Here is a 1,153,433-nt window from a genome sequence, read left to right on the forward strand (position 1 = left end):
TCCTGAGTATTAACGAACTTTTCATTGAAAAAATCACGTGTCATCGCTTTGAATTCTGATTTAGAGACAAATTGAGCCTGAAAAATTATGGTTTTGCATTTTTCATGTGGTTTTGTGGAAAATATTTAAATTTCAAATAATCAGATATTTATTATTTTTCCCTCAAATATCGAATCCTAAACACAACGAACATTTTTTATAGTAAAAATCACAGTTCACTGCTTCGAGTTTTGATTTAGAGGCAAATTCAGCATAAAAGTCATGATTTCGCATGTTTCACGTAGTTTTGTGAATAATATCTCGAGTTTTAGTAATTAGATACCTATTATTGTTTCTCTAATGTCTTTCTTAAACATTAACGAACATTTTAATGAAAAAAGAATCACATGTCATCGCTTTGAATTTTGATTTGAAGACGAATTAAGTATAAAAAGTCATAATTTTGTATGTTTTACGTAGTTTTGTGAATAATATCTCAAGTTTTTTGATCAAATACTAATTATTTTCCCTCAAATGTCTTTCCTGAACATTAACAAACATTTTAGTGAAAAAAGAATCATATGTCATCGCTTTGAATTTCGATTTAGAGGCAAATTTAGCACAAAAAGTCATAACTTTGCATGTTTTATGTAGTTTTCTGAATAATATCTCAAGTTTTAGTAATTGGATACCTATTATTTTTTCTCAAATGTCTTTCCTGAACATCAGCGAACATTTTCATGTTAAAAAACCTACATGTCACCGCTTATTATTTTTGATTTAGAACGATTCAAAGTGATGATGATTATTGTACACCTCCGAGAGACTGAGGGAATAATATCAATATTATCAAGCGTTACGGAATTCCATTTTTATATAGTAGAAGATCATCCTTCGTTCCAAGTATTTCGTTATCGCAATCACGGACGAGGAAATGTGCCATTTCACAAAAAATAGGTTCCGACATGGTCATTAAAAAGAAGAGCAAATGAAAATTTCGAAATTGAATAATAACATGTGGAAAGAGACTTTTTAACTAATGTTTGATTAACAACAAAGAACTCAGCCACAAGCAAGTATCAGTACTCAACCAAAAGTCTGAATGACATTTGGGCCTAGTTGCGAATGAATGTTTGTTTCATTCACACTTTTCCCCCGTTCTCGCTCTCTCTTTCTCCTTTTTCAGATCCCATAGAGAAATTCATCGGTGAATGCCAGTGAGACAGAGCTATACCTCCGTCTCATTGAGTGGATGCGCCACCGGTCCGGTGTGTTAGTGTTCGTTGCAGAACTTTGCCGTTCATTGTTTGAAAAGGCGTGCATCTGGCAGGACGCGTACACAGAGCCACTCCGGTTTGCAGTCTGCAGTTCCATGTAGCGTTCTGTGTGTATATCTAGCAACGGAACTGTAAACTAGCAACAGCAAAAATAACTAGTTTTATGTAATCGGGACTCCCTCCGGGTGTACATAGGGTTGGTTAAATCGCCCTTAGAAAATAATAGAGCAATAAATAGTACGGTTGAGTTGTGTATGCGTTGTCCGATTGACATATCGATAAAATAAAACTGAATTCAATTTTGGTTTCTAATGTCCTCAAACGTTGAGTACTAGCAGTGTCAGTTTGCGGTGGTGAAAGAGAATAGTGAAGTGCTTTATTTAACAGTGTGGTGGACCCTGAGGAGATTCTATTCATATTGATCAAAAGGCATCATTGGTAGCAGACAGCTGTCATTAGGCAACTGGAGGACGAGCAATGAGTGCAGTCAATAACAGCAGACACCAGAAGCTGGAGCAGCAAGTAAATATTCAAGTGTACAATTCTATATACCTACCAAGCTTGTCTATGACTGCATTTGTTTTGGCATTTAATAATGGTCCATAGTTACGCTATCGCTAACTGTGCAACTCGCAATCCAACGTTCTGAATAGCCATCTTCGTACCATTGGAAGCAATTGTATGAAGCGGTCTCTAAATAACACTTCGAATAGAAAATGCAAATGAGTCGCAACCGCTTGCGGCTCCGCAGTGAGCAGCTTTTTTTTACGTTTCAATAATTATATCGCAGTATACGAAACTCATCCTCACGGCAACTGACTGATCGTCTGTCAGCGGAATGTAATAATTGCAGCATAACTGACTCACAAATGGGTCATTTAAATCGATTTTTGCTTCGTAGTTCAACTTTAGATCTGTCTTGACTACAACACCAGCATAAAGTACCGGTTAATATGTTAGCGGCGGGAAACCACGTTGTGTGTTATTTGCTTTAACAGATGGAATAAAAACAAGTCTGCGTGCAAAGTGGAAGAAGCGATATGCTGAAAGTACCGTTATGAGTTTTCAGTAGTCTTACTTATTGTTTGGATATCAGCCGACATTGTAAATAGTGAAATTTACGAAGATCGGCCTGTATGTTGTAAGTAAATAAGCGGTTTTTAATTATTAGTACAACTGGGCGCGAAAGCTCCGACCGCAGTTTACTCCATCTGTTGTGGTGCGAACGGCCAGCCACCGTGCTGGTATAAATAATCAAGGTCAACCAGTCTCAATAGTAATAAAATATGAGTTACGGAGCGCGGTGGTAGAAAGTGAAGGTAATAGAGGCCTTATTTGCTGAAATCTTCCGGAGGTATTGGTTACTTGCGAATTAGAAAATGTTGAATTTTGGGTGCTTTGGTAAGCGCACAGTTTGGTTTGACCGATTTTGAGATAAACTCTGATAATATCGGCAGAATAACGTTTGATTTTTGTGCTGGTCCTGGTGATAGTAAAGTTAACATTGATAAACTGCCTTAGCATTCGTATGTCTAAGTATAAATTCCTTTGTCAGAGTCAGTTTAAGAAGATATTGGATTTGCTTTTTATATATAATTTGGAATATGAAAACATAAAATTTGAATTGCAGAAAAATTGGGAGGATTTTTTCTGACAAACCACAAATATTTTACTGACGTAACCCTGCAAGAGAAGCCACACGTGTCTCATTTCACATTTTAATCGAAGGAACAGTGATTTCGACCAGATTGTCCAATGGAACGTTCCGAATCTTGATTTATTTTCTGAATTGTTACTATAACACTTAAACTTAATTAGTTTTCTTTTGAAACGCTTCTGACTAGATATTGAAATCAACTTATTATAAATCCGATAAAAATTGAAGACCCCTGAAACGCTGCATTATTCACAAAAAATACTCCAAGATCATTACTCCAATTGAAAAAAACATTAAAGTTTGAATCATTTTGAACTAGAGTTTATTCAAATTTATAGAAATTAAGGAAATATGCTATCGTCATGATTAAATTGAGATGGTTGAGATTCGAAGGAAAAAGCGCAGTCTCGAAGAATAGCAAATGCAAAAAGTAAAAGTTATTTTGGACCTAGTCTGCGTAAAAAAATGGTATTGGTGGTATTCAAGACACGACCGCATGACGTTGGACTACGGTATTCTTATTTTCCATTAAAACAAATAATAGAGAGAATTGCAACTCTAGTATTTGCTGCAATTTTATCTAGTGCATTTCTGAATGCTGAGACGTTAAAACGTTATAAATAATAATATATAGGGTAGGGAACGGCTTAAGCAGTAGCACCTATTTTAATCAGTCGAAGAAAACAGGCCTCAAACTCCTGCATTTCGACCACTATCGACAATTTCAATGATGGAAACGAAAACTTTGATTGTCTAGCTGTCTTACGAATATAAGAAATACCGTTAATCACAAAGAAATCTGTGAACAATTGCAATTGAAACAAATCGACCTATATTGCAGCCATTCAGGAGCCACTTCAGGTGCTGAAAAAAAAACGCCTGCAAAACAGATGGAAACTGCTTAAAATAAGTTCGGGGTGATTGGAATAGTGTCCCTCGATTGGTAACCTTGATTGATGATTGTCAAAGTTTGCTTACTTAGTTTTACAATCCGAAAACAAGTTCTGACAGAGGAAACGATAGAGAGCAGATTGATATACTACTGTTTGAGTTTCACCCAGCACATTTCGAGTATTTCGTCTGAATACACAGGCGGTTCCTAAAGCTGCTTAGAATATGTTTCCTACCCTACTAAAAGAATGGATATCTTTTATTTAATCGCTGTCATTTCATACATATTCGAATCAAACCTTTGTGCGTAGCTGCACCAGCAAGACAATCATTTAATTGAGCGAATTGGTAAAATTTTCCTATCTAAGCAAAAAGCAAACTTAACGAAACTATCTGAAATTGGAGCCCAGAACGATTCAAACGAAAATTTTAAATTTAAAAATTGTTTGACATTAAATTGATAAAACTCATGCTCGGTTAGCTCCAGCCCAGCATATAACTTCATGTATTTAAACAAAAAATACGTTTATTTCAATAACTTAATACAGCAAGAGCTCAATTACACGTTTTTCGGTAGTTGTTATCAAGGTTTTGGCGAGTGACAGGAAAATATCTTAACTTCTTCAATTGTGATTTAGAGCATTTCTAATTGTTTTGTTATTTTTCACGATAGCGACAAGTTTGTTTCTTTCTCTGTGTGCGAGAAACAAAATCAAAACCGCGCACCGAGAAACGAATACGAAAATTTAATGAATGTTCATTGAAAAAACTTGCAACTCTTTTTACCAATAATTTATGATACTCAAATGAACCTTTTTTGATCTAAATGAAATTTCTAGTGAAAAAGTGTTGATCATTCATAGGCAGTAATTTTTTCTCGATGACTAAAGACTGGCAGAAGAAGTTAAAATCGCTGCTGTAAAATCAAATTCACAACTGTGTTCGTTAAGACGTTTTAATATTTTTAATGACATTAATAATCTTCGATAAACACCCGCTATAGTTATCCACACACATGCTATAACTATCTATACACGCGTTAAAACTATTCATACACACGCTGTAGCTATAGTTTTTTATACAAACATGCTAAAGTTATCCATACACACGCTATTCCTATCCATACATCCGATACAACTATCTATAAACACGCATAAGCTATCCAACCATGTGCTATTACTATCCATACATACGCCATAAGTAATTATTACACACGCAGCAGCTATCCACACACACGCTATAACTATCCGCACACACGCTGAAGATATACACGCTATAGCCATAATATGCTACACATGCTATATCTTACACACGCTATAGCTAGCCATACACACGCAACAGCTCTAGCTATCGAACAGAATGAAGAAATGCAGCTGCCCACTACCTCCTCCGCTGCTGCCTGATACCACCGCTCTGGTTCTGCTGCAGCTCAGTTTCGCCACTGGAATCAGCCACCGCTGCTGATTATTCAAGACCGTTCTAGTGGCCTTCCACTTGTTGACTGATGACTACTATGAGACGACGCAGGTTATTATATAGCCCAAAGCAAAAATCCATTCGCGAGCAAAGGGGAAGCGAGCTTGTGATTGGTTGAATGTGCACGACTTTTAACACAACTTTTAGCTAGTTTAGTATCGAAAACATATTTAAATTAGTATATGACAATCTTGCGCAATATTTCCCCTATCAATCAAGCCATTCCTGTTCAGAATCTGTTCAGTGGTAATGATAAAAGAAGCATTTTAAAATGGTGTTGAAACACCTGTTGCAGCTACCGAAAGCGAGCTCGTTATTGGTTGAAAGCTGCGAGACTGTTTACAAAGTCAGATCGGTTGTATCCGTTAGTGTCGACTGTGCTTGTGAAGAGAGGTGGTGATTGGTTGCTCGGTATGATTTAGACAATCGATGTGATTTATAAATTTTTCAACAGTGTATCTCGAACAATAGGTTATTTTTGTTACATAAATTCAACCGCAAAAGAATTTCTAATCAGTTGATGCCAAAACCTCGAAATTCTGAAAAGAAATGACTGATATATAAGCGCTCAAAACCTGACCACTTTTTCCTGGTTTTCCCTGGTTGAATTACTAGATTTTCAAATTCAGGTGCCTAACTTCGATATAGACGTTAGTCCAACGTCAAAAGGTTTTATGATTGATTAACACTAGCCAGTAGCAAGCATTCGAAAAAGTCACATCTCAGGAATTTAAAATAAGAAAATCCAACTATCTTTTTGTTTAATCCTTTTTATTTTGTCAGATTTCTTTTTTAATTACACTTGTTCGGCAACAAAAGTGCTAAAGTAGGAATTGAAAGCGGAAAGTTAGGATGACAGGAAAACTTTTCTGAGTCATAATTCTCGTCGTCCTCGAGGAGGGTTCCGTTTCCCAACCGAACGGCCATTGAATTGCAGAACAGCATTGTTCCGGATTTATTCACCCGTGTCTGTGAACGACGGAAGAGGAAAATTGTGGGGTATCATGAAATGCTGCTCCATGACAACATGTTATGTTTATTTTTTATGTTTTCGAAAGAACGAGTTTCGTGGTTCGCTCGGCGTCTCGAACATTGTGGATTGGAGGTTGTTAAAGGGGCCATTTAAAAAGGATAGCACTAGAATATGAAATAACCCATTATTAGGAATGAATACGACCCAGTTGCAATACAAGTGGCCATAGAAAAAATAATTCTCGCTAGTTTTGTTTACACTAACAAATGAACCGTATTAATTTATTCATACAGTGCTTATTTGTAGCTGTAGTTTACAACTTCCAATGGCAACATTTTCATGTCGGCAAAACATATGACTGCATGTATAATAATAACCTGAATGGACAATAAAACTAAATGGTTCCCGGTTCCGAACGGGGGGCTGGCGGGGTGGAAAATGCTTAGCAGCGACAACAACAAACAGCTCGACAGCGCTAGGTACTTACTTTGCCCTGATGATGACACTGCATCTCCTTCCCGACTGTTAGCAGTCGACTTGACACTAAAAGAAAGGAGGGCACGCTTACGTGAGAATGAATATTTCATGAACTGGGATGGTCATTACGAAACTATTAGCATTTCTGTGCATTAGATGAACCGTTTTTTGCTTGTGCTGGTTTATCAATCAAAAGGTTTCAGCAATAATTATTTGTTTATTTGGTACTCTGTGCCAGGTTTTTTTTTGTGCGGTTCCCTATATTTTAATGGGTGTTTTAAATGAATTGTTGAATGCAAATGGCAGCTTTAGTTCATCAAAAGACCATAAACACAAAGATCGTAGAAACATTCGAGTTCAAAGGAGTGCATTCAGGCTGTTATCATCGGTACTGCATTTCCGCCGAGCTGGTTTTGGCCTGTTAGTGGAAAAAACATGGCATGAAAATGCTGCTCACATACATACATACATTCCACTGGGCGCCAGAGTACATGATGGTGTCATCAAACGGGCGACTGCAAGCCGCAAGTCACAAAGGCGGCCGGAAGGACATCTCGAACGAATGTACACGAATGTTTATCGCAGGATGCTCTTTTACGATGACAGCTATTTTTTAAGGCACTGAATTGAATGTTTTAACGTGAAGGACTAGGCCAAACATGTGTTTTGCGGATTATGGCGTTGTGACATTCGTAGTGACATAAAGAAAGGATTAGCAACCAGGTTTAGTAATGTTTATTTTCTTATCTCCTGTCGGTTTTGCATACATATTTTAATCTTGTTTAAGGCGTTCGGCTTTGCTTTACAGGCCGCAGTTTTCCTAGAAATATTTTGCGGTTTTACAGTGATATTTATTCAGCTCAGGCTAACCCATTGCTAAATAGAAACTAGGCAATCTATCATGATAGAACCCCAGCTGCAGTTTGTGTAGTAGCTATTTTTGTGCCTATTCGATGACGAAACGATATCTTTCAGCTTGAGTTATTTCACCAGCAAAACGCAGGTTGTAAAGTAACTAAATTAACTTCTCTAAACTAATTTGTGGTAACTGTACAGTCGTTTTCCTCTGATTGATTTGATTTATATTTCATTTATTTCTGATTATGTATATAATTTAGCTACTATTCTACGCAGGATGTAGAGTTGTTCATTTTCCCGCTTGTTACGCTGCAATTCAGTACTTGTACAACCAGTCTTCAATCGGCAGCCAGGCGTGGAGGCTCTATATGGTATATGGGCAAACATGGCGAAAAGTATGCACTATGTTTGGTGACTGAGATTTCAACTGATATAACACATAATGATATCAGATATCAACAGCGGACCATACACATATTAACATAAAAAAGCTATCTATTTATATATCTTTACAAGCTGGATAAGCTGAAAAGATGCGTTTCCATTTCGAAAATGGAACAGCGAAAAGACCAACGAATAGGCAAAAGGCAAACATTTTTTAATGAGACGGAATCCAAGTGATTAAGAGCTTGATAAATGCCATAACCCGACATTGAGGGCTTGAAATAAGATTCTAGAAATTTTTCACAACCAAAACATTGCAGTCTAAATAGATCACTGTCATAAAGCACAGTTCACACGCATCTATCTTGTCGTCGTGATACATGACAGAACTCCACATGTTTCGTTCTGTCAACAGCCGCGTGTATTTGTAGGGTCCTACAGAAAAGAGTAAACAGTCGTCCTGTCTGGTTCAACGCCGTCTAACATTAATGATGATATGACGAAAGAGCTTATGTACATAATGTTTGCAGAATATCACCGGCATTCTCCTTTCACGTTCTAAGCGTGCGACAAGGATTATGTGTTGTTGTTGTCGGCTCGGCTTGTATCTGTTATGATGAATGGAGATCCAAGAAGTGGCACTCAAGTGTGCCACCGAGAGGAGCAGCTCAGTAGGTATAGCGTTTCAATCGAAGTACCACATGCTCAGCAGTGCTGGCGAATTATTGATGAAATGTTGCTTTTATTATTGTGGGTTCTTCCACCCAGAACTGCCACACATAGGCTTGAGACCTCTCATGTTAGTTTATACTTGGCAGTTATAAACAGTGACGACGGACGTGATGAAATTGTGTGTTTTTCTCGCTGCAGTAGTTTCTTACCGACTTCATATGACCTAGTTCAGGTGAGTGATGATCTTTCGGTATGTGTTTGAAATGTTTTCATTTCAATACCAAGCTTTCAGAGTACCGGAAACTGCGTACTGAAAGGTGACCTGAAAGCAAATGCAATATTCTCATAAAAGAACATAAAAACTAGAAAAATTAGCACTTTAGTTCGAACGAATTACGCCTGCAGTAACAGCAGCTTGTTGCTCGGTCCCATTACAACTGCAACTTCATCATCTTACCTACATCTGCATCTGGGACGATTGTAGTTTTACAACTGTACGGGCATTGAATTTACTTGAATGAAAAATGCTGACGGCGTTGATCGTGAAATCTTCATCCCGCCTTCTAGGTTACGATCCATAAAACGATAGGAATACAAAGTTTTTCATTTGTGTGTTTTAGTTTTTTCACAATCAATTCATCCACTATCCAATTTAACCTCTATTTAAACTCTGTGTGCATATGAAGTGATTTGGAAATTAATTCCTACTTAGAAAGTTCATGGATACCAAAAGATTAATAATTGGAAAACACAGGTTATATTGCTGGACCGAAGCAGAAAGAAAAATGCAGATAGGTTGTGGTTAAAATATGAATTCGAATAGTGCCAAGCCGGCATTTTTCAACTTTTCTGTGAAATTTGGCTTTCCCAGGAAAGTTAAGCCAAATTGCAATCTTACCCCCAGAGAATTTGATCCGGGATGTGGAGCCTCAAGACGGTCGACAAGACGGTGCGGAGAAAAATGACGGCCGTCCGTCTTCAAATCTGTCACAGTTTGTTTTTATTAAACAAATTCTACTTGAACCTAACCAGAAATCCCGGAAAGAATAAATTCTCTTTCCCGATTTTCCGCTGTCCTTTTCTAGCTATAGTTACCAAGAAAAGAAAACTTTATCGTTAATTTTTTTGTTTTTTTTTGTTACCTACTTATGTCGCTTCCATGCTGCCGACGTTGTTTCTTCCACGGGAAACAAGGTGTTTAGTATTAACACTTTAGTCCGACGAACTCATGCCGGAGAAACACACTGTGTCGAATGTTTTTCTGTCTGTGGGAATGGATTTTTGTGACTATTCTGTGACTATTATATATTCTATTTTGTGACTATTATATATTCTGGGAAAGAGACTGCTGCACGGTTAAGCTGGAGTTTAGCATGGGGATTTAATTCGAGAAAACGAAACCTTCGAGACCTACCGTTAAACGGAATTCGAAAAATTGATTTCTATGGAATCCGTTTATAGTATGCGATAAACAACATTCGAAGTGACCAATGATTGGACTACACAACGATTTGTTCGAACAGAACGAGCGACGCACGGTAGGCGGCATAGCTAATGATAGCAGGAAAACAACTAACTTTTTACATTGTTCCCTTCTATTCTCTCTACTACGAAGCAACCCGTATTGGGAGTGAGTGCTGTGAGTGTATAAAACAACAGTTTTTATATTCTTGGTTTGCTACATGATAGTTAGGGACAGTAGCTACGAAATGCCGCAAAATTAATGAAAACAGCAACATTCTATGTTAATCATTTGATGTTGTCAGCCTGGATTGAAATTTCTTCGAGCAGTTCGGCTACTTTATCCACTTGAGGCGTTAGTTTTGGCTATTGATGACCTGCATGATGGAATTCCAGAGTATGCAGCTATATAACCGATGTTGCAAGAAGAACTGAGGGTGTACGAGCAAGCAATTATAGAAATACCCGACTGTGTGAAGCCAGAAATTTGATACTCAAATGTTGATTTTACAATCGCGGACATTTTCCTGAACTGATTCAAATATCAGGGATAACTAAAAAACAATTAGGAAATTTTTTTTTACTAAAACGTGATTCGTTTTTTAACGGCTCTTTAGTGCTGAAACGGATTTTTTAGCGTGAAAGGCTAATGCGGTACCTACCTTTACTGTTTGGTTTCATAACCGATCGAACTCTTTTTTCACTGGGATTCCAGAACTGCGTTCATCTACGTTGCACTTTTTTGTGCTGAATATTTAAAGGAATATCAGAGAAACTCAGGTAATTTAATTGTGAAAACGTTTTCTCCACCCTGACAAGGTTCTGCAGGCGACGCCCTTGAAGTGGTAAAACATTTTCAAACAGTAATGATGGGGATTGTTTTCTGATCAGTTTGCGCATGACTATATGAGCGATACCCGAAAAAATCCTCCAGCGGAGATCCAATCTGGTTTTTTTTGAAACTTGCCTATGTGTGCGCAACGGTTCAACCCGTAAACGTAGCGTACACAAGAATTCAGCGTGACTCGTAGCCTATCAATGGAGTCTACTCTTGGTGGCAGCGGAGGCAGAGCCGTAAGCCTGTATCAGACTAACCGTTGCAGCGGTCAACCGCTACCGTTCCGTTCTTTTTCGACCAATCAGAACACAGCGGTCGACCGTCGCTTGTTGTTGTTGCAAAAAATAGAAAAGATTCTATTTTTTGCAACAACAACAAGCGACGGTCGACGGCTGTGTTCTGATTGGTAGAAAAAGAACGGAACGGTAGCGGTTGACCGCTGCAACGGTTAGTCTGATACAGGCTGTAGAGTGATCGTAGGCTAGCGTAGATTGTTCCATGATGTATAGAGACATGGTGTAACGGTATGTCAAATGCGGAATCGGCCATATTGGAAACAGATTTGATTGCTAAGGAGTTTGTTTATCATTTAGATGCATTTATATTGTGAATCTAACAATGCTACATACCTTGCTGTCAATATTTGTGCTACTCGAAAGCAACTCACAAGTTATACACTGAAAACTGGGACGTTCCTTTTTCAAGTGAGCAAGGAAACATAAATGAATAAGGAAATACACTGGGGTCTTTTTTACGCGGGTTATTTTTATGCGGTTTTTTTATACGCGACTTTTTTACGCGATTTTTTACAATAACGCGGATTATTTTTACACGGCTTTTTCAAATAACGTGGATTATTTTTACGTAATTTGGAAGATTTTTTACGCGGTGTTGGATAAGTTTAGTATGAGTAAATACAATAAAGTAAAAATCTATCGTATGGTTCATGACAATAAGATATTTTGTTTTATTAATCTAAATAATGCATATTTTACTGCAAATATACTGTTATTATTGCAAATAGGCAATTTCCGTTGATTCGGGAAGAAGAAACAAAAATACATCAATAATTGTACAACGATACGAGTCAGGGTCGTTGCGATCTACTTCCTATAAGGAACGAAAGCTTAAACATGTGTCAAAAATATTATAGAACAGTTATTGTCATGTTCTTCAATGAATTTTCATTTTAGCAGCACCATAAACTCATTTTGTGTGTTTTATTACCATTTTTATATCATTTTTCAAGTTTATATTATAATACGTGCCATTATTTTTAATCAGATCTTATTATTGAACGATTTTTTTCACGCAATTTTTTTTAAATTACGCGGTTTTTTTATACGCGGATTTTTCATCGCGGTACAACCAACCGCGTAAAAAAAGACCCCAGTGTACATTAAGGTCGCTTTTTACGCTGTTTTTTTACGCAGATTCCGGAATTTACGCGGTTTTTTTACGAGGATTCCGGAATTTACGCGGTATTTTTTTTTACACGGATTTCGATTTCTCTTCAATCGGATCGCAAAAATAACGCAGGTTTTTTTACGCAAATTCCGGAATTTACACGGAATCCGGAAATTACGCGGTTTGTTTTTACGCGGATTCCGGAATTTACGCGGTTTTTTACGCGGTTTTTTTACGCGGTTTTTTTTACGCGGCATGTATCCCCCGCGTAAAAAGCGACTTTGGTGTATTTCTTCCTGTTGCATAGTGATACTTCGTCTCCACCCACCCTAAGCAAAAAACACTACCGCAGCCCGCGCCTACATTTTGATCAAACCGTTACACCATGTTCCACTCATCATGGATTAGTCCATATTTTTGTTTTATCAGACCTGTCTGGAAACTGAATCCAAGATTTTTCGCAACCTTCGTCCAGCATTTCAACGGCCAAACTTCAGAAGCGTTGCGTTGCTCTTTGATTGGTTAACGAATAGCTGGTTTCGTTGAGACCATTCTAAAATTCTTGCGAGATCACTACTCATCATCCTAATAAGTTCGCTGGAACAGGGACCAAGGTCACGGGCATACAGCTGAACGTCATTTGCGTGCATCTGTATGGAGCAGTAATTGAGTACGGAAGGTAAAACGGAAGGTGACACAAAAAAAGCAGGGCTCCAAGCACCGAACCTTGAGGAACACCGGAGATTGGAAGGCCTACTCCGCTCACTGTAATTATCGCTCGGAATGTAGCTTGACAACAACGTGCGATTCACTTCATCAGGATGGAACTCACACACAGTTGACCATTTATGTCTACCCACTCCAACACTTTTCAGTCGCTTCCAAAGGACGTCTGATGGGATTTTTGCTGCGAATTGCCACTGTGTTTAATGATAGTCATTGATTTAGGCTACTCTCTCTCAACCAGCCTCTCTCCCCAGCAAGCAATTTTGTTGATTTACAGCTTATTAAGCTATTAACCAGCGGGTTTCGGCTGAACCAAAGCTTAAGAAGCCGTTATTCGAAAAAATTGTTTGTTGGGTCTTCAATATTTTCAAAATTCAAAATTGTGTTGTTAACCCTAATGAAGAAATTCTGGTTACACCGGCCATTATAATTGCCTAAAGAGGTGTACTTGTACAGGGTACTCAATATATAAGTTCGAATATAACCTTTCATTGTTGTGTAGATGCGCACCAAGCGCATTCTATGTATTGGTATTGGTATCAGCTTTAGCCTCGTATGTAGGCTAACCAACGAGCATGGTGACTAGCTAAAATTTGTTGTTTGTCCACCGCGTTGTACCGCGACGTCGAAGTAAAGTTGTTTGCGATGCGCAGGTCAGGAGTTCGTGTTTTCTGATGAGAAACTCATTGTCTTGCAAGTGCCCCGCACAACTTCCAAAATAATAAGCTGCAGGCGCTCACGTTGGCCAGCTTCCCCCTCCCCCCTCCCACATAAATATCCCTCGGTTCTAGAGGGCCGCGTCAGTGATGGTTTGGGGTCGTATCCAGGCGTATCCCACTGGTGTTACGTGAAAAAACCGTGAAAATCAACGCCACGTGCTATAAGACCGATGTTCTGGATAAGGTTGTGGCCCCGACTTTTCGGGACCTCCACGCAAAGGATCATTACGTCCTTCAACACCAGGCGCATGCCACGTGCGATTTTTTTAAAAACGTTTAAAAACGTCTCAAGCTCGCTTTACAGTACAAAGGGGAAGTGCTCCCAGCTAATATGTCGTAAAGGTTCTCAATATACACTGCTTCAAAATAAAAATCGATCGAGGAAGGAATATCTTATAGTTTTATTATGTAACACATTTTTGAAGTGTAATCGAACTTATCGAATACCTTGTATTCATTCAACTGTGTTGCTAGGTCTGCCTTCTTTTTTGTTGTATATATCGTGAGGGAAGAGTCAAAGTTTGAACCTGAGAATACACCCATGCGTAGAGGCTGACACAGAACGGCCTGAATCTGCTAAGATGCGAACTCATCATGCTAATACGTTTGTCAAAGCGAACTTTGTCACCTTGAGGTTATGAGCTCTCCTTCAAATTCGAATCAAACTTCTCCTTTTCAAAAAATATTTGAATGACTTTTAATTAACTTTTATCCAACTCTAATGATGTAACTATTCCGGAATAATTCTTAAATGATAAGAAATAACATCTGTGGTCGGCTTCTGGATATCATTTCGGTTCCGGAAATACTCATATTAGACGATATTCGGTGGCATATGATCATTTGGGTTGGTTTCCGGAAACCGGAGGTCACCATCTCGAATTTCCAAATGGCATCTGGAGTCGATCATCCCATTTCCAACAATACCCATATTGGTATTTAGCTCTACATTTAGATAGTTCATTAGTTTGCATCATAAATTTAAAATTTTCCGCATGCGTAGCTTATTTTTAATCCATTACTTCAAAAATGAAAGGAATCCGTTAACGACTGACCGAGTACCACTCAGTAACTGAGTAACAATTGAAGTTGGACAATATTCGTGAGGCTCTCGTTGTTTTCGGTATTTCTGGTTCCTATCGCAGAGTGTTGCCGTAGGGCGTAATTCTACGTCAAAAGATTTGAGAGTAATGCTGACTCCATTTTTGAATCAAGAACAAAATCACGAAAAAAAAAAACAAAAAGATCAGGTAAAATCAGTGAATATTTCGGATTCGGATCTTGGAAATTCTACTTACACTCTGATTTTTCGGTTTGAAAAACTACATTTCACGTGAACCGACTTTTATCTGGAAAATCATAGAAAGAAAATGCGCGATCTCTGGAATCCATGTAAAATCGCCGCTTTGGAAGTAATTTTAGTGTAGTCATTAGAAACAAGACCTCCTTCAATAAATCGAGATAATATATAGAACGTGTTGCGTGATCTCATATCTTCTCAAGCATATTGGATAATAAGTTTGATCTTGTATACGAAACGTGGATGCAGGATGATGACACTTTCCTGAAAATCACGGTATTAAAATCAAACAATTCCCAAGCTTTTTCTAAAAAATTGACGAACGTTGAGAAACACTGATACGAGGGAGATTCCTATTCGTGATATATTGTTTTCATCCTGGTGTGCTGATTTTTAATGCTTTCAATATCAATTTTCGAAAGTTTTGATCAACCCTAATTGTTGAATGTTTTACGAGTCCGATTGACCAATAGAAACGAGCCTAAAATCAAATTGAAGCACATGTTATTTCATATCTTTCGGTGAACTTAAAGGATTTGTAGACAATTTTTAGATATGTAAGCCAACATGTTACTTATAGTACTTTCAAGATGAATTGATAAAACTTAGGGCAAACCACAGCCCTCCCAACTGGTCTCGAGGTACGATGCTAGCCTATCAAGCCAGTCGTCGTAGGTTCGAGTCTCGACTCGGGAGGGACTGTTAGTGTCAGTAGGATCTTAGCGCTAGCCCCGCAATTGTCCTTTGTACACTTAACAGTTGGCTGCGAAGTCTGTGTATAATAAACAGAAGGTCGAGTTCTGAATCGGAATGTAGCACCCAAAGGCTAGGGCAAACCATACACAGTTATCCAACTTTGAAAAGAAGCCATCAATTTTTGATTTAGAATTATGGTTTTAGGGTAAATCACCAATTGTTACCATTAGGTATTGCTGTTTCATAATAAACCAATGAAAACGGAAAATTGTAGTAATACGACCAAAGGTGATATTTTTTTACAAAGGGCAAATTAAGTTTGCTCTGGTAAAATTCTCAAGTTACAAGAGAGATGCGATGCTGTGTGATAATTATGCAATTTTTCACCACATTCATCGCTTTCTGTAAAGTATAATCCCCAGCTAGATGCATTACGCGCTTGGTTATTGTGGCATCACTCGGATGCCCTTCTGGTGTCTAACAAAGCATCTCTGTTCCATCCAGTATAAACTGCCACCGCCTAGGGAATTTGCATGGCACTATACCTAGTCGCCTGCAGTCATAGGTCTTCGGTCTTGCGATGAGCCCCCAAATGCCATTTACGCGTCCAAGCAGCGCTAGCTGTTAGCCAGTTTACCGTACACGAAGTAATTGCCTGTCTGCGCTGTTAGCACGAGTCATGCCGAGTTTCACACGTACCTGGGTAGCAGCATAAATGTGTGCCGCAGAACATTACCGGTCCGGACTGATGCTAGTGTGTTTGTGCAAAGCACCTTTAATCTTATAAACATAATCGCGTTGAGCTGGCCGTAATTTCGTTCGTTTTCTTTTCCACCTAATACGCAACCCATTCCGTCCTCCAGCCGAGATTATCGGGCGGGTTTATCCGATTACACGTTCCCATACCAGGTCGGGTGAGATTTGAATTATTGGTACACTGACCCTTTGAAAATACGTGACGCATTTCAGTGCAAATTACGCTATCATCGAACTGTCCGATTTGTGATGTGTGAATAAATCACACAGGATGTAAACAAGCGTCTTCTATCAGACATTGATTTTAATTGAAAACACGCAATCTTAAAGCGGATAAAGGATACTAACATACGCGACACTCCCAACGCATGGCAATAACGGGTATTGATGGCTGCTACCTTCATGTGTTCCGGCTCTTTTTCGATGCGAGCAGTATCGATCTCTAATGGCGCTCCGTTCTTCTCGTCGTCCTCCGTATGTTGTGCGCCCATAGCATGTTTATTCCTGCTGAATAAATCATTTCAATTTATTCCTTCTAATTTCTAACGCTACCTGATACTCGTGCTGCTCTTTTTTTTTTTTGTTGTTCGGAAAGTTGAAACCAAAAGGATGAAGTTTTCTTCCCATTTTGTTTGCAATTGTTTCTGTTTCGTTTAAGTCGCACGTGTAGGTAGGGTGGGAAGGTTGTTCGGTGGGTGGATTCCACTTCAAACGATTGCCCGAGTGAAAGTATGGCATGTCGGTTCACCGAATTCCAGAATCATAATCATTTTCGGTGGTGTATTACCAGCCAGCCGGTTCACCGTTGTTCGTGACGGTGGATGTCGGTCAGTCATGGAACACACAGGCTATCCTGCGGGCTTTTATTGTTGCCAGACTAACCGTTGAAAGGTTATTTATTAATGGTAGACCTCATCTGGCTTTGATTTGTCTCTTGCTTTATTTATGGTCTGGGGTTATTTGCTCAACATTATCGGTGCAGGGCGTCTGGGGTTTGAAAAAACCTGTAGTTATTAGGTATTTGATTCGATATTGTTTTTGACACATTTTGTATGTTGTAAGATAAGTACAACGATACACCGTGCCACAGTGCTGGGTCGAGACAATTTCCAGATCGAAAAGATCCCCGACCTGATCGGGAATCGAACCCGATATCACAACCGTCTGGGAGCCGATCGACATCGCTAAACACAGAACCACGGGGACTACTTAAATTATACCTAATATCTATAAATGAAGAGTGATCGATGTGAACTGCGATCATGAACAGGCGATTTTTTTCGCAAACCAATTTTTTTTTTCAAATTGATTATTATTAGCTCAGTGAGAGTCATACGTAAACAGTATATGAAGATTCGTTCATACGTTGTAGCTCCAGTTGTTCACACGTTGTAGCTTAGAGTCCGGGTCTTCACACATTTTGTGAACTCTGGACTAGCCTCTGGCCCACTTACTACCTTCATGTCTTCATAATCCACACACTCGGGACAAATGGGGGTCTGGGGGACCCCGTGTGCCCGAACCTATGTAGATACTGCCTGATGGCTTGACAGGACCTGTGTCAGGTGGAAGTTCATTTCTCCATAGCCCTTCGACCCATCCGGATACCTTCGGAATAAGTCATCCAAATGAAACAGATTTTTTTACAAAGGTTTCTTCTAGAGCTTTCCACATGAAAATTGACTTGGCCTTTCTGTCGGTTTGGTGACAGCATGCTTGAGCTTGGAAATACCGATTTTCGAAATTCGATCCGGTCAGTTGCGGGGTGTGTTTCGTTGCCTATAACTTCTAGGATAACTTCGGACCGTGACTTGGACAGGCAAAGACGAACGCAGACAAACGTTTACGAACAAGAAACATTTAATTCAAAAACGTATTTACGTCCTATCCATGAGCGCCCCCGTGGTCCCCGTGGTTCTGTGGTTAGCGATGTGGGTCGGCTAGCTCTCCCACACGGTTGTGATATCGGGTTCGATTCCCGATCGAGTCGAGGATCTTTTCGAGCTGGAAATTTTCTCGATTCAGCACTGGGGCACGGTGTATCGTTGTACTTATCCTACACATGCAAAATGTGCCAAAAGCAATATTGATAACGAATTCTCTCAACTAATCTAGTTGATCGAGACCGCTATTAGCCAAGGCTAAACGTGCGATATTGTTGTTCCATGAGCGCCTATTAAAAATGCTTGTAATATAAACTTAAAAATGATGATGGGGTGAAATCTGTCTTCGCCTGCAACTCAAATCATCCTTCGTCCGCCCCTGCCCGCAGGAAACTTCAGCTTCAACACTCCGTCGTACATGACATTCCAATCGAGCGTGACGATAGCGCATTAGCGGATGACCCTTTTCTTACACTGGAGGGTTGCCTCTGCCGTTTTGGTGACAGAAAGAATAGCATCCAGAGTTGACTAACCCTTCCGGAAACCGAACTGGCTACTTGCCAGACCGTTTACACCCTCCGTGTACTTAACAAGTCGTTTGAGGATAATCTTTCAAGCATCTTGCCCGCAATGTGCAGCAGACAGAGAGTCCTATATGCCGATGGTTCCCAAGCCTTCGGCAGTAAGACCAATCTCTGTCGCTTCCTGTTTTCCGGGAAGAGGCAGTCAACCAGGCACCTCTGCTCGGTGGTCACTTTTATTGCCATCCTGATTACCAGGTTAGGGACTCCATCCGGTCCCGGTGTCTCCACGTTGGAAACCCTTACTTTCTCCTCAACTTCGACTCGGCTGTCGTCGCTCATGGATCGGATATTCGACAGGTGGCCCGACCATCCCTGGTCTATGTTTGAGATACTGGAACGTCGAACGTGAGACCAGTGCTTTGTAAAGGATCGCAAGTTGACTGTTAAAACATTAATGCGATCGCTTTCCGCAGTCAACTTGTCTGCTCGGCATAGTACAGCGATCGCCCGGAGAAAGAGCAGTCAAAGTGGAATTGAACATTTTTTTAGTTCCTAGGCGGCGGTCATTCGCTATGGCTGCGCTCGTTTATTTCGTTCAATCTTTCATTATGTATACGTTCAAGGCACAAAGTGAATAGGGTAGTTGGTACCATTTCTACAGCTTCGCTGAGTTGCGGGCCAGCGAAGACGACACCGAAGGCGGGAAGTTAAGAATGAAATAACTTTCGGTCGCTTGCGCGGCAATTAACACATGTGATTTGCTATTATCTAATTGTGTGCTTTGCATCTGAGGTGGATGGCCTTTAGATTTTTTTTGTGACTCGACTGTGGTTGTAGCGTATCCTGCGCTGCGAAAGCGGCTCGCCCTACCGCAGTTTAATGTACAGGTATACTTAAGGCTGTACATAACCCACGGTAAGGCGAACCGCCTACGCAGCGCAGGCCGCGCCAGTATGTTTTTAGCCTCACAGTCTTTCGTGAAGGTGTAAAAGAAATCACATTTTCTAATCAATATTTTGTACCGTAAAACGGGGTATCCTTGATCAGCGGGGTAACATTGATCAGTTTTACCCTTTCTCATGAATAGTTGAAATAAAACTGCCCCGTGATTACTTTTGCTAAATTTGAGTAAAACATCTTAGTCTTGTGTCATTCGAGATCTGAACAATATTGCATTGTTTGAAATTTTTTATTGTTTTGATAATCAAATTTTAAAATCAATTAGATCGTTATATTTCTTACTCTCAGTAAGTGCCAAGAAAGCACTTTATACTAGTCGAATATTAAACATTTCGTATTTATTGATATGTTCTCCAAATTCTCAATCAACTAGAAAAAAATTTTGCAAATTTATTACATTTATAATTAATGAATTTATACATGTTGAGAAAGTCCAGTTTTATGCTCTAACCAGACATCATCCTGGTCTACGCCAGGATGTTGTCTTGGCTAGAGCATAGAACGTAAGAGGCTAGAGCTGGCCCATTGATACTTCCGTTGTTGGAAAGGCCTTGCATATATGATCAACATACGTTTTCTGAACACAAACATTTTACAACGATTGCTGACTTACAAAATACTTCTGGCACATTCGCAACATTTACGTTTTTCATCATCGAAAGGTGAAATTACATATGGCATAAAAATGACTCGCAGTAAGCCGCGGCTAGGTGCAAGGACAGGACTATCCTCCGCAATGAGAGCAGTCAAGGAGAACGTGATGTCAATCCGGAAAGCGTCTCTAAACATGTTATCAAAGCAATATCTAACATTTTTAGTTCAAAAAAGTTTCAAAACAATTCAAAATTGACACCGATCAAAGTTACCCCAAATAAAGAAACAAGGACGAAAAACAAATGTTTTAATGTTCAAGATTTTCGAAGGGCTTTAAAAACTAACTTTTCAAGTTCTAAGGATGCCAGTACTGGTACTAAAAATATGAAAACTGTAATTTCAGTTGTAAAATATATAAATACACAGGGGTCTTTTTTTACGCGGTTGGTTGTACCGCGTTGAAAAAATCCGCGTATAAAAAACCGCGTAATTTTAAAAAGTTGCTTAAAAAACTAAAATGAAAATTCATTGAAGAACATGACAATAACTTTTTTATAATAATTTTGCTACATGTTTAAGCTTTCGTTTCTTAAACGGAAGTAAATCGCAATGACCCTGACTCGTATCGTTGTAAAATTATCAATGTATTTTTGTTTCTTCTTCCCGAATCAACGGAAATTGCCTATTTTTTTATGATAACAGCAAATATATTAAAAATATGCATTATTTAGATTAATAAAACAGAATATCTTATTGTCATGAACCATACGATTGATTTTTACTTTATTGGATTTACTTATACTAAACTTATTTCGCGTAAAAACAATCGTCACTGTGCCACAGCGATTTAGAACTTCTGAAGTGACCTAGTGTAGGTTGTAGGTCTTGTTGAGTATAACATTCGCTTATACTAGAAATTTTTACAAACATCCTCAAAATTTGAAGTTTGGGTCAAAATACGGTTTTTTGGACCTCAGCGCATATAATATTTTTTAACTCAGTCATTTATCAACCGATTTTTAATATTTAAGCAGTTTTAGAAAGGGGATAAATGAATCTTTCAAAATATATACAGGTTTTTACTAATATCAATAAAACATGTTGAGTTATTTGAGTTTAAATATAAATTTTTAGAATTTTTCACGCAGTTTATCGACTTAGTTTGAAATTTGCCGTTTTTTAAGAAACTTACGACAAATATAATATAATTTTGAAAGTATATTCAATTCCGAATCAAATGAAAGTATTTTGGTGAAAATCGGTTGATATTTGGCTAAGTTATATTTTCTTTAGAAAACCAGTATTTTTGGCTTCTATCGCACAACTATTTCACGGAGCTACAAATGATAAAAAAATGCAAGAACTTTTGATGTGACTTAGTGTGGGTTATATTAGATCAATGATCTAATTAATCAGCCAATATAGGGTTTTACTTAGTATAAGTCGGGTCTTCTTCAATCAGTTATTAAAAGCTATCGTTAGATTTAATCTTCTTAATTGTCTCCGTACGTACTCGTTCACGGCTCAAATCAGAAAGCTCTCATATTCGGTCTTTTCATGCTATCATTCATCGAGAGCGAGAAGTCTCTCGCATCGATTGGTTTTAGTACAATTTGTTATTTTTTCATGCTTAATTCAAATAACTAAACTATCAGTATATAACGGGTTATAGTTTAAGTCATGTGTTACTTGCGCGTTTACTTTAAGTTTTTCAAAAAAACCCCAAAAATTATAAGTTAAGGTCAAATCCCTGCTTTTTACCTTAGCTTACATTTTTATGTTTAATTCGGTTATTTTCCAACCAATTTTCTATATTTTGGCTGATTTGGAAGGGCTAAAAATAGAAACTTTGAAATATATAAATATGTTTAAAGAGTTTACCTATATGTGATGTATAGTTTTAATATAAATAAGATGATTCATAATTAATAAAATAAGATGATTTATATACTTTTTCAAATTTTACCAATATGCGATAAATAGTATGTTACACTCAACAAGACCTATAACCTACACTAGGTCACTTCAGAAGTTCTTGCATTTTTTTTTGAAGTAGAATACTTCTCTCAGGAAGTTCGGCTACATAGGGATGTGACATGAAAATCTAAAATCGAAAAAAGTGAAAAATATGTCCAATTTCAAATGCTAATAAATCGGTTAGTATTCGATGGATTTCCTTCGTTCTTGCAGCAATAGATTGCAAAATCTTCTAAGATTCTTCCCAAAATAAGATATTTGTAATTTTATTATTCACAATATTGTACTATTGAAAATAGTCAAGCCTTGTCAAAACGAAAAATTCGACCTCTGATTGGTCGTTATATGCTTGCTTCCCAAGCACGGTCGACAGGATCATATACCTTGCAATTGCAATTTTGCAATTTTTCAAGGCAAATAAAAAAATAATTGAAGGTTAATAATTTTCTGGCATCAACACAAGCAGACATTCTGTGCGGGATGCAATCAAATTCTGTTGTAGTTGTCTAATTTTTACTTTCACTTTATTTAGTAAACCCCCCACTGTAGGGGCAGCGCAAAGGCTGCGATCAGCATAACCGACATTGAATAATTAACTGCTCTTTTAGTACGCATTAACAAAAGCAGTTAGTTCGACTATGCAGAGCTAATATGAAGTCGATTCAATCAATCAGCATAAACAGAATTTCGTCGCCTCCAAGCTGCCAAGTTGCAACATGATGCAACACGCAACAGCGAGCAAACGAAATCGCTTGATGATACAAACCGCAATAAGATACGGGTTAAAACCGTTGCGTGTGTGAGAGCACCATCGGTGTTTATTCGCTGGATACACTATCTACTGTCTTCTGAACGCAATAATCTGCTTACATGCGACACGGGGACGGGAACATTTTCTTCAACCAAGCTGCACAACACGACACAAAACATGTTATTTTGTTGCTTCAATAAGAGTGCTATCGGTCCGGCTCGACAAGAAATCATTTTTGTGCATCCGTGCTACGAAACTGAGGAAAAACTTTAGAAACTGAAAAAAGAGGTGGAGCTTATCAAATGATCGCTCTGAGCCGGAATGAAGTCACACATATTTTTCAAGTTATATCATTCCACCACGTACGTAAAATAATTCATTCCTATTTTCATCCCTATATAAGAGCCTGTTTTAGTCGAAGCCACTCATAATAGTTCTGAACAGTGACGACAGCAGTCCTCCCTTAGCAGCAGCGGGAGCGAGCAGTGGGTACCATCGATAGCAGATAGCGGCCACAACTGTGGCATGGCTGCGGATAAGCGTAGCAGTTTCAGCGGATCCACCATCGATAGCAGCAGGGCCAGCAGAAGCAGGTACAGCGGGTACCAATGGCGGCCACAACTGTGGCATGGCTACGGATAGCGTTGCAGCTGCTCAGCAGTTGGGCCAGCGTATAGCGGCCACAACTGTGGCATGGCTATGCATAGCGTAGCTGTTGCAGCGGGTATATCAGCATCGATAGTAGCAGAGTCAGCTGATGCAGCGACACTCCCTTCACTAAAATGCTGTTTAAGCGTGGTAGCGGGAAGCATCAGCAGCAGGCTTGCACGCGGTTCTTGATATTCCCCACATGAAACGACGCGCTTTCGTATGATAGCGGTGGTATTAGCGGTAGATGCATTTGCCAACACTTCCTCCAGTTAAGCCGTGTCTAGTTTTCAATGTGAAAACACCTTTCTCATTGTGTTGACCGTGCGCCTTAGTTCTTACTATCGAGGTAACACATAGATGTAAGATAAACACTACATCCTATGATAAATTGAACAATTGTCCTTATAAGGACAACAAATGAATTAATGAAGATTTAATTTTGAATTAGAATACTTCTCTCAGGAAGTTCGGCTACATAGGGATGTGAAATGAATATCTAAAACTGAAAAAAGTGAGAAAAATTTCAAATTCTAATAAATCGGTTAGTTTTCGATGGATTTCCTTCGTTTTTGCAGCAATTGATTAGAAAATCTTCTAAGATTCCTACCAAATGCATGAAATTGCAATTTTATCATTCGAACTATTGTACTATTGAAAAACTCTTAAGCCTTGTCAAAACACAAAATTCGACCTCTGATTGGTCGTTATACCGCGCTTTCCCAAGCACGGTCGGCAGAGTTATGGACCTTGTAAATTGGGAATGCATCATTTGGCCTTTATAAGAGCTTCATCAGATAATAAACAAACATTTCATCGGATATTAAATTGAACAACTGAAATTTGAAGAACACAAATGATTATTTGAAGAGTTAATATTTTCTCGTTTGGCGCTATAATCCAAAGTTAATTATCTTCATCTACATGCATACTCTGATTATTATTACGTGTTTGCGTCGCTTAGTGTTTGGCTACGGTCATGCAGAACGCAAATAACGGCGCGATGCGATTCGGCAAGACGAAATCTGTTGAAATGTATAGCTCTACTTCGCCTTAAAAAGAGCTGTACATTTCACCACGGTAAGGCGAATCGCATCGCGCCGGCATTCGCGTTCTGCATAACCGTAGCCTTTGTTCCGTTCCCGTCTAATGCTGTCGTATTAAATGTGAATATTACAATTCGGCAGCACCTCAACTTCTCATTTGCAAAAAATTTAAAAATATTCAATGAACTTCATTCAAAATATCAGACAAAAATAAATTACAATACTGCCAATGAACGGTCAACGTTTATTTACTAGAAAAAATGACTGACACGCAAGCAGCCGGGTTATCTTTCTTGTAAAAGTATTCTACTTCAACCTTGCGGTCGTGGCTTTGCATACAACCTTCTTGTGATTTTTTCATTTGTAGCACAGTGTAATCCGCGTTATGTCAAAAAGCCACGTTAAAAATAATCCGCGTTATTGTAAAAATCGCGTAAAAAAAGTCGCGTATAAAAAAACCGCATAAAAAAACCCACGTAAAAAAGACCCCAGTGTACTCACGAAAAAGTGAAAAAACTGATCATGATCAATCAACTGAACTGATTGTGTTGTTGCGAGCACGAGTGGTTGATTTTTCTTTAAATGCCGTTAATCAATTTACTCCGATAACTTATTTTGATTATTGAATTTCATAGATTCAACTGCACTAATGCAGTGCAGAGCATGCAACAAAACGAGCCGATCAAAAGAATTGGAATTTTGTATTAAAACGTAATTGTATTTGGATACGACGGCCATGTAGCATGTACCACTTTCATTCTATGAAAAAACAACGGATACAAACGTTGCGAGCTATTTATTTATTCAAAATATATATATTTAAAACTTATTCCAACCACAAATCGTAATTTCGACAACAATGCAAATGTTAAGCATCATTTCGGAATGCTCTCGCTACGCCTCAAACGTAAGAATGCTTTAGACTGATTGACTGTTTTTTCGGTCGATCATGAACGCAAACGAAAAGTGGTATGTGAATGCCGGCAGACGATTTTGTGACGGACATGAAAGACAAAGCGGCGGTCCTTTTGCGGAAGCATACGTTGCCCGCAGCTCGTTCCACATTCGCTCTGCTTTGAGCCGTTCTTTGAAATTGAACATGCTGCAGATACAAGTTGAAAATGAGCGAAGGATCGCACGAAAAGGAAAGCATGTAGGTAACTGAACGAGAAAACGTTCAAGCGTCTTTTTAGAAAGGATTTTTCAAAGCTCTGCGTGAGACTCGACTGCGGGAGGTCACGACTTGGCTCGTGGTGGCTTATGGTCCGAATGCCGCGCGGCGCTCTATCCTCTGTTAATCTTCTCAAGCACGCTGCATCCTCCGTCATGCTGGAGGCATTATCATGTCAGTCCACCAATGAACCGGGGACTTACCATTCCTAGGTGGGCAAATCCTTGGCGTGGTGGCGTCACACGCCCGCGATAGTATGGCAACTAATTGCTCAGCAGTCTTCTTTCTCATTACCTCTTCCAAAATCTCGGCTCCGAAATGCGAAGTCTTTCACTCGCGGACTGTCGAACTGTTGGCTCTACCCGTCACTTGCCGCTTTACGTTGTTGTCTACAACATGATATGGTGGAGATATGGTGTAACGGTATGTCAAAGGCAGAATCCATATTGGAAACAGATTTAATTGCGAAGAAGTTTGTTTATAAACAGTCACTGAAAAATCGTTGAATATATCAATCAGATGCATTGAGGTTGTAAATATAACAGTGCTACATACCTTACTATCAATATTTGTGCTTCTCAAAAGCGCCTCACGAGTTAAATATTAATACTTGGGACGCTTCCAAGTGAGCAAGGGAATATAAATAAACAAGAAAAATTTTCTTCTTGTTGCATAGTGGCACTTCGTCTCCAACCTTACTGGGCAAAAAACGTTACCTAACCCCGCGCTTACTTTTTTACCAAACCGTTACACCATATTTTACTCATCATGGTAGAACATGGTGTAACGGTTCGATAAAAAATGTCACATTGATGATCGACTCAGCACCATTTCTGCTATATGTACATTTGACCCCAACGTTGACCAGATCTAGGTTGAGCTTTGCCAGAGCTTTCAACAAGATATAACCGCGCTGGTTTGTAGAAAGACTTCCCCACTCAACAGCCCAAACGTTAGGCCAGTTACCTCCATAGGTAACAGGTCGATCATCTGGATAAACTTTTCGGTAGACCAACGCGGCGAACCGTGACAACTGCAGTAGAACACTAAATTCACCCTGACAACCGCGTACCCTTCTCTTGAGGTTAACTTAAATCTTCTGAACCGGGAACCTGTTTGTCGTCTATATGGCCGCCGTACTGGATTTATCCGCAACCCAGTTCCCGTTTCCGGGAGGGATGCAGTAGGGGTCCACTAGGAAGGCGATGTCTGACAGCGACTCAGAGGCTGCTGGGTTATGCAGCTGCTGGGCCGCATAACAGTGGTTCAGGTTCAGACCTTGTAAAAGCACCGCTCCGAGCCGCTCGGTGACGGCTCAACGAGCGTATTGTCGTTTCATGTGACATTCGATGCAAGCACCAGCTCGGTACAAGAGCTAAAAATGCTACATATGCAGTGCGGTAACCTTCGGTTTGTCACCGGCAAGCACCTTGAGTTTATATTTTTGTTTTGACTTGTCTGCGCACGTCCCATCTCGCTTACTTTGATTGAACTTTATCGCATCCTGAGCAGGAGAGCATAACAAACTCATAACTCATCAATAACATATTTAGCTAGCTGTATAGTCTTGGAGGGACAATATTTTGGTATTATTTTTTGTTATTTTACCAACTTTGTAATCTGGTTGTGATATATTAAAGATATTTTCTCCTGCGGGGGGTTTGATGTTTGCTGTGCCACGTGTGGATTGATGAATAGAGTTCTCCAAGCGAAAACACATGCACACTACGACACGGCCCGCTTTGCACTGTTTATTCACCCTTATACCTAGCGAACCTATACATTAGAGAAATGACAAGACACTCACCGTTAAGGCAACTGTCAACATCAAAACGGGCGAGTTGTATCATTTTGCATTGCCGTTATCCGTTTTGATGTTGACAGTTGCCTTAACGGTGAGTGTCTTGTCATTTCTCTAATGTATAGGTTCGCTACTTATACCCGAGGTTTCGCAGCCGACTTGCCAGTCGAGCACCTGGGAGCTCTCATAAAGTTTTAGGCGTTCCGTTTTCCAGAACATACCAGGACCTTGGGAGACTCCTCGCAATCAAGGATAAAAATAATTCGTATCGCATAACAATCATTCAGGTATCATTTCTGAACGTGCTATTTATAAGCTTTCAATCCTAGTAAACCATCGCTATTGAAAGTTACACATTCTCAAGCTTGCAAGAGACAACTTAGAGCAAAGAAATATATGGTAGCTTTCTTTGATGATTTTTTTTCAGTATTGCATGCTTTAGGCGGAGCAAGCAACATATAGCGAGTGTTTCACGAAAGAATCGTAAACGATTGCACTCAAGCGATCGCAATGATTCTTCCAAATGTTGGTTGCTTGTAGGCGGAATTCGGCTACTCCACGTCGTGCTTTCACCGTGATATACCACGATGATTCTTGGTGATTTCAAGTATCACATGCTAACGCACCATGCTACAATTTCCGTTAGCATTGATGATACCTGCTTGCTCCGGTATGCAAACAATTGAACGCAATCTAACGTTCATTTGGATTCATAATTTTGTATCACTGGCGATAATATCTCAAAGATTCTCGCGATAATTTTGAATGCGAGTGAACTTGGATACAACAAATACTATCGTGTTTGAATCATTCAGTCTCCTTCTCTGGTATTCGGAACTCTTAAAAGCAAAAAACAATCAGCAGCGTTTCTATGGAAAACTTGTACGCGAGTGGAAATAGCTGAACGATAACTGATGAATCAAAGAACACATTTGCATGAAATATTGCTAGTGAGTGAACTTTTCCATGCTTGCTCGCAATCCTTCACTTAATGACCTGAACTTTACAACGCCAGCATAAGTGGCTCCTATCGAGTCCTTTGCAGGTCCAGGAGTTATGTCCTCCCTCAAAGCACCTGAGGCAAACATCCGGTTGCTGAGGTATGACATACTGACCAGCCGACCATCAATTTTCCTTCTGAATTGAATTGAATATTATTGTAATCGCTAGGTTTCCCTGTAAAAAAGAAATGAATTGTATGTACAAACATCATGATTTTTTAAATATCAGACTCAATTTTACTTCTACAGTTATTGAAAAGCTTGCGTCTCCCTATTTTTAATCCTGGCAACCCTAATGAATCGAGAACGATAACGATACACAGTTGCATGACTAAAAAAAGACTAATAGGGGTCTTCACATCGAGCTCGTATACCCATATACCCGTATTAACCCCCCCCCCCCCGTAAACTGTGTATCATCCATTACTCGTCAATGGAGGTTAGTATTTTTACGGCTGGGTATTTGTTTACGAGCTCGACATGAATACTAGAGTGGCCATATTTTATATGGCCGTTTTTGAAACTATCGATCTTAATGAGTGCCGGGCTGAAAAAGTTTCCTTTTGACCTGTACAATAAGCCACGAAAATTTGAAATTGATCGGAGTTTATTTAATTGTCCCACAAAGCGCTTATATTTTAGAAATCGATTTACATGAAAGTTGTACGGAGTTTTTTCTTGTTTCAACATACATCTCTCGATAAACGTATTCAAATACATTTATATTTTTATAAAACCGGTATATTATTATCCTTATTTAAGTATAAAATAATGTAAAGCTTTTGGTGCTTGTTAAAAAGTTCGGATTTTGAATGAGGTGGATATTTTTACGGTATGAATCAACAACATGCAATATAAACTAAAGTTCGTCTTCATAATGTGTTTCCAACACGGTTAGAGTTTTTCATGAATCAAACACCATATTCTGTGGTGTCGTTTATAGCGAATAATTTTTGACAGAAGTTTGCTATTCCTCATTATTTTCCTATTCGGCTAGGTCACGGTCGAAAAAATCAATATTAAGTTCAAAACTCGAAAAGAAAGCATTGCTTTTGTATAAAAGATGGGATAAATTATAAACTAGTAACCATGCTTGTTTTTTCTCCTCAGAAAACCTCTAAAGTGCAGGAGAACATCTTGCACTGCGAAAACAACTGCTCTCACACTAAAGAGCAAATAAACGCTCATGCTAGAAGAGAGCGACAAACGAATTTTATCTGCTGAGCTTTCTGAAATCACTGCGGTGAAATTTGGAATCTCTCTCTTGCGAGACAATGAACTATGGTGTACTTTCTCACACGTGTGGACATCACGCACAATAATTACACCGCAGAGCTATCTGCGGTGTGTTTCACAGTTGGTTTCTTGAGCATGGCAGAAGAGGAAAAGAGAATGGGAGAAAAAAAAATAGACTGCGTTGCTCGTGCCGCTCGTTCTGGTCGAATTTACTCTGGTGGAATTCGTTTTCGCAGTGTAGCTTCACGAGGACTACAATTTTGCCAGGTAGGTTTTTTTTTCACTTTCCGGACTACTCGCCAGTGGACACTGTTGTGTACTTCTGCGTTTTCTCTGTAAAGTGATTCACCCCTCTCGTTTCTATCAGATGTGGGGTGAGCTGGAAGTGTGTTTGTCTCTCAAGCTGGTTGAGACACTTTGGAGTGGAGAAAGAAGCAGTGTGGTGAAAGCATTTGCTACACGCAGGCACATACTGGAAGGGAAGTGCGCGGTGAATTTTTTCTCCTCTCCTTTCAAATACTGAGGAGAATGACAAACATGCTAGTAACTGTTCAGGAATTTAATGCTTGCGACATTTGACAGCAGCTATTCAAGGCCAAACGGTATTGAAACCAAAAATGGCCGACTTCGAGCCACCACTTTGAATTTTCAAAGGCACAAGATTCGGTAACAGGTTATGCGTCATCTGTGAAAACGCTGTTTTATGTTTGCTGCGATGAAGCGTTTTCACAAGGAAGCGTTATCTTTTTCCGGGTCTTGTGCTTCTGAAAATTCGAAGTGGTGGCTCGAAATTGGCTGTTTGTGGCTTCAATGCCGTTTCACCTTAAGGACCATTCGCTTTTAATCGCCTGATCATTTTTTGTTTTAATTTCAAGCGGGATATCAAGCCAATCCAACTTATTCTGCGCTTAAATATCACAAGCGATTCTTCATCTTTTCAGTTAGACCGTCTGAAACGACTTTCAATTTCGATATATGCGAAAGAATCACGTAGATAATTCTTTACTTGAATCATACATTGGATTTGGAGCATTCGTACACCCGAAAAACACCTGAATGAGAAGTTTGACTATAAAAAGGGACATTTCTCGAATGCAATTTATGGTTAATGATCAGAGCAAATATTTCCTCAGGCAATAAATGTTTTTTTTTACCATGAATCTTGCGTGTGATAAGTGAAAAAGGATCGCTGTACAACCAAGAAATGTGAATGCTAACTCCAAGAGCACTTCATAATCGCCACGAACTTGATTGCATAAAATTTCTTGATTTGATTGCAATCTTCATCGAACCATTTTGAGCGTACTTTTGGATCATTGAAGCTGTGTGTGATTTCCTTTGATGCTCTTGTAAAATGGTTGAAGAAATGCGTTTAAGGTCCGATGCTTTTGCCATGTAATATATTTTGCATAATAGTTCATAGATATGAAGAGGACAAGTTAGATTGGTTAGTTCTCCAAACTTTTCCGAAATATTCCAATCCACTAGCGTATTATAAACTTCTTAGGCGATATTTTTGCCGGATCTTGAATCAATTTTAAGCGCGCCTAAGAACTTTGCTGTTCCATCATAACTCATAAAAATTGTAATTCGATCAACATGAGATCTACCGACTATATTTAAAAAAATCACCGTCCTAGTGAATTTAGATAACTAGTGCTGAACTGTTTCATAGAAAAAAAAAATAATAATAACAATAATAATATTACTAAAACTAACATTAAATCCATACAAAAAGCTCTTAATAACTTTAATAATTTTCTTTCACCAATCCGATTGTGACGGTTCACTAGTGATATAATTACTGAATGGCAGCTTCAAATCTTCTAACGAATACAAGAGGTCATTCATTTAATTTATTACGTAACGTACTCAGAAGAAGGGAATATTCAATAAAGAGTTCCATTGTGCGAGGCTCCCATGCAAAATTGTGTTATTCAGGGATGGAAGGTATTCAAAATTGCTTAAATTCAGCGTTACGTAACATGTGATGTCCCCAATGGTATGGTTTATGATTAAAGAGTATTTCGACACAAAATATACAAATATTTCAAGAAACTAAGACGAAAAACTTCATAAAGAGATAAACAAAACATCAATTCTTATGAGAATCTATTTTTTAAAATATAAGCGTTTTGTGGGTCCATTAAATGAATTCTGATCAACTTCAAATTTTTATGGCTTATTTTTGGAGTAAAAAGGAAACTTTTTCGCCTGGCGCTCATCGACATCGCATGATGTTACAAAAATGGCCACTCTAATGAATACCCATAATGAACTCCGGCGTATGTTGATTTTGAGAAATAAGCGCTGGGATAAGAAATTCACTTTGTTTATGAATTAAGTTGTGTTATGGAAATTTTTGATATTTGGTTAAAATATACTAACGTATAAGTTCTCAGCAATAACTAACAAACTGACGGTGTGATGGAATGGTGTAACAAAGTTTTGTTCTGCCTCTACGTGGATTTAATTTAAGGTTATTAGTACAAAAGATTTCGCTAGGAGTGAGCTTCGGGTTTATCTCTTGATAGCCGGTAGCCGTGAGATTCCCCGCGCGTAGTTTTTGTGCTGATGTCATCCAGTAGTATTTGGTTCAGGCTGCTCAGCTTATTTTTACTAACACATTTATTGCTTCAAACTTAAATTCCACATATTCGTTTCACATGTCGTTTTACGTGACAACTCAGGAACCATTTCATAGCATGTTCTGAAACATTGATGTTGAGATTGAAGATTGCATTACAGTAATGAACGGTTTTTGTGCCCCGAAATTTGAGTTCTATGACCCAGAAAATTATATAATATTCTCTAGATCAGCTAGTGAGTTTCTGAGAAAACTCACAATTGACCCTGAAGGTTTATATATAGAATAAACCGTGACTGAAAAAAACAAAGTTCCACTGGAACCAGATTCGGTGCTGCTAGTCGATTTGAAACCCATCAAAAGCCATTTTTTTAAACAAGGAGCGATTTAAAGTGGTGACCTAGCAAGACCGGAACGACATGGTTGATAAGAGAGAATGAGCACGTGAATGTTTTGCCAAATTAAAGACGGTCGTGTCGGATTTGCTCAATCGTGTGGAGTGCCTTTAAAAAGAAATAGCTATAACACCCCACTTTTTTCGTAGCTTTTTTTGTTTCCTCAATACTGCTCGGACTGCTGTTATCTGCCACTTTTCACTATTGTTATTCCCGAAAATACAAGAAAAATTCAAGTCATGTTATAATGAATAACGAATTTACGCCGTTAGCATAAAAAAGTGTCACCTTTTTGGAAACTATACTGTATGCACGGGTAGACAGCTGTCCATTTCCCCTACATAAACCATATTTCACTATTAGGGTTTTGTCTTCTGAATGTGTTCAAGGTTGGTTGCTCCACTGGTGCTGTTCGTTGTTACGGTCCCTCTGAATCCTTGACCTTCTTGGGAATTGGATTACGGTGCTCCGTCCTAAATGCCACAGCATGATATGCAGAAGAGTGCCACCTGAGTTGAGACAAAATTGATACATATTATCCACAGTAACCAAAATAATCGCATCATGGGTGGTGTAAAAACAAGGTTGTACTTAGCTTTCTATTATCCTCGGACATCGCGGCCGTTTCAGGCCGATGCCACTTTATTTTGGTGTGGCATACTCGCATGTTACCGGTGTCCTTGCGACGGTCATATACTCGGTATCGATTTTTTTCTGCCCCGTTGGTTGAGATGGATAGGAGCAAAGCCGTATTCGATTGCGTGAGACGCGAAGTGTTTGTTCTCGTTTTATTGATAGCGAGATAATACCGATCCGTTGTTCACATGCGGTGATAATCACTCCATTCTCACACGATATTCGGTAACCCACATTATAGCAAGCACTTATACAATCTCGATTTTGCATCAACCCCAATAACCTATTAGAATGCAAACTGTATGGTGCTCGTGACGAGCAAATTGACCAACGATGAAGTGCTAACCGTTTCCACTTGCGCTGGATTTGTAAACTGTTGAGGTTCATGAACTGATAGTGGCTAAAATCGCACCGGGCAAACTGTGACTACCCAGAGATTACTTAAATTTCATATTGACGTCTGCGCTCTTATTGGTCTTAATTAGCAGATGAGAAATGTACCGAACAACAAACAACCGCTAGCATGACGACCATCAGGCACTGCTGGAAGTGCTAATAGCGCGAACAAATATTGTCTTGAAAGAAGAAGAATAAAATCCCTATTAAGTCTGTAAACATGTCATCTTCTATTTCCGATTACCAGCGACAATTGATGGAGGCTTACATCAGACAGAAACGAGCAACGCCTGGGATGGTACAAGCTAGTGATCTGCAGCTGATTCGGCCTATGTCCGCCGTGAATCGAAACGGCCGCGAAGTGCACGCCTACGATGGACCGATGCAATTCATGATGTCACCGAGCAATCCGGACCAAATTATCAGTTCACCGGTGGCGTTGACCAGTAATAACATCACCACCACCAGTGCCACAACGACCGGAAGTACGTCCATCACAACGACACCGACTTCACCGTACAGCGATGGTAAGTAGCAGCAGTGCCAAATATTGCTTGTGTAACGGTGTTCTCTTTAATAGCCATCCGCCCCCATCAAATCGGTTTCACTTTTCTGTTTTCAGCAGCACTGGAAAAGCTTACACCATCATCCCAGGACAGTGAAGACGAAGAGAGCACACCGGTGGACATACTTCCGAGTTCGAACAGTTTCGACCGCCACAGCTCGGACCACTTGGCCCACTCGGCACCGATTTCCCCCGCCTTGAACAATAACAGCCACCACGACGGCAGTTGCGGTAATCTGAAAAGTATAGAACATTCCTCACCACAGGCTAGCGGTCATAACGACACCGAGGGGGACGTAAACGGACCGGTGGAACAGTGGGTCACGCAGCCCGCACCTCAGGGAGTATTGTACAAATGTCGAATCACGCGGGACCGGAAGGGCATGGATCGGGGCCTGTTTCCGATTTACTATCTGCATCTGGAGCGGGACTATGGGAAAAAGTTATTCTGCTTAGCGGGTTTGTAAATGGTGTTCATTTTTCTCTCTTTATTTTATCAATTGGCTCATTTTCTGTGCAGGACGAAAACGTAAAAAGAGCAAAACCTCAAATTACATCATCAGTTGTGATCCGACCGACTTGTCGCGTCAAGCGGATGGCTTTGTGGGGAAGCTTCGGTCCAACGTGTTCGGTACCACATTCTTCGTGTACGACAACGGCAAGAAGGAGAACCTCGCCAACCCGCGCCTGGACCTTGCGGTAGTTATTTACGTGGGTTACAGATTTATCATTCCAGCTCTGGTTCTGTGATCGTAATAGGCATTCCTATTTTAGGACACAAATATTCTAGGCTTCAAAGGACCCCGCAACATGACTGTTCTCCTGCCCGGTATGACAGAAGACGACCAGCGAGTGAAAATAAGCTCAGCGGATAATCACCAAGGTCTGCTGGACAGTTGGAAGTCGAAGGTGAGGAATAATTCTTTTTATTATCACACTTTCTCCCGTTCTCGTCTTGGCATCGTTGTGTTGGGAGGCGGACGGCTTTTCCCGTGCCACGTGGTTTTCCCGCATTTGGTGGCACCCAGTCACATCATGCTCTAGGCTCGTTAAAAGAATGGCGTAGGGCCATAAATTTATACTTATGCGTGCTTGCTCAATTCGGATTTGTTGAGCGCCATAATAGTTCAAAGGTTGTTTGACTTTGCGAAGAGCTTTTTTGGGGGCTCGGAGTAGGGGCAGTGATTTTTTGTCTTTCTCTCTCTCTCTCTCTCTCTTGTTGAGGGGTGTAACTTTATGACATAGCGCTTCCACACGCTAAATGGAATGAAGTTATTTAATTGTTATTATTATTCAAGATATGGAAGATGTTGCACGTTGCGTTGTGGGTAGTTTTATTGCTTTCGTTCATGCACAATACATGGCTAAGCACCTTTCCATAAACTAGATGTAAGCTGTCATCAATTTCGACGGCGAAGTAATACAACGATTAGGCTTAAATCGTTGTTCATTAACACATTCCCGGCGGAGAGAAAGTCGTTTTTACCTCAAAAAATGATCTTTAACTCTTATTACTAATTAACTATATGTACAATTGACACAAACTGTATTGCATATCTGTATCAATCAATGGATCAATCTGTACTCCAACAATACTGAATAGTATCATCGTGCAATTTTTCAAGTATATGTGTTAAACTCAAATCAAAGTTTGAATGTCAGGTATTCCATATGGCATCACCCGCCGGGAACGGGGTTAAGATGGCGAATCTGCAATTGTTTTGTTGAAATATAGCTAATTCAATTGTGTTTGCAAAAGATCGCTTTCAACGGAGAATCGAGCTTTAACTAAAATTATGTTAAGTAAATAGGTACTTATTCATATAGAGTTGGTATAGGGTACAAATTTATTTCATTAATCAACCGGGTCTCGATATTGGCTATTGAAATCAAGGTTAGTAGACTCAACAGCCTTCTTAATAGTATAAGTATAGCACTGTTTCAGCGGTTTTTATTACCTATATTCGACCTAAACAAGCAAAGCCCCGGTTATACAACATCTTACTTCGCAGCCAACGCGTTTTTTTTTCGTGCGGATATATAAATGTATAAATCTAAACATTGTTTTTGTTGCAAACTGTCATGAAAATGTAAAATTGTCGAGATCAGGTGTTATTAAAAAAAATATTTTTTGCCAAAAAATTACTTTCTAAGATTAATCATTGAATCATGGTCTCAGTTTTTTCACTATATTAGGAAAATAAAATTCGATATCTCCGAATAACTAAAAAGCTAAAATACTACAAGGTATACAGCCCTAGGGGTTGTATGAAATGGTGACGTAGGACTAAATGTATATATTATATGCTGCGCTAAACTGTTCATAGGCAACACTACTGTTTATTTTTGATGGTCGTTATTGTAAAACTAACGATGCATGAATACATGAAAAATTCTCATAACTCTTATCTTCAAGTATTTATAGTTCTGAAAAGAACCGATTCCATAATCTTCAGCTCGAAATGTGTGCTACAGAATGCTAATGATCGCACCACCACCGGTAGCATTGAATATTTTGTTGGCCGCGTATGAAATTTACTCTCCGCTGTTCCCCTCAAAATATCATGCAGTGTACGATGGTGCCTGTTGCTGCCATATGCAAAATAATACCGACCCGATTCCATAATCTTCACGTGTGCTACAGAACGCTAATGATCGCACCAACGTTAGCTTTGAATATTTTTCTTGGCCGCGCATAATAAAATTTGCTCTCCGCTGTGCCCTCCAGTAGCTGTGCCAAAGGTAACTTGCTCCGCAGTGCCTGGAAGTTGACTCGTATGCAGCTCTCGTTTCTCAATGTCGCGTACCTTTAACAGCTGTACTGTACTCGCTATTGTGTAACAAACTAAACTGCAGCTGAATTTTCTACACGCAGTCTTTTGTATCGAGTTCAGAGTAGATTAGGGCGTGGCCACGCAGCTTAGAGAAAGACAAACAAATCAAAACACTTTGTTGAGTCAAAATATGTAGGCAGTGGAATTTATTTCGTCCATGTTATTGTTATCTATGCTCGGAAAGCAATCCAATAACGAGGGAAATGCATGGAAAAGCTTGACCTTGCAACTTTTCACCTTTCTCCACCATTAAGCAGTAAAGCAACAATGATGAACATTATATCAAACAATTGTCACACATTTTATCTATCCACCGACATATAAATGACAAAGATGCATTAGGTCGTTCGCTTGTTATAATCGTTTGAAATCTGACGCAACATTTGCCAGTTTCATTTTCAATTTCACAAAGTGTAATCTAGTATAGAAAACAAAGAAGTAGTCCTACGTCAAAACCGTCGTAGCTGCAAATGTCAGCTCTAAAAATGATTTTATAACGTATAATCAACAGTTGAGCTATCTTTTTTACACATTTTTATCCAGTCTTTCTTCAAATCCTGGTCGATTTCGAAGACCTTCTCTGTTTTTCGAACCTTGCCCTTCATAATCACCCAGAGACTCCATCACAGGAGGAAGGGCAGGAGGCGCTTCTGGAGACATTTTTCTTCAAGTATTTGGGCCGTTGATGGTGCCGAACGTTATGTGCGGTTTGCTAAATTTGCCGCTTACACAAATCGCCGCATTAAGTTTTGACAAATAAGTTGACTTTCTTCTCTCGGAACTATTCTGAACCATCCAGGAGAGACTTTTCGACAAAAAACTTCAGGCCGGAGTCTGCTTCAATGTACGGCTCATCGTCCGATGCATTTCGGCTGCACCAAAAGATGTACCTTTCTAGCACGGGATTTGGCCACCGTATTCTGTTTGTCGGTTCAGTTAGCTTGTTAGCTTTGGGGACAGCTTTTGTAAAATGTCCACGATCCATTCAAAGTTTTCAGAATTAACCTGGGTGGTTAACCACGGAGTGTAGGGCGATCCAAAAACGTCAAAAACTGTTCTCGGGGAATGTTGACGACCTCTAGGCAATGGAAGGCTCGTTGTTTCACAATTTTAAACAGCATTGTTGGCTGTCACGACGGAGTTCTGTTCTTTGGAGGGCTCCATGAAGCCCTTTTATCATTTAGGACAGCGGTTCTCAACCTTTTTTGGTCCGCGTACCCCTTGGTAATATTTTTCAAATCAATTGTACCACCTGGGTTGATTTGTTCACGCAGGGTGATGGATGTTTTGTGAGACTATTAGGGTGGGGAATCGTTTTATGAAAAAAACGAAACTTGATAGCAGAAAGCCAGAACCAAGGTTTTTGCCTTCTAGGTATAGCAATCACTGGAAAAACCAAAGGTATAAAAGTGGTCCCAATGGCCGAATGTCAACCACTCGACCCCTTTCGACAAACTGAGCATTTTCTGTATGTATGTATGTATGTGTGTATGTGTGTGTGTGTATGTATGTGCAATTTTTTTTTCTCACTCACTTTTCTCAGAGATGGCTGGACCGATTTTCATAAAATTAATTGCAAATGAAAGGTCTAGTTGCGCCATAGGTTGCTATTGAATTTCATTGTAATCGGATTTTTAGTTTAGAGGTTATGTATCAAAATGTAAAAACCACGAAACATCAATATCTCAGAAACCACACAACAAATTTAAGAAAATTGGTTTCAAATGATCGAGCTGTCTCCAGAACCCTTAACTTTTGAATTTCGTAATGATTGAACATATGGTTCAAAAGTTATGTAAAGAAAAGTTATCCTGAGGTTGTTTAAACTCACTCATTTTTCTCAGAGATGGCTGAACCGATTTTCACAAAATTAGTGTCAAATGAAAGGTCTAGTTGCCCCTTAGGTTGCTATTGAGTTTCATTGCAATCGGATTGTAACTTTGTCCGTTGTTCATGAAAATGTGAAATCACATAATGAAAGTAAACATATTGACTTCCTCCTAACGATCACTGGCTAATAAAAAGGTAGAAAAGTGATCCAAATGGCCGAATGTCATATACTACTCGACTCAGTTAGACGAATCGAGCATTTTCTGCATATAAGCATGTATAGGTCTATCTGTTTGTGTGTGGGTGTGTACGTGTGTATGTGCACCTTTTTTTCGCACTCACTATTCTCAGAGATGGTCTGACCGAACAGATTTCAATAAAATTAATTGCAAATGAAAGGTCTAGTTGCCCTATAAGACCCTATTGAATTTTATTGTAATCTGATTTCTAGTTTAGAGGTTATGTATCAAAGTGTAAAAATCACGAAACATCAATATCTCAGAAACCACACATCTGATTTGATTTAAATAAGTTTCAAATGAACGGGCTACCTTAAAAACCCTTAACTTTTGAATTTTATGAAGATTGAACATGTGGTTCAGAAGTTATGGAAAGAAACGTGTTCTGGAGACTATTTAATCTCACTCATGTTTCTCAGAGATGGCTGGCCCGATTTTTATAAAATTATTGTCATATTTTTACAAACGGATTATTACTTTGCCTGTTATGTTTAAAAATGTGAAATCCAGCTATGAAAAGAAACATATTCCAAGACAACTTACTTGGACTCACTCATATTTCTCAGAGATGGTTGACCCGATTTCCACAGAATTAGTATCAAATAAAAGGTCTACCTACCTCATAACACCCTATTGAATTTTGCAGTAATCGGACTGTAACTTCGTCTGTAATGTATCGAAATGTGAAAATCACGAAACTTCATTATCTTAGAAACTACACAACCGATTTAAACACTATTGATATCAGTTGAACGGGCTAGTTAAGGGTTAACTGATGAATTATGATTGAACACGTGGTTTCAAAGTTTGGCTGCCCCATACGTTACCTTTTCATTTGATTGTAATCAAACTTAAGCAAGCGTTATGTTTTAATTTGTAAAACAACGAAAGTCTATTATCTCAAGTATTACACGATTTATTTGAACATAACTAGTGTCATACAAATGAGTCATCTCTCAAACTTACAAATAACAAACTTCATAACAATTTGATATGCTGTTTAAAAGTTTTAGAAAGAAAAGAAATTCAAAGACTATTCAACACTTTACCTGCTTCGATCAATATATATGGCCTCAACATGATTTAAATGTGGTATCGTACTATCTGAACGTTCCCGGCATCGCTCGTGATTAAATTGTTCGAAATTAAGAGTCATTGCTTTTATTTCGCTATTTCTTAAGTACTAACATTACGTCAAATTTCATATCTTATACTTTAATTACAACATCAATATTTTAGAACCCAAAGAGTGGATAAACATTTATTGGATTTAAGCATTCATGTAAATCTATTTTTACAAATAATAAGTCTGACCGCTAGGTGGATTAATTTAGGTTTTTATTGCATGGTAATACATGTTTGAAATTATGGTACATTCCAGAAATACATAATTGTCGTTACAAACTAAGGGGCGCAGCAACGCGGGCTGGGTATCATCTATTTTATAGATATAGAAAAAGAAGAAGAAGATTTATCGCAAGAATTTCGCAAATCAACGTTAAGCGATGAAACATTTACATTGGTCATGGTAATGATCTATCGTAGTAGTTTGTGCGAGGTAACCAGTGCAGTTATTAGCTAACGGGTGACAACTGAAATTTTGTTGCTCTCCAGTTGTTTTTGCACACCAAGGAACATGAAATCATACAGAAATCTTCGACAGGACTGTTCTGAATCAGATTCGTTGGATTGGGTAAAGAGTGTCCGGGACCAAATTGCATCACAAAAAAATTCGTATTTTCCACTCATTAAACCAATCGCCTTCTAAGGTAGTAAAATAAAACAGAATATTTTATATATTTTTTGCCTTTCTCCTAGTAAAATAAAACAGGACATTTTATATATTTTTTGCCTTTCTCCTAGAAAGGTATAGCAATCACTTGCAAAACCGAAAGTAAAAAAGAGCTTCAAAGGGCCGAATGGCATATATCACTCGACTCAGCTCGACGAGCTGAGCATTTTCTGTATGTGTGTGTGTGTGTGTAAGTGTGTGTGTGTATGTGCAGATTTTTATTCTCACTCACTTTTCTCAGAGATGGCTGGACCGATTTTCATGAAATTAATTGCAAATGAGAGGTCTCGTTGTCCCATAAGACCTTATTGAATTTCATTGTAATCGGATTTTTGGTTCAGAGGTTAGGTATCAAATAGTAAAAATCATGAAACATCATTATCTCAAAAACTACACAACTGATTTGAACAAAATTGATTTCAAGTGAACGGGCTACCTAAAATACCCTTAACTTTTGAATTTCATGAAGATTGAACTTGTAGTTCAAAAGTTATGACAAGAAACGTGACTACTTAATCTCACTCATGTTTCTCAGAGATGGCTGAACCGATTTTCATAAAATCAATGTCAAATGGAAGCTCTAGTTGCCCCATAAGACCCTATTGATTTGTTTTGCAATCAGACTATTACTTTGCCTATTATGTTTAAAAATGTGAAATCCAGCTATGAAAAGAAACATATTCCGAAGACTACTTAAACTCACTCACTTTTCTCAGAGATGGCTGACCCGATTTCCACAAAATTAGTGTCAAATGAAAGGTCTAGCTGCCTCATGACACCCTATTGAATTTTGCTGTAATCGAACTGTAACTTCGTCTGTAATGTACCGGAATGTGAAAATCACGAAACTTCATTATATCAGAAACTACACAACGGATTTGATCAATATTATTATCAGATAAGCGGGCTAGTTTAAGGTTAACGGATGAATTATGGTTGAACATGTGGTTTCAAAGTTAGGCTGCCCTATTTTCATTTGATTATAATCGAACTTAAGCAACAGTTATGTATTAAATTGTGAATAAAACAACGAAAGTCTATTATCTCAAAGATTACATGACCTATTTGAGCACAACTACGAACGAGTCGAACGAGTCATCTCTCGAATTACAGATAACAAGCTTCATTACAATTTGATGTGGCTCAAAAGTTATGGAAAGAAAAGAAATTAAAATATTTAAAACTACACCTGCTTTGATCGATATATGTGGCCTCAACATATTTTAAATGTGGTATAGTACTATTTGAACGTTCCAAATTCATTGATTCCTTGCGATGTGTTTAAAATCTGAAAATGCACGACGAATCGGTCATATGATATGATCAAAGTCGAATAACAAATCGTTTGAAATGATTGGTTTTATCGAAATGACAACATCCTCGACTTTTGGCTTCTGTACATCGCCTTAATTCTATATATATACTAGAATCACATGTTCCTGGGAAACAGCCGAAAATGATCGAATAACACCCAATACCGGAAGTCGCCATCTTAGAATTCAAAATGGTATCTGTGGTCGATTTCAGCTCCTGTGTATCATGCTAGATCCGGATGTTATATTGGGTGGAAATCGACCATTTTTGGCTGATTTCCAGAAACCGGAAGTTGCCATCCTACAATCTAAAATGTTGCCTAAGGTCGATTATGGAACATATTTGTTACCTCTTAAAACATCCACATGCTAAATTTGGTTCCATTTACTCGGTTAGTTCTCGAGATGTGCAGAAATTTGTGTTTCATTTGTATGGAACCCCTCCCTTCCAGAAAAGGGAGTGGCGTCCAACTATTATGGACATATTTGTAACCCCTTAAAACATCCACATGCCAATTTCGGTTTAAATTGCTTGGTTTGTTCTTAAGTTGTGCAGAAATTTATGTTTCGTTTGTATGGGACCCCTCCCTTCCAGAAGAGGGAGGGGTCTCAAACTATCATAGGAATCTTTATTGGCACCAAAAATCCCTAAACAAATTTTCACGTCGATCGACTCGGTAATTTTCGAGCCTATTTGGATCAGACAGACAGGCAGACAGACCGGACTGCATTTTTATATGTATAGATTACAACATCAATATTTTAGAACCTTTTATATGCATAGATTACAACATCAATATTCAAGAACCTAAAGAGTGAATATATATTCTATTTTTACAAATAAAAGTTTAAATGAGAAAGGCTGGGTCTGACCGCTAGGTGGATTAATTTAGGTTTTGTTCTATTTGTAGCCCCAAACAATCCTAAATTTATTGGAATTCAATTAATTTAGTCTCCGCTTGGCGCATTGCATTTCAAATTTATATGGAGGTTTGTATGGAAAAACCAACGTTTTTGCATTTTCCATTCTAAAGAGCTCAAAGTGGCTCAAACCATCGGTTTCATGGCTTCAAATGGTAGGGTTTTTGAAGCCTAACAACTTGGCCGAAGACATCAAAGAGCTAGGGTGTCCCAAAAAAATACTGGAGCTGTTCGAAGTTGAGTATGTCGAAATTTATGTAGCAAATCATTTTTTCTGCCAACACTGATAGTGTACCGGCGTTAGTCAGATTTCCATCAGAAGTAACCTCTGAAACACGTTGTAGATTCTACCTACGCCTAGAATATTGACCTGAATTTGTTTGTTTGATCCAGCTGAGTGTTTTACCTCGTTACGACAGGTTATTTCTGATGGAAATGCTACTGGCGTCGGTACATTGATAATGTTGGCAGAAAACAAGATTTTCTGCATTTAAATCGACATACCCAACTTTGAACAGCTGTAGCTCTTCTTGGGGACATCCTAGCTCTTCAGCGCCTTCTGCAAAGTTGTTAGGCATCTAAAATACTATACTTTTACATAATGAAGTGCATTATTGGATCATTATTGAGGTCTGTAGAAAGGTAAATGCAAAAAAGTAGGTTTTCCCATATAAATTTTCATACAAATTTGAAATGCAATGCGCCAAGCGGAGACAAAACTAATCGACTTCCGATAAGTTCAGGGTTGTTAGGGGCCCCAAAAAGAACCAAAAAAACTTGGTTCTGGGAAATCGATCATTTTTCCCCACCCTATTAGTTATAGTTTCAAATCAAACTGTAGTTTGTTTGATTGCTATAAACATGTTTAAAGAGCAAGTTTGAAAAACAAATTATTATAAAAAATAACTTCTTCCGCCATTACTGATTTTTTTCGCGTACCCCCTGAAGGCCTTGGCGTACCCCTGGGGGTATGCGTACCCCAGGTTGAGAACCGCTGCTATAAACCATCAAGAAGTTATCCTGCCATGGTTTACTTAAGACATCTTACAAAGTCTCATTGAACATGAGGCCAAACCTGTGCTTACTTGTATTATTGATCCAGTGACGCTTCCAGAATACGTCACCATGTCACTCGGTCGTGGGCTGCTTCCTCCAGTCGCTTCTAACATTTATAACGCGGGTGTCCTTGTCGACAGCGGGGTTAGCTCCGAAGTTGGTGGTCTCTATCGGGAATCCTGATAAATATAGTTTTTGCTGGTCGTTCCTCCGGCATTCTAGCTATAAGTCTATAGAAGCCCTGTTTGCAGTCACTGTCCGGCTATTTATTTCACGGCTGACCTCATTGTCGCTTGTCACCAATGTACCCAGGTGGCTTGACTTTTCGACTTTTTCTAACGTCACCGCAGCATCGACGGGCTTGATACTTCGTTTTGGTGGTTTTAGTAGAGTTATAAGCCTTATTCTCGATTCCCTTCTGAATGGTTCAGAGGCCTAATACCAATGATGTCAATATCATCCACAAAACCTAAGAGCATTTGAGACTTCGTAATGATGCTGCCACTTCTCTGCGTTGTTGAATAATAGGCTTGACAGCTCATTACCCTGCTTTAAACCATCTAACGTCACGAAGGCGTCCGATGACTCACTGGCTGTTTTGTTGGAAAACCATGAGTTTGATAATAATCCGCCATAACTCGTTTCTCTTTACTGAGTTGACTATGAACTGAAGTCTATAAACCGATGGTGAGTCTGCAAGTTGAATTCTCTGAATTTATCGAGAATTTGGAGAACATTTGAGCTGCGAGATAATGGATGCCAGTCAGAATTTTATGTGCAGTTCTTACAATGATGTCCTTCCGTCGCCGTTCTAATGGTGCTATACCAACCAACGAACAGAGATCCTCATAGGATGGCAGCAAATCGGGGTTTCTCCATGGTAAGGTGCAGCAAATCCTTCGGACAAAAAGCTTCTGCATACGTTCGGCACGTTGGGTCCAGAACTCGTAATATGGGTTCCACACGGCGGAGGCAGACTCCAGTATGGAACGTATCAGTGAACAATAGAGGATTCCTTGCCAATTCTCATAACTAGGCGAAGTTGTCGGTTTGCTCTATCAGTATTCGAGACCTAAACGTGAGTTCAGTGTCAAGTATAACACCAAAATCAGTGACAACGTTGCAGTGCGTGAAGTTCCTTCCAGCAATGTGGTAATTATGAACCAGAAGATGTTTTTTCGGTTGGAGCTGATTACGGAACACTTAGGGATACTAATCGACATATGATTAAGGCGGCATTAATCGGCGAAAAGGTCTATTAGCGTCCGATGCAGTCGTTATTAATTTTAATGAGCGGCTAGATTTTAGTATTTTCAACGTACAATAGTCTCGTGCCTGGAGGTGCCTGGTTACATCGTTGATGAATAAGGAACAATATTAGAGGTTCTAAAATACTGCCTTGGGGTACTCCGGAGTTGCCACAGATCCAACTGAATTGCGACGTACTCAGTTTAATGGCAGTTTTGCGACCATGAAGATACGAAACAATTTATGCAACCATCACAGATGAAGCACCTAGTTGATCGCATTTAGCGCTTAATATTCCGTGATCGACGCGATCGAATGCAGCTTTTAAGTCCGTATAGACCGCATCAACTCGAAAATTTTGATCCATACCTCGCAAAATGAGTTGAATTCCAGGAAGTTCGTCATCACGAATCTGCCGGGGTGGAAACTATGCTGAGCAGTGGAGATGTTGTTTTTCACGAGAACATTATCGTTTTTGGAAATATAGACCCTTTCCCGTTCCCTGTCCAAAATGAAACCATCGCCAATCAATTTTTTAACCAATTTTACATAAGAAATGCTATATTTAAGGTATCCAGCCCAGCGGCTTTTAATTAGTGGGAAATTTGGATTTATTTTTGCCAGTGTGCGTTTGTCGAAAATTGACATCGCCAACCAACGTTGCCGGTGCTATCAATGTTCTGACTGGCTGTCGTGTGTGCCAAAAAGAGAAGCACACATTTTCATTTGTCAAGTCTCTATATGTGATCTTGTGTAGGTGTGAAAAGATTCGGTTGCCTTCGCCATGTCAATGACAGCAGCCGGCAACCGTTGGGAACGGTCGGCGACAAAAATAGAAAAGATTCTATTTTTTGCAACAACAACAAGCGACGGTCGACCGCTGTGTTCTGATTGGTCGAAAAAGAACGGAACGGTAGCGGTTGACCGCTGCAACGGTTAGTCTGATACAGGCTTCCACCGCACAGTGGTTCGAATTGTATGGCAAGGGCGGACATAAATCATTTTTTTACATTATTACTCTTGATATCTACTGAAATCGACAGAAATAGGTGTTTTTTGACTATAAAAAACTTTTCTGGGACTGTCATCATCCAACTTGGTAAAAATTTTATGGCATTTCCATTATTATACATGCATAATAGGGTGCCAATCGAATATAGGGAAAAGTTTGACCATTGAATTTCAAAATACGGCAGCTTTCAAAAAAGTTTGCCTTCTCGAAAAAAGTCCCTATGCAAAATTTAAGCACAACCTGGTTTCGTTAAGTGAACCCTCAAAGCGATCAAAGTTTGATTTTTCTTCTTTTACGTTATTCTTCTGAGATAACTTCAAAAATATGATGTTTTCGGAGGAAACTCCCGTATTTCAACACCAAATATCAATATTCGAATATAGACAATTGTTTAAGAACAATTTTGTAAATTTGAGCTGAATGTACCACAACCCTTCTAAGAAACAATGTAAAAAGTATGATATTCACTCGAAAAAGTAACCATCTTAAGCCGCTTGTCATCGACTAAGATGCAACTATATGCAGCTGAAACCTTCAACAAATCTTTTTCATGTCCTAAATCTTTCGTTTGGTGGCAATTGGGTGATAGTATCTCACGCGGAACACATTTAAAAGTTTACATGAATTTAAGTATGAGTGGTGCTCTCTGACTTTATTACTACGCTCCCTCTTACGACTAATTATGATTAGAGTTTAGCACATACCTATCCAAACACCACCGCAATAGCAAAACAAGCCTATTTTCTGAAGGTTCATGATGAAAATGAACAGATGAAGCAATTGAATTTGTTCTACAGCGGATATGTACACAATGTAAAAAAAAAGACGTGTTTAAGTTGATTTTCCAAGTGTCAAACACCTTCCCTTGTGTCGTGCTCAAAAGTAAACTGTTCATGAAATAGGCCAACAAAAACAACTTTCCTGCATTCTCAGGTCTATAACCGATCAATTTAATCAATAATAACCAAAAAACAAATAAAACTTTTTTTTCTTTTTTTGGCCTACGGGCGAACCGGGGGCTGGTTTCTCGATCCCCGTTAAGGCTACTCGTATTACGGTCGGCATCTCCTGGAGGTCCCAACCTAGAAGATGCTAATAATACTAAATTTTATTGTAGCTCTTCAAATATTTCAGCTTCTGGGTGGTTTGAGAGCTCACGGAAAATCTTGATTATGTATACAGTCATACCTCGATATAAGGCAACCTCGATATAACGTAACTCGATATAACGTACCTTTTACCTCGATATAACGTAACTTTTTAAAATGTATTGAAATTGAAAAAAAGATGATACAGCAACTGTTTTTGGGGTATAAATTGCTTCAAAAAATGTTTTCAGTAAGTTTTTAAATTAATGAAACTAATGCGAAAACTGTCCTATATGGGCATAAAAAGGTTTAAAAATACTTATAGGTGATGGAAAATAGGTTTTCACGCATCCTCCAGTAACAATTCACAGTCTTGCATCAATAAGAAAAAAATTTTTTTTTGCTTGTTGAAATTTTCACTAAATGGGCATAAGAAAGGTGATGGGAAACAGGTTTTCGCGCATCTTTGAGTAACCGTCAACAGTCTTGCATCAATTAAAACAATTTTTTTTTGCTTGTTGAAAATTGTTCTAAATGGGCATAAGAATGGTTTAAAATTACTGATAGGTGATGGAAATTGGTTTTCACGCATCTTTGAGTAACCTGTGTATTGTAAGTTGCCAGTAGACTCAACCGTGAGCGTTGGTGAGACTCCCTGAACAATGCCTCAGGGTCGGCACGCTTATCCTTATTTTCGCGGGTCAACTGGGAAATGCTTTGCCGATGTAAAGACGTATTTTGCAATTAACAATTTTTATTCTCTTCTCTCTTTTGGGGCCCCTTTCTTCCACTGCTTCCTCCACCTTTCACCTCCAATCAGCAACCGGCTGACGCGATATCTTCCACTTTTGCCGCCAACAACCGCGACAATTCCGCGACCTTTGCCGCCCTCGCTGGTGAACACTGCTGCCGGAACTTGCGGTGTGTTGGAATCCGGCCCAATCCTGGACGATGAGCTTTCCGACGTTTTTCCAAAGCACTGTCTACGTGGTTTTCCAAATTCAACTTCGGGGTTCTGGGGAAGCGAAAATTAGAATTTCATCAGCTTTCTGGCGAGGGCCCTCTTCGGCTAAACGGCGTAGGGCGGCTTGGCTTACCTGTTGTCCACAAATTCCACTCTTGACCACTACTATTAATTACACATTTAACTAGCTTCCTTTTTTTTTCACGGTCTGCTTCGATCTATCGACTTTTTACGAGTGATCAAGACTCGATTCTCGATAGGATCAACAGGTTATTGCCCTACGCCAACGGTCATTGCCCTCGCCAAGTAAATAAGCAGCTCTCTCCCGCCAGATCCTACTTAGTCCTCTCTCCATTGCGGCTCCATTTCGCCCATCTCCTGGTGGCGGGATGCACTAACCTCATGGGTGGGTGGCTGCGTTCATACGTCAATCGTTGGGTGGCATGGGCGTCGGGAGGGTAACATCCACATAAACAAACACTTCCCAATTGAAACAAACAAAATAAAACGAATATATATATATATATATATATATATATATATATATATATATATATATATATATATATATGTATATATATATATATATATATATATATATATATATATATATATATATATATATATATATATATATATATATATATATATATATATATATATATATATATATATATATATATATATATATATATATATATATATATATATATATATATATATATATATACAAAAAATCTCAATAACCTTCTAAGCGGAGGCTACCAACGCTTACAGTATGAATTGAAAAAAAAATTTTTTTGCTTCTGAAAATATTTCTAAATGGGCATAAGAAAGGTTTAAAAATACTGATAGGTTATGGAAAATGGGTTTTCGCGCATATTTGAGTAACCCTTAACATTCTTGCATAAATAAAAAAAATTTTTTTTTGCTTCGATATAACGTAACTCGATATAACGTAACGAAAATAAAAATAAAGTTGCCTTATATCGAGGTATGACTGTATTTTTATTTATGTGACTCTACAAGTGGTAAAATTTAATCGAGTCTCAAAAAAAGGTTTCAGTATCTGGGCTTCAGGATTTAAGATTTCTGCATAAACTGTTTGTTCGGATATTTATTCAGCTTCGAAAACAAACCTTTGAGATAAAAACTTCGGTCAATGTGAATGGACGTGCTCGCTTTCTTGCTTTGTTCACAACTTTTACCAGATATTCGCCATTTTAGTGCCTTACTATCAGATACAAATAGCACCATCGTCTCCTATCATCTGGCTGTGGATTTGCGAGATAATTATTTTCTTCGAAATTTGTAGCTTCAAGGCTGATTCTAAACAGCATGTGATAAGAAAAAATTAAAGAAATTGGATTCTCGAGGAAACCCGTATTTGAACTTTGCATGTAATGAGTGGATTTAGCCTTACTAAAAAATCTAGAGTGGTAGGAGAGACTGGGCAGACTTGATCACTTCATTGTACCTCAGAGACAAAATAAAATAAGTTGGTCAAATATTCTAGAGATATGTGTCATTTTGTATAAAATAGTATTCCTGTTATGGAAAATCCGGATAGAAAACATAAGACAGGCTCCTCAATATGTAGAAAGAGCAGGGTGAGTATTTACCGTCCACTTCTTGCTCAGCATGAGCACTGCGTGTAGCAATTTTTTGCATCATACTTCTTCCTTCCGCTTTGTGCTGTGTTTCTGCCGTTTGCAGTGGGCTCTGTTGTTTAGTTATTTTGCGTGATGTCCCGTGATAGAAAGCTCATACCAGTTCATTATCTTTTTGGAGAGATATTTTAGATTTCACCGCGGTGTTTTTTGCAAGCTCCTTAGATACAAATGATTCGCTGCTCTCTTCAAACAAGTGCACCCACCAGTGTGAGAGCAGTTATTTTTGCTGTAAAAGATACGCTCCTACACGCTAGTAATTCTCTTAGGAGAAATGACAAGCCTGAAATAGGATCTAAAATATACTAGATTAAAAAAAATCGAATCCAAGCACCTCCGAAAGGGGGGAAGGCTTTAGTTCGATCAAATCTCTGAAGCTTTGTACCCGATACGACTCGATTCGGAAGCATTAACATGTCGGTGCCCTTTACCATTTTAATCTATTGAGGCAATTCGATTTAAAGTACACGAAAAAGCAATTTGTAAGCTGTTAACAGGGATAAAAATACACATTGTCTACATTTTGTAATTTGCGAAATTATGCCAATGTAGTTTGACCTTTCTACCCTTAACTCTCAAATTATTGAATAATTTTACCATACCATTCATGTCTTTCTAAAATACTAAAGCTTGATAGGCATGACCCTTGATGCTGCAACTTGCTTCTGTTTAGCTGTGTTGTTGTGAGATTTCAATTTCAATTTTCGAATTTATTCTTGTTATTTTTCAGACTTTATTTTTACTTTCTTCCGAGCAGTACCTTGCATGGGGAGCGTGTAACATAAATGCACACTTCCCGTATCCGTTACAAATGTTTAATCTTAATCAATCTTCCAATTTGAAATAATTTATTCAAATCAGCTCTTACATTAGGCATGCGATCGTCTGCTGTACCACTCAAACGCAATTACATCGCGTCAAACTTGCGTGCAAATATGTAACAAATTGGGGTCGCCCGCCCTCCCGTCTCTAGGTCAGACATACCACCACTAATGATTCCATTCCGTACGTCTTTTTCCAGAACATGGACAATGTCGTTGAACTGCACAACAAGACACCGATCTGGAACGACGAAACGCAGTCGTACGTGCTCAACTTTCATGGTCGGGTCACGCAAGCCTCGGTCAAGAACTTTCAGCTGGTGCACGATTCCGATCCGGAGTATATCGTGATGCAGTTCGGGCGGACCTCGGATGACATTTTCACGATGGACTTTCGCTATCCGCTGTGTGCATTCCAGGCGTTCGCGATCGCGCTCAGTAGTTTCGATGGGAAACTGGCATGCGAATAAGCGAATGAGGGAAAACGCTTTTGTCCGAGCGCGCAATTGGAAGAGATTTTCTCGATGAAGCAATGAATTTTTTCAGGTGTATTTTGGTTCAAGTGTAACTCACCATTTTCGCGTAAACGAGGAATAGCGAGGGCGAGAATACGCCTTACTAGCTTTAACAGATGGCACAGGTCAAGTAGGGATGTTAGTGTCGAAAGAAAACTTCGACACACAGGAGATGCATAGATTTCTGTTCTTTGAAGGAAGAAAACAAACTCGCGTGGGATGCGTCAAATCCAATTTTGAGTAGGTTACATTGGTAGGCAACGTGAAGAGCTTTTAAGTAGATTTGTAGGTTCGAAATAAACGCTATTTATATGTAAATTATAACCAATTGATGAAATAAGATGAAGCTATCAGTAGGGAGTAGATCGAAGAGAAGTGTCATGTTAATTTAATGTTAGGTAAACAACTGCTTGCTGAACTTTTTCGCCAACCGTACAATAATTGAAAAATCGTGAAATTTCGATCTGGACAATATCATTTTTGTATCAACTGTCAATTTTTCCACGGTATAGAAATTTGATGCAAATCCAAAAAAATTGATGAAACTATTAGAAGTTTAGACAAATAAAAAATACCTTTTTGGTTTCGTATTACTTGTTCAGTATTAAAGATTTGAAACCAAAACAAAAAGACAAATTAGAAATATATTTGCTCACTTTTAACAAAAATGACCTAGTACTTATGCGAATATAATAATTGTGACTCGACCTCTCGCCGTGGTCGAGCGTCCTATTAGGAAAGACAAGCAAAGCTGAAAAGACAAATAAGAGACAACTTGTAGCAACTTTAACTAACGTCGGTGATCGAACAAAACCGTGGACATAATTATTCCACGGCTGAAGCGAATTACTTGCTGTCATTCCATTTAACAATTAACACTATGAAAAAGATCTAAGCTAAAGCTAGTTTAGCCGAGTCTTGAAACAATGAAGACAAGGTTGTGTCATAATCAAAAGCAACTAGTGCGTACATACAGTAGGTTATCAGCGGACGAAATCATCACGTGTAAATAGCATATATAGCACACTTAAGCAGTTAACAAACACTGAAATGCTGATTAGGATGAGTTCTAGGATTTATTTTGCGAAACGTACTGCTGTTTGCATTGAGCGAATGCGTTCAGGTTTTAAAGACTAACGCAAGTCATGTGTGCGTGTGTGATAAATGATTTTTGATTGAAAATTAGTTGTTGTTTTTAATACTCTTGTGGAATATCTGAAAGTCTGCTAATCCTGTTGCTGTCAATATTCAACTAGTTGGTTTCATCTTCGCTCTGAAATCTCTCGGATAATTGTTCAGTGCCGTAAATTAGTTTTACTAACTTAATCGGTGCAAAACAATAAGTTACAGCTACTTGTTGTGATTAAGAGGGGATCAAACACTTGCTGAGGGAAATTAGATTGAGAATTGTGCTTGAGATTTTATACCACATATACCTGCAAATATCCCAGATGGTCTCGACGTACGGTGCTGGCCTAACAAGCCAGTCGTCGTAGGTTTGAGTCTCGGCTCGGGGAGAGACTGTGAGTGTCAATAGGATTATAGAGCTACACTAAACAGTTGGTTGCGAAGTCTGTGTATAAATAGACAGAAGGTCAAATCCCGGATCGGAATAATAATGTAATAATGATAATGTTCAAGAAATCAATAAAAACTTATGACCCTCTCGCTGGTTGTCAGCCACAACAGCACTTTCTTGGGAAACTTAGTGTGTGAAATAAACTCCACCTCGGTGTTCAGTTCCTTTGTTGGAAGAGTAAAATACGAGGTGCCCTGCCAGTCGTTGCCATTTAGGGTTAGACAGGTCTAGTCGTCTATCACCATCGTGATTTGTATATTTGCCATGATTTGCCGGGAAGTTTGCCGGTAGGCGGCTGGGCAGCGCGTACCAGCAGTACCCGTACTAGTTGGAATAGAATAGACTCCAGTGTAGTCCAAAGCAGAATGCCCAGCAAGTCTTACCTCCACGTGATACTGGGATACGAGTAACCAAGGGAAGATCGGTGATCCGGTGTGAACTTGGTCGTATGCGGACAGGGAAGGGGACTGTTCTCCTAGGAGGGCAGCTCACCTGAGCGTCTGTTCTTCATGTTAGGAGCGGCTCAAACAGCGTCTGATCCGGAGCAGACGATTCGCCAGTTACATTCTGGACGACAGCCCGTCGCGAGACTATGCAGCCGCAGTCTTAGTAAGGCAGCACGCCGAAAAATTAAAATACTACGAACAATCAAAAATTGAAAACGACCGAAATAATCGGCAACGATAAAATAAGGACGACGATTGGAAGTTCGCTACATGATCGCACTGTTGATCGCTGAACGCCCCGGGTGGCGACCGGACTCTGCTGAATCAGCACTCGAAAAATATCCCTGTGTGTACTTACCCACACAAAACTATTGGACAAAACCAAAAAAAACCTAAATTAATCCACCTAGCGGTTAGACCCGGCCTTTCTCATTTAAACTTATTATTTGTAAAAATAGATTTACATGAACGCTTCAATTCAGTAAATATATATTCACTCTTTAGGTTCTAAAAAATTGATGCTGTAATCTATACATATAAAAATGCAGTCCGGTCTGTCTGTCTGTCTGATCCATATTGGCTCAAAAACTACCGAACCGATCGACGTGAAAATTTGTATGTAGGGGTTTTTGGTGCCGATAAAGGTTCTTATGATAGTTTGAGACCCCTCCCTCTTCTGGAAGGGAGGAGTCCCATACAAATGAAACATAAATTTCTGCACAACTCAAGAACAAACCAAGCAAGTGAAACCGAATTTGGCATGTGGATGTTTTAATGGGTGGTCCCCGTGGTTCTGTGGTTAGCGATGTCGGTCGGCTAGCTCTCCCACACGGTTGTGATATCGGGTTCGATTCCCGATCAGGTCGAGGAACTTTTCGAGCTGGAAATTTTCTCGACTCGGCACTGGGGCACGGTGTATCGTTGTACTTATCCTACAACATGCAAAATGTGTCGAAACCAATATCGATAACGAATTCTCTCAACTAATCTAGTTGATCGAGACCGCAATAGCCCCCAGGCTAGCGTGCGATATTGTTTTATGTTTTAAGGGGTAAAAAATATGTTGGAATAGTTGGACGCCCCTTCCTTTTCTGGAAGGGATGGGTTCCATACAAGTAAAACACAAATTTCTGCATATCTCGAAAACTAACCGAGAAAATGGAACCAAATTTAGCATGTGAATGTTTTTGGAGGTAACAAATATGTGCATAATGGTTTAATACCCCTCCATTTTCTGGAAGGGAGGGGTTGCATACAAATGCAACACAAATTGCTGCACATCTCGAGAGTTAACCAACTCAATGAAACCAAATTTGGCAGGTAAATGTTTTTAGAAGTAACAAATATTTTTATTTTTTTTTTTAAAGGTGGCGGGGAAATCTGCAAACAGACACCTGAGAAGAGAACTCAGGGTGTGGGGATGAGACTAGGGGAGAGATGCTGGGGTAGTTACACTCGCCCAGACACCTACTGATCCCTGTCCCGACCCACTAAAACCCCTCCAGTCTCCAGCCCTGGTCTTCCCGGAACGACGGTTAAGTATTACGTCGGGGAGTGGCTTTTGTGCGTGATGCACCCTCTTTACTCTTATAACCTCCTAGCTAACTACCTGGAGACTGGTAATTAGCTACCACTGGCGTGTTGGTGGTTGACCCGCCACACACGTTGCAGCTCCAGAACAATCTGAGAGGCGGCCGCACAGACCGCGTTCCAGATGTCCGGGTCGTCGCACATCCTCCGGACTAGATTGTCCGGAGTAGTGCCAGGCCCGCTCACAGCCATCATGTTGCTCCTCGCTCTTGCGAAACGGGGGCATACGAAGAAGACATGCTCAGCAGTCTCCTCCTCCTCCACGCACTCGGGACACATGGGGGACACCGCGTGTCCGAACCTGTGCAGATATTGCCTGAAACAACCATGGCCTGACAGGATTTGTGTCAGGTGGAAGTTCACTTCACCATGTCGTCTCCCGACCCAGCCGGATATCTCCGGTATGAGTCGGTGCGTCCATCTGCCCTTTGTGGAGTTGGACCATTCCCGCTGCCAGCGGAGCATCGAGAATGACCTTCTGGTACCTCGTATGCCCCTTGTGTCACGTTGGTCGAAACACTCTCTGTCCTCCTTGATGGCGATGCTGATAGGCATCATGCCGGACAAGACACAGATTGCATCGTATGACACCGTACGATACGCACTCGCAACTCTCAGGCACATGAGCCTGTAGGTACTTTCCAGTTTACCACGGTAACTGTTAGTACCTAGCGCTCTGGACCACACTGGCCCACCATACCTAAGTATGGACGAAACCACGCTGGCAAGAAGTCTTCGCTTGCTGCCATAAACCGCTGAGCTATTGGACATCATACGAGATAGTGCTGCAATAGCCGATGAGGCCCTCTTACAGGCATAGTCGACGTGACTCCCGAACGTGAGCTTGTCGTCCACCATAACCCCCAAGAGCTTCAGGGATCGCTTCGAGGTGATGGTGCAGTCTCCGACTCTGACCACCGCCTGTTGCTCCGATTTAGGTTGTTCACAACCGTGACCTCCGTCTTATGATGCGCGAGCTCCAGTTTCCTGGAGCGCATCCAGTCCTCGACCTTGCGTATACAGTGCGCGGCCGTCAACTCGACCTCCTCGATAGACTCGCCGTAAACCTCCAGCGTTATGTCGTCTGCAAAGCCGACGATCACAACCCCTACAGGGAACTTGAGTTTCAACACTCCGTCATACATGACATTCCACAACACCGGGCCCAGGATAGAACCTTGCGGAACTCCTGCGGTAATTGGGACGCACTTCTGACCCTCCTCCGTGTCGTAAACAAGTACTCGATTCTGGAAATAATTTTCCAGAATCTTGTACAGCGACACCGGTACATGGATGCTCCTGAGCGCGAGCGCCATGGAGTCCCAACTGGCACTATTGAACGCATTCTTCACGTCGAGCGTGACGATTGCGCAGTAGCGTATTCCCCTTCTCTTGCGCTGGATTGCTACCTCCGCCGTCTTGATGACGGAAGAGATTGCGTCCAGCGTGGACCTGCCCTTCCGGAAGCCGAACTGGTTACTTGCCAGACCGTGTACACCCTCCGTGTACCTCACCAGTCTGTTGAGGATGATCCTCTCAAGCACCTTGCCCGCGGTGTCCAGCAGGCAGATAGGCCTATATGCCGATGGGTCTCCTGGACTTGGCTCGTGGCGTGGAAAGAGTCCCTCGATGATACGCTCCAGCATCGCTGGTGATCGCTCTGCAGGCGCCAGCGCGCCTTTAGTCTTGGCCATTACGATCCTGTAGGCGTCACCCCACGGATTTGTATTGGCACTCGCACATAGCCTATCGAAGCAGGCCCTCTTGCTGGCCTTTATCGCACTCTTTAGCATCGATCTTGCCGAACTGAATGCTGCGCGGCGCTCTGTCCTCTCTTCTTCGTTTCGCGCACGCTGCATCCTCCGTCTTGCACGGAGGCACGCACTGCGAAGGTCGGCTATCGCGTCCGTCCACCAGTAAACCGGTGGCTTTCCATTCCTAGGTTGGCGAGTCCTAGGCATGGTGGCGTCGCACGCCCGCGATAGCATAGCAACTAGTTGGTCAGCAGTCGGGCGGATCCAACTGCCCCCCTCGCGCTCCCTTCTCATTGCCTCTTCGAATACCTCGGCATCAAAGTGCGATGTCTTCCACCCGCGAACGGTCGGAGTGTTGGCTCTACCCGTCGCTTGCCGCCTCTCGTTGTTGTCTACACTATAACAGACCGCCTGGTGGTCGCTATTAGTGTAGCCATCGTCTACCCTCCAGTTCTTGATCAGTCCTGGGCTGGAGAACGTCACGTCGATGATCGACTCCGCACCATTTCTGCTAAATGTACTTTTGTTCCCAACGTTGGCCAGATCTAGGTTGAGCTTTGCAAAAGCCCCCAACAGGATCTGGCCCCTCTGGTTCGTGAAGCGACTTCCCCACTCAACAGCCCAAGCGTTGAAGTCGCCCGCCACCACCAACGGCGTTAGGCCCGTTAGCTCCATGGATAGGAGGTCGACCATCTGGGTGAACCTTTCGGTAGACCAACGTGGCGGAGCATAGCAACTGCAGTAGAACACTCCGTTCACCTTAGCAACTACGTACCCTTCTTTTGAGGTTGAGACAACCTCCTGAACCGGGAACTTGCTCGTCGTACATATGGCCGCCAAACTGGACCTATCCGCAACCCAATTACCGTTTCCGGGAGGGATGCGGTAGGGATCCGATATGACGGCGATGTCCGACAACGACTCAGTGGCTGCTTGGTGTAGCAGCTGCTGAGCCGCGAAGCAATGGTTCAGGTTCAGTTGCGTCACCCTTACGCCCGTGGTTTCGCAGCCGGCTTACCGGCTGGGCACCTGGGGCCTCCCATAAAGTGTTTGGCGTCCCGTTTCCCGGAACATACCATGCCCTTGGGAGACTCCACACAGTCCTTTGCTTTATGGCCTGCATCTCCACAACGCCTGCACAGCTGGCTCCTATCGGGCCCCTTGCAGGTCCAGGACTTATGTCCGCCCTCAAAGCACCGGAAGCAAATGTCTGGTTGCTGTAGTATGCCCAGAGGACATACAGACCAGCCGACCTTCAACTTGCCCTCTTTCAGGGCCAGGTTAGCGTCCGCCGACGGTAGTCGGAAGGTAGCTATCTGGGTCCCCGCCGGACCTTTGCGGAGGCGGATTGACTCCTTAGCCACCTTCACCCCGCACTTCGCTTTTAGGGCTTGTGCAATGTCGCACCCCTCAGTGATTTTGTCCAGGTTTTTAAGCTGGAGAGTCACTTCTGAGGTGAGTGCCCGCACTTGCACCTCCTTCCCTAGGACCTTTTCAGCTACCGTTTTGTAGGTAGCCCCCTTGTTCTTGGCGTCCTTCCGGAGCTCAAGTATCATCTCGCCAGTGCGAGATCGGCGGATACTCCGCACATCCGCCCCCAGATCCTTGAGCTGGGTTTCCCCCCTCATCTTCTTCAAGACTTCTGAGTACTTCGACCCATCCGTCTTGAGTATGAGGGCATCACCCCTACTCCGCGCCTTTTTGACCTTTTTTGGTCCTCTGGCCGCTCCGCCATCATGTCGCGTCGCACCTTCCCGACGCTTCCTACCGTCTACGGTAGTCCAAGGGTTGCCCGTAGCCTCCACCTGTGCCTTTTCCGCGGTGGACCTTGAACCGGTTGGCGTGTGTTCCCGTGGGAGTAGCACGACCAATCGTTTCTTGGTGTTCCCGGGGGCCGTTTCCCCCGGGGACTGCCTCGTTCGCTTAGCGACCTGCCCCGTGGAGCAGACCGACGCGAACGAGGGGGCGTCTGTCTGCACCTCTTTAGATGCAGTCGCCCTCCCGGTCCTGGCCGCTTTCTCGGCCGCCTTCACCCGAGCTACGAGTTCTTCGTGCTCCTTTCTGGCTTCATCAATGGTGCTCCGAAGCAGGAGGAGGCTCTGCTTCAGGTCGCCAGCGATGTTTCGCCTGTTCGCCAAGAACTCGATTATGGCATCGAGTTGTTCAGACAGCGCCGCCACTCTTGGCCGCGTGTCCATACACCTTTCGACGGCCTTGACTAGCAAGGGACCGTCTACCGAGATGTCTGGTGTGGACACCGACGGATTCGCCGTTTTTCCACCTCCAGACTTCGCCGCATCCGTCTCCGCCTTCTTCTGCGGAGACCGCTGGATGCCACCTCGTGCGAAGGGATTTGGTAACCCCTCCGCACCCGTCTCTTTTGTTTTTGAGTTCAACATTTTTGTTTATTGGGTCCCCCTACCAGCCGCTATCCTTATCCATAATGGAGTAGTCGCCTAAATGGTCCCAAGGTAGTCTATGCCGGAGCAGTGAGGCCATGGCTAGGGGCGGCTGCCATAGCGCCTTATGGGCAACTATGACACCCCCGACCGGCGCAAGTCAGGAAAAGACATCTGATCCTACTCCTGCCGGGTTCCCACCCGGCAATGGACTCGGAACGTACTGGAAGGCCTGCCAGGTTTTACGGGACGGAGACCCCTGCACCGGTTGTAATCTCGCCGTTTCAAGCCGTTATCACACGACATTACTAAGGGAGCTCGGCGCAGGTGCCAGCCCAAAATCATGGTACGAAAACGAAATCCGACTCTTATCCTATAGTGATGCGACCAGTTGCCGTAATTGGGAACCTTACTGGCATCAGTCCCAATGGCCGGTATAGTGCATTTGGGTGGTGGGAGCGGCACTACTCGCTCCGTCGGAGCTGCTTCCGGCCAGTGTGGCTTTTGCGAGAATTCAGCGGCCCAGTGCCTGAATCTCGCCACGACCTAGGCTAGCTCCCGCTGATGGTCCGGGACTGCTTGCTAGCAGTGAGCACTTCCGTGGCCTTCAGTAATCGCCAATTACCGACCCGTGGTGGCATTCAGCTCTGCCATAGAAGTAACAAATATGTGCATAATGGTTTGACACCCCTCCCTCTTCTATAAGTGAGGGGTCTCATACAAATGAAACACAAATTTCGCACAGCTCAATAACCAAACAAGAAAATACAAATCTGTCCATAATGGTGCACAAACTTCTGCACATCTCGCGAACTAATCAACTAAATGGAACCATTATTGGCAGGTGAATGTTTTAGTGGTAGCAAATATGTTCCATAATCGACCTCAGGCAACATTTTTTTCTGAAAAACAGCTGAAAATGACCAAATACCACCCAATATGAGTGTTTTTTTAACCCGTATGACGTTCAATCCAGAAATTGTCTCCAAATGCCATTATGTAATTCAAAATGGCAACTTCCGGTTTCGGAAAAACAGCGGAAAACGGCCAAATACCACCCAATATGGGTGTTTCCGAAATCGGAATGATGCACTGGAACCACAAATCGACTTCAGACAACATTTTGAATTGTAAGATTGCAACTTCCAGTTTCTGAAAAACAGCCTGAAATGGACGATTCCCATTAAATATGAGTATCTGCGGTACCAGAAAGAGGCACAGAAGCTAAAAATTGATCACAGATACAATCGTGAATTTTAAGATGGTGGCTTTCGATGTCTGGCAAACATCCGGAAATGACCAAATAGCATTCAATATGAATGTTTTCGGAACCAGAATAACTCCCAGATGATAGAAATTGATTTCACAGGCAATTTTAAAGTCCAAAATCACGACTTTCGGTTTCTGAAAAACAGCCCAAAGTGACCAAATACCACCCAACATGAGTATCTCCGGAGCCAGAATGTTGCAAGAAGCTAAAAATTGACCTCAGACACCATCATAAGTTGCAGGATGGCAACTTCTGGTTTCTGGTTGGAGAAACACCCATATTGGGCGGAGGTCGCCAACCTAGAATCCAAAATTGGGTCTGTGGTCGATTTCAGCTGCTGTGTATCATTCTAGATACGGAGATACTCATGTTAGACGGAAATCGGCCATTTTTGGCAGAAAAAACAGCCAAAAATGGCCGAGTTTAAGTAGTCTTCGGAATATGTTCCTTTTCATAGCTGAATTTCACATTTTTAAACATAACAGGCAAAGTAACAGTCCGATTGTAAAACAAATCAATAGGGTCTCATGGGGCAACTAGACCTTCCATTTGACACTGATTTTATGAAGATCGGTCCAGCCATCTCTGAGAAACATGAGTGAGATTGAACAGTCTTCAGAACACGTTTCTTTTCATAATTTTTGAACCATATGTCCAATCTTTATGAAATTCAAAAGTTGAGGGTTCTACAGGTAGCCCGTTTATTTGAAACCAATTTGTTCAAATTGGTTGTGTAGTTTTCGAGATAATGATGTTTCATGATTTTTGCATCTTGATACATAACCTCTAAACTAAAAATTCGAATATAATGAAATTTAATAGGGTCTTATGGGGCAACTAGGCCTTTCATTTGCAATTAATTTCAGCCATCTCTGGGAAAAGTGAGTGAGAATAAAAATCTGCACATACACATACACATACACACACCCACATACACACACACACATACATACAGAAAATGCTCAGCTCGTCGAGCTGATATATGCCATTCGGCCCTTTGGAGCACTTTCATACTTTCGGTTGTGCAAGTGATTGCTATACCTTTCTAGGAGAAAGGCAAAAATGTAATGTTGCCAGCAACAGATTTTTTGATGGACATCGTTGAGCGAGAGCAAAGATGACTAGAACAAGATACCTGACTCTCGCTGCTTTACTGAACAAAAGTCGAACTAATTTGCATACTGGTGATTTGATAATGATGGCTAGGTTGCGAAAAGTGAAGCAATTTTTTCAATATCCTTGTATGGTCCTACCATCTAATTTTCAATTCCTTATATGGTGCTGCCAGCTAGTTTTCATTTTCATCTAGTGGATTAAGAACAATAAATCGATTTTGCTAATAACCAGTGTTATACGCATTTAAGTCATCAGATGGCAGCACTTACCGTTGTGAAGGTGTCGTGGGCGAAATGTGTGAAAAAACTGTAAGTCAGGTATCTTGTTCTAGTCATATTTGGTTAGAGGTTACAGATATATGTAGTTGTAAAGTTTCTCAGGGAAAAGGAATATTTTTCATTGTTCAATTGTTCAAATCAATACTAGGCTTGTTGTAACGAAAGAGTTGTTCTTCTGCAATTGTTTGGAATCGGCTCAATTACGTGGAGATTTTATATTCATAGTTTTATATTCATAGTAGCCGCAAAATTGAAATTAATATTAAAAAAACAACAAATATCAGCGTTCATTTTGAAATCCACCTGAACATATTTTTTACTTAAAATTTTCAATCCCTGCTAAATACCTTTATAAAAGACTCCCTTTTTAATCTTAAATTCTTCTTCTTCATATAAGATTTTTTTAAACGATAAATGTTTTTAAATGTTGGCTCCTAGATAAAAAATAATATAGTTACCGCTTGTTAACAATTTTTTAGTCTTAGATTTAACATATTTTGTATTTGGCACGAACCTAAATAATTTTTATTTTCACCTATTTTTGATAGTTGATTAGGGTTCCAATGGAAATCAAGTTTTCGAATTTCATTTACGATAGAGTTCTAAAGTTTTGTTTTCTCGTAAAAATTTCCCATGCCAAATTTGAGCTCAATCGGACTTCGCGAAGTAGAGCCTCAAAGCGGTCAAAGTTTCAGTTTTTTGATCGATGAAAATGTTCCAGCTGGAAGTGTCTCTTGTGTGTTCTGGTGTAGATCGAGTCTCCCAGCGCAGAAGTTTCCATGTCCTTGAATGTTATTTTTTTATACATTTTTCTATGAAATAAAATCAGATCTCGACATTTCATGCATTTTCAAGAAATTGCTATAAAAAAAATCGATATCGAAAACTTCAAGTCTCTTGCGCATTTTTTCGTTGGTCAAAAATGTTAGACTTTCACGACTGTAAGAGAAACCTTATCAGAAGTCCGATTGAGCTCAAATTTTGGATGGAGATTTTTTTTGAGAAGACAAAATTGTTGTGCCCTAACGTTTGCATTAAAAAAAAATGCTCAAAAGTTGCCGATTTTTTTATGGGCTTCCCTTTACACGCACTGGCGAAACTACCCATTAGACTGGGACACGGTTATATGGGAAAAATGGTGTTATTTCTTCGCTCCCATGCACTTTTCGTGTTCCTTATGGGTTCTATAACAACCGTGTAACTTTTCAGATCGATCGGTGTAACTATATATATTATATATTCCATAGGATTTTATATGAAAAAATCCACTTTTTCAAAACTTACTCCAGTTGGCTCCTAAAATATATTGATACATGATATTTATAGGAAATTTCCTGGGAAAAACTCTTCTGAAGACCGTAAGACGCTTCGATGCTTGTAGAAAAAGTTATTCACCCCAAACTGATTGAATGTCTGACCAACGGCTCACCATTGAATTTTTCCAGCAAAACTGCTACAGCATGCGTCTAACTTATTTTTTGTCCCACCCTACTACTCATGCAGCATCAATCATAGTAACTCATGAGTCAGCAGGAAAAAATTGACTAGACCTTTAACCGTGATGCCGAGAACAGTGAAGCTACTCCGTTCAAAAGTGTGTGCGCTCAAAGAACGTTACCTTGCCGCGTCAAAAACGGACATCGTACGGAAAAGGGACACCGGTTATTCTTATTCCGGTATCTCAGCGGCTGAATAAGATGGTTAAGTGGATTTTCCGGCGAACCACGATGTGGTAGTTTTTGCCGAGATCTATCTCACTCTGGATGGCAACGACTGGCAGGGCACTTCGTACTTTACTTCCTTAATGAAGGAAGTGAGCTTTGAGGTGAAGTTCATTTCACACAACAAGTTGTCAAAGAAGGTGCTGCTTTGGCTGACAATCAGTGTGAAGCTCCGTACTGGCCGTGAACGGGGAAATGTATAGTACAGAGGGCCTGCCGGAAGTTATGTCGTTCATCAAGAAATACCATAAGGGTGAAGACGCGGTGCTCTGGTCGGACCTGGTGTCGGCCCATAATTCGAAGCAATCAATGGAGGAGATGGAGCGGCTGAAAATCGATGAGGTACCCAGGTCGGCCAACCCACCCAACGTTCACCAGCTGCGTTCCATCCAGAGTTTCTGGGCAAAACAGAAGTGTAAGACCTACCCCAACAATTTTGTGGCGAAATTTGAGGAGGAATCGATGAATAAAACGAAGAAAGAACTCAAATATATGCCTACACGCATATTTTCGTCCACCATGGTGAATGTTCCGGTAAACTCCCGGAAGGCCACTCGCAAGGGTGTTGAATTGCTTTTACATGTAAGCTTCTATAATAACCTTCCATGGGAAATCCATTTAAATTAATTATCTGTCTTGGGTTTTTTCTATCACCATCTGAAAAAAGTCCATTTGTTTAATGAGAATATTACTACTAGAATTCGAAAATCTAATTTCTCTTATTCATCGATTCGATGGACACCTTAGTGACCTAGTAGCACCAGCAACAGATAGCAGAGTAGCAGTTCAGCAAGTTCTTTGTGAGATTGGGAAGCTGAAGAGCAACAAAGCCGCAGGGGAAGACGGACTACCGAGCAAGCTCTTTAAACAAGGGAGAGAGGCGCTGACTAGAGCGCTGCAATGAGTCATTTCCAGGATTTGGAAGGAGGAATATTTTCCAGATGAGTGGATGGAGCGAGTCGTCTGCTCCGTCTACAAGAATGGCTACAGGCTGGAGTGTCGCAACTACCGCAATATCTCGCTTATTAATGCCACCTACAAAATACTCTCTCAGATCCTGTTCAGTCGTCTATCACATTTAACCAGGATGTTCGTGGGCCAGTACCAAGCGGGTTTCATGAGAGCCCGTGCCACCACGGACCAGATCTTCCTAGTCTGTCATGCCCACACATCACATCTTTATCGACTTCACAGCGGCCTATAATACAGTCGATCGAGAACAGCTATACCATATCATAAACGACAACGGATTTTCGGATGAACTGACTCGATTGATCAAGGCCACCATGGCGTAGGTGATGTGCTACATGCGTGTTTCGGGGATACTCTCGAGCTCCTTTGAATCGCGCAAAGGGTTAAGACAAGGTGATGGACTTTACTGTTTGCTGTTTAACATCGCGATATTAACGATTTTCACAAAGTCTGTTCAGCTTCTGGGCTTCGCGGATGACTTTGACATCATAACACGTAACCTTACGACGGCGAACGAAACTTACGCCCGACTGAAAGCCGGACGAATCGGATTGCGAATAAATGCGTCGAAAACGACATACATGCGAGCGAGAGGTTCCAAGGAGAACAACATCAGTCTCCCAACTCAAGTCTCTGTAGACGGCGATGAGCTTGAGTTGGTCCGCCGACAATAACGCTAGCAAAGAGATCCAGAGTCGCATCCAGGCTGGAAATCGTGTCCTTTTTCACGTCGGAAGACACTTTGAAGGGGTCGGGTGTGGCGACGCCCGAAGTTGACGCTGTACAAAACCCTGATAAGAACGGTAGTCCTCTACGGAATCGAGACAACAACGCTTCTCGCGGAGGACCTTAACGCTCTTGGCATTTTTGAACGGACTGTGCTGAATGATGCTGCGGATTATCTACGGTGGAGTACAGACGGACGACGGAGAATGGCTACGGCGCATGAACCCCATTGCACCGAAGTTCTACGAGCGTCTTGAGAAAACATATGGAGAGTGCCTACAACACAACATAAGGACCGTCGTCGGGGATATGAATGCACAGTTCGGACGGGAGGAGTTCTCGTTATTGGAAGGGAATGCCTCCACTCTATCACCAACGACAACTGCTTGAGGCTAGTAAACTTTGCTGCGGCATATGTAGTTCCTATTTTGCACGTCAGAACATGCGGAAGCACACCTGGAGACATCCCAGTTGGAAGGCCTACTCTCAGATCGACCACATGCTAATCGATAGTCAGTACTTTTCAGATGTCATCGATGTCCCCACGTCCAGCTGCCCAACGTATTCAATTTAACCTCCTTGGGATACTTTCGTATTGCTTGCTTCATAATAGCCCAATATTTTTCGATAGGCCTAGGTAATATTTTTCGATAGGTTCCGGTACGTTGGATGGGCTCAGGTTCTTGGCTTCGTACAACACCAGGACATAATTTGAATATTGGCACGAAGCTAGATCCGGCCAAAAGATCGTGGGTCACTCTAGTTACTTCAACAGAGAAAGCAGACGCTTCTGAGACAGTCCTTGAGGTGGATCTCCCCGTTTACAGTCCCAGTAGTTACGAACGGCTCACTCGTTTTGCAACATGAGCAGATCACTTGCCAAATCAGGTATTTATTGGTAAACTTTTAAAGTTTCTTCTTCCTTACTCCCTCCGGAACATTAAACTTGTGTTGGGCAGTGAAGAACAGTAGCCCCGGAAGCTGCCGAACGTCCGCCTTGACGAAGGTCTCATCATTTATGATCAGACAATGAGGCTTCGTCAGCATCTGCGTGTACAATTTACGGACCCGGACATTCCCACCGGTTTTTGCCGTTCGTCACGATTTGTACTTTGTACGTATGCAGTCTCTTCCGGTCCTTGGCTCTCTGAACGAAAGACTTTTTTTTTCCTGTATGGACTTCCTCACTGCGACCAGAATCGTTGATCTATCGTGAGATATGCCCGGGTGTCTGCTGTATCCCGCACTTCTATTTTTAGCAATACCGCTATTGAGGAACGGAAGACTTGGACAGCTTCAACTTTTTTTGCTACATCCCTGACCGAAACAATGGGATTCCGTGTAAATTCTTTTACAACACACTTGAGATCCTGATCACTAATAGAACATCCATTTCCACCGCATTTCTCCTTCTGTTAGATGTTCAGAGTTACATAGTAACGCTTAATCACACGCCTCGCCATTGACTGCAAAATTCCGAGTTGTTTTCCGAAGCTACAATGAGAGCCTCGACGATTTTCCCGGTACTTGCGCAAAATTAATGTTTCTTTCCGGGCAACGGCATGTTTTCCAATTTTCGAAAAACTGACAGCGATAAAAGTGCAGTGTAAAGAATACACTCTAAACTACGCCTACCGATTTTCAAGACAAACAAACAATTCCAGACCTAATGGGTAATTTTATACAGCGTTTTTCCCGTGATGGAATTTGATGTGGGACACCTTTTAGATAATTTTCAAATTTTCGGCAAATCGGAAAATTTACCGAGTATGTACAATAATTTTTATTGGCAATCTACTTGTTGATGACAAGCCAAAATAGAAAAATAAAAATAAAAATGATAAACGGTTCAATGCTCTACTATAGATCATTGCAAGGTAAATTTTGCGGACTTAAATTCATTCCCAATGGAGCTGAACTCAAATCGAGATGTGTTAACCATTTTCTCATGCTTTTTATGATGGAACAGGTCACAATAATCGTGAAAACAAAAAAAAAAATCGAATAGTCGCTCCAAATTCTAACACCTTGTAAACAAACCTTCCATAGCTGTTACAAAAAGTGAGGTTAGGCCGTTCCATGGAATGATCTATACCAAATCTCGTGCCTCCTGCCTCTACCATCAATTACAACTCCATGAAGAGAACCAAAAATGGAAAAACCGCTTCCGACAAAACTAAACAAATACTACTGAGAAAGATAGCCACAACAAAAAATCAAACAATGCACGACATCAAGACAATGTCACACTTTATTAATTTTTTCTCTGGAATCACGCCAACATTCCGTCTCTTTGCAGTACCTAACCAAAAGATCGTCTGTTTTCCGCTTAAACTCGTCACCGTTCTCCAGCGGCAGCAGCTTGATAATGGCATCCAGAATGCCTTCGGCATGGGAAGCTCGAAACTCGAGCTCATTTGCTTTCATAATTACCGCCCGAAGTTGCACTTTGCCGCTTCGAACCTTCTCCTGCAGATTACGAATGGAGCGCTCAGTTCGCGGTACTATAACAGGTGCTTGCTGCAGTTTCTCCAGCGTAGAACGAAGTGTCTGATTCTCACATCGTAGCCGTTCGACCTCCTCCCGGCAGCTCGATTCACTTTCATTGATGGTCGGTTTGTTGCGTATTTTCAGCGCTCGATCTGCGTACCGCAGAGTGCTAAGAGTTTCCTCCAAGTTGTAGTCCGACGGTGAGACGCAAGCCATCATTAGGGTTATGGAGTTTCCACCGAGGGAATTCCGCAAGAGCCGTGTCAACTTGGAGTCCCTGTAAGAAATGTAGCTTTTCGTGCTTTTCGCTGAAGCCAGTGCAGCTATAACATTCCCCAAAGCCAGCAGCCCTTTATTGATGTAAACACTTTCCCGGAATCGATCGCCCATGGTGTTGGTCTTTTTGGATCGTTCTGATCCGGCTAAATCGACCAGATGTAACTTTGAGTTTGTCACCAGTTTTCCATCTCTCAACTTTTTTACAGTCAACGTAAATATCGTGTGACTTCGATTAGATTCCTTGTTCATCGGGGTTGCGGCGATTGTTCTGGCACTGATGCCTTGCACTAGCCAACGTAAGGTATCATCTGCGCTTTTCACTGGAACTTCCGTCAACCCAGGAATAACTATTCCATTGGCATCTTCCCGGATTCCAACCATCTTTTCATAGCGATTACTATACGATAACAAATCGTACACATTTTCCTGATACAACTCAATAAACGTACAGGAGACCTCACACTGAAACTCCGAGCAGGCCGATATCTTATCGAACAGATCAACCATCGCTCGCGGAATGATACCGGTCGTGTTATCAAACCTCCCCTCGAAGGAAGTACCCATTGTATAGGACTTTCCGGATCCAGTCTGGCCGTAGGCCAGAATAGTGACGTTAAACCCTTCGAATATCTTGTTCACCATGGCTTTGACACTGGTTTCGTAAATTTCTTTCTGACCGCTGCTCGTATCGAACACATGATTAAAGGTGAAGAGTTCACTGCCTCTGACACAAATTTGCGGCTCGCCGGCACCTGTTTGCTCCGCAATTGGCTGGCTGCCCATTCGGCTTTCCGACGCCGAAAGCGGTCGTATACGGACGGCAACCTGAACGGTCTCCGGCACAGACGACATCCCAGTAACATTCACAACAGAAGTTTGGAATTTGGAAGTTTATCATCCATAGAGAACCAAAGTAAAGATAATAAATTCGAAGCACTATCAATTGGTATTTAGACTGCGAGAAATTAAAATTTGTGTATCGAAGATTTTGACAGTTGGCAAACAGCGTTTGCATCTTCTTGGGATAAGTAGGCGCGCACGTTTCAGGAATGAATTTAAAACAGATCTTGCCGTGCGCACAGATCGCTATATCCCGCCACCCACCAAAGCCGAAGAAGCAACAACCGCTCCTGCTCCCCTTTTCCCCAAGCCAGTAGGTATTTGCATAGCAAAAAGCGGCATTAATCACAGTAGCGTGAAAAACAAAGGAGTAAAAGCTGTACTTGGGTGACCACAACCATTCATTCAATTAAATTCTTCACTGTGCAATCTTGTTCAAAAACTCGCAGAGCATCATTTAAATCAATAGCACCTGTCAGTCTTCAATTGATGTTAATCGAGTGGAAAATATTAAAATTACCTTCTGATTGAATCTCATTACCGAGCCCCACCAGATAATGGTGATTATTGTCGGAATCAATCATTTCCGCTCCAACCGCAGCATTTTCACGAGACAATAAATTCCAATAATAGCTTACCAGATGTCACTTAACTATGAATCAATTGCGCGCTCCGTTACACCGTGAATATACGCACTGATTATCCTTTCATTAGACCGAGCGACAAACAATAAGCGATTTTGAGGCTTACCAAAGTGCCTCTCAAATTGACATCCATCATCAATCCATCATAACACAGGGCGCGCTTTCATCCCAGAATCATTATGTCTATCGGTTGCGGGCGCAGACGAACCTCATTGCGCCACGTTTAATTAATCTCCATTACCCACCCACTGTTCAATTGAATGATGAGCAATGCTTTCCAGGACCACCGATCAAATAAAATCAGATGGAGGAAGCATTTTTCTCTCGTCGCCGAAAGAAACAATGTTCTTTACAAGAACATTGTTAAAACAGAAATGAATAATTATGTAAATTGGTGCGTCGTTAGTCGTCACTGTCGGTAATATACATTTATACCCGCATATACCACAATCAGCAATGCTAAGCCAAAAATGAGATTTACACTGATCGGGAAAATTCATGAGCATCGTAAAACGACGAGCATAAATCGGTTTGATTGAATGACTGCTGTGATTGCTGGAAATACTGCATGAATATCGGGGAAAATTAATCCATCTTTGGCAATTGGATTTGCATAAATCATTAATTCAGAAGCGCAGCAGTATGATTGCTTTCGCTGGATTTGTAGGTTTCGAAGCATTACCCCAAATGCTCAACAGTAATCGTTTGTGACAACTACGAGGAGTTAATAGCATTAAAAGGGCCGTGAAAAGCTATTTTTGAGTTTAGTTCTGTGTACGCTGCTATTAAATTTTTGCTGTCGAATATCACTTGTTTACTTCAATACATTACACGATAATGTGTACCATGTCACCGAAAACATTAAGCATATTGGCATTACAAAATGGATTTTGGACTGGAGTCTGTCATATTTATCTGGCCGCACCTCATTTGTTGATGCCGCTCATTTTGTATCACGTCTGGTTTGCTCCAAGGAAGTGCTCTTGGACCGCTCTTATTCAACATATATGCAAATATTCTGTACCTACTTGCTCATATCATCTTTCAAACTCTCGTTCACCGATGATCCAAAAGAATCTCGTGTAGTTGTGTCTACGGATGACCACACTGACCTTCAGGAAGACATCAATATGCTACTGATTTGGTGTAATGATAATGGTATGCGTGTCGATAGTTCAAGATAAAAAACGTTGAACGCGTACAGAAGAAATTTTTACGGTTTGCGTTACGGTCACTTTCCTCTTGAAATGACCTGGTTGAACTTCTCCCTTACCGTGATTGATGTCAACTTATTTTAACTTGTTTTCAATGTGCTTCAAGGAGTAATTGACTGCCCTGCATTACTCGAGCAAATGTCAATAAATCTAACTTCTCGTCCTTTTACGGAACTATACTCTACTGGCTACCCGCCACCACAGAACAAACGACGGATACGAAAATCTCTTGGACAAATGTATTCGCTTGTTCAACGATGTTTACGACGAGTTCGAAGATGGCTAGAAGTGTTTTTAAAACTTGTACAAATAGAATACTTTAGTTGTTAGATGATTGTAGAATAAGGGTACAGCCTGTACCAAATATTTGTCGAAAACGGTGATCCCAAAATATAAAAATGCAGTTCTTTCTGTCTGTCTGATCCATATAGACTTGGAAACTACTGAACCAATCGATGTACGATTTTGTATGGAGAACTTTTTGGGTCCGGGAAAGGTTCCTATGATGGTTTGAGACCCCTTCCTCCTCTTGTTGGGAAGGGTCCCATACAAATGAAACACGATTTTCTGCATAACTCAAGAATTTATCAAGCAAACGAAAACAAATTTGGCTTGCAGGGGTTTTGTTTTAAATTAGTTTATTTGACACGGCACGATACATTTTCTGTTTTACTGAGCCAAGTACAATTCGTTTTAATTCTACGTTAGCAGGGAAAAGAGGGAGGCCTTTTCTTTATTCTCGCGGCCGACTACGAGCTAGTGGGGATTTAAGGTGAGAGGAGGGGAGATACAATTTTGACTTAAAACTATTTTGGAACTTTGTTTTTCAACTGGTAGAGCAATTGTATTCTTGTTTGTTGTGGGTTCAAAATATTTGTGTAAGCATGGTTGCGGGCTCTTCGTTTCCGTGTCTTCAGCATAGCATATTTGTATCCTTAATCTGACAAATAGACAAAGAAAATTTTAAATTTTAATGTCAGCGTTTTTCAGAAAGCAGTATAACTGTGTCATGTACTGGAGATCACCGCTTCCCAGAATGTCTCTAACGGGTACGTTCGGTTGTTTTCCTCGGGCCCGAAGGGAATCTATAAGCTCGGACCTAACACCACAGTATTCGGTACACGACCAAACAACATGCTCGATGTCATGGTAGCCATCGCCACAAACGCAGTGATTACTGTCTACAAGCCCTATACGAAAGAGATGCGTGTTTAACGTGTAGTGATTGGACATAAGTCTAGACATCACGCGAATGAAGTCCCGACCTACATCCAACCCCTTGAACCATGCTTTCGTCGATACCTTAGGAAAAATGGAATGTAGCCACCGTCCCAGTTCATCTGAGTTCCATGATGATTGCCAACTGTTGAGTGTTCTCTGACGCAAAATGCTATAAAATTCATCATAAGCAATTGGTCTTTCATAAATATCGCCATCAATAGCACCCACCTTAGCTAAAGAGTCAGCCTTTTCGTTACCCGGAATCGAGCAATGAGAAGGGACCCACGCTAAGGTAACCCGGTAATTTTTATCTGTTAAAGCACTTAAAAACCACCGTATTTTCCCCAGGAAATACGGGGTGTGCTTCACAGGCTTCATCGATCGCAGAGCCTCAATGGCACTGAGACTGTCTGTGAAGATGAAGTAGTGGTCTGTGGGTAGGGTTTCGATGATTCCAAGAGAGTACTGAATAGCAGCAAGTTCTGCGACGTACACGGAAGCAGGAGCATCGAGTTTGTAGGAGGCGGTAAAATTTTCGTGGAAAACACCGAAGCCAGTGGACTCATCTAGATTAGATCCGTCAGTGTAAAACCTTTTATCATAACTAACATGTTTGAACTTATTCGAAAAAATCTTAGGGATCTCTTGGGGTCGCAATTGATCCGGGATACCAGAAATGTCTTGTTTCATGGTGGTGTCGAAAAATATAGCATTATTAGAAGTATCTAAAAGTGCGACATTGGAGGAATCGTATGAAGAAGGATTAATATCTTGAGCCATATAGTCAAAATATAAAGTCATAAATCTGGATTGAAATTGAAGGTCGACCAAGCTCTCGAAATTTTCAATTACTAATGGGTTCCTAACTGTGCATCGAATTAGCAACCGGTAAGAGAGATTCCAAAAACGATGTTTCAACGGAAGAATACCCGCTAACACTTCAAGACTCATCGTATGGGTCGACTGCATGCAACCCGAGGCAATACGCAAACAACGATATTGTATTCTCTCTAATTTTATAATGTGCGTGTTCGCGGCGGAGCGGAAGCAGAAACAGCCGTACTCAAGAACTGACAATATCGTTGTTTGGTAAAGCCTTAGAAGGTCTCCTGGGTGGGCCCCCCACCAGGTTCCGGTAATCGTACGAAGAAAATTAATCCTCTGTTGGCATTTTCGTGTCAGATACCTAATATGACAAGCCCAGGTGCATTTAGAGTCGAACCAGACCCCGAGATATTTAGCGACTAAAACCTGAGAGATCGTTTTACCCGTTAGTAGGAGCTGCAGCTGAGCTGGGTTATGCTTCCTAGAAAAAACGACCAACTCAGTTTTCTCCGGAGAGAATTCGATACCCAGCTTAAGAGCCCATTCAGACAAATTGTCTAAGGTATCTTGCAATGGTCCTTGCAGATCGCTAGCCTCGCTACCAGTAATGGATACAACGCTATCGTCTGCAAGTTGCCTTAGCGTGCATGAATTTGCAAGACATTCATCGATGTCATTGACGTAAAAATTATATAAGAGAGGACTTAAACATGAGCCCTGGGGAAGGCCCATGTAACTAATTCGGGAAGTTGTCGAATCGCCATGTGAGAAATACATATGCTTTTCTGACAACAGATTGAGCAAAAAGTTATTCAATTTTAGTGAAAGTCCCTGCGAATGAAGTTTCGCGCTTAAAACTTCTACAGAGACAGAGTCAAAAGCCCCCTTAATATCCAAGAACGCAGAAGCCATTTGCTCTTTTCGAGCAAATGCGAGTTGAATTTCAGTAGAAAGCAACGCTAGGCAATCGTTCGTCCCTTTGCCCCGGCGAAAGCCAAATTGAGTATCTGAAAGTAAACCGTTTGTTTCGACCCATTTGTCTAACCGTAAGAGGATCATTTTCTCCATTAATTTCCGGAGGCAAGAGAGCATTGCAATCGGCCTATATGAATTGTGATCAGAGGCAGGTTTCCCGGGTTTCCGAATAGCAATGACTTTTAACTCCCTCCAGTCATGCGGAACAATATTTAGCTCAAGAAACTTGTTGAACAAGTCCAACAAGCGTCTTTTTGCAGAGTCGGGTAGATTCTTCAACAGGTTGAATTTTATTCTATCTAACCCTGGAGCCTTATTGTTGCACGACAGGAGAGCCATTGAAAATTCCAACATCGAAAATGGAGGCTCTTCCGTAGTTACTATAAACGCGTCGCGAAAGGTTTTCTGTTCCGGTACAGAGTCCGGACAGACCTTTTTGGCAAAATCGAGTATCCAGCGATCTGAATACTCCTCACTCTCATTCGAAACGTCACGGTTCCGCATGCGCCTGGCGGTATCCCAAAGAGTGCTCATCGCTGTTTCCCTCGACAACGCGTTTACGAACCGCCGCCAGTACCCGCGTTTTTTCGCCTTTACTAAGCTCTTCATCTGCCTGCCCAGTGCCTCGTACTTTCGTAGTAGGTTGACAGTGCCGTACTCCCGGTAGTCCTTATACGCCGCGGACCTTCGCGCGTACAGCTCAGAGCACTCTTTGTCCCACCATTTGTTGGGAGGGCGTTGTCTAATCGTTACCCCGGGTATCGGTTTCGTCTGAGCTTGCGTCGCGGCGTCGATTATCAAGCCAGCTAAGAACGCGTATTCTTCCTCCGGAGGAAGTTCCTCGTGAGTCTCGATAGATTCCGCTATAATAGACTCATAACGCTTCCAATCAATATTACGTGTAAGGTCGTAGGAAATATTGATTGGGTTCGGGGGAGTTGAACCATTAGCAATTGATATAACGATTGGAAGATGATCACTACCGTGGGGATCGTTGATTACTTTCCACTGGCAATCTAACGCTAGTGATGTCGAGCAGAGGGATAGGTCAAGCACGCTTTCACGTGCCGGAGGATTAGGTACGCGTGTCGCTTCCCCAGTATTCAAAACTGTCATATTGAAGTCGTCGATCAAGTTACAGATTAAAGAAGATCGGTTGTCGTCGTACAGCGACCCCCATAGCGAACAGTGAGAGTTAAAATCTCCCAAAATCAAAAAAGGTGCGGGAAGCAATTCTGCTATATCAAGGAGTTGCTTCTGTTCAATCCGCGCGGATGGGGGAATATATAACGAAACAAGGCAAAGGTCTTTTCCATTCATATTCGTTTGAATGGCAACAACTTCAATATTCGAGATCGAGGGGAGGTCAATTCTGAAAAAAGAATAGCACTTTTTGATCCCTAAAAGTACCCCTCCACCGTGTGAGTCTCGATCTCGACGAATGATGTTAAAATCGTGGAAATTAAGTTGGTCATTTGAATTGAGAAAAGTTTCACAAAGCGCGAACGCATCACAATTGTATGTGTTTATCAAATGTGAAAATAAATCAAATTTGGGGATGATACTTCTGCAGTTCCACTGTAACACAGTGACAAAATTCCTAACCTCTTTCAACGAATTAGTCATCGAAAGATACGATAGCTGAAATGAGGGGCCAAGTTGCTGTGAGTTGCTTCAAAAAGGTTTTCACTGTTGGGAGAAGGGCAAGAAGAATGTTTTGAAGGGGATCTGGTATGTTGAATGTTTTAAATATCCAGTCCACAATATCAGAGAATTTTATGAACCCTGTTTCTTTTATGTCTTCTGATCGAGAAATGGGTGCCCGAGGGGTTTTTGGTGCCCCAGGAAGCGGTGGGTACTCCTGGTTTGATTTGAAATTAAAACCGGGGGGTACTTGCTTCGGTTTTTCTTCACCACTTCCTTTTTGTGTTGTCTTATTGGTCATTCCGCTAGGGGTTATCTTACGACCTTTACGAGAAAGATTAGGAGAGTTGAGCATTCTCCTCTTCCTAGATCCCTCTGGCAAGGCATAGGAACACCCTTCGACGGGATCGTCAGATGTACCCTCATCGGTTGGCAAAAAGGAAAAGATGTTTCCTGTCGAGGGTGGCTCAGCCCTCTTAAGCATTTCTGCAAAAGAGCGCTTTGATCGTTCCTTAAGGGAACGCTTAATTTTTTCCTCGCGCTGTTTGTACGCGGGACATGCCGGAAGGTCATGCCGAGTTCCCTCGCAATAAAGACACTTTTCAGTATCCCCACTGCAAGCGTTCTCAGCATGATTGCCTCCGCACTTGCTACAGCGTGCCTTGTTGCAGCAGTAGGTGGCTGTGTGACCTAACTGCTTACAGTTTTGGCAATGCATGACCCGCGGTACGAACAGGCGTACAGGTCCAAGCGGACGTAGTTCGGCAGCGCGGATCCGGCGAATGTTACTCGGAAGGAATCCGAAGGGAGGAATTTCTTCTTCCCTTCTTCGATGGATACTGAATGCAATTGCTTGCAATCCAGTATCTTTACACTTTGCATCAAGGGGTTTTTAAAGCAGCCAACTCCATGACGCAAAATGTCATCGACAGTGAGATTCCCCTCGGTAACCACACCGTCGATTTCTACATCCTTGGCAGGGATGTACACGCGATACTCTCTCGTGAAGAGCTCGTAGCCAGCAATTTCGTTTGCTTGCTTCAAGCTACTCACGACAACTCGCAGTTTGTTCGGCCTCACCTTCGTAATCTCGGTTACGGCCGAAAAATGTTTTGCCAGGTCTTTGCCAATTTGGATAATATTCAATGGCTTCTTTATGGGCCGGAAAAAAACAACGTAGGGACCGCCAGCGGCATCTGGGTAAGCTTTTACCCGTACTTCCGGTACTCTTGGTACAGGACTTGGCAAAGGGGAGGGCACAGGGGAAGGTAGGGGTGTGCTGATGGGAGAAATTTCAATTTCTTCCCCGTTTGTTTCCACCTCCAGGAAAAGTTGCACCTGCATGTCGTCCATTTTGCGGGAGCGTTACGCTCTACCGCACACAAACGATAAATATTCGAATATGGGGGGGGGTTCAAGTAGTTGATGTTAAATTTTAAAAACAATTTTTCAATCTACAATGGATCAAATAAAAAAAAAGACAGTAATACTAATACTAATAACAATAGTAATAATAATAATAATAATAATAATTATAGTAATAGTATTAATAATAACAATAATAATATCAATAATAATATTAATAATAATATTATAACATAGTAATAATATTGATAATAATAGTAAAAATTCTAAAGGTAATACTTCACCGAACGTCTAAGTCACGACCTCACGGCTGATAGTAGGATTAATCGAGCGTCTCCGCAGAACAAACAATGACGATCCAGCTTCGTGTTGAGACACAGTGGCCGTGTCCTACACGCGACCTTGTAGATGCCACTTGTAGTTGACTTCCACTCGCTCGATCGTATGATGGTCCGTGCTGCTAGCGGGGTAACAGCGGTGCGGGAGAATTATTCTTGCTGATATATCAGCTGCGTATCGAATCACTGGCGGGGTAGCCTGCCCCTACCAGTGTGCAGATGTTTCTGCCGATATATAACAGTCTATTGTTATTGCGCAGCACGAGAACTAATCGACAAAAAAACACCCGTACGATAACTCGTGTATTGTTATTTTGCGAACTCAAACGGAGATAAACAATTTGCGTCTAATCGAGACGAAAGCAAAACAACGAATGGCTTGCAGGGGTTTTAAGAGCAAGAAATACGACACCTTTCTCTCTTCTGGAAGGAAGGGTTCCTTGAGTAGTTCGGAAATTAATCTGGTTTTTAAAAAATAGCCGAATCCGCCCGATATCGGTATTTCCCACCTCCCTGACACGTTCGTAGCCTGTGCTTTTGTATACGCGGGAATGAAATGGCATGTTACACTGCTGTGCTTCACAGCCGAAAATCTCCAAATAGCACCCGATGTGGATATTTCCGGAAACGTAATTATGCACAGAAGCAGCAAGTAACCTCCGACATCAGTTTGAGTTCGGTTTTGACCGATTTTCACGTCACTGTGGTACTTTTGGAACCGAAATGATACACAGAAGTAAACAGTCGACCACAGGCACTATTTTGAATTCTAGAACGGCGACTTCCGGTTTCTAGAAAACAGCTGAGTACTACTCAATATGAGTATTTCCAGAATCAAGTTGATACACGGAAGCCAACAGGCGAGGATGGTCTCATTTCGATAATTTCAATCATTTCAAATGACTTGACTTTTGAGTTCGAATGTATCCAATATCCGATTCGTCATTCATTTGCAGACTATGAACAAATCGTAAGGTCAATCTTTGGATGCATGTAGAATCAATTAAGTATGAATAATATTATTCCAAAAAAAGTTGGCGTAACGAAGTTTGCCAGGTTACCCAGTGTTAAATAAATATAACGATGAAGAAGCAAAACCTATTGGAAAGAAGATATAAAATCGTGAAAAATCATAATCTAAACGTATAAAAATGGATTTCTGTCTGTCTATTTGATCTCTATAGACTTGGAAATTACTTAACCGATCGGCGTGAAATTTGTATGTAGGATTTTTTGGAGCCGGCAAGGATTATTTGTTGATTTGAGACCCCTGTCAGTCTGTTCCCTATTGATTCAAAGAGCTACAGAACCGATTATCGTGAAAACTTGCCCATGGAAGTTTTCGCGCACGAGGAGTCTCACAGAAATATTAGTTTTGATCTTTCTACAAGTGTTGGTAAGAGGAAACCCGCATGATCAATAATCATAAACGGATAATAATTCATATAGTTTAACAATACCTCATACAGTCAAGACTAGATCCCGAACTAGTTGTTAGGCACGTTTTACGGTTATTGATTATGCGGGGAGTCCGGTGCGAGTATTCGACCTGTGCTGTTCGCTTTTTCAAATACTTCGAACCGATTTATTAAGCGATATTGTTCTCGATTGCTGTATGGCGAAGCACCAGCAAAGTCATGTAGGGTTGAAAAGAGTTCAATATGTCGCGTAATCGTAATTTTTTTAAGTGCAAAGGGTGAAGGAAAAGGTGATACGGAACTAGGCGGTTTCGTACTACCGGTGAAAGTGACACCAATGTGAAAATTAGAAGCTACGAGCAACTTTGGTTGACATTAATAATCATATCCGGCAACGGAGCTGTGCTGGCAAACAAAGTGATGTTTCATGGAAATAGCGATTTTTTTCGGTGGCGGAGTGCTTTTTCCTCGAGCGCTTGCCATGAATCTGTGTTAGTGAGCGCAACGTAAACTTAAAAAAGCAAGAGAAGCGCGAGTGCAGGAAGAGCGTTGTTCTCCCGTGCACACTCCTCCCTCCTAACACAATGGTTCCGATAAGAGATAGGGATCAAAAGATAAGTACTGGTGTTGATGACATTTTGCTTGTGAGTTTTACGTATGATTTGAATAAAGATAAACCAAAGAAGCTTTTTTTTTCTCTGCTAATTTCAAAAATCTTGTAGACCGGAGTGACAGTTACTATAGTTATTATAGTCCATGACAACTAAATTTCGATTTTGTTTTGGCATTTTGCAACTAAACTTCGAACTCTGTTTTGTTTCATATGGATATTTGCATTTTTTTAATTGGCTTTGGATGTATGAAACTTTGCGAATTTTTCTATTCAAGGTTTTTTTCATTTAGAATTTGGCCGAATACAATTTTCGATTTCTCCATGAGGAAATAACGTACAAAATTGGTGAAAATATGTTTATATGTTTTTGCAGGGTTTCAATTTCAAGAAAAATCCAAGAAAAATTATTTCCCTTACTAACACGAAGAGTAAGAATCCCTAGGATACATTAAACTCGGTGACGGAATCGTGAAAGGAATCTCAAACACGATCCGGAGGATTCCCACTCACGATTCTTATTTAAGAATCCTAGAGCCATATACAGGGCATTCCTGAGGATTCTTTTTTCAGGATTCCTTTTCAAGGACGCTCAAGAATCCAATGTGGGGAATCCTAGAGAATCTATGCGGATCGTATGTGTTCGTCCGGGTTGTCTGCTAGTCTGATGAATTCTCGAACATTTCGTTGAATACCTCCCATCAATTTCTCGGGCCAGAACTTCACGGAGCCTTCATGTGACTGGTTGAACGGCTAAACTATCTCCTGAAGACACTTCTCCTTGTAAACTTGTCCATTCATGGTTGCTCCAGTGATGAAAAACTTTTGTCTTCTTTTCACAACTACTGGCTTGCGAATCATTAATTTGCGGGCGAATTTATCTGCGAAAACACATTTGAGCCTGTCTAGAGCATTCCCCTTACGGTTAGCAAAACACAGCCGTTGAACTCTGTCAGCATATATATATATATATATATATATATATATATATATATATATATATATATATATATATATATATATATATATATATATATATATATATATATATATATATTTATATATATATATATATATATATATATATATATATATATTCGACGAACTGTACTGCATTGAACCTTCTCCGGTCCAATGTTTCTACGTTTGGTTTGTTTAGCGCGAACCACCATCAATGTGTCCCGATAACGGTATTCACGGTATTCACAGTCGATTTCGGTAGTTTTAGAGCCTTGGCGATCATTCCTCCTGACCATGTTGGGTTTTCAACGTAGGTCTTGCACAATTTTTTCTCGTTAAAACGGCCAAATACTAAGTGAAACAAACCTTACCAGGCAAACGTTTTTGGTAAGAAAAGTATTCATCGTTGGTTTTAGTAATAAGCGAACTTCGCGCGCAACATTGCTCGATTCCGTCAATTACGACGGTGACATCACAACACAAACCTTCCTTTCTATCGCAGCCGCGCAACGCAGAGATAAACGCGGTCAGAGCATTTGGCCGACGATCGCCCCCGTTGTTTCTATAATAGCGCGTATACCTGCAAAAATTCGCAAATGCCGAATTGCGTTTGCTTTCTTGAGGGTACTCGGGAATAGTAATAAACAAATATTCAAACACTTGGATGCTTCTGGTGGTGAATTGTATTCGCGCGCGCTGCTCGTATAGGCCCGCGGGGTCTGACGAAAAAGATACTCATTGTTCGTCTTCACAATAAGTTTATTTTGCGCGTAACACTGTCACTTAGTTACCACGGTGACACAACTCTTCCTCTCCGTCACAGTCGTGGAGATGCAGAGGTAAACTTGGTCTCCGACAACAACGACTGTTCTGACTGACCTCCTTCCTTACAACTTCCTTTCTTACTCTAACGATCGTAAGGACGTGGCCGGCGCCGTTATCGATCCATATGAAGCGGCAGCTGTTGAAGTGTACAACACTGAAGATGGCTAACTAATCCCAAGTAGCCATATACATGGTGTCTTGTGCAACTTCACTAGCTCAGATCGATCACGAAGGAGCAACTACAAAATGTGCGGTCGTCAAGCTCAAGCTTAAGCTTAAACTCTACAAGTGTTGGCATGAGGAGGAGGTAAACTTGTACTCTGGCAACTTGAAAACTTCGCACCAGATCCAAACTAGCCCGTTCCAATTTATATATAACAAAACTCGGGTACGACTATTTGAGTAAAAAAAAAAATCGGGTATGAGGTGGAGTTTTCTGACAATACTATGTCGTTTGAGACTGGTATATTTTAGGGACGTAGTATTGAAGGGGGATGGATGAGTGATGTAAGCCTTTATAAATTTTAAAATTATCATTTAATTCGGAGTTACTATATTAGCGTTTTTTTATATCTTATGAGCGTGGTTAGGAGGGGGTGGGGAGAGGGGGGGGGGTTGCAACAGTGGATCTCTTCTTCTCAAATTCCTAAATTCCAAAGTCGATCACCGTACCAATTTGTATACGTGGGTCCTCAAATACGAAGTATTTTCCTATCATACGGATTTTTTTTGTATGCCATTTATATGCTATATGGGACAGATGTATGGTGAAACCCTTCTTGATTTGGTTATTTGCCACGGTACACTCGACGTAGCTCCACCTAAACGAGCGACATTTATCAAGATTTACTACCAAAATGCTCGAGGCTTATGAACGAAGTTTGACGACTTTTTCTGACTGCGGGTAAGCCGTCATCATCTTGACGGAGATTTGACTGAAGGATGATATAAATAAACAAATTCTATCAGTACTGTGTATTCAGGGAGGATCGCATTCTTGAAGCGACTGGTATAGAGCGAAAAGGAGGTGTTCTTATAGATGTCAAGAATTCTATTAGTTCCACCCTCTGTTCGGTTCGTATCGATGATAGGCTAGAGCATCTTTGGGTTAAGATTGACTGCATTGAACAAGCTGTTAGCTTGGACGTGGTTTGCTTCCCCCCGAGATTATCGAGAAACCGCTCTGTCATAGCTGTGCGGTGATTTTAATCTTTCAGGTGGTTTCGCCCAAATTATATTTACTGAATCATCACTGTAACACTTTTAATGATTATATGACGATTCTCCAAACAGCTTAATTGAAGAAGAAAGCACTTGAACCGAATGTTTGACTTCCTATTTGTGAATGAGGAGTCTGTATCGATGTGCAACCTTACAGAGCCTCCTGAAGCGCTGATTTCCGTCGGCGTTTCGTATCTCCATGTCCACACCTGCCCTGTACGGGTCCCATAAGCTCCAGTGAACCACTAGGCGATCAACTTCTTGACTTCACAACCATCAATTTTTAAGCCCTGAAAGAAGATCTTTTGTCTGTAGATTGATCACCAGTTTAAAACGATTACGGTGTCAACAGGGCAGTTCAATTCTTCAACGCAGCTTTCACACAGCTATTACCGAGATTCGCACTACCTCTTCGCCCGATAATGTCACCTCCGTACACCAAATAAACGCCTTCGCTATCTGAAGCAACATCGTTCTACAGCTTTGAGATAGTACTCAAATAATCGTAATTCCCCCTCAAATCAGAGGTCTATCGAAACGAGCACCAAATAAGAACTCTACAATCGGACCTCTATGGACGTTACGTGCTACAAATGCAAAGTACCCTAAAAACTCAGCTAAAGCGGTTTCGGGACTTCATTGATGAGAAGCGGAAGGATTCTACCATGGTCTTCCCTCAAGTATGTTTTTGGACTCAACTCGGTAACAGAATTGACGTGTCTAAGTGTATTTTGAGATATTGATTCCGGGCAGCAAAGTCATATATTTTGCATGAGAAACATGGGTTCTTTTCTAGCAGATCCATTGTAACGAATCTACTACAATTTACATCGTTGTCCTTCAAATCCATAGCACAAGGGTATCAAGTTGACACAGTCTACGCCTACAACCTGCGACAAAGTTAGTCAGTTGGATCATCACGATGGCGGTGGGTCCTCGAACCTTGTCCGCTGATTCGAATCGTGCCTAAGCAATCGGCGAATATCTGTTAAACTAGGTCCCATAGAGTCAAATGTAACCGATCAGGTGTTCCGCATGGTAGCAAACTAGGGTCACTACTAGTCACCATATTTTTCAACAACGTCTGTCTAGTCGACGACTTGAAAATTTACTTGCTAATCAAAATTTCTGTCGACTGTCAGATTTGACGAAATATAACTGATAGATTTAACGTTCTAGGAGTTATGCTCGACACAAAGGTAAACTTGCGAGAATACTACAGCCACGTAATCAGTCAGTATATGTACTACAGCCTAGCGCGATCCGTTAATAAAACAGCTGCCGTCGTGTGGATTACTTTTCACAGTACCTGGATTATGAGGATTGGAAAAAAAATATCAGTCAAAATTCATTACATAGATACGCTTTGAGACTGCTTCCTTGGAGCAATCCAGACTCCTGGGAATTGGCACTCTTGAAAAACGACGAAAAAATAAAATTCCGGCATGTGGCGAATCGATTGATTGTCATCGTTAAATATTCATGACAGCAAAGCCAGACGGCCGGAAGACACTTAAGGTTCCGCCATTGAAAGATTTATTTTCGTTTCGCATAATTGCTTAGTGTAATCCCAGCAGAATGATACTGTTTGGTCCGTTAAATTGCCGAAAGTACCATCAAATTGAGCTTTCGTTCGAACGTGATTCGCAGGATTTTATTGAATGAATGGCGATCGATATTATATTTCTGTACTGACAGAGACAAAAAAAATTCACGCATTGTTGGCTTGATGTGGATTCGATTGCCTTTATTTTACCGGTAGAGTCAAGCACATGGATAAAACTTGTCTTCTATAGTCTATGAGTTGAGTTTGAGTAAAAAAAAAAACAGGTCCTCAGCGGTCCGTTACCGGTCGACCGGGTCAGGTCAGGTTCAAGGAAGCCATTCAGCGTCCGGATTCGGTTTCATGGTCAAGCGCTCGGCTCGATTGCCGGTTGAGGAAGAACCGCTGCCTTGCTCTGTGCTGGAATCCGCATACTGGTGATAAATCTGCCATGAAACCGGGGAGAAAGAGAGAGGCAAATATGAAATCATTTTTACTCTTATTACAAGATGAAGAAATACGATTAACCCTCTCAAGAGCTTCCTGTGCTTTTCACTGGCGAATTCGCTGATGTAAACGAGTTTTTGAAAGGGTTAGTCAATTTGGAGATACTCAATAAACCGTAAAAAGCGCAACGAAGTAAATCGCACAGAGCGTAGAAGCCAACTACAAGAAGCATGAAACTAACTGAAAGCTGATGACGTGTACTACAGTTGGATGAGGACGACTAGAACAAATTAACCTTTTTGCCTGCGTTCACGGCGTACTCGAACCCGTCGCCGATCTTTTCACCGGCCTTGCGAAACATGTTGGCAATGTTCTTGGCCGAAAAGGTATCCGGATCGATGTGGATGTTCCAGCCGGCCTCTCCCTCCTTCGGGCAGCCAGTTTGGTTGATTATGCTCAGGTCGAACGGATCCACCGAGAAGCCGGCCAGTCGGTTGCGGATCTGCAATAAAATAAAATAAAATAAAATAAAGTAAAATACGATATGGTTGAGTGGCGATTCCACGTGCCGGTGCTTTCCATAATACTTTCGAACGTTGGGTTGGGATTTTTTTTTCAGCTGCGTCTGGTTAGATTTTTGCGAATTTTTATCACGTAATTCCTGAGAGGATTTGGACATTACTTTACGGCGTTTCCGAAAGTTACGGTTTTAACGCTCTTCTGGTGAGTGTTATTTTTACGCCGGTAAGCATGCTTGAGTTGGTTGAAAGAAATGTGATTAGGAAATAATAAATATAATTGAAGTGTTTTTTGGGCATTTCTTAAATCTAAGACTCACAAAAAATGATTTGAATATGCAGACTACCGAGCATTTAATTGTTTGGCAACCTTTCTACAGGGCGAATGTGACCGAGTAATCGTTCACCAAGGGTACAGGAAGCATTTTGCGAAACAAACAACCGCGAGCATTTGGGTGCTGTCTTGAAGGTAGATAGTGAATAAAATATGCATGTTCCGTTTGATGTTGCACAACTGTATGCCTAACAGTTCCGACGGGGAGGTAACCTGAGAAAAAAATGAGCCATAACGATGATGGTTTTTCTCTGGGAAAGTTTTGTCTCTGTTTGTGTGCTTGGTTCGTTTATTTTATTGGGTGACTTTCTGGTCTGGTGCACTTGGGTCTTGTTTGCATGAGATAAACTCAACGTGGACCGGGATGGTATTTGAGGTGAACCCAATATGGGTTTGAAGTGAAAATTTTTAACCATTTTAATTGTTTCATGGGTAAAAGTCGCCGTTGATTAAGTGCAGTTAATACAATTACTGAAAATAGATTGAAATGTTTTTTTGCTAACCTAGCCGTTTTCATCAAAAAGTTCACGTAAATGTGTCTTTTCTTCACACATTTATAAAAAATACTGCATAAATTGTCTTTATTAGCAAATTTAATTAAACAATCCTTACTACCATGCAAAATAAAACAAATGATGGTGTTTTTTGCCAGTAAATTTGTCTCAAAAAAGGGAAACTTATTATACACAACTTTGTCGAACTTGGTGTTAGACAGAATTCAGTTGGGCTAAGACACTCGGTGAAGCGGTTTCAATTACACTGTATTGAAAGCCATAGCACGGAAAGTAAGTCCACGTAATATGTGCATGCATATTTAACAACGAAAAAGCTTTCCTAGCGGAGCGCGTGCATGCAAGCAGACATCAACTCGTACGTATTCCAGCCGTATTTTCTCGACGAGGATATGAAAAGCTGAGCGGAGGCTACACCGTATGATAGCAAGTTTACGTCGAAATTACGATACCACCCGTTCCCTTGTGACGGGAAAATGTACATAATCCTGAGGGGATTACCTTCGCAAAGCTATAAATATTTCACTACCGGGCTAGAAATGATGAAAAGCATTGTCCGGTGCGAGAAAAACTGATGCGTGCTGGTGATGTTATAACATTTTGCCTAGGATAGACGAGCGCATAGGTGCTATAGTTCTCCAATGTGAGTGCAACATGACCGACAACTTCTTTATGAATAAGCTTTTTTTCGTGTATTCACTGCAAAAATGTATAAAAATGTTTTCTCCTAGTTTTATATTTTTTTTCAAAAACTCGGATTCTTTAGTAAACATTATTGCAAAGCTAACCCGATCAGATGAACAAAACCAAAATGTAACATAAGCTGTTACTAAAATTCTCTCAGGTTGTGTTTTAAATTTGATCCCGTTAGTGGTTAAAATAACAGAAGTTATAACAAAAATGATTCTACTTGTATCAAACCCATATCAAACTTTGTTAATAAAGTAACAGATTCCTAACAAAATAAGATAGTATATAGAACAGTATAATAACAACTATTGTTAGAAATAACATGTTTTGCCTTTCTCCTAGAAAGGTATAGCAATCACTTGCAAAACCGAAAGTATAAAAGTGCTCCAAAGGGCCGAATGGCATATATCACTCGACTCAGCTCAACGAGCTGAGCATTTTCTGTATGTGTGTGTGTGTGTGTGTATGTGCAGATTTTTATTCTCACTCACTTTTCTCAGAGATGGCTGGACCGATTTTCATGAAATTAATTGCAAATGAAAGGTCTTGTTGCCCCATATGACCCTATTTAATTTCATTGTAATCGGATTTTTAGTTTAGAGGTTATGTTTAAAAATGTGAAAATCATGGAACATCAATATCTCAGAAACTACACAACCGATTTGGTCTCAAAATCAATTTAGAAAGTTGGTCTCAAATTGGTCTAGCTGCCTCAGAAGACCCTATTGAATTTTATGAACTGTAACTTCATTTGTAATGTGCCGACTTGTGAAAATCACGAAACTTCATTATCTCAGAAACTACACAACCGATTTGATTATTATTATCAGATGAGCGGGCTAGTTAAGGGTTAACTGATGAATTATGATTGAACACGTGGTTTCAAAGTTTGGCTGCCCTACACGTTCCCATTTCATTTGATTATAATCGAACTAAAGCAACCGTTATGTATTAAATTGTTAATAAAACAACGAAAGTCTATTATCTCAAAGATTACATGACTTATTTGAACATAACTAGTGTCATACGAACGAGTCATCTCTCAAACTTACAAATAACAAACTTCATAACAATTTGATATGTGGCTCAAAAGTTATGGAAAGAAGAGAAATTCAAAGACTATTTAAAACTATACCTGCTTTGATCGATATATGTGGCCTCAACATAATTTGAATGTGGTGTCGTACTATTTGAACGTTCCAAGTTCATTGATTCCTTGCGGTTTGTTTGAAGTCTGCAAATGCACGACGAATCGGCCATAGGATATGATCAAAGTCAAATAACAAATCGTTTGAAATGATTGGTTTCATCGAAATGACAACATCCTCGTCTTTTGGCTTCTGTACATCGCCTTAATTCTGAATATATTCATATTGGGTGGTATTCTGTCATTATCAGCAGACTTTCTGGCATCAATCTGACACCGGAAATACCCATAATGGGAGGTATTTTTGGTTGTTTTCCAGAAACTAAAAGTGGTCGTCTTTTAATTCAAAATAGTGTCCAGGGTCAATGTTTGGTTTCTATGCATCGTCACGTTTACGGAAATATCCATATTGAGTATTATTCGGTCATCACCGACTGTTGCCTAAAAGTTGCCATTTAGAAATTCAAATTGGTGCCTGAGGTCAATTGTTAGCTCCTTGCATCATTCTGGTTCCAGAGATACTCATATTGGATAGTATTTGTTTATTTTAGGCTGTTTTTCACAAACCGGTAGTCGCCATCTTGGATTTCAAAATGGTATTTAGGATACTGGTTAAAGAAAAACTCATATTGGGTGATATTTGGTCACTTTGGACTGTTTTTCAGAAGCCGAAAGTCGTCATTTTGGACTTTAAAATTGCCTGTGAAATCAATTTCTGTCAACTGGGCGTAATTCTGGTTCCGAAGACATTCATATTGAATGGTATTTGGTCGTTTCCGGCTGTTTGCCAGACACCGGAAGTCACCATCTTAAAATTCAAGATTGTGTCTGTGATCAATTTTTAGCTTCTGTGCATCTTTCTGGTTCCAGAAATACTAATATTTAATGGGAATCGTCCATTTCAGGCTGTTTTCCAGAAACCGGAAGTTGCCATCTTACAATTCAAAATGTTGTCTGAAGTCGATTTGTGGCTCCAGTGCATCATTACGGTTCCGGAAATACCCATATTGGGTGGTATTTGGTCATTTGCCGCTGTTTTTCCGACACCGGAAGTTGCCATTTTGGAATTCATAATGGCATTTGGAGACAATTTCTGCATTTTGAACAGCATACTGGTTAAAGAAAAACTCATATTGGGTGGTATTTGGTCATTTTCTGCTGTTTTCAGAAACCGGAATTCGCAATCTTAGAATTTAAAATGCTATCTGTGGTCGATTTCAGCTCCTGTGTATTATTCTAGATCCGGATATTATTATATTGGGTGGAAATCGGCCATTTTCGGCTGTTTTTCAGAAACCGGAAGTTGCCATCTTACAATCCAAAATGTTGTCTGAGCTCGATTATGGAACATATTTGTTACCACTAAAAACATTCACCTGCCAATATGGTTCCATTTAGTTGATTAGTTCGCGAGATGTGCAAAAATTTGTGAAGAAACATGTACTTCCAGAAGAGGGAGGGGCGTCAAACCATTATGGACATATTTGTAACCTCTAAAAACATTTACATACCAAATTTGGTTGTATTTTCTTGATTGGTTCTTGAGCTGTGCGAAATTTGTGTTTCATTCTCATGGGATCCCTCCCTTATAGAAGAGGAAGTCGGGTTTCAAACCATTATGCATTTGTTACCACTAAAAACATTTACCTGCCAAATTTGTTCCATTTGGTTGATTAGTTCTCGAGATGTGCACAAATTTGTGTTTCATCCAACTATTATGGACATATTAGTTACCCCTAAAAACATCCACATGCCAAATTCGGTTTCATTTGCTTGGTTTGTTCTTGAGTTGTGCAGAAATTTATGTTTCATTTGTATGGGACCCCTCCCTTCCAGAAGAAGGAGGGGTCTCAAACTATCATAGGAACCTTTATCGGAATCAAAAACCCCTACATACAAATTTTCACGTCGATCGGTTCGGTAGTTTTCGGGCCTATATGGATCAGACAGACAGACAGACTTGACTGCATTTTTATATGTAAAGATTACAACATCAATATTTTAGAACCTAAAGAGTGAATATACATTTATTGGATTGAAGCGTTCATGTAAATCTATTTTTACAAATAAAAAATTGAATGAGAAAGGCTGGGTCTGACCGCTAGGTGGATTAATTTAGGTTTTTTTATTTATTCTCGTATGTTTTTCCGTCGGTCTAGCTCCACCACTATTGTTTTTGTGCCAATCACCGACGCCCGGGGAGGCGACTCCACCCAGGACCCTAACTTACGACCCGTTGATTAACGGATCGGCGCCAACGGCTTTACTTTCTCATGCGATGGAAGGGGTGATCCCAGAGATTTTTCGCCTCAGAAAATCTCCCGGTGTCGGCTAGAATTGAATCTAGACTAGTTGGCTTGGTTGTGAGTGGATCAGGCCACCCCACAACCAACTCCTTCTTCTTTGTGCTACACTGGGGTACTAACCCTCTCAGAATCTTTGTTATCGGCTTAATTGTGATCGTCTCACCATTTTCGTGTCGCCTATTATTTTCAAACCCTTAGCAAGCAATATAATTTTAGAACAACCACGAATTAGCTACTTAACTTTTTAGACCTCTACTTACATATCTATGCCTGCTGGCGTTGATAGTTTGTGTTAGATAGTTGAAATTTTTACCTCCGTAATGCCCAACGGGATACCCGTGTAGGTACCCACAAATTGAAATTCCTGTAACTTTGACAATTTTTATCCCATTTCAATAGTTAAAGCACAAAAAGATTTAGTAACTTTTCCATTTTAAAATCAGTGTCAGCGGTGCCCCAAAAGAATTTCCTCAATCCCGGAAATCCGGTTTTCTAGGAAACTGTTCCGAAACTGAGGAATTTTATGATTATTTGAACAGATTTTTACAATTATAAGTTCAAAGATAATAAAACTGCTTCCACAGACCATTTTTAAGGTGGAAATAATAAATAATACAATGTCACATACTATCCAATATGGATATTTTTAGAACCGGGTTCATATCGAGAAACTAGGAAGCGACTCACGAAGCCATTTTGGATTCCAAAATGGCGACTTCCGCTACCCGGAAGTACCCATCGGGTATATCTGAAATCGGAATGAAGCCCAGAGACTGAAAATTAACTTCAGACGTCATTTTTAAATTTAAGATGGTGACTTCCGGTTTCAGATAAACGCTGAAATTGTCCAAAAACCATCATATGAGTACACGGCGCTCCCACAGACCATTATTTAAAAAAAAAATGCACCAAAGAATCTGAGTACACCATTCGATTCGTTATGACGTCCAGAATCTCTGGTCAAAATTTTAAAAATCATCGTACAGTACATTTTTGACTAATGCTCTTTTGATGGTCGTAAAGTACAAACAAGTGATATAAAAACGACGAAATACTTATTGTAAAGCACTTTTTTCAACCACCGTTTTATGAAATAACTTTCAAAATAGTTTATACACATTCCAAAGGTTATATTTCAAGATATTAACCATTGGTGGAAAGATTTAATTGAAAATCCCACAGTGCACAGTGGTCTAAACTGGAAAACTCGTGATCGTTCTAGATTTGACTGTGTAAAAACTGATTTTGTGTACTAAATGTCTTCAGCAAAATTGTTTCATAGAACAAGGCCTTACTTTTGGCGTTTTTAGTTTTTCGATCAATCCACCTAACACTCAAATAAAAAAAAAATATTTTTTCTAATTTTCAATATATCAGATAGATTCCTTCAGCAAAATTGTGGAAAATTTTAAAAGAAAACCAATTGCTGAATACTGCGATGCCCTATCTGTACGTTGGACACGACAAAATAGAGTTTTTTTGTGGAACACCCCTCCTTAAAATCAGTTTTTGCCTTTCTCCTAGAAAGGTATAGCAATCACTGGAAAAACCAAAGGTATAAAAGTGGGTCGAATCTCGTATATCAATCGACTTAGTTTGACGAGCTGAGCATTTTCTGTATGTGTGTGTGTGTATGTGTGTGTGTATGTAACGCTCTCCCAATCTCACTCGATTTTCTCAGAGATGGCTGGGCCGATCTTCATGAAATTAATTGCAAATGAGAGGTCTAGTTGCCCAATAAGACCCTATTGAATTTTATTGCAATCGGATTTTTAGTTTTGAGGTTATGTTTAAAAATGTAAAAACCACGAAACATCATTATCTCAGAAACTACTCAACCGATTTTAACAAAGTTGGTTTAAAATGAGCGAGCTACTTATAAAAACCTTAACTTTTGAGTTTCATGAAGATTTAACGTGTGGTTCAGAAGTTATTTAAAGAAACGTGTTATGGAGAGTGTTTAATCTCACTCATGTTTCTCAGAGATGGCTGAACCGATTTCCACGAAATCAGTGTCAAATGAAAGGTCTAGCTGCCTCATAACACTCTATTGAATTTCAATGTAATCGGTCTGTTACTGTTACTGTAATGTATCAAAATATGAAAATCACGAAACTTCATTATCTCAGAAAGTACATACCGATTTGAACAATATTGGTATCAAATGAACGGGCTAGTTAAAGGTTAATCGATGAATTTTATAGTGATTTAACACGTGGTTCAAAAATTGTGAAAAGAAACATGTTCTGGTGACTTTTCAAATTTACTCGTTTTCCCAAAAATGGCTGGACTAAATTCAACAATCTCAGTGTCAAATAAAAAGTTTTGCTTTCCTATAGGTTCCCATTTTATTTGACTATAATCGTATTTTTATTCCAACCGTTATGTATTAAATTAGAAAAACAACGAAAGTCTATTATCTCAAAGATCACACGACTTATTTGAACATATCTAGTGTCATTTGAACGGGTTGTCTCTCAAACTCACAAGTAAGAAATTTCTTAGCAATTTGATACGTGATTCAAAAGTTATGAAAAGAAACGAAATTCAAAGACTATTTAAAACTGTAACTGCTTTGATCAAAACATATGGCCTCAACAAAATTTAAATTTGGTATTGTGCTATTCGTACGTTCCTGGTATTGCTCGTGATTGAAGTGTACGAAATTCAAAGTCATTTCTTTTATTTCGCTATTTCTTCAGCACGAATATTTTACTCCTAATTAATATTTTTTTTAACTTTTTGCCTTCCTCCTAGAAAGGTATAGCAATCACTTGCAAAACCGAAGATATGAAAGTGCTCCAAAGGGCCGAATGGCATATATCACTCGACTCAGTTCGACGAGCTGAGCATTTTCTGTATGTATGTATGTATGTGTGTGTGTGTATGTACAGATTTTTATTTTCACTCACTTTTCTCAGAGATGGCTGGACCGATTTTTACGAAATTAGTGTCAAATGAAAGGTCTAGCTGACTCATAACATCCTATTGAATTTTACTGTAATCGAACTGTAACTTCGTCTGTAATGTACCGAATTGTGAAAATCACGAAACTTCATTATCTCAGAAAGTACACAACCAATTTGATCAATAGTATTATCAGATGAACGGGCTAGTTAAGGGTTAACTGATGAATTATAATTTAACACGTGGTTTCAAAGTTTGGCTGCCCTATACGTTCCCATTTCATTTGATTATAATCAAACTAAGCAACCGTTATATATTAAATTGTTAATAAAACAACGAAAGTCTATTATCTCAAAGATTACACGACTTATTTGAACATTACTTGTGTCATACGAACGAGTCATCTCTCAAACTTACAAATAACAAACTTCATAACAATTTGATATGTGGTTCAAAAGTTATGGAAAGAAGAGAAATTCAATAACTATTTAAAACTATACCTGCTTTGATCAATATATGTGGCCTCAATATAGTTTAAATGTGGTATCGTACCATTTGAATGTTCCAGGTATCGCGCGTGAGTGAATTGTTCGAAATTAAGAGTCATTTCTTTTATTTCGCTATTTCTTGAGCATTTACATTACGTCAAATTTCATATTTTATACTCCAATTACAACATCATTATTTTAGAACCCAAAAAGTGAATACACATTTATTGGATTGAAGCGTTCATGTAAATCTATTTTTACAAATAATAAGTTTGAATGAGAAAGGCTGGGTCTGACCGCTAGGTGGATTAATTTAGGTTTTTTTCTATAATTTTGTCTGTAAAGGTTAAAACAATGCGAAATGTTCTAAGATATTATTCATTTAACTAAGATTCTCTCAAGACTTTATAAAATTTATTGTTCTGATAATCATAGGAAAAGTTATAGACAAAAAACTGATTTTAAAGAGGAGTGTTCTACAAAAAAAAATCTATTTTGTCGTGCCCAACGTACAGATTGGACATTGCCCAATGGTCCAGAAACCAAATTTAGGGGGAAATTTGGGTCTAGAGCTCTATAGCAACATTTTAGAGAGAAACTTTTTTCTAAAAAGTTGTTACATATTATAAAGCGCTTACTGGAAAATTACCCAAAATTAGGGTGACCAACATTTTCGATGCAATCAAGTATCCAACTATTTTATCTTTGAAGATAGAAGAACAATTCGTTCTACAATGTTATAGCTCCATTAATTTCAAGTAACTTTGTAAAAAAAAGTTTTTCTCTATCTTTGAAAATAAACGATTTATATTGAAAAAACACATTTTACCCTCTAACTTTTTTATTTCAAGTTTCATCTCAAAACTGTCTTTGAACGACTTTCAGAGCTTTCTAATAGAAACAATTTGCAATTCTGACATCGTAAATATCTCAATTTTTCTCAAAGTTATTAATATTTTTCATCAAAAAATATGCGTTTTTCATCTGTATTTCATTTTTTTTGGGGCAAACATAAAAAATATCTCTTGGTTTCATTTTGAAGAACATACTTGATTCTATAAATTGAGAAATTTTAAAAATTTGTTATATTTTAAATTCGAGTAAACTCAACTTAAAAACAAGACAAAAATTTCAATAATTTTATACATTATGCATATGAAAACACCCAGATTTATTTTTTGGTATTTTTTCTCATAACTAGGAATAATTACCTTTAATTTGATCCAAAAAGATTGGAAATCGATCAACTGGTTCAAAAGTTATGAATTTTTTAAAATTAAATATATTGAACACAGTCGTTTTTTATGGTCACCCTATTTCGAAGTTTGTCACGCAAAGTGCTTCAATTGTGTTCGAAATCGCAGGGATAGGGTGACCATAAAAAACGGCTATATTCGATGTATTTTATTTAAAAAAAATCATAACTTTTGAACCAGTTGATCAATTTTCGATCTTTTTGGTTCAAATTAAAGGTAATTACGTCTAGTTATGAGAAAAAATACCAAAAAATAAATCTGGGTGCATGTATATGCAATTTATTGAAATTTTTGTCTTGTTTTTAAATTGAATTTACTCAAATTTAAAAAATAACATATTTTTAAAACCTCCTCAATTTATAGAGTCAAGTATGCCCTTCAAAATGAGACCAAGAGATATTTTTTATGTTTGCCCCAAAAAAAAATGACATACAAATGAAAAACGCATATTTTTTGATGAAAAATATTAATAACTGTGAGATATTTACGATGTCAGCATTGCAAATTGTTTCTCTTAAAAAGCTCTAAAAGTCGTCCAAAGACAGTTTTGAGATGAATCTTGAAATAAAAAAGTTAGAGCGTAAAATGTGTTTTTTCAATATAAATCGATTGTTCGTAAAGATAGAGAAAACTTTTTTTTACAAAGTTACTTAAAATTAATGGAGCTATAATATTGTAGAACAAATTTTTCTTCCATCTACAAAGGTAATAAAGTTAGATACATTTTTGCGTTGAAAATGTTGGTCACCCTAATTTTTGATCATTTTTAAATAAGCGCTTTATAATATGTAACAACTTTGTAAAAGAAAGTTTTTCTCTAAAATGTTGCTATAGAGCTCTAGACCCAAATTTCCCCCTAAATTTGGTTTCTGGACCATTGCGCATTGCAGTATTCAGCAATTGGTTTGCGATTTCCGGTTACTGGAAGAAAACCAAAATTGGCCGAGTACCACGGAATATGAGTATTTCTGGAAAAAAGTATGATACCTTGACAGCGGAAATTACCTCCAGATGTCATTTTGAAATTTAATTTCAAAATTGACCAAAAACCACCTCATATGAATATATTCGGATTCGGGATACTGCTAAACGACACCAGACAAATCGGAACTCATCACCTTAAAGTTCAAAATGGCATGTGAAATTGATTTCCGATCCCTATGCATTATTCTGATTCTGAAAATACCCATATTAGGTGGTATGCAGTCATTTTTCTTTTTTTTTTCCAGAAACCGGAAGTCGCCATTTTGATTAAACTATGCAAAATTTTTGTAATTGTTCATTATTTCAATAATGCATAGTTACAATTATGTAAAGCGATTTTAATATGAAAAGTACAAATATAAGGTGAATTGGAGTGAAGTAAGCTTTTTCCGGAAACATGGATGAAATATGTGTTTCCTTAGTGTGGAACCCCTCCCCTTCCAGAGTGGGAAGGGGTGTCAAATCATCATAAAAAACATTCCTTGTACTCTAAAATCCTCACATTTCCATTTGCTTGATTAGTTCTAGAGTTAGGTAGGAATTTGTGTTTCATTTGCATGGGAGCCCTTTCTTCAAAGAAGACCACCGTAAAAATATGTCTTGCTATTTCAATCCTCCTCATAGCAAATTTGGTTCTAATTGGTTGATTTTTTCTTGAGCAATATAGAGGAGGGAAGGATTTCGAACTACCACATAAATATTTCCTGCTCTCAAAAACTTGGAACGGCAGACTACCCAACACTATTAGCGTGCCAAATTTGGTTCCATTTGCTTGATTAGTTCTAGAGTTATGTAGAAATTTGTGTTTAATTTGTAAAGGATTCTTCCCTTCTGGAGAGGGGATGTTTCTTGCTTCCGGAAAACCTTCATGCCATTCGGTTTCATTTGCGTGATTAGTTCTTTCTTCATTTCTTCAAAACAAGAAGAGTTAGAAGAAAAGAGTCTACGGATTTTTTTTGTGATAACATTATCTATAACTTTTTTAATGACACCATTTCACTGAAGTACATGACTGTTCCGATCAAAAACATATTGGGACTTTTGGTATATTTAATATCTTCTGAAGATAGTATGTCAATTAAATATTTGGAGTATTTGGAGAGTAAATTAGAAAAGTTTTGAGCTCATCTTTCGACAATAACTCGATCTATGTAGAAGCTATCTGTTTTGTGTCTTCTTTCAAGTTATGTGTTTTGATGATATTAAAATATTTGCACAAAATTGTTCTAAGTACTACAGTTTTCTAGATATTTAAAAATCTAATTTTAGGGACTAGCCTGATATAAAACGTTATATCGCCGAAATAAGAAGAGTTAGAACAAAAGTATTTTCAGCAAAGTTTTTTAGACAACATTATCTACAACTTTGCTGAAGACACCATTTGGGTTTGCAATATTCCCGGAAATCGATTTCCCGGGAAACGGGAATGAAAAATCGCATTTCCCGGGAATTCCCGGGAACCGGGAACGGACCATTTTTTTAGCAAAATTAGATTTTAAATGAAGTTTATCAGTAAAAGGTAACAAAAAATTGTTTAAAATTTCATTCTCAATTCGCATGAATAACAAAAATATAAATGAAATACAAAACATATTCAAGTTAACATCAAAAATTCGTGATCGATGTTTGTAGCATATATTTGCAGAAGAGGAGAACTAGGGGCTTCATGTCTCAACCAATCACTTCAGATTCGCTGATAATTTTCCGTTTAGCTTCAAAATGTTATTTTTTTCTGTGAAACTTTGCTCAAGTCTGCTGAATCACCGCTGTTCGATTTCTAGAATATTTTCAAATCACCGATTACAGCTTTTGCTACACTTAATTGAAAGCTAGAGTTCAATTCTTTCAGTTTGTTGAAGAGAAAACTAAGTGTTAGGCAGGCACAATATTTTTTACACTACAGTTAATATTTACTGTTTACTTGAGCGGTAGCAAACCTATTCGTTATTTTTTTTCATTTAAATATATTTGCTATGCCATTGTAATTTTTTTAAAATAAACTGCGTCTCAAATCTAGATTTCATTGACAGAACAACATTTTAAACCCTTTTGGAGTATATATCATTATTAATTAGAACGTAAGATTCCAAGGAAAAATTTTGGTTAATCAACTACGTTATTTCGTTATTTCGCCGTTGGGTGGTTTTCTGTGACCGAGACAAACCAGAAGGAAACGATAGAATACTAAATAATCAGTTGAATACGACTCGAAATAAGTCAGTCTTAGAACATTTGAATGCTTACTAATTAACATGCAAAGATGATTTTTACGTTGAAATACTATACTGACTTTGAGTTTTATTAAATAATTTATTTCAGGTCGCACCAGTTTGACGTATTTAATTTTATTGCAATATTGCATAAGAAACTATAGTGAATCTGACAAAATTTTTCGCGGAACTCGGGAATCCCGGGAAAAGTCATTTCCCGGGAAATCGTTCCCGGGATTGCAAACCCTAGACACCATTTCTCTAAAGTGCAAGACTGGAAAGTTAGACTTTGCAGTGTAACCAGCGATAGAGTTTAGAACTAAAACTCATTGTTATTCTTTGAGGTTTTTTATATGGGTCATTCCATACGAAGTGTACATGCCACTTTGACACGACCATCACAGATTTTGCTCAAAGTTGGGGGAATTATTCATCTACTGTCTCTTTGGAAAAATCCCAATTTTGGTATCGATTGGAATACTCCCCCTCTCTTTTGGAATGTCACGCAATTTTTGTCAAAAATCTCTTTTTCCTTTTTTCTTACAATTCATAGACGTTAGATGTCCGAAAAGTACTGATAGATGATTTTAGAAGAAAATAAACCAAGGAATCCAGAAAAAATATAAGTTTTGACCGGAAGTGTTGCCAGATAAATTATTTTTGTGTTTGAAAACTAAATTCACATTTTTCGGCAAATGCACCCATTTTTATTTTAAATTTGATAATTTCATCGTGTTCCTTGGAAAATTTTACATAAGAAACAACTACCATCCCGAGGTAATATGAGCCAATCTCGAGATATAACATTTTTACGAAAAAAGTTGTAAACTTCGTAATTATTTTGTTTCATAATTTATAGATGTACAACACCCGAAAAATAGTGATAGTTGAATTTTGAAGAAAATGAACCAAGGAATCCAGAAAAAATATTGTTTTTGACCGGAAGTGTTGCCAATAGATTATTTTCGTATTTTAAAATTAAATTTGCATTTTTCGGCCGATGCAGCTAATTTTATTTTGAATTTGATGGTTTTACGTATTTCTCGGAAAATTTTACGTAAGAAGAACTTACCACCTCGTGGTAATATGAACCAATCTTAAGATATAACATTTTTACGAAAAATTAATTACGAAATTCAGAACTATTTTCGTAAAAATGCTATATCTCGAGGTTGGCTCATATTACCTCGGGATGATAGTTGTTTCTTATGTGAAATTTTCCAAGGAATACGATGAAATTATCAAATTTAAAATAAAAATGGCTTCATTTGCCGAAAAATGTAAATTTAAATTTAAAATACAAAAATAATTCATCTGACAGTACTGCCGGTCAAAAATAATATTTTTTTCTGGATTCCGTGGTTCATTTTCTTCAAAACTCATCTATCATTATTTTTCGGGTGTCTTACGTCTATAAATTGTAAAAAAATGAATTACGAAGTTTACAACTTTTTTCGTAAAAATGTTATATCTCGAGATTGGCTCATATTACCTCGGGATGGTAGTTGTTTCTTATGTGAAATATTCCAAGGAACACGATGAAATTATCAAATTTAAAATAAAAATGGCTGCATTTGTCGAAAGATGTAAATTTAGTGTTCATATACAAAAATAATTTATCTGGCAACACTTCCGGACAAAACTCATATTTTTTCTGAATTCCTTGATTCATTTTCTTCAAAAATCATCTATCAGTATTTTTCGGATATCTTACGTCTATGAATTGTAAGAAAAAGGAAAAAGAGATTCTGAACAAAAAATGCGTGACTTTGCAATAAACAGGGGGGTCCCACAGAGCGGGGGGTATTCCAATCGACACCAAATTTGGGATTTTTCCAAAGTGACGGTAGATGAATAATTCTGCTAACTTTGAGCAAAATCTGTGATGGTCGTGTCCAAGTTTGTGCTTTTTCGTGGTCACTTCGTATGGAATGACCCATGTACTATTTTCTGAAGACAGTATAAGACTAGTAACTAACTAGCCGTCCACATTCCACGTGGATACAAAAATCGTCATTTTAGACCCCCCGTCCCACTTCGTGAACAAGCGTGGACATTTAGCAAGCCCCCTCCCCCCTCCACTTTGTCCACGTGGACATTTTTCTACAAAGAAAAGTCGAAAAATGTTTTTTTCTGTGGTTTTAGTTAGTGATTAAACGAAAAAATGTTAACAGAAGAATAGTAAAAATAATGTTAAAATCAGCCCAAAACCACCCAGACCATTAAAGCTATAAATGAAAAAAATCCCATCAGAATTTAGCTTAAGAGAGCCGAAAAATGCACTAAATAAACAGAGAAGGAGAAACGAAACGCCTTCATAATTCAAAGGAAACCGGAAGAAATATAGTCTCAAGTTATCGCCTCTATTATAGAAGACGAGGCGAGCGACGAGCTACTCGTCTGACCAATTTTGGTATTGTAGATGGTGAGTCGACTGGATTTTGGACGAGTAGCTCGTCTGTCACTCAGCTCTTACCAGCCCAAAAAAAGTTTCACTCGCGTTCCCCAATACAACATTTTGCTCGCCTCACTTTCTGTAATAGGTGACTATGTTTTGAATGAATAAAAACACTAAACAACGCCAGAAAAAAAAAACAATAGAATATAAAAATCCACTCTAAAACGATTTTGATTTTCGGAATAGTTGTTAACTGTTCTAAAAACAACAAATAAGTGACCAAAAACAAAGCGGATTCAATATCGCTTATGTCGAAGCTGAAAAAATAAAATCTTTTCTACAAGATAGAAAAGTTAAAAAAAACGCAGTATACTGATTGAAAACCTTTCAACCAGAAAATAAATAATATATTATTTAAATTTCAGGAAAACAGGTAAATCTTAAAAGAAAAACAGGAAAACCCAACCAAATTGAGCCTAAATTTATCTCACGTCAGGAAAAGACCGAAAACCACTATTAAAAATTTATTCAGAAATTAACGCCAAAAAACTCTGAAACGTCTCTAAAACTAGTAAGAAAACATACACAAGTTTATATTGGAAAAACATCCCTGATACCCAGAATAAATCGAGAAGAAAACAATCCTAAATAACTTCAAGTGACTAAAAAGACGTTAAAGAAAACAATAAAAATCTAAAGAATCTAAAATGTTTGTGATGGTAAGAAAAAATGAAAATGAAAGCCATTATTATTTTTAAACTTTTTCTGAACAAAAAAAAATATTTCAATGTAGTCCAACAAACGAAAATTATTTTTCGAAACACATGAGACCAACAACGAAAATAATAATGAATAAAATTTATATGTAATTAACAAAGTCATACATATTAAAGCACGCATAGGAACAAACTAAAAAATGTGGCTGCAAACGCGGCCTAAAAAGTATGGAAATAAAATCATCTCGAACATATTTCCAACTTTTAGAAGCCAGAACGATCAGAAATGATCAATATTCAGCCAAGATGCCTAGAAAAGTAAAATAGCGAAAAAATCCAACAGAAATGAATTCTAATTTAAGAGAGAGAAACACATCTAAAACAGAAAAAAAAACAGCTAAAAAATTAATCTCAAATTAGTACTCAAGAAAAAACTATATCAAGTTTAATTTTAAATGCACAAAAACTCTAGTAAATGTAGCTTGAAACATTTGAAAACACTTAATTCAAATAGAAAATTGATTACTGAACTTAGTTCAAAATGATTTAAAAACCTCACTAACGTGTAGAAATTGTCAATAATGGAAATAATGGTTTATGACGCTTTAATTTGACAAAAAAGATTAAAATAAAATATGATCATATTTTAATCAAAGAGGGCTGTAAAATGTTTTGCAGGTAAAATAGAAACAGAAGAAAAAATCGTCTAAAATGTTAAAAAAAACCTTTACAAAACGGATAAAGCTAATTAGGTATTTCGAACTATCTTAAAATGCTTAGAAATGCTCCTGAAATTGAAAAAAAAATAAAAACTAAGAAAATGATCTGAAATTTGGTTCAAGCTATTTTAATTGATTGCATGGAGAGGAAAAGGTCAAAAAGAAAATGATTTAAATTCTGCCAAATGACTGGAGAATAGAGGCGTTTTGAAAGAAAAGGACTAAGCAGAAATTGATTCCAAATTTAGCGTAAAGGGGATTGATAGATGCATGAGATTAAAGACAAAACTTTTTCCAAATTGAGCTTAGGTGAAAGTGTGGTGAAAGACCTTTGCTATCGAAAAAAAATGATTAAAAAAGAAATATGTCTCAGAAGCCAAATTTATCACAAATACAACGGACAACGACTCTAAAATGCTGTTCCCCCCCCCTCCTTCAGTTGTCCACGTGGAATGTCCCTAACCGGAGAAGTAATAAAACTAGTGATTGGAGAGTAAAAGAGAAATGTTCACGATTTTGAGCTCTCGTACCACAGTGCGACACACGAGCCTAATCCTTGCAGTTTTCTCATGGAAGTGTAAGAAAACTCGACAGAACAAACTAATTCCCATGCTGGGGTACATAACACAACATTCTTTATGGTGCGCTATGTTGCGGTGGTCATATATTTAGGAGGATATATTTATTAGTACATTTATTAAAACCCGCACGATTGCGAGACTCATGAGCAATGAGAAAAACAGAATAATTATGAATTTTGCTGAAGGGATGGATCCGTCGGAAAGTTTGTTGCCCCAAAAACATTTAATTGGTGTAAAAAAAAAAATTAAAACTTTCGAGCTTACCTTATCCACATAAATCTTGTCGAGATCCCGGGTCCTCGAGAGAATGGTAGCGCTCTGACGATGTCCGAACGGAATCTTCTGGCAGGAGAATACGGCCCCGAACGTGTCGTAATCGGTCATGAAAACAATAAACTTAGCCGATCCAGCAACACCTGCAAAAATGTTCCAGTCACCGATGGAATATATAGTTGTCCGCAGCGGGCAGTTGACTTACTCAGCGGAAACCGTACCGTCATCCGGGCGGGAATATCCTTATCGGTCGCAGTCAGCGTTCCGGTATAGCTATACTCGTGCTTTATGGGAGCAACCGAGAGGGGGGCCTTTTGGGACACTTGTTCGATGTTGTACTCGCCCGGTTCGTCGCTTTTGGTGATGTTGTACAGGACACAGGTCGACGCGGTTCCCGTTTTTTGGATCACGTACCAAACACCGAGGAACTGTGGGAAAACCGTGAAAGGAAAGATGATGTTATTAGATGATTCAAAAAAGGAGGTGTGATATAAAAAAATCTTTTAATAATATAAATAAAATATGTTACCGTCGGCTGAAGTTACTAGTACATAGTACAACACTTGCTGGTAATTGTTATGGCCCTAGTTTCATGAATAATTTATTGTTATTGTTGCGAAAGTTCGATGCAAAAAATCACGTAAATTATGATTTTATTTTTCGTTTGTTCAGAGCATTCGTTTGGTAACGGACACAGCACCGTAATCCAGAGCGGACAGAAAAGGGCAATTTCGAGAGACTGCACGACATGGCAGCAAGGTGTCCTGGTTTCGATGACAGAATCTGACCCCCATCCTGTTTTTATCTTGCTCGGCTTGTGAAGAGAACACAACTGGAAGGATGGTACATAAATACGCTATTACTAGACTGCAGCAGCAACATGCCGGACAATTCAACATGGACAAGCAATGTGGGTAACATCATGAAGTGGAGCTGAACCATGAAACAAATTGAGTTGAAAGCAATAATAAAGTCGGTATTTAACTTTCCATTTTCATTTTCTATTCTTACACTTGCCTGGATGATTGACTTGCGCTGGTTTACGTTTAAGTCAAAATCAATAAAAATGGACTAGTGAAAATATTTTGTTTTGTTTGTGGTTTGTACCAAAAAAAATCAAAATTGGCAAATGTGTCGAAATTAAAAAATGACAAAAATGTGAAATAATTTAAATGTATTAATGTTTAAATTGCATTTCGGTTTCAAGTTTCTGTATTCTTTCCTAAATTAGACTTGTAGCATTCTTCATGCTTTCCTAGCGTGTTTTTGTGTTTTTTTATTTGTTTTATTCATATTACTGCAAGGTTGCTCCTTCCTGGGTACGTCAGTTTGTATGAGCCTGGCTTTCGTGACCAATATTTCCGCTTTATTGTTTGGATATGCTCCGAAGTCGAATCTTTCAGCGGCTGTCAGCAACAGATGATAGCCTGGTGAGAGTTTTGCTGCATGTTTTTTCCAGATTGGCGTGGAAAGGTTTCACACTGTTAAAACCGACTGGATGATTTTTTTTTCTGGCGGAAAACTACCGAAGACATGCAACGATTGGCGGGGCCGTAAACGATTGTTTACCCGTGGTTCGTGGTTAGCACGCGGTAATGTTATTTCTCCTCGGTGCAGGTTAGAAACATACCCTGAAACGTCGCTCTTCAGAGCGCATCTCTGAAATATATTGTGGATTCATCGGAGCTAAAATTCAACAGCGACATTTATTCCCTAAGCGAAGCTATTTATGTAAGCGATACTTTGGGAAAGTTTGAAAATTTATAGCTCACTGAGTAAGCTGCACGCATCCTTCTGAGAATAAGTCGAACTTCCAATGATCCAATTTTCCGTACCATTTGTCGCTTAATTCACCGCAATTGATGATGACATTAGAAAGATCGCTGTAAGGAGCGGTTGAAATTTGTATTTTGAATGCACATCAGTCAGCTGCTTCAAACTCTCGCCAGACCATCTTCAGATCTTCGCCAGACAGTTTTCCCATGCGGAAACGCTAGTCCCTAATGGCGCGGTATTCTTCTCATTGCTCTATTTTCTTTTCAGTGCTACGTAACGGATTTGTACTGAAACATTTCAACTGTACGAGAAACGAATCCATCCAAAAGGTGAAAACCCAGTAAACAACATAATTACTGCCTCTTTGCGACATTAAAATTGAGTTATGAGCTGTAAATTTTTAAAAACGCGATTGGTAAAGGCAACACCTAAGACACTCATAAATAAAAAATGAGAAAAATGGCCCATAATAACATATGTTTGCGAGACATAACATTTATTCAAATAATTGTATTCGATAAAATTTATAGCGGTGTCTTTCGAACGGTAGGATCGCGAAAAGTTGTATCCTTTGTCATAAGGAATGTGCATATTTAGTTAGCATATCTGCGCTGCGCTGGCGATACAGATGTTCATAGGTTGTTAGTCCCATTAATTTTTATTTAAGACTTAAATGGTTTATCATTTTTACCGAAATCAACCTTTTAGGAAGCATGTTTATGGTTCAGCGCTTTTTATTGCTTTTGAAGGATAATGAATGTGAATTGCCTCAGCATAAAAAGCTGTATTGAAGCGATCTCGCTCTAGACGGTTTTCGATCAGAAATAATCGCTTGAAATAGGTCGTGTATTACGTCATTCCGTGGTTGAAGGATTACAGACGTCCCTCCATTTTCCGTACCTATTATTCAAAAACTTCCATTATTCATTCTTGACCCTCAACTGTTAAACTGTTACAGTTTGAAGTCGTTTCCTTGTACGACAAAGCTTTTTAGTTTAATCAGGAGGATTCAACCGCATTGAAAATTCAAATATTAAAACCAAACTTCGCCGCCTGTCAAAGGATGATAAAAAAGGAAAATGGAGTCTTCAGTGCCAAAAAGTTTCCAGTGTCTTGTGTGTGGGTACCGAAACGAAAACGGAAACACTTGTGTATTAATCTTTTTTTTCTGAAGCTGTCAAAAAGATAAATTTTTCCTGACCGATGATTAATGTATGTAACGCCAAGCAGTATAATTGCATATGCTACATCCGTTAACAATGACTTGTCATAAGTTGTTTCTCAAAAAACTCACCGCAATCGGTTCCAGAGTAGCAACGATGACTGTCCTTTTTTTCTCTCTGTTCAGACCAAATCGAACCATTCGAGGGAAATTGGCCCGAATTTGCAAACCATTCTTGTGGCGGGGGTGACTATCTCGAGTGATTTCGTAAGCGCAGCCGGCGAACGCGAGTCTCGAACGGAAAGTCGTTTGTTAGGCGGAATTCTCTATCATCAAACCCCGGGCTGGCTGTGCCTGACTGTGATTGATGGCACTTTTGATTCCGGCTGTTGGGCAAACATAAACATTGAAGTGGTTCATTGCAATTTTTCGGCTGTTGCGCCAGAGTGTTGAAAATTCGGTTCGGTTTGCGAGTGGTACACACTTCGTGAACCGCCGAAAGCTGGAGGACAAAGATTGGGGAAAGATTCCAAAGGCTGTGAACTTCATAGGATTTTGGAGAGAGAAAAAAAACTTGTTGGTTTCGAAATTTTTTTCCGAGAATTGGATTCGAATGGGAAGTCATCGCAGCTATCAGCTCGCAGGATTGCTATGCGAAGTGATAAAGGTGAAGGTTAGCAAAAACATCCGCTGGCGTTGAGAAATGATGATAATCCCGGTTTAGTTACCTAATCATGCCTGAAGTTATGCCCTCGCAAACCATTCTCCTAAAATGCTTCATAAAATGGGATCAAATTGAAATTTGAGTTATACACACTATCGACATAATACTTATAAAAATTCAACAAACTTTTTTACAACTTCTTTTTGTCTCTATGAAAAGATAAATTTTGACGTAGAATTACGTCTAACATTCTGGGATGGGGCTGCAAATTGGAATACGGAAAACATCGAGAGCGTCACGAAAATTGTGCAATTTCAAATGCTAATGAATTAGTCAGTTTTCAACGGGTTTCCTTCATACTTGTAGCAATCGATTGGAAAATTAGGTAAGCATTGTTCATGTTGTTCATTTTGTGCGTTTATCAAAATCGTAAACTGCTGTACTGTTGAAAAATGTATCCATTTGAACGTAGATTTTGACCAGTCAGAGCTGAAAACAAGGTCAAATGTTATTCAATATGAATATTTGCCAAACCGAAATGCTCGGTCCCAGAGGCTGTTTTGAAGATTAAGATGATGATTCTGGTTTCTGGAAAACATCTCAAAATGGGCGAGTACCACCTAATATAAACGTTTCCGGAAATGGGATGATATGCAGAGGCCACAAACAGGCTTTGTTTTGCTCATCTTCATCTTAAAGAGAAAACAGTTTTCTTCCCTCTTAACAACTGCGAGCTTACATTCAAAGTGCATCACACCATCTGCTGTAGAGAGAGCGCAGAGTAATAGTTTCGCTGACGAAAAAACGCTCCTAACTTACCAGAGCAAAAATCCAGTGAAACTCTTGTAAATTGCTCATCCGCGCACGCAAGAAAAGTGAAAAAAATTGCTCGGTGATCAACTGAGCATTGCGTTACCGTTCTCATCACTCTGGGATGCGGCAAAAACAGTATAAAATCGAACTTTCTGCAGAATACGCACCTATGGTGAGTTGTGAATCTTCCTATAATATAAAATTCGAAAACGGTTAGGATGTGGCTTCAATGTGAATCTAAATGTTTTGATATTTGGCCAACTTCTCTTCTAGTAAAGAAGAAGCTAACGAAAACTACTCCCTCTTAAACTGAGAGAGCAAACAAATGTTTATCCCTCACACGCGATGATTAAGAGTGGAAAAGAACTTTGCGACTGAAATACTCTACGCCAAAATGTGGATAATTACTCACTCTGTGCGAGAGAAAGTCTAGTTTTCCAAGGGGTTTGGCAGGTAGAAAAGGAAATTTGAGCAAAAATCAAGAGAACGGAAGAAGCCTGGCCACAAACCGACCCAGTTAGCATTTTGAATCCGTTTAGGAACGCCACATTGTTTTCAAAGCGTTATTGTATTAGTGTTGGATTAAAGTTACTGACATAAATATACCTATTTATTTTCAGCTTTTGAGAAGTTGTTGGAAAGCTTTAGAGGAGTTGGTAAAGAATTATTGTTGAGATCTACCGCTTTAGACCGTCAAGTTGAATAGTTCCAACCGAAAACTTTCTCAAACCTATTGCAAGAATTCTACGTTAATCTGCGGACGTGTTTCATAGACAACTTCATTAACTTTTTTGCGTATGCCCATTGTCGTGACGCTTTGTTGCCATCGTTGCCGGTTTCTAAATTACGTGCTACACCTTCAAATTTCGCTAACAGAATCACGATTCAAATTTCATCTCTCGCATGGCTGTAAAATCGCACTGTCGTTCGCGAACCGAATATCTGCTCTTCTACATTCTCTGCGCATTCTCTCGAAGCTAGTCGGGTTTTACCGAAAAACCAATCATCGCATTTCTGTCGTGCTCCGTTGCCATTTTTATTTTCTTTCATTTGCCGCATATAATTTTGCGTTAGCTATATCCTAACACGAATGAAGTCGCGTGTGAATCACTGGAAAATATCTTTCTCCAATTTCCAATAAAAAAAATACTCTAAGACTCGTATCTACTACACCCATATTGTAACGTAAACACAGGCGTTTCTTTTCTAAACATTCAATAACGAATGTTTCATCAAAAATTGGTATATATTTTTGGAATGAAATGCTGCTGTCAGCACAATTATTGATAAATCTTTACAAAAAGAAAGATTAATTTGAAACTATTACAAACTATCGAGGCCCCGGATGTAGGCTGTTTAACAATAAGTTTCACGGTTAAAATTTGGAATGGTAAAAATGGAGCTGGTATCAGAAATAATCTGATTTTGCCAGACTACATTTCAAAAAGTCTTGTAAAGTATATTTTTTTTCCTTTTTATTTTTTTTTAAGTCTTAACTGTGGATTATAACGCTACTATATTCTATGTTCGACGTTTCGGCCTTTGAAGTTGGCCTTCCTCAAGGGATATAAGTTGTATCGTTTTTCGTTCAGCGTACAAAGCTTTACTATCGCTTGTCATAGTTTTTAACAAGTTATTCGTCAAGATACCACACCAAAAAACAGCATGCGTTGGTGGATATTTGACTCATTTTTTCGGATTTTTTATCGAAGTTACCATTTACACAATATTAATTGGTTTGTGCCAACGTAAGAACCCCGATAACACTCACGGAACGCGACGAGAGACAGGACACAACACTTATTGTTCTTACAAAACATAAAAAAGGAATTTAATTTACCTTTTTAGTCAGACATCGTCCAGCTGATGGGCAAGATCGTTGCCCGAAACCGGTCGACTAAAAAGGTAAATTAAATTCCTTTTTTATGTTTTGTAAGAACAATAAGTATTGTGTCCTGTCTCTCGTCGCGTTCCGTGAGTGTTATCATTTACAATGACAGTGGTTACAACTTGATAACTATCCCAAAAAAAAAAAAAACGGAGCATGAATTCCCAGGAAATAATCGTTGCAGAACTGGCAACCAGAAACATAGTATTTCTCACGTAAAATTGGTCAACAAATCGATTGGTGAGGGTTTCGTTCTGTGCAGAGCACGGGAAAGGGTCTGTATACCCAAAAATCACACAAATATAGGGTGAAGAGAGCTAAAAAGACCCTCTCCCGTACCATGCACAAGATTAAACTATTACCAATCAATTTATTGACCAATTTTATAAAAGGAATGCTATATTTCAGGTTGCCAACCCAGCGGCGATTTATTGATGGGAATTCGGTTTTTGTTCCACAGTGTCGAAAGCTATAACAACCGATCGTAAAGCCTTGTACGTTAATCGAAAAACGGTGAATCTTTGTATACCCTGAGGAAGGTCAAGTCCAAAGGCCGAAACGTCGAACATAAATCCTATGAGCGTTCTGATCCACAGTTAAGATTGAGAAGCCGTTATTCCCTGAAGAAAAGTCACGTTACAATCGTTTTTTAAATTTGTTTATTCAAATTTTAATGAGAACTTACTACCATATTCTCAATATGCCGAGAAAAATATAATTTTCAAATATTCATTGTACATTACAACGCAAAAAAATACTATTGTGCAGATACCTAAGCTATTTAGTTTCAATAACCAGATAGAGGATGGTATCCAAGACATGACTGCATGGTTGACGTAGGATTATGCAATAAATACATTGAATTCTTCATTTATATATGTGATGGTCCTGATAAGATTCGTTTTAATCGTTCTTGTAGTCGGCAATAGTAATAGCCACTTCCAAAAGTGATGGCAACAATATGAACTGTAAAAATGCTGGTTTCGTTTTTGAGAAATCTTTACACAAGAAGGTCTGTTATAGTTCGACTTTCCAATAGCATTTTGAGCTTAGCACAGAATTTTTTTATCTCCCAGCCGCAGCCGTCCCACACGGCCTATTTCCAAAGCTGCAAAAACATAATTGAAATTCCAATGATTATTCCCCATGTTACATAAGTTACAATTTTGTGGTTAATCTACCTAAAAGTAAAAACGAACTTTACTTTTTTTAGTTTAGTATATAAAAATTCACCTAGTTCGGTAAAGTTGTGGCATAGTTTTTGAGAAACGAATTGGGCGGAGACAGCATACTTCTATTCGCTCATTTTAATGGGCTTTTGTGAAGGTTTCTAAATAGTGTCCAGTAAAAACTTTTTTTTTCAATATAACTTTTTAGAGGAATTTTCTACAATTTTTCAATAATCTACAATGTTGTTGACTATAACAGAACATACAATTTTGCCAAAGAAAGTTTTTTTTATCTGTTATATTTGTTGAGTTATTGAAGATTTTCATGAAAATAATGCACTAAGTAATTAATAGCACAAACAAACAGACGCACCACTCCATACAAAATTCTAAGAAAATTGGGGTTCGGACTAACATGTTCGACTTGGCAGCATGGCGCGCAGAAACTGTCAACTAAATTCAACAGAAAAAAGCACACCAGCGCCACCACCGCTGCGAAGGGAATATTCCGCATAACTGTAACTCATTTGAATTGACCGTTATTTTGATCCATGAAAATAAATTTCGTGGTACTTCTGTTTGTCTGTGCTAACCGGTAACTACAAAAACCGCAAATATTCGCAAACAAAATTATTTCTATGACAAAGTATGAGTCAAATATAATTTATTCCAAATATATATTATATTATATTCCAAATATAATATAATTTTTCTCTCTTCGTTGATGTGGTTCAGTGTCTTCGACAAAGTTGTCTGTTATAAAAGATAGCACTGCTTTGCCGAACAAAGTGGATTTTTATATGCAAAAATGAAAAAAAAGTAAAATTTGTTCCACACTCACAAATGAATTAATCACAAAAATGCAACTTTTATGAAATGGAGAATATTGAATGGAACAACTTTTCTGAAGATACTATGGCTCATCTCATCACTATGGCTATCTTGCATAGATAAGTCGACCAGCTCAAACCGATGTAGGGGTATGAGGTGGGCACCATCATCATCATCGTGAATCTGACCATTTAGAAAGTTGCCGTCTCCATTAAAGTTGTTTAGAAATTTGTTGTTTAGAAAAAAGTTGTTTAGGACTTTGTTGTGACAGTTGTGAATTTCAGTATAGTTGTTCAGGAGAACAAGGGCATCTGTTTAATATACAGTTTAGTATGGAATTGAGCCGTAACGTGTTAGGAGAATTGTTCAGAAGATTAGGGGCTTTTGGTTGGCTAAACTGTTAGCCATGTGTTCGTGCATGTATGCGTAAAGTTCTGCAGTATTTTTACTCACCCTATAACTCGTGAATTCAGCCGCCTTTAAAGTTGCGGTCTTCAAGAAAGTTGTTGAGAAGTTCAAGGGCTACTGATTAATCGACAGTTTGGTTCGAAATATGATCACTACATGATGCTGGTGTGCGTTTGAGTGGTATGAATTAAGTTTATCTCAAGAATTTAGAAACTAAGAAAGTGAATAAGGCAGCTCGGCTATCGTCAGGACGTGTGAATGTCTGCTTAGAAAAAGTTAACATTTCAAGTGTTTTTAATTTTTTTGCTGAAACTAGTGTGTTTGTTGTGAGTGGTTGCTGCAGGCTGTAGAGGCGCACTGTGGTCCAGAAATGAAAAAAGGTGGTCAAAAGTCATTTTCTCGTAAACGTTACATTTTAGAGCAATACTGTCTTCGGGAAACTTTTAGATTACCACCAATTGAATTGTCCATGTGCTCTGCACACACGGCCATGTGCTCTGCACACACTAAATCTATCCAAATTTCTTGCAGAAATTTGCAGAAACTTATAAAATCATGGAACAAAATAACTTTAACGTAAGTTCATTTATGTCATGTTGATCAATAGCGGATCTTTGTTGCGAAAAACATAGCAAGCTTTGCATTTTCACGTTTTGATGCATCTTTTGAAGTATAATCGTTGTATGTAAACACGTGGTTTTTGAAAATTCAAATTTCAGCCCAAATATTACCGAATAGGTGCACCGCTCATATAATTCATCTTCAGTAGGCAACAGTAATAATTAGTTATTGTTAACATAGAATCGATCATACTTCAAAAGATGCATCAAACGTAAAAATGCAAAGCTTGCTATGTTTTTCTCACCAAAGATCCGCTATTGATCAACATGACATAAATGAACTTACGTTGAAGTTGTTTTGTTCTATGATTTTATAAGTTTCTGCAAATTTCTGCAAGAAATTTTGACTGCCGTGTGTGCAGAGAACATGGACAATTCAATTGGTGATAATTTTGCAGTGGGATGTGTTGGGAAACGGCAGAAAAACGAAAATTACTTGTCAAAAGAAATTTTTTTGGCAGGAAAAATTGATAGAAACCTAATTATCATAAAATAAAGTCTGCTGTAACATATAAAAAAAAGGTCTGATGTTGTTTTAAAAGTTCGGTGAGAATATCAGAGGTATAGTAGTATAAAATATGGATTTTAACGGCAAAAACTTTTTTTTCAAACATCATTGAACATAATCAGATAGCTTAGTAAGATTGAGAAATAGCTACCTAGTGTCTTCAGCAAAGTTTTTTGTTATGTTATTTTTAAAAACTTTGCCAAAGACGACGATAGAAAATATAGATTTTTAGAGAAAATATTCTTTTTATCTCACTTGTAGGGGGATTAATCACGGATCTGTTAATGTCCAAAAAAAGATTTTTTTTTTACTCTAAAACTTTCCCGAAGACAGTATTGCTCTAAAATGTAACGTTTATGAGAATATGACTCTTGACCACCTTTTTTCATTTCTGGACCACAGTGAGGCGCTCGAATATGCAACGATTCTAATGGTACAAATTATTGTTTCAATTTTGTAATGTGTTGATATTCGAGTGCATACCCAATAAAAAATATATAATATAATATCGGGATTTTTGCTACTGTTATTCATAATCTCTGCGTTTGCTTATAGAGATAAGTGACATTTTCCGTACATACACTGGCAAACGTGTATAGACCATTTTACGAACTTTTAGGAGACAAGGCATTTGCTGATGTTGATGTTGTTCTCACGAGCGTTATATCAGCGGTTCCTTGTTTTCTGTCAAAATCTTATTCATGAATTGAGTTCTGAAACGCCTCGTAAAATGGTCTATAGCCGTGTATAGTTGTTTTTGTTTCGGTCGACCTGGGAACCGTCGCATTTCTTCGGTACTCCAATTTTTCCACTTTTTAGCGATAACGTTTGTGGTAGTGGTAGATACGTGAACGTGTCGGATAGTCTGTTTGGATGACTTTATGCGGTGAATAGCTGTATAAAGGAGCGACACGTCTGTGTAAGCATTGCAATGTTGTAATAACTTATTTCATTTCATGTTTTCAGCCGCAGGAAGCAGCACAACAACTTTTGATATGTTGTGAATTAGACTCATAGGGTACTGGGGGTATTTTGGCCCATCTACATAATTTAGCCCACTTGGTAACATTTAACGCGTTTAATCTAAAAATTCATTGAATATCGCTATGTATGCACAAATAAAATAAGATACATAAGAAACATACTGCATTATTGTTTTCAGCAAAATATTGGCACTAGGTAGTTATAATTTTGAAATTAGTTCACACATGTCCAAAATCTTGCCTGAGTCAATTCAATGCCAAAAGGAAGTGGTAATTTTGAACTCAATTTTCAATACGTGTGCTCCTGAAATAAATCAATGTTGTAGTTACATCAATTAGATACTATGGAAACAGTTTTTATACTCTTACAAGTGAAACAAAGCTAAAATAGTAATTAGAGGCATGGCAGAAAAATGTTCGTCTTTATACAGAGCAAACATATTTTGCACATGCCACCTAACCAAGCTTTGATAACTCTTTGTTTACTATTCGGTCGCTGCGCACTGCACAGTGGGGCGACTCCATACAAAGGCTGGCCAAGCAGAAAAAGTGTCGATAAATGCGACAAAAACAACATAAGTAATACAAACTAATTACAAATTGAAAGAGTCATCATCATCATCATCATTTTCCGCTGCGATCGCTTAAATCTTGTGTTGAATTGTTACCAGAAAACTTGAAGTACATTATATTTCTCAGCAGGAAAAATGTCTTTCGCTGCAAATTTCATTTCTTCTAGTGATATTCGATGTTTCATTGTTTCAATATATATATATATATATATATATATATATATATATATATATATATATATATATATATATATATATATATATATATATATATATATATATATATATATATATATATATATATATATATATATATATATATATATATATATATATATATATATGTTTTCTTCCTAATCTGGTTTCTATGGTTGAAAGAGGACATTTAAATACATGTATAACACCATAAATTGACAACTTACTAGACATTGAATTAGGTGGTGCCGCTGAAGTTGAAGGCTCCATGATAAAATTCAACGAATTTATGAATTTGAATACCAAGACACTGGAATGACACAACGTTCTAAATGAATACAAAAAGATGCGGAGGACGACGACTGTTCTTTGTTTTTTTTTCTCATAAAGCAAAATGTGTGCTTTACTTTTGTATGCAAACGAGTGCGAAGCAAAAGCAATCTTCAAACGGGCTATTGTTAGCCGGAGTTTGATGGTATGAATTTGCTGCTAGTATTTGACACTTCAATCAGTTTAGCGAATTTCATGATCATAAATTGAAAAGAGCTGAATGTTTTTAATATTGTTTAAAATTTGCAGAAAGTGATAAAGTTTGACATAATTAAAATTTCAAAAAGATTTGTTTACTGTTCTCTTGTTTAACACTTATTTTATAACTTTTCATTGATAAATTTTGTGATTTTTGCCCAAATTTATATGTTACCCTTACGGGTTGAGTACGATATCATAAATTTTCATTATTGGGGTATCATGGTTATGATTGTAATTGATCCTGGATGAAATTTCAACTTCAAAAATAAAAACTAAAAAAATCTGCTATCGTTTTTTTCACTAAAGTGACAATTTGCGCAGTTTTGCGCTACAGCGGACAGTATGCATTTGAAAGCTTACGTTTTTACCTAAATTTTGAATGTAGTCACAACCGTGGCAAACTGCGGCAACTAAACTTTTCAGCTACGTTTCTACAAAAAAACACGTTTTTTTATTAATTTTTTTAGTGTCAGGCCTACTATAACCAAATTTTACAATATCTAACAAAAAGGGTTTGTTTTGCACAATATTTACAACAACTTTTCCTTTGACGTCAAAAAAATCCAAGCTATCATTGAAGCTACAGAGCGTTTTAAAGTAATGTACTTTTTTTTAAAAAAGACAAAAAACGTCAGTTCGCCAAGATTTGAAAAATCATAAAAAATTCAAATTTCATGATATTGCGTCCAAATTTTGGATTAAGACACTTGAATGTTATAGCAATAAAGGAAAAATATTATGAAACAGCTAACGGAAAAAAAAATTTTTTTTTGGCTGATGGCCAGCGATTCCCCACTGTGCACTGGGCGGAGAAGCAGCTTGTAGTGATTAACAAATAATTATTTTTCAATTTATTACATTTAACTATTTGAAACTGGCTGTAAATTTCTGCAAAACCGCTATTAGCCCGATCTTTTCATTTTCAGATGCCTGATATAACGTAAATTTAATGACAGAAGAATGTCCTCTTCCAATCCACTATTATTACTTTAAAAAGATCGATGATGATCTACACAGTACCAAAATATGAAATTTACTACTAATACAAATGAAAGCACATAACGATTTCTAGCACATAAAGTGAAAAACATATACAATTTCACATCGTAAATAATGTACAATACAGAATCGCTTTAAGACATGTAAATTTGTACGTTAATTGATATAAACTTAAAGCTTCGAATATAAATATGCATGCAAATTCACAATATATTCATTTACTTTGCATGTGAATATAATGCCACACGAAATATTACGTGGTTTCCAATGCTCCATCTATGTGCATTTAAAGTAATGTAAATTTTCTTTACTGTGTAGAATAAAATAAGTCCAAAATATTTCCACACACGGTTCTAAATATATAGAGGTGGGCCAAATTATAGACTGGGTGGTTCAAAATACGTTTTCATTACTTCGTTGAAATTTTGATATTTCTGCCATGTTCTCCAATAGTTTGCATTATTGAACGATGTCTTCCAAAATAAACATTTGGCTCTTTAGAATTGTATGATAGAACAGTTATTTAAGTCGAAAAAATCGAGTTGTTTTCAATGAATTGTACAAAAACTTCATGAAGCAGGCCCCCCGTTACCATAAAAGATAATCTATTTTATTTCAGCACAACATAACGAACACGTGTCATATGTTTTTCGATTCTATTTGATTCATTTTTTGGCATTCTCTACGTTAAATATTTGAAAATTTCAGCTATGGAAAGCAGTGAACCGAGAGCTTCTTTACATGCTCTAAAACTTCTTATTGTATTTTAAAATTCATGTTTCTTTATCTTACATTATAGGTAAATGATCATATCTGTATTGTTACATTATTCCAATTCCCATTCTCATCAAATCTGTTTGAGTTTATTATGCACATAGCAAGTTGAATGAGTTAATACCTCTTTTTTGTTTTTGATTTAAATTCCAAAGACAAATCCATTTATAACTCAGGGCCCGTGTCGTTATTGGTCCATAAAAATTTGATTTTTTGAATGATGTCCAGTGAGAAGGAATTACCTTTCTCAGTCGTTCTTTCAGTTGATTCATTGTGCATCTTGACTAGCTCGGGCCCATTACGGAGTAGTCAGAACTAAGCTGAAAATTCTAATTCCACAAAATACCATCCATTTTCTTAACCCAAGCCACATATATAAGTATTTTTGCGGTGTTTCCTCAATTCTTTGCAAGTATGGTAGTTGCACCTTCTTCATCTAACGGTCTGGTTCATCCTAAAGTAACCTAAAGAAAGGATTCAAGTCTGCGAGCTTAGCTGGCCACTGCATGTTTATCAGTTTATTGCATGCACACTAGCGTCACGTAGAGGAAAAATTCTGTCTGATCTTCTGAATAAGTTTGCTGTAGACCGTTTGTTTTCTAGAAGGTCGGAATAGTGAGATATCTTAAGGTCTAAATACGAAAAATTTCGTGCCCATATAGCAGTAGAACTCCACACTGATTTGTCTTCCTCCTAAACAAGTCACACTTTCCACAACATGCTACTCTACTAAAATAAGGCGTAGTCCTACATGAAAAAAAAAACAAGTGTTACGAAATGTATGCAAAACCGCCAGAGTGCATACTTGCAATGTTAAAATTCTAAAAGCTTATGAAATTTTTGGATAAAGAACTTGTAGAGCTAGCAGAAACTAAAGTGATTCTCGGAATCACCGAGATGAAAAGAGCTAAAAGAGCATACTGCGAACCCAGTGTATTGCTATGACTCACAGTTCAGTAGTAACTGGATTTGTTATTAATAGATAACGATTCTTCGTAATCTACATCCCGGGAAGACTGAGCCTGTTGCAGTTGGAATTTAATTGAGCTTTCTACAACGCTCAAATTTAAAGATGATTAGTTCTTCGCGCAGGGCTGCAGTGCAGGTCGTCTGACGTCTGACGGAAATGGTCTGTTATGTACTTACAATCAACAAGCTAATCAAGCGACCAATGAGGAGACCTATCGACGAACCGCTCTCGTGGTTTTGTTGTGTGAAAGTTCCGTCCGACTGATGACGGTATGCAACAACAATGAACACGGAAAAACCTTCGCGTAAGAGAGATTCACATCAATCGACTGCAGTGGGTGCACTTAGCCATAATTGTATTGTACTAACGAAATATAATTGAAGTTTTTGTTCAGTATAAAACGCTCCAACTATCGTTTAAAAAGTTTTCTGACAAATTTCAACTCAAAACAAACGTCCTTACCTGCTGCATATTGAATCCACTCATGGGTTCCACCGTTGGGCATTCTCCCGTTTTGTATGTGTGTGCAAGCGAAAGGCCAATGGAGCCCCACAGGACGGCACTTATCGCTAGGATTGTGGCAAACTTTGCCATTTTTCCTCTGCTTGCAGGGCTTTTTCAATCTGTTTTTATAACTTTGACACTTTGGCGTTTCACTAACCCCGGAGAAGCTTCCCGAACTTCTTTTTTTTGTCTTAAGGAGGAAAAACTTTTGCGCTTCACTCTTTATCCAACACACAACTTTTTACAAGCCGTTCCGATTCTGCTTTGGGGCGGACTGAGTTTACTACGGCGACGGCGATGGCGATCCGGTCGAGTTCAACGTAAAACTTGAATTGAATTCTCTTCTAGAACTGTTAACGATGAGAGACAACGTCAGAGAGGTCACTGGAATCGGCGATCGTTGTACGAGTGGGGGCTCTCACTGTGTGTGCTCGATCGAAGTTGTTAATCAGTAGAGTAGGCCATGAGTGTTTGTGCTCTTGCGGTTGTTCTTTGTGAGTGAAGCAGTGAAAAGGTAAGTGGATTCTTGGTAAATAGTTAGTGTTTGTAGCTTACCCGAACGGGGCTACCTATCCCACTAAGCCATCTTGACGTTGATTAGTTGATCGTAAACAAATGATTAACTCGGTTTCTTGAGTATTTCTCACCACCTAACGGATTAACGTTGTGTTCAGAAGATGGGGTAGTTTTGGGGACGGTGTTTAGTTGAAACGGTATTTATTGTCCCACTTATTCATCAGTCGATCATAGTAATTTATATCCAAAGTTATTTAATTAATTCTAAAGTTTTCCCAAAGAGACATTAATTGATCATCAAGATGGACTCTCCATATTATTACGTAACTTGCTCTCTTCTTCGCTGTCATCTTATCAGCTCGAAGACAGACGGCAGCTCGGCTTCTTGGAATTCTAATCAGAGTTGTTTTACGCATACCCTTAAACATACAGTTTCTTGATTTCGCCTGCTAGCAATTAACACGGCACGAGCTTTGGAATGTTCTAATGCATGCATGAAGTCATACAATGATTAGCCGAATCGAAAGTGATTATTTCTTAGGTAGCGCCGTTGAGCTGACGGAAATGGCAGACAGCTCGATTAGTCATTCTGTCGGTTTCATGTTTGTGCTTCGTTTTGTTATTCCGGTTTGACATGAGGCTCATATTTTTTACTATTTTTATCATGTTAAGGTGACTAATCAGCATTTTATTGGAATTATTTACGCTGAATTGTTTTAACTCAGTGTTGAAAATAAATTAAAAGAAAAAAAAATGAAAGTAAACTTTTAATCAACTGATAATGAACAGATGTGCATTTTTGATAGAAAATCTGTTCAAACGCAGTTGAATTTTACTTAGCGCTGACTTATGTAAAATTATAGTACACCAAATAAATTTTGAGAAACAAATTTGAATAATGGTCAGATTTCGATGTTTATTTTTCGTTCCACGAACGGGATAAATTGAATTAATAAATTGAATTTTTAATCTATTCCCTGAATCCTACAAATGTTAAAATTGGTATCGAAGTGTCATAAACACTGGATAAAGAAAGCAAGGGTTTTTAACAAGAAAGCAACCTCCAATCTTTGAAGAAATAAGAAGCACTACCAGTGGCAGTGGCTTTGGACCGTAATCCAAATACTAACGATGTTTGCTACCACTTCGGATTTTCCGAGTATTATGATTCACTGGACAAAATTAAATCATATAAATTGACCGTAACCGGCTTAAGGTAAAGCCCACTTAAACCTGCTCTCATAAACCCAACATATCGCGTTGCTTTGCTGATTCAGTTCCACGGGCACCGTGAAAGAGAGTTAATTTGATCAACTGTCGTCGTTATAATCCACGGTATAAAAAAATTGATTGATAATAAATTCCCACATCAAAACCTCAAAAGATCGAAGGATGGTCAATTGAACCCCGCTTTACGGTACTTTCGTTCGCCGCGAAACATTCTTCTCTGCTGGCGGAAAGCAGAGGTCGTCGTCGCTGTTTCGCGTACCGAAGACGACGACTACGAGGACGCGACAGTTTACGGCGTTCGTTGTTCTCGCGGTAATAATCTGTTTAGCGGGCATTATTCAGCAAATTGTTGGTTTTATTTTGCAGCACCATAACTTCCACTACCGTTACTGCATGGGACCCACTAGTAGAGCAGGCTTCGCTGTCGATGATGCGACGGAAGACCGTCCGTCGTCGTTATTTACCAGACAGCTCTACGACAAGTGCGCGTGAAATGACACTCTCCCACAGTGTCTGAACAAAGTCGGTGAGCAAAAGTTGCTTGTTTCTTCTTTGTTTACGATGTTTTGCATTTATGTTTACAATAACCATGGGTAATCTAATATTTTCTTATTTAGTTGTGAGTCATAACAGGTAAGTGGAGTTGGTAGGAGTTTTTTCCCGTATTTGTTGTGAAACAAACTCTATTGTAGTTAAAGGACTATGAGTTTATGCATTTTTGACATCAGTACTTTATGGTGAATGGAACTGCATCGTAGTAAAAAGACATATTCAGTTTTTGTAATCGTTCGATAATCAGGCATATGTTCTCTGTCTGGAAAAAATTATTCCCCTGTCTGGAAACGTATCAAATATGTATTAAATTAAAACTTCTCTCCAGCCGTGGAATTCCAATTTTTACAAAACCCTTACAGCTCGACATTTTCACCGCACCGTAAATCTTACCCGGTTGAATTTTTTTGCACTTACTTTGAACTCGTCGCCCAGAAAAAAGCCAGCAACCGAGCGAGCGCGAGCATCGTGTATAATTCATATTACTGTGGCACGTTTTCCTAAATGACTTGTCGAAATATAATTTATTACAAACTGTGCATCTTCAGCATGTAAGCGCGCGAATGAAAATTACGATCCACTCCGGAAGGCTGCCGAAAGTAAAAGGCTGTTTTCTTCCCGGCTTATCGACATTGCCACCCAACCAACGCTGTCTAGTGGCGGAAAATGGTTTCTTTTCCTCCGTTTTATTGCACTCCTTCGAGCGAGCTTCGATTCGCTAACTTTTCCGGCAGCCTGTCTGTGCATCAGAATGGAATTTTTATATGTGCAAGCTTGCTTTTCGAGCTTCGTCTGTGTTGTTATTGTTGTTTGGGAAACCACACTTGTACACTAACAAAAGCAGCTTAACAGCTTGCTAGGAGGGAAGCAATTCTATCGAGAATTTCATCATGGGTAGCATATTTTTTCCTTTGCTGGGAGCTCCATTTTCGGAATGCTATTGTACGTACGGAAAAGCCTTGAGCATTGAGTGGTGCACGATGATATCTAGTGTCAAAAGGATGACGGGTTGTACTGTGGGTTGTTGCCATATTGGACTGTAAAATAACATTTGTTTTTAATCGCATTTGAGATTACATTATTTTAAAAGGACGTCTTTTAGAAGGACGTCTGAATTGCAATTTCTTTTTCTAATTTTAGGATGCTTAAATAAACTCTATGTGAACACTTTTAGGAAAAAAGGTTTTATTCCTATATCACTTAAGAGCACTTTCACGAAAAATTAGACAACCATTTCAATGGACCATTTTTGATCTGGCTAAAATTTTGCGCAGATATTCCTGTCAATTAAGGATGACATTTTGTGCTATTAGTATTTTTTTAAATCACAACTAATTTTGAAAAGGGCTTTTGTAAAATTGTTACTGATCGTTAGGCCTCGTACACAAATTACGTAACGCATGAAGGGGGGGGGGGGAAGGGGGGTTAAGTCTGCGTTACTTATTGTTACATAGGAGAGGGGGGGGGGGGTGTTGAGCCCGTTACGTAACTGTGGTGTTTGCTCGAAATTGCAAATTTGGAGGGAGGGACAGGTTGTCCAGCGTTACGTGATGGTAGGGAGGGGAGAGTCATATATAACGTTACTTATCGTAACATAGTTTTTAGCGTTACGTAATTTGTGTACGACGCCTTACAAATATTTGTAAAGCCAGAACGGTTTTTTGACTGGTGTTAGAAACCATTCAAATATTACATAACACGGAATTTAGCAATTTCCAATACCCACCCACCCCTACGTGACGCAATTTTACATGTTTACCACACGCAGTGTAACGCTTCGCTCAATACCCCCAACCCCTGAGCGCGTTATCTATTATATGAATGATCCCTTACGGCCTCGGCGGAGTACTAGATAATAACATCGTAAATATTTTTTTGAGAAAACTATCAAAGAGAAATAAAAGTTTATTAGGTCAAAAGGTTCATTTTTTAAAAATCTTATTTTTTTAATGAATACTCTGTATGGTTACCTGAACACTAAACAGTGATTGTTGTTCGATCATGGAAAATACAACCGCATTATTGACGTACGGACAACGAGGAGCTAACATTTATTAATACACAACACAATAAGCAAGAGGGTAGAAAACTAAAACTACCACATCCTTAATCGTTACTTGCCAAACTCATTGGTTGCAATTTCATAACCGCTTCAATACTATTTGATCTCATTGTAATGGCATATTAGAGGACAGCTATTACCACCATAAAAGAAAAAATATTTCTTCAACCTCGTGTCAATTTGGTCTATACCTACCACTATGTGTATAACCAAAACAGAGAATTTATTTACTTTTTAATTGTAGATTAGTTTGTCATGAGAAGGACAGTGTTTGTATGAAAATAACTGCCCCCCAATCATCAAACAAAACCCGAATTTTGTTTTGGTTAGTCCGCTTCGTCTATTCTTCAATCAGAAACTGACTTCTGCCGTGCCGCGATCGACAGCAGAAGATGGTTGCTCAATCTCGAATTGATGTCCGTTTAAGACATCTTTATCTCGGAATGATGTTTCTCAAAAAAAATCTTTACCATGTTTACGATCACTTTAAATGTTCGCTATAAAATTCCCCGGTCGTTGAACGATCATTTTTGATACACGAAGTTTAACTATGCCGAAAACAAATTTTGAATGCAATTTTCAATGCACAAAATATGTTTTTTTCGGGACAAACGTTTCCCTTTGCACTAAAAAAACAAAAAGCTCATGAAGATGATCGTTCAGATACCCGGCACATTTCTAAAATATTAATGAATTTTAGTTGATCTTATGGGTCTGCATCGTAAACACTGCAAATCTCTGCCAAAAAAGCGGTTCGGGGAAACGGCCGTTACTTCAGATATAATTGATAATTCTTATAAACAAACGTATTTTTTGTTGGTGATTACCTGACAACTCTCATTCAAAAAGAGGTGCTAAAGGCTTAAAAAATCCTATACTTTCCTCTTTTTTCTCGAGTGAAAAGGTATATAACTTCTCAAGAAAAAAATCAATTTAACCGTTACTTGGTTGCTCCTGCTGGCTGATGTTGCTTCTTTTCCATCCGATTGATGAATGATGAGAATGTACGTGGCAGAACATAGCGAAGCTGGTCGATTTCATTTGTTTTAGTGAGAAAACGACCAGCTTCGTAAACGTAGAAGCGAGAATGATGGAACTTGAAAAAGTTGTATAGTTGTATGTGTCTCATATGCATCATCTCTCGGAAGATATTTAAGAACTGCTGCTAGTGCTTCTGTTTCAGAAGCCAGATTGGAAATGAACGCGAGCCGCATGACTGTGCTGCTTTTGTGCATGGAAATGAGACCATCTTTTCCACGGGAACAGTTGAATGATTGAAGAACCATGTGGTGGTAATGAAGATGCGAGGTGTAAAGGCTGTACATTTTTGCGATATCTGTGTGTGGAAAGCGTGCACCCAATTGGTCGAGTGATATGAATGATATTGATTTTGAATTAAGTGTGGACTTGTTGATTGTTCCCCCTTCGCTATACAGTCAGGTTTTTTTTTACGCGAGGGATACGTACCTCGTAAAAAAACCGCGTAAAAAACCGCGTTAATTCAAAAATCCGCGTAAAAAAAACCGCGCTAATTCAAAAATCCGCGTAAAAAAACTGCGTTAATTCAAAAATCCGCGTAAAAAAAACACGTTTTTTTTAAATTCGCGTAAAGTAGTCCAGCAAGAAGGGCTTTAGAAAAAACCCGAGACGCTCTAGAACCAGTATTTAAAATTGTCCTCTTTGACGGTCATTCCGGATCTTTCGGTGAGCGGAGAGTATTTTTTGGACTAAGTCTTTTACTAGATAAACACTTAAACGTTTCTGGTTCCAAACCCACGTTAATTCGGAAATCCTTGAAATTTTTTTTGAATTAGCGCGGTATCGCGTAAAAAAAAATCGCGTTAATTCAAAAATCCCAAATATTTTGGCAAAGTTTAAGACAGCAATTTTGTCCTTCCAGAAAAATATATAACGTAAGGCAAACATTTTTTTCCTAAGCTTGAGCTTAAACGACCGCACATTTCGAAGTGGCTCCTCCCTGATGGATCCGAGCTAGAAGGGAAGCTATTCTATCGAGAATTTCATCATGGATAGCATATTTTTCCTTTGCTGGGAGCTCCATTTCGGAATGCTATTGTACATACGGAAAAACCTTGAGCATTGAGTGGTGCACGATGATATCTAGTGGCAAAAGGATGACGGGTTGTACTGTCGGTTGTTGCTATGTTGGGCTGTAAAATAACCTATATTTTTGAATGCGTTTGAGGTTTTTATTACATAATTTTGGAAGAACGCACTTGGATCTGAATTGCAAGTTTTTATTTTTAATATTAGGATATTTAAATAAACTCTATGTGAAGACTTTTGAGAAAATATATTATAGATATTTCCATCGATTATTGAGTTTTATCCTGCAGGGCAAATGACAGACATTGTCTCGAACTCACCACTATATTAGAGCTCATTCCTTAGAGCTTATCAGCATTTTTGCATTTTGGCTATAACGGCATGTATTATAGTAAAGAAAAAATCAACACTTCAATTTTCAATCCTATTTGTCCTGTACATGAGAGTGTGCTTGAGCTATTACCACCATAAAATAAAGAATATTTGTTCAACTTTCGTGTCAATTTGGTCTATACGTACCACTATGTGTATAACCAAGAAAGGAAATTCATTTACCTTTTAATTGTGGATTTACTTTTGTCCTTCCAGAAAAATTTGCAACGTAAGACGAAAAAAAGTATTTTCTTGAGCTTTAGCTTAAACAACCGCACATTTCGTAGCGGATCCTTCCTGATGGATCTGAGCTAGTTGTGCTAAGAACCATTATAATATGGCTAATTTGGCATAAATCTACTAATGTTTGTGTAGATCGATAACGGCGCCGGCTTCGTACTTTGGGTTGGTTAGGGAAGAAAAGAAGGAAATGTTACAATCGCTGTTGACAGAGATCGAGTTCACCTCTGCATCTCTAATGACAATAACGCAAAGGAAGATTACTTTGTCACCGTGATCAGTAGCGGATCTTTATACACTAAGGTCGCTTTTTACGCGGTTTTTTTTGCGCGGGTTTTTTACGCGGATTCCGGAATTTACGCGGTTTTTTTTCACGCGGATTCCGGAATTTACGCGTTTTTTTACGCGGATTCCGGAATTTACGCGGTTTTTTTACGCGGCACGTATCCCCCGCGTAAACAGCGGCTTTAGTGTACTGTTCTCCTTCTCTACTGACTTTACTGCTCTTTTTTACCGAGCCTCGTTAGGTACCCTGCCAAGAATCGGCAATTAGAGTGAGGGCATGGTCAAGTAGAAGGATGGAAAGGAGCCTGAGAATAAAATCATGCGTGGAAGTCCCGCTGAACGGTCTGATTCTACTAAGATTCGAACTCATGACCGATCGCAAATCGAAGCGGACTCTGTAACCTAAAGACTACGAGCTCTTCTCGTAAGATGAAAAATGTGTTTCCAAGAAAAAACACAGAAACATTGTTATGAAACAACACTAAAAAAACAGTTTTATAAACATATTCCAACGAAAACCACATTAAGTTAGTGGTTTAAACTAGAAGAAATAAAAAAAAATACGCTGTGAAAAAAGTTTGAAATCAAGTTTTTTGCTGTAATATTCAACCTTTTTTATCTCTTTTAGTGTGAGCAAATGGAGATCTTTAGCTAACATTGTGTAGTTTTTAAAATCATGTTTTTAAAAAGTGGGTGTTCAGAGGTATTCAATTTATGATGCAAGTATTCCTTGTTATAACGTAATGGCTTACATATAACCTCTTTATAAAGTAAATTGATATAACGTACATTTTTTTTACCTTATAACGTGATTTTTTATATACTAAAGACCATTTCAAAACGTTAAAAACGCCTAATGGTATAATTTATGTTACTACAAATAAATTAATAATTATTATAATAAAAATAAATTGTGTATAAAGATACAAACAAAAGTTGCTTTTTGTTGAATTTATTATAAGAAAACCTGATTCGAGTATCGTGTTAAAAACAGTTACGTTATATCGAAAAATATCTGTGTTTTGGTGTTTATCTTAAATTTATTCGCTTTACGGTGTATATTTTTCTTAAAAGACTATGTCTATAGCTTTGCCGAAGACATCATACCTGTCAAATAAACCATTCTGGTTCTAATTTTTGGTTTTTTTCAGAAAATTATTAGTTTTAATTGTCTCATTACTCAAAGGTAAGACAAACATAAATGCTCAGCTAACATCCCGTAGTTATTAGGATTTGGATTCGGTTTGAATTTTCATTGGATTAAATTTGGGTTGAATTTAGATTAGATTTGGATTGGATTTGGGTTGGATTTGGATTGGATTTGGATTGGATTTGGATTGGATTTGGATTGGATTTGGATTGGATTTGGATTGGATTTGGATTGGATTTGGATTGGATTTGGATTGGATTTGGATTGGATTGGATTTGGATTGGATTTGGATTGGATATGGATTGGATCTGGATTGAATTTGGATTTGATTTGGATTTGATTTGGATTTGATATGGATTGGATTTGGATTGGATTTAGATTGGATTTGGATTGGATTTGGATTGGATTTAGATTGGATTTGGATTGGATTTAGATTGGATTTGGATTGGATTTGGATTGGATTTAGATCAGATTTGGATTGGATTTGGTTTGGACTGGATTGAGACTGGATTTGAATTAGGTGTGAATCTGTATTGAATTCGAAAATAATTCAGATTGGATTTGAATTGGATTTGCAATGGTTTTGGATTAGTTTTGGATTAAACTCGGATTACATTCAAATTGGATTTGGGTTGGGTTTGGATTGCGATTGGTTTCGGATTGGATTCGGATTTGATTTGGTTTGATCTTGTAAAAAGCAAAGCCTTGGTGCTACATTATGTATCAGAACCCGACCTTCTGTTTATTATTATTATTATTATTATTATTATTATTATTATTATTATTATTATTATTTATTTCCATCTGACCCGCAGTGGTCTTAATGAAATGTTGATACACCAACAATAACAAACAAAGAACAAAGAGCGACATTAACAAACAGATTTCCAGCAATACAAGCTATCTAACAAGCACGTAAAACATTTTTAAACTATCTTATGCACTACATGAGTCGTCTTAACCTATTCTTGAAAACGTCTATGGTTACATTAAAGTCAAAATAGTCAAAAAATCTATTAAATACGTCACACATCGCCCTTATAGGTTCGTTCTGGCCGTAGTTAGTACCTTGGTAGTCAAGTCGTAGAAAGTTCCATGATCTCAGGCTTCTCGTAGGCACATAGATGTTGAGTTGAGAGAGAATGGCCGGGGCATCAATTTCTCCAGCGAAAAGTTTCCCCACAAAAACAGCTCTCGATATATTTCTCCGTTTTGCTAAAGTGTCCATATCCAGTAAACGGCAGCGATCAATGTATGGAGGAAGCTCACTCGGGCTTTGCACTGCCTCAATTCTGTTCTTCCAAATCTCCGCATTGGGGCACCAAACAACAGCAGATGTTTCTAGCACCGACCGCACCAGGGAAAAATATAATGAACGCAGGCAATATGGGTCTGAAAATTCTTTGGCGGTTCGAATTATAAACCCTAGGTTCCTATTCACTTGTGCAATTATGCTCGTGTAGTGATCTCTAAAGGACATTTGATAATCTAAGAACACACCAAGATCCTTAACTACAGTGACTCTTTCAAGCGGCTGACCAGAGATTGTGTAACTCCACAGGATTGGTTTTTTTCTACGGGTGAATGAAATCGCAGAGCATTTGGAGATACTAACTGTCAGGCAATTGCGTATGCACCAGTTATAGAAAGCATCAATATACTGCTGTAGATCCAACGACGAGGAAAATCTTCAAATCATCGGCGTAGATTAATTTACATCCTGGCGGAATGACAAAACAAACATCGTTGAAGAACAAGGAAAATAGCAGCGGTCCAAGGTTGCTTCCTTGAGGTACGCCCGACAAATTTACGAAACTGTATGACTCGCTGTTTCCTAGTTTCACAGACAGAGTACGACCAACTAAGTAAGATTGAAGCCAGCCGACCAGATTCGATGTTGCACCCAGCCGCTTAACTTTCGCCAACAAGATGTTGTGATCCACGCGATCAAATGCTGCTTTGAGATCCGTGTAAATAGAGTCTACTTGAGCACCATCTTCCAAATGTTTGATACAATGAGAATAGAACTGTAGCAGATTCGTTGTTGTAGATCTTCCAGGAAAGAAACCATGTTGGTCTACCGAGATGTACGCTTTGCTTTCGCGAAGCAGGACGCCTCCTACCAATACTTCAAAAAGTTCAAAAGGACCCAGCGCATAATGAAGTAATCCCGCGATAGTTAGCTGTATTTTGTTTATCCCCTTTTTGAAAACTGGGAACATTGCGGTTTTTTCCAGCGCTCTGGAAACACTCCTTGAGCCAGCGACTGGTTAAATATTAATTTTAATGGAGCACAAAGGGCAGTAGCACTTTTTTTAAATACACTGGCAGGAATTCCGTCTGGACCAGGTATCACAAACGGCTTTAATTTCTTTATTGCAAGCATGATATCATCGTCGATGAATCGAACATTGTCTAGATTCATTACATTGTTTGGAACGTTTTGAAGAGCATTTTCTACCTTATACACAGACTTCGCCGCCAACTGTTAAGTGTCAGGATAATTGCGGGGCTAGCGCTACGATCCTACTGACTCTAACAGTCTCTCCCGAGCCGAGATTCGAATCTACGACGATTGGCTTGTTAGGCCAGCATCGTACCTCGAGACCAGCTGGAAGAACTTGTGGGTTTGAACTTGTATATGGGTTGAATTTGGATCGGATTGGATTTGGATTAGATTTGGATTAGATTTTCGTCTGTTTATATGTTTCCCAAAGACACAAAATCAATATTTACAATATAAATTTCAAAGGAAATACGGCTTTTTCAGTTTCAAGGGTGAATCAAAACTTGGTGGTATCATGAACGCGGGTCACACGTACAATGACCAAGACTATTAGCATCAAGACTAATTTTGTTTTCAATAATTGGCCCTATGCTTGGTCCCTAACGAAGCGTTCGGTTAAAAACTGCTGATGTCTGGACGATTGCTAGGGTACTCGAAAAGCTGATGAGGTGATATGCTGTTGGTTCGATTGATCGATCGGCGGACTCCCACCCGGGCGATATGCTGAGCTTGTGGGATGAGTATCGAACGATGGTTTGGTTCGATCGCGTTGATGTTCTGATGAATCGATGGTGTTATCCCTGTTATATATACTATAAGTTAGAATCCATCTTGGTGCCGTCGAAGAGGCGATAGAATGTGGTAAAACAATCACAATGCTTTTTGATGTGGTAAAACAATGACAACCTATCGTAAGGAAAAAAAATCATTCATATTAATATTCAGTATATAAAATGTTTTTAGAAAATTGTAGATTCCCTGAGGAAGGCCAAGTCCAAAGGCCGAAAAGTCGGACAGAAAAGATAGTAGCGTTTTGATTCAATATTTACAACGTTGCCCAACACGTCACACCGATCAAACAAACCGTTCTATCTCTAAATAATTTGTTGTCATGAATACAGTTATTACATAAACCCCTTTTCGCAAATTAGTTGTGGTTCAAAAAAAAAAAAAAAATAAACACTGAACGCACAAAATTATATCTTTAACTCATAGGAACATCTGTGCAACATATCAGCCAGACCACAAATGAAAATTAAAAAAATAAAATTGAAGCAGAACAACTTTGCCTTATATGACGGTTATTCTAATATACAGCAGATGGATTGAGTGAAACACAGCTCGAGACAAGTATGGCATCGATTTATTTGTCTTAGCAGTTGACGAGAATTAGGAGACTCACAGTTCCGATTACTTGCTTGATATCTTTCAATTTTCCTCTCCCCCATGCTTGAACATATGCTGTAAGTGCATTATTCAAATTTCACAGGGCTTTCTTTTATTGGAAAAATGTGCGTCTCGTTAGTCACTTGCTCAATATTGTTTTTTTATCGTTCCTTCAAAGCTATCTGCTGCTTATAAATAATGTTGAACGTTTGCATTGATTCTAGCTTATTTATGGACTACATTTTGGTGATTGGAATTGACATGATCACATTCGGCGTACATAATTTATCTACTAGCGAAATACTGCTGCTGATTTTTGCACTCATATCTGGAGGTCGTCACTCATTTTGAGTCCTTCGACGAAGTACCGCTGCTGGAGGGAATGTAGTATCGGACCCAGTGTGTGGTCTAGGTATGCTTTGAAGTTTGTACACTTTTGCCTGTGGAAAAGATATATTTCGTCTTTACTTGATTTTTTTACAGATATTTGTTTTCGCAAACCTTGAATTGAGATCATACGAACTGCCCCACAGAATTACTCCGTCGGATCCGTACTGCTTCATTGCGTTAAGGGCATTGATCCAGTCCGACTGCGAAAAGAAAGCAGGATTATAAAGTTTTTTTTTAATGTTTTATTTTTTGGGAGAAATAGCACTTCAATTTTGATTAATGAGCAACAGCTAAGTGACACATGCAAAGCTGAAGTTTAGCCATTAACTGGAATGCAGCCCAGCCAGCCGTTCGTAATTCGATAGCAGAAAAGGGTTGTCGGGAACGTTCAACCGAAATAGACGTGGGTTGCAGAACATCGCAACCCCACATCATGCCGTGCAACCTTTTCCTTCCGCTAGCTGTCACTGTTTCACCTTGGAAAAGACACTTAAACATTCGTTGAATTGTTCTCTTCGCGATATTGGCTTGACGCTGAACTTGGCCATAATCTTAATCTCATTTTAGGTAATGCAATTTTATATCGTCTATCCGCTTGGATTTCTCCTAACAGATAAAAAGTTTTCATGAACAAGAATCAGAAGCAAGATAGCTTTTGTTGCAAAAGTTATCTCTCCGAAATGTTGTCAAAGTTTCGTTGGAAGCGAACACTGCAGCAGAGAACTTCCAAACCATTGACGAAGGACACGACTGTTTTGTGTTGCACTACCGGCACTGGCACCGAACGGGAAACATAAAGTAAAGTTTGTTCTTTATTGTTTATTTGTGAGTAGAGCCAAGCAAGGAACAACATCCCTCCTCCATTGTTGATGTGAGAATGCATGCAAGTTGCGATACTAATTATGACGATTTACTGTAACAGCATATTTTGATATCATCAACCCAGGCATGGTCTTCACAACAAGCTGAAAATTCATAAGATGGTGATGCCTGGGAGCAAAATCGTAGAGGAAAAAATCTATTCAGTTAGGTTGTGCTTTAAAAAATTAAAAAAATTAAAAACCTACTAAATGAAACTTGAGACAGGCTTTTGTGCTTCCTGTAGGCACCGCAGGCATTGTTAGAATTTTCCAGGAGAGTCTACTCTTAATTATGTTATTTTTGCATGCTAAACTTTTTCCTGTGCCTTGTACTGCTGCGAACTTGGCATATAAATTTGCAGAGCTGCATAGAAACTATAATTTATTGCGAACAACATTTTTAATTCAGTTTGCTATCTCATCTGTGAATGCTCGCGAGAGTTGTCGTTTATGATCTTTAGTAATAATAATAATAATAATTGTTTATTTTTTGCATCGACTAACGAATATTTCAACTTAAAAATATAACCAACGTAAAGTGTCCTTCGCTGTCTTCCGCCAATCACGAGTGAACAGTGAAAACGACATTGAGCGTTGGTAAAAGTCATGCCTGTTAGCAGAAATTTCACCACAATAATGTTTCTGTTTTTTATTCGTCTGTTACGAACAGAATCTCCAGGGTTCGAAGTGGGAAGCTGTGTCAGGTAAAAAAAATGCGTCAGGCTAAAATGGGAAATGTCAAGCACGTGGCAGCCAAAACATAAACCTTGAAAGATGACATTATTCTTATTTCGCAAATTGTCGTTTTTCGCTTTCCCAGTGCGATTATTCAACAGTGATGTTTGGTTAAATGAGTTTAAACGCTGCTATATTAATTTTAAAAATTGAATTTGATTACAGTTGCGACTGAAACATTATATTAGGTAGAAAACTTATCGAACGATAGTTGCTCTTTGAGGGGGTGTTACTAAGCCACACAGGGATAGTTAGTCTTTCGTCAGTTTTTCGAACGAATCGTATTAGATTACACTGAATTCTTATTAAAACGTTTTATCTCAACAAGATGAAGTTGAAAGTCGCCCACCTTGGGTAATCAAAAGAACCTATTCCAGTGAAGCAAAATGAAAAACATTTTGTTTTATTTTATCCACGCTAGAATTCCCCTGCAATTATTAAACTTCATCGAATTCTAGGCAGACCGTCATTACGACGTTCCTGCGGCTGAACGGAACTGTTAAGTCTGATAACTTTTAATTATGTCTACCCCCAGTAACCTCGATGATCCTTTTTCGGGTTTCGATTGCCAAAGAGCCGAACTGCCAGGCCAAGATGAAACAACAATGTCTTCCAGACGGTTTATTTCGATTGGCAGAGAAAGTAATTTTTTTTTGGTCCAGAAACTTTTTCTGTTTCCCAACAGAAAAAACGCCGAATAATACAAACGGGATAATTGAATTCTTTTATTCGCCTAAACTTCTTTCCAGTTTTTTGACTGTCATTTCAAAGTAGAAAAATGAAAACAAAAAGGTTCCTGTCAAAGTACAAGTACAGTTGGAATGGGTCTATTTATGAATATTATCTGATGCGTAAGCTTTCCTTTTCGGTGTAGACCATAATGATACAAATTTTGAAATATTATTGAAAAAAGTTCCGTGACTGAATACTGATGGTATTGTATTTTTTTTTTTTCATTCATGTGGCGTCACCCGGAAGCAAATTTCCACACTCCTGAACGCTCATAAATGCCAACAGAGTTTTTCGATGTGATAAAATAAAAATAAATGAATATAAACGAGAATTGCTTACCTCCGTCAAGTAGTTTGTACTATCCGTGTAGACGTACCGAATGTACGTCAGCACTCGAGGCTTGGGTTGCGCTTTCGCTCTGCGGGCCACCCTGAGCGCTTCCTTCACCCGGCCGCGTACCAGCTTTTGCCGATCGCCGGGGCTGAGCTTTTCCCGAAGATACACCGACGGGAAGATTACGTCCGAATCGTCGAACAGCCACTGAATTCTGGAAAGGTTGTGGATGGGCAGATTGGAAGGAGGAAAAAGCACGTGAATGAATAACGCATTTACTGGTTTCTACTTTTTGCTATGGATTCATTTTTTTTTCAACCCGGGATGGGATAGAGTTTTCGACACTGAACTGAAGAACATAAGCGTAAAGTGCATTCCGCTGTTCCAGAGCAGCACTGCAACGGTTTGGATCGAAAGGATAAAAGTATTTATCGGATGAACTGAGCCTGGCTGGAAATTTGCTGTTTCGTAATTATTCACTTCGGATATACGAGCTTTTGGACTTAAGCTTTTTGCATCTGACGGAATACCTATTAAAGTTAGACTAGAACTTCTTTTTATTTTTATTTTTTTTTTAGAGCTACAGAATCCGCTTTGATAAGCGGGTGGTCGTGGGTTAGAATCTTAGTAGAATCAGGCCATTTGGTTGTCAAAGGACTTTAACATGGGTTCATTCTCAGGCTCTTTACTATATACCCTTCCTTAAAGCTGAATTCTATAGTACCCTTGCTGACTTTCATCCTAACAAAAAAGTCTCTCTTATAATAAAACTGTTTTGAGTAACGTATTATAGTTCTCTTCAGGGAATTGTAATTATGACGCGGTCTTGGCTGGAGGAACGAGGTTTCGATAGGACTCCTTCCTCTTGACAAATATATAAGTCCTACTTATAATAAACCTGACCAGAGGTGAAGCATTGAGTGCCTCTTCAGGGAATTGTGATTGTGACGCGGTATTGGTAGGAGGTACGAGGTTCGATAAGACTCCTTCCTCTTGACAAAATAAGTCCTTCTTATAATAAAACTGATTTCAGAAATATCTACAAGGAATTGTAATTGGCGATATTGGCACGAGGAACGAGGTTTCGATAAGACTCCTTCCTCTTGACATAATAAGTCCCTCTTAGAATAAACCTGGCCAGAGAGGAACGTTAGGTGTAGCCTCAGTTCAGGCAATTGTAATTAGGCGATATTGGTAGGATAGAAAAGAGGCTCGGTATAGTAGAGCAGTAAGCTTGAAATGTAAGGGTAAACTCTCACACACAAGCACGGACATAAATAAAAAAAAAGCGTATCATTCACTTCAATAGTGATACTGCCAATAATATGAAGTGCGGAGTACAGAAAACACCTGGGCAATATCACAATAGATCATAATGTCTCTGGTCGCAGTGATGAGTCCACATAGAGAAAAAAAAAAGACTAGAATTTACCAATATTTCAATGATAGTAGGGCAATAAATATCTTCTATTGAAGTTTTAGTGGCATTATTCATTCTCCATTGAATCCTTCTATCGTCCAAACGTTGATAGAATTTCAATACTTCTCTATATATTTTGCAGAGAAAAAAGCATATTATGCCTAGAGTCTTAATTTCCCGACGGCTTCCAGCTTCACGGATTCTGGGAAATTAAAAAAAAAAGATTTCTAGGCAAGTAAAAGTAAAATTCAATTCGGACATATAAAAATAATAAGAACAAAAAAAAAAATAACAGAGATGAATAAAAGTGATTTAGAGGTGCAACACAATACAATCCAACTCAACATTGCACAGAAGTGCACACAATTTTACAAGGGCTCCTGAGGAAGATGTTTCGATCTTCCCGGATTTAGACAGAACTTGGATGACCTGTTTGCTACTACACAAGACGTTCTTTGAGCGAAACTTTTCATTGATTTTGACTTTGACGTAGAAAAATGACTGTTTTGAAAACCGCAAACCCTACTGACCTTGCTTTCATGTGTCCTCGATTCCGAAACTTTCCAACAACATTTCAAAGTCGTCGCCTTCTTCAATCTTTGCTTATTTGTGTACAGTACAACCCTAATCAGTGCAGTAACTTGCATTTCGACGTTGACTAACGTCTATATCGAAGTTAGGCGCCTGAATTTGAAAATCTAGTAATTTAACCAGGGAAAAGTGGTCAAGTTTTGAGCGCTTATTTTTCAGTCATTTATAATCAGGTTTTCGAGGTTTTGACATCAATCGATCAGCAATTCTTTACGGTTAAATTTATGTAACAAAAACAAACTATTGTTTGAGATACACTATTGAAAAATTGGTGATTAATATCGATTGACTTAATCATACCGCGCAGCCAGTCACTATCTCTCTTCCCAAGCACAGTCGACACTAACGGATACAATCGATCTGACTTTGTTGTTATTGTTGTTGTCACTTTCTATTTCCGATGCTTATTTACGTTCCTGGTCATTCCATTTTCTACTTAGCCCCTTCTTCTTTCTAACTAACTGACGAAGCCTTGATATAAAAGGTACCGTTCGAACATTTCACCCCATCAGTTTCATTACTAAAACGTACCGGTTACATACGGACGCTAGGTTAGGTGCTAGCAGCTGAAAGGAGGAAAGACAAAATAGTACCGGTCATCTCGTGCCGGTTTCACCCGTAATGCTGGTGGCTGTTAGCAGTACATGGCTACTGCAAAATACTACAATGGCTGGAATTCTGGACGGACTAACCAGTAAACAAGAATAATCAGCAACTGGCACCTTTTGGCGCCTCAAAGTTTTGTAAAAGAAGCGTTGCAATTCCCTCTAATATTTGTTTTAATGAAATATAAGAATACGGTAGTCAACGTCATGCGGTCGTGTCTTGAATACCACCCTCCTACTATTATAACTCATACGTGACATGTACGAGGTCTTTGACAGTAGACAACGTGACGTATTTTAAAATCTTCAACAGCCCTTAAAAAGAAGTTCAAACGTGGTTTCATTTTCCCAACTTAAGTCTCAATTATTTTTCTAGAAAGAATTAATTTATGATTAACCATTTTCAGTAGATCTTTTACTATTAGCTTTTGAAACAGGCTCCGGAAGTGTTGATAGTAAAAAAAGGATAGGTGAAGATTTTCATCAATTTTTGGTGAATTGAATTTTACTTGAATAGAATAATTTCTGACAACAATAATTGCACATTCCAATGCTACCAAAGCAGCATTAACTCATTTTGCAAATTCAACTCTTTATTGAAAAATAAAAAAAAAACAGAAGAGTTGTGTGCAAAGCCATGACCGCAAAATTGACGTAGAACTACATAAAACTAGGCTAAGCTTAGGCTGGTATTTGACCTTTTTTGGCCTTTTTTTCCAGGAACCAGCGGTCAACACCTTGAACTTCACCTTGAATGACAATTTGAATCTTTTAAGTGTCATCACATTATATAATTAGTGTTGGATAAAAGTTATTGTTGTTGATTACTCTCAAATGAAACAATACAAGAGATGTAAACAACCTAGTAGTAGAGCTTCGTAGTCGCAAGGTTTTAAAGTCCGCTCGACAAGCGGGTGGTGATAGGTACGAATCTTAGTAGAACCAAGGGTGACATTGCGCATTTCGTTTCGAACAAAACTTAATGATCGCTGGTGGGCGTTATGTTTAGTTTTTCGTATTTGTTTCGATTTTGCGGGTTAGATGACCCGCAGGACAAGTGACAATGACAGCTCTTTTTAAGCTTAAAGCATAACTGGCATTATGTGATCTACTCGAAAATAGCGAAAATCGTTCGAATCGAGCTGCGCAATGCCACCCCAAGCCATTCGTTGGCAAATGGACTTTTAAGTAGGGGTTTATTCTCAGGCTCTTCCACGCAATGCTTCCCTCCAGACTCAATAACCACTGGTGTAAAGCTTCGATTATATCATAGACTAAAGCACGTTATACGCTGTGATGTGATAGCTTGCAGGATGATATGATAAGGTCGATAAGGAAGGAAGCAGGTTACTAAGTAGAGTAAATAATTATATATTTTCAATTCATTGTTTTGTTGTTCTGAGAAGGATAGTAGCACAAAGGAAGCTTTTTATCAAAGGATTCCCGTTGCCACTACTGCTATCCGTAGAGGCTACTATAACTACTTAGTTAAGATCACCCTTGTCGCCACCCACTAGTAAAGTGAATGATTTAAACAAAAGCAATTTGTTGTTTAATTTAATTCGGATACGATGCTGATCGCTAGCACTGCTACTGCAGCTGGCACTGCCGCTGCTGCTGCTGATACTTGCGCTGTAGGTTCTGCTCCCACTTAGTTTGGACCGTCCTAATTGCCATCCACTAGTAAGATAGTTGATTCCAGCAGAGATAGGCTCTAATATACTTGGAAGAGTGCATTCCCGGTTAACTAGATTTCATATTCTGTCGACTGTGTTATGGAAAGCAAACAATAAGCGACCAATCAGAGGTTGAAATCTGTGTTTCTTCAAGGCTTGACAAGTTTCAATATATTGCACTATTCGAATGATCAGATTACATATTCCTGTACTTGGGCGAATGCATAGAATGTTTCCCAATCGATTGTTGCAAAGACGAAGACAATCTTTTGAAAACGAAACGAGTTATTAGTATTTGAAAGTGGACATATTTTTACCCTTTTCCGTTTTAAGCTTTTCATTTTACACCTCTATGTTGCCGAACTTTATGAGAAACGTAGTTCTATGTCAAAATTTTCAATATGAGTTTTATATATTTCCCAATTTCGATTTAAATAGCGGTTAAAATGAATCAAATAGTTCAAAATTTTTAAAATTTATATGAGCAGTTGTCCACGGGGGAGAGTAGGGGGGGGGGTCAAAATCGTTTAAAATCTGTCCACGTGGTATGTGGATGGCCCCCAAGTAGTTCTGACAATATAATTTTCATCTTAATAACTGCTTGATTATTAGTAAAATTTTCTAAAACAACCTTTAATGCCTTAGCGTCTTTGGTGTCGCAGTTAAAAAATGTTTCGGTCAATAAGCGACACTCTCCTATGCGACCATTTTTGTAGCTAACTTTAAGGTCAAAAACAAACGTTAAAAGTTTCTTCTTAACAGTACTAAGCTCGGAAGAAATAGTTACAATAAATGGAACTATTTCCTTTTTTAAAGCACTTTTTTCTTAACTGTTTTATTATCAATAATTGTTTCATCAGCTTCTTGCTCAAGTAGAAATCCAATAAACTTCCACTGCCAACACTAGACTCAGACAAAGATATCACCACAGAACAGATATGCAACTCTTCTTTTTTTTTGCTTCAATTACCACACAAAAAGATGATCTTGAATCTATCAAAATCAAGATAATACAGGACCGCGGAAATACAGTAACAGTTCACAATCAACGTGGAAATAAAAAATGAACCTAAAAATCTATCAACCATTCAAACATTTCTTAGCAAATTTTGCTGGATCGTGCAGGTACACCCCTGACTGTTGAAACCATTTCAACCAGTTAGTAGAATTACCTAAAAATTTTCGTTGAAGTTATAAGTTATATGAATCGGCAAGATATTCGGTTTGCAACTCGGGCAACAATGAAATTCATTAAAAATTATGTACATAAAAAACGTCGCACGTATGCGGGTGGTACTGTACGACTATTATCATGAAGAGAAGATAGAATTCTCTCAACTAAAGAGCAGTGAGAAGTCGCACAGACTTTTTACTTTTTGTTTTTTTATGAGTACAAATAATTCTTCCCCACGGGCAGGTATGAATGGTATAAGTGTAATAAAATTTTGAGTGTAAAAAGCGTACTTTCCACCGCTAGATGTGGATACTTAAAATAAAGAGATTCGGTCTCGTTTTCGGTTCTTCAGTTACATATATATTCTGTGATATCACCCCCTTTGCTCCTTGCAGCGAAGCGTTGTTACTTTTTTCGCTCTGGAGCGAAATAGGGGAACTGCTCCATTATTCATCTCATTAAGCCGATATTCACGAAGAATGCAAGAATTAAACACCAAATTTTCACGAAATCATTAAACAAATAAATCAAATACGCTTACGTGCTCTTATGGAATCGTTTAGCATTGTATATTTAGTAAACTTAGCTTTATCCTGAATTTTGTAGAACAAACCATTTTTCACAACGCTTCCATATCCATCTCAAAACTTGAATCACTGCTTAATTATTCATCACACTGTTAATCATGAATGAATCACATTATCATGAATCAACGTAGCCACAGCCCGTCGTAGTAGGTTACCTAGATATCCGATGTAGTTTTTAACGTGCAAAATTGGAACCCTAGGTAACCATCACAGTGCTGTCAATTTATGTCAATTTAACATTTTCAGTATGATTTTTTCGTATTAACGGAAACTGATTTGGCAACTTTTGATTTCTCAACGCAGTGAAAACAGATGAAAATACATACAGTTGAAATTTAGGAACTGTAGGAATTCATCTCATATATTTCTGCTAATTCAAGCTTGTTTTTGGAAATTTGAAGTGAACATTTCAAAGATTAAAGTATTCTTAGTGTAGTGAGTGATTTTGTTCAGTGATAAAAACAAAAAGCGGCCCGCTAGTGATGAAAAAAACTTTGGTTGGCTGCTGAACGAGTGCCGTTGTAGCCGTATAGAACAATGCGTAGGTGATTGAATTAAATGAGTTTTCGAGTGCAGATGCCCGACTATAATATCAAATTTAGAGATTTTAAGTGAGTTTCCGAGGATTCTACTTTGTGAGAAATCTAGAGTGAACTAAGAAAAATCCATTCCATGGATTAGCAGATTGGTTTAGTTAGAAAACATGCGTTTTTTCCTGTTTTCAAGTGTGTTTTCATGTTGTATGAGATGAATATATGGGCTGAGATGAATAATGGAGCAGATCCTTTATATTTTCTGTCATCTTCGATTCACCTGAAACTTTGCACAGATGTTCTCATGGGCTAAAGATGTCATTTTGTGCTAATGAGTTTGAGCTAATGAGAAAAAGGTTTGTGAAAAAAAGGTGTTGATGACTACATATAGGTTCAGAGTTTGTTTGATCGGCGTGACGTCTTCGGCAAAATTGTAGATAATAATTTTGTATGTCTAAAAAAATATACACCGTGGAATTTTTTTTAACAGCAGAAAAATATAGAAAAGTTAAAATAATTATCTCAAAAAACTTATTGTTAAACTTTTTTTCTATGAAAAACTGCATAAGGTCTGCTAAACATTGATGGTTGTCGTATCATGAAGAAATTGTAAACAAAAAAATTAAATATTGGTTTGTTTGATTGGTATAACGTCTTTGGCAAAGTTGTTGAACAGTAAAGGGTGTCTCGGTGAAAAATTGGTCAAGCAAAAATGTGTGTAAATCGGTAACTTTTTATTGAATCATGTTTTTTTGTCAAGTTCAATTCGTACAGAATAAAGGAAACATATTGACTCCTTCCATCAAGATTCGTACAGCCTTCATGATCACTTTGTTCGCCACAGAACGTCAGTTAGCCTTGTACTAATTTATTTTTTTTATAGGGTAGAGCTCTGGTGTGTTGGGAGGGTTCATGTCCTGGACGTTGTTCGTGGCATACCACTCCATGGCTTTTTTCCGTAATAGCAAGATGACAAAGCCGGCTAAAACAGAATGGAACAACTGTGTTGCGTTTTTTCAGGCACTCCTGTACATAAATTTCCTGGTTGACGGAACAATTCGCGATGAAAATGTTGTTCTTTAAACCACAGGTCTGCCACACGAGATATTTCTTTGCAAACTTCAACTTCTGCCACCTTTTCTCTTCCAGTTGCCGTATCATATTCCTGTCCAGAAAGCTATTTAAAGTATGCCTTGACGGAAGTTTCATCCTTCTGTACAACGCAATTAAACTTCGTCAGCTACAGCTACACAGCTTTCACGATCGTTGTTTGCTCACCTTGTTTTGCTCTTCGTCACGATATGGAGTTTGACTCGTTTTCAGTTCGATTCAGATGTAGACGACACTCCCAGCTTGCTTGTGACATTTCGGAAGGAAAGGTAGGGACTCCGCGTGGAACTGCTGGACACTCTTTTGGTCGTTTTTGCGGCCTTCGAGTTTCGTTTTCCCCTCGATTCTGTCTTCCTGGCAGCCGACAAACGTTTCTCGAAATATATTTATTACATTAGTAACGGTTGATTTGGCCACATTCAACAATTTTGCCAACTTAGTGTTCGAGTAGGAAGGATTTTCGCGATGCGCGAGCAAAATTTTGATGCGTTGCATCTCTTGCTTCACCATTTTCACAACTGAAGAGCAAATGTCAATATGAAAGTTGAGGCATGTTACTATAACTTTGGAATGAGTGGTACTCGGGTTTTTTTTTTTGAAACACGATGAAAATAATACGGCAAATTAAAGTTGATCAATTTTTGACCATTACAGCTTTTAATTTTGTCTGTTCAGAAAAAAATACAACGTGAGACGAAAAAATGTTAAGAAAAATACACAAGTATATTTTATAAATTGAATATCTTGAAAAATTTCATTTTGTATGAATTAGAACTTTTTCCTCGAGAACTACACTCTGTGAGCTAACCAATAACAATGAACTGAGCTTGAAAAAATTAAAATCAAGAAGATCAGAACTTGCCTTGAAGAAAATTTTTTTCTGCAGTGCATTTTTTTTGGAAGAACAAAGCCATTATCTTCAACTTCGCCGAAGACACTATACCAATCAAATAAACCACTCATATGTTAGAAATATTTTCACCCCTCGGTGCAGGAAACAGTTCCGAAGATTGATTTATACAACAACAATATCGCAAGCTAGCCTGGAGGGCTAATAGCAGTCTCGATCAACTAGTTTAGTTGAGAGAATTCGTCATCGCTATTGTTTTTGGCACATTTTGCATGTTGTAGGATAAGTACAAAAATGCATTATGCCCCAGTGCGAAAAGATCCTCGACCTGATCGGGAATCAAACCCGACATCACAACAGAACCACTGGGTTTACAAGAAGGTTGATTTATACCAGCACAAAATCCAAGAAATTAAGTTTTGTATCATGGTCCGACCAGCTTTCTTCTGAGACATCATCGCTTTACTTTGCCTGTTCTTGGTACAACGATGGATTTACCGTAAGGATCATGATCGGAACAATTTTTTAGATGCGAAATTTCTCTACTATTTAATGAAAAATTATATCAAACATTCAGAAAAAAACATTAAATAACTTCTCCTAATGCTGTTCAGAAAGTTTCATTAAGATCGTTGTTGTATTACTATTAGCAAAATACTTTAAAAAATGATCCAGTTTCGAACACAATTTGCTTTTACAATCGAGACATGATTGTAGCAGTGATAACGGAATCAAGTATTTAAGGTTTGCAGTACATTCCACATGTAGAATCAATTTTAGTGCATTGGTGAAATGCGAAGGCCTGTTTTATATCATGATTGGAACAGCATTGAATCATAACCGGAACAGCTTACTTCGGAGACTCCACCGCTTGATTTTGCCTGTGCTTGATAGATCGATGGATTTGGAATTGGATCAAAGTCGGTTGACATCTTACGGAATGACAGGAACAATTTTTTTTAATTTTTCTGTTTTCAGAACTGTAAGTGTTACGAGACCTTACTTGAAATGGAAATAGAAACAAAGAAACAAAATCAGCACTAACTCTCTTGAGAATAAACATGTAAGTCATTTATTTTCTGAGAGTTACTTGCAGTATTATCACATTTGGGCAAACACAATCAAGAAGCATTTCATCAAATATTTCACTAATCGATCAGGAAATGGTGAAAATTTGAAAATTACACCATGTTGCATAATGTTTTTCTGAAAAAAAAACACGGTAATAAATTTAAAATAAAATATATCGTCTAAATAACTCATCATTTCTGTACTTCATGGCCCTTCCGATTATTCATTTCACATTTCTTAGCACAAAAATCAACGGACTAAAAATCCTGCCAAATCTGATAACAACTATCCACCGGATTGCGTAACAGTCGGATGGACTAATTATTAGAATTGAAGCACACTTACACAAAAACCAAACGGCTTCGGTTAGGCAGACAACACCAAATAACCCATTCTTTGGCAGGGTGTACAGAGACACACACATACACACAAAAAATCCTTTTTCATTCCCGCTCCAGTGTACAACCCTATCCCGAACTACTACACTACAGTTTCCGTTTGCAATTTATTACCGGTCATTTTCCCGTTGCACTTCCGGGGAGCAGTCCTCTCGCTGCTGGTTGCTGCCCGCTCCGTTCATGTTGAAACAAAACGGAAAGGCGTAATAGCCCCAAGCCGCTCGGGGTCGTAGCTGCTTCGCCAGCATCAAGGTACGGGCCATGAAGTCCTGGCCTGTTGCTTCGAATCGTCTGGTGGCCTGTGTGGAAAGAAGCGAAACGGTCAGACAGTCAGACAGACAGACATACAGACAGATAGAGAAAAAAGAGCAACTGGAAACGGTTACTGGGTTTCCAGCGGAGCTGACGGTTTGTGGTCTCGTTTAATGGTAAAATTAGATGTTAGTCTACACTTGTGATTGTAATGCACGGGGATGATGGTAGCTGCCCTCGAAAAATGAATTTCTGAAACTGAGTTTAGACGAACAAAAAGATCATTGGAACTCGAACCAAAAGCAGACTTATACACAATGTTTACACTGCCAGCAGCTAAAGTCATTCAGCATTTCGACGTTTGCTCAAAATTATCTACAAATTTGATCTCTGACTGCAAACTACCCATGATGAGCTGGCAGGGTTCACCCGAAAGAAAGTAAATTAATTTCCTGCTGAGAAAGCAATAAAAACAAAATTGGTTCTTGCCTCCTTTGACAGCACAGTACACAGCGCACACACATGCAGGTAGGTAGCTACATTGCGAAAACCCCGGAGGACTCTGTTGATTGGAGAAAATCTCCGGAAAGTTTTTTGGCAGCAGTCCAACGAAAGTGCAAACCATTTGTTGACCAATACCAACACCAGCAGAGCCAGAGCCTTCGGATGGTTCGGGTTTAATTGGCGAAATTGCTTCACCAGTAGATAAGTTTGATTAATGTTTGGCAAATTGACCAGGACTTTCATTAGAGTGAAAGAGAAACAGATAGAGATCCGCACTGCAAGGGGTAAATTTGAAAATGAAATCAGCAGTAAAGCTCGCACCTTATTGATTCCAGCGAAGCAGCTGGGGGGGGCCAGGGGGTAATTGCTTTGCCGTTTGCCGACAGCAAAATGGATCAGAAAATGTGCGTGCGATTTGTTTGAGCAATTTCATTTTGTGAGGACTATCAAAGAGAAGCCACAAAAACAATATTACCCACCCCCATCTCTTCTTACGCCAAAAAAGGTGTTGATGATTTTACGATTGGTTTTATTAGTGGAAAATATATTGGTGAAGTGTTTACTTGAGCAGGTAATATTTCGTAGCTGAGTGAATTTGGGAAGCTGAATGACTTTATTATATTCCGTTCATCTTTTGAATTGATGAATGTTATTAAGGGATACCACGAAAACTCACCTTGGGAATTTGCAACATCTCAGTTTTTTCTAACTTTTTTAAAAATATTTCTGCTCAAATGAATAAGTGTTTGAATTTACTTTAAATATTTTTTTGACGTAGGACTACGTCTAACCGCACTATATCGAGATACATTCTGCGGAAACTAAAACCAAGGTGTAACGTTGGAATGAAAAATTTCAAACGGTAATACCGATGTAACCACATGATGGATTACAATAATCAATATGTCGTTGGATTGATAAAATGATGGACAATTTTGTGATTCCCCAGTTATCATTATCATTTCATTGTTTAACAGTGAAAATTTCACAAAAGTTTCAAGGTCGAATTTGCGAGCACGCCTGGCACAGACTTCATGTGTAGACACTAACTGCCTGCTGTGATATTCTGTATGGCAGTGGCAAAAAAAAATTGACAGAATCACCCCATCCCAATAGGTCAACTAATGCTCGCTTCCATGAGCCTAGACTATTTTGATGTCTTGAAGGTGAAGCTTTTTCGGAAAGTTCGTAACCACCTCCAATATCAGACAGTTTTACGTTCTGCGGTTAGAATGTCATTAAAACTGATGTCTTGAAGGAAAACATGCAACAGTACGGCACCGAGCAATGTATGAATAGAGCGCTGGTCACTCGTCGTCTATCAGTGCAGTAGAACTCGATATTCATTTGTGTGCAGCCAAGCCAAGTGAAGACTACATTGTCGCTGTCGACGCACAGTGGGGCGTGTTTTATTCAAATAATAAAGAAAACTAAGAAATGTGATTAGACATAATCGCTCGTTTTTGGCATATGTGTGCCAAAATCGAACCGTGCCAAAAGTAAAACGAGCTCAAATCAAACAGAGCCTCAAAGGGAAATATAAAACTATTGTAGTCCTACCTCAACTATGCGGTCGTGTCTTGGCTACCACCCTCCTACTATTTTGAATTATTACTTTGGCAAATTTGATAAAATGGTTTGCACTTTTCTCTAACACAGACTTTTTTTTAATATTAAATTTTGATGTTAAATTCTATCGAAAGCTGTCTAAACCACTTAACTACGCAAATAGACCTCATGCTTTAATATGAATGGAATTTATAATGTAAATCTCGTATGTTTACCAAGAGTTTTGAACCCTCACTGTAAAAATTGAAAGTCCTCCGTAATCGAAGTGTAAACAAAACACAATTCTCACAGCAACAATGGTGCTGTAGGTGTAAGGGGATAAACAAAACTTATTTTGAGTTTTTGCCTTGTTTCAATCCTCTGTACTCACCTCCGCCTCCAGCCATTTTTCCGGCCAGTTGGGATGCCTTTCCTTTTCGATCTTTATCGATAGGTCCTTGTAGGGTTGTAACGAGCCGAAGTTTTGCCGGAAAATGGGACGCCACGATTCGAAATCAATGCAGCCCACTCCTGAAAGTTTTGTTGGAAAACAGGGATGGAAACGAGTGAACAACGTCGTTCGCTCCTTGTGTTCAGGTGGGATCACTGCGAATCACTTACCGGAGAAGTTGGCATCTGTTACCAGCTCGCTGACATGGGTTCGGAAAATTTCCAAATGCTCGGTCAGATTGCCCTCCTGGGGGACGCCCCCGTTTCGCTTGTACAGCACCCGGGTGGAACTTTTCTCCAGCAGGGCCGGAAACTTTCCCGGATCGTACAGGATGGAGATGACGTTGCCCCGGAACGAATCGTTGCCGTTTTGATTCACACCGTAGGCTGACCCCACACCGGAGAAGTCCATCTGATATTGGTTGCACATGAAGGTTGGAATGTTCCAGTAGACGTCGAAGGCTCTGTAAAGAGGTCAGTAGTGCGAAATATTTCAGAATTTGGTACGAAATAATGAGCATAAAAGTATTCCAGTTAGTTTATTGCCCCTGGTTGCATTATTTCTGGACGTTTTGCGTTTTCCCAAAGATAAACTTTTTTTCTGTACTATGCTGAATATACTAATAATACCATGTCCTTCGTGTAGGAATAATCCTACATGGCTACAAACTGTGTTGAAACAAATAAATGGCATCCTAATGAGCTTTCCAATGTAGCCGGAAAAGTTTCCTTATCATTGTAATATATAATTAAAATATCTGTTGTACCTTGAACCGTCCGATAAACCGAGCTCGCAGGGAGATTGGGATTTACCACATAACGATTTCAGCACAGAACTGCTCCTTGCTCGAGGTAGCCTTCTACTAATGTGCAGTGCTGAGAAAAGAAAGGCGGATGCGATGGGGAAGTTTTCGACTCGTTTATGCACCGTAAGAGTTGTGCTTTAATTAAATCTATTCATCGCCATCGTCGCTGCCGTCATCGCTTGCGTCGATTTTCGCCCGAAAGGTACTTTGTCTGTGTATCGGATAACTTTTGCCGTTGCATTTAGTGTCGTCTTGTTTCTTGTTACTCCCCAAACCCGCCGTTAGAGTTTGTGCAGCTGCTTTCCGGAGTGAACTGGTGTAATGAACACATCGTCAGTTTTCTGCTGCAGTAGCACAGCTAGGAATCAAATCATGGTCTGAATGAGAGAAGTTTTCCGAAGACTCTTATAATCAATCAGGTGATTAATGATATCTAATAATCAATGGAATGCATTCAGAAGCCAAGCCAATACATACTTTCGCATTCAACATTTTCGTTTCAAGAATCAATAGCTTTGATTTTATCTTGAAGCGTCTGATGAACTTGAAACCTATTCCATTGACTTGTTTCATATGTTAACTGTAGGTTAGAAGATGGCTCACATTCTCATGATGCATCCTGAGTACGATCAAATAAACTAGGAAACTCTGTTTGTCAGTCCTAATCAACACATTCTCACCGAAAAACCACAAGACCAGCCACGTAAAGGATGAGTTTTTTGATGTCATGATGATCTCTTTTTGCTCCCAAACGTATTTTGACATTTTTTTAGATATGAGAATTGCGCACGTTGTATGCGGAGATTTTGGAAATTACTTGGGGTATCGGTTCTATTATCATCAGGTTTTACCTATTATCGTCCGGGGTAAATGAAGTCCTAGAGCGTTACTTTCTTGCATGATGGTTTTTCATAGTGCAGAGCACCTTCCTGCAAAAGATAAGTTCTCTATGACTTCATTAACCCTCGGACGATAATAGGTAAAACCTGACGATGATAGAGCCGATACCCTATATCATTGATCTTGTAACATTATTTCTCCTCGAATGAAAGTGTTGACCGTTGACAAGCCTGATTTTGCATGTAAAGTAAAAACTTCGAAACAATGGTACCTTCATCATAACCTTCAGAGGAATCTTTAGTCAGCGCATACGGCTGAATCATGAAACACGGTGCCTCGCCAGCTATATCAAAGACAGCAGCCCCGTCGTGAGACTAGGTATCGCAGCCCTATATTAAATAATATAAATAATTAAATAATACGAACAATCCAGATATAAATACGGAACGGAATAAGCGGCATGGACCTAGGCGAACGAAAAAGGACAACGATTATTGGAAACTCGGTACTTGGAATGTACGGACTCTACTCGAACCGGCACCCGCAAGTATCCTGGCTAGAGAGCTGCGGAAGGTGAATGTGGAGGTTGCAGCTATGCAAGAGGTGCGGTGGCCGAAATCGGGAGAACGCGAATTCCGGGCAGTAGATCCTATTGCGGACACTTCATTTAAGCACCACATCTACTATAGCGGCGGCGTGAAAGCAGAAAGAGGAGTCGGTTTCGTGCTAATTGGAAAACAAATGAAGCGTGTCATTAGATGGAGGCCGCTCAGTGACCGTATATGCGTGTTGAGAATTAAGGGCAAATTCTTCAACTACAGCCTAATGAATATGTACGCACCGACCAACGAGAAACCCGATGAGGAAAAGAAGGATTTCTATGAGTTCCTGGAAAAGACATACAATGAGTGCGCAGGACACGATATAAAGATTGTGATCGAAGATGCAAATGCACAGGTCGGGCAGGAAGACTTCTTCCGCCCCGTAACTGGTAGGGTAAACTTCCACTCTACCATGAACGACAATAGCCTGAGGCTTGTTAATTTCGCTGCAGCTAGGGGGATGGCTTCCTGTAGCACTTATTTTGCACGCCGGAACATACGTAAGCACACCTTGATGCACCCGAATGGAGAGCTTTGCTCTCAAATTGACCACGCTTTGATTGATGGACGGCACTTTTCAGACATTACAGACGTGAGGTCGTTCAGAGGATCGAACGTTGACTCGGATCACTATCTCGTAGTAGCCAAAATCCACGTCCGGCTGTCCAACGTGTTGAAATCCAAGGCAACGAGGAGGATGCAGTTGAACATCCAGCGGCTATCAACTGAAGGAGTGGCTGCAGAGTACTTGCAGAAGGTTGATGAACGGATTGAGGAAAGAGCTGAAGGGAACCTGAATGAACAGTGGAGACACATCAAAAGTTCGATCAGCACTACAGCGCGAGAAGTATTGGGTACAACTGCGGCAGTTGCGTCCAATGAGTTGTTTAACGCTGAGTGCCAGCGAGTGACGGAGGAGAAGAACCGCGCCAGGGGTCACATATTGGTTACGGCTGTGACTCGTCAGAGCATGGGTAAATATCAAGATGCTAGAGCCGCTGAAAAAAGACCCCATCGCCGGAAGAAACAACAGCATTGGGAGTGTATTCTTGCGGAGGCGTAAGGTTGCTTCTCCAGGCACGATGCGAGGAGCTTCTACAAGAAGGTCAACGGAATCAGGAATCGAAACGTGTCAGCCCCTGTCATGTGCAACGATAGGGAGGGGAACCTGATGACCGATAAAACAGAGGTGGCCAGGCATTGGAAGGAACACTTCAGTGTGCTGTTGAACGGTGAGGGAAACGGTGGAGTCGAAAGGAGCAGGATGACTATTGAGAATGATGGTCAAGCTGTGGATCCACCATCCATGGACGAGGTGAAGAAAGCAGTGAAAAAGCTGAGAAACTGCAAGGCAGCCGGAAAGGACGGCATTCCCGCCGAACTCTTCAAAGTCGGGAGCGAATAGCTGTATCGTGCCATCCATCGGATCATGCTGAGAGTCTGATGAAGAATTGCCCTCGGACTGGTTGGAGGGTCTCATATGCCCGATCTACAAAAAAGGTCATCGCCTGGACTGTAGCAATTATCGGGGCATAACTCTTCTCAATACCGTGTACAAAAGTCTCTCCCGCATCCTGTTCCACAGACTGAGGCCGTTGCAGGAGACCTTTGTTGGCGAGTACCAATGCGGTTTCCGAGGGGGACGCTCCACGACGGACCAAATGTTTACCTTGCTACAAATCCTCGATAAATTTCGAGAATTCAACTTGCAGTCGCACCATCTGTTCATAGATTTCAGGGCAGCGTACGATTCAGTTAAGAGAAATGAGTTATGGCAGATTATGCTCGAACATGGCTTCCCAACAAAGCTGATTAGGCTGATACGTGCCACCCTTGAAGGTTCTACATCAAACGTCAGGATAGCCGGTGAGATATCGGATTCTTTCGTGACGTTAGATGGTTTGAAGCAGGGTGACGAGCTGTCGAACTTATTGTTCAACATCGCATTGGAAGGTGCTATACGGAGGGCTGGGGTGCACAGAAGCGGCACCATCATTACGAAGTCGCACATGCTTCTCGGTTTTGCGGACGATATCGACATCATTGATATCAACCGTAGAGCTGTGGAAGAGGCCTTCGGACCTTTCAGGAGGGAAGCTGCGGGATTAGGGCTTGTCATAAACTCTGCCATAACGAAATACATGGTGGCTGGCAGAGTGCGTGGTAGTCTGTCGGTTGGTGCTGCGGTGGTGCTAGATGGGGAAACTCTATAAAACACTGATTCTTCCGGTGGCTCTCTACGGCCATGAATCATTGACGCTGAAAGAGGCTGATCGGCGAGCTCTTGGTGTTTTTGAGCGTAGGATTTTGCGTTCAATTCTCGGCGGCAAACTAGGAAATGGTGTTTGGCGCAGACGTTTGAACCATGAAGTGTACCAGGCATGCAAATCGGCGGATATAGTCAAGCGGATAAAGCACGGCAGGCTTCAGTGGGCTGGGCATGTAGCAAGAATTCCGGATGAGCGTCAAGCGAAGGCTATATTTAGCAGGAATCCCGATAGAGGTCGTCGACTTCGGGGTAGACCCCGCACTCGTTGGATGTGTGCTGTCGACGAGGATGCACGCGAAGTACGAGTTAGGGGCGATTGAAAGATAGCAGCCCAAGACCGAGGGACATGGCGACGTATTTTGGATTCGGCACTGGATTGTAATCGGTCTGTCGCCTTAAAAGTAAAGTAAGTACAAATAGCGGCTGAGGACACAACTGCTATCTTAATGTTTAATGAATTGAAACATTTTTATTATTATCGTTTCATTATATTCTTCTATAAATTTGCTGTGATTTTTTCTCCAAGTGCAAATATTACACTGAGATAATATATTACGAGGAATACAGCTTAAAAATTTATGTTGAATCGCATACGAAGAATTGCCTTCATCGGTTATGATAGCAAATTCCATAATATTCCATGTAAATTTAATAATATTGCACATAATTTTCAATCGAAATCATGGTTAACGTCAGAAGTAACTGAAATTTAAATGAGAAAATAATGTACATACGTGACGTGTAATATTCAGATTTTTTCACTGTGCATGAATTGGACTAAACAACGAGCTTCTTGGTTACAAGATTATAGGTCCACTTTGACAAGTGCGTAGTCGTTAGGTTCGAATCTCGACTAACCATTTGACTTACGCATGTTTGTTCTCAGCACCACGTGTTTGGTGCTGTATTGTATTAAAAATCATCAAAAACAGAATTAATTCTATTCCGTCGAAAGCTTCATTTCTCTGAACTTCCAATAATAACGTTTGAAAGAGGAATGGTGTGATCCTATAATAGTTCGATCAAGTGAAACACTTATAGATGAACAAAAAAAAAAGTGAAACACTTAGCTTTTGACAAAATTAAAAACAAAATTTTACGAAAACCGTAACAACAATTACAATAATTAGCTCATTTTGCTGACTTTCTTCAAGTTTAAGAAGTTTTATTTATAAGTTGAAAACAAATAACTTGACAAATCAGTTTTTTTTCAAAAATCTTCTAATAGTATCGAAATGTATTTATTAATGAAGAAACAAACAATGAAAGTCTCTAAAAAATCTCAGTAAATTAACAAATGGTTGGTAAGCCATTTGTTTTTTTATTTATTTGTTTATTTACAACTTTCTAGAATACAACTTGCAGACACATCATCTGTTTATTGACTTCAAAGCGGCGTACGGTTGAGTGATACGCAACGAGTTGTGGCAAATTATGGTTTCCCAATTTGAATATGGTTTTCCAACAAAACTGGTTGAGTTGACTCGTGTGACTCTTAACGGTTTCACATCCAGCGCCAAGACAGTGGGCGAAGTTTCGGACGTATTCTGAAGTTGGATGGTCTAGAGTAGAGGTTCCCAGACGTTTTGCTCAGAGGCTAAAATATTTGGCGGAGCACCTACATTTATGAATCTATGAGGAAAAATTTCGTGCTGTCTTTTCGTTTACGTAGATGTGGTATAAGTATCAGTAACTAATATCTACTCTTTGATAATTTTCGGTTTTGTTTTGGAAGTATTTATCAATAGAAACGACTCATTTGATTGAACAAGTAAGCTATCTTTATAGACATCTAACTGTTCCTCTTCTCATAGCAAGAGCAAGACCATGAGATTATTTCAACATTAGAATATGTGCGGGAGGCTGCAAACATATGCTCAAAAGGCATCATCGTCAAGGCAATTGAGCAATCCCACAAAAAAACGGGCAACCAATATAATCGACCATTTTTTACTTGGCTGAAACTTTGCATAGACGTTTCTATAGGCAAAAATGCCATTTTGTGCTATTGGTTGAATTTTTTGGAACACGACTCATTTTCGAGAAGCTATTGAAAAATGCTATTTTGGGAAGATATTGATTATCACAAATATTTTTCCAACAGATATATGGGGAATCAAAATTATTAATACAGTTAAAACGGTTTTAATGATTGGCATAGTGTTTTCGGCAAAGTTGTAGATATCAATTTTGTACTTCCAGAAAAAAAATATGTCCCTCGAAAAAAAATAAAAATTTTTTTTTTTTCAAAACATCATGACTTTTTTCCTTGTTTTCTCCATGATCGGACCTATTGCATTGTTTAGGTAATCTTTTATAGTTTTGATTTAAAAAAAGATTTCAAATATGAACCTTTTTTTATAACAATTTTTTGATTTTTCTTTCGATTTTTTTTTCAAAAAATAAATAATTGGATTCTAGAATGTATGTTTTTCTCGGAGAGACGAAGTTATTATCTACAACTTCGTTGAAGACGTCACTCCGGTCAAACAAACCGTTTTGGCCCTGCAAATATTTGTAATCATCAATACCTTCCCAAAATAGCATTTTTCAATAGCTACTCAAAAATGAACTCAACTAATAGAACAAAATGGCATATTTTGCCTAAAGAAACGTTAATGCAAAGTTTCAGCCAAATCAAAAATAACAATTTAAAAAAAATATTGAAACTGGGACACTTTTTGTGGAACTGCTCAATTGTTAAGTAAACAAAAATGTGATTATGAAGGAGGTTTTTGCGTGGCTTTTTATTATTTCTTGGAACTTCTTATGTGTAGTTTGGTTGGTTGAACTGCATTCCTGACGTTCTTTCTAATGTACAGGGTGCGGCAGGAAAAAATGCGAAACTATTTAAACTTTAATATAGGGGTTATTTTGTGTAACTGACGACTAACTTTTGTCTACAGTTTATTTGGTTTCGTTTACTTTCAAGTGATGCTTCATAACATCTGAGTTATTTCATTGCAAATTGAAGTTAGTTGCTCACGTTCCATAAGGAAGCTTGTCAAGGAAGTCAATATTTCTGTAATATCGATGCGAAAATCATCATAACAGACTTCACGCTTTATGGAGAGCTAGATCGAAACACTACTCAATTACGGCGCGGATAAAGGAGCTAGGAGTGACTCTTCCGAAGATTGCTTTTCTTGGGAAAAATAATAATCCTGGTATGCGACGAAAAATTTTCCAGCAACGATGCTGTATCCTAGAACCGAACAGACCGGTTCACGGAAGAAATTTGTGGATATTCTGGAAAAAGTAATATTTAGAATTCAGATCAAACATCCGGCGGGTTCCATGATTTTTGGCTTGGTGGTGTCTAACAGTTTGGAAATGCCACATGTATTCATTGAAGTTAGTCCCAAAATCAAAACCGTAGTGTATATCGTTATTTTAAAGACCCAAGTGCTTCTCTGGTTGACAACCATCTTCCCTGATGATGAATACATTGTTCTACAATAGGATGGAGTGCCATATCACTGGTGGAAAAAATATAGTTCTGGTTGAATGATTTGTAGCCAGGGAGGTCTAAACTGTAACCCGTTGGATTGTTCGATTTGGGCGTACTTTGTAGTACAGGTTTGCAAAACATCTAATCCTAGTGTGGAAACATTGAAGTCTGTCATAACGCGCAGATGGTTGTCCATACCGGAGGACTACCTACGTTCGAAAGGCATGCCCTGCTAAAATGAAGGAAACATAGAATACATTTGTTTGAAAGAACCTAATACAGAAAAACTAAACCCAAAAATTTTGATACTATTGCTTACAGTAGATGAAAATGGGATTTGAAGAAGTATCATACATTTTCGCCTTTTTCCCTGCCGCACCCGCACCCTGTAGGTATCGAAATCGGCAGGTTTTGGAATAGAAGTTTAAACCTACATGAATTTCAACTGAATGATTTCTAGCATTTCTCGCATTACTTCCAGTTGTTTACGATGAATCTCTTTTGCGGTCAAAGTAGGTTTAATTAACCTATTGTAGACCCCTTTCCTTTATTAACTAATAGTGGACATCCCGTCAGATTAACTTCATTTCTTTTAAAATAAATCTGAATGTTTGTGGTGCAGACTGGCTGGACAAGATGTTTCCCGATGGAAGTTTTTTTGAAAATCGCATTAATTGAGGTAATCTGGTCGGCGGTCCACTATAGATAAATTTACCCTAATTTCTTTCAGAAAGTGTTGCAGTAAGCGGTTGGCTCGAAGACTTTTTTTTAACATTTCCTACCGTTTTTTTGACTGTTAGCCGCATCCAAGGCTGAACTCATCAAAAAGGTGTTCTCGAATTGCGCGTAAAATTAAAAGAACCATCTCTGGTTACGCCAACGAGTGATTTTGGCTGCCACAAATATGCTGATGCCGATGAATTGAATTTCATAATCCAAGGAGAAATAGTATTCGTACAAATTGCAGGATTTTATCAGGGTCCCAGACAATGTTGTTAACCATCCTATTGAATTTGCTAAAATTGACCTCACAATTTGCGGTTTTAGTTAGGATCGGAAATTATAAAGCAATGCCTTGGTGCTACGTTCCGACTCGGAACTAGACCTTTTGTCTAGTTTACAGGACAATTGTGGGGTTAGCGCTACGATCCCACTGACACTAACTGACACTAATAGTCTTCTCACGAGCCGCGACTCGGCAGTGAAACATATTTATATATATATACCTCATCAAAATATATATATACCTCATCAAAATAAACGGGCTTGAACTTCCTGCGGTTAATATATTATTTTTCATATGTTTTAATTTTATATACAACTATACTACTGCTATTCGCATAATAGTCCTACGTAAAATTTTATGTTTTCTTTTTTTTTGCAGGAATGGGTTCTTCTTAGTATGCTCTTCAAAACAGTCATTAAAAAAGAGCTAGTGGGAATCAAACCTTACTATTTTGATAGCTATTCTTGAAAAGCATGGCAAAATGGACCAATTTCCGCACAAAAAAACATGAAAAAACCCACATTTAAAAAGGACTGTTACGCGAAAAGCGGCAGTATATTGGTGCGTGTACTCGTTAAAGACCACCCAACACTGCGAAACCAAACAAAAATTGCTGGGAGAAGAATCAAGAATCCATAATAATTAATAATTAAGTTCACCACTGGACCCACTCTTAGCAATATAATCATCATCTTTACTCATTCCCGATGCCTGCCATTCAATGGTATTATCACTAACAGCAGTAGTAGTGACAGCACTGGCAGCAGTCACATTTCGTTAGACTATGCTGTAGACGGCGAGTAATTGCGAGCGTCTTTTCAATCAGCCAGTCAGTCACTGATGGTCGCGATCGTGTTGTTATTCTGTTCCATAAACTTGGTATTTGGGTTGCAATTCAAATTTTGTCAAAATCAAAACTTAGACCAGAGACTTATTTCGAAAAGGAATTAATATATTGCGGCATTGCACTGTAATTAAACAATTGTTCAGTGTCAATCGAAGATAGGAATTGAGTAAGACGTGGCAATCGTGACGGAACCGTAGCGAATTTTCCCCCGATAAGGGTGAGTTCCTTTAGTTTATGGAGTAAGGATGCATAGACTGCTATTGTACTGGTTGTTCACATTTTAGTTGGTTAGATTGGGCAACGATTTCATTACTTTCATAGAAGAAACAACATAAATGAGTGTGTTTTTAAAGTATTGTATCAAGGTTTCAGTGACTAAAAAATTAATAAATGTAGCGATATTTGTAATGATGGATTTCCCACGAAAATACGGAGATTGGAAATGAGAATTTTGTTTCAATTAGATCTCGCTATTCTTTGATGAATTATAGCAAAAAAGATCATTTCTCCATACTTATTGGGGAGAATGGTTAGAGAAGTTTTGATAATTAATTGACCAATTAAATTAGCAATTTCGGTTGAAAAAATGACATCGTTTATAACAGTCGCTTAAACTTATTCATAGCCATGCGCAGGGTTATCATCCGGGATCGGTTTCAACCAAATTACTATTTCCAAACCTAAAACTGCATTATTGATGTATAAATTTAGATAAAATACTGTTCGGTCTGATTACTGTTACTCCTGTCTCTTTGAGGTCAGTCAGTTACTGCTGATCATGATTGAGTTGTTATTCTATCAACTCAGGTTGCAGAATATTATGTGGAAAATATCAAAAAAAACTGAGATCAGCAAATTAAATCAAAAAAGAATTACCACATTGTAGTAATTAGATCTATTACGTGGCAATCGGGGACTGGGTAAACGTGGCAAATTCACTACGGAACCATAGCGAATTTGCTATGATAACGTTGAGTTCTTCAGTTTATTCAGTAACGTTGCATAGAGACAAACATGGATGTTTTACACAACGGTTTCATCATTTTGTGTTTTTTGTGTATAATTCATCATTATTTTGTGTTTTTAGTGTATAATTACCTAAAAATTTGAATAAATTTTTTTAGCGATACCTGAATTTATGGATTTCTCATGGTTGGAAGGCAATTGAAGATTAGGATTTCTTACTAATCGGATCGCGTCATTCTTACAAGGATTGTATTTTTTATAATTGTTAGTATTTTCACATAAACCGCTATAAGACCAGTGAAACAGAAAATTATCCTTCCACTTTTTGGAAAAGGGGTTACGTCACTTGACAACAGCTTGCTTGTCGTATCCATAGCTTGAAGAAGCTGAGTATAACGTGGCGATCGTGACGGAACCGTAGCTAATTTCTCACGATAACGTTCTTTTAGTTGTTATAAGCAACGATGGTTGTTTCCAGAAGTAAGAACATATTTCTAGTTTTCAGACACGCATGGGTGTGCTTTTGTTGTTTAAATGGAAATATGTGTACAAGTCTTGTTGACCTAAAATTTAATAAAGTTTACTAACGATGTTCATGGTGATGGTCACGCCGTGAATGTGATTCAAAATTAGGTTAATTTCCTTTCGGATCTTGTTATTCTTCGAGGGAATGTATCTCACTATTCATGTTCAATTGGCATACATTTCACACAAATCGCTTTGGGGCTAGTAAAAATGAAAAATAATCTCTACTCTAGTGGAAAATACGTTAACATCAGGTTTAACAGCAGTTTACTTGTCGCAGTTTGAAAGCTATCATAAATTTCTGGCCAGATTTCATAATTTATGCATTGAAAATTATATATGAAGAATGTCTGTAACATTTTTGCTATGATTTTTATTGTAGTGGTCAACACAGGTTTTACCCTCTAGAGCTCAAACCGGAAAAAATGAAAGATGATAGCTGTATAGCCGTTCCTGTGAATTTTGATGGTCCTCCTTTAACTAAAAAATAATAAAAAAAAGCAAAAAATAAAAAGAAAATAAAAAAAAATAAAAAAAGTTAATAAAAAACAAAAATAAATAAAAACTATGAGCGCATTCAAATTTCCCACCCTTTATCACCAGAAACTTAATCGTGGGCCCACCTTCGCTTTATAATCGAGCCGCTTTTTTCTACAAAGTTGTTACATATGATGATGCGATTATTTTCTTGTTATCTCAAATTATGGTGACCTAAGGTTGTGATGAAATCAAAAATCTAACTTTCGTGTTTTTATAGAAAAAAAAAACTGTTTTAAAATGCTTTAACCCAGTTAAAAAAGAGGTGGGAGACGGCCAACAGAATTCACAGGAACGGTTAGAAGCCTATTACCTAACTTTCATTTTTTTCCAGTTTATTAATTTTCTTCATGTTGCTTAATTATTTCAAAGGTCTCAAAAGCATAACCAAAATTACCAAGAGATTCAAACTTCTACAATTCATCTTCTACACACGGCTACGATCTGTTTTTCCAAACACATCCGTGCAAAATGTATCAGAATAGGCATCATCGTACGCAACACTGTGTATGTGAACAGTGCTAATTGTTATGTTGATGTTGAATAAACAAAATTTGACGTTTAATAGATTAGTTCACTAGTCACTCGTGAACAGGAATGAGCAACCACGTGTTTAATCAGTGAAGCTCTGTTGACGGCAGTGATAATAGAGAGAACGTAGAAGCGAAATCATTGAGAGCATTCAAATTTTGATGTTTTTTTGAGCGAATGTAAATAAACTAAGGTTTTTTGGAAGATAGTGAGTAGATTAAAGTCGAAAATGGATATTTGATTGGTTTGAACTCCACAAAGGTCATTTGTGTTTGATTAAAATCTCCGGAAAACATCAATTTTGGAATACTTTAATTTGAAAAAAGTTGAATAAATTATACTACTCTTATTGTATCGTTGCTAAAAACTCTCAGAGAAATACATGATTGGTTCAAGCTCAGTACATAATTAGCATCGGTTATTCAACATGACCGTTTCGTGAAGAACACTAAGGGATACATTACTGCAAGACGAGATAAATCTCAAGTGCGCTACAGTTTACCCTATTTTACCACTAATAGTCGTACTTCAGTTGCGTGAGTGGCGGCTCTTCACCACACAACAACACACAGCCAATGGCGGCAACACAATGTCGCAAAGTGAGCTGAACTGAGAATGTTTTTGTGCATATGTTTGAGAGCTTTATCGTACGCGATAGTAAGTAACGTTTGCCTAATCAAGCCCGGGAGAATTAGACGTTTAGACGAGTACGGAACCAGAACGTGCGGAGTGTCTTGATATAAGACTTAATTAGAATGAAACTGAATCACGTGCAGATTTCCTTGAACCGAAAATGTCAAATGCGAAAGTTTTTCTTGAATTAATTGTGTTACTAACTTATGCTTCCCTGCTGCGGATATGCAGCTTGTGGTGGATGGTGATAACGCTCACGTTGGAATTGTATATTTATAGGGTTCATTACGCAAACGGGTGCAACAAACATATGCAATTTTGGTGCGGTGGGACGTCAAGTTGAAGTTAAGTTGGCATTCTGAGTTTTCTCTGACAATGAAATAACGAAAATGTGCATTATTTTGTTTTAAAATTATTATTCTTCTTTTCAGGTCATTGAATCTTAGTGATACACCATGATATTTCTTATACTAACCCTACTGTTAGTGACGTCAGCCCATTGCGGTCCGGAAGAAAACGAAGGTGTCAGGTATGCAAGTAACTGTGAGGCTTGTAAGATTCTCGCTACCGAATTGGAAGCACGACTCTCGGAAACCGGTCGATCTCATGATGTGATACAGACTGGCTACTCACTGGATGATGAGAAATCGAAGAAACGCACCGAGTACCGCCGCAGTGAACTGCGACTTTTGGAGTCGATGGAAAATGTTTGCGACCGCATTCTGGAGTACAACATCCACAAAGAGCGAAAGGATAGTACGAGATTTGCGAAAGGCATGTCACAGACCTTTCAAACCTTGCATGCTTTGGTAGATAAAGGGGTTAAGGTGGATCTTGGCATTCCTCACGAGCTGTGGGACAAACCATCGGCCGAGATTACCCGAATGAAAACGCAATGCGAAACGATGGTCGAAAGATATGAAGGTGTAATTGAAAAGTGGTATTTCCACGAGCAGAATCAGATTCCGCTAATAAAATATCTGTGCGAAAACGAAGTGTTAAAAGGTCGGAATAGCGAATGTCTTTATGAAACTTTTAAAGACCCGAAAATAGACAACGAAGCCAAAAATAAACCAATGAGAACTGAGGAGTTATAAAAAATAAAATAATAAAACCAACTTTTCGATTCAAAATTGGTGTCAATTACTAAGTTTTGGTCTCTGAGTTGAATTTCGAAATGTTCAACGATTTATTTATTTTTATTCATCCTGATTCCGAAAATACCAATAAGGTATGATATTATTATTATGGGAGGTTTGAACATTTTTCACAGTTTTATACAGCAACCCAGTAACTGAACGTGGCCATCTTGGATTTATAAATAGCATCCCTGGTCTATGGATACCAACTTTCTGTCTTCAGACATGATCGAGAGCTCCTCTATAAAGAGTTGCTCCACTTCCGTTTTTGAGTTTTGCACTGAAATTCGATAACCAATTAACAATAAATAAATAATTTCAGAACTCCTCCTCTAGTAAAATGTATATTGATTGGGTTTTTGGTCCACAAGCTAGAGTTGTTCAGATTCAAATAGGGTGAAAAAAATATATTTATAAAATGCTAGAAATGCTGGGTACCAGAGAAACTTGAAAGGACTTTATTTTGTAAAACTCAACACCTCCTGCTGAGTTTAAGTGTTAAAGAAAAATGGTCTTCCCTCCAGCTCAGAACACATGTCAAAATATGTTCGGTTCCAAGGTGAAAAACATTACGAAATTGATACGAAGATTGCTGTACGATAGCACTCAAGAGTACAAGTATCGCATAAAGAAAAATGTTTCGAGTCTGCGTTACATATTTTTTCCAGCTCGTCTTGTTTGTCACCAAGTAGGAAAACATAGTCAGCACTTGGAAAGTCATTTTTTTATCGCCACCCCGCGTCAGGTTGAAAACAGTACAGCTAAAGCTCTATCGAGAGTGTTCCCACGAAGAGCTCGCCGAGAATACTGAACAGGACTGAATGTCAGATGAAAATGCATAAGCCATCAATTCTTCTCAACAGCGTCTGTTTTCCCTTTCAATATTTCAATTGATTTTATGTACTCAACTGTGCGCGAAAAACACATGCAGCACGTGAAAAATGGTACACAGCATGGAAACTGCTGCCAAAACAAGTTCAGCGCTAACTAAATTATTCATTCTGGCGCTGGCAAAATGCAGATGAATATTACAGCCGTGTTTTCATTCATAATCAAATTACATCCGAAGCGGGTAAACTCTGCTCTGCTGCAACCACTCTGGAGTGCAGTTGGAAGACCATCATCACTTAATTGGGATTCTAGTCCACATACATGTGCCGAACATTGGCACAATAAATTTTCATCCTGCAACGGATGAATATCGAGTACGTATAGATGAGGTCTGAAGCCGGGTTCATTGTTTCGATATGAACGCTCGAATACAAACGCTGCTCCATCAGTAATGCTTCTGTACTCAAATTGATTAGAACAATTACTTGCAGTTTTCTGTGTACAGAGACTGACTGTGGCAGTGGATCAATATCTTCTATTTGTTGTGGGCTAGCTTTCACCCCAATAATACCGAAATCAAACTCGACTAAACCCGATACTCACAACTTCCCTATCAGTGCGCCTGCCGATCAATCATTTCTGGTGCGAAGCAGTAACAACTTGGTTCCTGGCAGTTTATCAAATAGGGCACTTACAGGGATTTGCATCGGTTTCATCATCATCGGCAGTCGTACCTAATGGAGCAATTTCCAGTAGAATCTAATCGTAAAAAGGGTAAATTTGTGCGGAATGTAGGCCAACTGGAAGAACGCCGGCTGTCGGTTCTCAGGCTTACAGGGAAAATCGAAAGCGAAACATTTGGATCGGACTCATGGTGCATTTCACAAGCCTATCATTAGCCTATCATTATCATAGGGTATTGGCTGGTGGAGGGATTTTCTTTCTGTGGTTTATAGCAACTCAAGAAACTTTTTTCATTCAAATGAATTTCAAATTTTTTAACCAAATCAATAGATGCATACAAATGATTTCTCTGCGATACTATTTCTTTTACGCGGAGCAAATAATCTTTATCGCATACTTTACCGGTAGATTATATATAAAAAAAAACAGTTCGCTCATTTCACCATGATGACAGATTTCTTATATCAACTGTTACTGTTGCCCCTAGTCATTAACAAAACGCGTCAACTTACATAACTGCTCACCGGGTTCGTCGGTTCAACGTTATGTTTACGAAAAAACTCATTAGAGTCTCTGAAAAAGCGTTAGTGGCAGGGGGTACCAAAATTCACAGGAATGATCAAAAACCTATAATCTTTTATTTTTTTTTTCCTAGTTTGAGCTTTAGGGCCACACCAGTGTTGACCAGTGTTATTATTCATCAAACGCTTCAGTTATGCAATTATGTCAGTGCAGATATCGTACGCGGTCTAAGCATGATACATTCATGCGATAACTGAATGAAATTTGCATTAATCGATCTTTTTCGAGGCTAACTGGTGACGACTATAATTTTGGACTGTTTTTTTTCTGCTGTCAAAAAAAGATATATGTACTTAAAAACCCGATTTAATTTTTCATAAAGATACAATGATTACACTGGTCGACGAAAGAGAAAACTATGCGGCCCCAAACTGCCGGTATCCGGATAACTGTTCCATTATGAAAAACAACATGTTGAGAAAACGGCGATTTAATATTATCCGTGAATTTCCGGATTTCCAGCAATTACATCCAGAACCATTGACCATAACAGTTTCATGACAGCACAAGTTTATCTTTGAGAACATAAAACCATAGATTGAATTGGTTTTATGTTATATAACTTGAAAAAAATAAAAGACAAAATGGGACAAAATATGCGGGTACATTTCAAAAGTACTCGCATATTTTGTCCCATCACATATAAATTCAACCAGCAACCGGCAGTATCATTGGCAACGTAGACTGTACTACAAAAAAAACTACATTAGCCTAGTTAATTGAATGACATACTTCTATATGCCTAAATAATCCGATATACACTGATCTGGAGCAAAATTAAATGTTTGCAGTTTGTACCACTATGCAGTGGGACTGTTATGCGGGTACTTTCAATATGGGACAAAAACAACTTAGTATTTTTTTCATGTTTTTCCACACAAAAGTATCAATTTTAATTTTCTTCCAGAAAATATGATAACAATAAGTCGATTCCCGATGATAACTCAAAAGTGACCAAAATCAATATGGGACAGTTATGCGGGTACCGGCAGCAAAGCTCAAAATAGTTTTCTTAGAAAGGTTATAGCGTTTTAATCATTTCTGTGGGTTTAGTAGCCCTTAGTGTTTGACGACATCCATAAACTACGTAACGTAAAAACACCAAATTTTTAGAACCCCCCCTATGTAACAAACCATAACGCCACCACCTATACCCTCATAAAAAATACGTAGCTCAGTAGCTCAGGTTAATATTAATGCTACCCCACCCTCCTCCCCTATGTAATAATTCGTAACGGTCAAGGGTATTCCCCCTTCCTCCTATGAGTGTTATGTAACTCATGGAAAAATGTATATTGATTGGGTTCGCCTATGCAGAATTGCGTCAGAGTGGCGCAAAGTAATTACTCGCTGGTAGGGACGTTGCAATACCTCTGATACTAACTTGGAATCGATTCTTTTTCCTCCGAAACCCGATTTTTGGTATCGTAGCTTAACAAGCGATCCTTCGCCAGTATCGATACACTACTCTCAGTATCGAAAAAAACCCAAACAACGTTGCTGTAAGCAAGAAAGAACACGGTAAAAAAAACATACTGTTTCTCCCGTGCTTTCCTACCTCTACACTGTCTGTAGACATGCATGTTGACATAGAACAACGCCATATTTTAGCAGGGGCGCATGCCAAAAATCGTGAATGAAGTGAAACGGTAGAATGAAATATATCAAATGCTTAAAAATTTATTAAATACAATCGACCGGATTTTGGTCATCTCGACGTATAGAGATAAATTTACTCTGATTGTGAGATCATATTATTTTTTTAAACATTTTTTTTAGTAAAGTGGTTAAAGTGCGTTGAGTGAATTTTCGTGTGTGTCTCAAAGAAGTAGAACAACTTATTTTATATTACCTGACGTTTCGTCACTGATAGGTGACATCTTCAGGGGAAACTGTGAGAATTTAATAATGGTTAGCGGCTTGAAAAATATAAAATTGGTTACAAAATCTGTGACTCAAAAATATGTTCGTTCATTGTCAAGATAACTTTTTACCCGTTATAGTAGATTTTGGTTACCCCACAGAAATGCAATAGAGCTCAAACTGAAATAAAAAGAGAGCATTTTACCCGTTCCTGCGGAATTTGGCCCTTGGCTAGCTAAAAGTCTTCAAAAGCTTAAATGAAGTATTCCAAAAAGCAAACTTTAAAACGACGAACTCGGTGGCCTTTTAACAAACATGCGAGCTGGCAAGGAGCACCAAAAGTCACAGGAACGGTTAAAAAGCTATAATTTGTCATATTTTTCCAGTTTAAGCGAAACCAAGAAGATTACTAATCATTTGGTAGAAAAGATAGTTGACAAAGAATTATGACTGGAATTTACCTTTCCACACATCAAATTGATTAACTTCAATCGAACATATCTCCAAACTAATTGCAAGAAATACATTGCGGAAGTTAATCGATAAGCACCAAAATTTCAACTCATCACAGGTATAATAGAGGAAACAGTTTTTTTTTCAATTCGTATTTAAGTCTTTTATTTCACTTGATATATTACGCGACGCGACTGTTATTGTGAGATACGTGTTATGATAATAGCTCCATGGATCAGAAAAATTTGGATGTTTTTGAAGAGCATTATCGGCGAAACATTTACAAAGGCTATTTGTTTTTAGTTCATTAGGAAAAAAAGAAAGGTTCAACTAAATTAAACAATCCTATTATTTATATCGCAGGCAATAAATATGCAAAAAACAGCAACTTCAAATGAGCCTGATATCGAACAAAGATTCTTTGCAGTATCGATACATTTTTCGCGATAATATGGGACTATCAGCACTCGCTTCCGATACCAGTATCGAATCCAAGTATCGATGCTTAATGGTATCGCAACGTCCCTAGCAAGAAGTTCCACAAAATTTCCCAGGTTTTTTATTTTTTTTTTAAAATTATCATTTCTGAGTTGACTGAAACTTTGCATAGGCGTTTCTATAGGCAAAAGATGCTATTTTGTGCTATTGGTTGAATTTTGTGGAACACGACTCATTTTTGAGAAGCTATTGAAAAATGCTGTTTTGGGAAGGCATTGATGATTACAAATATTTTTAGGGCCAAAACGGTTTGTTCGATCGGTGTAACGTCTTCGACAAAGTTTTAGATAAAAATTTTGTCTTTCCGAAAAAAATATACATTCTAAAAAGAATTGTTCATTTTTTGCAAATAAGTTAAAAGAAAAATTAAAAATAAATTATCTAAAAGAGCTCTTTTTTTAAATTAATTTTTTTTTCATAAAAACAACAAAAGATCATTCAAACAATTCAACCAGTTCGATCATGAAGTAATCAAGAAAAAAAAGGTTGAGAATTTTTGAAAAAAAAATAATATTTTTCACAGGTTATATTTTTTATGGAAGGAAAAAAATATTATCTGCAACTTTGCCAAAGAGACTATGCCAATCAAACAAACCGTTTTGACTGTAGAAATATTTGTAATTTCCATCAGAGAGCTCCTTGAGCGTTACGGATTTTTACATAGGAGGGGGGCGGGGTAGGATCAGCGTTGCGTAACGGAATATCTCTGGAAAGGTTAAAATTTTACTTCAAAATCGAGCATTTGCTTGCTAAATTTTGCTACTGCGTTACATAATATTTATGAGTGGTTAGGTGGGGGCGTTACGTTTTGTTACATAGAGGGGTGGGGATAAAAAATTAAGGTTTTTGCGTTACATAGTTTATCGATGTCACCATACACTTGGGGCTACAAAATTCTCAGGAATAATCTTTCCAGGAAAACTATTTTGAGTTTTGGAGCCTCATATGTTTTTATCTTTTGTCGTCCAGTACAATAAATGTATGTTTATGAAAAATAAATCGGGTTTTTCAAGTACATATATCTTATTTTGACAGCCGGAAAAAAATATCCAAAATTTTAGCTGTCGACCGTTAGCCTTGAGAAAGAACGATTGATTCAAGATGAATGGGGTTATTTTAAGTTGGTCCGACAAGGTTAAGTACTTGGGACTAATTTATGATAAAAAACTTATTTTTAAAGAGCACATTGAGAGTATTTTTTTCCTGTAGGAGCCTATGACCACTGCTACCATTAGTTAGATATATTGTGGTATTGACATTGAGAGTATACAAGCCAAGTGCACCAAATATACGAGATGTTTATATCCTCTCATTAACAGGAATTCTAAACTTTGTTTAAAGAACAAACTTTTGATTTACAAACAAATTTTTAGACCAGCAATGCTTTATGCTGTACCGATCTGGTCAAATTGCTGTTCAACAAGGAAGAAAACGCTCCAAAGGATTCAGAATAAAATTCTGAATATGATTTTGAAGCGTCCTCCATGGTTTGGTACACTCGAATTACATAGACTTACTGGTGTTGAACCATTAGTAGCTAATAATAAAATTATTAACATTAATAAAATTATTAACAATTTTCGACAAAAATCGTTGCAATCCTCAATTGCTACGATTAGCTCTCTTTATAGCCAATAAGTTAGCAATTAAGTTAGTTGTAAGTTTACTTCCCCTTTTCTGACAAGTAGGTTTAAATCCCTACGAATGATAAATCCTAATTGCGAAAGCAAACAAATCCTAACAATTAAAATTACAAATTTCTAACAGAGTTGAGAAGTCACCATTTGTGATTGGACACACATACTCATTATTTACTAATATTTATCATAAATACTTAAGCTACTAACAAATCCCCCCTTCAAAAAAAAAAAAGAACGATTGATAAAAATGCAAATTTTATTCAATTATCGCATAAATGTATCATGCTTAGATCGCGTACGATATCCGCACTGACATAATTATATAACTGAAAAGTAGAGTGGCCATTTTTGCAACATCATGCGATTTCGATGAGCGCCGGGCGGAAAAAATTTCCATTTTACTCCAAAAATAAGCCATGAAAATTTTAAGTTGATCCGAGTTCATTAAATAGACTCACAAAACGCTTATAGGTTAAAAAAAAAAACAGATTCTCATAAGAAATGTTGTTTTTTGTCTCTTTTTGAAGTTTTTTGCCTTAGTTTCTTAAAATAGTTGTATATTTTGCGTCAAAATACTCTTTAATTATAAAATCCTATCATTAGGGACATTCACATATTACGCATTTTTATGGAAGGAAAAAATTATCATCTGCAACTTTGCCAAAGAGGCTATGCCAATCAAACAAACCGTTTTGACTGTAGAAATGATAAATATTTTAAAATATTAAAAATATTTCTACAGCTAGCTAGATAACAATTTTGTCCTATCAAAAAAAAAAAAAAAAAAAAAACCTCAAAAACAAGATTGAAAAAAAATTTGTTTTTAAGAAATCATAATTTTTTTCTTGATTTCTTCACTGGATTTTAATCATGATTTAGACGAGAATAACGAAGTCCTTTTTTGTCCATTAATTTGACTGGTCTCCCATAACCTTCCTGATACTAAAACAAGGCTTCTTGTTTCGATGCCATTTTGAACAGAATTGAGCATGCATAAACCAAACAACAAAAATGGCATAAAAAGGAGGGATAGAGAGCTTGCATTTACATACTCGAATTTCTCTTTAAGCATGTTTGTTATTGAGTTAAACAGTCTCAAGAAAGTTCTAAAATTCTCACCCGGTATTACCTGTATTTGGAAAGGTATAACGAGCAGTGTTTAGCAGCCGCTGTAAATACACAGCATTGTTATGTTCATCACAAACCGATGATACTTTGCATAACCAGCGCTACATTTGAAACTGATCTATTTCGTACAGAAAAGCTTGGCACGTTCTGCTTACAATGCTGATTCCTTTCCGAGAAATTCACTACACTCCATTCAATAGGATGTAACGTTCCAAAAAAACGGTTAGACTTTTATATTACAGCCGAATATCGAACTACAGAACAGTATTTTCCTCCAGTCGCACATTTGCAATATGCAACACGCAACAGTTGTACTCTTGATATCTGCTTCCATCCGACACGAAAGCTAGGCATGCAGAGGCAGAGCTATTAAGAAGACATATTAAACTCCAAAATAAACATCAGGAACAAAAAGCGAGCTCTTTGTAAGATAGCCATTAGTTTTTTTAATTGGTTTTTAGTTAATTTTTTCACGAGTTTACTGTTGGAAAGATATACCAATTGTCACGCCAAGAGTGTGGGAGAAACTTCACCTGTCGATTAAGACTTAAGTGTTCAGGATCTGTTTAGTGGAAGTGAATATGCATGCATTCAAAACGGCACCTGACGAAAAATTATGAGATCCTACACCGATTTTTTTAAACAATAAGTGATGTTCAAAAATTGGTTATTTCAGATTTCTTTTAAAATAAGTTTTTTATATAGACAATTTTGCTGCCCAAAACTCTTCTGAACAAAGCAATGTGAGCACTCTCAAAGAAAAAAAGTATTTTTTAAGCGGCTCCATACATGGTCGTTTTGATGCCATAAAATAATTTTTGCAAGAATTTTTTTTTCTTCAAGATTGCCTACTTTGATTCGTTCAGAAGTATCTTAGGACCCTGAATTATCTGATCAAACAACTTTTTGACGTAGGACTACGTCTTTGTTTTCTATACACAAAGTGTAATCTACTTTGTGAAATTGAAAATGAAACTGGCAAATGTTGCGTCAGATTACAAACGATTATAGCAAGCGAACGACTTGATGCTTCTTAGTCATTTATATGTCGGTGGATAGATAAAATGTGTAACAGATGTTTGATATAATGTTAAACATTGTTGCTATACTGCCTAATGGTGAAAAAAAGGTGAAAAGTTCCGAGGTCAAGCTTTCTCATGCATTTTCCTTGCTATTCTCTTGTTTCCCGAGCACGGTTAACAATAATGGCAAAAATCTACGCTGAACTCGATACAAAAGAATGCGTGTTGAAAATTCAGCTTCAGTCTCGTTTGTCACACAATAGCGAGTGGAGTAGAGCTGTTAGAGGTACGCGACATTAGGAAACTAGAGCGTCATACGAGTCATCTTCCAGGCACTGCGGAACATGTTATCTTTATTTTGCATATGGCAGCAACAGTTACCATCGTACGCTGCAGAATATTTTGCTGGCACAGCTACTGGAGGGCACAGCGGAGACCGTATTTTAATATGCGCGGCCAAGCAAATTATTGAATGCTACCGGTGGTGGTGCGATCATCAAAGTTCTGTAGCACACATTTCGAGCTGAAGATTATGGAAACAGTTCTTTTCAGAAATAAAAAATGCTTGAAAATAAGAGTTATGAAAATTTCCACAACTACTACTAGTGTAAAATGTTCATCTATTTCTCAATAATCATTTTACAATTACGACCAGGGCGCCCCAAAGATAAACGGTAGTGTTGCCTATGAATAGTTTATCACAGCAAGATTTAACCCTCATTTCCAGAATTTTCACTGCTAAATTGAGTGATTTTCCGGTTCAATTGTTTCTTTGTGCCCACTCGTACACCGTTATCAGTCAAATATTATTAACGCAAATTAGTTAATCTAAGAACCAGAGTGATTTTGGCATCGGGAAAGCAAAAACTTCTTTTGGTGCTTATGATAATCACTCAGTAGTATCGAAGGTGTTTTGTTTTGTTTGTCTTTCTCTAAGCTGCGTGGCCACGCCCTCATGGCAAAAATCTACGCTGAACTCGATACAAAAGACTGCGTGTAGAAAATACAGCTTCATCATTCTCTACTAGTGTGTTGAGCAGTACAGTTGTTTTATTTTCGCTCCGTTCCCTTTGTACGTTCGTTCGTAAGTTTTTATTTTCCCGTTGGAAACCGATGCTACGGTGAACCCTGACATGGGTAAATCGAAAACCGGTTCTAGTACGGGTAAACGGCCTCGACCTGGAAATGCCCCCGAATCGGCGGCTAAGAAGCTTTTGGCCAACAACAGATTTGCTGACTTGGAAAACTCCACGGACTCCGAAATAGTGAAAAAAGAAAAAACTCCACCCTTCTATGTGAAAGGATTTCCAGAAGGTCTTCGTGAAGCAATTGTCTTTTACATCGAGAAAGGACTGAAATGCACTATCCGTATGTGCACTGACGGCTACAAACTGATGGTTCCGGCATTGAATCACTACAAGGCGGTACAAGTAATACTGCAGCAGCGTAAGGTGGAATATTTCTCCCATGACATTGGAGCAGAAAAACCGCTCAAGGTTGTTCTCCGTGGTCTTCCAGACATGGAAATTGACACTCAGTTAGAGGAACTGAAGGCAAATGGACTCAAGCCAATACAGATCCATAAGATGTCACGCCACAACAAGAGTCGGAAGTACCGTGACCAATTGTACCTTGTCAACCTGGAGAAAAATTTAACATGTTTGGCGGATTTGCAGTCCATTCGTGCCCTTTTCCATATCATTGTAGCCTGAGAGCGCTACAAACCAGTTCATCGAGATGTGACCCAATGTTCCAATTGCCTGTTGTTTGGACATGGGACATCAAATGCGGACAAACGCATGCACCCGACGCCTGCCAATTGATGGAAATTGCCGATCCTGTCTGCGCGAATTGTGGTGCTGATCATAAGGCCACCAGTCGTACCTGCCCGAAGCGAGCGGAATTCATTGAGATCCGCAAAAGAGCCTCAACCAACAACCAACCCGGTAGAAGAAAAGTCCCAGTTCCAGTGAATAACGAACAAAATTTTCCAGTCATCGCATCGCGACGTGCAATCCCAGTGCTTCCACCTCTTCCACTGAATAATCGGCTAACAACTTCGTTTGCTGATGTCGCGGCATCGAACCGTTCCTCGCCTCCCCCGGGATTCCCGGGGCTTTCAACTCCTGCCACAGGAATAAAGTTTACCCGCACAGACTCCGAAGAAAACAACGCCGATTCCCTTCTCACTACAGAAGAGTTCGTGCATCTCCCGGCCAAAGCATTCGTAGCCCTTCGCACCTGTAAAACCAGAGCTGAACAGCTGCAAGCAGCAGTTTCTATTCTCACCAAATATGGCCCGTGAATGCATCTACATCGCTAACTGGAACGCTTGCTCGTTAAAGAGCAAAGCCATCGAATTCGCTGATTTTCTCAACAAGCGGAATATCGACGTAGCAATCATCACCGAGACACATCTAAAACCTGGCGTCAACATCTACCTCCCCGACTTTCGAGTTGTTCGGCTCGATCGTACCCACTCAGCGGGTGGAGGCGTAGCCATCGCGTTGAGGAAGAACATCTGCTGTAAGCTGCTGCCCAGTTTCAACTTAAAAGTCATCGAAGCGGTTGGGGTCGAGGTTTGTACCCCCGTCGGCCCTATTATTATCATAGCCGCCTACTGTCCGTCGCAAGTCAGCTCAAGGAACGATTCATCCTCTAATCTGGAACAAGATCTCGTCAAGCTAACCAGACATCGGCAAAACTTCATCTTGGCTGGTGACCTCAATGCCAAACATCAAGCCTGGGGCAACACACTTAGCAATCCAAATGGCAAAGTCGTCCACAACGACGCATCTTCGTACATCATCCTGAGCCCAGACTCCCACACCCGGTTGAGCCGCTCTGGTGTCCACTCGACCATCGATTTCTTCATCACCAACATGGCGACCATTTCGTATCCGATCGTCTACCAGGAACCAGTGGTGGCCGAAGTGGGCTACTCCGCCAATCGATTTCGTGCTCGTCGTCGCAACTACCATCGTGCTGATTGGCCACGGTTCCAGCAGTTCATCGACGCCAACATCCGCTACAACATGGAGCTTGAATCGACGGACGACATTGATCAGTGCTTGCAGATCATCGACGAGGTACTTTCCTTAGCCCGTGACCAACACGTCCCTGCTTCTGACCTGGTGAGTAACACTCTGATCCTAGACAGTTTAACTAAATCTTATATAAGACTTCGTAACACAACTACACGCAAAAGTTCAAGCTTTAATCATCCAATGTGTCCTTTCAATTCGCACAGAATTTGCTCTGACTTCGCACAACCAATGCGTGATACGCATAACGCAAAAGTTGTACAAGGAATACATTGACAGAGATCAAAATCAGAATGTGTAGTATACACAAAAATCGTAATGTCTCGGTAAACTTCGGCTTCGGGCGAACGATCAGTTTCGAGGCGCTCAAAAAACCGTTCTATACCTTCGCGAGCCGGTGCGTATCAACGGCTCGTGCATCCCTAAAAATCGTCAGCAATCGAAACAGCCAATGGCGAGCCTTGTTGCCGCGGAAGTTATTGACGCTGGTGCCAGTAACGCAGAACCGAATGCATGTGAATGAAACCAGAGTCATAATTAAATACACAATGTTTTGGACTATTCTCATGTTTTTGTTTATTGTTAATGATTGAATGATGTTTTCGAATGACCTGATTCATGAAAGTGAATTGATCAGACAATAATTTCTTCAATGGAGTCAGTAACCAACTTATCAATATTGATTGCTGGTTGCACTGTTTCAACGATGCCAACCTTCTGAACATCGGCTGATGCTTTATAAGTGTAGTGGTTTAGAGCTGCGCAATACATTCAAAATACGCTAGAGCATATAATGCGTTATGCCTAACGTACATGCGTTGTGCTGGTTCCAATTTTAATCAGTAAATGCGCTAATTTCGCTCATAAATGATCTGGTTACGTACACTCCAACTTTTGCGTGTAGGCGCCATCACCAACGTACTGGCCTGCCTCACCTAAAGTCCTATTGCAATCGTCTTAATAAAATCATCAAGGCCCGGTTGGTGGATCTCAGAAACAAAAGCTTTGAGAGTCATATTCGCGCTCTCCCAGATTGTGCAAACCCCTTCTGTAAATTAACTAAACTTTTGAAAAACAAGCCGAGGCCTGTCCCTCCTCTCTCCCATTTTGATCAAGTTCAGCTAATAACACCAGCTGAAAAAGCTAATGCTCTTGGTCAGCATTTCGTAAACTCCCACAATCTCGGTCGTTCCCTGGTGAGCCCCTTTGAGGCCGATGTGGCAGCTACAATGTCCAGAATCGCTGTGACCCCTCTAGTTGTCCCAGAGGCCGCGGGTGTCAATGGGGTTGTCAATCTCGAGTTGAAAAATTTGAGCATTGACTTCTTTCATCACCTCGCAAAGATCTTCAATAAGTGCAAAACTTAGCTACTTCCCGTTGGAAGCTCGCCAAAGTTATCCCCATCCATAAACCTGGGAAGGATCCCACTGACGCTAAAAGCTACCGGCCCATTAGCCGCCTCCTTTCATCTATTTCGAAATTATTCGGAAAACTGATGCTTAGACGCATACTAGAGTTTGTTGACGAGAGCAACATCTTCCTTAGGGAGCAATTTGGGTTCTGGAAGGGGCACTCCACTGTGCACCAACTCACCCGGGTAACGAACATTATCAGGCGGAACAAGTTGTTGGACGTTGAAAAAGCGTTCGACAACGTCTGGCACGATGGCCTTGTTTATAAGCTGCATCGGTGCAACTTCCCGATCTTCCTTGTGAGAATCATCAAAAATTATCTGTCGGGTAGATCATTTAGTGTCTGCTTGAACAACTCCCAGTCTGCTACATTTAATGTTGATGCTGGGGTTCCCCAGGGTAGCCTCTTGGGTCCTATCCTCTTTAACATTTTTACGTCAGACGTTCCTCCCCTACCGGATGGTGGTGTTCTGTCCATGTTCGCGGACGACACTGTCATCATGTACAAAGGGCGAGTGATCCGTTCGTTGACTAGAAAACTTCAAGCAGGCCTGGATGTTCTATCCGACTACTTCAACAACTGGAAGATTTGCATCAATGCGGCTAAAACACAGGCCATCTTATTCCCCCACTCAAACTCACGTCGAATTGTTCCGCCTGATGACGTCAGGCTCAAAATCAACAACTCACCCATCGAATGGTCGAGCGAGGTGGGATACCTCGGTCTTGTTCTGGACAGCAAGCTTATATTCAGATCACATGTGGACAAAATGTCTAATAAATGTAATATCCTGATTAAACATCTATATCCACTCATAAACAGAAGATCAAAACTCTCACTTAAGAACAAGCCTGCTGTCCATAAAATGATCATCCTACCAGTGATTGAATACGGCTTGCCAATCTGGGAGAGCTGCGCTAAATGTCATCATGACAAGCTTCAGGTCACCCAAAACAAGATCCTTCGGATGATCCTTAACAGTCCCCCAAGAACGCGCAACTCTGAGATTCACCAACTAGCCGGCCTGAATACACTAGCCGAACGCAAACAATCAATACTGTCTAGGTTCAGAGAAGCTTGCCAGAGTTCAGCACACGAGGCAATTCGTACCTTGCCGACTTAGTTTAAGTTAGTCTAAGTTAGTTTTAGTTAGGTAGGCTTTTTCAATTTAACCCAATTTATTGAAACTACCATGCCTCTAAGGCAGTCATGTACATTAACCCACCTAGATAAACCTAAAAACAACACCAAAAACAATTCACATCAAAGATGATGAGCCGCTAAGGCTAAACAATTGTCCTGTAATATTATACCTCTGTAAACAAATCCAAAAATAAAAGATAATTCAACAACAAAGTCAGCTTCAGTCTAGTTTGTCACACAATAGCGAGTGGAGTATAGCTGTTAGAGGTACGCGACATTGAGAAACGAGAGCTGCATACGAGTCATTTTCCAGGCACTGTGGACCATGTTACCTTTATTTTGCATACGGCAGCAACAGTTACCATCGTACGCTGCAGAATATTTTGCTGGCACAGCTACTGAAGGGCACAGCGGAGAGCAAACTTAAGGGGGGACCCTACTCTGTAAAGTATAAGAAAAATAATAAATTTTCGTATTTTTTTTCGGATGCTTAGAGTAGAGTGATGTGTTCGGATATTGTGGCTATTGATTAAGGTATATTTGAAGATATATTTTGCACGTTCTGGATACAAATATAGTGAGGATTACGCTGTAAGCAGCGTTTCTCTCGAAACCATGTTCTTTCAACTGGTGGTAAATTTTTCTCAGCATCTACTGAACCGATTTTGCTGAATTTGTTTTTAACATGTAAAAATGGATTATCTAACTTGTTACGTAGCCGTTTTTTGATATCTGAGTTTTTCAATGTTTAATGATTTTTTAAATAGTGATTTTTCATGAAAAAAAAAAAACAATTTTTTTTACTAAAATGGCCGCAATTTTGGCAATTTTTGGGATTTTCAAAAACGGCTACGTAACTAGATAGATAATATGTTTCTATATACTGAAAAAAAATTTCAGCCCGATCGGTCTACTAGAAGCTGAGAAAAGCTTACCACCAGTTAGGTACTGGTTTAGAGAGAGCATCCACGTTCCCAGCTGCCAACAGTGTAATACTCACTATATTTACATTCACGACATGGAAAATACATCTTCAAATATACCTTAATCAATAGCCAAAATAGCCAAACACTTTACTTTACTCTAGACAGCCAAAAAAAATATGAAAATTCATGATTTTTCGACCTTCTAGAGTAGGGTCCCCCCTTAATTATTCGTGGTCAAGCAAAATATTCAATGCTACCGATGGTGCGATCATTAGCGTTCTGTAGCACGAATTTCCAACTGAAGATTAGGGAATCGGTTCTTTTCAGAACTATAGATGCTTGAAGATAAGAGTAATGAGAATTTTCGCAACTACTAGTAGTGTAAAATTTTCATGTATTCATGCATCGTTAGTTTTACAATAACGACCATCAAAAATAAACGGTAGTGTTGCCTATGAACAGTTTATCGCAGCATATAATATATAAAATAAAACTTAAAAAAAGTCATTTATGGATGTTTCCTATAAAGTTTTCACTATCCTGAACAAAACATGTTTTGTGAATCCAACCAGTTAAAAAGTTGTGGATTTCAGCAAAGTTGTTCAGGAGGATGAGGGCATCTGGTTATTGTATAGTTTGGAATTCAGCTGCTTCGTGTTACTAGTGTGCAAGTAGTTTTGAGTATTTTGAACTTAATTTATCTCGTGAACCTTGGACACTTAGAAGGTTGCATTATTCAGCAACTAAGCGAATTTCTCAGAAGAAATAAATTGAATTATTTGATTTTTAACTGTGGTCCCCGTGGTTCTGTGGTTAGCGATATCGGTCGGCTAGTTCTTCTGAAAATTTTCTCGACTCAGCACTGTGGAACGGTGTATCGTTGTTCTTATCCTACAACATGCGAAATGTGCCAAAAAACAATATCGATAACGAATTCTCTCAACTAATCTAGTTGATCGAGACCGCTATAAGCCCTCCAGGCTAGCGAGCGATATTGTTGTTTGATTTTCAATTCCTTTTTGATGATTGATATACAATTTTTTGTGTTCAGTCTGATTTACATAAGACGCTTTCATTTGAGCAGGAGGATACAATATATAGCATCCTGTACTAGTGAGTGTCTAGGTTGATGCGAAATGATTCAAAGATTTTGTAGCCATGTGAAAAGCATCGTCACTCGTCGTTCAGCAATACTCATAATGTTTTATCCAGCTACTATTGCCCGAGGGCTGCAACTTTTCAGAAAATAAGAACCGTGTGGATGAGTTAAGGTCAAAATACGAAGAATTACGTGCACACTGACCTTCCAAACAACTTTGCTGAAGGCTGCAATTCACTAGGTAATTTCTTAGGAACTGTAAGATAAGCAAAGGTCAAAATATGAAAAATTTCAAATACGAAGCGCCACGTAGCGGCAGCGTTCTGCGTTGAACTATCCACCAACCAAAAGCCCTTGACTGTTTGAGCAAATTTGCAGAAGACCGCATTATTCTAGGTCGTCGGAAACACGAGATACCGATCTATTCCAGGTGGTGCTTAGCTTTTTGGAAGGATTTTGCAATATTCAAAATGGGTGTTGCAATACTCAGCGAAGTGATTCCCCGCTTATGGCGGGTATTGTAGCTTTGGTTTTACTGGGATTAATTGGTAGAATGTTTCTTTGTGACAAATGCATCATTTCGTGATGGTCATAATTTAGCTTATTTCCTATAATGAGTAAGTCACAGAGCACGGTTTCAAATCTAGACATTGTCTGCTAAAACATGTTTAGAATAGAAATCGAGTACATTTGAAAGATCATTATTGAAAAGTGAGAAAGTCAAGGGTCCAAGAAGAGGCGCTGATAGAAAAAATAGAAATGTTGACAGAACACTGCTTGACTCTGATTACTTATATAGCTATTGATAATATTTGCATCAAATTTAATTCGTTGTCAAAGGATGATATGTGACTTTGGAGGTGACAGCAAACTACTGGGCTTACGATTAGAAATTTACTCAACACCCAGTTTTTGTTAGCCATAAACCATTTTTCAGAGCTCTGATTCTTTTGGATTCTGACTATTAGAATTTTGATATTTGTGTTTGGCTGCCGGCAGACTAGCATTTTTATTTTAAATATCTATCGGTTTTTTCATATTCATCAAATTTTTTGTTGTTCGTTCACTAACAATAGTTTTTTTTTTAAAGTGTCTTGACAGAGTTTCTAAGTGTCTGTTCAGTATAATTTTTTAAAAATATTTTTCTAGCCGATGTTTTCACTGATAAATTTTTGGTCTAAGTTATGTGCCTAATTTTTTTTTTCATTTTCACTTCTCTGAAATATATTTTCAGTTTCAGGCTTTAGAAGATTGAAAAGAAATTAAATTTTTTTTTCTTTCCCCTTTGGATAAGGTTCAATCTCCAAAAACCATTTGCGTGCGTCCGGATATGCTCATTTACTAACTTACTTGGCATCCTTCGACTAGTGGCCATGAAAACTACCTTCACTTTTCGCATCAATGTGTCATAACCCGGTATAATTGGCACTTCTCATGTTTTATTTTAGTACGTATCTGCTCGCAGCTCACTCACCTGGATCCCGTGAAGTTGATACACACGACTGCCAGCGCGGACAGGATCGCACCACTGCACTTATCGAACATTTTCCCACATCTGCCAACAGCTGTTCTCAGCCCGTACTGCATCCGAATGGACGATTGGCTATTGGCACACTTCTCACACGCTTCACGCGATTTAGATTAATGATCGCTAGGTTTTACACTCGCACTTTAATAATGTCCAACCGCGGTCGCATGCTTTCACGTTGGTCCACTCTGAAAGTTAACTTCTCCACTTGAGCAGCTTCGATACACGGTCAGGGCCAGCCAAACACTTCAGCGTCGAGTTCAAGAACCCTCTACGAACAGTCATGTTACGTAACGCTACGTGAATTCCAGCTAACTGAAAATAAAAACAAATCAACACGTTCAAATTGTGATTAATTGCACGAGCCCTTGTGTCACTGACCGAACGAACCACCGGACAAATTTGGGAGCCGAATCTGGAGTACAAACCCCCAACCAAATCCACTTCCCTCGAACGACTATCGTTTACTGTCACCGAGGAGCATCACTGCGAATTTGAACTGTGTCAATCGCGAAACAACAACCGCGGGAACATATTTAAAATCCATTAAAAGAGTTTTGTCGCCTCCGGAGGGGAGACGAGATGAAACAGTGGCCTTGCGCAGGGCGACGACGACGACGACGGCCGTCCACCCAACAAAGCGAGACGATCTCGACGCGGAGAATGGCCATCGTCATCATCAAACGATCTTACCCCTCTGCACGATGAGGCGCACTCTCATCAATGGAATCGAATTTTTTTAATAATTCCCATACTCACAGATCTTGATTTTGCTTGCTTTTCTCGGGCGGCGCTCGAGACACTTTGGCATAGCGCAATGCTGTCTGATTCTTGGTCGAGGGGGTGTAAAATGCGCTCGGAAGCCGAGTCGAGTGGGCACTCGACTCGACTTGAGGGTTGTTATTGTTTCTATTTGCAGTTAGTATTTTGAGAATGATTTAGTAATGTTTTTTTTAATGGAATATCTCATCCTGGTTAAGAGTTGAGCACACAATTGTGATAAGTGTCATATAATTGATACACACAAATGTTGGATGGTGTTGAGTTGACGCAATTTTTGACTAGAGTTGTACCGTGGAAATGATAAATGATAAATGATAAATAAAAATGATAAATGATAAATGATAAATGATAAATGACAAATGACAAATGATAAATGATAAATGATAAAAGATAAATGATAAATGATAAATGATAAATGATAAATGATAAATGATAAATGATAAATGATAAATGATAAATGATAAATGATAAATGATAAATGATAAATGATAAATGATAAATGATAAATGATAAATGCTAAATGATAAATGATAAATGATAAATGATAAATGATAAATGATAAATGATAAATGATAAATGATAAATGATAAATGATAAATGATAAATGATAAATGATAAATGATAAATGATAAATGATAAATGATAAATGATAAATGATAAATGATAAATGATAAATGATAAATGATAAATGATAAATGATAAATGATAAATGATAAATGATAAATGATAAATGATAAATGATAAATGATAAATAAGTGTTATGATACATTATAAATGATAAATGATAAATGATAAATGATAAATGATAAATGATAAATGATAAATGATGAATGATAAATGATAAATGATAGATGATAAATGATAAATGATAAATGATAAATGATAAATGATAAATGATAAATGATAAATGATAAATGATACATGATAAATGATAAATGATAAATGATAAATGATAAATGATAAATGATAAATGATAAATGATCAATGATTCATGATAAATGATAAATGATGAATGATAAATGATAAATGATAAATGATAAATGATTAATGATTAATGATAAATGATAAAGGATAAATGATAAATGATTAATGATAAATGATAAATGATAAATGATAAATGATAAATGATAAGTGATAAATGATAAATGATTAATGATTAATGATAAATGATAAATGATAAATGATAAATGATAAATGATGAATGATAAATGATAAATGATAAATGATAAATGATAAATGATAAATGATAAATGATAAATGATAAATGATAAATGATAAATGATAAATGATAAATGATAAATGATAAATGATAAATGATAAATGATAAATGATAAATGATAAATGATAAATGATAAATGATAAATGATAAATGATAAATGATAAATGATAAATGATAAATGATAAATGATAAATGATAAATGATAAATGATAAATGATAGATGATAAATGCTAAATGATAAATGATAAATGATAAATGATAAATGATAAATGATAAATGATAAATGATAAATGATAAATGATAAATGATAAATGATAAATGATAAATGATAAATGATAAATGATAAATGATAAATGATAAATGATAAATGATAAATGATAAATGATAAATGATAAATGATAAATGATAAATGATAAATGATAAATGATAAATGATAAATGATAAATGATAAATGATAAATGATAAATGATAAATGATAAATGATAAATGATAAATGATAAATGATAAATGATAAATGATAAATGATAAATGATAAATGATAAATGATAAATGATAAATGATAAATGATAAATGATAAATGATAAATGATAAATGATAAATGATAAATGATAAATGATAAATGATAAATGATAAATGATAAATGATAAATGATAAATGATAAATGATGAATGATAAAAGATAAATCAATATTTACATAGCTCAAGATTGTTCGGAGACGCATTTTGCACCGTTCCCTTCTTACAAACCAATGCGGAAACCTAGTAATAACTGTTAGTGCCCACACGACTGACATAATGCAGCTCCGTCAGTGGCGCACTTTTCTGCGAACGTTCATCACAATGCACTACGTGCTGTGACGTGCAGCATGGAGAGAGCCAGTAGGTCTACTTGAAATTGTTTTATCTTTATGCAAATTGCATCGCCGAGCATGCTGCAGTGGCCAAACCGGTACACGTGGCGCCCTGGGGTCATACCATGAATGTACTACTAATCACGGTGAAGCAGCAGCGGGTGCGTAATTTCTGCTGCCGCATTGTTTTGTACCCTTCCTCAATCCTCCTGGCCGGTTTTTGCAGCAGATAAGGTATGATGCGAAGAATGTTGCTTTGTGTTGCTGCGGTTGCTGTGTTGTGGCGACAATGTCGTACGCACAACATGTACGGATTGCCTACTTGGATTGTTTGCTAGGGGGTCTTCATAACAAGACAGCGTGCGTCAGCTTGACAAGTTTTTATGACAATTTTAATCGAAATTTTTAAATGTTAACAAAATATTAAATTCGACAGTCATGTCTTAAATCTATCACATTATTCTTTTCGGGAACAGTTCTAGTTCCTTGTGAAATAAATATATTGAATGGGGTTGGTGAAGCGCATATTCACCTGGTATGAGGTCTAAAGTAGCTTCACAGATTCGTAAGCAAAATAAACAAACCACACTGCATTGTGGGAAAGGCATTGCCGAGACTTAGAAGGAGAAACTTTTGCGCAAGAGTGTAGCATCGTCGTCAGTTTTATTTTCCGCATTTGGAAACGATGCCGTGTCGCCTGTCTTGTTGATGTTAGTAGGACTTGCCGGTAATTCGCCCCGATTAGGAACTTTTGCCTTTCTTCGAAAGAGTAAACAAGGGCTAAAGTCTGCTTAAACATGTTGGCAAAGCCTCTTTGTTCGGAGTTCGTTTTATTTGCACCTTAGAACGTGCTTTCGGCTTAAATCAGTTTTAATTTTCTGCAATTTTCCCCTGCTTGGGACCAATGTCGTTTGATCGAAGTGTGCAGTGTTCTGTTCACTTGATGTTTTCACCCATAAAATGGTATGAAACACAATAGAGTGCTGTACTGTTGTTATGGTGCCGTAAATAATGTGTTTTTGATGAGAAACTGCTGAGTGATGAAATTATTACTCTTTCGAGCTCATAAAACATTAGTTTAATTCCCTAAGAGTTGAAACTTGGTTCAAGGCTATTAGTGAAAAGTAACATTATATTTTATTATTCTGTAATTAGAACTTTTCAATTCAATTCACGCGCAAGGCCGGATGACAAATAGTCACAGAACGCAAGAATTTCATCTGATAACACTCACGTGCTCTACTTCTAGTGTAATTAATCAATTGCCACCACCACCCAACTGCACACAGCTGAACGACCACTCAACCGACCGACCTGGCGTCCAATCTGGCACGCGGTCACGGTTAAGTTCCAATCAAACACACATTGCACTCATTGGCGGCTCCAGAAAAAAAACGAGCTTGACTAATGATAGCGAAAAAAGCTAGGCCGCCCTTGCTAATGAACTGTTAATTTGCGACAATGGTAATCGGAAGGAAAACATTTGTCGTTTTTTTCCTCTGTTACTTCATGAATGCACGCGTGTAAAATTGTATGAAAAAAAAGCCTGTCGGCTGATAGGTTAAGGTCGTTTGTTTCAGAATGAAACTTGTTTTGTTAGGTTTAATTATATCCAAACACAGTTTTTTTTTGCACATCGTAACATAATTAAGGTTGATGGGTAGCTGACCTGGTAACTTCACAATGTCGGCCTCAAATTAATTGTTTCAATGATTAATAAAGTGGCTCGAAGTCGACCATTTGTTGCTTCAACACAGTTTCATCTTAAGTAAAATTTTAGTTCCTTTGGGCGGGTTCAAAATTTGGTCAAATTAACGTAGTCTTGGAAGAAAATTTTAATTGTTTTTTGATTTTGCCTAATTGATTTTAATTATATAATTCATCTGGAAAATAAAAATAAAGGTTCAAAACCTCGGCATTTTTATTACAATATCGGCGAAATCAGTGACACAATAAAAATCCCATACATGTTACAAGTTTACTAACTTACCTGAGATGACTTAATAACTTCAACCATTGAACAACTTTGCTTTTTTTTAACACAGTTATTATTTTTTTCAATTTTATAATATTAGAAGATTTATATTAAGTTTTAACTCTAAATAGCACACATACACGACGATAAACACTCACTTCACACATATAAACGATAAGGCACTTTTCCTGTCTTACATTATCTCTTGCTTTATTTGCAGGCTTCAGCAGCTTCGAAGCGGTATTTCACAGTACTCTTTCTACTGTAGGAACTTCACTAATGGTTCCGTTTCCTCCTGCCACGTTCACTTTTGGACCAGTAAAAAAAAAAAACAGAAGAACATTAAGCAGCACTTTCACCTGTTGTTGTGCATGTGCTGCCACCAAACCCTACCCGGCGAAGTCCACTCTACCGACTGAACTGGGCGGACAGTTCTAGTTGGATATTTATACGATACACTTTGCCGGTATGCCATTCCGCACCCGCAGACTGGAAAGTAACCTGCGATGAGCCCCATGCGTTTGTCATTCCGACCTGTCTAGGCTGCGATAGCAATTATACCGATTTTCGGAAGTTTCTATTAACGATAACCCCGGTAAAAGGGAGAGTAATGTCACACACAAAAAAACGGCCGAGGATAGTTGCTGATAAAAAAACGCTACTAGTTTTGGGGGCGAGGGTGCAATTAAAATGTAAATGTTTGCTCTCTTCCAGTTTATTTTGGATTGCCCCGAGCAAATACGGAAAGCTGTTTTCGGGCGATGAAACATTTCACGTGCTTCGCTTGTTTGTTGGGGCTTGTTTGATGAACGGCGGCTCGGGGTTTTCTGCACGATATAGGGGTCTGAAGAATGGTTGTGACCTTCGTGGGAATGTGCGATATGACGCTGTGCTATCGAACATACATACAGCCTTCCGAGAAGAAAAGCAACGTTACACTGTGTGACGTAAATTCCCGTGAGGGTGGCTGCTATGGAATGTAGTGTGTTGAACCTCGTTAATATTCATGCAACGTTTACTATCGATAACCCTCTAAGCGTATAGAGGTCAATCTGTAAAGTTTGGTATAGATGCAATATTTGGTACTAAAATATCTCCATGTTCAACATACATTTTAACAACCACTAAATACTTCATCAACAGCGAAAGCATTTTTAACGTGCGATTTACATTACCACCAGCTGACACAAAGTTTAGCATAGTGACAAAAAGTGACAAACAGTGGAGTGTAACCTACCATGATGTTTGCTTTTCGTTCATAATAGCCCCCCCCCCCCCCCCCCCTTGAGTTCAGCTGTACACGAAAATATTTACCCATCGTCTGCGTCGATCTATCCAGTGGTGACCTCAGGAGTTTACACTTGAGACGGTTGCAGTGAAATTACGGTGGTAAGCTGGAAACTTGACATTGAAAACGGTTGATACCGAGGGTTAAGTAAGATTGATACATTTCTGGTGTGTTGACCTAATGCGTCCGGATGGTTTGCCGTTGTACCGCATTAGATTGTTCTATTTCAAACAAATGGAAATTCCAGAATGTCAACTGGTTGTAATGACGGTCGCTGCTTACGCACGATGTGATTTTTTTTAGCTAGAAATTACTCTGCGTGTGAAGTGTGAGGCTTTATTTCTTGTTTTTTAATTACTAAATGTGACAAATCAGAATCCCTTCACTCTGAGCGCTGCGTGTAGTCATTTTTTCAACCACACTTCTTTACTTTTGCTTTGTGCTGTGTTTCTGCTACTCGCTGCTTACACAATAGCTGAACGAAACAAGAGCAGTAATGGAAATATGACGAATATAACGCAGTCATCGTGTTTAACAACTCATAATGTGTAACAGATTACGAATGAACCTGAATCCTCTCAACCCATAATGAAATGGTTGTTGGTGCATGCCCATAATGAAATGATTGTTGGTGCATTGGTTTCTGGGAGAAAACAGACACATAATTAGACTACATCAGCTCTTATAACGTTTTCGTTTTCGCGGTGTAGCTACACTCAAACTACACTTTTGACACCGTAAATTTTTTATTCTACTTTTCGGACTACCCTTTTTCTGTCTCTGACTACACTTTTCCTGTCCCTGACGATACCCGAAAAAGCAGAGTGTACTGTAGGAAGTCACCAACACATTCACACGCATGTGTCAAAACTGGTTTGTTTTGGTTTTCGTCCCACGTGGTAGAGTGCCAGGTAAATTTTTTTCAGCACATTTGCGAGATGGACATATGAAATGGAAACGAGACAAAATGACAAATGCGATAATGACCAAAACAAAACGAATTGACAGCTAGGGTTATGGATCTATTTTTTATTATTATTTAAAGGGGGGATTTGTTAGTAGCTTAAGTATTTATGATAAATATTAGTAAATGATGAGTATGTGTGTCCAATCACAAATGGTGACTTCTCAACACTGTTAGAAATTTGTAATTTTAATTGTTAGGATTTGTTTGCTTTCGCAATAAGGTCTTATCATTTGTAGGGATTTAAACCTACTTGTCAGAAAAGGGGAAGTAAACTTACAACTAACTTAATTGCTAACTTATTGGCTATAAAGAGAGCTTATCGTAGCAATTGAGGATTGCAACGATTTTTGTCGAAAATTGTTAATAATTTTATTTGACATAGCTTCTAATGGTTCAACACCAGTAAGTCTATGTAATTCGAGTGTACCAAACCAAGGAGGACGCTTCAAAATCATTTTCAGAATTTTATTCTGAATCCTTTGGAGCGTTTTCTTCCTTGTTGAACAGCAACTTGACCAGATCGGTACAGCATAAAGCATTGCTGGTCTAAAAATTTGTTTGTAAATCAAAAGTTTGTTCTTTAAACAAAGTTTAGAATTCCTGTTAATGAGAGGATATAAACATCTCGTATATTTGATGCACTTGGCTTGTATACTCTCAATGTGCTCTTTGAAAATAAGTTTTTTATCATAAATTAGTCCCAAGTACTTAACCTTGTCGGACCAACTTAAAATAACCCCATTCATCTTGACAACGTGATTATTGTTTGGCTTGAGGATAGAAGCCCTAGGCTTATGCGGAAAAATTATCATTTGAGTTTTAGAAGCATTGGGAGAGATTTTCCACTTTTGCAAGTAGGAAGAAAAAATATCTAAACTTTTCTGCAATCGACTGCATATGACACGAAGACTTTTTCCTTTTACGGAAATGCTTATGTCATCGCAGAACAATGACTTTGTGCATCCTGGAGGCAAATCAGGAAGATCTGAAGTGAATATGTTGAACAGAACTGGACCCAAGACTGAACCTTGAGGTACACCTGCCCTGACAGGAAATCTATCAGATTTTGAATTCTGATAGACAACCTGCAGAGTTCGATCAGTAAGATAATTTTTTAAAATTTTGATTAGGAAAATTTGAAAATTAAAAGTTTGCAATTTCGCAATCAAACCTTTATGCCAAACACTGTCGAATGCTTTTTCTATGTCTAAAAAAGCAGCTCCAGTGGAATAACCTTCAGATTTGTTAGCTCGTATCATATTAGTAACTCTGAGCAATTGATGAGTTGTGGAATGCCCATGGCGAAATCCAAACTGTTCATTTGCAAAAATTGAATTTTCGTTGATGTGTGACATCATTCGGTTAAGAATAATTCTCTCAAACAGTTTACTTATTGAAGAAAGCAAACTGATTGGTCGATAACTTGAAACTTCAGCTGGGTTCTTATCCGGTTTTAAAATGGGAGTGATTTTTGCATTTTTCCATAATTTGGGAAAATATGCAATTTTGAAGCAGCAATTGAAAATTTTCACTAAAAATTCCATTGTGCTCTCAGGGAGATGTTTGATTAGTATATTAAAGATTCCATCGTCACCAGGTGCTTTCATATTTTTGAAATTTTTAATAATTGATTTAATCTCATTCAAGTTAGTTTCAATTATTTCTGCAGGTAAAAAATTCTGGGAAGAAATTAAATCAAATTGACGTGTGACTTCATTCTCAATTGGACTCACAAAATTCAAATTTGAGTTATGAACACTCTCAAACTGCTGAGCAAGTCTTTGAGCCTTTTGTTCATTGGATACAAGAAAACGTTCACCATCTTCTAAAACTGGAATAGGCTTTGAAGGTTTTTTAAGAATCTTCGACAGCTTCCAAAATGGTTTTGAATATGGTTTCAATTTTTCAACTTTAGTCTCAAAATTTTGATTTCTCAGAAGAGTAAATCTATGCTTAATCTCTTTCTGTAAATCTTTATGAATAGTTTTAAAAACAGGGTCACGAGAACGTTGATATTGACGTCTGCGGACATTTTTCAAACGAATTAGAAGTTGAAGATTTTCGTCAATTATTGGTGAATCAAATTTCACTTGAGCCTTTGGAACAGAATAATTCCTGGCATCAACAATTGCACATTTTAATGCTTCCAAAGCGGAATCAATATTCACTTCGTTTTGCAAATCAAGCTCATTATTGAAATTTCTCTCAATATGAGTTTTGTATCTTTCCCAATTAGCCTTGTTATAATTAAAAACAGAGCTCATAGGGTTTAAAACTGATTCATGTGATGAAGAAAAAGTTATTGGAAGATGGTCAGAATCAAAGTCAGCATGTGTGATCAAATCACTACATACATGACTTTGATCTGTTAGCACCAAATCAATTGTTGAAGGGTTTCTTACAGAAGAAAAGCATGTAGGACTATTCGGAGACGAAATAGAATAGTATCCCGAAGAACAATCATTGAATGAAATTTTTCCATTGGAATTACTTTGAGAATTATTCCATGAACGATGTTTAGCGTTAAAATCGCCGATTATGAAAAATTTCGATTTCTGGTGAGTTTTTGTAAATCACCTTTAAAATAATTTTTGAGCTCGCGTGTGCATTGAAATGGTAAATATGCTGCGGCAATAAATAAATTTCCAAGTTCAGTTTGAACTTCAATTCCCAAAGTTTCAATAACTTTCGTCTCAAGATGGGGAAGAGCACGATGTTTGATTCGGCGATGAATAACAATTGCAACTCCACCGCCGGAACCCTGAATCCTATCATATCTATGAACCACGTAATTGGGATCATATTTTAATTTTATGTTAGGTTTCAAAAATGTTTCAGTAATAATTGCAATATGCACATTATTTACTGTTAAAAAATTAAAAAGCTCATTCTCATTGGGCTTCAATGAGCGAGCATTCCAATTTAATATTTTAATTGTTTTATTTAAAATCATTGCTAAATTTTAAATTAGAAACAATTTTAATAGTAAAATTTGTGCCTATTTGAATGGCTTCAAACATTGATTTTGCCTGCAACATGGCGTTCATAAGATCGAACATTGCCTGTTGCAAAAAAGAAAGTTTACCTGCCGTAATAGGCCCCAGGCAGTTGACATTAGAAAAAATATTTTCGGCAGCAATATTAGCTGGAGTAATAGGTGTACAATTATTTTCTAGCGTGTTTTGCTTACCCATATTAACGGTCATTTTCGAACTACCAACACTAGGCGGTATAATGTTCGAACTACCTGTAACCTGTGCATAAGTTAAACGGGTATGCAAAGGAGTAGGTAAACTATGCGTCACTGGTACGCTTGGAGAATTTTGTTTTGAAGTTGGTTTTAATTGAGAAATTGAATTTTGTTTACCTTGCCTTGCCTTAACAATTGCTAAACGGACTGGGCATTGAAAAAAATTTGACATATGGTTGCCGTTACAATTCGCACAGCGAAAATTTTTACTCTCTTTCACAGGACATGTGTCCTTTTTGTGAGAAGAGTCTCCGCAATTATGACATTTTTGGTCCATGTTACAGAATTTGGAACCATGGCCATAACGTTGGCAAGTACGGCATTGGGTGATATGCTTTTCACCTCCGCCATACTTCCTATAAATTTCCCACTTTACACGCACATTATACAAAGCATGTGCTTTTTCAAAAAAATTTAAGTTGTTAACTCCGTTGCGGTTAAAATGAATTAAATAATTAACAAGGGAAATTCCAGTTCTCTGACTGTTTTCGCCTCGTGATTTTTGTTTCATTAGAATTACTTGGGTAGGGGCTATGCCAAGTAATTCTGTTAAAGTAAGTTTGATCTCATCAACGGTTTGATCGTTGGTGAGACCTTTCAAGACAACCTTGAACGGCTTGGCGTTCTTGGTGTCATATGTAAAAAATTTGTACATCTTGTCAGTTAAATACTGAACAAGACGATCACGACCCTTTACTGAGTCGGCTAATAAGCGACATTCACCTCTACGGCCAATTTGATAGGTAACTTTAACGTCAGAAACAAACGTTGAAAGTTCCTTCTTGAATATATTAAATTCAGAAGAAATAGTTACCACAATAGGTGGAACTTTCTCCTTTTTTAAAGATTTTATATTTTGTATAGTTTCATTATTAATAACTTCCATTTCACCAGCTTCTTGCTCAGGCAAAATATCAAAAGGATTGTCACTACAGACACTCGATGTGTCAGAAAGAGATGCCTCTCTTTTCCTCCCCGCAGCGATGCGAGGTTTCTTTTTCCGTCCAGCCATTTCAGGCGATACGAAAAAAGTTAAAACAAATTTAAATTCAAAAGTAGGTAGTCTTGAGAAAGACTGATGGGAAACAACTTCCAGGTAGTCTTTAGAAGACACACTGACAAAACACAAACTTTGAAGCTATAGGCAGTCAAAGACCAGTCCACAAGCAACCGAAAAAACGTCTGATCTGTAGGACAGTTCAAGACGCACTCTAGGGTTATGGATCTAATTTTCGTCGTACTAAGGACATCATGCTCAATATGTCTTTATTGTGGTCTCATTGGTACGAACAACTGGACTGTCTCATTTCGATCAATACAATTTGATTTGGTTAAAAATGCAATAATGTCCATATTTTCTCAGAATAACTTCAATGCCTTTTTCTTCCATTTTCGTCGTAGCAGTTTTAATTTCGTCCTACGGAGATTTTCTTCGTTCACATCGAAAATCGCATCAATGTTTATGAAATAAGCATATTAGTATTAGTGTGACATGGAATGACAATTTCCATCAGCACGAGTTTTTTTCAAGCGAGAAACTTTTTTTCAAAGGGTCAAACTGATTATTCATGTTCTTTCAAACTACAGCCGAACTTGAACAAAACATAAACCGTTATTTTATGTATTTTAAATTGAGCTATAGTTTTGTATATCACATTCAATATTAATGCAAGAAACCGGTAATTTAAGATGGAAATTTCTTCACGGTTTCTGAATTATGCAATTTGAATTGTATAAAACTCATAACGTGACTATGATTTGTGACTACTCGCCAAAATATAGTCATATCTGAAAATCCGATCGACACAGTTTGTAGAAGTCATATCTACTCTAATTAGACAACTAACAACAAGTAAATATATCTTATCTGATTAAAAGATGATTATGCGATTTTCCTTTACGTACATTTTTGCTAACAAGTTATTTTATGTAAACGTACAAAAAGCATAACTTCTCATTTTATTCTAGCAGTAGCACGGATTGCTTTTGCATGGTCCTTCAAAGCAACAAGAACGATTATTTGTAAAAAAAATACTAACAGTAATATTGAGAGTATTCTAAATCGAAAAAATATTGACAATGTATTGCAGAAAGAAATAAAATCAAAACACAACACAACTTGTTTGAAATTTTTCATGAATTTGATTATTTGGTTGATATTGACATTGGTAAGTTAGAGTGAATGAAACTCACCAGAACTACTTTATAAGATGCTGTGTTATAATTATTGCTTTTTCGAGTGCTTCTCTCACATTTATGTCATTTTGTATTTCGCTCAAGGTTTCATTTCGCTGTTTGCATGTTTTTTCTTCTCTTCTAATTTAGTTTTTTTTTTGCCTTCTCCTTTAGACGTTTGGTTTCCTCTCTAGCTGTCTTTTCCTGTAGTGCGAGTTCTTCAATCTGCATGTTTTTTTCCTGTTTCGCATCTCTGTTTTTTTTAATCCGTTGCCTCGCTGATTCTTTTTTTATATTTGCAGCTAATTCTAATTCGCCCAGTCGTTCCACGGCTGTCGAAACAGCAAAGGTTTTCCGTTTATAGTTACGGTGAACTGTTGAGCTTGATGGAGGTTTAGGAAATTGTAAGAAATTCTTTAGTGCCTCTGTCGTAGTATTGCTCCATCTCGGCATATCGTCTGTGGATAAAAAAAAATGAAACTAGAACAAAGCACTTTTGTTTAAATTTTCGAAAGAGTCATTAAACTTACCATCTAACATGGATGTTAACATCTGCAAAAATAATTTGGGATAAAAACAATTTCTTCTTGCTAGACCATTTTTGAAATCGCGTACTTTTGATTTCCGAACCAGTGATACTTTCAGTGGCTGTGTTGGCAACGGTTTGCTCAATAAAAACGATATCCAGCGTACTCAATGCTTTATGCGTAATCGAAGACAATTTCGGTTTATCTAACTCAGTCCCAGGCGATGTACCGAAGTGTTAATTGGATGACTCAGTGAACCTGTTAGATAGGATTGTGTGGGAAATTTATAATTGTCAATCTCAAACAGATAAAAGAAACACTATTTTACAAACCTGGGCGTTGTAACGATAAGTCCAGTGGGACATCCCGCCGAACCGGCGATGACGGCTGAAGTTTTTCATTTCGCATTTCGTGTTCCTCGATATACCTACATCAGATCTACGTTGGTACCCTATAAAGGTGGTATTGTTTACCTGGTTAAATTGATAAAATGCAATTCCTCACCATGATAAACTCATCAAATCTTCAGCGACAAGATTGTTACAGTTCAGCACACTTTTCTTAGTTTTATCACGAATAAAAATATGAGCTACAAAGCAAACAAAAATGTTAGCAATAAACTCCCTGCAACGAGACTAACAATCGACCGAATGACAGATAAGTTCTATGTGCAAAGGAGACAGTGTGGCAGAACATACTTTAGGATTGTGACGGTGTATGAATAAGATTTTAAACTTTGAAAAAGAGTACTATATACAAATAATGTAATAAGAAAAAACTCTTTTCTTGAATAACAAGTACAATTCAAAACAATGCAGTGGAGCAATAAGCGTTTTTGTATTTGTTTTTGGACACCGCAGAAACAGACGACTACGCGCTTTTCTGCCAGGCCTGTTTATATATGACTTTTTCTGGGCTGATCAGAACCTTTTAGATTGAGACGTCACTAGGCTTCACTCACACAACAAATGTGTGTACGCATACGAGAAAGTGTTGCCATATTTTATAAGTTTAATATTTGAAGTTATTTTTAATTTCAAATTATTATGTCAAATATTACACGTTTTAAATGTATTTTTTATAAACAAAGTACAAGCGCGTGTTTTATAATTGAAAAATAGTCAAAATAGTTATATTTTGGCAATAATTTTATAAAAAAACGTGCGAAAAATTTAACAGTTAAAGATACTAATTTTACCAATTACCAATCTGGCACCACGATTACCGACACAGTTGTTTTGACCGAAGAAAATTTCAGAAGCAATTTTGCAACATCGATTACAAAGATTTTGTTAGTTATATACAATAATTTAAGTCACGACATACAATATAAACATATTTTTATTACACAGTGAAAATTATGTGTTCATTTGTACTGTTTCGAGGAAATAATTCGCATTTGCAAATCGGAAAAAATAATTTCAGCTCTAAGGTGAGTTTAAAGATTTTCTTCGTCGTACGAAAGAAGGAAAGAAAACTGGTTGTTAGTGTGGTGTCTCATAAACTTACTCAAAAACGAGTTTTAAATTAGACCTTGAAGATTTCTACCGATTACGCATTGTAGCTTACAAACTATAGTATCGAAATAATTGCCTGTATGAATTTTTTTTTTGTTCATCTATAATTTATTTGACACGGCACAAATACAATTTAATGTTTAACGGCGCCAATTATATCTGGTAGCTTACTTTCTAAAGTATCTTAATAACTAAAAGCAAATTTTTTATCCTCGCTGCCGACTACGAGCTGAAACTAAATGTAACTTAAAGCTATAATATTTTGCATTAAAGCACTGGTTTACTGTATGATGGTTTTCATTGCCATAGGTAAGCACATGTTCCGCTGCTGGGCCAAGATATTACGGACTGGCATATTGGGTTGTCTCCCTCGGGCCTTGAGAGTATCGTGCGGGTCTGATTGCTGTTTCCGGATCCGGGGTCTTAACGTGTTCTTGTCGTTAGGCTGGATGCAGGCGGAAGGGGGTAGGACTAAACTGGGGCGTGGATGGATTTCAGGAAAACGTATATAAGGGACATGTAGGATAGGTCACGGCTCGCCAAGACATCACGAACAGGAACAGCCGGCTGCCTGGATTCGGCCTGCAGGGAAGCAATTGATTTAGACCTAGCGTCACGGTGTACAGGGCATGACCATACCACATGCTCTATGTCGTGATAACCCTTACCACAGGCACAGATACCACTTTCCCCGAGCCCAACACGACGGAGATGCGCGTCAAATCTATAGTGATTGGACATAAGCCGGGACATCACGCAAATGAAATCCCGACCTACATCCAACCCCTTGAACCACGGGTTCGTCGACACCTTGGGGATTATGGAATGTAACCACCTTCCCAGTTCCCCTCTGGTCCAAGCATTTTGCCAACTGATGATCGTATTCTGACGTACAAATGAGAAAAATTCATTAAAGGCAATTGGTCTTTCATAAATTCCACCGTTTGTTGCGCCCACCTTAGCCAAAGAGTCCGCTTTCTCATTGCCCGGTATCGAGCAGTGAGAAGGGACCCACGCTGAGGTAATCTGAGTAGATTTTTCGGATAAAGCACTCAGATGTTCCCGTATTTTCCCCAGGAAATACGGAGAGTGCTTAACATCTTTCATCGATCGGAGAGCCTCAATGGAACTGAGACTGTCCGTAAAGATGAAATAATGGTCCGTGGGCATTTTTTCGATAATCCCTAGGGTGTACTGAATTGCAGCCAATTCTGCGACGTAAACAGAAGCAGGATTATCAAGCTTATGGGAGACGGTTAAATTGTTATTGAAAATACCGAAGCCAGTGGACCCATCAAGAAGTGATCCGTCAGTGTAGTACATATTGTCGCAGTTGATGTTTCGATATTTATTGGGAAAAATTTTGGGGATCTGCTGCACGCGTAAATGATCCGGGATTCCACGAGTTTCTTCTATCATGGATGTATCGAAAAACACAGTAGAATCAGAAGTATTTGATAAGTCGATACGATTTGGAATATTCGAAGAAGGGTTAATATTATGGGACATGTGATTGAAATACAATGTCATAAAACGGGTTTGAGAATTAAGTTCAATTAACCTTTCAAAAGTTTCAATCACAGGACGGTTCAAGACCTCACATTTGATAAGAATGCGAGAAGACAGGCTCTAGAAACGGTTTTTCAATGGTAGTACTCCAGCTAAGACCTCCAAACTCATCGTATGGGTCGACTGCATGCAACCCAAGGCGATACGCAAACAACGATATTGTATTCGCTCCAGTTTGATCAAATGTGTGTTTGCTGCGGAGCGGAAGCAGAAACACCCGTACTCAATGACAGACAATGTCGTTGTTTGGTAAAGCCTTATAAGGTCTCCTGGGTGGGCTCCCCACCATTGTCCGGTTATTGTACGAAGAAAATTCACTCTTTGTTGACATCTTTTCATCAGATACCTAACGTGACAACCCCAGGTGCCTTTAGAGTCGAACCAGACACCAAAATATTTGTGTACCAAAACCTGAGAAATCGTTTTACCCATTAATTGTGTTTGAAGCTGAGCAGGTTCATGCTTCCTAAAAAAACTACTATCTCAGTCTTCTCCGGAGAGAATTCGATACCTAGCTGTAAAGCCCAAGAAAAATTGTCCAAGGTATCTTGCAATGGTCCTTGCAAATCGGCAGCTTTGGCTCCTGTAACAGAGATTACACTGTCATCTGCAAGTTGTCTTATCGTGCATGAATTTGCCAGACATTCGTCAATGTCATTTAAATAAAAATTGTAAAGAAGGGGGCTTAAACATGAGCCCTGGGGAAGACCCATGTAGCTAATGCGAAAAGTTTCCAAATCACCGTGCGTAAAATGCATGTGCTTTTCGGACAGCAAATTGTGCAAAAAATTGTTCAAAATTGGAGAAAATCCTTGTCGGTGAAGTTTACCCGAAAGAATGTCAATAGAAACGGAATCAAAAGCCACCTTAATGTCCAAGAACGCAGACGCCATTTGTTTTTTGCGAGCATACGCCAGCTGAATATCTGTTGAAAGCAACGCAAGACAATCATTCGTCCCTTTGGCACGGCGGAAGCCAAATTGAGTATCCGATAGTAGACCACTTGATTCGACCCAATGGTCTAAACGACGGAGTATCATTTTTTCCATCAACTTCCGGATACAGGATAGCATTGCAAACGGCCTATAAGAGTTGTGATCAGAAGCTGGTTTCCCTGGTTTTTGGATGGCGATCACCTTCACTTGCCTCCAATCCTGCGGTACAATGTTTTGCTCCAGTTACTTATTGAACAAGTTCAACAAGCGCCTCTTGGCATTGCCGGGTAGATTCTTCAACAAGTTGAATTTGATTCTATCTAACCCAGGTGCGTTATTGTTACAGGACATGAGGGCAACTGAAAATTCTGCCATCGTAAAAGGTGATTCTATCGCGTCGTGACCCGGAGACGTATCGCGAACAAAGTTTTGCGCAGGAACAGAGTCCGGACATACTTTCCTGGCAAAATCAAATATCCACCGACTTGAAGACTCCTCGCTTTCGTTGACCGTTACGCGATTCCGCATTCTTCGGGCTGTGTTCCAAAGTGTGCTCATCGATGTCTCCCTCGACGTCTCGTTCACGAACCGACGCCAATATCCGCGTTTCTTTGCTTTAGCCAGGCTTTTAAGCTTGGTATTAAGCTCCGAATACCGTATATAGTCGTCGGGTATACCTCCCTTCTGGAAGGCCAAAAACGCGTCGGGTCTTTGCGTGTAGACATCGGAGCACTCTTTGTCCCACCATGGAGTTGGAGGCCGCTCTTTGATCGTTACGCCGGGATATTTCTTCGTTTGGGCTTGCAACGCTGCGTCGAGGATTAAGCCCGCGAGGAGGTTGTATTCTTCAAGTGGTGGGTGATGTTGAATCGACTCGACCGCTTTTGAAATCATTTCCTCGTATAACTTCCAATCGACATTCCGTGTGACGTCATACGGAATGTCAATTGATCGCATGCGAGTTGAACCGTTAGTAATTGAAATAAGAATAGGCAGATGGTCGCTACCGTGAGGATCGAGGATTACCTTCCATGTGCAATCCAACCGTAGCGACGTCGAACATAAGGATAGATCCAAAGCGCTTGGGCGCGCTGGAGGTTCCGGATACGTGTCATTTCACCGTTGTTCAAAATAGTCATGTCGAAGTCATCGCAAAGGTTATAGATTAAAGAGGAGCGGTTATCATTGTATGGGGAACCCCAAGCCACGCCATGAGAGTTGAAGTCTCCCAAAATCAAACGTGGCGAGGGAAGAAGTTCTATTAAATCAAAGAGCAACCGTTGCCCAACCTGTGCTCTGGGAGGAATATATATTGAGGCAATACCTTGTATTGTCATTTGACATGCGACAACTTCGATGCCTGGAATCGAGGGGAGGTTAATACGATAGAAAGAATAGCACTTTTTAATCCCTAAAAGTACTCCTCCATAAGGGGTGTCTCGATCAAGGCGAATAATATTAAAATCATGGAAGTTGAGATCAATATTTGAAGTAAGCCAAGTTTCACAAAGGGAAAATGCATCGCATTTGTTTCTATTTATTAAAACTTTTAATGAATCCATTTTTGGTAAAATACTTCTACAATTCCACTGTAAGACAGAGATAGAATCCTTCGTATACGCAAATGAATTAGGCATCGAAGGATACAATCGCTGCAAGGAGGGGCCATTGGGCAGTCAACTGCTTCAAAAATGATCTAACTGTTGGGAGGAATGCTGTAGGAAAAATTTTAATTGGATCGGGTACATTGAAAGTTTCAAAAATCCAGTCCACAATGTCAGAAAATTTCACTAATCCAGAGTTTGTTTCATCAACTGGATGTGCAAAAGAAACAACTGGGGTTTTAGATGTTCCTGGCAGTGCTGGGAACTCCTGGGACTTTAAATTTGCAAGCCCAGGAGGAGTTTGCTTCGGTTTTTCCGCAGCACTGTTTGGTTTGTTTGTAACTTTCATTTCACTTTGGGAAATCTTAGGACCTTTTCGGGGAAGTTTAGGAGAGGAAATATTTTTCCTCTTTCTAGACGCCCCAGGATTGGCATAAGTTGTTCCCGCTGGTGAATCGTCAGAATCGGTTTCATCAGAGGACAACAGATCAAAGGGGTTCAATGTTATGGTAGAAGTGGTCACGGTCTTCTTCAGCATCTCAGCGTAAGATCGCTTTGAACGCTCCTTAAGTGACCGCTTGATTTTATCTCTGCGCTGCATGTACACCGGGCATGTGGAGAGCTCATGCTGATTTTCCCCGCAGTGAATACATTTTTCAGCATTTACACTTCAAGAATCGTCCGCATGAGTTTCTCCACACTTGCTACATCGTGCCTTATTGCAGCAGTAGGCGGCTGTGTGGCCTAGCTGCTTGCAATTGGTGCAATTCATAACACGGGGTACATACAATCGCACAGGCAGACGAACCCGATCGATCGAGACGTGGCTAGGGAGAGCAGATCCAGCAAACGTAACACGAAACGAGTCTGACGGAGTGTACACTTTTGTGCCGTTGACAAGAGACACAGACCGCAATTGCTTGCAATCTACGATCTTTACTTTTACGTCGTGACACAAAGCATTTTTGAAGCAGCCAAAACCGCTTGCCAAGATACACTCGACCGACAGACTCGAATCGGTTATGACACCGTCGATCTCCACGTCTCGTGCGGGTATGTAAACGCGATACTCGCGTGTGAAAAGCTCGGAGCGAGCAATAGCGTTGGCCTGTTCCAGGTCGCTGACCACGACACGGAGCTTGTTGGGTCTGACCTTGGAGATTTCGGTCACGGCCTTGTACCCCTCCGTCAGGTCTTTCGAAATCTGCAGGATGTTTAACGGTTTCGATTTCGATCCTGCTTTTGGCCGAAAGAAAACAGTAAAGCTGCCCTGAGATCCGTCCGGGTAAAGCCTGGGGCGAGGGGGGACTGGAGAATTAACAGAGGAAGGGTTGGCAGGAGGGACAGGGTCGGAGGGGTTCGGGGATGGTGGCACGGGAGGCGAGGGATCTACATCCATCGCGCTAAATCTAGCGCACTAGAGCCGACAGAACACGTACCTATTTACTTCTCCTTTCAGCAGGGTTGGTTGCCCGAACGGTCGAAGCTGCAGCCGTTACAGCCAGCAGCACCGATACAGCAGCTCCAAACAGCCACCAGCAGCGAGCCGGGTGTGTGATCACTCAGCACAGCGACACAACTCGCTGTCAACTGTTGGCTTCTCCTTTTTCCATCTTTGTGTTGAGATTCTCGTCCACTGCTGTAGCACAAATCACTTAGCAGCCAAATCGGCTTACGCACCAGCAAACAGCCACGATGCGAAACAGTTGCACAAAGGCGGGCGACCTTGAACCTTCACTCGACCAGGCAAACAATGCCAACACTTGCTCGCGCGTCTTTTGTTTTATATTCTATCGGAGCGATCACCAAACACATCCGATACTGATACGTGTTCGGCACAGAATGAGCCTGTATGAATTGGGAAACGTGAAAACTTAATTATTCTCTATATTTTCTGTTGTATAAGACGAAAATTGGCGACTAAGACCAAGTGGCAATCTACCCTACTGTCATTTACTCTCTTTTTTGACAAAAAAATCACGTTCATCAATCAAATGAGTACAAATGATGAAAACTATTCGCTTTGTGTACATCGGACGAATAACTTCATATACCGAGTTGTGCACATTGACAATCACGTGTTGTGGTGTACACTAATACAAGAAATATATCGTGAGAAAAAAAAACAAAGAGAGTGCACCAACACCGATACTTTGTTGTTCACATACTGATGACGATGTCAACGCAGCTTAGGCTTGCTTTATATGTATTTAAAATCGCTAGAGGTTAATTTTTTTCTATCGCTGAACAAGAGTGGTGAATCACTCTAGTGAAAAAATACAGAAGTACACCGCAGTGCGCACTACAGATAAACTCGAAAGCATTTGAAGAACAAACATGCGTAACGGGTGACTGGATTTATTTTTTTCAGTTTCGAGATGTAAAGCAAACAACGTAATTTACTTGCCTACCTAAATGCTCCCCTCATTTGATATGTGCTTGAGAGACATATAGTAAAAGCACTGCATTGAGCTCTATTGTGTAGTGAGAGAGCTCGTACTAGTTTATCATATCTTTGGAGAGATATTTCAGATTTTACTGAAGTGTTTTTTTTGCAAGCTCCTTAGGTATCAGCGATTCGCTGCTCTCTTCAAGCAACTGCGTAGCCCTGCCCACCAGTGTGAGAACAGTTGTTTTCGCAGTGAACGATATTTTTCTTAACACTAGTAATTTTCTGAGAATTAACGACAAGCCAAAAAAAAAAAACAAAAACATTGCAAATAAAGAAAAGAAATGGTTTTTTTGGAAGGAAATAAATGATAAATGATAAATGATAAGTTAATATTTTGTAGTTTTCATTTGTTTTTTTTTTATTTTTATCGAAAGAAGTTTTGGATTTTGAGATAGATGTTCAATAACAATATTTTTATTTTTTCTTATTTTTTTTTGTTTTCTCAGGAAGGACAAAATCACTGTCAACAACTTTGCCGAAGACATCATACCAATCAAACAAACGGTACTAATTTAATTTTTGTTGAACATTTTTATTTTTCTATTCTAATTTCTTCATGAGTAGACAACCATCTTCTGAACAGTTATAATGTTTAATTTTTTTCCGGTTTGAGCTTTTGGAGTGCACCTGTGTTGACCAGTGATTAACTTTTTACGCACATTCAAATATGATTACATTGCTTAACACAGGTTTTGCCCTAGAGCTCTAACTAAAAAAAATTAAAGATGATATTCTTTTAATCACTCCTGAGAATTATGGTGCCCCTAACAAAGTTAATTTCTTCAGAGGCTTATGAAAGTTTTCCCGTAAGTGAACGTATGAGCGACGAACCCGGCGAGCAATGACGCTGCGGCTGTTTGACGCACTTTTACATTTGCTAGGTGTAACAAAATGCACAGCAACGGCTGAAGAGCTATAATGTTTCTTTTTTCAGTTTGAGCTTTATGTCATTTTTTTCTATTTTGTCGACCAGTGCTTTCTTTCCACGATGAAACAATTTTTTGCGGTGTTTGTTATTACCAGAATGACAAAATTATTACACACTTCGCTTTGCCGAAGACGTCACATTGATCAATCAAACCGTTCAGGTTCTAAAAATAATTATAATTATCAACATTACTTTTACATAAATCCTTTTCAAAAATAAGTCGTGACTCATAATTGACATCGTTAGCTTAAAGAAACATTTGTGTAAAACTTCAGCCAGATCAGGAATGGTGGATTTTTTCTGTATGAACTTTCTCACTTTGGCTAAAATTATTGATCTATTGTGAGATATGCCCGGGTGTCTGCTGTATCCCACACTTCTTTTATTAGCAATACCACTATTGAGAAGTTACATGCTTATTACTTATCCGTGTTTGTGTGTAATGTGATCTTACCCTTCCTTTTGACACATTCAATGCTCTACTATACCGAGCCTTGTTCCACCTACCAAAAAATTCGCCAGCTTGTAGCAGTTTTGGGTTGATCTTGTGCTTTTTTGTAATACAAAATGCCCCAACCGTTGCCAATGTATTGTGCTTTTTGTTTCATGCTTACTCTTTTCGCGAGTCGCTGGAATTTTCAAACTATTTTTGAATGTGACTGTTATATATTTGTTTTCAAAATGTTATTCGAAATTTATATGGAGAAAGCTGGTAGCACGGCTGATTGATGGTAGGTGCTATGAAACTTCTCGGTTTTTTAAGTGATTTTTGTGTTCTGTGTCTGTTCAGTTACGTGGTATGTAGAAGTTCAGTGAATATAAGAGTGATCCTTGCGTAGAAGTGGTCAAATCATCCCCCTTTTCGAATTGTAGGAATGTAAAATTTTGTAAGTGTGATTGTACTCTGTGCACGAACTATGAACGAACAATGACGCGCAGCTTTAGCTTTAGTAACTGACACGTATACTTTTGTGGTAATAAGTTTAAATTTTAGGTTAATTCATGCTTCAGCCGCAGAAAACAACACAACAGAAGAAATGTCAACAAATGTTCTGATATTTCAGATGGCTTTTCATAGGGAGTTCGATAGCATTTAGGGTTTTTTTTTTTGGCCAAGCCGGGTATCGCATAACCCATCGCTAGTTTCCTAAACCAATTCTCCTGATGCGAAGTTTATAACTCGATGAATGTGAATCATTTTTAATTGATTACCGAACTAATACCGATTATGCCAATAAATAACCGGATGAGTTTATTTTATTATGCCCTTTTATCATAACTCTAGTATCTAAAAAATGCGTGTTTTAAGGCTTGTTGTAGGTTAAGGACAAACCATAATTTATTACTGTCGTTTTTCTCATATATTTCACAATTCTCAGGTTTCGTACAGCATCATGCGGTAAATGATTGTAGAAATGAATGGCTCCATTTGGAGTACAATTTTGTTTCTCATTAGCACCGAATACATTGGATGTTTCAGGCGTAGCGCGCATTTAGCTTCAGTAAACCTAACGTATATACTGCGGTAACATTTTCTATAAATTTATGTTTTCAGCCGCAGAAAGCAGCTCCGCTGCCATTATTAACATTTATTTATTCATTTATTTATTTATTTCGTCAAACAAAAGTAGACTACATATGTTTAAAAACTAACTTACATGCTATATGCTATTTATACTAGTGAGAGCAAAAAAAAGAGTTTATACATAATTGAATAATAATTTCTTCCTTTGACGGATTATTACAATGAATGTTTTCTATCGTTTCAAATTGCGCGTTGAGTTGAAATATTGTTTTAATTTAGTTCTCGACATAGAAAAGTCAATTGCTTCACAGTGTTGGTTATACACTAACATCATTTGATTAATTGGCCCGTATTTAGCATAATTGTTTCGTTGATGATTTAAAAAAAATAAAGTCCGAGTTCGTAAATTTCTAGAAGGTACATAAAGATTGAGTTTTGATAATATTTCGGGTGAATCGACACGTTGAGATACGATATCGTTAACAAATGACATCATTGCGAATTCACGACGGGCTTTTAATGATTGGATGTCAATAAGTCTGCAGCGTTCGTCATATGATGGTAGGGGAAATGACGTCCATCGTAGATTACGAAGTGCAGATAACAGGAATTGTTTTTGCACTGATTCTATTCTGTTTACATGTGTTGCAGAAAACGGAGACCATACAATGCTACAGTATTCTAAAAGTGACCTGACATAGGAATTATAAAGTGTTTTTATTGTGTATGGATCTTGGAAATTATAGCAGAAACGTTTTATAAAACTGAGCATGTTACTAGCCTTATTAATAATTGTATTGTAGTGATCAGTGAATGTTAATTTTGAGTCGAGTATGACTCCTAGGTCCCTAACTCGTTCACTTTTCTCTACTACCTGATCTCCTAAGGAAATCATATTGCTTGGCATGTTTCTTTTTCTGCCAAAAGCCATCGAACTACATTTTTTAACGTTTAGCTGAAGAAGGCTTTTTTTACACCAAATGTAAAAATATTTTATCTCGTTACGAAAAATATTTACATCATCAGCGTTTTTAATTTCAATGAAAAGTTTAATATCGTCGGCATAAATAAGAATTTTTACATGTTTTAGAATAAAGGAAATGTCGTTTACAAATAATATAAATAGTAGAGGGTCCAAGTGAGAGCCTTGAGGAACTCCTGAGGTTACCTGAATAGGTTTCGATATTCTACCTTTAAATTTGACTGTTTGTTGACGATCTGTCAAATACGATTCAATCCATTTGAGTAATTTTGGATGAATTCCAATTTTTCGTAACTTGAAGAGAAGCAGGGGTATATCAATGCGATCGAAAGCTTCACTGAAGTCAGTATATAAGGTTTCAACATAATTACCTTTATCCATTGCGTTCAAAGAGAAGTTATTAAACTCGAGTAAGTTAGTTGTTGTTGAGCGCCCTTTGAAAAAACCGTGTTGCGTTGGGGTAATTCTATTTTTTATTTGGTGGAATAACTTTTTGTTTATTATTGCTTCAAAAAGCTTAGGTATACAGGAAAGAATGGCTATGCCTCGATAGTTGCTAATGTCGGTTTTTTTTACCAGATTTGAACACAGGCACTAGATATGAGTTTTTCCAGAATTTCGGGAAGCAACCGGATTCCAGCGACATATTGAAAATCAAGAACAGTGGGGAAGTTAACTCTTTAGCTAAATGTTTCATGAATGCTGGCGGAATTCCGTCTGGTCCCGGACCTTTAGACGCATCCAGAGCTTTTAAAGTATCTTCAATTTCGCGTGCGCTGACATTGAAATAGTTGGGAAACTCAGGAAAGTTGGTGAAGAATGTATAGTCACGATCAGATTCGGAGAAAGTTGTATAATTTTGTTGAAAAAAATCAGCAAATAGATCAGAGATGTATGCCGGGTTCTCTTCAACTTTGTCATGCAGTTGCATTTTTGAAGGTAAATTTTCAGATTTTAACTTTGGTTTAACATATTTGAAAAAATTTTTTGGACAGGATTTGATTTCAAGCTCAGTCTTTAATGTGAACTCTTTAAACGCGTTACTAATGGCATCGTTTAATTCGCCGCAATTGTTAAGATAAGTTGTTAAGGCATCACGATTTTTATGAGTTTTGTATTTTTTATGTGCTTTTTGTTTTTTGTTTTTTAAGTTTTTAATTTGTCTATTGTACCAGACTGGGTATTTGGAATTGCCATGACGTCTTATTCTTTTCAATGGTATTTCGCTAATAAATAAATCAGATAATATGTTATAAAAATTTTCTAGAGCCGAATCGACGTTTCCGTCTTCAAACAATACATCTTGCCAGTTGATACTATTTAGTTTATGTTTTAATTCATCATAGTTTGCTGACTGAAAGTCAAAAACATCTTCGAATTCATATTCGTCAGGTCTTTTATTCACATGCACAAATAAAGAAAACTCTATTGCTGTATGATAAACTTTGTTCTTCCATAATGGTTGTAATGAATTCGTCACACAAAAGTCTTCACTAATGTTGGACATTAACAGATCTAGATAACAATTTTGTCCATTTTTCACATGAATTATTTGATTAAGACCAAGACTAGAGGTTTTATCAAAAAGAAGTTGCAGCGTTTCATTTTCGCCAATAATAGGAAGTAAAATGCTATGGTTATCGATGTCCGGAATAAAATCAATGTTGCGTTGGTTGAAATCACCGTATATGTGGAGTTTTACTTCAGGTAACAGCTTAGATGCAATATTTTCAACAACATGAAGAAACTTTTCAAAGATTTCATTCCGCGCATTATTTGGAGGGAAATAGACAGAGACAAATACGTGTGTCTCTCCTGCTAATTCTGCTTTCACCAAAACATGTTCGAACTCTTTAAACTGAATGGTGTCGATAAGCGCTGAATTAAAGTCTACTGACACCGCAATCAACATGTCATATATATATTGAGAAAACCGTATCCGAATACTAGTGTTTGAAGTTACCTTTCTCATTTCCACTGAAACTTTAAATTTTGTACTTCCCGTTAGTGTCTAAGGTTTTCTGATTACCAATCACATAGTTTCTCCTTTATTTTTATTTTTTTTTGTTTCTAATATCCAAATAGTAAATTTAGTTTATTTTGTATAACAATAACCTAGAAACTTTTCGTCGTTATATTTTTTTGGCAGATTGAGATTTAAATTTGTTCGGGAAAATTGTTCTTCAATCAAATGTATTAACTATATGAAATTTTAATCTGGTTGGTTCTTAACCGTGGTTTCAATCTTGGAAAATTTCCTTCGTCCCTTTTCCGTGATAAACAATATATGTTTTATTTTCATCAAATGAGTTCAACATGATACATGATATTTTTAATTATATCGGAAAGGACATTATTATGTCATGCACTTCACCCTTCAATTCCAGTGCACCAGAAAGGTCATCTTCCAAAATTATTTCTTAGCAGCTGACTTTGCAAATTAATCTCTGGTAATTTAATTGCAACCGCACTCGTAAATTTCCTACCTGCCTAAACCAATAACATCCTACTTTGCCACTAGACGCATAGTTTACCAGCTCGGAAATGGTTAGCAAACTACACTTTCGGGACTTGCTCTGACCTGGTCCCTGAAACGGACTTATGACTTCTGATGCCGCTGCCGCTAAGAAACCAGCACTAAGAAAATGGTCTTTTCAGCCCAAGCTAGTCGCCTTAGTGCTCGCTCTAACCGAGAACGATGGGGCAATAAGCAAGAAATGAGATATTACGAAATGGTAATTTGTCCCAGAGGATGCACGAATAACTTTACATTTGCCAAAATATAGATGAAGTTGTTCACTCCTTGGTTAAAACGTAAACCAGAGTTTACGTCTAACCCTTGGTTAGGTTTATAAAAGTTAAACGATAGATTTTATTTCAGTTGGTAACGTGTTTTAAAATCCCATCTGAATGTCAATGCAATCTACCAAATAAACTGGCAAACGTTTACGAATTCAACACAGATTTATTTCATTTATTAATTCGGTAAAATGCTGCCGCATTTTTTTCGCAGACATGAGCATCGAACTGAATTATGAATATTGCTGTGCAAATCCGATCATGTCATATTCAATTGAATGCATCTTCCCACCGTTCGTTACTGCGAATTCAAAACGCGCTTCAGAGGGGCTTTCGGTGGCATACGATATTAAATCGTGCATACATTATCCTAGCTCCAGCCGGTTGCTATATTCTGTATCACGTAACGAAACCAAGTTTATCCTGTGCAAATTGTGATCAAAAACCCGGAAAAACCAAATACTACGTGATTGTGGATATTCCATTCGGGTAGAATCCTTTTTTTTCGGGACGTATACTAACACAGACACAGACACATATGCGATTTACATTGCAAACTTTTGGAAAACAGCAAACGGCAAGACAAACAATTCACCACCGTAAGGAGAAAGGTACGCAGGTCCATGCCGGCTCGAGGTTGTTCTTCTTTTCGATGAGGGTTTGGATAATTCGATTTAAACCGAAGGCTGTCATTTGTTGAACTTTGCTGAAGTGCGCTACGCTATTTATGGGCAGAACGGAAATCGATTGGTTAACTTTCCCTGACATTGGTTCCAGATTTTTTGAAAAGTTTTCCGTAGACCCGGAAATTCCAGAAAGGACATACAAATGTAAAAGACGACAATAAATTTAGGGAGTTCGTTCACTTTTGACATGCACGGGGCGGTGGGTTCAATTTCTTCGGTAAACAAACCAAAAATATTGAAAAGTTCACGTTCATGTCTTTTCGTCAAATAAGTTGATGCTTCAAGTGTAAAGCAATGAAGTGCTCTAAGATAGTCACTTATCATAAATTAAATGGAAACAATGTGATATTAATTAATATCGAACCAAGTCAGGAGTATTTTGTGGTGAAGGACCAATTCGGAAAATTCAACTTTGATGCTCTACTAAGACGAACTAAACCGCAAAAACAATTGAGCCCACTAATTGATATAATATTCCGATCACTTGACAACTACTTAATTCATTCATCTAAGAACCGTCATTGCGACTGTGTGCTTGAAAACTTAATTACAAGACGATAACGTCTCGTTACGAAGGCTTGAAGAAGTGGGGAGAGAGTAACTTCAGCAAAGTGCGGCCATTGTTTTCTGCAACCTTCACCGTTTCACCCGACTGCGTTTCTCTAGCAGCTGCACAAACAAACAGGACAGGTACAACAAACCGGAAATGCAGCTTTTTTAAATGTTTGCTGCTAATAGTTATCATTAAATTAAATGCAAACCGTGCTGCCCCACATTTCTGGTCGGATTTTCCACACTAGCACCAACATCCGTGCGCTCTTCCGGACGGGTCTTTACTCTTGCTTCCAGTCAAGCACTTATTGCTGTATTGCATCTGGTAGCTCTTAAGTACATAGCTGACAGGACTCTTCTGAACCGTGGCTAGAGGAGAAAATAAGTTGTTTAATAGAAAAGGGTCGAATGACGATTGCAAAATGCAAAATGAAAGTGGGAGACGAGAAGCAAATTAACTTTGAAAAGGTTTAATTACGGCGCTGTTGTTTTTATTTTTTGTTTCTACCAAATTCCAACTGTAGTTGGAGTGACAGAAATTGTGAGGTGTACTTGCAAATTTCAAGTTGCTTCAAGTCACAGGGAAATAGTACGCCTGAGATGGTTTACAATTCGTGAAAATAGCATAGCCACAGCTGAGTTGTGGAAACATTTGCTGAACGAAATGAAGTTGGGTTCTTAGCAATCGTATTCTAGTTTTTAATAATAATAATAAGCAAAAGTACGATAAAAATCTAATAGCAATACAATAGTGTAAGCAATGCTTCTCACTTTGGTTCAAATCAGATACAACTTTCGCATTTGTTCTTGTTCGAAATCGTTCATTATACGTTCATTCAAACAAAGGATGGCGTTTATCTAAACGAGTTACTGTAACTTCCTGATGAGGTACAATATTTATACGTTTTCTGGCGACAAATATTTTGGAAAGAGTGTGCTGAGACTGAGAGTCAAAAGTATGCAACAGGGCCCAACCTAATAGATTAGTCAAATATACATGATTGTAAAACTGCAGCGGTTTCTGATTAGGTCCATACTTTCTGAGGCAGTCTTTATGTTATTGTGAGAAATTATCGCCCGTAGTGTACTATAAAATAATTATGGTCCAGCAAAAAATTCGTTTCATACAATAAAATTATTTCATTACAAACTTTTAACTCGTTTACCTAAAATAAACTTTGCGTTTGCTAAAAGATATTTTTTTCAATGTCGCTTTCATAAAGACAGCTCAAATTTTGCTAGTAAATATAATGCATAAAAAATATAATGAACTTGCTGACCCGGCAGACGTTGTTTTGCCTAGATTGAATTAACTTACTCAAAATAGCCTTTAAGCCGAAAACATTTATGAGCATTTATATTTGCTTAGCATACTGCTTTATACAAGCAAAATCTTTTGAAATTGACAGACGAAATCCGTAACGTATTCTCTTGTTAATAACTTAAGATACCTGTGCCTGAAGATTCCGTATTTTCAACCTCTGGCGATCAATGATGGATCGTAGGTCTTAATGTTTTCTACTTACTTTTTGACAATTGATCTGTGGATGAATATCGTCGTAAGTAGAGCCACCGCCACCGCCGACCCCAATCGAAAAAAGGTTCTACCCGGTGCTTTGAGCCTGTTCGGCCGAAGAAGCGCATTCTTCAGCTGGTGCATCTGCTTCGTGTTGCCTCAAAAACTCTGTTAACAGCGCGGATCTGGCCTTCCTCTCGGTTCGCACCGTCCGTGATGGATTCACTGGTTGAATTGTAAAAATTGTTGGAGTGACTGAAACGTGAACAATTATATTTGGACAGCCACGAACGGTAGATTGATACATTACCATTACCCTCCGATGCTAAAATGCGCTGGGAATAGGGTGGTCGGTATTACCGACTTTTCGAAAAACTGGTATTTCGGTATTCATAAAAATAAAAACCGGTAAAACCGGTATTTTTTATTTTTTCGGAATAATACAAACCAAAGGCCACTCGTGGTTTCTGAACCTACTTGTTGAACTACATAATTCTGAAAATCATGATTTGGGGAACTAGCGCTAAACAAGTCCACGAAAAAAACGCCATGATCTCTCTGTACTATTTAAAAATGAAACTGAAAAATAATTAAATGTGTAGAGTGTCTCAGGTTGCATGTATGGACGTGTCGCTGCATAGTTATGTTTTTTACAATAATGAGTACCTACCTATGCTTAATTACGATCCAGTTTTTTTTTTTGTAAGATTTGGACCACTGCGACCATTGGTTTGATCTCTTGTGGTATACGATCCAGATACAACACTGGATGGATTTTAAAGTGTTTGGAAAACTTCAAAGAACAAATCCGAAGAATAATTTCGAAACATGCAGATTTTTATTTCAATTTTCTTTCACATCGCATAACTTGGTTTTAAATTAGTGAATTACTTTGTGTAGTAGAGATCGACTACAGGGGGTACCAATAATAGGGGCTCGGCTTAGCAGTCTTTAAACTCTAGATTTAGAACGAATTTGTTGAGACGAATACAACGTTTAGCACTTGTTGGTGCCTTAATCAGGGGAAACTGTTGAGAGGTAATAAATAACACCTTCCAACAGTTTCCCATGATGAAGGCACCAACAAATGCTGAAACGTTGGGACGAATAACAACGAATTCATTCTAAATCTAGAGTTTTAAGACTACTAAGCCGAAACCCTATTATTAGTGAATAACTTTAAAATTCTTAGAGAAACTATATATGAACCTGTTGAGAAGAGTAAATGAATGAAGAAGAAAATGAAATGACGATCAGACCAGAATTTATATTTTACGAATCTGAAGGAATCGAAGGTAAACACTTCTCTATTCTGTTCGATATTCTTTAACCAGTTCGTCCAAATTCATTTGAACCTGAAAAAAACATTTTTCTCAGTTAGAATTATTGCTAATTAAATTCACTGCGGTTTGGGCGGCAAAGCTTTGACCTGAGGACCTGGAGATGCCAAACAAAAAATAAATTCCTAATCCAAATTTATATTTAAATATTTTTTCAAGTTTACTTTTAAATAGCATAAAACGAATGATGAATTGCGTTTTTTCGCGGAAATGATTGTGATTACTGCCCCAAACTATGATTTTCAGAATTTGTAGTTGAACTGGTAGGTTCAAAACCCACGAGTTGTCTCTGTAAGTATGAGTGTGAGAAGAGATTAGCAGTTCTACTTAAAGAATAAATGTTTTGCTTTTTTTCTGTGTGGACTTATCACTGCGACCAGAGCTTAGATCTATTGTGATATTGCCCAGGTGTTTTTTGTATCCTGCACTTCATATTATTGGCAGTATTACTATTGAAGCGAGTGATACGCTTATCACTCAACATCCGTGCTTGTGTGTAAGTTTTTTTACCTTTCCGTTTCAAGTTTACTGCTCTACAATACCGAGCCTCTGTCCATTCTAACAATATCTACAATTTCGTGTAGAGAACTTTCTTACGTTACTCATACCAGTTTTATTATAACAGGGACTGATATTTGTTAGGAGAGTCAAAAGAGTACTGTAGATTTTATATGGAAGGGTACGTGATGGGGAGCCTAAGAATAAAACTCCCGTTGACATCCAAATGGCCTGATTCTATTAAGATTCGAGCCCACGACCACCTGCTTACCAAAGCGGATTATGAAACCTTGCGGCTACGGAGCTCCCCATAAATGTTTTGTTTCATTGATATGAGGTTTTTTTGACATATTATCGATACATAGAAACACATCGTCTGAATCCAAGCAGAGCAAACAAGAAGGAAATAAAAATTGATAGATAGGTAAGAGTAAATTATTATCCAATGTTGCTTCTGTCTAAATGTATTTAATGTATACACCGTCATGTATTTGTTACGCCTACCTAAGTGGAAGGCATTTATTAGCCTTACAATGCTTTATGAATATTGTGACAGTTTTTTTAATTTTCAGAAAAATACCGAAAATACCGGTTTTTTCGCCTCTACAATACCGGTATTTCGGTATTGAAAAAAATACCGGTTCTACCGGTTTTACCGGTTTTTGTTTTACCGGTAAACCACCCTAGCTGAGAACCGGCCTGGAACCTATGCTCAAAACCCTTCGCGCTGAAATGTTGTGAACAAGTATAAAACTTTGCAGGAAGATCTGATACCCGACAGAACAAACGCCAGCGTTTCTCAACATCGGGATTTTTGGGAGAAGCATGCATGCTTATACCTAACTTTTGGGCTTGATGAAACGAAATATGATTTAACTCCACACGATGGTATTCGTGTTTTTTGGTAACCGTTAAACAAACTCGAAAAAAGAACATCTTGTCGAAAATGTGACGTCACAACTTTATACTCCCCACCTCTGATCGCATATTGAAAACTTATTTGCCACTCCTTTATAATAGGTACACTTTATTAGTAGAATGGTTGGCAAATGGCTGGACACGTATAACTTGAGACCCTAATGTGGCCATTCACCTCTGTCCAGCAACTCCTATCCCAACCTCCACGTGGTGCCGACCGGAATACGAGTAACCTTAGCGGAGATCGGGTAACCAACCCCGGTGGAAACTATGGTCGTATGCTGACTGGGAAGGGGGTCGTACGCGGCTGTTTCCCCATAGGGGCGGCGTACAACAGCGTCTGACCCGGAGCGGGCGGCTGAATTATGGAATGCTGTATCCCGCCAGCTACACCTAAGATGGCAGCCCCATCAGCAGGATGTAGGTATCGCGACCCAGGTAAGGTAGCATACCGAAACCTTTCATCAACCACGAACACCGAATTTAGAAATACGGAACGGATCAATCGGCAAAGACCTAGGCTACGAACATGGAAAAAGATTAAGGTAAACGATTGGAAATTGGGTACTTGGAACGTCCGATCTCTCAATGAACCGGCGCGGGCTGGCTTGCTTGCTCGAGAACTACAGCGGCAGGGAGTCGAAATCGCAGCGATTCAGGAGGTTCGGTGGCCAAATTCCGGAGAAAGGGAATTCCGTGCAGTAGGCCCTATTGCACGCACTTCTTTCAAGTACCACATCTACTACAGTGGCGGCAAAGCAGCGGTTTCGTAGTGCTGGGAAATCAGAAAACAAGAGTCATCCGGTGGAGGCCCGTAGATGACCGTATATGCGTGTTGAGGATTAAGTGCAAATTCTTCAACTACAGTTTAATCAACACCTACGCACCGACAAACGACAAATCCGATGAAGTCAAAGATGAGTTCTATGACAAGCTTGAGCGAATCTATGACGAGTGCCCAAAACACGACGTAAAAGTCGTCATCGGAGACGCAAACGCACAGGTTGGGAGGGAGGAATTCTTCCGTCCGGTCATTGGAAGGCATAGCCTCCACTCGTCAACCAATGAAAACGGCCTGAGGCTGATAAACTTTGCCGCGGCCAGAGGAATGGCCATATGTAGCTCCTATTTTCCACGTTTGAATATTCGGAAACACACCTGGAGGCATCCAAATGGAGAAGCCTGCTCCCAGATCGATCACGTACTGATTGACGGTCGGCACTTTTCGGATGTTACTTATGTTAGGTCTTTTCGGGGACCAAACATTGACTCTGACCATTATCTCGTCGTTTGTAAGATCCGCGCACGGTTGTCGAACGTGCTGAAATCTCGCACAGAGAGGACGACGCGTTTCAGCATTCAGCGGTTGAAAGCTGATAGCGTGGCAGCAGAATACGCCAGAGAGCTGGATCAACGGATCGCAGAACAGCAGGAGGAAGGAGTGGAAGACATAAACGGGCTGTGGAGCAGTATTCACGGCGCCATCGAAACGACTGCGAGAGAGGTGGTAGGTACGACGCGTGGAAGACAGCCTAACGGTTGGTTCGATGCCGAGTGCCAGATTGACAGATGAGATCACTGCGGCTACGCGTCAGAACAGAGAGAGATACAGGGTGGCAAGAGCTGCCGAAAATAAAACCCACCGTCGGAAGAAGCGCGAGTACGAGGAGCAGGTGCTCGCCAGCGCAGAGGACAGCTATGCTGAAAACGACGTGCGGAGATTCTATAGAACTGTCAACAGAGTCAGAAGCAGGAATTTTCCTGTGCCGGTCATGTGTAATGACAAGAACGGCAACCTGCTTACTGATAAACCGACGGTTGCAGCCAGGTGGAAGGAGCATTTTCAGGCGCTATTGAACGGTGAGGAGCCGGATGAGCAGAGCAGGAACAGGATGACGGCTATAAGTGACGAACAAGCTGTGGAGCCACCGACACAGGAGGAGGTGAAAAAGGCGATTAGTGAGCTGAAAAACGGCAAGGCCGCTGGGAAGGACGGTATCCCGGCCGAACTTCTAAAAGCGGGAAGCGAGCGGTTGTACTATGCGATCCACCAGATAATACTAAGAATCTGGGCGGACGAACAAATGCCGAACGACTGGTTGGAAGGCCTCATATGCCCTATCTATAAGAAGGGCCTACGATTGGATTGTGGCTACTATCGAGGGATAACGTTGCTCAACACCGCATATAAAGTGCTCTCCCGTATCCTGTTCTGCAGATTGAGACCGCTAACGGAATCCTTTGTTGGCGAATACCAGCCTGGTTTCCGACAAGGGCGTTCCACGACGGATCAAATTTTCACCCTGCGACATATCCTCGATAAGTTCCGGGAGTACAATTTATCGACTCACCATCTGTTTGTGGACTTCAGGGCGGCATACGACTCAGTGAAAAGAAACGAGCTTTGGCAGATCATGCTGGAACACGGTTTCCCTACGAAACTAATAAAGCTGAGTCGTATGACACTGGTAGGATCAAAATCGTGCGTGCGGATAGCTGGCGAGACATCAGCCGCGTTCGTAACGTTGGATGGACTGAAGCAGGGGGATGCGCTCTCCAACCTACTGTTTAACATCGCTCTTGAGGGTGCAGTACGAAGTGCAAACGTCGAAAGAAACGGTACGGTCATCACGAAATCTCACATGCTTCTTGGTTTTCTGGACGACGTCGATATCATCGGTATCAACCGTAAGGCCGTGGAGGAGGCTTTCGTTCCTTTTAAGAGAGAAGCAGCGAGTTTGGGACTTGTCATTAACTCTGCCAAAACGAAATACATGGTAGCTGGCAGAGAGCGTGGGAGTCCCCGTGGTGTTGGTGCTGAGGTGGAGATGGATGGGGAACGATTTGAAGTGATTGACGAATTCGTTTATCTTGGTACGCTTGTGACATGTGACAACGATATGAGCCGTGAAGTAAAACGACGAGTTGCAGCTGCGAACAGGGCTTTCTACGGACTGCGTAACCAGCTAAGGTCCCGTAGTTTGCAAACTCGCACAAAACTAGCGCTGTATAGGACGCTGATACTGCCGGTGGCCCTTTACGGACATGAAGCATGGACGCTGAAGGAAGCTGATCGACGAGTGCTTGGAGTTTTTGAGCGTAAAGTTCTGCGATCGATACTTGGCGGTAAATTGGAAGATGGAGTGTGGCGCAGACGCATGAATCCCGAGTTGTACCAGGTATACAAACATGCTGATATAGTGAAGGTAATACAGCGGGGCAGGCTTCAGTGGGCTGGACACGTAGCCAGGATGCCTGACGAGAGAGCCGCCAAAACTATCTTCAGTAGAGAACCAGGAAGAGGCCGTCGACTCCGTGGTAGGCCTCGCACGCGGTGGAAGAAGATGCACGATCTGCTGGTGTACGGGGAGACTGGAGAATGGCTGCCCAGGACAGAAGAAGCTGGACATCTCTAATTCGTTCGGCCCTAGACCGGTGAACGGTCCGTTAGCCATAAAAGTAAAGTAAGTAAGTATTAGTAAAATGCAATACGCTGAAGATTTCGCGAAACGTTGACTGGTCTGTGTAGTCGATTGATGAAACTATGTTGTGCTTCATTGTGTCCTGATCTTTCTGCTATTTCCCTATTACGTTTCTTTCGTATTCTATCGTCTCTATTATGTGTTTCTCGCTCTTTTTCCGTCAGCATCATCCGTGCTTGTGATATTTTCTGTCGATTCAATTCATTTTGTTCATGGCGCTGATTTTCGCTTCGATTTATTCGGAAATTTGCTGATGTCGTTTTCGTTTTCGCGGTGTAGCTACCCTTTTTCCGTGCTATACTTTGTAGCTTCAAATAAAACATTTTCAGTGTCATTGCATTGGTATGCGTAATAATGGGATAGCTGTCAATTCGTTTTGTTTTGGTCATTATCGAATTCGTCATTTTGTCTCGTTTCTATTTCATATGTCCATCTCGCAAATGTGCTGATAAAAAAATTACCTGCACTTTACCACGTGGAACGAAAACCAAAACAAACCAGTTTTGACACATACGTGTGAATGTGTTGGTAACTTCCTACAGTACACTCTGCTTTTTTCGGGAGTCATCAGTGACAGAAAAAGTGTAGGGAGAGACAGAAAAAGGGTAGCACGGAAAATCAAATAAAACATATTCGGTGTCAAAAGTGTCGTTTGAGTGTAACTACACCGCGAAAACGGCAGAGCTGAATGCCACCACGGGTCGGTAATTGGCGATTACCGAAGGCCACGGAAGTGCTCACTGCTAGCAAGCAGTCCCGGACCATCAGCGGGAGCTAGCCTAGGTCGTGGCGAGATTCAGGCACTGGGCCGCTGAATTCTCGCAAAAGCCACACTGGCCGGAAGCAGCTCCGACGGAGCGAGTAGTGCCGCTCCCACCACCCAAATGCACTATACCGCCCATTGGGACTGATGCCAGTAATGTTCCCAATTACGGCAACTGGTCGCATCACTATAGGATAAGAGTCGGATTTCGTTTTCGTACCATGATTTTGGGCTGGCACCTGCGCCGAGCTCCCTTAGTAATGTCGTGTGATAACGGCTTGAAACGGCGAGATTACAACCGGTGCAGGGGTCTCCGTCCCGTAAAACCTGGCAGGCCTTCCAGTACGTTCCGAGTCCATTGCCGGGTGGGAACCCGGCAGGAGTAGGATCAGATGTCTTTTCCTGACTTGCGCCGGTCGGGGGTGTCATAGTTGCCCATAAGGCGCTATGGCAGCCGCCCCTAGCCATGGCCTCACTGCTCCGGCATAGACTACCTTGGGACCATTTAGGCGACTACTCCATTATGGATAAGGATAGCGGCTGGTAGGGGGACCCAATAAACAAAAATGTTCAACTCGAAAACAAAAGAGACGGGTGCGGAGGGGTTACCAAATCCCTTCGCACGAGGTGGCATCCAGCGGTCTCCGCAGAAGAAGGAGGAGACGGATGCGGCGAAGTCTGGAGGTGGAAAAACGGTGAATCCGTCGGTGTCCACACCAGACATCTCGGTAGACGGTCCCTTGCTAGTCAAGGCCGTCGAAAGGTGTATGGACACGCGGCCAAGAGTGGCGGCGCTGTCTGAACAACTCGATGCCATAATCGAGTTCTTGGCGAACAGGCGAAACATCGCTGGCGACCTGAAGCAGAGCCTCCTCCTGCTTCGGAGCACCATTGATGAAGCCAGAAAGGAGCACGAAGAACTCGTAGCTCGGGTGAAGGCGGCCGAGAAAGCGGCCAGGACCGGGAGGGCGACTGCATCTAAAGAGGTGCAGACAGACGCCCCCTCGTTCGCGTCGGTCTGCTCCACGGGGCAGGTCGCTAAGCGAACGAGGCAGTCCCCGGGGGAAACGGCCCCCGGGAACACCAAGAAACGATTGGTCGTGCTACTCCCACGGGAACACACGCAAACCGGTTCAAGGTCCACCGCGGAAAAGGCACAGGTGGAGGCTACGGGCAACCCTTGGACTACCGTAGAGGGTAGGAAGCGTCGGGAAGGTGCGACGCGACATGATGGCGGAGCGGCCAGAGGACCAAAAAAGGTCAAAAAGGCGCGGAGTAGGGGTGATGCCCTCATACTCAAGACGGATGGGTCGAAGTACTCAGAAGTCTTGAAGAAGATGAGGGGGGAAACCCAGCTCAAGGATCTGGGGGCGGATGTGCGGAGTATCCGCCGATCTCGCACTGGCGAGATGATACTTGAGCTCCGGAAGGACGCCAAGAACAAAGGGGCTACCTACAAAACGGTAGCTGAAAAGGTCCTAGGGAAGGAGGTGCAAGTGCGGGCACTCACCTCAGAAGTGACTCTCCAGCTTAAAAACCTGGACGAAATCACTGAGGGGTGCGACATTGCACAAGCCCTAAAAGCGAAGTGCGGGGTGGAGGTGGCTAAGGAGTCAATCCGCCTCCGCAAAGGTCCGGCGGGGACCCAGATAGCTACCTTCCGACTACCGTCGGCGGACGCTAACCTGGCCCTGAAAGAGGGCAAGTTGAAGGTCGGCTGGTCTGTATGTCCTCTGGGCATACTACAGCAACCAGACATTTGCTTCCGGTGCTTTGAGGGCGGACATAAGTCCTGGACCTGCAAGGGGCCCGATAGGAGCCAGCTGTGCAGGCGATGTGGAGGTGCAGGCCATAAAGCAAAGGACTGTGTGGAGTCTCCCAAGTGCATGGTATGTTCCGGGAAACGGGACGCCAAACACTTTATGGGAGGCCCCAGGTGCCCAGCCGGTAAGCCGGCTGCGAAACCACGGGCGTAAGGGTGACGCAACTGAACCTGAACCATTGCTTCGCGGCTCAGCAGCTGCTACACCAAGCAGCCACTGAGTCGTTGTCGGACATCGCCGTCATATCGGATCCCTACCGCATCCCTCCCGGAAACGGTAACTGGGTTGCGGATAAGTCCAGTTTGGCGGCCATATGTACGACGAGCAAGTTCCCGGTTCAGGAGGTTGTCTCAACCTCAGAAGAAGGGTACGTAGTTGCTAAGGTAAACGGAGTGTTCTACTGCAGTTGCTATGCTCCGCCACGTTGGTCTACCGAAAGGTTCACCCAGATGGTCGACCTCCTATCCATGGAGCTAACGGGCCTAACGCCGTTGGTGGTGGCGGGCGACTTCAACGCTTGGGCTGTTGAGTGGGGAAGTCGCTTCACGAACCAGAGGGGCCAGATCCTGTTGGGGGCTTTTGCAAAGCTCAACCTAGATCTGGCCAACGTTGGGAACAAAAGTACATTTAGCAGAAATGGTGCGGAGTCGATCATCGACGTGACGTTCTCCAGCCCAGGACTGATCAAGAACTGGAGGGTAGACGATGGCTACACTAATAGCGACCACCAGGCGGTCTGTTATAGTGTAGACAACAACGAGAGGTGGCAAGCGACGGGTAGAGCCAACACTCCGACCGTTCGCGGGTGGAAGACATCGCACGTTGATGCCGAGGTATTCGAAGAGGCAATGAGAAGGGAGCGCGAGGGGGGCAGTTGGATCCGCCCGACTGCTGACCAACTAGTTGCTATGCTATCGCGGGCGTGCGACGCCACCATGCCTAGGACTCGCCAACCTAGGAATGGAAAGCCACCGGTTTACTGGTGGACGGACGCGATAGCCGACCTTCGCAGTGCGTGCCTCCGTGCAAGACGGAGGATGCAGCGTGCGCGAAACGATGAAGAGAGGACAGAGCGCTGCGCAGCATTCAGTTCGGCAAGATCGATGCTAAAGAGTGCGATAAAGGCCAGCAAGAGGGCCTGCTTCGATAGGCTATGTGCGAGTGCCAATACAAATCCGTGGGGTGACGCCTACAGGATCGTAATGGCCAAGACTAAAGGCGCGCTGGCGCCTGCAGAGCGATCACCAGCGATGCTGGAGCGTATCATCGAGGGACTCTTTCCACGCCACGAGCCAAGTCCTTGGCCTCCGGCAGTCGAGTCTCACGTCCGACGTTCCAGTATCTCAGACATAGACCAGAGATGGTCGGCCAACCTGCCGAGCATCCAATCCGTGAGCGACGACAGCCGTGTCGAGGCAGGGGAGGAGGCAAGGGTTACGAATGAGGAACTCATCGTGATCGCCAAATCCCTAAAGGTGAGCAAGGCACCGGGACCGGATGGTATCCCTAACCTGGCGATCAGGCTGGCGATAAAAACGGCCCCCGGGCTGTTCAGGGCAGTCATGCAGAGGTGCCTGGATGACTGTCTCTTTCCGGACAGGTGGAAGCGGCAGAGACTGGTCTTATTGCCGAAGGCTGGGAAACCGCCAGGGGACCCATCGGCATATAGGCCTATCTGCCTGCTGGACACCGCGGGCAAGGTGCTTGAGAGGATCATCCTCAACAGACTGGTGAGGTACACGGAGGGTGTACACGGTCTGGCAAGTAACCAGTTCGGCTTCCGGAAGGGCAGGTCCACGCTGGACGCAATCTCTTCCGTCATCAAGACGGCGGAGGTAGCAATCCAGCGCAAGAGAAGGGGAATACGCTACTGCGCAATCGTCACGCTCGACGTGAAGAATGCGTTCAATAGTGCCAGTTGGGACTCCATAGCGCTCGCGCTCAGGAGCATCCATGTACCGGTGTCGCTGTACAAGATTCTGGAAAATTATTTCCAGAATCGAGTACTTGTTTACGACACGGAGGAGGGTCAGAAGTGCGTCCCAATTACCGCAGGAGTTCCGCAAGGTTCTATCCTTGGCCCGGTGTTGTGGAATGTCATGTATGACGGAGTGTTGAAACTCAAGTTCCCTGTAGGGGTTGTGATCGTCGGCTTTGCAGACGACATAACGCTGGAGGTTTACGGCGAGTCTATCGAGGAGGTCGAGTTGACGGCCGCGCACTGTATACGCAAGGTCGAGGACTGGATGCGCTCCAGGAAACTGGAGCTCGCGCATCATAAGACGGAGGTCACGGTTGTGAACAACCGTAAATCGGAGCAACAGGCGGTGGTCAGAGTCGGAGACTGCACCATCACCTCGAAGCGATCCCTGAAGCTCTTGGGGGTTATGGTGGACGACAAGCTCACGTTCGGGAGTCACGTCGACTATACCTGTAAGAGGGCCTCATCGGCTATTGCAGCACTATCTCGTATGATGTCCAATAGCTCAGCGGTTTATGGCAGCAAGCGAAGACTTCTTGCTAGCGTGGTTTCGTCCATACTTAGGTATGGTGGGCCAGTGTGGTCCAGAGCGCTAGGTACTAACAGTTACCGTGGTAAACTGGAAAGTACCTACAGGCTCATGTGCCTGAGAGTTGCGAGTGCGTATCGTACGGTGTCATACGATGCAATCTGTGTCTTGTCTGGCATGATGCCTATCAGCATCGCCATCAAGGAGGACAGAGAGTGTTTCGACCAACGTGACACAAGGGGCATACGAGGTACCAGAAGGTCATTCTCGATGCTCCGCTGGCAGCGGGAATGGTCCAACTCCACAAAGGGCAGATGGACGCACCGACTCATACCGGAGATATCCGGCTGGGTCGGGAGACGACATGGTGAAGTGAACTTCCACCTGACACAAATCCTGTCAGGCCATGGTTGTTTCAGGCAATATCTGCACAGGTTCGGACACGCGGTGTCCCCCATGTGTCCCAAGTGCGTGGAGGAGGAGGAGACTGCTGAGCATGTCTTCTTCGTATGCCCCCGTTTCGCAAGAGCGAGGAGCAACATGATGGCTGTGAGCGGGCCTGGCACTACTCCGGACAATCTAGTCCGGAGGATGTGCGACGACCCGGACATCTGGAACGCGGTCTGTGCGGCCGCCTCTCAGATTGTTCTGGAGCTGCAACGTGTGTGGCGGGTCAACCACCAACACGCCAGTGGTAGCTAATTACCAGTCTCCAGGTAGTTAGCTAGGAGGTTATAAGAGTAAAGAGGGTGCATCACGCACAAAAGCCACTCCCCGACGTAATACTTAACCGTCGTTCCGGGAAGACCAGGGCTGGAGACTGGAGGGGTTTTAGTGGGTCGGGACAGGGATCAGTAGGTGTCTGGGCGAGTGTAACTACCCCAGCATCTCTCCCCTAGTCTCATCCCCACACCCTGAGTTCTCTTCTCAGGTGTCTGTTTGCAGATTTCCCCGCCACCTTTAAAAAAAAAAAAAAAAAAAAAAAAAAAAACACCGCGAAAACGAAAACGACATGAGTTAATAGCCGTACGGCTTCGACGACCTATATTTCTCCGTCTAATTGATGGCATTGTATAACAAATTTAACTGGAATCGATAGCATTATTATTTTTCACTTATTTGGTTGGTTTAATATTCATTTTGAACCTTTCGATGCACAATCTATCAATTGGCGTCAAAACACGAAAGAAAGGGACACCGAAATAGAACTTTAACGCTGAAGTTTTCATTTTGGCCCTCGAAATGCAACGGAACTATAGGTACTTTTTTGTACCGCTTTCGAAAGTTTGGTTTAGTTAACAACTGCCTTGACAACGACGCTACAACAGCTTGAATGTGTTGGCTGTTGCACGTATTATGGAATCATAGTAATCTGAAAGCGTTGTTCTAGCAGTAAAAAGCGGGAATAGATGGAGGTTGATTTGTTAGGATTTTAGATCTTTTTCGGTTAATTTTGATTATTTTTATGGCAAAGTGACCTGCTACAGAACCATACAAATCAAACAAAACAAAAATCATGCAAATACGTCAAGCCGTTTCCGACGTATGCGATCGTACACGCCCGGACGAACATATACGATTCGCATAGATTCTCTAGGATTCCTTACATTGGATTCGTGAGCGTCCTTGAAAAGGATTCCTGAAAATGTGTTTCCAATCATTGATTTTACTCACTGAACAGCACAAGGGGCGCTTGATGTATAAAAAAGTTCGCGAGCCTGGTTTCTTATATAATCTCTAAAAGTTCGCCAGTTTCCTCCAATAGATTTGCGCTTAATTTGAATCTTCAATTTTGAAGCAGTTTACGCCATGTTGAAGCCAGCGCTAGCTTCATCGACCAAACAGCGATTAAAATGGTTGCAGCGGCACTTGTCCCTAACTAAGCTGCTAATGTTCTGTATTGGAGAGAAATGTGAAGGCTCGAAACACACGAATAAATAATGACATCGAATAAAAACTAAGAATTGTAGCCAACGGTTACAAATCAGAAGGTAGCTCTCAAGAACCTCCAACATCTTCGACCCGGCACACAAAGATGTTGCAGCAAATTCACGGTTTTTAAATTTTTGATCGTGATAAAATTAAAAATTCTTTATACATTTTGTGGGTATGCTAGTAATTTACGAAAACAAAAGTGTGTAAACCAGGCTCAAATTCATTTGTATTCTTCCGATTCTCATTTCTTTCGGTTATGATTAATGCATAATTATTTTTCCTATTCTTGCTTTGAGAACCACAATAACAATGAATATTTGAATACATTTCGCTTGTGGGCTTTCCCTTCTTGTTGTACTAGAAACGCTAGGAATGTTCTCAATTATTTTTTTGTTTAGCTGGTTCAGATTATGGTGGTCCCTATTTGTAAACGTTTTTTATGAACGCAAGACTATGTAAGTTAGAGAAAAAAATATAAAAAGCAAGCTACACAACATGTCGTCTATCACCATCCGGTAGAGACTAGAGATGCACCGAATATTCGGGCCGAATATCAGCAAAAATTGGATTTTACCGAATATTCGGCTCGCCGAATAGTAAGTTTATTATTCGGCCGAATATGCCAAATAAGCCGAATAGTGGCCAATGATTATCAGAGAATAATATAAAAGTATAGTGCAAAGTTTTATGAACGGAGGTAAACGAAAACTGAAGATGTAACTTGGGCTTAGAAAGGAATATATCTCATTAAAACGGAACACGAACCGCAATCTCCACACAATAGTTCATGTCTTGTCTGGATGAGGTATATTTTTTCTGAGCCAAAGTCACATTCTCAGTTCTCGTTCATTTCTCGCATTTTATTTTAAAATGTAGTTGTAACACAAACTTTTAAATTGTGTTAACCAAATCCCCAAAAACATTATTTTTAAACGGCAACTCAAATAAGAACAAAAGTAGGTGCGCCACGGATTAGCGTGCCTTATTCCATAGACGCAAAATTAATTATTTCTTGTGCAATAGTTCGGACCATTTTCAATCGTTTTCGTACAGGAATAATTGGAAAGCGAAAGAAACAATTTAAAGTTCAAATAACACCCATTTGGTTATTTTGTTATCATACGATCAACGTTGTGTTCAGCCGAATATACGGCCGAATATTCGTCCCAAAGGCCGAATAGTGCTATTCGGTGCATCTCTAGTAGAGACTTCAACAGGAAAAAACTGTTACTAAAGCTCAAATCAATAGATGATGTATCGTCCTTTCCATCCCATCACGCAACCTTCTATTTGGTTCCCCAGCATCTGAATCGAACGTTTCTCTTGATTATGCCTGTCGGTGCCATACATGCTGCGGCTGCCTTTCGCATTATATATAGGGCACACACTTCTCCCTAACCGCGGGGTACGGGGTAGGGGCTTTCTCAGTTGTTCGTGACATTGAAGATCGATATCGGTTGCAGTAACGAAACCGCAAATTCTACAACAAGGCCGCCGGGACTCTGCTGACTGACTGACTGCATTGGGTGTTCTTGTTTCACCCGCCGTAGGTCCTAAAACGCAAACGTGGCACTTGCACGATTCTGCCAAAGGTTTTCCAATGCACAATGGTCCAGAAACCAAATTTAGGAGGAAATTTGGGTCTAGAGCTCTATAGCAATGTTTTAGAGAAAAACTTTCTTCTACAAAGTTGTTACATATGATAATGCACTTATTGAAAAATTATCAAAAATTAGGGTGACCAAAATTTTCAAAGCAATCAACTATCTAACTTTTTTGTTTTTGAAGATAGAAGAAAAACTTGTTCTACAATGTTATAGCTCCAATAATTTTAAGTAACTTTGAAAAAAACTTTTTTTTCTATCTTTGAAAACAACCGATTTATATTGAAAAAACACATTTTGCGCTCTAACTTCTTTATTTCAATTTTCACCTTTAAACTGCCTTTGAACGACTTTTTAAGCTTTTTAAGAGAAGCAATTTGCAATTCTGATATCGCCAATATCTCTATTCTACTCAAAGTTATTGATGTTTTTCATCAAAAAAATAGCGTTTTTCATTTGTATGTCATTCATTTTGGGGCAAACATAAAAAATATCTCTTGGTCTCATTTTGAAGGGCATACTTGACTCTATTAATGGAGGAACTTTTAGAGACATGTTATTTTTTAAATTTGAGTAAATTCAATTTAAAAACAAGACGAAAATTCCAATAATTTTATACGTTATGCATATAAAAGCACCCAGATTTATGTTTTGGTATTTTTTTCTTATAACTAAACGTAATTACCTTTAATTTGACCCAAAAAAATCGAAAATCGATCAACTGGTTCAAAAGTTATGATTTTTTTTAAAATTAAATACATCGAACACAGTCAATTTTTATGGTCACCCTATTTCGAAGTTGGTCACGCAAAGTGCTTTAATTGTGCTCAAAATCGCATGGATGCATCTATGTTGAAAATAATCAAACCCGTATTGTTTCGTTGGGTTGTTAAGGGGACCAGCTCCGAAATAGGGTGACCATAAAAAACGGCTATATTCGATGTATTTTATTTAAAAAAAATCATAACTTTTGAACCAGTTGATCGATTTTTTCTTTTTGGGTCAAATTAAAGGTAATTACGTCTAGTTATAAGAAAAAATACCAAAACATAAATCTGGGTGCTTTTATATGCATAATGTATAAAATTATTGAAATTTTCGTCTTGTTTTTAAATTGAATTTACTCAAATTAAAACAATAACATATCTCTAAAAGTTCCTTCATTTATAGAGTCAAGTATGCCCTTCAAAAAGAGACCAAGAGATATTTTTTATGTTTACCCCAAAATGAATGACATACAAATGAAAACATGTTTTTTTATGAAAAACATCAATAACTTTGAGTAGAAAAGAGATATTGGCGATATCAGAATTGCAAATTGCTTCTCTTAAAAAGCTTTAAAAGTCGTTCAAAGGCAGTTTAAAGGTGAAACTTGAAATAAAGAAACTAGAGCGCAAAATGTGTTTTTTCAATATAAATCGGTTGTTTTCAAAGATAGAAAAAACATTTTTTTACAAAGTTACTTAAAATTATTGGAGCTATAATATTGTAGATCAAGTTTTTCTTCTATCTTCAAAGACAAAAAAGTTAGATAGTTGATTGCTTTGAAAATTTTGGTCACCCTAATTTTTGATAATTTTTTAATAAGCGCATTATCATATGTAACAACTTTGTAGAAGAAAGTTTTTCTCTAAAACATTGTTGTAGAGCTCTAGACCCAAATTTCCGCCTAAATTTGGTTTCTGGACCATTGTGCAATGGAACAATCAATTCAGCACATAAGTCATCACTGCATTAACGAGGTGAGAAACATTTTGATTGACCTCGGTTTTGCTCGTTTCGCGCGGGGTGCGCTGTGTGAAAATTGTGAAACGAGACGTTAATGGATGAAGCATGAGTCATCAAATTGAAATTTGTGCGGTAAACTCTAAACTACCATTACCGCGTGATTAAGTGAGACACCAGCGGTCGATGTTTCGCTTTGAATGGGCCATTAGGTGATGTTTCACCTGGTGGTTTTATCTCGACTAACGGCTGTCTTGGTTCAAGGGATTCTAGTGAAATTGTTGCTACTCTGCTTACCACACCCCAGTTTGGTAGCTACACGAGTAATTAAAACTCGCTATTGTATCTGTGGCCTACCTAATTATGCAATTTTCAATTAATTTCAATACTATTTTGAATTTTACTTTGCGTGGATTTGAAAAATCTTATTTAAAGCTGAAATCATTATTGAAATTCCGAGAAAAATCGGGAAAAGCAAAATTCTAAATCCAAAAGAAAGTTGGTCTTGCATCAAAAAAGATATGCTCAAAACCGGTCTTCCTTTTTTTCTGCAATAACCGTAAACTGCAAACCAGATTAAACTCCAACTTTCGAACGAATTGATTGGAAGGGAGCTAATATTTGCTTTGCTTTTTCCCCGTACTATGCACGGACTGCGCTGACAAAACTCCAAGGTATAGTTATCTATCTCCACACGAGCTTTGATACGTCATTCCTCCTGACTCGATTGTGGAAGATTTTTCTTTCTGTTGCTGCTGCTGCAGTCAATATCCTCCTTTCCGGAACGCTCCTTACCGGGTTAAGCCACGATTCGATTCACTTCATATGTGGACCCGTCATCGTCGATGATTATATAACTGTTACGTACATGCTCATCCTGACGGGCGGAAGCTGGCGTAATAAAGTTTCGGAATTGGATTGCAATCATGCAATCTGGCAGCGAAACTCGGCTGCAGCACAAACAGTTGCGGTATTTTTCCTTTATTTAATGTTTACCTGTTTCGCTGCGATTCTTTTGTTACTTTTTCCGATTGTTATTTTACATTGTTCAAAGCATTGATAAATGGTGTTTTGAGTTGGGATTCTTAAATTTCATGTAGGGAAACTAAACTGCCTTTGCAACTAGTTGAATTGATCTCGGAAACTGTTCCATTCAGTTATCTGTACAAAGGGAAAGAAATTTTCCGGCACTGACAGGATAGTTTTCCTTTACCGTTGTACCCGGATGCCGATGGGAAGGATCTTTTTACCACGAACTGGAATGTAATAACAGTGATTGCACCGACGAAGATGACGAAGGCGGTTAGATTCGCTGCTACTTCCTGTAAAAGTGCATTTAATATTTCTATACAAATGAGTGATATATTTAAGAAAATTTAAAATTTTCTTCTTTTCATTTTTTAAACAAAATTTAGTTGTTCCTGTACATGTATATTTAACACAATGTTGCTTAAATTACTGATCTAACCTAATTCGCAAAGTTTCACTGGTAGCCGAGAGGGTATTACGAACTCTATAGATGAGTTTGTGTTAAATTTGTCTTAATCATGTAGGCGGTTTCTCAGCGTTTAACCGCGAATGCTGCACACGTCCGCTGGCTTGAGATGTGATGCAACAACTTGCGGGAAGCCTGTATTCGAGGGGCAATTCATTCAAGCTTCTCGAAGTCAGTTCGCTTATAGAAACCGGGGAAATGTTCACTGCTACACATAACGCTCGCTTCCGTCACGTCGCTCGCAGAAAGTAAACACGGGACTAAATTCAACAGAAATGAGGTCACAACAAAAAACCTTCTCACAAAAAAAAGGTTGACAAATGACAGACAAACGAAAATCAATTATCTCTCTAAATCTTGAAACTTCGATGGAAGTCATTATTCACTGTGTCCAGTAGCACTTCCGTCGGTGTTGCTATGCTCGCTCAAAATATGTTTTATTTCGGAAGCTGGGACATTAGTTGCCAATAAATCGATATGGCCCGGATGCTGGAAGACAGGCGGTGCCAAAACTGGCAGATGTTGTATGTTTATACACGGGCTTTCAACTGCAACACGTTTCCCGGATATGAACGATGTCTGTTCGGTTGTCCCGCTTGCCGGGTGGAGATGACAGTTTGTGGTTTGAGGGCACGTAGCTTAGCTGATGCTGGTATTGAATGTCACTGTTGAATGCTGACTGGATCGAAAGTGGACATAATCGTGCAGAAAATGGTTGAGCGTTGAAATGTCATGCTGAAAGCGGAACCCTCGAGAATACGCACCGTTTCGGAATGTTAGCAGAACCCATTAGAGAAGTGTTGAGTGCCCGAAACGCTTCTCTATTGGCTGTGACAGGTTCAATCAGATGGAATTTACGACTATTGATTTCAACCATAAATTGATCGCAATAATTAACCACATGCCTATGAAGCCGATGACGTCTGTACCTAGTGACTTTCTGTCGTCGACCCCCGCTGAATGTCTCGTGTCACACATCCCAGTGCGGTCGTTTCTCAGTGCCCAAACGCGTTACCAGCAATCGTTTCTCGTTTTGTTCGTCGTCACACAGCACAGAGCACAGAAAAACCATTTTCCAACAGAAGCTAGTGCAAACGGCGCCGGTGGCTACCAGCAGTAAGCTCAAATTACTCCCATTACTAGCTTCACTTTCTGTCAGTTTTCTGCCTTTCGACACCAGGAGACTCCGTCAGCTGGTCCCGACGGACGGACGATACACACCGGCATCCGATAGCTGATCGTTGTCACACTCTTGCCTTTGGCGTTCTCATAAAAGCACTGATTCTTTGTCCGATGGCCGGGTGTTGTCTTACTGTGGCGGACCGAAAGCTGTGCGAAAGTTTTTTTTGTACCTTACCGATGTTGTTTGTGGTGGTGTTTTTCCTACTCAAGTAGGCCCTTTTATTGGGTGGGCAACATATTGATGGTGATGCTTATTCCCCTCCCCTTCCCCCACTAACTGGTATTCGAGCCGTTCTCACCACTTGGTTTGGTAATTTTGGTAGAGTGCGACATCGGTAAGGCACGTGAACGACACCGAAACTTGTAAAAAAGCTTATATAACTGACAAATGAACCGTCGCAATTTTGCGATGAACCAAGACGAAAAACAATTTGCTTTGCCGAAGCAACAATATGGCTTTACTTGCCATCGTGTGATTTGTACGATTTATGGCAGTTATTAATACTGTGTGCTGAGGTTCTTTGACAGCGGAATGCAACTAGATTTTTCGTTTCATTAATTATAGGAAATGGTGCCTACTTAATAGTGCTTTGAGACTTGAGATTAGTTTGCGAAAGCTTTTCTTACGGGAAATTAAGTTTATTGAATTGTTAGTTATAATGAACGATTGAAGTTTTATTATATGGGTCATTCCAATTCAAAAAAAATCACAAGAAGGTTGTATGCAAAGCCACGACCGCAAGGTTGAAGTAGAATACTTTTACAAGAAAGATAACCCGGCTGCTTGCGTGTCAGTCATTTTTTCTAGTAAATAAACGTTGACCGTTCATTGGCAGTATTGTAATTTCTTTTTGTCTGATATTTTGAATGAAGTTCATAGAATATTTTTAAATTTTTGTGATACGTTGAAGTGCTGCCGAATTGTAATATGCACATTTAATACGACATCATTAAACGGGAACGGAACAAAGGCTACGGTTATGCATAACGCGAATGCCGGCGCGATGCGATTCGCGTTACCGTGGTGAAATGTACAGCTCTTTTTAATGCGAAGTAGAGCTATACATTTCAACAGATTTCGTCTTGCCGAATCGCATCGCGCCGTTATTTGCGTTCTGCATGACCGTAGCCAAACACTAAGCGACGCAAACACGTAATAATAGTCAGAGTATGCATGTAGATGAAGATAATTAACTTTGGATTATAGCGCAAAACGAGAAAATATTAACTCTTCAAATATTCATTTGTGTTCTTCAAATTTCAGTTATTCAATTTAATATCCGTTGAAATGTTTGTTTATTATCTGATGAAACTCTTAAATAGGCCAAATGATGCATTCCCAATTTACTAGGTCCATAACTCTGCCGACCGTGCTTGGGAAAGTACGGTATAACGACCAATCAGAGGTCAAATTTTGTGTTTTGACAAGGCTTAAGAGCTTTCAATAGTACAATAGTTCGAATGATAAAATTGCAATTTCATGCATTTGGTAGGAATCTTAGAAGATTTTTTAATCGATTGCTGCAAAAACGAAGGAAATCCATCGAAAACTAACCGATTTATTGGCATTTGAAAATTTTCTCACTTTTTTCAGTTTTAGATTTTCATTTCACATCCCTATGTAACCGAACTTACTGAGAGAAGTATTCTAATTCAAAATTAAATCTTCGTTAATTCATTTGTTGTCCTTATAAGGACAATTGTTCAATTTATCATGGGATGTAGTGTTTATCTTACATCTCTGTGTTACCTTGATAGTGAGGACTAAGGCGCACGGTCAACACAATGAGAAAGGTGTTTTCACATTGAAAACTAGACACGGCTTTACTGGAGGAAGTGTTGGCAAATGCATCTACCGCTAACATACGAAAGCGCGTCGTTTCATGTGGGGAATATTGTTGATTGCGGGAGAATTTATCTCGCAAGGTGCATGAAAAACGCCGTAGAAGTGCTATTGGTACCAAAAGCTATTAACTCTTCAAATAAGTGTTTTATTTGTTCTCAAGAGAACAATTGTTCAATTCAAAATCGGATTTACGCAATCGCATCTCTGTAATATTACCGACAATAATATTCTTCTGAACAAACTGATACAACTTTCCCATTAGGCCTCTGCCATAATAGACGCGAAAAGCGACGCGAACCGATTCGCTCGGCTGTAGGTTAATGTACAGCCATCAGTAGAGCTGTGCATTAACCTACGGCCGAGCGAATCGGTTCGCGCCGCTTTTCGCGTCTACTATGGCAGAGGCCTTAGAGAAAGTTGCTGGCTGATGTATTCACTTCATGCAAGCCTGCTGCCGATGCTTCCCGCTACCACGCTGAAACAGCATTTTAGTGAAGGGAGTGTCGTTGCATCAGCTGACCCTGCTACTATCGATGCTGATATACCCGCTGCAACAGCTACGCAATGCATAGCCATGCCACAGTTGTGGCCAGAGATGCCACATATACAGATTTTTCTGTAATTTTCAGATTTTTGAACTAAAAAAGCAATACAGAATCTGTATTACAGAATTACAGAATATTGTCAAAAATATAGAGTTTACAGAATTTTTTACTGTTCGAACTGAAATCAATTTCTTGAAATGTTAAATTCGATTCAACGACTTTCAAACTTTTGTGAAAAAACCTGGTGCTATTTGTTTTGGTATTGTTGCAGAAGAAGAGGGATGAGGTTTGGACGAAGGCGAAAAATGACGTTTCGAAATATTTGACAGGATTTTTATTTAAAATTCATGAAACAAATTGCAAAGCTGTTCGATTCCATCGATCCTGTTGTAAAAACGGTAGCTTTATTTAAGTCTAAAACAATCGTGTAATTGGAAAATTTAAATGATTTGATTCCCCAAATTCGTAACAGTAACTGATCGACAAGACTTGGATAACGAATTTTGCTCGCTAAGAGCAAACTTGATCTGAGTAGTTGAACGTCACAGCGCCGAATGGTAAATTCATGTTTTCGTTACTAAGATCATTTGTGCGATTTTTTTCAATAATTCCACATTCTTCGGTTTGTGTAGAATGCATATTTTCAATATATAATTACAGCAAGTTTAAAGCCAGAAATCTCATGGCCCCTAAGCTTATGAGCTCAATTTTAAAAGCTAAAAGCTACGTTGCTAACCAAGCAGGAGCTACTAAATGAATTAACGAAAACATGCATGAACATCATGTAAAGAAAAATAAGTAATTTTCTTGTTCAGTTACTACATTTGATTATCGCCTGAATATAAGTTTAAAACCGATAAAAAATTAAGCTAACACAAAAAATAATGATTTGTTTCAATATATTCTTTAAGGAAGAAGTTTTTTATCCAACATTCTTAGTTTGCTCGATACAGATTTTTTATACGGATTTTTTAGCCCGTGAAACAGATATACAGATATTTTCGAGCAAAAATACAGAAATAAATGTGGCAACCCTGGTTGTGGCCGCTATACGCTGGCCCAACTGCTGAGCAACTGCAACGCTATCCGTAGCCATGCCACAGTTGTGGCCGCCATTGGTATCCGCTGTACCAGCATCTGCTGGCCCTGCTGCTATCGATGGTGAGATCTGCTGAAACTGCTACGCTTATCCGCAGCCATGCCACAGTTGTGGCCGCTAGGGATGGGCGATACTTGTATCGATATCGCTGCTGCTAAGGGAGGACTGCTGTCGTCGCTGTTCAGTACTATTATGAGCGGCTTCGACTAAAACAGGCTCTTATATAGGGATGAAAATAGGAATGAATTATTTTACGTACGTGGTGGAATGATATAACTTGAAAAATATGTGTGACTTCATTCCGGCTCAGAGCGATCATTTGATAAGCTCTACCTCTTTTTTCAGTTTCTAAAGTTTTTCCTCAGTTTCGTAGCACGGATGCACAAAAATGATTTCTTGTCGAGCCGGACCGATAGCACTCTCATTGAAGCAACAAAATAACATGTTTTGTGTCGTGTTGTGCAGCTTGGTTGAAGAAAATGTTCCCGTCCCCGTGTCGCATGTAAGCAGTTTATTGCGTTCAGTAGACAGTAGGTAGTGTATCCAGCGAATAAACACCGATGGTGCTCTCACACACGCAACGGTTTTAACCCGTATCTTATTGCGGTTTGTAACATCAAGCGATTTCGTTTGCTCGCTGTTGCGTGTTGCATCCTGTTGCAACTTGGCAGCTGGCAGACGACGAAATTCTGTTTATGCTGATTAATTGAATCTTCATATTAGCTCTGCATAGTCGAACTGACTGCTTTTGTGAATGCGTACTAACAGGGCAGTTAATTATTCAATGTCGGTTATGCTGATCGCAGCCTTTGCGTTGCCCCTACAGTGGGGAGTTTACTAAATAAAGTGAAAGTAAAAATTAGACAACTACAACAGAATTTAATTGCATCCCGCACAGAATGTCTGCTTGTGTTGATGCCAGAAAATTATTAACCTTCAATTATTTTTTTATTTGCCTTGAAAAAAGCATGTTGCGGTTCAAAATCGGTTGCTAATTACAACCTTTGAGCTGCCCTAACATTGGTGGAATTAAGTTACACGGACAACATGCACTGTGGAAGCTATTTCACATTCGGTAAATTAGACGGGTGCGACAAATTTGAATTGCTAGGATGCAACACAGAATGCTCGCTTGCGTTGACAAAAATTATTAACTTTCAATTACTTGTTTATTTGCCTTAAAAAAGGCATTTTGATTTCCGAAATTGGATTTCCTGATGGCAATCATCATGCTGCCCCAACACGGGGGGAATAATGGCTGTCTGGCGACACACGCTGAGAAAAACCGCGCTGCTCCTGAGACGTGGTGACCAACCACAGGGCTAGTGCTGCTGCTAAGGAAGAACGACTGCTGTTGTCGCTGTCTAGAACTATTATGAGCGGCTCCGGCTGAAACAGGCTTTTATATAGGCCAAATAGCATGTTTTCAATTGCAAGGTATATGATCCTGTCGACCGTGCTTGGGAAGCAAGCATATAACGACCAATCAGAGGTCGAATTTTTCGTTTTGACAAGGCTTGACTGTTTTCAATAGTACAATAGCGTGAATAATAAAATTACAATTATCTTATTTTGGGAAGAGTCTTAGAAGATTTTCCAATCCATTGCTGCAAGAACTAAGGAAATCCATCGAATACTAACCGATTTATTAGCATTTGAAATTGGACATATTTTTCACTTTTTTCGGTTTTAGATATTCATTTCACATCCCTATGTAGCCGAACTTCCTGAGAGAAGTATTCTACTTCAAAAAAAAAAAAATAATAATAATGATAATAAACAAACGTGCCAACGACCTTCTCAGATTTGGCTCAAAATTTGTAGCATTGTTCACATAAGGTCACTATAGGAAAAATCCCAACTTTGGTCTACTCTCCGTTCCTTGGGACTCTCCCTTTTTATGAAATTGCCATTTTTCGTCAAAACCCTTAGGGGCCATCCATATTTCACGTGGACAGATTTTTAACGACTTTGATCCCCCCCTCCCCCTCCATGGACAACTGCCCATATAATTTCTAAAAATTTTATATGGACCGTGGACATTACGCAGCCCCTACCTCAAGGCTGTCCTCGTGAAATGTGGATGGCCCCTTATTTACTTCTAATTATGGCTACCTCTGTCCAGCAACTCCTATCCCAACCTTCACGAGGTGCCTTTGATTGTGTACTGATTGGGAAGGGGGTTCGTACGCAACTGTTTTCCCATATTAGGGACGGCGTACAACAGCGTCTGACCCGGAGCGGTTGGCTGAATCATGAAATGCTGTATCCCGCCAGCTACACCTAAGGTAGCAGCCACATCAGCAGGATGTAGGTATCGTGACGCTGATCTGGTCGCATACCGAAACCGCTCCTAACCATGAACAATGAAATTAGAAACAGCGGGGCAGGGCATCTGTGGGCCGGACAAGTAGCCAGAATGCCTGACGAATGAGCCGCCAAATCAGAAGATGCACGATCTGCTGGTGTACGAAGTGACTGGAGAACGGCTGCCCAAAACAGAAGAAGCTGGAAGTCTCTCATTCGTTCGACCCAAGACTGTTAAACGCTCCTTCGGCCAACAAATTAAAGAAGGCTACAAGAGTATGGTGTTTAAAAAAATTGATTTTAAAGAAAACATTATATTTAAAGAAATGATAATGTTAATGAATCAAAATGTTAATGATTAGCGACAGTGTTGCTAAAAGTGGGGCAACTGGCAACACTTTCGATCCAAATTAATATATTTTCTTAATTGTTCTGAAGGTTACATAGTCCGCCCTTCCAAGCGGGTGGTAATGGATTAGAATCTTAATAAAAACCAGGCCATTTAATGTCAAAGGACTTAAGCATGGGCTAATCTCAGGTTTCCCCTCACAAACACTTCCCTCCAGACTAGAAGTCTCTTATCTAAACCTTCGGAAAGTTCATCCATCGATAGCGTGTTATATGCTTTGGAAACATTCACGAAGCAATGGTTTTTTTCATGGTAGGGGAAATTTGCTTGCCAGACAAATGAAAGACCCACCTCAAACAGTGTGGGGTTCGACTCATTAAAGTAGCGGCCTTTATGCTCCTCCTAACTCTTTTAAATTTCATGCTAACTGCCTGGAGACTGGCAGTTAGCTAACGCCGGCGTTTTGGTGGTCAACCTGACGCCTGTTTTGCAGCTCTAATACTATTTGGGAGGCGGCCGCACTTACAGCCCTCCATGTGCTCGGATCTTCGCACATCCTCCGCACTAGGTTGTCCGGAGTAGTGTTCTTCCCGCTCACTGTCGTCATGTCGCTTCTCGCGTGCGCTTGCATACGAAGAAGACGTGCTAAACGGTCTCCTCCGTGTCTACACACTCGGGGCACATAGGGGATTCCATGAGCCCGAGCCTATGCAGATACTGTCTAAAGCAGCCATGGTCTGACAGAATCTTGGTCAGGTGGAAGCTGATAATGGTGTCTTCCGATCCATTCGGATAGTACCGGGATCATTCGGAGCGGCCATTCTGCCATCGAGGATGGTCTTATTCTACGTCGTATACCTCTCATTCAGTGTAAGCCGAAGCAATCTACGTTCTCGATAATGATGCTGATAGGTATCATGCATTACCTCGTACGACACTGTGACTCAGACACATGAGTCTGTGAGTACTTGGGAGCTTTGTAGCCGCAAGGTTACAGAGTCCGCTCTGGTAAGCGGGTGGTTGTGGGTTCGAATCTTAGTAGAATCAGGCCATTTGGTTTTCAAAGGACTTTAACATGGGTTTATTCTCAGGCTCTCCATGACATACCCTTTCTTCAAGCTGAATTCTGTAGTATCCCTGCTGACATTCATCCCAACAAAAATAAGTCCCTCTTAGAATAAACCTGGCTAGAGAGGAACGTTAGATGTAGTCTCACTCCAGGAAATTATAATTTGGCGATATTGGTAGGAAAGAAAGAGACTCGGTATTGTAGAGCAGTGAGCTTGCAACGGAAGGGTAAAGTCTCACACACAAACACGAATATAAATGAAAAAAAAAACGTATCATTCATTTCAATAGTGATACTGGCCAGTAATATGAAGTGCGGAATACAGAAAACACCTGGGAAATATCATAATAGATCCAATGTCTCTGGTCGCAGTGATGAGTCTAAACAGAGAAAAAAAAAGAAAGTACTTTCCAACTTATTTCGGTATTCACTAGTAACTAGTGTTTTGGACCACGCTGGCCCACCGTACCTTAGTATGGACGAAGCCACGCTAGCTAGAATTTACACTTGCTGCCATACACCGCTATTGGACATCATACGAGATAATGCTGCAATAGCCATTGAAGCCCTCTCACAGGCATATTCGACATGGCTCTTGAAGGTTAGCTTGTCCATCACACCTAGCAGCTCAGGGAGCGCTTGGAGGCGATGGTGCAGTTCTCGACGCTGATCAACGCTTGTTGCTTCGACTTGCGGTTATTAACATCTATGACCTCCGTCTTATAATGCGCCAGCTCCAGTTTCTTGGAGCACATCCAGTCCTCGACGACGCCTATAGAGTGCGAAGCCGTCAACCCACCCTCCTCGATCGATCCGTCGTCGACCTCAAGTGTGATCTCGTCCGAAAAACCAACGATCACAACCCCTGAAGTGAACTTCAGTTTCAGCACCTCGTGGTACATGACATTCCTTAGTACCGGGTTCAGGATGGAACCTTGCGGAATCCCTGCGATAATTGGGACGCATTTTTGACCCTCGTCTGTGCAGTAAACTAGCTCTCGATTCTAGAAATATTTTTCCAGAATCTTGTCTCTCAGGGAATGTACAGTTGTAACCCTTGGTTCCAAATCCAAAGTGTTGACTCTGCCAACAATAATAAAAGCTAACGCTGCTCAGATATACCTTTCACTCCCTTAGTACGACTCTGCAAAAAGCCCCCTAAGTGAGTGATATCACTTCAAGTCTGGCGCTTTGCGTCTTGAACGGAGGGGTCACTCACGGAGGTAAGCTTTTCTTCACAACCACGACTACTCTACTCTGTATGGGTGATATTCCTCCAAGTCTGACGCTTCGCGTCTGGGACGGAGGGGTCGCTCATACCGGTTTGCGAGCAGATGCACTTTGGCATATTTTGCCACAAGGGTTTCGGGCCATCCTAAGCAACGACCGGGAAGTGTTGCCAAGAGAGAGAAAGACGTCAAAATGCGGGAAACCTGAGAGGGTTTATAAGGCTCAGCTAAAGCTGTGAACGCTCTTTTTACGTTGAACAAGTAGCGAAGTTAGAAGTGCGCGCAAGTTCAGTTTTATTCTAAAAGACGAAACGAAAAGCAAGGGTATAAATCCGTGTAAATTAAGAAGAAAAGTACAAAAGGAAAAGTCAGGACATAAAAGCTAATTGAGTGAAAAAACAAAAGACACGATTTAAAAGTTTATTGTGTGAAAACCTAAAGAAAAAGTCATTTCAGTAAAAAGTTATTGTATGTAAAAGTTGATTGTGTAAAACAAAGCGATGTCTAAATCTAATCTAAATTCTATTTAAAATGAATATAGTGTACTAGCAACGAATACAAAGAAGAGAGAAGCGCTGAAGAGAGTGTTTTAAAAGTTAAAGAAAAGTCATTTATGTACAAGAAAAAGGTAAAATTTCATATTTATATACTAGAACACCTGTGTAACGTAGTTTTAAGAGAGCCTGAAATCATTGCTAATTGTCCCCGAACAGGTCCTTGGAGGGGCCTTTTTGTGTTTTGTTCTGGTTTTACCCCAGATATTCTTCCCGACAGTTGCTCGTCGCCAGGTCGCCATTCGATTTGGCCCAATATTCCCCACCCCGCAGGAGCGGTGCTATACAATACGCCACAGTCGTGCGGAGTGCACGCGAACGTGATCCCGCCCAGGTTAATCGGCAGAGATACCCTGATACGAGTAGCTGCCAACGCCGGTGTACCCAACCGGTGGTCCGAAGCCGGTGAGCCAAAACAGGGTAATAGCAAGCAGAAAAAACCGTACAGCGAGGTCGACCCGCGGAAAATTGGGAAGAGTACAATGAAAGTTACACAGGCAGAAAAGCGCAAGTAAACCTAGGTTAAGAGCAATATTGTATCGAATCGGGATGAATATTTTATAAGTTAAATGTATGTACGCAAGTTTTATAATCCACACTAATTTACACCCGCCACTTAGTCCGGTATTCGTAACTCGAAAGGAGTTCCCCCCCCCCTTGTCGCTACTGATTTACCGAGAAGGTGCTCTGAACAGAAGCTTTTGAGCAAGTTATAGTTACCAAGTACATGTTTGGCAAAGCTTTCCACCATGGTCGAGGTCCGCTAGGTGGTTCACTTTCCCTTAGTTCCTGATCGCAAGAATAAGAGTTGCGTGGTTGGTATAGAAGCAGCTTGAGGCTTACATTCACTCCCCCCATCCGTCATATTTCCTCCCAACCCCTGAGCAGCAAGGCTAACACAGTCATCCAGGCACTTCTGCATGACTTCACGAAATAGTCCGGGGGCCTCTTTGATGGCCTTCTTCATAACCAGATTCGGAATCCCTTCCAAGCCCGGTGAAGCGATGATAAGGTCAATGAAGATGATAAGGTCGATAATGAAGATAATAGTAAGTCTAAGTTAATACAAAACTGGTTATATAAAAGTTTTATAGCGCCTTTTGTAATGTCTGTAAGCACTGTAAAACTTTGATAAAACCACTGCAAAAAGGAAAAGAAAAAATGCAGAAAGAAACATTGGAACAAAGCCACAAAAGATCAAAGTTACTGGTCGCTGCGGAGTCCATACAAAAAAATGGGCTAAATTATAACTTGAAATCTAAATTTTACTCCGTTTCATACACTGAGGTGTACATTTGGCTGGACTATGAACTAAAAAGAACTGTGAATTAGATTTTAAACTAGCCTCTAACCTCTACTCTTGGTTTCGGATTGGACACTGGACTCGAGGTTTTTAACCCTGGATTCTCGATTCTGGTTTCTGAATTTGAATCTGAACTATAATCTCATTCATGGCTGATCTTGACTTTAGAGTTTAGTTTGAATTCGGCTCTATACTGAAATTTAGACTAATCTGGACTTGGCACTGCATTTTTGGTTGGACTCAGGACTTTCGGGTCTGGATTCTCGTCTGTGAACTAAGCTCGGGACTTAATTGGACTTTGGGCAAGGCTCTTAATTGGATTTTGGATGTTGGACTCAGCAATTTGGAGGATTGGAATCTGAACTAAACTATTGATTGTATTCCGAATTCTGGTCTTAGAATATTCGACGTTGGATTCAGGATTTTTGTTTCTTGAGCTAGGCACCAGACCGAAATCCGAATCGGATCTCATCCAGGATTAAGATCTGGGTTCGGGTCAAGAATGTAAGTAAAAAAAAAAACTCGGAACTAGACTCTGAAACGCATTCTGAATTGAATTTTAGATTTTTTGTATACCTAAAAGGCATTGGGCAAAAGTACCACTGCGACAGGAATGATTGTCTTTGGTAGCTGGCCCCGATTGCTTGACACATATCACAAGACGCTCGAACTCATTGATGGAGTTTAACTAGTTGGTTGTAAGTCTTTGCCCCAATTCGGAACAACAAGGTTGATGAATTCAGTGACCGTTTTGGAATTCGTGCTCCATACCCGGTATGGAGTTGAGAGGTAAGTTCCGAAGAGGTTGAATTCTAGTATAGATTGTGTACTAGACTTCAGGCACTGGGATTCTGAACTGGGGATTCCGGAGCTAGCTGGAGTATGTTTCGAAGATTGAACTCTGAATCGAACTCAAACTCAAATTGGTTTCCAAATAGGATTATTTATTGAATTTTGTCATTTGGCTGGAATCTAGACTCAGGACTTTGGGCTCTGGATTCTCGTGTATGGGCCAAAAACTGGACAACGTTGGACTCTTGATTGAATTCTGGTTTCTGGACTCAGGATTTCAGAGGATTGGAATCTGAAGTGGAGTCTTGATTGCGCTCTGAATTCTAGTCTAAGAATATTTGACACTGGATTCGGATTTTTTGTTTCTTGATTAGATTCCGAACCTGAAACAGAATTGGATGGAAGGATTGGACTATGAATCGAACGAGATCATGAATTAGATTCTAAACACTGGATTCAAGATTATTAATCAAGAACTCGGCACTGGACTTGAATTTCGGGTGTACAGGACTCTGACTGGAATCTGGACTATACTCTGGACTGGACTCTAGATTAAATTCTGGACACTGAACACAGGATTTTAGAGGACTGGCACTTTGAATTCTGGTCAAAGAATGTTTTTGTGTTTTTTTTTTTTGGTTGAACTCTAATCTAGATTCCAGGCCTGAATCAGGATTGGACTACATATTGCGCTAAGAATCAGGCTCTGAGATACTAAAGCAAGACATTTGAATTTTTGCTGCGGACTATGCACTGAACTTTGGATTGGACTCTGAATTATGAGTTTTGAAGACTGAATTTATGAGTAGACTCAGAATTCAGAATTTTAGATTATATTCTTTAATTTGAACTCTGGACTGAAATGTATTGTAAACACAAGTCTATTGCGCATAATACCTCAGGGTGATAAGCTTTTTCATGTATAATTTCCTCGGAAATACGATTAAATTGTCAATTTGGAACAGGAAACATATTCATTCGCCGAAAAATGTAATTAAATTTTTCAAATGTAAAATGAACTTTTAACATATTTGGCAACACAAGCGCTCTAAATTGTTGTTACCACAAAAGATCAAAATAATGGTCGCAGTGGTCCGAATCTAACAAAAAATATTGTTATATATTTTTGATTCCTTAACTAATTTTGTTCACAATTATTGAGTCATTTTTTTCAAACATTAATGAATATGCTTTACAGTTTTCTCACAGAGTTTGAAAGAACTGGAGTTCATATGGCATCTGATCTGAATGAAAATGGTATAAAAACAGGCGAAAATTATATGACTAAAACTCACTTTCAATTTTGTATACTATTTTGTTATAGTTGTTAGAGATGTGCAACAAATAGTGCCAGTAATCCAGATATTTCTTGATTATAAAGATTTTAATGCATTAAGAATTGAGTTGTTTTCCGGCTCCCGGCATCTTTACGGTTCCGCTCGTTCCGATTTTGGATGGTATTGGGTCATTCTGGGCGTACCCCATGAATTCCGAAAGGGATTTTCCCCTTCGTAAGTATTTGTTAGAAATACCAGCCCTCGCTCCGTTAATCCTTACATAACTTGTGTATGACCCCCTAGGTTTTTCAGAAAATATAAACTACCATCTTGAATTTCGAAAGGCCTCTGGGGTGTACATTCGGTTACTGGCTATATATCATTCCTGTTATGACAGCATCCAAATTAGAAGGTATTTGTTTATTTTAGGCTGGTTTCCAGAACCCAGTAGTTGCCATCGTGGATTTCAAAATACCTTCTGGACACCATCCTGGTTCTGGGAATTGGGTAGTGTTTGGCCCGTTTTGGCTGTTTTCCAGAAACCGTAAGTTGTCATTCCGATTCCGAAAATAACTTGGATATTCCAAGATGATCTTTAGAAACCGGAAGCCACCTCTTGGATGGAAGGGCGTTCGTCTGGAGTTTATTTCTTGTCTTTGAGAAGTCCACTAAGATTCGTTGAAATTTGTGTTTCAACATGGTTTGACATTTTCGAGTAGTACAAAATAAAAATTCAATTTTTCGCATTTGAACGGGCACGTAGCTGATTTTACAACCAGTTGTTGCAAGAATGAAAGAGTTTCGTTGAGAACTGATGAAGTACTAAGCATTTAAAATTCGGCAAATTTCGTTGCTGGTTCCGAATTTGAATTCATACTTAACACCACTACAGAAAATCTTTCGTGAAGACGTAGCTTTACGTCAGAAAATGAAACAGGGCAACAATCTAAAATTGTATGAATATTTGAACATGATACTATAGGGCATACCTTTACAAATTTATACCAGAAATTGTGGTTCCTACTTACGCACTAGTTCTGACTCTAAATTTCAGAATTAGGGACTCATAAACATGGAGAAAAGAAAATATGAACTAGGAGTCCTAGTTTAGCAACTAGGGAGGAAAATCTAAAAAATTACGAGTTTGACCTCAAGGATTAGGTTGCAAGTATTGAGAATACATATTTCAGGCTCCACGATGCACATTCGGGATCAAAATTCAAGAATCCAGCCGAAGAACGTAGAATTAGTTTATTAATTTCACAATCCAATAACCACAATGAATTAGGAATCTTGAATCCGAAACTTGAAGTCCTGAAGCAAATCAGACACCAGAATGCAAAAGTTATAACTTGCTAAAAATATATGGGTCGTTCCATACGAAGTGTCCATACCGCTTGGACACGACCATCACGGATTTGACTCGAAGATAGGGGAAATTTTGGTGCCGATCGGAATACCACTCGCTCTGTGGGGGACACCCCTCATTGTTGCAAAGTCACGCATTTTCTGTCCAAAATCTCTCTTTTTCTTACAATTCATACGAGATGTCCGAAAAGTACTGATAGATGTTTTGAAAAAAAAAAACAGGGAATCCAGAAAAAAAGTTTTGATTGGAAGTGTTGCCAGATAGATTATTTTTGTATTTGAAACTTAAATTTACATTTTGTAGCAAATGTAGCCATTTTTGTTTTGAATTTGATCATTTCGTTGTTTTACTTTACGAACTAATTTCATTTTTGTCATATGACTTATATTTTAAGTTTTAGTAAAGCGGGCAATGTATGCAGTTTGCGAGGATGCGAAAATGAACAAGAATAGAAGGTGTGACTTTTAGGCTTAGAAAAAATTTTCCCTCGTCCAGACGGGTCGTTGTGTTCCTTGGAAAACATTCAACATATAATAATTATTTTCTTTTGCAATTTGTAGTCGTAAGACGTCCGAAAAATACTGGTAGGTGACTTTTGATGAAAAGAAACCAAGTAATCCAGAAAAGTATTATTTTAGACCGGAAGTGTCGCCATCATACTACTTCGTTGTTTATCATACTACTTCGAGGTAATGAGTTTGTCACGTAAAACTTTTCAAGGAACACGATGAAACTATCCAATTTAAAATTGAATTTGCCGGAAAATGCAAATTCAGTGTGCAAATACAAGAATAATCAATCTGGGAACACTTTCTCAACAATAATGTTTTTTGGATTCCTTGGTTTATTTGCTTCAAAAGTCACCTACCAGTATTTTTCGGCCGTTTTGTGTCTATAAATTGTAAAAAAAAATTAATTAAGTAATATTGAACGATTTTCGTAAAAATATTATAACTCGAGATTAGTTTATATTACCTCGGGGTGATAAGTGTTTCTTACATAAAAATTTTTCGAGGAATACGATGAAACCATCGAATTTAAGATAAGAGTGGCTACATTTGCCGAAATTACCAACTTAATTTTCAAATACAAAAATAATATATCTGGCAACACTTCCGATTCCCTGGTTTATTTTCTTTAAAAAACATTTATCAGTTTTTTTCGGGCATCTTAAAATAAAAGAGAGAGTTTTGACTTTGCAAAATTGGGATTTTTTCAAAGTGAACCTAGATGAACAATTCCCCCAACTTTGAGTCAAATCCGTGATGATCGATGCCAAGTTTGTGCTTTTCGTGGTCACTTCGTATGTAATGACCCATATAATGTTAGATTTGCAACTTTGAAATGCAAAATCGATAATCCAAAACTTAGAAATCTAAATCCAGAATGGCAAATCGAATTCCAGATCCCACACTAGCAGTCAGAAACTCAGCTATGTAATTCAACAAACGGGCTTAGAAACAAAAGGAACGTTGAATTCCCAATCCGGATCTTAAAACATAATTCAAAGATGTTAATCTTTTCACCCTATGAAAATAACCATCATCTTTGGAGTAGAAACAGCCGGCGACACATAATGTATGGAAACAAAAATTTATATCAGGGATCTGAAAGCAGTGAACTACAACTCAAGAACTGATTACTAAACTTGATTTTGAAATTAAGATGGAAAATACAATTCCACCATGTATTTACCATCCAAATTCCTGCTTTCTGAATTCAAATTCCCCGATCTTGGATCCAGGATTCCAAATCACAAGGGTTTGTAGGATTTTCAATACTTTTAGAAATCTAAGATAGCGAATTAAAATTGTGCATAATTTATTTGCAGATCCACGCCCTCTGGGAAGAATAAATGGGAATGTTCGCTTCGCCCTTCGTTTGAACTCTGCGATGACTCCAAATTTTGGTTTTCGTCTGTTCCCCCATCTTTAGAATTATTTTAGGCCCAATATCTTTTGCTTATCTCACTTTTATGGGTCCTTTGAAAATTTTCCTCTATGTTGTCCGTCCTCTGAACGATTTTGGAGTAGAATAATTTTATTGTGTAATAAGTAATTTAATATTTTTGGCAATAGTTTTACCTAAACAAGGCTCAAATTCTGAACACTTCTTTTCCTTTTCTTTATTTTTCTGTAGCATTATTCCAGATTTGTAAGTGATTCTAAACATCTTGGGTCTTTGGCTATTTTTGGGTTTCGAGCTTAAACTTTCCGTTTTTGTTGCTGTAAGAATGTTTTTCGCCGAGACTTCAAGAAATGATTTTTATCGATTTTAGCCTTAATTTTTATTTCAACTTGCCAATCGTTTCGACGTTTTTGATGATAATAATTTATTATCATTATTTTTATCTTCGTTCGATATTCTGGGGGCGTAAAATTCCAAAGTTTAGATTTTTTGCTCAATTAAAATTCCTTTTGCTTATATATATTATGTTGTGCCTTATTAAATTTTATTATTTTCATAGCTGTCTACCTCCTTCGCACAAAGAAAACATGATCTAATTTCGTACATTTTAATGTAAATTTGTAAGAATACTCAATCTAGTTTTTCGGTTTTTTTCATGAACCTTAACCAAATTAATTTTCATTCAAAATGATATTGCTCAATTCGATGTACTGAGGTAAATTTTGTGCGCTTCGATCCATTGTTTCATGATTGTAATACAGTAATATAACGACAAAAACTTAAATCCTTCAAATGAACAATGTTTTCGAGTTATATTAGGTTTCCAACCCAGTTGTGCACAACCCTGCTACTAGAAGAGCCAACATATCGTTTCACCTGACACAAACGTACCGTTTGCAATCAGTACCAAAACTCTCCCACGGAGCAACCGATTCCCAGCATGGTGCTCCCAGAGCCGAGAGCAATCAACCGACTTCCATTCATTTTTCTCGCGGGAAATTTCAGCCTATCCATGCGCACATGTTTTCCCGGGAAAATGGCAAGAGCTTTCACCACGCTCTTACTAGTCAGGTGGACTGATAACACAAAGATTCTCCGACTCTCCTGCGAGCGAAACCTCAACAAGTCGCCACCATTCGCTGCTCACACCGGAACTCCACTGTCCTGTGTAGGCGCGCGGCTAGTCGTCGCTCAGACGGCGGTATGGCGGGTGCCGCAGCTTCCAACAAGTTGTTATCAGCTGGTGCACTATTCTGCTCCGTGGGAGCACCGGGTTTCAATTCTCAGACTGCCGTCGCTGTCGTCTCGGCAAAAGAATCATTTGGAAGGTGAAGTAAGTGCGACGATATCGTGTCTTCGGATTCTCAGTCGTCGCCGCACCTCGAAGCAGAACGGTTGTACAAAACTCCGTGATGTTGTTTTAGAAACAGGACGATACGTGTAGAGTTAAAATATGACAAATAGATCAAATATTGTCTTTAATTTTAAGTTTTAAGCCAACACCGGATGTGTTGGTGTGAGTGCATCTATTCAAGTGCTTCTTTAAGGGTTTGGTTTTAGCATGGATCGGAGTGATCTGTAAAACAAGGAATGTAAATATTCGCTAGACTTCCTCCTAAAGTGACAAACGCGAAGGCCTTACGATAGGCTGCCGAAGTGAAAAAGGTTGGGACGGAGTAGACGGGTGGACTGTGAGGTATACCGGCGGCGGGACGAAAGAGAGTAAGCTTTGCGTTATCCTTAAACGTGAACTCGACGACCGTGTCGGAATCAATCGCTAGCTGAACGCCGTGAAGGTCGCACACGAACGCGTCGTCTTCCGTAAGGGGCGGCACTCGGGTCGAAAATTGTGCGTGCTTTAGAGTGTTACTGGGCTAACGTTAACCAAATTGTGTGCGCGTCAAATCAACTCGCAACTGTCGCCCGTATTCCCGCCGGGCATGTGGGTGGTGGGTGGCGAAGTGTCTCATTTAGGATAGCTTTAATTATTTATTGCCACCATTTGACCTGGGGCTGGCAGGGTGTAAAATTTTCATCAAAATTAGCAGTGGTTGCGCGGGTGGCCGTGGGCACCTGTACGAGCGAGGACACGCTTGTTTGCCTGTTGGCGGTGGGCGATGGCGTGCGAGTTTCGAATTGGTTCGATAAGTGATCATCTATTTTTACCGGTGCCCGATTCGCGATGATTTGTCGGTGAAGCCACGTGCGGCATGCTAAACGGGGAGTGAAGAAAAAAATTAATTATAAATAAACAATGATGGTAGGATTTTTAATGAGCCACTCAAACACTTCAGGACGAGTGAATTTGTGAATGTGAAAAAAAATCTAAATCGAACGATCGAACTGAGCAAATATACAGTGAATTTACAAGTGTCTGAATCTGAATCAACAGTTGCATAGGAAATGTTTACGTGATGTGTTGTAGCAAAGCAATAGAAGATAAACTGCTTCTCATAAAAATAAATGTTCCAAGAGGTGAGTAATGGGCATCCGAGTGGAAAACAGACTGGTGCCAATGCGGAAAGCAGTGGTCACGAAAAGTGTGTCGCAATAAAATATCCAATTAGTTGCTCTTTCATGCAAGTGCAGTTGGCAGGGGTTCACTTGAGGTTGGCATCTGATTCAATTGCGGAATACTTTTGGCTAGCGATGTCAACGGGGTTGTTGTTTACTGACATTTTCAAGCGAACTTCCATGTTGACTCGCTCGCTGGTACTTTGATCTTCTGGATGTTTTAAAAAGTTGATGGATAATTAGTTTTCGTGAGTGGCGGCTGGCTGTTACAACGGTTATATTCCAGTGATGACATTGATGAATGGTTGGAACGACTTTCGTTAAGCTATTGTATTTACTATACCATTTAAGGCTACACAAAATTTGCGGTGATAGAGATTTTACATCACTTTTGTTTCTTTTTATCATCATGACTTGATAGGCTCCTAACTTGTTAGATCGAAAGAAAGGAATTAAACAATGCTTTAATTAAATTTAGAACTCAAAATACTAAATGAAGATTTTTTAACGATATAAAATTAAATGAGATAGCTACAAGATTTGAATAACGATACGATTTCCATCGAGCAACTCCTATAGACAAAATTATTTTTAAAATGAAACACCAACGAAATATGACAAACAACTTTTAGTCACAAGTTATCTAGCATATGTTTTGGAAAAAGTTTTAGATAGATGCATTTTTTTTTTCAAAAAACACGAAAAACTAATTTCAATTAGTAGTCTCTCGACACAAGATTGAGTTTTTACTATCAAAAATCTCATCCTAGCAGGCTGACATGTTTAAACAACAGTCAGAAATAACGGATTTCATCCCAAATCGTCTCAAGGATTGGCAGCACCTTCTCCGAATTGGTTGAAACTTTTTGGGTGTGAAGACATCATCTTATTAAGCATCTCTGCATACTTACTTTTTCCAAAATTAGTCTAGACTGTCTTCTGAAAAGGGCGAAATTTTTTTTGCCGATTTTTTTTATAAAATGGTAAATTCTACAAAAGAGTGTTCTATAGGTAATTTTTAGGAAATTGTCTGAATTTTTATAAAAAATATGGAAAAAACTATATATCAAGTCCTACACTGAAAAAAATGCAATTTAAACACAAAACATCGATGGTCAAAATTGTCATCTCCGAATTGGATAAAATTTTTTTTGGTGAAAGACAACTGTTGCCTATGCAACGAAAGGAAACACTTTCCAAATTTGTTACCTTCTATATTTCCGACGGAAGATTAAAAATTTCCTACAATTAATATTTTGTAATTAATTCTAATATTTTAATGTTTAGTGTACACTCACGTTTGTAGGTTTCCTGCGTTTAAATTGGGTTCTAACTGCTAGTAATTGGCAACGTTTCTGCACACGCGGAATCTCGTGAATCTATTGTAGGTTAAGCATTGTTAGGTATAAGTTTTAACAATAGTATTAGGCAACAGGCTTCAGCCGTCGATTTCGTACTCACAGTTTTAACTATTACAGTAACTACCCGTACTAATTATTACAGCAACTACCCGTACTAATTATAATAAGCCGAACTTTTAGAGCCATACTATTTTAACTGTTAATTTTAATCTAATTTTTCAGCTTCTGACCACTATGTCCTTTCACTGCGATGAGCTTTTGAGGAATGCTGACATATTGTGTGTAGCTTGTCAGTTCGCCCTTGCAGAGATACTTCACTCCGTCAGGACAATGTAGGTGAGGTTAGTTCAGCTGCCAATGTGTTTAAAGTAGGTGCGGTGTCACTCAGAGTGTGCGCAACAGTCCCCCCGGGTGGTTGGACCCTGATCCAATCCAATCTCGTTTGCACCTACGTCCAATACCGCCAGTTTAACGGCAGGTCGTTCATATATGCCGGAATTAGTTTGTACTGTCGCTGATCTGACCTGACCGTCCATTGATAACTTCGTATCGATTACTCAACCTCTAGGCCAGCAGTTTCTCGGGAGACTTGGGTCCACGATGATTATCTCGTCACCTATCTGAATAGGGCGCACCGGTTTAAACCACTTAGACCGGCGAGTAATTTCTGGTAGATATTCGTTTAGCCATTTTCGCCAAAAGATGTTGGATATTATCTGAGATGATCTCCACGCTGCTCGAAGGGCTGCTCCACTATCGTCGAAAGGTACCAAGGGCTTGATTCCGTTTGCCGAACCAACCAAGAAGTCATTAGGCGTTAATGCAGGGGAACCCTCATCGTCAACAGCCACGTATGTTAACGGGCGCGAATTTATGATGTTCTCTATTTCGACAAGGCTGTTCCGGAGAACCTCATCTGTTGGAAAGTGTGACGTTGGTAAAATTTGAGATAAGATTTTTTTTACGGACTGAATCAATCGTTCCCAACTTCCTCCCATATGGGGAGAGCGAGGGGGTTGAATGACCACTTCGTTTCCTCAGTCGTGAACTCGAGCATCAAACGATTTTCGTCAACCGCTTCCAGCGCATTTTTCAGTTCCTTACTCGCACCAACCAAATTAGTTCCACGATCGCTGATAATCTCGACAGGAACTCCACGGCGCGACATAATATTTCGCGACGATAGACGTCGTCAGACTGTGTGCAAGCTCGATATGTACACCGCGAGTTGTAAGGCACGTTGCCAGAACGCCCCAGCGCTTTTCGACGCGACGTCCGACTGTAACTTGCATCGGACCAAAATAGTCGATTCCCATATACGAAAATGGACGAACAAACGCTGCTAAACGAGCCTTCGGGTGATCGGCCATTGTTGGGGGTTCCGGTTTGGCCAAGAGTATTTTGCATTCCTGGCAGATTCGCCGCACTTTGTTGTATACCACGCGCAGCCGTGGAATATAGAACTTGTTTCTAATTTTGTTGAGGACAGTTTGATGGCATTGATGATAGAATTCTTCGTGCGTCTTTTGGATTATCAACTCTGTTACCGTATGTTGCCGTGGCAATATGATGGGATGCTTTTGGGATTCGTCTAAAAATTCACATGCACCAAGGCGACCTTTTAAGCGCATTACACCTTCATCGTCGATAAACGGTTCTAGCTTGAACAGTGGACTTTTCTTTGGGAGAATCTTACCACGGTTGTGCTGTTGACTTGTGAGTAGCTTCCGTTCTTCTGGATAGACGTCTTCCTGCGCTTGTCGATACAGATAGTTTGCTGCTTCTTGTAGTTCGTTTTGCGTCATCGGACCATTCTCCGGTATTTGTGCTGTTTTTGAAGGTTTGGACGATCGTAACGCACGAGCTGTAGCGTGAAGTAACGTTTACCATTGATCGAAATCTGCTAGTGTCACTATACATTTTCTGGTTTCCGCATGATGTAGCAGCGTCGGACGAAGTTCTGCTTGAGTGATTCCCAGTGGTTGTGATTCTGGCCATTTTTCCTCGGGTTGCCACAAAAACTCTGGAGCTTTGAACCAGTGGCTCTTGAAGTCCAAATTTGGCCCACGTTTCCACTTCGTGGCCTCATCCGCGACATTTAGTCGAGTAGGGACTCACAGCCATTCTGAGAGCTCTGTTGTCTCCAGCAGCTCGCTGACGCGAAAGGCAACGTAGGGACTATACCGTCGATGATCAGAATTGAGCCAACATAGAATATCGCGGGCATCCGTCCAGAAATAACGTTTGCTGATTTTGTACGTGTGTCCTAGCTGAATGCTGTGTGCAAGTCGAGCGCCTACTACGGCTGCTTGAAGCTCCAGGCGCGGAATCGACACAAATTTGAGGGGGGCAACACGGCTTTTCGCTCCAATCAAAGCACATTCGATCTGGTTGTGCTCTTCAAATCGGAAGTAGCACACTGCAGCGTAGCCTTCTTCGCTGGCATCCACGAAGGTGTGGAGTTGAATACGGGTGGAAGGCCCCATTGAAATAGACAGCCGGTAGCAACGTGGAATTTGCAACGTCTCGAGTTTTGGAAGGAAGCCCAACCAGGTTTTCCACTTTTTCCATTCCCTGTCTGCTATGCATTCATCCCATGATACACCAGATCTCCATACGTCCTGTAAAAGCACTTTCAAAAACATGAGATAGTGAGCAATCATTCCCAAAGGATCATAAATGGACATAATGGTTCGCAACAATTCACGCTTTGTTGGACGCTTCCCCTTCAGAAGAACATCTTCGTTGCGTCGCGTAAACATCTTGTAGGTGAAGTTGTCCGTGCTGGTTGACCACCACATTCCCAGAACTTTTTCGTAAGCCATTTCGGAGGCAATATCCATACTCTTTTCTGGTACTTGCTCCTCACCCATAGCTGAAAGTACTTTGCGGGAGTTGGAGGCCCAGTTCCTTATTTCGAACCCTCCGCGTGAGTGGATTCGTTTAACTTGTTTGGCAAGTTCGATCGCATCGTCTTCGTTCTCCACACTGGTAAGCATGTCATCCACGTAGTGGGCCTTCTGTATTGCATCAACGGCTGCGGGGAATTTCTGTCAAAAGCGCTCAGCGTTCTTATTTTTAACGAATTGGGCGCAGTTTGGAGAACATGTAGCCCCAAACGACATCACGGTCAAAACGTACACGTCAGGCTCCTTCTGTGTACGGTCGGTGCGCCAAAGAAAGCGTTGGCAGTGTTGATCAGCTTCTCTCATCCGTACCTGGTGAAACATCTCACGAATATCGCCACTGATGGCCACCAGGTATTCGCGGAATTTGTACAGAACCGAGGGTAGTCCGATTAGTTGATCTGGTCCTTTTAGCAGCAGCGCATTTAGCGACACGCCGTTCACTTCCGCGGCAGCATTCCAAACTATCCGCAACTTGCCTGGTTTGTTTGGGTTAAATACAGGAAACACCGGTAGGTACCAAATCCGGTCGTGCGACTGCTCCAATTCTTTAGTTGTCAGTTTTCTGGCGTACCCCTTTTCCATATAGTCTTTCATCTTGAGTCGCAGCGCATTTGCCAAATCTGGTTCTCGTGCCATCCTTCGTTCTAAGCAAAGTATTAGTTTCTTCGCCATACTCTTATTATTCGGTAACATGACACAGTCATACTTCCAAAGCAAACCCGTCTGATAATAGTTTCCTTGTAGCGTAGCTAACGAACGCATCATGACCAAAGCCCTCTCATCGTCACAGCCGATGATCGGTTTTTCCATTTTAACAATACCTAAACTGTCCAACGAGAAAAATTCCTTGACCGATTTATGCAATTGCTCATCAGATTCGCAGGAGTTGCAACTGATATGGTAACTATAATGTGCAGAAACTGGATATCTATCGATAGAACACGTCCCAAACACCATCCAACCTAAGCGCGTTTTCGCTGCAATAGGTTCATTTTCCTTTCCTTCTTTGCTCTCGAGCACATGCCCAACTCGCCAGTTGTTGATGCCAATGAGAATCCTCGGTCGTACATTCGTATAGGATTCTACTGGGAGCCCTCTGAGATAGCGATATTTATTAGCCAACTCGTCGAAAGATAGCGTTTGCGATAGAAGTTTTAGCTGTTTTACTGTGTGAACGTCTGAAAGAGAAAACCTTGCAGCTTTGTTTCGAGTACTCGAGATCTCAATAGAAACTCGGCACGATGAATCCTCATAGCGGCAAGTATCGCCCGTCCATTGTAGACAGATCGGATGCGGACTACCTTCGAGCTTCAATTCGTTTGCTAAATCGTCCTCAATGTCCATCAATGTCAGAGACGAGCCGTCATCTAGAAAGGCATATGTATTGACCTTGATTCCTCGACCATACAAAACAACAGGTACATAGCGAAATAACACGGATTGGCAACTGCTGCGATGAGTGTTACAATTATGCCCACCGGACGGTTCAACGTTCGATTCATTCTGTTCACAGGTTTGCTCACAAAGGTTTGGTTGATTTGATAGCCTCACAGGAAATGCGACAGAAGAACATTTGATATTGGTTTTATAATCATTAAATTTTGCTAACGGATTATGCAATAAACGATGATGCTTGAAGGAGCATCCATTTACTCCACACGACAATGAAGATCTGCAGGATCCACGATGAGTTCCCAGGCAGCGTCGACAAAGTTTGTAGTCTCTCAAAGCCGCCCATCGCCCGGAATGGTCCAATTTGAGGAATTTCTGGCATTTGTCCACCTTGTCACATGATCCTTCACATACACAGCAAGCGTCGCGGCTAGGGTTAACGGTGTCGAGAATACTTTCCGGGATTGGAGACGATTCGCGGTGGGCATTTAGGTACCCATCATCTTTTCTTCCTCGTTGTTTGTGTTCGTCCGAATAGGCGGGTGGGATAGTCACAGAGCTTGCAGCCTCTGCCATGGAGTACAGCCAATCGCTAAATGTCCTCAGGGTAATACGAGTATTGGCTGCTGTCTGGCGGTACATGGCCCAGTTCAGTTTTATCATTGGTGGTAACGATCGACGAGTTCCTGTAGCAGTGATACATTGTAGAGGTAATCATCCATCTCGCAAGCTTGAACGGTTGCTACCATATTTCGGACCGCAACGGCAAAGTCAATCAAAGATCCTAGTTTGTCTACTTTTGGTGCTGGCAGCGCTTGAATTTTCCGAATAAGGGAGTGAATAACAAACTCCGGTCGTCCAAAAAGCATTTTGAGAGTGGCGATCACGTTATCGACATTCCCGGGGTACAGCAGCTGACTTCGAACAGCATACTTTGCTTTTCCTCGCAAACATTTTTGTAATCTAGCCGCATTCTCTTCGGGGGTGTAACCACACATATTGGTAGTGTTCTCAAAAGTTGCAAAGAATAGCGGCCATTCTTCGGGGTCTCCGTCAAAAACAGGTAACTCCCTAGAAACTGCCTGCCTCGCTGCTATTTGGCTTCTGTTCAGCAACATTTGATCGAGACCACTGTGTTCAAAGTCATTAATAATCTGGCTCGGTCGCGGTAGAAATTCTGGCGCGTCTGAACGAAGGGGCACTCTGTGTGGTGACGAGTGAAAGGGGGGAAACGCGGATGAGATTATACCACCTTCCGGAGGGATGTTAGCGCAGGTCTCTAAAAGAATCTGACGTTTTTTTTTTCGATATATCTCAACTCGAGCGCGTGTTCTTCTTCTAGAAGTTTGAGCTTCATCTCTTGCAGTTGGAGAAAATTGTTACCGAAAGATGGTCCTGGTGCATTTGGTGCTTGATTGTTTGAAGCACCTTCTTGCATTTTCACTGCTGCTGGATTTGCTGGTGCGGTCGGTTTGGAAGATTTAAGATTGGATTTGGCTGCCCTGGCAATTACACACTTCTCGCAGCTCCAGTCCTCATCCTTCACTGCCTGTGACACACCTACACAATCGTAGTGATACCAGGCGTCACATTCATCGCATGCAACCATGCGGCTGTTGTCCTCGGTACAACAAAGGGCACAATTTGATTGTGACGGCGGGCTTGATTCCCCTTCATTCGCCTTTTGCGACATTATTCCGATTGGGCTCAGTTCGGCAAAACGAAATTTTTAAAATGTTGCCTATGCAACGAAAGGAAACACTTTCCAAATTTGTAACCTTCTATATTTCCGACGGAAGACTAAAAATTTCCTACAATTAATATTTTGTAATTAATTCTAATATTTTAATGTTTAGTGTACGTTTGTAGGTTTCCTGCGTTTAAATTGGGTTCTAACTGCTAGTAATTGGCAACGTTTCTGCACACGCGGAATCTCGTGAATCTATTGTAGGTTAAGCATTGTTAGGTATAAGTTTTAACAATAGTATTAGGCAACGGTCTAAGCCGTCGATTTCGTACTCACAGTTTTAACTATTACAGTAACTACCCGTACTAATTATTACAGCAACTACCCGTACTAATTATAATAAGCCGAACTTTTAGAGCCGTACTATTTTAACTGTTAATTTTAATCTAATTTTTCAGCTTCTGACCACTATGTCCTTTCACTGCGATGAGCTTTTGAGGAATGATGACATATTGTGTGTAGCTTGTCAGTTCGCCCTTGCAGAGATACTTCACTCCGTCAGAACAATGTAGGTGAGGGTAGTTCAGCTGCCAATGTGTTTAAAGTAGGTGCGGGGTCACTCAGAGTGTGCGCAACAACAACATTGTTGGCTATATTTCGTTCATACATCGCAACTTGAGCATATTTAAGGAAAAAAGTTTTTCTCAAAAATAAAAAAATTAAAATGCAAACTAAGACTAAGGTATATTATTTTTTCAGTGTAAAACAACCTGATAGAATGAAATACTTTTTATGTTTTGATTATTTTAGTTTAAAAGTATTTGAAACAAGTAAAACTCAATCCATAATTTCAATATATTATGTGTATGCATGTACCTAAAGTTCATTGTATTACAGATGTGAATGCTTCTCACATCTTATGAACCTACCTGATAAATTTACCTATGAAAATGGTGTTAATGTGGAAGAAAAAATCGATTTTTTTTTACTTTATAAGTCAAATGTTTTATTTTCAAGATTGATGGTACGTGCTCTGAAACCTCTCCGTTAAATTATTGAATTTCAAGTAATTTATGCAAGCAAATTTGCTGAAAAGTGAAGAAAAGTTATCAGTGATGTTTTTATAACGCGGTAATAATGAAGTATCAGTGAAAATGCGAGTGTTTCTAGTGTGAGAATGGCCAATTTATCCACTCTCAAAAATTGCCAAATTGCAAAGCCAGGAAAGTTGTGCAAGTGTTAGTGCTAACTCGGTGTTTCGCTCTGGCTAGCGGTGTGTTATGCACGTACAAAAGATTGCGTGGTGCTGTGAGCGAAGAAGATGGCAGTTGGATAGCATTGTTCTCTGGTGTCGCTTGGTGCTGCTCAGTGTGCATACCATCACCGACAAAGCACCATCATCAGAATGATCTAGATGAGTATAAGTTTTGTGTCTCATATTTTTTTTTTTTTTTTGAGAATGCTTAGGCACTCGGTTTTGTGTGGTAGCTGATAGCGGGTTTCGGCTTGCCCTTTTGGCAAGAGTATGAATGTGAGAATGTGTGAATGATCTGTTTGGCGTACGAAGTTTTTTAGGCATGTAGAACATTTTTTTTATTGCCGTTTTTTTGTTTTCAATTATGCGCTGCGCGTTTGTTTCCAGTAATCGACAAGTGCGTTTTTCGATAATGTGTTGAAATTTTGTTTCAATTCGTGTTTGAGGCGCAGGACGCAACACAAAATTACACTTTTGACACTTTTTTGTTTTGAACTGTTTAACCGCGCATGGCGGGTCGGTCCCGTTAGTATTTTGAGCAAACCGAGAAAAATTTGACTTGATATATAATTTTATACCATTGCTCATTACGATATGGGACAGTGTGTTTGGATGCTTTCCCGAAATTTTTCAGAACAAAGTTTCTGTGAGCTTTTGTTTTTCAATTTTTCAAGCTTTTGGTTAAATGTTGCAGCTGAATAGTTTTTCGTTAATAATCGTTGTAGCAGCGTGACATGAATACACGACAACTGTACTATGATAAGTTTGGCGGTTTGAAATCGAATTTAGGATACTTACGAGAGTGTCACTGAGTCGGTGGCCTCTCATTGAGTAAGTATTACATCATCAATATCCTTTCTAATATCCCCAAGCTACGGTGAAGATGGGCGTGGCCAGCAATGATGACTATCGGGCCTACTGCAACTCAGATTGGTTTAAATGTTACACCCAAACATTGTACCTCATATCCGAGTGGAAGCGTTAGTCATCAGTCTGCAATCTACGAAATATACCGTGCTTACGCGACGCTTTATAAGTCAAATGTTTTATTTTCATACATAATCACTTAGCATCTATTTCTTACCACTACTAAATACAATAAATATTTTTGGGTCATCTTCTGAACTAGAATATCTTTTAACTGCTATTTGATTATTACTTAAAGCTACAAAACTTTCTGTGTTCCAGGTATAGGTTGTACTTGACTGAATAGTTCTTCTTGTTCCTCTGACATTTTTGTGTACTGTTCTTTGCATATGTAGCAGAAATTTAATTTAGTTATACATTTGTCTGTTTGTTGAACTGCCCAGTCGTAAAGTTCTCTTGGAGTTTTAATAGTATTTCCGTAATCTCGGGTAAGACTTGCTCTCTTTGCCATTCATTTGAGAGTACCTCCGATTGCGTCACAGGGACCTCTCCCATGTGATGTTGCGGAAAAAAAATTCCACATTTTACGAACCCTGCAGCTGATCCACTGACGCGATTGACTGTAATGATGGAACTGACGGTACTGCTTCTGAAAATAATAAGTTTAAAAAATATTTATATAATAATACGTAAATATTATGTACGTTAAAAATTAACTTATTGCATTTGTTATTACTTCTTTAAAAGTAATAACGTTCTTACCTAGCATGTCATTAATCTCTTCACAACTTGTTAATGGCTGCTCAATTGTTGGTGGTTGCGGATTTTCACATGTTGATTCTTGCGGACTTTTACTTGTTGATGGTTGTGGATCTTCGAAATCTTGCGTTGCTTCGTATTCATCCGTTCGTCGCTTTTTTTGTGGAACACTTTTGGTATGCGATATTACAGCTTGACAAGAAACACAAATGTGTATCGATTCATCCAGTTGGTGGTCATAACCCATGGACCGTATTTTTTCTATTATCGTTGAAGATAAACTGCGTGAACTCTCACGGCTGCACTTCTTATTGCCAACAGCTGCACAGCTTTTCGAATATTTCAGCCGTGATATATCCTTTTGATCCATGATAACAAAACTTAGTCGAACTTCTCTTCACAATTGCTATAAGTTGATTGAGTAGCGTTGTTATTTTATCAAGCTTTTAAACAGGTTCGTAACGTGCATACATATCACAACAGATACAATAGATAAAAGTTGCGTACGTAGAATAAACATATATTCTGCAGGTAGAATAAACATGTATTGTAGCAGTCAAAACACCAGCAGCAGCACTCCTCTCGGGAGAAAATTTCCTACCGCGTTTGGGTTACCTATGTTCTACAGCGGCCACGTGCTTCACGCAGGATTTTGCTTACAGAGTCAAAAACAATACTCAAACACTGGTTCTACTATTACCTAATTTATTGAAATTACACACTTACACAACATAACAAGTATTTTATTCTATCAAGGTGTTTTACACTAAAAAAATAATATGCATTGGTTTTAGTTTGCATTTTCATTTTTTATTTTAGAGAATAACTTTTTTTTTCTTAGATATGCTCAAGTTGCGATGTATGAACGAAATGTAGCCAACAATGTTTTCTTTCACCAAAAAAAAATTTAGCCAATTCGGAGATGCCCATTTTTTTTAAATCGATGTTTTGTATTTAAATTGCATTTTTTTTCAGTGTAGGACTTGATATATAATTTTTTCCATATTTTTTCATGAAAATTCAGACAATTTCCTAAAAGTTACTTATAAAACACTTTTTTGTAGAATTTACCGTTTTTGCATTATATTGATTTACAAAAAAATCGGCAAAAAAAGTTTCGCCCTTTTCAGAAGACAGTCTAGACTAATTTTGGAAAAAGTAAGTATGCAGAGATGCTTAATTAGGTGATGTCCTCACACCCAAAAAGTTTCAACCAATTCGGAGAGGGTGCTGCCAACCGCGGGTTCATTTGGCGCGAAATCCGTCTGTTATGAAATATGGAAAATATAACATAGTTATTAATCAAAGAGAGTCTCTCAATGTTAGGTAGGTCCTTTTGAAAAATTACGTGAGAAATGTCTTAGAATTGCATGAAACGTCGAGATTTGGTGTTATCTAAAAAAAATATTTTTTCAAAAAAATCGAGTTTCCAGGACTTAGAAAATTTTGAGACTGGGAGACTGGAAACTTTGACCACTTTGAGGCATGTGTTCCCGATGTTCGATCGACCTCTTTCCATCGAAATTTTTCGTGAAACTTTGACCGCTTTGAGGCACGTTTTGAGCCCTACCATCTCACTCTAACATACAAGTTGTTTGTATAACGCAACTTTCACGAAGGTATCTTGCAAAGAACAAAAGTAGGTTAGGCCGAATCTGTGAATATTCATTAATTGGATTAAGCCAACTAATCTGACACTCTAAATAAACGTCTTGAAAATAAAAACCAATTGAAACATACGGCGTAAAAACGACTTTAAGGAAAAAACGCGTAGCGTAGCTTTGAGTTTTGCACTGAACAGCCACCAACCAGAAGCACTTGACCATCTGAACAACTTTGCTGAAGACCGCAGTTTTCTAGGAGGTTAGAATCGTGAGATAAGTCAAGGTCAAAATACAAAGAAATGCATGCACACTAACGGCCAGAGCGGTGGAAAGGTCGTCGAAAACACGAGATGCTTATTCCAGACAGGGCTCAACATTTTCGAAGCCTAAAAGTTAAAATTAATGTTTAGTGCAGTTACTTCGATTTGAACCATTTCATTTTCATTTGATTCTTTTCGGGTTTTGTCATCGAATCACGACGCATACTTTCACTGTTAAATGGGCTTGATTTCGAGTTTCGTTCCCGTCAGGTGTTCATCGGTTCATTTCGAATGAAACTGATCACTGTTTCAATTGATGGAGAGACTGACGCAAAGTTTTCTTTTCCTTCAGCGTGTCATTTGAAATTAGCATCGAATCGATCGATTTGATGAGTTTTTCACGCGTAACCAGTGTTGAATCGAAACCAATTCTATTATATCGTGCATGGAGTGGGAGGGCAAGTGCATGCTATTCGATTTACTGCAAGCAGCAGTTAGGACGGCAATGACATCCAATGTTTCGTCAGGCAAACTATGACCAAAGTGATTCAGATGAGTATCAGTTTTCGTATCAAACATTTAAAGAATGCGCAAGCTATACAGTGCCTCCACAGTTATGGATCAGCTACAATTATGGGTCATTTTAACGCAAATTCGTCTATTCTCACGGAACTGAACAATTTTCATTAGCAGTGGAATTTTTTATAACTCGCTTGTAACCTCATTTATACGATTAAAATGATTTAAAGTTGAAAATATCTCTAAATCCATAATTTAGCTCGGTGAAATAAGTGGAGTGACCCATAATTGTGGTAATGTTACATTTTGCGGTGCACAATTATGGGTCAGTCCATATTTTGGCTATTATGAAATAACTTATTATCAAGGTTTTACAACAATAAAATTACTTGCTTTACGTATTTTGGCGATTTTATAGACTAAATGATTTTGAATGCCAAAAGTGACCCATAATTGTGTTTTTTGCTATGTAAGTGATATTTTTCTTCCCAACCGATTTACACGCATCAACTGCAGTGAAACTAATTGTCGATTGTCGAAAGTACACATCAGAACACAGAGATAGATAGTGAAACATTCGTAGTTGATTTTTTTTTTTTTTATTCTCGCTTATTTTCCGTCGGTCTAGTTCCGCCACTGTTGTGGCCAATCACCGACGCCCAGGGAGGCGACTCCACACCCAGGACCCTAACTCACGACCCGTTTATTAACGGACCGGCGCCAACGGCTTTACTTCCTCATGCGATGGAAGGCGTGATTCCAGAGATTTTTAGCCTCAGAAAATCTCCCGGTGTCGGCTAGGATTGAATCTAGACCAGTTGGGTTGGTTGTGAGTGGATCACGCCACCTCACAACCATCGACACCTATGTCGGCGGTGGGATTCGAACCCAGGCGTCGAGCGTGGTTGGCGGAGACGTTACCAACCACACTAGGCCCCCGCTCTTTTCGTAGTTGATAATTTTTCCGATTTTATATCCATTTTTGAACATTCAGAAAATACGTTGACTGACCCATAATTCTAGAGGGACTGTATGTTGTAGTGATGAAGAGTGTGAATGTATTGATGTGTGCACCGTCAAGTACAAGCAGCAGCGAATATTTAGGTTATGTAAATCCTAGAGTGCGCTGTGTAGTTTTGGAGCAGCATTTCGAGTGGCGTTTTGGATCAAATGAATTTTAGTTATTTTGGAGGTGTAATTGGTAGGAGAGGTTATGTAGGCTTTAATAAATAAATGCTGAAGCCTGGATGATCATTCCAATGAATTGTTTTTCTGGGAAGCTGAAGTGATTTTGTTTTGAATCATTATTCGCGGTGTTGTTCTAGAACAGCATTGCGCATTGAGAAGTTGATGTACATTGAACTTTTATGCACCCATTCGACAACTTCGACACCGTAGTTTATTTGCTCTTAACCATCATCGTACGGAATACGCAAAAAATGGACCTATAAATAGTATGATGAATTCTTATAATCAACACTGCGAAGCCATTGACTTTACGATGTCCCGGTATAAACTAAAACAGTATTTCAAGTCCTTGAGGCTGAGGACACAAAATTAATTTGTTTTATGTTCGTGTATAGTTTAGAAATTATTGTAACCAGTCTACATATATGATTGACGAAATAAATAAATAAACTTCTGATGGAAATCTGACTGACGCCGGTCCACTGGCAGTGTTGGCAGAAAAAATGATTTGCAACATAAATTTCGATATACTCAACTTTGAACAGCTCTAGTATTTTTTTGGCACACCCTAGCTCTTTAGTGTCTTCGACCAAGTTGTTAGGCATCAAAAAACCCACCATTTAAAGTTATGAAACCTATGATTTGACCCTTTTGAGCTTTTTATAATTGAAAATGCAAAAAAGTTGGTTTTTCCATACAAATCTCCATATAAATTTAAATGTACTGCGTACTTGATGCGAAATGACCCGCGTTTAAAGGTTTTTTTATAGTGTGCGTTCGACTATGATTCACTTGTGATGAAGGCTAAACAGCCGAGTGCCGCGTAGTCCCCGGTTTAAACAACTCTTTTGTATTTTGATTATGCCAATTATGATTGTACTGTTTGTCCAAGTGGGAAAAGAAGAGATAATTTTTGTTTGCGGTACAATGGCCATTCATTCATATTTGACTGGCATTCTTTAAATTTAGAAAATCTATAACGAGCGTCTTAGCAGAGTGATTGAGATCAATCAAAGAAATAGTTATCGGTTTCCGTTACACTCTACTAAATTTTTTGGAAATAAGTATTGAAATTCAGTCCGCAAATATATATTTCGACTGTGACATACAGTCTTCCTCAGTGCTCATGTGGACTGGTAAAGAGCAAAGCGTAAATCCTGATTTTTTATTTGTAGTAGGTAAAAATGAAAATTTAGCACCCTTAATTGGAGTTAGGTAGGGAATTATGCGGTCGATTGTTTACCGTACCATGTCTGGGGTTTTTGAAAAGCTGATTGAATAGCCATGAGGGGTGATTAACTGCGTCTTTATTGAGAAGCGTGCATGAGTGTTGTTTATAAATTCCTAAACTTTCAGCTACGTCTAATTTCCATAAATTATTAACGGGGCGGAGGAGGTGAATGTTATCCGAAGTTAGTGGATGTTCCTCTTTAAAAATATGTTCAGCCACTTTTGATTTGAAAAGGTGTGGTGGGGCATTTGTTGAAACTTTACTTGCTTTTGTCACTTCTGCGAAATGTTCTTTGAAACGTATCCCTAGGTTACGTTTAGTTTGTCCAATGTAAACCATGTCACAGTGACTGCATGCAATTTTATAAATTCCAGCTTTGTTCAGGGTATCAATAGGGTCTTTGGTAGACCCTAGTTTTGTTTTGAGTTGGGTATTTCTACTAGTGTAGACAATATCCATCCCAAATTTTCTAAATTTTGAACGAAGTGGGCGTGTCAAGTTAACGTCATATTCAACGGCTACCCTTTTCAGATCTTCTGTTATTGGGGTGAGTGTTGCAAAAGATTTCCGAATTTGAGCACGCTTCTTTTTATCAACAATGGCTTGAATGATACTTTCATTGTAGGCATTCTTTGTTTGTCTGGAGACTTTGCTTTTGTATCATTACGATACTAAATAGCAGATGCCATGCTATGCTAATGAAAATTGTAGATAAAATTTTATGATCTTACCAGCTTTTGGACAAATATTGCTATACATGGGTAATTTTGTATTTTGTGTGTCTTGGTGGTCGGCGTTACACGAGTCCATGGCGACTTTATTCTAGTTGTAACTATTTTGGCAAATTTTGTAAATAAACTTGGGGTTTTATTTTATATGAGATAGTTCTCTTAGCTTAATTATAATATCAGCTAACTCGTTAAGGCGTATTCTAGTTTACTCGGGGCATTTTATCGGAGATTTCGCGCGCGCTATCACAGCTGGGCCCAGTTTAACCATTTCAACATATTTGGTACACGGTGGCCGCACACAAAATTGTATATTTTATGATACGAACCACGCACACGTATGCCTGGTCTCACAGTACCTCTTAATAATGATTTTAACCGGATTTGAATCAGTTGTGTGTGATCCCAACAACAAATTAAATGTTTGTTGGTTAAACTCGATTTCAAAATAAAAATATGGTAACTTGTATACCTCTCAAGTAAACCCCACAAATTTGTGAGTGATTTCAACAGTCTTACAATGGCATGTCGAAAGAAATCAGATCCACATCATGTGGTATAGTATTTGGCAATTCATGAAAATATACCACTTATTGGTCGTGGCCCCAACAGTATACCATTGTCTGTTAGTTTTAATCGGACTGAAATCAGAAAACTGAACAATTTTGTGTTCTACTGAAATAAATCAATTGAAAAATAGTAAAAATAAATGCGTGGCCCCTACAGTATTTTTAAGCTCTGTTAGTTTGAACCAGTACCAAACATAAATAAGTTAAGTATGCATCTCGAATCAGCCGACTGAACGGAGAATAACCCGGAAATAACTCACTTCTGTCGGGTGTAAAATATTTGTATGATCGCGTCATTTACCAAAGTGAAGCCTGATCTAACATACCCCTCCCTACTAACAAAAACCTCCTCCCTGTGACCTTTGTGGAGATGCAGAGGTTAACATGGTCTCCAAACAGAAAAGGTCACACTAACATCCCTTACCTCTTCCCATCTGATTGCAAGGACATGACCGGCGTCGTTATTGACCGTTCAAAGTATTGAGTCACTTAAACTTGTACGATGAGAATAGTTAGTCAGCTCTATTCAGTCGAATCACTGTGCAATTTCACTTATTCGGCTCAATCACGGAATAGAAACCATTGATATGTGCAATCAGTCAAGCCAAGTTGCAGTTAGCTCTGTTGTGTAGTTATTGAGCGTAATATCATTTCGTGTGAGAAAGCTCACACCAGTTTAGTATCTCTCTGGAGAAATATTTAAATTTCCACCCCGGGTTCTCCCTCAGACCCACACGAGTCGGTGCTCTCTTCAAGCAAGGGCGTCACTTTGACCACCAGTGTGAGATAATATTTTGATTTTTTTTTGCTGTTGCTGATGTTTCATAGCCACTCATGGTTGTTTAACTGGTATTGACGTTGGTAAAAATCTATTCCGTGGGAAAGTAGCTGATGAAAAAGATTGGCAACAAAATACCAAATCTATTTTTCATTTCTAAACTTATTTCATGTGACGTAACACAATTTAAACAAGATTATCTTCTACGTAACACATCATCACGATTTTCTTAATTTTCTTTCTCCTCTAAATGGGTGAAGTATTGTATGAAATTATCAGCAGATAGTGGCGCAGTTAATCTTCCTCTCAATTGAAAATCATTCCTTCCTTTCTCGTGCCCTTTAACTGTCAAACTCAATCCAAGGGCATTCGGGCAGATTTCATGTGATTTATAAAGCACTTTAAATGCGAATTTCTTATCATGAACTCTCAACAGCAACTTCCAGTAATCCTTATTTTGTTCGTTCTAAAGAGTAGAACAAACGTGCCAATTTTCAGGAAAATCGATTCAGTTTACTCGAAATTATAGCAATTTTTCAATTTATTTTTGACGGGCTGTTTTACCACACTCCCCCCTTTGGGGTCATCCACAAATTACAGGGGGGGGGGTATCCAAATTTCTTACGAGTGCTTAGGAAGGGGTGGGGGCGAGTGGGCTTCGAGAAAACACTACGTAAGATTGAAAAATTTAAAATACAGTGATCACCCGATTATTTCAGTACCCGATTTTATCGGCCCCCGATTTTATCACCTTTTTCACCCGATTTTATCACCATATAACATTTCATCAAAAAACATGTCAGTATGAACTGATTTTCTATTTAGATTTAATGCAAAAATTAGATAGTGTTGGGACAGCCCAGAAAAGCTTACTTGGTCAAAACGACGTACTTTAGATCTGATATTTGTAACGAAGAGATCCAGCTGAGAGCAGCCCGTATTATAGGTAGGCTCATCTCCTGAACATGCCAGAAAGAACGATTCGAACACCTAGGTAGATTGTTGTGTTTTCTGCTAGGCTGTAAAAGATCAGTATTCAAGTCGCCGATTACAACAATATTTTCATAAGAATCTGACAGCTCACACATTCTATCAGCTAAGAAGCGAGAGCAGTCGTTATCTATAGACACTATATATATATAGACCTGCGGACTGAATCGCAGCGAGCCAAAATGAACATAACGAAAAATTTGTATCAAACAAAAAACAAGAATATAAAAAACCAGCGATTCCAGTGCTGCTGTCATTCACTACGCAGGTCTATATATAGTGTCTATATCGTTATCGGAAGGGTTATAAATCACTAATAGCAAGACCTTCTATTATTCACGTTGATATCGAGAGCGAGGGATTTGCTTGATTAATTTCAAGTTAGGCAGAAGTTTGTGTTATATTTGTGTGGGAGCCAGGGTTGATATTTGTTGACACTCTTGAGTGAAAGTGAAAAAAAGCATCCATGAACGTTATTTTTTTACAATCCTTTCAGAGTTCTCCCTTCCCGCTTTTTGCATGGAAGTGAACTGTCGAAACACCTCATTATATTTCATGCGATGAAAGCAAGACAACAAAATCAGTTTATCAGTTAACGAAGATTGTCAAGGCATCGGTCAGTGTTAGTGAAAAAGTGTTTCGGTGAGGTTTATTTTGGTTGAGTAGACTGTTTGTTTTTCTTTTTCGCTTTGAAGTGAAGATCATTTGGTTGGATTTGTCGTCAAATTTTATTCCGTAACCATGAACGATGCGCGCGATCTCTTTCATCTGAGTATAACAGCACGTTACTAGGACGAAAATCTAGTGTATCTGAAAGAGTGCTGCGATCATTGGAAGTGAAAATTGAAAATGATTGGCTGTAATTTTCGAAAAATTTTGCTGGGGAAAATGACTTTTATCAGCACTGGTGGGAGCCCTCCCTTTAAGAAGAGGGAGGGGTCTCGAGCTACTCTTATAACCTTTTCCGGCCTCAAAAACCGTTACATAAAAATTTTCCCGCCGATTGATACAGTAGTTTCCATCATCATAGAGATCAGAGAGACAGACAGACAGATAGAACTGCTTTTTCATATGATTAAATTTCTTGTAGTAATTTGAATCGCTGATTTAACGTATTAAATTTTTGGTTTACCATCTTTTATAACAAAATATTAATAAAAAAAAAATCCCGATTTTATCATTTTCCGTGATTTATCACTCCAAACATCATCGAGGGGGTGAAATAATCGGGTGATCACTGTATTTATATTTTTTTAAACTCACAAAACTAAAAAGGAATATAATTTTTCAATTCATTTCTCGCTAAGATCTTGACAGCTAAACCTTGAGGAAGTAGTGAATTCATCAAACTGAATGATCCTTAACTTATTTTCAGTTCTATATACATAATACCGTACTGGATCAAAACCCGTACAGTATCGAAATCCGTACACCTTGATGTTTTTCTTCAGTTTTAAGCATCATAAAAGTGAAAATTCATATGATAGTTACATGTACATATCCGTTGAGTTGTTGGCCTTCTGTTAAATTAAACTATGCGCCAGTAGGCCATGAAATAAAAATATTAAAAATGAAAAATCAATCGTGTATCGGTTTCAGTTGTCATTTCGTTGTATCGTTAGAGAATTTACTAAGGAAACGTTCTTCAGATAAAAACGATTTTCAAGTGGGATATAAGTGTTTTACTTTGTGAATCTTTTTAAAATTGATGGGAAAGGTAAGCCTTAGTCATTTTCGAGCTGTATATTGTCTAATAAATAGTGTAAGTTGTATTTATTCAACAAAACCTAAATTAATCCACCTAGCGGTCAGACTCAGCTTTTCTCATTCAAACTTATTATTTGTAAAAATTGATTTACATGAATGCTTAAGGTATAATCACTCTTTGGGTTCTAAAATATTGATGTTGTAATTGAAGTATAAAATATGATATTTGACGTAATTTTAGTGCTTAAGAAATTGCGAAATAAAAAAAAACTCTTAATTTCGAACAATTTGATCACGATCGATACCGGGAACGTTCAAATAGTACGATACCACACTTAAATCATGTTGAGGTTATATATATTGATCCAAGCAGGTATAGTGTTGAATAGTCTTTGAATTTCTTTTCTTTCCAAAACTTTTGAACAGCATATCAAATTGTTATGAAGTTTGTTGTTTGTAATTGTGAGAGATGACTCGTTTGTATGACACTAGTTATGTTCAAATAAGTCGTTTAATTCTTGAGATAATAGACTTTCGTTGTTTTACAAATTAAAACATAACGGTTGCTAAAGTTTGATTACAATCAAATGAAAAGGGAACGTATAGGGCAGCCAAACTTTGAAACCACGTATTCAATCATAATTCATCAGTTAACCCTTAAATAGCCCGTTCATCTGATATCAATATTGTTCAAATCGGTTGTGTAGTTTCTAAGATAATGAAGTTTCGTGATTTTCACATTTCGATACATTACAGACGAAGTTACTGTCCGATTACAGCAAAATTCAATAGGGTGTTATGAGGCAGCTAGACCTTCATTTGATACTAATTCTGTGGAAATCGGGTCAACCATCCCCGAGAAAAGTGAGTGAGTCCAAGTAGTCTTCGGAAGATGTTTCGTTTCATAGCTGGATTTCACATTTTTAAACATAACAGGCAAAGTAATAATCCGTTTGCAAAAAAAATCATTTGGGTCTAAACTAGAAATCAGATTACAATAAAATTCAATAGTGTCTTATAGGGCAACTAGACCTTTTATTTGCAATTAATTTCATTGAAATCGGTTCAGACATCTCTGAGAAAATCGAGTGAGATTGGGAGAGCGTTACTCACACAGAAATACACACACACATACACACACACATATATACAGAAAATGCTCAGCTCGTCGAACTGAGTCGAGTGATATACGACATTTGGCCCTTATGAGCACTTTTATATTTTTAGCTTTTGCAGTGTTTGCTATACCCTTTTTAGGAGGAAGGCAATAGGAGAAAGGCAAAAAGTGAAATGATAGAAATGACTTTAACTTTCAACTTCAATCCCGAGCAATGCCGCAAACATTGAATAGTACAATATCAAATTTAAATGATGTTGAGGCCACATATTTTGATTGTAGCTATAGTTATTAACAGTCTACGTTTCTTTCTATAACTTTCAAACCACATGTTTTAACATTATGTAATTTATTGTTTAAGAGTTTAAAAGCCCATTAATTTGAATTCAACTATGTTCATAGCTTCTGAGATATAACAGCGATTTTCACACTCTGACGCAGCGCCGAAACTAAAAGTTTGATTACAATGAAATTCAATAGCAACCTAAACGGCAAATAGACCCTTCATTTGACACCAAGATAGAAAGAATCGGTCAGACCATTTCTGAGAAAAGTAAGTGCGAAAAAATAGGTGCACATACACACGTACACTCCCACACACAAACATATACACCTATACATGCATACATGCAGAAAATGCTCGATTCGTCGAACTGAGTCGAGTAGTATATGACATTAGGCCATTTGGATCACTTTTCTACCTTTTAATTAGCCAGTGATCGTTGGGAGAAAGTCAATATTTTTGTTTTCATTATGTGATTTCAATTTTTTTATGAACAACGGGCAAAGTTACAATCCGATTACAATGAAATTCAATAGCAACCTATGGGGCAACTAGACCTTTCATTTGACACTAATTTTGTGAAAATCGGATCAGCAATCTCTGAGAAAAATGAGTGAGTTTAAACAACCTCAGGATAACTTTTCTTTACATAACTTTTGAACCATACGTTCAATTATAACGAAATTTAAAAGTTAAGGGTTCTGGAGACAGCCCGATCATTTGAAACCAGTTTTATTGAAATCGGTTGTGTGGTTTCTGAGATATTGATGTTTCGTGATTTTTACATTCTGAAACATAACCTCTAAACTAAAAATCCGATTACAATGAAATTCAATAGCAACCTATGGCGCAACTAGACCTTTCATTTGCAAATAATATCATGAGAAAATGAGTTAATTTCATGAGAAAAGTGAGTGAGAAAAAAAAGTTGCACACACACACACACACACATACACACATACATACATACATACAGAAAATGCTCAGTTCGTCGAAAGGGGTCGAGTGGTATATGACATTCGGCCATTGGGACCACTTTTATACCTTTGGTTTTTCCAGTGATTGCTATACCTTTCTAGGAGAAAGGCAAAACTGTGCCGTACGGATTTTGATTCTTTTTATTTGCTTGAATCGAAATCCGTACAGCGTGTGTAGCATGCATATATTGTTGTTCTTCTTATTTTCAGCATATAATGGAAGGAAACAAGTATAAATATACGGCAAACAGATTATCATGTGCTTAGGTGTACAAATTTCGATCTAGCACGGTATTACCTGAATAACATAATTTGTTTTGTTTTTATTCTATACGAATACGCTATAGGTTGAAAATATGTTTCTTCTTCAAGACAAATTTTTCCTCAAAAAAATCTTACATAAGATTTGTAGGAGAGGGGGGTAATACAAAATCTTACTAAGCCTTATCAAGGGGGGAGAGAGGGTCAAAAATATCGAAAAAAATCCTTACGTAATTTGTTAATGACGCCTTTTCAAAAAAAAATTGGATTATGCAAAACATTGTTCTGTTTATCTATCTGAACAAACCCTAAAAGTAGCCAAGTATCGATTGTTAATAGTGTTCTTTTGCAAAAACTTAAAGTTTGATATGTCGCAAGCAAGGTTTCGCTACCGTTTTTAATCTAGCCTGCGTCTCTGGAAGGGTACTTACCCCACGGTTCCCCTCGATAAACCCGGTACAATGGAAAATTTCGAAATGTCCCCTACTGTTCCAAAAACTATTATAAATTTATGATCTTTTGAAAAAGGTTCGATCAAAATCGGTTCAGATCTTGCGGAATGGCAGGTAAAAGAATTTTCATTTTTTCGACTCCGGAGGGGTCGGGTACGCAAGTGTTAACCACTATCATATTCAAACGAGGTTCAAACATTTTCAACTCCAAAAATTCTTTTCTACGCGGGCCTATACAATATTGGAACGCACCTCCCGCGTAAAAAAAGACCTCAGTGTATATCAATAGTGGTTGTTATATTGCTTTTTGCGGCTGAGAACATTAATTGAATGAAGTTATTACAACGTTGCAGCGCAGACGGGTCGCTCCCCTCTACAACCGTTCACCGCATAAAGTCATCCAAACAGATCATCCACACGTTCACACATCTACTCTGTTACGAAATCCCGCTGACTACCGTAAACGTTATCGGTAAAACAAGGCAAAAAAGGTCGAGGGAAAAAAACAAGGCTACACACGTTTACCAGTGCACGTAGGGCAAATTTCACTTACCTCTATAAATAAACGCATAAGGAATGTATGAAGATCAATAAAAAAATCTCTGGGAAAAATCCTGATTCTGCAATGTTTGAACACTGTGACATCTACACCTACGCTGTCCGTGCGACGTTCAGAATCGTGGCAACGATTTATTTTTTACTGGGTATGTGCTCGAATACCAACACATCACAAATTCGAAACGATGATGTGTCTGTATCCTATTGAATCCAATTAAATCGTTGCTTACTCGAGAACTCCATAGCCCGCACACACTAGCGAAAGAACTGGCGAAAAACACTTAAAATGCTAACTTTCACTAACACAGACATTTTACACGAGCCGTGCTGCCAGAGCCTCTTTTAGATTTTTTTTATCAAAATGAAGTTTTCGAAGAACCTATTATTTTTGATTGGATAATTTTTGTGTGTTCGAGCGCCTTGACAGTCTTCAACATTTTTGATTTTTTGTCTTGATTTTTTAATCTCTTTGTGTAAATTTTACTTGTTATTTTAACTTCTAACCATTTTTGTGTTCACTGTTGACGTACAGCCATCCCTGATCGCAGGCATTTTCAATTTTTGAATGATCAATTCAATGTTCAATTCTAAAAATCCGAACCCGTGAGTATAAAAATCGCAAGAACGGATTTTGCGATATATTAGAAATATTAAGTACTCTTGTACACACAGTCAATGCCACCCCCGTAAAACTAGCGGCGAAACAACCTGACCAAGTAAATCTATTGCTGAGAATCGATGAAACTTCATTTCAGATAAAATCCTTCGAATTCAAAAAACCTTATGCTCAACTGAGCTAAGGGTGTTTGGAAAGGCAACAAACCTTGCAATTGATTCAGATGAATGGTTAAAATCGTACAACAGAACAAATATCAATACAGCATTGTTATTATTGACACTAGAAATCATATTTTCCAAAGAGCTGAACTAGAGAAACTTCTTCGAGCAATAAGTAATCGAAGCTATGTCCTAAACTTTCATATAAATAATCAGCTGATTCTTCGGAAGCCATCGATACCATCAGTAACTGACTGTGGTAATGTATATTTTGAATTTTACTTCGTGGTTTCTCTCGAAATCGTTTTACAACCATTTGATCGAGGAGCAAGTATTCTCGAGCTATTGTACGTGATGTTAAATAAAGCAGATCTTGATTGTTGAGTAGAAAGAGAAACCAAGTTGTATATTGCTTTGTAATCCATCATCGTAATATGGGAGTTTTTATTCGAAGCAAAGATAGTTGAATTCTATTCAGAAATTTCCGAGAAAATTCTGTTTAATTTAGTTATTTTTCGTCCCCGTCATTTCCAAGATTTTTCTTTCATTTGATCCGTCTGTTAGAAAATACAAGTATAATCCGCGAAACATGGAAAAAACTAATCAAGTCTACCGTATGCTTCTCTGTCATTCCAGACCCCAGTTGAAAATCAACATCAAAGGACGGCGAAAACTCAGCACGCTAATGTAAAAATCTGGTCGCTAAAAGCAAAAACTCAATCACGAAGACAAATCAATTTCCTCGCCAGATTGGCAAACCGAGAATCACCAGAACAGAACTGCTGCCTAATGAGGCCAGGTAAATCAGCTTTTTAATGAAGCAAAACGACGTGACTGTTGTGTTGGTAGTGCTACTGTTTCATCTAAATTTATCAAAAAATAACTAAGAGGAAAATCGAATTCGTGAAACCACCTTCCTTCCGTATCGTTCTCTCCGGCTCCCGCCTTGGCCATCCCGCCCGGGATAGGCAATTCGGTAGAGTGAAAGTGAACGTCAGAATGGCGAACCGAATACGCAAGCGGTCAATCAAATGATTTTACCTTTTTCCTCTCGCGCTTCCAGCCATAGTGCCGATGCGGCTAGACGTTTTTCGCCGAAAGGCAAACGAGCTGAGCGCTAATATCGTATAGAGTGTTAGACATTCGAGAAGAAGTAAACGTGCAACGAACGGGCGGCGGTGCGGGTGGAAGCAATCGAAACGTTAGGCATCGTTCGATATCAAGTATTAATAGCGAATCCTCTGAATAAGTAACGTTGCGGGTGGGAATATTAAAGCGCGATTCGAGCGCGTAAGAAGTGGGCAAAATAGATAAATGAAATATTGAAGAAGAAAAATAATAATTTACGAATCCCAAACGGGAGTGCGGTGTGAAGCTGGACGGTTATATGAGAAAAAAACAAACACGGAAAAGTACATGAAACCGCAGCTAATGCTCCGGTGTTGGCAGATTTGTTGTGTAAACGGTTTAATTAGAGTGTTAATATTTAAGCCTGTCAGCTTGAACTTCAAAGTGATACCTCAAGGGGGCAGAAATTCTCTCTCAAGTGTAAAGTTTGTTTGATAATAGAATGACTGCTAGGCGAGTACGTGTCTAACTGAGGAAAACGGAAGAGATCGAACGAAGTACTCACATGTTGCATTGCATAAGTGAGCTCATAGGAAAGTACAGAATTTGACAACTTTACGCCTACGAGCGTGAAATGCCGACAGCACATCTGGCACAGTCACACGAGGTAAGTCGGAAAAAAGGATTTAAAATGCATTAAACATGTTTAATGGATTCACGATTCGTTGATTTTTTTTTGTGCGATTTCACGATTTCTTTCCCATCCTACAGAAAAAATAAATAAATAATAAAAACTTTTTATACGACGTATAAAAGAATCACATATGGTTGGCACTAGACACGCCACATATTTACATTACTCTAGAAGAAACGGATTACATTTGCTATAAACAAAAAAAAAAGAAGTAAATTCATTCGTCCGCAATTAACAACCATGTGCTCCGAAACTGGAAACAGTTGCATGAACATTTGCAACAGATTTTTGCCGGCAAAATCTTCGGTGGCATTTGCCCCAAATCTTGTGGCAACATTCCATGCTTCCGAGAATATCTTCACTTTTTAAATCTTCCCGAGACAGAGTGCAAGCTACGGAACGGAACAGCCCGGCGCATCGTCGTCCCGCCTCGCCTGTTTGTCGGGGTGGTCTGTCCTCTTTGCTGGCTGACCTGTTCTCCGTCTTTCCAATGGCCTTCCAAGTTCCAAGACTGGCGAAAAACAATTTTCTTCTCAGCAGAGTTTTTTTTCTCTTTATTTTCTTGTCGAGAAGTGGAGGCAAACTGGTGCAAAGTCGAGAATAATATCCACTTGGACTCGGAGTAAAATGGTGGGTGCACCAAGAGAAATTACTGTGAAGGTACATTTTTATATGCTTTTTCATAAAAATAGTACGGATCGTACAAAACGTCCGAGTACATTTAACTGATGGTAGAAATAAAAAAATCACAGGAAGGTTGTATGCAAAGCCACGACCGCAAGGTTGAAGTAGAATACTTTACAAGAAAGATAACCCGGCTGCTTGCGTGTCAGTCATTTTTCCTAGCAAATAACTGCTGACCGCTCATTGGCAGTATTGAAAATTCTGTGCAAATGAAGTTGAAGTATTACCACAGAGAACAGACGTTCATCTTCTTTTCAAAAGATGTGTAAAAACTTGCAACCGTCATTTACCACTAAGTGGTAATGCTCCCGCTATGTGGCGCTTTTGTTACTTACAAACCAAGCACTGATATCGATAAAATATCGATACAGTAATATTTATGCAGTGTAACTGGGGCACCATAAGACAGATGTCGTTAGTGTATTAACGTATTTTGACTCAAATTTTTACACACGATTTTCAAATTTCTTTATATGAACATGAATGTCAATTTCAGTTTGCACATATAAATACGACCTCACTGAACAGGAAAAGAACAAACTCTTTGCAGCGCAAACAAGTTTCAACAGTTAGAGTATATGTACGTACATGCAAATTCAAATTAAGATAATTAACTTTTGGTTAAAGCTCAGAACGTGAAAATATTAAATCTTCAATTCATTTGTTTGGTTGTCCTAAAAATGACAGTTTGTTGTTGAATTTAAAATCGGATATGACGCTGATTGCATCTCTGTGTTACGCCGATAGCGGGAGTTATGGTGAACTTAAAATCGGTTGCTGATCGCAACCTTTGAGCTGCCCTAACAGTGCGGGGATCAAGATACACGGACAACATGCACTGTGGAAGCTATTTCATATTCAGTAAATAAGACGGGTGCGAAAGATTTAAATTGCTAGGATCCAACACAGAATGCTTGCTTGCGTTGTAAAAAATTATTAACTTTCAATGACTTGTTTAATTGCCTTGAAAAAGGCATTTTGATTTCCAAAATTGGATTTCCTGATGGCAATCTTCATGCTGCCCCAACACGGGGGGAATAATGGCAGTCTGGCGACACACGCTGAGAAGAACCGCGCTGCTCCTGAGACGTGATGACCAACCACAGGGCAAGTGGTTTGTTTAATTTGAAGGCAACCACAGGCGCAACCCGCTGCTATGGTCTGTTACTGCTGAGTGCCGGTATCTGCTGTTACTGCTGTCAACGTTGTGGACGGTCCATCCAGTTCACCTTCCGACTAATGAATGTAGCTAGTTTTCCCAGAAACACTCTTTCATAGCCAAAGGGTGCTACGTAATAGGCCACGCCTTTCAGTTCAGGTTTACCATTTCCTTATGTTCTTTAGGCGAATTATTCCACAATTCGCATTTGATTTTTGTATCCAGCGAATAAACACCGATGGGGCTCTCACACACGCAACGGTTTTAACCCGTATCTTATTGCGGTTTGTAACATCAAGCGATTTAGTTTGCTCGCTGTTGCGTGTTGCTTCATGTTGCAACTTGGCAGCTTGGAGACGACGAAATTCTGTTTATGCTGATTGATTGAATCAACTTCATATTAGCTCTGCATAGTCGAACTAACTGCTTTTGTGAATGCGTTCTAACAGGGCAGTTTATTATTCAATGTCGGTTGTGCTGATCGCAGCCTTTGCGCTGCCCCTAAAGTGGGGGGTTTTCTAAATAAAGTACTAAATTCCTTCGATTTTTAAATGAAGAGTAAAAAAACTGCTCGAAAGGTCTAAGTTGACGTTTCCCCCATGTACGGTATATGAGAGAATTGTCATTTAAGGCATTTCGAGCAGTTTATAATTTTTCATTTAAAAATCGAAGAAAAACGATAAACATTTTTTAAAAATCACGTTTTGCTCAGAAAATTGCACTCTTTCAGCAGATATATAAAAATCAGAAAACCGTTTTAAACTTTAGGACCCAATTGCTAGGATGCAACACAGAATGCTTGCTTGCGTTGACAAAAATTATTAACTTCCAATGTCTTGTTTATTTGCCTTGAAAAAGGCGTTTTGATTTCCAAAATTGGATTTCCTGATAGCAATCTTCATGCTGCCCCAACACGGGGGGAATAATGGCTGTCTGGCGACACACGCTGAGAAGAACCGCGCTGTTCCTGAGACGTGGTGACCAACCACAGGGCTAGTGCTGCTGCTAAGGAAGGACGACTGCTGTTGTCGCTGTCTAGAACTATTATGAGCGGCTCCGGCTGAAACAGGCTCTTATATAGGCCAAATAGCATGTTTTCAATTGCAAGGTATATGATCCAGTCGACCGTGCTTGGGAAGCAAGCATATAACGACCAATCAGAGGTTGGATTTTACGTTTTGACAAGGCTTGACTATTTTCAATAGTACAATAGTGTTAATAATAAAATAACAATTATCTTATTTTGAGAAGAATCTTAGAAGATTTTCCAATCTATTGCTGCAAGAACGAAGGAAATCCATCGAGTACTAACCGATTTATTAGCATTTGAAATTGGACATATTTTTCACTTTTTTCGGTTTTAGATTTTCATTTCACATCCCTATGTAGCCGAACTTCCTGAGAGAAGTATTCTACTTCAAAAACATTTTTCATATCTCGCTTTTCCTCCGGTGTAAGATGCATTGAATACGTCATCGTTGTCGTACGGGGTTCGAGTCGGTGAAGCACCTGCCACCCGCGTGGTGGCTGTTGATGGATGCGGTCATTCCGGCGGGAGAGAACACTCTCCCCTTCGGGCCACTATAATCGAGATCATTCATGGCACTATAAAAGTGAGCGAATTGGGTGAAACGTGAATATTGAAAAAAAAAAAATCTACTTGAAATGAAGATGTATAGCAGTTCGCTCGAAAGTGGTTCGTGGGGTGTGAGAGTAGTTGAAAATTGTTTTAGAATTGAATTTTATAACCGATAGGGGAGGTACTTTCGTGAACGTAATGGTAATGTGTTGAAGAGACCGCAGAAAATAAGAATTTATTGGGAAGATGCTTCTATTGAGAAGTTTGTCATAGTTTTGTCTGAAGGAAATGGAATTTTCCTAAATCAAGTATTATGCAGCGGAGCGGGGGCCTAGTGTGGTTGGTAACGTCTCCGCCAACCACGCTCGACGCCTGGGCTCGAATCCCACCGACGACATAGGTGTCGATGGTTGTGAGGTGGCGTGATCCACTCACAACCAACCCAACTGGTCTAGATTCAATCCTAGCCGACACCGGGAGATTTTCTGAGGCGAAAAATCTCTGGGATCACGCCTTCCATCGCATGAGGAAGTGAAGCCGTTGGCGCCGGTCCGTTAATAAACGGGTCGTGAGTTAGGGTCCTGGGTGTGGAGTCGCCTCCCTGGGCGTCGGTGATTGGCCACAACAGTGGCGGAACTAAACCGACGGAAAACAAGCGAGAAAAAAAAAGTATAATGCAGTTCATACTTTCTGCTCTAATAGGTATTCAGTCTTTCCTACAATCCGATAAATGACTTGAGGAACCTAATTGATAATACTGTTTTAGAGTATTGCCAGCTCAAACTGCAAAAAAATAACAGTATAACAGATTTCAGAGAGTATGCAGATTAAACTTACATTTCACTTTCAATTCTAGCGCGAAACTAGAAAATAATAATTCTTCAGGCATTTTTTTTTTATCTAAAAAGGACAATTCGTTTTTCAATTTATTAGGCCACTGTGACAACACAGTGGCAAACCGTTTTCACACTGAAAATTAGTTGATCAGATCCAGAAAGCTTGTCAACAAACAAGTCAAAGGTGAAGCTTTGAGAAAGTGGCCATCAGCCATGTTTAAACCACGGTCCGTACTGAGTGACATATTCGAAACACGACACGACGTGTATTGCAACTACCACTCAGTGTTAGTGTCAAATTGACGGCACGCAGAGCGACGATTGAAACATCGGCACCAGTGTCAGTTTTATATTGTGCCGCCAGCACTAAATTGGAGATCGGAAGTCAGACTTACGACTTTCGAATTTTCTTCCGACTTTACAAACACATAGAACAACTGCGTGTTCACACAACATGGACTGCGGGACAGCGCAGTGCGGCTGAGATGGTTGCAGTGTTGCGAGAACAACAAAAATAAACATCGGAAGTGAGCCTGACTGCCAGTTTATGAGCGACGTTTTGATAATTTTTATTTAAATGCACAATATTTTCTGCCCTGGTGTTTCAAACTTCGACATACACCAAGCCAAGGGCTTTAGTTTCGTCATTGTTTCACGTGAAGCAACTGTCACTACTATACAAGTGGCTTTACTAATCGCAAAGAAAGGTGTATTTGACTCGATCAATTAGAGTTACAAAAAATGCTTGAGAATCGAAATAAACTGGTTTAATTTAATGGTTTCTTTGCAACAAAAAAGGCCATTCCCTTGATTCTTCATTTTTTTTTGCAAGAATTGATTTTCAAAATAAGGTAAGCGTTTCCATGCCAAATGATTCAAAATTGCTCATAAATTTAATCGACCAATCTTGGTTTTAACGAAACTTTGCACAACTTTGCACACGTATCAATTTAGTGAACTGAGTATTTTCCGCAGGTGAACAATTTTTTTACACCGAGAAAAAATAAAGAAATATCTTTAATAAAAATTTGTATGCAAGTTAAGAGGTTTGTGATTTGCATGCAAATGAATGTTGAAACATAATGCAATATTATTGAACCATATGGTTTCCCTTTTAACGACACTCTTATTGTTATTGGACTTGCTTGTTACTAGAGTTAGCGCTATCTATCAATGCTCCTAATACTGAGAATAGGTTATGTTTCCATTTAATTTTACTACAAAAACTTTCTTTGTATTAGAATTAAATGGAAACATAACCTATTCTCAATATTCAATATAATTCTACTAAGACGCTCAATGAGAAAAATACTCAATACACCTAATTTTTGGTCTTTTTGAACATTATTTTTGGTCTTTTCGTCATTATTTAGAAGATGTTGTAATCGGATCAGGGCTGATGAAACTCATTTTTACTACTGGAATTTTGTGAAAATTACAGCCAATCTTTTTCAATTTTCACTTCCAATGAACGCAGCGCCTTTTCAGTCACACTATAATTTCATTCTTGAAACGAGCTGTCATACACCGAAGAAATAATTCACGCGCATAGTTCACGGTCACGAAATAATATCTTTTGAAAATCCAACCAAGTTGCACTCACCGTTTTTTTTGATGAAACGAAAATAACGTTATCAACGTGACGCTGTCGTTATCACGTAACACTAATGTACAGCACACAAACCAAGTTTATAACATTACAGTTGACCCAACAAAACTCAGAGAAAAAATATTTCTGAAAATTTCAAACAGTGAATATCAAACGAACACGTTTTCACTGCGCCTAACGGGCATTTTAGGATGATGAAAAACGTAGGTAGAGAGAATGAACATAGCATGTAAGCGAAATATTTCCATGTGATGGTAGAAAAAAGCACTGACGTTTATAGTGGTTATTTCAGCACTTTAACGCAAAAGCGCTGAAATTCAAGACGTCCGATTTCAGCGTTTCTAGATACGTTTTGAAGACGTTACACGGTGCTCCCACAGACCGTTAATATAAACAAATGCACCAAAGAATCTGAGTACACCATTCGATTCGTTATGACGTCCAGAATGTCTGGTCAAAATTTCAAAATCATCGTACGGTACATTTTTAAGTAATGCCCTTTTGAATGTCGTAAAGTACAAAAAAGTGATATGAAAACGACGAAATACTTATTGTAAAGCACGTTTTTTAAGCACCATTTTATAAAATAACTTGCAAAATAGTTTCTACACATTCCAAGGGTTATATTTCAAGACATTTCAACAATTGGTGGAAAGATTTAGAAAAAATCCCACAGTGCACAGTGGTCTAAACCCGAAAAATCATGATCGTCCTAGTTTTGACTGTGAAAAATTGCTTTTATGTACTCAAAGTCTTCAGCAAAATTGTTCCATAGAACAAGGCACTACTTTTGGCGTTTTTGGTTTTTCGATCAATCCTCCTAACAGTTAGATAAAAAAAATATTTTTTCTAATTTTCAATATACCAGATTGCTTCCTTCAGCAAAGTTGTGGAAAATTTAAAAAAAATAGAGATTTTTGTGGAACACCCCTCATTAAAATCAGTTTTTTGTCTATAACTTTTTCTATGATTGTCAAAACAATAAACTTTATAAAGTCATGAGAGAATCTTAGTGGAATAAATAAAATCTTAGAACATTTTGCATTGTTTTGACCATTACAGACAAAATTATAGACAAAAAACTGACTTTAAGGCGGGGTGTTCCACAAAAAAACTCTATTACTCAAAAATGTACCGTACGATGATTTTGAAATTTTGACCAGACATTCTGGACGTCGTAACGTGTCGAATGGTGTACTCAGGTTCTTTGGTGCACTTTTTTTTTATAATAACGGTCTGTGGGAGCACCGTGCGTTAGCGATATGTGGTCAAGCGTAGTCGTGCACATGCTTGTCTTTTCTCCTCAGAAAACCTCTAGAGTGCAGGAAAACATCTTGCACTGCGAAAACAACTGCTCTCACACTAAAGAGCAAATCAACGCACATACTCGAAGAGTATGAACTATGAAATATAATGAACTATGGTGTACTTTCTCACACGTATGGACATCACGCACAATAATTACACAGCAGAGCTATCTGCGGTGCGTTTTACAGTTTATTTCTTGGGCATGACAGAAGAGGAAAAGAGATTGGGAGAAAAAAAATAGACTGCGTTGCTCGTGCCGGTCGAGTTTACTCTGGTCGAACTATTTTTCGCGGTGTAGCTACACGAGAACTACTTTTTTGTCCGGTAGTTTTTTTTTTAACTTTCCGGACTACTCGCCAGTCAACACTGTGGTGTACTTTTGCGTTTTCTCTGTAGAGTGATTCACCCCTCTTGTTTCTATCAAATGTGGGGAGAGCTGAAAGTGTGTTCGTCTCTCTGGAAGCGGGTTGAGACACCAAGGAGTGAAAAAAGAAGCAGTGTGGTGAAAGCATTTGCTACACGCAGGCACATACTGAAAGAGAAGTGCGCGGTGAATTTTTTGTTCGCTCTTTTCACATACTGAGGAGAATGACAAGCATGGTCGTGCAAATGAATCATTTTTCGTGTCTTTTCTTGTAATGTAACCGTCTGTCTTGTCCTTTCTCCTCAGCGAATCACTAGCGCGTAGGAGCATGTCTTTCATTGCGAAAACAACTGCTCTAACACTGGTGAGCAAAGCGACGCACTTGGTTGGAGAGAGCAGCGAATCGTGTATATCTTAGTAGCTTGCAAAAACAGCTGAGCAATGCCAAAAAAAAGGGGAACCAATTCAATCGACTATTTTTAATTTGGCTGCAACTTCACATAGACGTTCCTATAGGCAAAAGATGCCATTTTTTGTTATTGCAATTGGTTTAATTTTTTGGAACACGATTCATTTTTGAGAAGCTATTGATAAATGCTATTTCAGGAAGGTTTTGATGATAACAAATATTTTTCGGGCCGAATCGGGTTGTTTGATCGGTGTGAAAAAATGAGCTTTTTTAGATAGGGTATCGAACGTCTTCGTCAGTGGTTTTCTTCGGCCCCCTTTTGCATAAAATTGCTGCAGAAAAACTGCCGAAGAAAACCACTGACGAAGACGTTCGATACCCGAATTGATTTTTTCGAACTGAATTTCTATTTTTAACAACGGCTTTTTCCGTTAACACGCAAGTTCATTGAGCAGACAGTATGTGAGTAGAGAAAGAACGAAAAATAAGCGAACTGGAAATATGATACAGATTTGGAAAAATATACCGCATCCCGACGGGACTTGAACCCGCAATCTCCCTGTCTCCGGCATGGTGTTTTGACCAATTAAACTACAGGGGACGGTGGTACTGTTCCACAATCTATATCGTATCACATTCCGCTGTCGACTTATTCTATTGCTCATCCCTAACTACACACACTGCTGTGCAAGCGTTATTTATAGACTGAAAGGAATGGCTCATCACACACAGAAGAGTCAGCTGATGCTGATAACTCTTATAGACCAGTGTGATCGAGACCAAAGTCAGTCTGCGTCGTGCTTGCAAGGGCGACACAACTACGGAAGGGGCTCCGTTCGGCTAAATTTTTTCGAACTGAATTTCTATTTTTAACAACGGCTTTTTCTGTTAACACGCAAGTTCATTAAGCAGACAGTATGTGAGTAGAGAAAGAACGAACGTCCCGTCGGGATGCGGTATATTTTTCCAAATCTGTATCATATTTCCAGTTCGCTTATTTATCGTTCTTTCTCTACTCACATACTGTCTGCTTAATGAACCCGAATTGATGTTTAATTTTTCTTTTCATTTCTTTTTCAAAAAAAAAAAAAAAACAATAATTTTTTTAGAGTGTATTTTTTTTGGAAAGACAAAATATTTATCTACAACTTCGCAGAAGACGTCGCACCGATTAAACAAACCGTTTCTGCCCTGAAAATATTTTTCATCATCAAAACCTTCCTAAAATAGCATTTTTCAATAGCTTCTCAAAAATAAGTCGTGTTTCAAAAAATTAAATTAATAGCACAAAATGGCATCTTTTGCCTACAGAAACGTCTATGTGAAGTTTCAGCAAAATCAAAAATAGTTCTTTTCGGAAAGACAAAATTACTATCTACTTCTTTGTCGAAGACGTCACACCTAAAAAAAATTGTAATCGTCAATACCTTCCCAAAATGGCATTTTCAATAGCTTCTCAAAAATAAGTCGTGTTCCAAAAAATAAGGCCAATAGCACAAAATGGCATCTTTGCCTATAGAAACGTCTATGCAATGTTTCAGCCAAATCAAAAATGACAATTTAAAAAATATATTAAAACTGGGACATTTTTTGTGGAACTGCTCAGCTCTTGCGGTGGAACCTGAAATATCTCTCTAGAGAGATAATAAACTGATGTGATCTTTCTCACACAAACGAACATTACGCTCAATAACTACGCAACAGGCCTCAGTGCTTTTACTGTGTGCCTCTTAACCATAGGAAAGCAGACTGCGATGTTTGATTCGTGAATATCCCGAAACTGAAAATAATAGATCTTGCTACCCGTCACGTATGTTTACTTTTCAAATGCTATCGAATTTATCTTGGCAGTGATCACTGCGGTGCAGGCCCGAATTTAAGGGGGGTGACAAAGAGGGCAAATGCCCTAAACGTTCCGACACGAGAGGCCCCCTAGTCCTGGGTCCGGCATGAAAAGACAGAGTGGAGACCTTTTTTTCTGCTCGTCACCTTCCAGCAACAGTGAAGTAATTATAAAATTAAAAATTTTCTTACCTCTTGCAAAAGGGGTCTCCACGAAAATATCTGCACGGGCCCCCCATCACCTAAATCCGGCCCTGCTGCAGTGTACTTCTGTGTATTCTTATAAGAGCGATTCACCACTCTTGTTTCGCTCAGGTGTGAAGTTTGGTGCAAAGAAATTGTTATACGCAGTGGTCATGCTGGGCAAAAAGGAAGCGGTGAATATTCACTCTGCTCTTTCCTTATATTGAGGAGAATAACAAGCAAGGTGACCGTTTTTCTATAACACTTGACTCAAATGCATTATATGTCGTCAGTAAAGATCTCATATTATGGTTTTACCTCCAATTCGGGGACGCCCCCGATTTTTTTCATAGCTCAATTTTAGTGGCGTCAAAACATTTGCAACAAGATTTTCCACTTATGCAGTCTTTACCATAAGTTCCAATAATCATTCACCGTGCTTCGGCTGCAGAATTTAATCAACAGCGGAAATCAAAGCTTCCCGACGCTCATGTGACTTGAACCGATTTTTTCATAGAACAAAAAAACCCCTATAGAAAATTGACAAGCGTGTTAATCAATGCCTCAACTGACGACAAGTTTTTTTTTCGGGGGATGTTTTGTGATGAATTAATTATTTGCTTATATCTATTCAGAATTTTTATTGTGTGTTCTGCCACAAAGGGTGACATATCAACACTATTACATATATTTCAAATTTTATTTCATTAAAAGATTGTAATTGCTTCCGCAGTTAAGTGAATATAATTGTAGGAAAATTGTAAACCTATTTGTCAAAAAAAAAAAATTTAAAATTAAACCTTAATCTAACCTTACACCTATCTTACTGACTATTAAGTGAGCTAATCGTTGTAATTGAGGATTGCAACGATTTTTGTCGGAACTTATTGATAATTTGGTTTGACATAAACTCTTGGTTTATGAGGAAAAATAATTAATTGTGTTTTTTATGCATTAGGAGAAATCTTCCATTTCTGCAAATATGAAGAAAATATATCTAGACTTTTTTGCAGCCTACTGCATATGACACGAAGGCTTTTTCCTTTTGCTGTTTAAGTTTTAATATATACTTGAATCTTGGTGAGCAATAAAATAAAAATATGTCAACAAAACATACCACACTAACAAAGAATACAAGTGTGTATATATGCAAAAGAATGTCCTTTTGATTCTCCTTTTAATGATGGGTCGGTTGGAGATGTTCTAAAGAGAATATCATGTATTACAGTAATTCCAGTGAGGTAGGATCAACAAAAAAAAACTAGTCGAGTCGAACATGCTTTGGCAATTTATCTATCTTCTTCGTCTATCTATGTATGAACATCTATAAAGTATATGAACTATCTATAAATGAAACGACTTGACTCAAGAAAAGATCAGCGGATCAGTGTGAAAATTTGTATGTAGCTATTTTTGGGGCCTGGGAAGGTATTTGTGCTGGTTTGAGACCTCTTCCTCGTCTGAAAGGAGGGCTCGTATACAAATGATACACACATTTGCATAACTCAAGGACTAATCAAGTTGTTTCAGACAACATACATCTCTGATTTGAACACATTTTCCAGTAAAATGTATGGCACAGGAATTTTTGAGGTTCAAAAATCAATATTTAAATAAAAATTAAAACAGTGGCCAAAAGCAATATGGCGACCATCAACTTCAATGTTTGCAAAAGAAGGCCCTACATTTGCCCTGTCTTACGATATATTGGTTGAAGTAACTCTTTTTAGGAATTAGAGCGTTAGAGCTTTTGGGTGAGCCGAGTTTTGACCACCAACGAAGGGTTTGAAAATATTAATTTCAAATTAACGAGGAGTTCAATTTGATTAACCAAATGCAGTTTCTTTACGGGGCTTCCCAATAAAAAAAATTTGGATCGTTTTCAACACCATCCTGTAAATAGTAGGCCGGTCTCAACGGAAATTGCTCAAGTAAATTTTTCAGTTAGGACGTTTAAAACCGCGTCACATATGGGCAATTCTCGCTGAAACCAGGCCACTAATGTCACGGAGTCTTTAAAATTTGATTTTTGTGTTAGTTCGATTAAACTCAGTGTTATGTAGTAAAAAAGGATGGCAAACTTTACATCTACTTAATACATATATTTCTAATATTAATTACATGACGTGACCGTATCAGTGGTGGACCTGATTGCGAATGTTCTATTGTTTCCTTAGATGGTCTGATAGAGCAATAATCCTCTCTGGCAGATGAGTAACTCAGAGAATATTTAGCATTGAGAGATGAGTGATAGTGGAAAGGTTTCACCATAATGGTTACTATATAACACTCAGTAAAAAATGAATGAATTGTTCAAAATTTTGGCCGCCATCTTGAATTCGCCGTCATCTTGAGTTTAATCAGTGAAACGAGTATTTAAATAAGTTGGCAACCACCGATTTTTTTTTGTTTATTATGCTGCCTGTAATCACATAATTATAACATTCGACATTTTATGGATTTCGTGCTTTTTATTGATAAATTCTTAGAATAGTATGTACTTTTTACGTCTGGAAAAATATGATTATGTTTGTTTTAAAAAAGCCGTAAAAAATACCAACTTGTTTTGTCACATAGCATAAATAACCGCCTAATTGTCACACTACTTAACTTTTTCAACTTTTTTGTCAAAAAAGTTTCCATCCAAATCCACATCTGCATCCTTTGGAACTCGGAAGTTATTGGGGTCAGGTAACCAACCAACGGTGATCCGTTTCTGATGTTCAGCTCATGCTTGTTGAATATATGAAAAACTTCATTTTCCCTGTGATATATTTCAAAAGTAGCTTGAAAGTGACGGCATAAATGTATCATTGCAAATATTTCAACCAATTTGACTTCAAAAGTAATATTCAATGTATACATAGTGTAAAGTAGTGCTTTCTTCATGATACTAAGTTTAGTTGAAGTGTCTTTTTGCAAGAATATATTAGAAACAATGCATTTAAGGTCAAAATATAAAAGTGCGATTTGCTCGAACAACCAATTCTGCAAATGTTACAAATATGCGATTATGGGCAGTATGCGACACACCAAATTTTTTCAATGTATCTTATAGGATTTTGCTCAGCTTTCAAATTTCGACCTTAAAATTGAAATCGGGGGTTGACAACTTGTTCAAAACTGTTTAAATTTAACTTTAACTGTTTAACTGATTAAATTTAGGAAGGAAGGAAGAAGGAGTTTGGTACTTACTGCTGCTATAGACCAGGGAATCTTCTGTGTTTACCACAATTATTTTGAGAAACAGCTAATCACAGTGGGAAGTAACTGATCTGAATCTGTCGAGGTTGAGAATACTGTCTTTATTATATGAATTCGCCCACGATACAGGTATACATATATATATATATAATATATATATATATATATATATATATATATATATATATATATATATATATATATATATATATATATATATATATATATATATATATATATATATATATATATATATATATATAATTTCACAAAAATCTACACGTTTCAACTCGTATACGTTTTTATTTGACTGTTCCAGAATTGTGAAATAGCTAGATTCCGTAAACGGCAATCTAAACATTTTGCAACAACTGTGAGCCGAACGTGAATAGTCATCAATCGCAACGAAAATAATAATTACCGTGAAACGGGGCGAATAGAAACAGTCTGCGATATATCTTGCAGTGTACAAAAAATACTATAATGTATAGAATAAATATAAAAGTTTTAAAACATGGGTCTTGCCTCCCTTTATTTAGGGTGTAACGTCCATTTTGATAAAATAAGTAATTCATTGTTTTATTAATTAAAATGTCGCATGTTTCTATTCACTCCGCAATGGGACGAATAGAAACACTCGCAAATAAAATACGTTTTCCTTGTTCTGATAGAAAATTTTAGTTTTAATTTGAAGAAAACAGAACAATTGCATCATATTTATTGATATAAGAGACAAGAAAACGATATAAAATATCAAAATAGTGGAAATGTTCGGTTTATTACTTTGTGTTTGTTATCTTATGAATGAATATGTTCTATTAGAGTCCTTATTAAGAACAGAAGGACTCGGGGTTGGGTCAAGCATTTCCACCGGTCTGGCATCTTCCGGTGTTTCATCTAGGACACGACATCCGGGAACATTTTGTCTTGATGGAACTGAAACCTTGATTCATATCTCTCGGGTCAGTCCATGTCGAGCATTATGCAGCAGATAAATCCGACTTTCATCACGTTTTTGGAAACTAGCGTGGTTGTCTACTAGATTGAAGTCTAAAGGTAACATCCGATTTATAACAGAGTAGTTGATTCTATATTTCGTAACCGCTTGACAAGGAAACAGTTTTTTTGCGTAAAATCTCAACAGCAACAGGTGGAGCGAATACGTTTTTGGACTTTTTTGTTGGTAAGTCCTGACCATGATGGGCTGAAAATGCATAAAACATGTTCCAGGCATCATTTTACATATAAAACATTATAGCATTTCTTAAATCCACATGTTTTGATACAAAAAAATAGCCGCTACGGCGTTGTTTCTATCCGCCCCGTTAATCTGAGAACCACGAGTTTTCCATGAAACATAGGTAACGTGGTGATGAATACCTTACGGCAATCTTTTAATTCACCGTAACAACTTGAAATGCTGTGTTGAAAAGTGGAGCAGAATGGCTTCCACAGGCAAAGTTTTGTGGTACTCGGAAACGTTCAAAATTTGAGCCCCCGCTTTGCATTTTTTTAAGCAAACTGACAAACCCAAAAATGGGTTTGCAGGACTTGTTTACTATTGAACTATCCAAGAAAATATTCTTTGCTTGCTTTTAAATGTAACCGAAGACTTAAAATCGCATTTTTCAAGTTCGGAAGTTTTGTTTCTATTCGCCCCACTGCCCCGTTTCACGGTAGAAGGCGTGTTTTTGTGATGGATTAGTCGCTAACCTAAAACTCACATGAAGTCACTCATCAAAATGCACACGAGAGAACACCCGTTGAAAATTGCTTTTGTAGCTCGTAACATTTAAAAAAAAATCCAGCAGCTCATGAAATAATCATAGCTATACTGAATACCTCATTCAACATAAGCATAACAAAATGTATAATAAAAACAGAAGAAAAATAATTTGATTCGCAACCTACAATGAGACAAACATGTTTACATCATCGCTGCTTTTAGCTCCGGTGATCCTATAGTTTTTAATAGGACATGAATGTCAACATGGTATTTAAAACAATACTTGTATTTATTTTCCCGAATTCACGGAATCTGTCTCGTACTCAAGCGTTCCAACAACCTACAGTCACTGTCCACACGAAACACATTTAGTAAACTTTCATTGTGTAGGCGACTCGAACATGTATAACGTTAGCAGTGCTTCCAGACCTAGTACGCAAAAACCAAGACAACTTCACTAAGCTAAAGCTGGACCAATGTGACCGGTTGTGGTTCGTTTGAGCTGCTCACTTTATAATATTTGCAGATCGAACGCTTGAAGTTCAAAAGCTATGCTCAGAAATTTGCTTTCTTGTGTTAGAAAGTGTACAATTGAATTACTCGCGGTTTTGAGTGAGATTCCACGAATATTGTTCAAAGGCTCAACTGCGACGTATGCTTCTTTTCTTTTAACTAGTAAAACGTGTAAATTTGCGACTACACTCACTACTCATGCATGTGTAATCATTATCCATTTTCACGTCCAATAAAATTTCTTTCATTCGGAAAATTGCTCAAGGCTTATGCCAGAGCAAAACACAAAGAACATTTTGGATAGAGCTCGGATACAGTACAGCATAAGGCTTGCCGCTCCAACCCACCGTCTGTCGTTGTCAAATTATCATCAAAATAAGGCACTTATTGCGATAGTGAACCCGAAATTTTCCTTCTCTAGACGGGCACGCAAATACAGAGGAAAAAAGCAATAGAATAGACATATTACTTGTTTTGCCACATGCTCTGTAAGTGGATGGTGGCTATAAATAGCGGGAAAAACTGGTGATTCGCAAAATTCTGACAAGATCTTCCGCTTCGCTTGCTGATAAGTATTTGCATTTAGTAACGGAGTACGTCAGCTAAATTCAACATTTGAAATGAACCAGCAATGAGATTCAAAACGGTGAACGCTACTGGCACTAAAACTAGAACAATTTCATCCATCTACGCGTGTTATTCAGATTGAAATACAATAGCTAGAGTGTCATTTCCATCTGGCGTCGTAATCTTGCCATCGACGTGTCGCTCGTTTGGTATAAATCAGACGGTTTCGGGGAATTTGAGTTGGATTTGTCACTCTCGCTGCCAATTAACGTTATCTTGCAAGGTACACGGGATATCACGGTGTACCTTTTCTGCCTCGACTCGATTCGACTCAATACATAAATTTTATTCCTGCCAGAGCCGCCAGAGTTAATCTCGGCCTACTCAGACATGTAAAGTTCACATCACCCAAAGAAGTCGTTAGAAGCCAACACGATTCCCATTAAGCACACTATTTTTCCTAAGCTAAAGGGGGAGGGGATGAGATTTGTATCAGCCACGTGGCATAGACGAAACATAAAACCGGTTTTCCGCTGCCAGCCAGTCATCAGCAATTCTAATTAGCGCCATCCCATTTTCGAAAGGTTTCAAACACGCAGTAAAACCATTGTTTACTGCACTGTAGGTGTGTGTATAAGTGCGTACGTGTGGGTGAAAAATCAAAGTGGTATGAAAAAGGCTGCTACACTGTGTACTTACAGGCCCCAGGTTTACGAAGGATCAATATCGAATATTAAATACATACTTCACTTTGATGATAATGAGTCGGAGCGTCGGTCGTCGTCGCGCCTCATGATTATGGATGGGTGCTTAATTGTTTGCAGCGGCGCAGCCGGCGTTATTTGTCACGCATACATATACAGGGAAGGGTGTGCCTTGTAGTGTGCACATTAATGTAAATATTTTCCCGATAAATTTAATTTCAATTGACGTTCGCGGTATGAAACGTCATTCTGTGAAATTGTTTGAAATCGTAAATCATGAATAAATTTAACTTTTCGGATAAACAATTATAAGATACATTAATAAGCTCCAATCGATCTTCGTTGTTGCTCGGGTGGATAAAATGGAATCACCGATTATGGCGTGCACGAAATTACCAATTTAAATGTTATTGTGTTTCATGAGCGGTTTCTATGACCGAATTTCTTGAATTTCCCAAAACCAAGAACTGTCGCACAACCTCCTGATTATAGGTTATAGTGAAACTGAACTCAAACCAAATAACGGAGAGGTTGTAAACCTTTTTAGTATGTTCTAATTATAATTTATCTGACGGATATTTGGAATTTATAGCTTTATGTTAATAATCTATATATATAGTAACATTCTGAAACGAACTCACCAGTTTTAGAGCTGTATAATACTTGATTTCGAAAGAGAAAAATCCCGTAAGCGATTTGTGAATAATATCTCTATTTTCAGTAATCAAAAATCCATTATTTTTACTCAAAAGTCTTTCCTGAACATAAACAATCATTTCAATGAAAAAAATCATATATCATAGCTTTGAATTAAGATTTAGAGCAAATTGAGGCAAAATATTCATGATATTGCATGTTTTACTTAGTTTTGTGAATGATATCTCTATTTTCAGTGATCAGATAACTATTATTTTTTCTCGAATGTCATTCCTGAATATCAACGAACATTTTATTGAAAAAATCACGTGTCATCGCTTTAAATCAGAATTTTAGAGACAAATTGAGCCTAAAAAGTTATGGTTTTGCAATTTTCATGTGGTTTTGTGGAAAATATTTAAATTTCGAACAATCAGATATCTATTATTTTTCCCTAAAATATTTTTCCTAAACACAACGAACATTTTATTATAGTATAAAAATCACAGATCACTGCTTCGAGTTTTGATTTAGAGGCAAATTCAGCATAAAAGTCATGATTTTACATGTTTCACATAGTTTTGTGAATAATATCTCGAGTTTTAGTAATCAGATACCTGTTATTTTTTCTCAAATGTCTTTCTTAAACATCAACGAAAATTTTAATTTTGATTTGGAGACGAATTAAGTGTAAAAAGTCATAATTTTGCATGTTTTACGTAGTTTTGTGAATAATATCTCAAGTCTTAGTAATTAGATACCTATTATTTTGAAGTGGAATACTTCTCTCAGGAAGCTCGGCTACATAGGAATGTGAAATGAAAATCTAAAACTGATAAAAGTGAAAAATATGTCCAATTTCAATTGCTAATATATCGGTTAGTATTCGATGGATTTCCTTCGTTCTTGCGGCAATGGATTGAAAAATCTTCTAAGATTCTTCCCAAATGAAGATAATTGTAATTTTATTATTTAAACTATTGTACCATTGAAAACAGTCAAGCCTTGTCAAAACGAAAAATTCGAGCTCTGATTGGTCGTTATATGATTGCTTTCCAAGCACGGTCGACAGAATCATATACCTTGCAGTTTGAAATATGCTATTTGGCCTATATAAGAGTCTGTTTCAGCTAAAGCCGCTCATTCCCGATCTTCCTCGTGAAGATCATCAAGAATTATCTGTCGAATAGATCATTTCAGGTCTTCCTTAACAACATTCCCTCTGATACGTTTAACGCAGATGCTGGGGTTCCACAGGGTAGCCTTCTTGGTCCCATTCTGTTCAACATATTTACCTCAGATGCTCTTTCCCTTCCGGGTCGTGGCATCCTGCCTATGATTGCAGACGACACTGCCATTATCTACAAAGGTCGAGTGATTAGAGCTTTGACGCGTAGACTACAAGAGGATCTGGATGTTTTGTCAACTATTTCAACAGCTGGAAGATCAGCGTCAATGCAGCTAAGACCCAGGCTATTATATTCCCGCATTCAAAATCAATTCGACTTGTTCCGCCTGCCAATGTGAGAATTCATCTCAATAACACTCTCATCGAATGGTCGAGTGAGGTTGTCTATCTTGGTCTCTCCCTGGACCAAAAGCTTCTATTTCGTTCACACGTAGAGAAAACTGTCACCAAGTGCAACATACTAACCAAATCCCTCTATCCTCTCATTAATAGGAAATCCACTCTTTTACTCACCAACAAGCTTGCCGTTCACAAGCAAATAATTTTACCGGTCATAGAGTACGCTTAGCCTGTCTGGGAGGGCTGCGCTATAACCCACCATCTTAAACTTCAGATTGTTCAGAATAAAATATTACGTATGATCCTAAACACCCCTCCGAGGACACGAAACTTTGAGATCCATCACCTGGCTGGTCTTCAAGTGCTGGAGGAACGGAGAACATCATCGTTGACTAGGTTCAGAGAGTCCTGCACCAGGTCATCTCACCAGATCATTCGTGAGCTGGTACCTTAGTTTTAAGTTAATTATTCGTAGTTATTTGGGTTATCAAAATTTATGTTTCAACTAAAAACAAGTCCTATAAAGGATGAACTGTAAAATTCTACACTAATAATGTAAATCTATAGAATTAAGTAATCAGCATCAAAACAAAGATGCAGAGCTTAAAAGGCTAAACAGTTATTATGTAAACCATATGTAACCATAGAAAAATATAAATAAATGTAATTTAAGCCCAAAAAAAGAAGCCGCTCATAATAGTTCTAGACAGCTACAACAGCAGTCATCCCTTAGCAGTAGCAGTAGCAGTGCAGTGGATACCAGCGATAGCGGATAGCGGCCACAGCTATGGTATAGCAATGGATAGCGAACTAGTTGCAGCGGATCTCAGCATCGATAGCAGCTGGGCCAGCTGATGCAAGGGCAGCGTTACCAATGGCAGCGTAGAACGGCCACAACTGTGGCATGGCTACGAATAGCCCAGCAGTTGCAGCGGGTATATCTGACCATGAAGCATTTATGCAATAATTGAATGAAAATTGCAGTTGCAGCAATCGGCCTTTTTCAAGGCTACTAAATGTATTTGGAAGAGCATAATGAATGGTTATTCATAAACTGCAACTGAGTTTTGATGCTGATGCAAATGCACAGCAGTGTGATGTTTATTACGATTTGTTGTGACTGTGCTTAACAAGCGGTAAATACGAAACAAATCCGATTTCAAACAGAAAAGTTCGGCACGTTCTGCTCAGAATGGTATAACTGTAAATAATTAAGTCTCACCTATTTTTCCAGTTATATCATTCCACAACGTTCAAAAAATTTACGTTCGTTTATTTACTAGAAAAAATGACTGACATGCAAGCTGCCGGGTTATCCTTCTTGTAAAAGTATTCTACTTCAATCTTGCGGTCGTGGCTTTGCACACAACCCTCCTGTGATTTTTTCTCGAATGTCTTTCCTGAACATCAGCGAACATTTTCATGTTAAAAAACCTACATGTCACCGCTAATTATTTTTGATTCAGAACGATTCAAAATGATGATGATTACTGTACGCCTCAGAGACTGAGTGAATAATATCAATAAGATCAAGCGTTACGGAATTCGGAATTTTTTATATAGTAGACATTAATAAGTTCCAATCGATCTTCGTTGTTGCTCGGGTGGATAAAATGCAATCACCAATTATGGCGTGCACAAAATTACCAATTTAAATGTTATTGTGTTTCATGAGCGGTTTCTATGACCGAATTTCTTGTAGCTCCCAAAACCAAAAACTGTCGCACAACCTCCTGATTATAGGTTATAGTGAAACTGAGCTCAAACCAAATAACGGAGAGGTTGTAAACTTTTTCAGTATGTTCTAATTATAATTTTTCTGACGGATATTTGGAATTTATAGCTTTATGTTAATAATTTATATATAGTAACATTCTGGAACGAAATCACCAGTTTTAGAGCTGTATAATACCTGATTTCGAAAAAGAAAAATCCCACGAGCGACCCTCGTACACGAATTGAGGAATATCCAACTGCTGCCGTTGCTCTATGTCTCCAGCCATCAGTCAGAAGACAGATGTCAGATGTCGATGTTTTTCAAGACTCGATCAGAATCTCGACCAAAGCTCTTCATTTTCCTGGATCGTTGAAGATATTGCATCAACAATTGAAACATTTGTTTGCGAATATTTTTGTGTAAAAACCTGCCTCGAGCTGGAGACTTCAGAATTCTAAAAAGAAGTACTAAATATCCAAAACAAGGATGATGCTTAAAAGTTGAATATCAGATGACTGCTTGAATGTCTAGAGCAATTTTCCTTGCGACTCACCTGCACTTGTTTGACACTGGAGACACACACATCGGGAGAAGAAAACAACTAGTAGTGACATATCTGTGGCTCATGTGGCTGAGAACCATTCCGTCTCTACATGAAATAACCCTCCGGTAATGTCCCCCTCGGGATACATTTGTCATCGGACAAACGGTACTTAATGACCAGCCACTGGTATGAAACAAGAAACCTTACGGTTCATCCGGTTGGAGTAATTTTCATAAACTAGACTAGTTGCTGCTGTATGCTACACTGCGGATAATTACTTGTGCGAGTTAGAACCAACTTTGAATAGCGACAAGGGAATACAAGGGGATATTATTGTCGATAAAGTTCGCGTGACTGAAACTATCACACCAGCAAATTCTAACTAATTATCAACAAACGATCCATGTAGCAGAATAGTTTCAGTATTCTATTTTCCGGTTTGAGATGATTTGTGTTTATCTAACCATTTATTACCGTTTATTGCCAACATTCTACTGGTACAAAATATACAAAATTTATGACTCTAAATATTCAAAATATGAAAGCTATTTCCAAAAATCACAATTAGCGAAACAATTCACTAAACACAAATTACCCTTGCTTCAGTGTTTAAAATAGAATAGATAACATAAATCAAAATGAAATATTATTTGATCGATCAGAGGTGACCAAATTCAAAACAGTAACTAGACTAGCAGTAAAAATTATCATAGAAACTAGATAAATTATCAATATTTTGCTTTCATTCAAACTTTACTAGTGTTCCAAATGCGAAGCCCACACCAACGTCAAATAGATTTTTATTGTTCATGCTGTTGTGTAGCAAATTTATTACTGGTCACACATCCTCGAGCACAAAAAAGGGTTAATCGACGTACATGTTGTATGTCATTTCAACTGATTGGCCATTCCCTCGGGACACCCCGGCAACAGTTGGACGCTGGTTTCGGTTATCAAGCGAGGCCATACTAAACCTCTTTTCTGCAGTCTGCAGAGCAGAAAGTCATAAATCATCAATTTCCATTAGATTATGATAATTTTTACTCCTACTCTCGCTCTGTTTCAAACTGTTGCTGGCCTTGAAACTGTGTCGGGTTCACTTACTAACGGGGCAGTAACCGAATTTCCTCGGAAAAGCGCATAAACCCGTTGAACCGAAATCTTAACATGGCCAGTCTCTCCCTATCCCATGGTTGCCCATTATTCCACTTTGTTTTTATCACATCCAACACAGGAGGCGGACCCGATTGAACCCGAAGCTATTTATGTAAATGTGGTGTGTGGTACACCGTTTTTACGGCTGGCCATGGTTGTCCTTGACCGCCGCAGTAACCAGGCAGACTAGGTCGATGTTCCTTGGTTACCTGAGCTGAGCGAATGTTGACCAGCAGAAACCCGTAGCGTATCTATTATTGGATGTCGTCGTCATCCAACGACGCGATTGACAGTTTATTGTTGTACACGAAATTTATGGCATTGTGATAATCTTTATTCGTTGCCACCCTTCCGAGGTTCGATTTGCGCTCTCTTTTCTGTATTTTTATTTTCGGTGGTTTTGTGATTGCAGCCCCAACTCGGTCGTAGCTGAATTGATGGTCTCCACGCGCTATCGCTGCCATATTTCTGCCTCATTATCACAATCGATGGGGGATTTTCTGTTAGCCAACTTGGCGTGCGTTGCTGAATGGCGCAATTTCGATTGATGAGCTTTGCGGTCTCGGGGTGGGGCGGGGAAAGAAAATCATGTAAAATTCCTCTATGTTCATCGAAATGCTAGCAACTGATTGACGTCAATGAACTGCCCTGGTTTGTGGTCGGTTTTATTTCCGCTCCGGTTACCGAGGGCCTCCATCGTGTCGCTGGCAGCTGGCGTCCAAGCTGTGTGCGTTACACCGCAATGTGAGCGAAAGTACATCGGTTGGAGCCCGACCGACAGAATGGGATTCCATTTACGGGAGACTTTTCGATTAGCTGGTTGAGTGGTTGACAATCGAACACGCGTCTGAGAGTGCGGTTAGTGATGAAGTGATTGTCGCTAGTTATTGTTGTTGATTTGATGATTACAATCGGGTTAGGTTCCTTTATGATGCTTCACAAGGAAATGATGTGTTTAACTGGACAAATGGCATTTTTGAGAGAGTTGACTGAAACTAGAATTAATTTGGAGTGTTTTTTCCAATGCAAGCGTTTCTTAGAATATGTGATTGCACTGGAATTATTATGGTTTCGGTTGCTTAAAAAATTTCACATCTCTTACAACATGAGGTGAAACGCATCATTGAGAAAAACGTCCTCAAATTTCGGATATCATATACCTTCAATGTCGAAATTATCGCCTTTATTCGCGCAAGCCACCTCCTGTACTTTTACTCAAATAGAGCATATTCACCGTAAACGTCAACTTGTAAGGGTGCACAGAGAACCACACAGATAGTTTTTCGTACGTTACACCATCTTCAGATAAACGTTGAAAAAGAAAACCATCTTCAGATCAGAAATTTTCCTCTTATGAATCCAAAACTGTTAAGGCAGAAAAAGCTTGCTTCATTTTGAATACGGAAATGTTGTTAGTTGTAGTGTAGCGCCCCTAGTGGTCGGATTTGAAATGTTTTGAGAGTCATTTGAAAAATATTCGCTAGAACCCGAAAGAACACTGAAATTCGCCAAATCAACTGTGCGATGTGCTCAAGCGTTTCCGAGAACAGATGACCGGGAGGATCAGAGTAAACGTCGCAGTGGTCGTACGACCGGCAGCTGAACTGGAAGGTAATAAGGGTGGTCAGTGTAAGCCCAAGACTCTCGGATCGGGATATCGCTGAAAATAATGTGCTAACAATAGTGTTGTCCGCAGGGATGGTCTACGATGAGGCTACCGTTCTTCCCTGCCTGTGAGCAACGAAACAGGACACTTAGAAAGTTTTACGAGAAGGTTCTGAGGATAGAAAGAATTCTTGATTGTGAAGAGTAACGCCACATATTCGTTTGATTGTGAAGAGTAAGTATTTGCTAGCTGTTATGGATAAAGTTCTAAAAATGGTAGAACATGCTAGCGAGATAACAATAGTAGGAGGGGTGTGCTCAAGACACGACTGCGTGATTTAGTACAATAGTATTTTCCTTCCCACGAAATTTTAGACAAAAAATCTCAGCTTCTTCAATTATATAATTCATGGGTGCTAAACATCGCCATTGGTGTTTCACAATAGTGATACCGGCTAGTTTGCTAAATTTATCGTTATTTCGGATTACCATTTGTTGATGTTTCTAGTTATTTTGTTATGTCTGGCAAAATTTCCTGCCATTTTCGGCACTTTTGCAGCTCCTAACCACTCCTTAATATCCGCCAGATATATGGATACCCAAGCACCAACACGACCAGTGCGATCCGCCAGGAATTGTAACCCGGCTCGAGCTGAACGGTACTTTGCCTTTCCTTTCTTCGCTACGATCAGAATCTAGTGGTGTATGGCACCGGTACGGTCTTGGTATGACTGGTAATAGTAAAATTTCTGCATGCTATATGCAGTCGAGAAATGAATACAAAGAATAAAAACAAGAACTAAATTATACGTTTATTGGGTAGTTTTCATTACTATCATCAAGGTTTTAGCGAGTTACAGAAGAAAGAATAATTTTTGACGTAGGACTACGTCTAACCGCACTATATCGAGATACATTCTGTGAAAACTAAAACCAAGGTGTAACATCGGAATGAAAGATTTCAAACGTTAATACTGATGTAACCATACGATGGTTCACAATAATCAATATGTCGTTGGATTGATAAAATGATGGACAGTTTTGTGATTCTTCAGTTATCATTATCATTTCATTGTTAAACAGTGAAAATTTCATAAAAGTTTCAAGGTTGAATTTTCACGAACAATGTACCAATCACATGCAAGCACGCCTGACACTGACTTCATACGTAGACACCAACTGCCTGCTATGGTATACTGTATAGCAGTGACAAGAAAAAAATTGACAAAATCTCCCCGTCCCAATAGATCCACTAACGTTTGCTTCTAAGAGCCTAGACTTTTTTGATGTCTTGAAGGTGAAGCTTTTTCGGAAAGTTCGTAACCACCTCCACTATCAGGCAGTTTTACGTTCTGCTGTAAGAATGTTATTAAAACTGATGTCTTGAAGGGAAACATGCTGGCACAGGACAGCACAAGCGCTGGTCACTCGTCGTCTATCAGTGCAGAAGAACTCGATATTCATTTGTGTGCAGCGAAGCCAAGAGAAGACTACATTGCCGCTATCGACGCACAGTGAGGCGTGTTGGGTTAATGCGTAGGTATCGTTTTGCGATCTGAAACATAATCAAGTTTCCGTTTGAATTGTCACGTCACGTTTGTCCTACGTCAACTATGCGGTCGTGTCTTGGATACCACCCTCCTACTATTTCAATCATATGATTTAGGGCATTAAAATGTGCCTTTAATATTTCACAATAGTGACAACTTTGTTTGATTTATCGTCATTTTAAAGTGCCATTTGCCGATGATACAGGACGATTCTACACAGTGAAAATTCTGAATATTACACATCACGTAAAATATTTCCTCATTTATATTGCAGTTGCTTTTGACGTAAACTACGATTTCGTTTGGAAATTCTGTGCAATATCATTCAAACTTGCGTGGAATAGTATGGAATATTCTATCATAAGCGATGGAGGCAATTCTTTATATGCGATTCGGTATAAAGTTTAGTTACTGTGTAGTTCTCTCATGAATTCTTTGCACACACTGCAAGCACAACTAACTACTAGCAGTGGCCAAACGGATGAAAGCGAACGCGACAAGTCCAGATCACTCTTATGCCCGGACATGTTCAACAATGCTGTGTAGTGCGATCCACTGATTTCCTCGGTTAGTCCGTCAATTGGAAATGCTGCGATGGAATGAAATGCCGAGCCGTGGTGGCTCGTGCCGTATAAAGAATGTTCCTCCATTCTACTCGGTCCTTGGCTACTCGTCGCCGATTTCCTAGACGACTCGATACTCGCAAATCCGCTTCAACCTGGTCAAGTCATCTAGCACGTTGGGCCCCTCTATCCCTGGTGCCGGTGGGGTTCTTGAAGAGAACCGATTTTACCGCACTGTCGTCCGGCATCCTCGCGACATGCCCGGCTCATCGTAGCCTCCCGACCCTTGTCAGGTGCACAATGGGAATCTCTCCAAGTAGTGCCTGCAACTCGTGGTTCATACGCCTATGCCATTCTCCGCTTTCGGTTTGTACTCCACCAAATTTTGTCCGCTACACTTTCCGTTCAAATACGGCCAGTGCGCGTATGTCCTCCGTGAGCAGCGTCATGGTTTCGAGAACTACGGGTCTAATTAGGGCTCCTGGATCGAAGCGTCCTGCGAAGGGCAAAGTGGGCTCGATTTCCAGCTTGAATAGGACGTTGGATCTCCTTACTTGTGTTATTGTCGCCGGTTACCAGAGATTCCAAGTATGCGAACTCCTCTACCACTTCGAGTTCGTCGCCGTCCATGATCACCGTCCGCGCGAATGTTGGTTTTCTTCCGAGACTCTTCCTTTCATATACTTGGTTTTCTACGCATTTATTTCTAGTTCAACTCTTCTAGCTTCCACTTTTAGTATGGCGTAGATTGCCTCCACCGTCGCGGAGTTTCTCGTAATAATTTCCAGGTCGCCTGCGAAGTAAGGCTGTGCGAAACTTCGCGAAATTTCGAGGTTTCCGAAACTGAACAAAATTTTTCTTAAAATTCTTCATAAAATAACTAAAATTTTTTCGTTGATTCATATTTAATAAAGAGGTTTAGATATAGGATTTAGAGTTTACTTAAGTGAAAATTGTTTAAGAAAATTGTGGAAATTAGGAAAAATAAAGTAAACTCTCTCTCTTTTTATTTTGTAAAGCTTTAAACTTTCAAGCAACTACAGACCTAAATTAGAGTTTGTAACAGCAAAAAATTTGGTGGAGAAATCATAATTTGTTACTATTTTATCAAAAACTGTGTGCTCAGTTTCGATAAATTTCGATAAATTTTATAGTGCGAAGCCTATGACTATGAGTTGACTACCTTTGCTGAAAACCGTGCCTCTCGTTTCGATGCGCGCTCATCGGAATACACCCTCAAGGGCAATGTTGAACAATGTGCTGGATAATTCATCTCCTTGTCTCAACCCTCTGCGCGCTTCGAGTTCAACGCGGATTCGAGAGTGTCTTCGACACGCACACGTAACACATCACTCGGTACAAGGTAGCTTTGATTAATCGTGTCAGTTTATCCGGAAAACCGTAGTCGTGCATTATATGCCATAGCTGGTCTCGAACGACTGTATCATAAGCTGCCTTGAAATCCACGAAAACATGATGTGTGGGCACGTTGTACTCCCGGCATTTCTAAAGGATCTGCAAGAGTGAAAATTTGATCTCTAGTAGCGCGTGCCCGCTTGGTGCTGTCCTACGAGTTCTGTCGCTAAAGGAGATAGACGGTGGAGTAGAACCTGGGAGAGAACTTTGTAGGCAGCGTTGATAAGCGTTATGCCGCGGTAGTTGCTGCATTCTAGCCGATCGCCTTTTTATAGATCTCTTCCTCCCAAATCCTAAAGATTACCTAGTGGAGTGCCGTTGCTAGTGCCTCTTTTCCATGTTTATAGAGCTCTGCCGGTAGCCTGTGCTTGCCGGAAGCTCGGTTGTCTTTGAGTGACCCAATTTCCCGTTTGATCTCCAGAATATCGAGAAATGGGATACTACTGTCGTTTGTAGGCACTCCAAAGATAACTTCCCTTCCGCCACCTTCCGTTGCTTCGCTATTGAGGTGTACATCGAAGAACTGCATGGAATGGAATAAACGGGTACAAACACCATGCAAAAAGTGTTTTCAATCGTCGCCTGCTCAGCTCTGCTGCGCCGAAATTCACTGCTCTGCACCGTTGCTCTGTGAAATTTTGCTCTCTTCAAGCGGGTCGAACCAGTTTCTAGTAAACCATCCTTGTACTGCAGTAATTGGTTATACAGTAAACACTAAATTTCTGCATGCTGGGCTTTTATTGAGAGTTATGTTTTCGGTAGGCAACAAATCAATGAGAAAGTCAAATCGTTTGTATACTTTGGTGACGGCTGCGTTGGGGAAGAAAGGTAAGTGATTGATTGTTTAGTTTGATTTAGACTGACACTGAGAGTTTCGTTTGGCATTTGGTCTTGTTTGTAGCTCTGATTGCGAAATATGCGTTTAATTAGGCTCCACCTAATCACAATTTTCCGCAATTTGATGGCAACATAGCTAATTTTCCTGTAAGAATGGAGGAAATCCGTTAGAAACTGATTGAGTTTTAGGCATTTCAAAGTGGACAATTTCTTGACGTTCTCGATGTTTTCGGTTTTCCAATTTGAACCCTTATGTTGCCGCAAGACGTAGTTCTACGTCAAAAATGACTCTTCTTTCAACAATTAACATTTACATAATACTTATTTACTGATACAGTCAACAGATAGAAACAGCCCCAATGACTAAAACTAAGGTTAACAAGTAAGTACTAAATTTAACAAAAAGGCGTCGTATACAAATTACGTTACATAGGAGGAGGGGGGGGTGCATTGTGGTTGAGACTGCGTTACTTATTTTAACATTACTGAAATTGAGGCCGGGAGCGGGTTGTTTGGCGTTACGTAATTTTAGGGGCAGAGTTATATCGAACGATACCTCTTGTTACATAAGGAAGGGGGAGGGTTCTGAAATCCATTTATTTAGCGTTACGTAATTCGTGTAAGCAAAGCCTTGGGTGCTATATTCCGATTCGGAACTCGACCTTCTCTTTATTATACACAGATTTCACAGCCAACTGTTTAGTGTATAGGACAATTGCGGGGCTAGCGCTACGATCCCACCGACAACAACAGTCTCTTCCGAGTCGAGACTCGAACCTACGATGACTGGCTTGTTAGGCCAGCATCGTACAGCGTAATTTGTGAACGACGCCTAAAACTTTCTTATTTCTAATTACACGTCTAGAATAATTGAAATAAAAACATTCAAAACAATTGCCGAATACGCAACACGTAGGTTCGAGCATTTCATAGTTTATTTTTGACTGTGCTGAGAAACGTATGAGACCAAGCGAACGTCTGCGTGTATTCACGTCCAAATGATTGAGAAGCTCGGAGCAATCTATATTGGATGTTTGCAAGTCGCTGATAAAGCAGGCTTTTGCGACATCTCTTCTAGCCTGGAGTGCGTCCAGATTTATTAACATGCAGCGGTCAGGATATCTTTCGGTTACGCCACTGCAAAACGTACGAACTTTCGTTGAACCGTCTTGATTTTATTGATTCCGCTTTGGTAAGCGCGATATGGAGCCTTCTACGTTAGCGAGAAATCGAAAAATACTACTGATCTTTCTGAGCGCTCTCGCATTTTTAAAAGTGTCGTCCAAGACGTAACCGTTTAAGGCTAGTTGTCGTTTACGTACAAAGGATAACAGAGAGCATTTAGGAGCATTGAAAACCATGCGATTTGTCTTGCATCGAGCTACAAAAACGTTCATTTTAGGATAGAGGGCATCCCTTTTTGTATAACATCTAAGCTTCAAATTTCTTTTGGCATTTCAGAACGTCGATTACATCGTTCATGCACAACCGAAACAGGAATGGTCCAAGACGATTACCTTGTGGAACGCCAGATTTCACTTGTAACGGGGACGAATCATGGTCACAAGGGTGGGGAAAAGTAATCGATTTTCCAGAACCAGGCGCATTGCATTTCAAATTTTATGAAAATTTATATGGGAAAACCCACTTTTTTGTATTTACCTTCCTAGAGAGCTCAATAATGCTCTAATAATGCACTTCATTATGTGAAAGCCTAGTAGTTTAGATGCGTAACAACTTTGCAGAAGGCACTGAAGAGCTAGGATGTCCTTAAGAAGAGCTATAGCTGTTCAAAGTTGAGTATGTCGATTTAAATGCAAAAAATCTTGTTTTCTGCCAACATTACCAATGTATCGGTGTCAGCAGAATTCCCATCAGAAGTAACCTGTCGTAACGAGTTTTTTTGGGACACCCTAGCTCTTTGGTGTCTTCGGCCAAGTTGTTAGGCATCAAAAAACCTATCATTTGACGACATGAAACCTATGGTTTAGGCCATTTTGAGCTCTTTAGAATGTGAAATTTGTATGGTTTCTCCATACAAATCTCCATATAAATTTGAAATGCAATGCGCCAAGCGAAGACAAAACCAATCGACTTCCGATAAATTTAGGATTTTTCGGGGCACCAAATATAACAAAAAGAGCTTGGTTCTGGTTTTCTGCTATCAAGTTTCGTTGTTTTCATATAACGATTCCCCACCCTAATGGTCACATGGTATTCATTTGACTATAATTATATTAAAAAGAGAGTTTACCCCAGCTGAGGCCCTAATTCATTTATAAATTTCAACCCCACTTCAATTTTGAGTTTTCTCAATATTCTTTTCAGAGTTCTCATATTTTATAAAATATGGGCTAAGTTGGGCTTTGAGTCATTTGAGTACCGCACGCTAAAATGGATTATTTCGAAACCGTATTAACGAAATGAAAATATTAGGTCCTCAAAAAGAAGGGGATTGGACAAACAGCAACAAAACTATTAAGATTTCGTGTTGATAAAACTTCAAAATTTTCATATCATGTTTTGGACACGCTATTGGCTATCCTGTGCAACTATGTCCTTATCTCATCTTTCGACTCTTCTCCAATTTTTGCTTGACATTTGCCGATTAGTTGGGTGGATCCTTTCCGAAGAAATACAGTTCGCTATTTGGAAACCGTTGTAGAAGCTCTTTGCAGTTTGTACAATGTCAGGGTGAGTATTTTGGCCACTAGATTCTTTTTTAGTGTTCACTGGCCCGAAAAGATCGAAATCCTCTCGTACACGCAAAAGTTCAAGTCTTAATCAACCAGTGTGTCTCCTCATTGCGCACAATTTATGCTCTTATTTCGCACAACGAATGTGTAAAACAAGTACATTGACAAAGATTGCAATCGGATTGTATATCATATACTCAAATATCGCAATGTTTCGGTAAGCTTCTGCATCGGGTGAGTAATCTGTTTTGGGGCGTACAAAAAAGTTCATTTTCGTGAGCCGGTTCATATGAACGGCTCACCCATCTCCAACACTGTTTCAACGGTACCAGCCTTCTGAAAAACATTACCAATATAGGTATCAGTCATAGGCTTCATCCATTTTAATTCACTAGACTTTCTCTCACACAGAGTGAGTATCTAATCACGTTCAGACGTAGAGCATTCCAGTCGCAGAGTTTATTTTCTCTCACAAAAATCGCGTGCGAGGGGTAGACAATTATATCCTCTCTCAGTTTAAGATGGGGCAATTTTCAAAAGCGTCTCAGTTATTAAGTGCGAAGTTACTCGAACAACAAAAAAGTAGGTTCACATTCAAGCCACATTCTAACAGATTTGGAATTTATTATTATCAGAACTCACCATGGGTGCATATTTTGCGAATCGTTCGATTTCACAGTGTTTTTATCGCTCCTCAGAGCGATGAGGATACACGCAAAAGTTGAATGATGCGAAACCACATCAATATTGAGCAGAATTAGTACAGCCGATGATTAAAATTGGAACCTGTATAAAGAATGTGTGTTGGACATGACACATTTGATGCTCTAGCGTACATTAAATGTATTACGCTCCTCCAACCCACTACACTTATAAAGTATCTGGTAGTGGTGATCAGAAACCCAATTCCTACTAATTAATCGCCACTGGGCTGGCAACCTGAAATATGTAACATTTCTTGTGTAACAAATCGATTGGTGACGGTTTCATCTGTGCAGGGTCTATATACTCGAAACACGCAAATATAGGGCTAAAAAGAACCCTGTAGTTTGTATCGCTTGCCCTGTACAGGTTAAAACCTTCGTCAATCGATTGTTGACAATTTTGACACAAGAAATGCTATATTTAAGCGATCAATTAGCGGGAACTCGGATTTCGTTTTTCCCACTGTGCGAAAATTTTCAAAGCAATGCCTAGGTACCACATTCCTTCTGGAATTTGACCTACTGTTTATTCGACACAATTTTCGCAGCCAACCGTTAGTGTACAGGACGATTGCGGGGCTAGCGGGGCTTACCTCAACATCTTCGAATGCAACTTCCGCTTCTTAGTTCCACTAGAACGCTTGCTATGACCCTATCAATTGAAAGTGTGTCAAACTGTCAACCCCGAATATGTTTTAGAGCACTGCCCACGCTAGATTTAGCCTATTTCCGAAAGCGTATAACACCTTTGAAACAAAATGAATCGTAACGAAGCATTGAAAAAGAAAACATTTCAAATCAAACTACTGTCAAAACATTCCAGAATCGACCACTTGAAGCGCTGCAGTGAAAGTGCGCCCAGATTTTAAATGACTCGAGCATCAAACCTCAAAGAATGTTGATGTTTTCGAGTTGCTATCTGTGTTAAGTATATTGTTTAAGTATCTTTCTAAATCTTTTATTTCTAAGCTGTGACAGATATTGTAATTTTTCTGATTTATGAACATCAAGAAAAATTACTGAGCAAACATTATCAATTGTCTCAATGAAAATGCAATGATGAATTATTTTTCTTAGTCAGAACATAACGACAAAACGTGAGATGTTATTTTAGATGTCGAATTTCACAACAATCATTTTAAATTTGAATCTATCATCACTTAATAACCAGTCACAAACGATATCTGGGCTACATATTTGAGCACCTCTAACAGCTTTATAATCGTCACTAAAATCTGTATCGTTTTGTCTACATCGATTTTCCGACAATTTTATCCATGTCAAGAGGGTTTTCGTTCGGCATACTGAACACACAGGCAGTGTTTCATCAAGTGTTGTGTAATCCGCTTTGCAGCTGCAACTCGCTGACATGGCATCCAGTAGCGAAACGAGAGAGCAAAAGCATGACAAAACTGGTGCATAGGCCGCGTTAATGTGACTTCGTCGTCCTCCCACGTTCCTTATAGTGTGTGGATGGGGGATTAATTTCTCGTTCAGCTTCTTTTTATATTTGTGTCTTTGATTGCAGATTAAATTTTCATCACACAGCCTTAGTAAATGATTGTTAAAATGGTGTGTAACAGCAATTTTTAGTTCCAAGCATCAACCTCAAGCCTCAACTATGAATATGAAATTTTGCAAAAACCTCGAAATTGTGAATATAACAACACAGCATCATCTTTTAGGTCGGTGGAATATGGCATCGCTACCGACGTTGGTCCACAAGCATTTGATAAAGTGTTATTCATGAGACCACTATCAGTCAACGTACCAAATTACTGTCGAGTTTCCTCGCAAAGTGGCTGACGTTAGCACAGGCGTCGGCAGCAAACGAGATGCCGGGCTGCTGTGGGAAGGACAGGGAAGAACGCCGTCGGTAACTAGGAGATAATTTCGAAAGCAAATCGGCAACACGGTTACGGTCTAGGTGTTTTTATTTTACCTCTCCGTTAAATGTTTGTAAAATAGTAAAATTTTGACTATTTTTAAAGTATTTTTGACTGGCCATCGGCTTAGTGTGTTTGTTCTGGAGTTATCGCATTGGATTGACCTGAAGTAATTTCGTATACGGCATTCTCGAGTTGAATTGTGTTGTGTGAAATTCTCGTTAGAAGTGCACAATAGGCTGGTCTGAGCCATGGCTGCTGCTTGCAATAAATGTTCATCACCAGTCAACGGGATTGAAAAAGTTGCCTGTCGCGGTGCGTGCGGATCAGTATTTCACCGTACTTGTATCCCTGGCCTACAAAGAACAGCTTTAGATGTGATAGCGGCCTTCGCCAATAATCTGTTTTGGTTGTGCGACGATTGTGCGAGCCGCTTCAACGAGTGGCTGTTCCCCCCCGCTCCGGCCGTCCCCGCTGTGGACAACAGCAATTTGTGCGCAGCTGTTGATAAGTTAAATGCTGTTGTTTCTGATCTCTCAGATCGGATTGAAAAACACTTTCCGTGCGGTCCATTAACATCTGTTCAGAGACCACTATTTTCGCAAATGCTGTCTGTGGAACAGCCTACACCAAAACGTCGTCGTGAAGGCAGTTTAAAAGCGCGCACTCCTGCGGCGGCTGTCTGCGGTACCAGATGCATTCAACGTGAAATCAAAACAGTCCCCGACGAGAGGCAACAGTTCTGGATCTATCCCAGCCACACCGTTGATGACATCGTCACAATGGCTCAAGAATGTATGGGAATGAACGATAAACCGAAAGCTTTCATGTTGGTAAAGAAGGATGCTGATGTTTCGAAACTAAATTTTGTTTCGTTTCGTGTGGAAGTGCCTAATGGGCTGAAGGACCTGGCTTCAACTGCATCTACCTGGCCCGTCGGTGTTATGGTTCGTGAATTTAATTTTGAACAGTCTCGGCCCGATAGATTTCGGCAATATTTTTAAAACTACATCTAATGCTCGGTTACTGGACAGCGAGAGTCATCGGATTCTCGCTCAAGTTAAGTACCATCCATATAATGTACCTGATCACAAACAACGGCTCATCACACGTTTCAGCATACCTGACGCTACTCCTGTCGCTTGTGAATGCTTATACGCCGCACCTTCCACTATTCTTCCTGTCTCATCACCGCCGGAACGCACCATGTATGGCCTTACGGAAGCCCCTTCCACCCCCGCGTCAGTCCAGTTTCGTCAACAGGGTCACGACCTTCAACATGTTTCCTGCCATCAGAGTCGTTCCGGTCCTGATTACGGGGTGCTGGAAGAGGGTTTCCAAACCGTGCCCGCAGGCAAGTATCGCTGCTTAACTCAGTCTGCTAGCGCTGATAAAAAGCTTCCTTCTAGCAAATTTCGATCCTCTGAACTCCACATTTATTACCAAAACGTGGGCGGCATGAACACTTCCATCGAAGAATATTTGCTTGCTTGCTCGGACGAAAGCTATGATGTAATTGTTTTCACCGAAACATGGCTGAACGACCGTACACTATCGAGTCAAATTTTCGGCGACAACTATGATGTTTTTCGGACAGATCGTTGCCCCCTCAACAGCACAAAATCTATTGGAGGAGGAGTGCTTATTGCTGTTAATCATCTATTCAAGGCAGTATTAATCGAAAATAAGTCTTGGGCGAGTATTGAACAAGTTTGGATTCGACTGAAGCTTTCTGGTTACTCGCTTTTTCTATGCTCCATCTACATCCCACCTGACAGAACACGTGACGCGACGCTTATCAACACCCATTGTAATTCGATAAATGCGATCTGTGAGCAAGCTCTTCCCAATGACGAGGTAGTTGTGTTTGGAGGTTTTAATTTTTCCGGTGTGAAGTGGCGCTCTAGTCCGGATGGTTTTCTATTTGCTGATCCAATGGTGTCGTCTTTTCACGACGGGATCAATAACTTGCTTGACTGCTATAGCTCTAATCTGTCGAGGCAGATCAATCACATAAATAACGAGAATGGCAGAGTTTTGGATCTATGTTTCGTCAGCAATGTTGACTGCGCACCGGGGATAAACATTGCTGCATCTCCCCTAGTAAAAACCGTGACGCATCATCCCGCACTACATCTTACGACCAGGACTACTCTTTCGGATTTTTGCTGCACGGTTGATACTGTCTGCTATGATTTTAATATAGCGGACTATGATAGTATCCTCAACATTCTGTTGAAAACCAATTGGAATGAGGAACTTGACAACGACAATATCGACACAGCAGTTCAAGTATTTTCGAACATCATGAGCTATGTTATCGATCGCCACGTAGCCAAGCGAGTTGTACCTAAATCTAAACGTCTACCTTGGCAGACTAGTGAATTGCAGCGCCTAAAACGCTTAAAGCGAGCAGCTTTGAGAAGATACTATAAGTTTGGAGGATTATCGCTGCGCGACGAGTACTTAAAGGTTAACCACACCTACAAACGGATGAGCCGAGAATGTCATTACAACCATCTAAGCAGCGTACAGAGTAAACTGAAATCGGATCCAGAGGGTTTTTGGAAATATGTCAACGAGCAGCGTAAAGAGCGGGGACTACCTTCAACGATGTTTTACGATGAACGTACGGAATCGGACTTTCAGAACATATGTGACCTATTTGCTCAAAAATTTTCCAGCGTTTTTTGCAATGAATCACTATCGTTGAGTGAAGTTTCTTCTGCCGCAAGCAACGTATCGCTGTATGGACAGTCTTTGAATGATTTCGACATCGACGTTTCGATGATCCAGTCGGCACTATCTAAACTGAAGCCTTCTTCCTCGGCCGGCCCTGACGGCATACCCGCCGTTCTACTAAAGCGATGTGCTACTGGCGTAATAACCCCGCTTCGTCATTTATTCCGCCTTTCACTCTCGACTGGTGACTTTCTATCTTCTTATGGAAGTTCGCGTTCATGTTACCGGTTCACAAGAGAGGGGACAAGAGGAACATCGACAATTACCGGGGCATCTCCGCTATGTGTGCAGTCTCGAAACTATTTGAGTTGGTCGTGATGGAACCGATTTTCAGCTACTGTAAGCCTCTCATCTCTGACACGCAACATGGATTTATGCCGAAGCGCTTAACGACGACAAATCTTTTAACGTTCACTTCATATGCTATGGAAGTTATGTCGAAAGGGTTTCAAACAGACGCTGTATACACTGATTTGTCAGCAGCCTTCGATAAAATCAACCACGACATCGCTATTGCAAAACTTGACCGAATGCGTTTTGGAGGCAATATTTTACGTTGGCTTCAGTCATATCTTGCGGACCGCCGCATCGCTGTTAAAATCGGAGAAAACCGATCGAAAAAATTTCATGCTGCTTCCGGAATTCCACAAGGTAGTCATCTTGGGCCGTTAATTTTCCTTTTGTACTTTAATGATGTCAATTGCGTCCTTAACGGTCCCAGGTTATCTTTTGCTGACGACGATGCTCAGAAGATGCTCTCAATTTACAACATGAATTTGAAAATTTTGCTAAATGGTGTGATATAAATAGGATGACTTTGAACTCTGATAAATGTTCTGTGATATCGCTGACCAGGAAAAAGCGGCCTATAATGTTCACCTATCACTTGGGTGCAGTACCAATTAAACGAGTAGGATGCGTGAAGGATTTGGGAGTCTGGATCGATGGTCAACTCACATTCAAGGAGCATATATGCTACACTGTTGCTAAAGCTTCTCGAAATTCAGGACTGATTATGAGAATGGCCAAGAATTTTAAAGACGTGTCCTGTTTAAAAAGCTCATATTGCTCATTAGTCCGCTCGACGCTAGAATACTGTTCGGCAGTGTGGAACCCTCATTACCTCAATGGTGTTAATAGAATCGAGGCAATTCAACGAAGATTTGTTCGTTTCGCTCTTCGTCATCTACCATGGAGTGATCCTCACCAGTTGCCAAGTTACGAAAATCGGGCGCAGCTTATCGGTCTCGACACTGTCTCGGCAAGTAAGACGGGATCTTTCGCGCGCTATGGTAATTGCCGACACCCTCATGGCGCGATCTGACTGTGCTGTACTTCTGGGTAATATCGACATAAACGTGAATTCCCGAATTGTTCGAAACATCCCTTCCTTTTCGTCGCACAAACTATGGGGCGAACGGAGCTCTCATCGGACTACAACGTGTTTTCAACAGTGTCTCCACCGGGTTTGACTATCACCTTCCTCGCACTAGGATTAGAAGTAATTTTTTAAGTATATTAAGACACAATCATTAGGGCCAGATAGAGTCTGCTGATTTTTTGTGTAAATAAATAAATAAATAAATGAATAAATAAATAAATAAACGGTAAAATGTTTTGGTTTGATGTACGTCTGCGAGCCAGCGGTGTATTCATAATTTTAAACTTATTTACTGGTTGTGATGTAAAATGTTTACACGAATTAAGGAATCGTTCATTAGTGGTACATAATTAATCAGCAAGCGTTTTTCGTTGGTATTACCAACGAACATTAACGACAAATGCAATAACTTTTTCATACCGTTGCGCCAGCTATAAGAATTTATGAAAGTTTGAAATATTATGTCATCAATCTTATATAAAAATAGTGACAATCAAACGGTAATTACCAATCATTAACACCCACAAAAAAGGAAATGAATGAAATAACATTAATACGAATGTTTCTGCTTCCATTTCTAAGCGTTTTATATTCAGTAGAAACAGTAGCAAAAACTTGCACTGAAAGCAGCGCTACCATCATCACGTTGTGGCTCATTACTATTCCGAGAAAATTCCACCACATTCCGTGACTTTCCTCGGTCGCCGCTATCCGCCCCGGTCCGGAATTCCTCTCCGCTGGTTGTCATACTTATTACGATCATCGTCATCGTCATTGTCGTTACGAGGACTAACGAACCGAACCGCCGGAAGCAGCAGAGGTGACATCCGAAACGACAGAGCGAAAGAGAGATGGTGTTATTACGCAAGCTCAAGCCCCCCGCCGCACTGGTCTAGTGTGACCAAGTTGAACAATTCCGAAAACAAAAGCCAAATAAGCTAAATCAGATTGACGCAGCTTACTGACGAGTTTCCAGGCGGGTGCCCCTCGCGGGCGTCCCTCGTGAGGATCTTTCCGCCGGGCGTCTCCGGGCAAGCAGCTGTCAGTAGTGATTTCGAGCATTTGCGTGCGCGAAACTCAATCAACTGGCCGTGGAGTCGCTCGCTGTTTCCCCCGAGGCGTACCACATTTACTCGGAATTATTCCCCCAGGTTTGCCAAACTAGGCGTACAGAATTTGATCAAGACCGGCTGCCCTACCACGCCGCCAGTTCCAAATTAACATATTTTCCGCCTATCGAGAAATCTCCGGAATCCAGCCGAGCCTGATGATTGACAGTTCGAGGCAGTACGAATCTGATATACCGTGCTGTGCAAAAAAATAGATGTAGATTCCGTAGTAGAGCTAGCTAAGAGGACTTTCGACGCTTCGTTGTTTGGTTGTTCCTGGAAGTCTGCTACTGGTACTGCTGATAGTGCACAGAAAGAAGAACCTAACTTGAATTCGTCTAAATCTAGATGATTTCACTTAACGGTTAGCAAACTTTTTAAAAGCCAGTAGTCAATGTTACCCCGGTAACAGATGAATAGCCTGCTCTGAAAAGTATGACAATGGAAACCAAAAAACTAATAACGACCCGGTCACGTTTCCCAAACGGTAGCTGACAGAGTAAAAGTTTTTCCATAATGTAAACAAATGAAAAGTCTCGTACCATCGCCTTGGGTTTCCGCACCAAATGACTTGGCTACAAGTCATTCGTAGCGGTAACCCGGAACGAACCACAATGAGATGCGAGCGATAATAAATGGAACTTTTTTCCGTGTAAAAGCCCGAAAAGTCGTCGTGCACATTAGCGAAACACACCGTCAAGTCACAAAGGCAAGAAAGCTCTGAAACAATGTTGAAGATGATGACGACGACGTCGTCGACAGACGAAACGCAAAAAATAAACAACTGCGCTCGATTTGCCTCGAGTCCCGAAGTGGAAAGTTTTCCCCTTTTTCCGGAACTTTCCACTCCGACTGTTTAACATGCTGCCGAAGAGATGACAAGAAGGCGAATTTTGGGGTTTTGTAAGTGAAATTGATGCTAGCATCCGCCGTCTTTTGCAGTCCCACCAGGCCACCACAAGCGAGCTTTTTTTGTGTGGGCAGCCATCAACAATGATAAATTATGTATTGTTGCTACATCAGTTATGCATAGAAAGACTAAAAAAGTGAGCCAATGAGTTACGGACGATGAATGACACTCGAAGAATGTTGATGAGTGAATCGTTTGTAGGGGCGAGCTTTAGGGTTGCAAAAACTTATCCTTGCTCATGAGCGTCCTACCAAATTTCGTATCAACGTTACACTATTTTCAACAAAAATATATCCAAATCCTCCGTGAAAAGTAATGTAATTTTTTTGCAAATGTTCATGGTTTCAAATTCGATTATTCCCAGTTGAGTCGGTTTCGAGAAAATCGACTGAATTGATTGATTTCCCTACCTAAAACACTGCTAGGTTTTCAGCAATTTCACTAATGAATAAATTTCCTCAGAGTAGATTATTTTAAAGTCAAAACGCCTTGGGCTACGTTCGCATTCACGAGGAAAACTTCTAAATTATTCATCCAATCATCTTGCTGTCAAAAAGTGAAATGTGTAATATCGATCACGCATTTCTTTGAATCTATGATTGCTGCCGGAGAATTACAAACAGCTGAAGGAGAAGGCATATTTTCAATATTGTTCACTGAGTGTTTATTTTCAACTTTTTGACGTAGAATTACGTCTTACGGCAGCATAAAGGTACACATTGGAAACCTGAAAACACATAGAAGGTCACGAAGTTTCAAATGCTTAAAACTTAAACAAGTCGGTTTCTAACGGATTTCTTTCATTCTTCAAATAGTCGATTGGAAAATAAGCTATGCGACCAGCAGAATGCGAAAACTTGTAATTATGTGACGCTAACTCTTGTACTTTCAAAAAAATGTAGAGCCTTGTTAAACGCATATTTCGATCAATCAGAGCTGAAAACAAGGTCAAATATCAGGCGAATCTTTCAGTGTCAGTTTAAATCTAACTTAGCATCCAACTACAGCCGTTCTTTCTAGCACAGCCTACACTAAAGTATACATACGATTGAGTTTTCATAACGATTTGTTGTTGTTGTTGTTTTGTTTGCAAGAGTGCCCAGCGATACGCCCACCGGAAGTATAACTCTCAGTAGTAACAAACTAAAGTAAATATACAGAATTTTAGTCCTCATCGTCTATTCGATCAATGTTGCATGATGACGTTTCACTGAAAACTGGATCGACAAGAAGTGAACAGAGCGGAGGTGATTTTAAATATCTCGTAGCCTTCCTTAGCGGGTGGACCAATAGAAGAAACCGACGGATCACGCACTGCCCAATTAACACACAAAACGTGTTAGAAAAGAATTTACAATGACAGTAGTTATATAAGAGTACTATAAGCGCAATTGAAAACTTGTGTTGTTATATTCTTATTCTCGAGATGTTCTTTCATAGCATAGCTGTATTATATAGATTATTGCATATAAACTGCCACTGCTCGTCTGTAACTTGTGTTTATGATGTTATCAAAAAACTGCACAGAAAACAACTTAAAATACATCATTTGCGAGAAGTTGTTTTTCATCAGTGATTCAAAAACATTTCGAAAACAAGCTCGGTTTTTCCTGGTTTTGCAGATGTTTTTCAATAGCATGGGTTAAGCGAACGATAACTATTACATGAATGGCACTGGTTTTCAAGTTGTCTTCCAGATGTTTACACTACTAGAAAAACTCTTAGTATTCATCAGCCAACGCTAATTTACTTGATCGAATTGTTATTAAAATTATTTGAACGGTTTTAATAAAACTATTCGAGGTGAGTCAAAATGTGCCATGAAAAGATAAACGAAACGCTTGCAATGCAACCAGTATCATTTCAATTTATGTTACCGTATATCTAACAATGTTTTCTAGCTTTGTTATATTTTAAGTCTAGATAACGTTGAAACTATGCGAAAACAACTTTAATATTCAAGCTACAGAAACAATCCATCTTGAAAGGTTGTACATTGCTTTTTATAATCAATTTATAATTAATTGAAACTGTCACTGACGAGACGATTGTCGATCTAGTTGCACTGCGCGTAACAATACATTTGCGCATGCGCTGGGTAAATGTTGTCATAGCAACGCATTTGCGCATGCGCTTTGTTATGGCGTATTCTGACCCACGAATGCGCGAATTTCTTTATTGCACTGGGTCAGTGCAAATCTACCCAAGAAAAAAATAAACGACATTGCGATTTACTACGCATGTAAGAAAGTGATGCCAGCTAGTTTTTTACGAACCAAGCCCATGCGGTGGTGGGATAAATTGACTCTTCGCAATGAAATAAATCAGCGAACATTCTGTAATGCATGATCTGTTTTCCACTTACTGACAAATAGACAGTGGTGGGCACCGCTAACCGAAAATTTAGTGACGCTAATTGCTAACTCGCTAACCGGAAAATTTAGCTCGATAATCGCTAAACGCTAAACGCTAAACCCACATTAGCGGAACTTTCGCTAATCGCTAATCGCTAACTTTTTAATATGTAAATAGTCATATCGCTATATTTATTGCTCGTGTTTTGTAAGATTTGGACCACTTTGATCTCTTTTGGTTAAACAAACGAAAACAATTACTTTTTCAATTTTTGCGCTTTTCTGGTGATAGAGATGTCATTGAAAAGGTAATGTCAACTGAAATCTATAACTGAAGGTTGTATTAGAGGAGTTATCCCAACTGTTCTATAACAACGTGTGTTACTTGGGTGGTGATTGTAGATCACCTTCCTCAGTACCAGACTTTGGATCTCCCTTCTGTGTGGGAAGCACCGTTATACAAACATGTTCCCAGCTTCATGAAAACTAAAACCAATCGACTTTTTGAAAACGATAATATATTTTCAGGTGGAGTAGTAACAATGTGCTTTCCACATCTCTTAGCAGGGAAATGCAGCACCCGTGATCAGTTCACAGTCCCTTTATGAAACGAAATCGAAAAATAAATAGTGTGAAGGGAAGCTAGAGTACAAAGCACGAGTTGCAGAATAAGAATTTCGAACTTTACACTCATGTCTGCCACCAGTCAACGTTAGCACGAGCAATATTTTGCTGTCCCATAGTCGTATAGCGGCATTATGCAACACGCAACAGTTGTATTTTTGGCATCCGCTTCCAGCTGATTCAAAACAATTTGATACGTGTTATATTGTTGCGTGTATGAGAGCTCTATCGGTCCGGCTCCACTGGATGCAAACTCGGAAGATTCATTTGCCGTATACGTTTTTGATTTTTAGTTGATTTTTTCACTGTTTTGCAAAGATATACCTAGTATACTAAATGTTTATGGAGCTTCGTAGCCGCAAGGTTACAGAGTCTACTTTGATAAGCGGGTGGTCGTGGGTTCGAATCTTAGTAGAATCAGGCCATTTAGTTGTCAAAGGACTTTAACATGGGTTTATTATCATGCTCCCCACTACATACTTTTCCTTCAAGCTGAATTCTGTAGTATCCCTGCTGACTTTCATCCTAACAAAAATAAGTCCCTCTTATAATAAAACTGGTCTGAGCAACGTTTAATAGTTCTCTTCAGGGAATTGTGATAATGGCACGATCTTGGCTGGAGGAACGAGGCTCGATAAGACTCCTTCCTCTTGACAAAAAAAAAAGTTCTACTTATAATAAAACTGACCAGAGGTAAATCACTAAATGCCTCTTCAGGGAATTGTAATTGTGACGCGGTGTTGGTAGGAGGAACAAGGTTTCGATAAGACTTCTTCCTCTTGACAAAATATGTCCTTCTTATAATAAAACTGATCATAGAAATATTTATCCTCTCCAGGGAATTGTAATTGGCGATATTGGCACGGGCAACGAGGTTTCGATAAGACTCCTTCCTCTTGACATAATAAGTCCCTCTTAGAATAAACCTGGCCAGAGAGGAACGTTAGATGAAGTCTCACTCCAGGGAATTATAATTTGGCGATATTGGTAGGATAGAAAGAGGCTCGGTATTGTTAAGCAGTAAGTTGGAAACGGAAGGGTAAACTTTCACACACAAGCACGGATATAAATGAAAAATGCGTATCATTCACTTCAATAGTGATACTGGCCAATAATATGAAGTGCGGAATACAGAAAACACCTTGGCAATATCACAATAGATCAAGTGTCTCTGGTCGCAATGATGAGTCCAAACAGAGAAAAAAAATACTAAAGGTTTGAGGAAAACTTCATCAATCGATAAAGACATTAGTGTTCAAGATCTGTTTACATAGCATGCGTTCAAAACGGTGAATCCGTTCAGGGGTAGTAAAATAATTTTTCGTTACACTTTCCACAGCATGCCACCACTTAGGTTAGACGTACTCTCACATCAAAAGAAACGACCATTCAGTGAGCATAATAAGCGAAGAAGTGAGAATGACAGAATTTGGAAAAGTTGTACATGTACATCATGCAGCAGCGCTCAGAAAAGATAGGTGCCCTCCGGATCAGAATAATTCTCGTTCTGTTGTTATCTCGGCGGCATTTCCTACTTATTCAGCTACTAAGTTGTTCAGAACTTTTAGCAGATAGACAACAGTATATAACGATTCGTACGAGAGGCAGGAAGATTTCAATTGCTTTCGTAATAACGTATGGTTCGTAGGACTGTGCAGTAGGTATCTCAGCACTACAGTACTTGCGAGTTTACTATCAACAAACGGGGTGCTATTTACTGTTAGGAACTATTAGCGCCATAGCGTCAAACAGTAAAAGGAGAACGTGCTGGAGTTTTCTCTTTCCCAGTCGTACAATGGCAATATGCAACACGCAACATTTACATTCTTGGTATCTGCTTCCATCCGACATGAGAAGAATTCGATTGTCTACCTCCCAAGTCGCAACACGAGACGATACGTGGTATATAGTTGCATCTGTGATAGCTCTATCGGTCCAACTTCGCTGGATATCAACACAAAATGAGAATCATTTTGTGCATACATTTATCGTATGGCGAAACTGGGGTAAACTGGTAGAAGTTGTAAAAAGGCGAAGCCTCTTGAAACATAGCTCTAAAAAACATCATAAAAAGAAACTAGTAACAAAATATGAATTTTAAGGGGCCACATTTTCACAGCACGTCACTTTACTAAAGTGAAATGAATTAACCTATAGTGGACAACCCGCCAAATTAATTCGATTTATGCAAAAATTCGAAGGTTTTTTAGGAAAAATCTGCCGGGGAATAACCTATAGTGTACCGTTTTCGAATAGTGGGTAAATTAACCTAAAGTCCTATAGTGGACCATTTATCAGTTCAACTCAAAATCTCTTAACATTTCTCGGACTTTATAAATGATTATAAATAAAATGATAAAATGTTTCCAGATGGAAAAAAAAGCTAGGCTTTCTGACAATCCCCGAATTTTCGAATAAATTAATCGGGCAGGTGTTCCACCATAGAAAAAGGATTCAAGGGGGGAAAAGGGTTTAAGGGGGAAAATTCGAGGGATTTTTAGGAAAAATCTACCACGGAACATCACAAACATTTTCAAATTCCGATTTATTTTAAGAGCAATTGAGGTGGTCCACTATAGGTCAATTTACCCCAGTCTCACCTCAAAAGAAATGATCAAACAATTAGCATAGGAAGCAAAGAAGCTTTTCGCTTGACGGAACTTGAAAAAATTATAAGGTTTATAACCTATAGTGGACCATTTTCGAATAGTGGACCACTCGCCAGATCAACTCGAATTATGCGAAAATTCGAGAGATTACCAAAAAACTTTTATCGGGAAACATCTTATCCAACCAACCTAGGGTAAACTAACCTATAGTGGACCCCTTTACTTTTGTACCCTGTAGTGGACCAACCGTCAGATTACCTCAATCTTGGACAAGATATCCCTCGAGTCTTTGCATAAAATGAGTTAATCTGGCGGGTGGTCCACTGTAGGAAAGAGGTCCACTATAGGTTAATTTACCCTACATCATGAACATTTATAAATTCCGATTGACGTTAAGAAATATTGAGTTAATTGGACGGGTGGTCCACTATAGGTTATTGAAGCAAAGGGTCCACTAGAGGGTAATTTACCCCATAAGTACATATGCTTCATCTGCAGCAACTCTCAGAAGAGATTGAAGAATCACGAGGAAGGGTAGATATAGGGTAAATTAACCCCTTTCTTAAAGAGGACCACTCGTCTGAATAACTCAATTTATGTGAAAACTCGAAGGATTTTCAGAGAATTTTCATCGAGAAACATCTTATTCAGCAAATTTAGGGTAAATTAACCTAAAGCCCTATAGTGAACCAATCATCAATTCAACTCAAATTCTCTTAACATTTCTCGGACTTTATAAATGATTATAAATAAAATGATAAAATGTTTCCAGATGGAAAAAAGCTGGAAGCTTTCTGACAATCCCCGAGTTTTCGCATAAATTAAACGGGCAGGTGGTCCACTAAAGGAAAAGGGTCCACTATAGGTCAATTAACCCTACTTTAAATTCTGCAATCAGCAGAGAAGTATAAACGTCAAAATGTTGTCAACCGATCATGAATTCATCATAGTGTCGAAGTTTTATTTAAAATGCTTACACAAAATATCTTATTCATTGGAAGTGCACATTGTATTGAAAACAAACGTTGAGTCTTGATTTTTCACATCTATAAACGTATTTTTTCGAAAACAAGTTAATGAACAATCATGAGATGTTAACTCTATTTCAACTGTTTTAGGGCAAACCAACCAAAAAGTGGGTACAAGAGTCGCTGGTACCAGAATCAATGAGTGGTAGATGAAAAATGTATGGAGTCTAACAGCCACAAGAGCCCCCTGACAATCAGTGACCCGTTGGCGACTGATAGACTACTAATGGACAACGTTAGGATAAAATCTACCCCCCACCCTCCCCCGACACAACATGATACGCACGAACGCTAAAACAATTTTAACTACCTCACTTCCACTTTGGGGCTAGAAGCTAGGGTAAATTAACCTTTAGTGGTTTCCTTTTCTATAGTGGACCATCCGCCAAATTAACTCGATTTATGTAAAAATTCGAGGGATTTCTTCACAAACATTTATCAGTTCCGATTTTTGTTAAGAGAAATTGAGTTAATCTGTAAGCGGTCCAATATTGATCAATTTACCCTTTTTTTCTTCAAATTTTCAACAAAATATGTAACTTTTGAGCCGTTCGACCTATTTAAAATGTTCTGGATTCAAGATAATGAATGAGCCTTTCAAGAAAAAGTATTAAACTGTTCTTTCAATAACAATTACTAGCGAAAATGAAAGACGTCGCACAGTAGTGGGAGGCCGGAAAAAAACTCGATTTTTCATGTCAATTTTTTTGATGTTTTGCATTTCTCCGAAGATTCTAAAACTGTAAATGATTTTTTCCCAAAGTTTTATGACAATCAGTTGAGATATCGATTTTTAATCTTTAGATAGAATGTTTAGAATCACAATTTTTAGCTTAACTTCAAACACCTGTAACTCCCTCAGTTTTGGTCCGATTTTGATTAAACAAGTTTCATTTTGAAGGGAAATTTATGTACTTTTTTGTTGATTTTCAAGACTCAAAATACAACCAATTTCTCAATCGAGGTAAAACATATTGCAGGGAAACCAAAAAAACATGTATTTTTAATTTCATTGCTACCGTACAATCTTGTGAAACAGTTCGGAACGATCGGATAACCAACAATCAATGGGAAATTTCTTGTACTTTCCAGATTTTTGGGTCCCGTTTTGCACATTGTTGCTCATAGGGAGATATTTCGAGAATAAAACTATGGAGACGTATGCTGGTCAGTTGTAAAATATTCAGTTTCGTACATTAAAACAAAATGATTGACTGGGTAGTATACAAAAAGTTTTTTTCCAGTAGTCTCAAGCATTTTTATATAAATTAATAAACCGCTTTTAGTACTACAAGATGGATAAAGAGAGGAAAAATTGAATTGATGAGAAAAAAATACATAATCTTTTTTATTTCCAATGACGTTAAAATAACGGTAATGTCTCATAATTTTCCTTAAAAGACCTCTAACTTGTTGTAGAAGGATCTTGAATTGGTCAAACGGCATAAAAGCTAAAAAAATTTTCAAAATAAAATAAATTGAATTATGACGATTTTTGCTCCGCCCTAATACCCCTCAGAAGTACCCTAAGAACCAAACAAAAATATACGATTCTAAAGTTTTTCGATGAAGAACAAGTAAGGGAACCACCTCAATATTCATCTTAGCACCTATATTCTTCTCATCGCTTTAATTTCGTTCCTCTCATCGCTCTTAACTTCCGACTACTCGGCTGAATCGAGAGGTAAAATAAAATTACTTTTATTTAAAAAAAAAAGGTCAATTTTACAGTAAATTGTACAAATAAGAGCAATGAGATGAATATAGTCGTTGAGATGAATATAAAAGGTGTTGAGATGAATGTAAGAGGTTCCCCTATTAAAATTTCTAACATGATTGGAGCAAAGAAAATATCTAATCATGAGAAAGGCCTAACGGCACTTTAGGCGCATAAATTGCTATTTTCAACATTTTTTGATAATGAGTTCACCACCCAAAAATTGTAATAATAGGGTAACCGCTCCTATATTCATCTCAGTACCTATATTCATCTCATCACGCCTTTTGGATCAATTTATCGTAAAAATTTACCATATTTTCAACGTACAACTTTCAACCGCTTGACAAAATTGAGAAGCAAATAGATTTACTTTCAAACATTTGTAGAAATTTGACGATAAATTGGACAAATGAGAGAAATAAGATGAATATAGGTGCAGCTGGCTGTTGAGATGAATAATGGGGCAGTTCCCCTATGTAATTTCCAATGATTTGGAAAAGATTTCTAGGTTTTTTCCGACTTTTGCTCAGAGACCTGCCACTGTGCGTCGGTCTGTTGTAGTTTGAAATGTCTCCGGATTTGAATCCCAACGATGACATAGATGTCGATGATTATGGGGTGGCGTGATCCACTCCAAATTCCAATTCTAGCCGACACCGGGAGATTTTCTCAGGCGAAAAATCTCTGGGTGAAGTCGCTTCCTGGAGCGACAGTAACTGGCACAACAGCACCGGAACGAGACCGATGGGAAATGAGCGAAAATATAAAAAAAACTGTGCAAAAATCATGATACACACTGTGTTTTTGAGTGTTTTGACTTCAATTTTACATCGAATATAAAATATCATCACGAAGATACATTTTATAATCTTGAAAATAAACCTTGAATATTATATGTGTAAAATTTTCTATTTTCCTTGAAGGGACCTTGACCTTCAATTTGACGCAAAATGTTTTAAAGTTGTAAATTAAAAAAAAAAAAGTTGATTTTTGGGTCACTTTTTTTTTTTTTTAAAGGTGGCGGGGAAATCTGCAAACAGACACCTGAGAAGAGAACTCAGGGTGTGGGGATGAGACTAGGGGAGAGATGCTGGGGTAGTTACACTCGCCCAGACACCTACTGATCCCTGTCCCGACCCACTAAAACCCCTCCAGTCTCCAGCCCTGGTCTTCCCGGAACGACGGTTAAGTATTACGTCGGGGAGTGGCTTTTGTGCGTGATGCACCCTCTTTACTCTTATAACCTCCTAGCTAACTACCTGGAGACTGGTAATTAGCTACCACTGGCGTGTTGGTGGTTGAACCGCCACACACGTTGCAGCTCCAGAACAATCTGAGAGGCGGCCGCACAGACCGCGTTCCAGATGTCCGGGTCGTCGCACATCCTCCGGACTAGATTGTCCGGATTAGTGCCAGGCCCGCTCACAGCCATCATGTTGCTCCTCGCTCTTGCGAAACGGGGGCATACGAAGAAGACATGCTCAGCAGTCTCCTCCTCCTCCACGCACTCGGGACACATGGGGGACACCGCGTGTCCGAACCTGTGCAGATATTGCCTGAAACAACCATGGCCTGACAGGATTTGTGTCAGGTGGAAGTTCACTTCACCATGTCGTCTCCCGACCCAGCCGGATATCTCCGGTATGAGTCGGTGCGTCCATCTGCCCTTTGTGGAGTTGGACCATTCCCGCTGCCAGCGGAGCATCGAGAATGACCTTCTGGTACCTCGTATGCCCCTTGTGTCACGTTGGTCGAAACACTCTCTGTCCTCCTTGATGGCGATGCTGATAGGCATCATGCCGGACAAGACACAGATTGCATCGTATGACACCGTACGATACGCACTCGCAACTCTCAGGCACATGAGCCTGTAGGTACTTTCCAGTTTACCACGGTAACTGTTAGTACCTAGCGCTCTGGACCACACTGGCCCACCATACCTAAGTATGGACGAAACCACGCTGGCAAGAAGTCTTCGCTTGCTGCCATAAACCGCTGAGCTATTGGACATCATACGAGATAGTGCTGCAATAGCCGATGAGGCCCTCTTACAGGCATAGTCGACGTGACTCCCGAACGTGAGCTTGTCGTCCACCATAACCCCCAAGAGCTTCAGGGATCGCTTCGAGGTGATGGTGCAGTCTCCGACTCTGACCACCGCCTGTTGCTCCGATTTACGGTTGTTCACAACCGTGACCTCCGTCTTATGATGCGCGAGCTCCAGATTCCTGGAGCGCGTCCAGTCCTCGACCTTGCGTATACAGTGCGCGGCCGTCAACTCGACCTCCTCGATAGACTCGCCGTAAACCTCCAGCGTTATGTCGTCTGCAAAGCCGACGATCACAACCCCTACAGGGAACTTGAGTTTCAACACTCCGTCATACATGACATTCCACAACACCGGGCCCAGGATAGAACCTTGCGGAACTCCTGCGGTGATTGGGACGCACTTCTGACCCTCCTCCGTGTCGTAAACAAGTACTCGATTCTGGAAATAATTTTCCAGAATCTTGTACAGCGACACCGGTACATGGATGCTCCTGAGCGCGAGCGCTATGGAGTCCCAACTGGCACTATTGAACGCATTCTTCACGTCGAGCGTGACGATTGCGCAGTAGCGTATTCCCCTTCTCTTGCGCTGGATTGCTACCTCCGCCGTCTTGATGACGGAAGAGATTGCGTCCAGCGTGGACCTGCCCTTCCGGGAGCCGAACTGGTTACTTGCCAGACCGTGTACACCCTCCGTGTACCTCACCAGTCTGTTGAGGATGATCCTCTCAAGCACCTTGCCCGCGGTGTCCAGCAGGCAGATAGGCCTATATGCCGATGGGTCCCCTGGCGGTTTCCCAGCCTTCGGCAATAAGACCAGTCTCTGCCGCTTCCACCTGTCCGGAAAGAGACAGTCATCCAGGCACCTCTGCATGACTGCCCTGAACAGCCCGGGGGCCGTTTTTATCGCCAGCCTGATCGCCAGGTTAGGGATACCATCCGGTCCCGGTGCATTGCTCACCTTTAGGGATTTGGCGATCACGATGAGTTCCTCATTCGTAACCCTTGCCTCCTCCCCTGCCTCGACACGGCTGTCGTCGCTCACGGATTGGATGCTCGGCAGGTTGGCCGACCATCTCTGGTCTATGTCTGAGATACTGGAACGTCGGACGTGAGACTCGACTGCCGGAGGCCAAGGACTTGGCTCGTGGCGTGGAAAGAGTCCCTCGATGATACGCTCCAGCATCGCTGGTGATCGCTCTGCAGGCGCCAGCGCGCCTTTAGTCTTGGCCATTACGATCCTGTAGGCGTCACCCCACGGATTTGTATTGGCACTCGCACATAGCCTATCGAAGCAGGCCCTCTTGCTGGCCTTTATCGCACTCTTTAGCATCGATCTTGCCGAACTGAATGCTGCGCGGCGCTCTGTCCTCTCTTCTTCGTTTCGCGCACGCTGCATCCTCCGTCTTGCACGGAGGCACGCACTGCGAAGGTCGGCTATCGCGTCCGTCCACCAGTAAACCGGTGGCTTTCCATTCCTAGGTTGGCGAGTCCTAGGCATGGTGGCGTCGCACGCCCGCGATAGCATAGCAACTAGTTGGTCAGCAGTCGGGCGGAGCCAACTGCCCCCCTCGTGCTCCCTTCTCATTGCCTCTTCGAATACCTCGGCATCAAAGTGCGATGTCTTCCACCCGCGAACGGTCGGAGTGTTGGCTCTACCCGTCGCTTGCCGCCTCTCGTTGTTGTCTACACTATAACAGACCGCCTGGTGGTCGCTATTAGTGTAGCCATCGTCTACCCTCCAGTTCTTGATCAGTCCTGGGCTGGAGAACGTCACGTCGATGATCGACTCCGCACCATTTCTGCTAAATGTACTTTTGTTCCCAACGTTGGCCAGATCTAGGTTGAGCTTTGCAAAAGCCCCCAACAGGATCTGGCCCCTCTGGTTCGTGAAGCGACTTCCCCACTCAACAGCCCAAGCGTTGAAGTCGCCCGCCACCACCAACGGCGTTAGGCCCGTTAGCTCCATGGATAGGAGGTCGACCATCTGGGTGAACCTTTCGGTAGACCAACGTGGCGGAGCATAGCAACTGCAGTAGAACACTCCGTTTACCTTAGCAACTACGTACCCTTCTTCTGAGGTTGAGACAACCTCCTGAACCGGGAACTTGCTCGTCGTACATATGGCCGCAAAACTGGACTTATTCGCAACCCAATTACCGTTTCCGGGAGGGATGCGGTAGGGATCCGATATGACAGCGATGTCCGACAACGACTCAGTGGCTGCTTGGTATAGCAGCTGCTGAGCCGCGAAGCAATGATTCAGGTTCAGTTGCGTCACCCTTACGCCCGTGGTTTCGCAGCCGGCTTACCGGCTGGGCACCTGGGGCCTCCCATAAAGTGTTTGGCGTCCCGTTTCCCGGAACATACCATGCACTTGGGAGACTCCACACAGTCCTTTGCTTTATGGCCTGCATCTCCACAACGCCTGCACAGTTTAGTTTAAAATAGTTTATTTGACACGGCACGATACACTGTTTGAGGAAGCTTTTAGCAATTTTTAGTATGATTTTGAGTATGAGTAAGAATTGAACTTTCATTGTAAGTCGCGCACAAATTAAAAACAAATTACTCGCTAAATGCGACACAATACTTCCCTGATACTAGAAATGTTTTTGTTTGTGTTTAAAAAGATTCTTAGTTCATTTAAATCCATTCTCATTGCCTTTTGGTAGAAATAAATATAAATTCAATAATTATATGACGATACATCCAAGATAAAGAGTATTTTTTTTTTAAATTATTGATCCATGCGATCCAATTCTGGGATCACCGTAGTGCGATAAACAGATAATCCGCAACGCAACCGCATTTTAAATTTGCCATCGCACCACAAACCACATCCGCAAAAGTGCAAATACCGCTCTGCAGCCACGTGGCAACTTTTTTCCATGTCACAGAGAAAATGCCGTAACAGGAATACTTATTCGAACTATGTAGTAAGAAATATCACCGGACGTTTGTGCTGATATTTTTCAGCGCTTCTGCATGAAAGTGAAATATAGTGTTACCATTCTAAGGAAATATTTCACTATCATGAAATGGTTCCTTATCATGAAACCATCAGCAATTGAAAAATATTAAAATTCATCACATTTATAATGAGTGAAAAATGATTCCTTAATAAATTAAAAGCCAACAAGTTTGGTGGTTTCATGCAAAACTTTTTTTTATGCGTTTTTTTTTTGAGTATTACACACGAGCAAGAAAAACCAAATGAATTTTGCCACAAAACTCTGAATATGTCAGAACAAAATAATAAAAGATTTTCAGGAAACTTTCGAGACATCAAGTTTCCAGGTAATATTGTCTATATATTCTTTCACATTTTGCTTTTGATTGTACGATACGCACTAATAATCTCATAAATGTATGGAAAAGTATCTGAGAATAACGAAAAACATCTTTAAATTATTTGATATACTAATATCATAAGGTATTTAGGAAATAACATTATTTAAGGTTTCTTCAATGCCTAGTTTTTGAACCAAAATAGGTAACTTGGAAGGCTTCAAACAGGCCAGATAGCCAGAGAGCAGATACTATAAAATGAAAGGATTTGAAAGGCGCCAATTCATAATCAGATAAACCTTTAGAGACTTCATACAAAAAGTTCATCGATACTTAAATAAAACTGGAATTGGATCTAATTCGGTAGAACATCAATAGTTTGTTGAATCCATTAGGATGCAATCAGAATATTTTACAACCCCGGAGAGCTTGGTTCTGCGCTAATCCCATATGTGACTGACATAAAACATATATGCGCTTGTTCTACATCTTTTTTTTGGTATGAAGCATGTGACGTTACCTACATAAATGGGTCACCATCCTCCTTAACCGTGTCGTTTCCGGCGAAAATTGCAACGTTAGAATAAACTCCGCCGGGTCATGTCGGTTTCCCGACCTACATTGAGACTGAAAGAAGCGGATGACACCAAGTCGCTCTGGACTGGATTTCCCGGTTATGTCAATAAAATCGGTCTACTCATTGAAGGGGCGAGAGTACGGCAGGAGGGGCGGGTTTTGTGCTGTAAAAATATAATCTTTCCCGTCCTACCCGAGCTGACGTCTGCGAGCTGGCACGGGATGTCCATTCTTTTGTTAGCTTCGACAATGATATATTCTCGGTAACAGATCTGTGACACCAAGATGAACAATGTGAATGGAACACACGGAAAGACAGTGCATCTCTTTCAACACAATGGATTTTTTTACTGTTGCTCAAAATGCAGGATATCCTCCCTCCTGCACAAATGGCAGAACAATGTTCGCTGGAAAAAAGAATGTTAAGACCATATTGACACACTTCATTGTTAATTAAAGCTGTATATCAGTTGAGTGAAACTCGTAGTTTTTTTTTGTACTAGCACTTCCACAGTTTGATAGAGTAAACGTTGGTGGTTATGCTTCGAAAAAAAAAGTGTTTTTGCTGATGCCAATAAGCTAGCAGTCAGCCGTAATTTATTTCAATTATCGTAAGATGGATTTTAAAATGTATATGTTTTGCATTACGTGGGTTACTCTTGCTGAGGTTCCATTTAACAAATACCCGCTAGAGCAGTGAATTTTTGGGAAATCTTTTTCCTACAAAGTCTTTTCGCCCATTCATGTTCCAACGGTGGGCTGATGAATCGTCCCACGGAACACAACTTCAGGTCGCTATAGAGGAACATAAATCTCGTCATATGCACGCGTTTTCAGAGCTTGAAGCGGCTCTCCAAAGGCAGTTGAACGTTCTTGAATGAACTTGGCGTTTTTTTTCTCTGAATAGAAAGCTTGTGCGTATCCGCGCGGTGCCCTGAGTCCTCACGAGCGCGGATGAAAAAAATATAACGCATTCACTCTGGTGGTAACCTTGAAGCGTGATGCTTGCTGAAAAGTCATCATTACAAGACGAGAATAAAACCGGCTTACATTTAGTATTTCGAACGCAAGGTTCAGCAGTATTATATACTTATTTATACCGTGAGCCCACCCTAAGACCTTCTCATGAATGCGATCCTTATCGAAGAGCAAACGATTTTTTTTCCAGTTGCTATATACTGATTTGACCACTATAGGTTTTTAGTGTAGATAGACGGTTTTTAGTATCGACGAATCCTTCCGGCAGATTAAACGTATTGTAAGCTTTTTCATTCATCCGCCAAATTGGATTTCAGCATGCTCATTTTTTACTTGACGCGTTCTCCTACACTGGTAGACATAAGCGAAAAAAATGCTGCCTCAAGCTTAAAATAGTCGTTATAGAAAGATTAGATTCCTGTGACTTACGTCAAAGTGTCGCATTAAAATTGTTCGTAAAATTGTAAATATATGCCGTGCGCCTTATTCGGGAAATTATTTCAAATAGACTTATCAAGTTTAACCCTACAATATAACATTCTCGTTTGAGTGGATACAACGCGTTTCTGAAATGGCTAGGGGCGCCAAAATTAGTAAAAGTCAAATAATTATAATCTTTCATTTTTTCCAGTCCAGAGCTTTAGGAACGCATCTATAGTTTTCTTCTTGTGAATAAGCTCTTAATCGCTTATTTTAAAAGATAGAAGAAACTTTTTTTTTCTAAGGCTACAACGTTGTCGAACATCGTTTCACTCTATCTGCAAAGATAAGTCAGTTTAGCGGGGGCCTAGCGTGGTTGGTAACGTCTCCGCCTACCACGCTCGACGCCTGGGTTCGAATCCCACCGCCGACATAGGTGTCGATGGTTGTGAGGTGGCGTGATCCACTCACAACCAACCCAACCGGTCTAGATTCAATCCTAGCCGACACCGGGAGATTTTATGAGGCGAAAAAATCTCTGGGATCACGCCTTCCATCGCATGAGGAAGTAAAGCCGTTGGCGCCGGTCCGTTAATTAACAGGTCGTGAGTTAGGGTCCTGGGTGGAGTCGCCTCCCCGGGCGTCGGTGATTGGCACAACAACAGTGGCGGAACTAGACCGACGGTAAATAAGCGAGAATAAAAAAAAAATAAATAAGTCAGTTAGATGCTGGATTTTATCCAATATTTAGGTCACCCTAATTTGTGATTACAGGATAATGTGCACTCTATCATATTGCAAAATTTTGTAGAAGAAAGTTTTTCGTTAGAATATTACCATCGAGATAAAGATTCAAATTTTCTCATAAATTCGTTCCTAGAACACTGTCGACTGGTTAACCTAGCGTCTCCACCGATTCAGTAGTGAAAGGATGCGCACGGTTATCATTCTTATCGCATGCGTAGCTTTTGACGCGTTTTCAAAATGGCTAGGGACACCAACATTCACAGGCATGGTTAAATAGCTATATTCTTTAACTTTTTCCAGTTTAAGCATTAGTATAGCATTTTTTTTTTGTCTGTCGACCAGTGTTATCCAACTCAATAATTCATGAAAATTCATGACTTATTCATCAATTAAGACAACGGTTGTCCTCCCCCGAACTTTCTCAATATGTCTATGACCAATTTTGTTGTAAAAGAAACTCGTAGGTTAGGTAAAAATCGTTTCAGACATTCGAGAGTTATGCTGGAATATATAGACAAACATACACACATAACTTTTCATTTATATAAATAGATAAGATATTTTACTTTCTGTCTTTCTATGTACACCCCCCCCCAGAAAACGAACGACCCAAGACCGGTTTCTAAAGAAAAAACAAAACCATATTGGTATTTTTGGAATCGGGATGATGCTCGGAGACCGGAAATCAACTCCGCCAGCCTATTTGAAATTCAAGATGGTGACTTCCGGTTCTCAGGAAACTGTCAAAACTGCCAAGTACCACTCCACATGAGTACTTTCTGGATCGGGATGATATGCAGAGACCTGAAAACGACCTAAGAGGCCATTTTAAAGTGCTAAATGATAGCTTTCGGTTTCTGCAAAAGAACCAAAAATGGCCGAATATCATCCAATATGTAGGAATTTCCGGAAACGGGATGGTGACCAGAGACCGAAAATCAACTTTACACGCTATTTCAAAATTCAAGGTAGTAACTTCCGGTTCCCCGTGGTTCTGTGATTAGCGGTCTGCTAGCTCTCCCACACGGTTGTGATATCGGGTTCGATACCCGATCAGGTCGAGGATCTTTTCGAGCTGAAAATTTTCTCGACTCAGCACTGGGGCACGGTTTATCGTTGTACATATTCTACTACATGCAAAATGTGCCAAAAACAATATCGATAACGAGTTCTCTCAACTAAACTGGTCGGTCGAGATCGCTATCAGTCCCGCAGCTAGCCTGCGATATTGTTGTTGTTGTTGTGACTTCCGGTTCGTCTGGTGTCGTTTTGAGGTCTATAGACATTATCTCGATTCCGAAAGTGTTAACCGGAATTCACCATTTTGAATTTAAAATCATCACAAGTTGATAACGTACCAACTGCTTGATTAATTAATGATTACCCGATCAGGAAGGGCAAAACAAAATTGTAACAGAAGCTGTTAGTGTGTTATGAGAAAAACCTTTCAGGTTGTGTTTTCAGTTTGATCCCGTTAGGTGTTAAAATAACAGAAATTGTAACAAAAATGATTCCACTAGTATCAAACCCATAACAAGCTTTGCTACTAACGTATCAGCTTTCTAACAAAATAAGATAGCATATAGAACAGTATAATAACAACCATTGTTAGAAATAACAGGTTTTGATAGAGATTAAAAATCTGTTAGACTTGTTTCAGAGCAACTTCATTTCAGAATTTGTTATCATTACTCATTCAGACTAAATTTCGTTATCAAAAGCATATGGGTACATACAAAATCGTATCAAAATTTGTTATTAGTATCTCGTGTTGATAGAATTTTTTAATTTTTTAGTTATGCACTTCTGATCGGGTAGGAATAGAAAACCCCAAAAACATACTACATTATTTTATTCATTCATTTTCAAATTGTCAATTATCATAGCTAAACTCACTTATAGTACTAGGTATAAGCTTAAAAAAAGTATTTGATGATGTAACTCGGTTCGCCTCTTACTCCTCTTTATGCATGTTGACGAGAAATTTAACCAAAAAAACGATTGTAGCAACATGCTGTCTTCGTAAGAAAACTGTATTTTCATGTGGGTCATATTTATCTAGAACATTATGTTCTTAAGAAATATTGGGTTGATAGAGAAATAGCTTTGTATCTCATTAAATAGATGTCCTAGAGATTCAAATTCTACTGCAAAGTTTCATATTTTGAAAAGTTCATGTATATTCATGTATCTTCGCTGTATCAAAAGTAAGTTTTCTTATTATTTTTATGCTAGTAAGCCATGAAAAAAAAATTAAGTTCGTCAATTTACCTTTTCCGACCACTAAGAGACCTATTATTATATATTAGAATTAGAAGCGTGATCGAGCAATCCCCATGACTTTCTTTGCTTTGGGTTGCTGTTATGAATGCATTTTTCGTCACCCTTCATGATGCAATGAAGAAAACCTTTCCTTTTTTGCCGCTGAAACAGTTGTTCACAGGCGAAAAAACCCCAACGTCCCGTGGCTACAAATCACAAGTAACTCAAGTTTATTGTTTTTGAATCTTTTTCAAAGCATGCAATCACTTGTAAATGGCTGTTCGGGTAACTCCTAATATTGAAGCAAACTGTTCCTGCGTCTTCGAAGGTTATTGGCTTTCCTTTGTGCGAGCAGTCGTCAACATAGAAATCAACATTGTCCGCTTACGAATGATTAGAACTCACTCAGTTTCCAACCGATTTTCTCCATCCTTATAGCAATCGAATGGAAAACCATCTATGCACCCGCTCAAATGCAGAAAATAATTGTTTGATTAATCCAACTATTGTACTATTGAACATTGTCACACCTTGTTCAAACGCCGATTTCGACCTCTGATTGGTCGCCTAATACTTGCTTTTCCTACCAAGGTCGACAGAGTATTATACCTTTTCAACCATGAATACACTATTTAGGCTATATAAGTGCCTGCTTCTTCTCATAACAGTCAGTTTACTAGTGGATGGCCATTAGGACGATCCTAACGAAGTAGCAGCGGCTAGCAACAGTGGCTGCAGTAAATAGCAGCAACGGCAGCGAATACCAGCAGCGGTGGCTGCAGCGGGTTCCGGCAGCGATAGAGGTGGTAGCATCAGCGGTAGGTGCAGCGGCACTACTTACTCTAGTGGAAAGCTACCTTTGTGCGGTAGCGGCAGCATCACCGGCGGCTATATTGGCCGGTACATCCTGCAGAGAGAAGCTACTGTATGCTGGAAACACGCAAACGGGGGTGTTGGCAATCAAAATCTGTCAACCGTCAAAACATCAGTGTGCTAACATCTTTTCACTGTGTTATCAGAAGTTTGCCTTATTGTCACTGTCGGGGATTACTTACCTACTTCTACTTACTTTACTTTTAGGGCGACAGACCGATTATCGATCCAGTGCCGAATCCAGAATACGTCGCCATGTTCCTCGGTCTTGGGTTGCTATCCTCCAATCGCCCCTAACACCTATTTCGCGTGCATCCTCGTCGACTGCACACATCCAACGAGTGCGGGGTCTCCCCCGAAGTTGACGACCTCTTTCGGGATTCCTGCTAAATATAGCCTTCGCTTGACGCTCATCCGGCATTCTCGCTACATGCCCAGCCCATTAAAGCCTGCCGTGTTTTATCCGCTTGACTATATCCGCCGTTTTGTATGCCTGGTACACTTCATGGTTCATGCGTCTGCGCCAAACACCATTTTCTAGTTTGCCGCCAAGGATTGAACGCAAAATCCTACGCTCAAAAACACCAAGAGCTCGCCGATCAGCCTCTTTCAGCGTCCATGATTCATGGCCGTAGAGAGCCACCGGAAGAATCAGAGTTTTATAGAGTGTAAGTTTAGTACGGATTTGCAGACTGCGGGACCTTAGTTGGTTCTGTAATCCGTAAAAGGTCCTGTTTGCGGCTGCTATCCGCCTCTTTATCTCACGGCTAACCTCGCTGTCACATGTCACTAATGTTCCGAAGTAAATCACGTATCAGCCTAATCAGCTTTGTTGGGAGGCCATGTTCGAGCATAATCTGCCATACTCATTTCTCTTAACTGAATCATACGCTGCCCTGAAGTCTTTGAACAGATGGTGCGTATGCAAGTTGAATTCTCGAAATTTATCGAGGATTTGTCGCAAGGTAAACATATGTCGTAGAGAGTCCCTCTCGAAACCCGCATTGGTACTCGCCAACAAAGGTCTCCTGCAACGGCCTCAGTCTGTGGAACAGGATGCGGGAGAGAATTTGTACACGGTATTGAGAAGAGTTATGCCCCGATAATTGCTACAGTCTAGGCGATGACCTTTTTTGTAGATCGGGCATATGCGTCCCTCCAACCAGTCCGAGGGCAATTCTTCATCAGACCACACTCTCAGCATGATCCGATGGATGGCACGATACCGCTGTTCACTCCCGACTTTGAAGAGTTCGGTGGGAATGCCGTCCTTCCGTGGTTCCACAGCTTGACCATCATTCTCAATAGTCATCTTTCTATCGACTCCACTGTTTCCCTCACCGTTCAACAGCACACTGAAGTGTTCCTTCCAACGCCTGGCCACCTCTGTTTTATCGACTATCAGGTTCCCCTCCCTATCGTGGCACGTGACAGAGGCTGACACGTTTCGATTCCTGATTCCGACCTTCTTGTAGAAGCTCCTCGCATCGTGCCTGAAGAAGCAACCTTTCGCCTCCGCAAGAATACGCTCCGAATGCTGTCGTTTCTTTCGGCGATGGAGTCTCTTTTCAGCGGCTCTAGCATCTCGATATCTACCCACGCTCTGACGAGTGGCCAACATGTGACTGTCGGGGAAACACTTCATCTAAAATGTTAGAACGCATTGACAAAGACTGTATATCAGCACTAACTAAATTTTCTTTTCCTTCTGCACTATTTAACACCCAACACCTGCGTAAGCCCCATACGGCACTAGAATGCATAATAGAGCCTGGCCACTTGGATGGTTTTAACTAAGTAGTAGCGGGTAGCAGCAGCAGATAGCAGCAGTGGTATATCTGATCAGTGTTGCAGTAAATCACTGCAAACTGGATCAACCAGCAGCAAGAAGAGCTGCAGCAGGCGGCCATTTCAAATATCTTGCTGCCTTCCATAGCGGACGGACCAACAGAGTGAACAGCACCCTCAACGGAGCTAGGTTTGGGATCGCACTTCTGTGTGTAGTAAAAATGAGTTTTCTACATCTGTAATTGGTTCTCAGTATCTTTACAAAACGAATAACGAACAAACTGCACAAAATTGGCATATCATCGTTTTCGTTTAAAACTTTCAAACTCATAATTTATAGTTTCAAGCAAAACGGCTTTGAAATATAATATAATATTTGTAATATAAGGTATAAAATGTGAAGGTAATATAGGTAATAATATAAGGCAGGAAACATATTCTAAGCAGCTTCAGGAACCGCCTGTGTATTCATGAGCATGAGCATGAGCATGATTGACCGCCCGCGGTTGCTACTCCGTTATTGCCAGATCAGCTGTAATTACACAAAGAACCAACAGATGATGTTTGGGACCAACATGCATCCTCAATGTGTAAAAACAGGTGACCTAAATCTTTATATTAGGCAATACCAGCGCCGGCCGCATCCGAATGCAAGTCAAAGAAGGAGTTTGTATAGGAATATGTTGACGTGATACTCGCTTTATTGGAAGCCGAGAACACCTCTGCACTTCCACGAGAAATCACTGGGATGTTGGATAAAGGGGAAGGTATACAGCAGGGTTCGTTTTGATAAACGATGCGCTAATGTCGGGTTCTTCAGAACAAGTGCCGCGTCTACAAGTTTATTACATCCGCCACGATATTCATAATGTGATTCGAACTTATTCAGTTTGACAATGTAACACCGCAACAATAAAACGTACGCGAGGATACAGGATTTTTGACTAAACCGAGACAACTTAAAATTACCGTATATCTCCTCGTAAGGTGATGCTCTTTATACCTAAAACAATTGCGCGTTGTTGATCCATCTGAAGATAATACGACCTCATGGAAGGTACCGACGCGGGGGTTGAAATGATATATATCGACTCAACGAAATCTACTTCGATTTCCGATGTAATAATTTAGATGCAACGCGCGAGCAGTCTTCGCGAGCGAGCAGGTTCACTTCGCGAAATCACCACACGCCGGAAGTCCATATATCAGCAAAACTCGCCCGGGCTGAATACGCGTTTACACCGAAGCGTTACGAACAACCGCTTGAACCCCCCACGCCGACACATACGCGCAGGAACTCGGCGTTTACGTCGATTATCTCTTAACAATGTACGCCTAATACGCCAAATAAATATGAAAATTGGCAATGTTCCATGCATCCAAAGCCTCAACAATTTAATAAAAGCAAATATACATATAAGCCTGAATATATTTTTAAATTTATTGACAAAGTGCCGAACTAGTCATAAATATAACAAATTATGTAAAACAACTGGTCAAAAGCTAGAACAATCAGAAAATCAAAGCATATGATTCCTGAGAAGCACATACTCCAAACTCCACAAACCACACTAACACTTTGTGGACAAAAATAAAACTTGTTACTGAAACCCTGCGGAAAAAAAATACCGCGCACACAATTTCAACGATGAAATCAAAATCTCTCTGTATCTATTTTCTCACATAAAGTAAAACTAGAAACAAGCATCAAAATATCATTTTACAATACAGACAAGACAAAACGTATACTTAGCTTTCAGTTGCCAGAGAAAGTTTTTGAAGCCAAAAAAAAACTGATTCCAAATTGGGCTCAGGATCGCCGGACACCGTTTCTGAAGTCCAGAATTGTCTTAAATTTAGTTCAGAATAGCTGCAAAACGTTTCTGAAGTCCAAAACGTTCTTCAGGAACCGCCTGTGTATTCAGACGAAAAACTCGAAATGTGTTGGTTGAAACTCAAACAGTAGTATATCAATCTGTGCTCTATCGTTTTCTCTGTCAGATTGTAAAACTAAGTTAGCAAACTTTAACAATCATCAATCAAAGTTACCAATCGTGGGATACTATTCCAATCACCCCGAACCTATTTTAAGCAGTTTCCATCTGTTTTGCAGGCGTTTTTTTCAGCACCCGAAGTGGCTCCTGAATGGCTGCAATATAGGTCGATTTGTTTCAATTGCAATTGTTCACAGATTTCTCTGTGATTAACGGTATTTCTTATATTCGTTAGACAGCTAGACAATCAAAGTTTTCGTTTCCATCATTGAAATTGTCGATATTGATCAAAATGCAGGAGTTTGAGCCTGTTTTCTTCGACTGATTAAAATAGGCGCTACTGCTTAAGCCGTTCCCTACCCTATTATACGAAAATATTTACCACTATTCGCAATGCTTTGGCGATTGGCAGGAAAATTTTACCTACAGCACGCGCAATCGAATAATTTCGGGGCGCTAAGAAACTATTTTTAGAAATTTGTCAGCTACTAAGTTGTCCATAACTACTACCTAACAATATATAACATACACTTTTTTATCCTTCTTACAACAGGGTGAACATAAGAACATATCGTATCCCCAAAACGTGTTGCAAAATTACATTGACGTAAGACAGACTGTTGTAATTCTACGTTAACTACGGTCTTGTCTTATAAACAACCACATTGACTGTATTTTCTTCTTCTTAATTTGCCTCTTTCTTTATTTTTTTCCTCTTCGTCCTCTGTTTCTTCCTTTCCCCTCTCTCTATTTTTATCCACCTCTCTTTCTTTATCTCCATCTTTTGCTTCTGTTTCTTACTTATTAGATTTCTGTATTAATTTTTTCTTGTTGTTCTATTTTCTTTTGTTCTGTTTCGGTTTATTTGATGTTTTCTTCTTTCATTTAACTATTGTTGAACAATTTTTTTCTTATTATGTTTATTCGAACTAATTTCTATTTTTACAACGACTTTTTTCTCGTCAACATGCAAGCTCGTTAAAGGCAGACAGTGTGTGCAGCTGAAAAATATAATACAGACTTTGAAAAATATTTCACATCTAGACGGGATGCGGTATATATTTCCAAGTCTGTATCATAACTTCAGTTCGCTTATTTGTCGCTTTCCCAGCTGCACACTCTGTCTGCCTTTAATGATTTTGTTATGTTTATTTCTAGTTAATGATTTAGTGATATTTCAGCCTTCCGCAGATAACCATATAATTCATTGACATCTTTTATCCAACTACAATATTTTGCACCGCTAATAATATTTTCCCGTATTTTTTACTTTTAAAAAAATATCAGTATAAATAATTTTGCAATGCTCTTAGAACAGTATAAATCAGTATAAATAATTTTGCAATGCTCTAAGAACTTACGATCCAAAAAAGTTGTTTAGCAGCTTCCCACCTAAACAAAAATGTTTCGAACATAAATTGTATGGAAATATTATCAAGCTCTGTTGTATTCAATTTGATTAAAAAATGCAATTTTCAACATCAAAGCCTTGGACATATGAAAGATTAAGCCACTTGCTTTCCCCTAGGCAACAAGAACGTTGCGTTCAGCACACAAGAACATTTTTCACCAATAATGGTGCAATGAGAAGAAAGAAGGTTTTCCATTTATCCTCCTGCCGAGATGATAAATAATATTTTTCATTGATGCGAAATTCTCGAGTTTTGTTATTTTTTGCTACCACGTGAAATGTGAGTTTTCCTCGTTTGTGTGAGTTGAGAGTTTCATTTACCAGCATTGCATAGCACAAAATGTACTGCTTCGTAGTTGGTACCAGCAAAAATGATCTGTTTGCGAGATTAAACAGGGGGAAACGTGCTTTCTGCGAGTTTATACGGGGGAACAGTGACATAAAAATTGGGATAAAATTACACATTACTAAACAATAATCAGATATCTCCATAGATTCGTTACCATGCCGGCCACATTTTTGCATCTGTTGGGAACGAAAAATTAGCTGTTAAGTCGAAAAAATTCAGGTGTGAACCTGCTGTTTTCAACCTAAAGATAAGAATCAAAAAATAATTCCTGTATAGCTCTTTTCAATGTCCCGAAGTAATAATCTGGTTCGTAAAATTCAAACCTCCCTCAGCGGTGCACGATACATCGTTTTATGGTGCTTTCATGGCAAGCCATAATATTTATGTTTTCATGTTATTTTTAGCCTGCCCCTACTGATATTAAAAAAAAAACCGATCGTAGCGCGACGCAGCTTCTTCACTCACGAGCTTGAGAGTTTTTTCTTTTTTATTGTCGCAACCTCTTGAAACCGGCGTTGTCCACTCCAAACAGTGTGCCAGGGTGGACGAGTACCTATTAGGTACACAACCTCTATGTAGCTCAGTTTAATGTTAATCCCACGAGGCTCCTGAGGTAAAACCATTCTCCGTGAGCGGGGGAGGAAAAGCGCAAACCCGTATTAAAAAGATATCATAGCTCGCGTCGTACGAGGGGTCCGGGAATGCCGGTAATATTCTCGCAGTGCGAGTATGGGGATATTGCCTGAATTTCGAAACGTGATGAGTGTTGCTGTGACCTGGTTTCGCATAGAAAGAGTCACTTGTTTCATTGCCCGAGGATTCTGGCCTGAAACCGAAGTTGATGCGGTGAACGCTGTGAGATGCCTGGGGTGGATTTTACCTGTACTTATGAGAGGGGGTGTGAATACCACGGCAGCGGAGGATCAGACACGACCTCGGGGCTTTCCGGTTTTTTTTTCTGGGCCAATGGTAATGTTCCGAGAGCTGACGATTATTGCTTAACCGGGACGACATCATATTTATTCACTCTATTGATTTTCACGTTTATTGTGGGGTAATAGAAAATCGATTCATGCTTTTACCATGCTCGTAAAAGCAGGAGGATTGCGCCATGAATAACTTTCATGGCGAGCGGAGCCCAGAAATGGATTGTTTGCTCAATACGAACTAAATCTAGACAACGTTTGAAAAATAAGTGCTGCATAATCTCATTTTTCTTGGAAGGTTAGAGACACCGTATGTGCAAGGTTTCTGTTTTGTTTGAAATGCTGCATGTTTTTGTCATCGTAAAGAAAATAATCTGCTCTGGGCGAATTCATTGAAGCCTTTTGATCACAAAATATTTTTCTTCAGAAGTAGATGTAGAAAAGTGAAAAAAAAATTTATCCTCCTACTCGGGTATCGCGCGTGAAGCTCAACGAATTGACTCCGAGCACGGGTCGCCAGTTCGTGTCTGAACTTGAACTTTTCCTTTGATGCCACCAATTACTGAGCTTATCAAAGTAAAAGTTTTCTATGAGTTTTTTTCCTTCACTCTAACCGTGAGTTCCGTGTTAGTTCCTAGTATTTTGATATAATTGAAAAATGGCGTGCTGTGCTTGAAAACCGATCGGTGGAAAAGTTTACGGATAGGTAGTTCAGAGTTTTCAGCGGAAAAGGTCAAACGTTGTTGGTTCGGCGATGGCTCTGAGCCGTACCAAACCTGTCTGTTATTGTTGATATCGTTGATGGAATCGTTTGTAACGAATCCAACATACGTACACGTAATGATGGCGCTAGGTGGTCTGCAGCGGTAAAATCTGTCGGATACAAAAGTATCAACCGTGCTTTATCCTCGTCAGCAGCGGTATTGTTGGTGAAATCTTTATCGCAGAGAGTCGAAATGGAATGGAACCTCCTATGAAAGGAAATATTTTACCCTTCGTCAGCAGCAGGATTCATCGGGGTTATGTTTCTGTCAGGATGCTGGTTGTTCGCCGACTGTTTAATGGGCATCACCAGTAGAATGCGTGCTCGTGTGCCAGGGTTTTCGCTGTGGGGTTGACTAACTTCTCAATTTATAACTGTTAATACCTTCTCAACGAAGGTCGTGAAATTTTTAATTCTATGATTTTTTTAAAACTGATTTTATGAATTGTACAATGTTCTGGTAGTAGAATTTGCTGGTTTCATCATGCATTTTTTGCTCTCTAAAACTTGTAACTTGTGTTTGACTGTTAGCATTCTGTCGAATTACATCGTTTTTAGGAATTGTAAGTAATTTAGAATGTTATTCGCAGTGGATTTTTTTATTCAAGTCGCTCATATTTTTGAAGTATTTTGCAATTGTATGGCTTTTTGTGCCTCCTCGATTCGAAACTAATTGTTTGACTCTGGAAAACGGACGATTTTCTTTATTCTCTTTTAAATTTTATCTGTTTGAAGATGTTCTTTCGCTGTCATAAAATTCAACTAGCTCCGGATGAAATACTCTACTTCAAAGTTTTATTCACCTTTCGGGCTTGAACTCTCGTAAAAATAACATGATCCCAAGTCATACCTGCACTTTTCGCAGTCATAAATAAGGCAAAAAATGGCGCTCTTGTGACATCTAATCCAGCATCGTATCATACTTCACCGTAGAAGTAGAGAAAAAAGAAAACACCAAACCGCACAAATCCCGCCTGTCACAGACTGCTTTCGGCTTCCATTAAGCTGTGCGCATCTGAATCGTAAAACCAATTTCTCAACAAGCAAAACACTCACCAGAACTAGACCGACACACAGCCATTGGCTAGAAAACCCTACCAGGCATCCAACCATCCATCCATCCATCCTCATCCTCCCGATCTGGAGAATCGTGCCAATCCCAGTGGACATGTAGAAAGTCTGGTGTGCCGTTCGTGCTCGGAATCAACAAGCGGAACTTTCACGTGTATCGTACTTACGGTACGGGCATCATCCTCCCTCCTTCCCACCACATCACCACCGCTGGGGTGGCACGCACTGTTGCATCTTCCGAGCGGGGGGAAATTGTCATGTGAGCTGCCCGTTCCGAACGTGAGCCAATCATTATGTCATTGAATTGTGACAGCGGTTTTCCCTGTCGAAGGTCAATGTCGTCTGGTGCTGCCGTTTGTAATTCCGGAACCGTGTCGAAGTGGATCAGATGGAAGATTTACGAGTTGGCCAGTGGAATTCCGGAAACCGAAAGAAGAAGAAAAACAACATTGAAGATGTGTAAAATTCCCGCAGGGATAAAGGTTGGTTTTATGCCTGCTCACTGCTAATGGCCTACTAGGGTGAATCGTGTTCAACCACAGACCATGCGTCTCCACTAGACTTGAACTGATGGAGAAATTACGATTCATTATTCATTTCGTTTCGTATTAAAAATTCATTGAAAAAAGAAGGAAAATAAATCACACCAGCAAAAGAAGCCTTATGGTGAATAATTTTTCACTTTGTCTGTTACGGTGACACAAACAACATTATTTCCACTGCAGCGAAATATGTACACAAAAATCTGTACCCCCCGAATGACAAACGTTGATTACATTCCGCGGTACAAGGGTGAAGCACATTATTCATTGCCGTACAGCAAAGGGTGGGGCAGGTGTGTAGTAGGGGTCACACGGACTGAGCCGGTTTTCATAGCCAGCAGTGATAAATCCTCTGGATCGCCATACAGAGGCTCGTAAAAGCAAAACGGAACTGTTTCGCGCGTTCCCTTTCCTGGGCACTGCCAACGGGAAAGCTTCGAATGCTAAATGGCGATTTGTTTGAGTTTTACCGTTATTACAAAGGAATGATATTGCAGTGGTGCTATCGGTAGTGTGCTAGTCGGGCACTGGCGCATAGCACTTACTAAGGGAAGGCCGGAAATAGTTGCAGTTACTCACAGAGTGAAGTTGACGGTGGGCATGTTGGATTGTTGTCGGGGGAAAAATCGCAAAAAATGCAAAAAACTAAAAATAGCTGCACCCCTGTGGGAATTAAGCACAGAGAAGGATGAGCAGAGAAACTAGAACAAAATTTGAAGGGAATTAAATAAATATTTTTATGTCATGGTTTACCCTTTTTAATTCATTGGGCAGCAAAAACTGGTTTCAAAATCGGTAATGTCTGAAAAATCCCATTGAATTTGTAACTTTTGTAAAGGTATAAACCTGCAAACTCGGTACAATCTGCAAAATCTATAAAATCTGCAAATAATGTAGAACGAATTTAAAAAATTCACTTAGTCTACAAAATATATAAAAATGGCAGGATCTGTAATTTAATGTGAAGGCTATTGAATGTTGCATTTCCATTTGAAGTATTCTTATTGCATTTTATCTATGCTATCATCGGGGTTTTTTTCTTCGTTCATCTTTGACGTCAGCTACCTAGCTAGTAATATAAAATTTTCTTCCGGAATCTTCGTACTTTCATTCTACTTTTCCAGGAAACAAAATGCAGCAAAATTGTTCTAGCAGTATGAGCATTGACGACCGCACATGTCGTAGTTGCATCTCCGTGACTAACCTAAGCTAGTGAAGTTGCTGCACACGAAGGAATTTAAGATTGTTTTTCGGGTTTTCGTTCTGCGCGTTCTGCGCTAATCTGTAGACCAGTGATGCTGATCCTCGATGGCGAATCTGTTACGGACGGAGGCGCGTTCGAATATTGCGTATTATTATATTTTGCAATTTCTTTGTTCCGGTTGTTTAACTTTCATCCCATGTGAAACGCATATTTGAACGCGCGTTGTAAAATCTAATAATTATCTTGAACTTGAGTCGTTTCGTTTCGAACCCGCTTCTTTTCAACATATTAGAATATTTGTAGTTCTAATCGAATGTCCACGCCAACTTAATGCGAAAACTGTGATAGTTTTTAATGCATCCGAAGCCTTATGAATTAGAAATAAAAATGTAGATGTATATATGAACCAAAACAGCCCTAAATTTATTGTTAATTTAATGAACCAAATCTGTTATAAGCTAGCGAGAATACATGTTGTACCACTGATTAAAAATTTGGGCATAACCTTTCAAAACGGCCACAAATATAGGAAAAGTGATTAAAATGAAAAAAAAAAAAAAATTAAAAAAAGTATCTGAGATCTTTCATCCAATTTCATCATTCCGACGGGAAAATTGGACTAGATTTTACGCTTTCTCATACAACACTACACAAAATACTGAACATGGTTACACTCCCTGTTGGAGCCGCAACGTCGAACCACCCTACAATCTTCGATCGAGAGTGGTATAAATGGTTTCTCGCGCGACGAAACTGCATCAATTACATACATAATTGGCGTAGAGCTACCAGCTCTCTCCCTCTCTTCACTACATTGCTTTGTAATAAATCCTATAAAAACCCAATCCCCGCCAATATTAGAATAGACAAAGTTAAATTGTTAAAGATAACAGCCGATTATTATATCTTCCAAAATCTTTTAAAACCGTTGGCTGTTCGTTCGTTCGATTGCGAAAGTTACCCGCGTAGCAACCAAAGTTCTCACATATTCACTCCCTACGAACTTGTTTTTGGACAAAAAGGTAATATAGCATAGCACAGGTTTTTCAAAAGAAAAAAAAACTTCATTTTCTGAATAAATCTATGATCAAAATCAATATTGTCAAGAATTAAAATGCAGGATGCAATACTCAAACATAAATGTTAGAAACAATTTACCTCTACAGGAAAGAAAAAAAAAGACTAGTTTGAAAATAGGTGACATCATATATCTCACAAATGAAAACCGAAGAAGTCAGATCCATTCTACGTAAGTTTGTTGTAACTGAAATTGATGAACTAAATTGAAAGATCATACACAGAGACACCTTAAGGAAAACAAGGGTTCACAAAAATAGGAGGATTAAAATTTATGAAAAGAAATCTGTTTGAAGTATAATTTTCTTTTTTTTTTAATTTTTACCAATTTTAAGTCTTGATTTTTAATTTTTTTTTGATTTTCGGATTTGTACTTTTGATGTTTGAATTCTTTTTTTTTAATTTTAATTTTTGCTTTTGATTTTCGATTTTTCGCTTTTGATTTTTTTAATATTTTTCTATCGATTTTTGAATTTTTACTTCTGATTTTCTTTGAGTTTCTTCTTTTCTTCTTTCTTTACTTATGATTTTCAAACTTCAACTTTAAATTCAAAAATTTTCAAATATTTTTTCTTTTGGTTTTTAATTTTTTCTTTTTGATTTTCAAATATTTACGTTTCGTTTTTTAATGTTAACTTTTGGTTTTTGGAATTTTGAATATTTGCTGTTGCTATGAGTGTTAACCTTTTATTTATCAAGTTTTTTCATTTGATTTTTGATCGCTTTTTTAATTTTTACATATAATCTTTAGGTTTTTTTCTTTCGATTTTTTTTTATTTTTGACTTTTACTCTTGACTATTGTCTTTCCACTTTAAACTCTCAACTGTCAAATTTATTTATTTTTACTTTTGAATTGATATTTCTTGTTTTATCATTCGATTTTTGAGTTTTTACTTTTGATGCTCGAATCTTAACTTCTGTTTTTTGAATTTTTCTTTTTGATTCAATGTTTTTCCATGGATTTTTGAGTTTTCACTTTTGCTTTTTGAGTTTCTTCTTTTGGTTTATAAATTTTCAAATCTCTCCTTTTGTTTTTTATTCATTTTTTGTACTGGTTTTTGAATTTTCACTTTTTGATATTTAATTTTTTACATTTGATTTTATAGTGTTTTCTTTTGATTTTTGGAATTTTCACGTTTGATTTTTAAATATTTACTTTTGATGTTTGAGTATTAACCTTTTATTTTTCAGGTTTTTTCATTTGATTTTTGAATTTTGATTTATAATTAATCAATAGTTTTTAAAACTTTTACTTATAATATTTAAATTTTTTCTTTTGATTCTTTTTATTTTGACTGTGTCTCTTGACTACAGTCATACTTCGGTATAAGGTAACTTTATTTTTGTTTCGTTACGTTAACCTATTTCCCATTACCTATCAGCATTTTAAAACCTTCCTTATGCCCATTTAGGACTATTTTCGCATTGGTTTCATTGGTTTCAAAGCTTACTACAAAGATTTTTTTGAAGCAATTTATAGTCCAAAAACAGTTGCTGTATCATTCATCTTCAATTACAATACATTTTAAAAAGTTACGTTATATCGAGGTAAAAGTTACATTATATCAAGGTTGCCTTATATCAAGGTTGCCTTGAATCGAGGTATGACTGTATTTACTTTTGATGTTTGAGTTTTTTCAGGTTTTTTCATTTGATTTTTGGATTTTGATTTATGATTTTCAACTTAAAAGTTGTTTTTTACTTATAGTAGTAAATTTTTTTCTTTTGTTTTTTTTTTATTATTTTTTACTTTAAGTCTTGACTGTTGACTTTTCATTTTAAGCTCTCGACTTTCAATTTTTTTTATTTTTGAATTTATATTTCTTGTTTTTTCTTTCGATTCTCGGGTTCTTACTTTTGATTTTTGAATCTTTACATTTGAATTTTGAATTTTCCTTCTTGTTTTTTTTTTTTATTTTTACTTTTAATTTTCGATTTTTTTTTTGTGTTTGAATGGTTTTTTAACGATTGCTATATTTTTATTTTTCTTTTGATTTTAACATTTTTAACTGTGATTTTTAAATCTTGGTGATTTTTTTGTTTCGGTTTTTTTATTCCTACTTTTTGATTTTTAAATTCTACATTTGATTTTTAATGTTTACTTTTGATTTTTGGAATTTTTACGTTTGATTTTCGAATATTGATTTTTGATTTTCAGTTGATTTTTTAATTTTTACTTGAAATATTTAAATTTCTTCTTTTGACTTTTTTTTATTTTTGACTTTGACTCTTTATTATTAACTTTTCACTTTAAGCTCTCAACTTTCAACTTCTCTTTTTTATTTTTTTATTTATATTTCTTGTTTTTTTTTTCGATTCTAGGATTTTTTCTTTTGATTTTTCAATCTTTACCTTTGATTTTTGAACTTTTCTTTTTCTTTTTTTATTTTTGCTTCCAAATTTCGATATTTTATTTTTGATATTTATTATGGTTTCTATCGATTTTTGAATTTTTACTGATGATATTCAATTTTTTTCTTATGATTTTTTTTCATTTTGACTTCGACTCTAGACTATTGACTTTTCACTTTACACTTTTAACTTTAAACTTAATTTTTTTTAATTTTTGGTTTTATATTTCTTGTTTTTTTTGTGATTTTCGAAATTTTACTTTTCATTTCTGAATCTTCACTTTTGATTTTTGAATTTTCCTTTCTGTTTTTTTATTTTTACTTTTGATTTTTGAGTGCTAAAATATAGTTTAAAACTTTTTGATTTTTTCTTTCGGTTTTTCAATTTTTACTTTTTGATTTTTTATTGCTCACTTTTGATTTTTGTAATTCCAACGTTTGATTTTCGAATATTGATTTTTAATTTCTGATTTTCAGTTGTTTTTATAATTTTAACTTAAAATATTTGAATATCTTCTTTTGATTTTTTTTATTTTCTTATTATTGACTTTGACTCTTTACTATTAACTTTTCGCCTTGAGAAAGTTGAGAGTTTAAGGCGAAAAGTTAATAGTAAAGAGTCAAAGTTAAAAATAAAAAAATAAAAATAAATCGAAAGAATAAATTCAAATATTCTAAGTAAAAATTATGAAAAAAAATCATTTTTTTTTAAATTTTTGAGTTTATATTTCTTGTTTTTTTTTCGATTCTCGGATTTTTACTTTTAATTTTTTAATCTCTATCTTCGATTTTCGAATTTTTATTAATTTTTTAATATTTACTTTCATTTTTCGATTTTTTTTTTTATAATGGTTTTCTATCGATTTTTGAATTTTTACTATTGAGTTTTGAGTTTCTATATTTCGTTTTAAAATTTTTGAATCTTTACTTTTCATTTTTTAATTTTTTTTTTGGTTTTTGAATTTTCGCCTATTGATTTTTCAATTTATTCATATGAATTTAAATGTTTACTTCTGATTTTTGGAATTTTTACGTTTGATTAATGAATATTTATTTTTGATCTCTAATTTTTTGGTTTTCTTATTTGATTTTTGATTTTTGATTTTCAATTGCTTTATAAATTTTTACTTGTAATGTTCAATTTATTTCTTTTGATTTGTTTATTTTTGACTTTGACTCTTGTCTGTTGACTTTTCACTTTACACTCTTAACTCTAATCTTTAATTCTTTATTTATTTTTGAATTTATATGTCTTGTTTTTTTCATTTTCGAAATTTAACTTTTTATTTTTGAATCTTTACGTTTAGTTTTTGAACTTTTCTTTCTGTTTTTTTTTAATTTTACTTTTGATTTTTAATTTTTACTTTTGATTTTTTGAATACTTTTCTATCGATTTTTGAAATTTTACTTTTGATTTTCGAGTTTCTTCTTTTGATTTAAAAATTTTTAATTGTGATTTTTAAATATTTAGTTTTGATTTTTTTCTTTCGGTTTTTAAATTTTTACTTTTTGATTTTTATATTTTACATTTGATTTTTTAATGTTTACTTTTGATTTTTGGAATTTTTACGTTTGATTCTCGAATATTGACTTTTGATTTTCAGTTGCTTTTTGAATTTTTACTCATAGTATTTAAATTTTTTCTTTTGATTTTTTTTATTTTTGACTTTGACTCTTGACTATTTGCTTTCCGCTTGAACTTCTCAACTTTCAACTCTCAACTTAATATTTTTTATTTTTGAATTTTTAAATTTTTTTTTGTTTTTTAAATTTATTCTTCTTACTTTGCACTTTTGATTGTGGTATTTTCATTTTAGATTTCTTAATTTTCAACTTTAATTTTTGAATTTTTACTTCTAATTTATTAATTTTTATTTTCACTCCTAATTTTTCAATATTTACTTTCGATTTTTCATTTTTCTTTTGATTTTTTTCCACTTTTGATTTTTTTTATTTGATTTTTAATTTTTTACATATGATTTTCAAACTTTTCCATTGGTTTTTGAATTTTAACTTTTGACTTTTAAATATTTCCTTTTGATTTTTTTTTTCAAATTTTACTCTGATATTTGAATTTTTTTGTTTTGATTCTTAAATTTTTCCTTTGATGCTTGAATTTTTTCTTATGATTTTTACAAATTTTCACTTTTGACTTTTGAATTTTAACCGTTGAATCGTTTGATTTTGAAATTTTGACTTTTAATTGTTATTTTTGATTTTAGTGACTTTTGATACTTTTGACTTTTACTTTTGAAGATTAACTTTTGACTTTCAACATTTGATTTTGTCTTTAAATTTTTGAAATTTTATGTTTAGTTTTTGAATGGGTTTTTTTAAATTTTTCAATTTTGATTTTTGAATTTTTAACTTTCGAGTTTTGAATTTCAGCTTATGATTTTTAAATATTTACTTATGATTTTTGAATTTTAACTTTTGATTTTAGAATTCTTACTCTTAACTTCTAATTTTAGAATTTTTACTTTTGATTCTTGGAATTCGATTTTTGGATTATTACTTTTAATTTTTATTTTTTATTTTTGAGTTTTGAATTTTTACATCGGATTTTGTATTTTTCAGTTTTTACTATTGATATTTGGATTTTTTGGATTTTGTATTTTTACTTTTGATCTTTGAAAATTTACCTAAGTTTTTTGAATCTTCTCTTTTAATTTTTTTTTGATTTTGGCTTTTGAAATTTAATTTTCTACTTTCAAACATTTCCTTTGATTTTTTTCCAATTTTTATATTGATTTTTGAACTTTTTGTTTTAATTCTTAAATTTTTACTTTGGAATTTTGAGTTTTTACTTTTGATTTCTGTCTTTTGATTGTGACTCTTGACTATTCACTTTTGACTTTTACCTTGTATTTTTTTCTCTTGATTTTTGAATTTTTTAATTTGGTTTGCAGTCTTTGGTGTTATTTTTTTTTTCTTTAAATTTGGATTTCGGAATATCGGGTGAAAAAATCTTAATCAAAGCCGGATGCTGTAAAGTTCTTCAATTGTCTCTCAAAAAAAAAAAAAAAAAAAACAATGAAATCTTTTAAAATATGGGTTCGCCACAGAAGGCAGAATCACGAAAGGCAGAATCATGAAAGGCAGAACTCTATGACCGTACACACAAGGCAGAATATTTCAAAAGGCAGAATTTCGTAGGGCACGAAAGGCAGAATCACTGATAGCAAAACCTGACTCACGATAGCCAAGTGCGTGATGGAAAATTGGTGCGAATCCTGGTCACGGTATCAAAGCTGCTACTTTTCATTTATTATTTAATATTATGTGGTAACCAGACATAAGCATGAGCCTAATTATTAGATCCGAAACGCGCAAGCTGGTTTGGCTCAGGTTCTAAAGACTCTCACGGCATCGCGGATAGTAATTTTTCGATGTTAGGTATAACTTACACTAGTCTCAACGGTTTGTTGGTTATAATTAACATAAAACAACTCATGCGGCGAAGACGCATAATCGAGGGCAAGGAACTGAGGCGGCACAAAGCCGCCGTGGTTTCCGCGGTCCGAGACGGCCACCGACCCGCCGTCGGAAGCGGCGGCCTCTCGCATACAAACAACTGATCTACTGGTTTTCTAGGATTATTCAAACAGGTTTTCTTTCCCTTAGCTAAGTCCGAACGAGCGGTAGCGAGTAAGGACAGCATACACTTGGACAATAGAGTCGGCAAAAGGCCGCGAGTGTGTGTTGTTAAAAAGAAAATAGACCATTTTTTGATTCTGCCATTCGTGCTCTTTGTGATTCTGCCATTGGTTTTTCTGCCTTATGAAATATTCTGCCTTTCGTGATTCTGCCTTTTGATTTTCTACCTTTCGTAGGAGACCCTTAAATATAACGGCAACCGATTACACTGGTCGACAATAGCAAAAAGAAATGCCCTAGAGCTCAAACTGATAAAAAATTTAAAGATGTATAGCAGAATTTTGGTGCCCCTAGCGAGCTCAGAAGTGCGTTAATTTACATTGTTTATGACATTTTTTTATTCAAGTCTCTGAATTCTTTACGCAGTTTAGAGCTGGCTAAGGGCATCAAAATTCACAGGAATGGTTAGCTATAGTCTTTCTTTTTTGCCAGTTTATGCTTAATTTGACCATTTGTCAACACAGGTTTGACCTAGAGCTCAAACTGGGAACAAATAGAAGATTATGGTTCCTGTGAATTTGATGCCCTCGGTCAGTCCGGAAATGCATAAAATCTTCAAAGACTGAAATGAAATTTTCCAGCAGCCAAACGTAAAAGCGACGAAACTGGCGAGCAATAACTCTGCGGCTCTTTGACGCAATTTTGAGCTCGCTAGGGACACCAAAATTTACAAAAATAAGTGAAAAGCTATAATCATTCCATTTTTCCAGTTGCGTTATGGAAGCGATCAGCACTTACAAGCTCTTGCAGTTTACATTCGATAAGCCAAAACTCATTCGACGGCGGCGGTAAACTTTTGAAATACACTTTTATACAGCTTTCTCGATTACTTACCATGTTATGCAACCATTTGCCGTCGCCCGACCGAAACAACACACTCGTACATTCTTGGACAAAGTATAATAATGAGATAATGCACAACACTAAATCCTGCATGCAAATGAACGTTATCCGGATTATGATAATAACTTCCAGAATAACGATGAATATTGCGACCTCATCACACCGCTAATAGCGTCCACAAGAGGGGAGGGGCAACAAAAAAAACTTTCCCAGCGCTGCAAAAGCCAAAGCGGGCGGGATAAATAAAGCAGTCATTTTAACGAAACTTTTCCCTGAATTCCAGTCGTTTAAACTACTATAAAATAAAAACAAAAAAATTGAAATTTTAGGTACGACACCCGCAGCTATTTGCCGTTCCAGTGTTGCGTGAAAGTTGCGCCCTGGTCGCTGGTGTGCGATAATCAAGGCCAATACATTTTCGCCACACAGCCCCGTCAGCTGCGGAAAAGTTTTCCCATTCCCTTTCCGCTCTCTGCATCATCAATCTTGCTCCCGGCCCACAACAGGAAACAGGCTGGGCTTCGCCTGCTAGAGTCCATCGACAGGATTTGCATTGGGAAGGCTCACGTTCAGCTAGGAAAAATCCACCCTGTGCGGTATAACTTTTTTTCGAAAATAGTGTCGAACAAAAAACGCGCAAAAAAAGCGAAGCTATATTTTATTTAAAGATTTGAAACTTTTCACTGCCACTCGTTTTCCGCAACGCGGTGAAAAATGAAAATGACTTTTTGTTCGAGCGGCGATTAGGATAAAATACTACAAGGTATACAGCCCTAGGGTTGTATGAAATGGTGACGTGGGACTGAACACTGTAATAAGGGGATTTTTTGTTACAAAATATACAGAGTCTGCAGACAGAATCAATGTGTTTGCTCAGCGACTGTACGTATTTTTATTTTCAGCCTCCCCCGGAAATCTACTTTTGAAATATATTCTACAACACTCGAAAGAATAACCTTTATATTTGGCGATATTGTGCCTGTAGTATTTTTTTGTGCAAACAACATGTATATGACAATGCACAAGCATATCGTGCTTGTTGAAGAAGCACCAAGAATTTCTCGTAATGCGTCAAAGTGAGAATTAACTCTCTATCCTCAAAAACCAAATCCAATAATACGTTATAATAATGAATGGTTTTGTCTTATTTAACTCTAACTAAATCAAAGTCATAGTATGGATCTTACTTTCAAAATAATATGGAAGCTCTACAAAGGTTCATCAATTGGCAAACATAAGAAAATATTTTAAACGAAATTATTAACAAGTTCCAGTAAAAAATCGTAGCAATCCACAATTACATTTTTATTTTTGCTTGACAATTTTTTCATTTGCCTACAACTACATTCGCTGTATTACGAAGACAGGAAATATACGTTTATTATGGTAAAGCTTAGAATAATAATATATCATCTAACAATTTTGAAATGTAAAAAGAGATTCTGTACGAATCTTACTAAATAAACAAAAAAATCACAAGCATTCGCAGGCTCTTACTCTTCTATAAATGTATATATTTAGGAATTTACTCTTTCGATACTATCCGGTCACGATTATTTAGTGAATATCGAGGATAAAATTAAATAAATATCCGTTGCAAAAATTTTCAATTATTGTTAAGTAATTTATGGTAATCATATTTATGAGATAAATCAACAGCAGCATTGCAGTTTTTCCTCAATTGCATACGAATAGAAATGTACGAACAAAAGTGTACCACTGCAATACGAAAAGTACCGCTGCAGTACGAATAGAAGTGTACCGCTGAAATGTACGAATAGAAGAGTACCACTGCAATCATAGACGACGAGAGACCTGCGGTTCTGTACTCCACTGGTACTGTTGCTTTTACTGGCATGTTTTCTTTCAAGACATCAGTTTTTATTAGGTTCTACAGTACCTCACACGCAGGTTTAGAGATTGTTCAAGGATGGGTATTGTTTCAAACTTTTAGGAAAACTTTTACCTTCGAGACATCATATTAGTCTAAGCTCATGGAAGCAAAAATAAATTGACCTATTGGGACGGGGAAACTCTGTCAATTTTTTTTTCGAAATTGATACAGGGAATATCACAGGGAACGGATGGTGTCCATTCACGTCGTCTGTGCTAGGAATGCTCGCATGTAATTGGTTCATTATTCGCGTAAATTTGTTATTGAAATTATTATCAATTTTACCGCTTAGCAATGAAATTAGAGTGATAATTAACATATTACAAAATTGTTATACATTTTATCTATCCAACAACATATTGGTTATTATTATCCATCATGTGGTTATGCTGTTATTAACGTTTGAAATCTGACGCAACATTTGCCCGTTTCATTTCCAATTTTACAGAATGCATCCCAGTATAGTAAACAAAGACGTGTCCCACGTCAAAATGCAAGTGTTAAAGTAGCAATGATGAATATCTTCACTAATTGAAGAAGATTTTCGCTGTGCACGACAATTAGCTGTCGTAGATGTTCTTCTATAACTCAAATAAAAACGTTTAAAACTCTTGACAATATCATTTAATGTGGGAACCCCCCCTCGCTCAACGATGATGAATTTCTGACCGTACCATTTTATCTGCAAACAGTGCGCCATCGGGTGACGTTCGACGTGATTTATCTACATCTCTAACAGCAACCGACAGCAGCAGTAGCAGTAGAGTTGCGAAGGAACCACATACTTTTCATCCCGACTTGCTCTTCATGACAGATTCTTTATACAGTTACCACTAAGCAGTGTAGACACAAACCCAGATCTGGGCTAAACTGATTGTTTTTCTGCTTCTCGTGCACTTTTCCCGCATTTTTTTCACGCTTATGTTCTCGCAAACTTGTCGCGATGGTACGATATGTAGTCCTTCGCGTGTAAATGGCAAGGTTCGCTGCGAAAGGAGTGAGAAAATAACGAACGCAAAATAAATGTTCCGCGCTCGACTTTGATATTCACTTCACGAGTGTCATATTTCATCTTTTGGTCGCTGTTTTTCCCCCTTCGGCGGGAACTTTATGATGCAGTCAGTGGAGCAGACTTCTGGGTTACATACTTGCTGTGCGGTAATGACGGGCAATGTATTTTTACTTGCATTTTGACGCATACCACGACGGTGACAATGGTAGCTCCCGCCGCCGTTTCTTTTGCAATCTGGTAAATTGGATATTTTAATGTGATTTTATGTTACGAGTTACCACTGGGCTGGTGGCAAACGAGGCCCAATATATTTGAAAAAGGCTGAGAGGAAAAATTTATTATTACAAAAATTTAATTACAGTGAATTACAAACATACACACACACACGAAATCGAACTAGTTTGGCAGGTATCAGAGAATGAAAAGGCAGCTAAACAAAATGAAATTAATTCAAGAAAAACAAATATAAAATTATTAAAATCAGTAATGAATCAATGTAAGAAAAAGTAGGAGAGTTGTATCCAAAACACGACCGCTGACTTAAAACTAAGACAGTTTTATATTTCATTTTGAGACTACGGGCTATAATTGAACTCGTTTAACTTTTGGCTCACATGTGCCAAAAACGAGCGATTATGTTTAATCATATTTTTTAATTTACTTGTGTTTCTATTCAATTTAAGCTCTACATCCTCTAATTGAAAAGTGTTTTGATTCTTAATTTTTAATTATAAGATGGATGGTCTGGAAAACAACCGAAAGTGAAATAATTCTACCCAATATTGGTATTTCCGTAATCGTGATAATGTACAGAATCCAACAATTCCGGTTGCTGGAAAACAGCCCAAAATGACTTACTACCATCAAATATGAATGTTTCCGGTATGAGAAAATACCCGTATCATTAATCAAAAGGCGAGGATGTTATAATTTCGATTAACGTTTGAACGTATCCGTAACTGATTCGGCATGCATTTGCAGACTATAAACAAATCGCAAGGTTTAATTTTACGGATGTATTTAGAATCAATTAAAAATGTATTAAATAAAAATAAAGGAAAAAATGGGCGGGACGAAGTTTTCCGGGGCAGCTAGTCAAAAAAAAAAAAAATAGAGAAAAACAGCAAAAGTCAAAACTAGTAATTCAAAACTCAAAAGGTAATACCCAAAAATCAGGAGTAAAAATGGAAAAAATTAGAAGTAAAAATCCGAAAGGCAAAAGTAAAATTTCAAAAGACAAAAATTTAAAGTTAAAAACCCAATAACCAAAAATCTAAAATGAAAATACAAATATCAGAACTAAAAGTTCCAAAATCAAAAGTTGAAATCAGAAAACTAAAGTAAATTTTCAAAAACTAAAATAGAAGGTTTAAATATGAATCGAATATGAAATCTGAAATCGAAAAACAAAATTTCAAAAATCAAAAGTAAATATTAAAAAATCAAATGTAAAAAAATGAACGTTATTAAAAGTAAAAATAAAAAACAGGTCAAGTTCAAAAGTAAAAAGTAATAGTTTAAAAGTCAAAGGAAAAAATTCAAAAATCAAAATCTTAAAGTTAAAAGTTAAAAGTTAAAAGTTAAAAGTTAAAAGTTAAAAGCTAAAAGTTAAAAGTTAAAAGTTAAAAGCTAAAAGTTAAAAGTTAAAAGTTAGAAGTTAAAAGTTAAAAGTTAAAAGTTAAAAGTTAAAAGTTAAAAGTTAAAAGTTAAAAGTTAAAAGTTAAAAGTTAAAAGTTAAAAGTTAAAAGTTAAAATTTAAAAGTTAAAAGTTAAAAGTTAAAAGTTAAAAGTTAAAAGTTAAAAGTTAAAAGTTAAAAGTTAAAAGTTAAAAGTTAAAAGTTAAAAGTTAAAAGTTAAAAGTTAAAAGTTAAAAGTTAAAAGTTAAAAGTTAAAAGTTAAAAAATAAAAGTTAAAAGTTAAAAGTTAAAAGTTAAAAGTTAAAAGTTAAAAGTTAAAAGTTAAAAGTTAAAAGTTAAAAGTTAAAAGTTAAAAGTTAAAAGTTAAAAGTTAAAAGTTAAAAGTTAAAAGTTAAAAGTTAAGAGTTAAAAGTTAAAAGTTAAAAGTTAAAAGTTAAAAGTTAAAAGTTAGAAGTTAAAAGTTAAAAGTTAAAAGTTAAAGGTTAAAAGTTAAAGGTTAAAAGTTAAAAGTTAAAAGTTAAAAGTTAAAAGTTAAAAGTTAAAAGTTAAAAGTTAAAAGTTAAAAGTTAAAAGTTAAAAGTTAAAAGTTAAAAGTTAAAAGTTTAAAGTTAAAAGTTAAAAGTTTAAAGTTTAAAGTTAAAAGTTAAAAGTTAAAAGTTAAAAGTTAGAAGTTAAAAGTTACAAGTTAAAAGTTAAAAGTTAAAAGTTAAAAGTTAGAAGTTAGAAGTTAAAAGTTAAAAGTTAAAAGTTAAAAGTTAAAAGTTAAAAGTTAAAAGTTAAAAGTTAAAAGTTAAAAGTTAAAAGTTAAAAGTTAAAAGTTAAAAGTTAAAAGTTAAAAGTTAAAAGTTAAAAGTTAAAAGTTAAAAGTTAAAAGTTAAAAGTTGAAAGTTAAAAGTTGAAAGTTAAAAGTTAAAAGTTAAAAGTTAAAAGTTAAAAGTTAAAAGTTAAAAGTTAAAAGTTAAAAGTTAAAAGTTAAAAGTTAAAAGTTAAAAGTTAAAAGTTAAAAGTTAAAAGTTAAAAGTTAAAAGTTAAAAGTTAAAAGTTAAAAGTTAAAAGTTAAAAGTTAAAAGTTAAAAGTTAAAAGTTAAAAGTTGAGTAAAGTAAAGAGTTAAGAGTAAAGAGTAAAGAGTAAAGAGTAAAGAGTAAAGAGTAAAGAGTAAAGTGTAAAGAGTAAAGAGTAAAGAGTAAAGAGTAAAGAGTAAAGAGTAAAGAGTAAAGAGTAAAGAGTAAAAAGTAAAGAGTAAAGAGTAAAGAGTAAAGAGTAAAGAGTAAAGAGTAAAGAGTAAAGAGTAAAGAGTAAAGAATAAAGAGTGAAGAGTAGAGAGTAAAGAGTAAGAAGTAAAGATTAAAAAGTAAGGTGTATAGTGCGAAAAGTCTAAGAGTCCAAGAGTCCAAGGGTCGAAGAGTCCAAGAGTCCAAGATTCGAAGAGTCCAAGAGTCCAAGAGTCCTCAAGACTCAAAAGTCATGAATCAAGTATCTAGTACGAAGAGCAAAAAGTCAATAATAAAAAAAAAAAAACAAATTCATAAACGTTACGTAACGAAAATATTAATGTCTTTTAACAACAATTAGACTTTCTGAAGTATTGCATAGCGTAACAGTAGGAGAAACGACGATATTCCAAGATAAAAAAAAACAAAACGTCGAGAAGAAAGATCCAACCAACATCGCGCGTCAGCTTGGCACGTGCCAACTAAGTTTGATACCCTGGAGCACCCTCCAGAAGGTGCCAATCGAACGAAAAAAAAGTTGCACTTCGGGCGAAATCTCAAGTGCAATCAAAACTTAATATCCGACAAAAGCGGAGAAATTCCAAGAAAGGAAGGAAAAAAACAAATACAATTGCGTTATTCCAACTTTTTCTTATTTCGACCGCCTTCGGAAACAGGGATGACAAGTTTTGTTACATGACTAGCAGCAAACGGTGTATCCGATCCGCGGAATAGTTTCAAGATGCAGCTGCAGTGCTGCTGCTAAGGAGGAAATATAGGACTTTAGCATTCTTTTCATTATTTGTCCCTCCCGGTTCCTGTCACGCAAGCCAAGCGGAAGCGACGGAAATGTTTCATCAGGTGCATTGTCTGGGAACCGTGTATCATGTTGTTGTTGCTCGCTGTGAAGGAAGCCATCAGAGAGATGAGTTTGTGCTGCTCTTTGTGTGACAAATATGGAACGCCGGCTTTCACGGTGAGCACAGCAAAGATAGACACATGTACCGTAGAAGGCACGTTCCACAACCTTGACTTTCTTGTTCCATTGTGAGAAGCACTTCAGCTGCATGTATGAATATATCTTTATGCGCCAATAACCGAGACCGTAATCTATAACATATTGCAACGATAAGTACGGTGTGAATACTTCGACACTAGTTCCTGTATACTACGTATTTCATATCGTTAGTTGAATATAATGGAGACAGTTTCACTAATGAAGTTTTCTCTTTCTCTTACTCCTTAGGTAACTATCTGGATTATTAAGATGAGAACGACGAAGCATTCGTGAGTAGAAATGGGCCAATGGTTTCAATAATATATAACGCACTGAAATACTATTGAAATAATATTATTAAGATTTCCATGCTTCGAACTCCACTGAATCATTAGTAAAAAGTGAATATTCATTCGCTTTTGTTTGAGTTTGTTCTGATTGTAGAACTACTCAAATTCTGCAAACAGAAAAAGTAAATCTTACGAGCGGGTTACATTGATGATGTTGAGTTGATAGTTGAGCCAGTTATTGTGGCTAACCAAAACAAACTTCTGATAGTGTTTTACTCCAAAGAACATAACCTAGCGCAAACAGCAAATCAATACTTAAGTGCACGTCGCTGTAGAGGATAAACTCAGAAAGCTGAAGCTCCAATAATGGTGACGAATCATGCATTATTTATATTGATTTATTGCCCAGAAAGCAAGGACAAAGCGGACGACCCGTATTTCTTTACAGTCATCAATACCTTCAGCGGATTGAAAGAATAGCCTTTGTGGGATTTCGCTTTTCTCTGAACCGTCGGAGCAAGAGAGTGATTGCCGGATTGCATGGTGAGTAAGCCAATTGCTTTCAGTCTTAGCCGATTTAGCTTTTCCATTCAGAATACATTATTCTGACTGCCTGAGATAAATCGAATAAGAATAAAAGCACTACAAAGCAAACTCTACCATTCAATTTCGATCAAAAAGCTTGCGCTGTGAAATGTTTTGTTAGAGCAACAGTTGCCTGGTAAACGCTATAAAGATTACCGCTTTCGACATGAAATCGTTTTCATGCAGCTTTCCGTGCTTACACAGGCATCAACGGCTAGCTTCTTGTAATCTGTAGTTATTTTCCAACGAAGTTTCCATTTTGCTCTGACAGTCAAGGTGTTACGTACATCATAACAACAACAACCAGTTCAAGTTTCTGTACCCTCTCCTTTTCCGTATGCCTGCCAAAACGACCAGATAAAAGAAATAAGAGAATTTCCAGGAAACAGGGTTAGTCGCTTTTTCGATCCCAGTGCAACAGTACGCGGGCATTCGTGGTAAAATATTCTCCTTTCACCACTACGACAAAGGACATTTTGCCCCGACTCCCCCTCTACGCTTGCTATGGTAGCTATCGTGTGAGGTAAATGGGACGGAATTTAATACGCGCTTGGTTGTTAGATTTGGCGTGAAAAAATGTTCACAAACTGCTCCGAGTAGACAACACTGTTTGGCATCACGTAGCTTATTGAAATTTCCGTTTCCGTTTGCCATGGAAACCAGTGCTGCAGCAGTGTTGGTGGAAGGTTGGCGGTTTGCTGTCAGAGCAAACTGCATGCAAGCTTGAAATTATGCTGGCGCGCCTCATGCATATTTGGTATTGTGTGGAGCACCAACTTAAGCCTCGCATGTTCAAAGTTTGCAATCTGCTAAAGAATGCATTTTCATAAATGGCTAGTGAGGTAACATCTGTTGCTACTGATTTGCCACAGAGTGAAAACAGTTTTCCCCGGGGGAAGTGTTCTCCAGGATTGCATGATTTGCATGCAGATGAGCTTAGTATTCTGATGGCACCGGCCGCTTGTAGGGATGATTTAGACGGTCGTCTGGTGGTCAATTGCTGGGTTACTCTTTTAGTGGAGGAAAGAAAACGACAGTTAGTTATTTCACGTAATGTCCAGTTTTATCTTCTTTTTATTAGGTGCGCTGCAACTGCTGCAATTTTGTTTTGAAAAATATTACCAGATTCAAAGTATAGCTACAACTTTGTCTCATCTTTTCGGCAGAGTTCGGATATTGTACCGATAAAAATGTGTACGTCTATTGAGGTCAACCACGAATCAAGTCATTTTTCGATATCTTCATATGAGACCACGTGTCATCGAATGGAACAAGTAGTATTCGGAAAGTGCAATAAAGCGAGTGGGGTAGGACTTTCTATTTGTGCGTTTCAATAACTTTGGTAATATGAAGCCGAGTCTTGCCATTCAGTAGAATCACTTTTTCGTGCCTCTGCTTGTATTGTGACCGTTTATTTGTGCAGTACTCGGCTTAACCGCATCAGATGAAGTTCATTCCCCTGTGGCGGTTTAGTTCGGTTTCGACAGCTCTCATTAAATAACTCCGTCCTGGTCCCACCAAATATACAACATAACCTTTGCCAGGTGTGTATTCGGTCGATTCGGTAGCAGCATGACAAAGCAGTCCTCATGATCTCCTTTTTGAGCGTTGCTGTAATAAATGTCTTTTTCATTCATTCATTCATTTCACAATGAGATGATGAAAACCGCTCCTTTTTTGCCGCTAGAGCAGTTGCTCAGAGGCGAAAAACGACTCTCAACGTCCCTTGCTTTCAAATCATAAGAAATCTATGTTCCTTGATTGAGAATCATTTCCAAAGCATGTAATTATTACTTATGCTGGCTTGGCGGATATCTCCTGATACCGAAGCCAGCTGCCTTTATTTTGGAGAAATTCTTCTAATTCAGCGCCTTCGAAGATTTTTGGCCTTCCTATAAGTGGACAGTCGTCAACATTGAAATTACTGTTTGTAAAGTGACAGAACCAATCGGGACACGTTTTTCATTTAGAGCAGCGTTTCGGTAATTCTTTTAACTCTCGATGTGCTTCAGCCACCGTTTTATTTGAATGAAATGAGAAAAGTAATATTTTCCGCAAAAGACGATTATTTGTTACGAAACTCGACTTAGGTTGTACAAACTAACCCAATAATAAAGCTAGAACATTCTCGCATTTTTTTTTAGCCACACCATGTATTTAAAACAATAACCAAAAACTGCGGAGAAAACCTCAACTGTTAATAGAAATAAAAATTAAAAAGTGAGATGCATTGAATTTTGTACAGGTCGACCTTTACTTTCATTTTTTATTGATATGGAAATTGCATGTATTTTGAATGAAATTAAGGATGAATCAAATTGTGTGACCTTTCACAAATATGTTTGTTTAGAAAGTGAAAACTCAAATATTTTTGAACAGAGAAGGACAGTTAGGAGTCAATTGAAACATGCAGATAAGATCTTTTTTCGTTGCTTCTTCGAGGCTTTGGTGTTTTTTTCTGAAGTCGTTTCAGTAAAAAAAACCTTGAGTTAAAGAAACATAGGGTAGAGAACATACTTTAAGCAGCTTTAGGAACTGCCTGTGTATTGAAACGAAATACTCTAAATGTGATGGGTGAAATTCAAACAGAGTATATCGATCTGTTCTCTATCTTTTTCTCTGTCAGAACTTGTTTTCACATTGTAAAACTAAATTAGCAAACTTTAACAATAATCGGTTGAAGTTTCCAATCGAGGGACACTATTCCAATCACCCCGAACCTATTTTAAGCAGTTTCCATCTGTTTTGCAGGAATTTTTTTCCCAGAACCCGAAGTGGCTCCTGAATAGCTGCAATATAGGTCGATTTGTTTCAATCGTAATTATTCATAGATTTTTTTGTGATTTACGGTATTTCTTATATTCGTAAGACAGCTAGACAACCAAAGTTCACGTTTCCATCATTCAAATTGTCGATATTGATCAAAATTCAGGAGTTTGAGGCGTGTTTTCTTTGACTGATTAAAATTTGCGCCACTGCAGCCGTTCCTTACCCTATCTCAAATAAATCGAATTAAGAGAAATAAAAAAAACTTGAAAAAATGTGTAAAATTGAAAACTTTGGTAATCCAATTTTATTTCGCGAGTAGTCTCTTTTTCGTATTCCGTGATGGTAATTAAAAAAAATTTCTGCATTTAAAGAAATTGTTGCGGATATTTTTGATAGTTGAACCTAATAATTTAAAGGCCAAAAATTTCGAGGTGTTCATTTAATAGTAGAATTTTTATTTGAATGAAAAAGTTTTCTGGGTTATTTATTTCTCATGAAAAATCAGAATAAGAAATTAAATAGTTTTTGAAGAAAAGTTTTCAATTCTAAGGTGCGCAACTATTTTTTTTGTTTTTAAATTAAATCTGCAGCTTAATGATAAAAAGTGTGCCAATTCTTGACGGATATTTCCTAATACCGAAGCAAGCTGTTCCTGCGTTTAACATGGATCCTCACCAAAAAATTCCTCTAATTTAGCGTCTCCGAAGGTTTTTGGCCTTTTTTCACGAGGGCAGTTGTCAGCATCGAAATTACCGTCTTTGAAATTACTGGATTAATCATGACAAGTTGTGCCATTTCGAGCAGTATTTCCTACAATTTTTTTAACTCTCGATGCGCATCTGCCAAAAAAAACAAATGATAATCAAACGTGGTATGGAAAACACAGGGCAACACATTTTCGACCCAATCCGAATAACACGATTGAACAATCCTCTCCCTGTCGTTTCGTATGATGTCATAATCAACAACGTTATTCTTGTTCATTTCTGACTGACTGACTGATTGACTGACTGACTGATTGACTGACTAAGACTTAATTAAAATTCAGTGCTTTGTACTAAACTTTTCTTATTTCTATTTTACACGAAAAAAGTTGTTAGGAGAAATTGTTAGAGCTCACAAAATACACATTCTTGCAAAAGACCATACATTTCCAGGACTTTTTCTTGAAAAGTTATATAATATTTTAGTTTACTTTTTCTATAACTTTAAAAACGTATAAGTTAAATATGAGCAAGAGGAATAATGATGTCAATACTTTTCCTTGAAGTAAAGCTGAAGTACTATAAGTTCTTGTAGGTCCCATTTGTGCCCATCCACCCAAATTAGAATACGGCGAACATATGTTACAGCAGCTTTTCATTTATTATAAGTACTAACATTTTTGTGTAAAGAGATACAGGAATGGTTTGTTTGGCAAAGGTTTAGAACGTGCAAAAATATTTAACTTTTCTGAACAAATAAAATTCCTATCTTCATTTGGTATAGAGTCACAGAGTATTTTATTTAAAAGTTACTTAAAAGTTAGTTTTTTGTATTTAACTTTAGTAAGTTACATTTTGAAAGTAAACGTAGTTCTGAAGAAGCCTTTGGGCATACAAAACACCCGTTTTTATGGAAGACCACACATCTCCAGGACTTTTCATTACAAAGTTATAGCATGAAAAGCATTATGGAATTAAGATGCGTAGCCGCAAAGCTACAGAGTCCGCTTTGTCAAGCGGATGGTCGTGGGTTCGAGTCTTAGTAGAATCAGGCCATTCAATGTCGAAAAGAACTTTTCAGCATGGGTTTATTCTCAGGCTCCCCACCAGTTACCCTTCCTTTACGCTGAAATCTACAATACATTTGCGTGACTTCCTCTTAACAAAAATAAATCCCTCTTATCAATAAAACTGGCCAGAAGGACGCACGACGAAACTCCTCCAGGGAATTGTAATTGGCGATATTTGGCAGGAGAAAGGAGGCTTGGTATAGAAGAACAGTAAGCGTGTAAAAGGAAGGGTAGTTATTACACACAAGCACTGATAAAAAAATAATAATAAGCATGCCATTTCTCAATAGTGGTATTGCTAATAATAGAAGTGCGGGATACAGCAAACACCCAGGGATATCTCACAATAGATCAGAGATTCTGGTCGCAGTGAGGAAGTCCATACAGGAGAAAAAAAAACTTCATTTTTTCCCGTTCTGGACCACTGTGAAATAAGAACTTTAAAAAGTGGCGCTCGTAAAACAACGAAATAAATACAGTACTGTATCAAATTTCAAATACTTAAGCTATTATTTAACTCCTTGCACTAAAAAATCAACGAAAAATTAGTTTTCTCGTCGATATCAAAGGGTCTGGTCAATGTTCTGCTACCTTCCTGGCGAATTATAATTGAGGTTTGCAGGAAATCATACACAATAGATACCGGAAGATTTTCACTTTCAAAACGGTTTACCGTGAACTTGTTGCCAAAGTTGTGCAGTTCATAGCCAACTGTACAATGCGCTTGCGGACCCGATCAGAAAGACAAAACAAAAATGTAACAGATGCTGTTATTTTGTTATGCGAAAAAACTTCCAGGTTGTGTTTTCAGGTTGATCCCGTAAGGTGTTAATAACAGATATTATAACAAAAAATTTTCTACTTATATGAAATCTATATTAAATCCTGTTACTAACGTTTCAGCTTTCTAAAGTAATAAGATAGCATACAGAACATTATAATAACAGACATTTTTGTAACCAACAGGTTTTGATAGAGACAAAAAACTAGTTAGATTTGTTGCAGAACAACTCCAGGATTTTTTATTATAACTCATCCAGGTACAATTTTGTTATCAAAAGCCTATGGGAAAATACAACATCGTATCAAAATATATTATTTGTATCTCGTGTTAAAAGAATTTTTGTAACTTTTTTAGTTATGTTCTTCTGAACGGGGTATGCTCCATATTTCGACACCATTTTGAACAGAACAGGGCATGCATAAACAAAACAAAAATTCTGGCATAAAGAAGAAAGAGAGAGCTACTCACATTTTTCTATGAGCGTGTTTGTTGTGGAGTAAGAGAGCCTCTAAAAATTCCAAATTTTTAGTTGAAACCCGTGATTTCAACGCTTGCTGATTTCCTGAAAGTGGTCCCACAATATAGAACAATACACCATTGGGTAATGGACATTCCAAGAATCATAGTGGTACATAATAATCATGCTTGTTATTGCACTGATGAAGTTTCAGATTGTTCGATGTTTGAATCAAAACGGTATATTAGTTTACGTTGGTTATAAGTCATATTTATCTGGACCATCGTTAAATGAATTTTCTTCACTGCCATCAACGATAGCGCAACTCGCTTCGAGTCACTTACATACATAACCAGTGATAGAAAGCAAAACGAAAACAGCTGTAGGTGACGGTGGCGTGATACAATTCTATATGCTATTGCAACCATTTTGTCGATTGATGTTCATGGCATTACTACACACATTTGGTTATTTTTCGCAGTACAACTATCCACAAATTTTCCCAAAAAACACTGCGACAACTAGGAAACCTGTATATTAGAGAAATGACAAGACACTCACCGTAAAGGCAACTGTCAACATCAAAACGGATAACGGCAATGCAAAATTATACAGATCGCCCGTTTTGATGTTGACAGTTGCCTTAACGGTGAGTGTCTCGGCGTCTCTCTGGTGTATAGGCTGACTAGCGACAACACTTGTAACTCACATGCACTACCATATTGAACAATTTTTGACGTCCGGTTTCGGCCATGGCCTGCTTCGATCCTTCCACAAACAAAAACAAAGTATACAGCATGATGTATAGATACATGGTGTAACGATATGTCAAAACGCATAGTCAGCCATGTTGAAAAATTAGTTGACATGGCATCGGATTGTTTATAAACAATAATGTAAACTAGAACTGCAGTGGATGGACCAAAATTAGCTTTGGTCTCCTTTCATCGATAGCGACCACCGTAAAAAATCAACATTTCTGACCATTCCTAGTCATCACAAATGTCCTGCAGTTGAATGGCTTTTTCGACCTTTGTCTATTTCAAAGGAATTTGCTCCGCAAAGGAATTTCCAGCTCTTGCAGCATTTATACAGGTTTCTGGAGCCAAATTCTTTTCTCCAACATCTTCAAAGTTGTTCCGAACACTTTTTCTTGATCCAGAGCGCCTTGTGTATTTATTACCCGGTTTATCTAATCAACGGCTGTTTTGCTGTGCTGATCAGCCAGATTTGCGATATATTACGGACGACTGTTCTGGTGGTAAATTCTGTAAATTGCAAAATCAGTTATGGTTATCAAATTGGTAGTATTGATCTAGTTACGCACCTATTTTATCCTTAAAGTAAAAGATCGGACAGTGGCACATCCGGAACAAAACTATTTTAGTGAGACTCTTTCTTAGGTAGAAACGCAACCACCAAGTCAAGCGTTGTTATTCGAAAATTTGCTAGCTGTCACTTAGCAACGTCTCGTCTCCATCCCTCCAGTGCAAAAATGCTACCTTACCGCGCGCCTGCTTTTCGATCAAACCGTTGCGCCATGTATCTATACGTCATAGTATACAGCTGCGAAACTTCGAAAAAGTGATAACTGAGGAAAAAGCTAATATAGTAAACTGAGAAAGCCTGAAATATTGATAAAATAGTCTATTTGAAAAACTAAAGAAACTCAAAGCAAAAGAAATCGTAAAATTTGGCTGTGGAAATACTAAAACAAAGAATCTAACTAAGAAATTGAAAAAAAAAAACAAGAAACATAAGAACTAAAAGATGGTGAACATTTTCTTGTATCCAATGAACAAAAGGCTCAAAAACTTGCTCAGCAGTTTGAGAGTGTTCATAACTCAAATTTGAATTTTGTGAGTCCAATTGAAAATGAAGTCACACGTCAATTTGATTTAATTTCTTCCCAGAATTTTTTACCTGCAGAAATAATTGAAACTAATTTGAATGAGATTAAATCAATTATTAAAAATTTCAAAAATATGAAAGCACCTGGTGACGATGGAATCTTTAATATACTAATCAAACATCTCCCTGAGAGCACAATGGAATTTTTAGTGAAAATTTTCAATTGCTGCTTCAAAATTGCAAATTTTCCCAAATTATGGAAAAATGCAAAAATGACTCCAATTTTAAAACCGGATAAGAACCCAGCTGAAGTTTCAAGTTATCGACCAATCAGTTTGCTTTCTTCAATAAGTAAACTGTTTGAGAGAATTATTCTTAACAGAATGATGTCACACATCAACGAAAATTCAATTTTTGCAAATGAACAGTTTGGATTGCGCCATGGGCATTCCACAACTCATCAATTGCTCAGAGTTACTAATATGATACGAGCTAACAAATCTGAAGGTTATTCCACTGGAGCTGCTCTTTTAGACATAGAAAAAGCATTCGACAGTGTTTGGAATAAAGGTTTGATTGCGAAATTGCAAACTTTTAATTTTCCAATTTTCCTAATCAAAATTTTCAAAAATTATCTTACTGATTGAACTCTGCAGGTTGTCTATCAGAATTCAAAATCTGATAGATTTCCTGTCAGAGCAGTTGTACCTCAAGGTTCAGTCTTGGGTCCAGTCCTGTACAACATATTCACTTCAGATCTTACTGATTTGCCTCCAGGATGCACAAAGTCATTATTCTGCGATGACACAAGCATTTCCGTAAAAGGAAAAAGTCTTCGTGTCATATGCAGTCGATTGCAGAAAAGTTTAGATATTTTTTCTTCCTACTTGCAAAAGTGGAAAATCTCTCCCAATGCTTCTAAAACTCAAATGATAATTTTCCCGCATAAGCCTAGGGCTTCTTTACTCAAGTCAAACAATAATCACGTTGTCAAGATGAATGGGGTTATTTTAAGTTGGTCCGACAAGGTTAAGTACTTGGGACTAATTTATGATAAAAAACTTATTTTCAAAGAGCACATTGAGAGTATACAAGCCAAGTGCATCAAATATACGAGATGTTTATATCCTCTCATTAACAGGAATTCTAAACTTTGTTTAAAGAACAAACTTTTGATTTACAAACAAATTTTTAGACCAGCAATGCTTTATGCTGTACCGATCTGGTCAAGTTGCTGTTCAACAAGGAAGAAAACGCTCCAAAGGATTCAGAATAAAATTCTGAAAATGATTTTGAAGCGTCCTCCTTGGTTTGGTACACTCGAATTACATAGACTTACTGGTGTTGAACCATTAGAAGCTATGTCAAATAAAATTATTAACAATTTTCGACAAAAATCGTTGCAATCCTCAATTGCTACGATAAGCTCTCTTTATAGCCAATAAGTTAGCAATTAAGTTAGTTGTAAGTTTACTTCCCCTTTTCTGACAAGTAGGTTTAAATCCCTACGAATGATAAGTCCTAATTCGAAAGCAAACAAATCCTAACAATTAAAATTACAAATTTCTAACAGTGTTGAGAAGTCACCATTTGTGATTGGACACACATACTCATTATTTACTAATATTTATCATAAATACTTAAGCTACTAACAAATCCCCCCTTAAAAAAAAGAAACATAAGAAAGGGGTCAATGGAAGCCTCAAAAAGACCAGAGTGAGAAAGCGTTTGAAATAAGAGAAAACCTAACAAAACTAAATTTTAAAAGATATATTTTTTTTAAACAAACTTTTCTTTTTTTTTTCAAAACAAAAACAGCAAACCAAGCGAACAGAAGTTTCAAGATTTTGTAAAAGCTAAGATTTCCAACCCACAATTTTTATTCAACTCTTAAGAGGCTCGTAAAACATGAACAGCAAACTTGCCTGATCAAATTATTTACGTCATTCAACTCGAAGTACCAAGTGATGACAGCAAACTATTTCTTCATGTCATCGTGAACAAAGAAGCACGTTTTTGGCATAGTCAGCCCTCACTCTGTCGCTTTCTATAATAGGTACCTATGTTAGAGTTATAAAACTTTGATAGCACAATTTGCTCCGCAAGAATAAAAATGCATTGCAACTTTCGACCGATGTTATGTCCTCTGCTATCTCTTGAATAAAATGCATAATTCATATGTTTCAGAAATGCTGTAACACTACTATACAGTGTTGAAAAAATATCCCTGTCCTGTGATACGAAGCAGATGCAGTAGCCATCGTGTAGCAGAGAAGGACAGATCCTAGACCACCAATACGTATGTAACACAATTGAATTTAAAAGTATACACAGAAACGAAATCAAAACACTTGATTGATCCTCAACCTTGGCGAAACTGTCGAAAATTTTGTCAGTTTTGAAAGCCCCAAATTGGATTCCTTTCAGCTGTTTTCCATAAAATTCAAATCAACCCGTTGGCATTCATCCGGCAGGCACTGTTCCGTTGGTTACCGGCATTGTGGAACGATAATGCAAAACCGTGCCGTGCTGTTGGCTGTCTGTTGCACGGTCAGATAAGAAAAACCCCTAGAAAACAGAGTCCCGTGTCTTGTGTGGTACTTTCGAGCTTGGTGCCAGCTATCTATACGATTGGCATTGTGTGCTGCCTTCCGGGACTAATAGGTTGTAGTGGAATACACACTCACACACACCTACCAAACGCAACGTTCCGTCCTAGCAGAAGCAATAGTAAACAATCACCAAACCGCATGCGATGTCTATTGATGCTTGACGAACGGATGTACCGGCCAGAGAGCCGGCTGTGCAGCTATTGGATTTTCATTTGCATGCCAGTGCCAATGGAAAGACATTCTCTGGTGCGAGCACATAGCCCAGTCAGTCTAGTTTCCCTGAACGGCTGGCTGGTCTATCTGTTCTCATCATCCGCCTGGACATTGCAGGTCCAAATGGGGCTTGAAAGTCTCAAAGGTTGGACAGCATCAAAATTTGACTTGCAAATTATGCTTTTGCACTCTTTTCCCCATCGCTGTTTGTATGCCATTAGAAGCAAATCTTGGGCAGAAGTGATGGTGGACCACTGCTGTGAGGGCAGTGTTGATGGAATCGGTTGTAGAACTAAACAAGCAGTCAGTAGCTAGTTTATGTGTTGTTGAGTGGGAGCGCCGGCCGTTGACGAACCACAACTAATCTAGTAAAAGGGCTCAACTGCAGGATGCACCATCACAGGGGGCTTGCATTATGTTGACAAAACGCCAATTGTGCACTATTCTCTTGCGCCGTCACCGAGATAATTGGCGAAAATGTGAGACGTACTTATCGTGGCAGTTTGTTGCGTCAGCCCGAAGATTGATGGGCAGGATAACGGCCAAGACATACCGCAAACCGATGTAGGTTGTAATGTAGGCTGCTGGAGTTGGAGTTGGAGTTGGAGTTGGAGATTGACACATAACTGGAAAATAGCCTGTCGTTTTATGTACCTACGTGCGTGACATTATCAATGATACGAGTTATAAGAAACGAAGGAATCAACATATGCATCCCCCCGAAATTGAATCTGAATGAGTTATAATAACAATTATGAAGTTGTTTTGAAATTTTTGGTCTTCATCAAAAGCTTTCGTCTCTAATAAACAGGCTAAATATTTGCCATAACCCTGAGAGCCTGTGTCTAAGCGGTGCCAGTTTGTATACTTTTCCCTATCACAAATAACGTCAATGAGAATTCGTAACGCACAACTTTGCCCACCCTTGGAACAGTAGTCGATGCGCACCATTATATAGTATTATAATTATCCCCATTTGTTTTGCCCCACTTTAAAGAGATGCACACTCGGCCATAAATCATGCACACTCCAGAGCGGCTCTCAGCGGCTGGTAATTTGTTCGTTTGTTTATTTATTGATATAACGTCACGAGCAGAACGATCGCTTTATGGCGGGAATAGTTCGTATTTACGCGGCGGCGGCACAGCAAAGTCAGCACTTTCTGTAGCCAATAATGTTGAGTGAAGAGCGCCAACCGAGTTGCGAGAAAAATATACCCCCCCCCCCCGCCACGCGGAAATACGGCTGGATAAACAACCGTTATGAGTTTCTTATTGTTGATTCGAGTCGCTCTTTATGTATAAGTAACAATTTCGATCAATAACAAGATTGAAAATTAAACTAAGGGCTGTCACTTAAACAGTGCAATATAACGTTTTGATACGGCGAAACTTTTTAATGAACGACAATTCATTAATCCAAGTTTAATTTATATATGCTGTCACCATCGTCGTCACACCTGGTGTCACGAAAGTGACGAAGGTACGATATGATAGGAGTAGGTACCTACCTGAATGCCTTGCAAGAGGGAACGAGGTTTTATATGTTCTTCCAGTGTTCTCGTTTTCCAAACTAGTTACTAACTTGACTGGATAGTAAGTAATTGGATACTGAGTACGCTTCGAAAGCACACCAATCCACCTCCCTCCACAAGTGTCAGTCGTAAACGAGACTGGAAAAGGTCACATGCAAACGATCGTAAAGTTTTTCGAAACGGATTTGCCTCCTGGCGTGAGGTTCTAGCGCTGGGGATAGATTGCTAATATGTTGCTTGCAATGGGGGGTTCTCTTTTCGCTGGCACGTAAGTGAGTGTGATCGTTTCGAAGACAGTTTTAATTATGCATGGCAGGAAACCCCATAACGAGGTTAAATACACTTTTCCTTTGCGTTTGTTCAGTGCACATGAACATCAGCAGAATGGTAGGTAATGGAAAACGGGATGCAAATAAGACGCTTGTTGAATAATGAAACACCGTTTTATGCTTCGGCCTGTACGCAAAACGGTCAGTCCATTAACGGATAATCAAAAAAGAATAGTAAAACTTCTCGTATCGTAACCTAACTTTACGAAGGTTAAGCTTGACTGACGCGATAGGCAGAACAATCATTCCCCATTTTAGATAATTCATTTAATTAAATTTCTCAACTGTATTACGTGACTGGAGGACAAAAAAAAGATGTTGAATGACCCAACCTTCCTTCGCTGCCGTGTCACACAGAAGGCAAAAAAACTTTCACCGAAACAACTGTCCCCTATACCTTTTTTTGGCTTGTTGTTTTCCGTGGCTTTCACCTATCTATCAACCGATAGCGCAAAAATCAGAAACAACAACTAACGAACTTCGAAAAGTTATGTAAAGAAAAGTTATCCTGAGGTTGTTTAAACTCACTCATTTTCCTCAGTGATGGCTGAACCGATTTTCACAAAATTAGTGTCAAATGAAAGGTCTAGTTGCCCCATAGGTTGCTATTGAATTTCATTGCAATCAGATTGTAACTTTGTCCGTTGTTCATGAAAATGTGAAATCACATAATGAAAATAAACACGCAAAACTTTTCCTTATTACTTTAGAAGCAATAGCGCAAAATTACCTTTTAGGTAACAAATCCATTACTAAAATAGCAATAAAATTCTTCCCCAGTCAAGTTACAACACATACTGTCATATATTTAACACGTGTTATGAGAGTACGACTATCTAATAATGGTCGAAGACAGTTTTAATTATGCATGGCAGGAAACCCCATAACGAGGTTAAATACACTTTTCCTTTGCGTTTGTTCAGTGCACATCAGCAGAATGGTAGGTAATGGAAAACGGGATGCAAATAAGACGCTTGTTGAATAATGAAACTCCGTTTTATGCTTCGGCTTCTACGCAAAACGGTCAGTCCATTAACGGATAATCAAAAACGAATAGTAAAACTTCTCGTATCGTAACCTAACTTTACGAAGGTTAAGCTTGACTGACGCGATAGGAAGAACAATTATTCCCCATTCTAGATAATTCATTCAATTCAATTTCTCAACTGTATTACGTGACTGGAGGACAAAAAAAAGATGTTTAATGACCCAACCTTCCTTCGCTGCCGTGTCACCCAGAAGGCAAACAAACTTTCACCGAAATAACTGTCCCCTATACCTTTTTTTGGCTTGTTGTTTTCCGTGGCTTCACCTATCTATCAACCGATAGCGCAAAAATCAGAAACAACAACTAACGAACTTCTAATCAGAAGCCGTAAGTTAATTTCCGGTACCCACAAAATCGTGCTTCGTGTAGCGAGCGATACGCTCGAGTGGCAGGGCCGGCTCACCCCGCTGAATTTTGTTATTGTTGAACGGTTTTTCCTGTCCTGCGAGGGGATGATTATTTATGGAATATCAACTGGGGAAGGGCACACTGGTAAACATACCAACCAGTGATAGTAAACTCAAATATTTACGTTTCTGTTCGATTTAGATTGGTAGCATGTAGTACAAGGTCCATTTATTAGGTTTGATTTTGCAGTTTAATGAAGGTCGGTCCGATTTTACGACGGTTGAGAAAAAAAAACTCATAGAATGTTCAACAAAGCTTTGCAAAAAGCACACACATTTTGTTGGTTATCGAGTAAACCAAATCTGATAGGACGTGTAAATCTGGTGAGATTTTTTTTTCGTAACATTTTGTTTTTCTGTTCTGCTCCCTCGCATTTTACGCGCGCATTTTTTGTTCTTGTTCACCATTGTATAAAAATACATGTATGGGGGAGAAGCTTCTTGCTGGTATATGAAAACAACTGAACAACAAACATTACCGTTACTTAGCACTCCATTAGGCGAGTTGGCGTCCGAGAACTTTCACTGACTGTGAAACTTCAAATTGCTAGTGAGCTAAAAAATCAATTTCATTTGGGTTGACAATCATTACCTTTTTGCCTTTCTCCTAGAAAGGTATAGCAATCACTGGAAAAACCGAAGGTATAAAAGTGGTCCCAATGGCCAAATGTCATATACCACTCGTCTTCTTTCGACGAACTGAGCATCTGTATGTATGTATGTATGTGTGTATGTGTGTATGTGTGTGTGTGTATGTGCAACTTTTTTTTCTCACTCACTTTCCTCAGAAATGGCTGGACCGATTTTCATTGCAAATGAAAGGAATAGTTGCGCCATAGGTTGCTATTGAATTTCATTGTAATCGGATTTTTAGTTTAGAGGTTATGTATTAAAATGTAATAATCACGAAACATCAATATCTCAGAAACCACACAACCGATTTCAATAAAACTGGTTTCAAATGATTGGGCTGTCTCCAGAACCCTTAACTTTTGAATTTCGTTATGATTGACCATATGGTTCAAAAGTTATGTAAAGAAAAGTCATCCTGAGGTTGTTTAAACTCACTCATTTTTCTCAGTGATGGCTGAACCGATTTTCACAAAATTAGTGTCAAATGAAAGGTCTAGTTGCCCCATAGGTTGCTATTGAATTTCATTGCAATCGAATTGTAACTTTGTCCGTTGTTCATTGTCGTTGTGAAATCACAAAATAAAAATAAACACGCAAAACTTTTCCTTATTACTTTAGAAGCAATAGCGCAAAATTACCTTTTAGGTAACAAATCCATTACTAAAATAGCAATAAAATTCTTCCCCAGTCAAGTTACAACACATACTGTCATATATTTAGCACGTGTTATGAGAGTACGACTATCTAATAATGGTCGTTTCAACCACATGCAACGTTTTTTCTGCCGAAAAATGCTCCCTTTCCACCTCAAGTCAAAAAAAAATCACACACCGTCGCATAAGTTGCACATGTTACAAGTTTTTTCAATCTCCAATTCATCCGGTGGGCGTGTATTAGTTCGCTCGTTGTATGCATACGGAGTAGCGAAAAAATATGACAAGAGCTGCCAAGCAACATTTTCCCCGTCATAGAGTATGCAAACGTTGATAACTTCAAAGACTTGAAATGCGCCTTAAAATGACATCACGATCTGTAAACTGCGTCAGAGAAAAATAAAAACATTCGCTTTCTTGCAAGCTATTTACAGCACATAATCATTGGTTCATTGAAACTCATTTGGACCTGTTTGAATATACAAAACTCGTGCCCATCCAGAACAATATTCGCAACTTCGGCAACTCTGGTCAGACAGTATTACATATTTCCATTTCTAGTAAACACTGGGGGACGAAACGAAAGTGTTTCTAATTGGACATTTGAGGTTGACGGTTGAGATTCTGATTATGTGTGGATGAAGGGAGACAAAAATGAACCAGATCGTTGCATCAATACAAATGCAGCGAGTGAAGTCTTGCCAACACATGCATTGCGGTGCTTGGCTGTATGTTCTCCTGCAGAAACACATACAAGCGTGTGGCCGTCATAATTTTTATTACTTTTTGTTTGTTACTTTTTGTGTATAATGCGCATTCATAAGACACAAAAAGTAATAAAAAATTGCCCAAAAATAAAAAAAAAATCCCCGTTTGCGTTGGGTGAACATATTGACTTTCTCCTAACGATCACTGGCTAATTAAAAGGTAGAAAAATGATTGAAATGGCCGAATGTCATATACTACTCAACTCAGTTCGACGAATCGAGCATTTCCTGCATATATGCATGCATAGGTGTATATGTTTGTGTGTGGGTGTGTACGTGTGTATGTGCACCTTTCTTTCGCACTCACTTTTCTCAGAGATGGTCTGATCGATTCTTTCTATCTTGGTGTCAAATGAAGGGTCTGTTTGCCACTTAGGTTGCTATTGAATTTCATTGTAATCAAACTTTTAGTTTTGGCGCTGCGTCAGAATGTGAAAAACGCTCTTATATCTCAGAAGCTATGAACATAGTTGAATTCAAATAAATGGGCTTTCAAACCCTTAAACAATGAATTTCATAATGTTTAAACATGTGGTTTGAAAGTTATAGAAAGAAACGAAACCCGCAGACTGTTTAAAACCATAGCTACGATCAAAATATGTGGCCTCAACATCATTTAAATTTAATACTGTACTATTTCAATGTTTGCGGCCTTGCTCGGGATTAAGGCTGAAATTAAAAGTCATTTCTATCATTTCACTTTTTGCCTTTCTCCTAGAAAGGTATAGCAATCACTGCAAAAAGTATGAAAGTGCTCAAAAGGGCCGGATGTCGTATACCACTCGACTCAGTTCGACGAGCTGAGCATTTTCTGCATGTGTGTGTGTGTAACGCTCTCCCTATCTCACTCGATTTTCTTAAAGATGGCTGAATCGATTTCAATGAAATCAATTGCAAATAAAAGGTCTAGTTACCCTTTAAGATCCTATTGAATTTTATTGTTATCTGATTCCTAGTTTAGAGGTTATGTATCAAAATGTAAAAATCACGAAACATCAATATCTCAGAAACTACACAACCGATTTGAACAAAATTGGTTTCAAATGAACGGGCTACCTAAAAACCCTCAACTTTTGAATTTTATGAAGATTGAAAATATGGTTCAGAAGTTACAGAAAGAAACGTGTTCTGGAGACTGTTTAATCTCACTCATGTTTCTCAGAGATGGCTGGACCGATTGTCATAAAATCAGTGTCATATGGAAAGTCTTGTTGCCCCATAAGACCCTAATGATTTTTTTTGCGAACGGATTATTACTTTTCCTGTTATGTTTAAAAATGTGAAATCCAGTTATGAAAAGAAACATATTCTGATGACTACTTGGGCTCACTCACTTTTCTCAGAGATGGTTGACCCGATTTCCACAGAATTAGTATCAAATGAAAGGTTTAGCTGCCTCATAACACCCTATTGAATTTTGCTGTAATCGGAATGTATGTTCGTCTGTAATGTATCGAAATGTGAAAATCACTAAACTTCATTATCTTAGAAACTACACAACCGATTTGAACAATATTGATATCGAATGAACGGGATAGTTAAGGGTTAACTGATGAATTATGATTGAATACGTGGTTTCAAAGTTTGGCTCCCCCATACGTTCCGTTTTCATTTGATTGTAATCAAACTTAAGCAACCGTTATGTTTCAATTTGTAAAACAACGAAAGTCTATTATCTCAAGTATTACACGACTTATTTGAACATAGTTAATGTCTTACAAACGAGTCATCTCTCAAACTTACAAATAACCAGTGGTGGGCACCGCTAACCGAAAATTTAGCGACGCTAATCGCTAAGTCGCTAACCGGAAAATTTAGCTCGATAATCGCTAAACGCTAAACGCTAAACCCACATTAGCGGAACTTTCGCTAATCGCTAATCGCTAACTTATTAATATGTAAATAGTCATATCGCTATATTTATTGCTCGTGTTTTGTAAGATTTGGACCACTTTGATCTGTTTTGGTTAAACAAACGAAAACAATTACTTTTTAAAGCTATTTACAGTAAGAGATTCACGAAACGGTATTCATATTTGATTTTGTAAAAACAAGAATAACAAAAGTTATTTAGCTTGCATTGAAAATAGATACTCTTAGGAATGTTTTCATAAAAATTCAATTATTCAATCTGAATGGAAAAAGTAGAAAAAAGGTTGTCATAATTTCAAGCGCATTGCAATTTACCAAAGTTCTTGGTGTGCCGAAAATTTAATCTAGACCTTGTGCTTGTTCTTCAAAATTCTCCTGTGGCTTGTACGATAACTGGAACTCCATTCTATGGTAAAAAAAAACTGACCAAAGTAACTTTCGCAGTAAAGTATATTCATCTTTCGAAGCAGTTTACGTACGCCATCAGCAATTCACAGTTTTTCTAAATATTTCTATTGTCGCTTCTCTGCAAAATTTAGCGAATTAGCGATTAGCGTTTCGAAGGCCAAAATTTTAGCGACGCTAACAGTTTCGCTAATCAGCTCAAAAATTAGCGAAATCGCTAAATCGCTAATTGAATTTTAGCGTCGCTAATTAGCGAATTAGCGAATTAGCGAAATGATGCCCACCACTGCAAATAACAAACTTCATAAAAATTGGATATACTGTTCAAAAGTTTTGTAAAGAAAAGAAATTCAAAGACTATTCAACACTATAGCTGCTTTGATCAATATATATGGCCTCAACATGATTTAAATGTGGTATCGTACTATTTGAACGTTCCCGGTATCGCTCGTGATTAAATTGTTAGAAATTAAGAGTCATTTCTTATATTTCGCTATTTCTGAAGCACTAACATTACGTCAAATTTCATATTTTATACTTTAATTACAACATCAATATTTTAGAACCCAAAGAGTGAATATACCTTTTTGGATTTAAGCATTCATGTAAATCTATTTTAACAAATAATAAGTTTGAATGAGAAAGGCTGAGTCTGACCGCTAGGTGGATTAATTTAGGTTTTCTAATTTATTGAAGTTTTTAAATTTTAGGTTTAAAAGGTATTAGCAAAAAATGTTCGATCCATTTTAGGAGTGCCGTTTTGTGTTTGAACTGTACTCGAATATTTAGTAATGATTGCTTGAAGCAAATTTCTAAAACCCAATGTTTAAACTTAGAAGAGTGATTTTACGCTTTCCAGTCAATTTGGGCAGCTAAACAATTTTTCGCTTCAAACAATCCGACACTTCAATGATTTACTTCACATTTTTCAAGGATTCTAGAAGGTTGTACAGCACGACACACACAGGGACTGAATTCCATATAAGCAGGTGTTATTCACATACTAAAGAACACAGTAAAATGAAATTGATATAAATTCACTCACAAACGTCAAAACGCCAATTAACAAGCAACAATGGTAGCATAGCAGTATCATCTGTATCAAAACGTAAAAAGAGAGCTAAAGTCAAAATTTGAACCTTATAGAACCGATTTAACACCCGCATATAGTTTGTAGGGTTGAACGACCAAAAAGTGCTAAGACAAAGTAACGTTTAGAGTATGTATATTCTTAATTTTCAAATTCAATTTTTTTTAAGTTTTTACATTACCAAAAACGAATTCTCGAGCCTTTCTTTTCACATGCTGCAGCAAATTTTCGATTGATACATTCGATCGACCTTCTCAGCTGCTACATGCCAGTTCTCCTTGAATTGCTGCTCGCTCCCAACCACTTTTTTTTGCCTTCCCTAAGTTTCGCTCAACGATGGCCCAGTATTATACGATCGGTTGAAGCTCTGAGGTGTTGGCCGGATTCTTATTCTTAGGCACGAATTGGACGTTGTTGGCCTCATACACCTCCATGGTCTTTTTTGCCGTAGTAGCATGAGGCCGAATGCGGCCAAAACAGTACGGAACCCGTGTACTGCTGCAGGAACGGCAGGAGTCGTTTTTGAAGGCACTCGTTGGTTGGCTGCTATTCTCTCCATACGAGAATATCGCCTGCTAAACGAGATGTTTCTTTGCGAATTTCGACAGTTTTTAATGTTTTGACAAATGTTTTTAAATATCTCTACCATCTTGCCCCTTCACTTGGAGCCGTCGTTTGAGGCAAATCGAGCTTTTTCGCTAACTGAATATGCTACAAAAGCGGAAATTCTTGGTGCGCGTGCAGAATTTTCAAACGCCGTTCCTCTCGCGTGTAGTTCATTTTGACAACTGAAGAGCGCCGAAAACAAAGCAGGCGCAGCATTTTACACACCTGTGCAAACAAAAATAGGGGTTTCCATTTTTTTTGGAATAATCGATTAATGTACGTTGAAGTAATGTACGTTGAAGCACTTTTTAGTCACAGACAATAGTGACAAAAAACTTCTATGAATAAATTTGAATTGGTCTATTCTCAAAAAAACAAAATTTAGTTATGTATAAGTTAGGTGGACCTCATTTTATGACGATACGTAATTAGGAAATGTATGTGTCAAACATTTGACATTTGACAACAAACAATATAGCTTCTGTAAGTGAAACACAGTACAGTACAGACAGACAGACAGACAGACAGACAGACAGACAGACAGACAGACAGACAGACAGACAGACAGACAGACAGACAGACAGACAGACAGACAGACAGACAGACAGACAGACAGACAGACAGACAGACAGACAGACAGATTTTTTAACAGTTCGGGTACGAGTGGTAAAGAGAGTAATTGTCTATCGGTGTGTGATATTCTTGCGCGTCGATTGTCGTATATGATTGCAATAAAACATTTTTTGTATTTCGGTGTTATGCGTTTGGGCTGATGGCTCTTTTGTGTTGTATCAACTGTATTAAGTAAGGGTGCTCAAGTTGTCACATTTTTGCATGAAGTCTTTTTTCAAGACGACGAAGCTTTTGATCACTATTCCTAAGTGAAATTCGAAAGTCATTTTTTTCAACATAAGTCATAACCGCCTTAGTGCACACCTCATGTCAACGACCTTCTTAGATTTTACTCAAAATTTGGAATTTTTTACTATAAAACGTTCTCAATTTTGGTTTGTTTGTGCGTTCGTTTGTGCGTCTCTTCTTTTTTATTGTTTTGTGATGAAAAAGGTGTTAATTTTGAGAATATGCAAAGTTGTTGGAGTCAGAGAGTAACCCAAATAAATTTCCATCATGTAACAAAATGGGATTAGAAAAACAATGGTTTGGCACGTTCACGTCACTCACTCTAAATACGGGTTGCGTTGAAATAGAGATGAGAGTACGGGAGAATGTTGAAGAGAGAGAATAGGAGAGAACAACGTAAAAGCAGAAGTGTTTTTCAGTTATCATCAACGATACCACTTACCGTGCAACGTATGGATAATATAATTTAATATAATATATATAATTTATAATATATAATTTATATATAATTAATAATAATTTTCCAACATTGCTTCATCACAATAAAGTGCTGATGCTAGACACCTTATTTCCTGTGCGAGAAACAATGACTACCACAGGGCAGCGATATAAGTAGGCAAGGAAAAAGATGAGCGATATAGTTTTCATAGCCACCCCTTACTAACACGCAGAGAACCCTGAGTAAGAATCCCCAGGATATCGATTAACACGGTGACGGAATCGTGAAAGGAATCGCAAACACGATCCGGAGGATTGCCACTCACGATTCTTATTCAAGAATCCTAGAGCTATATACAGGGCATTCCTGAGGTTTCTGTTTTCAGGAACCCTTTTCAAGGACGCTCACGAATCCAATATGAGGTAACCTAGGGAATCTATGCGAATCGTATGTGTTCATCCGGGACGACCAAAAACTAGAAAAGGACAGGGAGAAAAATCGTAAACAAAAAAATGTATCTCTCCGGGGTTCCAGCAGTTTCGATTTCAGTAGAATTTTCTTAATAAAATCAATCTAGCAAAAGACTTGAATCCTGGCGAGACAGCAAAAGCATAAATCTTCTTAGTGTTTTTTTTTAAATATTTTCAAATTAGTTTTTCGGAAATCAAAAAGTTTTCGAACTGGCGAGTTTTTTGTTAAAAGAAATTGTTTCGATGTAACTCGATTTTGGCCATTACATTTTGTATTTTGCCAGTTGCTAAAATATTCATAGAAAATAGTTTCTATACATAAGGAGTTTTTAGGTGCTCGAGTTTTGCTCATGATACCTCTGCTTGATAAGTGTTTTTCATGCAAAGAGACCCAAAAATAACATATTTGGCGAATCTGAGAAGGACATTGAAACTTTTTTGCACAGTTGAGATGGGAATATCCATATGCTACTAGCAAACGCAAACTCAAAAAACTACACAAAATCGTGAAATAAAATAAGACATAGTTATAACGGAAATCCTTAAATTATGTAAAAAAGGTGTTAGCATAATTAGATCGATCCATGGAAAAACAACAAAAAACCGTGAAAATGGGGAGCAATAATCACAAAGAAATAAAATTCTTTCCCAACATTTTTAAATGATTTTAACACTTTTCATAATTTCTATTTTTTATGAAGGACTAATCAAGGGTAAATACGTTGAACTGGATAAACGAAAGGTAATCGACCGTCCACGGAGGGGTTACTAAAATACCACGTAAATTACGCTGGAGGAAAAGGGAATAAAGTGTTAAAATGTGTACCACGTGGTCTGTAGGTTGTTTGATTCTTACATTTCATTAATGCCAAATATCGTTCCAACAAGACGATTTATGTTATTTTTCATTACTGGAAAGCTGTCCCATTTATCGTTAAAGGAATGTATTAACAGATCTTGAGTATAATTTTAACAACTGTTGCGAAAAAAAATCAACAATGTTCGAAATAGTTGACCGAAATGTAGAAAATTATATTTACTTTAAATAACAATGCGAAGTGAATCGACTGTTTTTTCGAGTTTCACTATTTTGAAGTCACTTGTTTGAAAATAACCATGCGTTCCCACTAACGGTGAACTCAATGGAAGCGTTTGGTTCATAATGCTCTAGTAGTGATAAAATGATTAATTATAAGGTGAGCAGATATTACTCGCCGTAGGCTTTTATGATGATAGTATAAAATTTATCACTCGTTCTAACTCTTGCGGTCACCGTTGAATGTATATACAGCGAAATTAACCTTCATCTGATACTGCAAAATAAATTAAATTTTATCACCCATAATGTAAAATAAAGTTCGGGGTAAAAACTTTATAGACCAAGTGGCACCTTCCATGAGTGTATGTTTGTGGATTGACGGGCCCAACACTTCATAATGTGGTTTTGCACCTATCGTCGGTCCCAGTTCGGGTTACTACCCCAATATAGTAGCCGCATTTCCACACTGCGAAAACTACCAGAGCCCAATTAGAAGCCCATTGCCTTTTGTTGGCGGTTTTCGAAAGAGTGAAATGCACTATAGGTGACAAATTCAGGACTTCTTGAACGGTTGGGTATTCATGTGAATCGCTCTAGAACATGTTGTCCCCATTCTTTCGACTATGAATTCTTTTCATACTCACTTACTCTTTGATATAGGTTTATGCCGTACTTTCGCCTCATTCGCCGCCGCCATCCTCGACGGCATAAATTCTATGGGTAAAAAGTACTGCCCTAACGTAGTCAGATTTTGAAGCACAAATGCAAACATGCCAGCTGTGAATAGTTGAAATAGTTCCATAGAACAGTTTCATGAACTGCTTGCGGATTTTTTCATCATGCACATAAAGATTATTGCTCACCAAGATCGAGAGTCTGAACAAAATATTTTTAACTTTCTGCATCAGCATTACACTAGTAGGGAAAATGCTGTCGACGCATTTTCACATACTTGGCGAAAAACACCAACCAGAGCATAATAGACCTTATAAAATAGAAGCACTTTAGGCTGTAGTAGTGTGCTCAAACTGAAAAGAAACCCCCCGGCTTGATAAGATTGATGTTTGCACCGAACCTTCAATAGGGCAATTCGAAACAGTACTTGATTTGCCTGCTGTAAATTACACCATTCTGATCAGTGAGTGAGACTACATATTCAGCCTGTGTCCACTTGGTACACAGGATGTCTCTTGGAAATATGATTTACTGGACACTGGCAGCGCGGTAATGAATGTTTACGACCATCGATAACAAACAGACTGAAATGCTTTCGATAGGAGTGCCTCTGGCCGCACTCGTAAGCTTGCCTATCTGATCTGTTTTGTTGGTCGGTTTCTACCCCGGTAAATCTACCCCGGTGATCGTAAAAATGTGGCTGATGGTCAGTACTATGCCGAGGTCGAAAGCGGCAAGAATTATGACAAAGTTATGCTCAGCCCCAGCTCCAGTTACACCGTGAATGGCGGAGGAAGAAAACCGGTTACAGCCAGTGACGGCACTAAAACACTAATGGTGCTTCCTTTTATACACTTTATGTGCTAGTTTGCTGAACCATTGGACCGGTATTGATGCCATCTTCTAATTGAATTTTACGAGTTGCAGTTGACAAATTTCTTTATTTTGCTTCAGTTTAGTTGTTTTTGACAAACCAACTTTGTGCTACATTCTAGAGAGTTTCCAACTCAAATTCGCCAGTCAGTCGATTGAACCGATTTTTATGACTTATACGTCTCCGGAACGTGACCTATCGTCCCACTACTCTAGATGATCTGAAATGTTCGTACACAGCAGTATACTTTTCGTGTCTTTGGGAAATAAACTTCCTCCGCGCTGCTAACGACCTGACGACTTATGGGCGAGCTGTTATCTAATCTTATTTATTCTCAGCTTATGTTTTCCCCCTGTGGACTGCAAACAATTTTGCACTGTTGCTGGCTGGCTGGCTGCTAGGTGTAATGATAAAACCCTACGAGCCGAGGTTGGGCACAGCTTGAACATATGCGCAAAAAAGCCGGCTCGAGCATTGTTCCGGCAACAAGTGCAAACTCACTCCAAGCCGACGGCGGACCAACGACTCACAAGTAATAGGAAGTAACAAAGAGCTGTTCCGGCAGGGGAAAAATAATTCCAAGCTGGCAAGCTTCTTCATCGAAATAAGTAAGCCTTACCTTCTGTGTAGCTGGTCGAGATAAATATGATCAATGTGGAAAACATTCATGGTGATCCTGACCTGATGTTGTAGTGCTTCCCAGCTTCTGGTCTAGATGAGCACGAAAAAAAAAAGACTCAGTGTATGCATAAAAAGTGCAACCGGTTCAGGGCACTTGGAGGGAAGATAAAATGATCGACCACGCTACGTGAGCTCTCATACAAATCGAATTACCAACCGGTTGCTTCCATCTCACCGAAGCACATGGATGTTGATAATAATGCCACGGGAAGTTGTTTACCTGAAAATAGAAGAAAAAAGAGATGATTGAGTTTATAAGCTTACAAGTAAAGTGCTGCGTGTGCGCAGCATGGAGCCCCGGTGTAATTTGATTTTGCTTGCACGAATAAATTGTAAACACTTGAAATTTTCATACTCTCTGGTTTCTGGACTCGATGCTGACGCTCTGAGCCTTTTTTTGGCTGTCTTGCGTAGTAGTCGGAGCCTTCTTCTAAATGTTGTTGGGGATTTAATTTTGCCGCTTATTTATAGGACGCATAACGTTATTCATCATTGAACAGCAATCAATGGAAGTGAAGTGCGGGCACTTTTCTTTTTCTATTCTAAGCATCATCATGTTGATAGATGGTGATGACTATCTTATCACTGTCATTTCCAATAACATTGCTATTGTCATTAAATGTGGAACAACAATGGAAAAATGGTAAGGATGACGCAAAAAATAATGAAACCTGCCAGGACGAAAAATATGCAAAACGATATCGGGGAACAACCTGTTTATCATAATGCTATCGACATGGAAAGAACCGGATTCGGTGCCATCCGGTCCTTGTGCTTCTTGACTTGCAGGAAACGAAGCAACAAAACCGCACAGATTTTAATGATTTTCTCAGCTACATTCCAGCCGGAGCAGCCAAGTAAGAAACTGTATACCACAAGAAAATCCAGACGCAGGGAAAAATGTTAATTTTAAAATTATTTCTACTTGTTAATATACATTCCTTGTTTTCCATTTAATCATATTCAAATGCATGATTGATGTGGGACGCTGTCTAGCCGCAGCGTGGCGGTTCAGGATCTAGACGTACCAAATAAAAAAAAATGGTCGTTATCACGCAATTTCTGTCTGGATCTGCGACGATTTGGGTGGACTTTTGTGGATAAGATGTTTACCGCACAAGGTTGTACCTTTCATTATTCATGATTTTTTTACCCTAGAAACAGCTTTCTAAAAAGGTTGGTTCCATTGTGCACGAATTATTCGCTGATTCACTTGAGTTCTTCTAATCAGATCGTAATGATAAAAATAATGAACTAAATAATGACTTAGCATAAACCGCGTAGTGATAAAATTCAAATGTATTTTGTTAGAATATCTAAATGAAAACACAAGAAGAATATTTACTGAAAATTTTTATTAAAAACGCATGAACGCGTCTGTCTTGAGCAACAACAGTCTTTGTTGTCAATCTCTGAATCGTTATCAAATAGCAAAAAAAAATATCAAATATAGATGTTACGTTTTGTTTTGGCGTTTATTATGAAAAAACCTAAATTAATCCACCTAGCGGTCAGACCCAGCCTTTCTCATTCAGCTTTTATTTGTAAAAATAGATTCACATGAACGCTACAATCCAATAAATGTATATTCACTCTAAAGGTTCTAAAATATTGATGTTGTAATCTATACATATAAAAATGCAGTCAAGTCTGTCTGTCTGTCTGATCTATATAGGCTCGAAAACTACCGAACCGATCGACGTGAAAATTTGTGTGTAGGTGCCGATAAAGGTGCCGATAAAGGTTTCTATGATAGTTTGAAACCCCTCCCTCTTCTGGAAGAGAGGGGTCCCATACAAATGAAACATAAATTTCTGCACAACTCAAGAACGAACCAAGCAAATAAAACCGAATTTAGCATGTGGATGTTTCAAGGGGTAACAAATATGTACATAATGGTTCGACACCCCTACCATTACTGGAAGGGAGGGGTTCCATACAAATGAAACACAAATTTCTGCACATCTCGAGAACTAACCAACTAAATGGAACCATATTTGGCAAGTGATTGTTTTTAGTGGTAACAAATTTGTTCCATAATCGACCTTAGGCAACATTTTGGATTTTAAGATGGCAACTTCCGGTTTCTGGAAAACAGCCAGAAATGGCCGATTTACACCCAATATAATAATATCCGGATCTAGAATGATACTCAGGAGCTAAACTCGTTCGGAATGTCATTATGAAATTCAAAATGGCGACTTCCGGTTTATGAAAAACAGCGGCAAACGAGCAAATACCACCCAATATGGGTATTTCCGGAACCGTAATGATGCACTGGAGCCACAAATCGACTTCAGACAACATTTTGATTTTGAAGATGGCAACTTCCGGTTTCTGGAAAACGGTCTGAAATGGACGATTCCCATTGAATATGAGTATCTCCGGAACCAGAAAGAAGGACAGAAGCTAAGAATTGATCACAGACACAATCTTGAGCCGGAAATGAACAAATACCATTCAATATGAGTGTTTTCGGAACCAGAATTACGCCCAGATAACAGAAAATTATTTTACAGGCAATTTAAAAGTCCAAAATGACGACTTTCGGTTTCTGACAAACAGCCCAAAGTGACCAAATACCACCGAATATGAGTATCTCTGGTACCAGAATGATGCATGTAGCTAATAATTGACCTCAGGCACCATTTTAAATTGCTAAATGGCAACTTCTAGGAAACAGTCGAAAATGACCGAATAATGTTCAATATAGATATTTCCGTAATCAAGATGATTCATAGAAACCAAACATTGACCTTGGACACCATTTTGAATTTAAAAACGACCACTTTTAGTTTATGGAAAACAACCAAAATAACTAAATACCTCCCAATATGGGTATTTCCGGTGTCAGATTGATGCCCGAAAATCTACTGAAAATGACCGAATACCACCCAATATGAATATATTCAGAATTAAGGCGATGTACAGAAGCCAAAAGTTGAGGATGTTGTCATTTCGATAGAACCGATCATTTGAACGATTTGTTATTTGACTTTGATCATATCTTATGGCCGATTCGTCATGCATTTGCAGACTTGGAACACATCGCAAGGAATCAATGAATTTGGAACGTTCCAATAGTACGATACCACATTTAAATTATGTTGAGGCCACATATATCGATTAAAGCAGGTATCGTTTTGAATAGTCTTTGAATTTCTTTTCTTTCCATAACTTCTGAGCCACATATCAAATTGTTATGAAGTTTGTTATTTGTAAGTTCGAGAGATGACTCGTTCGTATGACACTAGTTATGTTCAAATAAGTTATGTAATCTTTGAGATTATAGACTTTCGTTATTTTATTAACAATATAATAAATAACGGTTGCTTAAGTGCGATTATAATCAAATGAAATGGAAACGTATAGGGCAGCAAAACTTTGAAACCACGTGTTCAATCATAATTCATCACTTAACCCTTAACTAGCACGCTCATCTGATAATAATATTGATCAAATCGGTTGTGTAGTTCCTGAGATAATGAAGTTTCGTGATTTTCACATTTCGGTACATTACAGACGGAGTTACAGTTCGATTACAGTAAAATTCAATAGAGTGAGACAGCTAGACTTATTATTTGACACTAATTTTGTGGAACTCGGGTCAGCCATCTCTGAGAAAAGTGAGTGAGTCCAAGTAGTCTTCGGAATATGTTCCTTTTCATAGCTGGATTTCACATTTTTGAACATAACAGGAAAAGTAATAACCCGATTGCAAAACAAATCAATAGGGTCTTATGGGGCAACTAGACCTTCCATTTGACACTGATTTTATGAAAATCGGTCCAGCCATCTCTGAGAAACATGAGTAGGATTAAACAGTCTTCAGAACACGTTTCTTTTCATAACTTTTGAACCACAAGTTCAATCTTTATAAAACTCAAAAGTTAAGGGGTTTTCAGGTAGTCCGTTCATTTGAAACCAATTTTGTTCAAATCGGTTGTGTAGTTTTCGAGATATTGATGTTTCATGATTTTTACATTTTGATACATAACCTCGAAACTAAGAATCCGATTACAATGAAATTTAATAGGGTCTTATGAGGCAACTAGACCTTTCATTTTCAATTAATTACATTAAAATCGGTCCAGCCATCTCTGAGAAAAGTGATTGAGAATAAAAATCTGCACATACACACACACATACACACACACATACACACACAGACATACAGAAAATGCTCAGCTCGTCGAGCTGAGTCGAGTGATATATGCCATTCGACCCTTTGGAGCACTTTTATACTTTCGGTTTTGCAAGTGATTGCTATACCTTTCTAGGAGAAATGCAAAACATTCACCTAGTTATTGCTAGTGATCACAGAAACACGTGTACATTCGAGGTGGTGATATTATTTTTGAGCTACAAAAAATAACGTTTTTTAGAGTAATACAGTTTTCTGCTATAAAGTTTTTCTGCAAAAATTTGTATTCAGACTACTAACCAGCATAAATCAACAAAGGTTAGTAATTGTTTGAATAATTTTCTCGATATAATTAAGGATTTATAACATATGTACTGTGGTGGTGGTAAAAAAATAATTCAAATTCTAGATGCTTTCGTGTTTATATCAGAAAAACGCAAATGTAAATTTGGACCAATGGACAGATGGCCGCGGCTCAATGTGTTGTTGAACGCGGAATGTCCGTAAAACAAGCTTCCGCCATTTCCCAATTTCTTACGGATAAGGTCATATATTTTTATTAATACTATGATAAACGTTGTTATTTAAACTTTTGGTAAATGCGTAATTATGTCACATGCTATGGAACAACATTTTACTATCAGTGAAGCGATAGGTAATTTTTCACGCCCAAGGTGTTCATATTACCACCTCCCTAAATTCTTTTTAGCCATACGTGTCCATTTTACCCCTAACAAATTGTTTTTAAAAAAGTTCAAGCATATTTCGAAAAACACTATATTGGAGTACTTCCACTTATTTTTATGTGTCAACCATTAGAGGCTTATAGACCGTTCCGATAATTATAAATACCGTCAACCGTCATTTCAAATAACGTGCAGTATTCAACCAAACGTTGGCTGCGTCCTGTTGTTTACATCCAAAAGAAACAGATGCTGTCATTTTTTCTAACATTTAGTGCGAAATTTTGAAAATGTGTGGCCTTTCTCCCGAGCAAAGAAAGCGAATTGTGCACAAATGGGGCACCGTGAGTGGTCTTTCTATAAGAAAATTAGCCACAGAAGAAGGTATAGGTGTCGGAGCAGTTCAAACCGCATTGCGGAAGTATTGTGAAGAGTGCACATTTACTGATGCCCCAAGACGTGGTAGAAAACCCACAATGGACAAAAAGGTTAAGGAATACTACAAGCGGCATCCTTCAGTATCAGTACGAGATGTGGCGAGAAAGCTTGGAACCTCGGCGAGTAACGTTATGCGTGCCAAGGGAAGAATGGGTCTGCAGACCCGTCGTAAGCAGAAGCAGCCAAAACAAAATCCAAACAAGAAAGGATGTCCCTGGACCAGTGGAAGCCATTTACACCGAAAAATTCGCCAAGAAGGTAATGGTTTGGCAGGCCATTTGTGAATGTATGAAACTATCTCGTCCATTCATTACGAATGACACAATGAATGGTAAAATTTACGTGAAAGAGTGTTTGCAGAAAAGGTTGTTACCCATGGTTAAGCAGCATAACAATCCTCCAATCTTTTGGCCCGATCTTGCTTCCTGCCCTTACTCTAAGGATGCACTAGGGTGGTATAAAACAAAAAATGTCACATGTGTCCCAAAGGAGATGAATCCTCCAAACTGCCCTGAAAATCGCCCTATTGAAACTTTTTGGGCTTTGACCAAGGCAAAGCTGAGGAAATATGTCAAACCAGCGGACAACGTTAAAAATTAAAAAAAAATTGGCTTAAAGTGGTAAAAATGGTCGGAGAACACACTGTGCAAAAGCTCATGAGTAGTGCTAAGAGAAAAGTTAGAGAACTCGCGTATCCTACGAAAAATAATCCCAACTTGAATTGAAACTGGAAAGAAAACACTTATCTATCTATCTATCTATCTTCTTCTATCTATTTATATAAAAGAGAAGTTTTGTATGTATGTATGTATGTATGTTCCAGCATAACTCTCGAAGGCCTGAACCGATTTCAACCAAACTTGGCATACGTGTTCTTTGTATAAAGGAAGTGGTCTTAGAAATATTGGATAGGGGGAGGGTCACCCTTAAAGAAGGAGGGGGTCAAAAGTAATAAATTTTCATACATAATGGAAACCTTTCATTGAAATTTGATGATTTTCGGGTTCTTGGTCATATTCGGAGGCCGGAAGTTGATGTCCAGAGACCGGAACATGATATCCGATGCCATTTTCAATCCAAGATGGCGATTTCCGGTTTCTGGGAAGCCATTTAAAGCTGTGGAAAACACTCACAAACCCCCCAATGTTGCAGTTTTCGGAGCAAAAATGACTCTTAAGAACCGGTTATCCTTATCTGACGATACTCTGAAACTTGGGTTGCCGACTTCCGGTTTCTGGAAATCTGCGAATATTAATAATTGAATTATATGCTTGGCAATATGGGTATTTTCAGAATCGGAATGACGTCGTCATACGAAAATCGATCATAAATTTCCAAATAATGGCCTTTTTTGAAACGTAGTGACGTCTGTTTGCAGCCGAAAATCGGCTTTCGTGCAAATGTTTCTAGAGAAGTATTTCAAAACATCCAACCTGCTTTGATCCGTTTTTGGAACGATTTCTTGACATATTTCTTGCATAATTTGATAACGGAGAGTCCAATTTAGCGTTTTGGATAAAAAATATGTTTGGAAAAGTTGCTGAAGCTCAACTATTACCGAATAAAAATTTAGTTAAGAGCATCGATCAAATAAGATAAGAGCTCCCACAATCCAGCTATTTATTTAAAAAAAAGTTTTGTATGTATGTATGTATGTTCCAGCATAACTCTCGAATGATTGTACCGATTTTAACCAAACTTGACATACGTGTTCTTTGTACAGAGAAAGTGGTCATAGAAATAGTGTGAAGAAGGAGGTGCAACCCCCAAAGGAGGAGAGGGTCTTAATTGATCAAATAATCTATTTTCATGCATAATGGGAACTTTCTGAATGAATACGATAGTTTATAGGCCTTTGGTCATGTCTGGAGACCGGAAACTGATTTCCAGAGACCGGAACATGATGTCGAAAATGAGAAAGGGGCAGCTATCAAAGAGGGAGGGGGTCTTAATTTATAAGAAAATCAGGTCTTTTAGTGCCCTATGGAAACTTTTTGAAAAGGTACGATAACTTCCATGGCCTCGGTCGGTCATGGCCAGAAGTTGATGGAATATGATTCCCGATGATTTGGTTGCTGGGAAGCTGTATATAACTGTAGAAAACGTTTACAAACCTCCAAACATTGGATTTCCGGAACCAGGATGACCTTTAGAAAGCAGAACTAAAACTCCCATGACATTTTTTAAATTCAATATGGCGACTTCCGGTTTTAGAGTTTTATGAAAAACGAATATATGCTCTGCAATATGTATATTTTCGAATTCAAGATGACGTCCAGAATCCAAATATTCATCTCCGGCCTAAATTTTTAAATCGTGCATGGCGGATTACATTTTCTGGAAAGGTTACTAGAATACAGAAGAAGGCTTGGACGTAATATTGAAACGTTGTTTAGAAATCAATTCCGCGATTTCTGCTTTTTGTCAAGCTGTGTAAAACTAAGTAAAATGGTTAACTAATGTCAATACACTAAAGCAACTAAAGCGGGGGATACATACTGCGTAAAAAAAACGCGTAAAAAACCGCGTAAATTCCGGAATCCGTGTAAAATAAAACCGCCTAAACTCCGGAATCCGCATGAAAAACAGCGTTAATTCTGCATTTCGAGTGAAGGGAAACCGAAATCCGCGCAAAAAACAAATACCGCGTAAATTCCGGAATCCGCGTAAATTCCGGACTCCGCGTAAATTTCGGAATCCGCGTAAAAAAACCGTGTAAATTCCGGAATCCGCGTAAAAAAACCGCGCAAAAAACCGCGTAAAAAGCGACCTATTTCTAGAAAGAGAATTATGTTCAGAAAATGACAACGGGCGTCCAACGCTATTTTCAGATTCCGGAAGAAAAATTTTCAAATACTCCCTGATATTAGGTTCATAAGTCAGAGCTGATTCCCCAAAACCGAAAATTGGTGTCCGAACGTTTGGTATAGCGTAGGTTTTTTTCTGCACTGGAAGTTATTCAAAACTTGAGAAAAATCTGGAGATAGTTCCCGTATCTCCAAATTATTAATTAATTCATGAAGACTGATGTTCAACTATAAGGATGATATTGATATGGTTTACACAAAAAAAAGTAAAACGAGAAGACATAGCAAGCAATAATTTTAACTATTAGAGATGAGCCTAGGCTATTGATTATGTAATTTGAGTGTAATTTGAGTTTATTGTAAGTTAATCGATACCGTCGAAGATGCTGATGAGGCAATCCATTTTTCAACGGAATTTTTGAACTCACTCGACCCAATTGGAATGCCTCCGCATCGATTGTGAATCAACGGAAAAGGTGGCATATAAGTAAGTTTATTACTAAAATATTAATATTATTTGAAATGCTCGGGCTGGATAAAATATATGGAAATATAGAAAATTATATAAAAGCAGAAATTTTTACACGAGCAAGGCCGGGTACATTCAGCTAGTTATCTATATTTCAGAATAAAATGACCCGAAAAATCCTGTATTTTTTGTTCTATTCAAGAAAGAAGATGTATTTATAATTTTCGGGACAGTCTATAATAGCTGGAAAACACTTCAGCATTTACGTTGTTCACTTTTATTCTCTCTCTTTAACATTCTACCGAACTCATATCTCTACTACAACGCAACCCATATTTAGAGTGAGCGACGCACAGAGGAGTACCTAGAACAAAAAGCTGGCCAAAATAAGAAAAAAGTTTTTTGTCGCTTTTTGGTGCCGCTATATTTTTTTCTGCAGCTTAAATAAATGCTTCACAAAATGCCATCACTTGATGAACGTTAAACGGTATTATCATACGCTAGGAGCGCTGTAAACATTGACAAATTTTCAAGCATTTTTTTGGGAATTGAACCATTTATAGTAACAAGTTGTGCCAGGCAACAAAAAATGACAATTGATCAATATTTTGCAACAAATGAGTTCTTTATGTTCAATACTAATGAACCGGTTGATAGGAATTCCGAAATTAAAAACTATAGCTACTCTTAGGCAGTTTTCGAAATTAGTGTTTTTTACGTATTTTTGAGCGTTTTCAATATTGAAAAAGTTATCAAATCTCGCGGAATCCGATCATATAATCATCGGGGGAATGAAAGTTCATAACATCACGAACACATCCTCGCACATATCTCATCCGGTAACGTCCGGATTGACAATTGCGACCCGTTTGAAAAATGTTGTTTATGATGAATTTTGACGTTAAGTATTCACGCGTGCACGGGAAATTAAAAAAAAATACCTGATAGGTGCCTGCCTCACGCTTAAAACAGTGTTTCAGCTCAACAAAGATGAAATGAGATTAGCTTAGTAAATAAATTTCAACTAATTTAACTTAAAAATAAATCGATGCACAGAATCAATAATCCGGGTAAATAACACTCCGTACAAAAGGCTTTTTCCAACCTACGTAGGTTCCATGAGGCATCAGATAATCTGTGAGCATCAAAATGATATTTCTAAATCAAGATATTTTGCGTACATCATTCTTCTAGTAAATTTTTCGATTTGTTTCGCTGCCCGTTTTGCGAAAACAAATCATACGAGCGTATTACTTCATCTGATCACAAACATTAATACATTAATGAAGATACATAGGTTATGTAAATGTAAACATTAAGTTGTGTGTGTCATATTTGGAGTTACTCTTTGATACAATACTTGAACCAGCCACTTCCGCTTCTCCCTTAAATATTTCCCAAAATATTGCTTAAATAACAGCGAAAATAGTTTTGGCCAGGTTTTCACTCGAGTTACTCCTCTGTGCGACGTGAGCGCGCCTAACCATTGATTTTTTTATCCCGCTTTGTTATATGATCCTTTATTTTGGTTACTCTCTCTCTCTCTCTCTCTCTCTCTCTCTCTCTCTCTCTCTCTCTCTCTCTCTCTCTCTCTCTCTCTCTCTCTCTCTCTCTCTCTCTCTCTCTCTCTCTCTCTCTGTCTCTCTCTCTCTCCACCTACCTTGAACGTTTTACAGTAAACAATAATTCAAATTTTGAGGCAAATCTAGGAAGGTTGTTGACATGAGCCCAAGTAACACACAAAACATGTTAGAAAATAGATTACAACGAAAGTAGTCATATAAGTGTACTACAAGCGCAATTAAAAACTTGTGTTATTATATTGTGTTTGAAGTTGTTTTTCATCAGTAATACAACCGCATTTCGGAAACAAGCTTATTTTTTCTGGTTTTGGAGATGTTTTTTAATAACATGAGTTCAATAATAATAATCACTATCACTTGGTCTTTTCGTAAGACATTACACCATCTAACAACAACATTACGTACCTGTAAAATGCTTTTCCTTAGTACAACAGTCGTAGCATTCAACACTCAACTTAAAAATACTTGATCAAATTAATATTAAATTATATGAACGGTTTCTATATCTATTCGAAGCGGGTTAAAACGTGCCATCAAAAGATAAACAAAACGCTTGCAGTGTAACCAATATTAATTCAGTTTTTTGTTATTGTTTATCTAACGTTTTCTAGTTTTGTTAGATTTTATATCCAGATAACGTTGAAACTATGCGAAAACAATTTCAATATTCAAGCAAAAGAAACAACTCTCTTTGAAAGGTTGAAAATTATTTTTTGTCATCAATTTATAATCAATTAAAACTGCCACTGATAAAAGCTACTGTCGATCTAGTTGCACTGCGCCGACACAACACATTTGCGCATGCGCTGGTTAACAGTTGTCATAGCAACAGATTTGCGCATTGCCGTATTAGTACTCGAGATGTATTTTGCCACTTAATTCTATCAAGTTGGCTTGCTTTGATGCTGTTATCGGTACTTGTTCTATTAGCCTTAATTTTTTTCGCTTTTCTGGTGATAGAGATGTCATGGAATAGATAACGTCAACTATTCTATACCAACGTGTGTTACTTGGGAGGTGTGCACTAATGCGGAAATGAATAATATGAGAAAATTAACCTTCAAATTTTGCTAAAACATAGTGCTCAAAAGCTTCGTCGTCTTTAAAAATGACTCCATGCAAAAGTGTGGCAACTTGAGCAACCCTAGTTAATACAGTTGCTACAACCTAAAATAGCCATCAGCCAAAACGCATAACTCCGAAATACTACAACGCGCAAGAATAAAACACACCGATAGACAATAACGTAATTGCCTTTTTCTCTAACACTCGTACCAGAAATATGGCATGCGCAGCATACCCTTTGCAACAGGCTCTTCGAGACTTCATAAAAATTCGAACTGTTAAAAATTTTAATTTTGTTGTCTGCCTGTCTGTCTGTCTGTCCCTCTGTCTGTCTGTCTGTCTGTTTGCTCGTCTGTTCCAACCCTTCAAATGGTAGCCGTAGCTGCACTGGTTGAGCGCTTTGAATAAGGGGTTCATCGCTTGGTAAACCCATAGCGGTGTAAAAGTATCACCTTGGAAAATTCCCCTTCTTATGCCAAGAGTTGTAGAACCGCAACACCGTTGTTCCGTTGGTAATATGGAGTGACGTACTCCATTTCGCCATTGTGAAATGCGTGAACCTGAGGACGGCCTCTCGCAAACAAACGACTGATCTACTGGTTTGCTAGGTCTACTCAAACAGAGTTCCTTTGCCATAGTTAAGTGTCTCGCGTCTATATGCTTAACGGGGTGTCTTTCCCTTGAGTAGGTACGAATGTGGTAGGGGAGGATTGTACAAAACGCACCAGTTAAGCATTTGCGCGTTTTACAGCGCTTCAAATCATTTCAAAGCGACATTGAACGTGTAGGATGATTGTAGGATCTATTTATTATATGTTTATGACGAAGTTTATTATAAAACATTCGATTTCAATGTCTTTTTTGGTAAAAATTACCATTGCCGCCAAACAAGCCCGTGACCAAAACGCACCACAACCAAGGTCAGTATGCTCCAAAGCAGTAGGCTAATATGCCACTAGCAGAAATCAGCATGTGAAGTGAGAAGCGCTTGAAGTCTCGAAAGTAAAATAAAAAATAATGGAACATACTTTAAGTTGCCAAGCAATCTCCTGCAAGCTCTTCGTATTGAATTCCGCCCCAATTTAAATTTTGATTGTTTTTAGGTAAAAGTTGCCGTAAGTTAGGGAAAGAGTTAGTAGAAATACTCATAGTATTATAAACTTCAAAAGTGTAAAGGTTAGGGGAACCATAGTTTTTTGTATTATTTATAAGTCAGTTAATCATAAAAGCTTAAATGAAATTCATGAATAATTACATGTTGGACAGAGCCACAGCCAATTGCACAGTTATTTGAGTATTTTAGTCATTATGGCATACTTTTTTATATGAGAACTGTAGAGAAGCTGGGTTTTTATGAGAAAAGCGAAGAATTTCGTCATAAAAAGCTACGTGTGTGAGTATTTTTGGGAATTAATAGCATGGGCCATCTTACCCAACTGGTGCGTCGTGTACGATTCTCCCCTACTGAGTCATACGCCTTCTTGTAGTCGATGCACCTTTTCTGTTCCTCAGTCAACACAAGGTTTTCATCGCAATGACTTTGCACTCTCCGTGGAATTACCGACGTGAACACCTTATACAGGTTTGACAAGCACGTTATTGGCCTGTACTTGGCCGGGTTAGTCGTGTTGCGGTCTTTGGACGGAAGATAGGTCACCCCTTTTGTAATGAACTCCGGTAGCTGCCGGCGGTTATATAGCACCATATAGAGACATGCCGCCTTTCGCCCTTGCTGATTTATGCTTTATTCATAGATTTTAAGGCAGCGTACGATTCAGTTAAGCACATCGAATTGTGGCAAATTATACTCATCGTTTGCCAATAAACTGTTTGAGCGGACTCATGTCATCTGTGACAGTTTAAAATCATGCATCCTCAATTTCAGACTCGTGCGTGAAGTGAACAGAACTTGTCAAGAACAAATGATGTGGAAACGTCACATAACCTGGGATACGAGAGCCGTGTTTCTGTGCACTCTACAATTTCCAAAACATATCTATTTTCGGTCTATTTAACCGAGAAAAATGAAACCGAATCAACTAAGCATGAAGTCGATTGCCTTCACGCAGTGGATTAAATCGATATTTATTTTCATTAACTTCTGCTGCCTGTGACGTAGAAACGAAGTTTTCCCACTGTTAAAATTAACGGATCTGGGGCTCACCCTCCAGATGATAGAAAATGGTGTTACGAACAAACTTTTGTTCGGCGGTAGCTCTAGAAAATGATGTTTTCAACTGGCCCCGATGATTTTTTTGAAAAAATCGGATTTTCTTATGTTAAATCCAAAAAACATGTCCAGTTATTCAATTTTCCATGGAACCTAATCCTTTTATATTTTTTACAGGTTCCTTCGGGTCCAAACTGTAAGGGAAAAATTTGTTTCGGATTGATTATCGTCAATTTATTTTCCTAAAAAAATTTCTATCGTTTGGAAAAGAAATTTTTTAAGTATACTTTGACATTCAATCAATAAAAGTGGGTATTAAACCTAATGCTCTCACCAACTAAATACCATTAAAAGTTGGGAAATTTTATGGGGAAGATCATTGCCAAAGACTACATGGCACTAAAATTACTTGATCTTGAGTTATTCGTGATTTTCTGTGAAATAAAAAGTTGAATTTTATGGGTTTCCTACAATAATCAAGGTCGAGTGAAAAAATCGAATTAATATTATCAAGTTAACTAAAGGGGAGGCAATGTATGTAATTAAACGAGGATGCGAAAAAGAACAAGGACAAGGACATTAGAAAAAAAACTTATTCAGATGGGACTCGAATCCGCAATCTCCGCAACTTCGGTTTGGTGCCGGGTCTGCAGACTGCACTTGTGGTATCTTCCGGAAGTCAATGTTAGCCTGGTAGTTTTCGATAAAAATGTTAATGATGATTCGAAGAGAAAACTTGAAAAAGGTGAGCAGTGAAAACGACAATTCAGAGTGAAAAAATTTTCGTCTGTGAAAAACTTAGTGGACTCACAAAAAAGTCACTAAAGTTTTTCTGATAGACTGCGGCTTGATGTGAAGTTTTTTTATTCAGGAAGATCCCAAGGCCTGGATAGAAAGAAATTATTATCATGATGCCAAATCGAAATGTTGAAGCTTAACAGTTATCAATGACCCTGCAGAACAGGCCTTTTGAGTAGCAGGAGCTTTAGTTGAAATTATAATACTATATGATACGGCAAATGAACATTTTAGTATTGGAAAACATCAAATTGTAACTTTTTATTCCACAGTAAATCACGAATAACTCAAAATCAAGTTATTTCAATGCCATGTAGTCTTTGGCAATGTTCTTACCCATAAAATTACCCTACTTTTAATGATATGCAGTTGGTGAGAGCATTAGGATTAATACCCACTTTTATTGATTAAATGTCAAAGTATACTTTAAAAATCTCTTTTCCAAACGATAGAAATTTTTTTTAGGAAAATAAATTGACGATAATCAATCCGAAGCGAATTTTTCCCTTACAGTTTGGACCCTAAGGAACCATTAAAAAACATAAAAGGATTAAGTTTCATGGAAAATTGAACAATTGGACATGTTTTTTGGATTTAACATAAGAAAAACCCTTTTTTTTTCAAAAAAGTCATCGGGGCCAGTTGAAAACACCATTTTATAGAGCTGCTGCCGAACAAAAGTTTGTTCGTAACACCATTTTCTATCATCTGGAGGGTGAGCCCCAGATTTGTGCAATTTTGGGACACCCTAATATACACCCGAAAGTGTGTTCCCAGAAGCGCTAATTTTAGACGTCGAGACGTTAATTATCGCCAACATTCCGCGAATAAAAGTTATTAACAATAAAGTTTTGTGAAACCGAAAGCTGGCTAGTTATTTGGATCAATAGCACAATTATCGACTGCAATATACTAGAACACCGATGACGCACAAACATCCAATGCTCGAGCAATAAAGTTTTCTCCGATAGTGTTTTTTTTTTCAATATTCACAGCTCTTTGAGCTGTTTTATATAATGCTCAATCAACTATAAAAGCCAATTCCATTTTATTACAAGCTGGAAGGGAAATGCAACGAATAAAAGTGAACAATACATTGCAGCTGCAGCGGTGAATACCTAGAAGCCAACCATAACGTAATTGAAGGTCGCCATCAAAGCGAACATTTTTCCTGCATTCTTCCTGTAACCGAACAAACACCGTCCCAATCCAATTTAGCCAGGTGCAAAACAAAGCAGAAGAATCACCAGAGTCTTAAATAAGCTTGGCATACAAGCGTAAAAGCTTTCAACACATTTTCTAGCTGCCAATCACATATCCTAGAGCTGAGGTGGGCCTCTGGGATGCAGGTGCAGCAGCAGCAGCAGCAGCCGTCATCACTTCCGGTTACCGACGAGGGATTGAAGCACAACAGAGCTCCCCGTTTCGTTCGCTTTAGAAACCGATCACGGTGAAGGCCCCGGAGTTGAACTGGAATCAATATATGTATACACATACACATTTATATGTGACCATCGATGGCGTCGTCGTTTCTTGTCAGGAAAGTTGACGCACCCATGAAATAAATCAATGTTCATAAAAGTTGATGCCGCCGCCGCAGCCGTCGGCGGCTTTCTGAAAGGAACGTCAATCAATGAGCGGCTCTCGATTCCGTGGGAAGGCGTCAAACCGCACTAAGCTGCCTCTGGTCGAGTCACGGTATGCAATTGTGCACCGGTTTAAGTTGCTTTCAGAATAATTTAATACAATTGCCTTTTGGTTGGGTGATTTGTTTTGTTTTGGCTCCAGCTGGGTGCGTTCACAGAATATTCATTCGATTCACGTTTTTCTCTATTACCAATTTTTGACTAAGGTTGGCTTCATCCTTTGTTCGACCCTGCCACGTGGTGAGTGTTTTATTGTGCGTTCAGATTGCCTCCATTCGTCGTTCCATGGATGCCCCCAGCCCGGTACGGTGTAACTCAACTAAGTATAAATAAATCAATTAAATTAAATCTGGTTTGAGTGCAGCTCTCCATTGAAGCGTAAACAAACGCATTATTTGTTTCAGTGCTTCTCAGGGGGGGAAATCTTCCACATTCACCTGAAACCGAAAAGCCATACCATGATTATACGCATCATTGTGACCATGTGCCGTGGCTAAACTGAAACCTGAACCGGGTTAGTTCTGTCCCGCTCGCTCGCTAGGAATTGCGGTCGACTCGGTTATCGGATGCGCTGATGAGGCCGCCACGAACCGAACGACGACGATGCAACCGGGTGTGGAGGGGACCCGGCATCAATCGCAACAGAAAAAGAATCGCTTTCAATCAGGTTATGCTTGATTGGCTGTGAAACCGCAGAAGGATGGAAATCTAATCCTCGACGATCCGACGAATCCCAACGGCTTCTGTCGGCGGGCGACGCTTGAGGACGGCAGTCCCAAACCAGGGCGAGCGAGACGCTTTCATGGAAAGCGTGGTGGATTGTGGGTGGGAGGTTAGTATAACAATGGAGAAAGCGGTTAAGGTCAATTTGCATTCTTCAACCCTGCCTAGGGCATAGGTATGATAAATGGCGGCTCGCTGGTTAAGGTGAGCAAGGGGCAGGGAGCAGATCGAGCGATGCGTGAAATTGGAAGGTAAAGATAACTCAATAAACACAACTCGAACCGGTAGGCGGAAGGATTTGCCGATCGAAGCAAATCATCAACGGGCGTTTTATTCCTCGTTTGCATTTGCTTTGGGTCGAAAAACAAAAGAAGGATCGCAAATAATTAATACCGACGATGCCTGTCTAATCATTAGCGATTCATTTCAGAGGCTCAAATTAAATTGAATTTCATTTGATTCAATCTCACTAGGACCCTTTTTTGTTTACTGTTAATGGTTTCCGATTTGTTTTCGGGAGACTGCTGAACGAGCCAGATTGAAAGCAAACGTTTCCATTAATTACAGAAATGCAATCGCTTACAACCTTGACATTTACCGCTCACTTCAAAGTCACTGAACAGGTTCGTACTGCAACAGATACAAAGGATGCTCGTGTGCACGTCAATCATCCGAATGATGGGTTTACAAGTGGTTTCAAGCAGAAGCACGGGGATGCGTACGTGAAGTGAACCGGAAAGTCGATGACAAAGTATCTTTCTCGTAGCACAAGCAGCTGCTGTGACATTCGAAGCTTCTCGTTTTTTTTTCCGCACTCGACTGGTGCAGCTAACATATAAGCATTGTTCGAATAATATTAAATGAAAAAAATATTAAATTTTTTACTACTCTCCCGCCGCGCCAGTCGCAGCGTAATTAATTCACATCAGCCAACAATAAAGCAGCTTCCATTAACGACACCTAAAGCGAGCTTTTACAAAAATTATCATTAAATTCAATTGACTAATAAATTTATTACGACCGAGTCTTATTGAATTTTTAATCGCTAGCAGTACTGCCGTGCAAAAGCGACCGCACTTTTTCCTCCCAATCTATCGTTGCGACATTGCCGGCAGCAAATCGGCCACACTTCGGAAGGACCTACCTTCGCCCGCTCATGATGGAAACCCACTGGCACACTTAGACTGCTTTTTCCCTGTTCGGTTCACTTGTGCCAGTGTTTGCGGATGCCACCCCCCATTGCCATCGTTTCTTCCGATAGAATTTGTTATTTATTCATTGAATAATTTTTGTGTGGTGTTCTTTCGCTAGCTTGGACCACCATCGGACGAATTGGGGCCGCAAGGAAATGCTCACCACTTAAATCGTAATGAATAATTCCGTTCTCGATTCTGTAGCCAGGGTTGTTGGAGTCTGCAAGAAGCCGAAGGCGTGAAGGTTTTTGGCACGAGATCGGTGCTGGGAAAATAATCAGGTTCGCTTTTTCCGCACGAGCCCGTAACTTCCAATTCTCCCGCGGAAGAGAGTTATGTGATTGGCTTTCTGTTAGAAAATAGTGCAGGTAAGTTTAGGAATTTACGTTTAACAATTTAATGTGTGATTTGTTGACGACAATTTAGAATATACCGAAATATTTTCTAAGTGTATCTTATGACGCAAGTTAAACAACATACATAAAATAAAATGTGTATTTTTAGGGTTGGTGATTAACTGGCAAACAAACACTTTTTTGCAAAGTTTTGAGAATGTTTTTCTTAAAAATTGCGGTTCACTGATCAGGAATGTTTTTGCACTGAAGTCTTATTGTGACATTTTAGACATTTTGGACTTATAAGACATATTCGACATTTTAGACATTTTAGATATTTTGCACATTTTGTACATTTTGCACATTTTAGACATTTTAGACATTTTAGACATTTTAGACATTTTAAACATTTTAGACATTTTTGACATTTTAGACATTTTTGACATTTTAAACATTTTAGACATTTCAGACATTTTAGGCATTTTAGACATTTTAGACATTTTAGACATTTTAGACATTTGAGATATTTTAGATATTTCAGACAAAATTAACATACTTGCCACTCACACCACACCTGAGCAAACAGAAGTACACCGTGGTGCTTTTGAAATTTTATGACAGTTTAGACATTTAAGATATTTTAGATATTTCAGACACATTAGACATTTTAGACATTTTAGATATTTTAGACATTTTAGACATTTTAAACATATTAGACATTTTAGACATTTTAGACATTTTAGACATTTTGGACATTTTGGACATTTTAAAACATTTTTAAACATTGATTATATTCACTTCATTCGAACAAGTTCCAAATATGCCGGAAGTGACTCCAATGGTAACAAATATGCCAGAAAGGCAAAAATTCAGAAAAAAAATAAAAACGGACACCAAAAAAAAGTCCGGATAATCGAGTCTAAAATTGCGGATAATCGAATTCCGGATAATAGAGTTTCCGGATAATCGAGTCTCCGGATAATCGAGTCCGACCTGTATTAGACATATTAGACATTTTAGCCAACTTTAGACATTTTAGACATTCCAGACATTTTAGACATCTTAGACATTTTAGACATTTCAGACAATTCAGATATTTCAGACATATCAGACATATCACATTTTATACATTTCAGACATTTTAGACATTTGAGACGTTTCAGATATTCTAGACATTTTAGACATGTTAGACATTTTAGACAATTTAGACATATTAGACATTTTAGACATTCTGGATATTTTAGATATTTTAGACATTTTAGATATTTTAGACATTTTAGACATTCTAGAAATTTTAGACATTTGACATTTTAGAAATTTTAGACATTTTAGACATTTTAAAAATTTTAGACATTTCATTTTTTCAACATATTTAACCATTTTGACATTTTCTACATTTTTACACTTTAGAAAATTCTAGACAAACATTTCAAAAGGTCCTATCTGCTTTTCTCGTTTTTTCGGAGCGTCTTTTCATTTTGGTAATGATTCAGCTTTAGTATCTCTCCCAACTGTAGTTTTCGTTCAAAAGGCTAAAGTGAACCCTCCGCTATCAACTTGTACAAATAACTTGTCATAAAAGGTGTTGAATAAGTTGTGATGATTGAATAGAAGTGATCGATCAAAAAATCGATCGAAGCAGATAGGACCTTTTGAAATGTTTCTCTAGAATTAACACACTAGTGCACAAGTTATTTTTCAGACGGACTTCGAAAAAATCACTATGAAACTTTTTAAACATTTTTTAAGTTTTTACACTTTAGACAATTAACACACTAGTGCTCAAGTTATTTTTCAGACGGACTTCGAAAAAATCACTATGAAACTTTATAAACATTTTTTAAGTACAGTCATACCTCGATATAAGGCAACCTCGATATAATGTAACTCTATATAACGTAACTTTTACCTCGATATAACGTAACTTTTTTAAATATCTTAAAACTAAAGCACAATAATTATTTCGGGGGTGCATAATGTTCCGAATAAATGTTTTTAGTAAGTTTTGAAACCAATAAGTACCGTAAAATGGGTTAAAATTGACAATTTTTATTTTCAATGTTTTGTTGTTATGTTTGCCTATTAAAATTGTATTAAAGAGCCATTAAACAGTTTTATATATGCTGCTAGGTGAAGGCAAATAAGTTTTTGCGCACTTTTGAGTACTTTTGAGAATTTTGCATCAATTAAAAAAAAATTTTTTCGTGCTTCGATATAACATCACTCGATATAACGTAACGAAAATAAAATTAAAGTTGCCTTATATCGAGGTATGACTGTATTGATTGAAGCTTTTTAGAGGTTTCACTGAAGACCGTCTTAAGGGGCACTGGGCAAGACTTTTTGAACATTTTAGACATATTAGACAATTTAATTTTAGACATATTAAGACAATTTAATTCAGACACCTTAGACATTTTTGACAATTTTACGCTTAAGACATTTTGGACATCTTTGGTATTTTAGACATTTCTGACATTTCTGACATTTTAGACATTTTAGACATTTTAGACATTATAATTTTGAACATTTTGGACATTTTAGACATTTTAGACTTTTTTAACATTTTAGTCATTTTAAACATTTTAGACATCTTAGACGTTTTTGACATTTTATACATTTTTTACATTTTTAGCATATATGTATGACATTTTCGACCCTTTGAAAAATTGACATACTTCAACATTTTCGTTTTTTTTTTTTGAGATTGTTTAAATTTGATTTTTTTGACATCTTTTTGTGGATCAATTTTCGTCGTTCTACGGACATACCTTTACATTTGTGTCTGTTGTGGTCACATTGTTACGAGAAACTAGAATATTTTAAATGAATATACTCTAAAATTTACTTGCATTTCGATCAAATACATTTGACTCCATAAAAAATTTGCGCACCTTTGAGTAACTATCAACAATTTTACACCAATATGTTTTTTTAAAGTCGGTAATTGCGACCACGCCAAGACAGAGTGAACCTCGCACCTCGCGGAGTAGTAGACTAGTTCGGTTTCCTGTGCTCACTGGTGACTGCGGACAACGACACCAACAGAGAGATTCGTGTACACCCTATGGCAGAAAACAGTGTCTTTTTCGTTCGAAGAGAATTCGCTGCCGCACAAGGTCACTGATCAGACCGGTAGTCCTCTACGGCCAGGAAACTTAAACCATGCTCGTGAAGCACTAACATTACTTTTGTGTTTTTGGACGAAAAGCGCTGTGTACCATCTGCGGTGGAGTGTAGAAGAAAGATAGATCATGGCGGATACTGGTGAGCCACGACTCCCATCAGCTGCTGGGAGTACCACCAATCGTGCAAACGGCCAAAACGAAAAAAGGGTTTCTGTTTCGTGTTTTTCTCTGCTGCATCATATTGGTGATTACATTTGGGTTTCACGTTTTTCGCTAACGTGCTCAGCAAGGACGACAATGGTGGCTCAACCGCTCACTTCCCCGTCTTCTATTTCTGGTTACAAGGCTCACAGAATATGTAAAGAACCACTCATAAGCTGATCAATCGAATGAAGTTTTATCCGGAAGTATTGTCGGGGCCATGGGTTGTGTTTGTTCGGCCCAATGCGAGGATAGTTTTTTTTAATAACTTCACTGCTTTGTTCTCCTATTTTCGTCGCAACGGTTCCAATTTGGTTCTTAGTAAATTGTATTCGGCCGCTCGAACGCTAAAAATAGTTAGGGACCATTCACATACCCCGTGGACAGCTTGAGGGGGGGTGGATTGTGTAATGTCCACGGTCCAAGGGGGAAAGGGGCGGGTGTCAAAATCGCAAAAAATCTGTCCACATGGTATGTGGATGGCCCCTTATTTACTCGATTTTCGTAAAATTTAATAATGTGTTTTACTGAGAAGAAATGTGATTTCATGATAGCGACTAGTAAAGTAAAGCCTTGGTGCTACATTCCGATTCGAAACTTGACCTTATGATTTTTAAACACAGACTTAGCAGCCGACTGTTCAGTGTACAGGACAATTACGGGGCTTAGCGCTTAGTTTCATTAGCGCTACGATCCTACTGACACTTACAATCTCTCCCGATCCAATACTCGAATCTACGAAGGCTGGCTTGTTAGGCCAGCATTGTACCTCGAAACCATCTGGGAGGCGACAGCGACTAGTATTTATGGTGATTTGCGTTTTTCATAGGTGCAATAAATGCGTTCCGACGCAGGTAGAGAACGTAAAATTTTTAGCGATACTTCAACAATAACGTTTGCGGTAAAAAATGGACAAAAATTACCGATTTTCCATGGGTTTACCTTTAATCGCACTGACGCTACTACTCATGCATCATCAATCATAGTAACCCATGAGTAAAAAAATTGACAGCTCTATCAGTAAAACTCAAACTGTGATGGCGAAAAAAGTGAAGCTACTCCGTTCAGAGGTGTGCGCGTTCAAAGAACGGTACCCCGCCGCGTCAGAAACGGACATCGTGCGGCATTTTGTGGACGTCGGGTATGCCCGTCTCGGCATCTACAACATCTTGACACTATTGGACAATGATCGGAGCACCGAAAGAAAGCCCGGCAGGCAATGACGCAGCGACAGCGGTTGAATAAGATGGTCAAGTCGGTTTTCCCGGCGAATCGCGACGTGGCAGTGGTGATGGACGTCGAGACCCATCTCACCCTGGAGGGCAACGACTTGCAGGGTACTTCGTATTTCACTTATCCCACGAAGAGAGTGAGCTCCGAGGTGAAATTTATTTCACACACCAAGTTCCCCAAGAAAGTGCTGCTGAGGCTGACAATCAGCAAGTTTGTCTCACATCATATTTCAAGATTGCACTTGTGAAGCGAATTATCGACATGCTGCCAATTGAGTGGAATTGACACCCCAAAATTGAATATGCAACCTTGATGATAAGTCCTAACTGCGAAAGCAAACAAATCTTAACAATTAAAATTACAATTTTTTTAACAGTGTTGAGAATTCACCATTTGTGATTGGACACACATACTCATTACTTACTCATATTTACCATAAATACTTAAGCTACTGAAAACCACCCATTTATAAAGAAAAAGGCCTTTTTTGCAAACATCAAAGTTCACGGTCGCAGTATTAAATTTGGCCGCCATGTTGATTTTTTCTATGACATTGATTTTTTAACAGATGACATCTCACATATGGTGGAACTTTTCTTTCTTCAAATTGGCAGCTCTACAGTAGAGATGGTCGGGTATGGGAAATTTGTTACCCGTACCCGACTCATCGAGAATTTTCAAACCCGTACCCGACCCGAACCCAAAGTCAGGTTTGTTTAAAATACCCGTACCCGACCCGAACCCGAAAAAAAAATTTTCCAGCTACCCGTACCCGACCCGTACCCGAAACAAAAATGCCCTGAAATTGCCGATACCCGACCCGTACCCGACCCGTTTTGGATATTTTTTTATTTTATTTTTTTAAATTTTTTTTAAATACCTGGTTACCTCGCACATTTTATGCACTGATTATCAGATGTGGTTTCTCGAGATGATGGCCGGAGTTAGGCTAGAACCGATCACAAGACTAAAATTTCTTAAGTAAGTTTCCTCGAATACTTAACCAAAAAAGACTTGTCCTGTGACCCGGAAAAGATGGCTGACATATCTTACGGTGCATAAAACAGTTTTTGTTTTTATTCATCTTCCTCTTGGAAGCTAACTTGACCAAGGTAAGCTCCCCGGAAGTAGCATTCAAATGGCTCGAATTTTGCCTAGAGCAAATGGTTCACAACGATAATCTCGCGGGAACTGTAGCTGATAGATGCAGCCAAGAATACTCACAACTATTGAGTATGCATTCGACGAAGGCGTTGCTGACTTCCTTGATACTTTTTGTAGAGCGCTGCTTCAGGCAAGAAACTTCCTAACTTTACTGTGTTTATTAAGAATATTCTGACTCTATCGCATGGCAATGCCACGTTGGAGCGAGGTTTCTCCGTGAATAAGGAGTGCGTAGTCATGAATTTGGAAAAAGACAGACTTGTAGCGCAGCGCTTGATGTACGATACAGTACAGGTTGCCGGAGGAGGACACGATATTGATGAGGAGATGCGTGAGCTGCTGAAGTCACGTGTTTTAAGTGTTATGAAAAGACTCTTTTATATATTACTCTTTTATATATTACTCTTTTATATATTGAATCTTATCTGGTTGAGGTAAAAACGATTCCTTCAAACTTAATTTGGCCTAGAATTTCTCGGTTATGAGTATAATATGCGTTGTTTATAAGATAAATGTAGACATCTCCTCTCGGAAAGGTGACAACCGTCGCATTTTTCGATTTTTTGCGACTATATCTCTTGATTTCAATAAGGCTGAACACGTCAAGAAGTGACTTAGAGCATTTTGAGATGTAAATCGAAAGTCACGCTTTTTTATTCCTCAACTGCATGCAAAACTACAGAATTCAAAAGTACAATTAACCAGGAAAAATATTTGAACAAACCGGGAAAAACCGGGAGAAAACCGGGAATTTAATTTCGGGTTTTGAGTGGCCACCCTGGTATTGGTTCACCTAGAATCCAGCGTAGCATCTGTCACTGAGTACGTCCGCTCGTCTGTTATAGAAAAAATTGACCATTTTATCACGCAGCAAAATATCTATTCGTAACTGTGTACGGAGAATTTGGGCTCCATTTTTCCTGTTAGTTACCTCATAATAAAATTGATCTGGGATTTCAATTATTTATGTTGTACGCATACGTATGATTCATATAAACTGCTGAAATTTTTATTTTGTTTTCGAGAGATTAATAAAAATTTTAATAGAATTTTTTTGAAAGATTTATTCAGCATTCAACCGTGATGAAGTTGTTACCAAAAGATATTTTTTTTGATTTCTTTTGATACCCGAGTAATAATTAAAAAACTGTCGCTACATAAAACAAAAGTTGGTTAGGAAATTTCTCAAATTTCAAAAGAAAGCCGGCTTTGACCGTGAATCCAGAAAGCTCAAGTTTAATAACCGAAATACGCTGGCAGGATTATCACTGAAAGTTTATGAAATTCATTATTTCACGAAAAAATAAACCAAAATATTTTGTATAACCATACTAAATACAATAAGTGCTTGCGTTGAATATTTTTTCAAGTAATACTTTCAAGTTATTACTTTCAAGTTATTACAATACCTGCTACAAAAAGATGCTTTTTTTCTACTGGTTCAAATTGACAGCTCATTCTGGTTCATTTGACACTCCCACAGCTTCGTATCCGTTTCTCCCTCCGAAAAAAACACCGAGGCTTGGCAAGTTAATAATTAAATTCTCATTATTCACGGAAATCGAGTTACCCGTACCCGACGAGTTGAGAATTTTTCAAACCCGTACCCGACCCGAACCCGAAGCCTTGGTTTTTAAATTACCCGTACCCGACCCGAACCCGAAAAATATTTTTTGGCGTTACCCGAAACCCGACCCGAACCCGTCGGGTACGGGTCGGGTACGGGTTTCGGGTAAAAATACCCGTACCCGACCATCTCTACTCTACAGTGATCAAACCGGCTCGTAATAGTACTGAAGCAGAGTACCGGATAGAGTATCGTTGAATAATGCATTTTTCACTAGGTTACTATCACACAGTCGGCGACAATGCAGAGAAGATTCGTGCATAACACACAAAATTGTCCTACACATCGGTTCGTCTGTGCAACAGAAACTGCCACTAGTACAACTACTGCATTCGTAATTGCGGAACCACCGCCCGTCCTAGAATTGAGAAATCACGAACGAGAACTCAAGTCTCCCTATCGCTGAAGCTTCACCTTGCAACCGAAACTCCCTAGAAAAGTCAAATAGTCAGACAGAGCACGTTCACCAAACACGGAATCACCAGATTTGAATTTCCGACATCTAAATAAATGAGCAAACAGTCACTTGCCAAGCGAGTGCAACAGCTCCGGGCTGACTATGCATTCGTGCAAATGTAGCCTTTTCCTGTACTTTGGGGGTGATTTTATACACTACTTCTTTTTTTAAAGCAAAAGCTAACGAGCAGCATCGAAACTGGTGTAGAAATGTCGAAAAAACCCCGAATCAGAGACTGTGTACTGCTACCGATTGATCAAAATTAGCTGCATCATCAGTTCAAATAAACTCATCGCAAAATTTACCTGAAACGAAGAAAAAAAAAAGAATCTAAGACGCGACTTACAAATCTAAAACATTCTACATGTTGTCATTCTGTATGTCGTGTGAATACAAGAGATAACCTTCACGCTAAGCGCCTTACACGAGGTGACGAAAATTGAATTTGCCAGAAGCCATTAATCCTTACCGTTGTGTAAAAATTTAATGCCATTCCCGAAAAGGGAAGTTGAATCGATTTTTTTTCCAGAAAATAAAACCCTGTCGATCCCGCATCATGGAACGACGAAATGCGGTCCCCGTTCCCGAATAGCAAAAAAAAAAATGGAATCTCTTCCGCTGTCGGTATTTTACGCTCCGTTCAGCTTCCATTTCCGTCAAACGGCTCGGGAGTCGGGAGGGAGGCTGAACCATTGTTTTGTCGGCCCGTCAAATCGATGTGGTTCGGGATTCGCCACATTCAGGTCAAACGTCCGTCCGGAAGCACACTGCACAAGTGGTCCTTTAATGTTCAATTTGAATACCAACGACCTAGTCGTTGTGCATCTGGTCGTCCAGGCGGCTCTCATTCGGGAAAGTAACGGTCGCCGTTCGGCGGGATAATAACGGCGCAGGCACGTAGTGTAGTCCCAGCGGAATAAGTGGTGCAGAATTGAAATAAAATGACAATGAAGCGGATGAATATGGCGGTGGTAGAACATGTTTTGATATTAGTACGTATCGTTTTGTAGAATACTTCTTTTATCGGATTTTTAAGAGATAATCTGCTTCTATTTCCGTCGGAAGGGATGTTTTCAATTATGTATTGGCTTTTATACAGGCGTTTTTTTACGGCTAGGGACAATTTTATCCACGTCATTACATTTTATTGTGCGTTTAAGTTGGGACGAATGAGGCTCTTGTTACTCGAATGTTAACTTTAAACGTTCGAGTTATTGTGATATCATTGGAGTGGGAGGAGCATGGAGTAAAAGATGTCTTTTTATTGATGTTTTAAAGCATTTGTGCTTTGTGGCATTAGGTTGAGGTGCACTTCTCTTTTTCTGTCCACGTTGCTGCGAAAAAAGTTAATTCAAAAACAGGAACTGCAGTCGGAGATTGACTGAAACTAACAGCGTAAGAATACGCGTTGAATCCAAAACATGCATTTGCTTGAAAGGACCATTATTTTGCATAACAGTTTCAAGGTTATATTGGAGTTTAAATCAACTTTTTTGGCTCTGGGAAGACCAAATCAAACTAGTGAACAAACATTTTTACACAAATATTAAGTCATCAGCTAAAATCTTGCTTGTTTGGTTAAAATACGAAATATTTTACCTCATCTAATAAAACCAGTCTCTCCATAACTTTCCAGTCAACATTCAATCAGAACAGCAACCTTCTCATTAGATTGTTCGATTCGATACCTTCATCAACCCTCCACACTGCCTTTTGTAGCGTAGATAAATTTGATTTCCAACTCACTCGATTAGCTCTCGAGACAAACTGACCGATGGATGATGATGGGTGATGTGCGATAATCAGATTTTCTGTCAGTAAATTTGGTTTCAGTATAAACAGAAGCAGCCATCGTCGTAACGGTAGGAGTTGCCTGCCCTCACCAGTACCAGGGTTGAGAGTTATTAATACACCGGACGGGAAGCTGAGAGCTAAGAAAATGAAAACAGATCGTAGTTAGGACTTTGTGAAAACGTTTTGAAAAGATTAAATTTTAACTTCAATGTTGCTCTATGAAGAGCCATCGTCGTATGGTTTTCTAGCTGAGCAATAACAGAGTAACTTCTCTGGTAACTTATTTTTCATCTTACCATTCGACACTGGTGGATGGATCAGTGTCCGGTATTAGTTCGAGATTAATTACTTTGGCTCGGATGTGTTCCACCGGGGTGACTGTCCAGCTCAAGGTTCCATGTTGTCTGCCGGGCGCCGGAAAAGACACCAAAGGTTTTTCCGGGTACCGAAAATGAGTAAATTAATTAACTGCCCGGAGGCATGACCTATATGTTGATGGGGACGCCTAATCCTAGGTATTAGTTCCCGGTATCCTTGCCTGCAGCAGCAAATGGCACGCTAAGCTCCATCTGGAATCAACGGAACAGAGCTGTAAAGTGTAAGTCTCTTCGGGTAAATTAATCCAGTGTAATAACAGAAGCAATCAAACCGGTGTGGTAAATGTGCGGCGACTCTTGCCAAACACGTTTTATCCTAAAACTATAAGCCCTTCCAATATGTTGTTGAATGTGAGTGATGGAATGAATAACCAGCCTCGCCGAGTTTGCTCTCACACACAAACACACGTGAGGTTGGATTGTGTATTTATCTGTGCCATCGACAATTTCAATCAACACATCGTCCCTTAACACGTTCCCGTCGGTAAACCTCAATTCCCCCAAGCACGACCAGATTATCAGCAGTTGATTTTATTCGAAAGTATTTTATCGATTCGTCACATATCGTCATCATCATCGTCATCAGTGAGACCCATCATCGAACATCATGAAGCATTTTCAGGTGGAAAATATCTACCTTCCCGTAGGTACTGCGATGTTGAGGTCGAGATTCAGTTTCTGTGTTTGAGTTGAGTAACGGAAATATAACATGTGCGGCAGTCTACGTTTACAGCAGGGGTTAGCATTGTTTGATTTGGAATAAACTTTGTATCTGTGGCAAACTTTGCTACATCTATCTCAAGAAAATAGGATTGCAATCGTAAATCAGCCAATTTCATAGTTCTAACAGCCTTGGAAGATCGCAACAAACTATAAATATAATAAATAAATATAATTATTAATAGATAGATACGTTATAAATTACCAAAATAACAAAAAAAAAACACAAGAAGGTTGTATGCAAAGCCACGACCGCAAGGTTGAAGTAGAATACTTTTACAAGAAAGATAACCTGGCTGCTTCCATGTCAGTCATTTTTTCTAGTAAATAAATGTTGACCGTTCATTGGCAGTATTGTAATTTCTTTTTGTCTGATATATTGAATGCAGTTCATTGGATATTTTTAAATTTTGTGCAAATGAGAAGTTTAAGTGCTGCCGAATTGTAGCATTTAATACATCATTAAACGGGAACGGAACAAAGGCTACGGTTATGCAGAACGCGAATGCCGGCGCGATGCGACTCGCCTTACCGTGGTGAAATGTACAGCTCTTTTTAAGGCGAAGTAGAGCTATACATTTCAACAGATTTTGTCTTGCCGAATCGCATCGCGCCGTTATTTGCGTTCTGCATGACCGTAGCCAAACACTAAGCGACGCAAACACGTAATAATAGTCAGAGTATGCATGTAGATGAAGATAATTAACTTTGGATTATAGCGCAAAACGAGAAAATATTAACTCTTCAAATAATCATTTGTGTTCTTCAAATTTCAGTTGTTCAATTTAATATCCAATGAAATGTTTGTTTATTATCTGATGAAACTCTTATATAGGCAAAATGATGCATTCCCAATTTACTAGGTCCATAACTCTGCCGACCGTGCTTGGGAAAGCGCGGTATAACGACCAATCAGAGGTCGAATTTTGTGTTTTGACAAGGCTTAAGAGTTTTCAATAGTACAATAGTTCAAATGATAAAATTGCAATTTCATGCATTTGGTAGGAATCTTAGAAGATTTTCTAATCGATTGCTGCAAAAACAAAGGAAATCCATCGAAAACTAACCGATTTATTAGCATTTGAAAATTTTCTCACTTTTTTCAGTTTTAGATTTTCATTTTACATCCCTATGTAGCCGAACTTCCTGAGAGAAGTATTCTAATTCAAAATTAAATCTTCATTAATTCATTTGTTGTCCTTATAAGGACAATTGTTCAATTTATCATAGGATGTAGTGTTTATCTTACATCTCTGTGTTACCTTGATAGTGAGGACTAAGGCGCACGGTCAACACAATGAGAAAGGTGTTTTCACATTGAAAACTAGACACGGCGTTACTGGAGGAAGTGTTGGCAAATGCATCTACCGCTAATACCACCGCTATCATACGAAAGCGCGTCGTTTCATGTGGGGAATATCAACAACGAAAAATGACGCGCGTCTAAGCATAACCCGAACTGTTTCGCCGTGTTGCTCCCATTTACCTTTACATCGGCCTCAGGGAAGTACCGGCTGCATCTGCATCTACCGCTGAGGCTGTCACTATACTGCTGTTGGTACCAAAAGCTATTAACTCTTCAAATAAGTGTGTTATTTGTTCTCAAAAGAACAACTGTTCAATTCAAAATCGGATTTACGCAATCGCATCTCTGTAATATTACCGACAATAATATTCTTCTGAACAAACTGCTACAACTTTCCCATTAGGCCTCTGCCATAATAGACGCGAAAAGCGACGCGAACCGATTCGCTCAGCTGTAGGTTAATGTACAGCCATCAGTAGAGCTGTACATCAACCTACGGCCGAGCGAATCGGTTCGCGCCGCTTTTCGCGTCTACTATGGCAGAGGCCTTAGAGAAAGTTGCTGGCTGATGTATTCACTTCATGCAAGCCTGCTGCTGATGCTTCCCGCTACCACACTGAAACAGCATTTTAGTGAAGGGAGTGTCGTTGCATCAGCTGACCCTGCTACTATCGATGCTGATATACCCGCTGCAACAGCTACGCTATGCATAGCCATGCCACAGTTGTGGCCGCTATACGCTGGCCCAACTGCTGAGCACCTGCAACGCTATCCGTAGCCATGCCACAGTTGTGGCCGCCATTGGTATCCGCTGTACCTGCATCTGCTGGCCCTGCTACTATCGATGGTGAGATCCGCTGAAACTGCTACGCTTATCCGCAGCCATGCCACAGTTGTGGCCGCTATCCGCTATCGATGGTACCCACTGCTCGCTCCCGCTGCTGCTAAGGGAGGACTGCTGTCGTCGCTGTTCAGAACTACTATGAGCGGCTTCGACTAAAACAGGCTCTTATATAGGGATGAAAATAGGAATGAATTATTTTACGTACGTGGTGGAATGATATAACCTGAAAAATATGTGTGACTTCATTCTGGTTCAGAGCGATCATTTGATAAGCTCCACCTCTTTTTTCAGTTTCTAAAGTTTTTCCTCAGTTTCGTAGCTCGGATGCACAAAAATGATTTCTTGTGAACATTCTGTCAAGCCGGACCGATAGCACTCTCATTGAAGCAACAAACTAACATGTTTTGTGTCGTGTTGTGCAGCTTGGTTGAAGAAAATGTTCCCGTCCCCATGTCGCATGTAAGCAAATTATTGCGATCAGTAGACAGTAGATAGTGTATCCAGCGAATAAACACCGATGGTGCTCTCACACACGCAACGGTTTTAACCCGTATCTTATTGCGGTTTGTAACATCAAGCGATTTCGTTTGCTCGCTGTTGCGTGTTGCATCATGTTGCAACTTGGCAGCTGGGAGACGATGAAATTCTGTTTATACTGATTGATTGAATCGACTTCATATTAGCTCTGCATAGTCGAACTAACTGCTTTTGTGAATGCGTACTAATAGGGCAGTTTATTGTTCAATGTCGGTTATGCTGATCGCAGCCTTTGCGCTGCCCCTACAGTGGGGAGTTTACTAAATAAAGTAAAAATTAGACAACTACAACAGAATTTGGTTGCATCCCGCACAGAATGTCTGCTTGTGTTGATGCCAGAAAATTATTAACCTTCAATTATTTTTTTATTCGCCTTCAAAAAAGCATTTTGCTGTTCAAAATCGGTTGCTAATTACAACCTTTGAGCTGCCCTAACATTGGGGGAATTAAGATACACGGACAACATGCACTGTGGAAGCTATTTCACATTCAGTAAATTAGACGGGTGCGACAAATTTAAATTGCTAGGATGCAACACAGAATACTTGCTTGCGTTGACAAAAATTATTAACTTTCAATGACTTGTTTATTTGCCTTCAAAAAGGCATTTTGATTCCCAAAATTGGATTTCCTGATGGCAATCTTCATGCTGCCCCAACACGGGGGGAATAATGGCAGTCTGGCGACACACGCAGAGAAGAACCGCGCTGCTCCTGAGACGTGGTGACCAACCACAGAGCTAGTGCTGCTGCTAAGGAAGGACGACTGCTGTTGTCGCTGTCTAGAATTATGAGCGGCTCCGGCTTTTTTTTTTTTAAGGGGGGATTTGTTAGTAGCTTAAGTATTTATGATAAATATTAGTAAATAATGAGTATGTGTGTCCAATCACAAATGGTGACTTCTCAACACTGTTAGAAATTTGTAATTTTAATTGTTAGGATTTGTTTGCTTTCGCAATTAGGACTTATCATTCGTAGGGATTTAAACCTACTTGTCAGAAAAGGGGAAGTAAACTTACAACTAACTTAATTGCTAACTTATTGGCTATAAAGAGAGCTTATCGTAGCAATTGAGGATTGCAACGATTTTTGTCGAAAATTGTTAATAATTTTATTTGACATAGCTTCTAATGGTTCAACACCAGTAAGTCTATGTAATTCGAGTGTACCAAACCAAGGAGGACGCTTCAGAATCATTTTCAGAATTTTATTCTGAATCCTTTGGAGCGTTTTCTTTCTTGTTGAACAGCAACTTGACCAGATCGGTACAGCATAAAGCATTGCTGGTCTAAAAATTTGTTTGTAAATCAAAAGTTTGTTCTTTAAACAAAGTTTAGAATTCCTGTTAATGAGAGGATATAAACATCTCGTATATTTGATGCACTTGGCTTGTATACTCTCAATGTGCTCTTTGAAAATAAGTTTTTCATCATAAATTAGTCCCAAGTACTTAACCTTGTCGGACCAACCTAAAATAACCCCATTCATCTTGACAACGTGATTATTGTTTGGCTTGAGGAAAGAAGCCCTAGGCTTATGCGGAAAAATTATCATTTGAGTTTTAGAAGCATTGGGAGAGATTTTCCACTTTTGCAAGTAGGAAGAAAAAATATCTAAACTTTTCTGCAATCGACTGCATATGACACGAAGACTTTTTCCTTTTACGGAAATGCTTGTGTCATCGCAGAACAATGACTTTGTGCATCCTGGAGGCAAAGCAGGAAGATCTGAAGTGAATATGTTGTACAGGACTGGACCCAAGACTGAACCTTGAGGTACACCTGCTCTGACAGGAAATCTATCAGATTTTGAATTCTGATAGACAACCTGCAGAGTTCGATCAGTGAGATAATTTTTTAAAATTTTGATTAGGAAAATTGGAAAATTAAAAGTTTGCAATTTCGCAATCAAACCTTTATGCCAAACACTGTCGAATGCTTTTTCTATGTCTAAAAGAGCAGCTCCAGTGGAATAACCTTCAGATTTGTTAGCTCGTATCATATTAGTAACTCTGAGCAATTTATGAGTTGTGGAATGCCCATGGCGAAATCCAAACTGTTCATTTGCAAAAATTGAATTTTCGTTGATGTGTGACATCATTCTGTTAAGAATAATTCTCTCAAACAGTTTACTTATTGAAGAAAGCAAACTGATTGGTCGATAACTTGAAACTTCAGCTGGGTTCTTATCCGGTTTTAAAATGGGAGTAATTTTTGCATTTTTCCATAATTTGGGAAAATATGCAATTTTGAAGCAGCAATTGAAAATTTTCACTAAAAATTCCATTGTGCTCTCAGGGAGATGTTTGATTAGTATATTAAAGATTCCATCGTCACCAGGTGCTTTCATATTTTTGAAATTTTTAATAATTGATTTACTCTCATTCAAGTTAGTTTCAGTTATTTCTGCAGGTAAAAAATTCTGGGAAGAAATTAAATCAAATTGACGTGTGACTTCATTTTCAATTGGACTCACAAAATTCAAATTTGAGTTATGAAAACTCTCAAACTGCTGAGCAAGTCTTTGAGCCTTTTGTTCATTGGATACAAGAAAACGTTCACCATCTTTTAAAACTGGAATAGGCTTTGAAGGTTTCTTAAGAATCTTCAACAGCTTCCAAAATGGTTTTGAATATGGTTTCAATTTTTCAACTTTAGTCTCAAAATTTTGATTTCTCAGAAGAGTAAATCTATGTTTAATCTCTTTCTGTGAATCTTTATAAAAAGTTTTAAAAACAGGGTCACGAGAACGTTGATATTGACGTCTGCGGACATTTTTCAAACGAATTAGAAGTTGAAGATTTTCGTCAATTATTGATGAATCAAATTTTACTTGAGCCTTTGGAACAGAATAATTCCTGGCATCAACAATGGCACATTTTAATGCTTCCAAAGCGGAATCAATATTCACTTCGTTTTGCAAATCAAGCTCATTATTGAAATTTCTCTCAATATGAGTTTTGTATCTTTCCCAATTAGCCTTGTTATAATTAAAAACAGAGCTCATAGGGTTTAAAACTGATTCATGTGATAAAGAAAAAGTTATTGGAAGATGGTCAGAATCAAAGTCAGCATGTGTGATCAAATCACTACATACATGACTTTGATCTGTTAGCACCAAATCAATTGTTGAAGGGTTTCTTACAGAAGAAAAGCATGTAGGACTATTCGGAGACAAAATAGAATAGTATCCTGAAGAACAATCATTGAATAAAATTTTGCCATTGGAATTACTTTGAGAATTATTCCATGAACGATGTTTAGCGTTAAAATCGCCGATTATGAAAAATTTCGAACGATTTCTGGTGATTTTTTGTAAATCACCTTTAAAATAATTTTTGAGCTCGCGTGTGCATTGAAATGGTAAATATGCTGCGGCAATAAATAAAATCCCAAGTTCAGTTTGAACTTCAATTCCCAAAGTTTCAATAACTTTCGTCTCAAGATGGGGAAGAGCACGATGTTTGATTCGGCGATGAATAACAATTGCAACTCCACCGCCGGAACCCTGAATCCTATCATATCTATGAACCACGTAATTGGGATCATATTTTAATTTAATGTTAGGTTTCAAAAATGTTTCAGTAATAATTGCAATATGCACATTATTTACTGGTAAAAAATTAAAAAGCTCATTCTCATTGGCCTTCAATGAGCGAGCATTCCAATTTATTATTTTAATTGTTTTATTTAAAATCATTGCTAAATTTTAAATTAGAAACAATTTTAATAGTAAAATTTGTGCCTATTTGAATGGCTTCAAACATTGATTTTGCCTGCAACATGGCGTTCATAAGATCGAACATTGCCTGTTGCAAAAAAGAAAGTTTACCTGCCGTAATAGGCCCCAGGCAGTTGACATTAGAAAAAATATTTTCGGCAGCAAAATTAGCTGGAGTAATAGGTGTACAATTATTTTCTAGCGTGTTTTGCTTACCCATATTAACGGTCATTTTCGAACTACCAACACTAGGCGGTATAATGTTCGAACTACCTGTAACCTGTGCATAAGTTAAACGGGTATGCAAAGGAGTAGGTAAACTATGCGTCACTGGTACGCTTGGAGAATTTTGTTTTGAAGTTGGTTTTAATTGAGAAATTGAATTTTGTTTACCTTGCCTTGCCTTAACAATTGCTAAACGGACTGGGCATTGATAAAAATTTGACATATGGTTGCCGTTACAATTCGCACAGCGAAAATTTTTACTCTCTTTCACAGGACATGTGTCCTTTTTGTGAGAAGAGTCTCCACAATTAAGACATTTTTGGTCCATGTTACAGAATTTGGAACCATGGCCATAACGTTGGCAAGTACGGCATTGGGTGATATGCTTTTCACCTCCGCCATACTTCCTATAAATTTCCCACTTTACACGCACATAATACAAAGCATGTGCTTTTTCAAAAAATTTTAAGTTGTTAACCTCATTGCGGTTAAAATGAATTAAATAATTAACAAGGGAAATTCCAGTTCTCTGACTATTTTCGCCTCGTGATTTTTGTTTCATTAGAATTACTTGGGGCTATGCCAAGTAATTCTGTTAAAGTAAGTTTGATCTCATCAACGGTTTGATCGTTGGTGAGACCTTTCAAGACAAGCTTGGCGTTCTTGGTGTCGTATGTAAAAAATTTGTACATCTTGTCAGTTAAATACTGAACAAGACGATCACGACCCTTTACTGAGTCGGCTAATAAGCGGCATTCACCTCTACGGCCAATCTGATAGGTAACTTTAACGTCAGAAACAAACGTTGAAAGTTCCTTTTTGAATATATTAAATTCAGAAGAAATAGTTACCACAATAGGTGGAACTTTCTCCTTTTTTAAAGATTTTATATTTTGTATAGTTTCATTATTAATAACTTCCATTTCACCAGCTTTTCTTGCTCAGGCAAAATATCAAAAGGATTGTCACTACAGACACTCGATGATGCCTCTCTTTTCCTCCCCGCAGCGATGCGAAAAAAGTTAAAACAAATGTTAAATTCAAAAGAAGGTAGTCTTGAGAAAGACTGATGGGAAATAACTTTCAGGTAGTCTTTAAAAGACACACTGACAAAACACAAACTTTGAAGCTATAGGCAGTCAAAGACCAGTCCACAAGCAACCGAAAAAACGTCTGATCTGTAGGACAGTTCAAGACGCACTGAGCGGCTCCGGCTGAAACAGGCTCTTATATAGGCCAAATAGCATGTTTTCAATTGCAAGGTATATGATCCTGTCAACCGTGCTTGGGAAGCAAGCATATAACGACCAATCAGAGGTCGAATTTTTCGTTTTGACAAGGCTTGACTATTTTCAATAGTACAATAGTGTGAATAATAAAATTACAATTATCTTATTTTGGGAATAATCTTAGAAGATTTTCCAATCTATTGCTGCAAGAACGAAGGAAATCCATCGAATACTAACCGATTTATTAGCATTTGAAATTGGACATATTTTTCACTTTTTTCGGTTTTATATTTTCATTTCACATCCCTATGTAGCCGAACTTCCTGAGAGAAGTATTCTACTTCAAAAATTTAGTTATTTACAATACTCATGATAATAAAATGCCAAAACTGCGATAAAATTTTCCAGAAACATCATCACCGCCACTGTTTCCAAAACTTAGCCTACTGCTGCTCCCGAAAACTCACAGCCAACTTGTAATGTAGGGTAAATATGTATTATACGCCCCCCCCCTCCCCCCCGGGGCATAACGCCCCAGTCCATTTATTTGGAAACACACAAAACATAAAACATGAGACTATTGGGAATCCGTAGCAGGTCACAGGACCAATCTTCTGTGCAAGTTTGATAATTGTCACTAGCAGCAAAAAATAAACAAAAATCAATTTTGATTTGAGCTGCTTCAGATCTAATTTCTTGCAGCGTTTCCGTAACGTTTTCTCACTAATGTATAAAGTTCATCACCTGGTTTTTGTACTTTTATATCTCAAATGAACCTTTAAGCAGCTGTATCTAGTGAAGAAACGATAAAAATTGTGTAATTTGCTTAAGTATTCAATGCTTTCTGCTACACTACAGCTCCCGGCCAATATGCCCCACCGCTAGCCCGGCTGATTTGTTCATTGCTTTAGCGTTTGCTTCTGAGACTTCAAGTGCTGTTTCACTTCGTATGCTGAGCTGGCATATGAAGCTACTGCATGGGGCATATTATACTGCATCTGGGGCGTTTTGCCCCGGCAGTTGGAAAGCTTACAATTTAGTCAAATTTTTAATAAAATTATGGCGTTTTTGGGTAACAGTAATTACAAAACAAAATAATAGCAGTGCATTACCAACTAAATAGTGTATCCAACTGCATGAAAGATTTGTTGTTTGTGATAAACATAGCTACAATATTGACGATGTTCCTTAGGGGGGGGGGGGCGTATTATACCTGTTTACCCTACAGTTTAATTTGCGGGGGTGCTAAAATCGTTCTAATTTTAATGTCACCACGTACATCACGCTTTATATAAGCCTTGCCCTACAGCTGACGTCAGTCAGCTTGACCTAGAAATCAAGCCGCATCCATAAAACAGTGCTCTCCCACACGGACACCAGGTTAACATCCGGTGCCGAACGTCCGTCCAAACGCAGCCCAATAAAGCTTACCACCAGCCGAGAGACGAGTGAATTAATCAAACACCAGCGGCGGAAAATTGCGTCCGCTGCTGTCGGGGACCGGTTGTCACAAATACAATCGTATCAAATTTATGTTTGATTGAATTCTAAACGCTGCCACTCCTCGGAAGCACAATCTATGTTCACCAGGCCACAAAACGTCAATTCACCGTAGGGCGATCGTTAACCGGCTGAAGAACTGACCATATCAACGAGTCATCCCAAATTTAGGTGTCCCACAAAAACCGACGTTGTACACCGACAGTTGTGGTGTGTCCACACTATGACGTCTGGTAAGCAACATCGACCACAGAACCGTGGTTCGACATGCGTGCGGATCTACTTTTGGGTCATTTCGCTTCGTGTGGCATTAACTGTCGTCACATAGTAACATTAACATTGTACAAGGTACCATGGTTTAAATAAAAAAACAATTATTTAATAGAGTAATATGAATTAGGATATAATTTCAAGTTTCGAGTTACCCAAATTATAAACCACTTGAGACAACTACGTTATCATTTGCGTACAAGTGGAAAGCCGTTGGCTTTCCTCAACGGAACCCCTTAATAACCGACAAGCCGTATTGCGGTTTATTGCGAATGTTTCTCCCTGCAAAGAACAAACGTTGCACGCTTCATTTGCGCTAGAAAATTAGTTTTAGCCGGATGTTTGATGAGATTCGGGCGGAGGTGCCGAAAATTTCTATTAGATACTCGGAATTTAATTTCAGCGGACGCGCTGCAGACAGCCGCCGCCACCAGCCGACAAGGACGATGTCGACGCGACGATGAGAGCAAATTACCGTCGTATGATGCATCACACTGCCAAGCGTAAGCTAATTGCCGGCCCTGTTTCACATGACGGCAAGCACGGGCCAGGATTCACACACAGCACAGAGAGCTCGCAAGTGGACACGAATGACGACGGCGATGACGACAATAATAAAGGATGCGATGAGGGTTGGGTGCTGAATTTAATTAAACCACAAAATTTGCCTTTCATTGTTTTCGTGTAACGTGGTTTGGAATCATGGCTGGCGCAGGACACGGGTGCAGCCGCCGCCACCGCCGCCACGCCGGTTCGCATCCGAGTGTCAATTTGAGCAGATGTTTTGGTTGTTTTCTGATCAGATTTTCGCCTTCGCTAAATTTCGGAGTACAAACGGTTCCAAACAAAGGTATAATTGAATTTCGGGAGAATGTTGTTCTGGTTGTTTGACGATTTGTCCAATGAATTGGCACTAAGCTGCCGATTGTCGAATAATGAGATTGGAACGGAGGAAGCAATGTTTACGAATGTGCTGATTTCAACGAACTTGGACAGTATTACACAATATACATATTGAATTTCGCATGTAACAGTATACTCGTCCGTAGTTTTCAAATGATAACGGTAATCCCGTTCCTCTCGTTAACTTACAGGATTTCGCCAGCTTTTGTAAATCGAATTGAATAATTGTATATCCGATAAAAGTTGCAGTAGGAAAAAATATAATTGAATGGAAAAAATGTCAACACAACAGGTCTTAATAATCTTTGAATAAAAAACAAAAAATATGTTTTAATAGGTACCGCATTCATAACGGAAGTATGAATTTGAATTTGAAAATCTAGTAATTCAACCATGGAAAAAGTGGTCAGTGTTTGAGCGCTTATATATCAGTCATTTCTTATCAGATTATCGATTGATGGAATATAAAAATACCAAAGTCCAACGTCATGCGGTCGTATCTTGAATACCATCCTCCTCTTTTTCGTTAATCAGATCGAACTAATGTATAATAGAATAAAAAAAAACAACTGTGAAGTGAATTTATTGAGAAATTGATTAATAGAAATGCTAGTTGATCAATAGAATTTAGAAAAATTATCTGAGAAAAAACAGGGATGCCCGTTTAAGTTACAAGCCAAGGAGAAATAATGAAATTTAAGCATCCTCTTCGCGAGTGCTCTAGAATTATACCTGAAGGTGAGTAAGGCTATGTTAAGAAGTCCAAATCTACAATGAGACGATAATGATGAAGCTGACCAGAAGAAGGCTAAAAGGGTTACACAATAAACCCCAGTGTATTCCAAAGAAGGAGGTGTCAATTGGAGGAAGTAGGACGATCAAAAGAGGTTGAGAGCAGTACTAAAGAGAGGGATGATCAGATCTTAACGTAAATTAAGAGGAAAACGAATTGACGCAGTTCAAGGTCTAGCTAGACCCGTGACTTCCGCCATAACTTTAACGCAAGAGTGAGTTCCGCGAAGCGACAAATAATATAGCTAAATTAAGCCTCGGAGACGAAACTTAACGCACAAAATGAATGGAATTTACGCGATTATAAACACTAGTTATTGGAAACCATGCACAGCCGCTGCAGGGCATCCAGTCAACCGACTCTATTATCTAACGGATCCTTTGGCAATCATGCAACTGTCTGCTCATGTGGTCTCTAAAGACGAGAAGTAATTAACCAGGTGCGCAGCAGAGTATGTGCCAAGACTTACTTACTTAAATGGCTGTACGTCCTAATACATGGCCTGCACAACATAATTCCGCCAACTTGATCGGTCCATGGCCGTTCGCCTGCAATCACGCGGGCACTCCGTATTTGCCAGATTATGCTCCACCTGGTCTAAACACTAGCTCTTTGTGCTCCTCTTCATCTCGTACCAACCGGATTCGAGGTGAGAACCAATTTTGCAGAGCAATTGTCCGTTGTTCTCGCCACGTGCCCTGCTCAACGTATCCGTCCAGATTCGGCCACTTTCTGGATGCTGGGTTCACCGTAGAGTTGCGCGAGCTCATGGTTCATTCTTCGTCTCCACACTCCGTTCTCCTGCACACCGCTAAAGATGGTTCTTAGCACCCGTCGTTCGAAAACTCCGAGCGCTCGCAGGTCCTCTTCAAGCATTGTCAACGTCTCATGCCCGTAGAGAACAACCGGACTAATAAGCGTTTTGTACAAAGTGCATTTTGCGCGGGAACTTAGACGCTTCGACCGTCATTTTTTGTAGAGTTCATAGTAGGCACGATTCCCGATGATGATTCCCCTCCTAATCTCACGGTTGGTATCGTTATTCTTAGTTACTATTAAGCCAAGGTACACGAACTCGTTGACTACCTCAAACTCATCAGCCCTGTCGCGCTCAGCACCACCCGTTAGCATGTAGGGGTAAACAGGGTAAGACCGCCCAGCGGGGTAAAACCGCCCACCGTAGTTTCACTGCCAAGTTACATAATAATTGAAAAATTTCCTTAATAGACATGTTACATGTTATAACATTTTGCACTTGCATCTGCTTTGATAGTGCGCGAACGGTCACAGAAATAATAAAAAACAACATTTCAGCTGGCAACCGGTCAATGCGCTAGTGTTTTGAGGCAACGGGACTTAAGGCTTTTCTGTCTAAAAATCTATTGTTTTGTTTGTGAATATACGTTTAATCGGTTGCCTGAATCTGTTTTCTTTCGAAATATTTTGAAAGCCGTGAGTAATCTTGTAATTTTGACTGCTTTTTCGGTGAAATATGAAAATGTTCCACTGGGGGTAAGGCCGCCTACTATATATGGGGTAGAACCGCCACGTATACAACTGTTTGTTGTTTTACTTCAAGACCCAAATGCCGCGATACTACAAAGGGAATATTGACAGGATCAGTAAAGCGATTTCAAGCCATATGAGACAACAATGTTAATCGACTTTTCTAGTAATATTTTTTTAACAAGATTTTTTTTTAAAAGAAGTAAACTTGTGTAAAAATTGTATTAATGAGCAAAAATAATTTTATCGCCAGGACGGTTTCTTTGATCAGAATAATGTCTTTGGCAAAGTTGAAAATAGTATTTTTGCCCTTCCGAAAAAAGTATACACTGTAGAAAAATTTTTAAAGAAAAGATAAAAAAATTGAATAAAAAATATAATTTTTCAAAATTCAATTCTAATCATATTTTTGCCTGAAAATCTACAAAAGGTTAGCTAAACTTTGATGGTTGATGGATCGTGGAGTAAACATAAATTAATAATTCATATTTTGTAAAGATTTTATTTGGCCGATTTGTTTGATTAGTATAGAGTCGTTTGTAAAGTTTCAGATAGCAATTATGTTCTACAAAAAAAACATCAAAAAAATTCCAAATATGAGTAAAAAAATTCATAATTATCATTATTACTCTATATATAATAGTTCTTCGAAAAAATCCCAGACAGGTTTAATGAGTATTTATTTTTAGGTTAAAGGCAGATATATTATAAATATCTTGAAAAACCACATTTCTGAAAAATCTGTTTATTGTGAAAACCACAGAAAGGTATCTAAACACTGATTTGAACTTGAGTAGTTAAAAAATAAAAAAAGTTCTAATTTAGAAAAAAAAATTCAGATTTTTTACAGTGTATATTATTTTTTTAAAAAGAAAAAAAAACCATCTACAACTCTTCCAAAGACACTATACCGATAAAATCAACCGTTTTGGCTCTAAAAATATTTGTTATCCTCAAAAAATTGTGGGCGATTTTACCCCGCTGGTGTGCGGGCTTACCCCGCTTGAAACAGATCTGTAAATTTTCTGCTGGAAAATAAACGAAAATATTTCAGTTCTAATTTTTCAGATGCGGGTATTGAATAGGAGAGCCTCTTAGCGATGAAAAAATGAAATTATAGCCGTAACTTTTTTTCTGTAAACAGAATTGCTTAAGGGGGCGGCCTTACCCCGCTTACCCCTACTTCGTTTTAGACGTATTTATCTTCAGTCAATTTTCTCTTCTTCACATTTTTGTCCGGTGTTCTGATCTGTCACCGCATCAAATGTTCTGCCGACAGTGTCCACGTCGTCCGCAAAGCAGATTAATTGACCGGATATAACGAAAATTGTGCCCCGCGTGTCTGTTCCCGCTTGTCTCACAACACCTTCTAGCGCAATATTGAACAGCAGGCAGGAAAGACTATCACCTTGTCGAAGTCCCCTGCAGGATCCGAATGGGTCGGATAGACCACCCGAAATCCTCACTGTTTTGGTCTCCTGCCTGTACGCCATACAGATGTTCTTCGAAGTGCTGTCTCCACCTTTCCATCACCTCACGATTATCCGTCAAGTTATCCCCCTCCTTAGCCCTGCACATTTCGGCTCGCGGACCAAAGGCGCAATATAGTTCCCACATGCGAACCATTAGCCTTTCAGCTACCGAACTCCTACCTTCTCGTTGGTGCCAACCGGGATACGAGTAACTAGTAAGAATATCGGGTAACCAATCCCGGTGGGACTACCGGTCGTATGCTGACAGGGGAAGTGGGCTTCCTTCCTCGAAAGGAAGTTTCCTGAACAGGTAACGCCACCACAAGCGTTATGTCCAAGTCCTGGTTGTGTTCGGGACTAAAAAAGTAGCACTTCGTCGGTCTTCCTGCGAGAAAGTAGGGTTGGTCGTGGACCTTGCAAGCCCGCACCGCGAAAAACAAAGGCAACGAACGCTATAACAGAAAATTCGAACCATAATAATCAACAAAGACCCAGGCGACGAAAACGGACTAACGATTGGATACTCGGAACGTGGAACTGCCGTTCTCTCAATTTCCTAGGAAGTACCCGTATACTTTCCGAAGAATTGAAAAACCGCAAGTTCAACATCGTAGCGCTGCAGGAGGTTTGCTGGAAAGGGACGACGACGCGGCTGAAGTAACCCGAACTGCCAGAAGAGGACGAGCTGGCAGAAGCCCCTCTAGAGATCCACTGGAGTATTATCAAGTCAGCCATCAGCAGTGTAGCGGGGAACGTCTTAGGTCACGAAGTACCGAGTCGACGTAACGAATCGTTTGACAAGTAATGTCGGCAGATATTGGATGAAAATAACGCAGAGCGGGCAGTAATGGTGCGGAGAGCCACCTGTCAGAACGAGGAGCAGTACAAATAGAAACGCAGACAGCAAACCCAACTCTTTCTGAAAAAAAAAGCGCCGCCAGGAGGAGGAGGAGTGCGATGAACTACAACAGCTGTACCGCTTCCATGAAACACGAAAGTTCTATCAGAGATTCAACACATCCCGCAAAGGCTCTGTTCCGCGATCCGAAATGTATGCACCAAGAACCAATACTGTAATGCGTTCCACATCAACTGATGAGAGCCTTTCACGGCCGGACATGTCCTCCCAGTTCCTTTTTCGTCGCTTGACTCACAACGTTTGAAGCATATGAACTCACCGATGACAACAAGCAGGGATTTCACGTATCGTAAACTGGGGTGACTTTGATCAGCGGGGTGACTTTGACCACTCTACCTCTTTTTTGAATTTGTGATGAAAAACGCTCGTAGAGCTTGAGATTTGTCATAATCTTCCCTGATTGTGTTTAGATATGTCTACAATGCTGCTATTTATGCATTTCCTACTATTTGACGAGTATTTTGCATGCTGAAATATTAATTGAAATTAAGGTGGTTTTAAGCGCCTTTCAATGCATACAAACAATCGGCTCAAGCAGGTACAAAACAACAAGCTGCGATACGTAAAGTTTGTTTATTATGTTCCCAGATTAGTTCTTTAGTTAATAAAATATTGATGCAACGATTTTAATTACTATTTTTGCAATTTTTTTCTCAAAGGCAATGTTGAGTCTGGATCTTGCTCAATGCATGGCAGTACTCATTTTAAAAATTTCACTCAATTTTGTATTCAGTATATTCTTACCTAGAGGCCGGCATGACAGGCCGATGTAAGTCTTTCTCTTAAAGAAGACTCATGTCATTTAGAACGGGGGGAGAATGTAATGGTAACCCCGTTCTTGCGTTAACCTACAGGATTGCTTCTCTGTGATAGATCCGAGCTAGTGAAGTTGCACAAAGAACCACGTGTATGGCTACTTGGGATTAGTTTACCATCTTCAATATACAACTTTTCAGTAGTTTCCGCCTTGTATAGATGGATATAAGCGCCGGCTACGCCCTAACGGTCGTTAGGGTAAGGGAGGAGGTGTAGCAGTTCTTGTTGTTGGTGACCGAGTTTACCTCTGCATCTTCACGACTGCAATGAAATAGAAGGTTTGTGTCACCAAGTCGATCAATGTTGCGCGCGAAGTTAACTCATGACAAGGGAGAACGATGAGTATTTTTCTTGTCAAATATCGCGACTCTATGCGAGCAGCACAACTGAAAACCATCCACCACCTGAAGCATCCAAGTAATTAAATCCTTGTATATTACTAATCTCGAGCACCCTCGAGAATCCAAAAGCACTTTGGTGAACGCAGTTCTTCGAAAGGTGTACGCGCTTATATAAACGCCCCGTGCGAGCAATCTCCGGCTAAACGATCAAACCGAGGCCGAATTTATCTATGCATCTCCCTGACAGCAGCGGAAAGGTAGATTTGTGTTATGTCACTGTGATAAGCGACGGAATCGAACAATTTTGCGCGCGAATTACGAAAACGAATGATGGGTACCTGATTTATCGACTACCGTGATTCTATACGAACGGCGCGCCCTAGAATCATCCACGACCCGAAGCATCCCAAGTATTTAAATATTTGTCTATACGGAATCCCGAGTAGCTTCGAGAAGCACGCGTTTACACCAGATCATCGTGTCGACCGTTCTATTCGACGATGCGGCGCGAACTGCGTCGAAACAGAAGTCCGACTTCCGAACTTTAGTGCTGGCGCCATAATACAAGTATACGGAGAATTTGGTAGAAATCAAGGGTAAATCAACGAAATGACTCGAAACAGCTTGGTATTTCCGCCTAGGGGCGTTCAGATATTGAGAGTTTTAAAAAGTCGCCGCTCTTAGCTCTTCTAGATACTAGAGCTGTAAAATGGCTTAAAAATAAGCTAGATAGGAGATGGAAACAAGGCTAGTGGAAAGCCTAAAAGCATTAATAAATGAATCACATGCTACAAGTCAAACTGCACAGTCGAATGACCATACGTATACAGGATACTTGTGATTCTTTCTTTTGACATAAATTATATCACAAGTTCCGATAGCGGGTACTATAACCCTTACATAATGGGACACCCAAAAATATGTTCAATGCTAAGAGATAACGCTGTAGTGGTGGTAAAATCGTAATTTTCACGAGCATTTTGCTTAATGACCGGAAAAACTGCCATTAGTTACCCTGTTTTTATATTATTCTAATTTTCTAATACTGCTCGATGAAATTTCGATCGGTTGCGGCCATCGAAGAGGCCGCAACCGCGGCACTAGGTGAAGTAACGCCGAGTCGACAAAATTACTGGCTCTCCGGCAGATCTTTCAAAAATGCTGAGAGTATAACGTGCCCACACATCACGTCTTCGCGGACTTCAAGGCAGCGTATGATACAGTCTGTCGAGACTATGGCAAATAATGCCCGACTACGGTTTTCTGGATAAAATGGCATGAATTATCAAAACAACCTAGAATTGAGAGATGTGTTATGTGTGCGTATCAGGGACACGAATCCCTTCGAAGCGTGCTAAGGGTTAAGACAAGGAGGTGGACTATCCTACTCGTTGTTCAGCATTGCTCTTCAGAGTTTAATCCGACGAGCGTACATCGGAGCGAGAAGCACGATTTTCAGCAAAGGTAGTCAACTCATATGATTCGTAAATAATCTCAACGTTTTTACTAGAAACTTTAGCACGGCGGAGGCAACCTACGCCAGACTAATAGTGGAAGCTAGGAGAGTTGGACTAGAAATAAACGCGTTGAAACCAAGGCTCGAGAGAAACCAACAGCTCGAAGTGGTAGATGACTTCGTATACTTGGGTTCTGAGGTAACCAATGCCAACAATGACACAGGTAAGGATGTATTCAAGCTACAAATCGGGCCTAATTTGGCCTTCGCAAACCGCTTTGATTCACGAACACACGGCACCGCATGAAACTGACGATGTACAAAACCTATAGATTTGAAACCGTGACGCTGCTCACGGAGAACATACGCGCACTGGCCGTATTGGAACGGAAAGTGTTGCGGACAATATTTGGTGGAGTACAAACCGAAAGTGAGTGTATGAATCACGAGCTTCAGGTACTACTTAGAGAGATTCCCATTGTGCACCTGACGAAAGTCGGGAAGCTGCTATGGCCTGGACATGTCACGAGGATGCCGGACGACAGTGCGGTGAAATCGATTCTCCTCAACCCTACTGGCACCAGAAACAGAGGGACCCAACGTGCTAGGTGTCTTAATCAGGTTGAAGCGACTCTACGAGTGTCAAGACGCCTAGGAAATTGTTGACCAGTAGCCCTGGAACGAAGAGAGTGGAGGAAAGTTCTTGATACGGCACGAGTCACCACGGTTTTAGGATGCTGTAGTAAATAAGTATCAATCTTGAGTTGTACCAGCCTGCATGTCGTCCGTGCTCTCCATGCGGCATGATCAACACAGCATTTACAACGTATAAAAAAGGAACTCGAATAGAAACTAGAAAACAAGAAACCTGTTCGCGGGAATTCGACCTTGAAATTTTTCTTTTTTTTCTGCAGCTGTTAAAGGAAGTAACTATGACAACGACTCTGTATGTTATTGGAATTCAGCGAGGGGATAGACAGTATTCATCGTTTGAAATCTACCGTTCCGACGTCACACTTCCGTGACAAAATGCTAAAAATGAACTTATGCGTATTTGCTTAGCGTTACAAAAAGGGAGCCCGAAGGAAATGTTATATATTGTCAAATTTGTCAAATTTAGCAGTTTTGTGTTAACCCATCGGCTTATCTTATCGGTGTTTCGGTAAGTTTCTGGTTTCTGGAGGACAAACAGATGTGATTATAATTCTCTTCGTTTTGGTTTGTCTCTGTGTCAACAACATTGTTTTTATGCGTAAAACTTGTCGGAATTCATACCAGGAAAAGATGTTTTGCAAGGAAGCTTGGTAACATTTTTGTATTTAAAGGAAATGGCTGCTGAGAGTTATCGATTATTGATTGAAGCTTATGGTGAACATGCTCAAACCCAAAAAATTTGAGAGCGATGGTTTTGGTGCTTTAGATATGACAGACATGGATCCTCCAGATTAGCCAAAAATATTAAAGATGCACGTTGGATAACATTATTGGATGAAGACGAAACTGAAACTATTAAGCAGTTGGCAGGAACATCAAATGTTACCCAATCGAATAATTTCAAACGTCTATACGCTTTGGGTAAGGTTTACGATCAATGCAGCACAGATTTTCTGAACAATATTTTTAATCTTTCGAAGAGGTGTAAGTTAGGGTTGGTCTACAAAAACGAACGTTTGAAAGATGGGTAAAGATCATATCTAACGATGGCCAATACTTTAATAACTAAGGCGTTCTGTTTCAGTACGATAATCAATGCTTAAATAAGACAACAAAATCGACATTAATGATCGAAACACCTATTTATTTTAAGGTAATGGGTAAAAAAGTAAAATCACATTTAAAATGAGAAAACTGAGAAATGGTGACATTCAACGGTAATAGACTAGACCGGATTTTGTTAATTTTTATTAGTTAAGATAATCACAACAACGATCAATAATACAAGAATTTTGTCAAGATACAAAAAAAAATCCGCGTTTCTGGTTTCTACAGTAGCCATATTGAATGCCTGATGCGGAACAAGATGCCGTTGTCAAATACACTATTTAAAACAAACACACCAGCTTTTCAACTTATTTTCATATTTTATTTCTGGATAGTCCCCTTTGGAGAAGCAATCGTGATCATAAATGGTAAACCAAAATCGGATGGTTCCACTGTACTATTTTTCCATATTTCATGAGGAAAAATCTCATCCAAAATTAATCTATTTTGGGGAAACCGAGGTAACATGTTGTTTCCGACTCAATCAGAAAACAGACATAAATAATTCCCAGTTTGATAACACCAAACCATGTTACGTGCCAGTAATCAAGCCGATATTTTTACCCGCTCAAACCAATCTCCTATCCAAAAAAACAACACGACAAACAAGTTCCCCATTCCGCAGTTTAGTGCTCGGCTCGCTTCACTGAGAGTAATTTCCAATTTGTTTACCTTTCCAGATCAATCGTCAGCAATGGACTAGCGGCCAGTAGGAGGGTTCGCTCGCTAGCAGGAGGACGCTCGCATCAAATTCAATTAGAAACCATCCCCTAGCGACGGAAGTGGACCGAAACGGACCGAAAAACAAATCAAATTTGAATATAAAGGAAAAACAACATTAACACCTTTTTTTTTTGTTGAGAGAAGGTGTCGGACGAACGGTGAATTCAGTGTTTAGTGCTTCGACTGTCAGCGTGCGTCATCGTCATTTTGGCAGTCCGAAATGGAAAACGGTTGAAAACCGTGGCGGAGCTCGTCCCCGGTCCAGGTGCGAACCCCGTGACAGTGTGCTAAGCGCTGAGTGAAACGAGGGCTTAAATTTATTTGCCACCACCTCTTCGAAATGCACACGTGTGCACTATGTGGCAGCTGTGGAGCTATAATTCGCCAATGCGACGATAGTTGAAAGGGAAGAAATATAAAATGTGCAAAAGGTTCTCGAAATCTAAGAAGTAGAATAGTGCGAACGTGCGCGATTTACGGCCCCGGCAATGGGCCGGTTGACAGAGAGAGCTTTCTCATGGCCGGCGCGGCCTTGGCCGTCGTCGGTCAGGACGGTGACAGAAAAAATACATCGCTTTTCGAGTCGTCGAGGAACCACTACCACCACCAGCAGCAGCAGCAGCACGGTGCCAACGACGACCTGGAAACCGTTTGCGGCCGGCAGCGATGTCGGTGGATTCATCGGTAGAGAATTGGGAAGCGGCCCGAATCTCTCCGGTGGTGGTGACAACAGTCAGAGTAAAGAGGATTATGGTGGCACTAGCAGCAGCAGCAGTAGCTCTTTGGATGACTACATCTACGAGAACAATAGCAGTGCTAGTGCTAGTTCTAGTAGCAGCGAGTTGTTCAGTGAAATACTCTCCAACTTCAATAGTACCCCCGTAGGACCTAGCAGTCAGTCCGTGTTCTCTAACTATACAAACGAGTTCGGCATTAATGCGAACGTTTCGAGTGGCAGCAGTAGCAGTGACGATGGGAGTTTCGGGGCGACTAGCAGCTCTCGACTGTCTTTCGGTTCCCTCCCAAACCTGCTCGAAGAGGACGAGTTGATGGCTCTGTGGAATTGCACCAACTGCTTTTTGCTCAATTATAGTGGTAGTAGTAGTAGTAGCAGTAGTTCAGCACTGATCAATGCCACCGTCAGCAGTAGGTACGTCAATGGGTCGGAACGGGATCCACTGCTGTCTGCGACAGATGACGGTGGCGTGGATGAGGATGCCGAAACCACCATCTATCTGATACGGGTGATAGCGACCGCCATTGTTTTGGGAATTGTTATTTTAGCTACGGTTATAGGTGAGTACAAATATAGTGAATCTTTTATTTCTTCCATTTCTGTTTTTTGTTTCTTGCCAACGGTGAAATTGCTCTCTGCTTCGACCGATGTCACGTTCCTGGGAAAACACCGACCAAAAAGCTCGAGCTCGAGGTTCAATTGTACGGAACGCGAAATTTGCTGAGAATGCAAATTGCGCGACACTCGTCATTTGCTAGCAGAAATTGAAAACTAGAGAGCACTCGCGGCGAAAAAAAGCAACTCTCTAACAAACGCCGGTGCAGTTGAATCGAAACTTTGTGGTTTGGTACACTTGAAATTGCAACTTATCGCAGTCATAGTGTAGCATTTAAATTTGATAATTGCCACTGTGATAATATTTTTCTCAGTTGAGAATACTTCAGTCAAAAGTGAAGAACTCCAAAAAATTTTTGCGCATCAATAAATTAACTTCCAATTCACCGGATACAACCGGTAGAAGATCTTATTTTCACGTTGCAGGAAATCCATTTGATCTTGATTGAAACCCAAGAAAGTGATACTTTACCGCAGCACGCTTCGAGCAGCCGGAAATTGACTTCTGCTTTTATCGCTTTCTTATCCAATTGAAATCACTCTCACTTCCGTTCGATTATCCAAGTGAGGCCACGTGGCAAGGTGTCTGTTTTCTATACCTTGGCTGAGAGGGGATGGAGCACCTTTTCTCTGGGTGTCGAGCGATACCCTCGCGGAAAATATTTTCCACTCTGGAGACTCTTGGAGACCATCAGTCAGTAGGCAAGCAATTGTGTGATTTATAAGGATGAGACTTGAATTTTAATTCGTTCGACATCTTACTTACTGCGCAGTTAGGGGCGGTCTTGGCGACTGCCCCCAGCCACGGGTTTGTATAGGTTATTGACCGCATTATCATTTTCTTGTTGACAAGGTTTCGGTTTTTGTAAAGCGCTCTTCCATGAATAATTTATAAAGCCTTCAAAACTGGTGGTAGTATAGGTAGTATTTTATGAAAAATATGCAAATGGCAGAATTGAAATTCTTAACAAACTTTGAATTAAAAATTGCCAAATCAATGTTATTTTAATATTGAATAGTGTGATAATTCTATATAGAAAGGTGAAATATTTTGAATAGAATAATATAAATACATAAAATTGGTGAAGTTAGTAACATTTGCAACTTGACGAAAAATTATCGCATTAAGAAATAAATTTTTACCAATTTAGTAATGTTTAAAAATAAATTTAAATGCATCATCATATGACGGTCTATATAAAAATTAGAACCTATAAAAATTGGGCATTTTTCTGAAATTTATAAATTCTGTAGAGTTTACGCATCTGTAATATATAAAATATCTATAAAATTTATTTATTATCCCTAAAATGTATAAATTCTAAGAACTTTTCCAAATCCATGATTGCAATAAAATCTATAAAACAAAAAAATAAAATCTATAAAAACTATAAATTCTATGAAATCTTTTTTTTTTCTTCATCTATAGTTTATTTGACACGGCACAAATACAATTCAATGTTTAACGGCCCAATTATATCTGGTAGCTTACTTTCTAAAGTATCTTAATAACTAAAAGCAAATTTTTTATCCTCGCTGTCGACTACGAGCTGAAACTAAATCTAACTTAAAGCTAGAATATTTTGCATTTCTATAAAATCTTTGTACCTATAAAATCCCACTTCTGACACCACAATGCAGAGCCCCTTTCTAAGGACTTTGCCGAGATATGTGATATATTTTCCAGAAAAACGCAACACAAATCCCGTACGTGTGGTCAATGGTACCACACGGAATCACTTATAATTAACTCATTCAGTATGAAACAGCTTACCCCCCAGCCCTTGAGTGTATTCCATGAGGTACAATTTCCCTCGCGACACTAGTATCTATCTTTGTTATCCTAATGGCCTTTCTCGGCCTATCTCTACTTTAACACAGTACACAACCAGACGAGTGGCTATTTTTTGACGCCTTGTAACAACCGCAAACAACCCGGTAAATAACCCTCGCGCACGCGGCGACGAGTTACCGGCGCATCAAGTATGGTGTTTATTCTATCTGTGCTTACGGGTGACTTTTTTGCCGTTCTCGTCACCCCAGCCAAGCAGAAGACTTGCGAGTGCGGCGTTCCGGGTTCCAAAATGCGTCAGCTAATGTGACGGAACCCTGTAGGAATCTTTCAAGCACCGCGGGGGCCGTTACACTACAAAATCAATAATATCTATCAAATCTGTCAATAAAATCTATAGCACCTTTAAAGTCTATAAAATCTTCAAAATCTACAAGCTTTTTAAAATCTTTAAAATTTATAAAATTTTTGAAATCTATAAAATCTATAGAATCCAAAAAATCCATAAAAATAAAAAAAAATTACAAAATCTATAAAATCAATAAAAGCTATAAAATCTAAAAAAGCTATAAAACCTATAAAACCGATAGAATTTATAAAATCTATAAAATAAAATCTATAAATTCTTTAAAGTCCATAAAATCTATAAAATCTTTAAAATTTATAAAATCTATAAAATTTATAAAATGTAATCTCGGGTCGTTGCGGGTAACTCCTATTACCAAACTAAGTTGTTCCTGCGTTTGGGATATTTATAGAGCTGGCAATCGTCAACACTGGAATCACCGTCTTCAAGGCGACGTAACTCCATGGGACAGCACATTGTTTCGCTGAGAGTAGCATAAACCTTCTCTTAACTCTCGATGCACTTCAGCCGTCGAATTCAAATTAAACAAAATTTGTGGAATCTCAAGTGAAAATTTTTTAAAGGAGCTGTCCTCATTCCACGTGTAGAATTTATGGGGAAGTTGTTGGCTAATGTTCACTCTTGTCCGCAGATCTTCCGCGCCTAGTGTCAAGTAATGATAAAAACACTTATAGCATCTAAACGGTTTGTTTTATCGGTATAGTGTCCTCTGCAAAGTTGTGTATAAATCATTTAATCCTTCTATGAAAGATATACGCTGTAAAAAAAATAATATGTTTTGCTCTGACAAATTTTAATACTTTTATTTCTCCTAGTTCGGTTAATTTATAGGGTGTGAAATCGTTATTTATAAAAAGCTAGTTTTTTGAGATATTAAATTAATTGGGCTGATACAAATTTCGAATTCTTTTTATGTCCAAGGTTATCAAAGTTAGCAGAGGGGGTGGCGAAAAATAAATAACACCGAGACGAAAAAAAAAGAAATATCTTTGATCAAAGTTTGTGTGCAAGTTATGACGTTTGTAACTCAAAAACACGTTGAAAGATAACACTTTATTATTATTATTTATTTATTTCGCTTGCCTTTCGACGACACTCTCGCTGTCACCCGACTTATTTGTTGCTAAATTAAGCATTAATGCTGTCGGAAAACCAATGAAATGAACAAAACGGTCTGAGCTTTTTTTTCTTCCCCTTCCAATATTCAGGATTTTTGAAGGGGGAGTGACATAAAATGAAAATAAAGTTTGTAACGGCGTATTTTTTTTTTTTTTTTGAATGGACAAAAATACCCTCTACAACATGGGTGAAGTTTTTATACCAATCAAACAAATTATTTTGGATTTATTAGGCAGTCCATCAGTGACAGATTTAAAATAAGTTCAATTACAGGCTTAAAAATTTGTTCAAAGCTGTTGAAGTATTCGGACAAAGTATCCAGGTATTGCTGAATTTTTTTGTAAGATCTAATCACCCTTGCATATGAGTGTGGTATCATCGGCAAACAGAGATAGTTTACCTCCAACGGGAAGATCGGGGATGTCTGATGCAAAGATATTGAAGAGAATTGGGGCAAGGATACATTCCTGAGGAGCCCCGGAACCAATGCTAAAAGTGTCAGAGCTGATGTCACTTTTAGCAGTAGTTTGGACTGACCTGGAATGTTTTGGCTGATTAAAGGCCAAAAAAGAAAATGATCCCAAATTAAGCTCAGAATGGCCGAAATCGCCTTCTAAAGGCCAGAAAAGGCCAAAAAAGAAAATGATCCCAAATTAAGCTCAGAATGGCCGGAATCGCCTTCTAAAGGCAAGAAAAGGCCAAAAAAGAAAATGATCCCAAATTAAGCTCAGAATGGCCGGAATCGCCTTCTAAAGGCAAGAAAAGGCCAAAAAAGAAAATGATCCCAAATTAAGCTCAGAATGGCGAAAATCGTTTTCTAAAGGCCAGAAAAGGCCAAAAAAGAAAATGATCACAAATTAAGCTCAGAATGGCCAAAATCGCCTTCTAAAAGCCAGAAAAAGCCAAAAAAGAAAATGATCCCAAATTGAGCTCAGAATGGCCAAAATCGCCTTTTAAAGGCCAAAAAAGAAAATTATCCCAAATTAAGCTCAGAATGGCCGGAGTCGCCTTCTAAAGGCCAGAAAAGGCCAAACAAGAAAATGATCCCAAATTAAGCTCAGAATGGCCGGAATCGCCTTCTAAAGGCCAGAAAAGGCCAAACAAGAAAATGATCACAAATTAAGCTCAGAATGGCCAAAATCGCCTTCTAAAGGCCAAAAAAGAAAATTATCCCAAATTAAGCTCAGAATGGCCGGAGTCGCCTTCTAAAGGCCAGAAAAGGCCAAAAAAGAAAATGATCCCAAATTAAGCTCAGAATGGCCGGAATCGCCTTCTAAAGGCAAGAAAAGGCCAAAAAAGAAAATGATCCCAAATTAAGCTCAGAATGGCCAAAATCGTTTTCTAAAGGCCAGAAAAGGCCAAAAAAGAAAATGATCCCAAATTAAGCTCAGAATGGCCGGAGTCGCCTTCTAAAGGCCAGAAAAGGCCAAACAAGAAAATGATCCCAAATTAAGCTCAGAATGGCCGGAATCGCCTTCTAAAGGCCAGAAAAGGCCAAACAAGAAAATGACACAAATTAAGCTCAGAATGGCCAAAATCGCCTTCTAAAGGCCAAAAAAGAAAATTATCCCAAATTAAGCTCAGAATGGCCGGAGTCGCCTTCTAAAGGCCAGAAAAGGCCAAAAAAGAAAATGATCCCAAATTAAGCTCAGAATGGCCGGAATCGCCTTCTAAAGGCAAGAAAAGGCCAAAAAAGAAAATGATCCCAAATTAAGCTCAGAATGGCCAAAATCGTTTTCTAAAGGCCAGAAAAGGCCAAAAAAGAAAATGATCCCAAATTAAGCTCAGAATGGCCGGAGTCGCCTTCTAAAGGCCAGAAAAGGCCAAAAAAGAAAATGATCCCAAATTAAGCTCAGAATGGCCGGAATCGCCTTCTAAAGGCAAGAAAAGGCCAAAAAAGAAAATGATCCCAAATTAAGCTCAGAATGGCCAAAATCGTTTTCTAAAGGCCAGAAAAGGCCAAAAAAGAAAATGATCCCAAATTAAGCTCAGAATGGCCGGAATCGCCATCTAAAGGCCAGAAAAGGCCAAACAAGAAAATGATCACAAATTAAGCTCAGAATGGCCAAAATCGCCTTCTAAAGGCCAAAAAAGAAAATTATCCCAAATTAAGCTCAGAATGGCCGGAGTCGCCTTCTAAAGGCCAGAAAAGGCCAAAAAAGAAAATGATCCCAAATTAAGCTCAGAATGGCCGGAATCGCCTTCTAAAGGCAAGAAAAGGCCAAAAAAGAAAATGATCCCAAATTAAGCTCAGAATGGCCAAAATCGTTTTCTAAAGGCCAGAAAAGGCCAAAAAAGAAAATGATCCCAAATTAAGCTCAGAATGGCCGGAATCGCCTTCTAAAGGCTAGAAAAGGCCAAAAAAGAAAATGATCCCAAATTAAGCTCAGAATGGCGAAAATCGTTTTCTAAAGGCCAGAAAAGGCCAAAAAAGAAAATGATCACAAATTAAGCTCAGAATGGCCAAAATCGCCTTCTAAAAGCCAGAAAAAGCCAAAAAAGAAAATGATCCCAAATTGAGCTCAGAATGGCCAAAATCGCCTTTTAAAGGCCAAAAAAGAAAATTATCCCAAATTAAGCTCAGAATGGCCGGAGTCGCCTTCTAAAGGCCAGAAAAGGCCAAACAAGAAAATGATCCCAAATTAAGCCAGGATGGCCGGAATCGCCTTCTAAAGGCCAAAAAAGTCAAAAAAGAAAATGATCACAAATCAAGCTCAGAATGGCCAAAATCGCCTTTTAAAAGCCAGAAAAAGTCAAAAAAGAAAATGATCCCAAATTAAGCTCAGAATGGCCAAAATCGTTTTCTAAAGGTCAGAAAAGGCCAAAAAAGAAAATGATCCCAAATTAAGCTCAGAATGGCCGGAATCGCCTTCTAAAAGCCAGAAAAGGCCAAAAAAAAAAATGATCCCAAATTGAGCTCAGAATGGCCGGAATCGCCTTCTAAAGGCCAGAAAAGGCCAAACAAGAAAATGATCCCAAATTAAGCTCAGAATGGCCAAAATCGCCTTCTAAAGGCCAGAAAAGGCCATAGAAGAAAATGATCCCAAATTAAGCTCAGAATTGCCAAAATCGCCTTCTAAAGGCCAGAAAAGGCCAAAAAAAGAAAATGATCCCAAATTAAGCTCAGAATGGCCGAAATCGCCTTCTTAAAGCCAGATAAAGTCAAAAGAGAAAATGATCACAAATTAAGCTCAGAATGGCCAAAATCGTTTTCTAAAGGCCAGAAAAGGCCAAAAAAGAAAATGATCCCAAATTAAGCTCAGGATGGCCGGAATCGCCTTCTAAAGGCCAAAAAAAGTCAAAAAAAGAAAATGATCCCAAATCAAGCTCAGAATGGCCGAATTCGCCTTCTAAAGGCCAGAAAAGGCCAAAAAAGAAAATGATTCCAAATTAAGCTCAGAATGGCCGAAATCGCCTTCTAAAGGCCAGAAAAGGCCAAAAAAGAAAATGATCCCAAATTGAGCTCAGAATGGCCAAAAACGCCTTCTAAAGGCCAAAAAGAAAATTATCCCAAATTAAGCTCAGAATGGCCGGAATCGCCTTCTAAAGGCCAAAAAAGAAAATGATCCCAAATTAAGCCAGGATGGCCAGAATCGCTTCCTAAAGGCCAAAAAAAGTCAAAAAAGAAAATGATCTCGAATTAAGCTCAGAATGGCCAAAATCGCCTTCTAAAAGCCAGAAAAAGTCAAAAAAGAAAATGATCCCAAATTAAGCTCAGAATGGCCGGAATCGCCTTCTAAAGGCCAGAAAAGGCCAAAAAAGAAAATGATCCCAAATTAAGCCAGGATGGCCAGAATCGCCTTCTAAAGGCCAAAAAAAGTCAAAAAAGAAAATGATCTCGAATTAAGCTCAGAATGGCCAAAATCGCCTTTTAAAAGCCAGAAAAAGTCAAAAAAGAAAATGATCCCAAATTAAGCTCAGAATGGCCGGAATCGCCTTCTAAAGGCCAGAAAAGGCCAAAAAAGAAAATGATCCCAAATCAAGCTCAGAATGGCCAAAATCGCCTTCTTAAAGCCAGAAAAAGTCAAAAAAGAAAATGATCCCAAATTAAGCTCAGAATGGCCAAATTCGCCTTCTAAAGGCCAAAAAAGAAAATGATCCCAAATTAAGCTCAGAATGGCGAAAATCGTTTTCTAAAGGCCAGAAAAGGCCAAAAAAGAAAATGATCCCAAATTAAGCTCAGAATGGCCAAAATCGCCTTCTAAAGGCCAGAAAAGGCCATAGAAGAAAATGATCCCAAATTAAGCTCAGAATTGCCAAAATCGCCTTCTAAAGGCCAGAAAAGGCCAAAAAAAAAAAAATGATCCCACATTAAGCTCAGAATGGCCGAAATCGCCTTCTTAAAGCCAGATAAAGTCAAAAAAGAAAATGATCACAAATTAAGCTCAGAATGGCCAAAATCGTTTTCTAAAGGCCAGAAAAGGCCAAAAAAGAAAATGATCCCAAATTAAGCTCAGGATGGCCGGAATCGCCTTCTAAAGGCCAAAAAAAGTCAAAAAAAGAAAATGATCCCAAATAAAGCTCAGAATGGCCGAAATCGCCTTCTAAAGGCCAGAAAAGGCCAAAAAAGAAAATGATCCCAAATTAAGCTCAGAATGGCCGGAATCGCCTTCTAAAGGCAAGAAAAGGCCAAAAAAGAAAATGATCCCAAATTAAGCTCAGAATGGCCAAAATCGTTTTCTAAAGGCCAGAAAAGGCCAAAGAAGAAAATGATCCCAAATTAAGCTCAGAATGGCCGGAATCGCCTTCTAAAGGCAAGAAAAGGCCAAAAAAGAAAATGATCCCAAATTAAGCTCAGAATGGCGAAAATCGTTTTCTAAAGGCCAGAAAAGGCCAAAAAAGAAAATGATCACAAATTAAGCTCAGAATGGCCAAAATCGCCTTCTAAAAGCCAGAAAAAGCCAAAAAAGAAAATGATCCCAAATTGAGCTCAGAATGGCCAAAATCGCCTTCTAAAGGCCAAAAAAGAAAATTATCCCAAATTAAGCTCAGAATGGCCGGAGTCGCCTTCTAAAGGCCAGAAAAGGCCAAACAAGAAAATGATCCCAAATTAAGCTCAGAATGGCCGGAATCGCCTTCTAAAGGCCAGAAAAGGCCAAAAAAGAAAATGATCCCAAATTAAGCTCAGAATGGCCGGAATCGCCTTCTAAAGGCAAGAAAAGGCCAAAAAAGAAAATGATCCCAAATTAAGCTCAGAATGGCGAAAATCGTTTTCTAAAGGCCAGAAAAGGCCAAAAATGAAAATGATCACAAATTAAGCTCAGAATGGCCAAAATCGCCTTCTAAAAGCCAGAAAAAGCCAAAAAAGAAAATGATCCCAAATTGAGCTCAGAATGGCCAAAATCGCCTTCTAAAGGCCAAAAAAGAAAATGATCCCAAATTAAGCTCAGAATGGCCGGAGTCGCCTTCTAAAGGCCAGAAAAGGCCAAACAAGAAAATGATCCCAAATTAAGCCAGGATGGCCGGAATCGCCTTCTAAAAGCCAAAAAAGTCAAAAAAGAAAATGATCACAAATTAAGCTCAGAATGGCCAAAATCGCCTTTTAAAAGCCAGAAAAAGTCAAAAAAGAAAATGATCCCAAATTAAGCTCAGAATGGCCAAAATCGTTTTCTAAAGGTCAGAAAAGGCCAAAAAAGAAAATGATCCCAAATTAAGCTCAGAATGGCCGGAATCGCCTTCTAAAAGCCAGAAAAGGCCAAAAAAAATGATCCCAAATTGAGCTCAGAATGGCCGGAATCGCCTTCTAAAGGCCAGAAAAGGCCAAACAAGAAAATGATCCCAATTTAAGCTCAGAATGGCCAAAATCGCCTTCTAAAGGCCAGAAAAGGCCATAGAAGAAAATGATCCCAAATTAAGCTCAGAATTGCCAAAATCGCCTTCTAAAGGCCAGGAAAGGCCAAAAAAAGAAAATGATCCCAAATTAAGCTCAGAATGGCCGAAATCGCCTTCTTAAAGCCAGATAAAGTCAAAAAAGAAAATGATCCCAAATTAAGCTCAGAATGGCGAAAATCGTTTTCTAAAGGCCAGAAAAGGCCAAAAAAGAAAATGATCACAAATTAAGCTCAGAATGGCCAAAATCGCCTTCTAAAAGCCAGAAAAAGCCAAAAAAGAAAATGATCCCAAATTGAGCTCAGAATGGCCAAAATCGCCTTCTAAAGGCCAAAAAAGAAAATTATCCCAAATTAAGCTCAGAATGGCCGGAGTCGCCTTCTAAAGGCCAGAAAAGGCCAAACAAGAAAATGATCCCAAATTAAGCCAGGATGGCCGGAATCGCCTTCTAAAGGCCAAAAAAGTCAAAAAAGAAAATGATCACAAATTGAGCTCAGAATGGCCAAAATCGCCTTCTAAAGGCCAAAAAAGAAAATTATCCCAAATTAAGCTCAGAATGGCCGGAATCGCCTTCTAAAGGCCAGAAAAGGCCAAACAAGAAAATGATCCCAAATTAAGCTCAGAATGGCCAAAATCGCCTTCTAAAGGCCAGAAAAGGCCATAGAAGAAAATGATCCCAAATTAAGCTCAGGATGGCCGGAATCGCCTTCTAAAGGCCAAAAAAAGTCAAGAAAAGAAAATGATCCCAAATCAAGCTCAGAATGGCCGAATTCGCCTTCTAAAGGCCAGAAAAGGCCAAAAAAGAAAATGATTCCAAATTAAGCTCAGAATGGCCGAAATCGCCTTCTAAAGGCCAGAAAAGGCCAAAAAAGAAAATGATCCCAAATTAAGCTCAGGATGGCCGGAATCGCCTTCTAAAGGCCAAAAAAAGTCAAAAAAAGAAAATGATCCCAAATCAAGCTCAGAATGGCCGAATTCGCCTTCTAAAGGCCAGAAAAGGCCAAAAAAGAAAATGATTCCAAATTAAGCTCAGAATGGCCGAAATCGCCTTCTAAAGGCCAGAAAAGGCCAAAAAAGAAAATGATCCCAAATTAAGCTCAGAATGGCCGAAATCGCCTTCTAAAGGCCAAAAAAGAAAATGATCCCAAATTGAGCTCAGAATGGCCAAAATCGTTTTCTAAAGGCCAGAAAAGGCCAAAAAAGAAAATGATCCCAAATTAAGCTCAGAATGGCCGAAATCGCCTTCTAAAGGCCAGAAAAGGCCAAAAAAGAAAATGATCCCAAATTGAGCTCAGAATGGCCAAATTCGCCTTCTAAAGGCCAGAAAAGGCCAAAAAAGAAAATGATCCCAAATTAAGCTCAGAATGGCCAAAATCGTTTTCTAAAGGCCAGAAAAGGCCAAAAAAGAAAATGATCCCAAATTAAGCTCAGAATGGCCGGAATCGCCTTCTAAAGGCCAGAAAAGGCCAAAAAAGAAAATGATCCCAAATTAAGCTCAGAATGGCGAAAATCGTTTTCTAAAGGCCAGAAAAGGCCAAACAAGAAAATGATCACAAATTAAGCTCAGAATGGCCAAAATCGCCTTCTAAAAGCCAGAAAAAGTCAAAAAAGAAAATGATCCCAAATTAAGCTCAGAATGGCCGAAATCGCCTTCTAAAGGCCAAAAAAGAAAATGATCCCAAATTGAGCTCAGAATGGCCAAAATCGCCTTCTAAAGGCCAAAAAAGAAAATGATCCCAAATTAAGCTCAGAATGGCCGGAATCGCCTTCTAAAGGCCAGAAAAGGCCAAACAAGAAAATGATCCCAAATTAAGCTCAGAATGGCCGGAATCGCCTTCTAAAGGCCAGAAAAGGCCAAAGAAGAAAATGATCCCAAATTAAGCCAGGATGGCCGGAATCGCCTTCTAAAGGCCAAAAAAGTCAAAAAAGAAAATGATCACAAATTAAGCTCAGAATGGCCAAAATCGCCTTTTAAAAGCCAGAAAAAGTCAAAAAAGAAAATGATCCCAAATTAAGCTCAGAATGGCCAAATTCGCCTTCTAAAGGCCATAAAAGAAAATGATCCCAAATTAAGCTCAGAATGGCCAAAATCGCCTTCTAAAGGCCAGAAAAGGCCAAAAAAGAAAATGATCCCAAATTAAGCTCAGAATGGCCAAAATCGCCTTCTTAAGGCCAGAAAAGGCCATAAAAGAAAATGATCCCAAATTAAGCTCAGAATGGCCAAAATCCCCTTCTAAAGGCCAGAAAAGGCCATAAAAGAAAATTATCCCAAATTAAGCTCAGAATGGCCAAAATCGCCTTCTCAAAGCCAGAAAAAGCCAAAAAAGAAAATAATCCCAAATCAAGCTCAGAATGGCCAAAATACCCTTCTAAACGCCAGAAAAGGCCAAAAAAGAAAATGATCCCAAATTAAGCTCAGAATGGCCAAAATCGCCTTCTAAAGGCCAGAAAAGGCCAAAAAAGAAAATGATCCCAAATTAAGCTCAGAATGGCCAAAATCGCCTTCTTAAGGCCAGAAAAGGCCAAAAAAGAAAATGATCCCAAATTTAGCTCAGAATGGCCAAAATCGCCTTCTTAAGGCCAGAAAAAGCCATAAAAGAAAATTATCCCAAATTAAGCTCAGAATGACCAAAATCCCCTTCTAAAGGCCAAAAAAGAAAATGCTCCCAAATTAAGATCAGAATGGCCAAAATCGCCTTCTCAAGGCCAGAAAAGGCCAAAAAAGAAAATGATCCCAAATTAAGCTCAGAATGGCCAAAATCGCCTTCTAAAGGCCAGAAAAGGCCAAAAAAGAAAATGATCCCAAATTAAGCTCAGAATGGCCAAAATCGCCTTCTTAAGGCCAAAAAAGAAAATGATCCCAAATTAAGCTCAGAATGGCCAAAATCGCCTTCTAAAGGCCAGAAAAGGCCAAAAAAGAAAATGATCCCAAATTAAGCTCAGAATGGCCGAAATCGCCTTCTAAAGGCCAAAAAAGAAAATGATCCCAAATTAAGCTCAGAATGGCCAAAATCCCCTTCTTAAGGCCAGAAAAGGCCAAAAAAGAAAATGATCCCAAATTAAGCTCCGAATGGCCAAAATCGCCTTCTAAAGGCCAGAAAAGGCCATAAAAGAAAATGATCCCAAATTAAGCTCAGAATGGCCGAAATCGCCTTCTCAAGGCCAGAAAAGGCCAAAAAAGAAAATGATCCCAAATTAAGCTCAGAATGGCCAAAATCGCCTTCTCAAAGCCAGAAAAGGCCAAAAAAGAAAATGATCCCAAATTAAGCTCAGAATGGCCAAAATCGCCTTCTAAAGGCCAGAAAAGGTCAAAAAAGAAAATGATCCAAAATTAAGCTCAGAATGGCCAAAATCGCCTTCTAAAGGCCAGAAAAGGCCATAAAAGAAAATGATCCCAAATTAAGCTCAGAATGGCCGAAATCGTCTTCTAAAGGCCAAAAAAGAAAATGATCCCAAATTAAGCTCAGAATGGCCAAAATCGCCTTCTAAAGGCCAGAAAAGGCCATAAAAGAAAATGATCCCAAATTAAGCTCAGAATGGCCAAAATCCCCTTCTAAAGGCCAGAAAAGGCCATAAAAGAAAATTATCCCAAATTAAGCTCAGAATGGCCAAAATCGCCTTCTCAAGGCCAGAAAAAGCCAAAAAAGAAAATGATCCCAAATTAAGCTCAGAATGGCAAAAATCCCCTTCTAAAGGCCAGAAAAGGCCAAAAAAGAAAATGATCCCAAATTAAGCTCAGAATGGCCAAAATCGCCTTTTAAAGGCCAAAAAAGAAAATGATCCCAAATTAAGCTCAGAATGGCCAAAATCGCCTTCTTAAGGCCAGAAAAGGCCAAAAAAGAAAATGATCCCAAATTTAGCTCAGAATGGCCAAAATCCCCTTCTAAAGGCCAGAAAAGGCCATAAAAGAAAATGATCCCAAATTAAGCTCAGAATGGCCGAAATCGCCTTCTAAAGGCCAAAAAAGAAAATGATCCCAAATTAAGCTCAGAATGGCCAAAATCGCCTTCTAAAGGCCAGAAAAGGCCATAAAAGAAAATGATCCCAAATTAAGCTCAGAATGGCCAAAATCCCCTTCTAAAGGCCAGAAAAGGCCATAAAAGAAAATTATCCCAAATTAAGCTCAGAATGGCCAAAATCGCCTTATCAAGGCCAGAAAAGGCCAAAAAAGAAAATGATCCCAAATTAAGCTCAGAATGGCCAAAATCGCCTTCTAAAGGCCAGAAAAGGCCAAAAAAAAAATGATCCCAAATTAAGCTCAGAATGGCCAAAATCGCCTTCTTAAGGCCAGGAAAGGCCGTAAAAGAAAATGATCCCAAATTAAGCTCAGAATGGCCAAAATCCCCTTCTAAAGGCCAGAAAAGGCCATAAAAGAAAATTATCCCAAATTAAGCTCAGAATGGCCAAAATCGCCTTCTCAAGGCCAGAAAAAGCCAAAAAAGAAAATGATCCCAAATTAAGCTCAGAATGGTCAAAATCCCCTTCTAAAGGCCAGAAAAGGCCAAAAAAAAAATGATCCCAAATTAAGCTCAGAATGGCCAAAATCGCCTATAAAAGGCCAAAAAAGAAAATGATCCCAAATTAAGCTCAGAATGGCCAAAATCGCCTTCTTAAGGCCAAAAAAGAAAATGATCCCAAATTAAGCTCAGAATGGCCAAAATCCCCTTCTAAAGGCCAGAAAAGGCCATAAAAGAAAATGATCCCAAATTAAGCTCAGAATGGCCAAAATCGCCTTCTCAAGGCCAGAAAAGGCCAAAAAAGAAAATGATCCCAAATTAAGCTCAGAATGGCCAAAATCACCTTCTAAAGGCCAGAAAAGGTCGTAAAAGAAAATGATCCCAAATTAAGCTCAGAATGGCCGAAATCGCCTTCTTAAGGCCAGAAAAGGTCAAAAAAGAAAATGATCCCAAATTAAGCTCAGAATGGCCAAAATCGCCTTCTAAAGGCCAGAAAAGGCCAAAAAAGAAAATGATCCCAAATTAAGCTCAGAATGGCCAAAATCGCCTTCTTAAGGCCAGAAAAGGCCATAAAAGAAAATGATCCCAAATTAAGCTCAGAATGGCCAAAATCCTCTTCTAAAGGCCAGAAAAGGCCATAAAAGAAAATTATCCCAAATTAAGCTCAGAATGGCCAAAATCGCCTTCTCAAGGCCAGAAAAAGCCAAAAAAGAAAATAATCCCAAATCAAGCTCAGAATGGCCAAAATCCCCTTCTAAACGCCAGAAAAGGCCAAAAAAGAAAATGATCCCAAATTAAGCTCAGAATGGCCAAAATCGCCTTCTAAAGGCCAAAAAAGAAAATGATCCCAAATTAAGCTCAGAATGGCCAAAATCGCCTTCTTAAGGCCAGAAAAGGCCAAAAAAGAAAATGATCCCAAATTTAGCTCAGAATGGCCAAAATCGCCTTCTTAAGGCCAGAAAAGGCCATAAAAGAAAATTATCCCAAATTAAGCTCAGAATGACCAAAATCCCCTTCTAAAGGCCAAAAAAGAAAATGCTCCCAAATTAAGCTCAGAATGGCCAAAATCGCCTTCTCAAGGCCAGAAAAGGCCAAAAAAGAAAATGATCCCAAATTAAGCTCAGAATGGCCAAAATCGCCTTCTAAAGGCCAGAAAAGGCCAAAAAAGAAAATGATCCCAAATTAAGCTCAAAATGGCCAAAATCGCCTTCTTAAGGCCAAAAAAGAAAATGATCCCAAATTAAGCTCAGAATGGCCAAAATCGCCTTCTAAAGGCCAGAAAAGGCCAAAAAAGAAAATGATCCCAAATTAAGCTCAGAATGGCCGAAATCGCCTTCTAAAGGCCAAAAAAGAAAATGATCCCAAATTAAGCTCAGAATGGCCAAAATCCCCTTCTTAAGGCCAGAAAAGGCCAAAAAAGAAAATGATCCCAAATTTAGCTCCGAATGGCCAAAATCGCCTTCTAAAGGCCAGAAAAGGCCATAAAAGAAAATGATCCCAAATTAAGCTCAGAATGGCCGAAATCGCCTTTTCAAGGCCAGAAAAGGCCAAAAAAGAAAATGATCCCAAATTAAGCTCAGAATGGCCAAAATCGCCTTCTCAAGGCCAGAAAAGGCCAAGAAAGAAAATGATCCCAAATTAAGCTCAGAATGGCCAAAATCGCCTTCTAAAGGCCAGAAAAGGTCAAAAAAGAAAATGATCCAAAATTAAGCTCAGAATGGCCAAAATCGCCTTCTAAAGGCCAGAAAAGGCCATAAAAGAAAATGATCCCAAATTAAGCTCAGAATGGCCGAAATCGTCTTCTAAAGGCCAAAAAAGAAAATGATCCCAAATTAAGCTCAGAATGGCCAAAATCGCCTTCTAAAGGCCAGAAAAGGCCATAAAAGAAAATGATCCCAAATTAAGCTCAGAATGGCCAAAATCCCCTTCTAAAGGCCAGAAAAGGCCATAAAAGAAAATTATCCCAAATTAAGCTCAGAATGGCCAAAATCGCCTTCTCAAGGCCAGAAAAAGCCAAAAAAGAAAATGATCCCAAATTAAGCTCAGAATGGCCAAAATCCCCTTCTAAAGGCCAGAAAAGGCCAAAAAAGAAAATGATCCCAAATTAAGCTCAGAATGGCCAAAATCGCCTTTTAAAGGCCAAAAAAGAAAATGATCCCAAATTAAGCTCAGAATGGCCAAGATCGCCTTCTTAAGGCCAGAAAAGGCCAAAAAAGAAAATGATCCCAAATTTAGCTCAGAATGGCCAAAATCCCCTTCTAAAGGCCAGAAAAGGCCATAAAAGAAAATTATCCCAAATTAAGCTCAGAATGGCCGAAATCGCCTTCTAAAGGCCAAAAAAGAAAATGATCCCAAATTAAGCTCAGAATGGCCAAAATCCCCTTCTAAAGGCCAGAAAAGGCCATAAAAGAAAATTATCCCAAATTAAGCTCAGAATGGCCAAAATCGCCTTCTCAAGGCCAGAAAAAGCCAAAAAAGAAAATGATCCCAAATTAAGCTCAGAATGGCCAAAATCCCCTTCTAAAGGCCAGAAAAGGCCAAAAAAGAAAATGATCCCAAATTAAGCTCAGAATGGCCAAAATCGCCTATAAAAGGCCAAAAAAGAAAATGATCCCAAATTAAGCTCAGAATGGCCAAAATCGCCTTCTTAAGGCCAGAAAAGGCCAAAAAAGAAAATGATCCCAAATTTAGCTCAGAATGGCCAAAATCCCCTTCTAAAGGCCAGAAAAGGCCATAAAAGAAAATGATCCCAAATTAAGCTCAGAATGGCCGAAATCGCCTTCTAAAGGCCATAAAAGAAAATGATCCCAAATTAAGCTCAGAATGGCCAAAATCGCCTTCTAAAGGCCAGAAAAGGCCGTAAAAGAAAATGATCCCAAATTAAGCTCAGAATGGCCAAAATCCCCTTCTAAAGGCCAGAAAAGGCCATAAAAGAAAATTATCCCAAATTAAGCTCAGAATGGCCAAAATCGCCTTCTCAAGGCCAGAAAAGGCCAAAAAAGAAAATGATCCCAAATCAAGCTCAGAATGGCCAAAATCGCCTTCTAAAGGCCAGAAAAGGCCAAAAAAAATGATCCCAAATTAAGCTCAGAATGGCCAAAATCGCCTTCTTAAGGCCAGAAAAGGCCGTAAAAGAAAATGATCCCAAATTAAGCTCAGAATGGCCAAAATCGCCTTCTCAAGGCCAGAAAAGGCCAAAAAAGAAAATGATCCCAAATTAAGCTCAGAATGGCCAAAATCGCCTTCTTAAGGCCAGAAAAGGCCAAAAAAAAATGATCCCAAATTAAGCTCAGAATGGCCAAAATCGCCTTCTTAAGGCCAGGAAAGGCCGTAAAAGAAAATGATCCCAAATTAAGCTCAGAATGGCCAAAATCGCCTTCTAAAGGCCAAAAAAGAAAATGATCACAAATTAAGCTCAGAATGGCCAAAATCGCCTTCTAAAGGCCAGAAAAGGCCAAAAAAAATGATCCCAAATTAAGCTCAGAATGGCCAAAATCGCCTTCTTAAGGCCAGAAAAGGCCGTAAAAGAAAATGATCCCAAATTAAGCTCAGAATGGCCAAAATCGCCTTCTAAAGGCCAGAAAAGAAAATGATCACAAATTAAGCTCAGAATGGCCAAAATCGCCTTCTTAAGGCCAAAAAAGAAAATGATCCCAAATTAAGCTCAGTATGGCCGAAATCGCCTTCTAAAGGCCATAAAAGAAAATGATCCCAAATTAAGCTCAGAATGGCCAAAATCGCCTTCTTAAGGCCAGAAAAGGTCAAAAAAGAAAATGATCCCAAATTAAGCTCAGAATGGCCGAAATCGGTCATGAGCTGACGATATGCCAGACAGTGGTTTGTTGTTTAGCGGGAGCGGTGTGAAATTTGGAAACATATGGTGCAGCCTAGCAAAATTTTGCTCGTTATAAGCAGGAGCCCTGTTCCTACCAGTTTGTTTCCTTTTGGCGGCATCCTTTCAGATCTTGATGGAACTCCGCTAACTAACACCGATCGCTACCCTGTTATTGTTGCCCACAGCTTGCATGTCCAAACGCAAGGCACAAAGTGCCGCCCAAGTAATGGAACTCTTCGCAAAATGTACCATGTGCAGCTGATCGCGGTAAGCACCAGTATGGATCCTTTCTCACAGTAATAAAGATTTGCTGGGGCTGATGGTGGAAGCGTTCTAGTTTCTTCCTGATCTTAAATAGCTACGGAGAGGACTAACGTGACAAGTGGGCGGGGCCACGCACTCGGTATAATGGAAGAAAGTGAAAAAAGGGGGGGTGGCTCTGTGCGCTTTTTTTTTTCACTATAAAGATGAATGTTGCGCGCGGAGTGTATTAGTTTTTCGTCAACTGTTAAACCGCCTACAAACTCGTCATTAAGATGGCATCAAGAACACGAGCGGGCCATGGACTAACGGCAGAGCAGCTAAAGTTTACCTCACGTGCTATTGCTGTTATCAGAGCGCTAGTCAAGTACGCTGAGTCCGAAGCTAAAGCTTTTACGAAATACACTAGCTCAAAGTGAATTGTTTCGTTCCTCCTGCCAAGCACAAATACAATTGGCCTTTCTCTGAATTCTCTTACCTTGCAAATTATGAAATATGCAGTTTTATCTTTATTGCAAACGATTAAAATTGTTTGTTTTTCACTAAATGCGATCATATTTTAACTTTCGAGCCAGTTGGAATTATGTTTGAAATTTGTTTGTTGTTGTTATTAAGCCGTTTAGTATGTGTAATACAAATTAAAATATACTAGAGTGAAGGCTGCGCTTGGATTGCTCCATTGCGAGCACGCGATTGGTTGAACTATATCCAAAATGGTTTTGAATTTTAACCTCTTCACTATGAAAAAATGGTTCACAAATTGATTTCATAAACAAAAGAAGTTTGTTCTATATCCAACGAGATATTGATGACTAAAATCCGTTCAGCGGTGACAAGGTTGTCAGCATTTGAAGTCTTTCATTCTGCCGTTTCACTCTATTTTTGAGATTTCGGAATAGTACCCTATTCCAAATGAGACGTATTCTACGTCAAAAATTGTAACCAACAACATCTTTTTTACATGGGATTTTAACTTGACTACTTTAACCGTTTTGCAGGCAATTATGCATGAAAATATTTATTTCCAAGATGCAACAGTCGTCTATTTTGAATCCATTTTAGACCATGATAGTCTACATTGCTTTTCAGCTTCCAAAATGTGTTTATGCTGCTTGGAAACATCGACGTTATTATTATACAGTCAATAACACTTCACAATTTTGTAGTCGTGACAAAGTCTGCTAGCGAATTTTCCTTGAAATAAATGAATGTATTTTGAATAATTTCACGCTTGTGTATACGTTATCTTCACTTTCTTCGGTGCCGATTTCCTCAAGCCGCGAGTGGCTTAACAAGTTCACGAATTAGGCCTTACTAAGTAAAACACAAAGCGCACGTCATTTCAATTACCGTTGCGTTAATGGTGCTCTCATCTTTTGAAATAATAATCTCGAGGACTCGTATTACTAACAAACTCAAGCGAAAGCTTATTTTTGTAGCATGCTTCAAAACGGCTGCATTCCACTGGGATCTATCTGTTAATTAATTTGTACTCTAAAGTGCTTCCTTCCTCTCGAACGTAAAGAAATTGGTCTTTTTCCAGCGACGGAGCTCTTAGTCTGGCCTATCATTGAACAGTGAAATGAAAAACTCAGTATATAAGCATCTTCGTTATTTTTTCGCCATAATTGAATCGAGTATTGAACTAATATTTTTTCTCCATTTATATAATCGAACTTAAAAATAAATCAATTATTGCCTCCCAACGAAGCCAATGTCACTGCTTTGGTACGTTTAGGAATGAAGGAATGCTTCCAGCGCTGGTCATCAATCTTCCCCCGCTTGGACTGAGGGTTCTTATCGGAAGTGGAAGCTCCAGATGTTTACTTTTTCGTTGGTGATCGAAGTACGTGCGAGTATTTGTGCCTTATCGAAAAATGACTCTAACTATTCTCCCGTTCGGCAGTTGGAAAATCCTGCTTTGTATTTTCTTTTGAGTAATGAGCCTGGAATGTATACTTCTCTGGTAAGCATTACACCCCAAATCGATCATCTTCTCATTCCCGGTTGAATAGTCAAACGCACTTATCATGATAGGTAACTCTTGTAGACACACTTTCCCGGCTGAAAAACTAACAAACGGCATCCATTTTCGTTTCACTCTGCGAAGTACGTCACACCTCCCCCCTTGGAGGATAACAAGAAAAAAGCGACGCTTTCTTAAAAGCAGCTTGCGTAGCAATATATTTCTCAATCCCGCAGGCTGTTGTGGTTGTTTATGATTATTAGTACCATTTGTCAAATACTCGCTACGAAAGCTGGGTTTTTCTCACATTTGTTATCGTCGCGAAAATGACAAACACATGGGACGTTTACCTACATGTGGAATGCATAAAGTTATCGCCCTTTACTCGGGTCTAGATGGTAAATTTTTGTAGAGAAGAGGAAAAAGGATACAACCGGAGCTACGCGTCGAGACAAATAGGCTATAATATGTATGCTCATCAGCAATTTGGTTAACGTTCGATACTGTTAGTCCGATGGTCTGACGATAACGGGACCTGGTGGCTGGTCCATCAGAAAAAAGGCGTCACACGAAACGTGTCTCTTCTGCGGCACGTTTCTACCGACCGCTTTTTTCTCACGCTCGGACCGAAACGCCAGAAGTTACGTTCGTTCGTGACAATTCCAAGTCTGTACCCAAAAAAAAGCGGAACGGTCACAAGATGTTCAGTCATGTTCGGTTCCGTACGTGTGTGCGGTGCGTGTGTCATTTTCCTTATGACAGCTTCTGATGGCAGCAGTAGGGAAAAAATTTTCAAGTCGCCTGATTGCCTGTCCCGAAAATGATTTGCCTTCAAAGGATATGACTACGTGTCACGTAAGACGAACTACGGATATTGATGGCTCCATTTGCCTATTGCGCTTGAAATGGGAAGAAGCTGTCGCTGTACTGATGTGATGGGTGGAAGTTACTTCGCTTCCTGGAAAAACTAGAAGGCAATAATCGAGATTGCTGGCGCAGATGACTGTAGGAAAGAGATTCTTAAAAATCAAGAAGATTGTTTGAGTCTTAATAATTCACAGCTTGAAATACTACTGAATGTTCGATTTTCGAATAAAATTGAACATTATCGAATAATTTAACAGTAATCAAGCGACAACATTATTTTCCAGCGCTTAATTTTTGATTAGCAGTGCCAGTAATTTATTAATCAGGTTCAGCATCTTCTGACAGGTATTAGCATGCAAGACAAAAGCCATGCGTCACTCTAGCAACAGTAAACATAACAAAAACAGAAGTTTCCGACAATCAATTTCTTCCCCAATTGTTACACCGATTCGAGTAGTCACTCAACGCTCGGATGAGTGATCGAGAAACAGAACGAACAATTCAGACGAAACTTCAAGTTCAGCACTCTCTCACGTTACCGGACAATTCATCACCAGCCAAACGGCTTTACTCAGCCGGGCATTCAACATCATCCATCTGATGGCCGGTCTTCCGTTGGTGAAGCTGCTGTTGCTTTCGGTGATAACAAAGTCATCAAATAAACTGTCCCCTCGGCACCGCACTTTGTTACTCGTCTGACAGCTCCCTCCCTCTCTCTCTGTCTCTCGTTCACTTAACAGCAGATAAATTACTGCCAGTCTGGTTAATGTTTTGATTAATTTTGGCTCTATCCCCTGTGTCCAGCTCACACACTCACACTCACATTAGGTCAACACCGTCATCAACGGCACGGCACTACTGGGCTGCGAGGCTAGAATACGGCCGGCAGTCTGCCGCATGGGAAAACCAAAACGACAAAGATGGATCGGTTCTGGCCAAAATCGAAACGGCAGACTTTTGGGAATTTAAATTGGACGGTAATCAATCAAAGTAGGCGCGAAAACCGTAGCGAATGTTGACAATGGCTGCTGGAACGTGGTTGTTCACTTGCTAAGTGAAAGTGGTTTAATCATTTTTAGGAACGGATAAACGTAATCTGTATAAACATAATTTAATCGAAGCAGGGAGCTTAGGATATCCATTTATTTTCTTCTTTTTAGGGTAATTGAGTTTGTTCTTTAAAAAAATCTTTACTTTTTTCTCTTACTTTTAGGAAACGTTTTTGTTATAGCGGCGATTCTGCTGGAACGGAACCTGCAAAGCGTTGCCAACCATTTGATATTATCGCTAGCCGTGGCGGATTTGCTGGTCGCCTGCCTGGTGATGCCACTCGGAGCCGTGTACGAGGTGTCCAACGAGTGGCGACTCGGAGCAGATCTGTGCGACATGTGGACCTCCAGCGATGTGCTGTGCTGTACGGCATCCATACTGCACCTGGTGGCAATCGCGCTGGACAGGTAGGCTTTGCTTTTATTGATAGTAGGGTTTTTGATCCTGGTTCGAACCATGCCAAAATTGATCCTGGTTCGAACTATTACGAAAAGTTCTGAATAATCATATTAAATTCAATTATTTTAGATTAGAACGATTGCAATCTATGCTTTCGATATCTGTCTTAACATAGGATTTTTTTTTACATATTAAAAATTACAGCCTTAAGTTAAATTATTTTCAATTAAAAAAGCGTTGATTTTGGCTTTGGTTGTTCATATACGACCTGGTTCGTCGTCATTATTATATAGTATCCAAACCAATTATATTCGAGCAAGAACAGTTTTGAAACATTTAGACAAGAATATTATTCCATTCCTGTAACATTTTTTCAATTGAAAGGTTTGTTAAAATAAATTTTAAAAAAAAATATGACAGTATATTTTTGATCCTGCTTCGAACTACCGATGATCGTGGTTCGAACTAGCAAGCTTCCTTATATCACCGCTAGAGTCTCTAAGCATTTTTTATATTTCAGTCAAAGCAGTCCAAATATTTAAAAACTTTTTGGTAAATTAGTATGCTATAAGGGGTTATCCATATCCGTTCAGAATTTGTTTGAGTCATTGAAAGAATATTGCATATTTGGAGCAGTAAAAAAAACTTTTGCACGATTCAATCAATAGTTCGAACCAGGATCATATAAATGGTTCAAACCACAATCAGCATAGTTCGAACCTGGATCATTATTTCTCTGTCATTAAATATCGAAAAGTGAAACATTCAGGCATTGAAATACAGTTTTGAGTACTACAATATATTCGTTATAAGTGTGTTTTCACAGAAGTCAATTTTGATACATAACTGCCATCATTTATTAGAAACGATGAGATCAACCCAAGTGTATCATGAAAAACGCTGAAACTAGTTCGAACCAGGATCAAACACCCTACTTGTCGAAAAGAGTTCAATAGGATTTGCTACACGAGGGTTCTGTTATCTAGGTAAATTGCTTTGCTGAGGTATTTGTTGTAATTATTCAGGAGTTTCGTATCCATTTTTAGGGCCAAGAGCAACCCACTCTTAGGGAGAATATCTTTATAAACTGAATAAGAAGATAGCAGAAAATTATGTGTGCATTTCAAACATCTCCTCTTTGTGCCAGTATTTTTTGTTTTGTTTATGCATACTCAGTTTTGTTTAAAATGGTGTAGAAATCTCCCAGATGGTCTCGAGGTACGATACTGGCCTAACAAGCCAGTCGTCGTAGGTTCGAGTCTTGTCTCGGGAGAGACTGTTAGTGTCAGTAGGATCGTAGCGCTAGCCCCGCAATTGTCCTGTACACTAATAGTCGGCTGCGAAGTCTGTGTATAAATAAACAGAAGGTCAAGTTCCGAATCGGAATGTAGCACCACGGCTTTGTTTTTTTTTGTGTAGAAACAAGAAGCATTGCACAAGCGCATTGTACAACTCTAACTGAACTGTACATAAATTTCGGCATAAAGTTCATGATAAACCATTTCACAATTGAAACTTAAATAGGAAGTGGACAAAACAACACTTCATTCTCATTGTCTGAATCATGGTTCAAGTCCAGTGGTTTGGTTTCCAATCAAAATTTGTATCAAAATGAACGTTTGATGAAAATTTCGATAAACCCTCTAGTGCCCAAGTTGATTTTCAGAGGGGCTTAGGTAAAATCATTATTAATCATTATAAACACATTTTAAGCATTTATTGAAGCTTTTTAGAGGTTTGACTGAAGCCCGCCAGAAGGCGGCATTGGGCACTAGAGCGTTTGTTTACTTTAAAAACACCATGCCGATACGAGGGATGTGCTACCCAAAAATTGCAACCCAACGAATATGCCTCATTGTCGCCCATTCGAAGATTTTATTGAGGTTTTGAGTTTCTTGGTGTACAAAAATAACTGGAGAGCAACGAACCGCAAAAAGTTTATTGTTACTATTGAGATATGGGTCATTCCATCGAAGTGACCACGAAAAGGCACAAACTTGGACACGACCATCACAGATTTTGCTCAAAGTTGGGAGAATTATTCATCTACCGTCACTTTGGAAAAATCCCAAATTTGGTGTCGATTGGAATACCCCCCGCTCTGTGGGACCCCCCTGTTTATTGCAAAGTTCCGCATTTTTTGTTCAAAATCTTTTTTTTTCTTACAGTTCATAGACGTAAGATGTCCGAAAAATACTGATAGATGATTTCTGAAGAAAATAAACCAAGGAATCCAGAAAAAAAAAGTTTTGACCAGAAGTGTTGCCAGATAATTTTTTTGTATTTGGAAACTAAATTTACATTTTTCGGCAGATGCAGCCATCTTTATTTTAAATTTGATAATTTCATCGTGTTCCGTGGAAAATTTCACATAAGAAACAACTATCATCCCGAGGTAATATGAGCCAATCTCGAGATATAACATTTTTACGAAAATAGTTCTGAATTACGTAATTAATTTTTCGTGAAAATGTTATATCTTAAGATTGGCTCATATTACCCCGGGGTGGTAAGTGCTTCTAAAATTTTCCGAAAAATACGATGAAACCATCAAATTCAAAATAAAATTTGCTGCATTGGCCGAAAAATGCAAATTCAATTTTAAAATACAAAAATAATCTATCTGGCAACACTTCCGACCGAAAACAATATTTTTTCTGGATTCCTTGGTTCATTTTCTTCAAAATTCAACTAACACTATTTTTCGAGTGTCTTACGTCTATAAATTATAAAACAAAATAATCACGAAGTTTACAACTTTTTTTGTAAAAATGTTATATCTCGAGATTGGCTCATATTACCTCTTATGTGAAATTTTCCAAGGAACACGATGAAATTATCAAATTCAAAATAAAAATGGCTGCATTTGCCGAAAAATGTAAATTTAGTTTTAGTAAAGCGGGCAATGTATGCAGTTTGCGAGGATGCGAAAATGAACGGGAATAGAAGGTGTGACTTTAGGCTTAGAAAAATTTTTCCCTCGTCCAGACGGGACTCGAACCCGCAATCAACGGAGATTCCGGGTTCGAGTCCCGTCTGGACGAGGGGAAATTTTTTCTAAGCCTAAAAAGTCACACCTTCTATTCCCGTTCATTTTCGCATCCTCGCAAACTGCATACATTGCCCGCTTTACTAAAACTTAAAATGTAAGTCATATGACAAAAAAGGAATTAGTTCGTAAAGGTAAATTTAGTTTTCAAATACAAAAAATATTTATCTGGCAAAACTTCCGGTCAAAACTTATATTTTTTCCGGATTCCTTGGTTTATTTTCTTTAAAAATCATCTATCAGTATTTTTCGGACATCTTACGTCTATGAATTGTAAGAAAAAGACTTTGCAATAAACAGGGGGTCCCAAAGAGCGGGGGGTATTCCAATCGACACCAAATTTGGGAATTTTCCAAAGTGACGGTAGATGAATAATTCTCCCAAATTTGAGCAAAATCTGTGATGGTCGTGTCCAAGTGGCATTCGAAAAATCGACGTGAAGAAAGAGAAAAAAGGGGTGACATAAAATACAAATAATACTTGTAACGGACTAATTCCCAATAAAAGTTGCAGTTGCAGTACTAACATACTGCGAATTTTGGTAGGGCGCAGTGACAGGAGTCAAAATAAATCGTTCACATGCTTATTTTTATCGATTTCCGATTGAAGCGACTGTGATAGCCCGATTGACAAAACGTTAAGATGTGAGATGGATGAACACTTGAATCAGGGAATGCAATGTATGTTAAGGTTATGAAATGTGCTTGATTTTACAGCGATGGGCATCGTAAATCTATACCTATAATAATGCAGTCCAGTCTGTCTGTCGGTCTGTCTGTCTGTCTGATCCATATAGGCTCGGAAACTACCGAACCGATCGACGTTAAAATTTGTATGCAGGGATTTTGGGGTCCGAGAAAGGTTTTCATGATAGTTTGAGACCCCTCCCTCTTCTGGAAGGGAGGGCCCCCATACAAATAAAACACAAATTCCTGCACATCTCAAAAACTAACTTTTGGGGACAAAAATCACAAGAAGGTTGTATGCAAAGCCACGACCGCAAGGTTGAAGTAGAATACTTTTACAAGAAAGATAACCTGGCTGCTTGCGTGTCAGTCATTTTTTCTAGTAAATAAACGTTGACCGTTCATTGGCAGTATTGTAATTTCTTTTTGTCTGATATTTTGAATAAAGCTCATTGAATATTTTTAAATTTTGTGCAAATGAGAAGTTGAAGTGCTGCCGAATTGTAATATGCACATTTAATACGACATCATTAAACGGGAACGGAACAAAGGTTACGGTTATGCAGAACGCGAATGCCGGCGCGATGCGATTCGCCTTGCCGTGGTGAAATGTACAGCTCTTTTTAAGGCGAAGTAGAGCTATACATTTCAACAGATTTCGTCTTGCCGAATCGCATCGCGCCGTTATTTGCGTTCTGCATGACCGTAGCCAAACACTAAGCGACGCAAACACGTAATAATAGTCAGAGTATGCATGTAGATGAAGATAATTAACTTTGGAATAAAGCGCAAAACGATAAAATATTAACTCTTCAAATAATCTTTCGTGTTCTTCAAATTTCAGTTGTTGAATTTAATATCCAATGAAATGTTTGTTTTTTATCTGATGAAGCTCTTATATAGGCCAAATGATGCATTCCCAATTTACTAGGTCCATAACTCTGCCGACCGTGCTTGGGAAAGCGCGGTATAACGACCAATCAGAGGTCGAATTTTGTTTTGACAAGGCTTAAGAGTTTTCAATAGCACAATAGTTGATGAATGATAAAATTGCAATTTCATGCATTTGGTAGGAATCTTAGAAGATTTTCTAATCGATTGCTGCAAAAACTAAGGAAATCCATCGAAAACTAACCGATTTATTAGCATTTGAAAATTTTCTCACTTTTTTCAGTTTTAGATTTTCATTTTACATCCCTATGTAGCCGAACTTCCTGAGAGAAGTATTCTAATTCAAAATTAAATCTTCATTTATTCATTTGTTGTCCTTATAAGGACAATTGTTCAATTTATCATAGGATGTAGTGCTTATCTTACATCTCTGTGTTACCTTGATAGTGAGGACTAAGGCGCACGGTCAACACAATGAGAAAGGTGTTTTCACATTGAAAACTAGACACGGCTTTACTGGAGGAAGTGTTGGCAAATGCATCTACCGCTAATACCACCGCTATCATACGAAAGCGCGTCGTTTCATGTGGGGAACATCAACAACGAAAAATGACGCGTGTCTCAGCATAACCCGAACTGTTTCGCCGTGCTGCTCCCATTTACCTTTACATCGGCCTCAGGGAAGTACCGGCTGCATCTGCATCTACCGCTGAGGCTGTCACTATACTGCTATTGATACCAAATGCTATTAACTCTTCAAATAAGTGTTTTATTTGTTCTCAAAAGAACAATTGTTCAATTCAAAATCGGGTTTACGCAATCGCATCTATGCAATATTACCGACAATAATATTCTTCTGAACAAACTGATACAACTTTCCCATTAGGCCTCTGCCATAATAGACGCGAAAAGTGACGCGAACCGATTCGCTCGGCTGTAGGTTAATGTACAGCCATCAGTAGAGCTGTACATTAACCTGCGGCCGAGCGAATCGGTTCGCGCCGCTTTTCGCGTCTACTATGGCAGAGGCCTTAGAGAAAGTTGCTGGCTGATGTATTCACTTCATGCAAGCCTGCTGCTTCCGCTACCACACTGAAACAGCATTTTAGTGAAGGGAGTGTCGTTGCATCAGCTGACCCTGCTAATATCGATGCTAATATACCCGCTGCAACAGCTACGCTATGCATAGCCATGCCACAGTTGTGGCCGCTATACGCTGGCCCAACTGCTGAGCACCTGCAACGCTAACCGTAGCCATGCCACAGTTGTGGCCGCCATTGGTATCCGCTGTACCTGCATCTGCTGGCCCTGCTGCTATCGATGGTGAGATCCGCTGAAACTGCTACGCTTATTCACAGCCATGCCACAGTTGTGGCCGCTATCCGCTATCGATGGTACCCACTGCTCGCTGCCGCTGCTGCTACGGGAGGACTGCCGTCGTCGCTGTTCAGAACTACTATGAGCGGCTTCGACTAAAACAGGCTCTTATACAGGGATGAAAATAGGAATGAATTATTTTACGTACGTGGTGGAATGATATAACTTGAAAAATATGTGTGACTTCATTCTGGTTCAGAGCGATCATTTGATAAGCTCCACCTCTTTTTTCAGTTTCTAAAGTTTTTCCTCAGTTTCGTAGCACGGATGCACAAAAATGATTTCTTGTGAACATTCTGTCGAGCCGGACCGATAGCACTCTCATTGAAGCAACAAAATAACATGTTTTGTGTCGTGTTGTGCAGCTTGGTTGAAGAAAATGTTCCCGTCCCCATGTCGCATGTAAGCAGATTATTGCGTTCAGTAGACAGTAGATAGTGTATCCAGTGAATAAACACCGATGGTGCTCTCACACACGCAACGGTTTTAACCCGTATCTTATTGCGGTTTGTAACATCAAGCGATTTCGTTTGCTTGATGTTGCGTGTTGCATCATGTTGCAACTTGGCAGCTGGGAAACGACGAAATTCTGTTTACGCTGATTGATTGAATCGTCTTCATATTAGCTCTGCATAGTCGAACTAACTGCTTTTGTGAATGCGTACTAACAGGGCAGTTTATTATTCAATGTCGGTTATGCTGATCGCAGCCTTTGCGCTGCCCCTTCAGTTGGGAGTTAACTAAATAAAGTAAAAATTAGACAACTACAACAGAATTTGATTGCATCCCGCACAGAATGTCTGCTTGTGTTGATGCCAGAAAATTATTAACCTTCAATTATTTTTTTATTTGCCTTCAAAAAAGCATTTTGCTGTTCAAAATCGGTTGCTAATTACAACCTTCGAGCTGCCCTAACATTGGGGGAGTTAAGATACACGGACTACATGCACTGTGGAAGCTTTTTCACATTCAGTAAATTAGACGGGTGCGACAAATTTAAATTGTTAGGATGCAACACAGAATGCTTGCTTGCGTTGACAAAAATTACTAACTTTCAATGACTTGTTTATTTGCCTTCAAAAAGGCATTTTGATTTCCAAAATTGGATTTCCTGATGGCAATCTTCATGCTGCCCCAACACGGGGGGAATAATGGCTGTCTGGCGACACACGCCTAGAAAAACCGCGCTGCTCCTGAGACGTGGTGACCAACCTCAGAGCTAGTGCTGCTGCTGAGAAGGACGACTGCTGTTGTCGCTGTCTAGAACTATTATGAGCGGCTCCGGCTGAAACAGGCTCTTACATAGGCCAAATAGCATGTTTTCAATTGCAAGGTGTATGATCCTGTCGACCGTGCTTGGGAAGCAAGCATATAACGACCAATCAGAGGTCGAATTTTTCGTTTTGACAAGGCTTGACTATTTTCAATAGTACAATAGTGTGAATAATAAAATTACAATTATCTTACTTTGGGAAGAATCTTAGAAGATTTTCCAATCTATTGCTGCAAGAACGAAGGAAATCCATCGAATACTAACCGATTTATTAGCATTTGAAATTGGACATATTTTTCACTTTTTTCGGTTTTAGATTTTCATTTCACATCCCTATGTAGCCGAACTTCCTGAGAGAAGTATTTTACTTCAAAAAAACATTTTCATGGCAGACACTCCTCCCTCTCCTAGAAGGAAAAGCTCCCCGGGATCTAATGAAGCAAATGGAACTAAATTTGGTAGGTGGAGGTTTTTGGGGGCAAGTGTTTCTATGATGGTTTGATACCCCTCCCTACTCTAGAAGGGAGGGAGGATTCCATACAAATGAAACAGATATTTCAACCATTTTTTCCGAAAAATAGCATAAAATGATTGGGGAATGATAAACAGAACCCAAAAACCGGTACACTATTTTTCAATCCAAGATGAGAACTTCTGGTTGCTGGAAAACAGCCAGAGTTGGCTGAATACCACGCAATATCGGTATTTCTGATAAAATTAATCATTTCAAATGACTTTTGAGTTTGAACGTATTCAATATTCGATTCGTCATGCGTTTGCAGACTATTAATAAATCGCAAGGTCAATTATTGTATGTATGTGGGATCAATTTAGATGTTTTTAATTATTTAAATAATGAAAAATAAAATGAGCGGGGCAAAGTTTGCCGGGTTACAAATAATAAAGCAAACATATTGCTTAAAATATTGTATGCAAGCTTTTGTAGAAGCACGACCTTTCATAAAAATTTGAAGCAATGAAATACTTCTGTTATTCCATTTCTCAGGAATCCTGGTTCAAAGTGACATTTCTGTAAGGTAATGTAATGTAATGCCATTGATTATAATTGTCGTTATTTCCCTGAGAGAAGCAGCATTCCCGTAGACTTCTCTCAACTCTCGATGCACTTCAGCCGATGTTTTCTTTGAATGAAATGAGATTCGTAACACTTCTCGCAAATGGCGATTACTTGGGACAAAATCAATTATTTCCAAACAACTTAAAATATAACGTTTGCGGTAAAAAATGGACTTTTTTGTATGGTGGTAAAATAAAACTAAGACAAATATTCGAGTTTGATAAATTTCCCATAGAAAGTAACTATACTTGCACAAGAAAAATTGTGGCAGTTAACCGGACATTCGCCATGGCGGACGAAAACATGCGTGTAATTGTGGGTGGGGGTTGGTGGGTTCACCAACTTTGGTACCACATCAATATTTAGTCGCTCCATCTCCTCCAACGATCGCTTCGAGTAATGAGCCAACGCCAGATCCAGCCAGAACACGGCGTCTTCGGCCTTAACGATGCAACTTTCGGCAGGCACTTTATACTATAAATTTCCCCCGTTCACGGCCAGTCCGGATCGAAAGAACAGTGGCTTTGACATCTCCTTCTCGCTGATTGTCAGTCACAACAGCACCTTCTAAAGGAACTTGGTGTGTGGAATGAATCGGAGCTCACTTCCTTCGTGAGGTAAATAAAATATGAAGTGCCCTGCCAGTTGTTGCCAGCCAGAGTGAGGTCTCGTCGTCCATCCCACCGCACAGTGGTCCAATACGGCAAAAAGTGGAACTTAATTCCATAGCGCCTTTCACCTTTATCCTATCTTAATAAAGTCTTCGGAAGAATTGTTTGTATGAATGACCCGCAATATCGCAAATTGTCAAAATGTATGAAAAGTTTACTATACTAAAAATAAAAAAATCCTTTTTTGTGTTGAGAGATAGCAGAATAGTTTATTTAGCAAAGTTGTAGAAGATTCAAAAATATGGAACTTTGTTGAACAAATGAAACCTTTATCTTTTTTTGGTACAAAGTTATGAAGTATACTACAAGGAACTTACATAAAAGTTAGTTTTTTGTACTTAACTTTTGTTAGTTGCATTTTACACGAAAGTATTGTTCGGAAGAATTGTTAGGGCACACAAAACACACATTTAGTTCCACTTTTTGCCTTATTGGACCACTGTGCACCGCCACATCGCGATTCGCCGGGGAAATCGACTCGACCATCTTATTCAGGCGCTGTCGCTGCGTCATTGCCTGTAGCTTCGAGACCAGTGTACGGGACTACCGCTTCCTGATATGTATGTCCATGCTCGGCAGGTACTTTCACTGTTTAGCCGGCTGCACCGACCAGTAGTCACTTTTCGCTCGCTCTTCCTCGTCAGCATCCTTTGGAGCTTCTTGTCGCTCAGGGTCGTTGGCCGTCCGAAACCGGGCGTTTTTTCGATGCTTCTATGCGTATCCGGTGTCCACGAGCTGCCGCACGATGTCCTTTTTCGACGCAATAGGGTACCGTTATTAGATCGCGCACACTTCTGAACGGAGGAGCTTCACTGTTTTCGCCACCACGGTTAGAGTTCAACTGATAGAGTTATCAAATATTTTCTGCTGACTCGGTGGTTATATGATTGATGCTGCATTTCGTCAGTGCGTGTAAAGGTAAACCTATGAAAAATTGGCATGTATTGTCCATTTTCTTTAGCGCAAACGTTAAAACACTAGACTGAAAAGGTCAAAATAAAATATGGTCAAGATTTAATTAAAAAGGGCCTAAAAAGGCTTCTTAGCTACAGAAGAAATGGGAGAAAATAAAAATTCGTTCGAAAATATATGAACTGAACAGCTTAGCTGAATGTGTCTCAAAGAGTTAAAACAAAGTTTAGGAAAAACTTCCTCCGTCCTCCGGTGGACAAGCGTAGCCCTGCTAACCCCTCCTTCCCTCTAGTTTTGCCCTAAGCATAGTGCCAAAGCATCAATTTTTCTTTCTAATAATTTAAGTTCCATAACTCAAAAATACATGCATGAATGAGTCAAAGTTTCATTTTTATGACTACAGCACGCTTGCTAAATATAGCTCGCGTTTTGCAACAAGAACTCTCTGTTTGCCAGGAACAGCGCGTTGTTCAGTTTGGTTGTCGTGTCGCACGAACTAGACTAACTGAATAGCGTAACAAAAAATCAACATCCGGAAAATGGAAACATTGTGCGTGTCTCCGCTAGGTATGGCATCCCACGACAGTACCCAGCTAGCATCTAAGAAGTACACTGTTGACGTTTAGGCTCCCAGTAGCAATCGTGCAGCATCATTTGGTGACAGTTCTCCTGCACACTGAATGTGAGAAATAATTTCTGAAGAAGAGCAAAAACGCTCACTATTACACAACATTTACCTTCGCAGGAATCAGCACTACACTGAATAGCAACATGATTCCTTTTCAAGGTACAGTGAGTACGCCTGGAAAATTATTCTGACATATTCTTGCTCGAAAGCATTCAAGGATTATAAATTACCACAATTAATACGGTCGGCTAGTTGTCGCTATTTGCGAGTACACACAACAAGCAACGACACGACAAGCTTTGGAAATTACATGAATAGAGTACGGTTTCATACAATGTTATATTAATGCATTCTACGCTGCCTAATGACATATGCTATTAAGCTTGAGATATACAAATGAAGAATACAAATGAACAAAGGAACTTTGCTTTCAAATTAAAACCTAATCCCATTTTATTACAGCTTTTATCACATCAGTTTCTTTCACACCACTTCCCAACGATGCGATTAAAGCTGATTATTTCACGAAAAAAAAATCGTTTAGTTCAGTAATGCACGGAACAAGCGGAAAGTATACCGCAGTTGGTGCAACTGTATTAGCCCCTGCCGGAACAATTTCCAATCAAGCTTAACTATGCAAAATCGGTTAACTTTGTTCCGGAAGTAATCCCGGGAAGCTGATTCCGCCGCAGGGACTGTCATCGCTATGGGGCTGCCACAAGTGGAGCCAATCTCCAGAAGAAAGTTCGTTTTCGCTCCAAAGTCCGAAGTGATGCGAAGTGTGGCCTGTACGGCAACGGCGGGTGTCCGGATGCTAGAACTATAATAACGCTAGCAAACAGGAAAACTTTGCACATTCTTCTGTCGATAGTTGTACCGTACTGTTCGATTTCGCTTCTCCGCCCCGAAGCGGGAAGTCGGTTTGGCGCTCGGCTGCTGCTGGGTGCTGAAATGCAGAGGGTCTTTATGGGAGGATCTTGCTTCGAATTTAATTATTCCTTCGGACCATTTAGACCGCTCTAGATGTTGACAATAGCACTTCCTGTATCAACGTAATTAGGTTTGTATTGGAGAAAACTTTTTCTTTATCAGAAAAATCTGTCAAATTCAGACGAATGAAGCGGGATCACACAAAATGCTTGGAATTATCTGTTCTGTCCTAGACCATAAAACGTTATTTACTGTCGGACGAGGCCTGCAATTCACCGGTAAACGACAACCGGCAAACAAACTGTGAAGCAACTAACCAAGCTGGGGAAATAAAAAAGTCGTTTCGTGTTTCCTGATGAAAGGTGTCCCAGCTGCTCCTTCTAGAAAACTAAGCATCCGTGTTCAGGTTTACAGCTTAAGCTCTTGTAGTGGAATTTAATTAATCATTTCTAAAAGCTTTCCGTGTCAGAAAGAACTAACTCAATTTATTGTACTGCTGTTGCCACTCTCCGGCGCACTTGCGGAAGGGGTCACCACCAGACAACCAAGCGACAGCTCAGGTGATGCCCGCTAAAAGATGAAAATGTATTTTCCCGGCCTCGATAGCAGCTGCTACAAAATGGCAGCCAAATAGAAGCTGAAAACTTTACGCTCAATGTGGCTGAGTGATTTTGCACTAACGAGTTTTGTGGTTGGCAAAGAGGGGCAAATTGGAAATTGTAATAAAAATCGTTCACGATAGATGACTTTGGAAAGTTTGCACGTCGCAATGGCAAGTCCGATTAGGGTTGTTACGGTGCGCGTAAGTTCAGTAAACGATAATCACCGCTGATAATCTCTGTGAAAAAATATATTCACCTCAGCTTTTTTGTTTTTCAACGTTAATAAAATGAATGTTGTTGACATTGCACGATACAATTCATTTGTTGGTACTAACTATTTCCATCATTTGTTCTTGAAATAATCTTGTATTTGGAAAAGTATTTCATCCTTCTTGTCGTCTTGGTCTTCTGCCGCGGCGTTTTTCAGGTGTTAATTATAGTGCTGCTTCCGCCTGTCGATCTCCTAACGTTCATCCGTCAACACTCCTCCATCCTTATCCCGACTCGCGGCACTAAGCCTGTACGGGATGCGAAGAGTTTCTTGGAGAATTTATGTGATTCTTGAGAACAACACAGCCGGTCCATTTCCTCACATTCGAGCTTTTCCAGGCAACGTCTGTTGTCTTCGTTTCTGTTTTTATCGTATCACGTTCTGAGGGCTCCTTTGCTGCAACATCAATGCCCGCTCTGCATTATATAGATACAGTATACTAGTCTAAACCGTCTGACACTCTTCGTAGCACCACCCGTTACTTCGATTACTTCCAACGAACCCAATAGCATCTTTCGCTGCACTGTTTATGGCTGGTTTTACTCCAGCAGTTCTATAGAGGTGCTTCGATGGGCTCTCCTTCATTAGGCAGCGCAGACTCAAAGCTATGCACGTGCTCAGTAACGATTGCGGGGAGTTGGGGTTGCTCCAGCTCATACTGTGGTGGACGACGATAGTGGAAGCTGTTGACAACGGAAACTCTTTGGCGCATTTTGATCATCAAGAGATAAAGCACATAATCGACGTTTGCACCATGATAGGTTGGGACGTCGATAATATCCGAAAAGTGTCTTCCGTTAATTAAAACGTGATCGATTTGTGATCCGGTTGGTTTGGGGATATCCAGGTGTACTGATTTGGACAGGGTATACTGGAAGTTGGTACTACGTATGGCCATGTTCTTGGAGGCGGTGAAGTCAATAAGACTAAGGTCGTTTTCGTTTGTGAGCCGATGTGCTCTTAATTTTGAATTCATCCTTCTGGCCAACCTGAACGTTGAGATCTCCGAGGACAAATTTGGCATCATGTTTTGGGCAGCTATAATATGCATGCATAATTGTAATTCTCAGAACTAATAAAATTAGATCGAAACAGCTCAAAACACAACTCACCTCTTAACTACCGCATCGTTCGAACGGAATCTATGTGTTTACATGTGTTGTTATTCGCGTTACGCGGCCTCCCCGGGCGAAGGTACGGGTTAACAAGGCTTTGTCGCCGAACGACAGTTAAATACGCGAGCGGAACCGATAATCGAGGCGGACCAAGACTCCTGTTAGCAACGACTACCCGGCCTCTCCCGTTTCCTGCTAGTTGCCTTACTACAGCGAAGGCCTATGCGTCTGGAAGGGGGAAATAGGTTACGTTCTAAAGGATTTTCTGTATACCATTAAGGATCACTCTGGCCTGATTAAGTCTTCTAGCTAGTGTCCTCGCTAATGTGGAGGTCTATGCTTCTTGAAGAGAAATCAAAGAGTAATCACTTATTAATATAGGAAGGTTCGGTCCGTCCAATGAAACGACCAAATTCAGACTAACCATAAACTTCGATTTTATTCAATCAAAATTTCCTTATATACTAATTTTACGCTTACAATTCAATATTTACAAATCAATGTATAATACAGTCTTTAAAGTACGGCAGCGTGAGCCACCTGCCTCAAAACGCTGACCCTACGTAATTACTATTTTGTTGCCAATCGTTCTACCTGTGAGTGCATGGCTACTACATGCTACCTGCGGGAGCATTCGATTGAAATTTGATCTTCTGTTTATTTACGTTTTGAGTTTATTGGCGCTGCTCGCGCGGGTTATGGAATTTAATTTTATCACGGCAGTAACATGTGTGATCAGCTGACGTCATAATGCTGCAAATTGATATAATGTTGCCAGCCTATTTTGCTCCTCACTATTCGACACATCCCAAATTTACAAAAGCTTTAAATAATTGTTTTTTTTTTTTTGTTTTTGATTCCAACGGAATGTATTACCGTTTTTTCTGTGTTGTAGATAATCGAAAATTTGCTCAGTTTTTATCAGAATAAATTGACATAAAATACTCGCTATAAGTTTGAAATCCCTTCACTAAGTATTGCAACATCGAGTTTGAATATTGCAGCACGCTGAAAAGTTTGGTAGATTTATGTAACTCTATCTCGTGATTCCGACAACGTAACGTGTTGCGATCTTCAGCAAAGTGTTTCTGCAGGTAAAGAGCACTTTTATTTTGAAGTAGAATACTTCTCTCAGGAAGTTGGGCTACATAGGGATGTAAAATGAAAATCTAAAACCGAAAAAAGTGAAAAATATGTCCAATTTCAAATGCTAATAAATCGGTTAGTATTCGATGGATTTCTTTCGTTCTTGCAGCAATAGATTGGAAAATCTTCTAAGATTCTTCCCAAGTGCAGATAATTGTAATTTTATTATTCAAACTATTGTACTATTGAAAATAGTCAAGCCTTATCAAAACGAAAAACTCGACAGAATCATAGACCTTGCCATTTGAAATGTGCAATTTGGCCTATATAAGAGCCTGTTTCACTCGAAGCCGCTCATTATAATTCTAGGCTGCAACAGGAGCAGTCCTCCCTTAGCAGCAGCAATAGCAGTGCAGCGGATAACGGCCACAGCTGTGGTATGGCAACGAATAGCGGAGCGCGACTCAGCATCGACAGCAGGACCAGCTGATGCGGGGCAGCGGATACCAATGGCAACGGAAGCGTCCACTACTGGAAGCGTCCACTACGGAAATAGCGCAGCGGTTGACGTTGGTCTCAGCGTCTATATAAGCAGAGCCAGCTGATACAGTGTGGCATTTTAATGCTGTCTCTGAGCGATAGCAGGCACACTATCAAATGCATCCAATGAAAAGAACGTTCTGGAAAGCTTTCAGTGTTTATTTCCCCCAAGGGATACTTTTTTCGCACTGCCAGCGATAACGCAAAGATGTGATCGGCATCTTATCAAACATTGAGTTAAACAACAAATTGTCCTTTTCAGGATGAAATAAAAACCTAATTGAAGAGTTAATATTTTCTCTTAAATCAATTAACACTTTCAAGAAATTTGGAACAGATATATATTTGGCTTCATCTCCGTGTTTCAGAACATACTGAATTATCTTTCCCTTCAGTCATGAGCACAACATCCGAAAAGCTTTCATTACCGCATAAAAATTAATTTTTCGCATAGTCAAATGTCAAAAATTATCAAGTCCAAATCATGACAAGCAACATTATTATTGAGAATGGTCAATCCTTGTTAAAGCGCGAAATTTGACTGATCTGATTCGTCTTTAATATGATTGCTTCCCAAGCACGGTCGACAGAATCATAGACCTTGCCATTTTAAATTTGCTATTTGTCTGTATAAGGGCATCTTCAGCGGTGATCTATTTTTGAAACAACTTTATACTAGATTTACACCAGCGAAACCTGAATAGAACCAGCTAATATAGACCAACTTTTCGTTCTCCGCACCGGTGTTGTATATCTTGTTGTTTTAAACCGCTGACATCTGTCACACTGTCAACAATTCAATACCCCATGCTATTAGTTAATGAGACTTGTTATAATAAAAAACACTCAATATTTAACAAACGGAAATTCAATAATTTTTACGCACATTAAACGATTACTTTGGCAAGACACTTTATATCCACAAGACTTTATGGATTTGACGGTTTGACCCGAGCGTCAATGACATTTCTCAGGATGGATTGGTATGATCTAAAATTTCTGCTCCGAAACCCTACTTGGTTTCGGGGGATAGCGAAAAATATTTGATCGCGTAGATGTTCATCTTTCGTTTTCGTCTCATCAATCTTTTAAAATCTTGCAGTTCTTCAAACTTGGTTTGGGGTTTGAGGATATTGGGTGGCATTGTGCAGCTCGATTCGAACGATTTTAGCTATTTTCGAGTAGGTCACACACTGCCAGTTATGCTTCAAGCTTAAAAGGAGCTGTCATTGTCATTTGTCCTGCGGCTCATCTAACCCGCAAAGTCGAAAAATACGAAAAACGAAACATAACGCCCCCCAGCGATCATTCAGTTTTGTTCGAGTTGCTCGAAACGAAATGCGCAATGTCACCCCTGCATTTCGAACGTTTTCAGTTCAGTGTCTTCGAGGAACATTGTTCTGGCCTCTTAAGTTCTCCTCTATTCCCAATACAATTAAGGCGACGGTTATGGTCTTTCAGAATTCCCCCTTTTGCTGGTCCTTGATGCCAAAAACGACAAACCTGTTCATATTCTGCTTCAGAAAAGCCACAAAAATGAATTGTGAGTTGTCATAAAAAATTTTTGTTTTGTTTATTCCCCAACACTCGCAAAACGCTTATATGGAAATAGCCAAAAATAAGGTGTTCAATTGAAATATGTCATTTTACCTACCTATTGGCAGCGTACAAAGGGTTTTAGAACGATCTATTTCTTGTTCCAAAAAGTGACAAAAATAGACCAAAACGTATACCAGTTTCAAATTTTTTCAATTTAGATCTGGTATAAAACAAAATTTACTCCACCGGTGCAGCAGTGAATTTGAGTTTGTTCCAAAAAAATAGAACAGAACAACGATTTGGACCACCGCTGAAGATGCCTTAAGAGTAAGGATGGGAATTATCGACTGGAATGGCTATCGATAGTTATCGATGATTTCCTACTACTATCGATAGGGTTTTCATCCCTATATAAGAGCCTGTTTCAGTCGAAGCCGCTCAGAATAGTTCTAAACAGCGAAAACAGCAGTCTTCCCTTAGCAGCAGCAGTAGCAGTGCAGTGGATACCAGGCGGATAGCGGCCACAGCTGTGGCATAGCAATGGATAGTGCACTAGTTGCAGCGGATCTCAGCATCGATAGCAGCTGGGCCAGCTGATGCAGGGACAGCGGATACCAATAGCAGCGTATAGCGGCCAAAACATTGGCATGGCTACGGATAGCGTAGCAGTTGCAGCGGGTTTAGCATCGATAGCAGCTGATGCAGTGAGGCACTTTAGTGAAATGCAGTCTCTGTGCGATAGCGGGCACTAGTAAATGCATTCAATGAAAAGTTGACTCATTTTGACAACACATGAGTCGTCTAGTTTTGAGTGTTAAATCAGCTTTTCACTGTTTATTTTATCACAAGGAATACTTTACTCTCACTGTCAGTGATAACGCCAAGATGTGATCGGTATCTTATCCGATATTGAATTGTACAACAAATTAAAAAATGACTGACACGCAAGCAGCCGGGTTTTCTTTCTTGTAAAAGTATTCTACTTCATCTTTGCGGTCGTGGCTTTGAACACAACCCTCCTAAGATTTTTTTTTTTATTTTTATTCTCGCTCGTTTTCCGTCGGTCTAGTTCCGCCACTGTTGTGGCCAATCACCGACGCCCAGGGAGGTAACTCCACACCCAGGACCCTAACTCACGACCCGTTTATCAACGGACCGGCGCCAACGGCTTCACTTCCTCATGCGATGGAAGGCGTGATCCCAGAGATTTTTCGCCTCAAAAAATCTCCCGGTGTAGGCTAGGATTGAATCTGGACCAGTTGGGTTGGTTGTGAGTGGATCACGCCACCTCACAACCATCGACACCTATGTCAGCGGTGGGATTCGAACCCAGGCGTCGAGCGTGGCTGGCGGAGACGTTACCAACCACACTAGGCCCTCGCTAAGAGCACTTTTAGTTGCTGCAAGATTTGATACAAAAATCGATCGTACATGCAGTTTTAAAAATTTCTAACTCAGTTTATCTCGTGAATTCGACAAATTCAATTCATCAAAGTTGTTTAGGAAGCCAGGTCAAGGACTGTTATTTGTTGCCCAGCTTGTTTCGAGATTCAGCCGCTAGGCGCTTATAGTTTTGAGTATTTTGGACATATTTTATCTCGTGAATAAACAACTTAGAAAGTTGTGGATTTCAGCAAGGTTGTTCAGGAGAACTAGAAGTTCTGGGTTGTATACACTTCAGTATTTAATTTAGTCGCAACATGGTGCTTGTAAGCATGTAGTTGAGTATTTTGTACTTGTTTTATCTCGTTGATTCAACCTCTAAGAAAACTACGGTTTATAGGAGAGTTGTTCAGAAAATTAAAGGATTATGGTAAATGAATTTTTGCAGTATTTCTGCTTACTATATCTCGTGAATTCAACCGCTTATAAAATTGCAGTCTTCAGGAAAGTTGTTCAGGAGGCCAAGGGCTACTGATTAATGGATAGTTTGGTTGGAAATTGGATAGTTCTCATTCCGACAGATCTTACAGAAATGTCGCGAGTACAACGTGCCCACACACCACATCTTCATTGACATCACGGCGGCCTATGATACAGTCAGTCGAGAACAGCTATGGCAGATCATGCACGACAACGGATTTCCGGATAAACTGACTCGATTGATCAGAGCCACCATGGCGCAAGTGATGTGCTACGTGCGTGTTTCGGGGATACTCTCGAGTCTGTTTGAATCGCGCAGAGGGTTGAGACAAGGTTATGGACCTTTCTGTTTGCTGTTTAACATCGCCCTTGAGGGTGTGATCCGGAGGGCGGGCATACGAGGGGCACAATTTTCACAAGGTCTGTTCAGCTTTTGAGCTTCACGGATGACTTCGACATCATGTCACGTAACTTTGCGACGGCGGAGGAAACTTACGCCCGACTGAAAGCCGAAGCTGGATGGATCGGACTGCGGATAAATGCGTCGAAAACAAAATACATGCGAGCGAGAGGCTCCAAGGAGAACAACATCAGCCTCCCAACCCAAGTCTCTGTAGACGGTGATGAGCTTGAGGTGGTCGATGAGTTCATGTGTTTGGGGTCACTGGTGACCGCCGACAATAACACCAGCAAAGAGATCCAGAGACGCATCCAGGCGGAAAATCGTGCCTACTTTTCACTTCGGAAGTCACTTCGTTCGAATCGAGTGCACGAAGTTGACGCTGTACAAAACCCTGATAAGACCGGTAGTCCTCTACGGGATCGAGACAACAACGCTTCTCGCGGAGGACCCTAACGCTCTTGGAGTTTTCGAACGGAAGGTACTGCGGACTATCTACGGTGGAGTACAGGCGGACGACGGAGAATGGCGAAGGCGCATGAACCACGAACTGCACGCACTGCTTGGAAAGAATCCTGTTGCACACCTGGTGAAAGTCAATAGGTTTAGTACGATGGTAACAAAATGATATGTTAGCAAGATAACATAAGTTGACATATGTGATGGTTTAAATATTTTCAGAGTGGGTTTAACACTTAGGGTCGTTCGCCATTTTGTTGGTTTAGTTGAGTGATCCACACGCAAAAGTTCAAGTCTTGTACAATCACTGTACTTCCCGATTTGCACAAATTTTGCACTAAAATCGCACAATAAATATGTGAAAACGATAACGCAACAGTTGTACTGCGAATACATTGACATAGATTAAAATCAGAATATGTATCAAATATCGACACTTTATTTCCCACATCGAGTGTATTAGTGACTGCTACTCATGGAGCAGTGCAAGCAGTGAACAACAACTTATGAACTCACTAGATTTATATAGCTATAATACTCGATCGATTCTTCTCGATGGATTTGATCATTTTAAAGTATCATTTTAAAAACAAAATTCTGTTCACAACATTTTGTAATCAACGTTAGCTGCACCGAAAGCCCTCCATTCCACAAAGCCACAAAAGCGTTGCTGATTTTTTATGGCAACACTTGTAACTTGTGAATAATTAGTATTTGTCATCCTGTGCATGCGCTTTTTTCTCAAGCGACGAAAGAAATTTCCCTCTCGCTCGTAGAATGTCCATGTACGTGCGACGAGACTAGGCACGTCACATACAATTTGCAGGCTGCTCTTTCGCTTTTTTTGGTTCGGATTGCGACGCGCAAGGCGATGTTTCGTCGCTTAACGAAATGAGCGAGACACCCGTGCTGTACATACTTGATCTAGTGATGGGAAATATCGAGCAAAATCGTTAACAATAACATCAATAGTTTCCGGGCTTTTATCGATATTATCGACAAATCGATAAACTGTCGATGAATTATCGATAAATTTTGCAGGGGTGCGAGGTTGCAAAAGCAAGGATAATATTTGTTCACTTGTGGATTCAACCGAACTCTATTCGGCCAGAAGAGAAATGGTAACAATAATTGGCTATTTTGGATAACTACTATATGGTATTTAGCAAGTGCAGGAAATAATTCGCATAGCAATTATTATATATGAAGCAATTATCGATATTAACGATAAATATCGATAACTTCTCCATCACTAACTTGATCTTGATACCAGTGCTATTAGTCTCACTCATACTGTCGGTGCGTGCTTGCTGCTACTCAGGGGAATGCATAAAGAAGAAACAGTATCTCGAAGGGTGTGTGTGCAAAAGACTTGAGAAGCGTAGCATATGTCTCGTTCTCAAGCAAAAAAGAGGAGAGAAAGGTTTTGCTTCTCGCACGCTTTGCAATGCTGCTTGATTAGACTGACCAGACGTACCGTTTTGAACGGGACAGTACCGTTTTTCAACTAATTTTAACCGTTCCGTCTTTTTGTTATTTTGTACCGTTTTCGGATGCTCCTTGAAAAATTCTGAAAATTCTCAAATAGAGCATTGCATTGGAATTTTCCTAAACGGAAAATAAGTTTCCAAGCAGCCCAGTTTTTTTAATATTACTGAGTACGTTTTGTGCCTTTCTGACAGTACCGGACATCCCCCATCGTGAACTGACGAAGAAGTCGCTATTGAAAGTTGAGACCATGATAATTGTTGTCAAAATCTCGATTATCTATGTGACAAATCTCAGGAACTCATTGCAAAAAATCACACTCTTCTACGCTAAATTTCATCAAACGCTAAGTATCGTACAGAATCGGATAGCAATGAATAATTGTTTGCATCATATGGTTGGTAAAACTTTTCAACAATCAATTTTATCATGTGTCCCGTTTTTCGAACCCATTTGCCCGTTTTTATTCCGAGAAAATCTGGTCAGCCTATGCTTGATACCAGTTGAAACTGTTTAACAGCGGATTTCTTTATTCAACTGCGTCAGGGCAAATCTACCGAGCGAAAAAACGGCATCGCCATTTACGAAGCAAGTAAAAAAGAGATTCCAGATAATTGTTTACGAACTAAGCACGTGCGGTGGTGGGTTGAAGCTGACAAATTTTATAGTGCTCTTCGGGCAGCACGCCAGGTGCGAAACTGGGTCAAAATCGAGCGAATAAAGAAGGGTTTTGACAGCAGTTAGTGCGCGGAATAAAGGTGGAATAAAGAAATTCAATATAAGTGTAGTAGTTTGCAGCTGCCAAAAATATTGAAAAAACGCTAGAGAATTAATTGCGATATGCCCAACACGCAATCATTGTACTGGTTCCAAATTACATTAACAATTGCGCTTAAAACGCAGAATTTTGTACTGGTTCAGCACCATCCAACTTTTGCGTGAAGTTAGCTGAAGACCGCAACTTTCTAGATCATTGAAAAGACGAGATATCCGCCTTTTATGTGATGGTAAACTTTTTGGGGACTGCTGCAATATTCAAACTGGGTGTTTCATAATTCGATGAATGCCTTTTCCTGTTTCCTATTTACTGTATGCAAAAAGCAAAGCAAAGCCTTGATGCTACATTCCGATTCGAAACTCGACCTTTTGTTTATTATACTTAGACTTCGCTGCCAACTATTAAGTGTACAGGACAATTGGACAGCGCTACGATCCTACTGACACTAACAGTCTCTCCCGAGCCGAGACTCGAACCTACGACGACTGGCTTGTTGCTGTGCGTCTACTAACTCTATGTAAAATTTTAGCTATCCGGGTTGTTTTCCGCAAAATAAAATTGTGTAATTATTGAAATCGCAAAGTTCGGGCTCTCCTGTTATCTAGAATTAAAAAAAGTGAATCATCGCACCGCTTTGGGCAGAAAAGGGCCGTTATAGTTTCGAAGTCTTTTGTTTATTTTGAGATCAGCTATACCAGACACAAAAAAACCATCGATTCAGAAGTAAAATTAGGCACACCGCTTTCACAGGAATGGTTATAAACTATAATCTTCCTAGGGCAACTGTTTTGAGCTTTGGGGCAAGCAAGCACCTTTTTTTTGAAAAATTTATATCATAATTTAGAATCCTACAATTCTGAAGCTTGAAGCATGTTCTCTTTGTTAAGAATTTTAGACATTCCACACTGGAACACCCAGTAGGCTCTACGTAGTATCCTCATTTTCCTGTGTAAATAAAAATATATTTTCCGAACGCTTTGTGCCATTCTGAAGCACCGGTGAATAAATAAAACCCCGCTTCCAGGTTCTCAAACTTCATGAAAGGAATATAAAAGACATGAGAGCCAATAGGAAATGAGATTCGGTCAACTAATTTCGGACCTTTTGAGTTGACATCTATATGTAGATACGTACATGCAGCACTTCTGCTGGCCGAACTGATATTGCGCGCAATATTGGCCTGATGCAAATCGTTGTCCATCTACTGGGGCTGCATTGGCGAGTGTGCTGCTGCTGCAATTGACACTCGGCAAACTCGAACGAATTTGCATTTATATTGAATTCAATGTACGATTTTTGAACGAGTTTCCCAGCTAAAATGAGAAAGCACATGCAAATCATCAGTGATAGCGTTCGTGTATGTTTTTACTTCGTTAGTACTGAAGTATGCTTTTTATCCTGTCCGAAGTGGGGCACACTTTTGCATCTGATTGGGAACCGGCAATTCGTTGGAAGTTCAGGCAGAGTTGTCTTTTCATCTGGACGTGCAACAATTATTGGAAAAATCGTGGTTTTGAATAATTGCTCTACAGTAGATGCTCTTGTGTGCATCTCTACCGTCTGGTCAGAATATTTCTTGGAAATTACATGAGTTTGTCTGCTTTTTTTTACAGGTACTGGGCCGTGACGGACATCGACTACGCCCACCAGCGAACGGCACGACGGATTGGTTACATGATCATCGTCATCTGGACCCTGTCGGTGCTGGTGTCCATCGCACCGCTTCTCGGCTGGAAAGATCCCGAGTGGGAATCCCGAGTCTACCAGGATCTGCAGTGCATCGTGTCACAGGACGTCGGTTATCAGATATTTGCCACCGCATCCAGCTTCTACGTGCCACTGCTGGTGATACTGTTCCTGTACTGGCGGATATTTCTAGCGGCCCGGAAAAGGATACGGCGAAGGCAGCAGGTAGCTATTCCTACCACCCCCCGTTCCCTGTATCGTGATCCGTCTGTTCGCATTTCCCCCCGAAATCCAGTCAAATTGTCGCCTGCTAGCAGAGCGCATTACAGTCAAAGTCCGACGTTTTTCTTCCACTTTTCTTTTTTGCTCTCTACAATTTTGCTTCTGGATGTCGTGCTTATTGTCGAGTTTCATTGTACTTCTCTCCAAACTTATCCTTTTCTGTCGATAAAAGTAGCGTTTTTGTGTCATTTAACTTCCAACTAAATGCATCTTTTTCCCGTTGCGGCACGGAAACTAATTCCAACAATCAAGCGAGTTAAATTTCTGTTTCAGCGGAAAACTTACCACCTCGTTTTTCCAATTTAACGACCATTTGAGCGGGGCCAGTTTTTTTACTCTGTCTGCTATTCTAGCAAAACTCCGGGAGTAATGTAGTTTCATCCATATCTAGGAGGGAAAATTGAAGGAAAAATATACTTTGAATTGGCGGAAAAGTTTTCCGCTGCAACTGGTTTTTCTTTGAATTTCTTTTTCTGCTCGAGCATTATCTCATTTCAAATTAAAACTTTTAACGTAATCATACTTAACCGTGTCAATGTATCATTTTTTAGTTTCTTTTTCGCATGTTTTGTATTCCAACTATTCACCTATCAATATCGTGTAGACTTTCTTTGTGTGTAAATATTCTAATCTCTTAACTACGCCATTGGCTACTGCCAATGGCGTTCTAGGTTAAATATTTCTCTTTTCTTACGCAGCTTTTAATAGTCTCATCTGCGTTCGACTGTTTCGAAACTATATCTTTCTTATCTACTTTTTTATCATTTCGTACACAAAACAGGGTAAAACAATTGTGCAATTGATACCAAAACCTTTAGTAAGTATTTTCGGTTACATATAAGTGCTCCTCCGTTCCCCATTTTTTTGTTAGCAGACCCCTTACATTTGTGTTCGTTCCCCAGCAGCAGCTCTCACTCTCATGTGTTTCAAAGCAAAGTAGATTGTCACCTAACATCGGATTGTTATACGATTGATTGCAGTCCGAAACACAAACATAATCAAACCTGTGTGTGTATGTGTAAATAGTGCTGGAAATCCCGTAAGGTGGACGTCGTTCTACTCGTGGTTTGCGGAATTCAAAGGTTGATCGCAGTGTAACACTCAGCACCCATTCATCCACAACAACAACAACAAAAACAAAACTGTTCGAATGTAGACGTAGAGTTTGTTTGAATCACTTTTTACGTGGCACTGTCTATACTGTAGTGACACTCGACCACAAACACTGCACTCTAGACAAATGTTTACCCCTCAGAATAGGCAGTCTTGGTCTTTATTTTTTTAACTAAATGAGATTTGATAAAAGCTTTCAACTTCTACCAAAAATCCATACATTGCATCACAACTCGTTCTCCTCCCGTTGTCATACGAAATTCGAACAATACATCCTGAATTTCAACTCGAACTGTGAATTCAAATTGGAATAAAACCAGATAACCAGAGTGTTGATTTGGTCCCCGATGCCGGAAGAGAAATGTGCACACTACTGACGTAAACTCCGGGCAGACATCGCTGTCGAAATTGTCATCTGCTCCCGCCCGGTATCCCCATTTGCACCGAACTGCGCTGATGACGGCAGTGTTCGTCATCTGTCACTAACGAGAAAGCATTGTGTGTCTTCCGTGTGGAACAAGTGCTGACCTTCCTTCTTTCGCCCCCCGCCCCGAAAAACTATGTAACGTGAGGGCGGCCAGATTCCGGACCACTCCTTCCGACTTGCGTCGCAGTTCAACACAAACTGAAACTGAAAAGTTCCGATTGAAATGTGTCGCGTAATGTTCATTTGAATGTTGGCTTCAAAAAATACTAATTTAACTTTGTTATTGTCATGATATGGGTTCAGAAAACTCAATTTGAATTGAATGTGATGTTTGATTGTAATGGAAAACCCCGTTTTATAGAAACCAGTACCAGAACATAACGGGTGCCAAATTTGTCTGAAATAATGCCGAAAACGACAATATCAAGTAGATGTAGAAACAGTTTTGAACTAGCATTGCGCAAGAAAAGAATAACTTCTAAATTTATTAAACAAAAAACGCATGTTAACCCTTAAATCATTTTTTTTTTCTTTTCAACGTCCTCGCAGATTGTTGAATTTCTTTGTGGATAAAAATACTCGTAGAGAACTATGTTTGAGTTAGAAGCTCGTAGCAATCAGCAGAGATGATTCATCATTTTGAGCACCCTTCTATGGTGCGAAAATGAAAAACCTATCTACCGTTAATTTTCTCAGTCAAAACTGGAAGCTTTTCAGAATTTATTTCCAGAACAACATACGAACGAGAGAAACTGCTTTCCTCTTAGTTCTTTTCAACAAACTAAACCATGTGCGATTAAAGATCCGCTCATCGCTAGTGAATGTTTTTGTTAGCAAAGAATTGTGTTAGGTTGGAACAAATGATGGTAATCGGATGATACATCTGAACGTTCGTTCAGTTACACAACGGTTCGTTTGTTTTTGATGCGTTGAAAGTTCGTTTTTCCGCGGTGAATAATTATTGTTTTCGGTTTAAAAGTTTTTGAAACGTACAGTTAGCTCAGTAGCTATCCGATTTTAGTGGAATATAAACATTTCGTGGATTAATTTGAGTTTATACAGTGTTTTTCGGTAGCGCCAGCTGATTGTTTTTGCATACTGTTGAATTTTCGGCGCGCTCGATCACCGTTAGCACCAGCTTCATCGTCAAGTTTAGTTGCTTGCCTGTGTCTCTTCGACAGCAACGAAATACCACACAAAGCGCAATGGAGAAAAAACAATGCTGCGAGTGCAAAGGTGATATAAACGACCTCGAGCCACTACGCTGCGGATTCTGCGAAGCTTACTTGCATATTAACCAGCAGTGTTGTGGCATTAATGCTCGCGGGCTGAAAGACGCATTTGCCTCTGGGAAAATTTTATTGGTTTGCTCCACCTGCAGGAATGAGTTAAAAGGCCGCAGCATTAGCTCCTATATAACCGAAACTATGCAAACACAATCACAGCCACTCGCTCAGCCTGATCTGTCCGCGCAGTTTCAACAGCTGTGCGGTGTTGTTGAAGCATTGAGCAATAAAATTGATAATTTTGCTACTAGGCCAAAACCGCCCCCCGCTACTCCGTCTCTATGCGACACGCCGGATTGGCCAACAAGACGAAGTGCAAAACGTCGACGAGATGAGCGCGAGCCATCCATCCCGGCTGCTCCAGACTGTGGAACAAAAGAAATAAATTTGAGTGATCTTTCTGTTCCTTCTATTCTCCCGGCTGCCGTTTCGAATAAATTTTGGCTGTATCTTTCGGGTTTAAATCCGCTTGCCTCGAATAATGACATTCAGAAAATTGTTTCTCGCTGCTTGGATGTTCCCGATTCTGTAGAAGTTATACGGCTTGTACCCAAGGACAAAGATGTCACCACACTGTCCTTCGTTTCTTTCAAAGTTAGCTTGGATCCCGAATTGAAGGATCGAGCTCTGAATGCAGCTTCGTGGCCCGCAGGCTTACTATTCCGCGAGTTTATTGACCAACCAAAAAACTCGTACCGACGACTCAGGACGGATGTGATATAGATTTAATGCGTACTTTTGTGGACGGTGGGAACCTTCGGGTTTCCACCAGAGGCGAGTATCTGTCTGTTAGTTCTAACTCTTTTGCACTGAATAATGCTGTGTTGCAGCGTGACGTCATTAATGAAAGCGAAATCCAAATCGCCTACCAGAATGTGCGCGGACTGCGTACAAAAATTGATGGATCATCATTCAACGTGTTTCGTTGTGACCGCAGCTCCCAGAACAGTAACAAATCTAGCTTTGGTGGAGTATTAATTGCGGTGGCACATTGTCATGCTAGCTCATTGATCGAGACGGTGAATGGTAACTGTTTAGAGCAAGTATGTGTTAGCACCACAATAAGAGGAACGAAGCTGCTACTGTGCGGTGTATATATTCCGCCTGACAGAAGTCACAAAGTTGACGTCATCGAGAAGCACATCGCTTCTGTGGGTGAGCTGTACGATAAAAGAGGTGATAACAGTATCGTACTGATCTGTGGCGATTTCAATCAACCGCGACTAGAATGGACTGTCGACTCTGCCGTTATTTCTGCTCATCTCCCTGCAGCTAGTGCTACATTGGTAGACGGCATGGATTTCTACAATTTATGCCAAACAAATCTCCAGCGAAACCATCTAGGGCGCATACTCGACTTAGTGTTTTGTCCATCTGATTGCAGAGTATCGACTGAACGCAGCGTTGTGCCACTGCTTCCTGTCGATCTACACCATCCGCCCCTCACTATTACTTTGCCTGTCACTTGCAGTAGCGATATAGCTCGTGCACGTGTTGAGGTAGGAAATAGATCGCTAAATTATCGTAGGATAGATTTTGCTGCGCTGTCTGATTATTTATTAAACTTCGATTGGGAGAGTCTGCTAACCTGCACCGATATTGACGAATTGACTCACCGTTTTTGTGATGTAATTGTTCAGTGGTTACATTCTAATCTGCCTTTTGTGAAGCGCCCTAATTCACCTGCTTTGGGAACTCTTTGGTTACGTGAATTGAAACGGCTAAAGAATAGCTCTCAGCGCAAATATCGCCGATTGAAAACTGCGCTTACGAAGTCTGATTTTAAACGTCATAGTGATGAATATCGTCGTTTGAATCGCACACTGTACAGGTCATATGTGCTACGGGTGCAGACCGACCTTCGAAGGAATCCGCGAAACTTTTGGAACTTCGTTAACACCAAAAGGAAATGTTCTTCCGTACCTGTGAATGTACGTTTCGACAATGATGAATCAACATCGGAATCCGAGTCATGTGAGCTGTTTGCAAAGTTCTTCGCTTCCGTTTTTGCTGATGAAGCTGCCTCTGACTCCGAGGCTGAATCAGCGGCATCTGGTGTTCCCCCCGGTTTAGTCGACCTAAGTACCTTTACGATTACGACCGATATGGTATTGGCTGCAGCAAAAAAATTGAAACGGTCATATTCGGCAGGTCCTGATGGAACTCCTGCTGTTGTTTTTAGTCGTTGTGCTACCACTCTTGCTGTTCCGTTATGCCACATTTTTAACAAGTCTTTTACGCAAGGAAAGTTTCCTGCAGTTTGGAAGCAGTCGCTGATGTTTCCCGTTTTAAAATCCGGCGACCGGCAAAACGTTAGAAATTATCGTGGCATCACTAGCCTTTCTGCTGGGTCTAAGCTATTCGAGATCATAGTAAGCGGTTATATGCTCTCCTGCACTAAGCACTATATTTCAACCACTCAGCATGGATTTATGCCGGGCCGCTCAGTCTGTACCAATTTGTTGGAGTTCACTTCGTCTTGCATCTCACAGATGGAACAAAAAGCTCAAGTTGATGCGATATACACCGACCTCAAAGCGGCTTTCGATCGTTTGGACCACTCAATACTCCTGCGTAAAATCTCACGCCTAGGTGCCTCCCACCAGCTCGTTGCATGGTTGAGCTCGTATTTACGAGGAAGAGTTCTACGCGTAAAACTGGGTTCTAGTATTTCATCGCAGTTTACTAACAAGTCAGGAGTTCCCCAAGGAAGTAATATGGGGCCCTTGCTATTTGCACTTTTTTTCAATGACGTGACACTGCTGCTGGGTGATGGCTGCAAGCTGGTGTATGCAGATGATTTGAAGTTGTTTCTGGAAGTTCGAACTATCGAAGACTGCCGTCGTCTACAAAATTTCTTGAATGTATTTACCAGCTGGTGTCGAAAAAACTGGCTTGTGGTTAGTATAACCAAATGCGAAGTTATAACCTTCCATCGTATTTTAAACCCTGTTATCTTCGACTATCGCATCGACGGATTGGAACTAAGGAGGGTTGATCATGTAAGGGATCTAGGTGTTCTTCTTGACACTAAACTTACATTCCACCTACATCACGCAACGATAATTTCGAAAGCTACACGCCAGCTTGGTTTCATATCTAAACTCGCCCGTGATTTTAATGATCCGCACTGCCTAAGAGCGCTTTACTGTTCATTAGTACGCCCACTAGTCGAGAACTGCAATCTGGTTTGGTTTCCTCACCAACTTACTTGGAACTTGCGGATTGAGCGTATCCAAAAACGCTTCGCCCGTATTGCATTACGTGAGCTCCCCTGGCGTGATCCTGCTAACTTATCTCCGTATCCAGATCGCTGCCGCTTGATCGGAATTGATACACTTGAGCACCGTCGCCGATTGCATCAAGCTGTGTTTATAGCTAAATTACTCCATGGAGAAATCGACTCACCGAAGCTTTTGTCTCTCGTGAACTTTCGTGCATCACAACGCGCTCTGCGTTCAACTGGATTTCTGCAGACCCCTTTTCATCGCACATCGTTCGGTTATAATGAGCCCGTCACCGCCTGTGTAAGAGCATTTGCTTGTGTTGAGCACTTGTTTGACTTCAACGAATCCGTGAATAAATTCGTGCAGAAGATTAAAAGAACGAACATTTTATGAACTTAACTCTAATATTGTAATATTTATTAAGACATTGGTCAGATAAATGGTAGAAATAAATAATAATAATAATAATAATAATAATAATAATAATAATAATAATGATGTCAGGTCAGGAATGCGCACCACATCGCTGCTAAACTCGACGCTGAAATGGTCTTTTTTTAGTCCAATAAATACAGTTGAAAGTACAAGCTGTCGCACTTCTCGGAGCTATTAATTTTACTTTCAACCATATCAGCTTAAAGCACGAGCTAAGCTACTCGATGCTCGTTGTGCTCTAGAACTTTAAAGTCGGAAGGAATTATCATTTTTCATCTCTTCGCCAGGATAGAAACTTGTCGGGGGTATATTTTCGAAGAATGGACCGGATTATAATTTCTCCCTAACAGAAGCTGAAAGGCATTATACTAGAGAGCATCTTTCTTTTTCTTTTTTTTTCATCCGAGTACGCAGCTTACAGCTAACGAGAGAAAAACTGCACCCTTTTCGTTCGCCGTAGTCCTCTCTAATACGTTTGTGATGATGACCCGCTTTCGAGTGAATCGGTTTAATTTTCTACTCCGGATTTCGTTCTTCGCCTGCAGAATAATAGGCAGCGCTGTGGACGTAATCTAAAGTAAACGTTTTTCGAAGCTCCGTCCGCGCTGGCTGGATGATGGTAGAGCAAGATGGATGAAGGTCTATTGGGAGCAGTGCCGAACCGGATAGAATCGTTTGCTGAAAGGTTACAAAGTTCAAACCCCGAACGGAAAGGAGGTCGTTTTTTTGTTTTTGCTAACCGGAATTGACTTTTATAGAGGGAAACTATCTACTAGCAGCGTGGTGTTTCAAAATGAGTCGGTAATGGTAACATATGAACCCAAACAGCAATTAAAGCGTCAAAATGGCTGACAGAACAAAGAAAAACTAAATGGGAGTATTTAAAAGAAAAAAAATGTTCTGCAATGCAATAAGTAAATATTTCTTCAACAAAATGTTATTTCTTTTTTTTTAAGGGGGGATTTGTTAGTAGCTTAAGTATTTATGATAAATATGAGTAAATAATGAGTATGTGTGTCCAATCACAAATGGTGACTTCTCAACACTGTTAGAAATTTGTAATTTTAATTGTTAGGATTTGTTTGCTTTCGCAATTAGGACTTATCATTCGTAGAGATTTAAACCTACTTGTCAGAAAAGGGGAAGTAAACTTACAACTAACTTAATTGCTAACTTATTGGCTATAAAGAGAGCTTATCGTAGCAATTGAGGACTGCAACGATTTTCGTCGAAAATTGTTAATAATTTTATTTGATATAGCTTCTAATGGTTCAACACCAGTAAGTCTATGTAATTCGAGTGTACCAAACCAAGGAGGACGCTCCAAAATCATTTTCAGAATTTTATTCTGAATCCTTTGGAGCGTTTTCTTCCTTGTTGACATGCAACTTGACCAGATCGGTACAGCATAAAGCATTGCTGGTCTAAAAATTTGTTTGTAAATCAAAAGTTTGTTCTTTAAACAAAGTTTAGAATTCCTGTTAATGAGAGGATATAAACATCTCGTATATTTGATGCACTTGGCTTGTATACTCTCAATGTGCTCTTTGAAAATAAGTTTTTTATCATAAATTAGTCCCAAGTACTTAACCTTGTCGGACCAACTTAAAATAACCCCATTCATCTTGACAACGTGATTATTGTTTGGCTTGAGGAAAGAAGCCCTAGGCTTATGCGGAAAAATTATCATTTGAGTTTTAGAAGCATTGGGAGAGATTTTCCACTTTTGCAAGTAGGAAGAAAAAATATCTAAACTTTTCTGCAATCGACTGCATATGACACGAAGACTTTTTCCTTTTACGGAAATGCTTGTGTCATCGCAGAACAATGACTTTGTGCATCCTGGAGGCAAATCAGGAAGATCTGAAGTGAATATGTTGTACAGGACTGGACCCAAGACTGAACCTTGAGGCACACCTGCTCTGACAGGAAATCTATCAGATTTTGAATTCTGATAGACAACCTGCAGAGTTCGATCAGTAAGATAATTTTTTAAAATTTTGATTAGGAAAATTGGAAAATTAAAAGTTTGCAATTTCGCAATCAAACCTTTATGCCAAACACTGTCGAATGCTTTTTCTTTGTCTAAAAGAGCAGCTCCAGTGGAATAACCTTCAGATTTGTTAGCTCGTATCATATTAGTAACTCTGAGCAATTGATGAGTTGTGGAATGCCCATGGCGAAATCCAAACTGTTCATTTGCAAAAATTGAATTTTCGTTGATGTGTGACATCATTCTGTTAAGAATAATTCTCTCAAACAGTTTACTTATTGAAGAAAGCAAACTGATTGGTCGATAACTTGAAACTTCAGCTGGGTTCTTATCCGGTTTTAAAATGGGAGTAATTTTTGCATTTTTCCATAATTTGGGAAAATATGCAATTTTGAAGCAGCAATTGAAAATTTTCACTAAAAATTCCATTGTGCTCTCAGGGAGATGTTTGATTAGTATATTAAAGATTCCATCGTCACCAGGTGCTTTCATATTTTTGAAATTTTTAATAATTGATTTAATCTCATTCAAGTTAGTTTCAATTATTTCTGCAGGTAAAATCATAAATTAGTCCCAAGTACTTAACCTTGTCGGACCAACTTAAAATAACCCCATTCATCTTGACAACGTGATTATTGTTTGGCTTGAGGAAAGAAGCCCTAGGCTTATGCGGAAAAATTATCATTTGAGTTTTAGAAGCATTGGGAGAGATTTTCCACTTTTGCAAGTAGAAAGAAAAAATATCTAAACTTTTCTGCAATCGACTGCATATGACACGAAGACTTTTTCCTTTTACGGAAATGCAAACAATTCTGGGAAGAAATTAAATCAAATTGACGTGTGACTTCATTTTCAATTGGACTCACAAAATTCAAATTTGAGTTATGAACACTCTCAAACTGCTGAGCAAGTCTTTGAGCCTTTTGTTCATTGGATACAAGAAAACGTTCACCATCTTTTAAAACTGGAATAGGCTTTGAAGGTTTCTTAAGAATCTTCGACAGCTTCCAAAATGGTTTTGAATATGGTTTCAATTTTTCAACTTTAGTCTCATAATTTTGATTTCTCAGAAGAGTAAATCTATGTTTAATCTCTTTCTGTAAATCTTTATAAATAGTTTTAAAAAAAGGGTCACGAGAACGTTGATATTGACGTCTGCGGACATTTTTCAAACGAATTAGAAGTTGAAGATTTTCGTCAATTATTGATGAATCAAATTTCACTTGAGCCTTCGTTTTGCAAATCAAGCTCATTATTGAAATTTCTCTCAATATGAGTTTTGTATCTTTCCCAATTAGCCTTGTTATAATTGAAAACAGAGCTCATAGGGTTTAAAACTGACTCATGTGATAAAGAAAAAGTTATTGGAAGATGGTCAGAATCAAAGTCAGCATGTGTGATCAAATCACTACATACATGACTTTGATCTGTCAGCACCAAATCAATTGTTGAAGGGTTTCTTACAGAAGAAAAGCATGTAGGACTATTCGGAGACAAAATAGAATAGTATCCTGAAGAACAATCATTGATACAATTTTTCCATTGGAATTACTTTGAGAATTATTCCATGAACGATGTTTAGCGTTAAAATCGCCGATTATGAAAAATTTCGAACGATTTCTGGTGAGTTTTTGTAAATCACCTTTAAAATAATTTTTGAGCTCGCGTGTGCATTGAAATGGTAAATATGCTGCGGCAATAAATAAAATCCCAAGTTCAGTTTGAACTTCAATTCCCAAAGTTTCAATAACTTTCGTCTCAAGATGGGGAAGAGCACGATGTTTGATTCGGCGATGAATAACAATTGCAACTCCACCGCCGGAACCCTGAATCCTATCATATCTATGAACCACATAATTGGGATCATATTTTAATTTTATGTTAGGTTTCAAAAATGTTTCAGTAATAATTGCAATATGCACATTATTTACTGTTAAAAAATTAAAAAGCTCATTGTCATTGGCCTTCAATGAGCGAGCATTCCAATTTAATATTTTAATTGTTTTATTTAAAATCATTGCGAAATTTTAAAATAGAAACAATTTTAATAGTAAAATTTGTGCCTATTTGAATGGCTTTAAACATTGATTTTGCCTGCAACATGGCGTTCATAAGATCGAACATTGCCTGTTGCAAAAAAGAAAGTTTACCTGCCGTAATAGGCCCCAGGCAGTTGACATTAGAAAAAATATTTTCGGCAGCAATATTAGCTGGAGTAATAGGTGTACAATTATTTTCTAGCATGTTTTGCTTACCCATATTAACGGTCATTTTCGAACTACCAACACTAGGCGGTATAATGTTCGAACTACCTGTAACCTGTGCATATGTTAAACGGGTATGCAAAGGAGTAGGTAAACTATGCGTCACTGGTACGCTTGGAGAATTTTGTTTTGAAGTTGGTTTTAATTGAGAAATTGAATTTTGTTTACCTTGCCTTGCCTTAACAATTGCTAAGCGGACAGGGCATTGATAAAAATTTGACATATGGTTGCCGTTACAATTCGCACAGCGAAAATTTTTACTCTCTTTCACAGGACATGTGTCCTTTTTGTGAAAAGAGTCTCCACAATTAAGACATTTTTGGTCCATGTTACAGAATTTGGAACCATGGCCATAACGTTGGCAAGTACGGCATTGGGTGATATGCTTTTCACCTCCGCCATACTTCCTATAAATTTCCCACTTTACACGCACATTATACAAAGCATGTGCTTTTTCAAAAAATTGTAAGTTGTTAACCTCATTGCGGTTAGAATGAATTAAATAATTAACAAGGAAAATTCCAGTTCTCTGACTGTTTTCGCCTCGTGATTTTTGTTTCATTAGAATTACTTGGGTAGGGGCTATGCCAAGTAATTCTGTTAAAGTAAGTTTGATCTCATCAACGGTTTGATCGTTGGTGAGACCTTTCAAGACAACCTTGAACGGCTTGGCGTTCTTGGTGTCATATGTAAAAAATTTGTACATCTTGTCAGTTAAATACTGAACAAGACGATCACGACCCTTTACTGAGTCGGCTAATAAGCGGCATTCACCTCTACGGCCAATTTGATAGGTAACTTTAACGTCAGAAACAAACGTTGAAAGTTCCTTTTTGAATATATTAAATTCAGAAGAAATAGTTACCACAATAGGTGAAACTTTCTCCTTTTTTAAAGATTTTATATTTTGTATAGTTTCATTATTGGTAACTTCCATTTCACCAGCTTCTTGCTCAGGCAAAATATCAAAAGGATTGTCACTACAGACACTCGAAGTGTCAGAAAGAGATGCCTCTCTTTTCCTCCCCGCAGCGATGCGAGGTTTCTTTTTCCGTCCAGCCATTTCAGGTGATACGAAAAAAGTTAAAACAAATGTTAAATTCAAAAGTAGGTAGTCTTGAGAAAGACTGATGGGAAATAACTTTCAGGTAGTCTTTAAAAGACACACTGACAAAACACAAACTTTGAAGCTATAGGCAGTCAAAGACCAGTCCACAAGCAACCGAAAAAACGTCTGATCTGTAGGACAGTTCAAGACGCACTGAAATGTTATTTCTTCGTTTCTCGGGTTTGTGAGCATATATTTACCGAGACGGTTCTAAATTGACATCATTAGTTACCGAACAACCTATTTATTGTATTGGCGAAAAGGGTTCATATGGAGGTGTCACATAAACTTGAAATAACACATCCCGAAATAACACTACCCGAAATTTCAAAACCGAAACAGTTTATACAAGAGCTTCGAAATGAATTAAGCCATAGCTCATAAAATATTCTATTCACTCTTACCCATTTGGAAATTCTATGTTCCTGATAATGTGTTACCCAATGATTCGACAACGCTCGTAGGAACACCGACTAAAGTAGAAATGTTCATAAAAAATAGCAACACTGCATATCGGCGACGATATATTTCAATTTTTTAAAGCAAATTGCAGCAACCCGGTTCATCGAGCAAATCAGCCACGTATTGTGTTTTGACGTTCGTGTTTGTTGTTGAGGCAAACAAAGGGGCATGTAATGTAAAGTAAATAGTTAATTTTTAGTGAAAATACTATCCATATATGATTTTCGCCTAGAAAAATTAAACAAGCAGTAGTGTGTACTACTTGCGGCCGCTGCTCAAATTTTCTGCATCTGTTGCAACGTGACTCTGGTTAGTTCCAGGAAAAACTCCACCGGCAAGCATTTGAAGTCACACTCGTATGTAGGTACTTTTGATTAATAATGCAAAGAAGCCATAACTCGTACGGTTGAATAACCTTGAATAAAACAGCTGTTGCTTGTTTTTCTCGAAGAAGAACACTTTATTTAAAAACAAAATTGATGGTCCAAACGTGCCTTCAACGTAAACAAACAATATCGCACGCTAATCTGGAGCGCTAATAGCGGTCTCGAACAACTAAAGTAGTTATCGATGTTGTTTTTGGCACATTTTGCAAGTTGTAGGATACAACGAATCACCGTGCCTTAGTGCTGAGTCGAGAAAATGTATAACGACTTTCGGCTCTTGCACAAAGAACAGATGTTCGAATAACATTCGCGCATCGAAGACCTGTAGCAGGCTTCTGAAAATGACTGTCTGTTTGTGACAGCAAATTTTAAACAAATTCAGCTCTCATTGTATTGCACAGCTCTCCCTGCTCCCCGCGCGTTCGGTACATAGCCCGACAGGCACTGACAACAGCACACACATGCAATGCCAAGCGGGCTATTATTTTCAATCTTTTCATGCCTGTTGATCCTTCCAAGCTGTCGCTAATGACCCCCTTAATCTCCGACATCCTTCGGCACGAATCCGAGTGGAATGTCAGGTGATTATGATTCACTAAAGTAAGGCCAATGCTGTAATGAAATCGAAACACATTTTTTCTTACGTGGGGAATAATATTAACAATGGAAACACATATGACACTTGGTTTACTTCATATTTATTATGGCACCGGCCTAAGAAAAAGGAGGATCGAAAGGGTGCGAGTTGATGACACCCACAGCCAATCTGCAGGCTGTCAACAGCGCAAGCCAAGCCAAAGGACATCCTCAAAATTAACAAACTAGACTGTCATGTCCGAACGAACAAAATACATGCGCAAAAATGAGCTGTCGTGTGCAACACAAGACAGTTTCGTTGCCTTGTGTGAGCTATAGCTGTATGTGAGCTCTCATGAATAGCTTATTCGTAAGATTGTCAGAGTAAAAACTAAGAACAGTCGTCATTATAGTGTCGTACCACAGTCTTTTTCCGAAGCCTGACCTGTACACTGTCATTCGTTTGGCGATGTTATTTTATTTTATTTCTCTCTGAATAATTCTATTTCTGTTGAGAAATATTCTTACAAGATCAATGATATAGTTATTTTCTCCGCACACAACGTGCGTAATTCTCATTTGTTGGATAAAAGGTCAAAATATATTTAGAAAAAAAAACTAAAGGAGGGTTGTGTGCAAAGCCATGACCGCAGGTTGAAGTGGAATACTTTAACAAGAAAGATAACCCGGCTGCTTGCGTGTCAGTCATTTTTAATAACCATTCTTTATGCTCTTCCAAATACATTTAGTAGCCTTGAAAAAGGCCGATTGCTGGAATTGAATTTTCATTCGATTATTGCATAAATAATAAATTTTTCGAACGTTGGGGAATGATATAACTGTAAAATTATTTTACATTTAATTATTTTTAGTTATACCATTCTACAACGTTCGAAATTTTTTATTTCGCATGTCGTCGTTCTGGCTCAGAGCGATCGTTTGATAAGCCCCGTTTAAGTTCCTACAGTTTATCCTCAGTTTCGTAACACGGATGTACAAAAATGATTTCTTGTGGACATTCTGTCGAGTCGGACCGATAGAGCTCTCATTGAGGCAACAAAATAACATGCATTGTGTCGTGTTGTGCGGCTTGCAAGAAGAAAATGTTCCCGTCCCTGTGTCGCATGAAAGCAGATTGTTGTGTGTTTGATATTGCCGATGGTAGACATGAGTATGAAGGTCGAAATTCTGCTATGATGTCAAACTTTAACCGTCTTCTTCAAGACGTTACATCCTTGTTAATGAAGTGTTGTGAATTTTCTAAAACAGACTCATCATCATGAGAAGAACAGAGCAGTATCAACAAATCGTAAAAAACATCACACTGCTGTGTATTTGCAGCAGCATCAAACCTCAGTTGCAGTTTAAACAGATCTGCTTATTATCATACCAAAAGTTTAAAAAAAACTTTACCTTTTTTTTGTTTATTTTACTTCAATTTATCTGACAGAAGTCTTAATAAATAACAAGAATCAGGGTCAAGTCTACAAAATGTTTGCTTGCTTCAACTTATTCAAGATCTGTTTAATAAAAGAGACAATATATTCTGTCCTCAGCTATAGAAGCGAACTAGTAATTGCTTGAATGCGAAACTAAACCAAAAATGATTGATTTTCAACTCAACTTTTTAGTAGTTTACTTATAAAAAGACTATTATATCACAAGTTTGGGGTAACCTTTACCTTTCGATCAAAGCATTGGGGTTAAAACTCCGTTCAGTGGTAGCAACATAAAAAGCATTTAAACAGGCCACATTTTCGTTACACTTCCCACAATCGCAGTCCTACGTCAAAAAAAGAGTTGAAGTTTTTCTATTGTTTTTTTTTTATAAAAAAAATTTGGTTAAAAGTCCAGGATGGTAACACGTATAAATGTTTCGATCGTTAAGGTAACCTAATCATATTCTTTTTGGTTGTAAATAACTACTAATACCGTTTAACATTTGAAATTTACCATTCAAATAATAATCTAAACATATAAAAATATAGCTCTGTCTGTCTGTCTGTCTGTTTTATTCATATCGGCTTGGAAACTACTGAACCGATCGGTGTGAAATTTTGTATATAGGGGTTTTAAGGGCCAAGAAAGGTGACTAAGATAGTTTGAGACCCCTCCCTCATCTGGAAGGGAGGGGTCCCATACAAATGAAACACAACTTTCTACATATCTCAAGAACTAACCAAGTAAATGGAACCAAATTTGGCGGGTGGATGTTTCTAGGGGTAACAAATATATCTATAATGGTTTGACACCCCTCCCTCTTTTATAAGGGAGGGGTCCCATACAAATGAAACACAAATTTCGCACAGCTCGAGAACTAACCAACTAAATGAAACCAAATTTGGCGGGTGAATGTTTTTAAGTGTAACAAACATGTCCATAATGGTTCGACATCCTTCCTTCTTCTGGCATGTCTCCAAATACATATTTAACTTACTTTACTTTACTTTACTTTACTTTTAAGGCGACAGACCGATTATCGATCCAGTGCCGAATCCAGAATAAGTCGCCATGTCCTTCGGTCTTGGGCTGCTATCCTCCTATTGCCCCTAACACCTATTTCGCGTGAATCCTCGTCGACAGCACACATCCAACGAGTGCGGGGTCTACCCCGAAGTGACGCTCATTCGGCATTCTCGCTGCAGCCTGCCGTGTTTTATCCGCTTGACTATATCCGCCGATTTGTATGCCTGGTACACTTCATGGTTCATGCGTCTGCGCCAAACACCATTTTCTAGTTTGCCGCCAAGGATTGAACGCAAAATCCTACGCTCTAAAACACCAAGAGCTCGCCGATCAGCCTCTTTCAGCGTCCATGATTCATGGCCGTAGAGAACCACCGGAAGAATCAGTGTTTTATAGAGTGCAAGTTTAATACGGATTTGCAGACTGCGGCACCTTAGCTTTACGTAATCCGTAAACGGCCCTGTTTGCGGCTGCTATCCGCTTCTTTATCTCACGGCTAACCTCGTTATCACATGTCACTAATGTTCCCAGGTAAATAAATTCGTCGACTACTTCAAATGTTTCCCCATCTAGCACCACCGCAGCACCAACCTCCGACGGACTACCACGCACTCTGCCAGCCACCATGTATTTCGTTTTGGCAGAGTTTATGACAAGCCCTTATCTCGCCCTTATCTTCCTCCTGAGAGGTCGAAGGCCTCTTCCACAGCTCTACGGTTGATACAAATGATGTCGATATCGTCCGCAAAACCGAGAAACATGTGCGACTTCGTAATGATGGTGCCGCTTCTCTGCACACCAGCACCTTCCAATGCGATGTTGAACAATAAGTTCGACAGCCCGTCACCCTGCTTCAAACCATCTAACGTCACGAACGAGTCCGATATCTCACCGGCTATCCTGACGCTTGATGTAGAACCTTCAAGGGTGGCACGTATCAGCCTAACAGCTTTGTTGGGAAGCCATGTTCAATCATAATCTGCCATAACTCATTTCTCTTGACTGAGTCGTACGCTGCCCTGAAGTCTATGAACAGATGGTGCGTCTGCAAGTTGAATTCTCGAAATTTATCGAGGAGTTGTCGCAAGGTAAACATTTGGTCCGTCGTGGTGCGTCCCTCTCGAAAACCGCATTGGTACTCGCCAACAAAGGTCTCCTGCAACGGCCTCAGTCTGTGGAACAGGATGCGGGAGAGAATTTTGTACACAGTATTGAGAAGAGTTATGCCCCGATAATTGCTGCAGTCCAGGCGATGGCCTTTTTTGTAGATCGGGCATATGAGACCCTCCAACCAGTCCGAGGGCAATTCTTCATCAGACCACACTCTCAGCATGGTCCGATGGGTGGCACGATACAGCTGTTCGCTCCCGACTTTGAAGAGTTCGGCGGGAATGCCGTCCTTCCCGGCTGCTTTGCAGTTTCTCAGCTCTTTCACTGCTTTCTTCACCTCGTCCATGGATGGTGGATCCACAGCTTGACCATTCTCAATAGTCATCCTGCTCCTTTCAACTCCACTGTTTGCCTGTCTCCAAATACATACTATTTTGAAATCCAAGATGGCGACTTCCGGTTTCTGAAAATACAGCGGCTAATGACCCAATACCACCCAACATGAGTATTTCCGGAAATGTTATGATGCACTGAAGCCACAAAGCAACCTAAGACAACATATTGAATTGTAAGATGGCGACTTCCGGTGTCTGGAAAACAGCCGAAAATGACCAAATACCACCCAATATGAGTGTTTCTTGAACCAGAATGACGCTCAGAGGTCAGATATCGTCTTCTAATGCCATTTTGAAATCCAAGTTGGCGACTTCCGGTTTCTGAAAAACAGCGGCAAATGACCAAATACCACCCAATATGGGTATTTCCGGAATTGTTATGATGCACTGAAACCACGAATCGAACTCAGACAATATTTTGAATTGTTAGATGGTGACTTCCGGTGACTGGAAAACAGCCGAAAATGTCCGATTCCCATCCAATATGAGATTCTTCGGAAACAGAATGATACAAAGGAGCTAGAATCGACCACAGACACCATTTTGAATTCTAAGATGGTGACTTCCAGTTTCTGGAAAACAGCCGAAAAAGACCAAATAACACCCATTATGGGTGTTTCTTAAACCAGAATGACGCTCAGGGGCCAGAAATTGACTCCAAATGTCATTTTAAAATCCAGGATGGCGAATTCCGGTTTCTGAAAAGTAGCCTGAAGTGACCAAACACCACCCAATATGAGTGTTTCTTTAACCAGAATGATGCAAGGAAAATTGACCTCAGACACCATTTTGAATTGTAAGATGGCAACTTCTGGGAAACAGCCGAATACTACTGCATATGGATATTTCCGTAATCGAAATAATGTATAGAACCCAAGCATTGACCCTGGACATCATTTTGAATTCGAAGATGACCTCTTTCAGTTTCTGGAAAACAACGAAAATAACTGAATACCACCCAATATGAGTGTTTCCGGAATAGAGGTGATGTACTAACGGCTAAATTCGAGGATATTGAAATTCATATAAAACCAATCATTTCAAACAATATAAACATGGATTTGGAATGTTTAAAATTATTAAAGTAAACACAAAAATAGGCGGGACGAAGTTTGCCGGGTCAGCTAGTACAGAATAAAGAACGATAACTATTCCTGAAAACTTCGAATTTCAAAAAGCCTCTGAAATCTAACCTTCGAACAAAAATGTGTCCCACATTTTCCCATTCTCTACCCAGAGGCAGTTTGTATGACAACCAAAAGTTTTTGTGCTACAATGCTTTGAATAAAGTCTATGGGAAAAAGGCATAGGTCCGTTTCGAAAACTACTCTCGTTTTTCCATCCACCAAAAATACTCAGTTTGATAGTTTGAAAGTTTCACTCGAATCAAAAATGATCGATATTGGACGATAGGTCGTTTGACATAGATCTGCTTTGTTGGAAAATCATTTGCAGGGTGTTCAATAAGTTCGAATACACTTGAAAATGTGTTAAAAGTGAAAATTCTTTCCTGAATCAAGTTTAATTGAAGCAGTGTTTATGGAGAACTTTTACGACATATTAGCTACGAACACACCGCCTTTCTGCTGTTTGACGAGTTTGAGACGTTTTTCAAAAAAAAAAAAATCACACGCGGCACGGACCTGGTCTATCGAGGTTTTACTCCAGATCTTGGAAAAAAAGTTTTTAAGTTGGTTCATAGTACTAACTTTATGTTCGTTCCGCTAGGCCAGCGTGTACAACTATACATGAAAATCCAGAGGATTTTAATCCGGGGAACTGAGAGTCTTATCGAGAAAATCAGTCAAATTCCCACGACATCACTCTTGGACGATATTCGCCTTGTGGACCGGTGTACCATCCTATTGAAGGACGTACTAATCCTTTTCGTAGAAGTCCCGAAGTGCCTCAATCTTCTCTAGAACATCGGCCCAATAGCACGCGGTATTGATTTTACTATTTTTCTCGATTAACACCGCATTCTTAGATGATCATTTTGGACATTGTACGACTGCTGCACCCTCCCAGCTGGTCTCGAGGTACGATGCTGGCCTCACAAGCCAGTTGTCGTAGGTTCGAGTCTCGGCTCGGGAGAGACTGTTAGTGTTAGTAGGATCGTAGCGCTGGCCCCGCAATTGTCCTGTACACTTAACAGTTGGCTGCGAAGTCTGTGTATAATAAACAGAAGGTCGAGTTCCGAATCGGAATGTAGCACCAAGGCTTTGCTTTGCTTTGCTTTGCGACTGCTGCAAGACAAAGTGTTTCTCATCAGAAAACACGAACTTCTGACTTGCGTGCCGCAAAAAACTTTACTACGATGTCGTGGTACTTTTTCATCGTGCGCGGTCAACAAACAACAAATTAGGGTGACACTTTCTTATATAGAATTGCCAAAACCCAACTTTTTCAACATTTTGAATTTTCAGAAATTTGCAACTTCCGAGCCGTTTGAGCGATTTTAAATCTCTTGACATGTGATGAAAGGTAATTAATAGGCTTCTCAGGGAAAACTATCAAACTGTGCTTCAAATCGATTAAGAAATGCGAATATTATGAAAAAAGTATTTTTTGCCTTTAATATTTTAGCACTGCACTAGCTTTTATCAATGGAGACGCATGGTGGTTATGTCAGACATTGAAAATCACTGAAATTTTATTTTCAGAATAAAAAAAATTCTTTTGGAAACTTGACTTTCAATACAAAATTACCTGAGCAATCCAAAAATACTTTTCAATATTTTTCTTTAAATACGGGTCTACAATTTTTTGATAAGGAACAACTATAGCGATTTTAAGTATAATCGGAGCAAAAAAATTTTGGATAGGACTTTTTTGCATGGAATTGCTGTATGAAAATATTGGCAGCAATTTTTTTTCATATATTTGGCAGCAATTTCTTTACCTTATTTTCAACCCGCTCCACATCGTGTAAAGTGCACCGAAATAAGCATGGCTTGAAAGCTCTATTAGTTCAAAAATAGTATTCGATTTGCAAATAATTGACTGATTGAGTAAATCGACCATACCTTATATGAAACGAACATAGTTAAGGAAATATACATAGCTTTTAAAGGATTTATTACTTTCTGGGATGATCCGGCTATCGGCGTCAACTTTGTTCAGTGCAGTAGCTTGTAATTGCAATTTGCAATCACTGCACTCAGCAAAAAAATCCAAGCGCATTTCCTGACTTTTAATTTTAATTTTTTTACATTTTTTGTACTATGCCAGTCGTGGCTCTTCAACGAAGTCAGAGGACTTCGTCCTTGTAACATCTCAGTCCTTCATGTCATTTCACTGGAAATAGAAGGTCAGAGCAAGTATTTGTTTGCGTTTGAATTTGTTGAAATATAAATACGCCTGGACTATTGAATGTATGCACATTCTGTGCAGTGCATACAAAAGAGGTAGCGTTAACAACGTTGCACCAAGTTTACACTGGCACCGCGTCAAACGTAATAAAATGAAGTACCTCAGGACTTGCTCGTGCACACTCTCTCTCTCTCTCTCTTTCTCTACTCTAATGCCACGAGAAAAAACTACCAGCAACATCGCGAAGCGAGCGGCAAAGAGGATGGCAAATAGTAAAGCTTTCTAATTGAAAGCCCTGTTGATGATGATGAATGAGCAGCGAATTTCATGAATACCTGAGATTTCACCGTGCGATGCTCCAGGTAGGGGGTGTCTTCTTTCGGACAAAGCCAAATTTTTCATGAAATGAAAATTTTTTTTAGGCTGACGTTAAATTGTTACCGGAAAAGATTCACGAACCGTGATAGGGTTATAAAATGGTTGAGAGTTTTTCTTCTGTTTTTTTTTTCCTATCTTTACTTGGGCGTTCCAATACCATCTGAGCATGAATGGCGTAACCGCTGCCGCACCGCTCCGTATTAGAGACAATCGGGAAGTAGGCATTAATTGGACGGAAGCTACTTTGCTTTTGTTTCCCTTCCGGGATGAAGTAGCTGATTGCAATCAGGCCACGGCAACCGAAGAGCTATCGAAATCCAACAAAAAAGAGGAGAACTCTGCTATTTTGGAATCGTGAAGCTTTTTGCTTAGTACAGCAGGGCTGTTGAGTGCGGTAGTTCCCATCCATGGTTGTTGGGTTTGAGCGTTTTGGTTCAGTTACAAAATAACAAACTCAATATTCATATCTCCCACGAATCACGCAACCTCGGCGTATGCCAGCGCTGTACTATTTGTTCGTAAATGCCGACATGCGCTTGGACTGGGCATGTCTAGGGGCGGCAGTTGTTGTAACTGACACTCGGTGCACCGTTCTCATCACCAGAGTGGCACACCCGGATCCTGGCTGCTGCTTCATCAATCAAGCTGTCTCCCCACCTTGACGCATATTTGTTTTGACACCTCACCCAGTGTTGATTTATCTTGCTCCAAAGGTTAAGCTCTCGCGTATCAGCATAAATGAGTAAGAGTATCATCATGCACTAATATGTACGTGCTGTAGCACTATGAGATCCTCCTTTTGCTACTGGTGCGGAAATGAATTTATCGGTCTGGTGGGTTGGAAAATTCCTATTCAACCATCCTCGAAGCATCGAAGCTTTGTGAGACCGTGGGCATTATTACTTAATCGAAGGTGCGGTTGGAGAATTGATAGCGATCGTAATGGTGCCAATGCTCGAATTAGATCCTTTGTGGGTTAATGAATATAAATGGCAGCAAAAGCGTGCCAGTATGTAACTGGTTAACAGTCAAATAAACCATCGATAATTACGAACTGAATCGAAGGATATTTACGGAGCTGTTTATTATAATTGAGGATGTCGTCATCCTTTAGAACAGCCATCGGCTTATCACATAAACACGTAATACTCTGCAGTGACCAACGTAGATAAACTAATAACTCCAATTAATTCAATGCTGTCAGCTTGTCGCACTAACTGTGTGCGCTGTACACAAAGTATATACAAAAGAAACATAAGTTTCAACAGCTGGGAACACAGTGTGACCTTTCGACTCTTCAGCACACATCGGTCGACAACATACTACAAGTGCGCACCATTTGCCCCCATCGTACGAACATAATGTTCCATTCAGATCGCAAATTGAAAGTCAAACCCCAACTAATTGCTAATTGAATGGATAGAAGATACCGATCTGCAGATAGCTAACAACAGATAGTATCCTACGTGCTGTAATCTGCATTCTATTCGTATTTAACGAACGAATCGGCTAGAATGCGCAGTGAGAATAAATTTTGCTAACGTTTACTAGGCGGCTGCTGGCTGGTTGTTTGTTTGGTTAGTTGGTCAGTTGGTTAGGCCGCATTGGTTTGCTACTGACAACGGCCAGTTTCGGTTCGCTTGCAAAACGCTTCAATGTTCGTAAGAGGATTAGGCAATCGAGGCGATAAAGCATGAAATTGATGCATTCGGAATTCATTCAGAATGCAATCTGCTACTGTGCGAGCGAGTGAGAATGAATTGTTGTTGCACCAACGAAGCATAGCAACGCCTAAATGTTACATTTCGTAGTCGGAACTTGACCTTCTGTTTATTTTACGTAGGCCTCAGCCGGACGACAACCTTATTGGACCAACCTCGTATCCTGAGGCCATTCTGGGTAGAACCAGATATGCATATCGAATTTGTAACAGAAGTAGACCTCATCATCCTTGTGTTGTAAGTTCACAGCGGCGTGAACTTGATGACTTCATTTTCTGGTGATGTAGACCTTTCCTGTTTACTTGTTTGCGTTGACCAAACCGACACCACTGTGACACTCTCTACGCATGGGTCGTTCAGAGGCTTTCAAAGAGTTTTATAGCAAACGTAGTCTCAAGTAACAAGACATGTAACCACATTCGAAATCTTTCAAACCAAATACGAATTCTCAACTTGTTTTAGAATGTGAGCTTACGGCCTTGTTCGTTTCATGTATGATTTCATTATCTTACCATTGCGGTGTCATGGCATGAGAATCTGTGGTAATTTGCAAGATGACACTTTAATTAATTAGGCAGAATGGGCACTTTAACGAATGGGAAGCACTAACGAAACAGGTGTTTACACGATTGTCTTTAATTTTGTCGACGATCAAAAGAGTTGTATCTAAGATAAACAACATGTTGAATTGCTTTAACGTTCTGCCCTGTTGAATGTAATTCCCAGGACACAATTGTGGAATAGATTTGTTGTGATCGATATCGAAACGAAAAGTTGAAAAAAGTGAACGTCCTCAAAGCTTGTCCCAGTCTAATCTGACTCCGTTCCGGAATCTGGTCAAATTAATAAAAAATACTCTCCTAGAGAAGAGAAGAATCAATGACAATTTCTAAACAATTTTTGCTACTAAGTTTTGTTAAATTACATGCTTTCTCTTATTGAAAAAACTGCGTGACACGTAAGACTCACTGGGATTTAATGATTGAGAAAAGTCGTACGTAGGGTCTCGGAATTTCATTTATATTCCGCGTGTAGAGTCATTCGAGTAACTAATTAAATGAAAAAATCATAAAATAACCGAAAAAGGTAAGAGTCTGCTAAATAAATCATCCCGATCTCCTCCTCTACTTTAAAACTGAATAATTCGCACAAAACAACACTCGCTAAGTCAAGTTTACTCCTCACTAGTGCTTTAACTAGTGATAACTCTGATTTATGCAAATTGTTACGAGCATTAATCAGAGTTATAGCATTAGGTAATTTGTCTGAAAGTTTGTTCATCACAATTACGAATAACAGCGGTCCTAAGTGGCTTTCTTGAGGTACACCAAAATTTACAGTGATAATCGGACACCAGTGCAGTTATTCGAAAAGCTTTGTGATGGCGGATTACTTTTCTAAAAATTCGTGTTGCACAGAATAAATGTGTTATGAATATGGGCATGAGGTAGCGGATTGAATTGTTATACCACGATAATGTTCTATATCAGAGCGAGATCCTTTTTTTAAGAATAGGTGTGACGTGAGAAATTTTTCAAATTGAGGAAAGTAACCGGAAGCCAGTGACGCGTTGAACAAACTGGTGAGAAGGCCTAAAAGCTTACTCAGGAACTGTTTTAGGGGGCTGTTTTAAAGAGTGTCTGGGCTAGGCAACGAGTTTGTGCCTAGTTTGTGGATTCCATTTTTGACATCAATTTTAGATAGTTGAAATACTTCCAAACCATTGTCGGAGGAAGTTATGCGGACAGTTGAAGCTAAAGGCTGCTCTACAAGACACTACTGAAATGTTCGGTGAAGTAGGTTCAATCAGGCAAACTGAGCTAAGCTAAACTAAATCAAGCCAAGCATTGTCATGCAGTAGAATTACTTTTTCGTCATATTGAGATCGTTTTTCGCGACTCAATCGCATCAATTGAAGTCTATATCATTCCTCAGTGACGGCTTTAATCAGTTTCAACAGCTCATATTAAATGATACCAAGCTGGCTCCACCAAATACACAGCACGATTGAGCAGTCTCCATGACTTGTTTTTTCTTTGGGTTGCTGGAATGAACTCATTTTGTCAGCATCCGTCAAGATGCGTAAATCAAATTTTTCGTTTTATGCCATTGAAGCAATCGTTCATAAATGAAAAACGACGCTCAACGCAAATCCTCCAATTCAGCGCCTTCCTTCACGCGAACAATCGTTTACATCGAAATTACCGTTTTGAAAGCAACGGAATCAATCTGAGCACGTTATTTCACTAAGAACAGCATTTCCGTAAACTTTTTTAAACTCTCGATGCGCTTTAGCTAGGGTTTTCTTTGAATAAAAAAAAAATTAACACTTTTCGTAATTAACGATTATTTGGCACAGATTAGATAAATCAAGTTTTAGATAAGTTTAGATATTAACCCACACTTACTTCTGGCGCCATCGTTGACAGATAGCAAGAACTTAGTTGCACACCTATTGCTTTAATATGATATGAACCGAATGAGTTAACGTTTTTGTTTTGACGTAGAATTACGTCTCTCAGGAAGTTCGACTACATATATAAAAATCTAAAAACGAAAAAAGGACGAAGTTTGTCTTTTTCAATTGCTTGTTAGTCGGTTAGTTCTTGTGACAATCGATTGAAAAGCAATCTGTGCATCCGACCTAATGCAGAGATGTATAATTTAATCATCCGAACTATTGTACTATAGAAAATGGTCAACCGGTGTTGAAACGCGGATTTTGACCTCTGATTGGTCGCCTGATGACAGCAAAGGGCTTGAGTACTAATAGCAGTAATGGTAGCACTAGCTTATAAATTGAATAACAAAATGTCCTTTTTAAGGACATATTCAAAACCTAATTAAAGAGTTAATATTTTCGAGTACCAGCAGCAGTAGCTGTAACCAGCGGGTACCAGCAGCGGTAGTGGTGGTAGCAGCGTCACCGGTTTGTGCAGCGACACTTCCTTTGGTAAAAAATCTTCCCGTATTTTGGCATCACACAAACGTTTTTAGAATGTCGGCAATCAAAACTATACTAACCGTACTGTTGGAAATGGACAAGCTTTGTTGAAATGCAGACTTCGATCAATTTATTTGGTCATTCAACGATTACTTTCTCTAACATGGTCGACAGAATTACATATCAAGTCAACCGGGAATGTAATTTTTGGGTTATATAAGAGCTTTCTTCTGTTCACCAATCATTTTTTTAGTGGATGGTGACTGGGATCGTCTTAACTAAAAAAACAGTGGATAGCAGCGGATAGCAGCGGCAGCAGCAGCGGACACTTCCTTAGTGGAATACTGCCAAAGTGAAAAGTTGCCGTATTTTGGCAACTTACAAACGTTTTTGGGATGTCGGCAATCAAAATTTGGTGGCCGTTTAATTTTCAGTGTGAAAACAGTTTTCCATCAGACAAGTGCCTTTTTTTAAAAAATCAAGATGTTGACCTCCGGTTTCTGGAAAATAGCCAAATACCAGCTTTTATAAGTATACAACAAAAACCGACTTCAGTTACCATTTTAAAAATCTTTATGGCCACCACTTTTTTCCAGATATTTACTCTAATAAATAGTATTGTAATAGAACCATCAATACACTCCCCTATTCATTAACATTGAGATAAGATAGTCAATCGTAATCTCAGCGTTTATCATTCAACAAATGTGCGATCATTCCTGAATACAACAACGCAAGTGTTGCAACGAACCTTACGGTCGTGGCTTTGCATACAACTCTCCAATTTTTTTTCCTCAAGAGTGCCCACTTTGATTCACTTTGTTCAGAATAATTTTATGTAATTTTATTGTCTATCTAAAAAAATTCTTTTGAAAAAACTCTAAGATGACCGACTTTTCAAAACCACTTTTGTTTTTAAAATAAATTCGTTTGAGTACATGATTTCAAATTTTATTTTATCAATAATTTTCCTTGAAAGGTCATATTTTTCCAACTTCTTGTCAACTTTTTCTATTGCTTATCATTATTCAAATAATCGATTCCTAAAATTAGACTTTGGCTCTTTTTGAATGTGACGACGTTAATCAACGTTATGCCATGGTAGTTGCGATCGCCAGTAGTCTCTCTCCCTCCCAAACCCTTGAAGTTAACCAGTGGAGTGCAGTTGCTAGGGCCTCTTTACCGTTTTTATAGTGTTCTGTCGGTAGCCCGCTGCTCTATTGTTCATTAGTGACCAAATTTTCCGTTTGATGTACAGGATTTCGGGAACTGGAACACTACTATCGTTTATGATTGTTGTATGAGAGTTCGACTGTTGGGAATTGTACGATGTTTGGTTATAATTTCGGCTGAGCAGTCTTGAATAAGTAGAACGATCTGGTTTTTTACTGTCCGACGTTTCGACTGATCAGTGACGAAACGTCGGACAGTAAAAAACCAGATCGTTCTACTTATTCAAGACTGCTCAGCCGAAATTATAACCAAACATCGTACTATCGTTTATAAGCATTTCAAAGTTTTCCGCTTTATTCCGTTGCTCCACTATTGAGGTGCTCATTAGAGGTGGGTAATCCGCTGATCTGAAGAGCTAGTTCTTCAATGTGAGTGAGTGATCTGCCGCTTACTTATAAAGAGCGGTAACTCACTCTTTATTCCAGGCAAAACAGCTAATAGGAGATTTTGTTAATCAGACATCGCAAGCGAGTCCCATGTGAAAGCTTTACACCCTTCTTGCTTGGTAATAAGGGTGCAAAGACGCGCGCAAAACTGCAATAGAACTCCCAGCAACCAGCTGCCACCGGCTGTCTACTCTGCAATGCTTAACCATCTACCAGCAGTGTGAGCAAGCAAAATATAACATTTACGGACACGGGACTGACTAACTTCGAGTAAACACAGGAAAAAGTAGCAAAAGTGGAATGAAAAGAGCGAAAAAAATGGTTCACTGTTCTTCTGAATCTATACCAATGCAGATAATCAGCTCGCTAGCTAATCAGCTGATCAGAAGAGTCAGCTCTTTGATAGAACGAAATCTGTTGATCGCGACCGGATTGCCTGCAAGCTGATCAGAAGAGTCAGTTCATCGGAAAAACCAGTTCCTCTGAGAGCGATGAATAGATTTCGTTTTTTTTTTTTTTCAAAGAACTGACTCTTCTAATTAGCTCGCGATGGATTGCATCTATAGATTCAGAAGATCAGTGAACCAGTACATTCGCTCTTTTCGTTATACTTTTTCTATCCATTCGTGTGCGTACTGAACTGTTTCAAGTTATTTTTAGCTTGCTCGCGCGGCTGGTGAATGGTTATGCATAACAGTGCATACTGCCAGTGAATACTGGGAGTTTTATTGCAGTTTCCCGCGCGGCTTTACGCTCGATAGTAGAGGAGTAAAACTCACATGGCTTTCGCTTGCGGTGACTGATAATAAACTATACTGATCAAAATATATTATGTAGAACGAAAAGGGCGAGTGAGCTGTTAGAAAGAACTAGTTCACTTTTGTGAGCAGAACCGCTCTGACCCGCTCACTGTAGTGAACCATTTTTCCCATCTCTTGCTTATCGAAGATGTACTGTTACTAGGTGGTAGTTTGAATTGATATCCGCACCCTGGAGGGAGCACAAGTTTGTGATGTCTCAGAAGAATCGGCCATCAATGAGAACGTGATCAACTTGATTTGTTGTTCGGTGGTCAGGTGATCACCAAGCGGCTTTGGCGACATCTTTGGGTGAGAAAAAGGTTCCAATCACCAGGCCTCGGAATGCTGCGAAGTTGATGCATCGTTATCCGTTGTTGTTCGTGTCGGTATGTAGGCTGTGAGGCACCATCACCGGTCTGTGCATCACTCCCCTACCAACCCGGGCGTTCATATCCCTGGTAACGATTGATGTTCCGTGGCGAGAAGCTATCGTATGTTCCCTCCAACTGCACCTAACGTTTGCGGTAAAAAATGGACAAAAATTGTCGATTTTTAAATGAGTTTACATTTAATCGCACTGACGAAACTCAACATCATCAATCATATGTCGTTTTCGTTTTTGAGGTGTAGCTACCCCGCGAACCACACTTTGTCCTATAGCTGTTTTTTTTTTCATTTTCCGGACTATCCCGGACTACCCTTTTTCTGTCCCGGACAGTCCGAGAAAGAGACAGAGTGCAGTTTTGAAGACACCAACACATTCACAAGTATGTGTCAAAATCAAAAAAAAAATGTGTTAAAATCGGTTTACTTTGATTATCATTCTTCGCGTGTCAAACATCAGGTTGAACTTTATTTTGTCAAAACATTTGCGAAATGGAGGAAATTTTGAGGCTTTTGAAATCATCATCGTCCGAATCAATACAGTAGCACAAACGCGACAAAAAGACAATGGCGATAATTATCAAAACAAAACAAAGTGACAGCTACCTCTGGTATTACGCACACCATTGCAATTGCTCGGAAAATGTTTTTTTTCTGCTGCAAAGTGTAGTCCGGAACGATATAGTCCTGCCGTAAAAACGAATTCGACAATAGTAACCCATGAGTTAGCAAAAAAAAAATTTGACAGCTCTATCAGTTTCACTCTAACTGTGATGGTGAGAAAAGTGAAGCTACTCCGTTCGCCGCGTCAAAAACGGACATCGTGCGGCACTTTGTGGAAACCGGGTATGCCCGTTCCGGCATCTACAATATCTTGACGCTATTGGACAACGATCAGAGCGTCGAAAGTAAGCCCGGTTCCGCACGGCCTGTGTGCACTTGGCCGGGAGGTTGGTGCATGCGGTAAAACAGTGAATAAGTATCTGGAGATCATGGACATACATGTCAGGAAGCGGCAGTCCCGTCCACTGGTCAACGATTAGTAGGGCACTTCGTATTTTACTTCCCCTACGAAGGAAGTGAACAGGTGAAAGGTGAAGTTTATTTCACAGACCAAGTTCCCCAAGAAGGTGCGGCCGTGGCTGACAATCAGCGAGAAAGGGATGTCAAAGTTGCTCTTCTTTTGCTCCAGGCTGGCCGTGAACGGGGAAATTTATAGTACGAAGTGCCTGCCTCAACAAACACATCCTCTGGTTGATCGCTGTCCAGTTGATAACGCGATCCTGCATTCTGCCCATCACATAGAAATCCGTTCTCAGGTCGTTCGTTGCTCCACAGCTTTGGCAAAACTGGACCTTGTCCCCACGGACTTCTCACCCTTGCACTCCTGCAAAGCCACGATGTCTAACTAGCAACCAGGCTTGTAAACGGTCACCATTTTCATTTGATCTCTTTTCCTTAGCGTGCGTCACAGTCGGCTTTCGCTCGTAAATGTAAAATAACCAAACCATCGCCGCTCAGCTCACAGGAAGAAAAAGATAGTCAAACGACACTCGCGTATCAAGAGATGCACACTGTCAATCGTTGAGCGATGTTATTTCGGCCTATTTCGGTCTACTTCGTTCATTTATGTTGAGAAATGTTATTACAAGATCAATAATATAAATAATTTCCAGAATACACGCACTCAACGTGCGTAATTCTCATTTCTAGGTAAAATGTCAAAATACGTTTGAGGAAAATAACGTCGTGATGGCGATACTCATTTGACATGTTTGTTCAAGAATGTATTCAGACAGCGAGCCTTGGTAGCGTCAGAGGAAGAAGAAGACGATTATCGCAGTGAAAACTGGTTCTACCGTGACCATTTTGAAACACTCTGGCTGCTCAATCAGCGCCTTCTATTTTCGCCAACAGCAACTTGCAGTTCCAAGCGAGCTTCCACTTGGTATTGCTAGTTTGAACAGTATTGCTTGTTTATTATAGTTCCATTACTTCACAGTGATAAATGCTGTGAATAATATTAGTTTTATAGTTCTAGATTTATAGAACTATGAGATAGTGCTGTTTTAAAAAGTGCGTGTAAATGATTTTCCATTTATGATTTTCATCGGGATCAATTTTACGGTCAAAATTGAATTGGATTGAACAGACACTGCGCGCTGGAATGTGGTTATAAGACATAATTATGAGGAGAAATTAAGGAAACTATACAACTGAAAAGTATATTTTAACAAGGTATTATTAATATTTATTATTATTTATTTATTATTTATTTGTAAAGTCATCTGACACATGTATGGTCTTAATGATGAAATAAATCTAAGTTACAAACATAATTACACTAAACATCTTAAAATAGTTGTCGTCTACAAGAGAGTCGTCGTTTAAAGGCATCAATCGAAATCCCAAAGTCGAAAAGTTCGAAAAGTTCAGCATTGAATTGTGCGGCCATAAATCGAACTGGGTTAAACAGCCCATAGTTCAATCTGCTTGGCTCGAGGTACAGGAAGTCTCTTGTGCGGAGTGGTCTCTCGGATGCGTAAAGGTTCATCTGTTGTAGTATTGCCGGGCAGTCAATTTGTCCGGAAAGGATTTTAGCAACAAAAACGGCTTGAGCAGTAGTTCGTCGCTGCTCGAGTGTTCCAAGTCCTAGTAACTTACATCGAGCTTCATACGAGGGTAAGTCTAACGGGTTGTTCCAGGGTAGCATGCGAAGTGCGTATCGAAGAAATTTTTTCTGGACAGACTCGATTCTAGCGATCCAGTTTGCTTGTGATGGGCACCAGACTACCGAGCAAGACTCGAGGATAGAGCGCACTAGCGAACAGTAGAGCGATCGAAGGCAGTAAGGATCCAGAAACTCATTAGCTATCTCGAAAATAAATCCCAGCTGACGATTAGCCTTTGAGATCATTTCATCAAAGTGTGGACGAAATGTTAGCGCACAATCAAGTTTTACACCTAGATCACGAATGTGAGCTACCCGTTGCAATGTATGATTAAGTATGGTGTAATCGAATAAGACTGTATTCAGCTTGCGGTGAAATGTTATTACGTTGCACTTCTGAACACTTAGTGTCAACAGATTCTTCGTGCACCATGCCTCAAATTCGTTGATCAAACGTTGTAGTTCCAGACAGTCGGATAAGGCTTTGATTACCGCGAATATTTTTACATCATCTGCGTAAAATAGGCGACACCCAGGTGGCAGTAAAGAGGAAACTTCGTTAATGAACAGAGTGAAAAGCAGGGGACCTAAATTGCTTCCTTGTGGGACGCCAGAAAGATTCGTGAAATATTCTGACTCTTCCGAACCAATTTTCACGCAGAGATCTCGGTCCGTCAGGTATGATTTAATCCATTTTACGAGATCACCAGAAACCCCGAGTTTCTCTATCCTACTCAGTAGAATTCCGTGGTCGACTCGATCGAAAGCAGCTTTCAGGTCTGTGTAAACAGCGTCTACTTGTTCCCCGTCACCCAGACGGCTCGAACAAAAAGAGACAAATTGAGTCAAATTCGTTGCTACAGATCTTTTGGGAAAGAAGCCGCGCTGATCCACGGAAATGTATTGAGAGCTACAAACAAACAACGCTTCATGGACGATGATTTCAAACACCTTCGAACAAGCACAAAGTGACGTGATTCCGCGATAGTTTTCGATATTTCGTTTGTCTCCTTTTTTGTGTACTGGAAACATTATCGATTTCTTCCACATCGTTGGAAATGTTTTCTGCTGAAGGGAAAGATTCAGTATAATAACTAGAGGTCGAATAAGCGCTGCCATGCATTTTTTGAGAACGCAAGAGGAAATCCCGTCAGGTCCAGCAGAACACGAATATTTCAGTTTTTTTATAGCTTTTTCAACTAGATGATTGGTCACGTGGAAGATATTCAACTGAAGGAGATCACGTGGAGTGTTTTCGATAGCAGCGTTTATCTGTGCGTCTGAAGCAATGACCGAATTAAACGTATCCTTGAAATGCGCAGCAAAAAGTTCGCATTTTTCGCACGATGTGCTGGCCTTTTCGTCTTTTAAGAACATGCATACTGGTAAACCTTCCTCTTTTTTCTTAGAAGTCACAAATGACCAGAACAGTTTCGGGTTTTTACGAAGTCTTGCTTGCTTGTGCAAGGTATATCGTCGGTACAAGAAACGATTGTATATTTTAATTCCATTTTGCTTATGATTTTTCGTCTCCTGTACACTAAAAGATTAAAAATTTAAATATTAATTTCTATCCTATGTCTTTTGTATCTGAGGTGTACGTCAATAATCCCAATTCTAAAGGTCCCATAACATCCCATAACCTAAAATTCAAGATACGATTCTTATGTACCATCTAATATCAAATATCCACTTTTGAAAAATAACTTCTGAACATGACAAAAGACTTACAACGTTTAACTCACTTCCCGTAAACAGATATCCGTTTTTACCCTGAAAAATTATCTCTAATATCCAAAGCATAATGACCTTGTACTCCCAAATGCTAAGTTTCTTCAACTAGTTTCCAAGACTATAGTTTTAAACTTAAGATGAACAGTCCCAAGGCGATACAGTGCAGTGGTTATACGCACGTAATTTTGTCACAATTAGTTCATGTATACCGACAAGAAAAACATACAAGCAAGGTACCTACTTGTTACAAGCTTCATCCGCTACAACGCTTGCAAAAACGCGTGACAACTAAATCGCAGTAGCATTAGCGCGTGATTTGATACTGAGCTGATTTTACGCAAGAGGAATTTTCGCGAACAACAGCAGATAATGGTGACTTGCCTGAAGCGTGTCGCGTTGTTGCGGTACGGGCTCAAATAGGGAAATTAATTGGAATCGGCCGGAATTTCCATTCGCTCGCTCGTTACAGGGTTTTTGATTTTCGTTCGTGTAGGTTCTTTTTCCCCTGAATTTGTCGTTCAATTCGACAGCTGACTGTGCAGCTCTTTTGTGCCTGCCAGATAACCTTCTCCGCGCAAAGCACCCCTAGGCTTCTCATTTAAATCTAATTTGGGCTGCTGCTCCGAAAAACCTTCAATGCTTTATACTTTATGCCACATTAAATCCCAATTGTAGTCTATCGTCACCGTCACAACGGTGGTCTCAAAATGTCCGTAATATTTTCCGCCATTTTCGGCCCTTCGCAATTCCAGCCAAGGATCGGTGACGGTGGAGTGATCCAATTTAGTGCGGAAAAAAAGTGGCGTCACTCACTTTCAATTTCAACAAAATGCCTCTAGCGGAAAATTTCGCTTCCATTGCCGCCGGCACAAAGCATAAAGGGGCTAACCTGTCAAACCGTAGATTATTACACAACGGGCAGGGATATTATGATGTTAGGTGGAGTGAAAGAAAATTTAATAACTTTGTGTTGGTATTGTTTGACAAATAAATCCGCTGGAAGCTTCTGAATTGGAAAACAACGACAATTATTCGTCCAATCGCAGCCACGTTCTACCTGTCGGACGATGGCGGAGGTATTATGATTGTCATATTTTTCATAACTGCAAACAATTTTCGCCACAAAGCACTTTATTGAACGCTTCATAATAACTGCCTATCCAGCATATTATGTTGCGATTATCTTTGTTACTCCCCAAGGAGGACGACATCTGGTGCTTCCGTTCGTACATTGTGCATGCCAGGCCAGGACATCTTCCGCCGCCGAAACAAACCGGGTGTCATTCAAACCGACGACAATGGCGCAATGTGTTACTTGTGAATTTCTGTCTAAGAACTCTAAGCCGAATCAGGCAATCTTTAACAAAAGATAAAATAAAATAACCAATAGAATGTCTTTAACCCGGGGGGGGGAATTTGTTTTATTGCCAATGGCGCACAGCTCGAATTATGACGCAATTTGAGTGTCTCTTCTATGTGCCCATTATCATCCAAAAGCGGATGCCTTCAAAATTGACAAAGACAGAGGATTTTGCTTAATTTTTATTTGATCAACGATGATTAGGTTTATTACAAGCTGAAATAAATGTGATTAATCGATTGAAAATACACACAAAAAAACATACAATTTATTTTCGTTCAAGTTGAACCTCTTGTTGGTCAAGGACTAGAGTTCGCGATTTATGATTCCGAATTGCAATCTTAAAACATGAGATGTGTGACATGAAACACAAAACCACAACTTGGAACTTAGCATTCAAGACTTGACTTGTAACAACCGGTTAAGCTGTGTTTATGCCCGGCCGACACTGGCTTTGAGGGCGGCGAGATTCTTTCATGGGGCTTTCGGATCTTTGCTAAAAAAGCAAAGAAAAACCAGCAATATAAATTCAGATTTATCCGTGTTTATTGTCTTTTCCCCTTCGTGCTGTCGTTCCCCGGTGGAAGCTTTCCCTGCAGCTTGCGGTCCCTGTAGCGGGTTTCGACGGAGTAAGTGTTGTTTTCCTGTCGCTCCTTTACCATTAGCCGGGGGTAGCGAGCAGCTTTGCTTATTTTACCGGTGAACCAACACCACAACGGTCGCGCTCGATTCAAGGGCTAGCGGAACGAATTTTGCGGCACGTGACACGAACTGTGAAATACAACAGTTAAAACGCGCACTTTAATGAAACGTAAACAAACCCACGGAGATGCCTAATTCTGTACCGATTTTTAAGAGCTAGATGAAAATTGTGGCCTATCTTTTGCTCTGTTTTTATATACAAACATGACCGAAGAATAACTATACCTTTTTAACAAGAATGAATCATTCGCGAGTGGAGAAACATACAAGAGTAAACCAATTCAGCATAGATTTGTGAGTGCTTGTGCTGAGTGCTGAAATTGAAATCGGAGATGAGGTACATGAAAGTAAGAGGTTCTCGAGAAGACAGTGCTAACCTCCCACCTCAAGTTCAAGTTGATGGTGATGAAATCGAGATGGTCGACAAGTTCGTGTACCTGGGCTCACTGGTAACTGCCGACAACAATACCAGCATGGACATTCATCGGCGCATTATGGTAGGAAATCGTACTTACTTCGGTCTCCGGAGGACGCTCTAATCAAATAGAGTTCGCCGCCGCACTAAAATTCACAGGAATCGTTGAATAGCTATAATCTTTAATTTTTTTCGGTTTGAGCTTTTGGATTGCACTTATGTTGACCAGTGTAATCAACGAGCACTAAAATAGCTATGAAGGTAGCACTATAAGCGCTATCAAAGCTGCTGGGTCAAATCTAATTGGAATACTTGGTTTGGTCCCATATACGGCAAATTCTTGAGAAAAGTTTGGAAGAAAATGCAAGAAAAACTTAACTTTTTCTCAGCATATTGATTACTTTTTCTCTTTTTTCTACCCAAAGTTGATGTTATGATTACGTAACGTAAGCCTGATACACATCAATGAAATTTCTTCATTCTTGTTACACACGTTTTTTCATGGCTTTACCTTTAATCGCACTGACGAAACTACTCATGCATCATCAATTATAGAGCAAAATCATCTCAAATGACCTGAAAAAACGCGAAAATTTAATCGACCATTTTTGATTTGAATGAAATTTTGCACACGTATTTGGCTTAGCAAACTGAGCTTTTTTCACATATGAAGAGATTTTTTACACCCATGAGTTACATTTTAAAAGGGCGTATGCCTTTTCCTCTTCTTTCTTCTTTTCTTCTTCTTTTTTTAGGTTTTATTCGAAGCATTGTAGCCCAGAAACCGTTGGTTGTATAGAAAAACTGTCTGAGAATGAGTTGTAGGGAATTAAAAATGCATCATGACAAAAATATACAATGTACAAAAAAATGTTTTTGACCAAATTAATTTTTTAAACTTGACGTTAGTACGGAACTTTGAAAAAAAAGTTCAGGATGGAGAAATGAAAAATTATTTTTATGGTAGATTAATTCTTTTATGAAAATGCTAATTCAAACATTGTTCAAAATATTTGTATTTTGATGATTTTCAAAGATGCAGAGAGTCATTTTGAATCAAAAACATTTAACGGTTAACATTCTAACGGTATCGATTTTCGAGTTATTTTTAATCTAAGCTGGAAAATGTACGTTTTTCTTAATTTGTCCGTGGTTGAATAGCTATAATCCCAGCAAAAACCATACGTTCATTGGAATCTTTTTCTGCATCTTTTAAAATCATCAGAATATAAATATTTTGAAAAATGTTTAAATTAGAATTTTTATAAAAAAATTAATCTACCATAAAAAAAATATTTTTCATTTCTCCATCCTGGACTTATTTTAATGTTGCATATTAACGTTAAGTTTCTTTGAAAAAACATTAAAAAAAATCAACTCTTTTTTTAAATTGAAATTTAATGTTTTTTGAAGTAGAATACTTCTCTCAGGAAGTTCGGCTACATAGGGATGTGAAATGAAAATCTAAAACCGAAAAAAGTGAAATATATGTCCAATTTCAAATGCTAATAAATCGGTTAGTATTCGATGGATTCCCTTCGTTCTTGCAGCAATAGATTGTAAAATCTTCTAAGATTCTTGCCAAAAGAAGATAATTGTAATTTTATTATTCATACTATTGTACTATTAAAAATAGTAAAGCCTTGTCAAAATGAAAAATTCGACCTCTGATTGGTCGTTATATGATTGCTTCCCAAGCACGGTCGACAGAATCATATACCTTGCAATTTTAAACATGCTATTTGGCCTATATAAGAGCTTGTTTCAGCCGCGTAGCAATGGATAGCGCACTAGTTGCAGCGGATCTCGACATCGATAGCGGCTGATGCAGTGAGGCACTTTAGTGAAATGCAGTCTCTGTGCGATAGTGGGCACTATTGAATGCATTCAATGGAAAGTTGACTCATTTTGACAACACGTGAGCCGTCTAGATTAGAGTGTTATATCAGCATTTCACAGTTTACTTTATCACAACGAATATTTTATTCGCACTGTCAGTGATAACGCAAAGATGTAATCGGCATCTTATCCGATACTAAATTGAACAACATATTGTCCTTTTCAGGATGAAATAAAAACCTGATGATTAAAGCGTTAATGTTTTCTCTTGAGTTAATTTGCATTTTTAAATTTGTAAAAGTTATAAATTTTACTTTATTTCCGTGTCTCAGAACGTACTGAATTATCTTTTCCTTCAGTCATGAGCACGACATCCGAAAAACATTTCATCTCAAAATTTAAAAATTGTCAAGCCATGACAAGTAACTTACTATATTATTGAAAATGGTCAATCCTTGTTGAAGCGCAAAATTCGATTGATCTGATTAGCCAACGTTTGTTTACTAGAAAAAATGTCTGACACGCAAGCAGCCGAGTTATCTTTCTTGTAAAAGTATTCTACTTCAACCTTGCGGTCATGGCTTTGCACACAACCCTCCTGTTATTTTAAATTTTTTTCGGTCAAAAAAATTTTTTTTGTACAGTATATATTTTTGTCATGATGCATTTTTAATTTTCAGACAGTTTTTCTATACAACCACGGTTTCTGGGCTACAATGCTTCAAATAAAACCTATGCCAAAAGGCATACGCCCATTTAGAATATAACTCATGGGTGCAAAAAATCTCTTCATCTGTAAAAAATGCTCAGTTTGCTGAGCCAAATACGTGTACAAAGTTTCATTCAAATCAAAAATGGTCGATATTCAATCATTTGGCGTATCTTGCTCTATAGTAACGCATGAGTTAGCAAAGAAAATTTGACAGCTCTATCAGTCAAATTCTAACCGTGCTGGCGAAAACATTGAAGCTACTCCGTTCAAAAGTGTACGCGTTCAAGAACGGTGCCCCGTTACGTCGCGGACATCGTGCGGTACTTTGTGGATGCTTAATACGCTCGTTCCGGCATCTGCAAAATCTTGGGACTACTGGACAATAATTAGAGCATCGAAAGATAGCCCGGCTTTGGACGGCCGGCGACCTTGAGGGACAAGAAGCTTCAAAGGATGCTAAAGAGGAAAACCGAGGGAAAAGTGACTACATCGCTGCGTGCGCTTGGCCAGGAGGTTGTTGCAACCGGTCAAACAGTGTGTTCGTCCGTCATGGTTAATGTTCCGGTCAACTGCCGGAAGGCCGCTCACAAGGGCGTAGAATTTGAAGTAAAATCCTTCTCTCAGGAAGTTCGCCTACATAGGGATGTGAAATGAAAATCTAAAACCGAAAAAAGTGAAAAATATGTCCAATTTAAAATGCTAATAAATCGGTTAGTATTCGATGGATTTCCTTCGTTCTTGCAGCAATAGATTGAAAAATCTTTCAAGATTCTTCCCAAAAAAAGATAATTGTAATTTTATTATTCACACTATTGTACTATTGAAAATAGTGAAGTCTTGCCAAAACGAAAAATTCGACCTCTGATTGGTCGTTATATGATTGCTTCCCAAGCACAGCCGACAGGATCATATACCTTGCATTTGAAAACATGCTATTTGGCCTATATAAGAGCCTGTTTCAGCCGGAGCCGCTCATAATAGTTCTAGACAGCGACAACAGCAGCACTAGCCCTGTGGTTGGTCGCCACGTCGCAGGAGCAGCGCGGTTCTTCTCAGCGTGTGTTGCCAGACAGCCATTATTCCCCCCGTGTCGGGGCAGCATGAAGATTGCCATCAGGAAATCCAATTTTGGAAATCAAAATGCCTTTTTCAAGGCAAATAAACAAGTCATTGAAAGTTAATAATTTTTGTCAACACAAGCAAGCATTCTGTGTTGCATCCTAGCAATTTAAACTTGTCGCACCCGTCTAATTTACTGAATGTGAAATAGCTTCCACAGTGCATGTTGTCCGTGTATCTTAATTCCCCCAATGTTAGGGCAGCTCAAAGGTTGTAATCAGTAACCGATTTTGTACCGCAAAATTCTTTTTTCAAGGCAAATAAAAAAATAATTGAAGGTTAATAATTTTCTGTCATCAACACAAGCAGACATTCTGTGCGGGATGCAATCAAATTCTGTTGTAGTTGTCTAATTTTCACTTTATTTAGTGAACCCTCCACTCCGCGCAAAGGCTGCGATCAGCATAACCGACATTGAATAATAAACTGCCCTGTTAGAACGCATTCACAAAAGCGATTAGTTCGACTATGCAGAGCTAATATGAAGTCGATTCAATCAATCAACATAAACAGAATTTCGTCGTCTCCCAGCTGCCAAGTTGCAACATGATGCAACACGCAACAGCGAGTAAACGAATTCGCTTGATGTTACAAACCGCAATAAGATACGGGTATAAACTGTTGCGTGTGTGAGAGCACCATCGGTGTTTATTCGCTGAATAAAATAATCAAATGCGAATTGTGGAATAATTCGTCTAAAGAACATAAGGAAATGGTAAACCTGAACTGAAAGGCGTGGCCTATTACGTAGCACCCTTCGGCTATAAAAGAGTGTTACTGGTGAAATCAGCTACATTCATTAGTCGGAAGGTGAGCTGGATGGACCGTCCACAACGTTGACAGCAGTAACAGCAGATATCGGCACTCAGCAGTAACAGACCATTGCAGCGGGTTGCGCCTGTGTTTGCCTTCAAATTGAACAAATCACTTGCCCTGTGGTTGGTCATCACGTCTCAGGAGCAGCGCGGTTCTTCTCAGCGTGTGTCGCCAGACTGCCATTATTCCCCCAGTTTTGGGGCAGCATGAAGATTGCCATCAGGAAATCCAATTTTGAACATCAAAATCTGCCTAGTCATGAATCCTTAACTACGATGCCGTTCCTGAATGTGAAACCACTATTTACCTGCTATCGGAGCATCTTTGCCGATTGAGGGTTTCGGCCTTCCTCCAGTGAAGCTCTGCCTTGTTTTGGCAACTACACAAGCATTCTGGATTTTGGCAATCAAAACTTCTGCTGGCTGTCTGATTTTCAGTGTGAAAACAGCCTTCAACTTTGTTATCAGAGTGCCTGACTACGATTTGGTAATATTGTTTGAGTTAAATGTTTACAAAATTTTACAATATTCCTCTTTTTCCCATTCAAAAAAACAGGTAATACGGTGCCTTCGTCATACGCGAGTTCACCATAACTCCCGCTATCGGCGTAGCACAGAGATGCAATCAGCGTCATATCCGATTTTAAATTCAACAACAAACTGTCCTTTTTAGGACAACCAAACAAATGAATTGAAGATTTAATATTTTCTTGTTCTGAGCTTTAACCAAAAGTTAATTATCTTAATTTGAATTCACATGTACATATACTCTGACTGTTGAAACTTGTTCGCGCCGCAAAAAGTTTGTCGTATTTATATGTGCAAACTGAAATTGAGTAGTACTTCAACTTCGTTTGCACAGAATTTTCAATACTGCCAATGAGCGGTCAACATTTATTTACTAGGAAAAATGACTGACACGCAAGCAGCCGGGTTATCTTTCTTTTAAAAGTATTCTACTTCAACCTTGCGGTCGTGGCTTTGCACACAACCTTCCTGTGATTTTTTTGCAAGTAAGCTAATATAAGTGGCAGTGGAGAATTCCCCATTCAAGCTATTTCTCGTTCTTTTTCGCTTTCTTTTTCGCTTTCTTTCTTGCTCGTATTCGCTCTCGAGATCATATGCAAATACTCCCGTCTACTCTCTTCGTGTGTACCTACTCCCTTACTCACGAGAACAACCAGCAAAAGACAATTTTTTCTAGATGCTTTGCGATGGTTGCAGAGAAACAAAAATAATAGAGTATCGGAGTATTTCGGCAGTGGTTTGTTTCGGCTGATTTTGTATAAGACTGCTTTAGAAAACTTACCAAAGCAGTCAAAACCCTACACGTGCCAGCATGCGACACTTTACATATTCTTCGCCCCACTGTCGGCTGTCGGTGCATGGAGCAAAACCGGGTAGATGAAGAAAGCACTTTCGTTTTCGAGCACAGTTTTTCAAGCACTCCTCCTAGTTGAGCAATTTTAGTCGAGTACTCCTACTCGCTAGCAAGAACTCGAGTACTTTTTTTCAGTCACTGAGTAGCAATACAAAAGAGTTTTTGCGTGTCGGTGCGCGCTTCTGCTACTCAGAGAAATGCATGAAGAATATCTGAGTCTGCGTCTGATCTCTGAGTATACTATCGCATTTAAGGCTGCAGTATGAAGCCTACGTCGAAACAATGCTGACAATGTTCAAAATGGTAAACTGCAAATTAATGAAGGTGCCGTTAACTGACATACCTGAAAGGGACATGTCGCCGAACGACGAGCAAGAAGCTGGACAGAAAACCAAAATTCCTTTCCAGGCAGTCGTTGTAAGTATGATGTATCTCGCTCAGTACACTCAATCGAACATTTTTATCCACAAGGCTGCATTAGAGATTTAAAAGCGATCTTTTGAAAATGTCCTGTATAACTTTCGATCAAGTATTGAAAGCAACACCACTTGATGAAAATATATTGTAACTCATTGCATACAAGCTTGGGAAGTATGCACTGCATGTAAAGATGCATGGCATTCGTATCGTATATGAATGTTAACGACATTGCTTTGCTCTTAGAGAATATGTTCGCTTGTTGATCCATGGTACTGTTAGGTTCCATTTCTACGATACTTGCTGCTACGTTGTCTCGAACAAGCTGATGTTCAATGTTGATATACTTGGCACGTTTTGACTCTGAGTTTTGTGTTATCGCAATACATTTTCTGTTGTCCTGTAGGTAGGAAACGGCGCTTCAGCTTGAGGATTGAGGTGCTCCGGTAACTTCTTTAGAATTATAGCCTTCGAAACTCCCACTCTCCGCACTCAAAACGACATGTTCCACCTCGCTGGAAGACATCGATAGTGTGGTTTGCTTTCGGTTGACCGAGGAAACAGTTGATTCGAATACCTTGATGATGAAGCCAGTAATGGATTACCTATCTTCAAGGCCGGATACCCTGTCGGATTCCACGTAACCAACCGTGGTTTGGATTTCTTTTCATGTGTATAGACCAGACCCATGCTGCTGGTAGCCTTCAAGTAACGATCTGGCCGCTTCTGAATCTTTCAGTGATCCAGAGTGGAACCTACTCGACTCAGTTGCGGACCCTTCTTCGTGGGAGTCTTTACGGGACTACATTCCGACATACCAAACTTGATCAGAATTTTTAATGAGCTGGTTTTCTGTGATAACATCAGTTTTCCAGCCTGTCAATGGTAATCTGACTTGATACCTAGGAAATGTTTCACGGTACTGCAGTCGAACATCTCGAATTCAGCCGACAGCTTCTTGATTGTGGACATCTCTCGGCCGACTATAAGAACGTCATCCACGTAGATCGCCATGAAAATCTCATCCCTCTCAATAGTAGATCGCCGTGAAAATCCTGTTCCTAAAGCAGCAGTCTCGTCTAGATGATATGAATCCTAGATTTAGCAGCACCGAATTTAGCCACTCGTTGCAGCAACGTGGTGATTGTTACTGTCCATATATCGACTTCTACAGTTTGCAAACGGAATTAAATCCAGCAACCACACTTTCAGGAACTTCGGAATAAAGATCCTCCTTCAGGTCACCGTAGCCTAAAGACGTTTATACATCTATTTGGTGGAAATGGAAGACGTAGTGCCACCAAAGTAAACGTCTCGTCGTAATGGACCCCGAGTGGCTACAGGAAGCAGCAAGAGATTCCAACGTTCTCGCACGCCAAGTTGACAAAATTGGCAGGATGTGACCAAGTCGACCATGACAAACGTTTTAAGAATGTTCGGAGGGTGTCTGTCGACCGCCAAGGAGCCTGGAAGCGGTGGCATTTGTAATTCGAACATGGTAGTGACGACGAAGAAAGTGGCGTCGAAATATAACGACGAAGAAAGTGGCGTAATCCTAACCATCCAGGACTTCGCTGGCGAGCTCAATGTCTTCCAATCTGCTTGCAGCGGGTTAAGAAACGAGCCGGGTTGTCGACATTTAATAAGGTGAAGGTGGCTAACCAAGATTACAAACAAAACACTTCGGCAAATCAGCAGTCCCAAAAGCCTTATACGAATCTGTTCACCATGTTCGACTATGGTAGACGAAACTTATGAATTTCAAGCAGCTAACATAAGGAAAAAAAAGGTGGCCGAAATTTTCAATACCATCAAACTATCGAAGTTTCAAAAAATACCTCGTCTAGCCATTATCACGTGTGGTCTTAAGAGCAACGTTATGTCGACCAATTTAGGCGCGTGCTAGTCTTTAGCTCCTTTGGCAAGGCAGAAATGTAGGGCTACGATTCATGAGAAAAACACCGATTAGAGCAACTTTTCCCCACATGGACTTTGGTAAAATCGCGTCTATCAGCATCGTCCGCACCTTTTCAACCATGGTCCGGATGAACATTCCGCAACTTTTGGTACGATATTCCCGGTTTTGATCGACCATCAGCTTAGATATACGTATGCTCAACACTGCAATTGCCATCGCCTCGTGTTTCTGGAACTTTGAAAATACCTTCGAATTCCGTTTGAGCAGAAACACAATCGCAATGCGAGAATAATCGTCGATGTAGGATCCTAGGGCTCAGGTATGTGGCTCGATTGGTCCATATACGTCTGAAAGGATTTGTGTGGGCTTTCCGCATGTGCCCTTAAATGGATCCCAACACAGCTATCCCTGGGTTGTAAGCATCACAGGAGTCAAGTTTTTTTTCATTCACATCCATTCCAAGTCGGCGATGGGGTTGAATCCAACTTGCGAAAATTTGACTTTGATATTTTGGAACTAAATTTCTAATTTTTGACAACCGTCAACATTCAAGTTCATCAAGCAGACAATATGTGCCGTAGTCCAAATCTGTATCATGTTTCCAGTTCGCTTATTTTTCGCTTTCCCTACTGCACATATTGTCTGCTTAATGAACTTGACGTTGATACCTTTACTTCTAACTCATACAGATTACCACACAGGGAGCAATGCAAATTACAGTTCCGTTCTTCTTTATCGTGGTTATTTTGCTTTTAAACACGACACTATTAGTGAGTTCAGTAAGAGAATCAGAGATCGGAAAAAGTGACAGAACTGTGTGAAGGCGAATAATAAGAGCATTCAGAGTACAATATATTCACCTGTTAGATTCTATTCTATCCCTCATACAACATGCTCTGACAAAACTTTTTACCGTGCCCATAGCGGTGTAAATCTCTCGTTCGTTCGAATATCAACTAGTTTGCGCTTACTTGACTGAAGTCTCTGTTCAAAATTCTATCAATTCGCTAGATTGATAGTTATTTTCAAATTTCTGGAGCTGAAAAAACTATTGGTCTTTGGATTCTTGTAAAAAGGTTCTATGGTAACACTAATTTAAAGAATCATGCTTCAACCTATACAGCTCCCAAATGTTTACTGTAGCCTAACAAAACTAAATAAGTGCTATAAGTCTGATAACATTCATTACTTTCGTCAACGAATGAATGGCAAAGCGTGACAAAAAGTAACACCAGCTGAATCAGTAAAACGTTCAATTTGGGATAAGGGTAACTAGATTCAATTCAGTATCACTGCAAAGGAAGAAAGTGAATGCACACTTAGCTTCAATTCAGGTGTATTCCAAGCATTGAATGTGAGATTTTGGAGCTCTAAAGAGAATGCAACTCGATCACGATCACGATCATTTCCGAAATGATGCTTTTTTGTAATCTTCGTAACTCGACTCCCACATAGATCTGTTTGCAAATGTGCGAAGAGAGAGTGGCTATCGCTCAGTGACAACGATTTCAATACAGGAATCTCTTGACATTAAGCCTGTCTGATTTCTCGTTCTGTAAGGCAATCAGATTCTAAAGCATTCAATGCAGTACTCGTAATTTAAAAGCGTGTGATTGTTGAACACCAATATGGGTCCATAAATTGTTCCAAGTGCACGTTTCAGATACAAAAACAACAGAAACTATTGTGTATTTGTTTTGTTATTCCGTGTTTCCATTTCATCAGTACTAAATTCACACGATTGACCTTCCCAGTAGGTAACCAGATTGTTCCGGGCTTAACAACGAACTTCTATTTTTATATTCTATCCTTTAAAAAGCCTTTTCTAATCCCTCCTCTAATGGGAACAATATGTTGATGGAACGAAACACGTTGGCCTTAATCGTTCCAGCGAAATAATGAGTCGAACCGTTAAAACTACGTGGATGATACAACAAAATTTCCATGTTTCGTTCAGCTTTAATTTCGATTCTCATTACCATACTGATGCTCTATAAAACAGTTAATAATATTACCCTTACCTAGTTGAAAAAAGTATAAACAAGGTTACCCATGACCCGCATAGTAGAAGTACAGACCGGTGAAACTCTCTTATTTGTTTGCATAATACAAACAAAACCCTTCAATTTTAATTCCACATCTACCTTTCGACCATCAATAACTAAATCCAATTCACATAATTTCCAACCGGCTGAGCATTAATCAGGCAAAAGCATTGGAGCACATATTCTACCCTAACGCGCGCCCCACTGAAAGCGTGAAAATGTTTTCCACACATCCATCACTCCTTCACGGATGAATACTACATGAGTACACCGTGTGAATAAGTCGCTCCCGCCCCCGCTTCCAGCCTCTTCCGGGGTGGCCTTCGTTAAATGTATCCAGTTTCCACGACTGGCGCTGCGAATGTTTCACACAGCGCAGCCTCGGGAGACCATTAAAGTCCGATCATTGAATATAAATTACACATAAATCATTTTTCACCGGCAGCCGCGTTACCGCGGTGATGATGCACATAAATTGGTCCAGGAGTTTCTGGCTGTGTACGGAATGAGCGAAAATATGGCGCTGCGCTGCGACTTATGTCGGATGGCATCCTTATACGTGTTGCAATTGTTTATTTATGTGGAAACAGTTTACGCTGCATGGTGGGGCTTATGAGTGTACTTCGAATGAAATCAAGAGGGATTGTTTTACCTCACAGCTAGTGTAGTTCGTGTTTTATTGTCTGCATGCAATGTTATTTTTTTGTTTGTGAGCTTAGTTGCATGAAGCTTCCATTCCATTCCATCCACCGAAATACACGTTCTCATACTGGCTGAACTTTATATATTCACTAACCCATGTATCACACTGTGTCTCACTAACTGTCCTCACACTCACTGTCTATACGTGAATCATTCACTCGTCCATTCACTGACTCGCCAACTTCACGCTCACTTTGCAAAAAAAAAAAAACAAAACAAATCAAACAAACAAGCTCCTGTGACATCCCACTTTAAGTGCGTATATATTGTATACGTGCCCCATTAGGCTGCTCAGACCCATCCTGAACCCTTGGCAAAAGCTTCATGTATGGCACTAACATCGATTGGTTTCCGCTGGAAGGTAACTGCATCGCAAGCGAACACGATCGGTGGCCCAACGGCGAACGTGGTCGGCGGTTCGGGTGGTATAGCGGCCGCAGTGGTAGCCGTCATCGGTCGTCCCCTGCCGACGATCAGCGAAACTACGACGGCCTTCACGAACGTTTCATCGGCCAACACCAGCCCGGAGAAGGCCAGCTTCGGCAATGGGATCGAGCGGGATCGCATCGAGGCCGATCTACCGACGGCGGACATGTCAACGGCCTACCCGTCGCACGGGGCATCCTGTTCGTCCGTGAAACCGTCGATCATGAAGAAAAAATCCCAGGCAGCAACGGACTCCAAGCGGGAACGGAAAGCGGCCAAAACGTTGGCCATCATTACCGGGGCCTTCGTGTGCTGCTGGCTGCCGTTCTTCATTATCGCCATCCTTCTACCGACGTGCACCGGTTGCGACATCAGCCCGATCGTGACCAGCGTGTGCCTTTGGTTGGGTTACTTCAATTCCACCCTCAATCCGATCATCTACACCATCTTTAGTCCGGAGTTTCGGCACGCGTTCAAGCGGATTCTGTGCGGCCGGCGGCACAGCCTCCGACGGACGCGCCACCTCGGCGTACGGCACATGCGGTAAGGTCCGATCCGATATCGGGTAAGTGATTTGTGATGTCCTGTACTATAGCTAGGGAAATTTTGTACATATAATACTTTAAATGAAGCAAACAGACAGAGCCCCCGAAAATAGACTTATTAGGATAAGAGAAAAAAAAAATATTATAAAATCGAGGTGGTTTGAGTAGCTGCCGGGTTTAGGGAGCGTGAGACGGTCGATGGTTGAAAATATTTTTTTTTTTTCATTTCGAGCATAGCTTTGGGCAGATATTTCGCTTAAGGAGCATATTAGTCGAGTTCAGTTTTTGAAGCATGTCAATTCAAAATAATCACAACGTTTCGAATCTAATGCCCAGTATTAGCCACGATTTTTGAACACAATAATGTGGAAGTCCCATTTAGAAGGACTTTATAAATTTGGACACTTATTTTGATAAGAAACTGTTCATTGTTGAGCAAATTCATAACTTTGGTTACATTAAAATAAATCGAGCTTTTCATACGATGCCCTTTTTGAGGTTTTGCATCACTTTCACTGAAACTTTTCAGACTTCCGCTGAACACATGCGCTTGAAACTGTCACTGGATTTAGCATCGCTACCATTCTTCCTGAGAAGCTTTCTGACTTTAGAGACACTTTAAAATGAGCCGCAGTCCTGGGTAATTTGGTCGGTTTTGCTATTTTGGAACAAGATCAATTTTTTCACATTTCATCGATGTTATGGTGGCAGTAGAAAAAGGAGCAGGCGATGATTTCAAAACAATGGAATAATAATCAAAGCGGTCAAATTTGATTTTTTTGAACCATGAAAAAAAATTGCCCTACGATGATTTTGGACCTAATTTCATACTATTGACTTCAAAACCTTTTTCAAATCTTCATTTTTTTGAACATAAGATAGTCACACTACAAATAAGTCACTCTAAAAAAATCAAATGTCTACGACCACTTTTATTGTGTTTTAAGTTGTTTTTTTTTTTTTTTTTGACAAAATGAAACACCCGAATGAAAAATGAGTGAACTACACAAATGAAATATCACATATAATATGCTAACAGAAGCTTACGATGATAGAGGATATGTTTCAATACTATTCGTATTTAAAATCCTTGTTCGCTTGACAGTCGTCACTGCAATAAAAATGATGTTAATGAATTTCAAGCAGCATTCTACACATCAAGATTCTATTCAAAGGGTAAAAATTTAACAAGCCATATACATACCAGCTCATGTAAAACAAATTGAAAACATGACCGGATCTTGAATACAGTCAGGTTTTTTGAGTAAGTAGCTTTTTTCAATAACTCAAATACGATACAAGATATCGACCTCATTACAATCACGTTTTTCGTTTTAGGATACAAATAATCATATATCAGTTTTTAAGAAAAATCACAATTTTGAGTGTAAATACTGGAAATTCATAACATTGTAAATTGTATTTTGGACTTTAGAATGATCATATACCCTAGTAACAATATTGGTTTTATCAAAGTTTTATAGCGCTTAATACAGCCAAAATAGTGCTATAAAATTTTGATAAAACCTGTTTTGTTACTTGGGATAGAATATCATATTCAGTCAAAGTTCAAACGTTTTGGGATGGTTTTCTACGTTATTTTTTTTTTAACTCAGTTTAGTCTTGTTTTACGCAGTTCCTTACAAATTCGGAACATATCCCCGCGTAAAAAACCTGACTCTGTTTCGCATTTCATATACATTTTCTTAACAGCAATAAATCTATTAAAAGCCCAGTTGGATTGTTATTGACACCGAGAACATTTATTTTACACAATAATCGCAAAAAACAGTCTTCTTGTGTAAACCAGCCTTTTTTTAATTTAATCTATCATCATTTTTCTAGATCCAAAGTTCAAATACAGAAGTCGCACAGTCTTCATTAGTCATTCATTAAATCGCCAATTGTTATAATAATTACGAAGTTAAATTTAATTTCTTCTTGTCAATCTCACTAAACCCCAGTTTGAAAAGACAAATTTAAATTCAGAAAAAAAAAATCGATTTTAGAAACTTCATGTGTGTATCTTCATGGAGATTTTTAATGGGTAAAATATATGAAATTTTCATCGCTTAATGGATCTACTTAACGAATTCTTATTGAGCTCTAATTTTGGGGATTTTTTTCGAGATGACAAAACTTTTGAACACAACTTCTTTTCGAAATTCGATGGTCAAATTTTCCCCATACCCTGGTTCAAATCCCTTCGTCATTCCCGAATCACGTCAAATCATAGCAAAAGCGTTAGTACTTCTGTATGAATGCAATGCACTCAAAGAAGCGATCGTATGTTGAAAAGTTGCATGCATACATGTATAATAATTTCCTTCTTGCATCCAATCAATTCGTTCGCCTAATGATTTGGCTTGAGCCTTCCTATGCGAAGCATTAGGAAACGAATCTTCACTTCGAATCACATGAATATTCACGAAGCGAACCGATCGAAGCAAATTTTTCACACACTGACAAATCACCCGCACATAGCCATATTTCTGTGTAGTAATAGAGCACACAGCGCTATTGAATACGGAAACAGAGCAAATATGTTATTCAGCACATCTTTTCGCGATCGCCAACGAATCGTTTGGCTTCGAAGCGTTCTCTGAAGAGTAGTTGCTGAGTGATTTCAAACGTAAAAGTGAAATAACCCTAAGTCGTTTATTCCGTTCCGTTTTGTGCTTTTCCCTTCTTCGATGAAGAGATTGCTTGCCTAACGAAGACGCAATTTGCGATGAGAGTTTCATATAGCGAGGAAAGATTCAATGTTCACTGTACTTACTCTAATTTACCTACTTTCGCGGCAGCTATCAATCCAGTGATGAATCCGGCAAACTAGCTACATGCCCAGCTCACTGCAACCTGCCGTGCTTCATCCGCTTGATTATTCCTGCCGATAAGTAAGCCTAGTACTCTTCGTGGTTCATGGTTAATGAATCCCCAACATCCGAACGGATGGGCTACCACGCCACAAGTTTTTGACAAGCCCTATTCTCGGGGTCTTGAAAAGGCCTCTTTCACCGCTCTTACGATTAATACCAATGTTGTCGACATTATCCGCCAAACCTAAAAGCATCCAACCCTTTATATAGCACCTTCCAATGTGATGTTGAACAATAAGTTTAATAAGCACGCTGCTCTAAACCATCTAACGTCCCGTGTCAGGGTAGAACACATGATGGAAAACTGTCAAGAGTGGCACGAATCAGTGCAATTTGCTTTGTTGGAAAACTATGTTTGAGTCTAATCCACCATAACTCATTTCTCTCAACTGAGTCGTACGCTGCCCTGAAGTTTATGATAATATGGTGAGTCTGCAAGCTAAATTTTCGACATTTATCGAGGATTCGTCGCAAAATGAAAATTTGGTCTTTAGAGGTCCGTTCCCCTCGAAAACCACATTGATATTTACCATCAGGCTTTCCGCAATGACCTTAGTCTGTAAAACGTGATGCGGTAGAGAAGTTAGCACACGGTGTTGGGAAGAGTCATGCATTCCAGCTGGTTGCAATTTTTCATCAGATCATACTTTCCGCATGATCCGATGGATGGCACGATACAGCTGCTTTGAAAAAAATAAGGAATACCGTCCTTGCCAGCTGCCTTACAGTTCACCAGCTGTTTAACTGCTTTCTCCACCTCGTCCATGGATGGTGGGTCCGCAGCTTGTTCATCATTCTCGCGCTGCTTATCTTCTGTTCGTTCAGGTTCCCTCCCACTTACTCTCCAATTTTGTGAGTACTGTGCTGCCACTTCTCCAGTTGATAACCGCTGGATGGTCCACCATATCTTTCTCGTTGGCCTCGGCTTCAATACTTTGAACAACCGGGTGCGGATCTTGCGTACCTCTGTACAGCGTTAAAAGAACTGCGGACCCGGAAGTTCACTTATATTCAATTTGACGAATGTCTCGTTATTTTTTCCAGAAGAGGACTAAATAGTTTTTGGGTTCATTTAGAATTCTAATACCACTTATACTTCGGAATTGGTTGAAGATACAAAGTTTTTGTATCAGAATCCAAATCATTTATTATTCTTTTTAAAATAAAATATTAAAAGAAAATTATTTCATAACAGTTTAGTCGATTTTTCATTCTTTTTCTTGAATATCCTACATCAAAGTTTGGACTTTAACTTCAGTAGCCATTTTATTCCACGATATCTTCATGCCTACAGCAATCCGAGTTACTTTTCTTCCATGCCGCTTTTTTTTAGGTTTAAATTAGTTTATTTGACACGGCACGATACATTTTCTGTTTTACTGAGCCAAGTACAATTCGTATTAATTCTACGTTAGCAGGGAAAAGAGGGAGGCCTTTTCTTTATTCTCGCGGCCGACTACGAGCTAGTGGGGATTTAAGGTGAGAGGAGGGGAGATACAATTTTGACTTAAAACTATTATGGAACTTTGTTTTTCAACTGGTAGAGCAATTGTATTCTTGTTTGTTGTGGGTTCAACCATTGCCGCTTGATATCGCCCAATTTTTTTTTTTTTTTTTTGATTAGGTGGAGATGGGGTAGTTTGAAGGATTGAGGGTTCGACCCCACTGTCACGGTACCGTAAAACCACCTCTAGATTGTAATGGAAACAAGTCAAATCTGGCAAAAACTTCACCGGGCCTATGTTACCTATACACTTTCGAGTCGATTGTCTTGTTTGTGACGAGAGCCTTGGCTGCATGTCCCTTGCAAAACCATGAATTTTCTGGCCAATTCTTCGGCAAAATATAATTGTTGGCTGACAATATTTCGTCTAGCAGTGGATTCAGAGTGTTCAAGGCCTGGAATCCCCGTTCCAGGCTTAATCCACGCTCGATTTTTCTCTATATCATGCGTAAAGCTCGTTCTCTGTACAGCGTGTCCAATTCGACATACGTTGCGACTTTTCCTGGAGAGGATTACACTAGACAACACAGATTTTGTGACGAATCCAGCGAGCAATTACTCTGCGGCTTTTTAACGAACTTACGAGCCTTCTGGTGGCACCTAAATTCAAAAAAATATTTTGAAAGCTAAACTTTCATATTTTCTCAGTTCGTATTTTTTTTCGCATTTATCAACCAGTATTATTATCACAATACCTCTGGAGCACCTCTCGACTCTAGTTGCAGCTTTCCAAATGTAACCAAAATTTCGCTGGACCTTTGTGAGCCTTAATAAGAACAAAACTGCTACAAATCTTTAGCCAAATCAAGGACTTTCTGACAAATTTATCCGTAAATAAATTGCAACTTACTGGAAACATCTCCTCTGGCAGTGGTCTTGTAGAATTTTCAGTCCTGGGAACTGCTCAAAATCCATCCTACGTCAACACTTTGTTGCAATGGCTGTGTCATACTTTTTTTCTTTAAGTTCGATTACTTAATGCGTTCTCATGCCCGTACAATTTGCGTTTGAGGTGTGAAACAATTAGACAGATAGTGGCCCATTATTTTTAATCTTGCTCGAGATTTCCGGAACCCTCACCTTCATGATTTGGACAAGAGGCTCCCAAACCTTTTGCGCGGCGGAGTACTTTTTCAAGTCTAAACATTTGGCGGAGTACCTGTAGTTTTTAATCGATGAGCACATTGATGCACAAATCCAGGTTGATTAGAAAGCATACATAAATTACGTAGCTTTTTTGGCTTGACTCCCCCCCCCCCCCCCTCGTTACAATTCGTCACAAAACTGCGAGACTAGGTATCGCAGCCCTAGTAAGGCAATATGTCGAAAGTATCCTACTGTTAACAATTGAGAAGTTTAATCACCAAGGTACTGAAACAAGCGAACGAAACTAGGTAGGTACCTGAAATTCCAGAGCCTCACTCGAACTATAATAACGCTTTGGGGCGAGCTATAATAACGACCATGAATAGTGCGGGTAAAAGTCAGTGCCATCCAGGAAGTGCGGTCACCGAAGACGGGTAAGCGTGTATTCCGAGCGGTAGATCCTATCGCAGACTTTCAAATACCATGTACCAGTAATGAGAAGGTTCTGAGAATGGTGAATTTCACCGCAGCCAAAGGACTGGCAATCTGTAAAACGTTTTTGTAAGATTTGCACCTCTGCGACCATTATTTTGAGCTTTAGTGGTCTGTACCTAGTACAAAACCACACATAGCTGTTTTTCTCTTTCTTGCACGAGTGACAAAAACCGGGACATGAATTCAGTCCAGCTACTTATGACTCGGCCGTTACAACTGTCACTCCACTTTTTGGCCACTCCATTTTGCTCCAGAATCCTTGCAAACACGGAAATTACGATAACCTCCTCGCATACGGATTGGCTAGAGTTGTTTTCTATTTTTTGGCAACAAAACGAATCTACCGGAATTTTTTTTTACGGTCAAAAGATAACGGTTTTCCAAACAATTTACCATCCAAAGATTTGGTCTACTGTGACCGCTGATATAAAATAAAACCTCACGAGATCCATGCCCTTTTTTCGAGAAAATTTGTTAGAGATAAGTCCTTTTAGGTGCTCGATGTTTCTTGTGGGTTCGGAGTATTTTTCATGGTGAACATCTGCAGCCGATGTTTTGGAATAACCAACCCCTTAATTAGCTTCACCAACTTCAAACGATTTCCGAAGCAGTCGTAGACGATAGGCATTGATTCCATGGGTATTTCATACCAGATTTTCTGGATATCCGCCTTAAATTGTTCCAAAATGAAGACCTGGTTATCGACATCATGTAGGATAGACAAAAAAGTCCATTTAGCTCAGAGCTGGAGAGTTTGGCGGTTATTCGTTCTGATCTAGAAAACTACCCAGATCCAGAAAACACCATTGAGTGTGACTTCTTTGTCGATGAAAACTAGTTTCCTAAGTTGCACTCTGGAATCGAAGAGCAATTCCTTGGGACTCCAACTATTGTCTCTTGCTGCTGTCCACAATCGATCTTTTGCATTATTTGGCTGCTCCATGACGCACAGTTTCTCATCAAAAAAACTGAATTCGTGATCAGCCTGCGTGCCGTGAAAGTATTATTTTCGCTTTTTAGATCCTCTTTTTAAAAGAGGACGAAATCTCGCTTAAACCCATTCGATTTCAGATGTTCAAATATTGTGCGAGTGCGGTCACCGGTCCAAGGTCGCTTTAGTATGACTTCCTCGAATTGTTTTATCGGGCATCAAAAACAAAACACAACTGACGAATAACCAACACACCATGGGTATTTATTAGTGCATGAATAGAGTAAGAATTTCCACAAGTAACGGGAAAAACAAACACTCGAAAACTTGTATTCGTATATGTTAAAGGCGAGGTACGCGCAAGATTAACCTGCGAGTTTACTTTATTATTTATTAACAGTGCACTATCGAATTTCAGGCGGATAAAAATCAGAAAAGTGACCGTTGCTTATCTATTTTTTTATATATTTCCATAGAAAGTACTGAAAAAAACTGAAACTGAAAAAATCGAAGTTTCAGAACAGTAGCCGGTACGTTTTAAAAATGCTCTAGGAAATACACAAAACGTTCATGAATCGCTATATTTAGGGTAGTTTGGGGTAATTTGGACCCCCTAAGAAAAACTCCTGTTAGCAAACATTTACTATTTTTGGTACGAATTTTATTTGCACAAAATAAAATCCGTACCAAAAATAGCAAATATTTGCTTCGTCTAATACCTGCTTTAGGCATTGCACAGTGGTTCCACAGTAGGCCAAAAAAAACTCCCTTCTCCAATTATTTATACTAGAAACTGAGTATGCGATCGTGTGTCGCACACGCGCATTTGTGTGTGCGTGTGTGCATGTGTGTGTGTGTGTGAGTGTGTGTGTGCGTGTGTGCGTGTGTGCGCGTGAGTGTGTGTGACTGTGTGCGTGTGTATGTGTGTGTGATTGTGTGTGTCTGTCTATGTGTGTGTCAGTGTATGTGTGATGTAAGTTTCATGAGAATCGGATGATATACTAATTTTTGGCAGCACTTTGAATGTTGCTGTGTCAGGAAATTTCAATGATTTTTATGTTCGAAAATCACAATTTTGAGCTTAACTTCGATTACCTAATTCCCTCAATTTTGATCTGATTTTGGATCAACGAGTTTCGTTTTGAGAGGAAATTCATGTTATTTTTCAGAACTCTTGTGTACCGTACAGTTTCGTGAAACAGCTCGGAATGATCGGATAATCAACAGCCTATATGAAATTAACCGTATTTTTCGAATTTTTGGGTCCCGGTTTGCATATCGTCGTTCCAAATCCGTTAATCCCAAATTCGCGAAACGGGAAAAAAAATATAACGAATGTACGTTGACGTACGATTTTTTATTTTTCCTTGAAAGGCCTATCAAATTCCTTAAATTTTCCATTAAATCTTTGAATCGGTCAAACGGCTCAAAAGTTACAATTTTTTGAAAAATGATTGCCGGTTTTTGGCAACTTTATTTCAAAATTGATCACACTAAGCACCAACCAAAAAAATACGGGTATAAAGTTTTTCGATGAATAACAAGTATACCAATGTTGAACATGATCTGAACAAAAAATTAATTTTGATAATAAGAAAGGTTTAAAGGCATTTTGGGGGAACAACATTTTCGGACATCAAAAATGAGTTCAGCACCCAAAAATTTGCATTATACGTCATTTTCAAGCATTTTAGAAAAAAAAATAGTGTTTTCCAACTTTTGTTCAGAAACCCGCCATTCTGCGGGGCATTGAAAACACTTTTTGTACAGATAAATCATCCCAGATTGCCTGCAACACTTTTTACAGTTCATTGTTTGTACACCGCCGTCTATCCGTTCGTTTTCATATGCCCGCGGCATCAGTCCGACAAAAGAATTTACTTCAAACTCGCCTGACCATATCACTCCAAAAAAACTGTCCATTTCACCCCAAACCGGACGCCTTTCTAAAAACTCAATTCCTTCCACTATTTTCGATCAAACTTATCGCAATCTTTCATTAAAATGTACTCTTTTACTAGACAAACACGGCTGCAAAGCTCATTAGACTGAAAACATCAAAGAAGTTCTCAAAAAACCTTAAATACACGAGCGTAAAACTTACAGCAAAATCATCTTTTGATGTTACATTGGCACTGCGGTGCACCTGTCACAGCAAACCATGAAATTTTTATATTAGTTAGGGTTTAGTAGTTCAAGGAAAGGATGAGTAGTACATGTAACCCAAAAATGTAATACTTTTCAATATAAAGCACCTGTCCATTTCACCCCAGGGGTCCAAATTACCCCAAACTACCCTACATTTTCCACTATATCTCCGGAACGCCAGTAATCGTTTTTGTAGACACTCCTTCTGGTAAATTTTCTTGTTGATTGTGCCTGTGATGATAAAAGATGAGGTTTTTCTGCCACAGCTACAAACTGCTGGCCAAACGAGATACTTCTTGGGGAATTTAGCCATCTTTTTTGATCTAACATACTCTTCGGTAACATTTCTGACCATTGGAATGTAATGAGCCAATCCTAGAAGTTGTTTGAAGTCGCAATACAATTTTCGAGCACATGTTTTTGTTGTAAAGTTCTGCTTATCACCGAGCTTGGGAACTGACTTCGTAGGACTTCAAACCGGTAAGCTACCTTGATTTCTGGATGAATCCAGGTGATATTCCTACTTTTCGAGTCACTGTTCGGACTCCTCTTCAAAATCTTTTCAGCCGCTCTGTGTCTATAACTATCCGCACCACAAATATTTTTGTCACTTTTTGGTTTCTTTTCGACACTCGAACGTTCAAAAAACCTTTTAATTACATCTTGAATTGTGGTTTTTGGGCAACTTAAGCTTTTTTGTGAGTTCACGAATCGAGAATTTTCGCTACGGTTGTAAAAGATCCGTTGTGAGCACTGTTTACGAAATGTCAAATCAAATCCAAGTAGGCAAAAGTATATTCCTCCAGCTATGTTCGAGTGTAAAGAGTCGCTCATAGCCTAAATAGCCTAAATATGGTTTGAAGGAGTCCGAATTATTGCATATACAAACCTTAAATTGAAATACTGGCGATTCATAGCTTCAAAAGTTATCAACCGGTTATGAAGGCCCAAAGATTTTAAGTTTTATTTTGTATAATCAGCACGGAAACTAAAACGTACACATCCTTTTCCTATTTTATTTAACTTACATGTTAGAAAATATTAGAATATTATCCAGCCGAGTTTTATAATATAAAACATTCGAACCCCTAATAAACGCTGCTGTTAAATTTTTTTTTTTTGCGCGGTTGGTACGATGATAACAAATTGATATACAGAGTTTTGAAAAGGTTTAAAACCAGAATTCGTATGACGCTCCCAAGCCCCTGGCACTCAAACTGCTCGCAGTTGAAAAGTAGGCTGAGCCTCCAAAGTAAATAGCGTTAAGCGTAGAAACTCAAACCCACTCATCGTCCACTGTATTTTTATATATCTAGAAATTGCTAAGGCTCGCAAGAGCAAAATAAAATAAAGATAACATTACAAAACTGCGTCATTTACTATCACCTATTACAGCAAACAGTGAACAGTCGAATGATCAACACGGACAATGCGGGTTACATTGTAAAAACGATTAGTTTGCTATAACAAAAAGTAAACAAAAACACATTACGAAAATGCTTAAATCCAAATCCGACATTTTGTTTGAACGTTTCTCGTTTCTAATCCGAATGCAAAGGCTCGTGGAATCCGGTATAGTAAGTCCAATAAAAGGTCAAAGACGGCAACCAAACCGGAAGCAAAAACCAATTCAGATGGTAATGTAAAATCAAAATTGTACAATCATTAACGTTTCAATCTGTCTAACTTGCAAACAATAAAGAGGAAGACCTAAAAAAGTTAAGCAAAATGAAAACATTCACATACTCGTTAGGTAGATAATGAGTGAGCTGAGTCAAACATCAATTAAAACCAAACAAAAAAATATATAACCTACTGAAAATACTGCAGTGATCTGGGCACTCGAAACCCAATTTAAGAAAGTTCCACACACACACACACACCAAACCAATGAAGAGCAATCCAATGTAAACTAAAAACGCTACTAGAAATAGCCGAGTATCAGTTACGATCAAAAAATGGATGTATGTTCGTGTATTTTATGTAGGATACCCCTCCCTACCTTTCTCAACAAGAAAAACTACCAAACACTATCCGAAACCTTCCATACTTTTTGCGCCACTGTGGCGTCAATTTAAGCGAGAAAAGCTCTTTGAAAAGCGGATACAATCTGGGGAGGAGTTTTTTTGTTTTGTGTTTCGAAAGCCCTTTTATTTCCTTCGTCGGAATCCACGATGCAAGCGAACGAAAAGTCATTAAAGTGTATATGTGTTAGTGTGTGTGTGTGCACCCACCATTCGCGATATCGCGTGGTAAAACATTGGCGTTAAAACCCCGTCCCGATCGATAGCTACGAATTGCCCCCTTCCCTCTAGTGAAGGGCAATCGAACCGAATTGGTTTCCGCATAGTTCTTGTCGTAGTGAGCCCTTCAAAGGCTCCGGGTTCACCGATCGAAAAGTATCCAGCTGAAGCCGGAGCATTTGAACACACGAAACGTTGCGGTTACCCCCGGGGGCAGGCAGTTTGGTAATGGCGGCTAACTTATTTCGAATGTTTAAAAAGTTTCAATGAGCAAACTTGCTACAAATAAAGCGAGGAATCTATTTGTTAATTTTGTCAGTTGAGTTCAATGAATTTACAAAAAAATATGTTTCTGCCATCTTAAAAAAAAATCAAACACATCGAATTTGTTTAAATCATTTCTAATATTCCAACGTCTTTTTCTTTTCTCAACTGAAAATAAAAATATCATTTTCAAACCTAGCTTATCATTTTTAAAGCTGCCGATCTTTTCGTACCAATGTTGGTTTGCGGCCATAAATTTTACGTAAACTGCTTGCAAAGCCGTTATCGCGCGGGGTTTTCGCCAATCGAACCCGAAGTTTTCCTTGAACGCAACGGGAAAGTTCAACACCTAATTTACAATTTCAGTTCAACTGCACACACACATACACTCAGACACAGTGGTACACGGGCGCCAGCTCTCTGCAACATTGTAACTCAGAACAAAAGAAAAGAAAAGAAACTGTGGACAGAAATCAAAATGAAACTTCCACAAAACTATATTTAAAAGAAAAACACGCTTGTTGAATTTTTCATATCTCTAGGAGCCAACAAATCGGTTGTTTTATTTTACCCCACTGAAACCAGCCAGCTACCTTCTGACACTGTTGGTGTTGTTATCGAGATTCGTAGGATGAGCAAACCGACTCTAGAAAACCACAATGAAAGTGCACTGACAATGAGCAAACTTTGCCAACATTCATATATAAATATCTATACATAGCAAGGAAGAGAGAGAGAAAGAGATCTATGTAAAACGATTACCCTATTGGAAAGCAATCAAAAGCAGTTTATATTCGTGTGCATGAATAGTGGTGATATCGTTCTGTTTGTTATGTGAATTATGGAAAAGAGTAAAGCCGGGTTTACAACTCTCGTTGAGCTAACGGTAACGTTAACGATATAGTCGTGCATAAGAATGATAAAAACAAAACAAAAACTAGTACCATTTAAGCAGACACATCCGTATATTTATAGTTGTACCCATCTCGCAGCATTATTGTACAAACTAACTTTAACAGGCGCATTTTACGAGAAAATAAACGAAGGACACAACTGGTCAATATTCACACTGATTACGGTTCGTTACGTTCGGGTTCATTGATTTTATGATAACAGCCATGCCTTTACTCTGCTTTGTCTCTAGCTTCCCGGGGTATCAAAATTACAAAGTGATGAACCGTTTCCTGTTTTTCGTTAGTTTCCGAAACTCCGGATGGTGACAGTAAAATGGAATGACCATCCATAAAATATTCCGATTCTAAAAATTTTATTGCTCCAGCAGAGTGGGAGGACCCCTGCTTGGTATTCCGGTGAGATTCAAGCGCAATCGAGAAGCAATCAAGTAAAAACAGACCCTCCCAGAGCCGTGCGGTAAGAGCTTTGTGAATGGTTCTGGGGTGGTAAAGGAGAGTCAACGCCCAATAAAAAGAAATCCCAAATTGCCTTCTGGTGGTGCTAAATACTGCCCATAGTTAAAAAATTGGCTAATATGCCATAGGCATCAAATCGAGAAAAACGCATTTGAAAGTTTTTTGTCGGTACAACATATTTTGACTGTTCATGACAACTTTTTTATTGAGTATATCACCCTTCATATATGCTGGAACCTTGCCGTTCAGTTGAAACAGAGAAATCTGCAGGAAAAATTCCATCCGCCACGTATTTTTAACACAGTAGCCGTTTTTTCAATTATAAACGAAAGGTCAGTTGACAAAACGGTGTGCAATTTGGCTAATATCCATACGATGTGAATTATATCGTACTCGTTAGTGATGAAAATGGTTTTAAATTCAATAAAACAACACGGAAGCACAAGTGAGGATGAAAAGGACGACGAGACAATGCAGCAATATAATAATATAACGAAAATATTATTATTCATGGTAATTTCACAATCCACTTTCCTATTTTTTCTCATCAAATCCAAAATGAAATCTGAATCTTCTCTTTATTAATGTTACTCCTAATCAAAGAGCTAAATATCATTTTTTTTAAATATAAAGATTTATGACAGAAGGAAACAGTCACACGTTTTGATCATTGGGTTTCGCAGTACAACACATAAATTCTTGTAGCATCAAATATTCTTCGTGAAAAGTCAAATTTGATGCAAGGGCCTTACGATCGCTCACCTGTCGCCAGTGGCCACCAAGCTACAGAAGAAACACAGTTCAGTAATAATACACTGGTTCGTGAACATGCCACAGGTTCATATTGGATGTTGGATATTAGCCAACTTCTCAATTATTTTGGATATTAGCCAAAATTGTTTCACGTTTGCTGCCTTCCCAAATGCATTTTTCGACAATCGGCATCCGTAGGGACCTTGTTTAGGGTGTGTACCATCACGACAAAATCATTCCGCGTCGAACACTCGACAGAAACGGACGTGCAAAGTGGTCGTACTATTACAATCCGGTCCGTGTGTACGAATAGCCAAACAAAAGAGTGTATTATTCAAGGCCATCAGTTGACAGTCGAGTCCGTGTCGCTGTGCTGAGTGATCTCACACCCGGCTCACTGCTGGTGGCTGTATTGGTGCTGCTGTACTGGTGCTGCTGGCTGCTTTGGGTGCAGCTTCGAACGATCGGACAACCACTGCTGGAAGGAAGAAGTAAAGAGGTACGTGTTCTTGTCGGCGCTAGTTCGCTAGTGCGCTACATTTAGCGCGATGGATATAGATCCCTCGCCTCCCGTGCCACCATCCCCGAACCCCTCTGACCCTGACCCCTCTGTTACCCCCTCCCCTGTTCATTCTCCAGTCCCCCCTCGCCCCAGGCTTTACCCGGACGGATCTCAACAGGGCAGCTATACTGTTTATTTTCGTCCAAAGGCAGGAGTGAATTCAAAGCGTTTAAACATACTGCAAATTGCTAAAGACCTGACGAAGGGGTACACGGCCGTGACCGAAATTTCCAAGGTCCGACCTAACAAGCTCCGTGTCGTGGTCAGTGATCTGGCACAGGCCAATGCTATCGCTTGCTCTGAGCTCTTCACACGCGAGTATCGCGTTTACATACCCGCGCGAGACGTGGAGATCGACGGTGTCATAACCGATTCGAGTCTGTCTGTCGAGTGTATCCTAAAAAGCGCAACCGGTTGCTTCAAAAATACCGAAACACAGGCGAAGATTTTGGATTGTAAGCAATTGCGGTCCATGTCTCTCGTCGGCGGTAAAAAAGTTTACACTCCGTCAGACTCGTTTCGCGTTACGTTTGCCGGATCTGCACTCCCTAGCCACGTCTCGATCGACCGGGTTCGTCTGCCTGTGCGATTGTATGTACCCCGTGTTATGAATTGCACCAATTGCAAGCAGTTAGGCCACACAGCCGCCTACTGCTGCAATAAGGCACGATGTAGCAAGTGTGGAGAGACTCATGCGGAAGATTCTTGCAGTGTTTATGCTGAAAAAAGGTATTCACTGTGGGGAAAACCAGCATGAGCTCTCCAATTGCCCGGTGTACATGCAGCGCAGAGATAAAATCAAGCGGTCACTTAAGGAGCGTTCAAAGCGTTCTTACGCTGAGATGCTGAAGAAGACCGTGACCACTTCTTCCATAACATCGAACCCCTTTGATCTGTTGCCCTCTGATGAAACCGATTCTGACGATTCATCAGCGGGAACATCTTATGCCAATCCTGGGGAGTCTAGGAAGAGGAAAAATGTTTCTTCTCCTAAACTTCCCCGTAAAGGTCCTAAGATTTCCCAAAGTGTAATGAAAAGTACGAACAAACCAAACAGTGCTGCGGAAAAACCGAAACAAACTCCTCCTGGGCTTGCAAATTTAAAGTCCCAGAAGGAGTTCCCAGCACTGCCAGGAACATCTAAAACCCCAGTTGTTCCTTTTGCACATCCAGTTGATGAAACAAACTCTGGATTAGTGAAATTTTCTGACATTGTGGACTGGATTTTTGAAAATTTCAATGTACCCGATCCAATTAAAATTTTTCTAACACCATTCCTCCCAACAGTTAGATCATTTTTGAAGCAGTTGACTGCCCAATTGCCCCTCCTTGCAGCGATTGTATCCTTCGATGCCTAATTCAACTGCGTATATGAAGGATTCTATCTCTGTCTTACAGTGGAATTGTAGAAGTATTTTACCAAAAATTGATTCGTTTAAAGTTTTGATAAATAAAAACAAATGCGATGCATTTTCCCTTTGTGAAACTTGGCTTACTTCAAATATTGATCTCAACTTCCATGATTTTAATATTATTCGCCTTGATCGAGACACCCCATATGGAGGAGTACTTTTAGGGATTAAAAAGTGCTATTCTTTCTATCGTATCAACCTCCCCTCGATTCCAGGCATCGAAGTTGTCGCATGTCAAATGACAATACAAGGTAAAGAGCTTTGTATTGCCTCAATATATATTCCTCCCAGAGCACAGGTTGGGCAACGGCTGCTCTTTGATTTAATAGAACTTCTTCCCTCGCCACGTTTGATTTTGGGAGACTTCAACTCTCATGGTGTGGCTTGGGGTTCCCCTTACAATGATAACCGCTCCTCTTTAATCTATAACCTTTGCGATGACTTCGACATGACTATTTTAAACAACGGTGAAATGACACGTATCCCGAAACCTCCAGCGCGCCCAAGCGCTTTGGATTTATTCTTATGTTCGACGTCGCTACGGTTGGATTGCACATGGAAGGTAATCCTCGATCCTCACGGTAGCGACCATTTGCCTATTCTTATTTCAATTAATAACGGGTCGACTCGCATGCGACCAATTGACATTCCGTATGACCTCACACGGAATGTCGATTGGAAGTTATACGAGGAAATGATTTCAAAAGCGGTCGAGTCGATTCAACATCATCCACCACTTGAAGAATACAACCTCCTCGCGGGCTTGATTCTCGACGCCGCGTTGCAAGCCCAAACGAAGAAATATCCCGGCGAAACGATCAAAGAACGGCCTCCCACTCCGTGGTGGGGCCAAGAGTGCTCCGATGTCTACACGCAAAGATCCGACGCGTTTAAGGCCTACCAGAAGGGAGGTATACCTGGCGACTATTTACGGTATTCGGAGCTTAATACCAAGCTTAAAAGTTTGGCTACAGCAAAGAAACGCGGATATTGGCGTCGGTTCGTGAACGAGACGTCGAGGGAGACATCGATGAGCACTCTTTGGAACACAGCCCGAAGAATGCGGAATCGCGTAACGGTCAACGAAAGCGAGGAGTCTTCAAGTAGGTGGATATTTGATTTTGCCAGAAAGGTATGTCCGGACTCTGTTCCTGAGCAAAATATTGTTCGTGATGCGTCTCCGGGCCACGACGCGATAGAATCACCTTTTACGATGGCAGAATTTTCAGTTGCCCTCCTGTCCTGTAACAATAACGCGCCTGGGTTAGATAGAATCAAATTCAACTTGTTGAAGAATCTACCCGGCAATGCCAAGAGGCGCTTGTTGAACTGTTCAATAAGTTCCTGGAGCAAAACATTGTACCGCAGGATTGGAGGCAAGTGAAGGTGATCGCCATCCAAAAACCAGGGAAACCAGCTTCTGATCACAACTCTTATAGGCCGATTGCAATGCTATCCTGTATCCGGAAATTGATGGAAAAAATGATACTTCGTCGCTTAGACCACTGGGTCGAATCAAATGGTCTGCTATCAGATACTCAGTTTGGCTTCCGCCGTGCCAAAGGGACGAATGATTGTCTTGCGTTGCTTTCAACAGATATTCAGCTGGCGTATGCTCGCAAAGAACAAATGGCGTCTGCGTTCTTGGACATTAAGGGGGCTTTTGATTCCGTTTCTATTGACATTCTTTCGGGTAAACTTCACCGACAAGGATTTTCTCCAATTTTGAACAATTTTTTGCACAATTTGTTGTCCGAAAAGCACATGCATTTTACGCACGGCGATTTGGCAACTTTTCGCATTAGCTACATGGGTCTTCCCCAGGGCTCATGTTTAAGCCCCTTCTTTACAACTTTTATGTAAATGACATCGACGAATGTCTGGCAAATTCATGCACGATAAGACAACTTGCAGACGACAGTGTAATCTCTGTTACAGGAGCCAAAGCTGCCGATTTGCAAGGACCATTGCAAGATACCTTGGACAATTTGTCTGCTTGGGCTTTACAGCTAGGTATCGAATTCTCTCCGGAGAAGACTGAGATAGTAGTTTTTTCTAGGAAGCATGAACCTGCTCAGCTTCAAACACAATTAATGGGTAAAACGATTTCTCAGGTTTTGGTACACAAATATCTCGGTGTCTGGCTCGACTCTAAAAGCACCTGGGGTTGTCACGTGAGGTATCTGATGAAAAAATGTCACCAAAGAGTGAATTTTCTTCGTACAATAACCGGACAATGGTGGGGAGCCCACCCAGGAGACCTTATAAGGCTTTACCAAACAACGATACTGTCTGTTATTGAGTACGGGTGTTTCTGCTTCCGCTCCGCAGCAAACACACATTTGATCAAACTGGAGCGAATACAATATCGTTGTTTGCGTATCGCCTTGGGTTGCATGCAGTCGACCCATACGATGAGTTTGGAGATCTTAGCTGGAGTACTACCATTGAAAAACCGCTTCTGGAGTCTGTCTTCTCGTATTCTTATCAAATGTGAGGTCATGAACCGTCCCGTGATTGAAAATTTTGAAAGGTTAATCGAACTTAATTCTCAAACCCGTTTTATGACATTGTATTTCAATCACATGTCCCAAAATATTAACCCTTCTTCGAATATTCCAAATCGTGTCGACTTATCAAATACTTCTGATTCTACTGTGTTTTTCGATACATCCATGATAGAAGAAACTCGTGGAATCCCGGATCATTTACGCGTGCAGCAGATCCCTAAAATTTTTTCCAATAAATATCGAAACATCAACTGCGACAATATGTACTACACTGACGGATCACTTCTTGATGGGTCCACTGGCTTCGGTATCTTCAATAACAATTTAACCGTCTCCCATAAGCTCGATAATCCTGCTTCTGTTTACGTCGCAGAATTAGCTGCAATTCAGTACACCCTAGGGATTATCGAAAAAATGCCCACGGATCATTATTTCATCTTTACGGACAGTCTCAGTTCCATTGAGGCTCTCCGATCGATGAAAGATGTTAAGCACTCTCCGTATTTCCTGGGGAAAATACGGGAACATCTGAGTGCTTTATCCGAAAAATCTACTCAGATTACCTTAGCGTGGGTCCCTTCTCACTGCTCGATACCGGGTAATGAGAAGGCGGACTCTTTGGCTAAGGTGGGCGCAACAAACGGTGATATTTATGAAAGACCAATTGCCTTTAATGAATTTTTCGCATTTGTACGTCAGAATACGATCATCAGTTGGCAAAATTCTTGGACCAAGGGGGAACTGGGAAGATGGTTACATTCCATAATCCCCAAGGTATCGACGAACCCGTGGTTCAAGGGGTTGGATGTAGGTCGGGATTTCATTTGCGTGATGTCCCGGCTTATGTCCAATCACTATAGATTTGACGCGCATCTCCGTCGTGTTGGGCTCGGGGAGAGTGGTATCTGTGCCTGTGGTGAAGGTTATCACGACATAGAGCACGTTGTTTGGTCATGCCCTGTACACCGTGACGCCAGGTCTAGATTAGTAGCTTCCCTGCAGGCCGAAGGTAGGCAGCCGGCTGTTCCTGTTCGTGATGTCTTGGCAAGCCGTGACCTATCCTACATGTCCCTTATATACGTTTTCCTGAAATCCATCCACGCCCCAGTTTAGTCCTATCCCCTTCCGCCTACATCCAACCAAACGACAAGAACACGTTAAGACCCCGGATCCGGAAACAGCAACTAGACCCGCACGATACTCTCAGGCCCCGAGGGAGACAACCCAATATGCCAGTCCGTAATATCTTGGCCCAGCAGCGGAATATATTCAATATGCTGCTTACCTATGGCGATGGAAAACCATCAAACAACAAATCAGTGCTTTTCATGCAAAACATTCTAGCTTAAGTTAGATTTAGTTTCAGCTCGTAGTCGGCAGCGAGGATAAAAAATTTGCTTTTAGTTATTAAGATACTTTAGAAAGTAAGCTACCAGATATAATTGGCGCCGTTAAACATTGAATTGTATTTGTGCCGTGTCAAATAAACTATAGATGAAGAAAAAAAATAATCACGACAAAATGTTTTCTCGTCTTTGGTAAAAATGGCATATTAGCCAATTTTTGAATTATGGGCAGAATAGCTCCGGTGGTATTCCATTCCGAAGCTGACGACGTAATAACGAAGCTCTTTTTAGCAAGTTTGTGATTTGGGTGTCTGAGCTGTGGCCGCTAAACTTTGTTCGTTGGGTCTGTTGTGAATCTTTTACAGCAATTGTTTGGTTTTAACAGGAGACAGCTGATAGGACTCTTTAGTGCTGGTAAGTAATTTGTCGAAAAATGCATATTAAATCATTTATTATTATTGTTTATAACAGGCTTTAATAGTGTTTCAAGGTTTTATTGATGAAATGCGAAGGGCTGTTTAGTATCATAAGCAAATCGGATTACTTCCAAGACTTCAAATGTGTGCTGCTATTGATGATAGGTTTGATGGCTAAAGTGTCCGAGGAATTCTTTCGCTGATTTATCGTTGTGACGTGAGAATTCTATAGCCTGCTTAAGATTTTTCAGCGCGTTCATTCGTAGAATACTCAAGTATGAGTTGTATTAGCTCTATTTTTTATTTTTCATCAGAGTTATCGCTCCTGATACTACTAGTGCTATTTTAATGAACATACCTAATTCTAGAATTATGACACTTTTATCGTTGCGTTACAAAATGGCAACGAATACTTTTGAATGAATGCTAAGGAATCCAGTTCAGTAGCTGTGAACATTTTAACCTAAACCTGGTAAGTCGAGAGAAATTTTTATTTCACATTTGAAAAAAGTTGACACATTAAATACGTGAGGTTTCACCTTGTGGAAACGCGTACGTTTCTTCTCAGATACTCCCGATTCAAACTGCATTTTACTAACTTTATAGCTCATATGTGAGAAAGTAACAATAGCTTTTACCCTTTTTATTAAATTCGGTATACCGAGCACGTTTGCAATACGCTATTCACTTACAAGCTGGTAATCTACAGCAGCTGATGGTACGAAATTTAAAGTGTGATTGAAGCACGCTAAATGTTTCGAAGTGGTGAAACCTTCTGATGCAGCTCTGGAACCATATTTTGTGCATTATTATCAGTGATAACGTTTGAAATTTGTGCGGTTGTCAAACCCCACAACTCGTTAAAGTTTAGCACTACGGTTGCTGCCGTTGATAACATGAGACAATAAGACATTTTATCAAAATAGTTCGTCAGAGTTCGTCTATGCGTTATACTATTTTATGATGAAAATCATGTAAAACCTTTGTTTCTCATTTTAAGAAACGGAGACTATTCCTAATAATCATAAAAAACAAAGCATTCGTTAGCGTTACTGCACGAACCACATGTAGTAAATAGTAGATTTGCGAGATTAAGGAACCTACCTACTGATAATGAACCTTGTAACAGTTAAAATCAATCGAGTTGTCAGAACTTCACAATAACAACAGTGGACGATATTTGCACTGCCCATCAGAAAATAATCGATCTCGGTTTATGACACGAATCGGTTCTTTTACGTTACAAAATTGTATTTTGGATCATATAATCTTAGGTTGGAGATAGTTCTGAGCACAACGTTGATTTTGTGATGAAATATGGAATAGTTATCGCCAGTTTTATGTGTCGTAATGCATTTTTCTATTGTATACAATTGTACGAACGGTCTCAAGTGTCTGAAGTCTCTTTTTTCACCAAACTGGGGTACATTCTGTGAAAACTGTGATAAATACGTAACGTTTTTGGTTGACGGAATAAAAGTTTTGGAATGCTAACAACTTCTAATAACTGCACCGAGTTTAATAGTTAATACACCGTTGGATAGTTAAAATATAAAAATATTATCCCCAACATTTTTCTAATACAAGGTTGAAAATTACCTTCGTTTATCCAGATTTTTTAACATATGCCTAGATCAGTGCTGATAAAAGTCATTTTTCCCAGCAAAATTCTTCGAAAATAACAGCCAATCATTTTCATTTTTCACTTCCAATGATCGCAGCACTCTTTCAGATACACTAGATTTTCGTCCTAGTAACGTGCTGTTATACTCAGATGAAATAGATCGCGCGCATCGTTCACGGTTACGGAATAAAATTTGACGACAAATCCAACCAAATGATCTTCACTTCAAAGCGAAAAAGAAAAACAAACAGTCCACTCAACCAAAATGAACCTCATCGAAACACTTTTCACTGACACTGTCCGATGCCTCGTTAACTGATAAACTGATTTTGTTGTCTTGCTTCCATCACATGAAATATAATGAGGTGTTTTGACAGTTCACTTCCATGCAAAAAGCGGGAAGGGAGAACTCTAAAAGGATTGTAAAAAAAATAACGTCCATGGATGCTTTTTTTCACTTTCACGCAAGAGTGTCAACAAATATCAACCTTGTCGAGGACACAAGTTTGTCAAGCGTTTCGTTTCTCGAGAGTTGCTCAGGTCGCACAGAAGTGCAAGTTGAACCCAGTCGGACAGATGGGATCCTTGCACGAAAAGGACTGTTAGCTGGAGAAGGTTTTGGTTGCAGCGAGGGATCGTTTGCAGCAGTTTCTTAGAGTGACGGCACCGGCAAACGACGTGGCGTGGGGTGGTTGTCGTTCGCGAGCTGATAAAACAGAAATCCGACGAGGCCATTATGAACCATCCAATGTATGCCTGAAGGGCACTGGGTACTGAAATGCCACTGCGACAGTCTTACTGATTGTCTTTTGTGGCTGGTCCCGATTGCTGTGCACAGGTTAATGCTCTGAACCCTCTGGTTCAGATTTACAGAATCGACAGGTGTCGTTCAACACTACACCAATTTTCTTTAAAAGATTAAAAGCTGGACAGTGTCCGGTAAGGAGTCCCGTAATCCGTAGTTTACTACGATTTAGACTAAATTACTTTCTGGCGGTTACGAGGTTCGGATAGATTAACTTTTTAGCTTGTCTACAACCCTTTTGCCATTGGGATGCTATTCCTAGCCTTTCCCAAATTAGTAGCTCGCTTTTGATAGCGGAATTGAACGTACCCAGAAACGGCTCGGGGTCAATAAACCGCTGAGCTGATCCCTGTCTTGCTAGGTAGTCAGCGTGTTCATTACCCTCGACTCCGCAATGTCCGGGCACCCAAAACAGAAAAACTGAGTTCTGTCGGGAAAGTTCCTGTAGAGTTTCAAAGCATTTTCAAACAAGTTAGGAAGCGTATTTGACGAACTTAAGTGCTAGTAGTGCTGCTTGACTGTCCGAGAATATACCGATTTTCGCATGTCTGTAGTTGCGTTTCAGACAAATTTTTGCGCAGATATAGCAGAGCCTTCCGTATAAAAACTAACGATACCAAGTGGAGGATTAGGCCCTCTGTTGTTCCACATAGAGCGGTTTGTTTACATCACTCTATACGGAATATCCATGTTGGTCCTAACGTCCATCCAGTCGGAGACTGTAGTTAATAGCGGAGTTAGTTTGAACTCCCTAAGTCTGCGAAGGTGGCCGATTTGGTCCCCTTCGAGTATAGTTTTCCACCTTTGCAACCAAGCTCTGCTTCTTTTTTCACATGAAGATGTAGAGGCAGTAGGCAGTGCATAGCTTCCATGGCTGCAGTTGGAGTTGTTCGCATAAAGCTGGTAACCGAAAAACATGCAAGTCGTTGAACTTTTTTTAGGTCGGCTCGGACAGTCACTTCGTTCACCTTAGGCCACCACACAAGGGCAGCATAGGTGATGCTTGGTCGGGCAATGGTCTTGTAAGACCAGAGTGCCAAGTCTGGTTTCAGTCCCCAGGTCTTACTCCCCAGAAGAGAACTCCTCCTTACGGGCATCCCTTGATCACCGACATTGTTACAGACGAATCTCCCAAGGTTGCTGTGATCACTCTAATAAAGTGCCTTGCGTGTATCCAGCTCCTTGAAGTGTGGTCGATTCCCTCATTGAAAAGAGCCGTGTTAATTGATGCAAAGGACGTGTTATCTAAGGCCCCTTCAACATCAAGAGAGGCGCATAGCGCCGTCTCCTGATATTCCAGGGACTTTTTAGTCAACGTCACTAAGCTGTGAGAGCAGTTTCTGTGGACTTGCCGCTTTGATAGGCATGTTGGTTCCTATGCAGCGGGGAGTCTTCAAAAAACTTATCACGGATATATTTATCCATTATTTTCTCCATCAACTTGAGAAGTGATGAAGTCAGACTTATGGGTCTGAAAGTCTGAGGTAGGGTTTTTCCTTTCTTCCAAGGGTAAACACTACTTCACCTTCAGCCAGTTATCCGAAATATGGCCCAGTATAAAGTTGGCTCTGAGGAGGTTGATGAGTTCGGACATTATAGCTGCATCCGATTTTTGTAGAAAGATGAGTAGTATGCCGTCTGGACCTGGAGACTTCATAGGGTCGAATCAGCCCAACCTATTGAAGCTTCCGTGAACAGTCGATGGGCCAGCAGGATGGACTCCCGAGACGCCATATGTCTCGAATTGTCCCGCCGCGACCAATCACTATTTGGTTCTTCGGTCTCTGTCGATCCAGGGTGTTCATTAGAACCTCCAACGTTTCCTTGGTAGTGGCAGTGAGGCATCCATCCTCTTTTTTCTTACTTGTCCTAAATCGTTGGTAAGGTCTTTGGACAGGTCGCCTTTTGGAGCCGCCGAGCTTCCGGCAGAGTTTGGATTCTTTCACAGCAACTAATTCTTTCCGTTTAGCCTTGCGTAGCTCGGCGTTGTACTTAGTGAAGGACGCTCTGTAGTCGTCCCAGTCCCGCCTAGTTTCCCGACGAAGGTCACTGAGTTGATCATTCCACCAGGGTACGTCACGGCATACTGACCGCTGTGTTAGTGGACACTGACTATAATAATACAGGTGTTGGAATGTTGTTAGAACTAAGGTTCTTAAAAAGTAATGGGGGTTCCATATCTAATTTCTGGCTTTTCCCTATCATCTTATATTTCGTGTGGAACCAAATAAATAAATATAAAAGTCAGGTTATTGGTATTTGCAAACAGCTTCTCCAACAACGGCAAAAACGGAAAACTTTTTGCATTTTATGGTGACCGGTGATGAAAAATGAAGTCTTTATGACAATCCAAAGCGGAAAAAATTATGGGGGTTTTCGTACCGTGTAAAAAACGTGAAAAAACCGCGTAATTTGGTAAATCGTCGTAAAAAAACGTGTATGTAAAATGAAACCGTGTAAAAAGAGACTTTACTGTACAAGGCAAGACACGACAAAGCGTCTATTTTCCACGACAACCGTTGGCCGCATATCGTCAAAAACGCCGAAATGAGATATCCTACCTCGCCCGCCGTATTCTACTGAAATTGTTGTATTCGGTTAGCTCCTCCTCTGACCATCTTGCTGCTTTTACTGATTATTATCATGTTTACCAGAACAAGTTTTCTGTCAAAAACTTTTATACACTAAAACGATGTCTTCGAAAAAAATCTAAACATATTTGACATGAAACTTCGTCTTTTGACAAATTTCTAAGAGTGGGTGTAAAACCAATGTTTGAATTCAGACCATGAATTTTTGTTCAATTTTGAATGCTTAGAGTAGTGAGGGGCAAAAGTACGCACGGAGTAAAAGTACGCATTGGCCTTTTCGAAACATACGAGCGAAATAAACTGGTAACATTGTATGAATTTGCAGTATTATAACGTCAGGTAATCACACATGTAAACACATATCATTCCGTTTACATGGTGCAAAGCTATGAGGAAAATTGTGTTTTGAGCTGTTTTGATCTAATTTTCTTAGTTTTGGAAACTATGATTGACCTATTGGAAAACTACAGAAACTCGAAATCAACAGAACCCAAAATACTCTTGTATAAATGTGGTTTGTAGTGTGAATTTGTTTTGCCGAAAATATTTTGAAGTTTGTCATAAAACTCAAACCAGCTGGAAAACTCATTGTGGGGCAAAAGTACGCACTAAGTGCCATTAACCGCAAGGAAAAAATGTGTACCCCCCAATATGTGAATTGCTGAAAATAAAATGGTGCCCTGAGACTGGAAATCGACTTCAGACGCCATTTTAAAACTCTAGATGGCGACTTTCGGTTCGTCTGGTTTCGTGTTCAGGTCTCTTGGCATCATTCCGATTCCAAAAGTGTTCATACGAGATGGTATTTGGTCAATTTTGCATATTTTTCAGTAACTGGAAGTAACCATCTTGAGTTTAAAAATCTGTGGAATACACACATCGGTATTCGGCCGTTTTGGGTTGTGTTCCGGGAACCGGAAGTCACCATCTTGTAATTCAAGATGGCGTCTAGAATCGTTTTCAGGTCTCTTGACATCATTCCGAATCCGAAATAACTCATATGGGGTGGTATTTGGTCATTTTTTACTGTTAACCGCAAACCGGAAGTCACCATCTTTAATTAAAAAATAGCGTCTGAAATTGATTCTTGACCTCAGAGTATCAATTCGATTCCAGAAGTACATATATCGGATGGTATTCAATCATTTATAGTTGTTTTGCGGAAACCGTAAGTCGCTATTTTGGAATCTAGTATGGCATCTGGTGTCGTATTCGGGTCTCTAGAAGCCCCAGTGGAATCTATTCCGGATGGTCCATTTTCGGGACATATCACCAAAACACCCACAACCCGGCCTGTGGAAGTAATTTTATGACCTTTGAACCAATAATTGTAAAATTCTGTTCAAATATTCATAAAGTTTCTAAGGTTCAGAACATATTCCCAGCAAACCAGATTTCCGGATATAAGAAAATTGTTTCGGGGCACCGCTCTAACTTAGCATAAAAGAATCAGTGCAAAACTAGCAAAAAACAATAAACTTTATTGAGGATAGTGAAGTAAATACACTGTTCATGCAGTGCGAACTTTTGCCCCGTAAACTGCGTACTTTTGCCCCGCATGCTGGGTAAAAGTTCGCAATTGAGTATTTTTTCTAAAAAGTGAAATTATCATGCTACAAACAAAATTCGAAAAACTCTGGTAATACATTTTAAAGACAACAAGTTCATGTACCGCTTGGAAAGAAAACCGAATTTTATAATAATTGTTTGCAATAGTTCTGTTGCAAAAACAATTAAGTGCGTACTTTTGCCCCTCACTACTCTATAGCTTGGTTAGTTTTCAACGGATTTCCTTCGTTTTCGCAGTAATCGATTGAAAATTTACACAGGTTTATCATAGATCTCAAACTGTGAAAAAAAAAGATTTTGGCTTTTTAACGATTTTGGTGCCCCTAGCAGAGATAATCTTTTCAGAGATTCACCAAAAAAAAATTCTTTTGTCATTTTTTTATAGGCTTGAATCATGCTTAAACTATCCTAGAATCAAAATCTACATAGTCCAAGTACTGATTTAAACTCAAAATTCGTTTAAATCAATTTTTACCGAACAACTTTGATGCTCCTAAATATAATTTTTCGTTTATTTTGGCGATGCTCGTTTTCTTTTTTTAATTTCTAGGCTTTGTGAACTAGTAGAAGTTACCTATGATCGATATTGTTTTTCAAATTTGAAGTATAGTGGTCGCTGCATCAAGTTCCGACCGTGACAGCGTCTCTACAGCACGTGTTTACTCACAATTTCCCTTTGTTTAGTCGATCAGCCGTTCTTATTGTAAACGTTCTTTGTTTGATTTTTTCTACACTTTTTAACTGTAAGTTATATTCAAAAGTACTAAGAAATATGAGTGACAAGTTTGAGTTTTGCGTGAGGTCGAACGCCAACCGTGTCAAAGTCGCTGAGCATCGCATGTCTGATATCGCGAAAGAGGGTAGGCGCAGCCCTACATCAGATAAAAAGAAGGAAGAAGAGGAAAATAAAGCCAGGGACGTACTGGAGATGTGTGGTCATCAACACAAAGGTGTGTTTAGTAAGCGCAAATGCTTCTTCAGAACAACGTTTTCTTGTAAAATGTAACTAACGAGAAGTTAAGTACAAAAAAACAAACTTTTGAGTAACTTTTACATGAAATATTCTTTAACTCTGTACCCGATGAAGATAAGAATTTTGTTTGTTCAGCAAAGTTTCATATTTTTGCACGTTCTGAAACGTTGCCAAATATATCATTCTTCTATCTCTTAATACAAAAACGTTAGTAATTTTGATATATGAAAACCTACTTTAACATATGCTCTCAGTACTCTAACATGGGTGGATTGAGACAAATGGAACCTACAAGGCTTTACTTCAGCTTTACTTCAAGGAAAAGTATTTACATCATGATTCCACTTACCCCTTTTTAACCTATACGTTCTTGAAGTTATCGAAAAAATAAGCTAGAATACAATATAACATTGTAAGGGAAAGCGCTGGACTTGTATGATCTTTGGCAAAAATATGTGTTTTGCGTGTCTTAACAATTCCTTCGAACAATACTTTCGTGAAAAATGCAACTGACAATAGTCGAGTACAAAAAACTAAATTTTAAGTAAGTTCCATATAATATACTTTATAACTTTGTACCGAATGAAGATCGGATTTTCATTTGTTCAACGAAGTTTCATATTTTTCAACAAAATTTCATATTTTTTGATTTTCTACAACTTTTCTGAATAACTTATTCCTTCATCTCTTGACGCAAGAAGTTAGTTTTTTTTTATTTGAGTAAACTTTTCATAATTTTTGTCAATTTGCGATTATGCGGGTCATTCGTACAAACAATTGTTCCGAACACACTACTAAGCTCTAAACTAGGGTCTTTTTTACGTGGTTTATTTTTATGCGTTTTATTAAACGCGATTTTTTTTACAATAACACGTGTTGAATTTTGATTCGAATGGCCAGGAATCTAGCATACCGAACTTCTTTGAGCGCAAATATGTTAGCCGCTGAGTAGCTAGCTTTGCTCACAGGAGAAATGAACTTTCTTACGCAGGGGAGTTTGTCCCGGATGAGCCGCTTATCGAGCGAAATTGCCGAGATGAAATTTCATTAACGCGCGTACAGATTTCCAGAAAGCGTGAACTGCTTGCAATAAAAGTCACCATTTGCGATCGAAAACTTATTTATTTTACCGAGGGAGTACACAATTAACACATGCTCTTTACTTGACCATCTAGACGCTACTATTTTATTGAACAATTTCAGATTTCGATCAGCGAGATCGCGCCTACAGATTATCCGTTGCGGCCTAATATCTGTGTGCGTGAATCAGTAGAGATGATCAGTTTAACCGATATCGTTTGCCTATCATTCACGTTTAGGGTTCTAATCCTTTATAGCATGATAAAATTTGTTATACAAATTCCAATCTTAACATTACCGGCCCCCTTGAACTGGCTTCAATCTAAGCATACATAAACTAAAAAATACATTAAACATTTACAAACTTAATTTATGTCAGTCATTCCTTCTGCGGGCTCGAGAGATTTATCTGCGTTGCAATTTTGTCATCTGGCAAAGGACAAACTCGGCATACAGGTCGCTTGTAAATACCATTAGCAGTTTTCACGGTTACTACTCGAATCACTCCATCGCTGCCAGGATGCACATCGGTGATACGAGCCAAAGGTCAGCATAATGGTGGCATGTTGTCTTCTCGCAATACAACTATGTTGCCGATTCGAATTGGAATTGGCTGGATCCCTTTGCTGGTTGCTTGAAGTTCAGATAAATATTCGTTGCTCCACCGCTGCCAATATTGTTGAAACATTTGTTCTCGCTGCTGGTAGTGGATCAGGCGGTTTTTGGGCGTACTTAGCAGGTTTCGGTCAGGCAGTGCCTTCATAGGGGCTCCGATAAAGAAGTGTCCAGGAGTGAGAACATTGAGGTCTGAAGGGTCATCAGATAACGGAACTAATGGGCGAGAATTCAGTGCGGCGGCTATTTGAACGAGAAGTGTGGAGAGGTTTTCGTGAGTGAGCTGATGGGTGCCTATTTCTCTCTTCAACGCACTCTTAACAGAGCGTACTGCTGCCTCCCACAATCCACCTTGGGGGAATAAAATGCCAATTGATGGCTTGCTCAGAAAATTCGTTTCCAATTTGCCTTTTGCTTATTTCGTCGTTGAATATCTGGTATAGCTCGTTAAGCTCGTGCTTGGCTCCAGCAAAGTTTTTGGCATTGTCAGTGTGAACATCAGATGGAATTCCGTGGTGACCAGAAAAACGCCGAAACGCCGAAAGAAACCCAGCTGTCGATAGATCACCTACCAGTTCGAGATGCATTGCTTTCGTGGCAAAACAGACAAAGACTGCAATATACACTTTGGGAGCAGCGGCGCGACGATGCGGGGGCTTCGTGTAAAACGGGCCACAGTAATCAATACCAGTAACAGAAAAGGGCCGACTTGGGCTTACACGGGCCGAGGGAAGCTGCCCCGTAGGTTGGTCAATGGGAGACGGATTGCATCGGAAGCAACGAATACAGCTTCGCAGTACAGAGTTTACCGCACGTTTACCATGAATAGGCCAATATTCCTGTCTCATAGTCGATAGCGTAAGTTGCCGTACGCCATGAAATGTTTTGCGATGAAAATAATCTACAATCATTTTGGTAAATGGGTGTGCGCTTGGAAGTATAGCTGGATGCTTATGGTGGTATTGCTCGTTTGAAAGGCGTAAACGGCCTCCGACTCTTATGACATCATCTTCATCAAGAAATGGGTTAAGGAGCCTTAGTGGTGATTTTCGTTCTACACATCCCTGCTTTCGTAAATACTTGATGTCCTCCTCAAAACACTCAGTATGTAACAACTTTATTAGGCTGAGCTTGGCTGCATCGTACTCAACAACAGTTAAAAACGGGGTGCGATTTGCCTGCATCGGAGAGCGACAATTGCGAGCAAAGCGTGCGCAATAAGCTACAATCCGTAAAAGCGGTTCTAATGTTGATCGGAACGTGAAGAGTGCATTAGGCGTAGGAGTAGCAGCTGTAATATGAACTACTTTTCTAAGTTCCAAATCTTCTTCCTCAAAGCCAGAATTTTCCATTTGAATAGGCCAAGTATTTTGGGGTTTGCGTAACCAAAGTGGTCCCAACCTCCATAGTTGACTCTGCGCAAAATCATTTGCACCCATGCCTCGGGAAACTAAATCGGCTGGATTCTCCTTTCCAGCAACATGGCGCCATGTATGCTCGCGAGAGAGAGTTTGAATTGTAGAAACACGGTTCGCGATGTAGGTTTGCCAGGTATTGGGAGGTGCTTTCAGCCAATGAAGCACTATTGTTGAATCGGACCAAAAAAAACGACCGGGTATCGGTCAGCTCTAAGGACTTTATCACATTGGAATGTAAACAAGCAGCTTCCTTGGCAGCGCATAATTCCAGACGCGGTAGGGTCACTCTTTTCAGGGGAGCGACACGAGATTTCGACGATAACAACTCTATGCGAATATTACCCGCTGCATCGATCGATCTGGCGTACAAACACGCACCATAGGCCAACTCAGATGCGTCCGCAAAACAATGCAACTGAACTTCTATCCAATCAGCAATGAATGCAAAGCGGCTAATTCGTACTTCGGCTAATTCAGTGAGAGGTTCATGGAAATCCTTCCATCTTTTTTCTAACTCTTCCGGGACTGGGAAGTCCCATCCAGTTTGCAACAGGGCTAGCCTTTGCATAATCAATTTGGCCGTGACCACAACCGGAGCCATTAACCCGAGTGGATCAAAAAGCCTAGCGATGGAGGAAAGAATGCTTCTTCTTGTCCAAATTTTCGTGTTATTTGTGAAATCAAATGAAAAGCGAAATTCATCTGAGTTTGGATCCCAAGTAATTTCCAATGTCCTAATCCTTTCGTCGGAATTTATTCCGAACGCGACCGAAATATTTGTGGCCAATTGGTCTTCAGGAATTTCAGCAAGTACTTCTGGGCGATTTGAGCACCATTTTCGCAGAGTGAGACCAGCTTTAGACATTAGTTCTGTTAATTCGCGCCGTAACCGAATAGCTTTGTTTATATCAGAAGATCCTCCTATAAAATCATCAACATAGATGTCGTGCATTAGGGCTGCCTGAGCACTAGGATAAGCAGATCCCTCATCTTTAGCCAATTGCTGCAGAGTTCTAATAGCCAAGAAGGAAGAAGGCGTCAATCCATAGGTAACAGTTAATAGCTCATAAACGCCAACTTCTTCCTCAGGTGAAAACCTCCAAAATATTCTCTGCAGGGAAGTGTCGTCCGAATGCAAACGAATTTGCCTATACATTTTCGCGATGTCTCCAACTATGGCAACTTCGTGTTTGCGAAATCTTAAAAGAATTCCGAGAAGCGAATCTTGAATGGTGGGTCCCTTTAAAAGTGCGTCGTTAAGAGCATATCCAGAGTTAGTGCGAGCTGACCCGTCAAATACCACACGCACTTTTGTGGTCGTACTAGATTCCTTCACTACCGCGTGATGTGGCAAATAGTGAATTTTCCGAGGTTGCATATCCACTGCAGCATCCTCAGACACCTTACACATATGACCCAGATCCAAATACTCCTGAATAAAAGCGTGATACTGTTGCTTCATTTCAGCATCTCTTTCCAACCGTTTTCCCAGGTTTAAAAAACGATTCATCGCTACGTCCTTTGATTCACCTACCATTCTAGTAAAGTTGACATGCTTGGGCATGCGCACTTCGTATCGGCCATCTTCTAACCGCTTATGGGTTCCAATGTAGTGAGTTTCACAGTCTTGCTCTTCTTTGGACCAAATTTGTTGCTCATCAAGACTTTCGGCCTGCCAAAACCTTTCCAGTGCTTCCATCAAATTCTCCGAAGTAGCTAAGCAGCAATTCACGGGTTCATCATTTACATCCGAACATTTACCTGAGACGACCCATCCAAACACTGTGTCGACTAGTACGGGAAGTCCACGTCCAAGCGATATGCGACCCATTTCTCGTTCATATAAAAATTGGTAAAAATACTCCGCTCCGATTATCATATCAATCCTGTTGCACACGTTAAATTGTGGATCGGCTAATTGAAGTTTTCCAGGAATCTTCCAATGAGACGTAGGAATAGTCACCGAAGGAAGTTGTGAGGTTATCCGTGGGAGCACAAGAAAATCGATCGAAACCGAGAATTTGGTGACTCTTGAGCTTATTATCGTATTGACTGCATATCTGGACCTACTCTCTGATTGCCCAACTCCGCATATTGGTATATTGACCGATCGCCTGTTCAATTTTAGCATCTGACACAATCTTTCACTGATGATATTTGCTTGTGACCCGTTGTCGAGTAGCGCTCTAGCCAGCAACTTATTTCCGTTCTGATTTGTTATCTGCAGCACAACAGTAGATAAGAAAACATTACATATTCCGAGCTTTCTTCCAGTTTCAACACTATATGACCCTACAGCCTCTTGCTCCGGTGCCTCGAATTGTTCATCTTCAGTTCCACTCGCCGCAACATTCGTAGCAGCTCTTGGATTGGATTCCATCGAAGGTGTCGGTATCGCAGTGCTTACTGTGTTAGTTGGGAAGCCCGGATGAATGAGCGAGTGATGCTTCCGTCCACATGTTCTGCACGTAAAATTTGAGTTGCAATCCAGCACCCAGTGTCCAGTTCGAAAACAATTACTGCACAAACGCTTAGCATTTATTAGCTCTAGCCTCTCTTTATTATTTAAGTTCAAAAACGCAGCACAACGAGCCATATAGTGGTCACCACTGCAGCATGGGCAAATCGTAGGTCGCTCACCCGTTCTAGTAGCATTTATTGCTATCCTTGGACGCTTGCTCATTGACTTATGAGAACTTTCCTCTACTGAATTAGTTGATACAGCATCCAGCACCCTTGTGCGCTTTTCCAAAAAGGCTACCAAAACTTCGAAGGTTGGCTCACTTACTGAAGCTGCATGATCCTTCCACATCTGCAGTGAACGCGAGTCTAACTTTGAGCACATCCAGTGTAGCAACAATGCACCCCAACATTCGGTTTTTTCACCCAATTGCTTTAAAACCTTTAATCGTTGCTCAAACTCGTCCACTAATCCGTGGATACTAGCAGCTATCTCCCGCTCAATTTTAGGGTATTCCATCAAGGCCTGTAAGTGCCTCTTTTTTAACAAGTATTCATTCGAGTATCGCTTAGTAATAGTTTCCCATGCAATCGCGTAGTTTCCACTGGTGATCGTCAACGATTCTATAAGTTTAGCTGCTTCACCCTTCAGAGCGGACTTCAAATAGTGAAATCTTTGCACATCATTGAGATCAGTTGACTCATGAATAAGTGATTCGTATGTTGACTTAAAAGAAAGCCACCCTGTGTAATCGCCGTCAAAATCAGGCAATGAAATTTGTGGTAAACGAACCCCACTGTAAGTATTGTGGCTTCTACCAATTGTTGTATCTAAATTTGCTATGGGTTGAATGCTAGGTGCTATCTTAGCCAACAACGCCGCTCGTATCTCATAGTATTCATGCTCAAACTTGCCGGAGACCCTGTTAGTTTCTTCTTCATATTCCCCATGTTCATCTAACTCTGCTATTTCCTCTTGGATTGCCTCAAACTCTTCCAACTTTTTCTCTAATTTGTCCAACCTGCTCTGAACCTGCCCGTAATGCGCTTCTACCTCGTATGCGTCTAGAAATTGCACATGCCGCTTAAGCGCCTGAAACATTCTTTCTCGCCTTTCGACCTTCTCTTTCATAAATTTGTCCGCCATGCCAACTACCAATATCAGCTAAGTAAAACGTAGACTCAGCAAAGCAGTAGACCGGAAATGAAAGCACAAAGGACCAGGAAGCACCTCTGACGAACGCGTAAATTTATTGGACAGAAACTCACCTGAAGCCTGTCTAATAAAGGCCTTGTATTAGTTATAAAAAAAAGTCCAGCCAAAGCAAAGTAAGATGCCAATCCTGTTCAATGCCGATGTTGTGTATTGTCGTGTTCTCCAAACAAAGCAGGAAGGACCAGTCCAGGAATGCGTACCGAAAACGAAATAACCACACGGACCAGGAAGTACCGCCAATGATGATTTAGAAAAGTTGGACAGGTACTCACCTGAGCCCTGTTCAATTTAGGCCTTGTATATAATCAAATGAATCTCTCTCCCACGCGCGGTCCAGCATTTGTGACAGCAACCGTATTTAATCGTTCCAATTCCTCTATGCCAAAAATGCGAGTCCAAATGTAACCAACCGATAAATTTTTTATGCACTCATTCCCCAGACGTTCAATTGTTTCTCCTAGTGTACTGGTTGCCCCGCAGACGTGATTGATTTCGTTGCGCCTCTTTCGCTTCCAATACAGCGATACAGAATAATGATCGGCAACAGTGTTAAAATATCATTCTAATTACGTGAGTACCCAACTGAGTGCATTTGATCGATGAAATATTTCACAAAGATGTTGGTTTTCGCTTGTAGATGTATCAGCACTAATTCAGCAGAATAATTGTACCAGTATTATAATAAGTACAAGATGGCTAATTTCCCAGCCATACATCCTGGTCACGGCACCAAAAATGTTGAATTTTGATTCGAATGGCCAGGAATCTAGCATACCGAACTTCTTTGAGCGCAAATATGTTAGCCGCTGAGTAGCTAGCTTTGCTCACAGGAGAAATGAACTTTCTTACGCAGGGGAGTTTGTCCCGGATGAGCCGGTTATCGAGCGAAATTGCCGAGATGAAATTTCATTAACGCGCGTACAGATTTCCAGAAAGCGTGAACTGCTTGCAATAAAAGTCACCATTTGCGATCGAAAACTTATTTATTTTACCGAGGGAGTACACAATTAACACATGCTCTTTACTTGACCATCTAGACGCTACTATTTTATTGAACAATTTCAGATTTCGATCAGCGAGATCGCGCCTACAGATTATCCGTTGCGGCCTAATATCTGTGTGCGTGAATCAGTAGAGATGATCAGTTTAACCGATATCGTTTGCCTATCATTCACGTTTAAGGTTCTAATCCTTTATAGCATGATAAAATTTGTTATACAAATTCCAATCTTAACAACACGGATTATTTTTATGTGATTCGTAAGACTATTTGTACGCGGTATCAAATAAGTTCAGTATAAGTACATCTAATCCCACCCTTAAAAAGCGGTTCAATCATCCGCGTAAAAAAAGACCCCAGTGTAAACTTTAAACTGACGATTAAAAATGTTGAAACATGATGACAGAAGCGAATTCAAAACAAATGAGTTACTATGTGATTGAATTTTGTGCAAACAAAGTGTTGAAGTGCTATCGAATTTTATGTTGTACATTTAAATACGGCATCAGTACAGAACAGGAATGAAAGGATCATTATGCGGCAAAATAAGATAACATTAACCTTCAATTGTAGCGCTAAACCTGATGAATAAAATGTTCAATCTTCAATCATTTATGTGTTGTCCTGAAAAGGACAGTTTGTTGTTCGTTTTCCTGATAGACGTAATTTTACGTCAAATATTCTAATGATCAAAACAAAACTAACGGGAAAATAGTTTATTTTAGCGCAGGAATGTTGTCTAGAGTTGTCTTATTTAAAGCATGTAAATTCGTTTGTGATACATGCAATCTCATTCTTATTGCTACTGCATTTAATCACTCAACCCCCAACATATCATTGGAAACAGTAGCGAATGCGATGTGCGACTATGAAATTCTATGTTTAGCGTAATATGTTTAAATAAAATTACTAAAACACGAGACCCCCTCTAGCATCTAACGAACTGAAATTTCAAGATTCATTTGGAAATTGTAGATTTTTTTAATTTTATCATTTATTAATAATTTGTTTGGTAGAAAAATTGACTGGTCCTACAAGTTTTATAATCATAGAAATCGCGTCATTTATGCCATTATTTCTGTAAACTAGAAAGAACTGCCGTTTCGATAGACGTAAATTTATTATGACTACATGCGACGCTAATAATGAAAGTGGAATATGAAAATCGATACTCGTTCACTCTACGAATTCGACCGTGAAAGTTGTAACTCTCCGCAAATTACACTTTCTAACGGTCTGTAACCACAGTTTCTCACACCCAACGGCTGTTTGTAAACAGCTGCGAGGTGCTCCAATTGAGTGTGAAATAATTAGCCCGAAATAAGTCCCTGCAGCGTATAACTAAACAGCTGATGCCTGACGACTGGTCTGACTAGCAAGCTCTAGGCTCTTAGCTCGAGCCGGCACTTGTCACCATCATCGAACATTAATTTGTCCCTGCAGGATGTCGTGTACTGCTGTAAACCTGCTACTTTCGTCATTGGTTGATACCGAATGGCGAAGATATTTACTCACACCATCGCCGAAGCTAGGATTCGTAAATATTTAACGACGCTCAACACAACCCACAAATTATACACGACTTTATTGAGCCAAATGGAAGGTGTAAATCCGAGGCAGAAGTTCCTATAGAAACTTTCTCCGCAAGTGTAGCTATAATTGCCGTAAATGAGGGAACTTTCGCGGGTGATGAAATTAGAAATCAAGTTTGATTCTAATTACAACCGTAATCGATGCTGTCTCCTTTTTTGACAGCCAGCTGTGAGGCGAATAAAAACCGTTCCAACTCGTCACGTGACAGGATAATCCGATTTTTGAGTGAATTTGCGAGACATCAAAAGTTGCTACAATGCAATAGCAAAATTTATAAGCTCCATTTCTTCGTATAATAGCCCCATTTTAATCAACACAAAACACCCCCTAACGGGGTAACAAAAGTTTTTTCTTGGCGTGTTCGCAACTTTCGACATCATCAGCGCGAAACCGCTCGGTTTTATCGTGGAAAGTTTTGTGCCAGCAACAAAAAGCCGAACATCACTTGCTTTTTCACTGTACGCCTGGCTTCAAGTGACTTTCACACCTAACGAGCAGCGATAGCGCCGCGCAATAACAGACGTTGTGTATAATTTGTAAATTTTGTCTCGATAAGAAACAATTTAACAACCTAGCAAGAGCAAACCAGTTATGCGGAGACAGGAGCAACTTTCGAGTGCATCTTAGGACAGTTTATAACACACGAGAAAAATCACACTTCAGAAAGTAGTCCGGTGTGAAACTTTCACGAGGATGTCAGTTTTGTTTCAGCTGCTCGGGGCACTGCTGTACTCATAGTCTGCTTAGAAGGAGTGCATGCATGCATACGTGCATATTTTATTGGTAAGCTTTATGAGCATAGTTTTGTGGAAAAAAGAACCGTCGTAGGTGGGACTTTTCACCCGTCCTGTGGACTAGAAATGAGCTGCAAAGTGTGACTTCCCTTAATCAACGAGTTCGGAGTTGGGGTTTGATATTTCATCAGAAGTTTCGTGTATAATACTATGAATTTTTAATCAAAAAACAGGATTTTTTCGTCTATTTGTAGCTTGTACAACATAGATTCAACAAACCTCTATATAGATCACATTTTGGTGGCAGAATTAACAAAAAGTTTGTTTAGAATGAAAAACTAAAATATATCCGCAAATTCGAAATTGAATCAGAAATAACTTATTGAGAGCGATAAGTTCGAATTAATGCTATCGATGCAATGCTAGACGCCTCCTTCGAATGTCATCATAATGGAGACGCATTATCATTGATGATATACCAATGTTATTTCTAACCTAAACTTATTGCCATATGTTGAAATGCTCAAAAATGGCTCCAAAAGATTTACCAACATCATTTCACAGAAAATTTTTGCATCTATTTCCCCTTTTGCATTTCATCCTAATAGATATACTTTTCTAGTGAAAACAAAACGATGAAACGCAAGCATTCCTGGTGTTTGCCAACGGAAATACTATTTAACCGAAGTTTGACTATAACAAGCGCCGACAAGAACACTGATAGCTCTAGACATTTCGGCTTCGCACTTGCTCAGTAGTCAGAACGTCGTCCGCTTGAGTGCTAATAAAACTTTAATTTGCGTGTGTAGCATAATCGCATAACTTCTGGTACTCTTTGACTCAAACAAACAAAGCCGCTCGCTCATCCTGCCTCGTGCACATTCATACATTAATGATTTCCTGTCACTCCCGACAGAAGCTCGCAAACACGGAAGTGGAATAATAACTGGTAGGATATGAGCACTCGCACACACGCACATTTGGCATCTTCCCCATATCATTTCTCGTGGATGTCAGTCCGAGGGCGATAGAGCTCGGTAGTTGAATGTTGTGTCTAACTCCCCTACAACCCACAATTCATCTTCATCTAGTTCTCGCTATCGCTGCCACTAGCACTAGCAGAGCATTTCTAGCCTGAAACTGAAAATCATGATTTTTTTAATTAAATTGCCATACCTTTAAAGTGCTGTCGCTGGCAAAACTTAATGACTGTCAGTTGGTGTTGTACAGTAATTGTACGCTTTCTTCCTTTCTTTTTCGCTTTATTTGACTGCACAAAACTGCAGCCATTTCTAATTGCAGAGTGAATGCGCTCACCATTCCCATCAAACCTTAACAGTATCACCGTTCCGAGTTAGTGTCCACCACCCTAGCAACTACTTTTCCGGACGGCCAACTGAAAGACGCTTCTTTTCATTCCCTGGCAAATCGTCGTCTCGTAGCAGAATGATGTCTAGTAGACAAGAGAGCCCGGACAAAAAAAGGCAGATAACATTTATCAGCAACAAACGAACAATAGATAGCAAAAAGAGGTCGAAGAAACAGGTCCACTCGAAGCCGCATTGTTGTGACTTTGCAACAGACGGCCACAAAATCGACATTCGGTCTTCAATGTAATTTCTTTCATCTGAAGATATCGGCCGTGGGAATCGGAAACCTTTCAATCTGGAAAAAGACGGTAGGAATTGTTCCTGTTCTAAATTCATGTCAAAGCTTTATTTGGAGCAAATCTTGCCATTGAGCTTTGTTCCGTGAATATAATTTTAGAACAATTGTTATATTTGTTTGTTACCTCATCAATGTGCCTCGAAAATAAAAGAAACCAGCAACTTTATAATGGCTATTCGATGATTTTTAACATTTCTGTTGTTGCTTTTTTCCGTCTCTATTTATGCTTGCAATATTACACCACCGCCGTTTCGAGTTTGTCCCCATTCAAAAACAATTCACCGTGAATTTGGCGAAATGATAAAAACCGGTTTTATTTTTGTTGGATTTATTTAAGGTTTGCAATCCCGGGAACGATTTCCCGGAATATTGATTCCCGGGATCCCGGGATTCCCGAGCTCCTCGGAAAATTTTCCATAGAATATTGCAATAAAACTAAATATCGTATCAAAACACGAAACTTACGTCGTAGAAGTAAAGAGCAGCTTCATAGTGTGCATTATCAAGCAAATATTTGCTTGAAACGACGATCAATATTTGCTTGCCATGTAATATCAAATTATTTGCTTAATTTATTTGTCAAAAATTTATGCTGTCTTATTCAGTGAACGAAGAAATATTTTCTTCGTCTCATGTCTTTTTTTGCTAGTGACTTCACTACTTAGCGGATAGGTGCTTGATTTTTTCTTTGTTTATTAACAAAAAAAGTTGAAACCTGTAAATTTATAAAAAAAATTTAAACCCGTAAATCAATGCGACCAGAAATACATAAATAAATAAAACTCAGTCAGTGTAACTTGGGTCGTGGCCGCGATTTCACATTAATTACTAAGGCATTCAAATGCTCAAAAATCTGACTGCCAAACACTCAGCTTTATCTTCAACAGACTAAAAGTATTGGACTCTTCAGTTTCTAATGAAATGTAGCAAGAGCTGGAATCGGTGATTTAGAAGTATTTTAGAAATCAGACACCAGTGGTGATTCAGCGATCTTAAGGGGTTATATCTACCAAATGCTCAAAAGCCTTGCTTTTTTCATGATTTTTTTTTACAGGACATTTGAGATGTAAGGTATATAAATAATATAACATTGGATTGAGCAACTCTTGCAGAATAGAAAAAATATTTTTATTGTTATTTTTGTTACAAAATGGCGGCTGTGCAGCGATTGCCGTGAACCGCTTTTTTCGTGAAAGTTGTTCCGCGGCGAGCAGTAGAAGTCGTGCCCAACTCCACCTATAACCAAAACAAAATTTTTTTTCATTATCTACATAAGGGACGATCCATTAATGATGTCACGCAAAATTTGGAAAAAATTAACTCCCCCCCTCCCCCTTGTCACAAGCTGTCACAACTTCCTCGACCCCCCCCCCCCTTAATTACGTCACGTTTTTAACCCCCCCCCCTCCTCCTCCCCTTTTTTGGTAGTTTTTTGGTATTGATTGAAAATCGAGAAATTTGTTAGGAATGCATTTTTTCTTAATAAGAACGATTTTACTGAAAGAAAAACTGAAACTAAAAGAAAGGAAAGATTGATGAAGATAACTAGAAAGCGTTTAGTTCTAAGTCCAAGGATGCTGTTGATGGAGTCGCATCTCGACGACATAGAAAGCCGGGACAGTAGCTGCAGCATCATTGCTGATTTTTGAAAGACTATCAATATTTAGTTCCTCTTCTTCAATCAATTCGCAATCCAAATCTTCTCCACATGTTACAATAGCAAAGCATTTTTGTTTCTGTTTTGTCACAAGTTTTGTATTTATTGATTGAATTGAGAGACACTAAAAATTAATGAAATTACGCTGTCATCCATAAACGAACATGCACGGTAAAACATAATTAACGAACATTATGCTTTTTAACGTGAAGAAAAAATTGTCATTTATTTTATCTAAAGCAAATCTTGAGCAAAAAAGGGATCGTAGAACTATGAATGAATAATGCAAATATCTTAAATAGTTCTGAGTTGAACTCTGTAGTTAGGTATGTGACTTTTTTTTTTTGAGTTTAAATGTGATGTAACACTCAGGCTGACCCCCCCCCTCCCCCACATGTCACAAAATGTCACAATAATTGAAACCCCCTCCCCTCCCTGAACGCGTGACATCATCAATGGATGGTCCCTAAGTGTCGCTCGTGAAGTGCACATGATTATATTTTTAGAATTTTTCTTCGCAAAATGGCAACGGTTTGAAAAAAAAAAGTTCTGTTTCGACAAAACAAATCGACTTTGATTGTTTATAACTTTAGTTGATGTTAATCAATCGCTAAAATCGTGTGTACTTCACTAGATAATCTAATGAAGAAGGAACAGTTAAAATTTCATGTCAATCGGATGTAAACTTTTTCAGTTCTACTGCTCGCCGATTTTGAAAACATGGTTTTGAGAAAAACGCGTTTAGTTTCAAAACGCTATAAATCTTAATAATCGCAACAACAAAGCCCCTAATAATTTTTTTACCTTCAGTCAGCTATCCCTGCGTCGTAAAATTAAAATTGTCATTCCTGGGTTTTATTTTCCACTTCTTCCTCTTTGTCATCTGATTTACGGCTGCACCTACCCTCTTTCGCGATGTCGGACATGCGATGCTTAGCGACTTTGACACAGTTGGCGCCCGATTCCACGCAAAACTCAAACTTGTCACTCATTTTTAAGTACTTTTGAATATAACTCACAGTTTTGTTTTTTTTTTGTGTTAGGGAATTAGAATTACGTTGTCCATTGATGTGAACTTTTGCAATATATATCCCAGTCAATTGCTATACGTGTCCCCTTGCAAAATACAATGACCACTATTGTTGAGTGAGCAGGTACCTGCACCGACACGCTCCCAGTCAGGTGAAATATGGTTTATGAAGCCAATCACCTTCCCAGGATTCAAAGACCAAATCTCTTCGGGCTGTAAACAGCCACTGCCAAGAAACCTTGATCTGCGTTTAAATAATGCACCAAAACTGCACAGCAGATGTTCCGATGTCTCGCTTTCCATATTACAAAAGCGACAGATATCATCCTGAACCCGGCCAATGTTCTTTAAATGATATCTACTCGGACAGTGCCCCGTTACTAGGCCGACGTATGTACAAAAAGCTCTTTTGTTGAGCTCTAGGAGCTTTTTCGAATGATTCTCGTTTGGTGTGATAAATCTTTCAGATTGGGAACACTTTTTGACATCAAACCAATTGGTTATCACCTTTTGTTCCTCCCAGCGATTAAGCTCCATTTTCACTGCACAGTTTGATATACCGCATAAAGGCTCTGGGCCGATAAACTGTGAGTTAGATCCTTGTTTTGCAAGTTCGTCTGCCTTTTCATTCCCACCAATGCCACAATGTCCTGGAACCCAATACAAATTTACTGAGTTTGTTTGGCATAGCTGTCGCAATGTAAGAATACATTCCCAGACAATCTTGGATGTACATTTATAAGCATCAAGTGCTTTCAGTGCTGCTTGACTGTCAGAGAAAATACAAATATTTGCATGTATGTATTTCCTAGTCAGACATACATTCGCACATTCAAGGATTGTGAAAATCTCTGCTTGAAACACTGTTGGCCAGTGTCCCATTGCCACTGAAATATTAATTCCAGGGCCGAAGATTCCTGCACCAGTTTTGGTACCTATTTTTGAGCCATCTGTGAAAAATATCGTTGAGCCGGGACGGACACCAGGAACTCCGACTTCCCAGTCTGCACGCGACGTTTCGCATACCTTGTTGAGAATATCATGGTTATCCTGAGGTGCCATCCAGTCTCCATTCATACTCATCACTGGCCCTCTTTTGAAAAAGTCCAGTATTGTCAGGTGACCCACAAGATCACCTGACAAGATAGTTTTTGTTCGTTTTTAGCTTCACGGCACTCTTTTCTGCTTCTAGTTGCACGTATTCAACGGCAGCAGATGAAGAATTGCATCAAGAGCTTTTGACGGGGTGCTTTTCATTGCTCCTGTTATAGCAATGCACGCAAGTCGTTGAACTTTATCTAGCTTTGTTCTAGCGGTGGACTCTTTGGTTTTTGGCCACCACACTAACGCAGCGTAGGTCAGTTTTGGACGTATAATAGATGTGAATATCCACATCACCATTTTCGGTCTCAAGCCCCACTTTCTCCCAACGGTTTTGGAGCACAACCATAATGCACTGACCGCCCTGTTGATTGCATAGTCAAGATGTGCATTCCAGTTTAGCTTGGCATCAAGGATAACTCCTAAGTATTTAACCTGTTCACTGAATGGAATTCATACTCCTCCAAGCTTGAGAGTTTTTAGATTGAATTTCCTCTTTCTAGTGAAAGGTACGATTACAGCTTTTGTCGGATTAATGCTGAGACCCTCCTTTATACACCAAGACTGGGTATACTCCAGAGCCTCCTGCATTCTTTCCGAAACTATGTTGTCGAACTTTCCTCTTACCAAGATGACTATGTCATCTGCAAAGCCCATAACTTCGAAACCTTTTGCTTCTAAGGTTTTGAGAAGATCGTCCACCACCAAAGACCTTTGTTCTTCATTGCACTAGGCATTGAAGAATAGGACGCATTATCAAAAGCACCTCCAATATCCAAGAAAGAGCACAGAGCAATTTCTTTAGCTGAAAGTGACTTTTCAATTTTCATGACCAGCGTATGAAGCGCTGTTATAGTGGATTTTCCAGTCTGATAGGCAAACTGGAACTTTGAAAGCGGTTTTGTTTGCATGTAAAATGTATGAATGAAATCATTCAGCACTTTTTCCATCGTCTTCAACAAAACCGAAGAAAGACTAATGGGTCTGAACGATTTAGGATGCGTCTTATCACGCTTCCCAGTTTTAGGTATAAAGAATACTCTTACTACCCTCCATTTTGATGGAATATGATTCAACCTTAAACTGGCCTTGAAAATCTCAATGAGAGAAGGAATTAGTATTGCTTCACCTTTTTGAAGCAATGCTGGAAATATTCCATCTACACTTGCAGACTTAAAAGGCTCAAAGGATCTCATAGCACTTTCCACCCTGGTTCTCGTAAAAATATCATCCGCCACATCTGATACAGTATTTTCCGTTCTAGCAGACCAAGAGCTAGTCTGCGTAGAACAAATTACAACTAAATCAGAGATGGCCGAATCCGTCTTTTCAATAGAACCGGGAAATGCGTTTCCATCATTAGATTTAAGGTATCACGAGGACCACTAGTAGAGATTCCGTCGTGACGCTTTAGATTGCCAAGCTCAACGGTATAATCTTTGGCAAGAGTCTTTTGTTATCTAGAAACAACTGGAGTTTTTTCTATAGATTCACACATTTGAACCCAAAACCTCCTTTTAGATTTCCGGATTTCATTGTTATATTCAGTTAAGGCTCTTCTATATTGAGCCCAGTCTGAAGTACGTTTTGCTTTATTAAAAAGTTTCCGACTATTTTTTCGAAGACTTTCAAGCTTCTTGTTCCACCATGGCACGTCCCTACTTGAGGACGATTGTTTGGCGGGACAACTTTTATTGTATGCATTTATCACCATTTCATTTAGCTGAATTGTCATAGATTCCAATTCTGAAACTGTTTCAATTCTGCTACAATTTAAAGGTGAATCTTTTCGCAAATATTGTTCATATTGATCCCAGTCTGTTTTTTTAGGATCTCTGTAAGTAACAGATGATGGTTTCCCACCAATCCATTCAAACAAAATGTGCTTGTGATCAGATAGTGAGGTTTTATCCGATACATGCCAGTTAGCAATTTCTTCAGAAATTGCTGGACTGCATAGCGTCAGAGCCAAAACTTCACCTCTGATAGCGTTTGTAAATGTTGGTTTGTTACCTTTAACTCACAGTTAAAAAGTATAGAAAAACTCAAACCAAGAATGTACACAACGAGAACGACTGATCGACTAAACAAAGGAAATTGTGAGTAAACACGTTCTGTAGAGACGCTATAACGGTCGAAATTTGATGCAGAGACCTCTATACTTCAAATTTGAAACACGATAACGATCGTAGGTAACTTCTGCTAGTTTACAAAGCCTCGAAAAAAAAAGAAAAACGAGCATCGCCAAATTAAACGAAAAATTTGATTTTGGAGTAGAAAAGTTGTTCGGTAAAAATTGATTTAAACGAACTTTGAGTTTAGATCCGTACTTGGGCGATGTAGATTTTGTTTCTTGGATAGTTTTAGCATGATTTAGGCCAATAAAAATAAATGGCGAAAAAAAATTTTTTTTGGGAGAAATAACCCCTTAAGCAAAGTTTTACAGAGGGGAACTACATTATTTGAGCCTAACGAAAAATTGTCAGCGGAACTGAGGGGATTGATAGACGATTGTACTTTATTTGAAATCTCATTTTTGCTAAGGATTTTTTCCTTTCATGGTTTCCAGGAATTTCCGGGGAATGAGTTTTTTCATTCCCGTTTCCCAGGGAATCTATTCTCGGGAACATTGCAAATCCTAAAATTATTCAGCTTCTACAGCTTTTCCAAAATCAGAAGATCCCATCTTGGATATCAAAATGACATCGGACACCGATTTTTAGTAGCCTTTTCATCAACAGGTAATCTCTCTCTCTCTCTTTCTTTCTCTCCATCCATCACTCTATTTATTTTTCTTCCATTTTCTCTCTCTCTCTCTCCTCTCTATCCATGTATATCTCCTTCTCTCTCTATATCGCTGACTGTATTTCTCTCCCTGTATAATTTTCTCTATCCCTTTCTATTTATAATTATTTCTATATGTTTCTCTCTCCTGTTTTTGTCTGCCTCTTCCACTGTATCTTTCTTTTTATGTTTCGCCTTTTCTTGTCTTTTTGTTCTCTCTTTTTTATTAATCATAATTTCAAAGCAAATCATACGATTTCTACGAACTCAAAAATAATTATAATAGTAATTATAATAATTATAATTCCGAATACTCTTGGAATTTTCGCAAATAATGAGTGTTAACACAATATTTTAGTTACAAGAGTGTATGAACACCATAAATTCCAGATTTCGACGTATGTTGGTTTTGAAATTTAACTATAGAGTACAGAAGTTCTCATTGTTATTGAATTATAATTATTTTCATTTTTATTTCAAGCAGTAAATGTGTGGTTGACGAATGAAAAATATACTAACTGGGGAAATATTTAATTGGAAATTTTCGAATAATTTTCGAATTGGAAAATATAGTCCAGCAGGTGGGACTCGAATCCACAACTTCTAATCTCCGGTCAGATGCGTTTCCGTTACACTTCCGCAGGACGGTTCCAGTTTTACACAGCTTTAGCTCAAATTTAACGCCAAATTCCAAATTTTAAACTTCAATTAATACTTCGAATACAACATCAATATTCTAGGACCCAAAGAGTGGCCTTTATTGGATTGAATTTGGCAATTTAAGGTTGTTTTCCAGAAAACATAATTCGCAAAAACGGATTTCAAAATGAAGTATGGAGTTGACTCCCGGCCTTTAAGCATTATTTGGGTTCCTGAAAAACTCACATTGGGTAATGAAACAGGAAGTCACTATCCAAAAATTTAGAATGGCGTCTGAAGTTTATTTTTGGCCTCTTGGAATCATACTATTCCACAAATTCTTATATTGAATGATATTTGAGGCTGTTGTTCATCAGGGAAAATTTTCCTGCTTTAAAAAGTTAAATCTAAAATGATATATAATCGAGTCCGGCCTATACGTGAGTACAGTGACATTTTGATTATACCAGGAACAAAAAAAATCGCATCATATATTTGAAACATATTTATTCTATGTTACTTCCAAAACCCTCGGTATAGTTATGCTTTTGGCTACCAGAAACTCGTTATTTAGAGTGAAAAATAAATCCAGCAGAAATTATCAAGGTGTATTTTTTCTATTTATTGAAGGTTTCATGCAACAAATAAAAAGTTCGAAAGAGAAAGGCTGGGTCTCACCGCCAAGTGGATTAATTTTGGGTTTTTTGTATGGACTCTACTGCGACCAGTAATTTTTGACATAGAACTACGTCTAACCGCACTATATCGAGATACATTCTGCGGAAACTAATACCAAGGTGTAACGTCGAAATGAAAGATTTCAAACGGTTATGATGATGTAACCACATGATGGATCACAATACTCAATATATCGTTAGATTGATAAAATGATGGACAATTTTGTGATTTTTCAGTACTCATTATCACTTCATTGTTAAACAGTGAAAATAAAAGTTTCAAGGTCGAGTTTCCACGAACAATGTACCAATCACATGCGAGCACGCCTAGCACAGAATTCATGACACCAACTGCCTGCTGTGATATCCTGTATAGTATTGGCAAAAATGGTAGGAGGGTGGTATCAAAGACACAACCGCATGACGTAGGACTACGGTATTTTTCTATATTTTTTATCTAACAGTTCATTTTTATTCGCTGAGACATTATAGTGCTTTGAACAATAATTAATATAAATAAAATATATCGCAAATATTTGAATTATAAAAGCAATTGTCCATACCTTGTAATGACAAGACAAACATTTGAATTGTCGAATTCGGTGTATTCTTCCTTTCACAGTAGACAGCAAATACAAACCTATTTGGTGTTTGAGACCAGAACGATTCTAGTACTTTTCCAGTAACCGTTTACTACTAACAGCCGCCAGCATTACGGGCGAAACCTGGCACGATATGACCGGTACTAATTTGCCTTTCCTCCTTTCAACGGCTAGCACCTAGCGTTCGTATGTCACTGTTGTTGTTTTGGAATGAAAATGATGGGGCGAAATGTTCTAATGGTACCTTTTATAACGAGGTTTCATTAGTTATTTTGAAAGAGGGAGGAGTTAGGAAGAATATAGAATGGTAAGGAAAGTAAAAAAAGCATCGGAACAGAAAGTGATCTCGAGTAAAACAACAACAACAACAAATCGTTTACAAAGTCAGATCGGTTGTATCCGTTAGTGTCGGCTGTGCTTCCCAAGTAACACACAAAACATGTTAGAAAATAAGTAACGATGAAAGTAGTCATATAAGTGCAATTGAAAACTTGTGTTATTATATTGTGTTCGAAGTTGTTTTTTATCAGTAATACAACCGCATTTCGAAAACAAGCTCGTTTTTTCTGGTTTTGGAGATGTTTTTGATAACATGAGTTCAAGAATGACAATCACTATCACTTGGTCTTTCCGTAAGACATTAAACCAACTAATAACAACACTACGTACCTGTAAAATGCTTTTCCTTAGTACAATAGTCGTAGGATGCAACACCCCACTTAAAATTACTTGATCAAATTAATATTTAAATTATATGAACGATTTCTTTATTCGAAGCGGGTCAAAACGCGCCATCAAAAGATAAACAAAACGCTTGCAGTGTAACCAATATCACTTCAGTTTTTTGTTATTGTATATCTAACAACGTTTTCTAGTTTTGTTTGATTTTATATCCAGATAACGTTGAAACTATGCGAAAACAATTTCAATATTCAAGCGAAAGAAACAACTCTTTTTGAATGGTTGAATATTAATTTTTGTCATCATTTTATTATCAATTAAAACTGCCACTGATAAAAGAAATTGCCGATCTAGTTGCACTGCGCAGACACAACACATTTGCGCATGCGCTGGTTAACAGTTGTCATAGCAACAGATTTGCGCATTGCCGTATTAGTAATCGAGATGTATTTTGCCACTTAATTATATCAAGTTGGCTTGCTTTCATGCAGTTATCGGTACTTGTTCTACTAGCCTTCATGTTTTGCGTTTTTCTGGTGATATTCATATCATGGAATAGGTAACGTCAACTTTTCTATACCAACGTGTGTTACTTGGGTTGGGAAGAGAGGTAGTGATTGGCTGCTCGGTATGATTTAAACTATCGATGTTATTTACCAAATTTTCAATAGTGTCTCTGAAACAATAATTTGCTTTTGTTACATAAATTTAACCGTAACAGAATTTCGAATGAGTATAAATGACTGATATATAAACGCTCAAAACCTGACCACTTTTCCCTGGTTGAAATACTAGATTTCCAAATTCAGGTACCCAACTTCCAGATAGACGTAGTCCTACGTCAAAAAATTTGACAGAACCCCCCCGTCCCAGTAGGTCAACTGATGTTTGTTTCCATGAGCCTAGACTATTTTGATGTCTTGAAGCTGAAACTTTTTAGGAAAGTTCGTTACCACTTCCACTATCAGACTGTTTCACGTTCTACTGTTAGAACGTTGTTCAAACTGATGTCTTGAAGGAAAAAATGCTGGCACAGACAACAGTACTGCACCGAGCAATGTATGAAAAGAGCGCTGGTTACTCGTCGTCCATCAGTGCCAGGGTTGATGTTTGTTAACACCCTCGAGTGGAAGTGAAAAAAAGCAACCATAAACGTTATTTTTTCACAATCCTTCCAGAGTTCTCCCCTCCCGCTTTTTGCATGGAAGTTAACTGTCAAAACACTTCGTTATATGGGATATAGTCAAAATAAGTAGGATACGTAAAACTTTGATGATATTTGAAATGCTGTAGCTTTGCCAAATATTTTTCGATTTTAATAATTTGAACACCATTAAGCTGGAGAACTTTTAAAGTTTAATTTTCTGATTACAAATGTGGCCTAGGTCATCAGATGTAGGCATGTCAAACCTGATAATTTTTGGATTGATTTGGTAACGAGTTACTTGATAAAAATGCTTTTTTGCATCATTGGCATAGATTTTCGACTAAAAACTGTAATTCTTCATCGTTATTTTTTCCACGAACTTGTAACTGCATGGAAAAAAAAATGTGGCATCTTTGCCACTTTGTGATCGATGAGTAAACTAACTTTCACAAGACTAATAAATATAGAAGTAAGTTTAATTTCTACTAAATCGTACTCAATTTAGATCTGTATACAAGGTTGCCTTTTCGCGTATTGAAGAAAATTGACTGTGTTAGAGTGAAGGGTATACATCAATGTTAAAAAGAATATTCTTTTCTTCTAAACGAGAGTGCTCCAAATAAATAATCAAGATACAGACCTCGTTCGATTTTGCCAAAATCGAACCATACCAAAAAAGACGGTTTTTTTTCATAACTTTTTTAGATTTTGTATATTTTCTATGAAAACCTAAAATTTTCAGTTAGGTTTTAAACGCTTGGTCGCAGGTAATCGCAGTTTGACTTATTTGAAACTGTTAGTAAACACCTGAAACTCAGAAAAAAAACAGGGACCCAGCCACTCCTGAGACTGAAAAGATGCTGATCAACAAAATTCAAAATTATGATTTTTTCTCGTTTTCCTTTTTTTGCCACATAGTCACACGTGCTTTTGAAATCCTAATCAATAACAATTATAAGAATATAATACATCTTATAGTAACTCTGTTGGCTGCGAAGTCTGTGTATAGTAAACAGAAGGTCAAGTTTCGAATCGGAATGTAGCACCAAGGCTTTGCGTTGCTATAGTAACTCTGTTATCATGATCAAAAAAAATTCTTTTTTTCAGATTTTGCATATTTCTAATGAAAACCAAAATTTTTTAAAACGGCTTTAAAAGCTTGGTCACAGTTGATCGCAGTTTATTTCTTTTGAATTTGTGAGTAGTCACCTGAAACTTGAAAAACAGCAAGGACCCAGCCCGGGAGCTCCCGGGAGTCAAAAGATGCCAACCAACAAAGTTAAAAATAATGATTTTTTCTCATTTTCTTCTTTTTGTTATTCTTTAACTTCCTTTTTCCTCCCATAATACCACAAACCCAAACGTTTACTTTAAAGCTCAACCAATTACGTTTATAAAAAATATAATGCCCTTAATAGTTTTTCTGTTATCATGATTAATTTTTTTGTTTTACTTTTTCTCAGAAAAAATGTATTTTCTACCATTTTTCATTTTCAAATCTCGATATCTTTGGTATGGTACCTGCTAGGGTCCTGCAAATTGGAACTTCTCTTAGTTGAAGTGTCTACATTCGTTTAAAAATGAGAAGAAAAATAGATCGACGACAGTCATTTTTCCGATTTTTGTCCATCTGCAATCCTATAGAGCAATGTACAATGTTCTGATTGTGTATGGATCTTTGAAGTGCAAACTAAATCTTTTTATAAATCCGAGCATATTACTTGCCTTAATTTGGGGTCGAGTGTAACTCCTAAATTTTTAACTTGACTGCTCTTTTCAACTCCTTTCATGTCTATAGTTATTGCCTTATGTATTATTCTTCAGGGTGACATAAAAGTCCGGTCACACAGGAAAATCTCAATATTTCAAAGAATAAGAAGAAAATCTGAATCTGGATTTCATAGCTTTATTCAGTAACTCATAAAGATACTTCACAGACGATATCTCGGAATTACACCACCTTTCTCTGATCGAACCAGCTTCAGACGTCTCGGAAAGTCGTCGCAAGCGGCGCGCACGTGCTCCATCGGCATCTCGTCCCAGATTTTCGTGATAACTCGCTTGAATTGCTCCAAATTTGTTATTTTATAGTCGTTCAGCTTCGACATCATGTATCCCCACACAAAATAATCCTGTGGATTCAGATCCAGAGACGACACCTCACACCACACCTGAACAACCTTTGCGATGTGGGATGGGAGTAGTAATCGTCTTTAAAAAATAGTTCAGCTTGAGGCAGAACATTTTTATTCAAAACCGTGTCCAGGTAGTACGCTGCGTTGATTTTGACCCCTTTATCGATAAAAATAAGAGGCAGTTTACCTCTCTTGCAAATGGCTCCCCAAACCATCACTGACGTCTTATTTTGGAACCAGGAAACGTTCAGATTGCCCGCAGGAGCTTGCTGGAGGCTCACACTCCAAACTCGATCATTTTGGCGATGGACTGTTTGCTCCAAAACGAACAGCTTCTCGTCCAAAAAAATAATCTCGTCATCTGCGCGCCAGCCGAGCAACTCCCGCGACCGTTGGTACCTCTTGTCCTTTGTATTCCCATGAACCACTTGTTTTTTGTACGGTGTAAGTTTTAAATCCTTGCGCAGAAGCAGGCGGATTGATTCTCGGTTCGTTTCAAGGTTCCTGGCCAGCTTCCGTGCAGATTGGGCGGGATTCCGGTGAATCCGGTCTCGTATAATCTTTTTCAGCCTTGGAGTTCTCACAGACCTCGGTCGTCCAGATCGTTCCTTGTCATCGGTGCCTCCGGTCTCTAGGTACCGATTTATGGTCCGGTACACGAATTTCCGGTTGATTCTGAGCGGTTTTAGGTGTTTGAACACATAGGGACACATAGGGTTTGTACCCGTTCACATATTCAGCGATAACAGCTGCTCCTAACTCTGCCATGGCTCACAACTCAATGTAAACAAACTGCACAGAGTCTTTACCTATTTCAAGAAAAAAGTTCATGTCGTTTGCGTATATTAAAACATTCAATTTGCTTAAAATATGTTCTACATCATTTACAAATAAGATAAATAACAGTGGACCTAGATGAGAGCCTTGTGGCACGCCACATGTTACATTAACTACTGATGAAAAGCTACTTTTGACCCTTACTTTTTGTGTTCTATCAGTCAGGTATGACTGAACCCATTTCAAAAGTTTCGGATTAAACCCTATCTTAGATAATTTGAAGAGTAGGAGAAGAATGTCAACTGTATCGAATGCATTACTAAAATCAGTATACAATGCTTCAACTTAGTTCCCTTTATCCATTGCGTTAATAGTAAACTTTGCAAAATTTAACGAATTTGTGGCCGTTGGCCAACCTCTAACGAAACCGTGTTGATTATAGGAAACCAAATTTTTGGCTTGTCAAAAGATACGTTGGTTGAATATAGCTTGAAATAATTTAGGATTGCACGAAAATATAGCAACTCCGCGATAACTTTCAAAATCTTATTTTTTACCACTTTTGAAAATAGGAATCAAAAATGACTCTTTCCAGACTGGTGGGATCGACGCATTCTACAGAAGAGTTGAACAACCACAACAGAGGTTGTGCTAGTTCCTTAGAAACTGATTTGAGAGGTAGTGTCGGTAACCCGTCTGGTCCCGCACCTTTCGATACATCCTATCCATTTAAGGAAGCCAAAACTTCGTCAAGAGTTACATAATCGACTGTGCATCTCTTAAAGGCTCAGAAGATATAGATGAGGAAAAAAAATAAAGGCTCAGAAGGATATTAAAAGTATTGATAATCACGATCCTTTTCATCATGAGTGGTATAAACATCCTGAAAAACTTCTGCAAATAAATTACTGATTCCACTGTTAGCTTGACCAATCTTATTTTCAATGAGCATTTTTGAAGGAAAGATGTTAGATTTTTGTTTATCTTTGGCAAAATTAAAAAAAAAAAAGAAATAATTACCTTGGATTATCTTGGACACTTTAGTGGATTTTCTAGTGAACCACACTGCCGGTACTCGGATAACAGTCCCATAATGAAAAACAACATGTTGAGGAAACGGCGATTTAATATTATCCGTGAATTTTCGGATTTCCAGCAATTACATCCAGAACCAATGACCATAACAGTTTCAAGGCACCACAAGTTTATCGTTGAGAACAAAAAACCATGGATGGAATTGGTTTAAAGTTATATAACTTGAAGAAAGACAAAATGGGACAAAATATGCGGGTACTTTCCAAAAGTACTCGCATATTTTGTCCCATCACATATAAATTCAACCAGCAACCGGCAGTATCATTGGCAACGTAGATTGTACTACAGAAAAACAACATTAGTCTAGTTAATTAAATGACATACTTCTATAAGCCTAAAATAATCCGATATACACTAATCTGGAGCAAAATTATATGTTTGCAGTTTGCACCACTATGGAAAATATTTGTAAATTCCGATTCATGTTGAGAGAAACTGAGTAAATCTGATAAGTGGTCCACTTTAGGATAAGAGTCCACTATAAGTTGATTTACCTCACACTAAGAGAATAAACAGTTTTTCGTCTGGGTGGTGCACTGCAAAAAGTGGTCCATCCAAGGAGGTTCTACCCGAAACCAAATTAAGGGGAGCATCTTGGTAGGAAAGTAGAGTAGAAATACTTTTAATGGACAACTTCCTTCAGTGGACCATTCTGTTTATTCTCTTGAGATAAACTGGAATTTACAAATGTTTCTCATAATCCTGATGCAAATTAGCTGGATGAGATGTTTTCCGATAGAAGCTTCCTAGCATTCTCACTAAAGTAAGTGTAAGCAGCAAGTGAGTTAATTTTTCTGCGAGCGGCAGAAGCGCACCACAAAGCAGAAGAAAGAAGTGTAGGGCAAAAAAGTATGTACTACATGCGAGGCTCATACCGGAGAAGGAGTGCGCGTTAAATTCTGATTCCGCACTTTCCACATATTGAGGAGAACAACAAGGCTAACTCTACGATTTAACTACTCTAATGCAGCATTTCAACGAAGACTCCTGAACAGAGGGCGAGAACTTTATTGACAAGAACCTTAGGAAGTAAACTGTCATCCATGATTTTTGATATCATCTTAGCATTAGTAATAGTTTTATACAGATTGACCTATGTAAATGTAACTTGTTTATATTTTTTGTATCACTCTATGTGGTTTTCATGCCTTTTTGTGTAACAAACTAAGCGACTCAAAAGGGCTTCCACTCCCCACCAAATATTCATGAAGGCATATTCAGCCAGATAAAAAAATAGATAAATATCCAAGCATGGAAAAGTTCACTCACTAGCAATATTTCATGCAAATGTGTTTTTTGATTTATCAGTTATCGTTCAACTATTTCCACTCGCGTACAAGTTTCCCATAAAAACGCTGCTGATTGTTTTTCGCTTCTAAGAGTTCCGAATACCATAGAATGAGACTGAATGATTCAAACACGATAGTATTTATTGTATCCAAGTTCACTTGCATTCAACATTATCGCGAGAAGCTTTGTGGTATTATCGCCAGTGATACAAAATTATGAATCCACATGAACGTTAGATTGCGTTCAATTGTTTGCTTGCCGAAGCAAATAGGTATCATTAATGCTTACGGAAATTGTAGCATGGTGCATTAGCATCTGATACTTGAAATCACCAAGAATCATCGTGGTATATCACGGTGAAAGCACGACGTGGAGTAGCCGAATTACGCCTACAAGCAACCAACATTCGAGAGAATCATTGCGATCGCTTGAGTGCAATCGTTTACGATTCTTTCGTGAAACACTCGCTATATGTTGCTCGCTCCGCCTAAAGCAGGCAATACTGAAACAAAATCATCAAAGAAAGCTACCATATATTACTTTGCTCTAAGTTGTCTCTTGCAAGCTTGAGAATGTGTAACTTTTAATAGCGATGGTTTGCTAGGATTGAAAGCTTATAAATAGCACGTTCAGAAATGATACCCGAATGATTGTTATGCGATACGAGTTTTTCCATCCTTGTAAATATCTACAGGCCGATATCGTCAAGCTGACAAAAAACGGTTGGCCCCGTCTCACGAATGTCAGAAATGCGACCAGCGAAAATAACACTGGTAAACACAAGTTTTGCCCTATAGTTCAAACTGGAAAAATGAAAATGATGCCCATAGCAAATATAACTTTTTCAATGACTTAAATGAGTAGAAGCGACGATCCCGGCAAGTAATGACTCCGCGGCCTTTTGACGCACTATTTGCAGGAATGGTTAAAAAGCTATAATCTTTTTAGGGCAACTTGTTTGAGCTTCAGGCTAACTTTTTTCATTTTTTTCGACCAGTGTAATATTTAGTTGAGAGGCCGCCAGGGGTCAACGACTTCGTGGTAGAGCCCGTACTCGCTGGATGTGTGGTATCAGACTTCCCGTGCACGCGCTTTTTTTTCAAGCGACGAGAGAAATCTTTCTCTCGCTCGTAGAATTTCCATGCATGTGCGACGAGACAGGACACGTCACATGCAATTTGCAGGTTGCTCTTTCGCTTCTCTTTCGGTTCGGATTGCGATGCGCAAGGCGATGTTTCATCGCACTACGAACTGAGCGAGACGCCCGTACTGTACATACTTGATACAGCTCGTGCGCTACAGCTCGTGAGACTTTCTCGTGTACACAGACTTCCTGTACACGCGCTGAAACGACGAGAAGTTTCTTTTCTTTTTTTCTTCGGTAAGAGACTGCGGCGCACCACACGTTGTCTTATCGCTTTACGAACTGAGCGAGACGCCCGTACTGTACCTTAGTGAAACTGTATATTAGAGAAATGACAAAGCACTCACCGTTGAGGACACTGTCAACATCAAAACGGGCGAGCTGTATAATTTTGCATTGCCGTTATCCGTTTTGATGTTGACAGTTGCCTTAACGGTGAGTGTCTCTGCGTCTCTCTTAGCGAACCTATACATTAGAGAAATGACAAGACACTCACCGTTAAGGCAACTGTCAACATCAAAACGGATAACGGCAATGCAAAATGATACAACTCGCCCGTTTTGACAGTTGCCTTAACGGTGAGTGTCTTGTCATTTCTCTAATGTATAGGTTCGCTAGTCTCTCTGGTGTATAGGCTGCCTACCGTACCTACATACGATATATGCCGTCAGACCCTTCTGAAGGTGTATTAATCGGAAGAATTCACAAAACTATATTACTACGATCAGATTATCACGAACCTTCAGAACCTGATTTGCAATATCTATACACTAAGGTCGCTTTTACGCGTTTTTTTTTACGTGGATTCCGGAATTTACGCGGTATTTTTTTTCTTGCGGATTTCGGTTTTCTTCACTCGGATTGCAGAATTTACGCGGTTTTTTTTTACGCGGATTCCGGAATTTACGCGGTTTTTTACGCGGCATGTATCCCCGCATAAAAAGCGACTTTAGTGTAATCAATTCGAAAATTCTATCCAACATTAACATGTACTAGAAAATATAAACAATTTCAATGGTTTTACTATTTTTAACTCCCGAAAAACTTATGTTGTAATTTCAAACCACATTTTTTATCCTTAGAACTACAAAACAGAGTTCTATCATAAGATAGTCAATGACATCTAAGCCGACGAAAGGAACACTTCTGTTAACCAACGTAACACTCTGCATCCGGTGCATTTTCGTACCGTGTTTTGATGCATGCTGCTATAACACCGTAAATAAAAAAAAAACATAAAATCCCCTGCCTGTTTCCTTCTGCGCAAAATCAATTTCCTTTTCGCATTGTTAGCGCAAAGCAACATGCGAGGCAAGCTCGCGAGACGAGCTCACGAGAATTTGCACGCAAGCTGTCTCAAGTACGCGACGCCCATGCACCGCACTCGTTAAGTTGAGAGACGAGATATCTTCGTGTACGTCGCAATAAAAATTCCCATGCGACGAGACATGGCTCGTACGAATGGTAAGTTTTCTCGCTCGCACGCTGCACACAGCACGAAGCGACTGAATGAGAAACGAGACTTGTAGCGCAAAGCACACTGTCTCTTCTTTGTGCGAGCGAGATTTCAGGAAGTCTCCGTATATATGAGGACACCCGTTCGGCGGGTGTTGGGGGCGATTGGAGAAGACTAGCCACAGATCGAGTGACGTGGAGACGTATTCTGGATTCGGCAGTGGGTCGTTAACAACCTGTAACCATAAAAGTAAAGTAAAGTAAGTAAGCAACCAAACAGGACACTAAAGAAGAATCTAGTGACCAAAAGACGTGCCTGAAAATTGTACGATTTTTTTTTAAGGACGAAAGAAGGTTTGGCCGAAGTGATGTTCCTTACAAGTTCAAATTCATTTTTGTCTATTGTCTATAGTATTTCCAGCCGAAGACAAAAAAAAAGTGATCTACCGTACATTAAAGCTAAAAATAGACCTGTAAAGGTTTGACCTTTACTACATTGGTATCGACACAACGAGGTAAATTTCTTCGAAGAGAACATCAATCCATCCAACTGTCCTTAATTCCGCCTAATTTAGAAATATTGAGCTATTGTCAAACAGAACTTGAAGAAAGGTGGAATGGTGACTCGAGATGTGGCAAAGATGAATGAAGTAAAACTCCGCTCATGATGAGTGGAATTCGGAAAAAAGGTCGAGATTTTATTTATCAAACCCAAATCGGAATATTTTTATCGGTATTTTATATTTACTAGATTTTTTTTTTTTTTATTCTAATTAAATGTAATAAGATAAAGGCCCAATCGCAGAGAGCATAACGGGGCCGAAATAATTATTGGAGTAGGGAAAAGCCTGCTTGAGTAAAATTAATAAATATTTCTCCTCAAACAGGCATAAAAACCCTCTCATCTTTTCATATACAATAATACAATTATAAATAAGTTACAAATCATAAAACACAATCTTGATAAGTATGGTTCCTGCAGCTTCAAGAGCCAAATATATTTTCGGGAACGTCTTATTCCTGGTTAAGCGCGTAAATAGAATCTGAAATGAAAACAAAAGTGTACTAAATAGGAACATCAATTGATTTAAGGAAGGAATATAGAAGACGCATATATGGGAAATCTAAAATTGCTAAGACATCACGAACAGGGACATTTGGTTGTTTATTCCGAGCTTTAAGAGAATTTTCTAAATTGGATCTAGCTTCACGATATAACGGACATGACCAAACAACATGTTCAATATCGTGGTAACCCTCGCCACAGGTGCAAAGGTGATCCTCTGTGAGTCCTATACGACGAAGGTGAGTATTGAACCAGTAATGATTGGACATAAGCTGGGACATCATACAAATGAAATCACGACTTACGTCCAATTTGTGGAACCAAGGTTTTAAAGAAACTTTAGGAATAATTGAATGACACCATCTTCCTAGATCTCCATTGTCCCAAGAGTTTTGCCAGTTCATGAGCGACTCTCGACGTATAGAACTAAAAAATTCATTGAATTCAATAGGTCTTTCATAAATGTCACCATGTACTGTACCGATCTTAGCTAATGAATCTGCCGTCTCATTGCCCTCAATTAAAGAATGAGAAGGGATCCATACTAATGTAACCTGTGATGCGATTTCGGATAAAGTACTCAAATGGTCGCGTATTTTATTCAAAAAATACGAAGAACTCTTTATATTTTTTATCGATTGGAGAGCTTCAATAGCACTGAGGTTGTCCGTAAAGATGAAGTAATTGTCTTTAGGCAAATTTTCAACAAAACTTAATGTGTACTGAATAGCAGCCAGCTCTGCGACATAAACAGAAGCAGGGCTTTCGAGTTTGTAAGCGACGGATAAATTATTGTTATAAACACCGAAACCAGTAGATCCGTTGAGAAAAGAACCATCGGTATAAAATGAATTATTGCAGTTTATATTTTGATATTTTTCACGAAATAGATTTGGAATCTGTTGTATACGTAGTTGATCAGGCATACTACGAATTTCATTTAACATTGATGTATCAAAAAATAGGGTAGAATCAAAGGTATCTAATGAGTAAATATTATTTGAAGGAAATGAAGAAGGGTTGATATTTTGAGACATGTAATTGAAATAAACAGTCATAAAACGAGTCTGAGATTGAAGTTCAACAAGTCTTTCAAAGTTATTTATTATCATAGGATTCAAAATTTCACTTTTCACAAGAATGCGAGTAGTGATAATCCAAAAACGATCTTTTAAGGGGAGAACGCCCGCTAACACTTCTAAACTCATCGTATGAGTTGAATGCATACAACCTAAAGCAATGCGTAAACAGCGATACTGTATTCGTTCAAGTTTTATGATATGAGTTTTTGCGGCAGAACGGAAACAAAAACATTCGTATTCGAGCACTGATAGAATTGTAGTTTGATAAAGTTTAATAAGGTCCCAAGGATGTGCTCCCCACCATGATCCAGTTACTGTGCGCAAAAAATTAACTCTTTGTTGACATTTCTGTATTAAATATCGAATATGACTTTTCCAAGTGCATTTTGAGTCGAACCATACGCCAAGATATTTATGAACTAAAACTTGAGTAATGGGTTCACCCACTAACATAAGTTGAAGCTGAGCTGGCTCATGTTTTCTAGAAAAAACTACATATTCAGTTTTTTCAACTGAAAAGTCTATACCTAGTTGTATTGTCCAATTGGATAAGTTGTTCAAGGTATCTTGTAAAGATCTTTGTAAATCGGATGCCCTGGGACCTGTGGCAGAAATCACACTATCATCTGCAAATTGTCTGATAGTGCAATTTACCAAACAGTCATCAATATTACTCACATAAAAAATTTAGAGCAGTGGACTTAAACATGAGCCTTGTGGAAGACCCATGTAGCTAAGTCTAAACGCTGACAAACTACCATGAGAGAAATGCATATGTTTTTCTGATAGTAGATTGTATAAAAAAATATTAAATTTAGGAGGAAGTCCTTTTTGATGAGGTTTATCAGAAAGAACATCTATAGAAACAGAATCAAAGGCTCCCTTAATGTCTAAGAATGCAGAAGCCATTTGTTCTTTTTGAGCAAATGCAATCTGGATTTCTGTTGAAAGTAATGCGAGACAATCATTTGTTCCTTTAGTTCTACGAAAGCCAAACTGGGTATGTGATAATAAATTATTACTTTCAACCCAATGGTCTAAACGATATAAAATCATTTTTTCAAACAATTTACGAATACAAGAAAGCATCGCAATTGGACGATATGAGTTATGATTAGAAGCAGGTTTTCCAGGTTTTTGGATAGCAATCACCTTTACTTGTCTCCAATCATGTGGAATGATGTTTAGTTCAAAAAAATTATTGTATAAATCTAACAACATTTTTTTAGCAATGTCAGGTAAATTTTTCAGTAAATAAAATTTTATTTTATCCAGACCAGGGGCATTATTATTGGAAGAGAGAAGAGCGATAGACAGTTCAGTAATAGAAAATGGTAGTTCCATCACCGATTGTTCAGAAAAATTGTCACGATTAATTTTTTGAGCAGGAACAGTGTCTGGACATACTTTTTTTGCAAAATTTAATATCCATTGATTTGAATATTCTTCATTTTCATTAGCCACTACTCGATTTCTCATTCTTCTAGCAGTGTTCCAAAGAGTATTCGTAGATGTTTCTCTGGAAAGCTCATTAACGAATCGTCGCCAATAACCACGTTTTTTAGCTTTGATCAAGTTTTTAAACATGGATTCTAACTTCATGTATCGTACAAAGTCTTCGATTTTTCCTTTTTTCCGGAAAATCTTATACGCGTTTGATTTTTTAACATAAATTTTTGAGCACTCTTTGTCCCACCAAGGAGTAGGAGGTCGTCTTTTAGTTGAAACACCAAGATATTCTTTCCTTTGGACTAGTATTGCAGAATTTAAAATTAAACCCGCAAATGAATCATATTTTTCAAGAAGTGGAAGGTGTTGTAATGCCCCTAAAGCTTCTGTAATTTTTAATTTATAAATTTCCCAATCAATATTTAATGTAAGGTCATACGGAATGTCAATTGGTCGAGTACTATTTGACCCATTATTAATTGAAATTAAAATTGGTAAATGATCACTACCATGGGGATCATAGACAACCTTCCAGCTACAATCTAACCGTAATAACGTTGAACATAATGATAAATCCAATGCGCTTGGACGAGCCGGTGGTTTCGGAACACGTGTCATATCTCCATTGTTCAAAACAGTCATATTAAAATTGTCACAAAGATTATAAATCAAAGTGGAGCGGTTATCGTTGTAAGATGAACCCCAAGCTACACCATGAGAGTTAAAATCTCCCAATATTAAACGGGGTGAGGGTAGAAGTTCGACAATATCAGAAAGCATTTGTTGTCTAATTAGTGCTTTAGGAGGGATATATACAGAAGCAATGCAGAGATCTTTGTCTTGTATGTTAATTTGACAAGCTACACATTCGATGCCTTGAATTGAAGGTAAATTAATTTTATAAAAAGAATAACACTTTTTAATCCCTAAAAGTACACCTCCATAGGGAATATCTCGATATAATCGTACGATATTGTAATTATTGAAATTGAGATTGATATCTGAAGTGAGCCATGTTTCACAAATAGAAAACACATCACATTTCAAATTATTAATCATAGCTTGGAATGAATCAAGTTTTGGTATGATACTTCTGCAATTCCATTGTAAAATATGTATAAAATCATTAGTCTTAGACGATAAGTTAGTCATCGAAGGATATTAAAGTAGAAATGAGGGGCCATTGAGAGGTAAGCTGCTTTAAAAATGTTTTGAAAACAGGGAGTAATGAATGAATAAATTTGCTGATAGGGTCCGGTATGTTTAATGATTCAAGAATCCAGTTTATTACATGAGAAAATTTCAGAATTCCTGATTTTGTTTGTTTATTTGAAGGTGTGAATGAGCTATCACAGTTTTTGGGTGATAGTGGTGGAAACTCTTGTGTTGACTTTAAATTTAAAATTCTAGAGGAAGTTTGATTTGATTTTTCAGTATCGTGATTAGATTTGGGAACATTACCATTTCTATTAAGTGATATTTTAGGGCCCTTGTTGGGAAGTTTTGGGGAAGAAAGATTTTTCCTTTTTCTAGACCAACCAGGGTTTGAAAAAGAAGGACCAGCAAGAGGAACATCGCAGTCCGTCTCATCAGAGGACAATAAATCATAAATATTAGAAGAAATAAGAGAATTTGTTTCCGATTGCTTAAGGAGATCAGAATAACTGTGTTTAGCGCGGTCTTTAAGAGATCGTTTCATTTTAATTTATGTTGAATGAATAAGGAACAATTCGAGAGTTCATGTTTAGTTTCACCACAGTAATAACAATTATTATTTTCTTGATTGCAAGAGTCATCAAGATGGTTACCCCCACATTTACCGCATTGACTTTTATTGCAACAGTAGGCAGAAGTATGGCCTAACTGTTTGCAATTGGTGCAGTTCATGACTCGTGGAATATACAGGCGAACGGGTACAAGGACATTGTGAATCGAGATGTGAGATGGTAAAGCAGATCCAGCGAATGTGACACGAAATGAATCTGAGGGGGAATATATTTTCTTCCCTTCTACAAAGGACACGGATCTCAATTGTTGACAATCGAGAATTTTAACCGTTGGAATGGAAGTGCTCTTGAAATATCCAACACCGTCTTCTAAAAGAAATTCACTGGATAAGCTGGAATCGGTAACAACACCCTCAATTTCTACATCTCGAGCGGGAACATAAACATGATATTCCCGGGTGAAAAACTCCGAAGTAGCAATTTTATTAGCTTGAGTAAGGTCTTTAACCACAACTCTCAATTTGTTAGGTCTGACCTTAGAAATTTCAATGATAGACTTGAAATGAGACTCTAAATCTTTAGATATCTGAATGATGTTTTAGGGCTTTGATTTGGGCCCTATTTTTGGTCGGAAATAAACAACAAATGAACCAGTCGATCCGTCTGGATACAGTTTAACGCGTGAGGGAATTGAGGAAACAGTGGAAAAAGGGTCAGGAGGTTTAGGTGTAATAGAAACAGGATCGGCCAAATTTTTTTCATCCACTTCCATTGTGTGTAAAAGAGCACACTATGGTAGGGCAACAAAAAATGCAAATGGATACAAATATAATAAATTAAGTTCTATACTTAGCTGTTATAATAAAAGAAATCTTGATCTTTAAATTTCTTGGTGTACTTGAATTGTCGTTGATCTTTCGAAACCTTCGAACCCCTTGAAAACTCTGATTCCTGTATCCTGTAGAGCAGCAAATCTTGAATAGCTCTGGATCTCTTGGAATCTTTAAATCTCTTGAATACTGATGGCGGTATCCTGTAGAGTTGCAAATCCTGGTATTTCCAATATTGAATCAATACTTCAGATCTGCAATTATAAAGAAAATTAATGACGGTAGCAGCTGTAAATAAATGCGACACTTCCCAAGCGAAGGTTGCTGAGCAATTAAATTTACTAGATAGATCTATTTATTTCGTTCAGATATTAAATAATGAAATAATGACTCATCTCATACCGAAATCTTGTAAAATATTGTACTTTGTAACACAAGTAACGTAATTATTTCCAACGTCTATTTTGATTGATTCCCTGTCGAGCTGGAAGAAAAATTACAAAACCGGTTGAAACTGTTCGCTGTCACTATCATTCTATTAAGTGAACGATTTTACTTTTGCCTTTCAGGATTGATGACTGCAATTCATCTTGTTCTAGAGATCTTTCATTCTTCACGCCTGCCATCGCATCGGTCAGACACTTCGTCGCGCTGTGTCGCAGTGGTTTTTCTTTGTTGAAATAAGCCGATTTAATTTAGATCGTGTCGTCTCTGCAGATAATGTTGAATCCCTCAGAGTGATAATAGTTTATAACGTTCCGTATTTGTCGTGTTTTATCTGATGTTCCCTTCCATCTAGGCTATTCTTTAGCCATAAATTTGATTTTTCACAGAATGCTACGCCAGGATTTCAGAGCCATAAACACGTTCCGAGAACCTTGTGGATGCAGGCGGAAAACTAATATCGCCCTGCTGGATTCTCGTGTGTGTATGGCAAGAAAACACGGACTGAGCAAGTTTCCGGCCGTCTACGGAGGAAGCATTCTGCTTTATGTCGTTTCGGTGACGTATTGCGAACCGATTGACTCAACGTTTTGTAGAACGTACGCGCAGTTAGTCCACAAACACACGCGGTATGGCACTTTGCATCGACATTCGCTGGCCATCGCCGTCGCCGCCGCCGCCACGATGCTGCTCGTAAAATATAAGATTTATCTTCCCGGAAAATTTTACCCGCAGTCCACCACAAAGCGACGCCAGTTCCCGAAACTGACTGCGAATCGTTTGTTTGGGTTTATGAATGGTTTCGGCTTCGTGCGGGAAACAATAACGTAATGGAAGCTGAACGTGTGAACAAACTGCAGAATTATTATGATATAAATTTTGTGGTCCTTTTTGCGCATGGTTTTTCGCAAGCAAATGGTGAGTATTAAAACGTGTTGCAGTCATAGAAAAGAAAGAAAATATGTTGGATGGATAAATAATTCCATCGAATGAAAATAAAATATGTTTAGAACGCTACAAATAATCATGACGAAAAACTCCCCAAGAAAAATAAATGTCGTCTCATTCGTTATGCTACTTGAGAACGAAAATTGAATTTTGGTTGTTGAATTTTGCAGCGGAAATGTATTAAGATTGACGTAGATTGGCCTAACTTGTTTACCAGAATTGAGTTATTTCTCAACTTTTATCGTGATATTAAACCATCAGCATCCGACCTGTGGCGCTGACCGCAACTCTGTGGCACTGTGGCAGCGCGAGGTTATGCCAACCGTCGCAGTTTCATTTTCTGTAATTTCCAGCTAGCCACGGGAAACCATGAAGCGGTAGTAAACAAAATCACCCACCGGCATTCCAGTGGAAAACTTTCAGCTCTGTCACTATTCCTGCTGCTGAGATTCATTTTCCGTTCTGACGCTGCAGGGTTATGCCAGCGTTGGTTAATGAGAAAGATTAATCTCGTTGCATTTTCGTAGCGACCGTGTGTCATCTCGAAGCAGTGTTGTAGATCAGTTTAAAAATTGTTGTAAACGGGTGCTGACGCTGACTTTTCTAGATAAATTAAAACCTAAATAATATAAGAAAAACTCAATAAGCTGTTGCTAGAAACAAGAAGTATTGAACTAATTGAAAAAAAAAATAACCCTTTTATTATAATTAATACAAATATTTATATAAATAATACAGATGAAGGAAATATAATTTTCCCATTACCCCACACCCACCTGCTTCCAAGGTCTGAACGCGCCAACAGTGGCCATAACCAATTTCACTAGTCCGATTACGCCCGAAGCGGTGCTTCTGTCGGTATGACAATTAAGTATTTAACATCATTATTGTCAATATAGCCGGAATCGGCGGTCGATGCAGAGTGCAGAATGCCGTAGCACGTTGCTGTAGTTCACTACCCACAGGCACATGGCACACGATAATCGTTCCGGGAAAGGGTTCAGTTGAGATTAAATTTGCACTCACAAATATAGGTTCGTTCAATGATATACGAGTCGATATAGGATATAGGTCTGATAATTTAAGCCCTCGACGGGATAATATTAAACGGGCTGGCGTGTGGACAAACATGGAACGAAGATGTCTGCATCCGTTGGCCCGATGAAAGGTTAATTGATTTTAAACAGAATATTAAATTTTAAAGACAAGTCTGGAGCTGAAGCTGATTGATACGAGTTGATAAGCGATAGTGAGATTGATTTGGGTGTGGGAAATATTCGGTTTGTCGATGAGATAAATTTTGCTCTGTCTGCTTTGCGCTAACTTTGATGTCGATGATAAAATATGCCACAGATTTTGCTAGACATTAAATGCTAATGCTTTTGTGGTATGCTCTATTATTCGTTGAGGCGTAGGAAATTGTGGATGGAGTCGGTAAAGCTGGCTGCTGTGGTTTACTTGAAGTGTAGTAACTTAGTTATACTGATGGAAATGATTCACTAAGATTTCTGGATTTCATCCTGGCACTATGAGTGTGATAACCACAGCCACTACGAAGTGACTGAATAAGTGATGGTGTCTCTATTGAAAGTAGTCCTGAGCTGCTCACACATTGAAACAGTAATCCAATGAATTGAATAATATTTTACCCCGACCAAACCAGTTAACTTACGAGCTGGGTTTTCACGGTAGTTCTTCTCGCGAAGCAACCTAATTGTACCCGAGGTTGAATGTCGCGTGGTAAAATCCATTAGCAGATTAATCTGGAAGGTGAAAGTTATTACTAAGAACATTAGAAACGTAGTTACCGAGGAGTGCGTAAATTTAGTTTCAACGAATTGCCTGAACTTTTTTGTCATAACCTAGATTAGCACCAGCAGGGAAGCAGTTTATTCGCATAAAAAGAAGAACGAAATCGTTGTGGCTTTGCTGAGATCCCAAGCATTTTTCCACTTACTTTATTCACTCCAAACAACAGTTCATTCCTCCTGTCAATACAGTACTGTTGGGCCAGGGGAAATGAGTTGTTGCGTGACATTTACAAATGAGATAATTTTATCACCCACAAATGACTGCGGAGGAAGTAGATTATAACGGAATCTAGACGGCTTAATCTTGTTTAATGAACTTATGAAAATATTTTCCTCGCACTGTTTCGGCTGAGACTTTATTCATAGAATTTAACAAAGATAGTAGAACTCAGAAGCAGAGCGGCAGAAAGTCAATATCTTCATGCACGGTTCATCACGAATGAATTGCGATGTTTCAATGATTTCCTAATCATCAATTCTTACTGCCATTTTTGTATGCTTTCTTTCACGCTCATTCGTGAACTGCCATACTGGAAGTGAACCATCAAAAATATCAACTTCATTTTGACAGCCAGAAGCTCAGGTAAGGAAAATAAATCTAGCAATCCATGATGATGTACTATACTATTTCTGCTTACAATTCGATGCTGTGCGTAAGATTATGATTTTTAATTTTATTAAAAATATGTAAAGAGCACCGGAGATTTCGTTGAAAATTTAAGATCCTCGGGTAACATCCAATCTGATGAGATAATGGTTCATTTGACGTTACGGCCTTATTTCCTAGCGTTCCAGTGAATGAAACCTTAAACCTTTTAGAGGACTGGCTTCTTTCCCAATATTTTGATAATACTTGGAAAAAGAAAGTTGACAGTTTGTTGAAACTTTCACGCCTTTGCATGAAAGAAAACTACTTCACATTTCGTGGTAAATTTTACAAACAGACTAAAGGGGCACCAATGGGGAATCCTCTCTCTCCCTTTCTATGTGAGCTCTTCATGGCAAATATAGAAAGTACGTTAGAGAAGAGGAACATCTTACCAATTCGATGGTGGAGGTATGTGGATGATATTTTTTGTATTTTGAAAAGGGCGGATCTTGAAACTTTTTTCATATCCCTTAATAATACCCAAAAAAATATAAACTTCACAATTGAAAAAGAACTTAACAACGGACTCCCTTTCTTGGACGTCGTTGTAGTCAGAAAGTCTACGGACTTGGAATTTGAAATTTATCGGAAGCCCACGAATACAAAACGGGTAATACCTAACACTTCAAACCATCCATTCCAGCATAAAATGGCATCCTTCCATCATATGATCCACCGCATGGAAACTTTACCTCTAAGTGAAATAGCCAAGCAAAAGGAACTGGAATATATTTTCGAAATTGCTAAACTTAATGGCTACAATGAAAGTATCATTCAAGCCATTGTTGATAAAAAGAAGCGTGCTCAAATTCGGAAATCTTTTACAACACTCAGCCCAATAACAGAAGTTCTGAAAAGGGTAGCCGTCGAATATGACGTTAACTTGACACGCCCACTTCGTTCAAAATTTAGAAAATTTGGGATGGATATTGTCTACAGTAGAAATACCCAACTCAAAACAAAATTGGGGTCTACCAAAGACCCTATTGATACCCTGAACAAAGCTGGAATTCAAAAATTGCATGCAGTCACTGTGACATGGTTTACATTGGACAAACTAAACGTAACCTAGGGATACGTTTCAAAGAACATTTCGCAGAAGTGACAAAAGCAAGTAAAGTTTCAAAAAATGCCCCACCATACCTTTTCAAATCAAAAGTTGCTGAACATATTTTTAACGAGGAACATCCACTTACTTCGGATAACATTCACCTCCTCCGCCCCGTTAATAATTTATGGAAATTAGACGTAGCTGAAAGTTTAGAAATTTATAAACAACACTCATGCACGCCTCTCAACAAAGACGCAGGTAATCACCCCTCATGACTATTTAATCTGCTTCCCAAAAACCCCAGACATGTTACGGTAAACAATCGACGGCATAATTCCCTACCTAACTCCAATTAAGAGTGCTAAATTTTCATTTTTACCTACTACAAATAAAAAACAGGATTTACGCTTTGCTCTTTACCAGTCCACATAAGCACTGAGGAAGACTGTATGTCACAGTCGAAATATATATTTGCGCGGACTGAATTTCAATATTTATTTCAAAAAAAATTTCTAGTAGAGTATAACGGAAACCGATAACTATTTCTTTGATTTCTCAATCACTCTGCTAAGACGCTCGTTATAGATTTTCTAAATATGAGATGAATTTCTACAATTCCTAAATTTCAACTGTACGTATTTTCATCTGTTTTCACTACGTAGAAGAAAATTAAAAGTTGCCAAATCAGTTTCTGTTAATACGAAAAAATCATACTGAAAATCTTGAATTATTCCGACATAATTGACATAAATCTACAGCACTGTAGTGGTTACCTAGGTTACCAAATTTGCACGTAAACAACTACAGCGGATATCTAGGTAACCTACTACGACGGGCTGCGGTTACGTTCATTCATGATAATGTGATTCATTTATGGTTAACAGTGTGATGAATATTGGGACATCGTGAGATGAATAATTGAGCAGTGATTCAAGTTTTGAGGTGAATATGGAAGCGTTGTGAAAAATGGTTTGTTTTACAAATTTCAGGATAAATCTAGCTAATTTTACTAAATATACAATGCTAAACTATTCCATAAGAGCACGTAAGGACATTTAGTTTGTTTGTTCAATGATTTCGTGAACATTTAATCGATGCATTTTTCGTGAATATCGGCCTAATGAGATGAATAATGGAGCAGTTCCCCTACATCTTCAAATACAGTAAGATCTTTTTATACGCAATTTTTTTACGCGGGCAGCTTTCCTCCAGTACTCAAAAACAATGCAAGATATCGACCTCATTTCAATCACGTTTTCCGTTTTAGTTTTCAAAAAAAATCACAATTTTTGGTGTGAATACTGAAAATTTGAAATATTGCATTTTGGTCTCTAGATTGACTATTGTCATATACAAACGAGGTTCAAACATTAAAGGTTTTCTTCGTTAAATTTGCAACTCAAAAAAGTTTTTTTCACGCGGGCCAAGTTTGTAACGCATCCCCTGCGTAAAAAATGACATCAGTGTACAAACAAACAACATATATCGCACGCTTAGCCTTGGGGCTAATAGCGGTCTCGATCAACTAGATTATTTGAGAGAATTCGTTATCGATATTGTTTTTGGCACATTTTGTATGTGTAGGATAAGTACAACGATACACCGTGCCCCAGTGCTGAGTCGAGAAAATTTCCGGCTTGAAAAAATCCTCGACTCGATCGGGAATCGATGACATCAGTGTAACGTATGCCTTAAAAAATGAACCTTTTATGGATGGTGGTAAAAAGATAACTAAGACAGATAATTGAGTTTGATAAATTTTACATGGAAGGTAATTATTTGAAAAAAAATTCTACGCCCTTGAGTGCGGCCTTACGGCAAAAACCGGAACACTCTCAGCCACTTCACCTCTTTCAAAGAACGAGTAGTGGGCTGACATCAGATCTGGCCAGAACACCGCTTCTTCGCTTTTATGGTATTTACGACGCAACTTCCGGCAAGCTTCGTACTATAAATTTCCCCGTTTACAGCCAGTCAAGAGCGGAAGAAGAGCAACTTTGACATCCCCTTCTCGCTTGTTGTCAGCCACAGCAGCACCTTCTTAGGGAACTTGGATTGTGAAATAAACTTTACCTCGGAGCTCACTTCCTTCGTGGGGGAACAAAATACGAAGTACCCTGCCAGTCGTTGCCATCTAGGGTGCGGTTCATCACCATCACCATCACCACTTCGTGATTTGCCGGGAAAATCAACTTGACCATATTAATCAGGCGCTATCTCTGCGTCATTGCCTGCAGTCCTGAGACTAGTGGACGAGACGGTTGCTTTCTGATTCGCCAGGTGCTTTTTCACTGTTTGGCCGGTTGCACCGACCTCTCGGCCAAGCGCACCCAACGATGTAGCCACTTTTCCCTCGGTCTTCCCCTCAGCATCCTTTGGAGCTTCTTTTCACTCAGGGTCGTCGGCCGTCCGGAATCGGGCTTTCTTTTAATGCTCTGATTGTTGTTTAATAGTGCCAAGATGTTGTAGATGCCGAAACGGGCGTATCCGGTGTCCACAAACTGCCACACGACGTCCATTTTCGACGCGACAGTGTACCGTTCTTTGAACGCGCACACTTCTGAATGGAGTAGCGTGAGCGTCCCTGTTTTCGCCGTCACGGTTAGAGTTCGACTGATAGAACTGTCAAATTTTTTCTGCTGACTCATGGGTCAATATGATTGATGTTGCATGCGTCGTTTTGTCAGTGCGTGTGATAGTAAACTCATGAAAAATCAGCAATTTTTATCCATTTTAACGCAAACGTTATACCAAATACCCCAAGGTACCCGAACGCTTCACTTCCGAAAGCGCTCTAAACATCCTAAAAAAAATCACGAACATTCAATATTTTTCGAACTTCCAGAGTAGGGTTCCTCCTTAAGCAGTGACGAAAAGTCGATAGATTTATGTGAATATAAATAATCATACAATAGTTGTTTTGCTTTCGTCTCGATTAGACGCAAATTGTTTATCTCCGTTTGAGTTCGCAAAATAACAATACACGAGTTATCGTACGGGTGTTTTTTTGTCGATTAGTTCTTGTGCTGCGCGATAACAATAGCCTGTTATATATCGGCAGAAACATCTGCACACTGGTAGGGGCAGGCTACCCCGCCAGTGATTCGATACGCAGCTGATATATCAGCAAGAATAATTCTCCCGCACCGCTGTTACCCCGCTAGCAGCACGGACCATCATACGATCGAGCGAGTGGAAGTCAACTACAAGTGGCATCTACAAGGTCGCGTGTAGGACACGGCCACTCAACACGAAGCTGGAGCGTCATTGTTTGTTCTGCGGAGACGCTCGATTAATTCTACTATCAGCCGTGAGGTCGTGACTTAGACGTTCGGTGACGTATTACCTTTAGAATTTTTACTATTATTATCAATATTATTACTATGTTATAATATTATTATTAATATTATTATTGATATTATTATTGTTATTATTAATATTATTACTATAATTATTATTATTATTATTATTATTATTACTATTGTTATTAGAATTAGTATTACTGTCTTTTTTTTATTTGATCCATTGTAGATTGAAAAATTGTTTTTAAAATTTAACACCAACTACTTGAACCCCCCCCCCCCCATATTCGAATATTTATCGTTTGTGTGCGGTAGAGCGTAACGCTCCCGCAAAATGGACGACATGCAGGTGCAACTTTTCCTGGAGGTGGAAACAAACGGGGAAGAAATTGAAATTTCTCCCATCAGCTCACCCCTACCTTCCCCTGTGCCCTCCCCTTTGCCAAGTCCTGTACCAAGAGTACCGGAAGTACGGGTAAAAGCTTACCCAGATGCCGCTGGCGGTCCCTACGTTGTTTTTTTCCGGCCCATAAAGAAGCCATTGAATATTATTCAAATTGGCAAAGACCTGGCAAAACATTTTTCGGCCGTAACCGAGATTACGAAGGTGAGGCCGAACAAACTGCGAGTTGTCGTGAGTAGCTTGAAGCAAGCAAACGAAATTGCTGGCTACGAGCTCTTCACGAGAGAGTATCGCGTGTACATCCCTGCCAAGGATGTAGAAATCGACGGTGTGGTTACCGAGGGGAATCTCACTGTCGATGACATTTTGCGTCATGGAGTTGGCTGTTTTAAAAACCCCTTGATGCAAAGTGTAAAGATACTGGATTGCAAGCAATTGCATTCAGTATCCATCGAAGAAGGGAAGAAGAAATTCCTCCCTTCGGATTCCTTCCGAGTAACATTCGCCGGATCCGCGCTGCCGAACTACGTCCGCTTGGACAGGGTTCGTCTACCTGTACGCATGTTCGTACCGCGGGTCATGCATTGCCAAAACTGTAAGCAGTTAGGTCACACAGCCACCTACTGCTGCAACAAGGCACGCTGTAGCAAGTGCGGAGGCAATCATGCTGAGAACGCTTGCAGTGGGGATACTGAAAAGTGTCTTTATTGCGAGGGAACTCGGCATGACCTTCCGGCATGTCCCGCGTACAAACAGCGCGAGGAAAAAATTAAGCGTTCCCTTAAGGAACGATCAAAGCGCTCTTTTGCAGAAATGCTTAAGAGGGCTGAGCCACCCTCGACAGGAAACATCTTTTCCTTTTTGCCAACCGATGAGGGTACATCTGACGATCCCGTCGAAGGGTGTTCCTATGCCTTGCCAGAGGGATCTAGGAAGAGGAGAATGCTCAACTCTCCTAATCTTTCTCGTAAAGGTCGTAAGATAACCCCTAGCGGAATGACCAATAAGACAACACAAAAAGGAAGCGGTGAAGAAAAACCGAAGCAAGTACCCCCCGGTTTTAATTTCAAATCAAACCAGGAGTACCCACCGCTTCCTGGGGCACCAAAAACCCCTCGTGCACCCATTTCTCGATTAGAAGACATACAAGAAACAGGGTTCATAAAATTCTCTGATATTGTGGACTGGATATTTAAAACATTCAACATACCAGATCCCCTTCAAAACATTCTTCTTGCCCTTCTCCCAACAGTGAAAACCTTTTTGAAGCAACTCACAGCAACTTGGCCCCTCATTTCAGCTATCGTATCTTTCGATGACTAATACGTTGAAAGAGGTTAGGAATTTTGTCACTGTGTTACAGTGGAACTGCAGAAGTATCATCCCCAAATTTGATTTATTTTCACATTTGATAAACACATACAATTGTGATGCGTTCGCGCTTTGTGAAACTTTTCTCAATTCAAATGACCAACTTAATTTCCACGATTTTAACATCATTCGTCGAGATCGAGACTCACACGGTGGAGGGGTACTCTTAGGGATCAAAAAGTGCTATTCTTTTTTCAGAATCGACCTCCCCTCGATCTCGAATATTGAAGTTGTTGCCATTCAAACGAATATGAATGGAAAAGACCTTTGCCTTGTTTCGTTATATATTCCCCCATCCGCGCGGATTGAACAGAAGCAACTCCTTGATATAGCAGAATTGCTTCCCGCACCTTTTTTGATTTTGGGAGATTTTAACTCTCACTGTTCGCTATGGGGGTCGCTGTACGACGACAACCGATCTTCTTTAATTTGTAACTTGATCGACGACTTCAATATGACACTTTTGAATACTGGGGAAGCGACACGTGTACCTAATCCTCCAGCACGTGAAAGCGTGCTTGACCTATCCCTCTGCTCGACATCACTTGCGTTAGATTGCCAGTGGAAAGTAATCAACGATCCCCACGGTAGTGATCATCTTCCAATCGTTATATCAATCGCTAATGGTTCAACTCCCCCGAACCCAATCAATATTTCCTACGACCTTACACGAAATATTGATTGGAAGTGTTATGAGTCTATTATAGCGCAATCTATCGAGACTCACGAGGAACTTCCTCCGGAGGAAGAATACGCGTTCTTAGCTGGCTTGATAATCGACGCCGCGACTCAAGCTCAGACGAAACCGATACCCGGGGTAACGATTAGACAGCGCCCTCCCAACAAATGGTGGGACAAAGAGTGCTCTGAGCTGTACGCGCGAAGGTCCGCGGCGTATAAGGACTACCGGGAGTACGGCACTGTCAACCTGCTTCGAAAGTACGAGGCACTGGGCAGCCAGATGAAGAGCTTAGTAAAGGCGAAAAAACGCGGGTACTGGCGGCGGTTCGTAAACGCGTTGTCGAGGGAAACAGCAATGAGCACTCTTTGGGATACCGCCAGGCGCATGCGGAACCGTGACGTTTCGAATGAGAGTGAGGAGTTTTCAGATCGCTGGATACTTGATTTTGCCAAAAAGGTCTGTCCGGGCTCTGTACCGGAACAGAAAACCTTTCGCGACGCGTTTATAGTAACTACGGAAGAGCCTCCATTTTCGATGTTGGAATTTTCAATGGCTCTCCTGTCGTGCAACAATAAGGCTCCAGGGTTAGATAGAATAAAATTCAACCTGTTGAAGAATCTACCCGACTCTGCAAAAAGACGCTTGTTGGACTTGTTCAACAAGTTTCTTGAGCTAAATATTGTTCCGCATGACTGGAGGGAGGTAAAAGTCATTGCTATTCGGAAACCCGGGAAACCTGCCTCTGATCACAATTCATATAGGCCGATTGCGATGCTCTCTTGCCTCCGGAAATTAATGGAGAAAATGATCCTCTTACGGTTAGACAAATGGGTCGAAACAAACGGTTTACTTTCAGATACTCAATTTGGCTTTCGCCGGGGCAAAGGGACGAACGATTGCCTAGCGTTGATTTCTACTGAAATTCAACTCGCATTTGCTCGAAAAGAGCAAATGGCTTCTGCGTTCTTGGATATTAAGGGGGCTTTTGACTCTTTCTCTGTAGAAGTTTTAAGCGCGAAACTTCATTCGCAGGGACTTTCACTAAATCTGAATAACTTTTTGCTCAATTTGTTGTCAGAAAAGCATATGTATTTCTCACATGGCGATTCGACAACTTCCCGAATTAGTTACATGGGCCTTCCCCAGGGCTCATGTTTAAGTCCTCTCTTATATAATTTTTACGTCAATGACATCGATGAATGTCTTGCAAATTCATGCACGCTAAGGCAACTTGCAGACGATAGCGTTGTATCCATTACTGGTAGCGAGGCTAGCGATCTGCAAGGACCATTGCAAGATACCTTAGACAATTTGTCTGAATGGGCTCTTAAGCTGGGTATCGAATTCTCTCCGGAGAAAACTGAGTTGGTCGTTTTTTCTAGGAAGCTCAGCTGCAGCTCCTACTAACGGGTAAAACGATCTCTCAGGTTTTAGTCGCTAAATATCTCGGGGTCTGGTTCGACTCTAAATGCACCTGGGCTTGTCATATAAGGTATCTGACACGAAAATGCCAACAGAGGATTAATTTTCTTCGTACGATTACCGGAACCTGGTGGGGAGCCCACCCAGGAGACCTTCTAAGGCTTTACCAAACAACGATATTGTCAGTTCTTGAGTACGGCTGTTTCTGCTTTCGCTCCGCCGCGAACACGCACATTATAAAATTAGAGAGAATACAATATCGTTGTTTGCGTATTGCCTTGGGTTGCATGCAGTCGACCCATACGATGAGTCTTGAAGTGTTAGCGGGTATTCTTCCGTTGAAACATCGTTTTTGGAATCTCTCTTACCGGTTGCTAATTCGATGCACAGTTATGAACCCATTAGTAATTGAAAATTTCGAGAGGTTGGTCGACCTTCAATCTCAATCCAGATTTATGACTTTATATTTTGACTATATGGCTCAAGATATTAATCCTTCTTCATACGATTCCTCCAATGTCGCACTTTTAGATACTTCTAATAATGCTATATTCTTCGACACCACCATGAAACAAGACATTTCTGGTATCCCGGATCAATTGCGACCCCAAGAGATCCCTAAGATTTTTTCCAATAAGTTTAAACATGTTAGTTATGATAAAAGGTTTTACACTGACGGATCTAATCGAGATGAGTCCACTGGCTTCGGTGTTTTCACGAAAATTTTACCGCCTCCTACAAACTCGATGCTCCTGCTTCCGTGTACGTCGCAGAACTTGCTGCTATTCAGTACTCTCTTGGAATCATCGAAACCCTACCCACAGACCACTACTTCATCTTCACAGATAGTCTCAGTGCCATTCAGGCTCTACGATCGATGAAGCCTGTGAAGCACACCCCGTATTTCCTGGGGAAAATACGGCGGTTTTTAAGTGCTTCAACAGATAAAAATTGCCGGGTTACCTTAGCGTGGGTCCCTTCTCATTGCTCGATTCCGGGTAATGAAAAGGCTGACTCTTTAGCTAAGGTGGGTGCTATTGATGGCGATATTTATGAAAGACCAATTGCTTATGATGAATTTTATAGCATTTTGCGTCAGAGAACACTCAACAGTTGGCAATCATCATGGAACTCAGATGAACTGGGACGGTGGCTACATTCCATTTTTCCTAAGGTATCGACGAAAGCATGGTTCAAGGGGTTGGATGTCGGTCGGGACTTCATTCGCGTGATGTCCAGACTTATGTCCAATCACTACTCGTTAAACACGCATCTCTTTCGTATAGGGCTTGTAGACAGTAATCACTGCGTTTGTGGCGATGGCTACCATGACATCGAGCATGTTGTTTGGTCGTGTACCGAATACTGTGGTGTTAGGTCCGAGCTTATAGATTCCCTTCGGGCCCGAGGAAAACAACCGAACGTACCCGTTAGAGACATTCTGGGAAGCGGTGATCTCCAGTACATGACACAACTATACTGCTTTCTGAAAAACGCTGACATTAAAATTTAAAATTTTCTTTGTCTATTTGTCAGATTAAGGATACAAATATGCTATGCTGAAGACACGGAAACGAAGAGCCCGCATCTATGCTTACACAAATATTTTGAACCCACAACAAACAAGAATACAATTGCTCTACCAGTTGAAAAACAAAGTTCCATAATAGTTTTAAGTCAAAATTGTATCTCCCCTCCTCTCACCTTAAATCCCCACTAGCTCGTAGTCGGCCGCGAGAATAAAGAAAAGGCCTCCCTCTTTTCCCTGCTAACGTAGAATTAATACGAATTGTACTTGGCTCAGTAAAACAGAAAATGTATCGTGCCGTGTCAAATAAACTAATTTAAACCCAAATAAATAATCATTCATTAAGTAAATAAATACAAACAAATTCTCGGTTCCGCAAATTAATAACAGAGGTAACGTGCGTGGAAAAAAAAATCCGAACAACTTTTAAATTGGTCTATGATTTCGAAGTGCTGCATCTTTTTCCACAAAATGAAAATCCACTTTTATATAACTGGTAACACGACCAGTCGATTCTGTCAAGTGACGCTTAGTTGTCCGAAAAAGACCATCGTAATTTGATTTTCAATTTTTGTGAGCGAAATAAAGAAAAATCTAAGTGAAGTGTTCCACTATATTGAAGATCTTGGATATAAAAACAAAAATGCACCTACCCTAGAACTCAAACTGGAAAATAATGAGAGATTATAGCCTTCTTCTTCTTAAATGAAGCCTTCTTCCCAAAAGTCAATGTAGAAGCGACGAACCCGGCGAAGATTTACTCTGCCGCACTCTGCATACACTAGGGGGGCACCAAAATGCAACGGAATGATTGAAAAGCTATAATCTTTTTAAAGAAACTATTTTTAGCCTTGGGGCATCCTTTTTTGATTTTCGTCGAACAATGTTATGCTTCTGATCTCAAGAACAGATTTCATGGAGTTGTTTTTTCATTTCGGTATTTTCGATTATACTGGTCAACAAAAGCGAAAATAAATGCTGCCCTAAAGCTCGAAACAGCTGCCCTAGAAAGATTACAGATTTTGAACCATTTCTGAGAATTTTGGTGTCTCTAGCCATTACCAAAACGCGTCAACTTACGTGAGAGCTCGCATAGTAATCGTTCGCCGGGTTCCTCGCAACATAAAACAAGATCTAAATTTGTAACGGCTTGAATATGTAGTATAAATCGACAAAGAAGATATGGTTCGCTCGCCATTTCTATACGCTCTCCTTTTTTACCAAGCAAACTGTAGTGTCTGTGTAGAGAGAGTGGAACAATGAGAGTTGCTTCATTAGGCTGATGACATACTGAAGCCTGAAACGAAGCAAAGCGGAAAGCGCTGCAATCGCGTCAGAGCACGTATTTTTTTATTTTTCTGAGCTTTAGCGCAACAGAAAGCCCCTTTTGCATCAGCTGTTCCACTTGTTGCCCGTGCGACGCTTCTCGCAATAATACCATGCTCCACGGAAGAGACGGGAATCAGAAGATAATTTGTGTTGGTGTTGATGATATTTTACATATCGTGCGAGGTGGGGCTTGAAATGGAATTGAAGTACGATTGTGACGCACACACCTTTTCTTTCGTTCGATTTGAACGGCAGCGGTTGAGCGACAAGCTTGTATGCACAGTGGAATGACATTGGCAGGAGAATGTGTGTTTGGCAAATAGATTGTTGTCAGTTGACTGTTTTGACACCAACTATTTTTTTTTTTTTGTAGATTGTTGTATATTGGAGTCTATACCCAAATAGATAGAATTGATTTGTACTGTTTGCCCCAATAAGTGAAGCGCTGTTAATCTTTAAACACGCTTGACAGACAGAACTGGCAGTTTTACAATATAGTTAAAAAATTATCATTAGTGTGCGACAAGTATCTGATCATCATGATGAGTCCTGACCGGGCGGTTACGGACTGTTTACCCAGCTATATGCTTTTACCCAGTTATATGCTCAATTTTTATTCAATCATGATGAAACCTTGTCGATCGGCGTAACAACAGACCATGACAACTAAATTTTGATTGCGATTATCTTGTCATTTTGTAAATAATCTCAGAATTCTGTTTTGTTTGATATGTATATTTGCATTTTTCGAAGTTTTCTAGCTATGAATGCATGGAACTTTGTCAGTTCTTGTGCTTAGTAGATGTTTTAGTTTTTTTCATCTGCACGGTATGAGATTATAGGCGCGAAACACCGTGTCCCTGCGCGTCTTCGTTCGTTTGACTTTGTAATTAGTCAGCTTCGTGCGCAACTTTGTTCGACGGTGATCAAACCATACCTTTCAGTCGCAGTCAAGGCTTACTATCTGTTTATAGACTTCAGGGCCGTCTCAGGTAAGAGAAATGAGCTATAGCGGATTATATTTAAGCATGGTTTCCCAACAATGCTAATAGACTGATTCGTGTCACCATTGACAGTTACACACCATGCGTCAGGGTAGCTCAGGGTAGGTGAGATATCGAACGCTTTCGTGACGTTAGAAGATTTGTGGCAGAGCTATGGCCTGTCTAACTTATTGTTCAACATCGCATTAAAAGATGCATTAAAAAGAGAGCGTGGTAATCCGTCGGACGTAGGTGCTGCGGTGGTGATAGATGAGGAATCATTTGGAGTAGTCAACGAATTCATTTACCTGGGTATATTAGTGACTTGCGACAATGCGGTTGGCCGTGAGAGAAAGGGGCGGATACCCGATCAGAAAGAAAAAAACAAAAATGTAACAGAAGTTGTTATTTTGCTACGGGAAAAACGTTACAGGCTGTGTTTTCAATTTGGTCCCGTTAGGTGTTAAAATAACAGAAATTATAACAGAAATGAGTCTACTAGTATCGAACACATATCAAAATTTGTTACTAATATATCAGGTTTCCAAAAAAATAAGATAGTATATATTAAACAAACATTGTTAGAAACAACAGGTTTTGATAAAAACGAAAAATGAGTTAGACTTGTTTCAGAACTACTTCATGTCACGTTTTGTTATCATAACTCATTCAGATTTAATTTTGTTATCAAAATTATATGGAAAAATACAAAAGTGTATCAAAATATGTTATTTGTATCTCACGTTGATAGAATTTTGAAATTTTTTAGTTATGCTCTTCTGATCGGGTAGCGACCGCAACAGGGCCTTCTACGGATTGCGTAACCAGCTGAGGTCTTGCACCCTGCAAACCCGTACAAAACTAGTACCCTATAAAACACTGATTCTCTCAGTGGCCCTCTATGACCATGAAGCACGAGATAGATTGGCGAGCTCTGGGTGTTTTTGAGCGCAGAATCTAGCATTCTATGATCTTTGGCCTCAAACTGGAAAATAATGTTTGACGCAGACGCATGAACCATGAAGTGCTTACAAATCGGCGGATGAAAGACGGCAGGCTCCTGTAAACTGGCATGTAGCTAGAATGCCGGAAAAACGACCAGCAGGAAACTATATTGCTTTATTTAATAAAAGTCATTTCCTACGCGCTATGTTCATAACGAATTCGGTACAGTGGTTAATGTTTCAAAGCGTTGCAGGCCAAACGTATTCAAATATCAAAACTCAGAACCTCACATACGGAGAGGTCTAATCGTACTTGCTTTATGAAACAGCACCAATTTTGATTTTCGGCAAAGCATTTCTGATAACTTTATTTGGCTTCTATTGGAATAATTTAGAAACTAGTTTTAAGTGCCGCCGTATGGAGTTTATTTAAAATCTAAAAATGATTCCTTCCCGGAGATAGTCGCAGCATGTCTCGTACATGAACATGAGAGCAAACACCACACTGAACCGAAATCAGGTTTTGGTTCAATTCGCCAACAGATGAATAACGGTTTTTTGTAGTTTAGTTCGAAGGTTTGAAGCTTAAGGTAGGATTTCGTAGATTGATCAAAGTAACATTGGTAAGCTTTTCTTACGAGACATCACTACGCACAGGTCAATTACGAAGGTTTAGCTTGAGTTGTATATCTTGCAAGCTTTAATTGTAAAGCTCAATAGGCATGATTCGGTTTTCGAATTGAGGAAACCCATTTTTACGGCATGTTCACAATATTTTTTTTTGCGAGATGTATCCGGGTTCGGAGCATAGCCTCGGCGCTGGTGTCGACTGCATGGTCCTGTCCTTCGCTATTGGAACTATCCTGACGATGAAAAACGCAAGCCTCCGATCGGAAACATCGATTTGCAGAGTGCTGCACTCCGAAAGTAACTATTGCAAAAACACACAGATTTAAAAAAAAAGTTTTTTGGATAGACGATTTAGGTGCTTAAAACTCTTCTGAGTAAACCAAAGTGGGCAGGAAATATTTTTTTCCTACGAAAACTTTTTTGCGTTCAACACTGTTTCACGTTGAAAATGATATATGGAAATAACAATTTGTCTATAATTTTTTTCCCAATGTAAGTTCTAAAATTTAATTTTTCAGTATTTTTCAATGAAAGTTCAGATAGTTCTCTAGAAGTCAATCATTGGCAATTTTTCTCTATCTCTCATCATGTGTGATTTTTCATCTCGGAATTAAATTGACTTTCGGTTGATAAAAACTCACCAAAAGCCAATTTACTTTCTAAATAGGACTTTTTCAAATGTTAGTCCAGATTATTTTTGAAAAAAATGCAAAATTGTTTGGGGTAATAAAGCACCGCATGATGGTGGGGTATATATGGGGGACGCGTGGTGTACTTGAGACAGTTACGTTACTGTGATATTTTCTCAAAATTGAGTTATTATACGTTACGTAACTTTAGGGGGAGTCATACTAAAAGTTATTTATTAATAAATCTACAGCGTGTACGTGTACGGCGCCCAAGGCGAACACACCTGCAGAGTTTCATTGAATTCTGATAGGGCGCTGCCTTTTTTGAAACATTTTTCCATTTTTGACATATTTCACATTCAATATTGGGCGCCTTTTTTCGGGATCTTCCATATTGTATATTATTTTCGTAAATTCCGTCTTATAATCGTTCCTGCTTCGAAAACATTTCTTGTTTAAGTTTCCCCTATACTGTCCATACTAAGTATAGCTGTGATTAGATTTCGTCTGATAATAATAATTATATTGTGTCTTGAGTTTACATGTTTATTCGGCATGCGGTCCAGCTCTGATGAAGCAGACATTGTAGTGCATAGCACCAATGATGTTGGTTTTCGGCCAAAAATAATTATTTTGTAGTCAGGTAATCAGATAACAGCGCTCGCGCGGTGGTTTAAAGCGATGCCAAATAACCGCATACTAATTACTAAATTTGAATTGTAATCTTTTTTGAAAAGGTAATGCTGTTATGATTAGGATTAATATTTATGATGGGCCTCAAATCAAATTTTTAAGGCAATGGAGTTAAAAATACAAACACGTGCTGTAAACTTTGGCAATGTTAACATCCAGTATCGGTTCTGGTATGAAACCAATTGTTTGTAGCTTTCAAATGTAACACGTACTAGTGATTGAGATTTGGAGAGAAAAATGCTACCAACGATGAATTAAATGATTACCTGCAAGGTTGAAGTGGCCAACGATGACTGCAGTCCCCGAGGACCAAGGACACTCAAACAGCAATGGAACGAACATAAGAGAATCGACCACCGAAGCAATCACTGAGGCTCGTTGACCGTCCGCTGACCAGAAGAGAGATACAACACGTATCAACATCAGCTTGATCAGCCCCCGAAGGGGTAAAATATAAAATTAATTACCATTCTGGTGTGACATTTTGAACAGAAATCGACACCGCCGGGGTCGGCAGTTTCCGATACTGTCAGTTTAAGCTTACCATTCCATTAGGGACTTCTGTCGGTGGGAGATTTCAAGAGGATTTTACACCGGGACAGGTTGATGCCGTTTATAGCTAATATAGTTCAAAACAAAAATCTTACTTCTCCCAATCCTAATAGACAACCACTCATTTCTAAACAAAAATTTAAGATAAAATGTAGCCGCTGTTGGATTGTCAACATCGGATTAATTTAGTTTCCTTTTTCAGATAGGCTGGATTGAACCAACTACAGCTATAACGAACCTTCGGCGAGAGACAGTACGAATGTCCTTTAAAAGGCAATCCGAACATGTTTACAATACAACCTACTCGTAAATATAAGCCGATTATGAGATGAACGGTTTCTTTCTACTATTTTTGGTAATATCTTTTTCGTAGGAGGGTGGACAGTTCCGACTGAAAGTATACACGCGCCGTGAACAGAGATCGATAATGGCTTTCGGTTCAATATAATTTCCTAAGAGCAGAGCCTGTGCACGTGTGTGCTGTGATAGGAAGGATGCTGCGGAAGGCTGCTACGCAGGTGTATTGAATCACTTATCAGGTGTATTGAATCACAGCCGCCGTAACACCGTATGTGAGAAAGGACTTCATCTTCGGCGATGACAGCTGCTGGGAATGATTTTTCTTTTTATGACTATTATTTTGATGAGGTTTTATCGCATAACGACAAAGCACAACGGGCGAAAAGTTTTCCTCCACCAACGTCATCATTCATGGTGCTTTTTTGTTTTTATGCTTAATTTAGTACGTGTGTGTGGGCTTGCGAGGCAGAAGAAGCCAAGAGGAAATTTGTTTTGCTTCTGTACTTCTTTCATTTGAAAGTATTTTTTTGATAAAATCGAGATAAATCAAGATTTATTTCACGTTATGAAGTCGAAGCGGGGCGGGTTCCCACTTTTTGCTTTATGGGAACGAATGGCCGGACTATAAATTGGGCTAAAAATCCGTTCTCTCATTTCGTTTTCCACTGCTTCATTTTTGCATCAGACTTTATTGTTATGGTTTCGGGTAAAATAAAACGAAAAGGGGTTCATAAACTGCCTGCCTTCTCTTCTGTAGATTGCACAGCGCGGACAAATGAAGTTGCCTGCCGACGACTGTTTTGGCTTGGACATTTTTTATTAAGTTTTATTTGTTTTTAGTGAGCCACCATTAGCGGAATGATGAAGAATGGGAAGCTCTGGAGCCATTTGTTGGAAAAAAAATTGGAAAAAGTTCAAGCAGTAAAATTGAATTTTATTCTATTCAAGTGAACGATAATGAAGTATTCTTTAAATGTTTTGTATTTAAATTGTTTTGGATTTTTATTGAAGAAATTACTATAATCCCGGTACTTTTTGCGCCCTTGTGCTTATCTAGATCTCTAAAATGTTCGCAATAAATCACATATCTGATTTCATATCTGATATTTGGGATGTGATGAACCAGATGGGGTAAGGCATCTATTATTCGACTTTGCTTATGTTGTAAGTTAGTTTACGTTCTAATATAGAACTAACCAGGTTATATCTCATTATCAAATAATAACATTGAATAATCGTTTTAAAAGACCTTTTTTCGTAAGATTTGGACCACTGCGAACAATATATTCTTTTGTGATATTGAAAGACCATAACAGGCCACAAAAGAAAATGATCCCAAATTCATTTCGAAATAATGCTTCCGAAGAGCATGAGAACATACGTAATGAACGAAAAAAGATTTCAAAGATATTGTCCTTGAAAATGATTCCCGGTCAAAGCATTCTTTCGAGCTTAGAACAGCTTAAAAATGCTTTGAAACACCATAAAAGGGCAACAAAAGACAATGATCCTAAGCCGAGCTCAAAATGGCAAAAAGTACTTCTAATCAGCAAAAGAAAAACCAAGACAGACCATTGTCTCTTCTAAATAATCAAATTGAACTCAGAATTGCGAAAAAACTAAAGGCCAAAAAATGCTTCCACACTGAACTCAGAATGACGAAAAAGACCAGAAAACTATCCCAATTTGAATTTGGGTTATTGAAGTAAAAAAGGGATCCCAAATTGAGCTCGGAACAACTAAAAAGCATCTCAAGGCCAGAAAAGACCAAAAATGTCTTAAACTACGATCAGGTTGCCGGAAAAATGATTCTTGAAGTCAACAAATATCAAATTGAACTCAAAATGGTGAAAGAAAGCTTTTGAAAAGGCCAAAAATCCATCTCGAGTTGAGCTTAGAATAACAAAACAACGCTACCGGGGGCCACAAAAGTAATATTCCCGAAAAAAGTATGAGCAAGAAAAGGCCAACGAATGATTCCAAATTGAGCTCAGAATGGCGAAAAGCCGTTTTCTAGGCCAAAAAATGTCCTAATGTACTTTCAAAGGCCACAGAAAAGAATAATTTCAAGCTAAACTCAGAATAGCAAAAAAAAAACGATTTTGAAAACCAAAAAAGTCACATATCCCAAATCGAACTTAGATTCAGACCCGGATTTAGAAGGCGGGACAAGCGGGACAAAAGCCTCGGTTAGAAGGGCCTCCCAAGTTCTGGTTATGGAAGGTAGACATTGAACATGGCAGTAGTACAGATGGTACGGGTTCGGTTTCAGGCAGAATCACGAAAGGCAGAATCACAAAAAGCAGAATTACGAAAGGCAGAATATTTCATAAGGCAGAAAAACGAATGGCAGAATAAAAAAAAATGGTCTTTTTTCTTTTAAACAATACACACTCGCGGCCTTTGGCCGACTCGATTGTCCAAGTGTATGCTGTCCTTACTCGCTACCGCTCGTTCAGACTTAACTAAGGGAAAGAAAACCTGTTTGTATAATCCTAGAAAACCAGTAGATCAGTTGTTTGTATGCGAGAGGCCGCCGCTTCCGACGGCGGGTCGGCGGCCGGCTAGGACCACGGAAACCAAGGCGTCTTTGTGCCGCCTCGGTTCCTTGCCCTCGATTATGCGTCTTCGCCGCATGAATTGTTTTATGTTAATTATAATCAACTAGTGTAAGTTATACCTACCATCGAAAAATTACTCTCCGCGATGCCGCGAGACTCTTTAGGACCTGAGCCAAACCAGTTTGCGCGTTTCTGATCTAATTATTAGGCTTGATTTGCACCTCCCATCAAAACTGGTCATTGCCTGTGACCAGTTATCATGTCTGGTTACCAAATAATATTAAATACTGAAGGTAGAGTAGCAGCTTTGGTACCGTGACCAGGATTCGCACCTTTTTGTCATCACGCACTTGGCTATCGTGAGTCAGGTTTTGCTACCAGTGATTCTGCCTTTCGTGCCCTTCGAAATTCTGCCTTTTGAAATATTCTGCCTTGTGTGTACGGTCATAGAGTTCTGTCTTTCATGATTCTACCTTTCGTGCTTCTGCCTTTCGTGATTCTGCCTTCTGTGGCGAACCCGCCTTCAGAATAGGACAACTGTCACGCGCCACGTGGAGAATGCGTTCCATAGCGCCAGCGGAGACTCCAAGCGCTTGCGCTCAGGAGTATCCATGTACGGGTATCGTTGTACAGGATAATGGAAAACAATTTCCAGAATTGAGTACTAGTTTACAACACCCAGAAGTGCGTCCCAATCACCGCAGGGATTCCGCATGGTTCTATCTTTTGGATGGCAACCAACCAATGATGTATGGCAACCTAAACTAACGAGTCTAGGTAATCCTAGATGAAGTGTAAATAAAATTCTCATAACTTCTATTTTAAACCTTAACCAGCCTAGACGTGTTTTTCATTCCACTGTGCATTAAGTATATAAAACTGTGCATTAAGTATAGGTTGACCTACTTTTCAAAAAAATCAGATTTTAATTTCAAGAGCGCCGAAGATTTTAAATTTCAATTCTGAAGAAAAGCTCTGGCTGCTCGACGGCAATAATGTCGGAAATTGTAAATTTCGGATTATAGTTCTAATGGAAGAGCGGAACCTGCCTGGCTGTTTAACGAAAGCAATCAACGAGGAAAAGAATGCGGAGAAACTGGCAACTGATACCGAGATAATCATCGCCCGGAAGAATAAGCAATTCGAAGAACGAGTGGCCTTGGACATAAAATGCAAGAACCCCCTGATTCACCGGATTTCTGAGGACCAGCTGGAGAGTAAGATAAAAAGACGGCTAAAGATGTCTGGGACGCTCTGAAAAATGCTTTCGAGTGCGTTGAAATTGCAGGTAAGTTTATTCTGAAAAAGCAGTTTCAAGAGCTGAACCTGGCAGAATGCGGAGAAGTGAAGGAATTTTTACTTCGTTTCGAGAAGGTTCTGTGGGAGCTCAGACCGGCGGAAGTCAAAGTGCAGGAGGTAGTTGTGGTGTGTAAGCTTCTGCTGGTGCTTCCAAAATCTTATGAAGTGCTCATTACGAGGGCCGTACGATGCAGCCCAATCATTTGACCCTGAAATATGTGAAGAATCGGCCCCAGTACGAGCAGGTGAAGCGCGCGTGTTGCGGAATATTCTGGAGAATCAGTGTTCGGTGAAAACGAGGGTTCCGGCAGTCGTGAAGAATGTCCTTGGGTGACATTGTGTAGCTCGGTTCGAACGATTTCCGCTATTTCCGAGGAAAGGCATCAGATGGATGTCAAAACCGCTTTCTTGAATGGATAACTAAAGAAAAAGATTTTTATGCGGCAACCAGAGAAATTAGAGCGTGATCCGTGTCTCATCTGTCGTCTGGAAAAATCTCATTTTGGACTGAAGCAGGCTCCACGAAGCTAGAACTCGGAGTTTCATACCTTTGTTCTCGAGCTAGGCTCCTTCCTGGATAGCTGTCTTTACTCATGAAGAGAAGGGGAGAATGTTACCTACCTCTTGTTGTACACTGGCGACATTATTTTGACCGACACTGGACCGTTTGGAGAACTGATAGAATGCCTGACGTTCCTGGGACTATCTTTGAGGCTGTTAACTGTTAATTTCTTCAGCAAGTATCAATCCGCACCCACGAGAGATCACTGAAGTCACCTGAAGCGCATTCTACGTTACTTGAAGGGAACCATAGATCACGGTTTTGCCTCCGGAAGAACGAAATATCAGCACCACTGTAAGGATATGCTGAAGCTAATTAGGGCAACGATACGAAAGACCTGTGATCCCTTTCGGGTGATGTGTTTTAGGTATTCGCAGGAACAGTGTCCTGGATGACCAGCAAACAGAATACTGTCGCACTATCTTCAACTATAGTGTAGACACTCACCGTTAAGGCAACTGTCAACATCAAAACGGGCGAGTTGTATCATTTTGCATTGCCGTTATCCGTTTTGATGTTGACAGTTGCCTTAACGGTGAGTGTCTTGTCATTTCTCTAATGTATAGGTTCGCTAGTCTGTTGCTCTGTTTTTCGAGAGTACTGTAATGTAATGAAATTCATACGAACAATTCCAGTTTTAATCTTCTTTGATGATGTAAATGTACATATTTTTCTGCTCTCACGAATCCAGTTCGTTCTCAGCAATACGTTAGCTGTTTTAATATTTCTTCTAAAAATCCAATATTCAAAAAGTTTACAGGGTGTCACCATGAAAGTGATACATTTTATTTATGTCATAAAACCAAAACAGATAAATATTTCTTATCTGGTTGTTCGATATTATCATGGTAGAGTAGTAAAGTTACACATACTTCTCGGTTGAAAAAAAAAGACAGCTGTCACATTTTCCTGTAAGTCTTGGTTCAGCCTAACTGAAAGTCTGATACAATATATCCATAATCTTGGCTAACCTTACCTAGCAGGCTAGAGCCGGGGTGGCTCGTGCTGTATCAAGAAGTCGTCTCCATTCAACTCGGTTCTGGGCTGTATGGCGCCATGCTCCCAGGCGTCTTATCACTCGTAGGTCACTTTCAATCTGATCAAGCCATCATGTACGCTGTGCTCCTCTGTTTCTGGTGCCGGAGGGGTTACTGAAAAGGGTCGTTTTTTCCGGGTTGTCGTCCGGCATCCTTGCGACGTGTCCGGCCCATCGCAATCTGTTAACTTTGATCAGATGTGCAATGGGGATCTCTCCTAGCAGCGCGTGCAGCTCATGGTTCATGCGTCTACGCCATTCTCCGTCTTCAGTCTGTACTCCACCGTAGATGGTTCGCAGCACCTTCCGTTCGAAAACTCCAAGGGCGTTGAGGTCCTCTGAGAGCAGTGTTGTCGTCTCTAGCCCATAGAGGACTACCGGTCAACTAGTGTTTTGTACAGTTTCAACTTTGTACGGCGGCGCACTCGATTTGATCTCATTGTCTTACGAAGTGCAAAGTGGGCACGATTTCCCGCTTGAATGCGTCTCCGGATCTCCTTGCTGGTGTTGTTGTCAGCGGTCACCAGCGATCCTAAGTACACGAACTCGTCTACCACCTTAAGCTCATTGCCGTCTACGGTGATCCGGGGTGGGAGGCTGACATTGTTCTCCTTGGAGCCTCTTCCCTTCATATACTTAGTTTTCGACGCATTGATCAGCAGTCCAATGCGCTTAGCTTCCGCTTTCAGTCTGGTGTAGATTTCCTCCACCGTCGCAAAGTTTCGTGCTATTATGTCGAAGTCATCAGCGAAGCCGTTAAGCTGAACCCGTTTCGTAAAAATCGTACCACTCGTGTCGATGCCCGCTCTTCGTATAACACCTTCGAGGGCGATGTTAAAAAGCAAACAAGAGAGTCCATTACCTTGTCTCAATCCTCGGCATGACTCGAAGAGACTCGAGAGCATCCCCGAGACACGCACGTAACACATCACACGGTTCATGGTAGCCTTGATCAGCCGCGTCAGTTTATCCGGGAAGATATCCTCGTTCTCGTGCATGATCTGCCATAGCTGTTCTCGATCAACTGTATCATAGGCTGCCTTGAAGTCGATAAAAATGTGATGCGTGGACACGTTGTACTCACGACATTTTTGCAAAATCTGTCGGATTGAAAAAAATTTGGTCCGTGGTTGCGCGGGCTCCCATGAAACCCGCCTGGTACTGCCCCACGAACCTCCTTGTTAATGGTGTTAGACGTTGGAATAGAACTTGGGAGAGTATTTTATATGCAGCGTTGACAAGCGTAATGCCACGATAATTGCAGCACTCCAGCTTGTCGCCCTTCTTATAGATGGGGCAGAGGACTCCCTCCATCCACTCTTCCGGCAGTTTTTCCTCTTCCCAGATCTTGGAAATGACCCAGTGTTACTTTACCATGTTTGTAGAGCTCGCCCGGCAGGCCGTCTTTGCCGGTGGCTTTGATGTTCTTCAGCCTCCCAATCTCCCGCTGAATTTCGTGGAGATCGGGGGCTAACACCCGGTCATCTACTGCTGGCACTCCCAGGTCCGTTCCAGTTCCGCTTCCGTTTGTTGCATCTCCATTCAGATGTTCATCGAAGTGCTGCTTCCACCTGTCGACCACCTCGCTGTCGTTCGTGATGAGGTTACCTTCCATATCCTTGCAAAAGTCGGCTCGCGGCACATAGCCTTTACGGGATTGGTTAACCTTTTCGTAGAACTTTCGCGTCTCATTAGCAGTGAACAGCTCTTCTAGCTCTTCATGGTCACGATCCTCTTGCTGGCGCTTTTTACGTCTCAGGATCGTGGTCATGTCGTTCCTTGCCCGTCTGTATTTGACCAGGTTCTCTCTCGTCCTTACTCTCAGGTAATTTACCAAAGTCCGGTTTTTCTCTGACACCGCTGCCTGGCATTCCCCATCATACCAGTCGTTTCTGCCACTCGGCGCCTCTGTTCCTAGTGTCGTTGTCGCGGATTCCCTAATGGCCGTGCGGATCATGGTCCAGCCATCCTCGAGAGAAGCTGCGCCGAGCTCTTTGCCGTGGGTAGTGCCGCTCCAAGCTGTTGTGCGTAGACTTCGGCAGCTTGCGGATCCCGTAGCTGCTTGATGTTGAGCCGCGGAGATCGGCTCTGTCGTGACTGGTAGACAGTCGACAGTTTTGAGCGCATGAAACCGCCACTAAGTAGTGGTCCGAGTCAATGTCCGCACCTCGGTAGGTGCGTATGTTGGTGATGTCCGAGAAAAATCGTCCTTCGATGAGCACATGGTCAATTTGGTTCGTTGTTTGTTGGTCAGGTGATTTCCAAGTGGCTTTGTGGATGTCCTTGCGGGGGAAAAATGTACTTCGGACTACCATTCCTCGGGAAGCTGCAAAGTTGACACATCTTTGGCCGTTGTTGTTCGTTTCGGTGTGCAGACGGTTTATACAAGTCTTCCCTTCCGATTTGAGCGTTCATATCCCCGATGACGATCTTGATGTCCCGCTTCGAGCAGCCGTCGTAGACGTCCTCCAGTTGCGCGTAGAAGGCTTCCTTTTCGCCATCGGATCTTCCTTCATGCGGGCAGTGCACATTGATGATGGAGTAATTGTAGAACCGGCCTTTAATTCTCAATACACACATCCTGTCGCTGGTCGCCTGCCACTTGATCACACGACTTTGCATCTTGCCCAACACAATAAGCCATCATCATTTGTTGTGCCGCCACTCTGGTAGTACTGGGCCCTGCGGCCACACATCCTCCGTACAGTTTCTCCTTTCCGACAAAGTTCCTGCAGCGCCACGATGCCGAAGTGACGGGGTTCCAACTGGTCCAGTAGGATCCTGTCGCCACCCGGGATGTTTAGCGATCTACAGTTTCATGTTCCGAGTTTCCAATCAGTGTCCTTTTTTCGTCGCCTAGGTCGTTGCCGATTGATCCGATCCGTTTCTTCTTCTTGATTATTCGTAGTAAAGTGTTGCCATGCTACCTTACTAGGGTGGCGATGGCTAGTCTCGCGACGGGGTTGCCGTCTTAGATTTAGCTGGCGAGACACCGCGTTTCATGATTCAGCCGCCCGCTCCGAGTCAGACGCTGTTGTACGCCGCCCCTAACATGGGGAAGGGGAATCAGTTAAATTCAAATGTTTCGCTTTTACATTCAATTATGGCCAACAAACGCTTCTCAAAATTAACACAAGCCTTAATGTTGTTGAAACCAGAAACTTTCTTCTCCAAATAATTCCTTGGCACAAGGCAGAAAATGGTCTTTAATAACATGTTGTAGATAGAGTACTATGTATTAGTTTGCATACCCTGCCGATGAATAGCAGTGGCAACTTTCCTCTGTTGGATATTGTTTCCCAAACTATCACAGCTGAAGCATTCTGGAATCATCCCAGGAAACAATTTTATTGATTGACAAAGGTGTCAATTTCCTTTTTATTTTTATTTTGTTGAGCACTTATTCTTTTTATTCTATTTATTCTGCTGAATCGGAACTCGTTGCCGGAGAATAAAGAATGAAAGAAGAATAAAATTAGTTTTCAATTAGTTATCATATTGCACTGTTCTGTTTTGTGCATCTTTAGTGACCATACCTTATTTCATCCCTTATTCTAAAGATCTTCTTCATGTCATTAACTAGTGCAGCTTTTAGCTAGAAAGGTCAAATCCCTTTCCCTCCAACCCATGAGTCATGTAAGGAATAACACATATAGCGAATTTCTTTGCTCCACCAGGGCAGTGCAAATCTATTAAGAAATAAAAAACAGAATCGCGATTTACGACGCAAGTAAGAAAAAAATGCCAGATAATTTTTACGAACTAAGCACGAGCGGTAGTGGGTTGAAACTGACATATTTAAAGGTGCACTCCGGAGATCAACACTAGGTCAAATACAAGCGAATGTAGAAGGTTTTTTGACTGCAGTTAGGTTGACTCCAGGTCAAAACTAGGCTGGTGGAATAAAGAAACTCGCTAATGAAATAAGGAAATCCGCCAGCTGTTTAACCAAATCGCAAAGTTTAAGGCAAAAAACTTATTCTATTTTGAGAGAATATGAGTAATTTTCTGATATGAGTATTTTGAAAAATAAATCTAATACCGATTTCGTTTTGTTTTGTATTTTACTAATCTATTATGAATTTATCGTTACAATCTTATGAACTGAACAATGATCGGTATGTTAACAAAATAAAATTTTGTTCATTTCAATCCAATTATCGCGAAAGAAAGCAAAAAAGCAACGGAGAATGTTCATCCCCAAGCAGCAACATCAAATTCACTCAAGTTGATATCATCAGAATTCGAATACATAATGTTGCAAAACAAGAAGTCCGTTCAGTGCGACGAAGGAAACAATGTATACCAAGTCAGACGACGATGCGATGACTCCATCGTCTTCGTCACTGATTCGCCGATAAGAGGAATGATACCTGGAGCACAATTTTGATCACCACCAAGATGGGATAGATTTTGATTGACTATGGCTGTGCTCTGGATCCGCCCATTTGGGATGAACAATCCATGAAAGCTTAAGATTGAAGGCAGCTGATTATACAAAATTGCAGATCCGATCCAGCTGCTCCTCTGGCTTTAGTGCTGATAAGAAAACTGCAAAACTTCCACAATCAAAACGTGAAGTTGATTCTGAAAAGAGCTCAGTTGTAGAACTTGGACAAACTACAGCAGAGAAAGTTTCTCGTCAGTATGGAGAAAGCAGTTGACCCCAAATCAATTTCACTAATTGAAGATGAGATCGGTTATTATTGAGCACTCTCTAAGCTTAAGTAAAGAACACTCGCTTTTCTACTAATGAAACTTTTCCGATATGTTGGCTGCTCCCTTTGAATATGTTCATTCTATATGTAGGTTTGTTCAAATTTTTCTCCAAACCAAAAATCATCCAAATTCACCTGATGGACTTTTAAATAGAAAAAAATCTATTAAATAGAAGTAGTTTATTAAATGTTGGTCAAATTTCCTAAACCTTTCCACTCACAAAGTTTTTTTCGATTGCAAACAGGGGCTCCTAATCAGTAACAGACGCACTAGCCTGAAACTCATCATGAACAGCAAAATTGTTTCCTCTGCTTGGAAATAATATAATCAACGTGGTAAATAAATAGGAACGGCACTATCGTGGAACGCAGTAAAACTGTTTGAGTGAGTAAATATATCCATGAGTTTTGTGAAACAGAAATAATAAAATGCAATCGTAATTATTCCCGCAAGGATAAACACTGTTCAATAGTGTAAGCTACTATGCGTCCACATTATCTGAAGGCACTCCAAACTTTTGAGTAAAAAAAAGCTTTTAGCTCCTCTTATGCTATGCTTTTATAGCATCAAACGCCCACCCTAAAAGCTTGTACAGTGAATGCTTATTTTCTATCTCAGATAATTATCTTATAATATGAAGCACAAGTCACTAACTAAGAAAAAAACGATTCACTTTTCCCAAGGGTTTTTTATTCATAACGACAAGTTTCTAGTTTAATCCTTTACGTTGAAATCAAACAATCTTTTTATCAAATCAGGTTATAAAACCTATTTTTTTTTAAATTGAGCCAACATTTTCGGACGTCACCTCGAAGTGGCTGCGTTCACACCCTGTCCGACCAAACGCGCATGTCATCTTCTCCGACTCCGACACCGGCCGGATGCCACGCACACATTCACATCTCTCGCTCTCGTTCGCTCACTGCACTCTGTAATCAAAACATTCTCGCGCTCGTTTGATTGCTGCTCTTATCGCACTTGTTGTTTATGGCTATTTTTCATCTTCAACGCCTCTGACGTTCGCTGGCTGCCTTTTGGTATGACCGACCAATGGAGCAATTGCATTTTTGCAGTAACTAAACACTACTCTGTTTTGCACGTCGCATTGTATTGGTAACGGAACCCCGGTTGGCCGTCGTCGTAATAGAGAAACCATTTCAGTGCGTCCGATGACAGAAGATTGGATCCCGCAGCGCGCGGATCGAAAGGTCACTTTTCGTCGTTTCTACTTGTTAGATTCTTGCCACAAAGTTGCCTCTGGTGCATTGCAAATTGCCAATCTAGCCGGGAGAGTGCCGCGTTCGTTCGATGCGTGATTGGGCAGTAATTGGTGGTACTCATCTCTGTTGTGTTTTGTGCCAAATGTGGGGCTTTCACTTTCAAATCATTTTCACGGCGTAGTAGTTTTGTGTGGGATAGTTATAATACAGGAAAAAAGTGTTTATTATAAGAAGAAATTGTGTGTTTGTAGTTTGATAAAAATAATCGTTCGGTTATGAGTTTTGCTGTGAAAATTCGCAGAATATTGCTGCCAATAGGAAGCGTCTTCGAAGCAGGCTCTGGCCGACGTCGACGTGGGACCTTCAACGAGGATGGTCTGTTACTGGACGAAAGTGAAGAACGTAAGTAAACTTTCATTCTCAAAAAACCATGACCTACATTTAGCAGTAAGCGAAAATCCACCCCGTTCTGTAACTCATCCCATAGAACATCATAATGTGAAGCAAAGTTGATTAAACCAATTATCAGGGTAGCGAAAATCACAATGTTTATTGACTCATACTATCATAAATCCAGTGAACCGCAAAGAAATATAAAATTTATTTTCTTTTTTGTGCTCTCTTATCTTGTGCATGCATACCACCGGTACTTTATTTTTTTTTTTTTTTTTTCCTTTGTGTCGTTTGACAGTGGCTGAGACCATGGTTGGTCCATCTCGCCCACCGGTACTTTATAGCTGCGAGGCGAACATGTAAGCCTATCACTATCGTTTTTTTTTTTTTTCAATTTCAATACTTCAATACTGTGTGTGTGCGTGAATTCGAATCAGCTGATGGCAAATTGCAATAAAAAAGCAGCACAAGCTGCTTGCCTACATGCCGGGGTACACAATGCTATAATTTTAGAGTTATGTCGGCGTTACCATCAGGGGATATTCGTATATAACGTAATGCGCTCTGGAGAGAGAATAGGAATAATCTGCAAAGTATCACACGGCACGAGATCACCATGCGAAATAGAGTTATGGGGAGGCAGGATATTGAAAACTGCTAAATACCGCGTTACGTTATTGAGAAATGTTCCCTCAGAGGCTGAGTTATTCAAAACGAACCGTTTAACTGTCTCGCCGACTTTTTGGAATAGCTCCATTATACAGAAGAAAGACTTGCCTATCAACACGTGTGCGGAAGTCGATTTCTATCGATTTTAATTGTTTTAAGATTCATAACAATAGGATGAAAATGCTGTTCTATCTGTTGATCAAAGAACATTCAGGGTAAATTCTTATTAAATCTTCAGTCAGGAGGAAAGGAAAAAAACATTTCACTTCTCCTCCGAGGTTCCATACTTTATTATTATTGCCTATTTTCTTTCATCATTCACATTTTCATTTCGATAGTCTGTTTCCGTTATTTAGCTCTATTCTTTTTTAGTTTCTATTTGCTGGTACTATTTAGTTCAGATTTCGAATTGAAATTTTCCATTTTCAGTTGCTTCGAAATTTTGCGTATTCTTTGTTCCTATTTCCATACCGTCTTCCTATTTGTTTTCCACCTCTCCGTGACTTTCTTTTTTCTTCTTTTTCCTTCGCTATTTTTTATCGGTTCCACATGATATTTGTAGTATCTTTCTTCTCCTTAAATTATCTCTACTCTTTCTTCCCTATTAATATCTTTAATCGTCGTTTGGCATTTTATTTTTATTTAACATTTTATTTCAATTTTTTTTTTAAATTCAATGTATCCTAGTTTTATTTATTTGTTTTTATGTTTTCAATTCTGCTTTTTGCCCGGGTTTTTTATTTTTGCAACTATGTAATTTTCTACTCCATTTTCTGTTGTACATTTTTTTTGTTTTTCTCCACATGTTTTTTTTCTCACATATTTTACCTTTCCGTATTTTTTCTTCTATTTTTCTTATTCCATTTCTTTTTTTTTTTCAATTTCACTTTATTTTTCATTTATGGAGTATATTATCTTTTACTGAGCCTATTTCCTATCTCTCTTTCTCAGTTTTATTTACCATTCTCAATACTCATTATCATATATATGTTTTACTAGGTTTCCCTTTTGTACTTCTATTTTCTTAATTTTTGGTTTCTATATTTCTAAACCAACAATAATACTCTATCTATTTGAATTTTCCCTATTTGTGCTTTTTCTTTTTGTTTTTTCTTCTATTCATTATGTTTTTCATTTCCCTCGTATTTCTCTTATCCTTTTTAATTCGCTGTTAGATTTTCATTTTGATTTTATATTTTTGTATCCAATTTACGCAGTTATCTCATCAATTCTATTTTTCGTCCTCCATTTATTTCCGTATCTAGAATTCGTTTACCTGTTTTAATATTCGTTTTTGTTTTCCGTTATCATTCCTGTTACGCATATATCTTTTCTATTTTACTTTGCAGTTTATCTTTCCCATTACACTTCAAAGTTTCCCTTTCCTTTCAGGTTTCCAATTTTCATTTTTCTTTCCCATTTCCTATTTGTTAAAAGGAAAAAATCACTTTTTCATCTTTGTTCATTGTTTTGTTTTTTTTTTTTTTTCAATTAACATTTTCGATTTTTTTCATTTCATTCATTTTCTTTTCTCTAAATCACTTTATCATTAACTCTTATTAATTCCTTGACGTATTAACGTTCCTTATTTTCCTAACTATTATTCTTTCTATTCAATTTTTCATTTCCCTAAGTTCGCTTTTTCATATCATCTTTATATCCCATTTTCATTTCCATTCCGCATATTTCTTTTCCATTTTTTCTTTCAAAAACGAGCAGACATGTGAAAGTGCAAAGAAAAAAGATGAGTAAAATAAATAACAAAGCGAAGTTGGATTTTCCTGTTTTCGGTGAAAGAAAACAGCAAAAAGCATGAAAAAGTGGGAATGAGGAATAAGAAATGAGTAGGGAAGTATAATCAGTAAGTGAGAATCGAAAAGAAAAATAGAAAGGAACAGGTAAATGAAAAATCAACGGAAAAATGAACTATGATAATGAAATTCAATAATGAGAAACACATAAAAAAAAGTTTTGGAAAGAAAAATAAAACCAGGGGAACATGGATATAAAATAAAAAGAGAAAAAATAGGGAAAATAGAACAAAACAACAAGAAAATAGTGAGAAAAAGAAATGAAAAAAGGGATATGCAGAGACAATTTTGTAAGGCATTTATAACAGAAAAACGAAAAAGAATAAAAAGTATATTGATTGAGAAATGTGGAAGAGAACTACAGAGAAACTAGAATGAAAACAAACCAAAAACAGGGTAAAAGGAAATAAAAAAAGGAAGATGGAAATGAGAATTAAGTTAGAAAGACACCTAGCCTAGAAAAAGAATTAGAAAATCAATGAAAAACAATGGGATATCAAACAAAAAAAAGAAATAAGAAAAGCAAATAGAAAAGAGGATCATTCCCCTTTCCAAAACTTTAGAAAATGGGAGAATGGAATGGGAAAATCAGTAAACTAAAGAGGAAATGAGTAAGAGAAGAGAGTAGAGAAAGAAAAGAAAATGAACAATGAAAATATGGGCTATTGGAAAAAAATGGGACAAGAAAATCAAAAAGGAATATAGGAAGAGAAATGTAAAGAAAATGACAAAGGACGTTTTCTAAGGAATATAGCAGAAGAATAAAAAAGATAAATTAGAATGAGAAATGCAAAAGGAAAATGAAAAAGGAAAGTGAGAAATTAAAATAAGAAAAGTAAATAGATTAGAAAAGGCCACGGCAAAGCAAAATAGAGAATTTAAAAAAACATGAAAAAATAATGAGGAACTGAACAAGACAAAAAAATGTAAATTAAAAAAGGGAATCTTTACAAAATCTTAAAAATGAGAATTAATTGGATACCTAAAGGGGGAATCAGTAGATGAATTTGTGAACAGTAGTAGCAAAAGGAAAAAGGGAAACTGAAATGAAAAAGATTTATGCTGAAGGCGAAACAAAAAGGGAAATAAGAAAGGCGATTAAAACTGGGAACGTGTAGTTGTGAACAAAGCAAGTTGTGAATGAATTGAAACAGAGCAGATTTATTGAATTTAAAAAAAAATCCTGGAAAGAATCAGAAAAGAGTAAAATGATTATATAATGATTCAGAATGGGGAAATGGAACGAAAATTAGAAAACTAAGGAAGGAATATGTGGGAAATTCTAAAGAGTGATGACAAAGGAAAACAGGAAATTCAAATAGGAAACAAATATAGAAAAGAGAAACGATAACGCTATAATGATCTATATGAGCTAAGATTAGAAAATTAGAAATGTAGAAAGAAACAGAGAAATAGATGGATGAGATCACCGCTTAAACGAAAACAAAAGTAAAATTTAAAAAAAATGGATGAAGACAAATAACATAGGAAACAAAAGATCAAGTGAGATTTGAAGGACAATAAAATTAGATAAGTAAAAGGAATAGAGAGGCGAAATGATGTGAAATAAAAAAAAAGAAAAAAAAATCTTGTGATGTTATGTCTTGTAATGTAATAAATGAATAAATAAATGAATTATTAAGGTGTGAAATTGTGTATGTTTTTCACTTTATGTGCTAGAAATCGTTATGTGCTTTCATTTGTATTAGTTGTAAATTTCATTTTTTGGTACTGTGTGTGAATATAAATAGCAAAAACAAGAACAACTACACGAACATGAAATAAGAAGGAAAGTCAAATCGATAAAAGTTAGAAGGGAATCAGACAAATATGAGGGAGTAGAAAAAAAAACAAAAATGAGAAACGAAAATCCGAAAGGGAAATGGACAGAATTGGAATGAAAAAAAGGGATGATAACAGGGGATGAAAATGAAAATGAGAAATAGAAGTGGGAAGTGAAAATGGAAAAGCTAGAAAATATAACACAATGGGAAGAAGGAGGGAAGAATTAAAAAAGGCCAATGCGAAAGAATTGACAAAGGTCTTAATGTAAGGAAAATGGCAAAGGAACAAAAAAAAAATAAATAAGAATGAGAAATGCGAAATGTGAAAAGGAACTACAAACAAACAATATATACAATATGGAGGCTAATAGCGGTCTCGATCAACTAGATTAGTTGAGAGAATTCGTTATCGATATTGTTTTTGGCACATTTTGCATGTGTAGGATAAGTACAACGATACACCGTGCTTCAGTGCTGAGTCGAGAAAATTTCCAGCTCGAAAAGATCCTCGACTCGATCGGGAATCGAACCCGATATCACAACCGTGTGGGAGAGCTAGCCGACCGACATCGCTAACCACAGAGCCACGGGGACCACCTACAAACAAACAAGGGAGAAAATTAAAAGGAAAAGTGACATGGAAATAAGTGCAGTAAATAGAACAAGTAAAAAAAGAGATCAGAAATTAAATTAGCAAAGAACACAGCGAAGGAAAATAGAAAACGGAAATTGACAAAATGATTGCAAAAAAGTGAATAAGAAATTAAACAAAAAAAAAACGAAAAAGAATGCAAATGATAAAAAAGCTAAGAATAAATGAATAAAAAAACTTGTGAATAGAAATGGAAATAGGAAACTAGAACAGAAAAGATATGCAAAGAAAAAAGGAAAGAGCTAAAAAGAAAACAAAATAAACACTCAAATTAAAATAGAACATAATTTAATTAATAGAAAAAATCTCAGAAATAAACGGAAAAATAACTATCAAGTGTAAATGGAACAAATGTTCTGTAAAAAGTTTGTGATAAAAATAAAAGATTAAAAGAAAAAAGAAAAAATTGAGGGGGATAGAGAAACGAGAATTAGAAAACTAAGAACAAATAAACAAAAGATTTCTAAAGAGTAACGGCAAAGGAAAACGAAAATGTACAGTAGGAAAGAAATATAAAGACGGAAAATGACAAACAAAATACGAGAGTTAATTTTTAGGCAATTAGAAATGTAAAAAGAATTATAAATAGATGAGATTACTGCTTAAACAAAAACAAAAGTGAAATTGAAAATATAAATGAAGGAAGGAGGGAGAGAAACAACATCAAAAACAAAAGTTAGAATGAAGATAAAAGGGTAAATAAGTTAGAAGAGGAAAGAAAACAAAGACGAAAAGAGTCTTGAAGAGAAGCAAGAATTAAAAGTTAAAGGGTATGTGCTTGAGTGCACAAACGTAGGCTTGACGTGGGACTATTGTGGGTGTAAATATTTAATTCTGCAATAGCCAAAGTATATAACACACACCAGACGTACAAATACCATACACAACAATCCATGAACAAAAAAGAACACATACACCTGTCATAAACCATAGCATATCAACTAATAGAAAAATGGCCAATACGATCAACTGCTGCATCAACTTGCGCCTTTTGCTCCATGTGAGAGATGCACTGCCCATAATCGCATATTTGTAACATTTGCAAAATTGGTTGTTCGAGCAATTCGCACTTTTATATTTTGACCTTAAATGCATTGTTACTAATATATTCTCGCAAATAGACACTTTAACTAAACTTAGTATCATGAAGAAAGCACTACTTTACACTATGTATACATTGAATATTACTTTTGAAGTCAAATTGGTTGAAATTTTTGCAATGATACATTTATGCCGTCACTTTCAAGCTACTTTTGGAATATATCACATGGAAAAAGAAGTTTTTCATGTATTCAACAAGCATGAGCTGAACATCAGAAACGGATCACCGGTGGTTGGTTACCGGACCAGAATAACTTCCGAGTTCCAAAGGATGCAGATGTGGATTTGGATGGAAACTTTTTCGACAAAAAAGTTGAAAAAGTTAAGTAGTGTGACAATTATGCGGTTATTTACGCTATGTGACAAAACAACTTGGTATTTTTTACGACTTTTTTCACACAAACATAAGCAGATTTTTCCAGATGTAAAAAGTACATACTATTCTAAGCATTTCCCAATGAAAAGCACGAAATCCATAAAATGTCGAATGTTACAATTATGCGATCACAGGCAGTGCAGGTTGACGTGAATTCCAGCAGATTTGTACAGACGGATCGGCCAGGCATCAAACCATGTTGATCTGGGGAAATGTAGCACTTTGTCCGTTCAAGAATAAAGTTGCTTACAATTATCTCAAATAACTTCGATGCAGCAGAAAGGCTCGTAATTCCACGATAATTCCTTACGGTCTTACGGTCTCCATTTTTGAAAACAGGAAACATTAACGACTGCTTCCATATCACCGCAAATTAAGCTTGCTCAAACGAGCAAAAACTGTAGCTGGTAGACAATCTGGACCAGGGCAGCACGATCGCCTCAATTTTTTACTTGCGACTATCATTTCGAATGCACATAGATCCACCAAATCGACAGGAACGTCTACTGAGGCGATATCAGCTTCTGGATCGGAAGCAAAATTATCAGCGAAAACGGAAACGAAAAATTTTGCAAACATCTCGCATGATTCCATAGTAGATTTGAACTCAGTTTCGTCAAGAAGAACACTCGAGGGGATGACAGAATGTTTTTGTTTCGAATTCACGAAACTCCAAAAAAAGGTTTAGGATCAAAAAAACAAAAGAGGAAATGCGAAAAAAGTAAAGATAAAAGGGAAAGTGAATCAGGAAATGTCAAAAAAAAAATAGGAATAGCCAATAAAACTAGAAGATAGTTTAAAAGAAGAAATCGGAAATAGAGAAATAAAAACGAAATGGATTTGATTAATGCGTGAAAGGAATAAAAAGGTGAAATTAAAAGCGGAATTGTATTTGAAGAAAGACAAATGACATACGAAAACAAAGTTGGAATGAGGCAACCAGGATATAGAAATTGGACAAGAAAAGAATAATATTTATAAAAATAAGAGTACTAAGTAACGAAATAAGAGTAGCAATTCAGAACCAGAAATTATTTCGATGGATGTTGAAAATATTGCATTGCATGTTAAAAATATTGAAACGATAGAAAAAGAATTTTAGAAAGAAAAAATAGTCAAATAACTAAAAACTAAAGAAATCATGGAAACAAGCAAATGCGTAGGAAATATGAAGGATTTAACCGAAAAACAACAAATGAAAAACGAAGGAATGAGTAAATTTCGTTAATGGGAAGAAATAAAAATAAAAAAGGAAACAAACGTTGACAAATAATATGTAGAAAAAGTAAATTTAAAATCGACAGAAAATGTAAAACTGAAACAAAAACGAGTATAGTAAACAGTAATACAAAGGGTAAAAAAGTAAATAAAAGGTAACAGAAAATAGTAATGATGAATGGAAAATTGAACAAAAATGCAAAAGTAAGAGAAAAGCAAGCGTAGAAACTAAATGGTAAAATGAAAAAAAATGGATAAAATTCACGAAAGCTATCTATAAGGGTGAAACAAAAATGTAACAAATTGATTGCGGAAGTAGAATAGGAACGCAGTAAATGAAAAAAAAAATATAAGAAAATAATTGCAGAATGTGAAGAGAAAAAACGTATGGAAAAGGAAGATTTTACAAACAAAAATGAATAGGGTAATCGCTCCTATACTCATCTCAATGCCTATATCCATCTCATCGCTCTCATTTGTCGCTCTTGTTTTTCAAAGTAGAAGTAATTTTAATTGTACCTTTCGATTGAGTCATATGGTCGGAAGTTTTACTTCAGAAAAAAATTGAAAAGTTCGAAGCTTGATTTTAACCCTGATAAAATAATCTCATTTTGGCATTAAATTGATTAATGAATTTTAAATCATTTCATATGCAAATTTCGTTTAAAATCTAATAATAAGTGATCTTTACAATCGAAAACATCGATACATAACAAATACCAGAATTTAGTTTTTTGAATAACGAAAATAGATTCACACTATTTGAAAAAGAAGAGGATTATGTCACCAAAAGCGAGGAGTCAAATTGACGCAGACTATCGTTCTAGGGTTAAAAAGTGATATCCTCTTTTAAGCACCATGCTGTTTGTTTAATGACAAATTCAAAAGAAAATGCTCGAAATACAACTTTTTTTCAAAACCGTTTGACCCTATTTGTGTCCGAAGCAAAGTGGTTTTCTTATTTTTCACTACTTTCAATCTTTTAGACACAAACATATCCTTTTTGAAAGACCTTGTGTCACCAGTGCGACAGTAATTTGTGAAGAAAAAAAAACAGTGCGACCGTTTCAGCGAGAATTGCTCAATACAAAAATTCTGATCAAGCAGCTATGAATAAAATACGTTTATTTCTCGAAACTCCACAGTTCAGTAAAAATATCACAGATTGACTAACCCTGTTGTGAAGTTTGAGTTGTTTCTTACGAGAGTAAAACAAGGTTTTATTCAAAGTCACAGCATTTGACAACCTACCTCGACAATAGGGAAACAAAATTTATTGCTGCTGATTACTAGTTTCCCCAAGAGCTTTCCTGTCAGCACGCGGGGCTCTTAGTAACGTTTGAATCCGTTACAATGCACACCAATAACAAGAAAGTATAGTCGGGAGCTAAATTGAATTGCGAAAGTCTAATTCTTTCAGCACTTCTTATTTCTCTGCTAAAAAATATTTTATGCTCAACTTAAGTAAACATAACTGAAATTACAATTCATCCTCCGGCTGCTCCTAGGAAAGCACTGGAGTGTGGGCGGACTCAGCTATGGCATATCATGTGACACATTGTTTGCTCTTCTGAGTAGTACTAGTGAGAAAGTAAATATGGTACCTAAAGATACGAAAATGTAACGGTTCAGACTTAAGAAATGCATATTAATAAAACATTTCACTCAACAAGTCTGCGACGGATTCGATGGAAAAAAAAATTTCTAGTACTCGAGCCTGAATTTATTTATGTTCATAGTTTATGAGAAATTCAATAGAGTAGAAAACTCGTCTCAAGGAACGCAACTACATAAAACAACAGTAAAATTATTACATACTTTGTAATTTCTAACATCATACTGTGAAGAATGACGGTCAAATTAAAACACAACAGGGCATTTAAATCGTTTTACGGTGCAGTTTAATAGTCAGTTACGTACGCCCGGAAAAGCTCATAAAACTTGGCTCAACAATGTTATCCTCGCTGGTGGCATCGTCGTAAAGCGCTTCTCGCTAGCAGTCCGTGCGACCTTGGATATGTTGCCAAGCCACCGGAACGCGTCATTCTACTTCGTACTGACATTCGCAGGAAGCGAAATCGTTTTGCTTTCGTACAACGGAAATACATTAACCATAGCAAATAGATAGGAACTCGATTCTGACTGGATAAACATTCTCACCGGCACAGAGAAGGCTCAGCAGATGTCTGCAGGCAGGCGAAAAGGTGTGCCTTTTGGACGGTCCGTTGTTCGCCTGGAAAAAGGTGTGCCGATTTGATGCCAATCCAACGCCCCCAAGCTTTTGCTTTGTTTCCCCGAAAACACGCACGATAACACCATTGTTGATTACACCTGCCCGGTGCTGTGGGTTCCTTTCCAGACAGATGAGCAAATATTTGCTCACGTGTAGCAAGCTGACTTTGGTTGTGCAAACGATGGCCAATCAGTTTTCTTCTGCTAAGGTCATTTAATTATCGGTCGAAATGAATCCCTCCGGATACTCGTTATCACGTTGCTATCGTGGCAATACCTCAGTAGATTCATTATTCGAATGTGCTAATTTGGTAGTCGCTCGAAAGGCTACAAGCGACGCTTTTCCCAGAAGCCTCCGAGCTTTGAGGTAGATTGTGTTAACTTGACTTTGGTCACTTGGTACTTTGGGATTTCAACCTCTGATATCTTTTGTGAAAGGGTGAAACGCGCGTTCGTATTTTTTTTAACCTAAAAAACATGAAAAATGGCATTTAAGTTGAAATATATATTTTACCAAAGGCATTATGACAGAATAGTGGACTCTCCTATACCATGCAACAAGTATGAATGGAACTCAGGCGAGTAATTTGGTCGCCACGCTCTCGACTATTTTTGGATTCCCTAAATCACGGCGACATGCCGGCATCGGTTTGGCTATTAAAGATGCACATTAATTTGTTTATTATTTTGAGTTTACAGCGGCTACCGGCCGCCTGTCCAAAATTAAGTGCTGGTGCATTCAATGTCTATCAACACAGAAACCTCGAAAAAACTATCCCTACATTCTAATTTCACAAAAAAAAAACAAATTGATAGTAAAAATACTACGCCAACTTCGCGAGTTCATTTTTCACACGAAGGCTGCGGGTGGCCTTCCAATACGAAGACCATAAATACAGCAAAACCGAGACCCTCCGAGGCATCCTTACCACTGACCTTGATACACTGGAAGGTGCTTTGGCAAAGTTGAGTACGGCTTATATGTTGATGCTTTTAAATACGATTATTGTGCCGGCCCCCCCCACGTTGGCTGCCATAGCAGTCCAATTCTGGGCCACCCACTGACCCGAACTCAGCCCATCGTTTGTCAAAACCCACCCCGCGCCCGGTGACTGTCGAGCGAATTTTCGGTTTTCCACGAATTGTTCACGCGCGCCTTGAATTCGGCTTTGTTTCATTCTGTAGATTTCTCCAAGCATTCTATGTCAGGCAGATGGGCAAATTTTGCGTTTGAATTACAGCGTCATCTGTAAATATGGTATAGAGCAACGACTGTGTTGTATTTTATAACTAAGCTGACAAACGGCAACAAGGATCGTGTGGGAATTCTTTCGGAAACGTACATCTTTGGTGAAATTTGGGTAGCAGACAGTACACAAGTACGCAAACGATTCAATTTATTTCGCCTATTTGAATGTTTCGGCTTGGGAAACCTGGCCAAACACATAAATTTTATTATTAAAGTTACAAGGGGCTGGCTGTATTTCTAGCAGCATTTCTGTTTCGTACCGTCCTAGCGCTAAGCATTTAGTCAAATCACGAGCTTGGCAATCATACCAAACAATTTTATCAAGAGTTTTTTCGCAGTGGTTTAAGTAAAATATATCTGGATATGGTGCTCTTCAAACTTGTCTTTGCTTCTAACATCATTCGTGCCAGCGACAATTACCAAATTTCGAACACGTTACCAGACACCCCAAAAATGCTGAAAGTGTTATCGCCTTCAATCCAATTCACTTCTCGAGTAAGTCTGAGTTTTTTGTCGTTCCAGGAGACATGACAAAAGGCAATCTTGTGGGTGAAGTTACAATCAGCAACGATAAATTTTGTTCTCTCCCTTAGTTGCGTGAACATTCGGTGTCCATGTCAAGCGACGATACTTCCTGTCCTAGCGTTTGGCTTTCTCGCCGAAGGAAAGGCTCTTCTTTCGTATCAAAGTACGAAGGCTTGCATATACCTTTGCGAAAAGTGGGTAAAACTACTAAAATGTTATGAACGAATTTCGAAAAATTGATTTATTCTTTTGTACCTATATGCGATATTCCCATACTAGCAATGTTCTTTTCTAATGACGAATTCATTGTTTAAACATTATTTTTGGTTGGCTCTCATTTCTCACTGAGCGTCTTTTTTGTTGAGGGAACCAAATAAAAATCCAAAGTTTTAGTTGTTACCCGTTAGTATTCTGTTGTATAAAACTCTATTATTATTATATCTTCTACTTTGAAACGCGCAGTTGAATCGCAAAGAAGTTTTGGGATGAGTTGTTGGAAATCAAATACTGTTTTCAAATAATTGGTAAATACAATAAGGAGTGTTGTTAAACTGGCTCAAAGTCATTCAAAAAAATAGATGATATTCGGCACCTGAGGTTTTAAAATTGCGTCTGGGATTGCTTTCGGGACTCTGGAGATTCAATCTCATTTTGTATACGACCATTTTAGGCTGCTTTCCAGTAACCAGAGGTTACCATTTTGGATTTCAGAATGGCATCTAGGGTTAATTTTGACCTCTGTACATCATCTCGATTACGGAAATACTCATATTAGTTTGTATATGGCCATTTTATACTGAATACCTGAAACCGCAAGTTGCAACCATGGGTTTCAAAATGATATCTGGGCCGATTTCAGCTCTCTGAGCAATTCTAATTCGAGAAGTACTTATATTGACTAGTACTTAGTAATTTTAGGTTGTTTCCCGAAAACCAGAGGTCACCATCTAGGTCTCTGGACATCATCTCAACTCCGGAAATATCCATATTGGGACAATTCTGGTTGCCAATCGAAAATCACTAACTGGAACTTTAAAATGGCACCTGGAGACGAATTCCGGTTTCTGGTTCCAAAAATACTCACATCGGGTGTTATGCGGCCATTTTAAGCTATTTCCCAGAAACTAAAAGTCACCATCTTGGAAGATAAAATGGCGTCTTGGGTCGATTTCTGGCCTCTGGTCTTTCGTTTACAACTCTACATTTTGCCATCATAGAACCACATAACATTTAACCATAATAAAACCATTGGACGCGTAGCTGATTTTCCAATCGATTGCTGCTAGAATGCAGAAAATCCGTTCAAAACTGAAGGAGTTATTAGCCATTGAATTTAAACAATTTTCTTAACGCTCTCGATGTTTTATTTCAATTTGCACCCCTATACCAGAATAAATTCGTAAGACGTAACTCTATGCAAAAAATTAATCACTGTTGAAAAGGATTTTTTTCCAGTGTTTTTTATTTTCAAATCAAGTTTATTACAACTCATCCATAGTCAAAGTAGTTAGTGGAGATGACAAATTTTATGTTTTCATATTTATGTTTCCTTGATTGTTGCTGAGAGTTCAACTGCTGGAGTTATTCAGCTGAGCAGTGTCAAAAAAGTAGAACGACTTTTGTTTTTTACTGTCCGACACTTTGTCACTGTTCGGTCGAATGGCATATATCACTCGACTCAGTTCGACGAGCTGAGCATTTTTTGTATGTGTATATAAGCAACTTTTTAATCTCACTCGATTTTCTCAGAGATGGCTGAACCGATTTTCATGAAATTATTCTCAAATGAAAGGACTAGTTGCCCCAAAGATAGCTGGACCGATATTCATAAAATCAGTGTCACATGGAAAGTCTAGTTGCCCCATAAGACAATATTGATTTGTTTTGCACTATTGGACTATTACTTTGCATGTTATGTTTAAAATGTGAAATCCAGCTATGAAAAGAAACATATTCTGAAGACTACTTAAACTTAAAGTTGTGAAAAGAAAGTCTTATTTGATAAGCGAGAGAAAGCGGAAATAAATATAATTTCATTTAATCATTGTAGAGCTGAAACTTTGTTTGGAGCATGTGGCAGGGACCCATCAGGTTTTTTTTTTTTCTATATCCCGCATGTACGCGTAAGCACTAACGTCGGAATTTGTCAAAAACAACATTTTTCAAACGGGTCGCAATTGTCAATTCGGACGTTTCCGGATGAGATATTAACAAACATGTGTTCGTGATGCTATGAAATTTCATTCCTTTGAAGATTATATGATCGGATTCCGCGGAATTTTATACCTTTTTTATATTGAAAACGCCTGAAAACACATAAAAATCACTAATTTTGAAAAGTTCTCAAGAGTAGTTATAATTTTCAATTTCGGAGTTTTTATCAGTCGGTTTACTAGAATTGAACATAAAGAACTCACTTGCTGCAAATATTGCTCAATTGTAATTTTTTTTTGACGCCTGGCACAAGTTGTTAGTGTAAATGATTCGATTCCCAAAAAAAATCTTGAAAATGTATCAATGTTTACAGCACTCTTAGCATATGTCAATACCGTTTAAAGTTATTCAGGTGATGGCATTTCGTGGGATCTCCCAGCTAGTCTCGAGGTACGATGCTGGCCTAACAAGCCAGTCCTCGTATGTTCGAGTCCCGTCTCGGGAGAGACTGTTAGTGTTAGTAGGAACGTAGCGCTAGCCCCGCAATTGTCCTGTACACTTAACAGTCGGCTGCGAAGTCTGTGTATAGTAGAACAGAAGGTCGAATTCCGATACGAAATGTAGCACCAAGGCTTTGCTTTGCTTTTTTTGCATTTCGTGGAGCATTTTTTTAGGCCTAAAAAAACTTTTTACTTATTTTGGCTAGCTTTTTGTTCTAGATACTCCTCTGTGCAACGCCACAAAAGATTACAACTACTGTTCGCAGTCAATACAAAAAAAAACATTTCCCTACAGTTCGTGACATTCCATCGAATTGCGAAGCCTGCTCTATTTGACTATAAGATTGATGGTCAGGTAATCAAAAGAGTTGATCATGTCAACGTCCTCGGTACCGTGTCAAATAAACGATATGTGAAAAAAACGACCTCGGTGTTTTGCTCGATGCTAAAACTTATTTTACATTAACCCGCTCATCTATTATTTCTAAGGCAACTCGACAACTTGGCTTCATTGCTAAAATAAGTCGTGAATTTAATGATCCTTACTGTTCAAAGGCTTTATATACTGTTCACTTGTGATACCAATATTGGAAAATGCGAAAATTTGGTCTCCTTGTCAGCTTACGTGGACTTTGAGGATCGAACAAGTACAAAAAAGATTTATCCGCTAAGCATTAAGAAATCTTCCCTGGCGTGATCCTGCTAACGTAACACCGCATTCCGAGCCTTGACACGCTTGAACGACGCAGGAGAATCCAGCAAACCGGGTTTATGGCCAAGTTATTGAATGGCAAAATTGACTCACAGAGAATCCTATCTATGCTGAACTAAAAAAAATATTCCAATTGACTACATCTCGAACAGTGCGTTAGAGTAGCAGGTCGTGTTGTTTGGTGGAATTATAGGGTTTTGAAGATGGTGTCCCTGGAGCGGCAGTATTTCCTGGAACAGTATTTGCGGAGAACGTGTTCAGAGCAGCTTGCGTAGGAACATGCATGCATGCATGGTAAGCGTAGAAGGTGGTCAAAGGACATCCAATTAAGCCTTCTTGCAGGTGTGTCGCATGATCGTAGTTTTTCAGGCCATATACGAAACGTACACAATAGAAGCAACCAAAGTGCAGCAGTAGACTGCCGTAATCTCGCAGACTGACGTATGCGACAGGGAGTAAAATTTTCAGTACGAAGCTTTTTCCGAAAAACATTTGTATATTGAGTGTTAGGACGAATTTCAACAATCTGATCTGTATATAATGCATTAATATAATCACAAAACATTGCCGAACGTATGATTTGTGGAGAAAGGTTTATCAACTGAAGTTATGTTACCAACGTCACTTTGTTGTAGAAACAGCGATTTTTATTTCACTGTTTCTACAACCGATTAACGTACATCCATCGTATTATGCGACAAGTCGCTCAACCTTTTTTTTTTTCATAATCAAGCAAGTAGTCACGAGTCGAGAATAATTTTTTGGAAATGAATTTGGTTTGGAATATGATAGCATTCGTGGCCTCTGCCATCTTCCATCTGCACTTCTTCCGTACAAAAAGCAAGCGTGCTTTAGTTGTCCACGATCATGGGCCAAGTTCCGTGGCCTTAGAGGGCTACAGTATAATCAAAATTTTGAAGATAATCAACTTCAATTTTGTTCGAGCAGTGCGTCCTCCGGGGTCCAAAAAAGGCACGATTTTCCGCCATAGGACCTCGAAGAATTTGTCTGCTAATGTCGTTCTCGGTAATCACCAGTTAGCCTAGGTGCACGCAATTGCCAACTACCTCGATTTCATCCTCGCTAGGCTGAATCCGTGGTCGGAGATTGATTTTTTTTTTTTCACTCTTATCGGAAAATAATTTTTTTTTTTTTTTTTTAAGGGGGGATTTGTTAGTAGCTTAAGTATTTATGATAAATATTAGTAAATAATGAGTATGTGTGTCCAATCACAAATGGTGATTTCTCAACACTGTTAGAAATTTGAAATTTTAATTGTTAGGATTTGTTTGCTTTCGCAATAAGGACTTATCATTCGTAGGGATTTAAACCTACTTGTCAGAAAAGGGGAAGTAAACTTACAACTAACTTAATTGCTAACTTATTGGCTATAAAGAGAGCTTATCGTAGCAATTGAGGATTGCAACGATTTTTGTCGAAAATTGTTAATAATTTTATTTGACATAGCTTCTAATGGTTCAACACCAGTAAGTCTATGTAATTCGAGTGTACCAAACCAAGGAGGACGCTTCAAAACCATTTTCAGAATTTTATTCTGAATCCTTTGGAGCGTTTTCTTCCTTGTTGAACAGCAACTTGACCAGATCGGTACAGCATAAAGCATTGCTGGTCTAAAAATTTGTTTGTAAATCAAAAGTTTGTTCTTTAAACAAAGTTTAGAATTCCTGTTAATGAGAGGATATAAACATCTCGTATATTTGATGCACTTGGCTTGTATACTCTCAATGTGCTCTTTGAAAATAAGTTTTTTATCATAAATTAGTCCCAAGTACTTAACCTTGTCGGACCAACTTAAAATAACCCCATTCATCTTGACAACGTGATTATTGTTTGGCTTGAGGAAAGACGCCCTAGGCTTATGCGGAAAAATTATCATTTGAGTTTTAGAAGCATTGGGAGAGATTTTCCACTTTTGCAAGTAGGAAGAAAAAATATCTAAACTTTTCTGCAATCGACTGCATATGACACGAAGGCTTTTTCCTTTTACGGAAATGCTTGTGTCATCGCAGAACAATGACTTTGTGCATCCTGGAGGCAAATCAGGAAGATCTGAAGTGAATATGTTGTACAGGACTGGCCCCAAGACTGAACCTTGAGGTACACCTGCTCTGACAGGAAATCTATCAGATTTTGAATTCTGATAGACAACCTGCAGAGTTCGATCAGTAAGATAATTTTTTAAAATTTTGATAAGGAAAATCGGAAAATTAAAAGTTTGCAATTTCGCAATCAAACCTTTATGCCAAACACTGTCGAATGCTTTTTCTATGTCTAAAAGAGCAGCTCCAGTGGAATAACCTTCAGATTTGTTAGTTCGTATCATATTAGTAACTCTGAGCAATTGATGAGTTGTGGAATGCCCATGGCGAAATCCAAACTGTTCATTTGCAAAAATTGAATTTTCGTTGATGTGTGACATCATTCTGTTAAGAATAATTCTCTCAAACAGTTTACTTATTGAAGAAAGCAAACTTATTGGTCGGTAACTTGAAACTTCAGCTGGATTCTTATCCGGCTTTAAAATTGGAGTAATTTTTGCATTTTTCCATAATTTGGGAAAATATGCAATTTTGAAGCAGCAATTGAAAATTTTCACTAAAAATTCCATTGTGCTCTCAGGGAGATGTTTGATTAGTATATTAAAGATTCCATCGTCACCAGGTGCTTTCATATTTTTGAAATTTTTAATAATTGATTTAATCTCATTCAAGTTAGTTTCAATTATTTCTGCAGGTAAAGAATTCTGGGAAGAAATTAAATCAAATTGACGTGTGACTTCATTTTCAATTGGACTCACAAAATTCAAATTTGAGTTATGAACACTCTCAAACTGCTGAGCAAGTCTTTGAGCCTTTTGTTCATTGGATACAAGAAAACGTTCACCATCTTTTAAAACTGGAATAGGCTTTGAAGGTTTCTTAAGAATCTTCGACAGCTTCCAAAATGGTTTTGAATATGGTTTCAATTTTTCAACTTTAGTCTCAAAATTTTGATTTCTCAGGAGAGTAAATCTATGTTTAATCTCTTTCTGTAAATCTTTATAAATAGTTTTAAAAACAGGGTCACGAGAACGTTGATATTGACGTCTGCGGACATTTTTCAAACGAATTAGAAGTTGAAGATTTTCGTCAATTATTGATGAATCAAATTTCACTTGAGCCTTTGGAACAGAATAATTCCTGGCATCAACAATTGCACATTTTAATGCTTCCAAAGCGGAATCAATATTCACTTCGTTTTGCAAATCAAGCTCATTATTGAAATTTCTCTCAATATGAGTTTTGTATCTTTCCCAATTAGCCTTGTTATAATTAAAAACAGAGCTCATAGGGTTTAAAACTGATTCATGTGATAAAGAAAAAGTTATTGGAAGATGGTCAGAATCAAAGTCAGCATGTGTGATCAAATCACTACACACATGACTTTGATCTGTTAGCACCAAATCAATTGTTGAAGGGTTTCTTACAGAAGAAAAGCATGTAGGACTATTCAGAGACAAAATAGAATAGTATCCTGAAGAACAATCATTGAATAAAATTTTTCCATTGGAATTACTTTGAGAATTATTCCATGAACGATGTTTAGCGTTAAAATCGCCGATTATGAAAAATTTCGAACGATTTCTGGTGAGTTTTTGTAAATCACCTTTAAAATAATTTTTGAGCTCGCGTGTGCATTGAAATGGTAAATATGCTGCGGCAATAAATAAAATCCCAAGTTCAGTTTGAACTTCAATTCCCAAAGTTTCAATAACTTTCGTCTCAAGATGGGGAAGAGCACGATGTTTGATTCGGCGATGAATAACAATTGCAACTCCACCGCCGGAACCCTGAATCCTATCATATCTATGAACCACATAATTGGGATCATATTTTAATTTTATGTTAGGTTTCAAAAATGTTTCAGTAATAATTGCAATATGCACATTATTTACTGTTAAAAAATTAAAAAGCTCATTCTCATTGGCCTTCAATGAGCGAGCATTCCAATTTAATATTTTAATTGTTTTATTTAAAATCATTGCTAAATTTTAAATTAGAAACAATTTTAATAGTAAAATTTGTGCCTATTTGAATGGCTTCAAACATTGATTTTGCCTGCAACATGGCGTTCATAAGATCGAACATTGCCTGTTGCAAAAAAGAAAGTTTACCTGCCGTAATAGGCCCCAGGCAGTTGACATTAGAAAAAATATTTTCGGTAGCAATATTAGCTGGAGTGATAGGTGTACAATTATTTTCTAGCGTGTTTTGCTTACCCATATTAACGGTCATTTTCGAACTACCAACACTAGGCGGTATAATGTTCGAACTACCTGTAACCTGTGCATAAGTTAAACGGGTATGCAAAGGAGTAGGTAAACTATGCGTCACTGGTACGCTTGGAGAATTTTGTTTTGAAGTTGGTTTTAATTGAGAAATTGAATTTTGTTTACCTTGCCTTGCCTTAACAATTGCTAACCGGACTGGGCATTGATAAAAATTTGACATATGGTTGCCGTTACAATTCGCACAGCGAAAATTTTTACTCTCTTTCACAGGACATGTGTCCTTTTTGTGAGAAGAGTCTCCACAATTAAGACATTTTTGGTCCATGTTACAGAATTTGGAACCATGGCCATAACGTTGGCAAGTACGGCATTGGTGATATGCTTTTCACCTCCGCCATACTTCCTATAAATTTCCCACTTTACACGCACATTATACAAAGCATGTGCTTTTTCAAAAAATTTTAAGTTGTTAACCTCATTACGGTTAAAATGAATTAAATAATTAACAAGGGAAATTCCAGTTCTCTGACTGTTTTCGCCTCGTGATTTTTGTTTCATTAGAATTACTTGGGTAGGGGCTATGCCAAGTAATTCTGTTAAAGTAAGTTTGATCTCATCAACGGTTTGATCGTTGGTGAGACCTTTCAAGACAACCTTGAACGGCTTGGCGTTCTTGGTGTCATATGTAAAAAATTTGTACATCTTGTCAGTTAAATACTGGACAAGTCGATCACGACCCTTTACTGAGTCGGCTAATAAGCGGCATTCACCTCTACGGCCAATTTGATAGGTAACTTTAACGTCAGAAACAAACGTTGAAAGTTCCTTTTTGAATATATTAAATTCAGAAGAAATAGTTACCACAATAGGTGGAACTTTCTCCTTTTTTAAAGATTTTATATTTTGTATAGTTTCATTATTAACAACTTCCATTTCACCAGCTTCTTGCTCAGGCAAAATATCAAAAGGATTGTCACTACAGACACTCGAAGTGTCAGAAAGAGATGCCTCTCTTTTTCTCCCCGCAGCGATGCGAGGTTTCTTTTTCCGTCCAGCCATTTCAGGTGATACGAAAAAAGTTAAAACAAATGTTAAATTCAAAAGTAGGTAGTCTTGAGAAAGACTGATGGGAAATAACTTTCAGGTAGTCTTTAAAAGACACACTGACAAAACACAAACTTTGAAGCTATAGGCAGTCAAAGACCAGTCCACAAGCAACCGAAAAAACGTCTGACCTGTAGGACAGTTCAAGACGCACTGAGTGGTCGGAGATTAACACGGTCTTCTCTGGGGTCAATTGTAAGCTTCTGTTCCCGTTTAAGAAAACATCCATATTGAGTGGTATTCGATAATTTTGGGATGTTTCCAGAGAGCAGTAGTCGTCATCTTAGATTTCAAAAAGGCTTAATTTCTGGCCTCTGGGTATCATTCTGATTCCGAAAATTCTCATATTGGGTGGTATTTGGCCATTTTGGCTTGTTATTAAGAAACCATAAGTTGCCATCTTAGAATTCAATTCTCTGGGGGCAATTCTTGGCTCTTGGACATCATTTCGATCATTTTAAGCTATTTTACGGAAAAATTGTTTCAAATATGTGTTTTACTTGGACAGAACCCTTCTTTTTTTTTCTTCCCTTGTAGAAGACTGAACCACTGCGACCATTGTTTGATCTATTGTGGTATGCTTCACCTTACTCTGAGTGCGTACGAGCAGGTACATCACTATTTGGCGAGTTGATGTCCTTGCTACATTGCACATTTATCCCAGTTGGGCAACGCACTCCGTATGAAGTTTATTACCTCACCAGGACTTTCCCTCCAAATTTCGGTAGGTTCTATGTGTCCCTTACCGAAGATACGCAATCTGCGTTGTATTAATACTCGCCATTCGCAGAGTAGATGTTCTGAAGTTTCGCTTTCGATGCCACACAGGCGACATTTATCATCATCAAGTTTGCCTACTTCCCGAGATGATACTTACTCGGACAGTGCCCTGTAATAAGACCTGTGAATGTCTCAAGTCTTTCTTATTTAATCTGAGCAGCACGAGGCTCTTCTCGCGATTTGGCTCTATGAATCTTTTCGATTGTCGTAATCCACTTATGACATCCCAGTTTGCTTTGATGGTCGCTTTTTCCCATTCACCGAGTTCAGCTTTCAGAGCGCTCAGGGAGATTCCACAGAAAGGTTCTGGGCCCACAAAGTAAGTAGATGACCCTTGTCTGGCTAGTAAGTCGGCCTTCTCCTTTCCTTCGATTCCACAATGACCAGGAACCCAGTATAAGTTCACCTGGTTTTTCATAGCTAACTTTCGGAGCGACAGGATGCATTCCCACACTAGTTTAGAGTGGCAGAAAGGAGAATTCAGGGCTTTAAGTGCTGCCTGACTATCACAGAAAATGCATATATTTGCGTGTCGATAATTTCTTTCCAGACACGTATTCGTGCATTCTATTATCGCGTATATTTCCGCCTGGAATACTGTTGGCCAGTGTCCCATGGGGAAAAATTTATTAATTCCTGGTCCTGTGAATCCCGCACCTGCAGAACCATTCATTTTAGAACCGTCTGTGTAGAAGCAAAGTGAACCATCCCGAATTGTGGGTCCACCTTGTTGCCAACTTTCTCGTTCTATCTCTACTGTTCTGTAAGGAATTCCGAAATTTGGTTTCCTCTCCAGCCAATCCTCCTTACTTTTTATTAGATTATTTATTTGGAAATCTTTCAGTATTCTCAGGTGTCCTGTTAGATCTCCATCTTTTAGGTTGCACTGTCGATTTAGCCTTAGAGCACTTTTTTCCGCTTCTAGTTGAACCACCTGATGAAGTGGAAGAAGGTGAAGTATTGCATCTAGGGCTTTTGATGGAGTGCTTCTCATAACTCCACAAATCGATGCACAGGCCAATCTTTGGATTTTAGCTAGCTTAGCTTGAGTGGATGTTTCAGTGGTTTTGGGCCACCAAACTAACGAGGCGTAGTTATTCTGGGTATGATTATTGTTATATACATCCAGTGTATCATGCTGGGTTTGAGACCCCAGCTTTTTCCAATGGCTCTGCTGCACACCCATAGGGCGTTTGTGGCCTCGGTAATTGTTTGCTCAATTTGAGTGTTCCAGTTTAGTTTCTGGTCAAGTGTGATTCCCAAATATTTGACTTCAGTGGAAAGCATTATATCAGTGCCTTCCAATCGCAATTTAGGAATAATGTATTTCCTTTTTCGAGTGAAAGGAACAATAGTTGTTTTGGATGGATTTACACTCAACCCCTCTCGTCTACACCATTGAGCTGTGAGATTAAGTGCAGTTTGCATTCTATCAGAAATAACGCTGTCGTGCTTCCCCCTAACTAAAATCACTACGTCGTCTGCAAAACCTATCACTTCGAAGCCGTTTTCCGATAGGCTCCGAAGAAGATCGTCTACGATTAATGACCATTACAGGGGAGATAATATCCCTCCTTGAGGGCATCCTTTCGTAGTTTTTCTTGTTAGGGACGTCCCACCGAGTTTAGCTGTTATTTGGACAGAACCCTTCTCTCGCAGAGAAGACATAGGTGTCGTACCACCATAGGAATATTTCCTGCTCCCAAAAGCATCTACATGCCAAATTTGGTTTAATTTGCGAGTCGTTGAATGCAGTAAGAGCATCACAAACATATTTGGGTTGGATTTACGTCACGATGAGTACACGCAAAACTTTTCCTTATTACCTTAGAAGCAATAGCGCAAAATTGCTTTTTAGGTAACAAACCTATTACTAAAAAGGCAATAAAATTCTTCCCTAGTCAAGTAACAACACATACTGTCATATATTTAGCACGTGTTACGGGAGTACGACTATCTAATAATAGTCGTTTCAACCACATGCAAGATTTTTTCTGTCAAAAACTGCTCCCTTTCCATCTCAAGTAAAAAAAAAATCACACACCGTCGCATATGTTGCACATGTTACAAGTTTCTTCAATCTCCAATTCATCCGGTGAGCGTGTATTAGTTCGCTCGTTGTATGCATACGGAGTAGAGGAAGAATATGACAAGAGCTGCCAAGCAGCATTTTCCCCGTCATAGAGTATGCAAACGTTGATGATTTCAAACACTTGAAATGCGTCTTTAAATGACATCACGATCTGTAAACTGCGTTAGAGAAAAATAAAAACATTCGCTTTCTTGCAAGCTATCCAAAACACATAGTCATTGGTTCATGGAAACTCATTTGCACCTGTTTGAAAATACAAAACTCGTGCCCATCCAGAACAATATTCGCAACTTCGGCAACTCTGTTCAGACAGTATAACATATATTCATTTCATGTATACACTGGGGGACGAAACGAAAGTGTTTCTTATTAGACATTTGAGGTTGACGGGTGAGATTCTCATTATGTGTGGATGAAGGGAGCAAAAATGAATCTGATCGTTGCATCAATACAAATGCAGCGAGTGAAGTCTTGCTAACACATGCACCGCGGTGCTTGGCTGTATGTTCTCCTGCAGAAACACATACAAGCGTGTGCCCGTCATAATTTTTGTTACTTTTCGGTTATTACTATTTGTGTATTATGCGCAGTCATAAGACACAATAAGTAATAAAAAATTGTCCTAAAGTAATAAAATGGTCCCCGTTTGCGTTGGGTGTAGAAATGGCGGTTACGTCATTTCGTTTTCGTGAATTAATGAGGCTATTTTTTGCACTTTTGATAAAATGTCTGTGCCTATAGGTCCGGTTTGGTGTGTTCTTTCGTTTAATCGCAAAAAACACAAATCGGCCACTTTGGCGCTTACGTCAGTCTGCGAGATCTACAGCGACGCAAGCGATGAGACACTTCAGTTTTTGGCCAATTCCCATGGAAGGCGTATCAGGCGTAATTTTTTCTAAGTCAAGTCACACCTTCCATTCCCGTTCATTTTCTCATCCCCGCGAAACTACATACATTGCCCGCTTTACTAAACTTGAAATGTAAGTCAATTATGACAAAAAATGAAATTAGTTCGTAAAGTAAAATTAGCACAACGGAGCTCTTCCGTGATACGCCTTCCATGGGAGTTGGCCAAAAACTGAAGTGTCTCATCGCTTGCGTCGCTGTAGATATAATAAGTCATTATACATAGTGTGCGTAAAGAGACCAGTTTCATCGCGGCGTGATGAGATGCGGGAACACAATAGTAGAGGGTGACTCGACATTGGTCTTAGGAAGAGTTAACCTTACCCAGTAGTTTAATTGGCCAAAACACTTTGCCGGAGACAACGAAGATTGCGGGTTCGAGTCCCGTCTGGACGAGGGAAATTTTTTCTAAGTCTAGTCACACCTTCTATGCCCGTTCATCTTCGCATCCCCACGAAACTACATACATTGCCCGCTTACTAAATTGATCATCCTGAAAAGATCTTGTGTGGGTATTCCAGGGTGACTTATATACAGCTGAACGTCGTCGGCATATAGTTGTATCGAGCAGTACTTTACAACGGTTGGTAAATCATTCACATGACAGCAGAATAGTAGAGGTCCAAGTACAGACCCTTGAGGAACGCTGGAAGTACTTTTACTTCTCATTTAAATGGAAAATTAAGGGATTCTCCTTATAAGTCGGAGTTGTTCTCTAAATTTTTTTTCGACCTTTTGTTTCAGAGTAAGTTTTAATATGAGAGAAAAGAATGTTTGGTACAAAACAAAACAAAATGGCAGATTTATTAACCTGTGTAAGCTATTTATAAATAATTACATTCGTTATGAATATAATTGAGATTCCCAAATATGTTTTCCCGTTTTTTTTTTCAATTTTTAACGCTTTTGTTGCCAAAAAGTAGCAGAAATATGTACTAGCCAAAATTGAACTTTTTTGTGATTAATTTTGGTTGAATTACGACAAAAATGCATGACAAGCAAATGGCTCTTTCACAAATGAAAATATTGCTATTGTGCGTTAGGTAAAAATAGATTAAACGAAAGGATAATTTTGTTCTTATGCTCTAATAAAAAAAAGCAAAGGCTTGATGCTACATTCCGAATCGAAACTCGACCTTCGGTTTATTATAAAGAGACTTCGCAGTCAACTGTTAAGTGTACATGACGATTGCGGGTTTAGCGCTATGATCCTACTGACACTAACAGTTTCTCCCGAGCTGGGACTCGAACCTACGACGGGAGGCTTGTTAGACCAGCATCGTACTCCTAGACCAGTTGGGAGGCTTAATTTATCTATAAATAAATGCAGAAGATTATTTCTATATGTCATTTCCTTTACCTTAAAAAAGAATCAATAGAACTACTTTTATGATGCCAATAAAGAGGAGACTCCTTTCATTTTTTGCGTATTTTTAGATCTTGCTGATTGGAAGCATTTAGAAAGGTTTAAGAAAGGAAAAGAAGAAAACAAGGATGATAAATAGGATTTACGAAAAAGGAAGTAAACAGGAAAAAGGGAAAGAAAAAAATTAAAATAAAAGAAATAAAATTATCAGAGCAAAATGAAAAAAGAACAGGTAAAAAACGTGATAACAATATCATCAATGGCAAAGTGTACAAAAAAGTACAAGAGCGAAGAATGATGATTGAATAATTTAAAAAACCTAAATTAATCCACCTAGTAGTCAGACCAAGCCTGTCTCATTCGAACTTATCATTTGTTAAAAACCATTCCGCAACTGGCGACTAAGCACTCCAAATTTTTATAATTCCGGTGAATCCGGATGAATGCCATGAAACACGGCATATTATCGCATACTGAATCATTATTTTTGCATAACAACGCATGAAAGCGCGATTTTTTTACGTAGGACTACGTCTTTGCTTTCTATACTAGATTACATTTTGTAAAATTGAAAATGAAACTGGCAAATGTTGCGTCAGATTTCAAACGATTATTGCAAGCGAACGACTAATGAGTCAATTCGCGAAAGCCGCAACCGCCTTTCTGAGGGACGTTGTTTTGATGCTCTCCGATTTAGCTGAAATCTTCAGCGTTTGTTTGTCTATTCAAGGTAGGAAGTTTAGCAAAATTTCATTTTTTTTATCGAGGTTAAGTGGGGTAAAACGGCCCTTGAAAATGATATGTCCATAAACGTCCAAATACTAAAAAGTGCAATAACTCCTGCTAGACTTGATGGTGTTTCCTAAAAATTTGTGGTATTATTCTACACTGAGAGTTCTTCAAAACGCATGGTCACAATATATGGCAAAGAGGTAAATTGACGAAAAAACGCATTTTTCTTTTGAAAATTGTCAATTTTCAGGGTGATCCTACTCTTCTCAACATCGCTAGAAAAAATATCTGAATATGGTGTTTTGTAGAAAACTCAAGAGCTTTGATGTCCTGTATAAGCCAAGTGTGCCAAATGGGATGGAACGGCCCTAGAAGGTTTTTTTTTTTTCAAAAAAACTGTCAAAATCACTAAAATCACTATAGTTTCTGCTAGACTTAATAGATTTTATTGAAAATTTGGATTATCACTGTACCTTACCAGAACTACCTACTTTACCAGAAGATACGCAATTTGGGGTAAAACGTAATTTTTTTTTTTCGAAAAAAACCGTCAAAATCACCAAAACTGCAAGAACTTGGGTTAGACTTGATAGATTTACTGAAAATTAAAATTATTACTCTAAGTCAGCGGTTCTCAACCTGGGGTACGCGTACCCCTGGGGGTACTCGAAAGCCTTCAGGAGGTACGCGAAAGAAAAATAAGTAATGGCGGACAAAACAATTTTTCTCTAAAATACTTCATTTGTTTTTCAATCTTGCTCTTAAAACATGACTGTAGCAATCAACCAAACCATAGTTTAATTTCATGATCTATCACTACTCTCTCCCACTCTGCGAAAACATTCCAAGCCAGGGGGTACAATCGATATGAAAAATATCGCCAAGGGGTACGCGAACAAAAAAGGTTGAGAACCGCTGCTCTAAGTTAACTTAAGGGCAAGATGACAAAAGTGACAAATAGATTTACATAACGAAAAAAAAAAATTTCTTGAAAAATACTTCGAGATTTTCGGGGTGCTATTTTCTCTTTAGAAAAGAACCCGAAGTTAGCATTTTATAGAACAACAGAGCTTTTATTTGGCATAATATCCAGATGCATCTTTTAGAAACTAAATTTTTTCTTGACTTTTTATTACGTTTCAAGAAAAGCATCGAACCTTGTAACAGACAATATCGATGAGACGGTTGCTGAAAGACTGCAATATTTCGAGTTTTGTTAGAGCAAATGAATTAAGTTAATGTTTGAGTTTCATGTTCATCTTTTTAATTTGAGCGGCCAAGCAAAATATGCTACCGCGATCATCAGCGTTCTGTAGCATGAATTTCATACTGAAGATTATAGAATCGGTTCTTTTCAGAACTATAAATGCTTTAAGATAAGAGTTATGAGAATTTTCGCAACTACTACTAGTGTAAAACTTTCACGTATTCATGTATTTCTCAAAAATCATTTTTACAATTACGACCAGAGCATCAAAGATAAACGGTAGTGTTGCCTATGAACAGTTTATCGCAGCAAAATACAGTAAGGTCGCTTTTTACGCGGGTTGCATTCCTCCATTACTCAAAAACGGTACAATATATCGACCTCATTTCAATCGCGTTTTCCGTTTTAGGCCACGAGTGATCATATATCAGTTTTCAAAAAAATTCACAATTTTTGGTGTAAATACTCAAAATTTAAAATATTGAATTTTGGTCTCTAGATTGGCCAATACAGTAATCACCCGATTATATCCGTACCCGATTTTATCTGCCCCCGATTTTATCACATTTTTCACCCGATTTTATCATCATAAAACATTTCATTAAAAAAATGTCAGGGTGAACTGATTTTCTATTACGCTTCAATATTTAAGATATTTTTCATAATTCTGTGTGTCATTCTGGATGCAGTTTACATTAAAAATTCAACCGATGCACAATGTTACATTTTGCTATTATCGTGCGAATAATTGATTAGTGATACAAATGTTTATTTTAACCGTATAATATGTTCGGAGAAGTTTCAAAAAATTTGAAAACGCATCTTTTGAATGTCATGTAGAAAGCTGGAAGATCAATTCTCCTAAAAGTGAGATAGAATATTTACTTTTTCATTAGATAAAGAAAGACGCTTGGTATCTTAGGCAAAGTATTAGGTGATCTCAAAACAAGAAACTTTACAGAAGACATCATGTTTCTATCTCTTAGATATTGCAAGCAACATCAAGTTTTCTGTGAGAAGGCATTGAAAATCGTTATTTACATTTTAAGATTTTTCTGGTTGCAATATGTGAGAGATATCAGCATGCTGTCTTCGGCAAAGTGGGGGTGAGTGAGGTTAGTGTTGTGAGAACATCTAATATTTTGCCTATTGTACTGCGCTACAAAAAAGCAAGCAATTCATTTTACCAATTCAAACAAAAACATGAACAATAAAAAAACTTAATTGTAATTTATTTGCAACTTTACATCGATTTTTTTTAGGTTTTTTATTTTGTAAGGTTTGTTAAGAAAAGTTTCAGGCAACTGAATTATCTATCTAAAAAATGTTTTAAAAAAATAGTGATGATCGATTTTTTATAGTCACTTTTTGTTTTTAAATTTTTTTTTCAGTACAGGATCTCAAAATGAATTTTTTAAATATATTTTTTTTAAAGCTCAAACAGTTTTCTCAAATTCATCCCTTGACAACTTTTCTCTATCTTTAGTCATTATTCAGATATATCGATTTGTGAAAAAACAACTGTAGCTTTTTTCATATTTTTGTACAGATAAATTTCCCAAAAAAAAATTAAAATCGCTGATTTCACGTATTTTTTTTTTTTTTTTTTTAAGGGGGGATTTGTTAGTAGCTTAAGTATTTATGATAAATATTAGTAAATAATGAGTATGTGTGTCCAATCACAAATGGTGACTTCTCAACACTGTTAGAAATTTGTAATTTTAATTGTTAGGATTTGTTTGCTTTCGCAATTATGACTTACCATTCGTAGGGATTTAAACCTACTTGTCAGAAAAGGGGAAGTAAACTTACAACTAACTTAATTGCTAACTTATTGGCTATAAAGAGAGCTTATCGTAGCAATTGAGGATTGCAACGATTTTTGTCGAAAATTGTTAATAATTTTATTTGACATAGCTTCTAATGGTTCAACACCAGTAAGTCTATGTAATTCGAGTGTACCAAACCAAGGAGGACGCTTCAAAATCATTTTCAGAATTTTATTCTGAATCCTTTGGAGCGTTTTCTTCCTTGTTGAACAGCAACTTGACCAGATCGGTACAGCATAAAGCATTGCTGGTCTAAAAATTTGTTTGTAAATCAAAAGTTTGTTCTTTAAACAAAGTTTAGAATTCCTGTTAATGAGAGGATATAAACATCTCGTATATTTGATGCACTTGGCTTGTATACTCTCAATGTGGTCTTTGAAAATAAGTTTTTTATCGTAAATTAGTCCCAAGTACTTAACCTTGTCGGACCAACTTAAAATAACCCCATTCATCTTGACAACGTGATTATTGTTTGGCTTAAAGAAAGAAGCCCTAGGCTTATGCGGAAAAATTATCATTTGAGTTTTAGAAGCATTGGGAGAGATTTTCCACTTTTGCAAGTAGGAAGAAAAAATATCTAAACTTTTCTGCAATCGACTGCATATGACACGAAGGCTTTTTCCTTTTACGGAAATGCTTGTGTCATCGCAGAACAATGACTTTGTGCATCCTGGAGGCAAATCAGGAAGATCTGAAGTGAATATGTTGTACAGGACTGGACCCAAGACTGAACCTTGAGGCACACCTGCTCTGACAGGAAATCTATCAGATTTTGAATTCTGATAGACAACCTGCAGAGTTCGATCAGTAAGATAATTTTTTAAAATTTTGATTAGGAAAATTGGAAAATTAAAAGTTTGCAATTTCGCAATCAAACCTTTATGCCAAACACTGTCGAATGCTTTTTCTATGTCTAAAAGAGCAGCTCCAGTGGAATAACCTTCAGATTTGTTAGCTCGTATCATATTAGTAACTCTGAGCAATTGATGAGTTGTGGAATGCCCATGGCGAAATCCAAACTGTTCATTTGCAAAAATTGAATTTTCGTTGATGTGTGACATCATTCTGTTAAGAATAACTCTCTCAAACAGTTTACTTATTGAAGAAAGCAAACTGATTGGTCGATAACTTGAAACTTCAGCTGGGTTCTTATCCGGTTTTAAAATGGGAGTAATTTTTGCATTTTTCCATAATTTGGGAAAATATGCAATTTTGAAGCAGCAATTGAAAATTTTCACTAAAAAATACATTGTGCTCTCAGGGAGATGTTTGATTAGTATATTAAAGATTCCATCGTCACCAGGTGCTTTCATATTTTTGAAATTTTTAATAATTGATTTAATCTCATTCAAGTTAGTTTCAATTATTTCTGCAGGTAAAAAATTCTGGGAAGAAATTAAATCAAATTGACGTGTGACTTCATTTTCAATTGGACTCACAAAACTCAAATTTGAGTTATGAACACTCTCAAACTGCTGAGCAAGTCTTTGAGCCTTTTGTTCATTGGATACAAGAAAACGTTCACCATCTTTTAAAACTGGAATAGGCTTTGAAGGTTTCTTAAGAATCTTCGACAGCTTCCAAAATGGTTTTGAATATGGTTTCAATTTTTCAACTTTAGTCTCAAAATTTTGATTTCTCAGAAGAGTAAATCTATGTTTAATCTCTTTCTGTAAATCTTTATAAATAGTTTTAAAAACAGGGTCACGAGAACGTTGATATTGACGTCTGCGGACATTTTTCAAACGAATTAGAAGTTGAAGATTTTCGTCAATTATTGGTGAATCAAATTTCACTTGAGCCTTTGGAACAGAATAATTCCTGGCATCAACAATTGCACATTTTAATGCGTCCAAAGCGGAATCAATATTCACTTCGTTTTGCAAATCAAGCTCATTATTGAAATTTCTCTCAATATAATTTTTGTATCTTTCCCAATTAGCTTTGTTATAATTAAAAACAGAGCTCATAGGGTTTAAAACTGATTCATGTGATAAAGAAAAAGTTATTGGAAGATGGTCAGAATCAAAGTCAGCATGTGTGATCAAATCACTACATACATGACTTTGATCTGTCAGCACCAAATCAATTGTTGAAGGGTTTCTTACAGAAGAAAAGCATGTAGGACTATTCGGAGACAAAATAGAATAGTATCCTGAAGAACAATCATTGAATAAAATTTTGCCATTGCAATTACTTTGAGAATTATTCCATGAACGATGTTTAGCGTTAAAATCGCCGATTATGAAAAATTTCGAACGATTTCTGGTGAGTTTTTGTAAATCACCTTTAAAATAATTTTTGAGCTCGCGTGTGCATTGAAATGGTAAATATGCTGCGGCAATAAATAAAATCCCAAGTTCAGATTGAACTTCAATTCCCAAAGTTTCAATAACTTTCGTCTCAAGATGGGGAAGAGCACGATGTTTGATTCGGCGATGAATAACAATTGCAACTCCACCGCCGGAACCCTGAATCCTATCATATCTATGAACCACGTAATTGGGATCATATTTTAATTTTATGTTAGGTTTCAAAAATGTTTCAGTAATAATTGCAATATGCACATTATTTACTGTTAAAAAATTAAAAAGCTCATTCTCATTGGCCTTCAATGGGCGAGCATTCCAATTTAATATTTTAATTGTTTTATTTAAAATCATTGCTAAATTTTAAATTAGAAACAATTTTAATAGTAAAATTTGTGCCTATTTGAATGGCTTCAAACATTGATTTTGCCTGCAACATGGCGTTCATAAGATCGAACATTGCCTGTTGCAAAAAAGAAAGTTTACCTGCCGTAATAGGCCCCAGGCAGTTGACATTAGAAAAAATATTTTCGGCAGCAATATTAGCTGGAGTAATAGGTGTACAATTATTTTCTAGCGTGTTTTGCTTACCCATATTAACGGTCATTTTCGAACTACCAACACTAGGCGGTATAATGTTCGAACTACCTGTAACCTGTGCATAAGTTAAACGGGTATGCAAAGGAGTAGGTAAACTATGCGTCACTGGTACGCTTGGAGAATTTTGTTTTGAAGTTGGTTTTAATTGAGAAATTGAATTTTGTTTACCTTGCCTTGCCTTAACAATTGCTAAACGGACTGGGCATTGATAAAAATTTGACATATGGTTGCCGTTACAATTCACACAGCGAAAATTTTTACTCTCTTTCACAGGACATGTGTCCTTTTTGTGAGAAGAGTCTCCACAATTAAGACATTTTTGGTCCATGTTACAGAATTTGGAACCATGGCCATAACGTTGGCAAGTACGGCATTGGGTGATATGCTTTTCACCTCCGCCATACTTCCTATAAATTTCCCACTTTACACGCACATTATACAAAGCATGTGCTTTTTCAAAAAATTTTAAGTTGTTAACCTCATTGCGGTTAAAATGAATTAAATAATTAACTAGGGAAATTCCAGTTCTCTGACTGTTTTCGCCTCGTGATTTTTGATTCATTAGAATTACTTGGGTAGGGGCTATGCCAAGTAATTCTGTTAAAGTAAGTTTGATCTCATCAACGGTTTGATCGTTGGTGAGACCTTTCAAGACAACCTTGAACGGCTTGGCGTTCTTGGTGTCATATGTAAAAAATTTGTACATCTTGTCAGTTAAATACTGAACAAGACGATCACGACCCTTTACTGAGTCGGCTAATAAGCGGCATTCACCTCTACGGCCAATTTGATAGGTAACTTTAACGTCAGAAACAAACGTTGAAAGTTCCTTTTTGAATATATTAAATTCAGAAGAAATAGTTACCACAATAGGTGGAACTTTCTCATTTTTTAAAGATTTTATATTTTGTATAGTTTCATTATTGGTAACTTCCATTTCACCAGCTTCTTGCTCAGGCAAAATATCAAAAGGATTGTCACTACAGACACTCGATGTGTCAGAAAGAGATGCCTCTCTTTTCCTCCCCGCAGCGATGCGAGGTTTCTTTTTCCGTCCAGCCATTTCAGGTGATACGAAAAAAGTTAAAACAAATGTTAAATTCAAAAGTAGGTAGTCTTGAGAAAGACTGATGGGAAATAACTTTCAGGTAGTCTTTAAAAGACACACTGACAAAACACAAACTTCGAAGCTATAGGCAGTCAAAGACCAGTCCACAAGCAACCGAAAAAACGTCTGATCTGTAGGACAGTTCAAGACGCACTGATTTCACGTATTTAGTTATTGATTTAACATCTTCAATAAAAAAAATAAAATTTGAAAAATTTCCCGATTTTATCACTTTCCCTATTTTATCACGCCAAAAATCAACAGGGTGAGATATAATCGGGTGATCACTGTATCATATTCAAACGAGGTTTTAACGTTTTAGGACGGTTTTCTTTGTTATATTTGCAACTCAAAAAAGTCGTTTTTTACGCGGGCCCATACAAATTTGGAACGCATCTCTCGCGTAAAAAACGACCTTAGTGTATAACCCTCATTTCAAGAATTTTATTTCTTTTGGTGCTTATAAAAATCACTCAGTAGTATCGAAAGTGTTTTGTTTTGTTTCTCTTTCTCGAAACTGCGTGACCACGCCTTCAATGCAAAAATCTACGCTCAACTCGATACAAAAGACCGCGTGTAGAAAATTCAACTTCATTCTTTCTCTTAACACGAGCCCTTATACCTGTGTGAGATACACGATGTATAACGAGCGTAGTAAAATATGTTAAACGAGAGTTAAAATCAATATTTATATTTGTCCTACGTCACCATTTCATACAACCTCTAGGGCTGTATACCTTGTAGTATTTGTTCTTAGTTTCTTCAAGCTTCAGTCTATGCTAAATGATTTAAACAGCAGCATCTGCGGCAGTGTTGGTAAGTTGTTCATTTTAATGTTGAGCCATTCGTCAGATATTCAATCACTTTGCGGTAAAAAACGTGTTCTGCAAGCATCGTAGCGCCTTACGGTCTTTAGAAGAGTTTTTTTCCAGGAAAATATCATGGATCGCTATAATACTTTTTTTTTTGAGATCAACTTTGTAACAGTGGATTTTCCATATAAAATCACATGAAAACGGGGGCACAAAAATATAGTTGCACCGATCGATCTGAAAATTTACACAGTTGTTGAAGAACACGAAAAAAGCGATCTTATTCTCATATTTCAAAGGTTCCAGTAATGATTTACAGTGAACCTCAACTCAGGAACTGGAACAGCGTGCAAAAAAACGAGAGCAAGCGTTCATTGCAACGGTATCCGAGCATTTCGACGTGGGACTTGTTCCAAAAACATCAAGTTTCAGTTTCGCAAAGTTTCGTCCAGATGGCCAAGCCGTGATTCGAATTAAAAACGTGCAGAGAAAAATCATATGTGAAAAACTGAAACTGAAAAACTGAATGCATTCCGAAAAAATAGAAAAAAGAACAATTAAATTATCTTGCTAAAAAAAATTTTTTTTTGAGAGCATCCAATGAGCTTTAAATTATTTCGACCATTCTACAGCAGCTCATTTGTTTGAAATGCTATTTTTGGCCATTGTAAAATATTTTTGAGAAAAAAATATAAAAAAGCCCCTAATTTATTAAAACTGCTGGGTATGGTAAATCTCCCAGATGGTCTCGAGGATGCTGGCCTAACAAGCCAGTCGTCGTAGGTTCGAATCTTGCCTCGGGAGAGACTGTTTGTTTCAGTAGGATCGTAGCGCTAGCCCCGCAATTGTCCTGTACACTTAACAGTTGGCTGCGAAGTATGTGTATAACAAACAGAAGGTCAAGTTCCGAATCGGAATGTAGTACCAAGGCTTTGCTTTTGCTGTGTATGGTACCATTTAATTGACATCTCATTGTATCTAAAGATTTCTGATTGTTTCAAACCGAAAAAAAAAACAACGAGATCCGCTTTGTTTTGGAAAAGTTGTGCAGGTTCATCCAAGACAAAAAGTTGATTTGAGACACTTACACTGATAATTGAACAGGTATCAAAATGCCAAATTCCTAAAAGAGTCTAAATCACCTGTTTACAATGTACTGAAACGTTTTCTTGAACGTACAATTATTATTGTTCCGAGGGACGCGTCGTAGTGAAACCTACAGTCGGAAGCTGTGCGTTGAAGATATTAGGAACAATTAGTTAAACTTAGGACTCTCGGACTACGACAAATAACAAATCTGCTGGTCAAAAGGCGCGCTCGAAAGTTATACGAAGCACCCAGTATCATGGATGACGGAGCATACGTGAAGATGGATTTTGAACAGCTCCTATGACGGAGCATACGTGAAGATGGAATTTGAACAGCTCCTCTGAAGTTCTACAAGCTCACTGCCAGAGATCTCCCAGCAAATTCAAGTACGTTTTCGCTAATAAATTTGCCAGAAAAAGACAAAGGATCGGCGGTTGTAAATAGAAAACTAAGGCTCTTGTCACAAACGAAACAATTGACACGAAAATGTATAGGAAAAAGTTCCGGTAGACACGCCCTCTTCAGTTTAGCAATACTAACAAATGTTTTGGCAAGCATTCCCTTCAGTCAAGCTCAAGAGGAACCTCGGTGGTACCGTGACACTGGGGTAGATTACATTGGAAAATAACTTAATCTCCCAAATTGCGCGAGATGAAAGAATGTTGGAATGATCGTTTACTGAAAACCTTAAATTGTAAAAAAAAAACTCATTTTTGGAATTGAAAGTTGTTAAAGCAGAACTACATTTTAACACAGGTACAGAGGCGAATGCCAAATTAGGCAAAGCCTCTTTGAAACAAAAAAAAACACAGGTTATCTTCCTTGATTGGATCAAGCCAACATTTAAGATCCATAAGAGGGCCAGAAATGTTGCCCTAAAACATTATAGCTTTTTAACCATTTTTTGTGAATTTTTGGTTCCCCTTTTGTTGATGCAGAAGTATGTCAAAAGGCCGCAGAATAATTGCTCGACGGGTTCGTCGCTTCTACGTTTGCTGACGGAAAAACTCATTAAGGTCTCTGAAAAAGTTATCTTTGCTAGGGGCCCTAAAACTCATAGGAATGATAAAAAGCAATAATTTTTAAAAAAATTTCAGATTGAGCTCTAGGGCGAAACCTATGTTTATCAGCGCAGATATATTCAAACCTTTAAGCACATTTTGACTGACAACCACCTTTTTTATCGCACCAGTTTGATAACATCCTTATTTGATTTCCTAATTAATGAGACATCTATCAGCACGCCATTATGGTTGATTCATAGATATTTATATATGGAATGAGCACGCAATGGTCGCGGTTTTCTTCGAAAGAAAAGGTTATCACTCCTAACTGTGCCGCGAAGAGTCATTAGCCATTATCAAGCAAAGAAAGTGCTGAGAGAGTGGCTAGGAGTGGCATCCGATACAGTGGTTTGTATTTTATTCCGTATTCCTCTAGCATGATACCTATTACAAGAAATGTATCATTTTTCTCAAGGTTTTTGTTTGATGCAATTACCAAAATGCTTCCTGTTAGATCGAACATAGTAAATGAAAGCCAAGTAATCAAGGCATCAAGCTACAACTTGGCTAGAAACGCACCCATTCCATGCCATTTAAAAGTTCTAGTCTTCCATAATCTCTACCAAATATGTATGACAAACTACCAGCTTGCAATCTTCTATACCACAGCCGGAAGGTAATCCCACTGTAACGGCTCCAAGAGCCCGGCCCACATAAAGCTTAATCAACTCGCAACCTTTTCTCAGTCCTCTGCTGGTACGCTTGAATCAACCGCCTTCTCTGCAAACTATAAGCATAATGCCAAAACATGGCAGCATCGTAAATGCCAGTGCCTCCTCCACTGTCATCGTCATTATCATCATCGTCATCATCATTATCATCATCATCATCATCCTGATGCTCGTGATTATCCTTCGAATAAGGTCGGCCGGCGGTTTGCTGATTTCGGTTGCAGCAGAACCGAATTCGAACGCTTTCCAGTTGGTCGTTGTCACTTGTGCCGTAAGCATCAAAGCTACTACCTACCAGCACCCACTGGGACGTTTCAAGGATACTCTAACGGAGTGAACGTGTCGGCACGCGTCGCACGGGCGGCCGACGGTGGCAGCGGCGGAACCGTTTGGATGTCGACTGGCTGCCTGGTGGTCGAAAAAATCCATCCTCGCTGCCAACGAAGCTGACAGAGATATCTGCCACCCACCGACCTTCACAACCACAGTGCAATCCGTTCGCGTGCATCGGATCCCGGCTGGGAAGCAAGTTCGGCTCGGCCGATCCGAACAGGCCAGCCAGTGCCTTTTTCGTCGTCCTGCGGAGCAGTCGTGGTCCCGTGAAAGTGTGCTCCCGAGCCCGGGCTCGAGCACAAACGTAAACAAATCGCACTCGTGGTCGGTCTTGTGTGTTAAGTTCATCTTAGCTGATGGGATTTAGTTTTTTTGCTTTTTTTTGGATGGTCGTGGCGGCTAAAAGTACCATGTTCGGAGTGTCTCAGCTGTTGAATTCATCTTGAAGTGACTATATAGTGAGATTAGTTCGCATGTCTACGGGTACAAGGGTGTAATTTGTAGCACCACAGGTTGCTGCTCTGGGAATATTTTTACCAAGGAAATAGAGATTCTACTCTGTACAATAATTTATGATACTCTGGTGAACAATTTTTCATAATTCTAATCGCAAACAATAATATTCTTGGGACCGAGAGAAAACAGCTAGCACTGTCCCAAACTATTTTTTGAGTCGCGTTCTCTTTTTCAATTTTATGGCATGATATTCAGATGATGTAATTGAGCGCTTTTGTTAAAGTTACCTAAAAAGAGAACTGATTTTTGCCAAATTATTAGTGATACAGCAAATTGTTTGAAAAAAATGCATGAATTCACCCGCAACTAAGACTCAGTTTTCTTCTGCAGTCATGAAAAAAATCTGCAAATATTTATTGTTATTTTATACCTTGAAACTTTAACCGCATTACTCCATAGACCAAAGCCAGAGAAAAAACCTCCCCATTACAGAAAAATTATTACATTAATTTCTGCCCCACTGAACTTCCCCCGTCGAAGGCACCGCAGCGATTCTTGACATGTAGGGTCACCCGCAATGTACGTATAAACATTTACAGCACCCGCGGTCTTAGCAGAGCAATGTACGAGAGTATCGAAGAGGGTGGGCAGGAACAGGTTCGAGTAGCATTCCGGAACGTGCTTCGGCATATAAATACAACGGCTTTCTCCGTACCGTAGCCGCTACTATTGGGCACGTGAAGCATAGCGTGTCCGATTTTGGAAGTATGTTTCCAGTGAAACCTCGAAATCACTCCCCGGAATAAATCCTTAGCCACCCTAGTTGGCACTGGCGGCCCTAGGCACAGTGCTGTTACAGAATACAGGGGAAAGAATCTACCAAACCGAAAATATGCCACTGTGAAAGTTTGCCTTCGCCTTCCCACAATCTGGGAAGTTTTGTGCCCTCGAGGATATTCGTGCGAACCAATCGTTTCTGCCATTGTCGGCATCGTGTTTGGACGCTCGGTTGCGTCGTGAATGTTATTATTTGCGTTCTTCGCATAAATTGTTCGATTAAAGTGAAAGCTCTGCAGCCTGCAGTGTGGTTTTTACCTTAAAACAAAAACAGTATAAAGAGTTGAAAGTTATTTGTGTCTTATTTCATACAGTGGATCAGAGCGAAAAAAAGCCCAAACAGATTATGCTAATGTTGTCACCCCCCAATCTAACGAGCAGAGCTCGTGCCTACCGCATGATCCCTACGGAGTGTAAATAAAATAATATTTGTGTCAAAAGCGTGTTTCACTCGGGAAAAAAGTGCCATTATATTCGACAACGTGAAGCCAAATCGTGGTGAAAATGAGGAAGAGTGTCAACAGTCTATCGCCTATTTCACCGCCGCTGCCTAACACGCCCCCACCGGTAAGGACATCACCCGGAGCTCCCACCTCCCCCAGTCTGTCACCTCCGAGCTCGATATATCTGCCCAATTCGGGCTCTCGACCGACCCTCAGCATCAACAATACCTCCAGCAACCGATGCAGCAGTCTGTTATTCGCCGATGACACCACTCCCATCACCTCCCCGCTGCCAAATATTCTCTGCCCGCAGGAAATCTACACCATCTTCAGCCGGACGACGGATGATTCGGATGGAATCTCGGTCAGCATACCGCCCGAAACGTCCCGGCTGGTGGCAAACAATCACCGCAATTCGCTCTTCCTGGCGAACAATGCGGGTACCGCCGCCAGCAAGACCCGGTCACGCCGTTCCTCCGAACTGTCGCAGAACAATCGTGGCGATCGGTCAACATCCGCCTCGATGAAATCGCACAGTTCGTCCCGGAAGCGCAGCTCGACGCACATCGAAATGAATGCCAATCTGGAGCGGCCGCGCTGCCTGAAGTCATCCTTTCTGCGGCGCAAGTGTAAGGAGTATGCTGGTGAGCTAACTTACAACTTTTCTAACTTTTTATTTAGTTTATGAATTTTAGAGTTGTTGCCTCAATATTTTATGCTGCTTTCGAAAAAAATCACGTTCCATACGAGCGTTTTCGCTGTTGTAGGAACAAGTTATTCTTTGAACATTTCTAAATACCTGCTTACTTTTTCTAACAACAAAATGTTTTGTTAAGTGCAAATTATCGCTGGTTGAATTCAGAAAAAAAATTAACAAATTATATATTTTTTCACAGTTTCTTTCAATTTGTTGTTCTATTTCCAATTTTCGTACCCATTTTTTTCCTACGTTTTAAGGAAGGTATATAGGGGTATGAAATGAAAATCTAAAATCGAAGCAGGGAACGATCCATTCCATTTCTTCCTCTTTGTTTTCTATTTTTGTTTTCTTCCTTTTACTTTTCACCTTTATCTTGCCTCTTTTTATTTTATTTTTCAACTCGCAATTCGTACTCTTATTTCATCTTTTCTCTTTTTTACTCTTTTCAGTACATATTATATCCATTTCCGTGCGTTTTTACTGATCCATTATTATTCTTTCTTGTTGTAGCTTTTTTCGAACTGAATTTCTATTTTTAACAACGGCTTTTTCCCGTTAACACGCAAGTTCATTAAGCAGACAGTATGTGAGTAGAGGAAGAACGAAAAATAAGCAAACTGGAAATATGATACAGATTTGGAAAAATATACCGCATCCCGACGGGACTTGAACCCGCAATCTCCCTGTCTCCGGCATGGTGTTTTGACCAATTAAACTACGGGGGACGGTGGTACTGTTCCACAAAAAAAAATTAGAGACAGGGAGATTGTGGGTTCAAGTCCCGTCGGGATGCGGTATATTTTTCCAAATCTGTATCATATTTCCAGTTTGCTTATTTTTCGTTCTTCCTCTACTCACATACTGTCTGCTTAATGAACTTGTTGTAGCTTCTTTACTAAAAACTGACCAAAAACAGTGAAAAATATATTTTTTATTAAATTTGTTAGTAGCTTAAGTATTTATGATAAATATTAGTAAGTAATGAGTATGTGTGTCCAATCACAAATGGTAACTTCTCAACACTGTTAGAAAATTGTAATTTTAATTGTTAGGATTTGTTTGCTTTCGCAATAATGTTGTAGCTCATTTTTTTCAACTTACCTCTTGCGTTTCTCTTTCACGATGAAGCGTGTTATATTTTCCATTCTTGTTGTTTGTTGTTGTTGTTTTTATAAAAAGGTTATTATCACGTTTTTTTGCTAGCGCTGCTCATTTTATGCTTCTTAATTTTATATTCCTTACTCAAATTTCCTTTCCTGTTTCTTTCCTGCTTCTTGTTCTGAATTGATTTTATTTTCCTGCAACCATTTTCTTTGTTTCCGCGTTTCCAACCTTTGTTAGATCGCTTTTCATTTCCTTGTAATTTAAAACAAATGATTAAAACAAGCAAACGGCTTTATGCATCTTAGTCATTTATATGCCGCTGGATAGATAAAATGTGTAACAATTGTTTGATATAATGTTTAACATTGTAGCTTTACTGCTTAATGGTGAAAACAGGTGAAAAGTTCCAAGGTCAAGCTTTCCCATACATTTCCTTCGCTATTGGCTTGCTTCCCGAGCACGGATAACAATAACATGGACGGAATAAATTGCACTGTCTACATATTTTGACTCAACTAAGGTGGCATCCATAAATTACGTAACGCTCATAGGGGGGAGGGGGAGTATCCTTGAACGTTACGATTTGTTACATGGGGGAGGGAGGGAGGTAAGATCAGCGTTACGTAACAAAAAATCTCTGAAGAGACCCTCCGGAAACGAGCATTTTTATTAAGCAAATTCTTCTACAGCATTACGTAATTTTCATTGGGGGTTGGTGTTGGCGTTAAGTTTCGTTACATATGGGAGGGTGGGGGTCCGAAAATTGGATTTTTTGCGTTACGTAAACTATGGATGTCGCGTAAGTGTTTTGTTCCGTTTGTCTTTCTCGAAACTGCGTAGCCACGCCCTCATGGCAAAAATCTGCGCTGAACTCAATACAAAAGACTGCGTGTAGAAAATTCAGCTTCAGTCTAGTTTGTCACACAATAGCGAATGGAGTATAGCTGTTAGAGGTACGCGACATTGAGAAAGGAGAGCTGCATACGAGTCAACTTCCAGGCACTGCGGAACATGTTACTTTGATTTTGCATACGGCAGCAACAGTTACAATCGTACGCTGCAGGATATTTTGCTGGCACAGCTACTGGAGGGCACAGCGGAGAGCAAATTATATTTTGCGCGACCAAGCAAAATATTCAATGCTACTGGTGGTGCGATCATCAGCGTTCTGTAGCATGAATTTCATACTGAAGATTATAGACTCGGTTCTTTACAGAACTATAGATGCTTGAAGATAGGAGTTATGAGAATTTTCGCAACTACTACTAGTGTAAAATTTTCATGTATTAGTGCATCGTTAGTTTTACAATGACGGCCATCAAATATAAACGGTAGTGTTGCCTATGAACAGTTTATCGTAGCATATAATATATACATTTACCTTGTTGTATTTTATTTTCAGTTTACACTCTGATTTCTCTTTTCCATGTTTTCTTAATTTCACTTTTGAAGTAGAATACTTCTCTCAGGAAGTTCGGCTACATAGGGATGTGAAATGAAAATCTAAAACCGAAAAAAGTGAAAAATATGTCCAATTTCAAATGCTAATAAATCGGTTAGTATCCGATGGATTTCCTTTGTTCTTGCAGCAATAGATTGGAAAATCTTCTAAGATTCTTCCCAAAATAAGATAATTGTAATTTTATTTTTCACACTATTGTATTATTGAAAATAGTCAAGCCTTGTCAAAACGAAAATTTCGACCTCTGATTGGTCGTTATATGATTGCTTCCCAAGCACGGTCGACAGAATCATATACATTGCAATTGAAAACATGCTATTTAGCCTATATAAGAGCCTGTTTCAGCCGAAGCCGCTCATAATAGTTCTAGACAGCGACAACAGCAGTCGCCCTTCCTTAGCAGCAGCACTAGCCCTGTGGTTGGTCACCACGTCTCAGGAGCAGCGCGGTTCTTTTCAGCGTGTGTCGCCAGACTGCCATTATTCCCCCCGTGTTGGGGCAGCATGAAGATTGCCATTAGGAAATCCAATTTTGAAAATCAAAATGCCTTTTTCAAGGCAAATAAACAAGTCATTGAGAGTTAATAATTTTTGACAACGCAAGCAAGCATTCTGTGTTGGATCCTAGCAATTTAAATCTGTCGCATCCGTCTAATTTACTGAATGTGGAATAGCTTCCACAGTGCATGTTGTCCGTGTATCTTAATTCCCCCACTATTAGAGCAGCATGTTAGAAGGCATTCACAAAGACACTTAGGCCTCTGCCATGGTGAACGCGAACGCGAGCGATGGGGCGAGAAACTTGTCGTAGGTAAATAAACAGCTCTCTTTACGGCTGTTCGGTTTTCTGAATTTGGGCAATCAAAACTTCTACCTGCTGTCTGATTTTCAGTGTGCAAACAGCCTTCAACTGACTACGATTTGGTAATATTGTTTGAGTTAAATGTTTACAAAATTTTACAACATTCCTCTTTCTCCCATTCAATAAAACAGGTAATACGATGCCTTCGTCATACGCAGATTCACCATAACTCCCGCTATCGGCGTAACACAGAGATGCAATCAGCGTCATATCCGATTTTAAATTCATCAACAAACTGTCCTTTTTAGGACAACCAAACAAATGAATTGAAGATTTAATGTTTTCTCGTTCTGAGCTATAACCAAAAGTTAATTATCTTAATTTGAATTCACATGTACATATACTCTGACTGTTGAAACTTGTTTGTGCCGCAAGGAGTTTGTTCTTTTCCTGTTCAGTGAGGTCGTATTTATATGTGCAAACTGAAATTGAGTAGTACTTCAAGTTCATTTGCACAGAATTTTCAATACTGCCAATGAGCGGTCAACATTTATTTGCTAGGAAAAATGACTGACACGCAAGCAGCCGGGTTATCTTTCTTGTAAAAGTATTCTACTTCAACCTTGCGGTCGTGGCTTTGCACACAACCCTCCTGTGATTTTTACCTGCTAGTTTTGAAATAATTTTATTTTAGCTTATTTGACTTTCATTCATTCTTCTTCACACTTTAACACTACACTTTTATTTCACTTCACTTTTTAATTCTATCACTTTTTTGATTGAATTTAAAAGAGAAATGAAATGGAAGTGTAATGTTACAAGTAATTTGACTCTCTTATTTATGATTCATAATTTGTTTTACCTATTACTCGATTTCATATAATTTTTTTAATTACTTTTTGTTTTATCATGTTTAATAATATAATATATTACGTCTATTAACTTGGAAATATTCTTAGTTTTGTTTATTTATATAAGTGGAATTTGAATGAAAATCCAATTTTCCTTTAATTCATTTTCTGTTATGTTTTCATCATGTTGGTATTTCCCACACGTATTTTCAGTTTACTCCTTCGTTTCTCATTTTTCTTTCATCACTTTTCTTCACACTTTGGCTATACTTTTTCGATGTCTCATTTATTATAAATGAATAATGAATTAGAGACAATCTGTCACCCTTATTTTGTTGTCACTTTCTTTTCCATTTATTTTATTTACTTTATTTCTCTGTTTTTCTTCAATTTTTTGTATTACTATATTATTCATATATTGGTGAATTTATATTTTACTCTTCGTTTGTGCTCTGTTGTATTTACTTGCACATTTCTTGTTCATATTTTCAGTTACTTGTCCATTTTTCCTCCATCATTCCCCACTTTTCTCCATCGCTGTTCTGTTTGTTATATTTGATAACATTCTGCGAACCATTATTTTATTTTCATGATTTTTTTTCTCGATATTTTTTTCTGATTTGTGTTATTTACCTACTCTTTTTTCCTGGTTTCCATTATTGCCTTCTCATTTAGTTTTATTGTTTTTTATTAACATCTTTTTTTTGTTTCTTGATTTTCTTTCAAGCTAAACGTTTTTCTTGCTACGCAATTTTCAACCTTTTTTTCTAACATTCTTATCTCATTTTCGCATTAGTTTTCTTAATCCCCTTTTTTTCTCAAATTTTATCTCTATATCCCGATTCTGATAAGATCTTTTCCTCTACTTTTTTTTGGTTTTCCCCTCTATTATGGTTTTCTTTTCTACCATCTAAGTGTTCTTTTCCAATTTATTTTTTTTTCGCTTGTTTGTATTTTTTCTTCATTTTATTTTTTCAATTCTATTTTTTTTCTCATTTCACCTACATATCCTCATTTTTATTTAGCGTTTCGTTACTCTTCGTGATAATACGTAGCTCTCTTTTTTTGCTTTATTCTCAACTTCACATTACTGGTGGAATTATTCTGTTATTAGGTGACAGTTTTTTCAATCTAATTTCTATTTCTAACAACGGCTTTTGCTCGTTAACATTCAATTCCATTAAGGCAGACAATGTGTGCAGCAAAGGAAGCGAAAACCAAGCAAACTGAAAATATGATACAAGCGTTGCGTTGTTTATACGACTGAAAGATAAGTCTCATCACACACAGAACAGTCAGCTGACGCTGATAACTCTTATAGACCTATGTGACCGAGACCAAAGTCGATTATTGTTGTTATAAGAACTCAACCGTAGATAAATTTATAAACGATTGATTCCAAAAACGCAAGTATCTGGTAAGATCGATTTATCGATTGATAGAGAAGTATTTTGTGCGTAAATTTATATGCGAAACTCTGTGGGTATCCATTTCACCTTTTTCCTATCTTCCTTTTTCTGTTATATTTTCTCGTCATATTCCCATATTTGCATTTTTGAGTTTTTATTAAAGTTAATTTTTTTACCATCTCCGCAGCTTGCCTTTTCATTTTTGTTTCTATTTGTTATTACGTAATCGCCATCTTATTTCTTGATTTCATTTTCTTTTCATGGCCATTTTTAATTTTCCTTCTCATGTCCCCCTTTTCTTTGTTTTTTTTTTTTAAATTTGTATTTAGTTTTCTGTCATATGATCATCCTGTTTTACAGGCAATTCACTGATTTTGATCAAAATTGTACTGAATTTATGGAGAAAACATCCCTTTAAAACAGTATTAGGGTATTGTAAGATTTATTATCTCAGCTGAAGTTTGGCCTTTTTCCACCTTTTCAATATAATTGTGATATTGAAAATTGAAATCGTCAACCCATTATTTGGTGAAAAGTCTTGATATAACGATGTTGTGCCATTTGCTTTTCAGTGCTCTTGAACGCATATTCAAGGCCACTACAAGCTTCGTACAATCAAACGACAGGTGGTTTCATCAACAGTCTGCCCGTGCAAAAAATGAGATGTTAAACTCTTGAGTGTCTGCTCTGGTGTAGCATCCTAGCATCTCGTAAGCCCGTATTATTAACAAAGAAAGCAGCATGAACAACAGCATCAAGAATTGGAGTGGAAAGGCCTTTCACGGAAGAATCCTGCTGAATAATACATATATAAATCGCATGGATCCTAGAATGTAAGTCATGGGGGCACGAGAAGAAACATAAAGGTGCGAGAGAAACATAAGTGCCATTATGTAAGCAGATAGCAGTGCTAATGGCTTTCATAGGGGCGCGCTAGAACAAACTAGGACTTCTAGTGCTATGTGATATGTTCGCAGGAACGGCGGACCCGGGCATACATTATTGAACGCGACTTTGATCCGTGCGCAAAATGAACTCGTAACAAGTCACGAAACGCAATTAATGTTGATTAATTTTATGACGCGGAGCTGGATTTTCTCCAGCCTGGTCTGGTGTAATCAAGTTTTTATTATACTACTGCTATGCTTTTTTTCCAGCATTTCCATCGCGTAACATTACCATTTTTTATTCTGATAATTCTAAGTGAAAATATGGAGGAAGAACTTGTCCCCCAACAACAATCCAAGCTGCTTCGACAATAAATGTGTTCTGGGCTAGTATAAAAACTAGAAACAATTCTTTTATTGACCGAACCAAAAACTTCTCGATACGAGCTGTGAATTATAGTTGCAATAACATTCGAAGTCATTATCGTCTGTTTTGTCGTATCTATCGACCACACACCGCAAGCAGAAAAAGCACACAAAAAGCGAACCGATTTGATTGCCACCCAATCAAGCGATTCGATCTTTTGCAATTTTTTCCCTCCTCCGTTGCGGATGTACGACGAGCCAATTGAACTTTGGAAAGTAGTTCAGGGTGAATGCCGTTTCTCTTCGGTTTCCGGAAGCGGAGCGTTTGCTGTGGAAACGGATTTGCCTCGTTTACACCTTCCGAAATCGGCCTCCGCCTGGTTGCAGGATGCGAAGGAGAAGCGCGATCGATTATTTTTTTATTTTAAATTGCCAATTCAACGGAGTTGAATCAGACTTCGTTGATACTACAAATTTGATTCGGAGGTAGACTGATTAAACGGGATGGGTGAAATTCAATTAGATTTTGTCCGATTTGCATTATGACATTCCCGTCTAACGGATTGTTGCTTTCAAATTTTTAATTTTCAACTAGATTTTTGGTCTAATACACTTTTTTTCTTTTTCATTTCAGGTGAGTGCAAGCTACTATTTGATTTCAACGTGAACTCTTGTACGGTATTGCTTGTACAGATGAAATAATAATGATGTCGGCATCTGTATACAGAGATCAAGATGAAAGCAACATTTGCCGTGCTTTTGCGCTTGTTGCAGCTCGCTTGAATAAGCAATGTTGTCCATATTGAAACGTGCCAAAATCACCGATTTCATGATAATATTTTTTTGCTTATGAGTCCAGAGCTGTTTGTTTTAGGTTTGCTTTAGGCCACACTATTATTTTGCTGTTCACTATTTACTGTTAGAATGTTTTCTCTTAACAAAAACCTGGGCTGTTTTTTTATCAATAGCATAATATGAACACAAATTGTTTGAGATTCTTCGCGGCGCCTTCACGGTGCTCATAATAAAAGAAAAAAAACACACACTTATTTCATATGCCTGTACAGTCTCCTTGTTTGGTAAGGGTTTTTTTTTATAATCGTATTTTGAAAATCTTAATCGTCAGTTTTTTCTAACTTTATAAAACTCATGAAGCGTTTCGTAACGTTTTTACTTGTAGTTGAGTTTTTGTACAATATTTTCACCAATCCAAAAAAAAAGTAGATTTCTAACGATACCGAAAAATCGCAAAGAAAAACTGGAAAAACCATTCTCAAGATGACGTACAATTTTCTGTTTGTTGTTTTACTTTCACATTTTTTATCTCTTGACGATATAATTATCACGAAATTGATTTTTTATTTTTCTTGAGTTATGTGCAGACAATTAATCATAGATTGCGTAACTGTGTCTGAAAACAGCCAAAATTGTCGTTTTCCTGAATTATAGGTAAAAAAAGGTTTTTCAATTCGAAGAGACTTTAAGTGTATCAAATTGGCCGAAATATTTAGTGGGATCATTCTTGATTGTTTTAAGTGTTTTTTGTTAGTTGAACTTTTCCCAGAAATTTTTTTTTCACAAAAGTTATAAATAACACAAAAATCGTTTCTTACGCGAAGAATACGGTACGCGTGAAAAAACGCATCGATTCTGAATTTCGCGTGAAAAACTCCTCTATTTTAAAATCCACATAAATTCCGAAAAACTTCACTTGTAAAAAGTTTTCCAGTAACTTCAATGGTCGAGATGCAAAGGTAAACTCGGTCTCTGGCTCTGGCGACAACGGTTGTAACACTTCCTTATTTCCTTTCACAAATAAAATTCAAACAAAAATTCAGTTTTTTTTGTTAAAAATTTAGTGTTTACTTTAAATTTTGACGTAGGACTACGTCTCATCGCACTGTTTCGGGGTACATTCTACGAAAACTAAAACCAAGTTCGGAATGAAGGATTTAAAAAGGTAATTTCTATATAATAACACGATGGATTACAACAACCAATATGTCGTTAGATAGCTGAAAAGATGAATAGTTTTGTTACCTGTCAGTTATCAGTTCAACAGCAAAAATAATGAAAGATTTCCAGTTCGAATTTCAGCGAACAATAAACCAATCACAAGCATGTCTAGCTTAGTACAGCACCAGGAGTAGACACCAAACGTCTGCTATGATATTCTCTGTACCAGTGCCGAAAAAAAAACTAACAGAACATCCCTAGAACATCCCATGAGCCTAGACTATTCTGATGTCTCGAAAGTAAATCATGTCTGAAAAGTTTGTGACAACCTCGATTAGTAGACGGTTTAGTATGTTATTAAAACCTCCAAACCTTAAAAAATTAAAATGAATCTTTTGTTTCGCCAGGTCGATGTCGTCGACATCTGGGAGAAGTAAAAAAAAAATCAGGACAAAAATCTGGCAGTGCGACAAAATCGCAAATTTTGTGCAAAATTTGAAGTGATGACCTTCTTTCTCCCTGTGTGGATTCATCACTGCGACCAGAGACATTTGATATATTGTGACCTTTTTGCGAGACGAAGAAAATAAAATCTGGCTTACTTACTAAAATTTAATAAAACTGGCCATCAAATCTGCCTATGGAGAATTTTGCGCCAGCTCGACTGAAGGACTGGCAGCATCCTCTCAGAATTCAATGAAACGTTGGGATTTGGGAGAAATGTCGTATGTAATAATTTTTGAAAAGGCCTGAAATTTTCCTATAAACCTATATATCTTAATAATGATAGTTGATAGAGAAAAGTTGCCAAGGGATGACTTTTAGTAAAAAGTCTGAGCTTTAATGTAAAAATATTGACAAAAGTGAATTTGAGATTCCACACTGAGAAAAAAAAATCGTTTTAAAAACAAAAAGTAAGTTAAAAAAACGGGCATCTCGATTTTTTTTTCAAAATAAGTTTTTAGATAAACGATTCAATTGCCTAAAACTGTTCTGAACTGACCAAAGTGGGGACTCTTGCGCAAACAAAGTTTTTCTTGCAAAAACATTTTCAAACGACCATGTTTGGAGCCGTATAAAAAACTTTATGTTAGAAAAACTTTTTTCTCAAGAGGGATGGCTTTGAAAAATTTATGGCAACAAAATAATCTATCTAAGAAATAATACCACTTTTTGTTTAAAAAAAGTTGGATCTCAGAACTTATTTTTTTCAATAATTTTAAATGAAAATTAAGACAATTTTTACAGAATCATCTCATGAAAACTTTTCTCCAACACTTGTCATCAGCGAACGGATACGGCCTCAGAAGCAAAAAACGTGAAACTGCGTCAAACATTAGAACGTTTTTAATAGAGAAACTTTTTTTCCTTAAGAATGCCTATCTCGTTTGTTAAGGTAATCAAATTTTTAATCTAAAAACCTTTTTTGAATAAAATTCAAACAAAAATTCAGTTTTTTTTGTTAAAAATTTAGTGTTTACTTTAAATTTTGACGTAGGACTACGTCTCATCGCACTGTTTCGGGGTACATTCTACGAAAACTAAAACCAAGTTCGGAATGAAGGATTTAAAAAGGTAATTTCTATATAATAACACGATGGATTACAACAACCAATATGTCGTTAGATAGCTGAAAAGATGAATAGTTTTGTTACCTGTCAGTTATCAGTTCAACAGCAAAAATAATGAAAGATTTCCAGTTCGAATTTCAGCGAACAATAAACCAATCACAAGCATGTCTAGCCTAGTACAGCACCAGGAGTAGACACCAAACGTCTGCTATGATATTCTCTGTACCAGTGCCGAAAAAAAAACTAACAGAACATCCCTAGAACATCCCATGAGCCTAGACTATTCTGATGTCTCGAAAGTAAATCATGTCTGAAAAGTTTGTGACAACCTCGATTAGTAGACGGTTTAGTATGTTATTAAAACCTCCAAACCTTAAAAAATTAAAATGAATCTTTTGTTTCGCCAGGTCGATGTCGTCGACATCTGGGAGAAGTAAAAAAAAAATCAGGACAAAAATCTGGCAGTGCGACAAAATCGCAAATTTTGTGCAAAATTTGAAGTGATGACCTTCTTTCTCCCTGTGTGGATTCATCACTGCGACCAGAGACATTTGATATATTGTGACCTTTTTGCGAGACGAAGAAAATAAAATCTGGCTTACTTACTAAAATTTAATAAAACTGGCCATCAAATCTGCCTATGGAGAATTTTGCGCCAGCTCGACTGAAGGACTGGCAGCATCCTCTCAGAATTCAATGAAACGTTGGGATTTGGGAGAAATGTCGTATGTAATAATTTTTGAAAAGGCCTGAAATTTTCCTATAAACCTATATATCTTAATAATGATAGTTGATAGAGAAAAGTTGCCAAGGGATGACTTTTAGTAAAAAGTCTGAGCTTTAATGTAAAAATATTGACAAAAGTGAATTTGAGATTCCACACTGAGAAAAAAAAATCGTTTTAAAAACAAAAAGTAAGTTAAAAAAACGGGCATCTCGATTTTTTTTTCAAAATAAGTTTTTAGATAAACGATTCAATTGCCTAAAACTGTTCTGAACTGACCAAAGTGGGGACTCTTGCGCAAACAAAGTTTTTCTTGCAAAAACATTTTCAAACGACCATGTTTGGAGCCGTATAAAAAACTTTATGTTAGAAAAACTTTTTTCTCAAGAGGGATGGCTTTGAAAAATTTATGGCAACAAAATAATCTATCTAAGAAATAATACCACTTTTTGTTTAAAAAAAGTTGGATCTCAGAACTTATTTTTTTCAATAATTTTAAATGAAAATTAAGACAATTTTTACAGAATCATCTCATGAAAACTTTTCTCCAACACTTGTCATCAGCGAACGGATACGGCCTCAGAAGCAAAAAACGTGAAACTGCGTCAAACATTAGAACGTTTTTAATAGAGAAACTTTTTTTCCTTAAGAATGCCTATCTCGTTTGTTAAGGTAATCAAATTTTTAATCTAAAAACCTTTTTTGAAAAAAAATCAGAGACCATTTTTTGTGAATCAATTTTTGTTTTTGTAGTAAATTGTTGTTAATGTAGGATCTCAAATTAAATTTTTGTCATTTTATATAAATGAAAGTTTTTTTTTAATGCAAAGTTGCTCAGGGTAACTCAAAGTTTATTGAATTCCTTCCGATCTGAATACATGTTCATACATCTAAATAGTCCAGATAAATCTGGATACCTGGTAACACTGTTCGATTATGATTTGCACTCGGGGCTTAATGCTCGTCTTTGAATTGGCACACAACGAATGAAGAACAGCATCGCACAGCGAATATCACTTTTTTTAAGCTTTTCTACGGATGAAACGTGGTTTAGGCTCTGAGAGATTGCTTGTTTGCCTTTTTTGCTTTGTGCCGTCTCCTTGTATTATGATTCTAGTGTGGTAGTCATTTTGCAGTGTAAGCACCAGCCGGGGCCGCCAGCATAACTACAGCCGGGCTGGTCCGTGCTGTTCTGTTTATTTTGACACAGACTTCGCATTAAACTGTTCAATGTACACGTGGCTAGCTCTAAAGCTCTCTAAAGCTGGAATTCGAACATTCAACGACTGGCTTGTAACACCAGCCTCAATACCTCAAAACCAATTGGGAGGTAAAACGGACGACTTATGCACGCAAAACTTTTCCTTATTACTTTAAAAGCAATAGCGCAAAATTACCTTTTAGGTAACCAATCCATTACTTAAAAAGCAATAAAATTCTTCCCCAGTTAAGTAACAACACATACTGTCATATATTTAGCACGTGTTATGAGAGTACGACTATCTAATAATGGTCGTTTCAACCACATGCAACGTTTTTTCTGTCGAACCTCAAGTCAAAAAAATATCACACACCGTCGCATAAGTTGCACATGTTACAAGTTTTTTCAATCTCCAATTCATCCGGTGGGCGTGTATTAGTTCGCTCGTTGTATGCATACGGAGTAGCGAAAAAATATGACAAGAGCTGCCAAGCAACATTTTCCCCGTCATAGAGTATGCAAACGTTGATGATTTCGAAGACTTGAAATGCGCCTTAAAATGACATCACGATCTGTTAACTGCGTTAGAGAAAAATAAAAACATTCGCTTTCTTGCAAGCTATTTACAGCACATAATCATTGGTTCATGGAAAATCATTTGGACCTGTTTGAATATACAAAACTCGTGCCCATCCAGAACAATATTCGCAACTTCGGCAACTCTGGTCAGACAGTATTACATATTTCCATTTCACGTAAACACTGGGGGACGAAACGAAAGTGTTCCTAATTGGACATTTAAGGTTGACGGTTGAGATTCTGATTGTGTGTGGATGAAGGGAGACAAAAATGAACCAGATCGTTGCATCAATACAAATGCAGCGAGTGAAGTCTTGCCAACACATGCATTGCGGTGCTTGGCTGTATGTTCTGCTGCAGAAACACATACAAGCGTGTGGCCGTCATAATTTTTATTACTTTTTGTTTGTTACTTTTTGTGTATAATGCGCAGTCATAAGACACAAAAAGTAATAAAAAATTGCCCAAAAGTAATAAAATATTCCCCGTTTGCGTTGGGTGTGCATGTGACGTCAGTTGATTTCACGACCGTCACAACTCGATATCGGTACGATAGATACAGCTCTGGATTTTTACAATTTTTGAAACGGGTCTTCGTGAGATAAAACTTAACAGCAGGTTTGTTATTTTCTTCAAGAGTAGTTAAAATTCACCACGCACTTCTCTCACAGTTCTTTCTTTTGCTTTGTGCTATGCTTCTGTCGCTCACAGAAAAAATACCACAATTACGGTGGTTTAGGATAATTTGGGCCTCTAAGGTGAAATGGACGGGAGCTTTATTTCGGAAAGCATGGCTTTTCTGGGTTCCATGTGCTACTTCATCCGTTCCTGGAACTACTAAACCCCACCTAACATGAAAATCTCATGGTTTGCTGTGATAGGTGCACAGCAGTGTCAATGTAATGTTCAAAAGTTGATGTTGCTGTAAGTTTTACGCTCGTGTATTTAAGATTTTTTGAGGACTTCTACATTTTTTTTTGGGCTATCCAGCTATGCAGCCGTGCTTGTCTAGTAAATGGCTACATTTTGATAAAAGATTACGATAAGTCTGATTAAAAAAAGTAGGAAAAATTGCGTTCTGAAAGGCAAAATGGACAGTTTTTTTTCAGGGTTATATGGTCAAGTGAGCACACACTGACACACAACGCTACACACACATTGACATACATACTGTAACTCACTCACACACACACACATGCAGAAAGAAACACACACACGCATGCGACACACGAACGCATCCTCAGTTCCTGGTTTTTAATAATTTGAAAGGGTAAATTATTTAGTTTTTGTCTTTCTCCTAGAAAGATACAGCAATCACTAGCAAAACCGAAGATGTATAAGTGCTCCAAAGGGCCAAATGGCACATATCACTCGTCTCAGTTCGACGAGTTGAGCATTTTCTGTATGTGTGTGTGTGTGTGTGTATGTGCAGATTTTTATTCTCACTCACTTTTCTCAGAGATGGCTAGACCGATTCTCATGAAATTAATTGCAAATGAAAGGTCTTTTGTCCCATAAGACCCTATCAATTTTCATTATGATCTGATTTTAATTTGGAGGTTATGTATCAAAATCAAAATACACGACCGATTTAAACAAAATTGGTTTTAAATGAACGAGCTACCTCAAAAACCGTTAACTTTTGAATTTTATAAAGATTGAACATGTGGCTCAAAAGTTATGGAAAGAAACGTTTTCTGGAGAGTTTAATCTCACTCACGTTTCTCAGAGATGGCTGGACCGATTTTCATAAAATCAGTGTCAAATGGAAGGTCTAGTGTCCCATTGATTTGTTTTGCAATCGGACTCTTGCTTTGCCTGTTTTTTTTTTTTTTAAATGTGAAATCTAGCTATGAAAAGGAACATATTCCGCAGAATACTTAAACTCACTCACTTTTCTCAGAGATAGCTGAACCGATTTTAACAAAAATGGTGTCAAATAAAAGGTCTAGCTGCCTCATAACACCCTATTGAATTTCATTGTAATCGGACTGTAACTTTGCCAGTAATGTATCAAAATGTGAAAATCACGAAACTTCGTTATCTCAAACTACACAATCGATTTAAACAATATTGGTATCAAATTAACGGGCTAGTTAAGGGTCAACTAAAAAAATTTTAATGATTAGGCTCGTGGTTCAAAAGTTGTGAAAAGAAACATGTTCCGATGACTTTTCAAATTCATTCGTTTTCCTAAAGATGGCTGGACTAGTTTCAACAATCTTAGTGTCAAATGAAAGGTTTGGTTTCCATTGCATTCAATTATAATCGGACTTTTATTTCAATCGTTATGTATTAAATTCTGACAGCAATGAAAGTCTTAACTTATTTGAACATAACAACGGCTGTCTCTCAAACGTATAAATAACGAATTTCATAAAAATTTGATACGTGGTTCAAAACTTATGGAAAGAAACAAAATTGATTGATCAAAATATCTTTTACTATTTTTTAATTTTTCCGGTATTGCTCGTGATTAAAGTTTTTGAAATTAGGAGTCATTTTTTTATTTCGATGTTTTTTAGCACAAATATAATGTCAAATTTCACATTGGATTGAGCTTGGCAAATAAGTCGCAAAATCGGATTTCAAAATGAGGTATGGAGTTGATTCCCGGTCCTAAGCATTATCCCGGTTTCTGAAAAACTCACATTGGGTAATGAAACTGGAAGCTACTATCCAAAAAATTAAAATGGCGTCTGAAGTTGATAGGTCTCTGGATATCATAGTGTTCCACAAATTCTCATATTGAATGATATTTTCCTACTATAAAAAGTTGATTCCAAAATGAAACTTGAAATTAATAGCACGAAACACAGTAGAATTTTGTCATCACCGTCAAAGTCTAAAGCATATTTCAATGATGTCTAAAAAACGCGAATAACGTCAATACAAGTTTTCTACACCAATACATTTTAGAATGCTATCAAACCGTAGCAGAAATATGGACAGTATTGCGAATGCAATTTGCTGTCGAAGCAAACACAATTGAACATCACTGTTCCCGTGCTTATCATAAACATATTTATCGACCGAATGGAGGACCGCAATTCAAACTCAATTGACAGTGCGACACGTAATCGATATTTATCAAATTTTGCACACACGTTGCAAACCAAATGTCTCACGTGAAACCACATTGGTTTATTTCACCATCCTGTGCTGTTAGGCAGATTGCTGTCTTTTCCGAGAATTGGAAATAAAAGAACTGCCGATATGTTGAAAATAAATTATTCGAAAAACTTTTGTTGCCAAATGTCAGAGTAACAACCTCAACCTGGTTCCAATTCGAAAAACAATTCTACAGTACTGCAAAGTTTCACTACATTGATTGAAAAACAATTTCGAATAACAGCTGCACAATGTGAATTCCTGAGACCAATCGAAATTGCTCCAGATAAAGTTACTACCGATTTTAATTGCCAGTAAATACTTCATCCCTTCGGTACTGCGTAGGATTACCGCTGCCATATTGCAATCCAGCTAAGTGCGCGTTCATCGTATTTACAGCATGTGTGGATGGAAGCTGTTGATGAAGATTTATGTGAGAATAAACCGAGCCGGACCGAATGCAGCCAGCCAGAGGGCAGGCAGGGGTCTGACCATAAACTCAATTAAGCCGTGATTTGTGTACGTTACTGTACGTTCGCGTCATGGAGGCCGCTCCAAGCGTGTGCACTGGAAACCCACTAAGGCCAGGTTCCCTTTCGGCGATGCATGGCCACTGATGTTGACTCAGCAGTTTTCGTAAATTACCGATTTACGGTGCAAATTTGCTTTCTCGTTCACTTGCGAGAAATCATTCAAATGTGCGAGATGAATTTGCATATTATTTGCGCTTTAACCTCTCAATTTAGAAACAACACTGGCTGGAAATGGTGCCGAAATCACAAAATGTGAAACAGCACAATTTGTTTTGGCCAAAGGAATTATAAATCAGATATGATGGTATTTTTATCAACATGATTGTCATAGAGTCAGAAGACATACGTTAAACCAGAGTGGCAGACAGATAATCAATGACATTTACCGCGCATTGTTTCCATCGAATCCATTTGTGCATCGAATGCATCGTATCGAGAGGACGGGTGTCAAATGTCGATAAATTCTAGTAGAGCGAAACGATCCAATGGAACTCACATCAACCGTGGAGCACCGCCTCCGTAAGATGTAGTGTACTTCGGTGCAAAACCGGAAAGCACAACCCCCCACTGCGCTTCGGTACCTGCCGTAACCGAGCGTAACATGTAATGTAGGAAAACTTTTGCTTCGAACTGAACTAGGAATCAGAACCGACTGAGTCCGAATATGGTGAACGTATGCCACGCCACTTGAGCTTCCACAAAATGGCAAATGATGACATTATTAAATTTTCGCACCGGCATTCACCGACTGCAATATCCGCTAGTTGGCCACGTGTGGAGAAATAGAATCCTTTTACCACCGAAGTGTGTTGGGGTGACGCTCCAGAACACTTGCTGCAGGTGTGATACCTTTAAGAAAGAGTGAGTTGTCGTTTACACGCTAGATAATTCAGATGAAAGCATAAGTCTCGAAAAGGACTTTTGGAGTCTACTCGTACATGAGATCCACAGTTAAACTGCACACCAAAACATACCATGTTCGTTTGTGACTCCGCAGCTTGTGTCATTTTTAACACCAAGCAGCAAGAAAAGGTTTGCATGAAATGATTTTTTTTTGTATTTCCATACCTTAAAATATAATCACGTCAGTAAAAGCTTAACACTAATTCTAATATTCTAATATTCAAAGACATTTTCAGTGCTAATACTAATGATTTTTCTCTGGAACTACTCTTGTAACTAAACCACGAACGGTAGTTTGAAATGCCTTTTACGCACCCCATAGAATCCGACCGTGTACATTGGAATGATTTATTAATCTGTGCTATCTACTTGAGGGTTAATAAATAAACACGCCACAAGGCACGGCAGGTTTTTGGGGACTCTTGATATACATAGAATTAGAAAATAATCAGTTTCGAGTCGGTTTAATTATAAGTTTTTTGTTTCCCGGGGCACTACTTCGATTTAATAAAGTCAAACCATGCAACTTTTTTTTTCCAGGAAAGTTTTGTAAGTTAAATCCCATACCTGTTGTAGTTTGTTGTTTCAAAAGACAACTTTTGTCTTGAAACTTTCAGGAATTTTTCAGGATTTTTTTTTGTAATATAATAGCTGTGTTTATTCGAGAAAAAAACCTGCAAATGTTGGTGAAGAGTGTATCATTTTATTTTAGAAAAGTCGAGTAGCACTAAGGCTTTGCTTTGCATTTATAAATACGGAGACGTTAAAGCGTTATAAATATTAATATATATTAAAAGAATGGATCTTTTATATTCGCGCTGTCACTTCAGAAAAACCTTTCTTCGTCGTTGCACTACCAAGACAATCATTTAACCCGTGAAGACCCGGGACGGAACTTGTTTTTTGAGAATGCTCGTTCTCAGCACTGGAACGGCCAATTTTGGAAAATTTGGAATTTTATTCAAGAGGAATAGTTGCTTCAAGTTTTGGTTAGGTGCCACCCCTCTGAACCCATCCCCCCCCCCCCCCGTTTTTGTGAGCCGCAAATATGTCTGTGTTTGTTTCTTGTTTTTCAAACAGATTGGGCAAACACTGGGAATTTTCATACGTATCAATTGCTCCATGTATCAAATCATGTCAGGTAGATTAAATATGGAGTGTAAGGGTGAATTTTGGAGTTTTTAAATTATTTCAGTACAAAATCATAAAACTACGTATTTTCATAAAAACTTAAATAACAAAATCGTTCTTCAAATGTCGAGCTCTACATTTTTAAAGTAAGGTCTGCTGAATCAATACGCGATGAAATATTTATTTTAGCATGCAAATATTTTGAGAAAACGAGTTTTAATTCACTAAAGTACGTATTTTCATGGAAACGTGATTTTCTCAGTCTCCCACGGTAGGTTTCAACTCAGCTCGTCAATTTTCAAGCTCTATATTTTTACAGTAACGTCTTCTGAATCCAAAGATGGTGAAAGATTTTTTCTAGCATGCACAGATTTGGAATTTTTATAAAATTACGTAATTTTGTAATTTTGTACTGAAATAATTTAAAAACTCCAAAATTCACTCTTACATTCCATATTTCATCTACCTGACATGATTTAATACATGGAGCAATTGATACGTATGAAAATTCCCAGTGTTTGCTCAATCTGTTTGAAAAATAAGAAACAAACACAGACATATTTGCGGCTCACAAAAACGGGGGGGGGGGGGGGGCAGAGGGGTGGCACCTTCACCAAAACTTAGAGCAATTATTCCCCTTGAATAAAATTCCAAGTTTTCCCAAATCGGCCGTTCCAGTGCTGAGAACGAGCATTTTCAAAAAACAAGTTCCCTCCCGGGCAAGACCGGATTTAGACGCTGGGAGGCCCGGGGCAAATTTGTCTGTGAAGCCCTTTTTTCTTAAAACATTTGGAGGTAACGGTATGGAAGGTGACGAGCAAAAAAAAAGTTCACCAGGACTAGGGGGCCCCTTGAATCGGGAGACCCGGGGCATTTAATCCCCTCAAATCCGGGCCTGGTTCCGGGTCTTTACGGGTTAATTTAGCGAATTAGGTAAAATTTTCCTATCTCAGCAAAAAGCAAATGCAACAAGACAATCTGAAAAAAATTTAAAAAAGTAACGTTCATTTCAATAACTTAAATAAGCAAGAGTTTAATTACACGCTCGTTGCGTAGTTGTTATCAAGGTTTTGGTGAGTGACAAGAAAATATATTTCTGCTTTAATTATGATCTCGGGCATTTCTAAATGTTTTGTTATTTTTTACGATAGAGACAAGTTTGTTTTTTCTCTGTGGCGAGAAACTTAAAAAAACAAAACCGCGCACCGAAAAACAAAAACAAAACTTGAATGCATGCTGAATTGAGAAAACTTTACCGATATTTTATGGTACCGATCATTTACGGTACTAGAAAAAAACCTGTTTTGATCTAAATGAAATTTCTAGCAAATAAGTGTTGATCATTCATCGGCAGTAATTTTTGCTCGATGAATAAAGACTGTCGAAGAAGTAGGCGTTTCAATACATTTAATGAAGTGTTAATGAATAAACGAGAAAATACAAAATCTTTGATAAACACCCACTATAGCTACCCACACTGCACGTGCTATAACAATCCATACATACGAGCGAATAAGAAATTTAATTCGATGGCGTGCGCATTCATAAGCGAATAATATTTGCCACCAACCGTTTTCTGCTGCTCCAGAAAGAACCGTCCGCTTTGCCGGTCAATAAACAAATGATTGATTGATTTCTTTGAAGGGACTCTAGTACCCGAGTGCCCACAAAATGAAATGCCTCTTGCTTTTTAATTTTTAGACCGATTTTCGATCTTGGCATGTCAAAAGATTGGTCTACTATTAAAATCCGGGACCGACATGAACCTGTGACCATATCTGGTTCCTGCAAATCCGGATCTTCGGGACCATGTTCAAGATCGGAAATCTGCTCCGAAACGGCCATTTCAGACAACTTATCAGATACCTCAAAATGAATGAAAATCAACTCCTGGAGTGATTTCATGAATTTTTATACCAATGTTGTTTGGTTTTATTGACAATTGTACTAATTTGTCTCACCGGAACATGCTCCCGAAGATCCAGAGTTACAGGAACCAGATATGGTCACAGGTTCATGTCGGTCCCGGATTCTAATAGTAGACCAATCTTTTGCCATGCCAAGATCGAAAATCGGTCTAAAAATTAAAAAGTAAGAGGCATTTCATTTTGTGGGCACTCGGGTACCCTGCCGAGTACTTTGGGGTGAAAAAATTCGAAGCCCCCTTGTTCGACCCCTTCTGCTGCTAGAAACTTCCTGATGATGGCAAATGGTTTATTTCCAACAGTGAGGAGCATTTCAAAAGTTTCAGCTGGCTGAGTTGATGTTGTCCTTGTTTTTTAAAGCATTGAAGTCTGAAAAGGTACTCGGGTACTCTGCCGAGTACATAACGCTTTAATGCGACCAATATTCGCCACCACCAGCTTTCTGCTGCTTCAAAAAGAACCGTCTGCTTTGCCGGCCAACGTACTGATGAAAAATTCAATTCAATGGTGTGCGCTTTTGTATACGACTATTTGCCACTACCAGCTTTCTGATGCTTCAGAAAGAACCGTCCGCGTATATTTAACGTATGATACCGGCACAGTTTTGGAATGAAAATGATAGGGTGAAATGTTCGAATGGTAACTTTTATATGAAGGTTTTGTCAGTTATTTGGAAAGAGGGAAGAGTTTGAAAGAATTGGGGATGGCAAGGGAAGTAAAACAACAACAACAACAACAAATCGTTTACAAAGTCAGATCGATTGTATCCGTTAGTGTCGGCTGCTTGGGAAGAGAGGTAGTGATTCAGACAATCGATGTTATTCACCAATTTTCCAATAGTACATCTATCTATAGGTTGTTTTAACAACATAAATTTAACCGTAAAAGAATTTCTGATCGGTCGATACCAAAACCTCGATATTCTGAAAAGAAATGACTGATATATAATTGTTCAAAACCTGACCACTTTTCCCTGGTTGAATTGGGTTGTTTAGCTATATCAGCTTTTTATATCAACTGAAAGATCTTCATTTAAAAGTAAAACTGCTCGAAATCTGCTCGAATCGCTACAATGACAGTTCGCCCATATACCAATTGTCATTGTAGCGATTTAGAGCGAATTTTCATTCTTAATTTAAAAATCGAAGGATAATGATATAAAATTTTAAAAAATCACGTTTTTCTCAGAAGATTACACTCTAACCAATTCTAGATTTTCAAATTCAGGCGCCTAACTTCGTGAATTCCTTGCCAGATCATTAGTTTCCGTGCCAATCTATCCTTGAAATCCAAATTGTACTTGGCGAGGACATCATCCCGTGCTGGGGCGAGATTGAATTTCGTTTCTGGAAGTTGTCCGAGCCCAATTTTCACGTATGTTCACATGCAAACATCCTTTATATTTTGTCAGAACCTTCTCGTGCAACGTGCTTCAAGCGCGTGCTTTAGCCACTAGATTATGCTTGAGTGTAACGGTTGTTTCGTTACTAAACGAATGCAGAACTTTCTCATCAGTAATAAGATTCGTACATTCGGGTGTCCGGTGCTCAACCAAAGAATACTGGTTGTGGCAGAGCCAAGTGACATGAATCGATTGATTCTGGACTCATCTATCGAACCTATTCATACCGGCTACAAATGTTTCCAATAATTAACTTTACACATTGATTTAAACTTATTGCTATGGATAAGCCGGAGACAGAAAGCAGAAACAATTGGAGTGACGAACGCGGAAATACGAATTTCTGCACTTCACATTTTCGCACGCCTTGTCGTTCGCTATGGGTTATTTTATGCCTCTTTTGCAGTCGCAGCGAGAGTACAATAGGCTCTGGCTATATTTCAAACAGCTGTGTTATGGGTATCGACTAATTTGTTTTTGTTGCCTAAGCCCCCCCCCCCTTCTCCTCCATTGTATCAATCATAGAAACATTTCTTGTTCACAAAAACTTTCACGTGTCGAATTTGGTTTCATTTGCCTGATTTTTCGATTGTATGAGACTGAACCACTGCCACTATTGTTTGATCTGTTGTGGTATGCTTCTAGTCAATCTAAGTGCGTACGAGCACTATTTGGCGAGTTGATGTCCGCGCTACATTGCACACTTATCCCAGTTAGGCAGCGCACTTTGTATAAAGTTTATTACCTCACCGGGTCTTTCCGTCCAAATATCGGGAGGTTCCATATATCCCTTACCAAAGATACGCAATTTGCGTTCGCAGAGTAGATGTTTCGCTTTCGATGCCACAAAGGAGACATTTATCATCATCAAGTTTGCCTAACTTCTTGTGATGATACTTGCTCGGAGGGTGCCCTGTAATTAGACCTGTGAATGTCCTCAGGTCTTTCTTATTTAGCCTGAGAAGCTCGAGGCTCTTCTCGCTTATGACATCCCAGTTTACTTTGATGGTCGCTTTCAGAGTGCTCACGGGGACTCCACAAAAAGGTTCTGGGCCAACAAATTTGGTGGATGACGCTTATCTGGTTAGTAAGTCAGCCTTCTCATTTCCTTCGATTCCACAGTGACCAGGAGCCCAGTATGAGTAACCCTGGTTTTTCATGGCCTGTCGAAGCGACAGGATGCATTCCCATATTAGTTTATATTGGCAAAAAGAAGAATTCAGGACTTTAAGTGTTGCCTGACTATCACAGAAAATGCAAATATTTGCGTGTCGGCAATTTCTTCCGCCTGGAATGCTGTTGGCCAATGTCCCATGGGATCTATTAATTCCTGGCCCTGTGAATTCCGGCCCTGTCTGTGTAGAAGTAAAGTGAGCTGTCCCCAATTGTGAGTTCACCTTGGTTGCAAATTTCTCGTTCTATCTCTATTTCTGTAGGGAATTTAGAAGTTTGACTTCATTTCCACCCAATCCTCATTTAATTAGATTATTTATTTGAAAATCTCTCAGTATTTTCAGGTGACATGTTAGATTTCCTTCTTTTAGATTAGACTATCGATTTAGTCTTAGAGCACTTTTGTCCGCTCCTAGTTGAACCACCTGATGAAATGGATGAAGGTGAAGTATTGCATCTAAGGCTTTTGATCGAGTGGTTCTCATAGCTCCACAAATCAATGCACAGGCCATTCTCTGGATTTCGTCTAGCTTAGCTTGAGTGGATGTTTCAGTGGTTTTGGGCCGCCAAACTAACGAGGCGCAGGTTATTCTTGGTATGATTATTGTTTTATATATCCAAATGTATTATGCTGGGTTTAAGACCCCAGCTTTTCCAATGGCTCTGCTGCTTACCCATAAAGCGTTTGTAGCTCTGGTGATTGTTTGTTCAACTTGAGTGTTCCAGCTTAGTTTCTGGTCTAGTATGATTCTCAATTAGTTGGCTTCAGTTGAAAGCTTTATATCGGTGCCTTCCAGTCGCAATTTAGAAACTATGTATTTTCTTTTTCGAGCTTCGAGAGCACGACTTCGTTCATACTTCCCCCAAATAAAAACACTACCTCGTCTGTAAAATCAATCACTTCGAAGCCTATCTCCGACAAGCTTTGAAGAACGATTATTACGATTATTGACCTCAACAAGGATGATAGCATCCCGCCTTGAGGGTATCCTTTTATAGTTTTTCTTGTTGGGGACGTGCCACCGAGTTTAGCAGTTTTTTCGCGACTTATTAGAATAGCTTGAATCCACTTTATTGTGTTCCTGTCTATGCCATGCTTTTCCATGATTCTTTGCATTGAGTTGTGAGACGCATTATCAAATGCTCCCTTAATATCAAGAAAATCTGATAGGGAAATTTCCGTGGCATGCATGGATTTTTCGATTTTCCCCCTAACATGTGTGATTGAAATTTATTTAATGATTGGACTTCCGTCCGTATATACCGTCGTGCAGGGCTTATTTTGACACTTTTTCCAAGTTGTTCAACTTTATGTAATTGTAACTCTATTTCTAGTGAACGGAACTCAATAATTTTTACTTATGTTTAACGCAAAGTCATGAATTTTAGTTGAATTCGTTGAGAAATAAAAATATTTTTCTTTTAGCTATTAAAGCTATTTCAAGCCGAATCTTTGATTTTCTTTGGTACGAATCGGAGAGCTTGTTGTAGATAGTCTGCCGACAGATGACAGATGGATCCCTAATTATGCTTTCGGAATTAGAATTTGAAAAGTAAAATTATAAAGAAAAAGTTTCATTCCCCCATTGTCCTAGATGATGTAAAATGTCAAAATTTCCGCTTCTGAAGAAGACCATCCCCATCTCAACTTATCAATGTAACTTCTAGTTCCCGTTACATTTAAGTTAAACCTCGTGGTAGTAGGCGTGTAACAGAAAATAGCTGTTGTTTTTCCTATATTCTGTCAAAAATCAATCAATCCCTAACTAGTGTTTCCTCATCGAAAAGGTGTTTTATTTCGCGATGCTTGAGAGAATAGATCAATTCAGCCTTTCTATAGTGAAAGTAGTGCTATTTTTGGAAAAAGAAGTGCTCCGCTCCATTCATCTTTTTACTAGAATCTCAACAATGTGCAACATCCGTGACTACCCGGACACTGTAAACATGACTTGTGTTGGAACAATTTGTAAGTAAATATGTATAGCGGTAGAAATTGCGTTCATACATACGTTTGCGCATAATCAATATACGCTGAAATGGCAAAACCGATTAAAAACCGGTGCAATCCTTTGCTATATCCATCCTATCACATTTCGAAGCAATCGCCACATTCAAAATTGCCAGTAGGTCAATCAAAAGATTGCGCTGGCCAATTGAGGGAGTGGGCGATCGGCAATCTGATCACTTCGCGCATCATTATCACCTACCGTAATTCAACGAAAACACAAACCCATGCAACATTCCGCTCTACTCATGCTTTCAAGCCGCGATACAAAACACAGTCCGCAAATCGATTCAAAACAAAAACTCGAATGTATAATATTTCATACATACTGTCATGCTGAGTGTAGCGATGGTGCACACCGTGCACACTTGTACTTTAACGCGCGCACACACTCACACACACTCGTCAACAGCGAACGCCGTAGTTGACACGAGCACCAACAGAGCAGATTGTAAAATGAATCTCTCGTCTTCACTTGCAACATGGCAAATCCAACGGGACAACACACAGCACGGCACGGTACGGTGTTGGCCGCTGGCACATACTCGAAACTCAAGTCAGTGCCCATCGTCTAGTCGTGCTTGCGGTTCGGTGTAAGTTCCACTTACTCACTAGCCGGTGTTGTCGCCTCGTCTTTGAATAGTCACCCAAATTATTCAATTCTTGCTCAAAAGAGGTTCAATTTCACCGCTCGGATAGAAGAAGAAAAAACATTTGATGTTGATAAACAGCCTCAGCAAAGCGTTTCAATCAAATCAAATAACAACTCGTCTGCGTTTTCTGAGTCATCTGTCCAACGCGCGGCTTATGGTGATGGCCTTCATTATTGTGAGGAAGAAGTGCTATTAGATGTGCTGTGTCAGTGAGAATTTTCCATCGCTGTGACAGTCGCCTCGTGAGTGCTGCTGGAAAACATCAATATCGAGAGTGCATAAAGCAGCGATGTGATCTGTGCTAAAGTATCTTTCGTCTGTTGTGCTTTGCTTTAATACGTGATGTCATTGACTCGAGCGTCAAGTTTCGATGAGAAAGTTCATTGCGATGTGCTGTGAGTTGAAAGTAGTGAAATAGATTACAATGTTTTGATCGGAGGAATGATTGAATGAAGTAATTCTACACGTGACGCTTCAGTTGGATGACTCATTCGGTGATTCGTTCGAAAGTGAATAATCGTCAGCAGCAGCAGTCTTGGTGCGTGCAGCTCAGCTCAGTGGAATTCGGTGACCGGTTTCCAAACCAGTTAAATCAATGATTTCCGAAACCACTCAACGGAGAAGCTTGAATTTTTCATCACTATCGATTATTATTTAAAACCGACTTCGGTGCCTTTTCACCGCTGTTGTGAGACGATCTTCCGTGGGGGATTTTACTATTATTGCGTTCTACGTCATCGCTACAAACACTTGCATTTTGCCCAGTCGCGGAGAGCGTGAATTATTTCCCACATCAATAAGCGTGCCGGTGTACGGTGGGTTCGAGTCGATGGAAACGGAAGAATATGTTGCTTGTCGCAGATCGACGTCTTCGATGCAACCTATTGGATTTTACTAGTTTTCAGAAACCTGGAGGAGTTTTCAATTGATTATACACAAGTTCGATAAATCAGGTATACGATCAAGAGGACATGAGTGTGATCTGGCTGGCTGCATCGCAATTTGCCTCACGAGTGAAAAATGTTTACATCAATTTTTGCCTTTACTTGAGCAGGTCCACCGTGCGACACTGCGCTGTTAACAGAGATGCCATATGTTCTGTTTGACCCATTAGCGTGGTGTTGATAGAAACGCTTGGATTGAAAGCCTTTAGCTTCTTTTTCACAAGTACTGCAGGCTCTGGTATTGCAGTGTTTATTATTGTTTCACTACTCACAGTGCTCACAGTTTATAATGTGTTTTTAAATTTCGGTTGTTATAAGCAGTGTATAATACAGATTTGCCTGTATATCTGGCATCCGTGGCTGTAAAGCATCTCCCAGGTCACAAAGCCTGTGCTCTGCCATTGGTGCTTCCGTCGATTTTACCTTTACACGCAACAGCTTGCTCACGGGACGGCATGAAAACTACTTCCAGCTATACTCTGCTCCCGCGAAGCACAGTAACAAACAGCAAACCCACATAACATAGAGCTAGATTAACTCTTTTTTGCACGCCGCTGCCGCCGTCTACTACCACTACAAATAACGCGCGTGCTCGACACGGTATGGCCTGGGGTTCACCTTCGGGGAAGCTACGAGTGGCAAATTTGGTCGCTTCACCGGTTTTGGTTGTGGATAGCATTGAAAAACATTTGTCGTTAGATTTAACCTCTTTGCACAGCTTGTTGATTTATTATTTAAACACCTGTTTGATCACATTACAGTTGTGCTGATTGTACAGTTTGATTGTTTAAATCGACTACCAAATCTTTCCACATCGATAGTTTAGATTGATATCATAATAGATATAAATATTATATATACGATATAAAATATTATAAAATGGTTGAAACCTGCTGAAAAGTGCACGTGTTGTCAAAAACTGATCAAGGATCACATAAATGTGTACTGAATATATTTTTTTGAAAAAGTGCTGAGGGATGAAATATTATTTGTCCTGTTCAGTGAGGTTCTCCGTCTTATTGTACATTCAAAAAAAAAAAAACAAAGACATCCTTAGGATTCATCATCCTCATCTCCTTGAAATAAAAATTCTAAAACGAGTTAGGGCACGAGTTTTCAATGTTTAGTGCGCTGTTAATTGTTGTAATTTCGCTTCTAGTCTATCAATCACTGCTAAATTTGTAAAGAAGTGCAAGAGGTTGTATATGAGACACGACCGCAAAGTTAACGTAGAATTACACGAGCCTGGCAATTTGTGTTTCGTTTGAAGGCTTGGGTCTCGATGTACCACATAAATATTCCTAATCCTAAAAACCTCCACGTGTCAAACTTGTTTTCATTTGCTTGTTTAGTTCTCGAGGCATGCAGGAATTTGTTTTTTTTTTTTTTTGGACTGCTCCCTTCCAGATGAGGGAAGTGTTTCCAACAACCATAGAAATATTTTTTGCTTCCAAATCCTGCACACGCCAAATTTCATTCCATTTTCTGATTAGTTCTTGAGTTATGCAGAAATCTGTGGTTTGCTGGATGGCAGTCCTCCCTTTCAAAGGAGGGAGGGGTCTCAAACCAGTATAATAACCTTTCTTGGCCCCAGAATCCCTTACCTACAAATTTTCACGCCGATTCGCTGATCCATTTTCGAGTCAAGTCGTGATTTGCGACCTGGAGGTTTTTTTTATTTTATAGAGTATCGGCTCTATTATCGTCAGGTTTAACCTATTATCGTCCGGGGGGTAATGAAGTCAACTAATATTTTGCCGAGAGGTACTCTGCATTATGATGAACCATCATTCAAGAAATTAACGATCTTGGACATCATTTACCCCCTGACGATAATAGGTAAAACCTGACGATAATAGAGCCGATACCCTAGATTAGTAATTTACGAATTGCTTTTATTTTTTCATTGACATTAAAGTTACGTGCATAGGCGTAGCCAGAGAGGGGCAGGGGGGCCATTGCCCCCCCCCCCTAAATGTTTACATTGGTGAGAATTTTGTTTTCAATAACTCTAATAGCACAAAACGACATCTTAGGCCATAGAAACATCTGTGTGAAGTATCAGTAAGATCAAACATAATTGATTGAAATGCTTGCGCTATGTTGTGTGGAATTGCACAGGTTTTTCAGTTGATCCACTAAGGATATTGCAGCGGCAAAAGTACCGGGCAAATCCGCCTGCATCAACTAGCTTGGAGTATTGGAACCGAGCTGTGACAATTTCTTACCTTGATTCTCTTGTAACCTCACTGAAAACCCGGTTCGATGAAGACAGTGTACCTGCTTAAGCGTTGTCCTTGCTGCATCCCGCTAACGTAATACGCATGTCGTTGGAAGAGTTCACGCGCAAAACCGAAAATTTCGTAATTTATTATGAAGTTGACAATTTTGTTGGAGAGGTGGAAGTTTTGTATTAACATTGCAGCAGTATGAGAGCAGACCGTAAGAAATTGGATCTTATAGACCTGCTAGCTAAAGCCCGTTCTTTCTTCCCTGTGACTGAGAAAGCAGTTAAAATTGCACTTGCTCTACCATGGAAACATGCACGATTGAACGCTCGTTCAGCACATTACGTCGGGTGAAAACCTGGCTGAGGTCAACAATATTTGAACAGCGGTTGAGTGCTCTCTGCTTGCTGAGTGTTCATCGGCAGATGGTCAACAACAATCACGAAAAGACACATGAACCGCTTCCGGAACATTTGACGTTTGATGCCCGAAGATTTTATTGAGAATCTTGGCTGTGTCTTCAATCTTCACGTCCCTGGGAAGCTTTGACAGGATGCAGTTGAGATAGCGGCTGTGCAGCTGTGAATGAATGTCCAGCTTCCAGAGAAGTAAACGTACCTTCGCCGCATCATTCAGCTGGCCTGCATCGTTCTCGGAGAGGTCCTGGTAGTGGTTGAACAACAACGTCCGAACATAACTTTGTTTTCTTCGTCGAAGACAAACTCGATGATGTTCCACTCTAATGTCAAGGACAACCTTTCACTGGTTGCCTTGATGTAACAATCACTAAAGACTAGTATTTATTTCTATTTTTCAAAACACACTAAAGTCGCTTTTTACGCGGGGGATACGTGCCGCTTAAAAAACGCGTAAATTCCGGAATCCGCGTAAAAAAACGCCCAAATTTCGAAATCTGCGTAACAAAACCGCGTAAATTCCGGAATCCACGTAAAAAAAGCCGCGAAAAAAAACCCGCGTAACAAGCGACCTTAGTGTACCATTTTTTTACTTCTAAAATTTTGAAGAGCTTGTCCCTCCCTATTTGAAATTCTGGCTACGCAAATGGTTACGAGTACTGTTACCTTAGTACTGAGATGTGAAAAATTCATTTTAACTGCTTCAATTGAAATATGTGGTCGTTCTTAGAAGAACGGTTGGTTTTAGTTTTTACAAAGGTTTGAATCAATCGAATTTTGCCTTCATCCACGTTTTCTTCGGGAGTAGAACAGCTTGGATGTTCGGCAGAACACCTTCCTAGGCAATAGTGAAGCCGGATAGAAGTCCTCGTTATTGTGGATTGCCGACTGCAGATGACGCGGGACTATTCTCGTCAATTCCAAAACTTCTGCTGCAAAATACTCTATTACAGCTGCTAGATCGATAGATACTCCATCACCAACGCGCATGATTTTCATTAGGTAGTACCCACGGAGGAAACTGAAAACCGGCCGTTGTGGAGGCTGCGGGAAACCCTTGGATTATCGTAGTAGGTAGAAAGCGTCAGGAAGGTGCAGCGCGTCAAGATGACGGAGCGGTCATCAAAAAATCAAAGAAGGTCAAGAAGGATCTGGGAACGAATGTGCGAAGCATTCGACGATCTCGCACTGGCGAGATGATACTTGGAAGCTTTGGAAGCACAGAAAAAACAAGGAAGGTCCTGGTGAAAGATGTGCATGTTCGGGCACTAACCTCAGAGGTAACTCTCGAGTAAAAAACCGGGAAATCGCTGAGGGTGCGAAGCCCTTAAAAAGAGGTGCGGGATGAAAGTGGCCACTGTCCTAATCCGCCTACGAAAGAACCCAACGAGGACCCAGGTGGTCGCTTTCCAACTACTGTCATTAGACGCGAATCTGGCACTGGAGGAAGGAAAATTTCCTGGTCATACAGTAGCCATCGGACATTTGCTTCAGTAGCTTCGAGGGAGAACTGCGGGACGCCGAGGCTGCATAGATATACGCGTAGCAGCTGAAGGCAGCACTATCCACGAAAGAGCAGCTTGGCGCAGCTACTCTTAAAGATGGCTGGAGAAGCATCCGATCCGCCGTAGGTAGCACTGCTGTAGCGCTACTAAATACACGGGCTCCAAATCATAGAAATGACTGGTTTTGAGGCAAATGCAAACGGTTAGTCGATACCGACAGGCACTGAGCAGCCAAAACTCGGTTCTCCGAAGGAAGAAGTGTCAGCAAGAGGACCGAGATCGCGTAACGATGGAAGAGCTGTACCAAGCTAACGACACTCGGAAGTTTTACGCGAAGCTGAATAGCTCCCGTAAAGGCTTCGTGCCGCAAGCCGACACATGGGGGAGCTTGGACGGCAACCTTCTTACAGACGAGTGTGAGATGATCCAAAGGTGGAAGCAGCACATCGACGAGTACTAAACGGCGATACAGTAGAGCGCGAGAACAGCATTGCAACTGATCTTAGTGCACGAGCAGAAGACATCAGGATTCCAGCCTCCGATCTCCTGGAGGTGGAGGAGGAGATTGGCCGGCTGAAAAACAATAAAGCTACTGGAGTGGGCCAACTTCCCAGCGAGTTCCAGCGAGGCGGAATTCATTGGTGCCCACGCTACAACGGATCAGATATTCGCTATTCAGCAGGTTTTGCAGAGATGCCGCGAATACAACGTGCCAAAACATCATCTGTTTATCGATTTTAAATCGGCGTACGACACAATCGATCGAGACCAGCTATGACAAATTATGCACGACTACGGATTTCCGGACAAACTAACGCGGTTGCTCAAAGCGACAATGGATCAAGTGATTCGTGTAGTTCGAGTAACGGGGGCGCTCTCGAGTCCCTTTGAAACCTGGCTCGGTGGCTCGGACCTTTGTGAAGATGGCGGATATGTACATCGGACTAAAGGACGAAGCCAAACGGATTAGACTGGTCATCAATGCATCGAAGACGAAAAACATTAAAGGAAGGGGTTCACGAGAAGACAGTGCTAACCTCCTAACTCGAGTTCAAGTTGGTGTTGATGAAATCGAGGTGGTCGATGAGTTCGTGTATCTTGGCTCACTGGTAACTGTCGACAATGATACCAGCAGAGAAATTCAACGGCGCATTATGACAGGAAATCGTGCATACTTTGGTCTCCGGAGGACGCTCCGATCGAGTGGCATTCGTCGTCGCACCAAGTTAACCATTTACAGGGCTGATTAGACCGGTAGTCCTCTACGGGAATGAGACATGGACTATGCTTGTTGATGACCAACTCGCCCTTGCGGTCTTTGAGCGGATGGTGTTGCATACCATCTTCGGTGGACTGCAGATGGAAAACGGCGAATAAACCACGAATGAATGAAATGAAGTGAAGAAGGCGAATGAACCACGAAGTGCATGAGCTGCTTGGTCCACACCGCTAAGATAGGCAGGTTGCGGTGGGCTGGGCATGTTGTAAGGACGTCGCACGACAGCTCGGTAAAGATGGTTCTTGAAACCAATTCGTCAGGGACGAGACGGAGAGGTGCACAGCGGGCAAAGTGTATCGACCAGGTGGAAGACGACCTGCGGACCCTACGCAGACTGCAGAGCTGGTGAACTGCAGCCATGGACCAAGTGGCATGGAGACGACTCTTACGTGCAGCAAAGGCCGGCTTGGGATTGTCTGGTAAGGTAAGTAAGCAGGCGTTGCGAAGGTGCAGGCCATAAGGCGAAGAATTGCGGGGAGCCTCCCGGAAACGGTAATTGGGTTACGGATAAGTCCAATATGGCGGCAATATGGACGACGAACAGATTCCCGGTTCAGGAGGTTGTGTACGCGGTTGCCAAAACGAACGGAGTGTTCTACTGGAGTTGTAATGCTCCGCCACGTTGGTCTACAAACTAGAGGATCTTGTTGGAAGGTTTGGCAAAGCTCAACCTAGATCTAGCCAACGTTTGGATCAAAGGTATATTCAGCAGAAATAATGTAGAGTTGATCATCGATATGACGTTCTCCAGCCCAGAACTGATTACGAACTGGAGAGTAGACGATGGCTACCGAGCTTCGTAGCCGCATGGCTGTCGAGCTTCGTAGCCGCAAGGTTACAGAGTCCGCTCTGACAAGCGAATAGTGATTGGTTCGAATCTTAGTAGAACCAAACCATTCGTTCGCAAAAAGGACTTTAGTATGGGTTTATTCTCAGGCTCTTCCACACAAAATCTTCTCTCCAGATTTAATAACCTCTCGTCTAAAGCTTCGATAATATCATAGACTATAGCACGTTATATGCTTTTAGAGTGATAACTTGCAGGATGATATGATAGAATCGATAAGGAAGAAAGTTGGTTACTAAATCTGAATGAGAAGACAAAAAGTACTATAACTTCCCTCCAGACTTAATAACCACTGATCTAAAGCTTCGATAATATCATAGACTATAGCACGTTATATGCTTCTAGAGTGATAGCCTGCAGGAGGATATGATAAGGTCGATAAGGAAGGTAGTAGGTTACTAAGTCTGAAGGAGAAGACAAAAAGTACTATAACACGGAGCAGGTTACTTCTCAATAAGTAGCACTGCAAAATGGTGAAAAAAAAAAACAAATGTGCAAACAGCAAAAACGTCCGGACAATGCCACAAAAGATCAAACAACTACTGGTCGCAGTGGGGTTCACACAAAAAAAAATGGCTACCCCAATAGTGACCACCAGTCGGTTTGTTACAGTGCAGACAACAACGTAAGGTGGCAAGTGACGGGTAGAGCCAACACTCCGACCGTCCGCGGGCGGAAGACATCGCATTTCGATACGGTATTCGAAGAAGCAATGAGAAGAGAGCGCGAGGGGGCAATTAGTTGCCATACTATCGCGGGCGTGTGACGCCACCATGCTTAGGATTCGTCAACCTAGGAATGGGAAATCGCTGGTTTACTAGTGGACTGACTCAGCGGTGTACTGTAGCAAGCCGAAACTTCTTGTAAGCGCGGTTCCGTCCAGACTTATGTATGGTGGGCCAAAGTTTTAGGTACTAATAATTTTCGAGGGAGAACTGATGGTAGTAAGCAGGACCAGAGGCGACGCGTGACCAAGTGGGCCACCTGTTCAATCGACATTTGCAACATTAAAACAACAGTATTGCGATAACAGATTTTAAAAGTTTTATTTATCAACATTTATTTGTATAACAAAGGAATCCTTCGGTTTATTTTTAACGCAAACTTGTCGATAATATCGTCGTAAAATAATGGCGTCAGCATCATCTCATGGAGTAAATCTTTCTCCACAGCCATCATCATAATACCAAATAATCGATTCTGGCCCGATTTAGACCGCAAATAATTTTTGATCCGTCGGAGAACCGAAAACGTTCGTTCGATGGACGCCGTTGTATTAGGCAATGTCAGTATCATTCTGGCCAGCCGAAGCGTTTCGGAGAAAGTTTGATGCAGGTTTTGTCCAAGGATAAACGAAATTAAATACAATATATTTATGGGACGATAATTGATACCGTTGCTATCAGTGACCGTTTCGCCAGAAACATCAATTGCATCATTAAGCGTTCTGTAGAAATGATGCTCTGCTTTGAGCTCTTCGATAGAAGCGAGGCAAGCCTTGACGTTACGTAAACATTCTACTACGTCCAATTCTTTTGTTTGCAAAATTTGATACAGAACATCTGTATGTGCAAAAATATTAGCAAAAAGTTTGAGCAAGAATACGGTATTGAATTCAAGCATGAATGCGTGAAGACCTCTGGCTGTAGTACAAGTTTCAGCATCAAAGACACTGTCGCCAAGATAAATCTCACCTAAACATTCATTAATCGCTGCATAATTCGAATCAATTATTTTGATCATACGCGAATTATACGACCATTTGGTCTTGCAAACATTTGGTATGTGGGTCTTCATAAATTGCTTCAATGTCTCGCTGCGTTTAGGTGACTGCGAGAAAAATGCCGCGAGTGATGAGATCGTGTTGAAAAACCTTGCTGATTTCTTGTTATTTGTGCACGAGTGAAGTAGCACCAAATTAAGCACATGTGCGCGGCAGTGGATATATCCAGCTTTTGGAAACCGTTGCTTCACCAATGTTTGCACTCCAGGTTTGTCCCCGGACATTACAGCAGCTCCATCATAGCTCTGAGCTACAACTTTGTCACCATCAAGACCAAAATACGCTGCTATTTCATCAACGTGTCCGGCCAACGCAGCGGCGGTTTTGTCACTGCAAACGTCTGCCAATATAACGAGCCTTTCAACTGGTGTTCCTAAAATTTTAATGAACAAAAAAATGTTTGAGCCTCGTTGAATTGAAAAAAAATCAACTATTTGTTAACATATTTGCAAAATATATTTTATGAATATTTCTTACCATCGGGCCGTAAGTAGCGCAGAGTACAAGATAGTTGCGATAACCGAGCCGAATCTGTTGATTCATCCATCATAATGGACACGAACTCAGCATCAAGAACTTCTCTTTTAATTGTTTGAAGCATGTAGCTTTCAATGCATTCTATAAGCTCGTTCTGGATTCCTCCCGACGTTCCGCTGAAAACTTTATTATTTATAAAGTCCTGGAAAGCTGGATCCCTGGCGGCGATCAACGTGCAGAGGTCTTTATAATTTCCTCTGTTCGTGGAATCGGAACATTCATAATGTCCGCGAAAGGCGAGACCGTGAGTGCCAAGGAAACAGGTGATCTCAATTAAAGTTCGCATACCCTTCCGGTTTTTCGTTACTTCTTCGTTATGCTTATTGCGGGTGATCTGCCGGCTATGGTCAAGTGCTTCGTCTATCCTCATTTGCCCGAACATCGATAAGGCAAGTGAATTATTTATGTGATCTTCAGAGCTCGAATGCGTTTTAATTGACGCAGAAAGGTGATTCAGATCACTATATCCTTCCTTGCTCCAAACATTTTTTTCATTGGCGCTACGGAAAAGCAAACATGGCCAGCAGAAAAGTTTATTTAATTTCGCCGATCCACACAGCCATTGCTGGTCACATTAAAGTTGCGGGACATAATTTTCCCCTTCAACTTATACGTGGATTTTAACTGTTCCATAGGTGGACGAGGAACCGGACGTCCAATAACTTTAACTTTTTCTTCCATGGTTCTGGCGGCAAACGGGCGCTTTAGCATTTGCTCAATAATGCAATGATCCATAACGTTGTCCATCTGGAAATCCACGCAAACAATCTCCAGTAGGTATATGGTAGTTTGTGATGATTTATTGAAATATATGAAGTAATTAAACTTTACTCACCACGTATCGTTCCTTAAACGAGATTGAAATTTCACACAAGAAAGCAACAGAAATTTGAAAGATGGAGCAATGGTAGTCTTAGCCGTCACAAACAAATCAAAAGCAACCGTAACGTGAGCAGTCAAACATGTACTATACCATTCTAGTTACCATACTATGGTTCAAGTTATTGAATGAACAACATCGAGAAAAATGGCTTGAATCGAAACCACACATCAACGAAAAAACACCACTACATCTACAATAACCATGAATGAATTTGTTCGATTTTTCATTTGTATCGCACTCAGCGCTGCGCGACACTTTTTTTCTCACGTGAAGAATAATGTCATCAATGAGGAAATACATGAAAACCCTTCGCTGCACTCTCGGCTTTGCATCGACCTGACGCTCGCTTGAGCGTTGAGAGCTGTGTACTCTCGCGGCCTCTCTCAAATTTCAATGAACGAACATCAAAGAATGGTGGGCGTGGGGGTCGGCGTCGGCGGTATCGTTTCCATCGGCTTGGTTCAACATAATTTTTGAACCGCAAATGTCATTTCTACGCAAGGCTGCGCATTAGTAGTGGTGCACGCTTTATGTACATAACTGGCTGCGTACGCTATAGTACTTGAAAATGCAGAGAAGTGTTTGAATGAATGCTAGTTCAGATAAATGATTTGAACAAACGGTAGTCATTACTGCTTATCTCGTTGTGTTGTGTTGTATTACGGGTGAGCTGTGTTGCGGGTGGGTTGAGTAGTGTAGAGTGAGTTTAGCCAGGTTATATTCTTCACGGTGGAGAAATAAATAGAAATTGAAATTGGTGGAAATAAATTGAAAATCAAAAAAATGTTCGAATGTTCGAAATAACATTAAGGTTACAAGAAAACTTAATGATGTCAGATCCATGCTACAAATGAGAAATAATTCGAGTAATTGTTCTGAAATTGTCTACCTGTCCTATGAACAGGTTGAACAGGTGGACGAGACGCCTCTGAGCAGGACAGACACTACTCCGGATAACTCAGTTCTGAAAATGTGTGAAGGCACCTGTAGGTCGGTTTGTGCAGCCGCCTCTCAGATATTCCTTAAGCTACAACGTGTAAGGCGTCAATCCCCAGGTAGTTAGCTATGAGGTTGAGGTATAGGAGTTGAGAGGGTGCATGAAACACAAAAGCTACTTCCCGACGTAATACTTAACCGTTGTTCTGGGAAAATAAGGGCTGGAGACTGAGGGGTTTGGTTACATGCAATCCCACTCCCTGAGCTATCTTCTCAGGAGTCTGTTAGCAGATTTGCCCGTCACCTTGCAAAAAACACTACTAGGAAAAACCCTGTGATAATTAGGTTAAAAGAAATGTACTGCTATGAATAACAAAAAAAACGAGAATTATCCCACGTCATAAGCATCGATTCGATAATGTCGATTCGCAATTACCATAAAATTACAAATTTGCCAGGTTCACTATTGTGACAACACTAATGGTGCTTTATGTGCTTATATATCGTTCATTTGAAGTAGTTAATGTTACCTCCTCAAAACTTTGTGGTTAGAAAACGGCAAAGAAATGTTCAATTTTCCCTTCAAATCCTCCAAATCTACGAGACTCCTTCCCTACTGAGAGTTAGTAGAGTAGTATAAAACATTTTATCGTCGTGCGTCATCTGTGCTTGGATCAGGGGCGACTCGTGCATAGGTGCAACCTGTGCAATGCACATGGGGACGTCAGGCAAAAAATGAATCTAAAATCCAAATTCATGCTCTTATTTTCTTATTTTTTAGTTTTATTTTTAAATAGTAACAAAGGAAATTACTTGCTTTTATTCGCGGATAAAATTGTAATTACTTCCCCAAGCTCTGATTTTCAGAATTTCTAGTTGAACAGGTAGGTTCAACAGCCACGAGTCGCCCCTGGCTTGGATCATTGCGGACACGCGATTGGTTGAATTATAATCAAATTAACTATGGCTTTTAACCACTTAACCATAAAAAATGATTCAATGAACTAGAGGTAATTTGTTCTCTATCTAAGGAGATGTCAAAATCCGGTCAGTGGTAGCAAATTCAAAGGTATTTGAAATTCTTCATTATGCCGTTTTATGGTATGCTACCCCACTAAAGCAAGACGTGATTCTACGTCAAAAAATATCTTAAAAGTATGTACCTTGTATCTACCGATTTTTTGTCTCAATTTTATTTTCGACGATTTATTACAAAAAGATTAGCTGTCAGATCCTCATGGATATCACTGTACTGTTGTATTACAATACCCAGTTCCAGTAAACATTTATGTAATGGGACACAGCTCCTGTTCAAGATTCTGATGCATGATTCTAATTCAGTGTCATATTCAAAGAAGTCAATTTGCAATCAAACATTCGCAGACTTCAAGACAGCGTACGATTCAGTAAAGCTCAGCGAATAGGGTCGTTTATTGGTTCAAACATTGTTTAATGATTGTTCACAATAATTCTTCGTAGTGGTATAGACAAATATTGAACAATAATGAATTTACCGATTACTTCCACTAAATCAAATTTAAATAATACCGCATTTAATCGCCTTTTTGCCTATCCCAGTCTCTGTGTATAGTTGACAATTTTTGGGCAGCTTCTACTTTCAAAAAATCTTTTATCTAATGGAAGGAATGACTAATAGTATTGTCGCCTTCAACTCACGATGTAACAATCACGGTTATTATCACTTTTCTGTTATTTTCGTCGCAAAGTTGACGATGTAAATACAATATTTTAATCTTTACTGGAATGGTTACTCATAAGTATTATAACCAAATATTTGTTAGAAAATTGCCTGTTGATAACAACTACCATACCGCAGTACACCCTTTATTTGTATACCCTTTTATTTTGCAAAAGCGCCTAACCGTGCTGTTTTGCGATAAACCAACTAAGGGAAGTATTCAATTAGGCATACGAATCGCCATTATCGCTTTTGTATGCGTGATTCATGAGAACTTTGGTGTGCCCTCTCCCACCCGCAATCCGGTTTCAAACCGATGATGTCAGTTGACCTTTTCGGAACGATAATCGATAATCCGACGACGTTAATTGTCATCGAACGCTTCGATACGCATCAGCAAGCAGTTAGCGGAGTGCAAATCGTCCCTGTCATTAATAACCTATTGTTGGTTGAGTTTTAATATCGCTCGATTCATTTCCAAATGTAAAGAATATTCTTTATCATTTGTAACCAACCAATGTTCGAAAATCTTCACCCACTTTCCACCAGAGCCAATGCAACTTCGCACGAACCATTTGCGAGTATGAATTTTATCTGGTTAATGAACGCGCCAGGTAACCGAGCCATGGATGCAGAAAATTCGAAACAGATGTTGCAAAGGTCGACCCCTATTTCATTATTTCACTCACTTCACCAGTGAAAAACCCTAGTGGGGCGGTTGGATGTGATTTCCATCAAGCAACCGCGAGTGAACAAGTGTGGGAGTATTTTTAACGATCTAACATTCGGCGGAATTTTTCGGTGAGTGGAGCACGTCTAGTGAGATGGGGGAACCGTTTCGAAAACCGCTAATGGAAACAATCTGTTTGCGATTGTTATTTTTAGATTCCGTATTTTGATTATTGCAATTCAATCAAAACATGGCTCGGGTACTTGAGTCAGAAAAACATTTTCAGCCGTTTAAATATCTCTTTCTGCTATCAGTCGCCACTTCCAATAAGATGTTGCCGCAGTAACTGGAACATTTGTTAGTCACGCTGTCGCCACCAACCCGAGTTTATGGGGTAGTCGTCTGCCCCCCTCCCACTGTTCACTATTCATACAATCAACATGTCGTGTTCCAGTCGCCAATGAAATTTTCTACTCGGCAATCATCAGATGCTGCAGTCTAGCTAGCTGGTTGTCACCAGTTTCTAAACACGATATGAATAGGACAATATATACAGCGCACTTTTATAACCCGGAGGCGTCGTATGATGGAGAGACAGAACGCTTTTTAATTAAACCCTAATTGCACTCCGTCACCTGCCACGCTGTACTATAATTCCACGGTTTTCCATCAGACCCCGGTATGGGCACCGAACGCGCGCACATACTATTGTAGGTCTTCAACCGGCAGGAAGTTTATCCTAGCTTGATGAGCTAGAATTACGCAACCGTCGGCAAATGTTTGTTTTATGACTTATATGGAGGATGCTATTATTGTTATTTTTGCCGATGGCAGTAAATATTACTCATTGATAGAGGTATCATAGTTGTTCTAGGCACGGTGACGTGGACTGAGAACTGTGTTTTGTGTTCAAAACTACTTAAATCGTGTTTCATGAAGCAAACCTCGTATTAATCCAGCATCCAATATTGCTGAAATAATAAGCAACTTTTTCATCATAGCTGGATTAAGTCTGGTTTCAAGTATTAGATAATACTTCATCGCTCAGGAAATCAGCTGAAAAAACTTTAACATCCAGTTGTGTTATGTTTGTGGACTACAATCCTTAAATCTAAACGATCCACGCACCGACTTCAGATGCAAAATGTGTGGTTGAATCCTTATTTGAATTATCCAGAATTCAGTGAAATATACTTAACCTAGTAGTGTAGAAAGACGTGCTGGATTCATAGATTTTCATATACAATTTTTTACAGTGATTATTCGCTTGTCTTCACCATTGTTGAAATTTGCATTTTTAGAACATTGAACTTCTTGCCTAATCAAGAACTTCCTGTCAAAACTATTAACGTATCGCAGTTAAGTTTGCTGGGGACATTCTCCGGTGATGATCTCGAGAAATTTTTGGTTGGGAGTCGTCCAAAATTCATCAGCAAGCATCCTTGTACTTCGTCAAAACCTTGTACAACATTTCAACGCATCTTTTAGTCACCAGATTTTGCTCCAGCGCCCAGTTTGGTTGCGTGCGGAAGTTACAAATCGTGTTTGAACTTCTTTGGAAGCAATCAAAATAGGTACTTAGAGGAGGATCTGAGCTCATTTTCTTTCTCCAAAATAGTGTTTCGTACGTGTATAACGCGAAACTTGATGAAATCACTAAATCCAAAGTAAAATTCGAAGCCTTGGCGACATCATCCAGTGCAATCATTTTATGATAAAAATTTCGACTACAGCCGAATTCTGAAAACAAGCACTGCCTAATATTTTGTTTATAAGAAGTTGTTCTGAAGGTAGTATCATTTCTTGATGAGACGTTCGTCTGCTTATGAGCCAAGACAATCCAGAACCTACTGATTACATAATCTCTACTAAAACGGGTTTTCAGCCACTAAATGTTTCTTGGAAAAAATCTTTCCGCCTCTGATTTCAGAAGATGGGTTTAAATTAACTTGAAGACTCGCAAATGTAATTGACCAGTGAAGTGCAGGATGCCAACTAAAATGATTATCACACATTTTGAATTCTTTTTTACGAACACCTGTTTCTTCTAGTGAAGAAACCGTAAAAGAGGAAGATTCACAACGAGTAACAATAAGCAGTAATATATATGTCGCATTGGATTTACACGTAGCAAGTCCAATGCCAACATGTACAGGTGGCATCGGTAACTCAGTAACATCGGGTAAAACAAAACTTTGCAAACATTTGAGTACATAGTTTCTTCTTCCAAACAATTGTATCACTTTTGGAGTACAATTTGAAAATTAAAAAAAAAATTTGGCGCATCCATTTTACCCCAATTACTTCCCGATAAAATAACAAAAACATGTGTAGAACAACAATCATTATCAGCGGTAACTCTAATGTGCGCTTGCCAGCGACCAAAACGTACGTAGGTACGAGTATGCCTCGGACAGCGCACATCTTCGACCTTGGCTGGTATATATCTTAACCTAGCCTGCACACCCGATATATTCAATAAATTCATGCTAAGCTGGTAAACATTTTCATACCGCGAAAACAGTTGCACCAGCCACCAGACCGAGTTCAGTTTATGTAACCAAAACGAGAACTATTCCCACTGTTCAGGAAATAGTCCCTTGTACCTTACCTGTCACTCATCAACTGCAAACGATTGGCAAGTCCTAAGTGCTAGCTACTTACTGTCTACCCTCGCTAGCCCTAGCCTGTTGGGCTTAGGTTTCGGTGCACCCACCAACAAGAAGCCGTAGTGACACTGACTGGGTAATGCATCGAACCATGACTGTCTCAATTATTCAGCGAAGCAGGAGAAATTGTGCGACTCCGTAGGGCGACATTAAATCAATACCTTTTTGCAGAGAAAGTCTTCAGCTTGTATCGCGCAGGTAATGAACAGACCGCTGGCTACCGCCCAGTCACGATGCGGCACCCCAGAAAAAGCATAATTCTAACAGTGCTGTGGAAAATTACCGCGAACAGTTTTGAAATGGTGCTTTTAGAAATAGTGTAACCAGAAAAAAAACCTACAAATAGTGTGCTGGCCGAAAGTTTGTTTGTTTGTTCTTGTTTTCGTTCTTTGGAAGCAACGCCACTGTGGCCAAATACTGTACTGCAGCAGTGAACATCGAACGGCTATCGAAATATGCCACAAGTGAGAGAGTTCCTGCGTGGAATAATAATTAGAATCCGCAGGAGCCGCCACATTCCGAATTTTTGCTGTAACCGGAAAGTGAAAGCGGATCAGAGTAAGTATTATTGCTTGGGTGATATTGTTTGTTTATTGAACCACAATCAGGATTTAGTTTTTAATACAGGTCGGAATCGGTTATAGTAGTAGTTTGATGTTTAGAAATTCAAAGTTATCCCTTGCTATGACTTGCATCAAAGATCTGCCATGTTCTTAACACAATTACCAATTTCATAGCAGGGATACTTCTTTGATTGCTGGAAAAGATTTTAGGTGCCTGTTATATTTTCTTTTATGTTTATATTTATTTTGTTTTATAACTTTTTCCAAAAATTTCGACTCTGGGACTTGAAAAATTTTCTCTGACCTTTATGTGCTTGGGTACCCTTCTAGGTTTTACAAGACTAAATTCCATAGTTCACTGCAATCAATAGTGATAAAAATCAGTGAAATCTTAAAGCTCATTGAAAGGAGTCTTTTGATAATCCCCTTTACATGCCCGACTGGGTACCCATCAAATTAAATTCTTGTAACTTTGACAACTGTCATCCGATTTTGATCGTTTTAGATCATAAGCTTCAGTAACTTCTCTTCTTGTCAACAGTGCTCCGGAAGAATTTTCTCATTGCTGGAAATCCGTTATTTTGGGGATATGTTCCGGAAGTAGGGAATATTTAAACAGCATCCTGCAATAATTGGTTCAAAGTTCATGAAATTACTTCTACATGCCATTTTTATGGTTTTGGGTATTATGGTGATATGCCCTAAAAATAGTCCGTCCGGACCTCCGTGGCTTTTAGTAGCAAGAGAAACAATTGAATAATACAACGTCACATACCATCCAATATGGGTATTTTCAGAACCGAGTTGATACCTGGAGACCCGAATATGACCTCAAAGCAATATCAGATTCCAGGTTTCTGCAAGAGAACCAATTTTGGCCGAATACCATCAAATACTGGTATTTTCGGACTCAGGACCGGTCTAGAGACCGGAAATCAACTCCAGGCGCCGTTTTTAAATCTGAGTCGTGACTTACAGGTTCCCGAAAACAGCTGAAATTGACCTAAAACCACCTCATATGAGTAGTTACGAAGTCGGGACGATAACCAGAGACCTGAAAACGGTTACAAAGGCCATTATTAATTCCAAAATAGCGACTTCCGGTTTTTGAAAGAGAACCAATTTTAGCCGAATACTTTCGACTATGTGTATTTTCAGAATCGGGCTGATGTCCAGAGACCAGAAATCAACTGTAGATGCTATTTTGAAATTTTAGATGGTGACTTCCGGTTTCCGGAGAACAGTCAAAATTGACCAAACATCACCTAATATGAATTCTTTCGGAATCGAAATGCTGACCAGAGACCTCAATACGGTACCAGACGAACCGGAAGTCACCGCCTTGAATTTCAAAATGATGTACGTAATTAATTTTCGTTCTCTAGACATCATCCTAATTCCGGAAGTATTTGGCCATTTTTGAATGCTTTCCAGAAACCTGTTTCGGAACATATTACCGGGAAACCGGACTTTCGGGAATGTGAAAATTCCCACGGAGCGTTGCTGACACTTCAAAGTAAATAAGAAGTAAACCTTTTAGTGCTAAAACTAACGTGTGAGAAAAAAAATCCGAACAACTTTCAAATTGGTCTACGATTTCGAAGTGCTGCACAAATCGAAAAATCCTTTTCCACAAAATGAAGATCCACTTTTATATAACTGGTAACACGACTAGTCGATTCTGTCGAGTGACGTTAGTTGGAAAAAAGGCGTGGTCGGAAGAAGATCGTCGTAAATTGATTTGTAATTTTTGTGGGCGAAATAAAAAAAAATCTAAAAGTGAAGGTTCCACTATTCTAAAGATCTTGGATATAGAAAAAAAAACATTTATATGCATTATTGACAAACTCTTCGAGAACGGAAATACCTTCAAAAGAAAATCCGGTTCCGGACGAAAATGCACTTTACAAGAGAGCAAAGTTCGAGCGAAGTTGAGGGCGGAAACGCCTGATCGGTCGGCGTAATCATATCGTGAGCTGGGCAATAAATACCCGATTGATTCAAAAACGGTGAACAAGTATCTGCATGAAATGGGTTTAAAACTTTAAATATAAGTACCATAAAAATGACAATGTAGTGTTTTGGCCAGACCTTGGATTGTCTAACTATGCAAATGCAACTTTACCGGATTTGTGCAAGGCAATATCGGGTTTATTCCGAAAGGATACAATTCTCAAAATGTGTCACAGCTGCAATCTATTGAAACTTTCTGAGCAACTTTGAAGCGAATGGTCTATAATAGAGGTTACAGAGCAAAAAAACGTCGATTATTTGATAGAAAACTCAAGAAGGAGCTCAAAACAATTGAAACATCTGGAATTCAGAAAGCTATAAAGCAAGTACCCCACAGGATCAGAAAATCAACGCGATGTGGAGCTGAGTTTTTCTTATGAGGTTTGTAAATGAGTTACATTACTTGAATAAACAAACAAGTATAGGAAAATAAGTTGCGCAAGATTTTAGTTTGGAACTGAATGTTTGTTCGGATTTTTTTTCCTCATACGTTATTGAAATCGGATGAAAATTATCGACGTTACATGAACTTCAATTTGTGAGTACCCGGGCTTTCTGTCGGACACGTAAAAAAGTTTTTTGTCGAGCACATGACGGCTAAGAAATATTCCCAGCTCAAACATTTTTAAGTCCCAGAAAGTCAATTTTTTCGAATTTTTCGACCAGATCCTGACGTTTCATGCATTTCTAAGAAGTTTAGCATAAAAAAAATTTTCGATATCGACAATTTAATGTACTACTTAGACGTCGTACACAAATTACGTAACGCATGAAGGGGGGAGGTAACGTTACTCAACGTTACGTAGAGGGGAGGGGGATAGTAGAGATAGTTACGTAACTGTGATGTTTGCTCGAAATTGAAAATTTCGGAGGGAGATCAAGATGTTCAGCGTTACGTAATTATAGGGGGCGCAGTCATATCGAACGTTACCTATCGTTACATAGGGGGGAGGGGGTCTAAAATCTAGATTTTTAGCGTTACGTAATTTGTAGACGATGCCTTACTACCTGTGCTTTTTTAATTAGTCAAAAAAGTGAAACTTTGACCGCTTTGAGGCACGTGTTCCCTAAGTCCGATCGAGCTGAAATTTTGTATGGGTACTTTTTCGAGAAGACGAAACTTTTTAGCCCTTCTTCTGAGTGAAATTTGAAGGTCAGATTTTTTATACCATTCATCGCCGTACTAATGTACTACAAAGCCCTATTTAGAGTTCCAAGCGAAGTAAAAATCTCATACAAAATGTTCTTTTTTTCACGTTCGTGAAAATGCAACCTGTAAAAATTTCACTTCGCTTGGAACTGTAAACAAATTCGATCCAGCGAAATCGAAGGTTGTGGATCTCATCTTTTTCACTTAGTTTTACTTTTTTCACGCATGCAAACGCTAGTGAAAAAATCAGCAGCAAGCGAAAACTTGATTTTAAGTCCTATAAACGGACTCTGTCAGTTGCAGTCAATTTTCACTTCGTTCGGAGTGTAGACTCGTGAATTTCGCTTCATTTAAACTGTAAACTGCGACTGGTGAAATACCTGCGTGTTCCACAAACGGGGTTTCATGACAGATTTCGCTAGTGATGATTTACGCTTTTTCACTTGTCAAATTTTTCACTTCGCTTGGAACTGTGAACTATGCTTAACGTGGGAAAAGTAAAAATGTATTAGTATAAGGAAATATAAAGGAAAGCTCGGTTGACCACATTCAGAGTCGAAATTTTTTAATTTTTAAAGCAGAACATGCAGAAAATAATAAAAAGAGATAATAAAAACAAATGCCGAACTGTCTGTTATGTTGTGCTGAAATGAAATTGATGAATTTATATGAGACTAATTCACGTTATGTCAGTAGTGGTTGTAGTGCTGCTTTCTGCGGCTACAAACATGAGCTGCAATAAGTTATACCAACAACATTGCAGCGCTTGCCCATACGTGTCGCTCCCTTCTACAACCATTCATCGCAGAAAGTCATCCAAACAGGTCATCCACACGTTTACACATCTACTCCCTCACCAGAACTTAAAGCCCTCTGACGAATACAAACATTATCGGCAAAACATGGCAAAGAATTGCAACAACGAGATGGGATGATTCACAGGCTGATGGAAACAGGAACAATGCATGCAATCGCTTGGAAATGGCTTGGCGGAAAGTAAGCTTTTCCTGCATTTCATCGAACAATTCCTCCAATTTGGCGTCTTTGAAGGGCGATAAAAATATCACCAATCGATTTATTGACCAATTTTATCCAAGAATTGCTGAATTTCAGATTGACAGCCCAACTGCTTCTAATTAGTGAAAATTTCAGTTTTTTTTTCAATGTGCACCGTTTTATCCTAACGAAATGAAAAATCCCCAAATGACAATTATTTTGGGCAAAATCAGACATTTTCACACAAATAAAAGTATATGACGCCACATTAAAATTACTAACGTGTTAAAACGGTTTATTTACGATATGACCCTGCTTGGTTCATCACGTTTTAGATAATTCACCAGCACTAGCACCAAATATTGGACAAACAGCAAGAACTTAGTTGCTCACCTAATAGTTATTTTTAAAAAAATAGGTTTTCCTTAAAACTACAACCTAAAGTACACCACCTATGCGTTCGATGCAATAGTTCTTGAAACATGCCTTTTTTGAAAAAAAAAATATCAAAAATTTACAATGTCAATAACAACCTAGGAACTCACTCAAATTCAATAAAATTTGGAGGAGTTCATTATTAAAATTATTCAAAGTTTTCATATACATTTGGAAAAGTAGTACATCGTGAATTTTTTGTGATCCGCTTGACAAATTTTGGCCCAATTCACATCTAAAGGTGGTGCGTATATTAAGTTGTGTTGAAGCCACAAATGGCCGATTTCAAGCCACCACTTCGAATTTTCAAAAGCGCAACACTCAGTAATAGTTTATGCGTTACCAGTGAAAATGCTATTTCATGTTTGCTTCAACACAGCAAACATGAAATAGCGCTTTCACAGGGAACGCATAAACTATATCCGAGTCTTGTGCTTTTGAAAATTCAACACAGTTTCATCTTAACTGCGGAATTTCTTAAAAAAGCTCCCAATTTAAATATTTTATATTTTGATACCAAACGAACGATAAAATAATTTTTTAATAATGCACTCGGCTCAGGAAATACTCCTAAATTAAGATGTCCCTTTAGCACAAAGAACTTTGTGCTAACATATGAATCAAATTTACTGAGCCGGGTTCCTATTGATGATCAGAATATTTTTGAAGCCAAACCGTTTTGTTCGACCGGTATAGTGTTTTCGGCAAAATTGTAGATAGTAATTTTGTCCATAAAAAAAATATACTCTGCAATAAAAAAAAATTGAACGTCACGTCACGTCACGTCAACGTCACGGATATCATTTTTCGGCCAGGGAAATCTGTGACTATCAGGAAAAACTGAAAAATAATCAGGGATTTTTTTTTAATCAATACGCGATTCTTTTTTAAACGGCTCTTTAGCATGAAAACTCACTGGCAAAACCGATGTTATAAAAGTGGTCCAGAGGGCCGAATTTCTTATACCACTCGACTCAGTTCGACGAGCTTAGCATTTTCTGTATGTAAACTCTATTAAATTTTATTGTGATCCGATTTTTAGTTTGCTTGTTATTTATCAAAATGTGAAAATCACTAAAATTCATTATCTCAGAAACTGAACTGAACTGAAAAATAACATATTCTGAAGACTACTCAAACTCACTCATTTTTCTCAGAGACGGCTGAACCAATTTCCACTAAATTGGTGTCAAATGAAAGGTCTAGCTGCCTCATGACACCCTATTGAATTTTACTGTAATCGGACAGTAACTTCGTCTGTAATGTATCAAAATGTAAAAATCACGAAACTGTATTATCTCTAACATTACACAACCGGTTTGAACAATATTAATATCAGATGAGCGGGCTAGTTAAGGATTAACTAATGAATCATATTAATTGAACAAAAGTTGGGAAAAGAAAATCACATTCAAAACAGAAAAAAAACCCTACTATAAATAATCGAATCTAAAATGATATTTAATCGGATTACAGGTCGGACTCGATTATATATGATTCGATTATATATAATTTTAGATCCGATTATATATACACGAAAAAGTTAGATGGTGCGAAACCAGTACAAAATTGAGCGTTTTTAGCGCAATTGTTGGTGTGGTTTGGAACCAGTACAATGATTGCGTGTTGAGCATAACGCAATTAATGCTCTAGCGTTTTTTCAATATATTTGGCAGCTCCAAACTACTACACCTAAACAGTTTCAACTGGTATCAAGCAGCATTTCAAAACGAGCGAGAAGCAAAACCTTTCTCCTCCTTTCTGCTCGAGAACGAGACATATACTAAGCTTCTCAACAATTCTTTTGCACACACACTTTCGAGATACTTTTTCTTCTTCATTCATTCCCCTAAGGAGCAGCAAGCACGAACCGACAGTATGAGTGAGACTAATAACACTGGCATCAAGTATGAACAGCACGGGTGTCTCGCTCATTTCGTAAAGCGACGAGACATCGCCTTGCGCGTCGTAATCCAACCCAAAAGAGAAGCGAAAGAGCAACCTGCAAATTATATGTGACGTGTCTAGTCTCGTCGCACGTACATGGAAATCCTACGAGCGAGAAAGAAAGTGCAGGCACTAATACACTCGATGTGAGAAATAAAGTGTCGGTATATGATACATATTCTGATTTTAATCTATTATTCTTTATTCCACCAGCTCACCTCGTTCTTTATTCGCTCGATTTTGACCCAGTTTTGACCTGTCGTGCTGCCCGAAGCGCACTGTAATATTTGTCAGCTTCAGCCCACCACCGCACGTGCTAAGTTCGTAAACAATTATCTGGCATCCTTTTCCTGCTTGCGTCTTAAATGGCGATGACGTTTCATTATTCCTCGGCAGTTTTGCCCGCACACAGTAGAATAAAGAAATTCGCTATATGTCAATGTATTCGCAGTACAACTGCTGCGTTATCCTTTTCACACATTTATTGTGCGATTTTAGTGCAAAATTTGTTCGAATCTGGAAGTACAATGATTGTATAAGACTTGAACTTTTGCGTGATAGTAGCAAAAAAAAATATTTTAAAATTCCAATTTAACTTATCTAGAGTTAATATGTCGTAAGAGAACATCCATAAAATAAGTAACGAAAGGGAAAAAACGCGGTATAGAAAGCGTGTAGTTTTCGTATAGCTCGAGAGCTTGAGAGACTTTAGTGTAAAAGTGCTAAAAGATGCAGCACTACCGAGCTACGAAGTCGACATAAATTTGTATATAAATGACGTGGCTTCGATTTTGACTGAGGACATATAGCTCGATGATGTTAAATGAATGTGACTGTCAATAATGTCAAAGGTCATGACAATTTGTGGCATTAAACCTCGAATATCCATTCTACGCGAAAAACGATGAGTATATCATTTGTTTGAATCAGGAATAAAACAAAAGATCGTTGACCATAAGATATTGCAATAATTTTCGTACATTCGTAATCCATCTATTTGACCCCTGATCTGATTTCGGAAGTACACTAAGGTCGCTTTTTACGCGGTTTTTTTACGCGGCTTTTTTTACGCGGATTCCGGAATTTACGCGGTTTTTTTTACGCGGATTCTGGAATTTACGCGGTATTTTTTTTGGCCCGGATTTCGGTTTCCCTTCACTCGGAATGCAAAATTAACGATGGTTTTTTACGCGGATTCCGGAATTTACGCGGTTTTTTTTACGCGGATTCCGGAATTTACGCGGTTTTTTTTTACGCGGCACGTATCCCCCGCGTAAAAAGCGACTTTAGTGTACTCGAGAATTAATAGAGCAAATTGGATCAAAATTAGAATTAAAGTACCATAAAAATTTATTGATGTTTGACACCGCTCTCTCCTCTTAAAAGGAGCCTTAACCAACATAAATTATGTAATGGGACAAGATTGGTCGTAAAGCATCTAAAAACCATTGTATTGCAAGTAACGACACTTCAACTTATTCCCGACAGGTGATGCCATATTTTTAATTCTCGGTCTCTGAGTATCATCCCGGTTCCGAAAGTTCTTATATTGAATATTACTTGGCAATTTCAAGCTGTTTTCCCGAAACAGATGGTCGTGATTTGGAATTTAAAATGATATCTGGGCATCACCCCGGTTCGGAAAGTATTCATATTGGATGGTAGGGTAAGGAACGGCTTAAGCAGTGGTGCCTGTTTTAATCAGTCGAAGAAAACAGGCCTCTAACTCCTGAATTTTGATCAATATCGACAATTTCAATGATGGGAACGAAAACTTTGATTGTATAGCTGTCTTACGAATGCAAGAAATACCGTTAATCACAAAGAAATTTGTGCACAAACAATAATCGAAACAAATCGACCTCTATTGCAGCCATTCAGGAGCCACTTCAGGTGCTGAAAAAAAACGCCTGCAAAACAGATGGAAACTACTTAAAATAGGTTCGGGGTGATTGGAATAGTGTTGAATGGTAACTTTAATTAATTATTGTAAAGTTTGCTAACTTTGTTTCACAATCTGAAAACTTGTTCTCTCAGAGAAAAAGATAGAGAACAGATTGATTTACTTTTGTTTGAACCTCATCCAACATATTTCGAGTATTTCTTCTCAACACACAGGCAGTTCCTAAAGCTGCCTAGAATATGTTCCCTACCCTACTAAGCCTTTTGTGGCTGTTTTACAGAAGCAGGCAGACATAATCTTCGAATCCTGAAGGGTCTTTGAGTGCTATTCTGGCTTCGGAAATATAAGATTTCTGGAGTACTTTGTGATAAGGTCGTATGTCTAAACGTAAACAAAACGAGTAAGAGATGATTTGTGCTTGTGGAGTACAAGAGATATAACTTTCACTCTTTTCATTTACTTTTAGACATACGACCTTATCACAATGTAGTCGAGATTTGGCCATTTTAAGCTGTTTATCAGAAGCCGAAAGTCAGCATATTGTAATTCAGAATGGCTTCGAAAAATATATTTATAATAATAAACTGGTCACGATTTTACTCGAGAATACATATTTGATTGAATCTTTTTGTGTTAGTTTTATTTCGTTCTGCGACATGTTTATTTAGCTTAAAAATAATGAAATACGTTTTGGGCCAACAGCCGATGGTTTAAAAATGCATCCTTCCGTGTTGATGGAACAAACATTAAGAGAAACTATATTGAACGAACAGCTTTAAAAATTTACTCTAAACGTAACTACGTAACACGTAACACTGCTGAATTTCGTGAAGTAAAAAATTTATGTCACTTTCACGCTTATTTTTTAATACACTGAAGAAGAAAATTGAAACATATTTCCGTTTTATTCTTCCGCTGAGGGAATGCGAAAAGCCCTTTCAGAATATTTATATTTCATGTGGTTTATCATAAAGGAGACCGGGGCCAACCGAATCCAAATATGTCAGAGAAAACATATTCTGTTCTCAACGATTTTCCTCATATTTAAACTCCTAATAACGAGGATGAGCGAGTAGCTACACATTCCCCTACTCTAGGCTGTTTTCCCCCAGTGCACAAAACGCATTATTCCAATTGACCTACTAAACTGCGGGCTGTCGCATATACAGAACAAGAATATAGAAAAAAACAACGCAATAGCACGTGTTATCGTTGACACAAGGGACCTTCTAGGGGTGCAAAACTTTATGTCTGTATACAGAGAAAATTCTATACAGTTAGCCACACACAAACCAACCGTGATCGCATAAATATTTATGCTGCCATGCGGTTTTGAAGTTGCGGCGCTGCTAGGCACAGTCCAAAGACACTAGCTACGAGTGCGGAAGACCATAAACTGCTGCGCACGGACACGCCAACACAGACACACACGAACTAACATCACGTGTATGTATTTGCTGTGGGATAATTATGATAATGATAATGCGTTGTTTTTGCCTAGTTGCTCTCTAATGCTTCACTTTCTGTACTGAAATTGAAATCATAAAAGACACGTATCTCATCGAATCAGACGGTTTTAGCTTTGCTTTTCTTGAAATGTCAATTTTGTTTGGGTATTTTTACTAGCAACATTAATCATATATGAAAAATATGCAACTGGCCGGCTTCGCCAATTAAAACATAACGTCGCACCGCTTCAGTGCCGAATAAATGTTTATTTTCAAAACATCTCTTCAACTTTGTTCATGCGCAGTTATACGCAACTGTTATGACGGACGAAGGAGCCTTCCGTACGGTACATACGCATTCTGAAACACGAGACGGGGATGCGAAGTAGTAGCACAAAAGGGAGAAACAAAAACAAATGGTTATACATTGGCTGCACACGAAGAACGGTCTACAGAGCCAGGGAGAGAGAGAATAAGAGCAAGTCTATACACACACACTTTATATCAAAGGATGTTATCGCCTCTCACCCAACGTTGGTCTCTCATTGCTGGAGAATTATTAAACTGTGAAAGTATGGGTGGCATCTTTTGATCCCTTTTCGCAAGGTGAGACAGAATGAAGGTGTAGTCACTTCTTCTATTAACTAGTTAGTTTCATTAATAAAAAATTCTCTTCTCAAAAGCCGCAGAATTTAAAAAATGAACATAAATTGGGTCAAACTCTCATTACAGTGTAAAATATTGATCAAGTCACCTTTCTGATAACACATCGTGCCTCGAATATGAGAGTCAACTTTAAGTTAAATGTGTATAAGAGTGTGACTGATAACTACCTGTACGTTTATTAAAAGGATCTGCCGTCATATACCCGCAAGTAACCTAAAGTTCACTAGTGTAAGTGTCAACAGGAGACATCCTGCGAGTACTCACAACTAAAAAAGCAGCGCCTGGCTGTCGAGAGCATGGTGAGACTCGTGAGACTAAACGACGGCGAAAAGTCCCTTTTCTGTCCAAAACAAGGAAAAAGGAAATATCCCAGTAGATCCTGACATTTCGCGTTCTAGCCTCTTGGCCGAAAAAGGTGTTTTTCATCTGCGCTGCAAAAATGTCGCGTGTGTTTGTTGTTTTCCACCGATTCGCGTTAGCAAAAATTCCAATAACTGTTGTTAAGTGTTAAGTGTTGTGGAAATGGCCTGAATGAAAGTTGGTTTCGGTGAAAATTTTCAGCCTATCGTATGTAGGCAAGCAAACAAATGCTTTGGCTGGGACATGAGAAAAAAGGGCTGGTTCAAAATTTTCACTTGAGCTAGCTCGCTGTTCGTGCTAGTGAACTGGAAAGTGTAGAAAACCTTAGAAAATTACCGAATAAAGCTCACTTTCGCAAGCAAGTGTAGAAAAAATCAATGAATAATCTACAATAGAATGCTGGTATTTAAATTACTCCAATATGTATCGGAAGCACGAACAGTCGCTCATACGGAATAATTGATGGGATTTTGCTTCAAAGGCGTTTGATGAAGAATCATAATAATTCAACGTATTTTTCTTACCACCACGACAAATGGCGTAATTATCAGCAATAAATGGGCGAAACTTGTTTCTGATTGTATAAAAACACGCAGAGCTGTTTGGGAGTGAAAACTTCGGCCTGCTGGAAATGGCCTTCAACCATATGTATCGAGCACTGAGGCTGCGACTCGTGAACCGTAAGATTTAAAACATTTTTCCTCTAAGCTTTCTAGTTAAAACCCTTAAGATCAGTAGAATAGAATCAGGTGATCCCAGTGCCCTCGTTGGCCCTGAAAACAGCAAACATTAGTAGACGGATCGATATTTCTTCATATTTGAACGCCGAGACCTTTCCAGTGCGGAAGTCATACTCGGCGGCGCTATCCTTGATTCAAAGCTTTTAAACTGCCTTCACCGTGGCCGTAAAATGCAGACGGAAGGAAAAAGGGCACACCCCTTCATCCAGGGCATATCGTATCGTACCACCGCGTTCGGTAGGTATGTGATACGTGATAGCCAGAGATGCCAGGCCTTTTTCGAAAATAATTTTGCGCGTTAGTATGAACCGCTAAAAATAAACAAAACTCGTTTAAGTCAAGCAGATTAGCAGCAGAATCTGGCCACTTTGGTAATGGTGTTATAATGTCTGCATTAACGATGTGCTGAATTATGGTATGCATTCTTGATGAGTATCCGACTAAATGGAAATAATTGTCGCGAAAGGAAGAGAAAGTAATATATTTTCCCAGTGAAAGACGAGAACCTTTGCCAGGCTTACCGTAGATGTTTCGTTTTCCACACTACATCAGGCAGGAAAATGATTAATTCCAGCAGACTATTTTTATCCTACGGGGCTATGTAATTATCTTTACTTCCGTACGTCATTACTCCTGAGAGTAGCAGCAAGCAAAGGCACGGTGCAATTGTTCTCCGACTGAGCAAAGTTAATGACACCTTTGGGGACCATCTTTTGGTGTACGTTGGTATGCATATGCCATAATGTAGGCAACTAGGAAAAAAATAGCTTTCACTTTGGCTGCTCATTATGGTTATTTTGAAACTTTTTAGTTTATGCCTCAAGGCAAATGGCTCACTTAATGACATTCTGAATCGGATACGTTTTGCGTTTTATGAAATATGATGTCATACAAAAAACGATGGCGTTAAAATAATTTTGGAATGTAAATTAGAAAACAGAACCGAGGACATACAGTACCGCTCGTGTGTCAGCGTTGATGGCAGGCTATAAGCCAAAACCTTTATACAACAAGACCATTACCTCCCAGTTTACGACAAAAAGTTGGATTATAGTGCCATTCCTCATACCTCATATCCGGATATGACCTCTTTAAATAACTTCCTAGTTTTTATTTGCCTAAAACGGTGCTAAACACAGCTAATCGCGCTTTTAAATTTACTTTATACAAAAGAGCTTTTATATTGAGTTTTTCGATAAGTGTGATTTTTTCTAGAAAACCAAACAAAGCATTTATTCATTCAGAAGTAGTTCAAATAAATTTATAGTAATATTACGGAAAACACAAAAACAATGAAATATGACGATGAGATAGCCAAAAAAAACAAAAAAAAAATATCAAAAATTAAGAAATATAAAATTAAGTAATACAAAGCAAATATCTAATAAGGGTTTTGACGCCTAGTTGGGAATTTCCGCGGTTTTTTTGTGCACAAGTCGTATTTAACCTACGTATACAAATTGAAACGGTGATCGAAATAAAATACGCTACTATATGACCCCTACGTATCAAATTTAATGATAATTTGAAAAATTAAAGGGTTCTTAAGACAAGTTGGTAAAACTTTAACGGCTAGCCACTCTCTCAATAACGGGTGCAATGAGAAGCACACCTACCAAGGCATTGGAAGCTCTACTTTTTATGCTTTCATTGCATCAATTCATACAATTAAAAGCCAAAAAGAGTGCTTTACGGATCAAACGATCATTAACGCTCTTTGAGGGTGTCCTAACGGGTCATCTATATATTCTAAAAACTATTCGTATCAATCCCCTAGTAATCAACAATGAAGACTGGATTTTGAAAAACGATTTCGAATGTTTGAACCTGAGCGTGATGTTTGGGGACGCGGTGGTCCTGACCTCCGACCAGGGTCAATCATTTTTTAAACAAATGGTTCCAAAATGAACAATCGAGTGGAGCAGGTGTAACTGGCCCAGAAATAAACCTAGCAAATCCAATGGGCCAATGGCCAACTGTCTTCCAAGCTGAAGTCCAAGCAATACTGGAATGTTCTGTTATATGCCTACGCAGGAAATACAGGCACACAAACCTTTGCATTATGTCCGACAGTCAAGCAGCTTTGAAGGCTTTGACGTCTGCGGCATGCACATCAAAACTTGTTTGGGAGTGTGTCCAATCACTTCAAATACTAGGTTGAAATAATCAAGTAGATTTATATTGGGTTCCTGGTCACTGTGGAATAGATGGAAACGAAAGAGCCGATGGCAAGCCTTGGATCGTCTCATCAGTTCATAGGACTAGAACCCTTTTGTAGTTTATTCGCTTGTTCCCTAAAAGTGGAACTAAAAGCATGGGAAACTCTGAAAATGGAATCCAAGCGGACAAATACTTCTATTGGTAGGCAGTCGAAGCGGTTCATCACACCGAATGTTTCTATGACTCGCAAAACACTGGTAATTTCGAAGAAAGATCTAATCTGGCTTAAAACAGGGCATTGTCCGAGCCGTTACCATCTAAAGGTTATCAGTCCGGCAATTTTTAGCAAAATGTATAGGTTCTTCGATAGAATTTGTTATTGGAACCCTCTGCAAATACGATAAAATTAACTAATAAGACATTTAGAAGCGGAGAAAACGATAAAAGGTGCACGTATAAAATACCATGGTATTTTATCCACATACGTTTTATCTCAACTCGCCAAATTCACACTCGGTTTTAATACGCGTTTTATTTCGATTTTACCACATTTCTTCAAGCGAATTCTAAATCAAAAACTTTTTTTGTATGGTCCCCACTGCGACCAGTAGTTTTGATCTTTTGTTGTATCTCTTATTGAGAAGTTACCTGCTACGTATATTCTCACCCAGACATACTATTCTCTTATCTTCTTTATTGACCTTATTATCGCCTCAAGCATGTTACTACAGTGCTTTTTCGCATTTATCAACAGTCGTTTTTATCACTACTCGCCAAATTCACGCTCGATTTTCTCACGGTTTTTTCTCGTTTTTATCACGCTTTTTAACTTTTAAACTTAAAATCAAGAATAATGTACTTCCAGTTGCAGAAAATGTACTCGAAACATCATTTTCACTTGTGCCTTGTATCCTTGCAGGTGTATAGTTTTATGAACTCAATTTATTTGATCAATTTTCTGGGGCAACCAAGTGTCATATCTGTTACGAATAATTTTTATCATTATGTTGAGAAAAATGAACCATGAAATACGTATTTTATTTTACGAACTAATTTCATTTTTTGTCATATTGACTTACATTTTAAGTTTAGTAAAGCGGGCAATGTATGTAGTTTCGCGGGAATGCGAAGATGAACGGGAATTGAAGGTGTGACTAGAATTAGAAAAAATTTTCCCTCGTCCAGACGGGACTCGAACCCGCAATCTCCGTTGTTTGAGATTGCGGGTTCGAGTCCCGTCTGGACGAGGGAAAATTTTGTTCTAATTCTAGTCACACCTTCAATTCCCGTTCATCTTCGCATTCCCGCGAAACTACATACATTGCCCGCTTTACTAAACTTAAAACGTATTTTATTGACTTTGAAGCAAAAATTACGTATTATTCGAGCAGTTGAGAAAGAAGATCTGCTAACAACTCAAATAGCCCTACAGTTTTGTCCTCATAGAGCGTGGATTTAAAAATTATAAAATCCAGCGGTTCCACAATTTCACATTAACAAGCATTAGACTCTGCTAGCTATGCTGAAAAATGAGCAGTACAAATCATATTGATATTGCATGGATAATAGCCGTGAGAAAGCTCGCTAAAATTCTATGGAGAAGTATATCGTAAACTAACCTTCTCTTGTTTATTCATTTGTATCCTGTGCTTATACTCCATTCAACTATGAATTTTTTTTTGACCGTGATAAAATCGAAAAAGCACTGTATAACATACATGTGTGAATGAGATTTTTGAAGGTTTAGATAATGGCTTGATTAAACTAAGATTCAGACCCATGACGGGTAGTCAGTAGTTTCAATTGTAAAAAGTGCCCCAGTTCTCATTTGTGCCTCGTATCCTTATTGGATCTGTATAGTTTTATAAATTAAATCTAATTGCACTTTTTTCTGGATAAGGTAAAAATGTGTCATATCTGTTACAATTTGTTTGAGTTATAATTCCATGAAAAATGGATTGTAAAAACGTATTTCGTTGAGCACGTATGTTAGTTTTAAGTTCGACTTAGCTTCAGCTCGTAGTCGGCAGCGAGGATAAAAAGTTTTCTTTTAGTTTTAAATCATCAGATATAATTGGCGCCGTTAAACATTAAAATGTGTTTATGCCGTGTCAAATAAATGATACGTGAAAAAAAAATGTGGGGTAAAAAGCCCCTGGGAAATTTCGAGTCCAAAATCTGCTGAAAACAAACAAATGCTTTTACTTAGACTACACTCAATCGATTTTTCTTAAAATAATATGGTAATTCTATTTCATAAAATGTTTAAAATAGCGGTTACTGAAAAGTGCTGTCAAGATTTCATGATGAGAAATTCGCATTTTTCTTTTAAAACATGGCGATTTATAGAGCTCTTTTTTCTTTTAACTGGACTAGGCCCTGAATTTCAAAAATCCGTTTTATAGAGTAATTGAAGAGCTTTCATTTGACGTATTAAAAATGCACCGTTTTGGAAATGAACGTGAAAATTTTTTTCTCTTGAAATGTTAAATGGCCATTATTTGAACTTGTTGTGCTCCGTTTTGTACTATTTGAAACAATTTAACTGCTTGTTAAAAGGTATATCACTCAGTTGGTTATTTCACGTATGTTCGAGTTTTGGCTGAGAGGGACCGTTAGAGTTATTCACATTTCAAATTTTCTTAATCACTTTCATACATTTTTTTTAAGAAAACTAGAATTTACTATCAAGAAACCTTAATTGTAATCTTTTGATTTTTGCTGTATGGATCCAGAGACCAGTATATTGATCCTCAATAGCACTTTTGCTGTCTTCCGCTTTTTTCATGGTTGCCGTGTGACTTGTTGTGTAGTAACCTGCTACCTATTGTCTCCTCTAGAATAACTTTTCTCTTGGTTTCCATCCACCTTTTCTAGAACCTTGTCGCAAGTTATAAAGGAATATAACGTGCCATGGTCGAAGAAATTATCGAACGTACAGATTAGAGCTTTTAATTCTAGAGAGAAGTCTAATGGAGTAGTCTGAAGCCAATAACATTGTCAGAGAATAAAAAATAAAAATTTTTTCGACGTTAAAGTATGTTATAAAAATAGAAAATTTTACGTTCATTTCTAAAACGGCGCATTTTTTTAATACTTCAAATGAAAACTTTTGAGCTTCTCTATTCAACGTATCGTTTAGATTTAGAACATGAAAGTTCTCTTGACAAATGATCGGAAAACCTTGATAACTCTTCATAGTCCTTAAGCATATTACTAATTCCCGTTTCACTAGCTTTTTAGTTACAAAATTATGTCTGAAAAAAATGTTCAAGACCCGCGGATAGAACATTTCAATTTTGGTGGCATATAAATGGGGGCACCTCAAGCTTTCGAATGACGAGTATTAGAACGATACTATTTTTTCGAATTAGTTCTTTCACCAGAGACACCGTGGTATGGTGTTCATAGAACGTTTATGAAAATTAACAAAAATCAAGCATGAAATGAGATAGAGAAAGAGAGAAATTGAGAGAGATAGAGAAAGAGAAAAATGTAGGGAAAGAAAAGGGTGTGGAAGAGAGTGAGATAGAGAGAAAAACAGAACTAGAGAGAGATAGAGAGAAAAAAGAAAAATAAAAAAAAGGGATAGTGAGAAAAAGAGAAATATAGAGAAAGAGAAAGAGGGTGACATAGACAGAGAGAAAAAGAAAAATTGAGAACGAATGAGAGGAGAATAGAGAGATATAGTGTGAAAAAGAGAAAGATAAAGGCAGAGCTAGAGAGAGACTAAATGCAATCACAGTGTCTTTTCGATTTTATCACGGTCGAAGAGAACCACTTTCCGGTGAATTTAGCGAGATTGTGGATTCGAGAAAAAAAATTTTCTTGACAAGTAGGTTCACAATTTTTCTACAATTATATTCACTTAACTGCGGAAGCAATTACACTTTATAATGGAATAAAATTTAAAAAAAAATGTAATAGAGTTGATATGTCACCGTTTGTAGCAGAACACACAATATAAATTCTAAATAAATATTGGTAAATAATTATTTAATTACAAAACATACCCCCCCCCCCCCTTTTAAAAAAGGGGGTTAGTATTTTTGGTTAAATAGCATTGAAATCTAATTATCATAATCCGTAGCCACAAGGTTACAGAGTCCGCCTTGGTAAGCGGGTGGTCGTGGGTTCGAATCTTAGTAGAATCAGGCCATTTGGTTGCCAAAGGACTTTAGCATGGGTTTATTCTCAGGCTTCCCACCAAGTACCTTTCCTTCAATCTGAATTCTACAGTACCTCTGTTGACTCTTCTTCTAACAAAATTAAGTCCCTGTTATAATAAAACGGATATGAATGATAAGCGTATCACTTACTTCAATAGTAATACTGCCAATAATACGAAGTGCGGAGTACAGAAAACACCTGGGCAAAATCACAATAGATCTAAGCTCTGGTCGCAGTGATGAGTCCACACAGGAAAAAAATAATAATCATTTAACAAAGTCCACAGTTTCGTTGGATTCTCACGGGGTCATGCTTTTTTGACCTTGATAAAACCGAAACTGCAGGGGAGCAGAGTCCGCTTTGTCAAGCGGATGGTCGTGGGTTCGAATCTTAGTAGAATCAGGCCATTCGATGTCAAAAAGGACTTTAAGCATGGATTTATTCTCAGGCTCCCCACTATTTACCCTCCCTTCACGCTGAAATCTACAATACCTTTGCGTGACTTCTTCTTAACAAAAATAAGTCCCTCTTATCAAGAAAACTGGCCAGAAGGACGCACGACGAAACTTCTCCAGGGAATTATAATTGGTGATATTTGGTAGGAGGAACAAGACTCGGTATAGGAGAACAGTAAGTGTGTAAAAGGAAGGGTAGCACATCACACACAAGCACTGATGAAAAATAATAATAGGCATAAGTGGCATGCTCAATAGCGGTATTGCTAATAATAGAAGTGCGGGATACAGCAAACACTCGGGCATATCTCACAATAGATCAACACTTTCTGGTCGCAGTGAGGAAGTCCATACAGGAAAAAAAGAAAACCGAAACAGCACTATATTAAAGATTTGGAAAATGAAACATGAAAACTAAAAAAAAAACACAGAAATAGATATAAAAAATTAAAAATGTAAATTCAAAAAGAAAGAATGAACCCAAAAATCAAAATCAATAATGAAAAAAATAAATAAATTGAAAATCGCGGACAATGGACATAGGAGAAGCAAAATAATCCGAGAAAATAAAATGTAATGAGCAGGAACGAAATTGAAACAGAGATAAAACTATATAATTTGCACTGGGTGTCCGTTCTCTAGACGTTTCAGATGATAGAAGAAATAAAACAGAAAATAAATTGCAAATAACAAAAAAATCAAAGGAACAAAAAAGGATCAATTTGTTTAAATAAGAAAATAGGAAATAAAGTATTCGAAACTAGGGTGAAGCAGACGAAAATAAAAAATTGATTAGGATAAAAACCTAAATAACAAATTAAACACAAATATTCAAAATAAAAACATTTTAAAATCAAAAAGTGACAAAATATATTCAAACCTCAAACATGCAAGCACTAACATGGGAACTCTTATTTCAAAAGAATAAAACCAAAAAGAAATTTACTGAGTACAAAACAAAATGAAAAATACTGATAGAATAAATAAAAAATCATAACAACACAAATACAAGTTGTACACACCTATTCGGAATGTTTCTTTTTCTTGTTGTTTGTTTCTGATTTATATTTTCAAATTTTTCCTTCACATTTGAATAACCTTAGTGAATCGATGGGCACTAAGTTTTTGTAACCGTAACGAAAACTTGTGTTTAAGGTCAAATACAATCCAATATAGATATTTTTGCAACCGGGATGATGCCCAGAGATAGGAAAATGGCTCAGACGCCATTTTGAATTTCAAGATGGCGACTTCCGGTTTTTAGAAAACAACCTGTAATCGGTCGAATACCCTCTAATATGTGTATTTCCGTAATCGAGATAATGCCTGCTAACTGGAAAAAGATTCCAAAAGGCGACTCCCAGTTTCTGAAAAACAACAAAATGTTGCCAAATATCAGGCAATGTGGGTATTTCCGAGATCGGGATGCTGCCTTGAGACCATAAAATGACCGCAGACGCCGTTTTAGATTCCAATATGGCGACTTCCGGTTTCTCGGAAACAACCTCAAACGACCGAGTACCCCCCAATATGTGTATTTCTGGGATTAAAATGATGCCCTGAGACCGGAAATCGACTTCAGATGCCATTTTCAAATTCAAGATGGTGACTTCCAGTTCGTATGGTGTGGTTTTTAGATCTCTTGACATCATTCTGATTCCTAAAGCACTCATATGAGATGGTGTTCGGTCAATTTTCGATATTTTCCGGAAACCGGAAGTCATCATCTTGAATTGAATAATCGCATTTGGAGTTGATTTCTGGTCTCGGCGCATCATCCCGATACGTGAAACACCCATATTGGATGATATTCGCACGGTGCTCCCGCAGACCGTTATTATAAAAAAAATAATAAAAAAAAAACCATTCGATTCGTTATGACGTCCAAAATGTCTGGTCAAAATTTCAAAATCATCGTACGGTACATTTTTGAGTAATGTCCTTTTAAAGGTTGTAAAGTACAAAAAAGTGATGTAAAAACGACGAAATACTTATTGTAAAGCACGTTTTTCAACCAGCGTTTTATGAAATATCTTCCAAAATAGTTTCTACACATTTCAAGGGTTATATATCAAGACAATGACAATTGGTGGAAAGATTTATTTGAAAATCCACAGATTTATTTGAAAAAAATTCTTTCAAAATTTTCCACAACTTTGCTGAAGGAAGCAATCTGGTATATTGCAAATTAGAAAAAATATTTTTTGACGTAGAACTACGTTTTTCTTTAGCCTACCACATAGTGATGTAAATAGGAAAACTATTAACGAAAAGGGGACGAAATATGTCCCTTTTTAAATGCTTATAAATCAGTTTGTTTTCAACCGATTTCCTTCATTTTTGCAGTAATTGTTTGGAAAATTATACACGCATCCACCCAAATGTAGAAAATTGTTGATTGATTATGCAAACTGTTGTACTATTGATAATTGTCAAGCCTTGTTTAAACGAAAATTCGACCTCTGATTGGTCGTGATATGCTTGCTTCCCAAGCACGGTCGACAGGATCATATACCTTGCAATTGAAAGCATGCTGTTTGGCTTATATAAGAGCCTGTTTCAGCCGAAGCCGCTCATAATAGTTCTGGACAGCGACAAGTTGTCAACAGCAGTCGTCCTTCCTTAGCAGCAGCACTAGCCCTGTGGTTGGTCACCACGTCTCAGGAGCAGCGCGGATCTTCTCAGCGTGTGTCGCCAGACTGCCATTATTCCCCCGTGTTAGGGCAGCATGAAGATCGTCATCACCAAATCCAATTTTGAACAGCGGAGGCAAAGGCTTTTTTTTTCAAGGCAAATAAACAAGTCATTGAAAGTTTATAATTTTTGACAACTTAAGCAAGCATTCTGTGCGGATTCTAGCAGTTACATCTGTCGCGGCCGTCTAATTTACAGAAGGCGAAATAGCTTCCACAGTGCATGTTGTCCGTGTATCTTAATTCCCCCACTGTTGGGACAGCACAAAGGTTGCGATCAGCAACCGAGTTTGAACAGCAGAATGCCTTTTTTCAAGGCAAATAAACAAGTAATTGAAGGGTGGAAAATTTCCTAGCATCAACACAAGCAAACATTCTTCGCGGGATCCTAGCAATCAAATTATGTTGTCGTTTATTTAGTTTTAGTTTACCCCCACTGTTGGGACAGCACAAAGGCTGCGATCAACATAACCGATTTTGAATAACAAACTGCCCTATTAGAACGCATTCACAAAGGCAGTTAATTCGAATATGTACTGATATAAAGTCGATTCTATCAATCAGCATTAACAGAATTTCGTCGTCTCCCAGCTGCCAAGTTGCAACATGATGCAACACGCAACAGCGAGCAAACGAAATTGCTTGATGTTACAAACCGCAATAAGATACGAGTTAAAACCGTTGCGTGTGTGAGAGCACCATCGGTGTTTATTCGCTGGAAACAAATATCGAATGCGAATTGTGGAATAATTCGTCTAAAGAATATTAGAGAATTAGACAACTGAACTGAAGGGCGTGGCCTATTACGTAGCACCCTTCGGCTATAGAAGAGTGTTTCTGGTAAAACTAGCTACATTCATTAGTCGGAAGGTGAACTGGATGGACCGTCCACAACGTTGACAGCAGTCGCAGCAGATATCGGCACTCAGCAGTTGCAGTAACAGACCATAGCAGCGGGTCGCGCCTGTGGCTGCCTTCAAATTAAGCACTTGCCCTGTGGTTGGTCACCATATCTCAGGAGCAGCGCGGTTCTTCTCGCTTCTCAGCGTGTGTCGTCAGACTGCCGTTATTGCCCCACTACTGGGGCAGCATAAAGGTTGCCATCAGCAAATTCAATTTTGAGCAGCAAAATGCTTTTCTCAAGGCAAATAAACAAATATTTGAAGGTTAATAATTTTCTGACAACTCAAGCGAGCGATCTGTGCTGGATAGTAGCAATTTAAATCTGTAGCAGCCGTCTAATTTACAGAATGTGAAACAGCTTTTACAGCTCGTGTTTTCAGTGTCTTTATTACCCCACTGTTGAGGCAGCACAAAGCAAGCATTAGTAGACTTTTACTCATTAATGAAACACCTACAACAATGCATTTGTTAATAGTGTGCGTAATTCTACGTCAGTTATGAGGTCGTGTCTTGGACACAACCTCCTACTTTTTATCTAACTGTTAGGTGGATTGATCGAAAAACTAAAAACGCCAAAAGTAAGGCCTTGTTCTATGAAACAATTCTGCTGAAGATATTGAGTACATAAAATCAATTTTTCACAGTCAAATCTAGGACGATCACTATTTTTCGAGTTTAGACCACTGTGCACTGTGGGATTTTCAAATAAATCTTTCCACCAATTGTTATTGTCTTGAAATATAACCCTTGGAATGTGTAGGAACTATTTTGGAAGATATTTCATAAAATGGTGGTTGAAAAACGTGCTTTACAATAAATATTTCGTCGTTTTTATATCACTTTTTTGTACTTTACAACCTTTAAAAGGACATTACTCAAAAATGTCCCGTACGATGATTTTGAAATTTTGACCAGACATTCTGGACGTCATAACGAATCGAATGGTGTACTCATATTCATTTGTGCTTTTTTTCTTATAATAACGGTCTGTGGGAGCACCGTGATTCGGCTTTTTCAGGGTTTTTTTTTCCGGAAATCGGAAGACACCTTTGGGGTTCAATTCATCATCCTGATTCCGAAAACAATCGTATGGAGTGATATTTGGTCAATTTTTGCTGTTTTCCGTAAACCTGAAATCACCATTTTGAATTCCAAAATTTCCTCGGGAGTTGATTTTTAATCTCAGCATCAATTTGATTTTGGAAAATGCGCATATTTGGTGGTATTTGACCATTTATGATTGTTTTTCAAAAACCAAAAGTCGCATTTTGAAATCCAAAATTATGTCTAGGGCCGTTTTTGGGTAACTGGGCATCATTTCGGTTCCGAAAATACCCATATTGGATGGTATTTGACATTGTTTTATTTAATTGTATCTTTGGCCTCTAGAAGCCCTGTGAAACCTAGGACGGAAGGTCCATTTTCGGGGCATATCACCAAGACACCCAAAACCATAAAAACCGGCCTGTGAAAATAATTTTATGACTTTTGAATTGTAGAATTCTGTTCAAATATTCATAAAATCCCTCAGTTTCGGAGCACATCGTCGAAAGACCGGATTTCCAGGATTAAGAAAATTGTTCCGGGACCCCGCTCTAATACAGCTAACAAGAATCGCTGTTAAATTAGCAAAAAAAGATTAACTTCATTAAAAATAGTAATAGTACACTGTTCATACAGTGCGTAAACTGCGTACACTTGCCCCACATGCGAAGGAAAAGTCGAATTTGAGTATTTTTTTCAAAAAGTGAAATTTTCGTGCTTCACACAAATTTCGAATTTGAAAATCTCTGGTAATACGTTTAGAAGAGAAAAGGTTCGTGTACCGCTTGGAAACAAAACTGAGTTTCATGATAGATTTTTTAGTAGTTCTGTTGCAAAAATGATTAAGTGCGTACTTTTACCCCTCACAACGTTATATCATTTCCAGCCTTTCCAATTAGTTTCAGACGATATTTGGCTGGCATACGTCTTTTTTTAGATAGAGCAAGCATTTTTCGTGTGTTTGATCCATGTGACATCACTAACTATTGTGATAGAATTGTCCTAGTGAATCAATCATCATTTTTCCCAGTTCCTCAATTCAATTTTTATGAAGCATGGAGAGACACCACAAAACAGTTCCGGTTCAATAAGCTGTTTAGAAAATCCCAGTCTGGCTAGTTCACCAGCTTTTTCCTTCTATTCCACAATGTCCCGGGACCCAGTATTTTTATTATACAACTGTGGACCAAGCTGAATGCATTCTCATACCAGTTTTGACGCACATGTAGAGGATTTTGACGCTTTTAAAGCTGCTTGGTTGCCAGAGAAGATACAAATATTTGCATGCTTTTATTACCGCTTAAGGCAAGCAGTCGTTCATCCTATAATCGCTTGAATTTCGGCCTGAAATACGGTTGGCTATCAACCCATAGAGACTGCGAAGCTGATTCTGGGACCTGGTACTCCAGCTTTTACTAAGTTGTTGAGTTTTAATCCATCAGTGAATGAGATTGTGACCCTCTCGAACTTCAAAGAGGACTGTATGGTTCTGCCACGTTTATTTTCGGTCAAAAATGTATTTTGTATCCATCCAGTCATCGATGACTGTTACTAAAGGCATAAAGGGTGGTCCAAATCGTTGTTTTGTTCTATTTTTTTGGAACAAACTTAAATTCTCTGCTGCACCGGTGGTGCAAATTTTGTTTTATACTAGATCTAAATTGAAGAAATTTGAAACTGGTATACGTTTTGGTCTATTTTAACCACTTTTTGGAACAAGAAATAGATCGTTCTAAAACCCTTTGTACGCTATCAATAGGTGGGTAAAATGTCATATTTTAATTGAATACCTCATTTTTAGCTATTTCCATATAAGCATTTTGCGAGTGTTGGGGAATAAACAAAACAAAGATTTTTTATGACAATTCACAATCCATTTTTGTGGCTTTTCTGAAGAAGAAAATGAACAGGTTCGTCGTTTTTGGCTTCAAGGAAACCGACCAGCAAAAGGGGGAATTCTGGAAGACCATAACCGAGGTTCAACTACTTGGTTTGCAACCATCAGCCACTACGATAACAAATATGTTGGCTATTTTGTTAATCGCCTTAATTATAGTGGGACTAGAGGAGACCGTAAGAGGCCAGAAAAATGTTCCTTGAAGACACTGAACTGAAAACGTTCAAAATGCAGGCTTGTTTCAATATCTTCAAAACCGAACCCAAGTTTAAAGAACTGCAAGATTCTGAAAGATTGATGAGACGAAAATGAAAGATGAACATCTAAGAGATCAAATATTTTTCGCTATCCTCCGAAGCCCTACTTGTAGCAGAAATGTTTCGATCATACCAATCCATCCTGAAAAATGTCACTGACGCTCGGGTCAAACCGTCAAATCCATAAAGTCTTGTGGATGTAAGATTTGGACCACTGCGACCATTATTTTGATCTTTTGTGGTAAAGTCTTGTGGATATAAAGTGTCTTGCTAAAGTAATCGTTTAATGTGCGTAAAAATTATCGAATTTCCGTTTGTTAAATTTTGAGTGCTTTTTATTATAACAAGTCTCATGAACTGATATCATGGGGTATTTAATTGTGGACAGTGTGACAGAAGCGGTTTAAAACAACAAGATATACAACACCGGTGCGGAGAACGAAAAGTTGGTCTATATTAACTGGTTCTATTCAGGTTTCGCTGGTGTAAACTAGTATAAAGTTGTTTCAAAATTAGACCACCGCTGAAGATGCCCTAATGGATTGATACAAATTAGATTTATAATACTGAGGTGCCCTTTAGTGGTTCCTGTACTTAGCAACGTTGTTCTGTGTAATCTTAGAGCTGTTTTTTATTATTGCGTTCAAGACGTTCGTAGGTGCATAGCACCTGTAGTGGAAACTTGAGGCAACCAAAATTCAGTTTAGCGATTGCACACTTGCCACACAGCACAAAAGATATTTCAAGGAATGAAAGAATTTGATAAGCATTTTATGTCTCGTTTTGGCCTTGTGAGTTGACCACCAGGACCATACTATTCCTTGAAAAATCATCGAATTTCAGATAATTTGTTGAAATGTCTCTTTAGTTTAATAGGGTAGGGAACATATTCTAAGCAGCTTTAGGAACCGCCTGTGTATTCAGACGAAATACTCGAAATGTGTTGGGTGAAATTCAAACAGCAGTATATCAATCTGTTCTTTATAGTTTTCTCTGTCAGAACTTGTTTTCAGATTGTAAAACTGAGTTAGCAAACTTTAACAATAATCAATTAACGTTACCAATTGAGGGACACTGTTCCAATCACCCCGAACCTATTTCAAGCAGTTTCCATCTGTTTTGCAAGCGTTTTTTTTTGCAGCACCCGAAGTGGCTCCTGAATGGCTGCAATATAGGTCGATTTGTTTCAAATGATGTTTGTTCACAGATTTCTTTGTGATTAACGGTATTTCTTGTAGACAATCAAAGTTTTCGTTTCCTTCGTTGAAATTGTCGATTTTGATCAAAAAGCAGCAGTTCGAGGCCTGTTTTCTGCGACTGAATAAAATAGGCGCTACTGCTTAAGCCGTTCCTTACCCTATGTAACCCTATTTGTTTGCTTGTTAGATTTTATAAAAATCAACCCTTATAAGCAGTTTATTATGAAGTTATATACTTCCTCATATATTAGAAACATTACAGAAGGCAGAATAAAACCCAATGTTTGATTGAAATCTTCGCATGTCATAAAAAAAAATAGGAAATCTAATGTAAAATAAAAGCTAAAATGTGTACATGTAACAACAAATTCCTTAGCTAACACACTTCACGAGTGTAGAACACGCACACGATTCATAGTTCAAATGTCAACGCTCGATTTGTCATATATTTGACCTGAGGACAGGCTATCTACTCAAAGTGTTGCTTTCAGCCTTTGTTTCAAAGCTACTCAAAACTCATCAAACAGTCATTAAATCCAATCGACGTTTTCGTTGATGTACAGAACCACACGCAGTTACGGAAATGCATCGCTTCTTGATAATCCATGAAAGCATCAATGTTTGCTATAGATTATTGCACAATCCACTACATTTCATTGCTATGCTAGAAGTTGAGCGTAGTGGATCAAAAAGTACAACTTGAACCATCCTACACGGTTTGGCCCCTATTTGCACTATTTCCGAATGCAAACATCGATGCTTCATCGATTATCTATGGACGGAAATAAAAAATGCAACACCAGCAGCTTGACTTTCATGCTAATGTAGGGTTCTGCTGCAACTGACCATTACTGGGATTCCCTTGACAATTGGCGCATTCAGCCGCAGGATGTCCTTCGTGCTGAACATTTGATAAACTTGGCTGGCGCAGTTGACACCGGTCGACGGCTCCCACTCTACCATCCCACTAATGGGAGTGAAAAACTACTGCGTGATACAAATCTTAGTGGAGCAAATACACTACTGTAAATATTCACATACCGGAAATGTTTACCTTTCGTTTGAGCTTGCGAGCACGAGGCATGGCAGTGAGACTAATGCCGGGTTTGTTCTTTCATTTGCAGATGACGATGATGCCACAACATCCGGGGTAACGTTGGACGATAGTGATAAGCGAGTGATACTGTTGAATCAAACTCAACGACAAAAGTACTGCAACAATCATATCTCGACAGCAAAGTATAGGTGAGTGAAATCAAACGACTTTTTCTTGTTTTTCATATAAAGTTTACCAGTGAACCTTGCTGTTGAATTCCATCTAAAACCACACAACTGGTCCTTCTGAATGAATGACACATTCAAAACAATAAATGGGAATTTAAATCTCTGCTTCCGTTCCGCTTTGTTGTGGCCCTGGACTGCACAGACTAAATCTCACCCGATTCCGGCGGTTCTGGCTGGCAGCTGAATTACCGCATGCTGACTCGACCGCACTCGTTTCGAGGCCCTTTATTGGGGGAAAATCGGTCAACCATACGTAGTACGTACCAGATCGAAATGCGGGGGTGAAAAATACGTGTGTTCTCCACATCATCACGTGTACTATTTATAGGTGGCCACGGCGACGCCAATATTGACACGGGCGGCGTTAAAAACTATAATCTCAGCTTTCTTTGCCTTCGACCCAGACCGAATACATTGCCATCTCGTTCAATGCCAATTTTCCCTGCTAGATTTAACATCAGTTTGTTAGAAACTTAATAAGTGAACAACGCGGTAGGATGACCAAAAGAAATAGCTGGAGTTTAATATAGTTTAAATAAATTCGTTCGTTAGAGTAACCAGTTTTTCACCCGCGGAATATATTTACGGCAATATGTTTTGTTGCAAAGACGAATGAATTCAACCGCTCGAACAATTTGGCATCCAATAAATGCAGACCTATCTGCCAAGTTCGGAGTACTGAAATGATGTTGTGTTTTATTTTTCTTCCTGCTCGGATTCTCGTTTCAGCGCAATAAGTTTTATACCATCGTTTTTGTTCGAGCAGTTCCGACGGTATTCGAACTGCTTCTTTCTGTTCATCGCTCTGCTGCAGCAGATTCCGGATGTCTCGCCAACCGGTCGCTACACCACCCTAGTACCTTTAATATTTATTTTATCTGTAAGTGCTATCAAGGAGATCGTCGAGGATATTAAGCGGCATCGAGCGGACGATGAAATCAACCATCGCGAAATCGAAACGCTGCAGGGCGGCCAGTGGCGATGGATCAAGTGGAAAGAGCTGTCCGTCGGCGATATCGTCAAGGTGCAAAACAACACCTTTTTCCCAGCCGATCTGGTGCTGCTGTCCTCGAGCGAACCGCAGGGCATATCATTCATCGAGACGTCCAACCTGGACGGGGAGACGAACCTCAAGATTCGTCAGGGCGTTCCTGCCACGGCCAAAATTCTTGAAACCAAAGATTTTATCCAGTTTTCCGGCACGCTGGAAAGCGAACCACCCAATCGGCATTTGTACGAGTTCAACGGGGTGCTGAAGGAGAGCGGGAAGCCGTAAGTCACAGAGGCTGCGGCGCTCTGTCAAAAACAAAAATCACAAGATTGTGTTTTCTTTTCAGCGCGGTAGCCCTTGGCCCGGACCAGCTTTTGCTGCGAGGCGCCATGCTACGGAACACATCCTGGATATTCGGCATCGTCATCTACACCGGTCACGATACGAAACTTATGCGAAACTCTACCTCAGCGCCACTCAAGGTTAGTATACCTTGCAACCAGGATAATGGAGAACTTTTTATTAAATAAATTTTATTTCTCTTTTTTTTTCTGCAGCGCTCAACTGTTGACAGACTGACAAATACGCAAATTTTAATGTTATTTTTCATTCTAATCTTTCTTTGTATCGTGAGTTGCATTTTTAATCAAGTTTGGACTAAACAGCATTACAAAACCGATTGGTATCTAGGCATAAGTGGTAAGTTTCTGGACAACTTTTTTGAAGACAACTCGTGCCAACTGCAAAATAATAATGTATTTCTGTTTTTCGTTTTCGTCTTTTCATTCCAGATTTATTAAGCAAAAACTTCGCCTACAATCTTCTTACGTTCATTATTCTGTACAACAATTTAATTCCAATATCACTGCAAGTTACGTTGGAGTTGGTTAGGTTTCTTCAGGTGAGTTTTTTCCCTGTAATACTCTACCTATAAAAGTCAAGTTTCACTTCTTGATGATATCTCACCGTATTTCTGTTTTACACAAATTTGTTTGCACTGTCGTTATACGGGGAAAAATGTTAACACCAAAACCACGACCACAAATCTGACGAAGAGCTACATCACAAATAATAAGTTTGAAGTAAACTTCTCTTTTTCAATAATTCTTTAAATGATAGAAGCTATGATTACGATAGACTGCTGGTATATCATGTGCATGACTTTTACCAAACACTAATAAAATAACTCTCTAAAAATAATCGATTTGGGAGTCCATTTACAGTTTTTGGATATTATCCTGGTTACGGATATGGTATTTGGACCTTTTAGGTTATTTCCCGGATACTGAAAGTCACCGCCTTGGACTCAGCGTTGCAGAGCGCGCGAGAAGCAAAACCTTTCTCCTTTTTTCTGCTTTAAAACGAAACATATGATATGCTTCTCAAGTCGTTTGTACATACGCTTTTGAGATACTCTATTCTTCATGCACTTGCCAGCTAACGTGCACCGGCACGCAAAAACTCTTGTCTTTCTACTCAACGACTTCCTATTCGCGAGTCAAATAAAGTTGCTTGACTAGGAGTGCTTGAAAAAAGTGCTCGAAAATGCTACATCCATCCGGTTTTACTTTGTACACAGACAACCGAGAGTGGGGCGCAGAATTTGTAACGTATCGCATAACTACTGGAACGTGTAGCGTCTCAGACTGCTTTGGTAAGTTTTTTTCAGCAGTCTAACTAGCAAAACTAGCCGAAGAAAACCGCTGCCGAAGTAGTCCGATACCCTATTCGAAATACTTTTTGACGCAGGACCACATCTTACCGCACTATATCGGAAGACATTCTGCGGAAACTAAAACCAAAATGTGACGTCAAAATGAAAGATTTCAAACGGTAATCGCTGTAAAACCACACGATGAAATACAATAATCAGTATGTCGTTAGATTGATAAAATGGACAATTTTGTGATTCTTCAGTTATCATTATTACTTCATTGTTCAGCAGTAAAAATTGATGAAAAGTTTTAAGGTCGAACTTCCACGAACAACGTACAATCACATGCGAGCACAGACTTCATGAGTAGACATCAACCGCTTGCTGTGATATCCTCTATATCAGTAGCAAAAAAAGTATTTGGCAGAATCTTCCCGTTCCAATAGGTCAACTAATGGTTGCTTTCATGATCCTAAACTATTCTGATGTCTCGAAGGTAAAGCTTTTTCGGGAAGCTCGTAACAACCTCCTTTATCAGACAATTTAACGATCTGCTTTTAGAATGTTATTAAATTTGATGTCTCGAAGGATAATATGCTTGAAGAGGCAACAATACTGCACCGAGTCCAGCATGAGTAGAGCGCTAGTCACTCGTCATCTGTCAGTGCTTGAAACTCGACTTCTATCTATGGCTGCCAAGCTAAGTGAAAACTACAGTGCCGCTGTCGACGCACAGTGAGGCGTGTTAGGTTAACACGTAGGTATTGTGTTGCAACCTGGAAAAGGATCGAATTGCCGTTTGAATTGCTTTCTCCTTTTGGTGTTGTATGGAGGAAAGTATCAGAGCAAGCCGCGTACTCAGCCTCCGCCCGCAAATACGTTGTTGCGTATGGCATATTGTACATGTTGCAGTTGTACGGCCAGGAGACAATAAAATTTAGTACGTTTCGGTAGAGGCAGATAACAAAAGGTGCAGCGCACCCTCAGGCACGCAACAGTATATTACGGTATTGGGTGTTGCATCCTGTAGCTGCGGTTGCACTCTTCCAGAGCATATTATGTGATTACAAGTGGTTTGACCACCAATGTTGTGACCGAATGACGAAGGTTTTCAAAATTTGTGATGATCTAGGAATATCTAGCCGATGGTAAATCAGTAAAAAATTTCAACCAATCACGAGCTCGCTTTGTGTAGCTGCAACAAATGGTTTAACAAAGGGCTTATTGTATTACTACCAGTGAACAGATTTTAAACACAAGATAACTATACAGGATGTTATGGAGCTCTCTTAAAATCCTTTAAGGGGTGATAGAGGACCCGATGTGATGGAAAAAATCCTTCTACGCATGTGGCCAAAATTTAACTACTGCAGAGTTATTCACTCTTTTCAGTTTTCGGTTATGTTTGCTTTAGCGAAGTCTAGCACAAGAAATATGATAGCGAGCTCAATTCTGTTGATTTCGTTGGAAAGCGAAAATTTCGTAACCAATAGTATCTTAAAAACTTTTTTTTTATTACTTTATTGAGGTGGCTTTCAGCCACAGGCTGGTTCGCCACCATATCTTAAAAACGTGGAAACGTCTAGAAAGAAACAAATGTGAAATCCAATGTTTTTGAGAACTAATCTGCAGTTTTCTCTCTGAAATGTGTGTTAAACATGAGTTTTACTGTCAACTAAATTAAACACTGAAATCTACTCTACAACTTGTTCTTTGATACCAAGCATCTAACTCTTTTAGTTCAGCTGCTATTTCACTCACACGTAGAAGACATCAACGACGCGTTTACTTAAATACAGTGGAGCAGAAAATTGTGAATCTTACGAAACTAAATTAAGGCGCAGCTTATTTCTTTTGAAGTGAAATATCAGTCAAACCAAAAAAGTTTGATGCTTGCTGCCAAAAAGCAACTTGTGAAGTAGACTTCAATGTTCAATTTAGTTAAAAACATTTCAGGAAGAAAATTGCAGTTTACAGGGTGACAAAAAAGTTCGGTCACACAGGAAAATCTCAATATTTCAAAGAATAAGAAGAAAATCTGAATCTGGCTTTCATAGCTTTGTTCAGTAACTCATAAAGATACTTCACAGACGATATCTCGGAATTACCTTTCTCTGATCGAACCAGCTTCAGACGTCTCGAAAAGTCGTCGCAAGCGGCGCGCACGTGCTCCATCGGCATCTCGTCCCAGATTTTCGTGATAACTCGCTTGAATTGCTCCAAATTTGTTATTTTATAGTCGTTCAGCTTCGACATCATGTATCCCCACACGAAATAATCCAGTGGATTCAGATCCAAGGACGACAGAGGCCATTCATTCTTCGAAATGAAATCGGTCAAGTTTTCCTCACACCACGCCTGAACAACCTTTGCGATGTGGGATGGGGCGCCATCTTGCTGGAAGCAGTAGTAATCGTCTTCAAACAATAGTTCAGCTTGAGGCAGAACATTTTTATTCAAAACCGTGTCCATGTAGTACGCCTTTGACCCCTTTATCGATAAAAATAGGCAGAGGCAGTTTACCTCTCTTGCAAATGGCTCCCCAAACCATCACTGATGTCTTATTTTGGAACCGGGAAACGTTAAGCTTGTCCGCAGGAGCTTGCTGGAGACTCACACTCCAAACTCGATCATTTTGGCGATTGACTGTTTGCTCCAAAACGAACCGAGCAACTCCCGCGACCGTTGGCACCTCTTGTCCTTTGTAGCTTTGGTAACCCCATGAACCACCTGTTTTTTGTACGGTGTAAGTTTTAAATCCTTGCGCAGAAGCAGGCGGATTGATTCTCGGTTCATTTTAAGGTTCCTGGCCAGCTTCCGTGCAGATTGGGCGGGATTCCGGCGAATCCGGTCTCGTATAATCTTTTTCAGCCTTGGAGTTCTCACAGACCTTGGTCGTCCAGATCGTGCCTTGTCCTCGGTGACTCCGGTCTCTAGGTACCGATTTATGGTCCGGTACACGAATTTCTGGTTGATTCCGAGCGGTTTTAGGTGTTTGAATATGTGTCCGGGTTTGTACCCTTTCACATATTCAACGATAACAGCTGCTCTTAACTCCGCCATGGCTCACAACTCAATGTAAACAAACTGCACAGATACGAAACTCTGCCACTTTGGGCAGCAAAATTAACCCTTTCATTTGACATATAGATGGCACCAGAGAGATGCAACGTGTAGGCTACAGGCGACTCCAAAAAAGTGTGACCGGACTTTTTTGTCACCGTGTAGATCTCAAAAGACGTTTGATTTCACATTTGTTTTTTTCTTAGTTCTTCTTATTCTAATTCGACGTTTTTAAGACATTATCACTTACGAAATCTTCTCAGCTTTCCAACAAAACCAACAGAATTGAGCTAACTATCATAATTCTTGTGCTAGACCTTGTTAAAGGCAAACATAACCGAAAACTGAAAAAAGTAAATAACTCTGCAGTAGTTAAATTTTGGCCATATGTGAGAAAGTTTTTTTCCGTCACGTCGGATCCTCTATCACCCCTTAAAGGATTTTTAGTGAGCTCCCTAGCACCCTGTATATGGATGAAATAAATTGACCAATGTAAATTGTATATTTTTTCTTCTCAAATAGAGTGCTTGCAGCACAAATAGCCAAAATAGTCTCAAAACGAAATATAAAACTATCGTAGTCTTACGTCAATCATGCGGTTGTGTCTCGGATACACCATCCTACTTATTATCCCTCCGCAATCATCGCACGCAACGCATCTTGAAACAATTATCTCCGGCTGGTCGTGCCCGCGAGTAGCGGAGTAGACGCGAGTTAGAGAATAGACGCGAGTGTGTGTACACGATTTCGGAAGCGAATGCGAGTTTTCGTTCGTCCGATAAAATTCGTGTGCATCATCATTTATTGTTAAGCAAGGAAGAAAGTGAAAAAGAACGAGAAATCGGTAGCAATGACAACCTCAGTTGAGGTGTTGCATGGTGTTTATGATCGGCATTGACAACACTGTTTGGACTTCAGAATGTCGTCTGAGGTCGCTTTTTGACCTCAATGCGTTATCCCGGTTACGTACATACCCATATTGGGTGGATTTTGGCCATTTTTGGTTGTTTTTTAAAATCGGAAGTCACCACCTTAGATTTGAAATCTGGGATAAATTTTTGGCCTCTGTTCATCATACCTATTAGAGAAATATTTATATTGAGAGATATATTTATGTATATTTGGTCATTTTAGGTTGTGCACCAGAAAAGTTGCCATCAAAATTACATATGGGGTCAATTCTCGGCCTCTAAGCATCATCCAGGTTGAAAATACTCATATTAGGTAGCATTTCGCCAATTTTGAACGATTTTCAGAAACCGGAAGTTTGCACCTTTAATCCCAAAATGGCGTCTAGGGACGATTTATGGTCTCTGGATGTGATCCGGGTTTAAAAAATATGATATGGTATTAGGCCATTTTTGGCTGTTTCCCAGAAACCGGAGGTTGACACCTTGCATTCCAAAGTGGCGCCTGGGCCGGTTTATGATTTCTAGACATCATCTCGATTCCGAAAATAACCATATTGGGTCGTATTTGGCCATTTTTGGCTATTTTTTAAAAACCGGAAGTCGCCATCTCAGATTTAAAAGTGGCATCTGGGGTCAATTTTCGGCCTCTGTTAATCATACCAGTTGAGGAACGGTCATATTGGATTGTTTTTCAAAAATCGGAAGTCACTATCTTGATACTCAGTATTACATCTGGGGTCAATTACTGGCCTCTAAGCATCATCAAGAATGGAAATGCTTGATTTACATAGTATTTGGTTATTCTTGAATGTTTTTCAAAACCCGGAAGTTGGCACCTTTGATAACCCACTGGTGTCTAGGGTGCGATTTTCGGCCTCTGGATATTATCCTTGTTTCGAAAATCCTTATATTGAATGGTATTTTCCATCTTTGGCTGTTTTCCAGGAACCGGAAGTTGGCACCTTATATCCTAAAATGGTGTCTGGGATTGACTTACGATTTCTGGACATCATCTCGATTCCGAAAAAAACCATTTTGGGAAATCCGTTGAAAACTGACCGAACTATAAGCATTTCAAATTGGACATAATGTTGATTTTAGGGTTTCATTCGATACCCATATAGCAAAGCAAAGCAAAGCCTTGGTGCTACATTCCGATTCGGAACTTGACCTTCTGTTTATTATACACAGACTTCGCAGCCAACTGTTTGATGTACAGGACAATTGTGGGCTAGAGCTACGATCCTACTGACACTAACAGTCTCTCCCGAGCCGAGACTCGAACCTACGACGACTTGCTTGTCAGGCCATCGTACCTCGAGACCTTCTGGGAACCCATATAGACCCTTCTCAAAGACGGAGTTCTACGTCAAAACGAGCAGCCATTTCAATCAACCGTTTTTGATCTGGTAGGAATTTTGCACGAATGATTCTACGGGCTAGGGATGTCATTTTCTGCTATTTTTTTCCCTCTAACGAAAAGCCACCGTATTTTGACGACTCACAAACATTTTGTGATGCTAAAAATCTAAACCATCAAATTTCAACACGGTCGAATAAAAATTATACATCCAGTTGACCGGGAATGCATTATTTGGGCTAAATAAGAGCCTTCTTCTGCTAAAACCAATCATTTTTCCACTAGATGGCCACTAGGATGGTCCTAAGCAGCATCAGCGGTAGGTGTAGCGGCACTTCCTTTAGCATCAGCGGTAGGTGCATTGACGGTTACTCCCTCCAGTGAAAAGCTCTGCTGTATTTTGGCAACACACAAATGTGGACTGGCAATCAAAGCTTGTCGGCTGTCGAATTTTCAGTTTGAATACAGCTTTCCACTGTGTTATGAGAAAAATGCGTTATTCTCACTTTCAGGGATTTCACCAATGATGCTGATCATGTCCGATATTAAGTTGTCCTTTTGAGGACAAATTAAATAGGTACTTAATTGAAGACGTAATATTCCCGGGTACCAGTAGCGGTAGTGATGGTAGCAGCGCAAGCTGTAGGTGCATTGGCCGGCACTTCCTCTAGTGCCATTTTTGAGATGGTGGCAATCAGGATCTGCCGGCCGTGTCTAGTTTCCTGTGGTAAAACAGCCCACCACTTGGTTGCTCCATTGAGATTTGGCCATATTATTTAAATCAAATGTTTACAAGATTTGAAAATAAAATAAATGATTCGATATCTTTGTCATACACAAATACAGCATAATTCCCAATGTCGGGGTAGCACAGGGTGCAATCAGCATTACATTCGATTTCAAATTGAACAACAAACTGTTCTTTTTAGGACAACCAAACAAACGAACGAAAACAACCAAACAAACGAACAAAACATCTAATATTTTCTCGTTTTGCGCTAGAAATAGAAGTGAATTGTTTTTTTTTTAACACGCATGCGCTCTAACTGTTTGTCCCATTCATGTTCAATGATTTCGTATTTAGAGGTGCAAATTGAAACTGAGTAGCACTGCAACCAGGCCCGGATTTAAGGGGAACGAAGGACGCAAATATCCCGGACCATCCGACATAAGGGGTCCCCCTAGTCTTGAGCCAGTCATGAAGACAGAGTGGGAACCTATTTTTTCACTCGTCACCTCCCAGCGACGTGTTAAGGCATTTCGAAATTTAAAATTTTCTTATCTGTAATTTGTTTAAATAAAGAGGGCCGCACGAAAATATCTCCCCCGAGCCCCTCAGGCTCTAAATTCAGCCTTGACAAGCACAAAATTTCAAAAAATACCAAATACAAGTGTTGTAACAACTCTCTTATGTGGTTCTATCAACTTTACGGTCGTGGCTTACATACAACACTTCTTTGTTTTTGTATCATGTCTCATTTATACAAATATTTAATTTTATATATTTTTTAAACTCTTTTCTAGAATTTTTTTTTAATGTATGGATTTTTTGAAAAGACAAAACTACTATCTGCAACTTTGCCGAGGACTTCTTACTGACCAAGCAAACCGCTCTGGCTCTAAGAATATCCGTGATCATCAACACAATTTTTCAATAATACCTTTTCAGAAATTGGTCGTAATTAAAAAAAAATACTAATAGCACAAAACGACATCTTTAGCCCATATAAACATCTATGCAAAGTTTAAACCAAATCAGAAATATTAATAAAAAATGGACATTTTTATTGAATTGCTCTACAACGTATCTCCAAAACCATAAAAATACCAGCAAAGATGAAAATTCGAAAAAAAACATACTATTAGGTGCAACGCATGCATCAAGCTTCACTCTTTGCTTTTCCAACAGAAATGCTTTCCTAAAAACTTCGTCGAAATATATAAAAGCAGGACGATATATCTCACCAGGATATAAGAACGAATGAGAATAGACAATGAGTAGGATTGATTGCACATACACCGGCAAACTGTTTTCGGAGTCTTAAGCAAGGCTAGAAGATTGCTGATTGAAAAGATTGATGTGAAAAGAATGGTGCTCTGTTTCCCGACCGCGGTCTTGAAAGATTATCGACAGAAAAAACTGAAATAACATCAATTTTCTTATTAAACTGAGATTTTATGGCTATAATTTTTTTCTTAATTTAAAACTTATCAAAAAACACTTGACTAGGAAAGATATTAGAAGCAAATTGACCCGAATTAACACTCCTCACTTCCCGCAGGCAATCTTCATCAACATGGACATCGACATGTACCACGAGGAGTCGGACACCCCTGCGATGGCTCGAACGTCCAACCTGAATGAGGAACTCGGCATGGTCAAGTACATTTTCTCGGACAAAACGGGCACCCTAACGCGAAACGTGATGGAGTTCAAGAAGTGTTCGGTGGCGCGCACCATCTACAATCCGGAGGATAACCCGGCTCAGTCGCAGTTAGTGCAGGTGAGTTTTTCAAATCGCTTCATAGATAAATAGCAATAGAGGAAATAAGCCGCTGTTTCAGTTGAATAAGGAAATAACGATTACGGTTGGCAATTTAACACCGACTGGTCAAGACCGCGGGTAGCATTAGCAGATAAATAATTTATTTTTCGATTCCAGTCTATCACGCACAGCTTGTGATACGCGCTATAAATAACAATGAGCTTTTCAAAGTTGATTTGGATTTTTACAAATTCGATAATACATAAGAAAGTACGGAAGGAAGCACCATCCTCCTCGCTTCACTGGAGTACACGACTCTTCCCCGACTAGGGGCCAGAGCAGTGTAAATCAATAAACTTGACGTGCGTTTCCTGCCTTCAATGGCAATGCCGTACTTGTCAGGTCTGATATGACGTAAATATCGCTCGCTCGCTACGGTACGATGCAGCGGCCAGCGCGCCAGGTAGTGCACCGTGGATGTGAGTTATGATGGTGCAGCATGCGTGTTTCGAAAATCCGCATTGGCCATGTAGCATCGATCTTGTCGGCGTTTTTTTTTTTTGCTAATTAGATTTCGCTCCGGTTTAAACAATGCCATCACAGCGCTCCCCGAGCTCCGAGGAACGGCGTTTGAGTGTTTCACGATTCAGTTGACAGTCTGAACACTTTATCATATCACGCAACATCATTTACATATCCATAAACATCTTTTATTACGAAGTTTTTGGACATATGTGCTTTCCCATGCCGGTCTATTGAACCGTGTATTCGGCCTCATTGAATAAAGTATTTCTTATTACGGGCCGAAAAAAAGTATTTTTTATCACGAACTGTACTATTCAAAGTGAGCCGTTAAGTATGAAAAAAGAAAGTTTATTTGAGGACATCCAATTAGAACTTAAGATTACTCTGGACAAACAGGTGAAAAATAGCTCACCAATTATGCTTTTCTTTGCAGCACATCCTAAACAACCACCACACGGCTGCCATCCTACGGGAGTTTCTCACGCTGATGGCGATCTGCCACACGGTGATACCGGAAAAGTCCGACAGCGAGAACATCAACTACCACGCCGCTAGTCCGGACGAAAGGGCGCTGGTCTACGGTGCCAAAAAGTTCGGTTACGTGTTTCACACCCGAACGCCGAGCTACGTCGAAATCGAAGCTCTCGGTGTCCAGGAACGGTTCGAAATACTGAACGTACTCGAGTTTACCTCCACGCGCAAACGAATGTCGGTTATAGCGCGGAACTCCAAAGGGGAAATCAAGCTGTACTGTAAAGGTGCCGATACGGTGATCTACGAACGGCTGTCGACGAACGGTCAAGCTTATCGGGAAGTCACCCTCCAACATCTTGAGGAATTTGCCACCGAAGGGCTGCGAACGCTGTGCTGCGCGGTGTCTGTCATTCCCGATGACGTGTACGAAGACTGGAAGCACACGTACCATAAAGCGTCTACGTCGCTGCAGTACCGGGAGCAGAAGGTGGAAGATGCGGCCAATCTGATCGAGACTAATCTGATGCTGCTCGGAGCGACTGCGATCGAAGACAAACTGCAGGACGGTGTACCTGAAACCATAGCCTCCCTTATCGAAGCCAAAATCAACGTTTGGGTGCTAACCGGAGATAAGCAGGAGACGGCGATTAATATTGGCTATTCCTGTAAGTTGCTATCGCACGGCATGGACTTAATTATTTTAAACGAGGATAGTTTAGACGTGAGTATCTTGTTTTGTATGAGTTGATTCTGCCTAATAACAACATATTTTTTACCTCACAGAACACCCGAAATTGCATTCAGAGGCACATAGCGGACTTGGGAGATCAGCTGCGGAAGGAAAGTAACATGGCACTCATAGTGGATGGGAAGACGCTAAAATATGCACTGAGCTGCGATTTGAGGACCGATTTCCTAGACCTGTGTATATCGTGCAAAGTGGTCATCTGCTGTCGTGTTTCTCCCATCCAAAAGGCGGACGTGGTCGATCTGGTGACGACGAATACCAAGTCGGTGACGCTAGCTATCGGAGATGGAGCGAACGACGTTGCCATGATACAGAAAGCACACGTTGGCGTAGGCATTTCCGGGGTGGAGGGACTACAAGCTGCATGCGCGTCGGACTACTCAATTGCGCAGGTATTTTGGCAAATCTGAAAAAAATCAGCAACAGTTTTATTTGCTTCTCTGTGAAATTACAGTTTAGTTACCTGCGAAAGTTACTGTTGGTGCATGGCGCGTGGAACTACAGCAGGGTCTGTAAGCTGATACTGTACAGTTTCTACAAAAACATTTGTCTGTACGTTATAGAACTGTGGTTTGCTATTTACTCTGGATGGTAAGTAAAACTGCTCACCATGCGTCTCCACGCTCAATCAGAACAATGCTTACGCGTGGTTATCAATGTGATATTAACCTGTTTCAATTTTGCAGGTCTGGCCAAATCTTATTCGAACGATGGACAATCGGTTTATACAATGTGTTTTTCACCGCATTGCCACCATTTGCGATGGGTCTTTTCGATAAGGTGACCTCGGCGGAGCAAATGTTAAAGTGAGTATGAAAGATGCAACAGAAGGTCAATAAGCTTATATCAATGATATTTTTTTGCAGAGAACCAAGGCTTTACGAACCATCCCAAAGTGCCCAACTATTCAACGTGAAAGTATTCTGGTACTGGATCTTCAACGCTCTGGTCCACTCGGTGCTCTTATACTGGCTGCCAATGTTTTCCTACCAGGGTGACGTGATCTGGGGAAACGGACGGGACGGTGGTTATTTAGTGTTAGGAAATATAGTTTATACTGTAAGTTAACGAAACTAGGTTTGTTGTCTCGAAAAACACTAACCACACCTGTCTTCTTACAGTACGTGGTTGTTACAGTTTGTCTGAAAGCCGGCTTGCTGACAAACTCCTGGACGTGGCTGACGCATTGTTCCATCTGGGGCTCGATTGTGCTGTGGTTTATGTTTATTTATATTTACAGGTGAGTTGCTATATCTGAAACCACTCAGTACAAGTCTCTAAGTTCTAATTTTTTGTAGTAATATCTGGCCAACGATACCGGTTGGCGCGGTGTTCACCGGCATGGACGATATGATTTTCTCATCACCCGGGTTCTGGCTGGGTTTATTCCTAATACCAATAACGGCCCTGCTGCCTGATGTCGTAGCCAAAGTGTGAGTAAACATTGTCGCTTTCAATTCGCTACCTTTAAATGGAAAGTAATCGATTCAACACATAGATTGTCAAGCATTTCCTGCTTCAAGTTTACCAGGAAGCTAGGTGAAGTGGAAGTGTTCTTTCAAATCAAGCCTTCGAAGAAATGCAGTGGCTGCGTGGTTGGAAGCAACTGTGTCCTGACTAGCGTTCCCCACAAGCGATCGTCAAGTTGTTGCATTCGAACATGAAATCAAGTTTCCATAATATTTGGAAATTTTAGCATGAAACTACAATCATGAAAATTGAAAAAAATTGTCAATTTCGGACGTTCACCAAGAACTTTCACTAAACATTCTAGCCAGACTGTGTTTAACTTCTTACAAATTCTGTGCATCATTTTTTTAAGTTGTGAATGTGGGTAGTTTATGGAATAGTGAAAACAAATTTTATCTGTCTTAAAAAAAGGCTTGGCTTATTGTTTAGTACTCCAGTTTCTCAATGGAAAGCTTCAAACCCTAATTTACCTCAACCATTTACAGGATAAAAAACAGAAACCAGGACTTGGCAGCTCCCCATCCCATCAAGGAATCGCGTTCTTCGTAAGTATTTTCTGAACAATTACCTTGCTATGGCTAAACTATGTCCACTGTGAGAAAAAAAAATTGGAAGCACTTGAAGCAAAAAAAAAAATAACAAATGTCCCATCCAACATCCCAGAACATCCTTTCAAAAGACCTGTACAATATAAAGAACTCGATAGAGAATACTAGTAAATGAACTCCAAGCCTTAACTGTTAGGGACCTACACTTACTTAGAGAGTTACAATTCAACAAGCATTTCTATCTATTCTCACTGCTTCTAGAATTCAGACTACTCGTATTATGTTATTTTTTCTTATTTCACCAACCTCAATTGGCTTTATAGTAACTGCATCTAAGTAAAAAAATCTATTTCTATTTAACGTTACTAGAATCTTACCTGTATTCTATCTAGTTCTACAAACAGAAAAAAAACCTGTCCTCTTATCATCAACCCTAAGAAAGAATTTCCCTAACCTCTATCAATGTTTTATAGATGTTGCTGATGTTTGTTTGTTGTTACCAAAAACTTTCGTGTTTCACCTTCGTGTTGATTGCTAGTTCTGATTTCGTTTGTTTTCTTACATTAAGTTTTCAATTTCCTTCTTGTTTCAAACATGATCGAAGCGTTTGTTTCCTTTTCGATCGCAATGTTTGTAACGGATGCAAAGAATCAGTTGAATTAAACTCAGTTTCTGTGTGTGTGTAATGCTGTGTGCCACTATTTTCCCCTCTTTTAGTTTCCCTCTCAGTAGTGCCTTGCTTTTAAATACTCCCTGATAATTTGTTCTGCTCTATGTCGAGATTTGTTTGATTTTGAGATTATTCTTGTAGTCTGTACACGCTATCTTAACGTTTTGATTTCGTTTGGTTAACTTGCTAACATTGCACTGTGGCAGGATATGCCTGATTGAAGCAACAGAACACTTCGTCTAACAGTAATAACAGCATTAAGTAAAACAAAAAATCAGTCAATATTGTTAATCCTATCGAAAACCCTCGTCTTAGATGATCAATTTATCTCTACTACTGAATACCATAGCTTATCAATTTCTATAACCTTTCATATTTCATCTTCTTCTCGCAAATTGAAAAAACGTGGCGCGCGAAAGATCGAACCCGGACATATCGGCTGCGTACGTAACGATAGCCGTGTCGTCGCACATGAAAGTTGAAAAATACAGGTTTTTATTCCCCTCCAGCTCTACCGTAGAATACACACTCTAGCATTAGCATTCGGAACGAAGTATTTCTGCAAATATTGTTTTTTTTTTTCAAATTCTAACCGTACATACTGCAGTAGTTGCAACTTGATTAGAAACCGAACTTCATCACTCGAGCAAGAGTTAACACAACACCAATAACGTGTGCAATCTCACGTCTTGTAGTCATTGAAACTTCCTTCTATCAGTAGACAGTGAACACTTTGTTAGTGCATGCAACCTGCTTGAGTAAAATGTGTATACTGGCAACGTCGAAAAATGTTGATTTTTTGTCGAGAGATTACGAAGAGTTTCTACCTTTGTCGTTCAGCCTTTAGTGATTCTTAAGTGGGTCTTTTAACTCATCTGGGATTTAACCTTATCAACTCAATCTAACTTTCGCGTGTATTGGCAACCAAATCTGATTTATAGTGAATAGTAGTTTTTATACTGTACATTCACCTTGGAATGGTAGAAATATTTTAAATTGTAGCCCAAAGTGTTTCAATAAAATTGAAACAGTATTGATCAGTGTTTTGCTCATCGATCAATACAGTAAGTAAACACTATTATACTGATTATCTTATTAGAATGTGTAAAAAGCACTTGAACGATTAATCAATTAATGCTAAACGATCGTTTCGTAGTCGATTAGTTAACGTTAAGTTAAGTTCTTTTTGCTTGCAACGTTAAGTTCTTTTTGCTTGCAACAGTGAACTGGATCAATAAGAACAATTAAGGCATAATTTGCATTCCTTGTGTAGTTGAGAACCGGTAGAGAAGGCATGAGTTTGCTTGAATAATTTGACTTGAATGCAACAGCAAAGCGAATGATAAAAATAGCGTTAGACATGAGATTCTCAAGAATACAAAAATGGCATATGAGACAATTGAGCATCCACTACCAGGGTGGAGGTTCTATCATTTTAGGGAAAATAATTTATGAATTTACCTATTTTAATTAATGGATTTAACTATTTATCAAATACAATATCGTTTACAGGTATAGATCGGTTTTCTAAACACCATCTATGTACAAAAAAATATAAATCATCTTGGCATCCATGAATTATTGAATCATTTATTATATGATAAAAGTAATACCAAGCGACACAAAACCGTTTAGCGTAATTGATGTTAAGTATTAAATCGCTAAACTTAGTATAATTATGGAGTCGTTATTTGTCTAAAAAACGATATTCATTGTGATGTGACGGGGTCAAAACTATTGGAAATTATCACATTTACTACTTATATTCTCTGGTGTTACGAGGACCAATGTCCCTTCTTTTACTTACTCCAAAAACTTTTAAATCAAAATTAAGCCGTAATTATTGAGCAGTTTTTAAATGGTTATTCCATAAGCTTCTAAAGCAAGCATATCTCACGTTTCAAACAAATTATAACATTGATTAACACAGGTTAGCCCTTGAGCTCAAACTGGAAATATGTGAGAGATTATAGTTTTTTACCCATTCCTGTGAATATTAAAGTCCTTGGTAAGCTCGAAAATGCGCTAAAAACCCGTAGAATTGCTCGTCAGCTTCGTCACTTTTACGATTATTTACGAAAAAAACTTCATTACTTGGTCAAGAGCATCAACATTCAACGAACGAGGGTAAAAAGCTAAAATCTTTTTTTTTTCTAATTCGAGCTCATGGGCATTTTTGTCTCGCTTTTGTTGAACAGATATCAACACAAATTTGCCCTAGAGCTTAATTGAAAATAAATGTTAGCTGATAGATTTCCAGCCGTTCCTGTGAATTTGATGGCTCTGGTCAGCTCGGAAGTGGGTTAAAAGGCTGAAAGTGGTTGATGGCTGGGTTCGTTGCTTCTTCGTTTGTTCAATGGGAAACTAGAAATGCAACTTTATTTTTGAAAAAAAAAGTTACCTATAAGTCATTCAAAATATTGCCCTTCGCCGGCTACAACCTTGTCCAATCTTGCTGGCAGAACTCAAATGCCGTGACGATAACAGTTTGCCTAATCGAGTCTTTTCTGATGTCTACATATGAGCAAAACTGTTGATCAGCTAGATCATAAGCCATCGAATAGACCAAGTAACAAATCAAACAGCACAATATCTGGGGAATATGGCGGATGAGGTAGAATTTCCTATTTAGGCGTTTCTATACAGGTTTCAACGACTTCGGCAGTATGAGACCGAGCGTTGTCATGGAGAAAAATCACTTTTTCGTGTCTCTGCTCGAATTGCAGTGGTTTTTTCGCGCATTGCTTGTCTGTTAAATGTGTTAATCGCATAAGATGAGTCGATACCGTTCCCCATTCGCTTTGAAAAGCTCATAATAAGTGACATCTCCCTAGTGACAGCATAGACAGTAAATTCGCCCGAGCCGACGACGTGAAAGCATGACATGGCGGTTCCCATAACTTTATTTTCTTCGGGTTGCTGTAATGATTCTTTTTTTATCACCCGTTACGGTACGATGTAGAAAGCCCTTTTATTTTACCCCTGTTCGGCAAAGTTGTAGCACATGTTATACGAAACACTTTGTCGAAGACCCAACATTTCTGCTTATTTAAATGGCCTCTTGTGGAACTTTCGTCAGAATGCCTTTTCAAATCTTTTTTTTTTAATATAACTTTTTATGATGGTTTTCTGTAATTTTTTAATATTCTACAATGTTGTTTGCTACAACAAACCACACCATGCCACAGAAAAAAGTTATTTTATCTCTTATGATTCTGTAGTTAATGATGATTTTTAATCACCCAATGCATTATTTAATAACAGATATCTACACAGATAGTCAAATGCCTATGTCTGGATTGAATGATGTTAAATAGAAGTATATTCCCATTTAAGTGTTTCTATGTAAGTTTCAATGACTTTGGCAGTATGAGACCGAGCGTTGTCGTGCAGTAGAAGCACTTTTTCGTGCCTTTGCTCGTATTGCAGCAGTGCTCGGCCTGATCGTATCAATTGAAGTCGATATCGATAGAAGCATTACCAGGTGGTTCCCGTAATTTTTTTTCTTTCTTTGGGCTGCTGTATTTTTTTTTATCATCCGTCCTGATGCGATGAAGAAAGCAAGCCCCTGAAGTAAAAAAATTGCTTTTAGTGCCACATTGTCTTCAACAAAATTGAGTAGCAAACACAGTGCAGTGCTTTTTCGATTTTATTACGGTCAAAACATATTTCACCGTGAATTCAGCGAAATGATAACAATTGGATTTTTTGTGTTGGATTCAATTGAAATTTATGATATTTTGAGTAAAGCTATGCACTTTTAAAGTTTAATGGAATATAAGTCCAAGGTACAAATTATAATAAAAAAAAAGTTAGTTCATAATATTTTTCTCCATAGAATTTTCGCGAACTTTCTCACGGCAATTATACATGAGTCTTAGGCTTGCTAATGTGAAATTGTGGAACCGCTAGAGTTTATAATTTTTTAATCCGCGTTCTATGAGCACCAAACTGTAGGGTTATTTGAACTGTTAACAGATCTTTTTTTCAACTGCTCGAATAATAAGTAAGTTTTGTTCCAAAACCAATGAAATATGTATTTCAAGATTCACAATTCAAATTCAAGGACACAAGACCTAGTGTCTTGAAAATGATGTTTCAAATAAATCGTGTGTGATGAGTACCGTCAGCCGGGGTGAGATTGTGCCAGTAGGGGTAAGATTGAGCTATTCAACCCGTAACTTGTCGGTCATCTCTTCCGGGTCAGAAGACTAGTCTTCCTTGGGTAAGTATTTGAGGAAACTTATTCAAAAAATATTGGTGTTGTGATCACCATGGGATGGCTGACAAACAATGGGTTTGTGTTGCACAATCTCACCCCCACTGGCACAATCTCGCCTCGGCTTACGGTAGTAATTTAAACGACTGTTGATAAATCGAAAAAGCACTGTAATACTCTTTCTCCTTTTAGCATACAAACTTAAACAACGGAATGTATGAGATAAAAATAAACTTTCTCCGGTGAAATTGTATTTTTTGTTATAGCAAAGAATTGTAGAACATTGAAAAATTATATAAAACCACCATAAAAGGTTATATTGAAAAATATGAAAACTCCTCGAAAGTCCATTCGAATAGTCAGATAGAAGTACGGTGTATTAAAAAATCCGTTTCTTAAAAAATGGGCTCATTCAAAAAAGGGCAACTTCTATGAGATGGAGAATAAATAATGAAATAGCTTTGATGAAGACACTGTGGCTTCAAAATCAATTTTTTGTGTTAAAATAATTGACCTCTATTACTGAAGCAAGCTGCTCCTGCGTTTGGCATAGATCCTCATGGAGCAATTCCCCCAATTCAGCGTCTGCGAAGGTTTTTGGCTTTTCTTTACGCAGAAAGCTTCCAATGTCAAAATTACCGTTTTTGAAGCGACAGGATTAATCACGGCCCTTTGTTTCACTTAGAGCTGCATTTATGTACTCTTTTTTTTTAACTCTCGATGAGTTTCAGCCGTGGTTTCCTTTGCAATAAATGAGTAAAGTAATATTTCCCGCAAATGAGGATTTTCTGGCACAATATCTGACTTTTTCACACAACTAAAAGTGTATGGCGCCCCACTGTGTGGCGTTGCCAGAAATTCCTTCGTAAGATCAATGACTATCCTGTAGCAAAACGGGATAAGAAAAACAGTGGTTTGGCACGCTCACATCACTTACTCTCAATACGGGTTGTGTCGTAGTCAGTATTGTTAGTCTCACTCATGAACAACATGCAGCACCTCGAGTGAGGTTCTCGTAGCTGCCGATACACACACTGGAGTTTTCTCCATTCAAACTATTTCTCGATCTTCCTCGCTGTCTTCCTTCTCGCGATCGCTTCCGAGATCATATGCACAAACGCGGGCTTACTCTTTTACTCGCGTGTAGTCCCCTTCTCGCGAGCACAACCAGCCGAGTACAATTGTTTCAAGATTACGATAGTTGCTGAGAGACAAAAAAAATATTTCAAATAGGGTAACGGACTACTTCCGTAGCGGTTGAATTCGGCAGGTTTTGCATTAGACTGCTTTAAAAAACTTACCAAATCAGTCCGATACCCTACACGTTCCAGTATGCGATACTTTACAGATTCTTCCCCCACGTTCGGCTGTCGGTGCACGGAGCAAAACCGGGTAGACGAAGGAAGCATTTTCGTTTTCGAGCACAGTTTTTAAGCACTCCTCCTAGTCGAGTATTCCTACTCGCTAGCAGAAACTCGCGTACTCTTTTACTGTTGCTGAGTAGCAATACAAAAGAATTTTTTGTGTTGATGCGTGCTTGCTGCTACTCAGGGGAATGCATGAAGAAGAAAACGTATCTCGTAAGCGTGTGTGCAAAAGACTCGAGAAGCGTAGCATATGTCTTGTTCTCAGGCAGAAAGGAGGAGAAAGGTTTTGCTTCTCGCTGGATTTGCAACGCTGGTCGTAGTAGAGATATAAGTGCGCGAAAATATTAAAGAGAAAGAATACGAAAGAACAACGTAAAAGTTGAAGTGTTTTCTGGATATCTTTAGCAATACCACTTACCGTACAACGCGCATGCTGCTAAATAAACCGTTGCGTTGTTCAGTCAATGGTCAAAAAGTTTTGTCTTCTCGAAAATAGTCCCCATGAAAATTCCAACTCCATCGTACAGCTGCTGCAAAATTCCTTTCCCACAGACAAACAAACATTCGCAGCAGCGAATTCTGTTGCGTGATCTGAAAAAGGATATTTTCTCGATATTCCTTCGCCGGAATAAACTGCTGATACTAGACACCTTGTTTCCCGTGGGAGAAACAACGACAACCGCATGTTAGCGAAATAAGTAGGCGACAAAAATTTCCTTTCTAGGCAACTATGAATGACAGAAACAAAGCCGATAATTGAAAAGCTAGAGAATGACCAATCAACTTGATTCCGGCCGGTCGTTATTTTCTCCACACGTTCGAGAACATGTGGATTACAAATCTCTGGTATCGATTTAGGATTACCGTTGATGTTCGACTTTTTTGACTGATGAAAAAAGCAGGAAATTTACAAAATCAAATTTTTGTAAAATGGAACTGAGGACAATGCCTATACAACAAGTATTCTTATCGAAAAAAAACTATAACATGAATGAGGTGGGAATTCGAATAAAACAGATTGAAAACTGCACGAAAGAACAAATCCGTGAAAAAAAAAACAACCACGGCTCGTATTTGTCTTATCATTTTTGCCTGAATTCTGTTCATCGTTTTCATCCGCAAGTTCTTATCTCATTTTAAGTTTTTAAACCAGCCTAATTAGATAAAACTGGCGTCTCTGAAAGGGTATAAATAAGGGTGATAACTTTTATGTTGTAAATAAGTTATCTGGAAAACTGCAAAACTATAGTTAAGAAACACGGAAATACAATGAAAATATGGTCAAAATTTGAAGAAAGGAGGAGTCTAAAATAAAAAAAAATAAAACAATAACAGGGTTTGCTTCATACAGAGGGAAAAAGCAACACCGAATGAACCGAATTTACTTTGATTCAGGTATGGAATTGAAATATTCCTTTCGTAGCTATCATCCTTGTAAAGAAGTTGAAGAGCCGGTAAATCATTGTCACACAATTATAACACACACAACTGTATGTTTTGATTCAACTGTTCTACTTTCGGCATTTTGTTTTGCAGCTAATATGCTTCCCGAAGCTTTAAGAAACTCTATTCTTTTCCTATTATTTTCCGAAGTCTGCTCGTTTCTGATTTGCTGCAATGCTTATTTCGAACAAAATGCCATACTTTTTTCCGGGTGTTTCGCACCTTCCGCATACCGAAGTGTAACCCAATGGAAGATCCCCGTTTCGCTTTCGGTTTTCCTAGCGGTGTTCTGCTGATTTCTACAGCTTCAACCGCCGGCTGAGCGGAAAATTTCTCTCGTTGCAACAAACCAATTTTGCCCGCCCGATCATGTCGTTTTATTTTTCTTTGTATCGATTCATTTTTTTTTTTACGTTTTTTCCTCCAATACCACCACCTCAATCATCACCGTGTTGCCACCACACCTGTTCGCGAACCTACTTTGTGTCCGTGCTTGCGCTAACCATAAGTAGAAGTCTAGTGAAGGTACTCTCCTGGCGGCCAAGGAATTCGGTGGCCCCACTTCCCGCCTGGAACCATAACAGTATCAATGTGACCGAGCTGCACATCTAGCCTTACTCCTGTTCAGATACCCAATCAGAAAACGCACATCCCTGTAAAAGTGAAGCGAGGAAAACAAATCCGTCCCAAACCGAATACTCAAAGTAGATTGATTGGAACGAACGCAGCAATACCAAACGAATTCAATGTTTGTGATATTATAGCTTAGCTGAAAAAAAAAACAGGAGTGAATTTTAAAGTGTTTTGTGCGCAATAGAGCAACGATTCGGGGAAAAAAGTCGATTAGGTACTTAAAAATTGTTATTTGTATTTAGCAGTGTAAAAAAAAACAATATTTGTTACTTGTTACTCAATCACCGTTCAGTCAGTCAGAAATTCCAAACACTATTCAATACAAACCACCGAAAAATGAAATCCGTTTAAGATCACTGTGATATCGAAAAACTATCCCGAAACCTCTATCCTCGAGCCTGTAAGTGTTTGTTTACTATCGATTAAGTATATGTTTGTGCTAACTAATCCTCCAAGTTCTTGTTACGTAAATGAGCTCAAAAAAAGCGTCTGCGTCCTCGTTCTAGTAAGCTAATCTGGCCGGGAATATGTCGAACTGTGTATACCCCGTGAGAAGCATTGCGGCACCAGGTGAAGGGTTTTTTTCGGATTTGAGTTGAAAGTCAAGTTAAAATTCATGCTTGCCGTTTGTGGGCCATTTTTATTGCAGACTTCATTCCACCTTTACTCTACTGGAGCCGGAACATACCGACGATCGGTTTGTGGTTCGGGCGTAATCCTTCGCCTTCCCCGGTTCGGTGCTGCGTGAATATACGGATGCCATATAGTGTAAATAAATGTCGAATGTGTTATTTAAAGTACAATGATTTAAGCAGGGACACCATTTTTATTTTTCTCGAAAAGAAATAGATTCTCCTTTGTTGGACTCTTTTGCAACTTTTATATCACAAAAATTTATAGTAAAATTAACAAAATTGGATGCCATGAACCTAACATAAACATGGAAAATGCTGCTTCTTGAAACGCATTTGATAGCTCAAAATCGAGAACCTTTTTACATTTTCTCTCCATACACTGCTTTTATTGACATAATATTTATAGAAGAAATGTAGTAGATAAAAAGTCTCAGAGAATGACGAAAAATTTTAGTTCGAAACTCCGTCACTACTTTTCACTCTTGCACTTCAGAGAAGTGGTATCTTTAGACACATTATTCTTACTCTTCTTTTTTTAGATATTGCGTTTCATATTAAACTAATCCTTAAAATTAGATTTTTCATTATTCAGCCGTTCGCCGAATATTCAATTAGTTTGAGGTGAATAACACTACAAGCATTGTAGCGCCTTACGGTTGTCAGAAGAGTTCTTCCCAGGAAATTTTTTTACAAATATCATGTATCGATATGTTTTTTATTACATAAAAATCGGACACGAAAATATAATTCCGCCGAATTTGTACAGTTGTTATATAACCCATAACGTTTAACTTTTAGTCTTTCTGAATCATATTCTCTTAGGTTCAGCTCAGAGGAGGCGAAATAAAAATATTAGTGAATCTAGTCTATCTTAATAGAATCTTTCTCAATAAAAATTTTCATAGAAACTGAAAGTATAACACTTCGAGAAAGAGAGAACTAAGTTGAAATCTATATTTCTTCAATCAGATCCGCCGTCTTCTTAGAAACGCGAATCTTGATTTGTCAAGCAGTTTATTCTGCTGCAAACAAAAGTTGTCAGGCACTGCTTCCCATGGATGAATCAGCACGTAAAATATCCAAGGGGTTAATATCCAAGCGGTTGCGGGAGTCAAAACTTAATTTACTGATATGGTTTGGTTCAAACAGGATGCCTTTACCTATATAAAGTTGATAACAATTACTTCCACCTTGAAAAAGAACCTTTTGATAACTATGACAACCTTTTGTAAAGCTTTGTACGCTGAACGAAAACAGTACAACTTTATATCTCCTGAGGAAGACCAAATCCAAAGGTCGAAACGTCGGACATAAAACATAGTAGGGTTTTGATCAACCGTTAAGACTGAGAAAAGCCGTATTACCCTTTGAAGTGGTTAATAACATCATATTAATTATAATACCCTGTAACATTAAAGTTTAACAATAAAATTTCTTAATCGCAATATGTAGAACCACAATAATTAACATTTTCCTTAAAACATGTATCCTATTTCCAGCATCGTTTACAGATACATGTATGCGAATCCGAATTTTTTTTTTCAAAATGACACCTAAAGATTCTTACATCCTGATTCCTGAGGAATCAATAAGAAGGTTTTTCAAATTCGAACAGATTCTGCCCGTATCGCAGGAACGATTCCGTCACCGAGTAATAGGTATACTGGAAATATTTTTTATTTTATTTTATTTTATTTCAAAAATCAATAACTTTGAACCAGTTGATCGATTTTCAATATTTTTGGTTGAAATTAAAGGTAAATATTTCTGGTTTTAGGAAAAAATACCAAAATAATAAACCTGTGTGCTCTTGCACGCATAATAAAAATTAATATTGATTTTTTAAATTGAATTTACTCAAATATAATTTAAAAAAAACATATTTATCAAAATTTCCTCATATATAGAGTCAAAAGCGTCCTTCAATATGCGGTCGTCAAGCTCAAGCAAAATCCGTTATTTGCAAAGATAGAGGACATTTTTTTTAAACAAAAATGGCCTAGAATTAATGGAGCTACAACATTATAGAACAATTTTTTTCTCTATCTTCAAAAATAAAAAGGTTAGATACTTGATTTCAACGAAAATTTGGGTCACCCTAAGTCTTGATAAATAAGCGCTTCCTTATATCCTTTCTTCCTTACAGAAGAAAGTTTTCTCTAGAATATTGCTATCGGACTCTAGATCCAAATTACCCACTAAACTCGATTTCTGGACTATGGACTATGGACTGTGGATCAAATTGATCCTGACCGATGATTTCCGATTTGGCTGAATTTGGCAGTTGTTCCTTTTTTATAGAGAGGTCATCCTGTAATATCATGTATACCCATGTAGAATCACAAAACAACAGTTTGAAAAGGGCCTATTCAAAAATGTGGTCGATGAATGAAATATATTATATCAGAAAAACGACATGTTTGATTGAAATGGTGTCCCCAGCAAAGTTGTAGGTGAGAAAATTGCGGTTCTAAAAAAAATATATACACTGTAAAAAAACTTGTATTTATGGACCAAATTTTCCAAATTGTCCAAAAATAATAAATATCTCAAAAAATACTTTTTTCCAAAATGTCTTTTTTACACATTTAGGTAGAAAAAAAACTAAAAAACTTATGATTTTTTGAAAAAAATAATTTTTTTTACAGCATATATTTTTATTTTTGAAATGATAAAATTACTATCTACAACTTTGCTGAAGACACTATACCGACCAAACAAACCGTTTAAACGCTAAAAATATTCTTTATCAATAATAGACACTCGACACAGGCGATTATCCCATAACTTGATGTCCCGGGTTTAGTGATGACATAAATCGAACTTTGGTATAATCTCCTGCGCCAAGTGTCTATTAAGCATCAAAAACATTTTTAGGGTCCAAACGGTTTGTTTGATTAATATAGTGCCTTCGGCGAAGTTCTACATAATAGGTTTATCCTTAAAAAACCCTGTGAAATAAAATTCGAAAAAAATATATTTTGGTTTTTTTTTTCAAAAAATTATGACTTTTTTAGTTTTTCTACCATATTCCAAAAAGCATCAATGTTTAGACAAAAATTTGTGGTTCTTGTGGAAAAAAATTCAGATTTTCAAAAAATAAACTTTTGTCTTTTGACTTATTAAGATATTCAATTTATAATGATTCTTTCAATTTTTTCTTAAAAAATTTTTATTTCTCTCGGTATATATTTTTTCTGGAGTTACAAAAATGCTTCAACCTACAACTTTGCTGGAGGCATATCGTAAATCAAATAAATCATTTTTGGCTCGAATAAAAAAAGGTTTTTGAAACTCTTAACTTTTTTGTTTTTTTTTTTTTTTTTTTTTTTTTACCATCACTAAATTTCGACAGATTGAAGCAAACATTGTTGTCTTAAATGTATGAAAAAATGAAATTTTTGAAAAAAGTTCTTTTGAACATATTTAACATTTATAATATTTATAATATTTTATAATGATAATTCAAAAAAATTGGCCCAGAAAAAAAAACAAATTCTTATAAATTTTTTACTTAAAACTTTGCCGAAGACACCATTTAAATCAAACAAGCCGTTTTCCTGATATAAAATATTTTATTCATCAGTCACATTTTTGGATAGGCCCTTTTGAAACTGCTGTCTTGAGTCTACATGAAAAACGGATTTCATAAAATGATAGGGTGCAAATCAAAATGTACATTTTGAGAAACCATACACAAAATGTTCACCTGTCCGAAACAACATCATGTGCAAAATTTCAGCTCAATCGGACTTAAAATGAGGTGGCGCAAATCGATTGAATTTTGGCCTTTAAAAATCCAACAATTAAACAAACGAAGTGAGGTGCGTGAAATTAAGGTTTCCAATTTTTTTTCTGATCTCAGATGGCTTAAAAATGCATGAAACGTTGAGATCTGGTATCATATGAAAAAAAAATGCACGATTTTGGTGATTTTTCGAATTTCTCAAGGTCAAACTTCAATCGCTTTGCACCACCGATCGAGCTAAAATTTTACACAGGGTGTTTTTTCGGGTAGGTGAACATTTTGGATAGAGTTTTTTTTTTAATTTTCTTGTTACTTTTTTCCCATATAAGTGATTGGCACCCTAATGACCTCTTTATCGAAAAAAAAACAACTGTAGAAAGTTTCAGCAAAATCGTAAATGACATACAAAAAAAAATTATTTTTGTTGCCATCGAATGGCAACAAAAATAACAACAGTTTTAAGTTTAAGAGTACTTGGCGACCGTGACTTGAGCTTCAGTATATTTGCATAAAACTTATAAAATTTGATGTGGGAATGTGGTGTGGTACTTAAGATAGAAAAATCAAAATGAAAAATGAATAAACATTACAATAACTAGAATTGAACTCTTCTTAATCTCTCTATGAACGTCTGATTTGTTACAAACACATCTGTTACACGTTTCACAAAACATATTTGCATTCCCAATCGTATGAAAAATTGAAATTCACTTTTTCTGCTATTCGTTTGACATTATGCATCAGGCATTCCAGTATTTTGCATGTAAGGTATGAATAAATCTGTTGAAGTAGATAAGCACACTCTACATTGTTTGTCGTCGAATGAATTTACTAATTATGGATGTTCTGTGTTATTACTAAGCAAATTGAACTTACCTTCGACTGGTAACGGCAATTTTTTCTGATAAAAAGTAGCCTAAATGAGGAAAAAAAGTTTACCTTGACTATATTTTTTGTAACAAAAAAATTATCAGCTAGAAAATTTCAAGAATTAGGTGACAACAAATTTTAAAAGGAATCTGTCATATGTAGCGAACATTAGCTGATAGATACGCTTATACGACACAAATTGCCAGTTATTTTTAAATTTCACACCAATTTTTATTATGAGATTTTTTTATGTAGACATATTTCCCAAACGCAAAACTGCACTGCGAATGTTCTTTTCTTAGTTACATGATCCAAATAAGGACAGACACTTTCCCCCCTTTTAAGTAGTTTTAGCGATCCGTATCCCAAAATAAAATAAAAATTGCAAAAACAAAATGACATCCGCTCACCAACAACCCCACCACTAAGAAGTAAACTTTGGTTCAACAAAACACCCTTAACTTTGAATTTTCCAATTTTCTTCAGAACTATGCATGCCCTTGGATCGATAATCAGGTGTAAGTAAACACTACCAATGGTGACTTGAGCGGGAGAGCGCAAATAAGCTGAGCAAAAGCCAAAAAAAAAACAAAAACAAACAAACCAAAAAAATACAATTGTTCCTATCGGTGCTCAATTAGATAGTCAATTAGAGAATAGAACCAAAGCTTTTGGCTGTCACCATTAGTAAAATTTGTTTTCTCTATTGAAATGTGCTCTCACAACAATAAGAAAAAAATAGATTGTGTATAGAAACGTGTATATAAAACGTCACGAGCCACCACTAACTACTGTAGAAAGCTCCGCACATTGCCATACCACACAACACCAAATTGCACTAATTATGCTAGTAAACTACCCTCTAGAGTAATGTAAACAAAAGTGTAAAGCAAGCATTATAGTCAGTATTTTGATGTACGGTATTTGTTTTCGTAAATATAATCATTTCCTTTCCCGAATCAGTTTCCGCTTTTCGCTTTTTTGTACCAGTGTAAGTCAATGTTCGCTGCCTTTAAATATACACTCCTGTGTCTTCCGTTTAATATTTGTTAGTATCAAACCCTGTGAATCGCTGTTGTACATACACAGAGAAACAAAATGTCAAAACAACGTTGTTGCTAAATTTATTCTAAATGTGTTAAACTACCATTGTCGAAAAAAAAAAACAAAAAAATACCTGTTGTACCATTGTTGAGTTGAGAGTTTTTTTTTAATTTGCATCTTTTGCGTTTTTAAGGTTTCAATTATCATTTTAATACAAGTTTAAACACAACAAGTTTTGAGTGAAAAACTAACAGCATCAGACAGTTTACTGACTAACATAAAATTTCCCTCTATAAAGTGGTAGGTTTTAGTCACACATTTTATACGTTATTGTTTTTTGACTGAAATAACCAACTATGTCTAAAGTGTAATAACCCCTAAAGTCTGAGTAAACAACAGTAGCATCTGTACATCTATCCTGAAAAATTTGTACACCACAAAAAAAAACATATCTACTAACTCCATAAGGCTCTATTTGAAACAAAAACAAAATTAACGCTATGTAACAGCAACAAAACAACTTAGTTTTGACCGATCCACCCACACAAGCCAAAAAAATTGAACCTCGCTACGGCCTCTTCAAACGCCCTTTTTGCAGATTAACCGAAACCGCCCGCCTCCTCAAACGAAACGTACGACGAGTTTTTACCGGCCGGTCGCACCCACCCGAAAACAAAGAACTAGAACTGAAGCGTGAGTACCACCACTATCTCTCTCTTTCTCTCTCATCTATAACCATTAAATCTCTTATTCTTTCTCGCTGGTATTGAGTCGTAAATTTGTTTTTGAAGAGTCTCCTACTAATTGCACTGGACAAAAAAAAACCGTTGCCCAGTGGCGGCTTGTCACTAACAACCTACCCGACAGTGTAGAATTTGGGTTTTCGTTTACTTTATTATGACAAGTTTTACTGGTTTTCCCATTGCTTGAATCTAAAACTGATCATTCATATTAACCGGGTCTGTGCACCTGATATTCAAGATTTCATATTTTGTTATGCTTCTTATGATACCTGTCTAACTAACAGTTTTTACCATACAGTTGTATACGATTAGCCCGTAATTCATCGCTTTACCTTTGCAAAACATTCTTGCACCTGTGACGTTTCTTGTGACAGCACTGACACAAAGCGTTTCTTTCGTTGTGTTGATGAACAATATTACGTGTACAAACTGTACAGTGCAAACCTGCAGCGCAGGTTTTTGTTTCGTAAGTAATGGATTTCTTTTGAATGCTATTAATTTTGCGTAAAATAGAGCTGAGTACATAGTATTCTTGAGTCGCAAACTAGGATAATCATGGACACACCAACACACCATCGGTCATTTAATCCTTTCCAAAATCAATTTTACAAACATCAATTCCGCTAGTATTCTATGAGACCGAATATATCACAACTTTCATTACATGTTTAAGAATATCAATTCTTGAATCAGCTTCAGAACAGATTAAATTCGCTCTCGAGGTCAAGTAGACCAACTTACACTTTTAGATATTTTCGACTATTTGTAGGTCCAAGAAATCTGTAAAAAAGATTAGCAATTTATTTTTAAAAGTGAAAAAGTACAATGTAACAAGAGCAGGAGCAGTGCCGCGATTCCACGAAATTTACAAAAACAGCGAAAAAACATTATATTAAATATTTCCTTTATAAAATCCACTAAATCAGTGAAAACCAGCAACACTGCATGTCGATCACGATATATTTGGTCAACTTTGATTGAATTTTCTTCGGGCGGGTCGGTTGCGAGAGCCATTATGGGCTTCCTTAGCTATCAACCTGCATGATGACCAGACTGTTCCCCCATAAAATCGAAGTTGCAAGATGAGCTAAGGGCGTACAAGCACGCAGTAACGAATCGTGGACGTTTTCCTCAACTTTTCCGGTTAGAAATCAAATAACGCAGTCGCACGCAGTCTGAGCCAGTATAACTCGATTAATACGTATCAACATCAGAATATAGTAGGGGAGAACTGTACAAAACGCACCAGTTAAACATTTATGAAATTTACAACGCTTTTTGTTATTTTTTAGCGATATTGAATGTGTAGGATGATTGTAGGATCTATACTAGGGCGCCAATCATCGTATGGAAAAAAAGTGACCAGAAAATTTCAAAAAAAAACCTATACAAAATGCTCACCTGCTCGAAAAATCACCCTGTGCAAAATTTCAGCTCAATCGGACTTAAAATGGGGTGGCGCAAAGCGATTGAAGTTTGGCTTTTTTGAAAACCGAAAAATCACCCAAGGGGGGTGGGGTACTTGAAATTTCGGTTTTCAAAAATTTTTTTTGATGCCAAATGACTTTAAAACGCATGAAACGTCGAGAGTTGGTGTCATCTGAAATTTTTTTTTTTTGCAAAAATTTACTCTCTGGGACTGGTCGTTTTTTCAATTGTGGAAGGCGGAGCTCAAAATGTTTAGAATTTATCTTTTGAAATTGATCACTAGTCTCTCGAAATAGCTTGTATAATGATATACACTATAACTAGCATCGAATACATTATGTTTCATTAGGATGATTCATTTATTCGGCATAGGGTGGTTCATAAAATTGTGAAAAATGAGTATAAAATAAAAAAAAGCACTTCGGTTCGTTTGATTGGTGTGACGTTTTCGACAAAGTTGTAGATAATAATTCTGTCTTTTCAAAAAAATTACACTCAAAAAATTATTCATTCAGAAGTTAGAAGAAAGATTAAAATTAATTATTCAAAAGGGCTCATTTTTTAAAAGCTTGATTTTTTGACGTAGGACTACGTCTTTGTTTTCTATACTAGATTTGTGAAAATGAAAATGAAACTGGCAAATGTTGCGTCAGATTTCAAACGGTTATAGCAAGCGAACGACTTAATGCATCTTAGTCATTTATATTTCGGTGGATGGATAAAATGTGTAACAATTTTTTGATATTATGTTCAACATTTTTGCTTAACTGCTTAATGGTGGAAAAAGATGAAAAGTTCCAAGGTCAAGCTTTCCCATACATTTCCCTTGTTCTTGGCTTGCTTCCCAAGCACAGATAACAATAACATGGACGAAATAAATTCCACTGCCTACATATTTTGACTCAACAAAGTGTTTTGGTTTGTTTGTCTTTGTCTAAGCTGCGTGGCCACGCCTTAATGGTAAAAATCTACGCTGAACTCGATACAAAAGACTGCGTGTGGAAAATTCAGCTTCAGTTTAGTTTGTTCCACAATAGCGAGTGCGGTGCAGCCGTTAAAGCTTTGCGACATTGAGAAACGAGAGCTGCATACGAGTCAACTTCCAGGCACCGCGGAGCATGTTATCTGTATTCTGCACACGGCAGCAACAATAACCATCGTACGCTGCAGGATATTTTGCTGGCACAGCTGCTGGAGGGCACAGCGGAGAGCAAATTTTATACGTGGCCAACAAAATAATCGATGCTACCGGTGGTGGTGTGATTATCAGCATTCTGTAGCATACATTTCGAGCTGAAGGTTATCGAATCGGTTCTTTTTAGAACTATAAATGCTTGAAGATAAGAGTTATGAGAATTTTCACAACTACTACTAGTGTGAAATTTTTATCTATTTCTAAATAATCATTTTTACAATAACGACCAGGACGCACCAAATATAAACGGTAGTGTTACCTATGAATAGTTTATTACAACAAGATATAACCCTCATTTCAAGAATTTGCACTGCTAAATTGAGTGATTTTCCGGTTTAATTGTTTGTTTGTGTTCACTCGAACACCGTTATCAGTCAAATGTTAGAAACGAAAATTAGTTAATCTAAGAACCAGAGTGATTTGCGCATCGGGAAAGCAAAACCTTTCTTTTGATGCTTATGAAAATCACTCAGTAGTATTGAAGGTGTTTTGGTTTGTTCCTCTTTCTCGAAGCTACGTAGCCACGCCTTAATTGCAAAAATCTGCTCTGAACTCGATACAAAAGACTGCGTGTAGAAAATTCAGCTTCAGTTTAGTTTGTTACACATAAGCGAGAGCAGTGCAGCTGTTAAAGGTACGCGACATTGAGAAACGAGAGCTGCATACGAGTCAACTCAAAATATTCATGGTGCGATTATCAGCGTTCTGTAGCACGAATTTTTAACTGAATATTATGAAATCGGTTCTTTTCAGAACTATAGATGCTTGAAGATAAGAGTTATGAGAATTTTCGCAACTACTACTAGTGTAAAATTTTCATGTATTCATGCATCGTTAGTTTTAAAATAACGACTATCAAAAATAAACGGTAGTGTTACCTATGAACAGTTATGCGCAGCATATAATAATATTTAGTTTAGCATATATTAAATATTTAGTCCTACGTCACCATTTCATACAACCCCTAGGGCTGTATACCTTGTAGTATTTAATATAACCTACGAAAGATTACCAAAAAATGAAACCAGTCCGATCATATAGAAATCAAGAAAAATAAGTTATCATTTTTTGAAAAAAAAAATTTTTTTTTCGGACGGACAAAATATTATCTACTACTTTGCCGAAGACACTATGCCGTTTCGACTGTAGACATATTTTTAATTTCCAATAGAGCACTCTATGAGGAATCAAGAATATTTCTACAGTCAAAACGGTTTATTTGATTGGCATAGTGTATCTGGCAAAGTTGTAAATAATAACTTCGTTCCTCCAAAAAAATGTACCCCGTGAAAAAAAAAATAAATTTAAAATATATAACTTTTTTTCCGATTTCTCCATGGCCGGTTTCGTTGTTCAGGTAAACTTTCGAGGTTTTTATAAAAAACTAATTTATAAAAATTAATTTATAACTTTCTTTTATTTTTTTTTAAATTAGTAATTTGTTTTAGAGTGTATATTGGGTGATTTTTCGGTTTTCAAAAAAGCAAAACTTCAATCGCTATGCGCCACCCCATTTTAAGTCCGATTGAGCTGAAATTTTGCACAGGGTGTTTTTTCGAGCAGGTGAACATTTTGTATAGGGTTTTTTTTTAAATTCGAGATGACAATTTGCCTGGCACCCTAATTTATACAATGTATGTTTACGACGAAGCTTATTCTACTCGTTTCAATGTTATTTTTGATGAAAATTGCCATTGCTACCAAACAAGCTCGTGGCCGAGGCACCACAACAAACTCCAATATACTTCAAAGCAGAAGGCTGATATACCCCTAGCGGAAATCAGCACACGGAGTGAGAAGCGCTTGAAGTCTCAGAAGTAAAATCAATAGCAATGTCAAGCAATCTTCTGCAGCGCTTCATAGTGCATTCTACGCAAGTTTCAGTTCTGATCGTTTTTAGGTAAAAGTTGATAGAAGTTAGTGGAAGAAAATTTATAGTATTATAAATTCCAAAAAAGTGAGCGTTAGAGGAACCACATTTTTTTATTATTTGCTTAACCATCAAAGCTTATATAAAGCTCATGAATAATTACATGTTGGATAGAGCCACATACGATTCTATAGTTTTTATGGCACACTTTTTCATATTAGAACTGCAGGAAAGCTAGGTTTCTATTAGAAAGACGAAGAAATTTACCATTAAAAGTCACATGTGTGAATATTTTAGGAACTTAACAGCATGAGTCATTTTACGCAAATAATGCGTTTTGAAGAAGCCATATATCGTAAAGTTAAATTACCGTATATTCAATAACTGAAACAGCTGTTGATAAGTTTTACCAAAAAAAAACCTCATAAAATCTCATAAAATACGAAGTTGTGAATAATTGAATATATTTATTGAAACTAATGCAAGTTATGCAAATATTCTCTGAATTTCCAAACAAGGCACAACGCGCACTGTTTTCAAAGTTAAAAACGTTTAACCAAAAAAATTATTGTAGAACCCCTGAGTTCTCAGCAAAGTTGTTATTATTATTTATATAGAAGCTACAATTTTGTGATTGAAAAATGAATTTAACTATTCTCATTTTTGCATATGAAAATTGTCGAGCCTTGTTGAAACGTAAATTACGTCCTCTGATTCATTGCTTACTGGCTTTTCCTAAAAAGGTTGACAGAACAGTATATCTAGTCAGTCGGAAAAGCAGTCTCTGGGCCATAAAGAGCCTGCTTCTGGTCAACCGCATTACATTCTTTTGGTAGATGGAGCACGTACGTGCGGTCCTATATTAGCAGTGACAGCGGTCCTATATGCACCAGTATCAGTTGGCTTTCCGAATTTGCCTTTGCCTACTTGTCGGTTGATCACTAGAGGTGGGCAATCCGCTCACAAACTGATCTAAAAAGTTGGTTCTCCAAAGTGAGTGAGTGATCTACCGCTCTTTTTTTTTCAAGAGCCGTAAGTTACCCCTTATCTCAGGCAAAAAGCTGATAGCTTAAGTGATGTTGTAGATCAGCCATCGCAAGCGAGAGCCATGTGAAAGCTTCAAACCTCTTTTATCGAGCGCAAAGCCGCGCGCGGGACTGCAATAGAACTCCCAGCTGCTAACGCTCTGCTATGCATAACCCACTCACCAGCTGCGACAGCAAGCAAAAATTAGCTTGCTACTGTTAACCCACAGGCACAGGGGCTGGCTAACGCCGAGTATGCACTCGAATAGAGAGCAAAAGTGGAACGAAAAGAGCAAAAGAACTGGTTAACTGCAGGTGATTCGCTGGCGAGCTGATCAGAAGAGTCAGTTCCTTGAAAGAACGACATTTTTTAATCGCTCTTAAAAGAACTAACTTTTCGCGAGCAAACTACCTGCGTGTTGATCAAAAGAACCAGAGCGTCGGAAGAACCAGCTTTTCCTAAGAGCGATTGAAAGATTTCGCTTTTTCAAAAAACTAACTGTGTTACAGCGCAATTTCACCGAAGACAGCTTATTTTGATCTTGTATATTTCTTTAGTTGTTTAGTTAAAGTCACTTTAGCGTGGATAAATCAAGAGACTGTAATTTATATGGAATTCTATCGAACAACTTTGCTGAAGACTCTCTCTTTTTTGGCTCAAAATAATTTCAATTATGTGTCTGTAGCTTTGGAAACTGTGTACTTTAATATTTAATATTTTGCCTGAGTTTTCACCATGTTTATCCATAAATATTGATTATTGTAAAACGATTGTTCTATTGTATTTTGTAAAAATATATTTTTTTGTATCAATCTGGGTAAATTTGATGAGTTTTGTTCTTAGATAGGGTATCTAGTAACCAAAAATACAGTTGTTATTTAAACCAGCATTGCTACTAAGAACATTTTTTGTAACATTGACTAGCCAGGTAATGTATTTTTTTGCTTTAACAGGCAATGTTCGATCTTATGAACGCCATGCTGCAGGCAAATTCCGCGTTTGAAGGAATTCAAGTTGAAAAAAATTGCCATAAAAATTGTTTCATATTTAAAGTTCAACAACGATTGTAAAATCAAAAAAATAATTGAATTGGAACTTTTGGCCCTTAAAAGCCAATTAGAATGAGTTTTTAAATTATTCAACAGTGCATCATGTGCACATCGCAATTGTCACTGAAACTTTCTTTAAACCGTATATTAGATTAAAATACAATCCCAATTACGTAGTTCGTAGATTCGATAGAATACAGAAATGTAACAGTAATCCAATAAACCATAAGCTCAAAGACTTGCTAAGCAGATTGAGAGTCCAATTGAAGATGAAATCACTCGTCAATATAACTTAATTTTTTCACAGGTTTCTTTACCTGCGAGAATATTTGACTAGAATGAGATTAAATTAATTATTAAACATTTCAAAATTATGAAAGCACCTGGTGACGATCGGATCTTTAACATATTAATCAAGGGCACAATGAGGTTTATGGTTAAAATTTCCAATATCTGTTTTAAAATTGAGTATTTTTTCCAAATTATGGAGTTGTAATTATATTAAATTTAAATTTAATTTATGCAATAACTGAAGTCTAAGTTAAACAGTGCGCTGTAATCAACACGAAATACAACAAACAGCGTGTGTCAGTGCTGTACCTCTTGTCACTAACTTTAGTTGAAAAAACTTTTGTTCGTAAACAATAAAAATGACTGAACACTTAAAAGTCACAATACTTCTTCAACAACTAACCTCAGCACAATCCTGAATCACCACCAGCCCAAGCCGACGTTTAGATTAGACTAACCGATGTACATATTATTGTGGATTTTACCACCGCAGCGGTTAATTCTATGTACCTATCTACAAATTCCACCATCCCCATTGGCTGCTCACTCACTACCCCGCCTAAATCCATCAACCACCTACGCTTAGTTGCGTTCTAATCTATTTTCACCGTCGTAATAGTACTAGTAAGTAGTAGTAGTCACACATATGCTTCAATTTCAACCCTCACCGATTTATCGAGCTTTCACCAATTACTTGAATTATGCACTAAAGCTGACACAACAACGGCATTGCTGGTTATAGTATGTGAATTGAAAAAAAAGAAAGGTTCAATCGACCTATCGGACCAATCCGGCGGTTAATTTGTCACTGGTCCTGGTGGTGGTACGTTACAAAGACGTGAAAACGTGTACTGTGTAATCAAGTTACATCAAGTTCGTTACACAAAATTACTATTTACGTAGAGTTGACAACGCGCTTTTAAATGCAATCACAACCCTCTCATCTGGGAGAGGTATAGGTATAGAGTGTCCTATCTTGTCTCTTCGGGAGGATTGTGTGGATTTTACCACCTGAGTTCTAATGAATGTTTTTTTCACGCACTGATGCTTCTTTCAAGGAAACGTCTTTCAGTGACGTACTAGAAATCATTTAATCATCACATTCACATCATAAATATGAACTTTGTACAAAGTAATGACCTGATGAACTCCTAAAAGTGTACATCATTCTGTCTACTTAGGAATATAAGACGATGTGTTAAACTGTAGTGCTCCAGAGTCGTGCGCTTGTAAATTATCGTTATTTTTGTACCTTCTGATTATTGGAAAACTTCCGAAAGTTTGGTTCTACAAATAGAATCATGTGACGTAGCTGTCACTTACTTTTTTAAATGTCTGTTAAGAGTTGAAACGACAGCTTCGATTAGTCAACGTCATCGCCTGTCAGCTGTACGCGTGCTGACCACTAATAATGGCTATTCAATGCTTCTCGTTCATTGATTTTTCAAACTGTGCTTACACTAACCAACAACATTAATTTTTTAGAGACCCTATCATATTCAATCTAGTTTTTAAACTTTCTGCTAATTTCATAATGCTGGAAAATAACAACTTAGTCTTCGGGTAATCTTGAGTGTGTCTATAGAAAATAAACATCTTATGGCTGTCAAACTGATAAATACAGCTTCACGACAGTTCACGTCACATCACAGTCTCAGATTTGATTTCTACCCTGAATGGGTTTAGGAAATAACCGAAATATATAACAACCTGTATTTCTCCATACTATAAATCATTCCATTGAAATGAAGTGAAATACCGTTTTAATACAATTAAATAAAAAGGCAGGAATTGCAATAATGAAGATTGAAGAAAAACATTTCGTGTCAGTACGAATTTTCTTCTCGAGGAAATCATTCAGAACATTTGAGGCTTGTATTCGCATCATTCGAGAGGTTTTTGCTGTGCAAACTTTTCGAATACGTTCGAAAAGTCGATGTATTAATTTAGAGGCAATGACGCGAATATCAACAGATCTGCTTTGCTTTTAGTAAAACAGAATAATAATCGAAAATTCCTCAGTGGATTTCTATACATATTTGTGTTGACTGCAACAAAGCATAGAAATTAAAAAAAAATTATTTTTATTTGGAGTCGTGAATAATTAAAAAGAATAATGCAGCGTCACCTATGTGGCAGAATTAAATCCATCGCCAATATAAAGTGTTTCCAAACCGCTGAATTTTCAACCTAAACCAAATGGTTGAAGTAAAGTTTTTTTAAGATTTGCAGTCGAACTTGACATGAATATTAAATTTTCTTATGATTTTCTTATGAAAGTCAAATTAGAGTAAGTTTAAAATTTAAAAAAAAAAGAATTTCACGTATATCTGTGGGACTTATTACAGAAGATGAAGGAGCAAAATGTTGTATTAGGGAACAAGACGAACTACGTGTGCCTTTTTGATTTTGAGAAAAGTCTGTGAATAACAAACAGAAGGTCAAGTTCCGAATCAGAATGTAGCACCAAAAGTGGAACGACAAGAGCGAAAGAACTGGCTCATTGATCTATATAGAATCTAGATCACTGAATCTACATAGATGCAGGCAATCCGCTTGTAAGCTGATCAAAAGAACCAGTTCTTCAAAAGAAGCAGTTCTTCTGAGAGCGATCAAAAGATTTCGTTTTTTTTTTTTTTTCAAAGAACTGACTCTTCTGATCAGCTTGCGAGTAGATTGCCTGCATCTATAATAGATTCAGAAGATCATTCGTGTGCGTACTCGGCGTAAGCCAGCCCCTGTGCCTGTGTGTGAATTGTGACAATTGTTTGCTTACTCTCGCGGTTGGCTTGTGAAAGGGTTTTATTTATTTATTTATTTATTTCGTCAAGCAAATGTAGACTACAGTTATAATAATACAATGTTTTCTTATATTCTATACATTACTTCCAGTAGTTAGTCGTTTTGACGTTGGACTAACGTCTATATCGAAGTTAGGCACCTGAATTTAAAAATCTAGTAATTCAACCGGGGAAAACCAGGGAAAAGTGGTCAGGTTTTGAGCGCTTATATATCAGTCATTTCTTCTCAGAATTTCGAGGTTTTGGCATCAACCGATCAGAAATTGTTTTACGGTTGAATTTATGTAACAAAAATAACCTATTGTTCGAGATACACTATTGAAAAATTGATAAATCACATCGATTGTCTAAATCATACCGAGCAACCAATCACCACCTCTCTTCACAAGCACAGTCGACACTAACGGATACAACCGATCTGACTTTGTAAACAGTCTCACAGCTTTCAACCAATAACGAGCTCGCTTTCGGTAGCTGCAACAGGTGTTTCAACACCGTTTTAAAATGCTTCTTTTATCATTACCACTGAACAGATTCTAAACACCAATGGCTTGATTGATAGGGGAAATATTGCACAAGATTGTCATATAATAATTTAAATATGTTTTCGATACTAAACTAGTTAAAAGTTGAGTTAAAAGTCGTGCACATTCAACCAATCACAAGCTCGCTTCTTGTTTGCTCGCGGATGGATTTTTGCTTTGGGCTATATAATAGCCTGTGTCGTCTCATAGCAATCATCAGTTAACAAGTGAAAGGCCACCAGGCAGGTCTTGTATAATCAGCAGCGGTGGCTGATTCCAGCGGCCAAACTGAGCTGCAGCAGAACCAGAGCGGTGGTATCAGGCAGCAGCGGCGGAGGTAGTGGGAAGCTGCATTTCTTCATTCAGTTCGGTGCTCCTTCGATCTGAGTTGGACCCCACCAGCGGTAATCCAATTCAGATATCGCTGGGTGAAAACGTTGGGTGTGTGTGCAGTGTGCACATATAGCGTATGTGCATCTGTATTGCTATGACATTTGCGATGATAGGGATGGCGCTGTTGCGTGTGTATGGCTAGCTATAGCGTGTGTAAGACACTAGCATGTGTAGCATATTATGGCTATTGCGTGTATATCTTCAGCGTGTGTACGGATAGTTATAGCTTGTGTGTGGATAGCTGCTGCGTGTGTAATGAATAGTTATAGCGTATGTATGGATAGTAATAGCACATGGTTGGATAGCTTATGCGTGTGTATAGATAGTTGTATCGGATGTATGGAAAGGAATAGCGTGTGTATGGATAGCTATAGCTACAGCGTGTGTATGAATAGTTTTAACGCGTGTTTAGATAGTTATAGCATGTGTGTGAATAACTATAGCGGGTGTTTATCGAAGATTATTATTCTCATTGAAAATATTAAAACGTCTTAACGAACACAGTTGTGAATTTGATTTCACAGCAGCGATTTTAACTTCAGCCAGTCTTTATTCATCGAGGAAAAATTACTACCTATGAATGATCAACACTTATTTACTAGAAATTTGATTTAGATCAAAACGGGTTCTTTTGAGTATCATAAGTTATTGGTAAAAAGAGTTGCAAGTTTTCTCAATGAGCATTAATTAAATTTTCGTTTTTGTTTCTCGGTGCGCGGTTTTGATTTTGTTTCTCGCACACAGAGAAAGAAACAAACTTGTCGCTATCGTGAAAAATAACAAAACAATTAGAAATGCTCTAAATCACAACTGAAGAAGTTAAGATATTTTCCTGTCACTCGCCCAAACCTTGATAACAACTACCGAAAAACGTGTGATTGAGCTCTTGCTATATTGAGTTATTGAACCAAACGTTTTTTTTTTCAAATACATGAAGTTATATGCTGGGCTGGAACTAACCTAGCATGAGTTTTATCGATTAAATGTCAAACAATTTTCAAATTTAAAATTTTCGGTTGAATCGTTCTGGGCTCCAATTTCAGATAGTTTCGTAAAGTTTGCTTTTTGCTTAGATAGGAAAATTTTACCAATTCGCTCAATTAAATGATTGTCTTGGTAGTGCAGCAAACAAAGGGTTGATTCGAATATGTATGAAATGACAGCGATTAAATAAAAGATATCCATTCTTTTAGTATATATTATTATTTATAACGTTTTAACGTCTCAGCATCCAGAAATGCACTGTTAGATAAAATTGCAGCAAATACTAGAGTTGCAATTCTCTCTATTATTTGTTTTAATGGAATATAAGAATACCGTAGTCCAATGTCATGCGGTCGTGTCTTGAATACCACCCTCCTACTTTTTTGATTTGATTTCTGCCCATAGTGATGTCGATATTTTCGCAGTGCTGATTATAGTGACGCATCATGCGATTTATTTGGGCAATTTTTTGAGTAGTTAGTTCTGTGAGAGCTTTCCGAAAATATTCTACGATTTCTTAATATGCATAAAAATTTAGTTGCGATAATAATTTAGAAGATTGCACGCGTTGAGAAATAATGTCATTAATAAAATAAAGCATTGAAAGTTCGCGGCGTTTTTTTAAGTGCTTGTATGTCTATAAGCATGCAGCGTGCTTCATATGATGGTAAGGGAAATGCTGTCCAATTTAGCTTACGAAGCGCGTATAAAAGAAATTGTTTTTGGCAGAGTAGGCAGTGTGACTTTGCACTCGTATCCAAGTGAGTTTTAAAACTTGCTTGCACATTTATTTTCGGTTTGCCCGTAAACCCTACTAACAATGCATTACACTAGAGTTAGGTTTGAGTTTGAATCCTGCATAACAACAATTGCATAAAAATCGAATTGCGAAGGAATTCGCGCCGCGTCTGCTGCAACAGTTTGTTGCATTGTCCTTTGAAAGCATAAATTCGATCTAAAAACAAAACTCATCGCGTCACATTAACGCCTGCATCGTTGGATTCATCGTGCACTGCACGCATTGCACGCATTTAAACTCAATTGATCAGAGTGTGCGGTGCAAAAAAACTCAAACTATCGAGAGGAAGCAGATTTAAGTTGGATTCAAATCTGGAAAAGTGTTACTCAGTTCATCTTTGCACGAGTTCATGCCATCACTGGTTTTTGGACAGATTCAATGCGTTCTTCATGTGTTACAATATATGGATTCCATACAGTGCTACAATATTCCAGAAATTATGGCCGAAGCGTTTTATAAAGCCCAGCATACTATTTGCTTTGTTGATTATTGTGTTATAATGTTCTATGAATGTAAGTTTGTAGTCTAAGACTACCCCTAGGTCCCTTACGATTTTGCATTTTTCTACTGGTTGGTTTCCTAAGAAAATGTCTGTATGTGGTATTACTGTTTTTCTGCTAAAGGCTATTAAATAAAAATTTTTAATGTTGAGTTGCAATATAATTTTGTTGCACCAAGTGTAGAATACATTAATTTCATTCTGGCATTTTTCGAAGTCTTCTGCATTGATCATGTCTATAAAGAGCTTCATGTCGTCAGCATATACAAGCACATGTATTGATTTAAGAAGAAAGGAGATGTCATTCACGTATAATATAAAAAGAAGAGGGCCCAGGTGAGAACCTTGAGGAACCCCGGAAGGTAATTCTATTGGGTTTGAAAAGGAATTTTGAAAGCGGACTATTTGTGTTCGTTTTGTTAAGTATGACTGCAGCCATTCCAAAAATTTTGTTTCCATTCCGTATTTTTCGAGCTTGAAGAGCAATAAAGGTATGTCGATTCTGTCAAATTTCTTGCTAAAGTCCGTATTAAGAGCTTCTACGTGGTTACCGTTGTACATTACAGTCAAAGTAAAAGTTATGAATTGTAATAGTTGATCGGCCTTTATAAAAGCCGTGTTGTTGAGTTGTAATTTGGTTTTTTACTTGCTGAAAGATTTTATTATGCATAGCAGAGCAGTCAGCGGGTGGCAGCTGGTTGCTGGGAGTTCTATTGCAGCTTTGCGCTTGGCAAGTGAGATGTTAAACTTTAACCTTTACATTTACTAAACACTTCACTTGTCAAAAGCTTACACTTGAATGAATCATCTATCATGGCAGCACTCCTCATATACAGTTTTTTTTCTTCTGTATTTCTATAATGTATTTTTTTCTTCCGGGTCATTGGGAATTCCAGGGTTGATCAAAATTGCAACAACAATGCCACGTTCTGTTTAGGTAGTTCGTTTTTAGCAGTTTTCTCGTCGTTCCTTCAACCAATTCTTACTCAACAAGACAACCTCCAAAAGCAAGGTATTATGGTTTAAAAACCGATTGCCGATGAGGACAACCACCATTGGTCAACCGGTTTAGAATTTATGGCGGGAACATATTTCTGTAATATAATGGCCATGATCAATGCAGTACTTAGAACCACAATCTGGCCTGTTTCGATGGTGTTCCGGATACTCCTGGATTATTGAACCAAAACTCATCAAGCGAAATCAATAACGATTTGAAATCCGCGAAGTAGCCCATTAGTGGCCATATCGAGTGTCTAGGTCATTATAGGTCACTTAGGAAATAGAAAAAAAAATCATGATTGTTGTCAAAACCGAACAGGGTCTGTGTATATACTAGGGTGGGGAATCGTTATATGGAAAAAACGAAACTTGATAGCAGAAAGCCAGAACCAAGTTTTTTTTTGTTCTATTTGGGGCCCCAAATAATCCTAAATTTATCGGAAGTCGATTGGTTTTGTCTCCGCTTGGCGCATTGCATTTCAAATTTATATGGAGATTTGTATGGAAAAACCAACTTTTATGCATTTTCCATTCTAAAGAGCTCAAAATGGCTCAAACCATAGGTTTCATAATTTCAAATGGTAGGTTTTTTGATGCTTAACAACTTGGCCGAAGAGACTAAAGAGCTAGGGTGTCCCAAAAAAATACTAGAGCTGTTCGAAGTTGAGTATGTCGAAATTTATGTTGCAAATCATTTTTTTCTGCCAACACTGCCAGTGTACCGACGTCAGGCAGATTTCCATCAGAAGTAACCTTTGAAACACGTTGTAGATTTTTTCTACGCCTTGAATATTGACCTAAATTTGTTTGCTTGATCCAGTTGAGTGTATAAACTCGTTACGACAGGTTACTTCTGATGGGAATCCTACTGACACCGGTGCATTGGTAATGTTGAAGAAAACAAGATTTTCTGCATTTAAATCGACATACTCAACTTTGAACAGCTATAGCTCTTCCTAGGGACATTCTAGCTCTTCAGTGTCTTCTGCAAAGTTGTTCGGCATCTAAAATACTATACTTTAACATAATGTAGTGCATTATTAGAGCATTATTGAGCTCTCCAGAAAGGTAAATGCAAAAAAGTAGGTTTCCTCATATAAATGTTCATACAAATTTGAAATGCAATGCGCCAAGCGGAGATAAGACCAATCTTCGAGATAATCAATATAACATAATTTATTATCTACTATATAAAAATGGAATTCCGTAACGCTTGATCTTATTGATATTATTCCCTCAGTCTCAGAGGTGTACAGTTATCATCATCTTGAATCGTTCTAAATCATAAATAAAAAGTGGTGACATGTAGGTTTTTTAACATGAAAATGTTCGCTGGTATTCTAAATCAAAATTCAAAGCGATGACATATCATATCAAATGTTTATTAATGTTCAGGAAAGACATTTAAGAAAAAAAAATTAGTTTCTGATCACTAAAAATTTTTTTCACAAAACTACGTAAAACACGCAAAATTATGACTTTTTATACTTAATTCGTCTCCAAATCAAAATTCAAAGCGATGACATGTGATTCTTTTTTCATTAAAATGTTCGTTGATGTTTAAGAAAGACATTTGAGAAAAAATAATAGGTATCTAATTACTAAAACTTGAGATATTATTCACAAAACTACTTAAAACATGCAAAATTATGACTTTCTGTGCTGAATTTGCCTCTAAACCAAAATTCAAAGCGATGGCATATGGTTCTTTTTTCACCAAAATGTTTGTTAATGTTCAGGAAAGACATTTGAGGAAAAATAATTAGGATCTGATCATTAAAACTTGAGATATTACTCACAAAACTACGTAAAAAATGCAAAGTTATGACTTTTTATACTTAATTCATCTCCAAATCGAAATTCAAAGCGATGACATGTGATTCAGTTTTTCATCAAAATGTTCGTTGATGTTTAAGGAAGACAGTTGAGAAAAAATAACAGGTATCTGAATACTAAAACTCGACATATTATTCACAAAACTACGTGAAACATGCAAAATCATAATTTTTCTGCTGAATTTGCCTCTAAATCAAAACTCGAAGCAGTGATCTGTGAAATAAAAAAAATAGTTATCTGATAACTGAAAATAGAGATATTATTCACAAAACTAAGTAAAACATGCAATATCATGATTATTTTGGCTCAATTTGTCTCTAAATCTCAATTCAAAGCTACGATATGTGATTTTTTCCATTAAAATGTTTGTTTATGCCAGGAAAGACTTTTGAGTAAAAATAACAGATTTTTGATTACTGAAAATTGAAATATTATTCACAACACTACGATAAACAAGCAAAATCCTGGATATTTGAACTCTATTTGTCTCTCAATCGAAATTCATAGCTATGATATGTAATTGTTCTTCATTGAAATGTTTGTTAATGTTCAGAAAAGACATTTGAGGAAAAATAATAGGTATCTTATTGTTAAAAGTTGACATATTACTTTAAAAACTACGTATGTTTGAAGATGATTTTCAGCATACAGAAAAACACATTAAAATACTCTTTTTTAAATTTATATATATTATACATATAATACATGCCAAATTTTGACTTTTTGAGCATGAGCTCAATTCGCAAGTAAATTAATTTTTTTTTTCAATAACATGTTCGTTGTTCCTTCAACATCTGCAAATATTTTCTTGCAATAGAATTTATGTTTAAATTTGGTGCGAGTCGAGCAGAAAAAATTACATTTCTGATGTTTTCGTAGTTTTGTGAATAGTAACACATTACGTGATTCGAAATACTTTTTCACTTTTACCAACACTAGATCTTGGAACATTTGGCTGGAGGGAGGAAAGGCCGCATTTCATTGGTTCAATCTACTTTTTTTTTCAATTTCTACGTGGTTATGTGAATTAAAACGTTAACTTCTTCTTAGACGTGTTCCTAGGCCATCAACAAACATTTTCGTTACAAAAATTCACATGTTTTCTCTTTAGATATGATTATAGAGGAGAATAAAGCATGAATGGTCACGCTAAATTCTTCCTCCGTTGATTTCTTTCTTCTAAAAGTTACATAAAAAGAAGTTTTACTGTGAACGATTGACGAATATCCGGTTATCACTCGAGTGTGGTATATTCGGAACTGGGATGACCCCACATAACATTTTCCGAAATAACGACTTCTGGTTTCAGGAAAATAATCTAAAGTGGTATTCGGCCAACCATTTCAATACTTCCGAAACTTTCGAATGTCATTTTGAAATCCGAAATGGCGACTTCCAGTTTCTGTAAAACATCCCCAAATCACAAAATGCAATCCAATATGGGTATTTCCGTTCTGTGCGTTCTCAGAATGTTAAAGTACTTAAACTGATGTTGGACGTATAAGAATTATAAAAAATGATTCTTAATTTTGAAACTTTTGATCCCGAGCATCGCCGGGAACGTTCAACTAGTTACGTATATATGTATAACAAACGCCGACAACAGTCTCAAGACAATTTTTAATTTATTTCGTCGGCACATGTATTGTGTATAACATACTATAATAGAAATCTCACTGGTCTAAATAAGAGATATTAAAATTAAAAAATTAAAAATGGCTCGATTATCCGTAGGATTCGATTATCCGGAGCGAAATGTTTTTCAAAACTCCGGATTATCGAGTCTGACCTGTACCTATTAGACTGGGACACGGTTATATGGGAAAAAGCGATGGTGTTTTTTTTTCGCTCCCATGCACTTTTCGTGTTCCTTATGAATCGTATAACAACTGTGTTATTTTTCAGATCGATCGGTGAAACGCCCGATTTTTAAAATTTCCATACAATTTTATATGGGAAAATTCAATTTTTCAAAACTTATTCTCTAGAAATTCCTAATTAGGTCCTGAAAATATATCGATACATGATATTTGTAGGAAATTTTCCTGGGAAAAACTCTTCTGAAGACCGTAAGGCGCTACGGTGCTTGTAGAAACAGCTATTCACCCCAAACTGATTGAATGTCTGACGGACGGCTCACCATTGAATTTTACTAGCAATACTGCTGCAGCATGTTGCTGTTGCAAATTCAACCATGTGATGAGAAATGATATCGCTTAAATTGATCTTGGAGGCTTCCCTAAAGATACTATGAGCAAAAATCACAATTTGAAAAATAATTCCACGCGAAATTATTTCTCATACTTAAGCAAGTCTGCAATAGCAGCATGCTGTAGCAGTGTTGCTGGAAAATTTTAATTGTGAGCCGTCCGTCAGACATTCAATCAGTTTAGGGTCAGCTGTTTCTACAAGCATCGTAGCGCCTTACGGTCTTCAGAAGAGTTTTTCCCAGGAAAATTTCCTACAAATATCATGTATCGATATATTTTTAGGACCTAATTAGGAATTTCTAGAGAATAAGTTTTGAAAAAGTGAATTTTCCCATATAAAATCGTATGGAAACTTTAAAAATCGGGCGCAAATCGGGCGTTTCACCGATCGATCTGAAAAGTTACACAGTTGTTATGGGACCCATAAGGAACACGAAAAGTGCATGGGAGCTAACATTTATTTTTTGTCCCACCCTAGTACCTATATTCCGTGTAATTGAATAAACAGGAACATTCTAAAACGTTCTACAAAGTGGAAGTGCGAATGTTCTACGAGGCGCAAAACTGGAATGTTCTAGGTTTTTCGGTGACTAGTAGAATTTGCGTCCGCATCTATCAACAATGCCTCGATCCAGTGTGCTCGACTAGAAGAATTACATCGATAATTTCTTCGAGTTGTCAAATGCGGTAAATGTTATGCATCTCCCAAATTGTGAATGTGCATGGAAGGATGGTGAATTTTATTTCTGTAATGTTGCAAACTTCTCCTAGATTACTATGCACTTTTGCATACATTTTTTATTATAAGGCGATTTTATTCATCACAATGAACCCTTTTTTTCATAAAACGAAAACACTTCCTAAATAATTTTGAATCGAAATATCAACAAGTGAATCTTCAATATGTTTACATTCGGCACCTGAGTCGATCTGCATGTGTTGCTTGAATAAAAATTAATACAATGATTTAACTAGTACTGGAAAAACCTAGTATCACAACGTTCCATCAAGTTCCGAACATTCATTTCCTCTGGATATTTTCCCGAATGTTTTGATGGAAATATGAACTTTTTTGAACTGAACTGATTTTGTGTAACATACAGAAAGTTCTATAGATACAACATGGTAATGTTAATATTTGATTGAAATTATGACACATTGAAGAGCTACTTGGTTCTCGTTTAAACTCCAAATTATCAATCTTAGTAAACATACCTCTGCGAGCAGTTTAAAACATGAGAATATGGATCGTATACAGAAGCTTCGAGAAAAGAACTCGTCTTATTTAAAATAGGTACATGGTCAACTCGACTTCTGTATTGGGGTGCTATCTTGCGAGTTAAATTCACTATTCTCGGTTACTCCAGCTAGCAGTAACGCACATCTGTCAGATAATGATGGTGATAATGTCAGTTACCTACTATTTATTTCAAGGGGCTTGTGTGGCTGTTAAACTCCATACATTTTCCATCTACCACTCATTGATTCTCAGCGTTTCTGTTACCCCATTTTTGGGTGGTTTGCCTTAAAACTAATGAAATAGAGTAAACGTTCTAAATTGTCGGTGAAATATTTCTCGAATAAATATCGTTTTAGATGGAAAAAACAAGAACTCAACATTTGTTTACAGTACAATGTGCATTTTCAAAGAATAAGATAGGTTGTGTAAGCATCTGAAATAAAATATTGACACCGTGATGAATTAATGATTGGTAGGCAAAATGTTGACGTTCATAGTCCCCTGATTTATTTACTTAGTTTTTTTGTTTGCTGTTGTCATTTGTCAGTAACTGAGACAGTGTGTTGGTTCATCTCTCCATGTATTCAATTTGAGGGACGATGGAAATTGTGTATGAGTGTGTAAATCTAATAGGATTTTCTAATAAATACTCTTCATTTAGGGGTGGGCAAAACTACTCTTTCCAAAAGTTCTGAATCGGCTCACAAAGATTTGTTTCGGAATGGTTCGCCAAATATCGGTTTGCAAACCATCAGTTTTGATTCGCTCGAAAAAGCGTGATTATTTGTTGTGAGTTGTTGGCACGGCCTCTTTTAAAAAAACGATTCATGTGAACGGCTCGTGAGACGTTCGTTTTCCTTTTTTTTTCATATGTTCCGTAATGGTAAAACTGTTTGTACAGCTCATAAATTTCGAGGCTTCGAAAAAAAAAATTCAGTCCAACGACACTTACTTTAACAAAATTTATAATATAAATGAATTAACACAGGCAGCTGAACATTCGACAAAAATGAGATTAAACGAGCTTTCGATTTTTATAACCACTGAAACTTCCTGTAAACATTAACAATGATTATGAAGGTCGCCGTAACGTTAACTGTAGCCGTACCCAAAATTATATTTCAAGTGTGTAAGGGACCATCCATTAATGATGTTACGCAAAATTTGGAAAAAATTTACTCCCCCCCCCCTCCCCCTTGTCAAAAACTGTCTCAACTTCGTTCACCCCTAACCCCCACCCCCACTTAATTACGCAACGCAAATCTTCAACAAAAAAGGGATCGTAGAACTATGAATGAGTGATGCAAATATCATAAATAATTCTGAGTTGAACTCTGTGGTATAGGCATGTGTCTTCTTAATTTTTTTTTTTTGAGTTAAAATTTGATATCACACTCACGCTAACCCCCCCTCCCCCAAATATCACAATAACACAATAATCCAAACCGCTTCCCCCTCCTAAATGCGTGATATCATTAATGAATGGTCCCTAACATACAAACCATGTGAAAGATAACAAATCGTATTACATCTATAACCAGCAAAACATTGAAATAACTATAAATAATACAACCACTAAGTAATCATTCATTTTGCACATAATGTCATTCGTCGTGGCTCTCGTGTGTACTAAAAGCTGGATCTCGGGCAACCCTAGTGATAAACATATCGCTAGCGCTTGTTAAAAAAAAACAACGGTCTCAAATACTTGATCACTAACCATCTCCTTTTTCTTCCCCTCTAACCAACCGCCGCCCGCACAGATGGTTTCGCTTTCTCGCAGGAGGAAGGTGGAGCCGTGACACAAACCGACGTTATCAGAGCCTACGACACCAATCTGCCCAAACCGGATGGGAATTGAGAGTTCCGACCCGATTTTTGCTGCGCAAACTATTTTTCCGTGTGTTGAAGCGAAGACGCAAACGGCACCAACAGCAGCAGCACCAGCAACATCAGCGGCAGCCCCCACATCTGAGCCTGCTATGATGGACCTCTGGCGAGAAAACCGTTCAGAGACGCAGGTCAAGCGTTTATTCCAGGAATTTAGTAACATTAACAATATGCGTAAGTAATTTTGTGTAAATGTGTGTAAAGTTAAAGGAAAAAAAACAAAAGCACTATTATTTATACGTACGTATTTGTTAGAAAAGAATACAATACAAAGTGTTTGATGTGTAAGCGCCAGGGTATATTTATAGTGGAAGATAATTGATAATATTTATTTTGCGTCGAGTAACGTGAAAAAAGTATTTATTATTATATTAACGTGTTAGTTAAGGTGAAAAAAATCGATAGTGTTGCAAAAAAAAGCAAGGACAACATTATAAATATCAAGATAAAAAGTATTATTTTTGTATCAAAAAGGTAAATCAAATCAATTATACAAATTGTAGGCTTTTGTCTTGTTCAGAACTGTTTCATTTCTACCTTTCAACTTCGACTGGATGCTTTTCTGCTCTAATATAGTTTATAGTTTAGTTTTTTTTTCTACGGAAACAAGTTAACATTTGTCAGCAGAGACATGAAATATAAAAAAAAAGAAATTTAGCAGTAATAAAACACTACACACAACTAAAAACTGATACAAACTAGAAAAAAAATTCGGTAACGCCTTGATAAAAACTAACAAACATTCGAACCACTTAGTCTAATGACACGCAACAATTTACACAAGCATCTTAGAGCAAACAAACAAAGCGAACAGCTAAACCGTCTGTGAAACTGGAAAAAAAATGTGAATATCTATAGTTAATATGATTCAGTCACACTCTTCTATCAAATCATCTCTCTAAACCGGTAGAGTTAACGGAAATCAGTTCGTACACACTTACACACACTCTGAACAATATTGCACATGCATTAATTTCACAACTCGAGGCTACTCGCGCTACGAAGATGTGACTGTAAAACACACACAGCAAGTACCATAGGCAGAAAACAAAAAAAACGACAGTTTAATATCTTCTTGGTTAATGTTTATTGTTGGGAAAATTTAATCCAGTCAAATATAGCAAATATTATATCTGGTGGGTTTTGCGTTGTTGCTTCTTTTCGGTCTATTGCTGAAAGAACTAACCTTGAAATTTTATGATATTTTTGTTTCTTTCGTGAAAAACATTGTTTAATGTATTTTTATTTGAATTATTTGCAAAATTGTTCAAAAAAAATTTCAACATTTCATTATTTTAGTTTGAAAACTCATCGATCAAATCAATGCCACGGTATCATTATCAATCTTCGTCAGCGTCGTAATTGGAAATCCCTCAAGGTCGAACGCTCGGAATCACGGTCACCAAACAGCACAGACATGGGCAGGGGCAGTTGGTACAGTTGCCGAAAAAGCGGCAAGAAATTAACTCGAGGGCTGCTGTTTGGTTTTCGTTTCCCCCATTTGCTTACTCAAATATCAACCCTCACTATTCTTTAAGATAGAACAACGCGAACGATTGAATGAAAATTTGCGCCCGACCAGAATCGCAAACATTTCCATGTTGGAAACGCAGGGGGAAGAAATGATGACCAGAGCTGCCAGCTGCCGGAGCGTTAAAAGTAAATCTTACTGTTGTGGTTTTATTGATTTTTCTACCTGGTCACAAGGATTACAGTTTACATATAACGTTTATATACTAGTTTATATACTATATCAGCAATCAGGTAATCTGTCTAACAATATCGCTGTTTTGAATGATTTAGAAAAAGGCTACATTTTAACTGACAATTACTTTATAATCTAAGGATCGTTTATTCTATATTTTAAGACCTATTCTAGTTTAAAATTGGTTTTCGAATTCACTTTCAATGGAATTGCATATTATTTCTAAAATCGAATCTGATCTGAAATTGAATCGAAAAATCACTATTATTTTCGTGTTCAAAAAGTTTTTGAAAATAGGTAAACAAGTCTAGGGTCTGGTGTTGAAAGTGAAAAAAATATCCGTTACAAAAAGATATAGGTATACAAAAGTCAATCGTTACATAATGGCAACTCTGAACACGGAAAGAATTACGCTACGGGGCAAGGGATGCATCGGCTGCGTGTGTGTGCGTGCGGGTGCACAACAAAAACGAAATTGAAGAGGGTCAACATTTTTCCCGCCATTCCCATAAGGGTATAAAACAATTTGCTTTGCTGAGTTCAGCATCAGTCGGCGTCAGGACACTCATTCATTCAGAAGGATTATAATAACAACCGAATCAAGTTTTTAGAGGATGGCTCGTACCAAGCAGACCGCTCGTAAATCCACCGGAGGAAAGGCTCCCCGTAAGCAGTTGGCAACGAAGGCCGCTCGCAAAAGTGCTCCGTCCACCGGAGGCGTTAAGAAGCCGCATCGCTATCGGCCGGGAACGGTCGCTCTGCGTGAGATTCGTCGCTACCAGAAGTCAACGGAACTGTTGATCCGCAAGCTGCCGTTCCAGCGTTTGGTGCGTGAAATTGCCCAGGACTTCAAGACCGATCTGCGCTTCCAAAGTGCCGCCATTGCTGCACTGCAGGAAGCCAGTGAAGCCTATCTGGTAGGATTATTTGAGGATACCAATCTGTGCGCAATCCACGCCAAACGCGTCACTATTATGCCCAAGGATATCCAGCTGGCTCGACGCATCCGTGGAGAACGCGCCTAATTTCGACCATGGAACTTGTTTTTTTACTAAACCACCCAAAAAGGTCCTTTTCAGGACCAGCAAATCGGATGAAAAGTTGATTTGTGTTTTCTCGCAAACGTCGTGCCGGTTTTTTAGTTTTATTACGTGATGAGTGAATTTGTTTAGAAAGTTAACTTGAACTACTTGGGAACGATAAGTGTGTGTAAATAACTATAATCTTTAAAGGTGTTTCCCATTCTGAAGTTCTTTTGTTCGTAAAATTTCCATTGACGTTTTAATAACGAACTTAGTTTGATCTACTTCATGGCACTGAAAAATATTACTGAGACAGTAGCTTGGTGCGATAACAAAAATCCAGTAAGCGCATAAATTCTAAACTTCTCACGATGTATATGTATATAAAAATCAAAATCGTTTTTGAATAAATTTTCGATTATTGAAAGTTTGTCTATTTACGTTCAATGGGTTATTCGAACTCCCTGTTTGAAAATTCTTTTTCTTTCGAATAATTTACGGTATTTACAAATGGCGTTTACGACGCTGGCCAAAAGAATGTGTAACGGAAAGTTTAGAACAACACGAAAGCCAATTAGAAACCTACTTGGTTTAAAACTCTTTGTGAATCCTACTTAATGGAGGTACACAATTGCGTAGCTACGTAAATAAAACTTAAACAGTAAAACAGTTGAGAGTCATGGCGTTTGTTTACCCACTAATTTACGAAGCCCTGGCAACCGGGGGTGGGACCTTCAGGGTAGAATGAGGCGCAGTAATTAATCGGGCAAAGAAGGCTGCGCACTTTGGGACAGATGAACAATGGTGTATATTTTGTTTTGGCAAAATTACGAATAAGTAAATTGACTTGACGACAGTATTGATTCTGATTATAAATTTTTGATGTCTAATAGATCACCTAGCAAGTTTTTTTAGTTTAGAGCTTGAAATTTCTCTGACACTAGCAGAACGTTTTTGAGAACGTTTCGAAAAAAAGGCTATAAAAAATTGTTAGTTACAATACATAAAATGGCGACATTTACAAGGAGTACTAAAAAGTCAAAAAGCTGAATCAGCCAACCTTCTACGAAATAAGGATCTATTGATCGAAAACTAAATCTGTGAACGTGATAAAAACAGTTGGCAGTTTTTGTGGGGCTTATTACAGAAGACGAGTCGAGCAAGTTTTTAGTCATTGACGAGGCAAGCAAAGTGTTGTATTGGCCCTGACGACTCTGTTGATATTGGTTTGGTTTTTACTTGCGAAAGTGAAGGAGGGAAATATTTTTGCTTTTGTTTTCACACATAAATTGACAATTGCATATGAGAATTCGCGTGGGTGCGAACAGCCTTAAAAATCTCTTTTACTTGTGTCAGGGCCAAAAAGGGAACATGAAAGAAACATGGCTGGTGACAGCTGAGTAACGAACGACTCGACCAGTTTATTTAGACGAGTTACTCGTCCAAATTTCAACCGACTCGCCATCTGCACTACCAAAATCGATCAGGCGCGTAACTCGCCGCTCGCCTCGCCTTCTATAAAAGAGGCCTTGAATTAACAATTTTAATCAATGCTACGTTTCTTGCTCTCAAAGTCCAAGCAATATAAAGCTAATTTACAACCAAAAATACCAAAAATTTTGATTTATGAAAATCCGAGAGCGATATATATTAAAAAACACTTCAGAATAAACTTTCCCCTCAAATTAGTTTTTTTATTGAAACGTGACATATTCCAAAATTTCGGATGGAGAAACTACTCTTTGGTTCGCAGCATCTTGGAGTATGCCGCCCCTGTTTGGGCACCGTACAACACTGGACTAATTAATAAAATCGAGAGCGTCCAACGTTCTTTTGTCCGATACGCTTTGCGTCGACTTCCATGGCAGAATTCCTTACACCTCCCTGCTTATGAGAATCGTTGTCAGCTGATAAAACTAAAAGGTTACTTATTTATGATCTTCTAATGAACACAGTCGACTGTAGTTATTAGAGTGGGGAAAAATGATCGATTTTCCAGAACCAAGTTTTTTTGGTTCCTTTTGGGATACCAAACAACCCTAAACTTACCTAAAGTCGATTGGTCTTATCTCCGCTTGGCGCATTGCATTTCAAATTTGTATGAAAATTTATATGGGAAAACCTACTTTTTTGCATTTACCTTTCTGGAGAGCTCAATAATGCTCTAATAATGCACTACATTATGTTAAAGTATAGTATTTAAGATGCCTAACAACTTTGTAGAAGACACAAAAGAGCTAGGATGTCCCTAAGAAGAGCTATAGCTGTTCAAAGTTGAGTATGTCGATTTAAATGCAGAAAATCTTCTTTTCTGCCAACATTACCAATGTACCGGCCTCAGTAGGATTCCCATCAAAAGTAACCTGTCGTAACGAGTTTATACACTCAGCTGGATCAAGTAAACAAATTTAGGTCGATATTCTAGGCGTAGATATAATCTACAACGTGTTTCAGTGATAACTTGTGATGAAAATCTGACTGACGCCGGTACACTGGCAGTGTTGGCAGAAAAAATGGTTTGCAACATAAATTTCGACATACTCAACTTTGAACAGCTCTAGTATTTTTTTGGCTCACCCTAGCTCTTTAGTGTCTTCGGCCAAGTTGTTAGGCATCAAAAAACCTACCATTTGAAGTCATAAAAGCTGTGGTTTGGGCCATTTTGAGCCCTTTAGAATGGAAAATGCAAAAAAGTTGGTTTTTCCCTACAAATCTCCATATAAATTTAAAATGCAATGCGCCAAGCGGAGACAAAACCAATCAAATGAAACCTAACATAAAATTAAAATATGATCCCAATTACGTGGTTCATAGATATGATAGGATTCAGGGTTCCGGCGGTGGAGTTGCAATTGTTATTCATCGCCGAATCAAACATCGTGCTCTTCCCCATCTTGAGACGAAAGTTATTGAAACTTTGGGAATTGAAGTTCAAACTGAACTTGGGATTTTATTTATTGCCGCAGCATATTTGCCATTTCAATGCACACGCGAGCTCAAAAATTATTTTAAAGGTGATTTACAAAAACTCACCAGAAATCGTTCGAAATTTTTCATAATCGGCGATTTTAACGCTAAACATCGTTCATGGAATAATTCTCAAAGTAATTCCAATGGCAAAATTTTATTCAATGATTGTTCTTCAGGATACTATTCTATTTTGTCTCCGAATAGTCCTACATGCTTTTCTTCTGTAAGAAACCCTTCAACAATTGATTTGGTGCCAACAGATCAAAGTCATGTATGTAGTGATTTGATCACACATGCTGACTTTGATTCTGACCATCTTCCAATAACTTTTTCTTTATCACATGAATCAGTTTTAAACCCTATGAGCTCTATTTTTAATTATAACAAGGCTAATTGGGAAAGATACAAAACTCATATTGAGAGAAATTTCAATAATGAGCTTGATTTGCAAAACGAAGTGAATATTGATTCCGCTTTGGAAGCATTAAAATGTGCAATTGTTGATGCCAGGAATTATTCTGTTCCAAAGGCTCAAGTGAAATTTGATTCATCAATAATTGACCAAAATCTTCAATTTCTAATTCGTTTGATAAACGTCCGCAGACGTCAATATCAACGTACTCGTGACCCTGTTTTTAAAACTATTTATAAAGATTTACAGAAAGAGATTAAACATAGATTTACTCTTCTGAGAAATCAAAATTTTGAGACTTAAGTTGAAAAATTGAAACCATATTCAAAACCATTTTGGAAGCTGTCGAATATTCTTAAGAAACCTTCGAAGCCTATTCCAGTTTTAAGAGATGGTGAACGTTTTTTTGTATCCAATGAACAAAAGGCTCAAAGACTTGCTCAGCAGTTTGAGAGTGTTCATAACTCAAATTTGAATTTTGTGAGTCCAATTGAAAATGAAGTCACACGTCAATTTGATTTAATTTCTTCCCAGAATTTTTTACCTGTAGAAATAAATGAAACTAACTTGAATGAGATTAAATCAATTATTAAAAATTTCAAAAATATGAAAGCACCTGGTGACTATGGAATCTTTAATATACTAATCAAACATCTCCCTGAGAGCACAATAGAATTTTTAGTGAAAATTTTCAATTGCTGCTTCAAAATTGCATATTTTCCCAAATTATGGAAAAATGCAAAAATAACTCCAATTTTAAAACCGGATAAGAACCCAGCTGAAGTTTCAAGTTATCGACCAATCAGTTTGCTTTCTTCAATAAGTAAACTGTTTGAGAGAATTATTCTTAACAGAATGATGTCACACATCAACGAAAATTCAATTTTTGCAAATGAACAGTTTGGATTTCGCCATGGGCATTCCAGAACTCATCAATTGCTCAGAGTTACTAATATGATACGAGCTAACAAATCTGAAGGTTATTCCACTGGAGCTGCTCTTTTAGACATAGAAAAAGCATTCGACAGTGTTTGGCATAAAGGTTTGATTGCGAAATTGCAAACTTTTAATTTTCCAATTTTCCTAATCAAAATTTTAAAAAATTATCTTACTGATCGAACTCTGCAGGTTGTCTATCAGAATTCAAAATCTGATAGATTTCCTGTCAGAACAGGTGTACCTCAAGGTTCAGTCTTGGGTCCAGTCCTGTACAATATATTCACTTCAGATCTTCCTGATTTGCCTCCAGGATGCACAAAGTCATTGTTCTGCGATGACACAAGCATTTCCGTAAAAGGAAAAAGTCTTCGTGTCATATGCAGTCGATTGCAGAAAAGTTTAGATATTTTTTCTTCCTACTTGCAAAAGTGGAAAATCTCTCCCAATGCTTCTAAAACTCAAATGATAATTTTTCCGCATAAGCCTAGGGCTTCTTTCCTCAAGCCAAACAATAATCACGTTGTCAAGATGAATGGGGTTATTTTAAGTTGGTCCGACAAGGTTAAGTACTTGGGACTAATTTACGATAAAAAACTTATTTTCAAAGAGCACATTGAGAGTATACAAGCCAAGTGCATCAAATATACGAGATGTTTATATCCTCTCATTAACAGGTATTCTAAACTTTGTTTAAAGAACAAACTTTTGATTTACAAACAAATTTTTAGACCAGCAATGCTTTATGCTGTACCGATCTGGTCAAGTTGCTGTTCAACAAGGAAGAAAACGCTCCAAAGGATTCAGAATAAAATTCTGAAAATGATTTTGAAGCGTCCTCCTTGGTTTGGTACACTCGAATTACATAGACTTACTGGTGTTGAACCATTAGAAGCTATATCAAATAAAATTATTAACAATTTTCGACAAAAATCGTTGCAATCCTCAATTGCTACGATAAGCTCTCTTTATAGCCAATAAGTTAGCAATTAAGTTAGTTGTAAGTTTACTTCCCCTTTTCTGACAAGTAGGTTTAAATCCCTACGAATGATAAGTCCTAATTGCGAAAGCAAACAAACCCTAACAATTAAAATTTCAAATTTCTAACAGTGTTGAGAAGTCACCATTTGTGATTGAACACACATACTCATTATTTACTAATATTTATCATAAATACTTAAGCTACTAACAAATCCCCCCCTTAAAAAAAAAAAAAAACAAATTGCAATAATTTCAAGATTGTTTGGGGCCCCGAACAGGACAAAAAAACTTGGTTCTGGCTTTCTGCTATCAAATTTCGTTTTTTCCATATAACGATTCCCCATTCTAGTAGTTATCTTCTTCAACAATTAAACATCCTTGCGCCCCATCGTCGCTTACGCAACCGAACGTTTCTCTGGACTCCAACCCACCGCATAATGGCCAGCATAATCCGTTAGATTACAGTTGTAGGCTCTTCAACGAAATTAGCCACGAATTCGACTTTAATATAAGCAAAACTAGATTTAAAAAAGCTATATTTTAATTAAATTTAGGTTTAATTGTCTGTACTGTATTATACTAAAGACTAAACAATAAACAAGAAATGCAAGGCAAGATTTTCATATAAATTTAAGTTTCAAAGAATCAAAAAACTTGAATTAGTTCGTGGTTGAATATTATTAGAGGCTGGAATTAATTTGTATCGCTTTTTGACAATAGGCCGTATGAATAAAAAAAAAGTTACTCTGCTGCTCCCGTAAGATTTGTACGGAATGAGTAAAGCAAACGCTTTTATTCATACGGCTTAATGTTTAATAATTTATTTTGAAACTGTTATTACATTGCGAAGTGCACTATGGGACATTTGCAAACAAGCAAGCGTACAAAAATATTTTCATTTTTTTTAACACTTGGTACTTGTTATGATCAACTCTAACTGCTTAAGCTCCTTTGTGACTTTACGGTCACGGACATTACGGTCAAATTTGGATAGAGGAGTGTATTTTTCGTATGAAAGCAGAAATTATACATGGACTTGTTCGGAAAACATCCCCTTCTTTCTTTCAGTGGCTGCTTTCCCATTTCTTATACGCTTTTGAGTACCTCTAATATGTATGGAACATGCATGTCCTTGCTTTTCGAACAGATATATACACAGCGATTATTAAAAAAAATGTTTCAAATACTTCAATTTTATTTAAAACTAAAGAGATTGGTCACCCCAATCTAGGGCCACTTAAGCACACATTTTTCGGAAAGCCTAATCAAGAATGTTTATGAGAATACAAAACACACAATGGTGCTTATTACGCGAGTCACTTCACGGTGAAATATAATTTACTCTCACGCTTACTTCACTTTTTGAGACCTATTCCCGATTCCACCTCAAGTGAGGTGACAAAAATTACCTCCGTGAAGTGAGATTGACGCTGAAGTGAATTTGAGAATAAGACAAGTGAGATGAGAATGTTTTCCAGCTCAAAAATTTCTAAGTCGCAGAAAGTCGATTTTTTCCGGTTTTTCAGATAACACTATATCTTGACGTTTTTTGCATTTCTAAGACTTTTGGCATAAAAAAAAATTTTTTTTTTCGGTATCGAAAATCTCATGAACTACTGCGCATTTATTTCATCGGTCGAAAGGTTGAATTTTTGACCGCTAGAAGCACGAATCAATTTCTGATTCGTTTCGTTACTAAACACCAAATCAAATATTTATAGATCACAAATTAAATCAATTTCTTATCCCATCTTCGTGGAATCATTTCACCGTTCACAATGGTCATGAAATAATTCCACGCGACACGTCGCTTATTCCGGTTTCATTTCAGTGATATGACACTCATAATAATCTAGATTTCACGGCAGATGTCACTCTGCGACGTTTTTCTCACTTACGTGAGTCCCGTAGTAGGACTTTAATCACTTCACTCTGATTTTACCGTGAAGTACCACTGCTAATGAAAATTGTTCAGTTTCGTGAGAATCGACGTATATGCGTAAAAGTGACCCATAATTATAGCTGACCCATAACTGTAGAGGCACCGTATATCAATTTGTTCTCTATCTTTTTCTCTGTCAAAACTTGTTTTCAGATTGTAGAACTATATTATCAAACTTAACCAATAATCAATAAAAATTACCAGTCGAGGAACACTATTCCAATCACCCCGGACCTATTTCTATATCTGTTCTGCAGGCGTTTTTTTTTTCAGCACCCGAAGTGGCTCCTGAATACCTGCAATACAGGTTGATTTGTTTTACTCATGTTTATTCACGGATTTCTTTGTGTTTAACGGTATTCCTTTGAACATTCGGAAGCACAACTGGAAACACCTCTATGGAGAGGCCTGCTCCCAGATTGACCACATGCTGATCGACGGCCAGCACTTTTCAGACGTCATAGATGTGCGGTCGTTTCGAGGGCCAAACATCGACTCGGATCACTATCTCGTGGTAGGTAAGATTCGCGCCCGGTTGTCCAACGTACTTAAATCGAGCTCGGCGAGGAAGATACACCTGGACATCTAGAGGTTATCAGCGGAAGGAGTTGCTGCAGAGTATACTCGGAAAGTTGAAAGAAGGATCGGTGAACCAGCTGGAGTGGACCTGAACGAGCAGTGGAAGCACATCCATGATGCGGTCAGCGAAACAGCGTGAGAGGTGATAGGCATGACAACGGGAACCACGCGTAGTGGGTGGTTCGAAGCTGATTGCCTAGAGGTGACGGAGGAGAAGAATCGAGCCTACGCCAACACGTTAGTAGCAGCTAATCGTGTAACGCGTCAGATGCGGAAGAAATACTGGGAGGCAAGAGCTGCCGAGAAAAGGCTTCGTCGCCATAAGAAACGTGAGCACTACGATCGCGTCCTTGTGGAGGCGGAGAATTGCTTCACCAGGCACGATACGAGGAGCTTCTATAGAACGATCAACGGAATCACAAACCGGGCCGTGCCAGTACCTGCCATGTGCAATAACAGGGAGGGGAACCTGATTACCGATGAATCGCAGGTGGCCAAGCGTTGGAAGCAACATTTTGAAGTGGTGTTGAACGGTGAGGAAGGTAGGAGAGTCGTCGAGGGGAACAGGATAGAAATTGGAGAAAACGGACAAGCTGTGGACCCACCAACATTGGACGAGGTGAAGAATGCTTGCAAAGAGCTAAAGAACCACAGAGCCGCTGGGAAGGACGGCTTACCGGCCGAACTTTTCAAAGTTGGGAGCGAGCGGCTGTGTAGTGCAATTCACCAGATTATCCTAAGGGTATGGTCTGAGGAACAACTACCTACCAACCTATCAACTACTGGTTGGAAGGACTCATATGCCCTATCTACAAGAAGGGACATAGACTCGAGTGTAGTAATTATCGAGGCATAACCCTCCTCAACTCCGCTTACAAAATTCTCTCCCGTATCCTGTTCCAGTGACTGAGGCCGTTGCAGGAAGCCTTTGTTGGAGAGAACCAATGCGGGTTTCGAGTGGGGCGATTTACAACGGACCAGATGTTCACCTTGAGACAGATTCTCGACAAGTTTCGAGAACACAACCTGCAGACACATCATCTGTTTATAGACTAATGCTAGAACATGGTTCCCCAACTAAAGTGATTAAACTGATACGTGCTTCGCTCGACGGTTTCACATCATGCGTCAGGACAGCGGGCGAGTTTTCGGACGCGTTTGTGACGTTGGATGGTCTGAAGCAAGGTGACGGGCTCTCGAACTTGCTGTTCAACATAGCTATGGAAGGTGCAATACGAAAAGCAGGTGTACAGAGGAGCGGCACTATCATCACTAAGTCTCACATTAACTTTGATATAATTGGTGTTAACCGTAGAGCAGTTAGACATTGCATTGGAGCATTGGACTCACTATAAACACTGCCAGAACGAAGTACATGGTGGCTGGCTGAGAGCGTGGTAGTTCTCCGGGTGTTGGTACTGCGGTGGAGATGGATGGGGATACTTTCGAAGTGGTCGACGAATTTGTTTATCTTGGTACTCTCGTGATATGAGACAACGAGGTGAGCCGCGAGGTGTAGAGGCGGATTGCGGCGGCAAATAGGGCTTATTACGGATTGCGAAGCCAGCTTAGGTCCCGTAGCCTACAGATCCGTACGAAATTTGCGCTCTATAGGACTCTGATCTTCCCGGTGGCGCTCTACGGACATGAGTCGTGTACGTGGAAGGAGGCCGATCGACGAGCACTTTGGGTCTTCGAGCGATGCTTTCGCATGCCAAAGAAACAAGAGTAACGATCCTAAACATACAGCATTGAAAACACGAAGATGATTTTTAAACGAAAATATAAAATTATTAGTTTGACCCGCGCAGACTTTTATTTTAATCCTTTAGAAATTCTATGTATGATTGGAAAAGTCTAGGTTGCAAAGCATCATCCAAAGAATAAAACAAACTTATGGAACGTCGGACAGGCAGCGTGAAATTCTAGTTCAGCTTCTACCCGTGAAAACCTGGGGGTGATCATTCCACGAAGATTGAATATGGCTTTACAAAACAAAAAACAGGCCACAAAATTTTAAAAGTGAGTTTTGTAACGTAAAAAATCACTCTGCTAACAATATGTAGAAAAATATAGCTAATTTGGATTGTTTTGTATATATATTTCAATAGTGTATTTATTTTCGTCGCCACTTTAAAAACACTAACTCACGCAAAAAATTTTGGAAATCACCGACAAAGAAATTTCTCCAGCCATTTCTCCGTGCCTCTTTTAAAAAGAGTGTCTGTGGATCATAATGACGTAACATAACATCATACAACAATTAAAATCAGCGCGCAAATACGAAAAATCATCCAACACTGCAAGTGTATTTATTATTTTCTCCATGACTGTATGTGCCTTTCGGTCACCTCACGATCATCTACTAAAGGGTGATTTTGTTGCTATTTGGTTTTCTTGTATTTAGATTTGACAGTTCACGCGAGAATTCTGACTGTTGTCAAAGTCTAATGTAGGGGAAAGTAGGTAAAGACGGACACTGCGGGTAAGATGGACACTTTTAATATTTCACAAACTAAAATGTATTATGGTAGTTGAGTGATGCGAATACCTTCTTTATAGTGTGTTAATGCTTTTGAGTTGCATTATCGGTTTTCAGCAAGCAAACTGTCAAATTTGTAAGTAAAACAAAGAATATTTTCGTGAACGCGCTATTTGATGTAATTTTTATTCCACGGAAAATAGTGAAAAACTCGTGAAACTTACGTGTTTTCATTTGTTCACAATAGTAAAGTGATTAATTAGTCTTTCCTCGGTTTTCTAGTGAAAATCCACCAGATTTTCGATGTTCCGATGAAGAGCTACGATCGTTTGAAAAATTTACAACCAGGTCGGGCAAGACGGACACACTAAGGTAGGGAAAGATGGACACACGGATTTTCCAAGAATTTTCACATGTAGCATCTGTTGTGTACTACAGATGTTACAAAGTACACCCGCGAGAGAAACCAGCAGATATTAATCATTTAGCAGTTAGAACAGGCCATATAGGCGGAGAATTTTCGCCTTCATCGAAACCCATCCTCTCAATTGTTCACGTGATGTATAGATGGACTCTAATAACGTAGAGTAATGTATGGCCATCACTTAACACATAAATCAAAAGAATACTTAACGTACTACATCTTTTTTGTGAGTGTCCACCTTTAGCTTCGTAGTATCCATCTTTCCCACCCCAGGTGTCCGTCTTTCCCAACCATGACAAAAAACAGCAATTTGTAGTCTTATTTTTGAAGACCCAAAACACATAAAACTTGGAGAAGGTTCACTAAAACCAAAAATGATTATGAAAACAAATGACCTTAAGTTTCAATTTGTTTGACTACTGCGATCTAAATAGCAAAACCTAAGTAATTATTTAGATTAAACCTTAGGGTGTCCGTCTTTACCTACTTTCCCCTACTCAGTTAGGTTTGTAATTTCACCATGAACAGACTTACGTCCTCTGTGAAAAATGTTTTTCGCGCATTACGACCATTTTATGGTCGTCATAATCGACCTACTGAGCAAGCTATTCAAGCTATTGTGACGCAATTTCAAACCAGTTTTACTCTGTTGGACATAAACCCACCAACACGTATACATAGAGTGCGTACAGAAGAAAATATTGCTGCCGTATCAGCCAGTGTAGTGGAAGACCGTGAAATGTCAATTCGACGCCGTTCGCAGCAATTGGGCTTGTGTTATTCGACTACGTGTAAGATTTTACGAAAGGATCTTGATGTAAAGCCTTACAAAATACAGCTCGTACAAGAATTGAAGCCGAACGACTTGCCGCAGCGTTGAATTTTTGGTAAATGGGCCTTATAACAACTTGCCGAAAATCCACTTTTTTACCGAAAAATTGTGTTCAGTGACGAAGCTCATTTCTGGTTAAATGGGTATGTTAATAAGCAAAATTGCCGCATTTGGATCGAAGAGCAACCAGAGGCAATACAAGAATCGCAAATGCACCCAGAAAAATGCACGGCTTGGTGCGGTTTACACGCTGGAGGCATCATTGGTCCGTACTTCTTCGAAGATGATCAAAATCGCAACGTTACGGTCAATGGCGCTCGCTATCGCGCGATGATTTCTGATTTTGACGTTGGACTAACGTCTATATCGAAGTTAGGCACCTGAATTTGAAAATCTCGTAATTCAACCGGGGAAAACCAGGAAAAGTGGTCAGGTTTTGAGCGCTTATACATCAGTCATTTCTTTTCAGAATTTCGAGGTTTTGGCATCAACCGATCAGAAATTCTTTTACGGTTGAATTTATGTAACAAAAATAACCTATTGTTCGAGATACACTATTGAAAAATTGATAAATCACATCGATTGTCTAAATCATACCGAGCAACCAATCACCACCTCTCTTCACAAGCACAGTCGACACTAACGGATACAACCGATCTGACTTTGTAAACAGTCTCACAGCTTTCAACCAATAACGAGCTCGCTTTCGGTAGCTGCAACAGGTGTTTCAAGACCGTTTTAAAATGCTTCTTTTATCATTACCACTGAACAGATTCTAAACACCAATGGCTTGATTGATAGGGGAAATATTGCGCAAGATTGACATATAATAATTTAAATATGTTTTCGATACTAAACTAGTTAAAAGTTGTGTTAAAAGTCGTGCACATTCAACCAATCACAAGCTCGCTTCTTGTTTGCTCGCGGATGGATTTTTGCTTTGGGCTATATAATAGCCTGTGTCGTCTCATAGCAGTCATCAGTTAACAAGTGAAAGTCCACCAGGCCGGTCTTGTATAATCAGCAGCGGTGGCTGATTCCAGCGGCCAAACTGAGCTGCAGCAGAACCAGAGCGGTGGTTTCAGGCAGCAGCGGCGGAGGTAGTGGGAAGCTGCATTTCTTCATTCAGTTCGGTTCTCCTTCGATCTGAGTTGGACCCCACCAGCGGTAATCCAATTCAGATATCGTTGGTGAAAACAGCCAGAAACTGCACGAGCCAGCACCGCCACTAGGAAAGCTACCGCCATTTAGTGTGTGTGCAGTGTGCACATATAGCGTATGTGCATCTGTATTGCTATGACATTTGCGATGATAGGGATGGCGCTGTTGCGTGTGTATGGCTAGCTATAGCGTGTGTAAGACACTAGCATGTGTAGCATATTATGGCTATTGCGTGTATATCTTCAGCGTGTGTACGGATAGTTATAGCTTGTGTGTGGATAGCTGCTGCGTGTGTAATGATAAGTTATAGCGTATGTATGGATAGTAATAGCACATGGTTGGATAGCTTATGCGTGTGTATAGATAGTTGTATCGAATGTATGGAAAGGAATAGCGTGTGTATGGATAGCTATAGCTACAGCGTGTGTATGAATAGTTTTAACGCGTGTTTAGATAGTTATAGCATGTGTGTGAATAACTATAGCGGGAGTTTATCGAAGATTATTATGTCACAGTTGTGAATTTGATTTTACAGCATCGATTTTAACTTCTTCAGCCAGTCTTTATTCATCGAGGAAAAAATACTACCTATGAATGATCAACACTTATTTACTAGAAATTTGATTTAGATCAAAACGGGTTCTTTTGAGTATCATAAATTATTGGTAAAAAGAGTTGCAAGTTTTCTCAATGAGCATTCATTAAATTTTCGTTTTTGTTTCTCGGTGCGCGGTTTTGATTTTGTTTCTCGCACACAGAGAAAGAAACAAACTTGTCGCTATCGTGAAAAATAAAAAACAATTAGAAATGCTCTAAATCACAACTGAAAAAGTTAAAATCGTTAAGATATTTTCCTGTCTCGCCCAAACCTTGATAACAACTACCGAAAAACGTGTGATTGAGCTCTTGCTATATATATATCTTGTGTCCATATCGAAGTTAGGCACCTGAATTTGAAAATCTAGTAATTCAACCGGGGAAAACCAGGGAAAAGTGGTCAGGTTTTGAGCGCTTATATATCAGTCATTTCTTTTCAGAATTTCGAGGTTTTGGCATCAACCGATCAGAACTTCTTTTACGGTTGAATTTATGTAACAAAAATAGCCTATTGTTCGAGATACACTATTGAAAAATTGATAAATCACATCGATTGTCTAAATCATACCGAGCAACCAATCACCACCTCTCTTCACAAGCACAGTCGACACTAACGGATACAACCGATCTGACTTTGTAAACAGTCTCACAGCTTTCAACCAATAACGAGCTCGCTTTCGGTAGCAGCAACAGGTGTTTCAACACCGTTTTAAAATGCTTCTTTTATCATTACCACTGAACAGATTCTAAACACCAATGGCTTGATTGATAGGGGAAATATTGCGCAAGATTTTCATATAATAATTTAAATATGTTTTCGATACTAAACTAGTTAAAAGTTGTGTTGAAAGTCGTGCACATTCAACCAATCACAAGCTCGCTTCTTGTTTGCTCGCGGATGGATTTTTGCTTTGGGCTATATAATAGCCTGAGTCGTCTCATAGCAGTCGTCAGTTAACAAGTGAAAGGCCACCAGGCCGGTCTTGTATAATCAGCAGCGGTGGCTGATTCCAGCGGCCAAACTGAGCTGCAGCAGAACCAGAGCGGTGGTATCAGGCAGCAGCGGCGGAGGTAGTGGGAAGCTGCATTTCTTCATTCAGTTCGGTGCTCCTTCGATCTGAGTTGGACCCCACCAGCGGTAATCCAATTCAGATATCGTTGGGTGAAAACGTTGGGTGTGTGTGCAGTGTGCACATATAGCGTATGTGCATCTGTATTGCTATGACATTTGCGATGATAGGGATGGCGCTGTTGCGTGTGTATGGCTAGCTATAGCGTGTGTAAGACACTAGCATGTGTAGCATATTATGGCTATTGCGTGTATATCTTCAGCGTGTGTACGGATAGTTATAGCTTGTGTGTGGATAGCTGCTGCGTGTGTAATGATTAGTTATAGCGTATGTATGGATAGTAATAGCACATGGTTGGATAGCTTTTGCGTGTGTATAGATAGTTGTATCGGATGTATGGAAAGGAATAGCGTGTGTATGGATAGCTATAGCTACAGCGTGTGTATGAATAGTTTTAACGCGTGTTTAGATAGTTATAGCATGTGTGTGAATAACTATAGCGGGTATTTATCGAAGATTATTATTGTCATTGAAAATATTAAAACGTCTTAACGAACACAGTTGTGAATTTGATTTTACAGCAGCGATTTTAACTTCTTCAGCCAGTCTTCATTCATCGAGGAAAAATTACTACCTATGAATGATCAACACTTATTTACTAGAAATTTGATTTAGGTCAAAACGGGTTCTTTTGAGTATCATAAGTTATTGGTAAAAAGAGTTGCAAGTTTTCTCAATAAGCATTCATTAAATTTTCGTTTTTGTTTCTCGGTTCGCGGTTTTGATTTTGTTTCTCGCACACAGAGAAAGAAACAAACTTGTCGCTATCGTGAAAAATAACAAAACAATTAGAAATGCTCTAAATCACAACTGAAGAAGTTAAGAAATTTTCCTGTCACTCGCCCAAACCTTGATAACTACTACCGAAAAACGTGTGATTGAGCTCTTGCTATATTGAGTTATTGAACCAAACGTTTTTTTTTTCAAATACATGAAGTTATATGCTGGGCTGGAACTAACCTAGCATGAGTTTTATCGATTAAATGTCAAACAATTTTCAAATTTAAAATTTTCGGTTGAATCGTTCTGGGCTCCAATTTCAGATAGTTTCGTAAAGTTTGCTTTTTGCTTAGATAGGAAAATTTTACCAATTCGCTCAATTAAATGATTGTCTTGGTAGTGCAGCAAACAAAGGGTTGATTCGAATATGTATGAAATGACAGCGATTAAATAAAAGATATCCATTCTTTTAGAATATATTATTATTTATAACGTTTTAACGTCTCAGCATCCAGAAATGCACTGTTAGATAAAATTGCAGCAAATACTAGAGTTGCAATTCTCTCTATTATTTGTTTTAATGGAATATAAGAATACCGTAGTCCAACGTCATGCGGTCGTGTCTTGAATACCACCCTCCTACTTTTTTACGTTGACTAACGTCTATATCGAAGTTAGGCCCCTGAATTTGAAAATCTAGTAATTCAACCAGGGAAAACCAGAGAAAAGTGGTCAGGTTTTGAGCGCTTATTTTGCAGTCATCTATAATCAGGTTTTCGAGGTTTTGGCATCAATCGATCAGAAATTCTTTTACGGTTAAATTTATGTAACAAAAACAAACTTATGTTTGAGATACACTATTGACAAATCGGTAATTAATATCGATTGTCTAAATCATACCGCGCAGCCAATCACTACCTCTCTTCCCAAGCACAGTCGACACTAACGGATACAATCGATCTGACTTTGTTGTTATTGTTGTTGTCACTTTCTGTTTCCGATGTTTATGCTGCTGCTAGCGGAAAAAACCTTGCAAATATGCATTTTTTTGTTGGTGTTAATATTACGACAGCGGCCGGCGCCCCATAATTCTGATTCCAAATCCGCACCAGTGACATGCGGACGCTAGGTGATAGCAGCTGAAAGGAGGAAATACAAAATAGTACCGGTCATCTCGTGCCGGTTTCACCCGTTATGCTGGTGGCTTTAGTAGTAAATGGCTACTGCAAAACACTTAAATGGCTGGAATTCTGGACGGACTAACCAGGAAACTATAATCGGCAACTGGCACCTTTTGGTGCCTTGAAATTTTGTTACAGAAGCGGCTAATTGAATTTTCTGTTTTACCAAATGCTGCTGCAAGCGGAAAAAACCTTGCATAAATGCATGTTTGTGTTGGTGTTAATATTACGACAGCGGCCGGCGCAGCTTTCAAGAAAAATTTTTCCTTACCATGCCATCACCTATGTAGCCCCACCTTCTTTTTATTTATCTGACGAAGCCTTGGTATAAAACGTACCGTTCGAACATTTCACCCCATCAGTTTCATTACTAAACCGTACCGGCTACAAACGGACGCTATCTTGAAAGAATTCTGGACGGACTGACCAAAAACATGGATATATTCGGCATCTGGCCCCTTTTGGTGCCTCGAAATTTTGTTACAGAAGCGGCTAATTGAATTTTCTGTTTTACCAAATGCTGCTGATAGCGGAAAAAATCATGCAAAAATGCATGTTTGTGTTGGTGTTAATATTACGACAGCGGCCGGCGCAGCTTTCAAGAAACATTTGTCTCTACCATTCCATCATCTATGTAGCCCCTCCTTCTTTCTAATTATCTGACGAAGCCTTGGTATAAAACGTATCGTTCGAACATTTCACCCCATCAGTTTCATTATTAAACCGTACCGGATACATACGGACGCTCGGTGTTAGCAGCTAAAAGGAGGAAAAACAAAATAGTACCGGTCATCTCGTGCCGGTTTGACCCGTGATGGTGGTGGCTACTACAAAATACTAAAATGGCTGGAATTCTGGACGGAAACCAGTAAACAAGAAATCGGCAACTGGCACCTTTTGGTGCCTCGAAGTTTTATAATAGAAGCGGTTAGTTGAATTTTATGTTTTACAATTGCTGTTGCTAGCGGAAAAAAACCTTGCAAAAATGCATGTTTATGTTGATGTTAATTTCACGACAGCGCTAGGTGTTAGCAGCTGAAAGGAGGAAAGACAAAATAGTACCGGTCATCTCGTGCCGGTTTCACCCGTTATGCTGGTGGCTGTTAGTAATAAATGGCTACTGCAAAATACTAAAATGGCTGGAATTCTGGACGAGAATAATCGGAAACTGGTACCTTTTGGAGCCTCGAAATTTTGTTACAGAAGTTTTGTAAAAGAAGCATTACAATTCCCTCTACCATTTGCTTCAATGGAATATTTTGAAGTAGAATACTTCTCTCAGGAAGTTCGGCTACATAGGGATGTGAAATGAAAATCTAAAACCGAAAAAAGTGAAAAATATGTCCAATTTCAAATGCTAATAAATCGGTTAGTATTCGATGGATTTCCTTCGTTCTTGCAGCAATAGATTGGAAAATTTTCTAAGATTCTTCCCAAAATAAGATAATTGTAATTTTATTATTCACACTATTGTACTATTGAAAATAGTCAAGCCTTGTCAAAACGAAAAATTCGACCTCTGATTGGTCGTTATATGCTTGCTTCCCAAGCACGGTCGACTGGATCATATACCTTGCAATTGAAAACATGCTATTTGGCCTATATAAGAGCATGTTTCAGCCGGAGCCGCTCATAATAGTTCTAGACAGCGACAACAGCAGTCGCCCTTCCTTAGCAGCAGCACTAGCCCTGTGGTTGGTCACCACGTCTCAGGAGCAGCGCGGTTCTTTTCAGCGTGTGTCGCCAGACAGCCATTATTCCCCCCGTGTTGGGGCAGCATGATGATTGCCATCAGGAAATCCAATTTCGGAAATCAAAATGGCAAATAAACAAGACATTGAAAGTTAATAATTTTTGTCAACGAAAGCAAGCATTCTGTGTTGCATCCTAGCAAATCAAATTTGTCGCACCCGTCTAATTTACTGAATGTGAAATAGCTTCCACAGTGCATGTTGTCCGTGTATCCTAATTCCCCCAATGTTAGGGCAGCTCAAAGGTTGTAATTAGCAACCGAATTTGAACCGCAACATGCTTTTTTCAAGGCAAATAAAAAAATAATTGAAGGTTAATAATTTTCTAGCATCAACACAAGCAGACATTCTGTGCGGGATGCAATCAAATTCTGTTGTAGTTTTCTAATTTTCACTTTATTTAGTAAACCCCCCACTGTAGGGGCAGCGCAAAGGCTGCGATCAGCATAACCGACATTGAATAATAAACTGCCCTGTTAGTACGCATTCACAAAAGCAGTTAGTTCGACAATGCAGAGCTAATATGTAGTCGATTCAATCAATCAGCACAAACAGAATTTCGTCGTCTCCCAGCTGCCAAGTTGCAACATGATGCAACACGCAACAGCGAGCAAACGAAATCGCTTGATGTTACAAACCGCAATAAGATACGGGTTAAAACCGTAGCGTGTGTGAGAGCACCATCGGTGTTTATTCGCTGGATACACTATCTACTGTCTACTGAACGCAATAATCTGCTTACATGCGACACGGGGACGGGAACATTTTCTTCAACCAAGCTGCACAACACGACACAAAACATGTCGTCGGTTTCGTGCAACACTGGCACAACTCAAAAATCATAGTTTCGAGAATAACGCGTTTGAAAGTTTGCGTCGAAAATTTATTTTTCGTTTTTAAAGAAAACTTTGAAGTTTAAGATTACTAATTCTTATGTAACACCTTTAGGTCTATTATGCACATATTATGAGCACGTTGTTCAAGTTAAAACCTTATTTTTACTAACTTTATGGAGATTTCGATTTGTGCAGCAAAGGCACTTCTACTCATAACTCTGGAATTTTTGTGATTTTCGAAATTGGATTTCGTGTGATGAAACTTAACAGCATTTGGCATCATATGCCATCAAAAACTCAAAAATGCAAAATTTTGAGTTGTGCCAGTGTTGCACGAAGCCGACGATGTTATTTTGTTGCTTCAATGAGAGTGCTATCGGTCCGGCTCGACAAGAAATCATTTTTGTGCATCCGTGCTACGAAACTGAGGAAGAACTTTAGAAACTGAAAAAAGAGGTGGAGCTTATCAAATGATCGCTCTGAGCCGGAATGAAGTCACACATATTTTTCGGGTTATATCGTCAGTTGAATTCAAAACTGGTACAACTCAAAATTTTGCAGTTTTGAGTTATTGATGGCAAACGATGGCAAATACTATGAAGTTTCATCTCACAAAGACCCGTTTCAAAATTCACAATATTTCCGGAAATATAAGTAGATGTGCCTTTATTGCACAAATCTAAAATATCCCTAAAAAGATAGAAAAATGAGGTTGCAATTCTTATAACTTGCTTATTACATGCACATGATAGACCCAAACAAGTTCAATAAATATGGGAAATCTTAAAAATGAAATTTTTCACGAAAACGAAAAAAGTAATTTTTGACGCAAATTTTCAAACGCGTTTTTCTCGAAACTTTGAATTTTGAGTTGTGCCAGTATTGAATTCAACGAAAAATATTTCATTCCTATTTTCATCCCTATATAAAAGTCTGTTTTAGTCGTAGCCTGTCATAATAGTTCTGAACAGCGACGACGGCAGTCCTCCCTTAGCAGCAGCGGGAGCGAGCAGTGGGTACCATCGATAGCGGATAGCGGCCACAACTGTGGCATGGCTGCGGATAAGCGTAGCAGTTTCAGCGGATCTCACCATCGATAGTAGCAGGGCCAGCAGATGCAGGTACAGCGGATACCAATGGCGGCCACAACTGTGGCATGGCTACGGATAGCGTTACAGTTGCTCAGCAGTTGGGCCAGCGTAGAGCGGCCACAACTGTAGCATGGCTATGCATAGCGTAGCTGTTGCAGCGGGTATATCAGCATCGATAGTAGCAGGGTCAGCTGATGCAACGACACTCCCTTCACTAAAATGCTGTTTCAGTGTGGTAGCGGGAAGCATCAGCAGCAGGCTTGCATGAAGTGAATACATCAGCCAGCTCTAAGGCCTCTGCCATAGTAGACACGAAAAGCGGCGCGAACCGATTCGCTCGGCCGTAGGTTAATGTACAGCTCTACTGATGGCTGTACATTAACCTACAGCCGAGCGAATCGGTTCGCGTCGCTTTTCGCGTCTATTATGGCAGAGGCCTAATGGGAAAGTTGTATCATTTTGTTCAGAAGAATATTATTGTCGGTAATATTACAGAGATGCGATTGCGTAAATCCGATTTTGAATTGAACAATTGTTCTTTCGAGAACAAATAAAACACTTATTTGAAGAGTTAATAGCTTTTGGTACCAATAGCAGTATAGTGACAGCCTCAGCGGTAGATGCAGATGCAGCAGGTACTTCCCTGAGGCCGATGTAAAGGTAAATGGGAGCAGCACGGCGAAACAGTTCGGGTTATACTTAGACGCGCGTCATTTTTCGTTGTTGATATTCCTCACGTGTAACGACGCGCTTTCCGCTATCATACGAAATTTAAGATAGTATTAGCGGTAGATGCATTTGCCAACACTCCCTCCAGTAAAGCCGTGTCTAGTTTTCAATGTGAAAACACCTTTCTCATCGTGTTGACCGTGCGCCTTAGTCCTCACTATCAAGGTAACACAGAGATGTAAGATAAACACTACATCCTATGATAAATTGAACAATTGTCCTTATAAGGACAACAAATGAATTAATGAAGATTTAATTTTGAATTAGAATACTTTTTTCAGGAAGTTCGGCTACATAGGGCTGTGAAATGAAAATCTAAAACTGAAAAAAGTGAGAAAAATTTCAAATGCTAATAAATCGGTTAGTTTTCGATGGATTTCCTTCGTTTTTGCAGCAATCGATTAGAAAATCTTCTAAGATTCCTACCAAATGCATGAAATTGCAATTTTATCATTCGAACTATTGTATTCGACCTCTGATTGGTCGTTATACCGCGCTTTCCCAAGCACGGTCGGCAGAGTTATGGACCTAGTAAATTGGGAATGCATCATTTGGCCTATATAAGAGCTTCATCAGACAATAAACAAACATTTTATCGGATATTAAATTAAACAACTGAAATTTGAAGAACACAAATGATTATTTGAAGAGTTAATATTTTCTCGTTTTGCGCTATAATCCAAAGTTAATTATCTTCATCTACATGCATACTCTGACTATTATTACGTGTTTGCGTCGCTTAGTGTTTGGCTACGGTCATGCAGAACGCAAATAACGGCGCGATGCGATTCGGCAAGACGAAATCTGTTGAAATGTATAGCTCTACTTCGCCTTAAAAAGAGCTGTACATTTCACCACGGTAAGGCGAATCGCATCGCGCCGGCATTCGTGTTCTGCATAACCGTAGCCTTTGTTCCGTTCCCGTTTAATGATGTCGTATTAAATGTGCATATTACAATTCGGCAGCACTTCAACTTCTCATTTGCACAAATTTAAAAATATTCAATGAACTTCATTCAAAATATCAGACAAAAAGAAATTACAATACTGCCAATGAACGGTCAACGTTTATTTACTAGAAAAAATGACTGACACGCAAGCAGCCGGGTTATCTTTCTTGTAAAACTATTCTTCTTCAACCTTGCGGTCGTGGCTTTGCATACAACCTTCTTGTAATTTTTTTTTTTTTTAAGAATACGGTAGTCAACGTCATGCGGTCGTGTCTTGAATACCACCCTCCTACTTTTTTTTGCCGGAAATGGAAGAGCTGGCTCTTGTTGACATGTGGTTTCAGCAAGACGGAGCAACGTGCCACACATCGCACGAAAAAATGGACATATTGCGGAATGAGTTCGGTGAGCAATTCATCTCACGAAATGGATCGGTGAATTGGCCGCCTAGATCATGCGATTTACCACCGTTAGATTATTTTTTGTGGGGCTACGTTAAGTCTCTCGTCTATGCGGATAAGCCAACAACAATTCCAGCCTTGGAAAACAACATTACACGCGTTATTCGCGAGATACCAGCCGAAATGCTCGGAAAAGTGACCCAAAATTGGACTTTTCGTATGGAGTATTTAAAACGTAGCCGTGGCCAACATTTGAATGAAATTATCTTTAAGAAATAAATGGCATAAACCAATTTATCGGCTCAAATAAAGATTTCATAATTCTTATGCGTTTTTTTTAAATAAAACAAATTCTTAAAAAATCACCCTTTAAAACATTCCCTTCCTTTTCTCGGCACATTGCGACTCACAGCTCAAAGCTTCTGCTAAAACTTTCGCGTCTCATGAGAGTGACTCAGCTATTCTAGTACCTCGAACTCCTCCTCTTGCTGGTGGCGCTTTCTCTCCAGTATTGGTTGGTTTTGCCGTCTCCTCCTTTGTCTATATCGCTCCACGTTCTGACGGGTAGCTCGACGCAACATTAATACCCGCGCAGCGTTCTTCTCGTCCAACACCTTCCGACACTAATCGTCTAACCACTCATTCCGTCGGTTTCGCTACACATGCCCCAGGACGTTCTCCGTTACGCTGTTGGTGATTTTTTCACGGTGCTCAAACAGTCCTTGAGAGGCGTTCCAATCAACTTCCGGCAGCGATGCTTCGAGCGAATGCGCATAACTTTCAGCAACATCGATTTGTCTCAGTCGCGCGAAACTGTATTTTTTGGCCAACCAAACTTGCATTTCTAATGAAATCTATCTCGTTAAAATCAGATAATGGTACCGCTTCTTTGCACGCTCACTCTTCGTACGTAACGTTAAGCAGCAGGTTCAAGAATCCGTCACTTCACTTCAAACCGTTCAACGTCATGAACGGGTCTGAGATTACGCCCACTGCCCTGAAGCATGATATGAAATCATCAAGGGTGGCACGAATCAACTCAATCGTTTTTTGGGACATCGCGCTCAAGAATAATTTGCCATAATTCGTTGCACTCAACTGAATCGTACACTGCATTAAAGTTTATGAACAGAAGTTTACCCACCTGGATAGTTCTCCCTAATCTTGTGCAAGATTTACTATTGCAGAATATCCGTGTGTGTGTGAAGTTCATCAACCTCAGACTATTTTCATTACTAGGTAGTAGGGGAACTGTGTACATCAATAATACGACTGAAAACTCTTCCTACTTTTACTTCATATGTTGGCCGCAACGCTGTATCGATGATGCTCGGATATTCTCGTCGAAAGCACACATTCACCGCGTACGGGATCTGCTTCGAAGTAGTCGACCTTTATTCGGATCGCTACTATTTTTGTCGGTCGCTTATCCGCCGTTCGTGCAACGTAGCCTCTCATATTTTAACTTGCCACCGAGTGTAGATTGTAAGATTTTAGGCTCGGTAAACACCAAGCGCTCATCGCTCGGTTTCCTTCCTCGTTCTCGATTCATGTCCGTAAGGCGTCCTGTAAAGTGTAAATTTCGTACGGAACGTGCGGGGAAGGGGGTTTGAAATCTGAATTTTTAGTGTTACGTAATTTGTAACGACGCCATATGCGTGTGCTAAGATAAATAAATTCATCAACCACTTCTAAAGTATCTCCACCACCGCAGCATCAACGCCCGTAGGACGACCACGCTCTCTTCCATGTACTTCGTTTTAGCGGTGTTGTGTCCTATGTGCAGTGGTTCTCCTAGCTTTCCATCCACATTCCACGTGGACACCTTAAGAGGGGCGGGGGGCGGGGTGTCCGTGTAGTGTCCACGGTCCATACAAATTTTTTAGAATTTATTTAAAATCTCAGGGTGGCCACTCAAAACTCGAAATTAAATTCCCGGTTTTTTCCCGGTTTTTCCCGGTTATTTGTACTTCAGAATTCTGCATTTTTTCATACAGTTAAGGATTGAAAAAGCGTGACTGTCGATTTACATCCAATTATCGATTTACATTTTAATATAGTCACTTCTTAAGCGTGTTCAGGCTTATTATAATCCAGAGATATTGTTGCAGAAATTCGAAAAAGTGACGGACGTCATCTTTTCCAAGAGGATAACGTTTGCGGTAAAAAAATGGACAAAAATTGCCAATTTTTCATGGGTTTACCTTTAAGCGCACTGACGAAACTACTCATACATCATCAATCATAGTTACCCATGAGTTAGCAAAAAAAAAATGACAGCTCTATCAGTCAAACTCTAACTGTGATGGCGAAAAAAGTGAAGCTACTCCGTTCAGAAGTATGCGAATTTTAAGAACGGTACCTCGCCACGTCAAAAACGGACATCGTGCGGCACTTTGTAGACGCCGGGTATGCCCGTTCCGGCATCTACAATATCTTGACACAGTTGGACAACGATCAAAGCATCGGAAGAAAGTCCATTTCCAAAGGATGCTGAAGAGGAAGACCGAGGGAAAAGTGGCTAAATCGCTGCGGGAGGTTTGTGCATACGGTAGAACAGTGAAAAAGTATCTGGAGAACATGGACATACATGTCAGGAAGCGGCAGTCCCGTCCACTGGTGCTAGTCTCGGAGCTGCAGGCAATGACGCAGCGACAGCGGTTGAATAAGATGGTCAAGTCGATTTCCCCGGCAATTCGCGATGTGGCAGTGGAGATGGACGACGAGACCTATCTTACCCTAAAAGACAACGATTAGCAGAGCACTTCGTATTTTACCTGACAATCAGCGAGAAAGGGATATCAAAGTTGCTCTTCTTTTGCTCCGGACTGGCCGTGAACGGGGAAATTTATAGTACGAAGTGCCTGCCAGAAGTTGCGTCGTTCATCAAGAAATACCATAAGGGCGAAGACACGTTGTTTTGGACAGATTTGGCGTCGGCCCACTACTCGAAGCGATCGTTGGAGGAGATTGAGCGGCTAATTATCGAAATAAACGGAGGAGGAATTAATAAAAAACACAGAAAAAGCTTGAAAACATGCCTGCACGCATGTTTTCGTCCGCCATGGCGAATGTTCCGGTTAACTGCCGGAAGGCCGCTTGCATGGGCGTAGAATTTTTAAAACTTATGAACAACGCATATAATACTCATTACCGGGGACTCCTAGGCCAAATTAAGTTTGTAGGAACCGTTTTTACCTCAACCACCTAAGATTCAATATATAAAAGAATTATGTTACAAGTTTCTTGCAAAACAAAACTTATATCAATCAGACCAATCAGATTCTCACAAGACTTAAAACACATTACTTCACATTACACTTAAACACATTAGCTTCAAGAGCACGAGCCGTGGCATTCTTCTTTCTGGCTTCTTCATCTTGATCTGAATTCTCCTTCTTCTTTGTCATCAACAATTCAACAAATCGGCTATGTGAAATGCGAACGTAATGGATTAACGACTTGGTGATATCAATTTCGTCTTCACCACCGGCATCCTGTACTGCATCGTACACCAACTGCTGGATCAAAATCTCCTTAATAAACACGGTCAAGTTAGGAAGTTTCTTGCCTAAACCAGCTATCAGATCTCTACAGAAAGTGTCAAGGCGTTTCTCGCTCCGGCGGTAGGAAGTCAGCAATGTCTTCGTCGAATGCATACTCAACAGTTGTGAGTATTCTTGGCGAAATCTGTCAACTACAGTTCCCGCGAGATTATCTTTGTGAACCATTTGCTCTAGGCAAAATTCGAGCCGTTTGACAGCTACTTCCGGGGAGCTTACCGTGGTCAAGTCAGCTTCCAAGAGAAAGATGAATAAAAACAAAACTGATATAAGCACTGTGAGAAATGAGTTGAATATACTGGCAGCCGGGGTGAGATTGTGCCATCCAGCCCGTGACCTGTCAGCCATCTCTTCCGGGTCAGAAGACCAGTCTTTCTTGGTCAAGTTTTCGAAAAAACTTATTCAAGAAATTTTAGTGATCGCCATGAGATAGCTGACAATCTCACCCCGGCTTGTAATATTCAGTGAAATTCCCGGTTTTTTCCCGGTTCTCCCTGTTTTCCCGGTTGGGTGGCCACCCTGGAATCTGTCCAAGTGGAATGTGGGTGGCCCCTTAGGAAAGCTGCGAGAACCACTGCACATAGGACACAACACCGCATTCCGTTTTAAACAGTATGGGTCCTCGATTTCACGACCTATGTTTCCAAAAAAGCCGAGCTGTCGAATTGCATTATATAATATAGATGAGCGGTTTAGTTTAAAAATTTAACTTGGCGTCGAGCAAGACCGAGGTCATTTACGTGATCGTCTCTATTGGACTCCATCAAACAGAATAGGCTTCGCAGAGCGATGGAACGTCATTATAAATATATCCAGCAGTTTCTGTAAGTCACGACATCATCTATAGACCGCACAGCCAAATACAGTTGTAGGTCATCGGTAAACACCAGCTTACATCCAGCACCCAATAGCAATTTCACATCGTCAAAATAATGCAGAAAAAGCAGCGGTCCTATATAACTGCCTTGTGGTACTTCAGAAGTGCTAGAAAATGTGGAGGATAAACAGCAACTCAGCTTCACACGTACTGTTCGATTACATCAGCAGAATCCTAATCAGTCGATCATTTTTTTTTATATTTCTGTCCAAAAAAAAACACAAGGTTTAAAATCTAGAACACTCCTTTTATTTAAAACTATTACAACACGTCAAAGCATCATTAGAAAGACACAAAACATTATCAGGCCTCCGCATCTTCCCCACAAAAGAAAGCCCAAGAGCATCGAACTTATTTCCTGTAAATAAATAATTACTGGCTGATTGTCATTCATCATATATATATATATATATATAGCTGATAGGACGAGTTTTAAGGTTGAATTTAGTAGTGTACGATCGAATGTGCAATTGTCCCAATAGAGGAATTTTTGTAAATCAACGATTCTGGGAACTTTACTTTTTGCCCTTTCCGCGACGACCTCCTCGACGGCCTCGCATCTTGCGTTTGCGCTCCGCAACCGCACGCCAAGCCCTCTGCAAGACTTTGGCTGCTCGAGTTTGCATAAACGCTCGGACCAGTTCCTGTTGAGCACGAAGCTCATCCAACCGTTTCTCCTCAATTGCGTCGAAATATCTACAAGATAACTTCCACTAATCCAAACCGCAATATAATCTAGAATCTTATACTTTCTCTCCTGTGGATCGAAAACGGTCCGTTTCCATTCGTCAAACTCTTCCTGGCGCTCGCGTAGCATTTCGTCTAGCTGGTTGAGTTCCTTCGTCCGTTCGCCTGCGTCTTTGTCGTACTTGTTGAGCAACAACTTCAAATGTTGCGTCAATTTGGCTTTCCTCAGACGATTCTCCTTCTCCTCGCGTAAATCTTCCTCAAGATTTTTTTGATACTGTTTCATCCGCCGGTTAACCTCCTGCTTGAGATCGGCATGCCGTTGGTCACTTCTCTCGAAGTAGTGGAACATTTTCCGATCGGAGTTAGCACTTTAACTGAATAATCAAAAATTTGTAATTAAATTAAAAAGATGTACACTTACATGTATTCACTGATTTGCTGTCGGCTTTGCTCCTCCAACTGTTTGATTTCCGCACGATACTTCTCGATGATGGTCTGCTTTTCTTCGATTTCCTTCCGAAAGGAGTTCTTTCTCTCATCCAACAAGCCTTCGATTCTGGCAATTTCCATGATGTTGCGTTCATTCGCTTGCCACATTCGGTGCAAGATTTTCTCCTTCGCGAGATCTTTTTGAGCGGTCATCTTCATTTTGGTTATAGTAAATTTACGAAATTCACGAATGTTGGAAAGAAACTTGCGATACGCTGCTGGTAGCTGGCACATAACAACAAGATGACACCAAATACGTTCAAATGTGTAAATTTACATACTCACATTTTTCACATTTCCAGCAATTGACTTGTGCAGATCCTTGTTGGAAACCATTTCAACAAGCTCGGTGAACTTGTTGGGAGGAAACTGAAATTCTTCCATCTACAATGAAGAGGTTTTAAACAAGTAATTAAATAGTTTTTTCCGGAACTTACGTTCACCATAGCCGGTGGTGCACCGTCTTCCCCGTCGTCCTTCGAACGGATGTATTTGCACAAAGCTCGCAAAATATCCTGCTCTGCAGGATCAAAATGCTCACTCATCATCTGCTGATTTCGGCAGATCACCGGCAGACAGAACAGCGTTTCCAACGTTTCTAACATATCCTGCAGTATAAGCGTCACACGATTGATTTGAATGTTGAATTCCACCTTCTGCAGGCATTCCGGATCGAACGAATCGTGTTCTTCCTCACCGTAGGCCATGATCTCGAGTTTAATTTTTTCAATTTTATTTTTGACCGCCTCGATGTCCTCCTCGGAATCACCGGAGAACATTTCCTCGAGGGCGTCTGCCATTTCGTAGCGTTAACTCAGACACGCGTATCGATCCAACAAAAAGTGCCGAACCAGATGATGCGCATTCCCGCTAGTGGCTATAATGTGTTTACGGTTTCCCAAGTAACTTCCTAAGCTTGGTAGCAATTGTTCGCCTTATCAAACATCTAGTCTGTACGAACTGTACAATCAAGGTGGACGTGTTTTTAATTATTAACTGTTGAAAAAAATAAATCTAAAACAATGGGCAAGAAAAAAGGAGGAAATAAAAACAAACTGGCCAAAATGTCCGAGGAGGAACGGGCACGGTATCTTCAGCACCGGGCCGACATGGAAGAGGAAGCTCGACGCCGGAAACAACAACTGATAGCCACGTTTATGAAGGTAAGATTTTAGTTTCGAGATTTTCAATATTTAGTTAGAATACAGGAACTGTATTATTATGAGAATAAACCTACTATTTTTCTTTTTGAGACATGAAATATTTAATTGTGTTTATAAAAGAGTAACCAGATTTTTCAGCAATTTAGATATGATATCCTGCAAAATTTTGAACCGAATATATTCCTAATTGAAATTAATTTGAAATCACAAAACATACCTCAAAAACGATCCTAATTTAGTACAAAATCATCGGAAATTACTTTTTAATGAAAATTTCAAATGGAACTAGTGTTATGTTTTGTTTTCAGAATATCTTCAATATGTGCGAATAAAGACCAATAAATAGAGGCCAGAGTCTAATCTAGAAATCTAAAAAAAGGATATCAAATTTATTCTGCAAATGCAAGCTTAAGAATATGTGGACATAAATATAAATGACAAAAATGACGAGAATGACAAAAAATCCGCCTTTTGAATTATCAAAACCTTGGAGATAAATCTACGTAAATGTATGTTCACATTTCCTTTGAATTATGAGCAATTCCATTGAAAAATCCCAATTTTAATGTTATTTTTTTATCGTCATTTTTTATTTGACTTAACTTTGCAAAGAGAATGCATTTTGTGGTATTAGTATTTTTTTCAAACACGACTAAGTTGTGAAAAGGGTTTCTGCAAAAAGGGTACTAATATTTTTACTGCCAAACCGATTTATTTGACCCGCGGAAAATACTTAGTTTACTAAGTCTAACAGGTACGTGTGTAAAATATTGAAATAAAAAAGGTCAAATATTTTTACGTACTTCTAAATCATTTGGCATGGATTTGCTCAATAGACAGAAATGACAAAAATAACAAAAAAAAAAAAAATAAACAAAATGATATGAATCTTAAAAAAACATGAATTACAGTGGTGGAAAAAATAATAGATGTGAACTTTGCTTATAAATTCTGCATTTTAACCTATTATTTATGAGGCATATTTGAACGCAATATCTGTGTGAGGTTGCTTACATTATGGGCAATGAATAGAAAAATGCTATCTGCCGAAACTCGTGGTATTTTGTCCGTGAGCGAAAAAATACTTTCATTGACCAACATTTTAGGTGGAAACAAATAGGTGTAAAGTGAACTTTACAGCGTGACGTGACTCTTAATACAATTTGCTTATTGAAAAAAAATGATTTACGGTTTTCTGTGGGTTGGGTGGAGACAGTAAGTCTGTACTGATAAGCTAATATTTCATAAGTTGGGTTTATAATTTTGCTCTCTGTTTACCGACAAAGGGTCGCGGTAAACATTTCAGCTCTGATAAAAAACGGCTGATCGAAAATTACAATTTAAAGCTACACCTTTCAAAAATATAGCAGAAACCATCGCACATTGGGGAATCGCTGCCCATCAGTCAAAATTTTTTTCCGTTAGCTATTTTATAATTTTTTCCTTTATTGCTTTAATATTCAAGTGTCTAAATCCAAAATTAGGGCGCAATATCATGAAATCTGAATTTTTTATGACTTTTCAAAGCTTGGCATACTGACGTTCTTAACATTTTTTTGAAAAATAGTATATAGCTTTGAAACGCTCTGTAGCTTCAACGATAGCTTGGATTTTTTTGACGTCAAAGGAAAAGTTGTTGTAAATATTGTGCAAAACAAACCCCTTTCATTAGATATTGTAAAATTTGGTCATAGTAGGCCTGATACTAAAAAAATTTAAGAAAATCGTGATTTTTTGTAGAAAAGTAGCCCAAAAATTTAGTTGTCGCAGTTTGCCACGGTTGTGACTACATTCAAAATTTAGGTAAAAACGTAAGCCTTCAAATGCATACTGTCTGCTGTAGCGCAAAACTGCACAAATTGTCACTTTAGTGAAAAAAGCGATGGCAGATTTTTTTTATGAAGTTGAAATTTCATCCCAAAATTAATTTAAATCATAACCATGATACCCCAATAATGAAAATTTATGATATCGAACTCAATCCGTAAGGATAAAATATAAATTTAGCCAACAGTCACAAAATTTATCAATAAAAAGTTTTATAACTTACGTGTTAAAAAGAAAACAATAAACAAATATTCATGAAATCTTAATTATGTCAAACTAATTTATAACTTTCTGCATATTTAAAACAATATTAAAAACATTCAGCCTTTTTCAATTTATGATCATGAAATTCGCTAAACTGATTGAAGTGTCAAATCCTAGCAGCGAATTCATACAATACATACGGCCCCTTGGTTCAATAATTACGTAAGCATATTTTTCCACTTTTCCTAAGCCCCCCTCCCCCCCTCTTGTACGACATCGTAAGATTTTTTGATACCCCCCCCCCCCCTAGTAAGATCTTGCTATATATCTATATATAGATTTTTATTATAATTTTATCATCTAGAAGCAGGCACAATACTTCGTATCCTTTTTTGTCTTTAATTCGAGTTAATAGTCCTTCCGTAATTTTTTTTTATGGATTTTACCGTCCATACTTTCAACAACATGGTTTTTTAAATAGATCCATTAACAATGATTTTCTTGCGTAAGATAGTCAATTCATCCCCTCCCTCCCCTGTAAGATAGCGTAAGAAAATTGCACACACCCCCTCCCCCCCTATTTGCGTACGTAATTATTGAACGGCCCCCAAACTCCTGCTAAAAATAGCCCGTTTGCAGATTGCTCTTACTTCGCACTTTTATGGATACAAAAGTAAAGCACACAGTTTGCTGTATGAGAAAAAAACAAAGAACATTCGTCGCCTTCGGCATCTTTTCGTATTCATTTAGAGCGTTGTGTGATTCCAGTGTCTTGGTTTTCAAATTCATAAATTCGTTTAATATTAATATGGAGCCTTCAACTTCAGCGGCACCACCTGATTCAATGTCTAGTAAGTTGTCAATTTATGGTTTTATACATGTAGTTAAATGTTCTCTTTTAACCATAAAAACCGGATTAGAAAGACAACATATATATGAAACAATGAAACATCGAAAATCACTAGAAGAAATGAAAATTGCAGCGAAAGAAATTTTTCCTGCTGATAAGTATAATGAATTTCAAATTTTCTGGAAACAATTCAACAGGAGATTTCAGCAATCACAGCGGATGATGATGATGACTTTTTCAATTTGTAATTAGTTTGTATTACTTAGGGGCCTTCCACATACCACGTGGACAGCTTTGGGGGGGGGGGGTTGGCTAATGTCCACGGTCCATACAATTTTTTTAGAATTCATATGGTCAGTTGTCCACGGAGGGGGAGGGGGGGGGTCAAAATCGTTAAAAATCTGTCCACGTGGTATGCGGATGGCGCCTTATGTTGTTTTAATTTATTTAAAAAATCTATATATTTAGGCAAAATCGTCCATAAATTACGTAATTTTTTTCAATGGGGAGGACTCCCAGTGGCACTACTTATGGTCAAAGATCATATATTCTATGTAATGAAAACGTAAGGAAAGAAGTGCCGAAAAATATTAAAAATTAGATTTCACGGCCCCAAACAAAAAATACCAGATTCGTGCTCAGCGCCCCAAAATTATGTAAATATCAAGTTTAAGTCGCATTTAGCGACACTTTTTTTGCTTGGCCAGCCTTTTTATGAAGTCGCTCCACTGTGCATCGCACACTGGGAAAAAAATGAACCCAAATTCCCACTAATTAGAAGCGCTAGGCTGGCAGCCTGAAATATAGCATTTCTTATGTAAAATTGCTCGGTTTATTGGGGCAAAATTGACCATTTCTCCTGCCCTGTCCAAAATGAAACCATCACCAATCGATTTGTTGACCAATTTTACATAAAAAATGCTATATTCAGATTGCCAGTCTAGCGGCGATTATTTAGTGAAAAATCACAAGGGTTGTATGCAAAGCCACGACCGTAAGGTTGACGTAGAACAACATAAGGTTGTTTGTTGCATAACTGTTGTTGAATATGTTTGAAATTTTGTGCAAAAGAGGAGTTGAAGTGCTGCCGAATTTTAGTTTGCACATACATGCAGATGATTCCAACGCAAAACGAGGAAATATTAAATCTTCAATCATTTGTTTGTTGTCCTTACAAGGTTTGTTGTTGTTCAATTCCATATCGGATTTAATGTTGACTTTGAAAACCACCATTCCAAAACGTTCGTGTGTTGTCAAAATACGGCAACTTTTCATTAGAGGAAGTGCCGGCTGATGTGCCTACTACTGATGCTGCTCGCTACTGCACAAAGACAGCTTTTACTAGAGTAAGTGCCGCACCAGCTAGCCCAAATATCGCTGCTGATACCACTACTGCTGCTGATGCTATCCGCTGCCACAGCTGCTGCTGTTAGGTAAGGAATGTTTTAGCCGCTGTCTAGAACTAATATGAGCAGTTTCGGTTGAAACAGGCTCTTATATAGGCCAAATAGTAAATTCCGAATTACTAGGTCTATAATTTTGTCGACCGTGCTTGGGAAGCAATCATATAACGACCAATCAGAGGTCGAATTTTTCGTTTTGACAAGGCTTGACAATTTTCAATAGTACAACAGATTGAATAATAAAATTACAATTTTCTGCATTTGGGAAGAATCTTAGAAGATTTTCCAATCTATTGCTGCAAGAACGAAGGAAATCCATTGAAAACTAACCGATTTATTAGCATTTGAAATTGGACATATTTTTCACTTTTTCCGGTTTTAGATTTTCGTTTTACATCCCTATATAACCGAGTATGTAGGCGAACTTCCTGAGAGACGTAGTTCTGCGTCAAAAACCGGAACCCACATTTCCACTAAATAAGCGCCGCTGGTCTAACAACCTGAAATATAGCATTTCTTATGTAAAATTGGTCAACAAATCGATTGGTGATGATTTCATCATATGCCTCATATATGATAGGTTAAAATTCAGATAAATTTATAAGCAATGTTCACACCTATTATTTTTTTCCACCACTGTACATGGAAAGTTCAAAAATAATAAAACTAGCAAAAATGACAGCAATGTAAAAAACGACAATAATGTCGAACCTCAAACATACCAAAACCATTAAAAATAATTGATTTCGCGCCGTTTGCACTTTTTTCCTTAAGAGCGCCTTTTTTAAAATGGTTAGAAGAGTGTAACGTTTGCGGTAAATACAATGGACAAAAATTGGCAATTTTTCACGGGTTTACCTTTCATCGCACTGACGAAACTATTTATGCATCATCGATCATAGTAACCCATGAGTTAGCAAAAATAATTTGACAGCTCTACCAGTCAAACTCTAACTGTGATGGGGAAAAACAGTGTAGCTATTTCGTTCAGAAGTGTGCGCGTTCAAAAAACGATACTCCGCCGCGTCAAAAACGGACATCGTGCGGCACTTTGTGAACGCCTGGTATGCCCGTTCCGCCATCTACAATGACACTATTGAACAACGATCAGAGCATCGAAAGAAAGCCCGGTTCCGGACGGCCAACGAAGAAGCTTCAAGAGATGCTGAAGAAGAAGACCGAGGAAAAAGTCGTTAAATCGCTGCGTGCACTTGGCCGGGAGGTTGGTGCATGTGGTTAAACTGAAAAATTATCTGGAGAACATGGACATACATGTCAGGAAGCGGCAGTCCCGTCCACTGGTCTCGGAGCTGCAGGCAATGACGCAGCGACAGCGGTTGAATAAGATGGTCAAGTCAATTTTCCCGGCGAATCGCGACGTGGCAGTGGTGATGAACGACGAGACCTATCTCACCCTGGATGGCAACGACTGGCAGGGTACTTCGTATTTCACTTCTCCCACGAAGGAAGTGATCTCCGCGAGGTGAAATTTATTTCACACACCAAGTTCCCCAAGAAGGTGCTGATGTGGTTGACAATCAGCGAGAAGGGGATGTCAAAGTTGCTCTTCTTTCGCTCCGGGCTAGCCGTGAACGGGGAAATTGATACTACGAAGTGCCTGCCAGAAGTTGCGTCGTTTGTCAAGAAATACCATAAGAGCGAAGACACGGTGTTCTGGCCAGATTTGGCGTCGGCCCATTACTCGAAACGATCGATGTGGTACCGAAGTCGGCGAATACGCCCAACGTCCCCCAGCCGCGTCCCATGGAGAATTTCTGGGCAAACTTGAAGCGCAAGATCCATTCCAACAATTTTGTCATGAAAATTGAGGAGGAATTATTGTCGCCCCAGTAGGAAGTCGAATTTTTCAACTAGCGACATTCGATTTTTATCTCATATCGTACATTATACTTAATGCGCTGTATAGCAAATCAGATGCGCTATACAGCGCACTATATCGTTAAGTATAATGTACGGTATGAGAGAAAAATCGAATGTTGTTAGTCAACAACTCCAATTTCCAACTAAATGCATACTAATAAAAAAACGAAGGGAAAATTATCCAGCTCAATTATCCGTCTTAGGTGCTTATTACGGGAGTCACTTCACGGTGAAATATATTTCACTCTCACGCTCACTTCACTTTATTAGACCTATTCCCGATTCCACCTCAAGTGAGGTGACAAAAATCACCTCCGTAGAGTGAGATTGACAGTGAAGTGAAATTGAGAATAGGACAAGTGAAATGAGATTGTTTCCCAGCTCAAAAATTTCCGAGTCCCAAAAAGTCGTTTTCTCCTGTTTTTTTTAGATAACACCAGATCTTGACGTGTTCTGCATTTCTAAGACATTCGGCATAAAAAAAATGTTTTTGTCGGTATCGCAAATTTCCTGAACTAGTTTGCATTTTTTTCATCGGGCAAAAAAATGAAAATTTGACCGCTCTAAAGCACGGATCAAATTCTGATTCGCTTCGTTACTAAAAAATAAATCCAATATTTACCATTAGATTACAAATAAATCAATTTTAAGACTTATGGCATCTTCGTGGAATCATTCCACCGTTCAAAATGGTCGTGAAATAATTCCACGCGAAACGTCGCTTTTTCCGTTCTCACTTCACTGGTATGACACTCATAATAACCCAGATTCCACGGCAGATGTCACTTTGCGACGTTTTTCTCACTTACGTGAGTCCCGTTGTAGGACTTCATTCACTTCACTCTGATTTCACCGTGAAGTGACTCCCGTAATAAGCACCTTAGTTTTGTTTTTCATCACCCTCTAAAAAAAGTCCAATTTTTTACCGCAAACGTTATAGGTAATCAAAGATCAGTCCACAAGCAACCAAAAACACGTCTGATCTGTAGGACAGTTCAAGACGCACTGGACCACTCCTTTTCCTTTCCGGACCACAGATTCGATATATGTAGCTAGCGATACACCGCTTGTCAGTCGTCCGCTCCAAACAAGACGAAGTTATATATCACCCAACATGGGAAAAAAACTATTTCGTAAACCCTTTTCAAATAGTATACTGGAGGTGACAGGTCGCAGCCTCGATTAACACCTATCAAAATTTACCAACCAACTTGCATTTTTGAATCCATTTACTCATTGATTAGAAAATGCAGGTTTTCCGCCAAGCAAAAGGTCTGGGAACCCATGGGCTAAACAATACTTTTGATTAGAGTTATAGAATTCGATGACCTAAAGCGGCAAATGTGGAGGCAAAAAAATCTAAACCATCTGGCAAGAATACATGATAGGGTGAGTAACTTTTTTAAGCCATGAAACACATAAACTGTTTCTAGAACAACTAAATTAATAATTAAATTGAATTAATTTCGAGAGTCTTCTTAGGCCGATTTCTGGCCTCCGTACATTAATCCGATAGCAAAAATAGCCATATTAGGTGGTTTAGCGCATCTACACAACGATGAAGGTTGTACTCGTTCTTATTGAACACCCTGTATTACACTGGTCTACAAAAGCGAAAAAAAAATTGCCGCTGATCTCAAAATAATTTCCCTAGAACGTTGGCTTACGGGAAAGCTGATTTAAGTCTCTGAAAAAGTTATCTTTCCTAGAGGCACCGAAATTAACAGGAATGCCGTTCCAAGCATATTTGTCCCACGTTCTTCACACACCTTATGCACGCTGGGACAACTATGCTTGGAACGGAAGTATAATCTTTCATTTTTTCCAGATTTAAATCTACGTCAAAACCGGTTTCACTTATTTTTAAGATTTGTTTTTTTTTAAGTTTTGATTTTAGCATTCTCCCAAAATATTTAAGAGGTTTAGCGGTTACCCTGTTTATGCATGTTTTGTGTGAATTTTTTTTTTCGTTCTCGTCTTACTACTGGCTCGTACATAGATCTTCATAGCAAGTTTCGAACGCTTTCATTTTACTTAGGAGTAAGAGACATCTTCGACAGGAGACGAATGGAGTGTGCTGTGACAACCGTATCCAAAAATGCCAGATGTTTTAAAAAAAAGTCTATTGGATGTTCGGAATCCGATAAAAATCTACTCGCAACATTAACAAACTGCGCAAATATAGGAAGACTCAGACAAAAATAAGCAGAAACTCTAAAAATTGGCAAATATCTTAAAATAATAAAAATCTGTACGAGGGTTTTAAAAATCTGCATTCTACGAACAAATCTGCTCATCGATTCCTGTTCGGAACTACTGTTACTCGTCTTTTTGAAAATTAATGTGTAGGCTCACAACAACGTATTTTTTGCTCTCAAAAAAAAACGAGTTGTTCTTGATCCCTGAGCCTCAGATAGAAAACCTCTCTCTTCTTCATCTTCTACTCCTTCTTCTTTCTAATATTGGAAAGTGCACTAGAATCTGCGAGACTTTTTTGCACAGCCCTGAGTAGCTAGACGATCTCTGACCAGAAGACATTTTCATGAATTTGAAAATAGCGTCTGGAGTCGATCTCCGAACTCTAGGGTGACATTGCGCATCTCGTTCAGAGTAACTCGAACAAAAAAATACTACAAGGTATACAGACCTAGGGTTGTATGAAATGGTGACGTGGGACTAAACACTGTAATTAGGGGATTTTTTGTTTTAAAATATACAGAATCTGCAGACAGAATCAATGTGTTTGCCCAGCGACTGTGCGTATTTTTATTTTCAGCCTCCCCTGGGAATAAATTTTTGACATATATTCAACAACATTCGAAAGAATATCGTTTATATCTGACGATATGATGCCTGTAGTATTTTTTGTGCAAACAACATGTATTTGACAACGCACAAGCATATCGTGCTTGTTGAAGAAGCACCAAACAATTTTCGTAATGCGTCAAAGTCAGAATTAACTCTATATCCTAAAAAACCAATAATACTGACGTTATCATAATGAATGGTTTTGTTTTATTTAACTCTGATCAAATCAAATCTATAATATGGATCTTACTTTCAAAATAATATGGCAGCCCTTGCAATGGTTCATTAATTGGCAAACATAAGAAGATATTTTAAACAAAATTATTAACAAGTTCTAGCAAAAAATCGTAGCAATCCACAATTATAATTTTGTTTTTTGCTTGACAATTTTTTTCATTTGCCTACAACTACATTCACTGTATCACGAAGACAGCTAATATACGTTCATTATGGTAAAGCTTAGAATAATAATATATCATCTAACAATTTTGAAATGTAAAAATGTACATATTTATAAATTAAAATAAATGTATATATTTAGGAATTTACTCTTCCGGTAATATATACGATTATTTAGTGAATATCGAAGATAAAATTAAATAAATATCTGTTGAAAAATTAAAAATTCTTGTTGAGAGCAAGATCGCGCCAAATCACCGATGGTCGAATATCGACCATTTTTGATTTGAATGAAACTTTGCACACGTATTTGGCTCAGAAAACTGAGCATTTTCCACAGATGGAGAGATTTTTACACCCATGAGTTACATTCTAAAAGGGCGTATGCCTTTTGGCATAGGTTTTATTCGAAGCATTGTAGCCCAGAAACCGTTGGTTGTATAGAAAAACTGTCTGAGAATAAGTTGTAGGGAATTAAAAATGCACCATAAAAAAAATATACACTGTACAAAAAAAATTTTTTTTGACAAAAAAAAAATTAAAAATAAACATTAAATTTCAATTTAAAAAAAAAAAGAGTTGAATTTTTTTTCTTATTTTTTTTACAGAAACTTGACGTTAATACGCAACTTTTAAAAAAAAGTCCAGGATGGAGAAATGAAAAATAACTTTTTTATGGCAGATTAATTTTTTTATAAAAATTCTAGTTCAAACATTTTTCAAAATATTTGTATTCTGATGATTTTAAAAGATGCAGAGAGTCATTTTAAATCAAAAAGCTCTTGGTAGTAAACATTCTAAACGCATTGGTTTTCGAGTTATTTTAAATTTAAGCTCGATAAATTAATAATATTTCGGAAAATACACGTTTTTCTTAATTTGTCCATGGTTCTCCAGCAAAAACCTTACGTTCATTGGAATGCTTGATCAAAAATATACAATTCATTCTTTGACAACAAAACGATTGGATAAATAACTAAAGCGCTAAAACTTAGCCTACCTACACGTTCCCCCTTGCCGAATGTTTTATAAAAAAATATGTTTGTCGTGCAACACTACCTACTTGTTTACTAATACTAACTGTTTTTAAAGTACGCAACCAATAACTACTGGGTTACTTATAATATCTGTTTTCGTATATAAATACGATTGCACTACTCCAGATGTGTTAGTAACAGTTTGCATTTTGTGAAGATGAATAAAGTGAAAATGGAATACACCAAGCCCAAATGCTGTAAACCCTTTCTTGGTCATCGGTGCTCATCAAGCTTACGCAAATAAAACGAAAACGTTATTGCAAAATTAAAAACATTGAACAGTCAAGCTCATTTTAATACGTCTTCATCAATTTGTGATTCGTTTAGTTATTTGAATGATAGTCAAGCCACCATTCATTCACCCTTCGTTGTTTACTATTCATATCTGGAACACTTAAGAATATCAGCTTCATCATAATATCGGAAGTACTCCATCATGATACTGTTGCGGTTTAGGTGTTCATTGCCAAATTAATGAGTTTTTTGGAAACAACAATAGAGTTGAAGAAACGATATTAATGTCTGATGGAGCTGCCTCACAATATAAAAATAGAAAAAAACTTTGCAAGTCTTTGCAAGTTCAAAATTAAATATAACGTCGATGCAGAGTGGCATTTTTTTGCGTCTTCTCATGTTAAAGGCCCATGCGATGCAATTGGTGGCATATTAAAACGAATGGCAGAAAATGCAAGTTTAGCTAAAGAACATGAACATCCCATTACAAGCGCAAAAGAATTGTATGATTGGTCTAATCAGAAAAGTAATAAAAATTCATCAAAAATGTCATTTAGTTGGGTATAATATGAAGAATATGACTAAGGAGTAACAGAATGGAGCAATATTTTCAGAAAATCTATAATAATAGCTGCCACACAAAAGTATTACTCTTTTGTTTCGATTTCAGAAAATAAGATACAAACGAAGCTGTTTTCAAAAGATGACGAATCATTTACTTATGATGTATATGAAATATAAGGTGAAACTAGTTCTGTAAAGTATCTGTGTCAAGAAAAAATATGTTCTTAAGATAATAAAACTCGAAAATAAATATTTGATTCTTATATATATATTTATATCACTTAAAACATTTAACTCTTTTCTTGAGAACCGTTCACCCAATCGTTTTGTTGCCAAAGAATAAATTGTATATTTTTGATCAAGCATTCCAATTAACGTATGGTTTTTGCTGGAGAACCATGGACAAATTAAGAAAAACGTGTATTTTCCCAAATAATTATAATTTTTCGAGCTTAAATTAGAAATAACTCGAAAACCAATGCCTTCAGAATGTTAACTACCAAGAGCTTTTTGATTTAAAATGACTCTGCATCTTTTAAAATCATCAGAATACAAATATTTTGAAAAATGTTTAAATTAGAATTTTCATAAATATATTAATCTGCCATAAAAAAATTATTTTTCATTTCTCCATCCTGGATTTTTTTTTTTTAAAGTTGCGTGTTAACGTCAGGTTTCTTTAAAAAAAAAATAAGAAAAAAAATCAACTCTTTTTTTTTCAAATTGAAATTTAATGTTTATTTTTAATTTTTTTTGGTCAAAAAAATTTTTTTGTACAGTGTATATTTTTTTTATGGTGCATTTTTAATTCCCTACAACTCATTCTCAGACAGTTTTTCTATACAACCAACGATTTCTGGGCTACAATGCTTCGAATAAAACCTATGCCAAAAGGCATACGCCCTTTTAGAATGTAACTCATGGTTGTAAAAATCGCTCCATCTGTGGAAAATGCTCAGTTTGCTGAGCCAAATACGTGTGCAAAGTTTCATTCAAATCAAAAATGGTCGATTAAATTTTCGCGTATTTCCAGGCGATTTGAAATGATTCTGCTCTTGAGTAATTTATGGTAATCACATTTATGAGATAAACTTTCAATCACCATCAACAGCGGCATTGCAGTTTTTTCTCGAGTGCACACGTATAGAAATGAACGAACAAAAGTGTACCGCTGCAGTACGAATAGAAGTGTACCGCTGAAATGTACGAATAGAAGAGTACCGCTGCAATCATAGACGACGAGAGACCTGCGGTTCTTTTCTCCAATGGTACTGTTGCTTTTACCGGCATGTTTTCTTCCAAGACATCAGTCTTTATTACGTTCTGAAAGCAGGTTTAGAAATTTTTCAAGAATGGGGACTGTTTCAAACTTTTTGGAAAACTTTTACCTTCGAGACATCATATTAGTCTAAGCTCATGGAAGCAAAAACAAATTGACCTATTGGGACGGGGAAACTCTGTCAATTTTTATTTTTATTTTTTAGAGAACGGATGGCGTCCATTCACGTCGTCTGTGCTAGGAATGCTCGCATGTAGTTGGGAATTTGTTCGCATAAATTTGTTATTGAAACTTTTTGTCAATTTTACCGCTTAACAATGAAATTAGAGTGTTAACTAGCATATTAAAAAATTGTTACACATTATCTATCCAACAACATATTGGTTATTGTTATCCATCATGTGGTTATGCTGTTATTACCGTTTGAAATCTGACGCAACATTTGCCAGTTTTATTTCCAATTTTACAGAATGCATCCCAGTATAGTAAACAAAGACGTAGTCCCACGTCAAAATTATCGCTGATGGGCGTTATGATTCATTTTATGTATTTTTTCGACTTTGTGGGTTAGATGAGCTAAAGAAGAACGTCTTTCGAGCTCGAAGCAAAACTGGCAGTGTATAACGTGCTCGAAAATAGCAAAAATCGATTGAATCAAGCTGCTCAATGCCACCCCTGGGCATCATTCTGACTCCAGAATAACTCATATTAGGGTGTATATTAGGGTGGGGCGATCGATTTTCCGGAACCAAGTTTTTTTGGTTCTTTTTGGAACCCCAAACAACCCTAAACTTACCGGAAGTTGATTGTTTTTGTCTCCGCTTGGCGCGTTGCATTTCAAATATGTATGAAAATTTATATGGGAAATCTACTTTTTTGCATTTACTTTTCTAGAGAGCTCAATAATACTCTATTAATGCACTACATTATGTTAAAGTATAGTATTTTAGATGCCTAATAACTTTGCAGAAGACACTAAAGAGCTAGGATGTCCCTAAGAAGAGCTATAGCAGTTCAAAGTTGAGTGTGTTGATTTAAATGTAGAAAATCTCGTTTTCTGTCAACATCACCAATGTACCGACGTCAGTAGGATTCCCATCAGGAGTATCTTGTCATAACGAGTTTATACGCTCAGCTGGATCAAGCAAACGAATTTAGGTCAATATTCTAGGCGTAGGTAGAATTTACAACGTGTTTCAGAGGTTACTTCCGACGTAAATCTGACTGACGCCTGGCAGTGTTGGCAGAAAAAATGATTTGCAACATAAATTTCGACATACTAAACTTTGAACAGCTCTAGTATTTTTTTGGGACACCCTAGCTCTTTAGTGTCTTCTGCCAAGTTGCTAGGCTTCAAAAAACCTTCTATTTGAAGTCATGAAACCTATGGTTCGAGCCATTTTGAGCTCTTTAGACTGAAAAATGCAAAATAGTTGGTTTTTCCTTACAAATTTCCATATAAATTTAAAATGCAATGCGCCAAGCGGAGACAAAAGCAATCGACTTCCGATAAATTTAGGATTGTTTGGGGTCCCAAATAGAACATAAAAACTTGGTTCTGGCTTTCTGCTATCAAGTTTCGTTTTTTTCATATAACGATTCCCCACCCTAGTGTATGTTTGGTAATTTTATGCTGATTTCTAGGAACCAAAAGTTGCGATCATTGATTTCAAAATTGTGTTTCGGGTCATTTCCAAGTCTCTAGACATCATCCCGATTCCGAAAGTACTCATGTGAGGTGCTATTTGATCATGTTGGACTATTTTCTAGAAACCGGAAGTCACCATCGAGAACTTAGGGCGACTTGGGTTTATTTCCGGTATCTGGGCATCACTCTGGGTCCGGAAGTATCTATATTGGTCCATATTGGACAATTTGCCGAAGCTGTAATTTTTTTGGGGGGTGGGGGGGATCAACCCTACTATCTACAACTAGGTAAACTCGGCAAACTTCGTCCAAAAATGCGTTGTTGCATTTGAGAGTGATCAAGTTATAATTTCGAAACAAACTTCTCATTAAGAATTGATTCATTGACGCTTATATTACGATGTTGTCGTGTTCATGTCGTTAACTTTTACCTAACACTAATAAAGTAACCCTCTGCAAATAACATGTTGGCTCATACCCAAAACAAATGTTTTTTTTTTCTCGTGAATGCATTTACTTTTTAACTTTTTGACGGTCTAAAAATCAGTAGTTTCAGGATTCCAAATCGTTTGAAGTGTCGTTGGATGGGTTTCGACTCAATTATCTGGGAGTATCCGGAACACAACCGGGACAGGTCTGCATGTGGGTCTATGACTACCTAGACACTTGATATAACCGACCGAGTAAATAGAGGCGTGGTACTGTTGTAAGTACTCTGATCATACCAATATAATACATGTTCTGTCTGGGCCATATCTTTGGAACCGGTTGACCGATTCCGTTGCCTCGGTAACATAAAGGATCATAATTCCGTCTGTTTCTGGTTTTTAGACCCTATTACAGAAGACGAGTCGATTCGATGAGACCATGTATTTCAATTCAGAGGAGTTAGTTGTCGAAGCTTTTGTAATACGACCCTTATTCTTGACGTGGCAAAATTTTGAGATGATTGTTTCTGTTTTCAAGTAGGGTGGCGTACGGCTTTGGCAGTGGTTTTCTTCGGCAGGTTTTCTGTAGCAATCTTATGCAGGAACCTGCCGAAGCCATTCGCTACCCTACTTGATGTTTGTTTGTTTTTTTTATCTTTCACTTGTTCCACTTGTTTTTTGTTTTGTTTAATAGATAATTTGTTGAAATTTTATTCCAGTCAATATTTTTTGTATCAAGAAAACATAACAATAGTTTCATAGGTTAACACTAATCCTAACCTCATAGATTTAATTTTAGAAATAGAATAAAGCCAGAGGAAACCTAATTAAAATCAAACGTTTTACTCTTTTTTCAACCAACATTTCTATCTTATTTCCAGAACAAGCTAAAACGTGAGGACGCCTTCTCCCGGCTGAACCTGGCCAAGATCAATCAAGAATGGCGCACCATTTTGCGCAACATCAAGTGCAAGGAGTTACGCAACGAAATCGAACTTGTTGAAAAAATGTGCAAGGAGTGCATCGAGAATAAAAACGGCGTCATCCGGCGGTTGCTGTGCGACCTGGACGAATCGGAGGAAATCTACGCGACCATGCTGCACTCTCATATGGAAAAGATCCAGAAAATCATGGACATACACAACGATCGGTTGCGGTTTTTAACTCAGCTGTACGAGATCGACAAGAAAGAGATCATCGCTAAGTATGATCAGGAGATTACCAACTACAAGAGCAAAAAGTTTGGTATGCAGAAGGAGCTAGAGTGTGTTTTCTACGGGCTGGCGGAACGATCAAGACTTGAGCGCAAACAAGCGGAGGAAGAGCACATGATGAAAAAGGACGAACTGAAAAATTCGGTAAGCTTTCGTTTGCATTTTATTCAATTCGAGTGCGTGAGAGACATTGCAATGCTTGCAGTGCAGGTTCTGTGCTAGCTAAAAGGTAGAGTTTCACACTTAGAACATTATCGATTCGTGTTCCCAATCCTTGCAGTTGGCTTGTCCCCGATCAGCTAAACAGATTACAAACTTCATCGTATAATCGCACTTGTCCTTGAGTTTGCTATCCATACTTATCATGTGGAAACATTCCTGAATCGAATCCGTGTAAAAATCGCGTAGTTCTTTATCCCTCAAATCTTTGGTCACCACATGCAACACTTTGTGTTGGTCCGGAAATCCTTCGCTGTTGGTCATTTTCATTTCCTGGAAAAAGCACTGCATCAAACAGGCCCGATCACGATCCTCATTCTCAGTGGCGTTCTTGGAACTGTTATCGGTGGGGTTTAGGAAGTTATTCCGATCCCGGTTGTATCGATCGTTCTGCTGATAGCTGTAACCATAACCGTCTTGAGTTCCGTCATTATAATACTGCCTCTTGTATCGCCCGTTAGACATTCTGCCACCATCGTTTCTTCTTCCCATGTCGTTACCGTAATCCCAATCCCTATTTCTACCGCCATCCATTCGATTACGGTTGGAATTGCTGTGATCATTGTTGTTTCTACCACGATTCCTAGAATCGCCACGATTAGATTTTGAGTTCCGCTGCGTTCCAGTTCGATTTTGTCTTCCATCAGGTTGCTTTTTCTCGTCATCACTGTCATCATCATCAGCGGAGGAATCGTAATTTTCGTACTCATTACTGCTACTGCTGCTTTGGGTTTTATTGTCCGACTCGGAGGAAATTCGCTTCATGCAAGTTCTAACCACTTTTCGGACTTCGTCGCTCGTTGGTCCGTCTTCGGTGCGACATTTTAGTGCCGTCGTCGTCGGCCAAACTATGCAAACTAGAACCACCATCAGCGCCATCGGTAATCGTCCTCGGCCTTCCGTCATATTTGATTGGTGGTGCCCCGGTTATCCATCTTGATGATTCTGTTAGGCTTTCCCCAACTCGACTGTAGCACTGATCTAGAATCGGGCATATTTATATCAGACAATGAATGCGGTGCACTCTTCCGTTCCGGCGATTAATGTCACTCAGAAAAGGCCGCCTATTATGATCTAGTTTAGCGGCTGCATTTGACATCTCTGACAGGTCATTCATTGAAAACTGCATGGCACTCTGCGTTAATAATAAGAGTTTATTCTTTCATTCTTCTCAGATGATTCTAAAACTGGAGATGATCACCAAGGAGCGCGAGCGACACATGGAAAAGCTGTGGAAAGAATTCCAGAAGGTGTTGAGTACGTACTTGCGCAACACCGAAGAATATCGCAACGAGTACAGCAAACTGCGAGATCAGGATGCCAAGGATACGCAGAACATCCAAAACCACTACGTCGAGGTCGCTCGGCTTAGTGAGCTGATCGGTAACCTGCGACACAAGCTGGTTACCATTCGGGAAGAGCACGAATTTAACATTAAGCAGCTGCAGAAGACGAAAGCCGAGCTACAGGAGCGGGTAAGAAACATTAAACAGGAAATGAAGATTAGCTTGAAACGAGATGAAGACAAAATGAAGCAGTTGGCGGTTTGCAGTAATGATGCCTTGAAGTATCTGCAGAATCTCAAAAAACGTGGGACTGCGATTCTTCAGATTGCCAACTTTTGTAAAAAGTTTGAAACAGAAAACGAGAGCTTACTTCCGTTTGTTCATAGTGCAGTGAAAAGGCAAATGTTTGAAGTGGATGAAGATGAGCTCAAGGAGCCGGCCACAGAGTTTGAAAGCTTCAAAAAGGACACCTTTGGTATTGCAAAGAAATTCGAAAACTTCTGGATGAGATTCAACAAAGCTAGAATTGACTGCGCTTGCCTTAAAGAGGAGAAACAACAACTGCTGGAAGAAAATGAACGCCTGAAAAATCAACTGAAGGAGTACTTGATAACTGTTAACATGAACAACGGTGGATCGTTGGAGTCTAACGAAACTCTGCTGGCCAAGCGACCCAGTTCTATGAAGGTTGAGAAAGTAATCCATATCGATTTAAAAAATAACTCCAACAAATTTACAAAGAACGGCCAACGCAGACCTGTCACATGCATCGAGGGAAATTTAAGCAACGCCATTCGGAGCAATAAGCTGCTAGAAATACGAACCAAATCAACCAAACTGTACTCGGTGGTTCAAACCTCATAAATCTTCAACATATTTCAGTGGATTTGATATTACCACGCACAACTCCAAACGATTCGCACCAAATTTGTGTTACTGGAATATGTTTTAATTTGTAGGCAGTTTTATCATGTAAAAAGACGAATACAAATTGTGGCACCAGACAACAAAAGTAAAAATAAAATAAAGTTAAAGCACAAAAACGATCAGACGATATCTTAAAAATTAACGTAATAGATAAATACCTTCTCTGTTCGGTTACTCGAGAAGCCCATTGCTGCTTGTTTTATAATTACTGGCACAACAAATCGAACGGGAAGCACATTTCAGCGTGGAATTGCCATCACAACGGGACGATCGGAAGCCACAAACGATTGAGTCCGGCGAATCATAAAATCAGGAGCTTTACGGAACGTCGGTGCCATAGCCTAAAAGAAAAATAAATTTCAATAAATGCGATTGCTGTTTACCAAACAAACTACGAACCTGTAGTTTGGCCTCGACTATACCCTTGTTGTCTTCCGAAAGCTGAATCTTTTGACGCGCTTGCTTCAGCTCTCGGTCTAATTTTTTGCGTTCTTCCTCCAGCTGGCGTAGTTTTTGCTCCGCTTCTTTGAAGCGTTTTTCATTTTCCTGCTGCCTATGCTCAAACTCAATGCGCTTCTGACGTTCCTGCTCTAGCAAAACGTTCTGCTCGGCCTGCAAACTCTCCAGCTCCTCACGTTTTTCCCATTCCTCGGCCAGAACGCGTGCCTGCAGCGCCCGAACGATCTCCTCATCCCGTTTAGCTTGAATCTCATCCTCGAGCATCTTTTCAAGACAAAGCTTAACATCTTCCAGCTCCGCTACGCGGCGGGAATCTTCTCGTGCCACCTCCTGAAACTGTCGAGCCTGTGATTCTGCTGCCAATCGGGCCAGTTTTTCCTGCTCTAACCGAACGCTTGTTTCCTGCAGTTGCTTCAAGTGAATACTACGCATGTTTTCCTCCTCGCGTCGCTTTCGCAAATCCAACTCACGCTGCTGCTTTCTTCGATTGACCGTATCACGCTGGAACCCCTCTCTCCCAGTCGAGTAAGTGATAGCTAACTGCAAAGCCGAAATCCACTGGAGTCGCGTCTTATGATCCTGTGCACCTAGTTCGTATGTTCGATCTCCGGAGATTAACGTAAACTTCTGGACACGTTCGGTTCTACCCGAGGAAGAGATACTCGGCTTAACCATAAACTTGGAGTCCAGCGAAATCGATCCGCAAGTGTCTTTATCCGTGTGATGTTTATAATACGACAACTCACAGGGTTGCAGAACGAAAAAATACTCCCGAAAAGTAGGAAGAACATATCCTCTTCTGTACAGATAACCCTTCTTGATCACATCCATAATGAGCGTCTGGTAGATGTCACGAATGGCCTCGCAGATCGATGCTGCGTAGTCGTTCACTTTGCTGTAGTCTTTGAATCTCAAAACTTCCAAAAAGTCGTTGAACTGTAACCCGTCGTCCGAGGTTTTTAGATAATCATACTTCTCCTCGTTGTTGTAATCCAATCCAAGCGAGTTGAGCAGTTGTTTTACCACGATCAACGCCTCCGATGGGTGAATCTTCACCGTAAACTGATTGTCGTCCATTTCGTCACTGTACAAATCGGCCATCAGGCAGAAAATCCTGAACAACTGATACAGGGCATCTTGCTTGTAGTAGGAAACGTCAACTAGCTCGAAGTCTTTGCGGCACACTAGCCAGCAAACCTGAAAAGCAATTACAGTTCGTACGATCATCGAATTCATATAAATTTAAAAAAAAAACAAACCTCATCGATTTTAGTTTCGTAGTTCCGCAGCGCAGATAGCGACAGCTCATTGGACAGTGAGGAAAACACCTCCTGGCCCAGATAGTACAGATAATGGTCAAAGTTCAGCGTTGCCGTGGACCGGAAGTGATCCAAACCTCGCTCGACGCCGTACAGGTCCAGCAGGGTTGCGATGTTTGCGGTCAAAACCTGGAAAATTTGAGACACAGAAAACGTTATAGTCTGTACATTACCGTGAACATCATTTTTAATGTGAATGATTATTTTCTTGGTTCATCAGATTGCATGTAGATTGGTCCATGCGTCGACTAAGTAAGTAGAGTCTTCTCATTCAATCTTGAAAAAAACCATTAAATTGAGTTTCTTCAATCCGTTTTTCTTGTATAAGCAGTGTCTTAATTGTTTTATATTTATATCAAAATATATTGAAAAACAAGAGAAAAAACAACAAATTGACGATAGGAATATAAAAGCGGCAAAATATACAAGAGAAAAGAATCAGGAACGTAAAAAAAAAATATGCAAATAATAAAATCTACGAACCATTTTTAAGCACCTTAAGCTTGCTTCAGAAAGTATTGGAACTAAAACAGTTCGTGTTCATGATCTTTTCTTGCACAAATGAAGCATTTTCTTCATACTTAAAAGAAAAAATACGGATAAAATTATTCGTCATGGTTTCGAAGGAATTCTCGAACCATTCCTGTAATTGGGCGGCGCACACCTTCTTCGTCCACCGTATTGGCTATTTTATTCCAACAGATCTTCATTTAATTGTAGTATTTGACACCTCTTTCCTTTGCCTTGAGTCTACTCCTTATGGTTGGCCAGTATTCCTCGATAGGGCGGAACTGGGGGCAATTGGGTGGGTTTAGGTTTTTTGAAACAAACTGGATACTCTGCATACCATTCTTGAATGATTTTGCTGTATTGACAGTTCTCCGAATCTGGCCAAAACATCAAGTAATGGTCGTACGATCGAATGAAAAGCAAAATTCGTTTTTGGAGACACTCTTTTTGCTATAGTTTCGACGTCATTGTCTTAATGGGTGACATCTATAAATTTGAAAAAATTTGGTCTCCGAAGGACGCTCCGATCGAGTAGAATTCGCCGCCGCACTAAGTTAACCATCTACAAGACGCTGATCAAACCGGTGTCCTCTACGGCCATTAGACATGGACTGTGCTTGTGCAGGTTTTCGACCGGAAGGTGTTGCGTATAATCTTCGGTGGACTGCAGATGGAGAACGGAACATGGAGAAGGCGAATGAACCACGAACGGAGCTGCTTGGGGAGCCTTCTGTCGTCCACACCGCTAAGATTGGCAGAATGTGGTGGGCTGGGCATGTCATAAGAATGTCGGACGACAGCTCGGTAAAGACGGTTCTTGAGACCATCCGTCAGGTACGAGACGGAGAGGAGCACAGCGGGCAAGGTGGAAGACGACTTACGGACCCTACGCAGACTGCAGAACTGGTGGAATGTACACGACTCTCATGTACAGCAATAAATTTGAATTATTTTTTTCTTATGCTGTCAAAAAAAACGGATGTACTAGAACAAAAAACTAGTTTTTTGCGCTCGAAGATACATACATTATGAACAAAAAAATTGAAGAGAAATGGAGAAAGGCATAGAATCGGCTGTTCGACGAAGCTTTGTCAGGATACTAAAACAAAAGCGCTGTAGAATATTCACGTCGACTTTTCGAATGCATATTTTATCTCTACCAATCAACTGTTTGCAGTTCCTTGCTTTTCAGTTGCTGTTGTACACCAAAGAACTCAAAATCTCGAAGAAATCTTCGATTGGGCGACACTTTGAGTAGATTCGTTGGATTGCGTATTTAGTGTACAAATGGAGTCGAACCGAAAAAAAGTCCTCTTTCGTCCAATACTCTGGCCGGTATTACAGTACATTCCTGGCGTATTATTATTGAGGTTTGCAGTAAACACAGTCAAAACCGGAAGATTGTAGCTTTCAAAATGGTTAACTTTTTGTCAAAATTTTTCTAGCAGTTCAGTTAGAACAGCACAATGCGCCTGTGCAACGCTTCCTGTTACGACGTTATTTTGAACAGAACTGTGCATGCATAAACAAAACAAATAATACTGACATGAAGAAGAAGAGAGAGAGAGAGAGAGAGAGCTTTTACATACATATTCTCTCTTTACTCTCTGAGGGTGTTTGTTGTTGAATATCACTCGTTGTTTGCAACGAAAACTTTTCGTTCAACTGTCACAGCTACAAATGCCTTGCCAAATCATAAATTTGTGTACAAATTTGTCGGCGAAAACTGATTTAAATCTGGCTTGAACATCTTCCCGAGCCGTTGACAAAAAAAGATTAACCTGGAATTTGCCCGAAATCAGCCTTGACATAAGTTCCATCGTCTGTCAAAGGACACCCGGTTTCTATGGTCCGGTTTGGCTGTTTGCTAGCTCGAAACGACTATATTCCTTCCCGAAATCGAATTCTCCTCACGGTACTATGGGCAGCACCGAATTTCTTGGCCAAATCACGGTCCGACAGATTGGGATTCCTCTTAATGGTCTTCAAAGTCTTACCACGCAGTTTTCAGTCGACAGTTCCACTCCGATGATTGGCTTGAGGCTTCCGAATCCGTCAATGTTTCCTTATAGCATTTGATAACGCGCCATACGGTATTTCTGGACAATTTTCGCTGTCTAGCTAGCCTAGATGCGGACCACAATGGAGTTTCTAAAAAAAATGTGCACAATTTTTTCCCTTCTTTCGGCTTCTATGTTAAGTGTTTACAAAATGCAGTCGTTTTGCGGAATGTCAAAAATACATAGGTGAAGCTAGCGAAATTCCCGACACGTGGGCGCCAAGAGTTTCCTAATCCGCTCACCAGGAGCGCCACAATATGAGCAAAAGTTTGTTCCAATTCTAAATGAAGCAAGCTTTATTTTGAGAGCAATTCAAAATAAATAATTCAATGCAAACAAAGTTAGATAAAAAAAAACAGAGAGAACAGAAAAGTTAAAAAATAATTGAAAACGAAAATAAGAACAAGAAAACGATAGCAAGCAAATAATAAGATCTAGGTGGCATAAAGTATCAGTGATAATAATTTTGAGTGTAGACCAAAACCGTGCACGAGCAATAAAGCCCGCGGAACGTTCTGAAGCACGTAGTGTTCGATCAATGATGAATGGTTCTAGGCAAACAAAAATAACAGAAAAGTTCTCAAAAAAGATGGAAAACTAACAAAATTCAAGATACGCAACATACGACCAAGCTTAAGAAAATGACTGGATAGCGACACTATGCTGACGACTTTTCTCTCTCTTCACTCCAACAGCCTCATGCGTGAGAGCTCACATACAGCTACAGATTACACAAGGCAAAGAAACTGTCTTGTGTTGCGTATGACAGCTCATTCTTGCGCATGAATTTTGTTCGTTCGGACATGACAGCCTAGTTTGCTCATTTTGAGGATGTCCTGTTCCTGTTGACAGCCTGCTGATCGGCTGCCGCTGTCATCGACTTGCATCTTTTCGTTTCTCCTTTTTCACAGGCCGGTGGCATATTGAATAAAAAGCAAACCGTTTCCATTGTTGATATTGTTCCCCACGTAAGAAAAAACGTGCTTCGCACCATCTCTCTTTCGTTCTTTCATCGACCTTACTGTCGTGAATCATAATCACCTGACATCCCGCTCGGATTCGTGTTGAAGGATGTCGGAAGATTATAAGCTGTCATTTGCGACAGCTTGGAAATACCAACAGACATAAGGAGATGAAAAATAACAGCCTGTATGAAGTTGCATTGTTGCATGTGTGCTGTCGTCAGTTGCTGTTGGACTGTTTACCGAACGTGTGGGGAGCAGAGAGAGCTGTGCAATACAATGAGAGCCGGATCAGTTGAAAATTTGCTGTCATTGTCTTGCAGTCATTTTCATAACACTGCATACGACATTTCGGAGAGGCAGGTTTCGACCAGGAGTATGCTATCGCTGTCAAATCTCAGATATTTGCAGTGTACCCAACATATCAGTGGTCCGCTGACACTAGCGGTACCCGGAAAATGGGCAGTTTACTCTAAAGGGAAGAATTTTCGGGCAACTGCTCCATATGTTGGCCCTATCTATTGATGACAAAATAAAACTAAAAGCGATCAAATTTATCAATTTGATCGCGTAATGTGTATGGAACGGTATTCAATAAGTGAACTGTTATTTATACTGCTTTTTTTAATGCACAGGCTGTAGTATAAACACAAATAATGTGTTAAAACTTTTGTTATGCATACATTTGTTTCAGCTGTATTCTTTCCAATAACAGAAGTGAATTCTATTATTTTAGATAAAATGTAAGAACGATGAAACAGTATATATATGTTTGTACACAAATGCCGCCATATTGCTAACGATGTTCGATACATGATTTCTAGTAGATGTCAACCTCCTGGTTTCGACCACTTACAGTGTGTGTCTGGGGAAGGGGCTAGCGGACTGGAGGGTGATCGGGGGCTAGGACAGGATGTGACAAGAGAAACCAAAAATCACCCAAAGTTCTGTCAAAGTGAAAGCCCTCTCTGATTGGGCGATTTTATTTAGCGCACTGTTAAGTTCTATTATTAGTCGGTATGGTTGGCCGTGCTGCAAAAACTTTTGATATTTTTGGTTTACACTGTTTCTGCATACCAAGTGGATGAACTGTGTTTCGTTCAACAACTTTTCGAAACATTTTCATACACCGGATCTGTGAAAATTAATATTCGAAATATTAATCATGTTTTTTCAACTACTTATGGTGAACGATTGCAGATTCAATTCAAGAAAAGCAAGAGGAATAAGTTGTAATTATAACTAGTTTAAATAAATCCCAAATATAAAGCAAAGCCTTGGTGCTACATCCCGTATCAGAACTTGACCTTCTGTTTATTTTACACAGACTTCGCAGCCAACTGTTAGATGAACAGGACAATTGCGGGGCTAGCGCTACGATCCTACTGACACCAACACAGTCTCTCCCGAGCCGGGACTCGAAGTCGTCGTGGACTGGCTTATTAGGCCAGCATCGTACCTCAAGACCAGCTGGAATTTAAAAAAAAAAATCCAAAATATATCTTCAAATCAATTCAAGATTCATTAAGTAACCATTATCAAGTAACTAATTATAATTGTAACCCAGAACTTGAAAAATCCTAGGTATTGAAATTTCCTTTATTAAATAATTTTGTCGACACTGGCAAGCGTCGTGCCGAAAAATTAATCGAACCCGAGCCTGACTCGAACCCGAAAATTTTATTTTTATTAAACCCGAACCGGAAATTGTAAAACCTGGACCCGAGATTTTCTTTTGGGTCGATTTTTTATACCAATTTGAGCCTGTCCTAAAGCTTTGAACCTTGAATGGTTTTTACAGTTGCATGATACATCATTTTCTTATAATTATGCATAATTAGCAGGAAATTGTGAATCTTACAACACTAAATAAAGGCGTAGCGTATATACTATCCGGATATCCGGATTTTTTTTTCTGTCTTTTAGGCCCGTTCGAATGAAATTTAGTAACCTACTTTTTTCCTTATCGATTCTATCATATCCTCCTGCAGGCTATCACTCTAACAGCGTTGACGTGCTATAGTCTATGATATTATCGAAGCTTCAGACGAGAGGTTATTAAATCTGGAGAGAAGATTTTGTGTGAAAGAGGCTGAGAATAAACTCATACTTAAAGTCCTTTTTGCGCACGAATGGTTTGGTTCTACTAAGATTCGAACCTATCACCATTCGCTTGTCAAAGCTGACTCTGTAACCTTGCGGCTACGAAGCTCGACTATTTATCACATATTCCAGAGAGAAAACTTCAGTTAAGTTCTCAAAAAACATTTGATTTAACATTTGTTCTTTTCTAAGTGCTTCTCATTCTCTCTTATTTGACGTTTTTAAGACACTATTGATGACGAAATTTTCTCAGATTTTCAACGAAATCAACAAAATTAGGCTAGCTATCATACTTTTTGTGGTAGACCTCGTTAAAGGCAAACATAACCGAAAACTGAAAAGGTGAATAAATCGGCAGTAATTAAATTTTGGCCATATGCGTAGAAGGATTTTTTTCATCAAATAGGGTCCTCCATCACCTCTTGAAGGATCAAAAACCGCTCCAAAATGAATAAAATGACTTCTTTCACGTCGAAACTGAAAAATCCAAAATTTTGAGTCAATCATGCAACCCCCTTCTATTGCTGGGCCCAGTGGAATTACAGCTAAACTAAAAGAGTTTTTTCATCAAATAGGGTCTTCTATCACCCCTTAGAAGATTTTAAGTGAGTCCCCTAACGCAAATTCCCCAGGCGTGAAAAATAGGCATTTCATGAGAAATAATATCAAATTTGGGCTCAGCGTCTCAAAACTATATTGAACCATGTATTTTCCTAGATTTGAGGACATTTTTTTCACTTGGGCAACATTCATATGAAGTCGCCTCACTGTGCAGTGCCTGACCGCAACAGCATTCTATTGTTAGTTGGTTCAAATCGTTGAGAACAAACCAGAAAGTTGAACAACTTTGTGCTCTATTGGAATGAACCACACACAATTTTGCGCGGCCCGAACAGAGGTTTTGCTGCCTGTTGATTAACTGGTACTTAAAATAAATAAGCTAATTATGTTTCTACAATCATCCGGCTGAACAACATATAAACCGAAAACAGCTAAATGGAAACGGGTAGGAATTATATATAATCGTATCACCTAAATCCAATGTACCCTTGCATGCTAACAAAAATCCCCTTCCTGTGACCTTTGGGGAGATGCAGAGGTTAATATGGTCGCCGCTCAGCTACGGTCACGCTAACAACCTCCTCCCCCTCAACCCGATTGCAAGGACGTATGTATCCAAAATGCATTATTCCTGATTCTTCACGTTTAAATTAGGTGAAATGATTAAAATTGCATATAAAAAATTAAATGTTTTACGACGCGAAGGACTACCTAGTATACTATGGTTTTCCGGATTTCCGTTCCCGCGTGAAAAAGGACTTTTTTGAGTTGCAAATATAACGAAGAAAACCCCTAAAATGTTCGAACCTCGTTTGAAATTGATAAAGGTCTATCTAGAGACCAAAATGCAATATTTTAAATTTTGAATGTTTACACCGAAAACTGTGATTTTTTTTTTTGGAAAACTGATATATGATCCCTCATGGTCTTAAACGGAGAACATGATTGAAATGAGGTCGATTTCTTGTACCGTTTTTTAGTAATCGAGAAAAGCAACCCTCATAGAAAACCGAGTAAAAAAAGACCTTACTGTAGTTAAAACGTCTCTTATTAAATAAAAAATATTACATGCTTTGATATATTTCTTAAACATGATGAAAATTTTGTACAGCGGATCATAGCGAGCCGTGACCGCGAAGAGACGTACTTTTTTCGAGAGGTCACGCCCTAGAACCTAGTGCGTCAGTCTTCAAAGACTTCAATGATGTTTTTTCGTAAGGAAACGGAGAAATGGTAAACCCGGCGAGGAATTACTCTGCGGCAGTTCGACCCCCTTCCAAGGCGACTAGGGGCACTCAAACCTCACAGAACCTGTTAAAAACTAGCTATAGGCGAGCTTTGTGTTGACCAGTGTTATTTTTCACAAGAAAAAAGAGTTAATTTCTTTTACATTTTTTAAATATGTAGTATATATTTGAAGATGTATTGGCGGATAGAAGATGTCAACTAAAAACTGAACATGGCAAATCGAACTAAAGAAATTACTGGGGCGAAAAATGAAAAATCCGAATAGCATGGGTAAAAGGCTCGATGACAATACCAACAGGACGCTAATTATTAGCGACTAGTTGAACGTTCCCGGCGATGCTCGGGATCGAAAGTTTCAAAATTAGGAATCATTTTTTATAATTCATTGCATTATTAGCACAACTCACTTCAAAAAGATTCTTTAACATTCTGAGAACGCACAGAACGGAAATACCCATATTGGATTGCATTTTGTGATTTGGGGATGTTTTACAGAAACTGGAAGTCGCCATTTTGGATTTCAAAATGACGTATGGAGTTCGAAGGTTTCGGAAGTATTGAAATGGTTGGCCAAATACCACTTTTGATTATTTTCCTGAAACCAGAAGTCGTTATTTTGGAAAATGTTATGTGGGGTCATCCCAGTTCCGGATATATTAGGGTGATAACCGGATATTCGTCAATCGTTCACAGTAAAACCTCTTTTTATGTAACTTTTAGAAGAAAGAAATCAAAGTAATAAGAATTTAGCGTGACCATTCATGCTTAGTTCTCCTCTATAATCATATCTGAAGAGATAACATGTGAATTGTTATAACGAAAATGTTTGTTGGTGTCCCAGGAACAGGTCTGAGAAGAAGTTAACGTTTTAATCCACATAACTACGTAGAAATTAAAAAAAAAGATTAAACCAATGAAATGCGGCCTTTCCTCCAGCCAAATGTCCCAAGATCTAGTTTTGGTAAAAGTAAAAAAGTATTTCGAATCCCGTAATGTGTTACTATTCACAAAACTACGAAAACATCAGAAATGTAATTTTTTTCTGCCCGACTCGCACCAAATTAAAGCATAAATTCTTCTGCAAGAAAATGTTTGCAGATGTTGAAGGAACAACGAACATTTTGTTGAAAAAAAAAATTTTATTTACAGGCGAATTGAGCTCTTGCTCAAAAAGTCAAAATTTTGCTTGTATTATATGTATAATAGATATAAATTTTAAAAAGAGTATTTTAATGTGTTTTTCTGTATGCAGAAAATTATCTTCAAACATACGCAGTTTTTAAAGTAATATTTCAACTTTCAGCAATAAGATATCTATTACTTTTCCTCAAATTTCTTTCCTGAACATTAACAAACATTTCAATGAAGAACAATTACATATCATAGCTTTGAATTTCGATTGAGTTCAAATATTTAAATATTTGAATTTCAAATAATCAGATACCTATTATTTTTTCCCTCAAATATCTTTCCCAAACACAACGAACATTTTATTATAGTAAAAATCGCAGATCACTGCTTCGAATCTTGATTTAGAGGCAAATTAAGCATAAAAGTCATGATTTTGCATGTTTCACGTAGTTTTGTGAATAATTTCTCGAGTTTTAGTAATTAGATACCTATTATTTTTTCTCAAATATCTTTCTTAAACATCAACGAACATTTTAATCAAAAACAGAATCACATGTCATCGCTTTGAGTTTTGATTTGGAGACGAATCAAGCATAAAAAGTCATAATTTTGCATGTTTTACGTAGTTTTGTGAATAATATCTCAAGTTCAGATATCTATTATTTTTCCCCAAATGTCTTTCCCGAACATTAACAAACATTTCAGTGAAAAAAGAATCATATGTCATCGCTTTGAATTTTGATTTAGAGGCAAATTTAGCACAGAAAGTCATAATTTTGCATGTTTATCGCAGTTTCGTGAATAATATCTCATGTTTAAGTAATTAGATAGGTACTTATTATTTTTTCTCAAATGTCTTTCTTAAACATCAACGAACATTTTAATGAAAAAAGAATCACATGTCATCGCTTTGAATTTTGATTTGGAGAAGAATTAAGTATAAAAAGTCATAATTTCGCACGTTTTACGTAGTTTTGTGTATAATATCTCCAGTTTTAGTGATTAGATACTAATTATTTTTTCTCAAATGTATTTCCTGAACATTAACAAACATTTTTGTGAAAAAAAAATCATATGTTATCGCTTTGAATTTTGATTTAAAAGGCATATTTAGCACATAAAATCATAGTTTTGCATGTTTTACGTAGTTTTGTGAATAATATCTCAAGTTTTAGTAATTAGACACCTATTATTTTTTCTCAAATGTCTTTCCTGAACATCAGCGAACATTTTCATGTTAAAAAAACCTACATGTCACCGCTTATTATTTTTGATTTAGAACGAACCAAAATGATGATTGCTGTACACCTCAGAGACTGAGGGAATAATATCAATAAGATCAAGCGTTACGGAATTCCATTTTTATATAGTAGATAGAAGAACAAAAAATGAGAAGGAACAACTTGTTCTGAACAAAGAATATTAGATTGGGAAGCAAAATTCTGTACATCAAATAGATGCAGATTTTATTACTTCCATAGGAGCATGACCGTTCAGAGGAAAATATATTGCATACACACTAATAATAATGATTTTGTACAAAAAATTTTAAAAAAATTAACTTACCTTAAGTTTAGATTTCCCCACGAATCCGGAAGTGTCCTGCTGCAGGGCTCGAAACGCATGCCAGATGCTGTTGGTAACGTTCTTCAGAAGTGTCGTCATTCTTACTCCACTAGCGTAGGGTGTGTTGTTACGTACTAAAATAACACGGCAGAAGCACTGTTCATCGTACAACGCTAAAGGTTCGGGTTGTTCACTGTCACTACTTATCGCGTACCCTCTGCTCACTACTGCACGGTTACTAAGTACGCATTTCTTTTCACAGTTTGCTCAATTTTTTTGGGCCACACACTTTGCATACATTTCAATTGTTCTATGTTTGTAAAAAATTCTCACCACTCTTTGTTAGGGGTCTTACTTCATTAACTTCAAACAGAATAGATAATGCAGATACTTTGCAGATGAATGAATAGGTCTACTTTGTACACACTACATAACTTGTTGGACCTTAAGCGTTAAACCACGTGCGTTGGCTTTTTTTCTGTTACCTTGATTCCCATCTACCTACTCATTGTCTCACCGCACAGTTTGTAACTACCTAGTAGGGGAGAACCGTACAAGACGCACCAGTTGGGTAAGATGGCCCACGCTATTAATTCCCCAAAATACTTACACATGTGGCTTTTTATGACGAAATTCATCGCTTTTCTCATAAAAACCCAGCTTCTCTACAGTTCTTAATGAAAAAGTGTGCCATAATGACTGAAATATTCGAAAAACTGTGCAATTGGCTGTGGCTCTGTCCAACATGTAACTATTCATGAATTTTATTTAAGCTTTTATGATTAACTGACTAGTAAATAATACAAAAAACTATGGTTCCCCTAGCCTTTACACTTTTGGAGTTTATAATGCTATGAGTATTTCAAATTATTTCACTAACTTTCATCAACTTTTACCTAAAAACAAACAAAATTAAAATTGGGGCAGAATGCACTATGAAGAGCTTGCAGGAGATTGCTTGACAACTAAGAGCATGTTCCATTATTTATGATTTTACTTTCGAGACTTCAAGTGCTTCTCGCTTCGCGTGCTGATATCTGCTAGTGGCATATTAGCCTACTGCTTTGGAGCATACTGACCTTTGTTGTGGTGCGTTTTGGTCACGGGCTTGTTTGGCGGCAGTGGTAATTTTTACCAAAAAAAGACAATGAAATCGAGTATTTTAAAGTAAACTTCGTCATGAACATGCAATAAATAGATCCTACAATCTTCCTACTCGTACAATGTCGCTTTGGAATGATTTGAAGCGCGGTAATTCGCGCAAATGCTTAACTGGTGCGTTTTGTACAATCCTACCCTATAAGGGGGCTTAATCGCAACAACCGATTAACGTTCTAGTGATTGTTGGCAATTGCATACAGTCCATTTGTTCGCTCCGCGAAACAGTTTGTTTACCTTTGAGTTTGAAATTCCCACTGATGGTGAATTTTGAAAACTAAATATTTACCACAAACAGTAAATAGATTGTACACAGTTGAGCGGAGTGGATTTGAACAGTGAGTCGATATATTCGACGATGCTATTGATGGATGTTAATCGTAATATTCATTATGTTTTAAAAGCTACATTTTTAAAAAGAGCAATTAATTTTTATTTTCACTACTTTGACCTCTGTTTTGTTCCGTTCTTGAATAAAATTCAAGAACTTTTTGAATACGGTAGTGAAAATAAGGTAGTGAGATTCAATCGAAATTCCGTTGGAGGTGGTTTAGTCTCATAGTTCTCAATTATGCAAAGATATGCAAGTGTAATCCAACCAAAGCCGTAAATTCAAAGTTCGCAAAACAAAAGCTCTGGCGTCGTCTACCGTCATAATTTTCGAAGATAATTGCCGTCACCAAGCTCCAAAAATGGATTGACAAAGCAACCGACGCGTCAGTGTTTCATACAGATTTCACCCAAAATGTCCAAATATATTCGCGCACAGTCTTTGATACTGCGTGTCACCACTACATTCGTGGCAAAGACGTAATAAACAAAAAAATAATCATTTGTAAGTTAGTTGCATATTCTCTCCTCCTTATTCTTGAAAGTTGAATGTCCTCAGCTCCAAATAAAAACATTTTTTTAAATTTATTTGGAGAAAAAACGCATATCGATTACCGATCCCGCGATCACACAAATCTCAGTGAAATGGGGCCACCAAACCCGCGCTTATACTGATCGCGTGTCCAGCGCAACTTAACGTCCAATTGATGAACGACGAATATGGGGTGAAATGGGCGGAGGCGTACGGCTTAGAAATTGCTTCGCAGTTGTCAACCAACAACAGCTTGGGCAGAGGTGTCGATCGAAACCGGATCGAACCGACCCAAAAATGGCAACCTTTGCGCTGGGCCCGCAACAGTAACCAACAATACACAAAGCACCAAAGGGTATCGCATGAACTGTCGCTCTTCTTTTGGCCAATGACCGCGTGCGCAGATATCGATCGCTCGATCGCGCGAGACTTCGTGAGTCATTTCGAAGCGAGCACCAGTGTAAACAAACGACATCACAGAGCCAAGTGCCCTTAAGAGGAAGCACACGACCGGCTCAAGGGAGAATCGTTCGCACCAGGAACGACCTTGACCACGGTGGCGGCAACGCGCTCAACAGTATAGTATATATTCGCAGTTAGTTGAAGCCGAAGTCGACGATGATGCTGATGATGGCGCCTGCCGGTACATAACGGCCTCAATGACGCCACAGAGCAGCAAAGTGAAATATATGACTTTATGCCCATATATGCAAGCCGGGGTAATATCATCGTGCAAAGCTCCCGCCGGAAGCCCGAACGATCTCGCGCGATGGATTGGATATACGCCTGGCAATGTCAAGGGTAGATTCTGTTGTTTGCGCCATTTCGGTTTCGTGTGACAGACAAATAGCGCTGTCACGACTGCGCCTTTTGTGCGGCTACTTATTTATGATAATTGTATAATGGGCTATAATTTGCAAAGTTGGTTGATCGGAAAAACCATTTGCGCATTAATCCGGCCAAAAGAAGAATAGTTTACTATAACAGCTAGAACAGTTTATCGGACAAATCAGCCGTAATGGACTAGTAAGGTTCTAACCAATATAAATGAATATCACATCAATCCCAAATCTGTAAAAGTTTCACAATAAAAATTGAGTAATATTTAGTAATGCTTTCAACTCATCGCTGTCAGCATATGACACTCCACCGAAGATTTTGTCATTGTTCTCTATTGTTCTTCGTCCGATTATTTTAGTAGAATCAAAAGGAAACATCACCCTCGATTGATTTTTCGTCCATCTTTCGGCTTTGATGGAGAACTATACTTTTCACAATACTTTTCTTATTTCATATTATTGCTTGGATTTTCGGCTCATCAGTCTTTAAGCTGAACTAAACGAAGTACTGCCTCTTTTCCTTCAACGTTTCGACAATATATTTTGTCTTTATCAAGAAGTCTACAAAAAACAAAGCAGAGATGTGTTTTCCCTATTTTAAAACCTTTTCCGAATGTCTGGTACTTACTAAAGCTTTTCGTTTTGTTTTCATTTGTAACTTATATAATACATAATTAACTGTGGTCTGTTTGCGTTTATCACATAAAATGGAACTATTTTAAATAATTTTTGTCATTGAATAATCTAAAAAAACTTGTACTCGGAAAAACATTATTTATGGTCACAATTGTTAATCTTCTACTAGTGTGATTGTCAGTTTCATGACGTCTATGAATTTTATGTTGTTTATTATTGTTTTTTACTGTGTTAAACACACCTGCATAAATAGAACTTAACCCGTCTGTATCACTTTTCTTGTTAACTGTATTGTTGTTCGTTGCTATGTGGCATATTTCCAGAATCGGTAGTGCTGTTGTGTTTCTGTGTTGGTCGAGTATTTTAACATTGTTAAGATCAAATGTGTGTTGGGTTCTAATACAGTGGTGCAAGAGTGCTGTCTTTTCACTTAGTGTTGCGAATTGTGGATCCTTTATGTCGGTGCCTGTGTCAACAAGTTTCTGCAGTGCATTCAAGTTCGATCTGTGTCCGCTAATTCGTGTTTTTAACTTATTGATGCTTGATTGCATACTCAAACAGCTTAAAATCAAAGTGCCGTTCATCAAAAAATATGTCGACGATTTAGTCACTGCCATTCCACTCGATCAGCTTGACTACGTGCTCAAGATTTTTAATAGCTACAACCCTAACATCCAGTTTACCTGTGAAACAGAGGAAAACAACCGGTTACCTTTTCTTGACATGCTACTTGTCAGACACGATGATCAACATATATCGACGGAATGGTACCAAAAACCGATTGCAAGTGGCCGTTTTCTAAACTATTTTTCGGCGCATCCACCTCACCAAAAAATAAACATGGCCATCAATTTTATTAGTAGAGTGAACAGGTTGTCCACCGGCCTATCGGAGTCGGCAAAAGTCAACATAATGGATCAACATTTGAAGCTGAACGACTACCCTAAGACACTGCGACATCGCCTGATCAACCAGAGAAACTGTAGGAGTACCGAGCAACATAGTTCCAACCAATCGCCGAGTGAACACCTGGAATACACTTACCGGTCAATAGCATACATTCCGTATCTCACCGATAAGATCAGTAAGTTCCTGAAAAACGATTACAAAACAGTTAGGTTAGCCACACGAAAGACAAACATGGCCAAACAATATTATACACAAACAAAAGATAAAATAGCAAAAGACGACCACACCAATGTTATTTATAGTATTTCATGCAACGACTGCAGTTCACAATATATTGGCATGACTACAAATAAGTTAAAAACACGAATTAGCGGACACAGATCGAACTTGAATGCACTGCAGAAACTTGTTGACACAGGCACCGACATAGAAGATCCACAATTCGCAACACTAAGTGAAAAGACAGCACTCTTGCACCACTGTATTAGAACCCAACACACATTTGATCTTAACAATGTTAAAATACTCGACCAACACAGAAACACAACAGCACTACCGATTCTGGAAATATGCCACATAGCAACGAACAACAATACAGTTAATAAGAAAAGTGATACAGACGGGTTAAGTTCTATTTATGCAGGTGTGTTTAACACAGTAAAAAACAATAATAAACAACATAAAATTCATAGACGTCATGAAACTGACAATCATGCGCACTCAGACAATCTGATCTAGATAAGCTTTCGACAACACACTAGTAGAAGATTAACAATTGTGACCATAAATAATGTTTTTCCGAGTACAAGTTTTTTTAGATTATTCAATGACAAAAATTATTTAAAATAGTTCCATTTTATGTGATAAACGCAAACAGACCACAGTTAATTATGTATTATATAAGTTACAAATGAAAACAAAACGAAAAGCTTTAGTAAGTACCAGACATTCGGAAAAGGTTTTAAAATAGGGAAAACACATCTCTGCTTTGTTTTTTGTAGACTTCTTGATAAAGACAAAATATATTGTCGAAACGTTGAAGGAAAAGAGGCAGTACTTCGTTTAGTTCAGCTTAAAGACTGATGAGCCGAAAGTCCAAGCAATAATAGATACACGTCACAGTCGATAGCATTCACGTTACTTTTCTTATTTATTTTAAATTATTTTAAAAACAGCATAATAAAAGTACTTCGAAGCTGCAAAAAAATCAAAACGTAAAGCGAGTCTGAACTTCACTAAGTAATCTCGCTAAGCTTTTCTTCATAATTGGTGATTACCAATGGTCGTCTAGTAGAAGATTGTTTTCAGTGGGTTCAGTGGAAAATTTGCAAACTTGATTACCAAATTAGACTCTTTTTCAGTTTGCTACTGTCCTTGGTGATAAATTACACATTTTTTCGGAACACAAAAACAAGATTTTTAAAAACAATCAGCATGTAGCTGAACTTGCCCAGTGCAAATACAAAATCCAGACCGCCCCGCTAAGCGTCGTCGTGCCGAGCCAGAGACTCAAAACGAACCGGCTTTTGGCACCAGACACATTTAAAATATTGACAGGCTATTGGCTGATTCTTCACCTGATTTGCTATGGGTATACCTTTCGCGTTTTCACCCCACCGTGACCGTTGGTCAGGGATGGATTAGAGACTTAGGTTCACCCGCCACTTTTGGCGCAACAGCGCCGGACACTGTTTCAATGCAAGCATCTGCAATAGAGGAACCCTAACCAATCGAGACTGATCGATCGACACCGGGATGCAGCGATGCTAACCTTTTTTTAAGAAAAACTGGAAGAATTAAAATTAAAAAACTGGAGAAAACTGGAAATAAAAGTTTGAGGCTTCTGCGGAAATTTGTTTGATTTTCGGTTCAAACATAGTGCGTAAATAACAATTATATACATACATTGCACCGTTACTTCATGTGAATAAAAAGATGGAAGAGACAATGCATTGCCATTTTGATTTTTTAGTGATGTAGATTACAGTCACTAGGTATAAAGTCTGGTGTACTCGAAATTTTGAAGATGCGATTTTGACGTAGGACTACGTCTAACCGCACTATATTGAGATACATTCTGAGAAAACTAAAAACCAAGGTGTAACGCCGGAATGAAAGATTTCAAACGGTAATACTTGTGTAACCACATGATGGATTACAATGATCAATATGTCGTTGGATTGATAAAATGATGGACATTTTTGTGATACTTCAGTGATCATTATTACTTAATTGTTCAACAGTGAAAATTAGTGAAAACTTTCAAGATCGAATTTCCCCTACAATGAACCAATCACGTGCGCGCATGCCTGGCACAGACTTCATGAGTAGACACAAACCATGGCGCATGTAAACGTAAAATTGATTCTTGAAATGCCACGTCGTGATTGATTTTTTGTTACGCTTTCGGACATTTTAAACAACTATTCCATTTAAAATACAGCTTCGAAAAAGTATGAATATCCTTGGTTGGATGAAATTGAATTAACTATTCTTATACATTTTTCAAAAGTCTTGAAAAAGACTGTTTCTGAACTGCTTAATAAAGTTGTGTGCTAGGCTTCGGCAGATTCCTTCGCTGCAGCAAATTTGTTTACTACAAGTACTGCCCTTCCAAGCATAGTTGTCCCAGCGTGCATAAGTTTTGTGTAGAACATGGGACTACCATGATTGGAACGGCAGAGTAGCCTTTCGACAGCCCATCACTTTCATCACAACTATTTTTCTCCGTCTCCAGTGTTAGCGCCATGAATCAGTCAAATGATTAGAGTTCGTTGTCTAATCCGAACAGGAACATCCACCGTTCCACTAGCTCCAAACAGAAATGCTGCGACCGCGACGCGCCCAGGTCTAGCTGAAAATGCGAAATGACTGAACGCGCGGACGATTTTTTTTCCTTTTATACTCGCACACTGGCAACTAATAAGCTCCGCCTGGTTTAATTTTTCTTTCATTTCCTTAGCTGCATATGTTCCCGCAATCACACGCAATGAGCAATTATCTCAAGCAATCTGCGGCAGGACAAATGAATCCAATTTAAGTTTTAATTTATGACGGCTTGCCACTGCCCGTAAAAACCCCCAGAAACGATTTTAAAACACTAATAGTCATGGAATTCGATTTCCGTCTAACATTACAACAGTAATGCTGCCGGTTGAAACAAGCTAGCGCACCGTTTCTGAAGTAAAACGAACCTGTTATTATTCACTGTCCATTCACTGGGCTCGAAAATCCCATCGTTGAGTAAAATTGAATTAACTTTCTTTATAAATTTAATAAAAGTCTTGAAAAAGACTGTTTGTGAACTGCGTGTTAAAGTTGTCCAAACAGCAACATCGGGAGTCCGCTAACTGCAAACAGAAATGCTGCGACCGCGACGCGCACAGGTCTAGCTGAAAATGCGAAATGACTGAACGCGCGGACGATTTTTTTCCTTTTATACTCGCACACTGGCAACTAATAAGCTCCGCCCGGTTTGATTTTTCTTTCATTTCCTTAGCTGCATGTTTTCGCATCAGAAAATATCACTTGTAATGTCAATCACTCCCAATATCCTGTAGCACAGCTGACTCATTCATTTTTAATCTAGCTTCCAGTGAGTGAGCGTGTATATTTATCGCTATGTCGCAGTGGTTACAGGCGTTATATATGCGGAATCACCGGAAACGCGTCCGTGAACAAGTAGAAGAAATAACAGTGAAACTAAAAAGCGTGAGCCTGCTTTGACGGGAGCAGAGCGCATCAGGCAGTACCGTAAGAGAAGGCGAGAAGCTGAGGGCATTCCGACAGAAGCTGTTGCTGGTCCGTCGCATAGAGGAAATAGTCCTTCGCGTGATGTATTGAATCATTCACATGAACGGGCAGGTGAGCTTGACGTGATTTTCGATTTGTAATTTCTAAATTCAAACCTAAATTAATTACTAAATTATAAATCACGGAAACGAACAAATGTTTGGTGTTTTTAACAAGACAAGAACGAGCCAGTATTGTCATTCGCTGGGTGAGGGTAGGGAGAAGCTTTGTGCTGGATATGTCGTTGCAATGAAACCTAATGAAAATAGAGCGGTGAAGAAATTGAAATCAATGATTTGAGCATGTAAAAATCAAAGATGTGGTAATTCTAGTTTTCTTTCCTCTTGCTCACTGTGTTGTGTGTCAATGAACGATTACTCGGAGTAGTCCTACGTCAATAATGCGGTTGTGTGTCAGATATAACCTTCTACTTTTTTAAAAACTGGAGATATTCAACCTTTAGCTGTTTCGCTGGCGTGGCAAAAAAACTGGAGATATCCAGGAAAACCTGGAGGGTTGGCAACGCTGCCGGGATGCATCGATGTTGGCACCATGGATGCTCCCTAACTCCCCGCCGCAGTTGAGCAATTCCAGTCAGCGGTCAGCAGCCGCCCCGGTCCTGCTTGCGGATGTAGGGAATGGAGCTTCCAAAATCCCAACTCAGGCAAATGCGTAAACACTAATTCCAGACCTTCCACTGATTCGCTGCCCATTTTCAGTCCGTCGACCAACCTGAGGACAAACAACTTTCCGAACCATGGACACGGTGTCCATCTTTACTACCAAAACGCGGAAAGGAGGAAAGCAATTGTCTTCGGTTGCCTGCTAGCATCTACTGCGCCGACAGTTCATATGACATTATTGTTGTGACCAAATCCTGGCTCGACAATCGAATACTTTCTCGTCAAATCTTCAGACCAAACTGCGAAGTTTTCGTTGTGATCGAAGCCCAAAAAATAACCGCAAAACTTCTGGTGGTTGATCGCGCCAACTTAACCCTTCTATCCTCAAACACGACGATTGATCGACCGCGAGCAGGTGTAGGCAACAATTAAACTCTCGGACCGTACGATATTCTTGTGTGCCATCTAGGTCTCTCTTGATCGTACTCATAATCTAGACTTTCTTCAGGCACACATTGTCTTCGGTTGTCCGCTGTGGATGACGTCCCAGTCAACATTTTCATACGTATAATAATGTTTCAATTCCAATATCCGCACTCCTATATATCATACAAACTCGCATTTGATGCACAAAAACAGCATATGCGTACTATTTTGGAGGCGATATACATACGTACTGAGGAATAGTGGTATGCAATTCATCGATATACGTTTTTATATAAGATAATTTCCGATTGAAAGAGATTTGTTTGACACTTTCTTACAATTCCAAGCCCTCAATCGTAAATCGGTTAGACTGCACCATGATATGCAATTAAAACTGAGTTTCTGCCCATGATAATAAGCGTTGTATACGATTTCGACTTCGTTAAGATATATTTGCGATAATTTTCACACATTTATATACGATTTGTGGTTGACTGGGGTGGTTATCCTATTATTTGGCAAGAACGGGGTTACGGTTTCATGTAGGGTAGGGAACATATTCTAAGCAGCTTTAGGAACCGCCTGTGTATTCAGACGAAATACTCGAAATGTGTTGGGTAAAACACAAACCATCTACTAATCTACAAAAAGGGCGACAAACTGGAGTGCTGCAATAACCGGGCAATCACTCTGTTGAACGCCGTCACAAGGTACTCTCCCAAATACTTTGCCGTCGACTATCACCATTTGCGAAGCAGTTCGTGGGGCACTACCAGGCGGGATTTATGGGTGCCCGCGCCACCACGGATCAGATATTCGCGGTTCGGCAGGTTATGCAGAAATGCCGCGAATATAACGTGCCCACACATCATTTGTTCATCGATTTCAAATCGGCGTACGACACAATCGATCGGGACAAGCTATGGCAAATTATGCACGACTACGGTTTTCCGAACTGACGCGGTTGGTCAAAGCGACGATGGATCGAGTGATGTGTGTAGTTCGAGTTTCGGGGGCACTCTCGAGCCCCTTCGAAACCCGAAGAGGTCTAAGGCAAGGTGATGGTCTCTCGTGCCTACTGTTTAACATTGCCCTGGAAGGTGTCATTAGAAGAGCGGGGATTAACACGAGTGGCACGATATTCCAAAAGTCGGTTCAACTGTTTGGTTTCGCCGACGATATTGACATTGTGGCTCGGACCTTTGTGAAGATGGCGGATACGTACATCGGACTAAAGGCTGAAGCCAAACGGATTGGACTGGTCATCAATGCATCGAAGACGAAGTACATGAAAGGAAGGGTTTCACGAGAGGACAGTGCTAACCTCCCACCTCGAGTTCAAATTGGTGGTGATGAAATCGAGGTGGTTGATGAGTTTGTGTATCTGGGCTCACTAGTAACTGCCGACAACGATACCAGCAGAGAAATTCAACGGCGCATTATGGCAGGAAATCGTGCATACTTTGGTCTCCGAAGGACGCTCCGATCGAGTAGAATGCGTCGCCGCACCAAGTTAACCATCTACAAGACGCTGATCAGACCGGTAGTCCTCTACGGGCATGAGACATGGACTATGCTTGTGGAGGACCAACGCGCCCTTGCGGTCTTCGAGCGGAAGGTGTTGCGTACCATCTTCGGTGGACTGCAGATGGAAAACGGAGTGTGGAGAAGGCGAATGAACCACGAACTGCAGGAGCTGCTTGGGGAGCCATCTGTCGTTCACACCGCTAAGATAGGCAGGTTGCGGTGGGCTGGGCATGTTGTAAGGATGTCAGACGACAGCCCGGTAAAGATGGTTCTTGAAACCAATCCGTCAGGGACGAGACGGAGAGGTGCACAGCGGGCAAGGTGGATCGATCAGGTGGAAGACGACCTGCGGACCCTACGCAGACTGCAGAGCTGGCGAACTGCAGCCATGGACCGAGTGGAATGGAGACGACTCTTACCACGGCTTGGGACTGTGTGGTAAGGTAAGTAAAACACAAACCAATCTGTTCTCTATCGTTTTCTCTGTCGGAACTTGTTTTCAGATTGTAAAACTAAGTTGGCAAACTTTAACAATCATTGATCAAAGTTACCAATCGAGGGACACTATTCCAATCACCTCGAACCTATTTTAAGCAGTTTCCATCTATTTTGCAGGCGTTTTTTTCAGCACCCGAAGTGGCTCCTGAATGGCTGCAATATAGGTCGATTTGTTTCAATTGCAATTGTTCACAGATTTCTTTGTGATTAACGGTATTCCTTATATTCGTAAGATAGCTAGACAATCAAAGTTTTCGTTTCCATCATTGAAATTGTCGATATTGATCAAAATGCAGGAGTTTGAGGCCTGTTTTCTTCGACTGATTAAAATAGGCGCTACTGCTTAAGCCGTTCTCTACTCTACATCGATTTTGGCTCGTCCAGTTTGTCACCAATCACTAACGAATTGCTAGATTGCTACAGTACCGCTACACTTCAGCAATACAACAAATGGGCTTTTCGGATCTCTGCTTCGCTACTGCACGCTGGCAAGCCCCTTAATTAACACTCCACTCGTTAAAATCTCTCTTGACGAGACTACGGTACCGATAAAATCAACGTATTGTTGTCTAAAATCGACTAAAATACAGTCCTGGACACAGACGCCACGAATGCCACCGCCTTTACATTTACTCATATTCTAAACTATGGTATTGATCAAAATGTATCGAATAAGGCGGCCCTGAGCAAGTTCTCAAACACAGAACTCTTCCTCTACGGAAACACTACCTGTCGATCAACACTCGCTATAAACAGATAAGTCGCTCCTACTCCCGAGGCTTCCTTCGGAATGTCGAGCGCATGCTTAAACGTAACCCCAAATCATTTTGGAATTATGTCAACAGCAGAAAGACGCCGGCTTCCCACCAAGCATATTCAGATCTGCCAACTATTTTTGCGGAAATTCTCTACCGTTTTTGTAGACAAAAGGTTAACGACGGACAAAATTATTTCTGCGATGGCACGTGTCCCTTTTGGTGCGTGCAATTGAACGTTGATAAATGCGAGATGATAACGTTCTCAAGAAAGCTCAGCCCAGTGAATTGGACCTTTGATTACAACCTCTATGACGCATAAACTGTGTCAAGAACTAATACACGTACACTAGGGTGGCAGCGAAGAGGGTCATGTCAAATTTCAAAAACTGGCCCTGTGCATTTTGTTTTTTGGCCCAAAAAAATTTTATTTGAAAGATTTCAACTGAATCGGACATGATTTAGGGGTGCCTCGAAGCGCTCAAACTGTGATTTTCGACCCTCGAAAATTTACCAAAGGGGGAGTACCGTTTTGATTCAAATTTCGAACAGTCTCAAACTTCAACACGTCACAATAAAAATCGAATTATTATTGCTAGTTTAATAAAAAGCATGATTATTATATACCATTTCGTACCTTCCTTCACCCAGTAGTTCTTTACTGTAGGGCCACTTCCGGGGAATCAGCAGGCGTTGAAAAAAGTGACAGTCAGTATTCAGACGGTTTGCCTATCTATCTCTTAGCGATTACGTTGAAGTGTTCGGAGTTTGAATCAAAGCCGATTTCTGAATATTCCTCGTTTTCGTGTACAAAATGTGTTTAAATCTATATAAATAGCACCTAATTTCAACACCAACAAAATAACTAACATGCTAAACCTTTTTCCGTTGATTTTCAAGTGCAAGAAGTTAAATCATAGCTTAAGTGTTCGAAATTTGATGCAGTACGGTACATTGGATTGGGAAAATAGAAACTTTTTGATTCGATGCCAAAGGCCTTAAAAGTGCATAAAACATTGAGATCTGGTGTCATCTCGACAAAAAATTTTTGATCGCAAATAGACCGTTTTCTGGGTAACCGAAGGCTTTATATGGAATATTTGAGAACTGGCTTCTAAAATGACTCACAACTCGTTCCAAACCAGATGCAATTATCTTAATGTTTCATTAGGGTGGTTGAAGTGGTTTAGTAGGAAAAATGCCCATATTCATTTGCCTGCTTGACATCTTATACTTGCTGTAACATAAATATGAACCAACTAGTTTCTGTAAGGGTGGTGGCAACTATGAAAACCATGAAATTTTATGATATTTAAAGGAAAAGAGAAACCTACCCTCTTAACCCACCGTTACACGCACATTCAAAAATATTGTTAGTCATGCGAATGACGCAATGTTTATGACATAAGTTTTCTACTACGATTGCTTTTTCCTATTTAATAACAATGAGTTTCATTTTAATTGTTTTTGAAATCACCCTAGTAAAAAATGAATGAGCCACCCTAATGAAAATCTAGTTTAAGATACCTAAGGTACAATAAAATAATTCACATTTGGTTTGAAGAAATTGTTAAAATGACCAGTAGTCAGTTTTAGAAAATTCCATATAAACATTTGGTTGCCCAGCAAACGGCAGAGTTCCAGACGGTCGATTCGATAGACGTTTCATGCATTTTAAGTCTTTTGGCATCGAAACAAAAAGTTTCGATTTTCCCAATTTCATGTACTCCCCCTATGGTAGATTTTCGAGAATAAAAAAATCATAACCTTGAGCGCTTTGAGGCACCCCTAAATCATGTTCGATTGAGCTGAAACTTCGCACAGATGATTTTTTTTGGAATAAACTGGTAAGTGGTAACACGTTTCAAATATGCGTCAGTATGTATCGTTTTTTGACAGGAGATGAATTTTATTTTTTAATTAAAAAAATTGTTACCAAAGGAAGAATTTTTCGGAATTGCTTTCAAGACAAGTTAAAATTTAGCGTGTAGTTGTAACAACCATTATTAGAAAGTTATGATCTCTTGACATTTGCGAAATATATGACAGTATGTGTTGTTATTTAACTGAAATTTTATTACTTTTTGAGTAACAAATTTGTTACAGAAAGTAGAATTTTCGATATTTGTTCTGGAGTGGCGAAAAAGTTTTCGAAATCAAATTCTCTGATTTCCCCTGATATTCCCTGAATTATAACATTAATTTCACTGATATTTTTCAGCATTCGGCACTAAAAAAGTGCAACGTAGATAAACGCAACTCTAAAATCCCAGCGAAAAAAGTATTAAATCGGATATAAAACCGAACCGTAGAGGTAGCGAATTAGCTAAAAAAACAGTTTTTGCACTAGAGAGTCGTTTAAAAAATAATTGCGTTTCGGTTGAAAAATTTTCCCTGAGTATTTTTTAGTTTTCCCTGATTTCCCTGATCGAAAAATGAATCCCCTGACATTCCCTGATTTTCCAGGTTTTTCCAGGTTTTCGACACCCTGTTTAACGTTACAAAATTTTTTTCAGTAAATACTCCAAATGTTTCTATCAATGATTAAAATATGTTTAGAGCCAGAACGCTTTGTTTGATCGGTATTGTGTTCTCGGCGAAGTTGTAGATAGTAATTTTGTCAATAAAAAAATTATACTGAAAAAATAATATTCACAACTTTGCCGAAGACTTAACTACACTATGGGACATTCTCATACAAGCAAACGGACAAAAATATTTTCATCATTTTTTTAACACTTTTGGTATTTTTTTTTTACTTTTTATGATCAAAACAAGTTACTCAGGATCATTTTTGACTGTATTACGGTAGAATTTTGAAGGAGGCGTGAATTTTTTTCGTATGAAAAGCGAATTTATATATGGACTTGCTCGGAATTCATCCCCTTCCCCTTTTCAATGGCTGCCTTGCTATTTCCCATTCGCTTTTGAGTACCTCTAATATGTAAGGAACATGTATATCCAGTATAGTGAATATCGGACAAGGCGTTCCGGAGATACCGTAGAAAAGATTACAGCACTTTAAGACAAAAATATTTTCAAGTGCGTCGGTTTTAAGCGTTTGGTCGCTGGTGATCGCAGCTAGACTCTTTTGAAATTGTTAGTAGACACCATTGTTAGTTTTGAAATTATTAGTAGACACCGGAAGTTTAAAAAAACAAGGATAAGGAAACAGGGAGCTCCTGGGAGTAAAAAGATGCCAATCAACAAAGTTGAAAATAATTAGGTTTCTCTCTTTTTCTTTTCATTGTTATGCTTTATCTTCTTCTTTCCACCACATGACCACACGTTTTTCTTAATGCCCAATCAATAACGTTTATAAAAATATAATACACTCAACTACTTTTATCATGATCAAAAACACTTAAAGGTTAAACTTTTTTTTGTGCAGTTTTTTACCATTCTATATCTCAGGAATAGTGCCTGCTACAGTCCTGAAATTCAGAAAATTTTGTATTTGAAGTGTCTAGACTGGCGACAGTCAATTTTCCGCCTGAAATCCTATAGTGGATTACAATCATGACCGTTTTATGGAACGAAGTTTACGTTTCACGTAGAATTTCCTCTCTGCTATTTTGTTTAACCTCAATCTCATTTCAGGTGTTTTCCGTAAGAGCGTTTTAGTTCTACATCGAAGGAATCAAATGATTTAAGTAGAATTACTGTTTTTATGCAGATTTCATTAAAATCAAAAACCAAAGTGAGACTCAAGTTGACACTGATAGCGATGCTACTAAAAGTGTTGCGCCTAATATTAGGCCTTCTTTTCCGTTTATTACACAATTGACTTCACTGTAAATTACTCACTTCCCAGTCTTTGTCGCCTCGCTTTACGGGGATTGCATCAAATTGTGACCGTGGCTTCGTGACTTAATTCAACCGGCCAATGCATATCAACCAAAAACATACTTTAACTTTAATTAATTTTTATGCTTCCAAAGAAAATCATCAGGTGCTAGTTAGTGTACTGATTCAATGACGTATCATGGCTCGAACATTAGTGAAAATTTATCATTTGTTTTGTCGTTTGGTCTAAATAATTTTTTTCATTTCCTTTTATTTAAATACCAATTTTAATTCTGCTCCTACAGCTTGCCCCTTTTTTTCTATTGTCTTGGTTACGTCCGTGGAAAGCGAAAATTCGGAAAAATACTGAAACAAAATTCAGATTGAATTACCTTCAGGTTTCAATGGTTTATGTCGTTGAAAATTATCATTTGAAAAATGTTTATGAATTAACCAAATTTGTAAAAACAAACGAAAAATTTCACGAGGCATACTTAAAAATTATTGTAATCCAAAAAGTGAGCAAAACTTACTTTACTTGGAAAAAATGTAAATTCGGTTTGCTGCCAAATAGATTTTTTGTCAGCCAAATGGGTGCTCTAAAAATTATTGTTTAGTTTCATGTCTTAAAAACAGTTTATCGCTATAAAAAAAAACAATCAACATCCAAATCCTTAAAAAATATTCGTAGAACTTTAAACGTGCTGCACACAATGTAGAATTACTGTGCTCAGGAATTGGGATGAATGTAATCAGTAAAATATCATGTGGTTTAGAATATTTCAAGATAGAAAAATTTAATCTTTTTGATTCAACGTCAACTTTTTCAAACGTTTCCGAGGAATATTCAAGAAAAAATTCCATAATGTTTTTCTCAACCCATGAATCGGCACTGGTTTGATAAGTAACTTAGTGTTGATTGAATAAAAGTAACATGGATGTAATTTTCTCTGCAATTTGCTACCAGTAAACAGTAAATTGACTAACATGTATAGACGAAACGAGACGTTGTTTGCAAAGACTTTGCACGTATACAAACGCGACAACAAGATAAGAAACCCCCTTTGTTTATGAAGATATCACTTCGTTTAATGAAATAAATCACTACACAGTTGAGGTTTTCTTCGAAAAAATACGTCGTTGATCCCAACATCTTCAGGTGCCGATTCTATTTTTAGGTATGAAGAGTTAACTTTTGTTCGTTAATAGCATCAGTTCACAGGGATAAAAGCCGAAAATTTTTCTTGAAGGTATCATTCGTGCGTAGGGTATCGGCTGTATTATCGTCAGGTTTTACCTATTGCAGAGAGGTACTCCACATTATGAAGAATTACCATGCAACAAATTAACGAACTTGGACATCATTTACCTCCTGACACCGATAATTGGTAAAACCTGACGATAATAGAGCCGATACCCCACATAGTTCGATTATGAAAAAACATGATTTTTTCAGTTAAAAAAAACATGCGTCAGTGGAAAGTGGCTGAAATTTACATAACCGTAGACCGGTTAGCCAAGAATGTTATTTTCATCAGTGGTTGATTCATCATCATGACGCTCCTATTATCAAGATGCATCGTGGAATCACACAGTCGATGAATTCCATTTGGAATAATGTAATCCCGATCAAACGATTATAACAAACGGGTAACAAAAATATATCTCAACCTGATAGAAATAACAAAGCTTGTAATATTCTTGTTATGCCGGAATGATAAAAAGTACATAATTATATCAAATTCAGTTCATTTTGCACTTGAATGTTCAAAAGTGTGTTTTTAAAGCATATTCTTAACAAAATTTGTTATTAAATTAACAAAATATTGTACATTCTAACTAATTCTGATTTTTTTCTGCCTAAAACCTTACAAAACTTGCTATAATTTGTTATATTCAGTAAGTAATTTTGATAGGAACTTTGATATTTTAACTATTAACGAGACCAAGTTTTGAACACAAGTTGATACAAAAAGTTCGTAACAAAATATCAAGATTTGTTATAATTCTGGTATTTTTGACTGATCGGGATGGGACTCATCGTAGATGAGTCAAATTTTAATAATATATCTGGTGAAAATGAATCAAGGTTATCTAGGTTTTACATAAAAACTGAAAAAAAATCAGAGCTTGCCTGTGAGTAAAACTCGACTCAAAAAGTGGGCCACACAAGTGACGTCTGATCTAGCAAAAATCACAACGTGTCTAATAGTTTAATTACTCAATCCACTAATGACAGCTCAAGCTGTGTGATTGCGTTTTTTGCTCTCTCTCTACGCGCAGATTCATGCGTGCCCATAGCAATCGATTTATGGCCAGATCAGCTTTTCTCCTCCTTGGCAAATTGCTGCTGACTTTGTCGCGATGTCTAGCGTCAATGGAACGGGTCGTCCGGTTGCACGGTTTTTCTACGGTAGGCGCTCGCTACCCTCTACTAATCTAGTCCTGATCCCGTGTTCGCAAACGGCGTCCAATCGCTATGAAATCACATTCGCATCTGCGTTGGCGGTTATTCCAAACCCATCGTCAGATTAGTGGGAAGAAAAAGTGGTTTTCTAATGATTTAGCAACTGGCCCTGATGGACATGGCGGGCGTGCGGAGCTGGGCCGTGAAACGCACGTCAAGATTGTCTGATCATTTGATTTTCTTCGCCCCGTGATTGACTGACGTACATGTGTCCAAACTGTGTTAAACAATGAAGTTGCTATGAGTGGCGACTTTGATGAGTCTCAGAGCGTAATTTTTTTTATTATTAGTATTTACACCGGCTCCATTGAGGACTCGAGCCATACATAGATGGGTCTTATCCAGCTGGCATCAAGTACAAGTACGCCCATAAAAATCCCACGTATTGGTTGACTTTTGTCGGTTTATTTATGATAGGAATTATTAGTTTTTATTTGCAAATTTGGCCGTCACCTAGGGGCGACTTCTGATGGTAAGATATCTCAATCATTACTTTGCATAACCCACAGGTATTATTTTCGAAAGAATTAAAATTAATTTCTATTTATTTTCTTTCAAAATTAAAAAATCAAAATTATTATTTAACACAACCTTGCCGAACAAATCTGACCGTTCTAACAAACCGTTCTGGCTCTAAAAAAATGGCGATCATCAATACCATTTTTAAATGAACCTTTTTAAAAAACTAGTCTTGATTTAAAAAAAAATGATAACATAAAATGGCTTCTTTAGCCCTTAGGAACATCTGTGCAAAATCTCGGTCAGATCAAAAATGGTCGATTAAAATATCTATCCAGTTTTTGCGAAATCGTTCGTATTTTTAGAACACCTAATCGAGACATCATCCTTGCAGGAAAGAAAATTTTAACAAGGGCTCGCAAGGCACCATTAGTCATAAATAATATGCATGTTCATAATACCAACAACGCAAGTCATCGGAATATATATAGTTTCGTAAGCTGTCAGTGGTCACGCACACGCCAAACGCAAATTACTAAAACTGTCTTTTTTCCTAGCAAACTATGAACCTGAGGTACACCAAAATTTGTTATTTTTTATGTGTAGCAACTACAAGTTACCATTGATTGCGTTTAGTCCTCTACACACCTCCTCTCGCCTGATACGGACCCATTGAAGCGTGAGGAAATCAGAGTGAACTGAGTTTTAACTTTCTTAGGCACACGTGTTATAATTCGCACATGGCTAAATGTTCTGATCCAGTTGCATCGACAAAAACCGCCAAAAATATAATGCTTCGCTGAAGACAGAGGAAGATGATTTCGGGATTAAAAGGAACGTAGTGTCATAAATATTCAGCATGTCCTAGAGATTTTAAATTAACCAAACCACTATCAGTTGATTATGAACGTCAATCTATAGTAGCATATCCAATTAGTACTGTAACATCATACAGCTTCATCAAAATTAGGTTGTTAATTGATGGCATAAGACAGTACCCGACTATGAAAAAGTCAAGTACATGATGGGTTATTTAAAACAAGAGCTCCAACGTAATCCTTTAACTATACTCCGACGTTCAAACTGTATGGTTAAAGCGATAATTCATTTGCCGATATGTAAAAATATCACCAGTCAATACGTTATTAAATAATAAGAAATTATGTCATTGCTTAATAAATACAGATACAGTATAAGCTTACACTATTTGTCATTACTTTGAAACATGATGTCAAATTTGTTTAACGGTTTTTATTTTAGATGTTTGAAATATCGCCATATAGTTTTCGATTTTTCAAAAATCCAACATAGGTACTATCCAAAAACAAAGCATTTGATTTGTTTAAACAAAAAGAACAAGACAAATTCCAAAACCGACGTAAAAACCCGCTTAAATTCCAAAATTCGCGTAGAAAACTAAATTTGCTAAAGGTTTTTAACCATTTCTGCTAAATACTTTCAAAACAAAACAACAATAAACAGCACCTACGAACTGGGCTGAACATCAAGGAAAAATGTAAAACGAACGATCCTCAGACATTCTAAATAAGCGATTTTAAAATAAAGTGCCATCAAAACCAGCTGCGACAAAAACGACTATTCTGAAAAATCTGCGTAGAATCCGAAATGCGCATAAAAAACCTAAATTAATCCACCTAGCGGTCAGACCCAGCCTTTCTCATTCAATTTTTTTATTTGTAAAAATAGATTTACATGAACGCTTCAATCCAATAAATGTATATTCACTCTTTAGGTTCTAAAATGTTGATGTTGTAATCTTTACATATAAAAATGCAGTCAAGTCTGTCTGTCTGTCTGATCCATATAGGCCCGAAAACTTCCTATGGTAAACTTCCTATGGAAAGGTTCCTATGATAGTTTGAGACCCCTCCCTCTTCTGTAAGGGAGGGGTCCCATACAAATAAAACATAAATTTCTGCACAACTCAAGAACAAACCAAGCAAATGAAACCGAATTTGGCATGTGGATGTTTTAAGGGTTAACTTATATGTCCATAATAGTTGGATGAAACACAAATTTGTGCACATCACGAGAACTAATCAACCAAATTGAACAAAATTTGGCAGGTAAATGTTTTAGTGGTAACAAATATGTACACAATGGTTTGAAACCCGAATCCCTCTTCTATAAGAGAGGGATCCCATGAAAATGAAATACAAATTTCGCACAGCTCAAAAACCAATCAAGAAAATACAACCAAATTTGGTATGTGAATGTTTTTAGAGGTAACAAATATGTCCATAATGGTTTGACGCCCCTCCCTCTTCTGGAAGTACATGTTTCTTCACAAATTTCTGCACATCTCGCGAACTAATCAACTAGATGGAACCATATTGGCAGGTGAATGTTTTTAGTGCTAACAAATATGTTCCATAATCGACCTCAGACAACATTTTGGATTGTAAGATGGCAACTTCCGGTTTCTGGAAAACAGCCGAAAATGGCCGATTTCCACCCAATATAATAATAGCCGGATCTAGAATAATACACAGGAGCTAAAATCGACCACAGATAGCATTTGAAATTCTAAGATGGCGACTTCCGGTTTCTGAAAACAGCAGAAAATACCACCCAATATAAGTTTTTCTTTAACCAGTATGCCGTTCAAAATCCAGAAATTGTCTCCAAATGCCATTATGAAATCCAAAAATGGCGACTTCCGGTGTCGGAAAAACAGCGGCAAATGACCAAATACCACCCAATATGGGTATTTCCGGAACCGTAATGATGCACTGGAGCCACAAATCGACTTCAGACAACATTTTGAATTGTAAGATTGCAACTTCCAGTTTCTGGAAAACAGCCTGAAATGGACGATTCCCATTAAATATTAGTATTTCTGGAACCAGAAGCTAAAAATTGATCACAGACACAATCTTGAATTTTAAGATGGTGACTTCCGGTGTCTGGCAAACAGCCGGAAATGACCAAATACCATTCAATATGAATGTTTTCGGAACCAGAATTTCGCCCAGATGACAGAAATTGATTTCACAGGCAATTTTAAAGTCCAAAATGACAACTTTCGGCTTCTGAAAAACAGTCCAAAGTGACCAAATATCACCCAATATGAGTTTGAAATCCAAGATGGCGACTACCGATTTGTGAAAAACAGCCTAAAATAAACAAATACTATCCAATATGAGTATCTCTGGAACCAGAATGATGCAAGGAGCTAACAATTGACCTCAGGCACCATTTTGAATTGCTAAAAGGGCAACTTATAGGCAACAGTCGGAAATGACCGAATAATACTCAATAAGGATATTTCCGTAAACGTGATGATGCATAGAAACCAAACATTGACCCTGGACACTATTTTGAATTTGAAGACGACCACTTTTAGTTTCTGGAAAACAACCAAAAATACCTCCCAATATGGATATTTCCGGTGTCAGATTGATGCCAGAAAGTCTGCTGATAATGACAGAATACCACCCAATATGAATATATTCAGAATTAAGGCGATGTACAGAAGCCAAAAGACGAGGATGTTGTCATTTCGATAAAACCAATCATTTCAAACGATTTGTTATTTGACTTTGATCATATCCTATGGCCGGTTCGTCGTGTATTTGTAGACTTCAAACAAACCGCAAGGAATCAATGAACTTGGAACGTTCAAATAGTACGACACCACATTTAAATTATGTTGAGGCCACATATATCGATCAAAGCAGGTATAGTTTTAAATAGTTTTAAAGTTTTTGAATTTCTCTTCTTTTCATAACTTTTGAACCACATATCAGATTGCTATGAACTTGTAATTTGTAAGTTTGAGAGATGACTCGTTCGTATGACACTAGTTATGTTCAAATAAGTCATGTAATCTTTGAGATAATAGACTTTCGTTGTTTTATTAACAATTTAATACATAACGGTTGCTTAAGTTCGATTATAATCAAATGAAATGGGAACGTGTAGGGCAGCCAAACTTTGAAACCACGTGTTCAATCATAATTCATCAGTTAACCCTTAACTAGCCCGCTCATCTGATAATAATATTGATCAAATCGATTGTGTAGTTTCTGAGATAATGAAGTTTCGTGATTTTCACAAGTCGGCACATTACAAATGCAGTAACAGTTCGATTACAGTAAAATTCAATAGGGTCTTCTGAGGCAGCTAGACCATTCATTTGACACTAATTTTGTGGAAATCGGGTCGGCCATCTCTGAGAAAAGTGAGTGAGTCCAAGTAGTCTTCGGAATATGTTCCTTTGCATAGCTGGATTTCACATTTTTAAACAAAACAGGCAAAGTAATAGTCCAAATGCAAAACAAATCAATAGGGTCTTATGGGGCAACTAGACCTTCCATTTGACACTGATTTTATGAAAATCGGTACAGCCATCTCTGAGAAACATGAGTGAGATTAAACAGTCTTCAGAACACTTTTCTTTTAATAACTTTTGAACCACATGTTCAATCTTTATGAAATTCAAAACTTAAGGGTTTTCTAGGTAGCCCGTTCTTTTGAGACCAATTTTGTTCAAATCGGTTGTGTAGTTTCTGAGATATTGATGTTTCATGATTTTCACATTTTTAAACAATACCTCTAAACTAAAAATCCGATTATAATAAAATTCAATAGGGTCTTATGGACCAACAAGACCTTTCATTTGCAGTTAATTTCATGAAAATCGATCCAGCCATCTCTGAGAAAAGTGAGTGAGAATAAAAATCTGCACATACACACAAACACACATACACACACACACATACAGAAAATGTTCAGCTCGTCGAGCTGAGTCGAGTGATATATGCCATTCGGCCCTTTGGAGCACTTTTATATTTTCGGTTTTGCAAGTGATTGCTATACCTTTCTAGGAGAAAGGCAAAAACGCGTAATTTCGAAATCTGCGTAAAAAGACCTCAGTGTATTTCCCGTTAAAAACCTTATACACATTCAAGGCTTACACCACACATTTCAGGTTTAAAACCAGGAACAAGGGAACGCGGGGGACAGGCTTTTCATGCGCGAAATTGATAATGTGTGAGGTTATACCGGAGTATCACAGAGTAATTTGAACAGCCCAATAATGATTAGGAGACGTCAGTACCCAGTTATTCTAGGCTTTGCCATGACTATCATAAAGTACGGAGGTGAACTTTTGCACGAGTGAATGATTTCTAGAGTAGTTCAGTATCGTAGGCAACTATTTTGCAAATTGTAATGTTTTTCTCAATCACATTTGTTTTTGTTTGTTTTGTAAGTTTTACTTGAAATGTAACATCATACAATTGAAAAATTGAACTCTTATTTAAATTATACAGCTTAAACGAAAATTAAAAAATCATACGATTTTTTTTTTTCGAAAATGGTTGAATAATGGAAAAAAATGTTCTGTGCAGTGGCTTCGTATGGGAGGCAAGATATTCGTCTTCAAATAAACGATCAATCCAAGCATTTTCATGAAAGCACTGAAATATGGATGTTTCTCACAGTTAAGGTTAACATTTGAGTTTCAAATTAGCGTTGATCATCTGCATCGAATCGTCGAATTGTCATAGTTGAATTTCGATTCCAAATTAGATTTTTTGAAGAAGCATCATCATTTTAGAATAAATACCAGTGTTTATAGTAAGTCCAAGTAATAGTCCAACTTGCATTTTAAAAGTGGCTAGCCACTACGGGTCAACTAGTAACTGTATAAAGTTTATCTGGGCGCATTGTTAAACGTAACTAAGTACACGTAAATTTAAAGCAAAATAACCTAACAAGAAAAATATGCATAAAACAAATTCAAAACATAGAAGTGGGAACTAAACATGTTTCATTGCAGGATTGTTAAAAATGTAGAAATAAACGTGTTAGTGATAGCATTATAATTTAGACCTTGTCAACTAAATATATACGATAATAAAAAACATTGAAAACGAAAAGCCTGCTACAACAAACATACAGAAGTAACTATAGGTACGTCTAGCAAAACAAAACAAAACCGGTGTTGTAATGTAGCTACGTAAAGGAACGCAAATTCTGTCATGTCCGATATAAATACATATTTTTTGGTCGCATTTCACGGTACATAGCGGAAGCTGTTAATGTTTTGATTGTGGTGGCTGCAAAAAGATCACACCTGGTTGCGGTGGAGTGAAAAAAAAACCTTTACGGCATCCGTATACGCGGATGCCCAAAAAGGAAGTTGATTTATGCCACTAGCCACTAGGCAGGGCAACGGACGCGCCGCGATCGTTGATGTCGACTCGATGGCGACTGGCGTTATCCATCGCCGTCGACTCTTAATTTCAGCATAGAGTGCAACAGAATGAACGGTAAGCCCAAGACGTGAAAAGTTCAATGGAACGGGTTGAGGCTGCGCGAGCCGCTCGGTGGTCCTTGAAATTCTCCACTCTCGGTTGAAGTTTGCGCGCACGTCACCGTCCTGCCAGTCACGCAGAAGCAATCGACCTCTTCCGTGCCCGGGGGTTGAGGGTCATGCGCTCACAACCGGTCGGTGTGCAGACTGCACCTGATTCCGTGCGCCCGGTAGTGTCGCTAGACTAAAACCTTTGATAATTTGGCACGAATTGGTTACATAAATACAACAATCTGAAGAGACAACCTATTTTATCATCAACAATTTTCAATTAAAAATACGTCAGCATTGTTAAGCTGAAGCAAATATGTGTATAACGACGCCCTGATAAGATACGAACTGGAAGTTGATTTATCTTGCTCATCAATACGACTTCAGTAGACATTTCTTTTCTTCCAACAAGATTGTGTGCTTGAATTCAAAACCTCAAACTAACCCAGTAGCAGCAGTACTTCCGGGTCAATCCTTCACCAGTTTAACCAGTTCAGAGTTGCATGGGTAACAACAACAGCAACACACCTTGATGAACACCTTGCCTTTTTTCACCACGTAATTAGCCGCCAAATGAGTAGGCGCCTCAACATGTAAAAAAGTTAGAAGCTCACGTGCGCTCGATTCTTCAAAGCTGAAACTAATTGATCCTAATAAACTGATAAATTGCTCAACCAGATCCATGTGCGCCAAGCACGCTTCAACAAATAACATCGATAGCTCGAATAGGGCCGACGCTCGAGACAAACATTATGTTTTTTCACACGACTTTACACATAAGGTCACTCTTGAATCCGCTCTAGTATTCTAGTAACTCACAAAAGTAAACTCACGCATTTATTAAGTATCGGATAAGTACACCATTACAAACTGCACTGGAGATGCTAAAACTTGGTTACTTCAGAACAGAACAAAACGCATGTACGCGCGGCCGAGCTCAAAACGATACTAAACACACTCTAGCTTCGACCGCTCGAATGGTTCGTCGTCGGGCTTTGAGTCATCAGCGCAATCCTCATCAACAAACAACAATCGAGCAACCGGAGCGACCACAATAATGGTTAAGGCACGCGGTGTGGATGCCCGACAAAGACCTTATCGGGCATCGCCGTTCTAGAGGTGTCAAATAAAAATAACGAGAAAAAAACGGAGCGCCCGATCGGTGTATTTTTATGACCGCAGTAAAAAAACTTCAGGCTAGGAATTTGTGAAGCTTATAAATCATCTTTCTAGTCAAACATCGATCAGGGAATCACAAGTATAAATCGGGAATCTTATTTGTTATTCAATTTACTCGGACATCGGCTGTTAAATTATCGCAACACTTCGAGAAAAGAAGCAGACTAACAAACAAGACTTTTGCCAAGATGGTGAAATTAAAAAAAAATCGTCACATATTCTTAGTCTTTTAATGGTATAATTTTCAGAATATTTTTTTTTTTGTGCTTAAAAGATGCACGAAAAACTAATCTATTGACTTTTGACCAACAATGAATGCAATGCACAATGTTTGAACATACGAAACATTGATCCACTCAAAAAAAACTGTTAAAACTTCGATACGAAATAATGAATTAAGAAAATTTATACATGAATCGTTTAAAAAAATATTTTCATTGCTATAATTGATAAACAGACAACACAATACTACATCGGTTTATGCTTTAAAATTAAAAGACAAATTCCAGGTACTTGATATATAAATGCGATTTTTGGATTTTATAATAATTTCGATTTTATAATAATTTTCGCGATATTTCGATTTTATAATAATTTTAGGAGACATTTTGTAATTATAAAGTATTTTCGTTAGTGCGTTCAAGCACAGGAAACGTTGCAAATTGTTATAGTGTTAAAATGGTCAGCAACCGTAGCTACAGTAAGTTTTAATTTATCAACAACCACTGGGTGGCGAAATTTGGGTGGGGGGATTTTTGGGGTCGTTAACTTATTCGACTCTAAATGTCTAAATAGCACCCGGAAAACAACTCTAGATATCATTTTTAATTCCAAGATGGCGGATTCCGGTTTGTGGAGAACAACTTTATTTGGCTGAATACCATCCAAAATGAAGCTTTTTGAACCGGAAATATACCCAGAAACCGGAGATCAACTCCAGATGCCATTTTCAATGCCGAAGTGGTGACCTTCTGTTTCTAGAAGACAATCTATAATTGCTTTTCTCAGTAACTCAAAAACGGTACAAGATATCGACCACATTCCAATCACGTTTTCCGTGTCCTAACACCAGTAATCATATATACAAACATCACAGTTTATGGTGCAAATATAGAAAATTTATAACATTGTATTTTGGTTTTCAAATAGTGGTCATATTCAGCCGAAGTTCAAACGTTTTGAGACAGTTTTCTACGTTATTTTTTCAACTCAATTTAGTCTTTTTTACGCGGTTCCATACAAATTTGGAGCGTATTCCGGGTAAAAGAAACCTGACTGTATTTTTCAAAAACTCTATCTTGTAATTCAAAATAGCTCCTGGGTTGATTTCCGGTCTCTGGACATGTTGTGCAAACATCGTAATTTATCGGTTTCGTTTCATGCGCGTTTCAGCGTTTTTGGTTGGTAACAAGCACAACCCGTACTAGTTGGCCAGGAGCTGGCCAACCAAGGAAAAATCGGTGAACTGGTGAGAACTTGGTCGTATGCTGACAGAGAAGAGGGAACTATTCTCCTTGAAGGGCAAGTTGTCTGAGTGTATGTTCCTCATGTCGGGGGCGACTCAAACAGCGACTGATCCGGAGCGGGCGGCTGAACTATGAAATGCGGTGTTTTGCCAGCTCGTCTTGAGATTAGATATTTCGGCTCTAGTAAGGTTGCATTTCGAAAGTACCCTTACTACGAACAGTCTAGAAATTAATACGAATTAGAACAACCGGTATCGACATTGAATATGAGCTCCGAGCGGTAGATTCTATCGCTGGATCTGCGTCGGTTTCGTCAAGCAAAGTAAACACATCGAGCAGGAGGCCCTTCAGTGACCGATTTGGCGCGTTGAGGATCAGGAGCAGAATCTCCAATTACAGCCTGATCAATGTATACGCGCCGAGTTCTATGAGCTTCTCGACAAAACATATGGAGATAAAGAACGTCATCGGTACGCAAACGTACAGGATGGACGGAGTAGTTCTTCCGTCCTAATTTTGGTAGACACAGCCTAGTAACAAGAATTATCCGAGGTTGGTGAGCTTTGCTGCAACCAGTGATGTCTGTAGCACATACTTTGTACTAAGGATATCCAAAACACCCTAATGGTGAAGCCGGCTCTCAGTTCGACCATATTCTGGTTGACGGTGGGCATTTCTCAGATATACATCTCAGATATACATCTAGTGGTAGGAACGATTCATGCCCGGTTGGCCAACGTATAAAAGTCTAGATTGTCAGCTGACGGAGTTACTTCTGAGTACACTTGGAAAGTTGATGAGCAGATTGGTGATCAGCAATAAACCGCCGGGGGGGGCTGGGGACTACCGCAAGAGCCACACGCACCAAGTTGATCCATGCGGCGACGGACGACAAAAACCAGGCCCGCATGGTGGTAGCAAGACGCATGACACACCAGATGAGGAATCAGAAATCGAGCTGTGTCAATCGCTACGATGTGCAACGACAGAAAAGAAAACCTTATAACCGATGAGACACTAGTGGCCGTGCGTTGGAAACATCATTTCGAGTTGTTGATAAAGAGTGAAGAAAGTAGAGCCGTCCACAGAAACAGGGAAGAACTAGAGGAGGATGGACAAGCTGTAGATCCGCCAGGCTTGGATAACCTCAGGGAAGCGAGTAAAAAAAAACACAAAGAAACTGGAAAGAAGGGCCTCCCAGCGCGAACTTTTCAAGACCGGGAATGAACAGCTGTTGCGTAATTTCGATACGTGTGACAATGATGTTAGACGCAAAGTGAAGAGATGAATAATAGCCGCAAAAAAGAACCTTGCACGGTTTACGTAACCTGCTGAGATCCCGCAGTATGCGTTTCCGCACAGGACGCTGATCCTCTGGGTGGTACTCTACGACCATAAGTGTTGGCCGAAAAAAAAAACAGACCGACCATCGAGCACTTGGAGTCTCCGAGCGTAGGATCTAGCGTTCAATACTTGCCGGGAAACTGGAGGATGAAGTGTGTCGCAGACGTATGAGCCGCGAGGTGCCCCAAGCATACCAACATGCGGATATCATCAAGCTCACAAAATACGGCAGTCTATAGTAGGCTGGCCTGACCACGTGGCACAAATGTCGGAGGAGCGACCCGCAAGATAATATTTAGCAGAGCTCGTCAGTGGTCGGCGACTCCGTTGTAAAACCCGTTCTCGTTGGACGGGTGTTGTGGAGAAGGACTTCCGATCGGCGGATGTTAGGGGCGATTGGAAAAGACTAACCCAAGTGATGTGGAGACGTATTCTGAACTCGGTAGGGGGTCGTTAACGTCCTGTCGCCATAAAAGTAAAAGTAAAAAAAGTTCATGCGCATTTAGTTGCGCGTTTTTTACTTGGAATATAGATTTTTTACGCGTCACATATCACCCGCGTAAAAATTGAGTTTAGTGTATAAAGTTTAAGTGCATATGTTTTGCAAGGCTCTTTTTAGTCCCTACCATTCATTTTTAGATAGTTTTCCTCTCTGAGCTACAATACTTTGAAGCAAGTAGGTGTATGCTAAAATGTATACGCTCTTGTAGGAATTTTTTCTCGAGTATAAATTTTTTCCACCCACGAAAATTATAAGTTTGCGCACGTGCGCGTTCAAAGAACGATACCCCGCCGTTGTTTTCGAGCATCGAAAGAAAACCCGGTTCCGGACGGCCGACAATTCTGAGCGACAAGAAGCTTCAAAGGATGCTGGAATGGTAGTCCTAGGGAGAAGTGGCTACATCGCTGCATGCGTTTAACCGGGAGGTCGGTGCAAACGGCCAAACATGGACATACATGTCAGGAAACGACAATCCCGTCCACTGGTCTCGAAGCTGGCAATGACGCAGCGGCAGCGGCTGAATAAGAAGGTCAAGTCGTTTTTCCCGGTAAATCGCGACGTGGCGGTGGTGATGGACGACGAGTCCTATCTCACCCTGGATGGCAACGACTGGCGGGGCACTTTGGATTTTACTTCCCCTCACGAAGGAAGTGAGCTCCGAGGTTCACTTCACACACCAAGGTGCTGCTGTAACTTACAATCAGCGAAAAGTAGATGTCAAAGCCGTTCTTTTTTTTTTGCTCCGGACTGGCCGTGAACGAGGAAATTTAAAGTACGAAGTGCCTGCCGGAAGTTGCGTCGTTCCTCAAGAAATACCATAATGACGAAGACGCGGGGTTCTGGTTGGAACTGGCGCCGGCCTCACTATTCGAAGCAACCGTTGGAGGAGATGGAGCGGCTGAATATCAATGTGGTACCCAAGTCGCACAAGTAACAATTTCTATACTTCAAAGTCGCTAACATATTTTAAGAAATTTTTACATGTTTTATGTTTTAATATGTTTTTCTTAATGCGTCGTTCGCTGATTACAAATTCTTTCGTGAGTTCGTTGATAATATCGCAAATTTCTTTACAATTGCGAGCTGCAATCATGGCTAATAAGTGGAAGCAATAGTGGTAACTTCGAAACGACAAGAGAAATTCTATTGAAATTCTAAATTCTTCTAATGTCAATTATCAACAATGACATGAAAATATGACAGTTGCCATTGCAGATGCTGTTGAGCTGAGACCACATTCGAAAGTCTGCACAATCGTATACGGCATCCAAGAAGTATTTTGATAAAACATTGAAAATACCTAATAAATTAACACTCTTGACTAATCCCCTTTAATAATCTCATTTTGGAAGTATAACTAGCACTTTAAGTTGCAAACGGAAAACGGAACAATGATTTTGTTTACGTATTTGACAGTAGCATCAGATGACAAAGCTGTTGAATCAGACCCGCATTTGAGAGGGGAGCAAATGCCCCAAACCTTTCGACATAAGGCCTCCCCCTAGTCCTGGGCCAGACATGAAGACAGAGCGGAGATTTTTTTTTTTTGCTCGTCACCTTCGTGAAGCGTTGAGTCATTTCAAAATTAAAAATTTTCATACCTCGATTTTTTTTAAGAATATCGAAAAAAATCTGCCCCGGGCCTCCCAGCATCTAAATCCGGCCCTGTGTAGAGTGCATTAGACCTTATTCCGTGCTACCATAGAACTTCTTCGTAATGTAAGAGGCGTAGTGCGAATTGTGGCAGATGAAGTTCAAACCTAGCACTAGATTTAAAGATGCAATGACCAATCGTTTGGTGCTTGGTTAACTTTCCTCGTAAAAAATTGAATATACATAATTTCACTGTGTTATCAATGGGCTCGTTTTATTTGATAGTTTTATAATAAAATTCACCAAAAAAAATTCTTGGCATGCCCATTTAAGCATAAACCTGGGCAGACCTGAAGCGTAAGATCTACTCCAACAATTTGGTCGCGAAAACTTAACATTCTTAATGCCTACACGCATGTTTTCGTCCGCCATGGTGAATGTTCCGGTTAACTGCCGGAAGGCCACTCGCTAGGGCGTAGAATTGTCTTGCAATTAAGCTAATATAATTATCTTCCTTGAGAAAATCATTAAACTGAATTATCAGTTTTAGTTTTTTTATCACCATTCGAAAAATGATATTTTTGTATGCAAATTTTACTACTTCCTTTGATTTATTGAATATTTGGTGTGCATATACTTGAGACTGGGATCTAAGATGAATTTTCCGGTAATGCCGTAACGACTAGCGAGGAAGACATTTTTTAATTTGAATAAATTAAATCTGAAAGTTGCTTCAGCTTGAGCTTGAAGCTTGAAAGACACCGCACATTTCGTAGTTGCTATCCTTCGTGATGGATCTCAGCTACTGAATTTGCACAAAGTATCACATATGGATGGTTATTTGGGATTAATTTACCATCTTCAATGTACAATTCAGTCATTTCCGCCTTGTGAAGATCGATTAACGAGCCTCGTTTAGTTACCCTGCAATCGGTCGGCAAGTATAACTGCCTGCAGCGGTATTCATTCAACTCTGTTCTGAATTTAGCTTGAGGAAAGGGTCAAGTAGGGGGATGGGAGGAAGCCTGACACCGAACGGTCTGATTCTACTAAGTTGCGAACTCATGATCATTCGCTTGTCGATGCGGACTCTGTAACCTTTAAGCTATGAGCTCCCCTATTAAATCTAAAAGTTGCTTCAAAAGTTCTAAAACTATTTGCAGTTCGTGAAATTTGAGATATGATAATACAACGTCTTAAGTATGTTTAACATTAGTATAGTAGGAAAATATCAGTGTATAGAAACAACACAAACCAAACATATCTTCAGTTAAATTTAATACTGGCACAACTCAAAATTCATAATTTCGACAAAAACGCGTTTGAAAATTTGCGTCAAAAATTTATTTCTTCATTGTCGTGAAAAATTCCAATTTTAAGACTTCCTTTTTAGTCTTTTTAGTGATATTTTAGATTTGTGCAATAAAGGCACATCTACTTATATTTCTGGAAATATTGTGAATTTTGAAACGGGTCTTTGTGAGATGAAACTTTATAGTAGAGGAACAACGGGCAAGACGGGCACCCTAAGGAAATCATTTATTATTCTGCTCAAAACACAACATTGCAACCAACGATATTCATAATATTCGACATTGACTAGTGCTTTTCATAAAATAATGCAAACCTTTCCTTTTTAGAGTGATTTTATATTAGTTTTCACTAAAATAAAAACAGTCTCGAAAAACGACTATTTCACAACGTGCATATGAAACGGACCGGCTGTGCTGGTAAGACGGCCCTATGAAAGACTATTGCAAATTTCTTTTCTATGCGGGACGACGCGCTGCGCAAAAAAGCACGTGTTTAAAACTTACCGTCCGCTGCGCAGATGAAATCATTCAGCCCATTTACATGTAGCATATTTACAGGTTTTAACAACGTTTCTAAAGATGATTTTTATTTCAAATGAGAGTTAATGACTTTAAGTCTCATCTCACGTGCTAAGAATGCTGAAAGAAACAACATTAAATGGTGCTATCACAGACAAACAGACGTGCCTCTTCGAACGAAAATCCTGAAAAATCTTCGTCCTTATTCGAAACGTTATACTCATGCGCCAACATGTGAGCTTATTGCTTACTAACTTATTTTCGTAAAACGGTTTTTGTCCTTGCTGATGGGTGTGCACGCTTGCTTAAATCAACACGAGCGGCATTGCTGATGGTTTTTGTCTCAGATAATGAATGTGCAAGCTTGCCTAAAGCGACACCAGCGGCATTATTGCCCACTTAGCAAAATTTCAAAATTATCGTTATTTTTCTGGTCGATGAAATCGTCATCTAGTGGCACGTCTGTTTGTCTGTGGTGCTATCGTCGTTTTCTCAGACTGCCCATTTTGCGAACACAACGACTGACCGTCTTGCCCAAGAGGCAAACATTTTTTTGGATCGATGTGATTTCCAAAAAAATCATATTTTCACTAAACTATCTTCACCCACATGTTTCAAATATGCTTAATTATTCCAATGTCATTGAAAACTATATTTTTCTGAAGTTTAACCGCAGCAGAAGCTTAAATTCGGCCCGGCAAAAACAACATCACATTGCTTTGCTGTTGAGGGTGAGCTTATTTTTATTATTTCTTAAATAACTAACTATTGTTTCAATCTACGGAATATCTCGAAACTGCCAGGATCCTGTTGGTATGTAACTGGCATAAATGGTTTGTGTTATTTCAATGGTTTATATAGAAATGAGCAACGGACCATCTTACCCGCCCTGTCCGTGTTGCCCGTTGTTCCCCTATTTGGCATCGTTTGCCATTAATAACTCAAAACTGCGAAATTTTGAGTTGTGCCAGTATTGAATTCAACTGACGATATGTTTATGCATTCCACACTGGATCAATGTTGTTGATTTTGAAAAACCATGTACCTCGAGCAGCCTTAGAAAATGTACAGTACTACGACAGCCGTTAGACGACAGGAGGGCTTCTTCCCGAGCAACAGTAGTAACACCAGCAAAAACGTAACAGTCCATGGAAACAAAATTGTGCGACTTGCAGCGTAGCCGTTGCTTTCACCATGGACTTCAGTGATTATACTACTGTTATGCTTCTTGCCTGTGCGCGATGCAAAGCATGCCTTTTTGTAGTGTTTTATTTGAACTTAGATACATGCATCGTAATACAGCGAATTTGTCAATGATTTTTCTTTTCATCATAGCATGCCTGTCGTTATCATTAAGCGTTGTAAAAGAACATATAGAAGAATTCAAGGTGCGCCACTTCTTACAGCAACCTATTTGGACGATTCGTTTCCAATTCCTACAACCCTAATTTTCTAGATTCTCATAATTTAGAAATTTAGCGTAACAGCTTAGTAAAAGTTTTTGGCGGTCATTTTTAAATTTTTTTTTGCCTAGGAAGATTTCAAGGCTTTTGGGTTAACAGCAATTCTGTACAACTTATCAATTTTAAAAGCAATAATTCGTTGATATTGTCACAATAATCTGTGAGCTCGATCGAACGACTTGATGTTTTTTTTTTTTTGGTAACGGTGCAGAAATATAGCTTTTTTGGGTAATTTCTATATTATGTTAGCTGAAGTGTAAGTGGTATTTGATTAATATTTCAACTCATTAGTTTATTTTATATTTGGCCAGTCAATGCCAGCCTTCCCGCTGTCTACCTTGACAATCTCTGGGCAAAATATCCTTGGAAAGTGGCCACCGTAGCTTCCAATTACAATTTGAAACGGCGAGAAAATGAAAATGAAACAACAATAATTACGGTAATTTCCTTATACCTTGGTTTAAAGGATGTCAGCTTGTTTTATGAACAAGAATCCACAATTTGCACCTATTCAATCGATATAAATTAAACACACGACAGTTCATAAGTTATGAATCATAACAGCCGCTCATGACAGTCGTCTATCGACAAATCGAAGGATGTTATCATAGCAAAACGGCTGTTACCACTACATACTGATTATGGAAGAAGACATTACAGAATTTAGAGCGTAGCAGTAGCAAAGGGTTTACAATGATCGGTGTACGGAAACGCTTTTAATTAAATATCGAATAAGGAGGCGTTGAACAGTGTCAGCATGTTTATCAACTTCTGCAATTCCAATATGCTTTGCACAGTTTCGTAACAGCTAACTTTGATGGATGTAGAGTTTAGTTACCAGCAGTTAATACTCGTTCAAAACGACAGTAGGAAAAAAGCAGTACTTTTTCGTAGGCTGACCTCGAGGTGATGCAGTTGTCCGCGGGCTGCAAATTGTTTTTTTGTTTACGGGTTTAAAATATTGTCCTCTAAGTTAAGGACTTTATGAAACTGAAGATGTTCTTGATCCGACTTCTAGTTTTGGTTGGTCGAAGTCTCTAATGAACAAATCGTCAGTGGATGTTTTTTCGGAAAATATCGAAAACGGAAACGACACAACACGAAGGAAATTCTGTATGAAGAGTTGAGCAGAGTTATGTATGTTTCGGTAATTACTACGACGAAATGGTTACACCAATCCGAACTCCAATCTGAATCCGAAAATTCTAAGGACTGTACAATACTACATTTACTACCGATTGTCAAAATTGCAACGAATATGCTATTATTCCCAGCGACCTTGCACTGCTTTGGCTCTTTTGCTGTTTCCCCAAACAAAACTGGTCCATGATTCTCAGAATCTATTTTGATTCATTTAACGATTCCGTTCTTGATAACATTAACATTTCCAGTTCAAATCAGTGGTTCTAGCATCTGAAAAGCTCTCATTCTTTTGACCACTAAATATGCAACCGTCTTATTCGTTGGTTTCAGTTTTAATATGATTAATATTTTAATGGCTGTTTGAGCCGGATGCAATTCTTGAATACGGTTTTTTAATTACCGAACAGGTTTGAACTGAAGCGTCTCAGAATTTCGTAAAATAACGCATAAACAATATTAGTATACAAATTGGCAGTAAAATATTATTCTCCGTAATTTAAGAATAATTCAACTAGAATTTAAACGATGAAGAAAAATTAAAAAAAAATGCAACTATCTCTCAACAAATTATTAACTAATCTCATTTTCACACGTTACGATTTATTTAAAGCAGTAAATCGGGAAATTTCATTTATGCTTCTTTAAAAAAAAATAGAAAAATAGAGTGTAAGTGCTTCTTTGAGGGATTATTTTGTAATATCCATTAACTACTGTAAAATCAATTTCACTAACATTGCCGGCTCTATGTTTGCTCACTAATGACTTCAAAGGCAAGCAAGCTAATAGGAATATAAATCCGCCCCAGTTCCTTTCACTGAGTCCAATTCTGCATTGGTTGTTTTTGTACCTTCATGTCACTTTTCTCCTACACTGCATTGTTAATATATACAGTCTATAAAAATAACATTGTAGCTAAAACTTTTTAGGTCACTTTCAACTCACAATTTTTTGGCCATTTTAGACTGGTTGTTTTTTCTTGCTTAGCTCTACTGTAAAACTTTAGAAACAAATTTTCAACGTAGTTGAACGCCAACAGCATTTTTTTAATGTCTATCAAATATTATTTATCAAACTAAAAAGGATCATATGGACGTATGACTCGATCAAAGCTACGTTGCAAAGTATCGTATAACAACAACAGTGTAACGGAATTCCAATCAATTCTGACCCAACGGAATCATACACTAACTTAGTTCCGCTGACCTCCAGTGCCATTCATTCAACCATACTTAAAATCACATGCGCACCAACCGAAAAGAGCATCCCCATCCCGATCAACATGCCACCGATGATCACGCTCGAGCACCGCTGCTGAATCATAAGCAAGTTTATGCGTCATTCTTTGCATTCGTTGCATAGACGATGCCCCCGACGACAATGACGGCGACGGCGATTACGAGAAAGACGCGTTCTTTTTTTTTTCTTTTTCGTTCCACTGCAACACTTTCCGAGCCCGTTTGTATACACGATCGCATTACCTTTAGCAGCGGCAGGTAACTTAGAACACACCGCAAAGCGGAACGAACGAAACCGTCCGTCTGCGCTGCATGCCTAGCTATCAGGTATCACTTTCTATAGAAAAAAAAATTGAAAACAAAACCAATAAAGCACTTGTGGAACCGTCCGCCTCGACGGGTTAGAACTTAGAGTAGAGACACGCCAGAGATAAACAACAGGTTACTAGAGGATAAGTCCCTTTAGGACCTAAATTTCCACAAGTAAGCCCTTTGAGCTAACCGGGCGATTAAGATACCTATTCGAAAAAAACATTAGGGCAAAAATTGATTTTGGATTGTTCTAGAAGCAACCACAAGAACAAGCTATTGGGATTATTTTCTATCATTTATGTTTTTCGTGAATTCGTATGCCACACGTGATTTTCTTACTCTCTGCAGCAGCAATCGTCTAAACTTTATTTCATTTCATTGAAATTACATTGAAATCAGTTATCTGTACCGTTATGCTATTGGATCATACTCGGAATCGGGTAATATCTATCGGGTTTTTATTTGCTCGTGTTTCAGATTTGTTTGTCATTTACTTTGCGATACGTATGAATAGACACTGTGAGGGGGCATAAAACTTGATAGAACTTGTATCATTATTTTTCAAGCTTTAGCTTCTAAACTACGGTCATTATTCTGTTACAGTACAAATTCGAATTGATTTTGGCACGCTATTGCAAGCGTCGTTAGGTTTAGTTATATGTACGATCAATTTTTAGATGAATTAAAATGTCAACTGCGTTGACCAGTGACTATGTGTTTTTTTTATTGATTTTATTCAATATTTGTTCGCCTTTCTACGGTCGTCAATATGCTTTGTTGAAAAGTATTTCATATTACTACAATCATGCGCACATCTATGTGGGTTCGTAACTGGCCGGGAATGCTTTTGGTTAGATTATATTTCCATAGATTTACGGTTTAATTAGGGACCGCCTTGAGTTTCACTTTTTGGATTAAAATTCTGCAATGTGCGCCATCAATCATCTTCTCGCTCACGGTCTCGATGAATTAGAATATCATTCTTGTTTTGTTATAGGCTAATCATTGATAATAAGTCTGCAATTATTTACAACGAGAATTGTACCTATGAGAGTTCTCGCTAACCCGTCATAGTTGGAACACAACAACCTAAAGACACTCACCTTGAGGTTTAAACTAATGCGACTTCTTGACTTAAAAGTAACATCACAATCTGCGTTTGCCCTGCATTATTCTATGGGAGCTGGAACGTGCCGTAACGATTCTCAGATGGATTGGAAACATGGTATGAATGCACTTGAAAGGGTTGGTTTACGAAATAAAACTGTTGCCAAACTGTAATACAGTCGAGCAGATCTTTTAATTTCTGTAATTAGACAATTACAGCTGTTCTTTACTGGCAAATATTTTTTTACTCTTGGCTTAAGCTTTGTTATCCCAAAACCGACGTCTTTGGACTAGTAAAACTAGTTAAATCTACATTCATAGCATCACCTAAAGATTCCATCTGAGAGACAACGACAAACCGTTCCCACAACTCACACTTCATTCACAATAGCTAGCTATTGAAAGAATCCTACTACCACCGGGGAACAGTTGCTCGTCTCTAGCAACCATCGTCGATCGCTTCCGTGTCTCACTACACGCGCCACTCGGATTACCTTCCTTGCCAGCGGTTTGACTTTTACGCGTAAACTTAAAAGCTTCCGCAGATAGCAGAAAAACACAATAATGATTCGTTGGAGAAATAAATTCACTAAACTTGTAACGATAAGCGTCAACCGAAGCAGATGATAGGATACGATATTCTAATCAGTCGTGTTGTACCTTGACTGAGTGCAGAATTTCCAGCGGTCATACGGATGGTGGTAAGCTTTGCACGACTGTTACAGTTAGAACTATTGCTACTATTGTTACTACTACTACTACTGCTGCAGATATCAACACTATAGAGGATTAGAATAGTGCTAATGGTATCCTTTGCAGATAAAACTACCGCGAGAGTAGCATTAAATTCAATAGCGATGTTACTACGACGATTACGTACGGACCTCTCGAACATGAGGTCCTGCAGGGGTGTAGATGCAAATATGGGCTTACCTTTTTGTGGTGTTACCGGATGTTATATTAGCAACAATTGTCTCGGTGAAGAAATGTCACCCATCGGCAAGTGGTGCTTCTGGGGCTGCTTCAGCTGGGGGTGAGGGTCATACCCATTACAGCAAAGATTATTTGTAATCATGCGATGCAATCCGCTGTTGTTCAACAGTGTTGGGTTGAGTTGCATCCTGCCCCAGTGTTCTAGTTCCGAGGGCAACAATTGTCACCTAGCACCGGATCCGCATGGACTGTTTAAGTTCTTCTGGGCAGCACTTGTGCCGCTAGAAGCGGTGCCCCGGTGGTGATGACCATGGTGGTGATGGTGATGATGATGACCCCGACGCTGTCGATGTCCACCACGATGATGCAACGGATGGTGGGAATGCGTAGCCTCAGTGACGCCTGCATCGCTTAAATTGGACACCGCATTACCAGAGCCAGCTGCTGCAGGAACATTCTGATGGCGCACGGCTCGGTGGTTGTGATGATTACCATGCGAGTTTCTGTTTCCTCCCGTATTTGACCCAGAGTGGTGACGAGAACTATTGCCACGGTCGTGTTGGTTATGTAGTCCACCCGAAGAAGTACCGTTTTGTCTAGCAAATGCCGCAACTGGCGGCGCAATCGATGCGTTATCTGGCAGAACACCATCCGGAGTACCATCATTTGTGCTTTTTGTTGACTGCAATTGAATGAGGAATGAGAATTAATTCTTCCTGTAATTTAGAGACGAAGTTACTCACCTCATTATTTGCATTGTCCGTTTCAATCGCAATCACATTGCCGTCTTCCGCGTCCAGATCAATAATTCCTCCGCGACTCTTTTGATGCAAATAAAGTCGAGTCATTTTCGCTTGAAGCGATTTGAGTTCATCGGTCAACCGAAACCGGGGTGCATTGGCCAGCTCTGCCGGTGGTTTACATTTAACAAGCGGTTCAACCGCTACATCTATTGGTTCCCTACAAACCGGGCAGAGCGCCTGGTACGGTTTTGCTTCCTTCTGCTTCCAACCGGGCATTTTCGATAGCTCTTCGTCGTAATTACGCTTCGACGCGTTCAAGTGGCACGCCAAACAGTGACTGTGCAAATAATGGTAACAGACCGTCTTCGTAAAATCATCTCCCTCCTGGAAACCGTACAAACAAATCACGCACTGCCCCGACGGAAGGTTACTCTCGGTCAGATGCTCCCGAATGATATCGATCAAATCGAATACCACCGGTTGACCGACGCTTTCGTCAAGTTTCTGCCGGACGGCCTGCTCGATTCGGTTGATGATATGATCATCCAAACCGCGAGGGTTTTTTAGCTTTATGTTGGGTTTCTCATCTGGATAACCGGCCACCGGCAGTACCTGCAGCGTTATGCAAACGTACTGACTGTCTAGCTCTTCGCCAACCGTAGGAAACACGGTTGTTTCGATCAGTTCCGGAAAACCACTGAAATAACAATAGAAATTTTTAATAATTTCACAAAACCTTAAATTTGAAGTAATCAATTTTTTCTATTGCAATGATATAACAAAGCACAAAACTTGAACCGTTCCAGGTCAACACCTTTTGTTGCACTTGCAAGTGCAGTTTTGCGATCGATATTTTTGGGACCGAAAACAAAAAGGCAAAGAAAAAGCACACCAACCATTTTCAGAACAAAGCATCCAAATATTTTTACACACCTTTCGTTCCTGGTGATGGTAACGTCCTCCATCAGAATCGCCTCTAGCGATTCGACCTCATCAATTAGCCTGTATTCGATAAAATCATACATTTTAGCATACACCCATTTGATGAAAATTTGGCACGTTTTATTATAAAAATTTAAATTCACTTACGCATCCATTTGCTTTTTCTCACTAAATCGCACGGCAACCTGTGAAAATCCGGACGAAAGCACTAGTAACCGTAACCTGCCTTGACTAGGAAAAATCAATTTTCCACACCTAGCCTTCGTGGTTTCCTTTCACCGCTACCGGTTTTCGGACGGCGCCCACCGGTGGATTAGGATTTGTGAATGAAAACACGCGCTTCACAGCGAGAAGCGGTAGCCAAAATTGCAATAAAAACGCACACCGCACTGGAAGCGATTCAATGGTCGTCGTATATTTGCGGATCGGATCGATGATGGCTGGGAAGGAAACAAAGCGCACAAACATGGGAAAGAAAAAAACAACAAAAGTTTGTGTATGCGCTTTCCTCTCAAACAGTGCAGCTGTCAAATATCGCAGCGCAGTGACGGCGTGTGTACGAGGGGAGCTCAAGTTTTGATAGTAGCGTTAGTTAAGACGTTTCAAACTCGCTCCATCAATTTTACAGTATTTAGAAGAAATGCAAGCAGAATTGACGCTAAGATTTTATTCAATCTTGCAAAAAAAAAACTTCCAACTATGAGAACCAGCTGAAAGTTTATGCTTTTTTTTCATAAGCTGAACAAGATTTTTGATTGAATATTAATTAAGGATGAATAAAAATAATAGTGTTAGTATATTGGAAAAGCTAAAGGCTGGATTCAAAATAGCCAAAAATAAACTAAAACCGTTAATCAATGTTAAGTACACGGTAAAAATAGACGCTCATTCTCTCAATAAAAAATATGATTGATGAGTTCGGATTTCTAGGACAAAAGGAAATGAACTGTTTTTTTGTTTTTAATATTTATTTACGTTTCGAGTATTTTACGTCAACACACTTATCTTCAACAGTTATGCTCTTCCTAAAATTACATTTTTTTATTTACTTAAAAATATGTTTGCTTTGATGGTCTATTTGTGATTGAAATACTTTGTTATGCACTTGTATCACATGGCCTTCCTTTAAACAAATGCATGTACTTTTTCTATGTCAATTTTACTGGTTTAGAAAAAAAAAAAAAACAAATGAAAAACGGAGTACTCGCAAAACGGTTCTCTCACCCCGTCTGTTTTTTGTTTCTGATACGGTCTAAGCTAAGATAATGATTTGGCGATTGTTGCTAGTCCTGATTCTGCTCATGAGAAGGCCCCGAACATTAATGCAATAAATTATTTTTTTGTAATTTTTGCAAATTTTTATGCATTTAACGTATTTTAACTGTACAAATTGATTACTTTAGTCACTCTCCTCTCCGGACTCATCATCATCGTCCGAGGCAGGCTTTTTGCTTTTCTTGGGGGCTTTCTTGGCACCCTTGGTTTTCCTGCCAGAATCCTTGCTGCCGCCGTTTCGCTCGAACTCCTGGACGGCCTTGGTGTATTCGTCCTTCATTTTGGCAGCCTTGTTCTCCCATTCCTAGTTTGATTCGAGATGGAAAAATAATTTGATTGTTTGTTTTTTGGTTTCGATTAAAGGTTTAGAAAAAATCAACACTAAAAGGATACTTACGCTCTTGTCCTTCATGGCTCTCCATAGTTCACCGCCCTTCTTGGCGATTTCGGTCACCTTGATTCCGGGGTTCTCCTTCTTGATTTGTTCGCGGGCAGATCCCAACCACAGCATATAGGCAGATAGAGGACGCTTTGGTTTCTCGGCCATTGTGGTTTGTGATTACTTTTAGCAAGCGTTAAGTTTTAAAACCTATAAAAAGAAAAAAATATTAATGTTTCATAGTTGCAGAATGTTTGCTTCGAGCACAAAATTGGCGCGCTATGAAGCATTTTTATTTACACGAGACTGAAATTCGCGCTCAGAAATATGCTTTTCTCTTGGCTTGGGGTAAAAGCTAGCAGAGTAGTAGAAAATTAATAGAACATATAAGCGATACTGCAAAATTGAGTTATATTCAAGTTGAATTGATTAAATTAATCCGATAAATTGAAAAGAGCATTCAAAATTCTGATCGAAGTGAACTTTCAGTCCTTTTCATCAGTTCGCTTCTATGATGCTGCTATGCTTCCCATACAAAATGGACGACCGAAATTTGTATGAGGCAAGCGCGCGCGTCCCTTTCGACACACAGTAGGCTTTGTATGGAAGGCAACAAGCAAGGAAAAAGCCTGATTACTAAATGCTCTTTTTTTAGTTATTTCACTTAAATTATTTGTTCATTTTAGATAAATTGAATTGAATATTAACTGTTAAATTTTATCATTGACACTTCTGCAATTTAGGCTAAATCTGTTAGTATTAGTGTGTCGAAAATCGAGAATAGTTACATTGTAAATTTCTTATTCCGTTTCTGTTACTTTTTATATGAAAAAGAGTAATCCCTATCAGATTAAATAAATCAATAATTCACGGCAAAAAATTGCTTAAATTTTCTCGCTTCTAAAGCAAATTTTCTTGCTAGGTTTTTTGTGCACACATTTATTTTCAATAGTAAGTGTACTATTCAATAGAAATTAGCCGGTAAAATAACGTAAACACAACACAATTCAAAAACGCACCTTTTCTCTGCACTGGGTAGTGTTGAAAACTTCTCACACACTCTAACACCGCTTTGGCTTTGGAACTTGTACTATTTTTTTCTTCTCTTAACCGCAAGAGCACTGCTGAAAATACAACCGACTGGATCAACGACTAACGCTACGACTGATACCGAATCTTCGCTTTTATTTGAGCTAGCGAGTTCACCACCTAGATAGAATAGGTATAGTTTGCCTCAAACGGGGTATACATTGTCGATGTGTGCGTGTGTAAAAGCTCGATTTTACGCGGATGGGTAGATAAACGCGAAGAATAAATGTAACGAGAAATAACGCGCTTTCAAGTAGTGGAGCTGTCAAAATTCGTAACGCAGTGGCGGCACCTGAAAGAGGGAGTTCATGATTAATGTTTTAATGCTAGAGCCTGTTCTATAGGTAAAGAAACCTACTCAAATTTTTATTTGATCTCGATTTAGAAATGTAATCTTTCGTTTAATATTATGACATGGTTACTACAACTTTTCATTCCTATACTGCAAAAAAGCCTGTACATTTTCTAAATAAAACTTTTACTTCGACTACTAAAATAAAACATTGATTCTATTAGATTATCTAGTGAGAAAATTTTAACCGTTTCAAAAGCGTGCGGTCGGTATACTTTCAGATTAGGTTTAGGGGTCAATAGCTCTAAGTGGCTCTGTCTGTCTAAAAAGCAAAGACTCGCCTCTACGATGGGGTTAGAACCAATCCGGGTTGAAACACTCACGGCCGGTTTGAGCATGGATTTTCAAAGGCTATAAGGTAACCACCGCGTGTACCGATCCGTTGGGTACCTTGTTACTATGAATACTTAGCCTGAACATCCAAGGGACAATTTTTGTGGATACCGTTGTTACAAGGTTGATCATTCTTTTCCAGGGGCGAATTACGAATTATGTATGCCCGGGGGCCAAGTACCTTGCAAGGACCCCCTGTTCAGTTGAATAAAGGAATGTGTCATACAATCATAGGATTAACATTTTAGTTATTTCCAAGTTTCATGATTTTTTTTTCTGATTTTCAATCAGAAGTCATGAGATATGAGGAGTAAACTTTTGCGGGGCCCCCAAAGTAGATCCAGCTACGCGTATTATTCTTTGTCTAACGGAAAGATAGGTTTGAGCTATTGCAACTAAATTGGTAAAAGCTTTTACGTCTGAGCCAAATGAATGAGAACATAAATTATTTTCATACGAACTTGAATTCAATGGAAATTAGAACAAAGCTTGAAGTTACAAACGCTCAATAAATTTGCTCGAAGATTCCATTGAGCTCCATGATGTATATATGTTCTACTCTTCATGTTGAGCACAACGAATTTCAAGTGAGCGTATTTTGGAAAAGGACGACCACCTTATTTATTTTTCATCAAATCCAGCTATCTTTGTTCATAGACCTCGAACATTGTTGAAATTTTGAAGCTTACAACTAATAAGGATCATCAAACACCAAAACAAAAACATATTCACATAAAAAACTTTATTCAGCGTTTGTTTCGATGTAAGTTTATCTACTTGTAACTACAGTATGTTTAAGGTTTATTTCTTACAGTTTAGTTTCTTATATTTTCTTTTCAAATAGATTTAACGAAAAATAAAATTTTGTGTTTTTGTTTAAGATCTTTATTTCTTCTGCGTTAATATTACATAGTTTACCTTAAAATAAAGGGGATGTACGCGTGCGTTCTGTTTAATGAAAATATGCGTTGAAGAAGGAAAACTAACAATCATCTGAAGTTCTGTTCTAATTTTGTAATCAATTTAGCTGGCTTTGAAAAACAGTGAAAACCACTGTTATCACCCCTGTCCTGATGATGCTGTTGAAGCCCCAAACATTTATACTACTAAAAATTATCTTCTTCGTTTTTTTTTCTTTTTGTAATGTTTGCGGGTTTTCAAGTTATTCGTTAATTTTACAATTTGCTTAGTTTAATCGGACTCATCATCGTCGGAGCCCGCTTGTCTGCTTTTCTTGGCGCCCTTGCCTTTCTTCTTGCCGGCATCCTTGCTGCCACCATTTCGTTCGAATTCCTGAACGGCTTTATTGTACTCATCCTTCTTCTTGGCAGCCTTGTTCTCCCATTCCTAGATTGTGTTTGAATAGAAAATTTTTTGAACGTTAAACTTGAGTTAGTTAACAAATAAAAATGGTACTTACGCTCTTGTCCTTCATGCCTCTCCACAGTTCTCCGCCCTTTTTGGCAATTTCGGTCACTTTAATTCCGGGGTTCTCCTTCTTGATCTGTTCGCGGGCAGAGCTCAGCCACAGCATGTAGGCAGATAGGGGACGCTTCGGTTTCTCGGCCATTGTTGTTTCCTTACTCCGAAAAAAAAATCAAGTGTGCAAATCTGTAATCAAAACGATAAAATTTTGAACTTTTTTTGCTTCACGTATAAAATGGCGCGCATTTTTTATTGTTCTGAGACTTCATAACGGGAAAAGTAGTTTTTCGTACCGACCGCAGATTTTTTTTAACTATTCGGCTTCAACAGCAAACTCATTGTTCAATATAAATTTGTCGGTTATGAAAACGTAAACACAACCAACACCGCCAAAAACTTACCTTTTACTTTGTTGTACAGTATAAAGCTTCTCTATCACCAACACCACCCTGATTTCAGTGCTCTGATGCTATTTTTCTTCTTTTGGTCAAAAACCCGCAAGGAGCGATACTAAAAACACGACCGACTGGATCAACGAATAATGCTATGACTGAATGTTCGGTTGCTCTGCTATGAGCTGGCGAGTTCATTTTCTCGGGTTGGTAAACTTTTTGTATCCAACAAGGGTAAACTTTGTACCGATTACCTTTCACACAACGTTCGCACCGGTAGCGGGGTGTGTGTTTGTGAAAAAGCTCGTTTTCGTTCATCGTACGATCCTACGTAGAGAACCGCGTGCGGGTAGAAAAAAGAAAAAAAAAAACTAACAAAAAAAAGTGTATATGCGCTACAAAATTGCACAGCTGTCAAATTTAAAATGTTCAAGCAAAGGCCACGGGGATGGCACCGCTGTCAGCTACCATACATTTGACGCGTTACCAACATCACTGGCACTGGCACCCGAAAAATGGTCAGTTTACCCTTATCTTATGTTGATTCGGGCAAACCGACCAAATGTTGATTGCAGTTATTGACAGCATATCGGATAATTTTGAGCAATTTTTCAAAATGTTTGTATGTAATGTGATATTCTAAGTGTTATTTTGTACAATAATTGTGCCCCAAAACAAATAAAAGCGAATTGTGACGGCATAAAAGGAAGTTTTGTGATGAACGGTACAGAAATAGATGTGCGTTACGCTTAAAGGCTACCATGCCAATCCCTTGGCAAAGGCGCTGACTGAAGAAAGGAGTCATGCTTTCACATTTTAAGGGGGGGTAGGGTTTTGAGGGTTCAAAAAAGTGATTTTTTTTTATTGCATATTATGAAAGTATAGTAACTCAAGAATGTTGTCTGTTAATATGGAGTCAATCGGAGCGAAACTCACAAAGATATAGCTTTGGAAGTGACGTGTCTCGCTGTAACCGCTCAGCGGGGAGGCAGCTGTTTCTCAATCTCTTTTGTTATTGTCCCTACCTGCATAATCAATAACCATAAACGGATGATAATCCATATGGTTTAACGATACCCCATACAGTCGAAACTATATCCCGAACTAGTTGTTAGGCACGTTTTATGGTTATTGAGTATGCGGGAAAGCAAGTTACAGAAAGGTTTTAGACAGGGTCGTTGTAACGGTACCTGGTATTGCTTCATTTTCGAAGCAGACGCGGATTGTAACAGTCGTGTTGTATTTTCTTACTCTATTTCGTTGTGATATTTTTGTTGTTCGCAAAATGTCGAGAAAAGTTTCCAGAGAGTGTAGAAAGGAGACTGGTAAAAAGTTGTATCAAGCTAAAAAAATAGTTCCTCCACATAAACGAAGAAACGATGACGATATTGAGGCAAGGAGTACGTCAACGAAAAAAATCAGACTAAGTTTTAGCCAAAAAGTTGCTGAAGATACAAATAAGCATTTCAGAATCATTGATTTTCTGTTAGTTTTTCCAACAATTTCTACGTTAGTGAAGTGTGCAGTTTGTGATAGTACAGTATCATTTCAGTGTTGTGGCAAAATAGGTCTTGGTTTGAAGATAAAAATAAAATGTGAAAAATGCAAAGAACCTCGTTACGTTCCGTCTAGTGAACGAGTAGATAATCATATATATGAAGTGAACTACCGATTTGCTTTCGTGATGCGAGTTTTAGGTTTGGGATTAGCTAGTTGTGACAAATTCTGCGGACTGATGGATTTATCCAGTAATTTCGTATCAAAATCGGTATACAACAATTACTTGAAGAAAATGTCCTCCAGTGTGACGAATGCCGCAAAAAGATTTTTTGTATCTGCGATTGATGAAAAAAAAGCAGCTATGTGTAGAGAAAAAAATATTTAATGTTCATCAGAATTAACCGTATCAGGCGATGGAACTTGGAAAAAGCGTGGATTTGCTTCTTTGTATGGCGTGGCTTCCTTGATTGGATATTACACCGGAAAAGTCGTCGATATTCTCGTAAAAAGTTCATACTGTCACATGTGCGTTACTTGGAAAAATAAGCTTGATTCTGCAGAGTTCGAAGAATGGCAAGAGAACCATATAAATGAAGATCAATGTTCTGCAAATCACAAAGGAGCAGCCGGTAACATGGAAGTCGACGCAATTGTAACAATGCTCAAAAGATCGCAAGAGAATGACGTGAAGATTCGCAACTATATTGAAGAGAGGGTGACTCGAAAACATATAGTGGTGTTATCAATGCTGAACCTTATGGTGAAAATTTTTTAATCAATAAAAAAGAATGTGTTGGACACGTCCAAAAAAGGATGGGAACTCGTTTGCGTGATTTAGTCAAAAAAACTGTGACTGATAGTGAAACCAAAACTCTCTCAGGTAAAGGGAAACTGACTGCAAAAATGCTTGATAAGCTCACCCAGTACTATGGTCGTGCAATTCGTTTCAATTCTAATTCTGTAGAAGAAATGAAAAAAGCCATTTGGGCTACTTACTATCATTATGCCTCAACCGATGCAAAACCACAACACGAAAACTGCCCTAGCGGAGAAGACTCATGGTGTGAATGGCAGAAAGCTGCAGCTTCAAACAAGCTGAATAATATCAAACACTCATATTCTGCTCTACCAACTGATTTTTTACAAGGAATCAAGCCAATTTATGAAGATTTAAGCAAAGATGCTCTCCTAGAGCGATGTATTGGCGGATTCACACAAAATAATAATGAGAGTTTGAACCAGCTTATTTGGAAGATTGCGCCGAAAGTTGAGAGTGGTTCAGTAATTATCGTCGAATTTGCATCTTCAGTGGCTGCTTGTGTTTTCAATGAAGGCTGTAAAGCTTATTTAACCTTCCTAGAAGAGAAGCGAATCAGTACTGGTCCAAGTTGTCATGGATGGGCGCTTCTAACCGACGATATTCGAATGAAAAGAGCAGATGAGCGAGCAGCTGAAACCGCTAAAAATGATAGAATCTAAAGCCACTTTACTCGGTGACCAATTTTGGTACTGCAGTAGTCGCGTCGAGTAGCTCGACTAGTTGAAAGTTTTGGACTCAGCTGTCACGATCTATCGAGGCAAACTTCAGTCGGCCTTCGTAATACGCCATTTCACTTGACTCGAAAATGACGATTCGTGAAAAGTTACTCCAAAAAACAGTGAAAAGTCTAATAATAGACTCAATCAATAAACTACACAAAACTACGATCGACAGGAATACGGAATATAAATTTCTGAAACTTTCGGACAAAAAAAAAAGCTGGACGTTTTTATTTACTTATCGACCCAAATCACCTGCAGGTCTTTGCATTCTATACATCGAAGTTCGAACCCCAAAACGACCAAAGGCGGGGCACCTCATTGGACATTGATTTAGGTTCAGAGACTGTAGAACAGATTCAAGCCAACGTTGACGGAGTCAACGGCCAAATTCTCACAATCATCAGATGGCTTTGAGGTCGTATTATAGAAGCTTCGACGAGCAATATGTCTCATTTGAATTGCATGGTCGAGTAGACTCGTCTTCTGTTATTACAGGCCCTTTGTCACCAATACGGGAATTACCAATTCGCACCCCCACAGATCAGTTATTTCCAGAAGCAGTTTTATAAGGTTGCCATTAGCCCAATGTTACAGTAACTAAGGGTTACTACACTGCCCATAATCGCATATTTGTAACATTTGCAAAATTGGTTGTTCGACCAATTCGCACTTTTATATTTTGACCTTAAATGCATTGTTACTAATATATTCTCGCAAATAGACACTTTAACTAAACTTAGTATCATGAAGAAAGCACTAATTTACACTATGTATACATTGAATATAACTTTTAAAGTCAAATTGGTTGAAATTTTTGCAATGATACATTTATGCCGTCACTTTCAAGCTACTTTTGGAATATATCACATGGAAAAAGAAGTTTTTCATGTATTCAACAAGCATGAGCTGAACATCAGAAACGGATCACCGGTGGTTGGTTACCGGACCAGAATAACTTCCGAGCTCCAAAGGATGCAGATGTGGATTTGGATGGAAACTTTTTTGACAAAAAAGTTGAAAAAGTTAAGTAGTGTGACAATTATGCGGTTATTTACGCTATGTGACAAAATAACTTGGTATTTTTTACGACTTTTTTCACACAAACATAAGCATATTTTTCCAGATGTAAAAAGTACATACTATTCTAAGCATTTCCCAATAAAAAGCACGAAATCCATAAAATGTCGAATGTTACAATTATGCGATCACAGGCAGTACAGTACAACACAAAATAATCGAAGAGTGTCGAATTCTAACGACTAAGAGAAGGCAAGATAGACAAACTACGAAATAGACTGGATCCATTCCTTTCCAATTGTCCAAACAACGGAATAAACAGCATAATAATGCTACATACGTAAATACAAATAACAAGACAACGTGCTAATTTTTACAATCTTAGTTTTTTATTTAAACTAACTCCAACTGTGTGTGTGTGTGTGGGTTGTCACATCCAGACGTGTGTCCTACTGCCTTCACAGGCGTATAGGCACACGAAATCAAGACTAATAGTAAGATTTTTCAAACAAACGAAAAATAAAAAACCACTTGCTACTACAAAATACCACAAATCGAGAGAGAAAACCATCCACGTGTGGGCGTGTGTGTTATGTCTGGGTAGCTATTTACGCGTTCATTGTGATTATTCTTCAATACTTTTCTTTTATATCTTATCATACTCTTCTATAATCAACCGACACGATCGAGAGAGAAAACAAAAACGAGAAGAAATATTCATGTTTTAAAACAAACTCTGTTTAGCGTTTATTTTTGTTGTAAGGTTTTCTACTGTAGAAAATTACTGGTTGCTACAGGAAAATTTCCATTTTTTTCTAAGTATAGTTACGCTTTGCTTTGTGTAATTTGCTGTGAGTACACTTATGTCTTACGGTTTTCCTTCTCCTAAGATTACATTTTTTTAATTTTTTTGTTTCATACACATTTAATTAACTTAAAAGTATGTTTTCGTTTTTATGGTTGTTTTTTTTTGTGTTTTAAAATTTTTCTTAGTTCTCCTGCGTTAATATTACATGGCCTTCCTTAAAAAAATAAAGGGGATGTACGTGTGTTTTCTGTTATCATGTAAAATGTTTTGTAGAAAGAAAATAACAAACGTCCGGAGTTCACTGCCAATTGCTATTAATTTTGTCGGTTTTGGAAAAGTGAGACGAAAAAACGTTCTCGCAATCTAGTTTCGTCAATCCGAATCGGTTTTCGGAGAGACTAACCACCTTTCCCGAAGGTGGTTTGCGGATACAAACAATTTAAATCGTTCACTTTGTTTTTCATTTGCATCGTGCTTTGCTGTGTAGTTTGTATCTTAATGATGCTGTCTAGACTATGATTTCGCTTTCTGATAATGATGATTTGGCGTCTGTTGCTAGTCCTGATTCTGCTGTTGAGAAGTAAGGCCCCGAACATTTATACAATAAATTAAAAATAATTTTTTTTGTAATTTTTACGGCTTTTTTGTTGTCAGTTTTTGTTTACTTTAAAGATTGATTAGTTCAGTCGCTCTCTTCTCCAGACTCATCATCGTCATCGTCGGAGTCCTTCTTTTTGCTCTTCTTGGGGGCCTTCTTGGCACCCTTGCTCTTCTTCTTGCCAGCATCCTTGCTGCCACCATTTCGCTCGAATTCCTGAACGGCTTTGTTGTATTCGTCCTTCATTTTGGCAGCCTTGTTCTCCCATTCCTAGTTTGGTTTGTGATCGGAAGGAATAAAAAAGCGGTTGGGGCATAAGACTTGCGACATTGATTTTTAAATAAGGCGGCATCCATAAGTTACGTAACACTAATAGGGGGAGGGGGTATATCCTTTGGCGTTACGATTTGTTGATAGGGGAGGTAAGAACAGCGTTACGTAACACAAAATTCTGGAGAGACTCTTCAAAACGAGCATTTTTGTCAAGCAAATTTTTCTACAGCGTTACGTAATTTTTATTGTGGAATAGATGTTGGCGTTACGTTCCGTTTCGTGGAGAGGGGGGGGGGGTCAAACAATTAGTTTTTTTTTGAGTTACATAATTTATGGACGTCGCATAATTTGTTGCAAATTCCAACACAGCGAATAACTTTTCGGTCGAAACGTTCAACAAAACAATTAAGTTGAGATAAACATTGAAAAGAGGATACTTACGGTCTTGTCCTTCATGCCTCTCCATAGCTCACCACCTTTTTTGGCGATTTCGGTCACCTTGATTCCGGGGTTCTCCTTCTTGATCTGTTCGCGGGCAGAGTTTAACCACAGCATATAGGCGGACAGAGGACGCTTTGGTTTCTCGGCCATTGTGTTGTAGTGCTTTTTACTGTCTTAGAAAAAAGCAAGTACGAAAATCTGTAAATAAAATAATAAAATATGGAATAAGTGAACATGGGAATATTTTAGCCGTTACTTTTTATGTATGTTCTAGAATCCAAAAATTCCAACCTTTTAAGGTATTCAAACAAATTGGATTTATAAGGGCAGCATTTTCTGATTCAGGTGAATAGTAGTAATGTTGTAAATGTAGGAAGAATATGAGCAAGGAACAGCACTAATAGTATGTAAAACTAATCCCAGGAATTCAGTATTATTCTTTTGAATCGATATGCGAAAATAAATTTTTGTTTGCAAATTATTTCTAATAGGTTGTGTTCTGTTTCGTAAACTCTTCTATTGGGAGAAATTTTAACATTTTCGATTCATTGTTATTGTCGTATCTTGAACTCCGTAACGCGCGACTAAATCATGAAGTATTTGCACAAGTTGATGACAGGTTTTAACAGTTTCTAAAGAACATCGGCTTCTCATGGTTGCAATTCCCTGCAATAGAGATGGTCGTCGGATTCGGGTTTAATAAAAAAGTTTCGGGTTCGGGTCGGGTTTCAAGCGAAAAAAAATCGTGTACGGGTTTGAAAAAAGCCAAACCCGACCATCTCTACCCTGCAACTCATCCATAGACGTTTTAATAAGGATCAAAGTTTCGGAGATACACTTTATCTCCTCAATCACAAATAAACAATTTGACTATTTTTTACCTAGGATTTAACATTCCTCTACGGGAAACTGAACACGATAAGAATTTGCCCTTTCATCGTTCAGAATGAAAAGGTAGCAATCAGAAACATTTTTGGGTAGATTTTCGGCTCCCATCACGTAAGCCACGCTATCAATTTAAGCTCCAATTGAATAAGTCGCTTTCCGGTAGCAGCAAGCCACGCGGCGGATAATTTTTATCCGTTACATGACAAGCGATCGAATATCAAGTCTTCTTTTGCTTTCGCTTGAAGGCGCAAGTTGTTCTATTCGCCATCCGTCAAACAGTATGCGCTGCTGCTGTGGTTGAAACCAACCAACGCGCTTACAGTAGCGAGTGTGGTATGGCAAGCTTGGCTCCATATCTCTTCTCCGGTCGTTTACTTCTATGCTTTTATGCTTTCCATACAAAATGGACGACCGAAATTTGTATGAAGCAAGCGCGCGCGTCCTTTCGACACACAGTAAGCTTCGTGTGGACAGGCAAACTGGGGGGGTCACCTCTATATTATACTGCCATTGGGAATCAACTACTTTTTTACTCCTCTCCGGTTCCCTAGGAGACGCACAGAAAGAGGACGCTCATTTCATGCTTATGCTTCCGCTTAATGGAAAATCGATATTCCACGGCGGGAAAGGCACTTTAATTTTCTCATTTCGACGGCTTATTTTTGCGCCAGATTTTCTTTGTGCATATTAAATTTTTATAGTAAATTTTTTGTTCACTAAAAAATAGCCGGTAATAAAAACGTAAACATAACCAATACAGCTCGAAAACGCACCTTTTTCTTTGCTGTAGTGTTGAAAGCTTCTTAATCACCAACACCACTTTATCTTCAGAACTTGCTTTTTTTTTCTTCTCTCGGCCGGGAACCCGCAAGGAGCAATACTGAAAACACAACCGACTGGATCGACGAATAATGTTGCGACTAAATGGTCGGTTGCTCTATGAGTTGCCGAGTCTTTCACCTCGTCAATTAGAGGCCTAGAGGCTAGGTGAAGTTTGCTTCCGATTCGCCCTCACACATCCTTCGCCGGTAGCGGTATGGGTAAAAGCTCACTTCAGCTCGCACACAGCGACCGGTGGAACCGCGTGCGGATCGTGCGGATAGATGAATTTTGCCTCGGTTGCTTCGACTATGGAGTGAATTTTTCGCCAGTGTCCCGCACGGTTGATGGCGTCGGTAGCCATTTGAGCGGTTCGACGTTGAACTCGTGTTTGCTTCAGCTAAGGGCCATTATGTTCGAAGCGCGAATATTATTTTACCAAATTTTGGATTCTAGATTCACCAAACGAAAAATTTAGCTAACCCAAACGATTATAGCCAGTGTTAATTATGTTTCAGCAAAGTCTTAACACTGCATTCCATTTCGATTGCATGAAAAGCCAGCTTTAAAATTTGCTGATAAACCGGCGATTTCTCATTTGTACGGTACTTTTAGACCGCAAAATTTCACAATATCGATCGTGCTCATCAGCTAGTATTATATAAACAACTTTAACGTTAGTTTAAAAACATTATTGATGAAAAAAATCAATTTTTCTTCCATATTGAGGCGGCCAGCCAGTCCTAATAACCGCCATACACGGACACGGCGCTCTGGTTTTCAAAAAGTTGTGACGCCATCGAACGGATCAGACACTGCCCGATTTTGTGGCCCGTACAAGAGCACTTCAGCTCGGCTGCTTGGGTGGTGTATTTGTTGAGGCACAGTATAGAGAAAATCGTTCGCATCTGCCGCCTGCTTCGATACATGCTACTGGCTGCTGGCATCAGAGTTGCCAATAAAATTTTGGATTTAACTGGAAAAAGGCTAAAGAAAAAACTGGATTCCAGATATATTTAGAAAGAAGCAAAAAAATGATTGAGAAAGCTTTTCTGTTCTGTTCTGTTCAGAACTGTCTTTTTTCGGGCTTACATTTTGTTGAAATTATGGACTGAATCTCAAAATTAAGAAAACAGAGCTTTTTCATTTACTTTTATCTTTAACAAAAGTATTGACGCAACATTTTCTTTCGTTACATCAGTGATGTTGAAATTTCAATGATTTCTGACTTCGTTATCTCTTGGTATCAAATTCTCCTAACAGCAAATAGATGATTTTTTTCATGGTCTGGTGAAATCTATTTGTTTGATTTCATCTCAACCATGTCATGAAGTCTTTAATTTGACTGTGTTTCGTGCGAGAAGCTAGAACACTGAAAATACTGTTAAGAATTGTCAAAATAAATTATCAATCTACAAAATTTACGTTTCAAAAATATTTCCGAAAGCCAATCGGAGCTTGAGTGAATAAAAAACTGAATAAAACTGGCAAATATCTGAAAAAACTGGAAAATTTTGGGAATAAACTGTTTGACTGGATCACTTGTAAAAAACTGGAGGAATCCAGTTTAAACTGGAACATTGGCAACCCTGGCTGGCATATTACAACCACGATTTCCGTTGTTCGAACGGGTGCGATAATGAACAGTATCGGGGTGATGTTCATGCTTCTTGCTACGTTCAACCCGAAATCGGTTCAAAACGGTTGTTATGACGAAAGCTGCGTGTAAAGGATGTAAAGCGCGCAAAAATGTTTACTCTTTCAGGAATTTGGTTGATCCTGCAAGCATTGACTGATTTTTGTTTTTTTTTGATGCTGTATAATTGATACAGTAGATTTTTATGCAATTTAAGTGCTCAGTATTTTATTTATTGGTATGAAGGAACAGTCAGCTTTTGTCAAAATTGTGACGTTTGTTGAAACTGTAATTCAACAAACAAAAAGTTGAGTTTGGTGATACTTTTTACAGCAATTGTTTGTTTTTTTTTCTACTTCAAGTGAACAAAAAGCAAGCATCAATAAAATTTTCAGTTTCTAGAGTGGACAATAGAAAAGAATTCTTTTGTGAAAGTGTTTTGTGAAAAGTTGTTTGCTGAGTTCAGAAAAAACAATGTCTGAAGAATATCAGCATTCGAAAATTGTTTCATTATAAAAGGGGAAAATTATAAAATTTATTGAATGTGACAGTTGAAGCAAACTTTTTTATTCCTGAAGTCTTAAACCAAATATCACTCAATGATCACAAATTCGAATTTATTCAAATGGCATTCGAAGCAAAATAAATTCATTTCAAAGTGATAACTAACTAAAAGCAAAATATGAATAGTAGGGTGGCAATGATTGTATGGAAAAATTTCATCATCGAATTTCTAAAACTCGACAATGCACATTTTGTTCATTGGTCCAAAAAAAATGATATGTGCAAAGTTTTAGCCCAATCGGTCATGATTTAGGGGTGCCTCAAAGCGCTCAAAGTTGTGATTTTTCCACCCTCGAAAGTACATGAAGTTGGGAAAATCGAAACTTGTTTCCGATGCCAAATGACTTAAAAATGCATGAAACGGCCAGATCTACTGTTATCTCGAAAAAAAATTTTGACTGAAAATCTGGAACTTTTCGCCGTTCTCTGGGCAGCCTCCGGTTTAATTTTCCCAATTTTATTTGCTCCCCCCTTGGTAGTTTTTCGAGAGTAGAAAAATTACAACTTTGAGCGCTTTGGGGCACCCCTAAATCATGTCCGATCGAGCTGAAATTTTGCACAGATAGTTTTTTGAGCCAATAAACAAAATGTACATGGTCGGTTTTCGAAACTTGACATGACCCTTTTCGCTGTCACTCAAATGAATAGTGTTAAACTATAAAAATTTTCAATACTCTGTCAAGGGTGGGATTGTGCATTCAAAATTTACATGTTCAAGCACATACGTTATTTCACATGTTACTAGAAAAACCCAATATTCTATTGGTCTGAATAAACATTATTTGGTTTGCATTGTTTTTTGGTTTTTTTTTTTCATTGTGACATATAGACTCAGATAATTTCTTTCTTTTTTTCGTTCCAATATTCGAATATCTATTTGCCTAACTTAACTCAAAACGAATAAACTATTCTCAAAGAAATAGCATGTCGCAATAGGAAGAGGATAATGTTATACCCAGTCCAATTAAACTGCAATAACCAGTAAGATTCTGAACATAGAATACATTTCAATTTATATCACATGATTACTTTACAGCAAAACAGTAAAATATAAGTATTATAATTGTGACACCACCAATATTCGACTCAATTATTTATAAAAAAAAAATTAAAAAAAAAAACTTCAGAGATGAACTAAAAATTAAACAATGTAGCATGACTTCTCAGCAAATAGTATTAGTTGGGCACATATTTTTTCGTTCCCGCATACTTCAACCGGTTGCGAGTAGCTTTCAAACCTTCATTCATTCAAACTATTCATTCTGAAAGTTCTCCGGGTTCACGTGGGCTTCGCGCTATCAGTGCCAACCAACACCTGCGCAGCAACCACTCTAGCGGGGCCACTGGTGTTAGTGCTCAGGCGCGCCCCTGTGTATGAGTAAACTCGTTGTGAATGAAACTCGGTCGCTCCAACAAGGCGACGACGGCCGTCATCATCTTCGAACAAAAATTTCAGCTCCTATGGCCAAGTTCATCTTTTTGCGAAGGAAAATTGTTTTGGCGCGAAATGGGTCAAACTCGGAAACTTCCCTCCGGATACCCTGGAACAATGGTACCAATCGATGCGGGACGCAAAACTAGGACGATCGTGGAACACGGTTCCTCGATTCGAGCCAGTTGGTTGAAGAAATTTATTTTTTAAATTTTGCCCCTTGCAATTGTTCGACGACTAGTACTAGAGTGGAAGCCATTTGTTCGTCATGGCTCAAGCCATTTTGCTTTTCGGCAATTTTTTTCTTCAACCAAAAATACAAGTGGAGCATAAATGGCGTCCCAGCTGCTAGCTGGGGCTTGCAAAAAACGCCCTGACCACGTTCCCGGTTCTGCCCGGTAGTATTTCCGCCGAAAAAAGCAGTCTTCCGAGGCCGACTCGGCTGCGACCATTTTTATATGGCCGCCATAGAAGAAATTTGTTCGCGAACCCACGCCAGTCAACCGCTTGGATTTAACCATTTTCGGCTGGAAATAAGTACCAGATTTCCGGAACCAACACGGAATAAACCCTTTGAAAGATGTGGCCGCAGGGCCTAGAATGCGAAAATCCACTCACCGGAGTAATTTCCTGGAGAATTTCACTGTTCAAAACTCACTAATTTATGATCACTTTTTTCCTATAGAGGAACACTTCGAACAGAACTGCTAACTCTGGCTACTATGGACAGAAGAGAAGCTCGAACAAGGCAGCAAAGTCCGGTTGGCCTGGCTTGTACTGGGTTGGTTCGGTCGTTCGGTTGAATATTCACTCATACAGTGATACGTTGGCAGCCGTCGTGCACTCACACACGCATCCGAAGATGACGGAGTGGGAGCTTTTTTGTGCGTGGCGCGTTTGTTTTTCCTTTGCACTGATATGCCACCGGGAGTGGTGGTGGTGCTATTATCGCCGTGAATCCCGTATCGTAAATGAAAGCGCACAGCTTTCCTCATCTGACAGTTCACAGTTGTTTATTCGACAAGTTGCGCCGTCGTGGATATGCGCTTTTTTATTTATAAATGCCTCCTTATTATCATAAATTCAAAATTTGTTAGTTATAACCTCATTTGATTGTTATAACCTCAGAAGAAGATACACTAACATAGCCAATTTGAACAATTATGAAAATGGGACATAATTGTGAGTTAATTTCTATTTTACTTGCAGTTATTTTGATAGTAATACAGTATTTTTGAGTTATTAGCAGGCCTAAAACTTCTGCATCATTGTTCTATCGTGGCTGTATCGGATAAATACAATCATGGATTATTTTCTGTGATTCTGTCTCTCTAGCTTTAATTAAATAGTTTCAAATATATGAATTAACATACAGAACAGCTGATGTTGACGCCATTCGCGCGTGCTGTCCAGGTAGAAGAGAATCAAAATAAACATGAGCTTGTGTGAATGTCCCATGTCTAACACTTCTTTCAACGAAACATAATTAAAAACATGGTTGTTTACAGTTTACAGATAAAGACGAAACGACAGTTGTCATTTGAGGATATTTTATATATAATATAATAGGAAGTGTATTTAAAAATTCATTTATCAATTTGCTACACCGTTTTTCTAGTAGCTTGGTCCCAAAAAAGCTGTCTGGAGCTAAGCTATATTATCAAATTTCAAATATCAGGGTGTTTACTATAAGCCTGATCCGAGCATATTGTCACCAATATGACATACTTTCTTTTCCCTTTGTATCGTTTTTTGGTGTATGTGTATTGTACAACATTCAAATGTACAAAAGCGGCGATTGCTGGATCCTTTCCTCTTTCAGGAAACCGTTAACGACGCAATCGTTTCACGTTGATGATTGATGATTTATTAACTCCTCTATGTACTACTTACTCTTTTTTTCAATACATTCTACGTAGAGTTTGTTAGCGCTGCAATTAATATTGTTGCTCTTGCTGTTGCATATAATTGAATTTAATTTGGTTCCATCAATTAGTAGCAAGGAAATCTTTGCATTCAATTTTTAGAAATTTTCATGTTGCAACAAACACGCTTGGGAAAGTGAAATGCTTCCAGATGAGAAACAGCAGTACGTAGACACACAGAGGGACGTTAAATTTTTGTCCGTTATGGAATAGGTGCAGGCACAAGCACAATTCGGTCTCTGGTTTCCCATGCTGGAAGGTATGCTGAAAAAAGGACCGCTGCATTAAAGGATGCATTATATTTTACGAGCGGGGAAAGGGAGCAATATGCACGAGAGCGTTGAGGCGTGAAGGAAAAGCGAGGCCAATCTTTTCTAACGGAAAGCATCAATTGTTGGTTTCATGTTGCCATTTATGGTAGCAAAAATCTTACCATTTTGACAACACAAACAGAATCGAATTACCTATAGAGCCGTGTTACAGAAGCTTCGACGAACAACTTGTCTCATTTGAAATACATGATGTAGACTAGAGAGTCTACGCGGCTGCTGTAGTATGAAACATAAATAAGAATGTTTGAATTTTTATTTTTAAATCGTTATGTTTTTGTGCTTTGTGATACTGTATTTAATAAAATTTAGCTTAGAAATTAATCTATGAAAAGGCAGTCTCTAATATAGAACAAAAATGCTAGATGAAATGTACGGTATTTTCATGATATCAGAATTATTACTGTTCATTTTTTACTGCTCCTGTTAAGAGTGCTAAAATAAGTAGGAAATTCATTCGTTTTCACAGTTAAAAAACGCAAGCTGTGGAAATTTCGCATCACATAGAATTGAAGAAATTCAATCCAGTAAAATTTTCAAAGATGGTAAATTGTGGAACGCATCTCTTTTACTGTTTTTTTTTTTTTTTTTTTTTTTTTTTTTAAGGGGGGATTTGTTAGTAGCTTAAGTATTTATGATAAATATTAGTAAATAATGAGTATGTGTGTCCAATCACAAATGGTGACTTCTCAACACTGTTAGAAATTTGTAATTTTAATTGTTAGGATTTGTTTGCTTTCGCAATTAGGACTTATCATTCGTAGGGATTTAAACCTACTTGTCAGAAAAGGGGAAGTAAACTTACAACTAACTTAATTGCTAACTTATTGGCTATAAAGAGAGCTTATCGTAGCAATTGAGGATTGCAACGATTTTTGTCGAAAATTATTAATAATTTTATTTGACATAGCTTCTAATGGTTCAACACCAGTAAGTCTATGTAATTCGAGTGTACCAAACCAAGGAGGACGCTTCAAAATCATTTTCAGAATTTTATTCTGAATCCTTTGGAGCGTTTTTTTCCTTGTTGAACAGCAACTTGACCAGATCGGTACAGCATAAAGCATTGCTGGTCTAAAAATTTGTTTGTAAATCAAAAGTTTGTTCTTTAAACAAAGTTTAGAATTGCTGTTAATGAGATGATATAAACATCTCGTATATTTGGTGCACTTGGCTTGTATACTCTCAATGTGCTCTTTGAAAATAAGTTTTTTATCATAAATTAGTCCCAAGTACTTAACCTTGTCGGACCAACTTAAAATAACCCCATTCATCTTGACAACGTGATTATTGTTTGGCTTAAGGAAAGAAGCCCTAGGCTTATGCGGAAAAATTATCATTTGAGTTTTAGAAGCATTGGGAGAGATTTTCCACTTTTGCAAGTAGGAAGAAAAAATATCTAAACTTTTCTGCAATCGACTGCATATGACACGAAGACTTTTTCCTTTTACGGAAATGCTTGTGTCATCGCAGAACAATGACTTTGTGCATCCTGGAGGCAAATCAGGAAGATCTGAAGTGAATATGTTGTACAGGACTGGACCCAAGACTGAACCTTGAGGTACACCTGCTCTGACAGGAAATCTATCAGATTTTGAATTCTGATAGACAACCTGCAGAGTTCGATCAGTAAGATAATTTTTTAAAACTTTGATTAGGAAAATTGGAAAATTAAAAATTTGCAATTTCGCAATCAAACCTTTATGCCAAACACTGTCGAATTCTTTTTCTATGTCTAAAAGAGCAGCTCCAGTGGAATAACCATCAGATTTGCTCGTATCATATTAGTAACTCTGAGCAATTGATGAGTTGTGGAATGCCCATGGCGAAATCCAAAGACATCATTCTGTTAAGAATAATTCTCTCAAACAGTTTACTCATTGAAGAAAGCAAACTGGTTGGTCGATAACTTGAAACTTCAGCTGGGTTCTTATCCGGTTTTAAAATTGGAGTAATTTTTGCATTTTTCCATAATTTGGGAAAATATGCAATTTTGAAGCAGCAATTGAAAATTTTCACTAAAAATTCCATTGTGCTCTCAGGGAGATGTTTGATTAGTATATTAAAGATTCCATCGTCACCAGGTGCTTTCATATTTTTGAAATTTTTAATAATTGATTTAATCTCATTCAAGTTAGTTTCAATTATTTCTGCAGGTAAAAAATTCTGGGAAGAAATTGAATCAAATTGACGTGTGACTTCATTTTCAATTGGACTCACAAAATTCAAATTTGAGTTATGAACACTCTCAAACTGCTGAGCAAGTCTTTGAGCCTTTTGTTCATTGGATACAAGAAAACGTTCACCATCTTTAAAAACTGAAATAGGCTTTGAAGGTTTCTTAAGAATCTTCGACAGCTTCCAAAAAGGTTTTGAATATGGTTTCAATTTTTCAACTTTAGTCTCAAAATTTTGATTTCTCAGAAGAGTAAATCTATGTTTAATCTCTTTCTGTAAATCTTTATAAATAGTTTTGAAAACAGGGTCACGAGAACGTTGATATTGACGTCTGCGGACATTTTTCAAACGAATTAGAAGTTGAAGATTTTCGTCAATTATTGGTGAATCAAATTTCACTTGAGCCTTTGGGACAGAATAATTCCTGGCATCAACAATTGCACATTTTAATGCTTCCAAAGCGGAATCAATATTCACTTCGTTTTGCAAATCAAGCTCATTATTGAAATTTCTCTCAATATGAATTTTGTATCTTTCCCAATTAGCCTTGTTATAATTAAAAACAGAGCTCATAGGGTTTAGAACTGATTCATGTGATAAAGAAAAAGTTATTGGAAGATGGTCAGAATCAAAATCAGCATGTGTGATCAAATCACTACATACATGACTTTGATCTGTTAGCACCAAATCAATTGTTGAAGGGTTTCTTACAGAAGAAAAGCATGTAGGACTGTTCGGAGATAAAATAGAATAGTATCCTGAAGAACAATAATTGAATAAAATTTTGCCATTGGAATTACTTTGAGAATTATTCCATGAACGATGATAAGCGTTAAAATCGCCGATTATAAAAAATTTCGAACGATTTCTGTTTTTGTAAATCACCTTGAGTTTTTGTAAATCACCTTTAAAATAATTTTTGTGCTCGCGTGTGCATTGAAATGGTAAATATGCTGCGTCAATAAATAAAATCCCAAGTTCAGTTTGAACTTCAATTCCCAAAGTTTCAATAACTTTCGTCTCAAGATGGGGAAGAGCACGATGTTTGAATTGGCGATGAATAACAATTGCAACTCCACCGCCGGAGCCCTGAATCCTATCGTATCTATGAACCACGTAATTGGGATCATATTTTAATTTAATGTTAGGTTTCAAAAATGTTTCAGTAATAATTGCAATGTGCACATTATTTACTGTTAAAAAATTAAAAAGCTCATTCCAATTTAATATTTTAATTGTTTTATTTAAAATCATTGCTAAATTTTAAATTAGAAACAATTTTAATAGTAAAATTTGTGCCTATTTGAATGGCTTCAAACATTGATTTTGCCTGCAACATGGCGTTCATAAGATCGAACATTGCCTGTTGCAAAAGTTTACCTGCCGTAATAGGCCCCAGGCAGTTGACATTAGAAAAAATATTTTCGGCAGCAATATTAGCTGGAGTAATAGGTGTACAATTATTTTCTAGCGTGTTTGCTTACCCATATTAACGGTAATTTTCGAACTACCAACACTAGGCGGTAGAATGTTCGAACTACCTGTAACCTGTGCATAAGTTAAACGGGTATGCAAAGGAGTAGGTAAACTATGCGTCACTTCTACGCTTGGAGAATTTTGTTTTGAAGTTTGTTTTGAATTTTGTTTACCTTGCCTTGCCTTAACAATTGCTAAACGGGCTGGGCATTGATAAAAATTCGACATATGGTTGCCGTTACAATTCGCACAGTGAAAATTTTTACTCTCTTTCACAGGACATGTGTCCTTTTTGTGAGAAGAGTCTCCACAAATGAGGCATTTTTGGTCCATGTTACAAAACTTTGAACCATGGCCATAACGTTGACAAACACGGCATTGGGTGATATGCTTTACACCTCCGCCAAACTTTCGATATAATTCCCATTTTACACGCACGTTATATAAAGCATGTGCTTTTTCAAAAAATTTCAAGTTATTAACCTCACTACGGTTAAAATGAATTAAATAATTTACAAGGGAAATTCCAGTTCGCTGACTGTTTTCGCCTCGTGATTTTTGTTTCATCAGAATTACTTGGGTAGGGGCTATACCAAGTAATTCTGTCAACGTAATTTTGATCTCATCAACGGTTTGATCGTTGGTGAGACCTTTCAATACGACCATGAACGGCTTGGCGCTCTTCGTATCATATGTAAAAAATTTATACATCTTTTCAGTTAAATACTGAATAAGACGATTCCAATCTTTCAATGTTTGGGCCAGTAAACGGCATTCGCCTCTTCGGCCAATTTGATAAGAAACTTTGACGTCGGAGAGAAACGTAGAAAGTTCTCTTTTAAAAATATTAAATTCAGAAGCAATAGTTACCACAATATGTGGAACTTTCTCCTTTTTTACAGAAATTTCACTTTGAATAGTTTTACTTTCGAACATTTCGATTTCGCCGGCTTCTTGCTCAGGCAGAATATCATATAAATTTTCACTGCATAAGCTAGTTTCAAAAAGAGATGCCTCTCTTTTCCTCCCCGTAGCGATGCGTGGTTTCTTTTTTCGTCCTGCCATTTCAGGTGATACGAAAAAAGTTCAAAAATAATATCAAATTGCAAGTATTGAGAAAGAAAGAAATAGGTAGTCTTGAGAAAGACTGATGTAAGTTAACTTCCAGGTAATCTTTAAAAGACACACTGACAAAACACAAACTTTGAAGCTATAGGCAGTCAAGTCAAAAGAACGTCAACGCAACGCAAACGTATCCATTGTGTTTGGGCCTTAGCAAAGTTTTCCCTCGTATCTCTACTTTTCATGTATTTTGTCTTCGACGAGTTTATAACTAGTCCGACCCAATTGGCCTCAGCCCTAAGTAAGCTGTACGTTGTCGTCAACGTCTCAAAGTTGCATGATATAATATCAATTTCGTCGGCGTAGCCGAGTTACTGGCCGGACTTCCTGAAGATCGTACCACTCCTGTCTATCCCCGCTCTTCTAATAACAATTCCTATACCTCACCTTACCAAACAGTCACAAGCCATGGTGTGGCCTTTACTGTACGTAAGAGTCGTTCTCCATTAGCCAACTCTGCAGTCTGCGTAGGATCCGTAGGTCGTCTTCCAGATCGATCCACCTTGCCCGCTGTGTACCTCTTCGTCTTGTCATAAACGGATTGGTTTCAAGGACCATCTTTACCGGCTGTCGTCCGACATCCTTACGACGTACCCAGATCACCGTAATCTGCCAATCTTACGCGGTGTGAACAATAGATGGCTTCCCAAGCAGCTCCTGCAGTTCGTGGTTCATTCGCCTTCTCCACGCTCCGTTCTCCGTCTGCGTTCCACCGAAGATGGTACACAACACCTTTCGCACAGGTGTGTTGGTCCTCACAAGCATAGTCCATGTTTCATGTCCATAGAGGACTACTGGTCTGTTCAGTGTCCTGTAGACGATCAAGTTGTTTTTTAGTTTGTTTATTGTCCAGTAGCGTAAGGTCTAAACCATTGTAAATTTTCTACCTCCGATTTCATACAAGTAATGATATACCTACATATAATTTCCAAAACTACTCTACTAAGCCTGCTCAAATTATAAAATAATTTAATTCATTCGCTTCCAAAAATCGATGCAGCCACTCTTGAAAATTGCTTCCGACGAAGAACGTTTGACAGCGGGAGGTAACAAGTTCCAGTTTACCACACCTCGAATAAACAGTGAACTAGCATAACATGCAGTATTGTTGGTTGGGATCACTAAGTTCTGCAAGCGACGTCCACAGGGATGAATGAATTCCTGGTAAAGCATTGCAGGATACTGTGTCCTCAGTAAGTTCCTTACGAAAACACGATCGATGCGCGTGGAAGCTTTCCATATTACATCCGATGAGGTTCTTTTGCAGGTGGCTCGCGTGATCATAAATCTAATGCAAAAAAATATCTCACACAGCAGTTCAGTGCGACACGTAACCGGCTTAAAGAGCTTGCGTTAGGACAAACATGGAGGACATCACCGAATAAAAAATGCGGAAGGATCAACGACTTGAACAGACTTAGTTTAGTGGCAATTGGCGCGGTGGGGGTGCAGCAGTATAGCGTTCGGAGTCCAGCATGAATTTTTCCACACTGTTGCTCAATCTGACCGTCCCATTGCAAATCACTTTGGTAGATAAATCCGAGGTTTCTGGCAATTTCTGACCATTCGATGCTCTGACCGTTCATTTCAACTCCAGGCGTTGGCAGAACTAACCCACCCGCTTTGTGACGTCGGCTTGTGATGAACAGTGCTTTACTTTTAGCTGGATTCACGTGTAGTTCATTTCGTCGCGACCAGTCTGCTACTCGTTCGAGATAGGGATGGGAAATATCGACTAAAATCGCTATCGATAGTTATCGATAATTTCCCAATTCTATCGATAACCATCGATAATTATCGATAGTTTGACAGCTAGAAGCAGATGCAGAAAAACAACAAAATGTTGCTTCCGTTGTGGACAGGAACAATATTTAATAGTTTATTCGCACACATCGTTCACACTTATGCGAAATTTTGCCGTTGTCCGTACGAGTTAAAGTGAGCGAAAATGATTATCTTTCAAATTTCTAACAATTTTAAAGAGGATTTCGTGTGAGAGCGAACAAGCATCAAAGTGTCTTTCAACACTGGCAAGGTCAATTTATTGTTTTCAGTTCTGGCATCATTGTGGAGTATGCATGCCGCCGCGAGAGAATTATCAATAACTCTCGATAACGCTGGAAGCTTAACGATTCTATCGATAGCCGGCAACTATCGATATTATCGATAATTATCGATAGGTTTCCCATCCCTAGTTCGAGATCGGCATTCACCATCCTGACTGAATCGCGCGCACAGGGTCCAAGTTGGCTAACGTAGAGTTGTACATCGTCAGCGTAGATTTGAATGCAACAGTACTTCAGAACGGTTGGAAGGTCGTTGATATGGCAGCAAAACAGAAGTGGGCCGAGCATTGAACCTTGAGGGACACCGGATGGAACTTCGACAGCAACGATCGCCACAGAAAACTGTCTGCCTACGCCCACGCAGGTATGAATTCATCAGACTGACGGCAGCAGATGAGAAGTGGAACTGTGTACTCAGCTGGTTCAATAATTTGCTGTGCGGGATGGCATCGGATGCTTTCGAGAAATCGAGCAATAGCACTTGGTGCAGCGGTGAATTCTACTCGATCGGAGCGCCCTCCGGAGATCAAAGTATGCACGATTTCCTGCCTTAATACGCAGATGAATTTATCTGCTGGTATCGTTTTCAGTAGTTACCGGTGAGCCCAGGTACACGAACTTGTCGAACACCTCGATTTCATCATCACTAATTTGAACTAGAGGTGGGAGGTTAGCACTGTCTTCTCGTCAACCTTTTCCTTTCATGTACTTCGTCTTCGATGCATTGATGACCAGTTCAATCCGTTTGGCTTCGGAGATCGGGGCTGGAATCCTGTTGTCTTCTGCTCGTGCACCAAGATCGGTTGGAAAACTGTCCTCGCGCTCTACTGCATCTCCGTTCAAATGCTCATCGAAGTGCTGCTTCCTTTTTTTGATCACCTCACACATGTCCGCAAGGAGGTTATCGTCCAAGCTCCAGCACATATCGGCTTGCAGCACGTAGCCTTTACAGGAGCTATTCGGCTTCTCGTAGAACTTCCGAGTGTCGTTGACCGACTGGCGCTTTGGAGGACTGAGTTTTGACTGTTCCGTGCCTGCCGGTATCATTCCACGTTCGCTAGAGGAAATGATTCGCCAACCCGAGCGTCTGTTCAGATGGTGCGGCTCAAAACAGCATCAACGTCCAGATGTCAGCGTGAGACTCTAAAAAGAGCTGACACGATGATCTTCCGGCGATACAGCAGGTTGGGGAAGGCCCAACGAGTCGCCCCGGAAAACGATATCTTATATACAACGACAGAGATGAAACAAATCGGAATAATCGGCAATAACACCTTCCATGGTGTTGTTAAAAAGCAAACATGATCGCCTATGACCCTGCTGCAACCCTCTTCGAGATTCGAGATGGCTCGAGAGTGTCTCCGAAATTCGCACAAATGGCTTCGCAAAAGGTGATAGGCGGCAGCATAGAAGTTGAGAGAACCTTGCTACAATCCAGCTCGTCGTTTTTTTTGTAGATGGGACACACGATTCCTTTCATTAATTTCTCTGGTAACATCTGATCCTCCCAGATCCTGACTATCATCCAGGGCAGCGCTCTGGTCTCTAGTGCTCAAAACTTCTATGTTTTAGAAGCTCGCTTGGTAATTGGTCATTGCCAGCGGTTTTGTTGCTTTTCAACCTGCCGATTTCCTCGCCAATCTTCTGGAGGCTTAGGGCCGGAAACCTGTCGATTGCCGTTTAACCTTTTTCTGCTGTAAGATCGCTGCTGAGATGTTCGTCGTAGTACTGTTTCCACCTTCCGATGTTTTTCGAAGGCCCGAGTTCTGCAAATAACGCATTTAAGCAAAAATTTTGGTAAAAATAACAGGGAAGAATCTACGGACCAATTCATAATGCAACCAAACACTATTGGATCTAGGAGCAGAGATGGGGATGGCAATTCAAAAAAAAAAAAAACTTTTTTTTCATCTCATTATTTGCAGAAGAGGAAGAAAATTTTATATGCGGAATATACCTCGATAGTAGCTACTGTCGAGTCTACACACTTAATTGATCTCGGCGATCTTCCCAACAGCGTATCGAAATCTGCGATTTTTTTGCGGAAGGCAGCAATATATTTCGGCGAACATTCTGCAAATATATCGATCTACCGTAAACCAGTTAGCATTGATATTTCATTTGCCGATGTTCTGGAAAATTTTGCCGAAAACTTGTATCATATTTCATTGAATTTATCAGCTGTTGAGTTATCGGCAATAAAATCTAAGTGTGAATGTCTTTTGCTATAAATTTGAGTCCTTCCAACTCCACAGGCAGTCGCTCCCGATGGGTAAGCCGTCGTTTTCAGCGATTTTGATGTTACAATTTTTTTTCCTGTGTGGACTCATCACTGCGACCAGAGATCAGATCTATTGTGATATTGCCCAGGTGTTTTCTGTATTCCGCACTTCCTATTATTGGCAGTATCACTATTGAAGTAAGTGATACGCTTATCATTCATATTCGTGCTTGTGTGTAAGTTTTACTTTTCCGCTTCAAGCTTACTACTCTACTATACCGAGCCTCTGTCTCTCCTTACAATATCGCCTAATTACAATTCTCTGAAGAGAACTTTCATACGTTACTCACACCAGTTTCATTATAACAGGGACTTATTTTTGTTAGAAGGAGAGACAACAGAGGTACTGTAGAATTCAGATTGAAGGAAAGGTACTTGGTGGGAAGCCTGAGAATAAACCCATGCTAAAGTCCTTTGGCAACCAAATGGCCGGATTCTACTAAGATTCGAATCAACGACCACCCGCTTACCAAGGCGGACTCTGTAACCTTGCGGCTACGGAGCTCCCCGTGTTGTTACATACTCACCTCTCTGCAAACTTTTTCACCTCATCCAAGGCTTGCGGGTCCACAGCTTGTTCATTATCCTCAATTTCTCTTCTGTTCTCTTCGACGACTCTCCTACCTTTCTCACCGTTCGACTTCGACACCACTTTAAAGTGTTGTTTTCCACGCTTGATCACCTGCGACTCATCGGTAATCAGGCTCGTTTCCCTGTCATTACATAAGGTAGGAATTGGCATGGCTCGGTTTCTGTGCCTGGTGAAGCAATTTATTTTAAACCGTTTGACTCAACTTTTCCTGCCTCCAATCACTGACGAGGCGAGCAAAATGTTGTATTAAGGAACGCGAGTGAAATTTGGCTGCTGACAGCTGAGTCACGAACAAGTTCAGCAGTTTCGCAGACGAGGAACTCTTCCAAAATCCAGCCGGATCGCCATCTGTAATACCAATATTGGTCAGGCAAGAAACTCGTCGCTAGCCACGTCTTCTGTAATAGGCCCATAGAGATGTAATTTCATAGATCATTTAGCAAAACGACTATGGGACATACAGCATAATAGAATTACTCCAACACTGCAGTTTTCTGCAGAAAGATTCGTTTAAATATAGAAATGCTTATTAGCAGTCTATTCTGGGAAATGATTTTCTGGAAATTGTACCATTTTGAAAAACAGTTTGTAAAGTTCAACGCCATGAACTCCAGAACCGGGAATTTCGAAGTCTTTACAAACACCAACTCAACTGTTTGTACAAATTAGTATGCCTTTGTTTGCTGTAATCTTACTGGTATGTAATAATAAAACAATCATGTTCTCTAATACTAATTAGTTTGTAGCTCGGTTAATGAGTTCGAACTGCCTCCAAACAAATGTCGAAAGAATATGCCTTACCGAAGGTGGCAGCGAAGATGTGATAAAGATTCGGTTCCACCAAGTATACGACGGCAGATCTAATTGCTGTCTCCGTCCTCTTCATCCTCTTCCTCTTCTTCTGCTGACTCATTAGCTGATGCTTCCGATTCTGAACCAGATTTTTTAGCCTTCTAAAAATTATACAAACATTAGACTTTATGAGAATTCAACCTAAAAAAGAAAATTTACTTTTTCATCGTCCTTCTTTTTGTCGTCTTTTTTCTTGTCTGATTTTTCCTCCTCTGGACGGGATTTCTTAGCCTTCTTGGGGTTCTTTTTCTCGCCATCCTCGTTGTCACTGCTTGAATCATCCCCGGAGATGTACTCCTTGCTCTTGAAGCCACTACCCGTCATAGAGGCAGCCGAAGCGGCTTTCTTTGGCGAGACTCCATCCTTTTTGCGTTTCGCACTGGCCCCCTTTTCACCTTCTTCGCCGCTGGCTCCACCTCCGGCTGCCTTGTAAGCTTTCAAAGCTTCCGAATACTCCTCCTTTGCCTTGGCTGCCTTCTGCTCCCATTCCGTCTTATCCTTCAACTCTTTCCACATTTCTCCACCTTTCTTGGCTATTTCCGTGATGGAAATGCCCGGATTATCCTTACGGATCTTGTCCCTAGTAGCGTTAAGCCACATCATGAATGCGGTAGCCGGTCGTTTCGGTCCACCGGTTTTTGATTTCTTTGTTCGCTTCTCCTTTCGTTCCTTGCGTTCTTTCTTCTCCTTTTTGTCTTTCTTTTTCTCTTTCTTTGCCTTGCCGGAGTCACCCGAACCACCACCACCGTCTTCCGAGTCATCTTCGGACGTCGATTCCACATTCGAATCGAATTCATCCGCCACGTCAGATTCTGCCTGATTCGGGTTAAAGTCTTCATCGGTAGATTCCTCCGAATCATCATCGTCGCCATCATCATCGCGTTCCTTCGCTTCCGCCTTAACCCGTGCCAGATAGGCATCCGGTTCGCCCTCATTATCCGAATCAGCAAAGTCCTCCTTGTAATTGTTCTTTCCGTCCTTTCCAGTGTTCTTCACATGTAATTTCTTTGACGAGATAAAGTCAAACAATTTTCCGTATTCTTCTTTTTCTATACTGCTGAAAGTGTAGATGGTTCCGGTTTTTAGTTCGATTTCAAAATCGAAACTTCGTGTCGAACCACCACTGCGAGCGAAATTCACCGAAGCAATTTCCTCGAAGCGAATGTGAACTGGAGGTTTGTGTACGTAGATGAAGCCACGTTCAAGCGGATAGATGTACCCTGCAGCAGCTTTGTACGAACAGCCAATCGCCGGTGTTCCCGTATTTCTGATAGAAAGAATTAAAAATTACATCCAACAACCCAAATAGTATCACTTTTACTAAAACTCACCCGATAAAAGTTCCCGGTCCGGTAAGCTTCCGGTTGATAATAACCTTCATAATTTTACCCAGCACTTCGTAGACCGGCCCGGAAAGCTCTTTAGTCAATCTGTCTTCGTATTTCTCTTTCAGCTCTTCCTCAGTGAAGGGCAACTCAATGTTAGTTTCCTCGTCCATCTGGAACAATGTTACCAGGAAATGATATCGCGTTTGACCCTGCTTAATAGGCGGATCCAGTGAAATGACGAAGAACATCTGTCGGTTGTCCTTGTGCGGCAGTAAAAACAGTCGAAGCACCGACGACGTGGGAATTTTAAAATCGTACGTTTTACCGTGCAGCTGGAAAAAGCTTTGGAAAACTTTGATGTCATAGCGTCCACGCGGTGTGAGACAGTGGATCTCTCGGAAGATAGCTATCGCATCACCAGATGCGGAAATAACAGATGCCTGTTTCATAACCTGTTCTTGGAATGCTTCTACCGGATCTGTTTCGGCGGACTCCAATGTTGGAATGTGGAATCGCATTTCCATCAAACTGACTGGCGCGTCATCGTTGCGATGGAATTCAACCGTAACCTCGTTCTTACCAGCGTTACACTGTGAAACGTGATTCAATGGTATCTCGAAGCTGGTCTTATTCTCAACATCAAATGATAAAACAGCTCCTTTAAAATGTACCGTTCCCCAGTTCCAGCCGCGAGTCGATAGTTCCTTTTCCAACATATCCATTTTATAATTCTTTTTTACAAAGTCAGCAATTTTTTTCTCATCTCCCGTGAATCCCAAGAATCTAGAAATTGAACAGATAGATCGTTAGATTATAGACTATGTTTTCTTCCATAGCAAGATTACCGGTGCAGGGTTCCATTTTTCATAAAAACTCGCAATCCAAAGCTTCCAATACACCGCTGATAGTTGAGTAAGTCAATATCGGCCGCATTTATTTGTTCAACTTTGCCGGTTTTCTCGTTTTTGAAAACAATTGCAGTATCGGTCATCTTCAACTTGCCGGGGCACTGCGAATTCAAGTATTACCATGTACATATTGCCAGATGCAACAATTCTGAGTGTATTTTTGGTTCACAATTTACTTACCATTGCGCCACGCACTTCCGAGCTAATCGACGAGTATTCCAAAAAGTCCATGGTCGCAGCGAACCAGTTTGGTTTCTATTGTTAATTTCGAGACGTTAGCAATAGTCTGCCAATTGAAAATCACAAAATAATACCCAAAAAGCCGGATAAATTGAAAATCCTCAGCTGATGGAACCGCAAGACGCGCACAAAATTTCAATGCTTTGTTTCTCGTTTGACAGCGACAGCTTGCGCCGCTTCAGAATTTGAAGTTTTTGACAGCTGAGAAGGCCCACTGAAAAAAAGTTGAAGGCGAGTTAGGGATGTCAATGCTTAAGGTTTATGTATTTACATTGTGATCCAGTAAAATTGCAACGAATGTGAAAATGTTAGCAAAAGTTAGTAATAATTGCCCGCCAAAAAAATCTACGGTGTATTTTGTGGTGAGAACAGTTAATGTACAATATTTTTTATTGTAACCATAAAAAACGGTATTTTTACTGTATAAGCTTGCGAACGTTTTCTGTTATTACCATGTTTTAACATGTTTTTTGTTGTTGAATCTACCACCGACAATAATTTTACTATGAAAAACATTGTCAGTGACTTCTAAATGTATGTGAAAAGTGCCTGGAAAAATGCTGTTAAGATACATAACAACCCCCCTTTTTCATGGTAAAAATGGCAAAAACAATGTGTTTTATTGTTCTGGACAATAATATCTAATGTAAAAATGATGTATTTGCAATGAAAAACAATTTCACTGGTAAAACTATGTACAATTACAGCAAATTTTAAGGTTTTTTGATGTTATTTATTTTCGGGTGGTGATACCGTCAGTACTTGGCTTTTAGAAAAAAAAAATCTGCACATTTATCAATTGCCTGGTTAAAATTTATATAAATAAAACTGTTCGAAAATCTCAATATATGCGTCGTAAATCTTGATTTTGGCAAAACTATCAATAACAATCTATTCTGTTTTGTTTGATAATGTCATTAGCTTCTGTTTGAGATTTGTTGTATACACGCAGAAAGAGACGCTTTCTCGAGTTTACTTGTTTTAAGAGAAATTGTACTTTGTAATTTTATTTATCTTGGTGCTACGTACCGCTTATCTTTCTGTTTGTACTACACCGGTTTTGTGGTGAACTGTTGGTGTACAGGACAACTCCGGAGTGATTCGTGATTAAGGCGCAACTAACAAAATGTAAACAAATCATTTCATTGCACCATTGCTTTCGAAAAGACTGACAAAATTCATGACAAGAATCCTTTCTTTTGTAATAATCGATAAAATTATTAGAATCAAGTTTTTAGTGAAGGGTGACAGAACAGTTTACCCAAAACAAAAGATACTTTGGATCTAGGCCCTTTTCGTTGTTTTGAATCAACGGGCTTATTTGCAAAATATTTCGTAAACAGGCGTCAGTTTTTAAAATACAGGCACATTAAAAGAGACGCAACTGAAGGAAAAATAAAAACAAGGCGAAATAAAGGTGGGCGAATTTCGTTGTCTGAATACTTTAACGCTCATTTCAAAAGGGTTATAGAAACTGTTAATGTCATAGCGAATTTCTTTATTACACTGCGTCCGGGCAAATCTGCCGAGCAATGAAAAACGGCATTGCGATTTACGACGCAAGCAAGAAAGAGATGCCAGATAATTATTTACGAACTAAGCACGTGCGGTCTTGGGTTGAGGCTGACAGTCACTTCCTTTGAAATTACTATTTGAAAATGTACTTGCCAATTTTCAAACTGATATTCCCCAATGTTTATCTTTTGCCAGTTGCGCCCTAATCGCAAATAACTTCGGAACTACGAGGATATTGCTATGATCCTCCTCATACCAACGGTTTTTTTCATGCTGGATTCGAACATACGACGACTGCCTTTTTGGACCAGATACGTACCTAATGTTTCTTGCTCACGACACGTGTTTGCATTCTTTTACGTATATCACACTGATAAATACAGGTTTCGCCCTAGAGACCAAATGAAAATAACTTTTTAACCATTCTTGTGCAACTTGGTGCCCCTGGCCAAGCCAACTTTTTCTAAGACTTAAATGAGTTTTCCCGACGCATTTACAGTCAAACCAAAGGCACTAAAGTTTACAGTAATGGTGGAAAAAAATCTTTTGAGGCAACTTGTTTAAGCTTCAGGGAACTTCTCTTCGCTTTTGTCGACCGGAGTTATCCAATATAATATCGAAAAAAATGTTATTTGTGAGGAGAGAGAAGTCTCTGTACTCTGTTTTAATTAAAATCAAAACTTTATGTGAAAATGTGATTTTTTTCCCCGTGCAACAGTATTTCAATTCGTTGCAAAATATCATTGACAACCCTGCGCAGAAAAAAAACGATTCAATTTAATAGAAGTTGGCAACGCTGCCTCGCACAAGCTTTTGTTTGGCTCATTCGCTGATTTTTGTTCAAAAGCTTTATAAAAATCGTTTTTTTTATTTAGTAGGCATGGTGATACTAAAATGTACTTGAAACATTTGAATTTGAAATTTACAGTGCATTCGAATTACTTCAGTTTGTGGTAAATTTTATTTTTCCAATTTTAAATTTCAAAACAACTGGTGTTGAAGATGTCGGAAAACTGTGAGGACCCAGATGTAAGTTTAAAACCGTTAAAACCTTTCACAGTGAGCAGAACTCATTTTTCTTTGCTTAGTGCTTCAAAGGTTCGAAATGGTTTTCAACACGGGAATGTGGTAGAAGTCATAGTAGAGTATTTGATAACAACTACAAAGCTGCTGTTAGGGCATACCAAAACTTTATGGAAGGTTTCCAATTGGTTTTATCAGAAAATGGTGAGTCTAGCCATGCAACCGCTGCAAAAAGATTGAAAATATAATTTATCTAATTTCAGAACGTAAAATGAATGCAGTTCTTCACCGCCGTTCTTTTCCTCTGTGGTTTCAAGAACTGTCCGACGAACAGGTCGATGCTATGAACCTGCTTCTGTCTGCTATTAGGGACGACATAGATGAAGATACTGTTTTTCGTTGCCGCAGGTTAATCAAACGTCTAGGCGTGTATCCAATGTGTCCGACAGCAACGTTTCGGGAAGCTCTTATCATGTGCCGTGGCAACGACTTGTCCTTTCTTTGGTTTCTCCTGGAACTGTTCTACTCCGGAAAAGCATTGATTTACACCAATAATGAACGTTTAATTATGTCAGCTATGTGCCATCTGGACATGATGACCACTCTTGGAGGGTTAGAAGGGATTTTGCCACCCGCTTGCCCATCGTACCCTCGGTGTGTATTGACTAAGAGAAAATCTCCTCGTTGGCCAACCCACGCTCGCTACTGTTCTCCTTATTTGGAGCCACAAAATGTACCACGACCTTCGGTGAAATGTTATCCTGCTTGCACATTCGAAGCGCCGGTGCCGTTTTGCATTTCCCGTTATGCTATGTATCAGGACCCGGACTTTATTATTCCCAATGAAGCGTCCCGATGGTTTGCCCGACAAACGCAGGGTCATCAGACTTCGTTTGGTGAACCAAAAGAACGTGTTAAACGCACCATTCCGTTATCCAGTGCCTGTGGAAGTGCGGAGCTGATAGTGAAGGAGTTGCTCAACAATCAGATCGCTCTGATGGTTGGACAGCAAAACGAGCAGCAGGAATTGTGCAGGAAGCATCAGGATATGGACAAGCGCAGGAGAAAGCTTATGGGGTTGTTGGCAAAGCGGACGGAAGTAAGGTAAGTTATTAGTGTAAATTATTTTTAAATTTAAATCGCGTTACTTAAGCAACATTGATTTTCTACTCCGCCAAGGCCACAGGTAGAATTGTCACAATCACAATATCATTCTATTGTTGTATTCTGTTTTATTTCGTTACAATCATGACGCGAAAAACAGTTAAAAGATGCAATAAAGTGGCAAGTTAGCACGTTACCCGTACGCTGTTCGTGCTGAGTTAGTAATATAGTTTATAAATAGTCCAAATATGAAGCCATGATCTGAATTTCAATGATATTAAGTATTACACTATAATGTTACTGTAATATATAACATTTGCATCTAGTAACTGAATAGCCCCTGACACGACTGAGTCGACGGTTCATGTAAAAAATAAAGCTAATCTCACTCACACTAACGTCAGAAATCCATGAATGAAAACGTGCGTCGTGTTGTCACATTCGTTTATTTTGGTTGATCTCGTGAAGCTTTGGCTAGACTCTCGCCCTAGCAACCATCAGGGGCAGTTGTTTTGAAATTGTCAAGGTGAAACTATTATCTGGTGAAAAAGTGCTGTAGAATATCACATCTGTCCGACACTTTTATTGCACACAGTAAAGTGTTTACAGATTTTGCATTGAGAGAGTACCCACTTATTCCAGCTTGTGGTGCGATAGTGCAATGCGAAAATGTCCGCAGCGAGTGCTGCTTTGCGGTATCTGCTCATATGCTGGATGCCGCTGGTTTTAGTTCATAGTCAAACATGTTCCGAAAAACCGTGGGAAGTCGTGCATCGAAGGTTGGCCACGAAAACACCGTATCGACATATACATCGAGATCGTGGAGCAGCATCAGTCGCCTTCGATGGCTGCCGGGTAAGCAAAGTTTGGGGTTTGTTCCGACATGGAACTCGAAATCCTTCTCAGAAGGTTATTGAGGCAATGAACAACGATTTGGTTGGCATCAGGGATGACATTCTACATCATGGAAAGCTGTGCCAAAAGGAACTTGATATGTTTAGATTGTGGCGACCCATGCTGACACCCGAACAGGAAAAGTTGCTGGTAGAAGAAGGAGCGGACGAAATGTTGCAAATTGGGCAAAGATTTAGACAACGCTACGGTGAAGTTTTGCCAATAAGATATCAGCAAGGAGATTTTTACTTTAAGTTTACCAAAACAGAACGAGCGGAAAACAGCGCTAAAAATTTTAGTTTGGGTTTATTCGATAGAGTAGAGAATATAAACTACCCTAAACCACTATCTAAAGATCCAGTTCTGAGATTCTATAAACTATGTGAACGCTGGAAAGTTGATATCAAGCACAATGCCGAAACGGTTCGTGAAGTAGATTTGTTCTACAACAGTAAGGTGATGAAAGAAGTTGTAGGTAAGATTTCCAAAAAAGTTGGAACGTACGTTGACGCGGACAGTATATATCTTATGTATCAGACGTGTGCCTTCGAGACAGCCTGGACCAAGCGGCACGTCTCTCCGTGGTGTCTGCTATTTGACAAGTCTTCCCTAAAGGTACTGGAATTCGGAGAAGATTTGGAATACTATTGGATCGACGGTTATGGACATGAATTGACATATCAGCAAGCATGTGCCGCTTTCCAAGATTTGTTTCGGCGGTTCGATGAGGATCTAGAGCCTTTTACCTTCTATTTTACCCACTCTGGAACGCTCTTGAAAGCCATGGCTTTCCTCGGATTATACAAAGATGACTTTGTTTTAACGCATAAAGATTTCGACCGAAGAAGACAATGGAAGGTGAGCGAAATTGACGCTTTCGCTACCAACCTTGTGTTTACTAAATTCGAGTGAGTATCAGTAATTTTTGAATATATTCTGTGTGCAATCTTTAACGTTTGTTGTTCAAGGTGCTCTAATGGTACTCATGTCATGCTGACACACCAAGAACGACCCATTTCGATTCCGGGTTGTCCCCGTGGTCAAAGCCTCTGTGATTATACAACATTCAGGCAGATATTTAACGACAGGATAGAGCAATGCGCTTTCAAATCGATGTGTACGCTCAACGTGCCTCAAAATGATGAGTTGTGATGAGCGTAGTAAATATATAAAAAAAAAACAATATCAAAACGAATTGTAACCGCTTCTTAGGGAAAAATAAAAACATAATGTTGCTTGTTTAGTGGCTTTGAGAAATGTGCTTGTTTACTCTAACATGAATTATTGCTTTTTCTGCACAGAGAGAAGATTATGAATGATGTCGCCAAGGCTGCCGATAGGAAACGCAAGGAAGAGCAAGTGGCTCGAGACCGTCAAATGATTAAGCTGTTGCTACGTAAAGTTATCGACGATTCCATCCTAACGGCGATGCTTACTCCACGAGGTAACTGTCCGGAATGTTGGGAAGCATTCGAACAACAACGTAAGTTACGGGACGGAACAAGGTGCTCTTGTGATTCAGAGCGAGGTGTTTTTTGTTTGCGAAGCATGCTAGCAGTTAATCAAAGTTTCGGGCAAAAATATTTCAAATGTTGCCGTGGATCTATCCCGTACCAGTTTGACTATAAGAAAATTTTGGAGGATGATAGCAATGGTAAACCAGTTTGCCCAGTTAAGAAAGCCATTCGTTTAGCACTTGGTATGGAAGATGGGGATTTCGATGAGGGAGAGGCTATCGGACGTTGTTTGAAGGAAATGTGGCGCTGTGAGCTTCGACTTTGGAATGAGAAGTTCCTCAAAGGGCGCGAGGAGGCAAGTGAAAAGAAAACCGAAATAGATATGCTGGATTACGAGTTTGTTGACTCTAAAGATCCAATTTTTCTTCAAAAGCTTTTGAAGGTATTACTGTGAATTTCTATCTGAGGCTAGCCCAGTTGGACGTATTTTATTTCAGAGAGCGCTGTTGAAGCTGTGCGAAGATCCGAAATATGTGCTTGCTACTTTTCCAGATGCCCACAAACTGCCCTTTTTGAATTCTTGGATTCAGCATCGGTACGGTGTAAGAATTTCACAGGGGCGAAAAGAAACTTTGTTACAACAGAGTAAATATTTCTGGAACTGGCTGATTCCACGTGTTACTGCTATGCGCTGGCCGGTTTGCAAAGATCTCGGGATGCAAGGTCGCGTTAATTGGAATTATAAACGAAAGTTGGAAAAAACTGTAAGATATTAAGTTATGTCAGTGCAAACAGATTGAACTTTTTCTATGTTACGGCTGCAGGCTCAAGAACAGCTGAGCAAATTTTACCGCAAGTTTAAAAAGGTCCAGATTCAGGAAGGTCATCTCTATTGGCACACGATGGATCCCTACCATACTAACGTTGATCGTTTCCGGCAAATTTTCCTCGATTATCTTCCCAACTGTGAACCTTTGATTGGACCGATGGTTCGCCCTTGGCATCCATTCGAGTTTCGCCCAAGTGCTGGTGTGCTACCATGTAGCGAGAGTAAAACACGTTGTAAATGATATTATTTATGTTTCCAAATGTTAACTAGCATCACCTACAATATACATTTGAAAATGTTTTGACAGAACTATTACACGTTTTGCAGCTAGGTCTCTTCTAACACATAATATCACAATAGTTTGCTGCTAGGCTTTCGTACTATAAAAAGCAGTAACCGATCAATTGAGTAATCTATGTGAAATTATGTTTAACATTTGGTGATTAGCTGATGTAGAATATGTGTTTAAATCTATTGTTTTTGTGGCACCGTTTGTGTAGTTTTCATGTTATACTAAAGTAAAGTTCTAGTCTGAAAAGTTCCATTAAACTATTATAGAACAAATTTAAGCCTAACTACCGCCAGGAGCACGTTAATTTGTCTCATTTCTTCACTACAGCATTACATTTATACACGTACATCAATATAGTTTCGCATTTGAACACGTTATTAAATAGAGTATCAGGATAATGAATGATTGTAAAATCTATCGTAGGGAAACCAATGCACATTTGTAACGATTGGTAGTTCTCAGGTACGTCGTATGATTTTTTTATGATATATTTTCGTCAAAAATCAGCACTAATTTACCAAATGTGCATTTTTCATGGGTATTTTTAACACTTTTTTTTGTCTAGAACTGTTTCGAATATTTATTTTTTAGCGTTTTGATATCGCATAGAAACTTTTGTCTCTGTCATACTTAATTGAATCCAATGTATCTACTTTAGGTTATATCTTATTATTTAACCACCTTCAAAGCTTGCCCTTCTTCATCAGTAGGACAATTACTCGTAGATTTCGACATGCGACTGCTTCCAACCCAGAGCCAATTTTTCCGCTGAAAATAATCTTCGATGTCATGCAGTGTTCGACCTTTTGTCTCCGGAAGCATTAGATACAGAAGCAGAGATGCACCAAACGAGGCGACTCCAAATATCAGAAACAGACCCTGCGTTTTGAACATTTCCTTTGCATACGGAAATGCTTTCGCCACCCCAAACAGCAGCAGATTGAAGATCGTAAAAAGGTATCCCGCTATTTGTCCTCTAATCTTCGCTGGTAATAGCTCACCGATCATAATTCCCGGCATGGTCATGAAGCCCGTGTTGGCCCCTATGTAGATCAGAATGAAGACTGCAGCAGCATACGTGTCGAAAGGTGTCTTGATGGAGTCTAATCGTACGTACATAAGAATAGACAGGGCTAGACAGCTTATCCCGGAACCAATTCCGCTGCCGATGACCATCATTCGACGAGGCATCATTAGTAGTAGGAAGCAGTATATTACGGTGAATGCGAGTCGCACAACAGCTGTGAGAACGGCGGCTTGCATGGTGTTGATTTCGCTTCCGCCCATGTCGGAAATAATATCCACAGCATAAAACACCACCAGGTAGGTTCCAGAAAGAATTTGCAAGATATGGAATCCATTGATGATGATGAGAGGTTTAATCAATGAAATTTCGGAAAGAGACTTCCACAACCCTTTACTGTTACCATCCTGCGTCTCGTGATAACATCTTTGTATCAGTTGGAGTAACTCGCGCTTCGCTTGGATGGGACAACCTCGTAGCCACGATAGCGCTTTGGCAGCCTGTTCCAACCGATTGTTTCGCGCTAGATAGACGGGTGTCTCGGGAACTAAAGTTATGGCAAAGAAGGACATAACAGGAAGGATGGTTCCTCCCCAGGCCACTTTCCGCCAGTGGAAGTGGCTCCCCATTGCGTACACCAGCAAGATTCCCATCGAGTAGGATACGAACGGGGCCCCGATGAGTAAACCACGAAGGCGCGGCTCGGCGATCTCCGCCAGTAATACCTGCAAAAGGGAAAACATACAAGGTAATAACATATTTAGGATATCGAACGTTTTCAGCGGTGGTTTTCATTGCCAGGCTTTCGCACAAGACTGTTGTAGAAATCTTGCCAACTTTGACCCCTCCTCCAATATTTTTAGAGATTTTAACCATTTCAAAATATCAGATATTCGACACCAGCGGGGCTCCAGCGGTCGGATTTGCCAACTTTTGAAAGCGTTTTGTGGAGCGGGGGCCTAGTGTGGTTGGTAACGTCTCCGCCAACCACGCTCGACGCCTGGGTTCGAATCCCACCGCCGACATAGGTGTTGATGGTTGTGAGGTGGCGTGATCCACTCACAACCAACCCAACTGGTCTAGATTCAATCCTAGCCGACACCGGGAGATTTTCTGAGGCGAAAAATCTCTGGGATCACGCCTTCCATCGCATGAGGAAGAAAAGCCGTTGGCGCCGGTCCGTTAATAAACGGGTCGTGAGTTAGGGTCCTGGGTGTGGAGTCGTCTCCCTGGGCGTCGGTGATTGGCCACAACAGTGGCGGAACTAGACCGACGGTAAATAAGCGAGAGTAAAAAAAAAGCGGTTTGTTGTGTACAAACAAATCTACCCGGCCAATTTTATTCGCAGCGTAAAATAAACGCGGTGCCGAGAAAATAATCTTGGAAAAGGAGAGAAGAAAAAATGCGTCACCTCCAGAATCCATCAGTGTCAATAGGATACACTCAACTAGGCGCTCTCGATCATAGCGCATTCTGAAAACCGCACTGACATCGTAATTAGGATCATCGCACCGGGGCCCTGCTAGCGAGTCACAAGCAGCAAAACGACGGCGAAGCTAAGGTTCTTTAGTGAGATAAGATAATTTATAAGGTAGTTTCGAAAATGATTGTTAAATATAAAATGTCAACTCTATGACTCAGTGTTATTCGTGCAAATAAGCTTTCGTATTGTAATTCTTTAACGGTAAGCACATAGTTAAAGCGAGTGAAGACGCTCGAATGCCCAGTCCGTTTAGCCATTGTTAAGGCAAGGCAAGGCAAGGTAAATTAAATTCAATTTTCCAATCAAAACAAACTTTAAAACATAAGAATTGACCCCGCTGTACCAGCCAATTTTTCCACTCCTTTGCATACCCTTTTAACATATGCACAGGTTACAGGTAGTTTGAACATTCTACCGCCTAATGTTGGTAGTTCGAAAATGACCGTCAATATGGGAGGTAAGCAAAACACGGTTGAAAATAAAAATACACCTATTACCCCAGCTAATATTGCTACCGAAAATATTTTTCTAATGTCAACTGCCTGGGGCCTATTACGGCAGGTAAACTTTCTTCTGCAATGATTTTAAATAAAACAATCACAATTTTGAATTAGAATGCTCGCTCATTGAAGGCCAATGAGGATGAGCTTTTTAATTTTTTAACAGTAAATAATGTGCACATTGCAATTATTACTGAAACATTTTTGAAACCTAACATAAAATTAAAATATGATCCCAATTACGTGGTTCATAGATATGATAGGATTCAGGGTTCCGGCGGTGGAGTTGCAATTGTTATTCATCGCCGAATCAAACATCGTGCCCTTCCCCATCTTGAGACGAAAGCCATTGAAACTTTGGGAATTGAAGTTCAAAATGTACTTGGGATTCTATTTATTGCCGCAGCATATTTACCATTCAAATGCCCACGCGAGCACAAAAATTATTTTGAAGGTGATTTACAAAAACTCACCAGAAATCGTTCAAAATTTTTTGTAATCGGCGATTTTAACGCTAAACATCGAACATGGAATAATTCTCAAAGTAATTCCAATGGCAAAATTTTATTCAATGATTGTTCCTTAGGATACTATTCTATTTTGTCTCCGAATAGTCCTACATGTTTCTCTTCTGTAAGAAACCCTTCAACTATTGATTTGGTGCTTACAGATCAAAGTCATGTATATAGTGATTTGATCACACATGCTGACTTTGATTCTGACCATCTTCCAGTAACTTTTTCTATATCACATGAATCAGTTTTAAACTTTATAAGCTCTGTTTTTAATTATAACAAGGCTAATTGGGAACGATACAAAACTCCTATTGAGAGAAATTTCAATAATGAGCTTGATCTGCAAAACGAAGTGAATATTGATTCCGCTTTGGAAGCATTAAAATGTGCAATTGTTGATGCAAGGAATTTTTCTGTTCCAAGGGCTCAAGTGACATTTGATTCACCAATAATTGACGAAAATCTTCAACTTCTAATTCGTTTGAAAAATGTCCGCAGACGTCAATATCAACGTTCTCGTGACCCTGTTTTTAAAATTATTTATAAAGATTTACAGAAAGAGATTGAACATAGATTTACTCTTCTAAGGAATCAAAATTCTGAGACTAAAGTTGAAAAATTGAAACCATATTCAAAACCCTTTTGGAAGCTGTCGAAGATTCTTAAGAAACCTTCAAAGCCTATTCCAGTTTAAAAAGATGGTGAACGTTTTCTTGTATCCAACGAACAAACGGCTGAAAGACTTGCTCAGCAGTTTGAGAGTGTTCAAAATTCAAATTTTGAATTGATTGAATTTTGTGAATTCAATTGAAAATGAAGTCACATATCAATTTGATTTAATTTCTTTCCAGATATTTTGCCCTGCAGAAATAATTGAAACAAACTTGAATGAAATTGAATCAATTTATCAAAATTTCAAAAATATGAAAGCACCTGGTGACGATGGAATCTTTAACATATTAATCAAACATCTCCCTGAGGGCACAATGGAATTTTTAGTAAAAATTTTCAATTGCTGCGTTAAAATTGCTAGATCAATTTTGAACTTTTTCCTTGTGCGAGTGTAGCACCCCTTTTAGCGAGAAATACTAATGCAGTCCCATTGAGTTTGAGTTTATGGCAACACACTGTCCAAAGGTTTTAAACCTTCGACCATTTCGATCGATCAGCCGTGTTACGGCTATGAAATTTCGGCTACTCTTGAAGAAAAAATGTTAAAGTGACAGCTCAACTTGGTCTTTTTCTAGGGTTCCAAAGTATTGATTAAAGTTTATGTACATTTTTATGAAGCTTGATGTGCTCAATTTATCCTAAAATTGTTTTCGGTATATTCCACAATGCAATTTCAGCATGATTCTTCAAAATAATTTTCATATTCTAGCCTACATAGCAGAAAGCTTTTTACAATGATTCACAATTTCAACTAAGATTTACCCGTAATAATATCAACATAAATTTGTTTTGTACTCATCGACGCCATGTTCAATCTCTCGCCGGTGGCGGTTGTGCACGGCCAAGAGTAAGGTTCACGGCCACGCTCTTTCTACGGGTGTTTTCTTCCGCTCGGGCATGAAGCGTGAATAGTATGTATGCAAATTATGAACCGCGAGCAGCTTGCTTGCAATACATCAAAACCCATTTTTGCATCTCGCGACATAGCCAAGTCAATGAGGTTATTTCATACGCATCATCATCTGAGAGCTTACGCCGTTGGATTATACGAGAGTAGAAGTATATCAGCCATTCACGCTATAGTAATACACTTGAACGGTCATCACCGTCTCGTTGAAAGTGGCTCGCAAATAAATTAAGATTTGTGAGTTCTAGTTCCGGGTTTGTTCGGCTTGCTGAAGTTTACAAAATTATTTCAGAAATTATTGAGAGTTTTACAACAAATCGACAGACAAAAACGATTAACTCTGATCTTAAAATTTCCTGATCAGTTTTTTACCTGAGCATCCCTATTTTGAATGTAGGCGATCTCGTGCAGATTTTACCGCCACTGAATTATCTCCCATTTCCATAGTGGAGTATAACTGTGCAGCAAGGTCGTTCGTTGGCACTGCGCAGCCGTCGCGAATTTACACATTTGAATTCTCAATTTATGGAAATTTGACGGAATCTTTTTCCGGTCTGCAAAGAGAAGTCGGATATAAATACCTGTGCGGGGGCGGCAATCAGTCCAACGGAAATTCCAGCGATGATTCGTCCGACTAGGATGAGGAAATGCGATGACGCCGTCGCGAGAAATATCCACCCGCTGAAGAGTGGTACGATGGCAAACAGCAAAGCCGGCTTACGCCCCCAGCGGTCCATAATCGGACCGGAAGCGAAGGACCCGACCGGTGTGGCGAGACTGTGGACACTAGCTTGAAAGACAACGATAAAAAAATATAAACGTTAGTATTCATAGACGTCTGCTATTTTTAGGTTTCGCATCTAAACTGCCAACATTACAGACATGTTTTGAAAACAGCACTGAACCTTCATATAATAAGCCGTGTACAACTACAAAGGAACTGCGGAAACCGATAATGAGCGAGACGTCGTGTCTGCACTATATCATTATTGACCCTGGACCTATCTGGGGAGTGACATTGAAAATAAAAGGGAAATCTGTGTACGCCCCTTGCCATCGGTTTCGCAACCTACTAGCTGAATGGGACTGAAGATTTTTTTAGTTGTCTAAATAAAGAAATATGTACTGCCGCAAGCTTCTGCTACAAGCTAACGATGTAGAACAATCATTTAATTTTTGACAATTTTGAGAACGTTGGAGACTGCCGTCCGGTGGTCGTTACCCATCTGTCATGGCGCAAACATTTCCCACGTTTTTCCTTGACCGCTGTCATGTAATTTAAATTTCAAAACAAATATTTACAATTATCCGATTATCTGAGAGCAGCTCTCGCGGATAACACAGATGTTCAACTGTAATGTCCGTGCCCTTTGAAATTGTCGCTCTAGAGCTGTAAACACAAGCCGTTGACTGTACGCACGGCGTCGCTTCTACGCCATTGTTAACAGCTTCTACAAATTTGTATATGTAGATTCGTACAAGAACGAATGCTGTTCTATCAAGTAGTTGTATTTGACCCACTTTCCAAAGCAGTCGCAACATTGATATTAATAATGTTTTTATTTTCTATTCATTTATTCATTAGTCTCATCAGCGGAGGGTCGGATTTTGTTCGAGTCGTTAAACGTTGCGTTTGAACAAACAGTACTTGAGGAGAGTCGCTAATTCCATTTGTCACACCACCGAACAGGTTGGCAGCGACGGCGGATATCGAATGTGTGCAGTCCAAAGACAAGTCGCGTCACCGCAAGTCGATCGTTACTCACCGATCCACGAACCCATTTCGATGTCGATTCTGAGCGGTTCGCTCACGTTGTACAGCTGGGGCAGCAAAACCGCAGAGTATCCGATGGGCATTCCGCATGCCGCCGCCAGCAGCAGCACGGCGCATGTCACCAGAATCTGGAATCGAGACGAAGGCAATTGGTTGATCAGTTCGCTTGATTACGCAACAATTAAGATGTTGATTTTTATTGGATGCGGTTAGGATGGGTTAATCTTTAGTGAATGCGCTACTATTGTGTGCAGTGATGCTTGTTGTATCGTCCGATTGAAATCATTTGTGCGACTTTGCACAAGTGCTGCTCGACTGAATTAATGATGATGATGATCCTGACTTGTCACGTGTTTGTTTTAATTGCACTTAACTTGCGTCAATTCTCCTGTTCTTATTATTAAACGGTGACTTGCAGCCTCCCGTGGAAAACTTGTTAAATTCTCGTTTAGTAATTAACTGCGATAGTTCGATCGTAACAGTCATTTCAGCTAATATGATCGGAAACGGTATGACCCGTTAGAGCGAAACGCGCTTGTAAAACTTTAACTCACAAAACAAGCTATAATGGTTTTTAATAACACTTCGTAAAATTATCATGTCATTTCGCTTGGAAGAAATCGTTCAAGTTCTAGTTATACAGCTTAGTCAATGAAATTTTTCCATGTTCTGTATGCCGCATTAATTTATCTTTCAAAGTGATCAATTTCTATTGAAGAAACGCCTGGTGTTTGGATTATAGACGTCTTTTATTTCTTTTGTATAGAATTAGGCGAGGATTTACGATTTTGCGGATTATACTGAACTGAGTTTAAAAACGCAAAAAAAGCATCAAAAACTCATGTGGCGATTCTACTTTTTAGATTCTATTTTGAATAACAACTTCCAATATAATGTTTTTTTTTCCAATCGGAGAAGATTTTCTTTGATTTTGTCCACTTCTGTGAATTTTCTCGTTTTTCATTATTTGATTCTAAATCGTATTATAAATATTAACAAAAATTCTTCAATTTAAAGCATTATCCAGTAAAAATGCTGCTAGATTTTTGTTCTTCGTATTTCATGATAAAAATATTAATTTTTTTTAGATTTTCTGATTGAGCCGAATTTTTCAAAAATAGGGTATTTCATCAGTTCCAGAAATCGACACAGTTGCTTTTTGCGTGTTTCTATTACGCGGAATTACGCGAATTTAATAGAAAATTTAAATTTTACGCAGTATGTTTTCAATTTTTTCCATTTTCAAATCGTTCAATTTCGACTATCCAATTCTCGATTATTCACTGATTTTATCTGACCTTTTTTTTTCTTCATTTCAAGACCTCTAAACAACTGAACGGAACTCCTCTGTTCAGAAAGTAGTTTTATTAAAATCATATTTGTTAACAAATTTCGAGCTACTGTTAAGTCCCGAACATTTATTTTAAAAACCTGATGATCTTTTAACGAGATGACGACTGCAATGCAGGAGTTTGGAAAAAGATTTACCTGATGAAAAACTCCAATCACATTGGAATGAACTTCGCTGTAATCCGCAGCTTCCGGGCTCGTATCCTCATTACTCTGCACTGAGGCCCTCCTTGCCAGTTCTTCCGCCGGCAGATGGTCGTTGAGGTATTTGGTCATTAGCACGGCTGTTTCCTGTGATGAGGCACCTGTCACCTGTGCAAGATTTTCGTGTAACATGGATACGCTTCTACCCGTTGTGGATCCAGCAACAGGTAAATGGTTTTCATAGCTATCGCTGGAACTTCTGGCTCTAGATACGCTTAACACTTCCGACTGTTCATCAGCTGAGTAAGTGTTGACACTAAGGTGTGGTAATAAATTTCTGTCGTTGAGAAGATTTATTGTGAATAATGATAGAATAATAATTAGGTTGGTTCACATAATAGCGATCTAAAAAATTAGGAAAGTATAATATTTTAACAAAAACGAACTTTCATACACTCTTTAGTCACAAAAACCTTTAAATTATTCTACATAATTACAACACAATTTTTTCTACTCGAAACCACAGCATTTCACCCAACGTTTTCACTGTGTCCTTTCCTATCACAACGTAATTCCCGCTCAAGGTGCACCCATCAGTTGCCCAATTTCATTAGTTCCAATTTAGCACTCAAACATTTGCCGGTTCCGAATTGTGTCATTGCTACCGTTTATCATAATTTCGTTATCCTCGTCCACAGTTTTCTCGGTAGCACTGCGGCTCACTCAGCGAAAGTAGCGAATATTGTGCCGTATGATGGAATTCTTGTTCCGTTATAACAAAACTTAAAAATTAACGTAAAAAACTGAAAAATGCTTTATGTGCAATGTAACAGATGTTAAAATTGTAGGCGTGCTTTTACTCAGTCTCTTTTGCACAACGATAAAATGCTCTCCAATAATTCACTTCGTTAGTTCATTGACCTTGTGTTAATTTGATTAATGAACGCGCATTGATTTGAGCATTTCGTCCTTGGTTCGAATTTCATTTCTGCTTGATCGCAAATATTTAGTATATGCACTTTACCTCTCTTCAGGTTTCATTTTTATCTGTTTGATCTATTCACTGATCATTCTACACTTCACTTCAATCTAGAAGGTGCTTCAAAACGCGTCACACCTGGCAGTCCATTGAATCCGCTTAATACGAACGATGATTTTCACTTTTCATCGAACAAAATAACGAAAAAAATCGAAGCGATAGCACCGCAGACAGGCACAACTTATCTGAGAGACGGTCGCGTAACGAATGGCAGCCTGCGACTAGAATCGATTTCGTATATATTAATTCCGAAACTTCTTCTATACAGTGCTGATCGTCTCGTAGAGTCGACAACTATCATCTGCGTATCCTCCCGTAACATGTACCTAGCTAACTACTTCTGACGATGCCGTTTTCGCTTACATATCAAACAATAATGCCATGACGTGCCTGGTGGAGTCCCCGCGGAGCATAAGCGAAAGCGGTTCACGTCATGGCGTATGGTACAAGCATTCGCGTTACGCAGAGAGCGTGAGAGAAATTCGCGGTGGTTGAGAGCTACACGGAGGCCGCTCTCGTAACCATGGGCAACGGCTTGGCGTTTGCTATAGCGACACATGGTTTACTATCAGTGCGGAACAGCTGATCGCGTTTGGGGTGGTTGTGAGAATGCGTGAGTAACCCTTTAAATTCCTGGTGTCACAAAATGCGCTGTATGAAATATAAATACCATATAATATAATAAAATATAGAAATATATAGAATATATGATAAAATAAAGAAATAGGGTGTGGGGTTTTCTTCGTCTTAATTTTTGCTTCATTCTGATGAGAAATATATGACGGAGAAAACCCCTGCCGAAGTAGTCCCACACTCTATTTAGAAAGGGCTTCAGTTGTTTCCAGATGGAAAGTGCTATGAGATCCTTTGAGCCTTTCAAATCTGCAAGTGTAAATGGAGTATTTCCGGCATGGGTGAAGCAATAATAATTCCTTCTCTTATTGAGATTTTTAAAATCAGTTTAAGGTTGAATCATATTCCATCGAAATGAAGGGTAGTAAGAGTAATCTTCATACCTAAAACTGGGAAGCGTGATAGGATGCATCCCACATCATTTAGACCCATAAGTCTTTCTTCGGTTTACAAACAAAACCGAAAATCGGATCTCAGGATCGGAGAAATCAGAATTTATCGAAGTTTTTTCGACGCCATTTTGTTTTAAAGTCGAATATCAAAATTCTAAGAGCTTGTCCACATATTAGCAATTTCTTACCCATTCTAAAAAAACAGATCTTGAATCGGACAAAAACTGAGCTCAAAACGGTGTTTCTACGAAACCGGTTTTTGCATGGTTTTAGTATATTTCACAAAGCAAAGTATTATCGAGTATGTAGAGCAATAATGGTAATGCCCTAATATCTAAAAGTGGTAGTTGAAATCTGTCTTATATTGCATGAAAAAGTTACAGGATTCGATTGGTAGGTGTCAGATCGACGTAAAATGTCAGAAACATGTGAATTTTGCCCCAATTCCCCGACAATACTAAAATAGGTTTACCTCGACGTTAACTTATTTGAAATCTGTTTAATGTAATATCAAGAGTTTAATGCAATATCAATTACCAAACGATTCCTGCCAAAACCGTTTTCGAAGAATCTCCGTTTTGGGCTCAGTTTTTGTCCGATTTAAAATCTATTTTTTAAAAAGATGCGTAAGAAACTGCTAGTATGTGGACAACCTCTTAGAATTTTGATTTTTGGCTTTAAACAAAATGGCGTCGAAAAAACATCGAAAATTTCCGATTTTTCAAAAATTCAAACTGGCGCCACTGTTGTCCCTTAAGATGAAATGTGTTCAAACTCGAGAAAATGGCTGAAAAGGTGTTTAAAAAGCGCCAAAGCCTTTTCAAGCGTGAAAATGCAAGCGTGTCTAAATGCACACAAACGTTCGCACTATCGTTCGCTGAGGTTTGTCCTACAGAACCAGCCACGAAGTGAACGAGGCAGTCTCCGGGAGAGCGGGGCGCTTTCCAAGTGCTTGGTATGCACCGGTAAGCAGGATTTTAAGCATGTCACGGGAGGCCTTAAGTGCCCGCCTAACAAGCCGACTACTGAACCGCAGGCAGGAGGGTGGCGCAATTAAATCTGAACCACTGCTACGCGGCACAACAACTGCTATACCAATCAGCCACTGAGTCGTTGTCGGACATTGTCATGGTATCGGACCTCTACCGCATCCCTACCGGAAATGGTAACTGGGTTGCGGATAAGTCCGGGTTGGCGGCCATATGGACGACAGGCGGGTTCCCGGCTCAGAAGATCGTGTCGACCGTAGAACTAACGGGTCTAAAGCCGTTGGTGGTGGCGGGTGACTGTGCCCACACCACGAGCCAAATCTCTGGCCTCCGGCTGCTGAGTCACCACAAATAGCGAGGGACAGCCGCCGCGCAGAGGTCGAGAAGGCGGCAAAGGTATCGGACGGTGAACTTATTCAAATCGCAAACTCCCTGAAGGTGGACCAGGCCAGGACCAGACGGCATCCCGAACCTGGCCATTGCGACGGTCATGAAAGTAGCCCCTGGGTTGCTCAGGGCGGTTATGCAGAATTGCTTAGACGACTGCATTTTCCCGGTTTAGTGGATGCGACAGAGACTGGTATTACTGCTGAAGGCCGGGAAACCACCAGGGTACCCTGTCTGCTATGCAAAGCGGGCCAGGTGCTTGAGAGGGTAATCCGCACTTGTGAGGTTCACCGAGAGTAAAATGACCGGTCTGTCAAGCAACCAATTCGGCTTTCGTAAAGGTAAGTCACGGTGGATGCTATTTTTCCGTTACCAAGACGGCCGAGATAGCGCTTTATCGTAATAGAAGGGGCATTCGCTATTGCGCAATTGTCACACGACGTGAAAAAAGGCGTTCGATAGCCAATCAATTATTAAAAATCTTAAAAATATGAAAGCACCTGGTGACGATGGAATCTTTAACATACTAATCAAACATCTCCCTGAGAGCACAATGGAATTTTTAGTGAAAATTTTCAATTGCTGCTTCAAAATTGCATATTTTCCCAAATTATGGAAAAATGTAAAAATTACTCTCGTTTCAAGTTATCGACCAATCAGTTTGCTTTCTTCAATAAGTAAACTGTTTGAGAGAATTATTCTTAACCGAATGATGTCACACATCAACGAAAATTCAATTTTTGCAGATGAACAGTTTGGATTTCGCCATGGGCATTCCACTACTCATCAATTGCTCAGAGTTACTAATATGATACGAGCTAACAAATCTGAAGGTTATTCCGCTGGAGCTGCTCTTTTAGACATAGAAAAAGCATTCGACAGTGTTTGGTATAAAGGTTTGATTGCGAAATTGCAAATTTTTAATTTTCCAATTTTTCTAATCAAAATTTTAAAAAATTATCTTACTGATCGAACTCTGCAGGTTGTCCATCAGAATTCAAAATCTGATAAATTTCCTGTCAGAGCAGGTGTACCTCAAGGTTCAGTCTTGGATCCAGTCCTGTACAACATATTCACTTCAGATCTTCCTGATTTGCTTCCAGGATGCACAAAGTAATTGTTCCGCGATGACACAAGCATTTCCGTGATAGGAAAAAGTCTTCGTGTCATATGCAGTCGATTGCAGAAAAGTTTAGATATTTTTTCTTCCTACTTGCAAAAGTGGAAAATCTCTCCCAATGCTTCTAAAACTCAAATGATAATTTTTCCGCATAAGCCTAGGGCTTCTCTCCTCAAGCCAAACAATAATCACGTTGTCAAGATGAGTGGGGTTATGTTAAGTTGGTCTGACAAGGTTAAGTACTTGGGACTAATTTACGATAAAAAACTTATTTTCAAAGAGCACATTGAAAGTATACAAGCCAAGTGCATTAAATATACGAGATGTCTATATCCTCTCATTAACAGGAATTCTAAACTTTGTTTAAAGAACAAACTCTTGATTTACAAACAAATTTTTAGACCAGCAATGCTTTATGCTGTACCGATCTGGTCAAGTTGCTGTTCAACAAGGAAGAAAACGCTCCAAAGGATTCAGAATAAAATTCTGAAAATTTTGAAGCGTTTTCCTTGGTTTGGTACACTCGAATTACATAGACTTACTGGTGTTGAACCATTAGAAGCTATGTCAAATTAAATTATTAACAATTCTCGACAAAAATCGTTGCAATCCTCAATTGCTACGATAAGCTTTCTTTATAGCCAATAAGTTAGCAATTAAGTTAGTTATAAATTTACTTCCCCTTTTCTGACAAGTAGGTTTAAATTCCTACGAACGATAAGTCCTAATTGCGAAAGCAAACAAATCCTAACAATTAACATTACAAATTTTTAACAGTGTTGAGAAGTCATCATTTGTGATTGGACACACATACTCATTACTTACTAATATTTATCATAAATATTTGAGCTACTAACAAATGACCCCCCCCCCCCCTAAAAAAAGGCGTTCGATAGCGCCAGCTGGGACTCTCTAACGCGCTTCGGAGTCTCAGAGTGCCAGTGTCACTGTACAAGATTCTGGAATGTTACTGCCAGAGTCGAGTGCTGGTCTACAACACACACGAGGGTCAGGAATGCGTCCCGATTACCGCAGGGGTACCGTGAGGTTCCATCCTGGGTCCGGTTCTGTTAACGATGTGTTGATGCTTAAGCTCTCACCGGGGGCGGTGATTGTGCGTTTTGCGGACGACCTAACTCTGAAATCTACGGCGAGTCAGTCAGCGGTCGAGTTGAAAGCCGCGCTATCCATACGCGTAGTTGAGGAATAGATGCACTCCAGAAAACTGGAGTTAGCGCACCATAAGACAGAGGTTATAGTAGTGAACAACCGTAAATCGGAACTAAAGGTGTCGATTAGTGCCGGTGGATACCTTATCACCTCAAAGTGATTTATGAAGGTCTTGGGGGTAATGGTCGACGACGCACTCACGTTTGAGAGCCACGTCGACTCTGCCTGCAAGTAAGCTTCCACGACTATCGCACATGATGTCAAATACATCAGCGGTATATAGTAGCAGGCGGAAGCTGCTAGCTAACGTGGCAACATCCATACTTAGGCATGGCGGACCCGTGTGATCGAAAGCTTTGGCTACTTCCAGTTACCGCGGGAAACTGGAAAGCACCTACAGGCTCATATGCCCGAAGGTCGTGTGCGCGTATCGAACCGTGTCATACGAGGCATTATGCGTCCTGGTTGCATCATCGTCAGCCTATCAGCATCATCGTCAAAGAGAATCGACCAACATGAAACAAGATGTATACGGACCACCAGAGGGTCAACTTCGATGACCAGGTGGCAGCGGAAGTGGTTCAATTCTACCAAACGTCACTTATCCCGGAAATAGCCGGATGAATCGAGAGGCGCCATGGGGAACCGCTGAGCATGTGCTTTTCGTATGTCCTCGTTTCGCACAGGTAAGAGGCGAAATGTTAACAGTATACTCTGAGTTCTTTTCTCAGGTATCCGTGGACACATTTCCGCGCCACCTTTTCAGTTATCCTATTTCGTGGACGATAAAAATGTATGTAGTTTTCCATGCAAGCGGAAATGCGCTGCTTGAAAACAGGGTCTATGTTTATAATATAGAATCGCGCAAAGTTGAAACCTAAGGAACCAATTTAACGTCAAACAAGGGTACCATTCGAGCGATGTAAATAAACAAAGTGATAATGTTAGAAGTAGATGAAAAGTGTTGTCAGGAATTTGAGCATGATACAGAATATGAGTTTTTCCGAAATTTTAACTACATATAGCATAAACCTGTAAACTGGTTTAGTGACATTTAACAAAGCATCACCGGTGTAATCTTTTAAAACTGTATACCTTGTGAAGAATTTCAAACAACGATATTCGCTTATACATGGTGAAAACAGTACTGTATAGTTCTTGGCAACAAACGGTACAAAAACTGTGTTGCCAGAACGATAGATTTTCTCTTTGAAAACAATACCGCACGCTTAGCCTTGGGGCTAAAAGCGGTCTCGATCAACTAGTTAGTTAAGAGAATTCGTTATCGATATTGTTTTTGGCACATTTTGTATGTGTAGGATAAGTACGATACACCGTGCCCCAGTGCTGAGGCGAAAAAATTTCCAGCTCGAAAAGATCCTCGACTCGATCGGGAATCGAACCCAATACCACAACCGTGAGAGAGAGCTAGCCGACCGACATCGCTAACCACAGAGCCACGGGGACCACAGATTTTCTCTTTCTTTTCTTTTTGCGCGACTCTATACAAACATTGACTCTGCTTGAAAAGGACAGGCAAAACAAGAGCAGATTCTTAATGCACTTTCTGTTTTAGAATTCTATTCGGACCGGATTTCGTTGATAAATTCAATGTTTCGGTGGCTCTATCAATGTTAGGAGTATTTCAAAACCTAAGTGGAACATTGCGGAACAGTCTGTGTAACTTGGTCAGCTGAGAGCTCCAATGTTTACTGTCTAGTAAACAAACTGTCTCGGGAACACGTCGATTGCGTGCGACAGAATCAACGCAGCATTTTCGCCACCACGTCCACGTGTGAGAACATCACTTCAGTAACAGTAAAGCTACGGTGATCAGTTTCCCGAAGGTCGTATGACACAGGTTTGATGGTTTCTGGCATATTTAGCCAATGAGGCCTAGTAGAGGGTGCTGCCTTACTTGTTTAACCAAAGGTGATGGAGCGATCTTCCAACAAATTTTTATCTGCAGAATTATTGCAAAATAAGAGTGAAAACCTATTTTTTCCCATATAGAATTATTGAAAAATCTGGTGGGCATGTTAAGAAATATTTTGTACATAGTTTTTGTGCATTTTTTTCCTCTCAAAAGATTCGTTTAATTACATATTTACAATTTGATTTTGTTTGCTTTTGTCTTTTCAAAGTTTTCTTTCAACGATGCTTTTTGAATTTTTGAGCACACTTTTTTGTAATATCTTGAGCAAAAATGTCATCATTTGAAAAATAAAGGAAAGTGTCGGTCGGATCAGAGACAGTTTTGTCCAAATGACCTATAATATATTTCAATTTTATCCATAGTTTTACTGGAATTTTTCTAATTTCAGATTCACAAATCTTGCATTTTGCAGTTTGTCTTGTAACATTGTATCATTCAACAAAAAAAATCACAGCTCTCTCGCAGGTGGGTGAAGCGGAACTATGCAATTAATAAAGATCAAAATAAACTTGGTTTCTTTCATAGAATTAATCTATTATGCATAGTAATATTATTAGGTCAACAAACAAACAAAAATTATCACACCATAACAGTCGTTTGGAAATACCCTCTGATCCCCTATTAAACATTATTTAACTTTTTTTTTCTACAGACAATTGTAGATAACGCTTATGATTGCGATGTTACTACCCGTTTGATTGGAGAAATTAATCGCTTAGCTTTAGCTGGGTCGCCTTGATCTGGGCATGTGCATGTAACAAATTCATTGATAAGGAAGCGAACGTCGTAAATGAGCGCTACATTAGGGTCACCGTCCACAGTCGAGCTGGTCCTTAAACATATGCAATTGGTAGAATTCTCACATATTTAGAGATGAGGTTTTACAGTTTCTCTGGAGCGAATCAATTCCACAACTTCGCGATAAGCCCAAAGTGGGTCCCGGACTCATCATGTGGCAACAACCTAATATAACCCAACTTCTCCCTATCGAATTGATATGTGAATAAGCGCCTAGTTCTGGTCGGTATATTCCACATCTCCGGGAAATAATAACTGCTGCTTAAGTCACTGCTACGAAGTCGAATCTGAAAAACCGAGTGCAGATGTCCTCAGGGTACACGTGCACTTGCTTGCCCTGACCGGCGTTGCTTAGCGTAGTAGCGTTTTTTTTCTTTCTTTTTGCCTTTCTCCTAGAAAGGTATAGCAATCACTTGCAAAACCGAAAGTATAAAAGTGCTCCAAAGGGCCGAATGGCATATATCTCGACTCAGCTCGACGAGCTGAGCATTTTCTGTATGTGTGTGTGTGTGTGTGTGTGTGTGTGTGTGTGTGTGTGTGAGTATGTGTGTGTGTGTGTGAGTAGTAGTGCAGATTTTTATTCTCACTCATTTTTCTCAGAGATGGCTGGTCCGATTTTCATGAAATTAATTGCAAATGCAAGGTCTTGTTGTTCCATAAGACCCTATTGAATTTTGTTGTAATCAGATTTTTAGTTTAGAGGTTATGTATCAAAATGTAAAAATCATGAAACATCATTATCTCAAAAACTACAAAACCGATTTGAACAAAATTGGTCTCAAAAGAACGGGCTACCTGAAAAACCCTTAAGTTTTGAGTTTTATAAAGATTGAATATTCCGAAGACTACTTGGACTCACTAACTTTTCTCAGAGATGGCCGACCCGATTTCCACAAAATTAGTGTCAAATGAATGGTCTAGCTGCCTCAGAAGACCCTATTGAATTTTACTGTAATCGAACTGTAACTTCATTTGTAATGTGCCGAATTGTGAAAATCACGAAACTTCATTATCTCAGAAACTACACAACCGATTTGATTATTTTTATCAGATGAGCGGGCTAGTTAAGGGTTAACTGATGAATTATGATTAAACACGTGGTTTCAAAGTTTGGCTGCCCTACATGTTTCCATTTCATTTTATTATAATCGAACTTAAGCAACCGTTATGTATTAAATTGTTAATAAAACAACGAAAGTCTATTATCTCAAAGATTACATGACTTATTTGAACATAACTAGTGTCATACGAACGAGTCATCTCTCAAACTTACAAATAACAAACTTCATAACAATTTGATATGTGGCTCAAAAGTTATGGAAAGAAGAGAAATTCAAAGACTGTTTAAAACTATACCCGCTTTGATCGATATATGTGGCCTCATCATAATTTAAATGTGGTGTCGTACTATTTGAACGTTCCAAGTTCATTGATTCCTTGCGGTTTGTTTGAAGTCTGCAAATGCACGACGAATCGGCCATGGGATATGATCAAAGTCAAATAACAAATCGTTTGAAATGATTGGTTTTATCGAAATGACAACATCCTCGTCTTTTGGCTGCTGTATCGTGGGGGGACTCACGATTATGGATCACTTAAGAAGATGTATGAATTCAAAAAATCATTTCTGACCAATTTTTTCATTCATAAGTAATCTTTTAATGTTTTCAGTCATAGAAATATGTAATCTTTCACTTCATTGAGTTTTTGTTTCCATATTTTGTGAATATTTCTCAGAAAGTATATTTATTTAATAACTAACCAAATACACAATTATGGATCACTTTTGAAAGCGGTTTTAATTATGAGAAAATTCGCATCATATTATGGATCAGCATAATAAAAACAGCTTTTGGCAACGAATTTATCCAATAAACCTCATTAAAATTATGTAATTTGAAGAAATAACATATTTTAAATCGTATTAAAGATCCCGCATGGCCTGGCCACATTTTATGTGGCTTTTGAGGGTGCAGTTAGATCGAGAGTCCAGGTCTGTCGCTTCCGAAGATAGCAATCAACCATTATATACGGTACATCATAACAATTTCCCACTTTACGTAGCTTTCCTGTCCCTCGTGCCTTAGAAATAATATTTTTCAAAGGCTCAGCACTGTTTAGCTTCCGTTCAGAGCTCAAAAGAAGTTAAGAGGGGTTTATAATTGGTGAAAATCACATTTGAATCGGAGTGTTTCATATTTATAGAGAACTATCTTGTCTCGGTCCTTATTATGGAACACTTAGAAAATAACTAGTTTTTACAGAAAAATCGTTATTAACCATCAACATATTGATGAATCGTGAAGAACTTACCTTGATCTTTGTGTATGAGCTATTTTTTGCACGAGAATTAGCGATAATATCACATACGAACCTTATGAATGATAAGCGTGCTACTTACGCTGATTGAGAAAAACGACAAATATTTTGATAAATTCTGGAAGACAATATTTCACGCTTATGAAAAACACATCAATCTAGGAATAAAAACGATGTTTTCTGTGTTCAAAGCTAGCAAATATGGCAGAGTTTACTGCAAAAATGTTACATGCCTTCGAACCGTTAGTTTAACTGAGTTAAATAACATGAGACACAAAAGTGATCCGTAATTGTGGGAGTTCCATAATTGTGGGGGAGTGTACATCGCCTTAATTCTGAATATATTCATATTGGGTGGTATTCTGTCATTATCAGCAGACTTTCTGGCATCAATCTGACACCGGAAATACCCATATTGGGAGTTATTTTTAGTTGTTTTCCAGAAACTAAAAGTGGTCGTCTTCAAATTCAAAATAGTGTCCAGGGTCAATGTTTGGTTTCTATGCATCATCACGTTTACGGAAATATCCATATTGAGTATTATTCGGTCATTTCCGACTGTTGCCTATAAGTTACCATTTAGCAATTCAAAATGGTGCCTGAGGTCAAATGTTAGCTCCTTGCATCATTCTGGTTCTAGAGATACTCATATTGGATAGTATTTGTTTATTTTCGGCTGTTTTTCACAAACCGGTAGTCGCCATCTTGGATTTCAAAATGGTATTTAGGATACTGGTTAAAGAAAATCACAAGAAGGTTGTATGCAAAGCCACGACCGCAAGGTTGAAGTAGAATACTTTTACAAGAAAGATAACCCGGCTGTTAGCGTGTCAGTTATTTTTTCTAGTAAATAAACGTTGACCGTTCATTGGCAGTATTGTAATTTCTTTTTGTCTGATATTTTGAATGAAGTTCATTGGATATTTTTAAATTTTGTGCAAATGAGAAGTTGAAGTGCTGCCGAATTGTAATATGCACATTTAATACGACATCATTAAACGGGAACGGAACAAAGGCTACGGTTATGCAGAACGCGAATGCCGGCGCGATGCGATTCGCCTTACCGTGGTGAAATGTACAGCTCTTTTTAAGGCGAAGTAGAGCTATACATTTCGACAGATTTCGTCTTGCCGAATCGCATCGCGCCGTTATTTGCGTTCTGCATGACCGTAGCCAAACACTAAGCGACGCAAACACGTAATAATAGTCAGAGTATGCATGTAGATGAAGATAATTAACTTTGGATTATAGCGCAAAACGAGAAAATATTAACTCTTCAATTAATCATTCGTGTTCTTCAAATTTCAGTTGTTCAATTTAATATCCGATGAAATGTTTGTTTATTATCTGATGAAGCTCTTATATACGCCAAACGATGCATTCCCAATTAACTAGGTCCATAACTCTGCCGACCGTGCTTGGGAAAGCGCGGTATAACGACCAATCAGAGGTCGAATTTTGTGTTTTGACAAGGCTTAAGAGTTTTCAATAGTACAATAGTTCGAATGATAAAATTGCAATTTCATGCATTTGGTAGGAATCTTAGAAGATTTTCTAATCGATTGCTGCAAAAACGAAGGAAATCCATCGAAAACTAACCGATTTATTAGCATTTGAAATTTTTCTCACTTTTTTCCGTTTTAGATTTTCATTTTACACCCCTATGTAGCCGAACTTCCTGAGAGAAGTATTCTAATTCAAAATTAAATCTTCATTAATTCATTTGTTGTCCTTATAAGGACAATTGTTCAATTTATCATAGGATGTAGTGTTTATCTTACATATCTGTGTTACCTTGATAGTGAGGACTAAGGCGCACGGTCAACACAATAAAAAAGGTGTTCTCACATTGAAAACTAGACACGGCTTTACTGGAGGAAGTGTTGGCAAATGCATCTACCGCTAATACCACCGCTATCATACGAAAGCGCGTCGTTTCATGTGGGGAATATCAACAACGAAAAATGACGCGCGTCTAAGCATAACCCGAACTGTTTCGCCGTGCTGCTCCCATTTACCTTAACATCGGCCTCAGGGAAGTACCGGCTGCATCTGCATCTACCGCTGAGGCTGTCACTATAGTGCAATTGGTACCAAAAGCTAATAACTCTTCGAATAAGTGTGTTGTTTGTTCTCAAAAGAGCAATTGTTCAATTCAAAATCGGATTTACGCAATCGCATCTCTGTAATATTACCGACAATAATATTCTTCTGAAAAAACTGATACAACTTTCCCATTAGGCCTCTGCCATAATAGACGCGAAAAGCGACGCGAACCGATTCGCTCAGCTGTAGGTTAATGTACAGCCATCAGTAGAGCTGTACTTTAACCTACGGCCGAGCGAATCGGTTCGCGCCGCTTTTCGGGTCTACTATGGCAGAGGCCTAATGGGAAAGTTGCTGGCTGATGTATTCACTTCATGCAAGCCTGCTGCTGATGCTTCCCGCTACCACACTGAAACAGCATTTTAGTGAAGGGAGTGTCGTGGCATCAGCTGACCCTGCTACTATTGATGCTGATATACCCGCTGCAACAGCTACGCTATGCATAGCCATGCCACAGTTGTGGCCGCTATACGCTGGCCCAACTGCTGAGCACCTGCAACGCTATCCGTAGCCATGCCACAGTTGTGGCCGCCATTGGTATCCGCTGTACCTGCATCTGCTGGCCCTGCTGCTATCGATGGTGAGATCCGCTGAAACTGCTACGCTTATTCGCAGCCATGCCACAGTTGTGGCCGCTATCCGCTATCGATGGTACCCACTGCTCGCTCCCGCTGCTGCTAAGGGAGGACTGCTGTCGTCGCTGTTCAGAACTACTATGAGCGGCTTCAACTAAAACAGGCTCTTATATAGGGATGAAAATAGGAATGAATTATCTTACGTACGTGGTGGAATGATATAACTTGAAAAATATGTGTGACTTCATTCTGGTTCAGAGCGATCATTTGATAAGCTCCACCTCTTTTTTCAGTTTCTAAAGTTTTTCCTCAGTTTCGTAGCACGGATGCACAAAAATGATTTCTTGTGAACATTCTGTCGAGCCGGACCGATAGCACTCTCATTGAAGCAGCAAAATAACATGTTTTGTGTCGTCTTGTGCAGCTTGGTTGAAGAAAATGTTCCCGTCCCCATGTCGCATGTAAGCAGATTATTGCGTTCAGTAGACAGTAGATAGTGTATTCAGCGAATAAACACCGATGGTGCTCTCACACACGCAACGGTTTTAACCCTTATCTTATTGCGGTTTGTAACATCAAGCGATTTCGTTTGCTCGCTGTTGCGTGTTGCATCATGTTGCAACTTGGCAGCTGGGAGACGACGAAATTCTGTTTACGCTGATTGATTGAATCGTCTTCATATTAGCTCTGCATAGTCGAACTAACTGCTTTTGTGAATGCGTTCTAACAGGGCAGTTTATTATTCAATGTCGGTTATGCTGATCGCCCCCTACAGTGGGGAGTTTACTAAATAAAGTAAAAATTAGACAACTACAACAGAATTTGATTGCATCCCGCACAGAATGTCTGCTTGTGTTGATGCTAGAAAATTATTAACCTTCAATTATTTTTTTATTTGCCTTCAAAAAAGCATTTTGCTGTTCAAAATCGGTTGCTAATTACAACCTTTGAGCTGCCCTAACATTGGGGGAATTAAGATACACGGACAACATGCACTGTGGAAGCTATTTCACATTCAGTAAATTAGACGGGTGCGACAAATTTGAATTGCTAGGATGCAACACAGAATGCTTGCTTGCGTTGACAAAAATTATTAACTATCAATGACTTGTTTATTTGCCTTCAAAAAGGCATTTTGATTTCCGAAATTGGATTTCCTGATGGCAATCATCATGCTGCCCCAACACGGGGGGAATAATGGCTGTCTGGCGACACACGCTGGAAAAAAACCGCGCTGCTCCTGAGACGTGGTGACCAACCACAGGGCTAGTGCTGCTGCTAAGGAAGGACGACTGCTGTTGTCGCTGTCTAGAACTATTATGAGCGGCTCCGGATTTTTTTTTGGATTCAATATTCTTTATTTTTCTTACGGTATTTTCATTATACATTTGTTTTTTTGAACATTGTGAGAGATTCAATTTTATCAACTTTTCAACTCTGATGTTTTTAATGTACTATAAGTGTTACTACTTTTTCCTTTTCTACGTACATGATTTACATTTTAATGCTCGGCATTAGAGTTTTAATTATTAAATAAATATACCTAGCTACTTATAAATAAAGCTCACGAATGAGCACCGCACTAGAGTTAAGTGCATTGTTTTTAGTGTTTTCAGCGTGTGCAGAGATTATGTTTTCGGTCATATCGATACCAGCTATTTGATGCACTTCTGATGTTCGGGTTCCGAAGGGCACGTTCAAGATCATTTTCAGGAACTTGTTCTGGATCCGTTGAATCTTTTGCAGGTGGGTTCTCGCGCAGGTTCTCCAGATCGACAAGGCGTATAGAAGTATCGGCAGGATGACCTGTTTGTATACCAACAATTTATTCACGACGGATAATTTCGATTTTCGGTTGATTAGCGGGTACAACTTCTTCATTAGCACTAAGCTTTTCGTTACTGTTTGTTCAATGTGGGGGCGATAAAGTAGCTTATGATCATAGGTCAAACCAAGGTAGCGAACATTTGACGACCAGGGAATATCCACATTGTTCAACCGAATCTTTGTTGTCGGCACCAAACGTTGACTATTCCGATGTGGGAAGATTATGGTCTGAGTTTTTGCTGCATTCACACAAATTTTCCATGAGGTAAGGTAATTCACAAAGACGTTAAGCCCAGTTTGCAGCTTTTTAACTATTTGGTTGATCTGTCTGCCCTCGTACATAATGGCGGTATCATCAGCAAACAGCGACAGGATGCCTCCATTGGGTAGTTCAGGAATATCTGATGTGAATAAGTTGTACAGAACAGGACCAAGGATGCTGCCCTGTGGAACACCAGCTCCTACGTCGTATGGGTCAGACAGGCCACCCAGCACACAGACCTGAGATTTGCGCAGCGTGAGATAGTTTTGCACAATCTTCACTAGATAAACGGGATAGTTGTAGCGCTGTAGCTTGTAGATAAGCCCGTCGTGCCACACGTTGTCGAATGCTTTTTCTATGTCCAGGCAGGCCATGGCAGTTGTTTTAGATAGCTCCTTGTTCCGATTGATGAGTTTTGTTACTCTCTGCAGTTGATATGTTGTTGAATGGCCTCTGCGAAAACCGAACTGTTCGTCCAGGAATATGTTGTTCACTTCTGCGTGGCACAGAATACGGCTGTAGATGCATCGTTCGAATACCTTGCTGAGGGCAGAAAGCAGACTGATGGGACGGTAGCTTTTGGGGCATGTGGGATCCTTTCCTGGTTTCAAAATGGGAATCACTCTCGCCAGTTTCCACTTTGTTGGAAAGTAAGCTAATTCAAGGCATCGGTTGAATACTTTTTCCACCACCGACAAGGCTGTTGGTCCAAGGTTTTTGAGCACAAGATTGAACACTCCGTCAAATCCGGGAGCCTTCATGTTCCGAGAGAATTTAATATTGTTTTGTACCTCGTCCACTGTTATCCGCTGATCAGGTGGTAAGATATTCGGTGTGCGGGCCAGAATTACTATCGATTCACTGACAGCTGGTTCGATTCCACTCACAATATCACGACCAAGATTGTGGGAAGCGGCAAAATGCTGAGAGATAGCACAAGCCTTTTCGCGGGAAGTTAGCAAAGTTTCACTATTCACTATTAATGGCGGAATGGGTTTTGGTTTGTTCTTCAACACTTTAGCCACACGCCAAAATGGCCGTGAGCAGTTGGGCAAATTACGTGATTCGGTTGCAAACTGTCTGTTTTTCACTTTCTCCAGACGTTCTTGAACGATTTTTGTCAGCTGTCTAGCGTAGAATCGGTGCCTTGGGTTGCGGGTACGTTGATATTGCCTTCTCAGCGAGTTTCGCAAGGAAATTATGCGCTTGGTGTTATCGTCGATTTGCGCAAACTTACGTGTCACTGGAACAGATGGGATGTAGCGGCACTCTGCTTCCTGGATGACGTCTATCATGGACTGTAGAGTACGATCGATGTCTCCAGTGCTGTTCAAAGTGATGTCCGCATCAAGATGGTTTTCAACATACCGCTGCAGCTGAACCCAATTTGCACGATGGTAATTTCTTCTTTGTTGAACTTGACGCCGCTCTACGTTAGCACCAATCTAAGCGATGACCGGAAGATGATCCGAGGAGAGCTCTGTTATGGTTTTCGGAATCGAAAATCGATCGGTGATGTTGGTCAGAAAAATGTCAAGCTTAGAGCCTACACCACCAGGAGAGATGTAAGTTGGCAATTCCGGATGAGCGGGATAGTAATATCCAGCTTCGGAATCTTCTACGATGATGTTACCATTTGAGTTGCACCTGGAGTCACCCCAAGCGGAGTGGCGAGCATTGAGATCACCTGTGATGACGAAATTGCCTCGTCTTCTAGACAGCTTTTGGATGTCGTTCTTCAATTTCACCGTGGTTCCATTTGCCCGTTGAGACTGCTTCGGACAATAGACCGCAATAAATGTGAGTGGTCCATCAGTGGTGGTAATTTCGATTCCTATAGCTTCGACAAAGATTGTGTTGAAACTCGGTAGTGATTTGTATGGTAGTCCTCTCCTTATGGCGATTGCAACCCCGCCCCCAGCTGAGGTTGTGCGGTCCAGTCTGACTACCGAGTGTTCCGGCAGGCAGAAGTTTATGTTCGGCTTCAAATGTGTTTCGGTTATTGCAGCGACATCGATGTGGTGTGTGCTCAGAAAATGTAGAAGTTCTAACTTCTTGTTGGCCACAGAGCGAGCATTCCAGTTAAGGATTCGAAAGAATGGATCCATGACGGTAGTAAAAAGTCATCATGACCGCAATCTGTTCCTGGTTGGTGCGACAAGCCTTTGTTTGCTGATCGAGTTTAAGAAACAGCGTAGCTAGCTGTTCCATCGAGTACAAATTGCTACTTGCTGGGGGCATGCTGGCAGCCTGTGCATAACTCAAAAATCCGGGGGGGTCCCGGCTAGGAACACCACCAGTTGGAAACGGCAACGTACTTGAAGTCGCTGGCGGGGTTGGTGTAACGCTAGGTTGTACACTTTTTCTATTCGACGGTCGCTGGCGATTGGCAATTTCACTTCGAATTTTGATAAATTCTGCTCGTTTTGGACAGGAACGGCTGTTCGTAGCATCAATCAAAGAAATAGTTATCGGTTTCCGTTATACTCTACTAAATTTTTTGGAAATAAATATTGAAATTCAGTCCGCAAATATATATTTCGACTGTGACGTACAGTCTTCCTCAGTGCTTATGTGGACTGGTCCACATAAGCACTGAGGAAGACTGTACGTCACAGTCGAAATATATATTTGCGGACTGAATTTCAATATTTATTTCCAAAAAATTTAGTAGAGTATAACGGAAACCGATAAGTATTTCTTTGATTGATCTCAATCACTCTGCTAAGACGCTCGTTATAGATTTTCTAGATTTGTTCGTAGCATGCTCTTTGTCACAGTTGAGACACTTGATTTATTCGGCTTCCTCAACAAGACAATCCACTGTTCGATGCGGACCTGCACATTTCATGCAGCGACTCTTGATGTGGCAATTCTTTGAGCCATGTCCATAGTTCAAGCAATTGGAACACTGCGTGACATCGCGATGAATCGGTTTGTATCGCTCCCATTGCACGATGATGTTGAATAGGGCGGTGCTTGTTTTCACTGTGCTCAGTGTAGTTGAACCCCTGGTCAGGTGGATCAGGTATAACTGATCACGATACTTGATGGCTTTGTTGTGTCTTATCATTTTGTATACTGCTTCCACTTCTAGGCCGCAAACGACAAGCTCCGTTTTTAACTCGTCCAGTTCCAATTCCGGTAAACCACGCAGTACAACTTTGAATGGTTTTGTAGCTGCAATATCGTGAGTAAAATACTCCGCTTTTGTTTGCTTCAGGTAAGCCTCTACTGCCTTGTAATGTGGGGTGGATGGAACGACGATTTTGTAGCCGTCCGTGCATAGCCTCAGGGTAGCTATCAGCCCTTTGCTGATAAGTTCATTGAAGTGTTGCCTTAGTCCAGGCGGGAAACCTTTTACGTAGAAAGGCGGCATTTTCTCCTTCTTTTCCGTTTTCTCGGTAGTTTGGTCAGCCAGCGTTGCAAACTTGTTAGCAGCTAGTATCTTCTTGGCGATTCCATCATCCTTTTCAGCAGGGCCACGAGGACGCTTATTGTTTTGCTCCTTACTGGAACCCGTTTTTCCCATTTCGTTGGGACACGACAACGTACTGTTGTATAACGAATGCGATAGGTAAAATAAACGAATGCGATAGGTAAACTAAAACTTTCAGTTGTTGTAACAAACACGTCTGTACACACCAAGCGTGAGACGAATAATGAGCGGCTCCGGCTGAAACAGGCTCTTATATAGGCCAAATAGCATGTATTCAATTGCAAGGTATATGATCCTGTCGACCGTGCTTGGGAAGCAAGCATATAACGACCAATCAGAGGTCGAATTTTTTGTTTTGACAATGCTTGACTATTTTCAATAGTACAATAGTGTGAATAATAAAATTACAATTATCTTATTTTGGGAAGAATCTTAGAAGATTTTCCAATCTATTGCTGCAAGAACGAAGGAAATCCATCGAATACTAACCGATTTATTAGCATTTGAAATTGGACCTATTTTTCACTTTTTTCGGTTTTAGATTTTCATTTCACATCCCTATGTAGCCGAACTTCCTGAGAGAAGTATTCTACTTCAAAAACTCATATTGGGTGATATTTGGTCACTTTGGACTGCTTTAGAAGCCGAAAGTCATCATTTTGGACTTTAAAATTGCCTGTGAAGTCAATTTCTGTCATCTGGGCGTAGTTCTGGTTCCGAAAACATTCATATTGAATGGTATTTGGTCATTTCCGGCTGTCTGCCAGACACCGGAAGTCACCATCTTAAAATTCAAGATTGTGTCTGTGATCAATTTTTAGCTTCTTTCCATCTTTTTGGTTCCAGAAATACTAATATTTAATGGGAATCGTCCATTTCAGGCTGTTTTCCAGAAACCGGAAGTTGCTATCTTACAATTCAAAATGTTGTCTGAAGTCGATTTGTGGCTCCAGTGCATCATTACAGTTCCGGAAATACCCATATTGGGTGGTATTTGGTCATTTGCCGCTGTTTTTCCGACACCGGAAGTCGCCATTTTGGATTTCATAATGGCATTTGGAGACAATTTCTGGATTTTGAACAGCATACTGGTGAAAGAAAAACTCATATTGGGTGGTATTTGGTCATTTTCTGCTGTTTTCAGAAACCGGAAGTCGCCATCTTAGAATTTAAAATGCTATCTGTGGTCGGTTTTAGACCCTGTGTATTATTCTAGATCCGGATATTATTATATTGGGTGGAAATCGGCCATTTTCGGCTGTTTTCCAAAAACCGGAAGTTGCCATCTTACAATCCAAAATGTTGTCTGAGGTCGATTATGGAACATATTTGTTACCACTAAAAACATTCACCTGCCAATATGGTTCCATTTAGTTGATTAGTTCGCGAGATGTGCAAGAATTTGTAAAGAAACATGTACTTCCAGAAGAGGTAGGGGCGTCAAACCATTATGGACATATTTGTTACCTCTAAAAACATTCACATACACAATTTGGTTGTATTTTCTTGATTGGTTCTTGAGCTGTGCGATATTTGTGTTTCATTTTCATGGGATCCCTCCCTTATAGAAGAGGGAGTCGGGTTTCAAACCATTATGTACATATTTGTTACCACTAAAAACATTTACCTGCCAAATTTTGTTCCATTTGGTTGATTAGTTCTCGAGATGTGCACAAATTTGTGTTTCATCCAACTATTATGGACATATTAGTTACCCCTTAAAACATCCACATGCCAAATTCGGTTTCATTTGCTTGGTTTGTTCTTGAGTTGTGCAGAAATTTATGTTTTATTCGTATGGGACCCCTCCCTTCCAGAAGAGGAAGGGGTCTCAAACTATCATAGGAACCTTTATCGGCACCAAAAACCCCTACATACAAATTTTCACGTCGATCGGTTCGGTAGTTTTCGGGCCTATATGGATCAGACGGACAGACAGACTTGACTGCATTTTTATTCGTAAAGATTAGAACATCAATATTTTAGAACCTAAAGAGTGAATATACATTTATTGGATTGAAGCGTTCATGTGAATCTATTTTTACAAATAAAAAATTGAATGAGAAAGGCTGGGTCTGACCGCTAGGTGGATTAATTTAGGTTTTTGTTTAGATGCCTGCTTGTAGCCTAGTTCTGGTCGGTATATCCCACATCTCCGGGAAATAATAACTGCTGCTTGAGTCACTGCTACGAAGTCGAATCTGAAAAACCGAGTGCAGATGTCCTCAGGGTACACGTGCACTTGCTTGCCCTGACCGGCGTTGCTTAGCGTAGTAGCGTTTTTTTTTCTTTCTTTTTTGTTTAGATGCCTGCTTGTAGACAGTCCATTAGGCATTTGTACGTTTATTGATGATGGCAAAAGAGGCGTATGAAACGCTGTGTTTGGAATGGTGGTTTTTATAAATGCAAGTGATTTGAGTCACTTTTGAAACCATGATATTTATTTTTCTAATACACATGAACTGGTATTAAAAAAGGATTCCACTTGTTGTATAGAAAGCAGGAACAAAGTACACATACACTGACCCCGCAGCTATGCTTCAGCTGACAGCAATTATTGGTCAGTCTTGCGTGATAATCGAATGAAAGTGATTCATAATTGTGGGCTTATTGTATAAGTTGATAAGATGGCTTTGCTTGAGTCGGGTACTATTTAGATAGAATTTATTTCTGTAAGATTGCTGTACATGCTATCAGTTGCTCAGTTGTCTTCGTTCGTTGTTGTTTCTTTTTTATGGTGGACTGTTGGAAGCTCAGATAGAATCCTGAAACAGTGGTTTATTGATACATATAGTGCAAGATTTGGCAACATATCACTATGGCTGACCTCAAGACCACTGTAGACAGTTCTGGGTCCGAATCCAGCTCATGTGAGACACCAGGTAGTGAGAGTAATGGAACAGAAACACGAGGTAATTTTATCTTCAATTTTAAACTGTTCAAGCAGATGCGTGATTGCTACAGTAAGCTGTCTCTAAATTTGTTTCGGTTAACAAAAAGATCTGTCGAATCACTCGTTACAAAAAAAATTAAACTTTTTCAAACGCTGCTAGTGACATTTGACATTTTATTAGGGGTTTTTGCAGGCTTTTAATTGGTTCGTTTCCGAAGATTTAAATTTAATAAAACCTACTATACAATATACTGAAATTACTACAATAATTTGTGTGCCCCGAACCCGAAACTTAGAGTTAGACTTAAGGTGTTTTTCTCATTTGAAACACATTTTTCGTGAAGAATATAAGTGGAACTATCCGATTATGTCATTGAACCTATTCAGTTGTTTATTGTTTAGAGGTAACGCAATCGATATCATTCATGAATAAGACACTATGGCCGAAACCGGTACCTTAATCCTATATTAATCAAACTTTCACAGTAGAAAGTAATTTCATTACAAAGTGTTCATTGCGTAGCAATATTTCCTAGCAAATAAATGTTTCTTGTAAACATGTAAAGCTTATCGATAATCATGAAGCACCTGTTGATATTCCTCACGCATCTGTTTCGACCTATATTAAGCTTCGAACTGTCAAAAATATAGCAAATCACTATCGATTACGTATTTACAGCCCAGTGCGAGTACAAGGACGAGATAGTGAAGGACATGGCGATAGAGAAAATGCGACAGAAACTGGATGTAAGTAGATTAGCCTAATAGGTTATTTCGCAACAGCCATCAGTGTAACAGTCGCCCACTTCTAGACCATCGTTCAGAAAATGGAAAAGGACGTTGAACGTAAACTCGACCTACTGGTGGACGACCTGGTGACCGAAGTGAAGCTATTCAACCTCAAGAATTACGAACTGCGTCAGCTATTTAGGGAAACAACAAGCACAATCACCGTGGGTGGCACAGAAAAGAACTCCGGCAGACGGCGCAATGCCAGCGGAAAACTGGCGGAGAAAGAGTTTCTAGCGAGAAATTCGCTACTAACCGATCTGTTTGAGGTGAAACATATCAAAACAATTTATCACATTTTTATTGTGATTCTAATTATCATGTTCCTGAATACGGTGGTACACGATTTTGTCGATCGTGGAAGGTAAGTTTCACGTTCAAATTTTTTACGCAAATCATAATTTTTTTAATGCTTTCAGTATTAATCTAGGCCTTCGGCCTATCATAGCAGGATTCGGAAAGTTCCACATAGCTTTACTACTTTGGAGTTGCATGCAACTGACAGTGTTTTGCATTTATCCGTGCTTCTCAATTTGGGCAAATCTGCATAAGCTCTTCGTGAATAGTAAGTTCAAAGTATACTTCAAGCAACAATTGTCAAGACCATAGTTTACATTTCAGATGTCCTAAGAAAATGTTACAACATCTGTTCCATTATGGGACTTATTTCGTATCAATGTATTTTTGTCGTGGCCGTCATCAAATCTGTTCTGCTGTTGGATCTTCCTCCGGCATCCTCAATAGCAGTTTTAATGGAAATGACACGCTTCACAATGAAAATGCACGCTTTCGTTCGAAGTAACATCCCACGTGCCTTGCTGCCCTGCAGCAAGACTTCAATCAACGACAAACCTGCACATTCAACACTCTTACCGACATTTTCGAAGTTCGTGTACTTCCTGTTTGCTCCAACACTCGTCTATCGAGACGAATATCCTCGAACGAAACGGATTCGCTGGTCGATTGTGTTTCGACATGCGTTGGAGGTAGTCGGAGTGGTTTTCTACATTAGTTTCATCTTTGAACGATTCCTGACGCCGTTGTTCGACCGTTTTGGAGACGCACAAATAACAGCCGGTAACTTCGTGCTGACACTGTTTGGAAGCATTATGCCAGGATCACTGTCCTTCCTGTGTGGATTTTACTGTTTGCTACATGCCTGGATGAACGCTGGTGCTGAGCTATTGCGGTTTGCGGATCGAATGTTCTATCGGGACTGGTGGAATGCTTCTTCTTTTCCGGAGTATATCCGTTCGTGGAACGTTGTTGTACATGATTGGTTGTATACGTACATCTACAAGGACTCGGTTGAGCATCTGTTCAAGAATTGTCGGCCATTGGCGACAGTTTTGGTGTTCACCGTTTCAGCCGTGTTCCATGAAGTGATTCTAGCGTTTGCGTTCCGGTTCTTCTACCCAGTGATGTTTATGCAGTTCGAATTCATGGGCTTGCTGTTGATGTTCATTACGCGTAATGTGAGTAAAGATGCAGGAAACGTTCTGCTGTGGTTTATGCTTTGCATCGGCAATGGAATTCAGCTCAGTTTATACAACATGGAGTACTACGCCCGAAAGAACTGTCCGGTTAGTGGGGCTTCCATGATTGACTATATGGTTCCAGTGTCGTGGAAATGCAATGGAATATCTCACAACCCAAATTGGACGATAACTGCACCGTGGGACCTTAGCTAAGAAATGTTAGACACGCTTTTAGTTGTAAAAAAAAATTATCAAGCTATTTTTGTCAGTGATGAAAATAAACAAGACTGTTACCAGTGATGATTTTGTAGTTTTGTTGTTTTTTGTTTCTTCGAATGAATGTTTCTATCTTATAGTTACATCTTTGATTTGAAAATCAACTAAGTCCAGAAAATTCTCTGCAATGCACCTAAGACGGTCCCATATAGAGGAGCAGCCAAAATTACTAATTCCAAGAAAAATATTGACATAAGACAGGCCGTCGTATTCTACGTTACCTCTGCGGTCGTGTCTCAAAAACAACCTCTTTAACTTTTTTAATCTACATTTTCTTAGTTTCTGGATTAAATCTTGATACATTAAACGGTTCATGTTGAAAAATGCTCCTTTTAAAAGTTAAAAGTTCTTTTAGAAATGAGGAAAAATAGTTTTTATTTTTTTTACGCGGGGAATGCGTTCCAAATTTGTATTAAACTGCGTAGAAAAGACTGTTTTAAAATAAAAATATAACGAACGAAACCGTTCAAAAATGTTCGAACTTCATTTGAATACGATAGTGGTCAATCTAGGGACCACAATGCAATATTTAAAATTTTCAAATGTAAGCACATGTAAACTCAATTCCTGATAGTGTGTCTCAGAGCCCTAATTGTGTCCTTCAAATATCTATGAAAAAAGTTTGCGTTTTTGTAGATAAAGATGGTTAAAAATTGTTCTTTGTTTGGTTTGGTACAAAACACATCGAGGAAACGAACAATAAGTATAATTATACATTTTTTTACATTGACGAGTTATTTATGTTTTTCGAAAAAAATCTAAGAATTGCTCGATTTTACGTACTTCATAGACGGCCCATTGTCATTACATTTTTCTTACATGACAAAATCACCTATAGTTAGAATACCAACGTTGCAGTTTTGTAACAAAGAAGTAACATTGAAATGTTATAAAGTTATCAAGGTGGTACGTTTCATTTACCTCCCGGATATAACTTGGCGCCAAGTATATGGACCGGTTCTTAGAAAAGAGTGGAAAAACGAATGGCTCACGAAAATAAATCATGGCTTTTTTAACCCACAAAAAAACTGATGGTTCGCCCACCTACAACACAAGCTGTCAACGCAACGCTGGCGTGCAAGAAGCGGTACTATTTTCTCGAAGTCTTATATGCTCCTTGGTTTTAGGGATGATATTGGAATCATCGGTATCAATCGCAGAGCAAGAAAGAGGCATTCGCACCTTAGACGTTAGCCGCGAAGTCGAATAACACAAATAACAGCAGCAACCCAAGCCTTTTACGGTTTACGACTTACGTAGCCAGCTGATGTCGCGCACTGCAGGAGGCTTATTCTAACGGTGGTCCGACCAAGGAGCACTCGGAGTCTTAGCATTCTGAGCAATTCCACAAAAAAACGGGCAACCAATTGAATCGATCATTTTTGATTTCGCTGAAACTTTGCATAGATGTTTGTATGGGCAAAATATGCCATTTTGTGCTATTGGTTTAATTTTCAGGAACACGGCTAATTTTTTGGAAGCTATTGAAAAATGCTATTTTGGGAAGGTATTGATGATTGCATATATTTTTAAAGTTTTTTTTTTTTATTCTCGCTTATTTTCCGTCGGTCTAGTTCCGCCACTGTTGTGGCCAATCACCGACGCCCAGGGAGGCAACTCCACACCCAAGACCTTAACTCACGACCCGTTTATTAACGGACCGGCGCCAACGGCTTTACTTCCTCATGCGATGGAAGGCGTGATCCCAGAGATTTTTCGTTCCAGAAAATCTCCCGGTGTCGGCTAGGATTGAATCTAGACCAGTTGAGTTGGTTGTGAGTGGATCACGCCACCTAACAACCATCGAAACCTATGTCGGCGGTGGGATTCTAACCCAGGCGTCGAGCGTGGTTGGCGGAGACGTTACCAACCACACTAGGCCCCCGCTCATATATTTTTAAAGTTGTAGATAACAATTTTGTCTTTCCGAAAAAGATATGTACTCTAAAAACATATTTTTCGGAGTTCTTTCAAGCTAAAAGAAAAATTAAAAATGAAGTATCTAAAAAAGCTAATTTTTTAGAAACCTAATTTTGTTTTATAAAAACAAAATAGATTACCTAAACAATGGAACCGATCCAATCATGGAGAAATCAAGAGAAAAAATCAGATTTTTTGAGAATAAAAAAAAAATTATTTCAATTTTTTTTTCGAATGGCATTTTTTTGTTTTTGATGGACAACATTATTATTTACAACTTTGCCGAAGACACTTTGGCAATTAAATAAACAGTTTTGGCTGTAGAAATATTTTTAATTTCCAATAGAGCACTTCATGGAGAATTAAAAATATTTTTACATTTAAAACGGTTTGCTTGATTGCCATAGTGTCTACGGACAAGTTGTAAATAATAATTCTTTTTTCCTTGATTTCTCCATGATCTAGTACACATGAAAAATACAGAGTACAGAGGCACTAACCCCGCAACTATGTATCAGATGAAAGCAATTATAAGTCAATCTAACGTAGTAATAAAAAAGCACTAAGTCTTAATTGTGGGCTTATTATGTAAGTTGATTGGATGGTTTTGGGTTTACTCAGGTCTTGGCTGAAGAATAGTTAAATTTTTTTCTGTGAGATTGTTGTACGTGCTGTACAGTTGTCTCCGTTCGGTGCTGTCGCTTCTTTTATAGTAGATCAGACAAAATCCCAAAATAGTGGGTAATTGATAAATTTATACAACATTTCGTGAAAGATCGGTATGACTAACCTCCAGACAACTGTCGAGAGTTCTGAATCCGAATCCAGAACATGTGAGACACCAGGTAGCGAAAGTATTGGAATAGAAAAACAAGGTAATGTTTTCTTTAATTTCAAATTGTATAAGCAGATGCGTGATTGTTACAGCAGACTGGCTCTAAATTTTTTTAAGATATACATTAAGATTGTGCATAAGGAAAATAAAACTATAATTTTCGTAATTCACCGAGGTTGAAGTTGAAGAAATAAAATATATTTCGAACCCGTAAAAACTACGTGGAAAAAAGCCAAAAAACGAGAGAAATTTATTTAATTTTATTTTTAAATAAGAGGGGTTTGTTAGTACTTCAGTATTTGTGATAAATATTATTAAATGGTGGGTTTGTGTGTCCAATCACAAATAGTGACTTCTCAACACTGTTAGAAATTTGTAATTTTAATTGTTAAGATTTGTTTGCTTTCGCAATTAGGACTTATCATTCATAGGGATTTAAACCTACTTGTCAGAAAAGGGGAAATAAACTTATAACTAACATAATTGCTAACTTATCGGCCATAAAGAGAGCTTATCGTAGCAATTGAGGATTGCAACGATTTTTGTCGAAAATTGATAATAATTTTATTTGACATAGCCTCTAATGTTTCAACACCAGTAAGTCTATGTAATTCGAGTGTCCCAAACCAAGGAGGACGTATCAAAATCATTTTCAGAATTTTCCTCTGAATCCTTTGCAACGTTTTCTTCCTTGTTAAACAACAACTTGACCAGATCGGTACAGCATAAAGCATTGCTGGTCTAAAAATTTGTTTGTAAATCAAAAGTTTGTTCTTCAATGTCGTTTTCGTTTTTGCGGTGTAGCTACCCCGCGGACTACACTTTGTCCTATCACATTTTTTTTTGTTTACATTTTCCGGACTATTACGGACTACCCTTTTTCTGTCCCGGACAGTCCGCGCAAGAAATAGAGTGCAGTTTTGAAAACACCAACACATTCACACGTATGTGTCAAAATCAAAAAAAAAAAAATGTGTCAAAATCGGTTTGCTTTGATTATCGTTCTTTGCGTGTCAAACATCAGGTTGAATTTTATTTATTTTATTTTGTCATTTTTCAGTAAATTGGCAAATTTTTGTACAGTAGTACAAACGCGATAAAAGACAATGGCCAAAACAAAAGTGACAGCTACCTCTGGTATTACGCACACCATTGCAACTGCTCGGAAAGTGTTTTTTTTTCAGCCGCAAAGCGTAGTCCGGGACGGGATAGTCCTGCCGTAAAAACGAATTCGACATAAACAAAGTTTAGAATTCCTGTTAGTGAGATGATATAAACATCTCGTATATTTGATGCACTTGGCTTGTATACTCTCTATGTGCTCTTTGAAAATAAGTTTTTTATCGTAAATTAGTCCCAAGTACTTAACCTTGTCAGATTAACTTAAAACAACCCCATTCATCTTGACAACGTGATTATTGTTTGGCTTGAGGAAAGAAGCTCAAGTCTTATGGAGAAAAATTATCATTTGAGTTTTAGAAGTATTGGGAGAACTTTTATATGACACGAAGACTTTTTCGTTTTACGGAAATGCTTGTGTAATCTCAGAACAATGGCTTTGTGCATCCTGGAGGTAAATCAGGAAGATCGGAAGTAAATATTTTGTACAGGACTGGGCCCAAGACTGAACTTTGAGGCACATCTGCCCTGACAAGAGTAAATAGGAGTAATTTTTACATTTTTCCATAATTTGAGGAAATATGCAAATTTGAAACTGCAATTGAAAATGTTGAAATGTTGTTTGAATAATATGTTAAAGATCCTATCGTCACCAAGTGCTTTCATATTTTTGAAATTTTTGATTATTGTTTTAATCAATCTCGTTCAAGTTTGTTTCAATTATTTCTGCAAGTAAAAAATCATGGGAAAAAATCATTGAAATTTTATTTATTATCTATACTATTGCAAGTTCTGCGCTGCTAGTTATTTTATAATTGTTTGTCCTTCGTTTTTGATAATATCGTTTTACATTACATACATTTTTAATCTTCTTGTTATCTTGTGTAAATGTATTATTATTATATATTTTGTTAGAAGACCGGTCTTTTGACTGGTTCACCTTCAAAGATTATATTTTAATAAAAAAAACCTTAAAAATCCTTTATATCTTCAAAAACATTTGTCATAATACACATGGCCCAAGGACAAATTAGGAAATACCTTTTTTATGTGGAAAAATTATTTTCTCATTTAAACATAGGGTAAGGAACGGCTTAACCCTTAAATGCACACGACGTTAAAAAATCATCTAAAACCAAAAAATCTTTGTTAAACACGTTAACTGCTCTAAAACTAACCAATATGCATAAAAAAATTGAAAGATTTACTTTCCAATATGCAAATATTCCCATGTTGTTTTTAAACAACACTGTGGCTTTATCGCAGAATAAAGTCTAAACAATTACTTTTGTTAACAGTAACTTTAAAATTGACGTAACTTTTAAATTTAGTATAATTTATCAGTAATTCAGACATTTTCACTAACAACTAACCTTATTTTAAAATTGATTGTCAAAAACAGTCAGCACCAGTCGGGAATGGTTTTTTTTTCGTTTCCGAGTTTTTGACAGAAAAAATAAAAACAAAACATTCAAATACAGCACTTCCAGCAGTTAAGTTTTCTTCGTTAGAGTCTAGAGAGCTGTTCTTATGAATTGTATTCCCAAAAATACTGGAATACGTGTATTTTAAGACGTTTTTAGTCGTGTTGTTTTAAAACAACATTGCGCATTTAAGGGTTAAGCAGTAGCGCCTATTTCAATCAGTCGAAGAAAACAGGCCTAAAACTTCTGCATTTTGATCAATATCGACAATTTCAATGACGGAAACGAAAACTTTGATTGTCTAGCTGTTTTACGAATATAAGAAATACCGTTAACCCTCTAGTGCCCAGTGCCGCCTTTAGACGGTCTTCAGTTACACCTCTAAAAAGCTTCAATCAATACTTTAAAAATGTTTATAAAAATTCATAGTGATTTTTTGGAAGTCCGTCTGAAAATTAATTTGGGCACTAGAGGGTTAATCACAAAGAAATATGTGAACAAACATCATTCGAAACAAATCGACCTATATTGCAGCCATTCGGGAGCCACTTCGGATGCTGAAATAAAACGCCTGCAAAACGGATGAAAACTGCTTAACGTAGGTTCGGGGTGATTGGAATAGTGTCCCTCGATTGGTAACTTTAATTGATTTTTGTTAAAGTTTTTTAACTTAGATTTACAATCTGAAAACAAGTTCTGACAGACAAAACGATAGAGAACATTTTGATATACTACTGTTTTTCTTTCCGTGTTGGGTATTTTCGTCACTGCGACCAATTTTTTGATATTTTGTGACATGTCTCTACTGTTTAAATTTCGCCCAGCACATTTCGAGTATTTCGTCTGAATACACAGGTGGTTCCCAAAGCTGCCTAGAATATGTTCCCTTCCCTATTCTTCGTAGAGAATTTAGGTAAGTGAAAGGGTAAAAGATCCATTACCCCCAAGGTTTCGATGAGTCCGTTGGATCTAGGTCGAGACTTTATTTGCGTGATGTCTCGGCTTATGTGCAATTACAACAGGTTTGACGCGCAACTCTGTCGTTTTAGGAGGTTATCCCGGCATAGAGTATGTTCTTGAAGCATCGATCAAAATCGATGCTTCTGTAATATATTATTTTTACTTTTACTGAACGAAATAATTTTTTTATCGAAAACTTCTTCAGATTTTAAGGGTTTTATTACAAAATATTTATTTTGCAGTAATATTCCTTAGTAAAAATATGGTCCTTGGAACATGTACAGTTGTAACGCACTGTAGTAATTTGTAAATATACCTCACGCATCAAATTGATCGAATATGGAGCAACTCACTATCAATTACGTATTTACAGCTCAGTGCGAGTAAAAGGACGAGATAGTGAAGGACATGGCGATAGAAAAAATGCGACAGAAACTGGATGTAAGTAGATTAGCCTAATAGGTTATTTCGCAACGGCTATTGGTGTAATAGTCGTCTTTTTCTAGACCATCGTTCAGGAAATGGAAAAGGACGTTGAACGTAAACTCGACCTACTGGTGGACGACCTGGTGAACGAAGTGAAGCTATTCAATCTCAAAAATTATGAGATGCATCAGCTATATAGAGAAACAAATACATCGGTCGTGGGTGGTACAGCAAAGAACTCTGGCAGACGACGTAGTGACAACGGAAAACTAGCGGAGAAAGAGTTTCGAGCGAGAAATTCGCTATTAGCCGATTTGTTTGAGGTGAAACATGTCAAAACCATATTACATATTTTTATTGTGATCCTATTTATAATGTTCCTGAATACGGTGGTGCACGATTTTGTCGATCGTGGAAGGTAAATTTCACGCTAAAAATTTCAACGCAAATCAAAACTTATGTTTTTCCATGTATTCAGAATCAATCTAGGCCTTCGGTTTATCATAACAGGATTCGGAAAATTTCACATAGCTCTACTGCTTTGGAGTTGCATGCAACTGATAGTGCTTTGCATTTATCCGTGTTTCTATATTTGGGCAAGTTTGCATAGTATCTTTGTGAACAGTATGTTTATCAGAGTACACTAAAGTCTTTTTTTACGAGGGGATACGTTTCAAACTTGTATGGGATCGCGTTGAAAATATGACGAAGAAAATCGTCCTAAAATCCTTGTTTGACTACGAGAGTAGTCAATCTGAAGGCCAAAATGGAATGTTTGAAATTTCCAGTATTTACACCAAAAATCATTAATTTTTTTTTTTGAAAATGAATATATGTTTACTCTTGGCCCAAAACGAAAAACGTGATTGAAATTAGGTCGATATCTTGTGCCGTTTTAAAGTACTGGAGAAAAGCCACCCGTCTAAAAAAGACCGTAGTGTATACTTAAAACAACATTTGTGAGATCCATAATGTTAATTTCAGATGCTCTAAGGAAATGTTTCAACACCTGTTCCATCATGGGGTTTATTTCGTATCAATGTTTTTTTGTCGTGGCCGTTATCAAACTTGTCCTACTGCTGAACCTACCACCGGCATCCTCAATAGCTGTGTTGATAGAAATGAGTCGCTTCATAATGAAGGTGCACGCTTTCATTCGAAGTAACATTCCACGTGCCCTGCTGCCATGCGTTGACGGCAAACCTGCACATTAAACACTTTTACCGACATTCTCGAAGTTCGTATATTTCCTGTTTGCTCCAACGCTCGTCTATCGAGACGAATATCCTCGAACGAAACGGATTCGCTGGTCGATTGTGTTTCGACATGCGTTGGAGGTAGTCGGAGTGGTTTTCTACATTAGTTTCATCTCTGAACAATTCCTGCTGCCATTGTTCGACCATTTTGGAGACGCACAAATAACTGCCGGTAACTTCGTGCTAACACTGTTTGTGTTTGAGTAGAACAGAATTAGCGTGTTACACATATCCCGTTATTGTAGCATCGCTCAATACAAGAATAGAAGTGTCTCGAAGCAAATCGGAAAAGGACGCCAATAAATTTGTTTGAGTTAAATACGGGTTTTTTCAGTTATTTCTTTACATTTTAGGTTGCAATCCTACAGTTAACATTTCGTCATCAATTTTTTGGTCCTTCAAGCATCGGATAGTATTGAATCACGATGGAACGCTTGATTGCACGTCGAAATGCATTGCTGACGCAATTAAGATGGGAGCATATGGAAGCTGGTAAACTTCACGAGAGGAACGCATCCCTCGGGGAAGCAAAAGATCGGCTTGAGCAGCTAACGGAGGTGGCTGGGAGCTTCCGCCTTACACAGCGAGAAATCGAAGAAAATCAACCCGATCCAGATGCAGTTGCATCGGTACACAATTATCGAGAGGAATTTACTGCGCAATATTATCAGGCGAAAAACATTTTGGAAGAGTATATTGCGCAGTTGGAGGAACATAACCTAGAAACGAACTCGGTGGCCAGTGATAGGACGGTTGTTGATACATGTCAAGACCTGAAGGAGGCCATGAAGATGTTGATTGAAGTGCAGCGAGCGATGCTGCTGAGTCAGTCGGCAACAAACAACAATGTAAACCAATTGTCAGGTCAGTTAGCGAATGATCAAGCTGGAGGAGAACAGGTATCGAATCGTTCACCTTTTTCAAACGTTAGGCTATCACCGATAAATGTACCTACGTTCAATGGAGAGAGGAAGCATTGAATATCGTTTAGAGACATATACGAAACCACAATTCATTCGCGAAATGATCTGAAAGATTCTCATAAAATGCAATATTTGATGTCGTATCTCGAAGGAGATGCACGACGTTTGATAAGTTCTTTTGCTATTTCGGATGCTAACTACGGTGAAGCATGGACAGCGTTAACAAACTTTTACGATAAGAAAAAATACACAGTGTTCGCTCTTGTTCGTGAGTTCGTGGACCAGCCAGCCATAGTTTCTGCCACCTCCAGCAACCTACGCAAAATCGTCACCACATCGGATGAGGTCATTCGTCAACTAAACGCACTTGGTGATGTGTACAACACTCGTGACCCATGGCTGATTTATTTTCTTCTGGAAAAGTTAGACAAGGATACTCGTTCTTTGTGGGCGCAAAGAATTGTCGATATAGAGAATCCGTCATTTGACGAATTTCTAAAGTTTCTGGACGATCGTTGTGATGCTTTGGAAACATGTACGGCGTTTTCTAAGAAGTCTGGTGTTGATAGTATAAAAAAGGAAAATTTCAAAAAAAGTCTTCCAGTGGAGCGGAAGTATCATTCATTACATACATCGACGGTTGCAGAAAAGTGCGCGAAATGCTCTAGTGAGCATCCGATATTTCAATGTGAAGAATTTAAAAAAATGGATTTGCAAGGGAAACGTGAACTTGCACAAAAAGCGAGGTTGTGTTATAATTGTTTGCGATCATCGCACAATGTGAAGCAATGCTCTTCAAAGTCAGTGTGTCATAACGCAAATTGCAAAAAGCGACATCATACGCTTTTATGTCCAGCAGGTGTTGTCGATTATAAACGGCCAGATAACAATAAGGAAGCGAAACCGTCTACAGAAGAAACAGAACCTGTAATCAATACTTTGATGGCGCAGGTGCCAAAAGACGTAAAATTGGTGCCGATATTGCCAACAGCAGTTATCCGTGTACGAAACGCTCATGGTATTCTGGGACACGCTCGAGCGCTGATAGATTCGGGATCCGAGGCTTTATTGATTACGGAGCGTTGTGTGACTAAGCTCGGTCTGCAGCGTACCAATGGAAAGTTTGTGGTTTCTGGTCTTGGGCAGCAACAAACTGGAACTACACGGGGCATCGTTGAACTTGCATTAGCCAACCGATTCAGTGACACGGTTTTTTTGCAAACGAAGGCTTTCGTAATGTGTAAACTGACGTCTACACTACCGGCTCAAAGTTTTAAAGTCAGCGCAAATCTCTTAGACAAGCGAGTACAGGAGCATTTTGCTGATCCGGGTTTCAACCAACCAGGACCAATAGACATAATTTTGGGATCAGATGTTTTTCTTGCGCTTTTAGCACCAGGCCAAGTCAAAGACAACTCTGGATTTCCCATAGCGCAGAGCACCATATTTGGATGGATTGTGTCTGGGAATCACGCAATTTGCACTCCTGGAATTAATGCCAATCTATCAGTGATAAATCTGCACACAGAAATTGATCTTAACCGTACTTTACAGAAATTCTGGGAAATAGAGGAAATGCCAAACCAAAAACAGTATACTCCAGCAGAAAAGAAAGCATTGGATTTTTTTCATGCTACACTCTCACGAGATAAGTCAGGACGTTTCATGGTACGACTTCCTTTCGACGATTCGAAACCAAATTCAGGAAAATCCCTCCCTGCAGCTCTCAAGCGGCTTGTGGCAATGGAGCGGCGTTTTCATACGGATTCAGAGTTTGCAAAGCAGTATTCAGAATTTCTTACCGAGTATCTTGCATTAGGACATATGGAAGAAATCCCAGTGAGTGAAGTGGATATAAAGGACAGCGAATGTTTTTACCTTCCCCACCATGCAGTAGTGAAGGCAGAAAGTACGACAACTAAACTAAGAGTTGTTTTCGACGCATCTAGTGCGTCATCAACCGGAATGTCTCTGAATGACCGACTTTTGGCGGGACCCAACGTCAACCAAGATTTGTTCTCGGTTTTTCTACGATTTAGAGCTAACAAGGTGGCCTTTGCCGCGGACGTTGAGAAAATGTACCGTCAAGTGTTGGTTCATCCGCTGGACAGAAATTTTCAACGTATTGTGTGGAGAAGTAATCCAGAGGAACCAATTAAGCACTATCGCTTGTGCACGGTTACGTACGGAACGAAATCTGCTCCATTCTTGGCAATTGAAGCATTAAAGCAAGCAGCTCGTGAATATCAAACTGTTTTTCCTGAGGCGGCACGGAGAATAGAAATGGATACGTATGTTGATGACTTTCTTTCTGGAGCGAAAAACATCGAAGTAGCACGAGAGTTGAAAAACCAGGCAACGGAGATTCTACATTCGGCAGGCTTTAATTTGCGTAAATGGTCTACAAACTGTCCTGAGTTACTTTGTGACGAAGCAGATGGTCCAGAATCAGTTGATGTGAAATGGGTCGATCAACCAGATACAGTCATGGCTCTTGGTATACGCTGGTTACCACAAGAAGATGTCTTTTCGTTTAAAATATTTCAGCCAGTCAGCACTGTGAACACCAAACGGCAGCTACTTTCGGACTCTTCGAAGTTGTTCGATCCATTTGGTTGGATTTCTCCAGTAACAATTCGCATTAAAATTCTTTTCCAGCAACTTTGGCTATATGATATGTCGTGGGATGATCAACTCCCTCCAGTAATAGAATCAATGTGGACAGACATTAAGCAACAGCTTTGCAATATCGAACAGGTTCGCATTCCCCGGTTTGCAGCTAACTACAATGGGAAAATGGAATTACACGGGTTTTCAGACGCATCGGAAATGGCATACGGGGCAGTGATGAAAATGGCAAGATAGTTATCACTCTATTGGCAGCTAAAACCAGGGTAGCTCCAATAAAACAAGTAACTTTGCCACGACTCGAATTGACTGCAGCAGCTTTACTAACAGAGTTGATGAAGCAAATCACAAATGCCTTTTCGAATTTACAATTAGAACACTGGGCATGGACAGATAGTTCAATCGTCCTTGATTGGCTCTCCGCTCATCCTCGAAAATGGCAAACGTTCATTGGTAACAGAACGTCAGTGATTTTAAACTTTCTTCCAAGAGATCGTTGGAACCATGTGTCAAGCCAAGAAAATCCCGCAGATTGTGCATCAAGAGGTCTAAATCCGGAGGAGCTTGTAACACATCGATTATGGTTCCATGGACCCGAATGGTTAGGTAGGGACGTTAAGCAATGGAATTCGTTTCATATAGAGCGTATTGACAAGGAGTCAACTGAAGATTGTAAGGTCGAATCATTACACGCAACGATTCTCAACGTTAGAACTAGTTTCATTATAGAATCAGAGTTGTTGAGAAAGAGATCGAGCTTTACTGTAATTGTTAGCACATTGGCATATATTAATCGAGTTATACAAGTATCCAAGAAACTGAGAAGCGAAGGAGAGTTAACACCTAGTGAACTTTACCAGGCAAAGATACAATTGGCCCAAACAGCACAACACGACATCTTTGACAGGGAAATTGAACTCCTTAGACAAGGCAAGGAAATACCATTCAGCCCACTAAACAAACTTCATCCTTTCATGGATGATAGTGGAACATTGCGCGTAGGAGGACGTCTACAGTTTGCACCGTATTCGTATGACATTAAACATCCGATAATTTTGCCTCGTGATCATCGAGTGACCGAACTCTTGATATTAGATCTCCATCTACGAAATTTCCACGCTGGACGTAATCTGCTCTCTGCTACGATCAATCAGCAATACTGGGTAGTTGGTCTCAGTACAGCTATTCGTCGAGTAACAGATGGGTGCATTCGTTCTGTACGACTTAAAGGAAAGACAGCAACCCAGTTAATGGGTAACTTACCCGTTCCTCGCGTAACTGCCACACGTGCTTTCACTCATGTCGGTGTGGACTACGCTGGGCCAATAAAAATCAATGCATCCTGTGTACGAGGTAATAAAACAACTAAAGGATATGTTGCAGTTTTTATCTGTTTTTCAACAAAATCAGTGCATTTAGAAGTTGCCAGCGACTTATCTACCAATGTGTTTATCGGTGCACTCAAGCGATTTATAGCACGCCGTGGCTATCCCAGTGAGATTTGGTCCGATAACGGGACTAACTTTGTTGGGGCAGATCGGTGGCTTCAGGAGCTCAAAGGTAATTTGACGGCTGGAAAAACAGAAATCAATCGATGTTTAACGAATAGTGGCATCAAGTGGGTATTCAACCCTCCGGCATCACCTCATCGGGGTGGAATTTGGGAGGCTGCTGTCAAAAGTGCAAAGAAACATTTGGTGGCAGTGCTCGGCACAACAGCAGTTACTTACGAGGAGATGTCTACGATCCTATCGCAAATCGAGGCATGTCTAAATTCTAGACCGCTGTGTCCTTTATCCAGAGACCCTGACAGTTATGAAGCCCTAACCCCGGGACATTTTTTAATAGGACAACCTGATTCCAGAACCTGACCTTCGTTACATTTCATCCAACCGTTTGGACAAGTGGAAATTATTGCAGAAGCAGACTGTGGAAATCTGGAGACGATGGTGGGACGAGTATTTATCGAATCTACAACTACGTACAAAGTGGCAGATAACTAAGGCAAACGTTCAAGAGAATCAGTTGGTATTGGTGAAAAATGATAACGCCCCCCCAACACAATGGGAGCTGGCTCGTGTTAAAAAGGTGCATCCAGATTCTGTAGGGATAGTTAGAACGGTTACCTTACAGCGTGGCCAGGCAGAATATCAACGACCAATTCAAAGAATATGTTTGTTACCATCAGATGCAATTGAAACTGGACGTTTCAAGGCGGGGGAGATTGTTTGAGTAGAACAGAATTAGCGTGTTACACATATCCCGTTATTGTAGCATCGCTCAATACAAGAATAGAAGTGTCTCGAAGCAAATCGGAAAAGGACGCCAATAAATTTGTTTGAGTTAAATACGGGTTTTTTCAGTTATTTCTTTACATTTTAAGTTGCAATCCTACAGTTAACATTTCGTCATCAGTTTGGATGCATCATACCAGGATCACTGTTCTTCCTGTGTGGATTTTACTGCTTTCTTCACGCCTGGATGAATGCTGGTGCTGAGCTGCTGCGTTTTGCAGATCGAATGTTCTATCGGGACTGGTGGAATGCTTCATCTTTTCCAGAATATATCCGTTCGTGGAACGTTATTGTTAATGATTGGTTGTACACGTACATCTACAAGGACTCAGTTGAGCATCTGTTCAAGAATTGTCGGCCACTGGCGACAGTTCTGGTGTTCACTGTTTCAGCCGTATTCCATGAGGTGATTCTAGCGTTCGCTTTCCGGTTCTTCTACCCGGTGATGTTTATTCAGTTTGAATTCATGGGTAGTGTAAGTAGAGATGCAGGAAATGTTCTGCTATGGTTTATGCTTTTAGTCGGCAATGGAATTCAGATCAGTCTATACATAATGGAGTACTGCGCCCGAAAGAACTGTCCAGTTAGTGGGACTTCGATTATTGACTATATGGTTCCTGTGTCGTGGAAGTGCAATGGAATATCCCACAATCAAAACTGGACGATTACTGCTCCGTGGGACTTTAGCTAGAAAATGTCGCCATGTTTTTAGTTGTGAAGCTCTATTCAGAATTCAAAGCGATGTGAAAAACTAATACAAAATGTTCATTTGCTCACGCGCATGTAAAACGTAAGTTGTCGAAATTTCACTTCACTTGGAACTTACAGTTCCAAGTTTGGATTCAACGAAGGTTATGGATGGTGGTGTAATGTTAAATTAAGGCTACTGGCAACACTGTGTATGAAAAGGCGCAGAGAAATAAACGTATTCAAAGATTCAAACCAGAATGGTAGCAAGTGAATTTTCTTCAGGAAAGAAATCAATTTTAGTCGGTCGTTTTCCGTTACAACATTTGGCGAAGATTATGGCGGAATTGATCGCGGATCGTCTAAATATGAATGTTGAGTGTATTCAGATGAGAATTATCGAGATATTGCAGGAGGAGTTTGACTGGGATAGAATAAACAAAGGCAGAAGGAACGAATCATCAGAAAGGGAAATTGCGCGAAACGGACATAAAAAACAGTCTTGTCGGAAGATGGAGAATCAGGGTGATTGCAATATCTAGAAGTTTGATTCGATGGATACCTCCACGGTGTTAGTTTCGAGTTATGCTTTTGGAAGTAAACAATGCGCTCGTACCTGCGTCATTGAGCCGTATGAATAACAACGTGAACGTGAATGTGATAGCAACCATTTTGGTAATTCTCCCTAAAATTCGCCTACGGACAGTTCAATGAGTGTGAAGAAGATGATTTAATTCCGTCAGGGCGAATAGGATTTTGTTCACTTTACTCTGATTTCACCGTGAAGTGACTCCCGTAATAAGCACCATTATCAAGATTGTCGAGATGCGATCAAAATGGAAAGTCGATGTTACTCTCCGTTCTGGAATCTATTTAATCAACAGGTTTGACCTTCGAAGAACTGATCATACCAACGGTTAAGAATGGCGGGTTTGCTGCAATCAAGGTAGCATTTAATACTAACCAAAGGAGAGTCCAACTGAAGTGAATTCCAGTGGTTAGTCCACAGAGAACAGACATTAATCTATTTTCAAAAGATGTGTAAAAACTTGCAACCATCATTTAACAGTAAGTGGTAATGCTCCCGCGAGCGCCACGCGTCACTTAAAAACCAATCACAGATATCGATAAAATATCGATACAGTTAGTGTATTAATGTATTTGGATTCAAATTTTTACATACGATTTTTAAATTTTTTTATATGAACATAAATGTCTGTTCTCTGTGGTTAGTCTACGTAAGTGAAGAAGGCGTACATTGAGCGTACAAAGCAAAGAATTCAAGGCTTGGTGGCCAAACGTTGACGAGAAGGTGAAAACGCCGTTAAGTCGTGCCTGAAATGCCAGCAAGAGAGCAATTCGATGTCCCGCGACGTGTGCGAGAAAGTTCCTCTAGAACCGTGGTACGTACTGCCAGTGGATATGTTAGGCCTATCTCTTTCCGGTGATTCCATCTTGATGGTAATTGCCCACTACAGCACAATAGAGGTTCTCCTATAAACTACCTTCGAATCGAACTGTTATAAATATTTCTATCTATTACATCTGTTATGATCGATTTTTCCAGCCAACTTTTCATTTCTTTGGCCACTTTCCCCAATATGTTTTTTGTTCAGAACCCTAGTTTGGACCACTATTCAATTGTGCAAAGAACATGTCCTGAACTGTGTAATAAGTTGTGGCGGGTTAGGAGGACGATCGATAAAAATCAATGCAAGCAGATGAGATCATTTAAAATATTTCTGTCGATTAGTACATATTATTTGCCCTGGAAAAAGCGGAACTTGTGGCGTCAAAACTCCCTTTATAGCTTTTAATTCGTTGCAGTTAAAGTATGAGAAACAAGTATAGTCTCACCAGCTTTTTTTTTCTTTACCATTGACGAAGAAAATAAAACATTAACGAAAAACCAAATCGGCTGGGCGACAATTAAACACTAAAAATAACTTTTAACAACTAGCTTTAAAAGCTTTTTTCCGCTACTTCCTCAATAAACTAACGAAAACGAAATTAGACGAAATTCGACCATTAACTATATGAGAATGACAATTTAAAACATAAAACTGCCTTAGAAAGGCGACGACGTAGCCAAAACCCCACTCTAGCTTTTTTCAACATTCATGAAAGCAAAAAAAAAAGTTCTCTTGTAGTTTCATTTTTATATTACAATACTTCAACTGTACTAACAACTAAAGAACTCCCTCCTAAACATATCACCAACCGGATCCCCCGGCTATTGCCGCACCGACCGCTACCGCAACGGCTCCCCCTGTGGTGGCATTTTTTTCGTTGATCTCCGGACAAATGGTGCTGAGATTGAAGTTCGCCAACGAACTTGACGAAACGCTATTGCTGCCACCGTGTGTCAACGACGACGACGACGAAAATGACTGAACACCACCGGCACCGAACGAGTAGTTCGGAACAGTTCTGCTCTGGTAGGGTTGATTGTAGCAGCTGCCAGCAGCACTTTTCGTCGTCGTTCCCGGGTTAAAGCTAAAGTTATTGTAGCACAGTGGATCGTCCGCTAGGGTAGGCGGAGGTGGAGGCAGTATCGCCGGGAAGTAACCGGAGCTGGAAGTCGATGGAAGCGTGCTAACGTATTCGTTAGTAGAGACTGGTAGTTTGTGAGATTTCCTCGGCTTCGCCGATGCCATCGGCGCCGTCCGTTTTTCACTAGACGGAACGTAGTATGGAATGTCCGAGGAAGAGGTTGTATGATAAGAGGATGAACTCTGGTAGTAACTTGTAGGTTGCTTCTTATCAGCCACGTATCCGTAGTTGCTGTAGTTGGTTACTGCCGAGCAGGAACTGGTGACGTTTGGTGCCGGAAGTGTGGGTATGCAGTAACTGTTGTCCATGAATGAGGTCATGTAGTTTTGCTGGCAGGTGTAGTTGTAGTTTTTGTTGTAGTCAGTTGAGTAATCGAAATTAAACGAGAGACCGGTTGCGACGTTAGCCTCGGTACCATACGTATTATATCCGGCAAAGCTCGGATCGTTCAAGTATTTTTCTTTCTTACTTGATGTGCTACCAGGAACGCTGGCAATTAATGCCTCAGCGGAGTAGTTATTATGGAGAGATTTATGATGTGTACTGTAATTACCACAGTTGGGGTAATTTTTGTTGGTGACTTTTCTCGGTTGATCAACCAGTTGTTGTACGGAGAGAAAAGTGCTCCCCGAATCGTTTCCTTTTCTGCTTTGTGTAGCAGATTTTGAAGTGGAAGTGGATTGACAGCCGTTTGATATGGTATTCAGTGCAAGGTCTCCGTTGAGGTTCGGTAAACTGGCGGTTGTCGGTGGGTAGTAAGGTGAAGATGTATCATTAAGGATGTTTGTAAGCTTATTGGGAGACCAAGTGACAAGATTTTCCTCCCCAGTCGGATGAGCGAAGAAAATATCAGACTTGCGACTCAAATCAATGTTCGTCTGATACGAGTGAGTTGGAGTTGAATTGAAATCCAGTGCCGGAATTATCTGGTTGTAGTCTTGGTTAACTGATGTACCCGGTTTCAGGTCTTGCGAGGCCATCCAAGGTACGTCGTACTTGGATTGAGGATAGACTGACCCGGACTGTGGTTGATAGTTAACGTTGCAACTGGAACCCGCGAGGTGTGAGCTCGATTTTTGCTTGTGTGGTGTTTTTAAAGACTGATGACCATGAGCTGCAGGTCTAGACGTTTTATACAAACAATCTTCGGTTTTGGGCAGCGTAGTTGTGGTTGAAATTATATTCTGTATTGCACATGCGGAAGACGTACTAGCTTGCGTGTACTTGGGCAGCGTTTTCGTAGTTGAAGTCAATGAGAATGTGAAGCTAGTTGCTGGTTTTTCCGTTTCAAAGAAATCATATTTTTCGGTAGTACGCGATTCCATTTGAGTTGCTGTTCCTGAAATGTAGTTGGCCGTGTAGTTGGCAGACTTGGTTGAGGTTGGTTGATTGCTGTACGAGCTATACGTTGGTGTGGTCATTGTTGATGTGTAAATAGAATTGATTGCATATTGTGATTGAACTGTTCGAGCAACAGTTGGAGTAGTACTCGTTAACGAAAATGTAAATTCGGTAACAATCGGAGGTTTAGGCAGACAATAATCATCCATGGGTTTGCTGCTCGATACTGGAGTGGGAAAATAGTAGCTAGAGGTCGAGGAATGCTTATAGTCGAATGAAGGTTGTGCGGTGGAGGTTGTACTTGTGGAGGCTGTTAAGGTGAAAGTAAAAGGAGTCGTATCATATCTACAGTCGGAACTGGTTTTCGTTCGGGGCGTTTTATGTTCCAACATGCTGTCTATAGATTGATAGATAGTCGAAAAACTTGTGCACGTAACGATCGAGCTTATTTGCGGTTCAGGAGGAGCAGCCACCGTATTTTCCGACCCAACATAGACACTGGAGCTGAAGTAAGATGAAAAATTGTCCAACAATATGTTGTTGTCAGCGTTTTGCTGTGACGAAACTTTCTTTTCCACTTCCGCAACATCTGGCACATCTTCTTCGGGAGCATCTGTGTGATGTGTTCCGGCAATTTTTCCACCAGTAGCAACTAAGGGAAAGTTCATAAGGTAAGCTGCTGTTGGTGAAAGTGACCCTTGATTTTCATCTGGTTCGCCATCCGGGACTTGCAGATTTGCAAAAATATCATTCGACAAATCCGTCTGATCCAAGTTCATGTCTAGTGAACTGGATTGGTCCTCCAGCGGTTTTGTATTTGTCTGCTTACTTTCTACAGGTCCTTCCACATTACCTGCCACTTTATTTTCCACCGACTGATCACTTTTTGTGACTTTTAGGGCACTCTTTTCTAGTGCTACTGATGGTTCCGCATTGTCGGTTTTGAATTTTTTTGCCTCACTTTCCTTCGAATCTGTCGCTTTTCGTTTCCGTCGTTTTCTACGAACCTCTTTCAGCATCTTCTTAGTCGGTCGAGGGGCTCGTTTAAGCGGCGGTATTGGAATTTTTCCATTTACAATTCGCCCCGGAATCACATCGATGGATTTGATGCTAAACTTCGCCCCTCTAGCCGATATTTTGTTTTTCAATGGTGCTTTGGAAGAGTCTGAACTCGACCTACATCTTTTCTTCAGGCTGATCTTGGATCGCACATCCTCATTACTTACGATCAGTAACGATGATTGTTGAGGAACGAGCGGCATTTGTAGGACGCTACCGCTGTTAGATATTAGCACTCCAGTTGCCATTATTGGCGTAGAGAGAAGAGCAGGAGTAACGTTTACTGAAATGTAGAACAGAAATTAAGTTTACAGTTAGTTATGAAGGTAAAATTCAAAAACTTACCTCCAGTGGCCTGCTTCAAAGTCCCTACAATCTGATTGTTTGCCATCACAAAACAGGTGCTGGGTAGAGTGGAACACATTGTCGACACGACCGCAACCGCAGCACCGCCGTTTTCATTTGTTCTACTTGGTTCGAAAATTGTTTTGGACACTGATTCGATGACATTTGGGATGTTTGACTTCACCAGACTGGTTTCGGTCGTTGCGTTCGCAACGTTCGTTGTAGCAGGATTCGACGGCTTAACAGACGGTTCATTGCTTGCCTCCACATCCTTGCTTCGCTTTTTAGGTGAAGATTTTTTGTTCGATTTGCTGCTAGATTTTGTAACTTCTGGAGAATCTGGAAGTTTTTCTTCCGGTTTCTCCTTTTCTCCACCCGACCCATGCTTGCAAGGCGGAACATTGATGTTCGCCTTCTTGAGCAAAGCAGCTAAATCTTCGTTTCGCGCAATCAACGCTTGCAAACGTTCCTCGAGCTCATCCACATGCTCTGAAGAAAAACTCAAATTATATTGGCCTTATAATGATAGCGCTAATTTGACTTACTTTTCAATAATGCATCCCGTTCCTCCAGAAACGCTTTAATCTTGTCTTGAAGTTTCTCCACGTACTCGATCGTCCGCTGGAGGATTTCGATCTTGCTGAGCTGCGTGGCAGGCTCATATTCCGGAAGCAATTTAGAGAGGCTGTCGAATGTTTGATTCAGTCGATCACGGCGTTCCTTTTCCCAAATGCGATTTTGACTGGAAACAAAATCAGGTTTGTTTACCTTAGCACAAAAGAAGATGGGCTCTCAATACTTACGGCGATGGTTTCTTTTTAGTCATTCTAACTTCCCCGCGAGAAGGACGAAATTGAGCACATTTTCGACGACTTTAGGGTCTTCAGCAGGTCCGAATTACAGGAAAATTTGCGAAACAAACAAGCAGCGGATCCAACCTGTAGGTTGCAATTTGTTTATTTACGTGCGTTTGTGTGACGTTTAAAGCGGGAGCATGGTGTATTTTGCTCAGTGTGCTGTCTAGTTGTCGCGGCACAACGAGAGCAAAGTAAGAGCAAAGGTGCGGAAAGTCATGTTAACCACGTTTGTTAAAAATATTTTATTAACATTCTTGTGCAAATTTTTGTAATTAATATTCGAAAAATTTCCTTGGTCGTAACAGACTATTGAAGAAATTATAACATCAAGGTTTGCAACAAGTTTTTGATTTCGTTTCACATTTTAGCTGCAGTATGTTAATATAATATTTCAAACACAATGTAAAGTTATTGAATGCGCTTTCAGCTACAGTGTTCGTTTAGTTTAAAGCCTGTAGTACACTCTTTGACCGAGCGTCAAATATTTGTCACTTTTTGACAGATAAAAATTTGGTCAAAGATAATTATTTGTCACTCTCCAATTTTAACATGGAGCAAACACGGGCAAACAACAACCATGATGTCAAATAAATTTGACCATTATGTCAGAAGGTCAAATATTTGACCATTAGACAAAGAGTGTACTACAGGCTTAAGTATTGTTTGTTTGTTCCGTACGAGTTCTGCTGTTTGTTTTTCTTCAGTTTTTCAGAGAGAGAAACAGAGAAATAAAAAAGATAATAAATAACAAGCGTGAAGATAGAAAAGAGGAATAGAAAAAAAATAGAGAGTTAGAGAAGAAAACTTTGTGATCAAATTAGATAAAAAGTAAAGAAAGACATACAAAAAAGGGACAAAAATAGAGGAAGAGAAGAGAGCGAAAGATAAAGAAAAAACAGAGAGAGAGAGAAAGAGAGAGAGAAAAAGAGAAAGAGAGATAGAGAGAAAGAGACAGAGAGAAAGAGTTAGGGAGAGAGAGAGAGAAAGAGTTAGAGAGAGAGAGAAAGAAAGAGACAGAAAGAGAGAGAGAGAGAGAGAGAGAAAGAGAGAAAGAGAGAGAGAGAGAGAGAGAGAGAGAGGGGGGGGGGTGGAAAACAAGATAGTGGGAGAGAAAATACAATGGAAAATGGTGTCTCAAAGACATCACAACAATAAAATTTCTATATTTGCCCGCGTCAGTTATAAAGGGTAAAGGAGTACAAAAATCGCAAAGCAAAAATGATTAATGCCGCTGCAGCCGATATAAACCGTGGTAGCTTGTACATCGTTCAATAAATTTTCTTTACCTCCACCAGTCACATTTACAACCACCGGCCATTGATTTTCCAACCCACCCACTGACGGAAGAAGAATCGAGAGAAGCAACAAGGACAATTTTCCGACAATTTCAATTATTTCACACCCACGTACTCAGTTCCAATTAACAGGAGAGTCAACGGCGCAGCACGCATGACTTCATCATGGACGGAGCCGGGCGCATCAGACCTTTCCTTTCCTATTACCTCGCACGATTTTCTTACTTACTGTACGGAACGCACACCTATGTATACATACTAACAAATGTTCAACTAAATCAAACTGGCTCCGAAAAGTACCACGGTGCGTGGTTGAAAGCATTTCCATTTGACGGCAGTACCGCAAATATCCTTTCCACGGCTGTATGGCTGGTAGATTAAAAAAAATCGCGGCGTGGAGAATATGCAAACACACAGGTAGAGTAGAGGTACTAATTGTACGCTCGATTTTTCATCTTTCGTACGCACATGTGAAATTCATGATTTTTTTCTGAGAAACTTGGACATTATAATTTCAGCAAGTTGAATGCAATCAAAACATCATTAAAATTTCAAATAAAGAAAAATAGAGCTTCCTATCCTACTTTGTACAAGCTAGTGAAACACCAGAGCCGTCGACGGGCGACATCGGAAACAATATACTTACAGATAATGGCTCTTACTGTTTCCCCGAGGTGATGTTCTCCTTTTTGTACCCCTCACACTTCCCACGCACATCTGTCCGGGGGCCGTTGGTTGAGTTAGTGTCGCGCGAACGTCACGCATCGTCAGGTCCTGCCGGTGTAGTGGAGAGAGAGAGCCAGCGAGACAGTGAAGGAGAGTTAGAGACGGAACAAGCCAGCAGGGAGTTGCAACGGAATCAGACACGCGATCGGAGGAAAATTGTTTTACGCATGAATGGAGACCCGCCCTTTCCCGTGTAGTGCAGCATACTACTGCAGAGGTAGCTCCTGTAGCATGCCAAGGCCTAGTTGGGAGAATAAAATCCACGTGAAGGTACGTGAATTGCACGTGGAATTATGGATAGGGATGCTAAAGTGAATTTTTATTAGGAAATAGAACATCCAGTTATGTTCAAATTTTCCAAAAATTAATTGTGCGAGTAATTTTCTGGAAAAAATATTAACGGAAGAAACCATGACCAGCAGAGTACAATCGTAAGGCCAGCACTCGACAAAAAAGAACCATTTTTATCCGCGTCTAACTTTTTTGTCCGTGGGTGAGAATTGATGAAAAGCTGGGTATAACTAGTTTGGGGTGTATTATTTACTTATGCAAAATTTCGTAACAATCGGTTCAGTGAATATTGAGATGTCATCGAAACAAGAAGAGAATCGTTAGAGAATTTTGCGCCGTCATGGAAAATCCGACTGCGGGAACCGCCCAAACAACTGTGCCTCGAGTGGTAAAATCGTTTAAGGAGTCCCAAACGACGGCGGGGTGGAAGTGGAAGAAAGTTGAAGACAGCTCACCCTGTGAACGTCCGGAATGTGTTGAATTATTTCAAGTGTAAAAAACTGAATTCGCCCAAACAATGTCCTTTTTTCAAAACTAGTTTTTATTCAATTTTTTTTCCTTGAGACTTGTAACTATTGAAAAAAAAATTGAAAAAGTCAGTGCCACTGACAGTTCTGGAAATTGTCAAGATTTGAGAGGAATAGAAAGCGCTAACTTTGTTATCAATGCGTGGTGGTTTACTATGCATTTTTAAGACTTAGTGGTGAATTTCGTTCAATGAGGTTAATGCAGGTGAGGAGATAGAGGTTTGGGAAGAGTGCTAAGGCTGCAAGCATGTCATAGTGTTTTTTGAAGACCAGAGTCGCATTTCGAAGGGGGGGGGGGGTGTGTCCCAGGGGGTCTGGTCCCCAGATTCTAAGGGCCTTTTTTCATCGATATTTTTCGTGAAACTTTGACCGCTTTGAGGCACGTGTTCTGGAGGCCGATTGATTTGAAACTTTGCATGGAGGCTGTTTTTGAGAAGACGAAACTTCTAAGCTTTATTTTTAAGCGAAATACTTTTAGATTTTCATTGCAACCCTAGTATACATGTCAAAATTTTTGGCCAACAATAATTGTGAATAATAATATTTTTCAGTGTTGCTAGAGCGCATATTTTGAAACTCAACATGGAATACTTCAATTATTTCAAGCAATGGTTATATAGAAGAGTGGAGAACTTAGCTTACAAAAGAAGAACGAACATTTTAGAACAGTGGTGTTTCATTTCTCTACATAGTTTACTTTTGATTCAGCGATGTTCCAACATAAAATTATTTTAAAGAAAACCTTTTTGGAGATCTGCAAAGTAAGTTGTCTTTATCAGGTTCTTTTTGACAAATGTACTCAATATGTCCTGCATTTTAAAGGATGATATCCTCAAGATAATGACAGAAGCAGAGCATTGCTTCCGAACGCAGTCATCCGGTATTGACAACCACGTGCGCGTTATGACAGTCTTCAAAGTCTTCAAACTAGGATAACATGTTCCGCAGGCTTGTTCTACAGCATACGCCCGAATAATCCAACGGCTTACGGTTCAAATCTCTAGGGAGCCACAAATCTTTCGGTCAAAATTTTATCTTTTCCATCAGTCATTACATGGCGCTCCATCCTGTTGTAGAACAACGTAGTGATCTCAAGAGAAGTTGGTTTTCCCGCTCGGTAATGAAGGGGTTTTTCGTTCTAGCTCTGGAAGATGCGTGAAATCTTTTATGATGATATTTTCCAGCGATATTACAAAAATGTTGGCTTTGTTGCATAGTTTCCTTGCGGAACGCACCGCCCAAATGACATTTCTGGTTTTGAAGCGTATTTCGAGTACAAAATAAGTTTTAAAAGAGTCTCCATGAATCGAGACATGTTACTTGGGCGGGTTGCGAGGAATCTTCGCTCGAACCAATTAGATCACGTTCAGCGTATGTGCGAACCGTGGACCTCCACCGTTCGGGCTCCGCTGCCATCCTGTAGTGACTTTAATTGCAATAAACTCGTCTCCTAGGCGAGCAGTAAACTAGTAATACCTTCTTTGGCAAACATTTTCACAAATTTGAAATAGAACAATTCCTATGTTTCGATTCACCAGTCGAAGGTGAACGAAACCAGGTTCGGATTTAAGGGGGGCAAATGTCCCTGGCCTCCCGACTCGAGGGGCCCTCGCAACCACCACTCGAAACCAAAGTAACCTTATTTTTAGGAATTACTACTAGTATGGAGGCCAGATTGGAAGACAAAGTGAAGACCAATTTTTGCTCGTTGTTTTCCAGTAATTTTTTCGCGGAGCGTGAAGTCATTTAACACTTTGGAATTTTCTTACCTCCATATTATACGAAAAGAGGGCGATTATCAGTCCCAGACCCCTCAACACCCATGTCCAGTATAGACACTATATGTAATGTCCAGCCCTGAACGTAACTTTTATACACTGTTAACAGAAATAGGTCATTCGTTATGCAAATTAAGCCAATATTTTTGCATTTTCGCCTGTTACACCCAGTAGGTCTTCGGTAGGTTCCAGTAGGTCACCAAGTGACTTTTTCTAGTTTGGAGACAAAAAAAAAGTCACATGGGTCAAATTGGAGAAGACGGCCTCATTTGACCAATTGTGGTGACGGCGGAGACGTAAGCTGGTGAGTTGTCATGTTGGAAAAGCCCTTTTTTCTTCCTCAAATGGGGTCGTTTTTTCAATTCGGCAACGAATCGGTCCAATAATTCGGTATAGTAGAGCTCGGTAATCGTTTTGTCCTTCTCCAGGTGGTCGATGTAGATCACACCGTGTGAATATCAGACAATGATGGCCAAAAATTTTCTGGCCGATGAGACAGTGACGGCCAGAACATAGTTGCTTTTGCCTTCATCCTAATTCAATGGTGTCTTCGAAGCAATTGTTTGTATAAATGACTCGCATAATCTTGTAGCATCAAAATTTATTCAAAGCCTTCTATGATAAATATTAAAACTAACTAAGAGATAGAGGAATGATTTTTTTGGCAAAGTTTAAGAAATTTGAAACTTAGTTTAGCTGAATATAAGGTGTAGGGTAATAGAATATTGTGAATGTAAGTAAATTTAAATTTTGATATGGATTTCGAAAAGACATTTATTTAACATTTTTTGGCATGCTATATGCTATAAATTGGTGCCTTCTAAATGCTACAGTTTTTTTGACATTTGAAAAACACGAACTTTATAGACTAGTCTGAAATGAAACGGTATATCTCCAAAAGAAGAGAAGTTAGAAGAAAAAAGCCTCCAGTAAAGTTTTTCGTGATAACATTATCTACAACTTTTCTAAAGACACCATTTCTCTAAAGTGTAAGTCTGGAAAGTTAGATTTTGCGCCACTAGTGGCAGAGATCCGAACTTAAACTTTTTTGTCCTTCTTTCAGGCTTTTTATGTGATATATAGTATGTCAAGTCTAGAAACTACTAGAGAATAAATAAACAAAAGTTTACATATCTTATGCATGCAGTTTCACGTTGCCAAAAATAAAATTGTAAAGCAAGTTTTGGCGCCCTAAAATGAATTTCGACATAGAACTATGCTGCCGGTATCCGCATAACTGTCCCATACTGATTTTGGTCACTTTTGAGTTATCACCGGGAATCGACTTAATTGTTATCATATTTTCTAAGAAAAAATTAAAATTGATACTTTTGTATGGAAAAACATGGAAAAAATACCAAGTTGTTTTTGTCCCATATTGAAAGTACCCGCATTACAGTCCCACTGCATAGTGGTACAAACTGTAAACATATAATTTTGCCTCAGATTAGTATATATCGGATTATTTTTGGCGTATAGAAATATGTCATTTAATTAACTAGAATAATGTTGTTTTTCTGTAGTACAATCCACGTTGCCAATGATACTGCCGGTTGCTGGTTGAAATGTACCCGCATATTTTGTCCCATTTTGTCTTTTTTTCAAGTTATATAACGTAAAACCAATTCCATCCATGGTTTTTTGTTCTCACCGATAAACTTGTGGTGCCATGTAACTGTTATGGTCATTGGTTCTGGATTTAATTGCTGGAAATCCGAAAATTCACGGATTATATTAAATCGCCGTTTTCTCAACATGTTGTTTTTCATTATGGGACAGTTATCCGGGTACCGGCAGTATGCCTCTCAAACAGTTTCCTAACAGGAAAGTAAAATGAATATCTAGAACGAAAAGGAGACGATTTTTTTTCCTTTTCAACTGCTTATACGTTGGTTAGTTTCCCTCAATTTCTTCGAATTTTCTTTCGAATTTTCTTTCGAGTTTTCCACCTTTCATGTGGGGGAAAAAACATGCCTGTTTTTTTAGTTATTTTTTCGTTTTAGTCATCAATTCCCCCTCAGTGTTTGCAACAAAATCGTTGGAGTAGATTTCACGCATCAAGTTTGCCCAGAAATTCTCGATTAGACGCAGCTAGGGAACATTGTGGGGGCTCGCCGACTTGAGTACCATATCGATATTTAGTGGCTCCATATCCTCCAACAATCACTTTGAGTAGTGAGTCGACGCCAGATCCGGCTAGAACACCGCGCCTTAGCTCTTATGGTATTTTTTGATTAACGGTGCAACTTCCGGCAGGTACTTCGTACTATAGATTCCCCCGTTCCAGGTCAGTCCGGAGCGAAAGAAGCGCAGCTTTGAAAAATCTTCTCGCTGATTGTCAATTACAGCAGCTTCTCCTTGGGGAAATTGGTATGTGGAATGAACTTGATGAACCCCGGAGCTCATATTTCCTCGTGGGGGAATTTAAATACGAAGTGCCCAGCCAGTCATTGCCATCCAGAGTGAGATAGGTCTCATCGTCCATCACCGCCACGTTGCGATTCAACGGGAAAATCGACTTGACCATTTTATTCATCCGTTGCCGCTGCATAATTTCCTGCAGCTCCGAGACCAGTGGACTGTCGCTTCCTGACATGTATGCCCATGTTCCAATGACCAAGCGCACGCAGCGATATAGTCACTTTTCTCTCGTTCTTCCTCTTCAGCATCCTTTGGAGCTTCTTGTCGCTTAGGGTTGTTGGCCACTCGGAACCGGACTTTCTTTCGATGCTCTGATTGTTGTCCAATAGGGCCAAGATGTTGCAGACGCCGGAACGGGCGTATCCGGCGTTCACAAAGTGCACGATGTCCGTTTTTGACACGGCGGGGTATCGTTCTTTGAACGCGCACACTTCTGAACGGAGTAGCTTGACTGTTTTCACCATCACGGTTAGAGTTCGACTGACAGAGCTGCCAAATTATTTTGTTGACTCATGGGTCACTACGATTGGTGCTGCATGGGTAGTTTCGTATGTGCGTGTGATGGCAAATCCATGAAAAATCGGAATTTTTTTTTGTCTATTTTTAATGCAAAGGTTGATGTACTGTTGAAAATTGTCAAGTCTTGTTAAAACGCAGTTTCAACCTATGATTGGTCACTCAGTTCTAGCTTTCTCTAACAAGATCGACAGAATATTAAGCCTAGTTAACCGGTACTCTTTGGACTATATAAGGGCCTGTTTCTGCTTAAACCAATTATTTTACTATCCGACATAATTTAGCATCAGCGGTAGCGGCAGGCTTTCCGGGTCTACTTTCGGCTCGAACGAACCATGATTGATAATCATTTTATCAGTGAATGGTAAGACGGACGGTTTTTTCCTTTCGTTTTATCTACAACACAAGCATTCTGGTTCCTGGCAATCAAAATATCTGCCAGTCGTCTAAATTTTAGTGTGTGTTTCCACTGTGTTGCCAGAGTACCTTATTTTATCTATAAGGGTATTACAGAAGGGCTATCAGCATATTTAAATTTAGCAACAAAATAAATAAGTGATTCAATTGCGATATATCAACTCCGCCTTTATTTTGAATTCTCACCTCTCTCCTCATACTTAAATGAAATTCGAAATAAAAAAAAATTATGTAGCTTTGCACACAGTCCTTGTGATTTTTTTTTTCTATATCGTTCCGATTTGATTTGAATAGCTGAAAATTCAATTGGTGGACAGCAATTTTCTACGAATATTTTCATTTTTTCGTGTATTTCACAAATCTCAAACTGATTCTGATCCGAGTTTTTGTTTTTGAAACACCCCCGGCAGCACGAATCCATCTAGGATACCAATCATCGGAGCAAAGTGCAGCCCAACAGCACACGGTTTTGTGCCAATATGTGCTTAACCTCTTTTAAACTTGAAATAACATTTATTTGCATAAATAATGTCGATTTTACACGACGGCGGCTTCGATCGTCATTCTTTTTGTTAGCTTTAGACTGCAGCACCGTCCTGGTGGTGTGCGTGGCGGTAGCAATTGGTGCCAGCTACAACCAACAACGGAACGAGGAAGCTCAGGATGGACTCCGTGTAAAAGTTGGAAAGTATTGTTTTGGTCCGAAAGTAACAATATCTTTTTCTCTCTGGGAAGCTAAGACAAATAATTGACATTTTATCATGAAGTTAGGCGTAGGTACAATTTTACCATTCATTCCCGCTTCGGAGTCTATTCGCTTGGTTTTTTTTTGTCAAATTGCTGAAAATTTGACATCGAGTCGTTTATGATTTCGATATATGTAGATTTCGTCAGTCACACGATGCAGTTTTTGCATACCGGAACACGAAGTTAACTATAGGGACAGTACAACTAGAAGCAGAAGGTTATAGGTTCTCCAGGGCCACCTAAGAGTCGTGCAAGTAAACCAGTATATGACCCAGTCTCCTGGACGCCTCAACCAGCCGGTCTACGGTGTGGTAATCCGATAAGTAAGAGCACAGCCTATTCGAGGCGTTTTTCCGCTTTTCCTGCTGGTGGGTAGTTTTTCTGGCATTTTCAGTCAAACTGTCCCAAAACTTTACGATGCCAGGGGTACACCGATTGTACCGATGGTTAGGAGAAATCGGCAGAGTTTAGGAAAAAGACAACCCCCTCGATGGTTGCGACAGTCGGTTGCAGTAATGTTCACAGGTTCGGTTTTCGGGAGATCGAATTCCGGTGTGCCACTCTGCCTGCATATTTTTAACTTTGCAGTAGTCGGGGGGAGGGGGGGGGGAAATGCCTATGCTGGCTGGAATAGAAACCTGGTGCGCACATACCCACAGGGTGCGGGTGCTTTGGACTTCATACCCGAAGTTGGCACGTTTGCATGTGTACATCAGTGTTGTCGCTGGTAGGATTTATTTATTTGGCATCGGAATATATAGCATGATGCATGATATAATTTAACAATTTTTGTTGGTCATTTCTAGCCCCGTTGCCCGTCGCTCTGGTCTGGTCCGCGCATTCCGTTGTGAACTCACACCGTCTGTGGAAAACAGCTTATCGCAATGGTTTTTAAAGGTTTGAAGAAATGCTTTATTGAGGCAGATAAGCAGCTTAACAAGGTCGATGCATTTTTGCCACAATCCGAGATCCGAGCTACTTTTTACGTACACAAAGGCAGGTTATGCGTTTCGAGAGTGCCAATTTGTCGAATTCAAGCTTGAACCGGTATGTTACACGTTCCGCTGAATTCAAATTATTAATTACATTAATTGAAGTTCCCAAGCGCATAAATTTCTCGTTCCGCTTCCTTATGCAGGATTTCGTTTGTTGACTCGAGGAGTGGTGGGTTATGGGAAATTTATTCAAAAAGAAGAAATGGGGTGCGATACGGTCGGGCTCGAAAGCTCTCACATTACATCGCGTGAGGCACACACTCTTGCTGTTGGGGAAAATATAATCATATAAAAATGTCGTGTGCTACCGCGCTACCTGTTCCTACCGCGGCTACCCGTGGGGCAGATTGCCCCATCGCGCCGGTTAGCCAGAGGGAATAATTCCTTTTGGTCCAATTTATGCTCGTAACCGGGGACGGTGCGTTTGGGCAAGGCCAAAGTTGCTTATTTCTTATATGGATATTTTTGATCTGTACGAATATTCTCTGAAGTTACTTTAATTATGTACTCTGACCAAGTCGAAAATACTAACTGTGATGCAATAGTTCTTTTACGGGGACCCCCGACCAGGGAAGACCGATTGGGCAATGGAAATGGCTGCTAAATATGCAGCGTTGTGTGACGGAATTAAGTAATAAAAAAAGCGAAGGACCTTTGTTTGGCTTGCATGCTAATTTTTTTTTATGAGAATTTACAATGCCCCAAGCAAAAAAGAAATGTTGATACCATAAAGCAAAACATGATTTTCTTTATTAATGCATTATTAATGCATTTTAATAGTCGTTTTTTGCGGTTTTTGCCTTTGTTTACGTGATAATTCGAACTATTGCAATATCAGCAAGATGAATGTTTCATTTCTTGAACCTTCTGAAACTACTGAAGCATTCGAAATGTAACCAGCTAAAAAGGGGTGGTATCACACAGGGAAGAGGGGGGTGGGTTACGGAGGTGGCACTTCAATTGCCAAATATTGTGGCAAGGAGACATAAGTTTGTTGGGTACGATATAATAAAAAAAACCAAAACAAAAACAGTGGGTCTGATGGATGGCTTTTAGCACTGCAGTGATGGCCAGGATTGCTAGGTCGGAAGCGGAAGTAAGGGGTAACAATTGAACCTGATTTTTTACCTTTCCAGTAGTTTGAGTTTGAATTTGTCTGTGTCTAACGGTAATAACCATCAAAGAATAGTGAATCAAATTTGAAGGAAATTACCGAAGAGCGTTGGAAAAAGGTGCACTTTTCTTTATCAGAAACATTATTGAAATAGATGCAAAATTTAACAAGAACCAAGGCAATTGATCGGGAATATGTTTTTTTCGTGGTTCATGATTAATAGGTAATTCAATTTTTTACAAGAGAAAAACAACGCAGAACACGTACTGTTGGGTGTTTCCGTTCTCGTGATAATTTTCGTTGAAATAAAAGTTATTACGTTTCAACGACGGGAAGGCACCCGGTTCTGCTGTCGGCTGGGCCCGTTTCGACGACAGACAGCCTGATTTTTGATTTTCCTTCCGGTATGTCTTCGATTCCTGGAAAGTGACATATGGAAAGGAAAAGTGATGACACATTTTTTCCTCACAACAGAAGGGTTTGATTTTTGTTTTCACCTCTTTGTTCGTTTAGGCTTGTTTCCTTTTTCAACGAATGAACCGTTCCGTTTTTTGGAGACTGTTTATTGCATTTGTACGGTGGCATGTATAAACATGAAGGTATCAAATTTAGTCAGCCGTATTGATTACGCACTCGTACTAAATACTGAAAACATTACTTGCTTAGAAATGCCACGTTAAAACTAAGTTTAGTTGGTGCAACGTGAATAAAAAGTTCAGACAGTTAAGAGTGGTCAAGTGGGTGGTCCTCTCAGATACATATATTTTCGAGATTCGAGTTTCGAGATCGGCATGGGTTTACGTAAAACGTTAGGAACGTTGAAGAAACTAAATTTAGTGTGTTAGAGCCAAGATAACAGACATGAAAAATAAATGTTTTATAGTCAATTTATTAGGTTTCAAACGGTGAGTTAACAACATGGAAGGAGCGTCAAACTTAGCTCCGGCCCTCACAAATTCCTATCTGATGCCTCCACGAGTCATATGATACAATAGATTGCTAGTTGAAACATGGACACAACTGGTTGGCGTTGCCTAGGCAAAGTTGTCATCTGACAATAGCTAAGTGAGAAGGTGCGACGCGATCATTGGCACGTTAACCATATTTCGGTGGTAGAGGTGCGGCTCAAAACAGTGTCTGATCTTCACGTTAAGAACGGCTGATCAACGTCCTGGTGTCAGCGTGGGACTCTAAACAAAGCTGGCACGATGCTCCCCGGCGAGACAGAGGAAGGCCCAGCAAGCCGCCCCGCAAAACACCGAACCAATGACCTAGACGACAAAATAAGGACTACGATTGAAAACTAGCAACATGGAACTGCAGTTCGTTATGCTTTCACGGCTGCGACAGGATCATATATGAGAACCCAATCCTCGCCAAATCGTAGCAATGCAGGAAATTTGCTGGTCGGAATAAAAGGCATGGAAAAACGGAGATCGAGAGGCTTCTTTTTACCAAAGCTGTGTGCACCACCAACGAGCTAGGGACCGGCTTTATAAAGCGCGTGATCGAAAGTAAGGATGTGTATGTTGAGAATTAAGGGCCGGTTCTTCAACTACAGCATCATCAATGTGCACTGCCCACACGAAGGAAGACTTAGCGATGAGAAAGAAGCGTTCTATTCGAAGATAGAGCAGGTGTATGATAGCTATCCGCAACGAGACGTTAAGATCGTCGACTGTGATATTACCGTACAGATAGGACGGGAGGCAATGTACAGACCAGTGATCGGGCCGAATAGCCTCCACACCGCATCAAATGATAACGGCCAACGATGTGTGAACTTTGCAGCCTCCCGTGGTATAGTAGTTAGAAGTACCTTCTTCCCCCGCAAAGACATCTACAAAGCAACCTGGAGATCACCTGACCAAATCGACCACGTTCCAATCGACGGTAAATTCTTTTCAGGCGTCATCAACGTTCACACCTATATACTGCAGTGCAAATATAGATTTGGACCATAACCTCGATGCAGTATCCATGCACTCAAAACTTTCGACGGAGCGAAACACGCGTCAAAGTCGCCCAGAGGATGGCGGGAGGGACATTCGATCAGCCATGGGTAGTACTGCTGTAGCGGCACTTGGTACAATGGCTTTGAACAGAAGCTACGACTGGTTTGACGACGAGTGTAAACAGTTAGTGGAAGAGAAGAACGCAGTATGTATGAGAATGCTGCAACACCAAACGAGGGCCGACCTGGAGCGCTTCCTACACATACGGTAGAGGGTAAAACTTGCTCTTACGGAAGAAGGAGCGCCAGCAGAATGATTGAGATTGAAGCGATAGAGGAACTGTTCCGTACGAATGATTACGAACACGAAAGTTCTACGAGAAACTGAATAGTTTCCGCAGAGACTATGTGCCACAAGCCGGCATGTGCAAGGACCTGGACGGCAACCTTCTCATGAACAAATGTGAGGTGATTGAAAGGTGTAAGCAGTACTACGACGACCATCGTAACGGAGATGTAGCAGAGGACGACGACGAAGTGGTAGTAGATCTCGATGTACACACAGATGACGACAGAATTCCAGCCCCTGACTCTCCTTGAAGTCGAAGAGGAAATCAGCCGGTTCAACGCAGCTGGAGCTGACCAACTCCCCAGCGAGCTATTGAAACACGGTGGCAAATCCCTGGCTAAGGTGCTACACTGCGTTATTGCCATGATTTGGGAGGGGATGGTAGTACCGGAGGAGTGGATGGAGGGTACAGTGTGCCCCATCACGTTAAGAGCGACAAGTTGGATTGCTTCAATCACCGTACAATCTCGCTGCTGAGCGCCTCCTACAAAGTACTCACTTAAATTCTATGCCGTCGAATATCACTGTTTTCGAGGGAGTTCGTGGGGTAATACCAGGCGAGATTTATGAGGGCCGGCGCCACCACGGACCAAGAATTCGCGGCACGGCAGGTTCCCACACACTATTTATTCATAGACTTTGAATCGGCGTACGACACAATCGATCAGGAAGACCCGAAGACGAGTAGGAAGCGTTCTACACGCAGCCGCAGCAGGTCTACGATAGCTGCCTGCGACGGGTAACCTGCGCACTGTTTCTAATGATAACGGTTATCGGTGGGTGAACCTCGTAGCTTCCCGTGGTATGGTAGTCCGAAGTTGGTTTTTCTCCGATATCATCAGCGTTCGTACCTACTGCAGTGCGAATATAGATTCGGACAACGCGCTCAAAACTCTTGACGGTGTATAACAACTGCTGAAGTCGAACGCCGAGACCAAATATCGAGCAACTGCGGGACGCCAGGGTTGCACAAAAATACGCAGTTATTCTGTAAGATGGCTGGAGGAGAATCCGATCCGCAATAGGTAACACTGCCGTAGCGTTGCTAGGTACAAAAGTTCCGAATTATAGAAATGAGTGGCGAATGCAAACAGTCAGTCGAGGAGAAGAACGCAGCACGGGCGAGAATGCTGCAGCACCGTACGAGAGTAAACGTGGAATGATACCGACAAGCACACAACACTGCTAGATTTCATACATTTCATTTAAAAAAAGAGAAAAAAAAAGTTAAAATGCGCAAATTTAATAACGAATAAAATAGGGTAAAAGCACCGGTTTTGGCCATAGTATGTTATTGATGAGAGGTATTTGGCTTGCTTCCTTCGAAAAATATGTAATTGAATCAGTTCAACGTGAAAATCGGATGAACTCGCCTATAATTTTCACTAACATTGAGCCTAAATAGGCTCTTATTATGGCCATAGCAATTCTTGATTGGCCACTCGGGGCTCCCATTTAGGCCAATTCGCGAAAAAGTTGAATTCACACGAATTTATTTTATAATTTGACTTCACCATGTAGATATATTTTATCATCAGAAAATCCTCGTTATTTAATTAAATAAAAGGCCAGTATATCTTTTATTCAAACTAAATAATAATATTATATTTACACATAGCTAGCAGTGCAAAGTACTTCGAGCTAGAATTTTATTTGAATTGAGTAGGATATTTAATAACACTGACCTCACATCATTGACCTAAGTTAATTTTTTTTTTATTAATAAGCTTCCGCTCTTTGCTTTTTTTCACATAGAAACTTGTTTGTATTATTTACCAACTATACACAGTACCAAAAAATGAAATTTACAACTAATTAAAATGAAAGCACATAACGATTTCTAGCACATAAAGTGAAAAACATATACAATTTCCCACCGTTAATAATGCACAATACAGAATTGTTTTAAGCCATGTAAATTTGTACGTTGATCGATATAAACTTAAAGCTTCGAATATAAATATGCATGGAAATTCACAATATATTCATTTACTTTGCATGTGAATATAATGCCACACGGAATATTACATGGTTTCCAATGCTCCATTTATGTGCATTTAAAGTAATGTAAATTTTTTTTTTACTGTGTAGTTAAAAGTCTGAAGTGTTAGTTTCGGTAGATACAACCGAAGTTACAATTTTGTAAATAATCTGAACCAATAGATAACGGATATATTATGCGGAACGGATATATTACATCAAATAGCGGTACTATAGTAATATATTCTTTCTTATCCAAAACCAGTTTTGTGTTTTCACGGATCTCATGCGATATCTTATGACAGCCCGAAAAACTTCATACTTTTCATGTTTTGCATCAATGTTAATACGTTACCATGGATTTGTTTACATATGGCCATTATCAGGATTATTTATTTTGGAATTTCTTTGATATGAGGCCAAGAATGGATCATTGATCGTTTTTGGAAGCTTTTGTTATTTTTGATATTGCAAAGAAAAATCATACCATAATTCCTATTTTTTTATCCATGTGCTGTAATAAGTTGTGCCCAAGCTTAGGAGAATGACTGGAGAGCGACATTATACTGACGACTTTTCTCTCTTTTCACTCTAACAGCCTCATGCATGAGCTGTTCATGAGAGCTCACATACAGCTACAGCTTAAACAAGGCAAAGAAACTGTCTTGTGTTGCGTACGACAGTTCATTCTTGCGCATGTATTTTGTTCTTTCGGACATGACAGCCAGGGTTGTCACATTTATATCTGTATTTTTCTTTGAAAATATCTGTATATCTGTATCTCGGGCCAAAAAATCTGTATTAAAAATCTGTATTGAGCAAACTCAGAATCTTGGATGGAAAAAATTTACTTGCAGAACATATTCAAACAAATTCATTCTTATCTACATGATGTTCATACAGGTTTTTGTTAAATTTATTTTTTAAAGTTTTCGTTAATTTAATATTAAAAAATCTTCTTCTTGTTCTGCAACGTAGCTTTCAGCTTTTAAAATTGAGATCATTAGCTTAGGGGCCATGCAATTTCTGGTTTTAATTATGTATTAAAAGTATGCGTTCTAAACAAACAGAAGAGTGTAGATTTATATAAAAAATTCTCACAAATGATTTGTCATGGAAACTTGAAATTACCATCCCGCCTAATGGTGTTCAACAGCTCAGCCCAAGTTAAGTCATTTGTTTCAATGAAACTTCCGGTCAAAAAAATTTTCTAGGGGAGGGGACTGAAGCCAAGTTGGGTAAGTTCAAGTTGGCGGTAATGAAATCGAGGTGGTAGACAAGTTCGTGTACCTGAGCTTACTGGTGACTGCTGACAACGACACTAGCAGAGAAATTCATCGACGCCTTGTAGCAGCCGTCGCTCCGGTCGAATGAAATCCGCCGCCGCACGAAGTTGACCATCTACAAAACACTGATCAGACCGGTAGGTCACGAAACCTGGACCATGCTCGTTAAGGTTCAACACGTCAGTAGGGTTTTCAAACGGAAGGCGCTGCGTACCATCTGTGGTGAAAGATGGATCATGGATGTCGTAAGGATGTCGAACGACAGCCGGGTGAAAATGGTTCTCGAAAACGACCCGACTGGAACAGGACGACAAGGCGCGCAGCGAGCAAGGCGGCTCGATCAAGTGGAAGGCGACCTGCGAGGCCTCCGCAGACTACATGGCTGGCGAGCTGCATGCATGGACTTAATTGAAACAGTAAGGGACACTTTGGCCTGGAGCTGATTAGTATGTAGATATGTTTGAAAATCATTTCAATAAGTTATATTGAAAAAGCTGATTTTAAGGGGCATTCTATAAAAAACTCCATAAAAGTTTATTTAAACAGGCAAATAAAAGTATGGTGTCTCCGACAAAGTTGTTTCTTTTAATATGTACCACAACTTGGCCGAACAAATTGGATTTTCTATGCAAAAACGAGAAAAGTAAAATTTGTTTTTCACTTTTAAGGTGGATTACCCACAAATTGCAGCTGCTATAAAATGGAGAACAACTGTCCTTCATTAACAAACTTTTTTTTGGGTTTTTTTGGGATAATTTTGATATCATCGTTGCAGCTATGGGAACAGTGTACTTCGACTTTAATTCTGAACACGACGAAAATATTGAGGATTAAGCTGGGAATGATAAATGTCAGGCAATTTTACTCACAGCAAATAATCATACAGAAAACCGTTATTTTCTCTACATACAGCTATTTGTTTCGCTGCTTTTCCATCATGTGAACAGGGTGGCGACTACCGGGAAAAAAACCGAAAGAATCAGGGAATATCAGGGATTTAATTTTCCGATCAGGGAAATCAGGGAATATCAGGGAATTTAAAAAGCCATCAGGGAAAATTTTAAAGGCTTTGGATTTTTTACGAAGTGATTTCTGAATTGGATTCATTTCAATGCATTTGATGTGGACGGTCACCACCAACCCTACAACAATACTCTATAATAATTTGTTACAGGTAGAAAAATTTAGCAAAGGCTTTATTGACCCCATCACCGCGGAGTGACAGGGTTTTCCTCGATAAATGACCTGCAAACTTTTCTTATTCAGCAACATGCACAATTTGCTTAAACTCTATTGTAAATTAAAGGTCGATTTGTTCTCCAACCGTTTTCGATAGTTCCATCGTTGAAAATTTCAAGTATATTTGTTAAACTGCAATTAAAATTTAAATTTTAGTAAAAATCCCGCGGGAATGGATTAGAGCATTGTAGCACTGATGATACCTTGTACAAGGCTCATAACGGTTAGACAATGCAATTGTAGTGACTTTAGTGACCAAGATGTCACGAAATAGAGTTTGAATTTTTTGAAAAGTATCCAAATGGGTACTAACAAGTCATCAAGGTGCTGGATCGAAACCCGTACACTTAAGCACATGATAATCTTCGACGGTCAATATAAAATCAAGAAATCACATATTGCTTTAAACTGACATATTTACTTATAGGTCTACTTATATTTTATCACTATTTTCCAGCAAAATGATTGAAATCACTCCGAAACTTGAAAAAATCATGTTTAACATGTTCTATATGTTTTGAATCGAAATCCGTACACAGTTTTTTGTCTGAATCAAAACCCGTACACTTTTGAATCGAAATCCGCACACACGCGATATAGACTGGATCAAAGTCCATACAACAATAAATCAAACTCCGTATAGATGAAGAAGTACAAAACTGAACATCTTTTATTTATAATTTATCTTTAACTTACCGAATAAGTATATTTTGAGGATCAACTGGCTTCTAAAGTTTCACACGGTTTTCTAATTTTTGATATCAGCTGAAATAGTGCAATTTTCGTAGCGTTTCGTAGTAACCGGAACGCCGGAACCTCTCGAAGCTTCCCGGTACGACTTTCCCTTGCGCACCTCAGTCACAGCTCGTTTAAAATTGTTTGCCGTATATTTATACTTGTTTTCTTCCATTATATGCTGAAAACAAGAAGAAAGTTCAACAATATATGCATGATACACACGCTGTACGGATTTCGATTCAAGCAAATAAAAAAATCAAAATCCGTACGGCAGAGTTTTTGTTGAATAACTACAACTTACACTATTTATTAGACAATATACAGGTCGAAAATGACAAAGGCTTACCTTTTCTATCAATTTTAAAAAGATTCACAGAGTAAAACACTTATATCCCACTTGAAAATCGTTTTTATCTGAAGAACGTTTCCTTAGTAAATTCTCTAACGATACAACGAAATGACAACTGAAACCGATACACGATTGATTTTTTATTTTTAATATTTTTATTTCATGGCCTACTGGCGCATAGTTTAATTTATCAGAAGGCCAACAACTCAACGGATATGTACATGTAACTATCATATAAATTTTCACTTTTTTTTTTTTCTTCACATAACATTTATTTGACACGGCACAAATACAATTTAATGTTTAACGGCGCCAATTATATCTGATGACTTAAAAACTAAAGCAAATTTTTTATCCTCGCTGCCGACTACGAGCTGAAATTAAGTCTAACTTAAAACTAGCATGGGATTTCCAATCAGTGTTTTGTTGTTCAATGGTCGTCTGATAATCATCGAATGGCATGTATGGATTCGTTCTGCTGAGCCACGATGTCGTGAGTTGGGACAGAGGCTCGTAGTCCTTGGGTCCTGGTTCTGTTGTGCGGGGTCTGGTTGCTGGTTTTGTGCTTAAGGTTCAAACGTGTTCTTGTCGTTTTGTTGGGTGTAGACGGAGGGGAACGGGACTAGACTGGGGCGTGGATGGATTTCAGGAAAACGTATATAAGGGACATGTAGGATAGGTCACGGCTCGCCAAGACATCACGAACAGGAACAGCCGGCTGTCTACCCTCGGCCTGCAGGGAAGCTATTAATTTAGACCTGGCGTCACGGTGTACAGGGCATGACCAAACCACATGCTCTATGTCGTGATAACCTTCACCACAGGCACAGATACCACTTTCCCCGAGCCCAACACGACGGAGGAGCGCGTCAAATCTATAGTGATTGGACATAAGCCGGGACATCACGCAAATGAAATCCCGACCTACATCCAACCCCTTGAACCACGGGTTCGTCGATACTTTGGGGATTATGGAATGTAACCACCTTCCCAATTCCCCTCTGGTCCAAGCATTTTGCCAACTGATGATCGTATTCTGACGTACAAGTGCGAAAAATTCATTAAAGGCAATTGGTCTTTCATAAATATCACCGTTTGTTGCGCCCACCTTAGCCAAAGAGTCCGCTTTCTCATTACCCGGTATCGAGCAGTGAGAAGGGACCCACGCTAAGGTAATCTGAGTAGATTTTTCGGATAAAGCACTCAGATGTTCCCGTATTTTCCCCAGGAAATACGGAGAGTGCTTAACATCTTTCATCGATCGGAGAGCCTCAATGGAACTGAGACTGTCCGTAAAGATGAAATAATGGTCCGTGGGCATTTTTTCGATAATCCCTAGGGTGTACTGAATTGCAGCTAATTCTGCGACGTAAACAGAAGCAGGATTATCGAGCTTATGGGAGACGGTTAAATTGTTATTGAAGATACCGAAGCCAGTGGACCCATCAAGAAGTGATCCGTCAGTGTAGTACATATTGTCGCAGTTGATGTTTCGATATTTATTGGAAAAATTTTTAGGGATCTGCTGCACGCGTAAATGATCCGGGATTCCACGAGTTTCTTCTATCATGGATGTATCGAAAAACACAGTAGAATCAGAAGTATTTGATAAGTCGACACGATTTGGAATATTCGAAGAAGGGTTAATATTTTGGGACATGTGATTGAAATACAATGTCATAAAACGGGTTTGAGAATTAAGTTCGATTAACCTTTCAAAATTTTCAATCACGGGACGGTTCAAGACCTCACATTTGATTAGAATACGAGAAGACAGGCTCCAGAAGCGGTTTTTCAATGGTAGTACTCCAGCTAAAACCTCCAAACTCATCGTATGGGTCGACTGCATGCAACCTAAGGCGATACGCAAACAACGATATTGTATTCGCTCCAGTTTGATCAAATGTGTGTTTGCTGCGGAGCGGAAGCAGAAACACCCGTATTCAATAACAGACAATATCGTTGTTTGGTAAAGCCTTATAAGGTCTCCTGGATGGGCTCCCCACCATTGTCCGGTTATTGTACGAAGAAAATTCACTCTTTGTTGACATTTTTTCATCAGATACCTCACGTGACAACCCCAGGTGCCTTTAGAGTCGAACCAGACACCAAGATATTTGTGTACCAAAACCTGAGAAATCGTTTTACCCATTAATTGTGTTTGAAGCTGAGCAGGTTCATGCTTCCTAGAAAAAACTACTATCTCAGTCTTCTCCGGAGAGAATTCGATACCTAGCTGTAAAGCCCAAGCAGACAAATTGTCCAAGGTATCTTGCAATGGTCCTTGCAAATCGGCAGCTTTGGCTCCTGTAACAGAGATTACACTGTCGTCTGCAAGTTGTCTTATCGTGCATGAATTTGCCAGACATTCGTCGATGTCATTTACATAAAAGTTGTAAAGAAGGGGGCTTAAACATGAGCCCTGGGGAAGACCCATGTAGCTAATGCGAAAAGTTGCCAAATCGCCATGCGTAAAATGCATGTGCTTTTCGGACAACAAGTTGTGCAAAAAATTGTTCAAAATTGGGGAAAATCCTTGTCGGTGAAGTTTACCCGAAAGAATGTCAATAGAAACGGAATCAAAAGCCCCCTTAATGTCCAAGAACGCAGACGCCATTTGTTCTTTACGAGCATACGCCAGCTGAATATCTGTTGAAAGCAACGCAAGACAATCATTCGTCCCTTTGGCACGGCGGAAGCCAAATTGAGTTTCTGATAGTAGACCATTTGATTCGACCCAATGGTCTAAACGACGGAGTATCATTTTTTCCATCAATTTCCGGATACAGGATAGCATTGCAATCGGCCTATAAGAGTTGTGATTAGAAGCTGGTTTCCCTGGTTTTTGGATGGCGATCACCTTCACTTGCCTCCAATCCTGCGGTACAATGTTTTGCTCCAGGAACTTATTGAACAAGTTCAACAAGCGCCTCTTGGCATTGCCGGGTAGATTCTTCAACAAGTTGAATTTGATTCTATCTAACCCAGGCGCGTTATTGTTACAGGACAGGAGGGCAACTGAAAGTTCTGCCATCGTAAAAGGTGATTCTATCGCGTCGTGGCCCGGAGACGCATCGCGAACAATATTTTGCTCAGGAACAGAGTCCGGACATACTTTCCTGGCAAAATCAAATATCCACCTACTTGAAGACTCCTCGCTTTCGTTGACCGTTACGCGATTCCGCATTCTTCGGGCTGTGTTCCAAAGAGTGCTCATCGATGTCTCCCTCGACGTCTCGTTCACGAACCGACGCCAATATCCACGTTTCTTTGCTTTAGCCAAGCTTTTAAGCTTGGTATCAAGCTCCGAATACCGTAAATAGTCGCCAGGTATACCTCCCGTCTGGTAGGCCTTAAACGCGTCGGATCTTTGCGTGTAGACATCGGAGCACTCTTGGTCCCACCACGGAGTGGGAGGCCGTTCTTTGATCGTTACGCCGGGATATTTCTTCGTTTGGGCTTGCAACGCGGCGTCGAGAATCAAGCCCGCGAGGAGGTTGTATTCTTCAAGTGGTGAATGATGTTGAATCGACTCGACCGCTTTTGAAATCATTTCCTCGTATAACTTCCAATCGACATTTCGTGTGAGGTCATACGGAATGTCAATTGGTCTCATGCGAGTTGACCCGTTAGTAATTGAAATAAGAATAGGCAGATGGTCGCTACCGTGAGGATCGAGGATTACCTTCCATGTGCAATCCAACCGTAGCGACGTCGAACATAAGGATAGATCCAAAGCGCTTGGGCGCGCTGGAGGTTTCGGGATACGTGTCATTTCACCGTTGTTTAAAATAGTCATGTCGAAGTCATCGCAAAGGTTATAGATTAAAGAGGAGCGGTTATCATTGTATGGGGAACCCCAAGCCACGCCATGAGAGTTGAAGTCTCCCAAAATCAAACGTGGCGAGGGAAGAAGTTCTATTAAATCAAAGAGCAGCCGTTGCCCAACCTGTGCTCTGGGGGGAATATATATTGAGGCAATACAAAGCTCTTTACCTTGTATTGTCATTTGACATGCGACAACTTCGATGCCTGGAATCGAGGGGAGGTTAATACGATAGAAAGAATAGCACTTTTTAATCCCTAAAAGTACTCCTCCATATGGGGTTTCTCGATCAAGGCGAATAATATTAAAATCATGGAAGTTGAGATCAATATTTGAAGTAAGCCAAGTTTCACAAAGGGAAAATGCATCGCATTTGTTTTTATTTATCAAAACTTTAAACGAATCAATTTTTGGTAAAATACTTCTACAATTCCACTGTAAGACAGAGATAGAATCCTTCATATACGCAGTTGAATTAGGCATCGAAGGATACAATCGCTGCAAGGAGGGGCCATTGGGCAGTCAACTGCTTCAAAAATGATCTAACTGTTGGGAGGAATGCTGTAAGAAAAATTTTAATTGGATCGGGTACATTGAAAGTTTCAAAAATCCAGTCCACAATGTCAGAAAATTTCACTAATCCAGAGTTTGTTTCATCAACTGGGAGTGTAAAAGGAGCAACTGGGGTTTTAGATGTTCCTGGCAGTGCTGGGAACTCCTTCTGGGACTTTAAATTTGCCAGCCCAGGAGGAGTTTGCTTCGGTTTTTCCGCAGCACTGTTTGGTTTGTTTGTAACCTTCATTTCACTTTGAGAAATCTTAGGACCTTTTCTGGGAAGTTTAGGAGAGGAAACACTTTTCCTCTTTCTAGACTCCCCAGGATTGGCGTAAGATGTTCCCGCTGGTGAATCGTCAGAATCGGTTTCCTCAGAGGGCAACAGATCGAAGGGGTTCGAAGTAACGGGAGAAGTGGTAACGGTCTTCTTCAGCATGTCAGCGTAGGAACGCTTTGAACGCTCTTTGAGAGACCGTTTTATTTTATCCCTGCGCTGCATGTACACCGCACATGTCGAGAGCTCATGCAGATTTTCTCCGCAGTGAATACACTTTTCAGCGTTAACACTGCAAGAATCTTCCGCATGAGACTCCCCACACTTGCCACAACGTGCCTTATTGCAGCAGTAGGCGGCTGTATGGCCTAACTGCTTGCAATTCAGGCAGTTCATGACGCGGGGCACGTAGAGCCTCACAGGGAGACGAACCCGGTGGATCGAGACGTGGCTTGGTAGTGCAGACCCGGCGAACGTAACTCGAAACGAGTCTGACGGAGTGTATACTGTTTTGCCACCGATGATCGATGCTGACCGCAATTGCTTGCAGTCGAGCACCTTTACTTCGGGACACGTTTTGTTCTTAAAGCACCCTTTGGCACTTTGCAGTATACACTCGACGGACAGACTCGAATCGGTTATGACACCGTCGATCTCCACGTCTCGTGCGGGTATGTAAACGCGATACTCGCGTGTGAAGAGCTCAGAGCAAGCTATATCGTTGGCCTCTTTCAGGTTACCGACCACGACACGGAGCTTGTTAGGCCGGACCTTGGAAATTTCGGTCACGCCCTTGTACTCCTTCGTCAGGTCTTTAGAAATCTGCAAGAGGTTCAACTTTTTCGATTTCGGTCCTGCCTTTGGCCGAAAATAAACAGTATAGCTGCCCTGGGCTCCGTCTGGGTAAAGCCTGGGGCGAGGGGGGACTGAAGAATGAACAGGGGAGGGGGTAACAGAAGGGTCAGGGTCAGAGGGGTTCGGGGATGGTGGCGCGGGAGGCGAGGGATCTACATCCATCGCGCTATGTTTAGCGCACTAGCGCTGACAAGAACACGTACCTTTTTATTTCTCCCTTCCAGTAAGGTTGGTTGTCCGATCGTTCGAAGTAGCAGCCGTTACAGCCAGCAGCACCAATACAGCAGCACCAAACAGCCACCAGCAGCGAGCCAGGTGTGAGATCACTCCACACAGCGATACGACTCGCTGACACTGATGGCTTCTTCTTTTTCCTCGTTTGTGTCTCGTCCACTGCTGTAGCACAATCCAGCCAGCAGCCAAATCGGCTTACGCACCAGCTGGCAGTCACGATGCGAAACAGTTGCACAAAGGAACGACCTTGAACCCGGATTTATTTCACTCGACCAGGCAAACAATGCCAACACTTGTTCACACGTCTTTTGTTTTATACTCTATCGGACCGATCACCAAACACGTCCAGTACTGATGCGTGTTCGGCACAGAATGAATTTTCACTTTTATAATGCTTAAAACTGAAGAAAAACATCAAGGTGTACGGATTTCGATACTGTACGGGTTTCGATCCAGCACGGTAGTGCGCGAATTTTATGCCAATTACTACGCTTTAAAAAAAACAGTGGTTAGATGAGATTTTTTTCTTCGGTTTTTTGCAACAGCTTCCAAACTATTAACGCACCTTCTAACATCGCCTGAGCGAGCTTCGCTATCGCCATTGTCATATTGCAATCAATTAACAGAAAACTCAAAGATTTGCTCAGTAGTTTGAGTGTGTTCATAACTCGGAATATAGGGTAAATGACCCAATAGTGGAGGAACTAAGCACGAGTTATGCATGTTTAGCCATGTTTTGGCTAAGATAAACAAGTCTAGCTGGTACTTTTCATTATTTTCTGTTGAAATGGGCTCTCCTTGATAGTTTTGCACCTTAAAATTGACTTTAAACATGTTTTGAGGCTTGAAATTAATAAAAATATGCTGGATGCTTTTGCTCCAATAGTTGCGGTAGGGTTCCTATAGTTGCGAATGCGTGTTCCTATAGTTGCGGTATATAAAATATTCGTGGTTGCTTGGTTAAATGAAGGTTTTTAACTCGCTTGAAGTTGTTTTTAATTGTTTTAGTATTTATCATGTTGTTTGTAATCTGTCGACTAGTAGGTTGGCAAGTGAATACAAAAATGCACGAAGTTAACCAAGAGACGGATTATGCACCAACTTGATCAGATTTTGGCAGAATTCAGTGAGAGTTTGTGGGTATGTAGGTTTTATTAAACTAAACAATTTTGCATGCTTTTCATAACATTTCTCTAGACTAACATTTAAAAAGGGCTGAAGTTTTGGAGCAGTTTTTTTATAAATCTGTTGTTTGTATAAATCTGTATCTGGATATTGACTGATATTGAAAAAAGTTGTAAAGGAATGACTTTTAGAAAGTTGCTTGAAATTTCATATAAAGATATTGGAAAATTGAATTTGAGATCCTACATGCATGAAAAATAAAAAGTGATTTAAACTTTGATTTTTTGGATAGTCAATTTACCTAAATCTTTTTTGAGCGATTTAAAAAGTTTTTCTAACAAAAATTCAGTCATGTTTATGGAACATTTTCAACGTAAAACAATGTTGGACATAAAAAAGACTAATAGCGCTCATTTTGAAATGCTTAGATGAATTTTAGGCGACTAAAGTGTTTGTCTATAAACCTTGGTTTTTGGAAATCTAAGATAACAGTTTCCATATCAACTCACTTTTTTTTTAAATCCTTTTTTTTTTTTGTTCAAGTGAAACTTTAGACACTTTCCTAAACGTCTCTTTCTCTTGTGTTTCTCTTGAAAAAAGCTAAAGTCTATCACCTCTGCTTCGTACCATGTCTGCGCCTACATTTTCTACGTTAGTGTTTACTAAAAGAGCCATCTAGTTTCTGACTGTACATACTGCGAAAGGCTCGTCAAAAGAATTACAAGACCATAAGCAGTGAGTAAGCATCTATTAAGAGGTTATACATAAGTGACGTAGCATTTTAGGGCTGAGGGCGGCAGACTTTGTGCCCGATCATGTAAACGCGGGGGTAGGGGAAGGTGTGGTAATTTTTGAACCCAACCTTCCCCTTCCACAGTGATAAGTTACATAATTTAAGTATGTCCCCTAGTACCTACTTATCCTTAATATTCGCAATTAGTCCCACATAATCTTTTCTAATAAACGTAAATCAGAAATGCGGAACATACCGCAACTACAGAAGAACAGTATATCCTGTGATCCAATAGTGGAGAAGTAATTTATAGATAATATGATCACCAATTAACGAACTTCGCCTGTGAAACAGTTTCTATAATAATCTACTATCTGGGAAAATAATTATATGAGCATTAATCGTACTAAAAACACACACATATCTTAAAAACTTTGTGGACAAAATAAGAAAATAGGTAGTGAAGGGTGCCTTCCAGGTAAGTTTCTGAAAAATACAGTTTTTTCCAGTAGTTTGGATATTTTCAGTACATATTGATATAGTAACGTATGTACTTATGTTTAATCAATTGTTTCTTCAACATGTAGCATAAGCAATTCACCTCTAATTAATTTAAACGATGAATTTAAAAGCGATACCGCAACTATTGGTGCTACCACAACTATTGGATCATCTACCCTAGTAAGTGAGTAGTGATTTAATGTTATCAAATTTCTACGCCGGAATTTTTACCAGCAGAATTAATTGAAACTAACTTAAATGAAATTAAATCTATCATTGAAATTAAATAAAGTTCTTGAGAAATTCTCAGGAATTGTTCAAAATAAATACTTCGCCAAATTATTGAAAAATGCTAAAAATACTCAAATTTTAAAGCCGGATAAGAAACCAGCTGAGGTTTAAAGTTTTTTTTTCTTCACAAAAGGGGTTTAAAGTTGCCAAGCAATCATTTTATGATGATACGAGCTAATAAATCTGAAGGTTATTCAAGTGGAGCTGCTCTTCTATACTTCTTCAGAGACTTCAATAACATTTTCCCGTAAGTAAACTGAAAAACGACGAACACGGCAAACAATTACTCTTCGGTCTTTTGACTCACTTCTGCATTCACCAGGGGCATCAAAATGCATAGGTTAATAAGCTATAATATTTCTAGGGCACTTATTTGAACTTAAGGACAACTTTTTGCCTTTCTCCTAGAAAGGTATAGCAATCACTGGAAAAACCAAAGGTATAAAAGTGGTCCCAATGGCCGAATGTCATATACCACACGACCTTTTTCGACGAACTGAGCATTTTCTGTATGTATGTATGCATGTGTGTATGTGTGTATGTGTGTATGTGTGTGTGTATGTGCAACTTTTTTTTCTCACTCACTTTTCTCGGACATGGCTGGACCGATTTTCATAAAACTAATTGCAAATGAAAGGTCTAGTTGTGCCATAGGTTGCTATTGAATTTCATTGTAATCGGATTTTTAGCTTAGAGGTTATGTATCATAATGTAAATATCACGAAACATCAATTTCTCAGAAACCACATAACCGATTTCAATAAAACTGGTTTCAAATGATCGGGCAGTCTCCAAAACCCTTAACTTTTAAATTTCGTTATGATTGAACATATGGTTCAAAAGTTATGTAAAGAAAAGTTATCCTGAGGTTGTTCAAACTCACTCATTTTTCTCAGAGATGGCTGAACCGATTTTCACAAAATTAGTGTCAAATAAAAGGTCTTATTGCCCCATAGGTTGCTATTGAATTTCATTGTTAGAGACAGTGGTAATTCGCGGCAAAAAAGTTGAAAATTCGCGGGTGGCAAAATAGAAAATATTCGAATTTCGCGGTACCCTTTTTCTTCAGAAAATACTGAATAAAGTGGTTTTTTCTCTGGTGAAAACAAGAAACAACCGTTTTATTTAATTTAATGGACGGTAATTCAACCGCACAATCCATAATTTTTTTTTGTATTACTAACTAAAAGCATGTGCTGTGTCAAATTTTTTTCAGTTATATTGTGGTGTCGGTAGGCACGTATTACTCATTTTATACTGGCTCACGCTGCGTTCCGTATCTAGTTTCCGGAAATCGACAAATATTTAATTGCCAACCGGGAAAATTCCGCGATTCGAATACCTACCAAAATTTTAATACCATTGCAACTTGGATTCTATGGCTGCACTCTCAGGAATTCTATCATGCAGGTCACCAATCGCAAAATTCAATTAGGACTGACAAAACCGCGTTGTAAGAGAGCGGTTGTAGTACTGTTTCATGTTATTGGTTGCGTAGAAAACGACCTTCCATTGTCATCATTTAAGGTTGTTTTCCAGAAATCGGAAGCTACTAAGTATCTAGAAATTTAAAATGGCGTCCTAAGTTGACTTCTGGCCTTTGGGTGTACCGCTTCCGCAATACTCATAATGGATGAAATCGGTATCTTCGCCATCGAAATACCCGGATTAGACAAAATTTACCCATTTTAGGATGTACTCCGGTAACCAGAAGTAGTCACCTGGGTTTTTGCGTGATGTATTCGAAACATATTTATTTCATTATATTTGCATATGTATGTTTTAATGTATGCTCATATGTGTGTGAATGTTAGGTTTTTAATTTTAATTTAATAATGGTATAGTATTTAATAATGGTATAGTTGTGCTGAAACCAGCAGAAATTTTCAAGGAGTATTTTTTCTCTTAAATCGTGTAAATCTATTCTAACATATAATAAGTTTGAATGAGAAAGGCTGGGTCTGACCGCTAGGTGGATTAATTTAGGTTTTTCACTTCTGTCGACCAGTGTAATTTTCATTTTCAATCTTATCAAACTGGCAGTGTTTCTCAACAAAAAAATATTTTTGTTCAAGGTGGAAAAACCTATGATAGTCGTAGCATAAATCAGTTTAAAATAAATTTGAACAGTCAAGGAAAAAAAATTGAAACATCAGGGAATATCAGGGAATTTATTTTTGGAAATTAAGTCGCCACCCTGTGTGAATCTCACTTCTAATATTCCTTCACTTTACTCCGCTTGTTTGGTTTCTATATCTCTTATGTGTTTTCTCTAATTATTTGGGTTCGAGTTGTTCTCCGATGCCATCCCTCTTTTTATCAAACCCCATATCACCATTCTGGTGTGTCAAGAGCATATATGTTAAGCTTAGTAGAGATTAGTTCAGGTGTTACGAAGCGATGATGGAACAACAATTCGTTCTTTTTTGTATAGATAGATTGAGTATCCTATCTGCTTTGGTCGATTATCTTGATCAACATCTCAATTTGTTTATAGTTGCCAATCTGTGCAAAAAAACACGTTTATGATGACAAAATTCAAATTTCTAAGCAAAGTTCAAGGTAAAGTTATGTTCAGAATTGCATAATTATCTATCAAGTGGTTATCAAGATTGCTTTCAAGTGGAAAATCCAGGCCACTTCCATACGTGGCCAGGAATAATTGTGAAAATGTTGTTTTGAACGTTTTAGAAAAATTACATATAGGTACCGAACATCGAAAAAATAAAAAGTTTCCATCAAATTCTTCTATCGAATTCAAAAGTAAATTTAACATCTACTTTTAAAGTTGATAGTGGAATTAAATAGAAACTTTTAATTTGTTCGGTATTTGGGTCATAACGGTCAATTTTTTTCACCTGGTTCATCCAGCAGTAGGGTGTCCCAAAAAAAATCGATGTTGAAAAAGTCAAGGTGCTCAGCCCTAAATTGAAAGATAATGTTATTTATTGCTTTTTTGTAGAACATTTCGACTTTCCAAAAGGTCGTTTTCAGGTTGCCCAAACGTGATTTCTGAAAAAACGTTCTTTTTTAAGCTACAAACCCACTTTTTTGCACTTTTTTCAATTCTGTTCGATTCCTACATTTTTTCGTACCTTTTTTTTATTTTTGTGGGATTGTTTTTGAATATTTTGCCTGGTTTAGTTTTTTGACTCCCAGAGCCCATTAAACATCACAAAAAAATTAATTTTTCTAATAATTTTTAGATAATACCCTTCAAAACACAAATAAAAAAACTTTGAGCAAGAATAGAAATTTTCATTGCAAAGCGGGATTTAAGACGAAAATTTACATGGAAAAAGATACTTGATATCTTATCGAGGAGCTCAGATATTAAAATTTTTCTATGTGATGGAAAACTATGCATTTTAACAAATATGTTAAAAAACTGTTTTATTTTGGGAGATGAAAAATAACAATGTTCAGAAAACAAATGCATTTTTGGATGGCTGATAACTTAGTAGAAGGTTTCAAAATTTGGAAAAATCTGCGAAAAAAGTTAGAACGAAAATTGTGATTTTTCGTGCCTTCTAACACAAAACTCAATGCTGCTCGTAATATGTAAGAGATAGAAACATGATGTCTTCGGCAAAGTTTCTTGTTTCAAGATAACCTAAAACTTTGTCGAAGACACCTTGCGTCTATCTCATTCTGATTAAAAAATAAATTTTTTATCTCTCTTATTGGTGGATTGATCACCCTTCTTTCTACATTAAAAGATGCATTTTTGAATATCCTGAAACTTCTTCGAAAATACCTCATGGCTATAATCAACATTTGAATCACTATTTAGGAAATTATACGCACAAACGGCAAAATAAAACATTGTGCAATGGAGATATTGAGCTTTAGTGGCATTTTTGGCAAAATACATAGTTTTCCATCACATGTAAAAACGCCGATATCTCAGCACCCCGATAAGATATCAAGGATCTTTTTTCATGTAAATTTTTGTCTTGAATTCCGCTTTGCAGTAAAAATTCCAGCTTTGATCAAAAAAAAATTTCGTATGTGTTTTGAAGGGTTTTATCTGAAAATTATAAGGAAAACTCACTTTTTTGTGATGTTCAGTGGGTTCTGTGAGTCAAATAATTGAATGCGATGCTGAACCAAACCATGCAAAATATTCAAAAACAACCCCACAAAAATAAAAAAAATATATGGAAAAATTTAGGAATCGAACAGATTTGAAAAAAGTGCAAAAGAGTGGTTTTGTAGCTTGAAAAAAGCCATTTTTTCATAAATCACGTTTGGGCAACCTGAAAACGACCTTTTAGAAAGTCGAAATGTTCTACAAAAATGCTATAAATAACATTATCTTTCAATTTGGGGCTGAGCACCTTGACTTTTTCAACATCGATTTTTTTTTGGACAGCCTACCCAGCAGCCAATGAAGCGGGATGAACTTCATGTCTTCAAGGTAAGCAACGTGCCTTACTGAAACAATCAACAGAATATGGTGGCTATAGGAAGCTATTCCGCGAGTGGTTGGTGCATCGGAAATGTGTCTAAATTGGCGACGAGATGTACTTTGAAGTGGACGCCAAGCAAATCCCTGGCCTGGATATTCCAGAAGAATAAGTTCGACAAATTTGCCAAGAAGTGTTTGATGTGGCAGGCAATCTAAGGGTGCGGTAAACTCAGCAAGCGGCTGTCACCATAAACGGTCAAATATGTAAAGGAGAATGCCTCCAAAAGCACAGCTATATTTTTATTTATCCCCTCAAAAGTGGAAGAGAAGAAAGTTGATGAAATTGCGTCACTTTACTTTGAAATTCATCTCTTTTTTATCACATCACCCATTGAAAACTATGTATGCCTGAAACGAGGCAAACTCAATCGCACTGCATTTATTACATAAAACTAATGGACGCTCTTTGACCGTTCCGTTAAATGAAACCGATCCGCGTTAATTGCCTGGTAATTTTAATCCAGCCTTGTAATCAGTAAGCAGTTGTGCAACACAACGTTCTTTCTGAAGCCGAAGCCTGGGCTAATCTCAGTACGACCTTCATGCGGGCTGTAGGTTATCATGGTGCGCTTCAACTGATTCAAATGTCTTTCTGAGTTCGGATCGAGAACGTCCAACTGCAAACTTGCTGCCGACCGCTTGGTAATACTTCTTTTTCTTGTTTCGATTCCCCGTTCTATTAGAAATGAAAAAAATCAGCAGCTGGAATCGAATCAGCTGCCATTCGAGTCGGATCACGGCAGGGTCAATTCAACGGGACAAAATAAATACCCACTATCCGGTGATAATGGGCAAGATGTTTTTGCCTGGTTGCATTAATAGGGTGGTGTACTGGTACAATCCCTAACAATGCAAAGTATTCAACAACTCGAACCAGTCTATCATGTAGCCGTTCAAGCTTCAAACACAAGAAACTGCCACTTTGTAAACATCTCGGTGATTTGCGAGCGAAATCAGAACACATCCCCAGCGTGTATATGCTAAACTTATCGATGCGCATGCTCTAATAACAATAACAATAATAATAATATGGAATAGCATTAGAAAGGGAAGCTGACGCTCATCCCAACCCCAGCGAAAGGCACACGGTATCGCTTCGCCATTGGATGCTCGTAATGCTGACTGTCTTCTTATCTCGAGGGGTCATCTTGATCGAAGGTGGTACATTGTGGTGTCGTCCATCGTACGCCATTTTGGATGCTGTTCGGCGACTGCTAGTGATACGTGATTGGCTGGTTGTTCAGTGTTCAAGATTTTGCGCATGTTGGCATCTTTGGGTTTGTCATATCGATCAATATTTTACCTGTTGTCTTTCTTAATTTTTCTCCAGTGGAAAACATTTAGATTTATTTCTTTCGTTCAAATTTATGCTTTTTCATGTGACTAATTAAAAAAATAATCACTTTTACTACGAACAGCAGTCAGTCCCAGCCAGCTGAAACTCGCATTTGCTTTCCTCTGGTAGAGATCGAATCGAAAAGTGGATTAGAGCAGACTATTGTGTCGAGATATTTCATCTCCAGAGGCACGCAGTTGACAGTTTTATGGTTGCTCCAGAATGCCTCCGCTTACTCACAGCGAACCAACTCCGGCACTACATTCTGGTGCATAATGATGAAATGCACTCCTAGAGAGAAATGCTGCTCGGTAATGGTTTGCAAAATGCCAGGGGGCATTTACATACTAGCACTTCCCAACCCAGAAGCAGATACCCAGAAGCTCGTCCAAATGCTTCTAATGAAATATGACACTATATTATTACTATACCATCGGCAATTCATTCGTTCATTCACTCACGCACAGTTGCTTGTGGCGAACGAATTTAGGGTGCATTACGGAACGGTTGGAAAATTGGTTTCTGTCTAGGAAAGATCTCTATCGCAATTCCCAAACGTATCAAACCACACCCGATACTCATTTGCGTCCTGTGACCCACTTGTTTGTGCGAAGTGGTTGTTCGATTCTTTTGGCCTCCATGTGCTGGAGTGTGTTGTCATTAGTGCTCAGAGGAAAGGATGCTTTCAGGTTCGATATGAAGCCAAAATATTCAAGTCTAAAAATTGGCATATGAACCTGTTTTCAGCCATTCAACCTCGCATAGGGGCACCACAAGATGATATCAATTCGAGTTACATCATCACGCTAAAAGGTGATTATGTGGAATGGCACAATCAACAAAGCGTTGTCGATATTATTATGCGTGCTTGCCAATATATTCTTATACCCAAGCTCTCAAATGGGAACCATTGAGCGAACAGCAGGAGGTCGGTTCTTACATTTCATTCATAAGAACAAGGCGGAAGTCAGGCAGCCGCTCGACCACATGGCGGTCAGTGTACAGTTGCTCGCTGCATTTATCTTAACCGCACAAGAGCCATTACGCGTCTCGACTAATGCATTCGTTTATAATAAAACTTTAAAAGTTGCAGGATGCAAATTTGTGAAGAACTTAATATCACTGAATTCCGGTGGGATAACGTCAATCCAGAGGACTTAATTGCTATGAAGAGAAGGCAGTATGAAAAAAGTTGGCTTCTACTTTTAGCAATTGCTCGTTTATTGAAGTATATAATTTCGTTTTGGATATGAATATCGTATCGAGATGCACTCCAAGGTCTTCGATCACAGACACTCTCTTTACATGTTCTCATGCAATGTTGTAGTTCCAACTAAGCATATTCTTTCTATAAGTGAATGAGATTACAGAACTTATGTTAGTACAGCTAAACAACTTGTTGATTCTACTCCATTCAGTGAAAATGTTAACGAGTCCTTGAAGCTCGCAGTCGTCGAACGATTTAACGATAGGACATATTTTCAAATCAACTGCATACAGAGTAAGAGGGTGGGAAGTACTGTGCACACCTCGTTGAAAAATAAAGAGAAAAGCAGTGAGCCAAGGTTGTTGCTCTTTGGAACACCAGGAAGATATGTAAAATAGCTAGGCTGATTGGTTCCAATCTTCACAAACAATCAGCGATCTATCATGTATGATTTGACCCAGTCAACGAAATTAGATATAGCTCTCATCCGCTCAATCACTTGAAAGAAGCAAATTATCAACGCGTTCGAACGCTGCTTTCAAGTCTATTTATTGTTTATCTGTATATTTGTGGCCCAATTGATTTCATTATCATGCTATAGTCAAGAAGAAAGATGTGGAAAAATATACTGCGGTATATTTTTCAAAATCTGCATCATATTTTCAATTCGCTCAGACAATGTGTGCAGTAGGAAAAGCGAAAAATGCTTTTCCTACTGCACACATTGTCTGACTAATGAACTTGATTGTTGACGGGTAAAAGCCGTTGTTAAAAATAGAAATTTAGTATCAAAAATGTTCTCCACCATTCTTCAAAAAAATTATTTCCATACATTTTTTTTAAACAGGGGGGGGGGGATGTTTTGTGAATAATTAATTATTTACTAGTATTTATTCAGAATTTTTATTGTGTGTTCTGCCACGAATTATTACATACTAGCTGACCCGGAAAACTTCGTCCCGCCTATTTGAGTGTTTAATATAATAATATTAAACATTTAAAATTCATTGATTCCTTGCGATTTGTTTTTTTTTCTTCATCTATAGTTTATTTGACACGGCACAAATACAATTCAATGTTTAACGGCGCCAATTATATCTGGTAGCTTACTTTCCAATGTATCTTAATAACTAAAAGCAAATTTTTTATCCTCGCTGCCGACTACGAGCTGAAACTAAATCTAACTTAAAGCTAGAATATTTTGCATTAAAAGCACAGGTTTGCTGTTTGATGATTTTCATTGCCATAGGTAAGCAGCATATTAAATTTGTTCCGCTGCTGGGCCAAGATATTACGGACTGGCATATTGGGTTGTTTCCATCGGGCCTTGAGAGTATCGTGCGGGTCTGATTGCTGTTTCCGGATCCAGGGTCTTAACGTGTTCTTGTCGTTTGGTTGGATGCAGGCGGAAGGGGATAGGACTAAACTGGGCGTGGATGGATTTCAGGAAAACGTATATAAGGGACATGTAGGATAGGTCACGGCTCGCCAAGACATCACGAACAGGAACAGCCGGCTGCCTACTTTCGGCCTGCAGGGAAGCTATTAATCTAGACCTGGCGTCACGGTGTACAGGGCATGACCAAACAACGTGCTCTATGTCGTGATAACCTTCACCACAGGCACAGATACCACTTTCCCCGAGCCCAACACGACGGAGATGCGCGTCAAATCTATAGTGATTGGACATAAGCCGGGACATCACGCAAATGAAATCCCGACCTACATCCAACCCCTTGAACCACGGGTTCGTCGACACCTTGGTCCCAGTTCCCCCTTGGTCCAAGAATTTTGCCAACTGATGATCGTATTCTGACGTACAAATGCGAAAAATTCATTAAAGGCAATTGGTCTTTCATAAATATCACCGTTTGTTGCGCCCACCTTAGCCAAAAAGTCCGCTTTCTCATTACCCGGTATCGAGCAGTGAGAAGGGACCCACGCTAAGGTAATCTGAGTAGATTTTTCGGATAAAGCACTCAGATGTTCCCGTATTTTCCCCAGGAAATACGGAGAGTGCTTAACATCTTTCATCGATCGGAGAGCCTCAATGGAACTGAGACTGTCCGTAAAGATGAAATAATGGTCCGTGAGCATTTTTTCGATAATCCCTAGGGTGTACTGAATTGCAGCTAATTCTGCGACATAAACAGAAGCAGGATTATCGAGCTTATGGGAGACGGTTAAATTGTTATTGAAGATACCGAAGCCAGTGGACCCATCAAGAAGTGATCCGTCAGTGTAGTACATATTGTCGCAGTTGATGTTTCGATATTTATTGGAAAAAATTTTAGGGATCTGCTGCACGCGTAAATGATCCGGGATTCCACGAGTTTCTTCTATCATGGATGTATCGAAAAACACAGTAGAATCAGAAGTATTTGATAAGTCGACACGATTTGGAATATTCGAAGAAAGGTTAATATTTTGGGACATGTGATTGAAATACAATGTCATAAAACGGGTTTGAGAATTAAGTTCGATTAACCTTTCAAAATTTTCAATCACGGAACGGTTCAAGACCTCACATTTGATTAGAATACGAGAAGACAGGCTCCAGAAGCGGTTTTTCAATGGTAGTACTCCAGCTAAGATCTCCAAACTCATCGTATGGGTCGATTACATGCAACCCAAGGCGATACGCAAACAACGATATTGTATTCGCTCCAGTTTGATCAAATGTGTGTTTGCTGCGGAGCGGAAGCAGAAACACCCGTACTCAGTAACAGACAGTATCGTTGTTTGGTAAAGCCTTATAAGGTCTCCTGGGTGGGCTCTCGACCATTGTCCGGTTATTGTACAAAGAAAATTCACTCTTTGTTGACATTTTTTTATCAGATACCTCACGTGACAACCCCAGGTGCCTTTAGAGTCGAACCAGACACCAAGATATTTGTGTACCAAAACCTGAGAAATCGTTTTACCCATTAATTGTGTTTGAAGCTGAGCAGGTTCATGCTTCCTTGAAAAAACTACTATCTCAGTCTTCTCCGGAGAGAATTCGATACCTAGCTGTAAAGCCCAAGCAGACAAATTGTCCAAGGTATCTTGCAATGGTCCTGTAACAGGTTGGCTCCTGTAACAGAGATTACACTGTCGTCTGGAAGTTGTCTTATCGTGCATGAATTTGCCAGACATTCGTCGATGTCATTTACATGAAAGTTGTAAAGAAGGGGGCTTAAACATGAGCCCTGGGGAAGACCCATGTAGCTAATGCGAAAAGTTGCCAAATCGCGTAAAATGCATGTGCTTTTCGGACAACAAATTGTGCAAAAAATTGTTCAAAATTGGAGAAAATCCTTGTCGGTGAAGTTTACCCGAAAGAATGTCAATAGAAACGGAATCAAAAGCCCTCTTAATGTCCAAGAACGCAGACGCCATTTGTTCTTTGCGAGCATACGCCAGCTGAATATCTGTTGAAAGCAACGCAAGACAATCATTTGTCCCTTTGGCACGGCGGAAGCCAAATTGAGTATCTGATAGTAGACCATTTGATTCGACCCAATGGTCTAAACGACGGAGTATCATTTTTTCCATCAATTTCCGGTTACAGGATAGCATTGCAATCGGCCTATAAGAGTTGTGATCAGAAGCTGGTTTCCCTGGTTTCTGGATGGCAATCACCTTCACTTGCCTCCAATCCTGCGGTACAATGTTTTGCTCCAGGAACTTATTGAACAAGTTCAACAAGCGCCTCTTGGCATTGCCGGGTAGATTCTTCAACAAGTTGAATTTGATTTTATCTAACCCAGGCGCGTTATTGTTACAGGACAGGAGGGCAACTGAAAATTCTGCCATCGTAAAAGGTGATTCTATCGCGTCGTGGCCCGGAGACGCATCGCGAACAATGTTTTGCTCAGGAACAGAGTCCGGACATACTTTCCTGGCAAAACCAAATATCCACCGACTTGAAGACTCCTCGCTTTCGTTGACCGTTACGCGATTCCGCATTCTTCGGGCTGTGTTCCAAAGAGTGCTCATCGATGTCTCCCTCGACGTCTCGTTCACGAACCGACGCCAGTATCCGCGTTTCTTTGCTTTAGCCAGGCTTTTAAGCTTGGTATTAAGCTCCGAATACCGTATATAGTCGTCGGGTATACCTCCCTTCTGGAAGGCCAAAAACGCGTCGGATCTTTGCGTGTAGACATCGGAGCACTCTTGGTCCCACCACGAAGTGGGAGGCCGTTCTTTGATCGTTACGCCGGGATATTTCTTCATTTGGGCGTGCAACGCGGCGTCGAGAATCGAGCCCGCGAGGAGGTTGTATTCTTCAAGTGGTGGATGATGTTGAATCGACTCGACCGCTTTTGAAATCATTTCCTCGTATAACTTCCAATCGACATTCCGTGTGAGGTCATACGGAATGTCAATTGGTTGCATGCGAGTTGAACCGTTAGTAATTGAAATAAGAATAGGCAGATGGTCGCTACCGTGAGGATCGAGGATTACCTTCCATGTGCAATCCAACCGTAGCGACGTCGAACATAAGGATAGATCCAAAGCGCTTGGGCGCGCTGGAGGTTTCGGAATACGTGTCAAAATAGTCATGTCGAAGTCATCGCAAAGGTTATAGATTAAAGCGGAGCGGTTATCATTGTATGGGGAACCCCAAGCCACACCATGAGAGTTGAAGTCTCCCAAAATCAAACGTGGCGAGGGAAGAAGTTCTATTAAATCAAAGAGCAACCGTTGTCCAACCTGTGCTCTGGTAGGAATATATATTGAGACAATACAAAGCTCTTTACCTTGTATTGTCATTTGACATGCGACAACTTCGATGCCTGGAATCGAGGGGAGGTTAATACGATAGAAAGAAAAGCACTTTTTAATCCCTAAAAGTACTCCTCCATATGGGGTGTCTCGATCAAGGCGAATAATATTGAAATCATGGAAGTTGAGATCAATATTTGAAGTAAGCCAAGTTTCACAAAGGGAAAATGCATCGCATTTGTTTTTATTTATCAAAACTTCAAACGAATCAATTTTTGGTAAAATACTTCTACAATTCCACTGTAAGACAGAGATAGAATCCTTCATATACGCAGTTGAATTAGGCATCGAAGGATACAATCGCTGCAAGGAGGGGCCATTGGGCAGTCAACTGCTTCAAAAATGATCTAACTGTTGGGAGGAATGCTGTAAGAAAAATTTTAATTGGATCGGGTACATTGAAATTTCAAAAATCCAGTCCGCAATGTCAGAAAATTTCACTAATCCAGAGTTTGTTTCATCAACTGGATGTGCAAGAGGAACAACTGGGGCTTTAGATGTTCCTGGCAGTGCTGGGAACTCCTTCTGGGACTTTCAATTTGCAAGCCCAGGAGGAGTTTGCTTCGGTTTTTCCGCAGCACTGTTTGGTTTGTTCGTACTTTTCAATACACTTTGGGAAATCTTAGGACCTTTACGGGGAAGTTTAGGAGAAGAAACATTTTTCCTCTTCCTAGACTCCCCAGGATTGGCATAAGATGTTCCCGCTGATGAATCGTCAGAATCGGTTTCATCAGAGGACAACAGATCAAAGGGGTTCGATGTTATGGTAGAAGTGGTCACGGTCTTCTTCAGCATCTCAGCATAAGAACGCTTTGAACGCTCCTTAAGTGACCGCTGCATGTACACCGGGCATGTGGAGAGCTCATGCTGGTTTTCCCCACAGTGAATACATTTTTCAGCATTAACACTGCAAGAATCTCCCGCATGAGTCTCCCCACACTTGCTACATCGTGCCTTATTGCAGCAGTAGGCGGCTGTGTGGCCTAACTGCTTGCAATTGGTGCAATTCATAACACGGGGTACATACAATCGCACAGGCAGACGAACCCGGTCGATCGAGACGTGGCTAGGGAGTGCAGATCCGGCAAACGTAACGCGAAACCAGTCTGACGGAGTGTAAAACTTTTTTACCGCCGACGAGAGACATGGACCGCAATTGCTTACAATCCAAAATCTTCGCCTGTGTTTCGGTATTTTTGAAGCAACCGGTTGCGCTTTTTAGGATACACTCGACAGACAGACTCGAATCGGTTATGACACCGTCGATCTCCACGTCTCGTGCGGGTATGTAAACGCGATACTCGCGTGTGAAGAGCTCAGAGCAAGCGATAGCATTGGCCTGTGTCAGATCACTGACCACGACACGGAGCTTGTTAGGTCGGACCTTGGAAATTTCGGTCACGGCCTTGTACCCCTTCGTCAGGTCTTTAGAAATTTGCAGTATGTTTAATCTCTTTGAATTCACTCCTGCCTTTGGACGAAAAAAAACAGTATAGCTGCCCTGTTGAGATCCGTCCGGGTAAAGCCTGGTGCGAGGGGGGACTGGAGAATGAACAGGGGAGGGGGTAACAGAAGGGTCAGGGTCAGGAGGGCTCGGGGATGGTGGCACGGAAGGCGAGGGATCTATATCCATCGCGCTAAATGTAGTGCACTAGCGCACTAGCGCCGACAAGAACACGTACCTATTTACTTCTTCCTTCCAGCAGTGGTTGTCCGATCGTTCGAAGCTGCACCCAAAGCAGCCAGCAGCACCAGTACAGCAGCACCAATACAGCCACCAGCAGTGAGCCGGGTGTGAGATCACTCAGCACAGCGACACGGCTCGACTGTCAAATGATGGCCTTGAATTAGAAAGATCTATTCACTGTGCACAGATCAAAACTGCAGCTGGTATTTTGCACCAATACAGCCAAAGTTGCGAGCCGGGTACAGAACGTAGCGACACAACTCACAATCTAGTTGGCGTTTAGCGCGAATAATACACTCTTTTGTTTGGCTATTCGTACACACGGACCGGATTGTAATAGAACGACCACTTTGCACGTCCGTTTCTGTCGAGTGTTCGACGCGGAATGCGATTTGTTTATATCGTTTGAAATGATTGGTTTTATCGGAATGACAACATCATCCACTTTTGGCTTGGTACATCACCTCTATACCGGAAATATATTGGGTGCATTTCAGTTATTTTCGTTGTTTTCCATGGTGTTTTCAATGGTGTCCAGGGTCAATGCTTTACTTTTGTACATCATTTCGATTACGGAAATATCCAGATGTAATAGTATTCGGTTATTTTCGGCTGTTTCCCAGAAGTTGCCATTTTACAATTCAAACTGGTGTATGAGGGCAATTTTCAGCTCCTTGCATCATTCTGGTTCCGGTGATACTCATATTGGGTGGTATTTGGTCACTTCAGGCTATTTTTCAGAAACCGTAAGTCGCCATCTTGGATTTTAAAATGGCATTTGGAGACAATTTCTGGCCCCTGAGCGTCATTCTGGTCAAAGAAACACTCATATTGGGTGGTATTTTGTCATTTTTTGCTGTTTTCCAGACACCGGAAGTCGCCATCTTGCAATTCAAAATGTTGTCTGAGGTCGATTTATTGCTTCAGTGCATCATAACAATCCCGGAAATACCCATATTGGGTGGTATTTGTTCATTTGCCGCTATTATTCGGAACCCGAAGTCGCCATCTTGGATTTCAAAATGGCATTTGGAAACAATTTCTGGCCTCTGGGCGTCAATCTGGTTGAAGAAATACTCATATTGGGTGGTATTTGGTCATTTTCGGCTGTTTTCCAGACACCGGAAGTCGCCATCTTACAATTCAAAATGTCTGAGGTCGATTTATGGCTTCAGAAATGGCATTTGGGAAAATTTCTGGTCTCCGTGCGTCGGGTGGTATTTTGTCATTTTCGGCTGTTTTCCAGACACTGGAAGTCGCCATCTTACAATTCGAAATGTAGTCTGAGGTCGATTTGTGGCTTCAGTGCATCATAACAATTTCGGAAATACCCATATTGGGTGGTATTTGGTCATTTGCCGCTGTTTTTCAGAAACCGGAAGTCGCCATCTTAGATTTCGAAATGGTATTTGGAGACATGTCAGAAGAAGGAAAGGTGTCGAAACATTATGGACATGTTTGTTACACCTAAAAACATTCACTTGCCAAATTTGGTTATATTTGTTCGATTGGTTCTCGAGTTGTGCGAAATTTGAGTTTCATTTGTATGGGACCCCTCCCTTATAGAAGAGGGAGGGCTGTCAAACCATTATGGATATATTTGTTACCCCTAGAAACATCTCGCTACCAAATTTGGTTCTATTTACTTGGTTAGTTCTCGAGATGTGCAGAAATTTGTGTTTCATTTGTATGGAACCCCTCCCTTCCAGAAGAAGGAGGGGTGTCGAATCACTATGGACATATTTGTTACTCCTAAAAACATTTACATGCCAAATTTGGTTCCATTTGCTTAGTTAGTTTTTGAGATGTGCAGAAATTTGTGTTTTATTTGTATGGGACCTCTCCCTTCCAGAAGAGGGAGGGGTCTCAAACCGTCATAGGAACCTTTCTCGGCCCCTCAAACCCCTAGAACAAATTTTCACGTCGATCGGTGCGGTAGTTTCCGAGCCTATATGGATCAGACAGACCGGACTGCATTTTTATAGGTATAGATATTTTAGATTTTATTTCATTAAAAGGTTGTAAATGCTACCGTAGTTAAGTGAATATAATTGTAGGAAAATTGTAAACCTACTTGTCAAGAATAAAAAAAAATTCTCAGACCAATTTAAAATTGCACCGTTCATCTTAACAACATTATTATTGGTGAGTTTGAGAAAAGAAACTCTTGGTTTATGAGAAAAAATAATTAATTGTGTTTTTGATGCATTAGGAGAAATCTTCCATTTCTGCAAATACGAAGAAAATATATCTAGACTTTTTTGCCGGCTACTGCATATGACACGAAGGCTTTTTCCTTTTACGGAAATGCTTGTATCGTCACAAAACAGAGATTCTACACATCCGGGTGGTAAATCAGGAAGATCAGAAGTAAAAATATTATATAAGACTGGGCCCAAGATACTTCCTTGAGATTTACTATTTAAATAGTTGATTTCCATACATTTTTCTTGTCAACGGCAAGGGTTACTGTGTGGCGCAATATAATACAATGTAATCTAAGAACGGGGACAATCCGTACCAACTGATCCTTGTGTAGAAAGTAATGTATTCGTTGGGAGCGACAAAGCTAAGAAAGTACACTCCTTTGTTGACCATCACCTGGGATGGAACATAGGTGTTTCCTCTCTATTTTCGGGTTTCGAAACCAAGTATATAGCGCCTTTACTCGCGTCACTTGTTACGGTTGGAACTTGAGTATTAACTCTAGTTCTAGCATTTTTAGTCTATGGTTATAACGCCATTACTCGCCTTCTCAAGTAATATGGATTAGTGAATAATAAATAAGGTAACGTTTCTTGTAATTGAAAAAGGAAAAACTGTTATAGCAACTTTTAAAGTGCTGCTAAAAATCGAAAAGGTTGTTAAGAGTGTGAGAAATCTCGGATCATCAAAAATTTTGACATAAAAATTTTAAGTTTTTTTTCAGCCTCCGACCACTAAGCGTCTGGGCATTTCATATAGAGTTCCCCTACTCGTTATCGCAAAAACTATACGCAAACGACGCACAAACTACCAGTGTATGCGAGAACAAAAACAATTAAAGCAAGAATACTTAGCTTTCACTAAAAACTAAAGTTACCCTCTAGGGTCTTCGAACATAAATCCGGCACCTCATTCCAAACAATGTTTTCTCGGCTTATTTTCACTACAAATTTTGATTTCTCCGATATAAATTCACATTTGGCACTCACTATTGGAAATGACTAAATAAATTAATCTGTACATTGACTAAATATCATCGCTTTGCCTTCCAGAATTTTTTTTTTCCTAAAAAACGTGTACGCGAAAAACAAAGAGACGTCTACTCGTGCTCACGCTTGCTTCGATCGATAGTAGCTCTCGGCCTTCTCTTAGTGCAAAGTAAATTTAATCTTAATTTTTAGGATTTTTCCGTTTTCCTGAGCATTTGTTGAACTGCAGTTAGAAATATATATTTTTTTTACTCAATGTTTAAAGTGATTTCAGTCAGTTTGCTTCTCATAGCGTTTCATGTATTTTCATGTATTTTGTTTTCGGTCTTAATTTTAGTTTTTGACATTTTTGTATTTTGAAAATTCTTTTCAGAAATTTTTAGTTAAATTTTGGTTATTTTCTGTTTGGCCTTCAATTTTGTTTTACTAGAAGTCATTTTAGTGTGCATTTCGGAGGTTATAGTGTTGTTTTTTCCCGGAGTATTATTCAAAGTATAGTTCGTGATTATATATTTTTCGGTTTTCTGTTAGACTATAAAAGCGCTTGCAAGAATTTTGATTTCTTTGCAGGTTTGAAAAGAAGTTTTTTTTTGCAACAACTCAACATGTCAGTTCGTTTTTCAACAAAGAAATTTTGCAACATTTGAAATCATTGTTAATTTTAGTGTCTTCTAACAAATCTCCTAACAGCAAAAGTTATTCTTAATTCTGAATTTTATGAATTGTATTTTAATCTACGTTTGATCAGCTGTATAATTAATTTCACTCTACATAATGTTTCCAAAATTTCTGATTGTCTTGAACTGCATGGAATACTAACATTTATATAAGTTAAGGTGAAACTACGTGCTCGCATTTTGCCCAGATTTTGCAAGATAATTTACTCGAAAATCATTAAAATTCATGTGTGAAACTTTGATCGATTGTTTGTACCGCTGACGCATGCATAGAGTAGCCATTCGAGCGCTATTTATGAGGTGGAAGCCAAGATTTTTCGCTCAAAATCGTCAAATGAATAGAAACCTAACCTCAAAATTGCATGGAAAAAAGCCGCTGTCTACTTTCACCTTGAAAGACATGCTTAACTTTTTGAATTTCGTAAAGATTCGAACATCTGATGAAAGTTTAGCATATTCAAAAAAATGTTATTTTTATTTTATCCTCGGATTTCGAAACAGGAAAGACTGCAGATGTTTTTTCTTTCCGGAAAAGTATTTAACCCTGATCTTTAATCCAGGTTAGCGTTTGAAATACCTACTCCCTGTTTCGATTTCCGATTCTCATCAATTCCTGATCAGTTTCTTAGCTACGATTCCTAATAACAGGAAGCATCGTTGGTAACATTTTCATTCTTAATCGATTCCTCTAAACTCCCTAGAACAATAGCCTTGCCACCGAGTCGTCATCATCGGTTGAACAAATGCCGCTTCCGCACGGACAGACAAACGACTTCGCTGTCACACACGGTGTTGACAAAATGCAAAGATATTCCGGGTCAGCTGGGGTCATCAACGAAGTTATAAATAAATTCATTTTCTTTCGCCCTACAGTGCCCTTCTCTGCCTCCTTTCGCTCCTATTCTCTCTCACCCTTCTCGCTAACTCATTTCACTATGGTTCCCTGCGAGTGGCTAGCGAACCCGCTTAGCGCAACAAATGCGGCAAAGTTGCGTCGACAAAGTCAGATTTTAGGTCACATTTTCAAAGCATCGGAATGTATTTGACTTAACACCGGTTCGTTCGGGTTGGGATAACAACGAAACCACAGCAACGCGCAACGCCACTCTGGTTTTCAAATTGATCAATGCCATAAATAACACCGCCACGCCAGGAGTTCAGCGAAAAGTAATCGATTATTGAGTCCGGTTACCCTTTGCTGAACCAAACATCGACTTTCAATTATGAATAAGTCATACACCCCTCGTAAGTTGTACATGTACCCCGATTAACCGGACTGGCGAATGCGAATACCCGTAAGCAGTGCTTTCTCGATCCCCATGGAAATTGGAAGCAGAAATGCTAAACTTTTGTTGCTTTCTGTTGGAGAAGCCTTATATAACCTCAAATCGGCTGGAAGAATGTCCACAACGGCAGCGATGGACGTCGAAAATATCATGTTTCAGGCAAGGAAAATGCCGTTTTCTTGTTGTTTTCCGTCAATCCGTCACGAGGCGCTTAGACCAAAATAGCACGACCGTCGTCGCCGTTTGAAGTTTGTAATGCTACGATTCTGACAGTCCGTAAAACAATTGAAAGGAAGAGAAGAAGACAACAGCAACAAAAAAAATCATTGATTTAACACCTGGGTGCAGTGAGTCGCACTCGATTATTCAAAGCGTTTAGCTGCTGCGGGGCATGGCCAACGCGGGCATTCAATTTAAAGTCAGCAGCGGTCCGGAATTAACCTAGTTCTTAAAATATTTCGTTTTTGGTTCACATTTTATGTCCGTTTTTTTTTCGTCCTAAAGATGCATGAATATTAATCAGCCATAAATAACCATTTTATCGGACTCTTCCTTTAAATTCGATTGTCATCGATATATCGGCTGTATTTGATTTGAATTGATTTATTGTTTTTTTTTCATTCAAGATTTATGGCTGGTAACCAGTTCAGCGATGTGAAGATTGGCCTATTTCTATTCGAATATATGGTTTCGTAAAGGGTTGGAAAATAACTAATTCCATTGGATATAGCATATTTGAAATTGAAATAATTTTGTTTAGTATACATTATTCTAGTACAATAAATACTGTATCAGCGACGATTTATCATATATTCGCGTGCAATGTAACTGTTAACGAGAATCAACAGATTGGCCACTAGGCAAAACTGGAACGAATTTGACAGGGAGACATCTGTTGACGGAAAACTTCAATTTGTTCAAAGTGAAATTAGTGTATATTTACTTTACGGTGCTGATTGCCAACATCCACCCACTCACTCATTCCATCAGGCAAAGCTGTTGGACCAGTTGAGTAACGGTAAGGAATTTCCCAACATTTTCCCCGTCTGGGGCTTTTCCTCAGCCGTCCGTTGATCATGCAAACCACGTTCGACACTCGACAAGCGAAATTCAAAAACAAATCAAATCATGAACAGCGCATCATCGTTCACCGGTCGTATCTGTTGCTAACAACATGTGCGTGTTAAGCAGTTATGATGTTTTCAGGAGAGAGAGCTCCCAGAAGTTGTAAGTAACGCCCTTTTCAACCAAGTGCACTGCTATGATGCTATATGATATGTACTAGCGAAGGCGAGAAGGCAGCTGTTTATAATGGAAGGAATACCTCCGAGCGCTGGGCAAAACATCAGTTGTATTTTCCGCTATAACTTTCCAGTTATGCCATTGCTTCATAGCTTTTCTGTATGTCTGTTAATTGTATTTAGTTGTGCTAAGTTTTTTTGTCTGCTTCGTTTAGGATATCAAATAGGAAAATGAATAGAAGTGAATGTTAGTTTTGGTAAAAATGAACATTACTGAGACTATTGGTTATTCTACGAATAACGAAACTATTCTGAGTCACAACATTCCCGCGCGCGTACAATTGACAGTTGACGTTTGATTGACATCAGGTCCAGTAGTGGAACATGCGTTTTGTGTTGTTAAAAATTTTCCGTCAAAAATTTATCTCCTTTCCCGGTGGAAACCTGTGAGCCAAATTACTCATCCGATGACACATGCTTTTTGCACTGACAGCTAAACGCGAATAATACCGGAACCACATTTTTGTACAAGTTCGAACTTAGGAGGATATTGATGAGACTTGGGAGCTACAAAAATACAACGGTTGTGGCCGTTACTTTGACTGGCCGCACATGCCATGCCGTAGGACCAACACAGAGAGCGAAATGAGAAATTTGTCTTCATAAATTTACGCGCACAAATGGTCGCATTAGTGTCCACACCAGATGTGAACGATGGCGGCCAAACTTACGCAGTGTCCGTCCGTAGGCCAAACCGCTAATGACTCTGAAGAAAAAACGGAAGCGGGTGTTAAAAAACAGAATCTTTGATTACGACTGGAAAATGGAAATACATAAATCAGTCGAAATTAAGGCCATATTTACTTACTTAGTTTTGAAACTAAGATACGCACTATTCTGCTCAAGGCGAATGAAAATCTCGAACACGGCACTGTTGGGCACGATGTAGGGTTGAGGAAAAACAAACAGAGATTCATGTGAAGATCTGTTGTCTTACGGTGGCAAGAGCGTGTGACAGTAATAAAACAATAAACGTTAACGTATTGACAACAGCTGCGAAGACGTCTCGGTGCGGGGGCTGCATCAGTAGAATCGAAATTTTCGGTTCGGTGATCGGCCAATGTTCGATAGAATGGCTGTAATGATACGAAATGAAAATTAGCAAGAAACCAGTTTCACATGTATACACCTTTACCCAACAACATTATCGAGTTCTAAACCATGGCGTTTTGGCAACAGCTTTAGTGCTTTCTCTTCAGTTGTTTTCGTAGACAACGAAAATATCTTGACTACCTTTCTGTCCCTAGGGTCTTCTTAAATTATTTCTACAAAGCGCGCTTCAGTTGTATTTTTAGCGGCTGAATCATTTGATAAATCTTGTTGTTCTCTGAGAAAAAAGTGTCGTTTGCAAAAATAGTCGGAAAAAAAATTGACAAAATTTACTGGATTTGCTATACTGTATTGACGAACAACTGTAACGAGTGACAACTAGAATTTTTTTTCTACTGCTGTCAAAATAGGTGGATGAACCTAAAGAAAACCGGATTTATTTCTCATAAAGGTACATTATTCATGATGAACAAAAAATTTGAACATTTGAACGTTGTACGGCCTCCACGTCGACTTTTCGAATGCATCTCTTGATTTTACTAATCGACTGTTTGCAGTTCGTTAATCTCCAGATATTTTTGCCTCGAAGGAGCTTAAAATACCTAAGAAATCGTGAGGTAGATTCGTTGGGTTCCGTATTTGGGGTACAATTGGAGTCGAGTGGTTGTTTAGGAACGTTTGTGTTTTTTGACGTAATGTGATGATATTTTTTCTGGCCTAGTGTTCTTGACGGATTTTTGTTGGGGTTTGATTTACCGTGAACTTTTTGCCAAAATTGTTGTGCAGTTCACAGTGAACGACGCCAAAACAAAAAATACTGACATAAAGAGGAGAGAGAGAACTAGCATATACACACTCTCATTTCTCTCTGAGCGTGTTTGTTGTGGAGTAGGAGAGTCTCGAAAAACTTCAAATTTTTAGTTGTTACTCGTTAATTTCAATTTAATACACACCACATTAGCGCCACTAGTCGAAAAACGCTAGTTGCTAACTTCGAAATAGAAGAGTTCCTTATCGAATAAAAATTGTTTTCTCTCTCGGAGCGGTTTTATAAAACTCTGTACCGACTTATTCTAGGTAGTATCACCTTTTACCTATAGAATGTTACTTATTTAACTTGAATTAACTCAATGGTCATTTGACGCATTAAACATTTCTTGACCTAGAATGAAATTTTATGACGTGGAAGGGTTATTTCCGAGAGTAAGTGGTTTTTAAAATTATTCCCAATAAGAGTAAACGGAGCGGTAAAGTAGTTGTAACGTGTCCTTAACGAACTCCATCTTCCAGCTTGTTACGGACTTCTTCGTTCAAGTTATGAATGGTATACACTAGAGTGGCCAGTTTTGTAACATCATGCGATTTCGATGAGCGCCGGGCGGAAAAAGTTCCCTTTTTACTCCAAAAATAACCCATGAAAATTTGAAGTTGGTCCGAGTTCATTTAATGGACTCAATACCACAAAAGATCAAAATAATGGACGCAGTGGTCCAAATCTTACAAAAAAAATGGACTCACAAAACGCTTATATTTAAAAAAATAGATTCTCATAAAAATTGCTGTTTTTTAATCTCTTTATGAAGTTTTTTGCCTTAGTTTCTTAAAATAGTTGTATATTTTACGTCGAAATACTCTTTAATCACAAAATCATATCATTAGGGATATTCACATGTTACGTAACGCTAAATTTTAACAAATTCGAATACCTCCCATCCCTGAATAACACAATTTTGCATAGGGACCTCGCACAATGGAACTCTTCTTTGAATATCCCCTTCTTCTGAGTACGTTACGTAATAAATGAATGACCTCTTGTATTCGTTAGAGGATTTGAAGCTGCCATTCAGTGATTATATCCCTAGTGAACCGTCGTAATCGGATTAGTGAAGCAAAATTATTAAAGTTATCAAGAGCTTATTATTTTTATTATTATTATTTTTTTTTCTTCTATGAAACGGTTCAGCACTAGTTATCTCAATTCACTAGGACGGTGTTTTTTTTTTTTTCAAATATAGTCGGTAGATCTCATGTTGATCGAATTGCAATTCTTATGAGTTACGATGGAACAACAAAGTTCTTAGGCGCGCTTAAAATTGATTTAAGCTCCGGCAAAAATATCACCTAAGAAATTCATAATACGCTAGTGGATTGGAATATTTCGGAAAAGTTTCGAAAACTAACCAATATTACTTGTCCTCTTCATATCTATGAACTTTTATGCAAAATATATTACATGGCAAAAGCATCGGACCTTAAACACCTTTCTTCAACCATTTTACAAGAGCATCAAAGGAAATCACACACAGCTTCAATGATCCAAAAGTTCGCTCGAAATGGTTCGATGGAGATTGCAATCAAATTAAGCAATTTTATGCAATCAAGTTCGCGGCTATTATGAAGTGCTCTTGGAGTTAGCATTCACATTTCTTGGTTGTAAAGCGACCTTTTTTCACTTATAACACGCAAAATTCATGGTGAAAAAAAAAATGATTGCCTGCGAAAATATTTGCTCTGATCATTGATAAATTGCACTCGAGACATGTACCTTTTTATAGTCAAACTTTACATTCAGGTGTTTTTCGGGTGTGCGAACGCTATCCGATGTATGATTCAAGTTATGAATTTTCAACATGATTCTTTCGCAAATATCGAAATTGATAGTCGTTTCAGACGCTGTAACTGAAAAGATGAAGAATCGTGGTATTTAAGCGCAGAATAAGTTGGATTGACTTGATATCCCGCTTAAAATTAAACAAAAATTAATCAGGCGATTAAAAGCGAATGGTCCTTAAGGTGAAACGGTATTGAAGCCAAAAACAGCCAATTTCGAGCCACCACTTCGAATTTTCAGAAGCACAAGACTCGGAACTAGATAATGCATTCCCTGTGAAAATGCTATTTTATGTTTGCTTCACCGCAGCAAACAGAAAACAGCGTTCTTACAGATGACGCATTACCTGTTACCGAGTCTTGTGCCTTTGAAAATTCAAAGTGGTGGCTCGAAGTCGGCCATTTTTGGTTTCAATACCGTTTGGCCTTGAAAAGCTGATGTCGAATGTCGCAAGCAATAAAATCCTTAACAGTTACCATGGAACGGGGTGAAATTGATCAATTTTTATAACAATTTCCAATTAACTAGCTCTATGTACATTTTTCCCGAAATAGTATAATTTTAAAACAAGTATTGGTATGTGCTCCAGTAAACCTCTATGGCTATTGGTGAAATTTCTATCGTCTACTCCATGAAATAAATTCGATAATTCTATAAGGTACTATGAGGTAAATTGGGGTGAAATTGATCACCATTGAAATCCATACATTCTTTTGGCAATGTGCTTTTTTTTCGATATGCTAAAGATAAATGATGATTTCTGTACTGAAAAATATCATTTACAGCTAGTTTGGAAACGAAAATAACGATATTTCAGGTTAAAATTGTTTATTTTGGTCTACGAGCCGCTTGTTGCTCAATTTGCTCTTATTTGATCGTCGTTAGACCGATTTCAATTCGGTTTGTTGCAAAAGCTCAAAAGCTAGCTCTGAAATTAAAACCTTTGTGGTTTCCTGCGAATTCATCAGTGTTTCTTCAATGATATGGAATGATCATTGTTGAAAATTACATTTTTTGAGCTTTTATCATACTTCACTCACTTCTTCAAATTTAACGTAATTAACCCTCAACTAAGATTACTTCAAGTAACTTCAATACTTTTTTTTATTATTTGGAAACTTGTTTGATGAAATATGATTGAGTTTTGACTGAGTTAGAATTTTTTTTCGAAAATATGAAAAATCGCACCGGGCATGCAAGGGTTAACTCTGACAGGTATGTGAATCATGCAAAAGTTGCGTTTAAGGATACGTTAACATTGCCTAGTGTTGTAAGAGCAATACCTTTTGATTAGAATTTTTCATCACGAATTTTCTGATTTCTGAATTTTGACGATTTGCTGCTCTACAGGATACAGGAATCAGAGTTTTCAAGGGGTTCGAAGGTTTCGAAAGATCAACGACAATTCAAGTACACCAAGAAATTTAAAGATCAAGATTTCTTTTTTAACAGCTAAGTATAGAACTTAATTTATTATATTTGTATCCATTTGCATTTTTTGTTGCCCTACCATAGTGTGCTCTTTTACACACAATGGAAGTGGATGAAAAAAAAATTTGGCCGATCCTGTTTCTATTACACCTAAACCTCCTGACCCTTTTTACACTGTTTCCTCAATTTCCTCACGCGTCAAACTGTATCCAGACGGATCGACTGGTTCATTTGTTGTTTATTTCCGACCAAAAATAGGGCCCAAATCAAAGCCCTTAAACATCATTCAGATATCTAAAGATTTAGAGTCTCATTTCAAGTCTATCATTGAAATTTCTAAGGTCAGACCTAACAAATTGAGAGTTGTGGTTAAAGACCTTACTCAAGCTAATAAAATTGCTACTTCGGAGTTTTTCACCCGGGAATATCATGTTTATGTTCCCGCTCGAGATGTAGAAATTGACGGTGTTGTTACCGATTCCAGCTTATCCAGTGAATTTCTTTTAAAAGACGGTGTTGGATATTTCAAGAACACTTCCATTCCAACGGTTAAAATTCTCGATTGTCAACAATTGAGATCCGTGTCCTTTGTAGAAGGGAAGAAAATATATTCCCCCTCAGATTCATTTCGTGTCACATTCGCTGGATCTGCTTTACCATCTCACATCTCTATTCACAATGTCCTTGTACCCGTTCGCCTGTATATTCCACGAGTCATGAACTGCACCAATTGCAAACAGTTAGGCCATACTTCTGCCTACTGTTGCAATAAAAGTCGATGCGGTAAATGTGGGGGTAACCATCTTGATGACTCTTGCAATCAAGAAAATAATAATTGTTATTACTGTGGTGAAACTAAACATGAACTCTCGAATTGTTCCTTATTCATTCAACATAAAATTAAAATGAAACGATCTCTTAAAGACCGCGCTAAACGCAGTTATTCTGATCTCCTTAAGCAATCGGAAACAAATTCTCTTATTTCTTCTAATATTTATGATTTATTGTCCTCTGATGAGACGGACTGCGATGTTCCTCTTGCTGGTCCTTCTTTTTCAAACCCTGGTTGGTCTAGAAAAAGGAAAAATCTTTCTTCCCCAAAACTTCCCAACAAGGGCCCTAAAATATCACTTAATAGAAATGGTAATGTTCCCAAATCTAATCACGATACTGGAAAATCAAATCAAACTTCCTCTAGAATTTTAAATTTAAAGTCAACACAAGAGTTTCCACCACTATCACCCAAAAACTGTGATAGCTCATTCACACCTTCAAATAAACAAACAAAATCAGGAATTCTGAAATTTTCTCATGTAATAAACTGGATTCATGAATCATTAAACATACCGGACCCTTTCAGCAAATTTATTCATTCATTACTCCCTGTTTTCAAAACATTTTTAAAGCAGCTTACCTCTCAATGGCCCCTCATTTCTACTTTAATATCCTTCGATGACTAACTTATCGTCTGAGACTAATGATTTTATACATATTTTACAATGGAATTGCAGAAGTATCATACCTAAACTTGATTCATTCAAAGCTATGATTAATAATTTGAAATGTGATGTGTTTTCTATTTGTGAAACATGGCTCACTTCAGATATCAATCTCAATTTCAATAATTACAATATCGTACGATTTGATCGAGATATTCCCTATGGAGGTGTACTTTTAGCGATTAAAAAGTGTTATTCTTTTTATAAAATTAATTTACCTCCAATTCAAGGCATCGAATGTGTAGCTTGTCAAATTAACATACAAGACAAAGATCTCTGCATTGCTTCTGTATATATCCCTCCTAAAGCACTAACTAGACAACAAATGCTTTCTGATATTGTCGAACTTCTACCCTCACCCCGTTTAATATTGGGAGATTTTAACTCTCATGGTGTAGCTTGGGGTTCATCTGACAACGATAACCGCTCCACTTTGATTTATAATCTTTGTGACAATTTTAATATGACTGTTTTGAACAATGGAGATATGACACGTGTTCCGAAACCACCGGCTCGTCCAAGCGCATTGGATTTATCATTGTGTTCAACGTTATTACGGTTAGATTGTTGCTGGAAGGTTGTCTATGATCCCCATGGTAGTGATCATTTACCAATTTTAATTTCAATTAATAATGGGTCAAATAGTACTCGACCAATTGACATTCCGTATGACCTTACATTAAATATTGATTGGGAAATTTATAAATTGAAAATTACAGAAGCTTTAGAGGCATTGCAACACCTTCCACTTCTTGAAAAATATGATTCATTTGCGGGTTTAATTTTAAATTCTGCAATACTAGCCCAAAGGAAAAAATATCTTGGCGTTTCAACTAAAAGACGACCTCCTACTCCTTGGTGGGACAGAGAGTGCTCAAAAATTTATGTTAAAAAATCAAACGCGTATAAGATTTTCCGGAAAAAAGGAAAAATCGAAGACTTTGTACGATACATGAAGTTAGAATCCATGTTTAAAAACTTGATCAAAGCTAAAAAACGTGATTATTGGCGACGATTCGTTAATGAGCTTTCCAGAGAAACATCTATGAATACTCTTTGGAACACTGCTAGAAGAATGAGAAATCGAGTAGTGGCTAATGAAAATGAAGAATATTCAAATCAATGGATATTAAATTTTGCAAAAAAAGTATGTCCAGACACTGTTCCTGCTCAAAAAATTAATCGTGACAATTTTTCTGAACAATCGGTGATGGAACTACCATTTTCTATTACTGAACTGTCTATCGCTCTTCTCTCTTCCAATAATAATGCCCCTGGTCTGGATAAAATAAAATTTTATTTACTGAAAAATTTACCTGACATTGCTAAAAAAATGTTGTTTGATTTATACAATAATTTTTTTGAACTAAACATCATTCCACATGATTGGAGACAAGTAAAGGTGATTGCTATCCAAAAACCTGGAAAACCTGCTTCTAATCATAACTCATATCGTCCAATTGCGATGCTTTCTTGTATCCGTAAAGTGTTTGAAAAAATGATTTTATATCGTTTAGACCATTGGGTTGAAAGTAATGATTTATTATCACATACCCAGTTTGGCTTCCGTAAAACTAAAGGAACAAATGATTGTCTCGCATTACTTTCAACAGAAATCCAGATTGCATTTGCTCAAAAAGAACAAATGGCTTCTGTATTCTTAGACATTAAGGGAGCCTTTAATTCTGTTTCTATAGATGTTCTTTCTGATAAACTTCATCAAAAAGGACTTCCTCCTAAATTTAATAATTTTTTATACAATCTACTATCAGAAAAACATATGCATTTCTCTCATGGTAGTTTGTCAGCGTTTAGACTTAGCTACATGGGTCTTCCACAAGGCTCATGTTAAAGTCCACTGCTCTACAATTTTTCTGTTAGTGATATTGATGACTGTTTGGTAAATTGCACTATCAGACAATTTGCAGATGATAGTGTGATTTCTGCCACAGGTCCCAGGGCATCCGATTTACAAAGATCTTTACAAGATACCTTGAACAACTTATCCAATTGGGCAATACAACTAGGTATAGACTTTTCAGTTGAAAAAACTGAATATGTAGTTTTTTCTAGAAAACATGAGCCAGCTCAGCTCCAACTTATGTTAGTGGGTGAACCCATTACTCAAGTTTTAGTTCATAAATATCTTGGCGTATGGTTCGACTCAAAATGCACTTGGAAAAGTCATATTCGATATTTAATACAGAAATGTCAACAAAGAGTTAATTTTTTGCGCACAGTAACTGGATCATGGTGGGGAGCACATCCTTGGGACCTTATTAAACTTTATCAAACTACAATTCTATCAGTGCTCGAATACGGATGTTTTTGTTTCCGTTCTGCCACAAAAACTCATATCATAAAACTTGAACGAATACAGTATCGCTGTTTACGCATTGCTTTAGGTTGTATGCATTCAACTCATACGATGAGTTTAGAAGTGTTAGCGGGCGTTCTCCCCTTAAAAGATCGTTTTTGGATTATCACTTCTCGCATTCTTGTGAAAAGTGAAATTTTGAATCCTATGATAATAAATAACTTTGAAAGACTTGTTGAACTTCAATCTCAAACTCGTTTTATGACTGTTTATTTCAATTACATGTCTCAAAATATCAACCCTTCTTCATTTCCTTCAAATAATATTTACTCATTAGATACCTTTGATTCTACCCTATTTTTTGATACATCAATGTTAAATGAAATTCGTAGTATGCCTGATCAACTACGTATACAACAGATTCCAAATCTATTTCGTGAAAAATATCAAAATATAAACTGTAATAATTCATTTTATACCGATGGTTCTTTTCTCAACGGATCTACTGGTTTCGGTGTTTATAACAATAATTTATCCGTCGCTTACAAACTCGAAAGCCCTGCTTCTGTTTATGTCGCAGAGCTGGCTGCTATTCAGTACACATTAAGTTTTGTTGAAAATTTGCCTTAAGACAATTACTTCATCTTTACGGACAGCCTCAGTGCTATTGAAGCTCTCCGATCGATAAAAAGTATAAAGAGTTCTTCGTATTTTTTGAATAAAATACGCGACCATTTGAGTACTTTATCCGAAATCGCATCACAGGTTACATTAGTATGGATCCCTTCTCATTCTTTAATTGAGGGCAATGAGACGGCAGATTCATTAGCTAAGATCGGTACGGTACATGGTGACATTTATGAAAGACCTATTGAATTCAATGAATTTTTTAGTTCTATACGTCGAGAGTCGCTCATGAACTGGCAAAACTCTTGGGACAATGGAGATCTAGGAAGATGGTGTCATTCAATTATTCCTAAAGTTTCTTTAAAACCTTGGTTCCACAAATTGGACGTAAGTCGTGATTTCATTTGTATGATGTCTCAGCTTATGTCCAATCATTACTGGTTTAATGCTCACCTTCGTCGTATAGGACTCACAGAGGATCACCTTTGCACCTGTGGCGAGGGTTACCACGATATTGAACATGTTGTTTGGTCATGTCCGTTATATCGTGAAGCTAGATCCAATTTAGAAAATTCTCTTAAAGCTCGGAATAAACAACCAAATGTCCCTGTTCGTGATGTCTTAGCAATTTTAGATTTCCCATATATGCGTCTTCTATATTCCTTCCTTAAATCAATTGATGTTCCTATTTAGTACACTTTTGTTTTCATTTCAGATTCTATTTACGCGCTTAACCAGGAATAAGACGTTCCCGAAAATATATTTGGCTCTTGAAGCTGCAGGAACCATACTTATCAAGATTGTGTTTTATGATTTGTTACTTATTTATAATTGTATTATTAAAATTCGATGATACCCCGATACCCTGGCTTATGGCATTAGTGCAGAATATTAGTGATTATTGAACCAAGCTTATTACTTTCCCTCACATTTTTGGAAAATTATCCTAGTTGTGTTATTCGTTGTGATAGAAAATGAATATTTTTTAAATCTCATTTGTATCAAATATCAACTTTAATTGAGCTTTCGAAATTTTGGAAGACCTCCCCCCTCTCTCCCCTCTTTAGTAAAATCTTGGCTAGAAGTGAATCTTAGATTTTAAGGCCATTTGGAAAGCTGCGTCATCCATCGTTTAGCAATAACTACGAAACTAAAATATTTGTTAGTTGACATTACCACTACTGATAGCAATGGCCAAAGATTTCAACTCTTATTAATTCAGAATCGCATGATAAGTTAAGGTCAAAATACGAAGAATTAGGTTTACACTATTCTTCCGAACAATTTTGCTGAAGACCGCAACTGTCTAGGAAGTCGGAATCGGTAGACAAGTTTAGGTCGAAATATGAGGAACTGCATTCACTAGCACCATGAAGCAAAAGAATTCTGCTTTAAACTGTCCACCAACCAGAGGCTTTTGACACTCTGAATAATTTAGCTGAAGACCACAGATTTCTAGGAGGTTGGGAACATGAGATAAGTTATGGTTTAAATAGACAGATAGGTTCCAATTGAAGAATTGCATTAACACAAGTACAACATGTACCTTGAAGTCTTTCCACCATCCACACGACCTCGACCCTTTGAACAACTTTGCTGAAGACTGCAGCTTTCTAGGAGGTTGAGGTCAAAATTTGACGAATTTCTTGCTCACTACGGCTCTTCGACCCCGTTGGGTTATTCGATTTGAGCGTATGTATCTCACTCTACCGCGAACACCCTAAAGTCTACCATTTCGATCAGTCAAAAATATCAGGATTATAACACGAACTTTTTGTATCAACTTGTGTTCTAAACTTGGTCTCGTAATAGTTAAAATATCAAAATTACTTACTGATTATTGAAAATTATAGTAAGTTATGTAAGGTTTTTGGCAGATCAAGAAGCTGTCGGAAGTTCGCCTTGACGTAAGTCTCATCATCCATCACGAGTCAATGAAACTTCCTCGGCATTTGGGAGTACAGTTTCCGGGCCAGTGATTTCCCCACCACATTTTACCATTTGTGACGATCAGTACTCTGAAACGGAAGACTAGAAAAGATTCAACTTTTTGGTCACCTTCGTGAATGAAGCATTAAGATTTTGTTCAAACGCTTTAAAGACACGCTTATGACCCAGATGGATCACTGATAGAACATCCATTCTGACCGCATTTCTCCTTACGTTCGATGACTAGAGTTCAATACCACGACGCACCGTCTTACCGACTGTACGATTCCGAGTTGTTTTCCGATGCTCTGATGGCTTGAGGCTTTTCCTGATTCTTGCGCAAAATTTGCGATGTTGCTTTTCAGGTAACGGTATTTTTCTTAATTTTCGAAAAACTAACAACGATGAAAATACAGTGTAAACAATACACTCCAAATTATTTCTACTCAAATTTTCAAGACAAATACTCAACGGATAATTTTCTACAGCGTTTTCCCCGTGATGCAATTTGATATGGGACACTCTTTAGAGGTAGAAGGTACCTAAACAATTGAACGGTTTCTGAAAAAATACAGTCACTCTTAAACTTAATCATAACCAACTGCTAGACAGCAGATTTAATTTATTGTGTATATGAGTGTACAAATGAATAATAATACTAAAAACTTACGCATGCCTTCGTTCGTCCTTATGTCTTATAGGTCCATAGGATATTTGAAGTCTTATAGGATATTTAAAGAGAGAAGCAGAACAATTGAATTGAAATAATCGAAAATGATGCACCTTTTTTACTACATTATTGTCGAGTAAAATTGTGATTCCCATCCCATCATCTACACTGTTGAAAACAGCACTATATTTAACAAATACTCTTGAGAGTTCAAATGTTTGATAACCCAACAGTTTACTTATGAGCAAGTCAATCAATGGCAGCGACTAACAAAGCAAGGTTAAACATAGGGCCAACTTTAGCAATACCAATAAGCAAAACAAAAAGGCAATACAAACATCGACTTTTACTATAATTTGCATGTGTCGACGTGTACGTATCAAAAGTCAACACCGTCAGGTCATTCAACGAAACGACCGGTGAAAAGTGTTAGGACTGAGGAGGATACTCGCCGGACCTTGTTGCCGGTTCCCCTTTTATGTGTTTACCAACATATCAACTGGCAGTTTATGCTAGTAAGACGATGATTATGGATGACGGCAGCGCGTTTACGACCGTCAGCTATAATAGGTCGTAATCGTACGTCAATTACGAAACACGCTCCACGGCAGACAAGCGCCACGGAACGCCGGATACGAAAGGCGCAATCTGTATTGTATTAGAAACGGATTAGTTTCCCAAGTTAGTAGAGAGCTCAGAATAGAAAATACGTTGAAAGATATGACAAATCCAACAGAAAGTAAAAATCATCCTACAGATTAGTACTGCGTACACTAAACCGAAATACAACTGCACCTTTGTCTACACACTTCGATCCTAGATCGGCTATAATCCACGGGTGACGACGGTGTCGGAGGCAACGGATTTGATTAAGACAAAAATAGCGACACATTCCTTGAACTCTCGCACCATGCCCTCGTCGCGGCATCGCACGGCACAGTAGGTATTATAGTGTGTCTCTTTTTTCAGAAAGCGGGAAATAGCAGTTCTAGCCCTGGGGTAGTCTGGGGTAAGACACCCGGCGCACGCTCGTATCGACACGAATGGCCCACCCGACCCTAGCCGACTCAAGAAGATTCCCCAAACCGTTCAAGCAAACATTCGATTAAAACTGCGCGCATCATTCAACCGGCCGGATTTCTTTTCGCTGCCGTTGTTGTCGTCTCCCGACGACGACGACGACGACGACGATCCCATTTTGAACTGCACGATGGACCATTTGTGTCATATAGCGCGCTACACAGCACAACACACAGCATCGCATTCTGGGGGCCAAAGCGTTGCGTTGGCCGCCGCCACTTAGTTGTTGTAGTGGAAAAGTGGTGAGGATCGAACGCCTTGCCCGTCTGTGGGGAAAACGTCCACCGTGGCGGTCCGAGGAAGAGTATCGAAGTAATGAGGAAAATAAAAGAAAATGACAGTGATTTCCTTCATCATTAATGCGACCGTGCCAACCGTGTGGTTGGTAGTTTTTCCGATTGTCTTCCACTTTTCTTTTTTTTTCTGACGGTTTGGGTGTAACTGATGAAAATATTTCCCTTTTGGACAGACTCGCCGCTAGTGGGACGATATTTGTCTTACTCGCGTCGCGTTCTTTGTACAGAATAAGAATAACCGACGTTCAGGATTGTGCCGCTCGTGCCGCTTTTTTTAATTAAGCATTTCTAGTTTGTAGTAAGGTCTTTCGACATGCATAAATTGCTTCCTAACAGACGGTTGTGCAAAGCATCTGTAAAGCTACCGAGGAGTAGTAAATATTAGATTGTTATGGGGGCTTGTAGAATGGAAAGAAAAGTAGTAGCCATTCTGCACGGTAGTACTATATTATCGTTACTGTTTAATATGTAATAGAAGCTCTTCATAGCCGTGTGAATAGGGGTACTTGATAAAAGAGTTGGGAAAACACTAAACATGAACTAATTAATCTTTATCTATCAGCTCATGTCATGAAATGCAAGATTTATATTAGAGCTTACTATTGAAAACAAAGTTAGGACATTGCAAGTCTATAAAAATATTTACAATTTATCATGATCATACTTCCTAGTATGGAGCTTCGTTTACTAAAGTGTTTGCAATAATTGATAAATGTTACTTTGAAGTTATAATCAAAATTCTCAGTGCGTAAGCAATCGGGTGACAATCCCAATCTTGAAATTGCAACTAATTAACGAAGCAATGAAAATAAAAAGGCACAAAAAAGACCAACGTTATTCATTGTAATTTGTTATTCGTGATTCATCATAGGGTAATTATTAAGACCCTGAACAAATCACGATGTTTGAAAAGAAAGCTTGAAATTGGTTGGTTGGACACTTAGCAATTAATCCGGCTCCGAAAAATATGAAAAACTAAAAACTTATGATAACAGGTAGCAGACAATAAAATTAAAAAAAAAATATGATTCTGAAAAAATGTAATCAATTTGAAATTCAATAACTAGAAATCAATTTTGTTATGTCATATGATTTGTGGTCTAACAATCAATTTGTTTCGAGGCTGACGAAAACAATTATTCTATTGACATTAGACCCAAATATTGCTTGTTACGCGATTACCTAACACGGATCGGGATGCAAGTGTAAAACACCATCGCTGTCGTCCTTTCATGTAAAACACCGCCACCAGAGCTTCACAGCAAACTTACTGTCACGTTACTCTTGCAGTCAGTTGAATCACATGTTGTAAGAATAGTTTGATTTGTTACGGTCGCAGCGGTCGACCTTTGATTCCCCCAGACATCAATCCTATTTAAGAGAGTATATTTGTTACACACCATGCAAACCGGTCCGGAAATAGCAACCAATCTTGCTCTTTCTCTGTGTCTCTGTGTGTGACATTTTCGTCTACCCTGCCGAAGCTGTTGATTGATATTGTCGCACCAAAAGTTGTTGAACGCATCGTCGTCATTCGAAGAGATGGATGTGCTGACGTGAGTTTGGCCTGTTTTCATTCTCAAAAATATATAGGAGATAAATGATGCGACAAATGTTCCAAGAAGTGACCGGTGATAACGTTATCTCAGTAACTTTGAGAGAACGGGGAAGATGATGATTATCATATTTCTTCGCCGCAAGCGACAGGACGACCGACGATGCCGCGGCTAATCCTCCATGCACTCTTCATCCGTGTTATTTATGCGTTCGAAAGCAACTGACACATCTCGCTTATCTCGATTTGTTTCCTTTTTTTTCTCGTTGCCACTCTTTCTCTCGTGGTTCTGGGTAAGCATTCTTATCTCCACGCTACGCTAACTTTGTGGCCGATTTTCTCCTTTTCAAAGTAGCCCGAGTTCTAGCCTAATCGTTACGAATATTTATCGCCTAAACGAATAAACAAAACATGATGTAATTTATCTCAATGGAGATAGAATCAGCTGATACTACTCTCTGAAGCCGGGATGATTTCATATCACGTGGGAATTTCGAAGAAACTGCTTTTAAATTGTAATTCGTCACACTTTTATATGCACAGGCTTGAGAAGGGTTTGGAATGATGTCAGATCTTAGTTATGATCAGCGTTTAAGTGAAGTATCTACTAACAAAGTCTATGTAACCTGTACTACAAAATTGACTTCATTATTGTGAATGAAAATTATTTGTCTTTCATAGTATTCATTCTGGAATACAACACCGTGAGTGGTCTATATAATGACAATGAAAATTTCTGAGCTAAAGCGGACAGAATGAGCCTACTGAATGCTCCAGACTCTTTAGTTTCGGAAAGTAGCTTTTATATTTATTTTAGTGCTTTCTTTCTGTTCAGTATTCAACATTTTCAGTACACTCATATCTCGATATAAGGCCACTTTTTTTTTGTTACGATATATTGAGTTACATTATATCGAAGCACGAAAAAAAATTTTTCATGAAGAATAAATCAAATGAAGCCGTTTTTATGGTTACCCTATTTCGGAGCTAGTCGCCCTAACGACACAACGAAAAAATACGGGTTTGATTATTTTCAACAAAGATTCATCCCTGCAATTCTGAGCACAATTGAAGCACTTCGCGTGACCAATTCCGAAACAGGGTGACCATAAAAAACGGTTTCGTTCCATGTATTTCATTTTCAAAAATTCATAACTTTTAAACCAGCTGATCGATTTTCGATCTTTTTGATTCAAATTACAGGTAATTACTTCTAGTTTTAAATAATTTATTTTTTGTCAAGATTTTAAATTAATTTTTTTCAAATATAAAAAATAACATAAACATTATCGCACGCATTTTATTCTATCAACAAAGATAAAAATCACAAGAAGGTTGTATGCAAAGCCACGACCGCAAGGTTGAAGTAGAATACTTTTACAAGAAAGATAACCCGGCTGTTAGCGTGTCAGTTATTTTTTCTAGTAAATAAACGTTGACCGTTCATTGGCAGTATTGTAATTTCTTTTTGTCTGATATTTTGAATGAAGTTCATTAAACGGGAACGGAACAAAGGCTACGGTTATGCAGAACGCGAATGCCGGCGCGATGCGATTCGCCTTACCGTGGTGAAATGTACAGCTCTTTTTAAGGCGAAGTAGAGCTATACATTTCAACAGATTTCGTCTTGCCGAATCGCATCGCGCCGTTATTTGCGTTCTGCATGACCGTAGCCAAACACTAAGCGACGCAAACACGTAATAATAGTCAGAGTATGCATGTAGATGAAGATAATTAACTTTGGATTGTAGCGCAAAACGAGAAAATATTAACTCTTCAATTATTCATTTGTGTTCTTCAAATTTCAGTTGTTCAATTAAATATCCGATGAAATGTTTGTTTATTATCTGATGAAGCTCTTATATACGCCAAACGATGCATTCCCAATTTACTAGGTCCATAACTCTGCCGACCGTGCTTGGGAAAGCGCGGTATAACGACCAATCAGAGGTCGAACTTTGTGTTTTGACAAGGCTTAAGAGTTTTCAATAGTACAATAGTTCGAATGATAAAATTGCAATTTCATGCATTTGGTAGGAATCTTAGAAGATTTTCTAATCGATTGCTGCAAAAACGAAGGAAATCCATCGAAAACTAACCGATTTATTAGCATTTGAAATTTTTCTCACTTTTTTCCGTTTTAGATTTTCATTTTACACCCTTATGTAGCCGAACTTCCTGAGAGAAGTATTCTTATTCAAAATTAAATCATTAATTCATTTGTTGTCCTTATAAGGACAATTGTTCAATTTATCATAGGATGTAGTGTTTATCTTACATCTCTGTGTTACCTTGATAGTGAGGACTAAGGCGCACGGTCAACACAATAAAAAAGGTGTTCTCACATTGAAAACTAGACACGGCTTTACTGGAGGAAGTGTTGGCAAATGCATCTACCGCTAATACCACCGCTATCATACGAAAGCGCGTCGTTTCATGTGGGGAATATCAACAACAAAAATGACGCGCGTCTAAGCATAACCCGAACTGTTTCGCCGTGCTGCTCCCATTTACCATTACATCGGCCTCAGGGAAGTACCGGCTGCATCTGCATCTACCGCTGAGGCTGTCACTATAGTGCAATTGGTACCAAAAGCTAATAACTCTTCAAATAAGTGTGTTATTTGTTCTCAAAAGAGCAATTGTTCAATTCAAAATCGGATTTACGCAATCGCATCTCTGTAATATTACCGACAATAATATTCTTCTGAACAAACTGATACAACTTTCCCATTAGGCCTGTGCCATAATAGACGCGAAAAGCGACGCGAACCGATTCGCTCAGCTGTAGGTTAATGTACAGCCATCAGTAGAGCTGTACTTTAACCTACGGCCGAGCGAATCGGTTCGCGCCGCTTTTCGCGTCTACTATGGCAGAGGCCTAATGGGAAAGTTGCTGGCTGATGTATTCACTTCATGCAAGCCTGCTGCTGATGCTTCCCGCTACCACACTGAAACAGCATTTTAGTGAAGGGAGTGTCGTTGCATCAGCTGACCCTGCTACTATCGATGCTGATATACCCGCTGCAACAGCTACGCTATGCATAGCCATGCTACAGTTGTGGCCGCTCTACGCTGGCCCAACTGCTGAGCAACTGTAACGCTATCCGTAGCCATGCCACAGTTGTGGCCGCCATTGGTATCCGCTGTGCATCTGCTGGCCCTGCTGCTATCGATGGTGAGATCCGCTGAAACTGCTACGCTTATTCGCAGCCATGCCACAGTTGTGGCCGCTATCCGCTATCGATGGTACCCACTGCTCGCTCCCGCTGCTGCTAAGGGAGGACTGCTGTCGTCGCTGTTCAGAACTACTATGAGCGGCTTCAACTAAAACAGGCTCTTATATAGGGATGAAAATAGGAATGAATTATTTTACGTACGTGGTGGAATGATATAACTTGAAAAATATGTGTGACTTCATTCTGGTTCAGAGCGATCATTTGATAAGCTCCACCTCTTTTTTCAGTTCTAAAGTTTTTCCTCAGTTTCGTAGCACGGATGCACAAAAATGATTTCTTGTGAACATTCTGTCGAGCCGGACCGATAGCACTCTCATTGAAGCAACAAAATAACATGTTTTGTGTCGTGTTGTGCAGCTTGGTTGAAGAAAATGTTCCCGTCCCCATGTCGCATGTAAGCAGATTATTGCGTTCAGTAGACAGTAGATAGTGTATCCAGCGAATAAACACCGATGGTGCTCTCACACACGCAACGGTTTTAACCCTTATCTTATTGCGGTTTGTAACATCAAGCGATTTCGTTTGCTCGCTGTTGCGTGTTGCATCATGTTGCAACTTGGCAGCTGGGAGACGACGAAATTCTGTTTACGCTGATTTATTGAATCGTCTTCTTATTAGCTCTGCATAGTCGAACTAACTGCTTTTGTGAATGCGTTCTAACAGGGCAGTTTATTATTCAATGTCGGTTATGCTGATCGCAGCCTTTGCGCTGCCCCTACAGTGGGGAGTTTACTAAATAAAGTAAAAATTAGACAACTACAACAGAATTTGATTGCATCCCGCACAGAATGTCTGCTTGTGTTGATGCTAGAAAATTATTAACCTTCAATTATTTTTTTATTTGCCTTCAAAAAAGCATTTTGCTGTTCAAAATCGGTTGCTAATTACAACCTTTGAGCTGCCCTAACATTGGGGGAATTAAGATACACGGACAACATGCACTGTGGAAGCTATTTCACATTCAGTAAATTAGACGGGTGCGACAAATTTAAATTGCTAGGATGCAACACAGAATACTTGCTTGCGTTGACGAAAATTATTAACTTTCAATGACTTGTTTATTTGCCTTCAAAAAGGCATTTTGATTTCCAAAATTGGATTTCCTGATGGCAATCTTCATGCTGCCCCAACACGGGGGGAATAATGGCTGTCTGGCGACACACGCTGAGAAAAACCGCGCTGCTCCTGAGACGTGGTGACCAACCACAGGGCTAGTGCTGCTGCTAAGGAAGGACGACTGCTGTTGTCGCTGTCTAGAACTATTATGAGCGGCTCCGGATTTTTTTTTGGATTCAATATTCTTTATTTTTCTTACGGTATTTCCATTATACATTTGTTTTTTTGAACATTGTGAGAGATTCAATTTTATCAACTTTTCAACTCTGATGTTTTTAATGTACTATAAGTGTTACTACTTTTTCCTTTTCTACGTACATGATTTACATTTTAATGCTCGGCATTAGAGTTTTAATTATTAAATAAATATACCTAGCTACTTATAAATAAAGCTCACGAATGAGCACCGCACTAGAGTTAAGTGCATTGTTTTTAGTGTTTTCAGCGTGTGCAGAGATTATGTTTTCGGTCATATCGATACCAGCTGTTTGATGCACTTTGTTTTTAAATAGTTTATTTGACACGGCACGATACAATTTATGTTTAACTGAGCCAAGTACATTTTTTTTTAAATTCTAAATTAGCAGGGAAAAGAGGGAGGCCTTTTCTTTATTCTCGCGGCCGACTACGAGCTAGTGGGGATTTAAGGTGAGAGGAGGGGAGTTACAATTTTGATTTCAACTATATTGAGTTATACGATTTATTTATTTGTACATGGCTAAGCAGTGATGTTCTATTTGAGCAGTTTGGACTGAGGTGTCTGCGTGAACATGAAGATGCCGAGTCTTCGTTTGGGTGTCTCCAGCTTAGTGTATCATCTTCTTTCAGCGTGTAGCGGGAATGGTAATCTAACAAATAGATAGAAGAGTTTCATATTTTAATACCAGCGTGTTTTATGAACACGTATAGCTGTGTCATGTACTGGAGATCACCGCTTCCCAGAATGTCTCTAACGGGTACGTTCGGTTGTTTTCCTCGGGCCCGAAGGGAATCTATAAGCTCAGACCTAACACCACAGTATTCGGTACACGACCAAACAACATGCTCGATGTCATGGTAGCCATCGCCACAAACGCAGTGATTACTGTCTACAAGCCCTATACGAAAGAGATGCGTGTTTAACGTATAGTGATTGGACATAAGTCTGGACATCACGCGAATGAAGTCCCGACCTACATCCAACCCCTTGAACCATGCTTTCGTCGATACCTTAGGAAAAATGGAATGTAGCCACCGTCCCAGTTCATCTGAGTTCCATGATGATTGCCAACTGTTGAGTGTTCTCTGACGCAAAATGCTATAAAATTCATCAAAAGCAATTGGTCTTTCATAAATATCGCCGTCAATAGCACCCACCTTAGCTAAAGAGTCAGCCTTTTCGTTACCCGGAATCGAGCAATGAGAAGGGACCCACGCTAAGGTAACCCGGTAATTTTTATCTGTTAAAGCACTTAAAAACCGCCGTATTTTCCCCAGGAAATACGGGGTGTGCTTCACAGGCTTCATTGATCGCAGAGCCTCAATGGCACTGAGACTATCTGTGAAGATGAAGTAGTGGTCTATGGGTAGGGTTTCGATGATTCCAAGAGAGTACTGAATAGCAGCAAGTTCTGCGACGTACACGGAAGCAGGAGCATCGAGTTTGTAGGAGGCGGTAAAATTTTCGTGGAAAACACCGAAGCCAGTGGACTCATCTAGATTAGATCCGTCAGTGTAAAAGCTTTTATCATAACTAACATGTTTAAACTTATTGGAAAAAATCTTAGGGATCTCTTGGGGTCGCAATTGATCCGGGATACCAGAAATGTCTTGTTTCATGGTGGTGTCGAAGAATATAGCATTATTAGAAGTAGCTAAAAGTGCGACATTGGAGGAATCGTATGAAGAAGGATTAATATCTTGAGCCATATAGTCAAAATATAAAGTCATAAATCTGGATTGAGATTGAAGGTCGACCAACCTCTCGAAATTTTCAATTACTAATGGGTTCATAACTGTGCATCGAATTAGCAACCGGTAAGAGAGATTCCAAAAACGATGTTTCAACGGAAGAATACCCGCTAACACTTCAAGACTCATCGTATGGGTCGACTGCATGCAACCCAAGGCAATACGCAAACAACGATATTGTATTCTCTCTAATTTTATAATGTGCGTGTTCGCGGCGGAGCGAAAGCAGAAACAGCCGTACTCAAGAACTGACAATATCGTTGTTTGGTATAACCTTAGAAGGTCTCCTGGGTGAGCACCCCACCAAGTTCCGGTAATCGTACGAAGAAAATTAATCCTCTGTTGGCATTTTTGTGTCAGATACCTAATATGACAAGCCCAGGTGCATTTAGAGTCGAACCAGACCCCGAGATATTTAGCGACTAAAACCTGAGAGATCGTTTTACCCGTTAGTAGGAGCTGCAGCTGAGCTGGGTTATGCTTCCTAGAAAAAACGACCAGCTCAGTTTTCTCCGGAGAGAATTCGATACCCAGCTTAAGAGCCCATTCAGACAAATTGTCTAAGGTATCTTGCAATGGTCCTTGCAGGTCGCTAGCCTTGCCACCAGTAATGGATACAACGCTATCGTCTGCAAGTTGCCTTAGCGTGCATGAATTTGCAAGACATTCATCGATGTCATTGACGTAAAAATTATATAAGAGAGGACTTAAACATGAGCCCTGGGGAAGACCCATGTAACTAATTCGGGAAGTTGTCGAATCGCCATGTGAGAAATACATATGCTTTTCTGACAACAAATTGAGCAAAAAGTTATTCAAATATGGTGAAAGTCCCTGCGAATGAAGTTTCGCGCTTAAAACTTCTACAGAGACAGAGTCAAAAGCCCCCTTAATATCCATGAACGCAGAAGCCATTTGCTCTTTTCGAGCAAAGGCTAGTTGAATTTCAGTAGAAAGCAACGCTAGGCAATCGTTCGTCCCTTTGCCCCGGCGAAAGCCAAATTGAGTATCTGAAAGTAACCCGTTTGTTTCGACCCATTTGTCTAACCGTAAGAGGATCATTTTCTCCATTAATTTCCGGAGGCAAGAGAGCATCGCAATCGGCCTATATGAATTGTGATCAGAGGCAGGATTCCCGGGTTTCCGAATAGCAATGACTTTTACCTCCCTCCAGTCATGCGGAACAATATTTAGCTCAAGAAACTTGTTGAATAAATTCAACAAGCGTCTTTTTGCAGAGTCGGGTAGGTTCTTCAACAGGTTGAATTTTATTCTATCTAACCCTGGAGCCTTATTGTTGCACGACAGGAGAGCCATTGAAAATTCCAACATCGAAAATGGAGGCTCTTCCGTAGTTACTAATAACGCGTCGCGAAAGGTTTTCTGTTCCGGTACAGAGTCTGAACAGACCTTTTTGGCAAAATCGAGTATCCAGCGATCCGAATACTCCTCGCTTTCATTCGAAACGTCACGGTTCCGCATGCGCCTGGCGGTATCCCAAAGAGTGCTCATCGCTGTTTCCCTGGACAACGCGTTTACGAACCGCCGCCAGTACCCGCGTTTTTTCGCCTTTACTAAGCTCTTCATCTGCCTGCCCAGTGCCTCGTACTTTCGAAGCAGGTTGACAGTGCCGTACTCCCGGTAGTCCTTATACGCCGCGGACCTTCGCGCGTACAGCTCAGAGCACTCTTTGTCCCACCATTTGTTGGGAGGGCGCTGTCTAATCGTTACCCCGGGTATCGGTTTCGTCTGAGCTTGAGTCGCGGCGTCGATTATCAAGCCAGCTAAGAACGCGTATTCTTCCTCCGGAGGAAGTTCCTCGTGAGTCTCGATAGATTGCGCTATAATAGACTCATAACACTTCCAATCAATATTACGTGTAAGGTCGTAGGAAATATTGATTGGGTTCGGGGGAGTTGAACCATTAGCAATTGATATAACGATTGGAAGATGATCACTACCGTGGGGATCGTTGATTACTTTCCACCGGCAATCTAGCGCTAGTGATGTCGAGCAGAGGGATAGGTCAAGCACGCTTTCACGTGCTGGAGGATTAGGTACACGTGTCGCTTCCCCAGTATTCAAAACTGTCATATTGAAGTCGTCGATCAAGTTACAGATTAAAGAAGATCGGTTGTCGTCGTACAGCGACCCCCATAGCGAACAGTGAGAATTAAAATCTCCCAATATCAAAAAAGGCGCGGGAAGCAACTCTGCTATATCAGTGAGATGCTTCTGTTCAATCCGCGCGGATGGAGGCATATATAACGAAACAAGGCATAGGTCTTTTCCATCCATATTCGTTTGAATGGCAACGACTTCAATATTCGAGATCGAGGGGAGGTCGATTCGGAAGAAGGAATAGCACTTTTTAATCCCTAAAAGTACCCCTCCACCGTGTGAGTCTCGATCTCGACGAATAATGTTAAAATCGTGGAAATTGAGTTGATCGTTTGAATTGAGAAAGGTTTCACAGAGCGCAAATGCGTCACAATTGTATGTATTTATTAAATGAGAAAATAGATCGAATTTGGGGATGATACTTCTGCAATTCCACTGTAATACAGTGATAAAATTCCTAACCTCTTTCGCCGTATTAGTCATCGAAAGATATGATAGCTGAAATGAGGGGCCAAGTTGCTGCTAGTTGCATCAAAAAGGTTTTCACTGTAGGAAGAAGGGCAAGAAGAATATTTTGTAGGGGATCTGGTATGTTGAATGTTTTAAATATCCAGTCCACAATATCAGAAAATTTTATGAACCCTGTTTCTATTTTATCTTCTGATCGAGAAATGGGTGCCCGAGGGGTTTTTGGTGCCCCAGGAAGCGGTGGGTACTCCTGGTTTGATTTAAAATTAAAACCGGGAGGTACTTGCTTCGGTTTTTCTTCACCGCTTCCTTTTTGTGTTGGCTTATTGGTCACTCCGCTAGGGGTTATCTTGCGACCTTTGCGAGAAAGATTAGGAGAGTTGATCATTCTCCTCTTCCTAGATCCTTCTGGCATGGCATAAGAACACCCTTCGACGGGATCGTCAGATGTACCCTCATCGGTTGGCAAAAAGGAAAAGATGTTTCCTGTCGAGGGTGGCTCAGCACTCTTCAGCATTTCTGCGAAAGAGCGCTTTGATCGTTCCTTGAGGGAACGCTTTATTTTTTCCTCGCGCTGTTTGTACGCGGGACACGCCGAAAGGTCATGCCGAGTTCCCTCGCAGTAAAGACACTTTTCAGTATCCTCACTGCAAGCGGTCTCAGCATGATTGCCTCCGCACTTGCTGCAGCGTGCCTTGTTGCAGCAGTAGGTGGCTGTATGACCTAACTGCTTGCAGTTTTGGCAATGCATGACCCGCGGTACGAACAGGCGTACAGGCAGACGAACCCTGTCCAAAGAGATGTAGTTCGGCAGTGCGGATCCGGCGAATGTTACACGGAAGGAATCCGAAGGGAAGAATTTCTTCTTCCCTTCTTCGATGGATACAGAATGCAATTGCTTGACATCCAGTATCTTTACATCTTGAATCAGGGGGTTTTTGAAGCAGCCAACCCCGTGACGCAAAATGTCATCGACCGTGAGGCTTCCTTCGGTAACCACACCGTCGATCTCCACGTCCTTGGCAGGGATGTACACGCGGTACTCTCTCGTGAAGAGCTCGTAGCTAGCAATTGCGTTTGCTTGCTTCAAGCTACTCACAACAACTCGCAGTTTGTTCGGTCTAACCTTTGTAATTTCGGTTACGTCCGAAAACTGTTTTGCCAGGTCCTTGCCGATTTGAATTATATTTAGAGGCTTCTTTATGGGCCTGAAGTAAACTACGAACGGACCTTTCGAAGCATCTGGGTAAGCTTTCACCCGTGTTGCCGGTACCCTTGGTACGGGGCTAGGTAGCGGGGAAGGTAGAGGGGAATTGATGGGGGAGATCTCAATCTCTTCCCCAGTTGTTTCCACATCCAGGAATAGTTGCACCTGCATGTCGTCCATTTTGCGGGAGCGTTACGCTCTACCGCACACAAACGATAAATATTCGAATGTGGGGGGGGGGGGGTCAAATAGTTGCTATTAAATTTTAAAAACAATTTTTCAAACTACAATGGATCAAAATTAGAAAAAAAGGCAGTAATACTAATACTAATAACAATAGTAATAATAATAATAATAATAATAATAATAATAATAGTAATAATAATAATAATAATAATAATAGTAATAATAATTATAATAATAACAATAATAATACTCACATTCTGTGCCGAACACGCATCAGTACTGGACGTGTTTGGTGATCGGTCCGATAGAGTATAAAACAAAAGACGTGTGAACAAGTGTTGGCATTGTTTGCCTGGTCGAGTGAAATAAATCCGGGTTCAAGGTCGTGCCTTTGTGCAACTGTTTCGCATCGTGACTGCCAGCTGGTGCGCAAGCCGATTTGGCTGCTGGCTGGATTGTGCTACAGCAGTGGACGAGACACAAACGAGGAAAAAGAAGAAGCCATCAGTGTCAGCGAGTTGTATCGCTGTGTGGAGTGATCTCACACCTGGCTCGCTGCTGGTGGCTGTTTGGTGCTGCTGTATTGGTGCTGCTGGCTGTAACGGCTGCTACTTCGAACGATCGGACAACCAACCTTACTGGAAGGGAGAAATAAAAAGGTACGTGTTCTTGTCAGCGCTAGTGCGCTAGACTTAGCGCAATGGATGTAGATCCCTCGCCTCCCGCGCCACCATCCCCGAACCCCTTTGACCCTGACCCTTCTGTTACCCCCTCCCCTGTTCATTCTTCAGTCCCCCCTCGCCCCAGGCTTTACCCAGACGGAGCCCAGGGCAGCTATACTGTTTATTTTCGGCCAAAGGCAGGACCGAAATCGAAAAAGTTGAACCTCTTGCAGATTTCTAAAGACCTGACGAAGGAGTACAAGGGCATGACCGAAATTTCCAAGGTCCGGCCTAACAGGCTCCGTGTCGTGGTCGGTAACCTGAAAGAGGCCAACGATATAGCTTGCTCTGAGCTCTTCACACGCGAGTATCGCGTTTACATACCCGCACGAGACGTGGAGATCGACGGTGTCATAACCGATTCGAGTCTGTCCGTCGAGTGTATACTGCAAAGTGCCAAAGGGTGCTTTAAGAACAAAACGTGTCCCGAAGTAAAGGTGCTCGACTGCAAGCAATTGCGGTCAGCATCGATCATCGGTGGCAAAACAGTATACACTCCGTCAGACTCGTTTCGAGTTACGTTCGCCGGGTCTGCACTACCAAGCCACGTCTCGATCCACCGGGTTCGTCTCCCTGTGAGGCTCTACGTGCCCCGCGTCATGAACTGCCTGAATTGCAAGTTAGGCCATACAGCCGCCTACTGCTGCAATAAGGCACGTTGTGGCAAGTGTGGGGAGTCTCATGCGGAAGATTCTTGCAGTGTTAACGCTGAAAAGTGTATTCACTGCGGAGAAAATCTGCATGAGCTCTCGACATGTGCGGTGTACATGCAGCGCAGGGATAAAATAAAACGGTCTCTCAAAGAGCGTTCAAAGCGTTCCTACGCTGACATGCTGAAGAAGACCGTTACCACTTCTCCCGTTACTTCGAACCCCTTCGATCTGTTGTCCTCTGATGAAACCGATTCTGACGATTCACCAGCGGGAGCGTCTTACGCCAATCCTGGGGAGTCTAGAAAGAGGAAAAATATTTCCTCTCCTAAACTTCCCAGAAAAGGTCCTAAGATTTCTCAAAGTGAAATGAAAGTTACAAACAAACCAAACAGTGCTGCGGAAAAACCGAAGCAAACTCCTCCTGGGCTTGCAAATTTAAAGTCCCAGAAGGAGTTCCCAGCACTGCCAGGAACATCTAAAACCCCAGTTGCTCCTTTTACACTCCCAGTTGATGAAACAAACTCTGGATTAGTGAAATTTTCTGACATTGTGGACTGGATTTTTGAAACTTTCAATGTACCCGATCCAATTAAAATTTTTCTTACAGCATTCCTCCCAACAGTTAGATCATTTTTGAAGCAGTTGACTGCCCAATGGCCTCTCCTTGCAGCGATTGTATCCTTCGATGCCTAATTCAACTGCGTATATGAAGGATTCTATCTCTGTCTTACAGTGGAATTGTAGAAGTATTTTACCAAAAATTGATTCGTTTAAAGTTTTGATAAATAAAAACAAATGCGATGCATTTTCCCTTTGTGAAACTTGGCTTACTTCAAATATTGATCTCAACTTCCATGATTTTAATATTATTCGCCTTGATCGAGACACCCCATATGGAGGAGTACTTTTAGGGATTAAAAAGTGCTATTCTTTCTATCGTATTAACCTCCCCTCGATTCCAGGCATCGAAGTTGTCGCATGTCAAATGACAATACAAGGTAAAGAGCTTTGTATTGCCTCAATATATATTCCCCCCAGAGCACAGGTTGGGCAACGGCTGCTCTTTGATTTAATAGAACTTCTTCCCTCGCCACGTTTTATTTTGGGAGACTTCAACTCTCATGGCGTGGCTTGGGGTTCCCCATACAATGATAACCGCTCCTCTTTAATCTATAACCTTTGCGATGACTTCGACATGACTATTTTAAACAACGGTGAAATGACACGTATCCCGAAACCTCCAGCGCGCCCAAGCGCTTTGGATCTATCCTTATGTTCGACGTCGCTACGGTTGGATTGCACATGGAAGGTAATCCTCGATCCTCACGGTAGCGACCATCTGCCTATTCTTATTTCATTTACTAACGGGTCAACTCGCATGCGACCAATTGACATTCCGTATGACCTCACACGAAATGTCGATTGGAAGTTATACGAGGAAATGATTTCAAAAGCGGTCGAGTCGATTCAACATCATTCACCACTTGAAGAATACAACCTCCTCGCGGGCTTGATTCTCGACGCCGCGTTGCAAGCCCAAACGAAGAAATATCCCGGCGTAACGATCAAAGAACGGCCTCCCACTCCGTGGTGGGACCAAGAGTGCTCCGATGTCTACACGCAAAGATCCGACGCGTTTAAGGCCTACCAGACGGGAGGTATACCTGGCGACTATTTACGGTATTCGGAGCTTGATACCAAGCTTAAAAGCTTGGCTAAAGCAAAGAAACGTGGATATTGGCGTCGGCTCGTGAACGAGACGTCGAGGGAGACATCGATGAGCACTCTTTGGAACACAGCCCGAAGAATGCGGAATCGCGTAACGGTCAACGAAAGCGAGGAGTCTTCAAGTAGGTGGATATTTGATTTTGCCAGGAAAGTATGTCCGGACTCTGTTCCTGAGCAAAATATTGTTCGCGATGCGTCTCCGGGCCACGACGCGATAGAATCACCTTTTACGATGGCAGAATTTTCAGTTGCCCTCCTGTCCTGTAACAATAACGCGCCTGGATTAGATAAAATCAAATTCAACTTGTTGAAGAATCTACCCGGCAATGCCAAGAGGCGCTTGTTGAACTTGTTCAATAAGTTCCTGGAGCAAAACATTGTACCGCAGGATTGGAGGCAAGTGAAGGTGATCGCCATCCAAAAACCAGGGAAACCAGCTTCTAATCACAACTCTTATAGGCCGATTGCAATGCTATCCTGTATCCGGAAATTGATGGAAAAAATGATACTCCGTCGTTTAGACCACTGGGTCGAATCAAATGGTCTACTATCAGAAACTCAATTTGGCTTCCGCCGTGCCAAAGGGACGAATGATTGTCTTGCGTTGCTTTCAACAGATATTCAGCTGGCGTATGCTCGTAAAGAACAAATGGCGTCTGCGTTCTTGGACATTCAGGGGGCTTTTGATTCCGTTTCTATTGACATTCTTTCGGGTAAACTTCACCGACAAGGATTTTCTCCAATTTTGAACAATTTTTTGCACAATTTGTTGTCCGAAAAGCACATGCATTTTACGCATGGCGATTTGGCAACTTTTCGCATTAGCTACATGGGTCTTCCCCAGGGCTCATGTTTAAGCCCCCTTCTTTACAACTTTTATGTAAATGACATCGACGAATGTCTGGCAAATTCATGCACGATAAGACAACTTGCAGACGACAGTGTAATCTCTGTTACAGGAGCCAAAGCTGCCGATTTGCAAGGACCATTGCAAGATACCTTGGACAATTTGTCTGCTTGGGCTTTACAGCTAGGTATCGAATTCTCTCCGGAGAAGACTGAGATAGTAGTTTTTTCTAGGAAGCATGAACCTGCTCAGCTTCAAACACAATTAATGGGTAAAACGATTTCTCAGGTTTTGGTACACAAATATCTTGGTGTCTGGTTCGACTCTAAAAGCATCTGGGGTTGTCACGTGAGGTATCTGATGAAAAAATGTCAACAAAGAGTGAATTTTCTTCGTACAATAACCGGACAATGGTGGGGAGCCCACCCAGGAGACCTTATAAGGCTTTACCAAACAACGATATTGTCTGTTATTGAGTACGGGTGTTTCTGCTTCCGCTCCGCAGCAAACACACATTTGATCAAACTGGAGCGAATACAATATCGTTGTTTGCGTATCGCCTTAGGTTGCATGCAGTCGACCCATACGATGAGTTTGGAGGTTTTAGCTGGAGTACTACCATTGAAAAACCGCTTCTGGAGCCTGTCTTCTCGTATTCTAATCAAATGTGAGGTCTTGAACCGTCCCGTGATTGAAAATTTTGAAAGGTTAATCGAACTTCATTCTCAAACCCGTTTTATGACATTGTATTTCAATCACATGTCCCAAAATATTAACCCTTCTTCGAATATTCCAAATCGTGTCGACTTATCAAATACTTCTGATTCTACTGTGTTTTTCGATACATCCATGATAGAAGAAACTCGTGGAATCCCGGATCATTTACGCGTGCAGCAGATCCCTAAAATTTTTTCCAATAAATATCGAAACATCAACTGCGACAATATGTACTACACTGACGGATCACTTCTTGATGGGTCCACTGGCTTCGGTATCTTCAATAACAATTTAACCGTCTCCCATAAGCTCGATAATCCTGCTTCTGTTTACGTCGCAGAATTAGCTGCAATTCAGTACACCCTAGGGATTATCGAAAAAATGCCCACGGACCATTATTTCATCTTTACGGACAGTCTCAGTTCCATTGAGGCTCTCCGATCGATGAAAGATGTTAAGCACTCTCCGTATTTCCTGGGGAAAATACGGGAACATCTGAGTGCTTTATCCGAAAAATCTACTCAGATTACCTTAGCGTGGGTCCCTTCTCACTGCTCGATACCGGGTAATGAGAAAGCGGACTCTTTGGCTAAGGTGGGCGCAACAAACGGTGATATTTATGAAAGACCAATTGCCTTTAATGAATTTTTCGCACTTGTACGTCAGAATACGATCATCAGTTGGCAAAATGCTTGGACCAGAGGGGAATTGGGAAGGTGGTTACATTCCATAATCCCCAAAGTATCGACGAACCCGTGGTTCAAGGGGTTGGATGTAGGTCGGGATTTCATTTGCGTGATGTCCCGGCTTATGTCCAATCACTATAGATTTGACGCGCTCCTCCGTCGTGTTGGGCTCGGGGAAAGTGGTATCTGTGCCTGTGGTGAAGGTTATCACGACATAGAGCATGTGGTTTGGTCATGCCCTGTACACCGTGACGCCAGGTCTAAATTGATAGCTTCCCTGCAGGCCGAGGGTAGACAGCCGGCTGTTCCTGTTCGTGATGTCTTGGCGAGCCGTGACCTATCCTACATGTCCCTTATAAACGTTTTCCTGAAATCCATCCATGCCCCAGTCTAGTCCCGTTCCCCTCCGTCTACACCCAACAAAACGACAAGAACACGTTTGAACCTTAAGCACAAAACCAGCAACCAGACCCCGCACAATAGAACCAGGACCCAAGGACTACGAGCCTCTGTCCCAACTCACGACATCGTGGCTCAGCAGAACGAATCCATACATGCCATTCGACGATTATCAGACGACCATTGAACAACAAAACACTGATTGGAAATCCCATGCTAGTTTTAAGTTAGACTTAATTTCAGCTCGTAGTCGGCAGCGAGGATAAAAAATTTGCTTTAGTTTTTAAGTCATCAGATATAATTGGCGCCGTTAAACATTAAATTGTATTTGTGCCGTGTCAAATAAATGTTATGTGAAGAAAAAAAAAAAAAATAATAATACTATTAATAATAATGATCTCATTCTGTGCCGAACACGCATCAGTACTGGACGTGTTTGGTGATCGGTCCGATAGAGTATAAAACAAAAGACGTGTGAACAAGTGTTGGCATTGTTTGCCTGGTCGAGTGAAATAAATCCGGGTTCAAGGTCGTTCCTTTGTGCAACTGTTTCGCATCGTGACTGCCAGCTGGTGCGTAAGCCGATTTGGCTGCTGGCTGGATTGTGCTACAGCAGTGGACGAGACACAAACGAGGAAAAAGAAGAAGCCATCAGTGTCAGCGAGTCGTATCGCTGTGTGGAGTGATCTCACACCTGGCTTGCTGCTGGTGGCTGTTTGGTGCTGCTGTATTGGTGCTGCTGGCTGTAACGGCTGCTACTTCGAACGATCGGACAACCAACCTTACTGGAAGGGAGAAATAAAAAGGTACGTGTTCTTGTCAGCGCTAGTGCGCTAGACTTAAGATGGATGTAGATCCCTCGCCTCCCGCGCCACCATCCCCGAACCCCTCTGACCCTGACCCTTCTGTTACCCCCTCCCCTGTTCATTCTTCAGTCCCCCCTCGCCCCAGGCTTTACCCAGACGGAGCCCAGGGCAGCTATACTGTTTATTTTCGGCCAAAGGCAGGACCGAAATCGAAAAAGTTGAACCTCTTGCAGATTTCTAAAGACCTGACGAAGGAGTACAAGGGCGTGACCGAAATTTCCAAGGTCCGGCCTAACAAGCTCCGTGTCGTGGTCGGTAACCTGAAAGAGGCCAACGATATAGCTTGCTCTGAGCTCTTCACACGCGAGTATCGCGTTTACATACCCGCACGAGACGTGGAGATCGACGGTGTCATAACCGATTCGAGTCTGTCCGTCGAGTGTATACTGCAAAGTGCCAAAGGGTGCTTTAAGAACAAAACGTGTCCCGAAGTAAAGGTGCTCGACTGCAAGCAATTGCGGTCAGCATCGATCATCGGTGGCAAAACAGTATACACTCCGTCAGACTCGTTTCGAGTTACGTTCGCCGGGTCTGCACTACCAAGCCACGTCTCGATCCACCGGGTTCGTCTCCCTGTGAGGCTCTACGTGCCCCGCGTCATGAACTGCCTGAATTGCAAGCAGTTAGGCCATACAGCCGCCTACTGCTGCAATAAGGCACGTTGTGGCAAGTGTGGGGAGTCTCATGCGGAAGATTCTTGCAGTGTTAACGCTGAAAAGTGTATTCACTGCGGAGAAAATCTGCATGAGCTCTCGACATGTGCGGTGTACATGCAGCGCAGGGATAAAATAAAACGGTCTCTCAAAGAGCGTTCAAAGCGTTCCTACGCTGACATGCTGAAGAAGACCGTTACCACTTCTCCCGTTACTTCGAACCCCTTCGATCTGTTGCCCTCTGAGGAAACCGATTCTGACGATTCACCAGCGGGAGCATCTTACGCCAATCCTGGGGAGTCTAGAAAGAGGAAAAGTGTTTCCTCTCCTAAACTTCCCAGAAAAGGTCCTAAGATTTCTCAAAGTGAAATGAAGGTTACAAACAAACCAAACAGTGCTGCGGAAAAACCGAAGCAAACTCCTCCTGGGCTGGCAAATTTAAAGTCCCAGAAGGAGTTCCCAGCACTGCCAGGAACATCTAAAACCCCAGTTGCTCCTTTTACACTCCCAGTTGATGAAACAAACTCTGGATTAGTGAAATTTTCTGACATTGTGGACTGGATTTTTGAAACTTTCAATGTACCCGATCCAATTAAAATTTTTCTCACAGCATTCCTCCCAACAGTTAGATCATTTTTGAAGCAGTTGACTGCCCAATGGCCTCTCCTTGCAGCGATTGTATCCTTCGATGCCTAATTCAACTGCGTATATGAAGGATTCTATCTCTGTCTTACAGTGGAATTGTAGAAGTATTTTACCAAAAATTGATTCGTTTAAAGTTTTGATAAATAAAAACAAATGCGATGCATTTTCCCTTTGTGAAACTTGGCTTACTTCAAATATTGATCTCAACTTCCATGATTTTAATATTATTCGCCTTGATCGAGACACCCCATATGGAGGAGTACTTTAAGGGATTAAAAAGTGCTATTCTTTCTATCGTATTAACCTCCCCTCGATTCCAGGCATCGAAGTTGTCGCATGTCAAATGACAATACAAGGTAAAGAGCTTTGTATTGCCTCAATATATATTCCCCCCAGAGCACAGGTTGGGCAACGGCTGCTCTTTGATTTAATAGAACTTCTTCCCTCGCCACGTTTGATTTTGGGAGACTTCAACTCTCATGGCGTGGCTTGGGGTTCCCCATACAATGATAACCGCTCCTCTTTAATCTATAACCTTTGCGATGACTTCGACATGACTATTTTAAACAACGGTGAAATGACACGTATCCCGAAACCTCCAGCGCGCCCAAGCGCTTTGGATCTATCCTTATGTTCGACGTCGCTACGGTTGGATTGCACATGGAAGGTAATCCTCGATCCTCACGGTAGCGACCATCTGCCTATTCTTATTTCAATTACTAACGGGTCAACTCGCATGCGACCAATTGACATTCCGTATGACCTCACACGAAATGTCGATTGGAAGTTATACGAGGAAATGATTTCAAAAGCGGTCGAGTCGATTCAACATCATTCACCACTTGAAGAATACAACCTCCTCGCGGGCTTGATTCTCGACGCCGCGTTGCAAGCCCAAACGAAGAAATATCCCGGCGTAACGATCAAAGAACGGCCTCCCACTCCGTGGTGGGACCAAGAGTGCTCCGATGTCTACACGCAAAGATCCGACGCGTTTAAGGCCTACCAGACGGGAGGTATACCTGGCGACTATTTACGGTATTCGGAGCTTGATACCAAGCTTAAAAGCTTGGCTAAAGCAAAGAAACGTGGATATTGGCGTCGGTTCGTGAACGAGACGTCGAGGGAGACATCGATGAGCACTCTTTGGAACACAGCCCGAAGAATGCGGAATCGCGTAACGGTCAACGAAAGCGAGGAGTCTTCAAGTCGGTGGATATTTGATTTTGCCAGGAAAGTATGTCCGGACTCTGTTCCTGAGCAAAATATTGTTCGCGATGCGTCTCCGGGCCACGACGCGATAGAATCACCTTTTACGATGGCAGAACTTTCAGTTGCCCTCCTGTCCTGTAACAATAACGCGCCTGGATTAGATAGAATCAAATTCAACTTGTTGAAGAATCTACCCGGCAATGCCAAGAGGCGCTTGTTGAACTTGTTCAATAAGTTCCTGGAGCAAAACATTGTACCGCAGGATTGGAGGCAAGTGAAGGTGATCGCCATCCAAAAACCAGGGAAACCAGCTTCTAATCACAACTCTTATAGGCCGATTGCAATGCTATCCTGTATCCGGAAATTGATGGAAAAAATGATACTCCGTCGTTTAGACCACTGGGTCGAATCAAATGGTCTACTATCAGAAACTCAATTTGGCTTCCGCCGTGCCAAAGGGACGAATGATTGTCTTGCGTTGCTTTCAACAGATATTCAGCTGGCGTATGCTCGTAAAGAACAAATGGCGTCTGCGTTCTTGGACATTAAGGGGGCTTTTGATTCCGTTTCTATTGACATTCTTTCGGGTAAACTTCACCGACAAGGATTTTCTCCAATTTTGAACAATTTTTTGCACAATTTGTTGTCCGAAAAGCACATGCATTTTACGCATGGCGATTTGGCAACTTTTCGCATTAGCTACATGGGTCTTCCCCAGGGCTCATGTTTAAGCCCCCTTCTTTACAACTTTTATGTAAATGACATCGACGAATGTCTGGCAAATTCATGCACGATAAGACAACTTGCAGACGACAGTGTAATCTCTGTTACAGGAGCCAAAGCTGCCGATTTGCAAGGACCATTGCAAGATACCTTGGACAATTTGTCTGCTTGGGCTTTACAGCTAGGTATCGAATTCTCTCCGGAGAAGACTGAGATAGTAGTTTTTTCTAGGAAGCATGAACCTGCTCAGCTTCAAACACAATTAATGGGTAAAACGATTTCTCAGGTTTTGGTACACAAATATCTTGGTGTCTGGTTCGACTCTAAAGGCACCTGGGGTTGTCACGTGAGGTATCTGATGAAAAAATGTCAACAAAGAGTGAATTTTCTTCGTACAATAACCGGACAATGGTGGGGAGCCCATCCAGGAGACCTTATAAGGCTTTACCAAACAACGATATTGTCTGTTATTGAATACGGGTGTTTCTGCTTCCGCTCCGCAGCAAACACACATTTGATCAAACTGGAGCGAATACAATATCGTTGTTTGCGTATCGCCTTAGGTTGCATGCAGTCGACCCATACGATGAGTTTGGAGGTTTTAGCTGGAGTACTACCATTGAAAAACCGCTTCTGGAGCCTGTCTTCTCGTATTCTAATCAAATGTGAGGTCTTGAACCGTCCCGTGATTGAAAATTTTGAAAGGTTAATCGAACTTAATTCTCAAACCCGTTTTATGACATTGTATTTCAATCACATGTCCCAAAATATTAACCCTTCTTCGAATATTCCAAATCGTGTCGACTTATCAAATACTTCTGATTCTACTGTGTTTTTCGATACATCCATGATAGAAGAAACTCGTGGAATCCCGGATCATTTACGCGTGCAGCAGATCCCTAAAATTTTTTCCAATAAATATCGAAACATCAACTGCGACAATATGTACTACACTGACGGATCACTTCTTGATGGGTCCACTGGCTTCGGTATCTTCAATAACAATTTAACCGTCTCCCATAAGCTCGATAATCCTGCTTCTGTTTACGTCGCAGAATTAGCTGCAATTCAGTACACCCTAGGGATTATCGAAAAAATGCCCACGGACCATTATTTCATCTTTACGGACAGTCTCAGTTCCATTGAGGCTCTCCGATCGATGAAAGATGTTAAGCACTCTCCGTATTTCCTGGGGAAAATACGGGAACATCTGAGTGCTTTATCCGAAAAATCTACTCAGATTACCTTAGCGTGGGTCCCTTCTCACTGCTCGATACCGGGTAATGAGAAAGCGGACTCTTTGGCTAAGGTGGGCGCAACAAACGGTGATATTTATGAAAGACCAATTGCCTTTAATGAATTTTTCGCACTTGTACGTCAGAATACGATCATCAGTTGGCAAAATGCCTGGACCAGAGGGGAATTGGGAAGGTGGTTACATTCCATAATCCCCAAAGTATCGACGAACCCGTGGTTCAAGGGGTTGGATGTAGGTCGGGATTTCATTTGCGTGATGTCCCGGCTTATGTCCAATCACTATAGATTTGACGCGCTCCTCCGTCGTGTTGGGCTCGGGGAAAGTGGTATCTGTGCCTGTGGTGAAGGTTATCACGACATAGAGCATGTGGTTTGGTCATGCCCTGTACACCGTGACGCCAGGTCTAAATTAATAGCTTCCCTGCAGGCCGAGGGTAGACAGCCGGCTGTTCCTGTTCGTGATGTCTTGGCGAGCCGTGACCTATCCTACATGTCCCTTATATACGTTTTCCTGAAATCCATCCACGCCCCAGTCTAGTCCCGTTCCCCTCCGTCTACACCCAACAAAACGACAAGAACACGTTTGAACCTTAAGCACAAAACCAGCAACCAGACCCCGCACAACAGAACCAGGACCAAGGACTACGAGCCTCTGTCCCAACTCACGACATCGTGGCTCAGCAGAACGAATCCATACATGCCATTCGACGATTATCAGACGACCATTGAACAACAAAACACTGATTGGAAATCCCATGCTAGTTTTAAGTTAGACTTAATTTCAGCTCGTAGTCGGCAGCGAGGATAAAAAATTTGCTTTAGTTTTTAAGTCATCAGATATAATTGGCGCCGTTAAACATTAAATTGTATTTGTGCCGTGTCAAATAAATGTTATGTGAAGAAAAAAAAAAAAAATAATAATGATAAAAATTCTAAAGTGAATACTTCACCGAACGTCTAAGTCACGACCTCACGGCTGATAGTAGGATTAATCGAGCGTCTCCGCAGAACAAACAATGACGATCCAGCTTCGTGTTGTGACACAGTGGCCGTATCCTACACGCGACCTTGTAGATGCCACTTGTAGTTGACTTCCACTCGCTCGATCGTATGGTGGTCCGTGCTGCTAGCGGGGTAACAGCGGTGCGGGAGAATTATTCTTGCTGATATATCAGCTGCGTATCGGATCACTGGCGGGGTAGCCTGCCCCTACCAGTGTGCAGAAGATGTTTCTGCCGATAAACTACCGGCTATTGTTATCGCGCAGCACAAGAAATAATCGACAAAAAAACACCCGTACGATAACTCGTGTATTGTTATTTTGCAAACTCAAACGGAGATGAACAATTTGCGTCTAATCGAGACGAAAGCAAAACAACGAATGTGTTTGATGCACTTCTGATGTTCGGGTTCCGAAGGGCACGTTCAAGATCATTTTCAGGAACTTGTTCTGGATCCGTTAAATCTTTTGCAGGTGGGTTCTCGCGCAGGTTCTCCAGATCAACGAGGCGTATAGAAGTATCGGCAGGATGACCTGTTTGTATACCAACAATTTATTCACGACGGATAATTTCGATTTTCGGTTGATTAGCGGCTACAACTTCTTCATTAGCACTAAGCTTTTCTTTACTGTTTGTTCAATGTGGGGGCGATAAAGTAGCTTATGATCATAGGTCAAACCAAGGTAGCGAACATTTGACGACCAGGGAATATCCACATTGTTCAACCGAATCTTTGTTGTCGGCACCAAACGTTGACTATTCCGATGTGGGAAGATTATGGTCTGAGTTTTTGCTGCATTCACACAAATTTTCCATGAGGTAAGGTAATTCACAAAGACGTTAAGCCCAGTTTGCAGCTTTTTAACTATTTGGTTGATCTGTCTGCCCTCGTACATAATGGCGGTATCATCAGCAAACAGCGACAGGATGCCTCCATTGGGTAGTTCAGGAATATCTGATGTGAATAAGTTGTACAGAACAGGACCAAGGATGCTGCCCTGTGGAACACCAGCTCCTACGTCGTATGGGTCAGACAGGCCACCCAGCACACAGACCTGAGATTTGCGCAGCGTGAGATAGTTTTGCACAATCTTCACTAGATAAACGGGATAGTTGTAGCGCTGTAGCTTGTAGATAAGCCCGTCGTGTCACACGTTGTCGAATGCTTTTTCTATGTCCAGGCAGGCCATGGCAGTTGTTTTAGATAACTCCTTGTTCTGATTGATGAGTTTTGTTACTCTCTGCAGTTGATATGTTGTTGAATGGCCTCTGCGAAAACCGAACTGTTCGTCCAGGAACATGTTGTTCACTTCTGCGTGGCACAGAATACGGCTGCAGATGCATCGTTCGAATACCTTGCTGAGGGCAGAAAGCAGACTGATGGGACGGTAGCTTTTGGGGCATGTGGGATCCTTTCCTGGTTTCAAAATGGGAATCACTCTCGCCAGTTTCCACTTTGTTGGAAAGTAAGCTAATTCAAGGCATCGGTTGAATACTTTTTCCACCACCGACAAGGCTGTTGGTCCAAGGTTTTTGAGCACAAGGTTGAACACTCCGTCAAATCCGGGAGCCTTCATGTTCCGAGAGAATTTAATGTTGTTTTGTACCTCGTCCACTGTTATCCGCTGATCAGGTGGTAAGATATTCGGTGTGCGGGCCAGAATTACTATCGATTCACTGACAGCTGGTTCGATTCCACTCACAATATCACGACCAAGATTGTGGGAAGCGGCAAAATGCTGAGAGATAGCACAAGCCTTTTCGCGGGAAGTTAGCAAAGTTTCACTATTCACTATTAATGGCGGAATGGGTTTTGGTTTGTTCTTCAACACTTTAGCCACACGCCAAAATGGCCGTGAGCAGTTGGGCAAATTACGTAATTCGGTTGCAAACTGTCTGTTTTTCACTTTCTCCAGACGTTCTTGAACGATTTTTGTCAGCTGTCTAGCGTAGAATCGGTGCCTAGGGTTGCGGGTACGTTGATATTGCCTTCTCAGCGAGTTTCGCAAGGAAATTATGCGCTTGGTGTTATCGTCGATTTGCGCAAACTTACGTGTCACTGGAACAGATGGGATGTAGCGGCACTCTGCTTCCTGGATGACGTCTATCATGGACTGTAGAGTACGATCGATGTCTCCAGTGCTGTTCAAAGTGATGTTCGCATGAAGATGGTTTTCAACATACCGCTGCAGCTGAACCCAATTTGCACGATGGTAATTTCTTCTTTGTTGAACTTGACGCCGCTCTACGTTAGCACCAATCTCAGCGATGACCGGAAGATGATCCGAGGAGAGCTCTGTTATGGTTTTCGGAATCGAAAATCGATCGGTGATGTTGGTCAGAAAAATGTCAAGCTTAGAGCCTACACCACCAGGAGAGATGTAAGTTGGCAATTCCGGATGAGCGGGATAGTAATATCCAGCTTCGGAATCTTCTACGATGATGTTACCATTTGAGTTGCACCTGGAGTCACCCCAAGCGGAGTGGCGAGCATTGAGATCACCTGTGATGACGAAATTGCCTCTTCTTCTAGACAGCTTTTGGATGTCGTTCTTCAATTTCACCGTGGTTCCATTTGCCCGTCGAGACTGCTTCGGACAATAGACCGCAATAAATGTGAGTGGTCCATCAGTGGTGGTAATTTCGATTCCTATAGCTTCGACAAAGATTGTGTTGAAACTCGGTAGTGATTTGTATGGTAGTCCTCTCCTTATGGCGATTGCAACCCCGCCCCCAGCTGAGGTTGTGCGGTCCAGTCTGACTACCGAGTGTTCCGGCAGGCAGAAGTTTATGTTCGGCTTCAAATGTGTTTCGGTTATTGCAGCGACATCGATGTGGTGTGTGTTCAGAAAATGTAGAAGTTCTAACTTCTTGTTGGCCACAGAGCGGGCATTCCAGTTAAGGATTCGAAAGAATGGATCCATGACGGTAGTAAAAAGTCATCATGACCGCAATCTGTTCCTGGTTGGTGCGACAAGCCTTTGTTTGCTGATCGAGTATAAGAAACAGCGTAGCTAGCTGTTCCATCGAGTACAAATTGCTACTTGCTGGGGGCATGCTGGCAGCCTGTGCATAACTCAAAAATCCGGGGGGGTCCCGGCTAGGAACACCACCAGTTGGAGAAGGTGGAAACGGCAACGTACTTGAAGTCGCTGGCGGGGTTGGTGTAACGCTAGGTTGTACACTTTTTCTATTCGACGGTCGCTGGCGATTGGCAATTTCACTTCGAATTTTGATAAATTCTGCTCGTTTTGGACAGGAACGGCTGTTCGTAGCATCAATCAAAGAAATAGTTATCGGTTTCCGTTATACTCTACTAAATTTTTTAGAAATAAATATTGAAATTCAGTCCGCAAATATATATTTCGACTGTGACGTACAGTCTTCCTCAGTGCTTATGTGGACTGGTCCACATAAGCACTGAGGAAGACTGTACGTCACAGTCGAAATATATATTTGCGGACTGAATTTCAATATTTATTTCCAAAAAATTTAGTAGAGTATAACGGAAACCGATAAGTATTTCTTTGATTGATCTCAATCACTCTGCTAAGACGCTCGTTATAGATTTTCTAGATTTGTTCGTAGCATGCTCTTTGTCACAGTTGAGACACTTGATTTATTCGGCTTCCTCAACAAGACAATCCACTGTTCGATGCGGACCTGCACATTTCATGCAGCGACTCTTGATGTGGCAATTCTTTGAGCCATGTCCATAGTTCAAGCAATTGGAACACTGCGTGACATCGCGATGAATCGGTTTGTATCGCTCCCATTGCACGATGATGTTGAATAGGGCGGTGCTTGTTTTCACTGTGCTCAGTGTAGTTGAACCCCTGGTCAGGTGGATCAGGTATAACTGATCACGATACTTGATGGCTTTGTTGTGTCTTATCATTTTGTATACTGCTTCCACTTCTAGGCCGCAAGCGACAAGCTCCGTTTTTAACTCGTCCAGTTCCAATTCCGGTAAACCACGCAGTACAACTTTGAATGGTTTTGTAGCTGCAATATCGTGAGTAAAATACTCCGCTTTTGTTTGCTTCAGGTAAGCCTCTACTGCCTTGTAATGTGGGGTGGATGGAACGACGATTTTGTAGCCGTCCGTGCATAGCCTCAGGGTAGCTATCAGCCCTTTGCTGATAAGTTCATTGAAGTGTTGCCTTAGTCCAGGCGGGAAACCTTTTACGTAGAAAGGCGGCATTTTCTCCTTCTTTTCCGTTTTCTCGGTAGTTTGGTCAGCCAGCGTTGCAAACTTGTCAGCAGCTAGTATCTTCTTGGCGATTCCATCATCCTTTTCAGCAGGGTCACGAGGACGCTTATTGTTTTGCTCCTTACTGGAACCCGTTTTTCCCATTTCGTTGGGACACGACAACGTACTGTTGTATAACGAATGCGATAGGTAAAATAAACGAATGCGATAGGTAAACTAAAACTTTCAGTTGTTGTAACAAACACGTCTGTACACACCAAGCGTGAGACGAATAATGAGCGGCTCCGGCTGAAACAGGCTCTTATATAGGCCAAATAGCATGTTTTCAATTGCAAGGTATATGATCCTGTCGACCGTGCTTGGGAAGCAAGCATATAACGACCAATCAGAGGTCGAATTTTTTGTTTTGACAATGCTTGACTATTTTCAATAGTACAATAGTGTGAATAATAAAATTACAATTATCTTATTTTGGGAAGAATCTTAGAAGATTTTCCAATCTATTGCTGCAAGAACGAAGGAAATCCATCGAATACTAACCGATTTATTAGCATTTGAAATTGGACATATTTTTCACTTTTTTCGGTTTTAGATTTTCATTTCACATCCCTATGTAGCCGAACTTCCTGAGAGAAGTATTCTACTTCAAAAAGTTAAATACTTGATTTCGGCGAAAATTTGGATCTCTCTAATTTTTGATAATTTTTCAATAAGCGCTTTATCATATGTAATAACTTTGTAGAAGAACGTTTTTCTCTAAAATATTGCGTTAGAGCTCTAGACTCAAATTTCTTCCTAAATTTGTTTTCTGGATCATTGTGCATTGGTGCATCTCGTACCTGCAGGTATAAAATAGAGGTATCACTGGCAATTCCTTATTCTTTTATTCCTATTGGTGATTCCTTCCTTAGTTTCACAGATAGTTCAAGTCCAGTAACTCCCATCCTCACTTCCTCATAGTGCCGACAGCTGTGTTAGTAACTTTTAAAATGATCTGGTAACCAACCCTGGTGGGACCTCTAGTCGTATCCTTTCGGGAGTTAATTTGAGCATCTGACCTCCATGTTGGCTCGAAACGGGGCGGTTCTCCATGTTTAGAGCGGCTGAGCCTGCACCAGGAAAAACATTCTAACAACGTAAGAAAAACGAAATAACTTGAACCGGAATAATCAGCATGGACCCAGGCGTAAACAGACTAGCGACGTACGTACGTTCCGGAGTGGCAATGACATCTACAAGAGCTGCGATAATACGTATGAGATGGGTGCAGTTTTTATCGTGATGGGCGAGATGCAGAAGCAGGTTATTGAGTGGTGGCCGATCACGAATGTGCCGGTTAATGATTGAAGGCTGGTTCTTCAATGCCAGCTCCATCGATGTGCATAGCACTCACCTCGGAAGCACCCATGATGATAAGGATGAGTTCTACGCGGTCGTTTACCGTTGCCCAACACATGATATCAAGATCATCATCGAGGGTTACAATGCTTAGGTCGGCCAGGAGGAGGAGTTCAAACCGGTAAGTTCAGTGTGCTCCAACTGACCAATGAAAACGGCCTAAGAGTCATCGACTTCGCCGTTTTCAAGAATATGGCCGTACATCCTCCTCGGTACACCTATAGGTCACCAAATCAGACAGAATCGCAAATCGACCACGTATTGATAGATAATCGACACTTCTCAGATCGGAGACCGACTCCAGAATCTACCGAGACGCTTACATCGTTTCGGACCTAGTGATGGTGAAGATGCGCCCAAAACTCTCCATTGTGAACAACTAGATACTGGCGCCCGCCATGGTACAATCTTACGCGTCTGAGGTAAATCTACGTCGCCGAAAACTACGTACAGTTGGTTGAAACACCTCTTGAGGACTGTTGGACCACCGTGAACCAATCCAGCCATCAATAGCGTAGCGGAGAACATCCTGGGGCATGTGGAACAAAGCCGAGTGTCGGAAGGTGTTGGACTGCGCGAGTACTTATGTTGCGTCGAGCTACGTCAGAACGTGGAGCGATAAAGACAGAAAAGTAGACAGCGAAACCAATTATTTCTGCAGAAGAAACACCGCCAGTAAGAGGAGGAGTTCGAGGAACTAGAACACGAAAGTTTTACCAGAAACTCAACGCATCCCGCACAGGCTTCGTGCTGTGAGCCGCAATCTCAAGTCATCTTCTAACATCTGCAGCCAGTAGTGGGTGGATTCGTGTGGAGTTATCAAGCTGCTTTCGTAGAAGGCTGGTGCGGCAGATCCTCCGAAAGTGCCGTGAATATGGAGGTATGGAGGTCGTGCCTAGTACGGGCTTCACAAGCATCCGAGGTCGAACAGACTCAGCCATCGCACAAAGTGTATCCTGTACAAAACGCTTTTAAGACCGAGCACGAGATGTGAGCATTGCTCGAGGAGGACTTGCCAGCACTCGGAGTTTTCGAACGACGGCATGCAGGAGAACGGTGTGTGAATCATGTGCGGGAGTAATTCGCTGACGAACCCAGTATCTTGGAGGTGATCAAAACCGGATGGATACGTTGGGCAGGACATGTTGCACAAATGCCGGACTACCTTGCGAAACTGGTGTTCACTGGAAATCCGGTTGGTACACGACGAAGAGGTGGTAAACGGTGCCGGCCCTTAACAACAAGTTTAAATTGGCTAAGTTAGATTGAGTTCCCATTTCTTTTACGTTAATGTACCTGAACATTTTGGTATCAATGTGATGGATTCACGTGGACATATTCAAAAGCTAAGCATCGACGAGATGTACGCTGTCATCCGTTTGGGGATGTTATTTTGTTCTATTTCTGTCTACTCAATCCTATTTCTGAAGAAAAATAAGTAATTTGCAAAATCTCCGCAAACAACGTGCGTAATTCTTATATCTATAAAAAATGCCGTTTGATATGTTTATTCAAAGACAAAAAAGACGATTATCGCAGTGAAAAGTCGTTCTACTGTGACCATTTACAAACCTGAGAAGGAGAGTCGTCGAGGGGAACAAAAGAGAAATTGGTGAAGATGGACGCATCCCCCGACCTTGGACGAGGTAAAAAAGCTCGCATAGAGCTGAAAAACAACAAGGCCGCTGGAAAGGACCGGCACAACTTTTCAAAATCGGGAGCATGCGGCTATATAGTGCAATTCATTAGATTATCCTGGGCGTATGGTCTGAGGAAAAACTACCTACTCGCTACTCCCAAGACTCATAAAGGCTGTTTCACTATAAATCTGCGCACACTGATATTTTGCGTACAAATAGTCTGATGTGTACGCTTTACATGCTGTCAGTTAATATTATCAGGTGCGCAAAAGTTTTCAAAATGTCGTCGAAAAAGCAGAGCATTTGTGAATAAGTTTTGCACGAGTAGGAACTTTGAAAATTAGCATCTGTCGCACCGCGACATCGTGAAAAAGCTTGGAATCGCGAATTCTATGGTATCTGGTGTAATAAAACGTTTCAAAAAACGTCTGACTGTGATTCGGAAGTCCACATCCGGACGGAAAAGAACTCAACGAAAACGGTCACAAGCGCGTGGTTGCTGCCTTGGTGAAAAAGTGGCACTTGAGTGCGTCATTCGTGCAGAGGACCAAAACACAAGCCGGACTACATGTCGGAGCAGTCGTGCGCGGAAGCTGTTTGATCAAAAGTCGACCAAGCCACACTGTTGCGTGATGGTTTATGAAACGTATATCAAGGTAGACTTCAAGCAGATTTCTGGAAACTTGACGGCCAAAAAAAAGTTTGATGTTCCAGAATACCTCAGGTTGCAGAAGGTCTCGAAATTCGCCAAGAAGTTTCTGATTTGGCAAGTCATTGGCACGTGCGAAAAGTGGAGCACTCCGTTCGTCACCGATAGCACTATGAATGGGCAAGTGTATCTGAAAGAGTGCCTCCAGAAGCGGCTCCTTCCTTTCCTCAAGGCTCACGATGGTCTGACGCTCCTCTGGCTGGGCCACTACTCCAAGGAGCTGGTACAGTGATGCAAGGTGAACGGAGTCGGTTTTGTGAAAGGCCACCTTCTAAAACGACCTAAATTTGTAAAGAATGTTGGAGAAATAAAAAGGGCATGGGTTAATGCACTGAAAACGAACGATTCTGAAGTCGTGCAAAATCCTATGGCATAAACCTTTTGAATTCTCTCCCACATCCTGTTCCATAGACTGAGGCCGTTGCAGGAAACCTTTGTTGATAAATAACAGTAAAGTTTTCGGGCGGGACAACTTACAACGGACAAGATGTTCACCTTGAGACAGATCCTCGACAAGGTTCAAGAACATAATTTGCAGTCACATCATCTGTTAATAGACTTCAAGACGACGTACGACTTAGTGAAACGCAACGACTTGTGGCAGGTTATATCTGAACATGGTTTTCCAACAACAATACTGATTAGGCTGCGTAGTGCGACCCTTGACGGTTTCACATCAAGTGTCGGCACAGTGAGTGGAATTTCGAACGCGTTTTTCATGGATGGGCTTTTAAACTTACTGTTCTACATAGCCTTGGAAGGTGTTGTACGAAGGGTAAGTGTGCAGAGGAGTGGTATCGTCATCACGAATTCTCACATGCTTCAAAGTTTTGCAGACGACATCGATATAACCGGTGTTAATCGTAGAGCTGTGGAGGAGGCCGTTACGGCTCTCAGAAGGGAAACTGCGAGATTTGGACTTACTAAGAACACTGCCAAAACGAGGAGATACTCGATACTCGAAGTGGTTTTCAAATTTGTCTATCTTGGTTCACTAGTCATTATAAAGAAAGAAGTGAGCCGCGAGATGAAAAGACGGATTTCGACATTAAACAGGGCTTATTAAAAATTGCGTAGCAAGCAAATGTCCCGCAGCCTACAGATCTGCACAAAATATCCCCTTTACAGGATGCTGGTCCCCCCGGTGGCGCTCTATTGACATGAATAAAGGACGTGAAAGGGGGTCGATCGATGAGCGCTTGAGGTGTATTTAACATCCGAATAAGTGAAACAAATCTGTTGATTTACGAAGCAGCCCGCAGATCTTGCGAATCTGCTTCTAAGCTATTTAGCGTCTATTGGGTGCCTAAAGCCAGCACTAAAATTGTACCCTAAGTCAAAATTGTAATTTTTTAATTCTTTTCCCTCAGTAGCAGATATAGTTTTGTAGTAAAATTTCAAAAAGTTTACATGTAGAGAAATAAACTTAAGTGATTTTTCTGTCCAGTCGCTCATCCGCCATACGTGCTACGGGGTCAGTCCATTGTAACTTGCCGTGTTTCATCAGCTTAACAATATCAGTGTACCACATTCCATTTCCTGTTTTCCACCGAGTATTAGTCCCAAAATTCTACGCTCGAAGGTGTACTTGTATCTCCCAGATGGTCTCGAGGTACGATGGCGACTTAACAAGCCAGTCGTCGTAGGTTCGAGTGTCGGCTCGGGAGAGACTGTTAGTGTCAGTAGGATCGTAGTGCTAGCCCCGCAATTGTCCTGTACACTAAACAGTTGGCTGCGAAGTCTGTGTATAACAAACAGAAGGTCAAGTTCCGAATCGGAATGTAGCACCAAGGCTTTGCTTTGCTTTATGTGGGAACTTATTCAATAACTGATTTTTCTAGAACAAATCATTATGGCGGCCACTAACTTTGATGTTTGCAAAAGGAGGCCCTATCTTTGCCCTTTCAATTGGTGATTGGTTCAAGTAATTCCATAAAGAAACTCAAAAGTTAGAGCAACTTTAATGAGCCAAGTTTTTACAGAAAACGAAGGGACTACAAAAGTATTAATTTTCAGTTAACGGAGGGTTCATCAATTTGATTACCCAAATGCAGCTTTATTATCTAATCGGCATGGGCTTTCAAAAAAACATAACTTGAATCGTTTGTAACAACTTTATGTAAATAGTTGGAGTTGCTCATTTTCAAGAAAAGCGTCATTATTTCTAAACCTGTGAAAAGGCGTTTACATAAAGTTTTAGTTACAGAAACTGTTTACCTCGCTAGAATATTAGTGCACGATGCTCCTGAGACCGTTATTATCAAAAAAAGTACCATGAAAACGGTAAATGCCAGTTTGTTTGTTATGATGTTCTTCATCTCTGGGTAAATTTTCAAAAAAATCGTTGGTGGCATTTTTGAGTTATGTCTATTTTATGTCAAAATGTCCGATATCCTTAGAAAATTCATACAAACTCCACCAGTAATTAGTCTTAGCCTCTCAGATATCAATGACACTTCTTAGGAATAGATGTTTTGCCTCCCGATAAGCAATTTTTATATTAATAAAACATACACAAGCTTTAAAAAAGGTGTAACTTCTTCTACGGTGCTCCTCGGATCGTTATTGAAAAAACGTTAAAAATAACAGAATCAATTCATTATATTTTGAGGGCGTAAACCATTTTAAATTATTTTTTACTAGATAAAATGTCATAGTGCTCAAACGTTATGATTTGAGTGGGTGTAACATAACATAATGATAACCGATTTTCACCTCCAACCACTTCCCGGAGTTCGATAGAACTAAAAAGATCTTTCAACTGCGTGTTCATTGTCGAGAGTTTCAATTTGATGTTGTTTTCGAATTATACTCCGAATCCCCCCAAGCCTTTCATAACACCTGTAAACCAATTGTGAAATTAATTCAACTGATACAGTTTATTTGAACAGGGTCTTACCAGGAGTTTCGCGCATGCTTAAAAAGTTATTCGTTTTTATCTTGAAAAGGTCTTCAGGGCGCACCACTTCTTGGTCGTTAGATGATATGGCCGAAACTTTTCGGAAAAGTGATGGTTTGCTCCGACGGTTAGATGAACGTATTTGTTCGGTTTCTACGTATGTAATTTTTTTTTCATGACTCACATATATGACAAATCTAGATAATTTTGTATACCTGAAGATGCCACTTTCTCTGCTAAATAATTAGATACCGCAGCTGCTGCTGCCTTGGGCGACGAATCATCCTTCAAGATATTACTCAAATTTTCGAAACGTTCCGATTTGTTGCATGAATGCTTTTTGCCTCTTTTCACCTCTGTCAGGCAAGTTTTGCAAATTTTGATAGCCTTGGCCTTAGCGGACACATTTTTTTAGAGCGACCTTGCTACACTTTTTTCTGAGCTGTGTTGGAAAAATTTCTACCAATGAAGACATTAGCTGCCTTACAAATTTCACAACTGCAGGAATCATTAGACCTCGTGGATTGTCTTTTATCGTATTTATATGTGTACAACTGCATCACTTCCACTATTACACTTGAAACGACATGTTGTACAGATCGTTGTAGGATAATATTCTGATCGTGTATCAATATCTTCCAAATATCGTTCACGAATCACTTTCCTCGTTTCGTTAGAAATTGGTCTTACGTTTTTGTTTTTAGTAAGACACAGAACACAAACCTTTTTCCTGTTGTTCTCGTGATTATCCATAATTTTTCGCTAAACCGAAGCTAGTGTTCAAACAAAACTAAACCGACAGTTTTCCTTCACGTGTTCTGGAAAACTCAAAGCCTGCTAAGATGAAACCAAACCGAAAACAAGCTGTTGACATTCTTGTCAAATGTTTACGACTGCTACGATTTAGAGTTTTACTGAAGTAACCGTAACATGATTTGAAATGAACTTTTTAACGCTAGATTATATCAGTTTTATTAAAATAAAAAACCATTTCAAAGCTTGGGTATGTTTTATCGTTATACAAATTGCGAATCGGCAGGCAAACCATCTATTCGTATAAAGTTTCATTAAAATCAGAGAGGCTTAGACTAATTACTGGTGGAGTTTGTATGAATTTTCTAAGGATATCGGACATTTTGACATAAAATGGACATAACTCAAAAATGAGATGAAGAACATCATAACAAACAAACTGGAATTTTGCGTTTTCATGGTTTTTTTTTTTAAAATAACGGTCTGAGTGCAATTCAGTGGCCTTTTTGGCTTCGCTTTTGCTAAGTACGAAGAGCTTCGCGGCCCCCTTTTTGAAGCATAGAGATACAAAAGTCGTAAGACGCTGTGTTTGTCAGTCTCATATCATCCTGCATGCCTGAATTGTTTCATGTCTTGGTCTTGATTTGCGAAAGCTCCTTTGCCGTTCACGGGTGCCCGGTTGAGAACCACTAGTATATTTACTAAGGATTCTAAGACTAAACTTCGCTGCTAATCGAAATGTAGGAGAATGAAGTTAGTAGCAAACAATACAAACACAATATTTCGCAGATGTAAATTTGTGCGGTTGCTTCAACGGAAATTGTGTACGCGTTTGAGTATTGATTTCGAGCCAGAGAGGCTGGATGTTTTTGAAAAATGATTTTTTTTATCTTTTTTATATTAGGGTCATTCCATGTCAAGTGTCCGAGGAAATGCATCGACCATCTCCGATTTCGACCAAAATTTGTGAGTCGATGTATTTCGAGCCGGAACTTATAAGTACAAAGTGTTGTACCGATTGGTGGACCCCTCGGCCAATGGGACTGCCTCCACTTTTTGCGAATTTAGCAAAACACCTTTTTTATTTTGTGAATATCTCGGGACTCCGAAGAGCTACAGGTGATATTGACTTATCATCTTGAAGGGTTTTAGATGTAGAATCAAACTACGTGATCAATTTTTTTCTGCAGTGTTGCCAACATTGCATTTTTTTCGATTCAAAACTTAATTTGCAATTTCCTCAAAATACTCCCCCTTCGATTTTGATTTTGACCAAGCCAATGTGTTTAGCAGACGATTTTACATCGGAATCACTTATCAGCAAAAAACAAAATGTAGCGTTCCAGAGATACAGCATTTTCAAAATTGCAAGATTTTGGATTTTGTCTACGCACAAAGCGCTTCTACATAAATTGCTGCAATCTTAATGGTATCCTAGCAGGCGTTTTTGTAATCGAAGAGATGTACCTTAGAGGAGCATCCGGTAATGATGTAACGCAAAAAAATCCCGTTCTAGAATCATTTTCACGAAAGGTTACAGGAGAGTTTTGGTTACACTTTTCACATGAATCTTGATTTTATTGGTTTAAAATTGTAAACAATGTGTCTCATCACGGGTGCAGTCATTTCATTCTTGAAGATGGTGTGTTTAATTGGATTGTATTTAAAACAAATTTGTGTCGCTGGAAAACGGTATTGGTTATCACAGCAGCTTACGTGATGAGGTTTACAAGCTACTAAGGGAGCATGCATAAATGACGTAGTTTTTTTTTTGAATTTTTTTTACCCCCTTCCCCCTTTTCCACCGTAGCATTTCGTCACAAAGTCAGACCTCTATAGATAATTTCGTAGAATTATAACAAACTCCTCACACCCCCCCCCCTCCACCGTCACCTCACCCCAATGACTTTTTTTTGCAAATTTTATCACAAAATTTCGTCACAAAACTGCTAGTCGTTGCATGTTCGAGTCCCGGCTCGGGAGAAGACTGTTAATATCAGTAGGAATCAGTGGCTGCGAAGCCTGTGTCAAATGAACAGAATAGAAAAATCCACCTCTGCTCTAATCATGGGTAAGAAGTAGAATAAGAAGAAGAACATAGGCGGATGAATGTTATGATAGGCTTACTTGCTCTATGACGTGCTATGATATGAGCAAATCAAGATATTCGGTTATGATAAAATATTTTGGATGCGTTCGCAGATTTGTTTGAACATGTGGTCTTGAATGTAAATATGCAAAATAATGAAATGAAATCTGAAATCAGCATTTTTTACACGTTATTAACAATGTCACAAGTTGGTTTCAAAATTCGAATCATGAACAAAAGTCTACATTTAACAAAAAACAATTTGAATTTAGGTACGAAAAGTGTAGCCAAAACTCTCCTGTAACCTTTCGTGAAAATGATTCTAGAGCGGGATTTTTTTGCGTTACATCATTAACGGATACTCCTCTAAGGTACATTTCTTCGATTACAAAAACGCCTGCTAGGATACCATTAAGATTGCAGCAATTTATGTAGAAGCGCTTTCGTGCGTAGACAAAATCCAAAATCTTGCAATTTTGAAAATGCTGTATCTCTGGAACGCTACATTTTGTTTTTCGCTGATAAGAGATTCCTATGTAAAATCGTCTGCTAAACACATTGGCGTGGTCAAAATCAAAATCGAAGAGGGGGTATTTCGAGGAAATTGCAAATTAAGTTTTGAATCGAAAAAAATGCAATGTTGGCAACACTGCAGAAAAAAATTGATCACGTATTTCAATTCTACATCTAAAACCCTTCAAAATGATATGTCAATATTACCTGTAGCTTTTCAGGATTCCGAGATATTCACAAAATAAAAAAGGTGTTTTGCTTAATCCGCAAAATGTGGAGGCAGTCTCATTGGCCGAGGGGTTCACCAATCGGTACAACACTTTGTACTTATAAGTTCCGGCCCAAAATACATCGACTTACAAATTTTGGTCGAAATCGGAGATGGTCGATGCATTTCCTCGGACACTTGACATGGAATGGCCTTGCTATTTTAATTCGAGCAGTAAATGTGGGTTGACGAAAAATGGTCTTATGTATTCTTTCACATATTTTCAATATTCGCAAAAACATTTGAGACTATGTTTTGGTTCGTCTGAACTGGTGACAATGTCTTAGCTTACAATATATTTATTCGTTGGTACATATTTTTTCTTGTGGAAATTTTTTTTTGTTCGCCAAAAAACTCTAGATCTTATTTAATAAAATCAAATTGGTTCATCCTACGCGAATATTATAAATAGCATTTTATTTTATAAGCTTGAGCACCCTAATTTCTGAAAACAATGTATTGAAATTTGTAAAATTACTAAAACGTGCCATAAAACCATCACTATTCCCTTTGACAAAATAACGATAATCTCCCCAGGAACTATATTTCAACCACGCTCCCCCATCAATCCCTTCTCGCTTTGTTTGAAACCCATTAGCACACCATATTTTCACGTTAAAGTCGAATTTTTTGGTATCTGTCATCTGCCCTCTTCGTTGGAATTCTCCGCATTGCCCAACGTTGAAGACGACATAATTCCGTTGTAGTATACATTCTTTACTGTGAAAAACCAAAAATTTCCGCCACCCGATCTTGAACCATTTTGCCGTGCTGTGGGAGTTTCGCAGCGTCAGCAACCAAACACACAATGTGAGAAAAACGAAACGAAAAAAAAAAAAACGGGACAATTTTTGCTACTTTGATACTGCGTGCGCATTCGGGTGTACCGGATGTGACAAAAAAGAAAATTTTCGAGCCTAAACTTAAGACAAATGCACTAAATTGTTCACTTCAAAATATTACACCGTTCCAAAGTGGAAAGTTATTCGGGAAATTCATTAGACATCCTCGTTATCTGTCACATTCTATTTTGAAATCGAATCGATTAACAGGTGATATGTTGAGGCTGGTTGGCGGTTGTTGATGTGTCATAAGCAAAGCTCTAGCTTAATGATCACCATAAATCGTTTGTGAGCTGAATAATTATAGAGATTAACCGCGGTGGCCCGCACGGTACCGTTCAAGGTTTTATCAAGATGGATGCTGATTTGTAATTTGCACTCCGAGCTTGGAGGTTGGAATGTTTATTATTTCTATAATCACCCATTTCACACAAGCACTACAAGTTTATTAGTATATTAGCCGAAAAATTGGGTCCTAAATGACTGGAAGCATCAACGAATTGACGGCTCGCGGCTTAGTATCAATGGTGGTGGGCGATCGACAGAGGGGAGTATCGTTGCATGCTCAGCTGTACTGACGGCTTGGTATAGCAGCACTATGGTTTTATTTTTTCATCACCCATTCGATTCAGTTGTTCAGAACTCACGTATCTAATGTAGCGGAACAGAAACTGTTTCATGAATTTTTTTTTTCTCGCGTTCGCTTTCGATTTTTCGCTGCTTTTCCTGCCTGTACGAACCGTGAACACACAGCCCCAGCAGTTGAACCCTTTTTTCGTCAATCGGTCCAACCAAGTCGGTAAGGTTATCTGCTATTTTTTCGAAGATACACGGTGGTAATTGCAATTTCTGCCGGGTTTCAAAACCCACTTAAGTTGAGGAAGTTATTAATTAAACATTTACGATCAACGAAAAAGAATTGTTTCAAACAAAAGATCGATGAAGTTCATTAGAACACTTTCATTTCATTCTGATGAGTTCTAACTTAATAAAATGCATTAATATTCTTAGCCTTATCCAAAAAGATCAATAAACAAGACATTCACCCTACAAATGCCAAATGCATGAACTATGGGAAGCCGAGTAGCGCACACGGGGAAAAAAGTAAAACGCGGTAGCAGCAGCAGCAACAGCAACACATAATAAAGAAGACTCAGAAAAGTTGAAATATTCAAATAAAACATATGTTCATCAATCCACCAGCCAAACTGTGTGTTGACTGTGTTGTTGTTGGTCTCCGTAGTTTTATTTTTTTTTTTATTTTTTGGTCTGTCTCTGCCCCTGCGCTGCTGAGTTTTGCCTGCGTGTGTGGAATACGTGCGCTGCATAACGGGTCCCGGATTGGGACTAAACACACCGCAGAACTCGCCGAAATGTGTATACTTCAGCAAAGTGTGACAGGAGACAGCAGCAGGGACAGACGAAACACACAACCGGGGCCAATGCCGCGGACGGACGGAGGTCGGCCGGGTTGAATTTTTCTGCTTCGTATTACATCAATTTATTGCTGGTCCCAACAATGCGAACGTGTTCTGCTACATTTGAGCTGACTCGGAAGATGATCCCGCCACCGGATAGCGGGACTCGAAGGTGTAGAAATAGAAGGATTATTAGCACTGAATTAGTGACCGCGCGTTTAAATATCGAGCTGCGCTAAATTTGGCGGCCTTCGGAAATTGTTGAGCTCTGGTTCAAGATTTCTTTTCTGTTTTACTATCGCGGACCAAACAAATGTTTATTTAGTATATGAAGTTAATATTCTTTTCATTGAAATATTTCATATTGATCTCTTGGTCGCGCTTTGTCCGTTTCGCTTCTCTTTTTCTATTTTTAGGTTGCTTCAGATTCTTCGGTTCATACTAGATTCTACAGACAACAACAATTATTACTGTTAGTACACCTGTAGTCGATCGTCTACGATGTCTGTCATGTATTTCATAACTGCCCACATTACCTTCGAAGCCTCTGTGACTGTTAGAAACTAATGTAAATCGAGAAATCATATTGTTCATCTTAAGATTATTCTATACCATAATCTATACTCCGTGCTTTGATAAAAATACAATGCATACGTTAAGTCTGAACATTGTATCAAAACTAACATCAGCATACGGCGGGTTCAATCGTAAGCAATTTATCCTTCGAACATCAAAACTGATGAATACTCCTTCAGATGTATACCTACTGAGATAAATTTGATCCTGAAGTAATCTACCCATATCTGTAAAAGGTGAGAAATCGAAAGCGAAAGCTTTGCCAACAGAAAACATTTAGCTTTTCATGTTGAATTAATTACGAGTTTTCGAGTTTAAATCGGAAACTCTCCTTTGCACTAGCTAAATGGTCAACATTTTTGAATACCTCAACAGAAAAGAAGATTTTATCAAACATTACACCTGGAATAACTTTTATATATTCACGATTTCTCAAATACTTGCTGCACATAATTCCTTACAAAAATCCCGGACAATTATTTTTCTAAAAGTACTGCGTCTTGTTTTTACAACATTGATATTTTTTTTACATGAGGACCTCCCGAAGTGTTCAAACATAAAAAACATAAAAAATATCACAGGAGGGTTGTGTGCAAAGCCACGACCGCAAGGTTGAAGTAGATTACTTTTACACAGCTCTACTTACGGCTGTACATTAACCTACGGCCGGGCGAATCGGTTCGTGCCGCTTTTCGCGTTTAGCCTGGCAGAGGCCTAATGCGCACGGCCAACACAATAGAAAGGTGTTTTCACATTGAATATTAGACACGGCTTTACTGGAGTAAGTGTTGGCAAATGCATCAACCGCTAATACCGCCGCTATCGTACGAAAGTCAGCCTGGCAGAGGCCTGAGCAAGGTTGCCAATGTTCCAGTTTAAACTGGATTCCTCCAATTTTTTTTTCATGTGATCTAGTCAAACAATTTATTCCCAAAATCTTCCAGTATTTTCATATATTTGCCAGTTTTATCCAGTTTTTTATTCACTGAAGCTCCGATTGATTTATAAATTTCGAAAGAAAATGTTACTCTGTTTTCCTAATTTTGAGATAGATTGATTGCGTAATTTTAAATTTTGCTGCTGTAAGAGGAAATTTTTAAGTTCATAATTTTAACAAAATGTAAGCCCGAAACAAAACAGTTCTGATCAAAATGAGTATTTTTTTTTCGAAGAGTTATCTCTTTAGTTGCTGTATAAGATACTGCTGTATAAGCTGTATAAAATAAGAACACTGGATTTGAGTGCGTCTTGAACTGTCCTACAGATCAGACGTTTTTTCGGTTGCTTGTGGACTGCTCTTTGACTGCCTATAGCTTCAAAGTTTGTGTTTTGTCAGTGTGTCTTTTAAAGATTACCTGAAAGTTATTTCCCATCAGTCTTTCTCAAGACTACCTACTTTTGAATTTAACATTTGTTTTAACTTTTTTCGTATCACCTGAAATGGCTGGACGGAAAAAGAAACCTCGCATCGCTGCGGGGAGGAAAAGAGAGGCATCTCTTTCTGACACTTCGAGTGTCTGTAGTGACAATCCTTTTGATATTTTGCCTGAGCAAGAAGCTGGTGAAATGGAAGTTACCAGTAATGAAACTATACAAAATATAAAATCTTTAAAAAAGGAGAAAGTTTCACCTATTGTGGTAACTATTTCTTCTGAATTTAATATATTCAAAGAGGAACTTTCAACGTTTGTTTCTGACGTTAAAGTTACCTATCAAATTGGCCGTAGAGGTGAATGCCGCTTATTAGCCGACTCAGTAAAGGGTCGTGATCGTCTTGTTCAGTATTTAACTGACAAGATGTACAAATTTTTTACATATGACACCAAGAACGCCAAGCCGTTCAAGGTTGTCTTGAAAGGTCTCACCAACGATCAAACCGTTGATGAGATCAAACTTACTTTAACAGAATTACTTGGCATAGCCCCTACCCAAGTAATTCTAATGAAACAAAAATCACGAGGCGAAAACAGTCAGAGAACTGGAATTTCCCTTGTTAATTATTTAATTCATTTTAACCGCAATGAGGTTAACAACTTAAAATTTTTTGAAAAGGCACATGCTTTGTATAATGTGCGTGTAAAGTGGGAAATTTATAGGAAGTATGGCGGAGGTGAAAAGCATATCACCCAATGCCGTACTTGCCAACGTTATGGCCATGGTTCCAAATTCTGTAACATGGACCAAAAATATCTTAGTTGTGGAGACTCTTCTCACAAAAAGGACACATGTCCTATGAAAGAGAGTAAAAATTTTCGCTGTGCGAATTGTAACGGCAACCATATGTCAAATTTTTATCAATGCCCAGTCCGTTTAGCAATTGATAAGGCAAGACAAGGTAAACAAAATTCAATTTCTCAATTAAAACCAACTTCAAAACAAAATTCTCCAAGCGTACCAGTGACGCATAGTTTACCTACTCCTTTGCATACCCGTTTAACATATGCACAGGTTACAGATAGTTCGAACATTCTACCGCCTAATGTTGGTAGTTCGAAAATGACCGCTAATATGGGTAGGCAAAACACGCTAGAAAATAATTGTACACCTATTACTCCAGCTAATATTGCTGCCGAAAATATTTTTTCTAATGTCAACTGCCTGGGGCCTATTACGGCAGGTAAACTTTCTTTTTTGCAACAGGCAATGTTCGATCTTATGAACGCCATGTTGCAGGCAAAATCAATGTTTAAAGCCATTCAAATAGGCACAAATTTTACTATTAAAATTGTTTCTAATTTAAAATTTCGCAATGATTTTAAATAAAACAATTAAAATATTAAATTGGAATGCTCGCTCATTGAAGGCCAATGAGAATGAGCTTTTTAACTTTTTAACAGTAAATAATGTGCATATTGCAATTATTACTGAAACCTTTTTGAAACCTAACATAAAATTAAAATATGATCCCAATTACGTGGTTCATAGATATGATAGGGTTCAGGGTTCCGGCGGTGGAGTTGCAATTGTTATTCATCGCCGAATCAAACATCGTGCTCTTCCCCATCTTGGGACGAAAGTTATTGAAACTTTGGGAATTGAAGTTCAAACTGAACTTGGGATTTTATTTATTGCCGCAGCATATTTACCATTTCAATGCACACGCGAGCTCAAAAATTATTTTAAAGGTGATTTACAAAAACTCACCAGAAATCGTTCGAAATTTTTCATAATCGGCGATTTTAACGCTAAACATCGTTCATGGAATAATTCTCAAAGTAATTCCAATGGCAAAATTTTATTCAACGATTGTTCTTCAGGATACTATTCTATTTTGTCTCCGAATAGTCCTACATGCTTTTCTTCTGTAAGAAACCCTTCAACAATTGATTTGGTGCTTACAGATCAAAGTCATGTATGTAGTGATTTGATCACAGAATTTGATCAGAATGATCATCTTCCAATAACTTTTTCTATATCACATGAATCAGTTTTAAACCCTATGAGCTCTGTTTTTAATTATAACAAGGCTAATTGGGAAAGATACAAAACTCATATTGAGAGAAATTTCAATAATGAGCTTGATTTGCAAAACGAAGTGAATATTGATTCCGCTTTGGACGCATTAAAATGTGCAATTGTTGATGCCAGGAATTATTCTATTCCAAAGGCTCAAGTGAAATTTGATTCACCAATAATTGACGAAAATCTTCAACTTCTAATTCGTTTGAAAAATGTCCGCAGACGTCAATATCAACGTTCTCGTGACCCTGTTTTTAAAACTATTTATAAAGATTTACAGAAAGAGATTAAACATAGATTTACTCTTCTGAGAAATCAAAATTTTGAGACTAAAGTTGAAAAATTGAAACCATTTTCAAAACCATTTTGGAAGCTGTCGAAGATTCTTAAGAAACCTTCAAAGCCTATTCCAGTTTTAAAAGATGGTGAACGTTTTCTTGTATCCAATGAACAAAAGGTTCAAAGACTTGCTCAGCAGTTTGAGAGTGTTCATAACTCAAATTTGAATTTTGTGAGTCCAACTGAAAATGAAGTCACACGTCAATTTGATTTAATTTCTTCCCAGAATTTTTTACCTGCAGAAATAATTGAAACTAACTTGATTGAGATTAAATCAATTATTAAAAATTTCAAAAATATGAAAGCACCTGGTGACGATGGAATCTTTAATATACTAATCAAACATCTCCCTGAGAGCACAATGGAATTTTTAGTAAAAATTTTCAATTGCTGCCTCAAAATTGCATATTTTCCCAAATTATGGAAAAATGCAAAAATTACTCCCATTTTAAAACCGGATAAGAACCCAGCTGAAGTTTCAAGTTATCGACCAATCAGTTTGCTTTCTTCAATAAGTAAACTGTTTGAGAGAATTATTCTTAACAGAATGATGTCACACATCAACGAAAATTCAATTTTTGCAAATGAACAGTTTGGATTTCGCCATGGGCATTCCACAACTCATCAATTGCTCAGAGTTACTAATATGATACGAGCTAACAAATCTGAAGGTTATTCCACTGGAGCTGCTCTTTTAGACATAGAAAAAGCATTCGACAGTGTTTGGCATAAAGGTTTGATTGCGAAATTGCAAACTTTTAATTTTCCAATTTTCCTAATCAAAATTTTAAAAAATTATCTTACTGATCGAACTCTGCAGGTTGTCTATCAGAATTCAAAATCTGATAAAATTCCTGTCAGAGCAGGTGTGCCTCAAGGTTCAGTCTTGGGTCCAGTCTTTAAGTTGGTCCGACAAGGTTAAGTACTTGGGACTAATTTATGATAAAAAACTTATTTTCAAAGAGCACATTGAGAGTATACAAGCCAAGTGCATCAAATATACGAGATGTTTATATCCTCTCATTAACAGGAATTCTAAACTTTGTTTAAAGAACAAACTTTTGATTTACAAACAAATTTTTAGACCAGCAATGCTTTATGCTGTACCGATCTGGTCAAGTTGCTGTTCAACAAGGAAGAAAACGCTTCAAAGGATTCAGAATAAAATTCTGAAAATGATTTTGATGCGTCCTCCTTGGTTTGGTACACTCGAATTACATAGACTTACTGGTGTTGAACCATTAGAAGCTATGTCAAATAAAATTATTAACAATTTTCGACAAAAATCGTTGCAATCCTCAATTGCTACGATAAGCTCTCTTTATAGCCAATAAGTTAGCAATTAAGTTAGTTGTAAGTTTACTTCCCCTTTTCTGACAAGTAGGTTTAAATCCCTACGAATGATAAGTCCTTATTGCGAAAGCAAACAAATCCTAACAATTAAAATTACAAATTTCTAACAGTGTTGAGAAGTCACCATTTGTGATTGGACACACATACTCATTACTTAAGCTACTAACAAATCCCCCTTTAAAAAAAAAAAAAAAAAAAAGGACACTGGATTCGGTCCCCATAACAGAAAAGCACTTTCACAATCATTGTTTTGCTTTTTTAAATTCATTTGGAATCCAGTTTTTTCCAGTTTTTTCCTCAGCCTTTTTCCAGTTAAATCGAAAATTGTATTGGCAACTCTGGGCCTGAGACGTGGTGACCAACCACAGGGCAAGTGATTTGTTTAATTTGAAGGCAGCCACAGGCGCAACCCGCTGCTATCCTCTGTTACTGCTGAGTGCTGATATCTGCTGTCAACGTTGTGGACGGTCCATCCAGCTCACCATCCGACTGATGAATGTAGCTAGTTTTCCCAGAAACACTTTTTTATAGCCGAAGGGTGCTACGTAATTGGCCACGCCTTTCAGTTCAGGTTTACCATTTCCTTATGTTCTTTAGACGAATTATTCCACAATACGCATTTGATTTTTGTATCCAGCGAATATACACCGATGGTGCTCTCACACACCCAACGGTTTTAACCCGTATCTTATTGCGGTTTGTAACATTAAGCGCTTTCGTTTGCTCGTTGTTGCGTGTTGCATCATGTTGCAACTTGGCAGCTGGGAGACGACGAAATTCTGTTTATGCTGATTGATTGAATCGACTTTATATTAGCTCTGCATAGTCGAACTAACTGCTTTTGTGAATGCGTTCTAACAGGGCAGTTTATTATTCAATGTCGGTTATGCTGATTGCAGCCTTTGCGCTGCCCCTACAGTGGGGGGTTTACTAAATAAAGTGAAAATTAGACAACTACAACAGAATTTGATTGCATCCCGCACAGAATGTCTGCTTGTGTTGATGCCAGAAAATTATTACCCTTCAATTTTTTTTCTATTTGCCTTGAAAAAAGCATTTTGCGGTTCAAAATCGGTTGCTAATTACAACCTTTGAGCTGCCCTAACATTGGGGGAATTAAGATACACGGACAACATGCACTGTGGAAGCTATTTCACATTCAGTAAATTAGACGGTTGCGACAAATTTAAATTGCTAGGATGCAACACAGAATGCTTGCTTGCGTTGACAAAAATTATTAACTATCAATGACTTGTTTATTTGCCTTGAAAAAAGGCATTTTGATGTTCAAAATTGGATTTCCTGATGGCAATCTTCATGCTGCCCCAACACTGGGGGAATAATGGCTGTCTGGCGACACACGCTGAGAAAAACCGCGCTGCCCCTGAGACGTGGTGACCAACCACAGGGCTAGTGCTGCTGCTAAGGAAGGACGACTGCTGTTGTCGCTGTCTAGAACTATTATGTGCGGCTCCTGCTGAAACAGGCTCTTATATAGGCCAAATAGCATGTTTTCAATTGCAAGGTATATGATCCTGTCGACCGTGCTTGGGAAGCAAGCATATAACGACCAATCAGAGGTCGAATTTTTCGTTTAGACAAGGCTTGACTATTTTCAAAAGTACAATAGTGTGAATAGTAAAATTACAATTATCTTATTTTGGGAAGAATCTTAGAAGATTTTTCAATCTATTGCTGCAAGAACGAAGGAAATCCATCGAATACTAACCGATTTATTAGCATTTGAAATTGGACCTATTTTTCACTTTTTTCGGTTTTAGATTTTCATTTCACATCCCTATGTAGCCGAACTTCCTGAGAGAAGTATTCTACTCCAAAAACGGAAAATTCTGTTCGAAATCTGAAAAAAATCTATCCGTGATTCGAAAAATGTTCGCCTTTCGTCTTCCAAAATCTGCACATAATTGGGAAGGTCTGCACATATATACGAAAACTCTGACAAAAATTTGCAGGAACTATGGAACAACTGCAAATATCTGCGAATCAATCAAAATCTGCATACGGACTCTGCACATTTGGTATCCCTGCTGCGAAGTCTGTGTATAATAAAACAGAAGGTCAAGTTCCGAATCGGAATGTAGCACCAAGGCTTTGATTTGACGTAGGACTACGTCTTTGTTTTCTATACATTTTGTAAATATGACCATGAAACTGGCAAATGTTGCGTCAGATTTCAAATCATTATAGCAAGCGAAGGTCGAGCTTCTCCATACACTTTCCTCGCTATTACCTTACTTTCCGAGTACGAATAAAAATAACATGGACGGAATAAATTCCACTGCCTACATATTTTGACTCAGCAAACTGTTTTCTTTCGTTTCTCATTCTCGAGTCTGCGTCGCCCCGCCTACATTACAAAAATCTACGCTCAACTCGATACAAAAGATTGCGTGTAGAAAATTCAACTTCATTTTTGTTCGTCACACGGTAGCGAGTGGAGCTCACAGTACCTACTAGTGTAAAACTTTCTTGTACTGTAAGGTCTGTTTTGACGTAGAATTACGTCTTACGGCAACATATACAGGGGACCAATTTCATTACAGGGATCCAATTTCAAAAACCAAAAACATCGAGAGCGTCACAAAAATTGTCCATTTTCAACCGTTTTAAGCTCAGTCAGTTTCCAACCGATTTTCGTCATTTTTGCAGTAATCGATTGGAAAATCAACCAAGCACCCGTCCAAATGCAGAAGTTGTAACCTGATTGTTCGAACGATTGTACTATTGAAAATTGTCAAGCCTTGTCGAAACGCAAATGCCGACCTCTGATTGGTTGCACAATGCTTCTTTCCCTAACAAGGTCGACAGAATATACCTAGTTGACTAAGAATGCGCGCTTTGTGTTTTAAATACAGGGTGTCCGCAAATTATCCGTACATACTTTGACAGCCTCTACACAACCAAACGGATTAAACTAACCATACCTGTAAGGTATGATATCTTGATCTATTGACTTTATACGCAGTAAGTTTGATACAGTATGGATTTCAAATTCCTGCAAAATGAAGCCGAATGCGTTGCGCGGAGCTGTTGTTGAACTGTTTCGTCAAGGAAAAAATGTGTCAGTGATTGCGAAGACCCTGAATATGGCGAAATCTACTGTGAGTGATGCAATAAAACGATACCAAGAGCTCGGAACACTAAATGACCGCACCGGGAGAGGAAAAAAACGCACCGTTCGGACACAAAAAATGCGCGAGATAATCCGGCGACGAATCAAGCGAAAATGTACAATATCCATCCGAAAGTTGGCGAGATCATTAAAATTTCGAAAACATCCGTTGCTGCCATCGTCCATGATGATTTGAAGCTTCAGTCATATAAACTATGCAAAACCACTATTTAAATGACAGCATGAAAGCAAACCGGTTCAGAAAAGCTAAGGTTCTTCTAAACCAATTGGCAGAGGGCCGCCATCGATCAGTGCTGTTTAGCGATGAAAAATTTTTTACTATCGAGCAGCATCACAATCACCAGTATGATCGGCAGTTGCTTCCTGCTACTTCCAAAAATCGAGGAAGTATTTCAAGAAGTCATCATCCCGCTCCTGTCATGATTTGGGCTGGAATAACTCACACCGGTAAAACCCCTTTGATCTTTATCGACAAAGGGGTAAAAGTGAACCAAACAGTGTATCAGAAGCTACTGACTGACTGACTCAGTTGCTCCCTGGGCAGCACAGCATTTTGGCAAGAAAGATTGGATTTTCAGCAAGACTGGGCACCGGCTCATGGGGCAAAAAAGACTATTAGTCTTTGTGAACGCCTTTTCCGAGCTTTTTTAGGAAAGAAGAATGGCCCTCCAACTCACCGGATTTGAACCCGATGGACTATTCGGTTTGGTCCATCTTGGAGTCAAGAGCCTGCAGAACACCCCATAAATCAATAGAACATCTGAAATCATCTCTTCTAAAGGCTTGGGTGGAAATAACTGCAGAAGAACTTGCGGCCATCGTGGATAACTTCCCGAAACGTTTGAAGGCGTGTATCTCAGCACGGGGTGGCCATTTTGAAATGAACAAATAACGCTTGTTTCTTGTAAACATAATGATATAATATACTATGTAAGTTGGTTTTTAAGTCGTCAATAAAGGCTAATTTTAACACTATTTAGTTGTACGGATAATATCCGGACACCCTGTATAATTCATTCCACGATTGTGCCGATACCACACGGACATTGGTTGCTGATCGTGAAGAAGAAAGATAAGCCGGCTTTCAATTTCTGGCTGATCGCGCTGGGCGCGTTGATACTTAAGCACCTGACTATCTGGCGGCTGTTATGAAGTTTTCGGTAGCTGCAGAATTATTGGAAATGGTAGGCAATTCTACTAAAGAAAACGGGAGAACCAGAATCATCGGCGAAGCTAAGATTTTTCATCAGATGTAACAGACGGAAAACCGCTAATTTCAGCATTTGCAAGACAAGAAAAATTCAACATTGCCTCAAGAATGTGTTGGTGGCCGGTTGAAATATATACTTGTTCTAGTGCTGGATGGCAGCAGATAACAGAAATGCAGCACTTACGCTATTGCGTCTTAAAACAAAACGGTTATAGTTCGATATCACAGCAGAATTTCCACCTTCACACTCATGTCTACCGTCGGCAGTATCAAACACGCAACAATCTGTTTCCATGCGACTTTAGTCACACCTATTTTTCCAGTTATGCCATTCCACAACGTGCGAAAAATCTATGTCAGAGCGGATATCGCGCGCTATCTGGACCATGAAGCATTTATGCGATAATTGAATGAAATTTGCAACTGCAGCAACCAGCCTTTCTCAAGACTACTAAATGTATTTGGAAGAGCATGAATGGTTATTAATAAACTGCAACTTTGATACTGTACATTACAAGCGGTATATGCGAAACAAATCCGATTCCAAACAGAAAAGTTCAGCAAGTTCTGCTTCATAACACTTCATTAACAAGAATGTAACGTCTTGAAGAAGACGGTTATTGCTTTGACATCACAGCGGAATTTCCACCTTCATACTAATGTCTACCGTCGGCAGTATCAAACACGCAACAATATGCTTCCATGCGACACGGGGAAGGAAACATTTTTTTCTTCCGAGCCGCGCAACACTACACAATACCCAAGCAGCACTTGCAACATGTTTTCAAATGAGACTACTCAATATTTGTTGTTTTAAAACTTTTTTAACGGTGCAAGAAACTTTTTCGGTTACTCTGAAGAAATATAAAAGAATTTAGCAACATTTTGTTATTTACGTGTATCATTCTCGTAACTGAAAACTAGAAATTGCTCAATAGTTTTCTGCATTCTATTTCCAACTGCATATTTCATGATGCTTTTGAATAACGATAATGTCACATGATGTTGCATATTGTTGTTTCACAAACGTTTTCTTCTAAGGAAAGCAAACTAGTAATGAAAATGTATAGCAACATCTTGTTGAACCATATATTTGCTAAAATTACCACACAGTAAACAGCCATCCCTAATATAAACGATTGATAAATGATTATTGTTGGAAATATGGTTTTGTTATTCCATATTCCGCATGATTACCACTGCAAATCCACTAAGCAAGGTTTTTTGAACTAGCGTTTCCCAAAACATTGTTTATAATTTGGCGAGTTTGAATCATGAAATTTCTTTTACAACACTTTATAAAAGGCGCGTGAATAATTACGAAGTAAAAACATTTTTTGCACGGTTAATTTTGAATCGTAGGTAGAATAACATACTTATCAGAAGCGTAAGTAGAGAAAAAGTTCGATATATTTGAGGTTTTTTATAATGTATGTATGTAGTTATATTAAACTTCGCGACACCATCACCGAAGAGTAATGACAGTAAAGGGAAACAAACATAACTTTATTTCTCCTCTCTTTTCTTCCTATACTGCAGCGACTATCGATGCAGATGATGATTCACATAGCACTGTTAGTTGCATATAGGCTCCACCTCCTGCGCTTTTTCGGTTATTTACAAGTTGAATAAAAGTAACGGATGCGATTTATTACAATCTTTGAATGCTGCATTGAGAGTTGCATTTGCTTCATTGCAACAATGCGTGCTGCTTGGGTACATGTTATTTTGTTGCCTTCATGAGAGTGCTATCGGTCCGGCTCGACAGAATGTCCACAAGAAATCATTTTTGTACATCCGTGCCACGAAACTGAGGAAAAACTTTAAAACTAAAAATAAAGGTGGAGCTTATCAAATGATCGCTCTGAGCCAGAATGAATGAGATGTATTTTTTTTCGAACGTTGTAGGATGGTATAACTGGAAATAATTTAGTCACACCTATTTTTCCAGCTATCCCATTCCATTCCATTAAAGCAATAACAATATACGAAACATATACGGAAAAATATATCGCTTCACACCATTAAAATGATTAACCCTAATCGAGTGTATTTCCAAAGCTATTGCAAAAATTATTGACATAAGACAGGCTGTCGTAATTCTACGTTAACATTGCGGTCGTTTCTAATAAACAACCTCTACCACTTTTTTATACGTTTTCTACGCTAATTACTCAAAAACGGTAAAAAATATCGACCTCATTTCTATCACGTTTTTCCTTTTAGGCCAAAGGTATATCATATATCCGTTAAAAAAAAAAATACAATTTTTGGTGTAAATACTTCGAAAAGGTCATTCCGCCGTTTAACAACCGGTTCGAGTGAAAAACAGGAGAGTTGTGTACAAAGCCACAACTGCAAGGTTGAAGTAGAATACTTTTACAAGAAAGATAACCCGGCTGCTTGCGTGTCAGTCATTTTTTCTAGTAAATAAACGTTGGCTAATCGGATCAATCGAATTTCGCCCTTCAACAAGGATTGACCATTTTCAATAATATAGTAAGTTGCTTGTCATGGTCGGGGCTTGACAATTTTTAAATTTTGAGATGAAATTTTTTTGGATGTCGTGCTCATGACTGAACGAAAAGATAATTCAGTACGTTCTGGGACACGGAGATAAAGAAAAATTTATAACTTTTACAAATTTGAAATTGTGAATTAACTCATTAGAAAATATTAACTCATCAATCAAGTGTTTATTTCGTCCTGAAAAGGACAATTTGTTGTTCATTTTAGTATCGGATAAGATGCCGATCACATCTTTGCGTTATTACTGACCATGTGAATAAAATATTCCTTGTGATAGAATAAACAGTGAAAAGCTGATTTAACACTCAAAGCTAGACGGCTCACGTGTTGTCAAAATGAGTCAACTTTTCATCGAATGCATTTACTAGTGCCCACTATCGCACAGAGACTGCCTTTCACTAAAGTGCCTCACTGCATCAGCCGCTATCGATGCTGGGATCCGCTGCAACTAGTGCGCTATCCATTGCTACGCCACAGCTGTGGCCGCTTTCCGCCATCGCTGGTATCCACTGCACTGCTAGTGCTGCTGCTAAGGGAGGACGACTGCTGTTGTCGCTGTCTAGAACTATTATGAGCGGCTTCGGCTGAAACAGGCTCTAATATAGGCCAAATAGCATGTTTTAAATTGCAAGGTATATGATTCTGTCGACCGTGCTTGGGAAGCAATCATATAACGACCAATCAGAGGTCGAATTTTTCGTTTTGACAAGGCTTGACTATCTTCAATAGTACAATAGAGTGAATAATAAAATTACAATTATCTTCTTTTGGGAAGAATCTTAGAAGATTTTTCAATCTATTGCTGTAAGAACGAAGGAAATCCATCGAAAACTAACCGATTTATCAGCATTTGAAATTGGACATATTTTTCACTTTTTTCGGTTTTAGATTTTCATTTCACATCCTTATGTAGCCGAACTTCCTGAGAGAAGTATTCTACTTCAAAACATCATCTACCAAAACAAATCACCCTCCAACAACACTGCCATGGTACTGCTAGACAATGATGGCATGAACTCGTGCAAAGTTGAACTGAGTAACACTTTTCCAGATTTGAATCCAACTCGAATCTGCGTCCTCTCGATAGTTTGAGTTTTTTTTGCACCGCACACTCTGATCGATTGAGTTTAAATGCGTGCAATGCGTGCAGTGCACGATGTATCCAACGATGCAGGCGTTAATGTGACGCGACGAGTTTTGTTTTTAGATCGAATTTATGCTTTCAAAGGACAATGCAACAAACTGTTGCAGCAGACGCGGCGCAAATTTCATCTTAATTCGATTTTTATGCAATTGATGTTATGCATGATTCAAACTCAAATCTAACTCAAGTGTAATGCACTGTTAGTAGGGTTTACGTGCAAACCGAAAATAAATGTGCAAGCAAGTTTTAAAACTCACTTGGATACGAGTGCAAAGTCACACTGCCTACTCTGCTGCTAGATGTCGAAAAAGCATTCGACAATGTGTGGCACGACGGACTGATCCACAAACTTGTCCAGTCCAGGTTCCCGTTGTACCTGGTCAAAATGGTGAGGCTACCTGAGTAATCGGAGTTTTCGAGTCCATCTCTATGGAACGAACTCGGAACAACTCGGCATTCCAGCGGGAGTACCACAGGGCAGCTTAATAGGGCCCAATCCTCTACAGCATATTTACATCAGACGTGCCTCCACTTCCCAGTAGGCGCAAATTGTCCCTGTACGCGGATGATAGCGCGATACTGGCAAATGGACGACAAAAACAATATCGCACGCTTAGCCTTGGGGCTAATAGCGGTCTCGATCAACTAGATTAGTTGAGAGAATTCGTTATCGATATTGTTTTTGGCACATTTTGTATGTGTAGGATAAGTACAACGATACACCGTGCCCCAGTGCTGAGTCGAGAAAATTTCCAGTTCGAAAAGATCCTCGACTCGATCGGGAATCGAACCCGATATCACAACCGTGTGGGAGAGCTAGCCGACCGACATTGCTAACCACAGAGCCACGGGGACCACTGAAATGGACGAATGCCAAAGAACTACCGAGCCCGGCTGCAGCGTGGGGTAACTGCATACGTAGCCTACGATGCCAGCTAGAAAATCAAAGTCAATGAAGCGAAAACTCAAACAATAATCTTCAAGCACCGACAATCGCGAGAGCTCTCACCACCGGAAAGTTGCCGAATCACGATCAACGGTCATCCCGTCGAATGGTTCAGCAAGGCAGGCTACCTCGGTGTTACCATCGACGAAAAACTGTTCTACAATGCTCACACAGACAGCCTCGGGAAACGATGCATCGGACTGATGAAGCAATTATACCCGTTGACATGCCGTAGGTCGCAATCTTCAAAATGATAGTCGCTCCGGTAGTAAACTATGACATGCTACTATGGGGTTCCTGTACCGAGACCCATAAAAAGAAACTCCAGGTAGTCCAAAATCATCTGCTAAGGAACATAATGAATGCCCCTACGACATCCGAATCACAATCCTGCATCGAGCGGCCTGTACTGTCTTGCGTACAGGAGCGAATAGAGGATTCCTACGCCACACTATGGTCGGAATCGTGAAATTCACAACAAAAATCTATAATTCGGAAACCATAGATGCTAGAAATTTAAAGGACAATTTATCGTTTAACTTATGATAGAAAGTGATGCTAATTGCATCTCTGTGCTATATTCTAGAGATGGTCGAGTTTCGGGTTTTCAAACTCGAAACCCGAACCCGACCCGTATCCGTTGGGTTCGGGTTTGAGAATTTATAAAAGTGTCGGGTTCGGGTTTGAAAATTTTTAAAAAGGTGTCGAGTACGGGTCGGGTTCGGGTTTGAAAATGTCGGTTTTAGGTCTGAAAACCCGAAACCCGACTATATTAAATAAGCATTTTTATAAGATGATGTGTAATTTCATGCAACTGTAAAAATCACTAATATTTTTAAATACCCTTCGAGGCTCAAAGATTCAGGGCAGTCTCAAATTGGTACAAAAAATCGACCCCCAAAAAAAATCTCGGGTTCGGGTTGGGTTCGAGTTTCACAAAAATAAAATTTTCAGGTTCCGGTCGGGTTAGAATAAGGCCTTCTTCACAGCGGAAAGCTGTTTTCACGCTGGAAATTTGATTGCCGGCATCCCAAAAGCGATTGCGTCTTGAACTGTGCTACAGATCAGACGTGTTTTCGGTTGCTTGTGGACTGGTCTTTGCCTATAGCTTCAAAGTTTGTGTTTTGTCAGTGCGTCTTTTAAAGACTACCTGAAAGTTATTTCACATCAGTCTTTATCACGACTATTTTTTTCGTATTACCTGAAATGACAGGGTGAAAAAAGAAACCGCGCATCACTTTCTTCGGACAATTCGAGTGTCTGCAGGGAAAATCTTTTTGAAATTCTGCCTGAGCTAGAAGTCGGTAAAATGGAAGTTATTACTCATGAAACTATACAAAATGTAAATTCTTTTAAAAAGGAGAAAGTTCCACCTATTGTGATAACTATTTTTTTTGAATATATTATTTTTAAAAAGGAACTTTCAACGTTATTTTGCTTATCCCGTCATGACAGTCATTGATTTAGGTTGCTTTTTCTCAACCAGCCTCCCTCCTTATCTTCGGAATCGGGGTGATACCCATAGACCGGATCTCGTCTCCAGATGCCATTTTGACTTCCATGATAGTGATTTCCGAAAAACAACCTCAAATAGCCGAAGATGTATAGAGACCGTGAATCAGCTCTACATGTGAATCAGCTAGTTTCAATTGAAAGATTGAAGTATTTTTTAGTACAGTGAGTGGTATTGTTGAGTAATTGATATAAAAGTGGTTCGCTAATGATCGAAAAACTTTGGTCGGCTGTCGGATAAATTCCGTTTTAGCAGGGCTGGCGGTTCATGTGGGTAGTATGGGTAGTAGTACCCACTCGGAAAATATCCATGTGGGTACTTACCCACACGAAACTACCTGACAAAACCCAAAAAAATGTAATGCTGCGAGCGACAGATTTTTTGATGGACATCGTTGAGCGAGAGGTTATATATGAGATGAATATAGGGACTGAGATGAATAATGGAAAAATTGCCCTAGAAACTCCCAGCTGGTCTCGAGGTATGATGCTGGCCTAAGAAGCTAGTCGTCGTAGGTTCGAGTCTCGGCTCGGGAGAGACTGTTAGTGTCAGTAGGATCGTAGCGCTAGCCCCGCAACGGTCCTGTACACTCAACAGTTGGCTGCGAAGTATGTGTATAATAAACAGAAGGTCGAGTTCCGATACGGAATGTAGCACCAAGGCTTTGCTTTTTTTGCCCTAGAAACCGCAAGGAAGCAGCCGAAAACTGATGCTAAGCGAGTCAGTTGCTTACTATAATTGTTATTTCTTCAGTTTTCACCGTAAAGTGAGATCGGCAAGACCCCTCAATTATTTATAAAGCCCCAATGCTAACTCAAAAAAAAAAATTGAGGTAACTGATGTTTCACTATTTATTCTAGACCAAAGCTGTAATAAGCAAACATGGATGTTTAGTTTGCTCTCGGAATCAAATTGAATTAGTGATGAGCCCTCAAGGATACACTGTACTCTTGCCATTTCGATTCTTGCAAAATACATCTTTAAAAAAATTAAAAATTTTACATAACATTTCTATCGAGCAGAGTTCTAATCCTTCCATGCATATTTTTAACTATATGAAGAGACGCTCTACCAACAACTGTGTTTCAGCAACCTTCAACATTATTATGGAATGATTTCAGGATAACTAAACAACGCTCCTCCCTGCGGTTACCAATCATTCAGAGAGAGATCATTTAGAGAGAGAGAGAAGGAGGAAAACTTCTTACTGAAATTTATCGATTGCATTCCCTTCCCGATCAGAAAGACAAAACAAAAATGAAACAGAAGCTGTTAGTTTGTTATGCGAAAAACCTATCAGGCTGAGCTTTACATTTGGTGTTAAAATAACAGAAAACATAACAAAAATTATTCTACTAGTATCAAACCCATAACAAGTTTTGTTACTGACGTATCAGCTTTATAACAAAATATGGTAGTATATTGAACAGGTCGATAACAACCATTGTTACTACTAACATACTTCGATAGAGACGAAATATTTGGCAGATTTAGTTTAGAATAACTTGGTTCAGGATTTGTTATCGTATCTCGTTCAGATTTATTTTTGATTTTGATAGCGCATAGGAAAATAAAAATTCGTATTAATATATGTTATTCGTATCTCGTGCAGATAGAACTTTAAAATTTTTCAGTTATGCTCTTCTGATCGGGTTATCTATTGCAAGAAATATATCGACATAACACAGGCTGTCGTAACTCTACGTTAACCTTGCGGACATGTGTCATACACAACTTTTTCAACTTTTTTGACGTAGAATTACTTCTTACGGCAATATTTTGGGACAGGGGTGCAAATCGAAATACCAAAAACATCTAGAGCAGTGGCCCAACCTTTTTGGCTCCGCGGCCCCTTTTGTTAAACACAAGAGCTCCGCGGCCCCCTATGCGAAGCTGGGAGAGCTTCGCGGCCCCCAAGAAGAGTTTCAAATACAAGTTTTGCTATACGAGGCTGCGTTTTTCAGTCTCATATCGTTCTGCAAGTCTAATTTGTTCCACGTTTTAGTCCTAGTACGCAAAAGAGTTGAAAATCTGCTTTCACAGAGGTGTCTGGAAAGAAATTTTAATTACCTGTCAAAGAGGCCAAGAGCTTCGCGCCCCTTCTGAGTAAGTCTCGTGGACCGCTTGCCGACCAATGGTTTAGAGCGTCCAGAAAATTGTCCAATTTTAAATGCTAATAACTCAGTCATGTTGCAACGGATTTCCTTCATTCTATCAGCCAAAGCAAGTCAAAGCCTTGGGTGCTACATTCCGATTCGGAACTTGACCTTCTGTTTATTTATACATACGCAGACTTCGCAGCCGACCGTTTAGTGTACAGGAGAATTGCGGGGCTAGCGCTAAGACCCTACTGACACTAAAAGTCGTTCCCGAGCCGAGACTCGAACCTACGACGACTGGCTTATTAGGCCAGCATCGTACCTCGAGATCATCTGGGAGATCATTCTTTTAGCAATCGATTGCAAAATTAGCTTTGCGTCCATCAGAATGCAGAAAATTCTGTTACTAAAATGTAGAAATATGACTAATTAAAGCTGAAAACAAGTCCAAGTATACTCGGAGCCCAAAGTTAGTGCTTTGAATCTCTTTAGGGCCGCCAAATTATTTTCAGCGCGTTTTACATTACCGGGGGATAAACGATACTGACATAAATATACTGATGGACGACATTCTATCATAATCTTAGCGTAAGAGAGTTGGCATACGGAATGGATTAGCATGAGACAGGCTGTCGTAATTCTACGTTAATCTTGTGCTCGTGTCTCATACATAACCTCTTTAACTTTTTTTATTCACAGGTACCTCAACAATAAATGTATTTGATAGTATTTAGTAAAACATTAAAGCAGCTGAAGCAAACAATTGTTCTAAGAAGGGGTAAAAATTTGAAGAGTTGCAGAAAAAATGATGAAAGTGTGTAGCAAAATTTGGATTTGGGGGGGAAATAATTTGGATTTGGGATTTGGAAATAATTTGCGCGCGCGCTAATATGATTGTGCTCAGAATGATTACGTAACCTCAAAACAAAAATTGGGAGATAGTTTTTATTTTCCTGTACATTTGCCAATTTTTCAAGGAGGAGGCTGGCAGCACGGTCAACAACCAGTACGCGATTTCTGTTTGCTGTAGTTTTATTTTAAATTATCAGTGTTATTCACAAGAAGAAAAAGCAAAAATAGTGGAATACAGTAGAACTGTATGTGCCGTGTAGGAATGTGATAAAGGAACCTCATCTGAGTGAATGAAATGATTGAATGTTCTTGAAAACAAATATGCAAAAACGTCTAGTGTCTAGTTATGTGTGTGGTTTCAAGCTATAGGTGTGAACAAGATAGCGCAAGTACGTCTTACGAGAAGACGGGTGAAAAACGCTTTAGCAAACATCGGTACGAACAACACGATCAAGCGAGTGATGAAGGAGGGAGAGCGAGACAGAAAAAACAGCTAAGTATCCTATGCCAATTCTTCTGCATCTTCTGCATTTTTTCAAATTGCTGCGACGTTGATTACTAAGATGGTGTTTTGGTAGGTAGTGGTGTTCATATTCGCTACGCCGCAAATTAATACTGCGCTGCGACTTGCGTGTGGGATGATGAATAGTTCTATAAGTTCATTTCAATGAATCATTGAACCCATTGTCACTGCATTGGAAATGGGTAAAATTTCATTGGGTTAATGCAACAATTTTCGTGTTTCATGATTTCTCTAGCTTTTGACAAATTTATTGTTTTGCTCTTAGGTAAACTTTTGATAATTATGCTGAATAAAATAAAATAATGATTACTTTGGCATTTTGCGAATAGATTACGAAAATTGAATTGTTATTGATGCTTATACGCTTTTCAACAAATTTCCAGGCTTTGGATGCATGAATGTTGCCTAATTTTCAATTTAATAGATAGGAATGATTTTTCTTGCGTCAGACAGAGATAACGATTTTACTTTCGAGCTAACCGAATTTCCAGAAACTAGCGTTACCCGTGTAAACGACGCGCATAGTACTTACGAGATAATACTATGAATTCGTGAAGCTTCCATACCGGTATTTATAGGCTGACCAGACGTATTGTTTTGAACCAAACAGTACCGTTTTTTCGACTGTTTTTAACCGTCCCGTCTTTTTGCCATTTTGTACCGTTTTCGAATAACCTTTGAAAAAATCACAGGAAGGTTGTATACAAAGCCACGACCGCAAGTTGAAGTAGAATACTTTTACAAGAAAGATAACCCGGCTGTTTGCGTGTCAGTCATTTTTCCTAGCAAATAAATGTTGACCGCTCATTGGCAGTATTGAAAATTCTGTGCAAATGAAGTTGAAGTATTACTCAATTTCAGTTTGCACATATAAATACGACCTCAATGAACAGAAAAAGAACGAACTCTTTGCGGCGCAAACAAGTTTCAACAGTCAGAGTATATGTAGATGTAAATTCAAATTAAGATACTTCCCTAGTAACAATTGTAGTTTTATCAAAGTTCTATAGCGCATAATACAGACAAAATAGCGCTATAAAACTTTGATAAAACCAGTTTTGTTACTTGGGTTAACTTTTAGTTAAAGCTCAGAACGAGAAAATATCAAATCTTCAATTCATTTGTTTGGTTGTCCTGAAAATGACAGTTTTGTTGATTTTAAAATCGGATATGACGCTGATTGCATCTCTGTGTTACGCCGTTAGCGGGAGTTATTGTGAACTTGCGTATGATGAAGGCATCGTATTATCTGTTTTATTGAATGGGAGAAAGAGGAATCTTGTAAAATTTGGTAAACATTTAACTCAAACAATATTACCAAATCGTAGTCAGGCCCTCTGACAACAAAGTTGAAGGCTGTTTTCACACGCGTTCTAACAGGGCAGTTTGTTATTCAAAGTCGGTTATGCTGATCGCAGCCTTTGCGCTGCCCCTACAGTGGGGGGTTTACTGAATAAAGTGAAAATTAGACAACTACAACAGAATTTGATTGCATCCCGCACAGAATGTCTGCTTGTGTTGATGCCAGAAAATTATTAACCTTCAATTATTTGTTTATTAGCCTTGAAAAAAGCATTTTGCGGTACAAAATCGGTTACTGATTACAACTTTTGAGCTGCCCTAACATTGGGGGAATTAAGATTCACGGACAACATGCACTGTGGAAGCTATTTTACATTCAGTAAATTCGACGGGTGCGACAGATTTAAATTGCTAGGATGCAACACAGAATGCTTGCTTGCGTTGACAAAAATTATTAACTTTCTTGTTTATTTGCCTTGAAAAAGGCATTTTGATTTCCAAAATTGGATTTCCTGATGGCAATCTTCATGCTGCCCCAACACGGGGGGAATAATGGCTGTCTGGCGACACACGCTGAGAAAAACCGCGCTGCTCCTGAGACGTGGTGACTAACCACAAGGCTAGTGCTGCTGCTAAGGAAGGACGACTTCTGTTGACGCTGTCTAGAACTATTATGAGCGGCTCCGGCTGAAACAGGCTCTTATATAGGCCAAATAGCATGTTTTCAATTGCAAGGTATACGATTCTGTCGACCGTGCTTGGGAAGCAATCATATAACGACCAATCAGAGGTCGAATTTTTCGTTTTGACAAGACTTGACTATTTTCAATAGTACAATAATGTGAATAATAAAATTACAATTATCTTATTTTGGGAAGAATCTTAGAAGATTTTCCAAACTTTTGCTGCAAGAACGAAGGAAATCCATCGAATACTAACCGATTTATTAGCATTTGAAATTGGACATATTTTTCACTTTTTTCGGTTTTAGATTTTCATTTCACAGCCCTATGTAGCCGAACTTCCTGAGAGAAGTATTCTACTTCAAAAATCTTAAATAGAGCTTTGCATTGAAATAAGTTTTCAGGTAGCCAGGATTTTCTAATATTACTCAGTACGTTTTGTGCCTTCCTAAAGTACCGCACCATTGGAAGGACATCCCCTATCGTGAATTGATGAAAAAGTCGCGACTGAAAGTACAAACAATATCGCACGCTTAGCCTGGGGGATAATAGCGGTCTCGATCAACTACATTAGTTGAGAGAATTCATTATCGATATTGTTTTTGGCACATTTTGCATGTGTAGGATAATTTCCAGCTCGAAAAGATCCTCGACTCGATCGGGAATCGAACCCGATATCACAACCGTGTGGGAGAGCTAGCCGACCGACATCGCTAACCACAGAACCACGGGGACCACATAATACGATGCGACTGAAAGTTGAGACCATGATAATTGTTAGTTAAAACCTCGATCATCATGTGACAAATTTCAGGAACTCATTGCAAAAAAATCACTCTCCAAAATCGGGCAAGTTCATCGACGCACTGAATAATTGTTTGTATGTATGTAATGAGTTTTATCATGTGTCCCGTTTTTTGAACCCATTCGTCCTGTTTTTATCCCAAGAAAATCTGGTCAACATAGGTATTTAATGCACGGAAAATTTGTTAGATCGTTTATAACTAGCTAGAATCTATAAAGCAAACTGGCTGATTCAATCCCGGCCATTTATTTTTCCTTAATATAGTAACAAATTAAACTAACTGAATTAATACTTTAAAATAAGAGCGATTCAATATCCGTTTGGTGTGTTTTCCGCGGGATCAAATAGCGTTTTTTAGTCGACACTTTCCTTGAGATCGTATTAACTACAGATAGATCAACAACGCGTAATAGATCCGGTAGAAAGAGGAAGTAATATAAGTGGCGAAGCGTCAACGTAGATATATTTTTTGCAAGATTGTCTACTCGACTGCGATATATCGATTATATGTTTAGGTAGTAGTGTAATGACTTCGCGAAGACCAAAATACAAAAATATCAGTTCAAATTGATAACATGTATCGTGACCTCGCATGCGCTTTATTTTTGCGGTGATACAGCAGAAAACAGAATAAGTTATTATCCCATAAAGACTTACACGGCCGATATAGTGAATTCGGAGGCGCGATATTTGTTAGTAATGAACCCGGTAGTCGAACTCAGCGCATCGTTTACCAAAACGAACCCTGCTGCAAACCCTACCCTTTTTCCAACCACCCAGTGATTTCTCGTGGAAGTGCAGAGGTGTTCTCGGCTTCCAATAAAGCGAGTATCACGTCAACATATTCCTATACACACTCTTTCTTTGACCTGCATTCGGATGCGGCCGGCGCTGGTATTACCTAATATAAAGATTAAGATCACCAGTTTTTACACATTGAGAATGAATGTTAGTCCCAAGCATCATTCGTTGGTTCTCTGTGTAATTACAGCTGATCTGGCAATAACGGAGTAGCAACCGCGGGCGGTCAATCATGCTCATGCTCATGCTCCTGTACATTTGTCAATTTTTCAAGTTCGGCTTACAGTAGTTTTTCCAGAATCTTTGTAGAAATTTGTACTCGAATAGATGAATTGTACTATTTTTTTCTAATAAACTGAGTGCCATAATCCATTAACTCTCCCAAGACAGATAAATAGTGCATACGAATTAGTCGAATGTTCCGTATAGATTTTTTTCATGTCGCCAGGTAGTGCAGAGTAAGGCGTTGTTATATGACAAAAAAAGAAACTTGATAGAAAAAAACGCAGAACCATTTGTTCCATTTCAGGCTCCAAACAGACCTAAATTCATCGTAAGTCGATTGGTTTTGTCTCTGCTTGGCGCGTTGCGTCTCTATTTTGTGTGGGAAAACTTACTCTTTTGCATATTCGAATTTTTAAAGTTTTTAGGCTTTGAAAGCATAGAAATTGCCAGTTTTTTATTAAGTGAGGGCCTAAGCATTCAAGTTTGTGCATGCACGTTCTAGTTTACTCTCATAGTGAACAATTTACCTCAAATTTCGCGCGCGCTATTATGATTGTGCCCAATATGGATAATTCAATCTAATATCTTTCGCATTAAATAACCAAGAGATTATATCACGAGTATGCGATACAGATATCAATTATACGTCGTTTTATGAGTTTCGACTTGCATTCAACGATCTTAGAACTCGGTTCAAAATGGTTAAAACCAGTGATTCTCTATGATACGGATAATTAGCGATAACCGAAATCAATTAGCTGTCTCGATTATCTACCCGTATTGCGATTTTGGTATACTTCCAAATATATTGTCTCTCTGTGTCGGGGTGCCCAAAGACCGTAAGTCGTGCGCGAAGTCATTAATATTGATCAAACCACTAACCTTGGTAGATCCAGGTCAGTACCTTCCCAATAACACTAGTCCCTGTCTAAAATACTTATAAATGATGCATATGTTATTCCTCAGTTTCTAGTAGCAAAACAAAGCAAAGCCTTGGTGCTACATTCCGATACGGAAGTTGACTTTTTTCTTTTTTATACACAGACTTCGCAGCCAACTTTTTAATGTACAGAACAATGGCGGGGCTAGCGCTACGATCCTACTAACTAGGATTCTATAAATACTGTTTCCGATTTTTCTTAATTTTTTTCCCCGCCATAAAAAGATGTGTTTTTTTAAATGTTATGTTTTCCGAGTTTCTCAGAAAGTTCGACCTCGAGCTTATACACTTAATTCCAAAACACACGGTCTTTGAGCTTTACTATTTTCAAACAGTGAGATGTCCGAACAGTTCGAACGAGTCTCTGTTACGTACCCTATTAGACAAGCGATTAGGTAATCATCCTATAATCAACAGCTTATTTACTTCGAGTTAGTAAAAACCGGGTTAGTTTAATTTTTTCCATTGGTCTGACATTGTCTGACGAGTTTGAACTTCCTAGGTATTTTAAATCCACTGGATTTAAACTGGAGAATCCAACCTCGAAATAAAAATAAAATATATCAATAAAATCGATATTCTATATATATGAATATCTTCTCGTACATTTCTCATTCAGAAAGTATCTGTGGTTTCCTCTTGTAGGAAATTTGTATTCAAAAAGGTATTTGTATGCGAATACAGAAAGTTGGTACAACACTCTTTGTCTGTCTGCATATCTGGCATCCCTGGTCTGCAGACTTACGAAAGTTTATTTTAAGACTGTCACGATGGTTTTGATATATGTACCTTATCAAATACAGTTAACTTGTTGCTGAACCGCAGAAAAAAAGAAACAAGCTTTTTCAACACACAAAACAAATTGGCGGAAGTGCTGTAGATTATATTATTCAGTTCCAGACAGCGAACAAACGAACTTACAGAACCCAGCGAACCTTTAATTGATGTTTTATGAAATAAACATGAGCTGCTATTGGCTGTAATTACTTGGTTGTCGATTGATAGTCTTTTTCGCAATTAGTCTATACAATAACAATTAAATATACAGTATTTTTAGATGTTCTTCTGTGTTAAAAACTAAACATGCTTTTAACCGCATTTCTTGAGATTTTGAGCATATATACATCTCATCTTGAAAGATACAAAGTAATTTTATCAAATTTCTGCTCCAATAGCAGCAATACTTCTAACATTGCTCATAGAAAAACGAATTAACCATATTTCATTGAAAAGTATTTTACCTCATCACATTAATTGCCGGTTTAAATAGAAATGAAATTTGAATTTTTCTCCCTTTCTTTTCCTTTTTTTCTCCGCCCAAATATTAGTGTGCGGGTGTGATAGTATTCGGGGGTATCTGTGTCTGTGTCATAGAAAACAGCGAAACTATCTCGCCGATAACAATTTGTTCAATTAAATGCACGAGGTCGGTTGCGGTATGTATCGCTTTCAGAAAACGAATTTTCTCCTCGTTCACCATCGAAGAATCGCTGCTGCTGCTGGCTGCCGCAAACCGCATTCGCACGCGGCTTCCAGATGAAGCCAAACAAAAATCATATCAATTTAACCAATTATGCTTTGCACTGTGTACACGCCTGATGCTCGGTTCGTTTTTTTTTCTCTATCCCATTCTGCTGGTCCGTTTTGCTGTTACTTGCTGCTGCTGCCGTTGTGGCTTTTTATTTCTCGTAAGTCCGCGCACATATGTTTGCCCCCTGCTGTTCCTGACTTTGCCTAGTGGTTCAACACTGCGTATATTGTTCCTCCCTAATACACACACGCATAGCGATTTGATCACAAGCTGTTTCTTAGTTCAGCACCATCGATCTTTGCGAGAATTTTTTTTCTCTAACAGAACCATACGTACAGGAAGTGTTTCATAAATCAGTGACGGAACCTCTTTCTTATCACAAAACGACCCAACCAACTTGTCATTGTATCCACTGAAAAAACAGCGAATAATAATCACACGTATCACATTTCACTACTTATCACTAATACACTTGAACTGGAGAGCAGCCGTTGTCCAGCCAGGGCGGAGAAATGGTCTTTTTCCTCGTCTGCCGGACTGGGCAGTAATTCGTCGAATTTTCACTACACACTTCGAGGAAATTTGAAGGCTTTGGGCTCGGACGACATCTTTACCTGACAGTATTAGAAATATTTCAAAAATATCTAATGCTGCCCGGTAAGATGTGAACAGACACCCTCCGTGATTGTTCTGCTCCAGACGAAAGTTCTAAGACGTTTGAAGTTCCAGCGATCCTTGCTATTCCAGACTGGAGTTGCGTGTTGTTCTGTGACCATTTGTGGAAGTCCTGCTCTTCCAAGCCCTTAACCACGTTGAGCCTTTTCCATTACATCAGCTTATGAACTGAACTGAGTGTGACGACAGCGGAACGCGAAAGACACGATGCGCGCGCGAGCGACTTAAAATAAGACTGATGTCTAACTGTGGCGACTGGTGCGCTGCAAAGGAAAATGTGCTTCTTCAAAAATTCAAATTATCTTCTGGACGTACGAAAAGAGCGGTTGCGTGCGGCGGGGTGGGGCGGGGTGACAGAGAAAGAGCTACAAATAAAACACAGCGATAAGGAAATGCTTGGTTCGGTGGTGAAAGTGAGAGTGAGTAGGAGAGGATATAAGCTGGCGCGTTTAACCCGTGGTCTCGCTCCCGTTGGCTGAGAGTCCAAACCGCCGTCAACGAGAGATAGAGAGAGGAAAAAGACAATGGCAAGAGAGTATGCGATAAGCGGATGACTTAAGTAGAGAAGAGTGAGTGCGACGGAACGGTGACTTAGCTTTACACGTGTCATCCACATTTCATCGTCTCGCTTCTCCTTCGCGCACTCTGTAGTGTGGACATTGGCCGCGCTGACGACCGCTTTCGAAAGTGACCGATACGATCCAGTGGTCCTCGTTGATCGGGAACCTAGCTAATGCAATTTAATTGATGTGTGTAAATAAACAACGCAAAAATTGACCGTTACCGAGGGCGCCGCCACGCGTTCGCCGCTCGTACCACCGATAACACCGGCTTCTCTGGTTTTTATCTTATTTTTCTCTGTTCTCTATCTCGGTCTTGCTATTCAATACGAAGCCATTGGCAGCGGACGTGTGACGCATGCGCGTGACAGGCGTGATTCTGACACTTCGCTGCTTCTTAGCGGTGTCAAATGTGCAGTCTCATCTCAACGATTTGTCATTCGTGTATTCATGCGTGCGTGCGTGCGCGAATGCGTTTGCCGGTTCTGGTGAGATTTGTCCATTTTGCTTGCTGGCCCACGACTGCGACTTCGTCTGTCAATCATTCTATAATTAAGTGATTTCATGAGATCCGAAATCTGGCAGAAGCTGCCTTACGCCATAGCATTTAAGCCAGACAGCAGCCAGCAGTGCCAGCGCTGCCACGCGGTTGTCGCGTCTCCGGCGCATGTGCGCGTTGCGCAGTCGGCTAGCCGGTCGGATTTGTCACCACCACCACCGGTCTAGGGTATTACGCTTTTTGTTTTTCATTCCTCTGACAATGTTGTTAATACACTTTCATAGAAACGCAGCATTAAAAATATAGGATATGAATGTGTTGTCGTAGTCTACAGGGACAGTCGGCCGTCTAGTTGTAAACTTTTTTTTTACGGGGGCTTTAGTACGAATGCCACGTTGAAAGGAAAACACTTTAAATAAAGTACACAGTGTTAACTAGGCTTCACACGTATTTTGATACGATGGAATCCGTTAATGGGTTGTATTTAATGCATTTTAAGCTGCTACTTTTTTTCCCAATGGGAGTTATATTTTTATGAAACAAGCAACGTATTATAGATCATACCACATATATAATGTGTCATTCATGGTGTAAAAAGATAATTACAACATAGAAACAAGTCGTATCCGAGGGATGTAGATGTGCGACAATCTGAAACGTTAGCTCAATCTAAATTCCTTGGAACGTCGCCGCAAGATACAACATGTATTGTTTGTAGCAAAGCTGCTAAATGGTGAGGTAGATTCTCGAAAACTCCTGTCGTTGTTGAATTTTTGTGCACCACATAAAGCCTTATGACCTTCATCATAACTGACAAATCATTCTGATCGCACGAACTTCGGTCGCAACGAACCCATTGCCCCATGCATTAATTTGTGGAAGTGGAAGGACATTTTTAATTTTAAAATTGAAAAAAAAAGCTAGATTTTAGTATTATATAAGTTTTACATTACAGTTAAATGAATTTTATACACAAATAAACAAATTTGTCTATATTCCAATATTGACTCAATTCTTTGCAATTTTTTGCGAGTATTAGCTAATTTTCGTTTTACTCTATGTCAATTTCAGTTGTACTCTCATTACTTTTTAGTTATATTTTTTATTTTGAACTTTAACTCGTTTTATCCCATTGATAAAAAAACATTGTATCCAAATTGTTCAAGGCTTCCCTTCACATACCCTTCCTTTGAGTTGAATTCTACAGTACTCCTGTTGACTTTTCTTTTAATAAAAAAGAGTCCCTCTCATAATCAATCTGGTCTGAGCAACGTATAAAAGTTCAGGGTGTTGTATTGTAATTATGGCGCGATATTGGTAGAAGGAACGAGGCTTCGATAAGACTCTTTCCTTTTGAATAACATTTCTCTCTAGGAAATTCTTATTTGCGGCAATGGCCCGGCAAACAAGGTTTCAATAAGACAAATTTCTTTTGGCATGATAAGTCCCTTTTAAAAGAACCTGTCTTTGAACGAACGTTTGGCCATATCTCTCTTGGAAATTAAAATTTGGCGATAATTGAAAGATGAAAAGAGGTTGGGTGTAGTAAAAAAGTAAGCTTGAAACGAAAGCGTAAAACCACACGCCCAAGCACAGATATAAATGAAAAACATGTCACTTACTCCAATATCAAATACCTCGCAATGTTCCAGGATGTCTCAGATTTCTTTGTTTCAATGTACACTTATCCGCGTAAAAAAATCGCGTAAATTCCGGAATTAGCATAAAAAAACAGCGTTAAATCTGCAATCCGAGTTAATAGAAACTGAAATCCGCGCAAAAAAAATACCGCCTAAATTCCGGAATCCGCCAAAAAAAACCGCGTTAATTCAGGAATCCGCGTGAAAAAAGCTGCATAAAAAGCGACCTTAGTGTAATTACTGTTAGAAGTCAATATTGTTTTGAGTTTACTCTATATTGATCACTTTATTGCGTACATTTTGTTGCAATCATAGATGAAATTCCTGCTTCTTCATTTTTCAGTTGTGAGAAAAAATAAAGTTCAAATTTTGAAAACACACTACACCTACAAAGTCGGTGCGAAATCCATCAATTTGTTCCACAACCAAAAATTTCTTTTTTTTCGGCTCTTGTTCGCGTACCCTTTGGCGATATTTTCAAATCAATTGTACCGTGCTGGATCGAAACCCGTACAGTATCGAAATCCGTACACCTTGATGTTTTTCGTCAGTTTTAAGCATTATAAAAATGAAAATTCATATGATATTCACATGTACATGTCCGTTGAACTGTTGGCCTTCTGTTAAATTAAACTATGCGTCAGTAGGCCATGAAATAAAAATATAAAAAATAAAAAATCTATCGTGTATCGGTTTCAGTTGTCATTCCGTCGCATCGTTAGAGAATTTACTAAGGAAATGTTCTTCAGATAAAAACGTTTTTCAAATGGAATATAAGTGTTTTACTTTGTGAATCTTTTTGAAATCGATTAAAAAGGTAAGTCTTTGTTATTTTCAAGCTGTATATTGTTTGATGAATAATGTAAATTACATTTATTCAGCAAAAACTGTGCCGTACGGATTCATCCTTGTTAATCGCCTAAATCGAAATTCGCACAGCGTGTGTATCATGCATGTATTGTTGAACTTTTACTCTTGTTTTCAGAATATTATAGAAGAAAACCAGCATAATAAAGGCAAACAATTTAGAAAGAGCTGAGACCGAGGTGCGCGATGAAAAGTCGTACCGGGAAGCTTCGAGAGGTTCCGGCGTTCCGGTGACTAAAAAACATTTATTAAAAATCGTGTTTTGCACAGAAAATTACACTATTTCAGCTGATATAAAAAAATAGAAATTCGTGTAAAACTGTAGGAGCCAGTTGACTCTCAATATATTTATTCGTAAATTTTAAGATAAATTGAAAAATACAATTCTTTTTTGTACTTCTATATCTAGCGGATTTTGATTCATTGCTGTACGGACTTTGATCCGGTCTATATCGCGTGCGTGCGGGTTTCGATTCAAAAGTGTACGGACTTCGATTCAGACAAAAAACTGCGTACGGATTTCGATTCAAAACATGTTCTATTCAAACATGATTTTTCCAAATTTCAGAGTGATTTAAATCATTTTGCTTGAAAATAGTGATAAAATATAAGTAGACCTATAAGTAAACATGTCAGTATAAAGCAATATGTGATTTCTTAATTTTATATTGACCGTCGAAGATTGTTATGTGCTTAGATGTACGGATTTCGATCCAGCACGGTATCCGTAAAGCTTGTTTCGATACTTATTTTCGATGTAGGGTAATCGCTCCATTATTCATCTCAGCAGCTTGGTACACCTATATTCATCCTATTTCTCTCATTTGTCCAGTTTACCGTCAAATTTCTACAAATTTTTGAAAGTAAATCTATTTGCTTTTCGATTTTCTCAAGTGGCTGAAAGTTTAACGTTGAAAAAATGGTAAAATTTGACGATAAATTGATCAAAAAGGCGTAATGAGATGAATATAGCAGCGGTTACCCTATGTACGAAGAAAATTGCTTGGTCCGCTATTATTGATTTTCTGGGTCCTTCCAGGCGTACGCGTATGCGCTGTTGAGTACCGCTGCTATATACCATTGTTGGTCCTTAATTATTCTTATTATTTTGCAAATTACGTTTACGAATTTATTGAAATTTCATTCTACTACTCTTTTTTTTTTGTTTTTAAAATTTGGTTGGTACAGTTTCTTCAAAGTTTTTTTTCTAATTCGTTTTCCTACATTGATTTTGTCAACTTTGGTTTAGCTTGGAATCGAATATGCATTTTTTCTCGATGATCGCCATCGAGAAATTTGTTCCATTTCTATTGAGTTAAGCTGAAATCAACTTTAGGTGCCTAACATGTAATTTTTGCGATTTATTTATTTCAATAACAAAGAAGTTTGTTACACATCGAATTTTTTATTGTTAACTTCTTGACCCTTTAGCTTTCTGTTTTTTGTTTTTATTTTTAGACTCTAAATTTTTATGACTTTTAAAGATTCCGATTTCTCTCAGTTATTTTGACTGTTTTAACGTCTAGAATTTTAAACTTGTTTTAGATTTTTTGAATTAAGGATGTTTTATATTTTTGTTTTGTTTTTTTTATCATTTTTTATAATCTGGTTTTCAACCTATCCTCGATAGTTGACCTATCGTGGATATTATTTTCTTTTAAATTTTTCATACCTTTTTAAATTTTTCCTTTTTAGTTTTTGAAAACTTTTGTCATTTTTAATTGCTTAAAATTGTAGATTTGTTGGTGTTTTGGTTTCTGAGTTTTGCCCTTCTAAAATTTCAATTTTTTCAAAGTTTCGACTTCTCCACTTTTTAAATCTCTATTTAATTTGAATTTCTTACTTTTCAACTCTTTGACTTTGTGTTTCTACTATTTTTCTACTTGTTGACGATTTCTCCTCCTTATTTTTTTTATTTTTCACTTGCTGCTTTATTTATTTATTTATTTATTTTATCGCTGTTGTTATTAGTTGAGTTCTCAACTTTTTGAATTGTTTATGTTTTTTTTTAATTTTTATTTGATGACTTTTTGGCTTCTTGAGTTTTTACTGTGCCACTTATTGACTGGCTTTATCACTTTTCAATTTTTTTACTTCTTGATTTTTTTCACTTTTTGACTTGTTGGCTACTTAACTCTTTGATTTATTGATTTTTTACTGTTTCACTTGTTGACTTTTTGACGTTATGATTGTTTGACTTTCTTACTTTGCGACTTCTTGATTGTTTCACTGTTCCTCTTGTTTACTATTGACTTTATGACGCTTTAAACTTTTGACTGATAAAATTTTTCACTTTAATTTTTTTTCTTTTTGATTTTATTGGATATTGGGTCATTCAGCTTTTCGGTTTGTTGGCGTTATGTTTTCTTCATTTTTTTACTTTTTTCGTTTATTACATACTACGTTTGAATTTTTGAACTTGTGATTTTTTTATTTTTCAAGTTATTTTGATTTTTAACAGGAAATTTTTTTATTTATTGACTTTTGAGTTCATTTTAAACATTTTAGTTTAGATATTTGACTTCTTCATTTTTTATTATTTCACTTGTTGAATTTTTAACTTTTTTAAGTTTCGACTTTTTTGCATTCTCGCGACTTTTGAATGTTTAATATTCCACATCTTGATTGTTTGACCTTTTGATTTTCTGATGAAAACATCTTCTTGTTTCTTTTTTTTACTTTTTCATTGAATGGTTATTTGAATCTGTGACTTCTTAAGTTTTTATTGTTTCTCTTCTTGGCTGTGTAACTGTTTGGCTTTTTGACTGTTTGACTATTTTTTAAAATTTTCACTTCTTAATTATTTGACTTCTTACCTTTTTGAATTTTTGACTCCTTGATATTTCGACTTTTATGCTTGTTGCTATGAGTCAGCAGAAAAAAATTGACAGCTCTAACAGTGCAACTCTAACCGTGATGGCGAAAATAGTGAAGCTACTCAGTTCAGAAGTGTGCGCGTGAAAAAAAATGGTACCACGCCGTAAGCCCGGTTCCGAACGGCCGACGACCTTTAACTAGAAGAAGCTCCAAAGGATACTGAAGAGGAAGACCGCAGGAAAAATATCTACATCGCTGCGTGTTAGGAAGCGGCAATCCCGTCCGCTTGTCTTTAAACTGCAGGCAATGACGCAACAGCAGCGGCTGAATAAAACGGTCAATTCGATTTTCCCGGCGAATTCCGTGTGGTGATGGACAGCGAGACCTTTCTCACCCTGGATGGCAACGACTGGCAGGGCACTTCGTATTTTACTTTTCCCACGAAGGAAGTGAGCTCCGAGTTAAAGTTCATTCCACTCGCCGAGGAGTTCCCCGAGGAGGCGTCGGCCGACTACTCGGAGAGATCGTTGGAGGAGTTAGAACAGCTGAATGTCGAAGTGATACTCAAGTCGGCGAACCCGTCCAACGTCCTCCAGTGCGTCCCATCGAGAGATTCTGGGCAAACCTGAACCACTTTGCCGAAGACATTATACCAATCAAACAACCAGACCATGCTGTATTTTTTTGGAAAATTTCAACAATTATGTTCCTTATTCTCCATGATATTTTTTTGTTGAGAAAAAAATTTTTTTTTCACGGTGTATATTTTTTAGGAAATACAAAATTATTAGTTACAACTTTGCCGAAGATGTCTTGCCGATTTAACAAACGATCAAACGACTCAAGAAATATGTGTAATCATCAGTACCATTTTTACATTAACCTTCTTTACAATTAATCGTGATCAAATAAAAACTTACCAATAGCACAAAATGATATGTGCAAAGTTTTAGCAGAATCAAAAAATTACAGTTTTTTGAATTGATCTAATTTGATTTTGTTTATTTTTTCATGATTCTTTAGTTTTCAAATTTTTATTTTATTTTTAGACTTGTTGATTTTTTGACCACTTGACATTTTTTAACATTTCGACTTTTTTTAAACCTTTGGCTTTTCAAGTTTTCGGTTCCTTTCAATTAGTTTGATTTCTTTGGTCTCTTATTATTTTTAAACTTTTTTGTTCTTGATTTTTTGATGTTCGGGCGGTTTGAATATTTTATTTTTTCGAAATTTTAACATTCGATTTCCTTGAATTAATGTAACTTTATGAATTCCAGACGTACTGATTCTTTATGTTTTCACTTTTGGTTTTATTATTCTTAAGAGTTTCAAATTTTATGACTTTTCAAATTTATAATTTTTTGATTTTTTACCTTTTGATTCTGAACTTTTTTTTTCTTTGAAACTTTTGAGCATTTTAAATTAACTATTATAAATTTTGGATTTGTTGGCATGTTGACTTCTAAGTTTGTTAACTTGTCAATTTCTGACTTTTTAAACATTTGACTTTTACGCTTTTTAATTTTTTTACTTTTTTGACGTAGAATTACGTCTTATAGTGGTATAAATTCAAAAACCGAAAACATCGAGATTGCCCACTTGTCCACTTTAAAATGCTTAAAACTCAGTCAGCTGCCAACGGATTTCCTTAAACCTTACAGCAATCGATAGGAAAATTAATTATGCCTCCACCAAAATGCGGAAAATTGTGATTTCGTGGTGCAGACTATTGTAATTACTCATACTCCAGTCCACAAAGACACGTCTATCGGAAGTTAAGCTCTTAGTAGTCACGTATAAAAGCATACTAATGCAGAAGTTAAGCCTCTATTGCATAACCTATTACTGCAGCAAGAGGAGGGTTGACTTACTGGAACCTGGCTCGCCCCACAATCGGCAGAACAGCAGCTGATTTTAGCGCAGCAAGGCTGAGCAGGCGACTCATTGCACAGCACAGCACCATGCTGCAGAACATCTTACGCTGCGAAAACAACTGCTCTCACACTAAAGAGCAACGCACATGCTAGAAGAGAACGACGAACGATTTTTATCTGGTGAGCTTCCTAAAAGCACCGCGGTGAAATCTGGAATCTCTCTCTATCGAGACAATGTACTATGGTGTACTTTCTCACACGTATGGACGTCACGCACAATTATTACACAGCAGAGCTTACTGCAGTAAAAAAAGCGTTGCTCGTGCCGGCTGAGTTTACTCTGGTCGAATTCACTTTCCGGAAATGTAAGTAATTTTGACCGGATTTATCCCGTCGCGTTTACTTTCAGTCATTATTTTGTGTGTTTATTTTGACAGTTTTACCTGTTTCCTTTTTGATTTCTATACTTCTTAATTTATTAGCTGTTTAATTTTTCAAATATTGTTTTCTATGAATTTTTGGCTTTTGGAGTTCTTAACTTTTGTTTTTACTTTTCAATTGTTGACTATTTAATTTTTTGACTATTCGACATTTTGACTTCCTGACATTTTGGTTTCTTAACTTTTTTACTTTTTACTTGTTGATTAACTGACTTTGTACTGACCAAAACTGGCAATGTACAATGTTTGTACAATGTTTTTTAACAGTTACACTTTTTGACTCTGTAATCTGTTTATGTTCTAATTCTTTGACATTATACGTTTTTAATTTCTGTTCTATACGGTTGTTGACTTCAATTTTGTTTTTTTTAGACTTTTGAACTGCCGGAATTCAAAATAATTCCAATTTTTGATATATTGTTTTTTTTTTGCTGTATGATTTGACTATTTGTCTTCCTTATTTGTGGGTTTAAAACTTTTTTCCTGTTTGGTTCTTGGGTAGTTTAAAATTTTATTTCAGCCTTGTTGACTTCTTGGTTTTTGAGTTTTTGATTACTGAACTTTTGCATTTTGGTCTTTCTGATTTTTGGAATTTTCAACTGTTTAACTTTTGAAGGTTTTGACCTTTTTTCTTGTCTAATAGTTTAATAGACTAACAGTCGCGTTTTTCACTTGTTGACTATTTGACCATTCGACTTTTTGACTTCTTGATTTTTTTTACTTATTGACTTTTTGATTTCTTGATTTTTTTATTGTTTTATCTTTTCTGTTTCATGACTTATCAACTTTTCACTTCTTTATTTTTTACTTTTCACTTGTTGGTTATTTGATATTCAAATATCAACTTTTCAACTTTTTGACTTCTTGATTGCTTTTACTTTTTCATTTGCTTGGGGAGCTCGTAGCCTAAAAGTTACAGAGTCCGCTTTGACAAGCGAATGGTCATTAGTTCGAATCTAGAATCGGACGGTTCGATGTCAAAGGGACTTTTAAGCATGGGTTTATTCTCAGGCTCCCTTTCATTCCCCTACTTGTCCCTTCCCTCATGCTAAATTTTAGAGAAAAAAGTCACACACAGTTAAATGAATACCTCTTCAGGCATTTAAAATTGCCTATTAGAATACTTGGCACAGTAACTAACGATGCTAGGTAAAGTGTAGATGGAAAGGTAAAAGTATAAAAATCCATCTCTTACCACAGTGCAAAGTAACCTTCCTTTCTGTAACTTGATCTCTGACATAAACGATCGTAATGTTTTTTCGTTCCTTCCCTAACCGACCGTAATGACGTAGCCGGCGCCGTTATTGATCTATATGAAGTGGATACTACTGAATTATTGTATATTGAAGATGGTCACGATGGTTTGTTTGTGCAACTTCACTAGCTCAGATCCAGCATGGAGAAGCAACTATGAAATGTGTGGTCGTTCAAGCTCTTGTTTTTTTTTCGTTTTCACATGTGTTGGCTTTATGGATGTGTGACTTTTTGACTTCTTGATATTTATAATGTTTTATTGATTGACTATTACAACATTCGGCTTTTCCATTTTTGGTTGGTGACTTTTTTACTCGTTGCTTTCTTGATTTTTCAACTGTTTCACTATTTGACTTTATGACTTTTTAATTATTTGACTCCTTGTTTTTTTATTATTTGAACTTCTGATTTGTTTTTTTTACTTCTTCACTAGTTATTTTTTTGATTGCTTACGTTTTATAACCTGTTGACTGTTTGTGATTTCTTTATTTTACTTTTTTGATTTTTGGACGTTTTGATTCTTAACATTTTAACTTTTACCTGATTTTCAAATTATTCAGAATTTTTCAATTTAAGACATGTTTACTTTTCTTTTGACATTTTTGTGTTTTTCACTGTTTAACTTTTAGAATTTTTGACTTTTCCACTATTTGATTGTAACTTTTTACCGTTTTTTTCTCGACATTTTGATTTTTTTTTTCATTTTCTTGGGAAAGATCTTATATAAGAAAACCAAATTACGGCCAAGTTGATGATTTTAATTTTAGTCGAATTTACATTTTTTTCTTAAGTTATTGTGACAAAAGAAGATAAATACCATTGAAAAATATTGACTATTATTAAACGGATAAAATATCTGTTCAAAATTCAATTCATTGTTATCGAATAACGGAGAATCAAAAGCCTGATCCAGTGGGTCCAATTTAAAATTAGTAAACAACTAATCATACCATTAAAGCGACTCGCTCAACGCTGGCACTAGCAAAATCGTAGATTCCGAACTCACATTCCAAGAGTCGCAGACAAGCGCTGCTGTAACGTTAAAAAAAAAGAAACAAATGACACGCAAGAATCAAAGCAAAAGAACGGACTCTAGAAACAGCTCTAGCAGGCAGTACGCGTACTTTCCGGCCGAAAATAAAGTGTCGCAAATTTGCCCACTATTTTTAAACTGTCACACCCGCTGCCAAATTCGTTTCATCCGTGGGGATGTCGCAGCCGCCACCCATCGTTCGGGGTTCGGGCGTTCGAGGCTAAACTCTCACTCTCGTCGGATATTCTACGACGCAGTGGGTTTGGTTTACTTTGTCTTTCGTGTAAAGTTTCACTGAGACTCGCAAGTGGAATGTCACTTCAGCATGGGGTGGTAATGATTACTGCAAATTTTCCAGATTTGTGAATCGTAAATATTTTGCAGAGATTCGAAACCAAATATCACTCTAATTAGGCAGTAAAGATGCGATTTGAAGGTTGTGTACAAATGGTTTGATTTATTGTTTTAGGTTATCAATATATACCTTCAGCAAGAGTAGTATGCAAATACACAACAAATACGGATGTTATGGTAAGGTTATTCGAAATCTTTAAACGAGAAGACAAAGCAAATCTGATCGGTGATCGATCGCAACTGTTGCTAGTCACTCGGCAGTTATATTTCCAGTTCGAGTGATTAGAAACGAACACCGAGATAGGCTCTGGCTAAGAGGTTATCGAAAAGGTTAGTAACAATATATAAACGACGTAGAGATTAAAACCTCGCCTTTAACTCGCTTGCTGGCCTATTCCAGACCTGGCAGTGATTGCTCAAGCAACCTCAGTGCTCGCAGTCCTACTGATAAGAGTAATATATTTATTTTCGTTGCGCTACTCGATCAAGGAGAAAAGTTGCTTGTGGGCTTGAAATATATGGTTAACAATCTACAGCTTTGATGAACTCAGCCCGTATCAATTTTCTCGCTACACTGCATTTGTCGATGCGATACTGCCAGCGATTTACCAGTAATCCAATTAGTTTGTTCTCTGATTTTGAACAAATGGATACAAATGCCAAGCAAACCTTCATCAAGTGGCACATTCTGAAGGCGGTCTTATCGCTTCTTCGATATCTACGGAAAGATTGCGGTGTTTATCGAGGCTACCGCGCGACTGATTGTCAAGCTCCGATATCTTATCAAGGGTGAACTAAAACCCATGCAGCTTTAATCATTTCGACAAACACTTGTCATAGCATGTGACGCGTCATGTATGGCCACTACAACTGAAATGGAAGAGAGGACAAAACGGCTCCGGAGGATAGGCCAATAATGGTCGGTATAATGGCGACCTTTGCTTGCGTTCCGTGTCATATTGGGAGGGTAGTATACACAAAAAAACACCCAATATGATTCATGCTTCAAATTGATAAATTGCCGGCTAACGACAACGGCTGACAGCGGCAACATGCTTATGATGGTGACTTTTAATGGAGAGATTGGGGAGCGAAAAATTTGTCAAGATTGTTCTTCCCGGGTCTGCGGCTCACTTGCTTATTTGTATAACACTAACAGGGTTGAGTGATGTGAAACTGTTGATCGTGGGTCTCTTATATTAGCTATCGCGAACAAATTTCATTGCTGTATTGGATGATTTTACTCATATTTGATATTTAGAGCTCTAAGCTAATGTTGTTCGAAAAATTGTAGATTGACACTCTACGATTGAATTAACCCTCTAGTGCCCAAAACCGCCATTTGGCGGGCTTCAGTCGAAGTTTTGAAAAGCTTCAATATGTACTTAAAAAGTGTTTATAATGATTCATAGTGATTTTTCATTGCTCAGCAACCTTCGCTTGGGAAGTGTCGCATTTATTTACAGCTGCTACCGTCATTAATTTTCTTTATAATTGCAGATCTGAAGTATTGATTCAATATTGGAAATACCAGGATTTGCAACTCTACAGGATACCGCCATCAGTATTCAAGAGATTTGAAGATTCCAAGAGATCCAGAGCTATTCAAGATTTGCTGCTCTACAGGATACAGGAATCAGAGTTTTCAAGGGGTTCGAAGGTTTCGAAAGATCAACGACAATTCAAGTACACCAAGAAATTGAAAGATCAAGATTTCTTTTATTATTACAGCTAAGTATAGAACTTAATTTATTATATTTGTATCCATTTGCATTTTTTGTTGCCCTACCATAGTGTGCTCTTTTACACACAATGGAAGTGGATGAAAAAAATTTGGCCGATCCTGTTTCTATTACACCTAAACCTCCTGACCCTTTTTCCACTGTTTCCTCAATTCCCTCACGCGTTGAACTGTATCCAGACGGATCGACTGGTTCATTTGTTGTTTATTTCCGACCAAAAATAGGGCCCAAATCAAAGCCCTTAAACATTATTCAGATATCTAAAGATTTAGAGTCTCATTTCAAGTCTATCATTGAAATTTCTAAGGACCTAACAAATTGAGAGTTGTGGTTGAAGACCTTACTCAAGCTAATAAAATTGCTACTTCGGAGTTTTTCACCCGGGAATATCATGTTTATGTTCCCGCTCGAGATGTAGAAATTGACGGTGTTGTTACCGATTCCAGCTTATCCAGTGAATTTCTTTTAAAAGACGGTGTTTTTTTTTTTTTTTTTTTTTTAAGGGGGGATTTGTTAGTAGCTTAAGTATTTATGATAAATATTAGTAAATAATGAGTATGTGTGTCCAATCACAAATGGTGACTTCTCAACACTGTTAGAAATTTGTAATTTTAATTGTTAGGATTTGTTTGCTTTCGCAATTAGGACTTATCATTCGTAGGGATTTAAACCTACTTGTCAGAAAAGGGGAAGTAAACTTACAACTAACTTAATTGCTAACTTATTGGCTATAAAGAGAGCTTATCGTAGCAATTGAGGATTGCAACGATTTTTGTCGAAAATTGTTAATAATTTTATTTGACATAGCTTCTAATGGTTCAACACCAGTAAGTCTATGTAATTCGAGTGTACCAAACCAAGGAGGACGCTTCAAAATCATTTTCAGAATTTTATTCTGAATCCTTTGGAGCGTTTTCTTCCTTGTTGAACAGCAACTTGACCAGATCGGTACAGCATAAAGCATTGCTGGTCTAAAAATTTGTTTGTAAATCAAAAGTTTGTTCTTTAAACAAAGTTTAGAATTCCTGTTAATGAGAGGATATAAACATCTCGTATATTTGATGCACTTGGCTTGTATACTCTCAATGTGCTCTTTGAAAATAAGTTTTTTATCATAAATTAGTCTCAAGTACTTAACCTTGTCGGACCAACTGAAAATAACCCCATTCATCTTGACAACGTGACTATTGTTTGGCTTGAGGAAAGAAGCCCTAGGCTTATGCGGAAAAATTATCATTTGAGTTTTAGAAGCATTGGGAGAGATTTTCCACTTTTGCAAGTAGGAAGAAAAAATATCTAAACTTTTCTGCAATCGACTGCATATGACACGAAGACTTTTTCCTTTTACGGAAATGCTTGTGTCATCGCAGAACAATGACTTTGTGCATCCTGGAGGCAAATCAGGAAGATCTGAAGTGAATATGTTGTACAGGACTGGACCCAAGACTGAACCTTGAGGCACACCTGCTCTGACAGGAAATCTATCAGATTTTGAATTCTGATAGACAACCTGCAGAGTTCGATCAGTAAGATAATTTTTTAAAATTTTGATTAGGAAAATTGGAAAATTAAAAGTTTGCAATTTCGCAATCAAACCTTTATGCCAAACACTGTCAAATGCTTTTTCTATGTCTAAAAGAGCAGCTCCAGTGGAATAACCTTCAGATTTGTTAGCTCGTATCATATTAGTAACTCTGAGCAATTGATGAGTTGTGGAATGCCCATGGCGAAATCCAAACTGTTCATTTGCAAAAATTGAATTTTCGTTGATGTGTGACATCATTCTGTTAAGAATAACTCTCTCAAACAGTTTACTTATTGAAGAAAGCAAACTGATTGGTCTATAACTTGAAACTTCAGCTGGGTTCTTATCCGGCTTTAAAATGGGAGTAATTTTTGCATTTTTCCATAATTTGGGAAAATATGCAATTTTGAAGCAGCAATTGAAAATTTTCACTAAAAAATCCATTGTGCTCTCAGGGAGTTGTTTGATTAGTATATTAAAGATTCCATCGTCACCAGGTGCTTTCATATTTTTGAAATTTTTAATAATTGATTTAATCTCATTCAAGTTAGTTTCAATTATTTCTGCAGGTAAAAAATTCTGGGAAGAAATTAAATCAAATTGACGTGTGACTTCATTTTCAATTGGACTCACAAAATTCAAATTTGAGTTATGAACACTCTCAAACTGCTGAGAAAGTCTTTGAGCCTTTTGTTCATTGGATACAAGAAAACGTTCACCATCTTTTAAAACTGGAATAGGCTTTGAAGGTTTCTTAAGAATCTTCGACAGCTTCCAAAATGGTTTTGAATATGGTTTCAATTTTTCAACTTTAGTCTCAAAATTTTGATTTCTCAGAAGAGTAAATCTATGTTTAATCTCTTTCTGTAAATCTTTATAAATAGTTTTAAAAACAGGGTCACGAGAACGTTGATATTGACGTCTGCGGACATTTTTCAAACGAATTAGAAGTTGAAGATTTTCGTCAATTATTGATGAATCAAATTTCACTTGAGCCTTTGGAACAGAATAATTCCTGGCATCAACAATTGCACATTTTAATGCTTCCAAAGCGGAATCAATATTCACTTCGTTTTGCAAATCAAGCTCATTATTGAAATTTCTCTCAATATAATTTTTGTATCTTTCCCAATTAGCTTTGTTATAATTAAAAACAGAGCTCATAGGGTTTAAAACTGATTCATGTGATAAAGAAAAAGTTATTGGAAGATGGTCAGAATCAAAGTCAGCATGTGTGATCAAATCACTACATACATGACTTTGATCTGTCAGCACCAAATCAATTGTTGAAGGGTTTCTTACAGAAGAAAAGCATGTAGGACTATTCGGAGACAAAATAGAATAGTATCCTGAAGAACAATCATTGAATAAAATTTTGCCATTGGAATTACTTTGAGAATTATTCCATGAACGATGTTTTGCGTTAAAATCGCCGATTATGAAAAATTTCGAACGATTTCTGGTGAGTTTTTGTAAATCACCTTTAAAATAATTTTTGAGCTCGCGTGTGCATTGAAATGGTAAATATGCTGCGGCAATAAATAAAATCCCAAGTTCAGTTTGAACTTCAATTCCCAAAGTTTCAATAACTTTCGTCTCAAGATGGGGAAGAGCACGATGTTTGATTCGGCGATGAATAACAATTGCAACTCCACCGCCGGAACCCTGAATCCTATCATATCTATGAACCACGTAATTGGGATCATATTTTAATTTTATGTTAGGTTTCAAAAATTTTTCAGTAATAATTGCAATATGCACATTATTTACTGTTAAAAAATTAAAAAGCTCATTCTCATTGGCCTTCAATGAGCGAGCATTCCAATTTAATATTTTAATTGTTTTATTTAAAATCATTGCTAAATTTTAAATTAGAAACAATTTTAATAGTAAAATTTGTGCCTATTTGAATGGCTTCAAACATTGATTTTGCCTGCAACATGGCGTTCATAAGATCGAACATTGCCTGTTGCAAAAAAGAAAGTTTACCTGCCGTAATAGGCCCCAGGCAGTTGACATTAGAAAAAATATTTTCGGCAGCAATATTAGCTGGAGTAATAGGTGTACAATTATTTTCTAGCGTGTTTTGCTTACCCATATTAACGGTCATTTTCGAACTACCAACACTAGGCGGTATAATGTTCGAACTACCTGTAACCTGTGCATAAGTTAAACGGGTATGCAAAGGAGTAGGTAAACTATGCGTCACTGGTACGCTTGGAGAATTTTGTTTTGAAGTTGGTTTTAATTGAGAAATTGAATTTTGTTTACCTTGCCTTGCCTTAACAATTGCTAAACGGACTGGGCATTGATAAAAATTCGACATATGGTTGCCGTTACAATTCGCACAGCGAAAATTTTTACTCTCTTTCACAGGACATGTGTCCTTTGTGTGAGAAGAGTCTCCACAAATGAGGCATTTTTGGTCCATGTTACAGAACTTTGAACCATGGCCATAACGTTGGCAAATACGGCATTGGGTGATATGCTTTTCACCTCCGCCAAACTTTCGATATAATTCCCATTTTACACGCACGTTATATAAAGCATGTGCTTTTTCAAAAAATTTTAAGGTATTAACCTCACTGCGGTTAAAATGAATCAAATAATTTACAAGGGAAATTCCAGTTCGCTGACTGTTTTCGCCTCGTGATTTTTGTTTCATTAGAATTACTTGGGTAGGGGCTATGCCAAGTAATTCTGTTAAAGTAAGTTTGATCTCATCAACGGTTTGATCGTTGGTGAGACCTTTCAAGACAACCTTGAACGGCTTGGCGTTCTTGATGTCATATGTAAAAAATTTGTACATCTTGTCGGTTAAATACTGAACAAGACGATCTCGACCCTTTACTGAGTCGGCTAATAAGCGGCATTCACCTCTACGGCCAATTTGATCGTCAGAAACAAACGTTGAAAGTTCCTTTTTGAATATATTAAATTCAGAAGAAATAGTTACCACAATAGGTGGAACTTTCTCCTTTTTTAAAGATTTTATATTTTGTATAGTTTCATTATTGGTAACTTCCATTTCACCAGCTTCTTGCTCAGGCAAAATATCAAAAGGATTGTCACTACAGACACTCGATGTGTCAGAAAGAGATGCCTCTCTTTTCCTCCCCGCAGCGATGCGAGGTTTCTTTTTCCGTCCAGCCATTTCAGGTGATACGAAAAAAGTTAAAACAAATGTTAAATTCAAAAGTAGGTAGTCTTGAGAAAGACTGATGGGAAATAACTTTCAGGTAGTCTTTAAAAGACACACTGACAAAACACAAACTTTGAAGCTATAGGCAGTCAAAGACCAGTCACAAGCAACCGAAAAAACGTCTGATCTGTAGGACAGTTCAAGACGCACTGAAAAAAAGACGGTGTTGGATATTTCAAGAACACTTCCATTCCAACGGTTAAAATTCTCGATTGTCAACAATTGAGATCCGTGTCCTTTGTAGAAGGGAAGAAAATATATTCCCCCTCAGATTCATTTCGTGTCACATTCGCTGGATCTGCTTTACCATCTCACATCTCGATTCACAATGTCCTTGTACCCGTTCGCCTGTATATTCCACGAGTCATGAACTGCACCAATTGCAAACAGTTAGGCCATACTTCTGCCTACTGTTGCAAAAAAGTCGATGCGGTAAATGTGGGGGTAACCATCTTGATGACTCTTGCAATCAAGAAAATAATAGTTGTTATTACTGTGGTGAAACCAAACATGAACTCTCGAATTGTTCCTTATTCATTCAACATAAAATTAAAATGAAACGATCTCTTAAAGACCGCGCTAAACGCAGTTATTCTGATCTCCTTAAGCAATCGGAAACAAATTCTCTTATTTCTTCTAATATTTATGATTTATTGTCCTCTGATGAGACGGACTGCGATGTTCCTCTTGCTGGTCCTTCTTTTTCAAACCCTGGTTGGTCTAGAAAAAGGAAAAATCTTTCTTCCCCAAAACTTCCCAACAAGGGCCCTAAAATATCACTTAATAGAAATGGTAATGTTCCCAAATCTAATCACGATACTGAAAAATCAAATCAAACTTCCTCTAGAATTTCAAATTTAAAGTCAACACAAGAGTTTCCACCACTATCACCCAAAAACTGTGATAGCTCATTCACACCTTCAAATAAACAAACAAAATCAGGAATTCTGAAATTTTCTCATGTAATAAACTGGATTCTTGAATCATTAAACATACCGGACCCTTTCAGCAAATTTATTCATTCATTACTCCCTGTTTTCAAAACATTTTTAAAGCAGCTTACCTCTCAATGGCCCCTCATTTCTACTTTAATATCCTTCGATGACTAACTTATCGTCTGAGACTAATGATTTTATACATATTTTACAATGGAATTGCAGAAGTATCATACCAAAACTTGATTCATTCAAAGCTATGATTAATAATTTGAAATGTGATGTGTTTTCTATTTGTGAAACATGGCTCACTTCAGATATCAATCTCAATTTCAATAATTACAATATCGTACGATTAGATCGAGATATTCCCTATGGAGGTGTACTTTTCGGGATTAAAAAGTGTTATCCTTTTTATAAAATTAATTTACCTTCAATTCAAGGCATCGAATGTGTAGCTTGTCAAATTAACATACAAGACAAAGATCTCTGCATTGCTTCTGTATATATCCCTCCTAAAGCACTAATTAGACAACAAATGCTTTCTGATATTGTCGAACTTCTACCCTCACCCCGTTTAATATTGGGAGATTTTAACTCTCATGGTGTAGCTTGGGGTTCATCTTACAACGATAACCGCTCCACTTTGATTTATAATCTTTGTGACAATTTTAATATGACTGCTTTGAACAATGGAGATATGACACGTGTTCCGAAACCACCGGCTCGTCCAAGCGCATTGGATTTATCATTATGTTCAACGTCATTACGGTTAGATTGTAGCTGGAAGGTTGTCTATGATCCCCATGGTAGTGATCATTTACCAATTTTAATTTCAATTAATAATGGGTCAAATAGTACTCGACCAATTGACATTCCGTATGACCTTACATTAAATATTGATTGGGAAATTTATAAATTGAAATTTACAGAAGCTTTAGAGGCATTCTTGAAAAATATGATTCATTTGCGGGTTTAATTTTAAATTCTGCAATACTAGTCCAAAGGAAAAAATATCTTGGCGTTTCAACTAAAAGACGACCTCCTACTCCTTGGTGGGACAAAGAGTGCTCAAAAATTCATGTTAAAAAATCAAGCGCGTATAAGATTTTCCGGAAAAAAGGAAAAATCGAAGACTTTGTACGATACATGAAGTTAGAATCCATGTTTAAAAACTTGATCAAAGCTAAAAAACGTGGTTATTGGCGACGATTCGTTAATGAGCTTTCCAGAGAAACATCTATGAATACTCTTTGGAACACTGCTAGAAGAATGAGAAATCGAGTAGTGGCTAATGAAAATGAAGAATATTCAAATCAATGGATATTAAATTTTGCAAAAAAAGTATGTCCAGACACTGTTCCTGCTCAAAAAATTAATCGTGACAATTTTTCTGAACAATCGGTGATGGAACTACCATTTTCTATTACTGAACTGTCTATCGCTCTTCTCTCTTCCAATAATAATGCTCCTGGTCTGGATAAAATAAAATTTTATTTACTGAAAAATTTACCTGACATTGCTAAAAAAATTTTGTTAGATTTATACAATAATTTTTTTGAACTAAACATCATTCCACATGATTGGAGACAAGTAAAGGTGATTGCTATCCAAAAACCTGGAAAACCTGCTTCTAATCATAACTCATATTGTCCAATTGCGATGCTTTCTTGTATTCGTTAATTGTTTGAAAAAATGATTTTATATCGTTTAGACCATTGGGTTGAAAGTAATAATTTATTATCACATACCCAGTTTGGCTTCCGTAGAACTAAAGGAACAAATGATTGTCTCGCATTACTTTCAACAGAAATCCAGATTGCATTTGCTCAAAAAGAACAAATGGCTTCTGTATTCTTAGACATTAAGGGAGCCTTTGATTCTGTTTCTATAGATGTTCTTTCTGATAAATTTCATCAAAAAGGTCTTCCTCCTAAATTTAATAATTTTTTATACAATCTACTATCAGAAAAACATATGCATTTCTCTCATGGTAGTTTGTCAGCGTTTAGACTTAGCTACATGGGTCTTCCACAAGGCTCATGTTTAAGTCCACTGCTCTACAATTTTTATGTGAGTGATATTGATGACTGTTTGGTAAATTGCACTATCAGACAATTTGCAGATGATAGTGTGATTTCTGCCACAGGTCCCAGGGCATCCGATTAACAAAGATCTTTACAAGATACCTTGAACAACTTATCCAATTGGGCAATACAACTAGGTATAGACTTTTCAGTTGAAAAAACTGAATATGTAGTTTTTTCTAGAAAACATGAGCCAGCTCAGCTCCAACTTATGTTAGTGGGTGAACCCATTACTCAAGTTTTAGTTCATAAATATCTTGGCGTATGGTTCGACTCAAAATGCACTTGGAAAAGTCATATTCGATATTTAATACAGAAATGTCAACAAAGTGTTAATTTTTTGCGCACAGTAACTGGATCATGGTGGGGAGCACATCCTTGGGACCTTATTAAACTTTATCAAACTACAATTCTATCAGTGCTCGAATACGGATGTTTTTGTTTCCGTTCTGCCACAAAAACTCATATCATAAAACTTGAACGAATACAGTATCGCTGTTTACGCATTGCTTTAGGTTGTATGCATTCAACTCATACGATGAGTTTAGAAGTGTTAGCGGGCGTTCTCCCCTTAAAAGATCGTTTTTGGATTATCACTTCTCGCATTCTTGTGAAAAGTGAAATTTTGAATCCTATGATAATAAATAACTTTGAAAGACTTGTTGAACTTCAATCTCAGACTCGTTTTATGACTGTTTATTTCAATTACATGTCTCAAAATATCAACCCTTCTTCATTTCCTTCAAATAATATTTACTCATTAGATACCTTTGATTCTACCCTATTTTTTGATACATCAATGTTAAATGAAATTCGTAGTATGCCTGATCAACTACGTATACAACAGATTCCAAATCTATTTCGTGAAAAATATCAAAATATAAACTGTAATAATTCATTTTATACCGATGGTTCTTTTCTCAACGGATCTACTGGTTTCGGTGTTTATAACAATAATTTATCCGTCGCTTACAAACTCGAAAGCCCTGCTTCTGTTTATGTCGCAGAGCTGGCTGCTATTCAGTACACATTAAGTTTTGTTGAAAATTTGCCTTAAGACAATTACTTCATCTTTACGGACAGCCTCAGTGCTATTGAAGCTCTCCGATCGATAAAAAGTATAAAGAGTTCTTCGTATTTTTTGAATAAAATACGCGACCATTTGAGTACTTTATCCGAAATCGCATCACAGGTTACATTAGTATGGATCCCTTCTCATTCTTTAATTGAGGGCAATGAGACGGCAGATTCATTAGCTAAGATCGGTACGGTACATGGTGACATTTATGAAAGACCTATTGAATTCAATGAATTTTTTAGTTCTATACGTCGAGAGTCGCTCATGAACTGGCAAAACTCTTGGGACAATGGAGATCTAGGAAGATGGTGTCATTCAATTATTCCTAAAGTTTCTTTAAAATCTTGGTTCCACAAATTGGACGTAAGTCGTGATTTCATTTGTATGATGTCTCAGCTTATGTCCAATCATTACTGGTTTAATGCTCACCTTCGTCGTATAGGACTCACAGAGGATCACCTTTGCACCTGTGGCGAGGGTTACCACGATATTGAACATGTTGTTTGGTCATGTCCGTTATATCGTGAAGCTAGATCCAATTTAGAAAATTCTCTTAAAGCTCGGAATAAACAACCAAATGTCCCTGTTCGTGATGTCTTAGCAATTTTAGATTTCCCATATATGCGTCTTCTATATTCCTTCCTTAAATCAATTGATGTTCCTATTTAGTACACTTTTGTTTTCATTTCAGATTCTATTTACGCGCTTAACCAGGAATAAGACGTTCCCGAAAATATATTTGGCTCTTGAAGCTGCAGGAACCATACTTATCAAGATTGTGTTTTATGATTTGTAACTTATTTATAATTGTATTATTGTATATGAAAAGATGAGAGGGTTTTTATGCCTGTTTGAGGAGAAATATTTATTAATTTTACTCAAGCAGGCTTTTCCCTACTCCAATAATTATTTCGGCCCCGTTATGCTCTCTGCGATTGGGCCTTTATCTTATTACATTTAATTAGAATAAAAAAAAAAGTGATTTTACCGAAGCCCGTTTAGAAATTAATTTGGGCACTAGAGGGTTAAGTCCTACATTAAAATCGAGACAACCCGATCAGCATGTCATTTTCCTTTAATATTGCTAATAATAGAAGTGCGGAATACAGCAGTGGTCCCAAATTGCAATTTGTGTTAGTGGCTCTGGGACATTCTATACTCATTCGTTTTTGGGTTTTATTCCCCCTCTGTATCATTTTCCAACAGATACAATCGAACCTTGTGGAGTTGCACTACCGACAGGCAGAGAATCCATTATCGACTGAGCGGTCGGTCAATTAGTACCGAACGAGAGATTTGTAAATAAATTACGATAATCTCTCATAGCTACTCAAGCAATTACTCCTCCTCTGTGTGTCCGATGTCTTCTGCATCAGCACTCCAGCCGCGACGCGACTGTCACTGCCGCGTGTCTCGGCGACAAAGTGCAGGTTAAATACTGCATCCATCTAGCGCGAGTTTTATGACTTGAAGCCACTCGACTTGCGTCGATTGATTAGTAAATGATTAGTTACACGTAGGTACATGATGTTTTACCTTGATCGTAAGGTTGTACGATATCCTTATGATCTTTCTGGGGTGAGTCGCAAACATCATTAAACACATGCAGTGGAGAAGCCACTTTCCTTACCGGAAAGGGTCCGCCGTGTAGCACACGGGAAATCAAATTAACTCCAAAATTTTAAAAAGAAGTAAGCGATAGCAGATTCGCTTTCATGCTCAGTAATAATGTGCTAAGTGGATGGATAAAAAGTTAATTACTTCTATTTTCGAATTATCTACTACCGTTTTGGTTTTCCATGCCCAGCTCCTTTTAATGGGTACGTGTACGTGTTACCGCCTTCCCAGATCATCTGGTAAGCTTTGAGCCCCCAGAAGCCGTTTGATGAAAGCGCTTTTCGCTTTTCGTCTTTATTCTTCATGCATCTTTCAACGGTTTAGTGTTAAGCCCCCGTTCGCCGTTGGCCTCGCTCTTGTATGTATTGCCTTTGCCTCATGATGATGATCATGAAGACGATGGAGTTCTTTTCTTGTCGGACGTAAACGATGGAAAATCATTCCGTCATTAACGCCTTTTCGTCTGATTTGGATAATAAGCTAGTCAAATGGTAATGACACAGAAACCTGCGTTATTTGCCCAGCCCAAATCATGACCATGGCGTGCGTTTGTTCGTCGGGTGTAAATTGATCACTTATCGGTAATTTACGGTGGCCTCCGTGAGTCACTATCTATTGAGTGCTTTATGGATTGTCGGGTTTGTCATCATCGAATTATCTTTATGCAAATGGTGGATACCAAAAGCAGGTGTGTTTTTTGTTGGTGATTTTGAATACACAAATCACACCGAAGATTAGATAATTGACACAACAACTAGCTTGAGCTTTTCCGTCATTTTATGAAAACATACCTTCAAAGGGAATTTTCCAATTGCACAATTATCATGTTTAATGATCTGTGAAATAGCTAAATGCAGCGTAATTTTTCAAATTGGTCAACAGTTCAAGTTTACAAGGGGGTTTAAATTTGAGTAATCAACTTACCAAGTATCAGCGAGAAGCGGCACTTAAATCCGTTTGCGTTCTGTAAACAATAATAAAAACAAAAACAAATGTCAATAATTTACAAACAAAATGAAAATCAAAACAATAGAAGAACACGAGAATACAAAACATGATGCTTTCTCGCACCTACATTTTACAGACATTGGTCCCTCGCCATCCCGCACTCGGCCGCAGTGAGTCATTATTTTCACTTTACGAGCGGTACCTACAATTCATTAATTTTGCCGAAAACCTTTCACGTGTATTTATTTAATTGCTGCCTCGTGTCTTCTTCTCTGCAAGCAAAACTTTTGCTTTTATTTGCGCTGCGGTCGAGGCGCGGCTTTGGCACCGTACCAACCTGGTACCACTTTCGCTTCGGACGCATTGGATGGAGGTCCCGTTTTTACTCGCTTGGTCTACTGGCCAGCTGCGTGAAGATTTGCCAGCTCTTTTGCTGTGTTGCAAGAGCTGGTGTTTTATTGATTGTTAAAGCTTCGATATTAACACGGACTCTAACGAACAGTTTTGTTAGCTCATAAAAAATTAGAACTGCTCGGTGCTATGATTTTCCTATTTATGTTTATTGCTAAACATATCTTCAACTTCCTTAAAATTTATTGTGAAAATGAGTTTAGTTTTATTTTCTTCTTAATGAATAAAAATAAGTAGGCGTCCGTATATCACGACATCACTCGAGATCGGATCAACGGATTAGAATAATTCTTTTGTGTTCGTTTTGTTTTGTTTTGCGTCAGGTTTATATGCCTCAAACTTAGTGAATTTATCCTAAACTTTGCAAAACAAACCATTTTTCACAACGCTCTCATATTCATCTCAACATTTAAATCACTAATCTCACGAAGCCCCCATATTCATTATACTGTTTTTGACTTTCGTACAGGAACGCAGCTATCGTAGTAGGCTACTCCGCCATCTACTGATGTTGATCACGTACAACATCGGTAACCTAAGTAAACACTACAGTGCTGTCTAATTCAACAGGTGAACAAGTGCTGTACTAAAACAATGAGTTTTGATTTTGATGTATACTCTTCAGGAATTAGTATTTCAAAAAGATAGCACAAGTTATATATAGTAATAGGGTAAAAGCACCGGTTTCGGCCATAGTATGTTATTAATGAGAGATATTTGGCCTGCTTTCTACGAAAAATATGTAGTTGAACCAGTTCAACGTGTAAATCGGATGAACTTGCCTATATTTTTCGCTAACATTGAGTTTAAACAGTAAAATTATGTTATTTTGTTTATATATTTTCCAACCAAAAAACTTCTCTAGGCTCTTATTTTGGCCATAGCATTTCCTAATTGGCCACTAGGGGCTCCTATTTTGGCCAATTCGCGAAAAAGTTGAATTTACACGAATTTATTTTATTATTTGACTTTACCATGTAGATACATTTTATCAGCAAATCCTCGTGATTAACCTAACTAAAAGGCCAGTATATTTATTAATCAAACTAAATAATAATATTATATTCATACATAGCTAGCAGTGCAAAGTACTTCGAGGTAGAATTTTATTATAATTGAGTAGGATATTTAATAACACTGACATCACATCATTTATCTATGTTAATGTTTCTTCTGTCATTTATCTTTATTAATAAATTTTCGCTTTTTGCTTCTTTTCACATAGAAACTTTTTCGTATTATTCACCAACTATAGTCAAAAGTCCGAAGCGTTAGTTTCGGTAGATACACCCGAAGTTACAACTTTGTAAATAATCTGAACAAATGGAGAACGGATATATTATACGCAACAGATATATTATATCAATTAGCGGTGCTGTAGTTATACAATCTGTCTTATCCAAAACCAGTTTTGTGTTTTCACGAATCTCATGCGATATCTTATGACAGCCCGAAAAACATCGCACTTTTCATGTTTAAATGTTTAAGCTGTTTATTTGATTTGTTTAAATGTTTATACGTTACCATGGATTTGTTTACATATGGCCAATATCAGGATAATGAATTATGGAATAGCTTTGATATGTGGCCAAGAATGGATCATTGATATTGCAGAGAAAAATCATACCATAATGCCTATTATTTTTATCCATGTGCTGTAATAATTTATACCTGATGCTGGTAACAAAATTTGCTATAGAAATGTACAAAATTAAACAAGATTATGCTCTATCGAAAAGAGCTTGCAAATTACCTAAACGTTAGACTGTACAGTAAACCTGGGAGAGTATGATTAGTTCCTTTATTAAAAGCAAAATACGCATATTTGTTTGCTACAGTAAGTAATGTATTTGTCGAATAACATCAGCAGTTTCAATAGGAGACTTCGAAATGGAGTAATTCAAGATACTTCTTCACAATTATCAATTTTGTTCTATCATGGCTAAAACTGGTGCTATGGCCAAAAGCGGTACTTCTACCCTAAAGAAATTGTAAGCAGCGTCTTATGGCATTTTGATCTAACGTTTGCATTATAAAAATGGACTTTTTTCGGGAGGTGATAAAAAACTAAGACCGATAATTGAGTTTTAAAAATTACCCATGGAAGGTAATTATAGTAGCTTTCTTGCAAAAAAAAAAATCTACGCGCTTGCAAGCAGCTTTCTGGTAGTTAACAGGAAAATTCGCCGGACGAAAATAAGCGTGTAGCCGTTTTTCGGAGTTCTTTCTTCGTTTGATTTATCGATGCGCGTTCGCATCGGTTCTTTCTTCTTTCCTCAGTTCGCGACAAAATTGTTGGAGCAGATCTTACGCTTCAGATGTGCCCAGACAATTGCGATGAGACGCAGCTGGCGGACGTTGGCCGGGTTCACCGACTTGGAAGCAACATCGATATTCAGCCGCACTATCTTCTCTAACAATCGCTTCGAGTAGTGGGCCGATGCCAGATCCGGCCAGAACAGCGCGATTTCGTCCTAATGGTATTCCTTGATGAACGAGGCAGCTTCCGCCAGGCACTTTGTACTATAAATTTTTCCGTTTTTGACATCTCCTTCTCGCTGATTGTCAGCCACAGCAGCACCTTGTTGGAAAACTTGGTGTGTGAAATGAACTTTACCTCGGAGCTAACTTCTTTCGTAGGGTAAGTGAAATACGAAGTGCCCTGCAAGTCGTTGCCATTCAGGGTAAGAAAGCTCTCGCCGTCCATTACCACCACCACGTCGCGATTCTCCGGAAAAATCGATTAGATCATCTTATTCGACCGCTGGCGCTGCGTGATTGCCTGCAGCTCCGAAACCAGTGGACTGTACTGTGGAGCCTTGATGCTCTGATTGTTGTCTAATAGTACCAAGATGTTGTAGAAGCCAGAATAGGTGTATTCGGCGTCCACAAAGCGCCGCACGATGTCCGTTTTCGACGCGGCCGGGTACCGTTTTTTGAACACCCACACTTCTGAATGGAGTAGCTTCACTGTTTTCACCATCACGGTTAGAGTAAGAGTTCAACTGATAGAGCTGTTAATTTTTTTCTGCTTATTTATGGGTTACTATGATTGAATGATTGATGCTGCATAGGTAGTTTCGTCAGTGTGAGAAGGTAAACCCTTGAAAAATCGCCAATTTTTGTACAATTAATGCAAACGTTAAATGTTGTGTAAAAAATGTTTGAATAATTCAATATTTCCAATATAATTTTTTCGTGTTATTTAAAACTGATTTGGCAACTCTTGATTAACTTCAACGCAGACATGAACATTTGAAAAGTAATCCATGGAATAGATTCCACTTAGTCTGCTTTAGATTTCCCATCAAGTACTTATTTCCTTTTGAGCTCTGAAATGGATATAGGGTAGGGAACGGCTTAAGCAGTGGCGCCTATTTTAATCAGTCGAAGAAAGCAGGCTATAAACTCCTGGATTTTGATCAAAGCGACACGAAAACTTTGATTGTCTAGCTGTCTTACGAATATAAGAAATACCGTTAATCGAAAGGAAATCACACAGAAATCACCATTCGAAACAAATCGACCTATATTGCAGCCATTCAGGAGCCACTTCGGGTGCTGAAAAAAAACGCCTGCAAAACAGATGGACTGGTTAAAATAGGTTCAGGGTGATTGGAATAGTGTCCCTCGATTGGTAACTTTAATTGATTATTGTTAAAGTTTGCTAACTTGGTTTTACAATCTGAAAACAAGTTCTGACAAAAAAAAAAAAAACGATAGAGAACTGATTGATATACTTCTGTCTGAATTTCACCCAACACATTTCGAGTATTTCGTCTCAATACACAGGCGGTTCCTAAAGCTGCTTAAAATATTTTCCCTACCCTAATAGTTTACGCTACACTACACTACATTCATCCGACAACTGACCAAAGTTGTTCGATCATAAGTAAACCACTTTTTGTATCAAAAACTCAAATATATTACTAATTACCCTATGAAAGCTCGAGTTTTCGAAAACTAGCTTTTAATAGTAGAAGTATATCACACATCTTAAATTTCAATTGTATATTTCTATCTGTTTTCACTGCGTTGAAGATGATCAAAAGTTGCCAAAAATGGGTTTCTATTAACACGAAAAAAATCTATTGAAATTGTTCAAATATTTCGACTTTTCTGACATGATTGGTTGATATTTTTCAGTGCTTTTGCATGAAAGCGAACGTTCCTGTTACCACGACAAAGGAATATTTCACTTCAATCAAGTCCAGTCATCCGTCAGTCGCAGTGAAAACTTGTTCGTTGCTGAAAATATATTACTCTGAGTTTAGCTGAGTGAGCTGTGATTTTGTAAATTCGCTTAATGCCACTGTGTAGTAAGTGGCATTACGCGACTTTTGAAAGACGAGAAAAATACTATCTCGAAATAAACCGACTCCGGAAAGTCCGTTCTTGGATAAATTTTGGCGTTTAATTCTGATAACGGAGGGTGTTTGATTTTCATTTTCGCTTCGCTAAGGGATTTGGTTGGATTTTCAGCAAATTTTATTGTGTGACCGTGAACGATGTGCGTGAAATATTTCATCAGAGTATGACAGCTGAAAGGTTGCTGCGTTCATTGATAGTTTGCGTATTTTGTTTATATTTTCAACGATTTCGTGAAAAATCATTCTACGCGAACGTATGTTCAATGTGGTTTTATGACTTTCTACGTTGAATTTAGTCAACCTAGCAGTATTCCTGCTATTGTCGGAACATTTTCAAAAGGTGAGAATGCTATCGGTACGTATTACAAATAATTAAGTGAATACCAATATGTGCTTTGCAAGAATTATAAGTGATTTGCATGTTGATCCCATTGTGCACTTGACGAAGATCGGGAGGCTGCGATGAACCGGAAATGTCGCGAGAATGCCGAACGACCATGTGATAAAATCGGTTCTCTTCAAGAACCACCCTGGCACCAGAAACAGTCGGCCCCAACGTGCTAGGTGGCTTGACCAAGTTGAAGCAGGTTTGCGACATCCGATTCTCTCGTCGTCACTAATGACAAGGTTCTTAGAGATATCAAAGAGGCTTCTTCGCCACTTTCGGCAGATGCAATTTGATTTCCTGTTCGGCCATCAAGAGACCCAACTAATGTGCTGGTCGATACGGAAAGAGTATTTCATCAATGACCGTATTGCTGTTGCCACAGAACTTTACAAGCACCTCTTCGTTTTCGCTTATCTCTCTCACCTCAGGACTTAGCAGGAACCTAACCCCTTGTTCCTGAGTCGCGTGTTCGCCTCGCATGCCAGTATTCGGCCAACGAACGAACGCTCAGTCCCAGGATCTCTAGTTTGAGACGACAGGAGTCTAACTCCTCATTATCGATTCGCATTTTCGTCATCTAGTGTTCTCCAGTGTTCGGCCAATAGATTTCGTGCAGTCCCAGGATCTACGCTTTGTTGACTAAGTATATTCCCCAATGATCGTTGCCAAAAATCCAGTTCGTGACCTATTTCATTCGTTTTCTGTAACAATTTGAATATTTCGGAGAGAGTAGATGGTTGTAAGATCGCACGGAGGGGCTAACAGATTGAGAGTAGCTTTCTGAGAAAAAACCCATTTTAGTGTAGCCGCTAGATGCCAGTCAGACGTTGTTTGTGCCGCTCCTGCTAGATATCATACGCACATAAATGGGCTTGATGTAGATGGTGAGCAAACTCGCGTTTAAGAGCAAGGCTCGGGCTCTTGCGGCAACTCTTGAAATTTTAGGAGCCCACTACTCATCCCTCTGCATTAGCTCCGGGAGTTCTTATTCACACCTTGGTCTCTACACTTACTTTATTTACTTTCATAGCGACAGATCAAAGAGATCCTATAGTGAATCCAGAATACGCCTCCTAAAACTCGGTCTTGGGTTGCTCCTCTCCAGTTGCCTCTTACATCCGTTGCTCAGGCATCTTAGTTGACAGCACACATCCAACGCGTGAGGGGTCTGCCTCGAAGTCGTCGGCCTCTATCCGGGTATCTGCTGAATATTATTGTCGGTCGCGTAACCTGCCGTGTTTCAAGAGCTTGACAATATATTTGTGTACTTTGCAACACTCGGTATTCATGCTCCTGCCCCAAAGTCCACTGTCTTGTTTGCCACCTAGTATTTATCGCAAGAATCTACGCTCGAAGACCCCAAGCGCTCGCCGATCGGCCTCATTCCACGTCCACGCTTAATGTCCGTAGAACGCCACCGAGAGGATCGGCATCCTGTAGAGCGCAAATTGTGTGTAGCTCTGTAGGCTGTGGGCAGAGCTGCGGAAAGTCAATATCATACTACTGACATTACGCCAAAATGATGCAACACCAGAATCAGCCAACTACGATGCATGGTTCATTACAAAAGAGCTTGCGATGTTACAATGATTCTCTTAGCGTCAACTCTCACTCTCATTTTTTTCTTGCTATCTGTCTCGATCATTCGGGTATGGCTGTACTGAGATTGAACCAGCAGAAATATCAAGTTCATTTTGACAGCATGATGTTATGAGTATAACAAACATAAAATCAATGATTTTTCTTCAATTGATATGTATAATATTGATATATGGTCGGCGTGCGATCAGACCGAACTAAGCGCCGTTTTCTCAGATTGAGTTATTGACACCCAGTGGATATGGGAAGTAATAATCTATCTATTATGAAGTAATGAATCGTTTGAGCATTTGATAACGATATTATAACAAAAGTTCTCTGTAACAGCTTGTACACAGCAATTGCGGCGGTAAATGTTTTTCAACGCTTGGTTCGGTTTGGCTGCACGCCGACTAGAAGCATTGCCAATAAACAACTATTACTTCGTTTTGTAACTGAGCGTATTTTAGTTTGGTACATTTTGAATCTGTATTATCATTTATTTTTATTCTTAGTAGAGAATATGCTTCTTCATAACACCAATTGTAATAAAAAAAATTCTATTAATATTTTTAAAATGATCTCATATCTGAAAAATAATATTGCATTTTCATTTGTTTTTTGACAGCATGAGTTTATTAATTTGATTCTTGAATATTGTGCTTGTTGTAGGTTAAACTAAAGACAGTGTTAGTTCGCGGCAAAAAATGAATCGCGGGTGGCAAAACAGGAAACTTTTAAATATGTATGGGTATGTATATTTATATACAGATCCTGTTAAATTTTGGCACGGTTCAACTTTGAAACTGTGCAATTTCGGTTCGGAACGGTTTTGCTTCTCCTAGTTTTCATTCATATTTTCTTTTAACGAAGAGGATGGCCGGAGTTAATCGACTGGTTTCGGATATATGACCGGAATGTGTTTCAGTAACATGGTAACGATGATTAAAGCAGTGCTTAGAAGTGCCTAAAATCCTACCATGCCTCTCATTTTAAAATGTAAAAATGCGGACCTGTTCCGGTTGTGTTCCGAATACTCGGTGTTGTTGTGGCAGCCCACCAAGCGACACCTATAACCACTGGTTTGAAATTATAAACCTAGTTCATTGTGGCCATATCTTGAGTTGGGATCGTCACGGAACGCAAAGCAGATCAAATTTAAAAAATCCTGATAGCAACAAACTTCAAGCTGGCACTGACATAATCACGCTACTAAAACGATTTTTGATATTCCAAAAATCACCTTGATTTGCATTGCAGTGATATTTCCCAGTGAACTCTGTATATTCACGACGATTGACAATGAGAACCCGAAAATGGCAACAAAAGAGACAAGATATTGAATCACTTGTCGAATCTCCACGCTTACTGTGATGGTTGCTGGCTATTCATGAGAGAAAGAAACGAGTGCGATGATATTTTCTCTCTCGTCATAGTCAGCATGTTGCTAGGATTAATCGCAGCTCTGGCTGTGGGATCTGAGCTGATAACGCAATTCGTAATAACTTCCGTAACTTTCGTAATCCGTAAGCACTTCGAAAGTATCCCCATCCATCACCACCGCAGCACCAAAACCCGTGGAACTAACACGCTCTCTGTCAGCCATCATGTACTTCGTTTTGACAATGTTCATTCTCACAGCTTGCCTTCTGAGGACCGTAAAAGCCTCCTCCACAGCACTACGATTAACACCGATGTAAAACCGTCAAGAGTCGCAGATTTGTTGGGAAACCATTTTCAAGCGTAATTTGCCACAACTTGTTGCGTTTCACTGAGTCGTACGCCGTCTTGAAGTCTATAAACAGATGATATGTCTGCAAGTTGAACATCTGGTCCGTTTTAGAACGTACCGCTCGAAAACCGCACTGGTATTCACCAACAACTGCCTTAGTCTATGAAACAGGATGCGGGAGAGATTTTCTATGCAAAATTAAGGAGGGTCTCTATATCTAGAGACATTTCCGCTACCCATAACCAACGGACTCGTCCGATCCCTTGCAGCTGTATCAGTCATACCATATCAAGAGTTCGGCGTAATGCTAGTTTTTTTTTTTGCAATATAAAGAGTGGTAATGATATCGATGAAGTTGATTAACTCAATAAAGTCCGTGTACAGAGCTTCTACGTGGTTTACGTTATCCTTGTCAATCACGATCCTCTTTTCCTCATGCTATTTGGTTGTTAAGAGGAGTAATTTTCGTCTGCATTTAGGAATCATAAAATCCAAATTCATGTGTGATAAATATATTAAAATAAAATTATAAGAGCCGATGGTCATTTTGCAGTTGCACGAATAAAAAAACAGCTGACATGAGATCATCTGCATCTGACGCTTTTCCTTGCTCCGTACCTGACCATGGCAAGACCCGCGGCTGATCGTTAATCCACACCATGCATGACTGCACCTGGGTGTAGTTTGCATTCCCCACTTAATCTTAATCAACTCAACTGAGCTATAGATTAGCGAAAAAAAAGTATATCGTATTAATTACCGTAAGTACATATTGCATGCAGGTTGGCGCTTATTGCTGCAGAAAATTGCTGCTGCGTTCGTTCCTACGAAAGTCGTTCGAAGGGAAAACGGTTCAACTCTAGAAATTCTTAGTTACCCCACATTCGTATTAATTAATACGGCAATTACTAGAAAAAAAAATAGTTTGAAAAAGATGTAACAGTACATTTTGATCAACTCCCAGCTGAGGTTCTCCCTTTCGATTAATCTTTATTGCTGGTGTAAATTCGAACGAATTAGGCAATTTTAATTGGTTGATTCACAAACCTTCCGTGCGCTTGATGTGCGTTTTCAGAGCAGAGTGGCCAATTCAGATGCGGGTTAGGCCATTCTGCCTCTAGCATTCATCGTTCCATGTTCCATCTTGCTGTAAAACCTACTGGCGAGCGCACGTGCATAATAAATCGATCGGCGAGAGTCATTTGGTGCCAGCCATTGACAGTTGGAAGTGTATAGAATGTGCACTCGTACGACCACTCTGAGAGGGCAACTGAGTGAGCAACTGTTGGTTAATACGACAAAAAAAAAACTGGTTGTCCTTGTCGGTATCGTTATTATTGTGTCTCCTTTCTCATCCGAGCGGTAATGCGTTTTTGGAATGATCATCTTGTAGTATTACAGTTTACTTATCGAGCGTCGAGTTCAAAACCTGCATCCGCAAATGCAACCCACGATCGTATTTGTCTCGTACATCAAAAGAGATTTAAATTAAATATCGTAGAAGTGTTGGAGCACTGAAGCGGTCCCAAAGACAGCGCCGCACGGATAGATTCATCCGCGCTGCAATACGACGACAACTTTTTGCTGCTCTTTTTCTTCGTGTGCCCCCAGGGAGATCGCCGGGAGATCTTGACTTTAAATTACATCATTTTCTTGCTGTTTGTCCGCTACTTCCACTTGCTATCCGGCTGCCAGGTGAACATTAGTATGTAAATTGAGATCCCCGCGACCCGTCCACGCATCGCATCTGTTGGTTGTCTCGGGGTACAGGCAGGTTTCTGGATGTTGAACGTACCGGTTTCTGGGCGCTGGCTGCTCCTTCCGGAACCAGTTTGCTTATCATCGAACGAGTGTCCATCGTTACATCGGACTGTGAAACATTTGTGCTTCGAATTTTGTTGCCAGCGAGAACTTCTCCGTTATCAGCAGGAGAGGACCTAATAAAGGCGCTCGTAAAATTCGAACCAGTTGAAGAAAAACAGTAAACCGCACTTGGGTCTTTAACATTTCCACAGGCAGCTTGTAAAGTAAGTACTCTCGCCTGACTACTCTTTGTCTTGGATGCGCTTCAATGAACTTTCCAAAGTACGTATACTTTCGGTTAGCGCGAACAACAAGCGAGAGGTGCGATGAAACATATGGTCCAACAAAATTTCTATTCGTTCAAATTCCGTTTGATACCTCGCTTTCCCCGCATGTTTTCCATCATGCATGAAATTCCTGTTTGGACATTCGCTTATCACGATCGTCCGCACGCCGCCCATTTGCAACGTTGAGTAATCGATGCATTAACTTCGGTGCAATGACGCGTTGTATGCGCTTGCTTACCTGAGCAATTATGTCTTTTCAATTGTTCAAATACCCAGATGCATTTTCCGAAAAAAACATTTAACACCCAAAACGGCAGAAAAGATCGTAATTTCGGCCCGCATTTCGGCACCGCCCGTTTATGCTGCCCGCGATAATGGAAAGTAACCGCCAGGGGAGAGGGGGCGGGTGGATGGAAAGCAACCGGCAGCGATGAGGATTTATTATGCTTTTTTTTTTTTTCTTCCGAGAAAGCCGAGAAGTGATGGCGCTTGCCAAAAAGGCGGTACACGATGAGAGACGGGTCGCTGAGCTAATAAACTTGTTAATCAAAAGTCAATTAATTAAATGGAATTTCGTTCCGCTCATCATGCACGATACATTCGCATAGTGGACCATGTTACGGTGGATGACGCTATTTCGGGAGTTCGTTATGATACCAGTTCTTCCAACTCTTTTTACCCAAAACAAAAAAGAATGTTTGAAACAACTACCTTCACTGTACATTGCATGGCATGGTACCTTTTTTTGGTTGATTATGTTGCGCAATCTACTCCCGTGTGGCGGGGCGAGAACATGGAAGAAAAAGGCGTCCATCCACCGTGGTGCGCTTGTCCCTTAGCGGTTTCAACCATGCTACCCATGGTGATGGTGGAAGCAGGAACCAGAGGAGAGGACACCATGAAAATGTTCGGCACGCAGATGGAATTTGATACGGTCCGAACGGTTTGAAATCAGTTTTCGGTGTACGTTTTTATGTGGCTTCCTTCATTAAACGAATCGATATCCCCTAAATTGCGTGGGAAGTGCATTGAAATGCGCACGAATGCACAAGCGGGATTAGTCAGCACCACGGAACTTGTTTTCGCTGGAGGAATTTATATTCTGTTAATAGGACGAAAGCTGTATAATAAAGGCGGGAGAAAAACATAACTTTTTTTTATTATTATTGTTTTTTTTTTTTTTTTTTTTGAAGATGGTTTGATGTATGGAACTCAGTGTATTTGATCAATGTACTTGCACAGTCTGGAATAAAGTTATGTGTTCATATACTTAAACAGGTGATGTAAAAATGCTCTGAAGATATTTCGAAATAGTTTTTACGGTTTTGTAAATATAATTTCGCTTGATATCTTGACTTGATATCGAAATCTAAAAAATTTACCGAAACCAACTGAAATCAACATTTTTATATGTACCGACAACGTTCTCTTCTTTTGAAAATACTTCAACAATAACAGAAATTCTGCTAAACCTAGTAAATTCAAAACCCAGCAGAAAAACCACATAGAAATACTTTTACCTTTTAGAAATGATTATTTTAAAAACTTGCTTTATAAACCCACTTTTGTTTTTTTGACAACCGCGTCAACACGCCGCTACACAGTGGTTCGAATTGTATGGCAAGGGCGGTCATAAATCATTTTTGTACAGTAACGCTCTTGAAAACTACTGAAATCGACAGAATTAGGTGTTTTTCAATTTTAACAAACTTTTTTGGGACTGCCATCATCCAACTTGTTTCAATTTCTGGCATTGCCATTATTATGCGTGCATTAGGGTGGCAGCCAAAATGGTCATCTCGAATTTCAAAAAAAAACCCTATACAAAATGTTCACCTGCTCGAATAAAAACACCCTGTACAAAATTTCAGCTCAATCGGACTTAAAATGGGGTGGCGCAAGGCGATTGAAGTTTGGCTTTTTTGAAAACCGAAAAATCACCCAAGGGGGGATACGTGAAATTTCGGTTTTCGAAAATTTGCGTTCGACTTAAAAACGCATGAAACGTCGAGAATTGGTGTCATCTGAATTTTTTTTTTTTTTGCAAAAATTTACTCTCTGGGACTTAGTCGTTTTTTCAATTGTGGAAGGTGGAGTTCAAAATGATTAGGATTTATCTTTTGAAATTGATCACTAGTCTCTCGAAATAGCTTGTATAATGATATACATTATAACTAGCATCGAATACATTATGTTTCATTAGGGTGGTTCATTTATTCGGCATAGGGTGGTTCATAATATTGTGAAAAATGAGTATAAAATAAAAAAAAGCACTTCGGTTCGTTTGATTGGTGCGACGTCTTCGACAAAGTTGTAGATAATAATTCGGTCTTTCCAAAAAAATTACACTCAAAAAGTTATTCGTTCAAAAGTTAGAAGAAAGATTAAAAATTAATTATTCAAAAGGGGTCATTTTTGAAAAACTTGATTTTTTTAATAAAACCTACGAAAGATTACCAAAACCATGAAACCAGTCCGTTCATATAGATATCAAGAAAAATAAGTTATCATTTTTGAAAAAAAAAAATATTTTTTAAAATACTACAAGGTATACAGCCCTAGGGTTGTATGAAATGGTGACGTGGGACTAAACACTGTAATTAGGGGATTTTTTGTTACAAAATATACAGAGTCTGCAGACAGAATCAATGTGTTTATTTTCAGCCTCCCCTGGAAATCAATATTTGGAATATATTCAACAACACTCAAAAGAATATCATTTATATTTGGCGATATTATGCCTGTAGTATTTTTCTTGTGCAAAAAATATGTATTTGACAAGGCACAAGCATATCGTGCTTGTTTTTTTTTTTTTGTTCTCGCTTATTTTCCGTCGGTCTAGTTCCGCCACTGTTGTGGCCAATCACCGACGCCCAGGGAGGCGACTCCACACCCAGGACCCTAACTAACGACCCGTTTATTAACGGACCGGCGCCAACGGCTTTACTTCCTCATGCGATGGAAGGCGTGATCCCAGAGATTTTTCGCCTCAGAAAATCTCCCGGTGTCGGCTAGGATTGAATCTAGACCAGTTGGGTTGGTTGTGAGTGGATCACGCCACCTCACAACCATCGACACCTATGTCGGCGGTGGGATTCGAACCCAGGCGTCGAGCGTGGTTGGCGGAGACGTTACCAACCACACTAGGCCCCCGCTCTATCGTGCTTGTTGAAGAAGCACAAAGAATTTCTCGTAATGCGTCAAAGTCAGAATTAACTCTATATCCTCAAAACCCAAATCCAACAATACTTACGTTATCATAATGAATGGTTTTGTTTTTTTTAACTGTAATTAAATCAAATCTATAGTATGGATCTTACTTTCAAAATACTATGGAAGCCCTTACAAAGGTTCATCAATTAGCAAACAGAAGACAATATTTTTAACAATATTATTAACAAGTTCCAGCGAAAAATCGTAGCAATCCACAATTACATTTTTTTTTTGCTTGACAATTTTGTTTATTTGCCTACAACTACATTCGCTGTATTACGGAGACAGGAAATATACGTTTATTATGGTAAAGCTTAGAATAATCATATATCATCTAACAATTTTGAAATGTTAAAGAGATTCTGTACGAATCTCACTAAATAAACAAAACAAAAATCACAAGCATTCGCAGGCTCTTACTCTTCTATAAATGTATATATTTAGGAATTTACTCTTTCGATACTATCCGGTCAAGATTATTTAGTGAATATCGAAGATAAAATTAAATAAATATCCGTTGCAAAAATTTACAATTCTTGTTGAGTAATTTATGGCAATCATATTTATGAGATAATATTTCAATCACCATCAACAGCAGCATTGCAGTTTTTCCTCAATTGCATACAAATAGAAATGTACGAACGAAAGTGTACCACTGCAATACGAATAGTACCGCTGCAGTACGAATAGAAGTGTACCGCTGAAATGTACGAATAGAAGAGTACCACTGCAATCATAGACGACGAGAGACCTGCGGTTCTTTACTCCACTGGTACTGTTGCTTTTACCGGCATGTTTTCTTTCAAGACATCAGTTTTTATTAGGTTCATCAGAACCTAACACGCAGGTTAAGAAATTGTTCAAGGATGGGTATTGTTTCAAACTTTTAGGAGAACTTTTACCTTCGAGACATCACATTAGTCTAAGCTCATGGAAGCAAAAATAAATTGACCTATTGGGACGGGGAGACTCTGTCAATTTTTATTTCGAAATTGATACAGGGAATATCACAGGGAACGGATGGTGTCCATTCACGTTGTCTGTGCTAGGAATGCTCGCATGTAATTGGTTCACTATGAACGTAAATTTGTTATTGAAATTATTCATCAATTTTACCGCTTAGCAATGAAATTAGAGTGATAATTAGCATATTACAAAATTGTTATACATTTTATCTATTCAACAACATATTGGTTATTGTTATCCATCATGTGGTTATGCTGTTATTAACGTTTGAAATCTGACGCAACATTTGCCCGTTTCATTTCCAATTTTACAGAATGCATCCCAGTATAGTAAACAAAGACGTGTCCCACGTCAAAAAAAATTATTTTCAATTATTTTTTTTTAAAGGCATATTTTTTTTTTGGAAGGACAAAATATTATCTACAACTTTGCTGAAGACACTATGCCGTTTCGACTGTAGACATATTATTAATTTCCAATAGAGCACTCTATGAGGAATCACGAATATTTCTACAGTCAAAACGGTTTATTTGATTGGCAAAGTGTATCTGGCAAAGTTGTAAATAATAACTTCGTTTCTCCAAAAAAATGTACCCTGTGAAAAAAAAATTAATTAAAATAATATAACTTTTTTTCTGATTTCTCCATGGCCGGTTTCGTTGTTCAGGAAAACTTTCGTAGTTTTTATAAAAAAAATCAGTTTTTTTTAAATGGGCTGTTTTCGATAATTAATTTATAACATTATTTTATTTTTTTTTAAATTAGTAATTTGTTTTTAGAGTGTATATTTTTTGAAAAACAAAACTATTATCTACAACTTTGCCGAAGATGTCACACCTCTCAAACGAACCATGTTGGCTCTAAAATTTTTTGTAATGATCAATACCTATCCGAAATAGCATTTTCCAATAGCTTTTCAAAAATGAGTTGTGTTTCAATAAATTAAACCAATAGCACAAAATGGCATCTTTTGCCTCTAAAAACGTCTATGCAAAGTTTCAGCCAATGGGCACGTTCACGTTCTGATGATGTAAACTTGACAGAAAATGTATGGTCGAGCTGTCAAAACGACGCAAACCCAGTAACAACGAGTCAGTTTTGTTGCGTGTCTGATTGAGATCCCTATACTCTCATTATCACTGAATAACATCGATACAGTCTTTTGTCCGATTATATATGCCAGAGCACTGTGTGTTCAATCAAGTGTTGGCAAAGGACATTATTGTGGTAAATAAAACGAATAAATTGTCTGGTACAACATTCGAAAGACGAGTGCAAGTGTCTTAGAGAGTAGATTTTTCAAACAAAGCAATATAACATATTCCATCAGTTTCCACCGTTTCATTTAAAAGTTTAGGACACTTGGAATCGAAAACATTTTTCAAATATTAAAATTCCATGTACCTCCCGTGTGTGATTTTGCAAATGACATGAAAGCATTCAGCATTTTCCACGAGACACAATCTTATTTTTGGTTGAGATAATTATTTTTTCGCACAGAGTAGTTTGATACATTTTGTAAATTTGTTTTGTAATATTTTGCCATTTTACTCATAATTTTTCCAATTCAACATTGCCACCCTAACGACAATGATATAACAAATATTATATTTTCAGGAGTTTTTCTATTGGTATTCAGTGAAAAGTGATTTTTTTCATTTTATACTCATTTTTACACAACATTATGAACCACCCTAGGTCGAATAAATGAACCACCCTAATGAAACATAATGTATTCGATGCTAGTTATAGTGTATATCATTATACAAGCTATTTCGAGAGACTAGTGATCAATTTCAAAAGATAAATTCTAATCATTTTGAACTCCGCCTTCCACAATTGAAAAAAGTCCCAGAGAGTGAATTTTTGCAAAAAAAAATTTTTTCAGATGACACCATTTCTCGACGTTTCATGCGTTTTTAAGTCATTTGGCATCAAAAAAAAATTTCGAAAACCGAAATTTCACGTACCCCCCCCCCCCCCTTGGGTGATTTTTCGGTTTTCAAAAAAGCCAAACTTCAATCGCTTTGCGCCACCCCATTTTAGGTCCGATTGAGCTGAAATTTTGCACAGGGTGTTTTTTCGAGCAGGTGAACATTTTGTATAGGGTTTTTTTTGAAATTTTCTGGTCACTTTTTTTCCATACGATGATTGGCGCCCTAGCGTGCATAATAGGGTGCCAATCGAATATAGAAAAAAGTTTGACCATTGAATTTCAAAATATTTGCCTTCTAGAAGAAAGTCCTTATGCAAAATTCAAGCACAATTTGGTTCCGTTGAGTGAACCCTCAGAGCGTTGATTGCTTGATTTTTTTTTCTTTTACGTTATTCTTCTGGAATAACTTTAAAAAAATTGATATTTCCACAGGAAACTCCCGTATTTCAACACCAAATATCAAAATTCAAATATAGACAAATGTTTAAGAACAAATTTGTAAATTTGAGCTGAATGTACCACAACCCTTCTAACAGGGGTGACTCGCGGCTTTTGAATCTGCCTGTTCAACTACACATTCTGAAAATCGCAATTTGAGGAAGTAATCATAATCATGTCCGCGTAATCACGCAAGTCATTCTAGTCGTTACTATTTGAAAGTGAAACTGAAAACCAATAAAATATTTATATAAATTTGAATCTGAAATATATTTTTTTGCCTGGCGTCCCCGTGTGCAATGCACAAGTTGCACCTATGGACGAGTCGCCACTGCCTTCTAAGAAAGTATGTGAAAAGTATGAAATTTAAATAAAAAAGTAACCATCTTTAGCCGCTTGTCAACGACTAAGATGCAAATATATGCAGCTGGAACCTTTACCAAATCTTTTTTAGGTCCTAAATCTTTCGTTTGGTGGTAATTTGGTGATAGTATCTCGCGCGGAACACATTTAAAGTTTACATGAAATTAAGTATGAGTGGTGCTCTCTGAATTTATTACTACGTTCCCTCTTACGACTAATTATGATTACAGTTTAGCACATGCCTATCCAAACAACACCGCAATAGCGAAACAAACCTGTTTCTGAAGGCTCATGATGAAAATAAATAGATGAAGCAACTGAATTTGTTCTACAGCGGATGTGTACACTATGTAAAAAAACACGTCTATTTAAGTTGATTTTGCAAGTTTCAAACACCTTACCTTATCTCGTATTCAAAAGTAAATTGTTCATAAAAAAGGCCAACAAAAATAGCTTTTCTGCATTCTCAGGTTAATAACCGATCCATTAAATCAATAATAACCAGAAACAAAAAAACTTTTTTCTATTTTTGGCCTATGGGCGAACCACTGTGCGCTAGTGGAGCGTGTATGTTTTTTCACCTTATCCTGGTGTAATTTGATACCAATCTGGAGAGGGAGTCATAAAATCGCGACCTGCATGGAAAAGGGATCCTGGACCCTACCTTTCGAGGCATGTTAAACATGTTTATTACACCATTGAGTACCGTCTGGTATAGCTGAAGCACTATTCACAAGATATTTTTTGTTCGATCTTCGAGGTGCAGCGAGCTTCTCCATAGTCAGGTCGCGTGTACGAGTCAGAAGAATGTTCCTTTTTAGTATAATTGTTTCAATTTGCTGATGCATTCCTAATCTAAATGATGGCATGGCGCAGCTAAGCTGAACCAACTTTTTGTTACCGTTTTGGCGACAGATATGATCGCAAATATTCAACCGAAAAAAGAATTTGGAATAACAAAGTTCGTTGCTAAATAATTGCTACATTCTTTCGAAATATTGCTCCAGCAACTCCTTCATTAGCTTCTACTAGTTTGAGTTTTGAGTTTTTATAGATCATTAGTTCCTGAATACGTAAGTACCAGTGCTCCACCCTTATTGAAAAAGTCAATCCTAATTGATCCACATATTCGTGAGGAACGCTTTCAATATCGGAAAAAAGCTCGCAAGAAACAAAACAAGAACGAACTTCTTATGCTTGCAACCGGCAACCGACTTAAGCACGAGAAGGAGAACAAAAACTAGATACATACAATTGATATACCGCGACGTGCAGTTTCATATGCTGGGAACACTCCCTGCGTGAGAAATGATGGCAGCTGGTATTAATTTAACCCGCTGCGGCTGGTTCCGAGAAAATTGCGTAGGTGCAATACATGTCAAGCAGGTGCCACCAAGCAGGAACCTCACTAACCGGAACGTTTAGCTTGAATACTTTGCGCCACTGGTGGATTAAACAGTCGCTCAAGGACGGGGCACATTATCAGCTTGCCGTTTATGGTCGTGAAATAAGCGTAATTTATAGCACCTTAATTTTTATCGCATTTGCAAAAGTATTCTTCATGCTACCTTTCACCTCAGAATTATTATACAATAAATTGTATCGTTCTGTCACTAAGCCGCATAATTTTTTAACCATTTAATTTAAAATTTACAACCAATTACTTTTCTTTAATTGTAAAATGGAATTGCAAATTGAAATTGTTCTTCTTATAACATAAATTGGTTCCACAACTTTCGCCACTCAATGAAGCGGAACACTCAACCGAATGTATCAATTGCGAAAAAAACTAAAACAAACTCCACACCGGAAGTCCTGTCAATAAATACATCAATCGTCCAAAAGGGTGATAACGACCGGACCCCGATAAAGGTGTGAAGATATCTAACGATATTCAAATGAGCAAAAACAAGGTCCCCTGCTGTTCGGCCGGACTATTGTCCTTCTGTTTGCGCCCGTTGTCCTGGCCGTGTGCTTGCTAATGCGATACCCCATGGTGTCGCTGCGGAATTTGCTGGTGCATGCAAACCGGTGGTGTCGTTTAAACAGTAGCATAGTTGCGCATGTGTCGTCAGTCGGCCACGGGTGCACTTTTCGAAGCTGCACTGGCCAAACGATTGCGTTGACTCATATGTCTCTCGGAAAGAGACGACGGGCGCCGACTGCGGTACAGTGCCGAAAAAAAGCTCCAACCTTCCGATATGCATTGTGGACACGGGACGGGACCGCGCGTATGCATACAAACGGGCTGCAGTAGCAATCAATTCACGGAAAGCGTAGAATGCTATAAACAGAGGAACCGTACTGTCGTGCTGGGGACGGGGGACCACAACAGCCAGTTAATGACCCATACGGCAGTCGCTGCTACTCGCTGCTGAGGGCGGCACGCGACTTGGCAAATATCTATAACTTAATTGGAGAAATAGCTGGTCTAGGCTGACCCCAACGGTTGTGATTGATGGTACGGCAGGTGAGTATTTTCGAGTGCATTTGTGTCGTGCCATGCATTGCTGTCATGTTCTGGCTCGTGTATGAAAGAGTTTTCTTTCTCCTTAATAGCAGATCAAAAAAAAACTTGACTTAGCCTGTGAACAAATATGAGCGCGGCTATCAAGTTGCGTAAATGTTTCTGAATGGGCGGATTTCAGAAATTTTATTACTGCACTAAAACCATCAAAAAGCTTTGTTTACTTGCTGTCGGCATCTCGTTTGTTTTTATATCAATCCCAGTTTGAATTGATTCCACCACGGATCTTGAATTAACCAATCGTTGACTAATAAAACAAGCATCACAGGCTATTCTTTCTTCTGTGACAGAAGGCATGTTCACAAATTTATCACCTTGTCAAATCATTTCAGTCATCAATTCTAATTTTTACACGCATAACACAGTTTACGGCGACGAGAATTTCATCGATAAAAGATTTTGCCACGGTGCTCCCACAGATTTAAGCACACCATTCAATTCGTTAGGTTTTACTGCATCTCTGGTCACATTTTCAAAAGAGTCGTACGGTATATTTTTGAGTAAGGCTCTTTTTAGAGTCATAAGTACAAAAAACGACAAAACACTTATTGTGAATCATGTTTTTCAACCACTGTTGTTTTTATTGTTTTTATTTTAACTATGTAGTGGAGAGATTTACAACACCGCAGTAGGCGTTGGTGCCTTTTGTCAGTGCATCATAACAAATGAAAGCACGCGTAGCACATTTCACTGGTGAAAAAAAAAAATCGCGGATAATCATGAAAACAACCGTAAAAAGTACCTATGTATTTTATGTCTCACAAACAATAGAAATGTAAGGGTGCAATAATTAATGTCGAATTCGTTTTCACGGCAGGACTATCCCGTCCCGGACTACGCTTTGCAGCTGAAAAAAACAAAAAACACTTTCCGAGCAGTTGCAATGGTGTGCGTAATACCAGAGGTAGCTGTCACTTTTGTTTTGGTCATTATAGCCATTGTCTTTTATCGCGTTTGTGCTACTGTACAAAAAATTTGCCAATTTTCTGAAAAATGACAAAATAACAAAATAGAATAAATAAAATTCAGCCTGATGTTTGACACGCGAAGAACGATAATCAAAGCAAACCAATTTTGACACATTTTTTTTTATTTTGACACATACGTGTGAATGTGTTGGTATCTTCAAAACTGCACTCTGTTTCTTGCGCGGACTGTCCGGGACAGAAAAAGGGTAGTCCGGGATAGTCCGGAAAATGTAAAAAAAACAGTGACAGGACAAAGTGTAGTCCGCGGGGTAGCTACACCGCAAAAACGAAAACGACATAAGTGATGTTTGCTAGTGGTACTACTCTTCTTCAGTATCATAGAAAAACGTGTCGCATAGCTTGTTTCCCACCAACGAAGGAGTAACTACCAATATAATTATCCTGTAAATACGATAGCAAACACAAAATGTTTTTGTAATGTGTTAGAGGTTTCTAAAAAAAGATTTGAAAAAAAGATTGAGCTTGGTCGACCAAAAAAAATTGACCTCCAGCTTTACGCAAAACATTCGCGAGCTGTATTAAGCTTTCATTAATCATTAAACCGTTTTCAAAGCGGTTGAAAAGACGAATCCTGATCAGGCCGATCTGTGGGTGAACCACAGGCATTAGACTGTCCATTTGCCAACGGGCTGGAATGGCTTTCCGGGAAAGGGAAAGAACGGCGATTCATTAAATTTGGACCTAATTGTTGTCCCATTGAAAAAAGACTAAAAAAAAAGATTCGAATTCATAGAAAAGTATTGAAACAAAAGAGATGATTACATTCCGAAAAGTTTTACAGAATACATTAGTTTGACTGATAGTTTGAAACACGATTTCAAGAACGTAGTAATGATTGGTTTTTTTCCGGTTAGAGATGAGCGACACGCTCATTGTATGTGAACTCGTTAGTTTGTGGGCCATTGTTTAGTGTTTACATATTAAAAATGATTCACTTTATTCTGAACCGGGTTTGTTCATATAAGATTATGAATCAAAAAATAAGAGAGGTGGATAGGAATCATCCACGAGTATACTGTTATACAGTCAGGTTTTTTTACGCGGGTGATATAGACCTCGTAAGAAACCGCATCAATTCGAAAATCCGCGTGGAAAAAACCGGGTTAGTTGAAAAAATCCGCGTGACAAAACCGTGTTTTTTCCCTGTATGGACTTCCTCACTGCGACCAGAATCGTAGATCTATTGTGAGATATGCCCGGGTGTCTGCTGTATCCCGCACTTCTGTTAATAGCAATACCGCTATTGAGAAGTGGCATGCTTATTATTATTGTTCTTCAGTGCTTGTGTGTAATGTGATACTCTTTCTTACATGCTTACTGTTCTTACTACCGATACTCGTTCCTCTTGCCAAATATCACCAATTATAATTCCCTGGAGAAGTTTCGTCGTGCGTCCTTCTGGTCAGTTTTATTGATAAGAGGGACTTATTTTTTGTTAAGAGAAGTCACGCAAAGGTATTGTAGATTTCAGCGTAAAGTAAGGGTAACTGGTGGGAAGCCTGAGAATAAACCCATGCTTAAGTCCTTTTTGACATCGGATGGTCTGGTTCTACTAAGATTCGAACCCACGACCATCCGCTTGACAAAGCGGACTCTGTAACCTTGCGGCTACGCAGCTCCCGCGTTAATTAGAAAATTCGCGTTGGTAAACCACCAAGAAAGGCTTTAGAAAAAAAAACCAAGGCGCACTACGACTAATATTTTAAATTGTCCTCTTTGACGGTCATTCCGGATCCTTCAGAGAGTGAAGGTTTTTTTTTAACTAACTCTTTTACTCAATAAACACTTAAACGTTTTTGGTTTTCAACCCGCGTTATTTCGAAAAACCGGTAGTCGAGAAGAAGCTCAGAGGCCAAAAATTAACCTCAGACACCATTTCAAATTCCAAAATAGCGACTTTCGGCTTCTGTAAAACAACCTAATATGACCAAAAACGGTCAAACATGGGTGCCGTCAAAATCCGAAATGCCAAATGCCAATAACCAAATGTCTTCTAGAAAACAGCCTAAAATTATCAAATACCATCTAATATGGGTATTTCTGGAACTGACTTGATACTCAAAGACGGATATCGACCCCAGACATGATTTTCAAACCCAAAATAGCCAAATGCGCTATGAGAAAGAATATGAAGAGAGATAATAACTTTTGAAACCTTTTTAGAAACGATACTGCATTTCGGAACTTTTTAATTCTAAATAAGCAAAACCGTTCCTATCTTCATATCTTTGAGTTATGTGCATCGGAATATCAGAATCAGAGGAGTTATGTACAAAACCACCATTGCACAGTGGTTCAGATCGTCGATTTAGCGGTATTTAATTTTTTGTGCAAAAACAGCTGTTGTTAGGTTTGTAGTGTATTTGCAAAATATTTTGTGTTTGGAAAGGCGCTTCTTTTTAGAAAATAAAAATTAGGGTGGCTCCATTTTTATCAAAAATAGCAAAACTAACTTATTTGCTGATAAAGATACGGTTCTTTTTAGTTCAGAGGAGTTGTAGATCCATTTTTTTTAACAACTTTGCCGAGGAAAGCTAGTCTCTTTCTTGCATACTTTTCGCGGTATGATGAATTTATATTAAATAGTCATTTTTGTCTTCTTTATGTAGGAAGCCATTTTCGTAACTTAAATGCTGTTGATAGAAATAGGGTGAAGTTTTTTATTTTCCGAGATGATTTGGCTGATTTCCTGGGTTGTCATTTGGGCGTTTCGTGTTCAAAAATCCTTTTTTGGTAAACGTAGCAGAGTTAAAGCTTGCATATAATGCAATACTTTCAGTGCTGAAGTAATGCACTCCATGCTAAAACACATGTAGAATATAAAAATATACTGTTGAATGTTTTTTTTTATGAAAAAGGTTTTCATGAATCTGTTTGAAAAAACCTTATTTATTATGATCTTACGTTTGGGTTTAGTGATACAGACCGATCAAATACAAAAAAAATTTAAAAAAATAGTAGTCGCTAAATCCAACCATAAACGCAAAGTTCAAATTGGATTTATTTGAGATAGAAAAATATCCACCCTCCAAATTTTAGATATTATATACAAAAAAGTACCACCTTTCAAACGTAATCAATAGTTTTAGTTTGTGTTTGCTATTTAACTAGATATAAACATTTGAAAAGGGCGTATTTTGAAACCTAATAACTTTTTTTGTGATTGAGACAGCGCTTTCAAGTATTCAGAGAAAATATGCACCTCAAAAAGACCAAAAAATTGTTTGAAGACCAAATTTTGATAGAATCAAGAATAAAAAAGTTACATCGAAAAAACTAGATTTTTCCTCGACACCCTAACTTGCTTAAATTCATCATACCGCGAAAAGTATGCAAGATAGAGACTAGCTTTTTTCGGAAAAGTTGTTTAAAATAATTGAATATACAACTCTTCTGAGCTAAAAAGAACCGTATCTTTATCAGCAAAAAAGTTAGTTTTGCTATTTTTGATAAAAATGGAGCACCCCTAATTTTTATTTTCTAAAAAGAAGCGCCTTTTAAACACAAAATATCTTTCAGATATACTATTAACCTAACAACAGCTGTTTTTGCACAAAAAATTAAATACCGCTGAATCGACTATTTGGACCACTGTAAGCTTCGCAGCAGTTTTTCACGCTGTGGCGTATTGCAGGTTGCATTTATGCGGCTGGCGGAGAATCGAATATTGTGCGCGGGGACTGGTAGCAGACATGAGAATAGAGTGATTGCTGTGTAAAGAATTTTCTGAAACGAATTAAGCATATTCAACAAAACACGCTGAACCTTTGATTAAAATCGAATTAGTTTCATATACAGGGTGATTAGTTCTTTGTTGGGACCATCGAGGGTGCCCACGAGTAACAAGCGTATGGACCTGGCTACAAAACACGATCGCCTCGTTGCAGTGACAGTGACGAAACCAACATTAAACCATGTGTCAAGTAGTATCAAGACGAGCAGTGTATTCAGCATAGAAGCGTTGAAGTCCGCAATGGAACTAAAATGTATATGTTTTTTTCAGAATTATGAATTGAATTTAAACACATTTGTGACAATGAAAATTTAGAAAAAAATCATCATCATCATTTCAGTGGATTATAGAATGCCACTTTTTGTTACTCTACTCGAAGTTATTCAACTTCGAAGTTTTTTGGATACTCTTCGATGAAGTAATTCTAACTTTGATTGTATACAACTTAGAGCAATTCTATTAGTTGTATTTGAAAGCTGCGAATTTTTTTCACTAAATACAGCTTCTGCATGCCCAAGCAACAATTGAAACATGATAAAACAATAAATTTTAATCATTTGTTGCACTAATGAAATTCTGAGGTTTCAAAGAACATCTTTCGTTACTACGATGAAATTGTAAAGATACAAGCAACAACTAAAGTAGCATCGCTGCTTCAAAAATCTTTACACCAACAACGTGATTCGCGATGTTGGTTTTGTTGTTTAAACGTGGGAACGGCATTTGAAAACCATACCTTCACTGGATAGACCTAGTGGGCGGAGCATATAAGTTGCCAACGTGATGCT

The 1,153,433-nt window shown here is 38.9% G+C and overlaps 24 protein-coding genes, 1 long non-coding RNA gene and 1 pseudogene across 76 annotated transcripts; 10 read left to right on the forward strand and 16 right to left on the reverse strand.

Annotated features, from left to right (window-relative positions):
* The first annotated feature begins 1,295 nt into the window (after nucleotides 1-1,295).
* On the forward strand, nucleotides 1,296-53,206 carry LOC129721161 (protein king tubby 1). Of its 2 annotated transcripts, none has more exons than XM_055673411.1 (6): nucleotides 1,296-1,778; nucleotides 34,401-34,680; nucleotides 34,776-35,177; nucleotides 35,239-35,429; nucleotides 35,493-35,627; nucleotides 51,707-53,206. In XM_055673411.1, the coding sequence occupies exons 1-6, from the start codon at nucleotides 1,734-1,736 to the stop codon at nucleotides 51,974-51,976; spliced, it is 1,323 nt and encodes a 440-aa protein (XP_055529386.1). In that variant the 5' UTR covers nucleotides 1,296-1,733; the 3' UTR covers nucleotides 51,977-53,206. The 2 variants fall into 2 exon arrangements, with proteins under 2 accessions (XP_055529386.1, XP_055529387.1); XM_055673412.1 differs by having other exon boundaries at nucleotides 34,779-35,177.
* LOC129721164 (protein canopy homolog 4-like) lies at nucleotides 35,603-160,249 on the forward strand. 9 transcript variants are annotated; one of them, XM_055673426.1, is made up of 2 exons: nucleotides 35,603-35,627; nucleotides 159,548-160,249. In XM_055673426.1, exon 2 carries the CDS (start codon nucleotides 159,572-159,574, stop codon nucleotides 160,211-160,213), a length of 642 nt encoding a protein of 213 aa, XP_055529401.1. In that variant the 5' UTR covers nucleotides 35,603-35,627; nucleotides 159,548-159,571; the 3' UTR covers nucleotides 160,214-160,249. The 9 variants fall into 9 exon arrangements, with proteins under 9 accessions (XP_055529401.1, XP_055529396.1, XP_055529400.1 ...); XM_055673421.1 differs by lacking the exon at nucleotides 35,603-35,627 and adding an exon at nucleotides 118,506-118,651; XM_055673425.1 differs by lacking the exon at nucleotides 35,603-35,627 and adding an exon at nucleotides 120,266-120,409.
* On the reverse strand, nucleotides 68,117-69,633 carry LOC129720609 (chromosome-associated kinesin KIF4-like). Its single transcript, XM_055672099.1, has one exon. It carries the CDS (start codon nucleotides 69,491-69,493, stop codon nucleotides 68,117-68,119), a length of 1,377 nt encoding a protein of 458 aa, XP_055528074.1. The 5' UTR covers nucleotides 69,494-69,633.
* LOC129721163 (apolipoprotein D-like) lies at nucleotides 84,468-118,518 on the reverse strand. Of its 2 annotated transcripts, none has more exons than XM_055673417.1 (5): nucleotides 118,096-118,518; nucleotides 102,976-103,198; nucleotides 102,762-102,913; nucleotides 85,027-85,233; nucleotides 84,468-84,730 (listed from the first exon to the last, which is right to left on the reverse strand). In XM_055673417.1, the coding sequence occupies exons 1-5, from the start codon at nucleotides 118,225-118,227 to the stop codon at nucleotides 84,614-84,616; spliced, it is 831 nt and encodes a 276-aa protein (XP_055529392.1). In that variant the 5' UTR covers nucleotides 118,228-118,518; the 3' UTR covers nucleotides 84,468-84,613. The 2 variants fall into 2 exon arrangements, with proteins under 2 accessions (XP_055529392.1, XP_055529393.1); XM_055673418.1 differs by having other exon boundaries at nucleotides 84,973-85,233.
* Nucleotides 130,423-183,338, reverse strand: LOC129721162 (hyaluronidase Tab y 2.0101-like). Of its 3 annotated transcripts, none has more exons than XM_055673414.1 (8): nucleotides 182,952-183,338; nucleotides 178,056-178,424; nucleotides 146,275-146,567; nucleotides 146,045-146,184; nucleotides 143,464-143,648; nucleotides 133,341-133,548; nucleotides 130,786-130,874; nucleotides 130,423-130,724 (listed from the first exon to the last, which is right to left on the reverse strand). In XM_055673414.1, the coding sequence occupies exons 2-8, from the start codon at nucleotides 178,166-178,168 to the stop codon at nucleotides 130,607-130,609; spliced, it is 1,146 nt and encodes a 381-aa protein (XP_055529389.1). In that variant the 5' UTR covers nucleotides 178,169-178,424; nucleotides 182,952-183,338; the 3' UTR covers nucleotides 130,423-130,606. The 3 variants fall into 3 exon arrangements, with proteins under 3 accessions (XP_055529389.1, XP_055529388.1, XP_055529391.1); XM_055673413.1 differs by lacking the exon at nucleotides 182,952-183,338 and adding an exon at nucleotides 178,491-178,627; XM_055673416.1 differs by lacking the exon at nucleotides 182,952-183,338 and adding an exon at nucleotides 178,500-178,578.
* Nucleotides 183,339-190,933: 7,595 nt separating this feature from the next.
* Nucleotides 190,934-191,613, reverse strand: LOC129721166 (uncharacterized). Its single transcript, XR_008727355.1, has 3 exons — nucleotides 191,476-191,613; nucleotides 191,147-191,401; nucleotides 190,934-191,074 (listed from the first exon to the last, which is right to left on the reverse strand). It is a non-coding gene; the product is annotated as an uncharacterized LOC129721166 (long non-coding RNA).
* A 52,812-nt stretch (nucleotides 191,614-244,425) lies between these two features.
* LOC129721159 (5-hydroxytryptamine receptor-like) lies at nucleotides 244,426-667,030 on the forward strand. 7 transcript variants are annotated; one of them, XM_055673405.1, is made up of 8 exons: nucleotides 244,426-244,458; nucleotides 245,395-245,605; nucleotides 270,510-271,608; nucleotides 430,312-431,650; nucleotides 453,412-453,655; nucleotides 476,897-477,194; nucleotides 478,033-478,068; nucleotides 523,774-537,081. In XM_055673405.1, the coding sequence occupies exons 4-8, from the start codon at nucleotides 430,843-430,845 to the stop codon at nucleotides 524,458-524,460; spliced, it is 2,073 nt and encodes a 690-aa protein (XP_055529380.1). In that variant the 5' UTR covers nucleotides 244,426-244,458; nucleotides 245,395-245,605; nucleotides 270,510-271,608; nucleotides 430,312-430,842; the 3' UTR covers nucleotides 524,461-537,081. The 7 variants fall into 7 exon arrangements, with proteins under 7 accessions (XP_055529380.1, XP_055529382.1, XP_055529381.1 ...); XM_055673407.1 differs by lacking the exon at nucleotides 244,426-244,458 and adding an exon at nucleotides 666,779-667,030 and having other exon boundaries at nucleotides 244,471-245,605; nucleotides 523,774-524,478; XM_055673406.1 differs by lacking the exon at nucleotides 244,426-244,458 and having other exon boundaries at nucleotides 244,471-245,605; nucleotides 523,774-524,478; nucleotides 534,897-537,081.
* On the reverse strand, nucleotides 249,120-251,969 carry LOC129720610 (uncharacterized). Its single transcript, XM_055672100.1, has 2 exons — nucleotides 250,224-251,969; nucleotides 249,120-250,055 (listed from the first exon to the last, which is right to left on the reverse strand). Exons 1-2 carry the CDS (start codon nucleotides 251,967-251,969, stop codon nucleotides 249,120-249,122), a joined length of 2,682 nt encoding a protein of 893 aa, XP_055528075.1.
* LOC129720611 (uncharacterized) lies at nucleotides 555,060-558,614 on the reverse strand. The gene has a single exon (XM_055672101.1). It carries the CDS (start codon nucleotides 558,612-558,614, stop codon nucleotides 555,060-555,062), a length of 3,555 nt encoding a protein of 1,184 aa, XP_055528076.1.
* Nucleotides 618,977-780,982, forward strand: LOC129721157 (probable phospholipid-transporting ATPase IA). 24 transcript variants are annotated; one of them, XR_008727351.1, is made up of 20 exons: nucleotides 657,932-659,208; nucleotides 729,531-729,651; nucleotides 730,420-730,962; nucleotides 731,028-731,163; nucleotides 731,239-731,380; nucleotides 731,473-731,582; nucleotides 739,952-740,173; nucleotides 741,114-741,875; nucleotides 741,938-742,294; nucleotides 742,357-742,493; nucleotides 742,589-742,708; nucleotides 742,769-742,961; nucleotides 743,024-743,142; nucleotides 743,201-743,335; nucleotides 743,858-743,917; nucleotides 745,010-745,081; nucleotides 757,992-758,023; nucleotides 759,148-759,242; nucleotides 759,591-759,758; nucleotides 780,203-780,340. XR_008727351.1 is itself a non-coding variant. In XM_055673392.1 (19 exons), the coding sequence occupies exons 1-19, from the start codon at nucleotides 619,435-619,437 to the stop codon at nucleotides 780,298-780,300; spliced, it is 3,564 nt and encodes a 1,187-aa protein (XP_055529367.1). In that variant the 5' UTR covers nucleotides 618,977-619,434; the 3' UTR covers nucleotides 780,301-780,433. The 24 variants fall into 24 exon arrangements, 18 of the variants coding, with proteins under 18 accessions (XP_055529367.1, XP_055529368.1, XP_055529374.1 ...); XM_055673392.1 differs by lacking the exons at nucleotides 657,932-659,208; nucleotides 757,992-758,023; nucleotides 759,591-759,758 and adding exons at nucleotides 618,977-619,561; nucleotides 619,897-619,911 and having other exon boundaries at nucleotides 780,203-780,433; XM_055673399.1 differs by lacking the exons at nucleotides 657,932-659,208; nucleotides 757,992-758,023; nucleotides 759,591-759,758 and adding exons at nucleotides 619,388-619,561; nucleotides 619,851-619,911 and having other exon boundaries at nucleotides 780,203-780,433.
* Nucleotides 780,983-782,370: 1,388 nt separating this feature from the next.
* LOC129724768 (histone H3.3A-like) lies at nucleotides 782,371-784,005 on the forward strand. The gene has a single exon (XM_055679919.1). It carries the CDS (start codon nucleotides 782,649-782,651, stop codon nucleotides 783,057-783,059), a length of 411 nt encoding a protein of 136 aa, XP_055535894.1. The 5' UTR covers nucleotides 782,371-782,648; the 3' UTR covers nucleotides 783,060-784,005.
* Nucleotides 784,006-809,816: 25,811 nt separating this feature from the next.
* On the reverse strand, nucleotides 809,817-811,615 carry LOC129723583 (A-kinase anchor protein 9). Of its 2 annotated transcripts, XM_055677898.1 has the most exons (6): nucleotides 811,218-811,615; nucleotides 811,066-811,164; nucleotides 810,713-811,005; nucleotides 810,351-810,659; nucleotides 810,121-810,297; nucleotides 809,844-809,959 (listed from the first exon to the last, which is right to left on the reverse strand). In XM_055677898.1, exons 1-6 carry the CDS (start codon nucleotides 811,578-811,580, stop codon nucleotides 809,953-809,955), a joined length of 1,248 nt encoding a protein of 415 aa, XP_055533873.1. In that variant the 5' UTR covers nucleotides 811,581-811,615; the 3' UTR covers nucleotides 809,844-809,952. The 2 variants fall into 2 exon arrangements, with proteins under 2 accessions (XP_055533872.1, XP_055533873.1); XM_055677897.1 differs by having other exon boundaries at nucleotides 809,817-809,959; nucleotides 810,121-810,659.
* A 110-nt stretch (nucleotides 811,616-811,725) lies between these two features.
* Nucleotides 811,726-830,644, forward strand: LOC129722967 (dynein regulatory complex subunit 2). 2 transcript variants are annotated; one of them, XM_055676863.1, is made up of 4 exons: nucleotides 819,456-819,497; nucleotides 826,624-826,782; nucleotides 827,386-827,862; nucleotides 829,113-830,644. In XM_055676863.1, exons 3-4 carry the CDS (start codon nucleotides 827,512-827,514, stop codon nucleotides 830,085-830,087), a joined length of 1,326 nt encoding a protein of 441 aa, XP_055532838.1. In that variant the 5' UTR covers nucleotides 819,456-819,497; nucleotides 826,624-826,782; nucleotides 827,386-827,511; the 3' UTR covers nucleotides 830,088-830,644. The 2 variants fall into 2 exon arrangements, with proteins under 2 accessions (XP_055532837.1, XP_055532838.1); XM_055676862.1 differs by lacking the exons at nucleotides 819,456-819,497; nucleotides 826,624-826,782 and adding an exon at nucleotides 811,726-811,943.
* Nucleotides 827,865-828,966, reverse strand: LOC129722968 (general odorant-binding protein 71). The gene has a single exon (XM_055676864.1). It carries the CDS (start codon nucleotides 828,841-828,843, stop codon nucleotides 827,962-827,964), a length of 882 nt encoding a protein of 293 aa, XP_055532839.1. The 5' UTR covers nucleotides 828,844-828,966; the 3' UTR covers nucleotides 827,865-827,961.
* On the reverse strand, nucleotides 830,151-868,106 carry LOC129722965 (switch-associated protein 70-like). Of its 5 annotated transcripts, none has more exons than XM_055676856.1 (5): nucleotides 867,974-868,106; nucleotides 842,070-842,432; nucleotides 831,869-832,057; nucleotides 830,550-831,806; nucleotides 830,151-830,491 (listed from the first exon to the last, which is right to left on the reverse strand). In XM_055676856.1, the coding sequence occupies exons 2-5, from the start codon at nucleotides 842,166-842,168 to the stop codon at nucleotides 830,390-830,392; spliced, it is 1,647 nt and encodes a 548-aa protein (XP_055532831.1). In that variant the 5' UTR covers nucleotides 842,169-842,432; nucleotides 867,974-868,106; the 3' UTR covers nucleotides 830,151-830,389. The 5 variants fall into 5 exon arrangements, with proteins under 5 accessions (XP_055532831.1, XP_055532832.1, XP_055532835.1 ...); XM_055676857.1 differs by having other exon boundaries at nucleotides 867,960-868,080; XM_055676860.1 differs by having other exon boundaries at nucleotides 842,070-842,379; nucleotides 867,974-868,066.
* Nucleotides 868,107-879,485: 11,379 nt separating this feature from the next.
* LOC129724457 (E3 ubiquitin-protein ligase RNF25) lies at nucleotides 879,486-883,427 on the reverse strand. Its single transcript, XM_055679387.1, has 4 exons — nucleotides 883,082-883,427; nucleotides 882,926-882,994; nucleotides 881,993-882,689; nucleotides 879,486-881,931 (listed from the first exon to the last, which is right to left on the reverse strand). The coding sequence occupies exons 1-4, from the start codon at nucleotides 883,087-883,089 to the stop codon at nucleotides 881,473-881,475; spliced, it is 1,233 nt and encodes a 410-aa protein (XP_055535362.1). The 5' UTR covers nucleotides 883,090-883,427; the 3' UTR covers nucleotides 879,486-881,472.
* Nucleotides 883,428-883,881: 454 nt separating this feature from the next.
* Nucleotides 883,882-885,806, reverse strand: LOC129720834 (mobility group protein 1A-like). Its single transcript, XM_055672645.1, has 3 exons — nucleotides 885,608-885,806; nucleotides 884,607-884,798; nucleotides 883,882-884,513 (listed from the first exon to the last, which is right to left on the reverse strand). Exons 2-3 carry the CDS (start codon nucleotides 884,754-884,756, stop codon nucleotides 884,334-884,336), a joined length of 330 nt encoding a protein of 109 aa, XP_055528620.1. The 5' UTR covers nucleotides 884,757-884,798; nucleotides 885,608-885,806; the 3' UTR covers nucleotides 883,882-884,333.
* A 1,418-nt stretch (nucleotides 885,807-887,224) lies between these two features.
* Nucleotides 887,225-888,350, reverse strand: LOC129720835 (mobility group protein 1A-like). Its single transcript, XM_055672647.1, has 3 exons — nucleotides 888,189-888,350; nucleotides 887,783-887,973; nucleotides 887,225-887,709 (listed from the first exon to the last, which is right to left on the reverse strand). The coding sequence occupies exons 2-3, from the start codon at nucleotides 887,930-887,932 to the stop codon at nucleotides 887,554-887,556; spliced, it is 306 nt and encodes a 101-aa protein (XP_055528622.1). The 5' UTR covers nucleotides 887,933-887,973; nucleotides 888,189-888,350; the 3' UTR covers nucleotides 887,225-887,553.
* A 4,255-nt stretch (nucleotides 888,351-892,605) lies between these two features.
* LOC129720836 (mobility group protein 1A-like) lies at nucleotides 892,606-900,472 on the reverse strand. Of its 2 annotated transcripts, none has more exons than XM_055672648.1 (3): nucleotides 900,316-900,472; nucleotides 894,359-894,556; nucleotides 892,606-893,914 (listed from the first exon to the last, which is right to left on the reverse strand). In XM_055672648.1, exons 2-3 carry the CDS (start codon nucleotides 894,506-894,508, stop codon nucleotides 893,729-893,731), a joined length of 336 nt encoding a protein of 111 aa, XP_055528623.1. In that variant the 5' UTR covers nucleotides 894,509-894,556; nucleotides 900,316-900,472; the 3' UTR covers nucleotides 892,606-893,728. The 2 variants fall into 2 exon arrangements, with proteins under 2 accessions (XP_055528623.1, XP_055528624.1); XM_055672649.1 differs by lacking the exon at nucleotides 900,316-900,472 and adding an exon at nucleotides 896,020-896,182.
* An 11,847-nt stretch (nucleotides 900,473-912,319) lies between these two features.
* On the reverse strand, nucleotides 912,320-915,166 carry LOC129724605 (FACT complex subunit Ssrp1). Of its 2 annotated transcripts, XM_055679615.1 has the most exons (6): nucleotides 915,069-915,166; nucleotides 914,935-915,009; nucleotides 914,692-914,855; nucleotides 913,850-914,629; nucleotides 912,678-913,785; nucleotides 912,320-912,619 (listed from the first exon to the last, which is right to left on the reverse strand). In XM_055679615.1, the coding sequence occupies exons 2-6, from the start codon at nucleotides 914,983-914,985 to the stop codon at nucleotides 912,527-912,529; spliced, it is 2,196 nt and encodes a 731-aa protein (XP_055535590.1). In that variant the 5' UTR covers nucleotides 914,986-915,009; nucleotides 915,069-915,166; the 3' UTR covers nucleotides 912,320-912,526. The 2 variants fall into 2 exon arrangements, with proteins under 2 accessions (XP_055535590.1, XP_055535589.1); XM_055679614.1 differs by having other exon boundaries at nucleotides 914,935-915,157.
* A 2,210-nt stretch (nucleotides 915,167-917,376) lies between these two features.
* LOC129723594 (uncharacterized) lies at nucleotides 917,377-922,617 on the forward strand. Its single transcript, XM_055677913.1, has 6 exons — nucleotides 917,377-917,538; nucleotides 917,598-917,736; nucleotides 917,796-918,636; nucleotides 920,832-921,429; nucleotides 921,485-921,751; nucleotides 921,812-922,617. The coding sequence occupies exons 1-6, from the start codon at nucleotides 917,512-917,514 to the stop codon at nucleotides 922,055-922,057; spliced, it is 2,118 nt and encodes a 705-aa protein (XP_055533888.1). The 5' UTR covers nucleotides 917,377-917,511; the 3' UTR covers nucleotides 922,058-922,617.
* On the forward strand, nucleotides 919,042-920,713 carry LOC129723596 (multiple inositol polyphosphate phosphatase 1). The gene is made up of 2 exons (XM_055677917.1): nucleotides 919,042-920,438; nucleotides 920,499-920,713. The coding sequence occupies exons 1-2, from the start codon at nucleotides 919,306-919,308 to the stop codon at nucleotides 920,680-920,682; spliced, it is 1,317 nt and encodes a 438-aa protein (XP_055533892.1). The 5' UTR covers nucleotides 919,042-919,305; the 3' UTR covers nucleotides 920,683-920,713.
* Nucleotides 922,417-931,875, reverse strand: LOC129723595 (facilitated trehalose transporter Tret1). 3 transcript variants are annotated; one of them, XM_055677914.1, is made up of 5 exons: nucleotides 931,502-931,875; nucleotides 930,472-930,814; nucleotides 928,976-929,111; nucleotides 927,791-927,999; nucleotides 922,417-923,857 (listed from the first exon to the last, which is right to left on the reverse strand). In XM_055677914.1, the coding sequence occupies exons 1-5, from the start codon at nucleotides 931,516-931,518 to the stop codon at nucleotides 922,778-922,780; spliced, it is 1,785 nt and encodes a 594-aa protein (XP_055533889.1). In that variant the 5' UTR covers nucleotides 931,519-931,875; the 3' UTR covers nucleotides 922,417-922,777. The 3 variants fall into 3 exon arrangements, with proteins under 3 accessions (XP_055533889.1, XP_055533891.1, XP_055533890.1); XM_055677916.1 differs by having other exon boundaries at nucleotides 930,472-930,882; XM_055677915.1 differs by lacking the exon at nucleotides 931,502-931,875 and adding an exon at nucleotides 930,951-931,493 and having other exon boundaries at nucleotides 930,472-930,882.
* A 20,176-nt stretch (nucleotides 931,876-952,051) lies between these two features.
* Nucleotides 952,052-954,939, forward strand: LOC129722273 (sterol O-acyltransferase 1-like). The gene is made up of 5 exons (XM_055675598.1): nucleotides 952,052-952,381; nucleotides 953,042-953,109; nucleotides 953,175-953,515; nucleotides 953,571-953,716; nucleotides 953,773-954,939. The coding sequence occupies exons 1-5, from the start codon at nucleotides 952,288-952,290 to the stop codon at nucleotides 954,840-954,842; spliced, it is 1,719 nt and encodes a 572-aa protein (XP_055531573.1). The 5' UTR covers nucleotides 952,052-952,287; the 3' UTR covers nucleotides 954,843-954,939.
* A 4,273-nt stretch (nucleotides 954,940-959,212) lies between these two features.
* On the forward strand, nucleotides 959,213-969,455 carry LOC129720612 (sterol O-acyltransferase 1-like; annotated as a pseudogene).
* A 2,067-nt stretch (nucleotides 969,456-971,522) lies between these two features.
* Nucleotides 971,523-975,644, reverse strand: LOC129721262 (mucin-5AC-like). Its single transcript, XM_055673620.1, has 4 exons — nucleotides 975,479-975,644; nucleotides 975,221-975,417; nucleotides 974,676-975,164; nucleotides 971,523-974,613 (listed from the first exon to the last, which is right to left on the reverse strand). The coding sequence occupies exons 1-4, from the start codon at nucleotides 975,499-975,501 to the stop codon at nucleotides 971,591-971,593; spliced, it is 3,732 nt and encodes a 1,243-aa protein (XP_055529595.1). The 5' UTR covers nucleotides 975,502-975,644; the 3' UTR covers nucleotides 971,523-971,590.
* Between the last annotated feature and the right edge of the window lie 177,789 nt (nucleotides 975,645-1,153,433).

The sequence above is a fragment of the Wyeomyia smithii genome, chromosome 2, assembly GCF_029784165.1.
Source record: "Wyeomyia smithii strain HCP4-BCI-WySm-NY-G18 chromosome 2, ASM2978416v1, whole genome shotgun sequence".
NCBI classification, from domain to species: domain Eukaryota; kingdom Metazoa; phylum Arthropoda; class Insecta; order Diptera; family Culicidae; genus Wyeomyia; species Wyeomyia smithii.

What these genes read in the sequence shown, in the direction of transcription:
- LOC129721161 (XM_055673411.1), top strand. Translation starts at nt 1,734, where the DNA reads ATGAGTGCAGTCAATAACAGCAGACACCAGAAGCTGGAGCAGCAA. An exon ending in ACCAGAAGCTGGAGCAGCAA is followed by an intron (nt 1,779 to 34,400) that starts GTAAATATTCAA and finishes TCCGATTACCAG; the next exon opens with CGACAATTGATGGAGGCTTA. An exon ending in ACCTTGCGGTAGTTATTTAC is followed by an intron (nt 35,430 to 35,492) that starts GTGGGTTACAGA and finishes TTCCTATTTTAG; the next exon opens with GACACAAATATTCTAGGCTT.
- LOC129720609 (XM_055672099.1), bottom strand. Translation starts at nt 69,493, where the DNA reads ATGTCGTCTGTGCCGGAGACCGTTCAGGTTGCCGTCCGTATACGACCG.
- LOC129721163 (XM_055673417.1), bottom strand. Translation starts at nt 118,227, where the DNA reads ATGGCAAAGTTTGCCACAATCCTAGCGATAAGTGCCGTCCTGTGGGGC. An exon ending in GACGGTACGGTTTCCGCTGA is followed by an intron (nt 102,914 to 102,975) that starts GTAAGTCAACTG and finishes ACATTTTTGCAG; the next exon opens with GTGTTGCTGGATCGGCTAAG. An exon ending in ACAAGATTTATGTGGATAAG is followed by an intron (nt 85,234 to 102,761) that starts GTAAGCTCGAAA and finishes ATTTTATTGCAG; the next exon opens with ATCCGCAACCGACTGGCCGG.
- LOC129721164 (XM_055673426.1), top strand. Translation starts at nt 159,572, where the DNA reads ATGATATTTCTTATACTAACCCTACTGTTAGTGACGTCAGCCCATTGC.
- LOC129721162 (XM_055673414.1), bottom strand. Translation starts at nt 178,168, where the DNA reads ATGCAGTACGGGCTGAGAACAGCTGTTGGCAGATGTGGGAAAATGTTC. An exon ending in AAAAATGGCTGGAGGCGGAG is followed by an intron (nt 143,649 to 146,044) that starts GTGAGTACAGAG and finishes CTTTCCACACAG; the next exon opens with GCCACCAGACGATTCGAAGC. An exon ending in TCGTATGATCTCAATTCAAG is followed by an intron (nt 130,725 to 130,785) that starts GTTTGCGAAAAC and finishes TCTTTTCCACAG; the next exon opens with GCAAAAGTGTACAAACTTCA.
- LOC129720610 (XM_055672100.1), bottom strand. Translation starts at nt 251,969, where the DNA reads ATGATAAAACTGAACTGGGCCATGTACCGCCAGACAGCAGCCAATACT. An exon ending in TTCGTGAGATGTTTCACCAG is followed by an intron (nt 250,056 to 250,223) that starts GTACGGATGAGA and finishes CGCTTTTGACAG; the next exon opens with AAATTCCCCGCAGCCGTTGA.
- LOC129721159 (XM_055673405.1), top strand. Translation starts at nt 430,843, where the DNA reads ATGGGCCGGTTGACAGAGAGAGCTTTCTCATGGCCGGCGCGGCCTTGG. An exon ending in TATTTTAGCTACGGTTATAG is followed by an intron (nt 431,651 to 453,411) that starts GTGAGTACAAAT and finishes TCTTACTTTTAG; the next exon opens with GAAACGTTTTTGTTATAGCG. An exon ending in GTGGCAATCGCGCTGGACAG is followed by an intron (nt 453,656 to 476,896) that starts GTAGGCTTTGCT and finishes TTTTTTTTACAG; the next exon opens with GTACTGGGCCGTGACGGACA.
- LOC129720611 (XM_055672101.1), bottom strand. Translation starts at nt 558,614, where the DNA reads ATGTTTCAGGCGCTTAAGCGGCATGTGCAATTTCTAGACGCATACGAG.
- LOC129721157 (XM_055673384.1), top strand. Translation starts at nt 658,626, where the DNA reads ATGAGGAAGAGTGTCAACAGTCTATCGCCTATTTCACCGCCGCTGCCT. An exon ending in CTCAGTCGCAGTTAGTGCAG is followed by an intron (nt 740,174 to 741,113) that starts GTGAGTTTTTCA and finishes TTTTCTTTGCAG; the next exon opens with CACATCCTAAACAACCACCA. An exon ending in CCTGATGTCGTAGCCAAAGT is followed by an intron (nt 743,336 to 743,857) that starts GTGAGTAAACAT and finishes AACCATTTACAG; the next exon opens with GATAAAAAACAGAAACCAGG.
- LOC129724768 (XM_055679919.1), top strand. Translation starts at nt 782,649, where the DNA reads ATGGCTCGTACCAAGCAGACCGCTCGTAAATCCACCGGAGGAAAGGCT.
- LOC129723583 (XM_055677897.1), bottom strand. Translation starts at nt 811,580, where the DNA reads ATGGCAGACGCCCTCGAGGAAATGTTCTCCGGTGATTCCGAGGAGGAC. An exon ending in CACCACCGGCTATGGTGAAC is followed by an intron (nt 811,165 to 811,217) that starts GTAAGTTCCGGA and finishes TCTTCATTGTAG; the next exon opens with ATGGAAGAATTTCAGTTTCC. An exon ending in CAGCAAATCAGTGAATACAT is followed by an intron (nt 810,660 to 810,712) that starts GTAAGTGTACAT and finishes ATTCAGTTAAAG; the next exon opens with TGCTAACTCCGATCGGAAAA.
- LOC129722967 (XM_055676862.1), top strand. Translation starts at nt 811,803, where the DNA reads ATGGGCAAGAAAAAAGGAGGAAATAAAAACAAACTGGCCAAAATGTCC. An exon ending in TGATAGCCACGTTTATGAAG is followed by an intron (nt 811,944 to 827,385) that starts GTAAGATTTTAG and finishes TCTTATTTCCAG; the next exon opens with AACAAGCTAAAACGTGAGGA. An exon ending in AGGACGAACTGAAAAATTCG is followed by an intron (nt 827,863 to 829,112) that starts GTAAGCTTTCGT and finishes CATTCTTCTCAG; the next exon opens with ATGATTCTAAAACTGGAGAT.
- LOC129722968 (XM_055676864.1), bottom strand. Translation starts at nt 828,843, where the DNA reads ATGACGGAAGGCCGAGGACGATTACCGATGGCGCTGATGGTGGTTCTA.
- LOC129722965 (XM_055676856.1), bottom strand. Translation starts at nt 842,168, where the DNA reads ATGACGACACTTCTGAAGAACGTTACCAACAGCATCTGGCATGCGTTT. An exon ending in ACGAAACTAAAATCGATGAG is followed by an intron (nt 831,807 to 831,868) that starts GTTTGTTTTTTT and finishes ATTGCTTTTCAG; the next exon opens with GTTTGCTGGCTAGTGTGCCG. An exon ending in TAGTCGAGGCCAAACTACAG is followed by an intron (nt 830,492 to 830,549) that starts GTTCGTAGTTTG and finishes TTTTTCTTTTAG; the next exon opens with GCTATGGCACCGACGTTCCG.
- LOC129724457 (XM_055679387.1), bottom strand. An exon ending in ACCATCACCAGGAACGAAAG is followed by an intron (nt 882,690 to 882,925) that starts GTGTGTAAAAAT and finishes TTGTTATTTCAG; the next exon opens with TGGTTTTCCGGAACTGATCG. An exon ending in CGGACAATGCAAATAATGAG is followed by an intron (nt 881,932 to 881,992) that starts GTGAGTAACTTC and finishes ATTCAATTGCAG; the next exon opens with TCAACAAAAAGCACAAATGA.
- LOC129720834 (XM_055672645.1), bottom strand. Translation starts at nt 884,756, where the DNA reads ATGGCCGAGAAACCAAAGCGTCCTCTATCTGCCTATATGCTGTGGTTG. An exon ending in GAGCCATGAAGGACAAGAGC is followed by an intron (nt 884,514 to 884,606) that starts GTAAGTATCCTT and finishes GAATCAAACTAG; the next exon opens with GAATGGGAGAACAAGGCTGC.
- LOC129720835 (XM_055672647.1), bottom strand. Translation starts at nt 887,932, where the DNA reads ATGGCCGAGAAACCGAAGCGTCCCCTATCTGCCTACATGCTGTGGCTG. An exon ending in GAGGCATGAAGGACAAGAGC is followed by an intron (nt 887,710 to 887,782) that starts GTAAGTACCATT and finishes AACACAATCTAG; the next exon opens with GAATGGGAGAACAAGGCTGC.
- LOC129720836 (XM_055672648.1), bottom strand. Translation starts at nt 894,508, where the DNA reads ATGGCCGAGAAACCAAAGCGTCCTCTGTCCGCCTATATGCTGTGGTTA. An exon ending in GAGGCATGAAGGACAAGACC is followed by an intron (nt 893,915 to 894,358) that starts GTAAGTATCCTC and finishes AAACCAAACTAG; the next exon opens with GAATGGGAGAACAAGGCTGC.
- LOC129724605 (XM_055679615.1), bottom strand. Translation starts at nt 914,985, where the DNA reads ATGGACTTTTTGGAATACTCGTCGATTAGCTCGGAAGTGCGTGGCGCA. An exon ending in AAAAATGGAACCCTGCACCG is followed by an intron (nt 914,630 to 914,691) that starts GTAATCTTGCTA and finishes TTCAATTTCTAG; the next exon opens with ATTCTTGGGATTCACGGGAG. An exon ending in GGACCGGGAACTTTTATCGG is followed by an intron (nt 913,786 to 913,849) that starts GTGAGTTTTAGT and finishes TCTTTCTATCAG; the next exon opens with AAATACGGGAACACCGGCGA.
- LOC129723594 (XM_055677913.1), top strand. Translation starts at nt 917,512, where the DNA reads ATGTCGGAAAACTGTGAGGACCCAGAT. An exon ending in ATTGGTTTTATCAGAAAATG is followed by an intron (nt 917,737 to 917,795) that starts GTGAGTCTAGCC and finishes ATCTAATTTCAG; the next exon opens with AACGTAAAATGAATGCAGTT. An exon ending in TTCTTCAAAAGCTTTTGAAG is followed by an intron (nt 921,430 to 921,484) that starts GTATTACTGTGA and finishes ATTTTATTTCAG; the next exon opens with AGAGCGCTGTTGAAGCTGTG.
- LOC129723596 (XM_055677917.1), top strand. Translation starts at nt 919,306, where the DNA reads ATGTCCGCAGCGAGTGCTGCTTTGCGGTATCTGCTCATATGCTGGATG. An exon ending in CTTGTGTTTACTAAATTCGA is followed by an intron (nt 920,439 to 920,498) that starts GTGAGTATCAGT and finishes TTGTTGTTCAAG; the next exon opens with GTGCTCTAATGGTACTCATG.
- LOC129723595 (XM_055677914.1), bottom strand. An exon ending in TGATTGGAGTTTTTCATCAG is followed by an intron (nt 929,112 to 930,471) that starts GTAAATCTTTTT and finishes TCTCGATTCCAG; the next exon opens with ATTCTGGTGACATGCGCCGT. An exon ending in CGAAATGGGTTCGTGGATCG is followed by an intron (nt 928,000 to 928,975) that starts GTGAGTAACGAT and finishes TTGTCTTTCAAG; the next exon opens with CTAGTGTCCACAGTCTCGCC.
- LOC129722273 (XM_055675598.1), top strand. Translation starts at nt 952,288, where the DNA reads ATGGCTGACCTCAAGACCACTGTAGACAGTTCTGGGTCCGAATCCAGC. An exon ending in AAATGCGACAGAAACTGGAT is followed by an intron (nt 953,110 to 953,174) that starts GTAAGTAGATTA and finishes GCCCACTTCTAG; the next exon opens with ACCATCGTTCAGAAAATGGA. An exon ending in GATTTTGTCGATCGTGGAAG is followed by an intron (nt 953,516 to 953,570) that starts GTAAGTTTCACG and finishes TAATGCTTTCAG; the next exon opens with TATTAATCTAGGCCTTCGGC.
- LOC129721262 (XM_055673620.1), bottom strand. Translation starts at nt 975,501, where the DNA reads ATGACTAAAAAGAAACCATCGCC. An exon ending in ACTAAAAAGAAACCATCGCC is followed by an intron (nt 975,418 to 975,478) that starts GTAAGTATTGAG and finishes TTTTGTTTCCAG; the next exon opens with TCAAAATCGCATTTGGGAAA. An exon ending in ACGGGATGCATTATTGAAAA is followed by an intron (nt 975,165 to 975,220) that starts GTAAGTCAAATT and finishes GTTTTTCTTCAG; the next exon opens with AGCATGTGGATGAGCTCGAG.